The sequence below is a fragment of the Aedes albopictus genome, chromosome 2 (assembly GCF_035046485.1).
Source record: "Aedes albopictus strain Foshan chromosome 2, AalbF5, whole genome shotgun sequence".
NCBI lineage: Eukaryota > Metazoa > Arthropoda > Insecta > Diptera > Culicidae > Aedes > Aedes albopictus.
Genome location: NC_085137.1, coordinates 484,102,387 through 485,255,819, shown reverse-complemented (window position 1 = coordinate 485,255,819; position 1,153,433 = coordinate 484,102,387). Strand labels below are relative to the sequence as shown.

At 38.8% G+C, this 1,153,433-nt stretch overlaps 8 protein-coding genes and 1 long non-coding RNA gene across 19 annotated transcripts in view; 4 read left to right on the top strand and 5 right to left on the bottom strand.

The window, feature by feature from the left end:
- The window catches only part of LOC109424340 (collagen alpha-1(XVIII) chain), a 1,002,865-nt gene extending 844,994 nt beyond the window's left edge, over window positions 1–157,871 (bottom strand). For 5 of the 11 annotated variants that reach the window (XM_062854153.1, XM_062854155.1, XM_062854158.1 and 2 more), the window contains exons 1-2: window positions 157,645–157,870; window positions 111,315–111,728 (exon numbers count right to left, since the gene is read on the bottom strand). In XM_062854153.1, coding sequence (XP_062710137.1) covers window positions 111,315–111,319 — 5 coding nt within the window. In that variant the 5' untranslated portion in view covers window positions 111,320–111,728; window positions 157,645–157,870. Of the gene's footprint in view, window positions 1–111,314; window positions 111,729–157,644 lie in introns of all 11 variants that reach the window. The other 6 variants (XM_062854154.1, XM_062854161.1, XM_062854156.1 and 3 more) reach the window with 2 other exon arrangements.
- Window positions 157,872–220,367: 62,496 nt separating this feature from the next.
- Window positions 220,368–225,726, bottom strand: LOC115266445 (uncharacterized). Its single transcript, XM_062849309.1, has 3 exons — window positions 225,390–225,726; window positions 223,625–225,182; window positions 220,368–220,685 (listed from the first exon to the last, which is right to left on the bottom strand). Exons 2-3 carry the CDS (start codon window positions 224,496–224,498, stop codon window positions 220,630–220,632), a joined length of 930 nt encoding a protein of 309 aa, XP_062705293.1. The 5' UTR covers window positions 224,499–225,182; window positions 225,390–225,726; the 3' UTR covers window positions 220,368–220,629.
- Window positions 225,727–229,492: 3,766 nt separating this feature from the next.
- Window positions 229,493–234,205, bottom strand: LOC115260067 (uncharacterized). The gene is made up of 2 exons (XM_062854142.1): window positions 232,249–234,205; window positions 229,493–231,281 (listed from the first exon to the last, which is right to left on the bottom strand). The coding sequence occupies exons 1-2, from the start codon at window positions 234,022–234,024 to the stop codon at window positions 229,599–229,601; spliced, it is 3,459 nt and encodes a 1,152-aa protein (XP_062710126.1). The 5' UTR covers window positions 234,025–234,205; the 3' UTR covers window positions 229,493–229,598.
- An 81,651-nt stretch (window positions 234,206–315,856) lies between these two features.
- On the top strand, window positions 315,857–316,865 carry LOC109429086 (protein lin-37 homolog). The gene is made up of 2 exons (XM_019704924.3): window positions 315,857–315,999; window positions 316,061–316,865. The coding sequence occupies exons 1-2, from the start codon at window positions 315,972–315,974 to the stop codon at window positions 316,744–316,746; spliced, it is 714 nt and encodes a 237-aa protein (XP_019560469.3). The 5' UTR covers window positions 315,857–315,971; the 3' UTR covers window positions 316,747–316,865.
- A 6,721-nt stretch (window positions 316,866–323,586) lies between these two features.
- On the top strand, window positions 323,587–324,133 carry LOC109399282 (uncharacterized). The gene has a single exon (XM_019671718.3). It carries the CDS (start codon window positions 323,654–323,656, stop codon window positions 324,074–324,076), a length of 423 nt encoding a protein of 140 aa, XP_019527263.3. The 5' UTR covers window positions 323,587–323,653; the 3' UTR covers window positions 324,077–324,133.
- Window positions 324,134–414,886: 90,753 nt separating this feature from the next.
- On the bottom strand, window positions 414,887–1,106,618 carry LOC109399288 (uncharacterized). Its single transcript, XM_062854141.1, has 9 exons — window positions 1,104,660–1,106,618; window positions 832,744–832,856; window positions 664,802–664,864; window positions 516,729–516,919; window positions 465,212–467,324; window positions 423,790–426,611; window positions 423,327–423,725; window positions 416,585–416,812; window positions 414,887–416,331 (listed from the first exon to the last, which is right to left on the bottom strand). The coding sequence occupies exons 4-9, from the start codon at window positions 516,903–516,905 to the stop codon at window positions 416,200–416,202; spliced, it is 5,871 nt and encodes a 1,956-aa protein (XP_062710125.1). The 5' UTR covers window positions 516,906–516,919; window positions 664,802–664,864; window positions 832,744–832,856; window positions 1,104,660–1,106,618; the 3' UTR covers window positions 414,887–416,199.
- Window positions 550,197–550,620, bottom strand: LOC134287460 (uncharacterized). Its single transcript, XR_009997320.1, has 3 exons — window positions 550,590–550,620; window positions 550,455–550,536; window positions 550,197–550,400 (listed from the first exon to the last, which is right to left on the bottom strand). It is a non-coding gene; the product is annotated as an uncharacterized LOC134287460 (long non-coding RNA).
- Window positions 766,709–772,026, top strand: LOC134286958 (uncharacterized). The gene is made up of 2 exons (XM_062848669.1): window positions 766,709–768,047; window positions 768,110–772,026. The coding sequence occupies exons 1-2, from the start codon at window positions 766,709–766,711 to the stop codon at window positions 772,024–772,026; spliced, it is 5,256 nt and encodes a 1,751-aa protein (XP_062704653.1).
- On the top strand, window positions 979,775–985,165 carry LOC115258211 (uncharacterized). Its single transcript, XM_029858284.2, has one exon. The coding sequence runs from the start codon at window positions 979,775–979,777 to the stop codon at window positions 985,163–985,165; it is 5,391 nt and encodes a 1,796-aa protein (XP_029714144.2).
- Window positions 1,106,619–1,153,433: the final 46,815 nt, after the last annotated feature.

Here is a 1,153,433-nt window from a genome sequence, read left to right as displayed (position 1 = left end):
ACCGGACAGAACGGAGATACGAAGACACTAAACGTGAGTAACTAATTCTTTAAATGTTAAAACTATGTACAAACACTAATAACACGAAAAGTGGGGAAATAGTAATAAGAAATATTGTATATTACAGGAAAATATTAACCAACTTTGCCAATAAATAGTAAATAGTTACTCCGACGAGTTTGTTTAAACTTTTGGAACACGGCCTACCGTATTGTTGCCGTTACTGGTAACACCATGCAATATGGATATGTATATTTGGTATGAGGAAGATGTACGGAGTCCAAAAATGGCGGCTAGAATATTCAAGATGGCCATCTAAAATCTAAGATACCCTCTCAAAATTCAATATGGCGGCTGTTTAATGGTGTTTTAGGCTAATAAATCATTCAATATGGGAAGGATTTACGGAGTCCAAAAATAGTAACCAGATTAGTCAAGACGGTGGTCCAATACCCAAGATGGCGGCTGTTTAATGGAGTTTAAGGCTCTAAAACCATTGAATATGAGTATATCTGGTATGGGTAAGAAATCTGGAGACGCCTCAAAATTCAAAATTGCGGCTTTTTCAAGAGTTTAGGGCTCAAACACCAAATACCAGATAAACAATATGATTTCTAATAATGCCGAAGAAAAAAATTCAGAGGTTTTCTTTTGAACATTCTGCGTGGAAATCCTGAAAACTTTACAAGCTATAAGTTAATGTGAAATTAATGAATACATCCTCAATGGAGATGACGCATTTCATTCCGATTTCCCCAATCGGGTTTTGGCATTCTCTAACTTTCAGTTTCCTGGACGAACGGATGACCCAGGGCTCAATCATTTCTTCTCATGTGTATGTGTGCAGCAGCTTATAAGATCGGATCGGATGAACAAAGTGCGGTCGGTGGTCAGTTATGTTTGACTTGCAGCAACGCATTTTAATTTGTCTTGTTTATTAAAAGCGTCCCTTCTGGCTAAATTGTTTGCTTGATTTCGGCAGACGAGGTTTGATCGTAATCGACCAGATAGAGAGAGGATTATCTGAGCCACGAAGATTTTGCAGATGCATATCCCAATGCGAAACAAGTTGGAGTAGTGATTCCAGTTTATTTATTTGAATCAATTTGAAAATGAAAGAGTACCTGTTTCAAGAGTGGCTTCAAGGCAGTATCAATTTATTACAAGAATTATAATAAAACCATACAGGGATATGATATTATGTCAAAATTTATGTTCAACATTACTTTTATCCATTCCGAATTGGACTTTCAAAAAGCATCGGTAATTGTTTGCAAAACTTTGCTACGTGTAACCGGAGAGATGCTTTAAATATTCACCTGTGATTCGCCAGTTCATCTTTTGCTGTAGTGCAGAGCAAGAAAACTACTGTTACTGAACCTTTCTCTCCAGGTTAAATGCATCGGAGGAAAAGTCCCAGGATGTATAATTTATCCCTTCCAGTAATGGAACGAAATGGAATAAGTGTGTATCAAGCTTTAAATCTTTAAATAGCATCTTGAGTGCCCGAGATCTGATTGTCGTTGTCAACAAGAATAAAGAGTCAAACAGCAAAGTTGTGATGTTATGTACTTGTAAAGCGGAGGAAGGTGGTACTAATGCCACATGTCGGGTCGGAGGTAAAGCCAGGGCTCATAGATGGAATGAATTAATTAAATGTGGTTTTATGAATCGATAAAGCGTCATTTTGTCCTCCGATGAATGGTCGGTCAGTGAGGTGATGGGTGAATGACAGTGTCGCCTCTTGTGGTGATGACAAAAGCTTGTCATCATCACTTCTTCCTTCGACGAGAATGTGCGATGTGCGGTTTCGGTGGTTATGTGTCAGAGATGTAATTTTTGAGTGGTTAAATCAATATGCACATTCGAATCAAGCTCGTTGGTGTAGTAAGGGGAGGGTCCTGGTTAATTCATCAAAAATATGAAGAAGAATTATAAGTTATAAGTTATAAGTTATAAGTTATAAGTTATAAGTTATAAGTTATAAGTTATAAGTTATAAGTTATAAGTTATAAGTTATAAGTTATAAGTTATAAGTTATAAGTTATAAGTTATAAGTTATAAGTTATAAGTTATAAGTCATAAGTTATAAGTTATAAGTTATAAGTTATAAGTTATAAGTTATAAGTTATAAGTTATAAGTTATAAGTTATAAGTTATAAGTTATAAGTTATAAGTTATAAGTTATAAGTTATAAGTTATAAGTTATAAGTTATAAGTTATAAGTTATAAGTTATAAGTTATAAGTTATAAGTTATAAGTTATAAGTTATAAGTTATAAGTTATAAGTTATAAGTTATAAGTTATAAGTTATAAGTTATAAGTTATAAGTTATAAGTTATAAGTTATAAGTTATAAGTTATAAGTTATAAGTTATAAGTTATAAGTTATAAGTTATAAGTTATAAGTTATAAGTTATAAGTTATAAGTTATAAGTTATAAGTTATAAGTTATAAGTTATAAGTTATAAGTTATAAGTTATAAGTTATAAGTTATAAGTTATAAGTTATAAGTTATAAGTTATAAGTTATAAGTTATAAGTTATAAGTTATAAGTTATAAGTTATAAGTTATAAGTTATAAGTTATAAGTTATAAGTTATAAGTTATAAGTTATAAGTTATAAGTTATAAGTTATAAGTTATAAGTTATAAGTTATAAGTTATAAGTTATAAGTTATAAGTTATAAGTTATAAGTTATAAGTTATAAGTTATAAGTTATAAGTTATAAGTTATAAGTTATAAGTTATAAGTTATAAGTTATAAGTTATAAGTTATAAGTTATAAGTTATAAGTTATAAGTTATAAGTTATAAGTTATAAGTTATAAGTTATAAGTTATAAGTTATAAGTTATAAGTTATAAGTTATATTATATTATAAGTTTTGCCTTTCTCGTACACTAAGTGTACTGGAAAGGCTATATGTTCACTCCAAAAATGAATTTTTGATAGAAGGCCCGGAGGGTCGACTAATATATACCAATCAACTCAGCTCGACGAATTGAGGTGATGTCTGTGTGTGTGTATGTGTGTGTATGTGTGTGTGTATGTATGTGTGTATGTGTGTATGTGTACAAAAAAACTCACATCACTTTTTGACAGTAAACCTCAACCGATTTTAATGACCGACGGGTCATTCGACGCGGGATCTGGTCCCATTGTTTCCTATTGAAAATGGTTCGGATCGGTCCAGCCGTTCCGGAGTTATGGCCATTTAGGTGTTCCGGACAAGTACCCTTGGAAGGGGCCATACATAAAAATGTAACAAACATATACATGCGACACATCAAACTATGGCATTTTGGATAACCTGATGAACAGTTAGCAGGAAAACAGTCTCAGACTATATCTGAACCGGTAGTGTTCCGGAACCGGTTCCGGGTGTCCCGCCGGAAGTGGCCAAATATAACAGTGAACCAATGCCATGTATGCGACACATCAAATTGCGGCAATTTCGATAACCTGATGAACAGTTAGCAAGAAAACAGTCTCAGACCATATCTGAACCGGTTGTAATCCGGAACCGTTTCCGGGTATCCCGCCGGAAGTGGCCAAATATAAAAGTGAACCAATGCCATGTATGCGACACATCAAATTGCGGCAATTTCGATAACCTGATGAACAGTTAGCAAGAAAACAGTCTCAGACCCTATCTAAACCGGTTGTGTTCCGGATCCGGTTCCGGATGTCCCGCCGGAAGTGGCCAAATATAAAAGTGAACCAAATCCATTCATGCGACATATCAAAGCGCGACTTTTTTTATAACCCAATGAAAGGTTGGCATAAAAAAAAGACTCAGATCATATCTGAACCGGTAGAGTTTCGGAACCGGTTCCGGATGACCCGCTGGAAGTGGTCAAATATAAAAGTGACCCAAACCCATGCATGCGACACATCAAACTGCGGCAATTTCGATAACCTGATGAACAGTTAGCAAGAAAACAGTCTCAGACCATATCTGAACCGGTTGTGTTCCGGAACCGGTTCCGGGTGTCTTGCCGGAAGTGGCCAAATATTAAAGTGAACCAAATCCACGCATGCGACATATCAAAGCGCGGCTTTTGTGATAATGAAAGGTTGGCATAAAGAAGACTCAGACCATATCTGAGCCAGTAGTGTTGCGGAACCGGTTCCGGGAGTTCCGCCGAAAGTGGCCGCATATAAAATTTGACATAACTTTTGTATGCGGCACATCAAATCACGGCTTTTCCGACAACTTGATGACCTTTTATCAAGGAAGTATGCTAAGACCACATTATGAACTGTCAGAAGTTCCGAAAATAGTTCTGGGTTTCCCTCCGAAAGCGGCCTAATATAAAATTGTACCAAACCCATGCATGCGACATGCGCAGAGCGCGGTTTTTCTGATAACATAATAAACGTTTGCAAGCAAATAGGCTCAGACAATTTAAGAGTTGGAGACGAACCAGCCTCGGGCTGAAAGTCTCGCTAATAAAGATATAAAAAATTAAGAGACTATTAGTAGTGTTTCGCAACCGGTTCCGAGCCGAAAGTAAAAGCAAACCCATGCATGCGATTGAGGTATCACGGCTTTTTAGGTAACATGATGAACAATTGCAAGAAAATAGACGCAAGCCATATCAGTGTGTTACGGAACCGATTCCGACTGTCCCGCCATAAATGGTCAAATGTAAAAGAGAACCAATACATATCAATGACTTATTCAGTAATATGATAAACGGTTAGCCAACAAATAATCTCAGACCATATTTGGGGGAACCGGTAGTGTTCCAGAACTAGTGACGAGACGAGTAACCTACCGGAACTGGTAATATATAGAAGGGAACTAAACCATAGCGGCGTTTTTGATAATCTGATGAACGGTCAACTAGAAAATAGTCTCAGGCCACATGTAGAACTTGTAATAATATTTCGGTTGCGGGTGTTCCATCGGAAGTGATTCAATAGAAGTGTACCAAAATCATGCATGCGATAAAATCGTGGCTTTTCAAAAACTTGCTGAACTGTTAGCAAGAAAATAGCCTCATATCACATTATTTTCATATTTTTAGGTAACTCGATGAACAGTTGACAAGAACATAGTCTCAGATCACATTTGAGACAACCGGAATCGGTTCCAGGTGTCCCACCGGAAGTGGTCATGCGTAAAATTTAGCAAAGCCCATGCAAGCTGCACATCAAATAGAGGAATTACAAAAGTGAACAAAATGAATGTCAAAGCGATAAATCAAATCGTGGCTTTTTTGATAGCCTGTAAACGTTGGGTAAGATTATAAGTGAAGAAATGGTCAAAGTCTTCATATATGCAAGAGAACAAAATCGTGACCAAAGCGATCTCTTCAAATCACACCATTTGAGATTCCAGCGTTGTAAATGCATAGTAGAATGAATCAACGTTTTATGTAAAAATTATAATCTAATCGCATCCACTCCTTATCAGTTTTTCAATGTGCAATCTTCTTTTGCTTCTAAAATTACTGCTCACAATTTGGGTGCGGCTGGTCGAGCCCTCGCTCTTCTCATTGCGATTAAAATTTGAATGAAAAATTGTCATTTTTCGCATTTTTCTCGTAAGAAGGTCACATTTTACATGAATCGTGTTACCATTGGTATTAAAATATTGCCTAAAGTGTACTGAAATAAACATTGGCAAAGATCACAAAGTGATCTGCGATTGTGAATAGAGTTAACCTTCCTCATGCATTAGCTGACGCTCACCCCGCTGCCGCAGTGCATGGAATGGAGTCATAATGACCCCAATACACGCCTAGGGTTAAGGTGGTCAAGCAGTCAACTAAGAGGTATTTTTCAGCTCTGTTTTGCTGTTGAACATTACATCGGAATATGTACCATCAATAAGTTTCCAAAATCGATCATGGATTTGTTAAAATTGTGTGTTTTCAGGATTCAGGAACATTTTGGCTAACGTCAAGAGAAAGTTCATGAGTACATATTCGACGAGAAAGGCACTACCACCACTAGGTGGATTAATCTGGTTTTTTTTTCAATTTTACCATTATTTTCATTTCTTTTTAATTTTGCTATTATTATTTGATCATAAATTTCTCTAGTAATAACAATCAAAATCACTTACGCATTTATATTTTATTTTTCGATGACCAGTTCACGGAATGTTCGTTAGGAACAAGAATGTTGCTCATCGCCCATGAATCATTTCACCACAAAACGCAAAGCGTTAACCAGAAGCCCATCAATCCAATCGGATTACCGTCCTGCTATAGTCAATTGTTTATACTCAAATTAAATGCTCTTCCACGCACAGCTGCCAGCGATAACCTCTTCATTCACCGAAGGCATTAGCGGCCAGAGATAGCTGCTAGCTCACAGCCGAATGGCTTCTATGCGTACCGACCGACCGACCCGGCCGGCTAGTTAGTGCGTTCGTGAAGAGTGTTGATCATCTCATTCACGGAAACACAAAGTGCGTAGATAGAAGCGTGCGCGCCACCACGCAACACCCAATTACCCTGACTCTTGGCCCCGAAAATTTACTGTCAGTTTGCCGTACGTTCTTCTTACGATTGCGGGTCCGGGCGAGGTGCTAGACAAAACACCTTCCAGGAACAAATCATCTTTCGAACCGGGTGGTGGTGCTGGTTGACTCATCCAACGGCGACAGCGATGGAGCAGCTCGGTCGGGTGCCCGAGAAATTCGATATCTGATGCGAGAGGAGGTGGAGTGCATGCGACTGCTAACGATCATCTTTTCTAATTTTATCTAGATTATGGCGGGAATAAAATTTTACCGCAGCCGCAGCAGCCGTTCGCTTCTCAAGTTGCACGTTTTATGGCCCAATTCGGTGGAAGGTGAAATGTGAAAATGTTGCTCTTTTCTGCTTTTTTTCTGGATGAAGTAACGGAGATTAGCATTGGAATGATGTGGTATATCATCGATTCTTTTGACAATTTGGCTGTGCTTCTGAGGTTGTCAAAAACTGCAAAAAGTATCGCAAGGAATGAAACCTGATCCTGTCGATAAAAATTCATTCTTTAGTGTTGCTAAGGAGTTTAACGAAATGAAGATTATCCAAAGTAACACTTTGGATAATAAGGGATTTTCATGACCAATTTAATAGAAACTTGGAATAAAACTGGTAAGCATCAAATCATTCAACAAAACCTCACAATAACCTCATTAAAAGCACCTTCCGACTAAGTGTACCCCTCTCAGAGAGGTTTTGCAAACGGTTCTAAGAGTAGCAATAAAACTGTTTTAAAACCTATTTGAAAATTTTTCCATGCTCGAAAAGTGGTTATGATGGTTGTTGTTGTTGTTTTTTTTTTCAACAAACACTAGAACAGCTCAAGATGCAGAGAAGCGTCGTCAATGGCACGTGAAGTTCAGGAGGAGACATCATTCGCAAGTAAAAAGCAACCATTTCAAAATAATATTTTAGTAGTTATAATGAGGCAGACAATTAAACGTTCCATAATAAATACAAATTTTCCCATAAATAATTCCAAAAGTTCCAGTGATGAAACAGGGGTGTAAGCAGTAATAAATAACAAAAGTTCCATAAACAAATAAAAAAATGCATAAATAAATCAAAAGTTTCCATAAATAATTGATTTTTGAGCAATTAAAAACGTCAAAAATGCAATGAATAATTCAACTGTTGCAATAAAAAAAAAAGCCATTTTTCCCACCAAATAACTTCGAATTTTCCATAAATAAATCCGATTTTTCCATAATAAATTAGAAAATTCACAATAAAAATATATCGAAAAAGCAATAAAAAATTCAAAAAATGCAATAAAAAATGACGAAATTACCCATGAAAAACAAATGCAGGAATGTATGAAACAGTGAAATGCTGAATGGCACTTATATGACTGAAACGACTGAAAAGCTTGCGTAACTATGATTGCAATTTAGCGAGCAATTGCTTGCTGTCCGAACTCGCTATCGCTCGTCGGACCTAAAAAAGGGATAACATATATGTTTGCATCATACCGGGCAAATTCTTGGACCTGTGGTTTGCCTAGAACCGAATCGATGCAGTTGCGGAGCATCGGATATCGGAAACTTCGGCCGCTTCAGTTTCTCAATCCTCTATGCGGCTTTGCCGCATGGTCTACGTTAATTTTTGGCTCAAAATGCATTTACGTTTATTGCTCGTTTTTTGACATTTATTGATAATTTATTTTTTTGTTTATTGCACTTTTTAAATTATTTAGGCCGGAACAAATCGCATTTTCTTCTTTTGTCACAATACACGTTGGCTCGCTAAGGGGGAGGACAATAAATAATAAATGTATTTGACGAAGTAATACCCAAACAATTCGGCAAAATCTATAAACTCATCGGATTTGCTTAGAAATTTTCTGTGCAACTCTAATTTCACCTTAAAATTTTAAAATTTCATGAATATTTTATTGGTGTCCCCCCTTAAAATGTTGAATTTCGACCAAAATCTTCCGAGGGGGGCGTTGACATAAGAGAAAATCGAAATTTGTGTCAGCCTTATTGCTTTTTCGATATTTTTTTTATTGTGAATTTTCTAATTTATTATGGAAAAATCGAATTTATTTATGGAAAATTCGAAGTTTTTTGATGGGAAAATTGGCTTTTTTTATTGCAACAGTTCAATTATTCATTGCATTTTTGACGTTTTTAATTGCTCAAAAATCAATTATTTATGCAAACTTTTGATATATTTATGCATTTTTTTATTTGTTTATGGAAATTTTGTTATTCGTTACTGCTTACACCCCTATTTCTTCACTGGGACTTTTGGAATTATTCATGAAGAATGATCACTTTCTTATGAGTCGTTTATATTTTAGCCGTTAAAATGATACTAGGCTTATGCGCATTCAATAAATCCTTAATTAAAATCAAACAAAACCAATCAGCAATGGAATTGCTACTCGGGATATTAATAATAGTTGACTCGACATATTCAAATATAGGAAAATTCACTCTTTCACCTGAGAACTACTTCATTTTTACCGACAGGTCTCTGGAGGCTGTGCGGTTAACCCGTTTGTCCCCAGCTGCGAAATAAAAGTTCAAAAATTGCCAACAGCCCATTTATCAACAGAATTCGATCAAATTTTGATTGCAAACTCGCACAACATCCTACTTTTAAAAACATAAGGGATTAAAATTTTCTTGGACTTCTGGATGGAGTAAGGCCGGTGGGTCACTGGGTCAAGTCGGGTAAAAACAAGGTTAAGTAAGATTTGAACCACTATAACTTTCTTCTTAACGAAGTATTTTAATAAAAGTTTCAATTGTTTTTATTGCTCTTAATTGCTCCAATACTTGAAAATCTGTATCTGTATCTGTTTGTTATATGAACGTACTGCAGACAATTTGGACGATCTGATTGAAGTCATACCTTGACTTCAGAAATTGACTACAATGAGAGTTATTTGCATGCGGAAAACAACGGTTTGCTCCAGAAACCAACACTACTCTGAACAGGAGTAAATAAACTCCTCGAATAGATTCCTGAGTACCCGGGATGGCCTGGTTGAAGTCAGGCCTTGAATTCATTGAGCGGTAAATGACCTGTAATCACATATTTTGCCTATGTAGAAGCTCTTTGCACTACACAAACACCTATTTTGACATGTGTCAATAAAAGGATTTCTCGAAACCATTCCTAGAAAAATATGATGATCTGGGCGAAGTCTCATGCCTTGACTTCAGAGAACGAACGAGAACGCATCGAGATAGAAAGATATCGAGATAAGGAGATATCGATATATAGAAAGGTAAAATATATGCACATTGAAGGGACCGACCAAACTATCGAGATTGGGAGAGATATCGAGAAGTGAAGAGTCGACTGCAGTTTCTGAAGGTAACCGTTGTTCTCCGCGTACTAATAATCCTCATTGTTGTCCATATACGGTTCTCTGAAGTCAAGGCATGACTTCGTTTAGATCATGACACATGATAGCACAGATGTTCCATATAGGTAAAACATGTGATTACAGGTCATTTACAGCTCAATAAGCTCAAGGCCAGACTTCAACCAGGCAATTTCGGGTACTCAGGAATCTAGTCGAGTAATTTACTTACTTCTGTTGAATGTAGTATTGTTTTCTGCAGCTTATTATTGTTTTCCGTGTGCAAATAGCTCTAATTGATGTCCATCTACGGTTCTCTGAAATCAGACCATCAAATTTTCCTAAGAATAGTTGTGAGAGACCTTCTCATTGCCACATGATAAACTATGAGTTCATGTAGTGCACAGAGGTTCCACAGATATGAAATATGTGATTGCAGTTTATCAACAGTTCCATTAACTCAAGGCCTGACTTCAGCTAGGTCATCCCGGGAACTCAGAAATCTAGTCCAGGAATTTACTTACTCCTGTTAAGTGTAGTATTAGTTTCTGGAGCTAGCCGTTGCTTTCCACGTGCACATAACTCTCATTGATGTCAATCTACGGATCTCTGAAGTCAATGCATGACTTCGTTTAGATCTTCAAATTTTCCTATTAATAGTTTCGAGAGACCTTTTTATTGGCACATGATAGCATATGTGTTTATGAAGTGCACAGAGGTTCCACATAGGTAAAACGTGTGATTATAGGTCATCTGCAGCTCAATAAGCTTATAAGCCTTCCATACCAGGTACTCAGGAATCTATTCAAGAAATTTACTTACTCTTGTTCGGTGAACACTGATATATGTTGCCCTTTACTGGCATTTACCAGGTTAGCTGGTATGTCATAAACATACAGAAAAACTTGTAGTTAGAAGACACAGAATGTTGCTAATTGACAAATTGAGGGATGAATTTTTGAAAAAAATCGCGTTCTGGTGGGATTTGAACCCACGACCCCGTATTCGCTAGACCGGTGCTTTAACCAACTAAGCCACAGAACAGGTGATAATTCTGCGGAATAGAAAGCCAAACTGAACCCGAGCCCTCACCATGAACATTCACTTTTTCAAGAACCATCCTAACCAGCTATCTCTCTTTCGGCTTAGATGTCAATCCACAACACAGCCTCGTTTGTGCCCAACAACTACAAGTGAGAGCGTATTATTTTTATTTGAAGCCGAGACTTACTCTCGCACTCCGCATACCTAGCCACCAAGCAGTCTGTTTGCTGGTGTCTAATTCAGTATGCGTCGAGAGCTCGGCACGGTCGCACGCTTTTTTTTAAATTGCTCGTACGCTCATATGAGCATGTATTTTGCAATAATTTCGACATGGCAACCTCACTGGGTTTATAAACCACCTTCAAATACCGAAAAATATTGATATTTTGCAAAAATGTGAGCGTACGAGCAATTTAAAAAAATGTGTGTTTCCAACACAGTCCCTGTGCGGCATGGGCGCTACTCAAAAATGAGAGTTTTTATTTTAGAGAGCGTGCGACCGTGCCGAGCTCTCGACGCATACTGAATTAGACACCAGCAAACAGACTGCTTGATGGCTAGGTATGCGGAGTGCGAGAGTAAGTCTCGGCTTCAAATAAAAATAATACGCTCTCACTTGTAGTTGTTGGGCAAAAACGAGGCTGTGTTGTGGATTGACATCTAAGCCGAAAGAGAGATAGATGGTTCTTGAAAAAGTGAATGTTCATGGTGAGGGCTCGGGTTCAGTTTGGCTTTCTATTCCGCAGAATTATCACCTGTTCTGTGGCTTAGTTGGTTAAAGCACCGGTCTAGCGAATACGGGGTCGTGGGTTCGAATCCCACCAGAACGCGATTTTTTTCAAAATTTCATCCCTCAATTTGTCAATTAGCAACATTCTGTGTCTTCTAACTACAAGTTTTTCTGTATGTTCGGTGAAGTATTGGTATCTGGAGCTAAGCGTTGTTTTCCGTGTGAAAATAGCTAATTGTAGTCCATCTACAGTTCTTTGAAGTCCAGACCGCATGCTCTAACGACCAATTGCGCCGACGACGCAAGTAAGGGTATTATGGATTCGATTGGAAATCAAAAAACTTTTTTTGAGAAAAATATTGTTGCTAATTGTGGGTTGTTTACAATATACATCGGAAGTGACGAATATGATCATTGAACGCACACAGCGCACTACACCCGGTACTGAAAAAAAAAAATGTCGCTAGTCGAAACATCGCTATTCGGTTTGGTGCTGGCGCCATAAAACAATGATCAGAGGCCTACATCGTCAAAACCAAAACATGACGTTGAAAGAGAGCGTCCATCAGCTTCACAACAACATCCAAGCGCATCGCTTCATCCGTCCTTCTTGCTGCTTTCTTCGACGCAACGATTGGTAGCGGGTCATTTTCACACCAACTGGGCTTCAATTGAAATTTTTACATTGTCTAAACTGTATGTTTGCTTAATTCTTTTATGAGTAATAGTCCAGTTCAGTAAAATATGCATAGCATACATTAACATTACACAGATTAGCCAGCTATTACACTTATTTATAAAGTTATATATAATAGAGAAATTCATTCGAGCATGTGAGTGCTAAAACAAAGTGGCATCTGCGACGACCCAGCACCATCGGTTTATCGGTGACGATGACAGTCGGACTGAGCGACGGCGACGGCATATTGTTTCCATTGACGATTGAGAACATTGTTTACAAAATTCATCTGAAAATTTCAATTGAAAATATAGGGCCCTGACAATGATGCATATTGCCCTTTACTGGCATATTACCAGATTTGCTGGTATTGGCTAGTTACCGTTTCATACGTACTGGTACTGTGCAAAAGGATAGGACAAGTAGGTAATGTTTAAGTAATGATTCCGCTTCAAAATTACTTGAGCGGTTCGCAGATGGCAAGTAAGGAAAAAAGTGTAACGCCAGTAACGCTTCTCGTGCAAATCAAATGAAGCTTTCACTTTTCCGGGTGGAAAAATAGTCCATGCTATTATACCATAAGGAAAAGTGACATTTCTCCTCATATAGATCAGTTGTCTTGTGTCGTTGCTGGGATTCATCCAGTATTTCCTGCCGTAATTCATTCATGGATTCCTCCTGCTTAGAAATAGGTATTCCTACTGGAAATCCTCTTGAGATTATTTAAGGCACTGCTGCTGAAATTATTCCAGGACTACTACTTTAGACATTTAGATCTTTAGGTTTCTTTAGACATTTCAGATAGGGAACCTCCTGTTTTTTTTTGAGTTCCCTAAAAAGTCAAAGGCAATAACTGGAGATACTCCTGCTGAAAATGCTTGGAAATCTCAGAAGGAGTTTTTGAATCCCTGCTGTTTACTAGATACCTTCAAGAATTCTTGCTGAGATTCCTTCAGAAACTCTTACTAGGATTTCTTCAAGCATTCTTGCTGGGATTTCACAAGCATTTTTAGATGGTATTTTTGCAGTTATTGGAATCCTCAGGAATCCTTCAGGAATTGCTGATGAATTTCTATTTTTTTTCCAGGAATACATTGATGACCCGATTTTGTCAGCCCTTTTCAGAACACATTTTTAGCTCTCCTACAACACCTGAACGGTTTTTCCAACTTTTTTTCCTTCTACGTTCTGCATTTTAGCTGTAGTTTGATGATAAGCATAAATGAATTGGTTAAAGTTTAATTGTAAGGCAACGAGAGCAAAAAGTTTGTCGCAAAATGGGGCTGACAAAATGGGATCCTTACTGTAGTTTGAGGGATTACTGCAAGACTTCGTAGAGGATTCCTACCACAGATTCCTGGAGAAATCCCAACAACATTCCAGGAGCCATTCCAACATACATTTTCAAAGAAATCTTAAAAGGATTTCCAGTAAGAAAACGAAGAGGAATTACTGAGAGAATACCTAGAGGTATTCTTGGAATTCTGAAGGAATTCCTGGTGAAAAATCTCTGCGTGAATTTCTGGAGGAACCCATAGATAAGTTATATTAGTGGTTGCTGGATGAAACCTATCAAGAACAATTCGAGGAACCCCAACAAATTCTAAGAGGTATTACTGGAGAACCGACATGAGGAACTCCTGGAGAAACCCCCGCTAGAATTTTTGGGGAAAACTTGAAGTGGAATTTTTTTTTTGAAAAATTCAAAGGAACTTGTGCAAAAGTCCCAGTGTCCTCCTTAAGTATTTCTTAAAGGAGTTCCTGAAAGAATTCTTGGAGAAATCCTCAAAGAAATACAAAGAGGAACTCGTGGAGGAATCCGACGAAAAGTCTATCAGCAGGAATCACCTGAGAGCAAAATCTGAATGTATCCGTGGAGACATCACTGGAGGAATTATTGTGGAAATGTTTGGAAAAGTCCCTAGAGGAATTCATGAAGAAATTCGTCGTGCGATACCTGGCGTGGATTCCTTGGAGGAATCCCAAGAGAAAATCCCGAAGGAACCCTTGAAGGTATTCGGCGATCCCAGCAAGAACCCCTGAAGAACCAGGTACTCGTGGAGGCATTCCTCTTCGAATTTCTGCAAAAAAAATCTAGACATTTTCTTATGCATTATCCTTCTGTGATACCTAAGAATTGCTCCAGAGATTTCTCCAAGCCTTTCTATAGAAATTCCTCTTACGATTCATTCAAATATTTCCGTTAGACATTTTTCTTAGATTATCAGCAGAAATTTCTCTAGAAGTTCTTCTGGAAATCTTGCTGAAATTTCTCAAGCATTCTCGGCTAGTATTGCTCTAGAAATTCCTCTTGAGGACCCTTCCAGAATTCCTGGAGGACTCCCAGCAGAAATTGCCTACGAAATCTCAGCAAAACTTCCCGGTGGATTGTACCAGAAATTTCTGAATGTTTCCTAGCATAGTTAAGCATTCCCATCCAGAGTTACTGAAGGAATTTCAAGTATTTTTGAGAAAGTTCATGGAAGATTTTCTAGATAAATGCTTTGCATAGTGAAGAATCTCGAGTAAATCACCGAGAAATTTCCAAAGAAGTCCCTGCAAGAATTTCTTTAAGAATCCCTGGGAGATGTTCTTGGGAATTCGTGAAAATTTTCAAAATAAATCCTATGATAGATGTCAGCAAGGGTCCATTGCAGAATCATTGAAAAATCTGTGGAAGTTTTTCCAAAACAAATCCTTGGAAAAATTTGTAAGGAAATCTCTGGAAAAAAATCTATACATATTTCGGAAGAAATTATAAATTGAATAAAAGCCATAAAAGATTTTTTTGAGCGCCAAGGGCAGTTTCTTTAAGAATCTATTCAAAAAACTGCTGAAAAGATCTCACTTTTTTTGTAAAACTGTCCGTGGAGGAATTTTTAAAGAAATCATAAAAAGATTTTAAGATAGAAATTAAGATCTTTAAAACAAAAACCTGAAGTAATTTCTGCAGCAAAACCTGGATATGTTTCGGAATATTTTCTTGGAAGATCGCTAGACAGATTACTTAGAGGAATGTTTGCAAAAAAAAACGAGGAAAAAACAAGAAAAGTCCCAAAAACTAGGGTAAATATCTGAAGTTTTTTAAAAAATATCCCAGGAGGAAGTTTTGCAGAAACTCATAAACAACTATCTCACACAACTCTTTGTGAAACTTCTGGAAGAATCCCTCGTGGAATTTCTGGAGAAATCAGAAGTTGCTGTGGGAATTTCTGACGAAATCCTTGGAAAAATTACAAATTTTCGAAAGATTTTTTGAAACATTTTCTAAAAAAAAAACTCTGGAATTGCTTCTGAAAGCATCGCTAAAAGTTTTATTAAAGAAATCTTTGAGGAGATTTCTAAATAAATGTCTAAGAAATCTCCGAACGAATTTCTGACAAATCCCTAGAGGAATTTCAGCTTGAGCTTAAGCTTGATTGACCGACCGTAGATGCTACTCCAGTATCGCCAGACCAGCTACACTTACACCAGGAACCAATGAGATTATCTGCCGGGGACTAGCAGGCATCTTCAGTGTTGGTGATCTTCTACAGCACGGGTTCCCAACCGGTGGTCCGCGGCCCCCTGGGGTACCAAAAAAATGTTAAATTTTTATTTTATTGTGTGCAAATTATACCAATTTTTAATTTTGAATATCGCCACCCCCAAAAGCCACAGTATGAGGAACAAATTTTCAGTATAAAACGCCTTCAGAAGAAAAAATTTTCGGCTGCGCCGCTATTTTTCAGGTACGACTCAAATTGAATGTCCATGACATAATTTTTACGAAATGTGAGTGTCGAATATAAAAAATTATCATTGGTTATCGAAAATCCCTCCAACAGTAAATTTTTGGCTACTCAAAAACTCGGTTTCGTTAATTTAATTCATATCTTTTCGTAAAAATTTTCATTGGACCGCAGATGTTTTGTCAATTCTTAAAGGGGGTCGCCACCTCAAAAAGGTTGGGAACCCTTGTTCTACAGTATCTGGGATCGAATCCCACTCCCGACAAACTCGCTATATGTGAGTTCTTCCTTCGGAAGGGAAGTAAAGCGTGGGTCCCGAGATGAATTAGCCCAGGGCAGAAAATCTCGTTAATGTAGATAAAAAAAAATTCTACAGTATGACCCATAAAAAAATGCGACAGTTTTCAAAGTCATCGTTCCCCTACTTCGAACTGATTAACCTTGCATGTTGATTTTGTGGCTATATCGGTCTCTTTCTACTCATAGTATAAGGGAGTAGAGATCAAAGTGGATAATGAAATGATAGATATGATAGAATTCGCTAGGTAGCGAACAAGTGTGAAAATTTTTATAGAAGGTGAAATTAGGCAAGTAGGCCATGTATTGAACGAATACATCGAATGCGTGAAACTTCTGCCGTGCGACCTGTGCTTTTAAACAGATCGGCTTGGTTGGTAGTTCATACCACCTTACCAAGACTGGCAAAAGTTTCAGGCACCCGACTGCCTAATGTATTGTTCTGTTTTCATCACAAATTCTATCGATCGGTAGCTTTTTCGGAATTCGCACTCCGTTCATAGAGGTATGTCTATATCGCGGCGTGTTCTTCCTATTAGCTTTTTCGATCTTATAGGATAGAACACTTTTCTTTTTGAGCCAAACTTTTCATATCATATGCTGATTTATCGACCGTATTCTATTAATGACTTGATGGCTGGATAAGGTCTTCAGGAGTTCGTTGGTTCGTCGGACAAGAACGAAAAAAATATTAACTTATAAATTAGGAGATATTTTCTGAAAATTGAATCATTTGACAAATGATAATTTTTAGAAAATATTATCTTTTAAGCATGAAATTGTTTTTAAGTACTTAGTATTTGTACTTATCATAAAGGTAGGTTTATATGCCTTCATCGGCAAAAAAATGTTTGAACAGTGTTAATTTTTTTTATTAACTTATCTTAAATACTATTTTTAATATGTAGCACCTTTTTTAGTTTTTGTTTCCTAATCATTTGAAATTATTTTTAAAATATTTTTCAAACATGGGCGTATTGAAGAGTACATATTTCTTCATGGTTTCCATGTATTTAAAAGTTTTTATACGTAACTAGCTGTACCCGGCAAACTTTGTCTTGCCTACTGCGTTTTTTGACGTTTCAAGTTCCTAGCCAAGTCCAAGTCTCCGTTCAAAATGTCTGAAAACCCAATTTTCAAAAACTCTCATTTTTTCCATGTTTTTTGGCTCATAAACCTTCCTTGGGTGAAAACTAACAGAACAAAACTTAGACGACCAAAATTGAACCTTCCGTTCGCAAGTTATGCGCGGTCCCACGTATGCCACTGCATTTTTATATATATAGATGCATTTTTATATATATAGATATACGTAACCAATGAATATGAGTGTGATTTTGGAGGGAAAGTGAAGAGACCGCTTTTTTAATTCGGGCCGGCCGCGTCGTCGTCGTCGCTGATTTGACTGTGCGCATCTTCGTACGGGACGGTTTAGTGTGATTTTGAAGCAAAGTGAAGAGACCGCTCTTTTTATTCGGGCCGGCCGCGTCGTCGTCGTCGCCGATTTGAATGTGCTCATCTTCGTACGGGGCGGTTTAGTGTTATTGTGGCGTTGGCACTGGGTTGGTTTCCGGAAAAACTTCATTGACTTCCGCTGCTTTTCCTATGCGTTAAACATTGCGTCGGAGGTAGTGCGCTGTATAGAAAACCAGATTTACTGTACAGCGCACTGCTTCCGATGTTATGTTTAGCGCATGGGAGGGGCGGCGGAGGTCAATGAGGTTTTTTCGGAAATCAATTTGGTGCTAAACGCACAATATTTTGGTGGCGAAGTGAAGAGGCCGATTTTTTTTCATTCAGACCGGCCGCGTCGTCGTCGTCGTCAATTTGAATGTGCACATCGTCGTACCCGTGTATAGTTGTAGCGTTTCAGTGTGATTTCGGAGAAGAGGTCTGTTAGTGGAAGATGCTGCAGCACATACGCACTGGACACTTCGAAGGATGTTTATTGGTGAGCTCTTTCCATTTTATCATAATAATTAATGCTAAAGGATGTATAAAATTCTGCTCTGGTTTTTGTGTATTTATCTAACTAATATTGAAAAGTTCGTCACGTCATGTGTCGGCGCTAGTTTTCAATGCACATTCAGTTGATAATAAATATTTTCTTTTATTTTTCGCATTTACACACAAATTTGAATGGTTCGTCATCTTCGGTGTCGACATTTGTAATACTTTAGTCAAAATGAATAAATGTTTTGACTCAAGTAAAGGTTGCATGAATCAAATCACTTACCAAAGTGAATCCAAATCATGTGACTCTCCCCTCCCTACTAACAAAAACTCCTTCCCGTGACAGTCGTGGAGAAGATGAGGTGATCTCGGTCTTTAGTAGCAACGTACGTCACACTAACATTCCTTTCCTTCCTCGATGACCGTAAGGACGTGGCCGGCGCCGTTATTGACTAATAAAGTCTGGAATTCTCGAACTGTGCACATTGAGAGCGGTAGCTACTCCCAAGCTCCGTTTGTTGGTTCCTTGTGCAATTTCGATTGTTCTGGTCAATCACGGAGTAGCAACTACGAATTGTACGGTCATCTATGCTCATGCTCATGCTCATGCTCATGTAATATACGTAACCAATGAATATTTTGACAAAAAAATTAGAGATCCTGTATGTCAATGACCTCCTTATTGTATCATAATCCAAAAAAGTTTAATTAATTAGGATTATTTCATTAAAAATCATCAAATATCGCAAAAAATGGAATTTCGCATTTTTTTATGGGTCATACTGTATTTTTAGGCGACAATGGCGCCTGCCACGTCAGGTTCCAGGTCATGTGGGGAAGGAAGTGATGATTGCAATCGTTTGTATCCACATCAAACCGAATATACCTCTGCGTCTGCACAAACTCATGCCGATGTCGGAGTGTTGGTGGGATATGGTTGACAGAGGATTCACAAATTGGTGTATGGATTCCAGGCGTAAGGTGATATATAAGTGCGATTATTACAATGAATCTAAAGCGGCACAGTTCGCTTGATTGCATAACTTATGGGCGTTATCTGATAGATTGACACTGTGCTGTGAAAGTTGGAAGGAAGGGAAACGGCTTTTCAACCGTTTCTGGTTCTAGCGATGGCTATGAACATATGAATATACATGAGTTGTATATACAGAGAGGAGAGTATAGCGAAAGTGGATAGAAAGAAACAAAGTAGAAGGAAAGGGACGGGCCAGGGATTGAACCTAAGACCTTCTGCATATAAATCAGAAGTGGTAGCCACTTCTGGAATTTCAGCTCAAATTTATGAGGATTTTAAAGAAAAAAAAAAGGAATTTCAAGAGTGAAACATGCAAGATGAAGAATTATTTGTGGCGTTCACAGAACAAGAGGAATTTCAAAAGAAATCTCTAAGGAAAATTTTGGAATAAATCAATGAAATTTTTTTTGGAAGAATCCGTGAAGAAATATTTGCTGAATATACTCAGATAATTTTTTTTAGAAAGATTTTGTAGGAGAATTACTGATGAAAGTTGTGGTAGTCTATATATATATATAAAAATGCAGTGGCATACGTGGGACCGCGCATAACTTGCGAACGGAAGGTCCGATTTTGGTCGTCTTAGTTTTGTTCTGTTAGTTTTCACCCAAGGAAGGTTTATGAGGCCTAAAACATGGACAAATTGAGAGTTTTCGAAAATCGATTTTCTATACCTCTTCCACCGGGGACTTGGGCTTGGCTAGAAATTTGAAACGTCAAAAAACGCAGTAGGCAAGACAAAGTTTGCCGGGTACTGCTAGTTTTTCTATAAAATCTTTTATGGGTTCTCCAGATGAATACCTAGTGAAATTTCTGAATTATTATCCAGAGGAATTGAAAAGCAATCAAAAGCGAATTTTTAATTTTTCGAAAGAGCACCTTGAGGAATTTCAAAAAGGATCCCTGGCAAAATTTTCGAAGCAATTCATAAAGGAATTCCAGGATAAATCCTCGGAGACATTTTCAAAGAAATCCCTGAATGAATTTCTAAACTTTTTGATTTTTTTTTTGAACATTTATGTAAATAACGTTATTGTGTATGTCCATTGCTCAAAATATGGGCTTCTGAATCAACCAGACGTATTTTCGGTGGCAAAAGATTTCGATCGTAGAGCTAGAAGCATGCTAGGGAGATAGTGGTTTATTCGATATTTAAAAAAAATGTTTAATAGTTGCCAAAAAGTTCGAGCCTTTTATCGAAGACTCGGTTTTCATGCAGTTTTTACATGTTTTGGTACAATTTGGTATGCAATTTAAGTAAAAATAAAACAAAAAAATGCTTCAATTTTATGTAAAATTTGATTTTACAGACATTCCAAAAACTCGTTTCCAGCATGTTCCACCGGAAGCTGCCAACGGTCCAAAACTGTTTAAAAATGTTCGATGGTAGAGGTGTAAGTTATAATAGCAATAGAGAAGATTTGATTGAAAACCTTAATGGTCCAAAACTGCTTATTAAAAATAGTGTATCGAAAAACAGCATTTTATAAGAATCTGATCCAAATAAATTGTACAATACAAGTTTCAGAACGAAAGTATGTGTGAGATACAATGATATTTATGTTATCCTTTACTGGCATGCTACGAGATTTGCTGATATGTCTGACACATACTAGAAAAACTTGAAATTAGAAGGCACGAAATGTTGCTAATTGGCAAATTGAAAAATGAAATTTGTGGAAAAAACTCACGTTCTGGTGGGATCCGAACCCACGACTCCGTATTCGCTAGACCGGCGCTTTAACTAACTAAGCCACAGAACAGGTAAGGATTCTGTGGAATAGAAAGCCAAACTGACTCCGAAGCCACACCGTGAACATTCCTCTTTCACAAGCCAATCTCTTTTTCGGCTTAGCTATCAATCCACAACACACTCGCGTTTGTGCCCACTAACTACAAAGGAGAACGATTTTTTTATGATGCCGAGACTTTCTCTCGCACTACGCATACCTAGTCACCAAGCAGTTTGTTTTGCTGGTGTCTAATTAGTATGCACCGAGAGCTGAAGCAGACCTTCAAGGCAACGATTTTCCCAATACCAAGAAAGAGGAGAGAAGTCAGGGGGATGTCACTTCTTGATATTTGAAGACCAACTAACTGCATGTTATTTAAAAATGGTTTAGTTTTTTTGATTGTGTAGTGTTTGAGTTGTAGTGATTTGAAAAAAAAAAAGTTTGTCTAGGGCTTTTTAGAGTTACCTGGGGACGATGAAATCGATAAAACATAAAATGGTATTTGTTCAAATTTATACCCTGTTACTTGTAATAAACACTTCCTGAGGATTCATGAAAACAAAGTTGAAATGTTAAGAACTGTCCTGAAAAAAATAACATATTCTATCAGCTTTCGTCCATGACTGAAATGAACGGTCCATCTGCAGTTGCCAATATTGACTTCCCATTTAAAATTCCACCATAAACCGTTTAATATTAATGTCACCAAACAAATTAACGGAATTAACAAACAAAACGTTCCGCGTACCGTGCACTTGATTCCCATTTCGATCAGTTTTCCAATCAATGCTGTTGCTCATGACCAGATTTGCCAAATAGTATCATCCGCCGTTGCATTGCTGTCGCACCTCGCTGATTCCCCTCCTGGGCGGTGTTGCGATTCTCACTTGCACGGTTCTGAAGGGAAATCCAATGACCATTCTCAAATGAAGCGATCTGACCCCAATTTGAACCATTCAGGTACCTATGGCTCCGGTCTACCGTCGTCGCCTCGCCGCGCCAATTTGTTTGAAATTCTCCACCTATAGGAAATACAATCAATTTTAATGACACCAAAACATTGACAATTTCACGGTCTATCTTGTTTGACCCGTGGCTGATGAGAATGTTTCCTTTTGTTTTTTTTTCTGAGATTTTGATCGGAAAGGATGTGTTGTGATTTCAATATTCATGTAGCATCTGGAAGTAACAAATCCGGATAAATTCTTTAATTCCAAGATGTTCAAACACTGTGATTAACTATTTGCATAATGCTGTGTGTTCAAAACGGTGGTTTTGAAAGGTGTTCTTAAAACTTTTTTATTTAACTTTTTAATTTGAATATCGAGCCTCGGCAATGGTTCAATTTTCTGACCGAAACGTCAACGATGATCGAAAAATAAACTTATGCGATTTGAAGGACTTTAAACCGAAACTCTGAAAAATCATCGTTTAATTATATCTGTTTACTTGACTGTTTTAAGAATCTCTTTTCATCCAAATAGCGCTTATTTTTCCCCGTAAAATAAAATAACTGGAATACTCTATATCCCTGCAAGGCTCCCAACAGATGATCCTCTTTGGGACTGGTTTTGAATCAAACCACGTTGTCCAGCCTAGCATCTACTTCAGCTAAAAACATCACAACAGACCAAACAACGTCGACGACAACCGTTGACAGTAATAGAATGACCCTTGAAAGCGATAGACACAGCTATGAACCTCAACTAGACAAAAAAATACCCGCTTCCAAGCGGAACTCCGCATTCAGTTGCGTCAGGTTTGCATGCGGTGCTTTTTCCTGCTTCTCCAACTGATGCGTGGCACATTTCGCACTGTTCGTCCTATTGTACTGCAGCAGGTTAGTAGAATGCCGACAGAGCAGCAGAAAAAATGGGAAGCTAAATAAACAAATACCTAACTGGAATCAAGCCGGCCGGCTCAGCTGGTGCTGGTGTCTAGTGGCATGCCAGCAGAGCGGGACAAAGGGACACGTGTCCGAACGTAACGTACCCTGGCGTGCTGGCTACTGTCGAGGTACCACTTCTAAGCAGATTTTAGAATTTGCACATTTTTTCTTTTGCCAGGTGATTTCGCAATGGTTCACTAGAAAACATTAGTTTTTGTACTGGTATGCTCACGGGTGGTAGCGAAAGAGGAATGAATTCAGGACTGTCTCGTTTAAATGGAATGTGCTGATGATGTCGAATTGGAATCCTTGTTAGCAATGCAAGGACATTAAAGGGCTGTTCTTGTTGCACCAGCAGGCTGAGCAACCGTCAGGCCCTGGACATCGATTTCTTACCAATGACGTGCTTCTCATGACACCGTACCGACCCACGGACAAACACTGATTGGTGAGATACACACGTTAAAAAGCAATCAAATATAGAATAAAATAAACTTCTTTTTCTCACTAGGACACTACGTGAGCATTCACATTTGATAGCTATACCAACACTTCCACGCATTCCATCAAACCATTATAATTGTTAATGCTGCTCCTACTTTTTACATGTGCACCACTGAATGGTGCATACTTAGATGTGGCTGGTACTGCCCTGCTTCATAAGTTGTCTTGGTGGATATTCAATTATTAGGTTCCATAGAGCAGAATGGTGGCTCCAAAGAGGATCAGTGTCAGTCGCTCTCCTGAAACAGATCGACTAAATAAAAAGTTGTAGGTGCTGAACTGGGATTCAAATCCATAGCCACGAGAAAATTCATCATGAGAAAGTTTAACTTACCAACCCGTAACTCATTCCATAAGCGTCATATGAAAATATGATATTTGACAAACTAAAAATCAGAGAATTAGAGAACCAAAAAGACGGTCAGGCAGTCAAAGAATCAGAGAATCAGAGAATCAAAGAATCAGAGAATCAGAGAATCAGAGAATCAGAGAATCAGAGAATCAGAGAATCAGAGAATCAGAGAATCAGAGAATCAGAGAATCAGAGAATCAGAGAATCAGAGAATCAGAGAATCAGAGAATCAGAGAATCAGAGAATCAGAGAATCAGAGAATCAGAGAATCAGAGAATCAGAGAATCAGAGAATCAGAGAATCAGAGAATCAGAGAATCAGAGAATCAGAGAATCAGAGAATCAGAGAATCAGAGAATCAGAGAATCAGAGAATCAGAGAATCAGAGAATCAGAGAATCAGAGAATCAGAGAATCAGAGAATCAGAGAATCAGAGAATCAGAGAATCAGAGAATCAGAGAATCAGAGAATCAGAGAATCAGAGAATCAGAGAATCAGAGAATCAGAGTATCAGAGAATCAGAGAATCAGAGAATCAGAGAATCAGAGAATCAGAGAATCAGAGAATCAGAGAATCAGAGAATCAGAGAATCAGAGAATCAGAGAATCAGAGAATCAGAGAATCAGAGAATCAGAGAATCAGAGAATCAGAGAATCAGAGAATCAGAGAATCAGAGAATCAGAGAATCAGAGAATCAGAGAATCAGAGAATCAGAGAATCAGAGAATCAGAGAATCAGAGGATCAGAGAATCAGAGAATCAGAGAATCAGAGAATCAGAGAATCAGAGAATCAGAGAATCAGAGAATCAGAGAATCAGAGAATCAGATAATCAGAGAATCAGAGAATCAGAAAACCGGAAAATGAATAAATCAGATAATCATATATAGAGAAAGACAGCGAATTGAAGGAATTATTGAAGATAAAACATAATTGGAATTCGCTTTGAATGTGTTGTAAAAGAATTTGATAGACGTTATCCATCAAGGTTATTTTTTACCAAAACCATGAACGAAATATTATCTTCTTCCTTGAAGTCGATTTTCACAGCTCAGTTACAGACGAACTTTCCTCCAATTTAACAGGAAATAGTTTTCCAACGAGACTCAACAGGATATCTACCCCGCGGTTTCCGTATCCTCTCCCATAGAGAACGCAACTCAACTGTTTCCCTTGCCTCCGTCATCGAGATTCAATCTCCTTTTTGGGAGATTCTTCACCGTTGCTGCTTATCAACGCTGCTACCGAAGAGCATCGTTATCATGACTCGCAATAAACAAGCAACAAACTTTCCGGTAAATGTAGATGCTGTGCTGCACCCCTTTTGAAGCGGGATAAAACATTTTTGCGACAATTGAAGATCCACAGAATTTGTGTGTAAAAATGGCCACAGATTATGTGGAAGCTTTTTTCACAAATACTGAGTATTTAAAGTATAAAAAGTAAAAATATAAGTATAAATTAAAGTAATATTCGCAGATTTTTTTATGAAACTCATACATTTCTTGAGAATATGGTTTCATCTTCTATGGAAAAATGGAGATATTTTACTGGTGCATATAACAGGCCATCGTCCCTCGCGAAGGAAACTTTCGCAATGAGGAAGCCAGGAGCTTCGAATCCGTCGAATTTAAATCCCACAACACGGATCCCCGTTAGTTTGCTAGCTGCGTTCGCTAAGAAGAGAATCATCGCGACGACGATGATGAATGACACGGCAGCACCACTGGCAGGTACTGGTGGCGGAAAGAAAGCCGTGGTGTAGGTATCTGGTCTGGTCTGGGTTTCATTCAGGGGGATCAAAAATCAGAAATTGTTGCCAAAGAAGTTTTGTGCGGGGTACAGCACTAAAGTTATGAGAACAATACCCGGGAAGGAAACTCATTGAATCGCTGTCGAGTGGGCGTTGATGCGGATGATGATGATGGTGATGAGCACGTGAACTCTGGGGATCGCTGTTTAACCGTGAAAAGTTTCCACTTTAATAACTGGTATTTGAGTGGTTTCCAAAGAGGATTTTTTGACCATTGTTGGAATCAAAGTGGCACAATAAGTAAATGTTCTTTTTGGTACTCTTAATCCAGGAAAGTCAACGAAATGATCTGACTTAGCATCATTTTCTACAGATCAAGCTGTCAACCGGACACTATTTGTCACAGTTGGCAATCAGTGTGAAAAGCTGTCATGTTCATGATTGGAGCCACTTGGCTGAACTCAAAGGCTGACTGTGCGATGTCCCATTTCACAAATTAACCAGTCGTCGTATTCAATTATTGTCTATCATCATAATCGTCATCCGACTCATCCAATTCATCGTCCACACCACTGTTGTACGACAATCGTCGATTCGTCTGCTGATCTCTGTCCACATAGAGCAGCGATGACGGCTTATCTGGTAACAACTCAAACACTTCCGTTTTCTGATGGCGGTAGAGTGCAAAAGTCAGAATTCCGCCGGTTTAGAGAGTCAAAAATGTTTTTCGTAATCACAATAAATTGCAACGTGGAACGGGTGTTGCCTGCCGCTAGTATGCTCAGTTGATAATCAGTTTTTTGCCTGGGAAATATTAAAATGTCAAACTTATGGGTACGGACTCAGTCAAACTCACCGTCGTCGTCCAGTCTCCGTGCAAACTAGGGATGGTGTTGGGCGACTGTATTACGTATGGGCATGGTTAGAAATGTGCAGAGCATTGGCATCCCCAATCCGTTTCAACCAGTCAGACTAATCTCGTCAAGAAACCCCCCGTGCGAGGATGTCGGTCTAAGTCTGACGGGGTACCGCCACCGCCCAAAACGAGCAGCATGAGCGCAGCACGAGCAGGTTTAAATGTGCGGCGGCCGTGGTACGGTGGTTTGTTTGCTGCTCTAATCCAGTTTTGAGGTTTGCTCAGCTGATCTACTCTGGTCTTCCTTGTAGCTGCACGTTAGGGTGAGCCGGTTTGTTTGCGAAGAGAAGTTTTGTTCATTGTTTTACCTACTTCGATAACCTTAGCATTGTGAAAAAAGAGAGCTCCACCTGCTTTCTGGAGGATATGCCGTACGGTGAAGATCTGTTCCATTGTCGACCGGCCGTCGATGAAGCCGGCTTGATAACTTCCCTCGAACACATTCGTTTCAGGTGACAGACGACAGATGATGATCTGGGATAGCTCTTTGAAGGTTGAATGGTGATCTCTGAAGTTTTCACATTCTTTATGGTCGCCTTTCTTATGAATGGGGCAGATTACCCCTACCTTCCACTCCTCCGATAGCTGTTCGGTTTCCCAAGTCTATTTATAAATTATTTTATTTATAACTTATCCCAAAGAAAGTAATATTTTTCATGTAACCTTTAGGATAGTAAATTCAAAGTGTATTCGACTACATTAAACTCTTACACTGTAATGATTGAGGAAAAATATTCAATGCCTTAGTTGTTGCGAATTGACTGAGGACTGAGGACATCATAATTCTAAAAATGAGAAGTTTTGATTGCCGAGGAAGAAAAAAAAAATACTCAAACTTTACCTCATTTTTAGTCGCGGCAGAGTATAAAAGGTCTCACCAAATCCTTCGCCTCTCCGGAACCACCAAGAAAGCATTGTACACATCGCACCCTCAACGAACATCGATGACTTGCTTTGGAGAGTCCAATGAGATAGCATGCTGGCATTTGGCCAGTTTCCCGAGTGGTCCTTATCATTCCCTTTGTCCTCGGAAGGTGGACAGGATCAGCCACCACGCCTGCTTCCAACTGCATAGCAAGTATCAAAAACTGATACCGCGTGCACAGCGATTTGACCATTCCGCAAGAAAGGCCCTCTCAGACAGCACACAGAATGACGAGCAGACATGGGGCCTTCACCTGCCCCAACCTCGTGGAGGATCCCTTTCCAACCGCGGACTCAGATCCAACCCAGTAGATCGACGCCACGACATCAGCGCCACCAGGATGTTCTCCCCGCGGCCACTTTATCGCAGTAAGATTCGATTTCAACCGCAGCGCACAGGTATGACGTACGTAGACGACTTCAAACCCTTGGATCAACACTTGTATAGCATCTGTACTAGCCATTTTCCGAATCTACGCACCGCTTCCTCTGCAGCTCCAAGACGATGTGGGTGATAGCAGTTGAATTGCGGGACTCCTGAGGCTATGTGAAAGCACCTCGGATCCACATCTGTGTCGTTAACTGAAACTCGATTCTAGAAGAAACTTCCGAGAATCTTGTACATGTACCCGGGTTTCCCCAGACGCAGGAGCGCATCGGCACTAGCTGGTCAACTGGCGCGTGCTATTGAACGCATTTCTTACATCCAGAGTTACTAAACTCTCTGTCTCTTCTAAACTTCTGGGAAAACTTCCTCGTCCAGGCATTTCTGCATAGCTGACCTGAACATCTCGGGATCATCTGCAATAGCTACTTTTAAGGCCAGGGTCGGAACTCCGTCCGGATCTGGGGCCTTACCTACGCTAAGGGACTTAGCTATCCCCGCAAGTTCTATATCGGTGACCCTCTCCTCATCGCCAGCCCCAGACCCCGGATGTCCCACGAAAGGAGGCCAAAAACTAGGATCATGACGCGGAAAAGCCCCTCGATAATTCCCTTCAACACCTCTGGAGATCGCTTTGTACGAGCCATTACAACTCTCGTCTTAGCCATCACGATCCTGGTGGCATCATCCCATGGATTCGCATTGGCACTCTGACACTGACCCTCGACGCAGGCCCTTTTGATTGCCCTTATCTCGGTCTTCAGCGCGGCTTTTGCAGCGGCGAATACCACTCGATGTTCTTTTCACTCTTTCTCAGATCGTGCTTGCAGCACCCGCCGCCGAGGCCGTATGGAGGCACGTCCGCAATCGCTTGAGTCCACCAGCAAGCCGGTGGTCTCCCATTTTTAGGCCGTCTATCTAAATCAAGTAGGTTTCGCTCACGGCGGAGCGCCTCCCTAAATACCCCTTCGTCAAAGTAGGATGTCTTCCATCTGCGAAGGCTTGTCCTTGGTCTAGCCGCCACTTCCGCTACCCGCTGTTGTTGCAGCCGATACTGTAGCGAACCGCCAGATGATCGCTGTGAGTGTAGCTATCGTCTACTCTCCTGGTGGAACCTCTTGTTAGGCCAGGACTAGAAAAAGTACCGTCAATAATCGACTTTGCACCGTTCCGACTGAAGGTACTCTTGGTACCGACGTTAGCCAGGTTGACCTTTAGTATAACCAGTGTCTCTAGCAGGATCTGACCCCGCTGGCTCTCGATACGGCTTCCCCATTCCACGCCCCAGGCATTGAAGTCACCCGCTATTACCACCAGCTCTCGCCCTGTCAGTATGGTCGCCATATAGTCCAACATCCTCGTGAACTGCTCGAACGACCACCGTGGAGGCGCATAACAGCTTCAGAAAAAAAAACCGTTTACTTTGGTGACCACGAAGCCCACATAGGTGGTAGACGTGAACTTCTGGACGGGGTATTAGACCGTCGTCCGTATCGCCGCCATTTTTCTGAACTCATCCAAGACCTAGTCCAAGACCCAATTGCCGTTGCCGGCGGTACTCGGTATGGGTCCGCTATGATGACGATATCCGCTCCCACTCAGAAACCGCCTAACAACGCAATTGATGAGCTGGATCACAGTGGTTCAGGATCAACTGCGTTACCTGCACTGCTATTTGTTCACTGCAGATTTCCTGAAGGCCGGGCACTTTGGGCCACTCTTTGTTTGCCTGTTGTTCACCGTTTTCTCGGTACAAATCAGACGAATGAGTACACTCGAGAGACCTTGTGCTTTATGGCCTTCGACGCCGCATCTCGTACACAGTTTGCTCCTGTCAGGATCTTTGCAGTCCCATGACTTGTGTCCTGTCCCACGCAAACAAACTATACAGACTAAAACAAACCTCCGGTTACTCTTGCAACGTCAGATGACATACGCAACAGTCTACCTTGATTCTCCTTACTTCAACGGACTTTTTTACGTCCGCCACAGGTAGCTGCACCATGGCTACCAGTGTCCCTGCTGGCCCCTTCCGTAAACGAAAGACTGCGGTGGCCACCTGCACCTCGCACTGTTGCCGCAGTGTCGTGACGAGCTCTTCCGCTTCAGTGACCTCATCTAGGTTCTTCACCTCCAAAGTCGACTCTACTGTAAGAGCCCTCATCTCGATCCCGTTGCCAAGGACCTTTTCCGCCAGGCTTTTGTAGGCGGTGCTCTTGCGTTCCTTGTCTCGCTTGAACTCTAGGAACATAACCCCTGTACGAGTACGTCTAATACTGCGCACGTAGGCTCCCAAATCCATGAGCTGGGCGTTGCCTTACATCGTCCTCAAGACGTACCCTTTCACGCACTTGGCACCTGCTCTTCTACGTCATCTTGGTTTGGCGTCCCTGATCTCCTCGACTTGCGTTTATTTCTTCTTCCTCTGCTGCATGACTTTCGTCCAAGGGGGTCCTCCCTTTGGTTCGCCCTACTCTGTGATTGCTGGATTAGGGCTTCCTGTGGAAGCGAAGGCCTCCGTCTGGGTAAACTTCATAACCTTTGCTTTCGCCGGTTCAGCCGCTGCTGCAGTTTTCATCAAACTCTCGTGACCTTGTTTGGCATCGTCTATCAACTTACGAAGTCGCAACTTGGCCGTTTCAAAGTCTTTGCTTATGTTGAACTTCGTGGACGCAAAGTCGATGACCACATCAACTGCGGTCCGTTCAATATCTCCCCCGGCAGGCTAGCCGGAGAATGGATCGGAGCTCCCACGCTAGAGCTGCGTGCGCAGCTTCCTGCTCCTGACTCCTTACTTCTCCTCAACGTAGACCTAGCCAATCCACTTGTTGCGAAGGGGTTAGCCTCGCCGTTACCGGCAGATGAGTGTGTGAAAGAACTGATTTTGATCTTGAGCAGTATTTTTTTTATCTTTCGTTTTCTGGATGTTGCGGATGGAAATGTGGAGAGCTAATTTTGATCTGTAGAAACATGTTTGGTTTATTTTGCACCTAAACAGGACGGATTTCCACCAATAGGCTGCAATCAGTGAAGTACCGTAAACCGGGGTCAAATTGATCAGCGGGGTGAAATTGATCACTCGGGTACTACATTGTAATTCTATACTAGGAACTCTTACGTCATCTGGTTCGTAGATGTCTAGAGATGAGTGCAGACTTTTAATTTTTTAGAAAAAAGTTAGTTTTACCTTATATTTTTAGGAATTTGCAATGTATTTCTCATTTAGCTGAAATTATTGCTACTAAACAATTGATTGCTAATTGAACTTCTCGTAAATTCTCTGTTTTATCATTTTTCTGGAGCCTTGGTTGGAAAGTTATGTAGCTAATAAGAATATGCAATAGTTAAAAAAAAAGTTCATTTTATGATGAAATAGTCATATATTGTGATAGAAATCGCTTATTATAATGGAAATTGCCTATCTTTAGGCGTTTAAAGGGGAAATTTCAAAATTTAATTTTGCATTTAAAGTACTAAATTCACTAGTTGTTAGATTTTAAACGCGGTATTCGGTTTTAGAACAGCAAAATTAAGCGAAGAAGGAAATTTTTCTTTTCAACCGATGCATAATTGTAGACTGATCAATTTCGACACAAAGTCGCATTTCCAATATTTTGATATTTGGAGTTATTTAACTTAAAGTTTAAAATTGTTGAACAAAATTTTGTCACATGGTTCCATGGAGATCCACTGGGTACTGGTTTTACAGAAATTCTTTTGGCAATATTTGAATCAGCACTGATGTTATCCGCAAAAAATGTTTTAAAGTGATCAATTTGACCCCGCATTACGGTACTAGATTGCTGATGTGAGCTGAATTTTTGTATGGTGAGAAGGCAAATTCTTCATTTCTGCAATTAAATGACGCAAAAAGCATGGCTATCATGATTCCTTGTATAATTTAATGCTGTTCTAGCAAAACTTTGGGTAACTGTGTTATTGTTTTCTCCATTTCTCCATTTCTAGCAACATTTTTTTTTTCAAAGTTTTGTTCTAACAGCAATAAATTAGGCAAGAAATCATAATACCCACTCTTTTTGCATAATTTTGTTGCAGAAACGGAGAATTTACCTTCTAGTCATAAAAAAATCAGCTTAAAATCTAGTACTTTACTGCACGTGCCCTATTGTGAACTGTCGCCCAGAAATGCTTTGGAAATATTCAGAAGATCGTAGTCGTCACGACTGTCGTCTGTTCGTATATCCGAGGCAGAATCACTACGCAATTTGTTGGTTGAAACTCAAAAAGCTGGTCGTCTGCAGCTGTATGTTTTGTTGAATCTATAATAAATGGACATAAGAGAACATCTATTTATTACGTAACGCTAAATTCGACATTTTTGAACTCGGTGCCATACATTCAACTTCTTTTTGGCTTAAATATTCAATAGATCTAGGTAATGATCTAGGGATGATCAATATCTAAAATGTTCTAAATGCATAAAGATATATATTTTATTAAGAGAAAAAATATATTGCAAAATTCTTTCCCAACGAATATTTGATATAGGGTGACTTAGGATATTATCGTCAGGTTTGTTCTCTTAGTCATGAAGGATTTCTGTCGGCCAAATTTCCTGAAACTCGGTCATATCATATCACCTTGGTTGGGAAGGGTTTGAGGTCAACTTTGAGTTCAACAGCTTAAAAAAAAACATGACGAAGAGAAACAGCTGCCGTAAATACACAATTTCCCCTATGAGAATGTGGTTACATGCAGCAAAAATTATGCTTATTTCAGGGATTCATTGCCGAGAAATTGTATGTTGTAAACAACTTTGTTTAAAGCTAGAACAAAAATCTAATTAACCCTCCTCGTGCATTAGGGTGATTTTTGAACTTTTCTCAAATATCGAAACTTCTTGCCACACCCTTCTTTCCACTGGTCCACTGCCAACCATCATCACCTTATCTCCTGTCGACCGTCGTCATCTGCATCCTCATCACCCCAACCGCTCCACCTCCACCAACCCAACGCCAAGCTCCACCAAATGCGAAAAGCGGGTTAATGAGCAGATTTGCTTCGACGCACGCAGATTAGATCGCGGGGTGTCAGTTGCTTGGCTTGGATGCTGGGTTGAGCTCTCTGTCCGACGTCCGCCGTACGAATATTCCCACCATCATCGCGCATCGTATCGTCATCCTCGTAGTCTTCCTACAAAATGTATGCTTAATCGTTAGAACAGTTCATTGCAGAGCTTCACTACTGCAACCAGAGGGACCCGGGACCAGAAATGCAAACCCATCAACCGGCAAATTAGCCATCGACTGCCGCCGTCGAATGGATCCGGGGAAGGATGGAACGATCTCGGCGGAAAGAACGAAACGACGCGCGTGGAGTGCGGTGGACCACAGCCGAATTAGCAACAGTTTTGCACTTGTTTCACTGTGGTTCTCATCGTCGTCGTCGTCGGAGGCGGCGACTACGACTACGAGCCGGTGTTCGTTCTGGGTTGTGGAGCTCGTCAGGCGGCTTGTCACATTTTCGTGACACCCGTTTGGGACTTTTTGTCAGTTTATTAATTTATGAGTTGATGCTTCGCGTGCAGTTTGTCGTCCACCACATGGGATTCTATAGCTGCGGTGGCGCCTGATGTGCTCTGTCCAAAGGATTTCTGTTTAGCTATTCAAGCGTGTTCCGAGATTAAACGAGTGTTTATTCATGAATTTTTATGAGACAATATTTGGGAATCTCCCACTGGAACTGGTACAAATGAGTCAATGGATCTGGATCCGATTTCCAGTCGTGCTATCACGTATTACCATTCACTACTAATCAAAAACTATGACATCACTGGGCACAACTGATCGATTTACATAAGCGTATCCATTAACTGGGGCTTTGTGACATTGATATTGAAGTTTATTGGGTGAAAAAAAAAATGAGGAAAATTCCCAGTAAACACGAAGTTCTAAATGATGTTGTTAGGTAGTGTGGCAGTTCGGAGCCAGGATACCATATTGAGAGCAACTCTATTTCAAGCAGCTTCAATTTATTGAAAGTTAGTAGGAAATAATAATATATAATACAAAACCAACAGCGGTGCACGACACGACTTGTAGTTCTTTTTACCACGAACTGAAACGCACTGCCCTATCGTTCCAATTCATCAATAGGCAGCCACTGTAGCGCTCGTCGTTATTGTTTCAGGGTTGCCAGTTCCACAAAGAGCCTAACGCATAGGAACTATACGCAACAGATATAGAATAGGATGCTAAAGTAGAGGTCATATGCGTACATACTGCCATTTAACCGCGTGTAAAGTGTACGCAAACCGCCTCCACTTTAGCATCGTATTCAACATCATATGCGATCGTGTGTTATCTGGGTTCAAATGCATATTAGGAGTCAATAGGTATTTTTATAAATAGGACTGTATTTTTTATAGCTGGTTACACTACTTGAGGAGCGCCAAATAATGTTACCCAGCCAGACCATCAGTTTGTACATCGCAAATAACATTGAATAAGATGCTGCAAAAGTGCCTTATGCGTACAAAAGTGAAGGCGATATACGTGCATTGGCGGGACACAACGTATTATGACTTGAAGCGATATTTTATGCGATTTACGATGCATACTATTCCGATGTATTGTAGCATCTTATGCAACCTAACAATATTCTCAAAAAAAAAAACAAATCTTGTCACCTCAGTATCGGACTAATGACCTTTGCATTAGCGAACCGCATGTGCTAGCCAGAGCAGGGCTCCTAGTCTCCTAATAAAAATCCTGTTCTAATAATTCAGGATTTCATCCGTAATTGTCAAAACTTTTTGTTTCTCGAAAACCATACAAAATTTCGCCAAGAATTTCTCTAAGATCATCATTTTTATCTAAGAACAGAATTTTATCAAATAACTAGCGTGGTGAATGGCGAAATTTTGTGATTTTCATCCATAGAATGTCAAAATAAAATTCCGGACATGACGGATCCGGTTTCGGTAGGGACCCGCTAGAACCATATGTTGTTACCATGTAGTAGCTCATAATTAACGATTTTTTTTTCTAGTATTCAATTCAAACAGACGTCATACTAATAGCACTAATCACTAAGAACGCCTGCAGAAACTGCCATCGTGGATTCCTCCATGTACATCTTGCGGGGTTCCGATAGTGACTGCTTCAGGGCTTGCCCCAAGAAATGCTTCAGGAATTTCTTCCACGAATTCTTACAGAATCTTATAGATACATTCGCAACTGTTCGGCAATGAACACAAGTAATTTTAGGCGAAGGCACTGGACTGTATGGCACGGAGTTAGAGAAATGGAACTTGGGGGGTTTCGGACCGCGAGGGAAATTCACTGGTTCACTTAACTTCACTACTATATTTTTCTCTCTGATTACTATTTACATTTTACTTGACACTTCGCGTTGTTCGAGCCACGCGAACGCTCGTAAGTATTCCACACTTAAATTACAACTGACTCCTACCGCGAAGGTGTCGCGTTTATATAACGATATTCTCCTGTTCGGGAAACACGTGGAATGTTCTACGCGCCCGTAGAACCCACGCGACGCGCATGGAACGAACCATCATCACCACGATGGCTGGACGACGAGAGTCGATGATGATAATGACTGCCGCAGCGGCGGCGTTCACTGCTGCTCTCACGGCTGGTTCTCACGACACTCACTCTCTCGCTGCTGGTCGCTGTGGTTCCATCGGGTCGGGTGAGTGTGTGTTTATCGTGTCCGTGGTCGATGTTGACTCGGATGCGTTGGTTGGTGTCAGTGCCCGCGCAGCCCTGCATGCTGGTACTTTTTTTGGAAGCGCATGTGCGCGAACAGCAACAATACATCGAATAATTCCTCCAAGGCGTCAATTAAATGAACTCGCTCCAATAGCTTCCTTCAGTGATTCGATCATGGATTCCTCCAGAGGTTTATTCAAGAATTCCTCTAGGGATTTCACCAAATATTCTACGGGAATTTCACCTGGGCTATCTTAAGATTCTAAGGTTCCTCCAGCGATTGCTCCAGTGCTTTTTCAACCATTCCTCCCAAAATATCATTCAAAGTATTTTTGCAAGAATTTCTTCAGAAAGTAAAACCAGATTATTCCAAAATTAATCGAAGAATTTTCTGCAAAAAGTTCTTTCGTAGTTTATCCAAGAAATCCTTCAATACTTCGTCTAGAAATTATTGCAGACATGAATTTCTTCAGATATTTTTGCGGGATTCACTCAGAATACCTTCCATGAGTTCGTTTAAAAATTTCTTCTGGGGTTTCCTAAGAAATTCCTTATGAGAATAATTCCGGAATTCCTCCTGGGGTTTCTTCAGGGATTCCTCCAGTTATTCCTGCAGGAAATCTTCCAGGGATTCACTCGAAAATTTCATACGGAATTCTTTCCGGAACAGGTGCAGGTTTTTTTTTACTAATTCCTTCAGGAATTGTTCAGATTTTTCCTTAGGAATTCCTCTTGGGATAGTTTCCTGGACTTCTCCAGTCTATCTTCCGGAACTTCTAAAGCGAGTTCTTCAGGAATTGCTACAGGGATTTCTTCAGAAGTTCATTCACGAACTCTTATTGGGAATTATTCAAGATTGTTTCAAGAATTCCCTATGAAATTGCTTCAGGAGCTGCTCTTGGAATGCCTTAATGAAATCCTTCTGCGATTTCTTCAGGAATTCTTTCTGGGCTTTCTCTAGGGATTCCTCCAGAGATTCCTTCGGGAATTACTCAAGGGCTTCCTTAAGAATTTCTTCAGGAATTTCTGCAGGGAGTCTTCCAGGAATTCCTACGGGAATTCTTGCGGGGCTTCATCCAGGAATTGTCACATGAATTCCACTGGGAACTCCTCTAGAGATACCTCCAGGGACTCTTCCTTCGAAAGTAACGACAAAAATATGTATATGTTCAATGTACTAGTCTATTTCGATGAAATTAATAAATAAAAATAAACTAATGAATGAATAACTGCATGGAATCCTCCAGGAATTCTTTCGGAGATTTATCCTGTAATTGCCGCAGTGATTCTTAAAGGGATTCCTCCAGGAGTTCCAACAATTATTTCAAGAGGGGGTTCTCCAGCGATTCCTCCTATAGTTTCTTCAGGAATTGCTCTAGGGAATCTAGACTTTCCTTCAGAGATTCATCCAGTAATTTTTCCAGAAGTTCGCCAAGGGATTCCTCCAGGGATGGAAATCCTCGAGGAATGCCTTTAGAGATTCTTCCAAGAATTTCTCCAGAAAACCAGGTATTCATCCAAGAAATAATCCATTTCCCTAGATATTCCACCAGGAAATCCTCCAGACATTACTTTACCAATTCTTACAGGAATTCTTCCAGGGATTCCTCCACTTACACTCCCATTCAAAAGTTTGGGGTCACCCCCTCAAAAACATGTCATTTTTTAAGACCCATATCTCCGCCAATTTGCGTCCGATTTCAAAACCCTAGGTTTCATTCAATTGAGGGCCCATATAGCCGAGGCGGTAAACGCACGGGTATTCAGCATGACCATGCTGAGGGTGACGGGTTCGATTCCCGGTCGGTCCAGGATCTTTTTGTAAAGGAAATTTCCTTGACTTCCTTGGGCATAGAGTATCTTTGTGCCTGCCACACGATATACGCATGCAAAATGGTCATTGGCAGAGGAAGCTCTCAGTTAATAACTGTGGAAGTGCTCATAGAACACTAAGCTGAGAAGCAGGCTTTGTCCCAGTGAGGACCTTACGCCAAGAAGAAGAATAAGAAGGTTTCATTCAAAAGATAATAAGTCAAAGAAACTTTGAACATGATTTAAAAGAAACTTTTTCAAAAAAAATTGTATGTAAACTTAACCCAAAGTTGCCAAATTTTCTAAAAAATGAATATAAACTTATGGCAGTGTCGCTGGAAGTTGGGTCGACCAAATTTTAAGATGGGAGCGGTTATATGACCCATTTTCTATTAGCTTTCCACTTCCTTTCACAGAACTTTGCTAAAAAATCTAGAAAAAAAATTATTAAGTAAATTTATCCTTGATGTCATCGACCAAAAGTTTGGGGTCACTTTTCAAAATGATGTATCGACCAAAAGTTTGGGGTCACTATCGTAAACATGGAAAAGTGATTTGTTGATATGTTTGTCATCTTTCATTCAATTTTAATTCTTCTTGGCTTATTTGAAACAAAATGACTGATACTTACTGCATAGACATTGAACCACACATATTTGTTGAAATTTACATACTTAAACTTAACGTAAAGTTGCCTCATTTTTTGAAGCGTGGTAAAATGTGCTAACTTTACATAACATTTTTATATACAAAAATCGATAAATACGTTAAGTTGAAGGCATCAAACGTAAATTTAGTTAATTATCTTTGAAATGAGCCAAAAATAATTAAAATTGAACTATAGATGACGAAGATATCACCAAATCACTTTTCCATGCTTTACGAAAGTGACCCCAAACTTTTGGGCCGATACATCATATTGAGGGGTGACCCCAAACTTTTGGTCGATGACATCAAGGATTAATTTACTTAATAACTTTTTTTCTAGATTTTTTATCTAAGTTCTGTAAAATGCTGTTGAAATCTAATAGAAAATGGGTCATATTACCGCTCTCATCTTAAAATTTGGTCGACCCAATTTCCAGCGACACTGCCGTAAGTTTATATTCATTTTTTAGAAAATTTGGGTTAAGTTTACATACAAATTTTATTGAAAAAGTTTCTTTTAAATCATTTTCAAAGTTTCTTTGACTTTTTATCTTTTGAATGAAACCTAGGGTTTTGAAATCGGACGCAAATTGGCGGAGATATGGGCCTAAAAATTGATATGTTTTTGAGTGGGTGACCCCAAACTTTTGTACGGGAGTTTATTTCTACAGAAATTTATCCCATGATTATTAAAGGGACTTCTGCAGAAATGTATCCAAAGGTTTCTCTAGGATTTCTTCCAGAGATTCCTTCAAGATGTTTTTTTCGGGAATTCCGCTTGGAACTCTACTACGGATTTCACCGAATTACTACGGATTCATCCAAGAGTTCCTTTAGGGATCCCTCCAGAGATTCCCCTAAGAATTTATAGAAGCATTCCTCCAGGCATTCCTTCAGGAACTCTTCTAGGCCCTCCTCCAGAAATCCATTCAAAATGCCTTCAGAATTTCTCCTGGAATTTATCCAAGAACTCCTACAGGAACTCCTCCAGAAATTCCTCCAAACATTTCTCTTTCCATCAAAATTTTCTCCATGGATTGCTTCAGAAATTTCCCAGGAAATACATTGAGGGTTTCCTCTAACAATTACTTCAGAACTTATCCTAGAATTTCTTCAGGAATTCCACAAGCGAATCAGCTTTACGCTGATTTGTGTAGAACAATTGTAACCATTCGCCGAATTTACTCGAGAGGTCTACAAAACTCGGTGGCTTTTGCGCCACTCTCGCGAACGAGAGACCACCGGTTCATTCTAAAGTTTGCCCGACCGAGACGACTCTTACCTCAAGGCTTTCTCGAACGGCCGTGGCACAAAATCTTTAAACGTACTAAAAACTTAATACAAATAACGTTTAAACTGAAACAATAACGGAAATTTACACTAAACGGGAGAGAAAAACTGAATACACAACAAGTAAGCAATCAAGAGAACATTTAGGTGTCACTGAAGTGAATTTATTTGAATGAATTTAAGGAATAAAACAAAAAAAATAATAATAAAACAAAGAAAAACTAAAACAATTGAATTCGTTTGTATGTATATTGTCTTTTACAAATGCTCGTCAAGTGTGTGTGTGTGTGTGTGTGTGTGTGTGTGTGTGTGTGTGTGTGTGTGTGTGTGTGTGTGTGTGTGTGTGTGTGTGTGTGTTGTGTGTGTGTATGATCATGGCCATGAACTTAAAACGACGTACCTGCGCAGGCTTTTCCATTGTCGGTGCATTTCCGTGGCCAATCATCGACGTCGCGCTCTCCTTATCGTTCGCCGGTCTATAGGTGCGGAGGGGGAGTGTCGGCGATCCGGTACTCTGCCCGATCGTGCTTAAACCGCACGCGAGTAGGCCGGATATCATCCCTACTCTCCGTTTGACTGCCAGTTTTGGCGGGCGAGGAGTAGCGAGAAAGGCTTGAAGCCAAAATAAAAAGCGTCTTTGGACGCTGAGGTCCAAAGAGGGAACACAAATTAAAACAATATACACTAAAAACGAATTCACTTTCAATAATTACCTTTTGAAAAACAAACAAATGCTCAGGGAACAGAGTGTCTACCCCTGGCGACTAAATCCACAATTTAAATAACTACAAAACGAAAAACAAAGACAAATAAATTCAAATTCACTTTAAACTACACTGATTTACTAAGCTATAACTCTAATAATCACTACACACCTTAAAAACTACAAACTGGGAGAAGGTCGCCGAAGCTCACTTCTGCTCTCCAGCCGACTTAACTATAAAGTGATGGAGTCAAGTAAATTTCCTGCTATTGAAGCAGTCGTCTATTGAATGTACAAACAATTATTTATAAGTGCGCCAAATTCAACTCGCACATGGCTGCAAATCTATTTTGCGCCATCGAAAAAACCCTATAAGATACGTAATATGAATCGTCATTAGCTTAGCCTAGACACAAACCTTACATGAAACGGATAATCTCTACTAGATGAAACGGTTCAAATCCAAAGTCAAATTCAACGAATCCAATTCAAATAAGATTTTACTTGAAAAGATAAAAACGTCAAAAGCTAGAAATTAACTAAAATAGTAATACATTTAAGAAACGAACTTTGAATTATAAATCTAAAATATATATAAAAAACAAATTTATCCAAATTTATCCAATTGAATTCAAACTTTATTTTACTTAAAAAGATAAAAAACGTCAAAACGTTACACAATAATCATGATATTCTAACTCACCTCAGAGTTTGTTGAAATGTGTTTGTTTAACCTACGCTGTGAGAATTTGGCAAACTATCTGATACTAAAAACGTTTACTGCAGCTCTTTTATTGTTATCACATATGAAATCGCATTATATCAACATAAACGATTCACGCTTTGCGAGTTTGCATGTGTACTTTAACGAGTTTATATTTGAACTAGCTGTACCCGGCAACCGTTGTCTTGCCTACTGCGTTTTTTTACGTTTCAAGTTCCTATCCAAGACCAACTCCCCGGTCACAAAATGTATGGAAAAGCGATTTTCGAAAATTCTCATTTTTTCATGTTTTTTGCCTCATAAACCTTCCTTGGGTAAAAACTAACAGAACAAAACTAAGACGACCAAAATCGGACCTTCCGTTCTCAAGTTATGCGCGGTCCCTCGTATGCAACTGCATTTTTATATATATACTAGCTGTCCCGGCAAACGTCGTTCTGCCTGCCTACTGTGTTTTTGACATGCAGCTCCATAGGGACGTCCCCGGCGAAGTCATCTGTATGGGAGCCCCCCGTTCCAGAGACCGGAGAGGTCCCGCTCCAAGCTAAGAACCTTCCCCGGCCCCAAAAATACCCACATACAAAATTTCACACCGATCGGTCCAGTAGTTTTCGAATTCATAGCGGTCAGACAGACAGACAGACAGACAGACAGACAGACAGACAGACAGACAGAAATTCATTTTTATATATATAGATAGATATAGATAGATAGATTTATGCGACTTAATGCATACACCTTTGCGGGTTGAGGTGACATAACAAGTTGAAGTACCAACTGAAGTCGTATAATCATCGCAGTACATAATAGTGCGAATTTGTTTGGCATTTTGTGAGTAAACTCGCACACTTATGCGAACAAGTTATGTTCATCGCAATAAAACATTACACTAAAATTTTTACGCGATTGATGCGTTCGCGCAAAAAAAGATCGTGTAAAAAAAGTTCGCGTAACTTCGAGAAATCGCGCAAAAAAATCCAAAGGAAATTTTTTTTACGCGATTTGTTCTCCGCAAATGACCAAAATCGCGTAAAAAAAAGTCGCGTAACTTCGAGAAAATCGCGTAAAAAAAGTCGTGCAAAAAAAAAAAATCGCGTAAAAAAAAGTCGTGTAAAAAAAGAATTCAGTGTAGATTGTCATTTATTGAGATGTAGTTGTACCTTATATAAGCTGATTTATATTCTTGTGCGACTTTTTCGGGAACATGGCCAAAGATTCTAAAAATAACTTCATATACGATGGAAATAGTCCCTCAGAAGACATGTCGGTACACAAATGCAATGGTAACTTAAAATAGTACTTCATACGATGTAATGCGTGCTATGCGACTCTTGGTTAGAAAAAATGATCGGGACAGGCAATATTTTAACTTTTTAAAACAAGTTCAGTTTTCTGTAACTTTTTGCAAAATGCATCGAATATTCTCAAATTTGCACTGTTGTGAGTAGATCAACTAGTTGTGCATCAGTGGTCCAAACTTGGAAAATATCTAACTATTTTTTGCCTGTCCCGATTGTGGTAGATAAGATGTGGATTATAAAGAATACTGATGTGCAAAAAATGCTGCATGTCTATTATATTGAAATGTAATATTAACTTTCTCCGTGTACATAATGATATCGCCCAGACCTGGATGCAGCGAGCTTTTATTTGACGTTTAGGCGAAAGCTCGTTCGACGCGGTTCATTGACAGCATTTGGTTGTATTGGTTTGGGCGGGAATGAAATGCTTCTCGTTTCAATGAAACGGTGCATACAGACGCAAGCATTAGCACACACTCGCATGGTTGGGGTATGAACGGCGAATGAGTGGTTGAAAGAGAGAGAGGTGTGCGGCAATGGTGTTGAGCAGGAATGGGTATTGGTGTGTGGGATTTTCGAGACTGGCGCGATCGGCGCGATACGCTAGATGCTTGAGTTTGCTAACGACTTTTGTGGCGGTAAGACGCCTTTGCAAATTTAAGTGACGGTTACCACAATGGCGTAGCCGGTAGCATCAAGATGCTCCCGGATGGTGAGTTAAAAACAGTTAAAATGCTTGCGACAGGTCAAGCTAGAAAATAAACATGAAGCTTGCGACAGGTCAAGCCACGAAAAAAGAAGCTTGCGACAGGTCAAGCCAAAGGAAAAAAAGCTTGCGACAGGTCAAGCCAAGAATAAAAGATGCTTGCGACAGGTCAAGCCACGAAAAAAGAAGCTTGCGACAGGTCAAGCCAAAGGAAAAAAAGCTTGCGACAGGTCAAGCCAAGAATAAAAGATGCTTGCGACAGGTCAAGCCAAAGGAAAAAAGCTTGCGACAGGTCAAGCCAAAAAAAAAAGCTTGCGACAGGTCAAGCCAAAGGAAAAAAAAGTTTGCGACAGCTCAAGCTAAGAGAAAAAAAATGCTTGCGATAGGTCAAGCCAGAAAAAAATGAAAGGGTTAAGCTCAAACGATAAATAAGTGAAAGGTAAAGCCCAACTGAAAGAAATTTATTAGTTAGATTTTCGATCATGTTAGAATCGAATTAGAATTTTATATGAATTGCATTTGAATCGGATTTCGGTTTCCGATCCAAATTTTGACTGATTTTGTATTTGAATCTGGATTGAATTTCAATAAGATTTAGATGGGATTGGATTGAATTTGGAATGGATATTCTTGATGTAGAGTTGAATTCAAGTTGTATTGGAATGGAATTTTCTTTTGATAGAATCTGGATTTAATTTATATTGAAGTGGAATCAGATTTAAATATAATTTGGATCGATAAGATTGGAAATGGATTTGGACTGGGTTTTTATTGAATTCTGATTTGTTTGAATTCGATTTGCATTAGAGTTAGACTGTGCTTCAATTCAAGTTGGATTATATTTGGATGTGAACTGGATTTTAGTTGGATTGGATTTGAATTAGAGTTAGATTGAAGTTGAGGAATTCAGCTTAGATTTGAATTGGATTTAGATTGGAGTTGGATTGGATTAAGGCTGGACAATGATTGGATTTGGATTGGATTCCGATTGTACTTGTATTGGATTCAGATTGTAGTTGGATCTGATTCGGATTTGAAATGGAATTGGATTTAGACTGGAATTTTATTGAATTTTAATTTGCTTTGAATTGGATTTGGATTTCTTTAAACTGGATTGAGACTGTATTTGAATTCAAGTCGAATAGTGTTTGGATTTGAACTGGATTAGATTAGGATTTAAGTTGGACTGGATTTGCATTGGTTTTTTTTTGGATCTGGATTGGATTTAGATTTAAATTTGATTAGTTGGATCTGGATTGAAGTTAGTTGGGATTTGGACTGGAATAAAATTGAAGTTAGATTGGAGTTGGATTGAATTTGGATATGATGTGAATATAGCTGGATTGTAGTTGGAGTAAATTCAGATTGGACTAAGAATGGGTTTGGATTGGACTTGGATTGAATTTGGATAAGATTTGGATTGGAGTTGAATTGGGTTAGATTTGGATTGGATTTGGACTGGTTTTGGATTGGAGTTAGATTGGTTTTGGATTGAAGTTGAATTGAATTGGATTTGAAAAGGGTTTATATTGGAGGATTCAGCTTGAATTTGGATAAGATTTGAATTGGATTTGGAATGGACTATGATTGGAGTTTGATTGGATTTGGATATAGGTTGGATTGGATTCGAATTTGATTAGATTGGATTTGGATAGGAATTAGATTTGGACTGGAGTTTTATTGAATTTTAAATAGCTTTGGAGGGGACTCGGATTTTGTTTGAATTGGATTTAGGCTGTATTTGACTTCAAGATGAATTGTGTTTGGATTTGATAAGGTTTTAAGTTGGACTGGGTTTGTATTGGGTCCTGATTGAATTTGGATTGGAGTTGAATTGGATTTGAATTGGAGTTATACTGGATTTGGATAGGATTTGGGGATAGCTGGATTGGAGTTGGAATAAATAGATTGGAAAGGGATTGGATTTGGATGCACTCGTATTAGATTGAGATAATATATGGATTTTAGTTGAACTGGGTTTGGATTTGATTTGGATAAAATTCGGACTAGGTTTGGATTGAAGTAGATTAAATTTGGATTGAGTTTAGATTCGAATTGGATTTGGATAGGAGTTAGATTGAAGTTGGTGAATTCAGAATTAATTTGGATAAGATTTAAATTGAGTGGGAATGAACTATGATTGGAGTTGGATTGAATTTGGATAGGAGTTGGATCGAATTCGGATTTGATAAGATTGGATTTGGACTGAAGTTTTATTGAATTTTAATTGGCTTTGGATTGGACTTGGATTTTGTTTGAATTTGATTTAGTCTGTATTTGAATTCAAGTTGAGTTGTGTTCGGATTTGAACTGGATTAGATGAGGAATTAACTTAGACTGGGTTTGTATTGGGTTTTGATTGGATTTGGATTTGATTAGGATTGGATTTAGATTTGGATTTGATTAGATTTGATTTGGATTGGTTTGGATTAGATGGTCTTGAAATTGGATTTCCTTTGCAATGGACCAGATTTAGGCAGATTATGATTTGGATGTGAATATTGATTAAATTTCGATTGATTGAATAGGATCCAAATTGGATTTGGATTGGAATTGAGAAAAAAGATGTAAGAAACTTATTTTTCAATATGTTTCAGATGAAGATTGAATTTCATATTGAATAAGGTTCAGATTGAATATTGCTTAAATTTGGTTGGTTAGATTCGGATTGTAATGGGATGATTTTGGATCAATTTGAATATTGATGTATTGTCATGAATTAGATAAAGCTCTAATTTAATTGGATTTGGATTGTGCAATGATTGTTAATATGTAGTTAAATTTGGAGTGAATATTGATAAAATGTGAATTAATCTTCATATTTAGAATCTGTTTGATTTTGGGTCGATTTTTAATCGAATTGACATGGATATTGTTCGTAGTAAAATTGGACAAGATTGAGAATTGATTTGAATTTAATTGAATTTCGGAAAAAAATTATTCTGACTCAATGGATTTGGATCCGATTTTAATGTGGGCTCGATTGTCGATGGATTCGAAATAAACTGAATTTGAGATAAACTGGATTGAAATAAACATGAGATGTTTAGTGAACCTTTGACAGTCTATTTGATTCAATATCATTTTGGTTTGTTTCATTTGAACGAGATTATTTAGTGATATTTTGGTAGAATAAATTTTACTAATTTTTCGAGAGTGGAGAAGGGAGCGAATGTGGTAGATAAGATGTGGATTATAAAGAATACTGATGTGCAAAAAATGCTGCATGTCTATTATATTGAAATGTAATATTAACTTTCTCCGTGTACATAATGATATCGCCCAGACCTGGATGCAGCGAGCTTTTATTTGACGTTTAGGCGAAAGCTCGTTCGACGCGGTTCATTGACAGCATTTGGTTGTATTGGTTTGGGCGGGAATGAAATGCTTCTCGTTTCAATGAAACGGTGCATACAGACGCAAGCATTAGCACACACTCGCATGGTTGGGGTATGAACGGCGAATGAGTGGTTGAAAGAGAGAGAGGTGTGCGGCAATGGTGTTGAGCAGGAATGGGTATTGGTGTGTGGGATTTTCGAGACTGGCGCGATCGGCGCGATACGCTAGATGCTTGAGTTTGCTAACGACTTTTGTGGCGGTAAGACGCCTTTGCAAATTTAAGTGACGGTTACCACACCGATAAGTTTGCCTATCCCCTGTATGACGGATTCCAGTAAATCCAAACTATAAAGTTTGTTAAGCTATTTTTTTTTCCTTTATCTAGGCAGCGAATTTTAAGTACAAACGTGGGTATTGTTTGAATAGTTATACCGTTCAAAACGGGCCTAGTTATATAGCCATTACTAATTATGCACTGTTTCTAATGTCACATTTGCCTGCATTGCACGAGCAAATCTTTGAAACATAAGATAAAACAAATTGATTACAGCATTCAGACATTATTCTAACATGATCTGGACCCACCGAGCAGTGACTCACAGTCCACGAACACGATCAATTTGTATCCGTGTCTTGTCGAGGGATTTACCAACCAGGCTTAGAAAAGGCAAACAAAATGTTATAAAATCTCCATCCACTCCACAGCGAATGTAAATCCCTCGCTACTTCCCCAACCAAACCCAACCGTCAAACGCCATGAAAGCAAAAACAAAAATACAAATAGTATAACTGCCACCAACAACCTACCATCCGGCTCGAGCTCCCATCGAACAGTAGCAAACCAAGCCTCCTCGACTTTACAAATGTATCTCGCAGGGTGGAGGAAAAAAGTCAGTGAAAAAAAAAATAACAAAAATGTGGCATTGATATGCAAAACATGTGCCCGGGACCGTCGTCATCGACGATTTAGTATGCACTAGAAAGAATTACGACAAGTGCATGCTGCTGGCGTGCTGGCAAAGGAGAGCCACTACTGTCAGTGAGAGAGCCAGCAAATCTATCTTTTGCGATAAAACCGAAAAAAAAGTTATGTCTATTGACGTTAGGTTCGGTTTGGATTTACCTCGCAACAGTTTTGTGCCTTTCCGAGATAAGCGCACAATACTTGTCCCATTAGCAGAGGAAGCAGATCTTTCCCAACCCAACCGACAACCAACAACCGGTAGGAATTTCGATTTCGGCTGGCATCCTCCTGTAGACAGGGCGGGACACTCACACATTTGCTTGTGTTTGATTTTGCTGGTCCCCCACCCCTGTTTCTTTCAATTTCGCTACTCCCAAACCTTCTTAAAGTAACCTTCACCGTGGTGGAATCAACTTTCGATTCCACTCCAGCAGCGAGAGAACTTCCCAGCCCAGCAATCGATTCGAGTGTTTGTATGCTGGAAATTGTTCTATGCATTTGATTGAATGGGTGGGATCGGCCACTACTCTCCAACCTCACCTCGGTTCGGCCCGGTTTGGGTCAGAGACCGATGCGTTTTATTTATGAGCTGCATGTACATATTTCTTGGGAATCGATTTAATGGGAAAATTAATTGAAACGCACTAAACCAACAAACCACGGAATTCTAAAGTGAGTGATCGTGTTCATTAGGGTTTGGTGTTTGCACGTTCGGTGCGAGTAAAACATGTGAGAAAACAGGAAACGATGCACTTCTAAATGATCGCAAAGAATCGGAATTAGAGTCAATTGCAATTTGATTCAACGTTCATCACATTTAATTAGGTTTGCAAAGTTTTTTTAAGTAGTTTAGACATAACATACTAGCATAATCTTTATCATAGCATGAGAATGGGCATAAATACAATCTGTTGTTGCTCCTCCATGATTGATTAGAACAATTAAAATTTCACATATAACAAACTAATGAAGAGCGTCTATGTACACTGCCCGTTATAAGTATAGACTCACAAAAAGTATTACCCTGGCTCACCTCGATATCTCTTAAACCAGAATACCTTCAAAAATTCCGACTCCAGGAAAGTTGTTGCTTTTGGGCTTCTAAATAACTTTACTGAGTACAGCATCTTTGTAACTCCTCATTTTTTTTTAGATATCGAGGTGAGTCAATGTGATGCAATATTTTTTAATTCTTCAACCACTTAACCTTATTCACAGCTCTTTTGTCTACTAGGGCACTGCGTGAGCGATTCCAGTTGGCAGCTGCACTTACAACTTTGTACATAGTCTAAACGTATTCCATTTTTTCCTATTATATCAAACTGGTTGCTTTTGCACTGCTGTCACTTTTCTACCCTGTCCATGGGAGAATGATGTGCACGAGGATGCCGATAAGTGGCTCTTATTCCTTTGCCAGTCTGATTGGGGGTCCATAATGAGTTGCCGTTCACCGTTGTCCAAGTATCCGAGTCCATTTTAGTCATTGGCTCAGAAGAATTGTCAGTGTCAACTGCTCTCAGGGGGGAAGAGCAACTGGCGAAAGTGCCGGGGCTGGGATCGAACCCATGACCATCCACTTCTGAAGTGAACGTGTAGCAACTACGCCACGAACCCCGGCCCTATACAATTTTGTGGATGAATCCCTGAATGAATTTATTGAGCAGAATCTGACGATCCGAAATTAAACACCGGGTTAACTTCTCAGGTTAGACATTGTGATGCAATATAGTTGCAACACTTTTTGTGAGTTTATATACTTATGACGGGTAGTGTACATCTTCGAGAGTTCCAATGCTTATCCCATATCCGCCCAGCGTTCTACAGTGATAGACATTCGTTTAGCCGAGGCCAAAAAAAATTCAAAAAATGTCAGGAAACTAATACAAAAGATTTTATGATGAAACTTTTTTATCGTAGTGATAGCATATCTAGTACTGTTTTATAAAAATGTGATACATCACACTTACATATACACTGAAACTAAAACGAGAGTAAAAACCCTTCAAATGTCATTTTTTGCCTAGAGATGTTTAGCCGAATTGTACAATTTTTGGAATTCCATAATAAAAAACTAAAAATTTTGAAAAATATCCAACAAAATCATGTTGTATGGTGACCTGCATTATAGATCGACTTGTAAATCATGAATTAGATCATTTTTGGAAGTGTTGCCATATTAATTGTACATGCATTACAAATATGTCATAATATTGTAAATGTTTCCAAATTGAGATTTGATGTAGTTATTTTTATCAGAAGTGTTTCAGAAGAATCTAATGAAAGTTTCATCACGAGTGCAGGTTGAAAATTCACGAAAAACAATGTTTTTGACAGAAAAAAAATAACGCAAACCATCAAAAAATCACGTAGTTAAATATTGTTTTGATGAAGTATGATGGTTTCACTTGCATAAATCACAGCGTTTACTGCTATTACGTCTTCTACTAGCTCTCAATATCTTCTAGGCTGTATTCTGGCTGAAATAACATACATTGGACGGCTCACATTTCGAGAAATGGCACCGAAAGTATTCAAATTTATAGCATGAACTACTTGTTTCATAATTTAGACGTTCTTTTCAAATAAATTATGTTAAAAATGAATGAGGTTCAAAACTAAGACTTATTTATGTTATATTTCTACAGATTGGATGAAATAAGCCAATTGTTTGACCATATCTTGCATTTTTGTATGAACATCTGCTTTTAAATAAACAGGGTTATAAAAATTCTGACACTTCTTGCAGTTCTTTCACATAGAAGTCTTCTAACTCATTTAGTTATGCTAGGATCAACCGAGTATACTCTACAGGCATTAGGGTACGTATTTATTTCATCGCAGAACTATTTATTTTAGCTTCTATCAATCCCAATTTAATGTTTAACCAACCAAAAACCAATATACTCAATTTTTTCAAGACATGTTATGCAATAATTTGAACATTTCTAACAATAATTCTGTGCCATTATTTCAAACTTGCAAATCTAGCTTACGTTTGAGTGTTTACAAAAATCATTTTTCTTAAATAAATTTGTTTATCATCGCTTCTCCTCCTTATTGGGACATTTTTTATAATATTTCTCTGAATTTCACAAATAAATAAACTTTTAAGGTTAGTTATCTTGCTCACACGTCATAAACTAAATGCCTTGGGGTATGTCATCGAAATATATTCACGAAATTGCAAAAAAATCTATTGAAAATCAATTTTTTATTTACCTCGGCTAAACGAATGTCTAGGCAAAAAATGACATTTGAAGGGTTTTTACCCTCGTTTTTGTTTCAGTGTATATGTAAGAGTGATGTATCACATTTTTATAAAACAGTACTAGATATACTATCACTACGATAAAAAAGTTTAATCATAAAATCTTTTGTATGAGCTTCTTGACACTTTTTTGAAAATTTTTTGGTCTCGGCTAAACGAATGTCTATCACTGTATAAATAGGACAGTCCTTTTTATGTGAATATCCCCAGAATGAAGCAACATTTCCGAATACTTTCTTTGGAGAAGATGTTCTCCACATCCATTCCATGTTCATAGTGGACAATATATATATAGTTTGTGACTGGTTCACTAGGTGGTGTAAACCAGGGGTTCTAAAACTTTTTCAGCTTGCGACCCACTTTTGATTTTTTAGAATTTGGCGACCTACCAGCACGCATTTTCATGAAAATGTATGTTATTTAAAAAAATTGCGACCGAATTTTCGAATAAATGCCTTTTCATGCTTCCATATGTTTTGATAAACTTACATTACCTTTTTTAATGTACAGTGCTCTTCTGTTTTTTTTGGGAAAAGAAAGAAAAAGGTGTTTCTTCGAAGTGCAAATTTGCAAGTTTCTAATACAAATTTAATCAGTATGGCTCCATGTAACGCTACATAATAAAACAGATTTGAGGAGTTCTATGTTTTCTCAAATTCTAAAATGTGTCATAAACATTTTAGAATTTGAGAAAACATAGAATTTATATGAAGTCTATGAAGATAGTGGTAATTTCTGAAGAACTTTTCTAAAGAATTTTTCTTTTAAATGAAAGGACAGCAAACAAAATCAATGTTGTATTGTGTTTTCTTGTGCAAAAATATTCAAGAATTATAGTCCAGACTAACACTTAATACAATAGTTTGAAAATAATGGAGGACAGACCTAATTTCTGGAAACAAATGTCGTATTATTACAATACCAAAAATCAGTCCGCGACCCACCAGTGGGTCGCAACCCATAGTTTGAGAAACGCTGGTGTAAACGATTGTATAACAATTCGCCGAAAACCATTTCGCGGAATTCCTTTTCGCGGTTTAACATTTCGCGGAATGACATTTGGCGGAATGAACCATTTTGCGGAACATCGTTAATAAGAAAAAAGAAGTTTAGCTGATCGAGAAATAAAATCATGATAAGACTCAAAATTCAAATGAGTAAGTGAAAAATTAAATGTTTCATATCAATAATTCAATGCTTGTAACAGTAAACTTTGAAAGAACAGCCTATTAATGACAGAAGGGTTATCTCTGATAATATTTTATATTTTTTTAAATGTTTTATTTATTTATTTATTTATTTATAATTTTTAACTTTATTAACGAGATTTTTAGCCTTGAGCTAGTTCATCTCAGGACCCACGCTTTACTTACCTTCCGAAGGAAGAACTCACATTTTGTGAGTTTGTCGGAAGTGGGATTCGATCCCAGGTCCTCGGCGTGATAGTCAAGTGTTCTAACCATCCAACCAGATCCGCTCCACTTCTCTGATAATATACATTTAGCTGTTTTTATACCAAAAAATGTATAATTCATAACGTTTATGAAAGAGCAGCCTTTGATCAGAAGAAGGAAAAGCTTCCGATCTAAAATAACCATTATACATATATATAAGGTACACTGGGGCAAGTTGAAACGGGTGGCGCAAGATGAAACGCGAAGTTTTGAAATAGATTTCAATACAATTTGGAAATTTATCCTTCGCTAAAAGATTGTTTGAATCAAAAACAATGTGTAATGGCAATCAAATTGTTTATCATCATTAGAAAACATCATGTTAACCCGCTGTTTCATCTTGCCCCACCCGTTTCTCGGGATTTCCTCAGGCATTCCTTTCGAGAATCTTCCCGGGGCTCCTCCCGGGATGCCTTCAGATACTGCGTCCGGAATTGCTGTGGGGATTGCTCCTGAGATCTCTTCAGGGATTGCTTTAAAAAAAACCTGACAGGATCCTTTTAGTTTTTGAGCTCCTTCAAAGATATTTTTCGGAATTCCTGCTGTTATTGCATTAGGGATTCCTCCCGAAAATGAATATGATACAATATAGACTTCTGAATGATTGTTCTCGGACATTTTTTTTTTTCAGGAATTTCTCTCAGTATTTCGCCTGGGATTTCTCCAGTATTTCCTCACAGGATTTCTTCTGTGATTCTTTCAGTGGAGCTTCCAGTTAAGATTCCTCTCAGAATTCTACCAGACATGACTCCCAGAATTCCTTTTGGAAATCCTCCCGGGATTCTTTTAAGGATTTCTGCCGTGATTGCTTCAGTAAATCTTGAACTGACAAATGTTCGAATCGGCATTCTTTCAGGGATTCCTTCAAGGATCCCTTCTGAGATTTTGTAAGAGATTCCTTTAGGGGTTCCTGCTTGGATTGCTTCAGGGATTCCTCCTTGTATTCCTTCAAATAGTACTTCAGGGAATCTTGCGGGAGTCTCTCAGGTATTTATGCCAGGATTATTGTTGTGGCCCCTTCATAGATTCTTCTTTGTTTTCTTTTGACATACCTCAAGGGATTATTCCACTCGGGATTTTTCAATTATTTCTCCAGAGATCCTGTCGAGCTTCCAGCCGAAATATCCTCCGTGATTTTTTTGAAGATCCCATGACGTCTGACAGTCGTTTAGTTATTCTTCTCTAGTAATTATGTTCTCTTTTACTAAATGTCGATGCATTACGATAGTATAAAAGTTATGTTAAAACAGAGTTTGAAAAAAAATTCAGATATTAAGGACCCACCTAGAAGATTTTTTTTTGAACTACACCATAGATTTCCATTTTGTTTTTCGTAAACCATGTTTATTTAATTGGAACTTGAGTGTTGATAACCCTTTTTTCTTAAATATTACAGTTGTGAGTTACCCTAGGCATGAACGGGTTGAATATTTAATAGTGGCAACAGTCACGTTTGCCAGTACTCGTCAGATAACGCTTCATCTGGTTCGCCCATCGCTGGAGTTATAGGGTCCATTTCATGGCCAAAAAGTTTTAACACGTTTTAGTGGTGTTAGCGTGGGTCATCGGAACCGTTTTATCAGATCAAAGATTTTTTTGGTTCCATTTTGGGGCCTGAGTATCTGTGCAAAATTTGTTTCAAGCATTTATATCTGTGCAAAAGTGTGTTTTCCCATTTGAAGTCCCATCCCGAACAGAAAAAACTTAATAAAAGCATATTTTGATATGGAGATCAAAAAGTGATATTGGTTTGTTTGACATAAGAGGTTAAAGTACTGGAAATAATAGCTAAAATTAACTCCTCGATGAACATCATCATATCAAATTTAGCTCTCTGAGCTATTCGGTTGATCTTCAAACATCGAAGAACTAATTAGGTAATACGGTGAAGATCTGGTCCGTTGTCGACCGGCCGTCGAAGAAGCTGGCTTGATAAAATACCACAAACTAATTTGTTTTGAGCGACAGACGACGCAAAATGATCTGCGATAGCACTTTGTAGGCAGCATTCAAAATGTTGATCACTCTGACGTTCTCACATTCCAAATGGTCGCATCTCTTGTGAAAAGGGTACCTACAATATAGATTAAGGTGGCCCACACTTATATGAAAAACAAAAATTTCGATAAATGCCAAGTCTTACCTCCTCAATCAGTTGTTTTGGACTCCCAGAAGCTACGTTCAAAATTTGAGCAAAATCGGTTGAGCCTAAGGGGGCGCTCAAAACGCTTGAAGTTTGTATGGGAAAACTTGGCCAAATGTATGCAGAAATTTTATGTTTTCGAATTTTGCCGCTAGGTGGCGCTGTAAGCGTTCAATGATCAAACCTTTTGGTATTATTGTAGGTGACTATATGACAAACAACTTTGTCGAGGACCGCAAAGTGATCCAACGTTTGTGAAAAAGTTATACCCTAGGCAAAGTGAGGATAAACTTTATTGTTATTTTTCCAATACATGTAAAGGAATAATATCAATAATGAAATCTCAATACTTTGCCTCACTTTGCCTAGGGTATAACTTTTTTCACAGCCGTCGGATCACTTCGCGGTCTTCGAAAAAATTCTCTGGCATATAGTCACCTACAATAATACCAAAGGGTTTGATTATTGAATGCTTACAGCGTCACCTAGCGGCAAAATTCGAAAACTTAAAATTTCTGCATACATTTGGCCAAGTTTTCCCATACAAACTTCAAGCGTTTTGAGCGCCCCCTTAGGCTCAACCGATTTTGCTCAAATTTTGAACGTAGCTTCTGGGAGTCCAAAACAACTGATTGAGGAGGTAAGACTTGGCATTTTTCGAAATTTTTGTTTTTCATATATGTGTGGGCCACCCTAATATAGATAATACATATTTCACATTGGATGTCAAGCTTATGTTGTTTGATGCAAAATTTAAGCTTGATAGAAAGGACAACCCACAACCACACCTTCATCTGTATCATATTCGCGTTTATTATGGTGTACACCTTCGCATCAGATACCCTCGTCTAATATACAAAAGCGCGGCATCTGCCTTCGGATGTCTAAAATAAACAGCTTTTCCACCCATCTGAGCTGCTTCCTCCCGCAAGTGGGTACGTACACGTAGGTACGTACCAAACTCCAGAACTTAAAAGTCGGTAGCAGCAAGTGTACCGCGCGTACCAAAATAACGACCCCGGCAAACGAAAGTGGGTGAACAACTGAGCTAGCGAAAAACAAGTCATAAAACAGTCAAATGGCTCGTAAAAACAGCGACATGACAACCGAAATAGAGACAGAAAAAAGTGGATTCCACCCATGCAACCCAAACAACAACACATGTGGTGCATCCGCCGCCACACCGCCAGCCGTGGCAGACAACTACGACCACCGGTGCGGTGGTTATGCTACCGAAAGGAAGTGACGTCGACGTGGTATGCACACAGCACAGCACGACGACGACGGGCAGGTCGGGTGGGTGATTCCATTTCTAGAAGTGGAAGTCGGTGGGGGTTAACCGATACTACTCGTTGGAATCCACCGAAAGTGAGCATTTATATTGCGGAATCGGCTGAGGGGATCACACTTTGGAACGGCGGCAAACACTGCGGCAGGCGGAACGGGCGGACGTATCGATTACTTGCTAATGCCGGATTCATGGCGCAAGCAGCATAGCAGAAGACTGGATCGGATGGGGGAAGGCCAAGCGTAATCGGATTAGTCGGGGCGAATGCATCACCCACCGCCGCATTGTGGAATGTTGCGACGACGAGAACCAAGAACGTTGTATAAATCTGGCTACAAGTAAGCTCATGTTGTTGTATGCAGAAATGAAGTCTACATTGTCGTTAGGCTCCTCCCTGGAGAGGATTGGGAGCAGTCACGCTGGGACTTATTAAACCAAACACGACTGGCGTCGTCATCCGTTACGTAACGAGCAGAAAAATGAACGAAGTGAAAGTTCATGACATCTGAAATGTTTCTCTCAGGGAGTTGAGTTGTTGGCTTAACTGAGGTAGGAAAGCTCACGAGTCACCTACGTAATCAGAAGTTCGGATAAGCATAGGCTAAGCAACTTGTTGAAGGTTTCTCAGTAGCTTTCTGAGCAGCTTCATTCCTCCATATTTTTCTTGAGGAGTTCTTTTAGAAAATCTTCCACGAACTGTTTCAGAAACTACTCCAAGATTTTTTTTTCAGAAATCCCTTCAATGCTTGCTTACAAAAAATCCCCAAGAGGTTGCCACAAACATTTCCTGAATGATTTCTTATAACGGTTACTTACAGAAAACCCTCCAGGGAACCTTCCATTCATTCTTTGAGATTTTCTTTCAGGGATTCGTTTCTTGAATTCAGAAATTCCTCTGGGAATTCCTCTTAGAATTGTTTCAAGTATTCATTTAGAAAATCTCCCATAGATTCCTCTAGAAAGTCCTACGAAGTTTTAATTAGAAATTATTCTAGAGATTTTATGGAAATTACTCAAAAGACTCTTTAAATGTTCAAAAACCGCTTTGAAAAATCTTCCAAGATTCATTTCTAATTTACTCCATGCGGTTGTTTGGCGAAATCCAGTCGCCAAGCAAGGGGGGGGGGGCGGAGGGTGCGGTCCGCACCGGGCCCCCGAATCTAGGGGGCCTCCAAATCAGGGTAGGTCTAGTGTTATAAACCTTCCCTGATTTGGAGGCCCCCTGAATTCGGGGGACCAGTTTGAATAAATGTCTGTGGTTAGCGAAAGATTCCTACATATAAGTATAAGTTAAATACTTGCCGATCTGCTGATAGGTATGTAGGGGCCTTTTCGTGATTATCAAGAGATTTTGGAATGGGGAACACAGATGGCTATTTTGATGTTCTATTATTAACAATTATAAATGTACACACTTTATTCATGTAGTTTCGTTAGTTTTGTTTATATTAATTTGATGACTACTCTTTGCACCTGCAGGAGCCCCAAAATACAATAAAAAATGTGTTCGAAATCAAAATTGAATTTTACGATATTCAGTACCGATATGGAAGTATAATTCATGAGCATTATGGAAATGTCCCTGATATCCTAACCACAGAACCAAACATAGGTGTTGATTTAGCATAAGATAGCAGCTGAAATTCAGGGGCCCCATTTTTCAAAATTAAGAACTGAACGCATGTTTTACGTTCTTGAAGGGTTTCTGCGGGAATTCCTTCGGGCAAGAATATATTTTCGATTTATCAGGCAGTTACTTCAAAGACTTCTACAAAAATTCCTCTATGATTTACTTCAGAACTTTTTTCAGGGCTTAAGAAAACTTTCTAAGCATTGGTTTACGAATACTTACAATGATTGCTTCAGGAACTCCTGACATTTCTTCAAACAATTATCAAGAAATCCTTCAGGAATTCCTTTGAGATTTTTTTGTCAGAATTTCATCAAGCAGTCGTTCAGAAATACCATTTCGGAACCGTTCATAAAGCCATTCAAGGATTATATCATGAAACTCTTCAAGAAATTCTTCAGATAGACCTCAAGGAATTTCTCCAAGAATGATTTTAGAGATTTCTTCAAGAGGGAATCTTGCAGTAGTTCCTCATGGAAAATATATTTGATGATTTTTTGAGATTTTTGAAGCCATACCCGAATGGATCCTTGGGAGATTTTCCAAAGAAATTTGATGTTTTCCCGAAGGAACTCTTGTAGAAATGTCTGTAGGATTTTTTGCAGAAATTTCTATAAACAATTTTTAAGAACCGCCTAGATAATTTCTAAGATGTATTAGGAAAGAATCATTGGGTTGATTTTGGAGGTATATTTGATGATGTTCTGGAAGGATTACTACAGTACTATGAAGTACTAGGAGTACTATGAGTAATTACTTAAAGAATTCCTGAAAAAAATCTGTTAGCAAAGGGATTTTTGAAAGAACTAATTATGAAATGCCTAGATAATTTCTCAAGAAATCAATGACGGAAACCCCAAAGAATTCCAAATTCTTTGGTGCAAATAAAAAAACAATCTTCAAAAGAATTTCCGCAGGAGGCCTTGGGTGAATTTCTGTAAGACCCCCTGAGGAAATTTATGCAGGAATTCTTTAGGGATGAATGTGTCCATCCTTGTAGGGTTATCTGAAGAAAAACTTCGAGAAATCCATGAACGAATCTTTATACGTAACTTGATTAAATTTTTACTGGAATTTCTTAAAAGATTTTTGAATTGTGAAAAAGGACTTAAAAACATTGCCTAAGGAATCTTTGAATGATTTTCTACAGAAATTTTTAGAGGAATTTATGAGGAAATCCCTGCAGGCATGATTGCTAAAGAAATGCTTGAACAAATTCTTAAAGAATCCTTGAAAGGACTTCCAAGAAAAATCGTATGGGGCAGTGCAAAAAGAACCCTTGAAGAAGTTTCTAAAAAAATCTTGAAGGAACTCCAAAGTATTCCTTTGAAAAAAATGCTGAAGAGAACATGTGGGAATCGTTTGTGGATATCTTTAAGAAACTCTTTATAGAGTTCTTGGGATTACATAATACTGAAGAAAATCCTTCAAGGAGTTGAAGAAGAAGTTTCCTAAGGAATCGCTGTTGCAACTTTCGCAGAAAATCTTCGAGGAATTTGTAAAAAAGTCCTTGAAGTATTTCCCAGATGAATCGTTAAAGATATCCAAGAAACAGGTCTTGGAGCTTCGCACTTGAGAAAAAAATATTGATGAAATCGTTAGAAACATTTCGTTAGAAGTTTCGTGAAAGAAATCCGGACGAAACTGGTGCCATCGCTAAAGAAACCGTTAAAGGTATCAATAGAAAAAAAAAAGCAGATAAAAACCTTGGAAGAATTCCTAAAGGATTCATTGAGGAATTCCAGTAGAATCTCGTGGAGCAATTCCTGTGAGAATTTTTACATAATTTATTATAATTTTTTAAGTATTTCTTCGGATTTTCGGAAACCCGTGTACAGATTCGTTAAGGAATATCTTTAAACATTAATTTAAGAATCCATTCGGCTATTGTTCTGAAAATTTCCTTTGACGATATATTTGATTAATTGTTAGGCATTTCCTTTGGAAACTTCTTCAACTAATTCTCAGAAATGCTACAAAAATGGCTTCTGAATTTTATTTCTACGAACTTCTTTAGATTTCTATTTTTACGAAAATTTGGTTTGGAATTCCGTCTGCAACTTTTCACTGACTTTTTTTTGACAATTCGTTTGAGAAAACCTCTGGTAATAACTTTCGGAATAACTTTAACACTTTTCTGGAAACTTCTATGCCAATCCCTACGGGAATTGATTGGGTAATTCAATTGGCATTTTTTTTTTGGTAAATTATTCGGCGAGTTTTCTGTGAGTTACCTGAAAAAAACTTTCAAATATCTTTCGGCGTTTTTTTTTGCAAATTCTTGGGAAATGCTTTGGTTGGATTTGATCCGAAAGTTCCTATAATTTTCTCTGCAAATGTTTTTGAAAACTATTTCGGCATAACTCTTTTGGAATTTCTCGGCAATAATATTCAAAGTTGAATTAGGTTATTATTTTTGAAAATATCTTGACAGAACTTTTTGAAATTCTTTGGGTTTGGAAATTTATTATGGGATTCAGCAATTTCTCTAAAAGTTCTACCAGCAGTCCCGTTGCTCATATACCTGACAATTACTATTGTAATTCTTTGAATAGCATAGCGTAACAAAAATTAACTTTTGGTCTGTCTCAAGAGCAAACTAATGTGTCTCTGACAGATTTTGGGCCGCGGTTATGTTAGGTACGATACGAACCACCCTCCAAAAATTGCATACAAGTTTACATAATAACATAAAATGCTTAAATCTTTCAAATTTGATTTGATAAAACGAAATATTTTGCGTGAGTCGTAAATTTAGATATCAATTGACCATTTTACCTTTTGATTGCTTAAAAAAATATTTCCATGCTTAACGGCTTGCAGTCAAAAAAGCCCAAAATCGCATATTTTGCTCTATAAATTGAGGTATAGCTCAAAATTGTGGGGTCCTGAAACAAATCTGAGCCCGGATTCGGAATCAGCTGCCCAAAACCTGTTAGAGACACATACAGGTACTTTGATAATTAATTTTCAATTCGATTGTAAATTTAAGTGGCAACTTTTAAAAGCTTCTTTGGTAATTCCTCTGTAAATTTCCTCTGATAATTCTTTATTAAATTCCGTCTGTTATTACTTTGATGTTCTATGAGATACATCTTTGCAAATTAAAAGTATATCCACGAATTTACAACGGAACGACCGAGAAAAATCTCAAAAGAATTACCAAAAGAATTTCCAAAAAATTAAGAGGATTACCTCTTCTTCCAAAACAATTTCCTAAAAATGTTTGAAGAAATTTCTATAGAATTTCTAGGAGGAATTTCTGTGAGAATTAAAAGAATTCTTTTTTTTTTTTGAGTTTCTAAAGTATTCATTGAAGGAATTTATGAATCCTTGAATAGGCTTATTAGAGGAATTTCAAAAAAAAAATCTAGCAAAAACACTCAATGCATCCCCTGGAGGAATTCCTATGGAATTTCTTAGAGGAATTTGTGTAAGAATCTCCGGAAAACCCTTGCAGTAATAATTAAATAAATACATGAAGAAATCCTTGCATAAAAATACCCCAAAAGATTTCTTGTACAAAATTATTTGTAAAATACCTGGAAAAAACAGTTTAGGAATGAATGAATGAAATCAATTGAAGAAACTCTAAGAGAATACTTGAATAAAATCTGAACGAATCTTCGGGAAAATCGCAAGAGAATTACTAAAGAAATCTCTGGAAAAGTCCTGAAGGAATTTTGGGAGCAATTTCTAAAGGCTGCCTTAAAGGAAATCCTTTAGAATTTTGAATAACCTTAGAACATTTCCTAAATCCTTGGAGAGACTTCTGGAGAAGTTATATGTTTTGATAAGATAGGATATCTGTTTATTTACTATTTAGCCATTTACGCTGCCATTTTTATCCCACTCAAAACAATGGAATGAAGCGTTTTTGTTCTGTTTCTTATTTTTGTATATTTGTTAGAAGTGAGCACGTATCATATAAAAAATAACGTAATAATTCTGGAGGAATCAATCATAAATTCTGGAGAAATAGAAACTTTTTGAAAAGTGCCATAGGAATACTAGCAAAAATTCCTGAAGGAACTCTTGAGAAAACTCCTAGAGTTGATGGATATTGAAAAATTCGTTAGAGGAAGTCCAGAAGGATTTTTCGAAATAATTCCTACAGAACTCCTACAGAAGTCCATCCAAAAATTTAATTTAATTACTTTAATTTAATTAATTCAATTTCTTCAGTAGGAATCCTTGGAGATTTTGTTTATTTAATGGAGAAATCTTGTGATGAATCTCTTAGTAAAACATTAGAGAAACTTCTTGAAGAATCGTTGAAGATTTTTTTTGGAAAAGGGAATTGTTGGTGAGATTTCTGAAGAAATGTTAGGAAGTAATTCTTAAGAAATCTTTAAAAGGACACTTAGATAAGTGATGAATGCTTGAGGAAATTCCAAGTTTAATTATTGGAGAAATATCTAAAAGAGTTATTTGAGGGAAGAATTGAGAAATACTTGAAGAATCTATGGAAAATCACCAAACGAATATTAAGAGGATTCTCTGAAAGAAACGGAAGAATGTTTAAAGAAACCCTAGAAGGGCTTCTCTTCCTCTGAGGGAATCCCGATGTAATTTCTTGGAAGAACATCTGGTTCTAAATGAATCATTGATGACTTTTTGTAGTATTTTTTTCTGGAATTTTGAAAGAATTCTTTAGATGATCTTCTAGATGAATCCTCAGAATATAATTGATAGATTCTTGAACTAATATTTCGAGAAATGCTGGATGAAGCCTTTGCAAGAATCTTTTGAATTACTCTGGTATTTTGAAAACATTCCTGCATGTCTGAGGTGAACCAGCCAAGGGACTGAAAGCCTCATTAATAAGGCTAATTATAATAATATCATTCCTGACGGAGTGCTTTTAGAGGACTACTGAATGATATCCTTGCATTTACAACTTAAAAGTTTCTTGAATACAAATTATACAATACAAATTATACAATACAAATTATTAGAAAAATTTCTTAAATAAAAAAGTAAAGCAATCTTTGAAAGCGTTTATAAATGATTATTTGGTGTAATTTCTAAATAAATTGTTAAAACATTTTCAGCATAATTCTTATAAAAAATCTCGCGCTCTCGAAACAAAATCATAAAGAAAAACAGAAAATAAGATAAGATAGATAATTTTTAACCTTCCGTTGGCCATCAGAATACTTCAGAATACTTCAGATTTTTTCAAAGTTTTGTACAAAATATAACAGTGAGATTATTCGACAGTTAAATGTATAGATTTACCATTGTAAAATATTTACATATTATGTAATTTTCATGGGGGCCTACCAATTTGCTTCCGCACCGGGCCCCCAAATTCCTAGCTACGCCACTGGCGAAATCTTTACAGAAAAGCCATCACTCACTCCTTCATAAATTTCTCTACGAATTCTTTCAAAAAATGAATTTCTTCTGGGGAATATTCAAGCTATTCTTCCAACGATTTCTTTGAAAATTCCACAATTATTTAAGAAAAAATCCAAACATTTCTTAATAAATTCCATCAATGCATCCAACCCAAAATCTTCCAGAGATGTTTTTAGATTTTTCTGTAAAGATTCCTTCAAAAAATCCTCGTGAGGTTTCTTTGAAGAATTCTCCAAGGATTCCTTTGGAAAATCTTCCAATGATTCTATACAACATTTTCATATGAATTGTTCCATTGATTCTAAATAATTTCCTTTAAAGTATTTTATCAAATATTCTTACAGTCATGGAATTGTTTAATAAAATTTCAAAGTATTATTGTAGAAATTTCTTCAGTAATATTTTCCTGGAATTCTTCTCAAAATTGCATCCAAAGACTTCTTTGGAAAATCCAACGACTCGTTCAGAAATATCTGCATAAGTTCTTTCACAATAATCGTTCAGTTACCTGCAAGAATTCTTTTATAAATATTCTCCTATTCAGATTTTATAAATATCCTCTAATTTAGAGATTCTTCTAGACAATCTCTGGGGGTTCGTTCCAAATGTTTCTCCATTGGTCTTTCTCAAACTTTCCAAAAGTTTTATTTTTTTTAAGAATTTGAGCAAGTATTCTTTTACGAGCGTTTGCAGATTTCTCCAGGAATTCTGTCAGAGATTCCATAGGAAAGTTCCGCAGGAATAGGTATTTTCTCAGGAAATAACACTTCCATGAATCCCTTAAGAAAGTCCACCACGGTTTTTTTTCAGGAATTCTCCCAGAGATTATTTAACTTAAATTCCTCAAGATATTCATTAGGAAATGTCTCCAAGATCTACAAAACCTTCCATGTATTCCTTCAGTAACTGCTCCATGCAATTCCTCATAGGATCCTTTTTAAAAAATCTACCACAGACTCCTTCAAAAAATTTCTAGGAATTCTATAAGTAAGTCTTCCATGGACTCCTTCAGAAATTCTGTCATGGATTCTTTCAGAAATTCCTCGCAAATTCTTTGGAAATTTCTCTTATTTTTTTAGAAAAATCTTCCAAACATTTTTTTATAAGTTCCACAAATGCTTTCTTTAGAAATTTTTCCAGAGATGCCTTTAGATATTCCTTCAAAAACTCCTCTTGAGATTTCTGAAAGAGTTGCTCCCAGGGTTCCATTGGAAAATGTTCCATAGATTCCAACAAACATTACTTCGTGGATTCATTCAGAAATTTATTCAAGATATTCCATCAGATAATCGTACACGGAAACCTAGTGAAATCACTCCAGTAATAGCTTTATTAAATTTACCAAGGATTCTTCCAGAAATTTCTACAATGGTACCATCCAGGAATTTGTCTAAAAATCCTTCTGAAATTCATCCAAAGATTTTTTTGGAAAATTTATAAAGTCGTTCAGAAGATCTGCTGGAATTCTTACGCAATAATCCTCTAATTACCTCCAGCGGTTCCTCCAGATCTTGTTTTCTAAAAAAAGTCATAGGATTTTTTTGACACTTTTAAGAATTACCCCAGGAATTCTTTTAAAAACATTCTCCAATGATTCATTCTGAGATACTTCCTTCAGGTGTTCCTATAAAATTGTTCAGTAATAACTTCAAGGATTCGTTTGGAAAGCCTTCCATGGATTCGCACCAAAATTTGTCCAGAAATAAGTTTAGAAAATCTTCAAGGGATTCCCTCAGAAAATTTCTCCAGAAATTTTCCAAAGGATTCTTACACGAATTTGAACAGGTATTCCTTCAAGAATGTTTCCAGATTTCATCAGGAATTCTGCCAGAGATTCAATTGAAAAACTCCACAGGAATGATTTCAGATGTATTTCTTCAGGAAAAAATCCATGGATCTCGTTTAGAAGTCCTCCATGTCCAAGATCTAGAATATCTTCCATGCTCTATGCAATTTCTCAATGTATTCCTATCAGAAAATCACTGACTACTTCAGAAATATCTCTAGAAAAGCTTTAAGAAATTGTTTCAAGAATACCTTTAGAAAATTTCTCCAAGTTGCAAGGAAAATTTTCCATACATTATTTCATAAATTCCACCCATGCTTCTTCCTACAGAAATTTTGCCAAAAATGCCTTAAGATATTCCTGATAAGATTCCTTCTTGAATTCTTCAGGAGATTTCTTTAAAAAAATCTCCATGGATTTCTTGAGAAAATCTTTCATGGATTCTAACCAACATTACTCAGTGGATTCCTTCAGAAATTACTATCAGAAAAACCTACACGGATTCCTTCAGAAATTACTCCAGAAATTACTCTATAAAATCTTCCACGGATTCTTCCAGAAATTTCTCCAGTGGTACCTTCCGGGAATTACACTAAGAATTTCTTCAGAAACTCATTCAGAGATTCCTTTTTGAAAAATTCAGGGACTCATTCAGAAATATCTGCGTGAACTACTTCTAGCGTTTCCTGTGGAATTTTGTATTCCAAAAGTTCGTCCAAGGAATTCGTTTAAAATACAATTTTTTCGCAGATCGTTTAGATTGCCTTTCATGCAGTGGCGTAGCCAGAAATTTGCTCTGGGAGGGGTTTTCGACGAACACTGATATTTTTTTTTTATTTGACAATCACATTTTGTAAACATCAATGATTGATGAGGTCAAATACATCAAATTTAAGTCAAAGTTTCCAAATAGCGAAACAGCCGAAAAGTTTTTTCGTCAGAAAGTGTTTTATACTGAAATTTTTTTCCAAAAAAAGGCTTTGGGGGGGGGGTCAACTCTGACCCCCCGTGTCTACGCCACTGCTTCCATGAATACGCACAGAATTTTTTCCACAAATTCTCCTAGGGTTTTTTTTTTCAAAAATTCCTCAAAAGATTCTTTAAGAAATTTCTCCGAAATCTAGAAAATCTCCCATGGATTTCCTCCGAAATTGCTACATGCGATTTCTTAAAGGGTTCCTCTCAGAAAACGTCTTCTGAAATTTCTCCGTTGAATGATCTGCGACACATTAAAGCAGTTCCAAGGATTCCTTCAGCAATTCTTCCAAGAATTCATTTTCTTATAAATCTCTGCAATACTTCCTACAAAAAATATTCCAAAGTTGTCTCTAGAAACTCCTTAAGAGATTTCTTTAAAAGCTATTCTTGAGATTTTTAAATATTTCTTCAAGGAATCCTTTAGAACATCTTCAATGAAATCTATCCAAAATTGCTTTATGGACTGCTGCAGAAATTCCCTCTAAGTACTCTGTTAGATAATCTTGCATGTATTTCTTCAGAAGTCACTCCATGAATTCTTTATAAATTAATAAAAGGTTTTTTCGGACATTTCTCCTGTGGTTTCTTCAGAAACACTTCTAGGTTTTCCTCCAAGTTTTTTTCAGAAATGTTTCTACGATTTTTTTGTAATAATCCTCCAATAATTCATTCAAATATACCTCCAGTGGTTCTTTTAGAAATTTGAATTAAGAGTTTCTTTAAGCTATTTTAAAGGAATTCTTTTATGAATATTCTGCATTGATCTATTAAGATATACTTCCAGGAGTTTCATCAGATATTTCCCTCAAATAACTTCGGTTATTTCTTCGAAAGCGTATACAATTAATTAAAAAAAAAATCATCCAGGCATTCCTGCAAACAATCTTTTAGGCTATGGAGATTGCTTTAGAGAAAATCCTTTGGAAATTCCAAACTGTCTCCACGGGTGTTTCAGAAAAAAAAATCATTTTTTTTTCAATTATTCAGGGAATCTTCTAAAAATATTTTAAAAGATTTTTTCATGATACCTTGAAGGAGTTTGTAAATGATTTTCTCCTGTATTCTTCCAAGATTTCAAGAATTCTCCCAGGTACATCTACAGGACTTCGACTAGAGATTTCTCCATAAAGTCCTCCAGGTATTTTCCTAGAAATTCCTTCTCGGATTCCTCCTGATTTTTGCGAACTTGACATGCAGAGATACCTTCCACCGTTTGCCCCGATATTCCTCTTGAACTTCAAGCATTTCTAAAAAAAAAAAAAAAAAAACATTTTGAAAGCTTTCCATGGATTCATGGAGATTGCCGAAATTTTTAGAAGGATTCTTTAAATAATTTGGACACGATTTTTTTCCGGATGCATTTTTGGGAATGCAACAAGGGATTCCATTGTAATGCTCCGCAGAAATATTCCCAGGTATTTCTCCAGGGATTTCTCTAGAAATTCTAGAAATTTTTGCATGTTTAAATTTCTTTCTAAAAGAAATATTTTCGGGAAATAGTTCAAGTATTTGTCTGGAAATTTCCCTAGGATTGCGTTGAAGAATACTTTTGGGAATTCCTTCATAAATTCTTTCAGTAATGGACTCAAACATGTGCCTTAACATGTTTTCTAAGAATATCAACATTTATTCAGCAATTTCTCAAGAGATATAACTAGACATTTTAGGTTCATTTATAGGTGTTTTCTAGATATTCATCCAGTCTCACCTACAGGATATCCTCCAGGTTTTTCTTTGAGAGATTTCTTCAATGTTTTTTGAAATGGCCAAACATATTTTACTGTTAATTCTATCAGGATTATTCTATTGATTTTCTTATGTATTTCTCCAATTTTTTTCCAAGATTTTTTGTGTGATTTCTTCAAATATCCATTCAGAGTTTCAATCATTTTTTTTACTCTCTTTATTAAAGAGACTTTCGGCCCGTGGCTGGTTCATCTATGGAGTTTCAATCATTAATTCATCCGAGTACAGAAATTCGACTAGACATTTTTTCCAAAATTTCCTCCGGCTATTTTCTTATAAATTCTTCTACGGATTCCTCCTGAAATTTATCCAGTAGTTCTTCCAAAATATGTGCAGAGTTTTCTTTAGTATTCTTTAGATATTTTCAGAAATGTTTCTTTAATTTTTTTCTGGAGGAAATATCTTCAGGGATTCCTTCATAGATTTCTTCAAGAATTTTTTCAGATTGGTATAGCTAATCTTAGTACTTTGAGTAGATCATGTATTTAGTATGTTAGAATGTTACCATTTGAGTTCGTACTTCAAAATAGTCATGTTAATATGTTAAATTCAAAGAAGAATCGAAAACGATTACTTCAAATGGATCAGAATTCAAAAAACAAGAATTCTGTAAAAAAAAAAATCAACCCAGAACATAACCATTCAAATCAGCATTACACTTCGACCGTTGTCACCCACATATTCATTTTCGATCGGTTTTCCAAGAAGTCAGTTCCCAGTCCCGACCGACTCGACCGAAAGGTAGGTATGTAACGATGACGGTGGCAACGACTGGTTCTCATTCGCTTTATGACGACACATTACGTCTGGTTAGAGTCCACCTCGGATGGAATTCTTACTTGTCTATATTCTCTCCACCCTCGCATTTGTAATGACGAGTAGGGCGAAAAAATCCAATAAAACCTAATTTGGTGTACCGGCATCCCCGAGATGGCCTTTTTTCCCCGTTCTCAACCATGCTCCATGAATTGACTTTTTTTCTCCTCTGGTTCAGTTCTAGCTGGGCTCTGAAGGTGGAAGGTGAACAGGGAGAACAATGGGCGAGCAAACAAGCATAATGAATGATGTAATGATCATGATAATGATGCAGCCAGATGGGAATCGTACGTATACTGGAAGGGCTGAATGGGATGGGTTCGACTTTTTTTTTCGTGCTCTTTTTTGTGGCAACATTTATGAGTTGTACTGAAAGGGCATTATTGCATTTCAGAAATGAGGTTTCAGGTGACTCGACCAATTTTCATATACTGTCAAGGTGAAATTTATTGTTCAGGTCAAATTTTGCCAAGCAATCAAAGTTATGCAATCCCATATAGTACGCAGCTGTAATAGCGTGAGTATCCAACCGAGAAGCAGGCTTTGTCTCAGTGGGGACGTTATGCCAAAAACAATAGAAAGGAAAAGTTATTCAATTTTATCTTATTTGTATTTTATTCAAATTGAGTCGATATGGAAGTTCTAAGCCAGATCATTGTCCAACGTCTTTCATCTTAACCATTTGGAGCCGGAGGGGTCATATATGACCCCAACATAGAAACGGCTGAATTAATTTATTCATTCGATAAAACAGAATACTGTCTTCGGCAAAGTTCCTGCAAATAGCGGAAATGGATAGCGGAAATTAAAAGAGCGATTTCCAGTTTTCGGCTATCTTTGATCGGGGACAAACAGCAACGACCAATAAACATTTCTCACAGGAAAAGTAAAAACAGAAAAAATCGGTTGCTCGAAAAACGCCGTTTTTCGTCTCAATTTGCTGATAATTTCATTCCCTGATGAACAGTAAGCAGGAAAATATTCTCAAAACATATTTGAACCGATAGTAATCCGGAACCGGTTCCGGATGTCACGCCGGAAGTGGCCAAATATAAAAGTGAACTAAAACCATGCATGCGACATATCAAACCGTGTATTTTTCGATAACCTGATGAACAGTAAGCAGGAAAACATTCTCAGACCATATCAGAACCGGTAGTATTTCGGAACCGGTTCCAGATGTCCCGCTGGAGGTGGCCAAGTATAAAAGTTACCCAAACCTATGCATGCGACATATCAAATAGTGGCTTTTTTGATATTCTGTCGAACAGTAAGCAGGAAAATATTCTCAGAACATATCTGAACCGGTAGTGATCTGGAACCGGTTCCGGGTGTCCCACCGTAAGTGGCCAAATATAAAAGTGAACCTAACCCATACATGCGATACATCAAATCGCTGATTTTATGCCCCAGATCATATATTAGACAACCGGTAGTATCTCGTAACCGGTTCTGGGTGTCCCACTGGAAGTGGTTAAATGTAAATGTGATCCATACCCATGCATGAGATAAATCCAATCGTGGTTTTCAGGTAACCATATGACCTCTAGCAATAAAGTAGTCTCAGACTATATTTGGAAGACCCGGTAGTGCTCCGGAACCTGTTCCGGTACCGCATCGAAAGTAACCAAATGTACCATGCGACACATCACATTTCGGCTTTTTAATTACCTTTTTAATTACTAGAAATCAAGCTCACACCACATTAGAGACTACTGGTAGGATTGACCAACCAGCGTTTGGTGCTTCGCCAGAACTACGAAAGTAAATAAAATCATTGCAAGCGATAAAAATGTGTAACAAAACAAAATCTTGACAAATTAAATCCACATACAAACAGACGTCTCAACGTCTCACTATACTCACTACCTATCGTTCTTGTTTTCAATTGTCATTGAAATAAAGCCTAAAATGTGCAGAAAAAACATTGTCGAAGACCGCAAAGTGATCTGTGATTGTGTAAAAAGTTATATCTAAGCTTGTTAGTATCGTCTTCATATTGATCAGTCTCCAGTGCTAGTGTAGCTCAATTTGTCAACTGAGAAATCGGATATTATTCAGCTCTGCTTGTACGTTGAACATAACGTCGGACTATATGCCGTCATATGCTTTCAATTTAAAAATGGCTATGATAAAATGCTTGCTTTTCTTAAAAAATATCAGGATTCAGGAACATTTTGACTTACGTCGACGGGAAGATCGTAAGAACATATTCGACGAGAATGGCTCTATCACCACTAGGTGGATTAATCTGGGTTTTCAAATCTTGTAAAAACTTTGGGAAGCATCAACGAAGCAGTTTCTGTAGGATTTGTAATGAAATTTTCGGACGAATTTCCGAAAAAAAAAATCTTTGACCAGCAACGTTTGTGCCACCAAGTCGTCCATTTCTGTAATTTACTAAATTTGGATATTTTCAACAACTTTTCCTAAGACTGAATTAATATGTAATTCTCAAGTTTTTCACTTCAAAGTTGGACGCTGGGCGCTTGGGTATCTGGATTGAATAACACACTATAATCACCAGGTAGACGAATCAATATTTTATTCCAAGAATTATATTCTTACATCCCCTTATAATTCAGTCTACATCGATAGTCTCAATCCCCGTAGTAAACCCTTTCATAGTCAGTTACATTGTAAACCCTTTAAATGAACCAGATTTCCCAAGTTGGATCCAACGTCCAGTCTATTGCCACGTCAGCCCATAATCATGGATAATCCCGACCGGAAGCCGCTTTCCATTCGGCGTGTAATTGGATTGACCGAATTTGCACTCATTCATCCCTGGGTCGCACTCCTCCCCATTAGTCCATAACTCCTCTATTTTCACCAGCAAAGGCACAGAAACAAGTTTAAAAAGTTGACAGTTTATTTTACTATCTTCGCGGAAGACGTCTTTCATCCGTTGAAAAAAAAAAAAAAAAACTGCCCATTTAGAAAGAGTGTCACAAATCCAGTTAAGAAGTGTCCTCTGTCGGTGGTTAAGGGACGGGGGATTTATGGCAGATAATGTCCATTTTGTTATCTCTTCCGCCAGGACTGCATGGGCCCCCGTTTTGAGTGAGGCGATCCTTGGAACTGCTTTCAAGGGTTGTTTGGGACTTCAGCCGAGATGTTACATATAAATGTATATGTTTTTGGATGAAAAAGTAGGGACTCGTTTCCAGTGAAAACGAGTAAACGAGTTATGAGGATTACTTCCGCTGTGATCCCTTCGGACGTCCTTCGTAGGGCTTTATGTCAAGCGACCCTCGTCCTCGGTCGGTCCAGGCTTCAACGGTTGACTGAGATTTGCAAATTGCAATCGTATTTTCTCGCTGATAGCTTTCTATATTAGGCGTAAAATGTGGAACCTACATTCGACGGGAGGAAATATGACCGCCTTCGTCATCAAATCGAACGCGATATTCTGACCCGGGATCGGGTCTATGTTCACAACTTTACGACCATCCGCTAGGATGATGACGTCCAGCGAGGCAACAGGATTACATTGTCATACGCCCTTGTTAATTTAGCTCCAATCTGTGCCGCCGCAAATTGAAATTGTCTTCGCCGTTATATTTCATCCCGATTTCATTTCGCAGCCCACTACCAAAGTGGCCACCGAGCTGTCACAAGCGCTTAGTGAGACAAGCGAACAGCGCGTATCCCATCTCCTCCGTCGTCATCGTCGTTGCGTCTCACAACCATCGAGCGAGCGAACCACCCGTTCTGCTCAACGGACGGAAGGGATGGAGTTTCCTGACAAAGCCCACTTGATTTAGAAACGTTTCGCCGTCTTCGGACGGGCGAGGAAGACTTCAAGGAAGTTTGATAGTACTTCTTCTCTCTCTTGTGCCATTCCATACGTGTGTAGCATATCAGTAGGGGAGAATGCTTGAAAACGTGCTCTAAGTGATAAATCCTCATGTTTTATATTTTTAACGCACAAAATTATAAAACACAATTAACATAATTTACAAGCGTAGATTTGATAACATTATTTTTCAAAAAGCTTAAAAATAGAAAGCTAAGCACTTCCCTACTTAAAGAATGAGGAAATGGAGGTGCTGGGTTGTGTATATGTATCTTCATATTGAAAACTTATGGATATTTCTTGGGGAAAACATCACTATTATTATTATTAGCTTTATCAAGGAGATTTTCAACCCGCGGCTGGTTCATCTCCAACGAAAACATCACTTTTAAATTGATTCTCGAATGTGAATCAGCAAAAAAATATGACCAAAAAGCCTCAGTCGTTCATATTGCAACAACTTCCCCCCACGTATGCAATGATGTAAGAAGTGAGAAGTGGTTTGCAGGCGACAAGGGATTTTGCTTTGGGTTCGGACCGAAATGGGCCAATATGTGACACGAGTTAATAATCATAAAATTTTTGGTAATAACGCTTTGCGCTGCTGGCTACTGGCTGCTCGTACGATTCCCTCAGGAACGATATGCTGTACACTGTTGCGGATTCAAGTCAAGAAACCATGTCGGCTCCGGGGCTTATGATGGCGATGAAAAATGGATGAAAGTAAAAAGTGTGTGGAATACACGTGGAAGGTGAGTACTGGAGCTTTGCTCTCTTTGAATTCCTTAAACCGAAAATTTAAACTTATACACTGGTGTTCTGCTTTTCACATTCAAAATAAGGTTCAAAAATGGTAGGATAAATTAAACTATTCTTCTGCTTGTGTGTGAGATATCACCTTTCGTGATGATCCAGCACACCAGCACATATGCCAGTCAATTCAGTTCGACGAATTAATATTATGTCTGTATATGTGTGTATGTGTGTATGTATGTCTGTGCATAAAAAAATTATCTCACTTTTAAGGCATCTCCCATTGGCAGATTTTACGGATTTTAGCTCCGATCGAACTGGAATTTTACCGCAATGTTTGCTATTTAAAATGGTCTGGATCGGTTGAGGCGTTCCGGAGTTAAGGCCATTTTCATGATCCGGACCAGCACCAATGAACTGGTCATATATTAAACTGAACCAAACCCTATCATGTGACACATCAAATTGTGCCGAATGTTGTGAACTTAAGCATGGTTGGCGAATTTCTTGCAAAAACCATCAACGTAAACCCGAAAGCCACGATGTTGGCGAAAAATTAATGATGGTGGCCCAAAATACAAAATGGCGGCTCAAAATTCAAGATGGCAGCTGTGTCAAGGAGTTTTAACTTTAATTTGTGAGAGATTCATACAAAAGATTAAGAATCGGTTGAAAATTGAAAAATTTATGGCACTTGAAGTGAAAACACCTTTTCATTACTCGAAAATTCAAATTTAAAGCGACTGCGCCGCCTCTAAATCTCAATATTTTGGCTCAAACTCAGAGGTTTATCTGTTTATTTCATTTGAATCCCAAAGAGCTAACGAATTCCTGGGTTCAACAACTTTTCAAAAATAAGCCGCAGCCTATTGCAGATGCATTTCTATGTGTGTCTCCAGATATTCTTTTCGAAGAAGTTTCTCCAGGTATTTTTCCAAAAAATTCTCAACAAATACCTCCTGTAGACTGTCCCAAAAAAAAATCGATGTTCGAAAAGTCAAGGTGCTCAACCCTTAAATGAAAGATATGCATATTTGAAGCATTTTTGTAGAACATTTCGATTTTCTAAAAAATCATTTAGAGGTTCCGCTAGGGCGATTTTTGAAAAATGGCCTTTTTTCATGAAAAGTCTCAAAAAAATCTTTTTTTCGTAATATTTTTTCAACTTTTGTATTTTTTCAATATTTTTGTATTTTTCCATGGACTTCTAGGCATTCTTGAAGGGGATAAGTTTTTGAAATATTGTATTTATATTGACAGCAGAACCGTTTTTATGTTGATAAAAAGACCAGTTTTTGAAAATTTTTCATCTAAATTTGACAAAAAAATACAGGCACGATTTTTTATTTTAAATTTTGAAAGTTTTATCTGATAGTACTATTTGTATGCGTCATTTCTCTAAAAAAAAGATTTAATATATCTTGTCTAGAAGCTGAGATATTAGGATTTTAGTAAATGGACAATATTTCACATTTTTGCAAAACTTTGTATATTTGGAATATTGTAAGGTTTTTGTGACACTCCAATGTACGTATATCAAAAGCAGTTTAAGAAAACTGCTTTTCTTGTTATATGGTCAAGCTAGTTTAAACATGGGTCTTTTATTCTGGGCTGGTTGGCAGTAGATTCATGAAGAGCTTTTATCCGAATAACTACAAATATGAGGGGTATCGTGGTTACCGGTAGCAACGCATTAAATTCGAGATTACGTCGTGGATTTCCCGACTACTGCGCCCATTTTTTCTGAAATAGGACCATTCCATGTAGAGATTATATAACATTGATAACATCAATAAAAACCATAGCTAAGTCATGATTTTTACTGAAGACTTGAACTTGAAATGTAATGGACAATTTGGTATGAATGAAACTCGGCAACGGGGGTGCATAGTTAATCGGACAAATGCCGATTGTCATACAAAATTGCCAACTTTGAGATGGTTTAACTATATTTCCTTTGATGAATTAAACACAAATTTTGATACGAAACCGACACGATGAAGAATTTTGCGTATAAGAAATACAAAACACAAACTGATCGAACAGCAACACACGTGTAAATCAAAAAACTGCCGTTGTCTGATCACTTTAACACATTTTGGTTGCCCTATCGTGCCTAAGCTTGTGATCAGGCACGATTTGTATTTCGTATATGCAAAAATCAGCATATTTGCAATTTCGTGTCAACATATTAGCTTAATTCATCAAAGAAATAAACGTTTAGCAATCATAAGATCGCGTATTTCCTCGAAAGCCTATTATTGTCTACTATTTTCTAAGTTTTTTTTTAAATCAGTCTTGACTTAACTTAGTTATTCTTCATTGATTTCATCACTATTATGTTATCTCTGCATGGAATGGTTTTTGCTACTTCAGAAAAGAGGTGTAATTGTCGAGAATTTCACGACATAATATCGAAATTAATACGTTGCTACCCGTTATTGTTGTAGTTATTCAGATAAAAGCTCTTCATGAATCTACTACCAATCACCAATAAAAGATCCATGTTTAAACTAGCTTGACCATCCAATAAGGGAAGCCGTATTTTTAAGCCTAACTTCTTTTAATATACGTACATTGAAGTGTCACAAAGACCTTACAATATTTCAAAAATACAAAGTTTAGCAAAAATTTGAAATATTGTCCATTTACTAAAATCTTAATATCTCAGCTTCTAAACAAGATATTTAATATCTTTTTTTAGAGAAATGACGCATACAAATAGTACTATCAGATAAAACTTTCAAAACTGAAAATAAAAAATCGTGCATGTATTTTTTTCTTAAATTAAGATGAAAAATTCTCAAAAAATAGTCCATTTATCAGCACAAAAACTGTTCTGCCGTCAATATAAATACAATATTTCAAAAACTTATCCTCTTCAAGAATGCCTAGAGGTCAATAGAAAAATATAAAAATATTGAAAAAATTCAGAAGTTGAAAAAATATTACGAAAAAATGATTTTTTTGAGACTTTTCATGAAAAAAGGCCATTTTTCAAAAATCGCCCTAGCGGAACCTCTAAATGATTTTTTAGAAAATCGAAATGTTCTACAAAAATGCTTCAAATATGCATATCTTTCATTTAAGGGTTGAGCACCTTGACTTTTCGAACATCGATTTTTTTTGGGACAGTCTACTCCTGAGATTCGTCCAAGAGTTTTCCTGGGATTACTCTTCGAATTTACCCAAAGAATCATACAAAAGTACCTGCTTGGATTACCTCAGGGCTTCAACAGAAAATTTCTTCAAAAAATCCATCAGGGGTTCTTTCAGAAATTTCTGCTGAGATACTATAAGAATTCCTTTGAGAAGATACTTAGGTAAATCTCCGACGACTTCTTCCGAATTTTCAGAACTTCTTTCGGAATTTTAACAAGGAACTTCTTCAAAAGTTCTTCTATAAATTTTTTTTCTTCAGAAAATTTTCTAAAAATTTTATTACAAATTCTACAAGTTTTTGGAATTTTTGTGAAATTCGTCCATTGATTCATGTAGTAAGTCCTAAAAGGATTCTTTTTAGAAATTGCTGCAGTGCTCTTATCAAAAATATCTCCTGAGATATCTCTAGAGATCCCTGCAGAATTTATTCAGATATAACAGTAGGGATTTTTCAAAAATTCTTCCAGAAATTTCTCAAAAATTCTGAATAATTCTTTTATATAATTCGCTGAAGGATTATCTCAAGACACCCCTCAAAACTCCTGGAGGTGCTTTTGGAAACTCTGAAAAGAAAATCCAGAAAAAAATCTGTTCAGTAATTTCTAAAAAAAATCTATTAGCAGTTTCTAAGCTTATATCTGAAACAGTTCCAGGATGAGTGCCCAGGATAGGGGGCGTTACGCCAATTAAAAAGGACTTTCTTGATGCTCAGAAAAAAAAAACATATGAGACTTCTGAAGAAACTCTGCAAAAATTTCCAAGGAAAAAATGCTTAAGAAATATATGTTGGGCATCCGGGGGGAAAACCGTAGTGGAATTTATTAAGGAATGAAAAATATCTGCACAAATCGCAAACAAAGGTACTGGTGAAGTGGTGAAATTCTTGAAGAAATCCCATTAGGCAACATCCATTTATTACGTAACGCTAAAATAGTCAATTTTGAAAAACCAACCCTCCCCCCTCCGTAAAGCTTTTTTGTATGAAAATCCTGATTTTTTTGTATGAACCGTAACGCTTGGCCATACTCCTCCCCTCCCCCTAGAGCGTTACGTAATTTGTGGACGGCGTCCTATAAGTTTCAAAGAGATCCCTGTAGATTTCTTGATTTCTGATGGAATCCTCAGAAGAGCTACTGGATTAACCTCTGAAGAAATTCTAGAATAAATCTTATACAATTTTTCTAAGGATTTGAACTCAAAAATCTCTAAACTACTTCCTGGAGAACTTTCTGGAGGAAATCCTGCAGAAATTGCAAAAAAAAAACCTAGAAGAACTCTGTGCGCGGCCGCTGCAGAATTGAAAAAAGGTAACTTTAAAACAATACTCCAAAGAACTGGATAACTCTTTGCAGTTATTCATACATAGAACAAATTCTAGAAAACTAAAAAAATAGAATAGATTCTAGAGAATAGATTCTGGAGGATTTTCTGCAGTAATTGTTGAGAGCCTCTTCGAAAAAAAAATCATAAATAACCCCTGAAGAAACATCTATATAAATCCAACGTAATGCCAGGAGAAAATCCTAGAGATCTATTAGAGAAACCACTAAAGGAAGGATTTTTTTTATTGGAATTTCATTAGGAAGTCAATACAATCCATAAATAAATGGGGAAACCAAGTAATTATTTCTGAAATGATTTCAAGAAAATTTTCTAAATTTTTAAAGGAGAATCAGAGCAATGTCTGAAAGAATCTCCGAAAAAAAATCTCCTGGAATTGCATATTTTGTTAATTTAAACGATTAGAGGAATCCCTGCCAAAACACCAGGAAAAATTTTCAAAAGAAATTTTTGAAAAATTTCTAGAGAAATTTTCAAAGAAATTCCAAAGAAAAACTCCTCAAAAAAACTGACAATATTTGAAGTGAATTCCTTCAGAAATGTTAGAAAGATACAATTGGAGGTATGCAGGCATGAACTCATGTAGCAATCCTTGAGAGAATTTGCTATAAAATCCTTTAAGGATTACCAGAAGCAATTTGAAAGGGAATTTGAGGAAACTCGTGGACCAGTTCCAAGATAAATATTTTGAGAAATTTTTTAAAGAACTCCAGAAGAAGTCCCCATGAAAATTACTTAAAAAATCTCTGGATAAATCCCCGACAGAAATTTTCAATGAAATGGACAGGGATGCATTCTGATGGGATACTAAGAGGACTCTTGCTAAAACCATTCCTAAAATTCCTGCAAAAATCTTCTTCATGTTAAAATTTCAGGTATTTTTTTTAATCCTGAAAGATTACCAAGAGAAATTTTCAGGTGGTGTTCCTGGCGGATATTCTATTGATTTTTTTGAAATTGTAAGTGGAATTCTTACTGAACTTCTAAAAGGAATTCCTGTAAACATATTCATTCTAAGATAATTGCAGAAAAAAAAATCGTGAAATATAGTACATGGAGGAGTTTTCCCGAAAAAATTCTCAACTAGGCGCAATAGTGAAATCATTTCCTCGGGCTTGGGGTGTACCACTATTGAGATTTACTTCTGAATTTCCCCTTTTTTTCTAAAAAATTATACATAAATTTTAACAAAAATTAGTCCAGAAAGATTACTTCAGAAACTTTCCCAAAGTTTATCAGAAAATTTTTCAAAAGTTCCTTCAAAAATTTGTACTGGGGTTACTATGGAAATTCTTCCAATAATTTCACCAGAAATTCCCTCAGCAACTTCCAATTTCTCCAGAAAAAGTGTTGTGTAAGAAAGTTGTGAATGAGATTCTGCCGAAATTCTTCCAGGGATTTCACAGATTTACCCTATTTTTTTGGGATTTTTCTATTATTTTTTTTCGAAAATGCTACGGAAATTCTTTAAAGCATTGTTTCAAACGTTGTTTCTTCCAAGGATTTATTCCAAAACTTTTTCCGGGGTTTCCTATAAAAATTGCTTCGGTGATTATTTTTTTTGAAAATCTGAATTTATGACCGAAAATCTTCCTCGGATTTCTGTAGGAATTCCTCCTGGGACTCTTTTAAAAAGAATTGTAAGATCCATTTGGGAATTTTCTTCAGAGATTCCTATAGAAACTCTCCTTGGGGTCCCTTCACATTTTTTTTCGAGGGATTAGGATTCTTTGAAAAAATCTCCAACGGTTAATAAAAGAAAATCGGGTTAAGTACGGTTCCTTTGAATTCCACTAAGAATTTGCATCCTTTGACAGATACGTATTTCGACCTCAACTGTAAGGTCGTCTTCAGTGTCTTGTACTTGACTCGACTAGTCGAGTCAAGTACAAGACACTGAAGACGACCTTACAGTTGAGGTCGAAATACGTATCTGTCAAAGGATGCAAATTCTTAGTGGAATTCAAAGGAACCGTACTTAACCCGATTTTCTTTTATTTACAGATATTCCCCTAACAAGCCCAGGTTAATCATCATCTCCAACGGTTTTTATTATAAACTAGCACTCCCGACAAAAGTCGTCCTGCCTGCCTACTCTGTTTTTGACATACGGTTCCATGAAGAAATGTCCCTCAAAATGGACCTTCATATTTTTCCGTTTTTTTTGCCTTCCACTGATTTTTTGATATTTTTTTCACAAGCCCTTGCTGGTATCGATCCTAGGAATCATTGAAAAAAAATCTTTCATTAGTTCCTGGAACAATCTCCCAGGGATTCCTAAAGAAATTCTTTCACGGACTTCATCGGAGTCTCCTCGTAGATTTACTTTGAAAACTCTAGAAAATGCTAAAGAAAATCAGTCAGAAATTTTAGGGAATCTGGAAAATTTTCTAGGGATGCCTTTTGGCTTCAAAATGCCTTTCAGCAATTACTTCAAGAACTCCTTGAGAAAGTCTTGCATGGATAGCTTTCAAAAATGTTGCATGGATTCCAAGAATTTCTTTAAAAAATCTTGCATAGACTGTTCCAGAAATTAATATACGAATTTCTTTTTTTTTCATACAGACTCCCTCTAACATTTTTCAATCTCGAAAATCTTCCATGAACTTTCTCAAAAATACTCAATTTTTAAAGAATTTTCTGCACGGATTTCTTTAGAAATTCTGCAAGAAATTATCAGGGAAATTTTCAAGATTTCTTTCACATTCCTTTAGATATTCCTTCAAGACATTTCTCTTCCGAAAAATTGCTCCAAGAATTTCTTAAGAAAGTCTTGGAAAATTCTCCCAGGATTTCTTCATTCCTTTTCTACAGAATCTTTCAAAGATTCTCATAATAATTCTCATAAAAAGGCTGGAAGACATTTTTCTCAAGCATGTCATATAAGATCTACGCTAGCACAATTTTTTTTTTTTTTATTTCACCGTTTTCGACATACATCGTACAGACTGAACTTATATACTAAAACAATTAACTTATCTTAAGATCTAAACAATTCTTCTAAGTCGGGCTTTAAAAACAGATTTTGACATATTAAAATCGAACACATCACAAAAATCATTAAACAAGGTTGTAGAAGTGATTTTGACGTAATTTTAACACAATGCTAAAATTTCGTCAAATTTACTTCTATACTACCACAACTTGCGCTGCCACCACTGAAATGCGTTGTGGAGATTTCTGCAGAAATTCACACAGAGATTTCATCAGAAATCCCGTCGGGTATTTCTTTTTTATTTTCTCAGAAATTCCTCCAGGATTTATCTTTAGGAAATTAACTACGGATTCCTCCGGAAATTCAGTTAAAAATGTTTAGGATTTTTATTAGGGAATTACTTCAGATTTTTTTCTAAAAATATTTCAAGATGTTTTGTTAGGTGTTCCACCAGGAGTTTCCAGGAGTTTTTTTTTTCAGATATTCCATCTAGATTTTTACTCAGAAAACCCATCTATAGATTCTCAAAATATTCCTGTTTTTTTTTCAGAAATTCTTTCAGGAATTTATTTAGAATTTTCATCAGTTTTTTTTAATACTTTTTGAAATTTCTTCAGTAATACTTTCGGAAATATCCTAAGAGATGTCTTCAATATTCATAGAATTGCTTCAGAAATTTCAGCAAGGATTGCTTCAAAAGCTTTTCCATGCATTCTTTTAGAAGGAAGTTTCTTAAGGATTTTCTCAAAAGCAAGTTCCTTCAGGAATTCCTCCATGGAAATGTACCAGTGGAAGGGCACCACTGAAACCGGGGAAACTTGACTAACTAGCTCTGATTTTGTCATAACAGCACTGGATATAATTTTTCACACATCTTATCAGTAATCTGCCGAATCACTGCAGATTATATGGAATTTGCTGTACATTTCGAAGTTCAATCAGCTGAGTACACGCCAAGATAGTTTAAGGCATCATCCAAAAATATCCGAATTAAATTAAAATTCTCGATGAGAAGTCATTAGAAATCTTGTCAGAAGTTTGTTGGAAAGCTTTGAGAAAAAAAGTATGGCGAATGGGCAGTTCGCATGCATCTACCATAAATATTGTCATTGCTGAAGGGTCTGTAAAAAAATATCGCCAGAAAATCACCACACATGCTCCACTCATCGTGATAATCGAAAATGCGAGAGATATGTATAAAACAATGAAGTCAGAAAGGGAAGTATAAAATTAAGATAAATACTAAGAGTGTCATGAGGTATGCTAATATGGGTGCTCCACAGAATGATTTATTGATATGAAGTGCTCCGGGTGTCAAAAGGCTGAAAATCCCTGCACTATAAGTCATCATAATACAAACTGCAAGATTTAAACGGATTGGGTATTGAAAATTTTACCATTGAAACATGTACGTAAAATCGAAGTTTAAAAAATCGAGAGTTTATATAATCGAGGGTCCACTAAAATAAGGTTTATGCCGGGGCGCAATTGGTTACACGTTCGCATCATAAGCAGATGGTCATGGGTTCGATCCCAACCCCGGCACTTTCGTCAGTTGCTCTTTCCCCCTAAAAGCTGCTGACACCGACCCTCTTTTTTGCCCATGGCTCAAAGGGACCCGGATACATGGTTATCGGCGAACGGCACCTCATAATGGACCCCCAATCGAACTGAAAAAAAGGAACAACCAACAGCCACACATCAACATCCTCGTGCTTATCATTCTACCATGATAGGGTAGAAAGTGAAAGCAGCGCAACGGCAACCAGTTCGATATAGTAGAATTAGAATAGAATACATTTAAGTGCTGTACAGAGTATAAGTTAAGCGTCCAATTGGAATCGCTCACGCAGTGCCCTAGTGGACAAAAGATCTGTAAATTAGGTTAAGTTGTTGAAGAATAAAAAACTTAAATAGTTTTATACAAAAGAGTTTACACAAACCTAATTTCTTAGTAAATATATTTCTAATGGTGCTGAAAGTTTGCGTTAGAGTTACAGGGGATGGCCAAAATGTTTGGGATAGGCAACTTTTTTTTCTCTCACAAAAAAGTTCAACATGCTATAACTCTTCATAGAGTGCATCAAAAAATCTCAAATTTTGACTGTTTGTCAACCTACTATATGTGCATCATTGGTACAAATTTGGGCTCGATTGATTAATATTTCGCAAAGTTAGAACCGTTCGGGTAAAACACTATTTTTTAGACAACTCATTTTTGAGCTGTCATATCTCGGAAACCAGTGAACCGAATTGAATGAAATTTTGAACGTACACTAACAATATGTAAATGCTTCACAAACTATTAAAACATAGGTACTTTTTGAACGTTTAAAAAAGATGTCATGGATTGGCACTTTTTGGATTTTTCTCTAAAAAATGTAATTTTTTACATCAATGTCAATAAATTTTCGTGTTGATATCTAAAGATTTTCCACTTCTGGTCTCAAATTATCTATAATCAGATATATTAGAGCCTATTAAGATTGAAGGAAGAACACATTTAATCATTTTAGTGTGGTATTGTAAATTTGACTTATTTTCCTCTATATGGGTAAAAATTTCAACCCGGTATAACTTACAGTACTGGCCAAAATTATAGGCAGTGATGATGATACGATGCATAGTTCGATATACCTTTCTTCGGGTTAGTTTAACTTCAATGCCATTATTCGAATATAAGTGTTTATTGATCACGAAATAAAATTGCATTGTTTCAAACATCAAGCAAAAGTTAACGAAGGAGAAAGAATTCAAATCTTGAATTTGGTCGAAAATTGTCTGGCCGAAATTATAGGCACTTTAACGACCTTCCTAAGAAAGTTTGATGTTCTATCAATGTCTGAGTAATAACATCACCAGGATCCTTCAATATTCTGTTTAGCAGAGGTGTTAGTATTGTTTAGAATCGAGATCATTGGTTTGTAAGTTTGATTTTGGGTGTATTTTATCAAATGTCAATGATAGCTATCTCGAAGTACTTGTGATTTCTAGTTTATAATTTTGCAGTTAATAATAAATGTCCTCCATACGTTTCCAAAAGGTTTTAAGTGTAGGTTAGTGGGCAAGCCATCCAGAATATGAACTCTCAGGTATTGTAATGGGTAAGTTTTGTTGTATGGCATTGAAATTGATTAATTTTGAATTGTGAAATGAAGCGTTGGCTTGTTCAAAATACCTGTAACCATCATTACGACTAAAGTTCTTATTGAGATATTTCTCGTGGATATTGGAAATGTTTCTGATATACCTAATGGAATTCAATCTATCTTTCTATGAAACCGGCAGTCCAGTTTCTATTGAAGAAATGCAGTCTCACACACTGTTAGTATCCAGTCCCACTTTCCACTACTCAAAAAATCGGTTTTCAGTCTAAGACAACAAGTAAATTAAGAACGCCTCGAAGGGTGCAAAAAAACATGCCCATTGGAGCCAAATACAACGGTACCATGCTGTATTCAGTGATTTTATCGTTTTTGAAGAAATTTACTGGAATATGGGGTGTCTGTAAGGTGGAGAGTAGAATAACGCAATATGCTATTCAGCATCCAAACACGACTGCAAGGGGCTGGGTAGTAACAGTCTGTGGGGATGATTTTTTTTAAAGATATTGATCCCCTGATATCATCTGGGGGTAAGCTGAATGCCAAACAATATATCAAAACTATATCTGTTGTCTAGGATAAACACTTTGATGAGAACTTCAGTTATAATGATGATAACTGGTATTTCCATGAAGAGAATGCTTCATATCACAAGGTGAAATATCAATTGATTAGTTTCAAAGCCATGGAATTTCTGTCCTAGCTTGATCGTCAACTAGCCTAGACAACAATCGTATTGAGAACACTTGAAGTATATTGATCAGCAGTTGTAAAACTATCAAACTAAAAATCGCCAGGTATTCGTTGTAGCTTTCATGGATATTTGTTCAAAATTCACCAAACGCCAATGGCATAAACTTCTGATCCCGATTCCAAACCGTGCTAAAAGAATATTTAAGGCTCGTGAAAGTAGTATAACCTCGATGATAAAAAGTTTCTGAGATAGGACATCATACCTTCTTTAGTAGGTCAACATAGTGCCTATAATTTTGGCCAGACAGTTTTTGACCAATTTCAAGATTTTAATTAGTTTTTCTATGTTGATAATCGTTTGGAGTAAAAAACGTTGTATTATTAATATGTAGTCAATAGACAATAATACTAAAATAATTGCATTTGAATAAAGCTATCTCAAAGGGAGATTTATCAACCTAAACATAGTATCATGTGCACTGCCTATAATTTTGGCCAGTACTGTAATTCGCTGTGAGAAAATATTATATTTTATAATGTCGTATTAAGTATCAATATATTGTTGATAAACGTTAAAAAAAATCATTCAATTCGGTTCTCTGGTTTCCGAGATATGACAGTACACAAATTAATTGTCTAAAAAAAAGTGTTTTACCTGAACGGTTCTAACTTCGCAAAAAATTGTCCAATTGAGTCCAAATTTGTACCAAAGATGCACATATAATAGGTTGACAAACAGTCAAAATTTGAGATTTTTTGATGCACTCTATAAAAAGTTACAGCATGTTGAATTTTTTTGTGGGAGAAAAAAAGTTGCCTATCCCAAACATTTTGGCCATCCCCCGTACATATCACCTCAAACTTCAACGATCAACCTTTACCTAGTACCTACCTCAGCTATTCTGAAAATCAAAAGCTTATGTACTTAAATATACCTTCCATTACAACGGTCCTTTATCCCATCATTGCAAGACATTACACGACTGCGAGTTAAACACCATCATCGCCCCGAAGCTCATTTAGAAATCAAACAGGGTGAAAATGAGCGCCTGGAGAGACATTGACAGAGTTACTGAATGTAATTTTTCTTGTACGGGTACCTTCATCGACAAAAAAAAGTTTTCTTTCCCTACCCACCGACGACGCCGACTCCCCACTGCTGATGTGACACCATCCCAGTTTTGCTCTAAGGGCAATGCTCAAAGTCAGTCGCTTCCATGGAGAACGGATCAGACCGTCTCGTCTGGGGGTGCCAATGTTTGCCAAAGAGATATTACCGTCGTTGAGCTGGTCCCACTTCTTACCTAACTGGGGCGGGGTGGTTGTTGGAATGGCAATCGGAGATTAGTGCCCTACCCCTGGTACAGTTACGTGTGTTTGGGTGTGTGTGAGGAAAATCGGAACTGGAACGAGCAGCAAGCAACCGTTCAAGCTGGAAAGTTTCACTTTCTTTTGTCACTGCTGCGTTCAGGTGGCTTTTCCGGTTTTGTACGAAGGGGGCGAAGGTGGTTTGTTGGTTTCTAGTAATGGAACGGAAGAGTGATTTCCTATTTTTTCGTTTCTCGTTTCGGGGGGATTTGTGGGGGATAGATGTTTTGCCACTGATAAGATGTGATTTTGATGAACAGCCTGGGATTAGGAGGGATGGAATATTTCTTTCTTGCGTATTTGGAGCAGGTTGAATCGATCGACTCGGATTGGAAGAGTTGGATGGAGTTCTAAGTTGACATTAGGATGATGGATTTGGAGCTTTTGGTTGAACATGAGTTCTTGTTATTTTTGCTTTTATTCTTATTCTTCTTTGCTTTCTACTTCTCCGCCGGGCAGTCGTTACCTGAGAGCTTTCCTGCAGATTGATCATTTTGCATTAGTACATCGTGTGACATCCACGAATACACTCTGTATGCCCAAGAAAGTCTAAATTCCCACGACTAATTTATCATGGACTGGCGCGGAGTCGAACCGTTTACAACTAAATGGACCTTTTTCTTCAAATCGAAGGATTAAAAAGATTCTCAACTAGATATTACGGAAACGATCTCACAACAATCTTCAATGAAATCACATCGCAATCTGAATATAGGGTTTGGGTACTAGTAGTGGACCCCCTAAGCCATCGACATTTACTTCTGCAGGTTTTAAGCTATGTTACGTCAGTGGATTGTTCCAAAGTGGAATTTTATGACAAGTTTCATGTCCCTTCTTTATGTTAAGATCGTCAAATATACACCAAAAATAAATTATTCCAGTGAAATACGCATTTGAAAATATGCATCGATGTTGCCTATAATGGACCCCACCGGGGTCCACTATAGGATTGTTTACACATATCTCGGCGCCTATAGTGGACCCCCCATTTGATTTCCATGTTATCTGTCACGCTGCCGACGGAGCCTATAGTGGTCCCTCCTGAATGTGCCCTATAGTGGACCCTTTTGAGTGTTTACATTCATTAAATAGTTAAAATAATCGATTTTTGTGACCACTTGGCAATTTGCTTGTCAGGAACTGCTGTGGAACAGTGTAATTGATGTTCCCCCGGTGGAAGTTGCCTCGAATCAATTGATTTGGGCATTCATATTTGTTTTTTTTCTGTAGGGGGTCCACTATAGGCGCAGGGTCCACTACTAGCACACAACCCCTACTAACGACCGCCAGCTAAACCACCTTTCATGCTCAGATTAGCATCCAATGACGATAAATCCAACATCTCACAATTCTCTCACCAAAAGAAGCACCACCAATTTTTCTCCCAACTAGAACGCTCCTAAGAACACCCAAACATAGCTATAACTAATCCCCCCATATAGCCGGTAAACTACCTTGGACAGAATGTTAATTTCCTTCCATTTTCCACGCCTTTCTTTGCCATAAAGCTAGGAAAGCAGTTATTTCACATGACTCGATAGCCCATTCCCAGTTTTGGAAAGAAAGTATACCACACCGCACTAGACGAAAGGAACCCAAATTCGAACTTCGAGTCTCGGTCGGTCGGTATACTCTTCCCAGACGACGATGCGACGTTGGTCGTTCGTCCCGTCGGACGGTGACGACGCGCCTAGTCAGTCTCTAGTAGGAACCACGCAAATAGAAATAAATCTCCACGGATTACCGGGCGGATTAGGGCCGAAGCAAAACACTATTATGCGAGTTTTATACACTGTGGTGCATAATTGATCGGACAAACGCCGATTTTCATACAAAATGGCCAAGTTTGAGATGCTGTAACTATGGTTTGCTTTGATGGATTGAGCTCAATTTTTGACACGGAACTACAAATATGCTGAATTTTGTGCATACAAAGTATAAAATGTTTTCGTTCACAGGTCTGGGCGTGGCAAGGCGTTGAAAAAATTGCAAAAGTGATCGGACAGCGGCACGCGTGTAAATCAAAGGGGTACCGCTGTCCGATCACTTTTGCAATTTTTTCAACGCCTTGCCACGCCCAGACCTGTGAACGAAAACATTTTATACTTTGTATGCACAAAATTCAGCATATTTGTAGTTCCGTGTCAAAAATTGAGCTCAATCCAACAAAGCAAATCATAGTTACAGCATCTTAAACTTGGCCATTTTGTATGAAAATCGGCGTTTGTCCGATCAATTATGCACCACAGTGTATGTGTGCTTGTGCGCCGGGGAAGACCAAGTCTACGTCCACGACTAACGTCGTCGTCGTCACCGATTTTGCCGTATGCTATACGTCGCGTCGGTTGCCCTGCTGGTTGTTCGTCTAGTGCCCTGGATTGGAGGAGGAATATGCATTATTTTTGTCGGGTTTCCCTTATTAGAGTTTTGATGAGGAAATGAAAGTATCTGCTGCGCTAGGGGTATTAGCCGATGGCTTAGTGGTGATGCATCCTTTGCAAGTGCAATAAATGTTAAACTAATAAATATCGCTAGAGTGGTTAGGTGGCTCTACGAGGCACAGAATCGAATTACCATCAACAAATCGGAACGACTCTATAGAATGTTTTAACCCGTCTAAGTTATTCATCAATATGTATTTACCTCTTTTCTTAATCAGCCTAGATACAGTATAAAGTGTCAGTAGTGGTTGTTTGAATTGGTTAAAACTAACGCTAGGGACCGCCTTTTCCAGTGGTAAGAGTCCACTATCAGGTGGCTACACAGTGGTCCAGATTTGAAAATACCTGGCGAAAATTGCCAAATCATAATAGCCTGCTAGTTTTAGCCTATATGAGTGTATTGGAACATGATTTAGCGCTCAATTTCATTTTCAAGGCATTTTCATTTTTTGTCGATTTCTTCGAACAAAATTGATGTTTTTCATACAATTTTACTATACACATATCATCATGGTACTATTGTTTTGGCAGCTCTTGGCAGTTGCATTTTTCTTTAACCGATTCTGCATACATAAACGAGCGTTTGAACGGAATCTCCTCACGGGGAGTAGCGGGGAGCGATTTGTAAGACACTTTGAAGTCGAACTGTAAGAATTTCTCGTTCTAATGACATGTAATGTCAATTTTGAAGCCAAAAGTGTTATTTTGATCTCTTGCTGCATTGCAGATGTCTGATATACACAAGAACTTACAAAAAAACTTTTGAAAGCAATTGTATTAATTATATCAATAGACTTTTGTAGTGGTTGAACCTGTTTGTGTTCTTTATAAAAAACTCAGCACTTTTCCATCAGCAGCTATTAAGTGTGTAACAAGATACAAAATCAATATTTCCATTTTTTTAAATGCCAGATAGTGCTCCTGGTATTATGGATGAATGCTCAATATACTGTATCCCATATAAGACATGTTCAAAAATTGAGTTTCTGCCAGTGGGTTTCTAATTCATTGTGCAAAGCGTTCATGGCCGCGGGGATTCCTGCAGGAATCCCTAGAAAATCCCTTTTCAGGAAGAGACAGAGCAATTTCTGTAGAAATCCCTACTCAAAACTCGGAAGGAGACCCTTGGTGGAGTTTTTGAAGAAATCCTAGGATAAGTCGTAAAGCTCCGCCGCGTCGTCGTCGTCGCCGATTTGGCTGTGCTCATCTTCGTACGAGGCGGTTTAGTGCGATTTTGAAGGCAAAGTGGAAAAGCCGCTTTTTCATTCGGATCGCCGCGTCGACGTCGTCGTCAATTTGAATGCGCACATCGTCGTACCCGTGTGTGGTTGTAGCCAAGGTAAGTAAAAGGAAGGTAATCCAGTATGTCAGATTGCACCATCCGCCATATTGGAAAACCTAACGACAGCTGGCAAGTTTGTTTTTAATTTTTTTTTCCTAGTGAGATGGCAAACAAAAACTTTCAGCCCTAGCAACGTAGCAACCCCACAGAAACCATTCACGCTTAACTTTCTCAGCACTAAAATCGGACAAACTCCATGACACTCATCGAGTGTTTCCAACTTGCACAGACTGAAAATTAGCTCGTACACCCACTTAAGCAAATATTTTGCAATATTTTCGGCTTAGCAATCTCTTTTGGTTAAGAAATCACCATTGTATTCATAATTCACAAAAATGCGGGGACACGAGCAAATTTTAAACCTGGGGGAGTATTACTCATTTTATGAGTGCAATGAAAATATGTCAACATTGGTTATCCGTGTTGAGAATGTTGTAGCCGATGCGGCGCAGCAACCCTTCTGTAGCGTTCTGCAGCATACACAAACTGGCCGGCTGTCATCTCCATCCCCCCGCAGTGTACCGCACTCCCCGCATCCACTTACTGCTTATACGCTAACACCTTCCTTAAAAACACCTTGGTTGTAGCGGTTCAGTGTGATTTCGGAGAAGAGGCCAGTTAGTGGAAGATGCTCCAGCACATATGCACTGGACACTTCGAAGGATGTTTATTGGTGAGCTCGTTCCATTTTATCATAATAATTAATGCTAAAGGATGTATACAATTCTGCTCTGGTTTTTGTGTACTTATCTAACAAATATTGAACAGTTCGTCGTGTCGGCACTAGTTGCTTTCATTTTTTGCATTTACACAAAAATTTGAATGGTTCGTCATCTTCGGTGTCGACATTTATTTTAGTCAAAATGAATAAATGTTTTGACTCAAGTAAAGGTTGCATGAATCACATCACTTACCAAAGTGAATCCAAATCATGTGACTCTCCCCCTCCCCACTAACAAAAACTCCTTCCCGTGACAGTCGTGGAGAAGATGAGGTGATCTCGGTCTCTAGCAGCAACGTACGTCACACTTACATTCCTTCCCTTCCTGGATGAGGCCGGCTCCGTTATTGACTAATAAAGTTTGGAATTTTCGAACTGTGCACTCCCAAGCTCCGTTTGTTGGTTCCTTGTGCAATTTCGATTGTTCTGGACAATCACGGAGTAGCAACTACGAATTGTACGGTCATCTATGCTCATGCTCAAATCCTAGGATAAGTCGTAAACTAATCGTTGAAGGAAACCCTTGAGGTACTCCCGAGGGAATTTCGGAAGAAGTCCCTTGACAAACTTTAGGAAGAATCCCTGAAGGACTTTCTAGATCTAGAGGAACACTCTAAAACATCCCTAGAAAAACTCCTAGAGGAATCTCTGCAGGGATTCTTGAAATAGGAAATTTTCCTGAAAGAATCGCCGAACGAATTTCAGAAGGAACTCCTCTGCAGGAGCTGCATAGGGTATTCGTGAAGGAAATCATGGATGGATTCCTGAAAAAATACCTGGATGAACTCCTAAAAGATTTCTAGGTGATAATTGTGAAAGAATTTCTGGATAACTTTTTGGAGAACTTCCTGGCTGAATGCGTCCCACTAAAATTATCTTAAGGAATTCCAATACAAATCGCTGGTGGAATTCCTCAAGAAATCCTTGAAGATATTCAGAAAAATCTTTGGGGATGCACCCCTGGAAAAGATAATGGTAGGATTTCTGAAATTTCTGATGGAAACCCTGAATAATTTTTTGAAGAGATCCCGGACGGCATATCTGTAGGAATCACTATAGAAAAAGACACGGACAACGTCTTCAGCTTTTGGCTGTACAGCCTGTTTTAAACTTAACACTAGACAACGGACAAACGGAGCATGCACCAGTGGAAACGGGGAAGAAACTATTCTCACGAAAAGTTTCAACACCCGAAGCGGGAATCGAACCCTCACCCCATAGCATGGTGCGATTATAAGCTTGGTGATCCTAACCGCACGGCTACGAGGCTCCACAATAGGAGGACTTTCTGAATCCATCTCTGGAAGTTTTTCCAGAGCAAACCCTGAAAAAAATCCTGGAAAATTCCTATATGAACCTCTGGAGGACATCCTGGACGAATTCCTGTAGGAATTACTGTAGAAATTCCTGCAAGAATTCTTGGACGAAACCCTGGAGGAAACTCTGGAAGAATTCCAGGAATAATTCCTGGAGGGATCCCTGGAGGAGTTTCTGAAAGTATACCTGGAAGAATTCCTGGGGGAATTCCTGAAGGAATCCCTGAAGTAATTCCTGGATAAATTCCTAGAGCAAACTCTGGAAGAACTTCTGAAGGAATTACTGGAGGAACCCTTGAAGGAAATTTCGGAAGAAGTCTCGTGAGGAATTCCTAGAGGATTTTCTGGAGGATTTCCTGGAGGAATCTCTGGAGGAAATCCTGGAGGAACTTTTGGACATAGTCCTGGCGAAATCCCTTTCAAAATTCCTGGTGCAATTCCTAAAATAATTCTTGGAGGAATCCCTTTATGTGAGTTCCTGAAGGAATACTTGTTGAAATGCCTAGATTTCTTGACGAATTTCTGAAGGAACCACTGGAAGAATTGCTGGAAAAGCAATTCTGGAAGCATGCCTAGAGGAAACCCTAGAAGAGTCCCTGGAAGAATCGCAGGCGAAATCCCAATCCCAAGATCAATCCCTGGAAAAAATCTTGGAAAAGAAATTTCTCGAAAAAAAACGAATATCTGAAGAAATCCCTGGAGGATTTCTGGAGAAATTCTTGGAGGAATTCTTGGAGGAGACCATGGAAATATCCTGGATGAAATCCTGGAGAAATGCCTAGACAAATTCCTGGAGGAATCCCTTAATTAATTCCTGAAGGAACCTCTGAAGGATTTCTAAGAGAATTCCTAGAGGAATACCTGAATAAATTCCTAGAGGAATACCTGGATAAATTCCAGGAGGAATTCCTGGGGAAATTGCTGAAGGAATTCCTGAAAGAATTTCTGGACAAGTTTTTGTAGATATTCTGAAAGAATTCCTAGATAAATTCATGAAGGAATTCCAAGGATTATTCCTGAAGGAATTCTTGAAGTTATTGTTGGAATAGTCCCTTGAGAAACTCCTGGAGAAAACTTTGTGGATTACCTGGAGAATTGCCTGGAATAATGCATTGAGAAATATCTGGAGAAATCTCCATAGAAAATCTTGGAAAAATTCCTGGAGGAATACCTGGAGGAAATCCTAAGGCAATCCTTAATCAATCACTGGAGGAAGTCCCGGATTAATTATTGGAGAAGTTTTCTAAATAATTACAGGAGGAATCTCTAAAGAAATCCCAAGAAGAGTATCCGAAGGAATTCTTGGAGGATATTTTAAAATAGCCTCTAGAGTTGTTCCTGAATTCTTGGAGAAATACCTGGAGGATTTCTTGAAGAATCCCCACAATGAATTCCTTTGGAAATCCCAGGATAGCTATTTTAACGAACTTCTGAAAAAAATCTTTAGTGTTTCCTGAAAACAAAACCCTGAAAGAATACATATCTGCAGTAATTTCTAGGCGAATTATTGAAAGAATCCTTGAATTGACTCCTAAAAATCGTTTAGGAATTCCTACAATCCTGTACAACTTCGTACAAAATTTAAGGAATTCTTGGATTATTTTTTGAATTATCTCTGGTAAAATTTTCTTTAAAAAATCCTGAAAGAAATTCGTACAGAAATACTTCGACTAATTCCAGATGAAATTATTGTACCAGCGGAATTTTGAAAGAATACTTGTAGAAAATCCTGGAGAAAACTCTGAAAGAATGACTGCAGAATTTCTAAAAGAATCTCTGGTCTAATTCCTATGGGAATGCTTAAAAAATACCTAAAAGAATCGTCGCAAAAGGCTCTGGAACAATCACTGAAACAACCTCTAAAGATATCCCATGAGAAATTCCCGGAGGAATGTCTAGAGTAATTTTCGAAGCAATCACTGATAGAAGCTATGGGAAAATTCCAGGAGGATTTATTCGATACATCCTTGCAGAAGTGTTTGTTAAAATTGCTGAATGAAATGAACCGTGGGGGGAATATCTGAATCATTTCTTGGAACAATCCCTGAAATAATCACTATCGGAACCCCGCAAACGTCAATGGAGGAATTCACGTAGGAGACATTTTTGGAGAAGTCCCTTGCGGAATTCCTGAAGGTATCACTGGTGAAATTTCTGAAGAAATTTCTGGATGAATTTCCGAAGGTGTCCCTAAAGGAATTCATAAATAAATCCCAGGTTTTTTGCTCTTAGCATGACATTTGTTTAAATTGAAAACTAGTGAAAATTCGTGAATTTTAAGCCACCAAGCTTGTTATTTGTTAAAGTTCAATGACAAAATTAAAGTGGTGCTCTTATATAATGCACGAATACGGATTCCCGGATAAACTGATACGATTGATCAAGGCGACGATGGATCGAGTGATGTGCGTAGTTCGAGTATCAGGGACACTCTCGAGTCCCTTCGTATCTTGTAGAGGGTTACGGCAAGGTGATGGTCTTTCGTGCTTGCTGTTCAGCATTGCCTTAGAAGGTGTAATAAGGAGAGCGGGGATAAACACGAGTAGAACGATTTTCACGAAGTCCGTTCAGCTGCTTGGTTTCGCTGATGATATTGATATTATTGCTCGTAAATTTGAGACGATGGCGGAAACGTACATCCGACTAAAGAGTGAAGCCAGGCGAATCGGATTAGTCATTAATGTGTCGAAGACAAAGTACATGATGGCAAAGGGCTCCAGGGAGGAATCACCGCGCCCGCCACCACGAATTTATATCGACGGTGATGAAATCGAGGCGGTTGAAGAATTCGTGTACTTGGGCTCACTGGTGACCGCCGACAACGACACCAGCAGAGAAATTCAGATGCGCATTGTGGCAGGAAATTGTTCTTACTTTGGACTCCGCAGAACTCTACGATCGAATAAAGTTCGCCGTAACACGAAGTTAACCATCTACAAAACGTTGATTAGACCGGTCGTCCTCTATGGGCACGAAACATGAACCCTACGTGCAGAAGATCAACGCACCCTTGGAGTTTTCGAACGGAAGGTGTTGCGTACCATCTACGGCGGAGTGCAGATGGAAGACGGGACTTGGAGAAGGCGAATGAACCACGAGCTGCATCAGCTGCTGAGGGAACCAACCATCGTCCATACCGCGAAAATCGGGAGGCTACGGTGGGCGGGTCACGTCATCAGGATGTCGGATAGCAACCCGACTAAAATGGTTCTCGAGAGTCATCCGACCAGTACAAGAAGACGTGGAGCGCAGCGAGCTAGGTGGATCGACCAAGTGGAGGACGATCTGCGGACCCTACGCAGAGTGCGGAACTGGAGACAAACAGCCATGGACCGAGTGGAATGGAGACGGCTACTATGTACAGCAGAGGCCACCCCTGCCTTAGCCTGATCGGTAAGGTAAGTAAGCTCTTATATAAATAGGAGAATTCCGGAATGAACAGCCAGAGCAAAATAAACACCCACTTTTTTGGCAAAATCGTTGAATTTTCGTTAAACTTGTAATGCAGAAGTGTGAAAGAACAAGTCATTGTGCTATTTGTCAATGGTACCATTTGTATCCATTCGAAAGATATCTAACCAAATGACCAAATCGAAATAAAACTTAATAAGATGTCATAGCTTTCATTCGGTGCTGAGAGAACCCAAATTTCCAACCATATGTTTTATGAATTTTACTGAGACGTTCCTTGGACAGTGAAGAGAATTGTCAGACAAAAGAGGCACAAAACAAGCAACAAAGAAGACGCGGCAATTACTCTTTATCCCAACTGGTAACAGATAATGACATGATCTCGAAAATTTTTGTTGCAGATAAAACGGAAGCTGAATTTGTTACGTACTTTTCAACTCGTGAAAAATCAATTATTACCAACCCAAAATCGAAACGTTTTGATGATACATCTTCAGCAGCGTTGCAGTGTTTACCGACTCAAAGTTACCGCTTGAAAATCACAATGTAAGCCTTAAAAATCTCTTAACTCTTGGTGCTCGATCTTTGTCCTATTCTGTTCAAGTTGGGACAAACCTATGTCGCATTGGATAGAATGTCGCAACAAATTCAGGTTGCGACATTCCCGGGTAGAGGCTAATGGCTAACAAAGGACAAAATAATAACTGGTTTTGCCATCATATCTCGTTTTGCCATTCTTCTGTTATTATGAAAAACTTAACCCTTCCGTTACCAACCCCCCCTAACGAGAGTGCGAAAAAATACTCTTTTCGTTATAACTTTTTTGTTTTTCAATATTTTTCGACCAAATTTTGACACAATAAGCGGATATCCTTCTAATTTGAGGATTTGCTAGGGATTGTTGGAATGGCCACCTGGTTCCGGAGTTATTCCGGAATCAAAATGGGTCATTCGATTTGGCCATTTTGGAAAAAAGTAAATTTTCGATATGAGAGCCGTTCAGTTTTCAGACCTAAGTGCACTAGAATGATAGAAAAATTTGTCTAGAAGTCCATCCCGGTCACTACGTGCCTTGGAACCCGTTTTACGGATGTTCCGGGGAACCGGTTCCGGGGTCAGTTTTTGAATATGATTCAATACCATCATGCGACACCTCAAACTTCGTGGTTTTACAAGATGCATCATTCTGTGCTGTTTTGGCGTTGTCTGAAATACTGGTGGCCATTTTGGAACCGGTATTTCGGATTTCCCGGAAATCGGTTCCGGTGCCTCGGGGTCCAATTTTCGAAAATAAACAAACACCATCATGCGACATATCAAACTTCATGGTTTTGAAAATTATGGCATTTTATCATAATGATTGGCCACTAAGGATACATTTGGCCATTATGGAATCGGTATACAGATTTTCTGGAATCCAGTTCCGGGGCCAAGTTTTGAAAATGATTCAATACCGGCATGCGGCATCTCAAACATCGTGATTTTCAAAATACATCATTCTGGGCTAATACTGAAATGCTGTTGGCTATGAATTCCGTAAATTCCTCCGAAAGTTCCTCCAAGAATTTCTCCAGGAAGTTCCTCCTGAAGTTTTTATGAGTTTATGAGTTTTTATGAGAATTCCTCTGAGACTTTCTGCGGGAAATTTTCCAAGGATTCCTCCACGAATTCTCCCAGGAATTTCCTCAAAATATTCCGCCAGGAGTTCTTTCAAAAATTGCTCCTATAGTTTCTTGAGAAATTTCTTCAGGAATTCTCCCAGTAAGTTCCTCTGGGAGTACCACCGAGTATTCCTCAGGGAGTTCCTCCAGGAATCCTTCCAGGCTTCCAGGAGTTCCTCCAGGAATTCCTCTAGAAGTTCCTCTAGGAATTCCTCTAGAAGTTCCTCAAGGAATTTTCCCAAAGTTCCTCCGGAAATTCCTCTAAGTTTTCCTCCAGGAGTTCTTACGGAAATTTCTCCGGAAGTTCCTTCAAAAAATATTCCGGAAATTATTCCAATATTTTCTCCAGGAGTTCCTTCGAAAATTCCTCCGAGAATTCCTCCAGGAATTCTGCCCTGGAAATTCTTGCGGGAGTTTCTCCTGGAATTGCCTCAAGAGCTCCTCCAGAAGTTCTTCAAGGTGTACCCCCAAGAATTCTTCCAGCGAGTTCCACCAATAGTTACCGGGAGGAACACCTGGAGGAACTTCCAGATGAATTCCTGGAGGAACTTCCTGAGGAATTCCTGGAGGAACTTCCAGAAGAAACCCTGGAGGAATTCCTCCGGAAATTCCTCCAGGAATTCCTCCGGAAATTCCTCCAGGAATTCCTCCGGAAATTCCTCCAGGAATTCCTCCGGAAATTCCTCCAGGAATTCCTCCGGAAATTCCTCCAGGAATTCCTCCGGAAATTCCTCCAGGAATTCCTCCGGAAATTCCTCCAGGAATTCCTCCGGAAATTCCTCCAGGAAATCCTCCGGAAATTCCTCCAGGAATTCCTCCGGAAATTCCTCCAAGAATTCCTCCGGAAATTCCTCCAGGAATTCCTCCGGAAATGCCTCCAGGAATTCCTCCGGAAATGCCTCCAGGAATTCCTCCGGAAATGCCTCCAGGAATTCCTCCGGAAATTCCTCCGGAAACTCCTCCAGGAATTCCTCTGGAAACTCCTCCAGGAATTCCTCCGGAAATTTCTCCAGGAATTCCTCCGAAAATTCCTCCAGGAATTCCTCCGGAAATTCCTCCAGGAATTCCTCCGGAAACTCCTCCAGGAATTCCTCCGGAAATTCCTCCAGGAATTCCTCCGGAAATTCTTCCAGGGATTCCTCCGGAAATTCCTCCAGGGTTTCTTCTGGAAGTTCCTCCAGGAATTCCTCTGGAAGTTCCTCCAGGAATTCCTCTGGAAGTTCCTCCAGGAATTCCTCTGGAAGTTCCTCCAGGAATTCCTCTGGAAGTTCCTCCAGGAATTCCTCTGGAAGTTCCTCCAGGAATTCCTCTGGAAGTTCCTCCAGGAATTCCTCTGGAACTTCCTCCAGGAATTCCGCAGGAACTTTCTCCAGGAATTCCGCAGGAAATTCCTCCAGGAATTCCGCAGGAAATTCCTCCAGGAATTTCGCAGGAACTTCCTCCAGGAATTCCGCAGGAACTTCCTCCAGGAATTCCGCAGGAACTTCCTCCAGGAATTCCGCAGGAACTTCCTCCAGGAATTCCGCAGGAACTTCCTCCAGGAATTTCTCTGGAACTTCCTCCAGGAATTCCTCTGGAACTTCCTCCAGGAATTCCTCTGGAACTTCCTCCAGGAATTCCGCAGGAACTTCCTCCAGGAATTCCGCAGGAACTTCCTCCAGGAATTCCGCAGGAACTTCCTCCAGGAATTCCGCAGGAACTTCCTCCAGGAATTCCGCAGAAACTTCCTCCAGGAATTCCGCAGGAACTTCCTCCAGGAATTCCGCAGGAACTTCCTCCAGGAATTCCGCAGGAACTTCCTCCAGGAATTCCGCAGGAACTTCCTCCAGGAATTCCGCAGGAACTTCCTCCAGGAATTCCGCAGGAACTTCCTCCAGGAATTCCGCAGGAACTTCCTCCAGGAATTCCGCAGGAACTTCCTCCAGGAATTCCGCAGGAACTTCCTCCAGGAATTCCGCAGGAACTTCCTCCAGGAATTCCGCAGGAACTTCCTCCAGGAATTCCGCAGGAACTTCCTCCAGGAACTCCGCAAGAACTTCCTCCAGGAATTCCGCAGGAACTTCCTCCAGGAATTCCGCAGGAACTTCCTCCAGGAATTCCGCAGGAACTTCCTCCAGGAATTCCGCAGGAACTTCCTTCAGGAATTCCGCAGGAACTTCCTTCAGGAATTCCGCAGGAACTTCCTTCAGGAATTCCGCAGGAACTTCCTTCAGGAATTCCGCAGGAACTTCCTTCAGGAATTCCGCAGGAACTTCCTTCAGGAATTCCGCAGGAACTTCCTTCAGGAATTCCGCAGGAACTTCCTTCAGGAATTCCGCAGGAACTTCCTTCAGGAATTCCGCAGGAACTTCCTCCAGGAATTCTGCAGGAACTTCCTCCAGGAATTCCGCAGGAACTTCCTCCAGGAATTCCGCAGGAACTTCCTCCAGGAATTCCGCAGGAACTTCCTCCAGGAATTCCGCAGGAACTTCCTCCAGGAATTCCGCAGGAACTTCCTCCAGGAATTCCGCAGGAACTTCCTCCAGGAATTCCGCAGGAACTTCCTCCAGGAATTCCGCAGGAACTTCCTCCAGGAATTCCGCAGGAAGTTCCTCCAGGAATTACGCAGGAAGTTCCTCCAGGAATTACGCAGGAAGTTCCTTCAGGAATTCCTCTGGAAGTTCCTCCAGGAATTCCTCTGGAAGTTCCTCCAGGAATTCCTCTGGAAGTTCCTCCAGGAATTCATCTGGAAGTTCCTCCAGGAATTCATCTGGAAGTTCCTCCTAGTGTTCTTCCAGGTGTTCCTCCCGGTAACTATTGGTGGAACTCCCTGGAAGAATTCTTGGGAGTACACCTTGAAGAACTTCTCTTGAGGAGTTCTTGAGGCAATTCCAGGAGAAACTCCCGCAAGAATTTCCAGGGAGAATTCCTGGAGGAATTCTCGGAGGAATTTTCGAAGGAACTCCTCGAGAAAATGTGGGAATAATTTCCGGAATATTTTTTGAAGGAACTTCCGGAGAAATTTCCGTAAGAACTCTTGGAGGAAAACTTAGAGGAATTTTCGGAGGAACTTTCGATAGGAGGAACTTTGGGAAAATTCCTTGAGGAACTTGTAGAGGAATTCCTAGAGGAACTCCTGGAAGAATTCCTGGAGGAAGTTTTGGAGGAACTCCCTGAGGAATACTCGGTGGCACTCCTAGAGGAACTTACTGGGAGAATTCCTGAAGAAATTTCTCATGGAACTATAGGAGCAATTTTCGAAAGAACTTCTGGCGGAATATTTTGAGGAAATTCCAGGGAGAATTCGTGGAGGAATCCTTGGAAAATTTCCCGCAGAAAGTCTCGGAGGAATTCTCATAAAAACTCATAAACTCATAAAAACTTCAGGAGGAACTTCCTGGAGAAATTCTTGGAGGAACTTTCGGAGGAATTTACGGAATTCATAGCCAACAGCATTTCAGTATTAGTTCAGAATGATGTATTTTGAAAATAACGATGTTTGAGATGCGGAATGACGGTATTGAACCATTTTCAAAACTTGGCCCCGGAACTGGGTTCCGGAAAATCTGTATACCGATTCCATAATGGCCAAATGTATCCTAAGTGGCCAATCATTATGATAAAATGCCATAATTTTCAAAATCATGATGTTTGATATGCCGCGTGATGGTGTTTGTTTATTTTCGAAAATTGGACCCCGGAACCACCGGAACCGATTCCCGGGAAATCCGGAATACCGGTTCCAAAATGGCCAACAGTATTTCAGTTAACGCAATATTAGTCCAGAATGATGTATTTTGAAAATCATGATGTTTGAGATACCGCATGCCGGTATTGAACCATTTTCAAAACTTGGCCCCGGAACTGGGTTCCGGCAAATCTGTATACCGATTCCATAATGGCCAAATGTATCCTAAGTGGCCAATCATTACGATAAAATGCCATAATTTTCAAAATCATGAAGTTTGATATGTCGCATGATGCTGTTTGTTTACTTTCGAAAATTGGATCCCAGAGCCACCGGAACCGATTCCCGGGAAATCCAAAATACCGGTTCCAAAATGGCCACCAGTATTTCAGACAACGCCAAAACAGCACAGAATGATGCATCTTGTAAAACCACGAAGTTTGAGGTGTCGCATGATGGTATTGAATCATATTCAAAAATTGACCCCGGAACCGGTTCCCCGGAACATCCGTAAAACGGTTTCCAAGGCACGTAGTGACCGGGATGGACTTCTAGACAATTTTTTCTATCATTCTAGTACACTTAGGTCTGAAAACTGAACGGCTCTCATATCGAAAATTTATTTTTTCCAAAATGGCCAAATCGAATGACCCATTTTGATTCCGGAATAACTCCGGAACCAGGTGGCCATTCCAACAATCCCTAGCAAATCCTCAAATTAGAAGGATATCCGCTTATTGTGTCAAAATTTGGTCGAAAAATATTGAAAAACAAAAAAGTTATAATGAAAAAAGTATTTTTTCGCACTCTCGTTAGGGGGGGTTGGTAACGGAAGGGTTAAAATGGCTAATCAATAGCAAAATATACAATCATAGCAAATCTTGTCATTGATATGTTATTCATGAATAATGCTAAATAACACATCAATAACAAAAATTACTATCATGGTAAAGCTTGCAATTTAGCACCTTTTATAATGATTTGTATAAAATATCAAAACAATAACATAATTTACATTCCTAGCTAAATTTGCCATTATTTTGATATTGTGCGAAATTATTTATAAACATTAGGCACCATAACATAGTTTACTCTTAACCTTCCGTAACTCGCGCGGTTGACTACCTGCGTCAGCACCGCGCTAATGCTGAGTACAAAAAGCGAAATTTTTTCAACGTGTTGTACAAAATACAACAGCGCGATCGCTCGAGGGTTAATATACCATTACCTATTATATTGTATATTTCAAGCATAACGGTGGCTACGTTCATCAAAGTGAATTTGATTTTTAAGTTCGTTTCGTTTTGAGTTTTTAATTTCCACAAAATAAAACTGTTTTTACATTGATTGATGAACTTAAATTTTATTGAAGGAAAAAAAGAAATAGCTCATTTTTTTTTCTTCTGCAACTTTGAAATAATAACTGAATCTACCATTGGGCTTCGTGGCCGTGCGGTTAGCGGCGTCAGTCGTCTAGGCGTTTCGTAAGCCTCGGAGTGCGGGTTCGATTCCCGCTCCAGTCGGGGAAAACCTTTCGTCGAACGGAAAATTCTCCATTGGGCCACTGGGTGTTCAGTGTGTTGTCCGTTGTCTCGTGTATGTAATGTTCAGTCTGTGCAGCCTGTGGCTGAAGACGGTGTAGTGTCTTTTTTTTTTTTAATTGAATTTGAACAACTATTTTGATCGCCACATAAATAGCTGAATTTGTTCTAATTCTGTTATCAATAACTCAAGAATGTCATATTTTGTTATTCACCGATAACAGTTAATTTGGATCTTATGTTGTTATCAATATCTCAATAATAACTTATTTTGTTCTTCAATTTAATCCGCATGCTTTACCATTACTTTGTTATTACAATGGCAAAATAAATTATTTTTATGTTTTTCTGCTACCAAAATTTTGTTATTATTTTTGTTATTTTAACACGTATTTTAAACAAACAAATAACACATTTTGCCATTCAAACATTCTGTTTTAAAGGTAAAATTTGCCATTCTTTTGCCATTAAGCTCTACGCGGGTTGTCATTATTGTTGCGCGATGGTTGAATTTTGATTCACTGTCCTTGGAATATCCATAGAATTTCCTGATAAACTTGCAGGGAATGGTTTCAAAGACTATTCTGTCAGAACACGTAGACATGAAAGACATTTTCAATGCTAGGAATTTCTAGAAAAAATGTCTACGTCTAGTCACGTTTAATGTTACTGTGCTAACATAAAATGTACTTGTTTCCATGGGTATCTAGATAACACGGCACTGTTCAGACGTCAACGTGGATTGGTGCATACTGTGAGTAAGCATTTTTTCGTTTGCAAGTTTTTGTTGGAGAGAGCATACTTTTATCACGCAAAACAACCGGAGTGAGAGTGACTGCAAGGAAAACATCACATGCTGCTTTATCCGGATAATATCGTGGTGTGATAGATCGTAACTCGCGAGGGTGAGGGAATATTTTGATACCTCATTACACAACTCGAAGGGGGAATCTTATCATCACTTTTGTAGAATCATGTAGCAAATATTGATAAAAATTTATTAATTGAATAGTTTCCAGTAGGACTTCTCATAGCTTCCATATTAAAAACTGATTCAGGAATGGACTGATTTGTAATCAATGAGCATTGAGTGTCACGGCAAATAATAATGACAATTATAACATTTTTTGCAATTTCTCATCGTAATAGGCTGTTTTATCTCATGCAATTCTGACAGGAAAAGGCCTAATTTCCCACACCAAATAAACAGTGCTGTAATGGTTCATTACAGCACTGATTTGCGTTGCGTAACACAGCGTAACAAAAATTAACTTTTGGTCTGTCTCAAGAGCAAACTTATGTGTCTCTGACAGATTTTGGGCCACTGAATTCGAATCCGGGCTTTGATTTGCTCCAGCACGTCACAATTTTGAGCTATACCTCAATTTATAGGGCAAAATGAGCGATTTTGGGCTTTTTTGACTGCAAGCCAATAAGCGTGGAAATATTTTTTTTAACCAATCAAAGGATAAATTGGTCAATTAACATCTAAATTAACGACTCATGCAAAATATTTCGTTTTACTAAATCGAATTTTATAGTTTTAAGCGATTTATGTTAGGTACGATATTTCCCATACAAGTCACCCTCCAAAAGTTGCATGCAAGTTTACATACTGCCATAAAATGCTTAAATCTATCAAATTTGATGTAGTAAAACGAAATATTTTGCAGGAGTCATTAATTTAGATGTTAATTGACCAATTTATCCTTTGATTGCTTAAAAAATATATTTCCATGCTTAATGGTATGCAGTCAAAAAAGCCCAAAATCGCATATTTTTCCCTATAAATTGAGGTATAGCGCAAAATTGTGACGTGCTGAAGCAAATCTGAGCCCGGATTCGGATTCAGCGGCCCAAAATCTGTCAGAGACACATAAGTTTGCCCTTGAGACAAAAAAATGTTGCGCTGTGTAATGAACCATTACAGCACTGTTTTCAGTTTTGATCAACTTCCTGATGCTTTCTGGACGCAGTTTTGAAACGTTGTGACAAATACACAGTATAACCTGCTATGATCAGATTTTCTTAAGCAAGGCTATGAACATCAGTATGCAGTTTGATGAAAAAGTTTTGTTAAAACTAACCTCAAGCGGTAATTAATGAAATTGCAAAAAACGTTGTACCCAACTCGGTGCAGAACTCGATTTTTACAACACTCGTCGTAATTATCCAAATCGGCATGCCTCGTTGGATAAATGTACGACTCGTGCTGTAAAAATCTTCATTCTGCACCTTGTTGCGTAAACTACTATTAATACACAAGAGGACCAATGTAAACCGCTCATGGACCATCTAACTTTCCACCTAAGCCCCACTAAATCCCTCCGAATGAGCGGACGTAAATTGTGTCTCCATAGTGGCGAAATGATTGTAAACAAACATCGTTCGTTCGCCCTTCCACTTGATACCTACGAAGTCGGCAAACGGGGCAGCCAGCGCCAGCGTGTCCAGCCCAGCCACGTGTTCCATATTAAGAAGCTTACGCTCCGGTCAATCGGCAAATCGCCAAGCACAACATCCACGTACCTAGCACTTCTCCGACATCAACGCGTCCCCGATGCAATGAACGGAGGGTGGAATATTTAGTAGGTGCTGCTGAGCGGCCCACTATTATCATAACGCACGCCACCTAGTGGCGCCCCCCAAATCGGAAGACATAACCATTTTTTCCGGACAGCGAAGCCTTTCCGGAATCCTGATGACCGAGCACTTGGCGCGTAGTTGTTTTCGTAGCTGCCGTCTTCGTCGTCGTCGTCATCGTTTTGGTCGTCAGTGGCGTTTTATTGTCATGTCCCCGGAGTGGTGTATCGTCATTGTTAAGAAATATGGCTAATGACCTGGAAAGTTTCGTTGGGTGGTCGTCCTGCGCAGCTGGTGGCGGACGACGACGGGATCCAGCGGGAGCCAAACTCGAGTGGTTGGTCCTTTTCCGTTGGGGGCGACTGCTGCCAATCGAGCTTAAACAGTGGTTTCCAACCGATGATGATGAGAAGACTTTTGTTATGGAATATTTTGGCAGCTCTGCAGAGTGATACTTTCTAAAATCTTCATTTTTAAAATACGGGCTTGACGATCTAGTCAGAAGTCGACAAGTTGATAACTACTGAACCAAATGCTGATGCGGTAGGCTTCCCCAACGTCAACCCAAAGTCAAGAAGGTTGCTACTGCTGCTGGTGCTTAATCCGCATGAAGCGGAGCAAAGTGGCATTAAATGGCAGTCCGGGACCCCTCCTACCTAGTACTGCTGGCTGTGCAGGGGCATTCGACATAGAGGGGGACTGTTTTTCCGCTTTTAATTATTGATGGCTAATTCGTTCGCCGCCGGTCCTTGGAGCTGCTAAGTGCCGTGGAATAAATCAATTTTATGACTTTCCCAATAAATCGTCGTCTTCCAGAGCTGGAGGGTGAGGAAAGTTGCTTCACAATGTTCCGGGAAACCGAAAGTTGAACTAGAAGCCTCGAAGTTGACTGTCGCTCGGGCCAACAGCTGGAGCCCGGGCACTCACAGCACAGATGCCTTATCCTTGAGTGCATTTGTTCGAAAATAGCACTCTGATTCATTATATTCCTGTGCTTCTAGGTCGGATGACAAATTGGATGGATTGCTGCTGTTGCATTCCGATTTTTCCACCTCATGTAGCACAGAATTTGCATATTTAATAGCACCACTAGCTTGACTCTTACTCATAGAGCATTCCGTCATCCGAGCGCCACTGCAGTGCGGTGTTAATCTAAAGTGCGAACAGCAGTTTCGTCGTCATCGCCATCGCCACACGTATGATGATTGCATTCAAATGATCGATCTCCTGTGAAAGGGTGAGGATAGCCCTTGATTACTCACTTGACACTGACTGACTGTATCTCGCTGGATGGCTGGCTGAATGGCTGGCTGGGTGCTTGCTGGAGGATCATTGTGACTCAATTTATGTCAAAACGCTCAGCGCTGTTTCACTCGTCACTCGTGAATCTAGGGGAGCTGGGACAATGAAGGACCCCTGGTATTATTCCTGTATTTCTAGTTGAAATCTGTTTTAATAGGCGACCTTCCACAGAGAATCAATAGCCCATGCTCTGAGACAGTAGTTCAACGTAGAACTTTAGATAAAGAGCGTGAAATGGCTAACTTCCTCAAATTTTAGGTTATTGGAAACACTTCAGTTACTATTTATTGAAGCTAAGGGAGCTACCGATTTTACATGGGAAGACAAATGAAGAGTGGATTTCAGGTTTAAGGGACTCACAATTGGTTAAAATACCCTCGTTCGAGAAAGCGATAGGAAACGGTCAGAAGGGGTAGGTGGGGCATAACGAACACCGTGTATTTTCAAAACAAACTGCTTGATTGTAGCTTAAATATCTCAAATCCAATGAAGTGATGACGAAACATTGGTCTGAAAAGTCGTTTACTTTGTAAAAATAATCAAAATGCGTGAAGTATTGATGTACTGGAGAAATATTGTAAGTATCAGCTGACCTAAAATGAGGTTTTTGGAATCGAAGTTTTAACAAAAAATTTTTTGGAGTTGCCTCTAGTATTCCTCTCGAAATTTCTCCAAGTAATCCTCTAGTAATTTCTGCATGGAGTCTTTTAGAAATCCCTTGGAGAATTTTGTTGGTAAATCTTCCTTTTTTCTCCAAATATTTTGATCTGTATTAACGAGATTTTTAGCCCTAGGCCAGTTCATCTCGGGAGCCACGCTTTACTTCCCTTCCGAAGGAAGAACTCACATTTTTGTAAGTTTGTCGGGAGTGGGATTCGATCCCAGGTCCTCGGCGTAATAGCCAAGTGTTCTAACCATCACACCAGATCCGCTCCACATTTTATGTTTTTAAATACGCCCATGGATTCCCCCAGGAACTTTGTTAGAAAAAAAAATCCAGAAATTAAATGTACGGATTTCTCAAAGCATTCCTCTAAAAATGCATATCTCAAGAGATTATGATAGGAATTTTATCAGGATTTTTCATAGAAGTTTCTTCAGTTATTTCGACATGAATTTCTTCGGGAATTTGTTTAGAGATGTCTTCTCAAGGAATTCGTCAAGATTTTTAGTAGATGTTTCATGGAACTTTTAGTGCCCCTTACCCTGGAGCTCCTAAAACTCCCCAGAACCCTGAAATGCTCTGGTTCCTTTTAACCATCTTTGAAACCCCTCATATGAAATCTTTTTGATACCCCTACAACTCCCCTTTAACGCTCGTGAAACGCTTAGATACACTTATAAGCGCCTCCAAAACCTTCTTAAATCCATTTAAAATCTCTAGAAATATCCCTAAAACAGGGGATGGGACCATTCATTTGCAAAGAGTTACATTCAAAACAATGTATGGATGAATTTAACAATGTAGTTTTATATGAAAGTTTGCCGAATAACATTAGGGTCGCACACGCATACCAAAGTCGTGAGCGAGCTGTGAAGGCAACTCTCCACGTGGTGAATGTAAATCCTCACAGAACCCCCTGAAACATTCTGAAAAGCCTCTGAAATGTTGTGAATTTCCCCCTCAAACCTACCTGACCTCAAATCCCCCTGAAATGTCAATGAAATACCATGGAACCCTCTGAAAACTTCCCTCCCTTATTTTCTTCAGGATCTAAAAAAATGACCAATATGCTCAACTTATTTTTTTTTATTCACCACCTTACAATTTTTGACAAGTTCAGGCCCCTTCACGGACCACTCTGCCTTGAGATTCAAAATATTTTTTGACACGTTCATTTAAACAGTTACAAATGTTTAAAAGATAAGGAACGTCCTACTGATAACTTCAAATCCGCCTCTAAAATTCCCTAAAACAACATTATACTCCTTGAAAAGGTTCCAAAATCCTCAGAATCTTGTTTGAAACTCCCTGAAATCTGACACGAATGCACTGTGGTGTAAAGTATCACTTATTAAATAAAACAACTCCATGAAGCACCCTGATGCACCCCGTGAAAAAAAAATCAACTACTTTATTGTCCTATGCAGCGTCCTTGAATCTCTTGCAACACATTTGTATACCTCATTAAATCTCCGACACCTCTTTGAAACCTCTAGAAATGTCTCCTGTACTAATTTCAAATACTCCCGAGAACCTCTATTAGATCCCCTCCTGGAGTAACCATTTGCTCTTCCCTCTAAGTATCCTTCTTTTTGTCAGAGTTCCTGCAGCGATTTATCTTACAGACCTTCTCGAGATGCTTGCCAGGGTTTCTCTCGGTATTCGCATTAGAAATTCTCCTGGGATTTATACAGCCTGTCTGTACTTCAGTAATGCCTTGAATATATTACTGCCCGCCGTTTCTCTTAAAAAAAATCCCGGGATTTCTTTCAAAAGATTTCCCAGAATTACTTACTCAAAGGATTTATTTAAAAGTTCCTTCCGGGAATTCCACTGGAGTTCCCACAAGGTTTTTATAGGGAGTTCGTCAAGGGACATATTCTGGTATTAACTGTTAACTTTTGACAGAATTTTAAAGATTTCTTTCTTCTTACTTTCCCCAATGAAATGCTGACAAATCCACGAGGTTCTCCAGAATCCTGAGCAAACTTTTGGACTGAAATTAAGAACTACAAGAATAAATTATTGGTGATATCTGAAGAGAAGTTTCTGGAGAAATTCTTGCTTTATTACCAGGAAATCGTGGAAGGAACTTTTGAAGAAATCTCGGAAGGAACTACGGGTGGAACCCCCGAAAGCAGTGGTGTCATCGAGGTTACTCCAAGTTACTCACTGAGTGATCAAAAATAATTCATTCATAAGAATTGTTCAGGGATTTCTTTGGAAATTCAACAAGCTATTCCTCCAACATTTCTCAAATGATTAATTTGGAAAATATTCTATAGATTACTTCAGAATATTCAACATGAATTTCTACAAAAATGCTTAAGGATTTCTATGGAGGGATTCTTCAAGAAAATTCTCAGTGGTTTTATTTAAAGCATCCATGAATTTCTTAACGAATTCCTACTGCGACCTTCCAGAGAATCTTTAAAAAATCAGCCAGGGATTCCTCTGAGAAAATTCTCCCAGGGATTGTTTTAAAAACTCATCCAATCCCTTAGAATTTCTCGAATTTCTTCCAGAAATATATCAAAGAACTCCTTTACAAATTCTCCCATGCATTTCTTCCAAAATTTGATTAAAATGGATTCCTTTAAGAAAATTTGCCAAGAACTCTTACATAAAGTTCATCAGAGTTTCTTTCAGAAACTCATCTATAGAGTCCTACTGAAATGTATCCAAGAGTTCTTCTTGGAAATTTGCCATATGTTCCCTCACAAATTCATAAATGGGTACTTTCAGAAATTCTTCCAGCGTTCCGTCCAGAAAAGCAAATGTACACAATATCTGCAAAAATGTTCCCAAAATTTCCTTCAGAATTGCTTTCAGAGATTCTTTAGGATAATTCTCCGGGTATTAATTAGGAATTTTGTTCAAAGTACGGTTTAGAAATACTTTCAGGAACTCACTCCAGAGATTCCTTCAGAAATTCCTTAATAGGTTCCTTCAGACATTGCACCAAAGATTTCTTCAAGAAATCTTATAAAAATGCTTCTTGATTTTCTTCATAAACAGTTCCTAAATTGAATTCTTAATAAAAATAAAACTTTCTTCAGATATTCCCTTAAAAATTCAGAAATTTCTCCTAGAATGAAGATTTTTATGAATCCCTTTCAAAACTCATTCAGGAATTACTTAATGAATTCTATATAATGTTTTTTGTAATAAAACTATAGTAATCTTTCGGAGATTTCTTTAGGAATTGCTTAAGAGATCCCAATTAAAGTTCCCGCAAGATTGTCTCCAGGAATATCTTCAGAGAATGAGTGTAATAAGTTTCGTACCTTTTAATTCCGCCCTATGTTGCTTATCCTTTGACAGATACGCGTATTTCGACTACCACTTGTAATCTTCCTCAGTGTCAGTTATCCACAAGTGGTAGTCGAAATACGCGTATCTGTCAAAGGATAAGCAACATAGGGCAGAATTAAAAGGTACGAAACTGATTACACTCATTCCAAGAGGGTATTCTGCTTAGAGGATTCAAAAAGTCGGTACAAGAATATCTTCAGAGATTTATGCAGAAAATCATGTGAAAGATTATTAACAATAATTTTCAGTGATTTCAGTAGGAGTTTCTTCAGAGATACTTGCCGAAATTGATTCCTTCATGAGTTCCACCTTGCATTGCTTCATACATTTTACAAAACTTTTTCAATTTTTATTATGGATTTTTTTTTCTGGTGGAAATTTTTTTTGGTTTTCCGAACAAAAAGTTAATGTTTAAAAATAGTTTTTGTAAAAATGAAAAACATTTTCCAACAGTAAAAAAAAACTCAGAGATACCTTCATTCTTTCTCTAAATGTGTGTGAAAGTCAATTATGAAAATATAGAAAAATGAGGAAATGCATCCAGTTTCGCCTTAAGAATGCCATGACAAACTCGTGGATGAAATTTGCAAGTGATTTGAAGGAAAAATCCTGAAAAACATTCGAAATGAATTTACGGAGAAGGTTTGGGAAATAAATCGTGAGGAGATTTACAAAAGACATCCTGAAACTTCCTTTTGCATCACGTTGGGAACAGATCGCTGGCGTAGTGTACGGTTTGGGTTAAAAAATTACCCTGATGCCAAATAAGGGTTAAGGAAATTTTGAAGGAAGCCAAAAAGTAATATCTGAAAGATTCTCAAAAAGCATTCAGCAGAAATTTCTGTAAAAAACATAAGACAAAAGCAATAGAAGAATTCTTGGAAGAAGCCCTGAGTTAATTTCTGAATGGAGCTCTTGTGAATTTCCTGACGGAATTTTCAGAAGAACTCCTTGGGATGCCTTTCGAGATATTGTTAAAATAATTGCTACTACAATTCCTAAACGTCAGAAGCAATTTCTACAGAAAATGCTTCAGAAATTTTAGAAAAAAAAACAAACTGAAGAAGTTCTTGAGGGAATCAGTGAGTGAATTTCTGAAGGAATAGAATTCTTTGAAGGAATTGCTAAATAAAATTTCTGAAAATAGTGGAGAACCTTCATCAAGTATTTTAATTAGAATTTTTTTAAAAACCTTGATTAATCCACCTAGTGGTTCTAGTCCCCTCATTCTATTGTTTATTTATACCTCATAAATTTGAAAAGGTGTGATTTTAGGAGCTTGCTTCAATTTTGTCAAGATTTTGTTCTCTTACACATATTTTTTACATGCATTTTCACTGTTTCTTACCACTTCCTGTGAGATACCCGGAACCAGTTCCAAGACTGTATCTATTGTCTCAAATATGGTCTGAGACTAGTTTCTTGCTAACTGTTCAACAGGTTTTCTGAAAAGCCGAAAATTGATGTGCATGCATGGATTTCGTTCATTTTACATTTTGGACATACACAACGGGTTCTGGAACACTACAGGTAGTCTCTAATGCGATCAGAGGCTGTGTTTTTGCAAACCGTTCATCAGGTCATAAAAAAAAAACCGCGATTTAATGTGTCGCATGCATGGGTTTGGCTCCAATATGCCGGCGGGACATCCGGAACCTGTTCCAGAAAACTACCGGTAGGCTCTGCTGTGATCTAAAGCTATTTTCCTGCTTACCGTTCACTAGGTTATCGAAAAAGCCGCTATTTGGTGTGTCGCATGCATGGGTTTGGTTCCCATCTACATTTGACCACTTCCGGCGGGACACACGGAACCGGTTCTGGAATACTACTGGTTTTCCTAAATATGGTCTGATTCCATTTTATTGCCAACCATTCATCAGGTTATCTAAAGAGCCGCGATTTGATGTGTCGCATGCATGGGTTTGGTTCAACTTTATATTTGGCCACTTCCGGTGGGGCAACCGGAACCGGTTTCGGAACACTACCGGTAGTCTCTGCTGGATCAAAGGCTATCTGCCTGCTCACTGTTCATCAGGTTATAGAAAAAGCCGTTATTTGATGTGTCGCATGCATGGATTTGGCTCACTTTTATATTTTGCCACTTCCGGCGAGACATCCGGAACCGATTCCGGAACATTACCAGTTCAGATATGGCCTGAGACTATTTTTCTGCTTACCGTTCATCAGGTTATCAGAAAAGCACATAAATTTCCTAGTTTAATCTTTATTGTAAAGATACAAAAAAAATTTAATAAATCCATAAATGATGTGACTATTTTAACGACGGTCCCTTTCACAAAAATGCAAAAAAAAAAAAAGAAATATGAGAATTTTGTTAAACAAATTTAATCTATAACTTGATTTTTAATTTTCTATTGCATTTTATGAGCCGAACGAAATCTTGTTAAATCTATGGCTTTTAAAACAACCGATTATGCTAGCTTTAACGACAGAAAAAACCCTGTTTACACAAAAAAAAGTATATATTTCATCATCCGAACAATCGACCGTATATTTTATTTTATTCCTCATTTGACATTTATCACCGTCTTATGGCCGACATAGATTCCCCAAGTTACTTTTTATTGCCATTTTTTTTCCACCACTCACCCGCAAGATTAACGGCTCTAAGCCAGCAGCGTCAGTGGTGGCTCCTCTCAGTACGTAAGAACTCTGATGCTGTTTATTGCTATGATTTTTATGACATGCGATCATAGCTTCAGTTACTACTATACGAATGTTGCAATCGAGCAAAATAAAGAATCCCACGATACATATGTGTATGAATTGCATTGCAATCGAGAGTTGTGTACTTACTTCATTGCTGCTGCTGGTGGTGCATTTACGTGGGCGCTTCCTTCGGAGAGTCGTCGTCGTCAATCAGCAGCCAGGCGATTAGTCAGCTGGCGCCCCGTCACTCTTTCTCTGACTGAGGACGGGCCAGATAAGCTCCCCCTGGTCGATTCGCCTTCAATTCGCCGATAACGACGGAACAAATCGCGCGTTCTTCGTGGATTCCCACACACGTACGCGGATTGAACTCGAAATCACACTCACTGGCTTCTTCTACTGTGGCAGCTTTTTCCCCGCACAACCAGGATGATTGATGGTTTGTTGTGGGTGGTGAACGAAATTTATTTTCTTCTGCTTCCCAGTGCTCGAAAAAACTCGCGCAATCACTTTTGATTCGTATTTATTTGAACTTCTGCCGCTCACTTTATCAATGGTAACCTATTTGAAGCACGGATAGAATACACCACCATTAATGCTTCTTTCAAAATTGATAAGAACTCAATTGGCATCCATTGAAGAATTTATGAATGAATCTCTCAAAATCAAAATCCAAGAAACCCTTGCAAGAATTCCTGAAGAAATTTCTGGACAAACTCCTGGATAAATTCCTCAGAAATTCTGACAATAATCTCAAAGGAGTTCATTAAGAAATTCTTGTATGAATTCCGAGATGAATTCCTGGAGATATTATTGAAGCCATTCCTAGAGGAAATCACGGAAGAATTCCTACAGATATTCTTAGCGGAACTCGTACAGAAATTTCTAGAAGAATTACTTAAGAAAATCTACAAAAAATTCTTGAGAAATTCCTAGAGAAGATCGTAAGGAAATTTATGGAGAATTCATGGGGGCATTTCTAGAGGAATCCATGGAGGTATTTCTAGCGAAATTCCTACAGGCAGTCGTAGAGAAATTTCTGAAAAAAATCTATGAAAATGTCCAGAGGATTTCCCAGAGGAATTCTTGAAGAAATTCGTAGAGGAGATCCTGGAGTAATTCCTAGAAAAAAATCTTCCAGAAATTTATCAAGATTTTGTCAAGATGCACATAAACTTTTCACTCGTCTAAGAAACCTTTTCTCCATAATCAATTTTCATCATTTATTTCACAACACTTTCATCGGTCGTCGTTCACCACAACCGGGACGATACCGGGAGAACCCTATTCAATTTTCTTCTAATACCTAGGAAAAACATGATTCACTGGTCTGCTTTCGGGCTCCCCGATCCTCCCAGCATTTCCGGCACTGTGCAACCACCCCACATCACCACACTAGCAACCAAAAGCCGGCAGGAAAAACAACACTGAAATATATAATCACTGCTCTTTTGCTTTCCTCATCACTTTCAGGGGGGGCCTGCTCTTCTCAGAACACTAATTCCGGCTATTTTTCTGGCTCTTCATGTGCTTTTTTCGCGCCCCGTCCGCCAACCAACCGCAGTAACATCAACACACCCCACCGTTGCGACGATCGTCAGGACCCACTCTACTAGTAGGTAGTCTCTAGTCTCTAGGCCAACCGCTTGCGACCGGGCGATGACGATGATGATGCTTCCCTCTCGGCTGTTATCGCGAAACGCCAAAGCAAAACGATCCGGCAAATGAAACGGCACACGCGGCGCGGTACGTATTAAAATAATAAATGACAAAGATTATTATCCGCGCGCGCGGCGGCGGCAGCAAGGGAAATAAAATCAACACACATTGGCACCCGGGCTTCGCTGGGGCTGGCTGGTTTTTGATGCCGTACCCGTCCCGCGTAGAATGGTTCAAGTGCATTAGAATGGTGGCGGGCTGTTGGGAAAATGATGAATAATCATAAAATAAGATTTAATGGCATTAGAACATCTTCCTTGAGAGTATACTCTTTCCAATTAAAATGTGAAGTATTGTAGAATAATTAAAATGAATCATACGACCTAATTTTGGACACGAATGCCAACTTATTTGGTAAAGTGTCTTTAATAAAATATAATAAAAATACGACCTAATAATCCTTCAAAACCTTTCCTTATTTTTTTCGCAGAGACGATATTTGTCTGTGAAGGTGCTCGTAGAAAAAAAACTTTAATTGACAGAATTCCAAGTAGACGATAAAATCAAAACAATATCATAATTAGATATTACTCAGTGAAGTACTGAAGATCATAATTTGCAGCTATTAGAGATAAAGGTTTAAAAACATATCAAAATGTAGTACGGGGAAGAACATAATAATATCTCATTTAGATATTAAAAGATCAAACTTATATCTAAATTTGATGTGAAGGATGGATTAGAGTGAAAATAAATGTCCGTGATCGGAATCAAACTTCCGACCTCGTGATTCATAACCAGTAAATTTAAGCACTGTTATTATTGGGTTATTGTTGTTATTAGATGGTTGGGAATAAGAATGATAACAAAAATAATAACTGGCTTTGTACCGGAAAATAACTCAACAATTACTGAGTTTATCATTATAAGAACTAATCAAGGACAAAATATATTGAAATGTAGAACAGCCAAATAAGTTATTATCGAGTTATTGATACTGAAGTAGGTTGAAAAAGAGTTACTTAAGAAAAGATCATCATAATTGTAAATTTTGTTCTTATGATTGAAACCAAAACTGTATTATAAGTTTTGTTCTTGGTTTGATCATCAGTAGGTCGGCTCAAGAGGCACGTTCTCCTCCATTTGGGAAATTTGTGCCATCTTGTCCTTATTATAACAAAATGAGGTTTGATCTTATTATAACAAAATGAGTTATTATTTACTTATTTTATGTGACAAAGTTAGATATAATTTTTGTTTTTTAAGCTCTCATTCCCAACAAACCAATAGCAACACTTATCAATATTCTATCTTTAAAGAATTAGATCTTCTCTGACAGAATAAAAAATAAATAAAAAAAAAAACAAAATAACTCATCAATAATGAAATAAGTTATGATTGCAGAATATGCCATTGGGATGTTGTTTTACTTGGGATGCTCAGAAAAACTCATTTTGCTATGATTGCATACCCGAGCAAAGGCAGATAACAAAGTGATATCACTTTGATAATAAACTGTGTTATCGGTGTTATCATTTTGTTATTTTTGTTATCATTTTTTTCAATGGATGATAACCAGATGATAACAAATTTAGTTATCGATAATTTTGGTCTATCGCAATAACATAAAAATGCAAAATGATAACAAAATATGTTATCGACTTCCAAACGCATATTTCAAGGCTTTCCCAAAACTGAGAGTCTGATGAACCTCAAATCTAAAATGATGAACCTCAAATCTAAATTCCGCTTTCCATCTTCAATGCGACTGTAGTACGAAAGCGTAGCCTTCAATTAGGGTAATTGATCTGATCATGGAGGAGTTAAGCACTGGGTTCATGTTTAAACCACAATTGTATCGCCCCCAGCAAACTTATTACATGGATTGAGTTGAAAATAATAAAATCTATCCTTTATCTACGGGAAAATAACGAAATATTGCCACTTTGAGGTTGTTATGAGCATTTTATTCGTTTTTATCCGAAAGAACATAGTGTTCCTAATGTTGCAGTATTTGTTCCTATTGTAGCGGTATCCCATTAAAATCATATGGGATATCGCAATATTAGGAACACTACCGCAACAATAGGAACACAGCAGCCAACATATCAAGGAAAATATTGTTTTAAATTGGGTTTTGGGCAAATCTTCAGCAAACAAATGGTGCAATCTCATAATTTAAGCACAATACATCTATTAAAAATACCTTTTGGTAATATTTTAGTCGATGAAGTGCTCAATGACCATTACCGCAACATTAAGTACTACCACAACGAAGGGAACAATTACCCTACTCTCACTTTCACTGAGTCCCGTTGGTATAGGGGCTACAGGCTGGGATCGACAATCACTCGATCAGGGTTCGAGACCCGCCTGGGCACAATAGTTGAAAACTTTGATTGTAAATTATAAAAAACCTTTTTGAATTGCTGACGATGTCTGTAGAGTAGATCTTTACTATTTTGTTTTGGTTTGGACACTCCTCCTTATGGTATTCCATTAAAACTGTTTCTGATTTACCTCCAGAATTTCGACGGGATTCCTCCAGAAGTTTCCGCGAGACTTTTTTTTTTGTGAATCCAAGACGTTTTTAAACAATATTTGTTTAGGAATTCCTTCTTGAAGCAGTGACTTACGGTATTCATCTTTGAATATTTCCGAGTCTGGCCCATAGATAATATGCGGGATTCTTCCTTTTCTAAGATTCTTTCCTTCCAGAATTTCACCACGAATTTCTTCTGGGATTTCTTCAGGAGTTCCTTCCGAGATTCCTCCACAAGTTCCTTCCGAGATTCCATCAGCACTTCCTTTTCCGGGAATTCCTTCCAAGTTTCATCCAGGAGTTTCATTCAGGGATTCTACTAGGAATTTTTTCGGGACTCCCCCAGATATTTCATTAGAAATTCTATACATCTTCCAAGTGTTCCTTCTGGAATTACTCCAGGAGTTCCTTCCGAGATTCATCTTGGAATTCCTTCAGGAGTTCCTTTTCAGATTCCTTTAGAAATTCCTGCAGAGACTCAACCAGAAGTTCCTTTCATAATTCATCCTTGAATTCTTCCTGAGATTTATCTAGGAGTTCCTTCTAGGATTCCTCTAGGTGTTCCTTCAGGGATTCCTCCAGGAGCTCTTTCTAGGATTTGTAGAATTCTAGGAGTTCCATACGAGATTCTTCCAGGAATCCCTTCCGAGATTCATCCAGGAGTTCCTTCTAGGATTCCTTCAGGAGTTCCTTTTGGAATTCTTCCAGAAGTCTCTTCTGGGATTCCTCCAGGAGTTCCTTCCGAGATTTATCCAGGAATTCCTTCCGGATCTGTTCCCCGAGTTCCTTCCGGGATTCCTCCAGGAAGTTCTTCCAAGATTTCTCCACAAGTGTCTTTCATAATTCCTACAGAAGTTCCTTCCAGGCATTCCTTCAAAACATAGCTTCTCATACTTCGATTTGCAACCGATTACAAGCACGCTTCGATTGTTCTACGAAAAGAGGGGTAATGCCAAACTAAGGGGTCATGGGACTTGAGTTTGGGAACCCATGTTCCAGGAGTTTCTTTCGAGGCTCCCCCTTTCCGTCAATGATTCCATAAAGAATTCTCCTTGTTTTGTCCAAAAATATCTTTTGGGTTTCCTCCAGAAGTTCTTTCCCAGATTCATCCAAGAGTTCCTTCTGGGTTTTCTCAAGAATCTCGTTCCGCAATTCATTCAAAAATTCCTTCAGGGATCCCTCCAGAAGTTCCTTCTAGGATTCCTTCAAAAGTAATTCTTCAGGAATACCTCTAAAAATTCCTCTAGGAATTTCTCCAGAAGTTGCTTCCGAGATTCCTCTAGGAGTTCCGTTTGGGATTCCTCCAGAAGTTCCTTTTGAGGTTCTACCAGAAGTTCCATCCGGGATTCATCCAGGAGTTCTTTCTGGAATTTCTCCAGGAGTTCCTTCCGAATTTTTTTCAGGACATTCTTCTGGAATTCTTTCAGAAATTCCATCAGAGATTTTACCACGAGTCCCTTCCGGGATTTATCGAAGAATTCTTTCTGGGACTTTTTTTAAGGAATTCCTTCAGTGATTCTGCCTGGCGTTTCTTCTGAGGTTTTCCCAGAAATTCCATCCGAGATTCATCCATGAGTTGCTTCCGAGATACCTCCAGAAGTTGCGTCCGCGATTTCTCCAGAAGTTACTTTTGAGATTTCCCCAGGAGTTCCTTCCGAGATTCATCCAAAAGTTCCATCCAGGAGCCACTTCAGAAATACAATCCATAATATCTTCCGGGATTCCTCCAGGAGTTCCTTCCAGGAGCTCCTTCCAGGAGTTCCTCCAGAAGTTCATTCTGGGATTCCTCCAAAAGTTTGTTGCAGAAGTTCCTTCCTGGGATTCCTTTTGGAATTTCTCCAGGAACTCCTCTAACAAATTCTTCATGAATTCTTCTAGAAATCCCTCCAGGAATTCCTCTGGAAATCCCTCAAAAAAATCCTCAAGAAATTACTCTGGAATTTCCTCCAGGAATTTCTCTAGAAATTCTTTCAGGAATTTTTCTAAGAATTCCTCTAGGAATTCATCTAGAAATCCCTTCAGGAAATCATCTAGAAATTTCTGCATTTTCTCAGAAATTTCTCCAGGAATTCCTCTAGATTTTTTTACAGGAATTCCTCATGAAATTTTATTCAGAATTTGCTCCAGGAGTTCCTTCAGGAATTCTCCTACGAAATTCTCCTACGAAATTCTCCTGTCAGTCGTCCAGAAATTTCACTAGGAATTCCTCTAAGAGTTCCTCCAGGAATTCCTCTAAAAAATCCTCCAGGAATTTCTCCGGGAATTCCTCCAGGAAATTCTCAATGAATTCCTTCAGGATTTTTTCAAGGAATTCATTAAGAATTCTTCCATGAATTCCTCCAGGAATTCTCCAAGATTTCCTCTAGGAATTCTCCAAGAATTCCTCTAGGAATTTTCCAAGAATTCCTCTAGGAATTCTCCAAGAATTCCTCTAGGAATTCTCCAAGAATTCCTCTAGGAATTCTCCAAGAATTCCTCTAGGAATTCTCCAAGAATTCCTCTAGGAATTCTCCAAGAATTCCTCTAGGAATTCTCCAAGAATTCCTCTAGGAATTCTCCAAGAATTCCTCTAGGAATTCTCCAAGAATTCCTCTAGGAATTCTCCAAGAATTCCTCTAGGAATTCTCCAAGCATTCCTCTAGGAATTCTCCAAGAATTCCTCCAGGAATTCTCCAAGAATTCCTCCAGGAATTCTCCAAGAATTCCTCTAAGAATTCTCCAAGAATTCCTCTAGGAATTCTCCAAGAATTCCTCTAAGAATTCTCCAAGAATTCCTCTAGGAATTCTCCAAGAATTCCTCTAGTAATTCTCCAAGAATTTCTCTTGGAATTCTGCCAAGAATTCCTCTAGGAATTCTGCCAAGAATTCCTCTAGGAATTCTGCCAAGAATTCCTCTAGGAATTCTGCCAAGAATTCCTCTAGGAATTCTGCCAAGAATTCCTCTAGGAATTCTGCCAAGAATTCCTCTAGGAATTCTGCCAAGAATTCCTCTAGGAATTTTCCCAAGAATTCCTCTAGGAATTCTCCAAAAATTCCTCTAGGAATTCTAGAAGAATTCCTCTGGGTATTCTCCAAGAATTCCTCTGGGAATTCTATAAAAAAATCCTCTAGGAATTCTCCAAGAATTCCTCTAGGAATTCTCCAAGAATTCCTCTAGGAATTCTCCAAGAATTCCTGTAGGAATTCTCCAAGAATTCCTCTAGAAATTCTCCAAAAATTCCTCTAGGAATACTCCAAGAATTGCTCTAGTAATTCTCCAAGAATTTCTCTATGAATTCTGCCAAGAATTCCTCTAGGAATTCTGCCAAGAATTCCTCTAGGAATTCTGCCAAGCATTCCTCTGGGAATTCTGCCAAGAATTCCTCTAGGAATTCTGCCAAGAATTCCTCTAGGAATTCTGCCAAGAATTCCGCTAGGAATTCTGCCAAGAATTCCTCTTTCCCAAGAATTCCTCTAGGAATTCTCCAAGAATTCCTCTAGGAATTCTCCAAGAATTCCTCTAGGAATTCTCCAAGAATTCCTGCAGGAATTCTCCAAGAATTCCTCTAGGAATTCTCCAAGAACTCCTCTAGGAATTCTCCAAGAATTCCTCTAGGAATTCTCCAAGAATTCCTCTAGGAATTCTCCAAGAATTCCTCTAGGAATTCTCCAAGAACTCTCTAATGATTCCTCTAGGAATTCTCCAAGAATTCCTCTAAGAATTCTCCAAGAATTCCTCTAGGAATTCTCCAAGAATTCCTCTAGGAATTCTCCAAGAATTCCTCCAGGAATTCTACAAGAATTCCTCTAGGAATTCTCCAAGAATTCCTCTAGGAATTCTCCAAGAATTCCTCTAGGATTTCTCCAAGAATTCCTCTAGGAATTCTCCAAGAATTCCTCTAGGAATTCTCCAAGAATTCCTCTAGGAATTCTCCAAGAATTCCTCTAGGAATTCTCCAAGAATTCCTCTAGGAGTTCTCCAAGAATTCCTCTAGGAATTCTCCAAGAATTCCTCTAGGAATTCTCCAAGAATTTCTCTAGGAATTCTCCAAGAATTCCTCTAGGAATTCTTCAAGAATTCCTCTAGGAATTCTTCAAGAATTCCTCTAGGAATTCTTCAAGAATTCCTCTAGGAATTCTTCAAGAATTCCTCTAGGAATTCTCCAAGAATTGCTTCCGGTATTCCAAAAAGTATCATTTTCTGGATTCCGTCAGAAATTGTTTCCGAGATTTCAACAGGAATACCATTCGGGACTCTTCTACGATTTTTTTCCGGGCATTCCCCAGAAATTCTTGAAAAAAACTCCAGAAAAAATGTTTCGAGTTGACTTAGAAGGAGCCCCGGAAAGAATCCCGGAAGGAAATTTATGTATGAATTCCGGAAGCACTTATCAGGGAAATCCCGTAATGAGTTTCTAGAGGAATAACGGAAACAACTTTAGGAGACATTTTCAGACGCTTAAGAAATCAAAATCAGAAATTCCTCTACAGATATCTCCAGGTAAAACAAGATTTTTATTGAATGATTTTTTCCAAGGATTTTTCCAGGAATTTTCCTATGATTTTTTTAAATATTTTTTCTTGGAATTCTACCAAGGGTTTCCCGAGAAGTTTCTCCAGGAAATTGTAAACAAAAATCTGAGATTCCTTTAGATAGTCCTCCAGAAAATCATTTAAAAAATACTTGCCAAGATTTCTACAAAGATTCTACTGAAGATTTCTGCAAAAAAAACAAGTTGAAGATATTCCTGATAGGATTCCTTACGAAAATCTTTTGAAAATATATATCTATCTCCACAGATTTCTTAAGAATTTCAGGGATTTCTTCAAGAATCTCAGCAAGGGATTTCCTCGAAGGTACTTACATGGAGTTTCCAGAAATTCATCTAAAATTCGTTAACAAATTCTTTAGGAATTGCATCAGAAATTTTTCCCAAAGTTTCTTCAAAAATTCTTTGAGAAATTTCTTCAGAGATTCCTGCAAACATTTTTTCATGCATATATTTTTTAGAAATTGCTCCTGCAATTGCATCAGAAATATCCCCTGGTATGTCTTAAGAGATCCCAGTAGATTTTTTTTTTCAAACACCTTTTTCAGGGATTTTTAGAAGTTGTTCTTTCTGAATCATCCAGAATTGCACAAAAAATACTAAATATTTTTTTACAGAAATCTCTGAAGAAATTTCCAAGAAATCCACGAAGGGAGAATTGTCTCGAGAAATCTTTTAACAGCTCTTAAAAATACCGTTGGAATTCCTTCAGAAAAGTTTGATGAAATACATAAAAAAAGAATCATGTACGGATGTACAGTGGCGGAAAATGTCTCTGGGAGGGGTTTTCAACGGTCAATGATACCTTTTTCGTTTTGACACTTACATTTTGTAAAATGTAATGAGCAATTGTAGTCGTAGTTTGAAAGTAGCGGCAAAGCGTTCGTCGCAAAGCGCTTTATACTGAAAATTTGTTCCAAAAATTTTAACTCTGGGGGGGGGGGGGGGGGGTTTAACCCTAAACCCCCCCCCCCACCCGTGGCTACGCCAGTGGATGTAGCAATCCTTGAAGGAATATTATCTAGAAACCCCTTAAAGGTATCCTAGGATGAGAAGCGAAAGTAATTTCTGAGGGAACCCGTGGATCACTCTCAGGATGAATCTTGTGAGAAATGTTTTGATAAATTCCTGAAGAAGTCCCAAGGAAAATTCTTGGGAGAATTTCTGAAAAAGCTTTAGAGGTTTCCCATTAGATATGTTCAAAAAACTAGACAAGTACAGGGATGCATTCCAAAGCGGTATACTTAGAGGAACTTTATAGGCATTATTTCTAAAATCATTCTAAAAAACCCTTTGAGCATCTTTTTTCTGTGAACTTTCCTGAATTTGTTTTTGATAAATCCTGAAAGAATCCCCAAGGTGAAAATTTTTCGAAGTCATTTTTTTTCTGAATGTATGTTTGTAGGATTACTGAGGAAATTTGGAGTCGATTCCACTAAAAAACCAAATGTGAACTGTAGCCCGGAAAAGCTTCGCAAACATTCAGAAGACCGTAGTAATAATACCGTTCGCATATCCGAGGCATAATCACTACGATATAAGTTGTTGGAAACTGGAAAGTCTGCTAAGGTATCTTTTGTTAAATATTGTATCAAACGATACGTTTTTCAACATGGTCGTATTGTGCTTAGCATATCGATAAAGCTCTCAAACTGACTACCTTGTATTTCAGGATTTTGTTGTCATTGGACTCAAATAGAAATGGAGACCTCTGCTGTATTACTCACAGTAAAATCGAATAACAACTGAGGCGTAAATCGGGCATAGTTGTGGAGTTTGTGACTAGTTCAACTTTTAATTATGACCATTAAGGAACTTTTCAGAGTATTCAGTACTGTTAAAAGTGTTTGATTATCATTCCTACTATGGGCCCAATACAAAACCATGGTCAAGAAAGATTCATTTCGCATCAAAAATACCATGTACAGAATACTAATAAAAAAAAATCAGTGGTTTGGCCGCATACAGAAGAACGGTATAAGGCGGAGAAGGTTGAATCACGAGCTTGCTACGGCATCTAGAAGGTAGCCGAGGTCGGGAGGTTACGGTGGGCAGGGCATGCTGTAAGAATGCCGGAGAACAACTCTGCATAATTGACTGGCGACTATCGGGGAGCGAAAATGGCAATCGCAAACCGATTATTGTGTCGTACAATAGTAGATTATGTTGCTCTTCTTCAATTTCACTAACAACCCGAACCAGTCTACCGCCATCATTTCTCAGAGCAAAAGAGCGCGCATACGGCAAAATCCCACTCATTTTTCCACCCGGCGCGGCGTTGGTGCGTTTTCCTTGCCGTCCGATCCGTCGTGCCTACCTGAGCCGATGAAAAAGCACGTGATAATTTCGTTGTGTAGACAAACCTAGTATATGTATATAAATTCTTTCTCAACCGGCTGGCTGTTTTGTAGCAAGCATTAGACATAAACTACTACAGTCTTCATAGTTGCTTTCGATGCTCTAATTATTTTTCCTATGTTAGCTCCCACCCGCTGCTGGTGACTCAGTTTTGATGTTTCGTTCGTTTCAGTCTCATCGATTTCGTCGCCCGCAAGTCTGCAGTAATGGACGAGGTGCGATTTGCACTTGTCTTCTCGGTTCTGACGACATTGTACGACGCGAGGAAAATGTTTCATCTGAGACTACAAAGTCGTTCCGACTAGGACGTATTGTATGCTAAGTATTTGGAAAAATATTTTAAATAGAATAGACAATCTTCCATCGAGGCGTCCTTCCCAGAAGTATGGCCTTGTTTGTTGATTCCCGCTAACTGGCAGAGCGCAGTTGTGTTCCATTTTTGTGATTGTTATTTGATGCAAACGGTCATCTAACGAGGAACGATTCTTCGGAAGTGCCTTCCCACCCAGCCGAAATGGTCGAAATTTCTCCGATAACTTCGCATTTGCCGTATTATAACGTGCAGGAACGTGATTATGTTGTCGTGTTTTCTTTTTATTTTGGATTGTTTACACTACCGCAAATTCGGCATGCCAATCATGATTAGTGATGGTACAATGGTATCATACCGCCGCGTGCCAGTGTGCAGTGCACTAAGGGAATGCAGGCGACCAAAACTCGATACTTCGATTTTAAATTCGATCTTATATCAGCAAACTCTTGAATATTATTTCGCAAATCTATATTTATGCTTATTGAGAAACTGCCATCCAAATTAGAACATTGGTGATTTTCGGAAAAATTAATATATCATTCTATTCCGCATATCTTCGGTTGAAAACGGAATTTTCATGTCATTTTTAATGCTTGAAGAACATCGAAGATGCACTGCAAGCATTAAAATGACCAGACTTACTGTGCAGCGTCATTGAAGGAATTTGACACTTTTTCGATGTTCTGCAGAGTTCTACAGTTTTAAATACATAAAAGCATACGACTTTTTAAACGAATATTACAAATACTCGTTTGTATATATACATGTACATGTATATGAAGAACTTGTTTTTCTCGGACGATTTGTTTCAAAAACACTCCATTTACTTTGCTATAAACGACGTCATTCGACTGAAAACCTGTGGTGGAATTGCTGCAGGATTTTTTGGACGAAAATTTTCTGTAGACATTCCATTTCATTTGGAGTTATTGGAGATTTTCCTGTAAAAAATTCTGGAAGGCTTTCGTAAGAAATCGGTGGAAGATAAAAAATAATATGGGAAAGAATTTCTCAAGTTATCTTTGGCGAAATTTCAGTAATCGACAAAAAACTTCCATAGTAAGAAATTTCTGAATTTTCAAGGGAATATCTGAAAAAATATCAATGAAATTTTTACGGCTTTTCTTTATAAAATTTCTCAACGGTGGAAAATTTTGTGGAAAACTTTTTCCACTTCATATTTTTTTTTTGATTCCTGAGGAAATTTGCTTTCATTTTCTATAAAAAAACTTTGTTTCTACGATGCTTCGTTTTTGATTCATGATTGTTCAAAGAAAAGGATTATATGGGACATTTGGACTTTTTCCAACAAAATTGGCCATAATTGAAAAAAAAAAAAAGGGCATTCTTAAAATTTCATTTATTTAAGCTTATAAAAGAATCTTCTCAAAAATATTTTTTTTGAAAATTTTCCACAAGTTCAAGCATATTTTTCCGGCTTTTCTTTACGAATTTTCTCAACTGTGGAAAATTTTGTAGAAAACTTTTTCCAGTTTGTATTTTTTCTGGATTTCTGAGAAAATTTGATTTTATTTTCTAAAAAAAACGTTGTTTATACGATGCTTCGTTCTTGAGTTATGATTTTCAAAGTAAGTAGTGTCAGGGAAAAACAAAAAAAATCCATCTGAGTTGTCCCGGAAAATAGGCGACCCTGAGTTTTTCTCATTTTTTTTTTCATTTATATATCTTTGGGCTCTGCCTGTGGAAAAAGTTTCATGAAAATCCGAAACCCTTCGTTTTTTTTTTTTCAAAAATCTTTTAAGATATTCATCGTGATATTCGTCAATGAATTTTCTTGTTCAGAAAATTCCTCAGCAGATTCTTCAGACAGTTTTCCAGGAATTTTTTAAGAATATTTTTTAGGGATTTATTATGAAATTCCTCCAATTTTTTCTAAGAACTCCTTCATACAACCTTTTTTGTTCTCCTTCCAGAATTGCTCCATAGATTTTATTGGAAAATTTAGGAAAATATAACATAGATTCCTTTTAAAAAACATTCCAAGAATTTCTTCATAAAATTCTCCAGGGATTCTCAAAGAAATGACTGTAGAAGATCCATCAAAAACTATCCAAGATTTCTTTCAACAATTTTGCTTACTTAGGTTTCCTCCACAGATCTATTTCAAAAATTTTCCAGAAATTCCATTACAAAATCATAAATTCAGCATTCTTTCAAAAATATCACCAAACATCTTCCGAAATTCTTCCAGGAAATCCTTACGATAATCCTCAAGGATTCGTTAAGAGGTTTCACCAAAGGTTTCTTTGCTGATTCTTTTAGGAATATTTTCAAAAATTTCTCCAGTGATTCCATAAGAAGTTTTTTAAGAGAAAATTCACAAACTCTTTACAAAATCTTCCAAAAGGTATCCATTTCATTTCATGTCTGGCGATTTTCTACCTTATGCTAGTTCTTCACACGGATTTCTCGTTTATAAAATCTTCCATGAGTTATGTCAGAAATTTTATCTAGAAATGTTTCGGGAATTCTCAAAGGAATGCACAGTGTACAAATTCGAGCGAAAAAACGGATGCAATTCAGTTCCGGCCGCTAAGCAAACGACAAGTACCCATTCCTAAGCAAAAAACTGCGAGGAATCGAATGGTGCTAACCCCTTTCCTGAAAAACATCGGCAAGTGTCTCATTTTGGCCATTTTCCCCTAAAAATGTCAAAAATGCTTAAACATATCAAACCAAAATCCAGAAAAAGTAAGGGGAAACTCTGAAATTTCCAAAAAGTTTATGTAGCAATGTCAGACAACTTAGTTTAGTAAATGTTGTCCACTTCTGATCACAATAAGTGTCTCATTTTGTCCAATATCCCCTATAAAATGAGAATATTGGAGAATTTCGGATGAATTCGAACAAAAAGCTATACACTGTCGTTCAAAAGTCGTGCTACCATATGGAGAAACATCAAATTGATTATGTCTTGTCCATCACATTCAGATATGATGTATCATTTTGTCCAATATCCCCTATAAATTAAGAATATTTGAGAATTTTGGATGTTTTTTCAACAAAAAACCATGCAAAGTCGTTCTAAAGTCGTAATACTGAATAGAGAAACCCCAAAAAGATCATTCTTTCCAACATCCCCTATAAAATGAGAATATCTGAGAATCTCAGATGAATTTATACAAAAAACTATGCAAAGTCGTTCAAAAGTCCTGCTGTTTAATGGAAAAACCCTAAACGGATCATCACTTGTTCAACATATTCATAAATGATGTCTCATTTTGTCCAATATTCCCTAGGAATTAAAAATTCATACATGAAAATATTCAAAACAGAATATATCAGTTGGAAACATGTTCGAATGTATCGTAATTTCATGTTGGGATGTCGCAATGATCTCTTGGTGCCATTCCCTATAAGTTCCAATTTTATTGAGATTTTGAGTGTTTTATTTTATCTACAGGGTGTTCAATAAGTTCGGATACACCATATAACTTCCATTGATTTCTTATCTGTAATTCAGATTTTCAAAGTAAATGTATTTATTGAAAGGTCATATTACACTGATCAAATATAGCATATGGTTTTGAATAAAGTTTTTTTCTACTTTTTTTTTATAAGCCTTAGATGTATCTAAAGTTTGTTAGCTCCGGCACGCTGGAATAATTTTCGATAAGTTGCTCAAGCTACAGAAGTCTAAAACGTTGACTTTTGAGTTTACATCTCATTATACTATATTAAAATAACTAAATTAATAGACAAAACCTTTACACTGCTATTTCAGTGATGATATGGTGATAAATTTGCAAGTTTAGTCAAAATGTGCTTAAATCTATGAAAAAGGCATAAAAACATTATATAAAGCCAATTTTGGTTCAAATTTGCCACAATAAGGATATAATCAAGTTTTGGAAAAGATAACTATGGATTAAACTGAGATATAACGCAGCCTTGCTTTTTGACAAAACAAAAATCATTAAACCAGGTACAGCGGCAATTTTAGCAATTTTAAAGATCAAAATAAAATGAGTCCGTTTTTCACCCAATCTGAATCTTATAGATTATTTCGTATGGCCATAGTTGCTACCACTAATGCTGAGGACAACAACCTAATTTGATTCAACTTAACACCATTACTCAATAAAAGCTAGACAAAATACCAATGACAGACGTGCGTGCCGGCCAAAAGGAACTTGAGACACATTTGCAATTAATACAAAAGGATAAAGGACAGTTTATTTCAAAACATATACTGTATTTGATCAGTATTATGTGAGCTTTCAATTAATACATTCACTTTGCAAAACTGAATTACAGATGGGAAATAAATTCAATTTTACTGTGTATCCGAACTTATTGAACACCGTGTATTGTTCCCTATACATTACAAATGCTTGTTTTTATATACACTTCCGATCAAAAGTTTGGAGTCACCCCCTCAAAAATATGTCATTTCTTAGACCCATATTTCCGCCAATTTACGTCCGATTTCAAGAACCTAGGTTTCATTCAAAATATTATAAGTCAAAGAAACTTTAAACATGGTTTAGGTGAAACTTTTCAAAAATATTTACATGTAAATTTAACCCAAAGTTAGCAAATGTTCTAAAACATAAACTTGAACTAACGGCAGTGTCGCTGGTAATTGGGTCGAATTTAAAGATGAGAGCGGTAATTTAACCTATTTTCTATTAGCTTTCAACTGATTTTTGCCGAGCTTAGCTAAAAAATCTAGGGAAAAAGGTAAGGAAAATTTACTATTGATGTAATGCATTGGGGACAATAACTTCAATGAGACACTCTATAATTCAATAAATTTGGAACTAAAGGGCGAACACGATGAAATTGCCACACAGAAAATATTGTATAACTTTTGATTGCGTTCGCCAAAATAGCAAATTGTTTGACCATGAATAGTATATTATGTGTAGCTAATACCATAAAATTTTCATTAAAATCGGTTGAGTATTGGCGGAGATATCGTTGAAACAAGGAAATTGCCACTTGAGAATCTTGTGCAAACAAACATTTTGGAAAATATTACCTTTTTGCCGTTTCAACGCTGGCGCCAAAAAAACTGCACCGATTTCAATGAAAATTTGTATGTACGTAGAGTATATATGTAGAAGTAGTTTGTCAAAATTTCATTCAATTTGATCATACCGTTAAAAAGTTATAGCCATATATGTCGCACTATGTCACAATAAGCAGATGTGGTTTTTGGTAAAGCGAAATTCAAACTGCTCTTACTTTGAAAGTACTCAACAAAAATCGTTGAAATTTTCACTGTAAACAGTTTAAAACAACAATTTTACACTGTCAAAGTTTTATAAAAATCGGGACAGTGTTACCAGTTCTACAGTCAAAATAGTGCACGCGGAACTAAAAATGGTCAAAAAGTACCTAAAATTTACCTTGAGCTTTGGATATTTACTAGAAAAAGTACTGAACCGATTTCGATCAAATTTTTACCACTTAATTGATACTATGTTAAGAATATCGAGTGAAATTTCCAAACGTTTTGATGAGGTAACAAAAAAGTTATAGCCTAAGTAATTTTTTGAAATGGGTGCACAAATTTTCTAAAATCTCATTTCATGATATATGACTCAACCGATTTTAATGAAAATTTTATGGTATTAGCTACACATAATATACTATTAATGGTCAAAAAATTAGCTATTTTGACGAACGCAATCAAAAGTTATACAATATTTTCTGTGTGGCAATTTCATCGTGTTCGCCCTTTAATAGGAAATGGCACCATGAGATCATTCCGACATCCCAACATAAAATTACGATACATTTGAACAATTTTCAACGGATAGTTTTTGTTATTAAATATTTTTATGTATTTTTATTTCCTAGGGGAAACGACAAAATCAGACATCATCACTGAATATGATGAACAATTAATGATTCGCTTGAGGCTTCTCCATTAGATAGCATGACTTTTGAACACCTTCGCATTGTTTTTTTTTGTTCAATTTCATCTGAAATTCTCAAATATTCTCAATTCATAGAGAACATAGGAAAAATGAGACATGATATCGAAATATGATGAACAAGAGATGATCCGTTTGGGGTTTTTTATAAGATAGCACGACTTTTGAACGGCTTTGCAGGGTCTTTTGTTGAAATTCATCCAAAATTCTCAAATATTCTCAATTCATAGGGAATATTGGACGAAAGGAGACATCATCTATCAATGTGATGGACAAGACACGATCCGTTTGGAGTTTCTCCATGTAGTAGCACAACTTTTGAACGACTTTGCATGGTTTTTTGTTGAAATACATCCGAAATTCTGAGATATTTTCGTTTTATAGGGGATGTTGGACAAAATGAGACATCAGTTCTGAATGTGGTGGACGAGAGATGATCTTTTTGGGGTTTCTCCATTCAGTATTTCGACTCTTGAACGACTTTGTTTTTTGTTGAAAAACATCCGAAATTCTCAAATATTCATAATTTATAGGGGATATTAGACAAAATGAGACATCATATCTGAATGTGATGGACAAGACATGATCAATTTTAGGTTTCTCCATATGGTAGCACGACTTTTGAACGACTGTGCATAGTTTTTTGTTCAAATTCATCCGAAATTCTCAAATATTCTCATTTTATAGGGGATAATGGACTAAATCAGACACTTATTGTGATCAGAAGTGGAAAACATTTACTAAACTAAGTTGTCTAACATTGCTACCTGAACTTTTTGGAATTTTCAGAGTTTCCCCTTCCTTTTTTTGGATTTTGGTTTGATATGTTTAAGTATTTTTGACATATTTAGGGGAAAATGGCCAAAATGAGACACTTGCCGATGTTTTTCAGGAAAGGGGTTGGCACCATTCGATTCCTCGGAGTTTTTTGCTTAGGAATGGGTTCTTGTCGTTTGCTCCGCTCCGGCCGCTAAGGAACTGAATTGCGTCCGTTTTTTCGCTGGAATTTGTACACTGTGGAATATCTCAAGGATTTTTTTTAGATAATCCATTGAAAATTCAGAAATTTCTTTCTTTGGAAGGTTTTTTTTGTCGATTACTGAAATTTCGCCAAAGATTACTTAAGAAATTCTTTCCCACACAGATAAAAATAATGAGATTTACACGTCATGTAAACTTTATTTTAATCATGTAAACTTAGTGTTATGATGGTTTACATTATATATCATGTAAATTTGTGTTAAATGTTATGTATACTCTCAGAGTCATGCTGAATTATTTGACATATAATGGAAGTTTACATGATATTTCATGAACTTTATATGATATGTCATGTAAACTTCTGTGATATCCCACGCTCCAATCATGTGCATCATATACCACATAATTTTACACTCTTTTTTCGATCTGTGCATATATTTTTGAAAATATTCCAGTGATTTCTTCCAGGAACCTTCCAAATGGAATATCTCCAGAAAAAGGTTTTCGTATATTTTCCTTCGGTGATTGCAGAAAAAAATCTGCAGAGGTAGCCGCATACCTTCATAGAAATTCCTGCTGGAGTTCTTTCATATATTTTCCCAGATTTTTTTTCCAGGATCTACTTCAAGGATTAGGGTTTCGAACTACTTGGGCACCCGCGTCAATTTGCGGCACCTCACCGCAGAACAAATCAAAATATCACTTGCCGCATATTTTTCAAACGCCCTTCCGTAGGTAATCGTCTCCCGCAACCTTTTCGCAACGGAATCCACAGTCAATGAGCTACACTTTCACTCTGAAGCCGCACAAGTGCTCAAAACAAATATTACTCGCAGAAGGGTGCACTTCGGCAGCACAAAGATGAATGCCGAAGTGATTTCTCATTTGATGTTGCTGGAAGTTCGGCACTGGTGCCGAGAATTGGTGCTGAACTAGGTGCAGTAAATTCGTTCAAAATCAACTTTCCTGCAGAAAATCTTCACAACAATCACTGTTAACAACAAGTTCAATCAATAAGGTATCTGATTCAAACGGAACAAGTGGTTGAAAACAGTCGTTTCGTTGTGAATTTAGGCTATAAATAATTTTGTTTACATGTTGTGCCAGGAATAGGGCAAAAAGCCCTATTTAAGGATTATTTCCAAAAATTTCTCAAAAAAAAAAATCGTACAAATTGCTTAAGCCAGACTGAAACGTCGGCGATGATAATAAGCGATAATAATGAATAACGCAATTCATAAGACTGTAAGTCGAAAAATCAATCAATTTCTTAAGATATATTCGCTCAGAACATCAAAAATTCAGAATTCGTTCAGAAATATCTCCAAAGTTTCTTTCCGAAATTCTTCCAGGCATTCTCTTACGACTCGTTTAGAGGTTCCACCAAAGGTTTCTTTGTACATTATCTTAGGATTTTTTCAAAAATTTCTCCAGTGATTCCATTAGAATTTTTTAAGAGAAAAACTTCACAAAATCTTCCAAAAGGTAGGTATCCATGTCATTTAATCTCTGCTAATATTTTACCTAATCCTAGTTCTTCACACGGATTTCTTTCAAAATTGCACTATCGATTTGATTAGAAATTACTGAAGAAGTTCGTTTATAAAATCTTCCGTGAGTTATTTCAGAATTTTTTTCCAAAGATGTTTCGGGAATTATTAAAGGAATTTTTCAAGAATATTTTTTTCAGATATTCCCTTGAAAATTCAGAAATTTCTTTCTTTGGAAGTTTTTTGTCGATTACTGAAATTTCGCCAAAGATTACTTAAGAAATTCTTTCTCGTTATTCTTTTGAAAATCTTCCAGCGATTTCTTACGGAGACCTTCCAGAAATTTTATCAGGAATTTCCCCTACGATTCCAATGGAAATGGAATATCTCCGAAAAGTTTTTTGTCCAGAAAATTCTGCAGGAATTTCACCACAGGTTTTCTTACTATTTCATTCGGTGATTGCAGAAAACATATCTCCAGAGATACCTGCAGGAATTCATAGAGATTTTTGCTGGAATTCTTCCATGTATTTTCCCAGAAATTTGTTCAGGATCTACTTCAAGGATTATTGAAGGAATTCGTAAAAAAAAGCTAAAAACAAAATTCTTAAGATATATGTCTAAAAATCTTCACAGAAGATAATCTTGGTGTTTCTCAAAATAACTCAAATAAGATTACTTTAGAAGTACGTTAACATTATAAGTTTATTCATAAAATCCTCCAGTGACTTTTTTAGATGACTTCTCTAGAATTTCTTTTAATTTTTCCATAAATTCTTTTATGAATTTCATAAAGAGCTTTCCCATCAGTTTCTCGAGGTATTGCTTCAGGAATTTCTACAGAAATTTCTCCAAAATTTTCTCCCAAGTAATTTCTTTTGATGGTTTGTACTGTGATGCATTCAGATGTTCCCCTAGGTGTTCTACCAAGAATGGCCTCGGCGATTTCTAAAGTAATACGACTAATGATTTATCCACTATTCCCTAAGGGATTTTCTTAGAAATTTATCTACGAACTCCTTCCGAAATCGCTTGAGTAATATCACGAGAGACTTCATTTGCACTTTAGTGATTTCTTTAAGAACATCAGCAAGGAATGCCTTCAAAAGTTCTTCCACGTTTTTCCTAGAATTGCCTTTTAAACTCCTTCAGGGATTCTTGATAAAATCCCACGCTGAATTATTTTTAAATTACTCTTGTGGTTCCATCAGAAATAGCTCCCGAGATTAAGAAACTTTATCCAAACCTCTTGCAAAAATTGCACAAAAAATACTGGAGGAATTCTTGAAAAATTCCTGAAGAACTCGCTGACTGAATCCCTGGAAGCACTTTATAAGATACCTCTGAAAAATCGTAGGAGAAAATCTGGAAAATTTTCTGGAAGGAATCCTGGACAAATTTTCCTGCAGCAATATCTTAAGTAACCTCTGGAGAAATTCTTGAAGAAATGTGTGAAATACCTTTCAAATTCATTTTGACTTTTTGTCTACCCCCCATTTCCCCTTTAAACATTTTTGGCTATATTTTGTATCTTGAGGGGGCATATGAAAAATATTTATTAAAAAATAGGTTCTTTCTAAAATTTCTATAACAAATCCGCTTATTTTTTATACTTTTCAGATTGAATGCTTCATTATTTTTATCCCCTCTCGACCATCGAAAAATTGATGGGACAAAAAGTGAAATAAATATTAAATACTAGCTGTCCCGGCAAACTTTGTCTTGCCAAGCTGTGGTGGTTTGACAACTGTTGAGGCCATAACGTCACCGCACTCTAGATTGGTTTCATTTCAATCGTGTTGATTTCCTTACCAGCTCTCGAAAATCAGTACTTTATCAACTTTCTTACTTTTCTAGTTGATTTTCGTAACTTTTTTTACATATAAACACAGCCACCATGAATACGAATCGAACCATGCAAGAGTCATGCTGATCAGTTCACCCGTTCGTGAGTTTTGTTGCCTCAAAGGGACTTCAAACTCATTTTTATATATATAGATATGCCTTAAGAAGTTTCTGAAAATCTGAAAGGAAGCCCAAAGAGCGTTTCTGAAAGAATCCCAAACACACATTAGGCGGGCATTGTTTAAGAAATTTCAGACTAAGGTTCTGGAGGAATTCTTGAAGAAATCCCTACATCCAGTATATATAGAATATTTCCATTCTTTCAATAACTCTCCACGGAATTTGTTCAAGAATTACACCACAAAACATTTCTTTTATGGGCACTTAGAAAATAAAATCATATAAAAATTTATTGGGACATTTCTCCAGAGATTTCTTCAGCATTTTCTAGTGATACATTTAAATATTTTACTAGCTATTCCTCCGAATTTTTGAAGAAATTCTCAAAAAAAAAGTCCTAAGAAATCAATGGAAAAGTTTTTGAAGAAGTCCGCCATTAGTTTTCTGAATTATTTCTTTAAGAAATATGTCGAAAATTCTCGAAGAATTTTCAAAGAAATTCCTGGAGTTTTTCTGATGAAGTTGATGGAGAAATTTATGGAACAATCCTGCAAGATTTTCTAAAAAGAACCTTTAAGATTTTTTTGGAAGAATATCTAATGGAATTTCAGAACAAACTCGCGTTTGTTCCCACCAACTATAAATTAGACAAAGCGACAAAGCGACTGCTGGGTGGCTAGGTATGCAGAGTGCGAGAGTGGCTTCTTAAAACCAATTCGCTCAGTTAGTGAGCACAAACGCAAGTGTGTGGTGGATTAGCATCTAAGCTGAAACAGAGATGGATTTGTGAAAAAAGGAGTGTTCATGGTGTGGCTTTGAAGTCAGTTTGACTTTTTCCCGCAGAATCGCTACATGTTCTGTGGCTTAGTTGGTTAAAGCGCCGGTCAAGCGCATACGGAATCGTGGGCTCGAATCCCACCAGGACATGATTTTTTTTTCTACAAATTTCATCTCTGAATTTGTCAATTAGCAACATTTCGAACCTTTTAATTACAAGTTTTTCCAGTATATCCAGGATGTCTTTGAATTTGTGTAAACAAATTCAAGAATTCCGTCAGAAATTGCTCAAGGAATGCGATCTTAAAACTTATCAAGGTTGGTTTGAAAAATTCCTCTGGTGATATTTTTTCTAGTTTTTTTTTTCCAGGGATTCTTTTAGAAACTTCTCCAGGCATCGTTCCGATATTCCCTGATTTATTTCTTAAAGAATTCTTCAACGTAGATTTCTTTGGGTTTCTTCTGAAACTCCACCAACCATTACTTTCTTCTAGAGATTCGTTTATAACATTAAACCGAAATTTCTCCGAGGATTGCTCCATAATTTTCTACAGGGATTTCTCCAAAAAATCTTCCAAGCTCCATCAATAAATACTTCCAGTGGTTTATTAAAAAAAAAAACAGATATTCCTTCAGAAATTCGTTTTGGTATTTCTTCAGTCCACCAGAGATTTGTTCTGGAACTGTTCTAAGGGTTCCATTGAAAATTCTCACATGAATGTATCCAGAAATTTCTTGAATTTATTCAGAAAATCCTGCAGGAATTCTTTTAGGGACTATTGCATTTCTACTGCTAGATTTCATACAGAGATTTCTTTTTCGTTCAGATATTCCTCCATGTATTACCCCAGATATTTATTCGACATTTCCTCTAAGGATAGCTCAAATAATTCCTCCATAGATTTTTTAAGAAATTTATTCAAAAATGTTTAAGGAATTTTTATGAAAATTCGTTCAGAAATATCTCAAGGACTATTATTTTCCTTTCTGTCTTTTAGCATCCGTAGTTCCAGGTTTATTTTCAACTGACATGATCTTCTAGTTGCAGTATGAAGGTGAGGGATTTTTTTTTAGAAATTCGTCCACAAATTTTTCAGGAATACTTTCGAAAAATCCTTTAAAAATTATATGGAAGGAGTTCTCCAAAAAATTTCCTAAAAATTTCACCAAAGGTTAAAGAGCAGTATTTCCAAAATGTTTGAAGAAATTCTTTCTCGGATTCCTTAAATAAATTCCCTGGAATTTCTTCTTATTTTCTTCTAGAGATTAAATAAGTGCTTCTAAGACTTCTGCAGGCATTCTATTGAAGCTTTCTTCAGTAATTCCTTTATTCAGACAATTATTTCAGAAAGGATTTAATGTCTTCCATGGAGTATTTTTTAGAAATACTTCAAAGCATTCAATTCCTTTTTAGAAATTGCTCTTGCAGTTCCATCAGAAACATCTCTTAGAAAGCTTTTTGAAGGATTTGCATTATTTGTCCAGATATTTCTCCTGGGCTTTTTCAGAAGTTCTATCAAAATCCCTGAATGAAGATTTTTTAAGGACAATTTTTTGATTTGTCTTTAAGAAATTCCCTAAGGTAGTTTTCAAAAATCAGAAAATAAATTCCTGTAATGCCAAGGATAATGCCTAGGAGTATACTTGAAAAAACTTCCTAAGATAAGCTGTATCTTCTAAAAAAAATTACAGGCTCTGGAGGAACTCTGCAAGTAATTTAAGGGTAAAAGTACTCAAGAAATTTCTGAAAGGATTCCTGAAAAATCTATAGCGGAATTTATGAATGGATCCTTTAAAAAATATCTTCAGAAATCACAGGCAAAGTAACTGGTGGATTTTTTTAAAGCCTTCAATTAATTTCTGAGTTATCTGGAAGTTTTTCTCAAGGAATCCATGGAAGAACTGAATTTTTGAATAAATTTCCGGGAGAAGTTCTTTAGGAAACCACTAAAAAAATAAAGGCCGAACCGGAGAACCCTTCTTCTTCTTTCTTCTTTATGGCTCTACGTCCCCACTGCACTGGGACTTGGTCTGCCTCGCTTCAACTTGGTGTTCTTTGAGCACTTTCACAGTTTTTGATTGAAGGGCTATCTTTGCCTACCATTGCATGAATTTGTACAGTACACTGTGAGGCAAGTATAATGATACACTATGCCCAAGGAGTCGAGAAAATTTTCCCGACCGGAACGGGAATCGCGCCCGCTGCCTGCGGATTAGCGTCCCATAGCCTTAACCATTAGGCTAACTAGAGAACCCTCTGCACGTATTTGAAGAAAAAAAACTCTTGCAAGAATCATGGAAAAATGCCTGTGAATAGATTTTGGATTTTAGATAGTTTAATAGGGTATGTGTACCGTTCCTTGGCCTAATATGCCAGCCGCCTTGACAATTTTGACCATAACTCGTGAATTAATAGCAGTATAAAAAATGTCTTCACTCTATCACGCACTCTAGGCAGTGCATGTTTCTGCAATTGGAAGTAAACTAGCATAAATATTCAAGAACTTACTTAATTACGTTGAAAAGATTCGATGCGATGGTATGCAACGTTGGTCTACGGTACAAAAATTGGCCTATTAGTGGATACAACGTTGGCCTATTACTTTCCAAACGCTAGAACAACTTATTCTATAATTTTTTAATATTTCTGCTGAAGTATTATCACTGTTTGTTCACCAATCTTGCTTTCAAATTACATTTTCGGAGCCAAATTTTCACATAACTATAAAGAAATAACTTAAACTAAAGTTCTTTCTTAATTTAGTGACGAAAACAATACAACTCCATTTTTGTGTTATATTTTAACAGTCACCGCACACAAAATCTTTCTTCCCGTTCGTTCTTTCTGGTTCAATCGCAAGCAATGTGGTTGACGTCACTTTTTCGGTGTTGTTGACGTCACTTTACTGATGGGCCAAGATTTGGGTACATAGTGAAAAAAATGTCCTCAATATTCGGCCCACATTTAATTTGTAAAATAGTTATTTTTCTTTGAAAACAAATATACAAGATCATAATAGCGTCTTTGACCGGCGCATAAAATGTTCAGTTATCGAAAAGTCAATTCGAAATGTTCCAGAATCAGGCCATTTATAATCATGTATATAGACTACCCACTAAGCCGAAGAATCATGGCGTCTACAAAAGCTAAACAAAGTGACATTTTCATTCAATTTTAATGCTCCAAAATGCTAAAATTGAAACGAAATGTTACAGTTGTGTGGCGCATAGTTTTTCCGATCTCCAGTTATGCGTGTTAGTTTGAGTTTTTGGTTAACGTTAAGATAGGCCGAATGAGGGGACTATGCCAACGAAGCATCCCGATACCCTAAATAATTTATGGATTTTTTGGAAAAACAATTGAAAATCCCCGTAGTGGTCTGAATAAATCAAAAAAAAATAAATAAAGTAATGCAATTCCTGGGCGAAAAACTGAAGGAACTATTGGAGAAACCTCTAGAGAAACTTCGAAGAGAATCTAGGAGGAATTTGCAAATAAATGCCCGAGACACTCTATGGATAGAAGGAGTAATACCTTAAGGGACCTCTGGAAATAGAGCGGACCTTGTGCGATGGTTAGAACACTTGACTATCACGCCGAGGACCATGGATCGAATCCCACTCCCGACAACCTCACAAAATGTGAGTTCTTCCTTCTGAAGGGGAGTAAAGCGTGGGTCCCGAGATGAACTAGCAAAAAATCTCGCAAATACAGATAACAAAAATTCTGGGAGAATCCCTGAAAGAATCTTTGGAGGAATGCCTGAGAATTTAAAAAAAAAAAATCATAGACAGGGATGTATCCTGGAGGGATACCGAGAGGAATCCTAAAATGATTTTTTCTGGCTACAATCGTTCTAAGAAATCTCATGAGGATTTTCTATCTGTAAATATTCCAGAAATTCTTTGATAAATCTTAAAAGTGTTCCCAATAGAATTTCTGGCGATGTCCTTGAAGGTAATTTCAATAATTTCAAGAAGAATTCTTCCCATGCTCTTGAAAGGAATTCCAGCAAAAAATGGTTGCATAACTTGTAAGTGTTATGTGATAGATTGACTTTGTGCTGTGAAAGTTGGAAGGAAAGAAAAGGCTTGTTCAACCCATTTCTGTTCTAGCGATGGCTATAAACATATGCATGAAAGAAAAGAGTATAACGAAAGTAGATAGAAAGATACAAAGTAGAAGGAAAGAGACGAGTCAGGGATTGAACCCAGAACCTTCTGCATACGAAGCCACTAGACCACCAAGCCCATCCAATATTAGTAATAAAAAGTCACACTTCTAGTGACATGCCCATAGTTATAATCTGTCGCCTCCGGAGTCAGACATCCATTACCTCTCAATAACACAAGTTTACAAAATAAAATGAAAGTCGTGAACTTCTGTCAACGACCTAAATTTTTGAAGCACAATTTAGTGCTGATTTCGAAACCGACCTTCAAAAAATTTTAAGTAGAACAGTTTTTGAGTTTAAGCTCAATATCGAGTTTTGCAACTTTTCAAAATATGTAATTTACTAAAATTCAAATATATTGCGTTTTGTTCAACCAATTTTAAATCTTTTTCCATAAATTAAAAGCTGAATACAATACCATTCGATCATCTGAATACAGGTTTTGCGTCAGATTGATGAAATTCAAGATATTGGCGATTTTTAGGGACGATCTTCTTAAATTTTAGCAAAATTCCAAAAAAAATTTGAAGAAATGTGTTTTTTTCAATAAGAAAAAACCAACTTGAAAATTCTTTCTCGACGTTTATTTGACATATCATATGTAGGGGTAGGCGGGGCATAATGAGCAGGTGGGGCATAATGAGCACCTTGTATTTTCACTGTAAATCTTCAAATTAACAAAACAAATTGCTTGATTGTAGTCTTATTATCTAAAATCCAATGAGTTGATGACAAAACATTAGTCAAAAAATCCGTTTACCTTGAAAAAAAAAATATCAAAATGCGTAAAGTGGTCATGTACTGGGAAAATATTACAAGAATCAGGTGACCCAAAATAAGCTTTTGGGTATCGAAACCACAACTTAGTGGGCATCTATCGATTTTTTTGATATTCCCTAGGCCAATGAAATGTATTTGTAACACTTTTAAACTATTTGTATAATTATTTTGTCGAAAAAATATGCTTCAAAGAGTTGGTAGTAGGGTGGGGCAGAATGAGCAACTAGTGATAAAATAATGAAAATGGTAAATATCTTTAACAAACAAATTTTAATTTTGGTTTTCTCTGTTTTGATGCATGTTTGTAACTTTCAATTTATTAACTTGAAAATTTCAGTATCTGTAAATTATCACCGTTTAAAAATTCCTCAATAGAAGACTCATTGAAACCCCACAGTTCCCTACAAATTAAACCCCGTAATCGCTTCAAATTCTCATTGATTGTTGCCGGTATGCTTTATCATTGACAAGAATAGTCAATTAGCATTTGATTGTGTACAAAACTGATATTGATCATCCTGCCCCACCTAGAGGTGCTCATTATGCCCCACCCCCAAAACGCAACTCGCGATTTTATACGTTTTTAAAAACATAAAATTCTACAACATTTATAACTTTATTCGGAATTTCAACGATTAGCTTTTGTCAGTTAAGGTTCAAATGAGGATTGAACGTTAAAATTACACATTGGTTGCATTTAATTTAGGCTGCTCATTATGCCCCGCCTACCCCTAGGCGAGTTACAGTAAAAATATCAGCTCAATCGGAGCATTGATTACGGAGAATGAGATGTTTGAAGTGAGCGACTTTGCTTAACAATAGAACAAAAATCGATTTCAAATCATCAACCTTGTATGGAAAGTCGAAAAAATTTCCGCTCTACTGTAATTTTTTTCGTTCGCGTTTTCGAGCTCAGGGCATGATTCTACACCAAAAATGATCATCAGCTTACCGAGTTCAAAAATGCTGTAAACTAGTGTAATTATAATGGAAAAGTAATGTTCGTGGTGGGCTATCCCCACGCTGTCAAAGGATTACCCATTCATCCCTTGTCCTGTGTAGCAACAAGAATCAAACAAATTGAGCATTCCCCCATCGGGCAAGTTATTAATATTTGTCCGTCAACTGTCACCTCCATATCAGGAAGCATCCATCGCAATCGCATCGCCCGCCGCGTCGCTCCTGGCCTGGCACGGTTTTACAATGGGATGCGTAAAAATGCTTTCCCGGTACAAGCGACGAGCTTCAGCAGCCAACAGCAGTTTAGCCAGGCAGGGTCGCGGTTGATGCTTGGGGCTTCTTTCTTTCCTCGAAAAAAGTGCCTGGTACCATTAATTAATGCAAATGGTTTCATACCGGGTGCGGGTTGCAACGGACGGTGGCGCGTAGGGCCACACAAGCCGAACCGAAGGTAACATTCTGGGAACCAATTTTGAGGTTGGTTTATCAGATGGATGCCTGTGGAAACGTGATGCTTTGTTGGAATAATAATGTTCGAGTGCCTAACACTTTCGATAGTGTTCGATGTCTGATTTCGATTAAAAAGGTCACATATGGTTCGTCATATAGCTGAAGTGATACACGTGCGGGCCTTCATAGAGATCAAGCTGAGGGCAACTTTCAGCATTTATCAACATTTTTCCGGAATTTTCATAGAAAGATGTTTTTTGCAGTATTTTTCCAAAGATTCCTTCAGGTGTCTTTGTAGAATGCATTTCTGTCCATGTATTGAAAATTTTCCAAAAAATCATCGAGAGATTCTTTCAGGAATTCTCCCGGGATTTTTTCCGTGAGTCTTTTTCAAGAGTTTTTCAAAAAATCTTTTAAAAGATACATCATAAAACTAGTCTAGTAGTTTTTTTTTTTTTAGAAATTCATTTCAAAATTCGCCCTGGAATTACTTCAGGGATACTTTTGGAAATTCCTTCAAGAAGTGTATTCCTTCACTTATTTCTTCAAATATTTTTGAAGGAGTTCCTCCAGGAATATGATCAGAATTTCATCCAAGAGTTTTTTTTCTCTGGGATTTCTCCAGGAATATTTCTAGAAATTTCTCAAGAAATTCTCGAAATTATCCTCCAAGAGCTTCCTAAAGAGATGAAGATTTTTTCATTTTTTTTAATTTTATTTCGCTTGTTTTACGGCTCTTTCAGTCTAAGTTAAGCAGCTAAAACGCCTTTCGCATCTACTGTCCTACGTTTCGGTGTGTATTTCACCTTCTTCTGGGAATTAGAGGCTGCGTTTTGCTCTAATTCCCATAAGAAGGTGAAATACACACCGAAACGTAGGACAGTAGATGAAAGAGCCGTAAAACAAGCGAAATACTCGTCAATACAGTCGTAAGCAGTCAGTCAAATTTTTAAACTTTATTCAGATTCTCTCCTCTATTGATTCTCTCAGCAATTGCTGCAGAAAGTTATCCAGTAATTCATTAGCATTTTTTAAGAAATGTTTATAGAATTTCTCCAATGAATACCTGAAGAGAGTTCTCCAGTTCTTCCAGGTATTCTTTCAGTGGGTTTCGTGGCCGTGCAGTTAGCGGCGCCAGCCGTCTAGGTGTTTCGTAGCCTTCAGACTATGGGTTCGAATCCCGCCTCACTGGACCACTGGGTGTTTCGTGTGTTGTCCGTTGTGTCATGTTAGTGATCGTTCAGTCTGTGCAACCTTTGGTTGAAGACGGTGTACTATCATTTGAATGAACTCTTCATAAAATAAGTTTTATTATAAAATTTCTCACGTGATTCTCTAATGATTTCTCCAGGAAACCTTCCAGAAATTACTTAAGTATACTGTTTTTGCTAGGAATTAAGAAGATATCTAAACGAGTTTCTTCAAATATTCTCCCTGGCATTGATGCAGAAATTGCTTCAGAAATTTGTATCCAGGAAATTTTCAAGAATTTATTCTGGGAATCTCGGGTATCAACATGAGTTTTTAAGGGATTCCTTCAGTCAATCCTTCAGGCATTTCTCTAGAAACTCCGTCAGGGATTCTTTCACGAGCTATCCCAATATATTTTTGCAATTTATGGAAGAACTTCTGAAAAAAAAACCATGGATGAATATCTGTAACAATTTCTGCATGAATCACAGGATATATTTTTGACAGAACCGCTACAGAAATTTCTAAAAAAAAAAAAGATCACCTGTTAAGCCCTCTTAACCATTCGTCCCTCAGCACGAGTTTCCTGACGCCAATTGAGGCTACCTGTTTGGTTTACTTTTAAAGCCTGTATCCGCAATAACCGGGACACAGAAATACAGCTGTAACTCTGTAATAGATACATTAAAATTGCTCAATTTTGGCATAATAAAATCTTAAGATGCGTTCATCTCACCTACAAAATTTCATGTGAATCGGTGCAGTACTTTTTGTCGTAGCAATGAAAGAGTAGAATGTGCGCCATTGAATTTTGTACAGCCCCTAGTTTTGCTTGTCAGAGCTGCAACTTTTGAATTCCTCAAAGGAAATGGCTGAAATTTTCAACACAAATCTCTCAATCTACATTTGTTGCATGGGCAAAATTTCAAAAAAATCGATGCACTATCAACTATTTTATAATCGAATCATGTATTGGGACTGAACGTGATTTTGGCCCCTCAGACAGCAATTAGTCAGCACCCTTTATTGTATCGATTGTATTATTGAAAGTACTTTACCAATAATCATCAAATTTTGCCGACATAATATACACATAATCAACTACTTTCTGTGAAAATTTCATGAAAATTGGTAAAGAAATTCAAAAGTTATGAATAGGCAAACATCGCACATGAAAAACACGAAAAATTTTCTCTAACACTCACCCCTATCAACACCAGTAGCTTTCGAACCAATTAATAAAAGTTGATGAAATTTTGCAAGAAAGTGTCTCTATAAATATCATAACTGCTAACGAAATTTCATAATTATCATCACAAAACTTTGAACTCTAGCGTAAAAGAACCATCTAGTATGCGAATGAAAATTGATCATGATTGTACAAAATGCTTAAAACCACGTCTGTTTGTTTTTCATCCACAGTTAAAAGTAATGCATCGATTTTTATGAAATTTTGCACAAATAATAAACATACACCAAAGAGTTCTCAGTCAATTATTTGGCCAATTTTACCGATTCATTACTGAGCTACAGCCGTACTACAGTGTCCCGATTATTGCGGATACAGGCTTTATCCCGGAAGTTATATTCTAAGCGGGCAGCTACACGGGCAACTAATTCAAGTAACTCTTGAAAAAAACCCTTAGAATAATTTCCAAAGAATTTTTGAAAAACTTCTTGGAAAGAAGACTTCATGGAAGAATTTTTGAAAAAATAAACATTACTGAAATTCCTCAAGAAATGCTTATAATTCTGAATTTCTCCTCTGGAGGAATTTTTGAAGGAATCCCTGAAAGAGTCCTAGTAGGAACTTCAAAAGGAATCCGAATAGGAATTTCTGTGAGAATTCCTGGAGTAATTTTGAAGCAATCTCTAGTAGAATCGCTTTCCTTTTGAATGAATTTCTGAAGGAATCACAGAGAAATTCTTGAAGGAATCCCAAGAGGAATTTTTAAAGTAGCTCCTCGGGAAGCCATTGCTGGAATTCCTACAAACGTTTATTGGAGATATTTTTGGGAATTTCCTGAAGAAATAATTTTGTAAAGTTATTGACAGATTTCTACGAGCGTAATGGAGAAATTTGTGGATGCATTTCTAAACAAACTCTTGTAGTGATCTTAGATCCCTAAAAAGACTTTTCAGATACTCCTCAAACGATTCTGCAGAAATTTCTAGGAAATTTTCCTTAATCAATTCCTTGAAGAATCTAGTGAGAAATTCATAGGGTTATCCTTCGAGGAAAAGCCGGAGAGGTATCTGGAGGTTATCCAGAAGGTATCTCTGGATAATTTACTGGAAGTAATAATGCAAGAATCTCTGGATTTCCTGGATCCCTGAAAAAATTCCTGAGGCAATTTGCAATGGAATCCCTAGAGAAATTTGTGCAGGAATATTTGGAAGAATGCTGAAGAAACCACTGGAATAAGTTATGAAAGAATCTTTCAATTAATTTCTGTAGGAATCCCTGTTGAATATTCTGAAGGAACATCTGCTGAAGAAATTTCCGATTCACTAAAAGAATTTTTAAAGTTATCCCTGGCGGAGTTGTCGAAGGACTCCATGAAAATCTACCTAAAGGAATACGTATGGAAAGTTCTGGAAAAACTCTTGAAAAAATGGTTCCGGGTTATTTGGCCGAACACCATTTGGCCGAGGGCCGTTTGGCCGAAAAGTGAATGATGAACTTATGTGACCATGCCACTGTTCTCCGCATCAATATGACTTGAAAGAACAGCCTATGATTTAAAGAAAGAAAAATATTTGATAAAATTTTGGCTGTTCCAATGCCAATTGATCCCAAAATGTCAAAACTAGAAAGAATAGCCTATGATTAAAAGAAGGTAATACTTGTGATAATCATAATGGTAGTTAGACTGTCAAAAACTTCCTCTGAATTCTTTTGATCACAATTCGACAAAACGGCACTCAGCCAAACGACCCATTCGGCCAGATGGCATTCGGTCAAATGGCGTTCGGCCAAACGGCATTCAGCCAAATGGCCGGACACCTAAAAAAATATCTAAGGCATTTTTTATGAATCCCTTGAGCATCTCTTAAATAACCGCTGGAGGAGTTTCTGAAAAAAAAACTTGGTAAATTTTGAAACAGAATTCCTGGAATAATTTTGGAAGAAATCCATAGAAGATTTGTTAAAGGAAACCTCGAACAAATTTATGGTGAAATCTCATAAACAATTTCTGATCGAATCTCCATGGTTATTAGTAAAGGAATTCCTGTCAGAATGTCTGAACATTTTGTATGGAATTTTTGAAGGAGTCTGTGCAAGATTTTCTAAAGAAATTCTTGAATGAATTCTAAACTTTTGATTTTCTTCAGTCGCTGAATGCATTCATGAAGGAGTCCGTAGATGATTTAACGAAAGAATCTATGGAAGAATTTCTGAGAAAACCTTAATTTTTCTAAACGAATCATTCGATAAATTTCTTGAGAAATTTCTCGAATTTCTGGAGGAATCACTAAAGGTTTTCTGATTTTTTTTAATAATTAATTCTAGATTTTCTTAAACATCTTCAATAATGAATTCCATTGAAGTTTCCTAAAGATACATCCAGGAACTTGGATCTAAAAAAATAGAATCTTTTTTATAATTTCTTCCAAGGAAACTTTCCGAAATTGTTTCATGGATTCGTTTAAAAATCCTCTACGAATTTCTTTCAGAAAATCTTCAACGAATTTCTTCATACACACTTAGAAAATATCACCGACTTCAGTAATGCTTCACCGAAACTTTTACCGAATTTCGTGAAATTTTGACATTTTTCCAAAATTACCGAACGCTCAGCAGTTTCATTAAAAATTACCGAACGTGACTAGCTGTGTATAGTTTTCCAGCGATTCCTTCACAAACTCATCCATGCATTGCTACAGAAGTTCTTCCAGAGCTCCATAGGAATCGAAAATTCAAATTTTTTTCAGAAATGATGCAAAGGGTTTACAACACCTTTCAAAGTTTCATTCAAAATTATTTCAGGGATTACTTACGATGATTCTTAAGGGATTCCTCAAGGAAGTCTTCCAAGGCATCATAAAAAAACAATCGTCTGGATTCATAAAAAATCTTCCAGATAACTTTAGTAGTTTCTCCAGAGATTGGTATAGAAAATTTTCTATGGATTTCTTTCAAAATTTCACTATGCCAGGAATTCATTCCTGAAATGTTTTAAGGATTTCTTCAAGCATTCTTCAAGGGAGTCTTTACGAAACTTCTCCAGACCTTTTTCGGCATATCTGAAATTGAGAATTTCTACAGAAATTTTACCTATAATTCGTTGAGGAAGTTTTCCGTGGACTCCTTCTTACACTTCTCCTGGAATTACTGCGGAAAATTTTTGCAGGAGTTTTTGCAGGGTTCCATTTCTACTTTTCTCCAGGAATTCCTTTTCTCTAGAGATTTCCTTGTGAAATTATGCAGGGCTTCTACTAAAAGTATCGACAATACTTCAGGGATCCATCCAGAAAACCTAGCAAGAATTCCTTTAGAAAAGTTTCTAAAGGGATATTTTTAAAGAAAATCCTCCAAGTACTCTGTTGAAGAGTTCATCTAGAAACTTTTCTAATTTTTTCTAGAAAAATTGCGCTGAAGTTCCAGTAACCTTTTCCGAAGAAGTATCCCCTGGTATTTTTCTAGGAGTTTTTTTTGTAAAAATTCCTCCTGAGATTTCTTTAAAAAAAATCCTTCAGAGATTGCCTTAGTAATTCTTCTAAGAATTCCCAAATCCCTAAGAGAAGTACAGAACATACCTTGACGAGATTCCTTGAAAAAATTCTGGAAGCATTTCCAGCCTGAATCTCTGAAGCAAATCCTGAAGTAATATCTGGAGAAATTTCTGGAGCAATTCTTGTCAGAGTACATGGGAGAATTCCCTGAGATAACTGGATAAATTTCTTGAGAAATTTCTGGAGTAGTTTTCAAGGAAATACGTGAGGAAACTTATAACGGACACCCTTGAGGAATCCTTGGTGAAATTTCTTTAGCAATCCCTGGAAGAAGGTACTCCTGCAGTTACATCAAGAAAATGTTTTGAATAATTTCTTAATCTCTTAAGATGTGAGAGGAAGTCCTGCTGGAATTTTTGAAAACCAAAGGACTGGAGGAGTTTTTTTTTATTTTAGAGAATCACAGAGGAAAATTATGAAAAAAGGTTTTTTTAAAGGAATCTCTAATGGAATACCTGAAAGAACTGATGCACTCTCTCGAGGTACTCCTAGACTTATTTTTTGAAAACATCTTGTAGAGGTGCGTGCCAAGGAACAAAACTCTGAAGAAACTCCTGAAGGATCACCGATAAAATGTCAAAAGGATTCCCGAAGAAAGATCTGAATAAATCCTTAAACGAATTTATGAAGCAGTTCTTGGATATAAACCAACATTTTAAGTTCTAATCCTGCAAGAAATTGTATAAAAAAAAACTCTGGAATGACATTGTTAAAGGATTTTTTGGAGGACGATGTGGAGTAATTCGATATAGTTTTTGTCGTGAAATTTCTAGAAGAATTCCAGAAGAAAATCTTAAAGAAAACTGTAGAAGGTAATTTGATTAGAATCCCTGGAAGTATTCTTTAAGACAGTTCTGATGAGAACTCTTCATTTGCTCTGGAAGGTGTAATGCGACGAGCCGGGGTACGATTTTCACAAAATCCGGTCAATATGTTCACTATGTGGACGACATGGACATTATCGACAGAACATTTGGAACGGTGCGGTGGCAGATCTGTACACCCAGCTGAAACGCAAAGCCGCTAAGGCTGAACTGTTGGCGAATGCATCCAAAATAAAGTTTATGCTGACAGGCTGAAACCGAACACGACCGGGTTCGTCTAGGTAGGAGGTCCTCTACGGATACGAGACATGGACAATGCACGAGGAGGACCTACAAGCACTCGGAGTTTTCGAGTGACGCGTGCTAAGGACGATCTTCGGCGGTGTGCAGGAGAACGGTGTGTGGCGGAGAAGGATGAACAACGAGATCGCTGCACTTTACGGCGAACCCAGCATCCAGCAGGTGGTCAAAGCCGGAAGGATACGGTAGGCAGGGCATGTTTAAAGAATGCCGGATAACAACCATGCCCAGCTGGTGTTTGCTACTGATCCGGTTGGTACAAGAAGGCGTGGGGCGCTGAAGGCCCGATGGGCGGACCAGTGTATCGAAAGTCAAACAGACGAAACACCCCCAGACACATTCCCTTAGAATCCATGCCCCAGTTCGATAGCAATTTTGTCGGTGTACGTCCGATTGTCTCTGGTTAATCTGCAACGACCTTTCGAAAAATGATTCGCGTTCTCCTTTGCCTCTCCGTTGTCGTCGCCGTCGTCCCATCTAGAAGAAGATGTCGGAGAACGAGAGGGAGGGCAATTTAGATCAAGTGCAATGATATTCCCGGTGGCTGGAGGAGGCCCCAAAGCGTGAAAGTGAAAGTTACACCCCCTCGTCTCAGTCCACTCGTCCGTTTTCTTTGGTTGGGTGGCACCCGGAAGAACACCCACACGGGAGGTTCGTTTTCAGTGTGCGGAAATGTGATGTTTATTCTTGCGCTGATGGAATAACGGAGCTGGACCGGATAGAGATGGACGATGCGAAGCCCAAGAGCGCGGTATACCCTCGAGGCGCGTGGACCGCTGGCGATGGCGCTGCGCTGATGATGCTTATGCTTTGAGATTTTTTTCTCCGGATCGGTTCTGACTTTGAACGGTGTGTGATTGTTGTGATGATGTCGGTGGCTGGCAATGAGAGTGCAAACGGCAGTTTTTCCTCCTAGGTGCGGAGATTTCAAAGGAAGAATGGAATTGCGTGTGCTCGCTTATTCTTTGTGAGTACGAGAGGGGTTTTGTTTGCGGAAATTGTTTACACAAACTTTTGTGTACGACGTCGACCGGTGCGAATGGTGATTCGGATCCGGCTGGAGGGCCAAGCCAAGGTGAAGAAAAGTGAACGGGAAAAAAAGGTTTTTGGCCGAAGATTGGGTTATCATCATCAGTGGCAGAAAAGTTTGAGATGTTTGAATTGTTTTTTATTTCTTTGGGAGAACAAAAAGTTATTGTCGTTTGAAATCTTGTTTGGCTCGTTGTTTGAGATCACAAATCTTATTTGTTAGATACGCGTGAAGCCGGTGATTCACGAGAAACTAATTTAGAGGAAGCTGTGAGGATGTACGGTTGGGTGCGATGACGTATTTTCATTTATGTTGAAATCGCCCTTTACCACTTTATATCTTTCAATCTACTTTTTCCCTCTTTTCAGGTTATACAGCTCATGTTCATGCTCATAAGGGCTCCTATAGCCACAGCTGTAAAGGCATGCTGGGGGCGATGGGTTCGATTCCCGGTCGGTTCAGTAACTTATCTCCTTGACTTCCTTGTGCATGGAGAATCTTCGTGCCTACCACAATATGTAAATTGATCATTGGCAGATAAAGCTCTGATTTAAAAAGACGCAGAAGAGAAAGAAGAAGAAGAATAAGGAGAAGAAAAATATGATGATCATAGCCATCATTTGAACTAAAAAGGGGTTGAAAAAGCACACCATCTATCACAGTATAAATGGCAGTGTTCAAGTTAAATAGTTATTATCTGTTGACATTGAAATGTTCAAAGAATTCAGTAAGCTGTTAATGTTTTTGTTGGTCATCTTATCCAATTTTTCATGAAGAGATAATAATTTTTTTATAACAATTTTGAGATTGAAAGTCGACAACCTTCAATTTCTGGTAAAGCTGTGAATTGACTTTAGCAATGGAAATTCCATGGTAAGATATGTCAATACAACGCGCCTGTTTGGTTGACGGGCTGTCTGTCAGATAGAAATCCAACAAAAGATATTTTGTTCACCCTTTAGTTCGGCAGCGGCAGGGGGTTTCAATTCATAGGGCTTAGTGTGCCAGTTATGGCTATAGTACCTCAAATTCGTCATAGTTGATGTTCAGCCTCTAAGGATGCAAAACGTTAAGAAAAAAGAAGTGCGAACAAACGATCACGTTAACAAAAGATGGCGATCCCCGAAACTTGAAACGTCAAAAAACGCAGTAGGCTAGACAAAGTTTGCCGGGTACAGCTAGTATTGTATGAAAGTCTATAAATCAGCAATACCCAACAAGAATAACTATAAAACCCACTCCCGCATATGGCCTCCACTTTTGCATCCTATTCAACATCATATAAGAGTTCGTGTTATCTGGGAAAGAGGTGGTAGGAATAAAGAAGTGATTGAAAGGATCGAAAGGATTCGTGGAAGGGGATAAGAAGGAATGAATGGTGGTTGGGGTGGGGATGTATGCATTAAGGTTTGCCAAGAGTAAATCAGATTAAAGGGTTCTTTTCCACTCGAGATCTCAAGTGATCAACACCGTCGGAAGATTATAACCCGGATAACTAGTGCCACCTTAAAGGCCCATAGCCAGTTTGAAGTTCAGTGAAGTGAACTAGTGTGATAGCCATAGTTATTGGCCACTTAAAAGAAAAGAAACCTCTACTTTAGGTTGGGATTCAATTGAGTCAGTCTAACCCGTGGAGTTCCGGCTAGGACCTGGTTCCTACTTTCAAGCCATACCGTCCGCTCCGGATTAGCTAAGAGCAAGCAGTCAATGGAGATGGCGACACGTTACCCACCTGGAGTGTTCATCCTAAAGCCAGGTGTACGCAAACCCTGTCTGGCAGCCCACGTGAAAGCAACAGTCTGCGATAGCCGATACGATCAACGGTAGCCAATAAATAAAGTGATTAAAAAGATTAAGTATATTGGTTTTGAACTTCTGATCAACGCGAAAAGCCGACCCTGTAAAGAAGAGTTTAGGAACCCCTGTTGGCCAGGCCTGTTAGGTATAATCCCCAGCGAGCGTCTCGGGATTATTCCCTTCGAGATATAACTCACTTTATTTAAACGACAGATTACTTGAGAAAAGGTAGAGTTACGCCAGAGAAGTTTTCGTTTGCGGAACACGAATCACACCAAACATATCTTCAGAAACTTTACAACGCATAATGCCTGGATCAAAATGTTTCTCTGAAGAAATCTTCAGAGAAATCACTGGAGAAAACCAGAAAAAAACCTTTAGAGGAATTTATTGAATCTAGATGAATGTCAGCATACGTTTTGGAGGGATTCCTAGAAGAATACTAGTGAAAATCCTGAAGGAATCCAGGCGCTCCTGGAGGTATCCCTAGAAAAATCTCAGAAGCAATTTCTGGAGAAATCCCTTGAAGAAATCCACATAGAAATCTCAAGAGGACTTTCTGCAGAAATCCATGAAGGGATCCCTTTTTGAATTGCAGCAACATTCTGGATGAATCGCAGCATTAACTTCTTTAGAAATTCCAGCTAGAACTGTTGGAAGAATCTCATGAGGAATTTCATGAGAGTTTCTGAAAGAATCATTTGATAAAGTTGCTGGATGAATTCTTGCAAGAGGAAATGGATAAATTCTTGGAACAATCACCAGAGGAGCTAATAGAATAATTTAAGGACCATTTCCTGGAAGAATTCCAGCACAAATTCCTGGTAAAACCACAGGAGGAACTCCTGGATGGATCCCAGAAAAAATGGCTCTTTCGATTAGGTTATAGAAAATAGTAATATTTTATTCCCTAAACAACCCAATTATTGGAGAAATACATAGAAAAATAATTCGTAGAGGTATCACAAGAGGAATTTCTAAAGTATTCTATAGAAGAGTTCCTCTATGGAAGAGTCTATCCAAGAATTCCTGGAGATACTCCTGGAGGAATACATAGACTAATCACAGAAGGAATCCCAAGAGGAGGTTTTCTGGAAGAACCCCATGAAGAATTCCTAGAGGAACCCCTCCCAACTAACAATCACTCATTTTACAAGCGATTTGATTCAGCATGATGCTGAATAACATTTGGATAATTTTCAGACACAACCTTTGTTCGGGTTTTGTTCACACACATTTGGAGAAACTATAAAGCATAGTGTTGTGTACCAACTGAACTGTTTGTTGTTAAATCGTTTAACAACTACATAGTAAAGCTGTTATTCAGCTCTAGCAAAAATGATTAAAATTAAATAAAAGGCAAAATTTTTCAATTTCCCCGAGAGTTTATTATTGGCAGTTAATGCTGCGAACAACTATCGTGAAATAATAACTACACATAAATTTACCTAAATTCAGATTCGAACTCGAGACCCGTCGATTGCCAGCCGCATGTCTTCCTATCTGCGCCATCCTAGAGATGATGGATTGCAGCGCTCAAATCAAAACATAAACTTCTCGTGGTTTATTAATGATCAGAATTCGGCTCCTATCCAGCAGTGGTGAATTAGCACAGAACGTAATGGTTAACGACTGAACAATAGATTAATTCAGCTGTTGTTCAGTAAAAAACATGTGGTTTTCATCATGTACTCTAAGTCGAAGTATGATGAAACGAAAGCGCTTATTTGACTTGTGAAAAACACATTATACAGATACATGTGCCTGTTTCTACATGAACTTAACAGGAAGCAGGAAAAGGTCTTGTTAAACTATGTTGTAAAGGAATTACTGCGAGTCGAATAAAAATCTTATTTAACGCTTGAAAAGTGTTAAATACCAATACGAAAAGTTGAGCATTGGCTACTTTTTCAATTGAAATAGCATTTGTACAGTTATGTGTACAGTATAATTTTAGTTCAGCTATAATTACTATCATAAAGCAACAATTCAGCATGCATGCTTGTTTGCGGCTGGCGATTGTTTTTTTTTTTTTCCTCCCCTGTTGGGGAATTTAAGCCACTGCGTCCAATAAGCTGAACTTTTGTGGCATGTCCCGTTTTGATATTCGCATCTAGCCAGCTAATTACCATGTGTCAAGTAATCAGCTTCTGCCACGACGCGTCGTCTCCCAGTCAGGTGCAATGGAATTAATAAACCCAAGACCTTCCCAGGTTCTGCAGACCAGATCTCACTGGGTTGCAAGCAACCACTATTTAGAAATCTTTGCCTGCGCATGTATAAAGCACCACAACTGCAAAGCAGATGTTCCGAGGTTTCACGTTCCGTATTACAGAAACGACAGATATCACTCTGAATCTGGCCAATATTTTTCAAGTGATACCTGCTCGGACAGTGTCCAGTTACTAGGCCAGTGTATGTACATAGAGCTCTCTTGTTGAGCTCTAAGAGCTTTTTGGTTTTATAAGCGTTTGGTGTTATAAATCGTTTTGACTGATTGCAATTTTTGACATCCATCCAATTGGATATCACCCTCTGCTCAGCCCAGCATTTCAGATCCATTTTAATTGTACAGTTTGATATTCCGCAGAATGGTTCTGGACCAACAAATTGTAAATTGGAACCACTTTTAGCAAGCTCGTCTGCCATTTCATTCCCTTCAATGCCGCAGTGACCTGGAACCCAGTATAAGTTTACTGAGTTCCCTTGGCACAGCCTGCGCAGTGAAAGAATGCATTCCCAGACAAGCTTTGAAGTACATTTGTAAGCGCACAATGCTTTTAGTGCAGCTTGACTATCTGAGAAAATACAAATATTTGCATATCTGTATTTTCTCTCAAGGCAGATATTTGCGCATTTCAAAATAGCAAGAATCTCTGCTTGAAACACCGTAGGATAGTGTCCCATCGCCACTGATGTTTGTATTCCAGGGCCGTAGATTCCTGCTCCCGTTTTTATTCCAACTTTTGAGCCATCTGTATAGAATTTGATTGATCCTTGACGAACAGTGGGACCTCCGACTTCCCAATCTGCACGAGTTGTTTCGTGCAACTTGTAAGGAACATCATGGTTCTAGACAGGTTTCATCCAGTCTTTAATCATTTTCATTACTGGCCTATTTTGGAAGTATTGTGAAATGCTCAGGTGACCTACAAGATCACCTGGCATAAACTTTTCAACTCGTTCAAGTCTCAGCAATTCCTTTTCTGCTTCTAATTGCACGTACTCGTGCAAAGGTAGCAGATTGAGAATCGCATCTAAAGCTTTTGATGGAGTGCTACGCATCGCTCCTGTAACAGCAATGGACGCAAGACGTTGAATTTTCGCAAGCTTTGATTGCGTGGTAGCCTCTTTTGTTTTTGGCCACCAGACAAACGAAGCATACGTCACTTTTGGGCGGATTATGGCAGTATAAATCCACATTATCATTTTTGGTTTCAAGCCCCACTTCCTGCCAATAGTTTTGGAGCATAACCAGAACGCACTTGTTGCCTTACCGATCACGGACTCAATTTGAGCATTCCAGTTCAGTTTGGCATCCAGAATCAAACCTAAGTACTTGACTCGATCACTAGGATGAATTTGTATCCCTCCAAGCCGAAAAGCTTTTGGGTTGATTTTCCTTCTCCTAGTGAAAGGGACAATTACGACTTTTGACGGGTTGATGCTAAGGCCCTCCTTAATACACCATGAATGTGTATAGTTTAGGGCCCTTTGCATTCTCTCCGAAACAGTTTCGTCATACTCTCCTCTCACTATTATGACTATATCGTCTGCAAAGCCCACAACTTCGAAACCTCTTTCCTTCAAGCTTCTTAGAAGATCGTCTACAACTAAGGACCACATTAGTGGTGAGAGGACTCCTCCTTGAGGGCAACCCTTTGTTGCCCTTACTGTTATAGAAGAACTTCCCAGCTCAGAAGTGATTTCTCTTTTTGCAAGCACAGTATGAATCCAATGTATGATACATTGGTCGAAGTTTTTATTCTCCATGGCACGCTTCATAGATGAATAGGAGGCATTATCAAATGCTCCTTCTATATCTAAAAAGGCGCATAGAGCTATTTCTTTTGCTGAAAACGTTTTTTCCACCTTTGTTACTAGCGAGTGAAGTGCCGTAACCGTTGACTTACCAGATTGATAAGCAAACTGGAAGTCAGACAGGGGATGCTCTTTTATGTAAGAAGAATTGATAAAATCCTTCAAAACCTTTTCCATAGTCTTCAACAAAACTGAAGAAAGACTAATTGGTCTATATGCTTTCGGATGAGTTTTATCTCGTTTCCCCTTTTTCGGGATAAAGATAACTTTTACAAGTCTCCATTTTGATGGAACGAAATTCAATCTCAAACTAGCCTTGAACATCTCAATTAGTGATGGAACCAACACCGTTTCTCCGTTTTGAATCAGTGCTGGAAATATCCCATCAACTCCTGCAGATTTAAAAGGCTGAAAAGATCTTATCGCATTTTCCACTCTGGCCTTCGTGAAGATTTCATCAGCTAAATCTGAGGCGGTGTTAACTGTACTATTTGACTCCATTGAGTTTATACTAGGACATCCTTCACCTTCCAGAGATATAGTATCATTGGAATCCACACTTAGAACCGAACCTGGAAAATGGGTTTCCATCATTAAATCCAAAGTTTCACGAGGAGTTTTGGTAAAAGCTCCATCGTCACGCTTCAGATTTCCCAATTCATTTGCATGATCTTTTGCAAGCGTTTTTTGTAGTCTAGCAACTACAGGAGTACTGTTTATGTTTTCACATGTCAGCACCCAAGATTTTCTTTTAGATTTTCGAATTTCGTTGTTGTACTCAGTCAGGGCTTTCCTATACTGAGTCCAATCTCCCGTTTGTTTCGCTCTATTGAACATTTTACGAGAAAATTTTCTTAGGCGATCCAGTTTAAAGTTCCACCATGGCACGTCTCTAGTAGAAGACGATTGTATGGTGGGACAACTGCTGTTAAAGGAATTGATGATACTTTCATTTACTCTTTGAGAAAATGATTCCAACTTTTGGGTTGAATCGATAGTTTCCTCCATTGTAAATGAATGCGAATTCAACAATTCCACATATTGATCCCAGTTTGTCTTCCTAGGATTTCTAAATGCAGTTCTAGAATAATCTCCACCGCTCCAATTGAAGATTATGTGTTTATGATCAGATAGAGAAATCTCATCTGACACGTGCCAGTTTGTGATATTGTCAAAGATTGCAGCGTTGCACAGTGTTAGATCCAAGACCTCTTGTCTGATTGCATTTAAGAAAGTAGGTTTATCACCATTATTACAAATGTCTATATTGTTCGAAGACAGATACTCTAATAGTGACTCACCTCGACTGTTAATATCCGTACTACCCCAAACCGTGTGATGCGCATTGGCGTCACAGCCAATGATGAACGATTTGCTGTTTTCTTTACAGAATTGAACAAATGATGCGATCTCAGGAGGAGGTACCCCAGGAACATCACCAGGAAAGTAAGCTGAAGCCACAGCGATCTCAGTTTTACCCCTAGTGGTTGGTACCTCTACCATGACCGCAACAATGTCCCTTCTGATAAACTCTGTAATAGGATAACATTTTAACGTTTTACGTACTAGGACAGCAGTTCTGGGAGAATCTTGTTGCTCATCATAAAACAGTTTACTATTTTGTGTCAGAACACCAAGAATCTTTCGTTTATTGGACCATGGCTCTTGAATTACCGCCACTTCCAGCCCTTCTTTTTTAAACCTTCGACTCAACACAGCAGAAGCACCTTTTGCGTGATGAAGGTTTACCTGTACAAACTTGATTCCAGTCATGAACATGAACATACATTTACCCACTTTTGTTAAGCCTCGGAATTGAGACTTAAGAAAAGTAGCCGATTATCCCGGAGACAAATTAGGTCCACTGCGTCATTGCTCCGTTTAACACAGTAAGGGCAAAAATACTGTGGAGGGTGCCCTGGTACTCCACAGGCACCGTTAGCGGCTAGGTTTTTATTAGACCCCCCTAACCATTCATTCCTAGGCACGGTACGCATTAAGCCGCTTGACACCATGAATTAGGGGTCACCTGTTAGTGGACTCTTACCACCGGAACAGACGGTCCGTAGTGTTATTCTTAGCCAGTTGAAGGAACTGCTACCGACACTACACGGCTATCTAGGCTGATCGGGAATAGAAATTAATATTGATGATCAACTTCTTTCGAGCCCGAACAGCCGCCCGTCTTGGCGATTGTTAGTTGGGCTGTACAGAATATCTGGAGGAATCCTTGAACAAATTCAAGGAGAAAATCTCAAAGTAATTGTTTTTTTTTTCAAATATTGTTTTAGTTTTTTACAAACGAGCACGCTTTTTGGAGTCACTGTGAATTTCCAGGATTTAAGAACTCTATTTTGCAATTTTAAACAGATTTTTTGATACCACTTTTTGACAGCTGCGCTCAGTACAAAACCCGCCGCTCCCATATAAACTTCATATTTATTTTTAAACAGGTTCCCAGGCACCAACATACATGGAATTTGGATGTCGGCCCAGTTTGGCGTTCAGATTCAGAATATGGAATTATCTCAAGATTGCTAAAGAAGCCAATTGTTAGAGGATTTCAGCAGGGATTCCTGGAACTACAGGAATGCCTAGAGAAATCTCTTGATTTCGAAAAAAGACGCTATTTGATACTATATTAGGCTAAATGGTTGGATCGTAGCGTACTAACGTACCTGCAACACGATATACGAATGCTAAATGGTCAACTGGCAAATATAGCTCTCAGATAATAATTATGGAAGCGCTCATTCTACATCAATCTTAGGAGCAGGATCTATTCCTGTTGGGACGTAACGCTAGAAACAAGTGTTTTCATAACGTAATTTCACTATGACGCAAAAAAAAAACAAAAATAATAGAAAACATAAAACGGTAATGCTGAATCAAAAACACTTTTTTTTATTAAAATAGGTTGATAAAATCGGGTCACCACTGTATTTTAGTACCAAACCAATAACATATTAACAACATTGTCGTCCGTTATTCACACTTCCAGTAACCTGTAGTAATCCAGCTTTCGTTGTTGTGTGTCGATGTCGTTTCCCTTGCCGCAGAAAGTTGATCCCATTTGAAATCTTGATCCTGGCGGTTGTAATTTTGTAATTAATTCTTGCTCTATTGAAGAGTTAGTACTGTTTCACCAGCTCCGTAGCTGTGCAGTGCGAAGCAGATACTGCTGAAGGCGCTGAGCCTGATTGGAGTATTCAAATTCAGATCCAAAACTTGAACTTATTATTTCACTATAAATAACTTCACTAACGGAATTTCACTAATGAGCAATAGCCGGAAATTTTCATTTCACATTCTTCATTTTATTCACTACTGATAACATTTTTCTTCGTCTTCCGAATTACTGGCTTTTTCAGTTTTGAACTACAATTCAAAATTGCTTTGGGGCAAAGCAAAACATTCCGTTCTGAATTGTCCAAGACTGAAACAGATAGTTTTTCCGATGTAACAGATTTCCAGTCGCACTCATGCAGCACTCGGATGCAGATTCTTCATCTCGGTTTTAAAACGTCGACTTTGTAGACACTTCCCAAAAGTTGCACACCTCACTCAATAAGGACGAACAATTTCGCTTCCACAATCCGCCAAAAGCATCCACTCAAACCCAAATCTTCAAACGTCGTCAAAACCCCCAAAACTCCACACAAAACTACTCACTTCAACGCAATCCGCTAACGAACTAAAATAGAAGGAGACACTACCAAAAGGACTACCCTAGTGGAAGTAACACAGACCCGATGCGACCGTACCGAGGACACACTGTAGACTGACGACGATGGAGCACCCGCCGATCCGTATTGCTTTGGTGGTTCTTGTTGCGTTGTTGGGTGATCTCTCCGTATTTTGGGGAATCCCTCTCACTCGCAGCGCGAGCTCCCCAACATTTGCATATGCTGCGCAACATGTTTGCTCCCATCATGGGAGAGTGAGTGCCGTACCCAACCTCCCAAACCCCAAAGTAAACAACAAAGCCGGCTGATGCTGTTCCTGTTGATGGGGGAAATTTGAGGGATTGAGGAAGAGAGACCGGACCGCGTGGTACTTTGTTTTGGCGACGCTTCAGCGTCGCCGGCATCCAAGTCGCGACCTAGCGTCGTCCGTCGTCGTGTCGGTTGGTGCGTGGGAGAACGACGAGAGTGTTTGTTTATAACGCTGTTTGCTCTGCGGCTGTGACTCGCGGACGGCGGATGGCGAGAGCGAGAGGCGACAATGATGCAAAAGAAAACCGGCGACGACGACGGTGGCGTCTTGGCGTTCGCGCGAAATTCGATGCTTCATCGTAAAGCCGCGTGCTTGGTCGTCTCTCGCGGCGTGTACGGTTTTCACGCTCTCGTGCGCAACGAGGAATTTGAAATTATTGAGAGATTAGCTTGATATGTTGCTTTCTAAAGATGTTGCAAGCATCGTGTTTTTGGAATTCCTTCGCAAATAGCAGGCTCTAGTGGCATCCTTTTTGTCGTATATATTGCCTTTTCTTGATTTTTGTTTGTCTTTTTTGTTATTGTCTAATACTGGGTCTTTATTTTCCATTACTTTTCTTAAGTTTTCTTAACGCGTGCCGTTTAATCATCAAACTGTGTAACTTCTTTGTTTTAAGTAATTCTTTTTTTATCTGTCTTCTCTGTTTTCTCTGTCTTCTCTGTCTTCTCTGTCTTCTCTGTCTTCCCTGTCTTCTCTGTCTTCTCTGTCTTCTCTGTCTTCTCTGTCTTCTCTGTCTTCTCTGTCTTCTCTGTCTTCTCTGTCTTCTCTGTCTTCTCTGTCTTCTCTGTCTTCTCTGTCTTCTCTGTCTTCTCTGTCTTCTCTGTCTTCTCTGTCTTCTCTGTCTTCTCTGTCTTCTCTGTCTTCTCTGTCTTCTCTGTCTTCTCTGCCATCTCTGTCTTCTCTGTCTTCTCTGTCTTCTCTGTCTTCTCTGTCTTCTCTGTCTTCTCTGTCTTCTCTGTCTTCTCTGTCTTCTCTGTCTTCTCTGTCTTCTCTGTCTTCTCTGTCTTCTCTGTCTTCTCTGTCTTCTCTGTCTTCTCTGTCTTCTCTGTCTTCTCTGTCTTCTCTGTCTTCTCTGTCTTCTCTGTCTTCTCTGTCTTCTCTGTCTTCTCTGTCTTCTCTGTCTTCTCTGTCTTCTCTGTCTTCTCTGTCTTCTCTGTCTTCTCCTTTCTCTCTGTCTTCTCCGTTCTCTCTTTCTTCTCTGTCTTCTCTGTCTTCTCTGTCTTCTCTGTCTTCTCTGTCTTCTCTGTCTTCTCTGTCTTCTCTGTCTTCTCTGTCTTCTCTGTCTTCTCTGTCTTCTCTGTCTTCTCTGTCTTCCCTGTCTTCTCTGTCTTCTCTGTCTTCTCTGTCTTCTCTGTCTTCTCTGTCTTCTCTGTCTTCTCTGTCTTCTCTGTCTTCTCTGTCTTCTCTGTCTTCTCTGTCTTCTCTGTCTTCTCTGTCTTCTCTGTCTTCTCTGTCTTCTCTGTCTTCTCTGTCTTCTCTGTCTTCTCTGTCTTCTCTGTCTTCTCTGTCTTCTCTGTCTTCTCTGTCTTCTCTGTCTTCTCTGTCTTCTCTGTCTTCTCTGTCTTCTCTGTCTTCTCTGTCTTCTCTGTCTTCTCTGTCTTCTCTGTCTTCTCTGTCTTCTCTGTCTTCTCTGTCTTCTCTGTCTTCTCTGTCTTCTCTGTCTTCTCTGTCTTCTCTGTCTTCTCTGTCTTCTCTGTCTTCTCTGTCTTCTCTGTCTTCTCTGTCTTCTCTGTCTTCTCTGTCTTCTCTGTCTTCTCTGTCTTCTCTGTCTTCTCTGTCTTCTCTGTCTTCTCTGTCTTCTCTGTCTTCTCTGTCTTCTCTGTCTTCTCTGTCTTCTCTGTCTTCTCTGTCTTCTCTGTCTTCTCTGTCTTCTCTGTCTTCTCTGTCTTCTCTGTCTTCTCTGTCTTCTCTGTCTTCTCTGTCTTCTCTGTCTTCTCTGTCTTCTCTGTCTTCTCTGTCTTCTCTGTCTTCTCTGTCTTCTCTGTCTTCTCTGTCTTCTCTGTCTTCTCTGTCTTCTCTGTCTTCTCTGTCTTCTCTGTCTTCTCTGTCTTCTCTGTCTTCTCTGTCTTCTCTGTCTTCTCTGTCTTCTCTGTCTTCTCTGTCTTCTCTGTCTTCTCTGTCTTCTCTGTCTTCTCTGTCTTCTCTGTCTTCTCTGTCTTCTCTGTCTTCTCTGTCTTCTCTGTCTTCTCTGTCTTCTCTGTCTTCTCTGTCTTCTCTGTCTTCTCTGTCTTCTCTGTCTTCTCTGTCTTCTCTGTCTTCTCTGTCTTCTCTGTCTTCTCTGTCTTCTCTGTCTTCTCTGTCTTCTCTGTCTTCTCTGTCTTCTCTGTCTTCTCTGTCTTCTCTGTCTTCTCTGTCTTCTCTGTCTTCTCTGTCTTCTCTGTCTTCTCTGTCTTCTCTGTCTTCTCTGTCTTCTCTGTCTTCTCTGTCTTCTCTGTCTTCTCTGTCTTCTCTGTCTTCTCTGTCTTCTCTGTCTTCTCTGTCTTCTCTGTCTTCTCTGTCTTCTCTGTCTTCTCTGTCTTATCTGTCTTATCTGTCTTCTCTGTCTTCTCTGTCTTCTCCGTCTTCTCTGTCTTCTCTGTCTTCTATGTTTTCTCTCTCTTCTCGCTGTCTTCTCTGTCTTCTCTGTCTTCTCTGTCTTCTCTGTCTTCTCTGTCTTCTCTGTCTTCTCTGTCTTCTCTGTCTTCTCTGTCTTCTCTGTCTTCTCTGTCTTCTCTGTCTTCTCTGTCTTCTCTGTCTTCTCTGTCTTCTCTGTCTTCTCTGTCTTCTCTGTCTTCTCTGTCTTCTCTGTCTTCTCTGTCTTCTCTGTCTTCTCTGTCTTATCTGTCGTATCTGTCTTCTCTGTCTTCTCTGTCTTCTCCGTCTTCTCTTCCTTCTCTGTCTTCTATGTTTTCTCTCTCTTCTCGCTGTCTTCTCTGTCTTCTCTGTCTTCTCTGTCTTCTCTGTCTTCTCTGTCTTCTCTGTCTTCTCTGTCTTCTCTGTCTTCTCTGTCTTCTCTGTCTTCTCTGTCTTCTCTGTCTTCTCTGTCTTCTCTGTCTTCTCTGTCTTCTCTGTCTTCTCTGTCTTCTCTGTCTTCTCTGTCTTCTCTGTCTTCTCTGTCTTCTCTGTCTTCTCTGTCTTCTCTGTCTTCTCTGTCTTCTCTGTCTTCTCTGTCTTCTCTGTCTTCTCTGTCTTCTCTGTCTTCTCTGTCTTCTCTGTCTTCTCTGTCTTCTCTGTCTTCTCTGTCTTCTCTGTCTTCTCTGTCTTCTCTGTCTTCTCTGTCTTCTCTGTCTTCTCTGTCTTCTCTGTCTTCTCTGTCTTCTCTGTCTTCTCTGTCTTCTCTGTCTTCTCTGTCTTCTCTGTCTTCTCTGTCTTCTCTGTCTTCTCTGTCTTCTCTGTCTTCTCTGTCTTCTCTGTCTTATCTGTCTTATCTGTCTTCTCTGTCTTCTCTGTCTTCTCCGTCTTCTCTTCCTTCTCTGTCTTCTATGTTTTCTCTCTCTTCTCGCTGTCTTCTCTGTCTTCTCTGTCTTCTCTGACTTCTCTGTCTTCTCTGTCTTCTCTGTCTTCTCTGTCTTCTCTGTCTTCTCTGTCTTCTCTGTCTTCTCTGTCTTCTCTGTCTTCTCTGTCTTCTCTGTCTTCTCTGTCTTATCTGTCTTCTCTGTCTTCTCCGTCTTCTCTTCCTTCTCTGTCTTCTATATTTTTTCTCTCTTCTTGCTGTCTTCTCTGTCTTCTCTGTCTTCTCTGTCTTCTTTGTCTTCTCTGTCTTCTCCGTCTTCTCTTCCTTCTCTGTCTTCTATATTTTCTCTCTCTTCTCGCTGTCTTCTCTGTCTTCTCTGTCTTCTCTGTCTTTTCTGTCTTCTCTGTCTTCTTTGTCTTCTCTGTCTTCTCTGTCTTCTCTGTCTTCTCTGTCTTCTCTGTCTTTTCTGTCTTCTCTGTCTTCTCTGTCTTCTCTGTCTTCTCTGTCTTCTCTGTCTTCTCTGTCTTCTCTGTCTTCTCTGTCTTCTCTGTCTTCTCTGTCTTCTCTGTCTTCTCTGTCTTCTCTGTCTTCTCTGTCTTCTCTGTCTTCTCTGTCTTCTCTGTCTTCTCTGTCTTCTCTGTCTTCTCTGTCTTCTCTGTCTTCTCTGTCTTCTCTGTCTTCTCTGTCTTCTCTGTCTTCTCTGTCTTCTCTGTCTTCTCTGTCTTCTCTGTCTTCTCTGTCTTCTCTGTCTTCTCTGTCTTCTCTGTCTTCTCTGTCTTCTCTGTCTTCTCTGTCTTCTCTGTCTTCTCTGTCTTCTCTGTCTTCTCTGTCTTCTCTGTCTTCTCTGTCTTCTCTGTCTTCTCTGTCTTCTCTGTCTTCTCTGTCTTCTCTGTCTTCTCTGTCTTCTCTGTCTTCTCTGTCTTCTCTGTCTTCTCTGTCTTCTCTGTCTTCTCTGTCTTCTCTGTCTTCTCTGTCTTCTCTGTCTTCTCTGTCTTCTCTGTCTTCTCTGTCTTCTCTGTCTTCTCTGTCTTCTCTGTCTTCTCTGTCTTCTCTGTCTTCTCTGTCTTCTCTGTCTTCTCTGTCTTCTCTGTCTTCTCTGTCTTCTCTGTCTTCTCTGTCTTCTCTGTCTTCTCTGTCTTCTCTGTCTTCTCTGTCTTCTCTGTCTTCTCTGTCTTCTCTGTCTTCTCTGTCTTCTCTGTCTTCTCTGTCTTCTCTGTCTTCTCTGTCTTCTCTGTCTTCTCTGTCTTCTCTGTCTTCTCTGTCTTCTCTGTCTTCTCTGTCTTCTCTGTCTTCTCTGTCTTCTCTGTCTTATCTGTCTTCTCTGTCTTCTCTGTCTTCTCTGTCTTCTCTGTCTTCTCTGTCTTCTCTGTCTTCTCTGTCTTCTCTGTCTTCTCTGTCTTCTCTGTCTTCTCTGTCTTCTCTGTCTTCTCTGTCTTCTCTGTCTTCTCTGTCTTCTCTGTCTTCTCTGTCTTCTCTGTCTTCTCTGCCTTCTCTGTCTTCTCTTTCTCCTCTGTCTTCTCTGTCTTCTCTGTCTTCTCTGTCTTCTCTGTTTTCTCTGTCTTCTCTGTCTTCTCTGTCTTCTCTGTCTTCTCTGTCTTCTCTGTCTTCTCTGTCTTCTCTGTCTTCTCTGTCTTCTCTGTCTTTTCTGTCTTCTGTGTCTTCTCTGTCTTCTCTGTCTTCTCTGTCTTCTCTGTCTTCTCTGTCTTCTCTGTCTTCTCTGTCTTCTCTGTCTTCTCTGTCTTCTCTGTCTTCTCTGTCTTCTCTGTCTTCTCTGTCTTCTCTGTCTTTTTTGTCTTCTCTGTCTTATCTGTCTTCTCTGTCTTCTCTTTCTTTTCTGTCTTCCCTGTCTTCTCTGTCTTCTCTGTCTTCTCTGTCTTTTCTGTCTTCCCTGTCTTCTCTGTCTTCTCTGTCTTCTCTGTCTTCTCAGTCTTCTCTGTCTTCTCTGTCTTCTCTGTCTTCTCTGTCTATTTCTATTTTATCGATATGTAGGTTCACCTTAAGCTTCCTCATTCTTCTGTTGGTTTTCAATTGAAATTTCTCATCTGATATCGAGATGATGCAAAGAAGCCGACTGGTTGCTCCTACTTTCAAATAAAGTTTAAGTAAGCATTCTTGAAATGTCTATGAAATCTAAACCTACAAACGCTCAGACAGTTATTGTCTCCGGAATCGACGCTGGTAGACGTGTTGAGTGATCAATTGCAGCATATGAATGTGTATTGAAACATCCTATATGACCGCCTACCCGGTGGTTGCAGATGCAATTCGTTTGAATCTTCACTCGAAGCAACCACACCGGATGTACCATCCTTCTCTTCAAAACACATTCCATTCTTATCCGTATGGTGGTGCTGTCGCCAGCTAACCACATTCTTCCTTCATATTTCCGTTTCCAGCAGCCAACGCATTGTTTTCACTGTGCAAGAGCTATATCCTTTTCCTGGTACGGTGGAGAACAGACCACATCCAACCTGGTGTCCTTGGTAGCCATGGTAGTCGTTGGTTGTAGGCGTTAGCAGTCGAAGAATCATAATGATGAATGCTGTTTTGTCGTGAAAATTCTAGTCTATATCGTAAGCCCGTTGTGACGTTCTTCGATGAAAATTTGTTTGTCGAAACGAAATCAATGCTTGAAATTGTAGTTGTTTGAAAAAAAAAAACTCATGAGTTTTTCATGACATTTGATATCTCTTTAAAAATAAAACATCATTAATCTAAATTTAAACTCGATAAAAACATACGAAGCTAGAAATTCACGTGAAATTTGGTACAAATTTCCTCCTACCAGTCAGAAGCAATTGTCTAAAAACTGTCTATATACTCTTCCGTGTTTATGTACGAGCATCTTCGTCGCGAAAACAACACCATAAGAAGTACACAAAACAAAGGAATGTCTCATATTGAAAGAACGAGGAATTCCCTGGTATGTATTCCACCCACACAGTGTGTGATGATTGAATTTGAGCCGGCTTCTGTCTCCTTTGAAGTTGCAAACATCTTTATTAGCAACAGGGCATCATCACCTTTGAAGAAATGGATATATGTCTTCGAAGAACAATGGGGTGTGATTCTATTTTTAAATATTCAATGTGTAAAAAGGTGCTTCCAGCATTTGGTGTTAACATTTAACCCTCCTTTGGCATTAGGGTCATTTTTGACCCAAACCGTACACTACGTCAGCGAGCTGCTACCAACGTGATGCAAAAGGAAGGTTAAATAACTCGAATGATTTAAACCTTAACTTTTGATGATTTTATTTGAATTACAGATAATAGTCACAAGATTTTATATGAATATCTGTTTCGGCAAGTTTTTCTCTACAGATTCATTGATTTGTCTTTGTTATAGAGAATTTCAGCACTTGGCTGGTTAGGTTCTCTACAGGAAGGTGATCTGAAAAACCAGGTGTCAACGCAGGAAAACATATTCAATCAAGTAGGAAACTGGCACCATCATCCAAAAAGAGAACCCATAATATTCGAAAACATTGGCAATTAGGAACCACTCGTAACCATACTGCGGAATGGTGCACACGTTGTAAAACCCATAAGCATATAAATTTAATATTAACCATTTACGGGCCCGTTCGTTTTACGGCACACGGCAGCAGTGAATGTGAATGTGTTCCCATTTGAAACTCGTCCTGAGGTCCTAGCCGGCGTCGTCATCGCCGTCACCACTGACTGCCATTGTGTTGCTGCTGGCTGGTTCGCTGGCTGACTAGCTGTTCAGCAGCAGTTGTCGTCATTGTGGTTTGGATGGCTTAACAACTGGTGCCACTGCACACTGACTGGTGCGAACCAGCAACCAGGCAGGACTTCATCTGCGCAGAGCCAGCCATTTATGTATGGTGCTGGTGCAACACCCCGAGTACCACACCAGACAGTCAGTGATTTACCGGAATGGCACACAAGTTTTTCACCGACCGCACACCGACGACCGAACGCGCCAAGGTCTGGGTTCTGTCGCTGGAGCTTCGTTGGTGGGTTTTGTGCGCTAGACGGGCTGACAACGGCCCAGGTTTGCCTGGATGGGATTAGCCAGTTGATTGGGATTTGGAGGAGTTGTGTAAACGTACGTAACAGAGGTTTAAAAATCTGACAAGTGTGAGTTGGGAAAATAAAATACCCTATATTGTGATACACAAATGGGTAACTTGCGAAATGTGCCACATCATCTTAATTAACACTATCTGTTACCTAACGCCTACCATGCGGCAATTCACGCATCAACGCTATCCATAAACTACCTAAACTTTTTTTGGTAATCTGAGACCAGAACTAGGATCTTCAAAGTAGGGTAGGTTCCGACAATACGGACTATTTGCACGTCGTAGAACGCCATGTTGAATATTTTACGGTAGCTACCCAGTAAACATTTTGCTCTGCATGATTTGTGTTTTAGAACATCATATAAGAACCTTTTCGCTCGTATAAGATGCACAAAACTGTTATATACGTATCAAAGTGGAGGCCATATACATGCATTTGACCACTTGTCTCAACTTGTCTGATCAGTAATACGATGCGCCAAATTATTAATGAAAAGATAAAAAGAACGATTTCTTTTGATTGGAAATATGATGTCTCAAATTTATCAACAAAAAAAGGCTAAGACTTAGCCTTGAACCCAGAGCCTTCAGATCTTTCGTAAAAGATAGGTTAAATTTAGCTGATATAAACTTCACCTACCTGGCCCCGCTCAGGTTTTTCATATCATATTGCCCATTTACAATTTGGCTTGTTTACATTCGCGTGCTCTCCATTGTCGTCGTTTGAATTGTCGTCGCAATACAAAAGTATCATATTACGGTCCTTCGGATCAGTGTTTCTTAGTTTAAGTATATTCCCAAAATTTCTAGTGCTCCGTCAACGTGTCCACCGGATGTTTTCAGCACCCTAAAATACTCGCGAAAAAGTGCCGCTGTAATGGGAGAAAGTAGGCGCAATCTGGAACGGATGAACGCACTTTCGCATCGTTGCATCGACTCGGCGCTATTAATTTGGATGTAGGAAGATACCTACGAACGACAATATAGCGTACTTAATAAAGAGTGAGTACAGCCATGTAATTATGAAATCAGTAAACATTGCTTAAGACCAGGAGACGGGCGCACGAAGGGATCATTTATGGACACACTTCTTCCCCAAAGAAAAACTAGCATATGGTCCAATCTGTCCGACAACTTCATAGGGGAACAAAGCCCAAAATGCCAAGATAGGGTAAAATGGCCCAACTTATAAAATCATTCATCTATGTGATTTGACCATTACTATGGGTAAATGGTGTCAAGGTATGTTTACATAAAACATTCTTCTTCAAGCTAGGCTGCCATACCCATGGAAAATCTATCGATTTCCCTATGAAAAGTGGCAACTTCCGGTTTTTCGTGCTTGCAATTAAGACTTAAGTATTCGTCATCACTTTTTCGAAAAATGAAAAGCAGTTTATTCGCTGTAAACCAAAACAATGCTCACGAAAATGTATTCACTGAATTCCATTCCTAATTTGGAATGCAATGAATATATTTTCATTAGAAAATATTTTGTTTGTACGAAAAAACTGCTTTCAAATGTTTGATGATGACGATGATTTCAATGACGAATTGTTCATCGTTAAGATTTTCTGGTGATTTTATTACTTGCCAAGTGTTTCCAAGCAGATTGAGACACACATGGAGGCGCATGGCAGCTTAAAGAGGATGCAGGGGCCGAAAACAAAGAACATACAACTATGACATCAACACGTTTTGAAAACTGATAAATCAGTTTCATGTATTCCAAATCAAGGTCTGCCACTAGTTCAAAGGGTAGGACAGGAGTAGAGATTTTATCAAGATAATGTTTCAACGCTGTAGCTGTGGGGTGGGCTATCAATATATCAACCATGTTGTGTGGGTTCGATTCCCGGTCGGTCCAGGATCTTTTCGTAAAGGAAATTTCCTTGACTTCCTTGGGCATAGAGTATCTTCGTGCCTGCCGCTGCCACACGATATACACATGCAAAATGGTAATTGGCAGAGGAAGCTCTCAGTTAATAAATGTGGAAGTGCTGAGAAGCAGGCTTTGTCCCAGTGAGGACGTTACGCCAAGAAGAGAGGGAGAGAGTTGTGTGGGAATGCCTCGAATACGATATTGCCAGATCCGATTTATGTGCATCCCTCAGGGCCCAAGGGAATCCAGAAAAGGAAGACATTAGCGATGTGTTGGGCAAACTTGATCTTAAGTACATGAAGCTAGTGTACGACTTCTTGAATCAAGCTGAAGTCTTCGTTTGATATCCCCGTCTTGTTGCTTCACTTGTCCACCTCGTGTCCTTTAGAAAATCATCTGTTTGTATCGCCATAGGTTGCTTGTCCACTCTACGTTTGACCAGCAGCAATACGCTACACCATGCTGTCACGTGTCAACGAAAAGCCCCCATCACCCTACCCTTTCCTCAAATATTTTTGTTACCCGTTACCCATAACCTCGACCAAACCGCGAGTTTTTTATTTAGTTGCCCAAAACTAACATAGGGTGACAAAAAGTATTATTGGCAGATTTATTTTCTTCGTCTTGAGGAGTTTTTGTCGGCCCAATTGCCTGTAATTTGGTCATATCATTCAGCTTGATTGGGAAAGATCTGAGGCAAATTTTTAGTTCAATAGGTTTCAAAAAACCCTCATGACGAAGAGAACAAAACGGCCAAAAATACGTAAGTTCCCCTACACACTTCGATTTTTTTTTTGTAATTTTATGTCATTTTACGCCGACATATTGAAGCGAGCTATATGACACAAAATTAATTTTGCTCTTATTTTTGCATGAGGTCTTTTGATGCCAATTTGTAATTTTACTCCTCCACAGTTTGCGTATGTAATTTTACAACGCTGCTGTACACTGTCAACATAACCTCACTTCCCAAAATTACCCTCTGTTGTCATCTTAGTTAGAAATTTTGTAACAGGATCTGCGGTAGCGATTGTTCTGGTGCACAAATATGTTTTCTCAGTTGTTATAATAATACTTACAAAGCAAAGCACTTAATATTTACTCACAACCACTTTTTTAAGAAATGATTTTCCAGCGGTCTAACTTGTTTACTAAAATGACGTTTAAAAATTACCCATCGTTGAGAGCGTGATGCGTCACCAATCGTGTAAATTTAACCCTCTAATATCCAAATTTTTGATTTTGATCTAAATATCATTTTTCGTCATCTAAAATCGATTTAAACATGTTTTGGAAGATTATTCTTTTTAATTCTCGATTTTGTGAATTTCAGTTTTTGATTTTTCTATTTTTTATTTTTGAACATCCCTACAGTTTTATATTTTTCCCGGAAGCCTATTTCGGGTACGGATTTTTTGAGATGAAAACATTTTGAGATTTTATGATAATTGCTGAAATATTTTTATTTTTTTCCATAGGAAATTTTATGTTCCGTGTAATTTTAAGGAAAATAATTATATAGTATATTCAAATCCCCTAAACTATAAAACTAGGATAGAATGATTTGGGAACAATTAAAAACATGTTAATTGTAGCGATTCAATACGAAATAAACAATAACTTCTAGAAGGTGACTAAAACATTAATATTTCATTGATTTAAAAAAAATGTAAATACGCTTTAAAATACACCAAAAACCATTTTAAGATATACAAAACAGTCCTAAATATCAGCCAAAAATAAATAAAAAATGATTTTCCACGAAACAAAAATTACAAAAAATGCTCAAACTATACCCCGTCTAAAGGCGGAGTTGTGTATTAGAGGGTTAATGTGCTTGAGACCTAAAAATGTGTTCTTTCCTTCAATATTTCAGAAAATTGCCTGAAATGTATTGAATATGACAGAAAATCTGTTTGACGAAGTTTGTTTCGTGTTCACGTCAACAAATACACAAATTTAAAGCAGATTTTGGATTACGTCATGTTTGATTATAACGTCATCATCAAAATTAATAATTTCTTGGTGGGAAGTTTATAAGTCAAAAACATGAAATTGTGAAAAGTTTTAACTGAATTCGGCACCGTTATGCCTGCTGGCGCATGAGCCTAAAATAAAAGTTAACCGGTAGATTTGAAAAATGCGCCAACAATCGAACCCAACCACGTGAGCGTCGAAATGCCTCCTCCACAAACTGGTATCCGAATAAAATCTTGTATCTCGTAATAGTGAATGGATGACGTGCGACTATGTTCAACACATTTTAACTCAAGATTGAACGGACTGATTATCTGTAAGAATATGTAAACTATGTTGTTAATTGTTGTTCTAAATTGTTCATTTGTGGATCCTTTGAAAAAGGCTCAATACATGTAGCCGAAACGTCAGGTGTAGAACATAAATCCGTTTGTGATTACGCGAAGACTGGAAGCCGAGAGCCCCCGTAACTAAAATAAATGATTAAGCAAAACAAAAAGGTCTGCCAACACTTCTCTAACGGGTTTCTCTTGTTATCCTCTGACCCCGAGAATTTCATGCAGCTCAGATCTGACCTCACGATTCTCATCGCATCCCCATACAACATGTGCGATATCCTGGTAAGCCACGCCGCAGACACAGAGATTGGCTTATCGAGAGCCCAATACGGAAGGTATTTATGTGCGTTTTACAAATAGAGGTTAGACATCAGCCGACACATTACACAAATAAAATCATGGCCTGAATCCAACCCTTTGAACTAAGGCTTCTTCGACACCTGTGGGATGTGTTACCGGTGGGTAACATCTTGATGATGAACCTGGGCTTGTTAGTCCTTTTGACACTTCTTCAGAAATGCCACGTCCTTCTGCATGCTGATGATGGATCTCTTCAAATCGATGAAATAACACTGCTCCGTCTGCTTGGTATCCGTGATGATGATGGACCTGGGCTTGTAACATCGTTCCCATTTCTGAATTGGGGATTTCGAAGGAGATGATTTAGTTTGCGGTTTTCAGTGAGAAAGTGAAGGAGGGAAGATTGTTTGCTTTTTTTACTCATTCTCCCATAAAAAACCCCGTAGGAAGAAAGAGTGTTTACTGGTTCATCAACCTTCGTGGTCGCGAATGCCCTGAGCGCGAGAAATTATGGATACAGTTTGTGAAGTTGGGATTTGTCAAGCGGTGCATTTGAATTTTGCGATGGATGGTCGACATAGCCCAGATGGGAGAGCCACCACTGCAATTGTACCCACAAAGTATGGTAGCGCAAATTAGGAGGAAGTGCGAAATGCGCGTTTTTGTGAGTGGCTGAGCTTCCGACGAGCGGTTGAGAAGGAGATTGAGAGCGAGGTGGTAATTCGTCAAGTTATGGGCGCTGATGAAAGCAGATAGTGGTATACATATCATACTCTCTGAAGCAATACCTTCTTGGTGGTTCCGGAGAGACGAAGGGTTTGGTGACCATAGGAATGTGTTTGAGTGGGTCGAGGAGAGAGTAGTCCTGGCTTTTACTAGTGTTGTAGAAGACGGTCTTAACCCCACACTACCCTAACCTTCCTGTTAGGGTGTCTGTTGAGCAGATTTTTCCACCTATGGTTTAGAAGAAAAAAAAACACTAAATGTGATTTCCCGCGTGGCTCCAAAATTGTTCTTAATCGTCTGGTTCAGGAACCTACCCTAATCTCCATGTGACAAAACTGTCGGAGGCTCGCCGCGACCAGAAGGACTCCATTCCGGACTGATGCACCGTCGATTTCATCCATCGGAAGGGTAAACGTCCGGGTGCCGCCAAGTTTGGTATCGCGCGGTCACGACGCACCAAATCTGTCGTCACAGCAGAGCGCCGTCTTCGAGTCACCGAGCCGGATATCGAAGGAGCGGGCCACCCTGTTCCCACGCTCCGCATGAGAAACCAAAGCTACGTCAGCCACCGGATTCCTCAATGCAAGCCAAGCCAGCCGTCCTTGTCGATCACCATCCACGTGGCTCCGGACCAGACACCGAAAGGCCGCTACCCAACACCGGCCTACATCATCTCTGCTTCTTCGACCAACCTCAAATTTGGTCGGCACAGCGGGACACGAGACGCCCGGTAGCGCCCACCTTCCACATGCCGCCAGGCGAGTACGCAGCCTCCCCGGCCGACCCCAGACTGCCAAGCATCGACCCTCCATCGATGTGCATCCGCCGGACCGACGAACAAAACACAACAGTGCACCATAGCTTCCACACCAAGCGAATTGTCGACCTCCATCTTTCTGTAAGTTTCCAATAAAAGCACATATCACTTCACCTTAACCAAGTTATTTAGATTCCTCGCGCTTCGAAAACTTCACCGCGCCAGACACCCTGAGACTAAAAGAAGGATTTGGAGATCCTTCCCAGTAGACGGCCGTGGCCAAGACCATCATTTAGGGCTTATGCTGGTCATCTTTCACAACCGAGCAGTCCCTGGGCCGAAAAATAGAGTCTCATAAATGATAGAGTGCAACTATCTACCCAGCTCTCCATTTGTGTTGCCAGATGATCAAGGTCTCCTGATGGGCCAATGCAAACAATTAGGCGGAGGCGATTTGACGCTCATAAATGACGCCTTCGCTAGTGCCCACCTTAGTCAGAGTTTCTGCTTTCTTATTTCCCGGAATGGAGCAATGTGACGGGACCCATCTGCCTTTAAAAATCTTAAGGCTCACCTCTAGAGACAAGAAGCGCAAAGGGATTAAAGCTGTGTCATAGGGGCAAGGAAAAGGAGTGGTCAGTCGCAGGTCTGCGGAGTAAAAGGGGTTTCAATGATTAGATGGGATGGGCCAAAGGGTATTTCAAAGGAGTTCAAGGAGAGGGAGCAAAAAAGTTTATTGGGGGTTAAGGGTGTAGATAAAAAGGGTATCTAGGACGGTTCTTGGGCCTCTTATCAAAAAAGTTTTTGGGTGTTCATGGTTAGTTTCAATGGGATCCATGATCCCCCAAAGGAAGAGAAGACGGGGAGTATTTAACCCGGGAGCGGTCGCGTCGTGTACTGAGTACACGCACCATGAAAAATACATGCTTGTGGCACACAGCGTGAGCGTGGTGCCGTTGCAGGTAGTCAAAGACGCGACTGATCGAGGGTTAAAAGGTTTTAGGAGAAGTCAAAGAAATGAAATGGAAATATGGGGTGAGTCACGATGAACAGTTGACAAGAACATAGTCTCAGACCATATTTGAGACAACCGGAAACGGTTCCTGGTGTCCCGTTGGAAGTGGTCAAACGTAAAATTGAACAAAACCCATGCAAGCTGCACATCAAATAGCGGAATTGTAGAGTACGTAGATCATTAACCGAATAAAGTTTTTTTTTTCAATCTTCAATCTCCTTTTGCTGCTGAAATTACAACTCACAATTTGGGTGCGACTGGTTAAGCACTCGCTCTTATCATTGCGATTGAAATTTGAATGGAAAATTTCCATTTTCTCCATTTTTCTCGTAAGGAGGCCAAATATTACATGAATCGTGTCCCAATGATAATAAAATATAGCCTAGAGTATGCTGAAAAAAACTTTGTCGAAGATTACAAACTGATCTGATGCTCACTGTCCATACATTATTTTAGAAATTTGTTTGGAGCATAGACTTTGCCCAAGTAACACAGAAAACATCTTTGAAAATGAAATCTGGAAAAGATGTTTTAATATAGTACTTTAATCGTATCTGTACACATCTTATGTTGAAATCAGGTTTAAACTATGTTTGGCATTAACAAGTCATTGAAAAATCTTATCAACCGCACCACACGTTACAGCTACGTAAATATAACGTTGATTTAACTTGTTTTGTGTATTGTTGTCTTCTTTCAATTCAAGATGATGTGTAAAACATCATCAGCACATAGATATAACCTTTAGGTTCAAGTATGTTACGATTACGCTATTTTTACGTATTCAATACGGTTATGTATAAGTTTATCAGATCTCTGTCTCCCCTCACCCACTTAAGTTTATGAAATATCATATGCACATAAAACTAAACCGAAACTTAACTTTAATAGCACCGGAAACTCATATTTTACTTTGTGCGGACACTTTGAGTACTTACGTGGCGACTAAAACTAACTTAGAACACAATTTTTGATACCGCAAAATTCGACACGAATTTATTCGGGGGATCCCACGAGCTGCACTCCAACTTTGTTATTGTTGCACTGATGTTCAAAACAGGTATCAAAAACCAAAAATTACATCATTGTATGCTATTTGAAAATGGATGTTGCAAGTACGTTGCCAAGATGTTTTTTCAATGTATTTCTATCGATTCAAGTAGTACTCGACAAACATGTTGTTGAGATGTACAAAAATTGTAGTTTGAACGTTTTTCCAATATTTTGAATACTTTCCTATCAGGCCAGATAAATTACAGTGCCTGCTAAAAGATTTGACAACTAACGCTTTTATGAAGGTATAGCAGTTTGTTCATTTACAAGTTTTGCTCCGAATAATTATTTATCTGGGGAAATTTTAAGATTCAATGTAATAATATAGTTGCCTTAATAATAACGAATACAAATTCTACAGTGTAAAATGACATTATTAATACGTTATAATTGAAAATAGCATTCTAAAACTTTTTGACGGTACTGTTTCAAGAATCCACCATGTTGCATATCTGAAAATGTACTCGAAAATCTCACAAAAACCATATAGAGATGACAAAAACCTTCCTTCTTGTTTTCAATCTGATGGGAGGCGAATTAATTCATAAAGAGTGAATGTGTTTATTTCACCATACATTTTGAGTGGCACATGTATTTAGGTCATAGTGACCAAACATCGTAATGGTAAATTACAAATGAAATGTAAGGCTTGACAATCATTTTGAACCATTACCAAATATCACATGTCACATTTTTTTCCACAGTGTGCGATTGACAAAGAATAATTTTCCTGCAAAAAGTAAGTTCTTACGATGTTGCTGAGAACATATTCGATACTTTATTTTATGTTATAAGAATGTATTGAAAAACATCTTTAGTAACATCAAAGATGTTTTATAAGCCGCCATTTTTTGCGCTTTTTCGGTGATATAAGTGTACGAAAATAGGTTTTTTATATTCAAAACAAAACATGGACGTTTGTATGAATCATGTAATATATACAGTATTGTAACAAGTTGTGTTACTTGGGTGCCCACACCCCCGTCTAAGAGTCTACGTTGTTTTTGGATAGACCCCAATTGGCAAAACAAATTCTCAGTTAACCTCCGAACACCTCCGAAAAAAAAAATCGGTTGTCAAGCGTCGTGGATTTTTACACGTGAAATGGCGTGCGCTGGAAGGTTAAATACTGTGATATTGATTGGAGAAGCTGAGAAGCAGACTAGTTGAGAAGTGACGCGTATAAGATGAATAAGAAGAAGAAGATGAAGAAAAAGAAAGCAATCTTTCGGTAGAACACTGATAGGTCGAAAGTCTTTTGGCTTTGTCGGGTTGGAGGAATTTGGGATAGGGGTGAAGATTCCTTTTATCCATGTGGATGGAAAAGAACTTGCATCGATTATAAAATTGAGCAAGTACACAAGAAGGGGAAGGATAAAAAGACATAAGAGTTTAACAAAAGAAATGGGGATGGCATCCAAGCCCGTTGTATTCGTTTGTATTTCGTAGATTCTTCGACAAACTTCGTTTACATCGTTGTGCCTGAAGGTCAGAGTATTTGCACCATAATCTGCTTCTGTTCGATGTTGCGGCTCAGCGAGAAGTGGATTGAGATTAGGTGCATGCTGATTTATGTGACTGTCAGCGAAGAACTGGTTGAAGTCTTTGGCTTCAGCTCCTTCAAGAGGCACGTTCATTTTGAATTGTTATATTTACCGTCTGTTTGCGCTGGTCGACGATCGCATTAAAATTGCTATCATGTATTTTAATTCACTAACGCTACTAGATTGGTAACTCGAGAATTTGCATCCGAGAATACCCATTCCGATCGCCAGGCTTCTGTAGGAACAGTCCAGGATCAAGATTTGATGTAGTTTTTTTTTTTTCTGTGACGCGTTTGTGTGTCTGTGTGTAGTAATTACTGATAATGAACTTTTTGTTTCGGAAAGATTTAGGTAGGTTTATCCCCAGTCAACACACGATCGCATATAATGTTGAATAGGATGCAAATAAGGAGGCAATATACGCACACTTTACACGCAGTTAAATGGAAGTATGTACGTATATGGCCTCCTTATTTGCATCCCAATCAACATCATATAAGACTTTGTGTTTGCTGGGTCATATGATGTAGGGATTATCGTAAGGCAATATAACCATTGCAAGCGTATCACGAATAACTTATTCACAAAAATATGTTAACACCGTTTTCTATTCCGGATTTTCAGTCACCCAGTCCTGCAGCGATCAAAATGGGAAAATAAACCAGATGAATTATGCAGGCAGCTGTCTCAACATAGCCAAACAATATTTTGTGCGCCTGAACGTTTACCAAAGGTATCCTTTGGAGTTTACCCTTCTGTTTTAAGTATATTAGTGTAAAAGTGAAAAGTGATAATTGATGAATGATAAGAATGCCACCAGAAGCGGATGTCAGTAGACAGTCCTCTCCTCTCCTCTTCTTGGCGTAACGTCCTCACTGGGACAAAGCCTGCTTCTCAGCTTAGTGTTCTATGAGCACTTCCACAGTTTTTAACTGAGAGCTTCCTCTGCCAATGACCATTTTGCATGTGTATATCGTGTGGCAGGCACGAAGATACTCTATGCCCAAGGAAGTCAAGGAAATTTCCTTTACGAAAAGATCCTGGACCGACCGGGAATCGAACCCGTCACCCTCAGCATGGTCATGCTGAATACCCGTGCGTTTACCGCCTCGGCTATATGGGCCCTGTCAGTAGACAGTACTTAAGGTGAAACTGGAAGCATTTCCTCACTTTTTGGTTTTGGATTTTTTTTATTAAATAACGAAGCAATATTTTCAAAATCGGTTTTCGTGCACATGTAGGGTATGGATCAAGGTATCTTCTGATTTTTTTTTGTAGTGGAAAATGTTTTTAGTTCTTGCAGAAACCATTTTTGAATAAATAAAAGAAAATCGCGTTAAGTACTGTTCCTTTAAATTCCACTAAGAATTTGCATCCTTTGACAGATACGTATTTCGACCTCAACTGTAAGGTCGTCTTCAGTGTCTTGTACTTGACTCGACTTCTTAGTGGAATTAAAAGGAACAGTACTTAACGCGATTTTCTTTTTATTTACAGATATTCCCCTAACAAGCCCAGGTTAATCATCATCATTTTTGAATGAAATTTCACAAAAAAATGGTTTGTGCAAAAATGGAAAACATTTTCCACCTCAAAAAAATTCAGAAGATACCTTGATCCATACTCTACATGTGCACGAAAACCGATTTTGAAAATATTGCTTCGTTATTTAATAAAAAATCAAAAACCAAAAAAATGAGAAAATGCTTCCAGTTTCGCCTTAATAGAGAACGATACGGAGTTGAAAGAGCAGAATAAAAACGAATCTACCGTCAATACAAGGGGGTACAAGCATGATGTGATTGCTGAAATGCACAAAAGCATGGACCAGAACGATATGCAGAGGTTTTATCTGCCAATGGGCCGTCGCAAACGATTACGCCAGTGATTGCCACTTACAATGACCAAGGCGTGGATGTTAAAAAAGGCAATTCTCTTTCGGAATATTGAAGAAAAAGTGCGTGATATCAAGGGTACAGACAGCAAATATTGTAAAATAAAAGTGAAATATTGCAGGTTTCAGTGGGCTGGTCACGTTCATAAGATAAGAAGAATAGACCACCTGCCCGAGTTATAAGAGCCTATTGCCATACTGATATACTACAGCATCAAAAACCAAACTCAATCTCCCGCCGTCGTTCGTCTCCGTTTCCCACATACGGCAGACTTTTCCCACGCTCTGTTTACGATTGCAGCGAAGCATGAAGATAATTTTAATTAAAATCAAAGTAATTCCTCTCTTCCGTCTTTGGGATGCGCCAGTATATTTGCTCGTGGAAAACTATTTTCCCGGATTTGTTATGTCCTCAGTTCGAAGCTGGATGGGATGTTGTTGTTCTTTCCATCCATGTACTTGAAGAGATCGGACCGACACGAGCTCGGCCATCATCGTATCGTAATGATTCTGTCGTCCGAAAAAAAAACAACAACATTCTCAGGACGACATAACACAGCGAAGGTCCACCAGGATGGACCGTTCGTTCCGCTAAGTAATGGCACTGCTGCCAGTTCAGAAATGGTGTCCATTATCGTTTAACAAGCAGCAGACGACCGGTCCAATTTAGGTGCCGGGATTTCACTGTCCAGCCGGTGTAGTAAGTCTTCGCCGGATGGCTGGAGCTGGTTGAAGCGATTAATGTTAATTTAATGAACCGAAACTGTTTTAATTAGAACCACGACGACCATCATCACCCATCCATCCCGCACATGGTGAAGTGTTCTCATACATATAAAGGTATGGGTTTCCACTCTGGTGGACACATTTACTTGATAAGATTTGTACCGTCCTGGTGGATAACCACATGTCTGAATTGCAACCATTTGAGCAGTCTAGAAGCTATTCCATGGCTCGAGCAGATGGAAATATCAGCATAGTAAATCAGTACCATTTCAGGAATCTGTTCAAATTTCGATGACATTCATGTACTCACATGAACTATTTAGTCACGCAACGAATCTGACAAACTATTTTCTCATAGTTATCGTTCTGCGAACCAAAGCTTGTTGTGATTAGCACCAGAAAATAAAGTGTAGAATTCAACCAGGAGCTCGATGATTATTCCAATTCACCGATGCAATAAAGGAAAATATAGATAAGACAACAGTTTGACAGCTAAGGCATCAGGAAGCTCAAAACAAAACGCTATGCGGAGATTTTATTCAACTGTCAATGATAAGCCTCAAGAGACATAAGATTAATCTCTAACAGACTACACTATTTCAAATTACCTCGATCACCATGAAAGGATTGATCCAAATTCATATGTTTGTGTTATTTCCTTCTACTTGAGACAACAGTCTAGCTCTGCTCTAATTCGAGTGCGTCTACGAAGGCGGAGCGAGAACAACCATCCCACAAAACCCGGAATGTCTCCTTTGGCAGCAAGTGTCGTAAATTCTATCGGTCAAATAGTCACCCGATTTCCGAAACACATATGGGAACTATTCCGATTCGGGTCCCTTTGTCGGCCACGGAATGAATTATTTATCCATCTTTAATGAATATTGTTATGGGAATTCTACCGAAACCTTGTCGCAACGTTTAATTTATCGGTACCAGAATGCGTCGGTTCGGGATTTTTATCGTTTGGACGGGGAGTTCCGCGGGAAGAAATTTATTACCCCTCTGAACTGATGGTGTTGCCGAGGGAAAAAAAAGTAGAAACACATTTCACACGAAAGCGAAAGTGAGGAAAGCGTGCGAATTGTGCGAAGATCGCACTCAGATTCCGGAACGTTCCATCCCGTTCGTTCGTCATTTCACGCCGAGGCCAGATGTGCGTCGCGAATGATTTCCCGGGTTCAGTTGATGTTGGTGGCAAGCGACGACGTCTATGGTGTGCCGGAAAATGGATTGATGGAAATTTTTCGAAAGAAAAACAGAAAACATTAACCTGGCAGTTGATGGGACAAGCGCCATCAGGGGTGTTAAACACTGCAATGCGAGACAGACGAAACAGATGCTACAGGCGTTGTAGATGGTGATACTTTTTTATTAGCCTATTGGGTTGACTTCATCAACATTTTTATTTATTTATTTATTATTACTATGTCTTCGATAAAAAATCGTACAGACTGGTTCTTAATCTAAATTAATAACCAATTCCTGAAGTTCTCCTTCGTCATGCCAAAATCGAACATGTTGCTAACTTCATTAAACACTCGTATGCAGGAGCTCAAAGGATTGTTGTGGTCGTAGTTTGTTCTATGCCCAGGAACAATAAGGAAGTCGTTTTGTCGAAGTTGACGAGTCGGTACATTCAATGACAACTGCCGTAGGAGATCCGGACTGTCAATTCGCCTTGACCGAGGCTCTCTGAGAGAATTGCGCTGTGCGTGAAAACATTTTTTTTTAAATGGGAAAGGATAGGAGCTGCATTTTCAAATGCTTCTAATTCTTTATAGAATTTTTTTAAGCAAAACGTTCTTAATGTTATCGAATGAGATTTTGATACGCTATATTATAGACATAACATTGTGTCTAAAACCAGTTATAATGTAGCTAATTAAAAGTATATTGCAAAACATTAACACTTTTTTCAATCTGAAGTCCCTAAAATATGTTGGAAGCATTTGAAAATGCGGTTCCTATCCTTTCCCATGTTAAAAAAAAATGTTTTCACGCACAGCGCAATTCTCTCAGAGAGCCTCCGTCAAGGCGAATATTGTTCTGCAATATATCGAACACGACTAGCTGCTGTGACTTTTTACGCCTATCAGAGAGCAGTTCTAGATCGATTAGGCGGCAGCGTGTAGGGTAGTCCGGGAGATGCTCAGGATCGTTCCATGGTAGATTGCGAAGTGCAAAACGTATGAAGCGCCTCTGGACACGTTCGATGCGGATTATCTGCGAAGCGTGATATGGATTCCAAATCGGAGCTGCATATTCCAAGATGCTACGCACCAGGGCACAGAACAGTGACTTAAGCGTGTACAGGTCGGTGAAGTGCGTTGCGTTGCAGCGGATAAATCCAAGAACGGAGAATGCTTTCGCAGTTGTTACGGACACGTGCTCGTTGAAACGAAGTTGGCTGTCAATGGCCATACCCAGATCGCGAATTGACTGCTCACTGGATGGAACCCATCTGGTACTGGTGGATTACCGAACTGCATTTGCGACTAAACGTTATAACCTTACATTTATTGATATTCACGTTCATTCCATTTTCGTGGCACCAGCATAACAGCTCGTTAATGTCCATCTGAAGTGCAAGGCAGTCTAGAACCGTGGCAATGACTCTGAACATTTTCATATCATCAGCGAACAACAGCTTTCCTGAGGAGATCCAAGGGCACAAATCGTTGATCTACAGCACGAAGATTAGGGCACGCTATGTCTGAACCAGCAGATTTTTAAAAATGAATGTACATCGCGTTTCTTTCCAGAAAACATCAGTATTCAAGCTATATTTTCATTTGCAGAAGGTTTCAAAATATTCTATCGGTGAAAATTTTTCCATACATTTTGTATGGGAGAGAAATTGACCGAAAATGAAGATTTTAAGCAAATTTGTATGAAAAACGGTCAAAAAGATGGAAAACTCAAAATTTCCCCGATAGAATATTTTGAAACCTTCTGCAAATGAAAATATAGCTTGAATACTGATGTTTTATGGAAAGAAACCCGATGTACATTCCATTTTTATAATCTGCTGTTTCAGACTTAGCGTGTAGAGGGCCTAGGACACAACCTTGCGGAACGCCAGATGATATGTCAAAGGAATTCGAGCACGCAGAATTCACTTTTACAAATGCTTTACGATCAGAAAGATACGACATTAGCCATTCAGTAAACCAATCAGGAAAACCACATTTCTTTGAATAGTACGGAAGTGTAGCATAACAAATTTGTCGTGGTAGAGCGATGAGGTAGAAAGCCATGTTGGGACTCCGAGATTAGCGGTTTAGCAGCCTTGATCACAATCTCGTGTACAAGAGTTTCGAAAACCTTACCCAGACAACAGAGAATCGAGATACCACGGTAGTTTTCCACATTACTCAACGTTCCGGTTTTATGAATGGGTATCATGAAGGCGATTTTCCATAAACTTGGGAAAGTTTTTTCCTCTAAAGAACGGTTGAACAGAAGCATTACAGGCACCACAAATGATCTGGTACAGTTTTTCAATAGTAACGGCGGCAGATCGTCGACGCCAGCACCTTTTGAAGCATTCAACATTGTCAGTGCTCGTAATACATCGTCGTAGGAGAAATTGCAAGGCGGTAGATCAACGTTATAGGAAGGCACTTGACTAAAGCATCCTGGCCGAATTTGCGGGGCCGTCGCCCTGTACGCGCTTTGGAAAAAACTGGAAAACAGATTTGCGGCTTCCTCGGGTGTGTTAGTCGTAACATCGCCGTATGTCACGATTAGCGGAACTCGATTACCTGATCGTTGGGACTTGACCTCCTTCCAAAACATCGTAGGGTTCCGCTTAAGGTTGGATTCTAATCTACTTACTTATCCTTGATAGGTCGATGTGAGCAGTTCGTTGTACGCGGACTCAACCGAGCGGACTGCTGAATTCTGCAAAGTGACGTAAGCGCCATTCAAAATGTCGATATTTTTTGGTATAATAAATATAATAGCTGGTGTAAAAATAACACTGTGTATTACACTGCTGTATTAGAAGCAAGATCCAGTCGTAATCTATCATCTATAGAAATAAACTTAGAGGTTGAGCAAGAGTTTTATGCATAATAATAAAAAAATAGGCTAAAACAATCAATGTCGCTTACGCCACTTTGCAGAATTACGGCAGCGGAGCATCTCTCTATTTTCGTTAGAATTATCAGAAAAGAAGCGATGACGCACCTTTCTGAGTCTGTTTCGCAGATTACGTAGTTCAATCGTCCACCAAGGATGTTTTTTTAATGTATCCAAAGACCGTTGACGAGGCACATGCGAAGCTAGAATCTCAGAAAGCTTGTCGTAAAACATGAACACATTTGCGTCGACTGAACAACCATTTAGGTAGTGCTCCCAGTCAACAGATGCCAGTATGGTGTTGAGATGCTCATAATTACAGCACTTGAAGTCAAGTTCGGGAGTACTGGATTCCGAAACAACCTGGGCAAGCACAGAGCTGCGAGTGTCTAGATGCAGTACGAGTGGCGGATGATAATCGTCTGAAGTTAAAATCGGATGCGGAGACTGCAGAACTTCGAAATCGTTAGGGAAATTCGAGAAAACCAGATCAAGCACGTTTCCGCTAGAGTTGCCAAAGGGATTTAGCTGCACCAGACCATTGTTTTATTGTTGATTATAAATAATCTAAACCTTAAACAAATTTAAGTAGAACAGTTTTTTAGTTTAACCTAAGAATCGAGTTTTTTTTTTTAATATGGAACTTCCTAAAATTCCAATATCTTGCGTAGCAGTCAACCAATTTCGAATCTATTTGCATGAATAGAAATCTGAGTACAATATCATACATTTTTTCCATCAGAATGATGTAAGATGAGATAATCGTGAGTATATAAATTGCCAAAAAAGTAATAACGATTTTTTTTGTTGGAAAAGAAAAAGCAATAAAAAAGTTCTTTATCAACGTGCATTTGAAATAAAATATGCATGTAAGCGAGTTACGGTACAAATTTCAGCATTGGTTATGAAGAACCAGGTTTAGAAAGGGTATCAGGTATCAGATATCAGAAGCCCGGCTCCAGAGGCACGTTATCCTCCATTTGGGACATTTGTGCCATCGCCAAAATAATGGCCTATTTTATCATCTACCTAAGGTAAAAGAAAGGAAATAAGGATAAGGATGGGGATAAGAACAGGTATGGAAAAGGGAAAATACCCTGGAAGAGGTTGCTGACGTACCACAATGGGTTCAAACAGCTCCCTGAAAAAAGTACTGTAATAACGCATAAAGCGAAAGAGAGCCCACATAGAGCTCTTTACCACAGCGGTTAAGAACATCAGAATATCCTTAAGATTCAGATTTCTGAAGTCAGTTTCAATTAATAATTGTTTACCGAATAGTTGGAAACGCAGTTGCGCAAAAACTGGACAGTTACGTATCAAATGATACGAAGTTCCATAATAGGATTCACAGCTATCACATACAAATGAATGTGATAGCTGAGTCGGCAGTGGCCAGTCAGTGCTTTGACCAGAATGCTGCAATTCTGCTTTGACAGATTTGTAAAATCTGCGCCACCCTTGGAGATGGCTCAGTACAATACAATTTGGTTTGACGAAATGACTCCAAACTATTCCAGTATTGTCTGTGTTGAGTAGCAGTCCAGGTGTGAATCTGAACAAGGATGGAAATCTAGTGATCATGATCAGATTTTGAATGTGTCGCGGTCGAACGGTATCGCGCGATCATAGCAACAACGATAACATTTTGTCGTCAAGCATCATAACAAACTTCGGTCCGAGAAGAATGATTCGCTCGGCATGTGCGGGCGCGATGCGATCGTTATCATGAAGGCGAAATGATAAATTAGCCCTTATGTGGCCAACAGGGTACCGTCGTGCGGGGCTACTTTTGAAACACGGGGCTACTTTGGACACTTTTGAATATGGATTTTTTGAATTTGAAATATGGTTCAAATCTGTTTGATGTCTTTGGGACTATTATGACGCAATATTTTCCCCTTCATTTGGTTGAAATTGTTTTTCAAACAAACCCTTTATTGCTTGTCAGGAGGCGAAAAAATATCGAATGAATCATAAAAATATACATAACGTATCAGAACATTTGCTCTGTAAGCATTGTTTCTACAGTTCATAAATTTCAGAGGGTTGCTCAATTCGTGCAAAAAGTATCGACGTAGCATATACAATCGAATATTTGTATCGATACACATTATAAATGACCGTTTAACCTAAATAAAGGATTGATGGCCCCCAGACAGCCTTTAATTCTATATTAAAATATCGCGCTGCTCATAATACCAAAGGTAGCACAGAACCACCTAAAAACGCATATATTTATTAAAATCATGTATGATATAGTATACAACAGTACTGGTACAAAGTAGTATTTTAAATAAACCCGGAATTTTAACTGCAGCTTTGTTTTAATTATAAATGTCCAAAGTAGCCCCGCTTTGGTTCTATATGAGATGTCTCCGATTGGTGTATGGGCAACTTTTTCGTTTATTGATGGATTTAGTTCAAATTTTGCATGCATCCTACATACATACTCACAATTATTATGTGTAAAAATTGTGGAAATACATTCACTACTCTGGGAGTTATAATGTCATAAAGTTGAAAAACCATTAAAAAGTGTATAAAGAAGCCCCGCACGACGGTACCCGGGTACCTTTTTGAAGTTTATTTGTCGAAAAATATATGTTTTCTTCATAGTAGAGATCTGAAACTCGGTGACATCTCATAAAATGGGGACATGTAGTTACCAAGTGGAAAAAAAGTCTGAGTTGGCGAGGGGGAGCGCGGGGAGGGGCCTTTGAATTTTTTTACCCTTAAACAGGCCGACAAGGGTACCCGGGTACCCGCAAATTGAAATGCGCATAATTCTGTTAATTTTCAACCGATTTTAAATTTCTTGGCACCAATCGATTCAGTAACTCATGTATTTACGGATTGTGAACGAAATTGACCATTTGGACCCGCACGGTTCCCGGGAAATCCGGATTTCTAGGGATATGTCCTGAAACAAGATAGTACCAGGGGATTTCAGCACACTTCCTACAATATGAACATGTATTTATTCGGGAATCACTCAGAATATTATTTCTAGCCACCTTAGGTTATCCGTTGGGTTTCCTATAAAGTGGCCCATTTGAGACAGACTCCCCGTGGGATTCCATGGGTTCCCGTGGTTCACCATGGAACCGTAAATGGCCATTTCTTGATTTCGGCAGAACCCCAGCAATATGGGTATCAAACTTCATGAAATTGCCTACGGATTGCATTTTTGACTACTTGAGGACTATCTGGTAATTTTACCTTGGAGTGGCCATTCCGGAACAGATTCCCCTGGGAAGCGGATGTGGTCATTTAGTGATTTCGGTAGAACCCCAGCAATATGGGTATCGCACTTCATGAAATTGCCTACGGATTGCATTTTTGACTACTTGAGGACTATCCGGTGATTTTACCATGTAGTGGCCATTCCGGAACAGATTCCCCGGGGGAAGCGGATGTGGCCATTTAGTGATTTCGGTAGAACCCCAGCAATATGGGTATCAAACTTCATGAAATTGCGTACGGATTGCATTTTTGACTACTTGAGGACTATTTGGTAATTTTACATTGGAGTGGCCATTCCGGATCAGATTCCCCTGAGGAAGCGGATGTGGCCATTTAGTGATTTCGGTAGAACTCCAGCAATATGGGTATCAAACTTCATGAAATTGCCTACGGATTGCATTTTTGACTACTTGAGACTACCTGGTAATTTTACCTTGGAGTGGCCATTCCGGAACAGATTCCCCTGGGGAAGCGGATGTGGTCATTTAGTGATTTCGGTAGAACTCCAGCAATATGGATATCGCACTTCATGAAATTGCCTACGGATTGCATTTTTGACTACTTGAGGACTATCCGGTGATTTTACCATGTAGTGGCCATTCCGGAACAGATTCCCCGGGGGAAGCGGATGTGGCCATTTAGTGATTTCGGTAGAACCCCAGCAATATGGGTATCAAACTTCATGAAATTGCCTACGGATTGCATTTTTGACTACTTGAGGACTATTTGGTAATTTTACATTGGAGTGGCCATTCCGGATCAGATTCCCCTGAGGAAGCGGATGTGGCCATTTAGTGATTTCGGTAGAACTCCAGCAATATGGGTATCAAACTTCATGAAATTGCCTACGGATTGCATTTTTGACTACTTGAGACTACCTGGTAATTTTACCTTGGAGTGGCCATTCCGGAACAGATTGCCCTGGGGAAGCGGATGTGGTCATTTAGTGATTTCGGTAGAACCCCAGCAATATGGATATCGAACTTCATGAAATTGCCTACGGAAAGCACTTGGCTCTCGCGACCAATCTATCGTCATGCCCCTTTAGGCAATTTCATGAAGTTTGATACCCATATTGCTGCGGTTCTGCCGAAATCAAGAAATGGCCATTTACGGTTCCATGGTGAACCACGGGATCCCATGGAATCCCACGGGGAGTCTGTCTCAAATGGGCCACTTTATAGGAAACCCAACGGATAACCTAAGGTGGCTAGAAATAATATTCTGCGTGATTTCCGAATAAATACGTGTACATATTGTAGGAAGTGTGCTGAAATCCCCTGGTACTATCTTGTTTCAGGACATATCCCTAGAAATCCGGATTTCCCGGGAACCATACGGGTCCAAATGGTCAATTTCGTTCACTATCCGTAAATGCATGTGTTACTGATTCGATTGGTGCCAAGAAACTCAAAATTGGTTGGAAGTTAACGAAATTATGCGCGTTCCAATTTGTGGGTACCCGGGTACCCTTGTCGGCCTGTTTAGGGTGTTTTTTTGTCGGACACACAACGGTTAGTGATTTCATTCACTTTTTGAGCATTCTTGGTGATTTAACTTCCAGATATGCTTATGAATGTATTATTTCGAATCATGAATGTGGCTTACGGGTGCATAAGTGGCAAACAATATGATGAATAAAATTTATCATGACTTGTAACATGATCCGATAACGGGTCATCACGCGATAAAGCGTGCATCAGATGCTTTAATTGTTCTGTGATACGAGCACGGTGCGAGGCGTCGGCATCATGCTACTGCAAGAACAAGGCTGTCTTGGATTATTCGTATCCTGTATCATTTATCGCTTGAAGTGATTTTCTGCCATCCTTGAATCTGAAGCTTTACCCAACACTTGGATACCGGAATTGCTGGCTTAGGGCCAATGAAGTCATGTGATGCTCCAGTGCAAACTAACTCCATCAGCCTATTCATTTCCAGCGATGGACCCATACAAGGTGAACAGCGTTTGCTGAATTCAGCTCCTCGAAGTGAGTTCGATAAGCGATAACTATCTTCGACCTGGAGTTGGCCGAAGCAAGTGCTTTTATAGCAGCCTGGCTATCTGAACAGAAGTATATTACTTTGCCCATTACTTGCTGCTGAAGTTCTGATTGCACTACGCATATAAGAGCAAAGATTTCAGCCTGAAAAACGGTGCAGTGTCTACCATGTGAGTAAGACTGATACAGCTTTAGCTCACGAGAATAACACCAGCACCTGCTCAACCTTCGAGAAGGGAGCCATCAGTGTAACATACAATGCCGTCTGAAATGCTTCTTTCCAGATATCCGGATGTGCACACTTCCCGGGAAGGGAATTTCGTGGAAAATGTCCTATATGGGAAATTACAAGCAATTGTAAGATCACTTGGAGCAAGGACAATTTTGTCCCAATTCACCAAAAGTGGAAACAACGAGGTGTGTGTTGATGTGCGGTTCACAGGAGTTTCCACTAGTAAACCGAGTACCCATAGACGGTAAGTGCAAGAAAGTGCTTCTTGTTTAAGATGAACGTGTAGTGGGGCAACGTCAAAGAGAACTTCGAGCGCTGCCGTAGGAGTTGAAGAGAACGCTCCAGACATCGACATTAAGCACATCCTTTGGAGATGGCCTAACTTTGATTGGATCGTTCTCATTTCGCCCTTGTGCCACCACACAAGACATCCATTAGCCAACATTGGACGAACAGCAGTTGTGTAAATCCATTTGATGTTTTAAACCCCAAGTTGTACCGAAGGTTCGCCGGCATTGCCCCAAGGCCATACAAGCTTTCTTGATTCTGAACTCAATGTGAGGTGTCCAGGAAAGCTTGGAATCAAGACTAACTCCAACGTACTTTACCTGTTCAGTCACATCGATTTCAGAATCAAAGAGACGCAAAGGTCGAACGCCATTACGGTTTCGCCTTTCCGTGAAAAGAACAATAGATGTTTTACTCGGATTAACCGGCGACACCAACCCTCAACTACCCGAAGAGCGTTTTGCATCAGGTCGAAAAGAGTGCTGATGCACATACCAACTAACAATGTTAGGTAGTCGTCGGCAAAGCCAAAAGTAGGAAAACCGCTGTTATTGAGTTGCCTCAATAGCGTATCTGCTACGAGATTCCACAAAAGCGGTGACAAGACTCCCCCTTGGGGGCATCCACAAATACTCAATTTCCTAATCCCTGCTAGACGCAATGTCGAGAAGAGATATCGGTTTTTAAGCATTTGATGAATCCAATTGGAAATCATTGGAGATATACCATGACTCCGTGCGGCTTCCAATATTGCATCGAAAGGCACATTGTTAAAGGCACCCTCGATATCTAAGAAAACACCCAAACAGGATTGCTTTTGAGCGAATGCTTTTTCGATATCGTAAACAACCTTGTGTAAAAGAGTCACAGTGAACTTACCAGATTGGTAGGCATGTTGGTTCACATGAAAAGGCACGTTGGCCAGATGAACATCACGGATGTGATGATCCACAATGCGTGCTAAGCATTTTAAAAGAAAAGAGGTCAAATTGATAGGTCTGAAACTCTTTGCTTTTTCATATGACGCACGACCCACTTTTGGAATAAACTTGACAGTAATATCCCGCCAAGACTTGGGAATATACCCTGTAGCAAAACTGCAACAATTTTTTTTTTCATAACATGTTTGAAATAAACAAATCCCTTCTGAAGCAAAATAGGAGATTTGAAAGGAGCAAAGCTATTAAATGCCCACTCAATCGATTCTGTAGTTACAATACTCCGAGCCGAGGCCAGGCAATCATAACTACAAGAAAAGACATCAGGTTCATCCGAAGATGAAATATCCACACATCCAGGGAAGTGTGTGTTTAATAAGCATTCCAGAACTTCCTCATCAGAGGAAGTCAGATCGACATTTGGCAAACGAAGTTCGTTCACTCGGAAATCTTTAGATTTCGCAAGCATTTTATTTAACCGACTGACTTCACTCAAACTGGAAACATTTGTACGAAGGTTTTTCTAGCCGGATCGTTTAGCAGACTGGAGAGCTTTCCTGTAGGCCTTGCGAGCCGATCTGAAAGAATCCAAACCAGCCGAACGTCGTTTGTTCCAACTCTTTCTACATTGTTTCCTGAGTTTCGCCAGATCAGAGCTCCACAAAGGGGTTCCTCTTGTGGTCTTCACAGACCGCAGAGGGCAAGCTTCTTCAAAAGCTTCCATGATGAAGGCCGTTGTAGTATCAACGGCATCATCTAAATCACTTGGAGTGTCAATGGATGGTGAGTATCCATGAAATTTGGCCCAGTTGGTTGACCGGGGGTTTCTGAAACGCAAAGTTTGCGAAGTAACATTCACATATTCAAACAAGATGTAGCGATGGTCAGACAAAGATTCTTCATCTGACACATGCCAATTGGTCAGCTCGTGACTAATTCTACTAGAGCAAAGCGTTATGTCTAACACTTCCTCTCTAGCAGATACCATGAAGAGTGGGCGGTTGCCTATGTTAAGTAATGCAAGATCTGTACTACTTAAGTACTCCATCAAACTGGAGCCTCTCAAATTGATGTCTGAGCTGCCCCAGATTATTTGGTGAGCATTAGCATCACTGCCAACAATTAGCGGAAAGCCTTTTGAAGTGTAGTATGCAATGACTTGCTTGAAAGCATCCGTAGAGGATCGTTCATCATGCGGTATATACACCGAAAAATAAATGTATTTCCTGTTGAGGTTTCCAACAGATACATCGATTGTGATAGCACATACGTTGACAAGTACACATGCTCGAGGCATGACACGCGAGTTCGCCATTTCATGTTTACTGAAAGTAGCAAACACCGGGTTCACAAGGTTTCCTAGATAGAAATTCCCGTTACGAAAATTAGGTTCCACAGAACTTTGAACTGTAGCGTAAAAGAACCATCTAGTATGCGAATGAAAATTGGTCATGATTGTACAGAATGCTTAAAACCACGTCAGTTTGTTTTCATCCACAGTTAAAAGTAGTGCATCGATTTTTATGAAATTTAGCACAAATAATAAACATACAATAAAAAGTTCTCAAAAAGTCAATTTTTTGACCAATTTTACCGATTTATTAGAGAGCTACAGCCGTACTCCTGTGTCCCGATTATTGCGGATACATGCTTCATCTTCATAATCCCGCCCTCATTCAGCCTCAAGTATGAAATTGAAGAAGGGCAGCTGATTGTCTCAGAGAAACACAAGGTCCACCGCGCTATTGCTCCGGTTAGCACAGTAAGGGCAAATACTGTGGGGGGTGCCCTGGTACTAAAACAGGCTCCGTTAGCGATTAGGTTTTTATAAGACCCCCTTACCATACATTCCTAGGCACGGTAAGCGTAAAGCCGCATAACACCTTGACTTAGGGGTCACCTGATAAGTGGACTCCTACCACTGGAACAGGCGGTCCGTAGTGCTATTCTTAGCCAGTTGAACTAACCGCTACCGACACTACACAGCTATCTAGGCTGATCGGGAAAAGAAGTTAATATTGGTGATCAAATTCATACGGGCGCGAAAAGCCATCCAATGAGACGGCGAGGGATGGAGCATATCAAATTATAAAAAATAGTCAGCGTAGGCAATGGACGGGTCTCAAAGGGTTATACAGGATCCAGAGCAATCAATATTCTTAAACACCTGGCACCCGATTTAGTCTCAACTTCGCATTATTTCCATTCTCATTAAACGCAATAATTTCCCAACAAGATATTGATACCCGCTTAAATTTGCATCTTATGCATCATCACTCACCCAAAATGACATCACTGACCTAGTATGTTTATTGTGGCGCGCCACCGTCGAACACGACTCCACAAAATTTACCGACTACATATAGGGGGACGCGGATCAACAAACAATCAAAATTATTGTCACGCGCCTTGGGTGATTGTTTCGCTCGCGCGCCGCTCACATCCAGCCCAGCAGTGACAGACAGTGTTGTCTGTCGTTCGACAACAACAAGTGTGGCCCTTCGTTTAAGCACTCCTATCCTATTCCTTCCCATCATTGGAGCGCGTTCGGTTCAAGGGGTAGGTAGGTAGCCGACAGACAACAGACAACAGAGAGCGATGCACTTCATCGGAATCAAGTGGCTGTCGCGATTTCCCTACATCATCGATCTCGTATCCAAAAGCTTTGTTTTGAGGCACAGTAAAAATAACCTCAAGGAACATGGGAGAAAATGACACCATCTCTCCTTAACCCTTTGGAGCCAGAGGGGTCATATATGACCCCAACATTGAAACGACTGTATCAATTCACCCATTCGATAAAACAGAATACTGTCTTCGGCAAAGTTGTTGCAAATTGAGTCCTCTATTAGGGAAAAATGGGGATATTTGTATTTGGAACTTCATTGATAACCTAGAACATCCTGAACACCATGAAATTTGGAAAAACGAAATAAATTACATACTAATTGTTCTAAAAGCTGAACTTGGATGTGGGTGTCGTTTATATGTATCCATTTAACCTTCGTCAAGAATATCAAAAGGTGTTTTATATTCTGAGATGTTCTAGGTGTGCTAAACTGTCCTATAGTGAAGTCCTTCAAATCTACAAGAATAATTTTATGTATTTTCGCCACAATTAATAACATTGCGTAACCTACTGGAATCCGTGAAACTCTTGACATCAGCAATATCATTTAAATACACTATAGGGATATTCCAGGTCAGCCAAATTACCTTGGAGTTCAGGACTTCAGGTCTACACTCGTAACAGTATCCAAATCTGTTATACTGAGTAACGCTGCATAATCAACCCAGTTACTGGAGCAATCTGAAGTCTACTAGCTCATTATAAACCTTTGGGACATCTAGGGTCGTCCAAACTGTTCTTTAATAAAGTCTTTCAAATCTACGAGAATAACTTTATGTGTTTTCACCATATATAATAGTATTGTATAATCTGCTCGGGTCCGCGAAGCTCTTGAAATATCAAATGTCATTCATAGACACTACAGGGATATTCCAGGTCAGCCAAACTACATTGGAGTTCAGGACTTCAGGTCTACACTCGTAATTGCGCAATATCTGTTATACTGAGTAACAACAGCCATTTCTGTTATGTTGAGTAATGTTGCATATTTATCCGTGGTAACTGGACCAATGTGAAGTCTACTTTTTTACAGTCGAACCTCCATGAGACGATGTTCCTTGACTCGATATCGACTCATGGAGGTAAATTTTTCCATACTAAAAATAATTTCTTGGCTACTATGATGGTCCCCCTAAAAAGCTTCCCAAAGGATTTTTGTTCCACTACTCGATATTTCTTTGAGTCGATGGTCCCTTCAATATCGACTCATGGAGGTTTTACTGTATTATGAACCTTTGGAACATTCAGGTTCGTCCAAACTGTTATACAATGAAGTCCCGCAAATCTACAAGAATAACTTTATGTGTTTTCGCCATGAATAACAGTATTGCAGAACCTGCTGAGATTCACGAAGCTCTTGAAATCTGAAATGTCATTTAGAGACACTACAGGGGTATTCCAGGTCAGCCAAACTACCTTGGAGTTCAGGACTTCAGGTCTACACTCGTAATTGCGCAATATCTGTTATACTGAGTAACGCTTTATAATCAACCGCAGTTACTGGAGTAATATGATGTCTACTTTTTTATTACAAACCTTTGGGACATTCACGGTCGTCCAAACTGTTCTATAATGAAGTGCTTTAAATCTACAAGAAAAATGTTATGTGTTTTCACCATAAATAATAGCATAGAATAATCTGCTGAGATTCGTGAAGCTCTTGAAATCTCAAATGTCATTTGGAGACACTACAGGGATATACAGGTCAGCCAAATTACCTTGGAGTTTAGGACTTCAGGTCTACACTCATAACTGCACCATATCTGTTATACTGAGTAACGCTGCATAATCAACCGCAGTTATTGGAGCAATCTGAAATCTACTTTTTTATAATAAACCTGTGGAACATTTACAGTCGTCCAAACTGTTCTATAATGAAGTCCTTCAAATCTACAAGAAAAACTTTATATGTTTTCACCATTTCTGCTGAGATCCGTGAAGCTCTTGAAATCTCAAATGTCATTTAGAGACACTTCCAGGTCAGCCAAACTATCTATGAGTTTAGAACTTCACTACACTACACTACACTCGTAATATCAACTATATCTGACATACTGAGTAACGTTTCATAATCAATAGAGGTGACTGGACCAACCTGAAGTCTACTATATATTATTATGAACTTTTGGGACATTGAGAGTCGTCCAAACTATCCTGAAGTTTAGCTCTTGATAGTAACAGTAGTTAGTCTCACAATGAACTTAAGACTGTAATCTGTAATTACCCTGGCATCCCAAGTAACAAAATTAATTTTATAATGCTTTTGAAGTATTATTCAACACCTGTTCTTTAAAACCATGCATAAACCAAATTGCTCTACAACACGACATCAACTCAACCATAAACCCGCCATAAGATCAAAGAGACCCATCCTAAGACGCTCTTGGAGAATTGTTTTTAAATTTCTCTTAAAACTTGTTGTACTTCCCAAGTTGTCCTCTAGGCGAATTGCTCTCTCCTTGTAGAAATCTTCAAGTGCACGATAAAACGATAATAAATTTGACAGTGTCGTTGCTGATGCAGCTTTTATGTCGACAGAAAAGTTTGGTGAATTAAATTGAAATTAAAAACACAATGAAAATGACACATTATTGTAATCGGGATTAATTTATTAAACAAATTGGAAATATTTCCGGGATGTAGCAAGGATGCCAAATGCCAAGCAAAATTCATCGTATATATGTTGCAAGATACTTCCAAAAATTGCAACGCGCTTCCATTATAACGCACTAATAAAATATTTAAAAATATTTTTACCTGGTCTTGCGAGCATTGCTCATGAGTTTTCTCAACATGGCTTCCATTGAAATCTAGGCCGGTGGTTGGTCCATCACCGATGGTTTTAATCAACATCACCATAAGATCGTCTTAAATTTCTTTCAACTCATGCCAGAGCTAAAAGCATAACTCAAGAATACTAGGATTTATAACGTTCTCAATGCAGCCTGGTTGGCCTCCATCAAGAATGTCTTAAATTTATTACATCTTATGCAAGGGTAAGAAGTATTACTCAAGAGTACTCAGGTTTATAACGTTCTTGATGTAGGTTTATGTAAACTCCGCCGAGAACGTCATAAATCATGTACGCCAAATTGTAAACAAACAACAAATTATCGCACCGCGGTGGATTTTGTGAACTTCGTGAGATAAATTTAATCATCAGCCCGGTACCGTTGCCAACCAGGCAGACCTTTTTCGGGAACCGGCCTTGATGTGGTGTAGCGCCTTATTCCTCCGGTCAGCATTTCCAACAGGTAAGTGATTTTGCAGGTCGATTATTTGACTCCCGATTACAAGGGAATCGACGTCCTGGATGACCAAACCAACCTCATTTCGGATGCCGCAATCGGAGGAACTTGGCACTGCACCGCGTCGCGGTTGGGTTTCCGGGTAGGTGTTCTTGATTGGCAGCAATAATGGAACGATGAGAATCAAAATCTGATGCTTGAGTTTTTTCTTATATTTTTCATGAACCAAACTTTTCTTATGCGAGAACAGTTGCTCTTGATCAGGAACGGATGATTGAAGATAACTACAAGAGCCTTATAAAACTGAAAATAAGTTCAACAGTTCTTGTTGTGTTTATGGTTTTATGAACTGAACCTCAAGTGTTCTTGGAGGTGTTTTTAAAACCACATTTTAATGAAGAATAGTTGTGCTCAGCTGAAACTCCGATAAGATCAACTAGAATATGCAATGTTCCGATAAAACTATCATAAAAACAAATAAAACCAAATAGAATTAGGATTGTTACTTGGGATATCATGAGTCATTTCAAGATAGTTTTGAAATATTCCAGATCAACATCACTACTCCGGAGACCATAGCTTCAGGTCTACACTTGTGATAATAGCTTTTGCCACTACGTTGAGGTGTGACATAATCCACTGAACTTACCAAAGCAGTTAGAGGAACAATACGCGTTGTTATATATTTTTTGGATATTATGGGCTCCTTACTGTTATGAAGCTTAGTTGATAAAAATAACCACTGTAACTTTCAGAAGACTTGCTGGACATGATAGATTACAAATCGCAGCTTTGTATAATGACAGCAGTTACCGTTACACCCGTAGACTTTAGGATCTAAACTCAAGAACAGTTTGGATGAACTAGCATATCCCGAATGATCTGATACTGTCTATTGAATTTCCAGAAGACTTACTGGACATGATAGATTGCAAATCGTAGCTTTGTATGATGAAAACAGTTACCGTTACACCCGTAGACTTTAGGATCTGAACTCAAGAACAGTTTGGATGACCTAGAATATTTCGACTGGTCCGATATTGTCTACTGAACTTTTAGAAGGCTAACTGGACATGATAGATAACAAATCATAGCTTTGTATAATGAAAGCAGTTACCCTTACACCCGCAGACTGTAGGTTCTAAACTTAAGAACAGTTTGAATGACCTAGGATATCCCGACTGATCTGATATTGTCTATTTACCTTTCAGAAGACTTGTTGGACATGATAGATTACAAATCGCAGCTTTGTATAATAAAAGCAGTTACCGTTACACCTATAGGCTTAAGGATCTAAACTTAAGAACAGTTTGGATGATCTAAGATATCTCGACTGATCTGATACTGTCTATTGAGCTTTCAGAAGATTTACTGGACATGATAGATTACAAATCGAAGCTTTGTGTAATGAAAGAAGTTACCGTTACACCCGCAGACTTTCGGATCTAATTTCAAGAACAGTTTGGATGACCTAGGATATCCCGTCTGATATGATATTGTCAATTAGCCTTTCAGAAGACTTACTGGGCATGATAGATTACAAATCGTAGCTTTATATAATGAAATAAGTTATCGTTACACCCATAGACTTAAGGATCTGAACTCAAGAATAGTTTGGATGACCTAGGATGTCCAGAAAAAATATTCCGCATACTATTCTACCGTTTTTATACTATTAAATACCAAACTACAGAAAAATGTAGAAAAAACTCCAGAATAACGCTTGGAAAAATCCGGCTTCAAAGGGTTAAGTTAAAATGACAGGAATTCTGTTCAGAATTATTTAGTGAGCAGCTCTTGAACAACAGGTCACTGTTCAAGTCCTGTTCGAAATTTTCTTTTTTTTTTTCTAATAAGTTGTTAGTGGGGATGATGATATTTCTGAAATTATTGATGGATGAAGCTCAATGAAGTTGGATTTTCCAACTTTTTTTCATTGTGTAAGTAAGTTTGAACACTAACTGCCGAAGCGTGGAGGATGTGTGTCAGTCACCCAGGTCGTTCGCTGACGGAGATTGGTTGTCATCCAGTGTGTTTGATTGATTCATTCGAGATTACAATTTATGAGCGACAATCGAATCGATTCGTGACCTGATTTGAATACCGATCGAGTTGGCTTAATTTTTACGACACGACGATGATGTCGGAGAGAAGGATGCGTGTGTAATTTCAGAAACAATGGAGTCCGTGTGAAAACGATCATCTCAATCGATTTTATTATCATCTGCCTGCCACACGTAGCAGTTAAAAATTTGTCACGCTCTTCGAACAGAAAAATCCTTGAATCACAAAAGCATATCGAACTTGTTCGATCTCCGCCATAACTGGAAATACCAGATCATCGAAATTTAGGGCTTCTTCAAATAAATCCGTTATCAATGACACTCGAACCAATCACCGGTCAAGTAGTAGTCACCTCATCCGCGGCGGCTCATTCGTAAGTTTACCCACAAAGCTGACACCATTTAACAAGCGGCGGCCGGCGACACATTTGATCGTTCGTCAACTACCGCCGATGCCGCCACCGATCTCTCGCTGTGTCGCGCGGCAGGAGGTACCTTTAGCTAATACCCAACACAGCGCTCTCATGTTTGCCGAAGGAAAGTTCAAGTCAAACGGTTTCTCCTAACCCAAGCCCTCTGACTGCTGCCGCTGCTGTGAAGGGCTCATTTATCAACTTGTTGATAGACTCCCGATTCATAAATCAATTCCGAGCCGCCTACAGATGTTTGTGCCTCCGAGGATAATCGATCGGAAGGGTTCGGTGGCGTGGTGTTGACATGGTGTGTCAATTACTGGTGAGGAAAAGGGCTATTTATGGAAAAATGTAATAATAATAAAACGTGCTGATTAAGGCATGCAAAATGAGGAATTTTTGAAGTTTCTGGGGAAATCAGTTTCCTGGCTGTAAAATCAGTAACTTAAAGAAGTCCCGGAACAAATTTCCTAAGAAACCCTGAACAGAATCCCTGGAAGAATCCCTGGATAAATAAATGAAGGTATCCTGGCAGATTTTTTTTTGTAAGATGATGACTTTTTCGACTTGATTTGGTTGTTTTTTCGCCTTCAGTCTTATGAATTGGTTATCATCGCCGGCGTTTCGGTCTGGTCATTGGACCTTTCTCTGGACTCGATACACAAATCAAAAAGTTAAAAGTTTTAATAAAATTGTCGGGTTTGAAAGGGTCACTCCGTCTAGTACACGTCTGGACCATTCGGTTAGGTGGTTTTCTGGATTCCCTCAACTTCGTCAACTCGGTAGGAACCACTTGTTGATGCCAGTCACTTCTAGGAGCTTTTGTTCATTCGACTTTTTGACCTATTCAACATTTTGTCCTTCGACCTCCTGTCCTGAAGCCGTCAAAAGTCTACTACTATCATTTTTTAAACCTGTTTCTGTCGCTGTAGGGTTCCGGAAAGCCTCGTTGTATAAATGTACGGCTCGTGCATAAGAAATTTCTCCAAATAATAAAACAATTCCAGCTTTTTTTTTCTACGAATTCGTGCTGCAAAGACTTCAGAAATTCTGAATATTTCTTCCGAAATTCCTCTAGAAATTATTTTAAAAATGTATTTAATTATTTCGTAGGAATTCCTTCGCCTATACATTAAAAAAATCTATCAAGGAAATAATCGTCAATATGGTCCCGAAATTCCTTTAGATATTCTTCCGAATATTTCTTAAAAGTTCATGTTAGAAAACCTTGCAGGATTACTTCAGAAATTCCCCTATGCAATTTCCGAAAAAAAAAAAAATATTTAGGAAACCATCTGCGGATTTCTTCACAAACTTCTTCATTGATTTCTTAAATGCAGAAAAATAAATTGTAAAAACAATTAAATTATAGTTCAAATCAACCGATTTTTCAGTTTACTATAGCGACAAACTGATTTCTAGTTTAAACTGAACTGTTCTATTGTTTGATAATACAAATATTTTCATTTGTCGAAATTTTTGATAGTTTGTTAAAACAAACAGAGATATGATGTTTTCAACATGAAATAATGGATTGATTCAAACGACTGCACTTTTGCCACTAACAAACCCGGAATGTGATTGTGTTGGTGACGGCAGCAACTGCGGCAGCTCGGAAATCTATTTTTAGGCCGTCGGTAAGCGGATGGGGAGGAGAACGACTAAAAAAAGACAAAAAAGGCGAAACTGATCAACTTTTTGTGGATGCTGTCGTGAGTACCTGCACGTTATCCATCACGGCCAAAGCTGCACTTGGAAGTTGGCGTGATGGATTTGCTGCACCTTCTTCGTTGTGGCGATGTTGGGGTAAGCATTTTATAGATGTTTATGGTTTTTATTTTGTTGAAACAAATGAAATTTTTGACACTATATGAAATGATGGTAATCGGTTGTTTTTATCGATAAACTCTAAATGAAAACAATTAAATATAACTTTGGAATAAGTAAATTCTCAGTTTGAAAAACAACCATGCGTTTTATTGTTTTAAACAAGCGCCATTTTTTTGGGTGTAAGATAATTTATTCAGGATTTCTTCAGAAATTTCTCTAGTGATTTCTTTACAAGGTCTTCCTTGAAATCTCTTAGAAATTCTGCCAGAAATTCCTTCTTTGGTTTCACCATACTTCCTTTAAGGATTATTCCAGAGATCTTTTTAGAAAATCCATGAAAAAAATCTATATTAAAGGATCTGTTTTATAAATCCTTCCATGGATTCCTTCCGAAATTGTCATATGGATTCTTTAAAAAAAAAACCTCCAGGGATTGCTGTCAGAAAATCTTGCACGGATTTCTTCATTCAGTTTTCAGCGATTGTCCTATAAAATCATCCATTTATTGCTACAGAAATTCTTCCAGAGTATCATGAGTTTAATTCAGAAATATCCCTTCATGCATTTTTCAAGAAATGTCTAGTGAGAACAATTCTTTCAGCGATTTGTTTTGGAAAATCAGATAATTGGCAAAGCATTCCTATACAACATCTTTCAAATTTTCTTTCAAAAAATCTTTCAGGGATTCCTTACGATAGTCCTTAAGGGATTCCTCAAGATAATCTTCTAAGGAATAATCAAATAAAAACAATCGCCAGGAATCATAGGAAAACTTTCCAGTAACTTCAGAAGTTTCTGCGGAGACTCCTGTAGAAATTATTCTATGGATTTCTTTCAAAAGTGCACAATGGATATCTTCAGAAATCATGCCAGGAATTCATTCATAAAAACATCTTCCCAGGACTTTTTCAATCATTCTTCCAGGAAATCTTAAAAAAAATCTCCGGGCCTTCTTTCAGATGTGCCCTTAACAATTTATTCAGAAATTTTACCAAGAATTCGTTTAGAAAGTTTTCCGTGGTTTTATTCTAAGACTTTTTTCTGAGATTATTTCAGAAATTCTTTCAGGTGGTACTTAAGAAAATCCTTCTGAAGGTATTGGTACCAAAAGTTTTATATTTCTTAACTATTAAGATTTTCAGCCCTAGACTGGGTTAAAAAGCTCAATGATCATTTCCGCATTCAGAAGTTTTTTTTTTCAAAATTGTTTCAGTTAGCAATTTATTTTCAGAAAATATTTTGGAATTCGTACAGGCATTTCTTCACGAACCCCTCCAGAAATTTCCTCAGAAATTTCTCCAGGGGTTCCACTGAAAGTATCCTCAAGAGTGCCTTAAGGAATTACTTCTCAGGGATCCATCCAGAGAACCGATCAAGAATTCTTCAGTGGCTCTTGCACAAAGACTTACATATATTTTTCAAGAGTTCCTGTAACATTGCTTCGTATATTTCCCCAGAAATTCCTTGAGCATTTTCTCTAAGTATACCTTCAGGATTTTTACTACAGCATTATAAATTTCTCAATAGGCTTTTCGGACTCGTCCGGGACATTTTAAAAGAAAATCCTCCAAGTACTCTATTAAAGAGATTAACTAAGAACTCTTCCAATTTTCTCAATTAATTCTCTTGGGGTTCAATCAACCATTTCCGAAGAACTATTCCCTGGTATCACTCTGGAAGTTTTTTTTTCGGAAATTCTTCCTGAGATTCCTTTAAAAAATTTCCTGGGATTCCTTCAAAATTTCTTTCAGGAACTATTTTAGTAATTCCTCCAAGATTTCCTTCAAAAATTTCTTCAGTGGAGATTTTAGAACTGTTTTAGTATTTTAAAATAGATAAAATTTCCATTTTAAAATTCTGTGAAAATTTCTCCAAGGATTTCTCCAGGAGTTTTTTGAGAGAGAAGTACCTTCAGTGCTTCCAGCAAAAAATCCTGCAAAGGTTATTTTTAAAATTGCTCCCACGATTCCGTCACAAATACAATTTCTTCTAAGATTTCACCACACATTTTTTCAACAGTTCTTCCAGAAACTGCACAAAAATTCTGGGGTTATTTTTCAATTCCTTTAGAAATTCCTCAAGAATTTCCTTGAGAAGTCATCCCTGAAAGAAGTACAGAACATACCTGTGGAGATTCCTACACTAAATTCTTGGAAAATTTCTGGAAGGATTCCTAGCCTAAATCTTTGAATCAATTCCTGAGGTTATTTCTGGAGATATTTCTGGAATAATCTTTGTTGGAATACTTGACAGAACCTCCTTATACAACTGGAGCACTTTCTTTAGGAATTTCTGAAGTAGGATTCGAAGAAATCCTCGAAGAGATTAACAAATAACGAACACCCTTCTTGAGAAGTTTCTGAAGGAATCCTTGGTGAAATTTCTTTCGCAATTTCTGGAAAAACTTTCGGAGTAACTTCTGGTGAAGAATTTTTTGTGGTATGAGAGGAAGTACCTGGGAAAAACTTGAAAATTAGAAGACACAGAATGTTGATTGATTGGCGAATTGAGAGATAAAATTGTGAAAAAATCGCATTCTAGCGACTCCGTATTCGCTAGATCGGCGCATTAACCAACTATGCCAGTGTTAATGGTGTGGGCTCGGAGTCAGTTCAAATGGCGTACTATTCAGCATTGCTTTGGTTAGTCGGAATACCTGGAAGAACTGAAGAACTCTCCCCAGGTACTCCTAGACCTATTTCTTCAAAAGTATTTTAAGCTGTAGTCCTGCAGAAAATTGTGAAGTATTTTCTTCTGGAACGACATTTTTGAGGAATTTCACGAGTGCAATCTAGAAGAATTCCACTAAAAATTACTCTTTTAAATTCTTTTATACGCTGTCCGTAGCTAACGTTGACTCATTTTTGGTCATCTTGGACCTTTACATATTTGTCCATACCAAATTTTCGTAATTTGTATGGAGCGTAGATTTTGGCCAGAACTCACCTCTCTTCCTCCCCATTCCCTCTAAGAGTCTTCGTAATTTTGGACATTCCCTCAAAAATTTAAAAACCAATTTTTGATGGAATTTATTAAAAATTCCCAAGATACTTCTTGAAGGAATTCCTGGAAAAAAGTTCTGGAGAAACCCGTGGACTAGTTCCAAGTAGATTTTATTGAGAAATTTCTCGAGAAACTTCTGGAGAAACCAAGAAAATTCTTGAAAGAATTCATGAAATAATCCCTGGACAATAATTCTATAGATTTACAAAGCAAAACTTGGGAAGTAGAACTGTCAACATTTTCAAAAAAGTTCTATGATTGGTAAGGCCACCCCTATTTTGATCTACATCCTGTATGAAATCACTGGTTAAAATGTCAGCTAAATCTATTTCATTTTTACCTGAAATCAATTAACTGTTTTTCGAATACATAGGAACAAAAAAAACTAAGACCGATTGTCCGCTATTTCACTACAAGTTGCATTTCAGAGAAATAAGTTCCACTGGGCGGATTTTTATTTCTTTCTAAAGAACTATTTGGAAAAATATTATAAGTAATATGGATAACGCGCAATATTGAATGCATTTCTACGAGCGTGTACCAAAAAAGGGACACTGAAATTTCAAAACCATAAGTAGCCATGGCAGGCAAAGTAATAGTGGGAGCGTGGAGCCAACGAATTAAAAGAATTGAAAGGTAACCAAAAAGTTCTCCTAAGCTTACTTAGTATATGTTTTTCCATATTTATTCATAAATTCCACTAGAGATTCCTCTAGAAATTTTACAAATATTTTTTAGAAAAACTTGCATTGATTGTCTAGGAAATTTCTCAATATGTTTTTATCAATAACTTTTTCAGGATTTACTTTAAAATATTGTTTTGAAGTTCTTCTGAAGGCTTTCCAGAAATTCTTGGAAAATTCATTCAGAAACTCTTCGAGGTATTACTTTTGCTACGAATAGTTAAAAAAATTTTTTCAAGAATTATGCGGAAAAAAGTTTATGGTTTGTCTAGGAATTTGTTTCATAGTTCTCCTAGGAGTTCTTGAAATTTTCATCAAGAGATTTCTCCGAAAATTTTTCGAAGGATTTTATTAGAAAAGTTAGCAGAAATACGTCCAGAGATTATTTCCATAAATATTTCTGAGATTCATTCAAACATTTTTCGATTTTCTATAATCTGCTGTGGGCTGCTTCATGGAGTTTCATTTGGATTTCAGTAGAAGCTCTGGGTTTTATCTAGAAGTTCCTAGAGATTCTTTAAGGAAGTCCTGCATTAGTACAGCAATTTATTATCGTCGCACCACCAAATCGAAGTCGTCGCTAGAAGCACATGCAAAGTTGCAGCTGCGAAGTAAATTTGAATCTATTTTTTCTGTTGCGCATCATTATGCTAATTAAGAGCAACAATTTGCACTAATCCAAATTGAGTTGCGACATTTCTAAGTAGGTTAAAAATCAATTTTCGCACGTTCGGTCACTTCGTATTTCGACCAAAAGCATAATATCTATGAATATCTTCACAAATTAATTCTGTGATTCTTTGAGAAACTTGTGCTGGAATTACTTAAGAAATTCCTCTTCATATTTATTCAGGATTAATTGAGAATTACGTTTAAAAATGTTTAGGATATTGCTTCAGGAATTCTTTCGTGATTCTGCACACTCAAAACAGATTCGCGGGCTCGGAAAAATCGCGCACAGCCGTCTGCTCAGCAAAATCTTTATCTGGTATCTCAGCAAAAAGTGACGATTGTTAGCTGATTCTCAGTAAAACGATTGCCGACTATCAGCAATGAACTGTCAAAATTGCCGAGATCCCGGCAAAATGATTGATTGCTGATTGCTCGGCTGTGCGAATCTCGGCAAAAGTTTGAAAAAATGCTGATATCCCGGCAATCTGAATTAAGTGTGTGCCGAAAATTCTTCCTCCGATTCTTGAAAAGTATCCACCAGGGATACATAACAGTTTTTTAGGGATTGCTTTAGAAATTCATCAAGTATTTATTTCAGAAATTCTTATATCATTGTTTTTATAGAAGTTGAGCAGGATGATTGATAAATTTAGCCTAAAATTCCAGTAGAAACTTCTCCAGAAAATCCTTTAGAAATTCATTTAGAGGTTTCCCCGAAACTTTTTTGAAGGATTTCATTAAAAAATCTTCCGGGTTTCTACAGAAATTCCTCCAGAGATTATGCCTCAATACCTTTCTGGGAATCCACAGAAATTTCCCCAGAGATTATGTCATACATTTCTGAGAATCACTTGGAAATTTCTCTCCATTTTTCCAAGAAGTCCTTCAGAACTTCTTTTGAAGATCCTTCAGAAATTTTTAGAGGGGTTCCTTTAGAAAATCTCCCATGGGTTGCTTGTCTAAGAACTCTTTCAGACATTTCTCTGATTTTTTTTTTCAAAGAGCACTACAGGGAATGCTTAATAAACTCTTCCAAAGATTCTATCACCAAATCTCCTAGGAATTTCATTAGAAGTTCCTCAAGGGGTTCCTTCCCACTCGTGAATTCACTACAGAAATTTCTTCTAGAATTCCTTTATAAATTTTCCCATGGATTACTTCCAAAATTGTTGCATGTATTTCAAAAACTTCTCCTCAGAAATTCCTTCAATAATCTCTTCTTGCTGAGATGTTTCCAATGATTCCTTTACAAAACCTCCCATTAATTTTCGTAAAAATGTCTCCATGGATTTCCCGGAAATGCCTTTGGTGATTGCTCCAAAAAATCTTCCATAGAACCCTTCGGAAAATCCTAAATTCAGAATTCCCTTAAAAAAAATTCTCATTATTTTCTTCAGGAACTTTTAAGAATTAACAACATCCATTCTTCCAGAAATTTCTCCAAGGAAATTTCTCTTTTGGAAACCTTTCATGAATGCCTTCTAAAATAAAGTAATGGATTCGTTTACAAACTCCTCCAGGGAATGTTCCAGAAAATCTCCCATGGATTTCTTCAGAAATTACAGAAGTTTATTTTTTTTAATGAAATCTACCAAAATTAAGATATTGCTTCAGCGTTTCCTTTTGTAGCTCTTCCAGAGATTCTTTTTCAAAAAATCTTCAGGGATCCTCCTTTAGATATTCTTGAAAAACTAGCTTCTTAAGAATTTGCCTATAGGATTTCGCCAAGAAAAAACTTCTAGAGATTCGGATATGCTTAGTGATTCTTTCAGATAATTTTCAAAAGATTGCATCGAAAATTTTCAACAATAGTTCCTTCAGAAAGGCTAACCGAGATCCTTAGAAATTTCTCCAAAGATACCTTCTGAAATTTCTTCATGAATTCCCCCAGGAATGCCTTCAAACTATATTCAGGAATTTTATGTAAGAATTTCTCCAAGAATAATTATAAACGAATCTCAAGAGGCTTCCGGGGTTTTTCCAAGGAACTTTTGCAGGTATTTCTTTTTCCTAAAAAAAGTCCTCCCTTGATTTCTTACAGAAACATCCTTGTATTTGCTGAAATTTATTTCGGAAATGTCTTTGAAGACTTCTTCAGTATCCAGGAACTACTTCAGAAACTTTAGAGCATTTTCAGCTTCATTTGCTACACACTGATATATTCTCAACTTTTAGAATAACTGCCAGATGTTTTTTCAATTTATCTAATAGCTCCAGGGGTTTCAGGATTATTACATAGGGTTAAAGGGGGTACCCAAGGGGGTACCACCAAAAGCGTTCCAAATGTGTTACAGCAGGTCTCGGGGGTTTCATGAGCGTCTCATGGAGTTTTAGTTGATTTTAGGGGATTTAGATACATTTCTGTGGTTTTATTAAAGTCGGTATCAGGAGTGTTAAGAGGGTCCCACGGGGCATTAGCGGGTTTGAGAGGCGCTCCAGGATTGTTTCAGGGAAGCTCAAGGAGCATTATGGGCGTTCCATAAGATTTCAGGGTGTTTCAGGGGCATTTTAGAGGTGTTCCAGGAGATCTGTGGGGGTTTCGTGGGCGTTTACGGGGTCCCGTGTGGTTTCCAAGACAATCCAGGGGGATTCACGAGCATTTCATTAGTGTTACAGGGGATTTCAGGCAGGAGATCTCTGGGAGTTTCATGGTTTTCTAGGGAATTCATGGGCATTTCTTGGAGTTTCAGTTGGTTTCAAAGAAATTCCGATGTGTTCCAGAGCGTCCCAGGGAGTTTGAGGAACGTTCAATGGGTTTTCAAGAGGTTTCGGCCGGATTCATGGGGACCATATAGTTTCAGGAAGTTCCATAGGCGTTCCATGGAACTTCAGGGGGTTAGCAGATGTTCCGGGAGTGTTACAGGAAGTTTCAAGGGATTCAGGGGCGTTCTAGAAAATAAACCGCTGATATACCCTGAAACTCTGAAATGCCTTGACACCCCGCTGAAACCCCCAAGAAACTTTCTTGATAGTCCTCTAAATTTCCCCTGAGTTCCCCGGAAACTCCTCCAGAACCCTCCCGAATGTCTCTAAGTAGCCTTGCTTCGCCTTGAGTCTTCTTCTTTCTTCCTTCCGCTGAAATCAAAGGATTCTTCCTAGAGAAGGATGAACTAGGCTAGACTAGACTAAATAATTTATAGAAGTATAAAAAGTTGACTGTATGAATTTGTTTTCTACAAGAAACAAAATTGTGTAGGTAGATCGTTTTCACTACTTTCTAGTAAACTATTGCCTTGGACCAAAGCCGTCCCATCTACCTTATTCTGGAACCCTTCCGCGTAAAAGACAATCGCACGACAAACAGTCAGACAGACAGTCTCCTCAACAGTCAGTCGGCACGACAAACTCCAACGTAGGACGTAATTACTAAACTACTGAGGTGTCAATGCACACACACGGCGCGGCGTCGGTCGCGGCGGCTTCATCTCAACTGACTCACCACCGCCCTGATGCTGACTATGGCAATGAAATGCGTTCTCTGTCACAGCCCAGCATCAGCACCCGCGAGTCAGTCAGCCCATCCATGTCTAGCTATCGCTTCTTCGCGATCCATAACACGACCCACCGGCGCGGCGCGGCGATGGATGAAGCATCATCATCTCTCCATCTACTCATCAACAGGGCATGGTTTCAAACGGTTCCCACCCAATCGATCCGTTTCATGTACCTACCTTGGCTCAACAAACCATCACCAGAGTTCAAAAGGTGCGTACCGGTTCATAAATAAATGTTTGTGCAACCAAACTGCATCTTGCTGGGTCGTCGTCGACGACTCCATGATCGCAAACAAGAGGAAGAAAGATTCGAAGTGTTACCACTTCATCACCTACACGCGAGCGTTGTCAATGGGGACTGATGCGGTGGTTCTATGGGTATGTGCGACAAAAAATACTTAGTAATGGATTCAGGACAAAATGAACATTTGAACAAATGCTATCAAAAATGAGTGAGAAGTGAGCTATGAGTTTGTTGATAAAAAGTTAAGACCGGATGAACAGTAGGCCGCTGGTGATTTAAAGGCGATTTAGGGTAGACAATAAGAGTAGAGTGAGCAAAGCATGAGTTTAAACTGAGTTGAAAATGAGTTACAAGTGAGTTATGAATCAGCCAGATGTGTATATTTAGAGTGAGTAGAAAATTAGGTAATATGTAGTGAGTAATGAGTGAATGGATAGTGAGAGAAGACAAAAAGTAAAGAGTAACTTGAGAGTTGAATGCTAGTAGTGAGTCAAAAAGTTATTCAGAAGTGAGACAAATTGAAAGTAAGTGAAAAGTGAAATGAGCGTGAGTTTGCAGTGGAATAAAATTGAGTGAGAAGTGAGTTCAAGGTGAGTCACATTTAGTTAAAAGCAATAAAAATGAGTTGAATGTGAGCACTAATGAAAAGTGAATTTCTAGTGGCTTGAGAGACAAATCAGAATGTGAGAACTAATGAATTTGAAGTGAATTCTAGTGACTTGAGAGACAAATCAGGAATTGTGAGTTCAAAATGAGTTGGAAGATGAGCTCGAGAGTGAATTGAAAGTGAGAACGAAGTGAATAGAGTGTACATGTAGAAATAATCAACAATAATCCATTTCTGAGCAAACCGCAAGTTGAGCACTACATGTGGGTGACTCGCGAGTAAGCCAGGAATGAATGAATTGATTATGAATCGAAATGTACTCAGAATGAACCTGAAAAATTAATATAAAATTAAAGAGTAAATTCATGATAAGTTTCTAATAAATTGTTAGTGAATCTCAAAAGCATTCATCTTGCTACATGTTGTTTGCGGGTAAATGAAGTTACTAATTTATAGTCTAGAGTTATCCGGGTAAAACATTAATAGGCTAATCATATCGCATACCCTTAGCTGTCGCTAAGACTTTTTGTTGTTGTTGTTTTGATGTCGAAAAGCCACGCGACGAGCATAACGAAAGTGTAGGCATTTCTGCGTTTCCCAAATGTTGGAGCTCTTTGGAACTGGATTTACTCGTTACACAGAACTGCACTGTTGCTGTGAGATTCAATAAGCCGATTAGGTGCCTTCGGTGTTTTCATAGGAACAACAGTTTACTCGGGTCGAGCTGTTCAAGGCTGGGTGAGCAATTATCGTTTCGTTTTGGTGGGAAGATGGGAAAACGTCATGGAAACTCTATGCCAGTAAATCCCTCTACAAACTTGTTGCTATCTCATGACTAGAATCCAGCACACATCCAAAAACAAATCCAATCCAAATCTAATCCAAATCCAATCCAAATCCAATCCAAATCCAATCCAAATCCAATCCAAATCCAATCCAAATCCAATCCAAATCCAATCCAAATCCAATCCAAATCCAATCCAAATCCAATCCAAATCCAATCCAAATCCAATCCAAATCCAATCCAAATCCAATCCAAATCCAATCCAAATCCAATCCAAATCCAATCCAAATCCAATCCAAATCCAATCCAAATCCAATCCAAATCCAATCCAAATCCAATCCAAATCCAATCCAAATCCAATCCAAATCCAATCCAAATCCAATCCAATCCAAATCCAATCAAAATCCAATCCAAATTCAATCCAAATCCAATCCAAATCCAATCCAAATCCAATCCAAATCCAATCCAAATCCAATCCAAATCCAATCCAAATCCAATCCAAATCCAATCCAAATCCAATCCAAATCCAATCCAAATCCAATCCAAATCCAATCCAAATCCAATCCAAATCCAATCCAAATCCAATCCAAATCCAATCCAAATCCTATCCAAATCAAATCCAAATCCTATCCAAATCAAATCCAAATCCAATCCAAATCCAATCCAAATCCAATCCAAATCCAATCCTAATCCAATCCAAATCCAATACAAATCCAATACAAATCCAATCCAAATCCAATCCAAATCCAAATCCAATCCAAATCCAATCCAAATCCAATCCAAATCCAATCCAAATCCAATCCAAATCCTATCCAAATCAAATCCAAATCCTATCCAAATCAAATCCAAATCCAATCCAAAGCCAATCCAAAGCCAATCCAAACCCAATCCAAATCCAATCCAAATCCAATCCAAATCCAATCCAAATCCAATCCAAATCCAATCCAAATCCAATCCAAATCCAATCCAAATCCAATCCAAATCCAATCCAAATCCAATCCAAATCCAATCCAAATCCAATCCAAATCCAATCCAAAGCCAATCCAAACCCAATCCAAATCCAATCCAAATCCAATCCAAATCCAATCCAAATCCAATCCAAATCCAATCCAAATCCAATCCAAATCCAATCCAAATCCAATCCAAATCCAATCCAAATCCAATCCAAATCCAATACAAATCCAATACAAATCCAATCCAAATCCAATCCAAATCCTATACAAATCCAATACAAATCCAATCCAAATCCAATCCAAATCCAAATCCAATCCAAATCCAATCCAAATCCAATCCAAATCCAATCCTAATCCAATCCAAATCCAATCCAAATCCAATCCAAATCCAATCCAAATCCAATCCAAATCCAATACAAATCCAATCCAAAGCCAATCCAAATCCAAATCCAATCCAAATCCAATCCAAATCCATTACAAATCCAATCCAAATCCAATCCAAATCCAATCCAAATCCAATCCAAATCCAATCCAAATCCAAATCCAAATCCAATCCAAATCCAATCCAAATCCAATCCAAATCCAATACAAATCCAATACAAATCCAATCCAAATCCAATCCAAATCCTATACAAATCCAATACAAATCCAATCCAAATCCAATCCAAATCCATTACAAATCCAATCCAAATCCAATCCAAATCCAATCCAAATCCAATCCAAATCCAATCCAAATCCAAATCCAAATCCAATCCAAATCCAATCCAAATCCAATCCAAATCCAATCCAAATCCAATACAAATCCAATACAAATCCAATCCAAATCCAATCCAAATCCTATACAAATCCAATACAAATCCAATCCAAATCCAATCCAAATCCAAATCCAATCCAAATCCAATCCAAATCCAATCCAAATCCAATCCTAATCCAATCCAAATCCAATCCAAATCCAATCCAAATCCAATCCAAATCCAATCCAAATCCAATACAAATCCAATCCAAAGCCAATCCAAATCCAAATCCAATCCAAATCCAATCCAAATCCATTACAAATCCAATCCAAATCCAATCCAAATCCAATCCAAATCCAATCCAAATCCAATCCAAATCCAATCCAAATCCAATCCAAATCCAATCCAAATCCAATCCAAATCCAATACAAATCCAATACAAATCCAATCCAAATCCAATCCAAATCCTATACAAATCCAATACAAATCCAATCCAAATCCAATCCAAATCCAAATCCAATCCAAATCCAATCCAAATCCAATCCAAATCCAATCCTAATCCAATCCAAATCCAATCCAAATCCAATCCAAATCCAATCCAAATCCAATCCAAATCCAATCCAAATCCAATACAAATCCAATCCAAAGCCAATCCAAATCCAAATCCAATCCAAATCCAATCCAAATCCATTACAAATCCAATCCAAATCCAATCCAAATCCAATCCAAATCCAATCCAAATCCAATCCAAATCCAAATCCAAATGAGGGGCCCAGAATCAAAGGGGTGTAACTGACCATTTTGTCGATTTTGAGTTGAACAGATCATATAATTCTTCAGATTTCAAGCTTTCAGGAACTTTTTTAAGATTGTTTTTACGATGATTGGAAAAATTACAAAAAATCAGAGAAAATTGGGTTTATTTTGAAACTCCATACATTTTGTATGGGATCAAAAATTGCTCAAAAACTTTAAACCTCATTTACTCGACAGTGAGTTTTTGTCACCTACACCCCTTTGCTTCTAACCCCCTCAAATCCAATCCAAATCCAATACAAATCCAATCCAAAGCCAATCCAAAGCCAATCCAAAGCCAATCCAAACCCAATCCAAATCCAATCCAAATCCAATCCGAATCCAATCCAAATCCAATCCAAATCCAATCCAAATCCAATCCAAATCCAATCCAAATTCAATCCAAATCCAATCCAAATCCAATCCAAATCCAATCCAAATCCAATCCAAATCCAATCCAAATCCAATCCAAATCCAATCCAAATCCAATCCAAATCCAATCCAAATCCAATCCAAATCCAATCCAAATCCAATCCAAATCCAATCCAAATCCAATCCAAATCCAATCCAAATCCAATCCAAATCCAATCCAAATCCAATCCAAATCCAGTACGAATTCATTCCGAATTGATCTAAAATCCATTTTGATTCTAAATTTATTAGACTCTTTACCATTGCCTGATTCAATTGTTTTCCGAAATGTCATGGAATTACCGAATATTATGAATGAAATAGCTCCACCAGTGCGTAAAGAGTCTGACGGACATGCAACAAACTTGCTTTGATTTGATTGGGAACTCAGTCTCTCCCAGCATCCATTCAAAGAGCTGGTCTCTGATTCTCGCTCTCCCCCAATTTCACTTCTTACAACTGAGTGCCAAGAGAGTGAGAGAAAGCGCGCAGGCCGGTTGGTACTCGCCCTGCTCTCGCTCACCAATGAAAACAATAACGTTTGGATTGGCCCGCGGCTGCAACCACGTGTGTGGCTTCATGCTGTCTGGTCCGGTGGTCTCTGCCTGGTACATCATACCTGTGATGCTCATCTGAATGGCAGTCGTACTGTCCACGTTCAGACAACCTACGGAATGGATGGATATCGATTGTGCTCATGGTGCACGTCATTTCCAGCAGAAAAAGCTAGTTTAGCGATCAGACTAGACGTACATAGTCTTGAATGATTTTAGTGGATGGTGCGTATGCGTATGATTCGAAGGAAAAGTTAAAGCAAAATGCGTTTCTTTAGTATATTGGAGATAACGCCTCGCCAGTAGCAATTTCGGGAAGGAAATGAAATGAGCATTTGGAAGTTTCCTGGAGACCCACAGATAAATGGAGCGGAGCAGTTTTCTTCAAACAACACTCTAAGCAACCTACATGCATCATGGGGGCTCCAGTTAGTCTAGTGATTAAGGCTATGGATCGCCAATCCGGAGACGGCGGGTTTGATTCCCGTTCCGGTCGGAAAAATTGTCTCGACTCCCTGGCCATAGCGTATCATTGTGCTTGCCACACAATGTACAAATGTATGCAATGGCAGGCAAAGAAAACCTTTTCAATTAATAACTGTGGAAATGCTCTAAGAACACTAAGTGAAAGAGAGACAGGCCAAGTTCCAATTCGAACGTCGAGCCATAAAGAAGAAGAAGATGCAGCATTTCACACCGCCTCCCCCAATAGAAATTGCAATTTGTATGCTAATCGAAAGGGATTAGGTAGGCACGCTGCTGGCTGTTGGCTCCCGCCGGACCGAAGCTGCCCAATATGAATGCTGCAAAGCGCGCGTAACCAGCAAACCGGGCATCAACGCAGGTCTGGCAATTCCTCGGAACATCGGGCACAGCAACGGGATGATGATTTATGGCGTAGACAGAGTTAGAGTCGGTCAGCCTTCGGTGACGACGCATGCATGTATGGCTAAGGTCCAATTGTGCACACATGGGCGCGTGGATGCGGTTTTGACTGGAATTTGTTGGGAGACCTGGACGATGAAAGCGAAGCGAGACAGAGAGAGTGGCGTCGGCAATCGATTGGATGGTTCGATGGACACAATCGCCTATTAAAATATTCGATGCGATCCGGGATAGGGTTGGCAAACTTATTCTGGGGATTTGACGTGTCGGTCAGCAAGATCTTTGGTGACGGACCTGGTCGGTTCAGAATCTTTTTGTAACGGAAATATCCTTGGGCAGCGTTTCTTAAGCTATGAGTCGCGACCAGAGCGTTAATGATTAATCATAAATTTAATCATGATTAATGATTAATGATTAAGATTAATCAAAATCATTAAGGCCGGAACAAATCTCATTTTCTTCTTTTGTCAAAATACTCGTTGGCTCGCTAAGGGGGAGGACAATAAATAATAAATGTATTTGACGAAGAAATACCCAAACAATTTGGCAAAATCTATAAACTCATCGGATTTGTTAAGGAATTTTCTGTGCAACTCTAATTTCACCTTGAAATTTTAAATTTTTTTGAATAATTTATTGTTGTCCCCCTCAAAATGTTGAATTTTGACCAAAATTTTCCGAGGGGGCGGTGACATAAGAGAAAATCGAAATTTGTATCAGCCTAATCATAATCACAAAAAAATCTAATTTAATCATTAATCATTAATCTTAATCACACTGTTTTTGCAATCTAATCATTAATCAGTAATCATAATCATAAGAAAAAATATTAATCAATCATTAATCATTCATCACCAAAAATGATTCACCATATAAAATATATGATCCAATTTAAATTGGTTCAAATGCTGTTCTAAATAATATAATTTATAATTCTTTTTTCAAAAATCTCCCAGACAGAGTTAACTTTTACTTTCGAACTTCAAAAACATGTTAAACAATAAATATATTTTAATCATTTCCAATTTTTTGTGATTGATTAATCATGATTAATCATGATTTTTAATCAATGAGCCATTTTTAATCATTAATCATAATCAATAATCATAGATAAAACCAATTTTAATCATTAATCATAATCTTTAATCATCCTAAAAATCAAATTAATCATTAATCATAATCATTAATCATTAAAATTGAAATTTTAATCATCAATGATTAATCATGATTAAAATTTTTGTTAATCATGAACGCTCTGGTCGCGACCCACTGATGGGTTTCGGGATGATTTTTGGTGGGTCGTGAAAGTTTAGGCGATATTGTAATAAATGCGATACTGATCTACGCCAAATTATTCAGTTCATAAATATTCTCTTATGTAAGCCACACGATATTTACATGCAAAATGGTATTTGTTAGAAAAAGCTCTCAGATAATAACTGTGGATGGAAGTGCCCATAGAACATTGAGTTGAGAAGCAGGCTTAGTCACAGTTGAGACATTACGTGAACTTCAAAAAGATGGTTCTCTTAAAGAATGTTTTCTCAGGAATTCCCTCAGAGATTTTTTCCACGTTTTCTTTCAATGATTTCTCTTGGAATTCCTCGGTCGATCCTATCAGACAATCTTCTGAGCATATCTCCAGAAATGCATTCAGAGTCCACTGATTTTTTTTAGGAGCTCCGCCAGAAAATACTTTACATCCTTCAAGAACTGTTCAAGAGTTCCTCTAGAGAAATTCTCTCAGAGATTTCACTGGTAGATCCATGTTCCTGAAATGCGAAAAGCGTTTTTTTTTAGTTCCTTCAGAGTTTCCCCAGGAATACCTCTAGGTATTCTTTCACATATTCGTTCAAGAGTTTCTCCAACAATTCCAGAATTCCTTCGGAGATGCTTTAAGGAATTTCATTGCTTTACTAGTTTATCCAGAACTTCATCAAAGGATTGCGTAAGGAATTCTTCCATGAATTACAGCAAATGTTCTTTCGAGAACTCTTTCAGATGTTCCTTAAGGAGTTTTCCTAAAATCCTTCAAGAAACTCCTTAAGATATTACAACCAGGGATAGGATGTGACTCAAAACTTTGCGTCCCGCACATGCTGCCACGATACAACGCAACCAACTAGATTAGAGACGAGTATGTGTATTTGGTTGTGTGTTGCACACTTACTTTGCCGTACGCTGGAGGTCTCTTGACACTCGCACTCTGTCGTGTGCACTCTCAGTGCTTGTCTCTGTGCTTGGCACTGTGCTTGACTCTGCGCAAGATTGGTGTAATTTCGAATGAAACGATCCATTACTTTTACTTGTCAGTCCTTGACACGTCTAACAACGCCAAAAACACAAACTCTCTATAATTATAATTAATTGTTTTTCTGTTTGTTGAAAGCACCAAACCAATGCACTGTGACGTTTTTTTCACACCACACTGTGCATGCCGACATTTCTGAGGTGTCAGGCCATTCGGCCGAAGGTCATTAGGCCGAAGGCCATTCGGCCGAAGGTCATTAGGCCGAATGGTCATTAGGCCGAATGGTCATCAGGCCGAATGGTCATTGGGTCTTCTTCTTGCCGTTACGTCCCCACTGAGACAAAGCCTGCTTCTCAGCTTATTAACTGAGAGCTTCCTCTGCAAATGACCATTTTGCATGTGTGTATCGTGTGACAGGCACGAAGATACTTTATTGATGCTGAATCTACTGATATTTTACCCATGAATTTTTCCTTCTTTTAAATATAGGCTGTTCTTTCTAGTATCATTGCTGAAATAGTTTTTGGCGCTGAAACTGTTGATATTCAATTCATAAATTTTTCCTTCTTTAAAACATAGGCTATTCTTTCTAGTTCCATTGTTAAACTAGTTTTTGTCAAAAATTGTTGGAAAAGGTAAAAACAACGGCTAACTTTCAATTCGTCCTGATGACCATTCGGCCTAATGACCATTCGGCCTAATGACCATTCGGCCTAATGACCCAGCATCTTCTGATTCCAACACGAAGACTTTCACGAGTTACTCCATAGACTTCACCAGGAATTACTTCAGAGAATCCTCCATTTTTTTTCACATACTCTTCCAAGTGTTTATCCAGTAATCTCTGAAAAAAATCCTAGAAAAACCACTGAATGAAGTCTTGGAGGAAACACTGGAGCAATTCCTACAGGAATCTCTGGAGAAACTGTTAAGAAATTCCTGTTGGAAGAATCTCCGAAAAAATCTGGAGGAGTCTATGGACTAGATCCTGAAGTAATTTTCCTGAGTGATCTCTGAAACAATTCTTGGAAGGATCTCTGTAGAATTACTGAATAAATCTCTAAACGACAATTCATAGAAGAAAAGCTGAAATATATGGAGCAATCTCTGGTACAGATTGTGCAAAAATCTCCAAAGAAATTCCTAGAGGCATCTTTACAACTCCATGGTAATTCCCTACTGAAATTCTTGAAGAACCGCTTGGAGGACTTCTGTGGTGCAATTTTAAGAAGGGTTCGTGGTGTATTATTTGTATTTTATTATTAATTAATATTTGTATGGTTGCACGGCAAAGGCTGGGTATGCTGTGCAATTCAGATCCCATAGCCTCTGCCCAGCAACTCCTATCCCTAACTCCACGTCGTACCGGCCGGAAACTTTGAGCAACCTCAGAGAAGATCAGGTAACCAACCCCGGTGGTAACTTTGGTCGTAGGCTGACAGGGAAGGGAGGGTTTGCTTCGGCAAATCTGAGCGTTTGTTCTCCAGGAAGAGTGGCTCACAGCAGCGTCGGATCCCCATGTTAGGGGCGGCTGATCTACGTCCGAGGGCCAGGGAAGAACTCTAAGCTCAACTGTGCACTATGGTCCTCCGGAAAGTAGGGGGTTGGTGTCAAGCCCTACGAGCCAGCGGTAAAAAAACATAGTAACGGAAAATCAGCAACAGAATAATACGAATCGAGACCAACGGCAACGACCCCAGCGAACAAAAAACGACTCGCGATTGGAAATTCGGTACGTGGAACTGCCGATCTCTCAACTTCATTGGGAGCACCCGCATACTCGCCGATCTACTGAAGGACCGCGGGTTCGGCATCGTAGCGCTGCAGGAGGTGTGTTGGACAGGATCCATGGTGCGAACGTTTAGAGGTAATCATACCATCTACCAGAGCTGCGGCAACACACGCGAGCTGGGAACAGCTTTCATCGTGATGGGTGATATGCAGAGGCGCGTGATCGGTTGGTGGCCGATCGACGAAATAATGTGCAGGTTGAGGATCAAGGGCCGATTCTTCAACTTCAGCATAAAGAACGTGCACAGCCCACACTCCGGAAGTACTGATGATGACAAGGACGCATTTTACGCGCAGTACGGCAGTACGCGCAGTAGGGCGAGTACGATCGCTGCCCTAGCCACGACGTCAAGATCATCATAGGAGATTTGAACGCTCAGGTAGGCCAGGAGGAGGAATTCAGACCGACGATTGGTAAGTTCAGCGCCCACCAGCACACGAACGAAAACGGCCTACAACTCATTGATTTCGCCTCCAAAAATATGGCATAACGTAGAACCTTTTTCCGACACAGTCTCCCTTATCGTTACACCTGGAGATCACTACAGCAGACGGAATCTCAAATCGACCACGTTCTGATTGACGGACGACACTTCTCCGACATTATCGACGTCAGGACCTATCGTGGCGCCAACATCGACTCTGACCACTATCTGGCGATGGTCAAACTGCGCTCCGTCATCAACAATGTACGGTACCGGCGACCGCCACGGTACAACCTAGAGCGACTGAAACAAACGAATGCCGCCTCAGCATACGCGTAGAATCTCAAGGCCGCGTTGCCAAACGAGGGCGAGCTCGATGAGGCCCCTCTAGAGGACTGCTGGAGTACAGTGAAAGCAGCCATCAACGACGCAGCAGAGAGCACCATTGGGTACGTGGAACGGAATCGACGGAACGAATGGTTCGACGAAGAGTGCAGAACGATTTTGGAGGAGAAGAACGCAGCGAGGGCGGTAATGCTACAGCAAGGGACTCGACAGAACGTGGAACGTTACAAACAGAAGCGGAAACAGCAGACCCGCCTCTTTCGGGAGAAAAAGCGCCACCTGGAAGAAGCGGAGTGTGAAGAAATGGAACTGCTGTGCCGTTCCCAAGAAACACGGAAGTTCTATCAGAACCTCAACGCATCCCGCAACGGCTTCGTGTCACGAGCCGAAATATGCAGGGATAAATACGGAAGCCTCTTGACGGACGGACGGGAGGTGATCGAATGGTGGAAGCAGCACTTCGATCAGCACCTGAACGGCGTGGAGAACGTAGCCACGGGAGCCACGGCAACGGAGGAAATTACGACGCCATTGCAGCGGAGGACGGAAATGAACCAACTCCCACGCTGAGGGAAGTTAAGGATGCCATTCACCAGCTCAAAACCAACAAAGCAGCTGGTAAGGATAGTATCGCAGCTGAACTCATCAAGATGGGCCCAGAAAGGTTGGCCACCTGTCTGCTTCGGCTGATAGTCAGGATCTGGGAAACCGAACAGCTACCGGAGGAGTGGAAGGAAGGGGTAATCTGCCCCATCCACAAGAAAGGCGACCATTTGGAATCTGAGAACTTCAGGGCGGTCACTATTTTGAGTTCTGCCTACAAAGTGCTATCCCAGATCATCTTCCGTCGTCTGTCACCTAAAACGAATGAGTTCGTGGGAAGTTATCAGGCTGGCTTCATCGACGGCCGGTCGACAACGGACCAGATCTTTACCGTACGGCAAATCCTCCAGAAATGCAGTGAATACCAGGTCCCAACGCATCACCTGTTCATCGACTTCAAAGCGGCATACGACAGTATCGACCGCGCAGAGCTATGGAGAATCATGGACGAAAACGGCATTCCTGGGAAGCTGACTAGACTGAATAAAGCAACGATGGAATGCGTGCCAAATTGCGTAATTGTTTCGGGTGAACTATCCAGTGCATTCGAATCTCGCCCGGTACTGCGACAAGGTGATGGAACGGTGGCAGAGCTGTACACCCGCCTGAAACGCGAAGCAGCAAAGGTCGGACTGGTGGTGAATGCCTCAAAAACAAAGTACATACTGGTAGGCGGAACCGAAAACGACCGGATCCGTCTGGGTAGTATTGTTACTATAGACGGGGATACTTTTAAGGTGGTGGAGGAATTCGTCTACCTCGGATTTTTACTAACGGCTGACAACAACGTCAGCCGTGAAATTCGGAGGCGCATCATCAGCGGAAATCGGGCCTACTACGGAAATCTGTGCTGCTATATGCCAGTGAAACCTGGTGTGTATCAGTGAAGAACACTCAACGACAGCAGGGCTTTATCTATAGATGTCTGAGGTATATAATTCGTGCATGGTGGCCTCACAATTTGATCTCCAACGTGGAGCTCTATCGTCGATGTCATTAAAAGCCGATAGCGACATAAATTCTGGAGCGAAAGTGGAGGTGGGTCACACTCAATATCCGCCTATGAAACCCCTGCCATACTCTTGCGACACCTTTAAACTTCATTAAACCCCAAGAAATACCCATAAAACCCTATGGAAAGCATTTGAAACTTCCTGAAACCCCTTCAAGACCCCTGGAACGCTTCTGAAACCCTTTGAATGACCTCTGGAACGCTCTAGGACTCTTTAAAACCACCTGAATTATTTACCTCTGAGACCGCAATATATACCCTCTTAAACATTATACTCCAGGGAACACCCATGAAACTCCTTAAAGCCGCGTGGGGCCTCTAGAACGTCGCTGGATTTCCCCTGTAACGCCCGTAGAACCCTTTGAAATATTCTGGAATATCTAATTAAATAACATTGCAATAGTGTAAAGGACATCCTCCCAGTTCTTGTGACCATGGTGTGACTTTGATATGATATTTGTGGTCGGTTTGTCAGCAAAGCTTATTTCGCAATTTCTGAAAATGAATTTTAGGAATTGAGTTTTCAAGGCTTGCACTACATTTATAATCAATTTGGTGTGGGAATACATATAATTAATTTCCTAACAAAATCGATGCAGTATTGAGGCTCTCAAGTATGCGCATCTACATTGAGCGATAATTAGTTAAGTTCGATTTATAAAGAAATTGTTCAGCATTCAGGGCCGGGTATAAGGGGGGCGGGGGGCCAGAGCCCCGAGCCCCCACATTTTAGGGGCCTTCACAAAAACCGTTTTTTGCTTACAAACATCAACTTTATTTTTCATTTTGCTCAAGTACTGTTCAAAAACAAAGAAAAAATTATATGCTCATCGCATTTGTACCTCCGAGGGGCCTCCAGATCCATTCGGAACACAATTTTTGCTTTCCTAAAAAACTTAAACAGTTTTTAAAACTTTTTATCTTCTTATGTTCTGCCTTTCAGCTGTAGTTTGATGATAAACATGGTAGAATTGATTAAAGCTTGATCGTAAGAAAACGAGAGCAAAAAGTTTGTCGTAAAATGGGGCTGACAAAATCGGGTCCTTACTGTATTAGCCAACCACTATTGATTAAATATCAAACATCACGATATCCTTGTTTAAAATGTTGAGTCAGGGTATTTCTTCCGTTTCACTATACAACACTGTTGTTTTCAGCTCAACTTCCAAATCAAGACAACTTCACTCTTTATTCGCTCGTGTATTTATACATGCATGATTTTTAGTGTTTGTATTCGAATGGTTGGCAATCGTTCGAACTGACAGCATAGCACACGCTTGAAATAAACTATTCAGATTTCAAATCTTACAATTCCTCTTTCCTTAAGTTTAAAACATCAATAACTAAATAAAAATGATTGCATTCGAACACTTTTATCTTAATTTCAGATAGAACATTTGTTCCAATAATACTTACTTAGTATAAACAAAATCTGAATCTATTTTCTTCTTCTTGAACCTTTTTGATCGCCGTACTTCGAATTGTTCACTACTCTGGGGAGATATTATCCGCGGTGTTCGCTTATCGTTGTGTGTGGCTTGCGTTTCATCGTAGGATTGCAATACAGTGGGATGAACTTCACTTCTAACTGGCGGAGGAGGAGTAGGAGGATGCAGAACCTGTCGAGATGAGGTGCTCTGGAACGGCTCATCTTCATCCGAACTTTCGAATCGCCTTTTAGATGATATTCGGGCCCTTGCTGCAACTTCCTGAAGCGCCACATTGCGCCGCGGTTCAGAATTCTTAACTACTTTGATCTGCCCCCTGTGAGCCGAGATCACATTTGATGAAATCGCGATCTGAAAGGTATTTTGAGAAACTTTCTTAATAAAAGTTGCTAAAATCCATCGTTGAATATCATTTGGTTTGTTATTTCTGTAATAAACCTTGTCTCCTCTTGCTAAGGTATCAAGAGGATCCAAAACTTTTGTCTTAATTGGTTCTGTAACAACTCTTCTGCCTTTGTAAGGAGTATTCTCTTCCCATATCAGCTGATTTTTATAGCTCATTCTAGGATTAACCAAATCTAACAAAACTTTAGGTTTGTAACCCAAAACTCTATCAGCAGGTGTGTGCCCTGTTGTTGCTGAACAGGTGTTTCGGTAATTAAACAGAAAATAATCAAGTTTTTGTTGCATTCTTAGGTGTTTGAAATCCGCATCTAAAAGGAACTTTTTCAATACATCCTTGACTACTCTCACAAGACGCTCAGCCTGTCCATTGCTTTGTGGATGATAAATTGGACTTTTAATCACTTGTATTCCTTGCCTCTCTAAAAAGTTTATGAAATCTCTGGAATTATATGGTGGCCCGTTATCAGTCACTATCACGTCAGGCAAACCAAACCTTGTAAAGATATCAGTAAACTGCTTTATAACCTTCTCCGAATCTGTACCATTTTTCATCCAGGCTAATTCTAACCACTTAGAAAAACTATCGACCACTATTAAAAACGTTTCTCTTTCAAACTGCAAAAAATCAGCGTGGACTCTACTGAAAGGTCTATTTGTTGGAGTCCATTTATATGTGATGTTTTTCCCCGGAACAATGTTCATTTTAATACAAGTATCACAACGTTTTGCATGGTCGTCGATATCATTATTTATGCCGAACCAAAACACACTCCTTCTGGCTTGCTGTTTCATTTTAATAGGACCCACATGATTAGCATGTAAAAGTTTTAGTATTTTAGGTTGCAGGGTCCTTGGTATTACTACCTTGTCTTGTAAAAGTAAACAGCCCTCCACTACTTCAAAATCTTGATGAAGGGAAAATACATTTTTGAAAGTTTTATCTATTCTATCCGGCCAACCTTCCGTGGTGTATGTTATAATACGAAGTAAAAAGGAGTCCAACTTGGTTTCTTCAGCGACCAGTTTGAAATCAATCGGAATTTCATCTGAAAAATTCAAGCTTTTCACGTATATGGGATCACATTTCTTTGGAACTTCGTCTGTCAACGGGAATCTTGAACAGAAGTCGGCGTTGCACATTTTGGCTGACGGTCTATAACAAATTTCAAAGTCATAAATAGACAACTCCATAATATATCGCTGTAGTCTCGTCACATATATTGAGTTTTTCCCAGTTTTACCTAAGATGCCCAATAAAGGTTTGTGGTCTGTGTAGATTGTGAATTTTTGACCATAGAGGAATTTGTGGAACTTTTTAACTGTTGACACTATGGCCAAAGCCTCCTAATGCAGTATGGGATAGGTCTTTTGTGCAGGGTTCAAAGAGAAGGAAGTGAATGATATGGGCTTTTCAACTCCATTGATAAGGTGGGACATAACACCCCCTAGTCCGTATGAAAAAGCGTCAGTACTGACTACAATCGGTTTCTTCGGGTCATAAAGTTCTAGCATATTAGCATTTAGTATTAGTTTTTTTGCTTCGTTAAAAGATTTATCACAGTTTGAATCCCATAAAAACCGATTGTGTTTTTTGAGCAGCTGATACAAAGGATAAAGTACAGAAGAAAGATTTGGCAAAAACCTGCCATAATAGTTTATTAAGCCTAAAAAAGCTTTTAGCTCAGTTACTGATTTTTGTACTTTAGCTTTTTGTATTGTTTCCACTTTGTCTGGGTTTGGCAAAATGCCTTTCTCCGAAATAATATGTCCTAAATAAGGTAAACTAGTCGTAAAAAATGTACATTTTTTGAAGTTAACTTTAACATTAGCTTCATTCAACCTATTCAACACTAGTAACAGATTATCACGACACTCTTTGAAATTTCTTCCCGCAATTAGGACATCGTCAAGGTAGACAACAACGTACTCAATGTCTTTCAAAATTGCTTCCATCACCTGTTGGAAGATTGCCGCGCTGGAAGACGCTCCCTGCGGCAACCTGTTGTATTTGAAAAGTCCTTTTATGGTGTTAATTACCACCAACTCTCTAGACGCTTTTGACAAATTTAATTGTGTGTACGCTGTTGCCAAATCTAACGAACAAAATACTTTACAATCGGCTAAGGATGCAAATATGTCTTGGGCTGTTGGAAGAGGGTAAGTATTCGGAATCAAAACTTTGTTTAATGAAGCTTTGCAATCAATGACCAACCTGATACTATTGTCTTTCTTCATAACCGCCACGACAGGCGATGCCCACAAGCTAGTTTTAATTGGAGTGATAATGCCATCTTGTTCTAAAGTATCCAAATGCTCAATCACCTTATCACGAATCCTGTAAGGCACATCATATGCCCTTTTAAATATTGGTATATTTTCTCGAAGTACTAATTCGGCTTCGTGTCCAACTACTGGTTTAGAAAAATCTTGATTGAAAACATTTACATACTTGGCTTTGATTTCCTCAATAAACTGTTTGTTTTGATCCGAATCAATCGAATTACTAATAGAAAAAACGTTTGAAAAATTGTTACGCCAGCCAACACAAAAAACATCCATCCAATCTCTTCCCAATAAAGGCATAAACTGGTGGTTGCTGTTAAGTATGACCAATTCTAGTGAACATCGCTTATCTTTAATCGAAACTGATACTGTAGCCACACCAAAAACTTCCAAATTTGATCCATTGATCACCACTAATCTACGTTTACAATTTTTCAAAACAACATTACTCAAATTTCTAGAAAAATCTGCACGACTCATAACTGATACCGCGGAACCACTGTCGATCTCCATTTTAAATGCTTTGTTCTCGATATTAACATTGAGGAGACAAGGGTCACTTATGTTTTTTATTGATTTAATCATGAGACAAGGATAGTCACCTGCTTCATTGTCGGTGTCATAATCCATTTGCAGTCTCTTGAAATAGTCATTCGGATCCTCGTTGTCTACTTCATTCACAAATTTCACTGTCGCACGGTTGCTGTTCTTCCACTGGTAACAAAAGCGCTGAATGTGACCTTTAGCTTTGCAGTAATGACATACAAAATTTGCGTACCTTCCCTTGCTACTAACCCGATTGTTACGTGAATCTGACCTTGATCTTTCTCTAAAACGTCTGTGTCCATTATCCCTGTTCCAACTTCTCGATCTTCCTCTTTCACGATCTGCTCTATTCGAATCATAGCGAGAATCTCGTCGACCAAGCCTAAACTTGACCGAGTTAACATTTTCATCGGGGTTGAGCTTTTGTCTATTGCAAACCGCCATTTCCTTATTTTTAATAATGCGCTCCGCCGATTTCAAAGTTAGTTCTTCTTCGTTCAATAGCCTAGTTTGCAGATCTTTGTCATAAACTCCATATACAAGCTGATCTCTTATGGCCGAATCGCGAAATGCCCCAAAATCACAAGCTTCCCCCAATAGTTTTACTGCCAAAATATAATTTTCTCCGGATTCTGTTGATCCTTGCAGACGACAACGAAATTTATACCTCAAAACGATTTCAGAATCCACTTTATCGTATCTTTCCTTTAATTTCTTTGTTATTTCCGCATAACTTAACGTTTTCAGGTCAGTAGCAGGGTAAAGTAATTTTAATTCTTCAAATACTGTCATTCCGGCAAAGTTCATGAATAGATCTTTTTTTCTATTTTCATCGATGTTATTACTAGAAAAGAAATACTCCAAAAGTTCCACATAATTGGAGAAGGATGAGCCCGGAACATACGGGTCAATGCTACCAATCAGAGCCATGGCTATATACAAAATTTTTTAAACAATTTGAAAATCCGTTTTAACTTGAGCAATTATAAGAAAAAAATCACGTACCTTTCCTTCCGAAGCCTCCTTTGCGCCCGTATAAAAAACGTTCCGTTGTCACTCGATTCTCCACAACTGTCCGGAGCAGCGATTGCAAATGGCCGCCGTGGAAAACAGCACTCCGAAGTACGCTGGAACTCGTGCTGGAGATTTCCGACCAGGATCTTTGCTGAAGACTGCAGCTAGCCCGCCGAACAGGATGCCACTGATTCACTACCGTTCCTCGTTTCGAATTTCGTTTACAAAACCGCTGCTGAATTTCTCACGCTTGGCCGGGCCGAAAACACAATGGCCGCTTCCACAATCACTGCCTTTTATGTAGTTTCCTCCGTTCCACAAAATTGGTCGTAATCTGGGATTCCCTCTTAACCGTACACTCCAGTAGTGCGCCCGGACCAGATTTCAGACAGAAGGTTGTTCCGGAATGACAAAAACCGCTGCTGAATAGCTACACCAAACCACGCCGAATTACAATAACCGCTGCTGATCCTCAACCGATTTTTTTAGCACAAATGGACACTTCTGATCACTTCGATTGAAATTCACACCACGCGTCGCTGGTACAATAGCGCAAACGCACGCTCAAGATGGCGAATATTGGCGTCACTTACGACCGGCCTGTCGAAAAGAAAAAAAAAAACACCACACTTCAATACAATTTCCGCATAAAAGATTTCTTTTAGACTATGGCGTAAACGCTATGGCGTTCAACTACACAATGACGAGCCTTTTCAAAGCCACGCAAAACCTTGCCGATGACTTGCTCCAACGAAATTCACAATGGTGACCGAAAACTTTCCGAAAGCACACTTTCTTTTGTCTTACCTAGCTCGCACAAAACGCCTCGTCCAACGCCGGCACTCTTTCCGACCGCTTTACCAGCAATGTTCACCACTTGAGATCACACTCTACACTAACTTTCAGCTAAACTTCAGCTATTTTATCCTCGTACCACTTTAAAATGTTGAGTCAGGGTATTTCTTCCGTTTCACTATACAACACTGTTGTTTTCAGCTCAACTTCCAAATCAAGACAACTTCACTCTTTATTCGCTCGTGTATTTATACATGCATGATTTTTAGTGTTTGTATTCGAATGGTTGGCAATCGTTCGAACTGACAGCATAGCACACGCTTGAAATAAACTATTCAGATTTCAAATCTTACACCTTGCAGATGGTAACCCTACTGCAAGTGTTGATTCAATTGACAAAGTGTTGGAGTCATGGAGAAAAGTTTCCGCCAGACTCAGAAGTGAGTGCGCTGCAACGCGCGCCAACGAGTGAGGTGCGGATCGCAATCGATTTTGTATTTCGATTTTAGTGTCCATTCTTCATCCAGCACAGTACATAAATTTCACGATCATGAATGGGCTGAACGTGTGCAGCCCGCAGCTTGCAGCGCACATTCTGCGTTGAGTCGCACCTATCTGGCAACAATTGGAACGCTTCGGCTGGGTTATGCTTCAGTGCAAGTGCAATTTAACACGAATTTGGAAGAATTTCGGTGGATGCGTTGAAGTGCTTTATTGCGAAACAATTGACCATTTAAACAATAAACCCTCCCAAATTCGAACGCAGCTCTTTCGTCATCATGTTAGATACTATTCCTCAGGTATGTTAGTCGACGTATCTCTCACAGTTGTCATAGGTATATAACTCCGAAGAAAAGTTTCAATAAGCCAGAATCCGAAAGATATATTGACCGAAATAAAAGGATTTATTGACCGTACTTCCTAGACAGCCAGCGGATGGAACTCTCCAGCCGCCAGCAAGGTTTAGAACTTTTAACCTTTCCCCCGAGATTGGAGCTGGGTTGTCTGGAATATATAGACACGGATGGTATCCCGAGCAGGGAATGAGAACTAATTGAGAACAAATTGAGTTATTTAGATATCACGAATTTTGATAACAAAGTGAGTTTTCATTTTGTATGACTTAAGTGTTAACATAACAAAAATGATAACAAAATAATGTACTGGAATATCTAATTGAAAACAGAATGAGATCTCATTGATAACAAATTGATATCTCATTTTGTTATCCACAATTTACGATTTGATATCATACGCAGTTCTCAGGGAGTTATCAAATCTATAGGGTAATAACTAAAAATTAATAACAAATTTAGTATTCATTTTGATATTTTATTAGGCATTAATTTACATGAATAAGTAAAAATTTAAATGAAATTTTATTTTATATTCAAAGAATCTCGTGATTGAAAACTTGTTTTGTTTGATACGATATCATTAGAATATGACTCCTATAAATGTCGTAGTATTATCGATTGTAAGTTAATACAATTTGTAACATTAACATTTCATCAACAGTCATTTCTAACTTGGAGCCTACACGAAGGAAAATTGTAAGGAAATCGGATATGATATCCTCTTAGATATCCAGTATACTTCAACTAAAAGATTATCGGGTTTGGCATAGCCTTTTGGCATAATGATCAAATTTCATAATCTGGCAGAACATTCGTTTGGCAAAATGGCCGTTTGGCATAACAATAATTGAAATGGCATTCATCATTTTCATGTATAAGTATCTGTGTTATTTTCAAAACTGTATCAAACATCTCGGGATTCATAATTTTGGTACGGAGCTACAATGAATCCTTTTTCACGCGATATTTATAAAGGTAAAATATGTGACCTTCGACAGTAGAATGACCGCGAATTACTTCGGTTGGCCATATCTAACTTCATTTGTCTTTAAGTTAGAATTATGCCAAATGAACATGTCACATGAATATGCCAATCGGCTATAATGCCAAATGACTATTATGGCAAATGACTTTATGCCATACGACTTAAAGTGTGAGAAAATTTTGAGTATAGACTGTTTCAGAAATTGTAAATACACTAACGATTGGATGCCATTTCAATTTCAGCCCAAAAAAGTTTCTTCTAGCTCTTATAGTATACATTCTAATGAAGCAAATAATACCAATTTTGTTGATGTTCCTAGTCAAAGTTAAAAAATGGGGCTCTGTAAACTAGATGATTAAAATTTGAAGTTGCACAAAGTGATCAAAAAATGTAGCATAATAGAAGAGAAGAAAAAAATCTCACAAATAAAATATTCTATTTCCAAACACAATGAAAGTTACAGTTTCAATAAGAAAATATAATTCTCGATTGGATAAAACAATTTTTGCTAGAATATTTGATCAAGAACCATCATTATGGGCCATTTCAATGCAACAATTGTTGTTTCAAATTTCTCAACAACACATGTATCAACAAACGTTAAGCAAACGAATGTCTTATTTGCTGCTTACTGCGTTCGTTTTTATGGTATGGCAAGCTATGCCAATAAATTAGTTGAAATTAGATGTGTTCAGGAAAGCTAAGAAACTGTGTGGTAGTTCTTATGTTTCGGTGAAAACCTTAAAAAATGTGAAACTTAAGGCTTATTGAGAAAACGAATATGATAAAAAGTTAGATAAAATCCTTAAAAAACACCTTTGTGCAAATGGGAATATGAAGAATTAAGTTAATTGTTAGAGAATTCGAATGTTTTTCTAAAATCATGACAATTTTATGGCAATATTCCCTTTCAATACAAAAATGTGGATCACAATATGCTGTGTTCTGAAAGAAGTTGGTTGAAATTATCAGAACAGTTCATTTAATTTAATATACAAAGTGTATTCATAATTTCTGAAACAGGCTATACTGTGGAACTCTCATTATTCTCTTACGAAAGTGCGAATAGTGCAGTTTAAAAAAATAAAACTGAAGAAATAATCACCCTGTAGTTCAATTTTCAAAATATTTGGCAATATGTTTAGATTGAAATAACTAATATAGGGGAACTTTTGTATTCTGGGCAGTTTTATTCTCTTCGTTATGGAAGGCTTTGTGAAACCTGTTGAATTCAACGTTGGCCTCATATCTTTCCCAACCAAGCTGTGCTATACGACCAAGTTTCAGGCGATTTGGCCGATGAAAAACCCCGCATAACGAAGAGAACAACACTGCCGATAATAATCAGGTACCCTAAAAAGACTTATTAAATCAATTTAAATCAATAGCATGACCATTACCCAGAATCAGCAATTGCAAATTTTGTGTCAATATGAAAGTACAATACTAAGGTAGATTTAACAAATACTTTGTGAATATAAATTATGTTAATAAAGCATATTAAACCTATTTTTGATTTTTGAAATCAAATATTGTTAACATTGAGTTTTTGAAATGATAACAAAATGATATCTCAATTTGATATTAAATAAAAACAATTCGGAACGAAAACTTGTTTTGATTTCATTTTGTTATCAGTAACAAAATGAGTTATCAATTTGTTATAGGTTTGTTCTCATTCCCTGCTCGGGATAACGAAGCTGAATCGAAAGAACATGGCTGAGCATAAAACTTTTGTATCGTTGCTGTTGGTATCAGGTGCAACGGTTGTTGCTTTCGCTCGACTACCGGGGCTCAGTGTGTGATGAAGCCGATGCACTGCTTCCGCTCTTGATGTGAAGCTGTGGATCGGGGGTTTTGGTTGTTGTTGGGAAGAGCTTTGAACCGACGCTTTGGGAAATGAGAACAGTTAGTGAAAATAGATGGTTTAGAACTCTTACTCCAACAGTTTATGAGCAAAATACGTTGATGATGCCACCACCATCCCTCTCTCCCACAGCAAAAGTTGCAAATTCTATCGGAACTCCGTCATCACGTAGGGTCGGTAGCAACCTACCGAGCCATATCGAACCTGTTATGCTGTTTATAATTCCTCAGCAAAAAGCTTTGAACCCGATTATTCCAATACCTCCGGGCATGTTTCCTGCGTGCGTCTCGTACACGGTAAGGACCTGGTTTAGTAAGCTTGTTGGGTAGGTAATGCATACTAGGTATATATATATATATAAGTTATAAAACGGGGCTGCGGATAGAGGTTTTTAAAAAACACAAAATTGAACTTCACACTTAGAGCTCTGACTCTAGACTGATTTATTATACCTATCCTGAGTCCCTGACTACCTATGAGCCCTGTCCAGCTACTTGCTGAGTATGCACACTCTATTGGATCGCGTTGTGGTGCCTCGTGGTGGTGTCCGGTTGCGGTGCTGTAGACTGTTCTTCGTAGAAATGCGCGCGGAGTCGTTGCAGCTCCTTCTCTAGCTCCACCTGCTGACGTTGCAGATTCCTTACTTGATGGTGTTGACTATTCTGGTCGTTTACGATGTTCGGTTTGTTTGGTTGGTGGGAAGCAACTATAACTGAACCCTCCTCAAGTACGGAACGTCCCGGTCCGTTGGTTATGTTTTTCACGATGACTTTGATGATGATGCAAATACCGCAAAATCCAAGTATGGTTGATATCGAAATTCCTCCGAACGTTGTCCAAAGTTTGAAATGTAGACTGTCTTGTTGCAGATATACGTGGTCCAATTTTTGCCGGTTACTAACTGCAGTATTGCTGATCTCTGCTATGTCGTGTGGTTTATGAAGACTCCATTCCATTAAACTGTTGTGAAATGCATTGTTGATTACTTCGGTGTCGATGAACGATTCCGAACTTCGGAATGATTGGCCGTTGAAGTTGACGGTGCAGTTGTTGAATTTGATGATGAAATTTCCGGTGATTCTTCTGGTATCTGGTCCGCAATTTGTTTCCAAGGTGTGGTTGACGGCATTCGAGATTAATAGGGTGTTCTCGTTTACCAGTTGTTGGGTGGTTTCGTTTTGGAAAATAGAACTGCATCGTGACTGTTTTCCAAATATGATGGCTTGGATACAGTCGTCCTCAAACTCTGTGATGAATGTTGATTTTTGGACGAAATCTTCTGGGTTTCTGGTCGTGAATAATTTGTTACCATGCCGTATGATGTGGCTTGGGTATGATCTGATTATTTGATTATCCACGATGAGTGGGTAGATCCTTGTGATTGTCGATGTTGTAGATTCCAGCTGTGGAACGTTAAGGATGTACAGTAAATCACCGTTTCTAACAGCAACCTTCGGGGTAACGAATTGAAGTGCTTCGTCTGGGAAGTGGATGAGTACTCCTTGGTCTTGAAGGGTTGATTTGATGATGTTAATTTCCCGCGTAGATAGAATTTTGTTGTTACTGATGGAGATCTTTGAGAGGGTGATGGCTTCTTGAATGTTGTCCAATAGCTCGTTGATGACGTCGACGTTTAACATTGTTGTGACTGCATCTAAGGCATCCAGGTTTGCCTTGTTTTTACTGTTGAGGGAGTTAGCTATTTGGTTAACGGTTATCGTGAGCTGCGTAATCCTGTTGTTGATGTTGTCGTTTATCTTGTATTGGTGGTTGTTTTGGTTAATAAGCTCGTTCATGGTAGAGTTGATGATGTGTAAGTCCTGCGCATCCGGTGATCCAGCTATCCATTTCCACGCGGTGCCTAGTGAATCCCATCGTCGGTGGCGACGTGCCTGCTGTGGCTTCAATCCATAGAGAGTTGCATATAGCTTCTTAATCCTGAACTTGATCACTTCGTGTAAGGGGTTGTTAGTATTTGTTAGTTTGTTATAGAATGAATTCGTTATAATTTCCATGCTCTCCTCAATTCTATCTAGCTTCACTGGGTGTATGATTTTTATGTTTCCGGTTTGTATCTTACAATTGGTTATTTTGATTTCGACAATTGGGTTATTTCCTATGTTTATAACATTCAAAAATGAGTCTGCCAATGTGTATGGAATTATACTGTATATAATGATCGAAGCACATATTAGCTGTAAAGTTAAAGTTAGTGTGTTAGTATGGATTTAGTATGATTATGGTTTTTTTTTTTTTTTTTTTTCGATTAGGCAATTCAAGATTGGAGGGGACAGATTCTTTTATCTTTCAAGCTTTCCTTTTTCTTTTTAAATTTCCTTTGTGTAGCTTAATATCTCTGAAATCTATCACTGTTTTCCTCCTGTTGACCCTAACTTTCTGTTTTCTGAATTTAGATTTTCTTTTATTAGGAATACCGGAAGTTTTTACAAAAATGTCTTGATTTGGTTCAAAAATTGGGTCGTCCTCCCTAGTTTTATTACGAGAATCAATTTGTTTTTTCTGACGCGCTTCTAATTCTTGAATAATTTCATCAAAGAGTTCGTCCCTATTTTCAAGTATCTTTGGGAGATCAAGTGGTCTTTCGTCGCCATCTTTGCATCCGAAAAATACTTCAAAGGGCGTTAGTTGAGTTGCCGAATGTATGGTTGTGTTGTACAGTTCCGTCGCTATTTTGTATATTTCTTTGTTCAAAAGATCGGGAAACTTATGTTTAATACACCTAAAGATCTCGCTTAAAGTTGAATGGAATCGTTCCACGATACCATTCACTTCGCTGTGATCTGATGGTGTGTGATAAATTTCTATATTAAGCCTCTGAAGGAGACCTCGTATTTCTATTGCCTTAAAAGCGACTTCGTTGTCACACACAATCATCTTTGGGGTTCTAAATGTCGTGAGTAATTTAACGAGACCCCTTTTAATGTCCGGAATAGACCTTGACTTGACAGGGATAAGCATCGCGAATCGAGATAGCTTATCCACTGCGGATAGAAAGATATTTGGACTGGATATGAAGATGTCCATATGAACGATATCGAGAGGTTTAGCAGGGATTGGGGTGTATGCGAACTTAATTTTATATGGGTTCCTCTCGTATTTGTTTTGAAGGCAAATATTACAAAGGTTAACGAAACTTGTTACCTTGTTCCGCATCCTTGGGAAGAAGTATTTTCCAGAGATCACCTTGTAATTATCTTCGATTCCGCGGTGGGCGCGGTCGTGCGTTTCCTCGATGATCTGGTCTTGTCCCTCTTCGGTAAGAATATCCTGCAAAATAGACTGGGTGAGTACAACTTTGAAGGATTTATTACGGGAAAAATAGTTTTTATAAGCTAATTGTATCCATTTTAACCATTGTTCTGGGCATAGGATACAACTCGTTCGGGTCGGATGCATGTAGTCTCGGAAGATACTTATGGCGTTCACCAATCCAAATGTTGCTCTGGTGATGGTTCGTCTGAATACAGAGGGGAAAATTTCCTCGTACGATTCATCGTTCCTTGGCCCTTCTGTAATTAAAACTTGATTTTTGAAGACATTAATTGGTCGTAAGGTCATTTTGATCAAGTCACTTGCATCAGATGAGCTGGAGTGGACGGTCCCACTATCACTGTCATCATTATCGTTATTGTCATCAGATTTATCTTCGTCGCTGGATGATGATAAAGATTCTTGTTCGTTAGCATTTATTGCCGGGTTAATATTTATTTCATGGTGAAGACGAGACAAACCGTCTGCGACGACGTTTTGTTTTCCGGGGCGATATTGAATTTCGTAGTCGAATTGTTCAAGTCGCAGTTTCATCCGAATGAGCCTATCATTTGATGTTTTCATATTCAAGGCGTAAGTCAACGGCTTGTGATCCGTGTATAAAGTAAATTTCCGACCAAACAGATATGGTCTGAAATATCTGCACGCCCAATCGATAGCGAGAAGTTCCTTCTCAATTGTAGAGTACTTTTCTTCGCTTTTCGTCAGCGTACGTGACGCGAAGGCTATAGGTTTGTCTTTCCCAATGGGCCCTTGTGACAAAACCGCGCCTATAGCGTAGTTAGAAGCATCTGTGGTGAGCACAAATGGCTTCGAAAGATCCGGACGTTGAAGCACATGGCTACTGGTCAGGATATTTTTGCAACGATTGAAGGCTGATACAAACTCGGGTGAATGAGTGATCTTTTCGCCTTTACGTAGTTGCTGGGTTAAAGGTTTTGCAATTTTAGCAAAATCCTTTATGAATTTTCGGTAGTAACCCATGGTTCCTAAGAACCCTTTGAGTTCGGTTTCATTTTTTGGCAAAGGCCAATTTTGGATAACTTTGATTTTATCCGGATTGGGTTTTACTCCTTCAGGAGTAACTATGTGTCCTAAGAAGGCTACCTCCTTCTGGAGAAATTCGCTTTTATCAATCTGAATTTTCAGATTGTGTTTGCGAAGAGTCTCCATTACTTTGGATATATTTATCAAATGCTCCTGCAGGCTGGTTGAATAGATGATGATATCATCCATGTACACCAGGCAAATCACACCGACATGTTCTCGGAGGATGTTATCCATCACTCTTTGAAATGTGGCGGGAGCGTTCTTTAATCCAAAGGGCATTCTGAGAAACTCGTAGTGTCCTCCTTCGACACTAAAAGCTGTCTTATGAATATCCTTTTTTGCTAGCTCTATCTGGTGGAAGCCAGAAGCTAGATCCAATGTTGAAAAATACTGACATTTTCCTAGTTTATCTAGAATGTCCGTTATGTTGGGGATCGGGTAACGATCATCTAAAGTTTTTTCGTTCAACTTTCGATAATCTATAACCAATCTCCATTTCCTTTGTCCAGAAGCATCTAGCTTCTTTGGCACTACCCATACTGGGGAAGACCATGGACTGCTTGAATGTCGAACGATTCCTTGTTCGAGCATTTTCATAATTTGTCGTTGTACCTCTTCTTTGTGACAGAAGGGGTATCTATACGACTTTGTGTATACGGGAAGTTCATCCCTTGTATTGATCTCATGTTGAATTGCACTTGTAAAGGTTAAAGGTTCATTTCCGTGGTGAAACACGTCTTGAAATTTACTAAGCACCTTTGTTAGTTCTGTCCTTTCCTCTGAATTTAAGTGATCCATACGAATATGTTGGTTTAATGCTGGTGTAGAGTCCAGCCAAAATGTGAACGTTTTTCAGCAGTTTGACCTCATTTCCGAAAAGGAAATCTCCGTCCGAAACGGACGTTGGCATGAAGATAGCCTTGGTCTCGTTTGCATTTATATTTATCGTTTCAGGGAATTTTTTGTGGAGTGGGATTTCTATCGATCCAATTCTCAAGGTATCCTTAGCCGTATCGATAACAGCTCTCAATGACTTTAAAGATTCGTATCCTATCAGTCCTTGAAAGAAATTGTGGAAGTCGAATAAGAAGAATTTTTGAGATGGGAGGTTTTTATTGAAATTTACGAACGGATTAAAATATGTGAATTTATCCACAGAGAAGGTTCCACTTATGTTAGTAATTTTATGTTGAGCACCTAATCTAATGGAATTATATGGGACCAATTTCGGTGAGATGTAGTTTTTATTGGCACCAGTGTCAATAAGCAATTTAATCTCTCCAAATTTGGGTGATTGTATCACGATATAGGGAAGGAAGTTGTTGGTCATTCCTCTTGGGGAATGTCCAGTCCCAGATGAAAATTTAGGTTTTCACCATTGACAAGTGAATCGGAATTCGAATTTTCCTCAACCGGAATGTTAGCTTGGTGTTCATCGTTTGTCATCTGACCGTAACTTGGTTCGCAGTTACAACATTGGGTGTCGTAACCAGTAACATCTGGTTGTTCGCACTGGGGTTGAACGGATTCATGGTGATTTAAATTAGAGTGATATTGTCTAGTTTGTTGCGACATTATCTCTGGTTTAATTTGGAGTCGGCCAGGTTGTGGACTGAAGCGATTGTTGTATTGTGGGATGAAGTTACTGGCATGCTTTTGTTGGGGAATGAAGCGATTATTTTGGGATGAATTCGAATTATGGGGGTTTGAATTTTGGGGTCTGTTTTGGGGTTGTGGAGCATTATACCCACGCCCGGTTTGTCCAAAGGGATAACCTTTCGAATTACTGTTAAGATTTCTTGAAGTGTTTGAGTCATGAAATTTTGACAATTTTTCGCGTCTCCGCTGATTGGCCAAATGCTGTTCTAAGGCTCCTTCATAAGCCTCTTGCAGGTTTTTGGGCCTATAAATTCGTGTTAAAGACGAGAGATGGTCGGGAAGGCCGTCAATGAATGCGTTAGTTATCATTGCCTCGTAGTTAACCATTAAGATCTTGACACACGGTCTGGTATCGTCGTTTGCAAGAAGGTTAGCATTTATGTCCGCTTTTAACTTCTTGCATGACTGATAATATGAAGTCAGATCTTGGTTGCCTTGTTTCAGCTGAGCTATTTTTGTACTTAGCGTGGCTAAGTCACGTTTATCTCCCAGCTCATCCTTTAAGGCCTGCTTTATTTCATTCCAATCGTTTTTTACTTGGTTTCTGACTAATACATCATTTGCATCTTTGACAATTTTGTCTCGGATGAGACCAGTCCAGAGTGGCATTACTCTGTCCACAGTGGTTTGGTCGTTTATAGTGGCCTGGCAATACGTTATTTTCTGGTCGACGGAGTCGATCCAGGAGGATAACATTGCCGGTTCTCCTGAAAAAGTCGGAATAAGTTTGATGGGATCAGGTATACTGAAACCATCGAACCTTTTCTCAACTGCCACAGTAGCTTGCTGTGACGGACTACTTGATTGGTTTCTGGAGGCCTCAAGGGCAGAAATCTGGAGCCGTTGTTGCTCCATTTTTGCCATCAGCTCATCCACCAATTGCTGTAGTTCCATCGACATTGTTCGGGTGAACATGCAGTATACTAGATTTCACTTAAAAAGTCGGCTTTCAAAAAATTTACGTCAAAATCTCAATTTAGATCAACTGAGATCCTGGTTCGCTTAAATTTTCTTCAAAATCTCAATTTTTGATTAACTGAAATTTTGGTTCACTAATATTTTGGGATTACTGGGAAAAATGCGTATTCACTGATTACTAAAATTCTGCGTTCACTGTAATTTTCGCACGCTTTTCAGAAAAATAAAATGGAATAATTGAGATTTTGGTTCACTAAAATTTTGGGATTACTGGGAAAATGTGTATTCACTGATTACTCAAATTCTGCGTTCACTGTAATTTTCGCACGCTTTTCAGAAAAATAAAATGGAATAATTGAGATTTTGGTTCACTAAAATTTTGGGATTACTGGGAAAATGTGTATTCACTAACTACTAAAATTCTGCATTCACCGTAATTTTCACGCACTTATCAATAGCTTGTCCGTTTTCAAATCACTTTTTGATATTTTTATCGATTATAACCTTATAATCTCGACTGCGCCTTTTTCAAAATTCCTTATCGTTTCACTTATATTTGGTTGGAATATCTTTTTATCTCGACTGCGCTTTATTTCAAAATTCTTTATCGTTTCACTTATATTTGGTTGGAATAATCTTTTTATCTCGACTGCGCCTTATTTCAAAATTCTTTATCGTTTCACTTATGTTTGGTGGGGATCACTTTTCACTGTCTCTTAACTAAGTTACTAACCTTATTTTTGCGCGATAAGCCGTCGCGCGGGTGATGATGGGAGTCAGCAATCAGGTCCGTGGGTGGTGACAATTCCGGAGTTCGCTGCAAATCTCCAATATTCCTTTGGGGATGTTTCCTCGTCGGTCGATATTCCCTCGTCGACGATTCCACGAACGCACTCACTTAATTATCACTGCACCACTGTATCCTACCGCACTAAGCCAGTTATAAAACGGGGCTGCGGATAGAGGTTTTTAAAAAACACAAAATTGAACTTCACACTTAGAGCTCTGACTCTAGACTGATTTATTATACCTATCCTGAGTCCCTGACTACCTATGAGCCCTGTCCAGCTACTTGCTGAGTATGCACACTCTATTGGATCGCGTTGTGGTGCCTCGTGGTGGTGTCCGGTTGCGGTGCTGTAGACTGTTCTTCGTAGAAATGCGCGCGGAGTCGTTGCAGCTCCTTCTCTAGCTCCACCTGCTGACGTTGCAGATTCCTTACTTGATGGTGTTGACTATTCTGGTCGTTTACGATGTTCGGTTTGTTTGGTTGGTGGGAAGCAACTATAACTTATATATATATATATATATATATATATATATATATATATATATATATATATATATATATATATATATATATATATATATATATATATATATATATATATATATATATATATATATATATATATATATGGTATAACTTCTCATGACTAGAGGACAACACGGATGACTGGTCCAAACTAGGCCTGTTTTCAAATCAGGAGCAGGTTTTAATTCAATTTTCTATAATTCTCAACTCATTGTAGCCTAGAGATTTTGTCAATGCAATCGATAACACAGCAGAACTATATAACTATTGGTCTGTCTCAAGAGCAAACTTATATGTGTCTGACAGATTTTGGGCTGCTGAATCCGAATCCGGGCTCAGATTTGCTCCAGCGCGTCACAATTTTGAGCTATATATTATATTTATATTAATTTATAGGGCAAAATATGCGATTTTGGGCTTTTTTGATTGCAAGCTATTAGGTATGAACATAATGTTTTCAAGCAATGAAAGCGTAAATTGGGCAATTAACATCCGAATTAACGACTCATGCAAAATATTTCGTTTAACCAAATAAAATTTGATAGGTTTAAGCGATTTATGTTAGGTACGATATTTCCCATATAAGTCACCCTCCAAAAGTTGCATGCAAGTTTACATACTGACATAAAATGCTTTAATCTATTAAATTTGATATGGTAGAGCAAAATATTTTACATGAGTCGTTAATTTAGAGATTAATTGACCAATTTACATTTTGATTGCTTAAAAAAATATGTTTATGCTTAATGGCTGGCAGTCAAAAAAGCCCAAAATCGCATATTTTGCCCTATAAATTGGGGTATAGCTTAAAATTTTGACGTGCTGGAGACCAGATTCGGATTCAGCGGCCCAAAATCTGTCAGAGACACATAAGTTTGCTCTTGAGACAGACCAAAAGGTAATTTTTGTTATGCTGTGTTATGAAACGGTTCGGGTGTAATCGGGAATCAAACTCGTCACCCTCAGCATTGTTTTGCTGATTGCACGTGCGCTTACCACATCAGCTACATGGGCTTCACGACTATAGAATATATTCCTCTTCATTTCCTCTGGAACAGAACAAACAATAAACGCTGCCTGTTGTTGTGACTTGTGACTTTAAGTCAACCAATTTACTTTTTCTTTCCGACATCTCTGGGATTCCTCCAGGTTTAATTATTAGGATTGCTCCAGATATTTATTATGAGATTTGTACTGTAGATTTCCTGCTTGGATTGCTTCGAAAATTGCTGACCCTTAAGGAATTCGAAGTGGAATTCCTCCAGGATTTTTTGCTGCGATTCCATCAAGAAATTTTGCTTCTCTAAATAAAAATACTTAAAAATTTTATTGGTGTCTCTCCAAGAATACCACAGAAAGTTTTCAAAGAAATTTTTTCCGGGATTTTATAACGATTCATTCACATGTGTCTCTTTAAGAGTTTTCCAAGCATTCCTCCTGTGATTTCTCCAGAAACTTTTCCTGAGATTCGTACAGGAACTCCTGCTAGGATTTCTCCCAAATTTTTGCTGGTGCATGCCAGGACTCTTTCCAAAAAAAAATCTACAGCGATGTATCGAGGGGTGTCTCCAAGGATTTCTCTAATAATTCCTCCTACAATTGCTACGTGGATTTATCCAAGAATTTCCATAGCGATTCTGTCAAGACATCCTGCTAGGATTTCTCCCTACATATCTGCTTTGATAGTCATGGAACTTCTGCTCCTCCAAGATTTTTTTTCTGGAAATTTCTATCAGTACCCTTTCAAATATTGCCTTAACAATTGTTCATGCATTCTTCCTATGATACCCCCAGGAATTCCGTCCTCTGAGATTCCTCCAGAAATTATTTCATACTGGTATTTCTGTAGGACTTTATCCAGTAATTCGTAAAGGAACATCTCTAGTGATGTGTTCAGAAAATTATGTAGATATTTCTGCAATAACTTCTATATAAATTACTCTGTAGTCCGTGTGTTAGTTCATGTATACATCAACGGAAGGCACAAATTTCCCAAAAGGGGGAAAACGTTCCCCTGGTGCCAATCTTCTGATGAATAAATCTAGCGATTTTTCTAGGGATTTTTTTAAGAATTGCTCTTAGGATTCCTTCACATATCCTTCTAGGAATTTTCTAAAATGGTTCTCTATTAATGCCTTCAATTCTTACTCCTATAGGAATTCCTTTGGAGCTTTCACTGATTCCTCTGTAAGATTTTCCAATTAAATTTCCCGCGGGTCCCTCTTGAGATTTTTCCAGAGTTACCTCTTGGTATTCCTTTACGAAAATCTCTTAGTATTGCTTTTGAAAATCCTTTAGAAAATCTGGTTGAAAATTCTCCTGGAATTCATGCTAGAATTTATTAATCCATTTGTGTTGTGATTTCTCCTTAAACTACTCCAGATATTTCCCCAGTACTTTTTTCAGGATTTTCTCTATGGATTTCTCAAGGAGATTTCTTCAAAGATAGCAGGGATTCTTCCAATGATTTTTCAGAAAGTGCTCTAGAAATTTCTCCAGGGATGCCTCTTTTGATTTCTACGGAGATTGCATGAAGGATTTTTTCAGAAATTACTTAAGGGAGCTCCTTCAGAAACTACTTACGGGATTCCTTCGGGAATGTCTTAAGGGTTACATTTCGTAACTACACAAGTTCGAAAAAAAACCTGTAAAATTATGACGGATCGAATGTAACAAAAGGACCCCGTCATATATGATGGAAATTTTTGTGCGATCTTAAAATTATATTGCAGATATCTGGTGGAAAATATAAAGAAAAATTGAGCACCGAGCGAGAATTGAACTCAGATACTTGAGGTGTGAGTAGCACGCCCAAGCTCTCTCGGCTATCTCAGCTTGTTGAAGAACAGACAGTCAAAGTTAAACTGCTTCTACCATAATGCACGCATTCCCGACATGCTCCGGCTGCTACAGCATGCTGCAGAGAGTACTGAGAGAGACAACGGGGAAACCGTCACAACTGCGAGCAACCGTTCGTTTAGCTAATGACGGAGAGTGGCTGGCATGATTTATAGCAGATGCATGTAAATTTAAAGCAAATATACTTTAAAATCTGTAAACAAGCCGTCTGATCAGCAGTGGGCTGCTCGGCTGACGTCAAATGTTGGTGATTTACATTTTTCTGCCGCAAATTTCAGTTGATCTTCAATTTACGTGCTGTTTAACTTTCATATTTTTTTTGCTGTGTACCTAGAAACTCCCCTAAACATTTCTTCAAAGATTTCTCCAGATATTTTTTAGAGATTTGGATCTGGAAATTAGTCAATTCGGGCAATATGAGTGTCTGTACTTGTCAATCAGATGTTGGTTCATTTTCACTTGTAAGCTGCGCTAACCAGTGTCAACTGTCTTCTATAGACCTCAATTTTTATAAGCTAAGAGAAGGCTGCGTTCTAGTAGGGATGTTATTACAAGAAGAAAAAGAAATAAAAGATTTCATAGTTCTGCTGTAAAAGCACTGAATGTTAACTTTTCCACACTTTTTGGCAGTAAACCTCAACCGATTTTAATGACCGATGGTTCATTCGACGCGAAATCTGGTCCCATTGTTTCCTATTGAAAATTGTTCGAATCGGTTCAGCCGTTCCGGAGGTATGGCCATTTAGGTGTTCCGGACCGGTACCCCAGGAAGGGGCCAGATATGAAAATGCTACAAAACCATGCAAGCGACACATCAGACCGCGGATTTTTCGATAATCCGATGAACGGTAAGTAGGAAAATAATCTCAGGCCTTATCTGAACCGGTAGTGTTCCAGAATCAGTTCCGGATGACTCGCCGGAAGTGGCAAAATATAAAAGTGAGCCACATTCATGCATGCGACACATCAAATAACGGCTTTCTCGATAATCTAATGAACAGTGAGCAGGAAAAAAGCCTTAAATACAGCAGAGACTAACGGTAGTGTTCCGGAACCGGTTCCGGGTGCCCCGCCGGAAGTGGCCAAATATAAAATTGAGCCAAACCCTAGACCAAACCCATGTATGCGACACATCAAATCGCGGCTCTTTCACTCTTAGAAAAAATCATGTAAATTTAAGTTCACTTGTGGATGCACATAAAAGGAGCGGCCCGTTTCACTCAAATAATTATTCTTCTAGCACGAATAAAGTCGAGCTAGCAGTCGCTAGAAATAAATCACCAGATACAACATGAAAGTAAAATACATTGTCAAAATGTTGACCTGGATTTGAACACTGATCTTTTGATTGAGAGGCAATCACTATACCTCTCGGCTGTATCACCGAGTTGCAAGATAACTGATAAATGTGAAACAGTTTCTACCTACCTGGTCAGATAGGTTTGTTAACATTTTGTGCAGCTAACTCGAGCTTGCATGATGAATGTAAAATTGAGTCAAATTTGCCATTCAGCCTAGAATGTTTGCGTACGTTGATGGTTTACGTCAGGCAGCCAATTAAACGCCCCATAATAAATTCAAAAGTTTCCATAAATAATTCGAAAATTGCCAATAAATAAATGGGGGTGGAAGCAATAATAAACTATAAAAGTTCCATAAACAAATCAAAAAGCGCATGAATAAATCAAAACTTCCCATAAATAATTGATTTTCGAGCAATAAAAAATGCCAGAATTTCCACAAATAAATCAACAATTGCAATAAAAAACTACATTTTTTCCAACAAAAAAATTCGAACATACTACATCACAGAACTATTATGATAGAAAGACTGAAACTATGTGTGCAATTTAACAGACAATCGCTTGCTGTCCGAACTCGCTAACGCTCGTCGGACTTTAAAAAGGGATAACATCTCTGTTCGCATTCTACCGGGCAAATTCTTGGATCTGTGGATTGCCTAGATCCGAATGAACGCAGTTACGGCGCGTCGGATTTCGGAAACTTCGGCGGCCTTCTGCCGCCTCAGTTTCTCAATCCTCTATGCGGCTTCGCCGCATGGCTCGGCCGAAACTTTTACTTTACACATTGTTTCGTATATATTGCTAAATTTTCAATTGCTTTTTTGATGTTTTTCAATTGGGAATTTTTGAATTATTTATGGAAAAATCAGATTTATTTATGGAAAATTTAAACTTTTCTGGTGGAAAAAATGTAATTATTTATTGAAATTTTTGAATTATTTATGGAAATTCCGACATTTTTTATTGCTCGAAAATCAATTATTTATGGGAAATTTTGATTTATTTATGCACTTTTTGATTTGTTTATGGAAATTTTATAGTTTATTATTGCTCCCACCCTTACTTCTTTATTGACAATTTCTGATTTTGGTATGGAAAATGATGAATTTTCTATGAGTCGTTTATATTTTAGCCTTTACGTCACGTGTAAATTCTTATTTTTTTTTAAGAGTGCAGGTAGTGGTAAAAAAAACAGTGAAAATATTCAATGCAGGCGATAAATATGTGTAAGAGAACAAAATCTTGACAAAACTGTAGCAGGCTCATCAAATCACACCTTTTCAAATTCCTGAGGTGTAAATATACAGTAGGGTGGGGGCTGCATGGGAAAATTGAAATTTAATCGCATCAACCTCGGAAAAAGTTTTTTGCTATTACGTTGTGAAAAGTTGAACATTTTTCAACTGCTTTTCGGCACTCTTAATAGTGCTCAAAAGTAGCACTTTTCGGCAATTTGGTTCGAACGCACTTCTTACCAACCACCATGGCTTACGTAGATTAAGCCTCTGCTTCTACGTCTACTGAGCAGCCCGAATCCAAATCAGGACCATTTCAATTCCAATTTGAACTTTTGTGGAGTATGTTGAGGCAGCTGCTGAATCTGCTTTTGCTTTTGCCTGCGTACAACTGTTTGATCAATGAGGTACAGATACAGGTGGCGCAGATAAACATTGCAATTAGTGACGTCACTAATTGAGGTGCATAAGATCAACGGTAGAGCAAAAGAGACAACTAGTGGCTCGCAATGTTTATCTGTGCCACCTGTATCTGCACCTCGGCAAGCCTCGTTGGATAAATCTGGAGCAACATTCGAAAAGGGCTTACAAGCATTGGTAAACAATGACTTCACACGTCGCTCCTGAGCCCCCTCAGCTTATTCACAAAAACTAAGACCGTTATCAGATAGAGCAAACATCGATCTTTCGGATAACGGTGTTCATTTGCGTGGGCGGGCTGCTGTTATGCCCTACGGAGCGTTTTAGAAAAAAGACACAAGACCTCTTGGGCCCTTTTCAAATGTTGCTCCAGAAATGTACGACTCGAGCTGAAAAAAACAGTATTTTGCGACTTGTTGTATAAACAACTATTTAAATGAATTTCAAATAACTCAACGTACATATGTACAGATGGGTAAATTATTTGTTAAATTGGGAAAAAATCCACAGCTCAGGTGAGATTTGAACTCACGACCCTTATTCGCTAGACAAGTGCTTTACCAACTAAGCTACCGAGCCTATTAATGACCCGGCAACCTAGTTGTCATAAGGTTCAATTCTCATCTCATCGATCTATATCATCTTCCCCTAAACCGCAAATATAACCATCTCTGTTGTACATATGTACGAAGAGCGAAAGCGATTTGTTTATTTTACTCCTCATTTTTGTCTAAAATAACTGCGAAAAATTTTCATCCGTCTTGTTGCTCATCGCGCTCTGTGATGTGGTTCAAATTTAAATTGGATTTAGTTTGAAAAATTTCACTTGCTTCAATTTTTTTGGTCATATTATTAATCTAGTAAAAAATGATAAGAAAATATTGCCCAAAGTGTGCAGACAAAAAAATATTGTTGTGAAATAAGTTATATGTATTTTAGCTTGTTATTATCGTCTTGGTATTGATCGGTCTCCAGTAGGTGGTCAAGCAGTCAACTAAGAGGTTTGATATTTTTCAGCTCTGCCAATACATTGAACATAACGTAGGAATGGGCCATCAATAAGTTTCCCAACTCGATGGTGGCTTGGATAAAATTGTTGCTTTTATAAAAAAAAGTATGCATAGGATTCAGGACTACGACTTTGACTACGACGACGACTACGACCCATTTGATTTTTTTTTCCACGAAAGGTTCGTTCAAATATGATGTAACGTAAATTTGGCAATTTTAGTCACTATCCGCTATCCCTCCCTCGCGTAACTATTTTTGTAAGAGAAATTTTGTATGAAACGTAATACAGGGAATTATCGGGTCAAATTATATAAGAAATTGATCAAATGGGCAAAGTGTGTGAGAAAAGTTTCAATTTTGTCGACTAGTTATAATTTGCCAGAGGAATTTCTAAAAAATAATGCATATTGCTAAACGAATTCGGAGTAAAACTGACAATGCATTTTTCAAAGAAATTTCCAATGAATCATCACATTATTTCCCTAGAAATGTGTAAAACAATTTTAAAGGAATTTCCAAATCAACTAGTAAATGGATTTTTATTCAATCTCCTGGAAGTACTTCTAAAAGATTTTTTTAAAGAAAATACCGAAATAATTTCCGTAGGATTTCCCGAATTGATTCCCACAGAGATTGTGATCTTAAGTAATGTCCAGACTACTTCGTAACACGATTCGGAAGAATTGAAGCAGGATCGCGCAGTGGCCATAGAACCTATGCGAGATAGACATCACTAACATACCTACCAAAAATGTCATACTCTATATGTATACATTACGGCGAAACTGGAAACATTTCCTATTTTGTTTGGTTATCGATTTTTTTTAACGAAGAAATATTTTAAAAATCGGTTTTCGTACGCATATAGAGTGTGGATCACGATATCTTCTGATTTTTTGGTGGAAAATGATTTTCTTTTTTGCAGAAACCATTTTTTTGTGAAAATTTTTTCAAACATTGCCTAAACGTTGCCTACCCGCATCCTTTGGAGTACCCTTCCACTAACAACACCTAGAACAACACCCATATCCCCTCGACACCTAGGCCTGAGAGGTCGTAGAACTTTCTACATCTTTCATTGGTTTCTAACTAGCCATCCTTTCATATTCCTCAGCAGTCGCAAGGACGAGGCCAGGACAACTCTAGACTGTTGGAGGGTTGCGTCAGTCTTGTCGAGAAGTCAGAGATAAGTCTCCAATCTTTGTGTTTTGGTATCCGACGGGAAGGAGGCAATCCTCATAACTGTGGTCTAGGGCTGTACTACCTACGAAATTTGTGCGACATGCTTAAGGGGGCATCCATAAAGTACGTCACGCTTAGAGGGGGGAGGGCGGGTTTGCAAAGTGTGACAAGCAATGTATTAAGTATAGGAAAAACCCGTACGAAGGGGGGAGGGGGGGGGGTTGAAAATTCCCATTTTGAGCGTGACGTACTAATGCTACTAATGCTAATTTACTTTTTCAGTGGTAACCAGGTAAATGATTAAACTATGACAATTTATCATACGCTTTTTCGCCAAGGAAAGCACCCCATTAAATCCTATCCAATTTCCAACTCCAGATATCTATGCAGTGGGCCAAGTTCTTGGACATGTTCTGAGTAGATATCTAATCAACATTTCCTCCCCATCCCCGCTGATAGTAAGGACCTGGCCAGGTGTCGAGAGTTCGTAAGATGAAAGGTTTGTCAAGTCCCAGGCAACTTTTCTGGTGCATTAAACGTCTCTATCGACAGCTACCCCAGGATGTGTACGGTCGGCTATGCTATGCTATGCTATGCTATGCTAAACCATTTTTTTTGTGAAAGTTTGTTCAAACATGGTTTTTGAAAAAAAAACGAAAAACATTTTCCACCAGGAGATACCTTGATCCATACTCTACATGTGAACAAAAACCGATTTTGAAAATATTGCTCCGTACGTAAAAAATCGAAAATCTAAAAATGAGGAAATGCTCCAGTTGACTTGCCTGGTGCGGAACCCGGAAAAGCAGGTTCTGAAGCTAATGGTGGCCATAGAGGCCGCTTCTCGTCATCTGCCGGTCACAAGACCATAACCAATCGATTTTGTCCACTACTGTGCATTATTGTTAGAAGTTTTGGGTACCGTCAAGCGGAATTACTTGCAACACGATGCCATACATTAAATGTGAACTATTTTCTCATAATAATTAAAGTGAGAATATTTTGTTAGTATACTTAGTGTACTTAGTGTAGCATACTATTTATCAGAGACATGTCCGGATAATATTTATTGGATTGGTTCTTGTGACTGGCACGTGAAAAATACGGATCAACTGCATAAACAGATAACAGTCTGGATAAGCCAGCTAAATGGAGAGCAATCCTGCGAATAAATGTGTCCTTTACAACAGAGAAAAAAACAGGCTTCACCTACAATCCTAACATGTCGTCCACACTTTACTGGAATTCGAATGTTATGGTGTGGAAAATATATATCTTCCTGCCCTGTACAATCGGAAAATCCCGTCACGTTTTGGCTCCCGTTTCTGGGTGGATTCCGGGAGTTGCAGCAATGCATTAAACCTAACACTACATTATCAGCATCCACGTTAGACCAAGACGCATCGAGAGCGACAATAGGGCATGTTGAAAAGCTGGCTCTAGCTGCCAAGATGGTGATTTACCACTTGGAAAAACAGGTCGCTGCAAAACGGACAAAAATTTTAAATTTCAGGAAAAAAAATCACACTCGCTGACTGTCTCACATTCTAGATTTATGTTTATACAAAATTTCTGGATACCAGTCAAATAATTACCGATATACAGTCCATGTGATTTTAGTTTTTTTTCTGCTGATTTTTTCCACATCATCACGTCAACTTAGAAGCCCGTGTTACTCGGCCGGAAAAAAAAACAAAGAATAACAAGAGGATTATGCCTAGTTAGTTGAAGCTTAGTATATGGAAATAATTATATTAATAATCATCATTTTATGCATTTTACTAACGCAACTAGCTGTACCCGGCAAACTTTGTCTTGCCTACTGTGTTTTTTGACGTTTCAAGCCCCTAGCCAAGCGCCCAAGTCCCCGTTAAAAATGTATGAAAACCCGATTTTCATAAACTCTCAATTTTCCCATGTTTTAGGCCTCATAAACCTTCCTTGGGTGAAAACCAAGGGGGAGTCGCTGAGCACATCTTTATTTGCGCCAATTATTTTCAGTGTGCCACCGGGTATTGAATTGTGCCTCAGTGTGCCCCGAAGTGCCACTGCTTGATGATTCAGATTTTGCTTGGCAACTACCAAGACAACCAACTGTTTGTTTTCATTTTGCAGGTCAAATGCACATGGTTGCCTAGTTTTTTCACCCAAACTCAAGTGTCAAAATTGCGCCTCAGAGTGCCTCGGTGTGCCACACAGCGTATAAGACGGTGTGCTTGGCACCTCTTGGCACAATGTTCCAAGCGACTAGCCCCTTGGTGAAAACTAACAGAACAAAACTTAGACGACCCAAATCGAACCTTCCGTTCGCAAGTTATGCGCGGTCCCACGTATGCCACTGCATTTTTATATATATATAGAAGATATATAGATAGATAGATTATAAAAATTAAATATATATATATATATATAGAAATGTTTGAAAGCATATTTAAAACAAAAATACTAGACCAACAGATCCAATGCGACTTAATACGAAACATAACGGAATACTAAAAACAATGCAATTGATTGTGTATGTACAGTTTAATACCGTGCCAGGAATTAGACCTTCTTCCACCCCCATCTGGACAACCACACCGTTTTGCGCACATTAAGCTCGGATTTGTAAGCGGAGCTTTGTTGCCCGGCGCCGGTACCACAACACCATTCTCGGAACGTATTTGAAACAAGTTTCAATGATTGCGCTAATTGTAGCAGAATTGAACTCACTTTCAGTTGCCACTCCCACATTTGTATCAGGCAGGACTGGAAATAATCTGTTTCGCGTGGCTACCTACACCTTTTTACTGTTATGAACAATGCTAGCAGATATTTGCGCTGTGCTGATGAATTGATAAGAGTAGGAACCCTAGGGTAAGTGAACCGAGTAATTTCAGGTGGTTCAACGTTGAACTAAATTATGTTTTGTAACTGCATAAAAGTCAGGAGAACTGAGAAATTTCCTTGTCATTTACTCCAAAATTCAGTAAAAAGTTATTATGTTATAGTAGGTTAAGTACATGTACTGTACACTCACCCTAGATAGGGTCTTATACCATTTGGGCAGGTGTACCTATTTTGGGCACTTGCCGCTATAACTAAGTCAATTTCAAACGGTTTGATTTGAATTTTTGTATAGAGTTAGGCACGTACAGTATCTAACGCTATACAAAAACTCAAATCAATCGGTTCGAAATTGACTTAGTTATAGCGGCAAGTGCCCAAAATAGGTACACCTGCCTGAATGGTACAAGACCCTACACCTTATCGTTTTGTGATTGCACGGATCGTTCGTACATTTTTTTTGTTGAAATTTCAGCAAAATTACCAGAATTTGAACAAAGCGTTGCTGATGGACTACAAAGTTTACTGAATGATTCAGTAAATTTTGCTGAATTTTAGCATTTGTTTGCTCAGCTCAAGAAAATTCAGCAACATTTATTTAGGTTGCATCCATGGAGCAACTTCTGCTGGATACATCCCTAGAGCAGTTCCTGTAGAAATTCCTGGGAATTTGAGCTTCGGGGCCGTGACGTTGTCTAGGAGTTTCACACACTTCGGAGTGTGGGCTCGATTCACACTCCAGTCGGAAAACTTTTTATCGCACGGAAAATTCTCCACTACTGAGCGTTATGCGTATTGTTCGTTGCCCAATGTTAGTACACTGTCTGAACAACCTTTGGTTGAAGACGCGGTCTGCGGTGTTTTTTTTTTGAAAATTCAGCAGGAATACCAGCAAGAATTTCTGGATGTGTCCCAAGACAAAGTACTGGATGTACCACAAGAAAGCCTGAAAAAAATGGGTCATATTTAAGGGTTTTGTTTATAAAGGTGAAGGTATTTTTTATAAATTCAAATTAAAAGAAAACTAATTCCTGAAATTCTGGAAGTATCGAAGCAAAACTCCTTGAAGGAATTACCGCAAGAATTTCTGGAAGAATCCCTCCATGAATTCCTAAACGGTTTCTAATGGGAACTTTTGTAGAAATCTCAAGAAGAATTAATGGTGCAATCTCTAAAAAAAATCCTATAAAATATCTATGGAGGAAATCCCTGGAAGAACCCCGGCAGCTACTCCTAAAATAATCTACGCCACAAACCTCAGCGTATATTTATGTGGTATATTCCTGTAACAATTCCAGCAAGGGGCCCTTCATAAACCACGTTGACTAAGTGTTCGGATTGGAACTATCGGAAAAACCTCTTTGAAGCATTTACCAATATTGCAGAAAACCAAAGAACCTAAAATTCAACGCGAGAAAGTTATTAGACGGAAAAAACTATAAACCGAAGAATTAGAGTAGGAAGAATAAGCTACTTCGGCCACGTGATGCGTAGAGAAAGGAACCACCCTCTCAAGTTAGCTTTTAAACTAAATCATAGGAAGAAGAAAGAGGGACGGCCCTCTTAGACATGGCTAAAATCACTAGAACGGGATTTTCTTAAATATGAAAACATGAATAGGGACAGCTTTGAAGAACTTTCGAAGGATAGGGAAAAGCTGAAAAGTAAGCTAGATGAGATCTATAAAAAAGAGGATAGTGAAATTTTGGATGGGGAATCAGATGAGGATAGTAATGAAAAACCAGATTAATCCACCTAGTGGTGATAGTGCCTTTCTCGTCGAATATGAGCTCATGAACTTTCCGTCGACGTTAGCCAAAATGTTCCTGAATCCTGAAAACACTTTATATAGAAAAGCAACAATTTTAACAAAGCCATAATCGATTTGGGAAACTTATTGATGGTACATATCCCGATGTAAAGTTCAACATCAATACAGAGCTGACAAATATTAGACCTCTCAGTTGACTGCTTGACCGCCTAAACCCTAGTCGTGCATTAGGGTCATTATGACTCCATTTCATGCACTACGGCAGCAGGGTGCATGAAGAAGCTTAACTTTATTCACAATAACAGATCACTTTGTGATCTTCGCCAATGTTAATTTAGCACACTTTAGGCTATTTTTTTACCATTGGTAACACGATTCATGTAAAATTTGACCTACTTACGAGAAAAATGCATTAAATGTAAATTTTCCATTCAAATTTTAATCGCAATGAGAAGAGTGAGGGCTCAACCAGCCGCACCCAAATTGTGAGCAGTAATTTTAGAAGCAAAAGGAGATTGAAGATTGAAATATTGAAAACTGTATAAGGTGTTGATGCGATCAAATTATATTTTTTCCATAAAACGTTGATCCATCCTACTTTACATTTACACCGCTGGAACCAGAAATGGTGTGATTTGAAGGGATCGCTTTGGTCACGACTTTGTTCTTTTGCGTATATGAAGACTTTGGCCATTTCTTCACTTATAATCTTACCCAACGTTTACAGGCTATCAAAAAAGCCACGATTTGATATATCGCTTTGATATTTATTTTGTTCACTTCTATAATTCCGCTATTTGATGTACAGCTTGCATGGGTTTTGTTAAATTCCGCGTTTGACCACTCCCGGTGGGACACCTGGAATCGATTCCGGTTGTATCAAATATGGTCTGAGACTATGTTCTTGTCAATTGTTCATCGGGTTACCTAAGAAGCTAAAAATTAATGTAATCTGAGGCTATTTTCTTGCTAACCGTACAGCAAATTTTTGAAAAACCCACGATTATATGTATCGCATGCATGATTTTGGTTTACTTCTATTAAATCGCTTCCGATAGAACACCCGCAACCGATTCCGAAATATTATTACAAGTTCTAGATGTGGCCTGAGACTATTTTCTTGTTGACCGTTTATCAGATTATCAAAAACGCCGCTATGGTTTAGTTCCCTTCTATATTTTACCACTTCCGGTGGGTTACTCGTCTCGTCACCAGTTTTGGAATACTACCGGTTCTTCCAAAAATGGTCTGAGATTGTTTGTTGGCTGACCGTTTATCATGTTACTGAATAAGTCATTGATATGTCACATATATTGGTTCTCTTTTACATTCGACCATTTCTGGCGGGACACCCGGAATCGGCCCCTTAACACACTGATATGGCTTTCGTCTATTTTCTTGCAACTGTTCATCATGTTACCTAAAAAGCCGTGATTTGAGGTATCGCATGCATTGGTTTGGTTTCACTTCCGGCCCGAAACCGGTTGCGGAACACTACCGATAGTCTCTTAAGTAGTCTGAGCCTATTTGCTTGAAAACGTTTATTAGATTATCAAAAATGCCGCGCTTTGCTGTGTCGCATGCATGGGTTTGGTACAATTTTATATTTAGCCGCTTTCGGAGGAAAACTCGGAACTAATTTCGGAACTACTGACAGTCCATAATCAGGTTATCGAAATTGCCGCTGGTTGATGTGTCGCATGCATGGGTTTGGATCACTTTTATATTTGACCACATCCAGCGGGACATCCGGAACCGGTTCCGAAACACTACCGGTTCAGATAAGGTCTGAGTCTTTTTTTATGCCAACCATTCATTGGATTATCAAAAAAGTCGCGCTTTGATATGTCGCATGCATAGATTTGGTTCACTTTTATGTTTGGTCACTTCCGGTGGGATATCCGGAACCGGTTCCGGAACACAACCGGTTCTGATATGGTCTGAGACTGTTTTATTGCTAACTATTCATCAGGTTATCGAAATTGCCGCAATTTGATGTGTCGCATGCATGGCTTTGGTAATTTTTTTATTTGGCCACTTCCGGCGAGACACCCAGAAACGGTTCCGGATTACAACCGGTTCAAATATGGTCTGAGACTGTTTTCTTGCTAACTGTTCATCAGGTTATCGAAATTGCCGCAGGTTGATGTGTCGCATGCATGGGTTTGGATCACTTTTATATTTGACCACTTCCAGCGGGACATCCGGAACCGGTTCCGGAACATAACCGGTTCAGATAAGGTCTGGGACTGTTTTCTTGCTAACTGTTCATCAAGTTATCCAAAATGCCACAGTTTGATGTGTCGCATGTATGTGTTTGCTACATTTTTATGTATGGCCCTTTTCAAGGGTACTGGTCCGGAACACCTAAATGTCCATAACTCCGGAACGGCTGGACCGATCCGAACCATTTTCAATAGGAAACAATGGGACCAGATTCCGCGTCGAATGAACCATCGGTCATTAAAATCGGTTGAGGTTTACTGCCAAAAAGTGATGTGAGTTTTTTTGTACACATACACACACACATACACACACACATACATACACACAGACATCACCTCAATTCGTCGAGCTGAGTCGATTGGTATATGTGACTCGACTCTCCGGGCCTTCTATCAAAAAGTCATTTTTGTAGTGAACATATAGCCTTTCCAGTACACTTAGTGTACGAGAAAGGCAAAAACATACAAGCATTGGAAAAGGAAAAGAAGGAATGAAACTTAGTGAGAGGGGTAGCGGCTCTCTGAAACCAGGTTTGAAGTACACCACCGTCGGTTTCAATCGGATTAATGTATTGGGAGGTAATAATACAATTTTGAAAGCATAAATACTAAGTAAAATCAATAAATGTCACAAAAGGTAAGATTGTCTTATATTTTTATGAACATCAAGATAATGGTAAGTGTCTTCTACTTTAAATGTTATCATAGAAACATATTCCATAAATAAATATATTTAACAGGATGCCTGAGTAAAGTAATATGGAAAGGAAGAGTGGAATTGCCAACTTCTTATCTTCAACATATTGCGGAGCAAGGCAGAGTCCTTTCCCACTTATTGAGACATCCTTCTATATGGTGTGATGGCTGGATGAACAGCAGGCTTGAGGTCAAAATCATTTTATACATTAAGGATTGAATAAAATCTGCAGTTCAGCTGGATCCACACATGTAGAGAGGACATTCTATCGTCTAACGGCTGTGCCCTGCAACAATAAGTGGTTACCTTTACATACACATACATACATACAATTTTAGTTTAATCCTTCAGAGAAATAATGCCCACAAATGATTTGGCAACCCTGGCATAGCCAATCTTGCTCCGAATATGTGCCCTTATGTTTCGACCTAGTTCATAGAGTAGTTCAGTTAATATAAAGTTTTTGGTAACATCCTTACAATAAACTTACTACTGTAACGATATTACAGTGAACAAAATCGTCACATACGATGTAAGTCGGCGTACAAATAAAGGTTTTATAATGTGGATCCTATAACCTACGAAATCGAGTTAATGTTAATCCATTTACCCCGCAACAAGCTTTTGCTACATACAAATTCACTAGTTTAATGTTTAGTTTCCACTCATTTCAATTAACTTCAAATTTGCCGCATACTCTAATTATAATTCACGTATGAATCACTTAAGATAGAAATTATATATCACGCCATCAACTAATCGACCATAAGGATGTCTTTTTCATTGTATTCCACAGTATGTCCAATTATAAATGTCCACTTGACTATGACAACAGCTACCTAATGTGCTACCTAACCGTGCTACCATTTAAACGAGGGGTTTGATACAGTGGTCTCACAGTGGTTCGAACACTAAGTTTCGCTTATCATCTCAGACCCCCCTCCCTCGTCGTGGGCTTTTGTTAATACAATATTTATAATTTGCCAGACCTCTCCCTCCTCCGCCTGTCAAGTCTACGTGGTTTATTTCTGGAAGAATCCATGGATGCATAAATGAGAAGAAGTAACATACTCAAGCGTCACATGTTCACCCAACAAACAATGGTAGCTGAATAACAGCTTATTCAGTCAAACTTTTTTAAATAAAACTTAAGAGCGGTTTATTTATGTGTTGTAAAGCAATGATGATTGTTGGGGATATGTAAGAAACAAAATTGTAATACTTATCATTGGAGCAATTTATTTAAGATGGTTTCGGTTCCATACACTGAGCCAATTTCGGATTTCTTCATCAGATCCCAATGCAGTTCACTTCAAATCTATCTCTTTAAGGATGAACTCACACAAAAGTGACGTCATCACTTCAGCTACCAACACACACACACACATACTACCGGTCAAATGCAGAGAGCCATTGTTTTGCATTTATGCCGGTTTCCAGTGCTTTGTGGTATGGTAGCTGCGCATGTGTCGCAAAGGAGAAGAGCTTTCCGTTGCCTCTCCTCCTTTCAATGCAGGAGAAAAATATTGGTTAAGGGGAAAATCGTTTGATCCAAGTGGGGAAGGAAACATGTGATTTTGACAGGTTTAAAAGCTTCTCTCCATTTTATTGATTTTCTTCGTAACGATTTGAACGACTTTCTGTCGCAACGCGGAGAATGATGTAAACTTATGGATGGAATTCTTCCACTGAGGAATGAATAACAACTGGTTCCAACTGTCTCAAGGTAGGGATTGGCAGTCAGTCCACGAGTGACCACCAACTAGATAAAACATTGAATGACAAATTTAATATGATAGTGAGAAAATCGTGAAAGTTTGTTTTTGTTCTAAATCAATTTGATTTGTGTACATTACCTGTACATTGCAACCATTTCTATTAAGGCGAAACTGGATCCATTTCCTCACTTTTTGGTTTTTGATTTTTTATTAAATAACGAAGCGATATTTTCAAAATCAGTTTTTGTGCACATTTTTACGCAAGAGAAAATGTTTTTCGTTTTTGCAGAAACCATTCTTAAACAAAATTTCACTAAAAAAATGGTTTCTGAAAAAAACGAAAAACATTTTCTACAGCGTAAAAAATTCAGGAGATACCCTGATCCATACTCTACATGTGCACGAAAACCGATTTTAAAAATATTGCTTCGTTATTTAATAAAAAAATCAAAAACCAAAAAAAAAATGAGGAAATGCTTCCAGTTTCGCCTTAAGGATTTGGATTGACACAAGTCAACAAACACACAAGTTACTTTCTTTCGTCAGTGATTGATAATTAGAGGTCAACATCATTGGCAAACAACATGGCAAATATACAGAACTTCGTATCCAGTTTTTGCGCAACTGCGTTTCTGAGTACTCGGTAAAAACTCATAAAGTGAAACTGATTTCAGAAACCTGAGTCCTTAGGACGTTCTGTTGTTCTTGATCCGCTGTGGTAAAGAGCTATAGGCTCCCTTTACGCTTTATGCGTTATTACAGTGCCCTTTTTAGGGCACTGTTTGAACCCATTGTGATACGCTTATGCGTTTATGACAATCCAATTCCCTATCCCATCCCTTATTCCTTTACCATTCCATCGGATCAATTTTGAATAGGCTCGTGTTCATGGCAATGACACAAATTTCCCGAATGGAGGAGAACGTGCCTCTGGAGCCAACCTACTGATACCTGATACCTTATACGAGGGTTTCCACTGGATGTTTGATCGATGTTTCGGGTGGCTTTCTCAGTCTTTAAGTCGAGAACGAATTGTTTTCTACTCTCCCGACGTTTCGGCCAATGGGTTTTGGCCTTTCTCGTGTCGTTAGAGCATGTATTTAACACTTAACAATGTTATATAACATAATGCATATAACTACTCACTAGTGCTTATCGTCTCCCGTGTAATTTGTAGTCTAACCAGTTGCGTTTGGTCTGGCTTACCTGATGTTTTAATGATATTTTTAAAATATTTTAAGTTTTGTTTGGACTTCAAAGCACCATGGTAACGATCGTTTTAATATGGTTGGTGAACTTTGTGATTATTATGGATCTCGTTCACCGGTTTCGTTCAGGAGGTATGAATTGGTTGCATTTTTGATACTGTTGCGGTTCACCTACGTGTAGTGGATGTTTGATTGTGTGAAATATTCCTTCGTACGTTGTACATATTTAGACCTTTTATGTCTGTACGGTGGTTGACTGTGACACATCTCTAGTGTTGATAGTGTTGATCTTCTATTTACCCTATCGAGAAATTATAGGTTTCAACATTGAACAAATGGTTATTTTCAAGGACATGTTTCAGTCTTAGGATTTCTTTATTTGTGTGTGTCATTGCTTTGGATTAATTTGGTGTATTGGTTTACATTGCTCTTGTGTCTACATATTGTAGTTTTTAACTGGTTGTGCTTTGTGGTCATTCCGATATATGTTTGTTTACAGTCTGCGCATTCTAGACTGTAAATAACGTTACATTGGTCGAGTAAAGGAAGTGGGTCTTTAACAGTTCGTAGGATGTTGTTTTTTCATGATTTGTAGGCAATTCGTACCTGTGGAGCATCGGCTTTAAGGATGTTGGTGATTGTAAGTAGGACTGAGATTTTCAATAAAGGGGATGCTTCTGTATTCGAAGAGCTTCTGTCCGTCGGTTGTGGAAGGTGGAGATTGCTGCTGGGGTTACATGGCTGAAGTGTTTTGGTCCAATGAAGTTTTCAAGCCTCTGGAGGTGGTGCTGCAGATGTGAGGGTAATTTTCTTCGTTCAACTCTTGTAGGTGGCCTCCGTTGGATGCTGCTGGAGTATCGTGCGGGACTTCTGTTATTGTGGCACTCGGTTTCTCTCGGCATAGCAATCGTTTGAACGATGGTCACCCGTTTGATGAAGTTTCCGGCGACGTTTATCTTCATGGAGTAAAAAACTCAGTCTATTAGTGACAGTCCTTAAAAGTACTTCCAAGACTATTTCCGCAAGTACTGGCGAAGGAGGACTGCCCATAGCTGTACCAAATGTCTGTTGATAGAACTTGTTCCGGAATTTGAAGAAGCTGCTGTCTATGCTGCAAAGTTTACGCAGTGCTGGCCGCTATCATTCGATACGGCGTGCAGGCTGTTTTGCCCGATTACCGGTCTGTACATTTCCTCCCTCCCTACAAGCGCGTTCATGTCACCGACAACGATTTTCACGTCACGCGGCGAGCAACCATCGTATGTTTGCTCTAACTGTGCGTAGAACGCTTCTTTCTCGTCATCGGGTCTCCCTTCGTGTGGGCAGTGGACGTTGATGATGCTATAGTTGAAGAAACGGCCCTTATCTCTTAACATTGCACATCTTTGCGTTGATCGGCTGTCACCCGATCACACGTTGTCGCATCTTGCCCAACACTATAAATCCTGTTCCCAGTTCATTGGTGGTGCCACAGCTTTGGTAGAAGGTAGCCGCTCGATGCCCGCTTTTCCACACTTTCTGTCCAGTCCAACAAAGTTCCTGCAACGCCACGATGTCGAAGTTGCGGGGATGTAGTTCGTCGTAGATCCTGCGAAACCTAGTGACTAGCAATTCCATGTTCCAAGTTTCCAATCGTAGTCCTTGTTTCGTCGCGTGGGTCTTCGCCGATTGTATCAAGTCGTATTTTCTCCTATGTTATTCGCAATGGGGATTTTTACGGGTGGCTTATTGTGCCTACGCCAATACTCCTGTCTCGCCGGAGGGCCATCGTGTCAGTTCTGTTTAACGTCCCAACCAACACTAGGACGACCACGCTGATGGGGCTACCACCTTGGATCTAGCTGGGCGTGATACAGCGTTTATTACTCATCCGCTGGATGCCAGAACGGACGCTGTTTGAGCCGCATCTCCTTGGTGAACAGACGCTCGGGTCGTACCTCCTCAATCTAGCTGAAGTCAGAAGGACAACAGTGTCCAGGCTGTAATACCAGCTAAGCACACAACTCTTAGCTGGCGGTCTTTGTCATCGCTTGACCCATGGAAGCATGAGGTAGGAACTTGTGAGGACCAGAGCAATGTTGAACGCTCTCCTTATCGACTCACCGTTTTGCAGCCTCCCGTGGTATGGTAGTCCGAAGCACCTTCTTCCCCTGCAAAGATATCCACAAAGCCACCTGTAGATCACCCGACCATCAAACAGAAAACCAAATTGACCCCGTTCTAATCGACGGTAAATTCTTCTCGGATATAATCAATGTCCACACATACCGCAGTGCGAATATAGATTCGGATCACTGTCGCTGTATGCATTCGCTCAAAACATCGAGCAGCTGCGTAACGTAGAAGTGGCTCAAGACTACGCGCAGCAGTTAGCAGTGGCCCTACCAACGGAAGAGCAGCTTGGCGCAGCTACACTTGAAGATGGCTGGAGGGACATCCGATCCGCCATAGGTAGTACCTCGGCTACAGCACAAAGCTTCGCGACTCCGAATCACAGAAACGACTGGTACGACGGCGAATGTGAACAGTTGAAAAAACGAGAAGAATGCAGCATGGGCGAGAATGCTGGAACACCGTAGGTACGAGAGCGAATGAGGCACGTTACAGACAGGCGCGGAACAGGCAGAACTTAGTCTTCCGGATGAAGAAGCGCCAGCAGGAAGAACGAGATCGCGAAGCGATGGAAGAGCTGCACCGCGCTAAGGACACACAAAAGTTCTACGGGAAGCTGAACCGCTCGCGCAGAGGCTTTGTGCCAAAAGCCGACATGTGCCGAGATAATCACGGGAATATTCTCACGAGCGAGCGTGAGGTGGTCGAGAGGTGGCAGTAACATTACGATGAGCACCTCAATGGCAACGTTGCAAGAGATTGAGGAGGAGGTTGGCCGGTTGAAAAACAACAAAGCCGCTGAAGCAGATCAACTACCAAGCGCGATCACACTACTGAGCGCTACCTACTAGTTACTCTCTAAATTGTATGCCGCCGTCTATCACCGATTGCAAGAGAGTTCGTGGGACAATATCAGGCTGGATTCATGGGTGGACGTGCTACAACGGACCAGATGTTCGCCATTTGCTAGGTGTTGCAGAAATGCCGCGAATACAACGTGCCCACACATCACTTGTTCATCGATTTCAAATCGGCGTATTATACAATCGATCGAAAACAGCTATGGCAGATTATGCACGAATACGGATTCCCGGATAAACTGATACGATTGATCAAGGCGACGATGGATCGAGTGATGTGCGTAGTTCGAGTATCAGGGACACTCTCGAGTCCCTTTGAATCTCGTAGAGGGTTACGGCATGGTGATGGTCTTTCGTGCTTGCTGTTCAACTGCGGCCTTAGAAGGTGTAATTAGCAGAGCGGGGCGGGGATAAACACGAGTGGTAAGATTTGTTCACGAAGTCCGTTCAGCTACTTGGTTTTGCCGATGATATTGACATTATAGCTCGTAAATTTGAGACGATGGCGGAAACGTACGTCCGACTAAAGAGTGAAGCCAAGCAAATCGGATTAGTCATTAACGTGTCGAAGACAAAGTAAATGATGGCTCTATGGAGAAACTAATGCGCATGCCACCCAGAATTTCTAACGACGGTTATAAAATCGAGGTGGTTGATGCATTCGAGTACTTGAGGTCACTTATGACCGCCGACAACAACACCAGCAGAGAAATTCAGAGACGCATTGTGGCAGGAAGACGAGCTGACTTTGGACTCTGCAGAACTCTGCGATCGAACAAAGTTCGCCGTCACACGAATTTAACTATCTACAAAACGCTGATTAGACCTGTCGTCCTCTATGGGCACAAAGCATAGACTCTACGTGCAGAGGACACACGCGCTCTTGGAGTTTTCGAACGGAAGTGCCATGAGTGCCGTGAGTACCATCTCCGGTGGAGTGCAGATGGAAGATGGGACTGGGAGAAGGCAAACGAACCATGAGCTGCATCAGCTGCTAAGAGAACCATCGATAGTCCACACCACGAAAATCGGGTGGCAACGGTGGGTAAGTCACGTCATCAGGATGTCGTTTAGCAATTCTATAAAAATGGTTCTCGAGAGCCATCTGACCGGTACAAGAAGACGTGGTGCGCAACGAGCTAGGTGGGTCGATCAAGTGGATGACGATTTGTGGACCCTTAGCAGAGTGCGGAACTGGAGACGCACAGCCATGGACCGCGTAGAAAGAAGACGACTCCTACGTACAGCTGGGGACACTCCCGCATAAGGCTGACCTGTAAGATAAGTAAGTAAGTGATTATACTCGAAAGCTAAAGAAATCTACAGTGATCAATGGATATTTTATGATTGCTTTCTCCTCTTCCCCTAAGATCGGCCAAGTAATTAGATACAATAGTTTCAAATAGAGCTTTGTTACATAGGGAAGTTAATTACACATTCATTTAACTCGGATGCCTCTCGCACCTACTCATTCGGAACTTTTAAGGCAGCCCCTTGTAGTAGGCGACAGTTGATTGCATATTTAATCGATTCCAATATTAGCTCACACGCCTGCCATTGAATTTTAAACAGCTGTATAGTATTTGATGTTACAAGCGGAACCCGTACCATTTCCCAGACGGCCTTCGTTAACCCACACGAAAATTCTAATCGCTAGACCGAAATCTCAAACGCAGTTTAATTTCATGTTTCCAAGAGGCGACGCCGCCGCATCAATGTCGTAATACCGAGAACATACATGTACCTGGAACCGCAAATTAAAATTCACAAAATCGCTGTCGAACGCCCATTTAGAGCCCCAGAGTCTTCGCCCCCCTTTCGCTTTCCTTCTTACCTCCTTACTAGAACTGACAGAATTTTCTCGTTACAGCTAGCAGGGAAGAGTTCAATATCGTGTGGGTCGAGAAGCAACCGTTTTCCACCGAACGAAAAGTTGACTCTGTAATTATCCACTCGACATGAACCCATCGGCAAACAGTCAGGCCTGGCCCTGGCCCTGGCTAGAGGTACCTATAACGATGAAATGATGGCGCGGCAGCTCATTTCAATATTGAATCTTACACCCTCCCTGTCCCGATTGAAGCGTGGTGGTAGAGAAGCTCGCCCGCGCCGTCGTAAGAATCAACCCTTCGCTGCTCGGAAACTGGCTTGCTGGCAAACAAGTACACCATCGATGAATATGGGTGTTGATGGCGGGCCCAGGGAAAACTGCTGAACGGTGTGCTTTTGTACTTGTTAAAACACTTATTAACACGAAAAACAGATCCCCTTTCCTCTTGGTCGGGACGTTTATCGTCGTGAGGGTTACAAGTTTCATGATTAGACACAGAGGTGGTTGAAGGGCTGAACAGGGGCATATTTTGCCGTTTTGCGAAAGCATTTGCGATGATTGTATGAATTCCCAAACATTAACTTATTTTCAAATCAATTCAATTAAAACACCAACAATGCCAACAAATACTACTTAGCAGCCACTATAAAACTAATTGGCTTGAAAAAATGTCTAAAATGCTGTTAAAAATGCAGAGTCTCTATCAGCCATCTTGAACTTTAAAAAAAACATTAGCCATTATACAAATTTAAAAATAACAATTTGTTTTATCAAGGAGCTGTAAATTTGTTATAAACGGCATTTTATGCAGCCACCATAAAACTGCAAACTTTTATCGTCAAGTTTTATCTTAATTTGGAACGACTTTATGTAGATCCGATCCAACTGCCAATGCCCCAATCTTGCGCCGCCTCTGTACCGAAAGTTTCTTCCAAGAAAATTCTATTCGGCTCACATAAAGGGGTAAGTTGAGCTCCTATAATAGTCATATTAACTACCTGGCAAAGCATTAGAATGTTCGTGTGTAACAGTAAACCGTTACTTAGCACCATCAACAAGGAAAAAAAGCACGAGAAATGGGAAAAAAATCCGGGAATCTGAGCTTGTTTCTCCTAAATTTGCATAGTTAAATATGCAAGCGAAGGGCAACCAAAGCGCAAAACCAACAAACAACGTTCTGCGGCCACGGAACCCAAAGGAGTAAAGATCATACCAAAGTCCAAAAAAGCAGCAGCAGCTGGACAAATTTACCTAAACAAAACGGTTCCCCAGCAGCGGTGGACTTGACTCCAGGGGTCGACTTCTGATGCAAGGTGTGTCCTTTTGATCCTGATTATGAGCTCACACCTACCGGCCGTCCTGCACATTCATCGACCAAGCATGGGAAAGCTATTAATACTTTTTTCAATTTCTTGGACGTGGTGGACCGAACCAGGACCTAGACTTGGGATAGAACATGAGAGGACGGTGTAATTTGACCATCGAACGCAAGCATTGCATGGCAAAAGGATATCAAATGAAGTGTGGCTGGCGATGCCTCGATGCATGCACATGTGTTCATCTAGGAAACCGATTTTGACGATAGCCTTGGCCAAGAATGTGAGGAAAATCACTTGCGAAGGGTGTCGCTTCCAATTTGAGTGGTGGCCGCACGACAGGTGCATGCTGGACGATGCCGTGATTGAAGGATAAAGGTGTCGAAATAGATTGAACTCAATTCGTTGGCGAAGAGGACAAGAGTGCACTCTAGACAGAGAAGAACGAAAAGACAGAGAAGACAGAGAAGACAGGGAAGACAGAAAAGACAGAGAAGACAGAGAAGACAGAGAAGACAGAGAAGACAGAGAAGACAGAGAAGACAGAGAAGACAGAGAAGACAGAGAAGACAGAGAAGACAGAGAAGACAGAGAAGACAGAGAAGACAGAGAAGACAGAGAAGACAGAGAAGACAGAGAAGACAGAGAAGAGACCCAAGCAACACACATGTTATATATAAGTTACGACAGCGCAAGTTTTGGTTGTATAGAAGTTTATTTGACGTTATTCCAACTTAATGTTAGGATTACGTAAAATTAACTTCTATACAACCAAAACTTGCGCTGTCGTAACTCTAATATAACATGTGTGTTGCTTGGGCAGAGAAGACAGAGAAGACAGAGAAGACAGAGAAGACAGAGAAGACAGAGAAGACAGAGAAGACAGAGAAGACAGAGAAGACAGAGAAGACAGAGAAGACAGAGAAGACAGAGAAGACAGAGAAGACAGAGAAGACAGAGAAGACAGAGAAGACAGAGAAGACAGAGAAGACAGAGAAGACAGAGAAGACAGAGAAGACAGAGAAGACAGAGAAGACAGAGAAGACAGAGAAGACAGAGAAGACAGAGAAGACAGAGAAGACAGAGAAGACAGAGAAGACAGAGAAGACAGAGAAGACAGAGAAGACAGAGAAGACAGAGAAGACAGAGAAGACAGAGAAGACAGAGAAAACAGAGAAAACAGAGAAGACAGAGAAGACAGAGAAGACAGAGAAGACAGAGAAGACAGAGAAGACAGAGAAGACAGAGAAGACAGAGAAGACAGAGAAGACAGAGAAGACAGAGAAGACAGAGAAGACAGAGAAGACAGAGAAGACAGAGAAGACAGAGAAGACAGAGAAGACAGAGAAGACAGAGAAGACAGAGAAGACAGAGAAGACAGAGAAGACAGAGGAGACAGAGAAGACAGAGAAGACAGAGAAGACAGAGAAGACAGAGAAGACAGAGAAGACAGAGAAGACAGAGAAGACAGAGAAGACAGAGAAGACAGAGAAGACAGAGAAGACAGAGAAGACAAAGAAGACAGAGAAGACAGAGAAGACAGAGAAGACAGAGAAGACAGAGAAGACAGAGAAGACAGAGAAGACAGAGAAGACAGAGAAGACAGAGAAGACAGAGAAGACAGAGAAGACAGAGAAGACAGAGAAGACAGAGAAGACAGAGAAGACAGAGAAGACAGAGAAGACAGAGAAGACAGAGAAGACAGAGAAGACAGAGAAGGCAGAAGACAGAGAAGACAGAGAAGACAAAGAAGACAGAGAAGACAGAGAAGACAGAGAAGACAGAGAAGACAGAGAAGACAGAGAAGACAGAGAATACAGAGAAGACAGAGAATACAGAGAAGACAGAGAAGACAGAGAAGACAGAGAAGACAGAGAAGACAGAGAAGACAGAGAAGACAGAGAAGACAGAGGAGACAGAGAAGACAGAGAAGACAGAGAAGACAGAGAAGACAGAGAAGACAGAGAAGACAGAGAAGACAGAGAAGACAGAGAAGACAGAGAAGACAGAGAAGACAGAGAAGACAGAGAAGACAGAGAAGACAGAGAATACAGAGAAGACAGAGAAGACAGAGAAGACAGAGAAGACAGAGAAGACAGAGAAGACAGAGAAGACAGAGAAGACAGAGAAGACAGAGAAGACAGAGAAGACAGAGAAGACAGAGAAGACAGAGAAGACAGAGAAGACAGAGAAGACAGAGAAGACAGAGAAGACAGAGAAGACAGAGAAGACAGAGAAGACAGAGAAGACAGAGAAGACAGAGAAGACAGAGAAGACAGAGAAGACAGAGAAGACAGAGAAGACAGAGAAGACAGAGAAGACAGAGAAGACAGAGAAGACAGAGGAGACAGAGAAGACAGAGAAGACAGAGAAGACAGAGAAGACAGAGAAGACAGAGAAGACAGAGAAGACAGAGAAGACAGAGAAGACAGAGAAGACAGAGAAGACAGAGAAGACAGAGAAGACAGAGAAGACAGAGAAGACAGAGAAGACAGAGAAGACAGAGAAGACAGAGAAGACAGAGAAGACAGAGAAGACAGAGAAGACAGAGAAGACAGAGAAGACAGAGAAGACAGAGAAGACAGAGAAGACAGAGAAGACAGAGAAGACAGAGAAGACAGAGAAGACAGAGAAGACAGAGAAGACAGAGAAGACAGAGAAGACAGAGAAGACAGAGAAGACAGAGAAGACAGAGAAGACAGAGAAGGCAGAGAAGACAGAGAAGACAGAGAAGACAGAGAAGACAGAGAAGACAGAGAAGACAGAGAAAACAGAGATTAGAAAGAAGATTGCAGGAAGTGACATGCATTTTCATAAGGAACACTCCATATTATTATAATAAAGTCTATCTCTGACTTGCTGCATCTCAGCCTCAGCTGTAGGAAAAAAATCAAATTTAGTACAAACGGATTCCACCCCAAGAACAAACCTGCCCTTGTTCTCGTCTCATCATACGTATGTATACACTTAATCAAGTGGAGTAATATAAAATTAATACTCAAACAAAAAAGCTCACAAAATTTATGATTATGAGATCATAAAATATTACGCTCGTCGTTGTTGCTGTTGCTGCATGTTGCTCAGCCCGTTAGAATGTATTCCATCCATGCCATGCGGAGGAGCTGAAGCTGAGTGAGAAGCCGCCTCAACCGAACCCGTCTCAAGGTTTGCCGAAATCGAGCTGCTTGCGTGAAAGCTCTCTCGTGATTGTTATCGACAACGTTAACGGCAGCGGCAGGCACGGTTCTTCGACATGGGTAAAACAACGTGAGTGGGATGGCTTGTAATTCGCCTTGACGGAGGCTCTCTGAGAGAATTGCGCTGTGCGTGAAAACAATTTTTTTTAACATGGGAAAGGATAGGAGCTGCATTTTCAAATGCTTCTAATTCTTTATAGAAATTTTTTCAAGCAAAACGTTCTTAATGTTATCGAATGAGATTTTGATGCGCTATATTATAGACATAACATTGTGATTTTAAAACTTTTTGTCTAAAACCAGTTATACTGTAGCTAATTGAAAGTATATTGCAAAACATTAACACTTTTTTCAATCTGAAGTCCCCAAAATATTTTAGAAGCATTTGAAAATGAAGCTCCTATCCTTTCCCATGTTAAAAAAAATTGTTTTCACGCACATCGCAATTCTCTCAGAGAGCCTCCGTCAAGGCGAATTGAGTATCGCTTCCGGATTGCGGGGGGTTTGTAGGCTGGTTGGATGGGATGCGAGACGTGAGTAATGAGACGGCACTTTACTCTCGGTCGTTCAGTATGAGTGTCGTACGTAATGAAGTAATGAGTATAAGTACATTGATGGATCAGAACCCTTGTACTTGGGTTTGGAGCTTTAACATGTTGAAGTATAGAATGATTTCATATATATTTTATACGATATGCCAGTTGCATTTATGTATCAGATGCCATCTAAAAACGCAGATGATAGAAAGTCGCTAGCAGTTATTTGTCAAAACAGTCTCACCACAACCGGAACAACTATTTCAATCTGTTTTGAGCCAAGATTTGTTGACCCAGTCAACATACATAAATCCTTACTAATGATGCGACAACGAAACAAAGTTTCCTTGGTGCAGCGAGTGGTTCGTCTTTCACAAAATTAGGACTGCAACAAAACCGGCTCGTCTAACTTTTTTTTCCTTCCTGATAAACTTTGTCGACGCAAAACTGTAACCGTTGATATCTACGGAAAGCTCAGTCTTGAACACTCACGACGAATGGTTTGGGGTTAGTCCTTAAACAAACTTTAAAGTTTGAAATAAATATCTTTTTTAAATAAATTTTGATATAAATGCTACATTTGTGGAATTTCAGGCGCTCATTTAAAAATATTAAGTGGAATATTCTAATTGAGGTCTGTATATACGAAGTGGTAAACATGCGGGTATTCAGTATGACCTTACTGAGGGTGACGGATTTGATTCATAATGGAAGTGTAATGATCCGATTGGACCGATCTAACGAAATTCCCTTTTTTATTTGATCACTAGAATTACAAGCTTTCAGAAAAACTCGTCTGCTCCCCATGTTAGGGGCGGCTGATCTACGTCCGAGTGCCAGGGAAGGACTCTAAGCTCAACTGTGCACTGTGGTCCTCTGGAAAGTAAGGGGTTGGTGTCAGGCCCTACGAACCAACCGTAAAAAAACCATTGTAACGGAAAATCAGCAACAGAATAATACGAACCGAGACCAATGGCAACGACCCCAGCGAACAAAAAGGACTTGCGATTGGAAACTCGGTACGTGGAACTGCCGATCTCTCAACTTCATTGGGAGCACCCGCATACTCGCCGATCTACTGAAGGACCGCGGGTTCGTCATCGTAGCGCTGCAGGAGGTGTGTTGGACAAGATCCATGGTCTGAACGTTTAGAGGTAATCATACCATCTACCAGAGCTGCGGCAATACACGCGAGCTGGGAACAGCTTTCATCGTGATGGGTGGTATGCAGAGGCGCGCGATCGGTTGGTGGCCGATCGACGAAATAATGTGCAGGTTGAGGATCAAGGGTCGATTCTTCAACTTCAGCATAATAAACGTGCACAGCTCACACTCCGGAAGTACTGATGATGACAAGGACGCATTTTACGCGCAGCTCGAACGCGAATACGATCTCTGCCCAAGCCACGACGTCAAGATCATCATAGGAGATTTGAACGCTCAGGTAGGCCAGGAGGAGGAATTCAGACTGACGATTGGTAAGTTCAGCGCCCACCAGCATACGAACGAAAACGGCCTACTACTCATTGATTTCGCCGCCTCCAAAAATATGGCCATACGTAGCACCTTTTTCCAACACAGCCTCCCTTATCGTTACACCTGGATATCACCTCAGCTGGCGGAATCTCAAATCGACCATGTTCTGATTGACGGACGGCACTTCTCCGACATTATCGACGTCAGGACCTATCGTGGCGCCAACATCGACTCCGACCACTATCTGGTGATGGTCAATCTGCGCCCAAAACTCTCCGTCATCAACATTGTACGGTACCGGCGACCGCCACGGTACAACCTAGAGTGACTGAAGCAATCGAATGTCGCCTCAGCATAAGCGCAGAATCTCGAGGCCGCGTTGCCAGACGAGGGCGAGCTCGATGAGGCCCCTCTAGAGGACTGCTGGTGTTCAGTGAAAGCAGCCATCAACGACGCAGATGAGAGCACCATCGGGTACGTGGAACGGAATCGACGGAACGAATGGTTCGACGAAGAGTGCAGAACGGTTTTGGAGGAGAAGAACACAGCGAGGGCGGTAATGCTGCAGCAAGGGACTCGACAGAACGTGGAACGCTACAAACAGAAGTGGAAACAGCAGACCCGCCTCTATCACGAGAAAAAGCGCTGCCTGGAAGAAGCGGAGTAAGAAGAAATGGAACTGCTGTGCCGTTCCCAAGAAACACGTAAGTTCTATCAGAAGCTCAACGCACCCCGCAATGGCTTCGTGCCGCGAGCCGAAATATGCAGGGATAAAGACGGAGGCCTCTTGACGGACGGACGTGAGGTGATCGAAAGGTGGAAGCAGCACTTCGATCAGCACCTGAACGGCGCGATTAGCACCTGTAGGCACGGGAGCCCACGGCAACGGTGGAAACGACGACGTGCAGCGGAGGACGGAAATGAACCAACTCCCACGCCGAGGGAAGTTAAGGATGTCATTCACCAGCTCAAAACCAACAAAGCAGCTGGTAAGGATGGTATCGCAGCTGAACTCATCAAGATGGGCCCAGAAAAATTGGCCACCTGTCTGCATCGGCTGATAGTCAGGATCTGGGAAACCGAACAGCTACCGGAGGAGTGGAAGGAAGGGGTAATCTGTCCCATCCACAAGAAAGGTGACAAGTTAATGTGTGAGAACTTTCGAGCGATCACTATTTTGAAAGCTGCCTACAAAGTGCTATCCCAGATCATCTTCCGTCGTATGTCACCTAAAACGAATGAGTTCGTGGGAAGTTATCAAACCGACGTCATCGACGGCCGGTCGACAACGGACCAGATCTTTACCGTACGGCAAATCCTCCAGAAATGCCGCGAATACCAGGTCCCAACGCATCACCTGTTCATCGACTTCAAAGCGGCAGAGCTATGGAGACCGCGCAGAGCTATGGAGAATCATGGATGAAAACGGCTTCCCTGGGAAGCTGACTAGACTTATTAAAGCAACGATGGACGGTGTGCAGAACTGCGTAAGGGTTTTGGGTGAACTATCCAGTTCGTTCGAATGAAATGAGCCGTGAAATTCGGAGGCGTATCTTCAGCGGAAGTCGGGCCTACTACGGGCTCCAGAAGAAACTGCGGTCGAAAAAGATTCACCCACGCACCAAATGCACCATGTACAAAACGCTAATAAGACCGGTGGTCCTCTACGGGCACGAGACATGGACCATGCTCGAGGAGGACCTGCAAGCACTCGGAGTTTTCAAGCGACGCGTACTAAGGACCATCTTCGGCGGTGTGTAGGAGGACGGTGTGTTTTTTTTTCCTTCTAAACCATAGGGGGATAATCTGCTCAACAGACACCCTAACAGAAGGTTAGGGTAGTGTAGGTCTGAGGCCGTCTTCTACAACAAAAGTAAAAGCCAGGACTTCTCTCTCCTCGTACCCACTAAACCATTCCTATGGTCGCCAAACCCTACGTCTCTCCGGAACCACCAAGAAGGTATTGCTTCAGAGTGGAGCTAGTGCACATCGCACCCACAAGGTTAGCTGCGTAGCCTGCAGCAACGAACATCGATGACTCGCTTTGGAGAGTCCATCACGATAGCAATAGCATGCTGGCGCTTAGCCAGTTTCCCGAGTGGTCCTCGCCACTCCCTTTGTCCTCGGAAGGCGGGCAGGGTCAACCCCGCCCGCGCCCTACTGCTGAGCGGACATCAAGAACTGATGCCCACATGCAACCCGATCTGACCTGCCCGCAAAGGAAGGGTATCACTACCTTTCAGGCCCTATCAGATGCATCCGTAGGTTGCAGACAGCAGGGTCTCACCTACCCCGACCCTTGCCGGGGACCCTTTTCCAACCACGGGCTCGGATCCAACCCAGTAGACCGACGCCACGACAGCACCGCTACCGGGACTTCCTCTCCGCGGCTACATAATCGCTGTAAGGGTCGATTTCGACCGCAGGGCACCGGTATGACCTACGAAGCCGACTCCGAACCCCTGGACCACCTCTTGTACTGCATCTGGACTAGCCACTCTCCGAGTCCACGCGCCACCTCCTCTGTAGCTCCCAGACGATATGGGTGATAGCCGTTGAAACGGCGTTCCAGCCAAACTCATCCCTACACATCCTCTGGACCAAGTTGGCCGGGTTTGTGTCCTCCCCGCATGTGGCAAGCATGCGGTCACGCATTGTGCGAAAACGCGGGCACACGAACAAAACGTTTTCCGCCGTTTCCTCTAAACCATTGCACACTGGGCATTCGGGAGAATCCGCATGCCCGAAACGGTGTAGATACTGTCGGAAGCAACCATGACGTGTAAGGACCTGTGTCAGGTGGAATGTAACTTCCCCATGGCGCCTATTAATCCAACTATCTACCCTCGGTATCAACCTATGGGTCCACCTTCCTTTGGTGGAACTGTCCCACGCGCGCTGCCATTTGACCATAGAGGCCATCCTGACAGTCCTGCGTATGCCTCTTGTGCCGCGCATTTCGAAGCACTCCATGTCCGCACTGATAAGAATGCTGATAGGCACCATACCAGTAATGACGCAGAGAGCGTCGTGTGACACTGTACGGTACGCGCTCGCAACCCTCAGGCACATAAGCCTGTAAGTACTTTCCAGCTTCCGTCGGTAGCATTTAGTACTTAGCGCGGTGCCCCACGACGGGCCGCCATACCTAAGTATGGACGTAGCAACACTAGCCAGAAGCTTGCGCTTACTGGCGTACACCGCAGAGCTATTGGACATCATCCGGGACAGTGCCGCAATAGCTGTGGAGGCTCTTTTACAGGCATAATCGACGTGACTACCGAATGTAAGCTTATCGTCGATCATCACGCCCAAGTGTTTGACGGAGCGCTTTGACAGGATAGTGCACTCTCCTACACTGATCTCCGTCTGCAGCTCCGACTTCAGGTTGTTAACAACCGTCACCTATGTCTTGTGGTGAGCCAGCTCCAGTTTCCTGGACCGCATCCACGCCTCCACAACCTTGATCGAGTGGTTGGTAGTCAACTTTACCTCCTCGATCGTTTCACCGTAGACTTCGAGCGTAATGTCGTCGGTAAATCCGACAATCACCACTCCCACTGGGTACTATAACCTCAACACCTCGTCGTACATGACATTCCATAACACCGGACCCAGGATGGAACCTTGCGGAACTCCTGAGGTTATGTGAAAGCACTTCCGACCCACCTCCGTGTCGTAGACTAGTACACGATTCTGAAAGTAACTTCCGAGAATCTTGTACAGGTACTCCGGTATCCCCAGACGCAAGAGCGCATCGGCAATAGCAGACCAGCTGGCGCTATTAAACGCATTCCTAACATCCAGAGTCACTACTGCGCAAAAGCGAATTCCCCTCCTCTTAGGCTTTTTTTTTTTTTTACTTAATCGTTTATTTAAGGCTCATGCGCCATCAGGCATTACGGAGCCGAATTCATTTTGGATCTATTTTACAATTTCATATTTGTGACTTATTAACTAGGTTAGCTTTGGGGAACCGTAAAACTCGCGGTTTGGTCGAGGTTAGGGGGAACAATAATGTTTAAGGAAGGGATGGGGTAATAGGGGCATTCGTTGACTTTCAGCAGCGTGGCGTGGCGTAGTTGCTGCTAGTCAAACGTAAAGTGGACAAACAACCTGTAACGATACAAACAAACGATTTTCGAAGGGACACGAGGTGGACAAGTGGAACAACAAGACGGGGGTATCAAACGAAGACTTCAGCTTGTTTCAAAAAGTCGTATACAAGCTTCATGTAGTCAAGATCAAGCGTACCCAACACATCCCTAATGTCTTTCTTTTCTGGTTTCCCTCGGGCCCTGAGGGAGGCACATAAATCGGATCTGGCAATACCGTATTCGGGGCATTCCCACACAACATGGTTGATATCTTGATAGCCTGCACCACAGCTACAACGATTGCTATCTGTGAGCCCTATTCGATAGAAATGCGAGCCCAGAGAGTAGTGATTGGACATAAGTCGACACATTATCTTGATAAAATCTCGACCCATATCCAACCCCTTGAACCACGCCGTCTTCGATACCTGTGGGAGAATTGAGTGTAACCACCTGCCCAACTCTCCTGCACCCCATTTTTGTTGCCAACTAACCAAGGCATGCTGACGAGCAATCGAAAAAAAATCATTGAAAGCGATATGACGGTCATAAATATCGCCTTTCATAGCGCCCACCTTGGCGAGTGAGTCTGCTTTCTCATTGCCCGGGATCGAGCAATGCGAAGGGACCCAAACCAAGGTGATATTATATGCTTGATTCGATAAAGCACTCAGAGTAAATCGTATTTCACTGAGGAAATACGGAGAGTGCTTTACCGGCCTCATTGAACGAATAGCCTCTATTGAGCTGAGACTATCCGTAAAAATGAAATATTGATCAGAGGGAAGAGAGGCGATTCGCTCTAATGCGTAGTGTATAGCCGCCAATTCTGCGATGTATACTGAGCAAGGACTTTGAAGTTTATGGGCGGCGCTATGAAGCTCATTAAATACACCAAATCCAGTGGAATCATTTGTTTTTGACCCGTCAGTGAAAAACCTTCTGTCGCAACTGACTTGGCCAAACTTGTTTGCAAAAATTTTTGGAATGTGCTCTGATCGGAGCGGATCTGGAATTCCACGGATTTCTTGCAACATGGACAGATCAAAAACTATAGTGGAATTGGAGAAGTCTGGGAAGCAACCACGGTTGAGAACATTCGAAGAAGGGTGAACCTCCAGAGTCATGTACGAGTAGTACACTGTCATAAACTTTGTTTGATGAATTCGTTCGATCAGCTTCTCAAAGTTTTCAATTACCAATGGATTCAGCACCTCACAGCGGATGAGGAACCTTAACGACAATTCCACGAAACGATCTGATAAAGGGAGTACTGCTGCTAGTACCTCCAAACTCATTGTATGCGTCGAGTTCATGCAGCCTAACGCGATCCGAAGACAACGATACTGGATACGCTCTAGCTTCAGTATGTGTGTTTTCGCGGCGGACTGAAAGCAAAAGCTACCGTATTCGAGAACCGACAGTATCGTTGTACGATAAAGCTTTATCAGATCTTCCGGGTGGGCTCCCCACCATGTTCCGGTAAGTGTACGCATGAAGTTGATTCGTTGTTGGCACTTCTGATACAGATAATTAATGTGCTTTCCCCAGGTGCCTTTAGAGTCGAACCAGACCCCCAGATACATATGTGAAAGACTTTGAGTGAGTTCCCTACCCAAAAATTGAAGCTCTAGATCTGCTGGATCACGCTTCCTAGAAAAGACAACTAACTCAGTTTTCTCCGGAGAGAATTCGATACCCAGCTTTACAGCCCAAGCAGACAAATTGTCTAAGGTATCTTGCAGTGGTCCTTGCAGATCTTCCGCCTCTGGTCCGGTGATAGAGACCACGGCGTCGTCCGCAAGCTGTCGTAGCGTGCAATTTTCCACGAGACATTCGTCGATATCTCTGACGTAAAAATTGTAAAGAAGGGGGCTTAAGCATGAGCCCTGGGGGAGACCCATGTAACTAATTCGTGAAGTTGCCGAGGTTCCATGAGAGAAAAACATGTGCTTCTCAGACAACAAGTGGTACAAATAGTTGTTTAAAATCGGAGAAAGCCCACACTCGTGGAGTTTGTCTGAAAGGACATCAACGCAAACGGCATCAAAAGCCCCCTTAATATCCAAAAATACTGAGCCCATTTGCTCTTTTTGAGCGTAGGCCAGTTGAATTTCTGTAGAAAGCAGCGCCAGACAATCGCTCGTTCCCTTGCCTCTGCGGAAACCGAATTGAGTATCTGAAAGAAGGCCATTCGATTCAACCCATTTGTCAAGCCGATGGAGAATCATCTTCTCTAGCAGCTTCCGTAAGCACGACAACATCGCAATTGGACGGTACGAGTTGTGATCCGACGCGGGCTTCCCGGGCTTTTGAATGGCAATAACCCTCACTCGTCTCCAGTCATCTGGAACAGTGTTGCTCTCCAAGAATAGATTGAATAAATTCAACAAGCGCCTCTTTGCGACGTCTGGGAGGTTTTTAAGCAAGTTGAACTTAATTCTATCCATTCCTGGGGCAGAGTTGTTACATGACAGAAGCGCGAGTGAGAATTCTAGCATTGAAAAGGGTGAATCCATCGCATTCCTTTCGGGTGGATAACGACGAAAATTCGCTTGTACTTGGACCGAATCCGGACAGACTTTCTTTGCGAAATCGAAAATCCATCGAGGCGAGCTTTCTCGATCCTCATTAACCGATACCGCGTTGCGCATTCTCCTTCCGACCGTCCAGAGAGTTCGCATTGACGTCTCCCGCGATAAACCGTTGACGAAATTCCTCCAATAACCACGTTTCTTCGCCTTCACGAGGTTCGCGAATTTATGGTCGAGAGAGGAATACCACTCGTAGTTCTCCCGTGTGCCTCGCTTCCGGTATGTTTTAAACGCGGCGGATCTTTCGCGATAGGCTCCGGTACATTCCTCATCCCACCACAATGTGGGGGGTCTTCGCCGTATCGAAGTTCCCGGGACCGGTCTACGCTGCGCTTGTAGAGCACTTTCGACGATTAATCCGGACAAGAATTGGTACTCTTCCTGCGGTGGAAGAACGTCAACCGACTGCTCGCCCTCTGAGACCAATTCAGCATATTTACCCCAGTCGATATGCTGCGTGAGGTCATACGCGACGTCAATCTGGCGAGCCTGACACGAATCATTGGTGATTGAAATTTTGATCGGCAGATGATCACTACCATGGGGATCCTGAATTACCTTCCACGTGCAATCCAATGATAGTGAATTCGAACATATTGAGAGGTCTAACATACTTGGAGGATCTGGAGGTTTAATTCGCGTTGCTTCCCCGGAGTTCAAAATTGTCAAATTGAAATAGTCACAGAGGTCATATATAAGGGTTGCGCGATTGTCGTCCTTCGGAGACCCCCAGGCTGTTCCGTGTGCATTAAAATCTCCTAGGATCAACCAAGGCGCAGGCATAGCACAGCATATTTCCGCAAGATCTCTGCGAGATACTCTTGTACTAGGCGGTATATAAACACTGGCTACGCTGAAGCTTTTTCCTTGTATAGTAACATGACATGCAACTATTTCAGTGCCGTTCATCGGGGGGAAATCAATTCTATAAAAGGAATGGAGCTTATTGATCCCCAAGATCACCCCTCCATATCCATCCCCTCGATCACGACGAATAATATTAAAATCGTGGAAAGAAATGTCTTTATCGGAAGTTAACCATGTTTCACTAAGGGCAAATATGTCACAACGTGTACTGTGAACTAAAAATTTGAACGCATCCATATTTTTAATTAGGCTTCTACAATTCCACTGTAGGACTTCAATCATATCTCCGACCTCGCTGGACAAATTAGCCATCGAAGGATATGAAAGATTCAAGAATCGGCCATTGTGAAGCCAGTTGCTTCAGAAGAGGTGTCACAAAGGGAAGTGCCATGTTTATCAAACTTCTTATTACGGGTGAGATATTAAACGTTTCGAAGATGATATCCACTATCCCAGAGAGAGTCAATTTTCCGGAAAGACCGACTGGGTTTTGTCGACGTTCCTGTTGACTAGTCTTTTGGCTTTCTGGGCGAAAAACTGGGGCATCTGGGGTTTTAGATGCTCCCGGAAGTGACGGAAAATCTCCAGCCGAAAATTTGAAACCTGGAGGCGATACCTTTTTGGTGTTTCCGTCACTTCTTGATTTTATCAGAGGAGTTTGACGAGCTGGTTGAGCAACAGGAACGTTTTGAGAAGCTCGCTGTTGCATGTGCCGTTTTGCAACAGCTCGCTTTCTTTTCGTCCCTGTCTCAATTATAGTGTACTCTACACCATCCTCAGAGTCAGAGCCTTGATCGTTATCTGGCAGGGTTGCAAAGATATTAGTACTAGTAGAAGGTTGGGCAACTGGAACAGCAGTCGGGGCGATCTTTTTCAGCATTTCTGCATAAGATCGCCTTGACCGCTGTTTTAAGGAGTTTATGGAATGTTTCTCCCGCTCTACGTACTTCGGGCATGCACTGAGCTCGTGGGGCGGAGATTCGCCACAAGTGGCACATTTTGGCTCCATATTGCAGGAGCCCTCCGCATGTTGTTCACCGCACATACCGCAACGTGGTTTATTGCTACAGTAAAGTGCGGTGTGCCCCAACTGCTGGCATTTTGCACAATGCATTACCTTCGGTTCGTAGAGGCGAACAGGTAATCGAAGAAGCCCAACCACGAGAACGCTCGGAAGAGCGGTGCCGGAAAAGGTCACCCGGAAAGAATTCGACGGTTGTTTTGAGCCGTCAGCTTGTGCCTTGTTCATTTGGACGGCATCAAGTACTGGAACCAGTGGGACGGCACGATTTTTAAACCCACCAGCTCCAGACATGATTGCAGCACAGGTTAAATTATCGTCGGTGACCACTCCGTAGCACTCTATCTCGAGGCTAGGCAGATATGTTTTATATTCCCGCGTAAAGAGCTCAAAGTTAGCGATCTTGGTCGCCTGATCGGGGTCATTTACTGTGACACGCAGCTTGTCGCGGCTGGGTGAGTCTATCTCCAGAACTCCGCGAAACGATTTTGCCAGATCTTTTGCGATTTGTAACTTATTTAATTTTTTTCCATTCGGTTTGGGCCGGAAGAAAACCAGAAAGGGACCCTTAGATCCGGGTGGGTAAGCTTTCGCGCGGGGGGTCGCCGGATTAAGTGAGGAACCACTGGTAGAGGGGTATGTGGAGGGTTGGGTTAAATTGCTATGCAGACCAAAGTTGGTATTCGTTTTATTTTGATCTACTGATGCAGTTTTGTTCATCGAACCGTCTTCGTGTAGAACATTAACTGAGAGTTGATGGACCACTTGAGTCAGAGAGGTAGAAGTTTTCGATGTTTCGCATGTATCCATGGCCTCAGTATCCTGGGTCTCGATTATTAGATCAGTAGTGAACCTGATTCGTCTTCAGAAGAAAATACATATTCCGGCGAGCCCCCACCTGTATCATTTGGTTCCATGTGGAAACGAGTGGCAACGAAGAGCCCAAATTTTAATTAGGGAGAAATACCCTTTTTTTGCTTAAAATATTAACTACGAATAAATTCAATGTATTTGAAAGAAAAAAAAAATAACAAGAATTTAGAAAATATATTCGTTCTTATAACGTACAGCAAAAAACAATAATAATAATTATACGAATAAAATAACGGATGAAAAAAAAATAAGAGAAAAAAATAGAAGAAAAAATGTATTGAAGAAACTTTATATGTACACGGGGAAAAATAACTATGTTTACCAATCTGAATTGGATCGGCAGTAGCCAAAAAACGGTGGAAAAAAAAATTCAATAAAAATCAAAACGAGCGAAGAGATGGGGAACGAAAAGAAACAATCCAGATAATTACCTACAGCAGAACGAACTGACGACCTTGCTGCCGTGCTTTTGTTTCATCCACCGAGCCCTGACAATGGTGTGTGGATGACTTACGGTGCGATGAAAGGCTTGCGCGCCGGCGAAGCTGTCGATGGTACAGCCTGCTTGCTGTCCGTACCTACTCACTGGAGTGTAGGTATGATGTCGTCGACTGGGTGCGGATGCACTTAGTTGATTGATGGTGATGTTGGCCGATGTTAATGTTGCATGGTCCGGTTGAATAGCGTCGCTATAACCAGCCACTCCCTCCACTACAATCGATGCGATTCTTCCGCGACCGGTGGGAATAACAACGGTATAAAAAAACTCACAATCAATAGTGAGAAAAAAACTCCACTGGTATCAAACACTACGGAAGAGCAACACGTCCGACTGTGACGAGTGATCGGTGAGGAATGTCCTCCTCTTAGGCTCGAGTGCTTTCTCGGCGGTTTTTGTAACCGACAAGAGAGCGTCTACGGTGGACTTCCCCTTCCGGAAGCCGTATTGGTTACTCGAAAGACCATTTTCGCCCTCGGTGAACCTCAATATTCTATTGAGGATGATCTTTTCGAGCACCTTCCCCGCCGTGTCAATAAAGCATATTGGTCTATATGCCGACGGGTCTCCGGGTGGTTTCCCCGCCTTTGGCAATAGTACCAGGCTCTGCCTCTTCCAAGCTTCTGGGAAAACTCCCTCGTCCAGGCACTTCTGCATAGCATACCTGAACATCTCGGGAGCCTCTGCAATAGCTACTTTTAAGGCCAGGTTCGGAACACCGTCTGGACCTGGGGCCTTACCTACGCTAAGGGACTTCGCTATCCCCGCAAGTTCCACATCGGTGACCCTCTCCTCATCGCTAGCCCCAGTCCCCGGCTGTCCTACGAAAGGAGGCCAAGGACTAGGATCATGACGCGGAAAAAGTCCTCCAATGATCCCCTCCAACATCTCTGGAGATTGCTCTGTAGGAGCCATCACACCTCTCGTCTTGGCCATAACGACCCTGTAGGCGTCACCCCACGGGTTCGTATTGGCACTCTGACAGAGACCCTCAAAGCAGGCCTTTTTGTTTGCTCGTATTTCGGTCTTAAGCGCGGCTTTTGCAGCGCAAACACCACCCGCCGTTCGTTTCGCTCTTCCTCTGTTCGTGCTCGCTGCATGCGCCGCCTAGCCCGTAGGCAGGCGCGGCGCAGGTTCGCAATCGCGTCGGTCCACCAGTAAGCTGGTGGCCTCCCATTTCTAGGGTAGACTCGCCTAGGCATGGTCGCATCACACGCACGTGAGAGCACCGCTACCAGCTCGTCGCCGTCTAAACCGATTAAGTTTCGCTCACGGCGGAGCGCCTCCCTAACTACCCCTTCGTCGAAGTAGCCATCATCTACTCTCCAGTTCGAACTACTTGTTAGGCCAGGACTACAAAAGGTCACGTCAATAATTGACTCCGCTCCGTTTCGACTAAAGGTACACTTGGTACCGACATTAGCCAAGTCGACATCTACGATGGCCAGTGTTTCTAGCAGGATCTGACCCCGCTGGTTCGTGAAACGGCTTCCCCATTCCACGGCCTAGGCATTAAAGTCACCCGCTATTACCACCGGCCTACGCCCTGTTAGCACGGTCGTTAAGCGGTCCAGCATTTGCGTGAACTGCTTGATCGGCCACCGCGGAGGCGCATAACAGCTACAGAAGAAGACCCCGTTTACTTTTGGTGACCACGAAGCCCTCATAGGTAGCCGACACCAACTCCTGGATGGGGTATTTACCCGTCGTCCATATCGCCGCCATTTTTCTGGTCTCATTCGCGACCCAGTTGCCGTTGCCGGCGGGTACTCGGTATGGGTCCGATATGATGGCGATATCCGTCTCCCACTCAGAAACCGCCTGACAAAGCAGTTGCTGAGCCGCATCACAGTGGTTCAGGTTCAGCTGCGTTACCTGCACTGTGATTTGTTGTTCACTGCGGCTTTCTTGAAGGCCGGGCACCTTGGACCACCCATCGGATGTCTGTTGTTCGAGGATTTCCCGGTACAGATCATGCAGATGGGCGGACTCGAGCAGCTTTGGGCCTTATGACCTTCAGCGCCGCGTCGCCTGCACAGTTTGCGCCTGTCGGGGCCTTTGCAGTCCCACGACTTGTGTCCTGGTTCCAGACACCTGAAGCAAACCTCTGGTGGCTCGTGGAATGTCAGGTGACATACACACCAACCCACCTTTATGCTCCCTACTTTAACGGACTTTTTGACGTCCGCCATAGGTAGCTGAACCAAAGCTATCTGTGTCTCTGCTGGCCCTTTCCGTAGCTTAACGGCTGCGGCGGCCACCTGCACATCGCACTGTTGCCGCAGTGCCGTGACGAGCTCTTCTACTTCGGTGATCTCATCAATGTCCTTGACCTTTAGAGTCGCCTCATGTGTCAGAGCCCTCACCTGCACACCCTCACCAAGGACCTCTTCTGCCAGCCTCTTATAGGCGGCGCCCTTGTGCTCTTTCTGGCGCTTCAGCTCCAGGATAATCTCGCCCGTATGAGTACGTCTAATACAGCGTACGTCGGCTCCAAGACCCTCAAGCTTGGCGTCGCTTCGCATCATCTTCAAGACGTCCGAGTAAGTACTTGGACTGTTCCGTCTTGATGACGATCGCGTCGCCTTTCTCGCGCTTGGCACCTGCCCTCCTACGCCTTGGCTTGGCGTCCTGCGCTACTACCAGCGGATTCTCCTTCTTCTTCCTCTTCCGCTCTACCTTCGTCCAAGGGGGGTCCTCCCCATGGATCGCCCTACTATGTGGCTGTTGAGGGCCCACTAGCGGTCGCAACCCCTTGTTCTCATCGTTCCGGGACGGGCCAGCCTTTTCAGGCCCACCCTTCCCAGCTTTCCGGGAACCCTGGCTGGGGTCCGACCTTCCGGCATTATTACCGACTTTCGGGGTAATGATTCGCCTGGCCTTGCGGGCACCGCCAGACAGCTCCTCGCCTGACGGTTGCCCCTCCCGCTTCTGCGATTGCTTGCCCCGTTTGTCGCGAGCAGTCGCTTCCGCCTGATTCGGACTTCCTGCGAAGGAGAAGGCCTCCGTTTGGGTAAACTTCGGCATTTTCTCATTTGCAGGCTCCGCAGCTGCAGCAGTCAGCAACGCGAGTGCCGCGTGCTCCTGCTTGGCATCGTCGATCGACTCCCTAAGTCGAAGCAAGGCCGTTTTCACGATCGACTCCCTAAGTCGAAGCAAGGCCGTTTTCAGGTCCTTGCTTATGTTCGACTTAGTGGACGCAAAGTCGATGATTTTGCCAAGCTGCTGCTCAGCCACCTCTATTGCGGACCGTCCTTTGGATACTTGGTTGACGGCCCTCAACAACCACGCTCCGTCCATAACCTCCACCGGCTGGCTTGCCGGGAAGTGAACTGGAGCACCCACGCTTGAGCTGCGTACGCATTTCCCAGCGCCTATCTCCTCACTTCTCCTTGTCGGAGATCTCATCAACCCGCTTCTTGCGAAGGGGTTGATCCCACCACTACTTCCACCTGAATTCTGATTGCTTGATTTGTTTGATTGCCTGATTAATCCCACGAGTCGCACGGGAAAGAATGTCCACCACGCCAGAGCCCTGCATTAACGCGGTAAGGGACAGCTTACTGTGGGGGGTGCCCAGGTACCCCACAGGCTCCGTTAAAGATCGAGCATCTTTTTCACCCCCTCGATCACTCATTCCTCAGCACGGGTCGCTCGACACCTTGAATTGGGGTTAGTAGTCCTATTCTTAGCCGGCGACTACGCGGCTGACTCGCAAGTGGGGGGGGGGTGCGTCAGGCCCCAGGACTTTCGTCCCTGCTGCCCCAAAGGAGGACGGTGTGTGGCGGAGAAGGATGAACCACGAGCTCGCTGCACTTTACGGCGAATCCAGCATCCAGAAGGTGGCCAAAGCTGGAAGGATACGGTTGGCAGGGCATGTTGCAAGAATGCCAGACAACAACTCTGCAAATCTGGTGTTTGCAACGGATCCGGTTGGCACAAGAAGGCGTGGAGCGCAGAGAGCACGATGGGCGGACCAGGTGGAGCGTGACCTGGCGAGCATTGGGCGCGACCGAGGATGGAGAGCGGCAGCCACAAACCGAGTATTGTGGCGTACTATTGTTGATTATGTCTTGTCTTAAATGTGATGTTGAACAAATAAATGTATGTATGTAAGGCCTTCAAAGTTTGAATGGGAATTACTATGGGAAAATGACGTTTTTCTTTCAATTGTCCGTAGCATTCGCCCAAGTGCCCTAGAGTGCTAGTTGGTACTTCTAGTCTACTCTATCAGCTACAACTTTGCCGAATACCACATTCAAATCGAACGCCTCACTAATTAGTTATCGATTTTCCCCCAAGGCACCAAGTGCTTACATGACATCAAACTAGAAATAACTTGTCGAAGGGTCTAGTGAATCATCGTATCAGTAATATTCATTAAGGACCCATATATTATTATTATTATTATTATTATTACTATTTATTAAAGACACTTTACCACGTTTGGTAATAGGACCCATATAGCCACTGCTGTAAAGGCGGGAGTATCCAGTATGATCATGCTGGGGGTGACAGGTTCGATTTCCTGCCAGTCTAGGGACCTTTGATAATTCAAACTTCCTAGACTTTCTTGGGCATAGAGTATCTTCTTGCTTGTCACACGAAACACACTTGATAAATGGTCATTGTCAGAGGAAGCTCTCAGTTTAAAACAGTGGAAGTGCTCATAGAACAATAAACTGAGAAGTAGGTTTTCTCCCAGTGGAGACGTTACGCCATGAAGAAGAAGAAGAAGATGACATATTCATCAACATTGGAAATGTACTACTGAGATGGACCTACTTTCCCTTAAAATTTATTCCAGTACCTCGATCAACCCCCTTTGTTTTGACTCGAACAATGATTCAAGTTGTGACACTGTATGTAGTACTCGAATGCAAATCGACACAAGCTTTCCAGTGACCCGTGCGTCCAGTTCGAAGCCACTGACCATCTCAAAGCTAGAATTTATTGCTCCTCAAACTACTCCCTGGACAAACATTGCTTCCGAAGCCCATCGCACTCTGTTCCGGTTTCCCCCCTCCCCCTCCATCTTCCCGTGACCATCCCTTGTCCTGAGGACATCTCCGAAGAAAGGCTAGGGCTGATGATGGTGGAAACAGGTCACAACAATCTTGACAGCGATTTGCCCCCCAGACATGAGAGTTGGTGCTGTTGCTGAATGTTGATTCTCATGTTCATCCCATTTGTATAATGTGTGTGTGGGTCTTTCTGTCTGCATATGTTTCAGCAGCAGCATCATCGGCAGTGCTGCGAGGCGTAAAATTGTAGTGTGTTGAATCCTTCTGTCGAGAATACTTCACGTCTTGGCATAGACCGAGCTAACGCAGGCTTCTTTGCTGCTCGACATTAGACTAGACTCAGACTGCTATGGAAGATAGAGCGATAGATAACATCGCTTTCATTTCGGAGACGACCGAAGCGAAATGGAACGCAAAATAGTCGTCGTCGTCGTGGTTCCTTCTCATGTTCTGGCAGATTTTTCTTTCTACCCCGTCATCGTAAGAGAATGTCTGCTCATTCGCTTTCACTTGTCGAAACGACACCGAAGACGCAATTTGCCAAATTGAACAAACTGTCGGAACACCAGCTCAAGGAACCGCCTTTTCTGCTAGGGAGAAAAAATGGGCCAACTACAATTCTTGGCAAATGAAAACCCTTGTCCTGGTGGTGGCTGCTGGTACCAAGCAGAAATGACGACGGGGGCTGTACTTTTGTTGGTACACAAATTAAAGTTGATTTTAAGCAATTTAGGAAATGGTTGTAATGTAAATGGTGCCATTTTCAACATCGTTACTCGGTTCTGGAGGGAAGGGGGACAAAGAATGAGTGGGGACGAGCACCGTCTCTTGAACACCAAAAGAAAGCGATGTTACTCTGGTGCCTTGATTGTTTACAGTGTCAGAAGCATTAGCATTGGCCGGAATGGAACGGATGACAAGTTTACATTTTCATTACCGAGAAGGGGAAGTTTGCTAACAATTATGGTGCGAGCCATCCATGATTTGATAGATTCCTAGAAGTGTTGAAAATGTTAGACAATCAAATGATGGTAGAAAATTGTCATTCAATTGTGGTTCAAATCTCTTGAAACTTCCAATTTGCATCGAAATACTTATATAGATTAGCGTAAAGTTCTGTCTTCTCTGTCTTCTCTGTCTTCTCTGTCTTCTCTGTCTTCTCTGTCTTCTCCGTCTTCTCTGTCTTCTCTGTCTTCTCTGTCTTCTCTGTCTTCTCTGTCTTCTCTGTCTTCTCTGTCTTCTCTGTCTTCTCTGTCTTCTCTGTCTTCTCTGTCTTCTCTGTCTTCTCTGTCTTCTCTGTCTTCTCTGTCTTCTCTGTCTTCTCTGTCTTCTCTGTCTTCTCTGTCTTCTCTGTCTTCTCTGTCTTCTCTGTCTTCTCTGTCTTCTCTGTCTTCTCTGTCTTCTCTGTCTTCTCTGTCTTCTCTGTCTTCTCTGTCTTCTCTGTCTTCTCTGTCTTCTCTGTCTTCTCTGTCTTCTCTGTCTTCTCTGTCTTCTCTGTCTTCTCTGTCTTCTCTGTCTTCTCTGTCTTCTCTGTCTTCTCTGTCTTCTCTGTCTTCTCTGTCTTCTCTGTCTTCTCTGTCTTCTCTGTCTTCTCTGTCTTCTCTGTCTTCTCTGTCTTCTCTGTCTTCTCTGTCTTCTCTGTCTTCTCTGTCTTCTCTGTCTTCTCTGTCTTCTCTGTCTTCTCTGTCTTCTCTGTCTTCTCTGTCTTCTCTGTCTTCTCTGTCTTCTCTGTCTTCTCTGTCTTCTCTGTCTTCTCTGTCTTCTCTGTCTTCTCTGTCTTCTCTGTCTTCTCTGTCTTCTCTGTCTTCTCTGTCTTCTCTGTCTTCTCTGTCTTCTCTGTCTTCTCTGTCTTCTCTGTCTTCTCTGTCTTCTCTGTCTTCTCTGTCTTCTCTGTCTTCTCTGTCTTCTCTGTCTTCTCTGTCTTCTCTGTCTTCTCTGTCTTCTCTGTCTTCTCTGTCTTCTCTGTCTTCTCTGTCTTCTCTGTCTTCTCTGTCTTCTCTGTCTTCTCTGTCTTCTCTGTCTTCTCTGTCTTCTCTGTCTTCTCTGTCTTCTCTGTCTTCTCTGTCTTCTCTGTCTTCTCTGTCTTCTCTGTCTTCTCTGTCTTCTCTGTCTTCTCTGTCTTCTCTGTCTTCTCTGTCTTCTCTGTCTTCTCTGTCTTCTCTGTCTTCTCTGTCTTCTCTGTCTTCTCTGTCTTCTCTGTCTTCTCTGTCTTCTCTGTCTTCTCTGTCTTCTCTGTCTTCTCTGTCTTCTCTGTCATCTCTGTCTTCTCTGTCTTCTCTGTCTTCTCTGTCTTCTCTGTCTTCTCTGTCTTCTCTGTCTTCTCTGTCTTCTCTGTCTTCTCTGTCTTCTCTGTCTTCTCTGTCTTCTCTGTATTTTCATAAGTTTGTCTTATAACCGTTCCTTATTTTAATAAAAAAGCAAACAAATGAGATCCAGAAAAAAGTCCTAACTTAAGTTAACATATTGCGAACATTCGATTCGAATTGATATTCGATACCCTTCGTATTGACCTTTACATGGGAAACCAGAGAGATGGTTCCACATTTATCTTTCTTTGTTTCCACCTTATGGTTCAATGATTTTGGGTTCCCCTCTCTGCAGGATATATGGATTCGAAATAGTTGAGCAGCAGTCAGCCAGCAATGGTTCGAAAATTTGCCTAACGAATGTCGAGTCGGACGTGACGTGAATGGTATACCGGAACGATTTTTACCGTTTCACTCGAACCTTTTCCAGCGGGTCACCATACCTTCCGAGAGTGATTGGCCGGAACGCTAATCGAAACGAGCCGAGCCGTATGATTCGGTGCTAAACGACAACCACCGGGCGTCTCCTTCGAACTTTTTCAATTTAAATTCTTACCGAAGGGCAACGGATCGTGATGAAATTGTTTTCGGAATTGTCGGTTTTCTCACAGGTCAGTTACTGTGTCACCAAAGTCTCCGAATGAGCTCAATCATGCATCGACGAGATTACCATTATCAAGGCTGGGAAACAATTTTCTGAAAGAATCTCCTCAAGATGGACCTTACCGTTCAATGCAGAGAAATATTCCAATCAAAGCGTTCTGCTGATCTCCTTTCATCGATACCGCCCAGGGATGCAAATGCATAGCTGAAGTCAATTTTCCTTCTTCTTGTTCCATCTCGCTTTGAATAAAAATGCAAGATTTCTGCCTTATTCTGCTCCATTGAACAGACCAAAGGACTCTCGGCTCTCGTGTCTTGGCCCATTCTACGTACCCCGTCGCTGCTTGGGAGCCAGTAATGGCGAATCAATTCTGCCAATCCCCTCGTCTGGGGTACTCTGGTAGAAGCATATTTTCCCGATTTTCTTTTCTTCAGCAAACTTACCCCCCACCCCATTCTTACCGAAGCTCCGTGCCGAAAAAAAAGGATAACACAACAAATCCACGTGGACGTGATATTGTGTCCCCTGGCGTTTGGCGTGTGTAGGTAGGTACCTAGAGGTGATGATTCCGATGCAGTCTTTGGTTTGGTTTGGCTTGAAACTTCCAATTTGCATCGAAATACTTATATAGATTAGCGTAAAGTTCTGTCTTCTCTGTCTTCTCTGTCTTCTCTGTCTTCTCTGTCTTCTCTGTCTTCTCTGTCTTCTCCGTCTTCTCTGTCTTCTCTGTCTTCTCTGTCTTCTCTGTCTTCTCTGTCTTCTCTGTCTTCTCTGTCTTCTCTGTCTTCTCTGTCTTCTCTGTCTTCTCTGTCTTCTCTGTCTTCTCTGTCTTCTCTGTCTTCTCTGTCTTCTCTGTCTTCTCTGTCTTCTCTGTCTTCTCTGTCTTCTCTGTCTTCTCTGTCTTCTCTGTCTTCTCTGTCTTCTCTGTCTTCTCTGTCTTCTCTGTCTTCTCTGTCTTCTCTGTCTTCTCTGTCTTCTCTGTCTTCTCTGTCTTCTCTGTCTTCTCTGTCTTCTCTGTCTTCTCTGTCTTCTCTGTCTTCTCTGTCTTCTCTGTCTTCTCTGTCTTCTCTGTCTTCTCTGTCTTCTCTGTCTTCTCTGTCTTCTCTGTCTTCTCTGTCTTCTCTGTCTTCTCTGTCTTCTCTGTCTTCTCTGTCTTCTCTGTCTTCTCTGTCTTCTCTGTCTTCTCTGTCTTCTCTGTCTTCTCTGTCTTCTCTGTCTTCTCTGTCTTCTCTGTCTTCTCTGTCTTCTCTGTCTTCTCTGTCTTCTCTGTCTTCTCTGTCTTCTCTGTCTTCTCTGTCTTCTCTGTCTTCTCTGTCTTCTCTGTCTTCTCTGTCTTCTCTGTCTTCTCTGTCTTCTCTGTCTTCTCTGTCTTCTCTGTCTTCTCTGTCTTCTCTGTCTTCTCTGTCTTCTCTGTCTTCTCTGTCTTCTCTGTCTTCTCTGTCTTCTCTGTCTTCTCTGTCTTCTCTGTCTTCTCTGTCTTCTCTGTCTTCTCTGTCTTCTCTGTCTTCTCTGTCTTCTCTGTCTTCTCTGTCTTCTCTGTCTTCTCTGTCATCTCTGTCTTCTCTGTCTTCTCTGTCTTCTCTGTCTTCTCTGTCTTCTCTGTCTTCTCTGTCTTCTCTGTCTTCTCTGTCTTCTCTGTCTTCTCTGTCTTCTCTGTATTTTCATAAGTTTGTCTTATAACCGTTCCTTATTTTAATAAAAAAGCAAACAAATGAGATCCAGAAAAAAGTCCTAACTTAAGTTAACATATTGCGAACATTCGATTCGAATTGATATTCGATACCCTTCGTATTGACCTTTACATGGGAAACCAGAGAGATGGTTCCACATTTATCTTTCTTTGTTTCCACCTTATGGTTCAATGATTTTGGGTTCCCCTCTCTGCAGGATATATGGATTCGAAATAGTTGAGCAGCAGTCAGCCAGCAATGGTTCGAAAATTTGCCTAACGAATGTCGAGTCGGACGTGACGTGAATGGTATACCGGAACGATTTTTACCGTTTCACTCGAACCTTTTCCAGCGGGTCACCATACCTTCCGAGAGTGATTGGCCGGAACGCTAATCGAAACGAGCCGAGCCGTATGATTCGGTGCTAAACGACAACCACCGGGCGTCTCCTTCGAACTTTTTCAATTTAAATTCTTACCGAAGGGCAACGGATCGTGATGAAATTGTTTTCGGAATTGTCGGTTTTCTCACAGGTCAGTTACTGTGTCACCAAAGTCTCCGAATGAGCTCAATCATGCATCGACGAGATTACCATTATCAAGGCTGGGAAACAATTTTCTGAAAGAATCTCCTCAAGATGGACCTTACCGTTCAATGCAGAGAAATATTCCAATCAAAGCGTTCTGCTGATCTCCTTTCATCGATACCGCCCAGGGATGCAAATGCATAGCTGAAGTCAATTTTCCTTCTTCTTGTTCCATCTCGCTTTGAATAAAAATGCAAGATTTCTGCCTTATTCTGCTCCATTGAACAGACCAAAGGACTCTCGGCTCTCGTGTCTTGGCCCATTCTACGTACCCCGTCGCTGCTTGGGAGCCAGTAATGGCGAATCAATTCTGCCAATCCCCTCGTCTGGGGTACTCTGGTAGAAGCATATTTTCCCGATTTTCTTTTCTTCAGCAAACTTACCCCCCACCCCATTCTTACCGAAGCTCCGTGCCGAAAAAAAAGGATAACACAACAAATCCACGTGGACGTGATATTGTGTCCCCTGGCGTTTGGCGTGTGTAGGTAGGTACCTAGAGGTGATGATTCCGATGCAGCCTTTGGTTTTGCTTTTCTTCGAGAGCACATTTGCCTTTTGCACCATCAACTGCTTTATGCAGTAAGAGATAATGGCGTAGGGAATGCCCATCGTTATAGTTGTACTGGAGGATTGGGATAAAACGCATATATCCTGTTATTTGTAGTATTTAACAAAACTACACAGCTCAGTGAGAACTATTTCAATACCCCCCTGTTGCCCATTGCATTCGCAGCAGAACCCCCTAATACTCATCACAATGGGTTGACTGTCATTTGACAGCAAGGTTGTCCTCGATGATCGGTGAGTAATAGAGAGAGAGGGCGTAGCCAGCTTTTCGGTCTGCAAGCACCCTTATCAAATTTCTTCCTACTAGTTTACGAGCTCTTTTGAGGACTAACCAAGAACTTCCTGATTCCTGTATGCGTCCTTTTTAAATTATCTTGCCATTCTGTTCGCTGGAGGAATTTCTTCAAACATTCTATAAAAAAATCAATAAAAATCATCAGGTAATCCTGGAGAAGTTCTGGATACATCCCTGAAAAAAAAATGATTGTAGGACTTCTGAAATTTCCGAAGGAATTCCTAAATGAACTTTTGAAGAGAATTTGAGAGGAAGTTCTGAGGAAATCACTTGAGGAATTTCCGGATCAATCCCTGGAAGACTTCCTGAACAAATCCCTGAAGAAACACCTAGATAAATCCATGGAGCAATTCCTACAGAAATGCCTAGAGGAAGCCATGTGCAATCCCTGGAGGAATTCCCGAAGAAATCCCTTGAAGAATTTATTGAAATATACCTAGAGAAATTTCTGGATAAATTATGGGATGAATACCTAGTGATATTTCTGAAGAGATCTCATGAGGAAATCCTAGATAAATTTCCGGAGGATTCCTTGGAGGGAATTTTGGAGAAATTTCTGGAGAAATTATGCGAGGAATGAGAAAAATTTCATAAGTAATCTCTTCAGGAATTCTTAGAGGAAATTTTCTAAAGGAATCCTTGGAGGAATTCTTGGAGAAATTTTTGAAGGAATCCGTGAGGCAATTCCTGGGAAAATTGTTACAAAAATAAAAGAAAATAATTATTATAAAGGATTAACACATCACGATACACAGAACCTTACAAATGTACAATTTAGGAACATCACAAATAGACGCAGCACAACACATAACATATATGTGCCCTGTTATCCAGATGGATAACTCCTTCCGATCACAGGATGACGAGGTTTCATTTATTGATTTGGGTCCATCAGTCATCCTGGAATTGTATTTTAGTTGGCAGTTTGCCTTTTAGTGGACAGTCATTGCTGCTGTTTTCATAGCTTGGTTTTGTCTAGGAAAACTAATCCTAATCGGGCATCCCGTTTCGGGTTTCGATACTAGAGCTCTATAACTTGAAGTCTGTGTCAGGGAAAGGTTTGCGTCTCTAGTACTTAATCGCGGCCAGAAATGGCCTAAATGTTGGCAATCGAAATAGGATTGCACTTCATTGGCCTCTATTCTGCCAGAACCCTATAAAATAAATATTAATTAATACTAGGGTAATATTTACAAGTTAAAATTCAACATGTAGCTCAAAGAACGCACGAATATTAAACATTGAACACATAAAACAATTATTCTATCTTATTAATGTAACAAATATTTATACCCGTAACAAAATCTCTAGAGAGAATCGTGAAGGAATGCCTGGAGAAACTTCTAAACAAATTCCTGGCGAAATTCCTAGAGGATTTTTTTTTTTCGTTTCAACGAGGTTTTTTTAGGCCTAGGCTAGTTCTTCTCGGGACCCATGTTTTACTTCCCTTCCAAAGGAAGAACCCATCTTTTGTGAGTTTGTCGGGAGTGGGATACGATCCCAGGTCCTCGGTCCTTGAGGAATTCTTGGATGAGACTCAGCGAAATTCTTGGAGCAATCCCTTGAAGAATTCCGGGAAAAATCTCCAGCGCAATTCTGGGAGGAATTGCTGAAGATAGTTCTGGAAAAAATCCCTTGAAAAATTCCAGGAGGGTTTTCTGGAAGAACCCTGGAATGAATTTCTGGAGAACTCCCTGGTAAAACCACTGGAATATCCCTATAGAAATTCGCGGAGAAACCCCTGGAGGAATCTCTGAAGCAATTCCTTGAGGAAATCCTGGAGGAATGTCTGGTGGAATTCCTGAAAAAAACCTGAAAGTATTCATTGAGAATTTCCCGGAAGAAACTCTGAAGAAATCCCTAGAGGGTGTCCTGGAGGAATTCCTAGACGAATTGCTGACATAATTTCCGAAGAATGCCAGGAGCAATTAATGGAGAAATTCTTGGAGGAATTCCGGAAGAAATTCCTGGGACATTTCCTGGAGGAATTCCTGGATAAAATCCTGGAGTAATGAATGAAGGAATTCCTAGAGGTATTCCTGTGAGAATTGCTGGAGGAATCTCTAGAGGAATTCTTGAAATAATTACTGGATGAATATCTAGGGGAATCTGCAGAGGAATTCTGGGTGATTTCTGTTTCTATTTCTGAACAAAAAATCCCTTGAAAAATTCCTGGCGGAATTTGTAGCGGAATTTCTGGAGGCATTTCTAGAGAAATCTTCGAAGGAATTCCTGACGGAATTCCTGAAGAAATTCCTGGGGGAATCCTTGAAGAAATTTGTGAAGAAATCCCTGCAGGAATTCCTGCAGGAATACCTGAAGGAATCACTGAAAAATTCCCGAAGGTATTCCTGGAGAATTTCCTGAAAAAATTTCTGGAAAAATCCCTAGAGAATTTCCTGGAAGAGTCCTTAGAGGAACTGCCTAAGGATTTCCTGGAGAAATCCCTGGGAAAATCCCTGGAGAAATTCTTGAAGAAATCGCTGGAGGAATCTCTGAAGCAATTACTGATGGAATCTCAGGAAAAATTCCTGGAGAAATGCCTAAAGGAATTCCTGACATAATTTTTGAAGGATGTCCAGGAGCAATTCCTGGAGGAGCTCCTGGAGAATTTCCTGGACAAAATCCTGGAGGTATGCCTGATAACATTCCTAGAGGTCAATGATGGATTTCCTGGAGGAATTCTTGAAAGAAATACTGGATGAATTTCTAGACGAATTCTGGCAGATTCCTATTTCTGTTCTGTTGCTTATCTATTTCTGAAAAAAAATCCCTTGAGAAAATCCTGGAGGAATTCCTGGAGAAATCCTCGAAGGAATCCCTGACAGAATCCGTGGAGGAATCCTTAAAGACAATCGTAAAGAATTCCCTGGAGCTGTTTTGATAGAAATTCCTGAAGAAATACCTGGACCATAGCCGGAGGAATCTCTGACAAAATTCTTAAGGTATTCCCCCTGAAATTTCCTGGAAGAATTTCTGAAGAAATATCAAGAGGACTGGAAGAATCCTTAGAGGAACTGCTGGAGGTTTTTCTGGAGGAATCTTTGAGAGATTTCCTGAAGGAATTTCTGGAGAGATTTGTGGAGGAATCTCAGGAGAAACTCTTGGAGAAATCCCTGAAAAGTTCCTGAGGGTATTTATGGAGAGTCTCCTGGAAGAATTTCTGAAAAAACCTTCAGAAGATTTTCTGGAAAAATTCCTTGAGAAATTGTTGACATAATTACTAAAGGATGTCCAGCAGCGGTTCCTTGATTATTTCCTAGAGAAATTGCTGGAGGAATTCCTGAACAAATTCTTGGAGTAATTCCTGGATGAGTTCCTTGAGAAATTTCTGGATAAAATCCTAGAGGAATTCCTGGAGAAATTCCTGGAAGTTTTCTCTTGGAAATTGCTGGAAGAATCCTTGAAAGAATTCGTGGAGGAATATCTGGAGGAATTTTTGCAACAATTATTGGATGAATTTCTGGGGAATCTCTAGAGGAGCTCTGGAAATTTCGAAAAAAAAAAACACTGAGAAACTGATGATGATTAACCTGGGCTTGTCAGGGGAATATCGCGTTAAGTACTGTTCCTTTGCATTCCACTAAAAAATCTTAGTGGAATTCAAAGGAACAGTGCTTAACACAATTTTCTTTTAACTTACTGAGAAATTCCCGGAGGAATTTCTAGAAAAATTAATTTTTTTTGCAGTAATTCGTGGTGGAATTTTCGGAAGAATCTCGAAAGCAATTACTGGAGGAATCTCTGGAGGAATGCCTGTAAGATTTTCTGGATTTTCAGAGGAAGTCCTTTTTTCGCTTTAATAATAATGAATTTAACAAACTTTGACCAAAAAATGTATTTATTCTATAGGGTTTGGGACCATTTGAGCAGGGGGACCTATTTTGGGCACTTGCTGATATAACTCAGTCAATTTTGAACCAATTGACTTGATCACGGCTATGTACTGCGCGTATCTGATCGTGTCCCAAATATTAGGTCAATCGTTTCAAAACTGACTGAGTTATAGTAGCAAGTGTCCAAATTGAGCTCGCTGCCCAAATAATCCCAGGCCCTACATCAGGTAAAATACAGTAAGTACATTTCAGCTTTAGGACAGAAGGTCGAAGGACAAATAGTCGAAGGGCAAAAGGTCGAATGCACTGGATTTCGTGAATAATTTGTTTTTATATCAGAACATAGCCATTTTTCCGCACCTACCTTCTGAAAGGCCATATGAAAAGTCCATACTTCTAAAAAGTATAATTCGAAAGCGGTTTGATGGATTGAAATGATGTCCTGGAAACTGTTTGAGGAAATTCCTTCCAGCCCTCAAAATTTGCCAAGTAGCTCAGGATGGTCAACTGATTCTAACTATTTTTTTCTCGAATTTTAATTTTTCATCGATTTTCAAAACAAGCAAAAGTAAACATTTTTCAGATTTTTTATATCAAATATCTGCGTACAGATTCCAATGAATTTTATTTCATACATACATTTATTTTTCCTACACATAACCATACTCAATGTCGAATTAAACTCTTATGAAGTCCGCCGATATTCCAATAATCATCCTGAAACTCCTTGAAATATATCTGAAAACTTTTTGAAAGCTCCTTGAATTTCCAGAATTCATCTGAAACATAGGAAGCAATGGGATTTTCTGGGAATTCAAAGAGATGAATAAGAAGAGTTCTTCAAAAGAGGGACAGGATGGTGCCTAAATAGCCGGGAGGGTTCTAAAAATGAGTTTCAGAAAGTTTACAGTAGTTTATAAAGAGTAGGAGAACAAGGAGTGTCTCAGAGTTAGGTGAGAGTCAGTTTGTGGGGTACGGTTAGAAGAACTGCCCAGAAATATACCATTGATTTTAACCGTAGTGTGCCCAGAAACAAATGCACCTGTAGAATTCCAGAAGGGTTCCCGGATACTCACGAAAATGGGAGGCGCTGTCCATAAACAACGTAGACTCATTTCTACCCATCTCAGACTCTACCCTGTTCCCACTCGTAGATTTTTGTCCACTCAAAGCTTTGAAAATTGTATGGAGCGTAGACTTCGTAGACCTGTAACAGCCTCCCCTAAACCCATTGCCAAAATTAGGATAAAAGCCTCCCTTGCCACTTTTTAACTGTGCATGTATGTATATACATATGTATGACCCTTTTGGCCCTATTGGGCTTAAGGAGCTCATAGGTGTTTCACGAAGGCGTTTGAGCTTTGTATGGGTAGTTTGAGAAAATGCATCTTCTTCTCTTCTTTACTGGAACTTGGCCTACTTCTCTTCAAATTAGTGTTCTTTGAACACTTCCACTGTTATTTATTGAAGGGCTTTCTTTGCCTGCCATTGTATGAATTTGTATATTGTGGGGCAAGAACAATAATACACTATGCCCAGGGAGTCGAGAAAATTTCCTCGACCGGAACGGGAATCGAACCCGCCGTCTCCGGATCGGCGATCCATAGCCTTTAACCATTAGGCTAACTGGAGACCCCAATTAATTGATTAAGGAAATGCAAAAGCACTTTAAAGTTAGCTTTAAGGGGTTTCAGAGACGTTCAAGCGCATCGGAAGGGAGATAACAGGAAACTAAGGAAGATGGAAGCGGAAACGCAAGAGCGATTGGGAGTATGCAAGAGCGTTCCCCGAAATGCGCAGAGGCAATTTCAAAAGCACATTAAAAGAAAGGGAACCATGAAAATTAAGGAGGGAAATCAAGACAGATTCATGTATATTTAAGGAGAGCAGATGGCAAGGAGAGTTTAGGGAGAACCCATAATGGGTTTCAGAAAGCTCAAGAGAAACTTAGCAAGGTTTCAGATGGGTAACGAGGGTTCCATAAGGTTTTCAAGGGGTTTATACTTAACTGAAAGTTTCGGAGCCGGAGGCGGAGGCATTGGAGGTATCAACGTAGAACATTGAGTTCCGATAGTCCGTTTTGTTAGCGCAGATGTTGAGGTTGTCGCTGCTCCTCAATTCGGTTCGATTTTTAAAGTGTGGCTTACGCTCGTTCCGGTGTGAAAGGGTGCTAGAAATCATTTTCAATGGGGCATGGTAAAAGGGCGTTTCAGAGGCCCCCCAAAGAGTTTCAGTGAGTTACAAAGAATTGTCAGGGGCATTGAAGAGGGTCTCAGGGGGTCCCATGAAGGTATGAAAGGCGCTTCAAGGGGTCTCAGGGGGTTTCGAGGAGGTCTTAGAAGCGTTTTAGGGGTCTCAAGTGCTTCAAATGGTTTCAGGAAAGGGTCTAATGGAAATTCGAGAGGGTTTTAAGCGTGCTTCTGGGAGTTTCACGGGGTACCGCGAGATCTCAGGGGAATTTCGACGGGGTCTTAGGGAGTTCCAGGAAGTCTCAGAGGCGTTTAAGATGGCCTTTTGTGGAGCTCATGAAGTTGGGAGTAGCTTCGAGTCTCTGGAGCATTTCGGAGGGCGGGTGAAGGAGGGGTCGCAGAATGTATCTGGAGGCCTTCAAGGCGCGTTCTCGGTTAGCTTAGGGGGATTCAGGTGCTCTTGCAGGATTTAAGGCGGCTTCGAGGAAACTCTGGGATGTTTCGGGCTCAGGGGCGTTTGAGGGGGTGTCAGGACCTTTTCAGGGGGTTTCAGTGGAGTACAAGGAGGTCTCAAAATGATGATGATGAACCTGGACGTGTCAAATGGTCTCAAAAACTTCTTCAGAGGTCCCAGGGGGTTTCAGGGGAGTTCTATAGGCGTCTCAAAGGGTTATCTTGATGCCTTAGGAGCGTCTCAGAGGTTCTTAGGGAGTACCTGGAGGTCTCAGGGGCGTTTCGAGAGGTTTTAGGAATTTCAGAGGCTTTTCAGGGGGCCAGGTGAGTTCCAGGGTCGTTTCAGGTGGTTTTAGCGAGTACCTAGAGGAAAGAAGAAGAAGAGTTTTTTTTTAATTTCATTTTAATAGTAAATTTTCACTAGCTCATTTTTCACACGCACCTGGAGGTCTCAGGGGCGTTTTAGGGGTCTCATAGGCATTTCAAGGGGCTCTCGAAGTTTAAAGGAGTTGCAGGAGATTTCTGCGGCATTCTATACTATTGAAACGCTTGTGAAATACCCATAATCCCTTTGAAATTCTCCTGAGCGCCCTTGAAGTCCTGAAACTCCTTTAGAAAAACACATTTAAAACCCTTGAAACTTCCCTGAAATGCCTTGAAATACCTCTCGATTTGGAATGCTTCTGGAACCCCTCGTAACAGCCTTGAAAGCTTCCTGAAACCCCCAGAAACAACCTTGAAAACCCCTTGAAGTGCTGTTGAAACTCTTCGAAACACCCTCGAAATGTCCGTAATCAATTTGAAATGCCTCCGAAGCCTCTTGGAACCCCTTTGAAAAGCACCGGGAACCCCCTGATTCGCCCTTAAAGCCCCTCAAAACACCCAGGAAGCTTCCGAAATCCTTTTGAAGCAACAACGAAACCTGGCGGAATGCCCTAAAAAGGCTCCTGAAATGCCCTGTAATGCCCCTAAAGCCCCTAGGTACTTTCTTTTTTGACTCTCTAGAAACTTTCTGGAAACCTCCTTGCTCAAATACCTATGAGCAAGACCTGAGTTTCTGCAACTGAGTTTCCTCTTCAAAGCACTAACTGAATTGAGGTACAAAGTTCCCTGTGCATTCAACCCTTTAAAGTTATGCACCCCAGCCCATGGCATAAAAAGAAATTCTAGTGTACATAACTATTTTAAGTTTGAGAAAAACTAAAACTTTCATGTAGGTCTCGTCCTAATGTATCAACTGATTGTGAGTTAAGTAAAACATCATAAATAAGAAGGCAAGTTATCATCATTAACGCGTTAAAATATATATTTGATGTCCTTTATTCAGAGCAAATCTTGGACACCCTTAGAATATGATTGAACGGAAAACTCAATAAAATACAGATGTATCTAGGAGTTCATGTGAGTAAAAACTTATTCATAATACAGTGATGGGTACCCAGTTGCGCTCGTAGATTCGTCATATGAGGAGAAATTAGAAGAATATAAAGAAAATCAGTGAGCTCATTACTTAAGCTGAAACTTCTGAGAATACCAATATGGCAGCCATGACTTGGACCCCTACTCACGTTTTCTAGGGCGCTCATCTTGAAAATTGATAAGCACATGCATCTGATTTGGATAATCCGATGACTAATTACGCTTGAAGATTTGAGGTCAGATGCTAACAACAATAAGTTTTCCTGTACAAGGCGCATGCATACCCGATCTCCCCAACGCGCAGTATGTGGCTGCCGATGACAGTCGCTAAAATGTGAGAGAAATTCAATTTTCGTTCATCGGTGAATAAAATTTTACGATTATTTTTATTCCGATTCTTGGCGAGCATGCACATGACAAGCATTTTGGGGTTACCTTCGAGGGAGTTAAAGGATGCGTCTTGTCTGGATGGGAGTCAATCTTATACACGTAGAGGTGATCCATTGTTTGAATTGCTTGCGAAGAGATAATTGATTGAGAAAGATAAACGTGATAAAATTGTACATTGCATTGGTAACAGATATTCAGAGTTTCAAAGTGGTACTGTTGTTCATCAAGGCAGGCAAACAGTAAGCCAATTCCGATGATGTTATTAGAAAATATTCTTGACATCCATAGGAAAAAATCTCAATGTTTTTACACGATATTAGAATACAAAAATAGTCAGTGACAAAACATTTCTTCAGACTCAAAGATGAAGAAGATTTCAGAACAATAATCTAATATGCCGGTTCCGTCTGAGTTTGGAAGTAATGCCAGTAGCTTTAAAAAAAAAACAAATAAAAATAATACCAACTAATACATATGCATTGATTTCACAAACAATTCTCTCAGATGTACGTTAACTTTGTTTTGCACAGACTTAAATCAGCACAACTTCTTCTGGAACAAATTATTACAACTATCCCATAAATTCCATTTATCCAGAGATGGTTCTTATACTCCGGTTTCATTCACCACCATTCTTTCAAAAAAAAAAATCCATTCAATCTTTTCTATTTTCATCTCACCCGTATCAACAACTTCTCGGTCAAACGGCCAGACGCCCACGAACCTTGTTGTAGTAACAATAACAATCAACTTAATGAGACACTACGTATGACCATCTCGTCGTCGCAGTTTCCATTGTCTTCCGAACTACGCACCGACACACTGCCCACGACACGAATCGGACATCCAACGCATAGCGATACGATACACTTCCTCTGACGGTCTCTCCATTCAAGCTCGTATGCACTGTATTCTCATTCGGGACATTTTTTTATTGCCACCATAAATAAGCCTGATGTATGGACCACAATGAGAACCAGGTTAGGACATTTTCACAGCCAACCAGTATAGTAGCGGTGATGTGACGTAGCTGGACCAGGGTCCTGGAAGCTGGACCTAATAAGCTTGATGTCGTTTACTGCGACGGACGGACGTCGTTACCTCATTCAAGACATGAACTAAGATTGAAGGGCATTCCTCCGGAGCTTGTGCTTCTATAAATAAATACGTTGTACTCAGTGTCAATGAAGTGACAGCGGAAAAGTGGGATGCTGTTTTGATTGTAAACAAACGGTTAATATGTTTAAATCTACAAAGCATTGTACATAACAAAAAACACGGGAGGATGACTAACTAAACTGCGAAAAAAGACGTGTGTTTCAGTGGGAAACGAATCGGCAGCTCTCCTATTTACTATATGGTGGCTGCAACCTTAAACCTTCATAGTTACTTCGGGTACGTACGTACATTCCCAAGTAACAGTTTTTAGTCAAATAGACTAGAAGAGGTTCTTAGAACCGTCATAAAACCAAAGTAAAAGGTATTAGGTTTTATAACGGTTTTCAAAACCTCCACAAGACTAATTGGTAATCAAAATGTTATGTAGGTACTTGGGATTTGTTTTCCTCAATGTCAATATTGGAAATTCCATATAAAATTCGTCTTATGTTAGTGCAAACGTTTTTTGTACCGATTGGAATAATTCAAATTTTGCATTAAGTGTGTCCTTCCTAATTTTTCTTCGCCCTCAATAAGTTCCCTAAAGCGAATTTATCCCCCTTGAACCCACTAAATCGTTTCTCTCCATAATCAAAACATCAAAGCATCATAGCAGTGCCATCATCATTATCGCCACACTGTCGCTTTCATCCCATTCAGCTTACAGTACAACTCGTCGTCCTCGTCGTCCGTCAGTCAACTGTAACGCTGCTGCTCTTTGAAAAGCGCCACCGTTTGGCATAAATCATCTAGCAGCGTGCTTTTCATGTTCATCTTTAATGGGTAGGTACGGTTGTTAGTTGGTCCTTGCTAGCTACATACAACATACAAACGGCGACAAAGTCAACTGACAACGGTGGCGATGGGGGCCATAGCATCGGAGAAGGACGAAAGAAGACACAGGATACGATTTGTCAGCCCCGCTGGAGCTGCAGCTAATTTCGTGCAAAGGACCTTAGCGCTTATTTTTAAGTTGACAGTAACAGTGGAGTTCAAAAGTTATTTGATTGGAAGTTTTTATGCCAAGTTGTGTTTCTGTTGCAATTCTACCATTTTCGATCTTTCCAGCTCTAGGATGTCCTACAGTAAATCCAAATTACTCACTGAATAACCAGCTCGTAAGTAAAAATAACTCCCTTGCAATATGAGCACCCAAGGATTACCCCACAAAATTCCCGGAAATAACTCAACGTGCTCTTAAAAAAAATTATCAAAGATTCATACAAAAAATTTCTCCCGGGATTTCTAGAGGTTCTTTCAGGGATTAATCCAGATATCCCTAGTTATTTCTCCGAAATTTCTGTAAATGTTATTTTAGAAAATCTTACAAGAACTGCTTCAGAAATTCATCCATGAATTTCTTCAAAAATCCTTTAGCGATTCCTTGGAAATTTTTTTGAGAGATTCCTCCAGAATATCATCTAAGGATGTATTTGGAAAGCAATTCATGGATATCTTAAGACAACACTCCATGGTTTCCTAAAAAAATCCTTCGGAAATTCCCAGAGCGATTTCTTCAGAAAATTTTCCTGAAGGATAAAAAAAGTCTGCCAAGAATGCCGTAGGGAATTTCTGTTGGATTCTTTAGCACTCATAGTTTCCTTTAGAATTTTCTCCAAAGTTTTTTTTAAAGATTACTCAGAAATTAACAAAAGAAATCCGTTAAAAAGCCTTGCTTGGAGTCCTTCGGAATCGCTCCATGAATTCCTTTAGAAAATCTCAAAAAAATCTTTTCAAAAAGTCTTCTACGATTTCCTTTCGAAAGTTTTCAAGAACATCTACCATGTTTTTTTTTTCAGAAATTGCAACAGAATTTAGAATTACCTCAAGAAGATCTTCCAAGAACACTTCACAAGATTTTTAGAAAAAAAAAAATATCAAAAAAGTTATCAAACCTCTTTTACTCGAGAACTACAAAAAAGTTCGCCAAATATTTCTTCAAGAGAACCACTTCAATCTTAAAATAGAATTTTATCAAATAACACGCTTGGTTGAATGGCTAAATTTTGAAATGTTTATCTATGGAATACAAAAACAGCATACAAAATTTTCCAGATATGCCGGAACCGGTTGCGGTAGGGAAAAAGAAGGACTTTGTAGAACCATATGCTGCTATAGAGTGTGATTATGTGCTACTGCTACACGAATTTTCTCCAGTATTCAATTCAAACAAACGTCATTCTAAGAGCAAAATACCTGGAATTTCTTTACAATCCCTTCAAGGGCACCCTTAGAAATCCTTTTATGTTTTATGCATTTATTCAGAAATTCCTCATGGGGTTGCTTCCCGGATTCCTCATGGGATTTCTTTAGGAATTTCTCCAGGTATCCTTCAGGAATTTCACCCGGGAATTTCTTCTGTGGTTCTTTCAGGAACAACTCCAGGAATTATTTTAAAAAGTCCTCCAAGGATTTCCCCAGGAACACTTTTTAGAATTCCTTCAGAAGTTCCTCTTGGAATTCTTTCAGCAATTCCTACGGAAATTAATTCAGTTCTTCCTCCAGGGACTGTTTAGGGATTTTCTTATGAGTGCCCTTAGAAACTGTTTCCGGGATTCCTTCAGGAACTGATACAGGGATTCTTCAAAGAGTTCCTCCACGAACTCTTCTTAGAATTCCTTCAGGATTTTTCCAAGGATTCCATCTGCAATTATTCCTGGAATTTTTCCTGAGATTCCTTCAAGAAATTATTCCTAGGATTCCTTCAGGAATTTCTCAAGGGATTCCTCCACGAATTTCTTCTGATATTGCTCCAGGAATTATTCCAGGATTTCCTTCAGAAATGCCTCTAGAGAATCCTCCAGATATTCCTCCAGGAATTCTTCTAGAGACTCCTACAGCAGTGTTTCTAGAGACTCTTCCGTTAATCCCTGCAGGCATTCCTCTAGGATATCCTCCAGGGATTCCTCCATAGATTCCTCCCATATTTTCTGCAGGGCATAACTCGGGAAATCCTTCTGTGTTTCTTTCTGAAACAACTTATTTTAAAAATTCCTCCATAGAGCCTCCCAGGAACTCTTCTTAGGATTCCTTCATTAATTCTTCCTTGTATTCTTTAAGGAACTCCTTCAGGAATTAATTCAGTACTTCCTCCAGGGACTGTTGATTCCTCTAAGAATTTTTTCAAGGATTTCTCTGAAAATTTCTCCAGGAATTCATCTAGAGATTCCTCTATAAATTCCGCCAGAAATTCCTCTGGAGATTGTTTTAGTGATTCCTACAGGTATTCCTCTAGTATATCTACCAGGGATCCCTCCAAGAATTCCTACAAGAATTGTTTCAGAGATTTTTCCAAGAAATCCTCCAGGGTTTCCTCAATGTATTCCTTCACTAGTTCCTCCAGTAATTGCTTCCAGTATTCTCCCAAGAATTCCACTAGGAAATCCTACACAAATTTATCCAGAAAATCTTCAAAGGATTTTTTCCTGAGACTCCTACAGGTATTCCTCTAACCATTTCTCCAGGAATTACTTTAAGGAATCCTTTAAAAATTCTACCAGGAATTCTCCTGGGCATTCTTCCAGGGATTCCTCCAGGAATTGCTTCAGGGACTCCTCCAGGTGTTTCCCCTGGGATTTCTTCAGGAATTCTTCCTGGGATACCTCCAGAAATTCATGCAGGCAATCCTCCAGGAATTTCTCCAGGGTCTCGTCGAGGAATTCCTCCAGAAATTTCTTCAGGGATTTCTCCAGGAATTTCACCAGGAATAAATCAAAAAAATCTCATCGTAAATTATGACAGCAATTCATCCACGAATTTCTCCAGGAAACTCTTAAAAAGTTCATCCAGGATTATCTCTAGGAATACCTTCTAGAATTTGTTCAGGAATTCCTCCAAGAATTCTTCCAGATTTTTCTCCAGGAACTGCTGCAGGGATTCCTTTGGGAATTCCGCTAAAAAATCTTCAAGGAACTTCTTCCGAGATTTTTCCAGGGATTTCTCTACGAATTTCTCCAAGGATTCTCCCAGGGATTCCTTCAGAAATTCCTTCGAGGATTTCTCCACGAATTTCAGCAGAAATTTTTCTAGAAATTCCTCCAGGGGATTTTTCAGAAATTTCTCACAGAGTTTCTCTGGAGATTCCCCCAGAAATTCATCCAGTAATTGTTGCAAGCATTCCTTCAAAGATTCCTCCAAGAATTAGTACATGGATTCCTCCAGCAATTCCCAAACGAACTCATCCAGAAAATTATTTAGTAATTATCCCAAGAATTTATTCAGGAATTCTCCTAGCAATTTCTCTAGAAATTTATCCAGGAATTGCTCCTGAACATCCTTCAATAATTATGTCAGGATTTTTTAAAGAAAATTTCCTGAGGTTTTATTACAGAAATTTTTGCAGGAAATTCTCCAGGAATACTTTCAGAAAATTTTCAGGGATTTTTCCAGGCATTTTTCCAGAAATTTTACCTGAGATTCATTCATGAATTGCTGCAAGGATTCCTCCAGTTATTTCTCCTCGAATTTCTCCAGGGATTTTCCAAGGGATTGCTCCAGAAGTTCATCTAAGGATTCTTCCAGCAAATCCTCTTAGGAACAGCAATTTTTCAGCGATTCCTCCAGGTATTCCTCTAGAGATTCCTCCAGGGATTTCTTCACAAATTTCTTCAAGAATTCCCCCAGAGATTCCTTCAGAAATTCCTTCGAGGATTTATCCAGGAACTCCTCCAGAAATTACGCTACAAATTCCTTCAGGATTTTTTCAAGGGTTTTTTTTCTTTTAGAAATAGAAAAATAAAAAAAATCTCCCAGAATTCCTCTAGAGATTTCTCTAGAAATGTATCCAGTAATTATTTCAAGAATTCCCCCAGAAATTCCTCCAGGAATTTCATCATGGTTTCCTCCAGAAATTCTCACAGGAATACCTCTAGGAATTCCTCCAGGCATTCCTCCCGGATTTCATCCAGAAATTTTTTCACGAATTTCTTCAAGGCTTCCCCGAAGGATTCCTCCAGGAGTTCGTCGAGGATTTCTCCAGGAATTCCTCCATAAATTCCACTAGAAATTCCTCCAGGAATTTCTCAAGGGATTTTTTCCGAAAAAGAAAAATAACAGAAATAGAAATAGAAGTTCATCCAGTAATTCTTTCAAGAATTCCTCTAGAGGTTCCTCCAGCAGTTTCCACAAGAATACCTCTAGGAATTCCTCCAGGCATTCCTCCAGGATTTTATGCAGGGATTTCTCCAGGAACTTCTACAGGAATTCCTGCAGAAAATACCACAAAACTTTTTTTTAGGAATTCCTCCAGGAACTTCTCCAGAAATTGCTCCTGGACATCCTCCAGAAACTATGTCAGCATTTCCTCTAGGAATTTTCTCAGAGATTCTTCCGGGAAATTCTCCAGGAATACTATCAGGAATTTTTCAGGGATTCCTCCAGACATTCCTCCAGGAATTCCTCCAGAGATTCATCCAAAAATCGCTTCAGGGATTCTTCCAGGAATTTCTCCTGGGATATTCTCAGGGATTCTTCCAGGGAAGCATCCAGAAATTCCTCCAAGGACCCAGAATTTCTCTGGGTCTCATCCGAAAATTTTTCCAGGAATTACGTCAGGAATTCGTTCAGAAGATTCTCCAGGATTCTCTCTGAAGATTTCCCCAGGAATTGCTTCAGGGATTCCTCCAGCAATTCCTGCGGAGATTGCACCCAGAATTCCTCCTTCTGAAAATTCTCTAAGATTTCCTCAAGAGGTTTTTCTAAAATTTGTCTAGGGATTCCTCTCAGAATTCCTCCATGAATTTCCCCAGAATATTCTCCTAGGAATCCTCCAGAAATTTACCTAGGATTTCTTCTAGGATTGCCTCATGAGATGTCTTCAGATATTTTTCTAGGTATTCCTCCCATAATTAATACAGGAATTACTCCAGGTAGACTTCCAGAGATTCTTCCAGGGATTGCTCTGGGAATTCCATCAGGGGTTCTACAGAGCTTCCACCAGACATTTCTGTAGGAATTGCCCCAGGAAATCATCCAGATGTTTCTTTAGGAATTTATCCAGGAAATCTTCCAGGGATTGCTCCAGGAATTCCTCAAATGATTTCTTCAGAAATTCCTCTCAGGTTCTCTTGAAAAATTCATTCAGGAGTTTCATGGCCCATTCATTTCATCAATCCTTCAATCATCTTTTCAGGGATGTACCCAAGAACTTCTCCAGTATTACCTGATGATTGTTTTAAATTATTTAAAGAATGTCTGGAAGAATTTTTCCAGCGAATAGTATTGGAAGATAATTTTTAAAGGCTTTATAAGTCCTAAACCAAGAAAATCTAGGACAGTCCTCAAAAGAGTTCGTAATTTCCAAAAGTGTTCAGCTATGAATGTTTTTAGGCATCATAAAAAAATCAGAGCACCGCTACTAGCACCACGTTGATATATGTAGAGCAGACTAGTTTTTTTAACGTATTATATAATATACAACAGCGAGACTGCTGGGTGGAATAATGCTTTTAGAATATTATTATATTCAATTCCATCGTATTGCGTTTAGTTATTAAAGCTAGTAGGTACAAATTTTTCAATAATGCTTCTTCAAGAATCCTCCCATTGCTTCTGGCCATGCATTATAGAATTTCACTCAGGATTCATCTTTGGATTCTCGGGTTCTATCGAGGGATTCCTGTCGGCATTCCAGGAATTTCTTCAGGTATCTGTCCTGGAGCCCTATAGAAGTTACTTCCGTGATTTCTTTCAGAATTCCTCCAAGGATTCCTGATAAGATTTCTTCCGGTATTTCTTCAAGAATCCCTCACAAGATTCCTTGCAGGGTTCCTTGCGAGGAAGCATCCCGGGTAGAGGCTGATGGCAAACAAAGGACAAAATAATAACTGGTTTTGCCATCATATCTCGTTTTGCCATTCTTCTGTTATTATGAAAAACTTAAAATGGCAAATCAATAGCAAAATATACAATTAGAGCAAATCTTGTCATTGATATGTTATTCATGAATAATGCTATATAACACATCAATAACAAAAATTACTATCATGGCAAAACTTGCAATTTAGCATCTTTTATAATGAATTGTATAAAATATCAAAACAATAACATAATTTACATTCCTAGCTAAATTTGCCATTATTTTGATATTGTGAGAAATTATTTATAAACATTAGGCACCATAACATATTTTACTCTTAATATACCATTAACTATTATATTGTATATTTCAAGCATAACTTTTCAATTCGACGTATCTCGCAAAAGTAAACAAATCCGGATTCTCAGCTGTGTGTTTAATTCGCAATGGATTCTATTTGATGCACATCAATTTATGTTAATTTAGAACTCAAACAATTAATAGAAATAGCTCATTTTACCTTTCTTCTGCTACTTTGAAATAATAACTGAATCTACCATTATTTTAAAATTGAATTTGAACAACTAAACCTACCATTATTTTGATCGCCACATAAACAGCTAAATTTGTTCTTATTCTGTTATCAATAACTCAAGAATGTCATATTTTGTTATTCACCGATAACAGTTAACTTGGGTCTTATTTTGTTATGAATATCTCAATAATAGCTTATTTTGTTCTTCAATTTAATCCGCATGCTTTACCATTACTTTGTTATTACAATGGCAAAATATGTTATTTTTAAGTTTTTCTGCCACCAAAATTTTGTTATTATTTTTGTTATTTTAACTCTTATTTCAAACAAACAAATAACACATTTTGCCATTCAAACATTCTGTTTTAATGGTAAAATTTGCCATTCTTTTGCCATTAAGCTCTACCCGGGATTCTGCATTCCTCAATGTTGCTTCAAAGATTTTTCCGCGGATTTCCCTGGCTGTTTATTACAGGTTCCCTCACGGAATTTCTTCTGGGAACTCTCCAAAAATTTCTTCCGAGATTTCCCAAAACTTTCCAAGATTTCAAAACTCCTCAAGAAATGTTGATTCACTTATTCCCTCAAGAATTCCTCGAGATTTTCTTTAAAGGAAATCATTTTATTGCATTTTTTGTTTCAGGAATTCATTCAAAAATTTATCCAGGAATATTTCCTAGGTATTTCTACTGGAATTCCTTTTAAAATTTACCAGTAAATTCTTCTACAAGTATTAACATCTGTTTATCTATTTGCTTTCCCAGATATTTCATCAGCGGTTCCTTCAGAAATTTTCCAGGGATTAAATTAAAGATTTTTCAGGAATTCCTATAAAAATATCCTAAGAAATTCTATTAGAAATTCCACCAGGTGCTTCCTAAGGAGTTCTCCCCAACCCTCCCTTGATTTTTCAGGAGTTTCACTTTAATTCCTTCTGATGTTTCACGAGCGAAAGTAGAAGTTAGTTTTTGTATTTATGTTGCTACTGTGTGATCTCTCATGTGACCTGAGAATTGTCAAACATTTTGGAGGTTAGGTTTAGTGGTGTAGTAAAGAATTGAAGGTACATTCTGTGAAAATGGGGCCGATATAAGATATAAGATATAAAATAAGATTTGGGTATCATGTAATTACGGATAGAAAAATAAAACTTAAAATTGAATTCCAAACAAGAATCGAACTCAGATTCTTGCGGTGGCAGTAGCACGCTTCACCACTGTCGGCTATCTCAGCTTACTGGACAGTTGACAGCTAAAGTATGTATATACCATAAATGAATAAAATGCTGACTGGTGCCATCTGGGGTGTAGTTGTGCCAATGCAATCGGTAGACCCTGTTGTAGTTTAAAACTAGTCCGTTTTTTTTGCGATGTAATTCAGTTCACATAAATTTCGATCACCTGCACTGCCGTGTTCAGCGTGTTTGGCCCATGTTAATGTTGAAAGTTAGGTAGCGATGAACGCTCGGATAGCGTCGAACCTTCAGGTACGAGTGTTGGAGCGAGTAGATTTGTTGGCGTAGGTATGTTGTTATTAAAGAAGATAGTCAAATTGTATATACCTGGAATGAATAAAGAGTGTGACGGTTGCTGATTGAGGTATCAGTCGGCAGCCGTCTAGTTTGATGGAAGATGTCTTGCATTCTTTTTTCATTGTAATTAAGAAACAGACATCGACGGAGCTAGCCTCGCTATAGGGCACTGCATGAAATTCTCTCCTTCTCTTTCACTCTTACAGAAATTTTGTAAACAAGGCCAAGAAACTTCAAAATCCCATACAAAATCAAAACAGTGCAGTGCCCTATGGCCTGCGTGGCCATGGTGGACTAGCCTCCAACAGTTAATTCTTCATTTCACCACGATACCTAATCTCCAAAACGTTTGACAATTCTCAGGCCACTTGATGGATTACACACAAGAAAGACAATTCCCATAGAACATGCGACAACTATGCTGCACACGACATTTTTTAGTTGTATCGAAGAAAATAGCAAATAGCAAATTCGTTTAAAAAAAATTATCGTCACTGTAAGAGGTCGAAGCAGTTTCACATAGACGTTATGTCAAGCACTTGGTGAGCAACCCGAGGAGGAACGAATAACTGTCATCTAACTAGAGAATACCAAAGTCAGTTATCATAGGGTAATTTTCCAATAGTTGCACGGCTAAAAATTGGCCAATTATTGCACACCTCATAAGAATAACATGGAGTGTGCAACAATAGGCGAGTTTTTAGCCGTGCAACAATTGGAAAATTACCCTACCAAGACAAGGTATTGATAAGTAAGTATGGTATTGACAATAGTTTACCGAGGCCCGTGGCCCACACGTTCGCTTCCTAAGCGGATGGTCATGGGTTCGAACCCAGCCCCGGCACTTGCAATTTTTCGTCAGTTGGTCTTCCCCCCGAGAGCAGCTGACACCTGACCCTCTTCGGAGCATATAGCTCTAACGGACCCGGAATTTGGATATCGGAGAATCGCAACTCATAATGGAGGACCCCCAATTGGACTGGAAAAGGAACAAGCAGCGTGGGACTCGAACCCACGATTCCGTTATCGCTAGCCCGGCGCTTTAATCAACTAAGCTACAGAACAAGTTACAACTATGCAGAATAGAAAGTCAAACTGGACTCGAAGCACCACCCTAAACCGGGTCCGTCTTTGGTGGTTCGAATCCCACCAAAACAAGTGGTAATTTTTTCACAAATTTATCTCTCAATTTGCCAATTAAACATAGGGAAGTGGAACCATCTCGGCAGAGGTCCTATTTTGGGCACTTTTCTGCTATAACTCAGCCAATTCTGAACAAATTGACACAATTTTTGGAACGCGATGAGATACGTATAGTATCTAACCGTGTACAAAATTTCAAGTCAATTGATTTGGAATTGACTGCGTTATAGCGAAGAGTGCCCAAAATACCGGCCGCTGTCCAAGTGGTTTGCTACCCTACTTTGCCTAAAAATACTTCAAGTTTTTACGTCTATTTCAGACATACTAGCCGACTGGTATAGCCGGAAAAGGGCAATAAAATCAAGTTGCGTTCTATCTAGCGCAGTTGGACGGCCGTGCGTCCGTCCGCGTTGAGCGCTCAACGCATACTGAGTTTGCACCGATCATATGGTTGGTGACGAAGTATGTGTCAGTCGAGCTTCAATATCAACATTCTAAAAACAATATGCGCACACTTGTTGTTCATAGGTCACGAGAGTGCGGGAGATCTGGCATCTAAAGGGCTGTTTGCAGTTCAGAAGGAATTTCTCGGCCTATCTTGATGCATGAGAAATTCCTTGCATGAATCGTCCAAGAAACCGTTTTTCTTCCATCGCAGTACGCAGTTGCGAAGAAATGACAATTCAAATGGCAGTCACCGTAGAAAGTTTCCGCCAGGAATCACTCAAGAAGTTTCTTGAACGATTCCTTTTAAACTCGAAACTGCGCTTAAGGCGAAACTGGAAGCTCTTCCTCGCTTTTTGGTTTTTGATTTTTTATTAAATTACGAAGCAATATTTTCAAAATCGGTTTTCGTACACATGTAGAGGATGGATCAAGGTATCTTCTGATTTTTTTTCGAAGTGGAAAATGTTTTTCGTTTTTGCAGAAACCATTTTTGAACGAAATTTCACAAAAAAATGGATTTTGAAAAAATGGAAGACTTTTTCAACACGAAAAAAATTCAGAAGATACAGTGATCCATACCCTGCATGTGTACGAAAACCGTTTTTGAAAATGATGCTTCGTTATATTTAAAAAAATCAAAAACTGAAAAAATGAGGAAATGCTTCCAGTTTCGCCTTAAGAGCCGAAAGAGAGATAAAGTTGTGAAAGACGGACCCGGTTTAGGGTGGTGCTTCGAATCCAGTTTGACTTTCTATTCTGCAGAGTTGTAACTTGTTCTGTAGCTTAGTTGGTTAAAGCGCCGGACTAGCGATAACGGAGTCGTGGGTTCGAATCCCACCAAAACAAGTGGTTATTTTTTTCACAAATTTATCTCTCAATTTGCCAATTAACACTTAAACTACTGAGGGGGTGAAAACTCCCGCGAACTACCAAGGGTCCAAAAAAAGTCGGAAGTCCAACTTTGACAAGGCATTTCTCGGCCGTTTTTCAACCGATTTTAAAACTTTTTTTTGTGATGGAACCGGACAGGTTTCAAGAACAGCGTCCATCTTAAAGATTTTAAAATAGATGCGTCTACCCAAAGTTATTGAGCAAAAAGCACTTCCTACTTTTTTTGAGAACGCATTTTTTGCACACATTGATCAATACCATAAAATTTAAAGCGATGACATATGGTTTTTTCGACCCTAAATCATGCGTACAGCCGGAGTGAACATGTTTATGCAAAATAAGTGATTTTTCAGTACACTTATATTTTAATTCACTGAAAAAACTGCTAAAATACCCTATTTTTCACATAAAATAAGCAATAAATCAAAATTTAAAGCGATGACATTTATCTTTTTTGGTCTTAAATTGTTCGTATAATTGTACTGGACATTTTTGATGAAAAATAAAATCGTTTTAATTACACTCTTATTTTGGTTTACCCGAAGAACTACGAAATTTCCATATTTTTTACACAAAGTAGTCAACAAAACTAAAATTAAAACGATAACTTGTAGTTTTTTAGGCTTGAATTGTTCTTAGTAGTTTGGGGTACATACTTGAAGAATAATATTCAAAGAATAAGAATAATTTCCAAAATATGTAAATTTCATAGTTCTTCGGGTAAAACAAAATAAGAGTGTTATTAAAACATTTTTATTTTTAACCAAAAATGTCCAGTACAATCCTACGAACAATTTAAGACCAAAAAAACTATATGTCATCGCTTTGAATTTTGATTTATTGCTTATTTTATGTGAATAATAGGGTATTTTAGCAGTTTTTTCAGTAATTTAAAATATCAGTGTACTGAAAAATCATTTATTTTGCATAAACATGTTCACTCTGGCTGTACGCATGATTTAGGGTCGAAAAAATCATATGTCATCGCTTTAAATTTTATTTTATTGATCAATGTGTGCAATAAATGGCGTTTTCAAAAAAAAGTAGGAAGTGCCTTTTGCTTAATAACTTTGGGTAGATGCATCTATTTTAAAATCTTTAAGATGGACGCATTGCAAAAAAAAAATTTAAAATCGGTTGAAAAACGGCCGAGAAATGCCTTGTCAAAGTTGGACTTCCGACTTTTTTTGGACCCTTGGTAGTTTAGGAGTTAAACGTACTTTGCCTAAAAATACTTCAAGCTTTTACGTCTATTTAGGACTGCTTGAGATATTATTGAATTATAGAAAATCACTATTGTATGGAAAAATCGCCGATTTTTATTTAAGTTGTGCAATACTTGATGTCATTATTCGCGTGTTATGTATAGAATATACGCCAGTTATTATTTATTTATGTTGAGTTTGGTATTCTGCAGCAATTTTCTCCTTCTCGGGAAGAGGTCGACGAAGGAAGTTTCTTTCACGAAACAAAAAGCACTTTGATGAGCAACGAATCACACCGGCGTGTTCGTCTCATTTCCCTAAAAAAGGAAGTGGTTGACTGGTTTGGAATCACTAGAAAGCATCAAGAATGCACCCAACCAAGCACTTCAAAGCTTGACGAAACGACGGAGCTTATCCACCTAGTGCGGAAGCAGTTGGCATCGGTAAGAAGTCATCACTGGCGGAACAAAACTATCTCGCTGATCAGCACTTTTGCATCCCCCTTCGCTTTTCACTCTCCTATGTATGTGAGGGGTTGTTGGCAAACAGTTTTGTAGCAATTTATGGTCGACGGTTTCTGGGCGAAATCATCGCATCATCTTCTTGTGCCCAATGAGGTAGGCTAGGCACTCGTTCATCCTATTCATCGCTCAATAGTGTGCTAACAAGAGCAGCAGCAGCTCCATCAGGTCACAATTTTCGTTCGTGTCAAGCAGCGCGTTTGATCTGAATTAGAGTGGTCAGATGTAGTTTACATGTTGGGTTCTTAGGCGAATCTGGATTATGAAATATCTTGAACATGATCTTGAGAGTTTCTTAAAATCGGAAGAAGTGTTCAAAACTAGAAGAGAGTTTCGAGATTGCTCTCTCAGCGCAAATACACTTGGGACTCCTATAATATGGGGAAACCACCACGCTTTTTCTGTTAGGGAGGCTTTGGAGGAGTTACACAGATTTCCAGGTATTTCAGGATGCTTCAGTGTATTTCGGGGGAATCATCCTCTGAAATCCTCTGAAATTCCCTGAAGCACACAGCAATATGTGTGCCATTTTAATGACCATTCATACTGCTATACTACAAAATCTATTCCTTGGCATTTTTGAAATATTTTTTCAAGAAATTTGTCAATTCGTCCTCCAGTTCTTTGAGTTCTTACAGAAATCTTTCACGGATTCCTAGGAGATATTTTTTTTAAGATTTTTTTCAATGGTTTTCTGAAGAACTCCTCCAGGATGTTTGTTGTTCCCGCAGGATTTCTTTTCAGAAATTTATTCCTTTAGGGACTGCTGCTGGGATTTCTTCAAACATTTTCTAGGAGATTCCTCCAAAAATTCCTCTATTTATTTCTCCAAGAATTCCTCCAAAGTTTGTTTTGATTTGTTTTTCTTCAGCAGTTTTTCTTTCAGAAATTCTTCCAGACATTTGCGGGAAGTTGTATACTGCTTATCCCGTCCAACTTATACGCCCCCAAATTTCACCAGCCGCCCCTTTCCCGTAAACTCTCCTCGAACCTCTACTCACCAAACTCTGAATACAATAAAATTCCGCTTAAGAAATGTGTTTGCGTTACCTGAATAGAATTTATCCAAATAAATTTAACTTAAACTTAGGTTCGAGTGAATATTTTTGAGTTGTTTTAAACAATGAGCTTTGAAAAGGTTTTCTAAAGTCATCATTAAACCTTAATTTTCTTTTTTTAGCTTTATGATAGTTTTTTTGACGCGAAACTGTACTTTAAAACCACAAAAGTGGCCTATTTGATACTTCAAGCATGTGTTTGCATCACTCTGCCTAATCTAAATCATCTGGTCACTTTAATCTAAACAACCTCATACTCGCACCCGACCCCTTTCCACTTACCACGTCCTATCACCAGTTGCTTTACTTCGTCAACTGAAAACTCCGCGAGATTGACTTTCGTGCTTTGGAACGTGGTGGTACTCAGCAGAGCAGCAGCAACAGCAACAACAGCAACGCCGTCAGAACTTGGTAGCAGCAATTTTCTCATCACAATTCTTCACCCTTGCCTCAGCCAGCAGCCCCCATCGCATCAGCAGGTTTGTTGGGTTGGGAGTGAAAGTCCTTCAGGACGTTGCATCAGCACCACCACCACCACCACCAGCAGCAGCAGCCATCCATCCATGGTACTATCTAAAATTAAATCTGAAATCTTTGAATTATGATCCTCTGGATGGGCGCTGCCGGTTAGGCTGCTGAGACTGTGGGCACTATGACTGCTGGCGCCATCATCAGACAAGTGCTTTGTTGGTCGTTGCGTTGTTGTCCTGGAAATTTTGCGACTTGCTGTTTGACGGAGTGGAAAGCGATGAAGCCAGAAGCGTTTTACTGCTGTGTGGTTCGGATGAATGAGCGATTGCTATAAGATGCATTAATAAAATGGTACAAGTTGTAGGTCGGGTAGTAGTCGCAAGATGTGAACATGTTCAAGTCTACATAAAAATACAAAATACCGCATTTTACAAATGTTAACAACATGAGATGAACATATAAGCTGATTTAACTCGTTATTTATAAATAAAGTATGCCATTTGTTGTCATTACCACTGAGTATAGTTTGTGAGAATAAAACCCAAACATTTTATTGGATGGACCGAAAGGTTGCAAAACAATATATTTTTTGGTAGAAATCCTGGATGATTCCCAAGTAACCAAAAGTTCCCCACTTTCATGTTCTACGAGGTTCAGATAAAGTTATTCTGAATTAATTGCTGAAGGAATTCATGGATTACACTAGTTTTCAGCATTTTTGAACTCGGTAGATCATTTTTGATGTAGAATCACGCCCTTAGTTCGAAAACGCGAAGGAAAAAAAAAATCAGTGGAGCGGAATTTTTTTTCGACTTTCCATACAAGGTTGATGATTTGAAATCGATTTTTGTTCTATTTTTAAAAAAAAGTCGCTCTCTTCACACATCCTATTCTCCGTAATCAACGCAATTGAGCTGATTTTTTTACTGTAACTCGCCTACATATAATATGTCAAATAAACGATGAGAAAGAATTTTTAAATTGTTTTTTTCTTATTGAAAAAATACATATTTTCATATATTTTTAGAATTTTTGCAAAAATTTAAGGAGATCGTCCCTAAAACTCGCCAATATCTTGAATTTCATCAATCTAACGCAAAACCTGCATTCAGATGATAGAATGGTATTGCATTCAACTTTTAATTTACGGAAAGAGATTTAAAATTGGTTGAACAAAACGCAAGATGTTTGAATTTTAGTAAATTTCATATTTTAAAAAGTTGTTAAACTCAATATTGAGCTAAAACTCGAAAACTGCTCTACTTAAAAATTTTTGAAGCACGGATACGAAATCAGCATTGAATTGTACTTGAAAAATTTTGATCGTTGACAGAAGTTCACGACTTTCATTTTATTTTGTAAACTAGTGTTATTGTTGAAAGCAATGTGTGGGGCATAGCCAGATATTAGTGACATTCCCCTTAAGTGATATTCCGCTTCCTTCCCCTCGGCAGCATCGGTGACATAACAAGGTTGTCAGTGTGATGCTGCCTCATCGTGTAGTGGAACTTTGGCGGAGTAGGTCGCCTTCATCGCGAGGTCCCGGATTATGCCAAGTGATTCTATCCGCAATTTGCAAAAGGACTGGGAACAAATTGTACCGGTAGGTTATGCAATATTCACAGAATGCATAGGAGATTTTCATGAACCTGGAATCCTTGGACATTTTTTTGGAGGAATCTCATTCAAGATTTCCTAGAAGAATGCTCGGTAGAATTTCTGAAGGAATCCTTCTAAGAATTTCCGAAGATATTCAGGAATTCCAGGAGGAACCTGTGACTTTCTTTAAGAATCACTGAAAACATTGCTGGAAGAAGCCGTGAATGATTTCCGAAAATAATTGTCTCATACGACATTTTGATAAAAATCTTTGTAATAACTTTCAACGAAACCCACAAAAACTTTTCTAGAGAAAAATTCCGATGGAAATATAAGAGGAAATTCCAAGAGAAATTCTTAAGCAATCCATGGAAGATGTTCAGATGAAATCCGTGGGATCCTTTCCGAAAGCAATTCCCGGATGATTTTCGGAAATAATCCATTGAGCAATATCGGAAGGAATCCAGGGTAGGTTTCATGAAAAAGTTCGTTATTTAATTTCCGGGGTAAACTCTAGAAAACTTTGGTGAAAATTTTAATGGAAACTACATTTTTTTTCCAAATGAATCGTTGGAAGAATTCCTGAATGATTTCTTAGAGATATCTCAAAAGACATTACTGGCAGAACTTCTAAAACATTCCTGTTGTATATTTATAGGAAAAATGATTAGAGGCGTGCTTTGGACCAACAAATGATGTGGCGAACTGTGGACGATCTTGCAGCGTGATGGGAATTTGGGAAGCATTCACGGATGACCGAACACGGCAAATGCTTGGTGATAACTGAACTTTAATTTCGTTTTATCTTTACAAAGCTTCAGTGTATGTGTGAGGTTGAACAAAGTAAGTAATTGTAAGGGGAGCCTAAAGTAATTGTGTTTATGCATATGTAATAAATAATTCCATAATTCATTTCTTTAAATATTTAGTTTTCAGGATACGCAACAATAGGGTCCTAAAATTAAAGACGAAATCTCGCTTATATTGAATAATACGATCAAGCATGGTATTCTAATCGGAATTGTACTTTACTCAAACTTGAAAAACAATGGAATAATGAGAAAATTCGAAATAAGTAAAATGGTAAATAGTTCTACTTTGACATTTGAGGCTTTGAGGTCAACCTTGTGGGACTGAGCTCGACATTTTTCGCACTGGGATTTCAAAAATGTTCCTATCTGACATACACGGCGAAAAAAAATCACTCAAAGTATGTGTTATAAGCTAGGGACGAGACAAAAGGCTAAAAAAATAAAAATTATATATTTTCAACTACGGTTAATAAAAACGTCAAAAAATGAATTAATATGTACTCTTGAACCATATATTGTGGTTTAAAACAATAATCCCGATAGGACTTTAGGAGCCTATTCCCTTGAAGTTTTTCTGAAGGAATCGCTGGAAGAACTACTGAAGAAATACCTGGAGGGTTTTTAGATGAATTTCTGGAGATAGCCGACGACGATTTTTCCCTTACCAAATATACCCACATTGCATGATTTTAGAGCCTAAAACTCAATTAAACAGCCGATATCTTGAATTTCGAGTCGCCATCTTGGATTTTAGATCGCCATTTTAAATATTCTGGTCACCATTTTTGGACTCTGAACAGCTTCCTCATTCCAAATATACCAATACAGTAGACGTTCGCTCGGTGCAAACGCTTTAACTGCAATGCTTTTTAACTGCAAGTCCGCTAAGTGCAACAATTTTGCAGTTATCGCACCGCTATCTGTGAAAAACAGGGGGATCACGAAGGGCCAGAATCAGCAACCCAGCATCTGATTCAACATGGCGTCCAATATTTATGTTTTGATTGCTTAATTCATGAAAAAAAAAATGCACTTGAAACCTTGCTTGAAACATCGAAACTGCTTGCGCTGGGAAACTCTTAAGATTCACGTAGTGTTGGCCTTTGTTTGGCCAAATATTTGTCATGTGTAATGGTTGTACAAACTTTGTTTCGCATCGACGATATTGTGGGTCAACATGACAAAAGATCTGGCATCCCTGTAAACTGCATTACTGATCTGTCAGCTGTCAACGAAAGGACTGTCAAAAGCTTATCGACAATTGTTGACACGGCACAAGCATTCATCGTACAAGTTCAACACGAACGCATTCTGTTTTCTATTGTGTCCGAACACAGTGCAACATTTGATCTGTGAGAAATAAATTTGCTAACCGCTCCAGTAATTGAATAGATTATAAAAAAGAACAACAATGTCGAAACCGCGATTTCCTGGACGTCGTAAGTATGCAACAACCGAATTAATTCTGTGTTCATAACCGTTGTTCCTCCATTTCCCCAGAGAGCCTTCTCAAGGTCAACCGAAATGCCCAGCTTCAAACCATTGCTGGCAGACAAATTGCTCCATCGGTTTCTCCCCTGGCTCCCACGGCCGTCGTAAAACCGATCGATCCCTCTCTGCCGCTCCGCGGGCGCCCACCGAAGCGTCTGAAAATGGAACAGCTCTCGGTTGGTCTCCGGCACCAGCAGGGTTCCTCCTTCATCATGAAACTGTTCGATCGGAGCGTCGATTTGGCCCAATTCGACGCGGAAAGCTCACTCTACCCCGTTTGCCGCGCCTGGATGCGCAATCAACCACGGGCTCGAATGTCGTCCAATCCCGACTGCGCGAAACAAACCGAACCGATTGTTGCCCCGGCGGCGGGAGCCGAAACTTCCCGACGCTCGATGCCGGACATTGTCGAGCGGTTCAAGCGGAAAGAGGTGCAGGAGATTCCCGAAATGCCCAAACCGATCGAGTCCGATTCGGAACCGTTTCGGTTCGAGGAGAAGTTTGCCGATGGTGGTGGTGAACTCAACTTGGAAGAAGCGGAAGGGTCAGCTGCGCGGCGGGAGCTTCTGCTGGAGCATCACAAATCCCGGTGGAAGAAAGTGCGTCGCAACTGGCAGGGCCACCGTCAAAACTACTTGAGGAAGTACCAGATCAGCTACGATTTGCTGGATGCCATGTTGATGAAAGAAGTTTGATGAACACGAGGGAATTTGTTGTTTTTGTATCACGTTACGATGAATTACGAATAAGCGATAATAAAGTTTGAAATCTAATTGGTATCTTCTTTTTCGGCACGCGAGTGCTGATTTCTTCCCCGTCCAGATGATGATGATGGATTCGAAGAAATAAGAAATTCAGCAAAACGAAACTAATTACATATTAGGTGTTTTGAATGTTTGCTTTGGCGCACACGTTCGCACCTGTTAGCACGTTTTTCTCGTGTTTACACCTTATCGGTGCCTGAGACTCGGTGCTAGACGTGTGCGCCGCCGTCGTTAAAGTCGTCGCCGAAGATTTTTCCACGCCGCCGCTTCCCGCTTTTATTACCCATGTGGGAAGATTAAATCACACAGATTTTTCATTAGGGCCTAACTGACATTGTCGATTTCTCTTCATCGATCCTCTCTTTGTGCTATTTCAGAACGTGGATTGAGTTTTCCAAAGATTTTTTGGTTGAAATACAAAGCAGACGACTGCATCTTGCTATAGAAACAAGAAGAATAATGATTTTGTTTGTTTTGATCAAGTTATTAGCCAAAGAGAGAGTCGATGAAGAGAAATCGTTCAAGTCAGTTAGGCCCTAATGAAAAATCATTGTTTATATGCAGGTAGAGCCTCTGTTTATATGCCGTAGAGGTGTAGGCTAAGGGCAAGACACTGCACAGTGGAAAAAATCGACCCAAAAACGGATCTTTTAACCCTTTATAAGGCAGTGGCAACTATATTGCCACCTTCTGTTTGTATTTTTTTCTATTTTATAACAATTTATTTCAAACTTTTTTTTGGTTTACGTAAACTTGGGATTACTAACAAGGCCTGATATTTTTTTGGTACTAAACAAAGCTTTAACAACAATTTGGGAGCCATTTGTACTCTCAAAAATGGCTAAATTTGACCGCGCGAAGAAAATTAGCTCAAACTTATTGCAAAATTATAGATTTGGTATATATTTTAAGAAATAATCAAATTATGGGTTAACATGAGCTGAACTACACAGTTTATATTATAGGTTAAGCCCTAATCCACTCTAAAATCTCTTTTCCGGCTTTTCGTCGAAGTCAATAGAAGAAAAGTACCCTAAACGGGCAGTGGCAAGAATATTGCCACCAGCGCTGGTGGCCTTAACGGGCAGTGGCAACTATATTGCCACCTTAAAAGCTCGTTTTTGGGGTAAACGGGCAGTGGCAACTATATTGCCACCAGTGTTTTTGACCTAAACGGGCAGTGGCAACTATATTGCCACCTAGATTTTTGAGAGTTTCTTTCAAAAAACAATTGTTTTGTACATGTAATCATGTATATAATCATTTCCATAATATGCGTTGACAACTCTTCTAGTTTTCTCGGCCTTATAAAGGGTTAACGCCGCTGGTTTCGGTACGTGAAGTTGACCATTCCTGACATAAAAAAGTACGAGAAATAAATAGATTGGTGCTAATTTCATTCACCGCACGGCACACGGTGTCAAAATTTCGATTATTATCGAACTTTCATGTACCTCGGATTTTTCTTCATAAAATGTTAGAATTTCGGCTGTAATGTATAAATGCAAAATTTAAAAATATTCAATCGGGGAAAATTTGAGTTAGATGAGTTTTTGGGTATTTTCCATACTAAAAATAAATAATTACTATTTTAGCCCAAAAAACGTTCCATACAAAATGTATGGAAAAATTTTCGCCGATGAAATATTTTCTAGTTTTCCGATTATGAATATATAGCCAAAATAGTCATTTTCGAAGAAAAATCCGAGGTACATGAATGTTCGATAATGATCGAAATTTTGACATCGTGCGGCACGGGAAGTGATCCATTTTGCCCCATTTTGCCCTTTTTTCATACAAAAAGAGAATCACAGTGTACTTTCCAACAACTAACACGACTGTAAATCATTGAAAATAGCTGCAGGTGTAATTAGAGGTTAATAGAAATCATAAACATATGTGAAAGATCCTTTTAAATGCTTATATTGCCCCCTATGCCCCAACAGCTGCTGGAAATTGTGAATTTCCATAATCATGGATGAAATGGATTTTTAATGTTATTGATTTGAATTTCTTTTTTTGCATAAACAAAAGGCACTAGATCTGTTATCACCAGAATCATCTTAAGTAGTTGTCCAATTTGTCTCATTTTGTCCTATTATCATAGAAAAATGAGATTTAAAATGTATTTATAAGAAACAGATGCTGTAATGGAACAATGACAATAACTTTAGTTGCAATTGGAAGCCAACAGCTATCTTGCGCATAAATGAAAGATATTTTTCCTATTTTGCCCTACATGCCCCTAAATCTGCTGGAAGATAACATTTTTTCTATTGTTTTGTAATGTAACTGGTTGCAATACATGAAGTCCTAGATCATTTTTTATACCTACAAATACGGTTTATCGATAAGGTTTAGAATCATTCACGGGAGGGTACAAATAGCTGTCCATTTTACTCCAATTTGCCCTGATTTGTTGTCGCAGCATGAATGAATCGATTTCTCCCATTTGCTTCAGTCCGAATTGATGGACTTTCGTTACTGAAACCAATGTAATCGAAAGGACTGTTAAAACATATGACTTTGGTGGGGAATACAGGGTAAAATAGGCATTAATCCTAATCTTAATTTGTGGCAAATATGCACATAACTGATTAAATGAGGCATCTTAAATATATATAATTTGGTGCTTTGAGACGCCCTATTTAATCAGTTTAGCGCATATTTAACATATTTTATAAAATACTTATTATGCCCTTAATTCCCCATCAAAAGCTGAAATTATAAAAAAGTCATATATGTGTCTTTTTGATAACATTGGTTTAGGTACCAATGCTAATAAGGGAAATTAGTTTATTCATTACTTGACAAAAAATCAGTGCAAATTGTTTTATTCATTACATGACAAAAATTAGGACAAATTGGGGTGAAATGGACAGCTATTTATACCATTCCGAGAATGATTGTAGTATTAATCGATAAACCGCATTTGTGTATATAAAAAATGATCCAGGGCTTCATGTTTTGCATCCAGCGACATTACAAAATCATACAAAATATGTTATTATTTAGTAGTTTTAGGGGCATGTAGGGTAAAATAGGGAAAATATCTTTCACATATGTGCATGATAACTGTTAGCTTCTAATTGCACCTAAAACTAATTTCAACGTTCCATAGCAGTATTTGTTTTTCATAAATACATTTTAAATCCCATTTTTTCATGAAAATAGGGCAAAATAGGGCAAATTGGACAACTCCCGAAAATGATTTTGGTGATAAATGATCTAGCGCTTTTTGTTTATGCCAAACAAATCAACTTCAAGTCAGTGACATTAAAAATCCATTCATAATTAGGAAAAAATGTGAATATCCGACAGCTGCCGGGGCATATGGAGCAAAATAAGCATTTAAAATAATCTTTCATGTATTCTTATGATTCCAATTAACTTCCAATTACACCTGCAGCTATTTTCAATGATCTACAGTCGTGTTAGTTGTTTTAAAGTGCATTTAGATTTTCTTTTTGTATGAAAATTGGGCAAAGTGGGGCAAAATGGACCATTTCCCGTGCCGTGCGGTAAATAAAAATAGCACCAATCGATTTCTCGCATTTTTTTACGTCAGAAATGGTCAACTTTTCGTACCGAAACCAGCGGCGTTAAAAGATCCGTTTTTTGGGTCGATTTTTCCCACTGCGCACTGTGCAAACGAAAGCAACTCTGAGAGTTTCTGAGTTACTCTTTTTATCGATGATCGACGAAATTTGTCGAAAGACATCCCTATAACTGCAATTTTCATTTAGCACACGCAACTCTTTGCAGTTTGACATTGGTGCCAGATAACAATTTGGCATAATCGGAAGAAATTCTGAGGAACTGTAAGGAATTCTGAACAACACCTCGAACACAGGTTTGCTCTCGTTAGATCCTAGGATGTTAGATATGTCTTGCCTCTAGGGAATAGAAATACTAAATACTAGTTATTCTACTCTCTAGGGTGTAGGCATGGGGTGGGACACTCGATCTCGTATTAGAAATATTAATAGATATTAATGATATTAGTAACGGTGTTAGAAATATTATCAAGTGATCATTGATTTTTTTTGCCGTTGTTTATAAATGTCAAAACAACACAGGCAAATCACAGCCGTAAGTTTTCAAAATATATTAGGGTTTCTATATGCCCAAAATTCTTTAACTCCTCTCTGGCTGATATATTGCAGGTTGGGCAAATCGAAAGGGATTCGTCCCAGTGGCCGTGGGCACTACACTGTTTCGTGGTGGCTTGTCAGTCTTGACAAAAATAAAACACTATTTATGTTATTTTGTCCAAAGTTTCGGTCCGTTTGGGACCTTCTTCAGGGACTCAATAGTTACAGTGTTCTCGTCCAGTGTGGTTCGGTAGAACCTGTAACTGTCGATTTGGTTCGAATTTTCCCGCACAATCGCAGCCAAATTGGATGCCCTATCGGGGGAAACTCGTTCCGTTGGGCACTACATACTACTAAGGGGCCGTCCATATACCACGTGGACAGCTTGGAGGGGGGAGGGGGTTAGCGAAAAGTCCACGCTTGTCCACGGAGAGGGGGGTGGGGGTTCGCCAAATGTCCACGTGGACAACATTGACATCAAAATTAGGAAACAAGAATCTACAAACGAAACAAATTATGTCGCATTATTGATGAGATTCTCTTCAACAGTTCTTTCATTCATTTTATTTTATTATACAATGTCTTTGAGTTGTAAGTTACTTCAAGGAAAAAAAAAATTGTATTGATTCACAGACTAATTTGTTTTAAATTATCAGAATTTCTTCATCGAGGAATATTATGGAGATTTAAAATGGAGTGTGTTTCAAATGTTGGTGTTTCAGTCAGAAAATTTTCATTAAAGATCTGTATGGATTTTTCGAAGTTTCATATCAAATTTTTAAACTACTTCAACGTTTCAAAATACATGTAGGGAATTGCAGGCTTATCTAAAAAATTTTTTTGTAGGTTCCTTTAAAATTGAAGATGTTTCTAATGGATATTAAAGTCTAAACCCCAGCAATACAATTTAGATGCTGTAAATCTTGTTTTTTTTTTGTAAGAATTCAAATATAATCTTATCTCAACAAAAATCTAGGATTTAAAATTACCTCATCTCAACAAAACAATCAGACGATCATAGATTGAACAAACATTCTTAAAACACCGTCTTCAACCAGAGGCTGTACAGACTGAACATTGAACAATCACTAACATTAGGCGACAGACATCACACGAAACACACCCAGTGAAGAATTTTCAGTTTGACGAAAAATTTTCACCAACTGGAGCGGGAATCGAACCCACACTCTCACAAACATTAGGGTGAATATAAAACGATGCCACACCTCGAATTTTCAAAAGCACAAAGCTGAAGAACCGAATGCCAGTTTGCGCTGAAAAGTTGATCGATTGGTTACCCGCTTATTGTGGTGACCAAACGATCAACTTTTCAGCGAAAACCAACATTCGGGTCTTCAAATTTGTGCTTTTGAAAATTCGAGGTGAGGCTTCGTCATATCTTCGCTGAATTAAAAACAATGTTGACAACTTGTAGATTCCTATTTTGTGCTACTTGTTTGTATTCTAGGGTATGTGTGCAATCAGTAATCTCACGCTCACATATTGATCCCATTCGAAAACAAACGATTACAGCATCGATTGATTCTGTTCTTTATTTTTTCATGAGTGCTCACTTCTAACAAAAATACAAAAAATAAGCAAGAAATCAAACAGCGCTTCAATCCTTTGTTTTTCCTAGGATGAAAATGAGAGCCACATGCTTAATAAGGGAACCAATACCCTATGAAAAGTTATAGAATATTTGTAAGTTTTCAATTATATTTAAGACATTGTTCACGAAGAAAAAAAAAACAATTTAAAAAAATAAACTTTTCAAAATGACCTTTTCCATTTATTTTAGAAATATGAAAAAAAACTTTTTTTGGTATGTCCACGTGGACATTAGGGGAGGGGGGTAGGGGTCAATGAAAAGTCCACGCTTATTCACGGGGAGGGGGGAGGGGGTCAAAAACCATGAATTTTCTGTCCATATGGTATATGGACGGCCCCTAATGAGATCTAATGGTGGCGATTACACAATGACCAAACTTCAGTATTTACTTCATATGATAATGTCCCTCATGCATGTCGTTTTAATCCTCCAGTCTGGACAGCACGGAATGTGGGTGGGCAGTTCAGGCAATACATGAACACTTAAAGAATATAGGAGCAGGAAGGATCAGGTCAAGGGGAACTGCAGGGGGTAATGGGCCAAAACTACTTAACTAATCATCGGAAGCTTCGTGAACGGTATTACAAGTAGAAGCTTGGAAGGAAACCTTGGAAGGATGAATGACTGATAGTTCACTTGCCCTTAATTTTTAGTTAATCTTAGCTCCAGATGCAAGTTCCCTGATAAACGTCGAGGAATTTCAATTGCCATTTTGGGTGAATGTCTGAATTAGGTATAACGGATGGATTGAAGAATTTTATATCAGAATTCAGAACTTCAGAATCCATAAATCAATTTATGAGAATATAACGCAATTAATCACAATGCAATTGATTTGATTTTGGTTCCCAGCTTTTTCTTTATGTGATGAAGAACGAATTGATCATCGTTGATGGTCAGATTGATGGCAGTTGTCAGTTGTCTTTGTGTTTAAAAAAAATCAATGCCACTTTGATGTGCATCATTGATATTACTGAATTAATATAATATTAATCTAATATTAATGGATATTACTGCCAATATTAACGAGTGTCCCACCCCATGGGTGTAGGACTGTGTAATGGTCGATTTGATAATAAATTCGGGTCTTAGTAAGCCGTTCTGCACGTCAGGAAAATTTACCCGGAAGAAAATGTCAACCGTGAAAGAATCCATCATTGAACTCATGTTCTTGGCTTCGAAGATTGGCAACCCTGGCGATAGGGTCCGCGTAACGGAGTGGATCAGAAAGCTGTCCGAAACGGCTGCCGAAGCGGATGCTCACCCGAGACTGGTGGAGGAATATTTGGACTACCTGAAACTGTTGCTGTCGTCGTCACCCATATATTTTGTGGACCCCTTCAAAAGCTACCCACCAAAGAACCGCAAGCTGGTTCCACTGGCCGAATCACTGGGGAATTCACTCGCGAATGACTGTCCGTACTTACCCAAAACTGGACCGTTGAAGCCGATTCTGCTGCATCGTTCCGATGACGACACGGCCGTCATTTCTGTCCACCAGAACCAGAAGGGCGAGGTAACGTGCTACATGGCCATCACTCCGAGGAATGAGTAGGAAACATTACGTGTGCCCGATATTAAAGGAATAAATAAAGAATATCAACGAAAATGACGACTTCGTCTTTCCATGATTTGATCCGTTCATTCAAACTTCTTAGCTCCATCCATTCTCTTTTCATTTCGGTGAGGAATAACTTTTCCGAAACATATGCTAATGATCAGCATTGCATTGCAGAGGAAAGAAGATTTTCCCATTCACATGTTTCAACGAGTTGGCAATTTATTACAATAATCCTCTTTGCGAAATTTTCCGGGAACGGGGAACTAAGTAAATCTCTGACAAGTATTCAAAAGAAGCATAAAACCATCAAGAACAACGACCGACCGACCGTCCAAGAAAGTCGGCCAAGAAACACACACCCCCTCGGTTACGACCGGACCTAGTAGTGCAACACAGCAATCCCAGCAGCGCCGAAGAATTGAGCAAACCGAAAACTTTTCTGGAAAACCTATTTTCTTGCTACTGTACTGATGCATCCACGCTCTGGACTATCCCGAGGAAAGTCCCATTCAGCCGGTCCGGTCGTCGGTATAAATGGCCCTAGTTTCATCCATGTTGCTCCGTCTTGGAGATGGAGAGCATAAGAAATAACTTTTGGGTGGTAACTTTTTCGAAAAGACGCTTCCTGTCCTGTCCGTTTCCTAGATGACTGCTTTCGCACTAGGCCAGGATGGACCTCGACCATGGGGCAAAGCACTGTGGGGTTTTTTGATAATTATATTTGACAAAACATTCTTAGTAAAGCTATTATTATTATCGAACCTTTCTGGATGAAAAACAAACGATTGTAGACCGAAAAGACAGAGAAAACAGAGAAGACAGAGAAGACAGAGAAGACAGAGAAGACAGAGAAAACAGAGAAGACAGAGAAGACAGAGAAGACAGAGAAGACAGAGAAGACAGAGAAGACAGAGAAGACAGAGAAGACAGAGAAGACAGAGAAGACAGAGAAGACAGAGAAGACAGAGAAGACAGAGAAGACAGAGAAGACAGAGAAGACAGAGAAGACAGAGAAGACAGAGAAGACAGAGAAGACAGAGAAGACAGAGAAGACAGAGAAGACAGAGAAGACAGAGAAGACAGAGAAGACAGAGAAGACAGAGAAGACAGAGAAGACAGAGAAGACAGAGAAGACAGAGAAGACAGAGAAGACAGAGAAGACAGAGAAGACAGAGAAGACAGAGAAGACAGAGAAGACAGAGAAGACAGAGAAGACAGAGAAGACAGATAAGACAGATAAGACAGAGAAGACAGAGAAGACAGAGAAGACAGAGAAGACAGAGAAGACAGAGAAGACAGAGAAGACAGAGAAGACAGAGAAGACAGAGAAGACAGAGAGGATAGAGAAGGCAGAGAAGACGTAGAAGACAGAGAAGACAAGTTTGGATATAAGATGAAGAGCAAAAATTTTGTCTTCGGAAATTCCAAAGTAAGAAGATGCTAAGGTTGTTTTATAAAGCTTTAGGGGGTATTTAGGGTCTCAGTGAGGATAAAAGTGGTGTAAAGGGGCTTTTATGAGCATTAAAGAGGATTATAAAAGATGCGTAGGGCGAAAGAGCGTTTAAATGAAGCTCTCAAAAGGTAGAGAGCAGATCTCAGAGGAGTATGAAGTGTACATGGAAGTTTTAGGTAAAATTTAGCAGGTTCTGAAATAATAGGAAGATCGAATCCCACTTCTGACATACTCACAAAATAAATCTCCATGAAACATTCCAAACTCCTTGGCAAACCCTTTTAAACCTTCCTGAAACTCCTTAAGGCTGTTTGAAGCCCCTCGAACTTCTCCAGAAATCCCCTTTAAAACCTCCTTTAGAGATCTGAGAACCCCATTTAAACACATATGAAACCGTTGAAGTTCACCCAATACTTCTGAAACCACTAAAACCTTCTGAAATTCCACTCTAACTGTCCAGAAAATTTTGTTAAATCCTCCTAAAATCCCCTTTAAATTCTCTCAAAGCAGACCTTGAAACCTCTTAGAACTACATCAAACCCTCATACAACATTCATGAAATTCTTCTGGAACCCATACTCCATCGTCCCATGGAACTCTCTGAAATCTACCTTCAAGCTCTCTATGCTCTTTCCCATGACTGCCTCCAACAAGGAAATTTCCTTGAACTGAGGAAGTTCTTGAGTATGAGGAAGTTCTCAGCTAATAGCTGTGGAAATGCTCACCACCACCACGCTGAGAAGCAGTTTTGGTCTCAGTGAGAACGATATGCCAAGAAGAAGAAGTTTTAGTTTCCAAAGGAGAAAGTGCTTTTTCACGAAATTTTAGCCACCAGAACCCCCACAGTGCCAGAGGTGCAGATGCATGCCGAGGCAGAAACAATTTTTAACTTCACTCACAATCTCACTTAGCCGGGAAGAGATTTCTGGGAGTTTCTGCAGTCCGAGATTTTGCCTCCGATTGCAGAAAGTCATCGTCCGTCCAAGTTCCCAGCAGAAAGGACACACAGCCAAATCCGGTTCCTTTGCACTACCAAACTACATAGGAGGACAGAGGGAGCTTTTCACCCAAGATACGAGCGAACGAGCGAACGAAACTTTTCTGCTTATTCAATATTCATTTCAAAATTCTCGCACGTTTCTAGCGTTCAATATTTTCACTGCTTTGGCGTTAAACAAACTATCCAAAGTTCCCTTGCGCCGGTGGAACAACAAGCGGAAAACCGGGGTGAGAGGGTGGACGATCGGAGGAACTTTCTATCACTTCCGGAGGCGCTTCTTTTTAAGCGCCTTTCCGTCTCGGCGCGTACGAAGGGTGTAGGTAGGTACCTACTAGAATAGCCAAGAGAGATAACGAAGCGCTTGGGAAAGTTTAAGGTGGCTAATTTTCCTGTCGTTAGCTGGCAAACTGACCGTAAGAGGGAAATTTTTCTTCCATTCAGTTTGGACGGAAATGCGGGGGCACTATTTCGGGGGCATTTCGGAGTTCATTTGCGAGCGTCGAACGTGACTAGGGTGATGAGTTCATTGATTCATGGGATATAAGCCGTGGAGCCCGTGGAGTCGGATGGTATGCGAATTATACGCTTGAGTTATTTTTTCTAAATTGCGAATATTTATCCACAATTTCATCGAAATTCAATGAATCATGATTTGGGAGCACTGAAATTGGCTGTTTCCAAACTACGTGGGATGATTCCACGGATTATTATCAAATCTCATTCAGATCAAGAGGTATAAACATTTGAAGAAATGAAATCCGAAGTTGAAATTGTTATTGTGGAACTAGGGAGTCGCAGTTATATCTGAAATAAAAGATCCATTCCAGTAATAGTTACAGTTTCTCTTTTTTACGTCATACATACAACATGTAATGACAAAACCGGCATGAGAAGATAAAACAATAGTATAGAAGATAAACAATAGTTATAACAATTTCTGAAAAACACTAGGGGCAAGGCAGATCTAACGAGAGTAAACCTGTGTTCGAGGTGCTGTTCAGAATTCCTCACAGTTCCTCTGAATTTTTCCCGATTATGTCAAAGTGTTATCTGGCACCAATGTCAAACTGCAAAGTGTTGCGTGTGCTGAATGAAAATTGCAGTTTTAGGGATGTCTTTCGACAAATTTCGTCGATCATCGATAAAAAGAGTAACTCTCAGAGTAATCTCTCAGAGTTGCTCGCGTTTGCACAGTGTCTTGCCCCTAGGCTGAATGCGATTCAGAAAGGGAAGGAAGTGATGATTACAATCGTTTGTATCCATATCAGACCAAATATACCTCAGCGTCTAGGGGCTGTCCATAAACCACGTGGTCATTTTTTCGGGACTTTTCACCGAACCCCCCCCCCCCCCTCATGACCACGTGGTTTGTGGACAGCCCCCTACACAAATCCATGCGAATGCCGGAGTGTTGGTGGGATATAGTTGGCAATGGGTTCACATATTGGTGCATGGATGGCAAGCGAAAGGTGGTAGATTAGTGTATTTATTACTCTGTAGATAATGCGCTCTCGTTGCACAACTTGTAGGTGTAAGACACAAAATAGGAGGGAAGGTAAGCCAGGGATTGAATCCAGGACCATCTGCATACGAATTAGACGCGGTAGTTTAGTTACTAGACCACCAAGGGCGGCTCCGTTCTACCGTTAAACTCTACCAAGGTTTCTTCCAGAAACTCCTCCGGCCTTTTCTCAGAAATTCTTCTAAGGTTTCTGTTAACGCAAACCCTATCCGTAGTCCTTATTAGTCTATAAGACATACAATGATCTCTCTCGATCACCCATGATCAAGGTATATTCAATTACTCCTTCCTTATCGTTAGCCTTCAGCTATCGAGAGAAAAGAATCATCTCCCAATAGGCATTTTATTGATTTGTACCAACCTGGATTCGCATACATCTCTATACTCGAAACATATCAGAGATCAGTAGCTATAAATCGTTCAATCATACACGTCGATCGTACTACCTACCGCGATAGTAGAAAGAGTGTCGAATTAAACGAAAAGTTGACCGGAATAAAAATGTTTGTTCTCTATCTAAACCCATCGCGTTGTGAACTGTTCGCTAAGCCGAAATCCACCAAAGACTCCGCGCCTACAGTTTATTAAACAAAAAAAATCAGGGCTTCTGAATTTCTCAAGGAGTTTTCCCAAGAGTTCTTTTAGGTAGATTGCTATGGGTATTTTATCGAAATACTTCTAGGAATTCAACGAAAACTTCTCCATGGATTTCTTCATAATTTTATGCAGAGATTCTTTTGGAAATTCTCTCAAACCATTCTAGCGGTTTCTTTAGAAAACTATTCAGAGATTCCTTCAGAAATTCGTTCAGGTATTTCTCCAGGGAGTCCACAAAAGATTTGATCATGAATTCGGATTCCATTGAAAATTTCCGCATGAATATGCACTGGAATTCCTTCACAGATTCATCATGAAAAACGTGCAGAAATTTATTTAGAGATATTGCATCATTACTTTCGGTGATTTAAAAGGAATTTCTCCAAAGTTTCCTGACGGATTTCATACAAATATTCCTTCAAGATTTCCTCCATGTATTTCTTCAGAAACTCATCTGGCATTTCCTCTTGGGATTATTACGATAATTTCTCTACGGATTCTGTAATATTCTTCATCAAAAAATATTTCCTAGTAATTTCTACGAAAATTGCATTAGAAATATGTCAATTGATTTTCCAAGGACCTTCACTGGTGCCCATCTATGCATTTCTCTACAGGTTTTTTTTTCAGATATTCGTGCATAGATTTCTCCTGTAGCACTATCAGAAAATCTTCCAAGAGTTTTATTGAAGGATTTCTCCAAGAATTTTCCTTTAAACAAACTTAACTTTTTATTTGGATTTCCCCACGGGTTTCTCAAGAAGTTTCTGCAGTTATTTCTCCAGGAAGTTCTTCAGAAATTTCTCCTGAGTCTCCTTTAAGAATTCCCATAATTTATTATAAGATTTATAAGATATTAAGATTAATTCAAACGTTCTTTGGAATTATTTTAGATGTCTTCAGAAATTAGTTCAGGGTTTTTTTTTTCAGAAGATGCTGCTGGGAATTATTCTGAAATTCCTTTAAGGGATATTTCAATATCCAGAGACATCTTAATGAATTTCTTTCAAAGTTCTTCCATGGAGATTTTCGGAATATTTCACTATAAGTTTCTTTATTTCATTCTACTGAAATTTCTTCCGTGATTCTTTCCAGGGTTTTCTCGAAGACTTCTTCAAACAATTTCTTCAGTTAGTCCAGCATTAATTCCTACAAGGGTTTTTTTGTTTTTAGAAGTTTCTCTTTTTGTTCCATCAGAAATATTTCCTGGGATATTTTTAGAAATCCCTGCTCAATATGTTCAGGAATTCCTCCAGAAATATTCCAGAAGCTCTTCTTGAAATTGATCAGAAATACTGAAAATACAAAAAAAAAACACTGAACAATCCTTTAGTATTTTTGGTTACATTCTGGAAGAATCTCTGGAAAATCCCTGGAGAAATTTCTGCACATGTTCTGCAAGATTCCTGCATTTTTTAATCCCTGGACAATTGTTTCATCATATCCCTTTTAACACTGCTGGAAGATACCTGCAGGAACTCCGAGAAAAGATTCTTAATTAAATCTTCTGGCAGAATTCCTGGACCAACATTTCAGAAATGCCTAGGAGAATGCCTGAAGAAACCACCTTATGTATCGCCTTAGTTCTCAGAAAATAATCATGGGTGACTTCTGAAGGAGTTCTGCTAGAAATTCCAGTAGAAAAATGCTGGAAAAATTGCTGGAAAAATCCATATAGGAATATCTGAGGAAATCTCTTTCAAATTGTGTGCTTAAATCGCAGACAAAGGTTCTGGTTGTGTAATTGAAAATATCCCTCAATAAAATCCTGAGGGATCCCCTGAAAGATTTTTTAAGGAATCGTTGGAAGAACTCCTGGAGATAGCAATGAAGAAATTTTCAGAAAAAAAATCATACCCAATTTCTTAAGCGATTTGTAAAATCCCTTGACTACCTGGAAACATTTATAAAATACAGTGGTACAAATTCGTTTAAACGCACATACTTCTCAAAACATTCTGTTTATGTTGCTGCATATAAAAAATCGACACTTGCTATGGTGGATACCTACTGGGCTTCCATGGATTCTAACAAGAAAACAAGCCTTTAATCCCCTGAAGAAGGTTTAAAATAAACAGAAACCGTCGGAAGTTGAGGCAAACTTGTTTTCGCTGCTGTCACCGACTGCAAAAGCCGAGAGAATCCCCGTATCCGTTCAAGCCTACAGTCGATAAGCAATCAGAGAAAAAAGTGCGTTTAAACGAATTTTCCTCCAAAAATAAGATAGTTTTTCCTTGATAAAAATAGAACGAATTGAAAAGAATTCTTTGTCACTCGTGCAGATATTATATTACGTGATTGTCTATCAAAATTTATACCAATAAAATACAAATGACCTTCAAGTAAAATTTACCGTTTAAAAATGAGGTACGTTTAAACGATTTTGTACCACTGTATGTCTTGCAGAAACAAAAAACTGAGAGGAATTCTTTAGAGAACCACGGAAGAAATAAATAAAATCTTTGAAATTAAACCTGGAAGAACTGAAGCTGTTGGTATTAGTAGAAACAAAATCGTAAAAAATCTTTGAAAATAAAATAGAATAATACCGAAAGAAATTGTTTAGAAATGTCTTTGGAAAAAAAAATCTGAAAGAAGGTCTGAATAAATCTAATGAAATTCCTGGAGAATACCTTGGAGATATGCCAAGAAGAACTTCCAGATGAATCTCTTGAGGATAAAGAAATAAATGAATGGGGTAGTTCCTGAAGCAGCCACTGGAGAAATTCAAGCAACAATTTCTGAAAAGGTTTCTGGAAAGAAATTTGAATTTTCAAAGGAAACCTCTAGAAGAATTTACGAAAGAAGAATCTCCAAATCTTTATGAAATAATACGTACTGGAAGTGCATCTTTAGAAGATACGTTCTGAGGTATTCCTGGAGAATGAAAAATTTCTTCAAAAATTTCAATATTTTCGGATGAAATCTAAAAAAAAGCTTTTGAAAAATAAACTGACGATGTTTCTCGATGAATTTCTTCAGAAATGATTTATGGAATAAGTTCAAGCATGATCTTATGCAGCACTCCTTATAGGATTTTCCGGTAGAGTACCTTAAGAAATCCAGGAGAAACTTCGGAAAGCATTTCTGAGGAATCCCGTAGACCAGTTTCAAGATGAACCTTTTGAGAATATTTTTGAAAAACTCCAGTAGAAGTTTAAAGGAAAACTCCTGGGGGAATCACTAAAAGAATCTCTGGAGGAATCCCTAAAAATAAACCATATAAATAAATGTGGTGGGATACATTCTAAAGGAATACCACAATATTCCTAAATAATGGACGCATTGGTTAAAAGCCTCTACAGATGATAAAAAAGGATACTAAGGAGAATCTTTAGAATAATTCTTGCTAAAATCATTTTAAGAAATCCTTGCGAGAAACATTTCAGAGAACTTTTATTCAATCCAGAAATAATCCTCAAAGGAATTTCTGGTGATATCCATGGAGAAAACATTGCGGCGTTTTCTCTAGTGCCGTTGTTCCTTTCCAAGAGGATTTGACGCGTGGAATTTCGAGCAAATGCGCATTTGGACCCATTACAACGGTAGCGCGGTGTATCATAATAAACCAAAAAGCTCTTAGAGCTCAACAAGAGAGCTCTATGTTCAATGTTCATACACTGGCCTAGTAACTGGACACTGCCCGAGCAGGTATCACTTGAAAAATATTGGCCATATTCAGAGTGATATCTGTCGTTTCTGTAATATGGAACGTGAAACCTCGGAACATCTGCTTTGCAGTTGTGGTGCTTTATACACGCGCAGGCAAAGATTTCTAAATAGTGGTTGCTTGCAACCCAGTGAGATCTGGTCTGCAAAACCTGGGAAGGTCTTGGAGTTTATCAATTCCATTTCACCTGACTGGGAGACGACGCGTCGTGGCTGTAGCTGATTACTTGACACATGGTACATTGGTTTTTCGGTTTTATCACGATCAAAAAAAATTTTACCGTGATATAAACGAAACCGTGAATTTGGTGAAACGAGAAAAAAAAAATATTTTTTTTATTCAAAACCGTTAAGCTGTAAAATATATGAGTCGTATTTCACATTTTTCAACAGTTTTGGTGGACTGGGCAATGCTGTATTGATTTTATTTCGATTTCGGAATGTTTTAGAACAAGTGTGATAAAAACGAAACGGAAATCGTGATAAAATCGAATAGAAAACCGTGAATTTGGGCGAGTAGTGATTAAAACGACTAGTTATAAAACCGAAACGCCACTGTAATTAGCTGGCTAGATGCGAATATCAAAACGGGACATGCCACAAAAGTTCAGCCTATTGGACGCAGTGGCTTAATTTCCCCAACAGGGGAGGAAAAAAAATCATAATCAGCACATCAAAGGCAATAGTGGAATCGAGTTCAGTTCTATATCATCAGCCGACAGGGATGGTCAAGTGAGTCCACCGCTTTGAGAAATAGATGCACCCGTCTAGCAAATAGCACGTGGATTTTCTTTTGCAATTAAAATTTCAATTTGTAAATCAAACACGTGTTTCTGTTGTGTGCAGGAAAACATGTAATTTCCATTTGGAATGATTGCCCTATTATAGTGAAATAAAGTAACTTTAAAGATCGATCTCAGTAGCTATGAAGAGCATGTAGAACCGTGAAACTACTCCCACAGACAAACAGACGTCTCACTCTACTCATTTCTCATCGTTACCCTTCTTAACGGTTAGTTAAAATATTTTGTAGTTCGCAAATCGCTCGTGATACGTCTGTTTGTCTGTGCTACTCCTAAGAGATACTAGAAAAACTTCGAGTCAAGTACAAGACACTGTCAAGTACAAGACACTGTCGAAAAAGTCGAGTTAAGTACAAGACACTGAAGACGACCTTACAGTTGAGGTCGAAATACGTATCTGTCAAAGGATGCAAATTCTTAGTGGAATTCAAAGGAACAGTACTTAACGCGATTATCTTTTTATTTTTTAGAAAAACTTGTTATTAACATGTACCTAATTGACAAATTAAGAGATGAGATTTGTGAAAAACATCGCGTTCTGGTGGGATTCGAACCCACGATCAGGCATAAAAATGTGTTTACCGTTCATCGATTCTAGCAGTAAAATAAAAACAAAACAACGGCAGCATGTGGGAGCGGACCTGGTGTGGTGGTTAGAAATTCTGACTATCACGCCGAGGACCTGGGATCGAATCCCACTCCCGACATACTCACAAAATGTGGGTTCTTCCTTCGGAAGGGAAGTAAAACATGGGTCCCGAGATGATTTAGCCTACCCGACTAGAAAATTATATCAAGTTTACATCATATTGTGTTATGATGTCATAATATTTTTCTATAACTAACTAGCTGTACCCGGCAAACTTTGTCTTGCCTACTGCGTTTTTTGACGTTTCAAGTTTCCATCCAAGACCAAGTCCCCGGTCACAAAACGTATGTAAGATCGATTTTCAAAAACTCTCAATTTTTCCATGTTTTTTGCCTCATAAACCTTCCTTGGGTGAAAACTAACAGAACAAAACTAAGACGATCAAAATCGGACCTTCCGTTCGCAAGTTATGCGCGGTCCCACGTATGCCACTGCATTTTTATATATATAGATTATGTTATAAACTAGATGCAGGACGATGTTAAAATAACTAAAATTCTAACAAGAATTACATTAGTTTAATCAAGATCAAAACCTATTTTGTTATAATCATATCAAAATTATAACAAAATGAGATATGAATTTTAGCCTCAGGATTACTAGTTTCTATCAAAATTTGATACAATTTTGTAACATAACATTTCAAATGTCGAAGACTTAAAACTAAATTGTAATACAATGAATTATAAAACAACATTTGTAACATAATTAGATATAATTGAGTTATGGTATTTTGAAAACACCAAGGATGTTGAACATTATTATATCACAATTAGTTATGAATATCATAGTTTGTTAGGATTATGTTTTATTTTTGTTACAATTTTCTAGTCGGGTAGGGTTAAAGATCTCGTTAATACAGACAAAAAAAGAAAAAAAACAACGGCAGCATCAATACCATCAGACGCCGCGCCGATGGCAGTCAAGCTGGCGCTTGATGGTTTTCACTTCCCCACGAAAATATTCATGAGCAGTCATGCTGAGGCGAGTGATTGCGAAAAATGTCAAATATTTTCAACTGCTAATAACTCACTTGTTGAAGTAAATAATTTAAATCGATTTGCACAAATAGCTAGAGCACACTCCTAGCTTTGTGATGCATGTAAAGAAGTTTGTCTAGAAGCGGTTTGAAACGCAGAAAAATGCGAAAATGGGAGAGACATAAATTTCTGTCGTCGTTGTGCTCGAGTACTGGCGCTCTCGCGCTTGAAAACCGTTTCGAGAAAGAAGACTGCAGGAGAAAAAAATGTTATGACATTTATTTTTCGAGCAGTTTGAGTTTGGCTGGGCCTGTGATGTTCGTGTGGAAAAATGTCAAATGTACAGCCGGTAACCGTATTTTCCAGTACATTTTACATCCCTGCCCACGACTCTGCATTCGCTAGAACAGCGCTTTATCCAACTAAGCCACAGAACAGATAATGATTATGCGGAATAGTAAGAAAAACTGACTCTGAAGCCACACCGTGAACCCTCCGTTTTAACAAACCCATCTCTCTTTCGGCTTAGATGTCAATCCACAACGCGTTGGTCTAGCGAATACGGAGTCGTGGGTTCAAATCCCACCGGAATGCATTTTTTTTTTCACAATTTCCATCTCCCAATTTGTCAATTAGCAACATGTCGTGCCTTTAATTACAAGTTTTTTCAGTATATTTCAGATATACCAGCAAATCTGGTAAAATGCCAGTTAAGGGCAATATGTACACTAGGGCAGTTCAAACTTTAAACATGTCAAAAATTCAAAGCTCCCATATGTTCATTACAATCCTTGGTGCAAAACTAGAGTCCTGTTAAATTTTCAGCCATTTCGGTGGTAATTTAATGGTGGCCCAAAAGCAAAATAGGTTTATATTTGAATTACTATGGAGAATTTTCGAAAAAGGTTCTCCTCGTTGTGGAGCTTTACCACATGGATAAAGTCATAGGGTCAAAGCCGAATTAAATTCTTCATACCTCAATGATGAATGTTGCCGAAGACCGCAACTCGTTTTGACTCACGAGACAGAAGTTATTTATCGATATTCAGCCATGCATGCATGAACAGAAGACCACAGCTCGATCGACATGCTTGACACGCAATCATACTATGCGTGTTACCTTCTTGCACACCTTGAAGGGAATCGTGTATGAAGATGCGCATGTGAGTGAGAATTTGTTTAAAAACTTTTTATCCGATTGTCGAAATGAGTTCCGGTCTTCGGCAACATTCATCATTGAAATCTGAAGAATTCAATTCGGCTTTGACTTTATGACTTTATCCATGTGGTAATGCTCTACAAAGAGGAGAACCTTTTTCGATAATTCTCCATAGTAATTCCCATATAAACCTATTTTGCTTTTGGGCCACCATTAAATTACCACCGAAATGGCTGAAAGTTTGACAGGACTCTAGTTTTGCACCTAGGATTGTAATGAGCATATGGGAGCTTTGAATTTTTGACATGTTTAAAGTCTGAACTGCCCTAATGTACACATCATTGTACTCTTGAGAGTTAAGATAAATTCATGTATGAATTTATTATGTCATCCAGAGTGGATTTCTCATGAAATCTAAAACAACATGTATGAGTAACTGATTGTGAATAATATCGTTGTAGATGATATGCTGTTTAAAATTCATTGTTTAAAACCCAACATACACACTTATTTTAGAATCACTTGTTCGGCTGTTCTATTTTTGGTAAAAGTTCGGATTACTGAAGTTCAGCACAGTTTTACCTAAGTTCGGCTAATTTTTACCGATGACTCAGTATTGTTTACCGAACGATCGGTATTTTTTGACCAACTTCGGTAATATGTTGCTAAACATCCGGTAATCTGAGCTTTTACCGAAAATAGAACAGCTAAGTCAGGCCAAACTTTTCTATTGGTCCTAAGTGCAGATGAGAGGCTCTCTTTAAGACTCCTCTCTTTTGATTATAACGTGCTTGCATTTATAAATTTTCATTTACTTCTTGCGTCGGAAGGTAGATCAAACAATTCTTTTCCGACCTACACATCACAAATTGTCAAAATATACAACTCTGAAATCGTAATAATTTAAAGAGAATTGGAACAAAGAGAGCCTTTATTTTGCAGATTGGACCTTTTGATATGTTTGACGCTAAATACGTTACTTTATTTTAATTGTGTATAGAGAGCGATTGAATTGAAATGCCAATGTCAAATAGATTTAATACTATTTTCAGTGCGCCAATCCATAAAAAATATTCCCCTTATTAATTACTGCAGTATCTGTGGTACGCCCTGCAAAGTGCGACTGCGGTATTATTTATACTGCCAATTTCCGGTTTGACCGAGCGGAAATAAAAATTTCCACCTGAATGAACAGGGAACTTCCTACCATCACTCATTCCCGTGTCGATTGGGTGTACGTCGGCAAAAACCCACCAATTATGGTAATTATTTCCAATTGGATTTGAAAACAATTCAAATCGATTGTTTCCGAACTAAATGGTTTAATGTTGCGTTGTAGAATGAGCGAAATAAAAATAATGTACATATACGTCGGATGCGACTTGAATGACTACCAACAATTGCTGTTGGTAAAAATGCTTTAGGATGGGTCATCACGAATGCAATTCTCGGAAACTTATTCAAAACGACGTATCAACATAGGATTTGCATGTATTATACGTCGTTTTGAAAAAGTATCCGAGAATTCTCATTTTGTTTGGAAATGCTTCACGCAAAGCATTACTCGGGGCATACAAACTAACTGGTTGGTAAGAAAATCGTTCCAATCAGAAAATGTAATAGTTCCCGAGCAGAAATGAATAACTGATTCATAACTGCAGCATACCAAAGTCAGGTATCATACCAAGACAAGGTATTGGTCGGTTACCCACGGGATAACCGATCAATACCTTCTCTTGGTACGATACCTGACTTTGGGTTTCTCTAGTTATGTGGCAATTATTCATTCTTGCTCGAGCAGGTATTGAAAATAACTGATTTTGATATTTTGTAGGTTTTGATACCTCAACGAGTTATTGGTTCGGTGTTACTATACCTGATGTCATTATTCAATTGTTATGCACAGAATACACATCAGTTATCATTTAAGGTTTTTTACCTCTTATGCAGGGCTTCTTAATACCTCATTCAGGTTGTAGGTGTTCGGGTTTCCATACCTGAATATGGTATTCTTCAGCTATTTTTTCTGCTCGGGTTGAGTACCACAATCTATTATGTTCTTAATAATATAAAAAAAGGCAAAATAACAAAACATAATACATCTATATATATAAAAATGAGTTTGATGTTCCTTTGAGGCAACAAAACTCAAGAACGGATGAATCGATCAGCATGATTCTTGCACGGTTCGGTTCGTATTCATGGTGGCTGTGTTTATATGTATAAAAAGTTACAAATATCCTCTAAAATTGAAAACTTTTGTGAAATTACTGAAATTTGTTTTGAGCGGGGCAGCAATTCAAAACGATCGCAATAAAATCAATCTAGAGTGCGGTGCTGTAATGACCCCACAACAGTTGTCAAACAACCACAACCAAAATGGTAGTACAACGTCTGCCGGGACAGCTAGTACCTAATAACAATCGTATAACATATCTACAGATATCTGTAACTCTTACAATAAAGACCGAATTACATTACAAGTTTTTGCATAGCTGATGTAAGGGCTTTTGTAACATGTGGTGTGATGATTGTAAAGCGGCTCTTAAGTTCTTAAGACCTTCTTATAAACGTACTTACTGATAGCTCTGATGACATCCAAAGAATTTTAATAAGTCCTCTCATTAGGAAGAGTATGTTCTAATTTCAAGAATAGTACTGGACTTTAACCTGATTGGTGTTCCGGATTTGATAAAAACGAAGCCAGCCACCCTAATGTACCTTATTTTTGCTTATGACGACATTTTAATAATACTCGTTTCCCCGTATCGATTGGTTTAACAATTGATATATTAAATTTCAGTTTCAGAAAGAAATGCATGTTACCAGTAGTGGCACGCATATAATGAACCTACAACGGAAGCTTACTGAATTGTTACTTCTGCAACGGCTTGTCCCACATGTGTTTCACTGAATTGAAACAGAAAATCTAGTGCAAACATTTATACAACAGTGACAATCAGCATTGTGCAGCCGGAAGCCCTCGATATAAAATGGGTCATTCGTTCAGAAAGTAGCTAGCAGCCATGAAGGTGCTGAGTGACCCCTCCTACTACTGCAGTACCCGAAATCCTTGATAATTGCCAAAACAAATGGTCCACAGCCGCCGCCGCCAGCTGGCAATAAGAGCCCCGAAAACACTCAACCGGATGCCGACTCGCTGTTTGTTTTGTGAAACATAGGCCGAATGTGCCACTTTTACGGCCGTAATTGCTCTAAACATTTGTTCGGCGAGGCAACCACGCCTTCGTGCGTTTGGTCCAACTGCCCCGCATTGTCCTCCTGATCACGATTCCATCGAGTACATAGCATCAGCGCGTTGTTGCTTTTGCCAGAGTTTCAAAAGATGCGGTCCAAATGTAAACGCCGCCGCCAGTCCAGTCCTCCCGAAAGGATAATGTAATGAAATTAGTAATACTCGATTCGTGCCCGGAACAAATGGCTACTATTAATCAATATGCTGCTGCTGCTGCTGCTGCGGTGGCAGAAACTAGGTATTAGCAGCAGTTCTCCGGAAAGCTTTGCAACAGCCATTAGCAAATCAATAGGACTATCAATTGAAAAGCAGCTGCCGGCAAGTTATTACGAATATGCTGCAGTTGGCGGCAGTTTGCGGGCTTGTTTTTGGAAGGAACAGTGATTGTATAGTGATTTATAGAAATATATTATCCATTTCGGTCCCTTTCGGGACGGAGCGCAAAAAAGTGAAATCTCTATAGAAATTGCCAAATTTTGGCGCTCCAGAACTATTGGACTTTCTAACAAAACAATAGTTTTTTCTTCCCTATTTGGCAGAACTACTCTTTGTCTTTCGATTTCTAGCTTTGCCGAACTCGATAAATTGGAAATAAAAAATATGCGACAGATCAAACTGTTTCATGTTTTACAGTTTTTGACAACATTTTGTTCAACTTGTTGTGGCAAATCTTACATGAAACGTTAACAAAAGTTTTTTTACACACATACAAGTATATGTATTGACTCAATTATTAAAACATTTTACATCACATAAAACAAAGACTAAACTGATGTAAAAATTTTGCAAAAGTACAACTGTGCAGGTTCGCCACGAAAGGGTTATACACAATGTAAATGTACACAGCGTTAGTTAGGCTAATCCAGATTACCCTCAATTGTAGAGGTGCTTGGTGAGACAAGGAGAAATTCGTTTGTTTACATAAAAAAGTCAATTTTTTGTCGTCAAATTTTACTCATTATTTGCTCTAGAAGTTGCTATTTTCTATTGGCTTCCGTTATCATCATTCTTGATGCCCACGCCAACAGACACCGGATTGGCCAGCTAACAAAAATTCCGGAAGATCGCCCGCCGGAGGCATAGCAAGAGCTCCTCAAATTAATCACATAAATTGTTCGTAAGTACCTACCGGATCTTAGTGCATTTGAAAGAGAATTAAATTTTCTTTCCAAAAAGTGCTCGTTTGTTTCTCTACGATGCGGAATTCGATATGAAAAAGTGAAAAAAGTGCACTTTGCCTATGCTGCGCCATATGAAATATTGGCGGAGTCACGTTTTTCATAGGGTTCTTATTCCTGCCACCAGATGCGGAGGGATCGTTAGCTTCCGTTGGATTTACCTATTCCTCGAGACAACAGCATAAGGTACACCGGGGCAAGATGAAACAGCGGATTAACATTATGTTATCCAATGATGGTGAACAGCTTAAATGCCATAACAATAGTTTTTGATTGAAACAATATTTCAACGAAAGAAAAAAATCTAAAATGTATGGAAAACTATTTCAAAACTTCGCGTTTCATCTTGCCCCGGTGTACCTTACGATTATAAAAGGGAAAATGAAGATACAAATATTAGCAGTTTCAATGTTATCATCATCAAGGATTGGCACGTAAGACGGGCTTGGTGGTCTAGTGGCTACAGCTTCTGATTCGTAAGCAATCCTAGGTTCAATCCCTGGTCTGTCCCTTCCCTCCTACTTCGTATCTTTCTATATATTTTCTTAGTCCTCTTTACATATACAACTCATGTATATTCACATGTTCATAGGTATCGCTAGAACAGAAACGGGTTGAATAATCCTTTCCTCTTCCTTCTAACTATAACGATAACGCAATACGAGTTATTCAATCAAGCGAACTGTGCCGCATTATCTTCAGAGTAATAAGGACACTAATCTTTCACTTAACACTTGGCATTCACGTACTAATGTGTGAACCATCTGCCTACTATATCCTAGCAACAGGCCCATGCACAGAAAAGGTGACAAGGGATGGGTTTTGCCTAATTTTGACAAAGGGCGGATATCCAATATTGGCGCCTAGTGTATGGAACTTCGTCAATGGAAGGGGTTTAACACCCAAAACCTCTCCCTTGTGAACGGGCTTGCCCAGCAATATTCCGATAAGGTACCCCGGGGCAAGTGGGACCTAAAAAAATGCTAATTTGGTTTTGTCATGCCAAAAGTTTCAGAACACAAATTCTTTAACAATTCCAATGGACCCAAAAGACGATGTTGGTACTTATTAACGTGCATTAGAATTGTTTCAAAATTTTTACGTTCCATATATTATGTATATAATGAAAAGTGTAGCAGATCTTCATTTACTGCGTTTCACGGGGCAAGTGGGACCTATTCAGAGTTTTTGTTCAAAGGGCTTAATATAAGTCGCAACAAATGAGGTAACATAAATCATAAATCTCTTATATGAATGACTATGTTTAGAGATTAAAATAAGAAGAGGTTTATGGTATCATGCATACATTACGTAAAACATAACAAATCGCTGGGGGAAATTGAATCAACTCTAGCAGCTCATGCAAAATAAATTGGTTTTTTTATACAAAAAGCGCTGTAAAGTGAAGAGACAAAAGATTTCGAAACTTGGTCTCTATATTATATAGTTAATGACTCTCACCAACAGTGAATCTGGGGTTTTGAGATTTTCAGTAATATCTTCTCTCTTACATAATCTTACGATCATTAAATATTTTTTTTAATCATGAATTTTGAAAACACGATTTCCCTATTTTATTTTTTTATGGACGGTTCCCGAATGCTCAGAAGAATGCATTATGCAGCGTTAAGTGAAAAAAATGGAAGATATTTAGAAAACAACATAAAAAAATACATGCTTTTGATTTTTTTTGTGTTACCCGAGGTTTTATCATTTTTAACAAAAATTCCATCATCTATATAGAGGTAATAAAGTATAATTCAACCTAGAATTCAACAGTAGATTACTTAACGCGTCATTTTTAATTGACTTTCGTGCTAATTTCATCTTAGGTTGGACAAGGCGAGATGAACCCATAAAACTGTCTATGTTCATTCTCATAGGTCCCACTTGCCCCAGATAGCGAAATGCACTGGGGCAAGAGAGAACAGTAAACTAAAGGTAATAAATAAAATTAAAATACAGCTTTTTCGCTTCAAATCATTTGTATGAACTCCAAATACTATCCTGAAACCAAAAAAGAATTTGTAGAATAACAAATCTATTTTTAAACGACGAATGTAGTAGAGCACGTCAATCTTACCTAGTGAATTGAAAATTACATATGAATAACAATAAGGTATATGGTTTCTTTATGGTTGAAACAATAACATTTTTTGTATTCAAAGTATCCGTAGGTGTGATACCTATGTTTTCCATGAATAATGTTAGTCTTAAAAATAAATAATAATAATAAATACTAGCTATAGGTCTCACTTGCCCCCGATTCTCACTTGCCCCGGGGTACCTTATCCACATGAATTAGTCCAGACGTAGAGGTATATTCGTTCTGATGTGGATACAAACGTATATAATTTGGTTGTTGGTCATTTTCGGTGAAAATACGCACTTAAACTCGTAGCGAACATGCTGAAATGTAGAACAGATTAACACTACAAAAGCATGCAAGGAGAGAAAAGAAAGAGACAAAGTACATGTCAACGCCGTATATTCCGGGTCTTAACGAAAAGTTGTCAAAACTTCTGAGCAAACACAGCATAAGTTTGGAATACCTGACCAGAGACAAAAAAAAAATACGGTATTCAACGTGACGTACTTAGGCTAAGTAACGTAACTAGCACAAACAATGGGACCGTTCATAAACCACGTAGACTTTTCGGGGGGAGGGGGGTTTTGGTCAAAGTCTACGCTCCATAAAAATTTCAAAATTTTTATATGGACGAAAGTCTACGATGGAGGAGGGGGGGGTCTGAGATTGCCAAATTTTGGTCTACGTGGTTTATGAACAGCCCCAATGACTACAACAAATGCAGTTTTCTAAAAAGGAGTTACATAAAAGTTTGTACAACTTTAAATATTTCAAAGGTACATAACAATGTCTACTAATATTTGAATAATATGAGTGAATATTGGGCTGCAAAACGGTGTGTCGATAAGGAGAGCGTCCGACATAGCTCTGACCCTCACAAGTCCCTACCTCATGCTTCCACAGGTCGAGCGATGACAAAGACCGCCAGTTAAGAGTTGTGTACTTCGCTAGTAGTGCAGCCTGGGCACTGTTGTCCTTCTGGTTCTGACATCAGCTAGATTGAGGAGGTACGACCCGAGCGTCTATTCACCAAGGGGGTGCGGCTCAAACAGCATCTGTTCTGGCATCCAGCGGCTGAGTAAGAAACGCTGCACCACGCCCAACTAGAACCAAGGTGGTAGCCCCATCAGCGTGGTCGTCCCAGTGTTGGTTGGGACGTTAAACAGAACTGGCACGATGGCCCTCCGGCGAGACAGGAGTGTTGGCGTGTGGAAAAGCGAGCATCGAGCGGTTACCTTCTACCAAAGCTGTGGCACCACCAATGAACTGGGAACAGGATTTATAGTGTTGGGCAAGATGCGACAACGTGTGATCGGGTGGCAGCCGATCAACGCAAGGATGTGCTTGTTGAGAGTTAAGGGCCGTTTCTTCAACTACAACATCATCAACGTCCACTGCCCACACGAAGGGAGACCCGATGACGAGAAAGAAGCGTTCTACGCGCAGTTAGAGCAAACATACGATGGTTGCTCGCCGCGTGACGTGAAAATCGTTGTCGGCGACATGAACGCGCAGGTAGGAAGGGAGGAAATGTACAGACCGGTAATCGGGCGAAACAGCCTGCACGCCGTATCGAATGATAACGGCCAGCGATGCGTAAACTTTGCAGCCTCCCGGGGTATGGTAGTCCGAAGCACCTTCTTCCCCCGCAAAGATATCCACAAAGCCACCTGGAGATCACCCGACCATCAAACAGAAAACCAAATCGACCACGTTCTAATCGACGGTAAATTCTTCTCGGATATAACCAACGTCCGCACATACCGCAGTGCGAATATAGATTCGGATCACTACTTAGTAGCTGTATGCATGCGCTCAAAACTATCGACAGTTATCACCACGCGTCGAAGTCGAACACCGCGACTCAACATCGAGCAGCTGCGTAACGTAGAAGTGGCTCAAGACTACGCGCAGCAGTTAGAAGTGGCTCTACCAACGGAAGAGCAGCTTGGCGCAGCTACACTTGAAGATGGCTGGAGGGACATCCGATCCGCCATAGGTAGTATCTCGGCTACAGCACTAGGCTTCGTGACTCCGAATCACAGAAACGACTGGTATGACGGCGAGTGTGAACAGTTGAAAAACGAGAAGAATGCAACATGCTGCAACACCGTACGAGAGCGAATGAGGCACGTCACAGACAGGTGCGGAACATACAGAACTCAATCTTCCTGATTCAGAAGCGCCAGCAGGAAGATCGAGATCGCGAAGCGATGGAAGAGCTATACTGCGCTAAGGACACACGAAAGTTCTACGAGAAGCTGAACCGCTCGCGCAGAGGCTATGTGCTACAAGCCGACATGTGCCGAGATAATCACGCAAGTATTCACGGGAATATTCTCACGAGCGTGAGGTGGTCGAGAGTATAGATAGTAGAGTAAACATAGATCCGCGGACACCACTGACTAAAATGTTTCAAGCGTGTAAGTAGTAATTTTCAAGAGTTCGACGGTTGAATATGACGTCATGCGCTCCATTGATGTTGTCCAAATCGTGACGTCATGCTCGTTTGGATACAGATTTTGACAGTTCGTTTGGATACAATGGATTCATCAACACGGATCTATGTTTACTCTACTATCTATAGTCGAGAGGTGACGGCAGCATTACGATGAGCACCTCAATGGCGACGTTGCAAGCACCGAAGGTGACGCGGTAACAGATCTAAGAGTACGTGCGCAGGACGAAAGATTCCCAGTCCCTAACCTCCAACAGATTGAAGAGGAGATTAGCCGGTTGAAAAACAACAAAGCCGCTGGAGCAGATCAACTACAAAGCGAGCTTCTAAAATACGGTAGAGAAGCACTGGTGAGAGCACTACACTGCACGCAGAACTCAATGTACACAGCGCAACGAGTAACTTTCACGCAGCGACCGAAAAGACAAAAGAATTTTCACGCAGATTTGTGTAACACCGGATCAACACAAAAAATGTGCTGATCCGGTGTTACACAAATCTGCGTGAAAATTCTTTTGTCTTTTTGCTCGCTGCGTGAAAGTTACTCGTGCGCTGTGTTGTTTCATTTAAGGGTGTGGGTCATTACCAAGATTTGGGAGAAGGAAGTATTACCGGAGCAGTGGATGGAAGGTATCGTGTGTCCCATCTACAAAAAGGGCGATAAGTTGGATTGCGGGAACTATCACGCGATCACACAGTGGGGTGACACAGCTGTCAAACTCGGTACATCGCCGCTTCACCCATCATCGTTTTTGGTACGGCGCGTTTTGGTACCCACTTTCTGGACAGTATACCCTAACTTGCTCCTGATTTTCAGGTGTGTGGCTCGTGTGTTACTAGTGCTTATTTCGGAAATTACACATTTCAAGCGAAATTGTTGTTTTTGATGATTGTTTCTCTTTCTTTATCACTTTGCGCGATATTATATGTAGTAGCGATGCAGTGTCGATGTTTCCAGCGCATTTTTCCATGAATTAAGCAATCAAAACAAAAACATTGGACGCCATGTTGAATCGAATGTTGGGTTCCTGATTTTGGCCCTTCGTCATCCCCCTGCGATCACACTACTGAGCGCTGCCTACAAGCTACTCTCTCAAGTCGTGGGGCAATATCAGGCTGGATTTATGGGTGAATGCGCTACAACGAACCGGTTGTTTGCCATCCGCCAGGTGTTGCAGAAATGCCGCGAATACAATGTGCTCACACATCACTTGTTCATTGATTTCAAATCTGCTATGGCAGATTATGCACGAATACGGATTCCCGGATAAACTGATACGGTTGATCAAGGCGACGATGGATCGAGTGATGTGCGTAGTTCCAGTATCAGGGACACTCTCGAGTCCCTTCGAATCTCGCAGAGGGTTACGGCAAGGTCTTTCGTGCTTGCTGTTCAATATTGCTTTAGAGGGTGTAATTAGGAGAGCGGGGATTAACACGAGTGGAACGATTTTCACGAAGTCCGTTCAGCTGCTTGGTTTTTTGATATTGATATTATAGCTCGTAAATTTGAGACGATGGCGGAGACGTTCATCCGACTAAAGAATGAAGCCAGGCGAATCGGATTAGTCATTAATGTGTCGAAGACAAAGTACATGATGGCAAAGGGCTCCAGGGAGGAATCACCGCGCCCGCCACCCCGAATTTATATCGACGGTGATGAAATCGAGGCGGTTGAAGAATTCGTGTACTTGGGCTCACTGGTGACCGCCGACAACGACACCAGTAGAGAAATTCAGAAGCGCATTGTGGCAGAAAATCGTGCTTACTTTGGACTCCGCAGAACTCTACGATCGAATAAAGTTCGCCGTAACACGAAGTTAACCATCTACAAAACGCTGATTAGAGCGGCAATCTAATGGGCACGAAACATGGACTACGTGCAGAGGACCAACGCGACCTTGGAGTTTTTGAACGGAAGGTGCTGCGTACCATCTACGGTGAAAGGTCTACGGCAGATGAAATACGGGACTTGGAGAAGGTAAATTAAGCACGTGCTGAATCAGCTGTAGAGAGAACCAACATCCATGGACCGAGTGGAATAGAGACAGCTACTATGTACAGCAGAGGCCACCCCGGCCTTAGCCTGATCGGTAAGGTAAGTTATTACATCAACAGCCGCCAACTACATCGGGCAGTGTAATATTAATCGATCGATGTAACGGCCTGGCTGCAGCGATTTTGATGTAATATTCAACAACTTTTTTTTGCTGTGACTAGGTTTTTCTATTGCCCACGTTCGCGACGTCCACGTTCAGTCTAGCCATAGCTTCGAGTAGAGCCTAGCCTCTAGCGAAAATTTCCACCGATGACCAGGGGACTCAATCCCACTAGTGTATACTATACAGGTATACTTGATAGCGAATCCTGCATAGAAATGCTGCTCTGGTTAAACATGTAGGATAAAAGCTCCCTTAGTGGAGGTAGTACCAATAGTGGTGGTAGTGGCAATTTAGCACCATTTCGACCAAAAAGTTTACAAATGGCATTTTTTATAGATGCATCATACCTAATTAATAACATTAATTCAGTTTTGTGTGCAGGATTTGGCGAAAAACCTATTTTAAACAATTTTTTTCCTTAATTTTTTTGCTCCTTTGCACCTATAGTGGTGGTAGTGTTCCTATAGTGGTGGGTCCCATAAGAATTCAATGGAATGCGCCACTGTAGGAACCAATGTTAAATTTTACCTCCATAATAGGAACCGTGTACCTATCGTTGGTGCAAGTAATTTATTAGCTAAAACTGAAATAAACAATGGTTTTTACATTTTTCCTAGCATATTTAAGTGATAAACTACCGATTAACGTTTTCAGACTTTTAATTTTGAGGTATTATCATTTGGTTTTATTGTTGCTGTTCTTTGTTGTGCTGTTGTTGCGAAGAGTTTAATCTTACCTAGTTTGGGTAGTGGCTACGGTTAAGATAGCTCAGATCAATCTTCAGCATAAAAGAACAGCAACGATCAATCTTTGCAGACTTATGCAAAATGGTACAGCCCAAGTGGCCTTGGTACAAGAACCTTACTTTCGTAAGGGAAATTTCTATCTAGGAAACCTTGTGAACCCGGTGTTTGCCACTTTCAGTAAACATGAAATGGCAAACTCGCGTGTCATGCCTCGAGCCTGTGTGCTTGTCAACAACGCAATAGTTGCTACACTCATCTCTGAACTAACCACCAGAGATGTATGTGCTATCACAATTGATGTATCTGTTGGAAACCTCAACAGGAAATACGTCTATTGTTCTGTGTATTTACCGCATGATGAACCATCCCCTACGGATGCTTTCAAACAAGTCATCGCATACTGCACTTCAAAAGGCCTTCCGCTAATTGTTGGCAGTGATGCTAATGCTCACCATATCATCTGGGGCAGCTCAGACATTAACTTGAGAGGCTCCAGTTTGATGGAGTACTTAAGTAGTTCAGATCTTGCATTACTTAACATAGGCAACCGCCCAACCTTCATGGTATCTGCTAGAGAGGAAGTGTTAGATATAACGCTTTGCTCTAGCAGAATTAGTCACGAGCTGACCAATTGGCATGTGTCAGATGAAGAATCTTTATCTGACCATCGCTATATCTTTTTTGAACATTTAAATGTTACTTCGCAAACATTGCGTTTCAGGAATCCTCGGTCAACAAACTGGGATCTTTATACTGATTTGGTTGCAGCCACATTTCATGGATATTCACCATCCATTGACACTCCAAGTGATTTAGATGATGCCGTTGATACTACAACGACCTTCATCATGGAAGCTTTTGAAGAAGCATGCCCTCTACGGTCTGTGAAGATCACAAGAGGAACCCCTTGGTGGAACTCTGATCTGGCGAAACTCAGGAAACAATGTAGAAAGAGTTGGAACAGACGACGTTCGGCTGGTTCAGAGGCTTTCAGGTCGGCTCGCAATGCCTACAGGAAAGCTCTCCGGTCTGCTGAACGATCCGGCTGGAAAAACCTTTGTACAAATGTTTCCAGCTTGAGTGAAGTCAGTCGGTTAAACAAAATCCTTGCGAAATCTAAGGATTTCCGGGTGAACGAACTTCGTTTGCCAAATGGCGATCTGACTTCCTCTGATGAGGAAGTTCTGGAATGCTTATTCAGCACACACTTCCCTGGATGTGTGGATATTACATCTTCGGATGATCCTGATGTCTTTTCTTGTAGTTATGATTCTTTAGCTTCGGCTCGGAGTATTGTTACTATAGAATCGATTGAGTGGGCTCTTAATAGCTTTGCTCCTTTCAAATCTCCTGGGGCAGATGGGATTTATCCTATTTTGCTTCAGAAGGGATTTGATTATTTCAAACATGTTTTGAAAAAACTACTTGTTTGCAGTTTTGCTACAGGGTATATTCCCAAATCCTGGCGGGATATTACTGTAAAGTTTATTCCGAAAGTGGGTCGTGCGTCGTATGAAGAAGCAAAGAGTTTCAGACCTATCAGTTTGACCTCTTTTCTTCTGAAATGCTTAGAACGCATTGTGGATCATCACATCCGTGATGTTCATCTGGCCAACGTGCCTCTTCATGTGAACCAACATGCCTACCAATCTGGTAAGTCCACTGTGACTCTTTTACACAAGGTTGTTTACGATATCGAGAAAGCATTCGCTCAAAAGCAATCTTGTTTGGGTGTTTTCTTAGATATCGAGGGTGCCTTTGACAACGTGCCTTTCGATGCCATATTGGAAGCCGCACGGAGTCATGGTATATCTCCAATGATTTCCAATTGGATTCACCAAATGCTCAAAAACCGATATCTCTTCTCGACATTGCGTCTACCAGGGATTAGGAAATTGAGTGTTTGTGGATGCCCCCAAGGGGGAGTCTTATCACCGCTTTTGTGGAATCTCGTAGCAGATACGCTATTGAGGCAACTCAATAATAGCGGTTTTCCTACTTATGGTTTTGCCGACGACTACCTAACATTGTTAGTTGGTATGTGCATCAGCACCCTTTTCGACCTGATGCAAAACGCCCTTCAGGTAGTTGAGGGTTGGTGTCGCCAATATGGCCTTTCGGTTAATCCGAGTAAAACATCTATTGTTCTTTTCACGGAAAGGCGAAACCGTAATAGCGTTCGACCTTTGCGTCTCTTTGATTCTGAAATCGATGTGACTGAACAGGTAAAGTACGTTGGAGTCATTCTTGATTCCAAGCTTTCCTGGACACCTCACATTGAGTTCAGAATCAAGAAAGCTTGTATGGCCTTCGGGCAATGCCGGCGTACTTTTGGTACAACTTGGGGTCTAAAACCCAAGTATATCAAATGGATTTACACAACTGTGGTTCGGCCAATATTGGCTTATGGGTGTCTTGTGTGGTGGCAAAAGGGTGAAGTGAGAACGGTTCAATCAAAATTAGGCCATCTCCAAAGGATGTGCTTAATGGCGATGTCTGGAGCGTTCTCTTCAACTCCTACGGCAGCGCTAGAAGTTCTCTTTGACGTTGCCCCATTACACATTCATCTCAAACAAGAAGCCCTTTCTTGCACTTACCGGTTACGGGTACTCGGTCTACTAGAGGAAACTCCTGTGAACCGCACATCAACACACACCTCGTTGTTTCCACTTTTAGTGAATTGGGACAAAATTGTCCTTGCTCCAAGTGATCTTACAATTGCTTGTAATTTTCCATATAGGATATTTTCCACGAAATTCCCTTCCCGGGAAGAGTGGACATCTGGTTATCTGGAAAGAAGTATTTCAGACGGCATCGTATGTTACACTGATGGCTCCCTTCTCGAAGGTCGAGCAGGTGCTGGTGTTTATTCTCGTGAGCTAAGGCTGTATCAGTCTTACTCACTTGGTAGACACTGCACCGTTTTTCAGGCCGAAATCTTTGCTCTTATGTGCGGAGTGCAATCAGCACTTCAGCAGCACGTAATGTGCAAAGTAATATACTTCTGTTCAGATAGCCAGGCTGCTATTAAAGCACTTGCTTCGGCCAACTCCAGGTCGAAGATAGTTATCGCTTGTCGAACTCAAATCGGGGAGCTAAATTCAGCAAACGCTGTTCACCTTCTATGGGTACCTGGTCATTCTTCCATCGCTGGAAATGAATTGGCTGATGAGTTAGCTCGCTCTGGAGCATCACATGACTTCATTGGCCCTGAGCCAGCTATTCCGATATCGAAGTGTTGGATTAAGCTTCAGATTCACACCTGGGCTGTCATTCAACACAGACAATATTGGAATAGTTTGGAGTCATGTCGTCAAACCAAATTGTATAGTGCTGAGCCATCTCTACGGGTGGCGAAGTATCTAACTAATCTGTCTAAGCAGAATTGCAGCATGTTGGTCAAAGCATTGACTGGCCACTGCCGACTCAGCTATCACATGGCGAATATTCAGCAAGCTGATTCATTTGCCTGTGATAGCTGTGAATCCGATTATGGAACTTCGTATCATTTGATATGTAACTGTCCAGTTTTCGCGCAACTGCGTTTCCGAGTATTCGGTAAACACTTATTAAGTGAAACTGACTTCAGAAACCTGAATCTTCAGGATATTCTGTTGTTCTTAACCCGCTGTGGTAAAGAGCTTTAGGCTCTCTTTCGCTTTATGCGTTATTACAGTGCCCTTTTCAGGGCGCTGTTTGAACCCATTGTGGTACGCTTGTGCGTTAGTACCCTCTTCCAGGGTATTTTTCCTATTTCCCTACCTGTCCCTATCCCCATCCAAATCCTTTTTCCTTCCTTTTCCCTTAGGTAGATGATGAAATAGGCTGTTATTTTGGCGATGGCACAAATGTCCCAAATGGAGGATAACGTGCCTCTGGAGCCGGCCTTCTGATACCTGATACCTATAGTGGTGGTAGTGTTCCTATAGTGGTGGGTCCCATAAGAATTCAATGGAATGCGCCACTATAGGAACCAATGTTAAATTTTACCTCCATAATAGGAACCGTGTACCTATCGTTGGTGCAAGTAATTTATTAGCTAAAACTGAAATAAACAATGGTTTTTACATTTTTCCTAGCAAATTTAAGTGATAAACTACCGATTAACGTTTTCAGACTTTTAATTTTGAGGTATTATCAATTTTATTCAATTATTTTACTACAAGGAGCTACTAATAGCACCACTATTGGTACATTTACCCTATATATTGTTTGTGCATGACTGAAGCAGGTTTACAAAGAAACCTTATTCGTGCATACCATTTGAAAAGTAATTCTACGTATATCGTATATGCCCAGTGTAGTTTGCAACGCACTTTATCGTTTGCAATACGCAATACCTACCTACATACTTTGAAGACACATTCTACCGTGACGTTACAACGTTTTGACGCATTCGCAGCCAGATTTTCCACTATAACTCATGAAAACGAGCGTAAACCTTAAAATATTTTTCCATATTCGGATTCCTTGTAAAATTTCTGATATATTTGACCTATTGAACATTTAGTTTTCATTAGAAAAACGTGTTCAAAATGCGTATTTGTAGCGTGACGTTACAACGCGCTAGAATCCGACCCTCTCCAACGCGCTACCAACATCTTAAAAAATCTGCTCGGATTTTTATGATATTCTGAATTTTTTTCCACCATTGAAATTTATTGGTTTGTTCTTCAATTCAATGGAATAAAACATTTAAATTTCGGATTTGTTTTTGGATAATCGACTTTTACATTTCGTGACGTTACAACGCCCGTTCAGTTTCAACGTCACGAAAATGCACATCATGTTAGAATCAGAATAATCAGCCAAATTTACCCGAATTTGTGAATACATCATTGCATTATCTTCACTGCTTCAAGGGGGACTTTATTCTATTGAAAATCCGTTTTGTGATAAATGGCTCGGAGGGCCAAGTTTTTGCTATCAGTAGTATGAATACTCCTTCATGAAGGTTAATGACACCGGCACCCATCTTCGCTGATACAAAACACCCATATTCTTCTAGTTTTTTTTTCCAAAGACTAGCACGCTGGGATTCATTATTTTACACCGCCAGATATTTAAAACTTTCAGCATATAACTCATCACGCCGTCGAGATAAGACACATTCTACCGTGACGTAACAACGTTTCTACGCATTCGTAGTCAGATTTTTCACTATAATTCATAAAAACGACTGTAAACCTCAAAATATTTTGTCATATTCAGATTCCTCGTAAAATTTCCTATATCTTTGACCTGTTTAACATAAAGTTTTCATTAGAAAAACTTGTTTAAAATGCGTATTTGTAGCGTGACGTTACAACGCGCTAGAATTCGACTTCCTCTACCGCGCAACCAACATCTTGAAAAATTTGCTCGGATTTTTATTTTAAACTGAAAATTTCTCCCACCATTGAAGTTTATTGGTTTGTTCTTCAATGCAGTGATATAAAACATATACATTTCGGATTCGTTTTTGGATTTTTACATTTTGTGACGTTGTTACAACGCCCGTTCAGTTTCAAACAAGGTTCTGCTCGCGTTGTAACGTCATCATTTTAAAATCAGAATAATCAGTCAAAATTGCCCGAATTTTTGAATACATATATTATTGCATTATTTTCACTGATCCAAGAGCAACTTTATTCTATTGAAAATCCGTTTTGTGATAAATGGCTCGGAGCACCTAGTTATTGCTATCAGCAGTATGAAAACTCCTTCATGAAGGTTAATGCTACCCATCTTCGGCCTAGTACCACCCATATTCATCTAATTTTGTCCCATAGACTAAACCGTTGATATTCATTACTTCGATACAGGCTGTAGAGTCGGAAGTAACATGAGTTATATCAGCCTCATATAAAACTTGTATTCAGCTTTGATAATCTACTGAAAACAAAACAAAAAAGTGCGTGGAGCAATTATAGTCCCGTCATGTTTTTTTTCTGTCCCATCCGAGGTCCCATCCAAACACATTTGTAACACACTCAAAACACACCAGCTCTTCTAAAAATTTGCTCAACTTGGGATTTGAACTCGTGATCTCCCAATCACCTGTCGCATGCCTTGCCATCTACGCCATCCTGGAACTAGGAAGTCGCTCGCTGAGAGCGAAACATCTGCACAAAGCTGGGAAAGATAAATATTTTGATTTATGGAAGGTTGGAAACATTTACCAAAAAAGTTGTGAAGATGGCTGCAACTTTCAAATTGCTACGAAAATTAGCAAATGTTTCAAATATTAAGCATTGGTCTACAACAAACTTCAACACATATTGAATACTAAAGAACTGCTCTATTATCATCACTTTAATATGTTGTTCAATCGAAGAGTGATAATCGAACAAATAAATCATAAATCCGTGGCTTACTGTTTAACCATTATTGAACGTATCCACAAATGCTGAAGTGTTAAACATTTGTTCAACTTTAGTAAACCATAATAATCAGCTATCGGAAACTGTGTAACATAAGCTTTTTAACGCGTAGAAAAAAGTTCTTCTTCAGCTTATATTAAAGCTAGTAAGAGCAAATCGAACAAACAAAAATTGCTGACGTTTGTTAAGCTTGTAATTAAATCGTTGTTCACATACGTGCCAAATGTTGCATGTTGGCTTATTTAGAATGTAAATAGCATCTCTTTGGCTTATTATTCAGCATTTGGTTTTGCTCAGCTAATATTGTTATAAACCAGCAATAATTCGACTTGCATGCTTATTTATGACTTTAAATTGTTCCTTGGGTAATTACCCAAAACACATTCAACAAGCCGTAACTTTTTATAAAATATATCAAAAATTCTCAAATTTTGACTGATAGTTCCTCATCTTGTTATCTGTAATATCTACAAATTTGGACTTGATTGGTTAGCTCTACACAAATATGGAGCGCTTTAAGCAGAATCATATTTTTGACTGTTGTTCTATTGACTCTTATATCTTAGGAATAAGTGAATCAAATCAAATTAAATTTTAAAAGTTAAGGATTATATATTGATCTTTGATTATAATCACTATTATAATTACTATTTGGTTTGAATACAATGCGCCCAAAGTGAAATAGTTGCAGCTTGTAGAATACTTTTCAAGAAATTCTAATCCCTTTACTGCTTTTGCAAAATGGAAACTAACGTCTTCTAGTGGCAATATCTCGCATCTCTTGGTAAATCAACTGCAAGTCCTTTACTTACCAAACAACTTTGCCCAAGAAATCGTATTTCTATGTAATAGGGATCCTGAGATGTATGAAATTTAAAATTTGTAAGTTCTCTGGCGCCGCCTGTTGGTGGAACTTTAAATATAACTATAGATCAACTGTAAGTCTTTGACCAACTTAATAACTTTGTAATTTCGTCAGTGTTTCGTCTGTTGGCTACAGATATCACAGAAATTTTCGGTTTGAGTGGTATTTGATTACGATTCAAAAATTTAAAAATATCACAGTACAATTACATCGTAGATTTTGGCCAAACACCATCTCCCCCGTCCTTCAAAAGTCTACGTAGTTTATGAACGGGCAATGGTACGCAATTTATAAACGATATCTTGAAAAAGAGCTCATACACAACGAGAACGAAACTGTTTTGAATATAGAACTACGTTTGTGCAATTCAGAAGCCGTCCGAGCCAGAAAGATTTGGTCTTTTTCACATAACTTTTTTCGTGACGTTACAACGCAAACTTCAACCAGGTGAAACTCAGGCTTCCGTGAACCGATTTTATTTGTTTTAGTCTCATTTGAAAGATATTTTCGAGTACAAAGAGCATACAAAATTTCATATTTGTAACGTTTTCCGTATTTGAATAAAATTAAAAAATGTTGATTTTTCGTGACGTTACAACGCAATAAAAACCCATACTATGATCAGCCATATTTTAGAGTTGTAAAGTCTTCCGATTAAAACTCTTTTTATGCTAAAAAAATCTACATACATTTATCTACAAATGATGGAAGACTTTTGAAAAATCAGTGTGTTGGTGTTTAAAATACGATAGTTTGGATGAAAAGTGTGTCTAAAAGACTTAAAATCACGATTTTAATGTTAATCTTCATCGTCGTTCAATTTATATTTATTGTCATACTAATATCATGTCGAATACATTTTTGGATGGCAAAAGTAATGTAGAATGTGATAAACATGTCAAATATGCCATAACTCAACTTTGAAAAATTGGCATTGATGATACGGGGTCCGTAGAATGTGTCTGAAACTGATACCGGAAGTAACTTACGCATTAGCCCGTCCAATTAATCCCCACCCCCTTTCCTCAGAAACATGACTTCTCAAACACAAGAAGCATCTTGCTTGAAGGCAGCTTACAAATTGATTTTTAATCCATTTTGAAAACTCAATTAAACTTGAACATGCAGCACTTGAAACAGTGCTCACCATGGCCAATGGCCATGAACGGTACTTTGTTGGTGTTGTCAGTATGGGATCAAAGAAGACCGCAGTGGATTATGCAATCACGGAAGCCCTTTGGTTAATGCATGCCCTAGGAAAGTTTTTACATTGTAATGGAGCGCAATGATGTTCTGGAGTTGCAAATGGATTCCGTAGGCTATTTTTATATATGGCATGTTTATCAAGGATCATCTTTGACCCCTGTGGTATTATTATTATTATTATTTATTTTTAACTAAAATTTTTGAAAGAGAGAAAACCCCCTTTGAGTGATTAATCCCTGTGGTCTGTTATGTGATTCATCGAACAAAGGGTCTAAATTTGTAGGAATCTTGCACGTATGTCCATCAGTAATACTTAATGCAGAAAACATGCCCTGCTGACCTAACTTTTTGCTACCATAAATTGAAAAATTCCATCTGCTTCCTCCTATACCAAGGCATTAAATACCTTCACCAGCAAGACCCACCCCCGGAACAAGACAGATTTTTCTGTTTCCGTCTTTCCGTCTTATCGCGCCCAGTCCAGCAGCGCGAAGTCCCACTACAGTTAGTCCGGATACATCGGCAGCGGGATCAGCAACAGGAAACAGGACATTTATATCGCCTCGCCGCCACCCTCTCGACACAAACACAAACACACTCACACACAGTGACTCGAGTTAGTCTAACTAGGGAAAACAGGATTAAAAGTGTTTGAAAACTATGCAAATTTGGGAAAACGGCTGCCACGCTGCTGGCGACCCTTGTCTGTTGACACACTCACCAAAACGGCCTGCCCGCCTCTGGCTGCCGGCCTGCTTGCCTTCGAGCTTACGGTGGCCGTCATCCATGATGAGGCGAACCAAATGGTAACCTGCAACCATTTACGCTTACGAGAAAATCGGGGCAAATAGTGGAGCCCAATGGATTGCAGAATATAGAGCAGAACCACAAAATACATGCAGGGTAGAAAAATGATTGTGACAGGCAACATTTTTACAGGCGGTAATGCTGCAGCAAGGAATCCTGGCAGAATGTGCAACGTTACAAACAGAAGTGGAAACAGCAGATCCGCCTTTTTCGGGGGAAGAAGCGCTTCCTGGAAGAAGTAGAGTGCTAGGAAATGGAACTGCTGTGCCATTCTCATGAAACACGGAAACGAGAAGTTCAACGCATCCCGCAACGGGTTCGTGCCGCGAGGCGAAATATGCAGGGATAAGGACGGAGGCCTTTTGACAGACGGACGTGCGGCGATCGAAATGTGGAAGCCGCACTTCGACGAGCACCTTAATGGCGTGGAGAACGTAGGCACGGGAGACCACCGCAACGGAGGAAACGACTACGCCAATGCATTAGCGTGCGCAGGGTTCTTGATTAAGGGGGGGGGGGGCACTACAATGATGATGCAATATATGATCATGGTACAAAATAGAATCATGATACAAAATGAATTCCAAAGAAGGGGTTTCAATATGCTGTGGTGCTAACATCTTCAAGTATTTTATATTGGGATTCTGGAGAAGGCTTCGGATGGTCATGGTTTCAAGGCAATGCGAAACTTTTATATGATACGATACTTATAAAATTTTATAAATGTATCAAATACAATGGAAAATATCTAGAAAACTATTAGTTATAAAAAAAATGTCGTTGAAAAATAGTTTCAATCTAAGACAGTTAGTAATGCTAGAGAATTCCATGAGCAATTTGCTCAGGGAATTCTCCACGGATTCCTCCAGGAATTTCTCCAGGAAGACTCTATAGATTGAGTCTAAATTCCTAGATAGAAAATTTCGATCGGAATCCTTGTTGCAATCTGAATTCCTCCAGAAATAAACCCAATTTTTTTCAGGAATTCCTCCGGAAATTCCTTCAACATGCCTCCAGGAATTTGTTCCAGTAATTCCTCCACGAATTTCTCCAGAAAATCATAAAAACAATTTCTCCTGGAACACTTCCTGGAATTCCTCCAGGAAATCCTCCAGGGAATATCTCCAGGATTTTTTTAAGTATTCAGGAATTCCTCCAGGGATTCATTAATTATTTTTTTCAGAAGTTTCTCAAAAATTCCTCCACAAATTCCTCCAGGAATTCCTTCAGAAATTCATCGAGGAGTTCCTTAAGACATTCCTCCAGAAAATTTACCAGGAAGCCTCATATATTTCTCCAAAAATTCCTTTAACAATTCCTCCACTAAATACTGCAGGAATTCCTCCAGGAATAGCTTCATAAATATCTCAAAGATTTTCTCCAGAGACCCTTCCTGATTTTTTTTTAAGAAAAATCCTCTAGGAATGTCTGCTATAATTCTCCCAATATTTCCTCCAGGATTTGCACCACGGATTCCTCCAGAATATCATAAAGACATTCCTCACGACTGTCAGGAATTTCTCCAGGAATTCCTCGAGAAATACCTCCAGGAATTCCTCCATGGATTCCTCCAGAAACTTATTCTGGAAATTCTCAGTGATTTTTTTAAGGAATTCCTCCAGGGATTCATCCATTAATTTCCTTTAGAAATGCCTTCAGAAAATTCTCGAGGAAGAACTCCGGAAATTCCACCAAGAATTTCTGCCAGAATCCTCCAGAGAATCCTAAAGAAATGTCTCCCGGAACTATTCGAGGTATTCCTTCAGAAATTCCTCGAGGAGTTCCTTTAGACATTTCTCCAGAAATTCTTCCAAGATGCCTCCAGGGATTTCTTCCAAGAATTTCTCCACGGATTCCTCCGGATAATCCTAAAGCAATTTCTCCTGGAACTCTTCTGGGAATTCCTTCAGGATTTCCTCGAGGAACTATTCCAGGAATTTCTTCGGAAATTCCTCCAGGGATTTATTAAGGAATTTCATCAGAAATTCCTAAAAAAAATCCTCAAGAAATTCCTCTATCAATTCCTTTAGAAATTCCTCGAGGAGCTCCTTCAGACATACCTTCAAAAATTTCTTCAGGAAGCCTCATATATTTTTCTAGGAGTACTTGAAATAATTCCTCCAGGAACTCCTTCAGTAAATACTCAAGGAATTCCTGTAGAGGTTCCTTTTGAAATTTCTTCTGGGAAAAATATTTTTGGAATGTCTGCCAGCATTCCTTCAATATTTTCTCAAGGGATTCCGCTAGGAATTGCTCCACGGAGTCCTCCTGAGAGTTCTAAAGGAATTTCTTACGGAGCTCTTCCAGGAACTCCTCGAAAAATTCCTCGAGATATTCCTCCGGGAATTGCTTCAGAAATTCCTTGAGGAGTTGCTTCAGCTTTTCCTCCAGAAAGTTTTCCAGGAAGCCTCATATATTTCTCCAGAAATTACTCAAATAATACCTCCGAGATTTCCTTCAGCAAATACTCCAAGAATTCCTCGTGACATTCCTCCAATATATCTTCCAGGGGTTCATCTAGGAATTACTCCATGGATTCCTCCAGAAAATCATAAAGGAATTTCTCACGGACCTCTTCCAGGAATTCCTACAGAGATCTTCTAGGATTTTTTGCCAGAATTCTCCAGGAATGTCTCCCGGAACTATTCCAATAATCCCTTGAGGAATTTCTCCAGGGAATCCTCCACGAACTCCTCCAGGAATTTCTCCAGGAATTTCCTCCAGGGATTCAATAAACAAATTCTTCAGAAATTTCTCACAAAATTCCTTCAGATATTCCTTCCAGGGAATCCTCCACGCGATCCTCCAGGATTTATTCCAGGAATTTCTGCCAAAATTCCTTCAGAGAATCCTTGAGGAATGTCTCCCGGAACTCTTTCAAGAATTCTTCGAGGGATACCTCCATGGATTCCTCCAGGATTTTTTCCAGGAATTCCTTCCGAAATTCCTCCATGGAGTCCTCCACAAATTTCTCTAAGAATTTCTCCACGGAATCCTCCACATAACAATAAATCAATTTCTCACGGAACTCTTCTAGGAATTCTTTCAGGGATATCTCCAGAAAAACCTCAAAGAATTCCTGCAGGAATTCCTCCAGAAAATTCTTAATTAATTTCTGCCTGGATTCCTTAAAAAAATTCTCTAGGGATTCTTCCACGAGTTCCTCCACGGATTCCTCCAGAAAATCCTAAAGGATTTTTTTTCGGAACTATTCCGGGAATTGCTTTAGGAATTGCTCGATGAATTTCTCTAGAGATTCCTGCAGAAATTTCCCCAGGGATTCCTTTAGGAGTTTCTTCGGAAATTCATCCAGGGATTCATCTATGAGTTCCTTCAGAAATTCCTCTAAAAAATCCTTCAGAAGTTTCTCGAGTTCCTCCAGAAAGCCCTAAATTTTTGTCCAGAAATTCCTTAAAGAATTACTCCGGAAATTCCTCTAGTTATTCCCTCAAGAATTCATCAAAGAATTTCTTCATGAATTCCTCCAAAAATTTCATCAGGAATTTCTCAAAAAAAAAAAAAATCCTCCTGGAATGAAAACAGGAATTCCTCCAGGAAAAATCCAGGGATTCCTCAAGGAATTCTTCAGGTACTCCTCCAGAAAACCCTTCAGGAGTTTTTACAGGGATTCCTCCAGGAATTTCTGCAGGAATTCCTCCTCGGATTTCTCCAGGAATTTCTCCTCGGATTTCTCCATGAATTCCTCCTCGGATTTCTCCAGAAAATCCTGAAGAAATTTCTACCGGAACTCTTCAAGGAATTACTCCAGAAGTTCCTCCAGGGATTCCTCCATGGATTTTTACAGAAAAAAAATCTCCCGGAACCCTTCCAGAAATTCCTCTAGAAATTCCTTGAGAAATTTCTCCAGGGATTCCTCCATGGACTTTGCCAGAAACTCCTCCAGAGATTCATCAATGAATTTCTTCGGATATTCTTCAAAAACTAGAAATTCCTCCAGGAAGTCGTGAATGTTTTTCCAAGAAATCCTCAAAGAACTCCTCTAGAATTTTGTACAGGAATTCTTTAAGGAATTTCACCTGTCGATAAGGAGAGCTTTCCTCCATGGATTCTTGCAAAAATTTCTCATGAAATTTTTAGGGATTTCTCCTGAAATCCTGTAATGCTTCACGGATTCCTTCCGGAATTCCTCCTTGGATTACAGCAGGAACTTCTCCAGGAATTTTCCAAAGCCTTCTCCAGGATTTCCAAGAATTCATTTGGGAATGCCTCCAGGAATTCCTTCTGGAATGCCTCCCCGGGTTGTTCCAGAAATTCCTCCAAGAAGTTCTCCAGAAATTTCTCCAGAAATTCATCCAGGAATTTCTCCAGAAATTCGTCCAGGAAGTTTTCCAGAAATTCCTCCAGGAATTTCTCCACGGACTGCTTCAGAAAATCTTCCAAAGATTCTTTAAAGAATGCCTCCAGGGATTCTTCCAGAAATTCCTCCAGGAGTTCTTCCACGGTTTCTTCCAAGGATTTTTTTCAGGAATTCCTCCACTGACTGATTCCTCGAGAAATTCCTTCAGTTTCTCCTGAAACTCTGACAGGAATTCCGCTCTGGATCACTCCATTGATTCCTCCAGAGATTTCCCCAGAAATTCCTGCAAGGATTCGTCAATGAATTCCTCGAGTAATTCTTCCAGAAATGCATGCAGGAATTCTTCTAAAAACTATTCTAGGCATTTCTTCAGAAATTGATCCAGGAATTCCTCCAGGAACTCCTTCAGGAATTATTGCATGGATACCTCCACGGATTGCTTGTGTTATCCCTCCTGTAATTCCTTCACGAATTTCTTCAGAGATTTCTCCAGGATTTTTTCAGAGCTTCCTTCAGCATTTCTTCCAAGGATTTCTTTATGAAAACCTCCAGGGATTCATCCACGGATTTCTTCATGGAATTTCTCCATGAATTCTACCAGGAATTCCTGCAAGATTTTTTCTTATAAATTCTCCAAGCATTCCTGCAGAGAGTTCTCCAGAAATTCTTGCAGTGATTCGTCAAAGAACTCCTCCAGGAATTCTTCCAGAAACTCCTCAAAATGTCTTTCCAGAAACTTTCTTAGAAATTCCTCCAGGCATTCTTCCCGAAGTTCCTCTAGGAATTCCTACACGGAAACCTCAAGGCGTTCTTCCAAGGATTCCTTCATGAATGCTTTCTAGAATTCCTCCAGAAATTCTTCCAGGAATTCCGTCAAGGATTCTTTCAGGAATTTTACTTGGGTTTCTCCCAGGGATTCCTCCAGCGTTTACTCCAAGATTTTTTTTTAGTTTCTTTGTATTTGTGAATTTTAACTTAATGCTTATTCTTCACACACTCCAAGAATTCCTCCAGGAGTTCGTCAATGAACCACTTCTGGAATTTCGGCAGAAATTGGTCCAAGAATTCCTCAAAATGTTTCTTCAGAAATTCCTCCCGGGATTCTTCCACGAATTCCTCTACGGATTCCTCCAAGAATTCCTTTACAGATTCCTCCAGGAATTTATCGAGGTGGAAGAGTGATTCTAAATTACAAAAATTGTAAATAAAATTCAATTGTGGCGTATAAGATGCCTGGATGATACAATGAACAACAACGAAAAAGGTGTGTGATGTGAGCATGATACATTATATACCGTCAAGATCAGTGATCCTCAGCCTAACTGTCTTTGCGGGCCAAAATTGAATTTTGAAAAGCGACTGCGGGCCGCAAGTGATTTAAAAGTTTATTAAAAAAATCAAGATTCAATACAAAATTCGTTTGTTTCATTTTTTTTTTAATTATTGAACAATGACAAGGAACTAAACCTGTAGTTATCAGCAGATTTTACTCACTAGAAAAAATTTTGAAAATCGTAGGAAATTAAAAACAGGATGCAATGACAGTAACATTTAGGTTTTGTAGTTCTTAGTATTAATAATGTTGAGCAAATTATTTCAGACAAGCTACTTGAAAGTTATACGAAAAATAAGCAATCACGATGTTGGCTAGAACAATATGGATCTCTTTAAGAATGTTGTGGATGAACTTACAGTGCATAAGTCCCAAACACGAACACGGATAAATTTCTAGTAATTCCCCTGGATCCAGTTTTGAGAAATTTTCGTATGAAGTTTTTTACTGCAGCTTAGGAATTTCCTGAGAAGTATATTGAACCCTTTTTTTTTTTTTTTTTTTGAAAAAATCTCGGAACTGTGATCCAATTTTTTTAAGGACTTTTCGTGGATTTCAAGAAATTTCAGAATGATTTATAGGGTACTCGAAAGAAATTCCGAAAAACTGCCTGGTGATACTGTTGTGGAAATCCTTGATGATTTTTTGAAGTTTTTCTTGCGTAAAAGATAAACCTACAGACATAATTTCCTGACCAATGTGTGCAAGTATTTGTAACCGATTTAGAAAAGATATTTTAGATATTTTTTTTGTTAGAGGAATTCCCAAAAATATTGCAAAATGAAGAGTATCTTGCCCAATCCCTGAAGTTTTCAGTGAAATTACAAAAGTTTGGGCTACACTTCCTTTAAAAAAAACTTGTAGACAAAATTTCTGTAAAATGTTTTGGAATATTTGGAATGAAAAAAAAAAACAAAATGGATATTATTTTAATTTTATTTTCGTGAAATTAAACAAATTACTAATGACGAGTTCTACCACTAGTCCAAAATACATGGCAGAGAATTTGTAAATTTAGCCTAAACTCATTATTTAAGCGAAACACACCTTTCTTACCAACAGTTTCGAATATTTTTGGAATAAAATTCGAGAAAGTAGTCTTTTAAAGTTTGTAAAACTTTCAAAAATCTTATAGCTTTTGAAAATCTCTCCAGGGTATTGGCAGACTTAATCAGTAGTTAAAATTCATTCACATGAAAGTTTTGAAATATGATGATTTTCATTATAGAATCTTTGAGTGAGCCACTTTCTATTACATTTCAAAATCAGTTCGCGGGCCGCACAAAACCTTGTCGAGGGCCGCATGCGGCCCGCGGGCCGCAGTTTGGTGACCACTGGTCAAGATAGTGAATACGTGGCAAGTAATTGCAATTTGATATATGCTAAGATGAAACATGATGAGATTTGAAAATAGTGCTAACATTAGTTGCTGCATAAAAATCAAATTGCGAGCGGCAATAAAGGTACATGATGTCACCGTGGTGTAGGATCCCTAGATAACACTGATATCATGGGATGGTACATGAAATGCTATTTTGATGTACGAAACTTCATATAATAATAATGGTGCAATAGATACCTAGATGATATAGTGAACGAGACGATTACGCTTAAAAATCTTTAGTGGTGCATATAATTTAGCGATGGTGCATGCTTTTGCAATTAGACACATATTTGATTCAAAGATGGTGCGTTGGATGGTGCCTAGATGATTCTGTGGACATCATGGTGGTGCATGGAATGCAAAGGAGCTGCATGATGTCTGTATGGTGCATTAGTATTACCATATGTAAGTGCACGAATTGCAAAAATGGTGCAGGAAACCCAATGAGGCCCAGAAATCAACATGGCACAGGTACATGGAATGCTATATTATATGTGAAATGCCAAAATGGTACATGGGATTCAAATGTGAACCACATAATAATGGTGCTTAAGATGCCTAGATGATATAGTGATGCATTAGTTGTCACCGTTATTCCGGGATTATCAACAGGTGTACGAATTGCAAAAATGGTGCATAGAATACAGAAAAAAAAAGCATTTTAAGTGATGCTCACGCCACAATGATGCATAAGATGCCTAGATGATATGATAATCGCTGAAATGGTGATTGAAAAGATTTGATGGTGCATGAAATTGCATGATAATGAATATCAGTATCATGCATTATATACTTAATTGATTAAATGACATTGCATGAGATCAGCATAATGCGTGGATATCTAGATGATTTTGTGGACATCATGATGGTGCATTGAAAGCTTTGAGGAAAGTGCATGATGTTATTGTGCTGTATTAATCATCATCAAATTCTTCAATGACACTCGATATTTTGTTTGGCTGAATGGGTGCACGAATTACAAAAATGGTGCTTAGAATTCAATGTGGTGCCGAAGTCACCATGGTCCACGTACAAAGAATACAGTTTTGGAATACAAAATGCCAAAATGGTGCGTGCATGTTATTTAAATGTGGTGCTGACATCACTGATTAGATAAAAAGGCGTGAATCAGACTAGATGATTCTGAAAACATCATGGTTGTACATGGAATACTCCTAGGAATACTCAGAAATTGCGAAAGGTGATAACTCTCATGCCTACTTTTCAATATCGCGCTGGAAGGTGTGATGCGACGAGCCGGGCTCAACAGCCTGGGTACGATTTTCACAAAATCCGGCCAATTTGTGTGTTTTGTGGACGACATGAACATTATCGCCATTTGGAACGGTGGCAAAGCTGCACATTCACCTAAAACGCGGAGCAGCAAAGGATGGACTGGTGGTGAATCAAGTATCAGGTATCAGAAGGCCGGCTCCAGAGGCACGTTATCCTCCATTTGGGACATTTGTGCCATCGCCATACATATAAGCCTATTTCATCATTTACCTGAGGGAATGGGACAAGGGATGGAATGAGATTAGGAAAGGGAAAGGTAATGAAATATGAAGGGGCGCCCTAGAAGAGGGAATGAACGCATAAGCGCAACGAGAGCTCATAGCCCATACCACAACGGGTTTAATCAGTGCCCTGGACATTGTAAAACGCATAAGCGTAAAGAGAGTCTATAGCTCATTGGAGGTAGCTTGTGACGCCATGCGACTTTTAATATGACATTGAAAGGCACGGCATCGAAAGCATCCTTAATATTCAAGAAATCACCCAAGCAAAAACTACGTTTGAGCTAGTACTTTTTTGAAAAGGTATACAACTTTGTGTATAAAAGTCACTGTGGACATCCCAAATTGGGAGGCATGTGAGTTCACATGAAAAGGCACGTCAGCCAGACGAACATCACAGATATGATAATCGACAATGCGTTTCAAGCATTTCAGAAAGAACGAAGTAACCAGATGAATCTGGAACTCATTCCTCTTTATACACCGCACGCTCCCTTTCGGGATAAAACTATGGAGTAATTTCACGCCAATAGCAAACTATAAGAGTTCAAAACATGTTTGAAATACTCAAATCCCTTTGGAGAAAAATATGACAAACCCTAATTCGCACCTTGAGATTTGAAGTAAGCAGAGCTTTTTAGGGCCCACTAAGTCGATTATATAGCTATAATTCTCAGGCGGAAGCTAGAAATTCGTAACTATACAAAAGAATGGCTTATCCGGGGATATTTTGAACTTGAACAGATCAGAGTTCAATTTAGGAATACCTCTTGCGGTCCGCACAGACCGCAGAGGACAAGCTTCTTTCAAAGCAATAGTTATGGTATACCACAATGGAGGGCGTTGTAGGTACAAAACCACAATGAAACTCTCTTGGAGTAGCAATAAAAATGAGTTATCCATAAAATGTGGTCGCACCAATTAGTACAGGTCCCCTAATTTGTTGAGTAGGGTCACCTGAATACGCAAATTTTGCGAAGGAAAACTCAAAAGTGCAAAGAAGGTCAAATGGAGACTCCTCATCTGACACATGCCAATCAGTCAACTCATGACAAATTCTGCTCATGCAGAATTGGGTTAGGTGCAATTCTATGTTCAGTTATCCATGAACTGTACTACCTAAGTAATCCATCCAACTGAAGCATCTCAAATTATTGTTTGAGCTACTTCAGATGATGTTATCATCGTAGTAATACTGCCAAATACCAGCGAAAAGATGCTGAATACAAGAGCTTGCTTGAAGGCATCCATAAGGAAACGTTGAAACATACTGTTAACGTTATTCTAAGATATAGCATGCTCGAGGCACGACACTTCATTTATAATGAAAAAGGCAAACTGGGTTCACAAGGTAACCTATATAGAAGTTACCCTACGAAAATGAACTTTTTTAAGTAGAGCCACTTGGGCCACGCACGCTTTTAACGCTGCAAATTGATCTGAGGTTTCCTAGCCGTAGCCACTACCCAAACTAGACAGGATTACACTCTTTACAATCACAGCACAAAAAGGAAACATCAACGTCAAACCAAATCGGTGTCAATTGAAAAACGCCTATGGCGAAAACGCATCAAGCGAAACCATATAGGTGGTATTTAATGTAAGCTAATTTACAACATTTGATTTATCCCGAAATTTGAGACTTGAGAAGGGCAACTGATTATCTCGGAGAAACGCAAGGTCCGCTGCACTATTGCTCCGGTTAGTGCAGTAAGGGCGTAATACTGTGGAGGACGCCCTAATTCTCCACAGGCTCCGTTTTTGGTTAGGTTTTTATTAGACCCCCCTAACCATTCATTCCTTGGCACGGTAAGCATAAAGGGCTATTCCCATTACACCGGGCCGGGACCGTGCCGGGCCTCGGCCGTGCTTCGGTCATCGATTTCTTACATGCGATTGCTATGGCGTGTTTCACATCGCACCGTGCCGGGGCTTGGTCGGGCCCCGGCCGGGCTAATGTGAAGCACGCCATACATATCATAAGAAAGAAATCGATGACCGGGGCACGGCCGGGGCCCGGCACGGTTCCGGCCCGGTAAAGTGAGAAGACCGCTTAAAGCCGCATAACACCATGAATTAGGGGTTACCTGTTTATTGGACTCTTACCACTGGATCAGGCGGTCCGTAGTGTTATTCTTAGCCAATTGAGGCAATCGCTACCGACACTACACAGCTATCTAGGCTGATCGGGAAAAGAAGCTAACATTGATGGTTAACTTCCAAACGAGCCCAAACAGCACCAATTTGTGTGTTTTGTGGACGACATGGACATTATCGCCATTTGGAACGGTGGCAAAGCTGCACATTCACCTAAAACGCGAAGCAGCAAAGGTTGGACTGGTAGTGAATGCCTCATAAACAAAGTTCATGCTGGTAGGCGGAACCGAACATGACCGGATCCGTCTGGGTAGTAATGTTACGATAGATGGGGATACTTTCGAGATGGTGGAGGTATTCGTCTACGTCGGATCCTTACTGACGGCTGATAATAATTTTAGTCGTGAAATACCAAGGCGCATCATCTGTGGAAGTCGTGCCTACTACTGGCTCCAGAAGAAGCTGCGGTCTAAATAGGTTCACCCACGCATCTGGTGCACTAAAACACTGATAAGACCGGTGGTCCTCTAAGGACACGAGACATGGACCATGCTCGAGGATTTCCAGGTGTGTGGCGAAGAAGGATGAACCACGAGCTCGCTGCACTTTACGGCGATCCCAGCATCCAGAAGGTAGCCAAAGCCGGAAGGATACGATGGGCGGTGCATGTTGCAAGAATACCGGACAACAACCCTGCAAAGTTGGTGTTCGCGACAGATCCGGTTGGCACAGAAGGCGTGGAGCGCAGAGAGCACGATGGGCGGATCAGGTGGAGCATCACTTGGAGAGCATTGGGCATGACCGAGGATTCAGAGCGGCAGCCACAAACCGAGTATTGTGGCGTACTTTTGTTGATTACACAGCGCAACACTTTTTTGTCTCAAGAGCAAACTTATGTGTCTCCGAAGGATTTTGGGCTGTTGAATCCGAATCCGGGCTCAGATTTGCTCCAACACGTCACAATTTTGAGCTATACCCCAATTTATAGGGCAAAATATGCGATTTTGGGCTTTTTTGACTGCAAGCCATTAAGCATGGAAATATTTTTTTAATCAATCAAAAGGTTAATTGGTCAATTAACATCTAAATTAACGACTCATGCAAAATATTTCGTTTTACCTAATCAAATTTGATAGATTTAAGCATTTTATGTTAGTATGAAAACTTGCATGCAACTTTTGGAGGGTGACTTGTATGGGAAATATCGTACCTAGCATAAATCGCTTAAAACTATTAAATTCGAATTAGTAACACGAAATTTTTTGCATGAGTCGTTAATTTAGATGTTAATTGACCGTTAACCTTTTGGTTGCTCGAAAAAATATTTCCATGCTTAATAACTTGCAGTCAAAAATGCCCAAAATCGCATATTTTGCCCTATAAATTGAGGTATAGCTCAAAATTGTGACGGACGTGTTGGAGCAAATCTGAGCCCGGATTCGGATTCAGCGGCCCAAAATCTGTCAGAGACACATAAGTTTGCTCTTGAGACAGACCAAAAGCTAATTTTTGTTACGCTGTGTTATGTGTTATCTTGAATGTGATGTTGAGCAAATAAATGTATGTAGTCTTGTACCATTTGGACAGGTGTACCTATTTTGGGCACTTGCCGCTATAACTTAGTCAATTTCAAACCGATTTATTTGAGTTTTTGTAAAGAGTTATATACTACACGTGCCTAACTCTAAGCAAAAATTCAAATCAATCTGTTTGAAATTGACATAGTTACAGCGACAAGTGCCAAAAATAGGTACACCTGCCCAAATGGTACAAGACCTATATGTAAATATGTAAAAAATATTGTCATGCTCGATTGAGTGCTTCAATCGCCGTAAAAACCTATTACCATCCAAAAACGCTTGCCAAATGAAAAAGTTTTGCTTGTTTTTCCTGCAGATGCGGTTGAAGGATTGTACGGTGGCAGCGGAAAGGACGCACCGACGAAGAAAAGTTTTACTGCCTAACATGGTTATTGGATTGGTGTGATAATGGTTGAAATATGTGCCAAAAAGGACATGAACCGGGCTGGCTGGGGTGTGAAAATTAGATTGGTCCCAGAGCCCGGACACCACACCGTAGAGGAAAACTCCCAGCAGCGACTGACTGCTGCTAATGAATGGTTATCGTCCGGGGTGTAGATAAAACTTTTCGCCGAACACATTTTTTCCATCCCCACCGTCACCGACCGACCGACGGACCGACCCCGGCGGTTAAGGAGACAAGTCGAGCCTGATTATACAAACAGCAAGATGGGGGTGAACTTTTCCTCTCGGGTAACCCATTTTCACTTCAACCACCATCAGTAGTAGTAGGTAGGTATGCGGAGCTCGGCAGCTCTGGCCCGTTTGGAAAAACAGATTCAATAATGATCCACTTTAACTTGTTGAATTGTTTATCGAATGTTTTGTTCGCGAACAAATTCGATCACTTTGCTGCCAACCCGCTTTGAATTATTTTGCTTGTCTGTTGGTGTTGCTTTCTCCGACATCGACTTCAGAATTGCAACAGGGGTTCTCAATCTATTTTACTTCGTGAATCCTTCGTATGTTATAAAATTTCCTGTAGGGGATTCTCCACAGAATCCTGAGAGCATTCTCCACAGAATCCTGAGAGGATTCTCCACAGAATCCTGAGAGGATTCTCCACAGAATCCTGAGAGGATTCTCCACAGAATCCTGAGAGGATTCTCCACAGAATCCTGAGAGGATTCTCCACAGAATCCTGAGAGGATTCTCCACAGAATCCTGAGAGGATTCTCCACAGAATCCTGAGAGGATTCTCCACAGAATCCTGACAGAATTCTCCACAGAATCCTGACAGGATTCTCCACAGAATCCTGAGAGGATTCTCCACACAATCCTGAGAGGATTCTCCACAGAATCCTGAGAGGATTCTCCTCAGAATCCTGACAGGATTCTCCACAGAATCCTGAGAGGATTCTCCACAGAATCCTGAGAGGATTCTCCACAGAATCCTGAGAGGATTCTCCACAGAATCCTGAGAGGATTCTCCACAGAATCCTGAGAGGATTCTCCACAGAATCCTGAGAGGATTCTCCACAGAATCCTGAGAGGATTTTCCACAGAATCCTGAGAGGATTCTCCACAGAATCCTGAGAGGATTCTCCACAGAATCCTGAGAGGATTCTCCACAGAATCCTGAGAGGATTCTCCACAGAATCCTGAGAGGATTCTCCACAGAATCCTGAGAGGATTCTCCACAGAATCCTGAGAGGATTCTCCACAGAATCCTGAGAGGATTCTCCACAGAATCCTGAGAGGATTCTCCACAGAATCCTGAGAGGATTCTCCACAGAATCCTGAGAGGATTCTCCACAGAATCCTGAGAGGATTCTCCACAGAATCCTGAGAGGATTCTCCACAGAATCCTGAGAGGATTCTCCACAGAATCCTGAGAGGATTCTCCACAGAATCCTGAGAGGATTCTCCACAGAATCCTGAGAGGATTCTCCACAGAATCCTGAGAGGATTCTCCACAGAATCCTGAGAGGATTCTCCACAGAATCCTGAGAGGATTCTCCACAGAATCCTGAGAGGATTCTCCACAGAATCCTGAGAGGATTCTCCACAGAATCCTGAGAGGATTCTCCACAGAATCCTGAGAGGATTCTCCACAGAATCCTGAGAGGATTCTCCACAGAATCCTGAGAGGATTCTCCACAGAATCCTGAGAGGATTCTCCACAGAATCCTGAAAGGATTCTCCACAGAATCCTGAGAGGATTCTCCACAGAATCCTGAGAGGATTCTCCACAGAATCCTGAGAGGATTCTCGACAGAATCCCGAGAGGATTCTCGACGGAATCCTGAGAGGATTCTCGACAGAATCCTGAGAGGATTCTCCACAGAATCCTGAGAGGATTCTCCACAGAATCCTGAGAGGATTCTCCACCGAATCCTAAGAGAATTCTCCACAGAATCCTGAGCGGATTCTCCACAGAATCCTGAGAGGATTCTCCACAGAATCCTGAGAGGATTCTCCACAGAATCCTCAGAGGATTCTACACAGAAACCTAAGAGGATTCTCCACAGAATCCTAAGAGGATTCTCCACAGAATCCTAAGAGGATTCTCCACAGAATCCTGACAGGATTCTCCACAGAATCCTGACAGGATTCTCCACAGAATCCTGACAGGATTCTCCACCGAATCCAGACAAGATTATCCACAGAATCCTGAGAGGATTCTCCACAGAATCTTGCGAGGATTCTCCACAGAATCCTGAGAGGATTCTCCACAGAATCCTGAGAGGATTCTCCACAGAATCCTGAGAGGATTCTCCACAGAATCCTGAGAGGATTCTCCACAGAATCCTGAGAGGATTCTCCACAGAATCCTGAGAGGATTCTCCACAGAAACCTAAGAGGATTCTCCACAGAATCCTAAGAGGATTCTCCACAGAATCCTAAGAGGATTCTCCACAGAATCCTGACAGGATTCTCCACAGAATCCTGACAGGATTCTCCACCGAATCCAGACAAGATTATCCACAGAATCCTGAGAGGATTCTCCACAGAATCTTGCGAGGATTCTCCACAGAATCCTGAGAGGATTCTCCACAGAATCCTGAGAGGATTCTCCACAGAATCCTGAGAGGATTCTCCACAGAATCCTGAGAGGATTCTCCACAGAATCCTGAGAGGATTCTCCACAGAATCCTGAGAGGATTCTCCTCAGAATCCTGACAGGATTTTCCACAGAATCCTGAGAGGATTCTCCACAGAATCCTGAGAGGATTCTCCACAGAATCCTGAGAGGATTCTCCACAGAATCCTGAGAGGATTCTCCACAGAATCCAGAGAGGATTCTCCACAGAATCCTGAGAGGATTCTCCACAGAATCCTGAGAGGATTCTCCTCAGAATCCTGACAGGATTCTCCACAGAATCCTGAGAGGATTCTCCACAGAATCCTGAGAGGATTCTCCACAGAATCCTGAGAGGATTCTCCACAGAATCCTGAGAGGATTCTCCACAGAATCCTGAGAGGATTCTCCACAGAATCCTGAGAGGATTCTCCACAGAATCCTGAGAGGATTCTCCACAGAATCCTGAGAGGATTCTCCACAGAATCCTGAGAGGATTCTCCACAGAATCCTGAGAGGATTCTCCACAGAATCCTGAGAGGATTCTCCACAGAATCCTGAGAGGATTCTCCACAGAATCCTGAGAGGATTCTCCACAGAATCCTGAGAGGATTCTCCACAGAATCGTGAGAGGATTCTCCACAGAATCCTGAGAGGATTCTCCACAGAATCCTGAGAGGATTCTCCACAGAATCCTGAGAGGATTCTCCACAGAATCCTGAGAGGATTCTCCACAGAATCCTGAGAGGATTCTCGACAGAATCCTGAGAGGATTCTCGACAGAATCCTGAGAGGATTCTCCACAGAATCCTGAGAGGATTCTCCACAGAATCCTGAGAGGATTCTCCACAGAATCCTGAGAGGATTCTCGACAGAATCCCGAGAGGATTCTCGACGGAATCCTGAGAGGATTCTCGACAGAATCCTGAGAGGATTCTCCACAGAATCCTGAGAGGATTCTCGACAGAATCCTGAGAGAATTTTTCACAGAATCCTAAGACGATTCTTTACACAATCGTCTTGAAGGATTCTTCAATGATTCTTGAGAGGATTCTCGACAGAATCCTGAGAGGATTCTCGGCAGAATCCTGAGAGGATTCTCTACAGAACCCTGAGAAGATTTTCAACAGAATTCTGAGAGGAAAATCCTAGGAGTATTATAGGATTATAGGATTTCAGTGTTACATAATAATTGGAATGGACTATAAATGAAAAATTACAATGAAGCCCTAGATAAAATTTGAGAAACACCATTTCAAACGTTTGTTTATCTTCAATGGCTTCATCTACCCAGTAACTGGCATCCACTTTCCGCTCCGTTCGCTTCTGCTGTAATCTAAGCTCATAAAAGCTTTCAATCTACCCCCTTGTCCCAACACCGAACCTCATCTCACACCCGGTACAAGCCAAACTCCATACAGAAAAGTGCCTACGATAACCAAAACCGACAGCAGCAAGAAACAAACGGAACTGTGGGAACTTCTCGAATTCAAGCTTCAACGTCCTCCACAGAACAGAAAGAAAAACGAAACACGGGCGATGGGATACCGCTTCCGATGCGTAGGTGGTGGCGAAGGCTATGGGCGCTCCTTTGGACACGGTTTCATTTTCATCGATTAAGCTTCTGTTTGTAACCGAAGCTTGTACACGCAACGTAAGCGGCGATGATGATGATATGGTGTGTGAGCCAAGGTGTAGGAGCTCAAAGGCGGAGAAAGCGGCTGCTAGTGGAACAATTTTGCAATGCTAATCAGAAAGAAGAACGCACACGATCCGAAGATGATGGCACTTGGAAACTGTGCGCTTTGTTAGAGTAAGATATTAAATCCCCCAAGATAACGAGTTTTGGGTTGGAGATGTGAAATTTAAAACTTGTGCTGCAAAAGTTTCATTTCAATATGTTTAGTGTACGTAGAAAAAACATTATTTTTCAATCACTTCAAGTTTTTAGCTTATTCTCAATTCCTTCATTTATTACGGAATGAGGACTTCATTGCCGGACGAGCACGTGATGTAGCCTAGAGAGGACTGCTGCAGTACTGTCAAAGCAGCCATAATCAATACAGCTAAGAGCACTATTGGGTACGTGGAAGGGAGTTGATGGAGAGATTGGTTTGACGAGGAGTGCAGCGTGGTTTTGGAAGAGAAGAAGTGCGGGCGGTAATGCTGCAGCATGAAACCCGACAGAATGTGGAGCGATACACTCTACGGTGAACCCAGCATCCATAAGGTGATCAAAGTTTGGAGACAACGGTGGGCGTTGCAAGAATGCCGGACAACAACCCTGCAAAATTGGTGCACGCCTCTGATCTGATTGGCACAAAAAGGCAGGGAACGCAGCTAGCATGATGGGCGGATCATACATGATTCAATCGCACCATTTCCGATTTAGTTAACCTTTGCCTCCGTTCATTAGGTTCTCAATGTGGGCCCAACATACAATCGGTCAAGCTTCAGCTCATATTTCAAACTTCAACCAGGAAATGCAAATACAATCCCTGGCCCTGATAAATGAATGCTGATTAAATGAAACCTCAAAAGTGTAGGCAATGCACACCGTATGCCAACTACTGCTCGCTTTTGAATGTGTAAGTTTTCTCAGTGCGAATCATCCATCCCGGACCCGGAGTCCTTTCATCCGGTGCCCACTTGTTCAGGAAGTTGTGCGGTCGTCGTAGTCCCCCGTATGCATCCCCTTTTCACCACCCACCCACACCGACCTGGAGTGGACCTGAGCTGCGCTCACTCTATTTGAATATGTGTCCGATGCAGTTTCAATGTGTGTCCCCTCCGATTATGCTAGCTGGTTCGGTCCCCGGAAGATAAAGTTTAAACCAAATCAAAACCAGCATCCGGCTTCCAGAGACTGAGGCCAGAAAGTTGTCCTTTGAGCGGAATCCGGTCGGTCTGGTCCAGTCGTGAATGAATCGATCACAAACATATAATGAAGGGTGGGTACCGTCGGTTGGTGATGATGAGGGAGGAGCGGAATGGGGGCAAACTGGTGGGTTGCTCTTCGTGCTAATTAATGATTGTCAGAGTCAATGAAGTGGATGCAACCAGAAGCATTCGGAAATTGAAATCTTTGTTACGTAGGATGTTTCGCATTTGCTCTTTACTCTACAAAAGTATGGCTTAGTAGTTAATTACCCAGAAAACTATATCCGTCGTTATTATTTTTTTTTACAAAAAGGTTTTTATTTGCTAACAAATTATCAATTGTTAAACAATATGGATAAACCAGAAGCGATCATATCAGGTATCGGGTATCAATAGGTAGGCTCCTGTGGCACGTTCTCCTCCTTTTGGGAAGTTTGTGGCATCGCCATGTACACGAGCCTGATCATCATCTACTAATATATTTTTTTCATATTTTTGAACCAATTTTATTCAATTTGAAAAAATAACGTTCTCGCAATGTTTTCACTAAATGTTGCCCAATGTATGATCTTTCAGATGCTGCCCGAATAAAAAATAAAAAATTAGCAGCTCCATGAGATATGAGCATTTGAGAATATCAAGGTTTTTTACCTAAAATGACCCATAATTCCTGAACAAAAATTAACAACATGTGTTCTTCGGCAAAAATATGCACCAATATTTACTCTACAAATCTTCCGAAGACCACTTTTCGTAAAGCTTGAAACAAAAAAGTTAGAAAAGAAATAGTGATTATTTCGGTCCACCCTAAGTTGAAACTTTAGAATAGTCCATTTTACGAACCGATTTTATGAATGAATTTTGACAGGAAGTAGCGTCCAATAACCCGTGAAAATCAATATCATCATCAACATTGTTGTCACTTTGTAAAATGGCTCATTGGTTTACTGAGATTAAAAGAAGACTTAAACAATTGATGTCTTCGGAAAATTTGCTCAAAATGGCATTTCCCACAACTTTGCTAAAGAATTTAATATGCTATAACGTAAAATAAAAAGTTTGTTATCATATTTCAATTATCAAATGGGCCACCCTTAGAAAAAAATTGCGAGGCAGATGCAACATTTGGCCGGGGTTCTGCTAAACCGAACTAAGCGCCAAAAACTTTATTCCGAGATAATTAAGCTTTAAGTTCAACCACTCACAAATAAACATCAGCTAAGATTATTTGAAACTTTTCCACACACATGTAACTTACAAGCCTTTATTAATCATCAGAGACGAAGAATACATGTAAATTATTTGAAATCATTGATATAATTACATTTAATTTTTCAGTACTTCGCACTCAGTTCACTCTGGCTGAACAAAAACATTGGAATATGGTTTATAGTTCAGTGTGGCTGACTGTGTTTCTTTGTTTCATAGAAAACAATTCGGATTGTGAAAAAACTCGATTTTTCGTCGTCTATGAAGTTGAAATCGATATCACTCATAATTCTTTACATGAATCAGAGAGGACGCGTATATTATGGTAGCATGGAGGTTTCAAAATAGTTTGAAATATGAACGGCGGAAGCCCTCCCAGCTCAGCCCTTCCCACCTATGTTTTTTATAGGCGGTGTATGTGCAGGCACAGAGCAAGAGTGATTATGTGAAATGATGTCCTTGCATGTCCTGAGGTCCTGAGATGTGAAAATGGAGCTATTTGTGTACTTCAAATTTATACTGGTCGAAGAAAACCATGAAAATGATCTGCCAAAGTGAACTAAGATAAAAAAAAATCGAAAATATTAAAGAGATTCGAACTTGGGTCCTTTAAGTGATAACCAAGCACGTTACCTCTAGGTCATTTTACTTAGCTGAAAGTCAGTCGTTAAGTCTGAATCAAGTTCTAAACATTCTTCCTCTAGCATGGCTTTCGTGAAAACGCCATTTTTCGATCAGCCAAAGCGAACCAAGTGTTTGTTTTTTTTTCAAGCTTTATTATTCTTATTAGCCTTGTTGTTCAATGACGGCTTCTGTGTTAAATTATCTGTATGAGGTGTGTCGACATAACGTAGGTATTTAAAACCAGTTGATTTTTGTATTGATGAGAATAAATAGATTCTAAAATGCAGTGGATTTGGTTCGGTCTGGCTGAATGTGATTTGGAAAAATGGCGATCAGCACCATCGAAACATAATTGTATCCTCCATCATCCGTATTTCTAATAACGTGTTCAATTCTCCCCCAGATTGTTACTATGAGTCGGTTGGAAGTTAGAAATTTGACGGAAATGGGTATAACTTGGAATGTTCTTCATCTGGACCAACACTAAAACATTTCGCTGATTCTATGTAATGGTTTACAGTTCACTCTGGTTGGATGCAATTTTATTTTTTGTATGTTCTGCCAAACAGAAATTTTTAATTAACTCCACGAAGAGCTGTCAGAATTACTGCATTTTTACATGGAAGGAAGATCATCAACTTCTTAATTCAATGGTAAAGAAAACTCAATTTTCCAAAAAATGGTCTTTGGTTCGGTTTAGCAGAACCCCGACCATTTAATTATAAACATTTTCTCTGAATACATCATTACAACATTACATCATTACATCATTACATCATCAATACATTCTTTCCTGCTAAAAGGTGGATTCGGATTATTGCACTAAGGGGATTGAGGTGGCCAAAAATCGAAAATTGCCTTTTAAATTTGAGATTCAGGTTCCGTAGTTGAAAGTAGACCACTTGGACCAGTAAACCCTAGAATAATAGTTTGCTAATCCCTATATATATATCAAGATATTGGCAGCAGAATGAGACCATTGCCAATTTTTGGTAAAATCAATGAAATGTTCAACTCCATATATCTTCGGCTTAAATAAAAAAAAGTTAAACTTTTAAAGTATTTTCTAAAAGCATGCTTATAAAGCTTTTGAATGACGTACCAGAAGCAGAAATGTTGTTTTTAAAACTATTAAATGATGCCACATTAAAAATATAAAATTTTTATCAATTCAGTATTATAATTTCTACTTTATACTACTCATTTAAGTATCATAATGACTTACTTTTCCGTACCGGTTCATTATGCAACTGAAATGAGTTGCATAATAAAAAATAGTTGCATAATGTTCATTATGCAACTCATTTGAGTTGCATTATGAACATTATGCAACTCAAATGAGTTGTATAATGAAAAAATCATTGCATAAAATTTTGTATGGGACTCGTTGCAAAACTCGATTTTTTCAGCACTCTTCGTATTTATGTAATGTACGACTCGTGCTGAAAAAATCAACTTTTTGCAACTCGTTACATAAATAACTATTTCCATACAAACCGTTCCATACAAAAAAAGTTTCGCTGAGTTTCGCTTCGGGACTACTTCTATGTCTTTGTTTAGGATCCGTGGGAGACATTGAAATCAAATTTGGCAGCTACTAGCTGCTATCCTGCAATTCCAATCAAGTTGTCGGTGACGATTGAGATATTGCAATATGAAATCATCCTATTGGTCATTAAATACCTCTGAGTAAACATTGGGTCGGCATGGCCGCTTTTCTCGGTAGATCAATCATAGTAGAGTCTAAATATGGTCTTGGATCTCTTAGCGAAGCGTTTTTCTACAAATTGGAATCCATTTTGTAAATTGGAGCATAAATCCTTATACACTAAAACCTCTTTTTATGCATGATATTTTTATGCACTTTTAAGTTATGCAACTTTTTTATACCCTGCATAAAAAGAGGGAAAGCTATTCAGAACCAATGTTGTGCATAAGAATATTCAATAATGACGGGAACTATTGCAACGGTGGCCGGGAGTGTTTACAGAGGAGAGCAAAGTAAAGATACAGGTTCGTTTTTGGGTGTTTCCGAAGGTCTCATGTGCGTTGCATGGGGTCCGAGTAAGTCTTAAGGGGGTTTCGGAGTCATTTCAGGAAGTCTCAGAGCATTTTAGACTGGTTTCAGAGGCGTGGTTTAGGAGGATTTTTTTAGGCATTTCAAGATGTTTCAGACCATTTTCGGCGTGATTCAGAAGCGTTACGGAAGCGTTACGGAGGAGTTTTCTTGGGGTTCGGAGCCTCTCAGGTGCGTTTCACGGCGTTCGAGGGGGTTAAAGGGGGATATTGGAGGCTTTTGAAGACGTTTCAGAGCATTTTCGGCGGAATTAAGAGGCGTTACGAAAGCGTTACGGAGGAGTTTTCGGGGGGTTTGGAGCCTCTCAGGTGCGTTACACGGGGTCCGAAGGGGGTTTAAGGGGGATACTGGAGGCATTTCAGCATGTTTGAGACCATTTTCGGCATGACTAAGAGACGTTACGGAGGAATTGGGGGGGGGTTTGGGGATACTCAGGTTTGTTACATGGGGTTCGAGGGGGTTTAAGGGGGATTTTGAAGGCATTTCAGGATGTTTCAGAGCATTTTTTGCGGGATTAAAAGGCGTAACAAAAGCGTTACGAGGAGTTTTCGGGGGGTTTAGGGCCTCTTACGTGCGTTAAATGGGGTCCGAGGGGGATTTTAAAGGCATTTCAGGATGTTTCAGAGCATTTTTGCGGGAAAAAAGGCGTTACGAAAGCGTTACGGAGGAGTTTTCGGGGGGATTGGGGCCCTTCAGGTGCGTTACATGGGGTTCAAGGGGTCTAAGGGCATTATGAAGGTATTTAAGGACCTTTCAGAGCCTCTTCGGCAGGGATGAGAAATGTACTGGAAAAAACGGTTACCGGCTGTAATCTCAAACTGCCCGAAAAATAAATGTCATAACATATTTTTTTCCTGCAGCCTTCTTCCTTGAAACGGTTTCCAAGCGCGAGTGCGCCAGTACTCGAGCACAACGACGACAATAATTTCTGTCTCTCCCGTTTTTGCATTTTCTGCGTTTCAAACCGCTTCTAGACAAATTTCTTTAAATGCATCACAAAGCTAGGAGTGTGCTTTAGCTATTCGTGCAAATCGATTTAAATTATTTATTAAAAAGAAGTGAGTTATTAGCAGTTGAAAATATCTGACATTTTTCGCAATCACCCGCCTTAGCATGACTGCTCACAAATATTTTCGTGGGGAAGCGAAAACCATCAAGCGTCTGCTTGACTGCCGTCGGCGCGGCTTCTGATGGTATTGGTAGGGTAAACAGGTATAATATGCCCCCCTTAAGCAGAAATGGCAATATATCTAAAATTAGCGCTTTATTCCATCTATTGTCCACTGCAAATCGTTGTTCCTAAAGTCAGTGAAGTGTTGCATGAGAACTTTGCCTTTGGAGGGACGACTATGGAAGCTTTGAAACGTTTTTCGAAAACGTTCCAAAATTTACCTTATCAAAACAAACGGGGCAATACGCCCCATCAAAAGAAAAACGTCCAGCCTCGTGATAAAACTGTACCAGGAGATATTTCCACCACATGCTTATCCTAGAAGGGTCTTTTGACAAGTGTTTAACTGCATAAAAGTTGCAAAATAACACAAGCGAATAGAACTAGCTTCGTTTACAATGAAGTCAGTTAACAAGAGGTAAAATATTACGCCAAAAGCCTCGATTTCAGACTTTTTGATATTTTTATTGCTTTTCTGTACCAATCTACTAACGAACCAGCTTGATGGCAATTATTCTTCAATATTTAAGATCTCTAATCGATCACGCATGCGAAAAACGCTTGAATCGTTAGAAAATGAAGGGGGGCGTTTTACCCCGGTGGGGCGCCCAAGTAACAGAACTAGCTGAACAACAGTTTCTTAAGTTAAAGTTTGCTTAAGAGAAGTTTGTTCCACTCTTGTACAGAAGAAATGTTTGTTGGGCGTCTTATACCCTTTTACCAGTGAATCAAAATTCAACCATCGCGCAACAATAATGACAATGTCGCAACCTGTATTTGTTGCGACAAACAAACCCATGCGACATAAGTTTGTCCCAACTTGAAAATAATAGGATCAACATCGTACACCACGAGTTTAGATATTTTTAAGCCTTGCATTGCGATTTTCGAACGGTAACTTCGAGTCGGTAAACACTGCAACTCTGGTGAAGCTCTATCATCAAACAGTTTCGACTTTGGGTAGCAATATTTGATTTTTCACGAGTTGAAAAGTACGCAACAATTTCAGCTTCCGTTTTGTCTGCAACAAAAAATTTCGAGATCATGTCATTATCTTTTACCAGTAGGGATAAAGAGTAATCGTCGCACCTTCTTTGTTGCTTGTTTTGTGCCTCTTTTGTCTGACAATTCTCTTCACTGCCTTTTACCCTACTGCCGTTGTTTTGTTTTTATTTTACTGTCAGTATCGATGAATGGAAAAGAGAAAAAAGTATTGTTGCCATCCCTGCTCTTCGGTGGGATTCAGAGGCGTTACGGAAGCGTTACGGAGGAGTTCTCACGGGTCTCGAAGCCTTTCAGGTGCGTCACATGGGGTACCCCTAAAGCCCCTCGGAACGCCCCTGAAACCCCCTTAATATTATTGAAATGCCTCAGAAATCCCCGTAATCCCATGAAAACACCAAAAAATCTTGACAGAACACCCTCAAAAGGCTCCTCAAATCCCCCAGAACAACCCCTTAAAACGGCCCTGAAGCCCCTTGGAACCCACTTTTTGGGCTCTCCGGGAACTTTCTGGAAACCCCCTTCGCCCCACCTCAACTGCCCAGGAACAAGACCTGTTTTCGCGAACTAGATTCTCTAATTAAAGCCCAAACTTAATTTATGCATAAATTTACCTCTTTTTTCATGCCTTTTTAAATTTATGCACATTTTAAATTTATGCAGTCCCAGCCATGTGAATAAAAAGAGGTTCCAGTGTACACATTTAAAACGCTTAAAAGTATACAATGCCTCTGTAATTTCATGCTGTTGAAACGGCCATGTAAAATAATTGTTTATTTAAATGTCTAAAACCCTCAATTAATGAGAGTACACCATGCACGGCATAACCAAAAGGCCTTGAATAATATTCAAAGACCATTGTAGATCTTTGCGGGCGTCTATATTACTTCGGAGACCATTACAGACCTTCACAGAGTAGGACTAAATTCAAAGGAGTTTGGAGACCTAAGGGCGCTGTTATAGTCTCGCGTGAGAGTGAGAGTTCGCGTGTGCGAAGCCGCAAAGAAGAATATCAACAATAGCAAATCCACGAAAATCCTATGGACGCGCACTCTCACTATCACTTTGAAGCGGCACTATGGCAGCGCGGTAAGATGTATTCATGACATGTTCAACATGTTTTTCGTATATTTAAGGCATACAAACTTATAATAAATCACAGTACATATTCGGTGAAAAAAATTACACAGTATTACGGCGAAATCGATGAAAGTACAGGAGAAAAACAGTGAAATCTAAGAAATCACCGAAGAACCGGTGAAATCAGACAAATTCACAGGAGATCTGTGAATATTTTACCGAACCGATCGGTGATGGGGCTAGTTTACCGTACTACTGTAAAATGCGTTTGACAGCCACGCCGGCAGCTTTGAACATCAGTACTTTTAGAATTTGCGCATCATCTCCAAGCAAGACTCACTTGCACAGTAATAGCAAGTGTGGTTCCTGATCAGATGGTCGTGTATTCAATCACATGATCGATCTTTTTATGAAAATAGAAGTTTTTTGTGCTTGCATAAAATCGCCGTAAATTAGTGAAAAACTACCGTACGGTCAGTATTATTTACGGATCATTTGTAAAATTTACCGTACGTTCAGTGATATTGACAGTTTATTCGTAAACAAACATACCGAACGTTCTGCGATTTTTTCGGTAAATTTGTAAAATGTACCGAACGTTCCGGTAATTTTGACAGATGCATTTATCTGTGATTCACAGTATGTTCAGTGATTTGAAAAATCACCGAACTTTTTACCATATGTTCAGCTGTTGAGATTACGGTAAAATTTTACCGTAATCCGTCATTTTTTCTAAGTGTGTACACCCTACGAATAGGGGCAAGGCATTATAAAATAGACGCGAAAATATTTTTGGCCGCCGGTTTGCTTGGAGTTGCCCATAGTGGATTGATGAAATTCTATCTATCATTTGTTAGTCCATGACAAGCTTAACAACTCTGCTGATAAAACAAACTCTCTAATTGACTTATTAGGTGTTTTTTCTCCAAATTGAAAGTACAGATACTCTTCGATATAACGTACAAAACTTTTTTCTCTTTGTACGTTGTATCGAAGTGTACGTTATATAGAAGCAGAGAAGAACCTTATATTTATTATGCTAGTGTTGATGAACTCGACGTAAAATTAAGCCCAAATAATGATTTCGGTGACATTTACAAAGCCAATAATGAAAAACATGAGTTTTCACGAAAAAGGAATTTCGTTTTTTGTGCTTCGATATAACGTACATTTTGCTTCGATATAACGTACACTAAATTTTACCCCAAATTGCGCTAATTCTGGGTAACAAGACTAATGCTGCAACAAAACATTGATTTGAGTGATTTCGTAGTTATTACTGTAAAAAATGAAATTTTTCAATGTTGTACGTTATATCGAAGCAAAATGTACGTTATTTCGAATTCGCTATATCGAGGGTACGTTGTATCGAAGAATACCTGTACATACTAAACAAATACACACCCTTAAACGAAAGTACACAGCGAATGAGTAACTTGCGGAAAGACAAAGGATTTTTCACTCATATTTGCGTACGACTGGATCAGCACAAAAAATGTGCTGATCCGGAGTTACACAAATTTGCGTAAAATTTCACACAAGTTTGCATGAAATCTTTTGTCTTTTCGAACGCTGCGTGAAAGTTACTCCTTGCTCTGTGTACATCGATCTTTCCGTGTGCTGCGATTTGTCTCTCGCACAGTTACGAAAGCTCTCACGTCTCTGTCTCTCGGCAAAACGGAAGACCAGCACTTGAGATTGTGTGAAGCACAGCTTTTTCGCACCGCACGGTGCATGCTGATGATTCCTGATTATTGCGCCATCTCTAAACCGTAGCTAGTTAGGTTCCCTTATTGAAATGACGGTTGAAAAAGTTTACACACATTTCGTTAGCATGACCGTTTGTAGCATGAGTTCGGATCCAGAGGAATTTGACCAGGTTCCTAAAGTGGCCACATATGTCCTTTGTGAGGTCTCAAACTGTTATCACTAACATCCTTACAAAAAAAATATATATATGGAATGATTAGTCGCTCTGTGCTGGTTGGTCCAAGTATGTTCAAGTTTGTTTCTCAAATCCCTTTTATGATGAATATTTTTTTCTAATAACAGTGTTACAAGTGCGGTGCTCAACCCTCATGAAAACTACAAACCTCCGTGTGATCAACACGATCTTCACAAGTTGATTCATATCGAGTAAGTAATTGAACAAAATCATTAACGAACGATAAAAATTAAGAACACAAACCTCCCCCCCCCCTCCCTTTTTACACAATAATCACAATAAACAGGCACTGATGAAGATCCCAACCACAGGATCGAAACGTAGGCATGATTTGAAATAATCAACGCTTTTTCTGTGACTGAAAGCCGAAAAAACATCAAGTTTCTGTATATATAAATAATAAGTTGAATTGACTGAAAATAGCCTGGTGCGGAACCCGAAAAAGCAAGTTTGGGACCTCAAAGTGAACATAAAAGCCACGTTCCGCCATTTGCCGGTCACGAGATCGTCAGGACAGGACACAGTGTAAATGCCTGAGCCCCAACCCTGAAGCAAAAAGGCCCATGGAGTGACAAAATCTTTTAGCTACGTCACTCCTAACGTTGGTGTTTAAATATACTAAAGTACTAACACTCACACCAACACATCTACATGATCTCCTCATATTCACTTACACAATGTAAATCTAGTCGCATTACTCGCTTATAGTGAATCCCAAATCAACCCATTCCAAATATCCAACTCCTTGTCACCTATGGGGGAGTCGGTGAGTCGCTGACCTTTCATAAAGTAGGTGTCATATCATCACATCCTTTCTTATCCTCGTAAAGGATGAGATGGGCGTGGCCGGCAATGGAAGTTTTCATGGCTTTTTATTACGCGTTGCAAGAAAAATTTGGATCCACGGAAAATCAAAGACCACGGTCTGGATTATTTTCCCCACCAACGATCATAAGCACCTATGCACGACACGAGTTGTTATCTTTGTTGACAGCATAAAGTTTCTAATTATCCAGCACAGCTTTGGAATCATAAGCAATCATTCAAACGGATTTTTGGATGTTCACGAATATAAGATGTGCCGTTCCAAACTGAAACTTACATGATTTTGTTTCTGACAAGGTCTCAAAGCATTAAAAATGTATAACCTGATTTGGGCGACCAAAACTGTGATCAAAATTGACTGGCTGCGTCAATATTGCAGGAGCCAAGGTACTGTACGAAAACAATAAACGATATTTTAAGTTTATAAGAGGGGATATGCCAGAGGACACAATCATTCAAGTTATGTTTTTCTAATCTAATCTAATCTAATCTAATCTCACACTAACGCAGCCATTACTTGAATGCATCCTGGAAAATGAAGACTTTTCAAGTCTATCATTTTTCTTGTCTAACGGCCAGGCCAACTGCGCAGCATGTACCGCAGAGAAGATTTCAAGGGATAGAAAGATTTCAACATAGTCAATATTTGAAAACATTCTACACCTTGAAATCGAGGGGAAAGAGGGAAGCGTGGACCTCCCGTACCAAACGCTTCCAGATAACGATATAGATATGAATTAATATGGTGATTTATACGGTGATTTGCTAAAAAAATATTGATTAGTGCGCCAGGAATGGTGGTAAGATTCTTCACTGAAAAGAGAATAAAGGATTAGGTAATATATATTGAATAAGGCATACGTGATACGCTCGTTACAGATACTATTTTTTTAAACATGGTATTATTATACAATAGAATTACCTGAATCCTTCTGAAACAAAAAGATTTATTAGCAGTTAAAAACAAAACATAAATTAAAACAACCATTACAAAAATACATCAAATTTTAATCTGGTATGCTACCACTTTAGGCAAACAAATAGCAAGATTAAAATTTGATGCAATGTGGTAGATCTTACACCGTAACGCACCGTTCTAAGGTGATCTACCCACGTTACGGGATCAATCATTCAAGTTATGTTTTTCTTCTCAAAAAAAAAAACTCAGTCCTTTTGGTACAAGACCCTTTCTTGTTCGATTAGGGTAATCTGTTGAAGTTAATGGTGGTATGTACAAATGCCATGCCAGTATCCTATCCCTTACAAATCAGACAAGTAAATTAAAACCATTTCCTGAATCAAATATTACCCAAGGTTGCGACCGTTCATTTGCAAAGATTTACATTCATTTGCAATTATCTCAGTTCAGAAGCATGCTATCAAAAAACAATGTATGGATGAATTTAACCTTGTAGTTTTATCTGAAAGTTTGCCGAATAACATTGGGGTCGCAAACGTATAACAAAGTCGTGAGCGAGCTGTGAAGGCAACTCTCCACGCGGTGAATGTAAATTTCATTCACGCTGTGGAAAGTTACCTTCACAGCTCGCTCACGACTTTGGTATACGTTTGCGACCCCAATGTTATTCGGCAAACTTTCAGATAAAACTACAAGGTTAAATTCATCCATACATTGTTTTTCGATAGCATGCTTCTGAACTGAGATAATAGCAAATGAATGTAAATTTTCGCAAATGAATGGTTGCAACCTTGATATTACCAACTATAAACGTGCTCCGAACATGCCTGTTTATGGCGAGAAAGGCATCAGAATGCAGGCTTCCACGACTCTAGCGATGACATTTGAAGCTTTTCAATCAACACCAATGTAGTAATAGAGACAGAGAAGAGAATGATTGAAGCGAAAAATATGCGCCTTCTGATTGGCCGACTCAGTGGAAAGCTAGAATGAACAACAAAACCCAACTAACATTTATTGTGAATGTAAACGTCAACAAAGCCTCCTTAATACGGCTTGATGCTGAGTTACTGTGTTGTACATATGGACGGAAGCTTCTATGCAAGCCCTATACCAATGAATCTGGCGAACTTAATCAGCTTGTACATGCTGTTCGATCAGCTTCTATGCCACCTAGTCATAGCTCTTTTCTCGGCTCCTATGTAACCACTAACTGAATAACATCTTGGGAAGGCGCTTTTTCAGCCTTATCGCAATTGTTAAATAATAGTTTGACGGCATCCCCAAATTAAACGATTAAATATAATTAGGTTATGGATACCGTGACGCAATACATGTGGAACTGGAATTATCACTTTTAAAATTGAATAATTAAAGTACTTGCCTCTACTTGGAATCGAACTCCCGATCTCCGTATCCACTGGTCCCGATGATGTCCTCGCTGCCACACTGCTATATATAAATAACATAGAAAATAGCCCGTTTTGTTTTACTCCAGACAAGGCTTCATAATTGTGCCACAAGAAACCTTACCCAACTTCATCTTGCTGTAAAAGCTTGTGAAACGTCAAACGCAATATAATGTTTACATTGAACAAGCTGTGTGGTTGCGCTAACAGATTCTTCTTCACAGCTTCTAGCTGAAAGAGTGTTCTTTAAACGGCTACGAAGCGCTGCTGTTTTGTGTTTTGGCAACATTACAAAACGTACTGTATAAAAGCGCTGTTGTAGTGGCTGGGACTCTTACTCGATTTGCACATCTTCCGGCATTGAATTAAAGTGCAATAAAAGCAACCCAAATAATTTCACAGCACATACATGGATAGCTGTAAAGAACTTGTGTAGCAGCTATATATCCCGCTTAAAGTTTGTTTTGACAATAATGTTTATATCCGACAAGCCGTGTTGGTAAACAAACAGCCGTAATGAAATCGCATAACGGCCTTTAAAGCGCTGCTGGTTTGGGGATTTGTCAGTATAACGAATTGTACTGTATAGTAGCAGCTGTTTTGTTAGTGGGGACTCCTATTCGATGTGTTCAAGTTTTCACATCTTCCGGGAAATCTCCTGGAGTTGGAATAGAGTGGAGTAAAGGCAGCCCCAGTGACAAGCAATGGATTTCTGAAAACCGAGTTTGGTAGCTGTAAAGTGCCTGTTTTGCAGTCGTGTATCAGCTTATGATTTATATTCGGCTAGCTTTCCTTTTATTCAGCGTTGACTGCTTTTACTCGATGGTTACACAACAGAAAGCAAATGACTGAAGCTTATAGCGCTGAAAATGTTAGTTGGGAAGCGAACATACAAAAAGAGCTGCGCATCGTGGATTCAATTCAGTTGATAGACGATAGTGGACCAAAAGGCAGCAGCAATGGCATTTGCAGTACACAGCAGTCCACCACAGAGAGGTTTTAAAGAGTTTCCTCTCTGCGGTCGGTGTTGTGGCTGTAAGAATAGCCACAGCGGTCACGACAATTGGCACAGTAGAGTCTCCCTAATATTTGTAAGTAAAAATGCATTAAAAAAAAGCAAACTAGCGAGTAAAAGAACAGTTTTGCTCCTGTTGAAAAGAAGCAGTCTGGCGGAAGGACAGACCTGCTGGAAATCGAAGCAAACTGAATTTGGAGCCGCCATATTGAATTTTAGACCGCCATCTTGGATATTCTGGTCGTCATTTTTTGAGCCAGCATCTTCTTTATACCAAATATATCCATAATGTATGGTTTTAGAGCCTAAAACTCCATTAAACAGTCACCATCTTAAATTTGGAGCCGCCATCTTGGATTTTAGACCGCCGTCTTGGATAATCTGGTCGCCATTTTTGGAGTCTAGATTTCTTCGCTATAAAAAAAAAACAACCATATTGCATGGTTATAGAGCCTAAAACTTAATTAAACAGCCACCATCTTGAATTTGGAGCCGTCATCTTGAACTTTAGGCCGCCATCCTAGATATTCTGGTCGTCATTTTTGCATGGTTTTAGGGCTTAAAATTCCATTAAAAAGCCGCCATCTTGAATTTGGAGCTGCCATCTTGCTTTTAGACCGCCACCTTGAAAGGTTACAAAAATAGGCTCCTAAAATGAAAAATATTTTCCCGATTTTGTTTGTATAACACGAAGAAGCATACAATTTTGATCTCAAGAGTATTTTTTTCCGAACCTAAACAATGACAGAATAGTTAATAAACTCGAAAATAAAATAATGGTAAACAGTTCTTGTTTGACATTCGAGGTCAACCTCGACGTAACGAAAGTTGGCTCACTTTTGACAACAAATGTTTCTGTTTGACAAACATGGTAAACAAAATTTAGCCAAAATTGAGTGAGAGATTAGAGATGATGATGATCAAAGATGAGATGATAGATAAAAGATGAGTAATAAGAGGTGAGAGATGATGAGATGAGAAATGATGACTATGAGAGGTGAGAGATGATAATGATGATGAGAGACGATAGATGAGAGTTGAAAGACGAGAGATGGGAAATGAAAGATGAGATATTAGAGATTAGAACAGAGAGATGAGATGTGATTAAGGACAAAAAAATAAGAGATTTGATGAAGTGAAATTGGAGATAATGATAATGATGATGATGAGATGAAAGCAGAGAGATGAGATGTGGGAAATGAGAGATGTGAGATGAGAAATTAGAAATGAGCGAAAGTGATTATGGTGGTGATGATGATGATGATGATGATAATGAGAGATACGAGTTGGAGTTGGAAGATGTGAGATGAGATATGTTTGATGAGAGATGAGGGATGAAGGTTGAGATATGAGAGGTGAGAGATTAGAGATGAGAAATGAGAGGAAAGATGAGAGATTATGATTAGAGCTGGGAGGTAATGACAATAATGAGGAAAGAAGAAGGCCGATGATAATGTGAGATAAGAGATTAGAGACGATAGATGAGGGGTGATGATGGACGATGAGAGATAAAAGATGAGAGTTGCAAAATGAGATATGAGAGATTAAAAGGATGGTAGACGAGAGATGAGAAGTGAGAAATTAGAGATAAGAGTATGAGACAGTTGAGAGGTAAGAATTGAGAAGTTGGAGATAATGATGATGAGAGATGAAAGATAAAAGGTGAGAGATGAGAGATGATAATGATGAAATGAAAAAGGATGATAAAGACGATGAGATAGGAGAGGTGAGAGATGATGAATGAGAAATGAGAGGTGAGAGATAAGAAATGATAATGATGATGAGAGACGATAGATGAGAGTTTAAAGATGAAAAATGAGAGATGATGATGAGCGGTGAGAGATGAGAGATAAGAGACAATAGTTGATAGACGATAGTGGATACGAACGGGCGCACCAAAAGGCAGCAGCAATGGCATTTGCAGTACACAGCAGTCCACCACAGAGAGGTTTTAAAGAGTTTCCTCTCTGCGGTCGGTGTTGTGGCTGTAAGAATACCCAAGTAACACAGAAAACATCTTTGAAAATGAAATCTGGAAAAGATGTTTTAATATAGTACTTTAATCGTATCTGTACACATCTTATGTTGAAATCAGGTTTAAACTATGTTTGGCATTAACAAGTCATTGAAAAACCTTATCAACCTCACCACACGTTACAGCTACGTAAATATAACGTTGATTTAACTTGTTTTGTGTATTGTTGTCTTCTTTCAATTCAAGATGATGTGTAAAACATCATCAGCACATAGATATAACCTTTAGGTTCAAGTATGTTACGATTACGCTATTTTTACGTATTCAATACGGTTATGTATAAGTTTATCAGATCTCTGTCTCCCCTCACCCACTTAAGTTTATGAAATATCATATGCACATAAAACTAAACCGAAACTTAACTTTAATAGCACCGGAAACTCATATTTTACTTTGTGCGGACACTTTGAGTACTTACGTGGCGACTAAAACTAACTTAGAACACAATTTTTGATACCGCAAAATTCGACACGAATTTATTCGGGGGATCCCACGAGCTGCACTCCAACTTTGTTATTGTTGCACTGATGTTCAAAACAGGTATCAAAAACCAAAAATTACATCGTTGTATGCTATTTGAAAATGGATGTTGCAAGTACGTTGCCAAGATGTTTTTTCAATGTATTTCTATCGATTCAAGTAGTACTCGACAAACATGTTGTTGAGATGTACAAAAATTGTAGTTTGAACGTTTTTCCAATATTTTGAATACTTTCCTATCAGGCCAGATAAATTACAGTGCCTGTTAAAAGATTTGACAACTAACGCTTTTATGAAGGTATAGCAGTTTGTTCATTTACAAGTTTTGCTCCGAATAATTATTTATCTGGGGAAATTTTAAGATTCAATGTAATAATATAGTTGCCTTAATAATAACGAATACAAATTCTACAGTGTAAAATGACATTATTAATACGTTATAATTGAAAATAGCATTCTAAAACTTTTTGACGGTACTGTTTCAAGAATCCACCATGTTGCATATCTGAAAATGTACTCGAAAATCTCACAAAAACCATATAGAGATGACAAAAACCTTCCTTCTTGTTTTCAATCTGATGGGAGGCGAATTAATTCATAAAGAGTGAATGTGTTTATTTCACCATACATTTTGAGTGGCACATGTATTTAAGTCATAGTGACCAAACATCGTAATGGTAAATTACAAATGAAATGTAAGGCTTGACAATCATGTTGAACCATTACCAAATATCACATGTCACATTTTTTTCCACAGTGTGCGATTGACAAAGAATAATTTTCCTGCAAAAAGTAAGTTCTTACGATGTTGCTGAGAACATATTCGATACTTTATTTTATGTTATAAGAATGTATTGAAAAACATCTTTAGTAACATCAAAGATGTTTTATAAGCCGCCATTTTTTGCACTTTTTCGGTGATATAAGTGTACGAAAATAGGTTTTTCATATTCAAAACAAAACATGGACGTTTGTATGAATCATGTAATATATACAGTATTGTAACAAGTTGTGTTACTTGGGTAGCCGCAGCGGTCACGACAACCAAGTTCAAAACTAATGCCGTTTTTCTTTTTGATTAAGTTCCAACCTGGGTTGGGGCCGTTCCACAAGTTATCAAGGGATTTCAGGGATTTTCTTAGGGATTTCATTGGAATTCCAAGGGTGTTCAAGAAATTTCAGGGGCGTTGCAGCGAATTACTGCGGCGTTCCAGGGGCTTCAAACGTGTTGGGTTTTCAGGAGCCTTGCAGGAAGTTTCAGGTGTTTTCTAGAGGTTTAAAGAGGTTTCAGGGATGTTCAAGAGCGTTTCAGGTGCATTCTAGGTTATTTCAGTGGCATCTCAGGAGTTTCAGGGTAGTTCTTGGAGGTTTTAGAGCGTTCCAAGGTGTAATGATGGTTTGAGGGCGCTTCATGAGTGGGTCAGGGGATCTTAGAGATGTGCCTGGCCTACATCTTAGGAGGGTTAAAGAGTTCAAGGAGCATTTCAGGGGTTTCCGGAAGGTTTCAGTAGCGTTACAGAGATGTTATGGGGGCCTCAGGGAACTTCATGGTCGCCCTCAAGAACCCTCCCAAAATTCCATGAAAAACCTACATACGCCTCTGAAACATACCTAAAATCCCCCTTGGAAGCTCCCTGGAACTCCACCGAAACCTTTCTGAAGCTTAAAAATTAAAATCTGCCATATTTGTAATAAGAAAATTAAATTTGATCAACTTTCTCTCAGATTACGGGAATGAAAATAAGCACTCGACTTAACAGCGCACGTAAAAATTTAATTCCACCTGATAAATTTAAATGCCAGCAATAACCCACTTCATCTGTCCGCACCTCGACCAAGGCCCTTCTCATGCTGACGTAGAAAAAGGGTTAGTAAAACCATGTAAACCCCTCCATCCACAAATTTAGTTACAGGAAGCAAACTCCATCACCGGAGCTACTGGCTGGTCGGTCGGAGGAAAGACGTACGTAGGTACCATGTTGTAATAAATCAATATAAACGAGCTATTTTTCACTCCTGACAACGTCCTGTATGCGGAAGTTTCCGAGCCGGTGACGAGATTTCCTCACAAAGATTCATGGCTTGTGTAGGTAGTGTTTCACCAGGTTTCCCGTCAGAGGCGCCACTTTCCCGAATGTGCGCAGAATCATGAACCCCGGTGGAGGTTCATCTTAACGGATTCCCGAAGTTTGCTGGTTCTGCGGCATACCTACCCGACCGGTGTGGCCGTCGTGGGTGAGTTCCCGAGTTTAGTCGCGTGCCATCCCAGTAGCCGAGTGGACGCAAGCTGTGCCATCAGAAGGACAGGGCCCACGTTGACGACGACATTCTCGTGACCTGCATCAAGTGACGGAATGTGTTTGTCTCTGTTTTGTCCTACATCCTTCGTCCTTCCAGTCAGCCAGCCAGCCAGCCGACACGGCAGACTGACTGACTGGGGGTCGTCAGGCAACGCGCATAGATTGCTGCTTGTCGACACGGTGAACTGAAGCGTGGTGGAGCAAGGACGACGACGTTGTTGGACTCACAGGTGGGCAGACGGATGATGAGGGCCGTCATTGTCAAGGCCCTGCGGGCAGGGTTGGATTGAGAACTAGCAGGGTCGTCAAGGAGGGTGGCGAATCACTGTGGCAACGCGAAAACCGTGGAATTTGTTCAGGAGATTTAGGGTGGTGATGATGAGCGGGGAGAAAGGTGTTTCGCGTGGTTACTGGAAAAGGGTGTGTGCGTAGGTATGTGCGTCATCGTGATTGTGTGTGTGGCATGTTTTGATGAATTTAGGCTAAGCCCCATCGCTGCGATGTCGTGTTTATCGCTGGCTCTATGGTTGCTTCGTAAATCTCAGACGAAAGTGAAACATCCGGTGTCATGTGGGTTGCGTTTTGGAGGGAGGTGTTTAGTGTGCGTGTTAAGCGAAGTGGAATTACTAATTTTTGGATGACTGCCGATGAAGTGTGTTTAAGTTAAAAGCCTCGGCACCGTTCTAGCGAGCCGGGTTGAGGTCAGGAAGCCATAACTTCCATTATAGTTCGAGCAGCTGATGAAGTTTTTGGGTTGCTTTCCGTCAACAACGTTGTAATTTTGATCGGTTGTTCGTAGAATTGTTGTGGTCGGAGCCGATTACAGGAAAGTTTGCCGGCTGGCGTATTCTCGGTGGGGCTAACATTACTGAATGCTGGGTTTCGAAATGTGACTAACAAGGCTCACTCAGTAGTGTTTATGTGCAGAGATTTTGAGATGTTTTACTTGATAGCTAATACAACTCTGCAAATCAAAAGTCATCTTTGTTAGGGCACCAGTTTTCTTACTGAGCATATACGCTTTCATTTTCATCCTTCTCAAGACCAGAGCTGCGAAATATCAGTCATGTCTGTTGAATAGTCAAGACAAAGCACTGCTTGTTTTGTTTCTTATTTTTGTCAGACGCATGCACACATAAAATCTATCGATACCATAACCGGCACCGCCTGTTATCGGATTGGATTCATTTGCGATAAATTTACCAGACGTCCCGGAAATGTTATTTTTCTTTTCTTGATATGTAGATATATCTGACTAAACTACTATGTTGAATTGCTTCTGCTCTTCTTAAATGCAAACTTTGGAAAAAAATTAAATAGTAAAAAATGAAAAAATGAGCTTTTTGTTCATGAATAATAGTGGCTCATTTTGCTTATTTATTTTTTAATTCTTTCAATTTGATTGAAGGATTCATCATTGAAATAATCGTCATCATTAAGAATTCGAAAGCAGTTTTCTCGTTCAGAACTGAAATTCCCGCAATTAAAAGATATTCACTGAATTACGGGTCGAGAATGAAGTACATTGAACACATTTTCACTGCGGAAATTTCAGTTTTGAACGAAAAAACTGCTTTATAATTTTCAATGATGCCGATTACATACATTAATGACGAAGCTTTCAACCTTAGTGTTAATTCTTCACGCATATTGCAGGATTCTTGTAAGCTCTCTGCAAGCGGATTTGAAGACTTTTTGCGGAACTTTCGTTCACTTTTTGTCAAAAAATATTCCTTAAAGTATTCTCGAAGATATCGATACTTGCACCCACTTTATGGCAATCCAAAGGACGTTCTTTGAGTAGGTAATGCAGATCCCGTCAGATAAAATACCAAGAGAAGCATGCCAAAGGCTGCTTGATTCGTGGAAAAAAAAATAGAACTTTTAAAGCGAGCATGCATTTTAGTTGAAGAATCTAAATGAATTTTTTGAAGATTATGTAGTTTGAGAAATTTTTAAGTAGTGCCTGAAAAGTTCCAATGAACAAAGTGAAATTACGTCGTAAGATACAAATCTTCCAGCGAAATACTGAAAAAATATCTCAGGGAAAGTTCTCAAGGAGCATTGTTGAAATTTTCAAAATTTTCTTACAACTGTCCCTTTTTAGATTTTTTTGAGCAGGGTAGTTTGAAATTCCCGCAAGATTTTCTCTGTTTTGTTAAAGTTTTTTATGAGAATTCTTCCAGCTATTTATATAGGAATGCTAAAAAGATTGTTTCGAAAGTTTTCACTATCTATTGCTTTGAGATTTTTGGGATATTTTATGTATTTCTAAGATTTCTTCAGGACTCCCTTTAACAGATGTTCCAGGGGATTTTCAGAAATGATCAAGGGATTTCTATAAAAGTTACTGTTTTGTCAAAAAATGTTTCTTGGATTTTCTTTAAATATTTGAACAGAAGTTCTTCATAGAAAATATTCAGGCATTTCGAATAAATGCTCTAGATTTTTTTAGAGATAGACAAGCCTATCTAAAACAAAACCTAAAGAGATATTTAGAGGAGTTTTGATTGTACACTTTCTAACTAACATGTTAAGGACAAACGATTTGGGAACCTAGTTCAACATACACAAATCTCAAAAAGTAAACGACTGAAAACAGTATAATTTTTATTTTACGCTTTTTCACTTGGAGAACGCTTCAAATAAGAGAAGCTGAATTTGTTTTTCACGAGATTGATGAGCCTGAAACGGAAGTCTGCCATTGTGGCGACCATGTTAGGATTTTAAAAAGTTTGTCTTTAATACATCCTTGAAGATTTCATCCTAGATTACTTCAAGAATTCTTGGATTTCTTCAAAATTCCTTCTAAAATTTCCCTAGAAATTAATTCCGAGATTCTTTCAAGGATTCCCTTCGTTGTTTCTCCACAAATTATTCTTCGATCCCTCTAGGATTTCTCTCTCTGATTCCTCAGAGAGCTATATCTGACATTTTTTTAAAGTTCCTTCAGAAGTTCCATCCAAAATCCTGCCAGGAGCTTTATCTGAAATCCTAGTCGAAACCTTATTAGGAAATTCAGAAGAACCTCCTGGTAGAACCCCAGTGGGAACTTCTGAAGGAATCCTAAATAAGCTTCCGGAACAATCTCATAAAGAACTATCAGGGAACCCCAGAAGGTACTCCTGGAGCAATCCTGCAACAAATTTGTGGAGAAATAGCGAAGGATTTCTTGGAGGAATCTTGGATGGAATACCTGTGAAATTCCAGAAAGAACCCCTGATGGGGTGTCCCTGTGCAGTCCTTAGCATCCGCGGCTTGAAGCGCCCTATGTGATTGGATCTGGATCCTCCCCCGATCAGGGATGGAAAATGGAAAAGATTGCAATTGAACAGACACAAACGCAAAACAAGCCTACTCGTGAAGCAACTCTGAACAGGAAAAAAAAAACTAATTTTTCGGAGACCTTCTTCATCAATTTCTTCAAATGTTTTATAAGAAATGCTTCAATGCATTTTATTAAGAACGTGTCTAGTGCTTCACTGGGAATTTGAGCATTTGACAGAACTCGAATGCTCCTCTTTAGAAATTCTTCCAGAGTATTCTGGACTTTTTCCAGAGAATCTATCATAAAATATCCTACGAATTTCTATAGAAAACATTCTACGAATTCCTTTTAAAATTTCTCCATTGATAAGAGAGTTGACTTCAAAGATTTCTACAAAAATTAGACAGAAGAAATCTTTCAGAAATTCCTCCAGGAGTATTGCCATAGACACCTTCAGTAATTTAAGGATTTTCCACGAACGTTAGCAAGACATTTTATCAAAATTTCTTCCATTTTTTTTTTCGGATAATTCATCTAAACCTTCGATTCTTTCGGAAATTCTTCCAAGGGCACCTCCAGAAATCAGTTGGAAAATTGTCAGGACCCGAGTAGGTGAGAAAATCTAACAAATAACACATTCAGTTATTAAAAGTTGAATTACTGAAGAACAAAAACTGATATTGGTTTGATTGAGATAAGAGATAAAACATCAGAAATAATATCAAAATCTAGTAAGGTACACCGGGGCAAGTTGAAACGGGTGGGGTAAGATGAAACAGCGGGTTAACATGATGTTTTCTAATGATAATAAACAGTTTGATCGCCATAACGCATAGTTTTTGATTCAAACAATCTTTTAACGAAGGATAAATTACCAAATTGTATTAAAATCTATTTCAAAACTTCATGTTTCATCTTGCCCCACCCGTTTCAACTTGCCCCGGTGTACCTTATTGAGAAATAACAATATCAGACAAGATTTGACGACATTTTTCCTTGAAGATTAAAAAAAATGCCAATAACTACCATCGAACCTTTAACTATAGGACTTACAGGCAGCGATGCTTGTTCTTCATTTTCACAGCTCAAAAAGAAGCACATGGCATTTCACTAACATTGATCCAACTCTATGGGTGTATGTGTTCCATTTCATTCACAAGAACTAAATTTGTTCTTATGTAGAAATTATCAAATATTTTGACAAGAACAAAAACTGATATCATGTCATTTCGAGTTATTCGTGTGATATTCATTAAATCTTTGAATAACACATCAATATTGTGTGGTATATGTCTGACAGTAAGCATCTCTCAGTGTGTTTAGAGTCTTATCTCCCAATATGTCAACAGACAACTGATAACGCACGCACATTCCTTACCCAGGGCAGCGCCCACGCTATCGAGTGACAGCTGCTGACGACATCACAGCAGAAGTTATTCTATTAAGGACAAACGTCTTTAAATCCCTCTTCAACAGTGCATCAGAACTTCAAACGCACAAATCTCAAGAAGTAAGCTTCACACATCAGTGCATTTCATTATTCTGTTCTTGCTCACTCGTAACAAGCTTAAAATAAGAAGATCAGATGCGTTGGTTTTGTTTACGAAGAGATTTGTGCCCTCAAATCGTGAGTAGGTGTCAAAGTCGGCCAATGTGGCGATTCTAACAAGTCTGGGATTCTAACAAGTCTGTCCTTAAGCCCGTTAAGGAAGCTCAACGGATTTTATAGAATAACTTCATGAAATTACACAAACAATACTGGATTTCCTGAGGGAATTTCTTGAGGAATTCCTGGAGATAACTTTGAAGATTCCATTTTTTTTAATTTCCTGAAGAGATTCCTGACAAAAATGCACCGAAACAATTTCCGAAGTTATCATTGGCGAAGTTTCTGCAAGAACCTCTGAGGAATACCTGGAGGAGCTCCTTGAGATGGCCCTGGGAGAGTTCCTAAAAGAATTTATTGAGAAACATTTGGAAAAAATCAAAAAATAAAAACCCTGGAGGAGTTTCTGAAAAAAAAAAATACCTTTACAGATTTCTGTAGGACACTCTTGAAGAATTTCTGAAATAAATAAACCTCGGAAAAAAAAATCAGGAGAACGACTTGAAATATTGTCTACAGGAATCCAAGATTAAACTGCATAAGAAGCGGAGTTTTTTGAATAAATATCAATAATATTCTAAGGTATTCTTGGAGGATGAATTCTGAAGCAAAGCCTGGAAGTATAGCTGAAGAGGAAGAGTTCTTAAAAGAATTTCTTGCAAAATTACTGGCTGTATAAGGAGATAGAATCTCTGAAACGTTTTCCCAAATAATCGATAGAGGAGTTTGCGGAGGAAACCCAGCAGAAGCACTCTTGAAAGAATCAGAATAATAGAATTCTTGTAAGTTGGGCAGAAATCTAACCCGATAAACGCCTAAAAGTATGCATGGCCCATGTAATTTCGTGTAGTGTTCAACATTTTTCAAATTTAAATTTTAGAAACAAATCAAATGAAAAGTGCTCACTATGCGTAGCATAACCAAACATTTAAATACTGTTGAAGTTAGATTTTACACAGATTATGATTTCTGATAAAATAACTGAATTTTTCATTCAGTGCCCCACAAACTCTCTTTACGTACTCATCATACGTTAAATTTTCTGGAAAATTCCATGTAATGACAGGAATCCCAGCAAGCAAATCGGGAAGAACTTTGGAAAGAATCCTAACAGAGATTCCGGTACGAATACCTATAAAAAATATAGGATTCCCTGATGAAAAATCTCGGCAGAAATCTATGTTTCTCATATTTTTTTTTCAGGAAGAATCCCTTTAGGAACCTGAGCAGTAATCCCGGAAGGAACGCAGAAAAAATAACTAAAAGAAACCTTTAAGGGTTTCCCAAAGCAATTCCTGTAAAAATCCTTGAAAAGAATCGAGGAGCAATTCCTACAGCAATTCCGTAAACAATATCTGAAGGGGATGGTAACATAAGGCTGAATTTCAAAAGGCTGAATGCACATAAGGCTGAATACAAAAGGCTGAAACTATGGATATGTAACAAAAGGCTGAAATTTCAAAAGGCTGAAATAACAAAAGGCTGAAAACATGGATTTCAGGCCTGAAATGTCACTTAGCCGAATGGGTTATAATGGTTTTAATTCTAAGGAGGATTACTAGTTGTACAATATTACTAGTTACAATAATATTACAATATTACTAGTTGTCCCATGTACAGCCTAGTTGAACGGTTAAATTATGATCTATGCATATACCTCGAAAGAACAGCCTATCTAAAAAAGCGGGAAAAATCTCTGATGGGAGAGTAAGTATTGTGGCCGCAAATAGTACAGTGTAACGACTAAGTAGAGAGATGATGATATCTCCATACTAATAACTCTCCCATGATAGATTTTTTTCTTTTTTTAAATAGGCTGTTCTTTTGTGGTATATGCATATATTCAGTGCTGGCATTCTTACCAAAGTGTAAAATGCAGCGAGCTTCTGCGTGCGCATATTCCTTAAAAACGATTTATCAGAGATTTCTCCTTCTTTTGAACATAGGCTGTTCTTACTGTGTTTGGATGTTATAGTTGCAGCATTTTTTTCTCAAAGATGTTGCTTCTTTTAAAATGTTGAACGAACAATAATTTACGTTCAGGTGTTGAAACTGCTTACTTTTTACCAGATGTTTCTCTTTCTTTTAAACATAGGCTATTCTTTCAAATAGTATTCTATTCGAACTGAACGCGAGCCAAAAATGAACTGAACACTTTAAATTTTTTGGACGACAAAGAATTGAACTTGCCTGTCAGAGCTTTTGCTGTTTAAGAACATCATTTGGCTCTGAGTTCATATGCGCTTATCTTCATCATTAAATCCTATGTGCCTTCTTTCCTAGGACTAGGACACTACGACCTTGTGCCGCATCTCCATGTTTGGACGTTATTATGTTATGTCACGGGAAAATGCGTCACATTGGTACGACATTGTGGTCTCGGATATTGAAATACAGCTCTAGGCATTCGGATTTTTCGAAACACACGATAGTCGGGCTTGTTCACTCTCTCAATAGAAGGAGATTCTTAATCGAATTAGTTCAAAAGATTGACGAAAAAATGTGCAAATATGACCATTTTGGTTCACAGATACCAGGGTAACATGTTAGTCAGCATGCTACGGGTGCAGTTCTTTCCATTAGTTTATGCCGCGTTCAATTTGCATGTTCAAATATATTTGATCGCAGTGTGCCGAGTAGGGTAAATGATAATGGTTGGACCAACCAAAAAACTGATCATGGTTGGACCAACTTGAAAAAAGCTGATATTACCAACATAATTTTGAAAATTGTACCGTATATCTCCTTACTCTTATAGCATACTCCTTTTTTATTGAAATGACATCGACTTTCATTAAAATTTATTTAAATCTTTTATATAACTCGGAATTTTGTCAAGGACCACTTTTGAACACAATTGGGGCACCTAGATAACCCGACTTGTCACATTCACAGGAATCCTATTTTCTTTAAAACTAATAAACTTTTTGATATATACTAAAGCGAAAATATGTAAACTTTATGCTAGCAAATTAAAAATATATCATTTTCTATTGCAAATTACAGTAATTAGCGATTTAGGACCAACTGAATATTATCATGGTTGGACCAACGAATGATTTTGGTTCGACCAAACCGTTACCATGTTGGTTGCTAAGACCAGCTCTGTTTGTTCACAGTTCACTTTACGCATTGAAAACTTCAAATCTGAAAAGATGCCGACTCCGCTCAAACGTCAAATTTCGTGTGGGAGTAAGTAGGCCAGCATAAATTCGTGCAGTGGACCATAGGACTCTGCATGAAATTCTTTCTTTCTCTTTCACTCTTACAGAAATTTTGTAAACAGCAAGGCCACGAAACGTCAAAACCTCATACAAAATCAAAACAATGCAGTGCCCTATTGTTGAACCGCATCCTTGAACGGTATCGTTAGTTGTGCGCTGGACTAATTTAGCTCGCAATGAAAGGACAAGTCATGTGACAATAACAGTGATAAATTATCAATTGCGTGATTCCATCGGACGGATATCAAACGACACCCCAACGCAGTTATTATCCAAGCTGAGACTCGTCCGCTTTTAGTGCCTTCAACAGCAAAGTGGACGGCTTTACTTGGTGGTGCACTCATCAGGGAAAACGTGGCGGAAAGAATCGAATATCTACACGGTTACTGTCAAATAAAGGCGGTGGAGCTCACTTCGCATCTTCGACGACTCCGGTCCGGATTGCAAAACTACGACGAGAAGAAAACGAGTATCCCTAAAGCAAAACGGCTCTCACTAACCGAGCTGCAATCCAAATTATCCGGTAGTGGTGAGAAGCACTGCCCTGCTGGCCAAGCTTTAGCGCAACCCGGAAGTTAAGCCTTAAGTTGATACAGTAATTAATGCACGGGAATGTACTTTGTCCATTGCATCGCGGGAAGGTGGCTTGCAGTAACTTCTTATTTTGTACAATAGCGTTTCAGGCTTTGGGAACGATGCAACGCTCGATGCTAGGTACTACGTGTATTTTGAGCATGCCTTGTTTTAAGAATACATATTTTCTTGTTTTCCTTCACTGTATCTATCATTATAAAACATCGGTCTTCCACATTCATTCCGTTCTACCTTAAAGGATAGACATCTTTTAAGTTGAAGACATGACAAAGCCACACCCCAAATTTCCAAGAGCACAAATCTGAAGAACCGAATGACGGTTTGCTCTGAAAAGTTGATCGATTTGTCACTACCAGCAGGTAACAAATCGATCAACTTTTCAGCGGAAACCGACATTTGGTTCTTCAGATTTGTGCTCTTGAAAATTTGAGGAGTGGTTTCGTCATATCTAAACCTTCAACGCACGTAAAACTTGCTAGAATAATCAAATGGTATTGATATTTAATTAACTTTTTGGGATAAAAATGTTCTTATGTATGCTCTTACTGATACTGCTACTAATTTTAACTAAAAGTAACATTCTTCTATCAAAGACACCGTGTGGTCCAACCATTGTCAATGTACTGGTCCAACCATAATCAGCATTGGTCCAACCAAAATCAAAATTGTCTGATAAATAAAAACGATTTTTACAGTGAAATATCAAGTAAATTATCAAATTGACGTACGTTTCAGAAACTAGAAGAGTAGAGCTTTCCCCCAACCTTTAGTTTATTATAGAAAAATGCTATGATCATAGGGGAAAAACGACCATGTAGTAAAACACCTTAACCTGGTCCAACCATCATCATTTACCCTATGAACTTTAACGCAAATTGATTGCGTTCAAACTGTGGTGCTGCAATTAGGTTCTGAACTCCTTGCGCACAACATTGCTTGACATATATGGGAAATAGTTTCTGTCGACGCGAATAAAGCGGTATAGTCCCGGATTCTGGAAAACCCGAAAATCTTCTACGTTAATACATTATTGGGCTGAGGAAGGGTGAAGTATAAGAGAGTTTTTATTTCCTTGAGAAACTTAATCAGGAATGGCCAACTGATGAACTGACGACCAGACTCTATTCGTTTAGGCAATTTTATGATTTTCGATGGTTCATGCCGCTAACTCCGTTACTGTATTGTATTAAATTATATGATTGGAAATCTGGATTTTCCAAAACCCATGTTGACCGGACTGGTACGCTCAGATATGATTCCAATAGCAGAAGAATTTCTGAATCTAATGAGCTCCAAATGTTTGAAATCTGTGGAAACATGGTGCAGGTATAGCCATTTCAGTTTCGCGGATCCCACGGTACCCTGCTGGCGTTCAATTTGGAGCTCGTGCGCGTTAGAATTTTTGAACTGAGCAAAGTTCAAACATTTTTGAGCAATAGTTACAATTGTTTGCATCTGAGACTCATTCAACCTAGTTTCCGTGTTATACAAAATACTTCAAACGAGTGGAAATGAAATGTTGGCGAATTTTTTTTGTCAATTTGAGTTTAGTATTTGTGGAGTATTAGCCGATATGATACTGAATAAAGTACATTAACGAAGACATTATGATAACGAAATCCATAATATTATGATCCACTCGAATGTATTTTCATCAGTTATAGCCTTAGCTCACATGACAAGATGTCCATTCGATAAATAGTCCAATCGACTATATGTCATATACTTCCTCTTCCGTAAAATGGGTTTTGGTCGAAAGTTCATTTGACCAAATGTCCGTTCGACCAAATTTCCAAATATTCTTTTATTTCCTATGATCAATTCAAGTCGAGTCGAATTATTTTCAAAGATCAATAGATTAGCCATTAATGTTTAAAATGCCATTTCATTCGATTCTCTACCGCTTTCAAAACTTTTCAGCCTTTTGATATCTTTCAGCCTTTTGATACCTTTCAGTCTTTTGATGCTTTCAGCCTTTTGATCATTCAGCCTTATGTGTTTCAGCCTTTTAATCATTCAGCCTTATGTGATTCAGCCTTTTGTACGTAACCCATCTGAAGATTCTCAAGAGGAATGCCTGCAGAAATCCCGGAAAGAGTTCCTGAAGGTATCTTGAAAAAATCTCATCACATCTCACTTCTTCACCTTACTCTCTACCCTCTACCTCACTGTCTTCTCTATAGAAGGCAGAGAATCCCCAACCCTACCATCGGCAGATCTGCCCTACCCGCTACCCTATTCTCAACCAACCACTGCCACTGGGGTAGTTTCGCCATTGCGTTTTCACTCACCAGACTCGTGGAGTCTAGAAATTTCTGAAAATCAATCTTGTAGCTCTGGTGCTAACCTAATATTGAAGCGATAAAAATGTTAGAGGAAAGTAATTGCAGCTCACAACAATCATTGAGCAAATTAAAACTAATTGGTTTAATTACCTCAACGGTTGCCGATCACAGGTGGCACATATGGGACTTCTCTTAGTAAAACAAATAATTCGAAAATAGCTATCCAAGCATGGAAGCTCCGTATACTCTAAGTTCAATACTGTGAGACACGCGCGACTATTTTCGTGGGTCGGTCGATTTTCTCGGTAAGGAGATGGGGACGCGAATATTGAATGCTGAATCAGAAGCGTGCGATAACTTTCGTGGGAAAGACAGTTTTCACGGTTAAGTAAACGACCAATGCGGTGACGCGTTTAATATTGAACGATCGTTGACATATGTGAATTACCCTTACTATCGCGACCAATTGAATCATAATCGGGATGAACTCTGTGTCGTGTATTTTCGTATAACTAGTGGATCATATCACCTACCAAAAGTGGCTCCAAAATCCACACCTCACCCTACCCTACTAACAAATACTCCTTCCCGAGACAATTGTGGGGATGCTGCGGATGGTTTCTAGATATTGACTTTAATATATTGAACTCTCGAATTGTGCACATTGAGAGTGTGTAGCTACTCCCAAGCACCATTCATTGGTTCTCTGTGCAACTTCGATTGTTCTGGTCAATCACGGAGTAGCAATTACGATGTGCACGGTTATCTTTGCTTTGCTTTACTTTGCTAGTAAACCTAGTAAACCAATCAAACTATATTCTCCACTATGAGGTCTAAAAGGATTGAGTTTGGCCAACCATCAACTAGGTGGCGGTAGTGGGCAAACGTCAAACTCGAACAAAAACTATGCGTGCGCCACGTATGGGCAGTTGGCCAACTATAATTTTTTTTAAATAGAACGTTTAATCGATGTACGATAGAAATTGGCAAAGTGTTTCGTCTGGAATGTTTGTATCCCATTGGGTTACGAAACACAATTAAGGAAAAATCGATATATTTATATGATTATTAAACTCAACTTTCATGAACTTGGTGTCATTTAGTAGTTAAACAGTATAACAGATATCGAAAAACTATTCGTTAGCTGAAACTAATGCAAAGAAAATGGATGACACTCAGCATAGGGAAGTACGTAAGAGAAAAACAATATGTTTGACGTTTGGTCCATTAACCTATGAAGGGCGCTCCCCTATTGATTTCAGAAACATGCAAACAAGATAGACATAACGTAAGCTTTTACTTTAACAATACTTCTATTCTGGTCACGATATTGTTATTCTGCATGCGAAGAGTCTTCTGAATAATTGTTTTAAACCATCACTCGAGTCCCTCTCCGTTGTTACAAACATCCCTTCAAAAAAATTGTGATACACCCAAAATTTGATTCAAAGCTCATCTATCAGTAGGTCGGCTCCAGAGGCACGTTCTCCTCCATTTGGGAAATTTGTGCCAGAATGGATCGAGAGGGAAATAAAATCTGGCAAATTTCCCGTTACCCATATTCCTACCTAGTACGTTTGCAAACATATTCATCCCCTAGCCGCACCGGGGAGGATGATAGTAAAGAAAAAAAAATCGAATCGCCAGCATACTGTCCCGGTCCCCAGAGGTGAATTTGAATATGGAACCGTCAACAAGCGTGCTTTGCCTCTCTGCTCTATCGTTTCTGTAACAGTCTGTAAGAGTTTACAGTAAACGGAAGCCGCCAGCAGAGTTGTGTTGGTTGCGCTTCCGAATGGATATGAATATTAATGCCGAATGGCATCGGTGGTGGAGATCTTTGACATCAGCCAGCCAGGAGTTCCGGCAGAGGACATGATGGGAAATTGTGGTTGAATTAGTTTTACTGGGTAAGCATGGATTACCTAAACATTGTACATATGGCTGGTGGGTCAGTGAGAGACAACGTTGATGAGAGGGTCAGTTCTGAAGCTTAGTTTACTACAGGTAACTACTTGAGGTTGGACATTGGCCGTAACTGGAACCAGAATGTGACACGAATGTCACAATAATGATGAAGTGTCGGCTGCAAAACGGTGAGTCGATAAAAAAGAGCGTCCAATATAGCTCTGGTCCTCACAAGTTCCGACCTCATGCTTCCACGGGTCAAGCGATGACAAAGACCGCCAGCTAAGAGTTGTGTGCTTAGCTGGTAGTGTAGCCTGGGCATTGTTGTCCTTCTGACTTCAGCTAGATTGAGGAGGTACGTCTCGAGCGTCTGTTCACCAAGGAGGTGCGGCTCAAGCAGCGTCTGTATGACGCCGCTCCTCCACCGGAAGCTATACCTAAGGTGGCAGACCCACCACGGTGGATATGGGACTTTAGGCCAAAAACCTACTGTTTCCGAAACCCAAAAACCGTTACACAAACTGAAAATGAAAGATTACGAATTGATCCTACGTTAATGAATAGTTATAGTAATAATTATATTAATCAAGGACGTTGCCTTATTTTCTGTCAGAGGGGGCGAGCACCCTTAGAAAATTTATACATGCTAGCTTTTACAACTAAACGCAACACGATGAAATTAAATATGGCAATATTATATTCAGCATGCATTATTTGACTCTTCAGTTCTTCACAAATTAGCGTGGTGCTGATTCCCTGGTGGAAATCCTGATGGAATCCTAAGACAAAACCTATGACCACTGTTGGAAGAAACCTTCGAGGCATTTCCGGGAAGTTTTCTGAAGAAATCCCTTGACAATTTTTTAAAAGTATCTCTGAAGGACTTTCTTAAGGATCACAATCAAAACATTCCTAAAAATAACTCCTAGAGGAAACTCTGGAGTAGTTGCTGAAGATAATCGTGGATAGCTTCAAGAAGGGTTTCTTGGAGAAACTGAAGGATTTTAGGTTATTATATAACAGCATGACGAATTTTTTAAATGATTCCTTTGCAAGAGCTGCAGGGGGTATTCTTGAAGAAATTCTTGAATGGATTCCTGACAAAATCCAAAGAACTTCCAAAATATCTTGGAAATAATTGTGAAAATATTTATGGATAGCTTTTTGGGAGAATATCCAGTAGGCTGCGGCTTATTTTTCAAAAGTTGTTGAAACCTTTTGTAGATATTTTTGTTGTCTAAGAATGCTGTGAATGAACTGTACCTTTGAATAATGTTTTCAACACGGATACATATCAAAAAACCGTTAAAAACACGCATTTTATTTTTTTTTAAATGTGAATTTTAACGAAATTTTTATTGTTTTCATGCTCAATTTTGGGCTAAACGTGAAAAATAGTCCGAATGATCAAACTTTGAGATTTCATAGCGATGTTTTTTAATGAAATTTGTTCTAAGTGTTACGTCTGTTTCTGTGTGGTAAAAACTTGCAAAAAATCATCCTAAACTCTAATTTAACTTGAAAAAATCATGTTTGAGGGCATATTTTGACAGTTTTTGCTGAAAAGTATTATAAAAATTAGTACTTTGACGAACTACACAAATATAAGCAACAGAAAAATCTACAAAGGCACGCCAAAAGATACGAAATTGATCATACGGTTTAAAAGTTATCGAACCCTAAAGTAATTTTTTTTTGTAAAAAGAAGAATATGACCCCAGCGATGAAACCAAGCATAGCTAACGTATTCGAGGCCAGCGAAGTTGCGGAAGTAGCTGCAAAATGATGCGGCCCTAAAGGGTCAAAACACATGATTTGCGTAACTTTGGAAAAAAATCATGTTCTACAAGATTACAGTGATAGACATTCGTTTAGCCGAGGCTAAAAAAATTTCAAAAAAGTGACAGGAAACTCATACAAAAGATTTTATGATAAAACTTTTTTATGTCAGTGATAGTATAGCTAGTACTGTTTTATAAAATTGTGATACATCACACTTACATCCCAAGCAACACACATTTGTTTATTTGTTTGATTATATCCAACTGACCTATAATGGTCTCATTGAACTCCTTATAACTATTGTACAATAAAACACATTTACAGCAAATTTACATTACATCATAAAGCAACATATCAACAATACTTTTTCATATTTCAAAGCTTAATTATTTACACATAAACAATTTAAAACCAACGTATGTATCATATCAAACAGCACATAAAACAATATCGATTACTGGAGTTGAACATATAAAACACATATTATTTGAAAATTTATGTTTACGACGAAGGCTTCCAAGTTTCGTTCATATGGTTTACAAATTCGCGGAATTTAATTCTTTTCGGCCACGTAGAGGCGCTCAATGCTAGTGGCTTCAAATCTCTTCTCAATACAGCTTTGAATGACACGTAATCTAATATACGCACGTTTTTGTTTTGCGGTACTAGCTTAATTACATCGGCACAATATGACAAAGGGACATTTAAAGAGCGTGATATCAACACACTAATGTTATTTTCAGTTGCACTACTATCAATATTGGTGAGGTATAGCGAAAACGTTTCACTCTCAGGTATCTCCAGGCGGCACTGCGATGATTCCTCAGGCTGCCTATTGCTACAAGCGCTCACTTCGTTTGTTCCATCGAGCAGTTTAGAGGACGACACGGGCGTAGAATGATGAATTGGAGCAGATACATCTAACTTCTGCATAACATTTGCAAGCGTACTCACAATTTCGGTTACGGTGTGCTTAAGATCATTAATCTCATGTTCCATCGATCGAGTAGGTTCCGTATTTGTAGCCGCATCGGCATGCATTCTCTCCCTTTTTCTGCAGAACACCACCATACAAGGGTCGCAGATCCAAATAATATTATTCGATAAAGCACACAAGTCGTCTTCAGTAACACCAACACAGGCAGCATGGAATGATTTGGCGCAATCACCTTCACACACTGTGTATGGCTCGTTGTTAACATTGATAGAAAGGGAACACTTCTTGCACTTTTTCTCCATTGCGAACGAATATGGTGTGATCAAGCAATAAGTTGGATTCACAGTTAATTGTCGAATTATTTTCGTTGGTAAAAACAGAGGTGCAGATCTCGTACTGATAACACTATGTCCGGATATTAATTAACCATCACGATCAATTTCGGCAGTTTAAAACAACAAGTTTTGCAAACACATGTTATAATAGAGTTACGACAGCGCAAGTTTAGGTTGTATAGAAGTTTATTTTACGTAATTCTAACATTGTGTTGAAATAACGTAAAATAAACTTCTATACAACCAAAACTTGCGCTGTCGTAACTTTTATATAACATGTGTGTTGCTTGGGATATACACTGAAACAAAAACGAGGGTAAAAACCCTTCAAATGTCATTTTTTGCCTAGACATTCGTTTAGCCGAGGTAAATGAAAAATTGGTCTTCAATAGATTTTTTGCAATTTCGTGAGTATATTTCGAGGATATACCCCAAGGCATTTAGTTTATAACGTGTTAGCAAGATAGTTGACCTTAAATGTTTATTTATCTGTGAAATTCAGAGAAACATTGCAAAAAAATGTCCCGATAAGGAGAAGCGATGATAAACAAATTTATTTAAGAAAAATGATTTCTGTAAACACTCAAACGTAAGCTAGATTAGCAGTTTTGAAAATATGACACTGAATTATTGTTAGAAATGTTCAAATTATTGCATAAAATGTCATGAAAAAAAATAAGTATATGGGTTTTGGTTGGTTAAACCGTAAAATGGGATTGATAGAAGCTAAAATAAATAGTTCTGCGTAGAAATAAAGACTTGCCCTAATGCCTGTGGAGTATACCTGTTTGATACTAGCATTACCAAATGATTTAGAACACTGCTAAGTGAAAGAACTGCAAGAAAAGTCAGAATTTTTGTACCCTGTTTATTTTAAAGCAGATGCTCATACAAAAATGCAGGATATGGTCAAACAATTGGCTTATTTCATTCAATCTGAAGAAATATATTATAAATATGTCTTAGTTTTGAACCACATTCATTTTTAAAATGATTTATTTGAAAAGAACGTCTAAATTATGAAACAAGTAGTTCATGCTAGAAATTTGAATACTTTCGGTGCCATTTCTCGAAATGTGAGGCGTCCAATGTATGTTATTTCAGCCACAATACAGTCTAGAAGATATAAGGAGCTATTTGAAGACGTAATAGTAGTAAACGCAGTGATTTATGCAAGTCAAATCATTATTTTCATCAAAACAATACTTAAATGCGTGATTTTTTGATGGTTTGCGTTATTTTTTTCTGTTAAAAATATTATTTTTCGTAAATTATCAACCTGCACTCGTCATGAAACTTTCATTAGATTCTTTTGAAACACTTCCCATAAAAATGACTACTTCAAATCTCAATTTGGAAACATTTACAATATTATGACATATTTATATGAGATGCATGTAAAATTAATTTGGCAACACTTCCGAAAACGATCAAAGTCATGATTTACAAGCCGATCTATAATGCAGGTCGCCATACAAAATTATTTTATTGGATATTTTTCAAAATTTGTTTGTTTTTTATTATGAAATTCTAAAAATTGTACAATTCGGCTAAACGAATGTCTAGGCAAAAAATGACATTTGAAAGGTTTCTACCCTCGTTTTTTTTCAGTGTATTTGTAAGTGTGATCACATCACATTTTTATAAAACAGTATTAGATATACCATCACTGACATAAAAAAGTTTTGTCATAAAATCTTTTGTATGAGTTTCCTGACACATTTTTGAACAATTTTTGGCCTCGGCTAAACGAATGTCTATCACTGTATTCAAAATTTAATTTGCGAGAGATTAATAAAATGATTGAAAACTGAAAAAGTTATGGCACTTCAAGTGAAAACACCTTTTTACTACTCGAAAATACAACTTTGAGGCGATTAAGCCACCTCCAAATCTCAATATTTTTGGCTCAAAATCAGGAGGAGTCCTTGGAAGATTTTTTGAGGAATCTCTGGAAGAATTCCTGTAGAAATTTCTCGAGCAATTCGTGCAGAAATTCTTGAATGAGCTCCTGTCAGCATTCCTAGATGGATTCCTGGAGGAATTCCTGGAGGAGTTCCTGAAGGAATGTCTGTAGGAATTCCGGAAAGAATGCTTGCAGAAATTCCTTGACGAAATCTCTGGATTCCAGAAGTAATTTCTGAATAAATCCGTGGTAGAATTCCAAGAAGATAAAATTCTTGGAGGAATCTCTAGAAGAATTCCTAGGCAAATCCCAGGTTGTACTTCTTAAGAAATCTCTAGAGAAATTCTGAGAGGAATCCCTTGAGAAATATCTAAAGAAATCCCTGGAGGAATCCATAGAGGAGATCCTTGAAGAATTCTCAGAGGATTGCCTGGAGAATTTCCTTGAGAAATGTCTCGAGGAATGCCTGGAGGAATGCCTGGATGAATTCCTGGGGTAATACCTGGAGGTGTTTATAAAGAGATCCCTGGATTCCTAAACGAATTTCTGAAAAAAAAATCTTAGAAATCTTTTTGGGAATTCCTAGAAGAAATACTTGCAAGAATGTCTGGAGATATTATTTGAGGAATCTCTGGAAGAAATCTTGGATGAATCTCTGGAGGAATTCCTGGAGAAACTTCTGGAGAAATACCTGTTTGAATTCTTGGAGGAATTCTCTTGGAAATTTCTGAAAAAAAAATTTTGGAGAATACCTGTAGGAATTCTTGGAGTAACTCCTGGACAGGGATGGGAACACTCACTTGCAACGAGTTACATTCACTTGCTATTTTCTCAGCTCAGAAGCGTGCAATCAAGAAACGATGTATGGACGACTTTTGCCTTGTGATTTCGTCTAAAACTTTGCCGAATAGAGTAGGGGTCGCACACGAAACCCAAGGTCGTGACAGAGCTGTGAAAGCGACTCTCCACGAGGTGAGTGTAATTTACATTCACCTCGTGGAGAGTTGCCTTCGCAGCTCCCTCACGACTCAAGAATTAATTCTTGAAGTAGGGCCTAGAAGAGTTCCTGAAGGAATAACTGGGAGAATTCCGGAAGGAATGTCTGGAGAAATTCCTGGATAAATTCTTGGAGGAACCTCTGGAAGAATTCTTAGAGAAGATGTCCTGGAACATTTTCTGGAATTCCTGGAAAGATTATTGGAGGAATCCCGAGGGTAATTGCTGGAGGAATCCTTGGAGAAATCTCTGGATGACTTCCTGGATAAAATCCTTTGAAGAATTCTTGGACAATTGGAGAAGTTTCTTAAGAAATCTATGCTGGAATTCCAAGAGGAATCCCAGGAGAAATATCTAAAAAAAAACCCTGCTCAAGCATCTACATGGACACAAAACAGTCACGGCAGCGCAGGAAATGGTTGCGCAGTTAAATAGTCACAGTGACTTATGTGCAACCCTTACATTTTTTTTCATTTATTAATGACATTTTACACCAATACTACGTATTAAAAGTTCAACTTAATTACCCTTACATGCGCTGCAGTGTCTGTTTGTAACCATTGCTTGGGTAGGAATCCCTGCAGGAACTCCTGGAAGAATTCCTGGAGGAATTCCAGGAGAAGTTCCCGGAGCAATTCCTGGAAGAAATCCTGAAGCAATGCCATGGGGAAATCTTGAGGTAATGTCTGCACGAATGCCTGGATAATTTTCTGGAGAAATGCCTGAAGGTAATCCTAGAGAAATCCCAGGATTTCTGAAGGAATTCCTGGATTTTATGTGTTTTAATTAAAAAAAAGAAAAAAAAAAGAAAAATGATGTATTCCTGGGGAAATTAATGGACTCCTGGATGAAATTCTGAAAGCATCTTTGAAGGATTTCCTAGAAGAATTCCAGCAAGAATCCCTGGAGAAACTCTTGGAGAAATTCGTGAAGAAATCCTTCGTGGTATTCCAGAAAAAATCCTTGGAAAAATTCATAAAATAATTCCCGGAGTAATCCCTGGATAAATTCATGGAAAAATTTCAGGAGAAATTTCTGAAAAAATCCCCTGAGGAATTCCTGGGTAATTTTTGGAGGAATGCCTGGAGGAATTCATGAAGGAATCTCTGGAGCATTTCCTCGAAAAATTATTGATGGAACTCCTGGATGAAATCTTGGAGCAATTCCTTGAATAATTCCTGTAGGAATTTTCGGCGGAGCTCTCGATGAAATCCCTGAATAATGTCCTGGATGCAAACCAGGTGGAATGCTTGGATGAATTCCTGGAGGAATCCTTTGGAAAACTCTTGGAAAAAATCCTAGTGGAATACCTGGTTGAAGGCCTGGAGGAATCTTAAGCGAAATCCCTAGAGGAATTTCAAGAGAAACCTCTGAAGGAAATTCTGGAGTAATCTCTGGAGAAATACCAGGAGGAATCCCTGAAGGACCCTCTGTAGGAATTCATTCAAGAATCACTGGAGAAATTCCAGGAGGTATCCCTGAAAAAAAATCCTGGAGGAGTCACTAAAGGATTTTTTTATTATTTTGGTAATATTTGTTTATTTTGTCAACCGACATTATACATACCCATATTTTCTTATTTCAAATAAAATACATTTTGAAAATATAAAAAATACACCGTTCAACACTAAATTTTGTTATGGGATGAGAAAAAATAACAGGGGTTTGGGACCCTAGAAGTGTCATAGTGAAAGAATTTTTGAAAAATATTGGAACGGGCCTTCACAGTTCTAAACCGAAGTTTGTATGGAGAACTTGGGGTGTTCAATTGATATGTGCATTAGAACGCGCTGTGCATATATTTAGGCGTTAGGCAATAGCGAAACCCACCCAAACACCTAAAACGCCTAAAAATATGCACGACACGTTCTAATGCACATACCAATTGAACACCCCAAGTTCTCCATACAAACTTCGGTTTTAAACTGTGAAGGCCCGGTCCAATATTTTTCAAAAATTCTTTCACTTTGACACTTCTAGGGTCCAAACCCCTGTTTTTTTTCTCATCGCATAACACCAAATTTTGTAAAATTTTGTCGAGCAGTGATATTTATGTTGTGTTTAAGTGTTTCTTTTATAAATAGTATGTAAATATGTTAAAAAATAAGTCAATCGCTTCGCAGTGTTTATTATAAGTAACAAGCTCGTCCACAAGGAAGGGGTCTTGGGGGTTAAACCCCTCCCATTGCCGATGTTCCATACACTAGGCGCCCCTCTGCCCTTTGCCGGAATTGAAAAAAAACCTCTATTTTCGCCTTTCCTGTGCATGAGCCTGATAAGCAACCATCATGCGATTCAAAAGCCAAATTTGGTGTAGTTTGGTTTGTTGGGTCGACGTTACTTATGAAGGAGGAGTTTCTGAAGGTACCTCTGGGTGATTTCCTGTAGGGATTCCAGAAAAAAAAATCCTGAGAAAAATCAGAGAAATTCATGACGAAATTCCAAGAGGAGCTCCTGAAGAAATCGCAGAAGGAATTCTTGAACAAATCTTGAAGAAATCCCAGACAGAGTTCGTGGGTGAACTTCTGGAGCAATTTCTAAAGGAATCTTTGGAGGAATTCCGGAAAATCCCCAAGAGGTATCCCATAAGTACTCCCAAGAGGAATTCCTAAGGAAATCTCTGAACAATTCCTGGATGAAATCTGGAAGAGTTCCTGAAAAAAATCAGGAAAGTTTCTGAAGGAATCCCAAGAAGAGTGCCTGGAGGAAACCTTGGAGGCATTTGTAAAATTACTGGAGGGATTCCTGAAGGAGCTCTACAATGAATCCCGTAAGTGAACTCGTGAGGAATTCCTTAGGAAGATTTTTGATCGAATTTTAAGAAGACATTCTGAAGGAGTCCGTGGAAAAATATATATGAAGAAATTCATGTCTGCAGTCATTTCTGGACGCATTATTGAAGGATTTCTTAGATGAACTGGCGACCAGGAGGGGGGCATGCCCCCTAACCACTGCCCTTCCCTGGCTACGCCCATGAGGAATTATAATAAAATCAATAAAAACTACTGATGCTCTGAAGAAGCTATCATTAAAGGATAATCGATGCAGCTGATCTGTGAAAGTACTGATAAAACCGTTTGTTGTAATGGTGGACATTTCGAAGAATTCAACTGTACAAGGTTTTTTTACACATTTTCATAAGTTTTATTTGATTTCCGATAAATTTATTACACATATAACTATTGCAATTCATTATTGTTAGAGCTTCTAGTAAAACCTAAGTTTTCGCGATTTTGATTTCTTTTGTTAGATAAGATTTGCACTTGGTTAAAACCTAGTTCTTGTTTATGGGGCAAATATTTCACATATCTCGTCGGCAGACCTTCAATTGCTTTCTAAGCGAGTGGAGTTCGATAATTTGTCTGAAAATTGCTAGATAAAATAATAATGCGAATGCAACGAAAACGGCTCATGAAAATTTTGAGAAAAAAACAGCGTATTAAAACATTGGGAATCATAATTTAAATACTACTCACTAATTATCGCTCTCTAATCTAGTCGAATTTCGGATACCTCAATTATAGATTTTCATTACTCTTTAGCAGGAGACTTCTTTTAAATAAATATTGTTGCTTGCTCCTTTGATTTGGATCCTAAAATAACTTTAACGCTTTCTGTACACAGTTTGAATTTTCATCGACGAGCCCACCCCTAATCAACTCCCTAGTTAAATTTTAAACGATCATAAATACAGGTTATAAAATCTACAAAGAAAATAAAAGTAAGTAAAAAAACGCGCTGAGAAAACATTGCAAGCAAAGAGTCAAAAGCAACAAAACCTAACGACAGGCAGTACTAACAACTATCGAGTCTAAACACAATGGGCAGGCATTTGCTACATACAAACACAAAGTGTTAAAAACCTGCCGGATAGATACCGGGAGAAAAACCGACATGAAAGGAAGAAATTTATTAGCATCGTTCCGTACGTTATCCCCTCTTGTGTTTTTTTTTCCAGCTGGGGAGGATTATTCCAATGTTGCGTCGCCGGACGCCGCGGTGCGTCCGAACGTGGACTTCCTTCGAAAATGCTTTGCATGGAGTAGGGTACGGTCGTTCCTTCAGAGACCCACCGATGTCTCGGTCGCTCTTACTACGTTCGTGTCATCATTCCATTAATCATGATGTTTGCCAGTGCATTTCGACGCTTTCGCCAGGTTCCCATGCCCTGGGAATGGTACTGCAGCTGGCTGTACCACTGCTTGGTTTTGGTACCGTCTTCTGCCTGCTCGGGCGATAAGAACGAACCACGTGTGAGCGTCCGTCGGTGTAGGTAGGTGGCACGTGCATCGTAAGGGCGTGCAAATATAGGGTAAGAAAAACAAAAATTTAAGTGGGCTGAGCTATGGTGGTGGAATCGGCCGTTGCCGTCAGATCTAATCCCATACTATTTATAGTTCTTTGAACGGTAGTTGATTTTCTAAATTATCGAAGCTTCTGAAATTCGACGATTCATATTTTGTCCCAAACAAACATACCTTAAAGATGAACGATTCCTTGGAGAGAATCTCCTGTACTTCGAAGTAATCCTCCCAGTCGTTTTCGGTGCAAACGACGCACCGGTCCAGGTAGAGGGGCTCCCGCAGTAGAGTGTAGCGGCCGTTCTTTTCGCGGACCAGCAGCAGAGATGCTTCCCGGATGCCGGTGTGGCGCGGGAAGTTGAGTAGCTCGGACGAGGCTCGATCCGGTTTGTAGCTGGAACTTGGCTGGAAATGGAAGGGTGAGATGAAAATTAGTAAGGTTGATAATGGAAATATTGAATAACATTTGAATAGTTAGAAATGTTTAAAACATTAAATATACTTCACAGAATGAGAGATAGAAGCAAACTGACGAAAAACATGCATAATTAAGTTTGAGAAAGAAAATATAGAAAAATAATCCAGGAATTCCTTGAAACATTGTAGAAAACATTGCTTTGGGAGTCCATCCAAAGATTCCAACAATAATTCGTCCAAAAATTATTGCAGACCTGGATTCCTTCATACTTTTTTCCTACAGGAATTTGTTAAGAAAGATTTCCTGAGGAATTCCTCGTGCGACTGCTTCCGGGATTCAGGAACTCCTGTAGAGGTTCCTTCAGGAACTGCCACAGGAATTCCTCAAGGAGTTCCTCCGCGAGCTTTACTTAGAATTCCTTCGGGATTTGTCTAAGTATTCCATCTGCAATTTCTTCAGGAATTCTTTCTGGGATTCCTCCAGGAATTTCTCAAGAGATATAGAGCTACTTCGGCACTGCAGTCTTGGGGAATTAAAACGATAGTTTTAGATTTTTCCCAACGTTTCGACTCGTATTAGAGTCTTCTTCAGGGGATAATTCTGATTAATCGTTTTTCGTTTGGGGATCCTTATCCGTACTTTCTCAAGAGATTCTTCCAGGAATTATTCCTCTGAAAATTGCTGTAGGAATTCCCCTAAAAAATCATCCAGGAATTCTACTAGATATTTCTGCAGGAGTATTTCTAGAGACTGCTTCGTTAATCCCTACAGGAATTCCTCTAGGATATTCTTCCAAGAATTTCTATAGGGCTTAACTCGGGAATTGCATTCAGGAACAACTTATTTTAAAAATTTCTCCAAAGATTCTAGCAGGAACTCTTCTGAAGATTTCTTCAGGAATTCCTCCACAGATTTCTTTAGGATTTTTTTCCACCGATTCCTCCAGGAATTCCACCAGATATTCCTCCAGAAATTGCTTCAAGATTTTTTTGGAATTCCTCCAGAAATTCATGCAGGGATCCCTCCAGGAATTAATCAAGGAATTCCCTAATAAATTATGTCAGCAGTTTATCCAAGACTTTCCCCAGGAAATCCTTCAGGGATTCCTTATAAATTCTTCCAAAATTTTCTCTAGGAAAACTTTTGGAATTTTTCCAGGAATTTTTCCAAGAATTCTTCCAGATCTACCTCCAGTAGTTGCTGCAAGGATTCCTTCAGGAATTCCGCTGAAAATTCCTCAAGGAACTTCTTAACGGGGTTTTCGAGAAATTTATCCACAATTTTCTTCGTTGATTTCCCAGGGATTCCTTCAGAAATTCCTTCAAGGATTTTTCCAGGGTTCCTCTAGAGATTCCCCCAGAAATTTATTCAGTAATTGTTGCAAGAATTCCTCCAGGTATTTCATCAAGGATTCCCCCAGCAATTCCCAAAGAAAAACTTCCGGGCATTCCTCGAAAATTTCATTAAGGAATTTCTCAAGGAACTCCTCCTTGAAATTCTCGAGGAATTAATGCAATAACTTCTTCGGGAGTTCCTCCAGGAAGTTCTGTAGGAATTTATCCAGGAGTTGCTCCTGGACATCCTTCAGGAATTATGTCAGCAATTTCTCCAGGACTTTCTTCAGAAAATTTTCTTCAGGGATTCCTCCAAGAGTTCTTCCAGGAAATCCTCCTAAAATTTCTCAGGGATTTTTTTTCAGAAATTTCTAAAGCAGTTCTTCCCAGAATTCCTCTGAAGATTTCTTCAGGAATTCTTCCAGGGATTGCTCCAAGAATTTATCCATGAAATTTCTCCAGGAATTCCGGCTGAATCTCATCCAAATATTGCTCCAGGAATTACCCCCGGAGTTTGTTCAGAAGATTCTCCAGGCATTCCTCCAGGATTCTTGCTAGAGATTTTCTCAGGAATTGATTCAAGGATACCTCTAGGAATCCCTTCTGGGATTTCTCCAAGAATTTCTCCAAGAAATCCTCCAGAAATTTATGTAGGATTTCTTCTAGGATCTCTTCAGAAATTTCTCTAGGTATTCCTCCCCAAATTTATACAGGAATTCTTCCATGTATATTTTCAAAAATTCTTCCAGGGATTTTTCCGAGAATTTCGCCGGGAATTCCTCCAGGGATTCTATAGAGCTTCCTCCAGGCATTCCTGTAGGAATTGCAACAGGGTTTCATCCAGGTTTTCCTGCAGGGATTTATCCAGGAAGTCTTCCAGGGATTTCTCAGGGAATTTCTCAAGTGATTTCTTCAGAAATTCATTTCAGGTTCTTTTCAAATATTCATTCAGGAGTTCCTTTTGAAATTTCGGAGATCCTTCAAACATCTTTTCATGGATGTACCCAAAAACTTTTTCAGTATTACGTGATGTGTTTTTTTTTTATTATTTCAAGAATTTGTGGAGGAATTCCTTCAGCGAATATTATTGGAAGATAATTCAAAAAGGATGCACACAGGAACCAGGAAATAACGAAAAAATTCTTAATTTTCAAAACATTTCAGCTATAATTTCTTATGAATATTATGTAGATGTATTTTGGATATTTACTCCACAGCATCAATGTGCGATTTTCAGTTCGGTTTGCAGTGACAGTTGATGACAGTTCTGCCTTGACATTAAGTTGTACGCAATCAAAGCCAACTGGAGGAAATATAAAAGTTACTCCTGCAGGAATTTCTAACAAATTTGCTGAAGGAATTATTTGAGAAATTGTTGGAATAAAACTTTAAGGAAGCCCTGTATGAATTGTATGAGAAACTCATAGTAGAGGTACATACGGAACTCCAGGAATAATTCCATAAGGCATTCCTTTGAGAATGAAGTTACGCAAGAGTTGCAGAATGATGTGCGGATATTACAGAAAGGAATTCCTCCTGAAATCACAGTAGAAGTTCTTGGAGAAATTTTGCTAAAATGTTATGAATGAGGATTCATCCAAAGGATTTCTTGAATGAAAAGTGGAGCAAATTCGTGAAGAAATCCCAGTTTAAATTGTAGGACGAATCGTGGAGGAATTCTGAAAGGAATTCTTGAAAGTATTCCTAAAGGAAGCTCGGGATTAATTGCTGAAGCAATCTCGGGTGATCTCAGGAGAATGTCTTCGAGGAAATCTAGCAGGGACTATAAAAGAAAACAATGAAAGAACTCCTTGAGGTATCCTAGAATGAGCTCAACAAACAATTTGATGCTGTACAAACGTTTTTCCAACTATTTTAAAACAGCCTTCATTTGAACAAAAACTGAGTACAATACGTGCAATCCTTTATTCCAGGAAGAAATTTTGGGAGAATCGCATAAGGAATTCCGGTGGAAATATTTCAACGAATTCCTGGAAGATCCTCGGAATCAAATCCTGCAAGGATTTTGAAACCAAGTCTTGGAGGAATCTCAGAACGAATTCTTTGAGGAATTTCTAGGGGAATCCCGGGAGGAATATCTGGAGGAATCTCTGTAGGAGCAAATCGGGAAACTCCACCAGTAAGTCATAAAGTAGTACATTTCATAACATACACTAATCCACATTTCAATTTCAATCACATTACCTCATCTTGATTCAGTATAATTTCGTCAACCACGTCATATGAATCGCATCTCTAGCAGGATTACCATAATAATATCAATAATGGTAGATTGGCCAGACCCCAAAATCTCTTCAAAAGTTCTTTTTACTTCTCGAAGGTATTCCCGGTAATTTCCGAAATTTTACCCAGGACTTTTGCAAGAGTTCTCCCGGGGATTGCTTTAGGAATTCGTTCCGAAATACCTTCAGAAACTGTTTCGAAAACTCCCCCAGGGATTTTTTTCCAGGAATTCTATGCAAGGTTTTTCACGTAGTTTCTTCTGGGATTTCTTCAGGAATTCTTTCTAAGACTCTTCCAGGAATCCTACAAAAACTTCTTTCAGTATTCCTCCAAAAGCTTATTCGGAATATTTCCAGGAGCTTCTTCCGGAATTCTTTTAGGAACTACTTCGGGGATCGCTCCAAGAATTTCTCCCGGTATTCCTACAGTAATTTTACCGGGAACTTTTTCCGTGATTCCTCTAGGAACTACTTCCAGGATTCTTACAGTAGCTCCATCAGGCAATCATCTTAAGAGATTTTTCTCTGGGCTTCCAGCAGAAACTGCTTCCGGAAATCATCAGGAACTCATTTGCGGATTTCTGCAGGATCTTCTTGGGGTTCATAAACCACGTAGACTTTTGGGGGGGGGTTCTGGCCAAAGTCTACGCTCCATACAAATTTTATTTTTTTGTATGGACAAAAGTCTACGAGGGGGGAGGGGGGGTCTGAGATGGCCAAATTTTGGTCTACGTGGTTTATGAACTCTTTCTGAGATTCCTCTTGGAACTCATTTTGGGAAGTTTTCCTGTTATCCTCTCACGAACTGCTTCCACGATTTCTTCAGGAACTCTTTCCAGGATTCATTTGAGAACTTTTTTTCTGGTTTTCTCCAAGAGTTCTATTTGGAATTCCTGCAGATTCTTCTGGAATTTGTTTGGATTTTCATTATGGAATTCTTTCAGATGTTGCTATTGGTGATCATCCAGGAGTTTGTTAGAAAGTATTTAATAATAAATTTTCCCTGCAGTTTTTTATGGAATTCTTCGTGAAGTTCTTACAGGATATCCTTGAGGAAATACTCCAGCATGTTTTTTCTGGTGTTCCTCAGAAGCTATTAGGAGAATCTCGGATGAAATTCCCGGAGGATTCCGTTTAAAGTTTAAAGAAGGAATCTCAGAAGGAATCCTGGAAGAAGTTCATGAGATGGAATCAATTAGGAACCTCAGAAGAAACTTCGGAAAGGACCCCAGAGGGAACTTCATAAGGAATCCCAAATAGAATTTCAAATATAGCTCCCTGAGAAATCACAGAAGGAAATCCTAGAAGGAGCACTGAAAAAAAATCTAGAGAAATCACGGAAGGAATTCCTGGAAGAATCTCAGGAAAAAATTCTGGGTAATCTTGGAAGGAGTAATGCTACAGGGATCTCGGAATTAATTTCTAGAGAAAATTTGGAAGGATTTTTGAAAAAAATCCGGGAACTCCTCATTTTTGCATAGCTTACATATTTCGACCAGTGGAACACTTTCCACTTGAGAAATCACCCTATTGCTTAGCCAGGAATTTTTGTTAAAATTTCTCCTGGGAGCTTTACCATACATTTTGTTCATTCCTAATTGAATGTCTTTGAGGTCCAAGATTTATTGTTTCTACTAACTCTCCTTTAGATCACATTTCTTATAATTCCATAAGTTACCAGGAATGTTGTATTAGTGAAGTGGCTGATGGACTTATCCAAGTAACATTTTAAGTTTTGTTCGGCTCTACAAGAGATCTTCATGACCAATTTTATAAAACTTGCAATAAAACTGAATCATACAAAACCTCTTGATAACCTCTTTAAGAGCATCTTCCGGCTAAGTGGATCACTCTCAGAGAGGTTTTGTAAACCGCATTAAGAGTAGCAATAAATTTAAAACCTATTTGAAAAACTTTCCATTCTCGATTGTTGTTGTTTTTTTTTCAACAAAAACTATGACAGCTCAAGATGCAGAGATGCTTCTTCGAAGGCACGTAAAGTTCAGGAGGATACATCATTCGTAAGTAGAAAGCGATTATTTGAAAGTAATATTTAAGTAGTTATTGTGCTGGTAGGCTTATGCGCATTCGAATTTACCGTGATTATTGGGGTTGCAGAATCATTAAATTAATGCGCTTCGAAAATAGTGAATATTATCATCTTGGTAGGAAATAAATCAATTTGTGAGTTTAGTAAAACTATCTCGAATCACAATAAAACTCAGCAGAGAGAGTTTATTTATGTGAGCATGTTATGAAAATGGTGGCAAACTATCAATTCATTGCTAATTTAAGCAAAACTATTTTCCATTCACGTAAGCTAATTCTTCAATATGGCGACGACCATAATCAGCGAAAATAAAACGAAAGCAAGTTTACTTTTATGATGATCGCTATAAACCTATCAGTGTCGTAGTTTCTGCTTTTCCACCAACAGATGTCGTTACTAATCGAACGGATCGCCATCTGTTGAGAGTTTTGACAGTTTTATTGTGGTAATAATGATTGCCACAAGGTTTACAAATCGGAAAGTTTTGTTTACTCTGAAAATATGTTTTTATGGATATCTTCAAGTATACTATAAAACATTTTATCAATGGTTTTCATAAAAGCAGTCATAAAACTGTGAGTTTTAATTATTGCTTAATAAAAATCAAACAAAACCAATCAGCAATGGAATTCCCAGACAACCAGTCATCGTATAAGATGTTGCATAAGATGATAAAGTGGAGGCCTTATACGTACATGCCTCCATTTAGGCGCATGTAAAATGTACGCATATCGCCTCCACTTTAACATCTTATGCAACATCTTATACGATGACTGGTTGTCTGGGTTGTTACTTGGGTAGTCACGAAGTGTCTACCAGCCAGCGCTGAAGTTTGTCATTTTCGACCTCCCCGTCATCCACGAAATAAACTCACCTTTCCATTGGTCACCAGCAGGGCATTGATCGAGGTCAGCTTGATGGTTCGACTCTTCTTCCAATTGCCATCGTTCGGTTGCGTAAACAACAGCCTTCCCTCAATGGCGAATCGAACCTCTTCCGTGTTCCACTCCAGCACATCTATTGCCATCTTTCGCAGCTTGATGTTGATCATATCCAGCTCACAAGATAACCTCCGTCCACCCGGATTTGAGGACGAGATCCGTCGCCACAGTTTCGTTGGGACGTCCTTCGCTTCTCGATTCATGTGATTCAGATGAAGTTCAATCTTTTCTTGCGCCTGTTTGAGCTGTTCCTTGCCTTCCAGGTGTGTTGGAGTAACCTTATACAGCCGGGCAAGCAAGAGAGGGTACTTTGTCACTCGTTGCACTGGGACCTAAAACGAAGATCGTGATTAATTGGGCTCAGCGATCACTCATTCTTCAAACGATCATACTTACCATCAAGAACGAGTTCAAGTTCATCCGTCTCAGAACAGCGTTCTCCATCTGGGACACCCTCAAGAAAATCCTCAGCAGCTCCTTCTCCTTCTCCAGGTTCGCCAGCAGTAAACTAGCTCCACCCTGCCTCACACAATAGCTCTCAAAAGCGTGCAGCATCGGAGCCGCCTCCAAAAACACCTTCCCCACGTTCACCGTCAGCAGATCTTCGTCACCCTGTTCCGTGGCAATGTCCAGCGCGTCCCGCATCCGCTCCGCCAGAAATTGATTGTTCTCGAGCAATTCTTCCACGTTCAAAAAGATTGCAGAGAGTTGGTCTTGGTTCAGCAGCCCGGCCACCAGCATCGGCTGGTAGAACTCCTCCAGGATGATCTGCAGATCGCGGCCGTACTTTTCCTCCGTTTCGACGATTTCGGTGATGATCTCCTTGCGTTCGGCTCGCTTCTTACCGCACTTTCGGCAAACCAGCGGAGCGTACATCACGCCGGATTCGGTGATTTGAGTTTCTACCGGTCCGTCGCAGTCCTCGCACAGGTGGATCGGGCTGATCTTGTCCATCAAGGAGGATGAAGGATTCTGCCACTTGCTGCGAGAAGTCTTGCTGGTTTCCGATCCCACTCCGGAGTCGTTACGCTCAATCTCGGAAGCTTTCCGCTGAGCGAGATTTGCCGACAGGAGGGAGGTGTCTTCACTGGAGTCGCTGATGTTGGACACGTGGGATAGACGACTGCTGATATCGGAGATCTGCCGTTGGTGATGACGTAGATCTGTGATGCTTTCGTCTTCTTCTTCTTCCAAGATGATGTCACTGGCGTTACCGAATTGGAAGCTGTACGCTTCCTCCTGAGCGATTCCACGCTCCTTAGCATCGACCAAGTACGAAAGGATGTCATACTTGGATGCCCCCTCGAAGATCGATCGAGCATTCCGCTTTTCGCGGTCGATGTCGTCGACCATCGGCGGAGCAGTCAACGGAAGGGGAGGCGGAATATCACTGATCTCCTCATAGATAGGATCACTGTTCAACCTTATGGATTCATAGTGATGATCGTCATCATTCGCCGTGCTAATCTCGATCTCGCTAAGCGTTGCGTCCACCAGCATCTGGTAGAACTTACTCCTAGAAGAATTCGTATCATCATCCACAGTCAGATCACTCGAACAGCTTTGATAACAATCACTCAAATCACCAGTTGCATCAAACTCCATCAGCTCGTAAGCCGCAGATCCGTAGCTATTGCCCGAACTGATACTACTCCTCTTACTGTCCTTCTCCACCTTCTTGGCCTCCAGCTTGCTTCGTTCCTCCTGTATCATCATCAACGACTCCTCGATCATCTTCGAAACGTCATCCTGGTCTTTGGTTCCACTCATGTCTAGCTGATTGCGACTTTCCTTCAATCTCAGCAACGAGTTCTCGATCAGCTTCGCCACCAGATCGTAATCCAACCCCTCGGCCAAGTGACCCAACATCGGATCTTCCAACAGTTTCGCTATAAAACTATTCCGCTGAACCTTCGAATGGCCATCGGGGTTCTTCTGCCGGCGAATGACAACCGGGCTGACTACTTCACCGGAAACAACTTCACCGCCCGCCAGTTCCTTGACCTTACCGCAAAAATGCGGAACCAGATTGCGCTTGACCGCCTCGACCGGGTTACGCAGGAGCATCTCGAAACTATCACTACTATCTTTGGAATTTTCTTCGTTAGGAACTATCGAAATCGTGTCTTTCGCGGTGGTTGATGGGGTCGATGGGGATGAAGGCTGATCTGGTTCTTCATCGACGGAGCTTTCCGGTCCGGTGGCGGAGTCACGCAAGCTGGAAAGTTTGCGATCAAAGTCCAAGCTGATGAGAGTTTTGCCGGTGGATTTTGGGGGAGTTGTTGGCTCGGAGGTGTCTGGTGGGGTCATTACCGTGACGGACGTAGATCCTCCGATGGGGATGATCGAGGTTGAGTTAGAGCCGTTGAGAAAGGTGTTCTTTTGGTTGTTGATGGAGATCAGCTCGTCCTGATCGGATCGCTTGTTGCGAGGATGTTGGAGGGTGGATGTCGGCGAGTTGACGCTGATCGTGACGGTGTTGAATGAAGTTTGGAGGATTCCAGGAGATAAGAAAACGTCGTTAACGACTACGGATGATTGATACAGAGGAGTCTCGTTGTCGTCATCCACGTTGACCGTGGAGTAGCAATCGTCGCCGGTGATCATGATCGATGTCTTCTTCTGGCCCATTGATTCGTAGCTGCTGTCTTCGTCCTCATGGCGAATCTCCAGTCGATGGACGGCATCCTTACTGAAGATGGTCAGGACAGGGGTTGAAACCTGAACTACGGTCCTCGAGGCGGTTGAGCTTCGGCCGCTGCTTCGTTCCGATCCGGAGCTCAGGTCAAAGCAAAAATCCTCGTACACGTTGGAGTCATCTTGATCGGAGGGCGGCTTGATTCCGTTTTTTGTGGCCGTTTCGGTTTCACTGCTGCTGATCGATTGCTGATCCGGTGAGGACGACCCGGTTGAACTGGCTGGAGGCGGTGGTGGCGGAGGGACTCGTGGTCGCATCCTTCCATTGGTTAGCGTACCGCTTGAGCTCCCGGTAGACGAGCTGTACGATGATGAAGATAGGGTTTCTTCGTCGAAGGCAGCTCTGGCGTCCGCTCGAGTCTGCTTTCCTCGCAGTGCCATCGTGTCGAGAAAACTGGACTTTGAGCGCTGCTGTAGATCGCCGGTACCGTTGAAGGAGGTTACGCGGGGAGGAGAGGTGCGTTCGCTGAAGCTGCGCCGAAGCGGTCCGGTTCGGCGACGAACACTCCATGGTGACAGGTCTGAAATGAAAGAGAGGTAGAGTTTAGAACAAGTGTTTCAAGGGCGTGTTTTAAAAAATGGAGCAAGCAATCGATCAGCGGAGATAAAGGGCTTATAAGCAGCCGGAGACTCATGTTACGGTAATTATGCAGCTATCTGTCTGTCACGCAAGACCGGAGTCTGCGGCTTTGAACGTATTTGCATTCGTATCTTAGAGCATCAAATTAACGAAAGCTTGTACATTTATGAATGACCCTCTAGAATTTATGATGAATATATGATGAAACTTTACTAAAAAAGGGAAATCATAGAGGACACCAAAGAGGACACCAAGTTTGTATATAAAGCTTTGATTGAAAAAAAAAACATTAGAGCTTTAGTTAACCCTATTTGATGAAATATATCTATATCTGGTGGTCTGAACCAATTAGAGGGATGATGTCTTCGAAAAAGCTATTCAGAAGATAATTAATTAATTTAGTTTAAAGTTTACGCGCAATGTGGAGGCTAGAGTTGTTTATTTCACAACAATACCCTTTGTAAACGGCTGAAATGTTCTAAAAATCAACTAGTTAAAAAAGCGTCGTTTATCTCCCCAAGATCTCCTTAGGCAATTTCATTTGGATTATTTTCGATATTTTTTTGTACTTTTTTTTCTTTGGGCATACTGTGGGAAGTGTTTTTGTAAATTCTTTCGGAAATCACTTCGATCATTTAGTGTAGAGTTAGCTTAAAATACACATTTAAAAAAAAACAAAAAACAAAAAGAGCTTCGGTCATTTTTAATTTTTTTTTCTTGGTCAATCTCTTAAAAAAATATATGGAAATTTTTAAACATTTTTTTTTGAAAATCCTATGATTATTCCATTCAAGAATAATTTGGTACATGCATTATTCAGATACTAACCGACTTATCTTTTGAGAAACCGTCAGGCAATTTTTGAAGATTTTTTTTTTCAATTTATATGGGGAATGCTTAAGTAATCGCTTGGAAAATTTCCGCAGCAATTTTTTCAAGCGATCATCCGGGAATTTTTAATGCAACTCTTTTAGATTTTTCCCGCTAATTCTTTAGAAAATGTATTAAGCAATTTCTTTGGAAATTAATTTTATTTTTGTAATGTTTTTCACCATTTTTTCTCAAGAATGTCTCCGGGTATTCTTTTGGAAATGTCTTCGTCAGCTCTTTCGGAAACTGCTTCGGAATTTCGGTAGGAAACTTTTTGACCATTTCCTAAGAAAATTCTTCATTTTCTTTGAAAATTGTTACGGCAATTATTTTGAGAAATCGTTCAATAATGAAATGCTTGGTTAAACTCCTTCGGAAATTTTAAAGGGATTTTTTTCAGAAATGCTTTTCTTCCAGAAATTCCGTTGGAAGCAGTTTCTTCAAATTTTTCTTTGGGAGTTGATGCGAACATTGCTTCGAGATTTCAAACGTATTTTTTTTAATTCCTTCGACAATTCTTTTGAGAAATCCTTCAGCAATTTAATCATTTCAAAAAACCCTTCGGCATCTCAGTTGAAAAATCTCCTTGTCGATTTGTTTGGAAAATCCTTCTGCTACTCGTTTGGGATTTGTTTCGACAATTTTTTAAGGATTTCTTAGAAATTCCCTTAGAAATGGTCGATCCGGCCAAACCTTCAGCATTTTTTTTTTTTGTATCCTTCAACAATGTCTTTGAAGATTCCTTTAGCATTTACTTGCTGTGGTTTCTCTTGGCAATTTCTATGAATTTTTTTTTTTCAACAATTAATTAAAGAAATACATAGACAAGCCTTTTAGCTATAAACTCGGTTGATTCTCAAGAAATTTCATTCGGTAATTCTTATGGAAATCCCTCAAAAATTGTTGTTGGAGATTTGTTCATCATCTTTTCTGCATGCTTCTTTTGTAAATGAATGCAGGTAATCGAAAATCAATTCATTGGGCAATTTATTTCAGATTTCATGCAGCTATAGGTTTTCAATTAGGCTGATACAAATTTTATTTTGACTTTTTGTCTCCCCCCCCTTCAAAAATTTTTGGCTGGATTTCGCATTTTGAGGGGGCAGCTAAAAAAATATTTATCAAAATTTCGGGTCTTGCTTAAAATTCTTTAACAAATCCGATGAGTTTTTAATATTTTTCAAATTAAATGCTTTATTATTTTTATCCCCCCGCTCGACCGGTCAAAGAGTGGTGGGACAAAAAGTGAAATAAATATTTGTAACGGCCTTATATATCGTGATTATTTTTTTCAGAAATTTATGCAGGCATTTGGCCGGAAATTCTTCTGGGGAACTCTTAAACCGGCTATTTCTTAATCTTCCTTTTGCATCACGTTGGCAGCAGCTCGTCGACGTAGTGTACGGTTTGGGTAAAAAATGACCCTAATGCCTAAGGAGGGTTAAGGAATCCATTCGACAACTACTTTGGGATCATCCACAAATGATGTAGCATCTTTTGGCTCAGGGGTGTCAACCTTCCCCCCACGTAGCCTATTTTCCATACCTAATACATGGCTCGTAGCAATTTCTGAGAACCCCCCTCCCACTTTAAATGCAACGTCTTGTGATGTTTGCAAATTATGATCCACAGTTTGAATGTCATAATGCACAGTTTTTGCATCAAAAATCTTTCGGTAAAAGCATTTTTCAATCGGTTATTTCTAAAAAAAAAGTTTAGTACCTCTTTCGGGTCTTCGAATATTTTTTGGGATTTCCTTCGGGAGTTCTGATAGAAATATTCCCGGCATTTTCATTATGCATTTTATTAGAATTTTCTTTAGAAATTTGTAAATTATTTTAAATAAATATTTGATGAATTATCAAAAAAAGGCAAATTCCGGAAGTTATTGCCAGAAAAAAGTTAAGCGTAACTACCGTACAAATGAAAAGTACTTGAATTGTTTAAGCAGGAATTGAAAAATAAATTGTCATAGTCACATTCGACTAAATTTTAAGAAATTTACAAAACAAATCCCATAGGAATCGCCAATTATTGAAGGAACTCTCAAAGACATTTCTGAATAAGTTGCTGGAAGATTTCTCACAGTAATTTCCAAAAAGAATTTTGAAGGAATGTCGAATGAATTCCACCGAAGCAAATTCCAAAGAAATTACCAAAAAAAAATCACGGAAAATAAGCTGAGGGAATTGATGGAAATATTCCCTATGCAAATAATAGAAGAATTTTCAAAAAAAAGGTTAAAAAAATCCCGGAAGAATTATCGAACAAGTTTCTGGACGAATAACCCAGACAATACTAATAATTTAGTAAATAACAACCTATTGATTAAATATTGGTTATGATGAGCAGATAAAAAGAATAAAATTATAAAGATAGTATTTTATTTTCTATGAAAACATTAAATTTTGTGAATAAACCCCTATTTTTGTCAAAAACTTTACGTATTACAGCAATTCTGGAGTCAGATTCGGAATCAGCGAGTTGAAATCCATCGGAAATGGAACAAGTAGTCAACGTACGTGATCCACTGGTGATAAGTGTAAACAGAAGCAAACATTTACTACAGAAACTAAACAAGGAAATAAAAAAAATGCTCAAGAATTACCCAATAGAATTTTTGACGAAACTTCAAAGACATTTCTGGAAGATGTTCCAAAATATTTGCCGAAGGACTTTCCGTAAGGAATTACTAAATCAAATCAACAAGAGGCAATAAAAAATCGAATGGATTTTTTGAAGAAATAGTTTGTAAATGGTTTGCTGGAAGAAATCAGAAAAAGTGCTTGAGGAATTATGAATTTTCTGATAAAACTCTGAGGGTTGTTGCCTAAGCGATGTTGAAAGAATGTTTGAAAGTATTACCAAACAATTGCTGGAAGAATTTTCACAAAAATTATCGGAAAAAATCCATTAGACGGAAGGATCCATTAGACGAAGAATAATATCTGATCGATTTCATGGATAAATCTTTGTAGGAATTCTTAATAGAACCCTTGTATTTAGGAGTTTCTCAAAAAGTCCTGGAAAGTAATTCCGGAATGGAGGAATTCTCATTCTCAAGTTCTTGTAGAAAATTCTGCAGGAATCCCTAATTAATTTTCCGAAAAAAATGAGAAATTCTAGAAGAAATTGTTGAATAAATTCCTGGTGAAAAACTAAGACGGAACCCTTGAAGGAACTTTTTTTTTGGAATACTGAAGGAATTACTAAAGCAAATTCTAGAGAAATTCTTAAAATGATGTTCGGAGGTAAACCTTAAAAAAACTTTGAAGGATGTCCTGGAGCAGCCCTGGGAGTTATTCCAGAATGAATACTTGGAAGAGTTTAAGGAAAAAATCTTTGGAGGAATTTCTGCAAAAAAAACCTTGAAAAATTAGTTTATAAACTCTTGGAGGAATTCTTGAAATACTTGGATTTTTTTTTGGAAAGATGCAGCAAGCAGAAGAAAGAAGCCAAATAATCCGTGCAAGAATTTTTCAAAGAATGCTTAAACAATTCTTACAAGATTTACTGAACAAATTTTTGGAGAAATTTCCGTACTAAGAATCCTCTACGGAAACTCTGAGAAATTTGTTGAAATTATTTCTGAAGAATTTTTGGAGAAACTCCCGGAAGAAAGCTTGTGAAAAAATTATTGGAAATCTGGAAAGTAATTCCGGAATGAGTCTCTGGTCTTATTCTCGCCGAAATTCACGCAGAAGTTCCTAAAGGGCCCTTGGAGGAATTTCTGAAGCAATCATTTGAATTTTTTTGGAAGTAATCCTCTGATAAACTACTACGTGATTCCTAGCAAAAAATTCTGAAGCAATCCTTGGTGGAATTTCTGGTTGAATCTTTAAAGCAATTCCCTAGAGCAGATCTTGGATGAGCTTCTGAGTAAAAGCTTGAAGCTCTGCTGCATTCTTGTTGAAGGTATTTCTGAGAACTACTTGGGGATATTCCTGAAGGAATCCTAGGAAGAATTTGTTAAGAAAAACATCAGTAATGTCAGAAAGAATTTCTACAGGAATCTTTGGAGAAAATTTAGAAGAATTCCGTGGAAGAATTCCTCAAGAAATTCTTGGAGAAGTTCTGGAATATTTCCTTGGAAAAAATGCAGAAGCAATCACTGGAGGATTTTCTAAAGTAATAGTAAAGTAAAGTAAGGTATACGATTACATGATAACATTTCAGAAGGAATCCTTAGAGAAATTTCTGAAAGTTTCATGAAGGGACTTCCTTAAGCCATCACAAGAGGAACTCTTAAAAACATCCTTCGAACTTTTGGAAGACCTAGATTTACCTGCTTGTCTTTATAAAATTCGATTCTTTAAAAAGATCTCTGCAACTGGCAATACTGCAAAATGTCAAAAATCGATCAAAGGAGTTTTGAAACAAAACGCCGGATTCGATTCTTCAGGCAAGATTAAGTCAATATCGATAAGCATCTTTTGTGTCATATTATAACACATAGTTCATGTAGAAGCTGGCAACACTGGCCGTGTAGATTTTAATAAAACCTAATAAGAAATGGGGTCTCCAATTAGCCTAGTGGTTGAGGCTATGGATCGCCAATCCGGAGACGGCGGGTTCGATTCCCGCTCCAGTCGGAAAAAATTTCTCGACTCCCTGGGCATAGTGTATCATTGTACTTGCCTCACAATACACAAATTCAGGCAATGGCAGGCAAAGAAAGCCCTTCAACCGATAACTGTGGAAGAGCTCAAAAAGAACACTAAGTTGAAGCGTGGTAGGCCAAGTCCCAGTGGAGACGTCGAGCCATAAAGAAGCAGAAATGGTGTCGAACTCCATGAACCTGCGACCGATGCATTTCAACGTCCAGTAGTTTTCTGTCGACGCTACTGGTAACCTGGGACGATTGCAATCAAACGATCTAATATTCTGCTTCATCCGACGTTTCGATGTTTATTACATCTTCTTCAGGGAATGAAGTGTTAATCGCTTTCGCAACACTTTTAATTTCCTGAAGAAGATGTAATAAACATCGAAACGTCGGATAAAGGAGAATATCCGATCGTTTGATTGCAATTGTGACTGCCAAGTCGAAAATCGTTCCAGGTTTCCAGATTCCTCATTCGATAGCTGCCTCTAAATATCGCTACTGATAACTATCACCAGAAGCTGGACAAACGGATAAGTGAGATCAACGAGAGCGATAATCTCAACACTTTGTGAGAGCCTATCCACAAAGCGGTGAGTATGGTTGTGCGGGAAGTGATAGGCATTGCCGAAAGACGACCCGGGTAGTTCGAAGAGAAGTGCCAAAGGGTAACGGACGAATTCACCGCGAAAAGAAAAGAAAGCGCGAGGAAAATGTGATTCCTCAGGCGCAAGTAGTGTTGACCAGAATGATATGCAAAGGTTTTACGAAACCGTCAATGGCGAGCGGAGGAAAACAGCACCTTCACCCGTCATGTGCAACAACCGTGTTGGAAACTTGCTGACAGAGAAAGCAACCCAAACAACATTTTTAAGGCTTATAAGTCTGGCAGAGGTTTTGAGAACCATTACAAAACCTTATACTTTTTATTTTTGTTTTATGATGGTTCTCAGAACCACTTCTAGTCTATATGACCCAAACAATGTTACTTGGGTATGGTAGCTGCCAGATGGAACGAGCACTTTGAGGAATTGTTGAACGGTGGGCCCAGGACTTAGACCAGAGGAGGCGAATGCTTCATTCGCTCATCAAGAATAGTGTTAGAGGTGACACAATTTATATACTCTATGATTCATAAGCATTGGTAATTATAAGGAAAAAAATGTGTCGTTGCTTCCTGCATCTGGCATGAAATAAATTCCCCTTAAGTTATTTTAAAATCCAGAATTTCATCCATCCTCAAAGACATAACTTTCCCTCAACAAGTCCAGAAAGCATCCATCGCCACCACATTCAATAAACGTTCTCGCTATTGGCCCCAATCGACCGTAAAACAATTCACTAGTGCCCCAGCTAGCTGTCTCATTCCGTAACCGCTGCTCCAGCTTCACCTTTCATCCCGACTTTGGTGCGGTGAGGTAGGATACCTTTGCCTTTGCCGATCCTGAGGATGGGTTCGGAAGCGAACGAACCGTGTTCTCAGCAGGAAAGGTGATCCCCCTGGTTGCAACAAGGCATTAAATTGATTGATTTATTATGATGTAAAACTGTTTTATCGTTTTCCGGGAACCTCCCATCTCGCCCCATGGTCCTGCTCCTTCGGCACGTCGTCGTCGAGCAACAAAGGATAGTTTTGCTCCTTCTACGAAACCCCCCTCACACAGTTGTATGGAGAAGGCGAGAGAATGATTCGAGCAGAGCAGGAAAGCACATGCCACTCCTGGGTGCTATTCAATATGTCTCAATTTTCGAATTCTTCAGTTTTCCAGCTCCAGCTTGTTGAAGGGAATCGGCTTGCTGCTGCTGCTTCTGCTGTTGCAATTCCAATTTCCGTTTGCTGATGCCTTGTTGGATTCAGGATCCAGGACCAAGACGGTCGTCGTCGTCGTCGTCGGTCATCTTGTCGTTGGGGGTGGTCCAGATCTAGGATCTCGTTTTATCGCTTCGTCACTGCTTGGCCGAGAGTCGTCTGCTACTAGCTGAGGAACGAGCGGCAATCCTTTTTCTGGGTTGAAAAGTGCCAACTCCGGCGGAAGGTGATTAGGGATAGGGTTCGACGCGAGGCAGGACACTGAAAGAATGACGACAACGCAGCAGCAGGAGGGGTATTGAAATAAATGATGTTGTTTCAGCTCTATCTCTGGGCTGCGTCTGGTGGGGATTTTCTGCTCGAAATTGCTTTGATTCAACATTGTTAAGATAAGAGACAGAAAAGGGATGAATCGGACGCTTGAATGGGTTCGCTTTTGCGTTTCACCAAATGAAAATTTCGGAACGTTTCAGGCGTGGAAGAATGAAAAAACATTCAACTCAAACTGAAATGTGCAAACTCCATCCGATCGCTTCAGGGCTTGCAGGGCTGCATTTAAAGTTTCGGATTTCAATAAAAGGGAACAAACTACAACACCACCGACAGATGGAAATTTCAATCTAAGGGTAAGGGGACAGCGTTCAATAGACAAACGTTTATTTGAAATGTTGCTGCTTTCGTCGTTCGAACGACATTCTGACAGTCAGCTCAAGACACAATTTGTTGCTCATGCGATGTCTTTGTGAACCAATAGCCTGGGATTTTTTATTGGGAAAATATGCTCTTCCGTGAAGACAACAAACAGTCAGTTTATTGTAATATTAGCTATTTCTTTCAAAGAGAATGTAAATGTATCTGTAGGGGATCGATTCTACCATGACAGATCCTCAAAATTCTAAATAATTGAGAAACAAGTTAATTGAAACTGTTCATACCAAGAGATGCATTTAAAACCTGACTGGTAAACAACTACTACCGCCAAATGCCTTAACCCTCGAGCGATCCCGCTGTTATATTTTGTACAACAAAAAAATCTCGCTTTTTGTACTCAGCATTAGTGTGGTGCTGACGCAGGTAGTCAACCGCGCGAGTTCCGGAAGGTTAAGGATTGATTTCAGCCCATTCATTTCATGATATTTCTTAGAATTTCTTCTTCTTCTCGGTCTCCTCCAGTTGATCACTTGTGACTTCTTTCTGTGAATTCTTCAAAGATTACAAAAGGAGCTACTTAAGAAACACCAGAAGGCATTACTGAAGGAATACTAGAAAAATCTTCAGGATGAATTCAACAAGGAACTTCTTGAGTGTATACAGAATAAATCCCTTGGAGAATCTTAGGAACTCTTAAGGAATCATATAATAAACTATTTTTGACGGAATCTCAGAATACCAGAATATCAGTAGGAACTTCCGAAAATATCCTTAAAGTAGCACTTGGAGGAATGAATAAATTATAAATATTATTACACAAAAATGACGTGGAAAAATGCCAGAAAGAACTTCTTGAAGAGCCTCAGAAGAATCTTTTTGAACCATCCCATAATTAATATAAGGATTCCTGGAAAGAAAATCTTTTTTCCGGGAGGACTCCCAACAAAAAAAAACCTTAAGATCTCCATAGGCTTTTCTCTGGTATGTTTTTGGAATTACTCTTGATTTTTTTTATACGACCCTGGAGAACTTTTTGAGATTTTCTTGGAAGTTTATTCGATTGTCCCTCCAAAAATTTCATCTAGGATTCCTGTAAAGGTACCATCTACGATTCTCCCAAATGTACCATCTGAGATCCCTCAAGGTGTTTCTGCAGAAGTTCCTCTTGGAAATCCGTGATCTGTCTGGAGTTCCTTCAGTAGTACTTTTTAGCATTCTCTTTGATCTAGCTCCTCAGATTGTTTTGAAACTTCTTTCTGGGATCCCAAGGATCTTTCATCTAGAATTTCTCAAAAAGTGGTCTTCTCAGATTTCTCATAAATCTTTTTCCAGATTTTTTTAAAGAAAATCTGTCTCCAATTTCTTCTATACCTTTCTGATATTTTTTGCAGTTGCTTTTCGTATTTTTAAGCATTTTTCCTGAAATTTCAGTAGATTTTTCTTGGACTCTTTAACTTCTTTGGAGTACCATCAAGGAATACTTCAGAACATTTTTTTCTTGAAAACTCCTCCTCGTTCTCCATATATGGAAATTTTGCAGTTTTTGGGATTCCTTGTGGGAATCTTCTGCTATTCTTTCCAGAATATGTTTCTGCAATTTATAAAGAAGTTTTTTTTTTTGGGTTTCTACTCGAATTTCTTCTGAAATTTCTCCTAGATTTCCTTCAGGATTATTTTTCCGGATTTCTTTGATGGATTCTTTCTAAATGATCTCCTGATATTTCTCAATGAGTTGTTTTTGGGATATATCCTGAACTTTTTTTTTCAGTACTCCTCCTGATGATCCTTTGTGTGTTCTTACTGTGGATCTTTATATGATTGCAAAGAAACTTTCTGATAAATTTCAGAAAAATCTTCTCTGACCTCTAGTAAGAATATCACTAGAAAGTCTTGCAAAAATCATTGAAACAATTTGTTAATTATACTCGGAAGGCATATCTAATATATATCAGAATAATCATCTGGGGCACATTGGCAACACACAAAGTGCACATTGGCTGTTTTTCATACAAAATGCTCAAGTTTCTGGATTTTTTCAGGGATTCCCCCAGGCGTTTCTCCAGGAATTTCTCCTGAAATTCCTTCATGGATTCCTCAAGAAATTTCTCCTCCAACTTCTCCAGGAATTTCTCCAGGAAATCCTTAGAAGATTTCTCCAGGAAATCCTCCAGAAGTTTCTCTAAGGATTCTTCCAGCAAATCCTCTAGGAATTTCTTCAGAATTTTTTCCAGAAAATCTCCAGGAATACCTTCAGGAATTTTTCAAGAATTTCTCCAGTATTCCTCTAGGAATTCATCTAGAGATTCTTCCAGAGATTTCTTCACTATTTTCTTCAAGGATTCCCCCCGAGCTTCCTTCAGAAATTCCTTCGTTGATTTTTCCACAAATTCCGCTGGAAATTCTTCCACGTTTTTTTCAAGGGATTTTCCAGAATAGATAAATAATAGAAATATAATAGAAATCTCCCAAAATTCCTATAGAGATTTCTCTAGAAATGTATCCAGTAATTCTTTCAAGAATTCCTCTGGAGCCTCCTCCAGGAATTTCAACATGGCTTCCTTCAGCAATTCCGACAGGGATATCTCAAGGAATTCCCTCTGTCATTCCTCCAGGATTTTATGCAGGAATTTCTACACAATTTTTTGCAAGAATTCCCCCAGGGATTTTTTCAGGAATTCCTTCAAGGATTTCTCCCGGAATTCCTCTAGGAGTTCTGCTAGCAATTCCTCCAGGATTTTTTTTCAGGAATAAAAATATAACAGAAACAGAAATAGAAATCTCTTTCAATTCCTCTAGAAATTCATCCAGTAATTCTTTCAAGAATTCCTCTAGAGATTCCTTCAGCAATTCCCGCAGAAATACCATGGACTTCTCCAGGAATTCTTCCAGGAAATACTCTAGCAGATGATCATTTTTGGTGTAGAATCATGCCCTGTGTTCGAAAACGTGAAGGAAAAAACAATACAGTAGAGCGGAAACTTTTTCGACTTTCCATACAAGGTTGATGATTTGAAATCGATTTTTGTTCTATTTTTAAGCAAAGTCGCTCACTTCACACATCTCGTTCTCCGTAATCAATGTTCCGATTGAGCTGAATTTTTTACTGTAATTCGTCTACATGTGTAATGTCTAATAAACGTTGAGAAAGAATTTTTAGATTATTTTTTTTTCTTATTGAGAAAAAACACATTTCTTCATATATTTTTGGAAATTTTGCTAAAATTTGAGGAGATCATCCTAAAAATTCGCCAATATCTTGAATTTCATCAATCTGACGCAAAACCTGCATTCAGATGTTCGAATGGTATTGTATTTAGCTTTTAATTTATGGAAAAAGATTTGAAATTGGTTGAACAAAACGCAAGGGCAAGATACTTGAATTTTAGTAACATTTGCAACTGTGCACTGCGATCGAAGAAAAAACAGATTCTTAAACGATTCAAGCCTCCCCCAAACCGACGCGACAGTCGCCGGCGACAGCGATTTTTCAGGTGAGTAAACATTAGAGCCATGATGCGCATTTTCAAAAGCACAACTTGAAAAAACTAAACATCGCCTAACGCTGAAATTTTGAACGATCGATCACTCACTGAGTGTAAATAATTGATTAAATTTTCAGCACGATTCGAAATTTACTTTTTTGTAATTTATGCTTTTGAAAATGTGTGGTTCGGCTTAGAAGTACCTTCGCCTGAAAAATCGCTGTCGCGGTCGAAAATCGCGTTGGTTTGGGGGAGCGGTCAGGCAAAGAATTTCCCATGAATCGAGGCTGAGGAACTTCTTCTGAACTGCAAATAACCCTTAAGTAAATATCTCTAATCTTCCAGAAATTGATCACCGCTACCAGCACCACGTTGATTTATGAAGATCATGCGAGCTTTTTTTTAACTTATTATACAAAATACAACAGCGTGACGGGTTTAATAATGCTTTCAGAATATAATGTTTTTATATTCAGTTTCATCGTATTCCGTTCAGCTGTGGAGCCTCGTAGCCGTGCGGTTAGGGTCACCAAGCTAATAATCGCACCATGCTATGGGGTGAGGGTTCGATTCCCGCTTCGGGCGTTGAAACTTTTCGTGAGAATAGTTTCTTCCCCGTTTCCACTGATGCATGCTCCGTTGTCCTTTGTCTAATGTTAAGTTTAAAACAGTCTGTACAGCCGAAAGCTGAAGACATTGTCCGTGTCTTTTTTTTATAAAAGCTAGTAGGTACAAATTTGCTAAGGGTGCTTGACCCCCCTGACCGAAAAGCTGGCTACGCCCTTGTTTAGATGAATCTCAGATGGAACTTATGATAGCCAAAGACAAGCATTAAGGTTCAAAATAGGCAGAAACTCTTGATGACTCTTGAACGCAATGATGATTCCTGGAAAGTGAAGCAAATCCAAGAGCAATTTTGGAAATATTTTGGAAAGATTTTCAAGCATATTCCTGACTAAACATTTGGACAACATTATAATCCCCGGAAAAGTTCTGGAAATCTGTGGTTTTCTCTAGAGTTTAGCAGTAGGACATCATAGTCTGAAATTATCTACTTTGTAAAGTAGTAAGGTTGTTTGGGCTCGGCCGTGAATCCAACGTTTGTAAATGAACTGAGGGAAAGAAACACCTGCACCAATTTCAGGTTTTAAAGGGCGGGTACAAATAACACGTCTGCTGCTATGAACTTAGTTTATTGCTAATAGCTTGATAATGTTCGGAGTTCTTTATTAGTTGGTTTCCAATCGATACTGGCTTCATTGGATTTCGGGGATTCTTTACGCCACAGAGTCCACCCAGTCAACCAGTAATCGTATAAGATGTTGAATAGGATGTTAAAGTGGAGGCGATATGCGTACATTTTACATGCGCCTAAATGGAGGCATGCACGTATATGGCCTCCACTTTATCATCTTATGCAACATCTTTTACGATTACTGGTTGTCTGGGCATATGTCGAGTGTTGGTCACTAACAACGTTATTGATCCGGGTTGTCGTTATTTCGCAGGTAACTGCGCTAATACAAACTTCTTCGGGATGCGCTGGGCGCGAACAAAGGTATTCGATGGAAATTTATTATAACTGACTCACCCGTAGTAATTTCTGAAACTAATTATACTCTAATTTTTTTTTATTCAATACTGTCGTGACCCACCCTTGAATCGACACGAACATGTCTTTGTACCCCTAGTCCTTACCATGTCAATCCTTCAAAGCACCTACTAACCCCGATACACATACACAGCTCCGTAAAGTACCAAAAGCGATTGAGCCTCAAATAAATACACTTGATAATATAGTTTATCTTGATAGAAATACTTTAAATTAAAGATAATATTTCAAAATTTTCTGGTAGCAATAAATATATATATATAATAATTATAATTACTGCTACTCTCATTGTATGCCATTCAGCTAAATGTAATCCGATATAACACTCCAAAGCCGCTACATCCATTCTTTCCGATAAAAGGCATCAACGTTATCAATTTTGATCACGAAAAGCGGCTTGACTTTCCGGACGGCTTTGTTGGCATTGACGCGTGCGGGGCATATCTATTTATCTCCAGTAGCCGCAGCAGCAGCAGCAGCAGTGACCGTTTAGAGAGCTCAATACTACAATCTACCAACCGGTTATAGCCGGGAATCCGGATCACAAGTGGAAAATCAATTGACCATTGTTTTCCCAGATGCCCGTGTATTTGGTGTGTCATTCCTCACCTCATCCGCGCGCGGCTTCACCTGAAGTAGCCGTTCACACATCGACAGCATCAGGAATTGCACATTCGTGGAGCTGGAGCATTATAATAAGCCGATTGTTGACGAACAAGTTGCAATAGGTGGGCGGCGACGGTGGCGGCGTTCGGTTCAAATCATGATAACCCAAATATTGTACACACACTGACTGACTGTTGAGACCGGCACCGGGACATCCCTCAGCAGCACACCAGTAGCTCCGACTAACATAATGGATAGACTGTAAAGCAAACAAATGGCTGCGCCGACAATCGGACAGCAACATCGCCGGGGGATCGCTTGGGTGTCGTTCGTTGTTGTCACTACTGCACACTGTTGTTGTGGGTATGAAGAAGTGCGGGGGTGGGCTGATAGGGAAACACTGTAGCAGAGGCCGGCACTAAGTCCACAAGAGGGAAACTACCTCCACAATAAGCTACCTTTGACCCATTCGCTAATCGGATTTCGCATCGCAGCGCGCAAAACGGCCAACAGTTCGGCCATAAATATCATTTGAATATGCAAATTTCGTCTCCCTAATTAAAGTGATTTATTATTGGGTTTAGGTTGGAAACAGTTCATAATGCTGCTGCTATTGCTGCTGGGGGAGTTTTAGCACGATTGCGGTACAACAAGCGAGTTCATCGATTTCCACGTACGGAACCGCACTCTTCCGGAGGAGACGCATGGTCGATAACGAGCCTTCATCGACAACCCGATCTCAGCGGTTTCCCATCAGGGCGCACACGAGTACCAGGAACAAATGTTTGGTCAAAACTAATCGAATTAGGGGCGATTTTGTTGAATTATTTTTTTGTTGTTTACATGTTTACATTATACAGTGAGAAAAAATGGGATTTTGAAAACGAGTATTAAGTGCTACAGCATGAGAAATGTTTTTTCTTGTATTTTACCGCAGAACTATTAGAACTTTTACTTCTTTTCGTCACATCCCTACTGCAATACAGTCTTCTTGCTGCTTATAGTAATTGTGGTCTGAAGGCTACAGAAGACAGAGCCGGAAGCGAAAGCGTTACTAGTTAGCGAACGAACGAACATAAACCAACATCTGATCGACATGTATTTTATTAGTTATACTCCCCGAACTGTCTCCATTTTCACTGCCTTTCTGCTTTGATTTCCAAACTAGAGCACTTTTCTACCGCGTATCCATGACGCACACTTAATACTGGGAGCGGTTATACCAGTAACGGGAAAGCACGCTACTCACAACAGGTAGCACAATTTCTAAAGGAATCCCTGAAGAAATTCATAGAGAAATTCCTGGAAAAATCTTCGGAGCGATCTTTAAGGCAGAAACCCTAGGTAAACCTCTAATAAATCCCAAGAGGAATTATTGGAGAAGTTCTTGGTGAAATTCCTGGTGAAGCTTCTGGACGAATCCCTGAGAAAAAAACCTGGAGAAATTTCCCGAGGAATTAAAAGACAAGACCCTACAGAAATTTCTGAAAGAATCTCGTGAGTTATTTCTTTAAGATTCTCTAGAGGAGCTCGAGCTAAAATCTAGTTCCTAGTGATAGTACTATTAAAATTTGAAGAAATCACTTTTAGAATTCCAGATAAAATCCCTGGAGAAATCCATGAATTCCGAAAAAAAAAACTTCTGGGGGATGTCTGGAGCAATTCCTTGAGGAATCCCAGTAAAAATATCTAGAAAAAACAAAGTATGAATTTCAGGAGAACTCCCAGCACGAATTTCTAGAAGAATCTCTGCTAAGATTCTGAAAGAAATCACAAGAGAGATTCCTTAAAAAAAATATCCAGAGATATTCCTGTAGCTCCAAGAGGAAATCCATAAAGGAAGCCCTTTAGGGAAATCTACAGAGCAATCCTGCAGAATCCCCAAGAGGAGTTCCTGGCATAGATTATATTTCATCGTAGCGATTCACTGGGATGTAAGCTTATCGACCACACTGAGGATGCAAGTATTTTTCACCACACCGAGAAGCCAGTTTCTCGTGTCTTGGGTTGTGAGTAAACCAAGTGCTGGTGTGGTCCGTTGCTCGTTTGCCTTGGATCGAGTGTGGCTCACTTATTCGCGCGCATCGCTCTCACGTGCTCTCTCGGGTTTTTTCACTCAGCAATCACCGAATCCGCACCACGGTGGCACTGACTGGGGTGAGAACACTTCAGCGTTTCACTGCAGTGCAAACTCTGGCGCAAAATCCTCACTAGGTGCGCACTGGGGTGATATTTTACACATTCGCTGGAGAGAATTTTAAAGCTCTCTCAACACATTCTTGTGTAGTCCGGTGCTTAGAAAGCCAACACAAATTTATTTTGGCTCAGATTATTTGCACGCAGCTGCATCTCAGTAGTGAATCCACATAAAAGAGACGAGCTCGTACTGGAATCAACATCGTAAGAGGTGTATTTTCCTTTTCTCTTTGTTATACTGATGATATGGACTTCACTGCTTCCTGGATAAATAGTTTGAATAATTCCTGGATAAATAACTGCAGTCACTATTTGGTCACTATTTTCGGGTCACTCCTTATAAAGTCTCTATTTTCATCGTCCCAACTAAAGCCACTTTTTCTGTTAAAAAGTGAATAGTTTCAATTATAATTAATGCCTTTTTCCGAATGACAATCTGGTAAGCGAAAAAAACAATAAGGGGATCCACTAAACGGCGTAAAGCGATCACCGCCGGGACTTCATTCACAATTTTGCGAAACATTTAAAAAAAAACAGAGCATCATTGCATACGCAGCTATTTACTCTGCTCAAAAAAATCTCCTTAATATCAAACTTGTGCGGTAAATAGCGAAGCTCTGTGGCGATGAGAACACGTTCAGAAGCTGTAATGGCAAACTAACGAACTGCCTTTGTAGAGTGACCGACTATAATGAGTAGTGTTGTCTTAATGAACCCTTGAGAGGATTACTCCTGTGGAAGTTTCTAGTTAGAGCTCTGTAGGAAATGACAGATTTGGTGAATTAACATTTTTGCATTCCGGTCATTTTTGACCCAAACCGTACACTTACGTTTTCAACGTGATCCAATAGAAAGGTTACAAAACCTGGAGAAATTTCTGTAAATATTCTTGAAAATAAACACTAGGGAGCTTTTATTGGGGAAATTGCTGGCAAATTCACTTGAGAAAATATTATCAGAACTCTTTAAGATTTTTTTTGATAGTATCCCAAGCAACCAAAAGTTCGGATTCCACTTGAAGAACGAACTCAGAAGTTCAAGTTTGGTTCAATTACGGTTTCGTTGACCTTAGTTCTCCAAAAAGTTACTCATGTATTGTTTATGAACTTGGAAGTACATGTACAAGCTTCTGACATCTCTTCGAAACGACATTAAAGTCGAAAAAAGGTTCAGGAAGAACTTATGTTGAACTTTAAAACAGAGTTCAATCAAATATTAACCGAACTCATGTTGAACTTTTGCGTGCCTTTAAAACTCAAATATAGTTCATTTGGAGATATTCCAACAACTTGAAATCATCCGTTCCGAACTTGTTTCGAACTTGTTTTGAATTTACTACTCAAAGTTCGGATAAATATTAACCGTACCAAAAGTGAACTTCACTTGAACTTCGGCGACAGCGGGGCCGGGGAGAAGTTCTCATTCAATTAAATCACTCGGGACTCGAGCGCAGCAGCCACAGCTTGTGTTAATTTCACAAGTACACTTTGTTTCACTATAATATTTCAACGTACTTACTTGTAATCAACGCAAAGCATTCGTATTGTGTGGCTCAAAGGCTGCCCCCGCAGCGGACAACTGTTCCACCTTGGACTCCCCCGGAGTTTTTTTTTGGCCGTGGTTAATTTTTTTCAGCTTTGCTGGATGTTTCCAACCCCGTCTCACTTGTCGCTGCAGCGCACCAGTAATCGACGCAATCGTAGTCACTGGAAACTACTGGAAACTAAGCTAAAAACTTATAATCTTTTCTTAAAGTCGATACACTGGCCCTAATTTATTGCTTTGCACTGCGAACCACAACAAACTGAAAATGTCAAACTGTGTAAGTTCACAAGAAGTTCCACGTGAACTTCTTTCGAACTTTCGACTTCAAAAAGTATTCCAAGTTCAGAGAAAGTTCACACGCGAACCTGATCGAGCTCTACTATATGATATCAGCACATTGAGTAAAATCCCACAGTGCCTAACAACACATACATGGAGTAGTGGTTAGGCACCGGCTTTCAACGAGGAGAACCCGATTTCAAATCTCAGTCAGTAAAAAACATCAAAAATTATTTCAAGGTATTAGTCAATTTAGATTCCACATGAACTAATGTCTCTTAATTAAAATTACTTTTGAGGACTAAACACATTTTTTCATTTTTTCGAAGCTTATTTTTAAGCTGAATAGCGTTCCTTTCAGCAACACAAGTGTACTTTTTGTGAACTCAAGTTCGGTTAATTACTTAAAAAGTGAGCTGAATAGAATGCTTTTCATCTTCCTTCGAATAGCTGATTAAGCCCAAACATGCTATTTTATCCGAACTTTTGGTTGCTTGGGATGTATGTTAAAATGTTCAATGGGAACACTGATGGACTTGAAGTGTATTGCTGTATGACCACCTTCATTTCTATACAAATTGCCTGCAGGATTTTGCCAAAAATAACAATTTCTTACGGCCTCTTTTTCGTTATGGTCAATTTTTGATACGTTTTCTGGAATTAAGATTAATTTTTTTAAGAATATCTGGTAAACGATATCCAGAAAAAATATGGAATGTGGAAATTAAAAGAAATGATTGATTCCATTTTAAAATGGGATATTTCCAGCAAAAGTCCTTGAAAGTAAAATTCCCAACATTCGGATTTGTGCTATGAAAATCTTGCATAACGCTCAATAAAACTTATGTTGATAACTTTTTACAATTCGCCCAGAAATAAATGAGGAATCATGCCTGTAATTGTTTTGAGAATATCGTCAAAAACTTCCCCATATGAATTCTACATAAATTTCGCCAAAAAATCATTCAGAAATTCGACTGAAATTCAGGATCGTCGGTATTCCTATGTAATATTACCAGAATTTTGCCCAGAAATTTTAGCAAACACTTCTCCATGATTTTTGCCAGCAATAGTTCTACTAAAAGGGACAAAAGGTTCTTCAAGTTCCAAATGAAAAAAAAAAAACTATGGTGTCACAAATAAATATCAAACATATCAAAACGAGTCATGTAATAACAGACAGAAAAATTTGGTAATGTGTTCCTAATGGGTTTCTGTCGGAACCAACAAAACGGTAGCAATTGATACCTACATCCATTTTCGTTCATCGGTTAAATTCCAATCTATTTCTGCACAATATGAAGGATGCAAAATGAATGGTGAGTCGAAAACCAAGAAGCAGTGTCCAAAAAGTTACTATCTTATGCTTCCACGGGTTAGCAGATTATAGCTGATAGTACTGTCTGAGCACTGTTATTCTTCTAGCAAGATTGGGCGTTTTTTCACCAAGGAGGTGCGGCTCAAATAGCGTATGTTCTGTATCAAGCGGCTAACAATAAGCTTTACCTTTCAGCTGTTTCAGAAATTATAAATACACTAACGATTGACTGCCATTTCAGTTTGGGCACTATATCCAAAAAAGTTTCTTCTAGCTCTTATAGAAAACATGCTAACGAAGCAAATAATACCAACTCTATTGATGTTTCTTGTAAAAGTTAAAAAAATAGGGCTCTGTAAACTAGATCCGCGCTTCCCAAACTCTGTTTTCGCGGCGCACCAGCCTTTTGCAGGCTCGCTAAAACGAGAAGAAAAAGTGAGCCTGCGACACGCTAGGGCGCAGCGAAAACCGAGTTAAAGAAGCTCAGAACTAGGGTATGTGTGCCATCAGTAATCTCATGCTCCCATTTTCATCCTATTCGAAAACAAGCGATTACGGCACCGATTGACTCCGTTCTTTTTGTTTTCATGGGTGCACACTTCTAACAAAAAATACAAAAATAAGACTCAAAACAAACAGTCTATAATCACGAAAGCAAAAAAAGAGCAAACGAATTGTTTCAATGGCAACGGATTAAGGACAACGATTGGAAAGTCGGATCTCGGAACATATGATAAACCCGCACATGTTGGGCGACTGATTCGTGAAATGCATAACGTCGGCGTGAATGTGGCAGCTATGCAGAAGACACGCTGACCCAGAACTCCTTACGTAAGCTTGATCCCATCGCCAACACTTTTTTCAAGTACCACATCTACTCCAGCGGCGGCGATAAGGCAGAACGTAAAGTTAGCTTCTTAGTGCTCTGGAAGCAGATGAAGCGAGTTATTCGGTGGAAACTGATAAACGACCGAATCTGGGTGTTAGGAACGAGGGGTAAAAACTTCAGCTTTTATGGGTCAGCGAATGATAAGCCAGGTAACATAAAGGACGAGTTCTATGAGAACTTTGCCCACATGTCACAGAAGAGTCACGCTGCGCAGTTTTTTGGTTGCTTATGAGATATAGTTATGTTATAATAACCCCATGTTAAAATTACTTGACTTCGACTCGTGTGCAACCAAAAAACTGCGCTGCGTGACTCTTTTGCAACATGTGTGCTGCTTGGGTGATGAGGTCTACGCAGAGCGTCCAAAAAGTATTTATTCCGTTACCATTGTCGTTGGTCCGCGGCTTATAACATTCGCTGAAGGGGATCGAGATCAGCAGAGCCTTCTTCGTACATAAGAATATTCAAACACATCGGCGAATACCAGGCTGGTTTTCCTGAGGACCAACCAACGATGGATCAAATATTTAACCCTTGGATTTGTATCGCCTTAGACAAATTTCGAGAATATAACTAGTGAACTCACCATCTACTCATTGAATGTGTAGCGTGCAATTTAGTGAAAAATGAGCTTTAGTAGATGATGGAAGAACATACTATTCCTCCGAGGCTAATTAGGCTCATCCAACGAGAATTAACATTGGATCGAAATCAAGTACAGTAATGTTCCGATTTCATCACGCCCTCCGCGCGTCAGTCCTTCATTTTTCCTAAATTCCCTGTTATACTTGGCCGGGGCTCTGCTAAACCGAACTAAGTGCCAACAAGTTTATTTCGAGATAATTAAGCTTTAAGTTCAACCACTCAGAAATACAACAGCTAAGATTATTTAAAACTTTTCCGCACACATGTAACTAACAAGCCTTCATTTACCATCAGAGATGAAGAATACATGTAAATTACACAGCGAAACAAAAAATAACTATTGGACTGTCTCAAGAGCAAACTTATGTGTCTCCGGCGAATTTTAGGCCGCTGAATCCGAATCCAGGCTCAGATTTGCTCCAACACGTCACAATTTTGAAGTATACCTCAATTATAGGACAAAATATGCGATATTTGGCTTTTTTGATTACAAGCCATTAAGCATGGAAATATTTTTTAAGCAATCAAAGGGTAAATTGATCAATTAACTTCTAAATTAACGACTCATGCAAAATATTTCGTTTTACAAAGTCGAATTTGATAGTTTTAAGCGATTTATGTTAGGTACGATATTTCTATTTCAATTCACCCTCCAAAAGTTGCATGCAAGTTTATTTACTAACATAAAATGCTTAATGCTTATCAAATTTGATTTGGTAAGATGAAAGAGTTTGCATTAAAGAATAAAACATTAAGAAACTCGTCTGATAAATTCAACCAACCAACAAACCCGTCTGCTATTCATGGATTAAAACAATAGCTCCTTCCTAAACACTACTGACCGGCATTCTCCCAACCCGAACATCGGCTTCTTAGTGACGCGCCGGCCGGGTCTAACTCAGCCTCATTTGGTCAAACAATAAGGGGTTAAACAAGCCATTTCCCGAATCGCATATTCATGTTCCGACCAAACTGCTCCTGCTGATGGCCGCCAACATCAACAACTCCGGTTGAGGAGAGCGCACGGTGCAGATTAGCATACACATTAATTCTAAATAATTAGCCAGCATCGCGAGCTACCAAACCAACCGACCGACCGGGCTTCTGGCTTTGAACCTGGCGCGAACACAAGTTCGGTGGGGATTTGCGTCGCTAATCCGGTTGTTTAATGGGGGTGACCCTTACCTCTCCGTACGCCGCCGCGCCGGCCAAGAGTCCTCTCGAGAACACGGGATGAAAAACTGCTCGATCCCTGAAGTTGGCGCTACCGTTGCGTTGCTTCTGACGGTTGGTGGGCTGGCGTCGTCCACGTTGTCCGGTGTGTTCTGGGAAACAGGAAACCGCAAATATTTTGAATAATGCTCGAACCCCGGCCGCCCAAAGGAGCGCATCCGGTCGTCCAGCCTCTCCGGGAGAACAAAAGGCCTTCAAACGCCGCGCCAGCGCCATTCACCCGGACAAAGTTCTGGCTGTCGCCCGGTTGGTTGTTTCACTGTGTTGTTTGTCGTCAGATTGAAAAACGAACGACATAATGAGATTTATTTTGCTCTATGAAATTAATTGTGGAACGTGAACACAGATTGCGATTGCGGTGCATAGGGGATGGGACATTCAGAGATTGGTGGAACACAGCCAAGCTGTGCGATGCGGCTTCGATGCGGTTGGACTTCATAAAAATAATCCTCCCAAACCAGCAGAGTAGACGTGCGGGACCACACATTGACGGATGGACGACGAAATCAGATTGTCGGAGTTGGTTAGTGACTGCACAGCTATCGACCATGAGTCTCCACTGGAAGAATGCCTTTCATGGAAATGTATTCATCAAATGCTCGTTTCATAGTGTTCAATTTCTGTAGAAATATTGGACAAAACATCAAGTACTAAAACGGGGAATGGTCTATATGTACTATTGAGGTATACTGTTTTATTGCTTCACGCAGAGAAACAAAATGTAAACACAATTAAATTCTAGTTCAAATCAACCGATTTTTCAATTTGCTATAGCGAGAAACTGATTTCTAGTTTTAACTGAACTGTTCCATTGTTTGATAATACAAATATTTTTGATTGTCGAAATTTTTGACAGTTTGTTAGACCAAACTGAGATTTGTTAGTTTCAACATAAAATAATGGATTGTTTTAAACGACTGCACTTTTGCCGCTAACAAAGCCGGAATGTGATTATTTCCATCGGGCTTGGTGGTCTAGTGGCTACCGCTTCTGATTCGTATGCAGAAGGTCATGGGTTCAATCCCTGGCCCGTCCCTTTTCATCCTACTTTGTATCTTTCTATCCACTTTATCTCTCTCTCTCTCTCTCTCTCTCTCTCTCTCTCTCTCTCTCTCTCTCTCTCTTCTCTACATATACAACTCATGTATATTCATATGTTCATAGCCATCGCTAGAACCAGAAACGAATTGGAAAAAAGTCGTTTCCCTCCCTTCCAATTTCCACTCACAGCACAGTGTATATAACGCCTACAAGTTATGCAACCAAAGCGTGCTGTGCCGCTTGACCTTATTCACCTCATTCACCACACAATCTATCACCTTACGAACACTATAAATAACTCCCTATCCATGGATCGCATCACCGACCCAACGGTGACTCCCAGATCTCCCATCCTTTCCGTCTAACAAATACCCCAGTCCGTGCTGGATGTGGGGATGCAGAGGTGATCTCGGTCTTTAGTAGCAACAACCAGCACACTCTAACATTCCTTTCCCTTCCCAACTGACTATAAGGACGTGGCCGGCGCCGGTATTGATCCAAAATGTATGAGCTGCTGGAATTGCACTGTGAGAATAAGTGGAGTGTCCCAGCCCTTATTCATTTGGATCTCAGTGCAATTGGTACCAGCTCAGATCAATAACGGAGTAGCAACCATTGACATGTATAGTCAGATTTGATCGTTGATCGTTGATCGTTTTTTTTTAACAAAGCCGGAATGTGATTATGTTGGTGACGGCAGCTCCTGTGGCAGCTCGGAAATCTATTTTTAGATACTTGGCAAGCGGATGGAAAGTAGAACGGATAAAAAAGACAAAAAGGAGAAACCGACCAACGTTTTGTGGGTGCTGTCTTGAGTACCTGCGCGTTATCCATCACGGCCAAAACTGCACTTGAAAGTTGCGGTGCTGGATGTACTACACCTTCCTTGCTGTGGCGAAGTTGGGGTAAGAATGTTTAAGATGTGTGAGTGCTTCCGGGCCATGTTTGTGGTCCCCATTTTGAAGAAACAAATAAAATTTCTAACGTTATATGGAATGATGGTAATTGGTTGTTTTTATCGATAAACTCTATATAAGAACAATGAAATATAACTTTGGAGTAAATAAATTCTCAGTTTGAAAATCAACCATGCGTTTTATTTATTTAAACAAGCGTTCTCTGCGTGTTAGAGTTGGTAGTTTAAAACTTTCGTTAGCAGAGAGTACGATGCAAACTAATCAGTTTCGAATTGATTTCTGTTTTTTTTTCGACCGCGGTAATTTGAATACTACCCACGATATAAGACGGGAATTTAACTCAAAATCAATAATAATCCGGATGAAATGTACCAATCCAACCAAAATAAATAAAAAAAATATCCCGTCACTAAGCGGTCCCAGTCAGTCCCATCGTTTATTCCATCGTCCGATGGTTAGCGCTCCAAAAACTCAGAGGACGCCTAAGGTGACGCAGTCTGGTGGTACTGATGATGAAATGTGGGTGGAAATAGGCACTAAAGTGCCGGTGCTACGCGCTGATCCGGAAAATGAATCAAACTTTCCAAAGTCGGTTAGTCTGTGTGTCCGCTCTCTGACTATAAATAGAATGAACCTACTACACTATACTGTGTAATGTGGAAGGATCACGAACATTACGCAGTTACGGAGAAAGGCACCAACGTATTGATTCAGCTGTGCCCACAGACGTCATACATATGAGAAGCCTATTTGAAGGGTCCGAAAGTCAATTATCCCTGGAACCGATCATCTTCTCTCTGGGTAACTGGTTGGGTTGATTGTGATATGAAGCGACTTGATTGAACAGTAACAATTTCCACCGAAATTCGGATTGAAGCATTTGAATTGCCAATATACGGGTTTCACAGGTGAGTATGTTTGCCAGTGTCAAGCAGCTTTTGATGTGAGTACGATGCTGCTGGAAATAGATTGTTCTTTGATTGGTACCTTCTTTACACAACAGAAGAAGAATTTCGTTGGAATGCTAAATATGGAGCCACGTGGCCTTGTTTCTATTCTGCATAAAAAGGGATTGAAATATATCAAAAATTTAATAAAGCTCCTACATCTGTGATTCTTGATCAATCTGATGGAGTAAAATGCTGAGAGTATTGAAGCCATGGTCTGAAAAGGTGATTGATGTGGCCGTTGAACAGATACATCTTAAATTGGCATTGCAATCAAATGATGGAAGCTGATGAGAAAATAAATATGTTGAATTTATATATGATTTTAAATTTTGATCTCTGCCGTTGTAGTATACAAAGTAACGATATGCATTAGGTGAATGTATGGGAAAATTTAAATTCGATCATAATCAATCTGATCAGAGTTTTTATATGCTATTTCAGATTTCAAACAACTGTTCCAAATTTGAGTTTGAATGGTTTAGCCTGCACTTTACGCATCGCGATTGGAGTTTCTATGGGATCATACATTGGAATACATACTTTTTTATTATTTTTCTTGAAAGTTGCTCAAATTCGTCCTATACCGTTAGTGATGTCATCGAGGTTACTCTAGGTTACTCACTCAGTAACCAGCTCTTCAGATAAAAAAATATTATCTCCCAGTATGAGCGCCCTTGAAAATATAATGAAATTGGGTTCAATTACCACTCCAGTCGGTGAAAACTTCTCGTCAAACAAAAAAATCTCTACTGGACCGACCACTGCACAATGGTCCACGAACCAGATTTACGAGGAAAGATGCATTCAGTGCCCTCAAATGATATTTTAGACAAATATGGTCTTCTACAAAGTTGTTTCTTATTATAAAGCCCTCTTTTCAATAAACATGAAAATTGGGTGGTCCATATTTTCAAAGGAATTGGAAACCAAAGTATTTTATTTGCAAGAATAACTATGGACATTCTTCAGAAAAATTGTAGATCCAACTATTTTGAGCAAGTTTGCTGAAGACAGTTTTTATGTAGCTTTAAAATTGACCGATCTAGAGATATTTTTCTGATTTAGCTTAGGGTGATTCAAGAAAAACCGGTTTTCTAGCTGTTACTTTTTCAGTTACTATTTCTCATCAAAGTTGGCCAAAAAATACTTGAAGAGCATTTGAAAACGCGTCGTTTCATGCGCGGAGACGGTCGTTATCTCTTTTGGTTCAAAAGTTGCAGGCGTTTTTCTTTAAAATCATGGTTTATTGAAAAGGTCCAGCATTCAAAAGAATAAATATTGTTTTAAAACATATCAAAACATTACAAGGTTGTTATTTTTGTGTTAAATTTTGTGTGTTAAATTACTGCTTTCCGCTTCATTAAGACCAGTTTGCCTGCCTTGATCAAACTGGTCTTAATGGAGCGGAAAGCAGTAATTTCGAAGTATTCATAATGTCCTTGGTGTTGTTGTTCTAAATTATTCGATTGAAACTTTCGCGTGAAAAAAGTTGTATATATGCTGATATTTTTACCAAGTATGATATATAACGGATCATCATTCATAGAAATAATATTCATATACAAATTGTGTTTTTAGAATTGAACTCAGCATTTCTTTAGAGAAAGTTTAGGGAATATATTTGGGAGTTGACTCGGCTATTTCTGTGGGAGCGTTTCCTTTGGGAACTCCGTCGACAATCTCTTTAAGAAAAAATAATGAAAATTGCTTTGCGAATTTCATAGGTAAAGCCTTTGAAAATTTTTCCTCAATCCCTTTGAGATTTTTTTTGAAAAATATTTAGAAAAAAAAATATCGGAAACTTTATTGAAACTTTTCGTTATTTTCTACGAAAATTTATTTGGTGATTGCTTTGAAAATTGGTTTGCCAATTTCGTTCAGTATTCCTCCGACAAGTTTATTTTTTTGAGAATTTATTCTGTAGCTCCATTAGAATTTGGTCGAAAATTTCTTTGGAAATTTGTTTTAACGGCAACTATTCTGAAATTCCTACGGCAATTGGATTTGCAAAGTTCTTCAGCATTTGTATTGCGATTCTTTTGCAATTCTTTTGAATTGTAATGTATTTATATTGATTTCTTCAAAAAACTGCTTCGATTTTTTAAGAAATTTTTTAGGCAATTTTTTCAATTCATGTGGAAATTTCTTTGGGATTTCCTTTGGTTATTGCATCGAGAATTTCTTCGGCAATCCCTTTGTGTATTACTCCCTTTTATGGCAAGTCCTATGGAAATTATTATTATCATAATTTGGGAAATTTATTAGACTATGATTTTGGGGAATTCTTTCCACAATTTCATCGATTTATTTACTGAGAACTATTTTGACAATTGCTTGATGGGTTCCTTCAGCTATTTATTTGGAAATGCCCAATAAGATTTGCTGATGGAATTAACAAAGCAATTACGGTATCCTAAAAAAAAGACGGACATTTTGAAAATGGAACTGCCGAAGTAAAACCCGATGAAATTCTTGAAAAACTTTCTGGGAATTTCCTAAAGGAATTGCCGGATAAATTTCTATAAAAATGCCTAACACAGACACGCCAAGTCTAATCCAAAAAAAAAAAACCGTAGAATATTCCGAAGGAATAGCAGGAGAAATTTCCGCAAGTATTCTCAAAAAAGTTGCATGTATTCTCAAAAAAAAAGTTTTTTTTTTTCAAACAAATTCCCAAAGGAAATCTCTAACAGATTTGTTGAAGAAATTTCCGAAAGGAATAACCGGAAAAGCTTTCAAAGTAATAACCAAAGCAGTCTTCAGAAGATTTGCCTGAGAAATTTTCGAATGAATTGCTGATGATATTACTAAAGAAATTATCGAAGCAAGCTGCAGCTGGAACTGCAAAAGGCGTTCCGAAATAAAAACAGCTACAGGAATTTCTAGAATCATAATTGAAAAAAATATGAAGAAATTATCTAAAGAATTTTCATATGCTATAGAAAAAATTCGCAAAAGAATTGTCGAAACATTCCTTTTAAAAACTGTCGAATGAATTCAGAACGGCATAGCTAAAGAAATTTCTCAAAGGATTTTCCGAAGAAAATTCCGAAAAAATGCAGAAGATATTGCCAAAGCCATTTCCAAAGATATTTGCAATGAAATTCCCAGAGTCATTATCGAATGAATATCCAAAGGCACTACCGTAAAAAATTCCAAAGGAGCTGCCGGAGGAGTTTCTGGAGAAATTAAAATTGTACCAGAAGAATTTTAGAAATAATTTTAAAAAAATTGAGAAGTTACTAAAATGGATTAACAAAGAAACTCCCAGACAAAAATTCCGAAAGATTTTTCGATGAAATTTAATAAAAATTACCAAATAAACTCCTAAAGGAATTGCGAAAATGTTTCTAAAGTAATCACCGAAGAAATTTTCAAAGGATGTACCTAAAGATTTTTTCCGGAAGAAATACAGGGCGTGTTACCGAAGAAGTTCTCAAAGAAATTGCCGAAGAGGAACCAAAGGAATTGCCTAAGAATTATTCTAACTCTAAAGGTATTTCCAAAAGATATCGAAATTGCCTAACAAATTGTAAAACAATTGCTGCGAAAACTGCTTGAGTATGGGTCACTGAAATATCTTAAACCACCGCTATGCAATGAACAGATAAAGCCACCGAGCGAAGCCTTGTGTGTTTGACGTGACTCGACTGCTGTTACTGAATCGGTATTTCCTTACTCACAAAAAAAATTGGAAACCACTAAGACTGGTACCCCCTAGGTGCCCTCATAGAAAAACTCTTAGATACGGTGATGCTAATACCACAATACCCAATCTATCATTTTGATGGTATCATAGCAAATTGCAACATACGGTCTTTTGGATCCACTTTTTTCTGGAGTTTGAAGAAACAGTAATTACCGATTTCCCAGCACTGCGTAACCTACCTACTGTATGTTGGTTGAGAGTGATATTCAAAGACTGGCAGCATAACACTGATGCAGATACAAACCTCAGAGACAACACTCTGTCCGTATGTAGAAAAACTAGAAAAGGACGAGCAAATTCCTTCTAATTGCACTACTTTGCCTATCTTCGGACAGATATGCCTATTTCGTCTGCAACTTACAGACTTCTTCAGTGTCGAGTGCTCGATGAAAATAAAAAAAACGTTAATCTAGGTTCTATTTGAAAATTAAACCAGTGAATACTTCCTAAAAAACTTTCGAATGTTTGAATTTTAACATTTTAACAACATTTCTTTTTAAAAATTAAAGTATCCTCGGTAAAATATGGAGCAGATACCAGAAAATTGACGATTTTATTCAAAAATTCCGGGATATTTCCTGCGATTCCTCCAAAACAAGTTAAAAAAAAATCGGCGAAAATTCCCACAAAAGTTTTGTTTGTCAAAATATTACTTTATTTCTGATGAATTTAATGGTGAAATATCAGTCAAATTGTAATAATAGCTTTTAATAGATAAAAAGAAATTAAAAATCGGCCAACTGATTCAAAAGTTATAAATTTATGAAAATTTTAAGTTTTGGAAAAACTTGATTATTGGACCACCCTTACCTTAAATTGATCGCATTAATGAAGAATTAAAAAAAATACGGAAAAATTGTAAATCAAACACCGTCCGTTACAGTCGCATTTATCAGAGAAAGTTTTGGATTTTCCAAAGACCAATTGATTGTATTGTATAAAACTCAAATGATGAATCGTATATTATCTTGCGAAAGAGATTCGTTCAAATATGTGAAAATGTTGGATAGGGTATTTTTTCTTTCGTTTTGTACAGTTTCATTTTTTATTTTGTTTTCCTTTTTGCAAAAGTGAATGATGAAGTGTTTTTTTTTTTTAATTTTAAACTAGTGCGTTTAAATAAAAGTTCCAAAGTGTTAGTGAAGCTAAACTTACGGTTTTTGTAAAATTTTGCGTTTCACAAAAAAAAATAAACTAGATTGAATTTCTTGTATGTAACAATTGGAGGCTGTCTTTTATGCATAAAATGATAAAAAATCATAAATAATGGTTTGGTAAAATACATTTTTTTATTCTGTAATGTTTTTACAAACCACCTGCTGATTTAAATATAACAAAGCTTATTAAACTGTTAACTATTTGAATAGATTTGTAGAATTTTGGAAAATAAGTCTTATTGGGGCTTAACCCTCTAATACCCAACCCCGCCTTTAAACGGGTATTGTATGTGCATTTAATTTTTGTAATTTTTCTTGCCTGGACAATCAAAAATTTAATATATTTTCCTGATATTTAGGACTGTTCTGTATATTTCAAAATGGTTTCTGGTGTCTTCTAAAGCGTATTCACATGTTTTTAAAATCATTGAAAATTGATGTTTTGGCTACTTTTCAGATGTCATTGTTTCTTTTGTATTGAATCGCAACAAATCAGATATTTAAAAATTTTCCTCAATCATACTATTATAGGGGATTTTTCGGCTTTCAGTCTGTGAATTCGAAGCAGTCGATAGCATCTACGTCATACTATTATAGTAAAAGAGTTAAAGGATATTGAATACACACTGTAATAATTTTCCTAAAAATTACACGGAAAATAAAATTTTCCATGAAACAAAAAATTCAACAATAATCATGAATTGTGGAGCGGACCTGGTGTGATGGTTAGAACACTTGACAAGCTCGCCGAGGACCTGGGATCGAATTCCACTCCCGACAAACTCACAAAATGTGGGTTCTTCCTTCGAAAGGGAAGTAAAGCGTGGGTCCCGAGATGAACTAGCCTAGGGCCAAAAATCTCGTTAATACAGATAATAATAAAAAAAAAAATAATCATGAAGTCTCAAAATATTTTCGTCTTAAAAAATCGGTATCCCAAATAGGCTTCCAGGAAAAAAATGAAAGTGTAGGGATGTTCAAAAATAAAAAATAGAAAAATCAAAACCCAAAGTTCACCAAATCGAGAATTAAAATAATCACCATCTGAAACATGTTTAAATGGATTTAAATGACGAAAAATGATATTTAGATCAAAATCAAATAATTTGGCATTAGATGGCTATTAAAAGCCTTATCAGATATATTGTAAAGAACATTTTGTAATTGTAGAACGGTCTTTGAAAGTTTTAGCATGATGGTAACCAGAAATGTTTTTTTTAAAATATATCAATATCAAATGGTCCATTTTGTAAATAGAAACGTCTTCTATAACGTAATTTTTTTTTAGAAAATACCCCATAAACTCCATGCCGTAATTGTATCTCTTTATTTCAGTGAATGCCCAACAGCTTTCTCACTTGTAAAACAAAACCCGGCAAATTTTCCAGTCAATTTCCATTCAAGTCCTTCCAGAAGAACTTGAAAATCTGTTATCGCAGAGCACCCACAGCGAGTTTGTACAACTAATACCGTTAGACTTTGGCACAGCCAAAGAAAAAAATCCTAAAGATTTTTTTCCGCAGAACACAATCCACATCCAGTAAGTTTCGGCATCCAGGCAGTGAGGAAAACACACACAGATACGCACGAACACATCCACATAGCAGGGAATGAACTCATAATCTTTATGGCAGCCATCGCGCACAGTTTATATTCCGCTCAATTCGATTATTTTATAGACTTTATTACGATTCGCTTGTTCGTTAGCACCAAGCACCACATCCAGTAGTGCTGCACAGAACTTGGCCGGAAGCTCCTTATGCGAGAGGGAAAACAACAGAGAGAAAAAAAAACTGTGCCAAGAAATGGTGACATCCCCGCTGGTCGTCCCCCCTTCCTGGACCTCCCCTCGCCAATCGACAGTAATCTAATCCGAAAGTTTTGATTCGAATTTCTGTTCCAATTCTTTCTCCGTTTTCGTTTTTTTTTTCATTCAATTTATTCCGGTGTCCTTTGCTTGGTGGAATGGTGGAGGAATCTTTCCACCTGAGAGGTCTTCTGTGGGGGGATAGATGGAATGTTTCCCTTACTTTTCCGTACTTTTTGCTGAACGAGGGAACGGGAGTGTTGAGGGTGGAAGATTCACACCGGTTGGAGAGAAGAGACAATTGACTTCGATTGGTGGCGCATTCCAGTGGGATGTCGATTCGATTGAATGGCAGTTTCGATTATGGCAGGGGAGAGGTGTTCTCGGATGGCTTGAGAGGTGGGTTTAAAGGTATTTTCAAGGGTTTTTATTGTTTTTCGTCCTGTCATAGAAAAAAAAGGATTTACTGCTTTTGAGAAACATATCTGTCTCACTTATGATATTTTTTTTATGTGTATTTCTCTAGAGATTCCATCAAGAATGTTTCCTGAGTTTTCTTCAGAAATTGATTCCATGATTCTTTCAGAAATTCCTGCTCAAATTTGATTTATTTTTTCAGGGATCCCTGCAGAATTCCTACAAGGATTTTTTTAAAGAAATTTCTCTAGCGATTCCCTCAGAGATTCCTGTAGGAATTGTTTCACATATTCCTCCAGCGGATTTTCAGAAGTTTTTTTTTCAGAAATTGCACAAAAAATATTGGAAGAATTCTTTAAAGAATCCTCCAAGGAATTGCTAAAGAACCCTCCAAGAATGTCTGAAGGAATCCTTAGAAAAAACTCCTGGATACCTTTGGATATTACAATAATAAATTCTCAGAAATTTTCTGGAGGGATCCTTGTACAGAAATTCCTGAAACAATTTCTGGAGTTACTCCTGGAAAAATTTCTGAATGAATGCATGGAACTTTAAGAAGAAATTATGAGAAACTCCTGGAGTAACTCGGGAAGAAATTCCAAGGGAAAATTGTTAGAGAAATTTCTGGAGAAATCCGTAGAGAAATTTCATTCGAAATCTCTTAAAAAATATCGGAATTTTAGATAAAGATACTGATGGAATTCATGAAGAAATCTCTCAACAAATTTATGAGGGATCCCTAGAGGATTTCCAAACGAATTCTTGAAAGAAATCCTGGAGAATTCTTAGATGAATTTCTCATATAAATTATGAAGGGAGTAGTGCATAAAAATCCCCGAATTTTCTGAAAAAATTCCTACAAAAAAAATTCCTGGATGAATTCTTTAGAGAGCCACTGAAGAAGTTTCCGAAAAGTATGATTTTTCCAAAAAAAATTGAACGAATGCCTAAAGGAACTGGAGAACGCTTCGCAGGTATTCATATAAGAATTTCATTAAAAAATCCATAGAAATGCCAAAGAATAGATTCGGGAGTAATTTTTATAGGAATTTCTGGGGTATTCATATAATTGATTGATTGATTTATCTTTATTATAGAGACTTTCAGCCTTTGCCTGGCGTATTCATATAAGAATTTCTTTAAAAAATTCATAAAAATGCCAAAGAATAGATTAGCGAGTAATTTTTATAGGAATTTCTGAGATTGCATTTGAGAAAACTTCTGAAGCATAACCGAAAAATTTTCTAGAAGAATCCCTGAAAGTTCTGAATAAATCCTAAGCAATCCCTTGGAGAATATCTAGAGGAACTTCTGGACAAACTCCTACACAAACTGTCAGGAGGATCTATTGCGATTTTTTTTTAAAGAAATATAAAAAAATGTCGGACAGAATTCCTGAATGTGTGGAATACTACCAGAAGGAACCTTTTGAGAAATTCCAACGAAATATTATGAAAGAGTTACTGGAGCATCCATAAATGACGTAGTTTTTTGGCTGATTTTTGACACCTCCTGCCTTCTCGTAGCCTATTTTCTTCTATCTAATACATGGCTGGTAGCACAATCAGATACACCCTCTTTCTCCTAAAATGCTACATCATTAACGGACGGTCCCAAAGGAATATCCTAGAAGAATCACTGACAGAATCTCCAAATCTCAACGAAAAACATTCTCCCAACAAAAAATATACGCAATCCCAGACCTTTCGAAGCAAACTTTGGAAGAATAACAGAAAAAAATCTTGAAGATCTCCTAAAGTACATATTCCAAAAGAAAAAAATCTGGAGAAAATTCTGACAGTATTCCTGGAGGAAGTCCTTCAGGAAGGTTTGAAGAAATACATGAAGAATTGAATACATGCACGACATTTTGTGTCAATCTTTATGAAAATTTCCTGAAAAATCCGTGTTAGAATTCTGGGATAAATTCCTAAAAAAAACCCGTAGACTAGTTTCAGGATGAATCTTTTAAAATATATCTTGAGAAAATCTAGAGGAGGAATTGCCAAAAGAATCTCCGAAGAAATCTCTGGAGAAATTTTCAACAAAAAAATGGACCTGAATGCATTCTAAAGGGATACCTGGAGGGATATCTAGAGGAATTCTTGCTGAAAATTTTCGAAGAAATCCTTCAAAATTCTTCAAAAAATTCTGGAAAAAATATGATAAATCCTGAAAGAATCCCTAAAGGCGGTGTCCCTGGAGGAAATCCTGGATAGAATTTTAAAGACGTATATGGGAAGGAAAACATCATCGAATACATCCTACGAAAATTCCCGGACATGGTGTCTACTCATTAGACAAAATAAAATTCCCTGAGTTTTCCAGCTTTTTCCAGAGGGCAATTTTAAATGTTAACAATTCAAAAACTAGCCCAAATTTTATAAAATTTGTATATTTCTCAAAAATTATACAGAAATATCCTCTAAATTTAAGTTAAAAATTTTGAAGAAAAATGTCCAAGATTTATCATCTAAGAGATTCTACCAAATCGCTGAATTCTTTTAATAACTGTTTAACAAAACTCTTTCGAATATAATACAAAAATCAGTTAAGGAATTCTAAATTTTCCCCAAATTTCTTTTAAATTAATTGATTTTCTTCGACATTTCCTCCTGCAATGATATCCAAATACTCTTAAAAATCAGGGCAAAAGATTCAGGAGTTCAATCAGTTATTCCACAGACCGTCAAATTCCACACACAGTTTTGAATACGAACTTGGATGTTTGTACTCCGTGCTGGTGTTGTAGTTATGTTGAGATTTCCCTAATCTACCCATGATTCTTCCAGAATTCCTCCTTTAAATTCACTTCTAGTTTCTCGCAGAGCTTTTCCTTGAAATTATCAAAGGTATTTCTTTTCTGACTTTCTTCAATTTCCCCATGTATATTCAGAGGTTTTTACGTATATGCTTCCATAAATAGCTATTTTCAAGATTTTTCACAATTTCAGGTTTTTTTTTATGGTTTTTTACGGGGTCTCTGGGAGTACATACCAACCGGACTTTCTTGGAGAGCCCCTGGATGCCCCGGATTCCCTGGGTTGTTCCCGGAGATTTTTCCAAAAAATTTCCAAACTTCTTCCAGGAATTTGTCTTAGTACTTTCGGGGTAGTTTTCCAACAGTTTCTCTCGGGATTTCAGTAGCAGCACTTCCAGGAATTTTTTTTCCAGAGACAGTTTTCAGATAGTTCTCGTGGATTTTCTTGCGGGAATTCGCACGTAATTTCTCCAAGGATTCCCTTTAGAGGTTTTCAGAGATTTCTCTCGAGATTTCTCCAATGAGTCTTTGCGAAGATTTTCGCAAAATTTGACCGGATTTACATCAGATGTTTTTTCCAGGAATTTCTTACAATAAATCTCGTAAGTTACATATCCCAGGAGACATTACAAAAAAGTCTTTGAAAAACTCCTGCAAGAAGCAATTTTTGAAGAAATTCCAAAATGGAGCATCCAGAATCTCGGGATAATTTCTGGTAAGAGTCCGGGAAGAGCTTTGGGTATAATCCCGAGAAAATCTGTTAGAAAATAATCTCTGCAAGAAATTCGATAATCAACTACTAGGAAAAGCCTTAAAATCCCTAAAGGAGCAGTAGCTCCTGCAGAAATCCCGGAAGGAATCGTCTGTAAGAAGTTCCGGGAGGAACTCCGAGCGAATCTCAAAAGAAATTTCATGAATTGTACCAGCTGAAACTTCTGTGGAAATCCAAGAAGAAGCTCTAGAAGAAAACTATCAGAAATTTCCTGAAAAATCACAGGAGAAATTTCGGAAGAAATCCGGGAAGGAATTCATGCACTTAACTACAGCTCATTTGGCCCCTCGGCTTCAATGCCGTGCGTGCTTGTTGTGCACAATAGCCAGCGACTTCGGAGCTACGGGACAAATCGCTGTAGTTACGTGCAAGAAGGAATTCCTAAAACCCCTTGGAAGATCTTAAGCAGAAAACCCAGGAATAACATTTTCAAGAGGAATCCCGAGAAAAACAGAATTTCCGCGATCACATCTGCGGTATATCCAGAGAGAAACTCTTGTGGATATCTCGGTTTAAATCTTGGTAGAATATCACGGGAACTCTGGGAGCAATACTGGGGAAACCTCTAGAGAAATTATGTATGTCCCCCATAAAAATTCCAGAAAAAAAAATGATTGGAAATCCTGAATTCTGGAAGATTGTCAAAGAAGAATCCCGATCGAATCTTGGAAAAATGCTTGTAGGAATTCGGAAAAATCTCTGGAAGGAATTCAAAAATGAATACCAAGACAAATGGCGTGAAAAAATGCAGAATGAATCTTGTAAAAAACCTTGGGGCTGGGAGGAATTTCAAGAGGTATTTCCAAAGAAATTCATGAAAGAAACTCTGACGAAATTTATGGAAAAATCGTTGTAATCGATTTTCTAGATGGTGTCACTAACTCTACATAATCGAAAACTTTCTTATTCAGACCCACGGTGTAGTAAATTCGATAGACTGTATTTCTGAGTAGATCTTAAAGTATTAAAATTCGTTTCGTTTCCCTTTCCCGTTTACGATATTCTCTGAGTATTCCACGTTTTTCCCTGTTAAATAAAATTCCCGGTTTTCCAGGATTTTGCAGGTAGTAGACACCCTGCCGGAGGAACTTTTAAGAAGAATTCTTATTGAAAGCATGTGGCAAGGCAGGAATTTCACAATAATGCCCCTTCAGCGATAATCACAAAAAAAATAGTGATATAATAATGCATTGAGGGGTTTTCCCGGAATTATTCTTAATTAGGCGCATATTGAAGTCCTTTCCATGGGGGCGTTCCATAAGAAGGGCGCAGAAATGTGGAAACCGTGAGTAACCAGCTCTGATGTTACCATGACAGCACTGCCTGAAGGATTCTTTGACAGAACTTATGGAAGATTCTCAATAGAAACAGTAATCTGATAATTGAAATCCTGGAAGATTTGTAGAAGGCACTCCTGGAGGGTTTCTAGACGATATTTTTGGAGGATTCATAGAATGAGCAACTGAAGCATTCAGAAAAATAGTTGGACTTTTATGAAAAGAGTTCTTGAATGATTCTTGAAGAAACTCCTGGAGGATTTCATTGATGGGATTTCTGAAGAATATTCAGAACAAAAATTCTGCAGATTTCCAGAAGGAATAACTCCAGACGAGATAAGAGTTTTCAGGAAGATATCCTATTAGGAACTTTAGCAAGAACTCCAATAGGAAATCATCGAGAAATCTTCAAGACTATACTGGAGCAAATCCATCAGAAGCTACAGGAGAAATCTAAGGACGAAGTTATAAATTGGCCCAGAGAAACTCCTAAACATATTGCTGGATGAATTCCAGAAGGGTTTCCTGGAAGATCACAAAGGGAACTCAGGCGAAACAAAACAAAACAAGCAAAACAAGGGGTCAAACGGGTGAATTAGAGAGTCATTAGGATGCAATACATTTCAGAGAGTTCGTAGGAATTTCAGGAGGTTTTATGGGACTTACTGAGGCGTTTCTAAAGGTTTCAAGGGGCTCAGAGCTCAAATGGATTTCAGAGGACTTCAACTTGGGTTCCAGAGGCTTTCGGCAGGTTTATGAGGTGTTAGGGGATGTTACAAGATCTCAAGAGATTCAAGACTGACAAACACCCCTGAAACCCATGGTAACTAGACTAAAGGAATCCCACTATAACGTCCCTGAAACCCCCATAATGCCTCTGGAATCCTTGGAAACATGTTTGGCATTCCCTAAAACTTCCTGAATCGCACTGGAACCCCCTCTTCTTGGGCTCTAACAGCTAGTTTGTCCGTACTTCTAAATTGCTTTGATCATAATTCGGCAAAACGACTTTCTCGACCAGATGGCATTGAGCCAAATGGCCGGACACCGTCCAATTGAAATAAAACAAAATCGACTCATAAACGACGAGCTTGCATCCCTGAAAACAATATAGTTTCAATGTTTCAATTTTCCCAAATCGTTTCACTTCGGACACGAACACATTCATTGGCCACAACCGGAACAGGGCACGGTTTGAATTACCCCCTATTCTATTTCAATTTGCAACACGTACCAAATCGGCACCACTTTCAAACCATTATACTCAATCCATCCCACACTTTGATTTGATTGTTGCTTTCTTCAAATAATCTACGACAATTGCCAAGCCACGCAACACATATGGGGTACTTGAACCAGCAGCATGGTGTGACGAAGTTCGACACACCCAGTACTGTACGGTTCCTCCAAGACCCAACAACAAGCTCGTAAATCCGTGACCCTCTCGTTATCCACCCAAGCAAATCAAAACAAACCAACCATCAAACGGGGTTTATGGCAGCGGCAGGGTAAATTCGCGTGAGATCCGTGCTAGTTGCACTTTGTATTCAATGTGAATGTGGCATTATGGCGTTTCCGGGGAAAGATTTCGTTTCCGGAACTTCGCCGGGTCCCGGTTAATTTGTTGCGCCGGCCATAGAATCAAAATCCTCCACTGAAACTGAAACTTCCCAAACCCAAGAAGTCAAACGAACTGCTAATAGGTAAGTCGTGATCTGAAATCGATTTCCCTCTTCCGAGGAAGGTCCATTCTCTCCGGTGATGAACTCCGACCGTTTTGGACGCGTCATTAGACGCGTACGGTCACTAAATTAGAATTTTATGCGAGCTCGTTAGCAACACGAGCGAAACCGTTCGATCGATTCCCCCCCCCGGTCCATTTCCCATCATCTTTGACAAAGCGTGTCGCGAAAAAATTAGATTCAGTTATAATCGCCCCAACAAAATGGACCCATTTATGAATAAAACATTACATCGCGCTGATGATGACTTACCTCCGTCGGAATTACCGTCGCGGCCTGATCCGTTGACAAGGGGTCCATTTACAGCTCCATTATCGGATTTTACTCCTTCGCCGTTTTGTTCTTGTTTCCCGTTGCAGGAACCCTCCTGTCGCGCGTTTTCTTGCATAGAATCATTCGGACTTACGACATTATCTTGCTGTTGACGCTGTTGATACCGCAAACTATCCAAATGGTTCACTAAGCTCTTGATCACAGATTCGCTCGTTTCGTCCCTAGCCGACGCAACGATGGTCGCCTTATCCGCCTCATTATCTGGGTCCACCTCCACTATGGTCTTAGTCGGCTCTTGCCCCAGCCGACCGTTCCCAGTCTCTGACAGTAGTAGCTGCGCAAAGAACTTGTCGTCATCAATCACTTCATTTTCGACTAAAAAATGGACCTTCTTGCGTGACCCCAAGGCTACGGACCCTCCTCCGTTCATCGGAGTTGGCAAGTAGAACTGCGACGCCGAGTTTCGTTTGGCGTCCTTACTGGGTGCAGTCTTCGCGCTTCTGGCACTAACGGAGCCGGTTTTTGTGAACACATTCTCGTCCGAAGTCAGCTTGGCAAGACGCTGCACTAGCGTCTGATTCAGACGGATGGTATCGTAGCTGGGTTTGTCCGGTGGACCCGCTGGAGCACTGACGGCCGATCCCGGCCGCTTCAGGATCGATTTGATTGCACTTTGTGTCACTTCGGACGAGATCTGGGAAGGCAGGGACTTGAGGTCATCATCTTTGGGCGAAGAATCGTGTTTATGCTTGGTTCTTGGAGGTCGCTCCGGAATGACGTCAACCCGGTTCTCTTGATTTGGATCGGGTTGAACCTCTACTGGGTCGTATACGTACTCGTCCACGTCGTCGTAGACAGGTGGTCCTGCATCACCATCAAACAGTTTGATTCTTTGGCCCGATATTGCTGTTATATTATTGATGGCCGGATTGTACCGATTAGCGTACAAGGTATCCAGTAGATTTTCGTACTTCTGCGAATGTTCCGACAAGTCGTAGTCTTCCGAACCGTTCGTCGGCGAGAATTCGTTGTTCAACCCGCTACTCAGCGAAATCAGGTCATACGGATTAATATCACAACGCAGAATTGATCGTCGGGCTGCTCCAGGATCTTCCGAATCAACCAAGGGAATCTCCTCAGGTTCCACCCAGCAGTCCTTGAATCCCTTATCCTTACCACCCCTACTTGCACTCAAGCTCCTCGTTCCACTACTTTTACTCCCAGTCGGAGACACAGCTCTCTTATCCACTCTACTTCGCCCCTTCGATGGACTCGTACTTTTGGCTCGTCCCCTCAACTTCTCCTTAATGCTAGTCTTCACAGATTTGCTTGCTTGCTCCGGCTGGCTCAGTCTCGATCTCCGCATAAAGTCGTACGGATCACCCGCACTGCCCAATATCGAAGGCCTCGACTTCTTCCCGTAGGTAGACGCCAGCTTCAGCGTTCCTCCGGCTCTCACAGGAGGCGCCAAAAACGTAGCCCCCGAGGTCAGCCTCATCGTGCCTCCGATCGGGGCCAACGGAAGCCTCGACCCCTTGCACTTCTTGCAGACGCTCGCCTTCTTGACGTCCCGTTTGGTTCCATTCAGGTACTCCGGACAGCAGCAGATAACCACTGCTACCTCTGGTCCCGGGCCGGGCATCGGACAGAACATGGGGTGAACCATCGCCGGTGGCGCGCCCGGCTGATGGTGTGACATAGGGTACCCGGGATGCGGCATCGGTGGCATTCCGACCGCCATAGGCGGCGGCATTCCACGCATCGTGCCGTACATCCAGGTCGATTCGGCATACTTCATCGAGTGCGTTGCCAGTGCTAGCGGGGAAGGGACATTGGCGGTGGCAGGGTGGAAGCGGCCTTGTTGCTGCTGTTGGATGTGCTTTTGTTGGATTTCCGAATAGTCTAGTACCTCGAGGGTGATGGTCGAGGAGGACGAGGAAGATGAAGATGACTGGGCGGATAGTTTGGACGGAGAGGTTTGGTTGGACGAGCTGGTGCTGATTTGGGAGGCAGAACTGCTGATCTTTTCGCTGAACGGCTTGGTTAGCTTAAGACGTTGGCCCCATGTCCGCTTGGATTTGTCGGTGGTGTTCTGGAAAGAGGGTGAGAGAATGAAAATGTTTAGAAAATTATACGAAAATGAAGGAAGAAAATTTCAAGAAAAAATTCAGAAGTTTTCAAAAATTTCACCTTTTGGCATTTCTGTAGAACAGAATTCTAGAGTTCCTTCACTTAGAAAGTCTTAGAAATTACAATAGTAGTAAAAGTATTTTCTGAAGTATTTCAGTTTCAAATTTCAAAGGCCAGCTTATGATTTCAAATATTCGTACAAAAATTCCACAGAAAAAAACTTTTCAAAATTATTGCTGAAACTTTACTGTATTTATAAAAAAACTCAAAAATCTAAATTTCTTCCCTTTTAAACCACTTTTGTATTTTTCAAACATTTCTTAGAATTACTATATCAGAACTTTGACTAGAAATTTTGACAAAACACTTACAAACAATTCTAAATAAGCTTATGCGTGAATGATTCTAGAAACTTCATGCAATTTAGAGCACCTTTTCCATGGGTTGCCACAATTTGTTTCCTTTGTATTTTACTGTAGAGATTGCCTAAGGAAAATTTCAATTTAAAATTTCCTTAGCAGTTCCGTTACGATTTCCACCAAAAATGTTCAATCAAATACAATGCAAAAAATTACAGGAGTTCTAACGTAGTCCCGCTTTTGAACTTTTTTGAAAAGTGTGAATAATTAGCATTAAGTTAAAATTCACAAATACAAAGAAATTAAAAAAAAAACGTTTTTGAAAATTGTTCAAGATTTTTTCCGCGATCTCTACCGCAGTGCTTTGCTGTTGATGAAATATCCAAGAAGATGCCAGTAAAAGCTTAATTTTTGCCATAACACTATTAGAGATACTTTCAGGAATCACAAAAGTTTTCATTTATTTGGTCTTCTCCTAATATACTCTCTGGGATTTTTTTTTTAGAAATTTTAATAGTGCAATGACTTTATTTCTGAAACAATCCTGTTAAGTAAAAAGAAAATCGCGTTAAGTACTGTTCCTTACAGATATTCCCCTAACAAGCCCAGGTTAATCATCATAATCCTGTTAATTTTCCAAAAAAAAAAATGAAAATACTGTGGAAGTTTTTATTCCAAATTTTTAAACAGTTTTGAGAAAAAGAAAATCAGAAACGGAATTTGTAAGCACTCTGATGGTAGAAGTGAAATTTTACTATGAAAAATAATTTAAAAAATTGTCAGTAAAATTAAAAAAAAAATTGAGGGGGTTAGAAGCAAAGGGGTGTAAGTGACAAAAACCCGCTTCGAGTAAATAAGGTTTAAAGTTTTATACCAATTTTTCATCCAGTTTCAAAATCGACCCAATTTTCTACTACTTATTTTGTTTTTTCAAATTATCGTGAAAACAATCTTTGAAAAGTTATTGAAAGCTTGAAATCAGACGACTTTTTTGATAGGCTCAGCTAAAAATTGACAAAACGGCCACTTACACCCCTTTGACTCTGGGCCCCTCATTTTCAAAATAACGCCACAGAAAACAAAACGAATACTTTGATTTAGTTGATTCTCGATATGCACATTATGCACATTTTACCTCGATTTAGTTAACTCTTTTTCAATTTTTGTCATGTTTGGTCGCTGTGAAACTGTGGACAAGTTTAATCTTATTTATGTTCTGTTATTCTACGCTACAATAATACAGTACAATCACACGTCCACAGTAATGCTTCATAAGCTTTCTTTGACTGTCATTACATGATCATGTATATTGAGTGACAAGCTCATTGATAAAATGTGCCCAACAAAGTCGAAAAAAGTTCCTGACCAGAAGGAAATCGTACTCGCTATCTCTGGACTGGCGATCCAAAGTCTTCTTCACTAAACTTATGAGGACCGTAGTTGGTAGCAATTCTTCCAAGAGTTCTTGAAAAATTACTCTCTGATTTCCTTTGAACATGCTCTCCGTGATTTCTTCATGGAATCCTTGCGGATTTTTTTTCAGGAATATTTTCTGACGCTCTATCTAGAATTTGCTACGGGATTTCTTCATTGATTTCTCCTAGGTTTCCTTCTGAGATTTCTCCCAAAACTCGTTCAAAGATTCTATGAAGGATTCTCTCGGAATGCCTCTAGATGTTTCAAATGGATTTTTTTTTCCTGAAATTCCTGCATGGGCGTCTCCACGGATTTTTCCGACATTTCCTCAGAAATTCATTCCACAATTTATTAAGGTATTCCTATGGGGATCTTGATTCCTATCATTAATTCATTCCGAATGTTTTCTTTTTTATTTCTTCCTTCAGGATTCTTCCCGGGGCTCTTGTTAGAATTTTTCCTTCATTTCTTCAGTGACTTATTATTGGGTTTCTCTCGGGGTTCCTCTCGGCAAAATTCCCCTTTCATTGACTTTTCTTAGGCTTCTTCCATGGGCTGTTTCCGGGATTCCTTCATTTCATTGTGCCCTTCTGGGATTTCTCCTAGAATTTTTCCTACACTTTTTTATTTTTTTTTTGTTTTTTCAATTTTTATAACTTTTTCACACATTTTATCTAGGGTAGAGGGTCAAAACTGCGTAAGCGTATTTTGAGTGTTTAATCCTTATTTGAACCGATAATATATAAAAATAGTTATAGAACTTGGAAAAATATTAAAAAAAAAAAATAAAAAAAAAAAGTTAAATTGTGAATCACATTTTGGTGGTGGATCATAATGAGCAGCTGAAGCTAATGACAAACAACTTGCATTGATAATTGGGAAATTGTGAGCAATGGATGTTGCTCACTTTGTCCCACTAGCTAGATATATCTCACTAATCCGCAAACAGAGCTGAGCAGCACTGTTTTAAGCATAACTATGAATTTTCAAAGAGGTCTCTGAGGACATGTGTGGAATCGTAACACATATTGCACCATAATTCAGAGATCACTGAAGCTGTTCGAGCTCCAATATCAGTAGTGGTTTCGCTTCACAGCATAGATCACATTATCGGCAGCATCCGATCGAGTAGCCGATGTCATGGACTCCTTCTAGTTATTTTTTATTTTTATTTACGAGGTTTTTAGCCCGGGGCTAGTTCATCTGGAGAGCCACGGCTTTACTTCGCTTCCGCAGGAAGAATTCACATTTGGTGAGTACGTCGAGAGTGAGATTCGTTCCCTGGTCCTCGACGCAATATTCACGTCTGCTCTGACCATCCCACCAGGTCCACTCCAAATTTCTTCTGAAATGTTTTCAGCAATTCTCAAAAAAAAATAATAATAATGGTTCCCCCAAAAATTTCCCCAGTGATTTTTTTTAAGAAAATCTTCCATGGAATACTTTCAAAATTGATCCATAGATTCCTTCAAAATTTACTCCAGAACCATTTTTTTTTTCAGAAATTTCTCCGGCGTTTTTTTTTTCAGAAATTCTTCCACGAATTTTTCAAGAAATTTCTCTAGGGCTTCCTTCAGACATTTCATCCAGAAACTTCACAAGAAATAACTTCAACAATTCTTCGGAATTTCCAACAGGGATTCTTTTAGAAATTATTTCAAAGATTCGTATATAAATTCTTCAAGTGGTTTCTCCAAAAAGTTTTCCAGAGATTGCTTCAGAAACTCTATCAGATATTTCTTCAAAAAGTTCATCAGTGAATTGTTAATGAAATGCTCATAAAAATTCCCGCAGGGTTCAGGAATTCATCCCGCAAAATTCTGCTGGAATTCCTCTAGAGATTCTTGCATTATTACTTTCAGTGGTTCCGGAAGGGGTTCCTCTAGAGTTTCCTGCAGGAGTTCATGCAGAGATTTCTCCAGAATTTTTTTTCAGAAATTTCTTCATGTATTCCCTCGGAAATTTATCCGGCATTTTCTGAAAGATAATTCCACTACTTACATCATTTTTCAAGAAATTTATTCAAAACTATTTTCAAGGAATATCTAAGGAAATTCTCCAGGACTTTTTTTATAAATTTTGCAATGTTTTATTTCTAGGATTTCAACCAAGGATATCAAGAGAATTTTCTTCAGGTTATTTACCGAGAAGCTCTCAAGTAAATCTTCCTGGGATTCGTTCTACAATTTTCCAGGGATTAATTCCGATATTCCGACAGAGATTCATGCATACATAAGTACTATCCTAAGGATAAAATTCCTAAAGTTCTAATGAAGATTTCTTCAAAATTTTCGTAAGGAGCTACTTTCGAAATATATTTAAGTAAATATATTTTTATTTACAGAGACTTCTTCAGAACTTCGAAGATTTCTTCAGGAATTCCAGCAAGGTATTTTTTCAAAAATTATTCCATGGAGCTTCTCCGGAATTCTTCTAAAAACATTAACAAATAATACGGGATTTTTTTCGGACATTTTTCGCAGGGTTTCTCCAAGAACTCTTTGAGAAATTCTCTCAGTAGTTTCTGAAGAAATCCCTGCAGGGATTATTTTCTTTAAATTGCTCGTGCAGTTTCATTAGAAAAATCTCCTCGGCTGTCTTTAGGTAGGGTAATTTTCGGAAGTTCTTCCAAAAAATGCACAAAAATGACTGAAGAATTCTTCATGGAACCCCTGTAATCCTTTTCAAGGAATCCATGGAGGATTTTCTCAAGAAAACCCTTTAAAAACTCCTGGAGCTACCTTTGGAAACTCCTAGAGGAAATTCTTGAAAATTTTCAGTAGGAATTTCAAAACAACAAATCTTGAGGCAATTTCTGAAGTTATCTCTGGAGTAATTCCTGGATAAATGGCCAGGATAAAATGTAATAGAACACCTGGAAAAAAAGCTTCAAGATATCTTTTGCTGAAGGAAATTGACTTGACTTGATGAGCATAGAGTCTTTTCATGCCTGGCCGAAGGGATTGGGCCGAAGGGTCCCAGATTTTCATGAAACAGGCACGACTCATGGATATATGAACTAAAAAAATGGAGAAAAATTCAGGGTCGCCTTTTTTCCCGGCTTTATTTTGTTTTCCCTTGACACTACTTACTTTGAAAAATCGTAACTCAGGAACAAAGCATCATAGAAACAAAGTTTTTTTTTAGAAAATAGAATCAAATTTTCTCAGAAATCCAAAAAAAAAATATGAACTGGACAAAGTTTTCCACAAAATTGTCCACAGTTACAAAAATTCGTAAAGAAAAGCCAGAAAAACAATGCCTGAACCCGTAAAAAATATCAAAAATATTTTTGAGAAGGTTATTCCATAAGCTTTAATCGCTGAAATTTTTGGAATGCAAGTTGAGTCAAGTACAAGACACTGAAGACGACCTTACAGTTGAGGTCGAAATACGTATCTGTCAAAGGATGCAAATTCTTAGTGGAATTCAAAGGAACAGTACTTAACGCGATTTTCTTTTTTATTTGGAATGCACTTTTTTTTCGTTTTTGAGTTAAGGCCAATTTTGTTGAAAAATGTCCAAATGTATCAAATAAGCCTTTTCTTTGAAAAATCGTAACTCAAGAACGAAGCATCGTAGAAACAGTTTTTTTTTAAATGAATACAAGTTTTCCAAGAAATCCAAAACATATATGAAAAGGAAAAAGTTTTCCACTAAGTTTTCCACCGTTGAGGAAATTCATAAAGAAAAGTCGGAAAACTATGCCCGCACTCGCGGGAAATTTTCAAAAAACATATTTTTGAGAAGGTAGTTTCATATGCTTAGATCGCTGAAATTTTTGGAATGCACTTGTTTTTCGTTCTTGAGTTATGGCCAATTATGTGAAAAAATGCGTACATGATTATTTTTCTCAAAAATTGACCATAACTCAACAAAGACAAAAAATGTTATTTCCACGAGTTCCAATTCATATTTTTTTTTTATTTCTGAGAAAATTTGCTTTCATTTCCTAAATAAAACTTTGTATCTATGATGCTTCGTTCTTGAGTTATGATTTTTCAAAGTAAGTAGTATTAGGGGAAAACAAAGTTTTGGAGACAAACAGCCATGGACCGAGTGGAATGGTAACGAATTCTATGTACAGCAGAGGCCACCCCGACCTTAGCCGGATCGGTAAGTAGGTAAGGTAAGTCAAGCCCGTGCACAAGGGGGGGGGGGGGGGGGTTTGGGGGTTAAACCCTCCTCATTACCGACGCATCATACACTAGGCGCCCCTCCGCCTTTTGCCAAAATTGGGAAAAACCCCTCCCTTGGCGCCACTTCTGTGCACGGGCCTGAGGTAAGTACAAACTTGAAATGAGTTTAGTCCCGCCCAAATATACACGGATTAAGCTGAAAGTTTGACCAGAGCATCGTGGCGTCATCTAGAATGATATGAGAAGGAGGCCCATCGAACTTTTTGATATGTGGTATTTTGAGCCACGCTAATTTTAGAAAATCCCTGAAGGAATGCTTAATCTAAATCAATGCCTGAAGGAACTATTGGAGAAAACCTTGGGAAACTTCCATAAGATTTTCTTGAGAAATTTCTAGAGGTATTTAAAGAAAATGCCCGCGAAAATCTCTGAACAAATGAATTTCTGAATGAAACTCCGAATCTTTTTGAAAAAATCCATTCCGTTTTGTATCTTTTGAAGAAACCGTTGGAGGTCATGGAGAAAATCCTAGAAGATTTGAAAAGTAAATTAAAAGAGAAATTCAAAGAAATTATAAAGAAAAACTTTTGGAAAAAAAATTCGACAATATTTCTGGAGGAATTCCTTCAGAAATGTTTAAAGATGAAGAGGTTCTAAAATCCGTCATAAAACCTAAATAATTTAATTTTGGTTCTATGAGAAAAGGTCAAAGGTCATAGGGCCGACGGTCAAAAAGTCGAAAGGACAAAAAGGCGAAAGGTCAAAAGGTAGAAATGTCAAAAGGTCGAAATATCGAAATAAAAAAAATAACTAGGGCAAAAGGTCGAAAATACAAGTGGGCGAAAGGTCGAAATAAAAAAAAATTGGGTAGGACAAAATGTTTAAAGGAAGAAAAATGTTGATGAATCCTGAACGAAACCCCAAAGAAAATTCTGGCGGTGTCTATGGAGATAATCCTGAAGAATTTTCTAGAAATTTTTAAGAAGAAATTTTGCTTAGCTCATAAAAGGAACTTCTGCAAGGATGTCCTTTCCGCGTTTATTACAGAAAAAAATCTTGATATCACAAATCTCCCTCAAGTTCAGCCAGAAAAGAGTTCCCCTCATGGGAAATTTAATTTAATGATGTCATCATAACATAATTCCAAGAATTCATGAGAGCCATAAACTGAAACCAATTTTGTCAAATTCTCTTTGTGGCGGGGGCCATCAAAAAAGGATTTTAAATTGAATGCAATTTTCAAAATCCTATTTTATTACAAAGAAAAACATTCGCCCGAAGTTCACCCAAAACAAATTCCATTTGTTGCAACCTCCCAGCCCGATTAATCTCCCGCCATTTGTAATTATGATGAATAAAACAGAGGGCTTAGCAGAACTCATAATAAAGTACTTGGAGCACGGAATTGCTTTATGATTAGTTCAGCGAAGCAACAGCACAAATAAAACGAGAATTTCCTTCTGCAGCAGCGGGAGCCTTCGAACGTTTAAGCCAGCAGTCAGATGGAAAATCAAACAACACATTCCACGATGGCGGTAGTGGTGGTGGGTGGCACAACACGAAAAACATCAACAGCAACGAAAAACATCAACAGAGCTAAGACGAGAGAAATCATAAACAAAGTTTTATGTCACGCCAACGTCATAAATTTCTCAGGTGTTGTTTATTACTTTTTCCCTGAGTTGGGGGATTCTTGGGAAACTGCATGCCGGCGTGCCGCGCCGCCAACATACTGACTGGTGTCGTGTCAATGCTAGCGATCCTTCGCTATTTACGAGACGCGAGGGTTAGAATCATTACCGTCATCAAATCATGTGGTTCAAGAACAAACAAAATCCGGGTGGCAGGGATTAGAGCTCGTAAGGTTTTGTGTATTAGAAGAATTAACGGATCAAACGGCTACTGCAGTTAAATGGGGAGAAAGGGTTTGTACGATAAGTCTGGTGGAATTGTAAAAAAAAGTGTTCACAAAAAACGTCGCGGAATTGAAACACTGGTAAATGGTTGACCTCTGCATCTCCACAAATGTTGCAGGAAGTAAATTTATCAAGTATCATTTTGAACAGTCAATATGCGGTCGACTTGACCATGCTGAAGGTGTTTTACTTCGACTCCTTGGATTTAATTGCTTGGATATAGGGAATCGTCCTGCCTGCCACACAATATAGGGGAAAGTGGGGTAAGATGCCATTTTTCAAACTATCATCTTTTTCACTGATAAATAGCCTCGTTTGTTAAGCTTTCAAAGTGGTAACAACAGACAGACAATATTTGCTCTATACTTCAGCAAAATATTCACTAGATTATTGCATTTTCATCGATTTTTAGCGATTTTTAATATTGGTTCTTAAAACGGAAGTGGTGCAAAAAGGTTATCTGCCATGGGATAAGATACCACTTCATGAAAACATTCAAAAATTACCTCCATCATTTTTCGGGCATTTTAGACTCCCTTTCCCCCCTTTCTCACGCTTTTATCGTATACTCAATACATGGAGTGTCCCCAAGCAACACACATGTTATAATAGAGTTACGACAGCGCAAGTTTTGGCTGTATAGAAGTTTATTTTACGTAATTCTAACATTGCGTTAAAATAACGTAAAATAAACTTCTATACAACCAAAACTTGCGCTGTCGTAACTTTTATATAACATGTGTGTTGCTTGGGTCACCCCTCCCTGCTAAACGATGGTTGTCATATTTGAATGACCCCTGACATGGATAGCGTAGACATCAACAACCATGCGCCTCCATGTGTGCTTAAATCTCTTTGGAAACATATGGCTGGTAATTAAATCACCCGAAAACTTTAACTGCAAGCACAAAAAACCAGAAGTTGTGAAATCAAAAGATTTGCCGTGGGTTTGGCGGCCTAGCTTCTAGAAAAATGTTTAATGCAAACATATCTTGACACCATTCACCTATAGTAATGATCAAGTCCCATTCAGGAATGATTTTATGAGTTGGGCCATCTACCCATCTTGGCATTTTAGGCTCTGTTCCTTTACCTATGCGATATAGACAATGGTCATTGGCAGAGGAAGCTCTGACTGTGGACATTCTCATAGGACACTAAACTGAGAAGCAGACTTTGTTTCAATTGAAACGTTACGCCAAGAAGACGGTTTTCACAATACCCCAAAACCAACTGAAAAAACTCCAAAATATTGGTTGATTTCAACATTGCCAGGAAGCATAAAAATGGAGCTCTTTTCAATTCACCAACACATTCTACGGTCGCATTCACCAGTCTTCTTTATTGCTCACATCCATTAACGATCGCAACAATTACCACCGCATCATTGCGCATCACACGCCAACACGCGTCACTTTTGCTTCGCCGACGACCACTTAAATTGATAGGTCAATTAGACACACCGACCCCATTCATTCATTCGGAAGTTCATTTACCTTTTCCTCGTTAATTTCCCCCAAAATGGATCGAATCGGAATTTCTCTACCATTCCTGCCCACCCCAAAATCATCATCATCATCATCGTCGACGTCCATTGAATCGTCCAGACCAACCTGGCGGCTGTGGCTGAATTCCGGACTCGGAGTGTCATTGTGTCTACTGAAGGGTTTTTAAAGTTTGATGGCTTATCCAGAGGCCCATCAGAACGGATGGAAATGTGGCGTCGACCGGTAATCGATGGAATCAGTAAATGAATTCGTTTCGGTTCAAGCTGACATGCCAATAGAAGTCGGGGAAAAAAGGGACTGGGTGGAATCGGTCTACTGTATCGTCTATTATGCTTACCGAGCCAGCAATGGATTCGGTGGCAGAAGTTCATGGAATCAGATAGACACATTTGTCTGCCAATTATCACTTCAGGTGGATCATTTTATAGTGAGTTCAATTGACTCATCTGTTCCAATCATCGAAATCTACCTTATGAAATTGATGATTTCAAACCATTTTCAGCTTCTTCTACTTCTTTTTTATGGCTCTACGTCCTCATTGGTACTTGGCCGGCCTTCTTTCAACTTAGTGTTCTTTGAACACTTCCACAATTATTAATTAAAGGGCTTTCTTTGCCTGCCGTTGCATGAATTTGTATATTGTGAGACAGGTTCAATGATACACTATGCCCAGGGAATCGAGAAAAGTTTCCCGACCGGAACGGGAATCGAACCCGCCGTCTCCGGATAGGCGATCCATAGCCTTAACCACTAAGCTAACTGGAGATTCCATTTTCAGCTAGGAGGTTTTGTTCATGTGCTGGATTGCATGAATCAATTTCTTTTGCATCAACACATAACCATTTTGAAAAGCGTGCATGAAAAATACCTCCATTTTCTTCTCCGAGCAATTGTAAAACAAAAATTACTTGAATGACTTCTATATAAAAATTAAAAAAAATACACTGAGAGTAATATTGATCGCGGATCTATGTAAGATGTCATATAATTTCAATTTTCCAAAAATCTTACCCTTAAATTTATTTTTTTTTCAGTAGGAAACTGATTTCCAGCCTCATAATTTGCCAAGTAGCCCAGGAGGGTGAAATGTTTTTAACTATTTTTTTCCCGAATTTGAAATTTTCATCAATTTTTAAAACGAGCAAGATTTCTTAAATTTTAGATATCAAAAAATATTTTACGTGCAAGTTCTAATGAAAAACAAAACACTTGACTAACATTCCGCCCGCCTTGACTAACATTTAACAAATTGCAAACTTATTTTCGATTATTTTTTTCCATTTTTTGAATTCGTTTTAACTGTAGTATTGTTGAATTCAACTTGTGCATAGAATCTATTTTTATATAAAAAATTGTTTTATTTTATATTTGAGGGCTACGTAGCCCAACGGTTAGAGACGGCAGTCGTCTATGCGTATCGTGAGCCTCGGAGTGTGGGTTCAGTTCCCGCTCCAGTCAGTGAATATGGTCCACTTCCAGTCTAATATTCAGTTGAATCATTGTGCAACTGTCACTGGTTCGGGTCAATCACATAGCAGCAACCACAGATATGTGCAGTCAGTCTAAGCTAAGCTGAATCCTTTTGTTATTTCTTCAGAAAAACTTTAAGAAATTCCTCCAGAAATTTATCGAAAGAATAATTCAGAACGTCATCCACAGATATTCTCAAACAATGTTCTCCATTTTTTTCATATTTCTTTAAAATTTCTCCAAAAATGTTTTTAAGAATTCCATTAGATAAATTTACATATACTTCTTCTGAAACTCCGGCATCGATAACCTTAAAAAAATATTTGTTTACAAATCTTTCGAGAATTTTTTTTAAATATTTTTTCAAAGTTTTCTACAGGGATTGCTTCAGAAATTCTTTCAAATATTATTTCATAAATTCTTCCAGAGGTTGCTCCAGAATATCTTCTGGAGTTAGTTTCAGAAATTCGTGAAAAAAAAAATCCACCAGTAATTTCTTCATGATTCTCTCTATGAATTCCATTGAAAATTCCCGAAGAAATATGTCCAGATACTTCTACAAGCATTCATCCAGAAAATCTCTCAGGAATTCCTTTGGAGATTCCTGCAGGAGTTCATATAGATATTTCTTCGGGAGTTGTCCCAGATATCCTTCCACGTTTTTTTTCTGAAAATTCTCTGGTATTTCCTCTCAGCAAAACTGTAACCATTTTTCCACGGATTTTTTAAGGAGTTAATTAAAAATATTTCCTAGGTATTTCTTCAGAAATTTCTTAACAAATATTTTAAAAGATTTTTCTAGTGATCTTCACAAAATCTAATCTAGATGTATCTCCAGGAATTCCTTCTCCAGCGAACGCTCCTTAAGGACAAACGTCTTTGAATCCCAGTTCAACATTGTACCAGAACTTCAAAAGCACAAATTTCAAAATGCATACAACAACCAAAGGAGTAATTATTATTTTGTTCTTATGCATAAAATCGAGTGCGCTGGTTTAGGTTTTAATTAGATTTGTTCTCTTAAAATCACGGGTGGGTTTAAAAGTCGGCCATTGTCACGGCTATCTTGGGGTTTTAACAAGCTTGTCCTTAAGTACTTTAAGAAAATCATCCAAGCCTTTTATCAAAGGATTTGTCCATGCATTTTCCTAAAAATGTCTCAAAAATCTTTTCTTGAAATTTCTCCAAAGTTTTCTGGAGGAGTTTCTTAAAAAAATCGACGAGAAATTTTTCAGAATGTTCTCCAGGGATTTCTTCAAGAATTTTCCTGGGACTTCTTCAGTTATTCCTTTAGTAATTCATTCAAAAAATACTGCTGAGGTTTCTACAAGAATTTTACTGTGAATTCCTTCAGTAATTTCTTCAGGGATTCTTTCAGACATTTTTGAACGGCTTTCTTCTGAAGCTCCTCAATAATATCTCTAGATACTTGTTCAGGGTTGCAGGAATTTCTTCAGGAATTTCGACAAGGGTTTTTTCTCAAAAATCCTTCCATGACATTTTCAGAAATTCCTCTTAAAATTTATTTAAAAATCCAACAGAGATTTTTTCGGGTTCTTTTAATAATTCTTTGAGAAATTCCTGCTGGAATTCCTTCAGAAGTTTCTTATAAAAAAAAATGCTTTTGCAGTTCCGCCAGAAATATTTTCTGGGATTCCTGCAGAGATTTTCACTGGAATCGTTCCAGCTATTCCTCCAGGAATGTTTTCAGAAGTTTTCCCAGAAATCTACAGAAAGGATTCTTGAAAATAATATTTGAGGAATTTTTAACCTTCCATAACTCGAGTGGTTGGCTGCCACCAAAAGCACCACGCTGATGCTGTGTAAAAAAAAGCGAGCTTTTTTCAACGTGTGGCATAAAATACGACAGCGCGACTACTGGAGGGTTGAGGAAATTGTTGAAGGATTGTCTGAACGAATCTCCTGCAAAGTTCCTGGTATTACTTTTGCAGATTCTTCGAAAACATTCTTGAGATTAGTCTGGAGAGATTAATAAATAAAAACTCCTGAAGCAATTTCTGACGATATCTCTGGTGATTTCCATAATGAATGTCTGGGAGAATACCCGAATGAGTTTCTTAAAATACCACATAAAATTTTTTGAAAAAAATCATGGGAAGCTTTTGGGGGAACTTTGGAAGTATTTCCAAAAAACATTGCTGGAGATTTTTTCTGAGGGTTTCCCTACAGAAATTACAGAAATCCCTGTGGTTTGTTTTTTTGGAGGAATCCATTGAAGACCTTCTTGAACTATATTTGGAAGGATCTTCGGAAGAATTTCTTATACAATTTCTGAAGGGATTAGCACATATAAATCCCTGAAATAGTGGAGTTATTTTTGGAAAAAAAAATCCTGGTGAAACAAAAAAAAATCTTGGAGGATCATTTTTAAGAATCTCTGGAGAAATTTCTGAAAAAGTAGAGTTAAAAATTTGAAGGAATCTTTGTAGTACTGGAGAACTCTTATCAAGCATTCATAAAAAAATTCTTGAACAATTCCTTGATAAATGCCAACAAATAGCTTGTGGAGTAGTTGCTCCAAAATTTGCCGAGATAATATTGAGAGAAATTCCAGAAGTATTATCGGAAAAAAATTCTGAAAAAAATCCCAGAATGTATTCTCAGTAATCCCAGGATGAACTTCCGGAGGAGCCCGTGGAGGAACTCCCAGAAAAAAATCTTGAGAATTCTCCAGAGGAATTTCTAAATAAATCCCAGAGAGGGTCTCTGAATACATATATGGAGAAAAACATGAAGAAACCTCTGTAGTAATTCCAACAAATATTTCTAAAAGAATTAATGGAAAAAATTGCGACTTTCTGAAGTAAAATCTTAAGGGAACATCAAAAAGATTCTCTGAATAAATTTCTAAATCGCCTTGAGAAAAAATACCCTTACAATGGCATCTTCGAAGAAATCTTTGAATGAATTCCTGGAGAAGAATTGCTGCTAGAAGATTTTTTTTTAATTTCTGGAAAAATCCCAAAGAGATACTAAGGGAGCAAAATTGAAAATATTTCTGGGGAAATCCTTTCAAAAATGATGAAAAAGGAAGGAATACCTGCTTGGACTTGTGTAGGGATCCTTAAAGGATTGTCCTGTTGAATCTAAGAAGGAGTCCCACGAGGAATTTCTGAACGAATTTAGAAAAAAAAAAACGCGGACTGGTTTCAAGGAATTAAAGGAGGAATTTTGAAAGAATCTCTGGAGGAATCTTAAAGACATACATGGACAAGAGTGCATACTTGGAGGAATATTTTGGTAATTTAACTGAAATCCTGTGAGAATTTTCCGAAAAAAAAGGTTAATCCTGAAGAATCCTGCTGAAGCCGAAAGAAACTCTGGCAGGAATGCCCCTTCTGCAATAAATACAGAAAATTTTGTGATAAATAAATCCTGGAATAGTACTTAATTAGGCACAATATTGAAGAAATTTCCATGGAGGCTACTGGTACGCTACTGGTAAAGGTTCGAAAAAGGGCTTAGCAATTTAAAAACTGTGAGTAACTAGCGTGGATTTCAGCATGACAGTACTGATTATCACATCAGGTAAATGATTTGATAGTAAGTTCAATTGACTCATTCGTTTCAATCACCATGTTAAGCTTGTTCAAGTGCTTATATATTTTTTTCTTATTTTTTCCCTTTTTTGTTTTTTTTTTTAAACAAATGATTGTTTTTTGAATAGTTCGTGAAGGAGACTACTTCTAAAGACGTTTTTTAAAAAGCCCTAATCAGAGAACAAATAGCAATGGTTTCAAAAGATTTACTTTTTTGGTGGTACGATAGTAATGAATGAGTGTAGAATAAGCTTCAAGTTAATGTACACGTTAATAAAAATATAAATAAGGACTGTAATGATAGGGAACAAGTATTTTAGATAAGAATAAAACATGTCATTGCCATGCTCAGGAGCTTTTTGAAAGAGAGCATAGAGAGTATTAAGAGAATTTACGTAATAATCAGAACTTTACGAGAATTGTGGAAAGTTTAAAGAGGGGTGGCAAGGAGTATTCAATGAAGACCATGCGGGGTTCCTGGAAAGGAGGTTTGAAGAGGTTAAATAGGGTTCCGTGAGAGTTTGCTGGGCAGGGTGTGGTTTGACGGAGGTATGGGGCAGTTAACAAAGGGTTCCAGGAAGTTTCAAGGAGCATCCATCACCAAGAAAGGGGGTCAATTGGAATGTAAAGGGATGGAAGGGCAAATGCAGAGTGTCGCAGAGAGGAGCAGAAGGTTATTGAAGGGAATGAAGAGAAGCCATTATATTCTGCAGGTTTCTGTAGACTCAGAAGGGTTTTGGATTTTTCGGACAGCCTCAGGGAGGTTTCCAAATTGATTCAGAAAGAGTTTTTATTGAGTTTTTCAAATGGTTTCGGAAATGTTTGATGTAGTGTTTAAGGAATAGGAAAGGAAATGAAGTTTCCGTTCCCATTTCTTTAGGGTAGTAAGGAGAGTTTCGAGGGAAATGAAAGATGTTGAAATGGCCGTGTTTATGGAGGTTTACAGAAGGTTCGAGAGAGCTTCAGAGAATGATAGACTTTTCAAGGAATTAGAAGTAGACCAAACCCCATAAGCAATCGAGGAATTCCACGGAGTCATGTCAGTCGATCCTGAGCGACCATTTCAAAAATATCTGAAACTTTGCACAGTTTTTCAATTTCATATAAATCGCCATTTTTTGATATTAAACCTTCATATTCACTCACGACTAACTTTTCAAAAGGGTGTATGCGAAAATAGTTCTAAAATATTCTAAAAGCTGTACAGCAAAAACGGATTGTTCGATTGTTATAAATTTTTCAGCAAAGTTAGATAACTAAATGATGATTCCTTAGAAAATATACACTGTAAAAAATTTCTTTTTCTACTTTGAAAAAATATGATATTTGTCACAAAAACTCAAATATCTCAAAACCCTATCTTTTTACCAACTTCAATTTTTTAGGGGAAATGGCCCATTATATCAGCTATCTACCATAAAATTTTGGTGATGGTAAACTGATAAACAAAAAAGTTATGACATTTCAAACATTTCACAATTTTTACATTTAGTAACAAAAAAAAATTTTTTTCTGTGTAAATTATTTCGAGAATTATATTTTGATGCTGATTTTATTGTAAAGGCTACCGCCTTAATTAAACAAGTTATTTTCATGATACTTTAGTTTGATTATTCGTAATTACTATAGTATCTATTTGAAACTTAGACGCGATCCAGTGTTGTGATCAAAAATATTGAGATTGTCATACTTTTTATTGTACGTGACTGGTGAAAAAATCCCTTGATAGTGTTGAAAAGCTGTTGATTATAAGAAAAATGGAATTGAATTTATTTTTAAGACAAAAGCTGTATAATAAAAGTTTTTTTATACGCGTATACGTCTAGTTTATCCGCAAAAAAAATCCCTCTTACACACTTATTTCTGAATTGCCTGTTCGGTACTTTTTTGACGAGATTATAACAGCAGTACGATCTCGGTAGTTTCGATAATCGATTTTACTGAGGCTCAGTAAAACAACTGTCAAAATCGTATGGAAAAGGTAAACAATGCATTTTTGCTGAACGAGTTCGGTGCTCAGCAGTTTTAATCTCGTCAAAAAATTACCGAACTCGGTAATCAAAATTAAGTGTGTAGAGAACAGACTTTATGATCGGAAGAATGCGAGTAACTTCAACAACAACAAATGCATAAGAGGTACATACCACAGACAAACAGACGAAACGCCTAGAACAATTTTAGTGAAAATTCATCGCCCAGTTCACACTATCACCACCTATATTAAAAAATGTTTCACGAAACACTGCGTTGTGCAATATCGTCATCAGAAGGCGCTAGTGTGAAACGTCAAACGCAAAGAAAAACGATGGGCGCTCTTCTTGTTATGAAAGCCACAACCAAGATTCAAAATGATCGTTGAAGGCGTGGTCAATGAAAATTTCGCCAGTGTTACGTTTGTTTGTCTGTATACATACCTGACAATGCTCACGAAAAAATCAAAAAAATACTACCGCTATGAATATTAAAAATTGTATAGTATTTTTTTCTTCTTAAGCCACCAACACCAAACAAGTAAGTTAAAATTAATAAGTGATTTTGTTTATTATAATCTAACGAACAAGATGAACAGTCGCTTTCTTGTAGACCGTTTGATGAAAAAAAATGTTCAAAAGAGTTACGAAATCTCACCGAAAGCACCATAGATAAACTGAAAGAGACTGGTTATACCCAAATGTCCACATTGTGTACAAAATTACGCATTTGCACGTCCTGCCGTCTAAAATTTGACAAACGAGCCATCTGTATATCATCGGTAAAGCAGGGCGCAGGAAGTTCGAAAACGACAACAACTGAGAAATTGCCATCAGCGACATCTGTTTAAACAATTTAATTACGCCCCTTTTCAAAAATGCCCTGTAATATTCTTCAACATCTATACCCATTTCAATATTTTTAACGTTGCAAAACACGCTTTCAACATTCATCTTGAAGAAGAGGGAAAACACTTGTCCTCAAATGTAACAGCAAATTAATGAATAAACGACTAATGCGCGGAGGGCGTGATAAAATCGGAACATTACGGTACATAGTATATTATATTATATGTATACATAATATATAATAAAAACAACTTGTTTTACTCACGCAAGGCCATTACCAATAAAATCAGCATCAATCTTCAATTTCCGGCCGAAATAATTTACACTAAAAAAAATTATTACTAAATGTGAAAATTGTGAAATGTTTGAATTGTCATAATTTTTTTGTTTATTTTCATGGTAGATTGCTAATACAATGGACCGTTTTCTCTAAAAAATTACGTTGGTAAAAAGATAGGGTTTTGAGATATTTGAGTTTTTGTGACAAAAATGATATTTTTTAATGTTAAAAAAGATTTTTTTCACAGTGTATATTTTCTTAGGAATCGCCATTTAGTTATCTAACTTTGCTGAACAATAAAATCAGCATCAAATCGCGATTCCCGGCCGAAATAATTTACACAGAAAAATTTTTTTTACTAAATGTAAAAATTGTGAAATTTTTGAAATGTTATAACTTTTTTGTTTATTAGTTTACCATCACCAAATTTTTATGGTAGATTGCTAATACAATGGACCGTTTTCCCTAAAAAATTCAAGTTGGTAAAAAGATAGGGTTTTGAGATATTTGAGTTTTTGTGACAAAAATGATGTTTTTCAATGATAAAATAGATTTTTTTTCACAGTGTATATTTTCTTAGAAATCACCATTTAGCTATCTAACTTTGCTGAAAAATTCATAACAATCGAACAATCCGTTTTGGCTGTGCATATTTTTGAATATTTTTGAACCATTTTCACATACACCCTTTTGAAAAGTTAGTCGTGGCTCTAAATAAAAATTTGATATCGAAAAATGGCGATTTAGATGGAACTGAAAAACTGTGCAAAGTTTCAGTTCAATAGAAAATCATGAATTAAAAAATTTCCTTAATTTTGATGCTGTTGCTTGGAATCGCTCAATCTTAATAGTTGAACAGGGTCTCATGATGGGGGTTTCAAGGCAGCTAAAAAAGGCCAGTGGAAGATAAAGTAAGTAAACACGACTTGCAAGGGCTTAAAAAAAGGTAATTAAGATCTTTCAAAGAAAATAAATGAATAAATAAATAATCCATTTTCCTTTATGGATTTTTTCTGGGCATTTTCTTAGGATATCTTAAGAGATTTATATAGAAGTTTTGGCTGGGATCTGGCAATTCAAGGGTTTTATTCAGGAACTTCTGAAGGATTCTTAAATGGAAAATGGCTTTCAAGTTGATTTTGACATCTTTTCAGTACTGCTTCGACTTCGCACTTATTTGCTTGAAATTAATCAACACTTGATACAATAAATGCACAATTAGCGAACAAGAACGTCCATCTGTTATTTAAAAACTTGAGCCGATAAAATTCAAGAAGATTGAAAAGCATTAAATGGAAACATCAAAACGCTTGTTCGCTCGGGCAAATTTATTGCCCACCGTCGTCGTCGTCAGAACGATTGAAAACAATCTTCCGCCCGCTAGCCATGCCATTTTTTTTTTCGCAGCAATTCGAGAAGCTATTTTTCAGATAAAACATGTACCTTGTTCCAAAAGTAACTTATACCGCCTCCATCTCGGATTGAATTCGTCAAAAAAGCGCACGTGTGGCAAGCGGCAGCAGCTGTTGCCATAGGGAAGAGATATCGCGAAGGCTGGGTAGCTGGTGGTGGCGAGAAAAATGAAGCAACTCATTTGTCTTGGCAACACGCGCTCATACATCAGCTCCGGGGCGGCGGGCTCTCCGGATCGTTCGTCGAGGCTTTGCCACCAGTTATGTGTGATTTTCTGCCGATTTTTTTCTTCTTTTGTAGGTACAACTGTTCTGTGCTCACAGAAAGTCATTTATTAAGGTACGGGATGCCGACTGTTGGATGGTAGGAGCTTTTCTCTGCTCGGTTTCGTGTCGAAATAAACTGCCGAATGGCACTGACAGAATAGGCCTCATTACGAGATTGGTCTGAGGATATGTTTTGCGAGTGTGTATTTTTCCGACGGCGGAAAATGAAATCGGTTGTGGCAAGATAAATTTGGTGGAAAATGAGAAGTTTTTCATTTCGTGGGCTGAGGAAGTTTCGCAAGAAGAACGATTTGGGGGTTGTTATATTCATTCCATACGAGTCATTACCGAAAAGTTTACGCTAAATGCAAATTTTATAAATTACGTGGGGAAGTTTCTGAAGCATGATCAACATATTGTTAAGCTCAAGAAATCATGTAGTAGGTATGTGAACATTTTTTTCACCGTTCACAAATTCATTTTAAGCCCGTTAGGCATTTCACCAATGAAATGATTACTCCTTCCAACGTTCATCATTTATCCCCATAAATAAAAAAAAATCCATCAATGAAAACCCTTCTTATGCACAATCCCACAACCATAACAACAGCAAAAAAAAAAACAATCCATCGGATCGCTAATCCGTTTTTCGTCGGCAAAGATCCTCTCTCAGGCTTATCGAAATGAAAATTCCGGCCCAAGCTGAGGACTTCCCCATAAGCGCCAGAGGAGAACCCTTTCTATTTTCCCCAATCTTTTTATTCCAAACCGGGATGAAAATTCCGTCGTGTTGAGCTTACTTTTTTCCCTCTCCTAACGAAGGACGCACTTCCAAAGGCCCTTACCGATGGTTGCTGTGGGCCTACAGTGGGTAGTCTCACGGTTTGCGATAAAAAGGGACACCGACATGGGAAAATCCCGGATAAAGGGCGGGTCAGCTTGGACTCGCACTAGGAAAGTACCTACTGGTAGCCGTGCGAAGAATAGACACGTGGATTCGCAGCCGCCGGTGCGATGGTCGTGGAATGAATCCCCGTGAAACAAACGCGGACAACCGATTCACACAGAAGTCGTCCTGCGTTGTCGTCATTGCTGCATTATTCGGTTGTCTTCCGGGGGGAGTTTTTTCAAATGTTTTTTTTTTCGCAATGTTTGGGCCAGCCAGCGAAGCGGATGAGAAACTGGTCGATTGTTGCTTCGTGTAGTTACTGTGAGAACAACTGAGGTAGTCTGTACAGGGTTATGGAATGGTGGTTCTCCACTACGATGTTCAGGTACAGGATTTATTTTGAACGGATTATTTGATTCCAAGGTTTTGAGTTACAGCCATATTCTATGTGTTTGTTCAACTATTCGGAATTCTTTATAATGTAAACAATTGAAATAATTCAGAGATTCATAGGCGGCACTACTGATCAAGGGCTATGAAACATTTTGCTTTGATATGTGTTACGCCAAGAACAATGACCAGTACCTTCCATCGCGATCGTGTTAAGCATAGTTAGTGTATCCGATCAGAACGACAACATTACTTTATTGAGGGGCCCCCAGATGTAATGGGGTGTAAGTGATCATTTTGACGATGTTGTGTTGAGAATATCAAAAATTCCTCTGGTAGCTTGAAATCAGATTTCAAGATTTCAAATTTCAAGATTAGCAAAAATACAAAAATACGGAGAAAATTGGGTTGATATTGAAACTTTATACATTTTGTATGGGATGCAAAGTTGGTGAAAAACTTGAAACATTTTTGCCTTTCTCGTACAGTAAGTGTACTGGAAAGGCTATATGTTCACTCCAAAATTGACTTTTTTATAGAAGGCCCGGAGGGTCAAGTCGCATATACCATCAACTCAGCTCGACGAATTGTGGTGTGTGTGTGTATGTGTGTATGTGTGTGTACAAAAAAACTCACGTCACTTTTAGACAGTAAACCTCAACCGGTTTTAATGACCGATGATTCATTCGACGTGGAATCTAGTCCCATTGTTTCCAATTAAAAATTGTTCGGATCGATTTAGCCGTTCCGGAGTTATGGCCATTTAGGTGTTCCGGAATCCGGACCGGTACCCCAGGAAGGGGCCAGATATGAAAATACTACAAAACCATGCATGCGACACATCAGACTGCGGCTTTTTCGACAACCTGATGAACGGTAAGCAGAATAATAGTCTCAGGCCATATCTGAACCGTTTGTTTTCCGGAATCGGTTCCGGATGTCCCACCGGAAGTAGCCAAATATAAAAGTGAGGCAAATCCATGCATGCGACACATCAAATAGCGGCTTTTTCGATAACCTGATGAACAGTGATCAGGAAAATAGCCTTAGATCCAGCAGAGATAACCGGTAGTGTTGCGGAACCTGTTCCGGGTGCCTCGCCGGAAATGGCCATATATGAAAGTGAACCAAACCCATGCATGCAACACATCAAATCGCGGCTCTTTAGAAAACCTGAAGAGCAGTTAGCAATAAAATGGATTCAGACCATATTTAGGAAAACTAGAAGTATTTCGGAACCGGTTCCGTGAGTCCCGCCGAAAGTGGTCAAATGTAGATGGGAACCAAACCTATGCATGCAACACATTAAATAGCGGCTTTTTCGATAACCTGAAGAACGATAAGCAGGAAAATAGCCTTAAAACACAGCAGAGACTACCGGTAGTGTTCCAGAACCGGTTCCGGATGCCCCGTAGGAAGTGGTCAAATATAAAAGTGAACCAAACCCATGCATGCGACACATCAAATCGCGGCTCTTTAGATAACCTGATGAACGTTTAGCAAGACACTGGTTTCAGACCATATTCGGGAAAACCAGTAGTATTCCGGAACCGGTTCCGGGTGTCCCGCCGGAAGTGGTCAAATGTAGATTGGAGCCAAACCCATGCATGCGACACATTAAATCGTGGCTTAATTGATGAACTGTTTGCAAGAACACAGCCATTGATCATATCCGAGACTACCGGTAGTGTTGCAGAATCAGTTCCAGTTGTCTCGAAAGAAGGTTCAAATGTAAAAATAAACCAAACCCTTGCATGCGACACATCACTTTGATAACCTGATGAACAGTAAGCAAAACATAATCTTAGACCATAACTGAACCTGTAGTGTTCCGGAATCCAGGTGTCCCGCCGGAACTGGCCGAACATAAAAGTGAACCAAACCCATACATGCGACACATTAAACCGCGGCTTTTTGGATAACCTGATAAACGGTTTTCAAGAAAATAGTCTCAAACCACATTAGAAACTACCGATAGTATTCCAGAACTATTTGGGTATGTCCCGCCAGAATGATCAAAGTGTAAAATGAGTCAAATCCATGCATGCGACACATCAATTCACGGCTTTCCAGAAAACCTGTTGAACAGTTAGCATGAAAATAGTCTCAGACAATATTTGAGACAATAGGTACTGTCTAAGAACCGATTCCGGGTATTTCACAGGAAGTGGTAAAGAACAGTTAAAATAGTAATAAATATTTCATTTATTTCATTCAAAACTGAAGCAGGTTCATCAAATTACACCTTTTCAAATTCCTGAGGTGTAAATATACAGTAAGATGAGAGTTGCATGGGAAAATTTAAATTTAACCGCATCAACCTCGAACAAAGTTTTTCAATCCCCTTTTGCATCTAAAATTATTGCGCAAAATTTCTATCAGCTGGTTGCTCATCGCGCTCTGTGATATGGTTCAAGTTTGAATTGGATGTAGTAAGAAAAATTTCACTTGCTAGCATTATTTGGTCATATTTTATGAATCTAGTAACCAATGACAATAAAAATAGCTTAAAGTGTGAAGAAAATAGTTTGTCGAAGACTGTTAAGTGATTTTTGATTGTGAAAAAAAGTTATATTTTACCTTGTTATTATAAAATTGTTTCCTTTTGCTTGTTTTGAAAATCAAAGAAAAATAAATTAGGGAAAAATAGTAAGAAGCATTTGATTAACCTGGGCTACTTGGCTAATTTCGAGGGTAGACGTCCGCTTTCTTCGGAGCAAAATAATAAAAAAAATCGAAGAGTAAAATTTTGGAAAATTCAAATTATATGAAATCAAACATAAATCCACGACAAATATTACTCTGAGTGTGTTTTTTTTATAAAAGGAGTTCTACTCTGAGAATTCCCATTTGCATTCGCCGATTTCTTCCAGAACATTTTACAACTCATGAAAATAATATTAGAGATTACGATTATTTCTCTTTCCTTCCAGAACCGACCAAAAACATTGCAGTAGATAATATATCTACTATTGATATTTTACAGCGCCTCGAAGCGTTAGATCCCTCTAAGAGTGCTGGACCAGATGGTCTACCACCAGTCCTTTTGAAGTCACTTTCGAAAGAGCTAGTTAAACCACTATTCTGACTATTTAACTCATCTCTTAAGTCCAACTATCTTCCGCATATTTGGAAAGAATCTTTTTTAGTCCCAATTTTAAAATTAGGTAAAAAATCTGATATTAAAAACTATCGCGGAATAGCCATTTTATCCTGTATCCCTAAATTATTTGAATAAATAATCAATGACAAGATATTCTCTCAAGTCAAATGTCTAATAACTTGTAATCAACATGGTTTTTTCAAAGGACGATCAACGACCACTAATCTATTGCAATTTGTAACATTTTCAATTAACGCCATGGATAGAGAGCATTATGTAGAAACACTGTACACTGATTTCAGTAAGGCATTCGATAGAGTTGATATTGCTTTATTACTATTTAAATTAGGTAGGCTTGGTTAACAAACTAGGATTCATAAAGAGATTCAGTTACTATTTCAATGACCCTTACACAATCAAGACATTGTATATTACATATGTGAGACCACTCCTTGAATATTGTAGTATTGTTTGGGCTCCATATCATGAAACGCATATAGATCGTATAGAGTCTGTTCAAAAACAGTTTTTGCTTTTTGCGCTTCGTAAGCTTGGCTGGACGATACTACCTTTGCCCTCTTATGAATCGCGATGTTTGCTAATAAATTTGGTTGGTCTCAAAAAAAGAAGAGAATTTGCCATGATAGCCTTTATCAACGATGTCATATCACAGAAAGTCGATAGCGCAGTTATGCTAGAAAATCTAAATTTTTACGCTCCCACTCGTCAACTAAGAAATAGAAATCTATTTTATATTAAAAACCAAAGAACTGACTATGGCATTAATGGGCCTATTAATAGAATGATGTCGTGCTATAATAGTTATTGTGAAGCAATTGATACAACAATGAATAGATCGAAACTTAAACATGTTTTCTTTTCAAGATACACAAGGCAATAAGACAGGTGAAAATAGAAATAAGGAATTTCATTGTTTCAGACGTTATTTATTATAAATTTTATTGTAAAATTTGGTTTACGTATTGATTGACGACAAATAAATAAATAAATTCAATAGTCGAACTTATTATGTATATTTTGATTTTTATAAAATTTAGTAAAAGTATTTTTCATGACCAAAGCGAACAATTTACATCATCTGCTTGCCATGTTGACTCTGGCGTTACTTTTGGGAGGGGCGTAAGCAAAACATCATTGAAAATTTTAAAAATATATGTATATCTTAGAAACGATTTGTCCGACGTTTGTGTTTTGATCCAGCTGTTTTTGGCAAAATTTTAGACAATTTATGAGATTATAAGGAGAACGTCTACACTTCTAAAAAAAGGGTTTTAGTTTTGCATTTTATTTGAGAAATAAAGTTCCAAAAATATCAAATTATGATACACGATTGAAATAAAAGCCATAAAAAGAGATTGTAAAAGCTTAAAATATAATTTTTAATTTTTTATATGTTATAGCGGATATATATAAATTGTTTATTACGCTGTGGGTCTAGCTGGAGAAATGATGGACAAAAAAAGATATTTTTGTTTAAAAAATGTAGATTTTTGGAAATGGTTGAAATACGCTTCAAAAACTTGTTTTTCCCGATTCTATGAAAGTTCGCATAAGGCCGATGCAAATATTTAATATGTTCAATGTCAACCCCCCTTCAAAAATCTCAAAATATTGAAGGGTAAACAACATGGCGGCGCATGACTCTATTTTCAATAGAAACAATGTTTCCACGCTACATTTTTCAATAGTTGAAAAATATTTTTTTCAATAATGGGTACAATTTGTTAATGCTTGTTTTTTCCTTAGTTTTGTTCCCTCCTCCTCGTTACTGACGAGAGGTCTCGAAGATAAAAAAAAATAATATTTACACCGGCCTCATTCACAAAAAAGTTACCGTTTCCGAGATACAGCGATTTTAGTTTAAAATTTACTGAAAAAATCCAACTTTTGATTGTTTTGATACTTTGTGCAACGAACAACATTAACATATAAATAAAAAACAAAAATACAATTTTCTTAACCACAGGGGATGGCCAAAATGTTTGGGATAGGTAACTTTTTTTTTTCTCTCACAAAAAAGTTCATTATGCTATAACTTTTCATAGAGTGCACTAAAAAATCTCAAGTTTTGACTGTTTGTCAACCTATTATACTGCCCATAATCGCATAGTTGACGTAACCACCATTGACAATGTCAGCACTCACAAGCTAATATCTATCAAATGTGCATAATTGTGACCAGTTTTATTCAATAGAGCACAAGATCTAATCACAAGCTAGATATTAACGTGAAAAAAAATCATAAACTTTTCATTAATCATTGTTAAAATTTCAAAAGTGTGCTGAAAACTACAGTGGCGCTTACGTCGACTATGCGATTATGGGCAGTATATGTGCATCATTGGTACAAATTTGGGCTCGATTGATCAATATTTCGCAAAGTTAGAACCGTTCGGGTAAAACACTATTTTTTAGACAACTCATTTTTGAGCTGTCATATCTCGGAAACCAGTGTACCAAATTGAATGAAATTTTGAACGTACACAAACAATATGTAAATGCTTCACAAACTATTAAAACATAGGTACTTTTTAAACGTTGAAAAAAGTTATGATGGATTAACACTTTTTGGATTTTTCTCGAAAAAATGTATTTTTTTTACATCAATGTCAATAAATTTGAGTGTTGATATCCAAAGATTTTCCACTTCTGTTCTCAAGTTATCTCTAATCAGATATATTAGAGCCTCTTAAGATTGAAGGAAGAACACATTTAGTAATTTTTGTGTGGTATTGTAAATTTGACTTATTTTCCTCTTTATGGATAAAAATTTCAATCCGGTATAACTTAATTCTTCGTGAGAAAATATAACATTTTATAACGTCGTATTTAGTATCAATATATTGTTGATAAACGTTAAAAAATTCATTCAATTCGGTTCACTGGTTTCCGAGATATGACAGCTCAAAAATGAGTTGTCTAAAAAATAATGTTTTACCCGAACGATTCTAACTTTGAGAAATATTGATCAATCGAGCCCAAATTTGTACCAATGATGCACATTTAATAGGTTGACAAACAGTCAAAACTTGAGATTTTTAATGCACTCTATGAAAAGTTACAGCATGTTGAATATTTTTGTAGAAGAAAAAATGTTGCCTATCCCAAACATTTTGGCCATCCCTTGATATTTTAGTTTTTATTTTTCAAATAGAATGAAAAATAAAACCTTTTTATACACTGTATGTGTTATTCATATAGTCTTATGAATTGTCTAAAATATTGTCGAAAAAAGCGGATCAATCGGACAAACCATTTCTGATATATTTTTCAAATTTTCAATGATGTTTTGTTTGAGCTCTACTCAAATGTAACGCTGTAGTGAAAATAGAAAATTGTTAATGCAAACTGATCCTTTTGATCATAAAGAATACTTATGCAAAATTAGAGATAAACAAAAAAACCCTAATTAATCCACCTAGCGGTGATGGTGCCTTTCTCGTGCTTTAAAATATCCTTTCAACAAAACTCGAACGACATGTTGATGACATTGACAAATACAAAATGAAAACTGCTTGCTAAATCTACTCAATATGGAGACATTTTATATTAGCATAACATCCATTATTCAGAAAATATAAGACAACGATCCAAAACTCAAACCAAACAAGTGTCATGAAGCCGCAAAGTTTGAAACGTCATTTAAGATTTTCCGGTCATCATTTTATGACTCCGGATATCTACCCCAACTAAACTAACCGCCATCTTGAACATTGAGACACCATCTTGGATGTTCTGGTATTCATTTTTGGACTCTGCACCTAAAATTACATAAAATAGTCGCCGTATTGAATTTTGGCATGTCGTTTATGATTTTCTGGTTACCAGTTTTGGACGAAGACTGGCATTCTTCCCCATTCAAACTATAGTCATATTGCAGACCTTGTGAAACAGCGCACAGCTTGGGTTTTCTGATTACAAATTTTGAATTCTGGACATATTTTCATACAAAATATGCCCATAATGCAAGAATTAAAAATCCTATAAAATAAGCACTAACTTGAATACTGGGCCATTATCTTGGACTTTGGACCGCTATCTTGGATACTCTGGAGGACTCCGAACATATTTCCCATACCAAATACACTTATTTTACATAGTTTTAGAGCTCAAAATTCCTTAAAACAGCCACCATCTTCTGTTGACGCGATCAAATTCATATTTTTCCATTCCACGTTGACCCATCCTGCTATAAATTTACACCTTAGGAATCTGAAATGGTACGATTTAATCAGATCGCTTTAGTTTTGTCTATATTTTGTTCTCATATATGAGAACTTAGACCTATTCGTCACTGTTGTTCATACCTAATGTTTATCAGGCCATTAAACAAAGCCACGATTTAATTTTTCACATGAACGTTGGTTCTGCTACACAACAACTAGTCTCGAATGTGATCTAAGGCTATTTTCTTGCTAACCGTTCATTAGATTATCAAAAAATCTGCGATCTGATGTGTCGTATGTATGGGTTTGGTTCATTTTTATATTTGGTAATTTCCGGTGGGATAGACGGATCTGATTCCATGAGTCATGGACCATGACACTACCGGTTGTCCCAATTATGGTCTGAGAATATTTTATTGCTATTTATTCACCTTTGCCTAATCACCGCGATTTGATATATCGCATGAATGGGTTTGCTTCACTTTTACTTCTTACCACTTTCGAAGCCACAGCTGAACCCGCAACACTACCGGGAATCTAATGTGGTCTGACCCTATTTTTCCATCAGGTTGTCGATAAGTCGTGATCAGCCTTGTTAGAGATCACAGTCATTTGAACCTTTTCGTCGATATTCGGCCTCCTTTATCTCCGACATTCGCAACACAAGCAATCAAACTACTGTTCGAAACAAAAATGTCAAACGAATGCACTTCACCACGATAGCGGCTTCGGGAGACGGTTCCTGTCTTCTTTCATAATAAGGGGCTGTCCATAAACCACGTGGTCATGGGAGGGGGGGGGGGGGTTCGGCCAATGATCATTTTGTATGGACAAATTAAAATTTTGGTATGGACAAATGACCACGCGGGGGGGGGGGGGGGCGGTGTTTGAAAAGTCCCAAAAAAATGGCCACGTGGTTTATGGACAGCCCCTAAGAGCTATGTTGCCCATCATGTGTGTCGTATTCAATGCAACATGCAATAATAAACTAATATTAACAGTCATAATCGGAATTGGCTGAAAATCTATGCGTAAAGCTAGCATTAGACACATGTCATCGTGTCAGATGACATTGATTTGAGCCTTTCTTATGTTTATTGATCTTCGTTCTACTGCTCGTGTTGTGTGTAGCCGACTGACACCCGACTGCGGCAACGAAATGAAGGTAGTAAAAAGTGTCGAATGTTTACAAGACTGGTCGTGATTTGATGTACCGCATCCATAGGTTTGGTTAAATTTTACATTTTACTACCCGGATCTGATTCCGGGTAACTACCGGCTGAACCAAATATGGTCAAACATTATTGTCTTGTTAACTGCTCATCGGTTAACCAAAAACGCTTTGAAATTGAAGGTGTCACATGCAGGGTTTGACAATTTCGACGGGACTCCCGGAACCAATTCCGGAACACTACCAGTTGTTTTTAGTGTGACGTAAGGCTATTTTCTAGCTAACTGTTCATCAGGTTATCGCAAAAGCCACGATTTGATGTGTCACATGCCTGGATTTGGTTTAGTTTTACATTTGGCCTCTTCCGGCCACTCAAAACCGATTCCGAAACACTTGCTGGCCGTTCATTAGGTAATCTAAAAAGCCGCTTTTTGATGTGACGTATGTACGGGTTTGTTTCTCTTTCAGGTTTAACCACTTCGGCGGGAACCCCGGAACGGGTTCCGGAACACTACTGGTTCAGATATGGTCTGAGATGGTTTTCCTGCTCATTGTCCATCAGGTCATCGAAAATGCCGTGGTTTGATGTGTCGCATGTATGGGTTTGGTTCAATTGTATTTGGCCACTTCCAGCGGGACGCCTAGAACCGGTTCCGGAACACTACCGGTTCAGATATGGTCTGAGATGATTTTCCTGCTCATTATCCATCAGGTCATCGAAAATGCCGTGGTTTGATGTGCCGCTTGCATGGGTTTGGTTCAATTGTATATTTGGCCACTTCCAGTGGGACGCCTAGAACCGTTTTCGGAACACTACCGGTTCAGATATGATCTGATACTATTTGCCTGCTTACCGCTCATCAGGTTATCGAAAATGCCGTGGTTTGATGTGTCGCATGCATGGGTTTGGTTCACTTGTATACTTGGCCACTTCCAGCGGGACGACTAGAACCGGTTCCGGAACACTACCGGTTCAGATATGGTCTGAGATGATTTTCCTGCTCATTATCCATCAGGTCATCGAAAATGCCGTGGTTTGATGTGCCGCATGCATGGGTTTGGTTCAATTGTATTTTTGACCACTTCCAGTGAAACGCCTAGAATCGGTTCCGGAACACTACCGGTTCAGATATGGTCTGAGACTATTTTCCTGCTTACCGCTCATCAGGTTATCGAAAATGCCGTGGTTTGATGTGTCTCATGCATGGGTTTGGTTCACTTTGATATTTGCCGCTTCCGGCGCAACACCCGGAACCGGTTCCGGAACACTACCGGTTCAGATATGGTCTTAGACTATTTTTCTGTTTACCGCTCATCAGGTTATCGAAAATGCCGTGGTTTGATGTGTCGCATGCATAGGTTTGGTTCACTTTGATATTTGCCACTTCCGGCGGGACACCCGGAACCGGTTCCGGAACACTACTGGTTCAGATATGGTCTAAGACTTTTTTTCTGCTTACCGCTCATCAGGTTATCGAAAATGCCGTGGTTTGATTTGTCGCATGCATAGGTTTGGTTCACTTTGATATTTGCCACTTCCGGCGGGACACCCGGAACCGGTTCCGGAACACTACTGGTTCAGATATGGTCTAAGACTATTTTTCTGCTTACCGTTCATCAGGTTATCGAAAATGCCGTGGTTTGATGTGTCGCATGCATAGGTTTGATGCATTTTCATATCTGGTCCCTTCCTGGGGTACCGTTCCGGAACACCTAAATGGCCATATCTCCGGAACGGCTGAGCCGATCTGAACCATTTTCAATAGGAAACAATGGGACCAGATTCCGCGTCGAATGAACCGTCGGTCATTGAAATCGGATGAGGTTTACTGCCAAAAAGTGATGTGAGTTTTTTTTGTACACACACATACAGACACACACACACACGCACACACATACACACACACATACACACACACAGACATCACCTCAATTCGTGGAGCTGAGTTGATTGGTATATGTGATTTGACCCTCCGGGCCTTCTATCAAAAATTCATTTTTGGAGTGAACATATAGCCTTTCCAGTACACTTAGTGTACGAGAAAGGCAAAAATACCAAAATAAAATTTAGAAAAAAAATTGTCATTGTCGGTGGACATTTTAATAAATTTTAATTTTTAGAGAAACCCCCTGAAACACATTCATCAACATCATATTTAAGATATGACATAATCAACAATATTACTCGGTTTGTGGCTGCAGCTCTTCATCCTTGGTCACGCCCAATGCTCGCTAAGGAACGCTCAACTTGGCCCGCCCATCATACTCTTTGCGATCCATGCCTTCTTGTGTCAACCGAATCAGTCCGCCAAATTTGCAGGGTTGTTATCCGGCATTCTTACAACATGCCCTGCCCACCGTATCCTTCCGACTATGACCATCTTCTGGAAATACTGTTCTCCTGCACACCGACAAGGATCAACCTCAACACTTGTCGCTCGAAAACACCGAGTCCTTAAAGGTCCTCCTCGAGCATAGTCCATCTCTAGTGTCCGTAGAGGATCACCAGTCTTTTTAGCGCTTTGGACATTTGATGCATGGATGATTTTTTTTGGACTGCAGCTTCTTCTGGCGCCCATAGTAGGCACCACTTCTACTGATGATGTGCCTTCGAATTCCATGACTGACATTGTTGTTAGCCGTCAGTAAGGATCCGAGGTAGACGAATTCCTCCACCACCTCGAAGGTACCTCCGTCTACCGTCACATTACTACCTAGACGGACCCGGTCGTGTTCGGTTCCGCCTGCCTGCTTGTACTTTGTTTTGGACGCATTCACCAACAGTCCGACCTTTACTGCTTCGCGTTTCAAACGGGTGTACAGTCCTGCCACCGTTCCAAATGTTCTAGCGGTAATGTCCCTGTCGTCCGCAAAGCGCACACATTGATCGGATTTTTTTGAAAATCATACCCCAGCTGTTGAGCCCGGGTTGTCGCATCACACCTTCCAGAGCGATGTTGAAGAGTAGGCATGAGAGTCCGTAACGTTATTGCAGTCCCCGGTGAGATTCGAATGAACGTCCATCGTTGCTTTAATCAATCTAGTCAGTTTCCCAGGAAAGCCGTTTGCCTATAGCTTTGTGCGGTCGATACTGTCGCATAATGCTTTGAAGTCGATGAACAGGTGATTCGTTGGGACCTGGTATTCACGGAATTTTTGTAGTATTTTCCGTACGGGGAAGATCTGGTCCCGTGTCGATCGGCCGTCGATGAAGCCAGCTGGATAACTTACAAACTCATTCGTTTTAGGTTACAGAAGATGGAAGATGATCTGGGATAGCGCTTTGTAGGCAGCATTCAAAACAGTGATAGCTCTGAAGTTCTTACATTCTCAATTTTTTTTTTTTTTTTCCTCCCCTGTTGGGGAAATTAAGCCACATTCCCAATAGTCGCCATTCTGGTGAATGGGACAGCCTACCCCTTAATTATTCCTCTCCTCCGGTAGCTATTCGGTTTCCCAGATACTGACTATCAACCGGTTCAGACAGGTGGCCAACTTGATAAGTTGGGCTGCGATACCATCTTTACCAGCTGCTTTGTTGGTTTTGAGCTGATGAACAGAGTTGCGCTCAACGTTAAGCAAATGGATGATTTTGATAGGCCGACTGTGATCCAAGTCAGCGTGCGCTCTATTGAGACATCGTCACTTTCCTTGTTCCATCAGAACTGGACTGGCTGTGATGGTGTGTGGATATCACTGATAGGCCATCTTTAGAATTAGTTTAAAAATACAAATAAAAATTTACCAAGATGATATTTTAATACGTGGTACAAACAAGTTTTGCATGTTGGTCATAAAAAAGTTTTGGCGAAAACCACTAAAATATCACATCAGTTGCAATGATTGTGATCTAGATAGATTGTGACATTGCCTGTCATTGTCGTTATGATATTGAACGGCCTTGAGTGATAGTGACGATGGTGCAATATCAGTTCAGTAGTCACCTGATAAGACTGATATTGCGCAGCTCTGCTGATTAATGGCATCCTTAACTTCCCTCAGCGTGGGAGTTTGCTCATTTCTGTCCTCAGCTGCATTGGCGTAGTCGTGGTCTCCCGTGTCTACGTCCCCCACGCCATTTAGGAGCTCGTCAAAGTGCTTCTTCCACCTTTCAATCACCTCACGTCTGTCCGTCAAGTCACTTTGTCCTTATTCCTGCATATTTCGGCTCGCGGCACAAAGCGGGATGCGTTGAGCTTCTCGTAAAACTTCCGTGTATCATGGGAACGGTTGTTTTTACTGTTTTACTGTTCAGTTGCTTCAGTAGCTCGAGATTGTACTGTGGCGGTCGCCGGTACCGTACATTATTGATGAAGGAATGTTTTGGGCGCCGTTTGACTATCACCTCGCAGTGTGATATACCTTTATACATTGCTTATCACACTTTCCGAAAGCCCCACGTCCCCCCAATAAGCGTGATGTATTTTATGGACGCCCTCTAACAAATATTCCCTTCCGAGGCAACTGTGGGGATGCTGTGGATTCCACGGTTTCTGGTACCAACGGTTTCCAAACTAACATCCCTTTCCTTTCCCGTGTTCGTAAGGACGTGGCCGGCGCCGTGATTGACTTTTAAATACAAAAGTCTCAATTTGTGCACATTGAGAATAGTTAGCTAGTACCAAATCTCACATTAATTTGTTCTCTGTGCAACTTCAATTGTTTTGGTCAATCACGTCGTAGCAACTACGATGTGTACGGCTACCTTTACTTTGCATGCTTCTCCTTCTCATCCTTTATGATTATAGTTTTCCACTGGAACTTGGCCTGCCTCTTCTCAATTCAGTGTTCTTTGAGTACTTCCACAGTTATTAATTGAAGGGCTCTCTTTGCCTGCCATTGCATGAATTGGAATATTGTGAGGTAAGCACAATGATACACTATGCCCAGGTAAGTCAATAAAGTATCCGACCGGAACAGGAATCAAACACGCCGTTCGATTATTACGTTCAAGGGGAAAAGTGGCGGAATAATAAAGAAAAGATAAACTTGTGAACCACTGCTCCGAACAAGAAAAAAAAACCGATACACGATCAGCTTAGAAAACTTTCTGGCACGTGCATGCGGGGGAATCTCGCTTCGCTTCGATAATGACATTGGTGGTGTGCTACCTACTGTTCTGATTCTTTCGGCACCAAACGATGTCGTCGTCGGTCGTAGCTAGCTAGTTGTACAGATTTCCCGGCATTGTTCTGACGGAACTACCCCGTCCGTCCCTGGAGATGGAGACGATTTTTACCAACCAACCGATTTCCCGTGAAAGAGTTTCCGCTAGGAACATTGAATTTCCGTTGTCAGCTCCGGGGATAGTTTTTTTTTGTGTCATATCTGCATGCGCGCACCAAGCGAAAGAGTTCGAAACACTATTGGGCGATAATCGTGTGAACCGTTTTGGCGGCGGGTGGAGCGCCTGGGAGCAGTAGTGGGAATTATGTATGTCTCAACCTGAATCGGGTTCTACTGAAAGCGGAAATTCCATTGAGCGATGAGTTTTGAATGGAAGAATTCATACTGGAAAACGGTAGAACACCGTTTTGTGATAAGGCATTGCTCTGGGGAATCAATGAGCACACAAGACTTGATTTATCTTCCGTTCCGTATTCATGCGTGTGTCACTTTTCGCATCGAAACCGTTTCTAAGTGCTTTCAGAAAGTCGTAACCAAAATGGGATTAGCATAAATTTGTGTGGTTCTTCTCCAAAGCTTCTTTGCATGATCAAGTCGTCACCTTTCGTTTTGGCTTCTTCATCTCACGCATCCAACTTTCTGATTTCGGTTCCATCAAACACTGTGAATTTTAATCACCACGCATACGTTCACCATCATCATCATCGGTGTTTTGAAATGAAAGGCTTGAGCTATCCGACTTCCCTTCACCACTGTAATAGGATTTGCTATCATATCGTTTATGATTTGTTTTGTTTACGCGTGGCTCTTCAACTCGATCGGAATAATTTTATTGGCTTTGAAAAACTGAACTAAGAAACACGCTTTTGTCAAGCTGAGGACATGCTCATAGAGTATGCAAATTGGATTTTCAAGCTTGGGCTGCTGGAAGTTACGGATCCGAACTGTTTCGGTGAAGCGGTGACGAATCCAGTCATCGCCACCATAAAGCGCGGTCCCGGGCGATGCGATGGAAGAAAGTGAATTTTATTGGCTCATTTGAATGGTAACACTTACCGGTTCAGGTGGCGGCATTCATCGGACAATGCAATTCGAGACACTCGTAAGTTTTCGATTTTGTTTTGGTTTGTTCAGACTGTTTGTTTCCAGAGCAGAAATCGAAAAAAATGCCGTTACGTAACTTGATGATGGCGGGACTTAATTGGATGTCAACATTCATCGAAAAACGATCAAGTGAGGAGCGTATGTTTGAATATTGATATTTGGATATTGAACATTATAGAGCAAACAACCTAACTGACGGTGTTTGAACCAAGAAAGTGAAGCAGTGTTCAGTGATTCAGTGCTTCCATTAGAATAAATAGCCACAGAAGTCCAATGTCGCGACTGTTCGTATGACTAACATCTAGTTTGCCACACCCTTACAGCGTCAGTAGCGGTACTAGAAGTGTCAAATAAATTTTGTATATCAAAACAAAACATGCTTTTCAAGCTGAACACTTAAAAACAATCAATTGTTACAATAAAAGTTATTAATTTAATTAAATGAGAAAAGTGACTACAGCGCCATTGGGGTTCTAGTGTATTTCTATTGTGCTTCCATACCAGTGCTATCAAATCACCTTGAGTTATCAGGTTTCCAAATGTCAGCGCCTCCTACACTAATGCACTTCCAAAGATTTGAGAATTTATAAAAAAAAAAAAAAATGATGACAGGGTTTTTTAGTATGATTTCAGCAAGTTTTCCTCTTAGTATCCCTTCAGGATACATCTAAGCTCATGCATTTCATTGGGAAATTCTCCAGAGATTTCTCCAGAGATTCATTGAGGAATTTCCTCAGGCATTTTTCTTACGAGTTGTGTCGAATTTTTCAAAGAAATTTTCAAAAAATTATCTTGAAAATGATCCAAATTAATTTCGAAATTCCTTCTGGTATTTCTTAAGATATTTTAAGAAAATTTCTCCAAGGAATGTTGCATAAAGTCATGCGTGTTTTCCTTTATGCATTCCTTCATATATTTTTTTAAAGAATCCCTTGAGAAATATTATCAGATTTGTTTTATTTTGAATTTTATTGGAAAGTATATAATTTGAAAAACTTCTCGAAAAATCGTGTAGGAATTTCTCTAAGAGTTTTTGTTGTTGAACAATAGATTTCCAGGAGATTTTTTTTTAAACGATTCAGAGATTTTTTCATGCATTTCTCTAGTTTTCTGAATAACGGGCTTAAAGGTCTAGTGGCTACCGCTTCTGATTCGTATGTAGAAGGTCATGGGTTCAATCCCTGGCCCGTCCCTTTCATCCTACTTTGTATCTTTCTATCAATTTTCTCTCTCTCTCTCTCTCTCTCTCTCTCTCTCTCTCTCTCTTCTCTACATATACAACTCATGTATATTCATATGTTCATAGCCATCGCTACAACCAGAAACGAATAGGAAAAAAGTCGTTTCCCTCCCTTCCGACTTCCACTCACAGCACAGTGTCTATAACGCCTACATGTTGTGCACCCAAAGCGTGCTGTGCCGCTTGACCTTATTCACCTTATTCACCACACATTCTATCACCATAACAACACTATAAATAACCCCCTATCCATGGATCGCATCACCGACCCAACGGTGACTCCCAGATCTACCATCCTTTCCGTCTAACAAATACCCCAGCCCGTGCTGGTTGTGGGGATGCAGAGGTGATCTCGGTCTTTAGTAGCAACATCCAGCATACTCTAACATTCCTTTCCCTTCCCAACTGACTATAAGGACGTGGCCGGCGCCGTTATTGATCCAAAATGTATGAGCTGCTTAAATTGCACTTTGAGAATAAGAGGAGTGTCCCAGCTCTTATTCATTTGGATCTCAGTGCAATTGGTACCAGCTCCAATCAATCACGGAGGAGCAACCATTGACATGTATAGTCAGATTTGATCGTTTTTGATCGTTTTTTGATCATTTCAATAGTTTTCTTTATATGTAAATTTTCTCCAGCAACTTTTTAGTTATTATTGATTGAATAACTCCAGACGTTCTTTAAGGTATTATTCCATCTTGAAAGACACGGCACCGTCTTCAACTAGAAGTTGTACCAGACTGAACAATCAAAAACACGAGTCAACGGACAGCACACGAAACACCCAGTGGACCAGTGAAGAATTTTTTGTTTGACGAAAAGTTTTCACCGACCGGAGCGGGAATCGAACCCACTTTCCGAAGCTTACGAAACGGCCAGACAACTGACGCCGTTAACCCTTAAAGGATGTGGACAACTTTTTTGCATAGTTATACTTATAGCTTTTGACCCAGTGGGTGGATTTTCAAAACCAAAATGTTTTTATCAAGGGGATTAGTTGTGCTATCATATGCATATATGGAGATTCTGTTATGCTAGAACATTTTGGAGATATAGCTGCAAATGTAGTGTACACCACTTGTCATTCGCTCGATTTCGGGTAATATTTCTATGCAAATGTGATATATTTAGTGAAAATTGCCCAAAACTCCTTGTTTGGGTTGTAGCTGTGAGATAGAAAAGAGTTATGTCCTTATACAGCTGTTACGTAGATCTTCAGGTTATCCAAAACGTCCAGAAGTTTTGAACTCTGTCTACTGAATACAAACAGTTATGTTTACTTTTTAAATCACTTGAACTTGAAGAATTACATTCAATTATACATTTTAAAACATGAAATGATGGTAGTCATGACCTGGTGATGTTCTAGGAAACTTAAAAAAGCTCTGAAGTTGTAATTGTAAGGCCTTTACCTGTAATAGTACATCAAACTAATGTATGCATGCCTGAACTGATCTCATTAGATCCATACATGTAAATCAGAGTATGAAAGACTAACTGCACATCAATGGCGATACCTTAGGCCATCCAAGTTATTCTGGAGTTAAGACCTTTATATCTACACCTGTAATAACGCATCGGTTGCATTTCAAATTTCGCATAGTGCATTTTGGCAGTCATGGAAGATCAGTTGAATCATATGATACTTGTATACACATCACAGAGGCATCCTGGATCATCCGAACTATTCTGAAGTTGAGAAATATGGTTTGAATTTGAAATGGTGTACCAAAAGAGGTGAACAAACATCAGGTTTTGCCCATTTGATTTATACACATAGTGCAAGCCATGGGAGAGAAGTTTCCAGATCATCAGGGATATCTGAAATCACCTTTCAGTATTATGTGGTTAAGGCCTTCAGATCTATACTCGTAACAAAGCATCCTGCACGTTCAAAACTTGGTGTAGTGTGTTTAAGTAGACATAGATGATGAGTTTAACAATATATCATATAACTTAAAGCTGTTCTAGATCATCAAAACCATTCTGAAGCTGAAATATACGGTTTTCATTTACAATGACATAGGGTATCGTGCCACTTGGGCGGTGGCTTCTATATTCGTCTGTTTGCCACTATAACTCAGTCAATTTTGAACCAATTGACTTGAAATATTGTACACGGGTAGATACTATACCTATCTCACCGCATTCTAAAAATTGTGTCAATTGGTTCAAATTTGACTGAGTTATAGCGGAAAACAGACGAAAATAGAAGTCACCGCCCAAGTGGCGCGATTCCCTATCAATGAAAGTGCACTAATAGCAGCATTTATCTCATTTGGTTCAAACATATAATACAAGTCGGGGGAGACAAATTTCCAGTACAGCAATTTTTTTATATTTATGATTAAGGCCTTCAGACACTCTACACTCGTAGCGAAGCATCGGCTACACATCAAACTCATTATAACGCGTTTTGGAAGTGATACTTGAATGTACATCTTAGAAGCTTCCAGGATCATCCAAACTATTCTGAAAATGTGACATCTGGTTGACATAGTTTTTTTTCTTCTTTTCAACTTAGGATTAGAAACAATTAAAAAATCTAGGTTCTGTCTAAACTATCTTAGACTGTATTGTAGCAAGGTGTCTGCCTATACCACTGGAGTAATCTGAAAAGCGGAGTGTACTATTGTTAGTGATCAGTCATTCTCCTCTATGATGGGTTATTTCGCAAAAATAAACGCGACTTAACGACCGGGACAGTATGGCCTTGAATGTTGTGATCCGACCCCGTACGGAGGAGTTTCCTGCACTAAGATACTCAAAGTTTACGAGCGCAACATGCACATGACATGCGTAATGTTAGTCACTATATAAGTAGTAAATCGTTCGAGACTTGTGATGTTACCTCTTACTGAAATAAATTCTGAAGGAAGACAGGATGCAAAGCGAAAAAAGTATAAACCAGCAGCGAATTGTCCATACACGGAAAATGATTTTGCTTTCAATGTGGCACCATCGTCCAGACAAAACAAGGTTTGTTTTTTTTTATATGCAAACTTTGAACTTTATTTTGTAGTTGTTCTTCAGGGAAGAGGTGCTTATCCCCTGACGCGGGTTTCACGCAAGTATCTTTGCTTGCTGGTTCGCGCAACCCTTTTTGGCCCATCATATAGGAGAATGACTGATCGCTAACAACAATACATCCCGCTTTTCAGATCATTCCAGTGGTATAGGCAGACACTTTGCTATTATATAGTCTAAGACAGTTTAGACAGGATCTACAAGATTTTTTTTAATTGTTTCTAATCCTAAGTTGCAACATTAACAGAAAAAAAAAACTATGTCAAACAGATGTCACATTTTCAGAATAGTTTGGATGATCCTGGAAGCTTCTAAGATGTACATTCAAGTATCACTTCCAAAACGCGTTATAATGAGTTTGACGTGTAGCCGATGCTTCGTTACATGTGTAGATCTGGAGGCCTTAACCATAAATATAAAAAAAATGCTAATGTACTGGAAATTTGTCTCCCCCGACTTGTATTATATGTTTGAATCGAATGAGATACATGCTGGAATTAGTGCACATTTATTGATATGTCATTGCAAATGTAAACCGTATGTTTTAGCTTCAGAATGGTTTGGATGATCTAGAACAGCTTTAAGGTGTCATAACGCATCAGTGAGCTTTCAAAGGAATAATCGACTTTTTGCTTTTCGATGATTATTTGTCTCGCGTTTTTGAAGTGATAAAAAATTGACAATTCTGCAGCAACGCCACTGAAAAAGTATCATCGCAATCACTGCGAGTGAGCATATAGGATGATACATTTCATATGAATATTCGTGATGACGCCGTAAAAAGCCTTAAGTTTTATGTTATATTTTTGAACTCATCATCTATGTCTACCAAAATACACTACACCAAGTTTTGAACGTGCAACATGCTTTGTTACGAGTATAGATCTGAAGGCCTTAACCACATAATACTGAAAGGAGACGTCAGATGTCCCTGATGATCTGGAAACTTCTCTCCCATGGCTTGCACTATGTGTATAAATCAAATGGACAAAACCTTATGTTTGTTCACCTCTGTTGGTACATCATTTCAAATTCAAACCATATTTCTCAACTTCAGAATAGTTCGCATGATCCAGGATGCCTCTATGATGTGTATACAAGTATCATATGATTCAACTGATCTTCTATGAACACCAAAACGCACTATACTAAGTTTGAAATGCAACCGATGCGTTATTAGCGGTGTAGATATAAAGGTCTTAACTCCAGAATGATTTGGATGGCCTAAGGTATCGCCATTGATGCGCAGTTAGTCTTTCATACTCTGACTTACATGTATGGATCTAATTAGATCAGTTCAGGCATGCATACATTAGTTTGATATACCATTACAGGTAAAGGCCTTACAATTACAACTTCAGAGCTTTTTTAAGTTTCCTAGAACATCACCAGGTCATGACTACCATCATTTCATGTTTTAAAATGTATAATTGAATGTAATTCTTCAAGTTCAAGTGATTTAAAAATAAACATAACTATTTGTATTCAGTAGACAGAGTTCAAAACTTCTGGACGTTTTGGATAACCTGAAGATCTACGTAACAGCTGTATAAGGACATAACTCATTTCTATCTCACAGCTACAACCCAAACAAGGGGTTTTGGGCAATTTTCACTAAAATATATCACATTTGCATAGAAATATTACCCGAAATCGAGCGAATAACAAGTGGTGTACACTACATTTGCAGCTATATCTCCAAAATGTTCTAGCATAACAGAATCTCCATATATGCATATGATAGCACAACTAATCCCCTTGATAAAAACATTTTGGTTTTGAAAATCCACCCACTGGGTCAAAAGCTATAAGTATAACTATGCAAAAAAGTTGTCCACATCTTTTAAGGGTTAACCGCACGGCCACGAAGTCCAGTTTGTTGGTATTTTCTTGGGCATTTATTTAAAAAGTCCTTTAAAAATCTTACAGCGATTATTCTGAAAATTCCTCCCGATGGTTCTTCAGTTCCATCCTTCCAGGAACTGCTTAAGATTTATTCAGTCTTTCCTTTGAATTCCTGCAGAAATTACTCCAGAATGTAATCCTTAGTAATTTTACAAAATTTTACAGACATTTTTCTTTGCATACCTGCAGAGGGTTCTCCAGTTCTTCCAAGTATTATTTCAAATATTTCTCAAAAAGTGTTGTTTCTTATTTGATTTCTGCAGCATTTCGCTCAGAAATTTGTACAGGTAGTAATTGAGGGATTTTTGTGTACAAATCCCTTCAGAAATTGTATCAGATTTTTTTTCTCAGAATCTCTTCATAAGTTCAGGAGTTCTTACAGGGTTTTTTTTTTCAAAAAACCCGCCGAATCTTCGGCGAATTCTGAAGAGATTTCTTCAGGAACTCCTCCATGGATTATTCCATGAATCTCTTTAGTAATTTTCTTCAGAAGACTCCCTTGAATTTATTCTGATAATTTAGGAAGTGTTCTAGGGATTATAAGGTATTTTCCTAGGTATTATCCTTGGCATTCATCCAGGAATTGGTTCAGCGAAACTTCAAAAAACATTTCTTTAATTTTCGTCCAAAAATTCCTCCATATAAATATTAAGAATTTTCATCAGAAATTTTCAAAGGAGTTTTAAAGGGATTTCACTAAACAATTCTCCCAGGATTTCTTAGAAATTTCTTTGAGGAATTTCTTAAAAAAATGTTTGGCAATTTTTGTGAAATTTCTTGAAGAACATCTCAAAAATCTCTGGAGGGATATCTGAACATATTCTGCAAGGATTTCTGAAGCCATCTCTGGAGATATTACTGGTATGCTTCTGCGATACGCGCCAACTTGTGACGTAGTTGGGTGAGCAAGACCAAAATAAAATAAAATACTATCAAAATCGATGATGTTTATCCACATTAAGCATATCATATCAGTTCATCATATCATGCGCAGGAGCCATTTCTAAAAAAAAATCCTTGTTGGAAATATCGCTTGAATCACTGCAGGAATTTCTCAAAAAAATCTTGGAGAAACCTTTTAAAAAAATGTCGCAAAAAAGAATCCCTGTAGAATTTGTAAAATTATTTTAAAATGAGTTTCTGAAAAACTCCATGGATGAATTTTCCTAGATATTTATTCCTGAAGAAATGCTCAAGAAGTCTCTGGAGATTACATTATCTTCCCCAATGAATTTTAGAAGAGATCCTACCAGGACTTTCCAAAAGAAACCGTGCATTATTTTATGGAGAAATCTTTGGTTGTTGAAATCTTCGGAACTACTTTTGAACGGATCTCTGAAGGAATATTTGAAGAATTCCCACTGGAATTCTTAAAGAAAACGTAGGAGATATTTTTAAAGATCTCACTGAAGATTTCTTAAGAACTGGAGAATCTTCACTGGAAACCTTGGTGGAATTTGCGGAAAAAATTTACAGGACAATTCCTGCATAAATCGTTGAGTAAAATTCTTGGAAAATTTTCTGAAAGTTTTCCTAAAGAAACCTGTGGAAAAATTTCAGAAAAAAATCCTGCATGAATACTTGAAGAAATATAAAGAAATATAGAAATAAACGTCTGAAAAGATCCCCGTTGGAGATGAACCAGCCTCGGGCTGAAAATCTTCGTAAAAAAGCTTCCAACAAAAATAATAATAATAAATATTCTTGAAAAAAAAAACGCTTGAGATATTCCTAGAAAAAATCGTCGAATTTTTTAAGAAATATTCTCGAACGAGTTTTTCAATGAATATGTGAAGAAATTAATGGAGGTTATCTTGGAGGAAATGCCGGAACAATTTATGAGGGAACACATTAAGGTACAGGCGTTTTATATTGAAAATTTATTCCTCAAATTGTGGCTTTGGGGGCGACGGTGCACAAAATTAAAAAATTGCATAATTTGAACAAAATAAAATAAAAATTTAAAAATTTGTTTGGTACCATCGAGGTCCCCCTGGACTGGCTTCACGGCCCCCAGGGGGCCGCGGTTCACCGGTTGGAAACCCGTGCTCAATTAGGATTCCCTCCAGATAAACAGGGGATAAACAAAATGATCGGGAAAAGCAAAATTTTCACTTTCCAAAAAATGGTTAACTTGCTGAAACTTTTTGAAAAGTGCATCAAATAATCTCTTTAACTTTTTTTCTTATCAACAATTTCAAGTATAGTCAAACGTTTTTCAAATCTCAACATATAAGTCATAATTACACTAAATTCCATAGCATTTGCTTCATCGAATCCGGAGATATAACAGGTCAAAATTGGCTAACGGATAATTGCACCTTTTACTAAAATATTTCTAATTTCATGTGAAATAATTGAACTTTCCCATATTTAAATCATTGAAACACTACTTGTTGATCAACTAACAGTAAAAACTTGAGATTTTTTATGCGCTTTTTGAAAGGTTAAAACAAGTTGACCATTTTATGAAAAAGTGAAAATTTTGCCTTTCCCGATCATTTTGTTTATCCCCTGTTTATCTGGAGGGAATCCTAATTGAGCACGGGTTTCCAACCGGTGAACCGCGGCCCCCTGGGGGCCGTGAAGCCAGTCCAGGGGGACCTCGATGGTACCAAACAAATTTTTAAATTTTTATTTTATTTTGTTCAAATTATGCAATTTTTTAATTTTGTGCACCGTCGCCCCCAAAGCCACAATTTGAGGAATAAATTTTCAATATAAAACGCCTTCAGAAGAAAAAAAATTCAGCTGCGGCGCTATTTTTCAGCTACGACTCAAATTTACTGTTCATGACATCATTGTTTACGAAATGTGAGTGTCGCATAAAAAACGAATCATTGATCGTCGAAAATCCCTCCCACAGTAAATTTCTAGCTACGTCACTGTACCCAAAACCTCGATTTCGTTATTCATATTTTTTTTCTCAAAATTTTCATTGGACCCCAAATGTTTTGACAATTCTTGAAAGGGGCGCAACCTGAAAAAGGTTGGGAACCCCTGTAATAGAGCAATAATCTCTTGAGGAATTCCAGCTGGATTTTCTTGATACGTCCCAGCAGAAATTCCTGGACACATTGATGCGGAAGTTTGCAATGGAATCGACAGAGCAATTCCTGAAAAAATCTCTGGTGGACTTACTCCAGAAGTACCTGAACGAATTTCCGAAGCAATCTTTGAAAAATGAAAAAAAAAAAAATCCGTTGATAATTTAAATGAGTTCCAGGAAGGATTTCTGAAGATTCTTAAAAGTTTCGCGAAGCATATTGTCAGGGTATCGCTAGAGAAGTTAATGAAGAAATCTATACAGAATTATTAAAGGGAGCACTAGACTAATTGTGAAGAAATTTATGACACAATTTCTGAAGAACTCCATGCACGATTTTCTTCGAAAAGATTTCTACAGAAATTCGTTTGGAAGGTTTCAAAATTTTATCTGAAATGCCTCCTGGTTTTCCTTTGGGAAATTCTCCTAGTATTCATCTAGGAATCCCTGCACGGATTCGAGAAAAATATCGCCCAAGGATTCGTTCGGAAATATTCTTCAGAAATTTCTGTAGACATATCTCCAGAGATTCGGTCGAAAATTTCTGCAGGGAAAAAAAAACTTCAGAAATTCTCCCGGGAGTTTTTCATAAGATCTCTAAAAACTTTCTTAAGACATTTTCTCAGGAATTCTTTTACGGCTTCTGTCAACAACTCTCCCAAGTATTCATTCGGAAATTGTTCTGTGGTATTGCTATGGGAATATTTCATAAATTCCACTACGCATTTCTCGAAAATTTTTTAAGAGTTTTTTTTAGGAGATCTTGTACAGATTGCTTTGAAATTTCTCCATGAACTTCTCAAGAAATTTCTCCCAGGGTTCTTTCAGATATTCGTCTCGAAAGTCCTTCAGATGTTTCTTTAAAAATTTCTACAGGGTAATCCTTAGATATGTTTCTAAGATTCTTTAAAAAATTGTAATGATGGGATTGGAATGAAGGAGCATTGTAATAGAGGGCACATTCGGACTGATTTTCAGTAATGTTGAGAAAATCACCTTTGAATTTTTCTACTCATTGTTTTTGCGCCCGCTCTATGATCAAAGATTCTTCCGAAATGCATGTGATTGTTTTTTTTTCAAAAATTTATCCAGATAGAAAATCCTTTGAAATTTTCCCCGGAATTTTTCAGAAAACCTCTAAAGAATTCCTCCGGAAATTCTTCTAGGGATTCTTTCCCCATTTATTTTTTCACAGAATTTTTTAAAATTTCTTTCAAGAATTTATTAGAAATTTTCAGAAATTCTTGTAAAGATTTAAAAAAAAATCTCAAAATAATTTCTGAACTTCCTTTAATTATTCCTCATTATGATTTTAAAGAAATGTCTCCAGAGAAAAAAATCCTGAAGAAGTTCTCGCGTTTGTTTTTCTCAAACTTCCCCAAGATACTGCTCCAGGGATTTCTTCAAAAATTTCAACAATGATTTCTCCTGAATATTTATCTCAGGAATTCCTTGATAAATTTCGTAAAAAAATTTCCAAGGATTTATTCTGTAATTTTACTGAATAATTGCTTTAGTAATTTATTCAGGCGATTCCACTACGTATTTCATTTTCATTGCGTATATCTGCAGAAATTAAAAAAACAAATTCTTAAATAAGGAGTGTATCGGAAAGTAGTTGAAAATGTTCAGGATGCTCTATTGCGAAGCTGGGTTGATTTTTATTTCGGTTCTTCTATGAAATCTTAACAAAATAGTTAAATTAGGAACAGCTTGGAAAAAATTGGAAAATGTTTAGTATTATTTAAAATATGATTAAATGAATACACCTAACAGAATAAAAATCTGCACAAAATGCAATTTTGTTGAATCTTTTCAACATTTCAAACATCTGTAGTGAATAAAATTTGTTCGATAAAAAACCTGGAAAATATTGATGCTTGTTAACAGTTATGTACACATATCATATCATTCAACACCGACTTTCAAAATTCATATTTTCGATAGAAAAATCTCATATATCTACAAAATGGCCCACTCCAAAAAACGTCATTTTTTGGGTCAAACTTTGAAGTTCTGCTTTTATTGTCTTAAAAGGTTATAAAATTCTGTTTTTTGCTCCAAATTACTCGTCCATAAATTAAAAAAAAACATACCTTATTTAAAAAATGTTAATTTTTCATTTTATGTATTTTTTTATTTAAGTAAACATGATTTGGAGGAGCGTAGAAAAAAGGGGTTCCTCAAAAATGGCATTTTTCATTTTTAAGAATTGCGCTTGAATGCAGTGGAGAATTTTCTTGAAAAAAATAATTTGCCTATATCATGAGGATTCTGGAGCTTATTATATTTGCACAAAAAAGTTAACAATTTTCGAACATTATCGAACTTTTTTCGCAATTTCATTTTTTTAGAAGGTGAGCAAAAGTTTAAAAACATGTGCTCAGTAATCTAGGTGAAAACCCAGTTAAAAGAACATTTTTAGAAAATCATTAACGCCATTTCTTTTTTCAAGGATTTATGCAGTATCTCCAAAAAAAAATTACTCAAAAGTTGTATTAAACTATTTTTGAGGCTATTGTAAACATTTTCAACTACTTTACGATATACTCCTTATCTGCAAATTGCTCCTGAAATTTCAACGTGAATTTTTTTGAGAAAATTTGCCAGAGATTCTTTTGCAAACTTATCTAAAGAGTTCTTTAGCAATTTCTTTGATTTTTTTTTCTATGCTATTCTTAATATTCCTCAGAGCTCCTTTTAAAAAAAATGTACCGAGATTTATCTGAAAATCTTCTAAAAAATATTTCAGAAATTCAACCGTGATTGCTTCAAAAATTTTCAGAAATAGCAAGACTATTTCACATGGATTGCTTCAGTAATTTCTTTCGTGAATTCTCCCGTAAATTCCTACAGAAATCTCTCCAAGGTTTCTTTTAGGAAAACATACACGGAATTTTCAAAAAAAAAATCAGTGATTTCTTCAAAATTCAAAAAATCTTTCACATATGCTTTCAGGAAGATTTCCATGAATTATTTAAGAAATTATTGTAATGTTTATCCCTTAAACTTTCTTTAAGAAACTTTCCTTTAGAAATATGCCATGAGTTTCTAAGGATCTTCCCGGAAGGATTCTAACATAATATGTGCCACGGAATCCTTCAGAAATTTCTCCATCAATTTGTAGTTGAAATCATCCAGGAATTCTTTGAGGAATTCTGAAAGAGACTTCTGTAAAAAATCCTCTAGAAATTCCTTCAAAACATCTTTAAGGGATCTTTTTATGAAAACCTTAATAGGAAAACTTTAAATTTGTTCATACTTGCCTGTAAAAGTTCTTCCAGAGATTCCTCAAGAAATCCCTCGAAGGGCTGTTCCAGGACTTTTTTCATTAATTCTTCCTGAAATTCCTCCACAAATTTCACAATGAAAATCTTCCATGAATTTCATTCAAAATTGTTATCTTTCAAGAATCCTCTAAGGTTTTCTTTCCGAAAAATCTTTGGGTTTCTTAAAAAAAATTCTCCAAGTATTCATTGTGAAAATCTAGCATGGTTTGCTTCAGAATTCCTCTGCAAGTTTCAATAAAAAAAAATCTGCAAGTTTTCTTCTCTGGCGTATTTCTTAGCTTTTCAGTCCAATTGGGAGATCAAAACACCTTATGTTCTATCACTCCGACGTTTCGATTCGTATTGGATCCTTTTCAAGGATTCGAGTTTTTGGTCGATTTATCGTCACATAGATTTTTCAATCTTTCAAGCGTCATTCGAATGGCCGAGTTCTAAAATGCTATGAACTAGTGTTATAAAACTTCTTTATCTTTTAAGCAATCTAATGAAACAAACGTGGAAAACCTGGAAATCTTTTAAGATTAACGAACAAACATTCATTAATTATTGAATAATAGTGAAATTATAAGAAACAACAAATAAGCAACCCCACCTGACCTGAACACGACAAGAAATCCAATTAAAATTTCTTCCCATTTTCATAAAAGTCGGATAATTTTCACGGCTCGTCGCATTTCCCTCCAGTTGTGTATAGGTACCGGCTCACTCGAGAAAGCCCACCCAATCACCAACTCCAAGGAGTAGCAACATAAAAAGCAACCTGTTTACATTCGCTCCAAAGCAGCTCGAGAGCTAGATCGAAACGAGAGATTTCCCACCTGGATGATCTTACCCCTCCGGACAGACGACGACGACGACGACGAAGACGACGATGACTGTTGTAGTCAGTGCTGAAAAATTCATTTCGTTATCTAAATTCAATCAACTACAGCTCATTTTAGAAGCTGAACCTGAGAATATGATATATGAAAAACTTGTGCAGCTAGACCAGTTCTGCAAGAAAGTCACGGAAATACCGCTATTTTTCGAATATTTAAGGTAAATGTCACGGACTATCTTCGAAAATGCCAATGATATTCACGGTGAATATCATTTGGCATTTTTCAAAGGTAGTCCGTGACATTTACGTTAAATATTCGAAAAATATCGGTTTTTCCGTGACTTTCTTACAGAACTGGTCTAGCCGCACAAGGTTTTCATATACCATATTCCCAGGTTCAGCTTCTGAAATGAGCTGTAGGTGATTGAATTTAGATGTGACGAAATGAAATTTTCAGCACTGGTTGTAGTACGGAAACAAGTTCGAAGAAAATTGGGCAAAGAAAGAAAAGCCCATCCAAATCGAAATAACCCTCTGTCCTTCGGAGTCATGGAAAATAACCCGGGTGCACTAGAGTGGAAAAGTAGCAAAAGTCCGACCAGCTAACCTTGGCCATAGCATAGTGTCAGGTTGCGCCGCGCCGATGCGTGCCATGACGACCGACCACCGCCAAAATGAGTTTCTGCGAATCAAGATTTGAATATTTTAGCATTTTTTCACGCGGATGATTACGAGAGAGAGAGGTAGGTAATGTTCGTTCTGCGGTTTGCGAGTTGTGACTGGTCTGGAAATGGTGAAATTGCTTTAACGCACAGTCGTTTAAGTGCCCATTTCGTGGATTCGAAATTTGCTAAACCGATTCATATGTGAGTGGTGATTCGGAAATTTTCTTATTGTAAATGGCGGTTCTTTTCTTACCCGTTGACTAGTCCCGTAGTTGGCTGGAGGATAGAAGTTGACGGTGGTGTCTACATTGGTTGGAGTCGTCACCGCGGACGTCGGGGTCGTTGGAGGCAGTTTGGCGGTCGGATTCGTCGATTGGTCCGTCGTTGTTGTCGGATAGCGTCTCATTGGGAGATGGCTAACTTTCGCCATCGAACGGATTCATTCTGGAACGGGAAGATGGGGGAGAAAAGGGTGGTGGTCAGTCATAAACGTATGAGATTGATATCGTTCATTTAGCACAGTGCTTTAAATCTGTTCTGAGGAGAATAAATGTGGGAACAATATTCTAATTTTCAAAAATAAAATATATATATATAAGGCTTACGAAACGGCCAGACAACTGACGCCGTTAACCGCACGACCACGAAGTCCAGTTTGTTGGTATTTTCTTGGGCATTAATTTGAAAAGTCCTTTAAAAATCCTACAGAGATTATTCTGAAAATTCCTCCCGCTGGTTCTTTAGTTGTTCATTCAGATATCCTTCCAGGAATTGTTTAAGTTTTATTCAGTCTTTCCTTCGAATTCCTGCAGAAATTCCTGCAGGTTTTTAACAAAAAATATAGACATTTTTCTTTGCAAACCTGCAGAGGGTTCTCCAGTTCTTCAAGTATTATTTCAAATATTTCCTAAAAAATAATGAGTTTATTATTTGATTTCTGCAGGATTACGCTTAGAAATTTGTACAGATTGTACAGAAATTGTATCAGATTTTTTTTCTCAGAATCTCTTAATAGGTTCTAGAGTTCTTACAAGGATTTCTTCAAAAAACCCTCCGAATCTTCGGTGAATTCTGAAGGGGTATCTTCACAAACTCCTCCATGGATTATTCCAGAAATCTCTTTAGCAATTTCCTCCAGAAGACTCCCTTGAATTTATTCTGATAATTTAGGAAGTGCCCTAGTGTTTATTAGATATTTTCCTAGGTATTATCGTTGGCATTCATCCAGGAATTATTTATGCGAAACTTCGAAAACCATATCTGTAATTTTCGTCCAGAAATTCCTCCGTATAAATATCAAGAATTTTTAACAGAAGTTTTCAAGGAGTTGAAGGGATTTCTTTGAACAATCCTCCCAGGATTTCTTAGAAATTTCTTTGAGGAATTTCTTAAAAAAATTCTTGGCGACTACTGTGAAATTTCTTGAAGAACTTCTCAAAAATCTCTGGAGTAATATCTGAACATATTCTACAAGGATTTCTATTTATTGGTTACATGTTGATTTTTGTATGAGTTACCCTCTTTCAAAGAAAAAAAAAAACATTAGCGAAGTTTTTCACAAAAACCCTAATTAATCCTCCTAGCGGTGATGGTGCCTTACTCGTGCCTTCGAAAACACATTTCAACACAACTCAAGTGACATGTTGATGAATATCGTACTTTCATATGTTTAACAGAAATCCATTTCATGGCATCAGAGATCATATCATATATCTGGTTTTTGATTTTTGAGTCTTGAACTCTTGAACAACAGCCACAATCTTGAATTTTGAGCCGTCATTTAGGATTTATGTCCAGCAGCTTGGAAATTCTGGTCGCTATTTTTGGACTCCAGACTTCTTCCCCATATCAGATACACCCATATTGAATGGTTTTAGAGCGTAAACCTCCATTAACACCTATGTGCCTGAGTACAAAATGAGACCCAATCTAAAACTTCAAAAATCTCATTCTCAGCCGTTTCTCAACAAAAGTTAATGAAATTTTGACAGTTGATCACAAAATCCTTCAAGTTTATGTAACCGGGATCATGGTTCCGGATTTTTCCGTTGTTCCGGATTTATGGCCGAGGGTACTGGGGTAACCTTCTTATCAGATAGAGGTGCAACCTACAATTTGCCTTCGAAAACTTGCTTGCGGCATATCAAACTTCATGATTTTGCAAAACAAGAGTATTGGACCATGTTTCTAGAGAATTCAGATACAATGGCCACTTCTCCGGATGTTCCGGACTCAGGTGCCCCCAGGGAAGTGACCACTTTCTTACCGGTTCTGAAGCCTAGCTTGCGACACATCAAACTTCATGATTCTGCAAAACAAGAGTATTGGACCATGTTTCCAGAAATTTCGGATACAGTGACCACTTCTCCGGATGTTCCGGAAACCTGGTGCCCCCAGGGAAGTGGCCACTTTGTGCTCGGTTCTGAAACCTAGTTTGCGACATATCAAACTTTACGATTTTGCAAAACAAGAGTATTGGTCCATGTCTCTTGAGATTTCGGATACACTGGCCACTTCTCCGGATGTTTCGGAAACTTGGAGCCCCAGGGATGTGGCTACTTTCTGACCTAGCATGCGACATATCAAACTTTATGATTTTGCAAATCAAGAGTATTGGAACATGTTATGCAAAATAAGAAGTTTGATATGTCGCAAGCTAGGTTTCAGAACCGGTCTGAAAGTGGCCACTTCCCTGGGGGTACAAGGGTTCCGGAACATCCAGAGAAGTGGCCAGTATATCCTGAATTTCTGGAAACATGGTCCAATACTCTTGTTTTGCAAAATCATGAAGTTTGATATGTCGCAAGCTAGGTTTTAGAACCGGTCAGTAAATGGCCACTTCCCTGGGGGCAGCTGGGTCCGAAACATCCGGAGAAATGGCCAATGTATCCGAAATCTCTAGAAACATAGCCCAATACTTTTGTTTTGCAGAATCATGAAGTTTGATATGTCGCAAGCAAGGTTTCATAACTGGTCAGAAAATGGCCACTTTCCTGGGGGCACCAGGATCCGGAACATCCGGAGAAGTGACCAGTGTATCCGAAATCTCTAGAAACATGGTTCAATACTCTTGTTTTGCAAAATCATGAAGTTTAATATGTCGCAAGCTAGGATTCAGAACCGGTCAGTAAGTGGCAACTTCCCTGGAGGAACCTGAGTCCGGAACATCCGGAGAAGTGGCCATTGTATCTGAAATATCTAGAAACATGGTTCAATATTCTTGTTTTGCAAAATCATAAAGTTTGATATGTCGCAAGCTAGGTTTCAGAACCGGCCAGTAAGTGGCCACTTCCCTGGGGGCACCTGTGTCCGGAACATTCGGAGATGTGGCCATTGTATCTGAAATATCTAGAAACATGAGCCAATACTCTTGTTTTGCAAAATCATGAAGTTTTATATGCCGCAAGCTAGTTTTCGAAGGCAAATTATAGGTTGCACTTCTATCTGATAAGGAGGTTACCCCAGTACCCCCGGCCATAAATCCGGAACAACGAAAAAATCCGGAACCATGATACCGGTTACATAAACTAGAAGGATTTTGTGATCAACTTTAAACATTTCATTAACTTTCGTTAAGAAACGGCTGAGAATCAGATTTTTGAGGTTTTGAAATTGGGTGCAAAATGAGGCTCAGGCACATAGGTGTTAAACAGCTGTTGTCTTGAAGTTTTTGCCGCCATCTTGAATTTTGAGACGCCAGTGAGTGAACATATAGCCTTTCAGTACACTTCGGTGCACGAGAATGACAAAACAATATTTTCGAGCTTAAATTCTATAGAAAACTAAGAAATTTAATTAAACCATTGGATTGAAAGATCTGTTTTGATAGAAAATTAAATAAACTTTCGAATGAGGGTTAAAAAGCTGCGATAAATTTGACCATTTTCAAGTTATAGCCAGTTTGAGACAAGCAAAGTCAAAAACAAGTTAATTACTATGTAACGGTTGAGATTTGACCATATGCGAACACATCACTCCTTAAAAAGTTTGCATTCACCCATCGGGACCCCCCGGAACCGGTTCCGGAACACTACCAGTTCATATATGATCTGATACTGTTTTCCTGCTAACCGTTCATCACGTTATCAAAAATGCCGCTTTTTTTTTTTTTTTTTGTTTGTATTTACGTGTATTTTAACTTATGCTAATTCTACACTTAAAAATGCCGCTGTCGCAAGCATGGGTTTGGTTCTCTTTATATTTTACCACTTCCGGCGGGACATCCGGAACCGGTTCCGGAGCACTACCGGTTCTGATATGGTCTGAGACAATTTTCCTGCTTACCGTTCATCAGATTATCGAAAATGCTGTGGTTTGATGTGTCGCATGCATGGGTATGGTTCTCTTTTGTGTATGGCCACTTCCGGCGGGATATCTGGAACCGGTTTCGGAACACTACCGGTTCAGATATGGTCTGAGACTATTTTCCTGCTTACCGATCATCAGGTTATCGAAAATGCCACGGTTTGATGTGTCGCATGCATGGGTTTGGTTGTTGTTTATATTTCGCCACTTCCGGTGGGACATCCGGAACCGGTTCCGGAACACTACCGGTTCAGATATGATCTGATACTATTTTCCTGCTAGCTGTTCATCAGGTTACCGAAAATGCCGCTGTTTGATGTGTCACGTGCATTGGTTTAGTTCTCTCTTATATTTGGCAACTTCCGGCGAGGCATCCGGAACCGGTTCTGGAACACTACCGGTTCTGATATGGTCTGAGACTATTTTCCTGCTTACCGTTCATCAGATTATCGAAAATGCCGTGGTTTGATGTGTCGCATGCATGGGTTTGGTTCTCTTTTATATTTGGCCACTTCCGGCGGGACATCCGGAACCGGTTCCGGAACACTACCGGTTCAGGTATGGTCTGAGACTATTTTCCTGCTTTCCATTTATCAGATGATTGAAAATACCGTGGCTTGATATGTCGCATGCATGGGTTTCTTGCATTTTCATGTCTGGTCCCTCCCAGAGGTACCGATCCCGAACACCTAAATGGTTATAACTCCGGAACGGCTGGACCGATCCGAACCATTTTCAATAGGAAACAATGGGACTATATGCCGCGTCGAATGAACCGTCGGTCATTAAAATCGGTTGAGGTTTACTGCCAAAAAGTGATGTGAGTACACACACATACACACACACACACATACACACACACAGACATCACCTCAATTCGTCGAGCTGAGTCGATTGGTATATGTGACTCGACCCTCCGGGCCTTCTATCAAAATGTCATTTTTGGAGTGAACATATAACCTTTCCAGTACACTTTGGTGTACGAGAAAGGCAAAAAATTAACATGAATCTTCTAGAATCTCAAATCTTTCAAAACTTTCTACAGGAATGCCCAAACAAATATATTTAAAGCTATTTCTATAATTGTCTTTTTTTTAATCATTAATTACACTAGTTTACAAAATAAAGCGAAGGTCGTGAAGTTCAATCAACGATCAATATTTTTTATGAATAATAACCTGCTTATTTCGAGATTCTTCTTCAAAAAATTTAGGGTAGAACCGTTTTTGAGTTTTACCTAAAAATTTTGTTCAAAGGTTGGAGTTTACCAATATTTAAAAATCTTGCGTTGATTTTTCGATATTTTTGCATACATGTTTTGCAAATTCTGTTCTGATTATCTGGACACAATTTTTGCGTCAGATTGATGGAAGTCGAGTAATTATTGAATACATGGGACAAACTCCTTAAAATTAGGAAATTTTTTAAAGAAAATTTGAAGATTTGATTTTTTTTCACTAAACATAAAACAATTTCAATTATTTTTTCTCACTGTACATTTGAAATATCAGATGTAAGCAAGTTACAGTAAAAATATCAAATCAATTGGAGCATTCGTTTTATAGAATAAGATGAACAATGTGTGAGTATTTTGAGAAGTGAGCAAACTTGGTTGAAAACATATAATATACTAGTTGTCCCTGCAAACTATGTCTTGTCAAGATCATGGCATAAAGATCACAAGGCAGGCTAGTAACCTATGTAGCCTTAATCACTACTAGGCTAACTGGGCTATAAATAAACGGAGTTATTCAGAGGAATAATGTTCCTGTTTTATTTCTCCTTTCCAATCCACTTGGTACTGGCAGTCGATCGAGGCTGCTCCAGTCCACCAGTTCTACCGAGGTGGAGTCACAGGGACTTCACAGCCTGCGAGCATCCCTGAGAAGGAGATCCCTACCGCTCCTGCTCCCAACTGGTTCCGTCTCTGCGGGGACGTGAGCACTTCCACTTGAGTGGTGAAGTCATTTAGGACTTCACAGCCTGAGGGCATTCTGGTAAGGAGTTCCCTACATTTCTGCTCCCACCTGGCTCCGTCTCTGCGAGGACGTGAGCAAATCCGGTGAGGCCAAACCGGCCAATAGCCAACCCCATCCCCAACCCAAATATAGTCCACTGCGGTAAGTATCCAACACATAGGTTTGGTTCACTTTCGGCGGGACATCCGGAACTGGTTCTGGAACACTGCGTTCATCAGATTTTCGAAAAACACCGCGATTTGGTATGTCGCTTGCATGGGTTTAGTTCACTTCTACCGTCTACCCCCGTTGGTCTGACCGTATTTAATCCGAACACTTTTTAGTTTGAACCCTGTTAATATAAACATCGTTCAAACTAAAATTGGTTCAAACGTCATTTTGGAACGGGGTGAAATGAAAAACATAACCAAAACAAAACAACAAAAGAGGTTACCTTAAGTTCGTTTTTCGACGTCTATAGGATTACTAGACATTCAAATTTAAAATGAACACCGTTGGTTTGCATGAGAAGTCGTTCAAACTAACGGGTATACATGAGAAGTCGTTCAAACCAACGGTATAATTGATCACTTTTAGTGGGACACCCGGAACCGATTCCGGAACGGTTCTGATATGGCCTGAAACTGTTTTCCTGCTAACCGTTCATCAAGTTATCGAGAAAGCCGCTATTTGGTGTGTTGCATGCATAATTTTGGTTCACTTTCATATTTGGTCACTTCCGGTGGGACACCCGGAATCAATTCCTGAACACTACCGGTTCATATATGGTCTGAGACTATTTTCCTGCTTACCGTTCATGAGGTTATCGGAAACGTCGTTATTTGATGTGCTGCATGCATGGATTTCGTTCACTTTTACATTTGGCGCCTTTCAGTGGGACACCCGGAACCGGTTCCGGAACGGTTCAGATTTAGTTTGAGACTAATTTTCTGCTTTTCGTTCATCAGGTTAACGGAAAAGCCGCTATTTGATGTGTCGCATTCGGTTCTGTCACATTCGCCCGAAAACCATTCGCCCGAATTCCAAATGCCCGAATGACAAACGCCCGAATGTAACAAACGCCCGAAAGTCATCCGCCCGAATAGACCATTCGCCCGAAAAGACCATTCGCCCGAAATACCATTCGCCCGAACATACCATTCATCCGAAAGACCACTCGCCCGAAAACCATAATAATCATAATAATACTTTTCTGAAATCAATTAAGGCGTCGTCCACGCGTATTGCTTTCTTTGAACATAGTCTGATATAAGACTTATACTGTTATAAACATTTCCAGCAATATAGCTGTGGAAACATTTAGTGGAATTGTCCCTTCTTTTGTTAATAGGCTTTTCTTTCTAGTTCTATCTTCAAGGAAATTAAATTCAATTTGATGTCATTTTTACCAGAAATTCTCCCTTCTTTCAATCGTGGGCTGTTCTTTTAAGTTGTTATTTTATGGGGAACCTTGACGTTTTATTTTTCACAACTTCTGGATTCAAAACATGGATTCAAAAGAACAGCTTATTCAAATAAGAATGCTGCATTCTCGCCATTTTGATGCTTTTTTCTGCATCCATTAGCTCACACGTTTTAATTTTTATGAACTATTGTTCGTTTTAACGAAACGTAGTTATTCCGAGTAGGTCAGTTGTGAACACTATTAACTTAAAAGTGCTGACTACTCTGCGCTGAACTTTTGCGTTATTCTCTCGATTAACCATGCTATAACAATTATTGACCTATTATGTAATATTTTCACAAGAAATTAGGCCTTCTTCAAAACATACACACCAAATTTTTTGAAACGCTTCCAGCACAAAAAAAATCAGCAAAATAAATTGCTGAATTTCAGCAAAATTTTTGCTGAATTTCAGCACTACGTTGCTGATCAACTGTCAAAATTGCTGGATGGTTCAGCAAGTTGAAAAATAATTGCTGATATTCAGTAAATTCGCATTGCTGAATGAAATCAGCACAAAAAAAAATCAGCAAAGTTTGCTGAATACCAGTAAACAAAATTTGCAGTGTACGCTGTTCTTCCAAACTAAGCTAATACGATTATTATTGGCACTAATCCAGCTGTTCTTGCGATTGGTTGGATACTAAGTACACCATGCGTCTGTCCTTAAACTTTCATCATGACAAACCAGAAAAAAAACTTGTTCAAAGAAATTGCATGGAATTGGCGGATGACTTTCGGGCGAATGGTCTTTCGGGCGAATGGTCATTCGGGTGAATGGTCTTTTCGGGCGAATGGTCTTTTCGGGCGAATGGCCTATTCGGGCGATTGGAATTCGGGCGTTTGTCATTCGGGCGTTTGTGATTCGGGCGAATGGTTTTCGGGCGAATGTGACAGAATCGTCGCATTCATAGGTTTGGTTTACTTTTATATTTGGCCACTACTGGTGGGACACCCGGAACCTGTTCCGGAATACTACCGGTACAGATATGGTCTGAGACTTTTTTCCTGCTAACCGTTCATCAGGTTAACGGAAAATCCGTTATTTGATGTGTCGCATGCATAGGTTTGGATTATTTTTATATTTGGCCACTTCCGACAGGACACCCGATTCCGGAACACCACCAGTTCAGATATGGTCTGAGAGTATGTTCCTGCTTACCGTTTATCAGGTTATCGAAAATGCCGCGGTTTGATGTGTCGCATGTATGAGCTTTTGGGAAATATTAATGCATTGTTCAAATGTAATTCTACATATTTTTACTCGTATTCACCTTTAAAATCCACTGCATCGTATCATCCATGATGCTCTCACAATGAAGTCATTATTGATATAACAGCTACCACAGCTAGCAAACAACCCACGAACTAACCCATAAGCGTTACCTGTCCCAATCGAGCCATCAAACCTGGCGGTAAAACGGCAATCTTCCTCACGTTTTTCCCGTACCTTCCAACTAACTTATGGCCCAACCCCCCACACAGAACATTAGCGTAGCATGGTGTGGTGCCGAGGTAGGGTTGATCCACAGTCATTTCCTCTACTGCGTTGTCGTCGTCACGCCACACGGTACGCCACGCCGCCCTACGCTTAAAGGTCACACCACCACTGCACCGTAAACTGCCCCCATAACTACGCCCGGTCTGCTCGCGCTCGCTGAAACCATCATAAAAGTAGGGTGTAATTAGGTTTTATAGTTTTGCAATTTCGATTAACTTTGTACGACCCTCCTGGCTGTCCCGCTCTCTTCAACTGGGGCTGATATTCGGACTCCCTCATTTTTGCGTGCAAATACCATCCAACACAACCTCAGGCTCGCTTCCGAAAACTGAAACAATTACACGCCAGAAGGTTTTCATTTAATGAGATGCACAGCAGTGGCAAAGCTGCAAACCCGTCGTGTGTGTGTGGTGTATGTCATAATCAAAATGCATCCTTGAGCTTGAAGCCGAAGCGATGCGCGGCGTGCATTTTCCGCGGGAAAATCAGCGCACACCGCAAATGGCATCCGCCTGCCTGCCTGAAAGAAGACGTATGTTTCGTTCAAAACCCGCATCCTCCTCCTGTGGGCTCGGCTCAATGCTGAAGAGTAGTTACACTATAACGGTGGTTTTTGAAATAATGGGACCACATCATGCTCAAAAAGTAATGGTGTATCATGACCGCAGTGCAAGAAAAGAAAAAAAAGTTTTTTTATGAACTGGATTCGAACTGTGGTCTTCTCTAAATGAGAGACGTGCCGTATCCTTCTCGGTCATCTCAACAATTCACGGATCATTTGAAAATTCAGGCATTACTTATTGAAATGGATGAGTCTCCTGTTAGCCTAGTGGTTAAGGCTATGGATCGCCAATCCGGAGATTTTTTTTTCGACTTCCTGTGCATAGAGTATAATTGTACTTGCCTCACAATATTCAAATTCACGCAATGGCAGGCAAAGAAAGCCCTTCAATTAATAACTGTGGAAATGCTCAAAGAACACTAAGTTGAAGCGAGGCAGGCCAAGTTCCAGTGGGGACGTAGAGCCATAAAGAAGAAAGAAGAAGAAGTTATTGAAATGGATTAATTACGAATTCGAAGTATCAGTATTTGATCAAATCAAAGTGATCATACCGTTACGAACACCACCATAGGTGCACTACAGAGTGCACGGGCGTGCCTACCCGTTTCCCAGAAGCACTAGGAAGTGGACCCGACCGCGTATAATTAATTAAAATTCCGCCGAGAAGTTGTAAAATGATTATTATTATTTAATTAGAATAGGACGTGTGTGACACGGACATGGACATGGACGTGGACAGCTCTGCGCTGTTTCGGCCGTCAAAAGGTTTCCGGCGTTAAGGTGAAACTGGAAGCATTTCCTCACTTCTTGGTTTTTGATTTTTTATTAAATAACGAAGCAATATTTTCAAAATCGGTTTTCGTGCACTTGTAGAGCATGGATCAAGGTATCTTCTGATTTTTTTGTAGTGGAAAATGTTTTTCGTTTTTGCAGAAACCATTTTTGAACAAAATTTCACAAAAAAATGGTTTCTGCATAAATGGAAAACATTTTCCACCTCAAAAAAAAAAATCAGCAGATACCTTGACCCATACTCTACATGTGCACGAGAACCGATTTTGAAAATATTGCTTCGTTATTTAATAAAAAATCAAAAACCGAAAAAATGAGAAAATGCTTCCAGTTTCGCCTTAAGCTGCTGGGTCGACAAATTCGCGGCCATATTTTTCCTGTTCCTGCTGTTGCTATTGGTTTGGAGCTGATAGAATGTGCATAGTGTTGATGAACAATTGAGTTGAGTCGAAATTAGAGACAGGATGTTCATTGTCGTGCTGTGTTTTCTATAAATTTGAGTGATTGCTCAATTTGATAATGTTTCATTGGTGTGAATAATGTTATTAGTCCAGATTAGTTTACACAATTTTGCAGGGATGGCAGTATTTTATCAAGTTTTTGCCTTTCTCGTACACGAAGTGTACTGGAAAGGCTATATGTTCACTCTAAAAATGACTTTTTAATAGAAGGCGCGAAAGGTCAAGTCACATATAACAATCAACTCAGCTGGACGAATTGAGGTGATGTCTGCATGTATGTGTGTGTGTATGTGTGTATGTGTGTGTACAAAACAAACTCACATCACTTTTTGGCAGTAAACCTCACCCAATTCGCCCGGAATCTGGTCCCATTGCATTGTTTCCTATTGAAAATGGTTCGGATCGGTCCAGCCGTTCCGGAGTTATGGCCATTTAGGTGTTCCGGACCGGTACCCCAAGAAGAGGCCAGATATGGAAGTGCAGCAAACCCATGCATGCGACACATAAAACGACGGCATTTTCAATAAACTGATGAACGGTAAACAAGAAAACAATTGCAGACCCTATTTGAACCGGTAGTGTTCCGAAACTGGTTCCAGGTGTCCCACCGGAAAAAGACAAATATGAAAGTGAACAAAATTAATGCATGCGACATATCAAATGGCGATTTTTTCGATAACCTGATAAACGGTAAGCAGGAAAATAGCGTCAGACCATATCTGAACCAGTAGTGTTTTGGAACCGGTTCCGGCTGGCTCGCCGAAAATGGCCAAATTTAAAAGTGGACCAAACCCATGCATGCGACCCATCAAACCGCGGCTTTTTAGATAACATAATGAACGAGTTACAAAAAAAAGCCTCAGATCACATTAGAGACTACCAGTAGTATTCCAATACCAGTTCCGGGTGTCTCGTTGGAAGTTGTACAATGCACAATAGAACAAAACCCATGCCATAGTTTGATGAATGGTTAGTATGGAGATATGCAGAGACCACATAACCCAGGTAACCAATAAGCACTTAAAATGGCATTATGTCGGCACTATATGCGCCTTTACAGCGGGCCATTAAATGCTAATCAGTCGTATATGCGCCATAAGTGCTAATTAAATGCAGGTTTGGGCCGGATATACGGCTGATTAAATGCTTAACCCTCCTATCCCCCAGATTGTCAAAAATAAAAACAAATATATTGCCCTGCCCATTTTACGGCTTTCCCGTTCTCTTCTATTTTTTTCTCACTCCTGTGGAACTTTTGAGGCTCGGGGCACGTTCTGAACTGTTGTTGTTCTTTTTTGCTGATTTTGGCCAAATTAGGATTCGATTCCTCGATCCTCGGGATGACGATGGTGCTGCACAGCGCTACAGGGTAAGCTATAAATGATTAGATAATGTGCGCTGGATTTTTGATCTATTTAAGGCTTACACCAGCAGTTGCTGCAGATAATAAAATCCATCATAGGAAAAGGAAACCAACAATGCAATTTATTTGCCAAAGCATGTTATTCCCATTGATTTCCTTCGTTGTTACCTATGAATGGCAGTACATGCAAGTGATAGTGGCTTCTACAGCCGTGGCAGCTACATTAGAATCTGGAAATATGTTGTGAATTTGGCATCACTCATCTCTTTTAGCAGTTTTATGGCAATAAAGTAGCAGTTATGATACCTGGTAACCAAAACTTACCGTGCATTTGAAATGCTATGTAACTGCTGTCAGATTTAAGGTTGCATTTAAATAGTTAATATAGGGCAGTTTAGCCGTCGAACTGCTATGATACGGCAGTAAGCAGGTCGAATGCAGATATAAAACAGAAATACGGCTTATTCAAATGCTTATTGGTTACCTGGGAAGTTACTACTGGTAGTGTCACCAGAGATGGCATGCTCCTCAGTGTGTGTGCTAGTGTGAGTGGTTTTAATATAAAAATGAGCTGCACTGTGCACATTAAGGTGGCCCACACTTATATGAAAAACAAAAATTTCGAAAAATGCTAAGTCTTACCTCCTCAATCAGTTGTTTTGGACTCCCAGAAGCTACGTTCAAAATTTGAGCAAAATCGGTTGAGCCTAAGGGGGCGCTCAAAACGCTTGAAGTTTGTATGGGAAAACTTGGCCAAATGTATGCAGAAATTTTAAGTTTTCGAATTTTGCCGCTAGGTGGCGCTGTAAGCGTTCAATAATCAAACCCTTTGTTATTATTGTAGGTGACTATATGCCAAACAACTTTGTCGAACACCGCAAAGTGATCCAACGTCTGTGAAAAAAGTTATACCCGGTGCAGAATAATTTGAAATCGGTTAAGTATTTTTGGCTCTACAGTTTTAGGTGAAAATAGTGATATTTTTTAAAACGATTGTTTGCCCAAGGTTTTCAAATGGTAAGTCTCTTGAATCGGCGATATCTCCTCCAACACTTAACCAATTTTGATGAAATTTTTACGGTATTAGCTACGAATATTGTGCTATCCCTAGTAAAAAAATCATCTATTTTTGTGCACGCAACAAAAGTAACACATTAATTTGTGTGTCTCATTTTTTTTGAGTCCAGCCTTTAGTTCAGATTTTTTTTTTCCTGAAATCCGTACGTGAATTCTTTCAAGAAATAATTCACAGACTCAATCAGTTCTGCTTTCAGCGATTCCCATAGAAAATTTGAGAAAAATCAGAATTCCTTTTAAAATTTCTCCAAGAAATGCTTACAAAATTTCCTTCAGAAATTTTTACACAGATTCTTTACAAATTATCCTAGAGATTTCTTGAAAAAATCTTCATGAGATTTTACTATAAATTTGTTCAAGGATTCCATTGAGAAATCTTTTATGCGTTCCTTCCGGAATTGCTCCATAGATTCCTTCAGAAATTACTTCTGCAAGTTTGTCTTAAAATCTACCAAGGCTTTTTTTGGAAACACCACCAGCGGTTTCTTCAAAAATACTTCAAAGTGTTCTCAAGGAAATTTCATAAGGACTTTCAGATATCTCGTCAAATTTCAATAAGAATTCGTTAAGGTAGATTTTTATGGATTTTTACTGTAACTCCACCAGGAACTTATTTAGGGTTTCGTCTAATAAATTCTTCGGAAATTCTTTTGAAGATTCTTCCATATTTTTTTCCAGTGGTGTTTTCAGAAATTCTTGCAGAGATTCTTTCATAAATTCAAACGTTTATTCTTTTGTAGAATTCCCCTAGAGATTTATTCAGGCATTAGGATTTGCATTGAAAAATCTCGTAGGAATGTATCCACAAATTTCGTCAGGAATTCCTCTATAGACTCTTGCATTTTTTTTATATTTTTATTAATGTGCATTTTAACCTTATGCTTAAACTAAACTTTCAGCAATTTAATCATGAATTTCTCCAGAGATTCCTGCAGGAGTTCATTTACAGATATGCCTTAAGGATTACCTCCAGAAGTATTTTCCCCGAGAATTCTCCGGCATTTCCTTTTGGGATATCTCTATGAATTTCTCTCTGGATTCTTTTCGGAATTTATGCATACATATTTTCAATGGATTTTCACTGCAAATCCTCTTGATATATTTCAAGAGACTTTTCTTGGGATCTTCAGAGATGTTTATCTTGGCGTTTCCCAGGTATTCCTACAGGAACACGTCCACAGATTGCTCTGGGAATATATCCAGAAAACGCTCATTCCTCTTGGGATTGTTTCAAAGAATTCCCTGGGATTTCTTTAGATATTTCTCAAGCGACTCTCAGGAGTTCTTCCTGAGATTCCTACAGGAGATTTCTTATGGAAATTATGCAAAAATATTTCCAATGAATTTCCACAGGAACTCTTCTAGAAATATCCCAAAAGACTTTTCTTGGGTTCTATACAGAAATTTCCCGGGGATTTATTCACATAGTTCATACTGAGGTTCTTACGATTTCTTCAAATATTTTTTTTTCAAATTCCTGTTCGGATCCTTCTGAAATTCCTGCCTTTCGGATTCTAGGTATTTCTTCAGCAATTTCAGGAATGGATTTGTTCAAAAGATCTTCCATGAAATATTTGAGAAATCAATTTTAATACTCTCTAAATAATCCTACAGACATTCCTTGGGAAATTCTTCCAAGGATTCCTCCAAGAGTTCCTTTAGAAATTTCTTCAGGAATTACAGCAGAAATTCCATGCTTTTTTCAATTGCTCCAGGGGTTCCGTCAGAAATATATCTTTGAATTCTTTTACAGATTCCTGCAGAAATTGTTACAGATATTCTTCCAAGTTTTTTTTTTTCAGAAGTTCTTCCGGAAATTGCACAAAAAAGATCTGGAAGAATTCTTGAAGGAATCTCTGAAGGCATTTCTAAAAAAATCTTGGAGGACTGTCTGAAGGAATCCTTTCAAAAATCCTGGTGATACCTTTTAGATTCTCAGTACAATTTCTTGAAACCTTTCTCGAGCATTTCTTTGACAAAAGATCGTGTAGCAATTCTTGAAATTATCTCTAAAGCTCGCTCTGGAGGAATTCCTGCATTTATACCTGGGAGAATATCTGAAGAAACTAAAGCCTCTTCAAGTATTCATAGGGAAATTCGTATAAAAATACTGCATGAATTGCTGAGAGTAACTATGAATAGTTCGTAGATAAATTTATGAATTTCTGAAGGAAAATGCAAGGGAAAATCCTAGAGGAGCTTTTTTAGAAATCTCAAGAAAATCTCCAAATATCTGTGAAAAATGTTTGCTGATGTTGCATCTTTTGAAAAAATCTTTGAAGGAATTCGTGTTCACATGTTCATTCCCATGGATGAATTTCTGGAGGAAATTCTAAAGGAACCGCTTGAGCAATTTCTGAAGGAGCTTCTGGAACAGCCTCTGAAAGAATGCAAAGATAAAGAATTGAAGAAATCCTTGCTGAAATTTTTAAAGAAATTCTAGGAATATTGAAGAAGGCTCCAAAAAATATTTCCAAAAATCGCTGAAGAAATTTCAGAGGGAATTTAAAAAATAAATCTAAAGAAAATTCTGAATGATCTCCTGAAAGAATTCCTGAAAAAAAGAGGAATATTCTAGGAATCCATGGTTGGATTTTCTGAGGATATTCAAGGAGGAATACCTGAAGAAGCACATGAAAACCTCTGGTAGAATGCCTAACAAACGCTATTTAGATATTAAAAAAAATCCTGGAGAAATCCCCTAATAAAAATCCTAAACAAATAATAGAGCTACGCTTGGAGAAAATCCTGGAGGAATTTCTAAGACAATACATAGAGGAATACCCGGCAGAATTTCTGCTGAAATCTCTGTGTGAATTTCTGCAGGAATCTCTGCAAGAATGTCTTCCAGCTTTTCCGTAGGAATCCCTTTAGGCATCTCTGAAATAATCTGTAGACAAATTTCTGAAGGAATCCTTGGAAGATTTTCAAGGAGTTTCGTAAGAAATCCTTGGAGCAATTTCTGAAAGAAAAAGAAATATCTCAAGGAATGTGAAGAAATCTTGGGAATACCCTTAATAATCCTTGGTAGAATTTCTAAAGCACTCATTGGAGAAAATTCTTCAGAAAGCTTGTTGAAGGAGCTTGTTGAAGGAGTGAATTTCTGATTCTTAATGTAAACTTGAATAATTTTAAAAAGTCATGGATTGATTGATTTGTCTTTATTAAAGAGACTTTCAGCCCTTGGCTGGTTCGTCTCTAAAAATCATGGAGTAATTTTGAGAAAATTCTGGGAAGGTTTTCTAGATGAATGCTCTGAAAACATTCTGGAGGAATCTCTATGAAAAAAAAAATCTGAAGAAATTCGTAGATCTATGCAAGATTTTTTGAAAGAAGTTCTAGAAGTGATTTTTAAAGGAGCATTTTTGTAAGCTATTCGTGCAACATTTTCTTAAGGTTTTCATGGAGAAAATTTGTGGGGGATATCCCAAATTCCAAAGGAGTCCCTGAAAGATTTTTTTTAAGAATCCTGGGAAAATGTTTTCAAGAACTCGTGAAAGATTTTCAAAATGAAACCATGGAAGGATTATCGAAAAATATGTGGAAGTTTTTTTTATCAAAGTAATCCTTGAAGAATTTTTTAAAGAAATCTCTAGAGGAAATCAGGAGATATTTCTGAAGAAATTATTAGTCGAATCATTAGTAAAAGCTATGGAAGATTTTCTGAAAAAATCCTTGGAAAAAAATGTGAAGGAACCCTTGGAAGAGTTTCTGAAAGAATACCTGCAGAAATTTCCCGAATGGATCTCACAGTTTATTTTAAGACTCTATGGATAAATAAAGCAATTACTAAAGCAAACCCCGGAGACAAGTTTGGAATAAATTCTTGGAATATCGTTTAAGAAAATGCATAATCTGGAAATGTCTCGAAAAAATAGGATGAATCTCAGAAGAACTTTCTAAAGAAACCCATGGAGGAATTTCTGCAGAAACTCATACATAACTTTCTTGTACAACTCTGTATAATTTCTGGAGGAATCCTTAGTGTAATTTGTGGAGAATTTGGAAGCAGATGTGGAAATTTCTGGTGAAATCCTCGGAAGAATCTTAAGTTACCCTCGTACAATTTTTGGAGGAACTTTTCAAACTTTTTCTATAAAATAGTTTCTGAAGGCATCACTGAACGTTTTATCTAAGGAAACTCTGGAGAAATTTCTGAATAATTGTCTAAAGAAATTTCCGAAGGAATCTCTCACCGAATTTTCGGAAGAACCCTTGGATATATTTCTGCTCAAATTTAGGGATATTTTTTTAAAAAATTGGAGGAATTTTGGAGCAAATCATGGAAGATGCTTCGAAAGAACTATTTGTTAAATTTGTAGAATAGGGAGAATTTCTAAACAAATCTCTGAAGAAAGATTCAGAATGAATCCAGGGCAAATTTTTTGAAAGAATCCACGATGGAATTTTTGGCAGAATACTCGGACAAATTTCTGAATGTTTCCGAGATGTTTCAGAAGAATTTCTGAATAAATTGTTGGTAGATTTTATAAAAGAATCCCCAATACATTCTCCAAACAAATGCGTAGAAAAAATTCTGAGGAATTTCTAGAATAATCAAAATACGGGTTTCTCAAACAGTCTCTGAAATGATTAATGAAAAAATCATGGAGGAATTGGTCGAGCAATTCACGACAGATTTAGTGAAACAATTCTGTGTGACACTTCTGGAGGAACACATAGAAGTTTTTCTGAAATAGTCTATAACATAATGATTTGATTTGGAATGTTCAGAGACCGTCGTAATAAAGTTGAAAATTCTGGGTTCAGTTACTTTTATCAAACATCGCAGAATTGCAACAAAAGGCGACCGAGCAGATAGTGGTACAATCCTACACTCCTCGCACAGAAAGATCGTTCAGCAAATACAGCACATCCAGTAACCAAACTCAATCAAGTACTTATCACGAGTTTTTAGTTTCCTGGGATCTCTGGAGGAACTTCTGAAGCAATTCGATTATATGTAAAATTCGATACAATACACATTTTGTAAATATGAATGTCCATTTAATCGATGTATACCTGCACTGTTTTCACGTTGGTTCAATAAAACTTCACCACGACTTTATCAAAGGAATTGGATAACTTTAAAAAACTTTTAAATAGTCCTAGTTATCATTCCTAGGTACCCATTTTTCAATGCTCAAATCACATCACTTCATATTTGTCACACAAGCCCAAAACTCTATCCATCATCGTTCCCTCGTTGGAAAGTTTTGATATCACAGAGCACTCACAGTACACTCGCACCCATTATTCATGATCCCACCACTTACCATCGGCCCATCATCCACTTATCCAGCAACCATCACCCATAAAACTCCCGATCCCCGCTGGCCTCATCGCAGTAAATTTCAGCTACCACAAACTAACCTCCAAATCTAGAACCAACTGGACAAAACGCTGCCTGTCGACCAACGAAATGGCAAACAGCTACTCTTCACCATCGCCGCCACAATCATCCTTTTCCAACTGCATATTTTCAAATATTGCAAAAACATTTGGTCCATGGCTGAATCACCTCCCCACAAAAAAAAAAAACTAACGCTCACATGAAATATGTAGATTTAATTCGAATGTCATCCTTTGTCGTTAGAATAGGAGGACACGGCGCGGCGCGGCGCGGCGTCATGGACCGCCGGACCGGACCCCGAGTAGTCAGTCATCTGGCAAACTAGCGAAGTTGAGTAGTCGGGCTCCGCTCCCCGGTTCATAAATGTCCCGTACTATTGGACAGTTGTTTTGTGCGAAAAAAAGAGAACAGCTTCAACTGCTTGTGTGTGTTTGTGTGAATGATGAATGGTTACATAAGCTGCCACTTTGTGACATATTTGGTTCAGTTGGGTTTGCAGTGGCAGAAAAACTGTTGAATGATAGAGGAAATTCGCATTAAAAATTTAAGATTTAATGGCTGAACCAATTTGGAGTGGAGTCAATTTTAGCTCTGTTAGTAAAGGCGGTGTGCCGTACGGTAAAGCAGCGGGGTTTCGAATCCCGGTTAGACCACAGTTTTTTCAAATTTGGCTTTGATGTATAGTAGCACGTTATCCGGTGCTGTTATATAGACTTCATATAAACCAAAACGAAAAAAAATGTAAATTACATATGCAAAGAAAACTCTCTGCATTGTGCATGTCATTATGGAATGTTAAGCTAACAAGTTGTTTCCTTTCCAGTACAAATGTTAGCCCACACAAAATTATTGAACAATTATGCATACCCTACCTTCATTGATTACCCCGAAGCCAGGAATTCGCTTCAATTCGATGGTATGGCATGTACTTCACTCTAATTATCAATGATGACACATTTATTACGGAGTGAACCATCCATCTGATTATGAATCTCATCGACATCTCCGGGGGGCTTCATGATGGTCGTCTTTCCCTCATCGAAGACGACATCAGGCAGGCAGGCAGGCAGCGCAGCGCAATCGGAAGCAGCAAGACATCATCATTATCATTACAATCACCGGTACCCGGTTATGATGCGATGTGTTTACGTTCTCCTCCACCGAGTGGTGAGTGTTGACGTACCGACTGCTCTGCAAACTCTGGGTCTGGGTGAATGCATGAGTGAGTGGCTGCTGCCGCCTGCTGCCGGACGGAGATGCTGAGCTGGGGTGTTACCAAGTACCATTATCTATTGGTACTTCTCCTTGTGGAGCTTCCAAACAGCAGCAACAACGTTTGCCGCTTGAGTGAACCAGAAGCAGTTGGACGACGAGCAGCAGTCTGCTTATTTGTTCTCAAACATGGAAAGTGACTCAAGCTGACTGGGTATTGAATGAGATGGTACATTAGTGCATCCTGCTGGTCACCACCGCACCGGTGGAATCTGTTATGGAAGATGACCGACCGGTATAGAGGCTGAGAAAAGGTAGGTTTAGACAGAATTCTTGGAAGGATTTATAATGAAATGACTAGAAATTTTGTTTCTGGTTAAACTCTGAGAAATGTGATATAGTATAAGCACCAACTTTGGCAAAACTTCTCAAACTTTTTAAAAGATTAATTGGAGCAGCACAAACTCCCATTAGAAAATCTTGAATTTTGCGAATTGGGTTAATCCATTTCAGCAAAAGTATCTAAAACTCTCGCCATTTAGCAAATAACTAACAGAGCCTGTTTTCTTGTTTTTGAAATAAGGCCATTTTCCACAAATTTTCCACAGTTGAGAGAATTCGTAAAGAAAAGCTGAAAAAACAATGTCCGAACTCGTAAAAAATATTTAAAAAAATATTTTTGAGGTGGATGTTCCATAAGCTTTAATTGATGAAATTTTTGGAATGCACTTTTCTTTCGTTTTTGAATTATGGCCAATTTTGATGAAAAATGTCCGAATGTGTCACAGAAGCCTTTCTTTGAAAAATCATAACTCAAGCACGAAGCATCGTAGAAACATTTTTTTTAGAAATTGAAAGTAATTTTTCTCAAGAATCCAAAAAAAATATGAAAAGGAAATAGATTTCCACAATTTTTTCCACTGTTGAGGAATTTCATAAAGAAAATTCGGAAAAAAACTATGCCCGAACTCGAGGGAAATTAAAAAAAAAATTGACAAGGTAGTTATAAGTTTTGATGGCTGAAGTTTTGTTTCTGTTTAAACTTTGAGAAATGTCAATGCATTATCTCAACGTTATATAAATGTTCGACACAGAGTCGTGAAATCCTTTGGGAAGGGGGGGGGGGGGTTTATTGGACTGACTTGAGATGACCTTTAAGTGAAATGGGCGCCCGATAAGTGAATATGCAAATAGGCATTGCAGTTTTGAGGAATCAAAATGACTGTTAAAGATTTGTTTCTAGTTTTGTAAACCATACTCATATGAGCAATTCCTCAAGGAATTTTTCCATAGCTTGCAGCAGTGATTCCATCTTGAATTCCTCCAGAGATTGCTTTAAGAATCCATCTAGGGATTCCACCAGACATATCTTCGGGTTTTTGACCTGGGATATCTTTAAAGGTTCCTCTAGTGATGGTTCAAGAGCTGTTTTCGAGGTTTCTTTCAGGAATTTCTCCAGAAATACTTTAAGGTATTTCTGCATGTATTCCTTCAGCGATTTCATCAAGGATTTCTACACATATTCCTTCCAGAGTTCCACAGGAGATTTCTCCAATTAATCCATTTGGAAATATTTGAAGAATTTCTGCAGGAATATCTTCAAGAAATTCTTTCAGAAAATTTCAATAGAGATTATTCAAAAAATAACCCAGGAACTTCTTAAAAAAACCATTAGGAGTCCATCTAAGTATTCCTTCAATAATTTGTCCAGAAATTACTGAAGACATGCATTTCTTCAATTTTCTACCTGCGATTCCTACATAAATTCGCTAAGGAAGTTCTTGTGAGATTCCCTAAGGAATTCCTCATAGGATTTCTTCCGGGATTCATCATCGGGTTTCTTCACAAATTTCTTCAAGACTCCTCCAGGGATTCACCTGGAAATTCCTTTTGTAATTCTTTCGGGATCAACTTCAAGGATTTTTCTGCAACTGCCTCCGAGAGCTCTTCTTGGGATTCCTTCAGGAATCCCTCCTGGAATTCTTCCAGAAACTTTACCAGGAATTAATCTGAGAATTCCTCCAGGAACTGTTTAGAGATTCCCTTGAGAAATCCTCTTGGGATTGCTTTCAAGCTTCCTCCAGGGGTTTCTTCAGGAACTGCTTCAGGGATTGCTCCGAAAGCTCCTCTGCAAACTTTTTCAAGATTCCATCAAGATTTCCTCTGGAATTTCAGCGATTTCTGCAGTACTTCCTTCTGGGATTTCTTCAGAAACTCCTCCTAGAATTCCTTCAGAAATTTATCAATGAATTTCCTCGGGAATTCTTCCTGGGATTCCTTCAAGAATTCCGCAAGGGCTTCCTCCAGAATTTCTTAGGATTCATCAGGGAATTCCTCTAGCAATTTCTCCAGAGATTCCTCTAGGAATTCCTCCAGGGATACCTCAAGGGATTGCTCTAGAGATTCCTTCAAGAATTCTTCCTGAAAGTTTCACCATACTTTACATTGCATGGTGAATCCCTGAGGGAATTCCTTGAAGAACTACTGGAGCACTTTCCGGAGGAATCTTGTGTGTTCAATTTGTGCTGAAAGAATAAGTTTTTAAGTTTAAGATTTTTGGAATTCAAAAATAGTCGAAAAACACTAAATTGATTTGATGCACCTCTTGGCTGTAGTGTTGACCAGTTACTTCATTTAGGATGTCAATCAAAATAAGGGGGTGGACTTGAGAATCACAGAACATTTTTAAAAAGTGGAGAGGCCTAAACAGGGATTCCTCAAGAAATTTCTCAAGAGATTCCTCCAGGAACTCCTACAAGCACGCCTCCAAGAATTTGTCCAGGGGTTCCTCAAGGCACTCCTTCAGGAATTCCTCTTGGGATTGCTCTAAACCTTCAGGAATTATTCCAAGAATTTTTCCAGCAGGAATCCTGCATGAATTCCTTCTGAGATTCTTCTAGGAATTCCTTAAAGGATTTCTTGAGGAATCATAGGGACTCCCTTATAAATTCCCCCAGGGATTCCTCCCGGAATTTATCCAGGAATTATTTCAGGTATTCTTCCAGGCATTCTTCCAGGCATTCCTCCAGGATTTCATTCAGGCCTCTCTCCAGGGACTTTCCCGGGAATTTCATCAAGAGCTTCTCCAGGGAATTCAGGAATTCCTCCAAGAATTCCTCCACGAATTGATCCAGCAATTCCTCCAGGAATTTCCCCAGGAAATCCTCCATGGATTCCTTTAGAAAACTCTTCCGGGAATTTATTCAGGAATTCCTCTAGGAGTTTTTCCAAGGATTCCTCTGGGTTTTCTTCCAAGGTTTTCTCCTGGAATTCCCCTGGGAACACATCCAGGAATTTCTTCTGAAATTTCTCCAGGAATTCCTCTTAGGACTCTCCCAGACAATCCTTCGGAAATTTCTTTGACAATTCCTCCAGAGATTCCTCCCAGAATTCCTTCAGAGATTTCTCCAGGGATTCATTCAGGATTTTTTTCAAGAATTCATCTAGGGATTCCTCCAGGAGTTCCACTTGACATTTCGCCAGGAATTTGTCTAGAAGATCCTCCAGGCATTCCTCATCAAGTTTCTTCAGAAATTGCTTCAGGGATTCCTCCAGCGATTTTTCCAAAAAGTCCTCCTGAAGTTCTTCCAAGAATTTCTCCAGAAATTTCTCTAAGAATTCCTCAAAATTAAATCCAGGGATTCCTTCCCAGATTTCCAAATTTCTTACAAAATATGCTCTAGGCATTCATCCAAGAATTTATCTAGAGAGTCCCCCAGAAAGTTCTCCTGGAATACCTCCAAGAATTTCTTTAGGATATCCTTCACGCATTTATCCAGGAAATCATCCAGAAAAGGTTTGATCTCAATTTTTGATAATAAATTTATTTAGAGAAATACTCCATTGTACTCCATGCTGCAAACGGATCATTTTATGGTTTTGAAACATTTTTTAATATCGAATCTATGTGAAAACATCGATTCAGAGCATTCGATTAAATCGGTGAATCGATTCTGCTGATCCGATTCGAATCGATTCACAAAAATCGATGTCTTAGCCAAACTTGCCCAATGCTAGTTAATTCATGCCGGCATCAGTCAGCAAAATTATCTGAAACTCTCGCCATTCAGCAAACAACTAACAGAGCCTGTTTTCTTCTTTCTGGAATAACGCTCAAGCTGTTGTTTCTCAATTTTGGAATTCCTAAAAATATTTCATCGTGGAGTCTGTGGAAAAATCTCAAGAAAAGTTTCCTGCAGAAATTATTGCTGAAATTCCTCATGGAATTACAGCTCAATTTCCTTCATAAACTCTTGCTGTGATTTCTCCAGAGATTTTCAAATATTCATCATTATGTGCTGTTATTACTCCAGAAATTTAAACAAGAATTCTAACAGAAATTTTTCAATCAATTTTCTTAATGATTCCTGCAGGGAATCCTCAAGGAATTCTAGAAGGACCCCAAGCAGGAATTCATCTTGGAATACATCCAGACAGTAAACTAAGAGTTCCTTTAGGAATTCTTTCGGTGATTCGCCCTAAAATCAAGGATGTTTTCGATCACTTGGCAATCGTTTGACTCATTTGCTCATAACTCAGTTCAGAAGCCCTATATTGGAATGTTTCGTTCGGCAAAGTTGCAGATTAGTGTTTTTCCTACAATTATCACCAAGGACGCCATATTCTAACTCTAATATTTACGTCGTAAAAGTGTTAGTACCAGCTACTCGTACTAAACGATCGGATTTTTCGATCGTTTATTATGAATAGGTGGTACTAGCGCTCTAGCGCCGTAAATATAAAAGTTAGAATATGATGTCCTTGGTGATAAATGTAATAAAAACACTAATCTACAACTTTGCCGAACACCACAATTCAATATTAGGTTTCTGAACTGAGTTATGGACAAATGAGTCAAATGATTGCCAGGTGATAGAAAACATCCCTGCCTAGAATTCCTCCAAGGATTGTTCCATGAATAGCATTTGGAAATCCTCTGGGAATTGCTCTTGGAACTCTTCCAGAAATGCCTGCCAGAATTCCTCCAGAGATTTTTACTGTGATTTCTCCGGAGAATTCTCAATGATTTATGCTGACATTATATTATATTCAGGGATTTCTACTGCAGTTCTTCTAGAAATTCTACTATGAATTTTCTCAGTGATTTCGGCTGGATATCTTCTACGTTTCTAGGAGTACTCCCAAAAACAAATTCTGGAGAAATCTCAGCTGGAAATTCCTAGGGAACCTCGCCAAGAATGCCTGAAGAAATCCTGGTTCTAATTTCTGAATGAATCCTATCAGGAATTTCTACTGATTTTCAAAGAGAAGTGCTGAAAACGTCATTTCGACATATCTAAATTCAACCACATTCAACACTTTTTAGAAGATCAACCTGAAAAAAGGGAATAAGAAAAACTTGTGCGGCTAGACCAGCTGTACAAGAAAGTCACGGAAAAATCGATCTTTTTCGAATACTTAAGGTAAATGTCACGGACTGCCTTCGAAAAATGCCAAAGGATATTCACTATGAATATCATAAGCATTTTTCAAAGGTAGTCCGTGACATTTATCTTAAATATTCGAGAAAGATCGAGTTTTCCGTGACATTCTTGTACAGCTGGTCTAGCCGTACAAGTTTTTTCATATACCATATTTTCAGGTTGAGCTTCTAAAATAAGCTGTGGTTGAATTTAGATATGTCGAAATGACATTTTCAGCACTGTCATTCCTTGAGGAACTCCTAGAAGATTTATGCAAGGATTACTTGAGAAATTGCTCTTAGAATTCCTCCAGGAATGTCTGCTACGATTTTTACAGAAATTTTTCATATGGCACCTCTAGGGATTTCTCAGGGAATTCCTTCAAAGGTTCCTCTTGGCATTCCTATGCGAATTTCCCTAATGGACTAATGGTTCCTTAAGAAATTTCTCTAGAAAATACTCCCGGTTTGGGACTAATTCTGTGATTTCTTCAAGAATTTTAAAATAACTCTTCCCGTCCGTTTTGGAATTTCTCCAAGAATGCCTGCTGGAATTCTCTCAGGTTCTTCAGATTCTTTCTCAACATATTTTTCCATGAATGCCTCTTAATTTTCTCACTGACATTTGTTTTTACGAATCCTTTGGGAATGTCTATTGAATTTGTGTCATACACGCTGCTGAAATTTCTTCAAAAATAATTCAGATTAATGATTCATTTGGTTTTTAGGTAAGCTAAAGATTATTATAAATGATTAAAATTAAGGGGGTGAGAAGCAAAGGGGTGTAAGTGATAAAACCGCATTTTCGAGTAGTTGAAGTTTAAGATTTTTGACCAATTTGTCATCCCATACAAAATGTATGGATATTCAAAATCAACCCAATTTTCTCCGATTTATTGAAATTTTTCTAATTATCGTAGAAACAATCTTGGAAAAGTTCATAAAAGCTTGAAATTTTAAGAATTTTATCATATGCTAGTCTTAGTCATAAAGAAATGCAAATAATCGAGAAAAAAATTATTATATTTATTTTAACAATAAATTTGTTTTACCAAATTAGAATGATAGTTTGAAATAATACACAGAACACCTAGTTTAAGTTCATGAATGTAAAAATTGATTGAGATTCAAATAAAGATTATTTAAAGAAAAAAAAATAAAAAAGCAAAAAAGAAAAAAAAAATATACTCAAAACTTAACATATTTTTTAAACAAAATAGTAAAATTTTAATTTTGTAATACATAGGGGGATTAGGGGCATAATGGACACCCTAAGCAAATGAGTACGTTAGGCCTGTATAACAGAGTAAAACTTAACATATTATCAGTTGACTTACAACTTTAACTTGTTTCCTACGTCTTTCAATCATTTACAGCAGGTAGAATGTTTTTATTGTGAAGAAATAATGAATTGTAATTTTCAGGGCTGACAGGAAAGGTACGGGGCGAAATGGACACCCAACGGGGCATAATGGACACCCCTGCATATTTTGTGCTAATGCTTTGGTTACATCGACCAGTTAAGTGATTTGCCTACGGAGATCAATACCACAGATATAATATCTCATATTAGACGAGTTTACATAACATCAAAGTTAATTAAATAAACTATAAGCTTGAATAATCGGATTGATTTTTTCCAAACTCTCTAAAACGCCTAACAGTATGCAATGCGCGTACATCCATTCGTAATTGCCAGTGTTCATTTCGCCCCGAATCGACTACAACATTAAAATTGCTATTTTAAGTAAATTCTGATCAAAAATAAAATACTCCATCCATTGCTAAGTCTTCGTATACATGTAGATTAGGTAACGAATTCACTTGTTTTTATGCTGGACACACTTAAACACTTGTAATAGCTTAGGGGCCGTTCATAAACCACGTAGACTTTTTGTGGGGAGGGGGGGGTCTGGCCAAAGTCTACGCTCCATACAAATTTTAAAATTTTTGTATGAACGAAAGTCTACGAAGGGGGGGGGGGTCTGAGATGACCAAATTTTGGTCTACGTGGTTTATGAACAGCCCCTTATTTGTTACTGCTTCGAAATTATAAGAATTTCACCATATGAAAAACATATATCAATTTCAATGATATTTCGGTTATTTTGGAGCAACATAAATGGTAGTTTTGAAAAATAGAACCATGACTTATTCCTTTACGCCTATGTATTAAAAGTTTTGCATAAAACTCAACGGTTTCGATAAAAACAGGGGTGTCCATTGGACATCATATAGATACTATATTCTATTTTAAGAATGCTAGATGCTAAAACCATAATATTTTCTAGAATGTCCAAAAGAAACACTCACATAAAACAAATATGTTGAATACGAATAATGCAACAATAATATAAATAAGTGTAAGAAAGGTTCTGTTCACCATAGGTTGATAAAACCATTTTTTTATTCTATCTACTGATTGTACAAACCTAACTATCATTGTTAACTGCATGCAATAACTTGACCACATTTTTTTTCCAGAACCCAAAGAAAATCTAAAATTAAATCTTAAACCTTTTGATTGAAAGCTCATGGTTTCAGTAAATTCTGTATTCAATATACTACGTACTAAGCCTCATAATCAAAAATGAATTGAATAAAGACAAAACATAACTCTGCCGATATGCAAGAGCGTGTTTGCGTGAATTTCGAAAATGATTAACAATTTAATTTGACATAAGTTAACGCTTAAGTGTGGAGTCAGTTTGGCTTTCTATTCCGCAGAATTGTTACTTGTTCTGTGGCTTAGTTGGTTAAGGCGCCGGTCTAGCGAATACGGAGTCGTCGGTTCGAATCCCACCAGAACGCGATGTTTTTCCCAATTTCATCTTTCAATTTTCCAATTAATCAACATTCTGTGTCTTTTTTGTTTCAAGTATTCCCCAGTACGCCTCGAATAACGATTAACGAAGACCAATTTTGTTTCATATTCTCATTCGTTCAACATGTACGTACCATCTATTCTGATATAAGAAATCCCAAAAATTGTTTCCTTCTTATTGTTTTAAAGATCGATCCATAATTCATGGAAAAGCATGTACCTTCCTGGGAGACTTGGCAAGTTTTGAGAATGGCAGTAAGCTTTTCAGAGAGAAGGCTAAGGTTTTTGGAAAATTTAAATTATATGACATCTAACATAAACATGCAATGCATATAAGAGTGCCATTTGAATATCCTCAAATTTATACGAATACAAATACAAATTTTTATGCAATGATTTTTTCGTAATGCAACCCATTTGAGTTGCTTAATGTTCATAATGCAACTCCAATGAGTTTCATTATGAACATTATACAACTACTTTTCATTATGCAACCCATTTCAGTTGCATTATGAGCCAGTTCGGAAAAATTGGACATTATGATACCAAAATGAGTTATATAATATGTAAATTATGATACTGAATTGCATAATAGTTATTTATGCAACAAGTTGCAAAATGATGATTTTTTCAGCACGAGTCGTACATTTATCCAACGAGGCTTGCCGAGTTGGATAAATACGACGAGTGCTGAAAAAATCGAGTTTTGCAACGAGTTGCATACAAAGTTTTTTGTAATTACGAAAAACACCAATTCAGTGCGAATTTTCTAGCTACACAAACATGTATCAGTAGGAACCACGTGCGCGTGCTCATGCTTATCGGCGTAGTTTTTTGTTTGACCAGGTAGGCTCTGGTGTAGTAGGCGTCACCAACGATCGAGCTCCCGTTGTCAAACAGTTGTGCGCGGTCAAGAGCAAAAGCAGATTCAGCAGCTGCCTCTACACTTGATTTGTAGTTCGATTCCGAATTGAAATCGTCCTGATTCGGATTCGAGCTGCTCAGTAGATGTAGAGGCAGTGGATGAATCTACGGAAGGCATGGGGGTAAGTAAAAAGTGCGTACTAGCAAAAGTGCCGAAAAGTGCTACTTTTCAGCACTCTTAAGAGTGCCGAAAAGTAATACTTTTCGGCACACTTGCATTAGTAGTGAAAAATAGGCCATTTCAGCATACTTCAGCCAACTGAAATGTTCAACTTTTCACAACGTAATTACAAAAAAGTTTTTTTCAGACGCTCGTCACAAAAGTGGGTGAAGAATATAGCAAAACAAATAACATATAGAAACTCATACATGAGCAGTTTTCTTCCGGAATAATTCCGTTTCATCCGTTTAAAAAATCTGTAACCCATGCAAAATCTGAGTGAGAAGTCTGTAAAGTATCTCCTCCGGCTAAAAAACTTCATTCAAAACGCAATCTGTATAAATGCTCGAAAATCAGTATAGTACAGAAAAATCTGTATGTTCTAAGTATTGCTCTAAGATTTACTTCCAGGCAGGGATGCCAGATTTGTTTTGAAGAATCTGTATCACACTTTTCTAAAATTCGTATCCCATACAAAATTTGGGAGAAAAATCTATCCCACACAAAAATAAAATGGCCTCTCTAACTCAAAAGTCTGTTTTTCATATAAAACGAAATCTGTATGGATGCTCAAAAGTCTGTATAATACAGATAAATGTGTATGTATGGCATCCTTGCCTCTAGGATTCTTCAGTGATTCTTTGAAGGATTCCTATTAAGATTTCATTATAAATCTGTCCAGAGATTTCTTCAGGGATTTCTCTCAGGATTAAGAGATTTTCCAGGAGTTATTTCAAATACCCCTGTCTGGATTGTTCAAAGGTTTCCCTAAGAGATTCCTCAAGCAAACTCCTCCTGCCATTCTTGGGAATTCATCCAGGGATTATCCCAGCCTTCTATCCGGAATGTCTCCTGATATTTCCAACGAGATTCCTAACGATAATCTTCCTGAAATTCTTCCATTTTGATAGTGAGACAATCCTTGTCATTTTTTCGTTAAATCATGCAAATACATAGATGAAACTGTTTATTTTGAAGCTTTAATACAAAATCTTTAATAAAAAGTACTATTTGCTGAAGAGAAGTTGTTTAATTTCTTTCCCCGGTGTCCAAAAACATACAAGAATGAATGGACGACTCATGACCAGTTGCAACCCACTGTGCAATGATTTAATGTGCCCTCGCTACACAAGTTTTTGTTGTGTTAAATGGATGCTTCCATAAATGCTAAACGCCGATTGTGATAAACGTCTGGCTGACTGGCTGACGAGCTACCTCCCTTTAAAAGGTATGCTAAAAAATGATGGATTCTGCTTGGAAATTATTTAATTCGAGCGAAGAAAGGGAGGTGGCTTTCCCGTACCTACACAAAGAGGTATCGGATGGAGGCAGCCATAGCCAGCGACTTTGGCAACATGCAATAAAATTAATGACGGCTCTTTCCACCGCACCATCGTGAGCTACAGCACACCACCATTGGAGGAGGATTAGAAAGCAGCTTGGCTTAGAGCTTTTATGCGAGAACGATGCGCTTTTTCGACAAGAGAGTGGTGCTTCGAGCAGATGCAATTTGCATAAATTCTCTGTTAATGTATAGTTTAGCATCCATTATCTTTATGATTACGCCACGGTTGGGCTCTGCCTAGTGCCTATATTCTTGTGTTAAAGCGGTGATGCCATTTTGGAGCGAATCGGATTAAATTGAAACGGTTATGGCATTCGGTCGAAGATTATATCACACTTTGGGTGAAATTTATACCGAACTGGAATTTAACGTCAGGGTTCATGCATGGAATTCTGCAGCACTAATCTAAACCCGCCGCGTATCTCGGCAAATCAGAATCGTCGCGCACGCGAACAAACATTCATCTTTCGATTAGTTGCATTTGGCTGATTGCTCGGAATGCCCTTTCCTTTGTGTCCAAGTTTGTGTCCGTCGTCGACTGATGGACATAGATCAACCGGGTCGGGTCGGGTGGACGTCGCCGGACTTGATTTGTCGAATGCAGATTCCTGAGCAGCACACAAATAATCAAGCCAAGCGTGCTGGACAGGGCAGCTTGCAGTCTCCAAATTGAATTCGAATTAATTACACGATTACGCAACTTAATGGTGCATTCAAATTATACGGGTGGCTGGTTCCGTAGTTTGGGCTCCCCTTCTGCCTGGTAGGGTCGGGGTCGATAGATGTATAGGTGTTTCGTCCGGTCCAGAGGAAGCTGATTAAGCCGTTCGTTGTGGTGTTGCTGGAACAGTGGCCGGTATGGCAGACAGAAAGCGTTTCAATGCAATTTTGGAGATGATGAAGGGACAATACAAATTAGGATTGACTGCGAGAAAATTGCTACCTGATTTGGAAGCGGTTTGCTGTACGTGTTTGGCTACTGTATAGGCTTCAGTGAAATTCACATTGATGAACGTTGGATTACTTACTGGGGATGCTACAGAAAGATTTTTGTATTTCAAATTGTTTTGGATTAATGTAAATAAGATTCTATAAACAATGCACATATTTGAAGATCAAGTTTTTTTAATTCATGATAAGCTTTCAGAATATTTGCATTATTTTTTTTTATAAATGTTATAGGATGTTCCAGAAAGTATGTGTACAACATTGCAGCTCCGTCTTTTGAGAATGGATACCTGAGCATTCCAACATATATGACAAAATCGGGAATTTTTTTAAATAAACTATTTACCCAGACAACCAGTAATCGTATAAGATGTTGCATAAGATGATAAAGTGGGTGTCATATGCGTGCATGCCTCCATTTAGGCGCATGTTAAATGTACGCATATAGCGTCCACTTTAACATCTTATGCAACATCTTATATGAACATTGGTTGACTGGGTAGGGGAAAGTGGGGTAAGATGCCATTTTTCAAGCTTTCATCGTTTTTAATTATAATTATCCCCATTTGTTAGGCTTTCAAAGTGGTAACAGCAATTAGACAATATTTGCTCGATACTACAGCAAAAATATTCACCAAGCTATTTTGTTTTCATCGATTTTTAGCGATTTCAAAAACTGGTTCGTAAAACGGACGTGGTGCAAAAAGGCCATCTGCTATGTGGTAAGATGCCACTTCATGAAAACATTCAAAAATTACGTCCAATAGTTTTCGAGTATTTTCTACTCCCTTTCCCCCTTCTGTCACGTTTTTTTTTCGTATACTCAATAAAGGGAGTATCACCCCCTCCTCGCAAAACGATGGTCGTCATATTTGAATGACCTCCAACATGGACAGCGTAGACATCAACAGCCATGCGCCTCCATGTGTGCCTCAATCTTGTTGGAAACACTTGGCTGGTAATAAAATCACCAAAAACCTTAACTGTAAACACGAAAAACCGGAAGTTGCCAATTTTCATTGGGAAATCAAAAGATTTCTTGTCGGTTTGGCGGTCTAGCTTCTAGAAGAATGTTGGATGCAAACATATCTTGACACCATTCACCTAAAGTAATGATCAAGTCCCATTCAGGAATGATTTTATGAGTTGGGCCTTTTTACCCCATCTTGGCATTTTGGACTTTGTTCCCCTACTCATAATCCCTGTAAAAATCTTTATAGAATTATTTCTAGAAAAAATGTCTTGAAACCAAAGTGGAATCCTCAGAGAAATCCCTGTTTAAATTCTAGGAAAAATTTATTGAGGAACCATGGAAGAACTTCTACATAAATTACACTAGTTTACAGCATTTTTGAACTCGTTAAGCTGATGATCATTTTTGGTGTAGAATCATGCCCTGAGTTTGAAAACGCAAAAGAAAAAAATTACAGTAGAGCGGAAATTTTTTCGACTTTCCATACAAGGGTATTGATTTGGAATCGATTTTTGTTCTATTTTTAAGCAAAGTCGCTCACTTCATTTTCCGTAATCAATGCTCCGATTGAGCTGATTTTTACTGTAACTCGCCTACACATGATATGTCAAATAAACGTCGAGAAAGAATTTTTAAATAGGGTTTTTCTTATTTAAAATAATAAATTTCATCAAAAAATTTTGGGAATTTTGCTAAAATTCAAGGAGATCGTCCCTAAAACTCGCCAATATCTTGAAATTAATCGATTTGACACAAAACCTGTATTCAGATGATCGAATGGAATTGTATTCAGCTTTTAATTTATGGAAAAAGATTTAAAATTGGTTGAACAAAACGCAATCTATTTGAATTTTAGTAAATTACATATTTTGAAAAGTTGTAAAACTAAATATTCAGCTAAAACTCAAAAACTGTTCTACTTAAAATTTTTTGAAGGTCGGTTTCGAAATCAGCGCTAAATTGTGCTTCAAAAATTTTGATCGTTGACAGAAGTTCACGACTTTCGTTTTATTTTGTAAGCTAGTGTTACCCGAAGAAATACAGGACGAACCCGAGCAGAGAATAACAACTGTTGCAGATGCAACGATGGAAACACTTTCCGAAATCTTAATTCGTTTATTAGCACGCTGACTGGTGCAGCGAATAAAATTTTCCTAGAATAAGTACATTTATATGTTTAGGTTATGTTTTAGATTACATTTTGGGCTTTACTTACGTTTGTAAGTTTCCTGTATTTTACCGGGTTCGATCGGTTCTAGGATTAAGTTTTGCGCGACCAGCTAGTTTAAGAATAACAATTAATCTTAAGTTGCATGTAGTTTTTATATAGTTACCTCTAGGATTTATGTAATTTTAGTTTCAATAGAGCCGGCGCAAATCTTTGCAGGTTACCACATTTGCTGATCTAACTGTGAACTGAATTTAGTTTAATTAGCTTTAGGTATACATATGCATGAATCACGTCTCACCAATTAATTTTAGATTTAACATTAGACTAATAGACAAATCACTGCGTTTACGACATTCATTTCATTTATTTAGTTAACATCAAATTCATGATAATACTGAATCAACAATTTGCCGCCATAATACTCGATTTGCAGCTGCAGCTCTCCAACGTCGGTCACGCCCAACACTCGCCAGATCACGCTCCACCTGGTCCGCCCATCGTGCTCTCTGCGCTCCACGCCTTCTTGTACCAACCGGATGGTTAGCAAACACCAACTTTGCAGGGTTGTTGTCCGGCATTCTTGCAACATGCCCTGCCCACCGTATCCTTCCGGCTTTGGCTACCTTCTGGATGCTGGGTTCGCCATAAAGTGCAGCGAGCTCGTGGTTCATCCTTCTCCGCCACACACCGTTTTCCTGTACGCCGCCGAAGATCGTCCTTAGCACCCGTCGCTCGAAAACTCCGAGTGCTTGCATGTCCTCCTCGAGCATCGTCCACGTCTCGTGCCCGTAGAGAACCACCGGTCTTATTAACGTCTTGTACATGGTACATTTGGTGCGGGGGTGAATCTTTTTTGACCGCAGTTTCTTCTGGAGCCCATAATAGGCACGACTTCCACTGATGATGCGCCTTCGTATTTCACGGCTCACGTTATTGTCAGCCGTTAGCAAGGAACCGAGGTAGACGAATTCTTCTACCACCTCGAAAGTATCCCCGTCTATCGTAACATTGCTGCCAAGGCTTGTCCTGTCTCGCTCAGTCCCACCTACCAGCATGTACTTTGTCTTAGCCGCATTCACCACCAGTCCGACCTTTGCTGCTTCACGTTTCAGGCGGGTGTACTGTTCTGCCACCGTTCCAAATGTCCTAGCAATAATATCCATGTCATCCGCAAAATGCGTTTACGACAATAATAACTAACTTTATGCTGCTAATCGTAATTTTAACTCCGTTGTACTTTTATGCTAGTCATCTGCTGACGTTTGACTTCTTCCTTCGCTTCGCTGCTATCGCTGACATTTCTCGGCTGTCACGTCATCTCCACTCCGTCGGGAGCAAAGTATTTGGAACGGCAGGTCAGCGATCAATGAGGTTTACAGTCAGGTGCGGCGGAACACGTAAAGTGTACGCAACAGTCCCCCCCCGGTAGTTGGACCCTGGTCCGGCCTAGGGGCGGGACAGCTCTAATATTGATTAGCGATATTAGAAGTATTAGGAAATATTAATCCCAAAGCCTCATCATATTCGAACAAAGTAAGCCATGCTGATTGATCTGAATTGATTAGAAATGACAGCTAGAAGAAATAAGTGTAGAATTAGCTTAAGTTAAAATACACATAAATATAAACAAAAAAAAAAAAAAAGCTAGAAGAAATTACAGAATTGATCGTTGTGCTTTTATTGCACTAATGTTCTATGAATGTATATTTCAGGACTATTAAACCGAAATCGATCAAATGTCACTCTAATAAGGTGTTTCTCTTATCAAGTGCATCAACTCCGGACTTACAAATATCGCTGGTGGGTGGACACGATCATCAAGCTGCAGTGATCGTTGTAAAAGTATCTGTATGTACGTCTATTACGCAAAGTTTAAGTGTGATCCAAATATGTGAGCTAACCGTTCGATCTGAAGATCTGATCTTGGATCTGATACAATACCGAGACCACATCACCGGAGAATATTCGTAATGAATATCCAATTACTTTGGCTTAACAGTCTGGAACTAGTAGTGCCAGTGGTGTCTTAGCTCAAAACAAAACATATGCCACTGAACTGTTCTTTTGCGAAAAATGAAAAACACACTGACATACGCTCCGTTTTGTATTTATTGAACATCTTAGCTCATTTTGTTTCTCTGAGTATATCCATTGGTTTGGAAGGCCACTTCTCCGACGATCGAAGTCGAAGAACATATTGTTTCACAGCTAAAATAATGATAAGAAATTAAGTTTTGCAATCGAACAAATTTAGAAAATACTCAGTCAACTCATATTCCTACCTCGCGTCTTCGTGACAGTTGGTTGTGTTGGCTGTTGCATGAAAAGTCATGACATACTAGCCAAAAAATGGTTCGGTGAACGGTGAATATTAGGAAATTAATATTTATTAGGCAGTATTAGAGTCGGTATTAGACGCTGTCCCGCCCCTAGGGTCCGGCTCACTTTCGTTTGCACCTACGTCCAATACAGCTAACTTGGTCGCAGGCCTGTCGTAGAATCCATAAGCAGTCTGTACAACTGCCGAACGAACTTGCCCATCCGAAGAGGTCTTCACCGATACAATCCGTCCTTTGGGCCAGTGATTCCTTGGTAGGTCAGGATCCACTACGACAACCACGTCGCCTACCGCGATTGGCTTCACTGGGTAGAACCATTTAGTGCGGCGAGTGATCGTTGGCAAGTACTCCGATACCCACCGCTGCCAGAACCGATTTGCCATAGCTTCCGATCCCTTCCAAGACTGCTGAAACGCTATTGGACTATCTACATATGGAACGAGAGGTTTTGATCCGTTTGACGATCCTACCAAGAAGTGGTTAGGAGTCAGCGCTGGTGACGAGCAGTTATCTACTGGAACATGTGTCAGCGGACGACTGTTGACGATGTTTTCGACCTGAATGAGGTAGCTCCGTAGAACTTCCTCCGTGGGCACTCGCTGGGGTTTGATTGCAGCTAAGACTTTCTTGACCGACTGGATTAGACGTTCCCAGCAGCCGCCCATATGAGGAGATGCTGGAGGGTTGAACCGCCACGATGTTGTCGGAGTAGTGAATGCAGCCATCAGCTTATTCTGGTCCAGCCCCGCCACCGCAGCCTTGAGTTCCTTATCCGCCCCAATGAAATTTGTACCACGGTCACTTCGTATCTCTACCGGAGTTCCACGACGTGCAAAACAGTTCCTCAGGGCTAGTATGCAGGAACTTGTATTCAGCGAGGCGGCTAACTCCAGATGGATGGCCCGAGTTGACAGGCAGGTGACAATAACACCCCAGCGTTTTTCATGGGGGCGACCAATGAGGACGAGAAAGCGTGCCAATAAAGAATTAAAATTTCGGAAAGTTGTTTCCATCGTTGCATACGCAACAACAACAGCATAACAAAATGCGTGATTTTGGCAAAATAACTGCATAATGGAATTAGTTATTTTTATGTTATTAACATAACATATTGACTCAATTTGGCATCAAAAAAAAAAATTCGATTTTGAAATTTTCGTGTTTCAAAACAGCCAAACTTTGACCGCTTTGGGCCACCCCTTAACGAAGTCCGATTGAGCTGAAATTTTGCAAGGTGACTTTTTTTGAGAAGACGAAACTTTTGAGCGCTACCCGTTTTAGAAATTCGAAAAGTCGATTTTCATTGGCATCCTAATATTGAGTTATAAGCTTGTCTGTCATAAGCGGCAAAATAACAAGTCACATAACAAAAAATTGTTCCTAGAAAATCAATTTAATAACATATTTTATTTGTGTCAATAACAACTTAATAACAGTGAATTTGGGAAATATTTCAAGAACAAGTTTTGATAACATCCCGAAAGCAAAATAAGTTATGACATCAAACAATCGCACATGCTATTGAATAGGATGCTAAAGTGGAGGCGATATGCGTACACTTTAACCGTGGTTAATTGAAATCATGTACGCATATGGCCTCCACATTAGCATCCTTTTCTACATCATATATGACTTCGTGTTGGCTGAGAATGCTACACATATTTAGACTAGCATGTGAGAAAGGCGGAACAATCATTGCGAACTTCAGTTTCTCTCTTCCCTCATAGGCGTATTTTCAACTCTTCATGTAATCTTTTACCACAAATAGGTAGATCCGACTTCATCCTCTGGAACGACAAGGAAAACATGTGAAAATATAAAATATTTCTCTTATATTTTCAGCATTCGAATTTCGGTTCCCATACAGAGTACCTCGGATCATTATCATCGTTTGACGAATTGAATTCTTTTCAAGATTACGGCTCAGATATGGATTGTTTCCGGAAGAGCCTTTATTTAGTTTTAAATATTGTTTATATTGTTTTTCGAAAAGATAAAGAGGTTTTGTGCCTTTTTGAGAACGATTTCACGCATAGTTTTCGAAATCACTCAAAGGGGTTTTTCCCTCTTCCAAAATTTAGAGTTAAAGTAAATAAATAAATAAATAAAATATTTCTGAAGCATAACTCGTGGAATACTGTAAATAACGTTGTTGAATGACGTATCAGAAGGCCGGCTCCAGAGGCACGTTATCCTCCATTTGGGACAGTTGTGCCATTAAAAATATACATTTTAAATACATTTTTGCTGTATAAGAATGGAATCAACCAATCTTAAGCAAACTTTAGCTTAAGAAACTGTTGTTCAGTTACTTCTGTTCCTTGGGATAGCATAAAGTATTAGTACACTCTCAATAATACAATAATAATCAAACTTGTTCCACAAGAAAATGTAATATTGAAATGTTATTTAATGGCTGTATACCAATAGCTTGGTCAATGGTCATAACCAAATAAGATTGTCCAACAAAACATGTTATGGAAACGTAATGCCTTGATAATACAATAATAACAAAACGAGATATAAAAACAGGTTTTGTAATTTCGTAGTTATTAATTTGATATTCCCCTCTGCTCGGAAAATCCCAATGATATTTCGGAAGGAGGGGTAATTTTTGTAGAAACCTTTCTCGAAATCCGTGGAGAAATCCTCGGAGGAGTTCCTGAAAAAGTACTGAGGAATGCCTGGAGCTATTCCTGGAGGAGTCCTTGCAGCTTGAGAACTTCTAGCATGAATTCCAGAATAACTCCTAGCAAGAAATTCTAGAAGAAATCATAAGAGAATTGCATAAACACATACCAATAGATATTCCTTTAAGAATATCATGAAGAATCCTGTAGAAATCTCAAGAGAATAAGGAAATCTATAGAGGAATTTTGTTATGAGCAATAACGGAAGGCGTCCAAGGGCTTTCTTTTTTTTTTTTTGAAAATGCATTTTTCTCTCTCACTCTGACATTCATCTCTCAAAAAGTTTCCGCGGAATCCCAGGGAATTTTCTGACGAAATCCTTGGAAGAAATCTTGGAGATACTTCTTCTTCTTTATGGCTCTATGAGCACTTCCACAGTTATTAGTTGAAGGGCTTGCTATGCCTGCCATTTCATGAATTTGTATATTGTGAAGCAAGTATAGCGATACACTATGTCCAGGGAGTCGAGAAAATTTTCCCGACTGGAAAGCGAATCGAACCCGCCGTCTCCGGATTGGCGATCCATAGCCTTAACTACTACACTATCTGGAGCAGAGATGCCAGATTTTTTTTTATCAAAAATATTTATCAATACATCTGGAAACAACTCTTAGCGATACCTTTGGAGGGATTCTCAGAAAAAAATTCAACAATTTACGAAGGAATTTATGCACAATAATCCCTGCACTATGGTATACTATCTAAAGAAATTTCTAGAGCAAATGCTTAGAAAAAAATCTGGAAGAATTCTGTAGAAAATAGCTGAAAAAATTAAACCTAAGAACCTTAGCATAAAATCATTGGAAGTTTTTTTTTAAATATATAGGCATATGTCTCAGAAACGATTGATGTGCTGTGTTCGGAAATATTTTAGGCAGTGTTTTGGACTATGTAAAGTACGTGTACACTGTAAAAAAAAGTACTAAAAAAATATTTAAAAATTGAAACTTAACCCTCGAGCACACGCGTGCATTTTCTATGGTGCGTGCACTCAGTACATGACGCGACCGCTCCCAGGTTTTAGATAATTATCTCAAAAAAAACGGTATTTATGATATAATATAGCGGTCATCTATGGCAATTCATAGTACTGTGTGTCAAGATAGAAAAATTATGGACAAAGTAAAAGTTTCTCAAAAACAGTTTTGTTTTGAAGGGTTGCTGAATATTTTTTAGATACGCATCAAGAACATTTTTCGACCTGAGTTTATGAAAGTAAGTATAATTTGCAACCATTTTTTTTTCGGAAAGGTGCAGCATTTCTTACTTTATCGTGCGAAATTACTGATAAGGCCGTTACAAATATTTATTTCACATTTTGTCCCACAATTCTTTGACTGGTCGAGGGGGGGGGATAAAAATAATAAAGCATTTATTCTGAAGAATATTAAAAACTCATCAGATTTGTTAAATTCGAACAAGACCCGATATTTTGATAAATATTTTTTTTATCTGCCCCCTCAAAATGCCAAATCCAGCCAAAAATTTTTGAAAGAGGGGGGAGAAAAAAAGTCAAAGTTAAATTTGTGTCTGCCTAAAACGTACAAAAATATTGCAAGTTAAGCAAATAATTAATTATATTCTTATTAAAAAAAACGCTTTTGGCATTATTAAAAAAAAATATTCAAAAATATTTGAAAAAAATGAATAAATTGTCCTGGAATTCCTCTTTTTTTTCAACGAATCGCTGGTACAAAAGAAAGCAATTTCTACTTAGGGATCTTATTCCCGGCATGCTAAGCTCCGTCCAACATTGATTGCGTCCAAGATTTAGTGTATTTTGCACCTTTTTCAATGTATCATTGCCAGTTTAGTTTCAATGACTAATTCAGTTTTTATATAATATAAAAACATAATGTAAAACTACTACCATTTCCTTCAAAATTAAGATTGAATAATTTCTCATCTTGTCCACGTCTATTTCAGGCACAACATGAATTGATATTCCGTCCGAGCTTTTGTGAGCTGTGTGTGAATTGAAAATCAATTGAGTAAATGAATCTGGCAAAGTTATAATTGAGCGGTGATGAAGAACAATTCGGCTAGCTGCTGATTTGATGCGGTTGCCTTCGGCATACCGATAACGAGAAAAATGTTAAGTTGTAAGTGGAGTGAAATGTTGCGTAATTATTCGATTTCCAATGCAATAGGGCCTGGTTATTGGTTGGCAAAGGTCTGTTGGAATATCTTTAACTATTCACTATTTTCCATCTGATATGACGGGAAGTAGTGCATACGACGAAATAATTTTCTACCCATATTGAAAGGCGACAAAGAAATTAAGGCAAGTTTAAAGTAGCTGGGTACGAATTTCAGCTATTATTTATGAAAGCTTTAATAGGCGACCTTTCAGAAAAAAGGTGAATATTCCGATAAAGGTTCAACAGTTATGTGAGAATACTGCGAAATTTGGGGAAGTGGAACCATCTCGGCAGGGGTCCTATTTTGGGCACTTTTCTGCTATAACTCATCCAAATCTGAACCAATTGATACAATTTTTGGAACGCGATGAGATACGTATAGTATCTAGCCGTGTACAAAATTGCAAGTCAATTGGTTTGGACTTCACTGAGTTATAGCGAAGAGTGCCGAAAATACCGGCCGCTGCCCAAGTGGTTCGCTACTCTACTTTGATAACACCCATTTGAGCATATTGATGATCTGTAATGTATTGGATGTCTTTCTCTATGGCATAGTTGGGCACAGGAAATTGATCAACTAGGCAGTTGATTATGCATTCGATCGCCTACTGTAGATCCTATGGATGAGGTTTTGGTCGCAGTGATTTAACTAATAATTAACTACTGTGACACAGTTTTTCTCATAAAAGCAAAAGGTCAATCTTTTCTTTTGAGAAATTCTTCGAGATATTTTAGGAGCTTTCAAAGTCTATTCTTGAAATAAGATTTCGGAAATTATTGGACAGTCTCTTTCAAGTTATGCTGGAGAATTTTCTTCATGAATCGCTTGAGATTTGATCCATGAGAAATTTCCCGAAGTGTTCCTAGAAAACTTTACGGAAATTTTTGTAATTAATACCGTATGCGTGATAATGTTTGCAGCATCGTACAAATAAGGTACCCATATCACCTGTACACACAATGTCTTGGTTTTTATTGCATGCACGTAAGCTCTAACTCATATCACAGTAGGTTGCGCTTAAAAAAATCCGATTTCTTAAGTTTAAAATTTGCACCATGAAGGGGTAGCAGCGGTAGTCGGGACTTGTTCACGCGCAAATGTTAAAAAATACATTTCAGGAGTGTTCAGGAGAACCGTAAAACAGTCTTAGACCAAAAAAAGCAAGGGCAACTATTCCCGAAGGTGTCCACTGGTCGTCCAAGGTTAACATGGATTAAGAAAGCTATCGCTATCACCAAAAATAAGATTTGGGTGGATTATATGCGCTCAATGAGAAAAATGGCAAAGAAACGCGAAATCAGCGACTTAACGGCATGGCATATCGAAAAGGAAAATTACGGTGGCCTTTATGATCCTTCGACCATAGAAAAAAAAACTTACATTATAACCAATGGCATCTAGGAGCTATGAGTAGCGCCATATAAGAAAGTCTTGAATTTGCCCGAACGCAACCTCCGTTTTTTTTCAATTTCCGAAAAACTATCGATCCGTACCAAATTGCAGAATCAATAGTTATTATAACTTTTGTTTGTGTGTCAATGTCTACACCATTAGGCAATGTCAAAATAAAAAAAAATAATTCAAAAATTGTTAATCTTGACTTTGACATTACCACGGATACTTTTCGACATTTGCGCGTCGACAAATCACGAACTAGGTTGCCACTTAGTCATTATGCAAGTGTTAAACTAAGAAAATCAATACTTTTTATTCACAGCCTACTATGATATGACTTATAGCTTAAATGCCTGCAAATAAAACCAATACATTGTCTTCACAAGTGAAACTGGAATTTTATTTAACGATGGTGCAAACCAAGATGTTTATAAGGAAGGTGTTAGCGTATAAGCAGTAAGTGGATGCGGGGAGTGCGGCACACTGCGGAGGGATGGAGGTGACAGCCGGCCAGTTTGTTTATGCTGCAGAACGCCACAGAAGCGTTGCTGCGCCGCATCGGCAACGACATTCTCAACACGGATAACCAATGTTGACATATTTCCATGGCACTCATAAAATGAGTAGTATTCCCCCAGGTTTAAAATTTGCTCGTGCCCCCGCATTTTTGTTAATTATGAATTCAATGGTGATTTCTCAACTAAAAGAGATTGCTTTGCCGAAAATATTGCTAAATATTTGCTTAAGTGGGTGTACGAGCTAATTTGCAATCCGTGTAAATAGGAAACACTCGATGAGTGTCATGGAGTTTTTCCGATTTTAGTGAAACTGGAATTTTACTTACCTTGGTGCAAACATTATCACGCATACGGTACATTGAGAAATTCATGGAGAAAATCCAACACATTATGAGCAAATGTTTTGTATACTTAAAACTCTTGAGATTTTAAAGAGCGGTTATACAATAAAGTGTTTATGCAAAATTACTTATTTACTGTCTGCACCCAGGGATGGCAGGCTCCTCAGTGTGTGTGCATGTGTCTTCTTCTTCTTTGTGGCTCTACGTCCTCACTGGAACTTGGCCTGCCTCACTTCAACTTAATGTTCTTTGAGCATTTCCACAGGAAATAATTGAAGGGCTTTCTTTGCCTGCCATTGCATGCATTTGTATATTGTGAGCCAAGTACAATGATACACTATGCCCAGGGAATCGGGAAAATTTTCCAGACCGGAACGGGAATCGAACGCACCGTCTCCGGATTGGCAATCCATAGCCTTAACCACTAGGCTAACGCAGCTTTAATATGAAAATGAGCTGCACTGTGCAAATTTTCAGTGCGGAAAGCCATCCCTGTCTGCACCGTATTTTGCCCACCGTGTTCTGTAAGGGGAACCACGGTGTAGCCTCAACTCTTTCCTCGTGAGTTCCCATATCCCAAACATTTATTGCTGTTGGTAGCAAAATTGCACCCGATCACGCAACGCAAATTAACTACCACCCGCCGCCTTTGCATGGTTCAAGAAATCTTTTTTTAGTTGCTAAACTCCTGCACTGCCTCGGTCAGCAGAAAGAAAACAAATACTGGAAACTCTCCATTATCATCATCATCGTCTTTGTTGAGTTTAGGTAGCTGCAACAGTTTAGGTGTGTGCAGGCATGCACGCACAGGCTACCACAGACTGGACGCGGGAAAATCGTGATAAACGTGGAAATTGTCGATAATTGTGGTTCTGAGATACGGAAGATCGTGATGCTTACCTGAAATTTGGAAGAAAGAGAAAACACTTATCAGAATGCATGCAAATCATTAGCTGTTATTTGGAAGATATGTTATCATGCACTGATTGTGCTTTGGTTTATGATGATTGCTGTTATAATCTTAAATACTTATTATTTCTGATGGTTCGGGCTACTCCTCTCAAGTTCGAAATTCTTACAATGAAGTTCACTGTTTGCCTCACAGGGCTTAGTTTCAAAAGAATAAATTTTGTTCTACAATGTTTTGGAACTTTTTTAGAAGTATTTGAAATCTGCTGATGGACAAGCTTGGAAGCTTCCGAGTAAAAAACGTTGAAGCTTCCGGAGAGAAGCTTGGAAGCTTCCGGAGAGAAGCTTGGAAGCTTCCGGAGAGAAGCTTGGAAGCTTCCGGAGAGAAGCTTGGAAGCTTCCGGAGAGAAGCTTGGAAGCTTCCGGAGAGAAGCTTGGAAGCTTCCGGAGAGAAGCTTGGAAGCTTCCGGAGAGAAGCTTGGAAGCTTCCGGAGAGAAGCTTGGAAGCTTCCGAAGAGAAGCTTGGAAGCTTCCGGAGAGAAGCTTGGAAGCTTCCGCAGGGAAGCTTCGAAGCGTGGAAGCTGTCGAAAAGAAGCATGGAAGCTTCTGAAAAAAAAAAAGCTTAGAAGCTTTTGGAGAGAAGCTTGGAGGCTAACGAAGAGAAGCTTGGAAGTTTCCGAAGAAAAACTTAGAAGCTTCCAAAGTAAAGCTTGGAAGTTTCCGAAGACCAGCTTGAAAGCTTCCGAAGAGAAGTTTGGAAGCTTCCGAAGAGAAGCTTGGAAACTTCCGAAGAGAAGCTTGGAAGCTTCCGAAGAGAAGCTTGGAAGCTTCCGAAGAGAAGCTTGAAAGCTTCCGAAGAGCAGCTTGGAAGCTTCCGAAGAGAAGCTTGGAAGCTTCCGAAGAGAAGCTTGGAAGCTTCCGAAGAGAAGCTTGGAAGCTTCCAAAAAGAAGCTTGGAAGCTTCCGGAGAGAAGCTTGGAAGCTTCCGAAGAGAAGCTTGGAAGCTTCCAAAGAGAAGCTTGCGAAGAAAATCTTAGAAGCTTCGGAAGTGAAGCATGAAAGCTTCCGAAGAGAAGCTTGGAAGCTCCCGGAAAGAAACTTGGGAGCTCCCGGAGAGAAGCTTGGAAGCTGCTGAAGAGAAGCTTTGAAGCTTCCACAGAGAAGCTTGGAAGCTTCCGAAGAAAATCTTAGAAGCTTCGGAAGTGAAGCACGGAAGCTTCCGAAGTGAAGCTTGGAAGCTCCCGAAGAGAAGCTTGGAAGCTCCCGAAGAGAAGCTTGGAAGCTCCCGAAGAGAAGCTTGGAAGCTCCCGAAGAGAAGCTTGGAAGCTTCCAAAAAGAAGCTTGGAAGCTTCCAAAGAGAAGCTTGAAAGCTTCCAAAGAAACTTCTGCATATTATAGAAGTTTCTCAACATTCAGAGTGAATCTGTAACATCCAACTTCATAAATTTTTCAGCAAACATCGATCATTGAATTACCACATCATTGTTCGATCGCAAGCACTCTGTAAATCTCCCTGGCATCGACGAACGATAAATTAAATCGTTCAAAAATAAACACCAACTCCCCACAGTTAGTTGACTTGAGAGGAGAGTGCAAAAGTAAATCCAGCGATCGCAACAACTAAGCGCTACTGCTTGCCGTCTGTTTCACCTCATGTAATATCGACTGCACGGTGACTTATTGCATTTGGTGGGGCAATCGCTATCACTGTGCTGTGCTGGTACAGGTTGCAACAAAATGAAATCTCTTCTAGAAGTTTTCAAGATTTTCTTTCTGGGAGAGAAGCTTGTCAACTTTGAAGCTTCTGAAAAAAGCTTCAAAAGCTTTCAAATGAGAAGCTTGAAAGCTTCTGAAGGAGCGGCCTAAACGTTTCTGAAATATAAGTTTGGGTTCTTCTGGAAAATGATCTTTTTGCCTTTTTCGTACACCAAGGTGTACCGAAAGGCAATATGTTCACTCCAAAAATGAAATTTTGATAGAACTCCCGGAGGGCCAAGTCTTATATACCAATCGACTCAGCTCGACGAGTTGAGATGATGTCTGTGTGTATGTATGTGTGTGTGTATGTATGTGTGTGTGTATGTATGTGTGTGCGTGTGTATGTGTGTATGTGTACAAAAAGGTCACCTCACTTTTGGATAGTAAATATCATCCGATTTCAACGATTTCATTTTCAATCGACGCGGAATATTGTCCCATTGTTTCCTATTGATAATGGTTTGAATCGGTCCAGCCGTTTCGGAGTTATGGCCATTTAGGTGTTCCGGACCGGTACCCCAGGAAGGGGCCAGATATGAAACTGCAACAAACCCATGCATGCGACCCATCTAACCCCGGCATTTTCGATTATCTGACGAACGGTAAGCAGGAAAATAGTCGCAGATTATATCTGAATCGGTAGTGTTCCGGAACCGGTTCTGGGTGTCCCGCCGGAAGTGACCAAATATAAAAGTGAACCAAACCCATGCATGCGACACATCAAATTGCAGCTTTTTGTATAACCTGATGAACGGTAGACAGGAAAATAGTCTCGGACCATATCTAAACCGGTAGCATACCGGAACCGGTTCCGGGTGTCCCACTGTAAGTGGCCAAATGTAAAAGTGAAACAAACCCATGCATACGACACATCAAATCACCGCTTTTTATGTAACCTGATGAATGGTTAACAGGAAAATAGTCTCAGACCATATCTGATCCGGTAGTGTACCGGAACCGGTTCCGGGTATCCCGCCGGAAGTGACCAAATCTAAAAGTGAATCAAACCCATGCATGTGACACATAGAATCGCAGCTTTTTCTATAACCTGATGAACGATAAATAGGAAAATAGTCGCAGACTATATCTGTTCCGGTAGTGTTGCAGAACCGGTTCCGGGTGTCTCACCGGAAGTGGCCAAATATAAAAGTGAAACAAACCCATGCATGCGACACATCAAATCACCGCTTTTTCTGTAACCTGATGAATGGAAAACAGGGAAATAGTCGTAGACCATATCTGATCCGGTAGAGTTCCGGAACTGGTTCCGGGTATCCCGCCGGAAGTGGCCAAATATAAAAGTGAACCAAACCCATGCATGCAACACATAAAATCGCTGCTTTTCCTATAACCTGAGGAACGGTAAGCAGGAAAATAGTCTCAGATCATATCTGAACCGGTAGCATCCCGGAACCGGTTCCTGGTGTCCCGCCCCGGAAGTGGCTTAATTCACACATGCGACACATCAAATCATTGCCTTTTCGATAACTTGTACGATCAGCAAGAAATAAGCTATGCCCACATTAGAAACTACTGATAGTGTTCCGGAATCGATTTGAGGTATCTCGCTGAAAGTAGCCGACTGTAAAAGAGAACCAAAAAAATATTCGCGACACATCAAATGCCTTTTAAGGTATCCTAATGAACGGTTACCAAGAAAAAATATCTCAGATCATGCTTGGGAAAACTATTAGTGTCCCGGAATCGGTTCCCGGTGTCCCTCTGGATGTGGCCAAATGTAGAAGGGAACCCAACTCCATGCATGCGCTTCATCAAACCGCGGTTTTTTTTCGATAAGCTGATGAAAGGTTTTCAAGAAAACCAGCTCAGATTACGTTAGAGACCACCGATAGTATTCCACAACCGGTTTCAGGTGTCCCGCCGGAATTGGTCAAATGTAAAAATGAGCCATGTAAATTTTCCGGAACCGGTTAAGGGCGTCCCACTGGAAGTGGACATACATAAAAGTGAATCAAACCCATGCTTGCGGTACATCAAATCGCTTTTTTGTCAGTAACCTGATGCATGGATGATAAGAAAATAGGCACAGTCCACAGAAGTTACTACCGGTAGTGTTTTTAGTTCCGGGTAACCTGATTAACAGTTTTCATAAACTCAGATCACATTTGAATATACCGGTAGTGTTACGGAATCATTTCCGGGTGTCTCGAAAGCATAACAAAATATACTCAGATTACATAAGAGGCTACCGGTGGTGTTGCAGAAGCAGCGTTGGGTGCTTTAGCGAAATTACGAAAGTGAACTAAATGAATTCAAGCGATAGATATGTGTAAGAGAACCAAAAACCTAAAAAAACTAAAGCGATCTCATCAAATCACACCATTTTAGATTCCTGAGACGTAAATTTACAGTAGAATGAATCAACGTTGTATGGAAAAATTAAAATTTAAGCGCATCAGCCCAGAACATTCTTTTAAATCTTTATTTGCGTCTAAAATTACTTCGCAAAACTTTGATGCGGCTGGAGGGCGAGCTCTGTAATGTGGTTGATATTTGAATGTGATATAGCATTGGCAATTAAAATTACTACATTACAAATTCTACATGAATTTTGCAACCAATGATAATAAAATATAGCATAAAATGTGCAGATTAAACTTTGTCAAAGTGTTCTGTGGAAAAAGTTTAATCCTGGCTAGTAATTGTCATCTTGGTATGAATCAGCCTTTAGTGAAGGTGGTCAAGCAGTCAACTGAAAGGACTGATACTTTCAGCTCTGCCCATACGTTGAATATAACGTCGAAATAAGTGCCCCAATTCGATGATGACCTTGATAAAATTCTTGATTTTCTAAATAAAGTATTCTCATGATTCAGAAATTCGTAGGTGGTACAGTCCCAGATCGCTGTTATGAGCATTTCCCCCTTCTCGTTCATTACCAAAGCACAGAGATTTGGGGCTGATCACTGACTCTAAGGCAAGATTGATTGCGTCGACGGAAAGAACATGAGTACATATTTGACGAGAAAGGCACTATCACCACTAGGTGGATAAATCTGTTTTTTTTTTATCTGTATTAACGAGATTTTTAGCCCTAGGCTAGCTCATCTCGGGACCCACACTTTACTTCCCTTCCGAAGGAAGAACTCACATTTTGCGAGTTTGTCGGGAGTGGGATTCGATCCCAGGTCCCCGGCGTGATAGTCAAGTGTTCTAACCATCACACCAGGTCCGCTCCACAAAAGAATCTTAAGATCATCTAGTATAGGGTCATCTATTTGTAAGAGAAACTAGAGAGCTTCTGGAAGAGTAGGCTTCTATAAAAGAACCTTTAAGCTTGTAAAAGACAAGGTTGTGAGCTTCTACAAACTTCTTAAAGAGAAGCTTGAAAGCTTCTGAAAGAAAAGCTTGAGAGCTCTTGAAAGAGAAAATTGAAAGTTTCTGTAAGCTTCTACATGAGAAGCTATGGGCTGTGCATAAACCACGTAGACCAAAGTTTGGCCATCTCAGACCACCCCCTCCCCCCTCGTAGACTTTTATCCATACAAAAATTTTGAAATTTGGAGCGTAGACTTTGGCCAGAAACCCCCCCCCCCCCTCCACCCCAAAAAGTCCACTAGTTTATGAACGGCCCCTATCAAAAACGGTTTGACAGCTATTGGAAGCGAAGCTTCGGAGCTTTTGTAAGAGAAACTTCATAAGATTGGACTAAGAAGTTTCTATATAAAAATCCATTCAAAAACCTTCTGATTTTCCCACCCCATACTGCCAAGCGCGCTATCGTAATAGAATACATATTGATAATCTCTAGCTCGCTTCGTTTGGCTTCGATTGGCGATGGTCCTGGCTGTGGCGACGGCAGCCGTGAGGAGGCAAAACTCAATTACACTTTTACTCAGCTGAGTGGAGAGTTATCGAGGCGGTTATGGCCCTCCTGTTGAACCCCCGTGTTCGACGACTGTACGTTAGCAGGTCGTCGATGGTGGTGTGGCCTTTTTCATTGTTTTCCGAATCAACAACACCAGCACTGGCACCAGGAGTACCAACAGCATGTTTGGGGCGAGTAGTGTGCAAGTGCACCTCGTTTGAGGTGAGAATGCAATTTTCTATAAATAATTTTTTATTTGGTTTCTGCTTCCCGATCCTCGGCGCCGCGGCCGCGGCAAAAGAGCAATGCTGGAACGACCACCACCGGTTCCTGCCCCAATGTTGGGTCCGTTTTTATTATTTATGGGCGATATTTATGGAGGTTTTAGGTAGCAGCCAGCGCATGTCGAACGAGAGGGGTGCAGGCTAAAGTGAATTTACTCTGACCAACCAACCAAATGTAGCCAGCATTGGCAGCAGCAGCAGCAGCACTGGAACATTCACCATTATTGCATTGCCTCGTGCCAGCCAGCTCGCGTTCTACTGCGGTGAGGTTGGTCATGTTTACTAATGTTGGTCCGGGGGAAATTTATTGCTTTAGAATGGAGCGAAATTTACGGAAAATAGCACCTTGTTGAAGGCACCAGTGCCGGCGACATTTCATATCGGACCTGCGCGGGGCCTTACATAATTTTACTGTGCTTACGATGGTCGTGTTGTCGCTGTCGGCGTCCCGACTGGGAGGATGTTTTACAAAGTATCATGAACAGTTACTTGATGTAGTTGAAACGACTGCTTTATCGTTGATGATGATGTACCTGGGAAATACCTGTAAATAAAAACAAAATCGGGTTAAGAACTATTCCTTTTAATTCCACTAATTATTTGCATTCTTTGAATGATACGTATTTCGACCTCAACTGTAAGGTAGTCTTCAGTGTCTCGTACTTGAGTCGAGTCGAGTCAAGTACGAGACACTGAAGACGATCTTACAGTTGAGGTCGAAATAGTGGAAGTGGAAGTGGAATTAAAAAGAACGGTACTTAACCAGATTTTGTTTTTACCTGCTATATCGTGTTCAAATTACCTTCATCATCACTAGACATTTCCGTATTACCTTTTCTAAAAAATCTACTATGATCTTTGAAGATTTCTAGCTGAAATGCTACAACAAACTCGATGGCTTCAAGGAATTTTCTGGAAAAATTTAAATCTCTAAAATCCACCTGAGCGAATGGCTAGGTTTTTGCCTAAATGCCTAAAAGAGGTCTGATTCAACGACCGAAATGTCGGCAAAGATTAGGTAGAAAAAGAAAAATATAAACATTGCTTTTTAAAACTTTTAATTATGCTAAACTTTAGTTTAGAACTAGTTTCATTCACAACCAGAGGCTAAATAAATATATCAACAATTTAACAGTGTGTCATGAGTAGCAGCTACTTATGCCTACAATTTTAATTTTCAAGTTTTCTACTTGAAAAGTGTTTTTCAAGAAGGAAAACCTGGCTGCAATAATGGTGGCTCCCAAGGAGGAACACCTGCAAATTCTTTATTCTGCCCTTAATTTTTTTTTGAAAAATGGAAAAAAATATTTCTGTCATTTTAACATGGCGTAACCTTGGCATATCATCTCCAAAAGCCACTTCTCAGCTTACTTTTGGCAATTCCACTGCTAATGATCATTGTACATGTGTACAGGCATGAAGATAATCTCTACCCAATGAAGTCAAGGAACTTTCTTTTACGAAAAGTTCCTGGACTGACCGGGAATCGGCTATATTGGTGAAATAAAAAGTAATAATTACAATATTCAGTAAAGGAAGACATAAAAATTAAGGGCAATGACGATTTTGCAGTGACATAAAGCGCTTCAGGAGTTTTATGTGTATGTTTGCTTGTTAATTAACTGTTTGGGTCTTTTTCAACTCAATAAGTGTTTTCCAAGGTGGAAATCTAGCAGAAAATAATGGTGGCTCCCATCGAGGAGCACATATTTGTTTTAACAAAGAAAAGTAATTGAAAATGCTCAAAACCTTGGATATGTTTTACAGGTATTGAGTTCAGTTCTACTCCATCAGGCGATGGAGACAGATAAGAGGCTTTGTTGCTTGGAGAAATAAGAAGCGCCCGTATAGCGAATTGGGAGTTGTGGGTTCGATTTTCACCGGAGCACTTGGATTTCTTTTAAAGATACCAACGTAATAAACTTTATCAGCGCCTTCTTTCTGTTTCTCCGGCTGGTTTCGCTGGTTTGTCAAGGTTTGTTTCCAAAACCATGAATGACAGCCATGACCAGGCTAGTCGTACAATCTCTGGATCAGAAGTTGACAAGAGGGCAAAGGAAAGGTTCGTTCGCCAAGTTGCTATTATTCACGGGACGTCCAGAACAATGGCCACTGTTTCTCAGTAGTTGCGGAAGCCACGAAGGCCTCACTTTATGCAGAACATCAGAGATGTAATCATCGGAACCAACACTGGAAAAAAAACGAACAGATCAGGGGTTTCTGAACGTACATGTCGGTGACAAGCATTCGTCGCACCAGTTGAAAGACCAGCTTAAAGGGTTTTACCAGTACGCCAATCGTAGTCCATATACCAAGGTTTCAATAATTTGCAGCAAGGATGGAAATCTAGTGATCATGATCAGATTTCGAATGTGTCGCGGTTAAACGGCATCGTGCGATCATAGCAACAACGATAACATTTTGTCGTCAAGCGTCATAAACAAACTACGGTCCGAGAAGAATGATTCGCTCGGCATGTGCGGGCGCGATGCGATCGTTATCATGAAGTCGAAATGATAAATTCGTGATTTCATTCATTCTTTGAGCATTCTTGCTGCTTTATCTTCCAGATATGCTTATGAATGAATTATTTCGAATCATGAATGCGGTTTACGAGTGCATAAGTGGCATACATTGTGATGAATCAAATTTATCACGACTTGTAACATGATCCGATAACGAGTCATCACGCGATAAAGCGTGCATCAGATGCTTTGATTGTCTCTGTGATATGAGCACGGTGTGAGGCGTCGGCATCATGCTACTGCAAGATCAAGGCTACCTTGGATTATTTGTATCCTGTATCATTTTTCGCTTGAAGTGATTTTCTTCCATCCTTGATTTGCAGCATCAGACTAGTGTTTGTACGGATTTCCGTGAACTGATCTGGGGCGAAAGGTAAACATTGTGACTATGTCGCACTATGGTCCAACTACACGGAAAAAGTCCTGGCTATATAATGGAACAAAGAGGCAGATGTTTTTGTGTTCCAGATCGCTATCTATGACGACCTGAAACCTTACCTCAAGGAAGAGAAGCGACCAAAGTACCTACGAAACAAATATAGCTTAAATCTCCTTGGTCTGTGGATGTTGTTTGTCGTTTCTGGGAAAATGAACATCCAAGATTTCTGGAGGAGTACCACTGCCAGTACCCAGAGCACGAATTTGACGATAAAGTGAGGAGCCATGTGACGTTCAAGGTTGCGTTGCATATTTCCGAATCCTAGTTAACGGACATCCAAGAGTTGCGCTGACATTAGCAAAACCGAGGGTGGCTCCACAGAGGAGCCTCCCTACAGCACATTTCAATGCCTATTTATAATGGAGCTCCTTGGTGCCATACTGAGTGCTCAATTTGCTTTAGTCGTCAAATCTGTTGATTCCCTAAAAATGAAAAAATCAAACTTACTTCACAACTAACTACTAACCATAAGAAGTACACACAGTTTGTGACGTATCGTATCAGGCTCATTTTGAGCCTCACAAGTCCCCATGAATAGATCTGAGGCCCAACGAAATACAATACAGCTGATGTGATGACGGGGGAACATGGTTCACCGGTAGAGTTTTCTGGTAAGTAGGAACACAAACTCAAGAAAAAGTGTCTTCAACGTCTCGTATTAGCTGCGAGCGTATCATTTGTTTCACGAAGTCTCCTTCTCCAATAACAGCAGGGTCGACACTGCTCGATTTTCTCGACATACCATCCCAGTTCGATGCATCGCTTGCGTATTTCGACTTGTTTTTTTTTTTTTTAAATTGTAACTGTAGAACTTCATGAATAATCTCAGGATTCTCGCAAAATGCCTTGGATTCACACAAAGGTTCTTGGCTCTCCGGGGAAATTTTCAAATTTACGATAGGATTTCAGAAGAACCCAAGATGTTTCTTACACTTACACAAATTTATGGAGACCCACGCAATTTAGATATTTTCTAAACGGGCTTGGCAAGGAGATGTAAAAAATCAAACTCTGACCCTATTTTTAAATCAAAAATGGTGGCTTCCAGCTTTTGTAATATTGGTTGGGTATTTTCGGGAAGTAGTGGTTTCCAGTTTTAGAAAATTTCTGGAAACCCATGTAATACGGGTATTTTTCGAACGCGGTCTCCCATCTACCTGTCACTCCTCACTCCTTATTGAATCAGACGCTGAGAAGGTACGTTTACCTGATTACTCTTTCACCACTTCCTCACCCTTCACTCTTCACTGATCACTTTTCATAACTCACTACTTATATCTTGCTTCTCACTTCTCACTACTTATCTGTTCTTACGTTTCACTTCACCTCACTTCTCGTTGCTCAGTCCCCACTTCTCACTTATCTTATTTTACTTACTTATCTTACTTATCACTACTCACTTCTCAGAGCTTTAAACTCCTTATTTTCATTCTTCACTAGAGGCACCATCTCGTGCGTTTGGATGAGAAGAACAACGTATGAAAGTTAATCGGTTAAAAACTGAGCTGGCTTATTCTTCATTGTCCCGATACACGTCCACGTGCGTGGGCAATTGAAATGAAGGACAATAGAGCCGCAGCGTCAAATTTCCCAAATGGAGGAAAACGTGCCTCTGGAGCCGACCTACTGATACCTGATGATGTAGCGTGCAAGTTTCAAATGTCCTCATCCTGCTCTTGTCAGCTAAAAGAGCAACTTAATTACATCACATTACAATTGTAAGTTTTATCATGATATGGAGTTATGGACATCCCTAGGCTCTACCCACGATGTTCAGGTATCCGCCTATCGTGGACTAGATGCTGACAAAGCAGTATCACCCTTGGAGACACTGAGCATAACCCCCATACCAGAATACCCTTTGGACTCCGAGCATATTGATGACACGATAAATCGATACCGGCGCACAGTAACACCGACCATCCAACGCAACCCAGAACAACCAGGCCAGTTGCCATCCGGTGAACTTTTGCTGACATCGAGAAAGCATCGAACTCAATCGGAGGACACAGGTGTGCCCTCGGTCTGGTCTGGCTCGATCAGTCAGTTGGAAGTGAACGTCTGAATCGATAGGTCTAATAGAAACGAAGTAATCAGTTGAAAGCCCTTCTGGCCCAGAATAAGTGTTAGGAAGTGTGAAATGTAAAATTATAAATAAGAACATAATAAAAGTGATGGGATAAGTGTAAATTGGTGAAACAAGTAGTTTTTTAAAAACCTTAATGTGAAGTCCCGTCCATTTTTATGGTTCGTTACAAAGTTCAAAATTTGAGCAAAATCGATTGAGACTAAGTGGGCGCTCAAAGTGCTTGAAGTTTGTATGGGAAAACGTGGCTAAATGTATGCAGTGCCGTTCTAAGCATAGATGTCCCATGTTACTTTTTGACGATTTTGACTTTTTTGAACTAGGCGTTCTATTTATACGTATATTTTCATATAACATAAAAAATACCATACTTTGTTCGAAGACTTCATGAAAAGCATGTCAAGTCAAATTGTCCCACTGTTGAATTTCTACGCATGTCTGTCCCACAACTGAAGTTCTATGCATAATAGTCCCACTATAAAATTTCTACGTAAAACCGATACATTAAGCAGTTTTGGTAACTTACTTCACCTGTTAGCATGGCTATTTCAATACTGCATGGTATAAACTCTTTTTAATGTTGGCATTACGCTCCAGCTGGAACGAAACTTGTTTTAAAGTTAAACAAAAACTGTTATTTCTTCGCAACTTGCAGTTTCAATCTAAATTCAAATATTGCTGCAATGCGGATCGAGCTCATAAACCAAAAATAAACATTTTAACTTGATTAAGAGGCTCAAGTGTCGTGAAGCATGACGAAGCCGATTAAATATAATGATAAAGAGGTTGCTGACTGGTACATATATGTGAAAATTTTCAGAATTTGAGCAAGTTTGAAATATTGTTGGTAAGTGAGTTGATAGTTGATGAGTTTCACTTTTTTATTTCAATATGTTATCCCAACAATTTGATTGAATTAGTGAGTCGGTAAGTTAGTAGCTTAGTAATCGCTTATTTAGAAAATAAAAAGAACACTTTTGGGTTAAAATCAAATCGAAGACGAACTGCTGGAAGCACTGAACAAGCAATCAATAAATCAATAAACTGTCAATTTTGTATGTGTGTGGGTTGATGAGTATATGAGTAAGTTGATAAGCGAGTGATTTGATAAGTGAGTAGGTTTATTAATGGGTTGATGGGTAAGTGAATGACTGTTTTGAACAAATATGTTAATGAGTTATTGTAGAGATGTGTCTACACTGGTTGGTGGTTTGAATAACAATGATTATTTATTTAGGAGCAACGTCATACAGAATAACAGATTGCTACGATCCTACATCCCTCCCTTGTTTTATACTCGCAATGATCCTACTACGTCCTGGAATAGTTCGTATATCCAATCCACGCATGGTGATGCAAGTCACTTGAATATGATATCCCAAGATCCGATGCTAACGCTAGATAAGATATCCGTCATGAACCCTGGTAGGATGTTGGCGTCAATATAACACAGTCAGGTACGCTGATCCTCCACTACGCCATCGTGGTGCGGAAATCATATCTTGGGAGATTTGATCTGAAAGAAGAGGCACGTGAGTTATTGTTTTGAACATAATAGTGAAATTAAGGAAGAGTTCTTTTGTTGATACTATAATTCCACCTGGTTGCATCGAAGCTTTCTTTCTCCATTTCTTAAATCATTTTCTAATCACGTGCGCCTTGATAGCTAAAGCCTCTTCATTGCTTTCACTTATTGCTCCATTTTTTTCTTCATGATATTTGAACTCTAAAATATATAACAGTTATTTTGATTAACTTCATTACAAAGAACCTGGATCTTTTACCGGGAAATTCTCAATATCGCTTATAAGCCAAGCAATAGTGTGCTATCAATTCCATTTCAGGGTTGATCTTTGAGCAAGCCTTTGAGAATTTTCCTGAGGTTCGTCTTTGTAGCATCGCCCTGCAAGAGTTGCCTGAGTTCCGCTCATATCAGAGGATCGCCTCTAGACTTTTCTATATAACTTGAGGATCGCCTCCAAGTTATACCTGAGGATCGCCTCCAGGGTTTTGTCATAACCAGAGGATCGCCTCTAGGTTACACCTGAGAATCGCCTTCAGGATTTTCACAACTAGAGGATCGCCTCTGATTGTACCTAAGGATCGCCTCTAGGATTTTTATAACCAGAGGATCGCCTCTTGGTTACACCTGAGGATCGCCTCTAGGATTTTGTCATAACCAGAGGATCGCCTCTAGGTTACACCTAAGGATCGCCTCTAGGATTTTGTCATAACCAGAGGATCGCCTCTAAGTTACACCTGAGAATCGCCTTCAGGATTTTCACAACTAGAGGATCGCCTCTGATTGTACCTAAGGATCGCCTCTAGGATTTTTATAACCAGAGGATCGCCTCTTGGTTACACCAGAGGATCGCCTCTTGGTTACACCTGAGGATCGCCTCCAGGTGGTTCAACATTCTATCATTCTAATTCCAGACTCTGCCTTAATCTAATTGATCGCCTTAGTTTCTTAGACTTCTCCTTGCAACCCGAGGATCACTAACGGATACCAACCATATAGGTATTTAAAGGTTATATCAATATTTTTTTCTATCTTCAATATCAAATTTACTTGATTTATGAATCTGACTACTATCCTTCTTGGAATGTTCGTTACAGTCGATCCCAAGAATCATCTGTCTCACAGTAACTGAGGGCCATTACGATGTTATCCGATCGTTAATGAGAGCCATCCTGGTTCTATATTGAATATTCGTAATTATATAGAAATAAGTATACTGCACCTGTACATCCCTTAGCACATCCTCCACATCCACATCTACATCCTCTGTTATGTGTTATCAGTGGCACATAGCGTGCGTATTTTTTTTTATTATATGAACACTGTCACAGATGCTAATCAAGAACTTTGTCTTTAAAAAAAAATATCTTTTTCATTCATCATAGAAGAACACTGGCCGGGGATTAGATATCACGCACCTGAAGGTTTTAAAAACCGTAATCATAGCTGGAAATAACTGTATTTCACTTCCATAAGTTCCAAATCCTGAACTATTGATTTTTTTTTTTATTTTTACTATCAGTCAACTAATGATTTTACTGTTTGTTTTCTCATTGTTACCTTTAGTTTATTATTTGCAAATTGACTTTAGTAAGCCGTGAATAAAACGTGTTATTTAATTAATGGTATGCGTCTGCCATGTCTTATGTATATTTGGATATTCACTATTTCCTACAAAACTAATTTAATTTTTATTATTCTAAATATGTATTTCAACATTCATCATACAGATGAATTCAATTGGTAAATTGTAAATTGTTCATAGTGTAATTCTTGATGAATATAATATCACGTTAGATCTTTCTGGCCTACGTTGCCTTTTTTAATGGAATATATTAAAAATTGATGCAAACATTATTATTTAGTTTTTTCCTGTAGTAATGTGATTCTCAGCCTAAAGCTAATTAACCCTCGGTTAGGAATGACATTCGATTGCATGTCTTCAGCGAGAACACACCAGGTCTGCTCTACAATTTCAATATGTAACTGTGTCCATGTTTTCCTCACTGCATTGATCTTTAACCATTATTGTCTATCCGGTAGGAATCAAGACTGACATTAAATAAAAAATGGCATTTTTTCTTGGTCCACGAATGTCGCCACTTTTCCGCGATTAGTGCGCTGTGTTCTTGATTACAAGGAGATAGATGCACATTACTTCCAAAAAGATTCAAAATACGTCGTAAGTTGGGTCGGGTCGCGACTCAGTTGTGCGACGTCCGGTTCGGTGGCGGTGCGACAATATTTCCAATAAAGCAGAGCGGTTGACCAACCGCCAAATAGGAAATTAACCTCAAGCTCGTGTACTGACACCACAGTCTTTCGTTCCCTACAAATTGCATGAGTGCAGTGCATTCTTATCTCTGTCTCAATTTTAACCGAAACCTTATTCTTATACAGAATGGAATGTTTTGCAATATAATATCAGATTGAAAATCCACTCTGCCAGTTAGACATTTCCCAAAGATAATAATTTAGTCTGTGATTGGTTACACTATCACATTGGTTTCTTGTGTGAATGTAGCTGATCTGACGATACTGGAGTGGAAACTGTGGGCGGTCAATCCAGCTCAAACTACAAATACTGAAATTAATGTTTCTCTACCAAAGTACATTTTCAATTAATTTTTGCATTCAATACTCAGCAATCCTTTCGTATATTTGTCATGCTTCCTTAATACAAAACAAGCTAATATAATTTAGCGTTCTACATAAGTAGATTGTTTTCATCAAGAAAACCCCATAAGGTACGCTTAATAATCGGTTTCATAAATCAAAGTATAATGGATAGTCTGAAATTACGTGGAAGATTTTGTAAAGTGTGAATGAACTAGGGTAGTTATCTTACTGATTTTTTCTTCTGTAATGCCTCATCACGGACGAAAAATAAAAGATTTCAATGACTTACCGTCTGAATATGGAAATAATATAAACGTTATCCCTTTGGCTATTTCAAATACCGTCATCTGATCATTGCATATTCATATGATCGTATTTAGTCGACCTTTAGCTGAAGATCATCGAATGGTATATCCGGCCCTACTTTCATGTTCGTTCAGCAAACTTCTTTAGAAAGTTCCGTCGTACAATACTTCTTTGGTGTCCAGGCTGTTCAATCCGAGCTCGTATTCTTGTTTCCTCTCCTATTTATTCCATGGCTTCCTTCATTCTCCTTGTGATCTGGTCAAAGGTTTCCGGAATACTTAATCCTTTCGATTGAGCGTTGGGGTGTTACGCATTTTACTCCTCGTCGCCAAATGTAGAGATGTGTCTACACTGGTTGGTGGTTTGAATAACAATGATTATTTATTTAGGAGCAACGTCATACAGAATAACAGATTGCTACGATCCTACAGTTATTGAGTAAGTTGATAAACAAGTGACCTAGACGCTCAGAGACTTGATGAGTAAATGAATTCTTGAGTAAACTGTTGTTAGTATGTTGTGTCGTAGATAAGTGGCTTTATGTGTACATATATTATGTTAAAGAAATGATAGCGCCAAAAGCATTATATTCTTTATTGTATTTGTATTAAAAATACCGTAACTGCTTGTTTTCGAATAGCATGAATATAGAGCCGTACCATTACCAACGGCATTCAGACCTTTCAAATTCAAATAAAGATACATAAGAGCAATTATAAAGACGTGACCTGCCTCTAATGGTAAATCACTCCCAATCTCTGCTGGAGTTCCTATTCATATGACCCATACAAGCAGAAGAAGGCATGGTGCAGAATGTTTTGAAAACTTAAGCTGTTGTATTTCTAAACATATTTTATTTCATTAATACATATGTACAGGAGATAGACAAAATGATCGGGACAGGCAAAATTTTCACTTTCCAAAAAAATTTGAATCTGCTGTAACTTTTCGAAAGTGCATCAAATATTCTCAAATTTTTACTGTAAGTTCATCAACTAGTTGTGTATCAGTGGTCAAAATTTGGAAAAGATCGGACAATTCTTCACGAAGTTATAAAGATTTTTGAAAAAGGTAAAATTATTCGATAGCCAACTTTGAGCTGTTATATCTCCGGATTCAATGAACCGAATGCAATGAAATTTTGACCATTTATGACTTATATAATAAGCTATGAAAAACCATTGACTTAACTTAATATTCTTAACACGGAAGAAAATTATAACGATTAGATTATTTTTCTAATAAAACACCAAATTATCCAAAACATCAACAACGTTTCAAAATTCAAGATGCAAATTATAGTTCATTTAGTTTCCCTCTAATTGACTTATATATAAATACGTTTTGAAGGAAAGTTACAACATAGCCGCCAATAAGTTGAAAAAGTAATGGGATGCATATTAAAAATAGACCAATTTACTAAAAAATCGTGAAAAAATAAAATCGCTATAACTTTTTCGCTTGTTAAAATTTTCAAGTTAGGTCAAATGTTTTCCAGAGTTCATTATACAAGTCATGAGTTGTCAAAATTTCATTGCAATCGGTTCATTGAATCCGGAGATATAACAGCTCAAAGTTGGCTATCGGATAATTTTGTCTTTTTCGAAAATCTTTTAATCTTCGTGAAGAACTGTCCGATCTTTTCCAAATTTTGTCCACTGATACATAACTAGTTGAAGAACTTACAGTAAAAAATTAAGAATATTTGATGCACTTTTCGAAAAGTTACAGCTAGCTGAACATTGTTTGGAAAGTGATAATTTTGCCTGTCCCGATCATTTTGTCTATCCCCTGTACATATTTGTCGTCATTTAATATTAATATAAAAGCTTAATCAGTTGTATGCTCTGTTAGTCATTAGGCGAAATAGGCCATTAGGCCGAAAAGGACATTAGGCCGAAAAATTCATTAGGACAAATAGGTAATTAGGCCGAAAAGGACGTTAGGTCGCAAGTCATTAAGCCGAATAATTCAGGTATAGAACAAGGTTATTTGGCCAAGACCTGGCCAAAATACCATTTCAACCAGAAGACCTTTGCAGCCTAAAGACATTTTCGGCACAATGTCCTTTTCGGCCTAAAGACCTTTTCGGCCTGAAGACCTAAAGACCTTTTCGGCCCAAAGACTTTTTTGGCCTAAAGACCTTTTCGGCCTAAAGACCTAAAGACCTTTTCGGCCTTAAGACCTAACGGCCAAAAGCCCTTTTTGGCTTAAAGACCTTTTCGGCCTAAATACCTTTTCGGCCTAAAGACTTTTTCAGCCTCAATACATTTTCGGCCTCAATACATTTTCGGCCTTAAACCTTTTCGACTTCATGACCTTTTCGGCCTAATGACTAATCCGGTTTAACGACGTTTTTGGCCTAATGACTTATTCTGCCATATAAATTCTTTGACCAACTCACTTAATCTTATTGCACCTTACATTCATCCTCTCGTCAATTCACTAATCAACTTCTTATTCATTAACTCACCCACCTAGTTCCTACATATCCGATTATTAAGAAAGTGTTTAAATGTGAAGCCACTCTTATGTTGTCTTTCGGCTCGAGACATTCGAGCCTTATGCATGAGAGTCTTATAATGTTATAAGAAAAGTTAACATTGTACAGAACAGACCACGTCGAGCGTGAAAAGAGACGATTGGAAATACTTCAGGCATGAAAATATAAGCGATTTCTAACGATACTATGAAAACATCCCAACACACTTGTCACCGAAGAGTCACGGCGGCGCAGGTTTTTGTTGCGCAGAAGTCACTGTGACTTACTTCTAGCAATTAAGCATTTCTTTGTTAGAAGTAAGTCACAGTGGCTTCTGTGCAACAAAAACCTGCGCCGCCGTGACTCTTCGGTGACAAGCCTGTTACTTGGGATAAATGTTTGAAACTTCAATTGGGGTTTTAAATTAAGAAAAATGTATTGATTTTTTGATTTTATACGAAAGAGCACCTTTTTCTGAACCACCATGATTTTTTTCAGATTTTTAAAACTTCATTTTGGCACCTAAAATCGATTTCGAAGAGATTTATCAAAATCACCTTTTGACAGCTGGCCAACTGATTGACAGCTCCGCCCAGTACAAAATGCGACGAGGGGTGATTCGACAAATCGCTCCCATACAAACTTCAAACTGATTTTTAAATAGGTTCCCGGGCACCAAAATTCATGAAAATTTGGATTTCGGCTCAGTTTTGCTTGCAGATTCTGAATATGGGATTATCTCAACACCGCTAAAAAAGCCAATTGCGATTTTCTCAGTTTCAAGTTTTTCAACATGGGTCAACTATGCGTAGAACGGCAGTGCAGAAATCTTAAGTTTGCGATTTTTGCCACTAGGTTTTCGCTGTAAGCGTTTAATGATAAAACCTTTTGGTATTATTGTAGGTGACTATACATCAAATTACTTTATCGAAGACCGAAAAGTGATACGACGCCTGTTGAAAAAGTTATACCCTAGGTAAAAGTTTCTGCAATTGATTAGATTGTGTAAGGAATGAAATAATGAGATGTCATCCGGCAGCTCCTCTAGGATGGCACCTTTTCGAGACAGCAGCGTCTCAATCCGGTATTACGGACATTCAGAAACAATAGGATAGAGACATCAAGTCTCCGTACACAGAAAGATGAGTCTGCCTGTTTATTTGCCTTGTCACCGAAGCCATCAGCATCTCAGACAACCAGGAGTCACTATCGCATACATGTACGGCGGAGGAACAACTTTCATCGCATACGGATTTTTTTTAGATTATTACGATATATCTGGTTAAGTTGTATAAGAATACAAATCAACTCATATAAGGTATGACTACATCGAAACAAACGTTGTTCCAATGTTTCATTGTGATGAACCCAACTATTCGCATTAGCGTGCGAGCAAACTCGCAAAGTGTCAGACGAATTCGTATAATTGCGTACTGCGATGATTATGCGACTTAACTTGGAACTTTTCTTATTAAGCCAGTTTAACTCGCGGTGCTGTACGAATGAAGTCGCGTAAATATAGAAATAAACTCATTAAAGTCTGCATACAAAATCGCATTAGCTAGAACCGATATCGTTGACATAATGCGATTTGATATGTGATAACAATTAAAGAGATGCTGTTTAATTGTGGATGCAGTGCCAAAGAACTCCAATAAAGCGAACAGGCTTTATCATGGTTACAAAGCTATCATTATTGTTTCATGTTCCTGATAATGAACAATGGGTTGCGCTAGCCAAAGAACGGTAGTGAAAATTATGTCACTCAAATAACGAATTTTCGATAGAAGGCTTGGAGGGTCAAGTCACTACCAATCAACTCAGTTCGACGAATTGAGATGATGTCTGTATGTGGCTAGTGTATATGTGTGTATGTGTGTCTGTGTACAAAAAAGGTCACTTACTTTTAAGGCACTTCTCATTGGCTGATTTTTTTTGGACCGAATCGAACTGGAATTTCACCGCATTGTTGGCTATTAAAGAATGGTCTGGGTCCGAATTTGGTCCACGCGTTCCAGAGTTATGGTCATTTCAGTAATCCAGACCAGCACTGGTAGAACTGGGCCTAATATAAAACTGAGCCAAGCCCAATCATGCGACACATCAAACTGCGCCGAATTTTGTAACCTTTAGCATGGTTGACGAATATTGTGAGGAAATCAATAATGGAGACCAGATATTACACTGTTTTGGGCCAAAATTTAAGATGGCGGCTCAAAATTCAAGATGCCGATTGTTTCATAGAATTTTTGTTATCTTCGTTAAGATCTCTCGAAATCAAAATGTCTTACCATAACCTAATGTCCATTGTGTCGCAATGACTAATTTTAGAAAATAGCACTAAAGGCTCGATTATTGCCACCCCTTCCTATTCAGGATTGCATGTTTTGTATCACCACAAACGATGGATAAGAAAATTTACGTGGGTGGCACGCGTACAAACGGAGGAGGGCAAGAAGAAAGTGAAATTAATTTTACCATACCATACAGCGAAGGAGAACGGTGCCTGCCACGGAGGCCAGTTTTTTTTTTCTTTATTGCGACCTCAAGATCCGACCCTTAGACAAAACTCTTCGAAAGTGACGCTTAATTAGTGCGCGCAAGCAAGCAGCTACCCTTTCGCAGCTTGTTTTATCGCTTCCTCCCCACAAATCTCCGGCGGACGACGCGAAAGGTCCAGTGCGTGGCGGATCACGATGACTTTTTCTCAGTCTATTTGAAAGGATTTTTTTTCGACTTGTTGGCTGAAAAGTTTTTTAATCCCCACCAGATGTCTATTGCTTTTGATTATTTTTTTCCTGGCTCTGGACCATCGCTAATCAAGCAATTAGCTGCGCCCGGAAGAGGATATTTGATATGACACTTCGAAGGGGCGAGCGAGCATCCGGAAGGGTAACTTCTGGGTTTGATTGCGTTTAGAACAGGCGATGTGCGCTCCCGCGCGGAGAAGATCAAGAAAAGATGCTGCTGCTCGGGAGCATGACTAATTACTGTCCCCATAGGGACAGGGACAGTTACAGGGATGAAATTTCGGTTCTCGGTGGCTCATTTCGTGGGAAAATTAATCCAACCAACCGCAAAAGTGGCTCTCCTTCTCGGAGTTGATTAATTACTTCGGTGGTATAGGTATGGTGCTGCGTTTGCGGCGGAGCTATGCAGCGCCAGATCATTAATCAACTCTGATATGTTTGCTTTCGCAGGGATTCTTGAAGGTACACTTAAGAGTTGGTTTCAAGATGTTTTGGGAAAATGGCTAACCGGATGTTGATGAAGAATTGTGTAGGTGGCTAACGGTGATGGAGATTTCTGCTCTCGTCCATGATCTTCCACAGGTCTATAGTATTTTAGTATTGTTGTGCCTTGCACACAATTTAAAAAAAAAGCTCACTGAGCTGGGAAGCAAGTTTTATTCCAGTTAAGACGATACGTCATGAAAAAAAACAAGAAAAGATGCTCCTGCTCTGCTATGGAAAGCACCGTAGATTTATTTACCTTGAAGATCACCCGTTTCGTGAGAAGAATATTGAGAGTAAACAAAACACAGCATTGAAAAATAAATTGACTTGCAAATACATTCTGCCGTCGATGAGGCCTAGTCTATTAACGCCCTGCATTGATAACGCATGTCTCGGGCAGCATCTCGTTCCGAGTTCAGAGAAGAGCAAGCCGAAACAAAATGATGATCAGTAAACGCCGGGGATCCCCTCGATTCTTGCTAACCAGTAGTGATGGAATGCTCTTAATCACATTTTATTTGAGATTGTCAGTTCCCCTGGGTCGAACGAAAGTAAATCTACGGAGTCAGTTGTTGTGGAGCATTAGAGCAAAGAACATTGAAAGTCGTCACGTGTTGAGATTCGATCTTGAAAAATGAAGATTTCCTCCGTGTTAGGAATGGTCAGGCAATTTGTGTTCATTGCATTGTTTTGCTTTCTTCTAGTGAATGCAGCTCCAGTTCAAGACGGAGATGATATGACGCTTTCGAGAAATGGTAAGAAGGTTTTTTTGCCTTTCTCGTACACCAAGGTGTACCGAAAGGCTATATGTTCACTCCAAAAACGAAAATTTGATAGAGCCTCCGGAGGGGTCAAGTGTTATATACCAATCGACTCAGCTCGACGAGTTGAGATGATGTCTGTGTGTGTGTATGTGTGTGTGTGTATGTATGTGTGTGCGTATGTGTGTGTGTGTGTGTGTGTGTGTACAAAAAAGGTCACCTAACTTTTAGATAGTAAACATCAGCCGATTTTAACGACCGACGGTTCATTCGACGCGGAATCTGGTCCCATTGTTTCCTATTGAAAATGGTTCGGATCGGTCCAGCCGTTCCGGAGTTATGGCCATTTAGGTGTTCCGGATCGGTACCCCAGGAAGGGGCCAGATATGAATATGCAACAAACCCATGCATGCGACCCATCAAACCACGGCATTTTCGATTTTCTGATGAACGGGAAGTAGGAAAATAGTCTAAGACCATATCTGCACCGGTAGTGTTCCGGAACCGGTTCCGGGTGTCCAGCCGGAAGTGGCCAAGTATAAAAGTGAACATAACCCATGCATGTGACACATCAAAGAGCGGCTTTTTCGATAACCAGTTGAATGGTAAGCATGAAAGTAGTTTCAGATCATATTTGAACCGGTTGTGTTCTGGAACCGGTTCCGGGTGTCCTGCCGGAAGTGTCCAATTAAAGAAATTAACCTAACCCATGCATGAGTCGCATCAATGAGCGGCTTGTTCGATAACCAAATGAACGGTAAGCAGGAAAATAGTTTCATACCGTATCTGAACCGGTTGTGTTCCGAAACCGGTTCCGGGTGTCTCGCCGGAAGTGGCTAATTAAAAAAGTGATCCAAACCCATGCATGCGACGCATCAAAGAGCGGCTTTTTCGATAACCAAATGAACGGTAAGCAGGAAAATAGTTTCATACCGTATCTGAACCGGTTGTGTTCCAAAACCGGTTCCAAGTGTCCAGCCGGAAGTGGCCAATTAAAAAAGTGAACCAAACCTATGCATGTGACACACCAAATCGGCGGCTTTATCGATAACCAGATGAACGGTAAGCAGGAAAATAGTTTCAGACCACATCTGAACCGCTTATATATTAAACTGACGAAGTTAAAGGGGTGAATCCAACTGAATGCGTCTGAAGATGACCGAAGAATAGTAGGTCGAAACGCGTAACGCTTAATAAGCTGTTTCCGATATTTGTCACCGATAATTACCAATCAATCCACAAATAACATACCATAACCGGTTGTGTTCCGCAACCGGTTCCAGGTGTCCCGCCGAAAGTGGTCAGTTAAAAAAGTGAACCAAATCCATGCATACAATGAAACATCATATCATCAAAAATGTTGGATAACCAGATAAACGGGTAGCAAGAAAATAGTCTCTGACCACACCTAAGCAGTGTTGCAGAATAAGAATTGGATACATCGCTGAAATTACGAACGTGAACAAAATCAATGCAAGCGATAAATATGCGTAAAAGAACAAAATCTTAATAACAATTAAAGCGATCTTGTCAAATCACACCATTTTAGATTCCTGAGACGTAAATATATGTTGTTTTGAATGGGTTTTATCATGAGAAATTTTACTAGCTTGCACTTTTTTTTTGCCAAATTTTACATAAATCTTATAACTAATGATAATAAAATAAAGGCTAAAGTGTGCAGAAAAAAAATTGCCGAAATATCTTGATAATGATCGGCATCCAGTGCTAGTGAAAAGTGGTCAAGCAGTCAACTGAGAGATTTGATATTTTTCAGCTCTGCTTATACGTTTAACATAATACAGAACTTCGGGCCCATATAGCCGAGGCGGTAAACGCACGGGTATTCAGCATGACCATGCTGAGGGTGACGGGTTCGATTCCCGGTCGGTCCAGGATCTTTTCGTAAAGGAAATTTCCTTGACTTCCTTGGGCATAGAGTATCTTCGTGCCTGCCACACGATATACACATGCAAAATGGTCATTGGCAGAGGAAGCTCTCAGTTAATAACTGTGGAAGTGCTCATAGAACACTAAGCTGAGAAGCAGGCTTTGTCCCAGTGAGGACGTTACGCCAAGAAGAGAGAGAGAGAACTTCGGAATATGAGCCATCAATAAGTTTCCAAATTCGATTATGGCTTTGATATAATTGTTGCTTTTCTGAATAAGGCTGATACAAATTTCGATTTTCTCTTTTAACCCTTTGGAGCCGGAGGGGTCAATATGACCCCGGCGATGAAACCAAGCATAACAAACGTATTCGAGGCCAGCGAGGTTGCGGCAACAATGGCGAAACTATCCGGCTTCAAAGGGTTAAGTCAAGAGGGGTCCCCCTTGGAAATTTTATTCGGAATTCATCATTTTGAGGAAGGGCACAAATAAATAGGGAAGATCGGGGCATAATGAACACCTCTATTTTTGGCGAAACCGTTGACTTTTATGCTAAACTTTTAATGCATAAGTGTAAAGGAACAAGTCATCGTTAGATTTTTCAAAAGTACCATTCATATGACTCCAAAATAACCTAAATATCATTGAAATTTAAATATGCTTGTGAATATGTGAAATTCTTATAATTTCAACGCAGCAGGTATTACGAGTGTTTGAGTGTGTCCACCATAAAAACAAGTGAATTGCTACCTTATGTGCATGTATACGTAGATTTAGCTATGGATAAAGAATTTAATTTGTGATTAGAATTTACTCAAAATAGATGTTGTAGTAGATTTGGGGCGAAATGAACACTGGCAATTATGAATGGATGTACGCGAATTGCATACTGTTAGGCGTTAAAGAGTGTTTGGAAAAAATCAATTGGATTATTTTAGCCTAAAGATGGAGTATTTTATATGTGGTATCGATCTCCGTGGGCAAATTACGTAACTGATCGATCTGATCAAACAATTAGCATACAATATGCAGGGGTGTCCATTATGCCCCGATGGGTGTCCATTTCGTCCCGTACCTTCTCTGCCAGCCCTAAAAAAACACGATTCACAATTCATTATTTCTTCACAATAAAGACATTCTACCTGCTGTAAATGATTAAAATACGTAGGAAACAAACTAAAGTTGTAAGCCAACTGATAATATGTTTAGTTTTTCTCTGTTATACAGGCCTAACGTACTCATTTGCTTAGGGTGTCCATTATGAACCTAATCCCCCTTAACCAATAAATTTTTAAATTTCAAAGTGAAATTAGAGTCCTCCAGAAAATGTCCTACCCAATCCGATGAGTTGAGCGGATTTGCTCAATTGTTTGGGTATTTTTTCGTTAAATACATGAATTATTTATCAACTCTACTCCCCCATTTATAAGTCAACGAGCACTGTGACAAAAGAAGAAAATGAGATTTGTTCCGTTCTTGAGAATTCAGGAACACTTCGGCTTATGGCTCTTGAGTACATATTCGACGAGAAAGGCACTATCACCACTAGGTGGATTAATCTGGGTATTTATTATTATTGAACATGTGGAATCCAATTGAAAATTTCAATTTTTCTTGCCAGAGTGGGAGCCAAGTACGACGACCTACAAGTACCAAGAGTTTATAAATGCATACACGCGATCACCGTTCGGTCCGAAGACTTCCCCTACTACCACAACCACCACCACGACGACGGTAGGTTTTGTACCGTACAAAACTACGGGAACGATGGGTACCAGAAATCACTCGTTCTCGAGCTTGGCAAAACTGGATGCAATTCCCCATTTTTTTTTTGTTTTGATATTTTATTACATAACGGAGCAATATTTTTAAAATCGCTTTCGATACACATTTTTTTTATTTTTTTTAGTGATCGAAAAAGTTTTTCGGTTTTTCAAAAACTTTTTTTTTTAGTTTTTTTTGTTTATTTTATTTTTAGTTATTTTATTTTTATTTTTTTATTATTTTTTTATATTTTAACGTTACTTAATTTTACACTCATTTTTTCCAGAAACCATTTTTTTCAAATTTCATCTACTAATGTTTTCTGGAAAACTGAATTACCTTTTCTACTCGAACAAAAAATTCAGTAGATTCCTTGATATTGTTCTCTGAATGAGTTATTTAAAAAAATCATAAACAAAAAAAAATGAGGAAAATAACCAGTTTTGCCTTAAGTGGGACAACATGACTGCTGTTTTAAATTTGCACGTTACCAATTCTTGCTGGAGTAATTGTATGGTATGGTATTACTTACTCATTATTCGCAGTTTTCGCACAGAACAAGAACAAATATTATCTAAAATTGTTCATCGCAAAAAAAAATTTTTTTTTTGCTCTGTTGTAAGTGATAGCCTGAACAGTGAATTTGCAAAACTAACACATCGGAGATGTTATTCCACTTAGCACTGAAATGAGTGAATTGTGTCCTACTTGATTGATTTTTAATTACTTTGTTTAGCCCGAATTCATATTTGAATCCTTTTGTAGACACCTGCACCGGTAACGCAGAAGCCAAAAAAGTGGTATCAATTTTGGAGATCGTGATCTGGAGTATGAATTCCCAGATTTGTTTTGTCGAGAAACCTCCGCCATCCAGGAATTTGACCAAGGTGCTTTGGCAGTAGATTAGATGGTGCAAGAAACCAGATTTGGTGAGTTCTTAGTTGGAGCTACTAAAACGATGAATCTTCAAATATAGTATTTTAATATGTGAATCCAACGGTGACAAATGTGAGGGTTTAAAACACGAGAAAATCTTGTAACCAGCAATCGTTTGCAATTATTTTATTCCGAAATACTGCTTCCTGAATGCTATGTGCATAGATTAAATAAAATACATCAATTGATCAATAACTCGGCTTCATCAGAAATTTTTCTTCAATCTTCTAGTGAAACTAAGAGTCAAGGATTCTGTCAAGAACCCTCTCAGGATTCTGTCGAGAACCCTCTCAGGATTCTGTCGAGAATCCTCTCAGGCACACACAATACGCGACGCTCCACAATTCTGTCAGTATTCTGTCGCGAATCCTCTCAGGATTCTGTTGAGAATATTCTCAGGATTCTGTCCTGAATCCTCTCAGGATTCTGCCGAAAATTTTCTCAGGATTCTGTCGAGAATACTGTCAGGATTCTGTTGAGAATCCTCTCCGGATTCTGTTGAGAATCCTCTCCGAATTCTGTCCAGAATCCTCTCCGGATTCTGTCCAGAATCCTCTCCGAAATCTGTCCAGAATCCTCTCCGGATTCGGTCCAGAATCCTTTCCGGATTCGGTTAAGAATCTTCTCCGGATTCTGTCCAGAAACCTCTCAGGATTCTTTCCAGAATCCTCTCAGGATTCTGTCCAGAATCGTCTCAGGCACACACAATACGCGACGCTCCACAATTCTGTCAGTATTCTGTCGGGAATCCTCTCAGGATTCTGTTGAGAATATTCCCAGGATTCTGTCGAGAATCCTCTCAGGATTCTGCCGAGAATCCTCTCAGGATTCTGCCGAGAATCCTCTCAGGATTCTGTCGAGAATACTGTCAGGATTCTGTTGAGAATCCTCTCCGAATTCTGTCCAGAATCCACTCCGGATTCTGTCCAGAATCCTCTCCGAAATCTGTCCAGAATCCTCTCCGGATTCGGTCCAGAATCCTCTCCGGATTCGGTCCAGAATCTTCTCCGGATTCTGTCCAGAAACCTCTCAGGATTCTTTCCAGAATCCTCTCAGGATTCTGTCCAGAATCCTCTCAGGATTCTGTCGAGAATCGTCTCAGGCACACACAATACGCGACGCTCCACAATTCTGTCAGTATTCTGTCGGGAATCCTCTCAGGATTCTGTTGAGAATATTCTCAGGATTCTGTACAGAATCCTTTCGGGATTCTGTAGAGTTTCTTCTCAGGATTCTGACGAGAATCCTCTCAGGCATGCACAATACACAATGCGAGACAATCCTGTCTGGATTCTGTCAAGAATTCACTCAGGATTCTGTGGAGAATCTTCTCAGGATTCTGTTGATCATCCTCTCGTGAATCTGTCGAGAATCCTCTCAGGATTCTGTTGACCATCCTCTCGTGAATCTGTCTCAGGATGCTGTCGAGAATCCATGCAGGATTCTGTCGAGAATCCTTTCAGGATTCGGTCGAGAATCCTTTCAGAATTCTGTCGAAAATCCATTCAGGATTCTGTCGAGAATCCTTTCAGGATTCTGTCGAGAATCCTTTCAGGATTCTGTCGAGAATCCTTTCAGGATTCTGTCGAGAATCCTTTCAGGATTCTGTCGAGAATCCTTTCAGGATTCTGTCGAGAATCCTTTCAGGATTCTGTCGAGAATCCTTTCAGGATTCTGTCGAGAATCCTGTCAGGATTCTGTCGAGAATCCTTTCAGGATTCTGTCGAGAATCCTGTCAGGATTCTGTCGAGAATCCTTTCAGGATTTTGTCGAGAATCCTTTCAGGATTCTGTCGAGAATCCTTTCAGGATTCTGTCGAGAATCCTTTCAGGATTCTGTCGAGAATCCTTTCAGGATTCTGTCGAGAATCCTTTCAGGATTCTGTCGAGAATCCTGTCAGGATTCTGTCGAGAATCCTTTCAGGATTCTGTCGAGAATCCTGTCAGGATTCTGTCGAGAATCCTTTCAGGATTTTGTCGAGAATCCTTTCAGGATTTTGTCGAGAATCCTTTCAGGATTCTGTCGAGAATCCTTTCAGGATTCTGTCGAGAATCCTTTCAGGATTCTGTCGAGAATCCTTTCAGGATTCTGTTGAGAATCCTTTCAGGATTCTGTCGAGAATCCTTTCAGGATTCTGTCGAGAATCCTTTCAGGATTCTGTCGAGAATCCTTTCAGGATTCTGTCGAAAACGCTCTCAGGATTCTGTCGAGAACCTTCTCAGGATTCTGTCGAGAACCCTCTCAGGATTCTGTCGAGAACCCTCTCAGGATTCTGTCGAGAACCCTCTCAGGATTCTGTCGAGAATCCTCTCAGGATTCTGTCGGGAATCCTCTCAGGATTCTGTCGAGAATCCTCTCAGGATTCTGTCGAGAATCCTCTCAGGATTCTGTCGAGAATCCTCTCAGGATTCTGTCGAGAATCCTCTCAGGATTCTGTCGAGAATCCTCTCAGGATTCTGTCGAGAATCCTCTCAGGATTCTGTCGAGAATCCTCTCAGGATTCTGTCGAGAATCCTCTCAGGATTCTGTCGAGAATCCTCTCAGGATTCTGTCGAGAATCCTCTCAGGATTCTGTTGAGAATCCTCTCAGGATTCTGTCGAGAATCCTCTCAGGATTCTGTCGAGAATCCTCTCAGGATTCTTTCGAGAATCCTCTCAGGATTCTGTCGAGAATCCTCTCAGGATTCTGTCGAGAATCCTCTCAGGATTCTGTCGAGAATCCTCTCAGGATTCTGTCGAGAATCCTCTCAGGATTCTGTCGAGAATCCTCTCAGGATTCTGTCGAGAATCCTCTCAGGATTCTGTCAAGAATCCTCTCAGGATTCTGTCGAGAATCCTCTCAGGATTCTGTCGAGAATCCTCTCAGGATTCTGTCGAGAATCCTCTCAGGATTCTGTCGAGAATCCTCTCAGGATTCTGTCGAGAATCCTCTCAGGATTCTGTCGAGAATCCTCTCAAGATTCTGTCGAGAATCCTCTCCGGATTCTGTCGAGAATCCTCTCAGGATTCTGTCGAGAATCCTCTCAGGATTCTGTCGAGAATCCTCTCAGGATTCTGTCGAGAATCCTCTCAGGATTCTGTCGAGAATCCTCTCAGGATTCTGTCGAGAGCCCTTTCAGGATTCTGTTGAGAATCCTTTCAGGATTCTGTCGAGAATCCTTTCAGGATTCTGTCGAGAATCCTTTCAGGATTCTGTCGAGAATCCTTTCAGGATTCTGTCGAGAATCCTTTCAGGATTCTGTCCAGAATCCTTTCAGGATTCTGTCGAGAATCCTTTCAGGATTCTGTCGAGAATCCTTTCAGGATTCTGTCGAGAATCCTTTCAGGATTCTGTCGAGAATCCTTTCAGGATTCTGTCGAGAATCCTTTCAGGATTCTGTTGAGAATCCTTTCAGGATTCTGTCGAGAATCCTTTCAGGATTCTGTCGAGAATCCTTTCAGGATTCTGTTGAGAATCCTTTCAGGATTCTGTCGAGAATCCTTTCAGGATTCTGTCGAGAATCCTTTCAGGATTCTGTCGAGAATCCTTTCAGGATTCTGTCGAGAATCCTTTCAGGATTCTGTCGAGAATCCTTTCAGGATTCTGTCGAAAACGCTCTCAGGATTCTGTCGAGAACCTTCTCAGGATTCTGTCGAGAACCCTCTCAGGATTCTGTCGAGAACCCTCTCAGGATTCTGTCGAGAACCCTCTCAGGATTCTGTCGAGAACCCTCTCAGGATTCTGTCGAGAATCCTCTCAGGATTCTGTCGGGAATCCTCTCAGGATTCTGTCGAGAATCCTTTCAGGATTCTGTCGAGAATCCTCTCAGGATTCTGTCGAGAATCCTCTCAGGATTCTGTCGAGAATCCTCTCAGGATTCTGTCGAGAATCCTCTCAGGATTCTGTCGAGAATCCTCTCAGGATTCTGTCGAGAATCCTCTCAGGATTCTGTCGAGAATCCTCTCAGGATTCTGTCGAGAATCCTCTCAGGATTCTGTCGAGAATCCTCTCAGGATTCTGTCGAGAATCCTCTCAGGATTCTGTCGAGAATCCTCTCAGGATTCTGTCGAGAATCCTCTCAGGATTCTGTTGAGAATCCTCTCAGGATTCTGTCGAGAATCCTCTCAGGATTCTGTCGAGAATCCTCTCAGGATTCTTTCGAGAATCCTCTCAGGATTCTGTCGAGAATCCTCTCAGGATTCTGTCGAGAATCCTCTCAGGATTCTGTCGAGAATCCTCTCAGGATTCTGTCGAGAATCCTCTCAGGATTCTGTCGAGAATCCTCTCAGGATTCTGTCGAGAATCCTCTCAGGATTCTGTCAAGAATCCTCTCAGGATTCTGTCGAGAATCCTCTCAGGATTCTGTCGAGAATCCTCTCAGGATTCTGTCGAGAATCCTCTCAGGATTCTGTCGAGAATCCTCTCAGGATTCTGTCGAGAATCCTCTCAGGATTCTGTCGAGAATCCTCTCAGGATTCTGTCGAGAATCCTCTCCGGATTCTGTCGAGAATCCTCTCAGGATTCTGTCGAGAATCCTCTCAGGATTCTGTCGAGAATCCTCTCAGGATTCTGTCGAGAATCCTCTCAGGATTCTGTCGAGAATCCTCTCAGGATTCTGTCGAGAATCCTCTCAGGATTCTGTCGAGAATCCTCTCAGGATTCTGTCGAGAATCCTCTCAGGATTCTGTCGAGAATCCTCTCAGGATTCTGTCGAGAATCCTCTCAGGATTCTGTCGAGAGCCCTTTCAGGATTCTGTTGAGAATCCTTTCAGGATTCTGTCGAGAATCCTTTCAGGATTCTGTCGAGAATCCTTTCAGGATTCTGTCGAGAATCCTTTCAGGATTCTGTCGAGAATCCTTTCAGGATTCTGTCGAGAATCCTTTCAGGATTCTGTCCAGAATCCTTTCAGGATTCTGTCGAGAATCCTTTCAGGATTCTGTCGAGAATCCTTTCAGGATTCTGTCGAGAATCCTTTCAGGATTCTGTCGAGAATCCTTTCAGGATTCTGTCGAGAATCCTTTCAGGATTCTGTCGAGAATCCTTTCAGGATTCTGTCGAGAATCCTTTCAGGATTCTGTCGAGAATCCTTTCAGGATTCTGTCGAGAATCCTTTCAGGATTCTGTCGAGAATCCTTTCAGGATTCTGTCGAGAATCCTTTCAGGATTCTGTCGAGAATCCTTTCAGGATTCTGTCGAGAATCCTTTCAGGATTCTGTCGAAAACGCTCTCAGGATTCTGTCGAGAACCTTCTCAGGATTCTGTCGAGAACCCTCTCAGGATTCTGTCGAGAACCCTCTCAGGATTCTGTCGAGAATCCTCTCAGGATTCTGTCGAGAATCCTCTCAGGATTCTGTCGAGAATCCTCTCAGGATTCTGTCGAGAATCCTCTCAGGATTCTGTCGAGAATCCTCTCAGGATTCTGTCGAGAATCCTCTCAGGATTCTGTCGAGAATCCTCTCAGGATTCTGTCGAGAATCCTCTCAGGATTCTGTCGAGAATCCTCTCAGGATTCTGTCGAGAATCCTCTCAGGATTCTGTCGAGAATCCTCTCAGGATTCTGTCGAGAATCCTCTCAGGATTCTGTCGAGAATCCTTTCAGGATTCTGTCGAGAATCCTCTCAGGATTCTGTCGAGAATCCTCTCAGGATTCTGTCGAGAATCCTCTCAGGATTCTGTCGAGAATCCTCTCAGGATTCTGTCGAGAATCCTCTCAGGATTCTGTCGAGAATCCTCTCAGGATTCTGTCGAGAATCCTCTCAGGATTCTGTCGAGAATCCTCTCAGGATTCTGTCGAGAATCCTCTCAGGATTCTGTCGAGAATCCTCTCAGGATTCTGTCGAGAATCCTCTCAGGATTCTGTCGAGAATCCTCTCAGGATTCTGTCAAGAATCCTCTCAGGATTCTGTCGAGAATCCTCTCAGGATTCTGTCGAGAATCCTCTCAGGATTCTGTCGAGAATCCTCTCAGGATTCTGTCGAGAATCCTCTCAGGATTCTGTCGAGAATCCTCTCAGGATTCTGTCGAGAATCCTCTCAGGATTCTGTCGAGAATCCTCTCAGGATTCTGTCGAGAATCCTCTCAGGATTCTGTCGAGAATCCTCTCAGGATTCTGTCGAGAATCCTCTCAGGATTCTGTCGAGAATCCTCTCAGGATTCTGTCGAGAGCCCTTTCAGGATTCTGTTGAGAATCCTTTCAGGATTCTGTCGAGAATCCTTTCAGGATTCTGTCCAGAATCCTTTCAGGATTCTGTCCAGAATCCTTTCAGGATTCTGTCGAGAATCCTTTCAGGATTCTGTCGAGAATCCTTTCAGGATTCTGTCGAGAATCCTTTCAGGATTCTGTCGAGAATCCTTTCAGGATTCTGTCGAGAATCCTTTCAGGATTCTGTCGAGAATCCTTTCAGGATTCTGTCGAGAATCCTTTCAGGATTCTGTCGAAAACGCTCTCAGGATTCTGTCGAGAACCTTCTCAGGATTCTGTCGAGAACCCTCTCAGGATTCTGTCGAGAACCCTCTCAGGATTCTGTCGAGAATCCTCTCAGGATTCTGTCGAGAATCCTCTCAGGATTCTGTCGAGAATCCTCTCAGGATTCTGTCGAGAATCCTCTCAGGATTCTGTCGAGAATCCTCTCAGGATTCTGTCGAGAATCCTCTCAGGATTCTGTCGAGAATCCTCTCAGGATTCTGTCGAGAATCCTCTCAGGATTCTGTCGAGAATCCTCTCAGGATTCTGTCGAGAATCCTCTCAGGATTCTGTCGAGAATCCTCTCAGGATTCTGTCGAGAATCCTCTCAGGATTCTGTCGAGAATCCTCTCAGGATTCTGTTGAGAATCCTCTCAGGATTCTGTCGAGAATCCTCTCAGGATTCTGTCGAGAATCCTCTCAGGATTCTGTCGAGAATCCTCTCAGGATTCTGTCGAGAATCCTCTCAGGATTCTGTCGAGAATCCTTTCAGGATTCTGTCGAGAATCCTCTCAGGATTCTGTCGAGAATCCTCTCAGGATTCTGTCGAGAATCCTCTCAGGATTCTGTCGAGAATCCTCTCAGGATTCTGTCGAGAATCCTCTCAGGATTCTGTCGAGAATCCTCTCAGGATTCTGTCGAGAATCCTCTCAGGATTCTGTCGAGAATCCTCTCAGGATTCTGTCGAGAATCCTCTCAAGATTCTGTCGAGAATCCTCTCAGGATTCTGTCGAGAATCCTTTCAGGATTCTGTCGAGAATCCTTTCAGGATTCTGTCGAGAATCCTTTCAGGATTCTGTCGAGAATCCTTTCAGGATTCTGTCGAGAATCCTTTCAGGATTCTGTCGAGAATCCTTTCAGGATTCTGTCGAGAATCCTTTCAGGATTCTGTCGAGAATCCTTTCAGGATTCTGTCGAGAATCCTTTCAGGATTCTGTCGAGAATCCTCTCAGGATTCTGTCGAGAATCCTTTCAGGATTCTGTCGAGAATCCTTTCAGGATTCTGTCGAGAATCCTTTCAGGATTCTGTCGAGAATCCTTTCAGGATTCTGTCGAGAATCCTTTCAGGATTCTGTCGAGAATCCTTTCAGGATTCTGTCGAGAATCCTTTCAGGATTCTGTCGAGAATCCTTTCAGGATTCTGTCGAGAATCCTTTCAGGATTCTGACGAGAATCCTTTCAGGATTCTGTCGAGAATCCTTTCAGGATTCTGTCGATAATCCTTTCAGGATTCTGTCGAGAATCCTCCCAGGATTCTGTCGAGAATCATGTCAAGATTCTATCGAAATTCTGAAAGGATTATTTCAGGATTCTATCGAGATTCCAGTCGAAATTCTTAAGCACGGAAGCAAGCAGCTATATCAATCAATCCGCTAGATTCTATGAAAGATTGGAGAATTTCCCACCACGTGATTGATAAAATCGGCGCCATTTGGGCAAATAGCGACGTCGTGAGCTTTGTGGACGCTGGCTGCATGCATTTAAAGAATACCTACTTAGAGCCCTACATTTTCGAGAAAATTGGAGGAAGATTGCCCTGACGAATATGGTGCTCTTTTATACGCTCGACACAGGAACACAGTCACTTTGTAGCCAATAAACTATCTCGATAGGTATTGATAATGTAAAATCTGATTATAGATCGAATTGGTAGATGAATGCTTCAAAAAAACTACAACGAGTAACGCTCCATCAAGATGGTTTCTTTCTCTGTGCTTTTTCTTGTATTTCAGCTACATATTCAGCATTTTCATTAAGTCATTTCGTACTAAACAGTAAATACCGTGTATCCCATAAAAGACATCATCAATCTTAATTTGTTCCAAACTCAATCGTGAGTGAAAACAAATTCGAACATGCGTTAGTCGAGATTTTATTACGCCCAATTATGGCCCCTCATCGATCGGTTTCTCACGTCAACACACGGAACTTTCTTGCTGCACTTCACGAGCCACTACTTTCCTTCGGCATCCCAATAGACAACTGAAAGGCATAGCTCGGGGCCTTCCGTCCTCAAACACTTCGCGGTCATTGAATGTCAACCGACAACGACAACCAACCAGCGATGCCGAAAGGGTCAACAACCAGACCTGAGGCGGCTGACTATCCGTCGCGTCGTCATACCCGGCCAAAACACATGACCAAATCCAGCCAAATCATCAAAACAAATCGCACGTTCCTTCGCTACCGCGCTACTCTCCATGGGGCTAATTGCCCAAGCGCGCACGGCGCACTATCTTCAACCTGTTCGTCCCGCGTCTGGTCCAACCAAGGCAGGTAGGTAGGTATGCGTTCAACGGCACTCGTCGCTCCAGCTCCGGCAGACTACAAGAGGTCCGTTTTCGGAAATTTCACTTTCAACGCGGTGATCAAGGCGAAGGCGACTACGTCGACGACCGTCCACCAGTGGGTTGATCTTTTGAAACAAGTTCCACTCTACCTACCTAATAATATCGATCAGCGGGTGGTTGAACAGTTGTCGGAGAGAAAGAAAGATTACTAAACGGAATGGAAGCATCATCTGTGCTGCACTGCTGCAACAACACGGGAAACCGGTTGCTGGTCGGAGCAGTGACTGGGGAGCCTTTGACGGACGAGGAGGGCAAGGATCACTCTCACTTTCGATTGGAGGCACGCTGTTTGGGTTGTGTGTGGAGGAAGAATTCTCTTGATAATTTAACAGCGAAGCCCTTTTCATTCACTGGCCCATCCGTCCCTGCATACATACAATTATTTGTTCAGCGTCACATTCAGAATAAGACAAAATCAGTTATAGTACACCGCAAGTGTAACTTGTTCTGTGGCTTAGTTGGTTAAAGCGCTGGACTAGCGATACGGAGTCGTGGGTTCGAATCCCACCAAAACAAGTGGTATTTTTTTTTCACAAATTTAGCTCTCAATTTGCCAATTAAACGTACTTTGCCTAAAAATACTTCAAGTTTGTACGTCTATATACGTCTGGTATAGCCGGAAAAGAGCAATGAAATCATTGTAGTACGCCACAATCTCGATTTGCAACTGCAGCTCGCCATTCTCGGTCACAGCCACTGCACCTGATTCGTCTGTAGTGCTCTCCGCGCTCTTCGCCTTCTTGTTAAACAAGAGCAGTGGAAAATACCAACTTTGCAGCGTTGCTGTTAGGTATTCTTGCAATATGGCCTGCCCACCGTATGCTTCCGGACTTGGCCACCTTCTGGATGCTGGGATCGCCATAGAGTGCAGTGAGCTCGTAGTTTATCTTTCGCTGCTACACACCGCCAAAGGTCGTCCTTAGCATGCGTCGCTCGGAGACTTCAAGTGCTTGTAGGTCCTCCTTATCCATGATCCGTGACTCGTGACGACAGAGGAGCACCGGTCTTATGAGCGTTTTGTACATTGGAAGCCCACAATAGGAACGACGTCCACTGATGATGCGCTTCCGCATTTCACAATCACATTAATTCAAGCCATTAGCAGGGATCACAGGTAGAAGAATTCGTTCACAACCTCGAAGGTATCTCCACCTGCCATGACATTACTTCCTAGACAAACCATGTCGTGTTTCCACCGGAGTGGGTTACCCGACCGGCCTTAAAATTGCTCGCAGGCAGGCCAGTAGAAGTTAGGGATAGGAGAAATTGGGTAGGAGTTAGTTATATCAGTGGGATCTGAATAACGCAATACCCAGCCATCACCGTGGAGACACCCTAAGCAACACACATGTCATATAAGAGTTACGGCAGCGCAAGTTTTGGTTGTATTAAAGTCAATTTCACGTTATTCTAGCATGATGTTAGAATCCGTCCCAAGACGGATCTCAGGCGCGGTTTCAAAAGAGTTTTGGAAGTGTTTCAAGGCATTTCAATGTGTTTCAAAGGGTTGCGGTGGCTGTCAAGGAGCTACAAGAGGTTGATTGATTGATTTGTCTTTATTAGAGAGACTTTCAGCCCTTGGCTGGTTCGTCTCTTTCCTGAGAAAGGTCAGCCAGAAGGGCTCACCTGGTAAAAAGCTACAAAGTCTGGCAGTTTACATATCATTCGGGTGTGTGGGGGCCCAGAGGGGGCCCCCGGGGAGAAAAAATACATTTCAATTTTGTAAAAGATTTTGTTTGCTGCTGTCCGTTTTCCTTCGGTTTATGGTGCCGGTGATGTGGGCCCGAGAGGCCCGCCGCTCACCGGGGGAAGGGGGTTGTATGCCGGTCAGGTTGTCCGTCCTATCCTGTGGGATCCTGGGAGCCAGCGGCTCGCCACGGGCCATTCCGGCCAGGGTTGACACGAAGTCCGTTTCCGACTGGTTAGCCGGGTTGGGTGTGGTTGGGTACGAGGTTCCTGGCGGCTTACAGCTCGCCTCGGGCCGTTCACGGCCGGGGTTGGCCTCGAAGAGCTTCTTGGTACGTTGGATGGCTCCTCCCCATGGGGGGCCATTGAGGATCCATTGGGACCGCGCGGTAGGCGGAGTTGTTTGTTGGCGGTTGTTGAGAGGGGGGGTGGGGCTTACCACTCGGATCCCGGGAGCCCGAGAGGTCCGAGGTGCCCATTAGTATGGGACAAGCATCAGATTCTCGCTCCAGTCGACTTTTTTGATTCCATTTAGGTCCCATATTAGCTGTGCAAAATTTCAGCGCGATCGGTGAAACTATAATTTAGCGCAAGCGGTTCAAAGTTTTCATAGGATTTACTATGGGAAAAGTTACACTTTCAGATGAAAAATCCCAGAGGTCGCCCTTTGTCTCCTTAATTCAAATCGATCAACGCTTCTTGTAGAGTAATTATTAATGAAACTTTCCTTCGAAGACCGCAAAGCGATTGGATGCTTGTGAAAAAAGTTATTGATTTATTACCGATTAGTAATCTAACGAACGGCTTTTTGTTTTGTTTTATTAGCAGCACTGTAGCGGCTGCCTTGGCTGCTGCTGTTTCTGGGGGTGGAGATACCTCCCGCCACCCCATGCAACAACGGCAGCAGCAGTGCTGCTGATAAAACAAAACAAAAAGCCGTTCGTTGGATCACAAATCAGTAATAAATCAATAACTTTTTCCACAAGCATCCAATCGTTTTGCGGTCTTCGAAGGAAAGTTTCATAAATGATTACTCTACAAGAAGCGTTGATCGATTTGAATTAGGGAGACAAATTGCGACCTCTGGGATTTTTCATCTGAAAGTGTAACTTTTCCCATAGTAAATCCTATGAAAACTTTGAACCGCTTGCGCTAAATTATAGTTTCACCGATCGCGCTGAAATTTTGCACAGTTCATATGGGACTTAAATAGAATCAAAAAAGTCGACTGGAGCGAGGATTTATTTTTTCCATACAAGCGTGTCCCATACTAGTGCCCACCGGTGGTCCACGGTTCTTCGCTACTGATGCCGACCTTGAGGGTCGCTGTGGTTGGTGGTATGCTGGGGGGTGGGCCTTACCGCTCGGATCCCGGGAGAGCCCGAGAGGTCCGAGGTGCCCACCAGGAGGGTTATTGCGGTGTAGGGTGGTCGTTGTTTCTGCTGGTCTCAATGTCCGTCCGGCGCCGAGGTCGGTCCGTCCATGCCGGTCCCCTGCCGGCTTCCGGTTGGAGGCGCCCCGACTGCCGGAGGATTCGTTGTATCAGCGGTTCCTCCCCACAACGCCGAGGTCGACCCGTCCATGCCGGTCAGCTACAAGAGGGTTTCTTGAAATTTCTGGAGATTAAGGAACGGCTCCAATGAGTGTCAAGGCAGTTTCGGGGGCTTTAGGTGAGTTTAAGAGATTCGGGGGTCTTGGGGTGCATTCGAAGAGTTCTAGAGGCAATTGAGGGAGTTTAAGCCGTTGCAGGTCATTTCATGGGGCTTCAGGAGAAGTTTACGGGGATCTTAGAGGAGTTTCACAATGGTTTTGGGAGAATTTTAAAGGTTTTCGGTGAAATCTATAAGGTTTTAAGACGCTCAACAAAGTTTTCCGGGAATTTCAGGAAAGCGGTGGAAGAGAAGCTCCTGGGGTTTCAGAAAGATTTTATAGGGTTCAAGATGTTTCAGAGGATTGATTTGATTGATTTGTCTTTATTTAAGAGACTTTCATCCCTTGGCTAGTTCGTCTCTGCCCCAAAAAACGTAGACGTCAAAAAATATTTTTTTAGGCTAACTACGTTTAATTGGCAAATTGAGAGATAAATTTATAAAAAAAAAACACTTGTTTTGGTGGGATTCGAACCCTTGACTCCGTTATCGCTTGTCCGGCGTTTTAAACAACTAAGCTACAGAATAAGTTACAACTCTGCAGAATAGAAAGTCAAACTGGATTCATATGGGTTTACGAAAAAAAATACGGGGATAGAAAAGGGTTTAAGAAAAGATTTTGAGGCGAGAAAGAAATAGGAGTTTTAGTGCACTATAAGGAGTTTCAGAGGAGTTCAGGAGATTTGAGAGGTGTTCGAAATAAGTTTATGAGAGTCTGTTCGTTTGGTATCAGAAGGCCGGCTCCAGAGGCACGTTATCCTCCTGGGACTAGAAATTCATATAATAAATAAAATCGCTATAACTTTTTCTTTTCTCATGAACAATTTCAAGTTGAGTTAAACGTTTTACAAAGTTCGTTATATAAATCACGAATGCTCAAAATTTCATTGAATTCGCTTCATGGAATCCGGAGATCTAAGAGTGAAAATTTCGCTATCGGACAATTATGCCTTTTTACCAGAATCTTTTGAACTTCATGTAGAATAGCCCTATCTTTACAAAAAAAGCCAGTTGACCGTTTTCTAAAAACTGAAAATTTTGCTTGTCCCGATCATTTTGTCTATCCCATGTAGGAAAATCGCCAAGTTGGTTTCTTCGATATGTTTACGCTCTTCAAGCCCGTGCACAGAAATCATCTCCAAGGACTTCTTGTTCTCATGGGTATCTTCAGAAATTCATCCGAAAATCCAATTTCTTAACAAATTCCTTCAACGATTACTTCACAAAATTTCCATGATTTTTTTTAAGAAATTCTACCATGAATGCTTTTGGAGATTTCTCTGAGAAATTTCAGGAATGCTCCCTGATTCCTTTAAAAAATCTTAGTTTCCTTCAAAGTTTTTTAGAGATTACTTAAGAATTTAATCTAGGAACCTTTTTTCATTATAAAACTTTCCCTGGATTCCTTTCGATATTGATTCATGGATTCCATCAGAAAATTATCCAGGAATCCCTCTCGGAAAGTATTCTACGGATTTTTTAGTAAGCTCTTTAAAACATCATCCATGTATTGCTTAAGGCGAAACACGATCCATTTCCTCACTTTTGGTTTTCGATTTTTTATAAAATAACGAAGCAATATTTTCAAAATCGGTTTTCGTACACATGTAGAGTATGGATCAAGGTATCTCTTGATTTTTTTCCAGGTGGAAAATGTTTTTTGTTTTTGCAAAAAACATTTTCAAACAAAATTTCACAAAAAAATGGTTTCTGCAAAAAATAAAAATATTTTCCACCTGAAAAAAATTCAGGAGATATCTTGATCCATACTCTACATGTGTACGAAAACCGATTTAGAAAATATTGCTTCGTTATTTTATAAAAAAAAAATCAAAAACCAAAAAAATGAGGAAATGCTTCCAGTTTCGCCTTAAGAATTTCCTCTTGAATTCTCATCGGAATTTTCAAAACAGGTTCCTCCGGAAATTTATCTGAAAACTCTTCTAGAAAAGCTGCCATGGGTTTCCCTGAAAAATCGACCATTCTTTCAGGAATTCGTGCGATAATTCTTTTAGGAAACTATCCACAACCTCCTTCAGGAATCTTCTAAACAATTATTTAAGAAAATCAAAGGTTCTTCCACAAATTTCCCAAATAACAATGAATGCTGAACAGTGAGAGTATTAGATGAACAATAGCTGATTAATGGTGGCAATGGCTGAACACAATGACATCTGAATATTGGTCTGAAGTATTTAGGTTTGTTCGACCTCTTTAATCAGCATACATAGATTATTATTGATCTTGGTAATCAGCTTTAATAAATAAGTACACCAACATGCAAAATTATTTATCTGCTGTTCAACCTTTAATCAAATATTTTTTGACAGCTGACCCAAGCATGTTTTCGTGAAGTCCACATCGCTTCTTCAGCCTCAATACAGACTTAGTTCAACTTATGTTCTTGACTAAACAAATAGTGCTCTTGTTTTTAAGGACGTGTATACAATTGTGTGTGGTGAAGGTGCTAAGGTGAGTGACTATAAATAAGGAGTTCCGAGTTCAACTCTTAGTTTTCTCACAGATCTAAACATCTCTTCTGGAAATAAACGCAGCTAATGGTAAAAATAGGCTCACGAAAATCTTTTTATTTTATTTTTACACAATTAATAATATTGATTAATTATCGATTAAGCGCTTATTAAGCCTTAAATCAGCCTTTCCATGAACCTCAAATCATCTAAAGGCTGAAAAAAAATCACAAAAATTAGATGTTTAGGAGCTGAATAAAGGATTATACCTTTTGTGCTCAGCTTTTGTTCAAATGAAGGCTGACTTGAATAGTTGGAGAAACGTTTGTACAGCATCAAATTGTTACTTGAGTTTCTCCAGGGATTTCTTTAAAAAAACCTTTCACCGGCTCCTTCAGAAATTCCTTCAAAAATTTCTTATGAGATTCCTCCATAAATTTATTCTTCCAAGAATCCTTGAAGAAATTTCTTCAGGGCTTCCTTCAGATGTTCACTCATGAATTTATCCGAAAATTTCTTCAAGAATTTTTGGTAGATTTCTATGACTCACTCAAAGTGCAAATTTTCGGTAATACCAATCCGTGTGGTCAATTATGAATTTCAAATAACTCAACGTACATATGTACAGATGGGTAAATTATTCTGGTTGAGGAAGCGGTGCCTGTATGATAGGCACACAGTTTCAAACAATAAACAAATCGCTTTTGCTATCGCATATGTACATATATTTGCGGTTTAGGGGAAGATGATATAGATCGATGAGATTAGAATTGAACCTTATGATAACTAAGTTGCCGGGTCATTAGTTGTCTCGGTAGCTTAGTTGGTAAAGCACTTGTCTAGCGAATAAGGGTCGTGAGTTCAAATCTCACCTGGGCTGTGAATTTTTTCCCAATTTAACCAACAATTTACCCATGTACATATGTACGTTGAGTTATTTGAAATTCAGATTTCTATGGTTTCCTCCCGAAATTCCACGGGGAACTACGTTACAGACATTTAGTATTTTTTTTTTTTCATTTTTTAGGGACCTCTGCAGACGCTTCCCAAGTAACCAAAAGTTCAGATAAAAGGGTACATTATAAGCTAAGCAGCTTGTTCTAGGTAGCTCATTAGCCTTCTAAGCAGCTTCATTTTTAAGTAATTTTGGAACTTCAAAGTTCACATAAGCACGCTGGATAGCCTTCTAAGCAGCTTCTGACAGAACTTTGACAAAATTCATGCAGAAACAAAAATGTTGGTGGTGGGTTTGTGATTCATATCTGGAAATTGTTTCTGATAATTATTTTTTCACACATGTCGCTGCTATGTAGATTTGAACTGGATCCTCCTGCGTGATAGCCTGCCGACTTACCACTGCGCTGCTGAAGACACTTGACAAAATCAAGCTAACTTTACTACTGTACAAATGTGCAAAACTAGCTGCCGTCAGAAAATCGGTTCAAATCAGACTTTACCTGCTGTTCACTCAATTGCAATTGTAGTACTGTGGAAGAGCATAGTGTTCTCACGCAGCAGCTAACGATTCGAATCCGATGTGCGGCATTTTTTTTTGCTTAAGCCCAGTATTCATTGATTTGATAAATTCATATTTGTCTTCTATTGTATATGATTAAATAGTTGTTTTCTGTAAAAGAAATAAATTTAATCATCATTGAAACACAATGCTACTGATCTGAACTTCTATGAACTTGAAAGTTCCGACAAAGTTCCGAGTAGCATCTTAAGCAGCTTTGAAGTTCCGCGAAGTTTAGATAAAGTTCCGATTGGATTTGGGATTTTTCGACCGGAACTGGATCTTATTGCGTAGAAACGGCTATCTCAGTCTTAATTTACGACGATTTATTTTATTCAACCCGACGTTTCGGCCATGGGTTTTGGCCTTTTTCAAGGGAAAAATTGTCTATCGTCCTTGTCCTTGTTACAATTTGCATTTGCATTTGTCAATTTATCCGGGTCATTGCTTTTTTGTACAATTTTAGGGTAATTTAAATGATAATTTTGGTCAGAGTTTTACATTTCTGTCACAGAAATTCACCATTTTAAAACAGTCGTTATATGTGTAAGCAAAACTCTGACCAAAATTATCATTTAAATTACCCTAAAATTGTACAAAAAAGCAATGACCCGGATAAATTGACAAATGCAAATGCAAATTGTAACAAGGTCAAGGACGATATACAATTTTTCCCTTGAAAAAGGCCAAAACCCATGGCCGAAACGTCGGGTAGAATAAAATAAATCGTCGTAAATTAAGACTGAGATAGCCGTTTCTACGCAATAAGTTCCGATTGGAACTTTCTGGCTGCTTAAGAGGCTAACAATGAGCCTTGCCGGAACTTGTGACCGAGGTTCCAACAAGGCTCATCGTTAGCCTCTTAAGCAGCCTGAAAGTTCCATTTGAAACTTTATCTGAACTTCGCGGAACTTCAAAGTGCATTTTGTCATGGAAAGCGGAGCTTTTGGTTACTTGGGTTATCTGTGCGTTTCTGCAGGCATTCCTACAATATTTTTCAAAAAAAAATTGTCCACAGAAATTTCTCCAGGAAAAGTTTCTGAAAACCCTCCAAAAATTTTATCAAACATTTTCTACAGGAATTTTTCTATAAATCCCTCAGGGTTTCCCGGAAGTTTGTCTCCATAAGATCCCACTGAAAATTTCTTCATAAAGTACTTCAAGGTTTCTTTCAAATTCATGCTGGGATGCCTTCTGAAATTCATTTGAGAAAACATTCTCATCTTCAAAGATTTCCTCATAATTTTGTTAATTTCTTCAGCAAAGGATTTCTTCAAAAGTTTTTTCCAGAAATTCTTTCATAAATGGCTTCCCAAATCCTACAGGAATTGCTTCGCAAATGCTTCAATGATTCCGCCAGAAATTCCTCTGAGGATTGATTTTAGAAATTACTGTTGTGACCCAACACTAATATCTACCGAGATGTCTTTAGTGATCCCTGCAGAACTTGTTCATATATTTATCCTATTTTTCTTTTAAAAATTACTTTCAGAAACGACTCAAAACTAACTGAAAAATTCACTAAGGAATCCCCATAGAAACTTCCAAGAAATCCCTGAAGGATTGTTTTAGGAATTTCTTTAAAAACAAAATTCCAGGAATTCCTCCAAAAATTAATTCTTTGATTTTTTTTGGAGGAATTCCTGGTCGAAAATTCCCGAAGCAATTTCTGAAATTGTCTCTTGATTAATTCCTGCAAGAACCCAGGAATGCAATATACCCGAATAAACACCTTCTTACTTCTCTGAAAAAAAAAAAATAATGTGAAAGACTTCTGGGAGAACTCTGCAAGTCATTCCAAGCAAAACATGCTTGAGAAATTTCTGGAGGAATGAAAAAAACCCTGTAAGAAGGTCTGAATAAATTCAAGGCAATGTTTTGCCTGGAGGAATACATGAAGGAATCATTAGAGAAATCCCAGGAGAAAATTTCAGAAGAACCTTCCTAGAATTTCTAGAGGAATTTCCAAATAAACGCCCGAAAAAATCAAAAAAAAATTTTCAAGAAAAAAATCGTCAGAAATTCCTGAGAAATCCCAAGAGCAGTCTTGCGATAATCTGATTTCTGTAAACCTTAAAGATTGTTTATTGAATTCCAAAGAAATTTCTAGTGATGTCTCTGGAGGTAATCCTGACGTTTTTTTAGAAATTCCGCAAAAACTACAGAAACAAATTCGTGGAATAAGAATGCATAGAGAGGTTTTCCTGGAAGTAGGGCGTACCAGAAAGGGGCGCTAAAATTTGGAAACCTTGAGTAACCAGCTCTGATTTTACCATGGAGCACCTAAATGACTTCGAGTTGGCTGATGACGTTGCTATCCTAGCTCAAAGGCGCTCTGATATGCAAAGCAAGCTCGATGACCATGCCGATCGCTCCTCGGCGGCAGGTCGTGACCATCAATGTCAACAAAACCAAATCGTTGGATGTGAACATGCGGTCAACCCTGACTCGAAAAAGTACTTTCAACGATGCGATGTCTGTCTGGGTTTCTATATTTTTCCCACCACACCGTTCAATAGATGATAGGACCGCTTGATTCGATTACAAACAAGCCCTATGAGCCAGCGGAATCAACCCTTTCCTGTATTGATAATCGATGTGAATGTCGATTTAGGGACCCTAGCGAGAGGCATCTTATCTCGAACCTCACCCAAAAAGAAAGTTATGACAGGTACTTCAGTGTACACTCCGTTGCTGCTTTCAAAACTCTTATAAATTATGATTGAAATGTGCCCTTCTCACCCTTGGTACAGGTCCAAAGGTCCGGTAAGCTCAAAAACATAACGAAAATCAAGTTATTCTGCTTGTCACAGCTGTGCTGCTCAACAGCCATCGAACACTTCCGGCACACACAAAAATTTCGTTTGCGGTTATGCATGCGAGTATGGGATGGAGATGGGGAAATCTAATGTGGATCAACATCTTCTACGAGGCAATAAACCCTCACAAACACGGAAGCCCCTTTGTCAAGTGTCCGTCTTCGTCGGCATTGCTGCTGATCATCATCATGCCTCTCTTTTTGGGAGAAAGATGACGATTATAAATGACAAATGTCGTGCAAGGTTGACACCGCATCGCTGCTTGTGCGGTTGTCGAACCTCACGACTGCAGATGGATGACTGAAGGCAGTCTTTGTGATGAGACCGTAAAATACACATGAAAAGTTAAGACGGTTGAGTTTTCATGATTTCAAACGTTAGAAAGATCACACAAAAACATTTTCCAAAAAAAATAAAACCTCAATGAAAGCACGAGTTTTAAGACTGTTGGACAAATATAAGATTTTAAGCTGATGTTTTTTGGCGTAACTGTGCGTTCTTAATGTCATGCTACATATATAAACATCATTTAGTGGGGGGAGCGGACCTGGTGTGATGGTTAAAATCCGTGAATATCACGCCAGGAACCTGGGATCGAATCCCACTCCCGACGAACTCACAAAATGTGAGTTCTTCCTTCGGAAGGAAAGTATCTGTGCATCGCACATACTTCAGTGGTCGTCGCAAAAACCTTTCCCCTTCAGATGACTGTTTCCGAGCCGTTTTTATGGGGAAGTGAAATTTTGGCTGCCCACTTGACTCTTCCGCTTGTTGCAGGCGATGTGACAGTCGACAGCATCAGAGAGGCGAGGTTATGTGCTGCCAGGCAGGTTGGTATCGGTGATAGTTATAAGAGGTGCGGGATCATGATGCGCGTGATTGGCGTGTGGTTGTATGTTGTAATAAGCTGCTGGCTGGCTGCAACTCAACCAGCCAGCCAGCATCATGAATACACATAAGTTCCCAGGCAGGGTCTTTCCCTCTTCCGGGCGATTATGCACACAGATGCATGGATGTTGGCGTTACCGTCGTCATCACAGTTTGGGTGATGCTGCGGGATTGCGTGTTGGAATTTCTCCGGTTTATAGGAAGGTGAGAGTTTTTTGTTAATCATGTCGTGGGACACGAAGGCCCGTTTAGGTGGGATTGGGCGATGATTAAAGTTAAACGGTTTGCAAATAAAACATACCGTTTATGTTACCAAAAGAGTGAATAATGTTATGGGTAGGGCACGATCCTTGAATAATCATTCAAACCTTTACGCTTTCTTCGCTTATGTATTTGGTTGCTATTTCATAGTCTCCGTTTTCGTTAAATTCTAGTACTGTTTTTGAATATATTTTATCCGACTAAGGTAATAATTTTGTTTTGAGGGTTCGACTGTTGATGCTGAGGCAAAACCTCCAAATAATTATTCGATGATAAATGAACAAAAATTTAAAAAAATCTTTCAGTTCGTTCAGCCCATGTGCTAGAACTTTTTATGAAAATTCCAGGAGATCGTTTTGAATTTATTCCAGGAGTGAGTTTGAAGATTTATATGAGAAATTCTTCATGAATTCTTCCAGAGATTACTTTGATAAATTCATAGTTTCCTTTTGATTTTTTCTCTAAAGTTGTTTTAGAGAGTACCACAGGAAATAATTCAAAAATTCTTATAAAATCTTCTTTGTATTACTGCCGAGTGTGCCGGATGGACAATGCATTTCTGTAGAAAATTCCACAGGCATTTTTCCCAACATCTTGATTTGATTCAGAATTTTCTCTGAAGGATTCTCCAGGAATTTCTCAAAATAATCTTCAAAAAAAATCTCCTATGGGTCTTCCTTAGACAACACTACGTGAGTTTTTCCTGGAAATTATCTTTGAATTTGTTCAGAGATGCTATCGGCAGTTCCTTTAGAAAATCAAAATTTATAAGAAACCACTGGAGGATTTTCTGAAAAAATAAAACCTTCGTAGCTTTTCAGACCGAATTCCTGGAGGAATTTCTAAGGGAATATATGAAGCAATTCTTGAAGTAATCCTTGGACAAGTTTATGGAAGAGTTTCATAAAAAAAAGTCTGAAAGAATGAAAAAGATTAATTTATGAGATTCCTTCATAAATTTATCTAAGGATTTTTTAGGAAATCTTCTATGGTTTCCTTCCATGTGTTCTGAAATTCGTCCAGGAATTTGATCTACGATTGTTTATTTCAGAAACTCCTCCAGTGGATTCTTGAGAAATTATTCCAGAGATTCTTCAAGAAATTCCTCCAGTACTTCCCACAAATATTTTCTCATGAATATCTGCAGAAATTTCTCCACGAATCTTTTCAGGCAGATTTTCATGGGTTGCTTCTGATACTCCGTCAGGGATTATTTAAGATTTTTTTTTCTAGAGATTCGTTTAAAAAGTTCATCGAAAATTAAAACAGCGATTCCTGCAGAAGTTCTATTTAAGATTCTTTCATAAATTCTTGTAGTGTGCTCTTCAAGAAATCTTCCGAAATTGCTACATGTGTTCTGAAATTCCTCCAGGAATTTGATCTCCGAAGGTTTATTTCAGAAATTCCTCCAGTGTTTTCTTGAGAAACTCTTCCAGAGATTCTTCAAGAAATTTCTCCATTGCTTCTTTCAAATATTTTCTCAAGAATTTATGCAGAAATTTCTCCAAGAATCTTTTCTAATAGATTTCAATGGGTTGCTTCTGATACTTCGTAAGAGAATGCTTAAGATTTTTTTTCTAGGGACTCATTTAAAAAGTTCATCGAATATTTAAACAGGGATTCCCTCAGAAATTCCATCAAAAATTCTTTCATAAAATTTTCCAGTGGTTTCTTCAAGAAATCCTCGAGAATTTTTTTTCCAAAATTCGTACATGCATTTCTTGAAGAAATCATAAGAGATTGGTTCAGGAATTGTTCTGGAAATTCCGTTCGAAATTCACATAGCTATGTGTCAAGGAATTTCTACAGGGATTCATCCAGAAAATTCCTCATGAGTCCCTTCAGAGATTCTTGCACATTCATTTCAGTTATTCGGTTAAAAATTTCTCCAAAGAAAACATTTCCTTCAGAATTCCCTCCAGCTATTGCGCTATGGATTTCGCCAGAAATTCGTCCGGCATTTTCACTAAGGAAATTCTCAGGGATTCCTTCAAAAATATCCCAGAGAATTGTCGAAATTTTCTAAAGAATTTCAGAAAGAGATTTTTTAGCAGTTTTTTCCAGTTTTTTCAGAAAGTCCTCTGACATTTTTTTTAATTCGTAAAGAGCTTATTTCGGAAATGTTCCTATGTTATTTTCAAGAATTCCTACAAAGATTGATTTTAAAAATTTCTACAATTTTTTTTAGGAATTGATTCTCTAGGTCCGTCAGAAAAGTATTCTGGGATTTCTGCGGAGATTTCTGCTGGAATTGTTTCAGATATTTCTGCGAAATATCCTGAATGATTGTCTGAAGGAATCCGTTTAAAAACTTTTGGATTCTCAGATTTCCAAAAGACATTCTTCAACAGTTTCTGAGGAGATTCCCATACAAAATCCCAGAAGCAATTTCTTGAGAAAATTCAAGAGAGATTCCCAGAGAAATCTTTTATGGAATTCTGCAGCAAACCTTAGAAAATATCTGTAAAAATCGATGCAGAAATTGCAAACAAAGGTACTGATGGTATTCTTTTGCAAATCTCTCAATAAAATTCTGAGGAATTCCTGGAGTAATTTCTGAAAGAATCCTTGGAAAAACTCCTGGAGGTATCTCTGGAGAAAATCAAAGCAGACATTTTGAATTTATAGTACACCTATTTCTGAAAGAGATCCTACAAAAACAAAATCAAAAAAATGAGAAAAACCAGAAAATGTAATTTTTGAATTGCGTAGAAACGGCTATCTTAGTCTTAATTCACTGACGATTTATTTTATTCTACCCGACGTTACGGCCATGGGGTTTGGCCTCGGGTCATTTTATTCTACCCGAATCGTCAGTAAATTAAGACTGAGATAGCCGTTTCTTTTCAATAACATCCAGTTACAGTCGAAAAATACTAAAGTTATTTTTTAACGTAGCTTTAACCCTAGTAGGATGTTGGGGTCAAAGCTTGCTGAACGAGCACTACGTCATCGTGGTGCGTTTGGCCTGACATCTTAGGAGGGTTAACAGAATACTTGTAAAAAATGGAGAATCCTTCAGGTTGATAAGTTTCAGATATGCGTGGAAGAATGATATGGAATATAGTCACTTCTGCAGAATTTACTGAGGGCATCTTTCTGAATGTTCCTGAAACATCATCGAAAAAAAAATCTGGAATGAATTCCTAAAAAAAGTCTAAATTTATCCGAAGTGATCCCTGGAGGAATTCATGAAGAAGTTTTCAGAAAAATCTCTTAAAGATTTGCTTGAGGCGTTTCTTAATGAATGCCTGAGGAAATATTTGACAGTATGGAGTAATATACCTGGAGAAATACCACCAATGGTTTCTGCAAGAGCTCATGAGAAAATGACTGTTTTTCTAAAGGACAACGAATGCAATAATGCACGAACTTCTGCAGCAATTCTTGAAGGCATTTTCAAAATAATATCTGAAGGAATTCCAGGAGAAATATATGAAGGAAATTCTGCAGAAACTTCTCGTGGAGAGTTTCAAGATGCATCTTTTGAGAAATCCCTTGAAAAGGTCCCAAAGTAGAATTATGGAGAAATACCTGCAAGAACCTCTGGAGGAGTCCCTGGAGAAATTCAGGAATACATTCAAAAAGGATACTTGGAGGAATCTCTGAAGAAATTTTTGCTGCAATCATTTTGAGAAATTCTGTAAAAGTCTTCTTTCTGTAAAAAAATCGAAAAAAATGGTCAAATCCTGACAAAAATTCATACATGAATTTCTGATGGTACCTGTACATAACCCTGGAGAAAATTTCTAAAGATGTTCATGGGAAGGAATAAATTCGAAAAGAATTCTCAGAGAAAACTTGATAAACTCATAAAAAAAAATTCTGCAAGAACGCCAAATGGAAGAGGCAGAATTATAGAAAAAAATCATTCTTGTTTAGGCGTGCTGTTTAAGTCATTCGTATGGAGGTGTACCAGTAAAGAGGGCGCTATAATTTGTGAACCTGATTTTACCATGACAGCGCTGTCCAGTACCTCAGTGGTAATACCGGATAATTACCCAGAAGAAATCCTACAATTATTCTTAGATAGACCTTCTTGAGAGAGATACCTGGAAATTTGAGGAATTCTAAAAAAAAACATTGAGATTTGTCTAGGATAAACTGAGAAGTCTAAGCACAATCTTCTGGAAAAAAAAACATAGTTTAACCTTTTCTATGGCTTCTAGTAACTATGAACATATGCTTCTTTGAAAAATTCATTTCATCAAGCTTGCATACTCATGAATTTATGAAAAAAAAAATCCACTGTCACTATTCCAAGTTCATTGTGCCCAGAACAAGAATTGGGAATTTTTCAGAAATTTTCACTATTTTATTTTTTCATACATTCTTTTTAAGAAATATCTTCCTAAAGTAATAAAAATTTTACATGGATTCCTTCTGAAGCTTCCTTTTTTGAAACATTTTTCTGATAGGTAGATAATATTATTGCCCTTTACCGGGAATACTAGTCCGCTGGTATGTCTGATATAGACGAAAACACTCAAATTTCGATGACACAGAGACAAACTGAGAGTAAATCGTAACTTTTTCTGTGGCTTAGTTGGTTAAAGCACCAGACTAGCGATGCGGAGCCTGTGTTATTTTTTTTCACACATTTACTCTCAATTGTCAATTAAACACACACTGTGTCTTCGAAATGTGAGTGTTTTCGTCTACTTCTGTCTAATATTCTATTAAAAAATCTTCTAGTGATTACTTGAAGAAGTTCACGGATTTGTTTTTTTGGAATTTTCATAGAAATTCTTGTAGAAATGTCTCCACAAGTTTCTTCAGGTACTCATCTAGAAAAATCTGCAGAAATTTTTCCAGAGCTTTGTTTGATTTTTACTGCTAGTGATTCAAACTGGAGTTTCTTCAGAGTGTTTCTATAAATAATTTCTCGTACTTTCTCAAAAATGTCTTCTGGATTTGCTTCACAGATTCATAAAGGAATAATTAATTCAATAATGTCTGCAAAACTATTCCTAGAATGTATGCAGGAATCTCTTTAGAAACTTTTAAAGAAATTTGTTCAGAACACTTTGCAGACATTTCTCAAGGTGTTGCTCTAGATATTCTAAAACGGATTCTTTCAGAAATATGTCCACTCCATATTATTTTCAGAAAATAAAATTATTGCTTATTAAATTATTTTACGATTTCCACTATTTCTCAACAAATTGCTCCTGGCATTTTTCCAGGAATTTTTCTGCGATACTTACAAATATTCGTTCAAAAATTCTTCCAAGATTGCTTCCAGGGTTTTCTAAGGAAATTCTACAGGAGTTCTTTTTTTGAGATTTTTTTTCAGAACTTTCTCCAGAGATTTCACCTGCGTTTTAAGGATTCATTCGGGAAATTCTTCAATAATGCTTCCATTGATTTTGTGTTTCAGAAACTCATTTATGATTTTGTTGAAAAGTTCTTCAGTAATTCATGCAATCATTTCGACAAGATTCAAATTCCGTGGTGCGAAACCCTAGCAGGGTTAATGTGTCTTTTCGTTTCCATCAGGAATATCTCCTGCGATTCCATCAAAGATTTCTCTGGGGATTTTTTCTGAAGTTTTTGCTGAAGTTGCACACAAATACATCAAGCATTCTTGAAAGAATTTCAAAAGTGTTCCCTAAAAAAGAACTCCTGACGATCTTGAGAGTAATAAATTAATAAATTTCATTATTATTATTTTTGTTTTTGTGAGGTTTCTTGACGGAGCTTTCTAAAGAAATATCTAAAGATATTTCTGAATGAACTCTGAAAGAAATTCTAGAGATACCTTTGAAGGAATTCGTGGGATAAATTCATGAGAAAATGTTGGTGGAACTCTTAAAGCTTTTCCGAGAATTTTTTTTTTTTAGAAGAATTTCTTAGGTAATTTTTTGAAAAGATTTTGGAAAAAATGATGAAACAAAAAAGTTCCTCAAAGTGTGAAGAATTAGCCTAAGTTGAAATTCACGAATAAAATGAAATAAAAAAAAAGGTTGTTCAAACATACTTTTGGGGAAATGCCGAAGTCAACCCTGAAGAAACTTCTGAAGGATCCCCATTTAAAATTCTGCAGGAAATCTGCAGAGAAAGTTAATGAAGGACTTCTTGAAAAAAAGGAAGAATGTGTACTGAAAGAGTCTCCAGAAGAACTACTGGGAATACCTCTGATGAAATGCTTAGAAGAATCTTTGACAGTATGGAGAAATATACATGGAGAAATTACACAAATAATTTCTGCTTGAACAGGGACAATTTTCATAGAAAATCCTGTATAAATTTCAAAGACAAATTTCTTTAAAAATATTTGAAGAATTACGCAAATGAATACATGCACGAACTTCTGTAGCAATTCTTGAAAGAATTTTCAAAAGAATTCTACGATGAAACAATTTGCGAAGAAACTCCTCGTGAAGAGTCTCGAAATGAATCTTTTGAGAAATCTCTTGAAGAGATTCTGAACACCTAAAATAGTTATGGTGGAATACCTGTAAGAATCTCTGGAGGTGTCCCAAGAGAAATTTCCAAGAAAACATATGTATAGGAAAACATTCTGAAGGGATACTTGGAGACATCTTTGGAAAAAATCTTACTGCAATCATTTTAGGAAATTCTGTTAACTTCTATTCTGTAAAGTCTTCTTTCTATAAAAAAATCGAAAAAAAATACTGAATCTTGAAAAAAATCTGATGGTACCTGCAGGTAATCCTGGAGAAAATTCTAAAGATGTAAATGAGAAGCAATAAATTTTTGAAGAATTGCTGCAAGAATGTCCATTTTGGAAGTGACAAAATTGCAGAAAAAATCATTCATAATCTACGAGATTATGAAAAATTTCCGTTGTAATTATTCCAAGTTTATTTCTCCCAAACGAGAATTGGGATTTTTTTTTGAATTTTTTGGGTATGTGAAAATTACCCACATTTTTTTATATTTTTTTGCGCCAGAAGAATTCATATAGAAATCCCCGAAGAAATTTTCTCCATTTAATTTTTCAGGTATTCCTTTAAAAATTTAGTAATTTCTATTCAAAGGAATGGCATTTTTTTTGTTTTCGGAAACTTCTTTCTGAGGCCGCCCATATAAGTCGTAGCATTTTTGGGTGGGAGGGGGGAATCCCTGAAATTCAAGTACTTCAAGTAGTTGAAAAAAATCACAGATTTTTTTGAGGAATTTTCCTAGGGATTCCAATGGAAATTCTCATAGAAATGTCTCCAGCAATTACTTCAGGGATACATCCAGAAAAATCAGCACAAATTTCTCCAGAGATTTTTTTTCTTTTAGTGATTCAAACAGGTGATTTTCCATAAATATAAGTAAATACCTTCTTTACTTTCCCAAAAATGTCTTCTGAAGATTTTAAGAATAATTCATTTCTTCAGAAATTCTCAAAGTAATAATTTACAAACATTTTTTTCTATTCCTAGAAAATATTTAGCAATTGCTTTTGAAACTTCCAGAGAAATTTGTTTAGATCTCTTTGCAGAGAAGTGTTTCTTTAGATATTCCAACAGGGATTTCTTTAGAAACACGTCTTCTTCATAAGTGTTTGTAAATCATCCAGTAACTTTATTAGAGAATTTGTTAGGGATTTTTTTATTAAAAAAAAGTTCTTCACAAATTCCACCAAGGAGTTTTACTAAATATTCCTCCAGGAAGTTCTGTAGAAATTACTCCTGAGATATTTTTAAATTAATTTCGCTGCGATTCCTCCAAACATTCGTCCAGAAATTCTTCCAAGAATGCCTCCAGGGATTTTTCGATGAACTAGAATGGGGATTACTTCGGATATTCCTTGAGAGATGCTTTCAAAAATTAATCCACGGATTCCTTCTGAACGTTTTTTAAGACATTCCTACAGAAATAACTCCAGAAACTCTTCTTGTGATTTGAGAATTTCTTTAGGAATTTCAGTAATGATTTATTTAAAAATTCTTCCATTGCATTAATTTTGTTTTTCCGGTATTCATCAACAAATTTCCTTAAAAATTCTTCAGATATTCATGCACAAAATAAGACGAGAATTATTTTGGTTCCGTCAGAAATACCTTCTGAAATCCCTTTAGAGATTTCTCCGAGGATTTGATTCTTAAATTTTACAAAAAATACAGAAAGAATGCTTGAAAGAATCCCTGAAAGAGTTTCTCAAATAATCCTTCTTAAAATAATCCCTGGTGATACTGAAAAGTCATAGGCGAAATCTCAATTTATCTTTTTGGATTTCTTGTTGGAACTCCCTGAAGCAATATCTGAAGTAACCTCTGGATTAACTCTTGATAAAATACCTTGAGATAACTTTGGAGAAATTCGTTCGAGAATTTTCGGAGGAACTCTGAGAGTTATTTTGAGGAACAAAAATCATGGAAGAATTTCTGAGGGGCTTTTTTAGAAAGTTTTAAAAAAAACAATGAAACAATTAGTTTAGGATAGAGACGAACCAGCCAAGGGCTGAACGTCTCTTTAATAAAGACAAATCGATCAATCAATCAATGAAACAATAAGAGTATATTTTAAAAACCCTTTTGTTTCATTACTTTTTAGGAAATTCCGATGTTAACCCTGGAGAAACTCCGAAGGATTCCCAAATAACATTTAGCAAGAAATCCTGCAGAAATTGCAGACACATTTAGTGAAGGAGTTCTTGAAAAAAAAAAACGAAAGAAAGTATACTAAATAAGTCTCCAGAAGAACCCATGGGGATACCTCTGAAGAAATTCTAAGAAGTATTTCTTGTGCAATATCTTGGCAGCTTGGTTGACATAAGCCTCAGAATCAAGTCCTGGAAGAACTTCTGAAGTCACCGCTGCAGAAATTTTAGAAAAACGAATGTAGTGGAGGAATTTATGAAAAGAATTACCAAATAAATTTCTAAATAAAAACAATTCTGGCAATTATTCGATTTGAATAGGTCGTATCAGCATAGGAATCACAGCAAACATACGACCTATTAAAATTGATGGCCAGAGTTTTTGAAGAGATTTTAACTTGAGAAGATTGGAGAAGCAGTTGTTTTTATGATATTATTTTAAATTTCCAAAGAAATCCCAAGTAATAATGAATGCTGAACAGTGAGAGTGTATTAAGTGAACAATAGCTGGTTAATGGTGTCAATGGCTGAACACAATGACAGCTGAATATTGATCAACCTCTTTAATCAGCAATACATTGATGGCTGAATATCAAATTGAATAGAATATTTTTCTTCTGGCTAACCAGCTTTAAAACATACACCATCATGGAGAATTAATCACCTGTTGTTCAACGTTTACTCAAATAATTTTTGACAGCCGATACAAGCATGGTTCTCGTAAAATCCACGTCGCTTATTTAGCCTCAATACAGACTTAGATCCACTTATGTTCTTGACTATTCCGACACAAAAGGTAATGCTTTTGTTTTCGAGGATGTCTATACAATTGTGAGCGGTTTATGTGCTAAGGTGAGTGACTATAAATCAGGAGGTACTAGTTCAATTCCCAGTATTTCCACAGATTAATTTATACATTTCTGAACATCTCTCATGGAAATAGACGCAGCTACAGATCAAGCTTTAAATCATTCAGCAGCTACATTTCAAGCCTTAAATCAGCCTTCCAATGAACCTCAAATCAGCTAAAGGTTGAATAAAATCAACAAAACTAGATGTTTAGGAGCTGAATAAAGGATTACACCTCTTGTGCTCAGCTTTTGTTCAAATGAAGGCTGATTTAAAATAGTTGGAGAAACGTTTGTACAGCATCAACATGTTACCTGGGATGCCAAAGAATCAGTCCTGGTGTAATTTCTGAAGAAACCGGAAAAAAAAATCCCTGAAAAATGAAGCAATCTCTCGAAGACTTCTGGTGGAACTTCTGTAGAAATATATTGATAATTTTCTAAATGAATTTGTACAGAAATCCTAGGAAGAATTCCTGATGGTATTACTGGAAGCAAATAACAAGGGATGCCTGTAGGAACCTCTGAAAGAATTCCAACAATAATTTTCTGGGTAAATTTATAATTTTCTGAAGAATTCCTAATTTCAGTAAGAATCTCTGAAGGAATCTCCAATGGAACTCCTGGACAAATCTGTGAATGAAGTCCTCTATAAAGCTGTGAAAAGATTTTCATAGGAATTGCATTTTTGGAGGAATCTACGGAGTAATACCTAAAAAAACAGCACATGAATTTCCAGAAAAATCTTTAGAGTAGATTAGATAGGTATTTGCAAAACTCATGTATATAGCATAATTTTTAGAGGAATTCCAGAAAAAAAAATCCTTATGGGAATCCCTCCAGCAGTTTTTGAAGCAGTTTTTGTTCGAATTTCTAAAGCAATCCTTAGAGAAATTTCTGAAGAAGCCCGTGGCTCATTTCCTAGAAGAACATATTGAGAAATTTCTTGAGAACCTTCTTAAAAAAAACAAGGAACATTCGTGGCGAAAATCCTGAAAGAATGCCAGGAGAAATTTAAAAAAAAGTGCATAGACCCTGGAGGAATCATTTGGGGAATTCTTGCAAAATGTTCTTAATGCACCAATTAGAGTAACCAGCTCTGATTTCACCATGACAGTACAGTCATCTTTAAAATTGTATGAGTTTTATGTAGTTTTTCGATTTTTTAAGGCAATTTTTGGAGTCGATTTATTCCAATTTAAAAATAACGTTCTTGTAATTTTTGCTCCAAATTTGGCTTTATATGTGACCTTCCAAATGCCGCTTAAAGAACTTTTTTTATTTTACCAGCTCTATGAGATATAAGCATTTTAAAACATCGTTGTTCTTAAGTCAAAATTGCCCATAACATTTGAATGATAAGACCTAGCAACATGCAATGTTCAGAACAAATATGCGTCATTACTTGCTCTTCAAATGTTCCGAAGTTCACATCTTCGAAAAAAATCAAATAAAAAAGTTATTGCGAAAAAACCGTTTTTGGGTGGCTCACCCTAAGTCAAAACTTAAAATTGACCTACTATATAGGGGTCGCAGTACCGATCACTTTTGGTGAGTACCGGTATTTCGGTACTGGGGCTTACAGTACCGGTAATACCGGTAAAATACCGGTACTGGAAATTTTTCATTCAAATGAAAAATAATGTATTTTTCACAGAAAATCTACAATTTACCAGGCATTTGTGAATTCCGGTTCTCAGAGATGTCATAAAAGCTAACAAAAATACAAAATAAACAAAAAGTATAGAAAGAAATGTGTTGTATGAAAGCGTTTTTGGAGCTATTTTTTAGCTACTGCGCAGTTTCACATGCAGTATCCTTATATGTGCCAAAATCAGCTGCAAGGTAAAGACAGTAGGGGGATTCACTTAACAGCGTAAACTGATAAAACTGATTAAACGTCGCGATCATCAAAGCAATCTTTGATTATTTCATTCGAAAAATCATGAAACATTTCAAATAAGCAGAAAATTATGGCTTACGCAGCAATTTAACCTGTTTAGTGAGTACCCCTAGTATAATATTTCACTGATTTTTCCTTCATAAAGCATCATCAAGGAAGAATAAAAGTGATTCTAAAAACTGAAGAAATAACAAGAAACTCTAATTCTAAGCTAGTAAATGTTTTTTTCCAAAATGCATCGTTGATTAAACCAATCATTACAATGATACCCTGGATTTGCAGAAATATTGCATATATGAAAAGTTCGTTTGTCAAAGTACTTGGTTTTAAATGTTTTCGTTTATTTCCATTGCATATTGGCTATATTATTGACCGGATTTCAGCATTTTAAGAGAGATTTTGGGTCTCCAGTTAGCCTAGTGGTTAAGGCTATGGACCGGCAATCCGGAGACGGCGGGTTCGATTTCCGTTCCAGTCGGGAAAATTTTCTCGACTCCCTGGACATAGTGTATCATTGTTCTTGCCTCACAATATACAATTTCATGCAATGGCAGGCAAAGGAAGCCCTTCAATTAATAACTGTGGAAATGCTCAAAAGAACACTAAGTTGAAGGCAGGCCAAGTCCAAGTGGGGGCGTAGAGCCATAAAGAAGAAGAAGAAGAAGAGAGATTTTACGGTACCGAAAGTACTGGTACCAAGGTTCAGTCAGTACCGGTATTTCGATACCAAAAATTGGTCGGTAATACCGGTATTTTCGGTACCGGTACTACCGGTACTACATCCCTACTACTATATTCAAATTAAGAGCTAGGTAAATGGCGTATTCGGCAAAGTTGCTCGAAATAGCATTTCCTACAACTTTGCTGAAGAACTCGAACGCGTATGACTTCAAATTTAAAAGTTCTATTCCAGATATGAGATAAGACGAGGACCACCCTAATCAACAATTTTTGGAAAAGATGCAGCAAACAAATGCAAACAACTTCTCTGAAGACACAAAACGCCTAAAATTAACGAAAACAGAGATACCTACGGATTTTTTTCCTGCTAAAACGTGGATTCGGACCATTGTGCATTGATGACGTCAAATCCGACATCAACCTATCATTCACCTATTTTTATTTTGGCCACCAAACCCAACATGGACCCAATACTTGGTCGATGTTGGTCCAACAGTGGCTCAACATTCGATAAAAATTGACCCAACTTTGACCCGACATTCGATATTTTTTCAGTCTGGCGGAATTTTGCATAGTTTTCTCGTGTATCGTGCCCACCCGACTAGGCGATCATAACAAAATTATATCAAAATATGTTATTATGTTATACAGATTTTTTCTAACATAGGCAGTTATAATTTAGATGCAGGATGTTGTTAAAATAACAAAAATTCTAACTAAAAATCATAAGGGTTCTAACAAAAGTGTATCAGAGTTTGTTACAAATACATCAAAAATATATCAAGCCCTGTTCTAAATTTTTGATAAAATATATCAAAATTATAACACAGTTTGATATTTTCAATTAAGGTAAAAATCAAATAGGGTAAAAACTAGTTTTTTTAACTCATTTTTGGGTAATTGCTTTAAGTGTGTTATTCTATTTTTAGAAAATGATAGGTCACATAAAAAAAACTTTCGAGTTCAACATAAAACTTACAAACATGGACGGGAATTTAACCACCAATCCTGCCATCGTAAATTTTCAGTCGCCTTTACCAATGAGGCTATCACAGCAGTTGAAGTGAGGGACGAAAGAAGCTTTACTGGTTCTACGTATTGCCAGTTTCCCTATTCCCCCATCTCTTGTTTGTCAGTCGCAGGACAAAAATAGACAGAGATTTGAATGCAAGATCAAACAATGAACCTCTCTCTCTTACCCACAGCGCTATCGCGGTCATCGCGGTGCGCAGACCAAGGTATTTACATATTCTAAGGTAGTCTTAGATGTCAAAACTGGCTGAGCGGCCATTATTTTTTCACCGTGAGAAATTCTGAAAACAAACACCCCCCCTCAGCAAATTCCTTTGAAATTTGGCTTCCTCTGCTTTTCCCCACAAACTAAACGACCTGCTTAACCTTCCATTATATAAAAACCTTGGCGCAGACATGCGCACTGAAATACTAATAACAGTGGTGGCGTTCGCATGGCCCGTCGTCGGCTATTTCCATCAAGGAACAAAGAGAACGACGAAAAAGTTGCTAGTCGACTATTTATGGTTGAGCTTCGTCATGGGGTGCATTTTGGCGGCGACAAAGATTCTTTCCGGACGGAGATGATTTTTATTTTATTTTTTGTTTTGTTCGCGCTGCGAGAACGGCGATCATACACGTACCTACGTGAGCGAAGGTAAAATGTGGCTTTGTTTTAATTGATCACAATTATATCATATGCCGATATGATTATTTCTGCAGATGCTGTTTAGTTTTATTCTGTTTTAGATGATTTTTAGTAATGAAAAAAAGAAATTTATGATATAATATCAAACAATATATGGTCGAACAATAATTAGCATTTGTCTATTACAACTTTTTTCTTTCGATCTATTATAATAGATCGAAAGAAAAAAGTTGTAATAGACAAATGCTATCACCAATTGAGCAGAATTGTCTGTATACATGGTTGACATTTTTATTGATTAGAATTATTTAGTAGGTACCACATTTGCTATCTCCACGCTCACTAACATTTATTACTTCATAATACATAGTCTGTTCGGTACTTTTTGACGTTATAATTAGAAATTAGAATAGCAGTACTGTTAAAATGACATATAAATCCAGTTATAATTATAACTTATAAGTTTACTCAATTTTGAGATTAAAAAAAACTCATGTGCAGATGTATCACTTTTTGAAGCTAAAATTTTACTTAACGTATAAGAATTGGGAATCGTAGAAAAGTGATAAGATTTTGGCACCGTAACGGGACTTGGATATTGAAAGAAGGGAATAAATACTTAGATAAACATATCAACAGCTATGATGCTATATTTACCCAAAAACTCAAAATAAAGCAATGAATAAAATAAAAAATACGGAGGAGTCTGATGTAATTTCTAGAAGTTGCAATGCCTTTATTTTTTACTTCATAATATGAAACAGCAGTCAATAAACTAAAGAAGGTATACTATGTAATGGTTATATCTGCGATAAATTTTCTCCGATTTTGACAATATTGATCTCATTTAATCCAGAATTATTTTTTCCATCTAAAACAAATCCGACTGAACCGATCTGGACCAGCTGCAATAGCATATCTGCCCAGCCTAGGCCCAAAGTATTGACTTCAAAGTAATCATTACGAAGCATGTTTCACGAGAGACCATGTCTTTTCAATACGCTAACTCCAACAATGACAATATTAAAATAGTGGAGCTTAGAAGCAAATGAGCTTTGAAGTTTTTCAAAAGTTTTTCATCCCATTCAAAATGTATGGAGTTTCAATATTATCCCAATTTTCTCTGATTACTGTATTTTTTCTAATCATCATAAAAAAAATCTTTAAAATGTTCCTGAAAGCTTGAAATCTGAAGACTTTTTGAAATACTCAGCTCAAACTCGACAAAATGGTCACTTACACCTCTTTGCATCTGGGCCCCTCAATAGCATAAAAACATTTTCCAGAAAATTTGGACTTTTGAGAATGCCGCGTAACCCAATCGTTCTATTCGTATAACCAATCAATAAAAAAAAGATTTCTCATTCGAACAAGTCGAAGCTCACTTAAATCGGTTCAAAGTTGAAAAAATATGAGTACTTTTCAGTTTTGAGGGTAGCCGGATACGCTTCCGAAATTCTACGCAATAAAAAACAAGCAAATCTGCAGCCCCTCAACAGCAATTGAATGTTTTTTCATAATTTTTTCAATTGCATAGAATAAAGCTGTTTCCTTATAAGCATTTTATGATATTTTACCTGCATCCATCGACCTTTTGCTCCACAAGCAATGAAAAAAACGAATACATAATCAAATTTCTCATTTTTTGTAATATAGCTAAAAATTAAAATTATTTCATATTCTGATATAATTATGTTATTTTTTCAACTGATCATTTTGTTCAGTTGCTAAAATAACAAAGTTATAACAGAGTTTGTTCTGATTTATTTGTAACAAAACTAGTTACAAAAGATTATAATATATTTTGTTATAATTTAGTTTGAAAAAGTTATAAACAGTCCATTTCATAACAAAATTATAACATAATTTGTTAGTTATATCACATTAAGATATAATTATGATATATTCTTGTTATGTTCATCTAGTCGGGCAGCTACTCATTCGAGTGACAATGTATTCAATTGACAAGGATTCGCTTCTCATTTGATAGGTGCTCTGATTGAATGAAAGGGTTTTGAACATGAATATGTAGAAGAAAGATGTTTAAAAAGAATTGTAGGTTAATGTTCAAATGAATGAGATGAAGTTTTGCAACACTGGTTTAAACCGGTTCGTTGTTAAGACTCCATCTCACAGTTGTCGCATAAGTGTCAAACTACAGGCAGTAAATCATGTTCACTTAACCTTCAGTAACTCGCGCGGATGCCAACCACCGTCAGCACAACGCTAATGCTGAACACGAAAAGCGAGATTATTTCAACGTGTTGTACAAAATACAACAGCGAGATTGCTCGTGGGTTGATAGTTAAAGGTCACAAAGCATTCTTAGAAAATTTTGGGATATTCCAGGTAATCCTAAGTGTTCTGGAGCTCAGTTTTTAAAGTCTATGCCTATGACAGTAGTTTCTCAAGCTAAAAATAGTAACTATACATAACTAGACAGGGTTTAAATCAATAATTATTCCAAAATAGCTTTAAAATATTTCAAATCAGCCAATTGAACAGCCAGAAATGGACATAATAGACATAATTATGTGATAGATAGATAGATACAATAATAGATATAATAATAATCTCTGGACATAATAGATTACAAATCGTAGATTTGTACAATGAAAAAATTCATGTAATCTCAAGAACGGTTTGATGTCCTTAGACATCCCAACAGATCTGATGCTGTCTATTAAACTTTGAGATGTTCAGTAAGTCATGAAAGGTTACAAGTCGTAGCTTTGTATTATGAATGAAGTTACCGGTACACCCGTAGACTTTAGGATCTAAACTCCAGAACAGTTTGGATGACCTAGGATATCCCGACTGATTTGAAACTGTCTATTGAACTTTTAAAACTTACTGAGCATAATAGAATACGCACGGGTATTCAGCATGACCATGCTGAGAGTGACGGGTTCGATTCCCGGTCGGTCCAGGATCTTTTCGTAAAGGAAATTTCCTTGACTTCCTTGGGCATAGAGTATCTTCGTGCCTGCCACACGATATACGCATGCAAAATGGTCATTGGCAGAGGAAGCTCTCAGTTAATAACTGTGGAAGTGCTCATAGAACACTAAGCTGAGAAGCAGGCTTTGTCCCAATGAGGACGTTACGCCAAGAAGAGAGAGAATAGATTACAAATCGTTGATTTGTATGATGCAAGAATCTACCGCTGCACCCGTAGACTTTAAACTCCAGAATAGTTTGGATGACCTAGGATATCCCGACTGATCTGAAACTATCTATTGAACTTTCAAAAGACTTACTGGGCTTAATAGATTACAAATCGTTGCTTTGCATAATGCAAGAAGTTACCGCTGCACCCGTAGAATATGGGATCTAAACTTAAGAACAGTTTGGATGACCTAAGATATCACGACTGATCTGAAACTGTCTATTGCACTTTTAAAGACTTACTGGACATAATAGATTACAAGTCGTTGCTTTTTTTTGTTTATATTTATGTGTATTTTAACTTATAGCTAATTCTACACTTGAAAAGTCGTTGCTTTGTATAATGCAAGAAGTTACCGTTACAGACGTAGACTTTAAGATCTAAACTCAAGAACAGTTTGGACGTCCTTGGATGTCCAGAAAATTACTCTGCATCATATTCTACCTTTTTAATGCTGTTAAACACCAAAACTACAGAAATATGTAGAAAAACTCTATAATAATGCTTGGAAAAATTCCGGCTTTAAATTAAAAATCCACGTAAATGAAAACCGCGTTAATTCAAAAATCCGCGTGAAAAAAACCGCGTTAATTCAAAAATCCACATAAAAAAAACCTCGTAAATGAAAACCGCGTAAAAAAAAACCGCGTAAAAAAAACCTGACTGTACTTATATTGAAGTATGCAGACAAGAGGCTGTAAATATGTCCATTCGAAATTCAGTCAAACAAACAACGTGCGAATCGAAGCCTCAAACAACAATAGTTCAGCGTCACAAGCCTTATCAAGATGGGTTTGTCCAGAAGAAGCACGCGATCCGATTGGAAAATAAAATTTACGAGAAAATCAGCCCCAGGCAGAAGTTGATTGACGCGACACCACCGGTGGCGGTGGGTCGGCTTTAGGTTGGAACTCAAACATGCAGGCAGACAGGTGCGACAGCAGGTTTGAGGTGCGTCAATGGAAATCAATCAAACAGTGTGCGGTAAAGGGCGTGATTGGTCATAAAAAAAGCTCGGAAAGTATCAACCTCCTCAATTCAGTGGGAAAATGCCGAAGCGTGAGAAAGGGTTTGACGAGTTAACAAAGTTCAAAGTTTACATAAATTAGATGAAAACTGAATTTTCTAGAGCACAAATATTAAGATCTCTGAAGAAGCACAAATATTAAATCATACTTTGTGCCCAAAACTTAATCGATTGGTCATCACCAGTGGACCAATTGCTCAACTCTTCATGATGAACTGTGATTTGGGTTTTAAAATGTATGTCCCTTGTGCACGGGCTTGACTTCACCTGAATTTAATATTCAGTATTTGTTAAATTAATTTAATATTTATATTAAAATTATTTTAAATTTATTAAAATATAAATCAAAAGTAAATTATTCACAAACTCATTTGTTGATGAATGTGTCTTCATATTTGTTTTAATGTGTTACGCAATGACCTGGAAAGTGCTCGTCATCTAAGTCAGTTCCAATCAAAGTATAAATTTCAAACAACCCGAAATTTGCACAGTAAATTAGGCATCCATTCAAATCGTGCATCGTCTTCCCCATTTAAATGCTAATTTTTGCAGTCGATTAAAGTTTTCTCCTTCACACCGAGAAAGAAAGGAGACAAAACAAAAACACAAAACCGCCGGACATTTACACTCGCGGAACGAAACCGAAACTAGTTTCCCGCTCCGCTCGGCTTCCATTGAACGCGAATCCAATCCATATTGGCTTTGGGAGCGCCGTTGTCGTAGGCCGCCACCGCCGGCCACCACTCCACCAAAAACGGATTTCTCTGTCAGAAAAAAAAAACCTGCTCTGACAACTCCTCAAATGACCTGTGACGAAAAGGCCGCGCCACTCGGCGAGCTAAACTCCATAGCCACCGCGAAAGAAAGTGAGAGTTTTACGTCGTCGTCGTGCGGTGTCGCTTCCCACCTGAGTTGAGTCATCCCATCTCAGACTGAAGAGTGTGGCGTTCATTGACGGTCTCGATCGTCGTCTTAGTCGTCAACACCTAGGTCGCGCAGCGCGGATTCCAGCAGGTGCTCCAAATATGGCAGTGTTGGTAATTAATTTGATTATTGGAAATCGACTGGGCTTTGTTTCGGTTTCGGAGGCTTTGCCGGAGAAAGGCCCATTGAAAACGGGTTCCTCTCTTATGCAGCGAACGCCACCAACCAAAAAACTCCGAAATGGGAGGTTGGTAGTTGATACTTACCTACGCTTGATTTGGGATGGATTGTGACCACGTGCACATACCTGGAAGAGACCAGAGAAAAGTACTTTGATTAATAACTGTGTGGCAATCTCAATTATGCGCTCGCTGGTGATGGTTTTGTTCGGTAGAAAGGAAATAGAAGGTTTGTTTTTGTTAGTCGAGCTCAAGTCCCACCAATGGCAATGCAATGGCGAAAGAGGCCACTTGCTTGATGTACGGTAGCTTAGGATTATAAGTCCCAACCTTAGGGCAATCGATAATTACAATTGACTTTCTACTGGCTGGCGACGAGGAGTAGATGAGTTGTGGCCTTGCTGACCAAGCAAAGATGAGCAATTTATTGGCTTCCGATTGGAAGATTAATGGTCCGAACTTGCTGAAGCAGCGAAAGCCACATTTTTAAAGGGCATCTGTGGGTTTATTGGTTGCATTCAGAAGGAATTTCTGAGCTTTCGTGTGAATTGATAAGGTAACAGTATGTATGCATAATCACTCAAGTAACAATTTGATGTCTAATCGAGTTCAACGTAATTTAATCGAAATGATTTAATTTTACAGCATTTCCAGATCAACGCACGCATCACGTAGAGCGACCTTTTTCAATTCAAATAAAATGTTGCTCATGTATGAACTTCTATCTAAAAATGTTTATCATTTTATTTGTTTTTCAATAAATATTCTTTACCTAACTGTTGAAAAGGGTGTTTGAAAAATAAACTTATTTTCTTCTTCAAAAACTTATAATTCGAAAACGATTTGATGGATTGAAATAATGCCTTCAAAGATGTTAAGAATATTTGAAGGACTAATAGAAAAAAGAAGATTTATATACATCGCGGAAAAAAAGGTATATGTCATAGGGTATGTGTTCCATCAGTAATCTCACGCTCCCAAATTCATCCTATTCGAAAACAAGCGATTACGGCACCGATTGATTCCGCTCTATTTGTTTTCATGCGTGCTCACTTCTAACAAAAAATACAAAAATATGAAACAAAACAAACAATCCTTTGTTTTTCGTAGGATGAAAATGGGAGCCACATGCTTAATAAGGGAACCAATACCCTATAATTTAAATTTTTCGAAATTCTTGTTATTCGGATTTTTTAAATTATTTTTCTGTTAGAAGCTGACTTCCAGCCTCAAAACTATGTTTTTCTAATTTCATCGCTTTTTTGAAACAAGAAAAATACAATGCATAATTATAAAACAATAAAAAAATGAAAATATAAAAATTATAAAAAAAACATTTACAATGTCCCAAACATTTTTCTTTTTTTTTATTTTCCTCATTAGTCATCAGACATCAAATCTATTTTTTTTTTCCTAAAAATACAAAAAATAAATGTTTGAAGCATTAGACCATCCTAGGCTACTTGGCAGATTTTGAGGCTGGAAATCAGCTTTTTATAGAAACATTATATAAAAACCCAGATTAATCCACCTAGTGGTGATAGTGCCTTTCTCGTCGAATATGTTCTCATGATCATTCCGTCGACGCAATCAATCTTGCCTTAGTGTCAGTGATCGGCCCCAAAGCTCTGTGCTTTGGTAACGGAGGAGAAGGAGGAAATTCTCATCACAGCGATCTGGGACTATACCACCTACGAATTTCTGAATCCTGAGAATACTTTATTTAGAAAAGCGAGAACTTTATAAAATACTTTTTAAAGTCATCACCGAATTGGGGCACTTATTCCGACGATATGTTCAACGTATAGAGAGAGCTGAAAATATCAGTCCTCTCAGTTGACTGCTTGACAAGCTAGTATATAACTTTTTTCACAGATCACTTTGAGATCTTCGACAAAGTTTTTTCTGCACACTTTAGGCTATATTTTATTATCATTGGTTACAGGATTCATGTAAAATTTGTAATGTAACAATTTGAATTGCCAATTCTAAATCCTATTCAAATTTTGAACATATTACAAAGTTTGCCCTTCAGTTGCATCAAAATTTTGCGCAGTAATTTTAGACGTCAAAGGGGTTTAAAAAAAGTTCGGGGCTGATGTGCTTCCATACAACGTTGAACCATCCTACTAATTGTTAAGATCTCAGGAATCGAAAATAGTGTGATTTGATGAGATCGCTTTAGTATTTTATAGATTTCTGGTTCTCTTACACATATCTATCGCTTGCATTGATTTTGTTTACTTTCGAAATTCCGCTGAAGCACCCAACGCTGCTTCTGTAACACCACCGGTAGCATCTTATGTAGCCTGAGCCTATTTTCTTGGTAACCGTTCGTTAGGTTATCAAAATGTCACGATTTGATGTGTACCATGCGTGAGTTTGGTATACTTTATATTAGGCCACTTTCGACGGGACGCCCGGAAATGACCGGAACACTACCGGTAATGTGGTCTGAGCTTAATACTAGTAATATTATCGGTCATGCTACCGGCAGTAACTTCTGTGGACTGTGCCTATTTGCTTATTATCCATGCATCAGGTTACTGGCAAAAAAGCGATTTGATTTACCGCAAGCATGGGTTTGGTTTATTGTTCCACTTTCGGTGGGACACCATAAACCGGCTCCGGAACATTTACATATATTATTTTCACGTTTGACCAGTTCCGGCGGGAAACCCGGAACCGGTGGTGGAACACTACCGGTGGTCTCTAACGTAATCTAAGGCGATTTTATTTGAAACCCGTTCATCAGGTTATCGAAAAAGCCGCGATTTGATGTGTCGCATGCATGGGGTTCGGTTTCCTTCTACATTTGACCACTTCCGGAGGAACTCCCGGAACCGATTCCGGGACACTACTAGTTTTCCCAATTATGATCTGAGATTTTTCTTGTTAACCGTTCATCAGGATACCTAAAAAGCCATTTGATGTGTCGCGAATATTGGTTTGGTTCTTTTTTTACATTCGGCCACTTTCCGCGAGACAGGTATACAAGAAGTTTCTGATGCGGGCTTAGTCAATTTTCTTGCTAAAAACACAATTATGTTATTGAAAAGGCCACGATTTGATGTGTCGCGTGCATGAGTTTGGTTCACTTTTATATTTGGCCACTTACGGTGGGACACCCGGAGCCGGTTCCGGAATGCTACCGGTACAGTGAGACTATTTTCCTGTTTACTGTTCATCAGGTCATAGAAAAAGCGGCGATTTGATATGTCGCATGCATAGGTTTGGTTCACTTTTATATTTTGCAACTTCCGTTGGGACAACCGGAGCCGGTTCCGGAATGCTACCAGTTCTGTGAGACTGTTTTCCTGTTTACCGTTCATCAGGTCATAGAAAAAGCGGCGATTTGATGTGTCGTACGCATGGGTTTGGTTCACTTTTATATTTAACCACTTCCAGCGGGACACTCGGAACCGGTTCCGGAATGCTACCGGTTCACTGAGACTATTTTTCTGTTTACCGTTCATCAGGTCATAGAAAAACGGCGATTTGATGCGTCGCTTGCATGGGTTTGGTTCACTTTTATGTTAGGCCACTTCCGGTGGGACACCCGGAACCGGTTCCGGAAATGGTCTGAGACTATTTTCCTGTTTACAGTTTATCAGGTTATAGAAAAAGCGGCGATTTGATTTGTTCATATTCACTATCTAAAAATGAGGTGACATTTTTGTACACACACACACACACACACACACACACACACACACACACACACACACACACACACACACACACACACACACACACACACACACACACACACACACACACACACACACACACACACACACACACACACACACACACACACAACTGTTCAACTGTTTAGGCTTTGTTTTATGTGATGTAAACTGTTTCAATAATTCCGCCATTACTTATACTTGTATGTATGCAAATAAACTTTTGTTTATGTTGCCTGTGAGATTTACCACAATAAGGTAAACAAAAAATGGACAAAAACTGTAAAACATGAAAAAGTTTTATCTGTCGCATATTTTTTATTCCCAATTTATCTAGGTAGTCAAAGCTAGAAATCGAAAGATAAAGAGTAGTTCTTTCAAATGAGGAAACATAATTGTTATTTTGTTGGAAAATCTAAGAGTTCTGGAGACGTAAAGTTGAGCAATTTGTATGGATTTCACGTTTTTGCGCTCCGTCACGAAAGGGATATAAGACTTGACCTCTCCGAGGGCTCTATCCAATTTTCGTTTTTGCAGTGGACTTATAGCCTTGGTGCACGAGAAAGGCAAAAATTGAATGGTAATCTTTTTGGAAAATCAAAATTATATGACATCCGACATAGATCCTCGATGAATATTACTCTCAGTGGCCTTTAAACATCTTTGAAGACATTTTTTCCCTCCACTACAACCAATAAGCTGATCTTTTGTGGCATGATGTCTTTGAAGACATCATTCTAATCCAACAAATTGATTTTGGATTATAAATTCCAGAAAAAAAAAGATTTTTTCAAACGCTGGGCAAAAAAATGGTTGTGTTGATGCAATAGTATATTATTCACAAAATCCAGCGCATGATCAAAATGGTTTCTCTCGGGAAAAAAGGTTTTTTCTAGATTTTCGCCAAAGAGGCTCCTGGGATATCATCTGAAATCGATCCTATTTTTTTCATTGTTTTTTTCCCGGATTATTTCAAGCATTTCTTTAGCCATTTCTACCGAAATTCCATTTAGAATACTTTATGGATTTCATTTATTGGGATGCTTCCAGAGATTCTTCTAGAATTCTGTAAAAGATTCCTGCAGTATTTTTTTCAAGATCCTGTTAAAAAATCTCATGGGATACTTTAATGATTATGGGATATCAAAATTCTTCTGGGATATTTTCCGGCATCTTGGATTGCTCCCTTGATTATTTCGATGATTTCCCCTGGGATTCCTTCCAGGTCCTTTCACCGATTACTCCCGTGATTCCATCAGGGATTCCTCCAGAATTTCTCCTGGATTCTCTCTTAGGATTTCTTCCGTGCTTTCTTTTGGGATTTCTTCCGGAATACCTTCATTAATTGAGGAATTCATTAAAAGATTCGTCCTGAGAATCCTTCATTTATTTCGCTTAGGTTGAACATTTTCATCGATATTCCTACTGGCATCCTTTAATGTATTCTTTTCGATTTTTTTGGGGATTCCTTTGGGTATTCTTCCTAGATTTCTTACGGGATTCCATTACGTAGTACATCAGAATTTTAGCAATTTATGCTTGTTTACTGTCAAGGATTCATACAGGGATCAGCATCTGAGATTTCTCCCTGATGTCCTGCGGGAATTCTTCCGAGGAATGCTTCATTGATTCATGCAAGATTTTTTGCATTAGCGATTTCTTAGCGATTTCCTTCGGGATTCTTTCCAAGATTTCTCAAATGATTTTTCGCCGGTTTTCGTTAGGGATTCTTCCAGGATTCCATCAAGGGGTCAGTCACGAATTCTTCGTGGAAATTGGTAAGAAATTACATCGACTCCTTCAGAGATTTCCCCAGGGATTTTTTTCAAAGATTATTCCCAGGATTGCATCAGGGGTCCATTCAGGAATGTTCCTTGGTTTTCTCCTGTTTTTTTTCAGTAATTTCTTCCGGGATTGCTTACATGTTTTCTTAACCCTCTAATACCCAACCCCACCTATAGACGGGGTTTGGTTTGAGCATTTTTGTGTTTTTTCTTTCCTGGGCAATCAAAACTTTTATATTTTTGGCTAAAACTTAGGACTGTTCTGTTTTTTGGTGTCTTTAGAAGCGCATATACATTTTTTTAAATCATTCAATAATTGATATTTGGTCACCTTTCAGATATCATTTAACATTAAATTTTTCCTCAATCATTCTATTATATTTAAAGAGTGTAAGGAAGTTGTATAAAAATTATTTGTTCAACAAAAAAAAAAATATTTTAACAATAAGCGTAAAATCTCAAAATGTGTTCGTCTAAAACGGTATACCAAATAGGCTTCCAGGAAAAATATAAGTGTTCTTCTTATTTTTTTATGGTTCGACGTTCGCATTGGAACTTGGCCTGCCTCTCTTTAACTTAGTTTTCTTAGAGCACTACCACAGCTATTGATTGAAGGGCTTTTTTTGCCTGCCATTGCATGAATTTGTACATTGTGGGGCAAGTACAATGCTACACTATGCCCAGGGAGTCAAGAAAAGTTTACTTACTGGAACGGGAATCGAACTCGTCGTCTCCGGATTGGCGACCCATAGCCTTAACCACTAGGCTAACTGGAGACCCCGAAAAGTGTAAAAATAAAATGTTATAAAAATTTAAAAAACAAAATTTACAAAATTGAGAATTACAAAAAATTAATTATAAATGTTTAAATCGATTTTACAAAAATGATATTTAGAACAAAATTAAACATTTGGGTATTGAAGGGTTAAAAGATTCCTCTATATATTTATACAGGAATTCTTTCACAGATTCTTTCCGGGATTCCTACTGAAATTTCAACCTGATTTCTCTCGCGATGTTTCAGGTCTAGTTTCGTTTAGTTATTTCTTAGGAGATTCCTCCTCCACGGACTACTTCGGAAACTTCTCCTGTGATTCCTTCATTTAATATTCCCGTGTTTTCTTTATGGATTAATACCGGAAACTTTTCATAGATTCAATGATCTAGGGTGAACGATGGATATTATCGGCAGGTTTGTTCTATTCGTCATGAGGGATTTTTGTCGGCCAAATTTCCTGAAACTTGGTCGTACGATTCAGCTTGGTTGGGAAAGATTTGTGGCCAATTTTGAGTTCAACAGCTTTAAAAAAAAAGCCCATGATGAAAAGAACAAAACTGCCGAATATACACAATTTCCCCTACAAGGTGGCAACGTGAAAGTGGTACACTAGTTTTGGAGCCATACGTTGCCATTCATGCAATTGTATTTAAAACAAGTGTGCTTGGGGAAACGGGATCTTAGATATGGGGCTTTTAAGAAACAAATAATTCACGGATTGACTCTGACGAATATTTCTGACAGGGTTGCCAGATCTTCCGTTTTGCTCAAGACGCACGTTGCTCACAACATTTTTTTTTCGGACGATTTTTTTTTACTTTATATAAACGAAATGATCGTGCGTATTAAGCAAGTCTTCGTGAAATTCCTGCCGACAAACGAGAGGTTCAACGATATCGAAGTGCTGCAGCGGTGATGGCTTGGGGCGCCATATCAACAAAAGGCCAATTACTTACCATTGTTGTTCATCGACAGGGGCATAAAAATCAACAAAGAGTACTTTTTACAACACGTCATCAAAGATTATCTATTCCCCATTGCCATGAAACTGTATGGAAAAGTAAGTTTTTGTTTACAGCAGGACTCAGTTCCGACGCATAACGCAGTGGTTGTTGAACAGTGATGCAAGCAAAATTTACCGTGCTTCATCAACTCATCGGAATAGCTGGTTTCGTCTCCCGATTTGAACCCACTGGATTTTGTACATGAGAATACATGCTTGGGAACCTGGGCGACACGAAGGACTTGGTTTTGGATACCTTCAAAAACCGTTTGGTAAAAAATTGGGATGAAATGCCGGACGAAGAGGTGCGTGCGACTTGTAATAACTCCGAGAAGCGTCTGCGGGCCGTAATTTAAAACAAAGAGGAATGATTCTAACTGAACTAAATACTTTATAAGTTTAATACTTTGAGATGTTATTAAAAGTGAATTTACAAAAAAACTAAATCCTGTTTGAGTATTGCATCAGTTTACGAGTGTATCATTTCTACGTTGCCACCCTGTATATTGCCCTTTACAGGCATTCGCCAGATTTGACAAATTGAGAGATTAATTTATGAAAAAAAAAACTCGCGTTCTTGTGGGATTCGAACCCGCGAGTCCATATTCGCTAGACTGGCGCTTTAACCAGCTGAGTCACAAAATAAGTCACGGTTCTGCGAAATTGAAAACCAAACTGACTCTGACGCTACATCCATCTCACTTTCGGGTAAGATGCCAACACGAGTGCGTTGTGGATTGGCATCTAAGCCGAAAGAGGGATGAGTTTGTGAAATAGGAGCGTTCACGGTGCGGCTTCGGAGTCAGTTTGGCTTTCTATTCCACACAATCGTTACTTGTTCTGTGGCTTAGTTGGAAAAGCGCCAGTCTAGCGAATATGGAGTCGTACCCAAGCAACCAAAAGTTCGGATTACACTTGAAGAACAAACTCAGAAGTTCAAGTTTGGTTCAATTCCGGTTTCGTTGAACCTAATTCTCCAAAAAGTTACGCATGTATTGTTTATGAACTTGGAAGTACATGTACAAGCTTTTGATTTCTCTTCAAAACGACATTAAAGTCGAAAAAAGGTTCAGAAAGAACTTATTTTGAACTTTAAAACAGATTTCAATAAAATATTAACCGAACTAATGTTTAACTTTTGCGTGCCTTTTAAACTCAAATATAGTTCATTTGGAGATATTCCAACAACTTGAAATCATCCGTTCCGAACTTGTTTCGAACTTGTTTTGAACTTACTATTCAAAGTTCGCATAAATATTAACCGTAAGGTACACCGGGGCAAGTTGAAACGGGTGGGGCAAGATGAAACACGAAGTTTTGAAACAGATTTCAATACAATTTGGTAACTAATCCATCATTAAAAGATTGTTTGAATCAAAAACTATGCGTTATGGCGATCAAACTGTTTATCATCATTCGAAAACATCATGTTAACCCGCTGTTTCAACTTACCCCACCCGTTTCAACTTGCCCCGGTGTACCTTACCAAAAGTGAACTTCACTTGAACTTCAGTGACAGCGGGGCCGGGGAGAAGTTCTCATTCAATTAAATCACTCGGATATCGAGCGCAGCAGCCACTGCTTGTGCTAATTTCACAAGTACACTTTGTTTCACTATAATATTTCAACGTACTTACTTGTAATCAACGCAAAGCATCCGTGCTGTGTGGCTCAAAGGCTGCTCCCGCAGCGGACAACTGTTCCACCTCGGATTCCGTCGGAGTTTTTTTTTTTGGCTGTGCATAATTTTTTTCCAGATTTGCTGGATGTTTCCAACCCCGTCTCACATGTCACTGCAGCCGATAATCGACGCAATCGTAGTCACAGGAAACCAAGCTGAAAACTTATAATCTTTTTTTAAAGTCGATACACTGGTCCTAATTTATTGCATTGCACTGCGAACCACAACAAACTGAAAATGTCAAACTGTGCAAGTTCACAAGAAGTTCCACGTGAACTTCTTTCGAATTTTCGACTTCAAAAAGTATTCCAAGTTCAGAGAAAGTTCACACGTGAACCTGATTGAGCTGTACTATATGATATCAGCACATTGAGTAAAATCCCACAGTGCCTAACAACACATACATGGAGTAGTGGTTAGGTACCGGCTTTCAACGAGGAGAACCCGAGTTCAAATTTAAGTAAGTAAAAAAACATCAAAAATTATTTCAAGGTATTAGTCAATTTGGATTCCACATGAACTAATGTCTCTTATTAATATACAATCTTTGAGGACTAAATTTTCTCGAAGCTTATTTTTAAGCTGAATAGCGTTCCTTTCAGCGACACAAGTGTACTTTTTGTGAACTCAAGTTCGGTTAATTACTTAAAAAGTGAGCTGAATAGAATGCTATTCATCTTCCTTCGAATAGCTGATTAAGCCCAAACATGCTATTTTATCCGAACTTTTGGTTGCTTGGGTAGGTTTAAATCTCACCAAAACATGATTTTTTTTTTCAAAAAATTTCATCCATCAATTTGTTGATTAGCAACATTCTGTGCCTTCTTATTACAAGTTTTTCTAGCACTCTTCGGGGATTGCTTTCGGAATTCCTCTAGGTATTTCTCTTGGATTTTTATCAGAGACTCCTTCTGAGATTTCCTCAGAGATTTCTACCTAAATTCTTTCAGCTTTACGAGGGTTTTGACTGGAAGTTTGATCGATGTTTCGGGTGGCTTTCTCAGTCTTTAAGTCGAGAACGATTGTTGAATTCGGTCGAATGAATTGGCCTTTCTCAAGGGTCGTGGTGTCTATCGTCTCCCGTTTGGATTATTGCCTTAACTTTCTTTGTATGATTTCTTAGGCCGGAACAAACCTCACTTTCTTATTTTTTCACTTTGCTCGTTGACTCGACAAGAGGGGGATGATAAATAATAAATGCATTTGATGAAAAATTACCCAAACAATTAGGCAAAATCATCAAACTCATCATATTTGTTAAGAAATTTTCTCGGCAACTCTAATTTCACTTTAAAATTTGTAAACTTCTTGAATAATTTATTTGTGTCTCCCCTCAAAATGTCGAATTCCGACCAAAATATTCCGAGGGTGACATAAGAGAAAATCGAAATTTGTGTCAGCCTAATAAAAGCATACGAACACTGGCGTAGAAATCCCAAACATGATTCCTACCATTAGTAATTCCTTAAATGACTTCAAAATCACTAGGAAAACCTAGAAATGTGAAGTCAGAGTAAGCCGATTGATTTGCAAATTAAGATATGGAATAGTGAAAAAAAAATTGTTCTGGTGGGATTTGAACCGACGACTCCGTATTCGCTAGACAGGTGCTTTAACCAACTAAGCTACAGAAAAGGTAACGATTCTGTGGAATTGAAAGACAAGCTGGCTCCGAGTGCACACCATGAGCACTCTTTATTAAGCAATTCCATCTCTCTTTCAGCTTGAATGATACCCTTTCAACACGCTCCCAGTTTTGCCGTCCAAATTCAAACTTCGTGTTCTATGTAGCATAAAACGTTTTTAATTATACAAGTTTACAAAATAAACCGAAAGTCGTGAACTTCTATCTACGACCAACATTTTTATGCGTAATCACGTGCTAATTTTGAAACCGTACCCAAAAAAATAGTAAAATATTTTAAGAGTTTTACTCGAAAATCGAACTTTACAGTATTGCTTTTAACATGTAACTTTTTAAAATTCAAATATCTTGCGTTGTAGTTAACCTGTTTTGATTCTTTTTGCATAAAAAGAATCCTGAACGCAATATCTTTTGATCATCAGAGCACAATTTTACCGTCAGAACGATGACAGTCGAGAGTATATGGGACGATACCCTTGAATTTTAGAAAAATTTCCAACAAATAATTAAGTTTCGTCGAGGGCCCATATAGCCGAGGCGGTAAACGCACGGGTATTCAGCATGACCATGCTGAGGGTGACGGGTTCGATTCCCGGTCGGTCCAGGATCTTTTCGTAAAGGAAATATCCTTGACTTCCTTGGGCATAGAGTATCTTCGTGCCTGCCACACGATATACACATGCAAAATGGTCATTGGCAGAGGAAGCTCTCAGTTAATAACTGTGAAAAGCTCATAGAACACTAAGCTGAGAAGCAGGCTTTGTCCCAATGAGGACGTTACGCCAAGAAGAGAGAGAGAGAGAGAGAATTAAGTTTTGTATTTTTTTTTTCGTCACGAAAAAAAAAACACTTTAAAAATTCTTAATCAACGTACGTTTTAAATATGATATGTTAGCATGTTATAGTGAGAACTGAAGCCCTATCAGGACATTGGGTACGGTGGACGAGAAGTATGAAGCGAGCAACTTTGCTTGAAAATACACTAAGGTCTTTTTAACACGGGGGATACGTCCCGTTTGTTTCCGAGGTTTGTTTTAGAGAGTTAATAAGAAAAGGGAGGGGGTAGTAGTAAGGGTTGAATCTAGGGGTTAGTGGGGAAGGGGAGAAGGGATGGGTTATGGGGAGCAGAGTGCATACTGTTTCCAAGGAAGATCGCAGAGGATATTTTAAGGTGTTAAGGACTGTTTAGATGGATGAAACGAAGAATCAAGGAGACTGTCAACACCCTACAGGTCGACGAAGCATTGTTCTGTAAATAAATAATTTTCAAACATGACCACCAATTTTGACCTCCCAAAAACTTCCGCGAGTAAAGGCCAGACGATCTACAAACATAGCCAATGGTTTCTTGCTACATTACCGATGCGTTGTAACATCCCAGAGGTCCATTGAGCATTGTACTGAAGAGTATTCATTTCTAAAGATATGCTAGGTCTTCCATGAACTTCCGCGAGTTAAGGCCTTAAGATCTACAAGCGTATCCAATGAATTGTTGTTACATTTCTATTACGTTGCAACATGCTACAGGTCCATGAACAATTTTTCTGCAAGGAAATTATTTTCACAGATGTTCTAGGTCCTCCAAGAACTTCCATGAGTAAAGACCTGAAGATCTACAAGTGTTTTCAATGGTTTGTTGTCACATTACTGATACAGTGTGGCGTCCTACAGGTCCAGGGAGCAGAGTTCTATAGAGCAATAATTTCTAAAGATGATCTAGGACCCCCAAGAACTTCCACGAGTAAAGGCCTTTAGATCTACAAGCGTATCCAATGAATTGTTGTTACATTTCTATTACGTTGCAACATGCTACAGGTCCATGAACAATTTTTCTGCAAGGAAATTATTTTCACAGATGTTCTAGGTCCTCCAAAAACTTCCATGAGTAAAGACCTGAATATCTACAAGCGTTATCAATGATTTGTTGTCACATTACTAATACAGTGTAGCGTACAGGTCCAGGTAGCATAGTTCTGTAGAGAAATAATTTCCAAAGATGATCTAGGACCTCCAAGAACTTATACGAGTAAAGGCCATAAGATCTACAAGTATAATCAATGGATTGTCCCGTGTAAAAAAAAAAACCGTGTAAAAACCGTGTTAATTCGCGAAACCGTGTAAAAAAGCCGTGTAAAAAAGGCCTTAGTGTAGAACAAAAAACCATTCCAAATATTGTCAGTCTTGAATGGAAATTCGACAAAACCTCCGCAGTACAGTAATTGTTTCCATCACGTTTTCGAACACAGGGGGGAACAGGGGAAAAATAACCAAATCAGTCGACGCTCCAAAATCCGAATTTTTAACTCGAACGTGAAATCCGTGCTGCTATACGCCAAAGAAACCTGATGTGGTGTGGAGAACACTCACCGTCTGCAGGTCTTCATAAATATATGTCTGCGGTATATATTTAATGCATGGTGGCCTAACAATTGGATCTCCAACGTGGAGCTCCATCGTCGATGTCATCAAAAGCCGATAGCGAAAGAATTCGAGAGCGAAAGTGGAGGTGGGTCGGCCACACTCTACGTACTTAGGGGCGGAAACGAAATCTGCAAGCAAGCGTTAGATCCAGCAGGACATCGCAACAGAGGCAGACCCAGTGGCTCATGGCGGCGCAGCTTCAACAACGAAATCAAGCATGTCGACAGAAATTTGACCTGGCCACAGTTCAAGGCGATGGTTGGCATTCGCCCAGGATGGAGATCATTCAATTCGGCCCTCTGCACCACCGTGGGTGCCCAGGACTGGAAGTTAGTAAGTATCGGAGTGATCCATGGTTATCTAAGGATTGCTAAAATAGCAAAAACATTTCCCACGTGTCGCCCAGCCTTGGGTGGGCACGGTTTTGCATACAAAACAAACCCATACCATTATCCAATACCGTAAAAAGACAACAACCTTATTTGCATCGTGCAAAACATCCACCGGCGTGGCCATTACTGGAGCATGAATTTCAAAACCAAACCAGGTAGAGGCACTGGGTACTTACCCGACGGGGAAAAAGCCTCTTTTTCTCTGTAGAGTAGAGTCGCGACGACGTCGTCGTCTGGGGTTGTAGGCGCTGACTGCAAAAAACACCCCACAAGGGCTACTTACTCTGTCGCCATGCAAAATTAGCTCTTTGGGCGCTCAACCGCTGACGAAGCAACGTTTCGAAGATGCAATTTCAATATCAATCGACCGTCGTCGTCGCTCAAGTGCAGGTTGTTGTATAACGATACCAATCGATGACGATGACGACCTCCGGTGGGAACCATACCGGCTGCCGTTACACTTGGGCGCGCGTGATGATGTAACACATTACCGCGGATCGATCAAGTAAGATCGATCGTAGTCGATGGCGGATGGCGGCATCGGGAAATTAGGTCATTTAGTACCTAGTGGTACCTCATTGAATTCTGCACCGCGCGCTTCAATTAATATTGTAACTGGACCGCCGTCGCCGGTCGTCATGTTTGTTTTCGGTCCATGAAAAATCGATCCTTGTCATTTTTCGCGCTGACAATTTGCGATCCATTTTCCCGCGCATGTAAGTCATCAATAATGATGTCCCTCCGGGCCAATGAAAACAGAGCGGCACTAGCAGTAACTCTTTGTCAGCGTATTTATTTTCGAGTTTTTTTTTCTTTTTTTGCGCGAATCTCGCACGCAGTCATGTTGACATTTTCCGTGGCTGACACAGCTTTTCGAATTCGACTCATAATTTAACCACCGGCCGTCCGTCGGAACGGCCGACCGATATTGCCGAGGAGTCACTACGCCGGCGGTCGACACTGACTGTGTAGTGTAGGTACTGAGCGTACATATTATTTTATGAAATCGATGATGCTGTGAAAGCTGCATCAGCCCCCGCCCACAGTCAGCAGTCTGTGGTGGTGCGATGCTGCTACTGCTCACTTGTTTTATTATTCGACAGCTCATTAATTTTTCGATTTGCCTTCCGATCGTTCTGGAAAAGACTGACTTCTTAGCTTGACTGCCGCGATATCGCGAGCTTGTTAGGATGGTTCAGGATACACACCCTCAAGTTCTTTAGAATTAACCAGATACAGTATGATGTACCAAATATGTTTTTGAAATGGACATTTTTTTTTATTACCGTCGTCATTGGGCCGAAGGGTTCCAGATTTTCATGAAACTTTTTCCACGGGCAGGGCTCATGAATATATGAACAAAAAAAAAATTGAGAAAAATTCTGGGTCGCCTATTTTCCCGGAAAACTCTGGTGGAAGTTCTTTGTTTTCCCCTCGTACTACTTACTTTAAAAAATCATAACTCAAGAACAGAGCATCATAGAAACAAAGTTTTTTTTTAAGAAAATGAAAGCAAATTTCTAAGAAATTTTCCACAGTTCGAAAACCCGGAAATATAATGCCCGAGCTCGTAAAAAAAATATCAAAACAATGATGATGATTAACCTGGGCTTGTTAGGGGAATATCTGTAAATAAAAAGAAAATCGCGTTAAGTACTGTTCCTTTGAATCCCACTATGAATTTGCATCCTTTGACAGATACGTATTTCGACCTCAACTGTAAGGTCGTCTTCAGTGTCTTGTACTTGACGCGACTCAAGTCAAGTACAAGACACTGAAGACGACCTTACAGTTGAGGTCGAAATACGTATCTGTCAAAGGATGCAAATTCATAGTGGAATTCAAAGGAACAATACTTAACGCGATTTTCTTTTTATTTATCAAAACAATATTTTTGAGAAGGTTATTCCATAAGCTTTAATCGCTGATATTTTTGGAATGCACTTTTTTCGTTTAACTAACTCAATTATGGCTAATTTTGTTGAAAAATGTCATACACCAAAACCTCTTTTTAAGCATGTTATTTTTATGCACTTTTAATTTATGCACCTTTTTTATGCCCTGCATAAAAAGAGGGAAAGCTACTCAGAAGGCATTTGAAGGCATTTCAGGACGTTTAAGAGCATTTTCTGCGGGATTAAGAGGCGTTACGAAAGCGTTACGAAGAAGTTTTCGGGGGGTTTGGAGCCCCTGAGGTGCGTTACATGTCCAATGGGGTCTAAGGGGGATTTTGGAGGCATTTCAAGACGTTTCAGAGCCTCTTCGGTGGGATTCAGTGGCGTTACGAAAGCGTTACGGAGGAGTTTTCAAGGGGTTCAAGCTTCTCAGGTGCGGTACATGGGGTCCGAGAGGGTTTAAGGGGGATTTTTGAGGCATTTCAGGATGCTTCAGAGAAGACTCTGAAATACCTTAAAACGCCCCTCAAACCTCTTGAAACGCCCTTCAAAGGCGCCTGAGATCCCTTGAATTGCCCCTAAAGCCCTGAAACGGAACGCGCCTTTTGGAACGCTCCTGAAACCCCTTTGAACCAATTGAAATACCCCAGAATTCCCCGTAATCCCATTAAAACACCAAAAATCTTGACAGAACACCCTTAAAAGGCTCCTCAAATTCCCCAAAACAACCCCTTGAAACGCCCCTGAAGCCCCTTGGAACCCCCTCTTTGGGCTCTCTGAGAACTTTTAGGAAACCCCCTTAGCCCCACTTCAACTGCCCATGAGCAAGACCTGTTCTCGCGAACTAGATTCTCAAATTGAAGCTCAAACTTAATTTATGCATAAATTTCCCTCGTTTTATGCCTTTTTTAATTTAGGCACATTTTTAATTTATGCAGTGCCAGCCATGTGCATAAAAAGAGGTTCCAGTGTATAAGCCTTTTCTTTAAAAAATCATAACTCAAGAACGATGCATCGTAGAAACGAAGTTTTTTTTTCTAGAAAATGAAAGCAAATTTTCTCAGGAATCAAAAAAAATATGAAAAGGAAAAAGTTTTCCACGAAATTTTCCTCCGTTGAGGAAATTAATGAAGAGAAGCCGGAAAAGCTATGCCCAAACTCGTGGGAAATTTTCAAAAAAGTTTTTTTCTCAAAGATAGTTTCATAAGGTTAATTTTTCTTATATTTTTTTAAAAAGAAAAAAAATATTTATTTGAAAATTTTCCACGAGTTCGGGCATTGTTTTTCCGGCTTTTCTTTACGAATTTTCTCAACTGTGGATAATTTTGTGGAAAGCTTTTTCCAGTTCATATTTTTTTTTTATTTTTAAGAAAATTTGCTTTCCTAAAAAAATGTTTCTATGATGCTTCGTTCTTGAGTTATGATTTTTTAAAGTGAGTAGTGTCAGGGGAAAACAAATAATTTCCACCTGAGTTTCCCGGGAAAATAGGCGACCCTGAATTTTTTCTCAACTTTTTGTTCATATATTCATGAGCCCAGCCTGTGGAAAAAAATTCATGAAAATCTGAGACCCTTCGGCCCAATTTGTAAAAAAATGCCCAACTTACAATAAAAAATAAAAATAAAAAAAATGCCCAACTAACAAACGTTGTCGCAGTAACTTGTGAAATGAGATATCCTGTTATAAAAAAAAAAGATTGACGAGATATACAGCTTTTGTTTTAAATTGACCATACATACTTGCAAATTTCAAGATCATAAACATCGGTTTGAGTATATTTTCTATAAAGTTTAGAACCATCTGGGGTTGGGAACTTCTAAGGTTTTTCAGACTTTCAGAAATTATTAAAAAATATTCAGAGAACAATTTATTTCTATAAAACGATTGAAAATATTTTGGAATTTTTTGATAAAGCATTATCGAAATGCCTTGCATGCAACCAATGTCTACGATAACTGTTAGGGAGTATTTCATGTTTTGTATAATACATCCAAGATGGATCTCCAGTTAGCCTAGTGGTTAAGGCTATGGATCGCCAATCCGGAGACGGCGGGTTCGATTCCCGTTCCGGTCGGGGAAATTTTCTCGACTCCCTGGGCATAGTGTATCATTGTACTTGCCTCACAATATACAAATTCATGCAATGGCAGGCAAAGAATGCCCTTCAACTAATAACTGTGGAAATGCTCGAAGAACACTAAGTTGAAGCAAGGCAGGCCAAGTCCCAGTGGGGACGTAGAGCCATAAAGAAGAAGAAGAAGAAGATGGCGTGAATTTTCTCAGAATCTTTGAAACTTGTTTCGTGAAACTACTGACTTCGATAAAAGACTAATAATATTTTTTACATTTCGTAGAAAACATTCGAGATGAATGAAAATTTCTGGAAATAATAAGGCATTTTCAGGAATTGTTTGAATACTTTTCGTTATGCTTCCAACTTCAGTAAATATTTGCGAACAAGTTTCATAAATCAAAGAATGCATCTTAGATATTTGAAAAAGTTTGAGAATCCTTAGGAATCTTCAGTAATTCTTTGAATTTCTCCCGTGAAGCTACTGCCTTCTAAATGATATTATACAATAATTTCTTTTCAATACATTCCAGATTATTAGGAATTTTTAACGTTAGTCTTTAGTGATTTACAGGAATTATTTATTTATTTCCGTAACACGTAAAACACGTCCCATATGGCTGAACATTTCTGAGAACCTTTGGATTTTTAGGAATTATTTAAACTCACTGACTACTGACTCCCATAACTGACTGAAAAGATTTCCTCTACTTCGGAGAATGCAATCGAGATGATTGTAACTGCATCTGCTATTCCTTTAAAAATCCTCTTAAATTTTGTTCGAAAACTTCCTAAGAAACGTTTCTAACATTTCTTAAGAAAATTCTTTGGCACATTATTTGGGAATTTATCAGGCAGTTTTTCCTTCAGCATATGCTAAGGCCATCTTAGATCACCTCCCTCTCTTAGACCTTTGTTCAAGCAAAAATTTGCAAATTTGTAGAGGTGCAAACTTTTGTAATTAAAATTTGTTCGGCAATTTCTTCAGAAGTTTCTCCTCAATTTCTTTCTGCAATGCCTGTGAGGTTTATCTTCTTGAGTTTTTTTTTTGTGTTTTAATGAAGAATTGCATTTGAAACTGCCTCAGCAGTCCCATTGATTTTTTTTTCTAAATTTTATCCGAAAACTTCTTTTGGAAATCCTTAGAGCCATTCATTGGGAAATTTCCCAGACATTTTTTATTCCAGCATTCTTTCATCCTGTTAAGTGAGATTTCTTTCGAACAATTTTGTTAGAATTTCCTTCGCCCATTTTTTTGGAATTTATTTTTGCTTATTTATTTAAAATTTGAAGAATTCCCAATCAGAACTGCTAAAGGATTTTGCTGTGGAATTCCAGAAAAAATGTCTGATTTCCAAAAAAAAAAATAACCGATATGGTTTCAAAAAGGAATGATAAAAACAATTATTAAAGGAATTTCCAAAACGAGCCCGCGGAATTACCAAAAGAATTGCCGATCAGTACAGCAAGTGCCAAAGGAATTCGAAAAAAAATACATGAAAAGTTTCAAAGTAAATTGCCAAAAGAATCACCAAAAAACAATCGAAGGATTTCTCATAAGAATTGCTCAAGAAAATCCCTCAGAAATTGCGAAGAGATTTTCATGTAAGTGGGACAAATAAATCCTTTAGAATTTATTGGAGAAATTTCCAAATGAGCTTGCTAAATTTTTAGAGTAATCAACAAAGGCAATTGCTGTATTTATTCCATATTTTGTTTTCTAATGGATATTTTATGTATTTTACTGAAGAATTGTATTTGCAACTGCTCTGACAAATCCTCTTGGAAAAATATCCTAAATTTCGTGTAAAACTTCTAAGGAGACTTTTTCGGAAATTTCTTTTGGAAAAAAGTATGGCCATTTATTTTAAAATTTCTCAGGAAGTTCTTCTTTCAGCATGTTTGTAGGAAATTCCTTCGGAAAATTTAGTTGTGAACTCCTTTGGACATTTTATTTTGAGAAATATCTCAGCCAATTACTTAAGAATTTCGACATGGAATTCCAAAAGGAATCACCGATTTCTTAAATAATTTCCGACAGAATTTCAAGAAGGTACGGCCCAATCATTTTTTATAGGATTTTTCTCAAAAAATAAATCCAAAAACCTGCCTATGGAATTTGCAAAAAAAAATTCGAAGCAATTAAAAAACGCATTAGAAGACAATTTCTGAAGGAGACGCTGGAGATATAACATAATATAACCTAAACATAATCCTATAAGAGGTGCCAAAGATCTTCAAAAAGTTTACTAAGAATATCTAAAAAAGAGATTTTTGATAATTTTCCACAGAAATTAACGAAGGTCAATTCGATTCTCTTTAGAAATCAGCAGGTGGTTTTCGGCGATTCCTCTAAAAGATTTGGGCCATTTACTTGGAAATTTATTGGGTAACTCTTATTTCAATATCCTTGAGCATTTTTTTTTTCTTTGGATTTGTCTGCTTGACAGGCCAAGACCATTGGTTGAGCAAATTTTGTTATTAATCCCTTCTACCATTGTTTTGGCAATTTCTCAGCCTCCAAAATTTTGTTCGAAAACTTCTTAGGAAACGTTTTTGGCACCTTCTGTGGAAATCAAGTGGGCCATTCATTTGGCAATTCTTCTTTCAGCATGTTTGAATGGATCTCCATAGGCATTTTTTTGGAATGTTTTCCGGTCATTTTTATCGAAAACTTCTCAGCCTATTTCTTCGAAATTTCAAGAATTTCCAATCGGGATTGCTGAAGTATGAAGGAATTTCTGATTTTCAACACAATTCCTGTTGCATGCCAAATAGGAATAGACGGATCAACGGACAGAAGAAATTATGAAAAGCGCATAGAAAGATTCCAAGGAAATTTCCTGAAAAGGCATGAAAAAGTAACCGAAGCAATTTTTTTAAGAATTGCCAAAGGAAATTGTGAAAAGGTTTCCAATTCTGAAAAAAGTGTACTGAAAATGTTTCTCAATAAAATTTAAAATGAATTTTCAAAGAAATCAACTTATACATTATTTTTTTTGAACTACTGGGATTTTTTTCTCATGTTATTTTTAATTATTTTGATGAAGAATTTCGTAGAAAAACGCTTTAATAAAAACTTTTTTTTAATTTTTCAATCAATTTCTATGAAGTTTCAGCAATCCCTTTAAAAAATCATCCAATTTTTTTTTTCTTCTCATACACTTCCTCTGGAAATTATTTTTATCATTTCTTTTGAATATTTTTCAGACTATTTTGATTTCTGCAGGTTCGAGGGGACTCACTCTAACAAACTCTCTAACTGTTAAAAATTGCTTCGGCCATTTTTTTTGGAAATTTCTCAGCCTTTTTTATTTAAAATTCCAGAAATTCCCAATCGGGATTGTGGAAGCAGTTCACTATGAAACTTCAGAAGCAATTACTGGTTTTCAAAACAATGGACGATTATTTGCTGAAGTTTACTGTGTTAACTGAAAAAGTTTCCAAATGAGCTTTAAAACATGTTATTAAGAGGAACAACCGGTGGCAATTTCTTTGGGAATCTTTGGTTTTTGTTTCTTATGTATATTGTTAGTATTTTAATTTAGAATTCTATTTAAAACTGCTTGAGCAATCTCCTTATTCTTTTTTTGCGAAAACTTCTTAGGAAACTTGTTCGGAAATTTCTCTGGAAATGATTCGTTCCATCAACTTGGAAATGTCTCAGGCAATTCTTCTTCCAGCATGTTTATAAAACATGTTTTTATGAACATTTCAGCATGATCGTAGGGAACAGAAAAACCATAGAGATCATGACACTAAAACAGGATGATCAAAGATTATAGAAGCACCAGAAGATCAGATGAATCAAATAGGCCGAAAAAAATGGAGACTTATATGTAAGGACTAAAAACTTCATAAGGACCAGATAAATCAGAAGGACCGTAAAGATCAGGATAACTACATACTAGTAGAATCAAAGGAACTGTGATGACCAGATCGTTCAGAATGGTATTCTTCTAAATTCTCAAAGAAATGCTATGAACAACAGAATTTCCAGAAGGACAAAGAGAAGATGAACTAGAAGGTTCTCAAAAAGTCCAGATAAATTAGAAGAATCCAGGGTGACATACGAGTAGATGGAACAAGAGCTGACGATTTAGAAAAGTTATATAGTCCAGTACCCAGACAACCAGGAGTCGCATAAGAAATCACGCTGTACATCGTATAAAGTACTATTTTATGTCACTATCGCATATATGTACGGCTGACCGACAATTTTCATCGCATATGATGTTATTTTTTGAATTTATTACGATTGTAGCCGCTGCTGGGCGATCCAGCATAAAACGCGTGGCTTAAGCGCCACTCCACAAGGGAGACCACGCGCCCGATATTATATTGCCCGGATGAGACCCCCTAAGGGCGAGTCCATTTGAAAATTCCTGAAAGGATTTACGGATCGATCCAGCTGGCTACGCACTAAAACGTCCAAACGGGAATACCCTATTATCGCAACATAACTACACAGTCACGACGACACTCAGAGAACGGTGAGAGACCACCCGTACCCTCAAGATCTCACTAGTGAGAAGTTTTCATCATCGGCAGACTCTCTCCGTTCATCACTAGATTGCTCACTGACCTGGAAGACACTCAACAACCCAATCAAACTCACTGACGTGGAGGACGGGACAACGAAACTACTAACATGCTGTGTGATGATAAACGCAATTAAATTATCAAATGGCTAGGAAGGAAACTCTGAACTCTACATTTATTTGGACTTATAATGAAACGATTATTATTGACTTATCATTCTAACGACATATAATTAACATTTATTGGGTACAATAGGGTACAACATTCAAATTTGGGGTTTCATTGTGTGTGTTCGTTCGTTTCTACTACTACTTCCTAGCGTGTGTGCGATATCTAACTCCTCCCTGTATCTAACTATCTGTGCTCAGTGCTCTCTGTGTTCTTCAGCGTGACGTCATTTTCATAGGCAGGACAGCAGTGTAATGGGCTGCGCTCCTATTCCCCGAAACTGATTGGCGGTGGTGAACGATGGCGTTTCACGCACGCATTTCTCACGGAGCCAAGACGTTGATCCGCAGAAGTCGTTCAACGGGTTCCGGTTCTTCAAAAGCGGGGTTTTGTTGGCTTTGCAGCTACCTTTCGGTCTTCAGCAAAAAAAATCCTCCGCGGCGCCCTCAACGGACGCCGCACTCCGTTCAAAAAAGAAAAGGGTTTGACTCACCGAGATGTCGTTGGCTTACCGAACAGCAGTCGATGACCTGCTGCTAGGGTCGATGATCCCACTGGCTTGGCTGATCAATCGGTGGCAATCACAGAGCTGAGGTACGCAATCGGCAATGGCGGTTGCTCCTACCAATGCGATGGCGGTTTTGGCGGTTGATGCGGCTGTGCTGGACAATGGACGAACCAGCGTGTGGAATCCTTCCACTCGAAGGTCCCCGGGCCTCCCGGACAGATATGGAGACGGATCCGTCCGCTTCCGGCGGTTCGGCGATTGCCGGGAATTCTTCGTCCGTTGGGGAGCAGAAGTCGTCGCGCTTGGGTGCGAGGAACTGTGGGATCGAAACAAAAGCCAATCTGGCAGAACATGGAACATGAGCACTTGCACTACGAGCACATCAGAGCACAATCCTCACCTTCGTATAGAGCTTCTCAAAGTTCTTCCTAATCGCACACAATTTCCTACGCACACTTTTTGGCCTACTTTTTGGAACGAAACAAGTTTAATTATTTAACTACATTTAACATCACACTAAACGGCACCTACAATTGGCTCACGAAACACTAGCTAACAAACGCGGGGACTTCTAAGTCAGTAGACGATCACGGACGAAATGATCGAGTCTTTCACGCCTCAGATAAGGGGAAGTGTATCTCGGACGCACCCGGAAGTGCGTCATTTCCCGAAACCCTTCGTGTAGTTTCGTGACTACACAGCTACGTTGGATAACTTGAACGATAGCCGTGCTGCCTTCTCTCTCCCACCTTATCAAGAAAACAAATGGCCTCGACCCAAGGAAGCGTTTGTACCTCATAAGGTGCTCGTTTGCCTACTCTAAGGGACTAAATACATTTCAAATTCATTAATGGCAATTGCGTATTCTTACAATCTATTTCCATTCCATTATTAACACACTATATTTACAAAATTTATTTACAAAACTCCTGACTGCTACACGATGTATCAGGTAAAGTCATATAAGAATACAAATAAACTTTTATAAGGTATGAGTACATCGCAGTAGATGATATTTTGATGCTTTATTGCAATGAACCTTACTTATTCGCAAAAGCGTGTGAGCGAACTCGCAAAGTGTCAAATGAATTCGCATAATTACGTACTACGATGATTATACGACTTCGCTTGGTACTTTTCTTGTTGTGTCAGTTTACCTCGCATTAGTGTATGAATGAAATCGCATAAAAGTACAAATAAACTCGTTGAAGTGTGCATACAAACTCGCATAAGCTAAAAGCGTTTATGTTGACATAATGCGATTTGATATGTGATAACAATTAAAGAGTTTCTGTTGGACTGTGGATGCAGTGCCAAAAAGCCACTAGAAAGTGAACAGCCATAATTACGATTACAAAGTCATCATAATTTGTTTAGTTGGCCTGATAATCATCAACGGGAGGCGCTAGCCAGAGAGGGGCAGTGAAAACTGTGCGCGAAATGGTGCTTCGTCGTTTTAGCCTGCCAAACAAGCATAGCGCAAGTGAATCAACTGCATTTCAACAAACACTGAGGTGAGTTAGAATATCATGATAATTAATCAGCTTGTTTCTTAAGTAGCGTTTGGTGTTGTGTGTGATGTGTGGGTCGACAATCCAGAGGCCATTAGTTCGATATCGAGCTGACAAGATTTTTTTGTATTATTATTATTAAGTCGCATAAGATGCTGAATTACGTCGCAATAGTGCATACGGTGCATCGCATAAGATATCGCTTCAAGTCATATAGCGTTATCATTGTTCCGTCAATGCACGTATAGTGCCTCCACTTTTCTACGCATAAGGCACTTTTGCTGCATCTTATGCGATGTTACTTTAACGTAAAAAAGTACGTATAACATGAACATAAACTTCATTATACGTGCAAATTGGTTGTCTGGGTAGGTTCTATAAGATCCAAGCCCGTGCACAAGGGAGGGGTTTTGGGGTTAAACCCCTCCCATTCCCGATGTTCGTACACTAGGCGCCCTTTCACCCTTTGCCAACATTATGAAAAACCCCTCTCTTGTCGCAGAAAGCGCACGGGCCAAAAGATCCAAACATATTTGGAAAACCAATACGATCGAAGGTCTCGAAGGCTAAGAGTAAGAAGCACTGAGGATGAGTAAGGTTGGATAAAGCAAAAAGGTCAAAAGTTTGCGCATTCGACTGCGATAGAATTTAACTTGGAAATAGTTTTTCCAAACTTGACAAACTTCAAATACAGCTATTTGATCTTGTGTGACGTTTCCGTCGCGTTTGGGACCTTATCCAGGGCCTCAGTTTGGCAGAACAGTATTGGACGAAAAATGAGCAATAATTGAGTCGCTGATAAAGGTCCCAAATGTGACCGAAACGTCACACAAGATTAAATAGCTGTATTTGTTTTTTGTCAAGACTGAAAAAGCCATTTCAAAACAAAGGTCAGGAGTACTAGATGAACCAAAAGAATCAACCAAATTATAATGATCAGTAGGAAGGGTTAGAAATACTATGTAGAAGTTTTTTATGAATAATGGATCAGAAGGATAATAACCCCAGTAACAATGTATAGCCAAATACTCAATGAGAAGTTTTTGGAACCTTCATAAAACCAAACCTAAAGGTATTTGGTTGGTAGTAATTGGTGATCGAAATGTTACTTAAGAAGAACCATATATACTAGGGGGATTGCAACGACCAAAAGGACTAGTCTTGACTGAAAAACTCGAAAAAATCATCTCATAGTAGAATCATAAAGAAAGACCGATGATAAAAAAACTATTTAAAGAAATTGAACTCTCTTTTCAAGTTTCTTCAAAACCCCACTTGAACCAGTCTACCAATCACGCAAAACCAGAGTGTCAGATTTTCAACTGCAGCACATCATACAGTCGTACCGCACAAACGGTACCCTGACTACATTTTGTGCATATTGCATTCGCGAGCCAATCCGAAAACCCGAAATGCACCACACATGGCGCACATAGCTTGTGTGCATAGCAATAAGAAGAGCATCGACGATGACGGCGACGACGACGTCGACAGCGACTCCAGTCCAGCATACCTACCTAGAGCGGCAACGTTTTCGTCGAGCCGACCGACAGGATGACATTTATGGTGAGAATTTCACGCCGCGAATTGCGAGTTGGTTTGGTAGGCGATATGCAGCCAGACGCACGTTGGCGCCGACGCGACGATTGTTGTCCTTCTGTAGCTTTTGCCTGCACGGATGCATGCATGCATGCATGCATCAATAATAATGATTACGCAAAATTTCCGAAACTTCGGAGTATTTATGTTGACGCATTTTATTGGTGCTCAGCGTGCACAAATGGTGAAATATTGATACTGGAGATTTATGACATTTATACAGGAAGGTCAATTGTCGGTTGTTTCTAGAAAATTGTGTATAACTTATTATATTATCATGTTATGCATCTTTTTGAAATCCGTAGTGCATCTTTTTGAAATGTAGTGATCTGTCAAATATTAAAAAAACCCATTGCTTTTCATAATGTCTTATTTTCTCAAAATTAGTCATCTAAATCGACTCTACGTTTCATTCAATTGACAAAACAATCAAACGTCACGTCTTCGTTCATGAATCATACTTCAAAAAATGAGATAAGCGATTTAACTTCTGCCTAAATGACTACAGAACAAGCAACAGCCAAAACACCGCTGCTCGTGTGACAATCAAAGACAACACGAAAGCATCATCTTCATAAATCGTTTCCATCCTGGCCATAACCATCATCATCAATTATGTGTACGTCACCGTCAAACGTCACCATCATCGTCGTTTAGTAGAAGTAGCTTAAGCGAGAATTCTCGAGTGGGTCTGTCCTCCTGTCTCTCTGGTATCAGGTGTGTGAGACCATTTTGTCAATGGGATCAGCCGCATTGACTCTTTCTCCCTTTTGAATCAGGATTGTCAAATGCAAATGGTCTGGAAGGCATCTGCAATTCGGAGGAAAAATTGAGTTTGGAAAGAAGCTCGTCCACGTGACGCACAGAGGGAATAAACTCAGTCAAAATGGGAAAGTATTCTCAGCATTAAAAGTTTTTAAATAAACAATAAATGAACAGATATAAAACACAAAAAAGCATGAAATGAAAACCTGAATAGAACAAACAAAGAACATTGTGAAGACAGAGAAGACAGAGAAGACAGAGAAGACAGAGAAGACAGAGAAGACAGAGAAAACAGAGAAGACAGAGAAGACAGAGAAGACAGAGAAGACAGAGAAGACAGAGAAGACAGAGAAGACAGAGAAGACAGAGAAGACAGAGAAGACAGAGAAGACAGAGAAGACAGAGAAGACAGAGAAGACAGAGAAGACAGAGAAGACAGAGAAGACAGAGAAGACAGAGAAGACAGAGAAGACAGAGAAGACAGAGAAGACAGAGAAGACAGAGAAGACAGAGAAGACAGAGAAGACAGAGAAGACAGAGAAGACAGAGAAGACAGAGAAGACAGAGAAGACAGAGAAGACAGAGAAGACAGAGAAGACAGAGAAGACAGAGAAGACAGAGAAGACAGAGAAGACAGAGAAGACAGAGAAGACAGAGAAGACAGAGAAGACAGAGAAGACAGAGAAGACAGAGAAGACAGAGAAGACAGAGAAGACAGAGAAGACAGAGAAGACAGAGCAGACAGAGAAGAGAGAGAAAACATAGAAAAGAAGATAAGGAAAGCAAATAAGAACTTATAAATGTTTTATTAGTCAGCCATACCCAAACCCGGTACCAACTAGTGCCAAATCCCTAGAACACTATTCTCGAAAAACAGCTGATTGAAAAATCAAATGAAACCGTTGAGACATTCCGGTAAAGACAGACCGATGCCCGTTGTGGAGAGAAATCAACCCTTTAGCTACCGACGTTTTATACTTTGTAAAAATTATTTTAGCTTGTCGTCTTAATATCGAGCCCTGAAGAAGGCCCCATCCCGGGTCGAAACGTAGGCGAAGATAACCAAGTAGTCGACGCAAAATTCATGACTGAGAAGCCGAAACCCGCGTAATACCAAATTCCAGTCGAACTCCCCTTCGTTACTTATAAATGAAAGTAGGCAGAAAACTACAGAAAAGATTGGAGAAGATAGGAAAAACAGAAGTATTCTACGATATTTTTCCCACTGTTCATCAGCTTTGGACCTATATTTGGGAGGGTGCTGCTACAGGACTCGGAAAAGCAATAAGTCCTGTCAATTATGAGCTCAAATCAAATCAATTTCTTCTGGAGAATTTTGAAGAGAAGACAGAGAAGACAGAGAAGACAGAGAAGACAGAGAAGACAGAGAAGACAGAGAAGACAGAGAAGACAGAGAAGACAGAGAAGACAGAGAAGACAGAGAAGACAGAGAAGACAGAGAAGACAGAGAAGACAGAGAAGACAGAGAAGACAGAGAAGACAGAGAAGACAGAGAAGACAGAGAAGACAGAGAAGACAGAGAAGACAGAGAAGACAGAGAAGACAGAGAAGACAGAGAAGACAGAGAAGACAGAGAAGACAGAGAAGACAGAGAAGACAGAGAAGACAGAGAAGACAGAGAAGACAGAGAAGACAGAGAAGACAGAGAAGACAGAGAAGACAGAGAAGACAGAGAAGACAGAGAAGACAGAGAAGACAGAGAAGACAGAGAAGACAGAGAAGACAGAGAAGACAGAGAAGACAGAGAAGACAGAGAAGACAGAGAAGACAGAGAAGACAGAGAAGACAGAGAAGACAGAGAAGACAGAGAAGACAGAGAAGACAGAGAAGACAGAGAAGACAGAGAAGACAGAGAAGACAGAGAAGACAGAGAAGACAGAGAAGACAGAGAAGACAGAGAAGACAGAGAAGACAGAGAAGACAGAGAAGACAGAGAAGACAGAGAAGACAGAGAAGACAGAGAAGACAGAGAAGACAGAGAAGACAGAGAAGACAGAGAAGACAGAGAAGACAGAGAAGACAGAGAAGACAGAGAAGACAGAGAAGACAGAGAAGACAGAGAAGACAGAGAAGACAGAGAAGACAGAGAAGACAGAGAAGACAGAGAAGACAGAGAAGACAGAGAAGACAGAGAAGACAGAGAAGACAGAGAAGACAGAGAAGACAGAGAAGACAGAGAAGACAGAGAGACAGAGAAGACAGAGAAGACAGAGAAGACAGAGAAGACAGAGAAGACAGAGAAGACAGAGAAGACAGAGAAGACAGAGAAGACAGAGAAGACAGAGAAGACAGAGAAGACAGAGAAGACAGAGAAGACAGAGAAGACAGAGAAGACAGAGAAGACAGAGAAGACAGAGAAGACAGAGAAGACAGAGAAGACAGAGAAGACAGAGAAGACAGAGAAGACAGAGAAGACAGAGAAGACAGAGAAGACAGAGAAGACAGAGAAGACAGAGAAGACAGAGAAGACAGAGAAGACAGAGAAGACAGAGAAGACAGAGAAGACAGAGAAGACAGAGAAGACAGAGAAGACAGAGAAGACAGAGAAGACAGAGAAGACAGAGAAGACAGAGAAGACAGAGAAGACAGAGAAGACAGAGAAGACAGAGAAGACAGAGAAGACAGAGAAGACAGAGTAGACAGAGTAGACAGAGTAGACAGAGTAGACAGAGAAGACAGAGAAGACAGAGAAGACAGAGAAGACAGAGAAGACAGAGAAGACAGAGAAGACAGAGAAGACAGAGAAGACAGAGAAGACAGAGAAGACAGAGAAGACAGAGAAGACAGAGAAGACAGAGAAGACAGAGAAGACAGAGAAGACAGAGAAGACAGAGAAGACAGAGAAGACATTAAAAAGAAGATAAGGAAGCAAATAAGAACTTATAAATGTTTTATTAGTGAGCCATACCCAAACCCGGTGTAACCAACTAGTGCCAAATCCCTAGAACCCTTTTTTCGAAAAACAGCTGATTGAAAAATCAAATGAAACCGTTGAGACATTCCGGTAAAGGCTGACTGATGCACGTTGTGGAGAGAAATCAACCCTTTAGCTACCGACTTTTTATACTTTGTGAAAATTATTTTAACTTGTCGTCTTAATATCGAGTCCTGAAGAAGGCCCCATCCCGGGTCGAAACGTAGGCGAAGATAACCAAGTAGTCGACGCAAAATTCATGACTGAGAAGTCAAAACGCACGTAATACAAAATTCCAGTCGAACTCCCCTTCGTTACTTATACATGAAAGTAGGCAGAAAACTACAGAAAAGATTGGAAAAGATAGCAAAAACAGAAGTATTTTACGATATTTTTCCCACTGTTCATCAGCTTTGGACCCATATTTAGGAGGGTGCTGCTTTAGGACTTGGAAAAGCAATAAGTCCTGTCAATTATGAGCTTAAATCACATCAATTTCTTCTAGAAAATTTTGAAGAGCCTTCAACGAAAGAAAAAGGAAAGCTTCACAAACACATTGGCTTTTCTTCTGGAGTTTCTCCATCACCAGATAAGACACCGTCGATCCTTCTTCCGGCGCCGAACAAAATACAGATGCAAGTGAAGGACACACGTCAGTATCATTTATTATCCCAGACTGAGCAAATTCATAACTCACGGAAATATATTTGTTTTGTGTGCCAGCTGGAGGAGGTAGGAAATTTGTGCCACCGGCAATCACCGGCATTTGTTTGATGCCTCTTCAATTGATGTCAATCACAACCAACGCCACCTTGCATTCTGATTATGTGAAATGATTTTTTCTAACAAAATTCGTCCCATATGAACGTCAAACGATACTCTAACTTTGATGGGACCAAAATGAGGTGGCTTCGGCATTGATATTTGATCGTTATTAGAGCGTTTTTAGCTTGGTTAAAAGCCTCTTCACACCCCCGAGGCGTGCGAAATGGCGGCAAATGCGAGCAGCCAGTGTGGGAGTCAATTCCCACACGATCCGCAGAAACGCTGCAGGTGATGTGTGTATTCGCTTGCAATCAGTAACACTGTATCGCCATCGTAAGCGGTAAGCTTCTGCAAAATAAAAAAAATGAGAGGTTTCGAGGTCAGTCAAACCTCTCTAAACTGGAGCAAATTAGATGCTGCGAGACCGACGATGAAGCCGACAAACACATCAACACTTTTCGCACTACCCGATCAGGAAGGTGTTATACGATTGTAATTATCGGAGTTGAGTGGTATTTACGGTGTGCAGTGGACGAGTGATTGCATCATCACTTTCATGTCCAAGTAACGTTTTTAAGTCAAATAGACTAGAAGAGGTTCTTACAACAACCAAAACAAAAGATATCAGGTTTTATGAAGGTTCTCAAAACTTCTACAAGCCCAATAGGTCAGCAAAATGTGACATGAGAGGAATCATTCCTACCAAAAATAGAAGATCACTAGCACTTATACTTTGAAGATTTACTTATATTCCAAACAGTCATCTCGTTGGCTATTTGTGCCAGTGCAGCTGTTCTGAAATTTTGGCTTTACACAAAGTATTTGGAATCAATCAACTTGTAGTTTAAATAAATATTATACAACAACAATAACATTATAATGTTACTCCTGGTTAACTGTTTTCAGGATCTAATAGAATCTGATAATCTTAAATCATCATTCACTGATACAATTCAGCTGTATATCTGTTATCCCCCATTCAACGGGACGCCCAGCGTGTAATGATCCTCGAAGAGGCGATTCCTCTTTGATGGCTCGGTGGGACGGGTCTTGATTGGCGCCCCTTGGCGCGAGGGAATCACGTTACGTAAGGAAGCGCTTCGCTCAGGTGACATTTTCGCACTCATGTGACTTTTAATCAACATTATACCCATACCAGCTCCAGATATGTAGATAGATGGATAGGTGAGTGGACGCTGGCTGGCTGTGTCGTGGTCATCGTGGTCATCATGATTGGCACCGTTTAACTTAACACTGCGACCAGCAGCAGCCAGCGCAGTTGCAAACCGGATCGACGATGGACGTACAACACAGCAGCAGCGGCGCTGCTGCTCCATTTAGGAACAGCACGGCGCGACCTGCATTATGCACGCAGCAAGCCAGTAATGAACTTTGATATGCAAATGAAGTAAACGGTCCCATTTCGAAGCATGTTTTCGTTGCGAGCTGATGGCTGTGGTGCTGTGCTGCTGCTGCGTTGGGTTCGTGGGTATGGGGGTCCTTTCTACTCAGCACGTTTGTAGCAGAGGTGATGCGAAATGTGAGTTCAGCAGGTGTTTGCGAGTTGTGTGACCTTGTGGAGCTGTCTGGTGCTAATGGCTGGGGATCGATGCATAATACGTAAAGGTCTATCTCTAGTCTGTTTATGGAAGTAAAACAGAAGACCATATTGCATCACTAAGCAAAAATAGAATAAGCAAACTGTTTTTTAACAGATTTTGATTTTTTTTAAATTTTCGTGGAATAGTAGGTTGAAGTTTAATGTATAATAAATAGTTATCAAACGTTTATTTATACGTTTATAAAATAATTGCTTTTTGCCTTTCTCGTACACTAAGTGTACTGAAAGGCTATATGTTCACTCAAAAAACAAATGTTCGATAGAAGGCTCGGAGGGTCAAGTCACATATACCAATCAACTCAGTTCGACGAATTGAGATGATGTCTGTGTGTATGTATGTCTGTGTACAAAAAAAGGTCACTCATTTTTAAGGCACTTCCCATCGGCCGATTTTCCGGATTATAGCTGGAATCGAACCGGAATTTGCCGCAATGTTGAAAATGGTTCGGATCGGTCAAGGCGTTCCGGAGTTATGGCCATTTTAGTGATCCGGACCAGCACTTTTCACCACATCGACAGTTGTAATTTGCAAGCCGGCTGGACAAAAGGCTGGCTGCTGATACATAGTTGACGACCGCGACGACCACCGCAGCACAGCACGAGAACGAGAGTAGAGATAATGTGTCCCATTAGGGCAGTTCAGACTTTAAACATGTTAAAAACTCAAAGCTCCCATATGTTCATTACAATCCTTGGTGCAAAACTAGAGTCCTGTCAAATTTTCAGCCATTTCGGTGGTGATTTAATGGTGGCCCAAAACCAAAATAGGTTTATATGGGGATTACTATGGAGAATTTTTGAAAAAGGTTCTCCGCGCTGTAGAGCATCACCACATGGATGAAGGCGTTGGGTCAAAGTCAAATTGAATTCTTCAGATCTCAATGATGAATGTTGCCGAAGACCGCAACTCGTTTCGACTCACGAGACAGAAGTTATTAATCAATATTCATTCATGCATGCTTGAACAGAAGACCACAGCTCGATCGACACGCTTGACACGCAATCATAGTATGCGTGCTACCTTCTTGCACACCTTGCAGGACATCGTGTATAAAGATGCGCATGCGAGTGAGAATTTGTTTAATAACTTTTTCCCCGATTGTCGAAATAAGTTCCGGTCTTCGGCAACATTCATCATTGAGATCTGAAGAATTCAATTTGGCCTTGACCCTATGACTTCATCCATGTGGTAATGCTCTACAGCGCGGAGAGCCTTTTTCGAAAATTCTCCATAGTAATTCCCATATAAACCTATTTTGCTCTTGGGCCACCATTAAATCACCACAGAAATGGCTGAAAATTTGACAAGACTCTAGTTTTACACCAATGATTGTAACGAACATATGGGAGCTTTGGATTTTTGACATGTTTAAAGTCTGAACTGCCCTAGTGTCCCATCTACAAAAAGGGCGACAAGTTGGATTGCGGGAACTATCGCGCGATCACACTACTGAGCGCTGCCTACAAAGTACTCTCTCAAATTTTATGCCGCCGTCTATCACCGATTGCAAGAGAGATCGTGGGGCCATATCAGGCTGGATTTATGGGTGAACGCGCTACGACGGACCAGATGATCGCCATCCGCCAGGTGTTGCAGAAATGCCGCGAATGCCGCCCACACATCACTTGTTCATCGATTTCATATCGGCGTATGATACAATCGATCGAGAACAGCTATGGCTACAGATCATGCACGAATACGGATTCCCGGATAAACTGATACGGTTGATCAAGGCGACGATGGATCGAGTGATGTGAGTAGTTCGAGTATCAGGGACGCTCTCGAGTCCCTTCGAATCACGCAGAGGGTTACGGCAAGGTGATGGCCTTTCGTGCTTGCTGTTCAACATTGCGTTAGAAGATGTAATAAGGAGAGCGGGGATAAACACGAGTGGAACGATTTTCACGAAGTCCGTTCAGCTGCTTGGTTTCGCTGATGATATTGAAATTATTGCTCGTATATTTGAGACGATGGCGGAAACGTACATGCGAATAAAGAGTAAAGCCAGGCGAATCGGATTAGTCATTAATGTGTCGAAGACAAAGTATATGATGGCAAAGGGCTCCAGGGAGGAATCACCGCGCCGCCACCCCGAATTTATGTCGACGGTGATGAAATCGAGGCGGTTGAAGAATTCGTGTACTTGGGCTCACTGATGACCGCCGACAACGACACCAGCAGAGAAATTCATAGGTGCATTGTGGCAGGGAATCGTGCTTATTTTGGACTCCGCAGAACTCTATGAATGAACAAAGTTCACCGTAACACTAAGTTAAATATCTAAAAAGCCAGATTAATCCACCTAGTGGTGCTGGTGCCTTTCTCGTCGAATATGTACTCATGATCTTTACGTCGACATAAGCCGATCCTGAGAACACTTATACGCTTAATACGATTCATGTAAAACTTGACCTCCTTATGAACCAAATTGTGCACAGTAATTTTAGACGCAAAAGAAGATTGGAAAAACTTTATTCAGTGTTGATGCGATCACATTATAATTTTCCCATCCTACTTTATATTAACACCACAGGAATTTGAAATGGAGTGGTTTGATGAGATTACTTTGGTTACGATTTTATTCGCTTGTACATATATGAAGACTTTGACTATTTCTTCACATTTAATCTTACCCAACGTTTACCAGGCTATCAAAAAAGCCATGATTTGATTTATTGATAACATTGGTTTTGTTCACTTTCATAACACCGCTAGCCATGATGGTCTCCCATAGCGGAAGGTCCGAAAGAGCTTGAAACTATTGAGAAATCATCATGTCTACAGTTCGTAAGCCCTGATAAAGTGTGGAACGTTTTGATGGCTGTGATCCCTGACCGTCATGTCAAAACCCAGGGATACCCAAGTGACCATACTGTTAGGGTGTAGGGGTTGCATGGGTGAGGCGCATATATTGACAGGCATTGCTATGGACCGTTAGGGCTGAGTAGGGTCGAGGAATGGATCTACGATTGCTGAATTATACTGAAAAAGTCGTGATTCAGCAGTGATGGCACCGCTTTCCGCTTTTGTTCGGCCTTGGTGGTTTGTGTGGGGTGGTGCGTGTCGGTGTGTGTGTGTGTGTGCAGGGTGGTTACTTGGGTAGTGTGCGATAATTGGTGTTAGGGACGCTTTGCCGCGGAACTAAAACCACCCATCGACAGCAGCTTCTTACTCCAAGCAGCTTCAATACTGCAAATATATTTATTTAATCAATATTACATTTTTACATAACTATATCTAATCTTACAATGTGGTATTCGTTCTCGGGACAGACGTATCTCCTACGATTCAAACGACACTGCCGAGTTATAAATTTATATCCACCGTTGACCTCCGCGCCGCCGCTTATGCACCCCACAATTGCTTCTGGGTTACCAGTTCCACTCAGCAGAAAGCGTACTGAAACTGTACGCAACAATTGGGTTTGGGACTGAGGGGGTCGTCGTTGATAAGGCCGACATCATTGAGTGCTCAGTGTTGGCGGTTGTAGTGGTGACGATTTCTTCAGCCTTAAGATCTCATTTATACCACGCACAGACTTTTGGGAAGAGGGAGTACTTTGTAATGCAAGAGAGGTATTTTAACTCTGTGTTACGGGTTGGGCGAGGTCATGCAGATAGATTCAACCCAGGTGACCGTGCGGCTCGGACAGTGATGCATGAATGAGTGCGGTGTGGGTCAGGTGCGCTGCCCTGTGGGTGCAGTTGAGTCCGGGTTGGAGTGAAAACAGACCCTTCTCTACTCTAAGTCGGTTTCGATTGTACGGGCGGGGTAGTGTTTGTCCTATTTGTGCCGTGTTGTGCGTGATTTGCGGCTCGAGCTACGTGGTTACTTGGGAAGTATTGTGCTCTGTAATCTAGATTTTGGTTTTAAGGTGAAGCTAAGGCTGGGCTGTGCCTCGGATTTGTTGGGCGCAGGTCGGAAGAGCTGGTGGCAGTTTGTGCTGGGGGGTTTGCTTGATTGGTTATTCACTGATGGTGGCCAGTCGATCGACTTATTGGCGCTGCCTGTCATTTGGTTCTTGGAGTTTGTGCTCTCGAGGTTCGGGGCGTTGCTTCGTTGTATCTTCGCTTTAATACTAATATTCCTTGTTTGATTTAACTGACTGTTTGTTACAGGCGTTTAACTCATTCTATTTCATAGATTGCCAAATTTAAGGGTAATGGTTCAATAGGGTGTTAGCAATCAGAGTGGATTAGAGCGAGTTGGCGTCTACAATACACCAACACTAATACACACACACACACACTCCAATACTTACACGCACACATGCACCTACAACTAGCTGTAAAAGACCAGTGGGCGGGACAATGGTGCCTACCCAACAGTTGTAGGTGGGGTGTTTGGCTTAGCTACATGACTTGGTCCGGCAAGCCCATAAACATCAATTGGTAGACGTATTGCCCAGTGAAAAGATCACAGATATCACAGATGGGCGAAAGCCAGGGGATGCGTTGATAATAGCAGAATAGAATAGCAGAACATTGGTTTTGTTTACTTTCATAATTTTACTATTTTAAGTACCGCATGCTTGGGTTTGGTTCAATTTTACGTTTGACCATTTCCGGCGGACACCTGGAACCGATTCCATGGCACCACTGGTTGTCCCAAATATTGTATATGGCTATTTTATTGTCAGGTTGCCTAAAAAGCCGCGAATTGATGTGTTCCATGGGGAGCATCCATTAAGTACGTCACGCTGAAATTGGGAATTTTCGAAGCTCCCCCTCCCCTCTTCGTACGGGTTTTTCCTATACTTAACCCGGGAGCGCTCGCGTCGTGTACTGAGTACACGCACCATGAAAAAAGCTCACTTGTAGTACAAAGCGTGTGCGTAGTGTCGCTGAGGGTGGCTAAAGACGCGACTGCTCGAGGGTTAAAAAAGCTTGTCACACTTTTACAACCCCCTCTCCCCCTAGGATCGTGACGTACTTAATGGATGGCCTCATGCATGATTTTGGTTTACTTCTATATTTTACCATTTCCGGCGGGCACTCGTTACCTGTTCTTCAACACTACCGGTTCTCCCAAATGTGCGTCTGAGATATTTTGCTGACAAACTGGTTATTGAAAAATCCGCGATTTGGTGTGTCGCATGCATAGGTTCGGTTCACTTTTATTTTTGGACACTTCCGGTGGGACATCCGGAACCGGTTCCGGAACACTACCGGTTCAGATATGCTCGGAGACTAGTTTCTTGCTAACCTTTCATTAAGTTATCAAAAAATCCCCGCTGTGTCGAATGCATGGGTTTGTTTCACTTTTATATAAGGCGATTTCCGACGAGACACCCGGAACTGGTTCCGCAATACAACTGGCAGTCTCCAATGTGGTCTGAGCCTACTTCCTTAATAACCGGCCATCAGGGTATTCTAAAAGCCGTGATTTGATGTGTCGCATGCATGGGTTTGGTTCACTTTTATATCTGGCCACTTCCGGAGGGACCCCCGGAACCGGCTCCGGAGCACTACCGGTTCAGATATGGTCTGATACTGTTTTCCTGCTAACCTGTCATTAGATTATCGGAAATGCCGCTATTTGATGTGCCGCATGCATGGGTTTGGTTCACTTGTATATTTGGCCACTTCCAGCGGGACGACTAGAACCGGTTCCGGAACACTACCGGTTTAGATATGGTCTGAGATGGTTTTCCTGCTCATTGTCCATCAGGTCATCGAAAATGCCGTGGTTTGATGTGTCGCATGCATGGGTTTGGTTCAATTGTATTTTTGACCACTTCCAGTGGAACGCCTAGAACCGGTTCCGGAACACTACCGGTTCAGATATGGTCTGAGATGGTTTTCCTGCTCATTGTCCATCAGGTCATCGAAAATGCCGTGGTTTGATGTGTCGTATGCATGGGTTTGGTTCAATTGTATTTTTGACCACTTCCAGCGGGACGCCCAGAACCGGTTCGGGAACACTACCGGTTCAGATATGATCTTAGACTATTTTTCTGCTTACCGCTCATCAGGTTATCGAAAATGCCGTGGTTTGATGTGTCGCATGCATAGGTTTGATGCATTTTCATATCTGGTCCCTTCCTGGGGTACCGTTCCGGAACACCTAAATGGCCATATCTCCGGAACGGCTGAACCGATCCGAACCATTTTGAATAGGAAACAATGGGACCAGATTCCGCGTCGGTCATTGAAATCAGATGAGGTTTACTGCCAAAAAGTGATGTGAGTTTTTTTGTACACACACATACAGACACACACACACGCACACACATACACACACACATACACACACACATACACACACACAGACATCACCTCAATTCGTCGAGCTGAGTCGATTGGTATATGTGATTTGACCCTCCGGGCCTTCTATCAAAAAGTCATTTTTGGAGTGAACATATAGCCTTTCCAGTACACTTAGTGTACGAGAAAGGCAAAAACGCTGATAAGACCGGTAGTCCTCTTGGGCACGAAGCATGGACCCTACGTGCAGAGGACCAAAGCGCCCTTGGAGTTTTCGACCGGAAGATGTTGCGTACCATCTACGGCGGAGTGCAGATGGAAGACGGGACTTGGAGAAAGTGAATGAACCACGAGTTGCATCAGTTGCTGAGAAAACCAGCATCGACCACACCGCGAAAATCGGGAGGCAATGGTGGGCAGGTCACGTCATCAGGATGTCGGACAGTAACTCGACTAAAATGATTCTTGAGAATCATCCGAACGGTACAAGAAGACGTGATGCGCAGCGAGCTAGGTGGGTCGATCAAGTAGAAGACGCAGAGTGCGGAATTGGAGACGCTTAGCCATGGACCGAGTAGTATGGAGACGACTCCTGCGTGCAGCAGAGGACACTCAGGCCTTAGTCTGACCGGTGAGGTAAGAAAGTTGATATTTTGATCCAGTATAAACTGCATAATTCCAAAACGAAGGCTGCCTTTGCATGAAGAATCAACATATGAAACTTACCTTTATTCGACTCGCTTGACCGTTCCCTCTTGCAGCTGCCACGGACTGGTTCCACGAAACACTCTGAAAAGAACAGGAAAAACAAACGCAAATTATTGGCCATTGCCGAATTAATGTATGTACTTAACTGGGCGCCAAGTTTGGGCAAATATCGGAATTCAATTTCACACGAATCACCTTTTCCGCATCGCCCATCGCACAGCAATTTTCCCCATCCGCGCAAAAGGATAATAATTTCGATTAAAATTCATCACACGTCCCATTTGAGTCCGCGGCGCGGCGGCCGCGGACCGTAATGCAGTTCCCAAAGAGTGTGTTGTGTTGGCGGTCGGTGCGGTGCGATGCGGTGTGGGTGGTGGCCCTCTCGCTGCTGGCTGCAATGACGCAACTCCGCAAACCGCAAACCGATCACGTAAAAAATTAATTTCCACTCATCTTCTCGCGCATCAACACAGGGGAAAATGCATTCAAGTGCAGGGGAGGAGTGGGGAAGTGGGGTGGTGGGAAATTATTTACACACGTTCAGTTCTCTCGCCCTCCAATTTTTCACACATCAGAAAAGTTAATAAACCATTTGTTGGAACAAAGTTCCATCATCGTGGGGAGTTCGGATTCGAGGGGGTGGAACATTTTGGGCCCTTTGGAGCAAACATTATTTTAAACGGCCTGAAGCCCGAAACCATCGTCAAATTTTCATGATGGGTGTTGAACGCGCTCAAACAACGACGATGATGCGGCGACGATGTTTGCGTATTTCATATTCATTGCAGCTTAAGCTTTAGCTTTTTGTTGTCATAATGGACATTTTTTTACGGGACCTGGAATTTCTGGCCCTCATGATCAGCCATCATCATCACCATTTGGGTTTGTTTGTTTTACGAACGACACTCGAAATTTCATCAATTTGATGTTGTGTGTGTGCGGGACCGAGCTTGATGAGCAAGGAGGACTTCTATGAGCAGGGAAAAATTGAATTTTCCGGAAGAGATGACAAAAATCCTACAAAAGCGGAATGCAAGCGTAATGTTGCAGCAAAATGTTACTGGTTTCGATGGAAATGACTAGATGGAAGCAAAAGCTGCCCATATTTTTCGGTAGATTGCTTTCTGGGAAAGGGATTTACATAGAGATTAAAAGATACACGTGTGGTACGTGGAAACATTTTTTTGTGATAAAAATCAGATTAATTGAGGCTGGTTTGTTTTGAAACCCCGGAACATATTTTAATCAAACAGGTGGTTTTGATTTCTGAAAAGAAACAAGCTCAAGTTTGGTCAATAAAAACTCTTTTACAAAACACAAAAATGATAGAAAAAAATGTAATTTAAAAAGACACTTCAACCATTGGCTGCACAGATTCAACACGAGGAGATTGTTTTTATTACCGTACGGGTTTGGGCCGAAGGGTCTCGGATTTTCATGACAATTTTTTCACAGGCAGGGCTCATGGATATAAACAAATAAAAATTGAGAAAAATTCGGGGTCGCCAATTTTCCCGGAAAACTAAGGTGAATTTTTTTTTTGTTTTCTCCTGACACTACTTACTTTGAAAAATCATAACTCCAGAACAAAACATCGTAGAAATGAGGTTTTTTTAGAAAATGAAAGCAAATTTTCTCAGAAATCAAAAAAAAAATTGAACTGGAAAAAGTTTTCCGAAAAATTTTCCACGGTTGAGAAAATTTGTGAAGAAAAACCGGAAAAACTATGCCCGAAAATTTTCAAAAAAAAGTATTTTTGAGAAGGTTATTTCATAAGCTTTAATCGCTGAAATTTTTGGAATGCACTTATTTTCGTTTTTGAGCTACGGCCAATCTTGTTGAAAAATGTCTAAATGTCCCATATAAGCCTTTTTTCAAAAATCATAACTTAAGAACGAAGCAGCGAAGAAACAAAGATTTTTAATGAAAATGTAGGCAAATTGTTTCAGAAATAAAAAAAAAGAAATGGAAAAAAGTTTTTCACAAATTTTTTTACCTTTGATAAAATTCATAACGAAAAGCCGGAAAAACTATGCCCGAGCTCGCGGAAAATTTTCAAAAAAATATAATTGAGGTGGTCATTTCATAAGCTTTGATCGTTGAAATTTTGGAATGCACTTATTTTTCGTTCCTGAGTTTTGGCTAAATTTGTGAAAATTGACCATATAGTATATGCGTACATAGTAATTTTTCACAAAATTGGCCATAACTCAGGAAAAAAAATAAGTACATTCAAAAATGTCAGCGATCGAAGCTTATAAATTAACTTTCTCAAAAATATTTTTTTTTTCTGTGAATTCGAGCATAGTTTTTCCGGCATTTTTTTACGAATTTTCTCAACAGTAGAAAATTTTGTGAAAAACTTTTTCCATTTTATTTTTATTTTTTTTGGATTCCTGAGAAAATTTGCTTTCATTTTCATTAAAAAGCTTTGTTTCTTCGTTTTTTGCCTTTCTCGTACACTAAGTGTACTGGAAAGGCTATATGTTCACTCCAAAAATGACTTTTTGATAGAAGGCTCGGAGGGTCGAGTCACATATACCAATCGACTCAGCTCGACGAATTGAGGTGATGTCTGTGTGTGTGTATGTATGTATGTGTGTGTGTATGTGTGTGTACAAATAAACTCACATCAGTTTTTGGCAGTAAACCTCAACCGATTTTAATGACCGACGGTTCATTCGACGCGGCATCTGGTCCCATTGTTTCCTATTGAAAATGGTTCGGATCGGTCCAGCCGTTCCAGAGTTATGGCCATTTAGGTGTTCCGGATCGGTACCCCTGGAAGGGGCCAGACATGAAAATGCACCAAACCCATGCATCCGACCCATCAAACCACGGCATTTACGATTATCTGATGAACGGTAAGCAGGAAAATAGTCTCAGACCATATCTGAACCGGTAGTGTTCCGGAACCGGTTCTGGGTGTCCCCCCGGAAGTGGCCAAATATTAAATTGAACATAACCCCCGCATGCGACACATCAAACAGCGGCTTTTTCGATAATCTGATGAACGGTTAGCAGGAAAACAGTATCAGACCATATCTGAACCGGTAGTGTTCCGGAACCGGTTCCGGATGCGCCACCGGAAGTGGCCAATTATAAAAGAGAACCAAACCCATGCATGCGACACACCAAACAGCGGCATTTTCGATAACCTGATAAACGGTTAGCAGGAAAACACTATAAGACCATATCTGAACCGGTAGTGTTCCGGAACCGGTTCCGGATGTACAACCGGAAGTGGCCAAATATAAAAGTGAACCAAACCCATGCATGCGACACATCAAATCACGGCTTTTCCAATAACCTGATGGCCGGTTATAAAGGAAACAAGCTCAGACCACATACGGGACTGCTAGTTGTAATCCGGAACCAGTTCCGGGAGTCTCGCCAGAAATGGCCAAATATAAAAGGTTATAACATATAACCAAACCTATGCATGCGACACATCAAACAGCGGCATTTTCGATAACCTGATGAACGGTTAGCAGGAAAACAGTATCAGACCATATCTGAACCGGTATTTGTTCGGAACCGATTCCGGGGGTCCCGACGGATGTGGCCAAATATAAAAGAGTACCAAACTCATGCATGCGATACAACAAATAACGGCTTTTCTGATAACCTGAATACTGGTTATCAAGGAAATAGGTTAAGACCACATTAGGGGCTGTTCATAAACCACGTAGACCAATATTTGGCAATCTCAGACCCCCCCCTCCCCCCTCGTAGACTTTTGTCCATACAAAAGTTTTGAAATTTGTATGGAGCGTAGACTTTGGCCAGACCCCTCCTCCTCCCAATAAGTCTACGTGATTTATGAACGGCCCCTTAGGGACAGCCGGTAGTGCTGTAACCAGTTCCAAATGCCCCTTCGAAATATAAAATTGAACGGATTTTGTAATAACCTTATGAACTATAGCAAGAAAACAGGTTCAGACTGGTTAAAAAATGTTTACGGTTATGGTCAAATCTCAACGGTTACGTAGTAATTGAACTTTACATGTTTGCAATGGAGATTTAGGATCTTAAAGCATGCTATATGGGAGTATTTGATATGGGAAGATGTCTGGACTCCTAAAATGACGACTAGAATATCCAAGATGGCGGTCCAAATTCCAATATGGTGGCTTCAAATTCAAGATGGCGTCTGTTTAAAGAAGTTTAAGGCTCTAAAACCATGCAATATGGGTATATTTGGAATGGAGAAGATGTCCGGAGTCCAAAAAGGCCGACCAGAATATCCAAGATAGCAATCAAAAATGTAAGATGGCGGCTCCAAATTTAAGATGGCGCCTTTTTAGGCTTTAGGCTCTAAAACCATGCAATATTTGATATGGGGAAGACGTCCAGAGTCCAAAATGACGATCAAGAAATCCAAGATGGCGATCTAAAATTTAAGATGGCGGCTCCAAATTCAAAATCGCGGCTGTTTAATGGAGTTATAGGGCCTGAAACAATGCATTATTGGTATATTTGGTATGGGGATGATGTCTGGACGCCAAAAATGGTGACTAGAACATACATGATGGCAATCTTAAATCCTAAATGGCGGCTTCAAATTCAAGATAGCGTCTTTTTCTTAAGAGTTTGAGGCTCAAATATTAAAAGCCAGATTAACGATGTGATTTCTGGTATCATGAAATGGATTTCTGTTAATTGTATGGAAGTGCGATATACATCAACATTTCGCTTGAGTTTTATTGAAACATAGTTTCGAAGGCACGAGAAAGGCGCCATCACCGTTAGGTGGATTAATTAGGGTTTTTTTGTTTGTTCTTGAGCTATGATTTTTTTTAAAAAAGGCTTATATGGCATATTTGGAAATTTTCCAACAAAATTGGTCATAACTCAATAACGAAAACAAAATGCATTCCAAAAATTTTAGCGATTAAAGCTTATGAAATAACCCTCTCAAATTTTTTTTTTGAAAATTTTCCAAGAGTTTGGGCATGGTCTTTCCAGCTTTTTTTTTATGAATTTTCTCAACTGTGGAACATTTTGTGGAAAACTTTTTTCACTTCATATTATTTTTGGATTTCTGAATCCATCCATAAGCCCTGCCTGTGGAAAAAGTTTCATGATTGGTCATGAAATCTGAAGCCCTTCGGCCCAATTTGTACGATAATAAAAAAAAATCCCCGCGAAACACTAAGTGGTCCAGTGGAGAAGTTTCCGTTTGACGAAAAGTTTTCACCGACTGAAGCGGGAATGAAACCCGCACTCCAAGTCTAACGAAACGCCTAGACGGCTAACGCCTCTAACCCCATGACCACGAAGTCCACTAATCCTAACGTGTTCAATATCTTCAAACTGTTTTATCAGCTTCAAGCAAAATTGGTGTATTTTTCAACTTGTTCTTTTAAGATTTATAAATATTCGTTTCCTATCCGTATTAGAAATAATGATTGCATAATTTCTTCAGAGAAATGTTTTAAAAACTTTCCTTGGTAACCCAAAAGTGTGAAGTGTTTAACAAAATAGAGTATTTTTTTTAATTCTTCGGAACTTTTTCAAAAATTTTCTTCAGTTTTTTTTTCATTTTTCACATGAAATTTTCAGTAAAAAAATATAAATTAAGAAGATGGGATTGCATTCACAAGGATTTCTAAAATTAGAACAGAAGAGACCCTCCCAGAAATTCCAGGGGTGTATCGTGATTAAGACTTACGACTACTTTTATATAATATTTGAAAAATTTTCGCTGTAAAATGCAGTTGATTTCTACTCATTCTATGTAATATTGGATATCATACATAACTTGAAAGTATATTGGAAAAATAAATTCTGCAAAATAAACTTTATTGTTACGATAATTAGAACTAACTTCAAAGATATAACTTATCTGGATCCGTTCAAAACTTTCTAAAAAATTTTGATATTGAGTTATTACTGAAAAAAAAAAATCCCAAAGATCCAAAAGCCATATGATTTCTACAGCAAAAGAAACTTTTCTTTTTCGAACAATAAAATTATTGAACTCCACTAAGACGGGCTTGGTGGTCTAGTGGCTACCGCTTCTGATTTATATGCAGAAGGTCCTGGGTTCAATCCCTGGCCCGTCCCTTTCCTCCTACTTTGTATCTTTCTATATACTTTCTCTCTGCTCTCTACATATACAACTCATGTATATAAACACGTTCATAGCCGTCGCTAGAACAGAAACGGGTTGAAAAAGCCGTTTCCCTTCCTTCCAAACTTTCACAGCACAGTGTCACAATCCTATTAGAAAACGCCTACAAGTTATGCAATCAAGCGAACTGTGCCGCACATCTTCAAAATAACACAATTCTATTACCTTCCCCTGGTATCCACACACCAATGTGTGAACCTTCTGCCAACCAATTCCCACCAACACTCCAACATCCGCATGAATTTGTGCTGGCGCAGAGGTATATTCGGCCAGATGTGGATACAAACGATTGCAATCATCACTTCCTTACCCCTTCCCCACATTGACCTGCAACCTGACGTGGCAGGCGTCATTGTCGCCTAAAAATAGAAGATCACCAACGCTCACACACTGAAGATGCCTGCTAGTCCCCGACAGTCATCCCATTGGTCCTTGTGTGAGTGTAGCTGGTCTGGCGATACTGGAGTAGCATCCACGGGCGGTCAATCAAGCTCAAGCTCAGCTCAAGCTAAAATTATTGAACTCCACTGTATTAACGAAAGTTCCAAAATACCGATGCTTTTTCAATCTTTTTGCTATCGTGACGTCTTTAGACTACGATGCATTTTCTTTGTTGTAATTAACCCTCGAATACCCAACCCCGCGTTTAGATGGGGTATAGTTTGAGCATTTTTGTATTTTTTTCTTAACTGGCTAATCGAATCTTTTATATTTTTGACTGATATTATAGACTGTTCTGTTTATCTCACAATGGTTTTTGGTGTCTTTTTAAGCAAATTACCATTTTTTTTTTTGAATAATAGAGATATTTATATTTTTGTCACCTTTCAAATGACCTTGTTTCTTTGTATTTAATCGCAACAAATAACCTTTTTTTAATTTTTTCCTCAATCATTCTTATACAGTAAAAGAGTTTAAGAAAGTTGGATACACACTAAAATTATTTTCTCAAAAGTTACACGGAAAATATAATTTTCAATGAAAAAAATATACAAATAAAAATATTTTAACAATTACGATACAATCTCATAATGTTTTCGTCTTTGATCGTCGGTATGCCAAATAGACCTTCAGGGAAAATATAAAAGTACAAGGATGTTCAAAAATCAAAAACAAAAATTCACAAAATCGGGAATTAAACAGAATCATCTTCCAAAACATGTTTAAATCGATTGACGAAAAGAGATATTTAGATCAATATCAAAAATTTGGGTATTAGAGGGTTAAACTTGCAGTTGTGACAGTTCACTCACGGAATAATGAAAAATATTGGTTAACCCATATGGAGTTTTAGTTACTTTTTGAAAGAAATTGCTAAAAAATCTATTAAGTTTTACCAACTTTTTAAAGATTACAACACCAAAACTAATATTTAAGAATTTGCATGAAAACTGAATTGAAATCCGGGTAACTAATTTAAAAATTAATGTAAAATTTTAAACATCACGGATTTGTTGATCTAGTTATAAGGCAATTAGGAAACCTTCAAGGGATTAAAAAATATCTTAGACATTCATTTTAGACATGAGATGAAAAATCTGAAAATGTGGCAGATATCAAGGAGACTCTAAACATAATGATGCTTCCTTAAATGAAGTATGACAAACCACAACTTTCAAAATTCCAGTTAGTGTCAAAACTGCAACACAGAGCCTCCAAAGATTGCAAGAAGTTAAGAAATTTAAAAAAAAAATTGGTAAATTTTGGCACACTTAGTTTAATAAAACCGTTTATTTTAATCTTTCAAGTTGGATGAGTCATGTGTATATCGTTGAAAGGTTTCACGGTGGTGATGTTGGCGAAAAATGTCAATGCTGAGACAGCAGATCGGGAGACTGGCAGTCATAGATCTCGAGAGAACTTATATATTAACCTTCATCCAGCCAACGTACATTTTCCACCTTCGAAAAAGCACAAAAATGGTCATAACTTTTTTGTTTTTCGATGGATATTGATGAAATTTTCACAACTTCCCGAAAAACTCTTCTAGTTTTTGATGCCGGGGACATGGGTGCCTGGTCCACATGGTTCCGGAGTTATTCCGGATTGTCTTGGGGTACCAAAATTGGCCACATACTTTGCGCAAAGTATATCTCAAGATCCCGATGAGATAGAAGTATAGTGTCTTCGGCGAATTTGTTCAGCAGGTTAAGAACTAACTGGCAACGGCGACTTTGGTTCGTGATTCGGCCGCTAGGCGGCGCCAGTGTCAAACATGTTCAAATCCTCATATCTCAGAAACCTGATAAGATAGAATGATGCTGTCTTAGGCAAAATTCTTCAGCAAGCACAGAACTATCTGATAGTAAAGTCATTGGTTTGGGATTTATCCGCTAGGTGGCGCCTTGTGTCTGAAAAATTCAAACACGTATATCTCGATACCCTAATGAGGTACAAGCATGCCGTTTTCAGCAAAGTTGATCAGCAGACTAAGAACTATCTGGCAATGGCGTCTTTGGTTCGAGAATCGTCCGCTAGGTGGCGCCAGGGTTAAAAATGTTCAAACTTCTATATCTCAGAATCCTGATAAGATAGAATGATGCCGTCTTCAACAAAGTTCTTCAGCAAGCTAAAAACTGTCTGATAGTTGAGTCTTTGATTTGTGATTTATGCGTTAGGTGGCACCGTGTGTATAATATTTAAACACGTGTGTCTCATTACTGTTATATGCTAAAAACATGGCGTATTCTGTAAAATTGTTCGGCAGGTTGAGAACTATTCGAGAATGGTGAAACTAGGGGACACTAGCAATCAAAACATTCGAACAATTTTATCTCAAAAATCGGAAAACGTCCAACAAATTGTTCCGAAAGTTAAGAGGAAGTAAGATGTATCTGGCGTCCTTGGTTCTGATATTATTCGATAGGTTCCGTCTAATATTAAGAAAATACTTGTATGAACACCCTAATGAACAAGAAATATTCCATTTCCAGCATAGTTGCTCAGCAAGCTAAGAACCATTTGACAGGATAGTAGACGGTCGAGTACGGTGGTACAAGAGGCAATACTCTAACACCGTCTTTGACCCCTTGCAGACAAGTTTTGTCACCCTACAATATTGCTTCTTCTGCTCCGTTTTTTCTTCCGGGAATGTCTCCGGGAATTTCTACAGGAACTCATCCGGTAATTTTTCCAGGAATTTCTCCGGAAATTCCTCCAGAAATTTATCCAAGAATTCCACTGGGAATTCCCCAAGAACTTCCTCCAGCAATTTCTTCTGGAAATCTTTCGGGAATTCCTCTAGGACATCCTCCAGAAGTTCCTCCGGGAAATCCTCTAGGAAATCCTTCGGGGATTTCTCCGGAAATTCCGCCAGGATTTCCTCTAGGACTTCCATCAGGACTCGGCAATTTCTACAGGAATTCTCCGGAGAATTTTTCCAGGAATTTTCTCCGGATTTTTTTTTCCAAGGTTTCTCCGGAAATTTCACTGAGAATTTCCCCAAGAATTCGTCCATGAGTGCCTCCGGGAATTCCTCCACGAACTCCTCCGGGATTTTTTTCAGGAATTCCTCCAGGATGTTATTTAGGAATTTCTCCAAGAATTTCTCTAGAATTTTTTCCAGGAATATATCCGGGAATTTTCTAAGGAAAACTTTCGTTTTTTTTAAGAAAATTCTCTGGGAATTTCTCCAGGAATCTCTTCCGGAAGTCTTCCGTGATTTTATTTTCTCACAAATCCCTCTGAGAATTTTTCCTAGAATTCCACTAGGACTTCCTTTACGAATACCACCGGGAAACCATCCTGTAATTCCTCCGGCAATTTCTCTAGGAAATCCTCCAGGAATTCTTTTGGGAATTTCTTCTGCAAATCTTCCCGAAAATCCTCCAGGAGTTCCTCCGGGGACTCTTCTGAAATACCTCCGGGAACTTTTAAATGAAATCTTCGGGATTTTCTCAGGAAATCCTCTGGGAATTTCTCAAAGTATTCCACAGAGAGTGCCTCTAGGATTTCGTCCAGGAATTCCTCAGGAAATTTCTCTAGGAATTTCTTCAGCAATTCCTCTGGAAAACTCTTCAGGGAATCCTCCTTCCTGGTGGATTTCCTGACGGAAATTCGAATCTCTTGTGGAATCGCCGGGAGAAATCATGGAGAAATATCCAAAAGAATTCCTGGAAATAATCCCGGAGAAATAACTGAAGGAATCACCTTGGGAATCACCGGAGAAATTTCTGATGGGAGTCATTGAAGAATTCCCGGAGAAATTCCAAGAGGGAGTCGTAAAGAAATTCCTAGTGGAATTCCAGGAAAAATTTTGGAAGGATTTCCTGAAGAAATTCCTTGTGGAATTTCTGGAGAAATTCCAGAGAAAATTTCTAGAGACATCCGCGGAGGAATTTCAAGAGAAATTCCCGGCAGAAGTCCTGGAGAAAACAGAGAAGGAATTCCTGGAGAAATTCCCAGAGGAATTCCTGGAGAAGTTCTCAGAGCGTTTTCTGAAAAAAGTCACGGAAGACTTACTGAAGAAAAACTTCCTGGAGAAAATTTTCAGTGGATTTTTTTTTTGAAAAAAAACGGAAGTGTTCCTGAAGAAATTCCCGAAGGAATTTCCTGGGGGAATTCCCGCAGGAATTCCTGGAAGAATTTTAGGAGGATTTCCCGGACAATTTCTTGAAGAAATTTCCGAAGCAATTCCCGGAAACATTCTCGGAGATATTCCTAGAGGAACTCCTAGAAAAATTCTCGGAGAAATCCAGTCTGGAGAAATTCTTTAAGGAATTTCTGAGGAAAATCCCGAATTCATGGTGTAATTTCCGGAGGAACTCATCGAGGTATTGCTGTGGAAAATCTCGGAGGAAATCCGGAGGCATTCCTGGAAAACTCCTGGAGAAATTCCCAAAAGGAGTTTCTGAAGTGGATTCTAGAGGACATCCTGGAAAATTTTCTTGAAGAATTCGCGGAGAAATTTCCAGAGGAATTCCTAGAGAAATTCCCGGAGAAATTGTTGGAAAAAAAATCCGGAAGAGTTCCTGTAGAATTTCCCGGAACTAAACGGAGAGACGAGCTTGGTGGTCTAGTGGCTACCGCTTCTGATTCATATGCAGAAGGTCCTGGGTTCAATCCCTGGCTCGTCTCTTTCCTCCTACTTTGTATCTTTCTATCTACTTTCTCTCTCACTCTCTCTCTCTCTCTCTCTCTCTCTCCTACATATACATTTCATGTATATTCGTATGTTCGTAGCGATCGATAGAACCAGAAATGGATTGAAAAAAAGCCGTTTCCCTTCCTTCCAACTTTCATCACAGCACAATGTCAATCTATCATATAACGCCTACAAGTTATGCAACCATTGTGCCGCTTCACAGTAATCTTCACACAATCTATCGCTTTACGCCTGGCGCTGGCACCCTTGCACCAATGCATGATCCATGTGCCAAAAATAAACATTGCCCGCCAATACACCAACATCCCCATGACCTTCTGCAGGCGCAGAGGATTCAACGGCCTGATGTGGACAAGCGATTGCAATCATCACTTCCCTCCCCTTCCCTACGTTGACCTGCAACCTGACGCAGCAGGCGCCATTGTCGCCTAAAAATACAAGACCACCAACGCTCACACACTGAAGATGCCTGTTAGTCCCAAGCAGCTATCTCATTGGTTCCTTGTGTGAGTGTAGCTGATCTGGCGATACTGGAGTAGCAACTGCGGGCGGTCAATCTAGCTCAAGCTAGCTCAAGCTAGCTCAATTTCCCGGAACTAAACGGAGCAATATTGTTGGGTGACAAAATTTGTCTACAGGGGGTCAAAGATGGTGTAGCGAATAACCTAACGAATAAATCACGAATCAAAGACTCAACTATCAGACAGTTTTTAGCATGCTGAAGAACTTTGTTGAAGACGGCATCATTCTATCTTATCAGGATTCTGAGATATAGAAGTTTGAACATTTTTTACTCTGGCGCCACCTAGCGGACGATTCTCGAACCAAAGACGCCATTGCCAGATAGTTCTTAGTCTGCTGATCAACTTTGCTGAAAACGGCATGCTTGTACCTCATTAGGGTATCGAGATATACGTGTTTGAATTTTTCAGACACAAGGCGCCACCTAGCGGATAAATCCCAAACCAATGACTTTACTATCAGATAGTTCTGTGCTTGCTGAAGAATTTTGCCTAAGACAGCATCATTCTATCTTATCAGGTTGCTGAGATATGAGGATTTGAACATGTTTGACACTGGCGCCGCCTAGCGGCCGAATCACGAACCAAAGTCGCCGTTGCCAGTTAGTTCTTAACCTGCTGAACAAATTCGCCGAAGACACTATACTTCTATCTCATCGGGATCTTGAGATATACTTTGCGCAAAGTATGTGGCCAATTTTGGTACCCCAAGACAATCCGGAATAACTCCGGAACCATGTGGACCAGGCACCCATGTCCCCGGCATCAAAAACTAGAAGAGTTTTTCGGGAAGTTGTGAAAATTTCATCAAAATCCATCGAAAAACAAAAAAGTTATGACCATTTTTGTGCTTTTCCAAAGGTGGAAAATGTACGTTGGCTGGATGAAGGTTAAGTAACTTGAAATCCTAATAACAAAAAACAAGCTATTGGTAAAATTTTAAACTTTTTCTTCAGCTTAGACCAAGAAAGAAATACAAGATGAAAAAAAACTTTTGCAGAATGTTACATCTCAGAACAGCAAAAGTATAAAAATATAAAAAAAAAATTAAAAATTAAAACGTTTGAGTTGTCTCACGGAAGACTTCTAGCGCACCGCGATTGTTAACAACAGTGTACTTAGAGCGTAAAACAGTTGAAAACTTAAACCCCCTAATACTAATATATTGTTTATTCTAATGTAGAGACCAATTTTTCGTAAATCGTCTTTTAATCATTTACCATTTTTATTATTATCGTTTGTTCATTTTTTATTTGTAACCGAGACTGTTTACTTCCCTTCTGCAGAATAAATATCACAATTCAACGTTTTTGTTACTAGCAAGATTCGATCCAAGATCCTCGTCATTAGAGCCATACATCTAAACCATCAAACTTGTGTTTTTTTTTTATTTAAGAATAATACATTTTTTTAATTTGGTGGTACAAATTTTGATTTTCTTTTATGTTACCTCCTGCTTCCACTCGAATCCAATTTTGGAATTTTGAGGGAGGACAGCTCGTATGTATTTCTTGACAAAAATCGAAAACAGACGAACCAGCCCCGGGTTAAAAATCTTGATAATAAAGATAGAAAACATTATTCAGGTTCTTCGTTTTTGTATAAGAAATATTGCACTTTGAAGAAAGCAAGCTTTCAAAAAAAAAATCGAGATTCAATTTCGAACAAAATCTGCTCCGTCTCTGGAACTTCGGGAAAGGAATGCTTATGTCCCGTCGTAGGTAAATTATTATGATGCAAAGAAGAAGTTTGAAAAATCTACGGCACAACCTACAAATCTTCAGTACCTACCTGTCCAATCGAACAAAAGTGCTCATGTATATTGCAAACTTTGGCAAATTGAAATAAATTTTTCTTTTTTTTTAATTTAAGTAAAAATAAACTTAGGGGCTGTCCGTAAACTACGTAAACTCTGAGGGGGGAGGGAGCGGTTCTGGCCAAAGTTCACGCTTCATACAAATTTTCAAATTTTTGTATGAATAAAAGTCTACGGAAAGGGAGGGGGGTTTGATATGGCCAAAAATGAGTCTACGTAATTTATGGACAGAGCCTTAATTCTTAAACCCAGGGATGATAAATGACATGAAAATCTTCTCTGATCATAATTATTTATAGAATACATTGTAAATTTTCCTTAAATATTCAGCATTAAAGATTGACGGTGCTTATGAATGAGTAGAGTATTCACATAGGTAAAACTGAAAAGTATCAGGATATTTTTTCCTGAAATTCAGTGACATTTCCTATCTCTCCCGTATGCACATTTTTATCTTTTTTTAAAGACACGTTTTCAATGCTTGTCGGGAAATCAATTCCAGAAAATTTCTAAAATCAACGAGTTCCTAGTGAAAAAAAAAACGTACACAAATTTCACTTTTCTCTATTCTATATCAGAATTCCTAATCTTTAGAGTTGTTTGATGTAAGCTAAGCCAAATGCATGTTATCTAAATTTTCCAGAACTCAGAAATTCATCCGAAAGTATTTGTTTAGGTTAGGTGTCTTTATTAGAGAAATTTAAAAATGTTTGTTTCTGTTTTGTCAAAGCATTGCAATTGTTTTTGTTTCTGGGAAATCTCTATAATTCCTTGTGAACATCTAAAAAATAGCCTCCAGATATCCTTCTAAGAGTACGTCAAGAAGTGTCATTAATATTATTTGAAAGCTCCACCAAAACAAAGCGACACCATAAAAAATGTACCTGAAAAAATGTGTGTTCGTCAGCAGATATAAGAATAAGAAAATAAATAACGTTACCTATGATTTTTATGTTTTTTTTTCATGAATTTTCTTAAACTTCTTTGAGACGTCAATTATGTATACATTCTCGTGCTGTGTTAGTTCAGAGCGCATGATTCATCCTCCGAAAGTTTCACTTTTGTTTATTCGATACATGCCAGCTACATTCTACCAGTTAATCTAAGAAATTTTAGCACGCAAGGGTTATGTTTTTTTGTTTTTTTTTTTCACAAAATCCTTGAGATAATTATTCGACCCGTTTAGGGAACCCAACAACTTATATAAAGAAATTTTATTCAGAGATACTGAAATTCCTTTGGAAACGGTTTAAAGATTTCAACGAAATACACAGTCTATCCAGAGTGTTTCAAGTTATAAGTGTAGAATTAGCATAAGTTAGAATACACAGAAATAAAAATTTACAAAAAAAATGTTTTAATTTTTGTTTATTTTTTTTACCAACGGAACCATCGAAAAACTTCCATAGCTGACGTGGATACCATGCTAGTTTATGCGATCCATTTTCTTCCGCCATAACAACGGGAATTTTTTACTACCCCATAATAACCATCACATTTAATTCAATGATAGCATTTGATTTTTGATTCACATATTTGTACTTGTTTCGCTTTCTCGTGTAGGTATGTTGGCCGTTGCAATTCATCATTGCACTCGAAATGATAATATATATTTTGATTTAAGGCATTTGCTTTCCGGTTGAATTGTGAGCTGAATGGTACTCATCATTCGACTCAATTGTTAACTTCGTAATTCATTTTTTTAGTTTTTTGCAACATGTTCTGTTATCTATTATTGTAGGCATTTCAGAAAAATTTTAACATAACTGGGAGATCCATACAGTTCTACTGGTAAACACGCTTTAGGTCAGCAAGAACATTTGTTGGAAAAGTAGTGTTCAATTGATCCATGGTTGAATTTATAATCTGCGTTGCTCATGTTACTTTACTGGAACAGATCAACCATTAAAACCTCGAAAGTGAAGAACGTTTGAACTCAAGCATTCAAAGATGTGAACGAGCAGCTTATCGATGTCAAAAAAACCTTTTTTTCTGGATCTAAGCAAAACCAACGCGTATAACACGTACCAGGTACTACTGCAATGAAATTGTCCTTTTGTGTATGTATACAACAAGGCATAGCTCCACTCCGCTCGACCTTTCGAAAAGTCATAGATTGAAGCATCGGATTAGAAGCTAAATACACCGTAGTCTTTCTGTTTACCACAATTTTTCAGGAAAACCACTATCCAGTTGGTTATTGTCGTATTGATGGATATTCACGATTCCTACATTGACACAAACGGATTTGTAAAATTTCTAAAAATCAGTTTGATATAATAATTTGAATACCAGAGTTTGAAGATTATCAAATGCTTTTCTAATCTCTCAACATTTTCCAAAATTTTTGTATTTTTTTAATTAATGTATTTAAGCTTCATTTTTTATTGAAATAAAATGCTTCAGCCACTTTGTAAGAATTTTAAGATATTTAATAAAAATCAAACTCTTAAAATTTCAATGTCTTTTTGTTTTAATTATTAAATAACAATTCTTGTTTATTTTTTTTAATTGTAAAAATAAAAACTATATATATTTTCCCATCTCATTTTGAATACTGATGTAACCGTAGATTCAATTTAATTTTATTTTCAATCAATTTATCTATGCGTTTCTTTGAACAACATTTTCCAGTTAACTCATTTATTCCAATTGCTCTGTTTTCAATAACATCACAAGTAGTTGCTGCTGATTTTCTTCTTTCCAACAACGAATCACTAGGTAGAAGCCCTTCCGGAACAAACATTTCCATTCGCTCATTTATTATTCCACCTATTCATTCAGAACGGATGATGGCTTCCATGGTAACATCGTCTTCTCCGAGATCACAAACAGACAATAGAGGAGAATTCTGATTTAAACAAAACTAATAACTACCTAGCAGGAAAATATGCGTCGCTTTCCTTCTGTACCAGCAGGAGAAGAAAAGCTGTTTCGAATGAAATCGAAGTCCGTGGAGGTGATAATACCGACGATGTTGGAACAGCTCTCCGAGCTGTTGGAGAAAAGTTCAAAGCGATTGAAAGTCGAAAGTCTTTTTTCTCTTTCGAAAAATATGCTCATAATATGAGCATAATATAAATTTAAATAATATAAATTTTACAAAACTGTTTTTTGTTCAAATAGAGCACATTATGAAAACTAGGGTACCTATCGTGATTGAGTTTGCATCAATTTTTTTCAATTTCAATTTCAATTCAAGTTTTTTTTTTCAGAATAAACAATTTTATAATAAACTCACAATAAAATGGACTGCTTCTTTTACCACAAGTTGGCCAATTGAGAGTCGACCTAATATCCTCGGTACACTGCCCATGTGTGCAAACATCTGATCTTCAAAGTGTACATGGTTAGTGCACCCGGGTGCAGTTCCGAGTAAATCCTCCGTTTCTTCTCGGTTTGTTCGGACAATGGAAGGTACCACAGACTATTTGCTTGCTAAAGCGAGCAGTTCAATTTTCGATTGAAGTTTACTCAAATGAAAATTTAAATAGCTACTTTTATCTCGAAGACAACAAGGTAGAAGTCTAAAAAAAAATCCAAATTCAAAAGTCTACGAAGGGGGAAGCGGAGTCTAAGACGACCAAAATTTTATCCATGCAATTTATGAACGGCCCCTAATCATTATCATCAATCTGACCCCAGAAATAATCCCCGATGGAAATAGTTCATCCAAATAAAATAAAATAAAAAACCTCAAAAAGCACGACACTCTGTCATCACGCAAATCTGTCAATCCAACCCCGCCACCTCACCACCATGTTTATATGTTGTTCCAAAAACAGATTCCAGTTGCACAATGCACATTCATCGATTTGCACCACGCGCCGAGAGTGTGACACATATCACATCAGCAGAATCACACTCTGATGCTCCTGCTGCTGCCATCAAATAATCCATCGGATTCCATACGGCGTGCATAAATTTTGTACGCCTCAGATCATGCATCAACAAAACAGCAACAACAACGAAAAAAAAAACAACAACGACAACGGTCTATTATTTATAGGCAGTGGTCGTCGTCGTCATAGTCGTTTGTTGCTTTCCGGTTCGCCTTTTACCAGTTGTAGTGTAGTGAGTGGGTTATGCAAATTCGGATGAAATCGGAAAGTATGACCGACCGGAGGTGCGATAACGATGATGATGGCTCGCGGTTCGGCTGGTCAGTGTCAAAAAACTATATGTATTTTTGATGACGGAAGGAAATAACGAGGAACAGGCGCAGTTTCAATGGTCAAATAAAAAAAAATATCTGAGTACATTATTTTCTGGAACTTGAAGTACGTCATCAGATTTATTCTAAATTTTGTCAGAACTGCCTCGAAGGTTTGTTCTTCAGGAAATCATTTTGAGGGATTTCTATCCCTTCCTTTCCCAACTTTTCTTAGATTTTCTACCACATTGTTTTCGTGCTTTATCTTGAAGCTTTTCTTGTTGTTTCATGACATTATCCTGCAATTTATCAAGCAATTGTATAAATATACTTATGTACATACAGTCAGGTTTTTTTTTACGCGGGGGATACGTACCGCGTAAAAAAAAAACTCAGTTCAAAATTCGAAAAACCGCGTAAAAAAAGTCTCACCATTTCTCGACGAATCATGCAAAAATAAGACGATGAAATTTTTTTTTGTTTGGAGTTTTCATTTACGCGGCCGCGTAAATGAAAACCGCGTAAAAAAAGACCTGACTGTACATTAAATTTGGAAAAAAAATGTGTAAAATTCTGTAAAATAAAGGAGGATGGATTTTGTACTTTTTTTCAAATGATTGAAGAGTATGAGATCAATGGAATCTTAAAAAAAGAAGGAGAGAAAAGTTTTAGAGAATATTCAAGGACAAGGCATACTGTCCTACTTTTAGACTATTTTTTTTTGTTATTTTTAATTTTATAGATTTGAATCCCAACAGTATTCCAAAGTCCAACATGAGGAAATACATCCAGTTTTGTTTAACAGTGATGAGCAATGGTATATTGGTATATTGTTTTTTTTTTTTTTTGAAAACTGTCTTGTGACATTTGTTTCTCATGAATTTATTTCTCTTGGAGATCATACTGCAAATATTCCAGTTGTTCGATCTGCAGTTCCTACAGATATTTCTTCTGGGTTTCGTTTAGAAATTTCTGTATCTGTTTGTTTAATGTTTCCTAGAGCAGGAGGGGTTGGAGGGAACTTCAAAATGGATCTTAGGTGATATTTATAGAAATTTTATAGTGAGTCTTTAAAAACACAGAAGGAACTCCATTAGGAATACCAAACAAAAAAGGCCAGGAGAAACCCCAAAACGCATTTTTTGAGGAATCCCAGAGGGAACTTCTGGAGGAATCACAGGAAAAATCTGGAGGGATTTCTGAGAAAACCACAAAAGGGTTTTCAGCGGTTTCTCCAGGGTATCCTTCTAGCATTCCATTATAAGTTTTTATGGGTTTTGTTTGGAAGTTGCTCCTGTTACTCCTCCATATATTTTTTTCTAGGATGCTTCGAAAAGGTTTATCTAGGACTACTCTAGATGTTATCTCTATTTTTTTTTTCTAGATTTTCTTGTGCTATTTGTCCTAGAGATTGTTATGGAATATTTTTAGAATTTCCTTCTAGGATTGCTCAGAAAATTATTTTGGAATTTTGTCACAGCTCTTCCGATTCTTCAGTGAATTCCTCCTTGATTTTCTCAAGTTCCTCAGATTTTTCCAGAAGAACCTTCTGTATTTATATCAGTAGTACTTTCTTGTATTACTCGAAAAGTTACTTTGAGAATTTAGGAATGATCAACAGGAAGAACAGGCAAAGGATGTCCTGGAGGAATCACAGCAGAAACACAGCAAAAAGCCCAAAACCATCGTCATGAGAAATAAATTACTCAAGATAGAAGGATTTTTTTTTTGAAAAATGTCTGACGAAATATGTGAAAGAAATGCGGAAATTTTCCTGAAGATACACAGAAGGTTCTGCATGAAATTTCAGAAGCAACATCAAGAAGAATGCTAAAAGGAATAACTGGAGGAATTTCTGAAGTAATTCCAAGTGCAGAAAAACTCTCTGAAAAAACTCTAAGAGGAATCACAGAAGGAGTATTTGAAGATTCAGAGAGGAACCATTTTCATGATACCCTTGGAATTCCAGAAGGAATAAAAATAAAAATAAAAATAAATAAAAAAAATCCAAGAGATATATGTAGGAATCCAAGGATGAATCCCAAAAGGGATACTAGGAAACATCACCAAACGAACTGCAGGAGAAATGGTCATGCGCGACATCGTCATCCAACAAAGATTTATTCGGTGAGAAGAATAAAGCGGGTTTTCAGAGGAGGAACTCAGTGCGGACTGCAGCAGGAATCCGAGAGTACATGAAATGACAGAAACGTATAGCAAAAGCAGCATAAACACTCCCGTTCAAAAGTTTGGGGTCACCCCCTCAAAACATGTCATTTTTTTAGGCCCATATCTCCGCCAATTTGCGTCCGATTTCAAAACCCTAGGTTTCATTCAAAAGATAATAAGTCAAAGAAACTTTGAACATGATTTAAAAGAAACTTTTTCAAAAAATTTTGTATGTAAACTTAACCCAAAGTTGCCAAATTTTCGAAAAAATGAATATAAACTTACGGCAGTGTCGCTGGAAGTTGGGTCGACCAAATTTTAAGATGAGAGCGGTAATATGACCCATTTTCTATTAGCTTTCAACTGCTTTTTACAGAACTTTGCTAAAAAATCTAGAAAAAAAGTTATTAAGTAAATTAATCCTTGATGTCATCGACCAAAAGTTTGGGGTCACCCCTCAATATGATGTATCGGCCAAAAGTTTGGGGTCACTTTCGTAAAACATGGAAAAGTGATTTGGTGATATATTCGTCATCTATAGTTTAATTTTAATTATTTTTGGCTCATTTCAAAGATAATTAACTAAATTTACGTTTGATGTCTTCAACTTAACGTATTTAACGATTTTTGTATATAAAAATGTTATGTAAAGTTAGCACATTTTACCACGCTTCAAAAAATGAGGCAACTTTACGTTAAGTTTTAGTATGTAAATTTCAACAAATATGTGTGGTTCAATGTCTATGCAGTAAGTATCATTCATTTTGTTTCAAACAAGCCAAGAAGAATTAAAATTGAATGAAAGATGCCAAAGATATCAACAAATCACTTTTCCATGTCTTACGATAGTGACCCCAAACTTTTGGCCGATACAGCATTTTGAGGGGTGACCCCAAACTTTTGGTCGATGACATCAAGGATTAATTTACTTAATAACTTTTTTTCTAGATTTTTTAGCTAAGTTCTGTAAAAAGCAGTTGAAAGCTAATAGAAAATGGATCATATTACCGCTCTCATCTTAAAATTTGGTCGACCCAACTTCCAGCGACACTGCCGTAAGTTTATATTCATTTTTTAGAAAATTTGGCAACTTTGGGTTAAGTTTACATACAAAATATTTTGAAAAAGTTTCTTTTAAATCATGTTCAAAGTTTCTTTGACTTATTATCTTTTGAATGAAACCTAGGGTTTTGAAATCGGACGCAAATTGGCGGAGATATGGGCCTAAAAAAATGACATGTTTTTGAGGGGGTGACCCCAAACTTTTGAACGGGAGTGTATGTTAACTTAAGAAAGAAATGAATTACGAGGAAATGGTACTATTCCGCCGTTCTCAAGAATCACGGAAGCTCTACCAATCTTGTAATGACTTCGTTACGTGGGCTGAAATGTTCACATATATGGACAAAAGATTCTTGGCAGGAGGTTTTCTAAATTTTGTTAAGAAATTTCTAAAAGATTTCATTAGGAATTTCTGGAAGATATTTAAGGAAGATTTTCCAAAGAAATCACTGGAGAAATTCTGTGGAGGAATTAGAAAATATTCTATAAAAATACTATTAAGAAAATTCTACAGGATTATTCAGAAAGTTATCTTAATAAGCCAATGTCCTCCTCTCCTCTTTTTGACGTAACGTCCTCACTGGGACAAAGCCTGCTTCTCAGCTTAGTGTTCTATGAGCACTTCCACAGTTATTAACTGAGAGCTTCCTCTGCCAATGACCATTTTGCATGTGTATATCGTGTGGCAGGCACGAAGATACTCTATGCCCAAGGAAGTCAAGGAAATTTCCTTTACGAAAAGATCCTGGACCGACCGGGAATCGCACCCGTCACCCTCAGCATGGTCATGCTGAATACCCGTGCGTTTACTGCCTCGGCTATATGTGCTATATGTCATTCTTTCTGAAGAAATTTTGATTTTTTTAGGGAACCGCCGGAGTCGTTCCGAAGCAATACGTGAAATAATGTGTGAAAGAGTTCGCGTAGGAATTTCCCAAAGCATCTTACGAGGAATTTCTCAGGATTTTTTTTTCTTCACAAAAATTTCGGTAAGAATATATAGTGAAATTTTTGAAGTGAACTGTGAATGAATTTCTGAAAATTGATTTGTTACTCGAGCATTCTATAAAAGCTTTGTTTAAAGAATACAAAGAGATGGTTTTGAAAAAAGAAATCCTTGGAAGTTTTTGGAATCGCTGGAGTATTTTTAAGAGCACCTTTAGAGTAATTTTGGAAGAAATCTAAGAAAAAATAAAAGTTTCCTAATGAATTATCCGGAGGAAACCTTGAAGACAGTTCTAATGGAAATCGTGGGAGATTTTTGAAAGAGTTCTTGAAAGGAATTTTGATGGAATGCCTGGAAAATTATGTGAAGAATTATTTGGATGAATTAGTAAGGGAATGTATAGAAGATTTTACAAAGGAAAGGATGAATTTCTAGAGGGACATAAATAAACAGCTGTGTTCATTTAAATAACATTGAAAGCCGTTTTTATACAAAATGACCATTTTTAGAATGCTATAACTTTGTTATCGTATGAGTGATTGAGCTAAAAACTTGACAGCGAACTACAAATATGGTGAATATTTTTACTGCTATTATATTGAACGATTTCACATAGTGATTAACTTTTTTCCACGAGCTTCGAAAAATCTCAGATTTTGTTTATAGCAACATTCACCAAATTTGTAGTTCACTGTCAAACTTTCAGCTCTATCGCTCACAGGAAAACACAGTTACAGCATGTTAATGTTGGCTATTTTGTATGGAAAACGGTTTTCACTGATATTTTTATGAACACAGTTTTATATAATCCCAAAGTAAACTCTGGGGAATTTTTTGAGAAGCTGGAATCATGGATGAAATTTTTTCCAAAGGTGGAAAAACGAACAAATCTTGGAAACGTTTTTTAGAAAAATCTTTGGACGATTTTTGGAAGTCTCTAGAAAATTTTCTAAAAAAGCAATTCCTTGATTGAGAAATATGAATTTCTGAATAAATCCTCAGACTTCTACTGAAATTTCTTAAACTGCCTATTCACGGGTCAATCTCGGAAGAAATCCAAGGAAAAATGAAAATTTCTAAAGGGATTATCCGAATGAAATTTTAAAGATATTTCTGATGGGATCCATGGAAGATTTTCGGAAAGAATCAATAAAGAAATTTCTAAAGGAAATCTTGGCAAATTATATATAGAATACTATGAAGTGATTACAGAGACAATGCTTGGAAGGCTTTCTAAAGAAATTCGATGATAATTTTTCAAAGGAAAATAATGTGGAATTTCTGAAGTAAACTATGGGGGATTTTCTTGAAATATTTCAAGGAAGATTTTCTGAAATAATGCCTCGAGAAATTGATGAAGGAACCTAGATTTCTGGAGGAAACACTAGAAGTATTTTTAAAGTATCCCTAGAAAAAAAAATAAACAAATCTTGGAAAAGTTTTTTGAAAGAACTACTGGAGGATTTTCTTTAAATTTTCTAAAAATAAACATGCTGAAATTTTGCAAAACAATCACTACTGCCTTTTCTTACAGAGTTTTCAAGAGAAATTCTCCAAAATGTCTTAAGGAATCTCCTGAATATTTTCCGAAGTAATCCCTGTCAAAATTTCTGAAAAAAATAAACCGGTGAAGTTTGCAAAAAAATGTTTAAGAAATCCCTTCAGAAGCTTCTGGTGCAAGTCTTGGGAAGCTCTCTAAAGGTATAGAGGAATGAATTTCTGAAGACATTATTTACAGGATATCTGAAGGGCTTCATGGAGGAATTTGTTTAGGAATCTCTGAAACAATTTTAAAGGAATTTCTGGGTAAATTTCTAGATCCTTGGAAAATTTTATGAAACAGTTCCGAGACAGGTTTCTGCTTTGAAGTTTTTGGAAATCCCTGGAGGATTTTTTTAAGAAAATCCATGAAGCAATCACGGAAAGAATGCAAGGAAAAAATATCCAAATTAAGCGAATGAAACTTTGAAAATGCTTCAGATTGAATTCGGGGAAGATTTTTCAAAAGAATACCTAAATGGATATCCGAAGAAATCCCTTGAGAATTATGTAGAGTTATGCGGGGCAAAAGTTCGCACGGGGCAAAAGTTTGCAGTGGATCTTTTTCTGAGCACGAAAAAATGTGTTTCTAGGGGTTTTTATAGAATTTTTCGACCTTTTGGAATAAGAATTTGTAGTAACAGGAAGAAGAAGAATCTCATAACCCCTTGATATCGGAGAATCGTTATTCCATAGTAGTTCGAGAGGTGCACTCGAATAAACAATGAACTACTAGTGCTTCTTGCAAAAAGCGACATTGTTAAAACCTCGACAGTGGGGCAAAAGTTCGCACTAGATTTCTGAGTCTAGTACATCAATATAATTACACACTGAACGGCGGCTTGCGGTGAAAATTACTATTCTGAGGGTCAATTTAAATACACAACGCCACAACGACTGAGTTTCGTTTCAATTCAGCAGAATTATGTTTTCAATTTTACCATGGACTCGATTTTCAATTAAAAAAAAGTTTCTGTTGGCAATCGGATTCGAACCAAGAACCTGGATATCACCAGGCTCTTACGCTACCACACTGCTATCGAACCGGTTGATGTAAGAAGAAACAAAACGCACACAAGAAGCGTTTGTGGGTCGATGATCATGTTTTGCCATGGTAAATTTAAAAACATTTTTATGCTTGTCATTACTGCAAGCCGCCTTTCAGTGTAGAATCTTTGAAGGAATGATAATTTCGTATAGAAACTACTATATATGCATAATATGAGTAGTATGCACCCTGAAACCGTTGCGGCAGAGGGTCTGAACTTAGTTTTGTACGAAGATTGATTGTAAAGCAAACATTATGTTCACGCATTTAAATCAATAAATGAAAAATAGCTAAAAAAACATTTCAAAACATTTTCTTCGTCATCCTCGTCGTGTCTTTTCGTATGTTTCTGAAGGTCTTGTGTTCATCTACTTTACCGGGGTCTTTCATGACTTAGTTTGTAAATTCCCAGTTATAATTTATCACCATACTGACGGGGATAAGATTCGATAACGGTCCCGTTCAACAGTGTTGCTGCATATGTATTTGATTTTTTTCCTTGTATTTTATGCAACACGTATCTCTATGATTACCCCCACAATGTGTTTTGACAACTTCAGTAACGCTGTAAAGGGCAGCTCTTAGTTAATAGTTGTGTAAGTCTTTATAAAAGACATTCTATACAAAAGCTTAACACCAGGTCGTATTCCAGTTGGGCCGTAATTCTAAGAACAGAAAGAGACAGATTTCATTGCTAGAGTGAAAAGATGAACATGAATTAACATAAAATAAATGAACATCACACCAATGAACTACCCTGTACAAGGTGCGAACTTTTGCCCCGCATAATGCGAACTTTTGCCCCCACTATGGGGCAAAAGTTCGCATTGGAGTACTTGTTTCAAAAATTGTATTACTAAAACTACAAAAGGAACGCGAAAAAATCTAGTACTACGTTTTTAAGGCGACATGATAGTGACCTGTTTAACGAAGAAAAACGATATTGTTTTCTTTTCGTTCAATAGTTATTTTGTGAAGTCTGTTAGGTGCGAACTTTTGCCCCGCATTACTCTATAGAATTTTATGGAACAATTAGGCCGAAACAAATCTAATTTTCTTCTTTTGTCACTTTGCTCGTTGACTCGTCAAGGGGGGGGGATGAAAATATTAAATGTATTTGATGAAAAATTACCCAAACAATTATGCAAAATCATCAAACTCATCGTATTTGTTTATAAATTTTCTCAATGACTCAAATTTCACTGAAATTTCTTGAATAATTTATTTGTGTCCTCCCTCAAAATGTCAAATTCAGACCAATATTTTCCGAGGGGATGGGGGGAGTGTGACATAAGAGGAAATCGAAATTTGTGTCAGATTTACTGATGGACTGTATAGAAGGTTTTCTAAGAGAATCTTTAGAAAAATTTTCTAGACGAAAAATAAATGGAATTTCATAAGTAAACTCAGAAGGATTTCAAATCAATAAATGGAAGATTTTCTGAGAAAAAAATACCTCGAGAAATTGATTTAGGGTCCTTGTGGAATGACAATGATTTTATTGCCCTTTTCCGGCTATACCAGTCGGCTAGTATGTCTGAAATAGACGTAAAAACTTGAAGTATTTTTACGCAAAGTACGTTTATTGGCAAATTGAGAGATAAATTTGTGAAAAAATTACCACTTGTTTTGGTGGGATTCGAACCCACGACTCCGTTATCGCTAGTCCGGCGCTTTAACCAACTAAGCTACAGAACAAGTTACAACTCGGCAGAATAGAAAGTCAAACTGGATTCGAAGCACTACCCTTAACCGGGTCCGTCTTTCACAACTTTATCTCTCTTTCGGCTCTTAGAAAATAAAACAATACGCGCACACTTGTTGTTCGTAGGCCGCGAGAGTGCGGGAGATTGGCATCTAAGAGCCGAAAGAGAGATAAAGTTGTGAAAGACGGACCCGGTTAAGGGTAGTGCTTCGAATCCAGTTTGACTTTCTTTTCTGCCGAGTTGTAACTTGTTCTGTAGCTTAGTTGGTTAAAGCGCCGGACTAGCGATAACGGAGTCGTGGGTTCGAATCCCACCAAAACAAGTGGTAATTTTTTCACAAATTTATCTCTCAATTTGCCAATTAAACGTACTTTGCCTAAAAATACTTCAAGTTTTTACGTCCTTGTGGAATATCTTAAGGAAACTCGAGAGGTTTTCCTGAAGGTATTCCTGAAAAAAAAAAAATAAATCTTGAAAAAATTGAAGAAATTCCTAAATATCCACTGGAAAACTTGCAAAAACTGCCTATTTCTGGAGATTTTCCAAGAAAAATCCTTCACTATTTCTGGAGGAACCTCTTGAAGAATTTTCGAATAAATGCCTGTAGAATTTTACCGAAAAAAAACGACTTGGAAACCCGTGGTGAAATTTCTGAGAGAGGGGAATATCTAAATGGCGTCATGGAGAGATTTATCAAGGAACCTTTGGAGGGTTTTGAGTGAATTTCCAAAAGAATTCTTGACAAAAAAACTTCTAAAATCCTCTTTGGAAAATTTTTTGAAGCACATTTCTGTTGTTCTGTATAAGATCATCAAAAACAGGGATAGAATCTACTTTTTCTTCTATGTGTAGAATTAGCATTAAGTTAAAATTCACAAATACAAAGAAATTAAAAAAAATATTTTTTCTTCTCAAAAACAGTTTTGACCACAACTCATGCCCATTCTCACCCACCGTCCCACCGGCCATCATCAATACATGATTCGCCATTTATGACAGCTTTTCGAGATGAATTGTTCTGCATTTGCATTTCCGAATAAAAACACTCACCGTCGCCATCATCATCGTCGTTGTGGATCGGAGCTGCGGTCGCCTTGGCATCATCAGGCTTCAGCCTATAGGATATAAGGATTACCCACATTGACTCTGCACTGCAAACCCCCAGGCCACGAGTGTGCGGCCGACCCCAAAATGGTTCAGTAAAAATAACACTCTCGGAAGCGCAGGAAGGCACAGGATCAGCATCAGCGTACAACAAGATTGATAAAAAACAACAGCAGCAGCGGGCCAAAGTTCTTATATGGGCAAACATCGCAAATCCCAATCGGATTCCGATTGCGCTCGGACCAGCAGCGCGATGACCGTTGTTGGTGATGCATCCGATTTCGGTGCATTTCTGGTATTTTATTTATCGATGAAAGGATTTTCGATGATCGCCATTTGGAGCCGGGGTGATGGGGGCTTCATTGGACTGGAAATTTTAATTTATTTGTATTAAATTGTTTGGCATTGTTTCGGCCATCGATAAAGCATTTTCCGGGATCTCTGTTTTTGGCAGTTCACCACGCTGCTGGCGCTGGGATCCTTGTTTTGCATTATTTCAGCAATGTTGATTTTGTGTTGCGTTCGGGGTGAAAATCAACAGTTTCGTTTGGCATCGAGGAATTTTCATTTGATTTGCGAACCGAGGGATTCAGTTTACAATAAATTTCATTCCGAATGTTTTGCGAACGGCATGTTTGATTGTACCGGATAATTGATAGCTGTGTGCCTTTTGACCTTTTTTTTCCTTGTGAATGGTATAGGATAAAAGAACTGTGTTCCAGTTTTTGACTACAAAACCTATTTATGAACAAATATACGTTTCCAAAAATTTATCTTAAACTGTTCAGTTTTCAAATTATTACGCTTATAGGCAACCGCAACCGCAAGATGGAATAATGAAAAACAGGGTATTCCCTTCCTCACTCTGCTTGAAATTTTTATTTTTAGACTGAATCACACAGATCCACCCAATGAAGTGAAAACGTGAAAAAATATGTCACCTTCCTTGTGTGTCGCCCTTAATAAAGATTTGAATTTTTAATTCAACGCTTTGACACCGCCTTGGATAACGTTGAATGAAAGTGATGCGATAGTGACATCAACTAGATCGCCCACCAGGGAGTGCAAATAGGAGCTTTCTTCTGTGTGAGCTCCAGCTGAGTTTCACTTGGTATCCTACGAACGACGACGAGTCAATGAACGCGATGCTGATAGGCAATGTTTACGGGCAGAGCAGAGGAGGTCCACTTTCAACTAACCCACCAGTATGATGTAATACGAAAAGAGCTAGCAAAAAAAACCGGGAGTTATATCTGGGAAAGGGATGCTAGGGAAGTGGTACATTTATGTGGTTTCTGATTAAGGTTTTCGATGGGAAGTGGGTCAATGAACACTGAAAAGGTTTCACATGGGACGGTGAGATATGAAGAGGAAATAGATGTTTGATAAAATGGACTTTAATCATTGAAAGAGAAATATTTATCTGTATATCATCACTACCCAAGCAGGAACGAATAACTAACACACAACTGCTGCATACCAAAATCAGGTTTCATACCAAGACAAGGTAATTTATTAGTTGGTTATCCTGGTATTGAACATAGCTTGTTTAGGTTTTATGTAGTAATTGAGTGACCGACGGAACATACCTCAACGAGTTATTGGTTTGATGTTGAGCACTGCTTCAGATATTCAATTATGGAAAAATCATCATCTGTTTGGATAATTTGCCAGATATTATTAGGGTTTTGCAATACCTGATATCATTGTTTTCGTGTTTTTCATAGAATTTACACCAGTTATTATTTAAAGTGTTTTACCTTTTATGCAGGGCTTCTTAATACCTCATTCAGGTTGTAGGTATTGGGTTTTGCATACCTGAGTTAGGTATTTTACAGCTATATTATCATGCTCGGAATACTAGTACATATTTTATCGTTTTTCTTTTACCCGAGGAAAAGGAGAAGGAATAAGGGATGGGAAGAAGAAAAGTAAAGTAAGGGAATCGGATCGTCAAAAACGCATAAGCGTATCACAATTGGTTCAGACAGCGCCTAGAAATTCCTCCTTTTTAAAAAGGACACTATGAGATAATATGGTCTTTAGCACAGTGGATCAAGAACAACAGAACGTCATGAATATTTAGGTCTCTGAAGTCAGTTTCATTTACTGAGTACTCGCAAACGCAGTTGCTCAAAAACTAAACATATCAAATTATACGAAGTTTCATAATCGGATTCACAGCTATCCCATACAAATTAATCAGCTTGCTGAATACTTGCCATGTGATATTTACCTGAGTCAGCAGTGACCAGTCAATGCTTTGACCAGCATGCTGCAAGTCTGATTGGATAAATTTACCACCCCTGTTGATGGCTTAGTACAATACAATTTTGTTTGGCGACATGACTTCAAACTATACATTTCCAGCGAATGAATGACCATACAAAGTGAACAGCGTATGCTAAAATCAGTTTCGCGATTTGAATTCGACAAGCGATACCTAACATCGACCTAAAGTCCGCCGAGGTAAGTGCTTTTATAGCAGTCTGGCCAATTACTTTGCCTGTTATATGCTGCTCAAGTGCTGATTGCACTCCGCACATTAAAGAAAAATTTCGGTTTAAAAACGGTGCAGTGTCTACCAAGTTAATAATACTGATGCAGCCTTAGCTCACAAGAGCTTGCTCGACTCTCCAGAAGAAAGCCATAAAAAAGAGGAGGGGTACCTACATGGAACTTCGGTAATGGGAGTGGTTTAACTAATCAACCCCTTCCTTAGGTGCGAGTTTGGCACCCCCATATACACTCCCGTTCAAAAGTTTGGGGTCACCCCCTCAAAAACATGTCATTTTTTTAGGCCCATATCTCCGCCAATTTGCGTCCGATTTCAAAACCCTAGGTTTCATTCAAAAGATAATAAGTCAAAGAAACTTTGAACATGATTTAAAAGAAACTTTTTCAAAAAATTTTGTATGTAAACTTAACCCAAAGTTGCCAAATTTTCGAAAAAATGAATATAAACTTACGGCAGTGTCGCTGGAAGTTGGGTCGACCAAATTTTAAGATGAGAGCGGTAATATGACCCATTTTCTTTTAGCTTTCAACTGCTTTTTACAGAACTTTGCTAAAAAATCTAGAAAAAAAGTTATTAAGTAAATTAATCCTTGATGTCATCGACCAAAAGTTTGGGGTCACCCCTCAATATGATGTATCGGCCAAAAGTTTGGGGTCACTTTCGTAAAACATGGAAAAGTGATTTGGTGATATATTCGTCATCTATAGTTTAATTTTAATTATTTTTGGCTCATTTCAAAGATAATTAACTAAATTTACGTTTGATGTCTTCAACTTAACGTATTTAACGATTTTTGTATATAAAAATGTTATGTAAAGTTAGCACATTTTACCACGCTTCAAAAAATGAGGCAACTTTACGTTAAGTTTTAGTATGTAAATTTCAACAAATATGTGTGGTTCAATGTCTATGCAGTAAGTATCATTCATTTTGTTTCAAACAAGCCAAGAAGAATTAAAATTGAATGAAAGATGCCAAAGATATCAACAAATCACTTTTCCATGTCTTACGATAGTGACCCCAAACTTTTGGCCGATACAGCATTTTGAGGGGTGACCCCAAACTTTTGGTCGATGACATCAAGGATTAATTTACTTAATAACTTTTTTTCTAGATTTTTTAGCTAAGTTCTGTAAAAAGCAGTTGAAAGCTAAAAGAAAATGGGTCATATTACCGCTCTCATCTTAAAATTTGGTCGACCCAACTTCCAGCGACACTGCCGTAAGTTTATATTCATTTTTTCGAAAATTTGGCAACTTTGGGTTAAGTTTACATACAAAATATTTTGAAAAAGTTTCTTTTAAATCATGTTCAAAGTTTCTTTGACTTATTATCTTTTGAATGAAACCTAGGGTTTTGAAATCGGACGCAAATTGGCGGAGATATGGGCCTAAAAAAATGACATGTTTTTGAGGGGGTGACCCCAAACTTTTGAACGGGAGTGTATGTAAGAAAAAATGACATCCAACTGCTTTGCTCTCACATGCTTGAATGAACAACCTCGAATCTATGACAAAAGGTCGAAAGACATAAGGTCGAAGGACAAAAGGTCGAAGGACAAAAGGTCGAATGGACAAAAGGTCGAATGGACAAAAGGTCGAATGGACAAAAGGTCGAATGGACAAAAGGTCGAATGGACAAAAGGTCGAATGGACAAAAGGTCGAATGGACAAAAGGTTGAATAGAACAACAGGTATAATTGACAGTAGACAATTTGGAAGACATGATAAAGTGGTCAGTAAAACGACAATTAGCTTATATGCAGCTATTTACCACCGCATTGCAATTCGAAATAGATACCTAGAATGATAGAAAGAAGAAGCCAATGAGCCATTTTACGAGACGTTTCGGATCAGCTGATCGCTTATTTCATGAATGAAAATTTGACAGGAGGTTGCGCCCAAGCCCGTGAGTGTTAATATCAATATCAACACTGTTGTCGTTTCGTAAACTAGACTATAGAAGGATATAAAGTAATGTTATTCATGAAAGTGAAATCCGCCGAAAATGCTTTGAAGCTCTTTGGAATGCCTACAAAATCCCCCTTAAAACCCCAGAAACCCCATGTAACGCACCTCAGACCTTCCGAAACCCCTGAAAACGCTATGTAACGCTTACGTAACGTTTGTGAAATCCACCGAAAATTCTCTGAAGCTCTTTGGTATGCCTCCAAAATCCCCCTCATACCCCCGGAAACCCCATGTAACGCACCTCAGACCCTCCGAAACCCCAGAAAACGGCATGTAACGCCTTCGTAACGTTTCTGAAATCCGCCGAAAATTCTCTGAAGCTCTTTGGAATACCTCCAAAATCCCCCTTAAACCCCTGGAAACCCCATGTAACGCACCTCAGGCCCTCCGAAACCCCAGAAAACGACATGTAACGCCTTCGTAACTTTTCTGAAATCCGCCGAAAAATGCTCTGAAGCTCTTTGGAATGCCTCCAAAATCCCCCTAATACCCCCAGAAACCCCATGTAACGCACCTCAGACCCTCCAAAACCTCAGAAAACGGCATGTAACGCCTTCGTAACGTTTCTGGAATCCGCCGAAAATGCTCTGAAGCTCTTTGGAATGCCTCCAAAATCCCCCTAATACCCCCAGAAACCCCATGTAACGCACCTCAGACCCTCCGAAACCCTAGAAAACGGCATGTAACGCCTGCGTAACGTTTCTGAAATCCGTCGAAAATGCTCTGAAGCTCTTTGGAATGCCTCCAAAATCCCCCTAATATCCCCAGAAACCCCATGTAACGCACCTCAGACCTTCCGAAACCCCTGAAAACGCTATGTAACGCTTCCGTAACGTTTGTGAAATCCGCCGAAAATTCTCTGAAGCTTTTTGGAATGCCTCCAGAATCCCCCTTAAACCCCCGGAAACCCCATGTAACGCACCTCAGACCCTCCGAAACCCCAGAAAACGGCATGTAACGCCTTCGTAACGTTTCTGAAATCCGCCTAAAAATGCTCGGAAGCTCTTTGGAATGCCTCCGAAATCCCCCTAATGCCCCCAGAAACCCCATGTAACGCACCTCAGACCCTCCGAAACCCCCAAAAACGCCATATAACGCCTCCGTAACGTTTGTGAAATCCGCCGAAAAATGCTCTGAAGCTCTTTGGAATGCCTCCAAAATCCTATAATGAAAAAAATGTTCTATACGGTTCACGGGCTGGGAGGTATGGCTTTCAATCTTTGGAGGAATAACTTATGAAAGCTTAAGACTCCGTTTTTGAGTTATTCTTGCAAAGACTGAACGCCATACCTCCCAACATAATCATCAGCAGTCGGAATTCGAAGAAATTATTTATACTTATACAGTGTAATTCGACGGAACTACCTATAAATCCAAGAGGGGATGAATCATCCCGGATGATCACTAATCACAAGTAGTAATTTTTTCTGCAGTAGAGATAGAAAGAACAGCTATTGAATTAAAGAAGGCAAACTTTCTGATTACCTAAATAAGTACCTAAATAGTCGATAAATTATTCAGTAACAAAACTTAAAAGAACAGCCTATAAATTTAAGAAGGAAAAATTACTGAACAAAACATCAAACTAAATTGCCATTAAATGCTACACCAACACAACTTTAAAGAATAGCCTATAAACAAAAGAAGGAAAAATTTCCTTTAGAAATGTCAGTGGCTGAAATACATATGATTACTATAAAAGCACCATAATGTTTCTCTCAATGAGCAAGAACATGAACCATTCGACCTTTTGTCCCATTCGACCTTTTGTCCCATTCGACCTTTTGTCCCATTCGACCTTTTGTCCATTCGACCTTTTGTCCATTCGAGCTTCTGTCCCATTCGACCTTTTGTCCATTCGACCTTTTGTCCATTCGACCTTTTGTCCATTCGACCTTTTGTCCATTCGACCTTTTGTCCATTCGACCTTTTGTCCTTCGACCTTTTGTCCTTCGACCATTTGTCCTTCGACCTTCTGTCCTAAAGCCGTTTTATGCCTTTACCATTTTGAATGCCGCCTACAAAGTGCTATCCCAGATCATCTTCCGTCGTCTTTCACCTAAATAAAGTAAATGAGTTCGTGGGAAGTTACCAAGCCGGTTTCATCGACGGCCGGTCGACAACGGACCAGATCTTCACCGTACGGCAAATCCTCCAGAAATGCCGTGAATACCAGGTCCCAACGCATCACCTGTTCATCGACTTCAAAGCGGCATACGACAGTATCGACTATGCACAGTATGGAGCTATGGAAAATTATGGACGAGAACAGCTTTCCCGGGAAGCTGACTAGACTGATAAGAGCAACGATGGACGGTGTGCAGAACAGCGTAAGGATTTCGGGTGAACTATCCAGTTCATTTGAATCTCGACGGGGACTACGACAAGGTGATGGACTTTCCTGCCTACTATTCAACATCGCCCTGGAAGGTGTTATGCGACGAGCCGGGCTCAACAGCCGGGGTACGATCTTCACGAAATCCAGCCAATTTGTATGTTTTGCGGATGACATGGATATTATTGCTAGGACATTTGGAACGGTGGCAGAACAGTACACCCGCCTGAAACGTGAAGCTGCAAAGGTCGGACTGGTGGTGAATGCGGCTAAGACAAAGTACATGCTGGTAGGTGGGACTGAGCGAGACAGGACAAGCCTTGGCAGCAATGTTACGATAGACGGGGATACTTTCGAGGTGGTAGAAGAATTCGTCTACCTCGGTTCCTTGCTAACGGCTGACAATAACGTGAGCCGTGAAATACGAAGGCGCATCATCAGTGGAAGTCGTGCCTACTATGGGCTCCAGAAGAAACTGCGGTCAAAAAAGATTCACCCCCGCACCAAATGTACCATGTACAAGACGTTAATAAGACCGGTGGTTCTCTACGGACACGAGACATGGACGATGCTCGAGGAGGACCTGCAAGCACTCGGAGTTTTCGAGCGACGGGTGCTAAGGACGATCTTCGGCGGTGTACAGGAGAACGGTGTGTGGCGGAGAAGGATGAACCACGAGCTCGCTGCACTTTATGGCGAACCCAGCATCCAGAAGGTAGCCAAAGCCGGAAGGATACGGTGGGCAGGGCATGTTGCAAGAATGCCGGACAACAACCCTGCAAAGTTGGTGTTTGCTAACCATCCGGTTGGTACAAGAAGGCATGGAGCGCAGAGAGCACGATGGGCGGACCAGGTGGAGCGTGATCTGGCGAGTGTTGGGCGTGACCGACGTTGGAGAGCTGCAGCTGCAAATCGAGTATTATGGCGGCAAATTGTTGATTCAGTATTATCATGAATTTGATGTTAACTAAATAAATGAAAATGAATGCCTTTACAAATTTCAGCAAAAATAATTTTGTGAATGCTTTTTTTTGACCCTTTTCAACATTCTGATTTATCGACCGCATTCTATTTATAACTTAATCCTTTTGTGGCTTTATCGATCTTTTTCTACTCAGAGTGTAAGGGAGCAGAGATCAAAGTGGATAATGAAATGATAGATATGATAGAATTCGCTAGATTGCGAACAAGTGTGAAAGTTTATAGAAGGTGAAAATAGGCATGGAGGCCATGTATTGAACGAATACATCGAATGCGTGAAACTTCTGCCGTACGACCTGTACTTTTAAATAAATCGGCTTGGTTGGTAGATTATTTTTCAGATATCTTTCAGTGATACTTTTGTACATTTTTTAGATATTACTCCAGAAAATTTTCCAAGGACCATGCATCATGGACCTGAAAATCATGCATCTTTATAAATTCCAGTTTTTTCCTCAGAAATATGTCCAGCGATTCCTGCAGAAAAACTTCCAGGGAATTAAAAAAAAATCTGTCAGGACCCTGACGAATTTTCCAGGAATTCTTCTACTTGATTCCTTCAGACAATTCTTAGTTTAAAATCTTCACCAAAGTTTGCTAGAGATCATTCCAGAAATAAATTAAGGAATTCTTCATGAATTCTTCTCGTTTCGAACAGTTTCCACGGATTTCTTTTGAAACTTCTTAAAACATCTTCCATGGATTGCATCAAAATTTCCTCAACAATTGGGCTCTTAAATTATGAAAAATGTATTGATTTTAGATTTTATACGAAAGAGCACCTTTTGGCTCAGAACACTATGATTTTTTTTCAGATTTTTAGAACCTTTTTATGGTACCTAAAATCAATTTCAAAGAGATTTTTTGAAATCACCTTTTGACAGCTGGGCAACTGTTTGACAGCTCCGTCCAGTACAAACTGCGACGAGGGGTTATTCGACAAATGGCTCCCATACAAACTTCAAATTGATTTTAAAATAGGTTCCCGGGCTCCAAAATTCATGAAAATTTTGAATTCAGCTCTGTTTGACATGCAGTTTCAGAATATCGAATTATCTCAGCATCGTTAAAGAAGCCAATTTCCCTAGGATTTTCTTTGAATTCCTCCTTTAAATATTCATCTGGAAAAGTTTCCACAGGTTTCCTAACATATCCTCCAAAAATTTCTTCAGGAATTCGTACGAGAATTGGTTAAGAAAATCATAATTTAGTTTTTCTTTAAGAGAATCTAAGATTCCTTCAGCAATTTCTCCATGGATTTCTTTATAAAATCCTTATAGACTGCTTCAGAAATACCTACATTTTTTTCAAAAACTAATTTCTAACGGGGTTTTTCCATAAATTTGTCCAAGAATACCAAATCTATGGAAGTTCTCAATGTATTTTATTGAACATGAATCCAGGATGTTTTAAGATATTTATCTTTAGTTTGTTTTAAGAATTCCACTATATTCCTTCAGATATTCGTTATATATATTTTTTTTTTTCATAGTGATTACGGCGGTAGCACGCTGTGCTTATGTTCTAACACCGCACCCTTTCCCTACGTTTGCTTCTATGAGCCTCTATTTTTGTTTCAACACACAGAAGTACGTAGGCATATCGTGGCCCAAGTCGACACTGTTTTGGCCTGCGTTGAACAAAAATAGTTTTAATAAAAGTTTCCCCTTTTTTCTTTTTGTCAATTGTTTTTTTTTTGTAGTATGGTCCATGTATTTAGTTAGGTTCTTGTCAATTTGTCAGTTATTCGAAGTAGATCTCCAATATGTAGTCAATAGAGTAAAGTGGGGCAAAAGTTCGAGTGGGGCAAGAGTTTCTTTTGAAGTTTTTGAGCTCAATTCAAATTATTTCTTTCTGGTGTCAAGGTTGTTCGAAGCCTTTTTGAAAAAGAGTCTTTCACTCCAAAAATTATGAAAATTTATCAATAATTCGAAAAGTTATGACAAAATGTTGGTTTTTGATCAAAAAATTGTAATATGCGATGATCCTTCCAACGCATGGAACGGAATTGTAATGAAATCGAATTCGATATTTTATTTTGGGGCGTAACTAGGTATATTTTGAAGATGCTTTAGCATGTATAACTTTTTGCAAAAAAGATTTGGAAATCATATTTTACACATAGTGGGGCAAAAGTTCGAATTGTGGGGCAAGAGTTCGAGTCATGTAGCAACTTTAGGTAAAAACCTAAAATTCTGCAAAATGTATATATTATCTCTAAAAATGAAGGAATTAGTGAGAAAATTCGATCAAAGTTGAAAAAAAAAAGTTTTTTCATCTGAATTTGGCGGAAAACTACTAATTTTTGGTGTAGTAAATTTAACCCTGATTTGGGTAAAATCCAGATCGAACTTTAAAGTGTATTTCAGTTCCAACATCAAATATTAATTGGTTTTCGGTATTCAGATTACCAAAGTGTCGAAATAGTGTGCTACGGTTAGTGGAATTCCACAAACACTAGATTCGAACTTTTGCCCCAGTGGTGGGGCAAGAGTTCGAATTAGACACACACATACGAAAAGTGGTGTAACTCAAAATTGAAAAGACATTTGGCGTAACTTTGTTCAGCAAATTTTTAGCTAATGGATGGTAGAATCACCACACGATATTCATTTATTTTTATCTGCTTCGATTTTTTGAAAAAAGTTGAATTTTCAACTAAGGTCGATCTTTTACCCCACCTTACTCTAAGTCAATTAAGTCATTCTGATCTGTTCTATCATAGCAGCTTTAGTCTTTGCTTTATTGAAGTGTAGTTTTATTGGAAATATGCTGAATATCGTTATTAAAAAGAGACGTCTGGAACTGTGTCCTGCTAGTTGTTCCGTCATGTACATACGTCATGTTTTAATAATGCCTAGGAGATTAACGAAAACACGTGTGTTCGGTCAGATGTCCATTGCGTAGAAAGTCAAGGAAAATAGGTTTCTTTATTGTCAGTTGTTATGTAAGCCTCGCTTGAAGCACTTACCGTGAGAACCCTGTCATCTGTACACCAACTAATCCGTATCTTCATACACAGCTAAATACTATACTGCCAACCGGCGAAAAGCCTATGGGTAAATATTAAAAAAAAATGAATAATAATGCTGTCTAGCGCGTTGTTTTCTATCGGCCACTATTTTAGTCTAGTTCCCAACTGCAAGCTTTTTTCCAATCTTATCGTCAATTGTCTTCTAGATACCCCACGGAATTGATGAGTAGTGAGTTCAATGCAGAGATCCCCCCCCCCTCACACTCCCAAATTGTGGTAGGCCCCCGCTAAACCTGCAAACCAGACCCACCCCCAGCCAAAAGCTCTAGCAGATGGGGACAAACCGGTGCTCAACGTGCTCTCCCATCGTGGCAACATCAAATATGTGGACTGTACAACAATAGTATTTTCAATGAAATGAATACTAAGAATTTAGGCCGACACTCGAAGTGACGAACTTTACAGTGCTAGTTGAGTAAATACACGAAAGATGGGTAACAACAAATGTGCACAAACAGATGCATAACAATATGCATGTAAAAAAAGGCCGCAACTATCCATGGTGAATTTGAAATAATGACAGCGTACATATAATAGAACAGACTCACCGAATTTAGCTCCAAAATGCTTCCTAGACGATGGTATTGTTCACTCTTTGAAGCCACGCGTTGTAGAAAATGAACCTGAAATGACAAGAAGACAGTGGGCCGCCAAACTCCACAAAATGGCGACCCGGAAATTTTAGTATTCTGTTTATAGCATTGTTGAGCATCATAGAGAGCATAATTTATATTCAGTTTTAAATATAGTTTCTTGTTACTATGCTAAGAAATAGAGAGATTCAAAAGTTTTTTTTTCTACCTGCACCAGTGAACTTCTTGAGTGAAAAGCATTCAACATCTAAAATTCAGATTCTAAATTGTTCATTCACTAATGCGATTTTCTTATCACCCTGCCCTGTCTTAATTAGAAGGTATAAGTAATGCAGAGACATCCCACATGCACTCTTGCATTACATAATAAGGTTGGACCCTGCTGCAATCAATGTCGTTATGCTATCCACTCCTGAGTTTATAGTTGCTATAAAAATAATTTCGAAGAAGTGAAAAAGAATAGTACGAATCAACTTGTTAATAAAATGTTGCTACTATTACTATTACTACTACTCTTACTACTATTACTAACTACTACTACTAATACTACTATCAAAAGTGCAATGAGTGATCGTTGGCTTCCCAGTCTTGTTAGTAGTTAGAGGGTTAGTATAGACTGGTAATAAGCCCTGTCGGTCCCCCCAGCACTGCGCGTAATCAACTGTTGTTAGATCATGCGACAGCGATTAAGCGTATGCTGGAGGCATGACAAATCAAGCGTTTAAATTAAAGTCAATAAAGCAATGGTATGATTATTCAGATTCTATTTTAGTTTAATTTTGTAAAGAAATGCTTTAATTCAAAACCTAGTTACTTTCAAATACTATTCCATTTACTATTTCACTAATTTTCGTTACTATATTTAATTTAGCTAATCTATAATTATAAAAGACTAAAATTGAAATTATTTAAACACATTTTCACTATATGACGACGCTTGATAAGCCATCGTCAAACCCATCACTCTTGGACAGGGAGATATTCGTTATATTTCAACAAGAATTCTCTAACGATTTCTTTAGAAATTCTTTCAGAAGTTCCTGATGCGACTAGTTCTGGAGTTCCTTTGAAGAGATATTTTTATTTGCAAAAATTTTTACGGGAATTTCTTCAAAAGTTATTCCAGGGAGTTTTTCAGGAAATCTACTCAAACTGTTTTCACAAATTCGGAAAGGGTTTCCTCCTCTTCAAGGTCTCACCAAGAATGCTCTGAAATATTCCTTCAGTTATTCCTACAGAAATACCTACAAGACTTTGTTTTTAGAAATTGGTACTGTGGTTACATCAGAAATGGGCTCTGGGATGTCTTTGATGAATCTGAGATGAATCCCTGTACCGGTAAAAAAGATTTTTTTGAAGGAAATTTTTAAATAATACCCGGAAGAACCGGAGAACCCCCTGCAGGAATTCACATAAAAGTTTCATGAAAAAGTCCTTGAAAAATGCTAAAAAATAGATTCTGGAGCAATGTCTGTAGAAAATATCAGGATAATCTTTGGAAAAAAAAATCTGAAAATCGCTGAAGGTCGAAATAAATCCGAAACAATTCCTGGAGAATACCTGAAGAAACTATTAGAGAAACTACTGAGGGGAATTCTGAAAGAATCTCTTGAAAAGCATGTTATCACCAATGCCATGTTGCATTTCAGGTAGCAGCCACAGATCTTAAGGCTCAAATAACCATCATTCAGTCATCAGTAATCATCAATTATTCAAAAGCAGTTTTCTAGCTAGAAATAAAAAATTCGTCATTTTAAATTATTTCACTGTTATCCAGATGGTAAGTAGAAATCAGTGATAAATTTTCATCAAAAATGGTTGTGATTTCAGCGAAAAAACTGCCTTGATTTTCTGGTAAAGGATGATGGGATGTTTCCTCTTTAAAAAAAACTTGCAAATAAGCTAGGTATTCAAAAACACCTCAGCAAATTGATTCGAAAGCAATTACAGGGTACGACAGGAAAAAAATGAGGAAATTTCAAGGGACTATTACACGCTAAATATGAGATATATATTACTATAGTTTCTTGACAGTGAATCAGTCCAGTCAATGTCTATATTCTAGCACTACAAAATAAAAATGAATATATTTGATGTTTAACATTGTGAGATATAAGATGTACTGCATAAAGCTGTGGAAAGGAGATTGATCACAGCAGGCGATATAGCGCATTTGAATGTGATGCGAACTGTCAAGCAGACAACGTTAGCATCCCTGCTTGCATAGCAACAGCTCCAGGCGTCACCCAACCGCGTTCACTTTTTCGTTCAATTGAGGAAATGGAACCTATATTTTTGCTGGGAGGAATCACCCTTCAATGTGCATGCATTAGTGAACAAGTGAGGGAAACACAAAACCCATATGTGAAAAGTGGAAGTTCGGTGTGATATTTTTCGGGGACGTAGCTCCCGCTGGAGCATGCCTGCGGAAAACTGTGCATGGGCAATTATTGACGGGAAAGAGTGTGAAAGTGCAACAAAAGAACAAATTCCAGCAGCGCTAGAGTGATCGAATTGTTTTGTTTTGTGCTTACAGCGTGTTGTTTGTCGTGGGGGAAGACTCCCGGCAATGTCCGCTTACGAAAAGCTAGGTTAGAAAGATCCCGTTGTTTTGCTTCGCGCAAATGTCGGATCGGAAGCTTACAGCGTGTTGTTTGTCGTGGAGGAAGACTCCCGGTAATGTCCGCTTACGAAAAGCTAGGTTAGAAAGATCCTGTTGTTTTGCTTCGCGCAAATATCGGATTGGAAGTTTGCATCGTGTTGTTTGTCATAGCAGATAAACATTGGCAATGTACGCAAAAAAAATATAAGAAAAATCACGTAGTTTTGATTCGTGCAAATGTGGTATCGAATGGTTACAATATATTATTTATCAAAGAGTGTCTTCAATGTTGGCTGGCCAGAAGAAGGATTATGTTAATGCAGTTTGTTTTCTGTGACTAGTGTTCCAATGAACGGCAAGGCAATAAACTTTATCTATAATGTATTTTATCAGATATATCGAATTTAAACGACGGAGCAATGGGATAAATTTGGGTATAAAATTAAATAAAAAGACTCAAAGAACAAGATTTTTTTTCGGGATCACCCAGTACCAAAACGGTAATTTCTTTTAAATACTACAAGTATAGAGGCTTGCATTACCAACATAACTAACGAAATGAGATACAATTTGTAAGCATTGCCCTCAAAATTATTTCGCGAGCAAGGACGGCTGTATCGAGTGACCCCGAACGAGAGAAAGAGTGAGAGAGAGATGATGACGTCACTGTGCAAGCTCCTATTGCTCGTCGGAAAATATCATTCCCACAATTAAGCACTAAAATGTTCGAGCTATTTTGAAAAAAAAGTAGCGGCAGCACAGTCAGAATGGTACCTCACAATGAAACTGTATTCGGTAGCTTCATGGCAGCAATTGCAACGTATGCGATGATGTAATATAACGGTAACTTATTGTCCGTTGTGATGATTAGGCTCATTTTCAGCGTAGGTGCGTTTTAAATGTTTGCTTACAATGCAAAACTATCACCAAATGTGTACCTAGCAACACAGCGTAAAATAGGGTAACCAATATAATTTGGACCCCCATATATTTTGGACCCCCTGTGTCCTATTATCACAACTTACACAGGTTTAATGATGAGATGACGGAAATTTTTAGAATCATTCGCTAAATAGGATCGCTCTGCACGGGCAGCAATCATTTCCTCACTGGAAATATCCTTATTTGCCTTGAAATTATTTTTTGTCAATCTCGTCAGCCGTGCGAGTGCCGCCTCATGTTTACAAAAAGAGATTGCAGTGCTGAGGAAACTTGCAGTTGTAAACAAAAACGTTTATCATTCTAGCGCATTAATTTCGCAAAGTTCGTCTAATCAGCCTTTGTCAATCAAGTAATTAGGATGTGTTCCAGCATATTCAAGCGGCAAACTATTCCAAAATAGTTTCAAACGAGTTTAAACACCGGGTGTCCAAAATATATACTGAAGAGGGTCCAAAATATATTGGGGTGTCCAAAACAGTGAAAAGTGATGCTTCAAAAATAAGTTATTTTCATCAAATTTTCAACCAGAAATAACCTTGTGGGTATTTTCAACGAACAGTGGAGGCTTTTACGAACATACTAACATCATCATTATGTGTAAATACCCTCTGAATCTGTTTGATTTTGAATTAAATTCAAACCAATGTCCTCTAGGGGTCCAAAATTCAACCGTTACCCTATTCACCAGGACGCGGTCTGGTTTTATATCTGTGGGCCCACGCAACTAATTTTTGCGCAGAAGTCTAAACAGGTGGAATCTCCGCAATATGTTAAATCGTTATAAGTAAACACTCCAAATTGAGATACGGAAATTCTTTTTATTTTGTTAAAAATGTGTAAAACTTCTTTAGAGTAGAAGAAGGATGTGAGATATAAGATGTACTGCATAAAGCTGTGGAAAGGAGATTGATCACAGCAGGCGATATAGCGCATTTGAATGTGATGCGAACTGTCAAGCAGACAACGTTAGCATCCCTGCTTGCATAGCAACAGCTCCAGGCGTCACCCAACCGCGTTCACTCTTGCCACTTGCGAACCGACGTCAGCCTGGGTAAGTTGTGTGTGCTGCACGTGAGGGGTGATTCCTTCCTAGTGAAATACCAAACTCCACAAACATGTGATAATGTAAGCCTAAAATGTGAGTATCAAAAACTGCGCGCAAGTACACCAAAGTTTTTTATACATTTTTTCAGGTGCTCAAAAAAAACATGTTGTTTTTTTAAGCGTCGTAGAAAACTGCGTTTTTTTTAAACACGCGCAAAATAATCAGGACTACATCTATCGTGACTTGACTTTTTTACGACCTTTTTTTTTAAAAAAAAACGCGGATATTTTAGCACGGTTATTGAAATAATGCGTTTTACGACGTTTTTTGAAATAACGCGATTATACGCGTATCATAACCCAAAACCAAAGTTACGATGCTACGAAGTATTTCATGATATCATATGAATAAAAAAATATTATGAAAATTTATCAGAAATATAATTTAATATAAAGATGAAGTGAAAAAAGATTTCCAGAAAATTTTCAAACGTTGAGAAAATTCTTAAATAAAAGCCGGAAGAACTATATTCGAACAATTTTGTAGTAAATGACCATATAATATAGAAAATAACCTACTCAAAAATATTTTCCTAAACATTTTCCTTCATGAGTTTCAACGGTGGAAAATTTTGTGAAAAATATTTTCTAGATCATATTTTTCTGAGTTCCTGAGAAAGTTTGCTTTTATTTTCTCAAAAAAAAAAAACTTTGTTTCCACGATGGCTTGTCTTTGAGCTATGATTTTTCAAAAAAAAAAAATGCTCATATGGCACATTTGGACATTTTTTCACAAAATTGACCATAACTCAAAAACGAGTAAGGATTTTTCAAAGTAAGTACATACATACATACATACATTTATTTGTTCAACATCATTAAGACAAGACATAATCAACAATAGTACGCCACAATACTCGGTTTGTGGCTGCCGCTCTCCATCCTCGGTCGCGCCCAATGCTCGCCAAGTCACGCTCCACCTGGGCCGCCCATCGTGCTCTCTGCGCTCCACGCCTTCTTGTGCCAACCGGATCTGTTGCAAACACCAGCTTTGCAGGGTTGTTGTCCGGCATTCTTGCAACATGCCCTGTCCAACGTATCCTTCCGGCTTTGGCCACCTTCTGGATGCTGGGTTCGCCGTAAAGTGCAGCGAACTCGTGGTTCATTCTTCTCCGCCACACACCGTTCTCCTGCACACCGCCGAAGATAGTTCTTAGCACGCGTCGCTCGAAAACTCCGAGTGCTTGGAGGTCCTCCTCGAGCATGGTCCATGTCTCGTGCCCGTAGAGGACCACCGGTCTTATCAGCGTTTTGTACATGGTGCATTTGGTGCGTGGGTGAATCTTTTTCGACCGCAGTTTCTTCTGGAGCCCGTAGTAGGCCCGACTTCCGCTGATGATGTGCCTCCGAATTTCTCGGCTTACGTTGTTGTCAGCCGTCAGTAAGGATCCGAGGTAGACGAATTCCTCCACCACCTCGAAAGTATCCCCGTCTATCGTAACATTAGTACCCAGACGGATCCGGTCGTTTTCGGTTCCGCCTACCAGCATGTACTTTGTTTTTGAGGCATTCACCACCAGTCCGACCTTTGCTGCTTCGCGTTTCAGGCGGGTGTACAGTTCTGCCACCGTTCCAAATGTTCTAGCGATAATGTCCATGTCGTCCGCAAAGCACACAAATTGACCGGATTTTGTGAAAATCGTTTCCCGGCTGTTGAGCCCGGCTCGTCGCATCACACCTTCCAGCGCGATGTTGAAGAGTAGACATGAGAGTCCGTCACCTTGTCGCAGTCCTTGGCGAGATACGAATGAACTGGATAGTTCACCCGAAACCCTTACGCAGTTTTGCACACCGTCCATCGTTGCTTTAATCAGTCTAGTCAGCTTCCCAGGAAAGCCGTTTTCGTCCATGATTCTCCATAGCTCTGCGCGGTCGATACTATCGTATGCCGCTTTGAAGTCGATGAACAGGTGATGCGTTGGGACCTGGTATTCACGGCATTTCTGGAGGATTTGCCGTACGGTAAAGACCTGGTCCGTTGTCGACCGGCCGTCGATGAAGCCGGCTTGATAACTTCCCACGAACTCATTTGTTTTAGGTGACAGACGACGGAAGATGATCTGGGATAGCACTTTGTAGGCAGCATTCAAAATAGTGATCGCCCTGAAGTTCTCACATTCCAAATGGTCGGCTTTCTTGTGAATGGGGCAGATTACCCCTTCCTTCCACTCCTCCGGTAGCTGTTCGGTTTCCCAGATCCTGACTATCAGCCGATGCAGACAGGTGGGCAACTTTTCTGGGCCCATCTTGATGAGTTCAGCTGCGATACCATCCTTACCAGCTGCTTTGTTAGTTTTGAGCTGGTGAATGGCATCCTTAACTTCCCTCAGCGTGGGAGTTGGTTCATTTCCGTCCTCCGCTGCACTGGCGTCGTCGTCTCCTCCGTTGCCGTGGGCTCCCGTGCCTACGTTCTCCACGCCGTTCAGGTGCTGATCGAAGTGCTGCTTCCACCTTTCGATCACCTCACGTCCGTCCGTCAAGAGGCCTCCGTCTTTATCCCTGCATATTTCGGCTCGCGGCACGAATCCGTTGCGGGATGTGTTGAGCTTCTGATAGAACTTCCGTGTTTCTTGGGAACGGCACAGCAGTTCCATTTCTTCACACTCCGCTTCTTCCGGCGGCGCTTTTTCTCCCGAAAGAGGCGGGTCTGCTGTTTCCGATTCTGTTTGTAACGTTCCACGTTCTGTCGAGTCCCTTGCTGCAGCATTAGGGGCTGTCCATAAACCACGTGGTCATGAGGGGGAAGGGGGGGGGGGGGGGTTTTCTTAAGACCATTTTGTATGGACCAATAAAAAAATTTGTATGGACAAATGACCACGGGGGGGGGGACTGAAAAGTCCCAAAAAAATGACCACGTGGTTTATGGACAGCCCCTTACCGCCCTCGCTGCGTTCTTCTCCATCAAAACCTTCAAAGTAAGTAGTGTCAAGGAAAAGAATCCGCCTAAGTTTTCCGGAAAAATGGGCGACCCAGAATTTTCAACAATTTTCTTATTCAAATTTCCATGAGCCCTGCCTGTGGAAAAAGTTTCATGAAAATCTGAGACCCTTCGGCCCAATTTGAGCAATAATAAAAAAAATCCCCTTATAAAAAAAACTAGTCTCGAAAAAAGTGAGACACCCAAAATAATGTATTCATTTTGATTTCGTGCGCAAAAATAGCTATTAAAAAAAAAAAAAAAGTACATTATGTACGTAAAGTATGTATGTAGAAGTATTGTGTGAAAATTTCATTAAACTTGATCTAGCAGTTCAAAAGTTATAGCCATATATGTAGCACTATGTCATAATAAGCAGATGTGGTTTGCTCTAACTTTGAAAATATTCAACCAAAAAGGTTGAACTTTTCACTTTAAAACAGTTAACAACACTAAAAACAGTTACCCAAGACTTTTAAACTATCATTTTTTATATAAAAATCGGGACAGTGCTTACACTTCTACAGTTAAAATAGTGCACACTGGTTTCAAATGTTAAAAGGTGCACACAATTTGAAAATAAAACTTTGCTTTTTTGAGTTGCTTGTTGTTCCTCCACTTATTATGCCTTACTTGGAGAACTTACAGCCAAATTTTCAGATATTTTGATGAGCTTACAACAAAGTTATAGCAAAAACAATTCTTAAAAATTCCAAAGTTTCCAAAATCACATTTTATTTTATCGACAATATCTGCGCCAATACCAAACCGATTTTGATGAAATTTTAATGGTATCAATTACACATAATATGCTATTCCTAGTTAAAAAGTCAGCTGTTTTTGTGCATGTAATCAAAACAAATACATTATTCTGTGTGTGTCACTTTTTTCGAGTCCAGTTTCTCGATATCTTGTCGTGAAAACAAGATTTACGTTTTAAAATAATACAGAAATGGGTGATTTTTACTGTTTTCCCCATGATGGTAAAAACTCATCAAACTGGTACTCCTCCAAATTCACCAGTTGTAGACAGTTTGTGAACTCATCCCACTAAGATGCTTCAGAATGATGACCCACCGACAACACAATCTTACCTTTCTCACATTGAAGGCCTGTACTGCACGCCGGTGACGCAAACTTCCCCGCGTTATATCCACGTCGTAAATCGTATTTTATAAGCTTCAGCAATTGTTTACCTGAAACGAAAAGAAATGGAGAAAATTTCAAATCATTACTCAATGACCAACCAAGTTTGCCATTTATTATCTGGTGGTCGCAGCCACCACCTCGCAATTCAATTGACAAGCCCAAAACTTTCTTGCAGTAAAATTGCGCACCCGGGTAATGTCTCATTTTCTGCAACTCTGTTGGGGAAAAAAAATGAGTATGACATTTCGCAACGACCGTCATCGCCGCAATGGTCGCAATCTAACCTCTCTCAGTCTCTCTCTCCATCTATCTAATCGCCAGACACACGCACATTAAACGGGACGCAGAGAGGCCAAACTGCGTAATAAACTGCGCTTTTATTGTGCCTTTATTCGGGGGACGATAAAGTGAACTGCGATGTTGGACGTGGGACTTCGTGAGTCCCTCCGACCCACGGTGTGGTCAGGGTGCGGTTCATTGGTTGATGTCCTTCCCCTGGGTAAGTGTTTCTCACCCGAACGACCCAGGCAATCGTCACCCATCTAAGTACCGTAAAGCCCATTTTTTCCTCTCGTATAGTTAGAATTAAAATGTTTGATGGTTGAGCCATGACACTTCGAAGTAAAGTTTCAATCAATCTGAGCTGGGGAAATCAGTTTGCAATGCAAAAAAGTACTGCCACGGTTAAGGTGAGCTCCTCCTCCTCTCCTCTTCTTGGCGTAACGTCCTCACTGGGACAAAGCCTGCTTCTCAGCTGAGTGTTCTATGAGCACTTCCACAGTTTTTAACTGAGAGCTTCCTCTGCCAATGACCATTTTGCATGTGTATATCGTGTGGCAGGCACGAAGATACTCTATGCCCAAGGAAGTCAAGGAAATTTCCTTTACGAAAAGATCCTGAACCGACCGGGAATCGAACCCGTCACCCTCAGCATGGTCATGCTGAATACCCGTGCGTTTACCGTCTCGGCTATATGGGCCGGTGAGCTAACAAACACAAAAAAAATAAAAAAAAATAAAACAAGGAAAACAAAATGTGAAAAATGACCATATAATATGCGTACATGATTATTTTTCACAAAATTGACCTTAATTCAAGAAAGAAAAAAAAGTCCATTCCAAAAATTTCAGCGATCAAAGCTTATGAAATTACCTTCTCAAAAATATTTTTTTCAAGTTTTTCTGCGAGTTCGGAAATAGGTTTTCCGGATTTTTTTTTTGAATTTTCTAAACGGTGGAAAATTTTGTGTAAAATCTTTTCCACTTCATTTTTTTTTTTGATTCCTGAGAAAATTTGCTTTCATTTTCATTAAAAACTTTGTTTCTACGATGCTTCGTTCTTGAGTTATAATTTTTCAAGAAAATGCTTATTTGATGCATTTTTACATTTTTAAACAAAATTGGCCATAACTCAAAAACGAAAAAAAAAATGTATTCTAAAAATTTTAGCGATTGAAGGTAATGAAATAACCTTCTCAAAAATATTTTTTTTTAAATTTTTTACGTGTTCGGGCATTGTTTTTCCGGCTTTCCTTTATGAATTTTCTCAACTGTGGAAAATTTTGTGGAAAACCTTTCCCAGTTCATATTTTTTTTTTGAATTTCTGAGAAAAATTGCTGTCATTTCCTAAAAAAAAACTTTAATTCTATGATGCTTCGTTCTTGAGTTATTATTTTGCAAAGTAAGTAGTGTCAGAGGAAAACAAAGAATTTCCACCAAAGTTTTCCGGGAAAATAGGCGACGTTGAATTTTTCTCAATTTTTTTTGTTCATATATTCATGAACCCAGCCCGTGGAAAAATTTTCATGAAAATCTTCGGCTCAATTTGTACGATAATTTAAAAAAATGTCCTTATGTCAAATTCTTTTGCTAATAATTTACGCTGATGTTTGGTGAGCACGTTTTGTGCTGTTGTTTTATCAAAAAAGCGCAAATTATTATTGTGTTAGGAATGAGTTGAATTAAGCTGTTCTCGATTAATTTTTCTATTTTTTTTTCGTCAGACCACTAAAAGTGCAATCAAAAAATTCTACCAACTTGTTGAAAATCTCTTTTAAAATAAATGGCATGAAACTTTTGTAAAACAGAAGACCACATCGCAACGCAAGGACGATCGAGAAACCGTCAATGTTTCCAACTAAGTCTGGCCCAATTCTCTCCGCGAGCTGTGGTGCTGTGCTGCACATCCGTCACGACTTATGCTCGCGAGTCCCTCAAGTTGTCAATCCCTTTGGAGTGATGTGGGCCAAAATCGTGGTTCGATTGTCCAAGCTCGTCGATCGGGGGGTCTCTACTGACTGGAGTGGTAGATGTGACTGACGGACGTGGAGGACGACGAATGTCGTAGTCGTCGTCAGCGGCATAGTTGTCATGTCGTTGCGATGAAGGTTGTGTCTCCATCTGATTCTGTCTAAAATGTGTCCGGCCACCAGCCAGCGCCGCCGTGGAGGGCAGAATGCGCGCGGTGCATTGTGGACTTTAATGGCTTTCGGCTGTTATACGCTTATTAGGTTAAATTGATGGTTTTATACCGGGCAACGTTCGCTCCATGCTTGACTATGATGGCGATGGCAAGAAATGGAACGAACTTGTGATGGAATTTGCAAATGGGTTTCGGCGGTGAGGACAGTAGTGTGTCACAGCTGTAGTAGAGTTGAAAGTGGTGTGGTAGAATGAACTGAATATGTAATGCAAATTCCTTGTGATGAAATATTTGCAGTAACGTTACTGATAGAATCGATAGATAGCGAAGAAAATTAAACTTTCAAAATACAGGTATACCTCGATTTAGTGGAGTTAGTGTTATTTATTTTATATTTACTTAGTTTTATATATCTTGACTGATCTGAAATTGTCTATTTACCTTTCAGAAGACTTGCTGGACATTATAGATTACAAATCCCAGCTTTGCATAATGAAAGCAGTTACCGTTACACCCGTAGACTTTAGGATCTAAACTCAAGAACAGTTCGGATGGCCTAGGATATCCCGACTAATTTGATACTGTCGATTGAACTTTCTGAAGTTTTACTGAACAGGATAGATAACAAATCATAACTTTGTATAATGAAAGAAGTTACCGTTACACCCATAGACTTAGGGATCCAAACTCAAGAATAGTTTGGATGACCTAGGACAATGGTTCCCAAACTTGTCGGAGCAATCGCCCCCTTGAAGGTGTTGAAAAATATTTTCGCCCTCCTAAGTTTGCATTTTTTGATATAAGATTCGAAATTTTGGAATTGTATTAAAATCTACAAATTCTGTATATTTTGTAGGTTACTGGAACAAAACCTTTTACTTTCACTGATTTTTTTTATAATTTTTTGAAAATGTTTTGACACAGTAACAAATTTTATTATTATTCATTTAGCTTCCAGTTTAAAATTAACAATACAAAATCGTGAATAAATAAAATTCAGAATCATATTTTTTTGAGAATTTTACGTAAGAAAATATAACTTCTAAATATAACTATATTCAAATATCGAAAAAGGAAGATTGAAAGAAGGGTTTTAGGTTTCGGCTGTGTAAGTCAAGATGAGATTTGCTCACAGAAACTCCAAAAGTTCGATGAAGATTGAAACTTACCGAAAATTAGATATGTCCGTCATAAATGTGCCAAATAATAAACAAAAATCCTTCAAGTAGAGCGGCAAATTTCAACAATTTTACTAAATATGTAGACGTAAAATGTTATCTTGGATATCAACTTTTAATAACGAAATATTTGTAGAATCAAAGAAGGAGGAAAGACATTAGGAATCTGAAATAATATCTTAAAATCTCAAACTTTGTTTAAAAATCTATCAGAAAATCTTAGAATACAGAAAGTTTAAAAAACTCTGGTAAAATCGTAGTAGTTTCAGAGCTTTCCTGTATCTTGAAATATACGAAAGCTTAAAAAAAATACCGCGTTTTGAATTCACACCTAAGACAAATTAAGGACAGACACCTTTCGTATTTCTTGAAACATGAACAATCTATCAAATCATATTGTTGCACACTTGCGATCATCAACAAGTATCATTTTTATAATTACTTCATTTTTGAAAATACCAGATAACAAAAACTGTAAGATGTTTTCTTACTACATAAATGTAAGAATTCCAAACTTTTATTCGAGTAGTATGTGCAAGTAGATTTTATTATTTTAAATCAGATGATATTTGATAGATCACAATATTCAACCATGCCTTTTGCAAATTATTCACTACTGTGTTTCCGAAAAAAAAAAACGAAGTTGTTATTTTAGAAGAGAACTGAAGAGCTTTCACTTAATGGCTGATGACCCAGAATAAGCACATGATCCAATTCTCCGAAATGATTGCACTTGAGTTGAAGTTTAGTTTTCAAAATTATTCTTTCTGAAAATAATAAAAAAGCCTTGAACTAAAACTTATTTTATTTTTTGATAATTGTGCTCTATTCGTCATGGGGTGATCTATTAAACCTGTTGAATCCCAAATTGACATCAAAACATTCCCAATCGTTCTAAATTCTGCCTAGTTTCAGACAATTCTAATGACAGAAAACCTTCTTGAAGAAGAGAACAAAACTGTCAAAATATACCCAAAATCACTCTAAATGAAATGGTTTTTGGGAAAATCGCCCCCTTGTTGGATTTTTCGCCCCCCAATTTCTAATTTTTAAATGTTCGCCCCTTCAATATCGTTTTCGCCCCCCAGGGGGCGATTTCGCCCACTTTGGGAATCTCTGACCTAGGATGTCCAGAAAAAATCTTCCGCATATTCTACCGTTTTTAAACTATTGAATATCAAAACTACACAGAAACGTAGAAAAAACTCCAGAATAACACTTGGAAAAATTCCGGCTTCAAAGAGTTAATCTCAAACTCCCCTTTCTGACTTCAAACTTTCTAACAAACTTCTTTCAAGATTTCTAATGACTTCCTAATCGAGAATTATAAAATATTCCCAGTATTTTTGGTAGATGCCTTCCTGACATCTACTCCACTTGTTTAAATCCCAAATTTTGTAGCAATTTCATAAAAAGGTCATTATAATGCTTTGGCAGATTACTACCTAGAGGTGTGATACATTATTTCCAGGGCTGTCATGGCAAAATCAAAACTAGTTATTCAAGGTTCCACGATGTCAACGCCCCTCCCCTGGTACATTCCCTTGGATGAATTCCTGGAGGAATCCCTGAAGGAACAGCTTGAGCAATTCCTGTAAGAAAGGCTGGAACAACTTCTGAAAGAATCCATGAAACAATCTTTGAGGAAATCCCTCCTGTAGTTTCTGAAGTAATTCTAGGAATATTGAAGAAGTCTCCTGAAATACTTCCGAAAGTATCGTCGAAGAAATTTCAGAAGGAATTGAAAAAAATCTGACCAAAATTCCTAATAAATTCTTAAAAAAAAATCTGAAAAAACAGGAACATTTTAAGAACCCATAGAAGGATTTTATGAAGAAATTCCAGAAGCAATTCTTGAAGAAACACCTGGAAACCCCAGGTGGAGTACCTAACATAACCTTTTGAGATATTTTTGGAGAAAATCCTGGAGAAATCTCCTTATAAAAAATCTAAACATTTCTAGAAATTCCTAGACGTGCGGTTGCAGGAAATTATAGAGGAATATCTGAGAAAATAGACAGAGGAATACCCGGAGGAATTTTTGATCACATATCTACGTGAATTACTACAGGAATCTCTGCAAGAACGTGCTCCAGCTCCAGCCTTTCCGTAAGAAGCCTTATAAGAATCTCTGATCTATATCTGAATCTGTAGAAATAAATCTGAAGGAATACTTGCAGGATTTTCTAAAGCTTTCTTAAGAAATCCTTGGAGCAATTTCTTGACGAGCAATGTCCTGAAGGAATATCCAAAAGAATGTGAAACAATCTTGGTAATTTCGTTGATGGTCTCTTGTAGAATTTCTAAGGCATGGCTTGAAGAAAATTCCTTAGAAAGCTTCGGAGAAAATTTTAAAGGTGTTCCAAATTTCTGATTCTTAATGTTTTCGTGAATCATTTTCTCAAAAATATCAGTCTTTTTGAGAAAGACCGTGGAGGTTTTCTAGATGAATGCTTAAAAAAATTCCCGAATCCTCCCAAAAAAAAATCTGAAGAAATCCGTAGATGAATTTCTGGAAAAATTCATGCAAGATTTTTTGAAAGGAATTCTTGAAGTATGTTATAAAATGGATCCATGCAACATTTTTGGAAGATATCCTTGCAAGACTTTCATAAGAAGTTCTAGGGTAAATTTCTGGAGGACATTCTAAAGTCTTACGGAGCCCGTAGAATATTTTATGGAAGAACTTCTGATTGATTTTTTTTTTCAGAAATCCCTGGATGATTTTTTAAAATAAATCTACGAGGAGTTTTCAAAGAAGTCACTGGAAGAATTTCTTTAAGAATGCCTGATATATTTTTTCAGGAACTCGTGAAAGATTTTTTAAATGAGTCCTAGAATGAATTTCCAAAAAATTGGAAAAAAAAATCCATAGATTTTTCGATAATTCTTTCATGAACCCTTTCTGCAATCCATGCTAGGATTCATTTAAAAAAAATCTTTCACGAGTTCCTTAAAAGCCTCCCAGGGATTCTTCAAGAAATTCTTCCAGTGCCTTCTTTGGAAACTCCTCGTAGATTTATTCAAAGAAAAAAATCAGTCAGAAATTCTTCCATGAAATCTTCTACGGATTCCGCAAGACTTTAGAATATCCTCCAGTAATTTCTCTTAGAACTCCTTAAGAAAGTCTTGCACAGATAGCTTCAAAAAATTTTGCACGGTTTCCTTTAGAAAATACTTCAAGAATTTCTTTTAAAGAATTATGCATAGATTTTTTCAGAAATACATCTACGATTTTTTTCAAGATTTTTTTTTATGGTGATGCCTCCAGAAATTTATCAAAGCAGGATCTAGGACATCTCTATTAGCTTTCTCAAAAATACAACATGGATTTTTGCCAGTAATCCTTGGAAAAAAATATAGAGAAATCTCTGAAGAAAAATCTTGAGATATACCTGAAGAAATTATTAATCAAATTTATAATACAATTCATGGTAAATTTTGTGAAAGGATCCCTCGAAAAATTTGTAGTGGACCCCTAGGGCAATTCGTATATGAATCGCTGCAGAAAATTCCCGATTTTTTTAAGAGTCAGTTCCTGGAGGAATATTTAAAGAAATCCCAGGAAGATTTTCTGAAATTTAGATAAAAAAAATTAAAAGTAATTTCTTAGGCAAACCCCGGAGAAAGCTTTGGAATAAATCCTTGGAGAGAATGCTTAAAATAATTTTCAAAAGAATTGAAAAGAAACTTGGAAAGTCCCAAAAAAAAGAAAAAAAAACAGGGTAAATCTCTGAAGGATTTTCTAAAGAAATACCAAGGGAACGTCCATAAATTACGTCACGCTTTTAGGGGGAGGGGGGGGGTTCAGTAAAGTGTGACAACCCATACAAAAATTTGAGAGGTCTCATACAAAAAGTGTGACATAGGGGGGAGGGGGGGTTGAAAATTGGCAATTTTTGCGTGACGTAATTTATGGACGCTCCCCAAGAGGAAATTCTGCACCAACCCATACACAACTTCCACCCACAACTCTTTATGAAACGTCTGGAGCAGTCTTTAGTGCTATTTTTTGGAGAAATTGTTAGATACTGTTGGAAATTCTGGTGAAATCCTTGGAGAAAATGCTTTGGAAAGCTCCCGAAAAAAATAAGGAGTCCTGAATCATTTTCTTTAAAATGATTCGTCATTCATTTTCTTAAATAACCCTGAAGTATCTTTGAGAAAGTTCCTGAAATGTTTTCTAGATTATTATCAGTATTATTGTCTTTATAAATGAGGTTTTCAAAAAAAAATCTGGATGAATGTTTCAAAAATTTTCTGAAGAAATTTTTAGATGATTTTTTTAAAAATCTTTGCAAGAATGTTTTAAAGGAATTCTTGAAGTATTTTCTAAAAGAATCCATTCTACATTTTTGGAAGCTCTTTGGCCAAGATTTTCTTAAAAAGTGCTTGAAGAAATTTCTGGAAGACATTCTAAAGTCTAAAGAAATCCCTAGAAGATTTGTTGAAAGAATTTCTGACTGAGTTTCTATAGGAATTTCTGTGTGATTTTTTTTTTCAAGGTTAATCTACGAAGAGTTTCCAAAGGAATCCTCGAAAGATTTTCTTCAAGAATCACTGAGAGAATTGTTTCAAGAACACGAGAAAGACGTTTTAAAAGCATCCTAGGATGGATTTCAATAAAGGTCCATAAAACAGTTATCGAAAAATCTGTAAAAGTTTTTTCAAAGCTAACCTTGGGGAAATTTGTAAAGAATCTGTGGAAGAAAATCTGAAGGTATTTCTGAATAAATTAGTTGAATTTATAATAATAGTCATTGGAGATTTTCTGAAGGAATCCTCCGAAAAATGTGGGAATCCCTGCAGAAAATTCCCGAATGGATCTTACATTTTTTTAAGAGTCCCTGGAGAAATTTCTCAACAAATCTCAGGAAGATTTTCTGACAAAAATTCGGATTTAAAAAAAAAATCTTTCAAGTAATTTCTTAAGCAAATCCCGGGGAAAATTTTGGAATAAATCTATGGAAGTTCGTTGGAGAGAATGCCTAAAAGAATGCTTATTCCTTAGAAAAGATTATTCGAAAAAAAATAAAAAGTCCCTAAGTCTCTGAAGGATATTCCAAAGAAATACGTGGAGGATTTCCTGCACCAACTCATACGCAACTTTCTCCTTCAACTCTGTTTGAAACTTCTGGAGCAATCTCTAGTGATATTTTTTGGAGGAATTGGAAGATACTGTGGGAATTTATGGTGTCCTCCTTGGAGAAAATACTTTGGAAAACTCCCGACAAAATGAAAATCTGTGGAAGTTTTTTTTTCAAAGTGATCCATGGAAAAGTTTGTAAAGAATCTCTCAAGGAAAATCTGGAGATTTTTTAGAAGAAATTATAAGTCGAATTTACAATAAAAGTCATGGGAGATCTTCTGAAAGAATCCTTCGACAAATTTGTAAAGAAATTCCTAGAGCAGTTTTTATAGGAATGCCTGCAGAAAATTCCCGAATGGATCTCACATTTTTTTTAAAGAGTCCCAGGAGGAATTTCTAAAGAAATCCCCGAACAATTTTCTAACAGAAGTTCAGATTTTCAAAAAAAAAACCTGGAGCAATTTCTTAAGCAAACTCCGAAGAAAGTTGCGGAATAAATCTTTGTAAGATTGTTTGAGAGAATACTTCAAGAAATTCCTTGAGAAAATTTCGAAAAAAAACTTGAAACGTCCCGAAAAAATAGGGTAAATCTCAGAAAGATTTTCTAAAGAAATCCATGGAGGCATAGCTGCAGAAACTCATACAAAACTTTCTCACACAGCTCGTTGTGAAACTTCTGGAGGAATACCAAGTGCAATTTCTGGAAAAAATTGAAGTTACTGTGGGAATTTCTGGTGAAATCCTTGGAAAAATTTTCAATGTAATCCCAGTACAAATGTTTGAAAGAACTGTTGAAACATTTTCTAAAAAACTCTAGAACAGTTTCTGAAGGCATCGCTGAAAGTTTTATCAAAGGAATCTATGTAGAAATTTATAAATAAATAAATATATAAATAAATTCAGAAGGAATTTTCGAATGAATTTTTGAAAGAACTCCTGATGGAATTTAATCTCAAATTATTGGATATTTTTTGGGAAAAAATAGAGGAATGATTTACTTATTAAAAATCATGTAAGATGCTTTGAAATAAATCTTTGAGGAATTTATAGAAAAGAAGCAATTTCCGAATGAATCCATGGAAGATTTTTTGAAAAAGTCCATGAGGAATTTTTTTGTAGAATACTCGGACTGTCCTAAATATTTTTTTAAAAGAAATTTTTAGAAGGATTTCAGAAATTTTTTTTGCAAGATTTGCTGATAATACCCATTGTCACCCTATACCTGTATTCCACATTATTTCAAACTGGGGCATAAAATGCCGAAATGGCAAAATTTCAAGTATTTTGCAAGACCATACTGCGGCTGACAAGCTCAATTTCTGGGTGGCCCAAAAGCTTTTCGTAATATTTTTTTTTGTTTTTTTTTTCCTTTTTTTATTTTTTTTCTTCGAAACTCGTAATTAATGAAAATGTTCCTTGATTTCCAAGGGCATTGAGTATCTTCGTGGCTACCACACAATATACGCTTGCAAATTGGTCATTGGTAGAGGAAACTCACAGTTAATAAATGTGAAATCGCCCATAGCATATTAGGCTGTCGTGGAGCGGGCCTGGTATGATGGTTTAAGCACGTGACTATCACGCTGAGGACCTGGGATCAAATCCCACTCCCGTCAAACTTACATAATGTGAGTTCTTCCTTCGGAAGGGAAGTAAAGCGTGGGTCCCGAGATGAACTAGTCTTGGGCTAAAAATCTCGTTAATACAGATATAAAAAAGAAACTTTAAGCTGAGAAGCAGGCCTTGTCACAGTTACAACGCACACCTAGAAGAAGAATATTTGTGGAATCATGCACAACGTGTCTGCTAAAATTCAGTCTTAAGTATTTCTATCAAACTATTTTGTTCAAGCTTTTGAACAAAACTGCACGAAACTGTGCTTCTTTTGCAAAACAATCAAAATCAGCGAAGGCGTTCCACAACCTAACCATCCGAATTTGCGGAACTGATTCTAACCATTAATCAATCCAGCCAGCAGCATGTTCCTTAGGTACACGCTCCGACCGCTCGCTCAACGCAACACCGAGCTTCATTGTATTTAAATTTAGTTCAACCTCGAACATTGCAGCACATCGTCCACCCACGGACGCGGCGACGCGACGGTTCCGTCGCGTCGTGAATTACCTTATTCTCCTGTTGTTGTTGTTGTTGTTGACGTACGGACGAAATCGCCTTACCGGGGTCGGTCAGACCATGCTGCAAACTAAACTCATTCATGCAGCAGTTGTCTGCTGCGTTTCAGCATCATTAAAAAAAAACTCCTTCTCTATTTGGACAACATCCCCGGCGTGCGAGACGCCTTTTTGGAGAACCATTGGAGGTAGGTATTGTCCATTCTGGCGCTTCGTCTCGTGGCCTGTGGTGTGGTTCCTGATGATGACAAGACTCGCAGACTACATAGGCAGCAAAACAGACAGCCAGCCAGCCAACGAGTGAGTGAGCGAGCAGCTAATGATGAATGGAGGAGGTCCGTGTGATTATTTCGCCATCAACAAACGCGCTGTTGTGTGAATGATGAATGTGCTGCATCGGAAAAGAGATGGCCAGGGTTGCCACTGCCGCCGGAGATTTTGAGTTGAATCGATTTTTAGTTAGCGATTGGATCCAATTTGTCTAGGTTGCGGTAGGTACAGGCACGGGGGATGGAACTGAATGTGACATGGCAGCCAGTGCTTGAAAGAGAATGCCTAGATGCCGTTTAAAAGCGAATTATATGTTTTTGAGCCGAAATGCATTAAGCAGAATGATCTAGCCTAGTGGTTAAGGCTATGGATCGTCAATCCGGAGACGGCGGGTTCGATTCCCGTTCTGGTCGAGAAAATTTTCTCGACTCCCTGGGCATAGTGCATCATTGTACTTGCCTCAGAATATACAAATTCATGCAATGGCAGGCAGAGATGGAATCCTCCTCAGAGCAAAACAAGAGAACAAAAAATCTGCACCACGCTCCCGCATCCAATGCCAGAGCGGCTTCTCTCGGTTTCTTTCACCTTCCTGCTTGCAGCTTGTGACACCGAAACATGTGCGGATTTGTTTGCACAAAAAAGTGCGTTTGCTCAAAATTGAGGCACTTTGTGCACCGGGAGTTAACATAAATATGCTTATGCTCATAAAATCAATAATTAACAAGCGTACAAGTATTTATGTATGCAATTGTGTCATGCAATGTGAACGGAACGATCATACCGCGCAAAACGCCGGTGAAATTGTCGAACAACTTTGCGGGAGCCTCAAAAATGATGCACAAAAATGTTTCTCTTTGTGCTGATTTTTGTGGTTCGACGTTTCTCTTTATTTTCGCATGCTTCCTCCTTGCGCTACGCTCCCGCACAAACGATAGCGGTGGGAGCGTAGAAAGATAAAGAGAACAAAAACATGCATTTGAGGCACATTGCGGGAGCAAATGACAAGCCTGATGGCAGGCAAAGGAAGCCCTTCAATTAATAACTGTGGAAATGCTCAAAGAACACTAAGTTGAAACGAGGCAGGTCAAGGGACGTAGAGCCAGAAAGAAGAAGAAGAAGAACTCCGGGGACTAGAATATATTACGATAGAAATCCCCTTCGTCGAGGCGCTGAAGAATCGTACTGCAGATATTCCGAAAGATGAATGCGTAGCAAATCAATGGTGTGCCATCATGAATGCCTTCATGACCACTTGCGAGAATAATGTGGGTGCACTACTAACCCAGAAAAAGCAGTGGATCACATGGCATGAGGACCTAGAAGAAGATAGAGGAGCGAAGGAACGCAAAAGCCGCGATGGGGCGAGCGAAAACACTAGGAGCCAAAGCGGTAGCCCGTCAGCGCTATTCGGCTCTCGAGAATCCTTCTGCCTATTGTTCGTTGATTGCCAAAAAGCTATCGACCGTTTCAATCACACTGACGTGTAAGGAGCCCTCAGATGCAAGGGTGTCCCTGAGAAAATCATCGGCCTCATTCAAGCACAGTACAGGGCATTTTCGAGCTAAGTTCTGCACAACGGTGTCTTTTCCGATCCCATCTGGACTCAGCCTCGCTGCTGGAGTGATACTATCACCACTACTGTACCTCATCGCAATCGACCTTGGTAGGTGCGATTAATCATAAACCAACTCGTGGGTTGCTGTGGCAGCCCATTACCATAGAACGCCTGAATGAGTTCGCATTGGTTGATGGCGTTGCTCTAGCCAAACAGCGCTCTGATATGCATATCAAGCTCGATGATCTTGCCAATCGCTTCTCGGCGGCAGGTCTTACCATCAACGTCAACAAGACCAAATCGTAGGATGTGAACACGGTCAATCCTTTTAGCTTTACGGTAGCTAGGCAATTAGTGGAGAATGTTGAAAGCTTCCAATATCTTGGTAGCTAAATAGTGGCCGAAGGTGGCACCAAGATCGACATAGGTGCACGAATCAAGAAGGCGAGGGCTGCTTTTGCGAGTTCAGGAAATGTATGGAAAAACAAGCAGATTAGTCGACGCACCAAAATCCAAGTTTTCAATTCGAACATGAAATCTGTGCTGTTATACGCCAGTGAAACCTGGTGTGTATCAGTGGAGAACACTCAACGGCTGTAGGTCTTTATCAATAGATGCCTGCGGTATATAATTCGTGCATGGTGGCCTCACAATTGGATCTCCAACGTGGAGCTCCATCGTCGATGTCATCGAAAGCCGATTACAACAACAGAAATTCGGAAGCGAAAGTGGAGGTGGGTCGGCCAGCTTTTACGCAGGGGCGGAAACGAAATCTTCAAGCAAACGTTGGATTGGAACTCAGCAGGACATCGCAGCAGAGGCAGACCCAGAGACTCATGATGGCGCTCAATAAGGAAATAAAGGAAGTCGACATAAATTTGACCTGGCCACATGTTAAGGCGATGGTGGGAAGTCAACCAGGATGGAGATCTTTCAATTCAGCCCTTTGCACCAACATGAAAGAAGAGAAGAAGAGCTGAACAAAACATTGAAAAGGTTTTATTTCAGTTAGTCTCACATAGTTCAGATAGGTGAGCGGAACAAAAGTGCAATCTATTTAAAAAAACTGCAATTCTTTTTCATGATATTTTATGAAAATGAATTCTAAATTCAATGTTTATGAGTTTATATGGGAAGCTGTCAATAACTAAGGCAGCACCTAAACTGAACTATAAAAAAGTCCTTGGGGGAATTCTTAAAAGAATCTTTAGAGAAACTTATTAAAACATTTTCAAGAAATACATGAAGAGTCCCTAAAAAGAATCCTTGGTGGAGTTTCTAAAACATTCCTTTAAGAAATCTTTATTAAATTTTTAATCAATTTCCGATGAAATTCTTCAAGGAATTCCCGGAAGAATGCCTGGAGGCTTTTATTGAGGAAGGAAGTATTCGTTGGAGAAATGTCTGAGGAAACTCTTATGGGAATTTAAAATTGAAAAATATCAAGAATTCCGATATGAGCCACTACAAATCTTGAAGGAATTCCTGAAAAATCCTTGGGGAACTACTTAATAACACATTGGAGGAAACCCTGAAGTGATTCGGAAATAAATGCCGAAGAAAATGCTAGAGGAATTTCTTAATGAAGGGAAAAGTTTCTGAAACTTAAAGATATTATTGCCACAATCACGCTGAAGAAAAAATAATTGGAGGAATTTCTTGGGAAATAACATATTTTTGGATTTTTTTATAAGAATCCATGAGGACACAGCCAAAGGAATTCTTTGAAGCAATTTCTGTAGGAATACGTGGAGTAACGTCTGAAGAATTCATTGGCCAGCTACTGAAGGATACCGTGTACAACTCTTGATGGAATCTTTGGAGGTTTTTCTGAAAACAATTATTGACGAAATTTTTGAAATCACTGGCAGAGTTTCGAAAAAAATCTTTGAAAAAATATCTGGGCGAACACATGGGAAAATTCCAGAAGGAATCCTTGGAGAAGGTCGTGAGGTTACTTGAAATTTATAGAAAGTTTTTTTTTAAGGAATTCATGAGGATATTTTTGAAGGAATCTTTGGACGAATTCCTGAAATAATCATTGAAAGAGCTCCGGAAGGAATCCTTGAAGAAATTTCGGGTTTATTTTGTTGAGGATTCCTCAGACGCGGTTCCATTCCCGACTAAGACTCATTTTTGGCCATCTAAGACCCTCTCCCCTTCCCTTTCGCAGACTTATGTTCATAGGAAAAAACAAATGAAATTTGTATGAACCGTAGACTGCGCCCATACACCCCATTTCCCCCTTCGAATCTACGTAGCTTTTGGACAGGCCCTTAGGGAATTCTTGTTGGATTACTTAGAAGAATTCCTCAAGAAATTCCCAAGGAACTCTGTTGGAATTTATGCAGCTATTTATGTTATACTCCATGGAGGAATTCCGGAATCAATCGTTGAAGATAGTTTTTCAAACTGGGAGATTTAACGATAGAGATCCGTTGTGGGCTTTTCAGCGAAATCTTGGGTGGAACTTCTGATAGATTCGTTGGGAAAAATTGGAAAAATCCCTGAAAAAAAAAACTGTAGAGGTATTTTAAGTGAATCTTAGAGAAAATTTCTTTTGAATTCCTGACAGGAGTTCTGGGACGAATTGCTAAAGGAATACTTGAAGAAATCCTTAAAGGAATCATTGGAAAAAAGTCCTAGACGAATCAATGGGAAAAATTCTGATAAATCCTTGGAGGAACTCTTGTGAGAATCATTCCAGAACATTCTGAAGAAAATATTGAAGAAATTTCTGAAGGATTCATTGCAGAATTCTACAAGGAATACTTGGAATACGTTTTGAAGAAATTCCAGGAGAGTATTCATAAACAAATCGTAGGAAAAAATTAGAAAAAAAATCTGGAGGAATCCCTAAAAATTATCGCGAATCCATTTCTGTAAAAAAAAATCTCGAAGGAATTTCTGAGTCAACCTCAGGAGAAATTCCTGAAGAATCCTTTGAACAACTTATCTGGAGGAAAACATGTGAGAAATTCAGAAGGAACAATGTCGAGAAATTCTGGGGGAACCGTTGAATGAATTCACGAAGAAGGTATTGCTGGAGGAATCTCTAAAGGAATTCTAAATGTGGTGTCTGGGGAAGTTCCAAGGGATATTCATCCTAGGACTCTTGGAGAAATATATGAATGTATGCCTGGACAATCATCGGTGAGAATTCAAGGAAAAGTCGTGAAGTAAACACTCGTTCTGATTTCTGGAGAACTCTATGTGAAATCCCTGGAAGACCTACAAAAGAAATATCTCCAAAAACTTCAGATGTAACCCCGGAAAGTACTCCAAGGCCTTACTTAATAAATGGACAGCCCCCAAGGCACGTTGCGAATTAATTTCATACAAAAAATCCTAGTACCAGAGAGTCGTATGATTTTTTCAGCTTCGCTGAAGACTCAAACATTCTAGAACGTCAGAATAATAAGCTCTAATATGTCAAAAAGCTCCGTTTAAAATACAACCGCACAAAGTCTTTGGAATCGAAACGAAGTGTACGAATTGGAAAACAGAACTCTAGAGGATTTTCTGCAGGAATGATTAATGGGATTTTTTTATGGAATATTAGTGAGGGGTTTCAGGAGACCTCAAGGGATCTCAGGGAATTTCAGAGATTTCCAGGAACATTCCAGATGTGTCACAAGAGGTCACAGAAAGTTCTAAGGCCGTTTCAGGGGTTCTCAAGGGTGGTGCAGGAGGTCTTAGAGGATTTCAGGGGGTTTGCAGGACATTTTAGGAGATTTCAGAAGGGTTCCAGAGCGCTTCAGGGACGCTTCAGGCAGTCCCAAGGGGTTTCATGGGATTTCAGGGTATTTCAGGGGGTTTTAGAGGATACCAGGGAATTCCAGGGGATTGCCAGGGGCGTTACAGGCGTGCTTCTTGGAGTCTCAGGGGATTTCATGGGTGTTGTAAGCGGCCCAAAGAGGTTTAACGGGTTCCAAGGCTTGCTAGGGCATTCCGTGAAATCTCAGGTTTCAGAAGCGTTTATGAAGGTCTGATGGTGTTTCTTAGGGTTCACAAGGGCATTCCAGGAGTATTCCAGTGAGTCACGAGGGATTTCAGGAACGTTTCATAGTGTTTTCGGATGTTTCGGGCAGTCCTGGAGGTCTCATGGGGTTTCAGGGGGTTCCTGAGGCGTTCCGGGGGTGCTCGCTCTTCAAAACTATAGGGAGTCTCAGGGGGAGTTCCAGGGGGTTTCAGGGGCTTTCAATCAGATCACAGTTGGCTTTAGGAAGGGCGTTCCAAGAAATCACTGGCACAGTTTCGATACCCAAATCCCAACTTCTTTCTATTTACGTGGGCGTCGGTGAGTCGCAGGCATTCCCTACTATCCCAATCCATTCACATACCGTGTTTTTATCGTTTCAGAGAGCGATCAATAAGACTTAGAGACACTATAGGGATATCCCAAGCAGAACACATGTTACAAAGGAGTGCCTACCAAAAATCTGCGCTGTCGATACACCTTTGTAACATGTGTGCTGCTAGTGATTTCAGGTCGGCCAAACTACTATGGAGATCAGAACTTCAGGTCTACACTTGTAACGGTAGCCATTGCTGTAATACTGAGTAACGTTGCATAATCAACTGCAGTCATTGGATCAATCTGAAGTTCGCAAGATATTATCATAAACCTTTAGGATATTCAGGGTTGTCTAAACTGTCCTATAATGAAGTCATTCAAATCTACAAGAATAACTTTGTATTTTTGCCATATATAAAAGCGTTGCATAATCTGATGGGATCTCTGGGAAAACTCTAATTTCATTTAGATACACTATAAGGATATTCCAGCTCAGCCAAACTACCTTGGAGTTCAGAACTTCAGGTCTACACTCGTAACAGCAGCCATAAGTGCTATACTGAGTAACGTTTGATATTCAACCATGGTATTTGGATCAACCTGAAGTCTACTTGATATTATTATAAACCTCTGGGACAGAAAGGGTCGTCTAAACAGTCCTTAAGTATAGTACTTTACAATAACAGAAGTTAATCTCACTGCAACATCACACATCCAACTGTAATCTGTAATCCCCCTGGCATTTTATGAGTCTTTCCAAGCTAGTTTTGAGATATTTCAGACCAACCAAACTTCTTCGGAGACCTTAGGTCTACACTTGTGAAAATAGATTTTGCCTCTACGGTCGGTAATGTTGAGTAATTCAAGACGACAAAAAAGATGCTATTACGGTTGTAGACTCCAAGTTATATATTACAGAACAGTGTGTACGGTTCTGAATATCCCGAAGCTATGTCATAGTCTGCCCAAGCAACACACAAGTTATAATAGAGTTACGACAGCGCAAGTTTTGGTTGTATAGAAGTTTATTTTACGTAATTTTAACATTGTGTTCAAATAACGTAAAATAAACTTCTATACAACCAAAACTTGCGCTGTCGTAACTTTTATATAACATGTGTGTTACTTGGGTGGTTGTATTCTGTGGGCTCCAGTAAGTATATGTAATAGATTACACAATATAGCTCTATATAGCCCAAACAGAAACTTCAGTTGCTGTTAAACATCATAATAGTTTGGATGACCCCGGCTTATATGATACTATTGAACTTTCAGAAAACTTATTGGACATCATACAATACATATCGTAGCTTTGTATAATGAAAGAAGTTACCGTTACACCTGTAGACTCCAGGATCTAATCTCAAGAACGGTTTGGATGATCTAGCCTATCCCGTTTGACCTGATACTTCTTTTGAACCCTCAGAAGACTTACTGAATATGATCGAATACAAATCGTAGCTTTGTATAATGAAAAAAAAAAATTACTGTTACACCCGTTGACTTAAGGATCTAAACTCAAAAACAGTTTGGATGAGCTAGAATATCCTGGAAAAAAATATTGTGCACCAAATCCACAGAAATACGTAGACAAAACTCTAAAATAACTCTTGGAAAAAATCCGGCTTCAAAGGGTTAAATGAGCTTCGCAAGCAAGGTAGTAAGCCGTTCATTTTTGACTGAATCGCTAGGAGTGTTGAAATTTGATTTATGACTGGGTTAATTTCTTAACAGCAATGTTCAGGATCGGGAGTCCCCGGGCAAGACTTCTAACGTCACAAGCTCTACAGATTCGATCAAAAATTGCTTCCTGATAAGTGTCTTAAACTATTCACCATGCATAACGCTCACACTAGAGGTGCATTGCTCCGGGAGGTTGTATAACACAACCCGTCGATTCTCATTAGGTACCTTCATTCATTCGGCGGCGGTGACGGCACGGCGGCTACGTTCTTCTGGGACCAACCCAACCCAATCTCTTACCCAACCATCCCCACCACCACTACCAGGGACACTACTGGGCCGCCGAGCCGACGGACAAAAACTGCGACAAGGAAAAATCGTGAATTAGGTGTGGCTCTGGTGGCAACATTGATCGTAATCGCCAGATCTCGTCTCAGGGGGCTCACGATCTACATTGCAATACGTGTATATAGGTTAGGTCGAGATTGGGCTAGGCTCACTGCGCGGTGTGAGCTGAGCTGGTTTCTGCTGCAGTGCGCGGTGGTGGTGCCGTACTCTTTCAATCTCAATCGAGGACGGGGGTGCGGTGTCGAGGCCTCAGACTTCTTGACAGCCATTGCCGCGGCCGCTACTGCCGCCGTGCCGATCCTCTAACAAGCTTGACAATAATTTTTGTGTCGATCAGAAATGGTTGTTTGCCACCAGCCAGCAGCAGCAGCAACGATCGAAGTGGTGCTAATGGATTTTCCATTTTCTGGGCTCTTGGCGAACTCCATGAGAAACATACTGTAATCTTCTATGTTCGCCTCAAGATCCAGTATGTTGCTCTCGGCTGTTGCGCAACCCGCACTTACATACGGTTAGTGGCGGTGTCTTTTCAGTTGAATCAAATCGCTCGGTGGGAATTGATGTAATCGAACTACACGTCGAACCGACAAAACCTGTCCCCGATATGGAATGTTGATGAAATTGTCACAGAGGCCGCGTTTTCCCATCACTCGTTCAACTATCGGGGCAAATCTCGCAGTTTGACCTTCAAACTAGTTAAACTCTACGGCTTCCAAAATGCCATAAAACTTCACCTTCACTTGCTGCGAATGTACGAAGCCATTTCCTGCGTTGAAATAAAAATGGGGAAGGTATCACTTACAACGCCCCAACCAACTAACCGGCCGACCAGATGACACATCCTTTCACTTTTTTCCCGGCGACTCTTCTGGTTTATAGATCTCATCAAGTTTAATGTCTGCTACCGACCGACCGCCAGTGCCCGGCAATGGCGCTGGCGTCCCTGCACTTTACCAACCCCCGAACAAGGAGGCAGGAACACGAGGCGGTGAAATCTGATCCAAAGTGTTCCGTTTTAGTTGGCTGCTGCCGTCGCATCGCCAGATCACTTCTTCCCAGAGTCTTTGGGGCACGTCAAGTACCGTTAAAACGTTCGTCACTTATGCGAAAGGTCTCCCTCTCACTGCGATGCGACTCCAGCAATGGATTCAACGGATGGATGCTATATGCTGTATGCGGTGCTCACAGTAGCAGCCAGCAATGACGATGATGATGGAAGTCAGCAATAGTATCTACGATTATGACGATGACGACGTCGACGACTATAACGATGAAGAGGCTGCCGTTTCGCGCGCTGCTGAGCACAAAAGTGACACCCTTTTGTGTGTGATGTGGGACAATTAATAGGCAATAAGCTTCGTATTTCCGCTGCGGAGAGTGGCGCACGTGGGTCGTTATTGGGTTTCTGGGTTTCATTTCGTGCCTTTGATATGAGGTTTGTACTTTCATTTGATGGCATACTATCTCAGTGAATGGCTATTTTGACGTGGAATAGGATACGTCCAATTGATAGAGTAAACCGAACTTTCAGTAACCTGGTGGATGTAGGACAGAGAGACTCTTGGCAGAGAATACAGTGAAGACAGAGAATACAGAGAAGACAGAGAAGACAGAGAAGACAAAGAAGACAGAGAAGACAGAGAAGACAGAGAAGACAGAGAAGACAGAGAAGACAGAGAAGACAGAGAAGACAGAGAAGACAGAGAAGACAGAGAAGACAGAGAAGACAGAGAAGACAGAGAAGACATAGAAGACAGAGAAGACAGAGAAGACAGAGAAGACAGAGAAGACAGAGAAGACAGAGAAGACAGAGAAGACAGAGAAGACAGAGAAGACAGAGAAGACAGAGAAGACAGAGAAGACAGAGAAGACAGAGAAGACAGAGAAGACAGAGAAGACAGAGAAGACAGAGAAGACAGAGAAGACAGAGAAGACAGAGAAGACAGAGAAGACAGAGAAGACAGAGAAGACAGAGAAGACAGAGAAGACAGAGAAGACAGAGAAGACAGAGAAGACAGAGAAGACAGAGAAGACAGAGAAGACAGAGAAGACAGAGAAGACAGAGAAGACAGAGAAGACAGAGAAGACAGAGAAGACAGAGAAGACAGAGAAGACAGAGAAGACACAGAAGACACAGAAGACACAGAAGACAGAGAAGACAGAGAAGACAGAGAAGACAGAGAAGACAGAGAAGACAGAGAAGACAGAGAAGACAGAGAAGACAGAGAAGACAGAGAAGACAGAGAAGACAGAGAAGACAGAGAAGACAGAGAAGACAGAGAAGACAGAGAAGACAGAGAAGACAGAGAAGACAGAGAAGACAGAGAAGACAGAGAAGACAGAGAAGACAGAGAAGACAGAGAAGACAGAGAAGACAGAGAAGACAGAGAAGACAGAGAAGACAGAGAAGACAGAGAAGACAGAGAAGACAGAGAAGACAGAGAAGACAGAGAAGACAGAGAAGACAGAGAAGACAGAGAAGACAGAGAAGACAGAGAAGACAGAGAAGACAGAGAAGACAGAGAAGACAGAGAAGACAGAGAAGACAGAGAAGACAGAGAAGACAGAGAAGACAGAAAAGACAGAGAAGACAGAGAAGACAGAGAAGACAGAGAAGACAGAGAAGACAGAGAAGACAGAGAAGACAGAGAAGACAGAGAAGACAGAGAAGACAGAGAAGACAGAGAAGACAGAGAAGACAGAGAAGACAGAGAAGACAGAGAAGACAGAGAAGACAGAGAAGACAGAGAAGACAGAGAAGACAGAGAAGACAGAGAAGACAGAGAAGACAGAGAAGACAGAGAAGACAGAGAAGACAGAGAAGACAGAGAAGACAGAGAAGACAGAGAAGACAGAGAAGACAGAGAAGACAGAGATGATAGAGAAGACAGAGAAGACAGAGAAGACAGGGAATACATATGTAACATAAGACACATATGTAAGGTTCAGTCGACATATGGAAGTATGACGGTGAAACTTCTCTCAAATAATTAGTTAAAAGTTCCTCCGCAATCAACCAAAACGCCCAGGTAATGAATTGCCCAAATTAACCAACTTCCGGCATCGCAGCCCTGGCAAGCACCCCATACATTGCCAAACTTTAACCCTCAACTTTTCCTGCGACCGACCTGCAGAGTGGGTCATATTTCAGTTTAACAGCCCATCAAGAACGAGAGGAAAAAGGTGCTACCCAGAGTCGGTCGGTGGCTGCCTCAATTGCCCATTAGGTGAACGTGTCGGTCGGCCCTCATCACTAGCGCAGCGCTCTTGACGACGACTATCGATACCCGAAAGGGGAAACTGCGGTGGTACCATCTACACCTTTCAATGATTGTAAGAAGCACAGCCATAAACTATCGAAAGATGTGATGTTGGCCCCGATCGGTGACGTACAAAAGTGCATCCTACCCGTACACTTGGGCATGACTTCCGTCGTCGATTGAAGGTGACCCGAGTTGGTGGGCGTGACGAATAGTTTCATTTTTTAAAATATCATTCTCAACAAATGATAAACAAAAATTAAAACACACAGTAACTGGATAGGTTTCCTTTTCTTGTGAAGATTTATTTAAAAAAATAAAATTGTTAACCCTCTAATACCCAAATATTTTATTTTGATCTAAATATCATTTTTCGTCATCTAAATCGATTTAAACCTGTTTTGGCAGATGATTCCTTTTAATTCTCGATTCCTTGAATTTCAGTTTTTTATTTTTCCTATTTTTATTTTTGAACATCCCCACACTTTTATATTTTTCCTGGAAGCCAATTTGGGGAACGGATTTTTTTGAGATGAAAACATTTTGAGATTTTATGATTATTGTTGAAATATTATTATTTAAATTTTTTTTCGCAGAAAATTTTATTTTCCGTGTAATTTTAAGGAAAATAATTTTAGAGTGTATTCGATTCCTTAAACTATTAAACAAGGATAGAATGATTTGGGAAAAATTAAAAATATGTAGCGATTCAATGCAAAATAAACAATGACTTCTAAAAGGTGACTAAAACATCTATTTTTCAATGATTTAAAAAAAATGTATATACGCTTTAAAATACACCAAAAGCTATTTTGAGATTTACAAAACAGTCCTAAATATCAGCCAAAAATATAAAAAAAATGATTTTCCACGACACAAAAATTACAAAAATGCTCAAACTATACCCCGTCTAAAGGCGGGATTGGGTATTAGAGGGTTAAAAATTTAAAATATTTAATTTTTTTTAATCTTTCAAAATTTAGAAATTATTTCTTAATTTTAAAAAATTTCCTAAATTATTAAAACTTTTCCAATTTTTTAAAATTTTCCCAGATTTTTATAACTTTCTTAGATTTTTACAATTTTCTTCAATTTTTTACATTATAAATTTTTACCGCTTAATATCATAAAAACAATCATTAATTCAAAAAGTTAAAAATTAAAATGTTTAAAATATTGAAAAATAATAAAAAAATTGAAAATTTTAAATTTTTGATAAGTTAGGGTAACTTATGTATTAACGGTATCCTAAATTTTTAAAACTTTTCCAATTTTTTTAAATTTTCCTAGTTTTTATAATTTTTCTAGATTTTTAAAATTTTCCTTATTTTTTATTTTTTTTCAAATTGTTAATTTTTACCGTTAATATCATAAAAAATCACGAATTCAAAAAGTTAAAAATGTTTGAAAAATTTAGTAACAACAAAAATAAAAATTATAAAAAATTTGAATTTTCACTAATTAATGGTAACCTTAGCATTTACTGTTATTTTAAATTTATCTTAATTATTTGTTGAAAATATTCTCTTTTTTTTTTGTTTTTTTAAGTTGTACAGATTTTTGATTCATAATTCCGTAGCATAGCTGTTTATCTTCTACAACTCGGGTGGCCAACGCGCACGAGCGAGAAGAGTGCTTAAATTAATTGCATATAATTTGAGAGATTTTATTTTTCGCCCACCATCGTCGGTCGGTCATTCGTCGTCTCGTCGTCCAATCGGAAGGCTGAAGATTGTAAGAGGGAGATATGGAAAATGTGAACGTCCAGTGTTTGATTTTAGCAAGGTGAAGGTGTCGATGAAGTTGCTTGCTTTTTTTCTTTATCAAATAAACAAGTCCACTGAAGGTTTATCGACAGGTCATAAATTTTCAAATCGTTCGATCTTGATGATATCAATTTAGTCACCTCCCTTCAATTGGAATGTCATTTTCTGGCACATTAAGATAGAAACTGTCTGAATTTATTCAACTGGCTGGCAACATTGTTGCTTGTTGTTTATTTTTCTACTTTTTTTCTTACGTTGTATCCCTCCTGGAACGGGGCTCAAATCTCTACAACAGAGATGTCTGCTTTTTTTTCTTCCTTCAGAACACATTGAGAATGATGCTGTACGGTAGTTGATGTGTATATAAAATAAAAACATGCACTTTAACTTTCGTAATGCATCACATTGGGAACAGCTCACTGACGTAGTGCATGGTTTGGGTCAAAAATTACCGGAATGCACGAGGAAGGTTAAACTTCAATGTAATCGGATCAAAAATAAAAAAAAAATAAATAAAAGAAAATAAAAATAATAAATAAAAGAAAATAAAAATAAAAAAAAACAAAAAAATAAATCAAAAATAAAAAAAAATCAGATATATGTAAAATTAATCCAACCTGACTTTGGATAAACTGTGTTATAGAAACACATCAAAGATGTTGAATGTTCACAATTTGAAGTTCACGTGTGAAAAATTCGCATTGAATAGTTATAGTTTTTACTGAGAAGTACGTCTAAGTAGCAGAATCATTCACTACAAACAACCTTAAAATAAAGGAGCAATTTGCTCTTTCGTTTGTTACAACACTGAGATGATGATCGTACTTTCCCTCTCAGCGCCAGATATTCACATCATAGAACAGCCAAATTTATAAACCCCATCAGTCCAACTACTTTATAGCCACTACTTGTGCAGTGCATCTCTCGTCCAACAATCATCATTGCACCCCGGCGAAATGGTCGTGTAATGTTGTGCTGCTGCAGCAGCACAGTTTGCAGAATGGAGCAATGAAACAAACAGAAAGAGAGGTAGGTGTACTCCTAGTACCTACAAAGGTAAAACTCACTCCGTGTGAGCTTTGAACGGTAGATCGCTTCGTTGTCGGCGTCGTCTGTTTGAATGGATGAATGCATCCAGTGTGTGAAATGCAGCGCTTCGGGCTGGGTGAGTTGTTCAGAATCTCCTTCATGTATGATGATGGAGTTCAGGGGGGTTTGAAGGGGTATTCAATCAAGTGAGATTTTAGATTTTAATTTGGTCTAAAATTCCATATTGTTGTAGTGGTGGTTATGGCAAGACTGTTCAGAATATCTGTGTTCTCATTCGCTGGAAAATCAAGACTTACATAATAAATGTTGAAAAAATATTAAGAACAGACTTGTTAGAATCCCAATATGGCCGCCACAATGGCCGACTTTGGCACCTACTCACGATTTCGAAAGCACAAATCTCTTCGTAAACAAAACCAGCGCACTTGAACTTCTTATTTTAGGCTTATTATAAGTAAGCAAGAACAGAATAATAAAATACACTGTTGTTTGAAGCTCGCTTCTTGAGATTTGTGCGTCTGAAGTTCTGATGCACTGTTGAGTAGGATTTCAAGACGTTTGTTCTTAAATGTTCATACTTACAAGGAAGTTCTATGACGAGCTTGGTGATCTAGTGGTTACCGCTTCTGATTCGTATGCAGAAGGTCCTGAATTCAATCCCTGGCCTGTCCCTTTCCTCCTACCATGTATCTTTCTGTATACTTTCACCCTCCTCTCTACAATTACAACTCATGTATACCCACATGTGCATTGCCATCGCTTGAGCAGAAACGGGTTGAAAAGGCTGTTTCCCTTCCTTCCAACTTTCATAGCACGGTGTCAATCTATCATATAACGCCTACGAGTTATGCAATCAAGCGAACTGTGCCGCATCAACTTCAGAGTAACTAATCTTCATTTCACTAATCTTTCACCCTACGCCTGGCATCCACGCACCAATGTGTGAACCCTCTGCCAACCATATCCCGCGAATACTCCGAAATCTGCATAAATTTGTGAGATGCAGAAGTGTGTTCAGTCTGCTGTAGATATAAATGATTCCAACCATTACTTCTTTCTCCTTCTCCACATTGACCTGCAACTTGTCGTAGCAGACGCCATTGTCACCCAAAAATAGAAGATCACCAACACTCACATACTGAAGATGGCTGCTAGTGCTCGACAGATATCTCATTGGTTCCTTGTGTGAATGTAGCTGGTCTGGCGATACTGGAGTAGCCTCCACGGGCGGTCAATCAAGCTCAAGCACAAGCAATACTTACAAGGAAGTTCATGAAGTAGAATATCAGACTGCATGCGTACCTGAAATTAAAAAAAAAACAAAAAAAAAAGTTTAGAATTTATTTCTCAGAATTTTAGGAATGTCGGGATTGTAAAATCTATTTTTCTACTTTTAGTTTTGCAAAAAGCTGGTTTTAAATGCGTGTTTCATTTAGGTTTGGTCTAGTTTCTCTTTATTTGAACACCTTAAAGGGTCTTCTTATAACTACCTTCAACTATTACAGTTTGTCTTAATATATTTTTATATATTTTTGGTGAGTTCGTCATTATTTTTGGGCTAGCCATATAAAAAATCTCTATTAAGGTCACGGTTCCATAAGTAATTCCATGCTCCCTATTTTATCCTTTTCAAACAAAACGAATCGTTTTTTTCATCCTTGACGTTGACTAGGATAGAATTGGGAGCACCTTGCTGAATAAATGTGACAGTTTCCCTATTATATTGTTCCAGCTATAGTTACTTTGAAAATCTCAATCTCATTACTCAATCATCAGCAATCATCAAATACTCAAAAGAAGTTTTTCCGCCCGTAGTCACAGAGTCTTTACAAACATTGTTTTACAATCATCCGAATATTTACCAGAGCGTTGTGTTTTTTTTTTTTTTTAATTTTGAGCTAGAATTTTACTTGTGAGGGTTTGAAAAGTGACGACGGTTTGTTTTCTCTTTTGTTTCGTTTTGAGAAGGATCAATAATTGAGGGATTGATTCAGGGCAAAGAACGTCGAGAAACGGCGGGATATTTTTAAAGGATCTAATCAGTACTCTAGTACCAAGTGGTAATAAGAAATTTAATAGCAACAATTCTGACGTTTTCACTAAAATATTTTAAAACAATTGGAGAAATTGGCGGTTCTAAGTAGAGAATAACGTTAAGAAAACTCAGAGCCCTACGGAAAAGCCTTTGCGTATATCGCATGGTTAAAAGAATCTTCTTTTGAACTTTTTGATTGAGATTTTTTATGAACTATGTCAAAGTATCTTTATGAATGGGCCACGAAATTCCAAAACAGAGCATTGTTAAATGATTCCTGAAAGACTTTGAATTTCTACTCATCATGCGAGCCACATTTCTTATGAAATATTTTGTTTTGTCTGTATTAACGAGATTTTTAGCCCTAAGCTAGTTCATCTCGGGACCCATGCTTTTATTTCCCTTCCGAAGGAAGAACTCATATTTTGCGAGTTTGTCGGGAGTGGGATTCGATCCCAGGTCTTTGGCGTGATAGTCAAGTGTTCTCACCATCATACCAGATCCGCTCCGCTTATAAAATATTGAATATGTTATGCAAAAGATTTGTTTTGTTTGGTAATTCTGGTGTATTTTCGTTCTTGAATTTTTCTGAAAAATGTAGGCCAGTTCCGAATGAAGTTTTGAGAATTTTTATAAATTTTGTTGTAAGATACAAATACAATACAGAGCAAGAATCACTTGCAGAATAAAAGTTAAAAAGAAACACTCAGCAGTTAAGTATGACATAGCTTGATATATCATCATGGCAATTCCACAAAAAACATTATTCAAGAAATTTGGTAATTTGATCTGCACAAAAAAGGTGTTTAAGACGTTAATATAACTTTCTGAGTTCAAAATCAAAATGAACTTACTATTGACAAAAAAACGGAAAATTTGTTTTTTTTTTCTGGAATTGAAATAAAGTATTCCTCTCAAAATGTCCTCATAAAATAGTTAAAAAATCCAAAAATCCTAAATTTATTCTTTGTTTCTTACACTTCAGAAAAGAATAAAATGTTTCTACCTCCTATCGAGGCTTAATAAGGAATCCCTATGTCATTTCATGAAATTTGCATCAGAAATATTGCTCAAAATATGCGAGATGCACCGAAATCAAAAAAAAAAATCGTTTTACAAGAAGAATTTTTTCCAAAAAATAAGCAAGGAAGTTTTAAAAACTTCAAAATAGAATTTAATTCATATTTTTCAGAATCTCGTTCAATTTTTTCTTGACATATTTTCTAACTCGGCCAAAGAAGTTTTAACAAAATATTTCATGCGCAATTCGTCAGAAAAATAGTGAACTAGGGAAACACGTTCAAATTCAACAGAGAGCAACTTCCAAGTATTCTTTTTACTAAAATATTGTCTGTAAATTTTCCATGTAAGTCCAGATTGTTTTCGAACATAATCAACATTTTTTTGATTGTTTTTAATCTTTTGACAATACATGTTTACCAGATATTAGTTTCCAAATTCTAAAAACCGATTATCCTCTTTATTCAATTTTATGCTTGGTAATTCTCGAAATATTTGAAATATTTTATTACGAAAAATCTTCACAAAACTTCTGGATACTCTTCAACCAAGTATCTTAAGAAATGATCTTAGAAGGATTCTTTAAAAAACTCACATGATGTGCCCAATTATCGAAAGAATTATTTCAGTATTGCTGTAAATCCATGGTTTACAATACATACAACAATATTCTAAGATTTTTTTTGAGAAATCGCCTAAAAGTATAGCTTTTATCTAGAATTAAATAAAAATCTGAAGGTTATATAAATTTGTATACATAACTGCCTTTATATTATATTCCAAAAGCCTCCACAAAATTAATTCGGACATCTTATATGTTTATATAAAGACTTGTCTTCAAAACATGTAGTATTCCGTGGGGTTTTTATCACAAATATAAAAAAAACTATTAATTTTTATACCGAATTTTTTTTTCTCTTAGAAATGTCATGCTACAAAAACAAGTCTGTTACTTTTCTATAAAAAAAAACACTACCAAATCATTTGTTAGATAACCTTATCAAAAAAACTTAAAAGCTTTGGGAGAAAAAAAATATTTCAGGAAAAAATACCAGTAATTTACCGAACATTGTCTTAAGGAATTTTACCATTACTTTCTGTTAATTTCTGAGATAGAACTCGCTCTATTCGGAAGGCCTTTTTTATAAATAAACAGAAGACTTCACATTTGACGTTCATTTCACTGACATAATGCACGTTTGGCGTGCCTGTTTAGGTCACAATAACCTCAATGCACTAGTTGGAGTATTTGTACGAAATACTAAAGAAATTTGATAAATCTTCAAAATACCTCAAATTAAATCTATTCAGTGTTTTATTAGGCAAATTGGACTAAAAGGACTGAGTTTGGCCAACTAAAAACTAGGTGGCGGAAGTGGGCAAACGTCGAGCTCGAACAAAAAACTATAAGAGCGCCACGCCAACGCCAAATTTTTAAATTTACCGCTAAATAAAAAAAAAACGGGTTAAGTACTGTTTTTTTTTTAATTGGGAGTTATCAGAGTGTTACATAAGTTTGTCTGTGGTAAAAGAGTTTAGTGGTGTTGAATACGCTCTGAAATTATTTTGCTTTAAATTATAGGAAACATAAAAATTTCCATGAAAAAAAATATAAATAAAAATATTCGACCAATGATCATGAAATCTCAAAATGTTTTCATCCTAAAATAATTGGTATTTTAAAAGGCTTCCAAAAAAAGTAAAAAAGGGTAGGGATTTACAAAAACATATATTTGAAAAGGCAGCCTATTTAATGCACCCATAGATAAACGAAAATGCACCATAGAAAAATTAAAATGCATCATAAATAATTAAGCAATGTACCGAGAAAATGCACAGCATTCTCCATAAATAAATATAAACATTCCATAATAAATTAAAAATGTAGCGGTAAACCAAAAAGTTTTCTAGTTAAAAATGAAACATTGTATCGATAAAAAATTAAATAAAACACCATAAACAAATAAGTTTGATCCATAAAAAATAATAAAAATATCCATAAATAAGCAACATTTGCTCCATAATTATACCATATTTGCTCCATAAAAAATGTAATTGCATAAATAAATATCATCAAATTGCACCATAAACATATTGTAAATTTTACCACAAAGAATGTAAAAGCTACATAAATTTAATCTTATTGTACCATTGCTGCAGTGTCCAACGACATATAGTACTTTAGGATGTGGATTGGAAAATGTTAATATGAAAAATAAAAAGAAAATAAACAGAAATCATATACCGAAGCACACATCTATGATAGAACGACTTAAAAGATGGAAAAACTATGAATGCAATTTACCGGATAATCGCTTGCTGTTCGAACTCGCTAACGCTCGTCGGACTTAAAAAAAGGGAAAACATCTCTGTTTGCATTATACCGGGCAAATTCTTGGATTTGTGGATTACCTAGAACCGAATCGACACAGTTACAACGCATCCACAGGCTACGCCGCATGGATTAAAAGAACCCGCATTTTGAAAAAGGGTTAACCATATTCTGATTTCAATTAGATCGGAAAAATTATCAAAAAAGGGTCAACTCTTATTCTCTTTACATCTGCATCGATAAAAAATTAATATATGTTTTATATAATTAAAAAAGACACGGACACGTTCAATGCTTCCAGTGAGCTTTTCGCTCTTTGAAGGAAGCACGACACTAGACAACGGACTAGCATGCAACGCCCAGTGGCACAGCCGAAAACATTTCCTGACAGCTGCGGCGGGAATCGAACCCGCGCTCCTCAGCACGATGCGACTAAGAGCTTGGTGACCCTAACCGCACGACCACGGAGCCGCGGATTATTATAAAATAAATTAAGTATCCTGATAACAACTAACGTTCTTTTAATTAGATTATTTTTAGATTATCATGGCAGAAGGAGCAGAATATAGCCTTTTAACTTCCACATCTATATATATAAAAATGCAGTGGCATACGTGGGACCGCGCATAACTTGCGAACGACTGGTCAGATTTGGGTCGTCTAAGTTTTGTTCTGTTAGTTTTCACCCAAGGAAGGTTTATGAGGCTAAAAACATTGGAAAATTAGGAGTTTTTGAAAATCGGGGTTTCGTACATTTTGAACGGGGACTTGGGCGCTTGGCTAGGGACTTGAAACGTCAAAAAACGCAGTAGGCAAGACAAAGTTTGCCGGGGACAGCTAGTATTAACATATATTTACATATTTCCAGTGCTACTAGCCGTTGAAGAACTGCTTATGATGCAGAATTTGATTATTTTTGTAGATTTCGCATTCTTTAAGGTAAAATTTATAGTTTGTTTATGGTGCAAATTGATGATATTTATGGTGCAATTTCATTTTTTTATGGAGCAAATATGGTATAATTATGGAGCAAATGTTCATTATTTATGGATGTTTTTATTATTTTTTATGGAGCAAACTTGTTTGTTTATGGTGTTTCATTTATTTTTTTATTGATACAATGTTTCATTTTTAACCAGAAAATTTCTTGGTTTACCGCTACATTTTTAATTTATTATGGAACATTTCTATTTATTTATGGAGAAAGCTGTGCATTTTCTCGGTACATTGCTTAATTATTTATGGTGCATTTTGATTTTCCTATGGTGCATTTTGTAATTATTATGGCCGCAATAGAGCGATTCCAAGCAACAGCATCAAAATTAAGGAAAATTTTTAATTCATGATTTTCTATTGAACTGAAACTTTGCACAGTTTTTCAGTTCCATCTAAATCGCCATTTTTCGATATCAAATTTTTATTTAGAGCCACGACTAACTTTTCAAAAGGGTGTATGTGAAAATGGTTCAAAAATATTCAAAAATATGCACAGCAAAAACGGATTGTTCGATTGTTATGAATTTTTCAGCAAAGTTAGATAGCTAAATGGTGATTTCTAAGAAAATATACACTGTGAAAAAAAAATCTATTTTATCATTGAAAAACATCATTTTTGTCACAAAAACTCAAATATCTCAAAACCCTATCTTTTTACCAACTTGAATTTTTTAGGGAAAACGGTCCATTGTATTAGCAATCTACCATAAAAATTTGGTGATGGTAAACTAATAAACAAAAAAGTTATAACATTTCAAAAATTTCACAATTTTTACATTTAGAAAAAAAAATTTTTCTGTGTAAATTATTTCGGCCGGGAATCGCGATTTGATGCTGATTTTATTGTTCAGCAAAGTTAGATAACTAAATGGCGATTCCTAAGAAAATATACACTGTGAAAAAAATCTTTTTTAAAATTAAAAAGTATCATTTTTGTCACAAAAACTCAAATATCTCAAAACCCTATCTTTTTACCAACGTAATTTTTTAGAGAAAACGGTCCATTGTATTAGCAATCTACCATGAAAATAAACAAAAAAGTTATGACAATTCAAACATTTCACAATTTTCACATTTAGTAATAATTTTTTTTAGTGTAAATTATTTCGGCCGGAAATTGAAGTTTGATGCTGATTTTATTGTTAATGGCCTTGCGTGAGTAAAACAAGTTGTTTTTATTATATATTATATATACATATAATATAATATACTATGTACCGTAGTGTTCCGATTTTATCACGCCCTCCGCGCATTAGTCGTTTATTCATTAATTTGCTGTTACATTTGAGGACAAGTGTTTTCCCTCTTCTTCAAGATGAATGTTGAAAGCGTGTTTTGCAACGTTAAAAATATTGAAATGGGTATAGATGTTGAAGAATATTACAGGGCATTTTTGAAAAGGGGCGTAATTAAATTGTTTAAACAGATGTCGCTGATGGCAATTTCTCAGTTGTTGTCGTTTTCGAACTTCCTGCGCCCTGCTTTACCGATGATATACAGATGGCTCGTTTGTCAAATTCTAGACGGCAGGACGTGCAAATGCGTAATTTTGTACACAATGTGGACATTTGGGCATAACCAGTCTCTTTCAGTTTATCTATGGTGCTTTCGGTGAGATTTCGTAACTCTTTTGAACATTTTTTTTCATCAAACGGTCTACAAGAGAGCGTTGAGTTGAAGACCTTTGAGAAAGCGACTGTTCATCTTGTTCGTTAGATTATAATAAACAAAATCACTTATTAATTTTAACTTACTTGTTTGGTGTTGGTGGCTGAAGAAAAAAAATACTATACAATTTTTAATATTCATAGCGGTAGTATTTTTTTGTTTTTTTCGTGAGCATTGTCAGGTATGTATACAGACAAACAAACGTAACACTGGCGAAATTTTCATTGACCACGCCTTCAACGATCATTTTGAATCTTGGTTGTGGCTTTCATAACAAGAAGAGCGCCCATCGTTTTTCTTTGCGTTTGACGTTTCACACTAGCGCCTTCTGATGACGATATTGCACAACGCAGTGTTTCGTGAAACATTTCCACCAGGTGGTGATAGTGTGAACTGGGCGATGAATTTTCACTAAAATTGTTCTAGGCGTTTCGTCTGTTTGTCTGTGGTATGTACCTCTTATGCATTTGTTGTTGTTGAAGTTACTCGCATTCTTCCGATCATAAAGTCTGTTCTCTACACACTTAATTTTGATTACCGCACCGAGTTCGGTAATTTTTTGACGAGATTAAAACTGCTGAGCACCGAACTCGTTCAGCAAAAATGCATTGTTTACCTTTTCCATACGATTTTGACAGTTGTTTTACTGAGCCTCAGTAAAATCGATTACCGAAACTACCGAGATCGTACTGCTGTTATAATCTCGTCAAAAAAGTACCGAACAGGCAATTCAGAAATAAGTGTGTAAGAGGGATTTTTTTTTGCGGATAAACTAGACGTATACGCGTATAAAAAAACTTTTAGTATACAGCTTTTGTCTTAAAAATAAATTCAATTCCATTTTTCTTATAATCAACAGCTTTTCAACACTATTAAGGGATTTTTTCACCAGTCACGTACAATAAAAAGTATGACAATCTCAATATTTTTGATCACAACACTGGATCGCGTCTAAGTTTCAAATAGATACTATAGTAATTACGAATAATCAAACTAAAGTATCATGAAAACAACTTGTTTAATTCAGGCGGTAGCCTTTACAATAAAATCAGCATCAAAATATAATTCTCGAAATAATTTACACAGAAAAAAATTTTTTTTTGTTACTAAATGTAAAAATTGTGAAATGTTTGAAATGTCATAACTTTTTTGTTTATCAGTTTACCATCACCAAAATTTTATGGTAGATAGCTGATATAATGGGCCATTTCCCCTAAAAAATTGAAGTTGGTAAAAAGATAGAGTTTTGAGATATTTGAGTTTTTGTGACAAATATCATATTTTTTCAAAGTAGAAAAAGAAATTTTTTACAGTGTATATTTTCTAAGGAATCATCATTTAGTTATCTAACTTTGCTGAAAAATTTATAACAATCGAACAATCCGTTTTTGCTGTACAGCTTTTAGAATATTTTAGAAATATTTTCGCATACACCCTTTTGAAAAGTTAGTCGTGAGTGAATATGAAGGTTTAATATCAAAAAATGGCGATTTATATGAAATTGAAAAACTGTGCAAAGTTTCAGATATTTTTGAAATGGTCGCTCAGGATCGACTGACATGACTCCGTGGAATTCCTCAATAACCTTTTACCATTTGAAAATTCCAAAAACCAAAATTTACAAAATAGCTGATTAATAAGAACTACATTCCATAACATGTTTTATTCGACTTTGTATGGCGAAAAATGATATTTGGATCAAAATTCAAAATTTGAACAGAGAGTAAAGGAGATGGGTCTCCAATTAGCCTAGTGGTTAAGGCTATGGATCGCCAATCCGGAGACGGCGGGTTCGATTCCAGTCCCAGTTGCAAAAATTTTCTCGACACCCTGGACATAGTGTATCACCCAAGTAACAAAGAAAACATCTTTTAAAATGGGATTTAAATAAGATGTTGTAGTACAGTATTATAATGGTATATTTGCACAACTTGTGTTGAAATCTTGTTTTATTCATGTTTGACTATAACAAACCAGTGAAAAATCTTACCATCTGCACTACAAGTTAGAGGAACGTAAATTAAACGTTGATAAAACAATATTTGCGTCTCATCGTTTCCCTTCAATTAAAGTTGATAACCCAAGCAGCACCTGCAACATCATCCAAAATGTGGTTTTCTATGCTTTGGTCTATAAGAGTTGCAATAAAAGCGCACGCAACTTTCATCTTGTCAGTTGAGTTTCATTTAAACTCCGAATATCGTTAAGTTGCAGCTTTGTTTCATGGGAATTACAAATAACATCGTATTTAACATCGATTTATGGAGGCGGAGCTTCACAAGTGGCAATACAGTTAGCATCCATTATATGTGTTATGTAACACACATGAAACATCTTACTCTGGTTTGTTTGTTCAGATTAGGTTCCAAATGTGTTGCGGAAAACTTGCGCGTCTTTTTATTTTGACAGCTTTCTAACTTGTGGCAAAGACGGTACAATGAAGTAACGCGTAACTTCAGTAGCTTTTATGGTGCATTGAGCAGCAAATCTTTCACAGAGCTTTTGGTGTAGTATGTAAGGTGAGTGGTTAATACTCCTGGTGTCCATGGTTCGAGTCTGAATATATTTTTTTCATTTTTTTATCATTCCCCCTGGCTCATGTTGCATAACGATTTAAAATTTGCGCTTTTTGCGATCCAAAGAAGAAGCAATTGTGTTGTGTTGTCCTTAATTAGAACAGTGAATAAATTGCACTGATGTTGCTGGTACTGGCTTTGAAACAAGTCGTGTTGCTTGGGAAGTAAAACATCAACAGTACATAGGTATAACTTTGAGGCTCTCGTATGTTATAAATACGTTATTTCTATGTATAAAAAACGTTGATGTACAACATGTTCATGAGTTCGTTGTTTCTTCTCATACTTAAACATTATTTGTGAAACGTCTTCCGCACTTAAAAACACAAGGCAGTTTATTCGTCTATGATAGCTTCCTATTCAAATATTCTATGCTCTGCGTTTGTTGATGTTAAGGGCTACGCATTTCTTAGTCGTTCAGGCTATGAATTTGCAGGGAAAAGGCTTTTTGTAAAATAAGCTAGACGAGTGCGGGAGTGCCTTAATGGTTTGGAAGAAGGAGGCCACTGTTGAACTTCATTTTCATGTCGGGCTTTATATCACCTATTGATCACTTTTGTACTTACGTGGCCACTAAATATCAATTTTGGAGCACATTTCAATATAATTTTGTATCTCGCAACGTTGTATCATTACAACGAAATTTCCAGTAATTTCACTCTAACTTTGTTATTGTTTTACTAATGCTCGAAACAGGTATCGATAAACAAACATTGAACCGCGTACGTAAACGGATGTTTAAAATATGTTATAATGATGTTTTTTAGTAGAATGAAGTAGTACTCGACCAACATGTTATTGAGAAGTACAACATATGTAATTTAAACTTATTTATCATGTTATGAATTCTTTCCTGTCAGGATAGATAAACTTCAGTACCGCTAAAAAGTTTCACACTGAAAATTTTATGCACACCCGTTAGTGTGTTTTTTTTTGTTTTTTATGTTTTTCAATAAATATTTATCTGGAAACAGTCTAAACATGTATTGAAATAATATATTTTATTTATTGCTGACAAATACAAATTCTACAGTGTAAAACCCAACCTTAATTCAATATAATTGAAAATAGCATCTCAAAACCTCCTGACGGTACTGTACCAAGAAACAACCATGATGCATGTCTGAAAATTTGTTCAAAAAATTATCATAAACCAGAGAGATAAAAAATATATTTTTCCTTGTTTTCATTCGGATGGATATAGGAAAGTATATAGGAAAGTAAATATATTTATTTCACCATAAAAATTGAATGGCACATGAAATTTCTTCATAGTCACCAAACATCGAGTTAGTAAAATACGAATGGAATGAAAGTTTTGGAAATTATTATGGGCAAAAAATAGCATACAATAGCTGTTACATTTATTTGCGCAGAGTGCGTTATATGAATTGTGGAAAAGTAAAAAGTTATAAGTAAGTATTTTTGATGTTGGGAGAAAACATATTCGATACCTAATTTTATGTTATAAGAATGTATTGAAAAACATCTTTAGCAACATCAAAAGATGTTTTATAAGCCGCCATTTTTTGCGCTTTTTCGGTGATATAAGTGTACAAAAATACGTTTTCCACTTCTGGAACAAAACATGTACGTTTGTATGAAGCATGTATTATATACATGAATGTAACAAGTTGTGTTTCTTGGGCATTGTGCTTGCCTCACAGTATACTAATTCATGCAATGGCTGGCAAAGAAAGCCCTCCAATTAATAACTGTGCAAGTGCTCAAAGAACAGGTCAAGTTCCAGTGGGAACGTAGAGCCAAACAGAAGAAGTAGAAGAAGAAGATTCCTTAAAGAATGTTCAATTTCTAGAAAAATTCCTGAAAAATCTCTGCAGGAATATAAAAAATAAAACCTGCAGGTATCTCTAAGGACATCCCAGAAATATTTCTTATGCAGCCGCAAGATCATTAAAAAAAATCTAGTAGGAATCTCTGTACAACTACAGAAACAACTGAAGGAATTCTCATATAATTCTTTGGAGAAACCGTAGGAAGAATTTCCGAAGCAGGGTTTGTAAAGAAATTCTATAAGAATTTCATAAAAACTCCATGGGATGATCCTGATGCAATCCCTAAAATTCTGAAGAAGACCCTGGAGATAAAAATATTTCCTCAAAAGAATTTCAGAGGGATTGCTAGCAGGAATTTCAGGAAGAATCTCATAAAGAATACATAAGAATACATAAAGAATACATCTCATAAAGATTTACAGCAGAAATCCATGTAGAAATCTTAGAAAGTACTTTTGAATGAATTTTTGGAGGAATATCCAAAGGAATCACAGGTACTTTTTTGAAGGAATCCCAGCAGATTTTTTTTAACTTTTTGGAAAAACTACTCGAAATATCGTTGTTGGAATTCCTAGAAAAAAGTATTGAGGAAATAATTAGATATTAAGATATATCTGAAGGAAACCCTAAAGGTATCTCTGTCTGAATTCACGCTGGAATCTCAGAGGGAATTCTTGCCTGGATCACTGAAATTATTAATGCAAAAATCTCTGGAGGAATTTCAGCAGTATTTTTTCTTAATTTCTCAATATTCATTAAATTATTAATCCCTGAAAATTTTTTCGTAATAATTTTCAATGGAATACCTAAAGCAATTCTTCAACATATCTCAGGACCTTCTGAAGAAAATACTTGAAGAATTTCTAGAGAAATATTTGGAAATTTTTCGAAAAAAAATACTAAAAAAATAATTAAAGAACCTGGTAAAAAATCTAAAGAAATCTCTGTGAAAAATTCTAAGCAAATCCCTTGAGGAATTTCCGATGACTTTTTAAACGAATCGCTAGAAGTGGAATAACGCTCGTAGTAAAATGACCCATCGAATCCCTGAAAAGAATTCTAGGGAAAATTCATGAGGGAATATATGGAGGAACCCTATTACAAAATTTCTATACAATCCCTGGAAGAATATCTCACAATAAATCGCACAATTTCGGAAGGAGTCCAAGAATGATTTTCTTTACAAATCATTAGAGACATTTCTAGAAGAACCTTTGATTTTCGTAAAGAATCGCTTAAAGCATTCGTAGATTAATTCCTGAAAGAAGTCAGGTACAGATTTCTGAATAAAAAAAAATCTATGAAGGATTTTTTTGAGGAAACCCATAAAAGCTTTTCTCAATGGATTTTTTTGGAAACTTTTTGGAAGATCCCCTAAAAAAATTCCGCAGGAATTTCGGAAGCGATCCATGTAAGATGTTTTGAACAACTTTCAAAAAAATATCAAGGAGAATTAAAATAAAAACGGGAGCAATACAAGAATGATTTTATAAAAAGATCCTAAGTTTTTTTCCGGATTTATCTCTAGAAAACTCTGGACAAAATTGTAAAGGAAACTAAGAATTTTCTAAAGGAATCAATAAATTTCTTGGAGAAATCTTTGGAGGCATTAAAGGCAGAGATTCTCTACAATCCCGTGGAAGATTTTCTGAAGGAATCGCTGGACAAATTCCTGAACAAGTACCTTGAGGATTTTTGAATGAATTTCATGGAATACCAATGAGAAACTAAAGGTGAAAATTTCCGAATGAATTTTTGATAGATGAGCCAATAGAGAAATTTGTGGGATAATCTTTGAGAAAATTTGACAAATTTCTGAAAGAATCTCCACATACTTCTTTCATTTATAGAGAATTCTGAAGAGAAGTGTTCCAATTCGCTGGAAAATGTCCCAATATCACAGAATTTCTTTGCACTTGTGATGTCACAATTAAAATGCGGAAATCCACAGAGGTTATTTGTTTTCTGACATATAAGATGACACCAAAAAATCGTACAGCTTCTTATATTTGGGAGGAGAAATTTATCAGGAAAAAAACATATTTAGTTTGTGAAAGCGCAGAACAATTGGCTTCTTTAGCGATGTTGAGACAATTCTACATTCTAAATCTGCATGCCAAACAGAGCCGAAATCCAAATTTTCATGAGTTTTGATGCCCAGGAACTTCCAAAATCATAAAGCTGCTTTTCGTGCTTACATGATTGGGAACGAGAGCGCAAGAAAAATGTTTATTCTAATGTAAGAAGCTTCTCTATCGAATATATCAAAGAGGTTTTTTTCTAGGTATTCTTATACCATGAAAAGAGGAAGAAAACATCTGATTTCCGCAATCCATAAAAACAAGTTTTTCACACCTACCTGCTTGAAATATTCAAGGGTATTTTTTCTTAAATTCGTGAGTGCGCAAACATTTGAAAAACTACGCAGGAGATTTCCTTATATTTGAGAGAGCAGAAGACAAATATTCAACATCATAGTAATGAGGGCGCAAATAACACAAATGTCCTAAATGGAGGATAGCATGCCTTTGGAGTCGGCCTTCTAATGTGAGAGCAAAACAATAAAATATCATTTTTTATCTTACATAATAGGGTGACAAAGGGTATTATCGGCAGGTTTGTTCTCTTCGTCATGAGGGGTATTTGTGGGCCGAATTGCCTGAAATTCGGGTATATAACTCAGCTTGATAGGGAAGGATTTGAGGCCATTTCTGAGACCAACTAGTTCCAAAAAAAAAAAACCCCATGACGAAGAGAACAAAACTGCCGAAAATACGTAAGTTCCCCTATGTATTATAGGAGTGCGCCAAGCTTGTACCCAAAAGAGGGGTTTGGTAGGTTAAATATTTCTATACCCAGGTAAGCGCCCCTCCGCCTTTTTTTTATTAAGGGAACCTCCTCCCTTGGCGCCTTTTATCTGCACCGGTCTTATGGGCGAAAAATATCGAAAATATCACACACGCTTGGGCGATTTTGTTGTATCCAATAGGGCGGAAACAATTCCCATTTTCACTGTGCTATGTGCTATGTGTGAGAGCACAAAGCATTAAAAAAATAATGGTTCTTCTTATATTTGCGAAGGTGCTCCTAAGAGTTAACATTTTTTCGGTGTGACCTCAAGAGCTAATTACTCAGTGAGTAACTTGTAATACCCACGTTGACACCACTGGTCCCGAGTTGAACTGGCCACATAAAAAAGTCTTGTATCTTTACAAAAGTTCTCAGGTTATAACAGTGAAAGTGTGAATAAGAGTTATGCGCCTTGGTCCCACTCCCAGTGACGTCCATGCTCTCACGGACCATTGCTCAACAAGCTATTCAGTTCGTTTGTAACTTGTTCCTCACTGCGGAAAGAGCGAGCATGCAAGGCGATAATTTTTGCTACTGCAAGCAAATTGCAGAAAAACCTTATTCGGAAACAAAAGATGATGTAGGAATCATCCCCGTTCCCCCACGCCTCCCCGCTTCTCATGAACTCATAAAACATGACTCAACTGAACGTTGCTCTTCCGTTCATCCATTGCATTGCGAGAAGAACCAACATCATCATCAGCTAAGAACATGTTACACACCTCCTCGGAGCACGGTCGGTCCTAATGTCTCTAGTTCGGAACGAGCTTGCAGCAAACACCCGACTGACTGGCTGGCTGCGTCCAGCTGCAAAGCGGAAGCGGTACTCCGAAACGGACGCATTCTGTCTTCGCATTGGCTCAGTTCGCAGCCTCCCTCTCTTCGGCTCGGTACATGTTCTTGTGTTCCATTCAGTGAATGCAAAATGTTTCCACATTCAACCCAATTCCCTTCTTTTGACTGCAATGCAACACAACGCTGCTGCTGCTACTGCTGTAAAACTTGTTCTTCCGAGAAAATTATGATGGATCAAGTTAATCCCGGAACAACGAGCGCTTTTCTTTCAACCTGTTCGCTGGGCATTCCAGTTTCCAGACAGACTCCGCACCTCGACCCGACCCCGACTAAGTAAACGTTTGCTGGTTCGTTCGTTCGTTCGTTGATTCGCACATTCGTGCTGACTGGAGGATAATTGAAAATCATACCCTCTCCCGCGGATGATGGAGGGTGCAGCGTGCGCCCTCTGGGCGCCCCATCGATTCGTCTAAGGCTAAGTGGTCTGGGGGAATTTGAACAGTGAGGTGAGGGAGGCAGCACAGCACACTAATAAATCTGTCCGTAATTATCACTGGCACCGCCCGCTACCGCACCGTCAAGGTCTACCACCGCCACGCCACGCCGCCCAGTCCAGTTAGACCGTCCGGCGCGGTGCACCATCAGTTACCAATAAAGTTCCCAGGGCGAAAATTAACTCATAAAAGTTGATTTATACGAAAATGCTGCCCGTCGTCGTCGTGTGCTGGACTGGAATTGCGCGGTGGTCGGCAGCTATCGTCAAGTTGGGCCACAAAATTACTACTGCTTCAGGGGAAGCTCTTGGAAGGTGTGGGTTCCTACAACAGTTGATTGTGAGAGGGTTGAGCGTTGAGCTATGAGGTTTTCGTGTTGGCAGCACAGATGCTGGGTAATTGGCAGGTGAGCGATTGTGGTCTGGATGAGTTTTGAAGGCTTCGACGAATAGAATCGAAGGCCAACTAGTTTTTGGTAAAACATCAGGATGAATTTACTGTAAAATCTAGCAATATTATACTTGGTAGCAAACAAGTGACAAAATCGTTTAAATCGAAAACTAACATTACTTTCTAATAGAGTGATTCAGCAATTGTTGAACAGTTGAAACTGGAATTAACGTTTTCATTTGCTTTTCAGTGCATAATTTCACGGTAGTAGAACAATATTCAGTGATCTTTTAGATCCAGTAATTTCATATACTTCTCACTGAATTTAAATTTGCTTTACTTCCATTTTCAAAGAAAAACAATAACATTTGTACTGGATTTGGGAACGCTCCCTCAAGCTAACCCATCTTAATGTTGAGCAATTCTCACTTGTTAAATTTTTCAACGGTTCACACAGGTAGTTTAATTTAACATAACAATCATAACGGCAAAAGGTTATTGCAACCATAACAAATTGCAAATGCTCCATAGAAAAAGCGCTCCATAAAGAATGAACATATGTTCCATGAAAATGTGCAATGCTACCCATAAATAATTGAAAACGTTCCATACTTTATAAAAAATGTACGGGTTAAACATAAAATTTTCTCATTAAAAGTGAAATTTTGCTCCAATAAATATTACTGAAATGCTCTATAATAAAATACAAATGCTCCATAGAAAAATTCAAATGCTCCATAAAAAATTAAAAATGTACCCATAGAAAATTGAATATTGCTCCATAGAAAAAATAAATTGCACCATAAAAAAATGAAATTGCACCATAGAAAATAGACAAATGCTCCATAAGTATTATCAAACTGCACCACATAAAAAAGAATTTGCTTCATAAAAAAATGAAAATTCTCCATGACTTTAAAAATTTGCACCCCTAAAACAGTGCAATGTAAAGCAATTAGCCCTGTCGAATTAAATTATGCTATCTATGGAGGATTTTCAATTTTTCATGGAGCAATTCATATTTTCTATGGTGCAGTTTGATAGTACTTATGGAGAATTTATCTATTTTCTATGGTGCAATTTAAATTTTTCATGGTGCAATTTCGTTTTTCTACGGAGCAATATTCAATTTTCTATTTTTATTTTTTTATGGAGCATTTGCATTTTATTATGGAGCATTTCAGAATTACTTATTGGTGCAAAATTTCACTTTTAATGAGAAAATTTTATGTTTTACCGGTATATTTTTTATAAAGTATGGAACGTTTTCAATTATTTATGGGTAACATTGCACATTTTCATGGAACATATGTTCATTCTTTATGGAGCGCTTTTTCTATGGAGCATTTCTATTTATTTAAGGGTGCAATAAATAGGCTGCCAATCATAACATCCCTTAAACGCTGAGAGAGTTATTCTAAAACGCTTGAAATCCGTAGAAACGTCCTAGACCCTTGTGGAACTCCCTACCCAAGTAACAATTATACTTTTGTGGCAATCCTGAAGTAATTTCTAAGATAGAATCATAAAACTTAGCAATAAAGCTCTTTGTTCTGCAAATCTGAGATAAAATAGGTATAAAACATCCATAAGACTAATCTGGCCCACTCTTCAGGAGATCTTCAAAGCCGCTTTTGAAGACTGCTTTGAAACTAGTTGTATTTATGTACATGCGCTGATGATTGATTATAAGAACTTCATGAAACTTTAACAAGAATATCTTGAGGCATGCTGATCTTTTAGCTGTCTTTCTCAAAAGTGTCAACAGTGCATAATAAATGAAATCTTTTACTTAAGCATTATGCAGATGCAAACAAGTTTTGTTTCATGGATGAAATATTAATTGAACTGCGAATTAATTTTCATCAAATTGAAATGGCTAAAACATTTATATTGCCTGACAGATCATTGATGACAGGGAATCGAAATTTTCCGTGCCATACCCACTTTTTCGTTGATATGCCACCCAAAACATACGAAAATTACAAAGCGCCTCAAAAATAATATCAATCATTAATATACGAAGACATAAATTTCCTTTAAAAACAAAAGGCTACGCCACTTTTTCAATTCTTTCTAAGCATGGCTGCCGTTCCAAGCGAACAAAACTCATGCAGCCGCCATCAATTGTTATTACCTTTAATCCAAACCCCCTCAAAACAATGATGGAACCAAGGCACCTTGCATGAACGCTACAGCCTTTATTGAAGATTGTTTTTACTAGTTATGATCTTAACCTTCCGTAACTCGCGCGGTTGACTACCTGCGTCAGCACCACGCTAATGCTGAGTACAAAAAGCGAGATTTTTTCAACGTGTTGTACAAAATACAACAGCGCGATCGTTCGAGGGTTAAGGCAGATTTGTTCGTCTTAAATGAAACTTATTCGTTTTATACAAGAGTAACAGCCTTTGACAATTGTTTGTTTACGTTTTCGATGCAAGAAAGTTGTCTCTGTACATTTCGCGGTGTTTCGCGTCAAGATGTGCCAATTCTATTTTGTTTCCCTGTATTTTTGCATTAATAATGAAGTGCAACTTACTACAATTACACTATTTGGCATGAGCTTGAGCAGAGTCACAGAAAGTACCCATTTCATTTTCGATTCGCATAGCTATGACCTGTGTGAGAAACTGGTTGAAGGCAGGACGACAGCAGCCAGCTACTCGCATTTTTGATTGGCCGTAAAATCATTATTTCGTTGACATGATTACTTTTTAGCACAAGAATGGCTAAATTATCAGTGAGCAAACATGTTTATGTGTTTATATTTGCATGAGAACGCGGTTTTTCAACCAATTTGTTACATTCATTATTTGGATTGAAACATAGTTCGTTGTCTTATCATTATTTCGCATAGTTCTTGTTCCAGAGTAATGGCTCTAGCTCAAGAATAGAAGGCTTCAAGAAGTTTTTAAAGGAGGATTAGTCAGATGAAATGCACTTCAATAAACGAAGCATAAACTTTTAATAAAATATGTTGATGTTATGTGTTGAAAATAACTTCAAATACGCCTTAAAACTTATTATAAGATTTAATGCTCTTGTAAATTCAGTTGTTTTATGCGCGAATTTCAAAACTAACTTGAAGACAACTTAAAAACCGCAAACGAACGAAGATTGTTTTCTCTTGATAAAAACAACTATAAATGTTCCATGAATTGGTCATGCTGTGATAAAGCTTCCATAAAAATAATCAAATCTAAAAGGAATTGAAATTGTTACTTGGGTAAGATCTCCTGTAACACTCCCAGAACACCCTGTAATCCTCAGAACAACATTGAAACGCTTTGAAACCTAGAACTCCCCTAAAACTGATTGAATGCCACAGAAATAACCAAGAACGCCCCTGAAACGTCCTTATACACTCCTAAAACGAATCTATGACAAAAGGTTGAAAGACATAAGGTCGAAGGACAAAAGGTGGAAAGACAAAAGGTCGAAGGGACAAAAGGTCCAATGGACAAAAGGTCGAATGGAGAAAAGAACGAATAGGGCAAAAGGTTAGATAGACTAAAGACAAATAGGAAGACATGAAAAGGTGATCAGAATTTGACAGAAAAACGGCATTAAATTCTATAAAAAAGTAGAACCAGTGATACCAACATTATTTAGCACTCAATAGGAAGTTACAGCTCGTTGAAAATTTTCTAGCACATAATTAAAATTTTCATGCAAATTTGCAACTAGTGCCACCTAGTGGTAGAAACTCAAATAAAACAATAATTTAAATCAACCCCATTGATCTACCACACAACTTTGCGAAGGCGTCAGATATTCAAATAATCAGGATCCTGAGATATGTAAAATTTGAAATTTGTTTGCACTCTAGCGCCGCCTAGCGGAGAAATTTCGAATCATACGTAGCATCATCTGTAAGTCCTTCACCAACCAAACAATTTTGCCGAAGACAACAAAGCTCCATGTCCTGAGATATATGGGATTGACATTTCGTTACAGTCACATCTGTTTGTCTGTAATTTATGTGATGTCAAAAAACAAACAGACGTAACACTGACAAAATTTTTCTCCCATATATTTAGAGAGTTGGTGTCTTCGGCAAAGTTATTCGCCTGCCCAAGAATTTTTCGATGATGAACAGTATGATTCAAAATTCTACCGCTAGGCGGCGCTAGAGTGATAACAAATTTTAAATATTACATATCTCAGGATCCTGATTATTTATAAATATTGTGTCTTCGGCAAAGTTGTTCAGGAGATCAGTTGAATTATTATTTGGTTATAATTTCTGTCTTATGGTGGCGCTAGTAGCAAATTTGCAAAAACATAGACATTTTAATTATTAGCTAGACAATTTTAAACAAGCTGTAACTTCTTATTAAGTGCATCAAAAAATATCAAACTTTGACTGCAAGTTTCCCAACTAGTTAGCTATAACTGGTACAAATTTGGGCTTGATTAATTAACTCTACGTGAGGTTGAAGTGTTTCTAGTAAAATACTCCTTCTTTCACTGCAGTTCATTAAATTGCTATATCTTACGGTTAAGTTAACCAAATTTAATGAAATTTTGAAAATGTATGACTTAAACATTGATCTTTGATTATCATTAGACTTGACTCAAATATGTCTGAAGGGAGAAAAGTTACAGTTTGTTGAATACATTTTTAGAAATTCAAATCATTTGCAACCTATTGCTAATTTGTAACTAGCGCCGCCTAGAGATGAAATTTTGCATTAATTGGTAAAAAAAAACTGTAATCCCTTTACTTATCAAACAGTTTTGTCGAAGAAATAATCTTTCTAAGTAACTCACTCAAATTTTCGGTAATACCAATCCGTGTGGTCAATTATAAATTTCAAATAACTCAACGTACATATGTACAGATGGGTAAATTATTGGTTAAATTGCGATCCTTATTAAGGGTCGTGAGTTCAAATCTCACCTGAGCTGTGGATTTTTTTCTCAATTTAACCAATAATTTACCCATCTGTACATATGTACGTTGAGTTATTTGAAATTTTTAAGTAACCAGCGTCCTGAGATATTTAAAAACTAAAATTTACAGGCTCGCTAACGCCACCTATTAGTGGAATTTCGAATCAAACGGCTCATTAACTGTTAGTCCTTGAGCAATGAGCAGCGTAACTGTATTGCCGAACACACCAATACTCTAAGTATTCAAAACCCTGTGATATATGGGTGAGAAATTGTGTCAGTTTTATGTCTGTATGTCTCTGATATTTTAAGATGTGATGTCTCTTGGCTTTTTTTTTGGGATGCACTGGTATGCGTATGGTTCATCAAAATATTTGAACAGTCCCCTGTAAACACTCTGCGTGTTCACTGAGTGGTGTTTTCTTTTTTTGAGTGCGTGCAGAAACTGTGCACTGGGATTATGACTTGCTGGCTCTCACTGCTCTCACGCAGGAGTCTAGTCACCCGCACACAAACACTGCATGAGACCAATTTTATGTTTTTAATTGTGCGTTTTCCTCTCTTTCTTAGAATCTCGTGCGATATGAGATATACAAATTGCATGCTCACTGACGCCACCAATGAGCAAAATTCAGAGTAAAAAGTCTCATCATGTATAAGTTCTTGCAACTTATTTGCAGAATTTTATTTTTTTTTCTAAATAATCTGAATCCTGATGTATCTGTCATCTAGTGGCAGAGGTTCGATTCAAGCGATCCATTATCTGCAAATTATTGACCTCTTTGCTAAAGATAGTAGAGTAGAACAAAAAAAAAGTTTAGTTTCGAAGCGCTTCCTATTTATGCGGCAAAATTACCAACTAACTCAGGTAAAATAAGTACAAGTCGTCTTGAGAGACAAACTCGAAAAAAAATGCACTCGCAAAACGCTAGAGGTTTTTTTTTTCTTGATAGATCGCGCTCGAGTTTCAGTGTGCAGTGATGCCAGATTTACAGATTATTCTGTAGCATACAGATTTTTGAAGATCGATACAGGCAAAATACAGAGTACAGAAAAAAAAATCAGGTTTCAAAAATAGTTTACCGTTTTTTTCGCACATACCATTTTTCTTATATATTCCCCGAAAATTGAAAAATAATAAGTAATTATTATTCAGAGTTTGTTTTGATTATTTCTATATTTTTCGATTCAGCCTCAATTTTAAACCAACAAGAACCTAAACTTAAAGGCTGAAAGTGAGCAACAAAAAGTCAGCAAAGTGAGTCATTTTTAATACTCTTGAAATTACCATTCCGAATCAAAGTATTGGAAACTCTACAAATAAGGTATCCAAACAAATCAAACACACTTTTTTCTTCGAATTATTTATTTATTTTATTTATTTAAAATCGAACAACACCCGGAAAAGAATAGCTAAAAGGGCCATTAGACTGTTTGCCATAATGACAAATATTTGTCATTGTAGTCCGACATTCATCCGCGAGGTTGCCATGATTTACGTTGTGTTGGTCATGTGTTGGACTTGTTTGGCCAAATATTTGTCACGTCTAATGGGACCTTAATACATTAATTGGTCGTTACCAACCAGACTTCATTTATTTTTTTTATTTAAGATTATAATATAGTGGTTCATATACAGTCGAACCTCCATGAGTCGATGTTCCTTGACTCGATATCGACTCATGGAGGTAAATTTTTCCATACTGAAAAATAATTTCTGGGTTACTATGATGGTCCCCAAAAAAGTTTCTCAAAGGATTTTTGTTCCACTACTCGATATTTCCTTGAGTCGATGGTCCCTTCAATATCGACTCATGGAGGTTTTACTGTATGTTCGAATGTAGATGAAAATATAGCAGTTTATTTGTATCTGCCAATACATAAAGTTTGAGTATAAGTAAAAAAATGAGTGCCAAAAATATAAAAATGGTAAAGAAAATAATTTTAAAAAAATATACCTACTTCAAGTGTATAACTATATTATATAATTAAAAAATTCGATTACGTAGTTCTTGGGCATATTCAAATGTCTATTGTCCTATCCTCAATATATTTTGTCTGTTTTACAAACACTACAAACTATCGCTACGCTATTTTGAAAAACATAAAACAATCAGCAAATGCAGGTTATGATACTTCAAAACAGCATATAAGTTTATCAAAAAAAAAATTTTTTTTAATTTTAACCTAATTTCTTCACAGGTTCTTAGGAGATGAAGATTTTTTTAAAGTTCTGGTGAATCTCAATTTTTAACTGAATAATAAAATCTGAATGACTTTTTATAATAACATGTGATATAATTTGATTTCAATTTTGATTGTTTTAATCTTACCTTGTTATAAGCTTGTTAAAATTGTATCAAAATTTGTTATAATTGTGATATTAGTAGGCCAATAATTGTTATATTTTTTGTTATTTTAACACCTAATTGGCTAATTTTAGAACATATTCTGTTTTGGAATGATCTTTGAAATAATAACTCAACCGATTGGGTAGAATTTTGTTATTCGTTTATGATTGGGCATGTTTGACATGTTCAAAATTTTAATGGATTGCTCAGTTATTAAAAAGGAAGAAAACTATTAAATATGCATTCGCCATAACTGAATCATTTTGGTAATATGGGTCGCAAAAGTGTCCTCTTATGTGATCCACATTCTTGGAGGTCATCAGCGTAATCAATCTTCACTGCAAATCCTTCAAAAGACAGCAATTAATAATGAAACGGAGGAAACCGATCGAAAACTGACCACTGGATCTGCTTGAAAATTCAATAAATAACTAAATCGTTGCGATCCAGCGAGGTAAAGTGATAGTTCCTGGCTATCAGTGGCATTAGCAGCAAAAGATAGACAACAGACATCTCCGCATCGTTTGACAACACTCTGTCCTAATGTGCCCTGGAAGTTTGCAAAGATAAAGCGGATCCATTAACGTGAACCACACTGCCCTCAGTTTGCATCAATGCACAGCGAAAAGCTGTGACGATGGGACGATGTCACCAAACTGGCATTCAGAATGACTTCGTTGTGCGCTAATTTTTGAAGAAACATGTATGAAATGCTCTTTGCAGCGTTACTCCATCCCAAGGATGCCAGATGTTGTTTTGAAAAATCTGGTCCGCATTTTTCAAAAATCTCATGCCAAATTTGGATTAAAAATCTACATCCCATACATAAATAAAAAAGCCCCTGCTCAAAAATCTGTACTTCGTATAAAACGAAATCTGTACGAATGCTCGTAAATCTGAATAGTATGATAAATATGCATATATGGCATCCCTGCTCCAGCCGCACAGCGTTTGGGATTTTATTATTATTAAACAGAGTATTACATTATGCTCCTTTCTCTTCTTTATGTAAAATCCCATCCAAAAATAACTGCTTTTTAGTTGGGTTCGCATAATTGATTTGTTTCAATATTTTTGTTTTTTTTTTTATTTTTTGTATATGTTTACTCAAAAAACGATTTTTGAAAGAAAAGGCTCGGAGGATCAAGTCGCATATGGGTAACTCTCGCTGAGACCGTCCCACTATTTACACCATGTCTTCAAAAATGTTTGAGGTGGCGATTTTCTGAAAGTCCTCACCAAAAAAGTAAGGAAAATGCATTTGGTTAATCAAATTGGTGGACCCCCCGTTAGTTAGAGCCACAAGCATTTTGGTGAACCCCTCGATTTTGGTCAATTGCTGGCTCATTTAAACCGTTATAACTCGAAAGTTTCGCCAGAAATTACTTAAAAACTATAGGTTGTTGGAAAGAGAAAAGATAGAGGTACTCTTTGCAGTTATAAAAAATTTGGTCGGCCATATTGATTTCGGCCGCCATCTTGAATTTATCTACCAAAACCTTTTTTTTACCATGTTGGCAACCACCGATTTTCAAATTTCTTGCGTCAATCGAAAGCTGAGACATTTTTACACAACAAAGCGAAAATTTAGAGATGTATCTTTTTCCTATCAAAAGTTATCTGCACTTTTGTAAATCATGACACGTTTTCTCCATACATTTCCATGCGCACCGGCAATGACACGCAACAGCATCAAAGTTGGCGCCTGCTTGTATACACAAACGCACCTGCAGCAAAAGTGGCATGATTCACAAAAGTGCTGATAACTTTTGATAGGAAAAAGATACATCTCTAAATTTTTGATATGTTGTGTAAAAATGTCCCCGCTTTCGATTGACGCAAAAATTTTGAAAATCGGTGGTTGCCAACATGGTGAAAAAACAGTTTTGGTATAAAAATCCAAGATGGCAGCCAAAATCAATATGGCCGACCCAACTTTTTATAACTGTAAATAGTAGCCCTACCTTCTCTCTTTTCAACAACCTATAGTTTTTAGGTGGTTTCTGGCGAAACTTTCGAGTTATAACGGTTTAAATGAACCAACAATTGACAAAAATCGAGGGGTCCGCCAAAATGCTTGTGGCTCTAACTAACGGGGGGTCCACCAATTTGATTAACCAAATGCATTTTCCTTACTTTTTTGGGGAGGACTTTCAGAAAATCGCCACCTTAAACATTTTTGAAGACATGGTGTAAATAGTGGGACGGTCTCAGCGAGAGTTACCCATATACCAATCGACTCAGTTCGATGATTTCAGATGATGTCTGTATGTGTGTATGTATGTATGTATGTATGTATGTATGTCTGTGCGCAAAATAAGTTCACTCACTTTTAAGGCACTTCCCATTAGACGATTTTTCGGATTTAAGCTTGAATCGAACCGGAATTTTACCGCATTGTTTGCTATCAAAAATGGTCCAGATCGGTCAAGGCGTTCCGGAGTTATGGCCATTTCAGTGATCCGGACAAGCACCGGTAGGACTGGCCGTATATAAAACTGAACCGAGCCCCATCATGAGACACATCAAATTGCGGTGATTTTTGAAACCTCAAGCATGGTTGACGAATTTTGTGCAGAAATCAACACTGGAGATCACAAATTCCGCGATGTCGGCACGAAATTCAAAATGGCAGCCTAATATTCATGATGGCGGCTGTTTAATAGTGTTTTAGGCTCTTGAACAATGCAATATGGGTATGTTTGGTATGGGAAAGATGTCTGGAGTTCAAAAATGGAAAGATGTCTGGAGTTTCAAAAATATCCAAGATGGCGGTCTAAACTCCAAGAAGTGGATCCAAATTCAAGATGGCGGCTGTTGAATGGTGTTTAGGCTCTAAAACTATGCAACTAATATGGGTATATTTAGTATTGAGAAGATGTCTGGAGTCCAGAAATGACGAACAGAATATCCAAGACGGCTGCTTCAAATTCAAGATGGCGGCTTTTTAATGGTATTTCGAGCCATGCAATATGGGCATATTTGGTATGGGGAAGATGTCCAAGGTTCAAAAATGACGACCAGAGTTTTCAAGATGGTGGCCCACAATCCAACATTGCGGCCTAAAATTCCAAATGACGGCTGTATAATGGAGTTTTAAACCATACAATATGGGTAAGTAAAGAAGTTTGGATTCCAAAAATGACGACCAGAATATTTTTTTAATCCAAAATAGCGGCAAAAAATACAAGACAGCGCCTTTTTTAAGTTTAAGGCTCAAATATCAAAAGCCAGTTAAGCGAATCATTTCTGGTGCCATGAAATGGATTTTTGTCAAACGTAGGTGTTCCATTACAGAATGCTAATCTAAAAACTTAATTATAAGCTAAACATAAAACACAAATCTACAACTAAACTGTTATACACAATTGCTACTAAATTAGACATCCCCACAAATTGTACAACACATACACTATCAGCACAAATTGATAACACGAACGAAACACGATAACGTTATGTACAGTACGATAGCTTGACCACAAACATTACCGGCCAGTCAGTTAGCCTTCGCATATCGAGTAATAAACATCGGAACAACTGCGCGCGCGAGTTTTCTAAACCTAAAAATAAAGTGTATTTACATCCATAGTAGAAAACTAGTAATCAATAAAGGTCTTAGTTTTTTATCCTATTTTGGAGTGTCATTTGTGGTGAAATACAAGGAATTCGGGAAAGGAAGGACAAGGACGCTTCAAAGGACCGGAATTGGATTGGGAACTACCCCAGGATAGTTGGAAGGAAGGAACGGGAAAAGAAAGCTCGCTCGCAAGGAATCACATCACTGCCCAACGTAAAAATTCTAAGGTAATCGCTCAACCCACGAACCAACCGAACATTGTGGTGCCGTGACCAGGATTCGTGGTTGAGTCAGGGCCATTATATTGCCGGTCATTGTTCGGAAATTGGCGGTTCTGGAGAGAATAGTCCGTCATTTTTGCTGTCAGTTGGATATCGCTGCGCATCGCCATAGTTGAGCTGGAAATATTTCAAATCACCAAACTGCACACGAGAAAAGGGCAACCATCCAAGCTTGCCTCAGTGACGTCATCTCGGAGAGATAACTGATGAATATTTATCAGTAGTCACCCCTGTAGCCGATATTGAACAAAATTACAAGGCCTTAGATCTTAAGGCCACAGGTGAGTGGCATTCCAAACAGTTCATCCTACATTTCGGTGCTACTAGGATCTCCTTGTTTCTTTTGTGCATTATACGGGATTTACGATACGGACGACGTGAGGCGAGGACTATTGGCACTCTGGGTCTGGATTCGAAGACGCGAGCATCAACTGATCAGCAATAGTGGAATCTGAACACCAATAAGTCGAACCAAACACCTTTGGCGAGATCAAAATTATACAAGGTCTATTGTTGACAGACCTCAGGTGAGTGTCTGTCCACTAATTTTCATCTGCCTTTAAGATATTACGCGCCTTTCCCGTTTCTCTCTCTATGCACTGCGGTACATTCGTGGAACGGCTGTTGAGGAGTAGCCAATCTACAACACAGTGTTTTGTGGCTGCAATACACAGTGGTTCAGGAAGGCGTAGCTAATCACCAGCGAAGGCTAACAACAACAAGATACAACAACAACAACCCCAGTGCGATTACACTGCTGGAATTCTGGTGAGCTGCTTCATCCCATCCGTTGAGCAGAATCGGTGATTTTTTGATACAAGGCCTAAACACGGTAGGCCACAGGTGAGTGGCCTTCCAATCAATTCTTAATTTTCTACTGGTACGCTTATATGTGTAATTCCTTTCCGACTTCTGCTGAGGATTGCATATCGGTAGTGAGCAACAACATTCCATTGGTAGTGGCCTTGCAACTACAAGGCGATTCTATAGGCGGCAAAGGTTACGATCTGACGAATGAAATTGGGTGATTTGATCTTGATACGAGGCCTATAACCGACAGGCCACAGGTGAGTGGCCTTCCATCCGATTTCTAACATTTACTGGTGCGCTTATGTGGTCATTTCCTTTCTGATTTTTGACTGCATACATACTACGAAACGGTTGTCGTCCACGCACGTTGAGCTCGAATCTCCGGAACCAGAAGCTGCTTATTTAATATATACAAGGCCTTTTTTGGACAGGCCTCAGGTGAGTACCTGTCCAAATTTTCATACTGTGGTTGGCGGTACTTCCTGGTTCCGTGTGGTTTCTTTCTTTCTCGGGTTACGGAGTCTCAACGTGTTGATTGGTTCAGGTATTAGGCATGGCGGAAAGGGCAATCAAAAAAAAAATTAAAAAGCGGGAGCGTATGTTCGCAACGCTAAAACGGCATCAACAGTTTCTGGATAGCTACAACCATGAAACTCAATGTGAGCAAGTGCAAAGTCGGCTGGACAAATTGGATGGCAAATTGGCTCAATTCGAGCAACTACAGGAGGAAATAGCTGAGCTGGACGAAAATGAGCAATTTGAGGAAGAGAGCAACAAGGTTGCTGAGCGGTTTGAAAGTCAATATTATGCAATCCGTGGAGCTTTAGTAATGAAGATTGCTCCACCAGTTGTCACCCCTACTCCGTTGGACAACAGCGTAATGAGGAACACGGCCACAGCTGGTTTTCATTCGGGTGTTCAGATATCTTTACCAGATTTTGAGGGAGACTATCGAACCTGGCTATCCTTTAAATCGACTTACGAATCTTTAATTCATGAGTCGATGGAACTAAGTGACGTTCAAAAGTTCCACTACTTGAAATCGGCACTTAAGGGAGAGGCAGCAAAACTGATCGAGTCGTTAACGATTACCGGTGGAAACTACGTGATTGCTTGGGAAACGATCACAAAACGATATTCCAATGAATATCTATTGAAAAAACGACATCTGCAAGCATTGATGGAGTATCCGAAAATCCAGAGGGAGACGGCGGCTGCAATTCATGGTTTGGTCGACGAGTTCGAACAGCGGTTAAAAATTCTTAAGCAACTAGGAGAAAGAACGGACAACTGGGGAGCGCTGATAGTGCACTGGATGTGTTCGAAACTCAACGATCATTGCTTGCAACTCTGGGAGGATCACGCTGCATCGCTGGATGAACCCAGCTTCACAGATTTGATGAAGTTTCTGGAGAAAAGGACACGAGTATTGGAAGCTGTATCTTCGAACGTCATGGAATCAAGCAAACCGACTCAGAAAGCTACCACAAGGGTGTCGAAGCAAATGGTCCACGCTGCAACTGGAAACGAATGGGAGCGACCTACTTCGTCGGCGACGTGTCCGTGCTGTGGGGAGAATCACTATATGGCAAGGTGTGCTGAATTCTTCAAGATGAATTTGCAGGAGAAATTGGAGTTGGTGAACAACAAGCGTCTCTGCAGCAATTGTTTCCGGGCAGGTCACTGGGTACGAGAATGCAAGTCAACGTTCAACTGCCGTACGTGTGGAAGGAAACACCATTCGTTGATTCATCCTGGCTTTCCTCCCGGTAATGCTTCGAATGATGACAAGCCTGGTGGATCACAAACAAGGGTAACCGATGCTCGGGGCACATCAACAAATGTTGTGACTAATGGATCCGACGCTGAAGAGTGCGACGTGGCACAAGAAGGTACTGTTGGATCTTATAAAGTAGGAACAAAAGGGAACTTGGCGTTTTGCTGTCGACTGTAGTCTTAGCGATTCGGGATCAAAATGGTAACAAGCAGTTGGCGAGGGCGTTATTGGATAATGGGTCTGAAGCGAATATTATGACTGAGCGAATGTGTCAAATTCTCAAGTTAAAGCGACGTTCTGTGAATGTTCCAGTTTGCGGAGTTGGTGAATCTGAAACAAGAGCTAGGCATGCGGTTAGTACTATCATCAGTTCCAGGGTAACAGATTTTGCGGTGGAAGTGAACTTCTTAGTTTTACAACGTGTCACCTCGGATCTACCAGCCGCAACAGTATCAGCATCACACTGGAAATTTCCCGAGGACATACGTTTGGCAGATCCAAATTTCAACAACAGCGACCGAATCGATTTACTCATTGGGGCGGAACATTTCTATCAATTCTTGTACGAGCGCGAAATGAAGCGAATCTCCTTGGGCGCTGGTCTTCCCATCTTGATAGAAACAGTGTTTGGTTGGGTCGTCACGGGAAAATATTCTGCAGCGAGCAATCAACCGATCAACTGCTGTGTAGCGACGTCACCGGAAAATCTGGAAGCAGCGCTAGAGAGATTTTGGCAAGTGGAAAACAATGACGATCAACCCCTGTGGTCTAAGGAGGAACAAGATTGCGAAACACACTTCTTGGAAACCCACAGTCGCTTGGAAGATGGAAGATACATCGTAGTTCTACCAAAGCACATCAACTTCGATAGAATGATAGGAGAATCGCGATCAACGACTTTGGACAGATTTTTGAAGTTAGAAAAACGATTGGAGCGTAACTCGGAGATGAAAGAGCAGTATCATGCATTCATGCAGGAGTATTTGGACCTCGGCCACATGAGGAAAGTAGACGACTCTCAAATATGTGAAAACACTCGTGATTCAGCAAAGCGAAAAACGTTCTACTTACCGCATCATGCAGTGTTAAAAGAGTCAAGTACGACTACTAAAGTGCGCGTTGTATTCGATGGATCAGCTCGTACGGATAGCGGGTATTCTCTTAATGATGCGTTGTTGAAGGGACCAATAATCCAGGATGAACTGTTAACACTCCTCCTGCGTTTCCGTAAACACCATATCGCCTTAGTAGGAGACGTAGAAAAGATGTACAGACAGATTCGGCTACACCCAGATGACACTTCCCTTCAACGGATCTTCTGGAGATTCTCAACTGACCATCCTATCAGCGAATACGAGCTGCTAACAGTCACTTATGGATTGACGCCTTCATCTTTCCTGTCTATTCGTGCCTTGCATCAGCTGGCGGCCGACGAGGGGGCTGAATTACCTGCTGCTAGTGCATCGTTGGTCCACGATTTTTATGTTGACGATTACATTGGTGGTGCTTCTAGTCTAGCAGAAGCTATCGAACTTCGGCAAGACCTAACGAGCTTGATGTCGAAAGGTGGTTTTGTTCTAAGAAAGTGGTGCTCAAATCACCCAGAAGTACTGGTGGACGTTCCACCAGATCAGCTAGGCACCAATCTTTCGATCACATTTCAACTCAATCCAGGAGAGGAGATAAAAACGTTAGGAATCTCTTGGGAACCCAGCTCTGATAAATTTCGGTTCAACGTTGATATCGAAGACAACGGAGCAGAGACAGTTTGGACTCGAAGGCGCATTCTTTCCTGTATTGCAAAACTCTTTGATCCCTTAGGATTGATATCGCCAGTAGTTGTGTACGCGAAAATCATCATGCAGCAGCTGGCTTTGTTGCAGACTAGTTGGGATGATCCGGTACCTGTTCAACTCGAGGAGAAATGGACAGATTTCTACAAACAGTTAAACAAACTAGGGGAGCTTCGGATCAATCGATTTGCCTTCATTCCACAATGGGTTGATGTACAAATACATTGTTTTGCTGATGCTTCAGAGTTGGCCTATGGAGCATGTTTGTATGTACGGACCACAGATCAAGATGGAAATACTAACGTGGAAATGCTGTCGTCGCGGTCTCGAGTAGCTCCATTGAAAAGATTGACCCTCCCACGCTTGGAGTTATGTGCTGCGAAGGAAGCCGCCAGTCTACATTCGAAGGTCATCAAGGCACTAGATTTGGGTCAAATCCGCTCTACCTTTTGGTCTGACTCCACGATTGTGCTGCATTGGCTAGAGGCCCCTCCCAATACTTGGAAAACCTTCGTGGCCAACCGAGTTTCTTCCATTCAAAGTCTATCGCAAGGTCATCGTTGGCAACACATCGCTGGAAAGGAAAACCCGGCAGACTTAGTCTCTCGCGGAATGACTGTAAACGACTTTCTCCAGAGCCAAATATGGAAAAATGGTCCCCCCTGGTTACGAGGTCCAGAAGTCAATTGGCCGTCCGAAGCAAAGGAGACTGACTTCTCCGAGGAAGAATTAGAAACAAGGAAGATTGTATCTCACATCGTTCAAGCTCCCTTCGAACCCCATGCATTGTTTTCGTTGCGCTCATCCTTGGAACCACTGTTACGTATCGTCGCATTTTGTCTACGATTTTGCCGTAATTGCCGTAGTCCCAAACAACGGAATCGTTCAACATGTCTTACCGTCGAAGAGATTTCCTCAGCGAAACTAGGACTGGTGAAACTAGCTCAAGCTGAATGTTTCGCCTTGGATATTGGACATTTGGAGAAGCATTTGAATGTCAGCCGCAAGTCATCACTCAGGCGTTTGTGTCCGTTCTTAGACAAGGATGGCATCGTTAGGGTTGGAGGTCGACTACGCCATTCAGATCAAGACTACGGAGCCAAACACCCTGCGATTCTCCCGAGTGCGCACCCTTTCACAAAACTGTTGGTCAGCTACTACCATCGTCAAACTATCCACGGCGGACGACAGTTGACACTCTCCACAATGAGGCAGGAATTCTGGCCAATCCACGGTAAGCGTGTAGTCGATGGAGTTCTTCGAAAATGTTTCCGCTGTTTTCGTGTCAACCCAACTCCCATTCAACAGCCGACTGGCCAACTCCCAAGCACGCGCGTTCGTCCAAGCAGACCGTTCTCTATAACAGGAGTTGACTATTGTGGTCCATTTTATCTGAAGCCACCTCACCGCCGTGCCGCTGCACCCAAGGCATATATTGCTGTATTTGTGTGCTTTGCAACAAAAGCTATGCACCAGGAAATCGTGAGCGATTTGTCAACAGCTGGATTTCTTGCCGCACTTCGTCGCTTCGTTGGGCACCATGGAATTCCACTCGAAATACATTCTGATAATGCCAAAAATTTCGCCGGTGCCAAAAACGAATTGATAGACCTGTACAACACCCTAAACGATAAGACCAGCAAAGAACGTATCAGCAACGAACTATCTCTCCAAGGCATTTCGTGGAAGTTTATCCCTCCTAGGGCCCCAAACTTTGGAGGACTTTGGGAAGCCGCAGTCCGTTCAGTGAAAACAGCACTCAAGAAGGAAATCGGAACTCGTCAGTTAAGCCATGAACATTTCTCCACCCTGCTTGTCCAAATAGCCGCAGCTCTGAACTCGAGACCTTTAGTCCCATTGTCCGATGACCCGTCGGATTTGAGTGCACTCACGCCGTCACATTTCTTGATTGGTGCCCCTATGAATGCCCTACCAGAGCGAGACCTACTCAATATCCCCGCAAGCCGCCTGAACCACCACCAGCAACAGCAGCAAATGTTCCAGCATTATTGGGAGCGTTGGAGTAAAGACTATCTCGCCGAACTACAAACCTCCAGCAAGAATCATGAGCCCATCCCAATACGCATCGGCAGTTTGGTTGTATTGCGCGAAGACAACATGCCACCGTTGTACTGGCCGTTAGCAAGAATTGTTGACATTCATCCCAGCACTGAAGGAGTCGTTCGTGTAGTGACCGTAAAAACAACGAGTGGAGTATATAAGCGACCTGTATGCCGAATTTGTCCACTACCATCAGATCGGGAGACCGTCATCGAGGAGGGATCCCCAGTTATCATATAAGAATTCGATGTTAGATATAAGACATTTTTTATTGATTGAACCAATTATTAATGTAAATCTATATAAGAAAAATGTTGAAACTAGTTCAAGGGGGCCGGTATGTTCCATTACAGAATGCTAATCTAAAAACTTAATTATAAGCTAAACATAAAACACAAATCTACAACTAAACTGTTATACACAATTGCTACTAAATTAGACATCCCCACAAATTGTACAACACATACACTATCAGAACAAATTGATAACACGAACGAAACACGATAACGTTATGTACAGTACGATAGCTTGACCACAAACATTACCGGCCAGTCAGTTAGCCTTCGCATATCGAGTAATAAACATCGGAACAACTGCGCGCGCGAGTTTTCTAAACCTAAAAATAAAGTGTATTTACATCCATAGTAGAAAACTAGTAATCAATAAAGGTCTTAGTTTTTTATCCTATTTTGGAGTGTCATTTGTGGTGAAATACAAGGAATTCGGGAAAGGAAGGACAAGGACGCTTCAAAGGACCGGAATTGGATTGGGAACTACCCCAGGATAGTTGGAAGGAAGGAACGGGAAAAGAAAGCTCGCTCGCAAGGAATCACATCACTGCCCAACGTAAAAATTCTAAGGTAATCGCTCAACCCACGAACCAACCGAACAGTAGGAGTGTGCGATATCATTATGTCACTTGAGTTTTGTTGAAAGGCCCGAGAAAGGCGCCGTCACCGCTAGTGGGTTAACTAGGGGTTTTTAATATCTTTATTAACGATATATTTTGCCCGGGGCTAGCTCGTTTTTGGGACCTACGGCTTTAGTCAAGAACTCACAGGTTGTGAATATGTTGGAAAAAGGATTCGATCCTAGGTTCTCGGCGAAAGAGTAACATGCTTTAATCATCACACCAGATACGCTCCGTTTTTTTTGTGATTATAAGACAAAGCATTACAGCTTTACACATATTTTTTTTCTCATTGGAAACTGCATTTGATCCAGGGTTCCCCAAAATACCACACAGTTACACGTGATCACATTGTCAGAAAAAAAAAAATCTTGCTCGGATGCACCGTCTTTTCTAGTGTTGACAGCGAACTGCCCGTAAATCATCCCCGCCGAGAATGATGTAATCTGCGCTAAATAAACATCGCAAACCTGAGCGAGCAACCGTTGACCCGTGCGGCTTCCGAGAATTGTCCGAAATCAACCTCTGCTGCCAGCCAGCCAGTTATAGCGAAACAATATAACATCAAGGAAACTCATTTCCGACCCGTTCCAGCAGGTCGTCCACACAGTTCATCATACCTACCGACACGACTCGAACCTCATAATCGAGAGCCCGTCGTCGTAATAACCATTACAAAGCTATCTTGTTCTAGTAATTAATTTTTCTCGGTCTCCGGTCTGCGCGCGGTGGCTTTCTTCAGGTTTCGGCATTCCACGGTCCACGGAGAATGTCTCATGATACAGATTTGGCCGTAACCGACGACGACCGCGACCTGATGACGACGACTCGAAGGTAGATATTGTGGTTTCATATTGCTGCTTGCTACCTATAAAGTGCCTGCGTTGATGTTGGTCATGCGAAGCAACTCAATCGCACGGCTATTTCGGGGAGAAGGTCGGTTGATCTGATTGTTGGCACGTTTACTGAGCCGTGTTATTAACCAGTGGCAGGAAAAGAAGTGCACTGATGTGAAGCAGAGCGATTTCCCATTTTTTTCGGTATGATTTTGCTTACATCACTTGAATTGGACATTTGGGGAAATCCTTGAATCAGGCAAAACTATAAACAAAGGAATTAGAAATACAATAAAAATTAAAAAAAAATATAAGGGATATTGGTTAAAACACAACAAATAGAATGATAGAGAGAATAGAAAGAAATAAACCGGACTTGCTAGTCAAACTTACTTACAGTTTGCAAATCTACAAGTTTAAAAGTTTATCTTGAAATTTCTTTGATAGGAGAAACTCATGCGAAATGCATCTTGTCTTTAGTAGTCCTCAATTTTAAATCTTTTGCATTCTAGCCGAGAAAAACGCAAAGATAACGAGATCAACGAACATGCACTGTCAAACACACAAGCATGGCAGCTCTCCAAGGTCTGCCACTGTCATACTTAGAAGCAACTATTTTCAATAGCTCAAGGTTGTTTTATCCTCCACCTGAGTAGCAAGCACTAGTAGGTACGTACATACGCACCCCATTCAAATTATCTCTGTGTCTTGCTTTTAAACATGCATGGTATCTACCCTACGTTTGACTTGACCTGGCCTGGTTGTCTCTGAGCTCGGGCACACAACATTCATGCCTAACACACGTACGGCAAACCTAAGCTCGTTCGACTCTCTACGGACCGTGGCGCCCCAAAAGCCCCCACAACGAAGAACCAGTCAACTAATTGCCCCCACTGCACACTGCTCCCGCGTATAATTAGCATGAAACTTTTCTGTCGTTTTAATTAGAGTCAAGCTTGCGATCCGACGAGAGAAACGTGACCGGTGCGAATCGAAACATTGGCGAGAATTCCTAGAATTTCCCCGGACAATTCGCCGCGATGACATTCGTCAGGTCATCAGCACTACGCGCTCGGTGCAGCTTCGGGGAACTGATAATCATGTCACAACCTAATGCAAATTGATTACTCACTCAACTTGGGCAGGGGGCACGAACTGAGCCACTCACCAGAACTGAACGTCGAATCCGAATGACAACCTCTTAGCTATTAGTATACTTAAACTCGTTGCGTTTGCATCATACATAAGTTTACCGGGGCGAAGTGGTTTATGAACAGCAACAGCGCAGCGCAGTAGTTGACGGCCAAGTGCACCACCGCACGCACCCTTCAGCAGCGCCTTCCTCATCGACCGGAGCACGAACATTAATTTTAATTATCTCCAAGGTAGCAATTTTCGCCAGGTTCATTGCTAGGTTCGGTATTTTTTTTTTGTTGATCGTTGGCTGCATTTTTGTACTCGTGCCTTACTCATTGGTGCTATCATTAGATGCGTTGAACGCGTGCTCTATAGCCGAGGCGGTAAACGCACGGGTATTCAGCATGACCATGCTGAGGGTGACGGGTTCGATTCCCGGTCGGTCCAGGATCTTTTCGTAAAGGAAATTTCCTTGACTTCCTTGGGCATAGAGTATCTTCGTGTCTGCCACACGATATACACATGCAAAATGGTCATTGGCAGAGGAAGCTCTCAGTTAATAACTGTGGAAATGCTCATAGAACACTAAGCTGAGAAGCAGGCTTTGTCCCAGTGAGGACGTTACGCCAAGAAGAAGAAGAAGAAGCGTGCTCTATGAATTTACTTTGTAGGAGGTTCGGATACGAATATTACCTGGTACTTGGGAACAGTGCTGTCATGGTTAAGTTTAGAGCTGATAACTCAAGGATTCCACATTTCAGCGCCTTCAATACTGCTGTGCCTCCTGAAAATGACTTTAATAATGCGCCTTTTGCGAATCATGGACGAAAACGGCTTTCTTGGGAAGCTGACTAGACTGATTAAAGCAGCGATGGACGGTGTGCAAAACTGCGTAAGGGTTTCAGGCTTGGTTTCAGGTGAACTATACAGTTCATTCGAATCTCGCCGGGGACTGGGACAAGGTGATGGACTCTCATGCCTACTCTTCAACATCGCTCTGGAAGGTGTGATGCGACAAGCCGGGCTCAACAGCCGGGGAACGATTTTCACAAAATTCTGTCAATTTGTGGCTTTGCGGACGACATGGACATTATTGCCAGAACATTTGGAACGGTTTCAGAGCTGTACACCCGCCTGAAACGCGAAGCAGCAGGACTGGTGGTGAATGCCTCAAAAACAAAGTACATGCTGCTAGGCGGAACCGAACACGACCGGATCCGTCTGGGTAGTAATGTTACGATAGACGGGGATACTTTCGAGGTGGTGGAGGAATTCATCTACCTCGGATCCTTACTGACGGCTGACAACAACGTGAGCCGTGAAATTCGGAGGCGCATCATCAACGGAAGTCGGGCCTACTACGCGCTCCAGAAGAAACTGCGGTCGAAAAAGATTCACCCACGCACCAAATGCACCATGAACAAAACGCTGATAAGACCGGTGTTCCTCTATGGGCACGAGACATGGACCATGCTCGAGGAGAACCTACAAGCACTCGGAGTTTTCGAGCGACGCGTGCTAAGGACGATCTTTAGTGGTGTGCAGGAGAACGGTGTGTGGCGGAGAAGAATGAACCACGAGCTCGCTGCACTTTACGGCGAACCCAGCATCCAGAAGGTGGCCAAAGCCGGAAGGATACGGTGGGCAGGGCATGTTGCAAGAATGCCGGACAACAACCCTGCAAAGCTGGTGTTTGGAACTGATCCGGTTGGCACAAGAAGGCGTGGAGCGCAGAGAGCACGATGGGCGGACCAGGTGGAGCGTGACTTGGCGAGCATCGGGCGCGACCGAGGATGGAGAACGGCAGCCATAAACCGAGTATTGTGGCGTACTATTGTTGATTATGTCTTGTCTTAAATGTGATGTTGAACAAATAAATGTATGTAATTAGGGATAAATTACGTAGCTTTTTAGGGGGGGAGGGAGGAATGTGGGATTGTGTCACGCTTCCGTACACATATAATTTGCTAGTCCATGTTTACTACTTTCCGCTATAACTCAGTCAAATCCAAACCAATTGACATAATTTTTGTACACAACTAGATACTCTACGTTGCTTATCGTGTACGAAAAATTTAGTCAATTTTAATAAAACTGACTAAATTACAGCATGAAGTGCCCAAAATGGTTCCCCTGCTAAAATAATCAATCCCTATTTTCAGTTGCAGAATAAGTTTTTGCCTGGGGTTTGGTCATTGATCTGATCATTAACTTAGCTAGAAATAGAATAAACGTTCTTGTTACATTTTAGAAGAAACTTCTTTGGGAGCGGATCTGGTATGATGGTTAGAACTCTTGACCATCACGCCGAGGACCTGGGATCGAATCCCACTCCCGACAAACTCGCAAAATGTGAGTTCTTCCTTCGGAAGGGAAGTAAAACGTGGGACCCGAGATGAACTAGCCTAGGATCAAAAACCTCGTTAATACAGATAAAAAAAAGAAACTTCTTTAAATAATACAATGATATTTGATCAAATAGTTCCTGTAAAAATCCACAGCTCTTAATGAGTACATGTTTCATTGAACACACCTCACATCTACCTTTCTGCAATTATCTGAAATCAACCCTCTTGCACACTTCAGCGGATCGATTTCGTCTGCTTCGCCAATTATTGCTTCTGTTTTTACACCTCCATCCGGATCAATTTCTCTTTCTACGGGCAACCAAAACTCACGAAATCAGTGCCAAAAAGGTGTCGATCCGTCTCACCACCTCAGTTCAACCGACCGACCAACGAACCAGAAGCAGACAACCGGACGAAAACTCTGAAATCTTCGTCACAACCAAACCAACCCACCCACTCACCATTTCCCCAGAAAACCCGGCGACTCACCCATCCGCTCATCGACAGCCGCTGGCCCGCAAAGTTCAAAGTGCGGCGGAATGGCTATAATTTTAACTTTTTCCACCTTCATCGCCACCGGTAGGTATGTTCCGTCCAGCAACCCGCTCAGCTCAGTGCAGTGGCACTTTTGCCAAGGAAAGCGAAATGGCGCGCGAAAGACACCGAATCCGAAACCGAAAGAAAGAAAGCAATCGATGTTAAAATTTAAATCAAATTATCCGATGGTATGGTGGCCACTACTGGCCGCCACGGTCGGTGCGCTCTGGTGTGTTGCAATTCTCGGTGCTGGTCGTAGTGCAGACACCGAAAAAAGCTCTCTGAAAATTATTGAGTGCTACCGGTCGCGTCGGTGCTGGCGGAGAAAGATACCAAGTGTGCGCGAACAGAGATAGACCTTCTCGCGGATGAGGTACGTGTACCTTGATGATGACCCGAGTAAGAATAACTAAGGGGTAAAATAGCCGAAGTGGTAAACGCGCCGCAAGATTATGCAGAGAATGTTTTGGTTGAAACCCCGATATTCCCAGAAACTGTTCGTAATCAAAATTTCCTTGACTGGAAGCATACAGAACCTTTCAAGATCGGACTAAACTGCCTAATGGTGCTAGTGCTAGCGAAACATATAACGCGATCTTGGTACATCTTCCAAATCAGAAAACTTAGTTGCTGTTCGACCCTCTGACCACTAGTCAGAGGTGGAGAGCGATGAAGTCCGAACACTTACTACCATCTAAGCTTAGGTACGAGCTAGCTTTTATTTTTAGTAAAATTACATAGACTGTCCATTACCCATTACCCAAGTGTAGAAGTGGTTATCTGCAAACGAGCAAAGTGCACAACAACTACAATGCAATGCATTGTGTGTAGGTGGATGAGCCAGTAAGGTACGAATGGATAGATTCGTTGGGCAGATTTAGCAATTCAACACTCAGAGTGCAGAGTTCCATCGTCGCTAGAGCGAATTGAAAGTGAATGCTTTGGAGAGGAAAAATTAAGAAATTTCCAATTTCGATTTCGGTTTAATTACTGTAATGAACTAGCAACAGGGCACGATGGTATTGGGAATGGTGCGACGTTAAGGTGATTTATGGAAAATCGTTGAGGCTGAAGTACAGAGGTTCTTGAAATTTGATTTTTATGTGCTTCTAGTGTTAAACAGGTGCAATGAGCATTCATGGTTTTGTAATTGTTAGTGTTAGCATCAGCGAAGTTGCGGGACATTTTTTATTTCCGTACGGGATTGGGCCGAAGAGTCCCCGATTTTAATGAAATTTTGTCCACAGGCAGGGCTCATGGATATATGAACAAAAAAAAAATGAGAAAATTTCAGGGTCGCTTGTTTTCCCGGAATACTCAGGTGGAAACTCTTTGTTTTCCTCTAACTCTTCTTACTTTGAAAAATCATAACTCCAGAACGAAGCATCATAGAAACAAAGTTTAAAAAAAAATGAAAGCAAAAAATATGACTGGAAAAAGTTTTCCAATTTTGGCCAATTTTGTTGAAAAATGTCCAAATGTGTCATTTAAGCCTTTTCTTTGAAAAATCATAACTCTAGAATGAAGCATCACAGAAACAAAGTTTTTTTAGAAAATGAAAGCAAATTTTCTCAGGAATAAAAAAAAATATGAAAAGGGAAAAATTTTCTACAAAATTTTTCACCGTTGAGAAAATTCATAAAGAAAAGAATGCCCGAACTCGCAGAAAATTTTCAAAAAAATATTTTTGAGAAGGTAGTTTAATAAATTTTGAAGACTGAAATTTTTGGAATGCACTTTTTTTTTGTTCTTGAGTTATGACCAATTATGTGCGAAATAACCATGGGGTTATTTTTCATGAAATTGACCATAACTGATGAAACTTTTTCCACTTCAAATTTTGTTTTATTCCTGAGAAAATTTGCTTTTATTTTCATTAAAAACTTTGTTTCTACGATGCTTCGGTCTTAAGTTATAATTTTTCAAAGAAAAGGCTTATGTGACACATTTGGACATTTTTCAACTAAATTGGTCACTACTCAAAAACGAAAAAAAAGTGCATTCCAAAAATTTCAGCGATTAAAGCTAATGCGCGAGTTCGGGCATTGCTTTTTCGGCTTATCTTTACGAATTTTCTATACTGAGGAAAATTTTGTGAAATTTTTTTTCCAGTTCATTTTTATTTGATTTCTGAGAAAATTTGATTTCATTTTCTAAAATAAACTTTGTTTCTATGATGCTTCGTTATGCTAATTTTCAAAAGTTTCCATTTAAAACTACTTTGCTGACTGCTCACGACTGCAACTGGACAGTATATTGCTAATTTTACGGCTCTTTTAGTCTTTATTAAACAGTTAAAACGTCTTTTACAACTACTGTCCTACAAAGAAGATGTAAAATACACTTGAATGTAGGACAGTATATTCAAAAAGGCGTTTTAGCTGCTTAATCTTCCTAATACATCACGTTCGGAACATCTAGCTGACAAATTGCACGACTTGGGTTGAAAATAATCCCAATATACAAAAAAGGGGTTAATAAATACTGCAAAAGCCGTAAAATTAGCAAAATAGAGTAGTTTTGAAAAACTTGGAAATGTTTAACTGATTTCAATGCCATACGTGAAGCTTTCCAAAATTTTTTTGTTTTTTTCAAGATTGCCATTTGAACATTTTAATAGCTCTACTAGGAACACCACAATTTATAAGGGAAGAAAATCAAATAATTCGCGAAACTGGTTCTTAAATTTCATAACAAATGTGTACAGTATTTTTTTTCCAGCACATCCTTAACAGGATTTCTCCTTCTCCTTTCTGGAGTTTTCGAGAACTCTTCCAAGATTTTTTAAACGCTTTATATTTCTATTTTATCGTTATTCCATCGTGCTTTCCCAGAATTTTCCAAAAAGTGCTTGCAAGATGTCAGTCTGAAATTTTCAAAAAAAAAAAATGTTGGTATAAATTCTTCATGAAATCTTCAATTTTTTTTTATATAATACAATTAAATGCGTACCTCTGACACAAACTTTCACTGTTGAATACATAGTTTGATCAGCCAAAGCAAAATAAAAAAAAAAGAAAAATTTTCAAGTATTTTTTAAGGACGGAAAAAATGCTGAATTATTGAAAAAAAACTAAGAAAAGATAAACAACTTGTTTAAAATATAGGTTAGATGTACAAGAGCCACTCATTGTAATTTTTCAAATTATAAAAACAATTCCGAAAAAAAAACCTTTCGATAACTGTATGCTTCAATTTTTTTAAACAATGCATAACAATTTTTTCGTAACTTTTCAAAAAATCTGGATTCGTTTTTTAAGCCTTATGCTATCTCGGCACCCCTCTGAGACTGACGTTCTTGGCAGGGCCCAAACGCACGTTACTTCTCTGCCAACATTGGCCCACGCTATGTCTGAACTAGAAGATTATAAAAATTAAATGTACATCGGGTTTCTTTCCACAGAATATCAGAATTCATGCTATATTATCATATGCAGAAACTTTTAAAATATTTCATCGGGGAAATTTTGATTTTTTCATCTTTTTTGCTGTTTTTCATACAAATTTGCATAAAATACTCGTTTTCGGCCAATTTCTCTCCCATACAAAATGTATGGAAAAATTTTCACCGATAGAATATTTTTAAACCTTCTGCAAATGAAAATATAGGTTGAATACTGATGTTCTGCGGAAAAAAATCCGATGTACATTCAATTTTTATAATCTGCTGGTTCAGACATAGCGTGTGGCCTCAACCTGCGTCATTTTTGCCGAAAAATAAAAGATCACCAACACCAACACACTGAAGATGCGTGTTACTTTCTTGTGCAAGTAATGAGGGTAACTGAATTGGAATTGCAAAGAAGTCAACAAAACATGTAAAGCTATTTAACGAAATTTAATTTACTTTTAAATTTTGGAAACGATTTTTCAAAAAATGCTCTTTTCGAATGAAATTCAAAAACATTCGAAAAATCTTGCTTTAACTCTCTGGAGCTGGATGGATCAATATGACCCAGCCGATGAAACCGAGCATAACAAAGGCGAAACTGGAGGCATCTTTTCCTTTTTTTAATTTTTTTTTAAATAAATTACGGAGCTATATTTTGAAAATCGTATTTCATACACATGCACAGGAAGAATCAAGGTATCTCCTGATTTTTTTAATGGATAAACATGTTTTCCGTTTTTGTGAAAACCATTTATAAACAAAATTTCGAAAAAATAGTTTTTGCAAAAATAAATAATATATCTACCAGAAAAAAAAAATCAAAACAAAAAAAAAAAGAAAATGAAAAAGGTGCCAATCAATTACAAAATGTGTCCAGTTTCGCTTTTATTAAATCTCTCCATTTTTATTCCGGCCGAAGAATCGCAATACAATACTATTAGAATAGAAATTATTCAGGAAGCGACACGAAAATAATTTTGCATTTTACGATTTTGCTAGAATTTTCTGCATACACTACAATACTGATTGTAGTGAAATTTTTGCCATTTTTTAACTGTTCCGCTTTAAATTTCTTTAGAATATCCTTAAAAACTAAGATAAAAAGAACGTTTCTAGAAGATCCAATCCACCAGAAGTTCCAGCTTGATTTTTTTTGCATTTTTGTCAGATATTTCACAGCTACATTTCTTGGAAATTTTCATTTTGAATGAGAAGCAAAAAGATTATTATAATAATTGAAATCCATCCAGAACAATTTTTCTCAGGAATCTCAAGTTGATAAACACAAAGTCTAGATAATCTGAAGTTTATCTAGAAATTCCTGCTATTCCTTTCAAAATTTTCTCATGATGGTTCTTTCGGAACTTTTTGCTTGGACTCTTAAGTATTTTTTTTGCTAGGATTGACCAATAATTTGTTTTTTTTTTTCATTAATCATCTTCAGAACTCAAGAATCTGGTAAATCATCGTGGAATTGACCTGGAGGGATGGCAAGATCACTCGACCAACATGCCAAGGACCAAGGTTGGATTCCCACTCCCGACAAAATCACGATATGCAGAGTATTTCTTCGGAAGGGAAGTGAACTAGCTTAAGGTTGAGGCCTCTTTGTAGTAAGATAAAAGAAATAGCAAAACTTAATCCTCTTATACCTATTTTTTCATTTCAATCTCAATATCACTCTAAACATGTTTTAATCAGTCATTCTTTTTCATTTGCAGTTCGTGAAATATGGTTTGATTTGTTTTTTATTTTTTATTTTGGCCTTCCTTTTTTATTTTGTTTTTCTAAACACATTTTGGTTTACCATTTTTTGGAAAGAAAGCATTTTGTGATTTTAAGGTTCTTGGCGAAATATATTGATTCTTTTATTTTCTGTGTAACTTTAAGGAAATAATTTGGAATGTACCTAACTGTATTTCCCTCTGTTTGTGTGATAGAATAACCTAGAAAAAAATATGTTTATTGTTGCCAAAAATGTTAATATCAAATTTCTGGAGAATGCAATACAAAAGTGTTTGACAAGAGTTTAGCCATATTTCCATCTACAGATTCATTAAAAGTTTCTCCAAAAATTATTCCTAGAAGCCGTGGTATTCTGAAAAAACATGATATTTGATTGATATTTCAGTTTTTTCCGAAAATTTTTCTTGAGAAGCTCTTCCAACAATCCTTATAATTTTTCTAGAACATTCAGTCAAAACATATTGAAAAAAATGTAACTGAAATGTGCATTGAAATTCGATAATTTTTCGATTCAAATATCACCTAGAATTGAATGAAATATTAAAACTCTTTACCAATGACTGCCCTTATTTCTTTTGGGAAAAATCCTGGCAATTGTAACCTAAAAACATCGTATCCAAATTAACACAAATTATTAGGAGTTGTGCTAAAAACTAAAACTTTATAGGTAAACGACTATAAGATGTATCAGAAATACTAAGGTAGAAAAACTACTTGTTTTTCTACGAATCAGATAATAGTTTCACCCAGAGATGCCAGATGATTTTTTGAAAAATCTGTATCACTATTTTCCAAAATCTGTACTCCATACAAAATTAGGGAGAAAAATCTGTATCCCATACACACATAAAATGGCCTCTTCAGCTCGATAATCTGTATAATATGATTAAACGAAATCTGCATGAAAGCACAAAAATCTGTATAATACAGATACATCTGTATCTATGGCATCCCTGGTTTCACCATCAATTTTTCAAACAATTTCAGAAATATCTAAAAATGTACGCTTAAGGTTTTTCTTCAATTCAGGAAATTATCCATCATCTTTTAACATATGACTTATTTCAAATTTATAGTGTTATAGTTATTTATAGAAATAGTACAAGCTATTTTTTAAGAATATTTTCTCGATTCAGTCATTGTTTCAGTTTATACATCTTACGTCTGATAATCGACGAAACTACCATTGGCGACGTCAGCCAACACAAGCATATATCTAACGCGTATGTATATTATAACCAGTTTTCTTCAAAAATACACAGGATCTAATCCTTTATGGGATGTCAGCGTCAAAATGAAAAATCTTGAATTTCGTATTATTTATTGTTGAAATTTCAAAATTGTGTTATAAACTAAAGTTGTGCACAAAAAAACTACGACAATATAGGGAGCGCCTTTTAATTGTTTTAGGAAAAAATAGAAACACTATGGCGTTATATACCAAATTTTATAATATATTTCATAAAAGACATACCGTCGGGGTTGGGAATAAGACAGTTGATATCTCCTTAAAACCTAAACGTAAAATCTAAACTAATTAATTGTTGGTGCCTAGGCATATCAGTAGATCGGATCCACGTTTTCCTTCATTTGGGAAAATTGTGCCATCCTAGCCATAATTAAAGTGAGAGTCTAAAGTTTGAACTGAAAGCTTACAACTTAAATATGAAAACAACCTTCCATTTGAAAGCGTCAGCAAAAAGCAACATAAATACTACAAACACCATAAAAACCATTGTTCAAAAATCATCTGGTATCTATAACATTTACATTTGTTTTTATTTTTAACCTAACTTAATCTCATGACTGAAATTTGTTCAATTTCAAGATTTAATACTTATAGGGAGTGCGTCATGCTATCCAACAAGAAGCATGTGTGGTAAAAATTCCATCTCTGTAGACTGTTATGGTTATATTCAGGAACGCCAATAATCTTCGAATTCGGTGGTGCGCAACGGACTGAAAATTGAATTTTCAGTAAAGAAAAGATATTTCAACTAATAGTTTTATTATTTTCTGAATTTTCAATCGTTTTTCAATTTTGATACTTGAATTTCATAAAAACTGTTTCTTCAATAAACTTGTAGAACATTAAAATTTTCCAGAATCAAGGCAAAACATTTTTTTTTTCTAAGTCAAAAACTTCTTAGTGAGTGGGTAAATTTCAAAATTAAAGGCATGATTTCCCAGATATTTCAGTTGTCTAGATATTTCTTGAACAAACTTTTTATTAAAGTATTATTATTTTTTTGATACTTTTCTCAGCCAAAATATGCCAAACTTGTTTTTTAAATGTAAATCAAAACTAGAGAAAGTTATGTTGACCGTTTTCACTGAAAATCCGTTACCAATCTTCATATACAGCCATTCCATAGAAAAACGATACAGTGCAACTCCGATTGTTGTGAAACTTGGTGGGTTTTTAGTTCATCGAAAATAATTTGACCCGTATTTTTTATTTCGTCATTAAGGTGACCAATTTTCAAATAAAGTGGTCCTATAAATCAAAATTTTTAAAAACAAAAAATAAAAAAAAACATAACTTTTAAAACAGTTAACCGTTAGTTTTCAGAAAAAAATACGTTAAATGGGCAAAAAATTGTGTTTTTGTGCAAAAAATATGCAAACATATTGTTTTTTTTTACGTTTTCATGGTCACAGGACCAAAGATGTATCCTGGTTTTATATTTTTATCAGAAAGTTTAGGAAATTTGGCGTAACATATCAAAAAATCAGAAATGTATGTTTTTTTTAGTTTTTGAGATATGATATTTTGAATATCGAGAGTCATATATTTTAATAGAAGCTGCTCAAAAATTGCCTGATATTGTAAACTGTACAGAACTATGCCTTGTATTGCTTTTTTGAGTACTTCTTGGTCTTTTTGGTACCCATACATGAATAAGGATTTAAAATATAATCAAATTAAAAAAAGTTTTGTATGGGAAAATTTGGGATTTTATTTTCATAAAACCATGTTTCAAAAACAAAAAACAAAACATCTCTGATTTTTTGATATGTCACGCCAAGTTTCCTAAATTTTCTGATAAAAATATAAAACTAGGGTACTTTTTTGGTCCCGAGACTATTAAAACGTAAAAACGAATAAATTGCTGTGTCATTCGAAAAGCAAATATAAAATGCAGGAACTCCAAATGCAGTAAGATTTTCTTACAAGTAACTCGATGTCAGTGGGAGGTTTTGAATCCAAGGTTGGCGGTGATATTGACTATAGTTGCTAAGTTGCTTTTGGGTAACACTGTGTTACCGCGTTTGAAGCGCATTTGGGTACCGTTTGGATTTTGAACGCACATTTGCATATTGTTTTGCACAAAAACACAATTTGGACCATTCAACGTAGTTTTTCTAAAAAGTAAAATTCAATGGCTTTCAAATAAAAAAAAAAGAAAATTGAAATCGATTAACTGGTTCAAAAGTGATGATTTTTTGAAAACTTTATTTTTTTTTTATTTTGATTTTTAGGACCATTCTATCTGAAAATTGCTCACCCTAATGGAGGAATAAAAAATATGGGTCTAATTATTTTTCGTTTTTCTATGGAATGGCTGTGTGTATGAGGCAACGCATTGGACTTTTTTTCGAAACATATATTTCGCATTTTTTTAAATGAAAATATTTTGAAATCAAAACAAATAAAAGTTGATGTTTTAAGCTACCCGCAGAATCAGGGATGGGAAGTGTCATAAAAAACTAATTTCGTTATTTGCTGATTACACTACACTTAGTTGGAAATGACAATCGGCAACATAATTGATTACCCTAACTAATCAGCGTTATGAACTGGTGATGCGTATGAGCAGAAATTTACACCAAAACTGGTGTAAATAGAAAAATGTCATGACATTTTTTTTCATGAAATTCCGCGATATTTTCCATCCCTGCTTAGCATTGACTTGTCATTTTAAATCCAAAACTATGCATGAAAGTAATAAAAATTTAGCCGAAATTCACATGGTTTTGTAAAGTTTGGGTTTTTGATCGGTTTTTGATATTTTTCCACGTTGAAACAATTTTCTAAAGGTACAGATTGTTCACAACATTTTGGGAAAACAAAAATAATTGTAAAACCGGTTAAAAATTTAAAATTGGTTTAGCAGTTAAAAAAAGTTAGGAGTTATATGATGAAGAAAATGTGTGAAGAATGAGTTTAAATTCACAAATAAAAAGAAATTAAAAAAAAGATGAAAAAATATTTAAAAAAATATTTAAATTACTTATGTGATGTGCGGAAAAAAAATGTTTAAAAAATGAGAAGCAGAGTGATTTGGATTGTTTTTTTTTTTATTTTTCTGCAGAATATAGAATCGATCAAATAAGCGAAACCCAAGGAAATGAACTATTGATATGATCAAATGACTATCCTCTCGTAATAAACAAGAAGAAAAAAGGAATATATTGGAGTCTTTTACACAGTAAAATAACTAAAAGAATAAATAGACCACAAGTAGACTATCTCGGGCTTGGACTTACTTCTTACCTAAATGTTTTTCTTTTTTGATGAATATGTTTACCTGTAAAAGACAGAAATAAAAATTAAATAATTACTATCAGTATAGAAAGCAATGTGTTCAATATTATGTTTAATTCATCTTTCACGTCTAACACCCTGAAAACAATCCCTAGAATTCAAACAATTTCTAACCACCACAATCATTTCCCCATATGTGTACCCTCAACTAGGCAAATTGAAAGTATCCCTCCCTCGCCGTATTTACGCGGTCCATCGAGCATCACCCAAAAATAATTACACATTCCGCTGTAACCTAAAGAGCAAATTTACCCTCCGAAACCCAATCATCCGAAAATACCAATAATCAGTTGCTGGCTGCGAGCCGCATCACTGCAGCCCACCACGGACGGACCACCAAGTTCACATCTCGCATTTCGACCTGCGTATGTATTTTTCCTCCGATTTCAAAGTATCGCTTTCCACTTAACTGGAGCACTCGGACGACCTGGCTGGGGCTTGGCCGGAATAGCTGCATTATCATGACAATGAAGGACACTAGGGGTTCGGATTTGTTTGGTAGTTTTAACTTCACCAGAATGAGGTGGTTTTTGTAATCAGAGTGGGTATTGGAAATCGAAATCGTATTGTGACTAGGACCAGGTGTAACGATGCGATGGCAATTTCCATGAATGTGCATATAATTACGTGTACACATATGCTCAATTTCCGAGAGCTGGAGTCGAAATGAGAATTAGATTTTGAAACTGTTTATTAGAAATACCTAAAATTAAAAAAAAAAAACAGCCCTAAAGTTAATGTAACATTACTGGAGAAGTTTCTGTGTGAAGAATTAGCATGAATTAAAATTCACAAATTAAAAAAAAATCTGTTTTTTTTTCTTTTTTCTTCTTTTCCTTTTTTTGTGCTAGTTGGTTCTTGACTCACGAACTAAAGTGAAAATGAATAATTTTTCTCAATTTCTGATTATAGATTCTTGTTATTAATAAATGGAGCAATATTTTCAAAATAGGTTACATTAAAATTCAAAATGGGTACACATTTAAAGGCAGGATCAATGTGCAGTTTTAAAAAATATGTTTTTATTTATTTTTTTTTATCATTTATATGTTTTGTTAAATTGAAAAACAGTTTTCATAAGAAAAAAATCAGAAGATGCCTTGATCTTATATCTAAATGTGTTAATCAAAAACCAATTTATGGGAAAATGCATTCTGTTTCGCCTTTATCACCCTTCAGAAGGAGAAATTTGCATTTTATAAGTTTGTCGTTAGTACAATTAAATCTCAGTGCAAATTGAAGTTTTGGAACTCTGTCGACTTGATATATTTGAAGATCCATTTGTGCACTTTGGTACTTGCACGACTTATCTTGATCAGTTACGAAAATAAAGCCGACGTTCAGTGATGCCACTGTGACCGAGATTCACATGAATTTTGGAAGAGCTCGTTCCTGACCCCAACAGTCACTCAACTTGCCCAATAATGAAGGCATTGTTTTAGCCGCCCTTCGCCTAAGTTGCACCACATTTCGGAGCCTACCAACCTCCATTGATGGAGTAGGCACTTTGATGCGGTCGCACGTATGTTTCACACACACGACACGCAATTGAATAATCGCCCCTTAAAAGACAAGAGCGCACTTACGTCAGGGTCACTTTGGACCTTTCTCGACACCGCAGACAACCTTTTACGGTTCATCTTGCTTGAGCCCTCCTTCCTTCCTCCATTCGTCAACTTCAGCAAAATTGGTCCACCTATTTATCCGGAGCAGAGACCTTCATTCCTCCGACAGTTGGCTAAGACCTCATGTTGTAATTAGTCCCGTTTTTGGGTGCACCCAAACCGCATATTTTACACTGTAAGACAATCACATGCATATGCTGCGGGTTTTAAGATGTGATGAAAAGTTAAAATTATTAAAATTTTCATTTTTCTATTTTTTTCAATTTTTATATTTTCTTACATTTTGTCTTGTTGTTTCAATTCCACTAGCCAAAAAAAAGATGTTAAAGTCCCCACGACGTTCAGATGTAAATCGCTAAAAATTTTAAAAATTCTCTAAATTTGGAAAGGTTTAAATTTTTAAAATTTTCATTTTTGTTATTTTTTTGTGATTTTTATATTTTTTTTACAATTCCACTAGCGACGGTACTGCTTTTCAGATTAGTGTTCTAGCGCTTCCACAGCTGTTAACTGAGAACTTTGTTAGCAAATGAGCATTTCCCATTTGTATATCGTGTAATAAGCATAAAAATCCTTTATGACTCAAGAAGCGAAAAAAAAAATCCTGAATCGACTGGGAGTTGGGAGTGTCACTCTCAACATGGTTTTTCGGATATTCTCGCACGTTTACTGCTTCAGTTGTATGGGGCATCTATTTATATTTTAAAAAACACTTTTCATTTTGTTTTAATGACTTTTTTTTTTATTTTTTTGGTAACGAAGATAAGTTTTCAAAATTATTTCGAATTTTACCCAACAGTCACCCATTGTGCACGACCAAAAGATCAAAATCGTTTTAGGTTATGTAACCCGATCGAACTACCCCTGCTACTCAGGCGGCGACGTCGCGTTGCCCGCAGCCGCCTGGGTCCATTAACCACAGGGTTAGTTGCTTGTCCGGTACGGTAAGGTACTCGCACCCACCGTTTTAGTAATTAAGACACCAACTTCTCAAGCGTATAGCGAGCGCCATCTCTGCAATGATGACGCGAGCGGGGGCACCTTTTGCGATCGATTCGCCAAATTCGAACACATAATCGTGAAATTTAATGGGAACTAAGCGAACAGGATAACAAGGCGACGGTTGGCTTTCTTAATGGGGTTGTTATGCATTTTAGATTCGGTGGAACTATCGAAGTGAATTGACCATGCGATATCTTCCGGAAAGTTTCTCTTAAATGAAACAATCAAATTTAAAATCAGAGTTATTTCTTTTGTCCTGTTCGAACCGATTTTGAAATCGATTCCGATTCGATTTCGATTCGATTTCGATTCGATTTCGATTCGATTTCGATTCGATTTCGATTCGATTTCGATTCGATTTCGATTCGATTTCGATTCGATTTCGATTCGATTTCGATTCGATTTCGATTCGATTTCGATTCGATTTCGATTCGATTTCGATTCGATTTCGATTCGATTTCGATTTCGATTTCGATTCGATTTCAATTCGATTTCGATTCGATTTCGATTCGATTTCGATTCGATTTCGATTCGATTTCGATTCGATTTCGATTCGATTTCGATTCGATTTCGATTCGATTTCGATTCGATTTCGATTCGATTTCGATTCGATTTCGATTCGATTTCGATTCGATTTCGATTCGATTTCGATTCGATTTCGATTCGATTTCGATTCGATTTCGATTCGATTTCGATTCGATTTCGATTCGATTTCGATTCGATTTCGATTCGATTTCGATTTCGATTCGATTTCGATTCGATTTCGATTCGATTTCGATTCGATTTCGATTCGATTTCGATTCGATTTCGATTCGATTTCGATTCGATTTCGATTCCATTTCGATTCGATTTCGATTCCATTACGATTCGATTTCGATTCGATTTCGATTCGATTTCGATTCGATTTCGATTCGATTTCGATTCGATTTCGATTCGATTTCGATTCGATTTCGATTCGATTTCGATTCGATTTCGATTCGATTTCGATTCGATTTCGATTCGATTTCGAATCGATTTCGATTCGATTTCGATTCGATTTCGATTCGATTTCGATTCGATTTCGATTCGATTTCGATTCGATTTCGATTCGATTTCGATTCGATTTCGGTTCGATTTCGATTCGATTTCGATTCGATTTCGATTCGATTTCGATTCGATTTCGATTCGATTTCGATTCGATTTCGATTCGATTTCGATTCGATTTCGATTCGATTTCGATTCGATTTCGATTCGATTTCGATTCGATTTCGATTCGATTTCGATTCGATTTCGATTCGATTTCGATTCGATTTCGATTCGATTTCGATTCGATTTCGATTCGATTTCGATTCGATTTCGATTCGATTTCGATTCGATTTCGATTCGATTTCGATTCGATTTCGATTTGATTTCGATTCGATTTCGATTCGATTTCGATTCGATTTCGATTCGATTTCGATTCGATTTCGATTCGATTTCGATTCGATTTCGATTCCATTTCGATTCGATTTCGATTCGATTTCGATTCGATTTCGATTCGATTTCGATTCGATTTCGATACGATTTCGATTCGATTTCGATTCGATTTCGATTCGATTTCGATTCGATTTCGATTCGATTTCGATACGATTTCGATTCGATTTCGATTCGATTTCGATTCGATTTCGATTCGATTTCGATTCGATTTCGATTCGATTTCGATTCGATTTCGATTCGATTTCGATTCGATTTCGATTCGATTTCGATTCGATTTCGATTCGATTTCGATTCGATTTCGATTCGATTTCGATTCGATTTCGATTCGATTTCGATTCGATTTCGATTCGATTTCGATTCGATTTCGATTCGATTTCGATACGATTTCGATTCGATTTCGATTCGATTTCGATTCGATTTCGATTCGATTTCGATTCGATTTCGATTCGATTTCGATTCGATTTCGATTCGATTTCGATTCGATTTCGATTCGATTTCGATTCGATTTCGATTCGATTTCGATTCGATTTCGATTCGATTTCGATTCGATTTCGATTCGATTTCGATTCGATTTCGATTCGATTTCGATTCGATTTCGATTCGATTTCGATTCGATTTCGATTCGATTTCGATTCGATTTCGATTCGATTTCGATTCGATTTCGATTTCGATTCGATTTCGATTCGATTTCGATTCGATTTCGATTCGATTTCGATTCGATTTCGATTCGATTTCGATTCGATTTCGATTCGATTTCGATTCGATTTCGATTCGATTTCGATTCGATTTCGATTCGATTTCGATTCGATTTCAATTCGATTTCGATTCGATTTCGATTCGATTTCGATTCGATTTCGATTCGATTTCGAATCGATTTCGATTCGATTTCGATTCGATTTCGATTCGATTTCGATTCGATTTCGATTCGATTTCGGTTCGATTTCGATTCGATTTCGATTCGATTTCGATTCGATTTCGATTCGATTTCGATTCGATTTCGATTCGATTTCGATTCGATTTCGATTCGATTTCGATTCGATTTCGATTCGATTTCGATTCGATTTCGATTTCGATTTCGATTCGATTTCGATTCGATTTCGATTCGATTTCGATTCGATTTCGATTTCGATTCGATTTCGATTCGATTTCGATTCGATTTCGATTCGATTTCGATTCGATTTCGATTCGATTTCGATTCGATTTCGATTCGATTTCGATTCGATTTCGATTCGATTTCGATTCGATTTCGATTCGATTTCGATTCGATTTCAATTCGATTTCGATTCGATTTCGATTCGATTTCGATTCGATTTCGATTCGATTTCGAATCGATTTCGATTCGATTTCGATTCGATTTCGATTCGATTTCGATTCGATTTCCAAAAGAAAAAAAAATCTTAAATTTTTATCACAAAACTTTTTTTGCGCCAATAAACATATGTATCTAAGACAGTGTATCCTCAATCAACTCATGCATGAAATAAAATATTCTTTTCCACATCGTCTGAAACCTCCGGGCAGGTGGGTAGACAGACAGAAAATCTTTTCTACAAAAGAAACAAAGTCTCGTCTAGATCCCGTCTCATCTTTCCCATCCCACCACCGTCAGTACATCAAATCATCAAATAATAGCTACTGTGCTGCACATTTCACTTGCAGCCATTTTCGTTCGAATTTATTTGAATGACTGCACCAAGGGGGATTCGTTGAATGCCATATCGAGCAGTTGCCGTTGCCACCACCATAGGATATGACTTTGTATCTAAAATTCCGTTCTGGGCCTGGATTCGGTATGGCTCTGCTGGTTGCTCCATTGACATTCCAAAGAGGGGCCCTGTGGGCAGAAGACGAACCTTAGTATCATCAAGCAGTCATGCATAAAAGATCAAATTTAATCTATCCAGTGTATGATGTTGAACAAAAACATCAATCCGGAATTATTTGTACCGGCGAATTGAATGCCAAACGAAGAAGGGAAGCTACAGCTAGGTATTTGCTTACGACACGTGACATTTCAACAAATCATTAGACAGGAGATCCGTTCCGGAAAATTCAGCTACGGGAATATGTTGTTTGCCAAAAAAAAAGCTGTTTTCCTTGTAAAACATGAGTTATAGATTCATCTGGTACTTTTAGCTATCTGCTTGTTTAGGATTTGCTTAGCTTCAAGTACAAATGAATGTTATACTACATCTTTTAAAACGAATAAATTTGTTACATGTTGTATGTCAGGAATTATTCACAAATAAATAAATAGAATACCATTCAATTTCATCCATACGAATACAGCACAAAACTTCAATAAATTGACTCCAGGTCGCTCCAGGAATTGTTACTACACTGTAGTGGTAACCTCCACAACAGATAAATATAGAAAACGGAAAAACCATAACAAAGCAATGAATTTCGCTCCGGTGATTCTCGTCACCGAAAACCTCAATAGGGGAAGGTGGGGTAATATGCACCCCCTAAGCAAACGTGGCCCTATAGCTAAGATTAAGATGATTTTATGGGTGTCTTGCGTTTTGAAAGTTACTTTACTTGTTTGACTAAGAGACGCCAACTTTTGGTCCGCGTGATATCAATTTTACCTAATCAAATTAACAATTTCAAAAAGTGTTACGTTTTGGGTGCTGAAAAACTGTTGGGGGCAAAACGCACCTTGAGGTGGGGCAATACGACCTCTGGCATTTTCCGCTTTGAATTCTAATAAAATACCAGGCGGCTCCATCTTACTATTAACGGCAGCAAATGGAGGAAGTAGGAGGCGGATGGTAGTTAATAGGTTGATTCCATATAATCAGCGCGCAATTGCTTAAATTGCGTGCGCTTCAAATTAGACAATCTTTCCAAATGTGGAAAATCATCGCTTTCCACGCTTTTCATTCGAATTTCCTTTGCATTGTTGGGCTTGTCCGGCTCAATTTTACGTCTAGTTTGTTTGAATCAACTGGAACTTCACTTATATAATGAAATAGCGTGAGCGCGTTTTGCCCCGGGGGTGCGTATTACCCCAGGTTACCCTACTCGACCAATTGTTTACACTTGTTCTATCCTAGTCGAAACAATGGGTTTGTAGGTGCACTCTCGGATTGGAACTGTTCACGATTTCATCGATTGAACTGGGTGTCGCAAAAGCACCACTACTGGGCACAGTGGTCCGGATTCCTCGCGGTTTACTCGAGTATAAAAGAGTTATCATTCTCTCTTTTCTGGCATACTGTTTTCCATCTCTTTCGGCGTTGCAATCATGCCAACACTCTTTTCACCATCACCATATTTGTCTCTTAAATTCTCCAACTTTTTAAGTAAGTAAATTCTGATATATTTTTTTCTGTCAGTAAGGTCTTCCGATCTTTTTTGTCTTAAAATACAGGGTGTTCAATAAGTTCGGATACACCATATAACTTCAAATAATTTCACATCTGTAATTCAGATTTTCAAAGTAAATGTATTTATTGAAAGGTCATATAACACTGATCAAATATAGCATATGGTTTTGAATAAAGTTTTTTTCTACTTTTTTATAAGCCTTAGATGTACCTAAAGTTTGTTAGCTCCGGCACGCTGGAATAATTTTCGAAAAGTTGCTCAAGCTACAGAAGTCTAAAACGTTGACTTTTGAGTTTACATCTCAGTATACTATATTAAAATAACTAAATTAATAGACAAAACCTTTACACTGCTATTTCAGTGATGATATGGTGATAAATTTGCAAGTTTAGTAAAAATGTGCTTAAATCTATGAAAAAGGCATAAAAACATTATATAAAGCCAATTTTGGTTCAAATTGCCACAATAGTGATATAATCAAGTTTTGGGAAAGATAACTATGGATTAAACTGAGATATAACGCAGCCTTGCTTTTTGACAAAACAAAAATCATTAAACCAGGTACAGCGGCAATTTTAGCAATTTTGAAGATCAAAATAAAATGAGTCCGTATTTCACCCAATCTGAATCTTATAGATTATTTCGTATAGCCATAGTTGCTACCACTAATGCTGAGGACAACAACCTAATTTGATTCAACTTAACACCATTACTCAATAAAAGCTAGACGAAATACCAATGACAGACGTGCGTGCCGGCCAAAAGGAACTTGAGACACATTTGCAATTATTACAAAAGGATAAAGGACAGTTTATTTCAAAACATATAATGTATTTGATCAGTATTATGTGAGCTTTCAATTAATACATTCACTTTACAAAACTGAATTACAGATGGAAAATAAATTCAATTTTACTGTGTATCCGAACTTATTGAACAGTGTTAAATTTCCTCGGTATATTAAAAATTATTCAGCCTAAAATAAAAACAACAAAAAAATAAGAAAATGTCAAATTTTCTCATAAATTTTGTTGGAATTTCATTCAGAATTCAGGAAGCATGGCTATAAAAACTTAATAACAATTTCTAAAAAGCCTCTTTTTTTTGAAAACAATTTTTGTTCCTTCATTTTGTTAATATATGTGGGGTGATGAAGAGTATTATCGGTAGCTGTATTCTTTTCGTCATGAGGGGTTTTTTAGGGCCAAACTCCCTGAAATTTGGGCATATAATTCAGCTTGGCTGGGAAGGATTTGAGGCCAACTCTCAGACCAACAAGTTTCAGAAAAAAAAACCCACGACGAAGAGAACAAAACTGCTGAAAATACGTTAGATTCCCTATATTTCTAGGAAAATCTTCAGAGGTTTTCCAGATTTATATGTTATCAAATGTGTGTGTGTGTGTTTTTTTTATATAAATCTTCAATTAACTCCAAAACAACTTCAGGGTACAGCTCTAATATCTGTTTTCAGATTTTGTTTTTTACAAATTTTGCCGTGGCATGCCCCTGGATATTTCAAGGAATGCCTGCTTTACTTATTCCATTTAGAACGGATTAAAATGTTATAGGATATTACTTCAAATTGAGCACTTGAGATATCATAATTTTTAAAGCAATTCCAGGAGGAAATTCCAAGAAATATATGTGGGAAAACACTTGAAAAAATCCTTGAGGAAGCTTGTAATCACTTGTTTGATAATATTACTGGAAAAGTTAACACGAGGAGCCCAGTAGAGTTTCAGATAAATTATTGGAGGAATTCGCGTATTTTTTTAAAAAGGATTCAAAGAATTTTCTTAAGAACCAGTCAAAGTTGAGTAAAGAAAAATTGTGTTCGAAGTTTCTGGAAGAATCATCCACGGACTCTTGAGAAAATCCTTGAGCAAACCCTAAAGAAAAGTTTAAAGAAATTTTAGAAAATCTCGAATAATTCTTAGAGTTATCTCCTAGAATGAATTTCTGAAGGCATCGTCATAAGAATTTTTGTTTGAAACGTCGGATAAATAAAAGGCCTTTTTGGACAATATCCGAAAACAAATTAGAGGAGCTTTAGAAGGATTTCCCAATTTTTTATTTTTTTTTGAAAAGTTTTTTAAAGAAATTTCTGGAGAAAAATCTTACAGAAATTTGTAGGAGAATCATCTGAGAAGTTCCTGTGAAAATCGTCAGATGAAGTTTGAAGAAACATTTCTCGGGGAGGTCTCGTAAACATTTCTGAAGAACTTTTCGAAGAAAGTTCCAAAGATTTTTTTCAGGGAAATTTATGGAGAATTTTTATGAAAACTCTCATAAAAAATCAAAGGAATCTTTGAAGAATTTTTTTAAAAATTTATAAACTAAAATATCCGGAGAAAATATGAAGGAATACTTGAAAAAAGGCATCGCAGTATTTTCTGCATGAAAGTTTAGGGAAATATTTGGATGATTTCTCTTAAAAAATTATAAAACGATGGGATACTTCTGAAGACAATCCTCGGATAAACTGTTGAAGAGGAAATTGCTAGAGGAATCTTCAAAAAAAAAACGGTGAAGGACAATGCTGGAGGATTTTCAGAATAATTTATGGAGCTTTTTTTTCAATTTCTAGGAAATCGTCGAAGGTATTTCAGAACAAATCCTTGGAGGAATGCTCAGAGACTATTCAGTGAAAACCACGATAAAATATTCAGTGAACTTCCAAGATTCTTTGTTGAAGGCTTTGGAGGAATTTCGAAAGAAATGCTTTAAGGACCGCTTGAAGGATAATTTGTAGAAATTCTCAGTCAAATGCTCAAAAAAAAAAAAAAAGAATCTGTAGGTATTACCTGAGAATTTCGGTAGCAATTTTCAGATAGCTGGGAAATCATCGAAGACATTCTGAAAAAAATATCTGAAAACAAGTTTTGGGAATTTCTTAGAGCAACGATTTCTGAAAATGACGTCTGCACAATATCGCGTGAAATTTTGAACAGGAGTTCTGGAACAATTCATGAAAGAATATTCGAAAATATACATGTGGAAATCATTGAAAGAAATTTTTGAAAGAATTAGAATGAAAATTCGGAAGTAAATGTTGGAGGAATTTTTGAGAATGTTCTCGAAAATTTCTTGGAAAACCATCATTGGAACTCCAGGAAAAATCTTATCAGAAATTCTTGGACAAATCTGCTGGTAGTTTTTATCAAATCTCATGTAGTTACTCTTGAAAGTTATTATTGAAAAAAAAAAATGGTAGGAATCTTCGAAAAAAGTTTGTTCAATTGTTAGAAAAAAACTTAAGAATTCATATACAAGCACTTCTAAAACTCAATAGGAGCATACTTAAATGAGTTCCTGAAGGGTAACTCAAATAAATAAAATAAATTCTATGTTAGAACCTTCACTCGAAAAGTTATAAGATAAAATGATAACATTTTTACAAATTTATATGGAATTCATTGGGTTTTTCTCTTTCTGGAATTCGTCTAGAGAATGCTACAGATATTTTTTTTAGATTACCCAAGAAATTAATTTCCAAACTCCTCTATAAAACCTTCCTTGGATTGCTTCTGGAATCACGCTATGGATTGGGATGGGATGGATGGGAAATTTTCCAGGAATTTTTTGAAAGAAATCTACCACGGATGCCTTTTGAAAGTTATTATAAAACATCTTGATTGGTTCAGAAACTCGCTTAAAGTTAAGGAAAACTCTCATGGGCATACTTAGAAATTCCTGCATAAAATCTTTCAGAAATCTTTACGAGACTTCTTACAGAAAATTATCCATGGATTCCTTCAGATATGCTTTCAGAAAGAAAAAAAAAGAGCTTTGAAGATTTCACTAGAGAATCCAACTGTAACACTTTATGGATTTTGATTACTTTCAAAATTGCTCCATGTGTTCCTACAGAAATTCCTCCTGGAATTCGATCTAAGAATCAACGAAGTTTTTTTTAAACACCTACAATGGTTTCTGCTGAAATTTTCCAGGGATTCTTAAAAATATGTGGGGCTTCAAAAGAGTTTTTATAGAAATTTCTCCAAGATTCCTTTCAGGTAAATTTCCTTCCTCTGACGGGCAGGAATTCCTTGTGTGGTTCGGTCAGTAATGTATCTTGAAATCCTTTTAGAAATTCCTGCTGGAATTGTTTGAAATATTTTGCAGGATTTTACGAAATATTTACAGAAATGGCATAAAAATTGGAAGAATTTTCTAAAGAATCTCTGAAGGAATTTCTAACGAAATCCCAGGAGGATGGTCTGGAAGAATCTTTTTGAATCTTATGATGATTCCTTTGGGTAATCCCATGTCATTCTTTCTGGAAGGTTTCCTAGACAAAACTCCTGAAGGAATTTCCGAACTTATCACTGTAGGAATTTCTGGATGGATGTCAAGGAGAATACATAAAAAACCCCTTTTAGATGCCTCCTTAATTCCTGGAAAAAGATTTCTAATGAAAAATTTCAGAAGAGATTCCTGAAGAAATCTATAATGGGATTCTGAAGCAAGCTCTGAAGAAATGTTTGCAGAAATCATTGAAGAAATTTCAGTCAAAGGTACTGAAGAAGTTCCTGGAGTAATTTCTGTACGAATCATTGGATGAACTCCTGGTGATGTCTGTGGAGGTCATGGAAGAATAACTTGTACAATTTCTGATGGAAATCCTGCAGAATCCTACAGAAGAAATTCCTGAAATTTTCCTTGAAAAATTATAAGGAATATACAACTTTGTGCAGTTATTACTGGGAGAATTGGATCAGTTCTTGAAGCATGACCGGAAAAAAATCTGAAATAAACCCTGGTGAAGCCTCTCAAAAACCTCTTGAGGAAGAGCCTCTTAATGGGTTATATATGTTCATGTTATATATGTTATGCGTAAAAATAAGAAAAAGTTTGAGTTTTATAAGTTTGTATCCAAATTTTATTTATTCTAGTTTTATGTCATATAATTCAAATTAGCATGCGAATTAGCATGAGAACATGTAAAATAGTACCTATTAGGGTAATTTTCCAATTGTTGCACGGCTAAAAACTCGCCTATTGTTGCACACTCCATGTTATTTTTATGAGGTGTGCAACAATTGGCGAATTTTTAGCCGTGCAACAATTGGAAAATTACCCTACCAGAGTTATAACAATTTCTGAATAACGTGTTTTCTTTGAAGGAGTTTATCGTGACTAGAAGAAGTCCAGCGGCTGAACTGAAAGCACAAACCCAAAACAAAACTGTCACTAAAGGACATTATGGTGTTCTAGAACGATTTGAATGACAACAAAGATTTTATTTTATTTAAAAGACACAAGACACATAAATAGTGAACGCTTAAAAAATATTTAATCGTCTAATACCCAAATTTTTGATTTTGATCTAAATATCATTTTTCGTCATCTAAAATCGATTTAAACATGTTTTAGAAGATGATTCTTTTTAATTCTCGATTTCGTGAATTTCTGTTTTTGATTTTTTTAATTATTATTTTTGAACATCCCCACACTTTTATATTTTTCCTGAAAGCCTATTTGGGGAACGGATTTTTTTAGATGAAAACATTTTGAGATTTTGTGATCATTGTTGAAATATTATTGTTTTAATTTTTTTTCATAGAAAATTTTATTTTCCGTGTAATTTTGAGGAAAATAATTTAAGCGTGTATTCGATTCCCTTAAACTATTAAACAAGGATAGAATGATTTGGGAAAAATTAAAAATATGTTAATTGTAGCGATTCAATACAAAATAAACAATGACTTCTAAAAGGTGACTAAAACATCAATTTTTCAATGATTTAAAAAAAATGTAAATGCGCTTTAAAATACACCAAAAACCATTTTGAGATATACAGAACAGTCCTAAATATCAGCCAAAAATATAAAAATTTTGATTTTCCACGAAACAAAAATTACAAAAATGCTCAAACTATACCCCGTCAAAAGGCGGGGTTGGGTATTAGAGGGTTAAATCCGTTGGAAACTGTTTCCGTTTCTTAAAAAAAACTCCTGAGAAATGTCAGAATTGTTGAAGAAAACTGTAGAGGAATTTCTAAGAGAATCCACTGAAGAATTATTTAAAAAAATTCGAACAAATAAATCTTGGAGTGATTCCAACAAAAACGTCTAGAGCAGTTTTTACAAAAATATTTGAAGAAATACACGAAGGAATCCATGCGTTAACTTCTGTAGCAATCCTTGAAAAATTGCTTAAGAATATTGAAGGAATCCCAGTAGGAAATTCTAAAGAAACTCTTCGTCAAAAGTTTAAAAATAAATCTATTGAGATTTTTTTTTTGAAAAAAAAAAACAGATGAAGACCACAGAAAAAATCCAGAAGAAATTCCAGCAAACATTTCTGGAGGAATCTCTAGGAAAATTAAAAAAAAAACAATTTCTAAGGAAACTCTTCGTAGAAAGTTTGAAAATGAATCTTTTGAGAATTAAAAAAAACTGAGGAAGCCTAAGTCAAAAACTTGAGAAATGCCCGCAAGAATTTCTGAGGAATCTCTGGGGCAATTTTCCAAAAAAATAGGAATTTCTAAAGATATTCTTCGTGGAAAGTTTGAAAATGAATCTTTTAATGAATCTCTGGGAACATTTCAAAAACAAATACGTAGAATGCATTCTAAAGAGAAATTTGGAGGAATCTTTGGAAGAATTCTTGCTGCAATCAAAATCTCACAAAAATCATCTTCTGCACAGCTAGTAAAAGTCACCATTTATTTCAAATATTTTTCAACAAAAATTTACTTTTTAAGCGATAATCACCCATACAATACGATTTTGTAGGAGTAGTTTTTTTTTTATTAATCACAAAAACAAAAAGTTTAGCCCAGGACGTTTCATTATAGTCTGAGAGGGTGTAGCTAACTCCGAATACCATTTGAGGTGAAATTCGTACGCTAGCTCAGACTCCAACAGTTGATCACTGTTATGCTTAACACCGAAAGTATTTTGTTCAATACAATTTATGCCCTAGACCACTGCTGACAGTGCACTGTCAGTGGTGAGAAACGAACAAAAATATAATTCATAGTAAAACAAGAGCGAAAGAACAAAAATGAATGTACCAGCAATGCTTTACATAGTGGAACGATGTATAAATGCGCGAATCAATTTGTTTGTAGCTTCCGTACCGCGGTGCTTTTGCTGTAGCTGCTGCTACTATTGGTGGCACACAAATGGCAACATGCATCGAAGGGATGCATGCATGAATGAGTGCTCCAATGAACTTTCAAATTGTAGAGAGGGAAGGGAACGGGGAGTGCCAGGCAAGCAGCAGCACATATGTTGGAACAACATTCTATCCGCATCCTTCCGCCTGCCGTTCCCTGGATCACGTATAGAAATGGCGGGCATCCATTTTCGTTCTATTAATTTTTGTAATTAAAATGTCACGAGAGTTAACACATTCGACGAGCTTGCAGCAGACGAAAAACAGCTTGTGAACATCATATCGCGTCGAGTCGTTGCTGTAGTTGTTGTTCGTGTAGGTATTGGCATACAAGTTGGCGCCTCCGGTATTATGATTGTGTAATTAATGCTCGGTGGGGAAGTTCGGGTAAAATGAGCTTACTGTGTATCAGTTTCAGCCTTTGTATGGCCTTGAAACCGAATACAAATCGGCAACGCACCAAACTACGCAAAACTGTGCCACTACTTTACAGTATAAAACTCATGAGTGAGCGAATGTATCATCAACTCCTTTTCACATAACCCTTATTCCGACATACAATACGTCATTTTCGTTGCCCTAAAATAGAAAATCAACAGCGCTTACACACTAAGGATACCTGTAAGTCTTCCAAGTAACAATGAATGCTGAACAGTGATAGTATTAGCTGAACAATAGATGATTAATGGTGTAAATGGCTGAACACTATGACAACTGAATATTGGTCTAAAATATGGCTTGTTAAACCCCTTAAATCAGCAATACATAGATGGCTGAATATTAAGTTGAATAGAATTCATCTGGGTAACCAGCTTTAAAACATACACCAACATGCAGAATTATTCATCTGTTGTTCAACCTTTAATCAAATAATTTTTGACAGCTGACCCAAGCATGTTTTCGTGAAGTCCACATCGCTTCTTCAGCCTCAATACAGACTTAATTCAACTTTTGTTCTTGACTATTCAGACACAACAAATAATGCTCTTGTTTTCGAGGATATGTATACAACTTTGCGTGGTGTAGGTGCTATGGTGAGTAACTACAAATCAGGATGTCCGAGTTCAATTCCTGGTTTTCCAACAGCTTAAAATATACATTCCCAAACATCTCTGGAAATAGGCGCAGCTAACGGTAAAATAGGCTCACGAAATTGTTTTATTTATTTTTACACAATTAATAAATTTAATTGATTACTGATTAAGCGCATATTAAGCCTTAAATCAGCCTTCCAATAAACCTCAAATCGGCTAAAGGTTGAATCAACAATTAGATGTTTAGGAGCTGAATAAAGGGTTGTACCACTTGTGCTCAACTTTTGTTCAAATGTAGGCTGATTGAAAATAGTTGGAGAAACGTTTGTACAGCATCAAATTGGGCTCAAGCAAATAGTTCATATCGGCTACTTAGACTAGTCCAATACTGCTCAGTGGATCGCTTATTTCACCTCAAACGGAGCATTTTGCACCGAACCAGGGAAAATAGTGCAGCCAGCGGAGGTGGTCGCCGTATGAATCAAAATATGGAACAATTTGCTCCGGTGATTACAATTAATCACAAACAGAAGCCGCACGGGAAAGCCGCAGCAACAGCAGCGTGGGGATAATTGATGAGCTTCTAGTTGTGTTTGTACACATGCATGCATATGACGCGGGACGGGAAGTGTTGGCGGGCTTTGTTTGACAACAAATACAATTGTTTGGAGATTATTAAAATTGTGCCGCTGAATCGTGGAGGTGTGATCAATTTGATGAGGTTTGTTTTAAATGGTTCGAAATTGTGGGGAGGACTTTCAATCTGTTTTAAAGCAATTGTAAAAGAAAATTCAGGAAAATAGGAAAAATAGGGAGCAAGGCTAAATAAGGGAAACAAAGGAAATAAGGTACAGTCGGTAACAAAGGTTTCGATTTCTGGTCAAATTACCTCTTACATAACGGATTCTCGACATAGCTAAAGGATTATACAGAACTTAACTTAGAGAAACTGTAAAAAAATTGTGGAAATTTAGATCAGCTGCACTTTTACAAGCAGCCGATGGATTTAGACATCCTCACTGTATAAAGTGCTGGTGATATTCCATTGTATACAGTCAATGTGGAGACAAGGCAAACATTGATGATGCATTCACTCGCCCACTACAAACAGTATATACCACTATGGTCTGGCTATCAGTCAGTTGCGTTGATTTTTATAGAATCTCCACCAACGTTTCGATCCCTTATAGGATCTTTTTAAAGGCTCGATATAAAAAAATAAAATAAATAAATAAATAAATAAAGAAATAAATAAAAAAGGTTTTATCAACTAAATCCCTTCATCGGCGAAAATTCTATAAAAATCAACGCAATTTGTTGTGACTGATAGTCAGACCCCCAGAGAAATATCCAAACATCCCATGTGAAAATCACCAACAGTTGTAGAGAAGATTTCTTGTTAATTTGTGATAAAAAACGACTTCACATGGCTCATCGACTCGATGTCTTCTGCTTACGCAGCAGAAGCGTGACTTATTATAGTACTTAGACTGTCTTTAGAGTTTCAATTTCAACGGTTTCAAACTTATGAAATGTTAATCAGCGCTGATTCCCACCAATCTACCACAATCGACAACGTATAATCCCCAGACGTTTTCGACGAATTCCCTCAACGTTAATTGCACAACATTCAACTGCATCAACCCGCCTTGATATGAAACTTTAAAATACCAACTCATCCTGCTGACTTATCTGACATTACTTTTGCCAACCGTCAATCCCATACTGTCTGCCGAATCACACAAACCATGCCATTTGCCAATCTTGCCTTACGTTGTGACAACCGTATCAATATCACTCCGCACCGTTGCTGACTCAACGACAACGAGCAACGGAGACGACGACGGCTGTGACAGTAGTGCATCCAACCAGCCCAGCCATCGGGAATCGTGTTGCAACGATATCGAAAATGTCAACACATCGCATTGACATTTACCTCCTCTCCGTTCAGTCGGTCGGTCGGTCGGTCGGTGGGTAGGGTATATGATCTTTGGTTTTGGTCGGTGGAAAACTTCAAGCGAAGAGAAAACCGTGTAGGGTAATTGTTCCCATCGTTGCGGTAGTACCTATTGTTGCGGTAATGGCAATTGAGCACTTTTTCGACTGAAATGTTACCAAAAGGTATTTTTAATAGATGTATGGTGCTTAAATTATGAGATTGCACCATTTGTTTGCTTAGGATTTGCCCAAAAACCTATTTTAAAAAAATATTTTCATAAATGTGTTTGCTGCTGTGTTCCTATTGTTGCGGTAGTGTTCCTAATGTTGCGGTATCCCATATGATTTCAATGGGATACCGCAACAATAGGAACAAAATACCGCAACATTAGGAACACAATGATCTTTCAGATAAAAACGAATAAAATGCTCATAACAACATCAAAGTGGCAATATTTCGTTATTTTCCCGTAGATTAAGGATGGATTTTATTATTTTCAATTCAATCCATGTAAAAAGTTTGCTTGGGGCGATACAATTGTGGTTTAAACATGAACCCAGCGCTTAACTCCTCCATGATCGGATCAATTACCCTAGACAGCAGCGATGGGGCTGAATTATTGAGAACCTCTTGACGGTGGCGATGGTGACGACGACGACGTGGCTGACAAGACTCTGAAGAGGCGCCACTATGAAACCGCACATCGCACATAGTTTCGAGGTTGCAACCGTGTGATCTTATCTTGATTTCATGTAACAACGCAGTGCACAATACTCATGAAGGAGGTGGTACGGCGTCGACTGATCGGTTGCGGTCCAAATTTGTTCATGCGTAGCAATTTTGAAAGATAAATCTTGGGGTAAGGACATGGAATTGAAACCATGAAAAGTGGATGTTTTTCTTGTTTTGATTGGAATGAATTGGTAAACTTAAACTAAACGATAAATTAACAGTACACAACCCATATTGCCACAGTTGTGAAGGCGTGGATATTCAGCATGATCACGCGACGGGTTTGATTCCCGATCGTTTAAGGACGTTTTCGTGATGAGAACTTCCTTGACATCCTTGAGCATAGAGTATATTTGTGCCTGTCACACGATATACATATGTAAAACCCCAAGTAACACACTTGTTACCGAAGAGTCACGGCGGCGCAGGTTTTTGTTGCGCAGAAGTCACTGTGACTTACTTCTAACAAATAAACACTTACTTGCTAGAAGTAAGTCACAGTGACTTCTGCGCAACAAAAACCTGCGCCGCCGTGACTCTTCGGTGACAAGTGTGTTACTTGGGACGGCCATTGACAGTGGAAGCTCTCAGTTTATTGCTGTGGAAGTCCTGTGGGGTGAGGTTAACGTTGGATTCAGATTGGCATTCTACTTCATAGAATCGTTACCTGTTCTGTGGGGGATTTGGTTGACGCGCCCCTTCTATCGAGCTAAGAAAGACGTAAGTTCAAACCCCACCAGAACTATGTGGATTTTTACTCAGACAGATTACATTATAAGGCCGACACAAATATTTATTTCACTTTTTATCCCATCACTCTTCGGCAGGTCGAGGAGAGGATAAAAATAATGAAGCATTTAATCTGAAAAATATCAAAAACTCATCGGATTTTTTGAAGATTTTTTTTGCTTGACCCGATATTTTGATTAATATTTTTTTTATCTGCCCCTCAAAATGCAAAATCGTGCCAATTTTTTTTTAAGGGGGGAGGGGAGACAAAATATCAAAATGAAATTTGTATCTGCCTAAAATCCTTCAGAAATTCCTGCAGGTATTTTTGAAAAGTCTCCCAAGAATTTCAGCATAATTTCCCAAATAGATACCTTTAAGACATCCTCCAAGAATTCCATAAGAAATTCTACCAGAAAATTTCTACAGAAACTTCCCTAAGTATTCCATCATGGGTTCTTTCATCGACTGCTGTACCAGATCTTTCAATTTTTTTTTAGAAATTCCTTCAAAGTTTACAGCAGAAATTCTTCCAAGGATTCCTCCAAAGATTGTTAAACAAAGTATAGGTATTCCTTAAGAAATTCCTCCATTCTTCATAATGTCCTCAAGAAGTTCTTTCGGAAATTTCTCCGTTTTAAAAATTCATACATAGATTTCTTACAAATTGCTCAATTGGATCCATTCAGTAAACCTCCAAAAGATTTTTTCAGCATTCTCTCCAGGTTGCCCAATATCTTAGGAGGGCTAGGAAATTCCCAAATTAATTTCTTCTGAAATTCTTCAAAAGATGTTTTCCTCAATCCTTGTAGAGGTTCTTTCAGAAATACCTATAGAGGATCTCTTAGAAAAGTTAGAGAGGTTCTCTTCACTCCTCCAGCGATTCTATTAAAAAATCATAAACTCAGAATTCCTCAATTCCTCCAGAATTCCTTTGGAAAATTTTCCGAAGACTCCGTCAGAAATGCCTCCAGAATTGTTTATCGGATATTCTTCCAGATATTTCATAAAAAAAATCTAATAGAGATTCATTTTTAGCGATTTCTCAACATTTCCCTTTGAAATTTTTTTCAAGTATTTCTTTTGAAATTCTAGAACTGCGCGTAGATTCCTCCAGAGATATTTTCAAGTTTTTTTTTATTTCCATTCAGGGCATTTAGGGAGTTATTCAGAATACCTTTTATTCATTCCACAAAAATATTTCAGGAATGTTATAGTATAATTAATTACGAATTCTTTTATACATTTTTTTAAAACTTTAAAATGGGAATCCCAGAAGAAACTCCTTGAGGAATTCCAGTCTGAACTGCTGAAAGAATTTTAGAAGAAACTCCTTCAGGGTCCTTCAAATGTCATGGTGAATTTTATTCAACTGTAACCAAATTGATATTCTTAACAGATTTATTACTGAGATAACTAATATCTACGGAAGAGCTCCTAGACTAATATGGTATCGAACTGTATTGGGAGCATCGCTCCCAGGTCCTCGGCGTGATAGTCACGTGCTTTAACCATCACACCAGATCCACTCCACAGTCGGCAATATTTTCTTGCTATTGTTTTTCATAATATTCGGTAAAAATACAAGTTATAATTGAAATCAGAACTAAGTTTCTAGTATTTTTTGCCTTACTTGCAATTTGAAATGAAAATTTTGTAATGGGGGGGGGGCGGTGTTGTTTAACATGCTACGTCATTTATAAGGGGGGGGGGGTTCCAAATTTGCGACGAAATGCTACGAGGGGGGAGGGGGGTAGTAAAAATCGCTTAAAAAAAGCTACGTCATTTATGGACGCCCCCTTATGCTGGGTTCTCTTCCAAGGAATTTCTTCTCATATTTTTCTGCAAGATTTCCTCCAAAGATTCCGCATGATTTTTTTTGAGTAATTTTAATATAAATGCATGTATAACTTGGGTGCTTATAACGAATGCGTGGTGAATAACAACACCAGTTATTTAACTTTAAATTGCTCAATATTAGTCATCATTTTTTTTTAACTGAATGATACCTAAAAAAACATGTTCTATGGGTAATTGAAAACTTGCATAATGCCAAAACAAGCTCCCATAAAAAAATCCCTGAAGGAACTCCTGATGAAATCTCTGATGTAGCTCCTGGAGGCACCCCCGAATCCTCCTGGAAAAATCTCCGAAATTAGCTTCTTTCGGAGAATTTTCCAAGAGGATTGGGAGCGATCCCAATCGAGGAATCCCTGAATTCTTCTGGAGATATCCTTTGATTTACCTATAAGAATTTCCTAATGAAATCCTGGAGAAACTTCTGAAGGAACTCCTGCACTAATCTGTGTTGGAGCTTCTGTAAGACTTCCTGAACAAACTTCAATAGAAATCTTTGGAGAAACTCCTAGACTTATCCCCAAAGGATATAGAATTTCCTGAATTCACTTCTGAAGGAATTCCTGATGGTTTTCAAGGAAGCATCTTGAATCCTTCTGGGAGAATCTTTGAAGGAACTTCTAGGGAACAACCTGAGGAAACTCCTGAATAAACACCAGAAGGCGTCCCTGAGTCCTCCTTCTGGAGCAATTCCTGAAAAAAACTCCAATATTGTAGAAACCCTCTAGGGAACTTCTTGATGAATCACTGCACAAACTTCTGTATGAATACTTGAAGGAATTTCTAGCAATATCCCTTCGAGGGCTCCTGAAAGAATCTCTGAAAAATCTGCATGAGGCATCCTAAAGGAATTCCTAAATGAATCTCCGGAGGGGTTATTGAAGAAATTCCAGGAGCGTTCTCAGAAGGAACTGCAGGAGAATTCCTGGAGGATTCCTTGAAGGAACTTCAGCAAAAACTACTGAAAGAACTCCTGGATCGATCCCTGAAGAAACGCCAGGAGGAGAAATCAGCGACTGGAATTCTTGAGGAATTCCTGAAAGAGCTCCGGGAGGAATCTCTGAAGTAACTCCTAAACTAATTCCTAAAGGAACTCCTGTAGGAATTCCAGAGAGAACTTTAGAACCAATCCCAGAGGAACTATACTAATCTCTGAAGGACTTCCCTAAGCATTTTAGGTGGAATTTCTGATGGATCTCCTGGAGACAAAACTGAATCCTTCTTGAAAATCTCTAAAGGAATGGAAATCGGAAATGTGGAAAAGTTAGCTATTGAAATCACGAAAATCTTAAATTTGTGATATTCAGAACTATTTTGTATATATTAAAATGGTTTTGGTGTCTTCTAAAGCGTATTTACATTTTTCAAAAATCATTGAAAAATTTATGTTTTAGTCACCTTTAAGAAATCATTTGTTATTTTGTATTGAATCGCTGAAATTAACATATTTTAGATATTTCCCAAATCGTTCTATCATAGTAGAATATTTTAAGGGAGCCGAATACACTCTAAAACCGCTTTCCTTAAAATTACACGAATAATAAAATTTTCATTGAAAAAATTTTAAATAAAAATATTTCAACAATAATCTTAAAATCTCAAAATGTTTTCTTCTCAAAAAATCCGTATCCCAAAGAGGCCTCTAGGAAAAATATAAAAGTGTGTGTATGTTCAACAATAAAAATAAGAAAAATCAAAAACCGAAAATCACAAAATCGAGAACTAAAAAGAATCATCTTCCAAAACATGTTTAAATCGATTTTAGAGAGTTATGTAAGAACATGCTGATGGTGATGGGTTTTATTTCTAGGTCAAGGAACCTGAAGTGAAAAGTATCGTCGTGCCTGCCACACAGTATTCACATGTTAAGCGCCACTGGATCCAACCTATTGATACACATGGAAACTGGTCACTGGCAAAGGAAGTTTTTAGTGAATAACTGTGGAAGCGTTCATAGAAGCTGAGAAGCAGGCATTGTCCTGGATATATCGATCAGTTTTGTAAATATTTAAAAAAGGAGTAAGTTGCAGTTAGAAGTGGAATAAGTGAATTATTTTCTCTTTTTAGTAAACAAAAAACAAATTCTGAGTCACTAAAGTAGTTTCAGACAAATAAAATAGAATTCAAATTAATAATTTCGGAGTGTTTGTAAACAGCGTCTCAATAAATTTAAAAAAAAAGTTTGTTAGAGTACTAGCAGTAGACATTTGGAAAATATTGAAATTTCAAAAAATACTTCCAAATAGGGTCTTATACCATTTGGGCAGGTGTACCTATTTTGGCCACTTGCCGCTATAACTAAGTCAATTTCAAAACGATTGATTTGAAATTTTGTATAGAATTAGGCCCGTACAGTATCTAACTCTGTACAAAAATTCAAATCAATCGGATTGAAATTGACTTAGTTATAGCGGCAAGTGCCCAAAATAGGTACACCTGCCCAAATGGTACAATACCCTATGTTTTGCTGAAACTAATAGAAAAAAATACGAAAACAAATGCATTCACAACTCCTAGTTGGATCCGTTTTGGAAAAAATCAAAAAGTGAGATGCAGGTAATAAGTTCAATAGTTACTGTAAAAACCATTTCTAATCTTTAAGGAATTTTTTTATAAACCTAGCAAAAAACATAAAAGAAGAAATTTAGATATTTTCTAAACATCGTGTTGTAACAATTATAAAAGTTTTTCTAAAAAATCTTTTTCCAGTTGAGATTTCTGCAGAAATTTTCAAAGAAATAACTAGGGTCCGTCCATAAACTACGGACCGACTAATGGGAAGTGCTTGAATCAGAACTGGTTACTCAAAGTTTCTAAAGAAGACATTTCCGCATGAGTTCATTCGAAGATTTCTTCAGAGATTTTGGCAGAAATTCCTTCTAGAATTTTTCCAGGAAATCAGGTTTTTTTAAATAATACTTTCAGAAACATTTGTGGAAATTCCTTAAGAGGTTCACTAAAAGATAAAAGGATCATCTTCTTGGATAACTGCGGACCCTGGAGATCCTGAAGATAGGATTACACTTATTCGAAAGAATTACTTAATAAATTTCTAAAGAAATCTCTAGTCTAGTTCCTTAAGAAATCCCTTGAGGCATTCTTGGAAGAATTCCCGGAGGAATGTTTTAAGAAACTCCTGGAAGAATACCTGGAGAATCTCTTTGGAAAATCCTTGGAAGAATTTGTAAAAAAGATAATTTATCAAATCCTGGATACGTTCTACAAAAAATTTTGTGATCGTATTCATGGAGTGAACATATTTTTAGAACGAATCTCTTGACACATCTTTAAAAGCACATATAAAAACATCTGCAATTAAAATTTATTAAGGATTTTAAAACAAATTCTAAGGGAAAGAAGGACATTTTTTGATAAATTTCTGAATTAATCCTTCAAAGTGTTCGTGAAGGTAATCCTGAATATATTTCCGAAAAAATACATTCGCCTTCCAAATACCTGATCCCAAGCAACACACATGGTTACAAACCAGTGACAGCAGCTTATGTAAGGGTTGCACAGAAGTCACTGTGACTTACTTGGGATGTGTTTTTTTTGCTGGTGTCTTTGGAGAAATTTCTGGTGGTTTAAACTAAAAATTTTAATAAAAAATATCTGGAGAACCTCCAGGATTTTCAGGATGCATCAGTTAAGGAAACCCTGGAGACATTCCTGCGGGACCTTCCATTATTGGAATCCCTGGGGTAATTCCTGAAGAGATCTCAGGATGATTTCAGGAGCGGATTTCAAGAAATCTCTGAAAGATTAACTAAAATAATATTTGACAGAATTACTGAAGTAATCCCTGGCAAAGTTGTTAAAGGAATCTACGGTAAACTTGCTTAAACAAGAAATTTCTGAATTTTTATGGTAATATATGAAGATATCCCTGGAAACATTTCTTATAGAATCATTGGAAGGAAATTCTAGAGTAACCGCTGGAGCAATGTCTGAATGAATATTAAAGACTCAACGAATTCTTTGAATTAATTCGAAAGAAAACCATGCATCAATTTAAAAAGGAATCCAATGAAGACTTTCTAAAGAATTTCGTGGTGAAATTTCTGAAGGATCTCTGGGGAAATTTTGGAAGAAATTCCTGGAAGAATTTATAAAAATAAACGCCATGAAGAAAATCAATATTGAATTTCTGCAGGATCATCCTGGATCATCACTGCAAGAAATTCAGGAACTTTTGAACGGTTCTGAGGGAATTTCTAAAAAAAGTCCATGAAAGAATTTATGAGGAGACTTATGGCAGGTTTTCTAGAAAAACTCTTGTATACATATGTGTAGGACATTTACTGTTTCTTGCCTTGCTCGTATACCAAAGTACGAAAGGCTTTGTGTTCACTAAAAAAAACAAATTTTCGATAGAAGGCTCGGAGGGTCAAGTCACATAAACCAATCAACTCAGTTTGACGAAATGAAATGATGTCTGTATGTGTGTATATATGTATGTCCGTGCGCAAAAAAAAGCTCGCTCACTTTTGAAGCACTTGCCATCGGCCGATTTTTCGGATTTTAGCACGAATCGAACCGGAATTTCGCCGCATTGTTTGCTATTAAAAATGTTCCAGATCGATTCAGGCGTTCCGAAGTTATGACCATTTCAGTGATCCGGACCAGCCAGTAGAACTGGCCGTTTATAAAACTGAACCAAGCCCCATCATGCGACACATCAAACTGCGGCGATTTTTGTGACCTTTGAAATGGTTGACGAATTTTGTGCGAAAAGCAACACTGTAGACAAGAAATCCCACAATATCTCCTAAATTCAAGATATCGATTGTTCAATAAAGTTTAAGGCCCTAAAGCCATGCAATATGGGTATATTTGGTATAGGAAAAATGTCCGGAGTCCAAAAATGGTAACCAGAATATCCAAGATGGCAGCCTAAAATCCAAGATAACGGCTCCAAATTCAAGATGGGGGTTGTTTAATGGAGTTTAGGTTTTAAAACCATTCATTATGGATATATTTGGTATTTGGATTTTTGCTAAATGTATGAAAGTGTGATATGTATGAACATGTCACTTGACTTTTGTTGAAACGGGTATTCGAAGGCAAGAGAAAGGCACCATCACTGCTAAGTGGATTAATAAGGATTTTTGTTGTTAGGACATTCCAACGTAATTTAGTTAGTTCTTAGAAATGTTCTTCAAATTATAAATTTCATTTTATTTGCTTATAAACGCATGGTTGTAAGCGTTCCTGCCCTGATCAACTCATATCCTCAATTTTACAAACTCCCAAGGCACTGTACAACTTTTTTTTCCTCCCCTGTTGGGGAAATTAAGCCACTGCGTCCAATAGGCTGAACTTTTGTGGCATACAACTTGTACAACTTTCTAAACGTCTTGTAGTCTTTCATACAAGTTACTCCACCCAGTCAGTGCGTACACGTAACGTCCTCAATCGGCCCTGCTTTGCCTCCATCCCTATCCGAGCCAGCAGTAAGTACCCGCAACAGCAGCAGCAGCAAACTACACCACATTCAGGAAAAGCTGCAGTGCTCCAATTTCCCGTTTTAGGAGCAGCACGTTCCCGATTAAATTCCAATTTTTCAAATTGACTGCAACACGTTTGTGCAGAAACCTTGCCGTGGCCCCTCTCGTATCGCGTGGGCCGACTTTCACACCCGGCGGTCGTCGGACGGTCGGTGGTCTGTTCGATATCGGCGCGCATTACTAGATATAGGACCGCCGCGTGGATCGAGCCCACGAGAGAAGCGACGAGCGCGTGAAAGCCATAACCCACGACCAGAATATTGATTAAAGGTGCGAGTCTGCTGGCTGGCTGCTGCTGGTTCCAGCAGGTAGGCCTATCATCGATGGAAAATAAATCAAAATTTCGCGGCGGCGACGGCTATCGAACGAGTGGGTGTCGATTTCTGTATGCAGGAAAGTCGATAATCGAAATGTAATTAACATGCCATATGTGTTTGATCACCGGACAGCACAACGACTATACGATGAACGATAACCAGTTGCCTGCCTGCGCTTCCGCGCTACTGCCCCCCAAAGGGGAAAACAATAAAATGTTTTAATTAATTGATTGGGACCTGTTCCGGACAGACATCGCATCGCCACGCCACCGGGACCGGGATGCTGGATGTGAATTGCGAACCCGTGTGACGATTACTGAGCCCCACGCCGCATCAGCCTCCGGTGTTGTTGATTCATCTTTTTGTCCATCCACTTTCGATGCACAACGGGAAAAGTGACGGTAATGGGTGACGATACGGGCTGAATGGCAAAACAAATGAATCTGCCACAGTAATGGAAAATTGGGACATCCATTTGCACACACGTACTCGTACATGGCGCAAACATGGGGCGATAACAACAAAAGTGCGTGTCGTTCAAATAGGGGAATGGTCGTCGTACGCAATTATGGACGATGACAATCGGGCGAGCGATATTCATTATGGCGGCCCTTTGGGAATGAGTTGAATCGGAATCAAAAGTTTAATGGGGAACAGCCTCGGCCCCTTGCTAGCAGCAAGATTGGTGCGTTCCTGCTACAATTTGCCAATGCTTGTTTGCGGAAGATTTTTGACGTAGGACTACGTCTCTGTTTTCTATACCCGGTGTCATTTCAAAATTTATGAAACCAAGAGCGTTACGTTTGAGTGAAAGATTTTAAACGCTCACAGTATCTTTCCCACTGAATGAAATGATAAACAAATCCCGTTATCCGAGAGATGAAACTCCCACGTTCAATTTGTAATATTCGGTGAACCTAAAAATCATTGATAAATAGTTGAAAAGTTGTTTTAAAGTTAGACATTGAAATCGCTGAAATCTATAAATATGGGTAGCGGACTAATTTTCTCGTTCAGTCTACCAACGCTCTCTGATTGGTGCGCATCGTGGGGGCAACTACCTACGATGCAGGAAGGAATGCGATCATGCGAGAGCTGTTTCGTCAGTTCCATTTCGATCACCGTCGAGGTGACACCTCGAGCTGAGCAGCGGCACATCGACTCAGCGACGACACTCGGCTATCGTACTGATAGCACCGGGAATCTCATTCACGGCAGCAAGCGGCGGGCCAGTTTTCGATGGCGTCTAGCGTTGAGCGCGTAGAAAACCAACACGAATTGCGTGGCATTGTAAATTCATCAAAATCGTCCATTATTCAAACGGTCCTTTTCAGGACCATCGAAAATGATTTCCCAAGAGTTAATTGGATAAATTTCCACCCTCGATCGAGAAAGGTGTAGTGCAAAGCAAGGACAGAGCATCGTTTCTCACCAAGAGTGAAGCCGGTCATTAATCGCATCCACGGCAGCAAGCGGGGGGCCAGTTTTCGACGGCGTTCAGCATTTAGTGCGGAGAAAACAAACACGCATAGTAGCATAGTGAATTCATTTAATTTTCTTCCTAGAATTATTCATTATCCAAACGGTCCTTTTAAGGACCATCGAAAATGATTTTTCGAGAGCTGTGAATCGGATAATTTCATTCCAACGAACGGGAAAAGTGTAGTATAACCGAAAAGTGAATTATTGAATGCTTGGTGACTCAGTCAGCAACAATTATGACGCCTAATTGTTCCACCCGGACTTTGGCAACGCATTATCATATCCGGACCATTTTGCGTGAAAAATGTTTCAATTCTAACATTTTCCAAATTAAAATGATCTAAATCATCTAATATTTTGGTTACATTATCCGTTCAATGGAAATTTTCTCATTTCTCGGTTGAGTAATCGTTTGATGCGTCTGGAGCATGAGGGGCGGGTCATGCAAACGAAATTAACTGAAAAGCCAGCCGAATGGGAGGAGCTTCATATGCTAATCTAGGGGTATAAAAGCTGTGTCCTCTGTTTTCTGTCTTCATTTACGTTGGATCGGCCAAGGAGGTAGGATGTCATCTCCAGCAAGCAGCCGCACATCGACTGCGATGACTCTCGGTTGAAAGCACTAGGAATCTAATCCACGGCAGCAAGCGGCGGGCGAGTTTTCGGCGGCGCCTAGTATTGAGCGCGGAGAAATCCAACACGCATTGCGTGGCATGATGAATTCATCAAATTCGTCCATTATTCAAACGGTCCTTTTCAGGACCATCGAAAGTGATTCGTCAAGAGTTAATTGAAGAAATTTCCACCCTCGATCGAGAAAGGTGTACTTCGTTGCCAACAAGAGTGAAACCGGTGATTAATCTCATCCACGGCAGCAAGCGGCGGGGCAGTTTCAGGTGGCGTCCATCATTCAGCACTGAGAAAATCAACACACCTTGCGTGGCATGGTGAATTCATGCCACTTCTTCCCTAAAATCGTCAATTAATCAAACTGTATTTTACAGAAACACCAAAAATTATTCCTCAAGAGTTGTGAATCAGATAATTTCATTCCATCGAACGAGAAAAGTGTGGTTCAACCAACCAATATTTTGGTTACTTCAGCCGTTCAATGAAAATTTTCTCATTTCTTGGTTGATTAATCGTTTGAAGCGTCTGTAGCATGCAAACGGAATAAACTGCAAAGCCAGCCAAATGGGAGGTGCTTCATCTGCTAATCTAGGGGTATAAAAGCATTGTTCTCTGTTTTCTTTCGTCATTTTCGTTGGATCAGTCAAGGAGATTGGTGGTGGATGTCACCTCCAGCAAGGCAGCAGCACAACAACCCAGCGACTACTCTCGGCTATCGTGCTGATGATAGCACTTGGAATCGCATCCATGGCAGCGGCGCGGTGGGCTAATTTTCGACGGCGTCCAGCATTCTCCGCACTCCGCAGAGAAAACCAACACGCATTGCGTGGCATGGTGAATGAATTAAAATCGTCCATTATTCAAACCGGTCCTTTTCAGGACCATCGAAAATGATTCTTCAAGAGTTAATTGGATAATTTCCAACATCAATCGAGATGTAGTGCAACCAAAAAGCAAAAGACATAGCATCGTTGCCAGCAATAGTGAAACTGGTCATTATTCTAATCCACGGCAGCAAGCGGCGGTCCAGTTTTCGGTGGCGTTTATCATTCAGCACGGAGAAACCAACACGCATTGCGTGGCATGGGAAATTCATGCCATTTCGTTCCTAAACTCGTCAAATGTTCAGGTGGTCATGTTCAGGACCACCGTTAATTATTCCTTAAGAGTTTGTGAATCAGCTAATTTCATTCCATCGAACGAGAAAAGTGTAGTGCAACTGAAAAGTGAAAGATTGAATACTTGGTGGCCCAGCAATAATGATGAAGCCGGTCACTAATGGCCTAATGATTCCACCCGGAATTTAACAGCGCATTATTCTATCCGGACTATTTTGCGTGAAACATTGTTTAATTAAAATTAGTTTGAACATTTTTCGAATTAAACTGATCGAAATTATCCAATATTTTGGTTACTCTATCCGTTCAATGAAAATTTGCTCATTTCTCGGTTGATTAGTTACTTGATGCGTCTGGAGCATTCGGGGCGGGTCATGCAAACGAAATAACCTGGAAAGCCAGCCAAATGGGAGGAGCCTAATCTGCTAATCAAGGGGAATAAAAGCAGTGACCTCTGTTTTCTTCCGTCATTTTCGTTGGATCAGTCAAAGGGAGTGAATGTCACCTCCGCAGCTGCGCACCAATCCTGCGACGACTCTCGGCTATTTTGCTGATAGAACCAGGAATCTCATCCACGGCAGTAAGCGATGGCAGTTTTCGACGGCTTCCAGCATTCAGTGCGGATAATTTTCAATTGTCTTGCCGAAATATTCTATTATTTAAAAGGTCCTTTTCAGGACCATCGAAAATGATTCCTCCAGAATTATGAATCGGATAATTAAAAGCGACAGACTGAAAACTTAGCAACAGTATAGCCGGCCTCTAATTGTTCTAATTGTTCTAGTATCTTATTCGGACAAATTGTGCCTGAAACATTGTTTCGTTCTAATATTTATCGAATTAAAATGATCTTAACTTTTCAATACTTCGGTTAGTTCATCCGTTCGATTAGAAATTGTCTCAAAGAACGGTTGATTAGTCGTTTAAAGCGTCTGACACAATGTGGGCGGGTCATGCAAACGGAATAAGCTGGAAAGCCCGCCGAATGGGAGGAGCTTCATCTGCTAATCTAGGGGCATAACAGCTGTTTCCTCTGTTAACTTTCGTCATTTTCCTTGGATCAGTCAAGGAGAAGGGAGATGTCACCTCCCAGCTAGGCAGCTGCACACAAACTCAGCGATGACTCTCGGCTATCGTGGTGGCAGCACCAGAAATCTCATCCACGACAGCAAACGGCCGCATTCAGTACGAGTAAAATCAACTCGCATTGCGTGATGAATTCATGCAATAATTGCAAAAATCTTCCGTTTTATAAACGGTTTTTTTTTCAGGATCAGCGAAAATGATTTCTCAAGAGTTATGATTCAGACAATTAAAAGCGACAGACTGAAAGCTTGGTAGTTCAGCAATAGTGAAGTCGGCCACTAATAAGTTCTTCCCAGATGAAAACAACGTATTATTAAAAGAGTTTCACGTTAATATTCAATTAAAAGGATCTATCTAACGCCGTTCAATTATCTAATAATTTTTTCCGCTCGATGAAAATTCTCTCGTAGAAGAGTAAATTGATCATTTCTCTTCAAAACGAAATAACTCTTGAACTAGTCAAAATCTTCCCAAGTAACCGAACAAGCTGAATAACAGCTTCTTGAGCTTAAGTTAGCTTAAGAGTGATTTGTTTTACTCTTATACAGCAAAAATGATTGTTGGGTTATGAATGCGTTCAGCGAAAGCGATCGATCACACAACAACTTTACTCAACACATCAGTCCACCCATTTGTATTATCATAACAACAAACATTGTATTATGAGAATATAAAAGTCGTTCCAGCCTTTGTCCTACGTCAACATTGCGGTTATGTCTCAGACATTACCCACTCCTAGTTTTTTTAAATATCTTTCTAAATGTTTAATTTGATTTTTTTTTTTGATAAGTACTACAATTTCTAACAATTTCTTTATGAATTGATATTGAAATTTCAATAAGGGATCTTAATTTTGGATTCTTAGTAAAAACTTCAAAATTATTCTTAACCATCGAGCGACCGCGCTGTTGTATTTTGTACGTGTTGAACGTAACGTGTTGAATGTAACGTGTTGAAAACATCTTGCTTTTGTTTTATTCAGCATTAGCGTAGTGCTGACGGTGGTAGCCAACCGCGCGAATTACAGAAGGTTAAAAGCTGTTCACGGAATTTCAGAAGTTTCTTGTAAATCTTTCATTGCTAAGTTTTTTTTCCGAAATTTCTCAAAAAACTCAGGATATTATTCAAATAAGAAATTAACCTTTTTTTTCTGTTTTTAAAGCAGTTTACCAAAAGTTTTTTTTTTAAATTGGCCAACTATTTCCAATAGCTATAACCAATCTCCAATAGCTGATAACTGATGAGACTACTTTAAAATTCTGCAAATTTTGATATGCCGCTCGGCAAGATAATGCTAAAATTGTCTAATCGCGCATTTGCAAGAGAGGTCCAGGAATCCTGTTTTTGGCATTCGACATCGCTCCGTAAAATCTGCAATTTTCGATATACAGGGGATAACACTTTTTGGGATCTTTCTCGAAAAAATGTTATTTTTTCACATCAATGTCATTAAATTTTAGTTTTTATATCCAAAGATTTTCTACTTCTGCTCTCTTGCAACTTTTAATTTGTCGCACGGCATGGACTCACCGTATTTAAAAAAATATCACCTATCCTGCTTAAATGGTTTAAACGTGGTCCCTTTGGCATAAGTTCCAATTGGTCACATCCGACCGAACCTTAAATATAAGCCCTAGCGATAATGTTGAGTATGATAACTTTTATGTTTTTTTTTTTTTCAAAATCGTAGTGCCATATCCGGGTCTACATGAACATACTTTTAAAATCTTCTAGTAGAGATTTGGAAACTCTTCCAGGAATTTCAGCTAGGAAAGGTTTTCGAAGATTTTTTTTTTAAATTGTAACCAAATTCTATTTTCATAGTTTTGGTTTTTTTATATTTGCTGGATTAAAAAAAAAACAGAAAAGACTGAGAACTGTGATCGAAGTATGAACTTCGCTCTTACCAGCATCTCCATTTATCATTATTTTTATAACTTATCTATATTTAAAACTCCTACTGTACTATTTTTCGATATATTTTTTCAACGATTTCAACGATATTAAAAGAGATTTCATTAAACTTCAGAATTTTTCAGTTAGGAAATTCTTCTTCTTATTCTATTGGCAAGTTAAGCTACAGTTCTTTAACAATTGATTTTTTGATAGATAATTTTTCACATATTCCAGCATAACTATAACAAAATTGTGTTTTGATGCTTAAATTATATTTTACACATATTGGCCTAGATTAATAATTAGCACGTTACCAAACATCTCAAATACTTTGTTTAATAATCATAGCCCATAACTTTCATACAACATGTTCTTTTCAGATGGTTTTACAAAACAAATCTGTAAATTCAGTTAAAAACTCTCACAGCTCCTCCATTTTTTGTATTTTTTTTCTCTACAATTATGACAAGATTTTGTTTTCGGTAATATTTTCTGAAATTGCCTGTTTTTTTCAGAAGCACATAAGCGTTTGATTTTGATGCGTTTGTGATGAAACTTTATATTTTTATTGTTCAATTGTTTTGCTAAATTTTCTAAAATTTTCTAAACGGTCAAAACTTTTTTGTAACAATTACACATCCATTTTTGAAAAAAAAACTTCCCAAATAACTGTTATTTTTCTGATATTTTAGGGTTTTTTCAGAAGTACAATAGCGATCAATATAGCTTTGTTTGGGGACACAAATATCAGAAATTTTTGTTTTTTAATTATTTTTCTACTGTTTTTTTTTTTAACTTTCAAAAAATAACTTAAATTTATAATCTCCTAAACTATAAACTCAATTTTTAATATTTCGGTATTTTTTTTTATTTACTCAATTGACTTAGATTTTACTGGTATAATTTCAATTGTACCAAAAAAACGCTAACCAACTATATTTCTGATTTTTGAATAAATAAATTTCATTGCAAATTCTTACTGCATAATTTTTATGCTCATTTTTTCAAACAAATCCTTAGAGATTCTTTTCCAAAATACTTTCTGCAAAATTTTGGGATTTTCAAAAGTCGTTCCTGAGCACAGTACAACATTCTATATTTGTCTGTAACGCGATTCTCGAAATTTTATAAAAATATCATTGTATTTTTATTTTTTTAGCTTTCTTTTCTAAAACTTCCTAATGAGAAGTACCACCCGACTAAAAAATTATATCAAGTTTATATAATATTGTGTTATGATGTTATAATATTTTTCTTTAACTTATTATGTCATAAACTAGATGCAGGATGATGTTAAAATAACTAAAATTGTAACAAAAAAGTACACTGGTACAATCAAGACAATAACCCATTTTGTTATATGTAATCAGATCAAAATTATAACAAAATGTTATATAAATTTCAGCCTCCATATTGCTATTTTTTATCAAAATTTGATATAATTTTGTAATATTGTTTACCAAGCGTCGAAGACCCAAAACTAAATTATAAAACAATGAGTTATCACACAATATTTATAACATAACTTGATATAATTGAGTTGGATTATTTTGAAAACATCAAGGATGTTGAACATGATTATATCACAATGAGTTATAAGCATCGTGGTTTGTTAGGGTTATGTTATATTTTTGTTACAATTCTCTAGTCGGGCAACCGAGGGCTGAAAATCTCGATAACAAAGACAAATAATAATAAATATAATAATAATAAAAAAGGAAAAAGAAATAGTTTTACTAACACCTCATTGATTAAATTATTTTCACAGGAATTTTAGCAGTAGGAGCAGTAGGAGTTGGTTATCCTAAGTCAATTTCCCACCACCTCCAAACATATATGTGTCAAACAGAATGCTGTTTGGAGCTGAAGTTTTGACGTTTGCTCAAACCAACTGTAAATCAATATCAGCATTATTCTAACTATTTCATTGAAATTCTAACAGTTATACTTTTTTTCTTTTTTCCAAAACTTTCACAAGTTTTTTTTCAGAAATTCTACTTGAAATTTCAACGATTGAATTTCTATTACCTGGTTTTAATATCCCAAAACCCAAATGTTTCAGGTTTGTTTTTTTACTTATTCGTTTAACCAGCCTTCCAATGGTTTATCACATGGGCATAACTGAACCGAAAACATTTGTTTATTTTATAGATTTGGAATTTTACTTAAATCTACCAGTATGCAGTACATCCTTTACAAGACATATTTTTGACTTTTTTTTCATCAAACCGATCTATACACATGTGTCTAGGCATTTTGCAATCCTAGGAGCGATGATTCAATTCCAGCTCTAATCGAAGAACATTTTCCGTGAAACAAAAACTTCTCCACAAGATTGTTGGGTGTATGTTGCCCATTGCCTGAAACTGCAGGGTTTTTTCAGAAGATTTATTTTTTTTTACAAATTGATCTATATGAAACTTATAGGAAGATCTGATAGCGTATACTTTTGATTTCCTTTTCTCAACAATGTCTTAAATATTTTTCTTATTTTTTTATAAATTTCAGGATTCTCAGAAGTGTTCAAGAGCACTTAAACATTATATTTTTATTTTATGTAACGATGTTCAAAATTTTGGAATACTTTTTTTTTCAATATTCTTGTCTTTTCTAAAATTTGCTCAAATCGCCTGGAGTTTTTTTTTAATTTCACTTAGATTACAAATTTCTTTATTTTTTCTGTAAAGTTGAATCGTATTTCCTTTAGAAATCTCTACAATACAGGGGTGTCTGACTCGGTTATCCGAAGTCACATTCTCAATATTCCATTGCAAGTAATCACCACAACCCTCACAAATTACACTTCTGTTCTGTTCTGTTGAATGGAAGTGATTAATAAATTTTGTTTAGAATACTTACAGTATTCATGTTTTTACCTTTTTTTTCCAACAATAATTGATTGATTTGTCTTTATTAAAGAGACTTTCAGCCCTTGGCCGGTTGTCTCTATTTTCAACAATAATCAATGATAGTTTTTCCAGAAATTATTTCTGAAATTTCAATATTTTCTAGAAGTTCTCTTTAAATACTTCAATGGTCCTTTTCTCAATTTTGTTTGACGCTGTTTTCAAAATTTCAAATAATTTTAAATTTTATTTTTGGTTTATTAAGAGTTTTTAATAAAAAAAAAAAGTACAAACGACTTAGATTTGCTTAGCTAATTGAAATCTTTTGTATATTTTTGACGAGACTCCTGATGAAAATTTCGCCAAGATAAATCAAATGTCGATGGTCGATATTTGAAGATAACCTCAGAGTTCTGCGTTAATCTTTGATAAGCTTCTACTGAGTGGAACTTCAATGGGCCGTTTTTGAAACGATCTGCATTTGATTTGGAACTTTCGCACTTCAATGACAAAATGTTGAATAAAATTTTTCAAACAACTACAAGGGTATTCATTCGGGACGCTGAGGATATATCTATTGAAATATAAAAGCAGATTATTTACCTGCATGATCATTTACATTTCCCATCCTTCAACAAGATGATGCAGGGCGATGCTAGTTGAATTCTAATATAACGTTTTTTAGTATACTTTTTCAACGTACATATGTCACTGGCTCTTTTTTTGATTTGTGATGTTGCATGTTTAAATCTCGAAGAGGTTTCAAGTACAAAATTTTGACATTTCTTCCAAGATTCTAAGTGAATTCCCTGCTTCATCCCTAGAATAGGCTTTTCTCGTTATCTTTTAGTATAATCAATTATCTTAAATTCTCAAGTGGATTTTCCATTCTATTTTTGAAGGATTTCTTCATAGAACAGTTTGAGTTACGATGAGTTTTCAAATGAAGGCAGAGTACCAAGTGAACCATATTCCATGATTTGAAAACCCCTGTCCTAATGAGCATTTTGTAAAAAATCAGTTGATTGATGATCCTTAAAAAAATGGTGTAATAATATGTAAAATTAATGGTGTAATGATATGTTGATTAATTTCTGAAAAACAAATCTGGATGAATGCCAAGGAGAAAGTCCTCGGGAATGATCAAAAGTAATTCAGAAAGAAAAAGAAGAAAAATAAGAAGAAGAAGAAGAAGAAGAAGAAGAAAAAGAAGAAGATAACAAGAACAATAATTGGCACACATTATACTAAAATTTTGAAAATTGACTTTTAATATAAAACCAAATGAATCAAAGCAAAGCAGCCATAGACTGCCTCAACAAATGCTACAGAGATGACGAAACTGTCCAACAAATTTATGTGTTTCATTGTTTAGGAAATATATTTGATTTTTTTTTTTAATAATTTATGGAGCAAACACGACACAATAACTGCTTCACTTACTTCAACTTCACGATAGCTGAAACTAGGTCACCCATATGTCAGCCTTTGGGTAGAAGAGGTTTGTCCGCTCGACGATTCGTGTCGCCGTCATCCACGGTTCCGAATGGAGGGCCCATTTATCATCGCTCGCTACCATTGCTTTGCATTGAGCTTAGAGGTGTTTGGTTTAGTTAATGTTCGTCACGATTGCGGTGATTGGAGCCGGGCACTCGATTAAATAATCCGTGGTTGATTTGATGTGTTCGCGGTTTGGTAAACATGATGTACTCACTGTTTGTTACTGTTATGCAATTCTATTAGTGCTTTCGTCCATACGGAGTTGCTCTATTTTGAGGTTAGGATGACTTATTACTTTTTCGCCGTTGAAGATAAAAAGTTAAATTGTCCGAGTCCCCGAACTCCATCGACAAAAAGACCCCCAAACAGAAACTGCATTCAAGCTCAAAAAAAAAAAGTAATTACCGGCAGCTGACACATTTCTTAATGACTCTCTCGCTGTTTGACGCAGGAAATTACACAGCTTTTTGTGTGTTTAACACCTCCCAAACCGAGCTGCAACAATAATCGTCCCCAGTAGCCAGTAAGTACAAGTGGGTAGACCCCCATCAGCGCAGCTTGCGAGGAGCCATCCAATCAAACAACAGCAGACCGACAACCGACCAATACCCTAGTACTGGTACACAGTACCCTAGGTACTGTGATTCTCGCAGTGATTAACATTTGTTGGCGGGAAAAAACATTCACAACAATTACCCGACCACCACAGCTTTCCACCAAGCAACCAACAATCCAACAACAAGTGATAATAAAGCTGGATAACGAATGTTCGAATGCATGTTCGCAGCAGTATTTACTGCTTTGTTGTCCGGTTCGACAGTTCTGCACGGAGAAACAAGTTTTGTCTGCTTTGTCAAACTTCTAGAAGTTCCTGAGAAAATTTCCTGTAAATTTGCTCAGATGATTCCCTTGCAAGATTCATGGAGATTTTATGGAAAATTTCTCACTGTATTCCTCTGGAAATTCCTCCAGAAATTTCTCTGGGAATTCCACCAAAAATTCATCCAGGAATTCCTCTGGGAATTCCTCCAGAAATTCCTCTGGGAATTCCTCCAGGCACTCCTCTGGGAATTCCTCCAGGAACTCCTCTGGGAATTCCTAAAAGGATTTCTCTGGGAATTTCTCTGGGAATTCCTCTGGAAATTCCACCAAAAATTCATTCAGGAATTCCTCTGGAAATTCTTCCAGGAATTCCTCTAGGAATTTCTTCAGGAATTCCTCTGGGAATTCCTCCAGGGATTCCACTGGAAATTTCTCTGGTAATTCCTCCAGAATTCCTCTGGATATTTCTCTAGGAATTCCTCTGGGAATTCCACCAGAAATTCCTCCAGGAATTCCACCAGAAATTCCACCAGAAATTCCTCCAGGAATTCCACCAGAAATTCCTCCAGGAATTCCTCTGGGAATCGCTCCAGGAAATTCTCTGGGAATTCCTCCAGGAACTTCTCTGGGAATTGCTCCAGGAATTCCTCTGAGAATTCATCCAGGAATTCCTCTGAGAACTCCTTCAGAAATTATTCCAGAAATTTATCCAGGAATTCCTCCGGGAAACAGTTGTATGATAAATTCTTCATGAATTAATTTATATGTTTATTTAAGATGGTTCTTCAAAGAATTCTTACAGAGATCAGAAGAAATCCGTAGGATGCTTTCAAAGCCTTTTCTGATGTTTTGTTCGAATTTCAAGTTCAAGTTTTTCTCCGTGTACTCGCGGTCCATAACAACAGCACTGTCACTACGCTGTTTTGTTCCTTCGTTTGCTTCATAGGACTCTGTAATTATTTCTTTAATTAAAGCTTTTGTCATTGTGCCTGGCTTGGCTGGAAAACATGTGACCCAAAAAAAATGCACTGCCAATCGATTGGGTAGCTCAGTACTTTTCCTAAATCGAAACAGAAATCTGGAAGATTCATGAATTTACATTATTAATTTCAAGCGATCCACACTAACTGCTAAACAGGGGCGACATCTGCTTGTCAAGTTCAAGTAATATTATGATGACCAATTAATCTTGTAGAGGTTTTGAGAATCGCCATAAAACCTCATAGCATTTATTTTGGTTTTATAATGGTTTTTAGAACCTCTACTTGTCTATTTGGTTAAAACATGTTACTTGAGGCTGTGCTCTGCCAATCGAGACCTAGATGGCGGTAGTGTGTAAAAGTACCACAAACTGAACTGAACTGTCATAAGACAATCAGAGCGGTACCAAAGGTGAATGAATACGGAAGGTTTTTTTCCTCATCCAATCGCAAATCCGATAATTAAATAATAAACCATCGTTCGGATCCAATTCATAACCTATAACCGCACAGTGCTGTGCCGTTTTCGAGGTTATGGCTTCGGCTTTGGTGTGGTTGGCCATCGTGAGGAAGGGAGTAGGATTACAATTATCCGATTTCCGATTACAAAAAACTGTGTGTATGTACGATCGTCAAATTAATCTGCGGTATGTAATCACAGAATGATGGTTGAGTCTGCAATTTGTTTAAAAGTTCTGAGGAGACGAATGAAATGAAAATACAAAAAGCCTATCCCAGAAATTTCTTCAGGAATTTCCCATGAATTCCATCTGTAATTTCTTCAGAAATCCTTTCGAGAATTTCTCAAGAAATTCTTCTAGGAACTCCTCCAGGAATTTCTCCAGAAACTCTTCTAGAAATTTATCAGGAATTCCTCCATGAATTACTCCATTGTCTCTAAAACTCTTCCAACTATTTCTCCAGAAATTCCTTCAGCAGTTTGCCTAGAAATTTCTCTCGGAATTTGTCCAAAAGTTTTGCCAGGAATTTCTCGAGAATTTCTTCAGAAATTCCTCAAGATTTTATTTCCACAAATTCCTCCAGGAATTTCTCCAGAAGTTTCTCAAGAAACTCCTCCAGAAATTCCAGGAATTACTCTGGAAATTCCTATAGGAATTCCTCTAGAATTTCACCTGACGATTTCTCAAAAAAAATCTTTAGGAATTTCTCTAAAAAACCTCTAAAAATTTTTCACAAATTCCTCAAGAAATTTTTCTAGAAATTATTCTAGAAATTTCTCTAGAAATATCTCTATGATTTTTTCTAGAAATTCCTTCAGGAATTACTCCAGAGTTTTCCAGAAATTTAATCAGGATTTCCTACAGGTTTTTTTTCAGAAATTCCTCTAGGATTTTTTCTAAAACATCCTCCTAGAATTTCTCCAGAAATTCCTTCAGGAATTGCTCTGGAAATTCCTCCAATAATTTCCCAAGAAATTCTTCTAAGAATTTCTCAAGAAATTCCTCTAGGAATTTCACCGGAAATTTCTCTAGGAATTTCACCAGAAGTTACTCTAGGAATTCCACTAGAAATTTTTGTACGAATTTCTCTAGAAATACCTTTCGAAATTTCTCTAGAAATTCCCCTATGAATTCTCTGCTAGAAATTCCTCAAGGAATTTGTTTAAAAATGCCTCCAGAAATTCCTGCGGAACTTACTCCACAACTACCTCCAGGAATTTCTCCAAAAGCTCTATTAGGAATATCTCCAGAAGCTCCTCCAGGAATTTCTGAAGAAATGCTATCTCCAAAAATATCTCCAGGAATTTCTCCAAATTAGTTTCTAGAAGTTATTCCGGAAATTCCTAAAGGAGTTCCTCCAGAAATTTCTCCAAAAATTCCTCCTGGAATTGCAAAAACTGATCTAAAAATCCATTTTGGAATTTCTTAAGAAATAACTTTCGCAATTTTTCAAGTAATTCCTTCAAGAATTTCATTAGAGATTCCTCCAGAAATTTCTCTATAAATATCCCCAAGAAATTCTCTAGAAATTCCTCTTGGAATTTCTGTGCAAATTCCCCTAAGAATTTCTCTAGAAATTCCTCCGTGAATTTTTCTTTGAAAATTCCTCTTGAAATTTCTTAGGAAATTTCTCTAGGAACTTCTTAAGAAATTTCTCCAGAAATTCCTCCAGGAATTTCTCCAGAAACTCCTCCAGAAATTTCTCCAGAAATTTCTCCAGGAATTTCTCCAGAAATTCCTCCAGGAATTTCTCCAGACATTCCTCCAGGAATTTCTCCAGATATTCCTTCAGGAATTTCTCCAGAAATTCCTCCAGGACTTTTTTCTCCAGAAATTCCTACAGGAGTTTTTTTTTCTCCAGAAATTCCTCCAGGAATATTTCCAGAAATTCCTCCAGGAATTTCTCCAGAAATTCCTCCAGGAATTTCTCCAGAAATTCCTCCAGGAATTTCTCCAGTAATTCCTCCAGAAATTTCTCCAGAAATTCCTCCAGGAATTTCTCCGGAAATTCCTCCAGGAATTTCTCCAGAAATTCCTCCAGGAATTTCTCCAGAAATTCCTCCAGGAATTTTTAGAGAAATTTCTGGAGAAATTCCCTGAGCAATTCCTGGAAGAATTTATGGAGAAATTCCTGAAGCAATTTCCGGAGAAATTTCTGGAGAAATTCCTGGAGAAATTTCTGAAACAAATCCTAGGGAAATTTCTGGAGAAATTCCTGGAGGAATTCCTGGAGAAATTCCTGGAAGAGTTTCTGGAGAAATTCCTGAAACATTTCTGGAGAAATTGTTGGTGAAATTCCCAGAGAAATTTCATGAAAAAATATTGAATGAATAACTGAATTCCAGAAATTCCTCCAGGAATATCTTCAGAAATTCCTCTAGGAAATTCTCCAGAAATTCCTCCAGGAAATTCTCCAGAAATTCCTCCAGGAATTTCTCCAGAAATTCCTCCGGGAATTTCTCCAGAAATTCCTCCAGGAATTTCTCCAGAAATTCCTCCAGGAAGTTCTCCAGAAATTTCTCCAGGAATTTCTCCAGAAATTCCTCCAGGAACTTCTCATTATTATTATTAGCTTTATTAAGGAGATTTTCAAGGAATTTCTCAAGAAATTCCTCCAGAAGTTTCTCAAGAAGTTCCTCCAGGAATTTCTCCAGAAATTCCTCCAGGAAGTTACCCAGAAATTCCTGCAGGAATTTCTCGAGAAAATTCTTCCAGGAATTCCTCGAGAAAATTCTTCCAGGAATTTCTACAATTATTTCCACAGGAATATTTCCAGAAACTCGACCAGGAATTTCTTCAAACATTCCTCCAGAAGATTCTCAAGAAATTCCTCCAAAAATTTTCCAGGAATTTCTCCAGATATTCGTCTAGGTAGTTTTCCAGAGATTCCTTCAGGAATAACTCCAAAAATAATTCCAGGAATTTATCCGGAAATTCCTCCAGGAATTTATCCAGAAATCCCTCCGGAAAGTTCTCCAGAAATTCCTCCAAGAAGTTCTCCAGAAATTTCTCCAGAAATTTCTCTAAAAATTCCTGGAGGAATTTCTGGAGAAATTCCTAAAGGAATTTCTTCAGAAATTCCTCCAGGAATTTCTCCAGAAATTCCTCAAGGAATTTCTCCAGAAATTCCTCAAGGAATTTCTCCAGAAATTCCTCCAGGAATTTTTAGAGAAATTTCTGGAGAAATTTCTTGAGCAATTCCTGGAAGAATTTATGGAGAAATTTCTGAAGCAATTTCCGGAGAAATTTCTGGAGATATTCCTGGAGAAATTCCTTGAGCAATTTCTGTAAATAAATCTTGGAGAAATTTCTGAAACAAATCCTGGAGGAATTCCTGGAGAAATTGCTGGAAGAATTCCAGGAAGAGTTTCTAGAGAAATTCCTGAAACATTTCTGGCGAAATTCTTGGTGAAATTCTCAGAGGAATTCCATGAAAAAATATTGAATGAATAACTGAATTCCAGAAATTCCTCCAGGAATTTCTCCAGAAATTCCTCCAGGCATTTCTCTAGAAATTCCTCCAGGCATTTCTCCAGAAATTCCTTCAGGAAGTTCTCCAGAAATTCACCCAGGAATTTCTCTAGAAATTCCTCCTGTAATTTCTCAAGAAGTTCCTCCAGGAATTTCTCGAGAAATTCTTCCAGGAATTTCTCCAGAAATTTCCACAGGAATATCTCCAGAAACCCGACCAGGAATTTGTTTAAAAATTCCTCCAAAAGATTCTCAAGAAATTCCTCTAGAAATTTTCCAGGAATTTCTCCAGATATTCGTCCAGGTAGTTTTCCAGAAATTCCTTCAGGAATTACTCCAAAAATAATTCCAGGAATTTCTCCGGAAATTCCTCCAGGAATTTCCCCACAAATTCCTCCATTAATTTCCCCACAATTTCCTCCATGCATTTCCTCAGAAATTCTTCCAGGAATTTCTCAAGAAATTCCTTCAGGAATATCTCCAGAAATTCCTCCAAAAATTTCTCCAGGAATTTCTTCAGGATTTTTTCCAGAATTTTCTCCAGGAATGTCTCTAGCATCTTTTCTAGGAATTCTCCTGCAGGGATTACTCCAGAAATTTCTCCAGGAATATCTAAAGAAATTCCTTCAGGAATTTTTCAAGAAACTCCTCTAGGATTTTTTTGTAGATACTCCTCAAGAAATTCTCAACCAGAAATTACTCCAGAAAATGTTCCAGGAGTTTCTCCAGTTACTCATTATTATTTTTTTATTCAATTTCTCTGGGAATTTCTCAAGAAATTACTCCAAAAATGTTCCAGGAATTTCTCCAGAAATTCTTCCAGGAATTACTCCAGGAATTCTTCTAGGAATTTCTCCAGGAATTTATCCAGTAATTCCTCCAGAAATTTCTCTAAAAATTCACCGGTAATTGCTCCAGAAATTCCTCCAAGAAATCCTCCAGATTTTTCGCAGGAATTCCTCCAGGAATTCCTCCAGGAATTTCTCCAGAATTTCCTCCAGGAATTATTCCAGAAATTCCTCCTGGATTTTTTCCAGAAATTTCTCCAGGAATTTCTCCAGATATTCCTCCACAAATTTCTCAAAAAACTCCTCCAGAAATTCCAACATGAATTTACCCAGATATTCCACCAGGAATTTCTCCAGAAATTCCTCCAGAAATTCCTCCAGGAATTTCTCCAGAAATTCCTCCAGGAATTTCTCCAGAAATTCCTCCAGGAATTTCTCCAGAAATTCCTCCATACATTCCTCCAGACATTCCTCCAGGAATTTCTCCTGAAATTCCTCCAGGAATCTTTCCAGAAATTCCTGCAGGAATTTCCCCAGAAATTTCACTAGGATTTTCTCCAGAAATTCCTCCAGTAATTTTTCCAGAAATTTTACCACGAATTTCTCTAGAAATTCCACTAGGAATTTCTGCAGATCTTCCTCCAGGAATTTCTCCAGAAATTCCTCTAGAAATTTCTCCAGAAATTACTCTAGGAATTTCTCCTGGAATTCCTCCAGGAACTTCTTCGGAGATTCCTCCAGGAACTTCTTCGGAGATTCCTCCAGGAAATTCTCCGGAGATTCCTTCAATAATTTCTCCGGAGATTCCTCCAGGAATTTTTCCGGAGATTCCTCCAGGAATTTCTCCACAAACTCCTCCAGGAATTTCTCCACGAATTCCTCCAGAAATTCTTCCAGGAATTTCTCTATAATTTCCTCAAGGAACTTCTCCAGATTTTTTTCCAGAAATTCCTCAAAGAATATTTTTTTAAGAATTTCTTTAGGATTTTTTTTTCCTAAATTTCATCTAGGAATTTCTCTAGCATCTTCTCTAGGAATTCTTCTCCAGGGATTTCTCCAGAAATTTCTCCAGGAATTTCTCCAAGAATTCCTTCAGGAATTTTTCAAGAAACTCCTCTAGGAATTTTTGTAGAAACTCCTCAAAGAATTCCAATCCAGGAATTATTCCTGAAATCCCTCCAGGAGTTTCTTCAGTTATTCATTCAATATTTTTTGATGAAATTCCTCTGGGAATTTCACCAAGAATTTCTCCAGAAATGTTTCAGGAATTTCTCTAGAAACTCTTCCAGGAATTTCTCTAGAAACTCTTCCAGGAATTTCTCCAGAAATTTCTCTAGGATTTGTTTCAGAAATTTCTCCAAGAATTTTTTACAGAAATTACTCATGGAATTTCTCCAGGAATTTCTCCAGAAATTTCTCCGGAAATTGCTTTAGGAATTTCTCCATAAATTCTTCCAAATTTTTGCAAAAATTCCTCCAGAATTTCCTCTAGGATTTTTTTCTGAAATTTCTCCAGGAATTTCTCTCTCAAGAAATTGCTTCAGGAATTTATCCAGATATTCCCCTAGGAATTGCTCAAGGAATTTCTCTTGAAATTTCTTCAATTAGACCTCAATCTACAAAAAAAATCGTCATCGATAAAATTATATACAAATTGAAACAACCACCCTTCAGCCCCACTTGTTCCGCATTTTACCGAATTGATGCCGCGAGACCCGCCCCCTGCTCTGCCCAATATTAGCTGGATAATTGCCTTTATTAAATACCTTTTATCCCATTAACGGGGCTGCTGCTACTGTTCGGAACGTGCACCAATCATCGAGGTCGTCCGTTGTCGTTGTTGCCTCCGTCGCGTCGCGGTACTTCGATTACCAATGTGCTGAAAGTAAAAACAAAATTGGAACATTAAATGACTGCTAGCTGTGTGCAGCATGTTAATCGTGTTACATCGTTTTGCGTCAATCACCTAGGGGGGGGGGTAGGAGGCTCTATCGCGAGCGCGTACTCGTAATGAAGCATTAACCGAAATGTAAATTAAGCACATTTTAAAACAGGTAATTAACGGCATTGTTCAGGTGCTGTTTCGCTCATTGCTGAAGGTGGAAGTACTTTCCGAACTGTTAATGAAATTGCGATGTCCCATAGCTCACGAGCTGGTGCACAGTGAAAAATAATACAGTTTGCGATGAAAATGGATAGGTATTCTCTAGAAGTTTTCTCTAGATATTCTCCTTAATTTAAGCCTGTAAAATCTAATAAAATAAACTGAAGGAAATTTCTTTAAGAATTCGTTACGGTGTTCCTCAGGAATTCCTTTAATTAAATATCTGAAGAAGTTTCTAAGAAATTTATTAAGACATTTGTACAGAAATTTCTGGAAAACTTTTGTTTTTACAAATTTCTTATATTTTTTTTTGAGAAATTCCTTATGATTATTTGTCAAATATTCTTCTGGGAAATTTCTACAGATTTTTTCAAATTTTTTTTTCAGATTTTTTTCAGATATTCCAACATACATATCGCCATAAATTCCTACAGGAATTTCTCTTCAAATTCCTGTAGGTACTACACCAGAAATTATTCCAGAAATTCCTCCAGGAAATTAGCCAAAAAAATATTCATTTCTCCCGATGTTTTTCACAGCATTTCTTCAGGTATTTAAATGAATGTCAAAAATTCACCGAAATTTTTCAAAAATTTCGCCATTAATTCTCCGGAATATTTCCAAAATTTCTCTAGGAATTTCTCCAGAATTTCTTCGAGGAAGTTCTCCAGAAATACCTCCACATATTTCTCTAAAAACTCCTTCAAAACCTTTTTTCGAAAATTTTCCAAGCATCGCTGAAATACTTCACGTTATTCTAGAATTTTCATAAAATTTACTTCTTTTCAAACTGCAATTTCAAACTGTGCCGACTGGCAGCAATTTTCACGGTCGGTTTGATGTGAGCTGCAAAACATCAAAGAGGCGTTCATCGACTCGGCTGCGATTAGCATTTTGTTACCAATCCACTTCCATCGGAATAGAAAAAAAAAGGAAAAAAATCAAAACAGTGAGAAACATGGCGTGAACTACATTCTCGCACCATTTCAGCGAAGAAAATCACCGGAAACCACTTACGTCACACGGCGAGAACGGTACCTACCGTGAAGGCCGGCTGACTGGAAAACGCAAGGTTGTGCGAAAATTGGCAGTTATTAAAGACCCTACTACACTTGCCATTGCTGGCACCTCGCGTCTCTGTCTCGTTATGTTCGGCTTCTCATAACCATCTGTTTCCGTTGTGACAGCCAGGCTTTGATGTGATATGGTGATGCGGGAGCGACACTTCTTTTACCACAGAAGTATAATTATCGTCGGGTGGGATCGGTAGCATTTAGCCAGATTGGTGTCATTTTGGTTTTACAACGTTATTGAGGTGAACGCTGGCAATCGGGGTTTGAAGTGCGAAATTCTGGGAAGACTGTAGATTGCCTAAGAAGTTTGTCGGTGGGAAATCCGGGAGTGGCATTGAGAAAGATCCTCTGGGAATTCGTTCATGATTTTTTTTAATGATTCAACAATTCCTATAAAAATTACTTCAAGAATTTCTCTGAGAATTTCTTCAGGAGTTCCTCTGGGAATTTCTCTAGTAAGGTTCCGGGTCATTTGGCCGAACGCCATTTGGCCGAAAAAGGAATGAAGAACTAAAATAACCATGTCGCTGATCCCCGCATCAGTACAAATCGAAATATGTTTCAAAGAAGGATAAATATATGATAAAATATTGGCAGTTTCAACGCCAAATAATCTCTTGATATAAAAACTAGAAAGAAAAGCCTATGATTAAAAGAAGGAAATGTTTTTGATGATCATATTGATAGCTAGAATGTCAAAAACTTTCTCTGTATTCTTTTGATCATTATTCGGCCAAACGGCATTCGGCCAGATGGCATTCGGCCAAATGGCGTTCGGCGAAATGACATTCGGTCAAACGGTGTTCGGCCAAATGGCCGGACACCCTCTAGTAATTCCTTTGGGAATTCCGCAATGAATTCCTCCAGGCATTGCTCTGCGAATTGATCTAGGAATTTCTCTGAGAATTCCTCTGGGATTTCCTCTGAGAATTTCTCTGGGTTTTCCTCTGGAAATTACTCTGGGAGCTTCTCAAGAAATTCCTCTGAAAATTCCTCAGAAAACTCCTCTGGAAATTTATCACAGAATTCCTATGGGAATTCCTTAACGAATTCCTCTGGGATTTCCTCGGAAATTCCTCTATGAATTCCTCGGGAATTCCTCTTGCAATTCCTCTGGGAATCCCTCTGCAATTCCTCTGGGAATTCCTCTGGAATTCCTCTGTGAATTCCTCTGGAATTCCTCTGATATTTCCTCTGGAATTCCTCTGATAATTCCTCTGGAATTCCTCTGATAATTCCTCTGGGATTCCTCTGGGAATTCCTTTGGGATTTCCTCTGGAATTTCTCTGTGAATTCCTCTAGAATAGCTCTGTGAGTTCCTCTGGAAATCCTCTGTGAATTCCTCTGGAATTCCTCTGTGAATTCTTCTGTGAATTCCTCTAGAATTCCTCTGTGAATTTCTCTGGATATGCTACTAGGAATTCCTCTGGGAATGCCACTAAGAATTTCTTGGGAAATTTCACTAGGAATTGCTTTGGGAATTTCTCTGGGAATTCCTCTGGGATTTTTTTTTCTTGAAATTCGTCTTGGAATTTTTCTAGAATTCCTCTGGGAATTCTTTTGAACTAAGAGTTCCTCTGAGAACTCCGCTAAGAATTTCTCTGAAAATTCTTCTCTGGGAATTTCACTAGGAATTCCTCTGGGAATTCCTCTGGGAATTCCACTAGGAATTACACTAGGAATTCTTCTGGGAATTCCACGAGGAATTTCTCTGACAATTCCACCAGGAATTTTTCTGGGAATTCCACCAGGAATTTTTCTGGGAATTCCACGAGGAATTCCTTTGACAATTCCACTAGGAATTCCTCTGTGAATTCCACTAGGAATTCCTCTGGGAATTCTACTAGGAATTCCTCTGGGAATTTCACTAGTAATCTCTCTGGGAATTCCTCTGGAATGCCTGTGAATTCCTCTGGAATTCCTCTGTGAATTCCTTGGGAATTCCTCTATCAATTCCTCTGAAATTCCTCTGTGAATTCCTCTGGAATTCTTCTATAAATTCCTCTGGAATTCCTCTGTGACTTCCTCTCGAATTCTTCTGTGAATTTCTCTGGAATTCCTCTGTAAATTTCTCTGGAATTCCTCTGTGAATTCCTCTGGAGTTTCTCTGTGAATTCCTCTGAATCTCCCCTGTGAATTCCTCTCGAATTCCTCTGTAAATTCCTCTGGAATTCCTCTGTGAATTCCTCTCAAATTCCTCTGTGAATTCCCCTTGAACTCCCCTGTGAATTCCTCTCGAATTCCTCTGAGAATTCCTCTGGAATTCCTCTGTGAATTCCTCTGGAATTCCTCTGTGAATTCCTCTGGAATTCCTCTGTGAATTCCTCTGGAATTGCTCTGTGAATTCCTCTTGAGTTCCTCTATGAACTCCTCTGGAATTCCTCTGTGAATTTCTCTCGAATTCCTCTATGAAGTCCTCTGGAATTGCTCTGTGAATTCCTCTGGAACTCCTCTGTGAATTCCTCTGGAATTCCTCTGTGAATTCTTCTGTGAATTCCCCTAGAATTCTTCTGTGAATTTCTCTGGATATGCCACTAGGAATTCCTCTGGGAATGCCACTAAGAATTTCTAGGGAAACTTCACCAGGAATTGCTTTGGGAATTTCTCTGGGAATTCCTCTGGGATTTTTTTTCTTAAAATTCGTCTTGGAATTTTTCTAGAATTCCTCTGGGAATTCTTTTGAACTAAGAGTTCCTCTGAGAACTCCGCCAAGAATTTCTCTGAAAATTCTTCTCAGGGAATTTCACTAGGAATTCCTCCGGAATTCCTCTGTGAATTCCTCTGAAATTCCTCTGTGATTTCCTATGCAATTCCTCTGCAAATTCCTCTGGAATTCCTCTGTGGATTCCTCTGGAGTTCCTCTGTGAATTCCTCTGGAATTCCTATGTGAATTTCTCTGGAATTCCTCTGTGAATTCCTCTGGAATTCGTCTGTGAATTCCTCTGGAATTCCTCTGTGAATTCCTCTGGAGTTCCTCTGTGAATTCGGAATTCCTCTACGAATTCCTCTAGGAATTCCTCTTCAAATTCCTCTAGGAATTCCTCTAGGAATTCTTCTAGGAATTCCTCTAGGAATTCTTCTAGGAATTCCTCTAGGAATCCCTCTAGGAATTCCTAGAAGAATTCCTAGAGGAATTCCTAGAAGAATTCCTAGAGGAATTCCTCTAGGAATTCCTCTGGAAATTCCTCTATGAATTCCTCTGGGAATCCCTCTAAGAATTCCTCTGGGAATTCCTCTGGAAATTCCTTTGGGAATTCTTCTAGGAATTCCTTTCAAGATGATTGACAGTTAAGGCAGAAGCTAACCCAGAAATTATGATCTTCTTTTCTAAAAATTCTGAATTCATATTCAATGTATTCATTCTCCCAGAACGAACAGTTTTCTTTCAATTCGCATCAGAATTCACTGTGTTTCCCCGTTGGCACTCCACCACTGCTGATCGCAAATCGGACGTGTTCCGAGCGTTTTCGCAACTTATTAAATTATCCATCGAACAGCATCGGTTGGTCGGTCGCTCGGTGGTCCATTCCTGCCAAATGCCGGCCAATACGGCAGGATACGGCACGGCAGCGAACTCCCACTCCACATTGTTCGTGACGTTCGCTTCCGCATCGATATGGATTTCCCCAGTCGCCCAGTCGATGAGCAAGAATCGTGGGGCGTGCGCGGGAACAACGTGCCCCGTGCAATGAGATACGAGTATCATTCTTCTACTGACAGCTTCCTATTTCTTATCTGCATACAGTGCTGTGCTGTGCTTCTTTCTCTCTTTGGAAGGTTCCGTGATGATTTCTCGAACATTGCTGTTCTTGTGGGGTGCAATAAGTGTACGAGGATTTCGGTTTCATAAAAATGATGGTACATGACGCAGATCTGGGGGTTTCCTGGACTGAGCGTGGTAGCGACCAGCATGTGATCCCGACTACATGGACTATCAGAAACCATCGCTTCAAAAATGCTTCCAGTTTGGTTGAATTGGGTCCCGACTCCTTTCTAGTCAGAGCTATCTTTCCCACTGTCGGACAAACCCAACGTCGACGACCGTTGGAGTATTTCATTTTTAATTGGAATATTCGATCATTCTACTTGAGTGAACCAAGCCTGGGATTACTTATGGCTTGCCATGCTAGGCAGGAGCTCAAGCGAATGATTGAATCGGATTTACCGGATAATTCGATGAGGGAACATCTCTCGTTGCGCCATTTCCCAGTCCATCCAGATCCAGTATCGAATGAATTGATTGAAACCGATTCCGGGGTGTTAAATTAAAAATCAATATTTTCAAGATAATTGCATCGAACAACAGGAGAAGGCACTATTGAGCAGTGGACCGCAGTTGCTGCAGTAGTCTCAAATCCAGTCGACGAAAGCCTCAACACAACACCCACTCAGCAACAGGCAAGCAGAGGTATTGCCAAATCGGGGGCACAAGTTCACCTTTCACACACTGTTGTGGCACTGCACTGGGGCGAGCTGACGAAGGTAAACCAGAAAAACCATTCACCAATCGTGTTGCAACTTCACACACAAAAAAGTGCATTCTGCATCGCGCTGGCTGGCTGGATTTCGTGGCACTGTGAGTCAGATATTCATAATTTTGCGACGTTTTGAACCAGTATGTGTGGAATTTACCAAAAACATTTCAGAAATTTCAAAGCAATTAAAGTTTATATTTGCAAGTGTTCTGAAAGCTTTGTCAAACATCTATGGATATTTTTCGGATCAAACGAAAATTATTGAAAACTTAACCTTCTTTCAAATATTCGTTATAGTTTTCTTAATGGGCTTCGTATAAGGACTCGCTCATAACTTTTTTTTACAATTTTCAAAAAAAAATTGAGTTTCATTTCAAGAAGGTTTTAAAAAGTTAACTCGAAAAAATCTTTCACAATTCCCTCAAGAATTTTTCCAAGAATTACGCCATATTTTTTCTCGAAAAATTGCTTTTAAGTTTCTTTCAGAATTAAATTTAAGGATTTTTTTTCTGAAATTCCTAAATTTTCAGAAATTTCTTAAAAGTTTGCTCAAAGAACTGCTCAAAGAACTACTCAAAGGATGCCTCCAGTAATCCATCCAATGTTTTTTTTTCACGAATTCTTCTGAGCATTCCTCCAGTAACTTATCAGGGCACATTTTCAAGAATTCAACAAGAATTTACTTTGCAGCAGAATTTCTCAGATCGACGAGATTTTTTTTTCGAAAATTTGCCGGAACTTTGTTCAAACGGTCCTCTGATTTCTCTAACAGTGACTTTTTCAGAAGTTTTTGTGAGGATTCTCCCAAGGATTCCTCTTGAAATAATTTCCAGATTTTTTTCTCCCGTTGCTGCCAAGGAGTTTTCCGAAATTTCGTCCAAAAATTTCGCTTAAAATTATTCTATTTTTTTTTTAATCTGTGAAAGTTCTTTCTTTGAGGAGAAAATCCAGAAGAGAATTCTTTCAGAAAGTCGTCCAAACAATCCTCCATAAATTTCTCCGAGGAATCCTATAGAAATACCTCATCGAAAAAATGCTCCGGCAGAAGTTCATTTGACAAATCACCCGGGAATTACTCGTGGAGTCTTCCTGAAATGTAAGCGAGAATTTGACAAAATGAATTCTTTAGAAATTTCTACTTTTGTCGAAGGAACCCTCCAGTAATTTTTTCGAAGAATTCAAGAAATTTCCAAAATATGCCACCTGAAATTTCTAGAAATTAGAATGATTATTTGTCCGGAATTTGTTCCTAGAATTTTTCTACATTTTTTTAACGAGTTTATCAAATTCTAAAGAGAATCTCTTCGGAAATTTTGATGAATTTTGTTTGAATATTTTTCAAGAGCTGCTCAGATCCTTCTCCAGCAATGCCTCAGCGAATTGTTTGCAAAATTTCTTCCTGAAACTGCACTGTGAACTCCACCACAAATAGTTCTGGGGATATCTCAGAAAACATTTTCTGAAAACTACTCTGGAAATTTCGTCAGAAAGATCTTAAGGTGAAACTGGAAGCATTTCCTCACTTTTTGGTTTTTGATTTTTTTTTTTTATTAAATAACGAAGCAATATTTTCAAAATCGGTTCTCGTACCTATGTGGAGTATGTATCAAGGTATCTTCTGATTTTTTTTGTGGTGGAAAATGTTTTTCATTTTTGCAGAAACCATTTTTGAATAAAATTTCAAAAAAATTGTTTCTGCCAAAATGGAAATAATTTTCCACCTCAAAAAAAATCAGGAGATACCTTGATCCATACTCTACATGTGTACGAAAACCGATTTTGAAAATATTGCTTCATTATTTAATAAAAAATCAAAAACCAAAAAAAAAAATAGAAAATGCTTCCAGTTTTGCCTTAAGCACATTATTCCAAGGACACTTCGAAAGATGTCATTACAAGCTTCTAAGCGATTGTTTCTTAAAAATAACATAAAATTTCCTCCAGAAATCGCTCCACTAAATTAATATTTTAAAATAATTATTAATCACGCCTTCCATGAATCTATCTAAGAATCCACGTAGGGTGGCTATTAGAAATCATGCAAATATTTCTTGGAAAATCTAAGGAGCATGTCATGGTGCATATTCCGGACAAGAATTTCCGTGAATCAGATTGAAAAAAAAAAAAAAAACTTTCAATAAAGAATTTAAAATAATGTTAAATATAACATGCATGGGAAATCCCTGTGGCATAAGCCCAAAGTATTTTTTGTTAAAATGTTTAAAAAGTTTATAGAAAAAAATAATTAAAAAAAAAAGCTCTGGGAGAAATCCTACGATACATTTTTAAAAGAGTGCCTAAGAAAGGGAAAACTAAAAAATTCTAAATTTGAAGTTTTTCTCAATTTCTGAAGAGATTTGAGATGGATTTAACTAATAACTTCAATCACTCCTTGATAATATTTAAAATAATGGCATCCATGGATAAGAAAACCTGCAAGAATGTCAATAGGAAATCCCAGAAACATTTCTTGAAAACCCCAGGTAGTATGTCACGACAAGATTAAAAAAAGCATTTCTTTATAAATCAGAAAAACACTAGAAGAAACCAAAGTTATGCCGGTAGATTTCTGACAAAACTTCGGGGACAATTAATAGAAGATCAATCCAATTTTGGAGAAAAAAATTTAAAAAAACATCTGAAGGAGTTTTTGGGGAATTTCCTGATGTCATATACGCTTACTTATAGCTTATCTGAAGGAGAATATAATGCTATTTTGGAACTGACATGCTCTATATTGGTAGCTTAATAGCTTTGTGAGCCAAAAGTGGCGAAATGTAGTGCTAATGGTTCCTACCCAACTATCCACTAGGCACTATTATTCGCCGTGCGTGCTAATATTGTGCTGCCATAGAACTGACGTGATCTATACTGGCCAAGTAAAGCCCTATAAGCTCAAAAAGGCGAAATTTGTTGCTAATAGTTACTTGGGTAGGGTAGCTTATATAGCTTACTTCTGTATCTTACTTTTGTATGAATGTTGTAAAAATAACTTGAATGATTTCCCGAAACAAGCACTGGGAAAAATATTCAAGAAAGTTTTGGAGCAAGCTATGAAGTCTACGAAAAATAGAAAATATTTGAAAACAATAAAAAAGTTTCTACGACAAAAAAAACAATATGTCCTTTAAAAAAAAAACATGAAACATCGAAAATAGTGTATAACTTTGGATTGCGTGTAATGCAAATGTCTTAGGCAACATATTTGAGAATTGATGCGAATCGATGATAGGACTTCATTTTAAAGTTCTTGTAACAATTTATTGTGTCTTTTTACGGTGATTGCAAGGTATTTTGGGCGATTGTTTGGGTATTTATTTCGGAAATTTCTGTATTTATTTCGAAAATTTCTTTAGAACTTCTTGAATTTCTTGGGTAATTATTTTCAACATGCCGATTCTTCGGCATTTTTAAGATTTCTTTAGCCAAGCCTTTTGTGATTTGTTTTGGTAATTCTTTTGAAAATTTAAAGGCAATTCAATTACAAATTTATTTGGATTCTCATCGGCAATTCTTTATGAATCGCTTCGGTAGATTCAGTATATTTTGGGAATTCAATCAATTTTTTTTTTCATTTTCCTCGAGATTTTTTAGAAAATTTCATAGTTAATTCTCTTGACAATTTCTTTCAATATTCCGTCGATAGATACTTTGGATTTTTTTTGTTTTTTTATAAGAATTTCTTCGGTAAGTCCTTGAGAACTTTTTGAACAATTCCTTTGGGAATGCATTCAATTATTACTTAAGATATTGCTTCATCAGAAATACTTTCGTAATTTCTCTGGAAAAGACTTTGGCAATTTATTTGTAAATTTCTCAGGCAATATCTCAGGATATTCAGGAAATTCCAAAGGAACTGCTAAAGTAATTTGCAAAATTATTGAAGAAGGAATACACAAAACAATTGCCGAGGTTATTTGAAAAAGAATCGCCGAACTACAACAGAATAGAAACAATTGCCAAAGAAACTCCCACAAGAATTTCTAAAAAGATTTTCAAAGGAATTGCCAAAGTTAATCCACATAAGATTTACCAAAATACTCTTCGTAGAAAAATTTTGTGAAGAATTCTTCATCATAATTACCATTTGAATTTAGCACAGGAGTTTCCGAAGTAATTTACGAAAGAATTCCGAAAGAAACCACCGAAAGATTTGCTGGATGACTGATCAAAACATACCTTGCAAAATTCTCAAAACCATTGCCGAAGAAACTTCCAGAGAAATACGAACATTGATTTGGGATTTTTCGACTAGAACTGAATGATATTGCGTAGAAACGGCTATCTCAGTCTTAATTTATAAGACTCATAAATTAGGACTGAGATAGCAGTTTCTACGCAAAAAAGAAATTAGAACAAATTTTCAAAGTTATTGTCTAATCCATTTCCAAAACAAATTGTCGAAACAGTTTCCAAAGTAGTTAAAAAAAAGGTTTCAGAGTAATTTTCTGAGAATTTTTAAAAATATTGCCAATTGAATTTCCAAATCAGTTGCAGGCCTTACGCATGTCACAAAGAATATCTCGAAGAATTTTCAGAATTATTGCCAAATCAATTCCTTTAAAAACTTGCCAAGCAATTTTCAAATGAGGGGGTTAGAAGCAAAGGGATGTAAGTGACAAACACTCACTTTCGAGAAAATGAGGTTCAAAGTTTTTTTTACCAAATTTTCATCCCATACAAAATGTATGGAGTTTCAAAATTGATCTTTTCTAGGGTTTATTGTAATTTGTCTAATCATCGTAAAAATAATCTTATAAAAGTTTCCGAAAGCTTGAAATCTGATTTTTTTTTCATATGCTCAGTTCAAAATCGACAAAATGGTCACATACACCCCTTTGATTCTGGGCTCCTCAAATGTAATTATCGAAGAAATATTCATACTGATTGCTGAAGACTAAATAAGGCTGATACAAATTTGATTTTAACTTTTTGTCTCCACTCACAAATCCGTTCCCAAAGAAATTGTCTAAACAGTTTCCAAAGGATTTGCCGAAGATGTTTCCAAGGTAGTTAAAAAAAGGATTCAGAGTAAATTTATGAGAAATTTTCAAATATTGCCTTTTGAATTTTCAAAACAGTTGTGGGCCTAACGCTTGTCGCAAAAAATATTTTGAAGAATTTTCAGAGTCAGGGGATTCTTCACTTTAGATCACTTTTTAAAAAAGCACAAACTTCAAATATAAAAGTGTCTATTGATATAAGTACCTTACTTGTACACCTCACTAGCAGGAAAAAGAGACCGAGCCACGCTGCTGGCTCGCTTTTATTAATATTTAGTGCACACCTTGCACATTCCTATGCCTAACACCTGATTGGTGCACCGCGTGGCGTGATACCGCCGTGTTGCGCGCCAATCGCTGCTATTGGCTAATCCACCTAGCAGAATTTCCTGACTACTCCCCGTCTACTGGAAAGCCGTCCTCGGCTTTCACGATCTTCGGCAGCCACGGTCCTCCGTCGCTCCGGATGTCCTTTGGTGTGCAGGGTCTTCAATGTTGCGGGATTAACCTTGGTCTCGTAGGCTCAGGAATGGTACTAAGTTCATCCCTCGATTCTGGTAGCACCATCTCCTTCTTGTTGACGTCACTAATGCGTAGGATAGTACCTCGGAATAGCCAAATGAAGAAGACTCCAATTGATATGATCATCGTAGTAGAAATTGATCCGAAAGAAAGCCATTTGAAGATGTTCAGCCTTAACTGAATGTTTTCCGTGGTAAGGTTCAGCTTCCTAAGGCTTTCTCGATGCTCCAGGTGAAATGTCTGTAAATACTCCAGGGGTATACGGTCTATAATTTTGGTGGCATTTACCTTTAGTCCGGTCGTTGGTAAGAATGATTTGGTTGGTATGAAGGTGTCCAGGTTGACGTATTCCTCTCCATCTATGTATACTGAGCAATTTGAAATTTGGATTAGGAATGATCCAACTAAACTTCTTGGTTCATCCAAACAGTTTGATGATATGGTAGTGTTTCCGTTGTTGATGATGACATTGACTTCATCAATTCTCTTTATGTGGTTCTTGCTGTATGCCTTTTCTATGGGACAGTCGGCTGAGCTTCCACTAGTTAATTTCGTAAGGCATTTATCTGTCGGTTTGAGGTCGGAGTTGGAACAAATGTAAAGGTTTTTCAACTTTGGGCATGGTGATTGAACTGTGTATGATTTGATGCCTTTAAGGAGATAACTTGACTGAATGTGGATTTTCGAGCCATTATTGATGATAGGCTCTATGTAGTATAACTCGTAGTTGATGGCTTTTATCTTGGGAATCTTCAGGACGTAGATTATTTGTTGAGCATTGTGTAGGATATAAGCGCCTGCGATGTCGAGAATGTCGTTGGGTGAGTCTAAGCCAAGGTGGTTATCCGAAATAAAATTCCTGGCTAGCTGCAGCTCCTGTGCGGTGATGAGACGGCTGCTGGGGATGTTTGCCCTAGCTAATGCAATGGCCTCCTCTATTGTTTCTAAGTGTTTTGTTAATTCATCTATGTTGAAAAGTATGTTAACTGAACTCATTCGGTCAATAATTTCATTGGAGACATTTGAAATAAACATTGATAAAGATGTGGACATATTACGAAATCTATTCTCAAAATACTGATTAATTTTGACTTGTTCATTATTCTGGTCTATCAACAAATTTGTGGTTCTATTAATGATTCTCAAATCTTCCGCGTCGGGGCTACCGGAGATGTATTTCCAGGCTGAACCTAAGGTTTCCCATCTCTTTCTACGTTTCGACGTTACTGGCCTAAGTTTGGTGTAAGTTTCGGTTAGTTTATTTACTTTTAGATTAATCAATGGCCCTAATATATCGTCCTTCCAAACCCTGTCCTGGACTGTTAGTTTAATCTGATCGATCGCTCCCTCTATGCCTTCTAGGTTTATTCTGTGTAGGATTCTAAGGCTACTGCTGCTGACCCTAGCGTCGCCCATCATAACCACTGCAAGGGGGTTCTGCCCAAGGTCATGGACATGTAAGAATTTTGAAGCCACCGTCGCCAAAAAACATAGTCTGAAAGTAAAATAGTTGGGTGTCAGAGAAGTTTGATGTCTGTCTTATGTGTCTTTATGTTATGTCCGTCGGTGACAGTCTTGTCCGTTTGTTCTGTTACGTCTATCAGTCTGTATCGGTTGCCAGAAGGGTGTGGCTTAGCCTTTCCTTTGACCAATACTTGTTTTTCGCTTAAGATTTTGTGTTTGTTTTCATCTGCTTTAGTTTTATCGTTTTCTTTTGTGGACATTGCCTTGATATTGTCGCGAGCGGTTTGGATATTCCTTTGCTTCGCGAGATTAATTTCTGCAGGGCTCAAGGATGAGCTCGTTCCAAAAATAATTTCGCGAGGTTTCAAGTTAGTGGCGCTATGCCTTGTATCATTATAAAGCGCGGTAACAATCGAGAGACCTTCGTAGAGAGTCAAGTTTTCGATTTTGCTACGATTAGCTAGGTACATTTCAAGCAATGTATTGTGAAATCGTTCCACAATCCCATTGCCTCTACTATCACTAGCAAAGTGCAGAGCGACTCCTTGTTTCTCTAGAAATTCTTTGAACCGAGCATTTCTAAATCCTGTTGCCTGATCGCAAGTAATCATTTTTGGCAATCCAAAGATTTTGAAATACTCGATAAGTACTTCTGTCAGTTCTTCGGTGCTTTCGTTTGGAATCTGATATAATTGGGCAAATTTAGAAAATGAATCTACGACGGTGAGAAATTTCTGAGTTTCTTTAACGTATACATCAATAAAGACGTTTCCAAAAGGCTCGTCGTATATTCTTCGCGAAATTGGTATTTTAAAAGGTTTTCTTTCATACTTTGCGAATTTGCATTCTTCGCATTTCTTTACGAAGGATTTAACCTTGCCCAACATACCAGGAAAGTAAGCAGATTTTCTTACTTCCTCGTACGTTAGTTTATAATTCCTGTGATTGAAATTGTGCGATTTGCGTATGAACTCCTCTTGGTCTTTTGCTGCAACGAGATCAGGTAATAAAATATTAGAATATTGTACCTTTATATTTTTATTATAATCTGTTCTGATTATTTCATCACAAACTCGAATTATCTCTAAGGGTCCAAAAATACCGTTGTTTGCGGCTGGATCCAAATATTTTTTAATTATAGCTGCCAATTCGTCTTTTGTGTAGTTTGACTTATGAAAGATATGTCTCACTTGGCCGGGGAAGACCTTCCACATCGCGTGCGGGCTTTTCCGGTCATTGCCATCTAGTCGAATAATTAATTGGTTTTGGAATTTATTGATTATTTCGGGACCATAGATAGCGTCATTCGGGTAGCATTCACTGAAAAGTTCCTGTAAATTAATCTCAACTGGTGGAATTCGCGATAATCCATCAGCCACCACATTTTGCTTACCCTTCTTGTACATGATTTTAAAATCGTATTGTTCCAAATAAAGCCTCTGTCGAGTGACTCGTCCAGTGGCATCTGTAAGCTTCAGCTCTTTTGTCAAAGGCTCATGATCAGTATAAATCGTAAAAGGTTTGCCATAGAGGTATGGTCGAAATCTTTTCGCAGCAAAATAAATACCTAGTAGCTCTTTGGCTGTCGCGGAGTAATTCTCCTCTGCCTTGGACAGCGTGCGTGAGAGGTAAGCTATCGGTCTCTCTTTTCCGTCTTCTAATTGCGACAGTACTGCTCCAATGGCAATGTTGGAAGCATCTGTCGTAAGAATAAACGGTTTATTAAAGTCCGGATAGGCGAGCAACAAATCTGTAGACATGATTTGTTTGAGCTTTTTGAAAGAATCCTGGAAGTCTTTGGTCTCATAATTTATGACTTTGCCTTTACCTCTCAACTGGCTCGTGAGTGGTTTGGCAATGTTAGCGAATTGCGGTATGAAGCGGCGATAATAGCTTACCGTTCCCAGAAATGACTTCAGTTGTTTTGGGGTTTTTGGTAGTGGCCAATTTAGAATAGCCTCTATCTTACTAGGGTTTGGTTTTACCCCTTCTGTGGTAACAACGTGACCGAGGAACTCGACCTCTTTGCGGAGAAATTCCGACTTGTCGCATTGCACCTTGAGATTTGCATCGCGTAATGTCTCCAAGACTTTCGCGATGTCCTTAACGTGCTCCTTCAGAGAGGATGAGAATATTATGATGTCGTCCATATAGACGAAACATCTTATTCCCAGGTGTTTTCGAAGAACAGAGTCCATAAGCCTCTGGAATGTTGCAGGGGCATTCTTTAGGCCAAATGGCATTCGAACGAATTCAAATTTGCCGTGGTCTATATTAAATGCAGTTTTTGGAATGTCTTTAGGGTCTATTTCGATCTGGTGAAATCCACTGGCCAGATCTAATACTGTGAAATATTGGGCCTTTCCGAGCCGGTCTAGTATTTCACTGATTTCTGGGATAGGGTACCGATCTGCAGGAGTTTTCTCATTTAACTTCCTGTAGTCTACTACTATCCGGTATTTCTTTTTCCCGGAGTTATCCATCTTTTTGGGTACCACCCAGATGGGTGATGTCCAAGGAGATGATGACTCTCTAATTATACCCGAATCAAGCATCTTTCGTACTTGATCAGATACTTCATCCCTTAGATGATAAGGGTATTTATAAGTTTTTTGGTGCACTGGTTTATCATCGCTAGTTTCAATTCGATGCTTGACCTCGTGCGTGAACGTCAGTTTCTGACCTTCGTTGAAGAAAACGTCCTTGAAAGATTTGAGCGTTTTTACTAGCTCACGTTTTTCTTCATCGCTCATATGACTTGCATTGAAGTTGATTTTGCAGCAAGTTTCATTCTGATTCAACAGAAATTTTTCGTTTTCAAACGGTTTTATATTGGCTTTCACACCTGGTTTAATAGTGGACAAATGGACGGAAGCTTGGTGTCCCTTGGCGGAATATAAGCCAGGTTTTAGCAAAATGCTGGGGGTGAGGTTTATTTCATCCTCAATTAGAAATGTGCCATCTGCCGTAGTGCAAATGGTTACCATCTGATCAGTATGCTCGTGAAAGTTCATTGAAGAGGGATAGTATCGCGCGAGTGGATACCTTGTATCACCTACTACAAGCTGGTGATTTTTGGAGTCAATCAAGGCTTTCATCGATGCTATGTTTTCATACCCGATTAAGCCGTCGAAAAAATGATGGAATTTAAATACATGATAAGGGAGCTTCGTGCTGAACGCCTCCGGAAAGAGGTTAGCATGAACTACTTTATCAATGATGAATTTTCCATTTTTGTTTGTAACAACTGAGGGAGATTTTGATTTTGAAGATTTTTTAACATGTTCGGGATTAACATATGACTTGTTAGCCCCGGTGTCAATTAAAAAGTTGAGGTACCCTTTTGTAGTAGGAAACCTCAGGTACGGTATAAAATTTAAATCGGTCGTTCTCGTTTCCGAACCTTCTGAAAATTTAATTCATCACATTCGACATCGCTGTCGGAACCATCACTTACTACGTCCTCCTCTACCTCCTCCCGTTGTTCCGCTTCATTCAACACTTCATTCTCTTCGGTATTGTTAGTTTCAGCCCTTGGTTTTGCATGGAATGGCTTTTTATATTTATGAAAGGTGTTGGGTTGCGAAGCGCTGGCTTGTGGGGGACGAGAACCGCTTGTCTGTGCATTCTGTGATTTGTATGGAGTAAATTTGTTTGAATACGTTTGCTTCTGAATGGGTTTCCTAGTTTCGGCGTTTTGATTGATAACGACGGATTGATAAGCGTCGTCAAGTGACTTTGGCTTCGAATTGCGGATAATTGAAGCTAGTGGTTCACTGATCCCATCTAAAAATTTGGTCACTGTGAGGATTTCTAACAGTTCGGTTGTGCTTAAAGGGTGGAGTTGTAGATTTGATTTCAGTTTCGTATTTAATTCTTTTATCTCAATAAAATACTTGCTGTTGCTTTTATCACCCTTGCGTATGTGAAATAGTTGATTAAGATTTGTTACGAAATCTCGTTGATCTCCAAAATTGTCTCTGAGAATTCGTTTCAACTCTTGTAATGTGTCTGGATTGCCGTTTGCGCAGACAACCGTACGGGCCTCCCCTTTTAATTTATTCTTTATAGCCCTTAAATAGTGGGCGTTTATGGAATCAGGAGCACCGTTCTCTCCTTTAATTTTGAACTCTTCGAAAAGTTCGTCTACTTCCTGGAGCCAGGCATTTAATTCTTTTTTATTGCCTGTATATTCAGACAATTGCTTAATAGGGTCGGGGATATGATAAGCATGTCCCGTCCCTTGAACGAGGGCTTGCAGTTGTACAAGTTGCTCCCTCAACTGCTCAAGTTCACTGCTGTTGTCACGATCGCGTGGCATTTTTATGGATAGAAAGCAAGGCTGGTATAGGCGGGAATTGTTACTTACGATAAAATCCGTAGCATTTATTCCGGTTCTGTGAGCGGCTTAGATGTTGTCGTCCGTCCGGTCGATGTCGCTGCGGTGCTCGAAGGATGGTTCCTCGTGCTGATGCGGAGCGTGATGCGATTCTTCTGGAGCTGTTACACTAAGCACTTTAACAACACTCACTTATAAGTATCCCACTTCTGACACCAGTCAGGGGATTCTTCACTTTAGATCACTTTTTAAAAAAGCACAAACTTCAAATATAAAAGTGTCTATTGATATAAGTACCTTACTTGTACACCTCACTAGCAGGAAAAAGAGACCGAGCCACGCTGCTGGCTCGCTTTTATTAATATTTAGTGCACACCTTGCACATTCCTATGCCTAACACCTGATTGGTGCACCGCGTGGCGTGATACCGCCGTGTTGCGCGCCAATCGCTGCTATTGGCTAATCCACCTAGCAGAATTTCCTGACTCAGATTAAATGCCAAATCAATTCCTTAAAACATGGAGCGAATCTAGTTGTATGGTTAGAACACTTGACTATCACGCCGAGGACCTGGGATCGAATCCCACTCCCGACAAATTCACAAAATGTGAGTTCTTCCTTCGGAAGGGAAGTAAAGCGTGTCTCCCGAGATGAACTAGCCAGGGGCTAAAAATCTCGTTAACACGGATAAAAAAAATCCTTAAAACATTTCCCAAGCAGTTTGCTGTGTAATATCCGAGAAATTTTCAAATGTGATTATCAAAGAAATATTCGTACAGATCGCTGAAAATTTAATAATTTAATGAATCAAACAAAAAAAAATGCTGAAGGAATTCTTATAAGCAGTCGCGATGCATTCACAAATAAATAGTCCATTTGCTTCATATAAATAACGGAAGAAATTCCCAAAAAAATGAAATTTAAAAGAAATTTCCGAAAGATGACTGCACAACTTTTCCCAATGTGCTACCAAATAACTTGACAAATAAAATTCCGAAAAAAAATCCAAAAGATTTTCCGAGGGAATTGCCCAAGAAACTCAAAAAGAGTTTGAGGAAAAAAAAATCAGTAATTTTCGGAGGCATTCTCAAAAAAGTTCCAACAAATTGAAAAGGAATTACCAAACTTATTTTTGAAGGAATGCCGACGGAATTTCCAAAGCTTTTTATTTAATAAATTGCCAAAATTATCATCAAATGGATTTTATAAGTAATTGCCGAAGAATTTTTCATAAAAATTATCGAGACAATTCTCAACAAAATGCAAAAGACGGAAAACTTTATGAATGCAATTTTCACAAGCATTGCCGATGTAATTTCCAAAAAATTGAAATCAAGTCTTTTACATGAGTATGAATCGCATAAACAAAATTTATGTATTTCTTTTTTTTTAGGATTTTTTCAGTTCTTAAAAATGCACTATGAATGTGATCAAGTAACTGATTACTATTGTGAACAGTTCATGTAAATCTGAATGGCTAGAGGTATTCAATACGCCCAAACTTTTACAAACGGATGAAAAGCAGTTGAGATATAGGAAGTTAAGACATACTGTTCCGAATTGCGAAAAATATTTAGGATGCAAGTGTAGACAGTTACAAGAGAGGTCCCAACTAACAATCGCCAGCCGCAAACAAGCATGCATGCTGAATTGTTGCTTTATAATAGTAATTATAGCTGAACTTAAACTATGCTGTTTACATTACTGTACAAATGCTATTTCAATTGAAAAGATAGCCAATGTTCAGCTTTTCGTATTGGTACTAACAATGATAATTTAAAACACTTTTCAAGTGTTTAATAAGATTTTTATTCGATTCGCAGTAATTCCTTTACAACATAGTTTAACAAGACTTATTTCTGCTTCTTGTTAAGGGATATTCAAGGGAGATTTAATGGGGATCAAGGAGTTTCCTCGAAGGATTCAGTAGTTTGCTCAATTAATTTAAGGACAGTGTTAAAGAGGTGGACATTTGGGAAATTTGAGTACGAGATTCATGAACATTTCAGGGTGTCTGAGCATAGAGGTCTTGGGAATAATTTAAGGAAGTTTAATATGATTTCAAAAAGATTTATGGAGATACTTAAAGTGGGATCTCATGTGGTTTCATCAGTTTTAAGGGCTAACCAACCTTCCAGGTCTCATTTAAGAAGTATATGGAGGATCAAGAAATTTTTCTTTCAGAATTTGTTAGGTTTAACTCGGAATTTGTAAGGTTTTGTCCGGAATTGTAAATTTGTTCACGCGAATCCGAACTTTTCCAAACAAAACTTCCCAAATCATCCAGATTTTTCGAAAATAGAAGGTTTCAGACAGACCTGAGATTATTTCAGGGGAGTTCCATGGAAGAAACAGCGAGGTTTCAGTGGGGATAAAAAAGGATTCAGGGTTTTTTTAGGGGTTCAGGGGAGCTTAGAGTGGCTTAAATGGTGCTTCAGTGAAATACCGGGATTTCAGGCGAATTTCCGAGGATTTTTTTTTATGTCTTTATTTATGAGATTTTCAGCCCGAGGCTGGTTCATCTCAACCGAGGAATTTAAAAGTAAAGGGGTTAATAATACAAAGAGGAAGTCTTGAAGATTCTTTAAAAATTATTGAAGTATTATATGGATAACACATAGATCTCGGAACCATAGTAAGTACAAACCATATTCATAATACATCAAATGTTCATTAGTTCAAGGGAGCTCTTGGAGACTGTTATGATGATTATGGGTCTTTCTTTCAGGGAATTTTGAAAGTATCATGTGCTATTTTTGTTGGTTTAAATTGATGTGTAACTTACAGAAAAAAATATCTTCGATGTCTTATCGTTCCCCGACTAGAAGTACATAACAAGATCATAACAAAACTATTACAACTGTTGTTAGAAACAACAATAGTTGATATAATTCATATTGGAATGGTTTCGGCATTTGCAGTCAGAAGATCAGCTAAAACGTTATTTTTTACTCTGATCCGACGTAAAGGCCCGAAACGTTGGATCAGATTAAAAAATAACGTTTTAGCTGGTCTTCCGACTGCAAATGCCGAAAACCATTCCAATATAAGTTTTCATAGTCGATAGCCTCCAAACTATTGTTCATATAATTCTGTTATAGGGATGTGAACAGCCATAACAGAATTATATTAATATTTGTTAAAATGTGTTACTACAAAACGTGTTTCATTTATTTAAACAGATGTATAACAACATTTGTTATGTTATGCATTATAATATAATTGCCTCTAACACGTTAATTGCAATATTTGTTATATATTTTTATAACAAAATTATTTCAAAATTTATAAGATTTTTCTAAGTTTTGCGAAATAGATTGATAATTTTTTATATGTTGGTCTCCCGAGCCAAGAAATTTAAAAGAAAACTTGTAACACATTTGTTCCGAAATATATAACAGAACTTGTTATAATTTTGTTATGATTTCACAAGTTAAGTCTAACAAAATTTGTTATAATCTTCTTATGATTACATCTGAACTTGTGATATTTTCATTTAATTGGAACGAGTTTTGTTAGAATTTGTGTTGTTTTAAATACTAACGGTACATGTTTTATAACAACCGTTGTTATAAGAATCATTGAAACAAAATAACACAACCTGTTATAATTTTGTTCTCCCCATCTAGTCGGGTCATCAACTTATCCCTTAATTACATGATTTTGAGATTTATTCAAGATCAAACTAATGACATATGAGGAGTTACGGGTAATGTGTTAACTTAACCTTCTTCGTGCATTAGCTGACGCTCACCTCACTGACATAGTGCACGTTTTGGGGTCATTATGACCCTAATGCACCACTATGGTTGAGAAAACAAACCTCTTTTTGAAGCGAAATTTCATTTCATGGACACGGTGTGTTGTGTAGAACAACTTTATAATAAAAAAATAAGTAAGTCTGAAATTTTGCCCAATGATACTTTGGGCCATTTCCTTCAATTTGCTGGGTCGGTGGAAATCATCCATCGGGGGGTCTAGAACAAAAATTTTTTTTGAAGGTTTTTTATGCAAAAAACTGTTAAAAGCTCATATTGTAAATTATTGCATCTTCTACAAATAGTCATAACTTTTTTGTCCTTGAAGATAGAACCATAAAATTTTCAGGCGTTTCGAAGTAGTATGCGTAGATGACTGTGTGAAAATTTCATAGAAATATGTTGAATGGTTTTCAAATAATAGCAAAACTATCAAACGCATTCTAAAATACTAAGCTTAGTAGCAAAAGTCCAACAAAATATCTATATATTTTTCATATGAAAATACATGAGCAATATTAAATTCTAAGCACCTTGAGTCATTATGATTGCGGTACTGTGAAAACTTGTTTTTCAAATGATGAACAGATACATAGTCAAATACATGAAAGGAAAACACACACACTGCCATTATGTAGCTTTTCAATAAAGTTTTAATTATTTATTTCAAGGACGTAGTTTTGCGTTTACATGTTCACAAGTACAAGTATGCCTCTATTACGAATCCTATAATAAACACAATTATCATGATTGCTGAGCATGTCGGCCTTCCCCAAAAAAATATTTGAATGTTAATTGATGAGCCAAGAAAAGCAGTCGAGGATTGGAAAACATCTCTGTTTTGAGGAAAAAGTACAGAAACTAAATTATTTTGGAACCAATGTTTCCAAACTCAAAATTAAATAGTATTTCACCTTAGTCAAAGAATAAAAACAAGTTAACTTTGCTAAAGACCTCATAATAATATTGAAGTTGTGGGTATGAGTCCACATTAAACCACTGTCTTGAAGAAAACAATAACGAGAACTGAATTCGAAACAGAATTCAGTTGAGCAATATTCGATCAAGGGCAACTTTACGGTACTAAACATAGTTTCCGGATTATTCCACGATATTTGACATACCTGTTGAACCTAAACTTTAGTTTGTCTTTGAATTCAATAGCAATATGATGCGTATTGCTTATGCAACCATTTATTAACAAATAACAATAAATAAAAAGTACTGAAAGAATAGTTGAAAGAACGGAGTACTTATTGAAAATGTTTCTACATTAAGCATGAAAATAGGCTGTTCAGCATAAAGCCAAGGAAAAACAATTTGATAACAATGATTTAAATAGTCTTATCGATTTGTATATACATAGATACATAGATAAGACCTTAGTCATTAAAAAATTGAAAAAATGAACATTTTGAACGATCTTGAAATGAATAATTGATACTTTAGTGAAAAGCTACATAATGGCAGTGTGTGTGTGTTTTCCTTACATGTATTTGACTATGTATCTGTTCATCATTTGAAAAACAAGTTTTCACAGTACCGCAATCATAATGACTCAAGGTGCTTAGAAGTAAATATTCTTCATGTAGTATTGTATAAAAAATATATAGATATTTTGTTGGACTTTTGCTACTAAGCTTAGTATTCCAGAATGCGTTTGATAGTTTTGCTATTATTTGAAAACCATTCAACATATTTCAATGAAATTTTTACACAGTCATCTACGCATACTACTTCGAAACGCCTGAAAATTTTATGGTTCTATCTTCAAAGACAAAAAAGTTATGACTATTTGTAGGAGATGCAATAATTTACAATATAAGCTTTTAACAGTTTTTTGCATAAAAAACCTTCAAAAAAAATTTTTGTTCTAGATCCCCCGATGGATGATTTCCACCGACCCAGCAAATTGAAGGGAATGGCCCAAAGTATCATTGGGCAAAATTTCAAACTTACTTATTTTTTTGTTTTAAAGTTGCTCTATAAACACACCGTGGGACCACAGTGTCGCAAAACTACACTAAAGTCCTCTCAGTCACGACGACAACACGAACCGAATCCTACTCAGTGCTTCTGTCTGAAGGCTAGTTTCCCCACAAACAGACGCAGCATTGAAATATAGTGCACACATTTTATTTATAAGGCAACCAGAGCCGGGAACTGCCACCTCGAGAAGCTGCGCCGGTTTGACGACGACCATGGACGGCGATGGGCAGACATTAGCATAAATCAGACCCTGCACAAAAGTGCAATTGCAGGCCTCGGTCGTCGTCACCATTCGGAGGAGGCTGAGGGTAGCCTAGACAGCGATAGGGATTTACATGGGAGCGCAGTAGATCGTGAGAGTGCGATTCCCGAGAAAGCGGATGTACTAAAGTAGTCTGACCTGCTGCTTACTGGTGCTGCTGCTGTTACATTCGAGTTCAGAGGGACCAGTTTGGATCAGATGGAAGAGAGAGTCAGCACAGTGCAGCGGATTGAACATACCAGATGCATATGTTAAGTCAGCCTACCGGTCAGATAAGCAGAGGTGATTGGAGGAGGTTTTAACGTGAGAAAACTGGTGAATGTGGTGATCGTATCACGGCGTGCGATCAACTCCCACGACTTTGAGTGCTCGCTGAAATGACACTTTTGTGTGGGATTTGGTGATAGCATTCGTACAGGTACAGTTTAGATAGTTGAAAGATAAATGCAATTGATATAAAAAAATAATGTTTTGTTGAAAGAGTGAAATGCTACATGCAGAGTTGTGAGTACGATTGACGATCCCATTCATCTGTCAGGTCCGTTGTTAAACAACTTCTTTTCGGGTGAGCAATGCCAAAATTCTCACTTATCATTGTTTCTATAATTCCAAACATATAATTTCGGATAGAAAGACACACCAGACAATCATACTTACCGGCAGAAATGTCACCACAAATCATGCATTTACCATTCAAAAGATATCGTTGTTGTGTTGTTTTGTCACTAGAACGTTGAATATCAGCTTAGTTTTGCCTTTAAATTTAGTTTGTTTAAACTAGTTAACGCGGTTTTAATGGAATTGACTGTAATTGTGTATTAATTTAGAATTGAGCATAAAAAACTGTCATAAATAGTTCCATTATCCATAAACAATGTTCAACGTTCGAGCTGCTTTCGTATGTATATGTGTAGGCGAACAATCAACCACTCCTACCACTAGTAGACACCCTTAATCTTATAACCATTAACTATGTAAACAGGCTAAACGTGAAGTTATTCTGGATGGCATGATTTTCTCTTTCTTTAACTGCTTCCCTCACCCACTCTCCCTTGACGACGAAAACACATTGTGTACCAGCAGCTCAGTCAAGACGGCGGTGTTGGCGTTAAGCATAAGAGCCTTGAGGTTTCCTGAAACGACTCGAAATAGATTTTCATGCAGAGTAGGTACGCTCAAACAATCTGTTTGCCTTACTGCCTCTGAAATGAAAGTTCATTATTTATGCTACGGAGATTCCGATTTGACTTTTACTCCATCATCACCCGGGACGGCAAATCCAACACCAAGCACCGCCATCACCTTCAAGAAACTTCATTAGCGTACCCATATCACGTCCCTGCGCCGCCAACTGCCGAGCAAGTCGATTAATTTAGTTCAATCGTATGTGCTGGGAGCTCTGCTAATACTGGTGAAGGAGGATTGTCTTGCGTTTCTTATCTAACCACAATCAAGTCGACCTAGAGCCCCTCTCGTCTTTCATATGTAGAGGACTAGACCAGACCAGACCAATAGATCACCTCAATAGATATCTGCGCTGCGCGTATGGTACGAGCAATTAATGCGACAGTCTTCGAAGCTTTAGTCACGTCGCGCCGTTGCTTCGCTATTGTCTGTCGTCGTCCTGGTGGAAGAGTAAGCAAATCAACGACGACGAATCATGCCAACCGGAAAACATCTGCCCCGGTGGTGCTGGCATGGGTCGTGTGTGGTACATACACTCCCGTTCAAAAGTTTGGGGTCACCCCCTCAAAAACATGTCATATTTTTAGGCCCATATTTCCGCCAATTTGCGTCCAATTTCAAAACCCTAGGTTTCATTCAAAAGATAATAAGTCAAAGAAACTTTGAACATGATTTAAAAGAAACTTTTTCAAAAAAACTTATATGTAAACTTAATCCAAAGTTGCCAAATTTTCTAAAAAAAATGAATATAAACTTACGGCAGTGTCGCTGGAAGTTGGGTCGACCAAATTTTAAGGTGAGAGCGGTAATATGACCCATTTTCTATTAGCTTTCAACTGCTTTTTACAGAACTTAGCTAAAAAATCTAGAAAAAAAAAAGTTATTAAGTAAATTAATCCTTGATGTCATCGACCAAAAGTTTGAGGTCACCCCTCAATATCGGCCAAAAGTTTGGGGTCACTATCGTAAAACATGGAAAAGAGATTTGGTGATATCTTCGTCATCTATAGTTCAATTTTAATTATTTTTGGCTCATTTCAAAGATAATTAACTAAATTTACGTTTGATGTCTTCAACTTAACGTATTTAACGATTTTTGTATATAAAAATGTTATGTAAAGTTAGCACATTTTACCACGCTTCAAAAAATGAGGCAACTGTACGTTTAGTTTTAGTATGTAAATTTCAACAAATATGTGTGGTGCAATGCTATGCAGTAAGTATCATTCATTTTGTTTCAAATAAGCCAAGAAGAATTAAAATTGAATAAAAGATGGCAAAGATATCAACAAATCACTTTTCCATGTTTTACGATAGTGACCCCAAACTTTTGGCCGATACAGCATTTTGAAGGGTGACCCCAAACTTTTGGTCGATGACATCAAGGATTAATTTACTTAATAACTTTTTTTTCTAGATTTTTTAGCTAAGTTCTGTAAAAAGCAGTTGAAAGCTAATAGAAAATGGGTCATATTACCGCTCTCACCTTAAAATTTGGTCGACCCAACTTCCAGCGACACTGCCGTAAGTTTATATTCATTTTTTTTAGAAAATTTGGCAACTTTGGATTAAGTTTACATATAAGTTTTTTTGAAAAAGTTTCTTTTAAATCATGTTCAAAGTTTCTTTGACTTATTATCTTTTGAATGAAACCTAGGGTTTTGAAATTGGACGCAAATTGGCGGAAATATGGGCCTAAAAATATGACATGTTTTTGAGGGGGTGACCCCAAACTTTTGAACGGGAGTGTATAGCGATTTCGCGCATCAAATGAAACACGATCCTTCCGCGGGTTCCGTCCCACGTTTGTCACATTCTATTGAAGATATCCTTTTCTATGACTTTCGCTGCTAAATATATCTAGTGTGGAGGAGGTGAATCTTCCGATTCGGAATGTCAGCAGTCACCTCAACCTCAACTGACGACAACGTTGAGAGATGCGGGAGACACACCGACGACGACGCGTAATTCTCAAGCCATTCAGTTTACAATTAGCGGGGTTTTGTTGTCCTCGAGAGGTAGTGAGCGCGGGTGTCACCACCACCAGTCAGTCAGTCATCGCATCGAGCCGGGGTGATGTGTTTGACTTTGGGGTGGAAATTAATTGTTTCGGTATGATACTGATTCCTCTCGCAAGGTGTGTGTTTTGGATTGGGGTGTGCTTTGAAATTCTTCACGAGTCACGATGGAACGACGATGGAACGCGATGAGATTTTGCGTTGCGGTTGTGGCAAAGATTCACGCACCGAGAGGTTTGGGTTCAAGGGATTTACAAGCCGATGCGAATTTTCGTCACGATTTTGTGGTTGTTTCGATCTTGTTTTGTGGGAAATTCCACAAGTTTCGTGGGCGCGTTTCTTGAAAAATGTCCAAATGTGCCATAGAAGCCTTTTCTTTGAAAAATCATAACTCAAGAACGAAGCATCATAGAAACATAGTTTTTTTTAGAAAATGAAAGCAAATTTTCTCAGAAATCAAAAAAAAAAATATGAACTGGAAAAAGTTTCCACAGTGAGAAAATTCGTAAAGAAAAGCCGGAAAAACTATGCCCGAACTCGTGAAAAATTTTCAAAAAAATATTTTTGAGAAGGTTATTTCATAAGCTTTAATCGCTGAAATTTTTGGAATGCACTTTTTTTCGTTTTTGAGTTATGGCCAATTTTGTTGAAAAATGTTCAATTGTGCCTTAAAAGCCTTTTCTTTAAAAAATCATAACTCAAGAACGAAGCATCGTAGAAACAAAGTTTTTTTTATGAAAATGGAAGCAAATTTTCTCAGCAATCAAAAAAAAATATGAAATGGAAAAAGTTTTCCACCGTTGAGAAAATTCATAATAAAAAGCCGGAAAAACTATGTCCGAATTCGTGGAAAATTTTCAAAGAAATATTTTTGGGTATGTAATTTTATAAGCTTTGATCGCTGAAACTTTTGGAATGTACTTTTTTATCGTTACTGAGTTATGGTCAATTATGTGAAAATGATTATATAAGCCTATATTATATGGTCATTTTTCACAAAATTGACCATAACACAGGCACGAAAATCAAGTGCATTCCAGAAATTTCAACGATCAAAACTTATGAAATTACCTTCTCAATTTTTTTTTTTATTTTTCACGAGTTCGGACATAGTTTTTCCGGCTTTTCTTTTAAAATTTTCTCAACAGTGAAAAATTTTGTGGAAAACTTTTTCCATTTCATATTTTTTTGGATTTCTGAGAAAATTTGCTTTCATTTTCATTAAAAAAAACTTTGTTTCTACAATGCTTCTTTCTTGAGTTATGATTTTTCAAAGAAAAGGCTTTTATGGCACATTTGGACATTTTTCAACAAAATTGGCCATAATTCAAAAACTAAAAAAAGTGCATTCCAAAAATTTCAGCGATTAAAGCTTATAAAATAACCTTCTCAAAAATATTATTTCGAAAATTGTCCACGAGTTCGGACATAGTTTTTCCGGCTTTTCTTTACGAATTTTCTCAACTGTGGAAACTTTTTCAGTTCATTTTTTTTTTTGATTTTTGAGAAAATTTGCTTTCATTTTCTAAAAAACCTTACTTCTACGATGCTTCGTTCTTGAGTTATGATTTTTCAAAGTAAGTAATATCAGGGGAAAACAAAACATTTCCAACTGAGTTTTCCGGGAAAATAGGCGACTCTGAATTTTCCTAATTTTTTTTGTTCATATATCCATGAGCCCTGCCTGTGGAAAAAGTTTCATGAAAATCTGAGACCCTTTGGCCCAAACCCGTACGATAATAAAAAAAAATCCTCAAAACCACACTGACAAAAAATCTGCAAAAATCGGTTAATGTTGAAAAGTTTGTAGCTTTTGTCCAATTGATTTGATTAATAATCTTTTAGAGTTCCAGAAGAAGGTCTCAAATGGACTGAAACGTCGAACAAGATAAAAAAGCAGTATTTCAATTTTTATCAAGACTGTAAAGCCATTCTCCTAGAGTATCAATTCAACAGACAGTGGAGCGAAGCTGGTGTGATGTGTTCTAACCATCACGCCGAGGACCTGGGATCGAATCCCACTCCCGACAAACTCTCAAAATATGAGTTCTTCCTTCGGAAGGGAAGCAAAGCGTGGGTCTCGGAATGAACTAGCCAAGGGCTAAAAATCTCGTTAATACAGATAAAAAAAAAATCAACAGTCGAGAAGTAGTTAGCAGATACTGTCGTACGCCGCTTTGAAGTTGACAAACAGGTGATGCGTTGGTGAAATCATAGCTGGTAACTCAAGGTTTTCAAATATCAGCACCTCTTAGAATTTTCTCCACGATTACCCCTAGAGACACCGCCAGGATATCTTAAATTAAAAAGAAGCTTTCATGATTTTTTTTTTTATTTTTTTCGATTTTTTTTTATAGAAAGAAGATTTATGCAAAATCCATAAAAGAATGATTTCAGCAAGAATTCTTGTAAAGATTTATGTAGGTATCTTTTCAAAACGCTTCCTGTTCAAGTATATTGTTGAAAATTTATCCAAGGATTTCTCCAGAGATTCTTCAAGGAATCCCTCCAAGAATCTTGAAACTAGCCAACGGATTTTTACGATATTTCTTCAGGAACTCCTCTTGAGATTCATTAAGGGATTCATTTGAGAATTCATGCACGTATTGCTACAGAACTTAGTGCATTTATTCCTTCATATATTCATTCAAACATTTCTGAAGGAATTGCTCCATGAGCTTTTCTTTAGGATTTCACCAGAAATTCTTCAAAATTTTTTTTCAAAACACTCTGCTAGGAATTTCTCCAGGAATTCCTTCAAAGATTTCTGCAAAAGATGCTATTCCTGGAGGATAATTTTCACTGCTATTCTATTTTTTTTACAAACTCCTTATGAGTTTTCCTCAAGAAATTCAGTTTTTTTCTCAGGAACTCTTCAGAAGTTCTTATTGGGATTTCTCCAGAGAGTTCCCAAGGATTCTCTTAGGCATTTGTTTAGTAAATTCCGTAGAAAGTACTCAAAGTTCCTACAGGGGTTTCTTAACATGTTCTTCGGGGATCCTTTCAGATTTTTTTTACAACGATGCTTTAGGAATTTCTCCAGAGACTCTCTCAGCTATTCCTGCACATTTTTTTCAAGAATCTACTACTTGGTTGAATGAGGGTAATCAGTCTTGTACTTATTGATTGACCTATGTAGGGCGCCCTACATAGGGTGAAATTAAAAGGTACGAAACTGATTACACTCATGCAAAGATGGTGTGCTTGGAGGGTTTGAAAAGTCGGTGCGAGATCGTTTTCCTTGGTATTTTAATAAAATTTCTTCAAGAAATTTTTCTATAATACCTGCAGAGAATTCACTAGTTCTCACTGGTATTCTTTCAGAACTGTCATCGAAAAATATTTTTTAATCAGTGGTTATCTAAAAAAGTTCTTCAGGATTTTCCTGGTACCTGAAGGATTTCCGAAATTTTTCATGGAATTCCTCCAACGGGGTGTGAAGAATTGGCGTTCATTAACATTCACGAATAAAAAGAACTTAAAAAAAAATCCACTGGTCCACTTCCAAGGTCCTTTTCAAAATCCTCTGGGGATCCCTCAGAGATTCATTGAGAGATTTCTTTAAGAATTCCTCAAATACCTTTGTCTGCTATTTCTATAACCATTTTGAAGTGAGCAAGTTTCTAGAGTTACTTTCAGAGTTCCTCTAGAAGATTTTAGTCATTTTTTTTTCTAGAAATTAAGAGTATATCTCAAGGAGTTTCTTCAGGTATTCTCCGCCCAAGCAGCACCTGCAACATCATCCAAAATGTGGCTTTCCATGCTTTGGTCTAAAAGAGTTGCAATAAAAGCACACGCAACTTCAATCTTGTCAGTTGAATTGCATTGAAACTCGAAATATCGTTAAGTTGCAGCTTTGTTTAATAGGAATTACAAAAAAACATCGTATTTGACATCGATTTATGGAGGCGGAGCTAACATATTCTTCACAAGTGACAATACAGTCAGCTTGAATTAAATGTGCTATGTAACACACATGAAACATCTTACTGTGGTTTGTTGGTTCAGATTAGGTTCCAAATGTGTTACAGAAAACTTGCGCGTCTTTTCATTTTGACAGCTTTCTAACTTGTGACAAAGAAGATACAATGAAGTAACGCGTAACTTCAGTAGCTTTTTTGGTGCATTGAGCAGCAAATCTCTCACAGAGCTTCTGGTGTAGTATGTTAGGTGAGTGGTTAATATTCCTGGTGTCCATGGTTCGAGTCTGGACATTTTTTTTTCTTTTTTTTTTATCAATCCCCTTAGCTCAAGTTGCATAACGATTTAGAATTTGTGCTTTTTGCGTTTCAAAGGAGAAGCAATTATGTTCTGTTGTCCTTAATACAAACAGTGAATAAATTGCACTGATGTTGCTGGTACTGGCTTTGAAACAAGTCGTGTTGCTTGGGCGAGACATTCACCCATAAATTCCTTCAGAGATGACTTAAGATATTGTTTCAGAAGTTTCTATAAAGAGATCCCACCGAAAAATTTGAAGAATTTCTTCCACGAAACTCCAAAGGTATAACCAGAGGAGTATCTGAAACAATCCCAATCACAGTAGCAATTTTGGAAAAAAAAACCCTTTAGAAACACAGGCAAACAATTTCAAAGCTGGTCCTTGAAAGCATTCTCTGTAGGATTTTTATAGAGATTTTGAGAGGAAATTTTTAAAACACAAGACCAGAAGTGAGGAATTTTCGAAACATGGGATAACTTTTTGAGAAATTCCTGAAAAAATCGCTCAAGTTCTAGAGAAGTCTCTGGAGATATTTTTAAAGGAATCCCAGTAGGAGATCCAGAAGGATATCCACAGACTTCCAGTAGGCATCCGAGCAGGAATTTCTGAAAGAATCCCTGAAGGAATTTCTGAAGAAATATCCAGCGGAATCCTCGTAGAAATCTTAAAGAATATCCAAAAAAATCCCAGGAAAATTCTTGAAGGAATCCCACGAGGAAGGACTTCGTCGGGAAATATGTGGAGAAACTCTTTGGGAAAATGTTGGTGGAATTCCCAGAAAAGTTCACTGAGGAATTTTTAGCAAAAATTGCAGGAGAAATAGTTTAATAATATTCTGGGAAGATTTTCTGAAACCATTCCTGGAGTAATCTTGGGACGCTTTTCTGAATCAATTCCCGAAAGAAATGCCTGGAGAAACACCTAGATAAGCTTCTGATAAGATTCCCAGAAGAAAAATAAATGTAAAATCAGACCTCTGAAAGAATCTACGGAGCATTTTCTGAGGGCACTCATGGAAGCTTTTCTAGATGAGTTCTTGGAGAAAATTTGGAAGATGCTCTATAGGAAACTCTGAAGGGAATTCTAGAGGAATTTATGAAACTATTTTTGGAAAATGTTCTGCAACAGCTTTTCCAAGGAATTCGTGGTATTTCTTTAACTCTTCAGCACGCGCGCTGTTGTACACTACCAAAAAACCTCGCTCGTCGTATATAGCGAGAGTGCGGTGCAGTTTCGGTTGTTTGATGACGTCCTGGAAGGTTAAAAGCAATTCTTAGGAGGTTTTCTAAAGGAATCCATGGAGCGATTTTGGAAGGAATGCAAGGAAGATTTTACAAAGGTGTTCTTTGAGTGACTTGTGGGGTTATCTCCAAAATGCTTTGGAGAAAATTATTAAGTAAACTATGAGTTTTCTAAATGAACTCGTGGAAAAATTCCTGAAAGAAAAACAAAAATACTTGGAAGTTTTTCTGAAGAAACTCTGGCAAAATTTCTTAAAAAAAAATAAATTCTGAAGCAATCCACGCAAGCTTTTTAAGGAATAATCGTTTGAGAAATTTCCGAGTAATAGCTAGTGAAATATTTGAATTAAGGCGAAACTGGATCCATTTTCTAACTTTTTGGTTTTTAATTTTTTATAAAATAACGAAGCAATATTTTCAAAATCGGGTTTCGTGCACATATAGAGTATGGATCAGGATATCTCCTGATTTTTTTTCGTGGTGGAAAATGTTTTTCGTTTTTGCAAAAACCATTTTTGAACAAAATTTCACAAAAAAATGGTTTCTGCAAAAATGGAAAACATTCTACACCTCAAAAAAAAAAAATTCAGAAGATACCTTGATCCATACTCTACATGTGTACGAAAACCCATTTTGAAAATATTGCTTCGTTATTTAATAAAAAATCAAAAACCGAAAAAATGAGAAAATGCTTCCAGTTTCGCCTTAAGGGAAATTTAAGGTGTTCCAATGATTTTGAAGAGCTTTTTGGGGTTACAGAAGACTAGAAGGCACTTCCATGGGGCTTCAGGAGAGCATCAGGGACTTCAAAATGCGTTTTAGTGGGTTTCATGGCCTATCAAAGGGATTCATAGAGATTTGAGGAAGGGATGTATGGTTGGTTCTTGAGTGTTTTAAAGAGGTTTCCAAAGGTCAAAGCAGTTTTTAAGGCGTTTTACCACATTTAAGGTGGGTTTATAAAAGTTTAAGGGGTATTCAATGCGTTTTAGAGGGTTCAGTGGGTTTCAGGAGGCTTCTGAAGAGTTTTATTAAGACTACAGGGAGTTTTACGGCATTTTAGAAGGAGTTAATGGTGTTCTATTGGGATTGTAAAGGGTTAGCGGGGTTTATGACAAGTTTTAGAGGTTTTCATGGAGATGCAAAAAAATCAATATTTTTCAGGAAGTTTAAGGGGCTTCAAGAGAGTTTTAGAAAGGTTTGTATGGAGGTTTCAGAAGACTTTTAAGTTGCTTCACGGCAAGCCCGTGCACAGAAAAGGTGTAAAGGGAGGGGTTTTGCGCATTCTCGGGCTTACTTCAAAGTATGTTGGTGGGTTTCAAGGGTTTCTGGGTTCAAAAGAAGTGCCAGGGAATTACATGGGACTTTCAAAAGACTTTCGCGAGGTTTAAGAATATTTCAAGCTTCTAAAGGGGCAGTTAAAGTTTCCGGTGTACTAATGGGAGGGGACCTTGAGCGGTTTCATGGCGTTTCAGGATAGCTACAGGAGATTTTTTTGTTTTTATTTATGTATATTCAATTCTCAAGCATCAGGAGGTAAATTTGTAAATATATATGCATGAAATTTGGATTAGGGACAAAACTTAGAGAGACAAAACTTCGAATGACAAGAATCGAATGCAAAAAGGTCGAATGCCAAAAACGACAAAAGAGACAAAACGTCGAAAGAGCAAAAAGTAAAAAAAAGAGAAATATAAGCAAATAGTACGTTCCACATTTTTTAAGAAAGCATATTATTTCACTTTTAGACGTTCTGTCCCTTCGATTTTTTGTCCTTTCGACGTTTTGTCACCCATCCATGTCAGATTGGACAGAAGTTGGTGGAATATAAGCATTAAAACTTTAAGAAAAATTTAAAAAAAATCGGAAAAATTTGTTTTTTTAATGCATAATGTCTTACAAAAAATTGCAACAAGTAAGGTAAGGGTAAGGGATTATGGATGTTTTTCGTGGAATATATGCTCAGAACACACTACATTTGTAAATGAGATATTAAAATTTGAAAATTACACCATTTTTTGAGGATTTTTTTATTTTTTTTTTTCTTTAAATATTATTGTTAATATTCCACCAACTTCTGCTCAAAAATTATTGTTTGACACATCTGCATCTGCAAATATTTTAAACTCACTTGATTCTTAGTGGAAAACGCTAAAATGAGCTCAAAAATCTCATATAACAAATGCCCGGAGAAATATATCAATATATTTTTTTAAGAAATCCCTTCAGAAAAAAATATAAGAATCACCAGTGAATTTTTTGATGAACTCTGCCAGGATTTCAAAAGAAAACTCCAGTCGAATTTCTTTAGAAATATCTGAAGCCATTCTTGAAAAAAAAAATCTGGAGGAAAATATGAAGGAGTTCAAGGACAATCCCTCAGAAAATGAAAGGAGGATTTTCTACAGAAATTCTTGAGGGAATACCTGAGGGAACTTCAAGAGAAACCCCGGTGGCCTCCTTGAGATAGTTTGAGAATAATTCCTGGAGAAATCCCTTAATAACATTTGCACATGATTTTCTAAACAAATTCATGGAGGAGTCCGTGGACGACGTTCTGGTGGAATTTCTAAAAAACGAAATTTCTGCAAACACTCACATAGAATTTCCGCAGGATTCTCTTGAGATTTCATGAGAAATTATGAAAACTGGAGGAATTTCTTAAATGACCTTGAACTTGAAAGAATCTCTTCAGAAAAAAAATCTGAAAGATAATCTTCCAGGAATTTTTTAAGATTTACTAAACAAATCCATCGATCGATCAATTTCCGAATGATAACTTTATTGAGGGAAAATCTGGAGGATTTGTTTTTCAGGCAATTTTCAAGAAGATCTGTATGAGTTTCTGAAGAAGGCGCTGGTGTAATTTTTACATTTTTGAAGGTTTTATGAATGAATTCCTTGAGTAAATCCTAAATAATTGATTTTGTGGAAGGCTTCCTGAAAGATTTCCTAGAGGAATTTATAAATGAACCCGTGAGTTTATTTTAAATGCATTCATTAAAGGTTTCTTAGTGAATTTTAGAAGAAATTTCTGAAATAATCTTCAGAGGAATTAATGATATTTCTTCAAGAATCCCTAGATAAATTTCTGAATAGAACTTTTTGAAGCTTTTGAAGGGATTCTGATTTTTTAATTTTCTTAGGAATCGATGCAAAAATAATCCTGAAAGTCTTTCTGAAAACCCTAGATTCTTAAAAAATAAAAGGAATTCTAAATTTCCAAAAGATTCCCTCCAATATTTTCTGATTTTTTTAAGAGATCCCTAAAATTATTTATCAAGGTTTCATTTAAGGTTTCTAAGTTAACTCTTGAAGAAATTTCTGGAATCTAGAGGAATCGGTGAAATTTCTCCAGAAATCCCTGGGTGAATTTCTGGAAAAGATCTTTTTGAGATTTTTAAAGGAAGTATGTTTTTTTTTATTTTTTTTTATTATATTTCCCTAAGGGGTCGATGCAAAAAGTATCCCTGTAGATATTTCTGAAAGGATCCGTGGTAGTCATAAAAGGTTTCCTAAAGGAATCCTTGAGCACATTTCTGAACGAATCGCTGGATAATTTTGTGTGGAAAGTTTTGGAAAATTTCCAAAAAGGATCTCTCGTATGTTTTCTGAAGAAACTCGCTGAAGAATTTTTGAAGGAATCACTGGAGAAATTTCTGAAGAAATCTCTGAAGGTAAATTCCGAATGAATCCCAGTGAGATTTTCAACACAGAATTTCTGAAGGAAATCCTGGAAGACTTTCTGATAAAATCCCTGGAGGGAATTCTTAAAGAACCGATACTTCTGGAGAGGTTTCTGTAAAACTTCCTGAAAGCTTCAAAAAAGAATTCCCGAAGAAATCCATGTTGGATTTTCTAAAATAATCCATGGAGCAGTTTCTGAACATGGAAAGTTTTCTAGGGAAATCTTTGAAATATTCTAGAGAAAACATTCCAAATGTATCATTTCTTAGGAGAACTCCCGGTATACTTTCCTGTGGAGTTTCTGAACAAAACATTGGAAGATTTCAAGTGGTAATATTATTTCACGAAGCAGTTTAGAATAAAAAATGAGCACCACGCATAATCGATTTATGTTTTATGCAAATAGACGTCCCCTTTTAACGAAGCACGATTTAGCGCGCGAGCGCCTCTCATAGACGAAAACGATGATGCTAGCTCTGCTCGCTGTCTGATCCATACATGAATACTGGTGATGGTTTACCCTTTGACTAGTAGGTATCATCAAAAGGTGGGTGGACCCAAACGAACGAACGGACAAGCAAACAGCACACCGAAGGAGAAGAGAACGCACTTTCCAAATTCAGATCAAACCCGGTCAAGATGCTTGGCTTGGCTTGGTTTGGCTTGACTGGACTGAAAGTGAGTCACAGTTCGTGCTGCAGCGGCGAAAACCGGTTCCTGGCCTGGCACAACTTCAGTCTGCGAATGAGTGCAAGACCGAGAATATCGCTCCTTGTGGAGTCGTATAAAATTATTTATGACTCGGTCTGACCAGGTCGGTCGATCGTTGTGGCTTACGCGGCGGTGATGGTGACCCCATTTCGGATTAAAGCTGAGTCAGCTTAGTAGCCTAAGTTCGGTGCGATTGACGTGAGTTCGGAAATTGTTTGAACTAAAAGGGGTATCTGCTGGCTGGAAGATGTAGATAACTCAACCAACAATCATTCTAATCAAGCTGCTCGCTTCCTAGGCTTCATCTACCTACTATCTGGTCCGGCAGTGTAGAGTTTCCTTTGTGCAAGTTGCTGCTGCGTGAGAATCGAATATAGGAAGAACCGTTCAGCTTTTATGGCTTCCTGTTTCTGATAACCATTTAACTACCTGTTGCAGCTGTGGTTGGCTGGTGAACAGCAAGTTTGTTGACTTCAGTGAAACTAAAAGGCAGTACTTGAAAAGAACTTGTTCTTAACTAACTGATTCTGTTTTTATTCTGAATTAAGAATGATTATTCAGAAAAAAAGGGAAAAAAGAAAAAAAAGAAAAAAAAGGAAAAAGAAAAAAAAGGAAAAAAAGAAAAAAAGGAAAAAAAAATTACGGAAGAGCTGACAAGAGTGAGGCTAATTTAGAATTTCTGAAACAATGATAAGCCATGAGAGGCCGATTTCAAATTCGAGTGCTCAAATACTTTTGAAAACCAGTACATCACTCCACCATAATTTATCATCGCACGCCGAATCATAAAAAGCACAGCGGGAGTTCCAATTTCATTAAGGGTGAATAAATCAACCCTGTCTCTTCATGTTTTAGTCACAACAATAATGGGATCAACATTGACCCTTTCTTATAAGGAAATTTCTTCGTCATCCCATAATCTCATCCAACCCATCATGGGTATCCTCCTTGCTCCGAAAAGAACTTTCGGAGAAAGTAGCCAACGACCGACGTAGAATTTCAATTAGCATCCATCTCAGCATCATCAGCAAACAACAACGGAACGGAAGCCAATTTGCACCTTTTGCTCGAATGGGGAAAAGAAAGTTCTAAACTAAACGGCTTCGGCTCACATGATTTCTCACCTTCTCCGTGGGACCGCACAGCGAGATTGAGCCGAACGTCCAATATTATTAGGAGGAAAGGTGTTTGTGACCATGGATTGCGATTAGATATTTCGGAAAATCAAATTTCGCCAAATTTCGAAATAAAAAAACATTCAAAAACTTTCCCTAAAATTGTATTACAATTGTATCACTAACTGTAGATATTAAATTCAGGAAATAACAATAAAAATATTGAAGATAACTTTGGAAGACTGGGGCTTTACATGGGCATAACTAATCTGAATCCATTTATTTATTTTTTAATTTTTTTTTCTTTTTTTTTCTTTTTTTATATTTGTTTTATTTTTTTAACAATTACTTAAAAACATTTGAAATTCACAGGTTACTTCTTTTTTTTTCACGAAAAAAATACCAAAAGTGTCTTTTTCATTATTTCAAAGAGCCTGAAAATGTAAATTTATCTGAACTCACATAACTTTAAACCGTCATAGTCTGTAAAAATGTTATTCTATGAGGGCATAAGCTTGGCTCCACATTCACCTCAGAAAATGGTGTCTAATGCACTTATCCCGCATCGACAATCAGTGTGGGTTCATTCGTGATCCGGTCAACTTTTCTACAAACGTGCCTCAGTTTGTTTCCAAGAATTCGACACCGGAAGATATGGACCAGCCTGATTGGTGAAAACCAGGCCAGCAATCCATCACCACAATGTATTTGCCAGAACTCAAACTTTATCGTTATCACAGACGACGTGCATCATCCGCAATCATTGCTGCTGCTGCTGCTACTACTGCTGAGTCGTCATCATCGTAACCATAACTAAATTATGGTTTTCTGTAACTTTGATTTACCGTCTTTGGGAAGTTAGCAAGAGTCTGGTCGGTCGCTCGATGGCAATGATGACGGTGGTAATGATACCGGCTTGCCGGTGATTATTGTGGAAAAACTTAGTTTGCAAGTAAACTGTCTGCTGAGTGGAAGGTAGTAGTTTTCGATGATGGATGACTTAGTTGAAATGTTGATACTTGCATTGAAGTATAGAAGACTTACGATGAACTTGAGCTATGTGACTATTTTTAGATTTGCTGTGAAACTGTTTCTTGTTTGAGTATTCACTTCTGACGGAAAATAATTACAGCTGTAAATTGCATTTGAAACCAGTGATGGATGGTAGACTTACTCGATTTTCAAGGAAACAGTTCATAGTTATAACCCTTGCTCGTCATTTTCAGTACCTGAAAAGAGAAAGAAAACGAATAACCATTGTAATGTACGTTCAACGAAGTTCTTAGTTAATAACTACAGAAGTGACAACGTTTGGTCTGACATTCATATTTGTTGCGTAACACGTGTTTGATGAAAAACTTGAGATTTGAATTATGAAAAAAAATCCTCGTTCTCCGTAGGGAATCGAACCCACGACTCTCAATTCGCAGGACGCGCGCTTCATTCCTCAAAGCTACTGAGCGACTTGACCGTCTCCATCTCCTGAAGGCACAGAATTGAACTTGATTCCACTAATGCACATGATTTGTTCCTTTTCACAATCCAAATCTCTTTCGTATGAAATTAGATGAACATCTACACGTCTCTGTTTTGTGCAATTCATATGTTTGATAGTCAAGACCGATGGAAATAAAAAACTCTAATAACAAGCAAGTACAGAGTATACCGTAAGAAGTAATTCCTCCAAGGCATGAAAGCCCCAGTAGCGGCCACGTCCTTACTACTTTCATTTAGAACGTATAACTTACTGATTTTGATGCTTGATAAAAATTCATAACATGGCGACCGTGACAAAGCCCAGACGAAAGATTTATAAACTGCAGGTTGCACTTGAACAATTAAAAAAAAACAAATAATCTTACACAGAAAATGAGTCTTACTTGTCTAGGAAGATTATTTCTTGAATTTCAAACTTCTATTTCAAGAAGTAAATTCAATGAAGCAGAGAGAGGTTTTCAAATGCAGCAATTTACCCAACGAGAACCATCGTCTTTCTCTACTTCAACTAGCCGGCAAAGCAGATTTGTTTTTAAAGAACATAACAAAAGATACCAACAGCCGGCAGAACGCTAATAAAAACAATGTTCTGCTTATTTTATACACTCTCCGTTTTGGGGCTTTGATCTACGAAGAATCTCCCTCGGTATCATAGCTGCGGGGCATCATCCACAACATCATCAACATCATCGGTCGGTTGCTGCTGCTGCTTCTAGTGCTGGGCTAGTTCCAGGCAGGTGGAAATGCAAACGAACAAATCTGGAATCCAACGCTCTTCTTCATCTATCGAGCTATCGGAAATCACATTCTTGGAATTCAGCTGGCGGTGGTGCCGATTTATCATCGATACAGAACCATTTCAAGGGGACGAGAGAGAAGAGAGCTTTGGCCGTACAAGTTGTTATCGTTGTTGGTGAAGGAGCAGGGAAAAGAAACGACGCAAAGCAGACTTTTATCGGATTCTGTAAGGAAATGTGGGGCTTTCTAAAAGAAAATTAAAGACTTAAAAAATGCTGATTTTTTTTTGTTTTAGATTACATGTCACATCATATGCTTAACGATTCATGTTTCATGTTTCATGTTTCATGTTTCATGTTTCATGTTTCATGTTTCATGTTTCATGTTTCATGTTTCATGTTTCATGTTTCATGTTTCATGTTTCATGTTTCATGTTTCATGTTTCATGTTTCATGTTTCATGTTTCAGGTTTCATGTTTCATGTTTTATGTAACGTCTTCTCTGTCTTCTCTGTCTTCTCTGTCTTCTCTGTCTTCTCTGTCTTCTCTGTCTTCTCTGTCTTCTCTGTCTTCTCTGTCTTCTCTGTCTTCTCTGTCTTCTCTGTCTTCTCTGTCTTCTCTGTCTTCTCTGTATTCTCTGTATTCTCTGTCTTCTCTGTCTTCTCTGTCTTCTCTGTCTTCTCTGTCTTCTCTGTCTTCTCTGTCTTCTCTGTCTTCTCTGTCTTCTCTGTCTTCTCTGTCTTCTCTGTCTTCTCTGTCTTCTCTGTCTTCTCTGTCTTCTCTGTCTTCTCTGTCTTCTCTGTCTTCTCTGTCTTCTCTGTCTTCTCTGTCTTCTCTGTCTTCTCTGTCTTCTCTGTCTTCTCTGTCTTCTCTGTCTTCTCTGTCTTCTCTGTCTTCTCTGTCTTCTCTGTCTTCTCTGTCTTCTCTGTCTTCTCTGTCTTCTCTGTCTTCTCTGTCTTCTCTGTCTTCTCTGTCTTCTCTGTCTTCTCTGTCTTCTCTGTCTTCTCTGTCTTCTCTGTCTTCTCTGTCTTCTCTGTCTTCTCTGTCTTCTCTGTCTTCTCTGTCTTCTCTGTCTTCTCTGTCTTCTCTGTCTTCTCTGTCTTCTCTGTCTTCTCTGTCTTCTCTGTCTTCTCTGTCTTCTCTGTCTTCTCTGTCTTCTCTGTCTTCTCTGTCTTCTCTGTCTTCTCTGTCTTCTCTGTCTTCTCTGTCTTCTCTGTCTTCTCTGTCTTCTCTGTCTTCTCTGTCTTCTCTGTCTTCTCTGTCTTCTCTGTCTTCTCTGTCTTCTCTGTCTTCTCTGTCTTCTCTGTCTTCTCTGTCTTCTCTGTCTTCTCTGTCTTCTCTGTCTTCTCTGTCTTCTCTGTCTTCTCTGTCTTCTCTGTCTTCTCTGTCTTCTCTGTCTTCTCTGTCTTCTCTGTCTTCTCTGTCTTCTCTGTCTTCTCTGTCTTCTCTGTCTTCTCTGTCTTATCTGTCTTCTCTGTCTTCTCTGTCTTCTCTGTCTTCTCTGTCTTCTCTGTCTTCTCTGTCTTCTCTGTCTTCTCTGTCTTCTCTGTCTTCTCTGTCTTCTCTGTCTTCTCTGTCTTCTCTGTCTTCTCTGTCTTCTCTGTCTTCTCTGTCTTCTCTGTCTTCTCTGTCTTCTCTGTCTTCTCTGTCTTCTCTGTATTCTCTGTCTTCTCTGTCTTCTCTGTCTTCTCTGTCTTCTCTGTCTTCTCTGTCTTCTCTGTCTTCTCTGTCTTCTCTGTCTTCTCTGTCTTCTCTGTCTTCTCTGTCTTCTCTGTCTTCTCTGTCTTCTCTGTCTTCTCTGTCTTCTCTGTCTTCTCTGTCTTCTCTGTCTTCTCTGTCTTCTCTGTCTTCTCTGTCTTCTCTGTCTTCTCTGTCTTCTCTGTCTTCTCTGTCTTCTCTGTCTTCTCTGTCTTCTCTGTCTTCTCTGTCTTCTCTGTCTTCTCTGTCTTCTCTGTCTTCTCTGTCTTCTCTGTCTTCTCTGTCTTCTCTGTCTTCTCTGTCTTCTCTGTCTTCTCTGTCTTCTCTGTCTTCTCTGTCTTCTCTGTCTACTTTGTCTGCTCTGCTTGTTTTTCTGCCATGTTTATTTTTCAGATCCATCTCACCCCAGTGCACCCTACGTACTTCCATTGCCTTTTCCTGTACAAACACCTGAATCTAACTCTCTGTTCTACAATCAAATTCCAATCGAACAGAACAGAGCCAATAAAATGGAATCTTTTTTCGAGAATCTCTTGAAAAATTGATTCTTTTTGTGTTTTCGTCTTCCGTACTGTGGCAACATCTTGTGCTAGCATCATCTTCCAAAGTGGCATCGAGCGATGTAACACAAAAAAAAACGAAACGAAACCTTGCTCGTCAAGTGCTATTTAGCCCCGGCTCGCCGGCACTCCACTATGTGTACGGGATGGTACGTATCTACTATACAGAGCAACAATGTTTTGATGAACTTTCAAGCACGCTCGCGCGCTCGTTTGCTCTTAAATGCCATTCTAAACAGTTAGTCAGGTACGGAAAATAGGTTCTGCAGGCAGCCGTTGCCACCGCCGCCGACCGACTGTATGTCAGCGTAGGTGAGGGTATACGATATGGAGCTTATGTGTGTCATAAACTGATTATTTTCTATTATTATGCGAATTGCCTCGCTTTGAGAAAGTAATATTCAAGCTACACAGCTTTTCCTACACGGAGAAAAATGGATATACCAGTTAGCATTTTATTCAATAATAATTTTTCATTTCCACCTCATAAACATTACTGTGTATAAAAAATATGCATTACGTGCATTCATATTATGCACTTCTGTGCATTTCTATAATTTATTGGTTTTGATGAATATCAAGACCCTGATTGTATCCTTTGGACATATTAAAATAAATTTTAACTCGTTAACCGCCATAACTAAGTTCCGCGCGGATATTTGTAACATTTACGCGAGTTTATCGAGAGAAATATAAATTTTCAACATTCCGGAGAAAGGTTGGAACATGATTGCTCTGTCCACGAAATATAACGGTCGTAAGTATCCCGTAAGCAGTACAGTTTATCTAGTAAACCGTGTACTTAAGAATTCATAGTTCTACTTTAGTATTCATCACCGGAAAGCTGAATTCATCCTGTTGCTGTTCCGGATCATGCCGCACCGAATGCCGGACATTCTAGCATGGAAGTATGCATGTTTGTTCTGCCCTCCCGCGGTCCTATCCTATACCGGGAGCCATGTAGGATCATCGAACGCAATTGTTCCATTTTCAGTAAGTACGAGTAGCACATTCTTATTACAAACATTACAATAAATGTTCTCATCACTTTTTTTTTCAGCGAGGCTAAATCCGCTCAGTTCGTGCTCCTGAAGATATCCGGATAACGTAGGCGAAAAATACCATGTAACGGTGAAGAAACGTGGGAGGAACTTCCAGTCGCTGTAGTCCCTGCTGATCTCTCCTGGCCATGTGTCTGAACTTATTTCATGTGTAGTTTAAAGTAATTTATAATTTTTTCAATTAATTGTATGCTAACTTTAAAGAAATGACAATAAATTGATAATTTTCTTTTTAACCAAGCCAAACAAGTCATACTTTTCTTTGTTATTGAATAAATTAAAAGAAAAAAACAAAAATAAATTGAAATATGCATTCAACCACGAATATACCCGGTATATGCATTCCCAATGCATAAATGGTTGAAATGAATTGTCAAATAAACCCTAAAATATGCATTCCAAAGGGTGGGCGGACCGAATATGGTTTTAGTAAATAATTTATGCATTTTAGCATTTTCCAATCTGTCCGTGTATATGAATTTAAAGATCTGCATAGTTCAAAGAATTTGGTTAGCCAACCTATGAACTGCAGTAAAAGTTATAGTTTTAATAGTTCTTATAGCTCCTATAGTTCTTATTGTTCTTATAGATCTTATAGTTCTTATAGTTCTTATAGTTCTTATAGTTCTTATAGTTCTTATAGTTCTTATAGTTCTTATAGTTCTTATAGTTCTTATAGTTCTTATAGTTCTTATAGTTCTTATAGTTCTTATAGTTCTTATAGTTCTTATAGTTCTTATAGTTCTTATAGTTCTTATAGTTCTTATAGTTCTTATAGTTCTTATAGTTCTTATAGTTCTTATAGTTCTTATAGTTCTTATAGTTCTTATAGTTCTTATAGTTCTTATAGTTCTTATAGTTCTTATAGTTCTTATAGTTCTTATAGTTCTTATAGTTCTTATAGTTCTTATAGTTCTTATAGTTCTTATAGTTCTTATAGTTCTTATAGTTCTTATAGTTCTTATAGTTCTTATAGTTCTTATAGTTCTTATAGTTCTTATAGTTCTTATAGTTCTTATAGTTCTTATAGTTCTTATAGTTCTTATAGTTCTTATAGTTCTTATAGTTCTTATAGTTCTTATAGTTCTTATAGTTCTTATAGTTCTTATAGTTCTTATAGTTCTTATAGTTCTTATAGTTCTTATAGTTCTTATAGTTCTTATAGTTCTTATAGTTCTTATAGTTCTTATAGTTCTTATAGTTCTTATAGTTCTTATAGTTCTTATAGTTCTTATAGTTCTTATAGTTCTTATAGTTCTTATAGTTCTTATAGTTCTTACAGTTCTTATAGTTCTTATAGTTCTTATAGTTCTTATAGTTCTTATAGTTCTTATAGTTCTTATAGTTCTTATAGTTCTTATAGTTCTTACAGTTGTGATAGTTCTTATAGTTCTTATATTGCTTATAGTTCTTATAGCTAGCTCAATTTTCTGCATTATCACAGCCAATATAAGTAAATAAATAAATATTAAATAAACAAATAAATGATATCAATCATTTTAGAACCTTGCTCTACTAAAATTTTGAAGTCAGTTTCAGCAGTCTCAATCGGAGAGATTGTAAAAAAAAGTTTTGTTGGATATCAAATTTAGCACTGTAAGCATATTTGGAACCTTCATCGGGAAGGAGTGATGCCCCGCTGTAAAATTTATTGTTTGTTGTAGACATCGCCTCCCGCTCATCTCCGCGTTCAATCAAATGCATCTACGAACCTAGTTCTATTTGGCATTTACCAGCAATAAAGCACCCGCCAAGCAACCTATCTCCTCTCTCTCGCACCGGTTCAGGAATCTGCCTCTGCAGTCCACATGGGTCCCAGCCAGCGCAGCGCAGAAATGACTGCATAAATCTAACGAGAGCATATTTAGCCCGGCAAGTACGACGGGCTGAGGACGGGAGGACCCAAGAGCCAAGCTGCATAGCGAGCGTATGTAGCGGTTTCGGTTACAAAACGATGATGCTTCACACATTTACTGAGGCACTTTATCAACCGTCGTTGTTGTGTTGTTGTTGTTGTCGAGCGTACCTACTATCTAGTTACTTGGAGGGCCCCCAACCGTCGTCGTCTACGGGATGAGAAGCAAATGAACCAAACCGAGGGGGGACTGCGCCACGAAGCCACCGAGAGGAATTATTATGCAAAAAGTGGCGACGCGCTACTTGGGGTTGGGGTGTTGCGATGAAGTGCGCAGAGGCTCCCCGGAGAAGGTTGAATAACTCGTGTATCTAGCAGAAATTAGTGTGCGCTTCTTTCGTAACGAGAACCTGTGAATCTTGCGATGTGCTGGTTAAGGGTATGTGATATGTTTGATGATTTAGAAATCAATTAATGGGTTTTATAAATGGCATAAACGTATAGCAAATAATTTCAAAATGAGCCATAGCTTTAAGAACTATAAGAACTATAAGAACTATAAGAACTATAAGAACTATAAGAACTATAAGAACTATAAGAACTATAAGAACTATAAGAACTATAAGAACTATAAGAACTATAAGAACTATAAGAACTATAAGAACTATAAGAACTATAAGAACTATAAGAACTATAAGAACTATAAGAACTATAAGAACTATAAGAACTATAAGAACTATAAGAACTATAAGAACTATAAGAACTATAAGAACTATAAGAACTATAAGAACTATAAGAACTATAAGAACTATAAGAACTATAAGAACTATAAGAACTATAAGAACTATAAGAACTATAAGAACTATAAGAACTATAAGAACTATAAGAACTATAAGAACTATAAAAACTATAAGAACTATAAGAACTATAAGAACTATAAGAACTATAAGAACTATAAGAACTATAAGAACTATAAGAACTATAAGAACTATAAGAACTATAAGAACTATAAGAACTATAAGAACTATAAGAACTATAAGAACTATAAGAACTATAAGAACTATAAGAACTATAAGAACTATAAGAACTATAAGAACTATAAGAACTATAAGAACTATAAGAACTATAAGAACTATAAGAACTATAAGAACTATAAGAACTATAAGAACTATAAGAACTATAAGAACTATAAGAACTATAAGAACTATAAGAACTATAAGAACTATAAGAACTATAAGAACTATAAGAACTATAAGAACTATAAGAACTATAATACTTATTGTTCTAAATATGCCAATACACGTTCAAGACAACTTTGTCCTTGTCAGTTTAGCCAAATCATAAACGTTTCCTTCAAAGTTTTAGCCAAACTATCGCTAAACGTAAGTTTCCATCAATTATGTCAGTTTCCAAAAAAGAATAACCACCATCATCATTAACAACAAAAACCTTGCTTTCTAAAGGCTTCGACTGTTGCTGTTACTGCCCAGGCGGACACGACAGTGATGGCGGCGCTTGAACAACTCCCATCACTTCGAACCGCAACACTCAAAGTTCATCCCCTAGAAGGAATGCAAATTACCTAATCCCCTAAAAGCGCGAACGCGCGCACAAACAAAAACACGGCCCACTCCACTTACCCACTACTGAAGGCTGCACTCATCAAGCCTCATCACACCAACCGCCATCATCGTCAAGGTGATCCACAGTCGAACTTGGTTTGACTGCTGCTGCTGCCGCCGCGCCGCTGTATTGACATCATGTCGCGTGCTTGAGCCTAATCTTAATTGCACGCGGAAATTGCGTAAAAATGGTTCGGCCCTGCCGCCGACGAAGCACCTTCTTCTCCACGCATTCGTGGAAAAAAAAGTGCGGAAAAAAGGCGGGTGGCGTCACTTTGGAGTCTACCAAGTAGTCATCTTCCTCCATCTCGAGAGGAAGTGGATTTTTTATTCGGGTATGTAGCCTCGTCTCTGACTTTGACTAGCGTTGCACCCGGCTTTATAGGGGCGCCACCGGCGCCGGATGGTATGGTTTCAATGAGCCCACTTCTCGCAACTACCGGAGGATGCTCGCTCAAAAACTCTCAGCACGCGATAAATGAGACGAGATAAAGCCACATGGGCGAGATACGGGCCTATTATTTCACATTGTTGAATCGCGGAAAAAAGGTAAACTGAATTGACAGGTAAAAACCACAACTTCTTTGAGACGCACAGTGTCAAATTTTCAGTGGCGTAGTCATGATTCTTGAGAATTTGAAGAGCTTAATAGTCTAAATGCAATCCCAAGCAACACACAAAATAAACAAAAAGTTTTGATCGTGACCATGAATAAGAGTTCTCAAAACTATATTTGAAATGTCACAGCAAAAATTGTGCAACGAGTTTCAGGGGCGGCATGGGATGTTTTTCAGCGTTTCACAGAGATTCAGAGCGATGAAATCCTGAAATGACCATGGAAACCCTTTAATATCCCTGAGACTCAGTGCGGCGCTTTTAAAAACCTCGAAAACTCCCTAGATAATCCCTGAGACCACCTGGAGTTACATATTAAAACACCCATGAAACCTTCAGAGATCCCATGAGGCAACCCTGAAACACCCCTGAAAGCATTACGATCCCGTGAGACCACCTTGAAACTCTCTTAGACCGCCCGCAACACCCCTGAGATTCCCTGAAACACTCCTGAAACGTCGCTTAAAACCACTTGAGACCCCCTGAAATGCTCTTGAAACGCCCCTGAATACTCCATGATACCTTTAATTCCCCCTAAAACGCCGCTGCAACCATCTGATACTGCCTGAAATATTTCAGAAACGACCCAAAATCTCCCTAAAATCTCCCTGAGGTCCTCTGAAATAGCTTACAAAACCCTCGAAAGGGCAGGATCGTGCTTCCGGCGGATTTTGGGGTTATTGATCGGATTGGGTGGATACTATCACCACTGGGGTCACTCAGTATCACTGGATTCACTAAAAAACTTGACTTTTCACTTAAAACTTGAAACTTAATTCTTCGACGGTTTGGATTTGACTTAATTTACTTTATTCAAATACATATCTACCCTACGTTGTGTGAATTATTTTGTATAACGCAAAAGAACATGCTATATTTTTTTTGCGACTGGCAGCATAAGGCTGGCAGTGGGCTGCAGAATACCTACGTTTTGGGCAACGATAGATTTGAGAACTGTCACCCACTGATTCCCCGTTAGGGGCTGTCCATAAACCACGTGTCATTTTTTTGGGACTTTTCAAACTCCCTGAAATGTTCTTGAAATCATCTGAAACAGTCCTAAAACCTTTCCTTGAACCCGTATGCATCCTCCAGTATAAACCCTGTAATGCTTCTGAAGCCACCCTGAAACAGTTCATAAATCCCTTAGAAAACCTTGGGCCCTTCTTTAAAATCCACTGAAACCTTGAAGTCCTTTGAAACGGCAAAAGGTTATTGCAACCATAACAAATTGCAAATGCTTCGTAGAAAATCAAAAAGCGCTCCATAAAGAATGAACATACACTAAGGTCTTTTTTACACGGGGGATACGTCCCGTGTAAAAAAACCGTGTTAATTCACGAATCCGTGTAAAAAAAACCGTGTTAATTTGAAAAACCGTGTTAAAAAGCCGTGTAAAAAAACCGTGTAAAAAAAGACCTTAGTGTATGTTCCATGAAAATGTGCAATGTTACCCATAAATAATAGAAAACGTTCCATACTTTATACAAAATGTACCGTAAACCGGGGTCAAATTGATCTCCGGGTCGAAATTGATCAGACGATTTTCCGGCAGATAAAACATACTTCAAATAGCTTCCAAGCAAATATCGTTTAGTATCGGTTCCCAACTGCACGATAGTTGAAAGGAAATTATTTAAAATATGCTTAGCCTAACCGAAAAACGAGTGATCAATTTCGACCCGAAGATCAATTTGACCTCGGTTTACGGTACCGGTACAACATAATATTTTCTCATTAAAAGTGAAATTTTGCACCAATAAATAATACTGAAATGCTTCATAATCAAATACAAATGCTGCATAGAAAAATGCAAATGCTTCATAAAAAATTAAAATTGTACCCATAGAAAATTAAATATTGCTCCATAGAAAAATTCAATTGCACCATAAAAAATTGAAATTGCACCATAGAAAATAGACAAATGCTCCATATTTCATGATTTTAGAGCCTAAACAACCACCAAACGCCACCATTTTGAGTTTTGAGACGCCATCTTGGATATTATGGTCGACATTTTTGAACTTCGGTCATCTTCCCCATACCAAATACTCCCATATTGTAAGATTTTAGAGCCTAAAACTGCATTAAACAGCCGCCATCCTAAATTAAAAGCCGCCATCTTGGATATTCTTGTCGCTATTTTTGGAGTCTAGGCATCTTCCTTATAACAAATATACCCATATTCAAGCCCATATTGCATAGCCTTAGGACCTAAGGGGGAACGGCACTTCCTTTGCTAACAGGAAAAATTCCCATTTATCCGGTGCTAACCGTCGTTAGCTGCGTCTAACTGTTGCTCAGTTAGCTGCGGTTAGCGACGGTTAGAAACGGATAAATGCGGATTTTCTGGTTAGAAAAGTATATGTCATTCCCCTTGTCTTGGATGCTCTGGTCGCCATTTTTGAAGTCCAGACATATGCCCTATGCCAAATATGCCCTTATTGCATGGTTCTAGAGCCTAAAACTACATTAAACAGACGCCATCCTAAATTTGGAGCCGCCATCTTCGATTTTAGATCGCAATCTTTAGATATTCTAGTCATTATTTTTGAAGTCCAGACATCTTCCCCATACCAGTATTGCATGGTTGCAGAACCTAAAACTCAATTAATCAGCCGCCATCTTGAATTTGGAGCCGCTTTCTTGGATTTTAGGCCGCCATCTTAGATATTCTGGTAGCCATTTTTTGACTCCGGGCATCTTCCTCATACCAAATATACCCATATTGCATGGTTTAGGGCCTAAAACTATAATAAACAGACGCCATCTTGAATTTTGAACCGTCATCTTGGATTTTAGATCGCCATCGTGGATTTCAACCTCCATCTTGGATATTCTGGTCTTCATTTTTGGGCTCCAGATATCTTTCCAATACCAAATAGTTTTAGGGCCTAAAACTCTATAAAACAGCCGCCATCTTGAATTTGGAGCTGTCATCTTGAATATTAGCCTGCCATCTTGAATTTTGGGCTGGCATCGTGGAAGTTCTGATCTCATTTTTCATTTATTTAGTTAACATCAAATTCATGATAATACTGAATCAACAATTTGCCGCCATAATACTCGATTTGCAGCTGCAGCTCTCCAACGTCGGTAACGCCCAACACTCGCCAGATCACGCTCCACCTGGTCCGCCCATCGTGCTCTCTGCGCTCCACGCCTTCTTGTACCAACCGGATGGTTAGCAAACACCAACTTTGCAGGGTTGTTGTCCGGCAATCTTGCAACATGCCCTGCCCACCGTATCCTTCCGGCTTTGGCTACCTTCTGAATGCTGGGTTCGCCATAAAGTGCAGCGAGCTCGTGGTTCATCCTTCTCCGCCACACACCGTTCTCCTGCACGCCGCCGAAGATCGTCCTTAGCACCCGTCGCTCGAAAACTCCGAGTGCTTGCATGTCCTCCTCGAGCATCGTCCACGTCTCGTGCCCGTAGAGAACCACCGGTCTAATTAACGTCTTGTACATGGTACATTTGGTGCGGGGGTGAATCTTTTTTGACCGCAGTTTCTTCTGGAGCCCATAATAGGCACGACTTCCACTGATGATGCGCCTTCGTATTTCACGGCTCACGTTATTGTCAGCCGTTAGCAAGGAACCGAGGTAGACGAATTCTTCTACCACCTCGAAAGTATCCCCGTCTATCGTAACATTGCTGCCAAGGCTTGTCCTGTCTCGCTCAGTCCCACCTACCAGCATGTACTTTGTCTTAGCCGCATTCACCACCAGTCCGACCTTTGCTGCTTCACGTTTCAGGCGGGTGTACTGTTCTGCCACCGTTCCAAATGTTCTGGCAATAATATCCATGTCATCCGCAAAACATACAAATTGGCTGGATTTCGTGAAGATCGTACCCCGGCTGTTGAGCCCGGCTCGTCGCATAACACCTTCCAGGGCGATGTTGAATAGTAGGCAGGAAAGTCCATCACCTTGTCGTAGTCCCCGTCGAGATTCAAATGAACTGGATAGTTCACCCGAAATCCTTACGCTGTTCTGCACACCGTCCATCGTTGCTCTTATCAGTCTAGTCAGCTTCCCGGGAAAGCTGTTCTCGTCCATAATTTTCCATAGCTCTGTGCGGTCGATACTGTCGTATGCCGCTTTGAAGTCGATGAACAGGTGATGCGTTGGGACCTGGTATTCACGGCATTTCTGGAGGATTTGCCGTACGGTGAAGATCTGGTCCGTTGTCGACCGGCCGTCGATGAAACCGGCTTGGTAACTTCCCACGAACTCATTTACTTTATGTGAAAGACGACGGAAGATGATCTGGGATAGCACTTTGTAGGCGGCATTCAAAATGGTGATCGCTCGAAAGTTCTCACACATTAACTTGTCGCCTTTCTTGTGAATGGGACAGATTATCCCTTCCTTCCACTCCTCCGGTAGCTGTTCGGTTTCCCAGATCTTGACAACTAACTGGTGCAGACAGGTGGCCAACTTTTCCGGGCCCAACTACATTAAACAGACGCCATCCTAAATTTGGAGCCGCCATCTTCGATTTTAGATCGCAATCTTTAGATATTCTAGTCATTATTTTTGAAGTCCAGACATCTTCCCCATACCAGTATTGCATGGTTGCAGAACCTAAAACTCAATTAATCAGCCGCCATCTTGAATTTGGAGCCGCTTTCTTGGATTTTAGGCCGCCATCTTAGATATTCTGGTAGCCATTTTTTGACTCCGGGCATCTTCCTCATACCAAATATACCCATATTGCATGGTTTAGGGCCTAAAACTATAATAAACAGACGCCATCTTGAATTTTGAACCGTCATCTTGGATTTTAGATCGCCATCGTGGATTTCAACCTCCATCTTGGATATTCTGGTCTTCATTTTTGGGCTCCAGATATCTTCCCAATACCAAATAGTTTTAGGGCCTAAAACTCTATAAAACAGCCGCCATCTTGAATTTGGAGCTGTCATCTTGAATATTAGCCTGCCATCTTGAATTTTGGGCTGGCATCGTGGAAGTTCTGATCTCCAGTGTTGATTTCCGCACAAAATTCGTCAACCATGCTAAAGTTCATAAAAAATCGCTGCAGTTTGATGTGCCGCATGATGAGCCTTGGTTCAGTTTTATATACGATCAGCTCTACCGGTCCTGGTCCAGATCACTGAAATGGCCATAGGGGCTGTCCATAAACCACGTCGTCATTTTTTTGGGACTTTTCAGCCCCCCCCCCTCGCGTGGTCATTAGTCTATACAAAAAATTTTATTTGTCCATACAAAATGGTCATTGGCCGAACCCCTAATGATCACGTGGTTTATGGACAGCCCCTAACTCCGGAACGCCTTGACCGATCTGGACCAATTTAAATAGCAAACAATGCGGTAAAATTCCGGTTCGATTCGAGCTATAATCCGATAAATAGTTCAATGCTAAGTGCCTTAAGAGTGAGTGAATTCTTTGTGCGCACAGACATACATACATACACAAATACATACAAATACATACACAACTGAGTTAATTGGTATATGTGACTTGACCCTCCAAGCCCCCTATCCAAAATTCGTATTTTGAGTTAACATATAGCCTTTCAGTTCACTCTGTACATTTTCGAAATATTATTTGTAAATTTATCATATTTTGATAACTAAGAGTGCCAAGTGTTTTCAACTTCTCAAAACTCTTTTATTGTATATTTTTATACGGTAGCCTGCAAAGCAGGTCCTATGAAATATTTGTTCAATTATTGCATTTTGATTGGTGTAAAACCTTTGTCAGATAATATGTGTAAAATTTGGAAAAATATAAACATCGTCTACAAAAATATAAACTACATAAGCAGATTTTTCATGCTTTTTTATGCGAGCAAATTATCAAATTAGTTATATGGTAATTGGCTTCTTTAGGGGTGTTGAGATAATTTCATATTCTGAATCTGCATGCCAAACTGAGCCAAAATCCAAATTTTCATGAATTTTGGAGCCCGGGAATCTATTTAAGAACAAATTTAAAGTTTGTATGGGAGCGATTTGTCGAATAACCCCTCGTCGTATTTTGTACTGGGCGAAGCTGTCAAGCAGTTGCCCAGCTGTCAAAAGATGATTTCGAAAAATCTCTTCGAAATTGATTTTAGGTATCAAAATAAAGTTCTAAAAATCTGAAAAAAATCATAGTTGCTCAGAAAAAGGTGCTCTTTCTAATAGAATCAAAAAATCAATACATTTTTCTAAATTTAAAAACCCACATAAATCCTTATAAATGAATTAAGAATCCTTTATCAATTTCTTAAAGTACTTCCATAAAAATCCATGAAGAACTATTTGAAAGAATTCCAAGAAGAATTTTCTAAGAAATCCCAGGAGATATTTTCTTAAGAAATTACCATTTCTTGCAATTTATTGCAGAAGCGCTGATAAAATTTCACAAGAGATCCCTGAAGGAATCCTTGGAAGAATATATGAATCAATCACTGAAGTGTTTTATTTTATTTCTGTAGATGGATTTCTGAAAAATAAAATCCGTGGAAGGATTTCTTAAGAAACCCCTTGCTGAATCCTTTCAGCCACTGAAGCAGTCTCTTGAGAAATTTTTGAAGACATTACTGAAGATGTATTGGAGGAAAATTTTGAATAAGTCTTCTGTCTGATTCCTGTAGAAATCCCTGGGGATATTCTCAAAAGAATTCCTGGAGGAATGTCTGAAAGAGTCCCAGAAAAATTCTTGAAGGAATGCAAAAAAAAGAAAAGGGCACGTTTAATGCTTCTAGTCAGCTATTTGCTCTTTGATGGAAGCACAATGCTATACAACGGACTAGTATGCAACACCAAGTGTCATAGCCGAAAATTTTTCCTGAAGGCTGTGGTGGGAATCGAACCCGCGCTACTCAGCAAGATGTGACTTAATGTTTAAAAGGAGCTTCTGGAGAAATACCTGGTGGAAAAAAAAACCCTTGGTAGATTGCCTATAAGAATCAATTTTAAAATAATGTAAAAATCTCCAGTAAAATCCGATACCGAAATTCATAGAGAATTTCCTGAAAGAATTCCTAAAGAAATTGGTACATGTAATTTAAAAAAAAAATCCTTGAAAGAATGTCTGGAGAAACATTTGAATTTCAATAAAGATTCCTAAAAAATCTCATTTCCAAAATTTCCAAATTTCCAAAAAAAATTGAGTAGAAGTTTCCAGGGATTAGATTCCGAGATTCTAGGGATTGAATTCCGAGTAAAAATTTATAAAGGTATTTTTAGAGAAAGTCCCGGATTAATTTCAGAGGAAATATATGGAGGAACAACCAGAGAAACTCTTGTAAGAATCTGTGTACGAATTTCTGCTGGAATCACTTTAAAAAAAATCATGAATGAGCTTCGTGAGTAATTCCTGAGCACATTTCTGCGATAATTTTTATAGAATCCAAGAAATTCCTTTTTGAAAGAACCCCTGAAGAGACTTCTAAAAAAATCTTAGAATAATTCGTGAATTTCATGGAAGATTTTCTGGAGGAATCCCAAAAATATCTGAAGAAATACTTGAAAATAAGATCGAAGGAAGGCCTATAGGAATTATTATTTTAAGGAACCGATGGAGGAAACCTGAAAGAATCTTTGGATTACTTTATGAAGGAATTACTGGAGTTATTTCTGAAGGGGCACATACGTCTAGCTCCGACGTTTCGGTCCTGGATTGGGACATTCCTCCTATAGTTTAACAAACATTTCGAACAATGAATGGTTTTATAATTAACAAATGACGTTTTAGGAGATTTTTTTTTTCATTACCGTACGGGTTGGGCCGAAGGGTCTCAAGAACTCAAGAACGAAGCATCGTAGAAACAAAGTTTTTCAATGAAAATGAAAGCAAATTTTCTCAGGATACCAAAAAAAATATGAAATGGAAAAAGTTTTCCACAAAATTTTTCACCGTTGAGATAATTCATAAAGAAAAGCCGAAAAAACTATGTCCGAAATCGTGGAAAATTAAAAAAAATTTTTTGAGAAGGTAATTTTATAAGCTTTGATCGCTGAAAGTTTTAGAATGCACTTAATTTTCGTTCCTGAGTTATGGCAAGTTTTGTGAAAAATGACCATATAATATAGGCTTACATGGTCATTTTCACATAATTGCCCATAGTTCAGGAACGAGAAAAAAGTTCATTCCAAAAATTTCAGCGACCAAAGCTTACAAAATTACATTCCCAAAAATATTTTTTTGAAAATTTTCCACGAGTTCGAACATAGTTTTTCCGGCTTTTCTTTATGAATTTTCTCAACGGTGAAAAATTTTGTGGAAAACTTTTTCCTTTTAATTTTTTTTTGATTCCTGAGAAAATTTGCTTTCATTTTCATTAAAAACTTTGTTCCTACGATGCTTCGTTCTAGAGTTATGATTTTTCAAAGAAAAGGCTTTTATGGTACATTTGGACATTTTTCAACAAAATTGGCCATAACTCAAAAACGAAAAAAAGTACATTCCAAAAATTTCAGCGATCAAAGCTTATTAAATTACCTTCTCAAAAATATTTTTTTCCAAAATTTTCCACGAGTTCGGGAATAGTTTTCCGGCTTTTCTTTACGAATTTTCTCAACTGTGGAAAATTTTAAGGGAATTTTTTTCCAGTTCATATTTTTTGTGGAGAAAGTTTGCTTTTATTTTCTAAAAAAAAAAACTTTGTTTCAACGATGCTTCGTTCTTGAGTTATGATTTTTCAAAGTAAGTAGTGTCAGGGGAAAACAAAAAAAATCCACCTGAGTTTTCCGGAAAAATAGACGACCCTGAATTTTCCTCAATTTTTTTTGTTCATATATTCATGAGCCCTGCCTGTGGAAAAAGTCTCATGAAAACCTGAGACCCTTCAGCTCAATTTGTACGATAATAAAAAAAAATGCCCTTTATGTACTATACAACTCTACATAAATACATATTGGTGGAACTATTTGGCATTTACTTACAGATAATTATTCGCTCTTGTCCTAAAAAATTTAGCCTGCCGTGTTGTCCTTTTTGATCAAATCTTTGTGGAATTCTATTTTGTTAGATATTATTATATATTGTGTTTTTAAGCCAATTGACCAAATGTGATGAAATTTTGCTAGAAAGTGCCAGAATAAATGTTACATCTGCCTTCATCATTATTTTCACAATATTTTGGACTGAAAAAGAATTGGATTGTATGCCTATGTTCAAACTATTTTGAATGCAGGTGTTATCATTCCTTAAATATTTTTAAGTGAAACGAAAACCTGTCGAAGACTTCAAACAATATTGATACTCGAAAGAATGTTATTGATTTGAGCTCGTCAACTTTAAAACATGCTCAAACCAATCGAACTTTTGCTCCACTTATGGACATCATTTTTTTGTTGTCGTTGACCAATTCTAGGGTATGCCCAGCATACAAATCTCCCTCGCCTAATCACGTCAATGTAAATCTCAAAGAGAGTACGACAATGGTGGACGACAGCATAATGAGCCTTTACGACAACGTCTACCGACCGACGCGACGATGACAGCGCATTTCCTATTGAATCAAAAACCTCTGCCTCCTACCTTTAGTCAAAGCCAGCCGCGGCTAAGGTTGATTTTCCCACAATGGGCGCTATCACATAACATCATCATGGTCTGCAATGGCATAAACAAAAACACAAATAAAAACCAGAGCACGCCAGCATCGTCGTCATATTTGTTTCGTGAGTGAGCAACATTAAAGGTTTGAAAGTAAAAGTTCACAAAGCGCGCGATCGTATCATGGCGATTTTTCATATGCTCTCTATGTGTGAGCCAGCATAAAACTGCTCCCCCATCTCTGATGTTTGTTTTCATAGTTTCACTTTCGTTCGATTCAGCTAAGGAACCTGGATCGAGGGGGCGGTCTTCAGATGATGCAATTGTTAATCGAGAAAATTCCCACCATTTCGAAATGCCGGAATATCACAATTGGGTGTCAGTAGCAGCCGGTGCGTGTGAGTGTGGGCATGTGAGGTAGATTACCAGAAAAAAAAAACAAAGTTGTAAGGCTTGTTAGTGGTATAAAGTAATGATGGTGCTTGTTAGGGATCGAACATGGTTGGCCGTTTCCGTTCACAATAGTATCGGAGAAGTCGTGCTCGATTGTTTCGTAAATGGTTGCTTTTGTGTGGTTTAATGCCTGTGATCAACCTTGGAGATCGCACCTCTTTGATCTTGAGTCTTTCATGAACTTATTCTTCACGACTCCTTCAGAAAGTATGTATTCACACATGGTCTGGAAATAGTTGCTTTAGCTGCTTTTCATCAAGTCTGTGCCATGCCATAGTTTCTATTCCAATAAGAGTTCCTCAATCACAACTCACAGTTTCTCCTGATTAAAGTAGTAATACTTTGGTAGATTCTCTTGGGGATTTTTTTATCGTACAAATTGATTCGAAGGTTCTCAAAATTTAATGATTTTTTTTTCATAGGTAGGGTTCTTATACATATGAACAAAAACTAAACAAAAAAAAAAAATTGAAAAAAATCAGGGTCGCCCAATTTTCCGGAAACTCCCGTGGAAAACAAACATTTTCCACAGACACCACCTACTTTGAAAAATCATAACTCAAGAACGAAACATCACCCAACAAACATTTTTGCTGTATAAGAGTGGAACAGACCATTCTTAAACAAATTTTAGCTTAAGAAACCGTTATATAGCTAGTTCTGTTTCTTGGGCATAGACCCATTTTTTTGTGAAATCGTAAGATAATTACAAATAGAAAATACAAAATAAACATTGTTTTCCACAAAATTTTCCACTGTTTCCGGACTTCCTAAATAGTTTTTCCGACTTTTCCAGCCGATTTTCCTCAACAGTGGTAAACTTTGTGAAAAACAATTTTTACTTCGTATTTTTTTTTTATTTCTGAGGAAATTTGCTTACGATTTCATAAAAAAATGTGTCTACGATGCTTCGTTCTTGAGTTATGATTTTTCAAAGAAGGTGGTTTCTGTGGAAAATTTATGCGGTTTTATTGGCAATTATCGGTGAAAATGTTTGTTTTCCACTAGAGTTTTCCGAAAAATTGGGCGACACCGATTTCTTTCAATTTAGTTTTTGTTCATATATATATGTGAACCCTACCTGTGAAAAAAAAATGTCATTAAATTCTGAGAGCCTTCCGATAATAAAAAAATCCTCTTAGAATAGAGATTGGGTAAGTTAAAAAAAATGTATTTCTGACACGCAGGTGTAAAATAAAGCATGCAAAAAATCTGAACTGCTACACATTTTCATTTTACATTACATTTTCATGGCATATGGCTTGGAAGATTTGTATGGTAATTAACGTATGACATTTTGAGAGGAATATATTTTTTAAACATTCTTTCGGAATTCTTCCACAAATTCCTCTAGCGGAACCCCCTGAAATTTTACCAAGAGTTCTTCCAGAAAACCTTTCGTGCTTAAGTAATTCCTTCATGGATTATTTCAGAAATTTCTCCCAGGATTTTCCAAGAAAACCATCCACAGATTCCAAACATTCCCACAAAATTAGAAGTTCAGATGTTTCTTTAGAGCTTTTCATAAATTTCACAAAGAATTTATATACATAGCCCTAAAAAATGTCTTCATTGATTTCTTAGAAATGTCATAAATTGTGTCACACAAACACTGTCAATTTTAAACCTCCTACTCCTATAGCACGCTTTTTGTATGGAACCTCTGAAACTGACCCCCTCCTCCTTAAAGCGCTACGAAATCAATGGATTTTCCACCTTCAGAAAAAAAACTTGAAGAATTTCATTTATTATGTAATCCAAAGATTCTTTCAGGAATTCCTCCATCGGTTACTTAAAACTTTTTTTCAGGAGTTCAATTTCTTAACGGAATGTCTCCAGCAATTTTGCCCAAAGTTCTTCTACGATTCCCGGGTAGAAGAAAATAACCAACGGAGATCAAATTTTGCCATTAAAAATGAAAAGCTGAATGGCAAAATTTGTTATTGGTTTGTTGGGAAGAAGAGCTAAAAGAACAAAAATAATAACTGACTTTGTACCGTAAATAGCTCAATAATAACAAATTTTGTTCTTATAAGAACAAACCAAGGACAAAATATTTCAAATGGAGAATAATTGAATAAGTTATTATCGAGTTATTGAGAACAAAGTAAGAACACAATAAGTTATTTCAAATAAGATCATCATAATTGTAAATTTTGTTCTTATGACTGAAAAGAACTGTATTGTAAGTTCTGAAGTGTATTGTTCTTGGTTCGATCATATAATAACAAAATAAGTTATTAAATATTTACTATTTTCTGGAACAAAGTGAATTATTATTTTTTGTTCTTTTAGCTCTTATTCCTAACAAACCAATAACAAAATTTGCTCTTCATCAATATTATATTTAAAATAAAATAAACACTTAATAACTCATCAATATTTTACTTAGGATGCTCAGAATAACTTATTTTGCTATGATTGCATATTTTGTTATTATTCAGTTATTTATTGTTATTCAATATTAACTCAGAAATAACAAATTTTGCAATGATTTTTTTGTTCTTAGCGAATTATTTAGAATTATCCATAAATAACATAAGAATGATAAAATGCGATATGTTGGCAAAATTTGTTATTTTTTTGTCCTTGGTTTGTTCTTCGCCTGTACCCGGGTTTTATTCAGTGATTCTAGCAGATATGCTTACAGAGATTCCTTTATGAGTTCTTCCAGAATTACCGTCAGAATTTTTTTTCCGGGATACCTGTAAGAATTTTTACTCGGGTCCTTTAAAATATTCAGAAATTTCTTGAAAAATAATTCCTAGAAAAAAAATCTATCGGAAATTCATCATAAGATTTTTCTCGGTATATTTACAGATTCTTTCAGGAATTTCTTTAAAAATACGTCCACGAGTTCCTCCCTATTCAGAAAATCTTCCAACAATTTTGGAAAGTGATTTCTCTAGGATTTTTTTCTAAATATTTGTTATTATATCCTTATGAGAATTCCATAAAGGTTTTCTGGGGGAATGTTACGGAAATTTATTTAGCAACTCGTTCCAGAATTCCTTAAGCAAATTCCCTGGATTTAGGCGATTTATTCAAAAATTCCTCCAGAGATGCTTTCAGAAGTTCCTCCTCGTAGGCCATCAAAAATTTCCTCAAGAATTGCTTCAGAAATATCACTAAAGACTCCTTCAGTAGTTTAATAAGGATTTCTTCATGAATGCTAGTTAGAAATAACCATATTGCATGCATTAACTCGGGTGTAATGCCTACGCAATGGTGTCGTCTTCTAAAACAATGGTTTTCAACTCATTCCTCCCGGTCAAAAATCTCTGTTCTAAAGGGTCGAGATGTCAAGTTGCTAACAACACGTTTGGATTTGTTAAGGCTGCGTAGATTTTGAATCCGAGTTGCGCAGAAAACAGTCGATTCCCTCATCCAATTTCTAAAGTTTTTTTTTCAAAATTTTAAGAATTAAAAAAACAATTGGCGATTTCTTCTGAAATTCATTCAAGGGTTTCTTTAGGATATTTTGTCTTTAGGATATTTTTGATTCTTCAGAGATTTCTCCAGGAATTGTTTCAGTTCTTTCACAGGTTTTTTTTATCAAAAATACTTCATAAAATTTCATAGAAATATTTTCTGAGTATTTTTTCAAGAATTACCTGACTTTTTAAAATTTCCTGAACGCAACTCTATGAAGGAATTTCTGTAGTAGTTGATGGATTAGTTCCTGGAAGAATACCTGGGAAATACTTGAAGGCCTCCTATGGCTTTATAAAAATTTCTAGAAAAATTTTATAAGGAACTCTTTGAGAAATTCAAGGCGAAACTGGACATATTTTCTCGTTTATTGATTTTAGATTTTTTTTTTATGAAATACCTAACGAAACTATATTTTCAAAATCGGGTTTCGTACACATGTAGAGTATGGATCAAGGTATCTTCTATTTTTTATGGTGGAAAATGGTTTCATTTTTGCAGAAATCATTTTTGAGCAAAATTTTGAAAAAAAAAATGGTTTTTGCAAAAATGGGAAATATTTTCCACCACGAAAAAAATCAACAATATACCTTGATCCATACGCTACATGTGTACGTAAACCGGTTTTGAAAATATTGGTTCGTTATTTCATAAATAATCAAAAACCAAAATATGGGGAAATGCTTCCAGTTTCGCCTTAAGGAGTATTCTTGGAGAATTTTTAGAGCAAATCCCTAAAGGAATTTCTAAAGGACATCCTTGAGGTATTTCTGAATTTAACCTCGGTTAAATTTCTGAAAGAGTTCTTAAAAAAATATGCGGAAATCTGTGCAGAAACTGCAGACAAAGGTACTGGAGTGATTATTGAATAAATCTTCTAATTAATAAATTTCTGAAGGGTTTCCTGGACGGGGATCTGAAAAAAATCCTGGAGTAACTCTTGGAGATATTTCTGAAAAAAGCATTCAAAGAATTTCCGGCAATATGTCTGAATGTTATTAGTGGATACAAAATCCTGGAATCCAAAATCAATTCTTGAAGAGTTCTTGAAGTAATCATGAAAAAATGTCTAAAAAATGTTTTTTAAGGAATATTTGATGCCTGGAAAACTGAAGAATGCTCTACAGTATTTTTAAAAAGAACTTCTTGAAATATTTCTGAGGAAACGCAATGATAAAAAAAAATAAAGTGATTTCTGAAGGAGCTCTTGAAAGAATCTCTGAAGGCTCCCCGAAGAAAGGTTTAAATAAACAAGTTAGTTGTCCATGATGCAACACCTGCAGGAATATCTCCAGGAACTTCTCGGAAACCCCCTGGAGCAACTTCTAGAGGAAGTTCTTGAGAATTTTCTGGTGCAATTTCTGAATTTGAGAGAATCCCTGGAGGAATTCCTGAAAAGAATCCTAAGGAAATATACAGAGAATTTTATGAAGGAACCTCTCCAGAAACTCCAACAAAAAAAAATCAAAAAGAAGTACTGCAAAAAAAATGTGAATTTTTGAAGAATTGCCTCAGAGAATCCACTTTTAAGGAACTCCAACAAAAATTTCAGAAAGCAGTGTTGTAAAAAAATAATCAGGATTTCTGAAGAAATCGGTAGAGCAACTCCGAGATGATTACCCGGAACAACCTCTGAAAAATTTGCTACAAGCATCTATTGAGGAATTACTGAAAAATAACTCAAGGAAATTTCGATGAAACTTTTGAAGGAATCGCTGAAGCAACTCCTCTCTAATCTATTAAGGAACTTCTTCAAAAAAATGTTTAAGGGATAGTTGAAAAATATCTGATGGAATTGTTGTTGTTGGAGAAATTTCTTGAAAAAATATCGATGAATTCCTGGAGAAATTTCAAAAAAGGTTTGTTCTTTTCGTCATGGGAGGTTTTTGTCGATCTAATTGTTCTAATTATACTTGGTCGTATAATTCAGCATGGTTGGGAAAGATTTGAGGACAATTTTGAGTTCAATAGGTTTAAAAAACCCATGTGATGAGGAGAACAAAACGGCCGAAAATACGTAAGTTCCCCGATTATTAAAAAAAATAAAAAAAAAACACAAACAAATTAAAAAAAGTTTCAAGTTAAAGGTTATTGATTACAATAAAACAACAAATAACAAGTTAAAAAAATATTAAATCAAAGTTGTAATACTTTTTAAGGTTCTCTGGATAATATGTGGGCAAACTTCGCTGGAAAGGTATTCAAGTTAAATTTGAAAAATATGGAGCAAGCTCACCATAGAAACAAGATATGCAAACGTTACGACGAAATTTTCATTCAGCTTTAGAACGATTCTCAAAAAGTTTCTTCTCTCTATCTACCCTGTTGGATGCTTTGTGGTGCATCGTCCGTCTAGTGGTAAAATCCGTACATTTTTAGGAAAAAATAACCATCATCTAGTCATCTAGCTTTGTAGAATCAAATCGAGGCATACTGTTAAAATTCGTTATACTTTCAAACGGTGATTAGTTGTACCTCATATGAGCATAATCTTGTTAACATCCCAACTTTGATACAATCATTAAGATAGTTCATCCAGACCGCATAAACATTTTTCACTAAAACGCCGTTCAGCGAAGCCTTAAATGAACCACAGGGTACTGTTATCCACCATCCAAAATTACCATCCACGGCTTCCACTTCAGCATTGGCGAGCTCCGCAACCGTCGTCGGCATATATCATAGAATGAAAAATGACCTGGCTGCAAAACCCGCGAAAGACATCGCGAAGAATAATAATAAACGGTTGCCGGAGAGGGTACCGTGAAGCAAAAACGCGGAAAACAAATAGCCAGTTCGCAATCGTACCCGCAGCACAGAACCCGTTTTTGCCACACAGTTTGAGAAATTCAGCGAGATTGACCCTGGTATTCCCACGAGACTTTGGTTGATCTAAATTTTATTTCCTCGTTACCCAGGTTCTACCTGATGGTTCAATCTAGCTGGTAATGGAATTAATCTTCGGGTAGTGCTTGAAATAGTTCCAGATCTAGATCTAGGTGGAAGAAAATGACGAAATGTGATGAAAAGAATAATCAAGTAGAACAGTGATTATAAAAAACCTGGAAGTTTTCAAATTTGGCGCTGTCCATAAACTACGTAGACTTTTTTCTCAGACCCCCCTCCCCCCTCGTAGACTTTTGTTCATACAAAATTTTTGAAATCTTTGGCCAGACCCCCCCCAAAGAGTCTACGTAGTTTATGGACAGGCCCTTTACTGATTTTGTGTAACCATTTGTTGATATAAGTACCAACAACAATTTGCAATGCAGATAGAAACTTATCCAATAATTGGAATTTAATTTTATTTTAATTTAGGTCCCCATCTCGAGATCTCTAATTCGTGAATCTCTCCGGAATTGCGATGATTTTGATAAACGATCGTGTCGATTGAACTTTTGCACTCGCTCGACCCGACCTCGCCAAATAATAACGGTTTTCCGCCGGCTCTGCCTGCCCCAAGTGATAGCCCACTTTTCTTCGCTCATTCAAACGAAATGTAAGACTTCCTTCCTCGAGAGGTTGAGCACGCTTTGAAGTCTATCTTCTCGACAAGTCTATGACGCGCCGGGCCGACCGTGCCCCCGAAGATGCCTGCCGACTGATATTGGAGATCTGCACACGATTGAGGGAACCTTGTTTGCTGCTGGAGGCTGCCTCCCCGAAATGGGTCATGGGGAACCCGACTAGAAGATTCTAACAAAAATATAACATAATTATAACAAACCATGATATGTATAACTCATTGTGATATAATCATGTTTAACATCTTTGGTGTTTAAAAAAATTATAACTCAATTGTATCATATTATGTTATAAATGTTGTTCATAACACACTGTGAAATAATTTGGTTTTGATTATTTTACATCCAGAACATCATTTTACACAATTGTATCAAAATATGATAGAAAATAGTTTTCTTGAAGCTAAAATTTATATCATTTTGTGTTATAATTTTGATCTGATTATAACAAAATAGGTTATTATTTTGATTAGACCGGTGTACTCTTTGTTACAATTTCAGTTATTTTAACATCATCCTGCATCTAGTTTATAACATAATGAGTTATAGAAAAATTTCATAACATCATAACACAATGTGTTATAAAGTTGATATATTTTTCTAGTCGGGAAGACTCCGGCTGCCTTGTGGTGGATGACTCGTTTAACCACCACCTTGCTTGAGGTGGTTGGTTTCGATGAGGTTAGGCGTTTATTTTTACGACGGGCACCAATTCGTTTTCCGCCGGATAATCGCCGAGGTTGGATAATAGAAAATTCAGCACAATGGGCGACGGGTTAGCTGTACTTGACAGTGTTTATTTGCTCGTTCGGTTAGGTGCCGCAAGAGGAGGTCACCACCAGCGGTTGACGTATGACATCAGGCTTTCCTGAAGTTGGGAGCAAGCACTGGCTGTTGTGGGGAGATCCAGTTTCCAAGACTAATCGATTACTCGGTAGTCTGCGGTTGTGGAATGGGGACATTAGTGATGCAGTTGGTAGATATTCAGGTTGTGTAGGTTATGTATGACTTGTTTGAAGTCGCCCATGACGAAGTTTTAAACCGATACACCCAGATATAAAAATAAATATTTATTAGATACTCCAACCTAAAATTTATGGTATTTCATTTTTTTTTTAAATTTAATGTATTTTGTTTTTAACTGCTAATAAACCTTTTTATTTCAGGAGGGTTCAGGTAATTTTATTGTATAATAATACCTTGTTTTAAAAAAATAGTAACTGTAACGAGCGCATCACTCATGCCTTATTCAGTATATATTGCTTAATCCTTTATTTTCTTTTCAGTGAAGAATCTTACCACCATTCGTGGCGCACTAATCAGTATTTTTTAGCAAATCACCGTATACATCACCATATTAATACATGCGAACTTATTTAAATATCTAAAGCATTATCTGGTCTCCAGTTAGCCTAGTGGTTAAGGCTATGGATCGCCAATCCGGAGACGGCGGGTTCGATTCCCGTTCCGGTCGGGAAAATTTTCTCGACTCCCTGGGCATAGTGTATCATTGTGCTTGCCTCACAGTATACAAATTCATGCAATGGCAGGCAAAGAAAGCCCTCCAATTAATAACTGTGGAAGTGCTCAAAAGAACACTAAGTTGGAGAGAGGCAGGCCAAGTTCCAGTGAGAACGTCGAGCCATACAGAAGAAGAAGAAGAAGCGTTATCTGGAAGCGTTTGGTACGGGAGGTCCACGCTTACATCTTTCCCCTCGATTTCAAGGTGTAGAATGTTTTCAAATATTGACTGTGTTGAAATCTTTCTATCCCTTGAAATTTTCTCTGCGTTACATGCTGCGCAGTTGGCCTGGCCGTTAGACAACAAAAATGATAGACTAGAAAAGTCTTCATTTTCCAGGATGCATTCAAGTAATGGCTGCGTTAGTGTGAGATTAGATTAGATTAGATTAGATTAGAATACGGATTCCCAGATAAACTGATACGGTTGATCAAGGCGGCGATGGATCGAGTGATGTGCGTAGTTCAAGTATCAGGGACACTCTCGAGTCCCTTCGAATCTCGCAGAGGGTTACGGCAAGGTGATGGTCTTTCGTGCTTGCTGTTCAACATTGCTTTGGAGGGTGTAATAAGGAGAGCGGGGATAATCACGAGTGGAACGATTTTCACGAAGTCCGTTCAGCTGCTTGGTTTCGCTGATGATATTAATATTATTGCTCGTAAATTTGAGACGATGGCGGAAACGTACATCCGACTAAAGAGTGAAGCCAGACGAATCGGACTAGTCATTAATGTGTCAAAGACAAAGTACATGATGGCAAAGGGCTCCAGCGCGCCCGCTACTCCGAATTAATATCGACGGTGATGAAATCACCAGTGACCGCCGACAACGACACCAGCAGAGAAATTCAGAGGTGCATGGGGCAGGAAATCGTGCTTACTTTGGACTCCGCAGAACTCTACGATCGAATAAAGTTCGCCGTAACACGAAGTTAACTATCTACAAAACGCTGATAAGACCGGTCGTCCTCTATGGGCACGAAACATGTACCCTACGTGCAGAGGACCAACTCCAAGGGTGCGAGTTTTCGAACGGAAGCTGTTGCGAACCATCTACGGCGGAGTGCAGATGGAGGACGGGACTTGGAGAAGGCGAATGAACCACGAGCTGCATCAGCTGCTGGGAGAACCAACCATCATCCATACCACGAAAATCGGGAGGCTACGGTGGGCGGGTCACGTCATCAGGATGTCGGATAGCAACCCGACTAAAATGGTTCTCGAGAGTCATCCGACCGGTACAAGAAGACGTGGAGCGCAGCGAGCTAGGTGGGTCGACCAAGTGGAAGACGATCTGCGGACCCTACGCAGAGTGCGGAACTGGAGACAAACAGCCATGGACCGAGTGGCATGGAGACGGCTACTAAGTACAGCAGAGGCCACCCCGGTCTTAGTCTGAAAAAAGTTAGAGCTTTCAGGATTTTTAGGAGAGCTTCATCCAAAAATAAGGATTATTCTTTAATGTCAAGCTCTCACATTCCAAAGCCAAAAAGAAACATAGGCCGGTTTTCAATTTCAATATCTTTGAACATTTGAGTAAAATAACAGGTCCAATAAAATATGTTCAGAAGGATCAGACCCTTACACCTATAAGATGACAATTAAATACTCCTCAGTAGTCAATGTGATGCTAATTGCATTCAAAACCAACATTAGTGTTCAACTTGAGGATCCCAATCATCTCGGATAATATCCCCTCCGACAATCACACATCATTCCACGTGCCAATCAATTCCCCATTTGAACAATCACCTCGGCAGCGGCGGTGGCAGTGGCAGCAATTGCATCAACAACCACCATCAGCATCTCCATCATATCGCCCAAATTGCTGCAGCTCTCCTCTGAGCCCTGGCCGGCCTGGTACCGCTCGGTGCGAACCTTATGGATTTGAAATCCATCATTATTACACAAACATCTTTCGGGGGAGATTGGGGTGAAGTGCTTCGTTGGAATTTAAGCTCAATTTGAACAAAGCACAAGGATACGCTTCTATGAGTTGAACTTTGGAACATGTGGGAATCCAAGAATAAATATGAAATTACAATTATTAGCTTTGGGAAGGTTCTGGAAACCGCCATAAAACCATAATTCTCTTGTTAAGGTTTCGTTGTGGTTCTAAGCTCCTCCTCAAACCAGATAAGTTAAAGAATGATGATTTTGAAGTGTTTACAATTGGAAGGCCTAAGGAAAAAAGTTTCAAAACACCGAGTCGAGTCAAGTACAAGACACTGAAGACGACCTTACAGTTGAGGTCGAAATACGTATCTGTTAAAGGATGCAAGGAATTCAAAGGAATAGTACTTAAGGAGAAACTTCAGAGAATACAAACATGGCTGCCACAATGGCCGACTTGGTCCCCTACTCACGTTTTCAAGAGCACCAATCTTGAAAATTCGTGCTCTCGATTTGTAAAAGCTGCCTTTTTTAGCATGCGAGCAAAGCCAGGAAAAACAAGTGCGGCTTGATTCGATGCTTTGTTCGTCAGATTTGTGCAACTAAAGTTTGTATGAAAAATTGCAATGGGATTTCTTGATGTTTCACCTTAACACAATTTTTCATTTTGCTTTCAAAACACCAGTCAAGATATCATGTATGATAATGATCAAATTTAACAAAATGTTTTCGTATTTTTTAAGAGTTAAATAGAGAGTTTTCCAAGCAAAGCTCTTTCAACGTATCTTCTCTGCCATCTTAAAATCCTCCACAATCCCCATTGATGCATATGCATCCAACCAGTACCACTTCACCAATCGTGGCTCATCTGCTTACAATTGCAAAATCGCACACCCTTCTTCGAAAGATCCCAGTCAGTCAGTCAGCCAGTCAGTCAGCCAATCAAATCATCCAACCAAAGCAAGTGAATGCAGTACCTATGGTATGCAATAGCAATACGTCATTTTGCTGCGGCGATAGACAACCACCGACACCGACATTCATCATGAAGAAAAGCGACTCAGCATCGGCAATTGGGCAGATGGATGTTATTTAGAGGGAAAAAATCCAAAATGAAGTAACAATATGCCAGATGGTGGCAGCAAAAGCAGTAGGTAGCAGTGACCATCCGATTGGAGGGCTTAAGATGACTCTGAGACGACGCACGACAGCGGCGCGAGGGCGAGAAGAAGATGGATAGCTAATTCAATTAATTTGTCCGGCAATTTGCGTGCAAATGATTAAGAGATGAGATTGCGGCTGTGCGGTATTTGCATTGGTTTTTTTTTCTGCGATTTTTTTTTTTCAGATTACCTACTGTGCTGCTTAGGAATTGAACCTAAGTAGCTGGTATAGAGACCTTAATCACAAGGAGGCTACTGAAAAAGGATGATTTCAGCATTTGCAGGCGGCAGCTGTTGCAAAATCTACGGTAAGAAATGCAACCCATCATGGTGGTTTAGGGTCTTGTGGTCAGGTGTGCGTGAAGGCGTGAAAGGTTTTTACGCTTCGGTGCATGATGTATTGGAAGCTGTATTGAATGGGGTGGTTTCCAATTGAATTTTAAAGCATGACGTTGTGACAGCTGTTAAAGAAGTGTTTTCAATCGGTTTTGGAGTTGAAGGCCTGTTATATGTCCATCACAAATGTCATTTACAGAATCAATATAAAAGGAATATAAACGTCTCTCATTGAAGAAACAACGATGTTTTGTAAATAAAGCTAGATTATGCTTGAGCACTTGAATTTATCAAGCAGTTGGTTGACATGCAAACTTTTTTTTGGTGCGCATTTCTTATGAACTTATTTTCAAATATTATTGGTCATAGGATAGCTAATGGTACATGAATAATTGTGAGAATACACAGATCGAAAAAAGAGTGTAAAATTCTGTGACATATGATGCACATGATTGGAGCGTCGGATACTACAGAAGTTTACATGACAAAACATGTAAAAGTTATAAAATATCATGTAAACTTCCATTATATGTCATGTAATTCAGCGTGACTCTGTGTGTTTACATGACATATAACACAAATTTACATGATATATCATGTAAACCATCATAACACCAAGTTTACATGACTCAACTGAAGTTTACATGACGTGTAAATCTCATTATTTTTATCTGTGTATATCAAATTAATGTACAGAAGGTACTTGGCTGAAATTTCCTTCTTGTTCTACTTAGTAGCATTCTATATGCTTTCTTAATCTTGTCTGCATATACATACCATGTATTAACTTTCATAGCCATCGCTAAAACCAGAAACGGGTTAAAAAGGCCCGTTTCCTTCAATTCAACTTTACAGCACAGTATAATCAATCATCAAATCACGCCAACACGTTATGCAACCACCCAAGTAACAATTCTATTGCTGATTGGTTTTGTTTGATTTTCATTACGGTTTTATTACAGCAATAGTTAAAACTCTCGGTTTTATAACCACTTTTATGAAAACCATTGATGAAATGTTTTATAGTATACTTGAAGATATCCATAAAGCCACACAGATAAAAATAATGAGATTTACACGTCATGTAAACTTCATTTTAGTCATGTAAACTTAGTGTTATGATGGTTTACATGATATATCATGTAAATTTGTGTTATATGTCATGTAAACTCTCAGAGTCATGCTGAATTACATGACATATAATGGAAGTTTACATGATATTTCATGAACTTTACATGATATGTCATGTAAACTTCTATGATATCCCACGCTCCAATTATGTGCATCATATGTCACAGAATTTTACACTCTTTTTTCGATCTGTGCAGATTTCAAGAGTAAACAAAACTCTCCGATATGTAAGCCTTTTAGCATTCATTATTACCACAATAAAACTGTTCAAACTCTCAACAGATGGCGATCCTAACGATTAGTAACGACATCTGTTGGTGGAAAAGCAAAAACTATGACACGGCTAGGTTTATTGCGGTCATCATAAAAGTAAACTTGCTTTCGTTTTATTTTCGCTAATTATGGTCGCCGCCATATTGATCAGATACGTGAATGGAAAATAGTTAATTTTGCTCAAATTAGCAAACGAATTGATAGTTTACCGTCATTTCCATAGCATGCTCATATAAATAAACTCTCTCAGGTGAGTTTTCTTGTAGTTCGAGATAGTTTTACTAAATTAACAAATTGATTTATTTCATTCCAAGATGATAATATTCACCATTTTCGAAGCGCATTAATTTTATGTTTCTGCAACCCCAATATTTACGGTAAAATTGAATGCGCATAAGTCTAGCAACAATATAACTACTAAATTATTACTTTTAAATGATCGATGATCTACTTGCGAATGATATCTCTTCCTGAACTTTACGTGCCATTGACGAAGCTTCTCTGTTTCTTGAGATGTCATAATTTTTGTTGAAAAAAAAAACAACAATCATCATAACCTTTTTTCGAGTATGGAAAATTTTTCAACTAGGTTTTAAAACATTTTTATTGCTACTCTTAATACGGATTGCAAAACCTCTCCGATAGTGGTCCACTTAGCCGGATGATGCTCTTAAAGAGGTTATCAAGAGTTTTTGATGTTTGAATCAGTTTTATTGCAAGTTTTATTAAATTGATCATAAAAACCTCTTATAGAGCCGAACAAAACTTAAAATGTTACTTGAGCAGTGAACTGTTCCATTTTTCATCTACACAAAACGTAAACCACATAAACCCTCAGTCACTCAGGCTTCTCAAACATTCGATCTTCTCATCATGAACTCGTGCAGACTCATAGAACTCAACGTACTACCGTGAGCTAACAATTGCAACGATTACTTCCTCCCCTTCCCCTTCATACAATCTGACGTAACATTCTTGCCTGAAAATAGAAAGAAGATTACACAGGCCTGAAATTGCCTGTTAGTCCCAAGCAGCTATCACATTACTTCCTCGTGTGAGTATTGCTTGTCTGGAAATCCAAGAGAATTGCAACTACGTGCAATCAATCAAGAAATATATATTATTTGTTTTGAAATGGTTATTTCTTTTTGGTTCGATCTTCACCAAAACCGTAATACAAAAAAAAAAGTTCTTATTTCAGTCTTCTGGTGAGTTTCAGTGCTTCCACAATATTGTTTAATAAAATAATGTCCCTACAGAGGATAGACAAAATGATTGGGAAAGGCAAAAATTTCACTTTTCTAGAAATGATCAACCAACTGTAAATTTTCAAAAAGTGCACAAATATTCAAATTTTTACTGTGTCACTGTGTACTAGTTGTCTATCAATGGTCTCAAATTAGGACCATAAGATCGGGCAATTCTACATGAAGTAAAAAACATTCTAGAAAATGCATAATTATCCTATAGCCTAACTTTGAACTGTCATATCTCCAGATTCAATGAACCGAATGCAATGGAATTTTGGGCATTTATGATTTATATAATGAGCTTCGGAAAAATTGAGACTTAACATAACATTTACAACTCGGAAAAAAAATGATAGTAATTGGAACATTTTTTAACAAAACACCGAATATGCCAAAACTTCAACATTGCTTAAAAATTCAGGATGATAGTTATAGTTTATTTGAATTCTCTCTAATTGACTTAAATATAAATATGCTGTGAAAGGAACAACTTTTTTCTTATGAAAAATTTAAAGTTATGTCAAACGTTTTTCAAAGCTCATTATATAAGTCATATATGTTCAAAATTTCATTACATTTTGTTAATGGAATCCGGAGATAGAACAGTCCAAATTTGACTATCGGATAACTATGCCTTTTTCTAGAATATTTCTAGCTTCATGTAGAATAGTCCAGTCATTCCCAAATTTGGGACATTGAATGAATACTAGTTGAGCAACTTACAGAAAAAAAAACAGAATTTTGATGCATTTTTAAAAAATTACAGCTACTTGACCATTTTTTGAAAAGTGAAAATTTTGCCTGTGTCGATCATTTTGTTGATCCTCTGTATAATATCGCATATTTAACGAAGCTTATGCACTATTTAACCACTTACCAATAATAAATCCAACAAAAACAGTTATATTTGTATTCACCTGTAAAGAGATAGAAAAATATAAATTAAATGAAATACAACATTTTCAAACAAAACAATATTTTAAGTTTCAATAGTTTCTAAATATTGCATTAATTAAGAGAAATCCCTTCAGTTGTTGACATGAAGCTTTCTATAAGCCTCTAAAACTTTATGTCTATTGTTCAAATTTTAATTCATTGTACAAGTTAGTTAAAAAAACGTCAACGTGATCAACCGGATGATCCTCCGCCTATTTATTTTTTTATTATATTTCAAGAGAGCAACTCTTGTCATTATTCCAAAATACGTTTTGGTCTGTCAAGCATTCAATACAATTTAGGGTTTTTCAAGCTTATTAGATAGTAAATATTTATTTGGTTTGTAAAGCAGCAGTTAGTGACAGAGCAACAAAGCAGAGCAATAAAGTGAAACTGGTTATATTTATCCATTTTTCGTTTTTTTTTTATTTTTTATTGAAAAGTGAAGCAAAATTTTCAAAATTGGTTAATTCTTATCAGTTTTCTGTTAACCATTTTTATTTTGCAAAATTTCGTTTAAAGCTATTAAATATTTTACGATTGAAGAAACTTTGATCCCTCCGATTTTGAAAATAGTGATTTGATATTTAAAAAAAAAAACAATAAAATAGGATATACAATCAGTTTTGTGTAAACTTGGATTATAAAATAATAGGTTGTGATGGGATATCTACGCCTCAATGATTTTCAAATAGTTCAAAAAAAAATCGCATATTAAAAACATGAACGGTCAACCTTGAACAAACGCTGTAGGTGGATCAATCTCATCTTTTTATGAGCCTGCTATTTCAAATGGATCATCATCAGCCCATTAATTTAGGCCCGAAAGGTATTTTAATTATCATCTTTAAGTAGAAGACGAACCCTTCCCGGTATCCATTCCCATCTAATGCATCACCAGCCACCAACCGCATCTAACGGTTCCCGCAGTATCGCATTCGCAGTGAAAAATGACGAAACACTTTGAAAAACCCTAATAAGTAACAGTCGCAAGTCATCCCCAGCTGGTGATGGTCCAGTTGTTGTGCTGTGGAGCCCGCTTTTCCTCATGCATAATCACCGGCGGTGGAGCAGCAGTGGCCGCCGTGGCTGCCATACTTCACCTCAACCACGATGACGCGTTTGTAATGACGGTGTTGCGTTGAATGTAATTAGAAAAACCCCTTCTGGTTGAAACCCAGCCAGCCTTTTGGGTTCGTAACCGGGCCCAGGCCGAGCCCGCGGATACACATCTGCTTTGGTAGAGGTACCTAATGTCTAATGCCGAGGGTGGTGCTGAGATCTGCCTCCAAATGCCTCCACCCATCCGCGCAGTCAGCTGACACCAAGAACCGTTGTTGAGTTGCTGCGTTGTTGCTAAATGGCATAACTCGCACTTCAAACTTCGGCCGGTCGGTTGTTCGCGAGCGTCATCGCATCGCTCAGCGTTCCCGGTCCAGTCGACAGAAGTGTTACACAAATTTGAATAACAATGGAAATTGAGTTATAAACTCTTCAACCCAGCACGCCAGCAGCAGCAGCCGGACGTTCCGTTTGGTGTGGTGGCGGCGGCACGGGACGGTGCTGTCGTTTTGATGATTCGGATGGATGGTGATTAGGGTGTGGCTTGTTCCAGGAGGATCTTGTTCCACTTGATAGAACTTTGGATTGATAAATTACCACTGGAAATGCGTTTTGGTCCATTCAGCTAAAATGCTGAATTCTAAGCGAGACAGACAAACTGACTGGATACAGTAAAAAAAAATATTCAATGAATTCGCTGGATTTATGAAAACGGCAGCTCTCATGCGTTATAGTACTGAGATAAGCCACACCCTAACGACGGAGCTACTGTAAATCGGTTAACGGCTGGACTTCTAAATGTTCGGGCTGACTGTAGGGTCGAGTTCCACGCCCGCCGCCGCTGGTCGTTCATGTAAAGCTGTTTCCTCCTGGATAAACGGTTACGAACGACACGATGATGATGATGATGATGATGATGATGCGAGGACAAAGATGATGGACAACGCTGACGGGCCACGCTCCTGCTGCTGCTTCTTGTGCTGGTGATGGTGATGATGAGGATGATGAAGATGGCATTAGCGTTGTCCCCGTAGAATGTGAAAGAAGAATACCGACTATTTAGGCAACACGACAGGAGGTTGATTAGCTTTTCGGTGAGGGTTCACTCGGTAGGAGATATCATCGTTCCTTGTGCGATCTACTTAGGTGATGGATGACCGATTGATAATGGTTGATTGGAATAAAGCCAATAAAGCATTCTTAGCTGATACACTGAACCCTCCATTTAGGTAAAATCTATTTAGGTCTTTCCATTTAGGTAACGTAACGTAACCTCTTAATGGAATTTGATTGTGTTCAGAGAAGTTGGAGTACTCAAGATAACAGATAAAGTTGGTTTACGGAAAAAAGCAGAATTAAGGGTTAAGGGACGTTTACGCAGTGTTTAAGAGTATCTGAGAGATCCCTGGAATTTAGGCCATTTGATCTACAAGCGTAATCAGTGATCTATTGTAGCATTATGAATGAAATTGATGCTTGCATAGCCTTTTGCATCTATGTGCTGTCAAGTGGTGAGTTCGTTGTTAGTTGGAGGACCAAGAGCTTCCTTGCATATAGGTTATCGGATCTACCAATGATTTTTTAAGGTTCTCTACGAACTCCCTTCAGTATAGGTCATCGAATCTACGAGTGCTACTGGTTGTATCTAAAAGCATCAAGAATGAGGTTTATACTTTCACAGCCCCAGGCATCTTTGTTCTATCAAGTGGTGGGTTCTATGATTGTATAGCATATCCGAGAATTCCCTGGAGTTAAGGCCTACATAGCCTCATGTAGCTATGTGCTACCAAGTGGTAAGTTCATTGCCAGTTTGAGGATCTCCAAGAGTAGAGGTCATCAGATCTAGTATTTAGCTGTCTCAAAGAGATTTACGACTAAGGTTCACACTCACAAAACCTCAGGTAAATATGATCTATCAAGCTCGAAGAATCTTTAAGTGTCTCCAAGAACTCCCTTGAGTATAGGTCATCGAATCTACGAGGCTACTAGTTGTATCTAAAAGCGTGAGGTTTATACTCACACAGTTTATACTCAAAGCAAAAAAAAAAAAGCCTCTAAAGATCCCTAAAATTCCGGTGAAACTTCCTGAAATACCCTGGAATGCATTGAAACGCCCTGAAACACTTTGAAACGTCTCCGAAACCCTCATTTATCCTTCGTGAAATTCACCTATGTGCCTGAAAAGCTTTCAAACGTCTATGAAACCTCCATCAAACCTTCGCGAAATTCACCTAAGAGCCTCTGAAGCCCATTAAAACCTATGTGAAACTTTCTGAAATGACTTGAAACCCTTTGAAAGGCCTTGCAACCTACGAGAAGTTCATCTGTGAGCCTCTGAAGCCCCCTAAACCCTCCTGAAACCTCTTGGGACGTTGATAAAATAACGACCGTCTTTGGGACGCCCTGACACGCATTAAAACGTCCTGAAACGCTTTGAAACACTTTGAAACACTTTGAAACGCCTCTTAAAACTTCCGTGAAATTCACCTGAGAGCCTCTGAAGCTTCCTTGAACCCCCATGAAACCTCGTGAAATGCCCTGAAACATCCTTTAATGCATTAAAATGTCTTGAAACGCTTTGAAACGCCTCTGAAACCCCCATGAAACCTCCATGAAATTCACATGCGAGCCTCTTAAGCCCCCCTCCCCCCAAATTCATCGAAACCCTTCTGAAATTCCCTGAAACACCCTGAAACGCGTCTGAAACCTTCATGAAACCTCCGTGAAATATACCTGCGAGGCTATGTAGCCCCCTTAACTGCCGTGAATCGCAAGTCAGTCCCATATGTAAAAAGTAGGCATTGAGAAAATGGACTCTGAAGTTTTCAAATTCGATTTCTATGTGAAATTTCAAAAAATCGTCATAAATTGAAAACTTCTGCGATCAACATGAAACTTTTACACATTGTTTTAAACGTAAAAAAGTAAAAGTGAAAAATATAAAACTGGCTAAAACAGTATTGGGCTTTGTACTGGAGGGTGCACAAGTTTGTAATGGGACTGACTTGCGATTACATTCCATTATGGGACAATCTGACTTGGTGTTGTTTTTCAATTTTACTGAACAAACTATGTATTTTTTTTTTCACGCAGCTGAAAGATCATCCGAAGCAAGATCGAAATCAATCGTTAACTCATTTTTGCCCAAAATGCAGATGGGACTGACTTGCGATTCACGGCAGTTAAGCTCCCTTAAACCTCCTGAAACACCTTGAAACAGATTAAAACGGCCTGAAACGCCTTGAAATGTTTTGAAATGCTTTGAAATGCCTCTAAAACCCCTAATCAACCTCTGTCAAATTCACCTGCGACCCTCTGAAGGCACCCGTAAACCTCATGAAACCTCCTCAAAGGCCATGAAACGCCCTGAAACACCTTGAAACGCTTCGAAAAGCCTCCGGAATCTCCATGAAACCTTTGTAAACTCACCTGAGAGTTTCTGAAGCCCCCCCACCCACAAAGCCTTCCAGAAAAAAAAATCATAGATGAATTTTTGGAACAAGTTCTGCAAGATATTTTGAAAAGATTTCTTGAAGTATTTTCTAAACTCTAAAGGAATCCAGGTAACATTTTTGAAACCTATACGTGCAAGACTCTCCTTAAGAGTTCTTGGAGAAATTTCTGGAGGACATTCTAAAGTGTAAATGAATCCCTAGAAGGAAAAATTTCTGACTGAATTTCTTTAGAATTTCCTAGATGATTTTTTTTTGAATAAATCAACGAAGAGTGCGAAATAGTCACTGAAAGATTTTTTTGAGAATACCTGGGGGATTTTTTCAGAAACTCGTGCAAGATTTTTTGAATGAATTCTAGGATGGATTTCAGCAAGGTTCCATGAAAGTATTAACGAAGAAGTTGTGAAAGTTTTTTTTTAAGTTATCTTTAAAGGAATTAATAAAGAAATCTGGAGTTATTTCCAAAAAAATCAATTGCCGAAATTATAATAAAAGCTACGGGAGTCTTTCTGACAGAATCCGCCAAAAAAATTGTGAAGGAAAGAGAGATCTTACACATTTTTTTAAAGAGTTCGTGAAGGAATTTCAAATGATATCCCAGGAAGATTTCCTGACAGAAATTCAGATTCTCAAAAAGCAAAATGCCTGGATCAATTACTAATGCAATCCCCGGAAAAAGTTTTGGAATAAATCCTTGGAAGATCATTTGAGAAAATGCTTAAAGGTTTTTCGAAGGATCTTTTGGAAAAAAGATTTTGAAAGGTCCCGAAAAAAAAGGGGTGTATCTCTGAAGGTTTTTCTAAAGAAATCTGTGGAGGAATTTCTGCAGAAACGCATGCACAACTATCTAAAACAACTTTTTCTGAAATTTTTGCTGGATTCTATAGTGGAATTTCTGGATAAAGTGGAAATTACTGTGGAAGTTTCTGGTGAAATCCTTGGAAGAACTTCCGAAGTAACTGCAGCACATTTTTTTTAAGGAACCTAAGAAATATTTTCTGAAAAACTCTGAAATAGTTATTGCACGCATAGGGTGACGGGTTCGATTCCCGGTCGGTCCAGGATCTTTTCATAAATTTCCTTGACTTCCTTGGGCATAGAGTATCTTCGTGCCTGCCACACGATATACGCATGCAAAATGGTCATTGGCAGAGGAAGCTCTCAGTTAATAACTGTGGAAGTGCTCATAGAACACTAAGCTGCGATGCAGGCTTTGTCCAAATGAGGACGTTACGCCAAGAAGAGAGAGAGAGAGACGCATAGTTAAATGTTTAATTGAAGGAATCTCTGGAGAAATTTCTGTATAAATGTCTAACAAAATTTCTGGAGGAATCTCTGAACAATTTTTCATAAAAATTCTTGGAAAAATTTTTGCTCAAATTCATGGATATTTTTTGAAAAAAATTGAGAAATTGAGAAGTAATTCAGGCAAGAGGCTTGAAAAGATTTTTTTTTTTAATTTGTAGTAAAGGAGAAATTTCTGAATAAATCCCTGAAGAAAATTTCAGAATGAATCCACGAAAAATTTTCTGAAATTATCCGAGATTTTCTAGAAAAATATCTGATTGAATCTTGCTAGATTTTCATAAGTAATCTCCAAAAGATTTTCCAAACAAATACCTAGAGAAATTTCTGAAGTTATCCCTGGGCGAATATATCAAACAATCTCTGAAATGATTTGTAAAAAATCATGGAGGAATTGGTGGAACAATTCTTGCCTAATTTCGCAAAAGAATTCTTTGTTACACTTCTGTAACATGAGGATTTTATTTGAAAAGTTATATTTTGCAGCCACCATTTCATATTCATTTCTTTGGTAATGCATTTGGATGTTTTTGGCAATTCATTTATGAAGTCATGAAGTGAAGTGTTATTCCTGTTAAAATTTTCATAGCAATTCCTTTGGGAGTTCCTTTGGCATTTTTCAAGGTATTCTTTTAGCAATTCCTTTGTGCATTTAGTGCATTTTCGTACATTTCTCGAAAAGTTTTTCAGATACTTTGTTGGCAATGCTCTCAGAACTCCTACGTCAATTTGTTCTGGAATTTCGTTGGTTATTCCTTCGAACACTGATTCATCGATTTCTTTGAAAGCTCCGATGGTAAGGAAATTGGAATTTCTTCGGTAGTTTGATTCGAATTTGTTTAGCAATTCCTTTGAGAATTTCAACAACATTGTTTTCGATATTTGTTCAGTAATTTCATTGTTAATTCATGTGGAAATTCTTTGAGAATTCCTTTTGTAATTCTATCGAGAATGTTTGTGAACATTTAAAAAGGATTCTATTCATGATCATAATAGTACGCTAATAGTACGCAATACGAGATGGAATACAATTTTTCAAGTAATAATATTTATTCCATCGAAAACTTTTGGACAGTTCATTTAGGGGTTCTTCGATATTTTTTGGAAATTCTTTCGATATTTTCTTTCTGAAATTAATAATTTTTTTTATTATTATTTTTTTTAATTACATAGGCAATTTCAATAGGAATTCCATCCACTATCTATTTGGACATTTCACAGGCACATATGCTAAGAATTTCTTTCACAGTTCTATCGGCATATTCCTTGTGAATTCCTATGGAAAATTATCAGACAATTTCTTTGAAAATTAAAAATTCTCTACGGTATTCGCAGAAGGTGCTTTCAAAGGAAGCAAAGGAACTTTTAGAAAAAAAAACATTAATAAATTGCGGTTTCCTAAAGAACTGCGGAAGGCATCTGAAAATGGAATCATTGAATCAAATTCCACGGGACATCAAAAAGGAGCTGTAGCAGGAAAACTCCAAAGAAGTTTTCGAAAAACTGGCTGAGAAATTCCCAATGAATTTTCCAAGCGAATTTTCATAGAAACTGCTGAGGAATATCAATGAGAATTTCCAAACGAATTCCTAAAGAAATTTCCGAAAAAGATTCCCATGGATTTGTCAATGAAATTTCAATAAAAAAATCCCCAGGAAAACATAAATAAGTTTTTAAAAAATCTCTCAAAGAATGTGCGGTAGGAATTTCTTTAAACATTTCTTGAAGAATTTAAAATTTACTACCGCACGATGTCGAAATGTCGATTATTATCAAACTTTCATGTACCGTGGATACACAGTTATGGATCACACACGGTTACGGTCAAATTCGATGTTTACGATCGCGTATTGCAGCTTAGTATGGCATGGCGTGGCATAATATAGTTTTTATGTTAGGGAGACCATGCTGTGTTATGTCATGCTGTGCAGTGAGGCGACATTTGACCGTAAACAACGAATTGATCCGTAACCGTGTGTGATCCATAACTGTGTATTGACGGTACTTCAGATTTTTCTTTGAAAATGAAGAAACTTGAAAATATTTCATTTTGAATGGCACGTATTTTGGGCTAAAATAGTATTTATTAAATTCTACTTTGGAATATAGCCAAAACCTTAGCTTAATAAAATTTTCTCCGATAGAATATTTTCAAACTCAATAATTATGCAATGTAGCCGAAATTTTAACATTCTATAAAGAAAAATCCGAGGTACAGGTTCGACAATAATCAAAATTTTGACATCGTGTACCAAACATTTTTTTCAAAGGCATTGTCAAAAACATTCCTAAAGAAATTGCTGAAGGATTCCTAAAAAATATTTCAGCTATTTCCGATCGGTTGCCATAGGAATTTTGAAAGAAATGTCAAAGATATTTCCAAAGAAATTCCCAAAGATAATCCCCAGAGATATTTGCCAGAGAAATTTTCAAAGGAATTGTAGGTGAAACTCCTGCAGAAAATTTCAAAGCAAATTCCAAAAGACTCCCGAAGACATTCTAAAAAAGGGCTTATTTAGCCACCGTTATAAATGCGTGAGTGTTCAGTATGACCATGCCGACTGCTGAGTGTGATGGGTTCACATGCAAAATGGTCATTGGCAGATTAAGCTCTCATTTAATAATTGTAGAAGCGCTCATGCAAGCTGCATAAAAACTGTTGGAGAACAATCTTAAAAATAAAAAAAATCTAAAAAAACAGAAAATTTTCAGTAAATTTCCAAACGAATGTATCCAGAAAATCTATCAGAAATTCAACGGTTACCCTTTCAGCTTGAGTAAATCTGAGCTTCTAATTTTTTATTAACACTAAAATTTGAAGCTTCAATAAATCATCCGTACTCTCACCCCACCAATAAAAGCCAACTCCAAAACGACCGGCGAGATCTCCACTTCATTGGACATGACTGCCTCTGGGAGATCCACTCATCCAAGTCAGGCCCCATCGCATCAAAACCACCAACAACAAAAGCAGAACAAGACAATAAAAACTAGTTCAACGACGTGCCGATTAGCATAATCTTCCATCCAACCACGACAATGCTCTTATGCTACCACCAGCCGACAACATTCAAGGAAACCCCACTTCTTAACAGTTATGTTAATTGTTATTTCGAGCTGAGCCGCAAGGGCCTCCTCGTCTGACCGCGCTTGGATGTTTTGACGGCTTCTTGGTCAACACCAACGACGGTCGACGACGACGACGACTTCGACGGGGAGCATGATTATCACCACCGACAAGCAGCTATGACGAGTGGATGACGATCATAGCTGGAGATGCGCCTCTTTCTGTCTCTGTAGAAGTGGTTGGTAGTGATGACAACGACTATGATTATGCTGCTACTGCTTACCATTGAATGGGCCTTTGTGGTTGCGGAGTCGGATCCAGAAAGGGAAGTTCTGATAGCAACGCCAACAGTGGATGGTGGCGGTGAAGCTTTTACACTTCATTGCTAGTTTTGTTCTGGTTGCGAACGGCGGGAAAGGATGAGATGAGCCGCTGGCTGCTCGAGTTAGCTTCTTCGTTCGGTGTGAATTACTTTGACCGCGAAAGGAATGCTTTGCGGTGGAGATGGAATTCTAATTAGAGCGAAAATGAGCTTGCTTGCGCTCGCTGGAGCGGACCATGACTACACAACACCCCATTATGGTGGTATGTTTCGTGATGGTTGTTTTGGGACGGGAAATACCGGCTTACCGGAGCGTTAAATTGCTAAGGAAATGCTTCAAAATTGTGTTCGTTGTTTGGGAACGGAGATTAACAGAAATTGATTTAACTTTCAAAATATCTTGATAATTACTCAAAATATATGGAATTATGATTAAAATGAAATAGTTCCTGTGTAGAAGCGGACCTGGTTGTATGTTAAAGCACTTGCCTTTCACGCCACCACGGACCTCAACCTCAACGGGGAGACGAAATCGACTCTTAGAGATAAGAGGGCATAGAGGAGTCTCTGAAAGATTCACGGAAGGGTTGGTAAAAAGGAGCCACCTTAGCCTTAACCTTTTGATGATGAATTGCAGTGCCTCTGTTGCCGCAACCTCGCCAGCCTCGAATACGTACGTTTGTTATGATCAGTTTCATCGTCAGGGACGTATGAAAACCATTGGTCTAATAAGAGATAAGAAGTTCTAGGAGTTTTGGGAGGATGAAAAGAGAAAGGGGACTAGAGTGGTGATATTTGAATTTTCAATACTAAGAGAATTGTCAGGAAACATTAAGGAAATTATTCAAGAATTAGTCTTGTAGAGGTATTGGAGGTTATGATGAAGGTTATCAATAGTCAACAGCCTTTCAAGTAGGTTTCTATAGCCAAATATGAGATTTATGAGTTGCGAGTTTTCTTTTTTTTTTTATTTAAAGGGGATTCTGGGTTTTTGTAATAAAATTTTAGGGTTGGGAGTTGGGTTTCAAGGGAATTTCAGAGGAAATCATTGGAAACTTCTCTGAAACTACCTTGTTTCGCCTTGAAACCCTCAAAAACCATCTTCTAAAACTCTTCTAAAACAGACGCCTGGAAAAAATTGAAATCCCCTGGAACTCCCAAAAAACCCCTGAAATTCTTTGAAACTCCTTTTGATTATCACTAAGATATATGAAACTCCCCTGAAAGCTTCCTTAATCCCTCCTGAAACCTCTAAGACTCTCGTGAGACCCTCATGAAACCTCCTTAAAACCACTTAAATGTTCAAAAACCTCTCTGAAACTCCCTCACTTCAAAATGAATTAAGGTTTTGTTTTAATAATTAATTAAAACAAGCACATTAATTTAATTTGACTAAAACAAAATGTGACATTTAATGAAAGACAATTAAAGAAGTATCAGTATTCTTCAGAAAATTTCATTTTTTTTTATTTTTTGTAAAAAAATTAGAAAAAAACATATTTTTAAAAGATTTCCAACGTGATTTATTGATGGCTTCCCCACCTCCTTCTGCCATTTTTTGAAATTAGTTATCTGCAACTATGCTAGGATTCATTTGTCAGCGAACAACCCTCTAATACCTTAACCTTCCTTAAGATAGGAGTATGTTCTATGTTTTCTTTGCTGGGCAACTAACACTTTTATATTTTAGGCTAATAGTTAGGACTGTTTTGCATATCTGAAGAAGGTTTTTGGAGGCTTCCAAAGCATTTTTTTAAGCAACTAAAAATAATGTTTCGGTCACTTTTCGGATGTTTTTTTTTTTCTTTGAATCAATCGCAAAATTATTTCCCTAAACATAACACGGAAAACGAAACTTCCCATTAGAAACCTCGAAAATCAAAATGTTTCATTAAAAATCACAAAATCTTAAAATGTTTTCGTCTTAAAATATCGGCAATCCGAATAGGCTTTAGGCAAAAACATATAAACTATGAAAAACAAAAACCAAATTCGCGAATAAAAAGAATGGGCGTCCAAAACATGTTAGATGAAGAAAACTGAAATTTACTAAAAATAAAATATAGAAATGGGCATTTGGGAGTCAACAACAATTTTTTAAGCTACCAGGAATTCCTTTTTATATAGTCTAATGTCTGCGTAACCAAAACTCCATCAAATATTCTTTCAGAATTTCTTTAAAAACGTTTTCAGTAGTCCTAGTTATTATTTATAATAAATTTCTCCAAGAGTTCATTCAGACAACTTATAGATTTTTTTTGGGAAAGCATTCAAGAAATATTTGTGAGTACCTGAGGAGAGTACCAATAAAAGTTCTATAGGAATTCATCCTTAAAAATTACTGGAGAAAACTGCACATTTCATGGAATTTTACAAAAATAAAAAATAAAAAAAAAAACATTGCTAGAAACGTTCTAAAAGAATAAACCTTTCAATACTCAATTCCACATTGATCCTTTTCGGACCGGAAGGATCATATATTACCCAGAAGATTAAATGGGGTAGAACACACGTGTTTGAGGAGAGCGACATTGTGGCAGTAAATGCAAAATCATTCATATCCGAAATGTTGAGGTGATTGTCTTTTTTTTTTTTTTTTTCATATTTTCGATTTATTTCAGCATAAATTCTAAACTCAATGTTTGGCTGCTTGTTAGGACTGCCACGCATATCAAAAATCAAGTCTTTGATTTTATTTGAAAGAATACAAAAAACGATGGTTTAGTTTGCTCACCAACGTTTATGTTTCTTTTGGTTTAAAACACAATAATTGACTTTTTTTTTGACAACCATTCTGTAACAGCTTAAGATATATTAAAGTGTATTGCTCTCTTAAACATTGTTTTACATTATAAGGGACGCTGTTTTATGTTTTCAGGAGGATTATACCAATTTCATCTTTTCTAAATCAAAGAATAAAAGCCAGTATATTTTGACTTTTTTTTATTTTCTTTTGTTACTAAAAAAAAGCATTATCGGTGCCGTAATAATTTGCCGTAATTTTATTCTCAAATGAAATAAATTCAGAAGCATGGTTTACTGATAGTATCATGGCTCTATAAAATAAATAAAAATAAGAAGTATGACTTTATTTGAGAAGCCTTCACAGAATTTAATAGAACAGGGATAAGCAAATATAAAATTTTATTTATACTTAAAGATCAAAATTCACAAAACTTATAATAAAACTATCTGTCCCCGGCAAACATTGTCTTGCTAACAGTGTTTTTTGACGCCCCTAGGGAAATGACTTGCGCCTCATACACATAATTTAGATGATTTTTCTTATCTTGGCAACACTTTTTAGTAAAATAATAAAAACCTTGCAGTGTAATTTATTTATGTTGTTTGAAGTGTGAAAACGGTCTCAGTTATACTCATCACATAAAAGAGTTTAATTTATACTAATGTTGTTTTTTCTTCAGGGGTTAGTCATTTCTCAAAAGATTTTTCTAAACTAATCCACGTGTTTCTCCTGGAATTTCACAGGTATTCTGCCAGACACTACTTCTTAAAATCCTCCTGGAATTTCCTCTGGATTTTTTCACAGGATTGCTTCAGAAATTCGTACATGTATTCTTTCAAAAATATCTCCAGAAATTCTTCCAAGTATTCCCACTAATGAATATGTAATTTGATCAGAAATTTTCTTGAATATTCCAGCAGTAAGAGATTTCCACGGGATCTCGAAGAGAAATTTAGCGAATGTTGCAGGAATTCCTGGGAGTCCTTCAGAAACTCGGTTATTCTTTTAGAAATTCTTGTTGAACTGCCATTTTATCTATTATTCCTCCGAAACATGATATTCTCTGGAGATTCTTCTAAAAGTTCCTCCAGTGGCTCCTCTAGACGTCCTTCCAGATATTCCGCAAAGGATTGGTTCAGGATATTTCAAGAAATTATTACAGGAACACCTGCTGGGGTTCTTCAGTTCTTCAGTCTTGGAAAATATGTGGGCTTCGTGGCCGAGCGGTTAGCGGCGTTAGTCGTTTGGGTGTCTCGTGAGCCTCGGAGTGTGGGTTCGATTCCCGCTCCAGTCGGAGAAAACTTTTCGTCAAACGGGAAATTCTCCACTGGGCCACTGGGTGTTTTATGTCGAATGTTAGTAATGTCAGTCTGTAGGTTAAAGACAATGTAATTGTCTTTATAATTTAATTATTCAGAAATTTCCACAAAAATCTATTCCATTTTTTTGGTGATTTTTTCCAGAATTCCTCCAGGTGTTTTTTCCTTTCGAAAATTTCATCTTGGATTAGTTCAAAAGCTGCTTGAGGAGTTTTTGTGCACTAACCATTTTAGAAATCATACCAGAAATTTTTCCAAAAAATTCTCCAAGAATATCTCCATGAGGAATTCTTAAAAAAACTCCTCTACTTCTTCATGAATTCTTTCAGATTATTTGTTTGCAATTCAAGGGAAACTCTATTAAGGGTGTCCTTTAGATACACTTTCAGAGGTGTTTTGAGAAACACCTTCGGAAATTAAACGAAATGCAAGTTTCTTAATACATATCTAGGAACTCCTCCAGAGATATCCCAAAAAGTTCCTTCAGGTGTTCTTCCAGGAATTATTTCTGGAATTGTTCCACAGTTTGTTTAAATGATTTTTGTCGGAATTCCTTAGAAAAATATCATAGAAGTGCTGCCCGAAGCTCCGTCGGGAAATTCTCCAGGGATTCCTTAAGGAATTCCTCTACGGATTCCGAAGGAATCCCTGATGGAATTCTAGGAGGTCTTCTCAAAAATAAAATCACGAAAGAACTTTTGAAGAAATCCGGTAATATCAATTCCAGAAAAATGTCCCGAAAATACTGAAGAAGTCTTTGGAGATATTTTTGAAAGAATCCCTGAAAAAATAGAAAAAAATGCAGAGTAATGTTTGGAAGCATCCTTGAATGGTTCTATGATTTCCTGAAGAAGACATTAAAAATATATCATAGAAATTCCTGAAAAAAATAAAGAAGGTATTGATAAAGGCAATCCAAGATAAACACATGCAAAAATTTCTTGGGAATCCCGGGTGGAATTGCTATAAGTACTTATTAAGACTTTTTTTCAATGATTTCTTAAGAAATCATTTAAAAACAAATACCGTAGGATTCAAAAAGTATTCCTGGTGGAGGGCAAATGAATTAAAGTTAATAAATATAAAGCCTCAAAAAAAAGTATTCCTGGAGGGGTGCACGTGTTTCTAAAGGAGGAATCAAGAGAAACAGCTGGATAAGTTTCTGAAAAGATCCCTAGAAAAGTCTCATAAGAATTTTCTTAAAGAATTCCTGAGAAAATTTCTAGGCTATACTATAGAAGGTTTATGAATAATTCCTGGAGAAATCTTATGGTAACTTCGGAGGAACTTCTAATCCCATGAAAAATTCCTGAAGCAATCGAGACAGTACTTTGTAGGATTTTCTGAAGGAATCGCTGGAGAAATTTCTGAAGAATTTCATGGATGGTTTTCTAAATGAATCTTACGAGAAATTTCTGGAGGAATCTGATTTCTGGAAGCATTCCATCAAAGATGTTAATAAGAAATAATCCTTCAAGGGCCTGTCCATAAGCTTCATAGACTGTAAGTTGGAAAGGGGGGATTGTGGGGGGGGGGGGGGGGGTTCTTGCCAAAGTCTTCGCTTCATAAAAAAATCGAAAATTTTGTATCGACAAAAGTCTACGAGGGGGAGAGGGGTCTGAGATGACCAAAAATGAGTCTACGTTGTTTAGAGACAGCGTTCAAAAAATATCGGCAGAATAGCTAGTAGAACGTCTGATGGAATTCCAGAAAAAGTTAGCGAAGCAATCTCTGAAAAAAATACGAATGCCTTGATAGGTTTTTAAGGATCCGTGAAGGAATCCAGGGGGAAGAAAGTTTTGAAGGTTTCCATGGAAGAAGTGAAAAGAATCCAAACTTTACTCGTATGGAGCGCAAAAAAAACTTGGAATATTCTATGGCTGTGAAGAATTGGTTATAGTTAAAACCCACAAATTAAAAGAAGCTAAAAAAATTAGAATATTTGCAAATGTAGTTTATCTTATGTACATACTCCCAAATATAAAAAATAAGGCATTTTCGTTATATTTGGTAGGGTAGAGAAAAAAATCCAATATCATAGTGATTTTTACACATATGTAGTCCTGATAATTGTTATGCTACCAATCTTTTGGACTTTGCGGGGACTCCGTTCTTGTTCAGAATTTCAAATAGCTCTGCGCAACAGATTGTTTGTAATAAGAGTTGATCTACAGAAGAAATGTTTTGCTGTCTACAGTTTAAAAAATTCAAGACCGCAACAATGCAACAAAATTGGTGAATCCTCAAGCGCATCTGCATCAATAACGGAATATTTTCAGTTAGAGCAAGCACCACGAGAGCATAATGGAGGCATCTTCAAAATACCTCATCACTAACGCATTCAGCCGTGGAACACTAAACATAAACTACGGCACCATCAACTTCCGTGCAACACCAGTTTATTGACGCATAATTAATCATTGTTCGCATTCATACCAACCGCATTGCTTCAGCAGCGGCTCCCATACATACATAATCAGACCGTGTTAATTAAAAAGCTTGTCGTCACTGAACGACATGCGTTCCGTACGTTTCATCTGTGTGCCAGAATGCCCCTGCAGCATCAACTATTTGACCGAATTGACGACGATCCACCTTCCGTTTGCGAACGAATCCCACCATAGCTCATCGTTTCCGCAGAAGAAGCGCGAGCCCAAATAACCCAACCATCCATCACGGTAGGGGAAGCCTATTAACCCACCTTACCATTCAAGGCTTTTGTCTGACTGTCGTACCTACCTAGAAAAAAAGCATTCGTCCCCGACAGTAATTCGCCGTATAATGGCAAGGAAATTATACGGGTACGCGTATCATCACAATCACCAGCAGTAGCTGGTGGCTATGAGGCGGCCTGGTTGATCTTCCATCCACTCACTTACTTACCGAAGCAATTACACCCCGTCATTTTTTGGTGGAGATGACAATACGTCAGCGTCGTCATCGACGTTGGTAGCGCGATCACAACGAAGACGAAATCATCTTTTTCGGCGGCATCTTGCCATTACGAACAATTATCTCCCGCACCACACACCGCCGCACGCACTATTGAGCCATTCAAATGAGGCCCGGGGAAAGTCGATCAGTTTGCATCGAAATTCGGTTTTGATGAGACCCGATTAGCATACACGGGGAAATGTTACCATAGAAGTACGATACAGTACGATAAAGAAACTATACTGACTAGAGTTTTTGTATAGTTATTCATCTATGCTCTACAAAATGTGAGATCGCTCAAGGGGGCTTTCCCTCTTTCTAAATTTTGAATTAAAAATTAATAATATAATAATAATAATAATAATAATAATAATACAAAATGTGAGATGGAAATTCTAAATACTGAACTGAAAACTGAAGTCTCAAATGTTCTGTTGATAAATGTTATCAGAGCAACAGTTGAACAAATAAGCTGATGGTTGCGTATTATAAGGTATATAGTAATGTCTTCAAAAAATGAAAAAAAGTCATTGTGTATTTCATGTATACGTAAAAATATTGAAATCATTTTTTTAATAGGTAAATATTACAAACCATATATGCTATGGTTTTATATAGTTCATGTAATATCCATCTCTTAGGGAAACATATAAGCTTTACATCCACCAACCGTTTAGTTGATTGAATGCTTCTCACCTTGAATATTGCAGTTGCTAAATATGTTATTTGAATATTATTTTTCATAACGCATTTAGAACTTTTTCATAAAAGGAGTGCTACTCTTGGCTTCTCCACGGCGAAACATTCAATTTCCCAACTTTATCAGTAATGGTATATCAAGCTCCACTTTCGCATCATCTCCTTCTCACGTGACGATCCAGTTTCAGTAGAATGTCGTCACCTGCATAAGAGAGCAACTTTGGGGCGAGTGAACGAACACGGAACAGTACGGCACGGCACGGCGGTATTGATCTTCTCATTACAGCCGGTTGGTTGCGATTTCTACATTGCATTATTGGCGATGGCGGTGGCGTCGGTGGTGGCGGCGGTATTCATTGTTGTTGGTCCAAACCTGTCAGCCGTTTTATGGTCGATATGCAAAGGCGTAGACCAGGCACTGAACAATGGGTTCACTCACGGTGTTACGACGGTCGATGACGACGGCGACGACGATGACGATAAGTGCTGCGGTGAAATGTCCGGTTGCGGCAGTCAGTGACCAGAGTAGATTACTCGCAGGGGTTGACAAATATCTGGTTTGTAAGATGCTCAGGAGTAATCAATGAATATCCTCTCATGGGTACGTTCAACACTTTCGAGGAATTTAAATAAAATCAAGGAATTTTCAAAGACATTGATCTATTTTTAAGCAAGATGCTCCTTTCGTACATCTCATTCTTCGTAACCAATGCTCCGAGATTAAGCTGAAATTTTTATGGAACTCGCCAATATGTTGTATACGTTGAGGAAGTTTGAATTCTTCCTCAACGTATACAACATATTGGCGAGTTTTGTTTTTTTTTTAATAAAAAAATGTAAATCTTTAATATTTTTCAGAAACATTGTCCCATATACTCACAAATATATATTTTTCCATCAATATGACGGTAAAATTGTGTTTAGATGATTGAAATAAATTGTATTCAGCTTTATTTTCATTCAAAAATTTAAAAATTGGATTACTGCAACGCTTGGTATTTGAATTTAAGTAAGCTTCATATTTTCAAAAACTCGATTTTCGGGAAAGACTCATAAACTACTCTACTTTAATTTTGTTTATATACGGTTTCGAAATATGCACGAGATTACCCAGGTAACAATTTGATGCTGTACAAACGTTTCTCCACAACTATTTAAATCAGCCCCCTTTTGAAAAAAGCTAAGAACAAGAGGTACAATCCTATATTCAGCTCCTAAACATCTTATTTTGATGATTTTATTCAACCTTTAACTGATGTGACGTTCATTGGAAGGCTGATTTAAGGCTTAATATGCTCTTCATCAGTAATCAATTATATTTTTTAACTGTGTAAAAATAAAATAAAAACACTTTCGTGAGCCTATTTTTACCATTAGCTGCATCTATTTCCAAAGGAAATGTTTAGGAATGTATATGTTGATCTGTGCGAAAACTCGAAATTGAACTCGGACCTCCAGATTTATAGTCACTCACCTTAGCACCTGCACCACACACAATTGTATACATATCTTAGAAAACAAGAGCATTACTTATTGTGTCTGAATAGTCAAAAACATAAGTTGAACTAAGTCTGTATTAAGACTGAAGAAACGATGTGGACTTCACGAAAACCATACTTGGGTCAGCTGTCAAAAATTATTTGATTAAAGGTTGAACAACGGATGATTAATTCTGTATATTGGTGTATGATTTAGAGCTGGTTGCCTAGATGAACAAAATTTTATTCAACTTGATATTCAGCCATTTACGTATTGCTGCCATACTCCAGACCAATATTGAGCTGTCATTCTGTTCATCCATGGTCACCATTAACCAGCTATTGTTCAGCTAATACTCTCACTGTTCAGCATACATTGTTACTTGGGTAGGTATTAAAATGGTTGATTCCTAATAGAAGTTCACGACTTTCGTTTTGTTCTGTAAACTACCTGGGTAACCAATAAGCAGTTAAAGTTGTATTTATTCAGCACTACATACAGTATATCAAACAATTGTCCATACTGGAATTTTTTTGGTCAAAAAATTTTTTCATTCAAATGTTAATAACTTTTTTATGCGTCAATCAAAAACGCTGAAATTTTGACCAATCATGAATCATATATAAAAGCTTCATTAGTAAAATTTTGAGCGAGATCGAATAAGTTTTCTGAAAGTTATAGAACTTTTAGTAAAACTTATGAGACTTTTGAACACCTTTTAAAAACATTTTATCTCAATATGTACTCGATGATTTTTTTTCAATTTTTTTTGTGTTACATCTTAGACCTAAGGCTTTCATATGCAGCCATGTTTGGGGTTTTATATTCCCTACAAAAAATATGAAAAATGTGCGTATGTAGTTGACGACGTTTTAAAATTTACCATATTTTGCACATATAAACGTTTCCTTTTATTTTTTTTTTCAACAATAAAAGTGCATTAACTGAACGAAAAATCCATAGGACATACTCTTAATATGTAGTTTAGTAGGTCCTGTATAAAAATATGTTATTAAGAGAGTTTAAAAAAGTTGAAAACACTTGGCACTTTTATTGATCAAAATATGATAAATTTCCAAATGACACTCTGAGCATATACAGATTTTTCATATTTTTTGTAGTGAATATAAATCCTTAAACGAAGCTGCATATGAAAGGCTGAGGTATAAGCTGTAACACGAAAAATATTGGAAAAGTTTCATCAAGTACATATTGAGATATAATGTATTAAAAATGTATTCAAAAATTTTATAAGTTTTACTAAAAGTTCTATAACTTTCAAAAAACTTATTCGATCTCGCTCAAAATTTTACCAATGGAGCTTTAATATATGGGTTATAATTGTTTAAAATTTCAGCGTTTTTGATCGACGTATAAAAAAGTTATAATCACCTGAATGAACAATTATTTTGACCAAAAAATTGCTGTACGGACAATTGTATGATACACTGTATATGCGCCTTTACTGCAGGTCATTAAATGCTATTTTGCCAGATATGCGCCATAAGTACAAATTGAATGCATGTTTCGGCTTAATATACTGATCAAATGTTTATTCTTCCTATCCCCCAAATTGTCGAAAATAAAAACAAGAATATTTTCCTCTGCTCATTTCAGTCGCTTCATATCCTTCCCTTTCTTTTTTTTAATTTTTCTCACTCTCCACTCAGCAACTTTTGAGGCAGATGTTTTATGCTGATCTCGCTGAAATTGGGATTGGATCCCTCGATCCCCTGGTTGATGATGATGCTGAATAATATATATGCATACAGGATAAGCTATAAATGATTTAATAATGTGCGTTGATTTTTTGATCTACTTTAGGTTTGAGTACCACGCAGGCAGTTATTTCGTTGTGCCCTGGACAACGGCTCGAACAAGTACTGATAGTCGAATCTAGTACATGGAATTTGTTTAGAAAACATCTGTCCTCCCAAAATGATTTGCTTCGCTGGCAGCAATAAATGATGGGACATATGAATAATAATGAGTACTACAGCACATAAATTGAAAATGTTGAAATGGGTAGCAGCATCACTTGGCAGTTTTATGGCAATCAAGCAGCAGTTGTAAGCTTGTTGACCAAAACACATCTTGCATTTGAAATGCTGCACAACGACTGTCAGATTTTACACAGCATTTCAAATGCTAATATAAGGCAATTTTGCAGTCAAACTTCTTTGATACGACAGCAAGCATACGTAATGCAGTTTCAAAGCTGATATACGGCTAATTAAAATGCTTATTGGCTACCTGGGTAATGTAGTAATAGCTCTTTCATTAATTTCGGTATTATTCATGCCGTGAAACATTTTTAAAAAATGGTCATGTATCCAATATCTTAATATTCTGCTGGGAAATTTTGCAACTTCCAGTAAGTATTTTACTTTACAAGCATTTCTCCAATATTTTTGAAAAAATATGTTCCAAATGGAGGATAACGTGTCTCTGGAGCCGGCCTTCTGATACTAAAATTGTTATATTTTCAGGAGTTTCACATGTATCAAAAAAAAAAAGAAAAAAATTGAATATGTTCAAGCACTCGCCGTTTGACTACGGCTACTTTTCTTCACCTTGTTGCACTATCACTTTCCCCAGTAGCAATTCTTCACATAGATATGCTACTTATTTGCACGTTGCAGGTTCAAGTTTTCCACCACCGACACGACACTACCGCACGGGTTTTACGTCCCAAAGTGGGGGATTTCGGATCGCGTTTTAATAAAACTCGCGATTTGGGACGGACAACGGACTGGTCGACTGATATGCGCGACGGTCGTTTTACTACTGTTTATATTTACGTTTTAGGGTACACATTACACATACATACATTATTGTTCCTAATGTATAACAGTTATGTTTCGGTGCACAGTGGGTGCGTGTATGGTAAAAAATGGTAAGTATTGGGTGAGTATATGTTTGTGTTTTACAGGTGATTTGTGTTTTTGTATGTTTACAGGTGTTCGAGTGTAACAGGTAAGTACTATTAACAATATTTACAAATTTCATTTAACAATAAACATTTAACAAATAAACAAGTAACACTTAAGTATTAAACAGAATATTTTCTCAGAAAAAAAAAACTTTGATATCTATTTTTTGTTATTGGTAATTAAAATAAAAAAAAAAACTCTTCATAAAATATACCAGAAGCTTGGCAATAGCTACTAATTTTTGTTTTTACAATCCACATTTTTCAAGCTTTCATTTTTTTCATCGAGCTTGAAATGAATTGGCCGAGGGCTTAAAATTTGAAAAAAAATATTATGGGGATAGAAAATAAAAATAGTTATAATGAGGGAGTTTAAATTTTTTAAATTATCAAAATTCAAAGAATTTTTTGTGGTTACAGAGATTTTGTGGTACAGAGGAATCGGAAAGAAAAATCTAGAATATTCAAAAACATATTCATATAATGTCTTAGAAATTGTACTACGGTCTTGCAAAATGTATAATAAAATGGTTCGATTTCCTCCAACAAAGTTTCAGGAATTTTCACGAATTGCAAGGCCTGTGCAAAAATCCCAAGTGCATATAAGCTTCAAGAGAGCATTTGAAAAATAATTTATAAAAATCTTTCACGAGTTCTTGAGGAAACTTTTGAAAAACTACATCCTGAAAAAAAAATAGGTAAAAGTTGTAAAACAATTCTTGGACAATTTGCAGAAAAAGAGATATAACATTGGATTTATATGTGTTCTTCAAACTCGAAATCAAATTATTTAAAGTCGTGATCTTTAAGAAATTTTAGTAGCAATATTTATGTTATTTACTTCGTATTTGACTCTCACTCATTTTGAAGTTCTTGAGTTCTGATAGCAAAAGGTCCTCCTTTATTTTTTCCTTAAAAAATGATTTTTTAATTTTTTTCAAATAATTGTTCAAGAAATTCAAACAAAACAAATTTGTTTAACATTACTTGTAGCAAAAGGCTTTTCCTGCAGGACTTTTTCAATGAAACTGTAAAATAATTCAAGATTAAACAAGATGTACCGAACAAATCATGAAAAAATCTTGGAAAAATACAATAAACATTCTAGAAGACAAACACCCTACAGACCCTCTGTATACAACTGATGAAAATCAAGAAAAAATCGTTAGTATTGTGTACAGAAAAATTATCAACATTCTTCAAAAATATTTTTTTTTTTGTTATTTTTTTACGTTTCCTGCAAATAGGTTTTCTTGAAATTTAAACAAATTATTTCTAATACACACTATTTTTTTTGACTTTAAGTCATCTTATAAAATCTGCGAGTTCGTTTTGAGTATAGCCTTCAAAAACTCTTACATTTGCAAACAAACAAATCTACTGAAAAAAATTGTGTTTAACAAGTTGCCCAAAAGACATGTTTGAATCTTTTTCGAAACCTTGAGTTTCAAATTATATGGTCCGACGTTATCAGGAACAAAACGTTTCTCCTGGAGAGTTTTTGGAAGTTCCAGTAAAAGAATTTATTATCATTTGAACAGGGTTTTCCAAACAATTCATGATTAAGTGTAGAATTAGCTTATGTTAAAATACACAAAAATAAAAACAAAATAGAACAAATCATGGTTTAATCCCTGTAGGAATAATATACATAATAAAAGAAACGCTACACAAATTCTAATTGGGAAATCATGAAATTCAGACGTATTTACAAAGAAGAATAGGATGTCTGAGATGAATAAGCCTCGGGCTGAAAATCTCATAAATAAAGACAAAAAAAAGAAGAATAGGAAAATAGTACTCCATAGAAAAAAATAGGGTTCTATTTCCTTAAACACATGTTGCTAAGAAATTCTTGCTGTTTTTTTTTATTTTCTCGAAGTCATAACAAAGAAAATTACGAGCTATTCTATAAAGACATTCTGGATGTTTTGTGCAACTTTTTAACTATGTAAAATATCTTTGTAAAGACATTACTTAAACATTTTTGAACTGATTAATAATACTATGCCAATTAACAAGGAATATTTCATCATTTTTTTTTTGGCGACAAACACTTTTACTAACTCTAGCATTAATTAATGGGAAGAACTTTGAGAATATTTCCAGATACACTTTTAAATTATATTTTGGTATAACTTTTTGAAACGTTACTGTTAGAATTCTTCTAAAACCTTAGAGCTAATTTGTGGCATTAGGGAGAACCCATGAAACGAATCGAACTGGAATTTCTGAAACATTAACAGTCACCCATTGGAATCATAAGGAAATATAGACTCTAATTTAGCTGCGAATGTATTATTATGAGGGAATCTGAACTGAAAATAATTCTGAAAAATACCGGTAAGAATTTCTGAAAAAAAAAATTCAAGGGAAATTGTTGCTGGAGTTAAAAAAAAAATTGGGTGACTAACAACACTTAATTCGCTTTTATGCAGATGTATGAAACTTTTTTACGTCCTGCATAAAAAGTGTGGCGAGGTTATTAGTACCAATATACCAGGATTCATGGAACTCACAGTTAAGTTTGAAGCAGTTTCTCAGGGGGGTTTCAAAAAGGTTTTAGGTGACTTTAGGGTCATTTCTGAGAGGGACATTGTATGGGCATTAGATTAGAACTCAGGGAGTTCAAAGACGATTTCGATAGGGTTTTCTGGGAAGTTCGAGGGGGTTCCACGGGCACTCTTTTTAGAGGCATTAGGAGAGTTTCTGGCGTTTTCAGGAGGCTAAAGCAGGCTTCATGCGGCGCTACAGGGTTGTTTCAAGGGTATTTTAGGGGATCTTGGGGGCGTTCCAAGGGATTAAGAAGTTTCAGAAACCTGAGAGGGTTTTAGAGGGCTTCATGGAGTTTCAAGAGGCGTTTCAGGGAGTCCCAAAATGTTTGGGGGGTGATTTCAGGGGGTTACAGGAGCATTCAAGGGAGTTTCAGTGGTTTTTCAAATGGTCGCAGGGCGTTTCAGAGGCGTTCCGAGGTATTCCGAGGGTTTAGGGCACCCCAACCTCAGAGGATTTTAGGGGCGCTCCGATAGATTTCAATAAGTCTTAAGTTCAATGGGGTTACCAGAGGCGTTTCAGCAGGTCTCAGTAGTATTTCAGGGAGTTCCCAGGGATGCTATAGAAGGTCTCAAGGGCTTTCAAGAGGATTTTGGTCGCTTCAAGGGAGTTTTAGGGGAATTAGGGAGAATTTTTAGGGAAGTTTAAGAACGTTTTATGAAGTTTCAGGAGATTTTAGAGATTTAGAGATTTAGTAATTCGAGGACGGAGCTATTACAGCGGGCGCTGGACTACATGATGCCATCTATACAAATGTATGCTTCAATATACTGATTTGGTCTACAAGCTGGCTGGATTTTTATACTGTTTGGCAATCTAATGTACTTGATACATTATTTCTGATGGTTAAAATTTCCACATTATTGCACTTTACCGATCGCGCAGACAAGCTGATTGCTAATACGATACAAAACCTTACTTTAAGGGTGAACCAGGGCTTTTCAGGAGCCTCATGGGGGTTCATGGTGCATCCACAAGCGTTCCAGGAGATCTCAGGGGTAATCAAAGGGTTTCTATGGACGTTTTCAGGCGCTCTCCAGGGGCTTTCGTTGAGTTTCTGGTTGTTTTGAAGGGAGGAAAATAGTGCGGTCTGTGGAAAAGATAACCTAAGATAACATCGTCGAGTCTTCTCGTGGTGTAGTTGGCAACGCACCAGTCTAGTGAGTAAAAATCGTGAATTCGTGAGTCTCGTGAGTCTCACCGGGAGGACGAGTAACTTAATCGCAAATCCCACTCCAATTTGTGCATTTCTCACTCACATAAGTATTTGTAAAGCTTTTGGAATTCAATAAAACCTTCCACGCGGCTGGTTCAGCCGCAAAAATCGATAATAAATAATAAATTTATGAAAATTTCTGTTTTGAAAAAGTTTCCTTGGGCTATTATTTTTGCTGTGAATTTCTTTAAAGCAATACTTGGAGAGAGCTCAGCTGGATACACAAAAACTACTTGGAAAGTAACTTGATTCTTAGCTCAAAAAAGCAAACCTTAGAGAAAATTCCGAATGATTTTTTTTTTTGTCAGAGACTCGGAAAATCATCTGGTGAATATTTACAGAAAACCTTAATAAAATCATAATTGTGCTATTGATATTGATTTTTAGACAAACAGGTATTGACTGGTTAAGCCTTTTTATCCTTCCTTTTGCATCACATTGGCAGCAGCTCACTGACGTATTGTACGGTTTGGGTCAAAAGTTACCCTTATGCCAAAGGAGGGTTATAATGGCTAGCTGATACTGATACACTGATCATTATTTTGATGATCATTTAACCACTAGATACTGCTTCGAAATTCAACTCTGAGAAATATGTCAAACTCCAACCAGTAAAGTACAATTGATTGAAAACCACTGTTCCGATGCCCATTCGTCGTTCGCCTGGACTACAATCGGATTCTGGCAGCCGTAACCACATTGTGGATCACCGGAACCAAAAACCATGGAACCACCATACGCCGCCATGCGATATGTCCGTGCGTCTGTTAGTCCGTATGGGTCCACCTCCATGCATGCATGCCTGACTGACTGGGGTTTGGTCGTGGGTCGTGGTCAAAACGAGATGTTGATTTAATTACCAACTTCTGGGCTGGACCAGCAGCAACCAGGACCTGCATCGGTAGGCACCTGGACCGATGACAACTCGACGACGACGTTTCCGACTGCTAGCTACCTACCTAGCTGTTGGAGTTAGAAACGATCTCATTTGCGTAATGGAAAGTCGGTGGGGCCTCGGCGCGATAGTTCTGCTGCACAGCCAATGACAATGGACCCTGACGCGATGGACGGAGGACCAACGACGACGACGGTGGCGGCAAATATATTTGCAAACTGGCTGTGGTCAAGTGGGTGTAACGCGGTCTCGGTCTAGTTTGGTTGGTTGGTCGCGGTCGGTCTGCCGCCGGTTCGGCTCTGGTCGGTCGCGATGAAGGAAGTGGGATTGAATTTTATTAGAGAGAGAGAGGGCCGTGGGCATTGGGCATATGGGCTCGGAATGGAATTAAATGGCTTACATAATGGGAACGGATCGCGGCCCGGCGCCGTTTGAAGCTGCTGCTCGGGAGAGTTGTTTTCTTGGAAGTTATGTGGGGCATTGCATACGTGAAGGCAGGTATCTGGCCCGACCGACCGACGGTCGACGAGCGAGCCTCTACGATGCGAGAGGCGTGACGGCCCATAATTGAGAATTAAGTATGCTTTGTTTCGTGCCTAAGAGCCACGCGCGCGGCCCCAATGTGTTCAAGCACATCAAAATATTAATAGCTGAGTGCATTGTTGGCAGGCGCGTGTGGTGCAATTCGAAGAGGTACGAGGACTTGTGGCTACCTACCTACAATGGGCAATTGGCTATTGGCATTCGGTGTAATTCCTGATAATACGCAAGGTTCGCTAGCGCAAATTGAAAGCATTGATATAGCTAATCGGATGAATGCGAGAAGTATGGCTTTGAAGTTTCCGCAGTCCGAAAGGTATTTGGACGTAAGTCGAAGCTAATGCGTTCCAGATCAGTAGAGCTCAAGTAAGTAGAAGTAATTGTTGAAGCTCTTCGTAATTAGTCTTAGCATATGTGACATGCAATGATGATACCTCGAAATGAATTTAAACTTAACTTTCCGTAAGCGTGAGGGATATTTCTAGAATCCTACTCAGTGCTGCAAGTACAAATGATGGGGTCACGGCACGAGACTATACCTCGGGGTTACTAACTGGACAATATATAGTAGTACTTAGCACGCCAACGACCATTATTGTTTGGTTATAGGAGATATCAGACAATTAAGATGTTCAAATGACAATAGCAACTGAATACAAGTCAAAATATTGGGATTGTCCTACCTGTAAAAAGTTGCTAAATCACATACCCGGCAGATGATTAAAAACGTCAATAGTACCCAAGAGGTCACCGTTATAGTACTACAGTGATAGACGTTCGTTTAGCCGAGGCCAAAAAAATTTCAAAAAAGTGTCAGGAAACTCATACAAAAGATTTTATGAAGAAATTTTGTTTTAACCTAGTGATAGCATATCTAGTACTGTTTTATAAAAATGTGATACATCACACTTACATATACACTGAAACAAAAAACGAGGGTTAAAACCCTTCATATGTCATTTTTTGCCTAGACATTCGTTTAGCCGAATTGTACAGTTTTTGGAATTCCATAATAAAAAACTAACAAATTTCGAAAAATATCCAACAAAATCATTTTGTATAGTGACCTGCTTTATAGATCGATTTTTAAATCATGAATTAGATCGTTTTTGGAAGTGTTGCCATATTAATTTTACTTGCATCTCATATATAAATATGACATAATATTGTAAATGTTTCCAAATTAAGATTTGATGAAGTTATTTTTATCAGAAGTGTTTCAAAAGAATCTAATGAAAGTTTCATGGCGAGTGCAGGTTGAAAATTGATAAAAAAAACAATGTTTTTAACAGAAAAAAAATAACGCAAATTATCAAAAAATCACGTATTTAAGTATTGTTTTGATAAAATATGATGGTTTCACTTGCATAAATCACAGCGTTTACTACTATTACGTCTTCTAATAACTCCCAATATCTTCTAGACTGTATTCTGGCTGAAATAACATACATTAGACAGCTCACATTTGGAGAAATGGCACCGAAAGTATTCAAATTTCCAGCTTGAACTACTTGTTTCATAATTTAGACGTTCTTTTCAAATAAATTATGTTAAAAATGAATGTGGTTCAAAACTAAGACTCATTTATAATATATTTCTTCAGATTGGATGAAATAAGCCTTTTGGTTGACCATATCTTGCATTTTTGTATGAACATCTGCTTTTCAATTAACAGGGCACAAAAACTCTGACACTTCTTGCAGTTCTTTCACTTTGCCGTCTTCTAAATCATTTAGTAATGCTAGTATCAAACAGGTTTACTCCACAGGCATTAGGGCACATCTTTATTTCAACGCAGAAATATTTATTTTAGCTTTTATCGATCCCATTTTAAGGTTTAACCAATCAAAAACCAATATTCTTAATTTTTTCATGACATTTTATGCAATAATTTGAACATTTCTAACCATATTTTCAAAACTGCTAATCTAGCTTACGTTTGAGTGTTTACCGAAATCATTTTTCTTAAATAAATTTGTTTATCATCGCTTCTCCTTATCGGGACAAAATTTTTTATAATATTTCTCTGAATGTCACAAATACATAAACTTTTAAGATGAATTATCTTGCTAACACGTCATAAACTAAATGCCTTGGGGTATATCCTCGAAATATACTCACGAAATTGCAAAAAAAAAACTATTGAAAACCAATTTTTCATTTACCTCGGCTAAACGAATGTCTAGGCAAAAAATGACATTTGAAGGGTTTTTACCCTCGTTTTTGTTTCAGTGTATATGTAAGCGTGATGTATCACATTTTTATGAAACAGTACTAGATATACTATCACTACGATAAAAAAGTTTTATCATAAAATCTTTTGTATGAGATTCCTGACACTTTTTTGAAAATTGTTGGGCCTCGGCTAAACGAATGTCTATCACTGTATAAGAGATTTGCTTGGAATAATATCCATAATTCGTTCCCAAGTTCGTTCCGAAATATCTCAGAGGCTTTCTCCACAAATTCGTTGCAGGATTCTTGCTGTGTTCAATCGAAAATTTCTTTTCCAAACTCATATACAGAGTCTTACAGGATTATTCACACCATTTCTACCGGAGGTTTTCGTTGACTTTATTAAGAATTTTTTATTCTGGATTCCTTCGAGAGTTTTTTTCCAAGTTTCCATCCAGTATTTTTTCGGATTTGCTCCTTAAGTTCATTGTGGGATTCACCGATGTTCCTCCGTGATTCCTGGGAGTTATTTCTGTGATTTTTACAAAAGTTCCTCCTCGGGTTTGTGCAGGAGTTCTTCAACGGATTTCAGGGGTACCTCTCAGAATTCTGTCCAGAGGTTTTCTCTATATTGTATCGAGAATTTCTTGGGGAATTCCTTCCGGAGATTATGACAGAATTCTCCCGATTAGTGAGCTTCTCAGGATTTCTTTTCAACAGTTTTTCTCGGGATTTTTGCGAGAGTTCTTGTAGGATTTTTTTTTCTATAGAAGCTTGAGGGATATGTCTTAAAGTTCCTAGAAGGATATCTTCTCTATTTCCTCCGGGAATTTCTCTCAAAGGTTTCCAGAGTTCCTACCGGAATACCTCTAATATTTACACCCAAGATTACCTCCACAAACTTTTCTGCGATATTCAAATTATGCTCGAGATTTCTTCCAAAGTTCCCCACGTTATTACACCAGTTGTTATTCTTCGAGTTCCTTCCGAGAATTTAACAGGGCTCTTTCCAATATTCTTAAGGAAGTTTCTTGGAAGGAGTTTTGTAGGTTCTCAGAGAAATGTCCTGATAAATTCCAGTAAGAATTCCAGAATAAATACCAAAAGGAACACCTAAAGTAATTTCGGTATGAGTTCTGAAAAGAACATTGGTCGTAATACCGGAAAACCTGAAAGATATACCTGCAGAAAGTCCAGAAGCAATCTTCTGAAAGAATTTTCGGGAGAAACTTTGAAAGAGTTCTCAGGTGAAACTCCGCAATAACCTATTAGATATATCACTAGTGAAACTACTGTAGAAATCTCATAAGAAACTCTAGACAGCAGATTACGATAATGTCTGGAAGAAAATAGAGGAGGAACTCCGGCATCCTCTGATGGAAATTCTGGGAGAAGCTCTCGCAGAAAAATTGGAAAAATGCTGATGAAATCCTGGGAGAAGCTTTCGTTTCAAATTTCAAAAATTTCATAAATTTCATAAAATTCATAAATTTCCTACATTTTCTAAATTTCCTAAATTTCCTAAATTTCCTAAATTTTCTAAATTTCCTAAATTTTCTAAATTTCCTAAATTTCTTAAATTTCCTAAATTTCCTAAATTTTCTAAATTTCCTAAATTTCCTAAATTTCCTAAATTTCCTAAATTTCCTAAATTTCCTAAATTTCCTAAATTTCCTAAATTTCCTAAATTTCCTAAATTTCCTAAATTTCCTAAATTTCCTAAATTTCCTAAATTTCCTAAATTTCCTAAATTTCCTAAATATCCTAAATTTCTTAAATTTCCTAAATTTCCTAAATTTCCTAAATTTCCTAAATATCCTAAATTTCCTAAATTTCCTAAATTTCCTAAATTTCCTAAATTTCCTAAATTTCCTAAATTTCCTAAATTTCCTAAATTTCCTAAATTTCCTAAATTTCCTAAATTTCCTAAATTTCCTAAATTTCCTAAATTTCCTAAATTTCCTAAATTTCCTAAATTTCCTAAATTTCCTAAATTTCCTAAATTTCCTAAATTTCCTAAATTTCCTAAATTTCCTAAATTTCCTAAATTTCCTAAATTTCCTAAATTTCCTAAATTTCCTAAATTTCCTAAATTACCTAAATTTCCTAAATTTCCTAAATTTCCTGAATTTCCTAAATTTCCTGAATTTCCTAAATTTCCTAAATTTCCTAAATTTCCTAAATTTCCTAAATTTCCTAAATTTCCTAAATTTCCTAAATTTCCTAAATTTCCTAAATTTCCTAAATTTCCTAAATTTCCTAAATTTCCTAAATTTCCTAAATTTCCTAAATTTCCTAAATTTCCTAAATTTCCTAAATTTCCTAAATTTCCTAAATTTCCTAAATTTCCTAAATTTCCTAAATTTCCTAAATTTCCTAAATTTCCTAAATTTCCTAAATTTCCTAAATTTCCTAAATTTCCTAAATTTCCTAAATTTTCTAAATTTCCTAAATTTCCTAAATTTCCTAAATTTCCTAAATTTCCTAAATTTCCTAAATTTCCTAAATTTCCTAAATTTCCTAAATTTCCTAAATTTCCTAAATTTCCTAAATTTCCTAAATTTCCTAAATTTCCTAAATTTCCTAAATTTCCTAAATTTCCTAAATTTCCTAAATTTCCTAAATTTCCTAAATTTCCTAAATTTCCTAAATTTCCTAAATTTCCTAAATTTCAAAATTTTATAAATATCCTAAACTTCATAAATATCATAAACTTACAAATGTTTGAGTTTAATTTCTGATTGCATTGACTACATTTGTTGAACTGTATTGATACTAGTCTTGGACATTTTATACTTCCAGTAGTTTCTTCTGGGATCCCTCCAGATATTTCTTCTTTCTTTAAAGGAGTTCCTTCTGAATATCTTCATGTACTTTTCCCGAAATGCCACAAGAATGTCCTTTTAAGATTCCTGATTTGTTATGTACAGCACAGTGTTAAGATTCCTCATTCGTTATGTACAGTACAGTTTTAATTTTAGTACTGTTTCTCAGCAATAAAACCATTGTTTTTAACTCAATATCCAAATGTTTTTTTTTTCTATTCCTACTGCAGTTCCCTCTAAGATTTTTTTTTTGAATTCAAGAGAAATTTAGTCAGAGATTTCTCAACATATTCCAGCTGGGATTTTGGGATTTCCTGAGAAATCTCAGAAAGATCTTAAGAGATTTATTTTGAAACTTCCAAATTCATTTTTTTTATTTTATTTCTTTTCACTTGTGAATTTTAACTACAGTCATACCTCGATATAACGTAACCTCGATATAACGTAACTCGATATAACGTAACTTTTACCTCGATATAACGTAACTTTTTTTTGGTTCCAACTTTTCACTATTTAAATAATTAGAGTGATTTACAAAATGTTCTATATGATATTACACCCCTCCTGGAACCCAGCCTGCTATCCAGTTATGGGTTATACGACCAATTTCAAAGTTTTATAAGAATTTTCGGTGTCACTGTTTATGAGAAATGTTATATAGCTCTTCACGGAACAAACATTACATCTTCTACTCATTACTCCAAACGAGATGACAGTAGACAGCATTGGTTGTGAACTCAATTTCGTGTGATACTGGGTGTAAGAACGCCAGTAACGGTCCGCTTTGTCTTAGAGTAAATTTTGAAGAAAATCACTAGAGAAATTCTCTGATAAATCCCTGGAGGAACTTCTTGAGAAATGACTGGAGAAATTCGCGAAGAAATCCTCAGAAGAACTCTTGAAGGAATTTCTAAAGACATTCCTGAATAAATGGTGGAACTCCTGGAGGAATGCCTGGAAAAAATCGTGCTTTATCATCGGAGGAATTTCTATCACAATAAACACAGTTATTCCTGGTAACATTCAGGGGCAATCTTTAATTATATAAGGAACTTCTGTATAAATCTCAGCAGGAACTTCTGGAGAAATTTGTACACTGGTGGAATCCTAGTTGGATTTTCAAGAAGGATCACAGTGAGAATCTATGGAAAAAAATAACTCAGGTTAAATTCCTGAAGTAATTTCAAAAAAATCCTCGATGCATTCCAGGAAGAATTTCTGGAAAAATCAAATGAGGAATACCTGGAGGAATCTTTAAAAAAGATTCTAGTGGAATTCTATCTGGTATTCTTGGAGAAATCCTTACAATATTTTTTTAAATAATTACTTCTGCATCTCAGAAGGAAATTTCCAAGGAATCTCTGGAGAAATCACAGAAGTTTTTCTAGCGGAACCTGAAATGGAAATCTTTTGGAAACACCGTCAAATTGTGCTGGATGAGTTGCAGCAAGAATATTTGGGTGAATCTTGGCAAATACCCCAAGTAACACACTTGTCATAGAAGACTAACAGCGGCGCAGGTTTTTATGACGCAGAAGTCACTGCGATTTACTTCTAGCAAGTAAGAATTCATTTGTTGGAAATAAGTCACAGTGACTCCAGCGCACAGGGTGAGTTGGGTGAGTCTGCTGCGACAAATGTGTTACTTGGGACTCTTCGAACAGGAATAGTTGAAATATTGGAACTTTTTGGAGGATCCTTGCAGGAGTGACTGGAGAAATCCTAGTAGAAATTTTAAGAGGAACGACAGAATTAAACCTTGAAAAAATCTTGGACAGAATAAATCTTGAAAAGCAAATCTCTTTGGGAAATCCTACAGAAATCCCTTGAGAAACCACATGGAAAATTCGTGGAGGAATCATATCAAGAACATCTGGAGCAATTAAGGTAGGCGTTCCTAAAGATATCATCGCAGATATAAAACTCAGTATGAATTTATGGAGGAATCATAGAAGATTGAAGGATCCTTGGATAAATATTCTTAAAGAACTTCAGGATTCATCACATGAGGTATTTCATGAGGCACTCAACCAGGAACTCCTGGGTGATTTCCCGAATTATTTCTAGAGGAATTCCTGGAGGCATCATCGGATTATAATTTTGCCTGCGTCACATAGGTTTCTTACTTATAATCACACCAATAAATAACGCTTGACGTTTGATCAGTTCTAGATGCAAAAGAGAAGAATCTTGATTTATGTGGCATTGGCTTAAATAGTTAAACATAAATAGACATGCTAAGTACCGTAAACCGGGGTCAAATTGATCAGCGGGGTGAAATTGATCACTCGGGTACTACATTGTAATTCCATACTAGGAACTCTTAAGCGTCTTAATGATCTTAAACTTTTTACGTCATCTGATTCGTAGATGTCTAGAGATGAGTGTAGACTTTGATTTTTTTAGAAAAAAGTTAGTTTTGCCTTATTTTTTCAAGGAATTTGCGATGTATTTCTCATTTAGCTGAAATCATTGCTGCTAAACAATCAATTTCTAATAGGACTTCCCGTGAATTCTCTGTTATAACATTTTTGTGGAGCCTTGGCTGGGATGTTATGCAGCTTATCAGAACATGAAATGGTTATAAAAAGTTCATTTTATGAAGAAATAGTCATTTATTGTAACAGCAATCACTTATTTCACATGAAATTGACTACCTTTAGGCGTTTAAGGGAAAATTTCGAAATTTGGTTTTGCATTTAAAGTATTAAATTCACTAGTTGTAAGATTTTAGACGCGTTATTCGGTTTTAGAAGAGCAAAATTAAGCGGTGAATCAAGTTTTCCTTTCCAACCGATGCTTAATTGTATACTGATCAATTTCGCCCCAAAGTGGCATTTCCAATATTTTGATATTTGAAGTTATTTAACTTAAAGTTTAAATTTGTTGAACAAAATTCTGTCACATGGTTCCATGGAGATCCACTGGGTACTGGTTTTACAGAAATTCTTTTGGCAATATATGAACAGGCACTGATATTATCCGCAAAAGTTTTTTTAAAGTGATCAATTTGACCCCGAATTACGGTATTCGACTTATGTATGATCTTACAAACTTTTAAAAATATATAAAATTCAATGATGTAAAAAAATATATAAGAAAGGCTGGAAATCACTTTTGGGTGATTAACATAATCTTTTTGGTAATTTTCTTTTCAAAATATGTATGTATAACGAAATTCGTGAAATTTTTTTTTGCTTCGATATAACATAACTTCGATATAACGTAACGAAAATAAAATTGCAGTTACGTTATATCGAGGTATGACTGTAATGCTAATTCTCAACACATTTCCGAATTCTGTCAGTATTTCTTAGTGTTTTTTTTAGGAATCGTAATGCAAATAATATTTTCTTTTTTGTCCGAGACATCTCATCGGGTTTTGAGTGGGACAAAAATAAATAAGGAAGAAAAAAAAGAAAAAAAAAAACTTTTGAAAAGTTCAAATTTACAACCACTGTTGAACCTATTTTCAACTATTGAAAAATTATTGCTTGAAAACATTTTTTCTTTTGGCCGGTATGTTTTTTTCGCCCCTCCAATATTTTAAGATTTTTGAAGGAAATGACATGAAACATTTTAAATATTTGCATCGGCCTTACTTTAGATATTTATCCTGGAATTGTTCGTAGGATTTTTACAATGCTTTCTTTTGCTATTCATTCTCTTGGCCTTTTTTTATTAACGACTCTGAGGTTTCTTTTCGTATATTCAGAAATCTCTGCTGGGATTCTGAAACTCGTTTTGAACGTTTGAATTTTTAAAGATTCCTCCAGCTGTTCCTTCTCAGACTCTCCAAGGAATTATTCGCGGGATCCCTAATGAAGTTCTTTTTTAAATTATTCCTCGAGATCCTTCTTAACTCCTTTAGAAGAGCCTTTATGAAGAAGTTATTTCTGGAATCTGTGCGAATGTCAGAAGAAAGTTCAAGAGAAATCTCAGAAATACAGTAGAAAGCGCAGTCCTACATAAGGAATTCCGGACCAGGCAATGCATTTAGAAAGAAATACCTGGAGGTATTAAGGAAGCAATTCCTAGTGAAGTTCCAAGAGAAATCCCAGGTTTCCTAGGAGAATACCAAATGATTATTTCCTGGATGAATTCCTGAAGAATTCTTTGGAAATATGTTTGAAAGCGCTTTTAGCATGTAGGAACGTAAAGTAGGTCATAGGCACCTGCGCTGCCGTGACCATTCTGTGAAATATGTGCAACTTGGAAGAATCCCTGGAGGACTTATTTTAAGACCCCTTAAGAACTTGACCTCTGGAGGGATTCCTGAAGGAATCTCTGGAAAATATTTAGGCAACTTCTTGGAAAAATCCAATGGAAATTTCGGGAGAAATCCCCACACAAAATTTGGAAGGAGGTCCTTGGAGAAATTTCTGAAGAAATCCTAGGGTAAGTCCTAAAACAATCGTTAAAGGAAACTCTTTGGGGAATTGCTGAAGAACATTTTTTTTAAGAATCTCTGTAGGACTAGCTGAAGGACTTTCTAAAGAAACACTCCCAAAACATCCATAAAAAACTCCAAGAAAAATCTCTGAGGGAGTTCCTTAAAAAATGCAATGCATAAGTTCCTGAAGGGTTGCTTGGAGAAAAAAAATCTTAGGATATATTTTTAGAATAATTGCTCGTCTTTCTGAGGAAATTACTTTACAAGAGCTGCAAAGAGTATTCTTGAAGGAATTCATGGATGGATTTCTGAACAAATCCGTGAATGAACCTCAAAGAGATTTCTTGAAGGTACTTGAGAAAGAATTCCTGGGCGACTTCTTAAAGATTTCCTGGCGCTGTATGTATTCTAGGAGTAGATTCTGGAAGAATTTCTGGAGGAATTCATGAAGTAATTTCTGGAGGAACTGCTGGGGTAATTCTTGAAAAAAAAAACCAGAAGAAATTCCTAGAGACGTCCCTGGATTAATTCCTGGGTTAATACCCGGAGGTATCCCTTGAGGAATTCTTGGAGGAATTGCTGGAGGAACTCCCACAGAAATCCCTTTAGGCATTCCTAGAGAAATCTCTGAAGGAATTCCTGGAGATTTTCCTTGAATATTACCTGGAGCGCTTCCATGAAGAATCCCTGAAGGAAGTCCTAGATCATATTCTGGAGCAATCCCTGGAAGAATTCTTGGTTGAATTCCAGGATGATGTCCTGGAGAAATTCCTGGAGGTATTCCTACTGGAACTCTGAGAATACTCCCTGAACAAATCCTGAAGGAATTCCTGAAGCAATCTCTAGGGGAACCATGGAATAACGCCTGGAGGAACATCTGGACAAACCCCTGTGGGAATCCCTACAGAAATTCTTGAAAGAATCCCTGAAGCAGTTTCTGGAGGAATCTGTGGTAGAATTGCTAGTGCTTTATATACGGTGACCAGAACGGGGTTAAGTCTCTTAACATGCCTAACAATCAATTCTAACTCTGTGTCAATTCCAGTTCTCCAAACAACGGATTCACACGATCAGCCTAGAATCAATGACCGCACCCGGATGGCGCTAATTCCAACAACCCTCTCCTGCTCACTCTTCATAATCGAAGTACCTGCCGTCCGAAAACAGCTAATCAGAAATTCATGAAATCGACTTTTCTGTTTCGACTCAAAATGCCTTCCTTCCTGTCCACGCACAGTCAACAGTCACTACAACAAATCGCGGAGCCAAAGCCCTCTTCGCATTGGTCCCCGTTCTGCTACTGGCACTTGCCAGCACCGCGCCATTCGACGTGCTTTCCGGCTCGAACTAACTGGACGCCCCGACAGATGACGGCTAAAGACGACGACAAGTGACAACGACCTCTCTGCTCTATGACTACGATGATGGAATGAGGTGCCCATCTTCATCTTCAGCACAGCTTCCAAAAGCGAAGCTAAAGATGGATGCCAAACGGGCCAAACCACACAAATTGAAATGATGAAAGCGAAAAAAGTGTCAATCAGCAGCAGTGCAGAGTGATCACAGGCTCGCGAGCGAGCGATAGACGACGTCCGTCGTCGGCTCGAATTCCTCCACTCTATGGCTCGATTAGATGCAGTCGTCGAAGCTGATCCACCGTCCTCAGGGGGCGGAGAAGTTCATGGTTCGTGGGTGGTGGGTGTGTTGGGCCGGAGACGAAATCCATCACGATTTGCGAGCTTTCGCCTTTGCCATCACCGTCGCCAACGTCGTCGTGAGTCTTTTGATTAGGTGATGCTCTTTGCAGGGTCGTATCTTCCTCAAAGGTACAAGCACCAGACAAGGCTGCAGCTAGCTGCGGTGGTAGAGCTTCAAAGTGCAATCGCACATACAAGCGCTGTTCACAAGAAGCGTTGTTGGCCAAATTGCGCTGCAAATGATGGAATGGCAAATTGTATCTAGAAATGGAAATAATATGCAGTCATGGGTTCGACATGACCTCTTATTCGGTGTTTGTTGGGTGGTCGCGGAGTGGTCGGAGTCACTTTTGATGTGGCACCATGTTTGATGAAACAGAGATTTGTAAATAGCTATGCAAATGGGATGCGTTGGATGAAAGCCTATCGGTGTCAGAAAAATGACACAGCGTTGTGGACCTCAGATTTCAATGCAATTTCTTTGGTCTAAGTTTTCGGGAATTGGAATTTTTTGCAAGCTATATCAGCATTACATTCTTTCTCAGTTTTACAGATTATGTCAGTCTCATTGTCTTTCAAAATTTCTCTCTGTTGCAATACGTTGAAAGTTTGATCGACACCAGCAAACATACTGCGAAATGCGAAAGTAAGTCTTGGCTTCATAGCAACATTTCACTCTCACTTGAAGTTAATGGGCAGAAAAGGTGTATTTATGGTGTGACTTCGGAGTTAGCTTGGCTTTCTTTTCCGTAGATCCGTTACTTGTTCTGTGGCTTAGTTGGTTAAAGCGCTGGTCTAGCAAATACGGAGTCTTGGGTTCAAATCCCACCAGACCGCATTTTTTTTTAACAAATTTCACCTCTCAATTTGTGAATTAGCAGCATATGGGCCTTCTAATTACAAGTTTACGTCTTGAACATTTTCATTAGAGACTCAATTTAACTGTTTGAAGCATTAGTCCTTCCACCTTTCAGTAGATGTTCTTTCTATTCCTTTAAATATTTCTTAACTAGAAGAAAAAAAAAATCCACTGGAAATGGGAACTGGAAAAGAGTTTCTGGGTTGAAATTTCTCTTAAGCCGTTCAAAAAAAGGAACTCTTTGTGATCATAATAAAGCTGATAATATTTCCTCTATGTTCGAAAGAAAGAAAATAAAACAATTGACAAATAGAAGTATGGGAATAGAGTTAAAAAAAAATCAACTATTGGTAAAAGTTACATGATTATTGAGTAAAGCAATTTTACTATTGAAAACGGTTATAACATTTTTCTCGCTCGTATATACGGAATTTTGAAATTGAACTGTAATTGAATTGAAAAGAAACTAACTATTTTGTTATTTTATAAAGGATTGACTACAGAACTCTGAAATTTTACGACATTTCCTAACTTTCAATAAGATATTTTTTGCATATGCCCGAAAGAATCCTTGGAGAAATGCTTGAAGGTATTCTCATAAAATCCTTGAAACTATCACTGGAGGAAACACTCGAGGTACCCCCGGCGAAATTCTTGGAGATCTTCCTGAGGGTATTCTCTGAGAATTCTCAAGTAAATTATTACTTGGAAACATCTTTAAAAGCAACTGAAATAATTCCAGAAAGGAGCTCGGAATAAATTTATTTGGTATACTTGGAGAAATTTGGTGAAATGACTCCCTACAAGAGTTCCTGGAGTAATACTCAAATGAATCCTTGGGGGAATGCCTGGAGGAATCTCTGAAGCAATTCCTGGAGGATTTCCATGAAGAATTGGTGGGAGAATTCCTACAAAAATCCCAGAAGGAGTTTATGAGAGAGGTCCTGGAAGAATTCCTGAAAGAATCCTCGGAGGAATTCCTGAAGGAATCCACAGAGGAATTCCTGAGGGATCCTTGAAGGAATTCCTGAAGGCATCCTCGGAGGAATTCCTAAGAAATCCTCGGAGGTATTCCTGAGGAATCTTCGGAGGAATTCCTGAAGGAATCCTCGGAGGAATTCCTGTAGGAACCCTCGGAGGAATTCCTGAAGGAATCCTCGGAGGAATTCCTGAAGAAATCCTCGGTGGAATTCCTGAAGGAATCCTCGGAGGAACTCCTGAAGGAATCCTCCGAGGGATTCCTGAAGGAATCCTCGGAGGAATTCCTGAAAACCCTTGGAGGAATTCATGAAGGAATCCACGGAGGCATTCCTGAGGAATCCTCGGAGGAATTCCTGAGGAATCTTCGGAGGAATTCCTGAAGGAATCCTCGGAAGAATTCCTGAAGGAATCCTCGGAGGAATCCCTGAAGGAATCCTCGGAGGAATTCCTGAAGGAATCCTTGGAGGAATTTTCGAAGGAATCCTCAAAGAAATTCCTGAATAAATCCTCGGAGGAATTCCTGAAGGACTCCTCGGAGGAATTCCAGAAGGAATCCTCCGAGGAATTCCTGAAGGAATCCTCGAAGGAATTCCTCAAAAAATCCTCGGAGGAATTCCTGAAGGAATCCTCGGAGGGATTCCTCAAGGAATCCTCGGAGGAATTCCTGAAGGAATCCCCGAAAGAATCCCAAAAGGAATCCTCGGAAGAATTCCTGAAGGGATCCTCGGAAGAATTCCTGAAGGGATCCTCGGAGGAATTCCTGAAGGAATCCTCGGAGGAATTTCTGAAGTAATCCTCGGAGGAATTTTTGAAGGAATCATCGGAGGAGTTCCTCAAAAAATCCTCGGAGTAATTCCTGAATAAATCCTCAGAAAAATTCCTGAAGGAATCCTCGGAGGGATTCCTGAAGGAATCCTCGGAGGAATTGATGAAGGAATCCTCGGAGGAATTCCTGAAGGAATCCTCGAAGGAATTTCTGGAAGAATCTTCGGAGGAATTCTTGAAGAAGTCTTCGGAGAAATTCCTGATGGAATTCTCGGAGGAATTCCTGAAAAAATCTCGGAGGAATTCCTGAAGTAATCTTCGGAGAAATTCTTGAAGGAATCTTTGGAGGAACTCCTGAAGGAATCCTCGGAGGAATTCCTAATGGAATTCTCGGAGGAATTCCTGAAAAAAATCTCGCAGGAATTCCTGATGAAATCCTTGGAGGTGTTCCTAAAGAAATCCTCAGAGGCATTCCTGAAGAAATCCTCAGGAAAATTCCTGAAGGAATCCTCGGAGGAATTCCTGAAGGAATCCTCGGAGGTATTCCTGAAGGAATCCTCGGAGGAATTCCTGAAGGAATCCTCGAAGGAATTTCTGAAGGAATCCTCGGAGGAATTCCTGAAGGAATCCTCAGAGGAATTCCTGAAGGAATCCTCAGAGGAATTCCTGAAGGAATCCTCGGAGGAATTCCTGAAGGAATCCTCGGAGGAATTCCTGAAGGAATCCTCGGAGGAATTCCTGAAGGAATCCTCGGAGGAATTCCTGAAGGAATCCTCGGAGGAATTCCTGAAGGAATCCTCGAAGGAATTCCTGAAGGAATCCTCGGAGGAATTCCTGAAGGAATCCTCGGAGGAATTCCTGAAGGAATCCTCGAAGGAATTCCTGAAGGAATCCTCGGAGGAATTCCTGAAGGAATCCTCGGAGGAATTCCTGAAGGAATCCTCGGAGGAATTCCTGAAGGAATCCTCGGAGGAATTCCTGAAGGAATCCTCAGAGGAATTATTGAAGGAATCCTCAGAGGAATTCCTGAAGGAATCCTCGGAGGAATTCCTGAAGGAATCCTCGGAGGAATTCCTGAAGGAATCCTCGGAGGAATTCCTGAAGGGATCCTCGGAGGAATTTTGAAGGAATCCTCGGAGGAATTCCTGAAGGAATCCTCGGAGGAATTCCTGAAGGAATCCTCGGAGGAATTCCTGAAGGAATCCTCGGAGGAATTCCTGAAGGAGTCCTCGGAGCAATTCTTAAAGGAATCCTCGGAGGAATTCCTGAAGGAATCCTCGGAGGAATTCCTGATAGAATCCTTGGAGGAATTCCTGATGGAATCCTCGGAGGAATTCCTGAAGGAATCCTCGTAGGAATTCCTGAAGGAATCCTTGGAGTAGTTTCTGAGGGAATTTTTTTGGGGAAATTCTTGAAGCTATTATTGAAGAAATCCTTGTGGAAACATTGGAGCAATTCCTGAAGAAATCTTCGTAGGAGTTCCTGAAGGAATTTTCGGAGGAATTGCTGATGGAATTTTGGGAGGAATTATTTAAGGAATCCTCGGAGGGATTCCTGGAGAAATTCGTGGAGAAACCTCTGGGATAAGTCCTGTAGAAATTGCTGCAGGAACTTGAGGAGGGATACTTTAAGTAATTCTTTCAGGAATCCCTGAAGGAATCCGTGGAGGAATCCTTGTAGGAATCCCTGGATGCATTCTTGGAGAAACTCCTGGTGGAATTCTTGAAACAATGGAATACAATTCCTGGAGGAATTCCAGAAGGAATCCTTGGAGGAATTCCTGAAGGAATACTGAAAGAAAGTTTTCCAGGATCGAAGAAATTACTGAAGGAATCCTTGGAGGAATTCCTTAAGGAATCCTCGGCGGGAATCCTGAAGGAATTCTAGGAGGAATTCCTTAAGAAATCCTCGGAGGAATTCCTGAAGGAATCCTCGGAGGAATTCCTGAAGGCATCTGCGAAGGGAACCCTGAAGGAATTCTAGGAGGAATTCCTGAAGGAATCCTCGGAGGAATTCCTGAAGGAATCCTCTGAGGAATTCCCGAAGGAATCCTCGGGGGAATTCCTAAAGGAATCCTCGGAGGAATTCCTGAAGGAATCCTTGGTGGAATTCCTAAAGGAATCCTTGGAGTAGTTTCTGAAGGAATTTTTTGGAGAAATTCTTGAAGATATTGTTGAAGAAATCCTTGTGGAAACGTTGGAGCAATTCCTGAAGAAATCTTCGTAGGAGTTCCTGAAGGAATTTTCGGAGGAATTGCTGATGGAATTTTGGGAGGAATTATTGAAGGAATCCTCGGAGGGATTCCTGGAGAAATTCGTGGAGAAATCCCTGGCAGAATTCCTGTAGAAATCGCTGCAGGAATTTATGGAGGGATCCTCTTAGGAATTCTTTCAGGAATCCCTGAAGGAATCCGTGGAGGAATCCTTATAGGAATCCCTGGATACATTCTTGGAGAAATTCCTGGTGGAATTCCTGGAATAATGGAATACAATTCCTAGAGGAATTCCAGGAAGAATCCTTGGAGGAATTCCTGAAGGAATACTCGATGAAATTTTTCCAGGATCGAAGAAATCATTGAAGGAATCCTTGAAGGAATTGCTGAAGGAGTCCTTCGTGGAATTCCAGAAGGAATTCTCAGAGTCATTATTGAAGGAATCCTCGGAGGAATTTATTAAGGATTCTTCGAAGAAATGCCTGGTAAAATCGCTGGCTGAATCTTTGGAGGAATTACTAGAGGAATCCCTAGGGGAATGTATGTAAAAATTCATGAGAAATCCCTGGAAGTATTCGTAGAAGAATTGCTGGAGAAGCTCTTGAAGAAATTATTGGAGAAACTCTTTTGCTTTACAAATTTAAAAATTATGTCGATATTTAAAAGGGCACCTTTTTAGGGTTACTTTAAAATAATTACACATTAACGCGATCTAATAAGGTGTATAATTAAAACATTTTTTCCGTACAAGATGAAATGGTGTCACATACAAAGATCACGTAAACCAACAAAAGCATTGTAACTGATTTCCCTCTCAAATTGCCATCCAATCTCCATTCAATCAACAAAACCTTCACAATCGGAATTTAATAAGCCCATTATTCAAACTCCCATTACACAGCACCCATTGTCGGACCCCCCATTAGCAGTGATCGTTATTGACCTAAAGCCCCTCAACCGAAACGGTGGTGGTGCGATGCGGTGGCGACTGCTGATCTACATCAATCCCATCGAGTTACCATGCAGCACGCAGATAACAAGATTGAGAAAGATTAGACTTTCCTCTATCTCGTTCGAAACAGCCAAAAGAAAGCCGGCTGTTTATTGCATCAGAGTGCACGCTCGAGCTGGCTGCTGGCTGAAGCTTTCAGTTTCCGATTCGATTGATCGTGACGCATGACCTATACACGGTGCGCTGTCATGCCGCGTCGTCATCCCCCGGAGTTACAATTTCTTGGAAACTCTCTGAAGAGACAGAGAAACTCCCCAAACCATACGGCTGCGGCTGCCGTGAATTATGCAAATTAACGTCGTCATTGATACGACCGGGGTAGGTAGGTACCACACCACCGTGAAGTCCGTCAGTTCGGGATCGATGTAGATCCGTTTACGCCCCCTCTCCGAATCTCTCTAGACAAAGGACTATCATGGTTGGTGCGCGTTACAAAGTGTCTGAGGTCGGATTTGTAGCAGCGGCAGCCGTAGCTTATCTTGGAGCTGTCTGTCAGTCTGCCAGTCGGTTACGGGCCAATTTCCGCATTATGGCCAACGAACGAGATCGACGACGCCGCGAGAGGGCTTATTTGAAACTTTCAAAAGCACTGTTGAGTGGGGTGATATTGATAGTTTCACGTTCAACTTACATACAAAGTTTGTGAAAGCTGCATTTGTGGCGAAATACCATAAAATCGGATAAAACTGACTAAAAACATCAACTATGTTTACCAGTTGCTACAATACTTATAAAAGAAAACGATCAATGTTACCCCGTTTTGAGGTACAAACGAGGTTCGTCGCCATCGTGTCAGAGCAGTAGAGCCCCTTATTTAAATGAACACGATTGTTTTCGTTTTCGTTACTTTTCCTAAAGGTGAAAACGATATGCAAAAGCATCTGTGAGGTCAATTTTCACTATCTCAAAAGTGGCACAGTGGTTCGAATTAGTTCAAATCATCTGAAGAAAGAGGAACATTTTGTCGATTACCTAAAACTTTTTTCAAATTTGAAGTTGTATAACACCTACATCGAAATGACCCAACAGGTGGATAACATCAACACAACCCAGAAATCCACAATCTAATCAAAGATGAATCGATCGCCATATTTTTTCCTCCCCAGCAAGCACTAGTTTTGCATCACCTCTGCTTGGAGACTGCCTTATTTCTCAAACTATTCGCAAGCAGAAACAAAAACACCAAACAGATCGCTTTATAAGATAAACGCCAAAACGCCGAGCTGAAACAACAACAGCATCAACTCCGCACGGACGAACAACGGCAACAACAATTGAAAGTTATTGCGCTCTGCTTGCTGAAGTGGCATAAGAAGTGGGCGTGCAATGCAATATGCTGTGGTTAGCTGGGCTCCAAGCGCCAAGCTTCAAGCCCCAAGCTCCAAACTCTCCAACTCCATGCCAGTGAGCCGGGGCAGAAGATGCAAACTAGAGTGGAAAATCGTTGCATAAATCCAGCTCCGTTGCGCTGGAAGAGCAAAGAAGCGAAAGTGGATTTGAATGTTATTAGCATTATTCATTCCGGCCCAGAGTTGTCGATGAGTCGAGGGTTGTGTCATTTGTGTGGTGTGTTTCTTTTTGCTTCGGAATTTATGAAAAATTTGGACATTCCTGTGGTTGATGTCTTCAGAAAATCCTCCAGGGTTTTTTTCAGCAATTCCTCTAGGGACTTCTTCAGGAATTGCTCCAGGCATTTCTCCTCCAGGGATTTCTTCAGGAATTCATCCAGGGATTCCTTTAGGAAATCCTCCAGGGATTCCTTCAGAAATTCCTCCAGGGATTCCTTCAGGAATTCCTCCAGGGATTCCTTCAGGAATTCATCCAGGGATTCCTTTAGGAAATCCTCCAGGGATTCCTTCAGAAATTCCTCCAGGGATTCCTTCAGGAATTCCTCCAGGGATTCCTTCATGAATTCCTCCAGGGATTCCTTCATGAATTCCTCCAGGGATTCCTTCATGAATTCCTCCAGGGATTCCTTCAAGAATTCCTCCAGGGATTTCATCAGGGATTCCTCCAGGGATTACTTCAAGAATGCCTCCAGGGATTCCTTCATGAATTCCTCCAGGGATTCCTTCAAGAATTCCTCCAGGGAATCCTTCAGGAATTCCTCCAGGGATTCCTTCAGGAATTCCTCCAGGGATTCCTTCAGGAATTCCTCCAGGGATTCCTTCAGGAATTCCTCCAGGGATTCCTTCAGGAATTCCTCCAGGGATTCCTTCAGGAATTCCTCCAGGGATTCCTTCAGGAATTCCTCTAGGGATTCCTTCAGGAATTCCTCCAGGGATTCCTTCAGGAATTCCTCCAGGGATTCCTTCAGGAATTCCTCCAGGGATTCCTTCAGGAATTCCTCCAGGGATTCCTTCAGGAATTCCTCCAGGGATTCCTTCAGGAATTCCTCCAGGGATTCCTTCAGGAATTCCTCCAGGGATTCCTTCAGGAATTCCTCCAGGGATTCCTTCAGGAATTCCTCCAGGGATTCCTTCAGGAATTCCTCCAGGGATTCCTTCAGGAATTCCTCCAGGGATTCCTTCAGGAATTCCTCCAGGGATTCCTTCAGGAATTCCTCCAGGGATTCCTTCAGGAATTCCTCCAGAGATTACTTCAGGAATTCCTCCAGAGATTCTTTCAGGAATTCCTCCAGAGATTCCTTCAGAAATTCCTACAGAGATTCCTTCAGGAATTCCTCCAGAGATTCCTTCAGGAATTCCTGTAGGGATTGCTTCAGGAATCCCTGCAGGGTTTCCTTCAGGAACTCCTCCAGGGATTGCTTCAGGAATTCCTCCAGGGATTGCTTCAGAAATTCCCCCAGAGATTTCTTCAGAAATGACTCCGGGGATTTCTTCAAGAATACCTCCAAAGATTCCTCCAGGAATTCCTTCTGGGATCCTTCAAGAATTTCACAAGGGATTCCTTCAGAAAGCCGTCCAGGGATTCCTTAAGGAATTCCTCCAGGGATGCGTTCAGGATTTCCTCCAGGGATTCTTCCAGGAATTTCTTCAGGAATTTCTCCAGATGTTCTTTCAGGAATTCCTCCAGGGATTCCTTCAGGAATTCCTACAGGGGTACTTTATGAATTCCTTCAGGGACACTTTCAGGAATTCCTCCAGAGATTACTTCAGGAATTCCTCCAGGGATTGCTTCAGGAATTCCTGCAGGGATTCCTTTAGGAATTTCTTCAGGAATTCTCTCAGGAATTCCTCCAGAATTCCTCCAGGGAAATCTGCAGGAATTCTCCAGAGTTAAGTTAAGTGATTTCTTCAGGATTCCTCAAAAAAAATGCTCCAGGAATGACTTCAGGTATTCCTTAAGGGATTTCTCCAGTTATTCCTTCAGGGATTCAATCTAATCAAATATTACTTTATTCACTCTTAAAACAGTTCTCAATGGACTACTTCAGAAATTCCCCCGGGAATTCTTCGACGTTTCCGCTAGGAATTCCCCCTTATTATTTTTTTTAATATTCTCTGTGATTCTTCCAGAAGTTTATGCAAGTATTCCAAACGGAGTTCCCGCAGGGCCACCTCCAGGTATTCTTTTAAGTGATTTTTTCCAAGAACTTTTTTTTACTAGAAAGCCCTCCAAGAATTCCTCCAGGGATACCTTGAAGTTTTCCTTCACTGATAGTTTCGAGGCTTCTACAATTATACAGTCAGGATATTTCAGAGTTAAGCTTTACGATACAACGGAATAATAAGTGTATCAATAGGCCAAAAATGACTCCAATGCCATAAGAAGGATAATTAGCAATCTTGTCATAGAAAACCTTAAAAAGTAAAAGTTGATTTAAAAAAAAATGCGATGATAGTAGCCACAAGGAATTTACTTAAGTTTTGTGCAGCGCATTTTGAAATGGCGATGGCGAATACGATGAAAGGTTTAGTAATTATGCTTACTCAATGAGAAATGATGTTTAAATTAGTAAAAAAAAACATCCTGATACAAATGAAAATTTGAAACATGGAGTAATTTCCCACATAGAAAAATTGTTTATACCAATAGTCGTTAATTAGAAGTAATTTTGCGCTACTTTTCAATTGTTTTATTTTCTTTGGGCATAATCAGCTTAATTATGACCCTTGAACTATTCACGATTATTTGATCGAATAGGACAAAATATTGCATTAAATCTTACGCATGAGAAAATTATTTATGCTAAGCCTCGTGGTCCTGAGGATCCAACGTTCGCTATGTATGCGGTCGATCGTCATGGGTTCAAATCTCAGCCGCGCCACCTAGCACTTTTCGTCAAGCCGACACAAAACTTCGCGTTGGTTAACATTGACCCTCTTCTGCGCAAAAGCTCTAACGAACCTCGGAAAAAGGAACTTCGTTCTACCGTCGACAAAGAAGAAGAGCAGCATCATAGCGATCAGCGCCAATATTATAAGTAGGATAAGAAAAGTTATTTTTTTTTTCGGCAACTAATTTATAAATTGTGTTAGTTGTTCCCGTAAGAATTCCGCTTTTTCTAGTCGTCTGGATGTTGCTTTGTGAATTCATCAAGTAATGTTTAAATAATTTGTTCAAACAAACAAATTAAGATAATTTTTAAATAAATATTTCGAAACTTTGTCAGCGTCAGCAGTTCCTGCAGAGTTCGTATGTCAATTTCATTGCGATTTTTATTGGTAATTTCTTTAGAATTGTGAATTCCTTTGACTTTTCATTTTCCTTTTCACAATTCCTTCTGAAATTCAACAAATTTCAATTGTAAATGCCGACGGAATTTTTATTTAGTTGCCGAGGGAATTTCTAAATAAAAAACCGAAGAAACTGCAGAAGGAATATGTACCTATATGAATTGCCATACGAGTTCCTAAAAGAATTTCGGAAAAAATTCCAACGGGGTTGTCGAAGAATTTGCAATAGAAGTTTCCGAATGGTTTCACAAATAAATTTCTGTAGGGTCTCTCAAGGAATATGCTGAAGGAATTCTGAAAGAGATTCCCAAAATAAATATGCTCGATGAATTCACAAGTAACCTAATACCGGGTATTCAAATACATTTCTGAAGGAATTGCTAAAGGACTCCTCAAACGAATTGACGAAGGAATTTTCAACAGAATTGGCAAAGAAACTTCCCAATATTTTTCCTAAAGAATTCTGAAAGGAATGCCATTTTTTTTTTTTTTTGAGAAATGCCACAAGCAAAACTTAAATATGCCTGAGACATTTTCAAAGAAATCTTCGATGGAATTCCAGAAGAAAGTTTCGAAACATGTGCTAGAGGAATTGCTGATGACATTCTCAAGGAAACTGCAGCAGATTTTTCAAAAAGTATCATTGAGTAATTGACGAAACAAATGTTTAAATAATTCTTAGGAATTGCAGAAAGAATTCACAAAAATTTTGAATCTCAAACTTATTGGTAAGTAGTATCAACCTGAACCAGAACTTTATTACCTAGCTTTATTCTCAATGCAGAACAAATTCGGTTCCCTTGAAGGGGTGAGAATGGGTCAATTTGCATACACGTGTAGTTTTAAGGAAAATGAAGGACATGCATTTTTGACTTATTCTCACCCCCAACGACGGTATTTTCAGAATTTCTCTATTATTTTTATGTAATTTCCTTTCTTAAATACTGAGCAAAATCCTCTAAGAGCCCTTCCAGGAATGCCTTGAGAAAATTAATCGGAGATTCCTGCGGAAAATTTCTACAATTATTTTGTTTTTCAATTGCTCCAGTAATTTCGTCAGGAACATCTTTATAGATTGCTTCAAAGATTCATCCATTAATTTTTTTCAGCTTTTATTATTAAAATTGCACAAAAAAGTATTGGAGGATTTTTGGGCTTTCCAAAGAAAGTATAGAATTTGCATATGTTAAAATACACAGAAATAAAAATTAAAAAAAAAAACATTCCAAAGAAATCACTGAAACAAATTTCATGAAAAAAATTAAAAAAAAAACGTAAAGGATTCGTGGACTAAAATCCCTCAAACAACTTTTGAAATAATCTTTGAAGGAATCACTGGAATAATTCATGGGGTAATACCAGAAAGAATTACCCGCAATGTCTCTGGAGGAATTTCTAAAAGAACTTCATGAGAACCTTCTAGAAGAATTCTGGAAATTATTTTTAAAAAAAATCTCTTGGAGGATTTCGATAAAAAATAGCTGGCGAAATTTTCTTTGAGAAATTTCTGAAGAAGTAGGCAAACATTGAAACAATTTCTAACGGAAACCCGTGAGAAGTTTCTGAAGGAGTATTGATTCTTGATCAAAGCTCTTAAACAATGCCCGAACGAACTCCTAGAAATACCTCAGAGGAAATATTTCAAAAAAATTGCTTGTACAATTTCTCAAGATTTGATAGGAAATCCTATTTTTTATATTTTTATTATTGTGCAATTTAACTTATGGTCTGATTCTACACTTAGAAGTCCTGCTGATTTATTTATTGTTTTTGAAAATCGAAGTCACGGAGAAATTCTTCAAGGAATCAGGAACTTCTGGAATTATTTCTTGAAAACATCTTTTAGGAGTGCTAAGAAATAAAGCTCTGGAAAAAGAAGGATCACCGGTAAAATGTCTCAAAGAGTTCGTGACGAAAGGTCTGAATAAATCATAAAATTAATTGAAGAAGTAGTCCTTGGAGGTATAACTGGAGGAACTTTTTGAAAAAAATCCTAGAGGAATTTCTGGATCAATCTCATGAGATTTTTCCAGAGAAATTCCTGGAGAAACGCCAAAAAAATACTTCGTGGAGGTGTTTAAGCAGAAGTTATTGGAAAAATCTTTTGAGTAATTGAATTGTTGAAGGTACTCAGGAGAATTTAAGGAAAAATACCTGATCGGACCTCTAGAGGAATTGCAGCAAGAATTTCTGAAATTCCTGAAAAAACTGAAGTCATCCTTAGTGGTTTTTTTTTACAAGTATCTCTAAAGAAACTTTTGCAGAAATTCCTGGAAAAATTCCTGGAATTTCTCAATGTAATCCTGCAAGAAACTGTAAATAAATTTTCGACTATTGTTAAGGAATCTCCGGAGGAGTTGCTTTAGGAATTAGAACAAGAAAGAATCTAGAGAAATTCCTGAAAATATACGCAAGAACAAATAAAGATGGAAATTTTCATAGAATCCATGAAAGAAATGCTTCTGAAAGTTCAGAAAGAATGCCTGTATGTATGAAGCAAACTTTGAAAGAGTTTCTTAAAAATCCCTGGAAGAATTCTTGAAGGAAAACCTAGAAAAATCCTGAAGAAACCCGTAGACTAGTTCCAAGTAAAATCTTTTAATATTTTTTGAGAAACTCCTGAATGTCAAGAAAAATTACTGGAGGAATTCCTGAAAGAATCCCTGGAAGAATTCTTCGGCAAATTTACAAAGCAAAACATGGACTATAGGCTTGTGCACATGTTCAAAAAATGTTCTTTGATGCTCAAGTCCACCCCCATCATATTTTGATCGGAATCCTGAGGTCACTTGTCAAAATGTCAGCCAAATCCATTGAAATTTTGTGTTTTCCGAGTAAACTGGAACTTCAAAAAATCATAACTGAACAAAAGTTTATCGAAAAGTAATTCTCAACACTTGGAAGATATATTTGCCTCCTACAAATTCGCTAGTTCACCTCTCGAGGCATTTGTTCTTATTTATCTCTCTATGGTTGTCATTAAATAACCGTTGTTTCTCCAAGTATTCAGCCATGGATTTTTAACAGGACTATAGTGAGAGATCAGTCATGTGTCCGTCAGTGGTGGAATTACTCTCCTCATGAAACAATTCGCGAGTGTAAAGCCAACACAAGGCTTACTCACGATTCCGAGAGTAAACAGTGTGTGAGTTTATTCGCACCCGCCTGCTTCGTGAGTAAGAAGCAAAACAAAAACAGAAACACTCATGAGCTTTTATTCGTGACGAATTAGTGGAGGTGCGGGAAGTACATTTTGTTGTGGTTTTAATAGCAAATCCAGTGATTATCCAACATAAACTAATGCTTTAATTGTTCCTAAAAAGCAGCACTGCCAGTCGTTAAAATGCGTTTTTCGTCAAAATGCAAAAAAAAAAAAACTCACGAAGCTTCGCGAATCACATGCGAGTGCTTGCCAGCTTCGTTTACTCACGAATAAAGAAGTGCGAGTATTCTCGGGCCCCTGTTGTTCACGAGTATGTTTGTTTTGGTTTGTGTCTGCTCAGCTGCAATCTTCATCATTTTCCATCTCTGGTGTTCGTCTATAGTTTATTCTTCATTTTCTAGATATAACAAGCATAAAACTAAGGCGCTATCCATAAACTACGCAGACTCATGTGTGGTCATCTCCAAACCCCCTCTCCATTGTGTTTTCCATACACAATGTTAGAATTACGTCAAATTTACTTCTAAACAACCTAAACTTGCGCTGCCATAACTTTTATATGACACTAGCTGTCCCGACAAACATCGTACTGCCTGCCTACTGTTTTTTTTGACATACAGCTACATAGGGACGTCCCCCACAAAGTTATCTGTATGGGAGCCCCAGTTCCAGAGACTGGAGAGGTCTCGCACCAAGCTACAAGAGATAGACAAAATAATCGGGACAGGCAAAAATTTCACTTTTCAAAAAATGGTCAAAAGACTGTAACTTTTTGAAAAATGCATCAAAAAATCAAAAAGTTATAAACGCTCAAAATTTCATTGCGTTCGGTTCATTGAGTCCGGAGATATAACAGTTCAAAGTTGGCCATCGGATAATTTTGACTATTTCTAGAATCTTTATAAGTTAATGCAGAATAGCCCGATCTTTCCCAAAATTAGACCATTGATACACAACTAGTTGATCAACTTACAGTAAAAATTTTGGATTTTTCGATGGATTTTTCAAAAAATTACAGCTATTTGAGCATTTTTTGAATAGTGAAAATTTTGCCTGTCTCGATCATTTTGTATATCCCCTGTAAGAACCTTCCCCGGCCCCAAAAATACCCACATATAAAATTTCACACCGTTCGGTTTAGTAGTTTCCAGATACATAAGGGTCAGAAGACAGACAGACAGAAATTCATGTAGATACTATGAATTATCGTGAAATAATTAACCATAAGTTTAGTTACCGTTTATAGGCGCCAGAGGATATAAAAAAAATGAATGCATTTCCCTTCGTCGACAATAGTGCATACCTGAAACATAGAGAAAAAGAAAAACTATAAGTAACATTCATTATAAATAACAAAACAAATCTTTTTAATAGGCAACTTGATTATAGTATCGTAAATAAAAAACTAAAGAAACTTAATTTCTCATCATCCAAAAAGATCGTTTTTGAAATATTACTTATTTTTCACTCATTAGGACTACCCGACAAATTCCTCCAGTTCTCATAATGCAAAACGACACTTCGTTTTCATTGAAGAGTTACGAATGGCGAACCTAAGTCCTTAGCACCAGACACATCCTCCACCGTCCCATTGAGTATTTCTGAAGCATTGTGTATCCGGTAGAGGCTATCTAAATACCCACGTCTCGACATTTCCGCCATTCCACGACAGTCAAGGTATTTATCCCGCAAACAAAAAGTGCAACCTAGCGCGCAGTTGGAGGTTCTTTCCAGACGAGTGATTCTTTGAAATCCACCGATCTCCGGCCGTGCCCTCACTTTTCCACCTCATCATTCGTCACTTATTATTAAGAGCCTATATGAAAGGGCCTGCGAGAAGTGACATCCATCGCGTGGCTGCAAGGCGGCGTCTCGGATGGTCGACTTGTGAGTTGCTGCTAGTGCTGGTTAACGGAATTCTTTCCTGTCCTGCTGTTGTTGTTGACTTGGTGGAGAGATGGTTCATTGACCCGTGCTCGCCCGCTGCGCCGTCGTAAACATGGATATCCCGAGCAGAAAAGAATAGCAACAAAATAACATATCGAGGTATTTATCTTAAATAACATTATACCTCGATATGCCCTTCATTAGGTGGACATAAGAGGCAAAATAACAAAAATGAATACCATAATTTTGTATAAATAACAACTGAAAAATAACAAGTCCTGTTATTTCAATAATAAATGCATACCATAAATTTCGAGTTTTCCAGACGCGAATGACCCCTGTGGTTAAAACGTCTATAATAGAAAAAAAAATTTTTTTCGAGTGCTCTATTTGTTATCCAGAAGGTATGAAAAAACAAAGTAATAACATGTCTTGCTATTAAATTGAACATTTTTCCATAGCTTCATGATGTAATAACAAATCTTGTTATTCAGTTATTTTCCCAGCTAAATCAACAATACCGCATCAATACCTAACTTTGCTCAAATACCTCCATTTGTTATTGTGGTGTTCTCATATCATTGCGTAGAATAATATAGCAATACCAACTTGAGGTATTAGAGCACAGGTTGCTCTTTCCACGGTATTTGTAAGGTATGCCCTTCTGCTCGGGATGTGAGGTAGAACACCTATTCGTGACTAGTGTCATCGCGACTTGCGGGAAACTGCTTGACTATAGCTGGTGGCGGCTGCTCGCGGTATTCACCATCTTCGTCGTCGGCAGCTAATGCATAATAATCAACGATAAGTGCATGGTGCACACTTGTGTAGATGAAGCAGCAGCTAGAGGGTATGGAGTTGTGCGACTACTGGAAGTAGGGCAAACTTTTATTGGGAAAGGTTTCCATTTTTATTCTTTCTATACGTAACGACCTGCTACCCAGCTTAGTGTTCCTAGACCACTTCCAAAGTTGTTATCTTACAGCTTTCTTGGAAAATTGATGCTTGGCACTATGTTCAAGAAAGTCAAGAATATGTCAAGAATACGGAATTCCTAGAACATCCTGAACACCATGAAATTTGAAAAAAAAATAACGAAATAATTGAACTTTTATGCGGGTTACGTTTATGTGTATTTATTTACCCTTTGTCAAGAATATCAAAAAGTATTTTATATTCTGGGATGTTCTAGGTGTTCCAAACTGTCCTATAATGAAGTATTTCAAATCTTCAAGAATGCAATTTCGCCACAAATAATAACTTTGCAAAACCTCCCAAGTAACAATGAATGCTGAACAGTGAGAGCTGGTTAGCTGAACAATAGCTGGTTAATGGTGTCAATGGCTGAACACAATGACAGCTGAATATTGGTCTGAAGTATGGCTTGTTCAAACTCTTTAATCAGCAATACATAGATGGCTGAATATCAAGTTCAATATTATTCATCTGGGTAACCAACTTTGAAACATACATCAACATGCAAAATTAATCATCTGTTGTTCAACCTTTAATCAAATAATGTTTGACAGCTGACCCAAGAATGTTTTTATGAAGTCCACATCGCTTCTTCAGCCTCAATACAGCCTTAGTTCAACTTATGTTCTTGACTATTCAGACACAACAAGTAATGCTCTTGCATTCAAGGATATGTACACAATTGTGTGTGGTGCAGGTGCTAAGGTGAGTGACTTTAAATCAGGACGCCCGAGTTCAATTCCCAGTTTTCCCACAGATTAATTTATACATTCCTAAACATCTGTTCTGGAAATAGACGTAGCTAATGGTAAAAATAGGCTCACGAAAGTGATTTTATTGTATTTTCACACAATTAATAAATATAATTGATTACTGATAAATCGCATATTAAGCCTTAAATCAGCCTTCCAATGAACCTTAAATCAGCTAACGGTTGAATTAAATCGCCAAAATTAGATGTTTAGGAGATGTTCAAAGGATTGTACCTCTTGTGCTCAGCTTTTGTTCAAATGAAGGCTGATTTAAAATAGTTCGAGAAACGTTTGTCCAGCATCAAATTGTTACTTGGACTACATCTACAATGTTATTTATAGACACTACAGGGATATGCCAGATCAACCAACCTATTGTGGAGATCAGAACTTCAGGTCTTCAATCGAAACAGTAGCCATATTTGTTATACTGAGTAACGTTGCATAATCAACATCAGTTACTGGAGCAATCTGAAGTCTACTAGCTCATTATGAATCTTTGGGACTTTCAGGACGTCCAAACTGTTCTATAATGAAGTCCTTCAAATCTACAAGAAAACAACGTGCTTTCGCCATAAATAATAGTATTGCATAATCTACAGGGATCCGCGAAGCTCTTAAAATCTCAAATGTCATTTAGAGACGCGACATGGATATTCCAGGTCAGCCAAACTACATTGGAGTTCAGGACTTCAGGACTTCACTCACAACAACCGCCGTATCTGCAATGCTGAGTAACGTTGCATACTTATCCGTGGTTACTGGAACAATCTGAAGTCTACTTTTTTTATTATAAACCTTTGGGGCATTCAGGTTCGACTAAACTTTTCTATAATAAAGTCCTTCAAATCTACAAGAAAACTTTTTGTGTTTTCGCCATAAACAATAGTATTGCATAATCTGCTGGGATGCGCGAAGCTCTTGACATCAATGTCATTTAGAGACACTACAGGGATATTCCAGGTCGGCCAAACTACCTTGGAGTTCAGGACTTCAGGTCTACACTCGTAACAGTATCCATATATGTTATACTGAGTAATGCTGCATAATCAACCCTGGTTACTGGAGCAATCTGAAGTCTTCTAGCTTATTATAAACCCTTTTGGACATTAAGGGTCATTCAAACTGTTCTACACTGAAGTCCTTCAAATCTACAAGAAAAATGTTATGTATTTTCACCATAAATAAAAGCATGGCATAATCTGCTGAGATCCGTGAAGCTCTTGAAATCTTAATTATCATTTAGAGACACTATGAGAATGTTCCAGGTTGGCCAAACTATCTTCGAGTTCAAAACTTCAGCTCTACTCTCGTAACATCAGCTATATCTGACATACTGAGTAACATTTCATAATCAATAGCGGTGACTGGACCAACCTGAAGTCTACTATATATTATTATGAAGCTTTGGGATATTGAGGGATGTCCAAACTATCGTGAAATTGAGCTTTTGATAGTAACAGTAGTTATTCTCACAATGAACTTTAAACTGTAATCTGTAATTACCCTGACATATCATGAATCATTTCAAGATGGTTTTGAGATATACTAGATCAACAACAATACTCCGGAGATCATACCCTCTTCAGGTCTACACTTCTGATTATAGATTTTGCCACTACGTTAAATAGTGTTACATAGTCCACTGTACTTATCAAAGTAGTCAGACGAACAATAAGCGTTGCTGTATATTTTTGGGATATTATGGGCTTCCTTTCTGTTATGAAGCTATGTTGATAAAAACATTAACCTTAACATTCAGAAGACTTACTGCATATTATAGCACATTGTAGCCTTGTATAATAAAAGAAGTTTGTAACGGTAACTTCAAGACTTCAATAACCAAACTCAAAAACAGTTTGGATGATCTTGGATATCCGGACTGATCTGATACTGTCTATTAATCTTTCAGAAGACTTACTGGACATGATAGATCACAAATCGTAGCTTTGCATAATGAAAGAAGTTACCGTTGCACCCAAAGACTTTAGGATCTGAACTCAAGAACAGTTTGGATGACCTAGGAAATCCCGACTGATCTGATACTGTCTATTGGACTTTCAGAAGACGTACTGGACATGGTAGATTACAAGTCGTAGCTTTGTATAATGAAATAAGTTACCGTTACACCCGTAGACTTTAGGATCTAAACTCAAGAATAGTTTGGATGACCTGGGATATTCATGAAAATAGTCTGTATAATATTATACCATGTTTATGCTGTTGACCACCAAAAAACTCCATAATAATGCTTGGAAAAATTCCGGCTTCAAAGGGTTAAGCACTTGTTACTATAAATCAGTTACTAAAAATTTTAAACCAATAATTGACTTAATTTCTGGGACACGTTGAGATACGTACAGTATCTAGCCATGTTTTGCCTTTCTCGTACACTAAGTGTACTGGAAAGGCTATATGTTTACTCCAAAAACGACTTTTTGATAGTAAGCTCGGAGGGTCGAATCACATATACCAATCGACTCAGCTCGACGAATTGAGGTGATGTCTGTGTGTGTGTATGTGTGTGTTTGTGTGGACAAAAAAACTCACATCACTTTTTTGAACTAAACCTCAACCGATTTTATTGACCGATGGTTCATTCGACGCGGAATGTGGTCCCATTGTTTCCTATTAAAAATGGTTCGGATCGGTCCAGCCGTTCCAGAGTTATGGCCATTTAGGTGTTCCGGATCGGTACCCCAGGAAGGGACCAGATATGAAAGCGCTACAAACCCATCCATGCGACACATCAAACTACGGTATTTTCGATAACTTGATGAACGGTAAGCAGAAAAATAGTCTCAGGCTATATCTGAACCGGTAGTGTCCCGGAACCGGTTCCGGGTGTCCCACCGAAAGTGGTCAAACATAAAAGTGCACTGAACCCATGCATGCGGCATATCAAACCGCAGCTTTTTCGATACCCTGATGAACAGTAAGAAGGAATACATTCTCAGACCATATCGGAACCGGTAGTATTCCGGAACCGGTTCCAGATGTCCCGCTAGAGGTGGCCAAGTATAAAAGTTAACCAAACCCATGCATGCGACATATCAAATAGTGGCTTTTTTGACATCCTGATGAAAGGTAAGCAGGAACATATTCTCAGACCATATTTGAACCGGTTGTGTTCCGAAACCGGTTCCGGGTGTCCCGCCGGAAGTGGCCAACTATAAAATTGAACTAAAACCATGCATGCGACATATCAAACTGCGGCTTTTTCGATAACCTGATGAACAATATGCAGGAAAGCATTCTCAGAACATATCGGAACCAGTAGTATCCCGGAACCGATTCCAGATGTCCCGCCAGAGGTGGCCAAGTTTAAAAGTTAACCAAACCCACACATGCGACATATCAAATAGTGGCTTTTTTGATATCCTGATGAGCAGTCAGCAGGAAAATTCAGAAACACTTTGACTTACGTTGCCGGAAAGATTGTGAGAACATGTTCGACGAGAAAGGCACTATCACCACTAGGAGGATTAATTTGTTTTTTTTTTGTATATGTTCAAGTGAATTTACCCACATGGTCCAAAACCATATGTTCATTGCTTACCGATGAACTTTAAATCGATACGCCAAATCAAGTTTTCCTACACATTTTCCATTCACTAGTATCAATAGAAAGTTTCTTCACAATGCTTAAGCCCCATTAAAATTTTGAACCGAAATAACGCAACTCACAGAGCACACCTATCACGGACATAGGAGTGTTCCGTTTCCACCGCACCACCACCGCCGCCCAGGCGCAAATCACTCTACTCCCATCGGCATCACATCGCATCGTCGAAGCGGACATATTAGCACCACAAATCAATCAAATCACACACCACGTGAGCAATTATTGGCCATTTTTCATCGCGGAGGGTGAGTGTTGCTGTGATCGCAAGAAACACACTACCCCTTTCGAAGCAATAAATAAATTACAAATGATTCGCACAGAAGACAGAGGAAAAAAAACCACAGATGAACACGATTGCCGACGACGATGACGCTGACGCTGACGGTGGTACCGATGGCCATGAGACTTGGCGGAGCTTTTTCGGGGTGCATCTCCGCGGCGGCACCATTTTTCCGCGTGCGCGAACCGGAAATTGCGGCGGCGCGGGCGAAAATTGTGAACGACGGCGGTGGAAGGAAAATTATTTTTATTGCAATGCTTTGTGGTGTGTGAGCTGTTCGCCACTATTCCACTATTTATAGCTTTTCTTCCATTGTATTCCGCGATTGTCGGCATTGCTGCGCTTTTTTTACAGCTGGTTCGTTTGGTTTGGCGCAGATTGTTGGTTGGTTTTGTGGTTGCGATTGTTGTGGCGTTTTTTTTTCGCGGTTTGATATTGTTTTGTTCGGTTTGTGGAAAATCTTTATGGGTGATAATGAAAGCAGGCAGACAGTTTTACGTCGAAGATGTGCTATCAGGAAAGCGCGTATTTGTGTTGAAAGAAGTTTTCACTGAGATGAGAACTGTTTTGTAAACAATAAGCGATGTTTCGATTGTTTGGACGTTGCCTATTATAAACAGTTTTATTAGGCTTAACAACAATCAATTATAACATTATTCAAGCATGCTTCTTTTTTTTTGAGTTGCTCGTACAGCTTGAATTTACTTTACTGCATTGTACAATTTGTAACGCCATTTCACTCCAAAACATTATTTTGATAATCAAACCAAGACATCAACTATGACATATTACTGGGGATGTATGAAGTCATTTTGTCTTCTAAAGTCGATTTAAACTTGTTTCACCTTCCAGATTCTTTTTAATTCGAGATTCTGTGAATTTGTTTTTTTATTTATAATTTTTGTTCTATTTTTGAACATTCTTAGACTTTGTTATTTCTCCTGGAAACTCATTTGGTATACAGAAAAACTTGTAGTTAGAAGACACAGAATGTTACTAATTTACAAATTGAGAGATGAATTTGAGAAAAAAAAAATTGTGTACTGGTGAGAATCGAACCCACGATTCCAAATTCGTTAGAACGGCGCTTTAACCAACTAAGCCGCATAACAGGTAATGATTCTGCGGAATAGAGCCCACACCATGAACATTCCTTTTTTTGCGCACAAACACGGGTATGTTGGGGATTGGCATCTAATCCTCAAGATTAGCAACATTCTGTGCCTTCTAACTACAAGTTTTTCTGTATGTTTATGACATACCAGCAACATATATCAGTGTACCCTATTGATATACCGATCTTTTACTTAAAACATTCTTAGACTTTATGATAATTTTTGAAACACTTTTGTTTGATTTTTTCCATGGAGAACATATTTTCGTGTAACTTTGAGAAACATAATGTTAGAGTGGGTTGTACGACATTTCCCAGAAATCCAGTTCCCCGAATGAAGTTTCCCCGAAAATTTTTACCCCGAATATACCGTTTCCCCACTTAACCTCTTTTGGAATTAGTTGACGCAGTACACGCTCAGCGTAACCTGCATGAGTCATTATGAGCCCAATGCACGAAAAGAGTTAACTCAAAATTAGCTTTCGTTCAAAGATTCTTTAATTTAGGGTAAGTGTGCCCATCGTTGTGGTATTTAGGTAAATTCATTTAAAAAACAATGATCGTACCATCTAATGAAGGGTTTCAAAACGTATGTCGGCAGTTCTCTATCCAAATTTGCTTGGAAAAATATAAAAACTATCGTTTTTCTCTGTTTTCGATCACAAATCGCTTGCCACAACAATAGGCACACTGTTCCTATTATGGAGGTAAAATTTAATTTTGGTTCCTATTGTTGCGGTATTCCATTGAAATCATATGGGATACCGCAACATTAGGAACACTACCGCAATAATAGGAACACAGCAGCCAAAATATTAAGGAAAATTTTTTTTTAAAATAGGTTTTTGGGTAAATCTTAAGCACACAAATGGTGCAATCTCATAATTTAAGCATAATACATCTATTAAAAATGCCTTTTGGTAACATTTCAGTCGAAAAAGTGCTCAATTGCTATTACCGCAACAATAGGTACTACCACAACGAAGGGAACAATTACCCTATATCTGATTTCAAATGGTTTTGATTTTTTCGAAGTGGATAACTGACACTGAGGAAGATTACAAGTGGTAGTCGGAACACGCGTATCTGTCAAAGGATAAGCAAAATAGGGCGGAATTAAAAGGTATGCAACTGATTACACTCATTCGAAGAGGGTATTCTGCTTAGAGGGTTTGAAAAGTCGGTACAAGATGGTATTGATATGCTGAAGTAGGATTCTGGGGTGCGACATTTCTGTTTCCTTAGACTTCTAATTCATTATGTTCGTTATGTATCGTTATGTATCGTAGACTACAAAATTTGTAATAATGAGATGAATTTTTGTATGGTGAGATCGAAGGCTCAGAGGCCTTTGGTGAAATGATAAATTCACCGTTTCTGCAATGAGATGAGACAAAAAGTATGGGTATTATAATTCCTTGCCTAATTTGATGCTGTTTGGGCAGAACTTTGAATGTTGTAGTATTCATTTCTTGCCTCTTCAACAACACAGTTTTCCACAGTTTTGCTCAAACAGCATCACATTAGGCAAGGTTTGATCATTTTCACGCTTTTTGCGCCATTTTATTCAGAATGTATCATCTCACCATACATATATTCTGCTCATCGATGTCCTAATGCATTGCCACACTTCAGGGTTATGAGAGAGTCAACAATGTGCACGGATGATTATAAACGGTGAGGTAGATAATAATGGTAAATGACCATAGGCTGATGCCAATAAACCCTAGTAGGATGGGAATTGACCTACTGTCTTAACCTGATTGATAACGTTTACATAATAAATTTTCCTTCTTCTAAAACATAGGCTGTTCTTTCAAGTTGACCAGTGGAATTTATCATCAGCAATTTGACAACTGGTATATTTATCATTGATGTTTTGTTCTTTGGTACCAAGCTATTTTAGTTGCTATGGACTTCATAGTAGAAATCTCCATCAGAGATTCTCCCTTCTTTCAACATAAACGGTTCTTTGAAAATATTCTGTCAAAAACTGTCGACAGTCAAACTACTAATATTTTCTGCAAAAAAAATGCAAATATTTTTTCAGTAAAGTTAGGCTAACAAAAAAAACTACATATTCAAATTGTGCCCAAATACTTTCTTCGAAAGCAATCATTTTTAAATTTTTCGTATAGAATATGTTACAGCTATAGCCTACAACTTTTATGCTGATGTTGATCTTTAGCAGATTAATACGACACCGACTGTTGCCGAATAACCGGGGTAAACTTTTAATTCGACAAACTGGTCACCCCACACCACCATGCTCATTGAAATTTGGTAACACTATTTTTGTTTTTGTTTAGGTTTCCGGATTTGTTATGAAACATATTTTCAACAGATTTTGCGGTGGTGAAAATCTCGTTCTTTCTACGATTGTTGCCTTCCTCAGTTCATCCCGGTTGGTCTCCAGGCGGTTTGGATGTCTAATAGCACTAACTCAAAACTTCCGGAATTTGCGTCTGCAAGAGGAGCTGCTGCGGGTGCGAGTATAAGCTTAATATTAAACTGTTTTGCATTTACAGTGTACACTGTGGCATTCGAACACTTTTTAATTTGACATATGTCGAATAAGCGGGGTACGAATTAAAAAGTGTCGTATTAAAACGTGTCGTACCAGCGGGGTAAGACGGTACTTCAACCCCGACGACTCATTTTAAAGGTATTATATGTTTTAAGGGCGTTTTCTGCGATTGAATATTCAACAATACTCGTAAAAACTGCCTATTAATCAAAGAAGAGGTAATCTCAGATGAGCGTGTTCTGAGTTGAAAGCCCTATAATGTTCTATCACAACAAATGAAAAGAACGACCTTTGTTTAGAAGAAGAGCAAACGTCATACAAAAATCATAAATATAATTAAGGAAAAATCCAGAGTGGTCAAAATACCAATAAGGTGTGTAATTTTTGTCGGATGCGTCTCATACAAGCTAATAAGATAGTGTTCCATGAACTTGACATCTCCATCAATTCGCCAATTGTGGCAAAACAAGAATAGAAACTCCAGGGTGGTCATAAGTCATTGAACAGTCCTTCCAACGCCTGCACATTGGACCAGTCTACCTTTTCGTTCCACTGGCTTATTCGGCCACATGGTATTCATCAGGAAAATTAGATGAAATAAGATTTGAAGAAAAGATTAATAAATATTTCGGGGAAATGGTTCATTCGGGGAATCGTTTTTCGGGGAAAAAACTTTCGGGAAAACTTCATTCGGGGAACTGGTTTTCGGGGAAATGTCGTACAATCGTTAGAGTATATTCAGCTCCCCTCAATTATTTTACTTTAAAAGAAAGATTGGGGCAAACTTTTAAATATGCCAATTGTAGCGATTCTGTCAGGGCCGTGCACAGAACAGGCGTAAAGGGAGGGGTTTTTGGCATTTTCGGTAAAAAGGCGGAGGGGCGCCTAGTATATGAAACTGTGGTACAGGGGGTGTGTTAAACACCCACCCCCTCCCCTCTCCTCCTTGCGCACGGGCTTGGATTTAGTATAAAATAAAGAACAACAAAGCATTTTGAATAAGAGTAGTTCACTGCAGAAATTGATTTAGACTTCTAAAAACAATGGCAAAATGATGGTTTTAGACCAAAAAAAATATATATGTTATGGTAGTTCTGAAGCTTAAATCAGAATTGAAATAAAATGTTTTGTAGATGCTTTGATATGCATCTTTTTTTTTTTTCAAAATACATTTGACATTTTTAACAGTTTGTGAGGCAAATCTATTAATTCCAAAAAAAGTTTACATAAAGGGGACCGAAAAAATTATCTGAACATGTCATTTTTTTTTTTCATGTTACTAAAACAACAAATTCGAAGAGCTTACTGATCCGTTCCCTGATGAAGGCCACAAAAAACGGTTGAAATGTCGGAATGGTACACAGTACTTGTCTTGATATTCTTATCGACAATATCAGTCATTCATAAGAATGATGCTATCACTTTTTAAAAAAATCCACTGATTTTAACATGAATTTTTATGATTCCAGATGCAACAAACGGGGAAACTTTTCTAGTTTTTGCATTTTAAATATGCAATGTTTTTAAGTGGACCTACTCCAAGTTACGTTTGATGACCAATTAGTCTTGTAGAGGTTTAAAGAACCATCATAAAAACTTATACCTTTTAATTTGGTTTTATGATAGTTCGTAGAACCTCTTCTAGGTTATTTGACTAAAACATGTTACCGCACTGTCTGTGCGCAAACCGAAAACGTGCGGAGGATCTTTTCCGTTAGAACAAGCTATAACAAGGCTTTTGTTTAAATCAGTCACTTGAAGCGCCTTCATGACTCATCTAACGCTTTGGAGCCGGAGAGGTCAATATAACCCCGGCGATGAAACCAAGCATAACAAACATATTCGGGACTAGCGAGATTGCGACAGCAGTGGCGAAATTATCCGGCTCCAAAAGGCCCTCGTAGGATGTTGGGGTCAATATGACTCAGAAAGGCTAGCTGAACGTACAACACGCCATCGTGTTGCGTCTGGTTTCACATCTCAAGAGGGTTAAAACACTTCAATTCTGTTATATGGAAATTTAATTTTAAAATTATTTATATTTTAGATGTGTAGTGTCTTCGAAGAAGTTGATTGGAATAATACACCTCTAGATTTTAAAGTATTGTTTTTATTTTGGATTTTTTATAAAGTTCACCATCACAATATTTGATAAAACAGCTTAAGTTCTATCTGCTCAGTTTGAAATGATATGGGTATTTTTTTTTTATTTAATACGGCTTCCAAAAGTTTTTGACACATTAAAGAAACATTTTATTTTTGAATTTTTTTTACGTGTTCGAAAAAGTCGTTGAGCAAGATAACTAAGAATTTGAGAACGTAAAGACGTAAATGAGCTGAGAAATAAAGTAGAAAAATAAGCTAAAACAGCAGCTAGAAAATTCTAGAACTAATATGGACAAGAAGGAATGTGACATGCCAAACAAACTTCACTCAACTCTGTCAGATTTTTCTTTCGGATTTCAGTAAAACAGCTTTTATTAAATATTTTGTTTTATCATTGTATTTTACATGTTTTTGAAAGTTTATGAGTTTATGGTTGACAGTTCTCAAGTCTATCGTTGCCCAAAATGCAGGTATTCCACAGCTTACTGCCAGCATTTGCTGCCAGCTGCTATAGAAATTTTATAGCATGTATCTTTTCCGTTACTCGAAATAATTCACACAACGTAGGGTAGATAAGCTATCTAATTGAATAAAGTTTATTTAGTCAAATCCAAACCGTCGAAGAATAAAGTTTAAAGTTTTAAGTGCAAAGTCAAGTTTTTTGGTGAATCCCGTGATACCGAGTGACCCCAGTGGTGATAGTGTTCACCCAATCCGTTCTGTGACCCCGAAATCCGCCGGAAGCACGATCCTGCCCTATCAATGGTATTTAACTATTTAAACCAATATCGTATAAAGCAAGGTTTTTCTTGTTTTCTACATCTGGACGTCAAACATCAAACATTATCTGTTGGAGTAGGTATAAGTAAGAAATCTCTCGAGTAGGTAGCGCAGGGGTGCACGTCATTTCATTCACTGCAGTGGAAAATGCAAAAAATTCCATCCGATGATGCCTCAACGAAATCCTCTTGTGTTTCCTCCATAATTAATCTGGGAATTCTTGCAGGAGTTCCTGATGGAGTTCCTCATGAAATATCCCCTGTGATTTATCCAAGAATTTTTTAAAGAAGTTCCTTCAGAGATTTTTTCAAGGATCCTTCAGTCACAGATAAACAGACGTACCACTCCTCGAAAGGGCTTGGCACAAGCTTCAACGATGAATTCAAATATCTATTGGATTTCTTCATGTCATTCCTGCTAGGATCCCTCCAAAGAAGCTCCAATATTTCTCGAGTCGAGTCAAGTACAAGACACTGAAGACGACCTTACAGTTGAGGTCGAAATACGTATCTGTCAAAGGATGCAAATTCTTAGTGGAATTCAAAGGAACAGTATTTAACGCGATTTTTTTTTATTTTCAGATATTCCCCTAACAAGCCCAGGTTAATCATCAACAATCCAACTTTGATTAGTGATCAGTCAAAATTTCAACTTCTTACAGCATTCCGTTTCTGAGATATTACTTTGGGAAGCACCACAACCCGACTCCGGATAATCGAGTCCGACCTGTATTATTTTGCAGTGCTTGAATATATACAGGGGATACTCAAAATAACTGGGACAGGTAAAATTTTCACTTTTCAAAAAATGTTCAACTCGCTGTAACTTTTCAAAAAGTGCATCAAATATTTTCAATTTTTTACTGTAAGTTCAGCAACTAGTTGTGTATCAGTAGCCCAATTTTGGAAAAGATTGGACCATTGTTCTCGGAGTTATAAAGATTCTAGAAAAAGGTAAAATTATCCGATAGCCAGCTTTGAGCTGTTATATCTCCGGATTCAATGAACCGAATGCAATGAAATTTTGGCCATTAATGACTTGTGTAATGAGCTATGAAAAACCTTTGACTTAACTGAAAATTCTTAACACAGAAGAAAATTATTACGATTAGATTATTTTTCTAATAAAAGACCAAATTATCCAAAACTTCAACATCGTTTCAAAATTCAAGATGCAAATTATAGTTCAATTAATTTCCCTCTAAATGACTTACATATAAATGTGTTTTGAAGGAAAGTTACAACATAGCCGCTAATAAATTGAGAAAGTAATGGGATGCATATTAGAAATTGATGAATTTACTAAAAAATCGTGAAATAAATGAAATCGTAATAACTTTTTCTCTTGTTAAAAATTTCAAGTTAAGTTGAACGTTTTTAAGAGTTCATCATATAAGTCATGAATGGTCAAAATTTCATTGCAATCAGTTCATTGAATCCGGAGATATAACAGTTCAAAGTTGGTTATCGAATAATTATACCCTTTCCAAGAATCTTTATATCTTCGTGAAGAATAGCCCGATCTTTTCCAAATTTGGACCACTGATACACAATTAGTTGATGAACTTACAGTAAAAAATTGAGAATTTTTGATGCCCTTTTCAAAAAGTTACAGCGAGTTGAACATTTTTCGAAAAGTGAAAATTTTACCTGTCCCAGTTATTTTGAGTATCCCCTGTACATTGACTGATACAGTGTCATGAAAAAATAGTCATAAATATCCCATATTTAGCGTGTAATAGTGCCTTGAACTTTTCGCATTTTTTCCTGCTGCACCCTGTAAGTGAATGCTTAAGGTGAATTTAGTTCCTAAACTACCAGTTGTGTACAAATAAACATGGAGAAATGTTGAACAAAACTACATCAAAAGTTCGTTCATAAAACTGAATAAAGCGCATACAATTCTCGGCAGAAAAAATAAAAGAAAATAGAAAAAAGAAAGAAAGAAAGAAAGAAAGAATGAAAATTTATATGACATAATGCCTCGAAACAGATTTCCACGGGATTGGAAAAGAAATTTTTTTGTATTCGCCTAAAAATATGAAAAAGGTCGTAGATGTATCGTTAGAAAAGACTTAAAAAGTTCCTGTAAGTATTTCAGCAGATGTGGAGAGGTAATCCGAAGTGTAATTTCTGAAAACTAATTCAACGCAATTCTTACAAAAAGGTGAAATTTCTAAAATTTCCTGATCAAATTCGTCAAGTCATTTTAATGTAGGGTGTCAGTATCAAAAAGCAAGTCAAAACTATTTTTACGGCCTATTCCTATGATAGGAACCCTGTACCAGTTATTGTTTTTTTTTCTTTTCAATTGAGGTTTCACTTCACACTACTTGCATGCATTACTTATGGGATGAAATATTTATTTTTATTATAGTTTCAGCAAATGTTGAAGCGCAATTGTCTGAGCATTGTCTTTTATTCTCAAAATATTTTATGTTGATTTGCATCATTAAATGTTAAAAATTAACATTTTGAGGTACTATAGCCGTAACTGGTTCACTGAGCCTATATTCAAAAATAAATCTTAGAAATATTAACATTTTTGAAACACTTAAAAATTATTCAAAGTATAAATAAAAACAAACATTTGAAAAAACGTTTTTTTTGTAATTCTAGATTATATTTTCGATAGTTTAAAGACAAAACGTCGGTAACAAGTAATGTTTCGTCCTTTCGGCGTTTCGTAATTCCGGAAGAATTCTCTGGATGAAATTTCGCAAAAACTTTGGTCAGAATGATAATTATAAAGGTATTTCAGAATTAATTCTTGATGAAATCCATGGAAAAAGTTATTACTGTCAAGACGATTTTTTCTGAAGTCATGAAAAGATTTTTTTGAGCTGATTTTTTGAAAGTTTCAAGCTTTTCTGAGTTATTTATTTTTTTTTTTTTAACTGCAATAAACTTCCGAAGGAGTTTCTTAAAAAAATCTACATTTTTGACATATGTTTTAGTGGAGCAGACCTGGTGTGATGGTAAGAACACTTGACTATCACGCCGAGGACCTGGGATCAAATCCCACTCCCGACAAACTCACAAAAATGTGAGGTCTTCCTTCGGAAGGGAAGTACAGCGTGGGTCCCGAGATGAACTAGCCTAGGGCTAAAAATCTCGTTAATACAGATAAAAAAAACACATGTTTCAATTTATCTTCAGAAGCTTTGCCAGAAATGTATTTGGAAGTCCTTCGTTTTTTTTTCTAAAATCTAGTATTCAATCGAGAAACCATTAACAAATTCAACACAGATTTTAAAAATTCCGTTACCGTTAAAAACATTTTTTTTTTAATTTATTCTATGAAATTTTGGAAGATTTTCTGGAAATGATCAGAAAAAATCTTTGCCGCAGTTCTCTGATTCTTTTTAGAATTTAGAATTTCTACCAACATTGTCGCTGCAAGTTATTCCATAAGTTTTCCAAAAATGGTATTTTTTTTTCAAGAAACTGATTCTGTTTTTCGATCAGTACACAATTACTTCAACACTGAAATTCGATTAATAAAAGGGGTCAAAATCTATGTATATGCGATACTCTTTATTTGGAATGCAATTTAAGTCAATATGATGAGCATTTATAGTTGATTTTCCCTGAATGAAATTTGATTAATCAAAAAACATCTGTTTTTGTACTGGCCCTGATTAAATGACGTTGGTGCGGATTAGACCGTTCTCAAGCAAATAGTTATGTTACAGCATTTATATAATAGTTGAAGCAAAGCTATTCACACAGAAAAAAATATGTCATTAAAATTCAGCGAGAAATCATACACATAGAGGGAATGTTAGAGTTAGTGCACTTTTACATGCGATATAATGTAAAATTACATTAGCATCGTGTAAATTTCCGCTAAGCATCGCGTAAACCATCATGGACTTCAACCGGTTACGCGACTATTAGCGGAAATTTACACGAACGTAACGTAATTTTACATGATATCTCATGTAAATATGCACTAACTTTGGCATTCCCTTTATGTGCATGATTTTTCGTTGTATTTTACATGAATATTTTTTTCTGTGCAAGTCATGTAATAGCATCATGGAAAAGCTATGGAAAATACACCAATACACAAAAGAATTCAAATAACTTTCTGGTGGAAATTACGATTCTGGTGGGTTACGACATTAGATCCATAAAAATAAGGATCCTATGCTTTGCTCTGTATCTTTTTTGCCAGTTGTTTTCTGATACCAGGAAAATGGTTGTTGTTGAATATTAAATTAAAAAAAAAAACAAGATATTTGGCTGACAAAAACTTTTCATGACAAATGGCTAAAAGTATCAAAATTGCCAAGAACAAATGTCAAAATTACCTAATATCAGAAGTTTCTCTAATTTTTTTTTATGAAAAGTCTCGATTTTTTTTTTGAAAATCGAAGAAGATACCGTAGTGGAAGAAGATTGGAAGATTAACTTGAAAAAAAAAATAAACTAGGAAAATATACACAAATATACGAAACACCAATTGTAAAACCGAAAACCTGAACATCATTCTTTTTGTTTCGATTTACTCTAACTTTGTAAATTCTAATGAAACATTTTCACTTGAAACACTGGTTAAAATACAGACTGTACAGTGTCGAACACTCGACACTGATGAAGTCTGTAAGTCGTAGACGAAATAGGCCTATCTGTCCGAAAGTAAGCACAGTAGTGGAATGAAAAAGAATGAGTAATTCTGAAGTGTTTTATTTTTTTATTTTATTTTGTTACAGCCATCCAGAACATGTTAATGTTTAAGTTATCAAGAGGTAATATAAATAAGAGAACTAAAATAACATCATTGAATTTTGACACGATGATAATGTTTTGGCTTATCTTTGGCTATAAAAAAAAAGTTGAGTCAAACATTTTTGAATATCATTATGTTTGTTAGATATGTTGAAAACTTAATTTTATTTGGGTCATTGATTTTTAAGAAACAAAAGTTTGGAAACGGCAAAACAAAATGACGGGAGATCTAAACAAAGACACTACACCGTCTTCATTCTGTTTCAATATAAAAATCATTGCATCAAAATCACAGGTCATGAAAGACATCACCACTCGACGTACCAAGTCAAAGCCCTCCGAGCAAGCCCTCTGGAACGTGATTGGTTTCACTGAAATTATTTGACCTAAATAGGAAAAAATGAAACCTCTTGCATTCGCCTTCGGAGGGCCCCTCTGAACGTGCGTGTGTGGCGTTTCGCAGAAAGTGTTTTAGCGCATTCGGTCTATCGGGCGATCGTCTACGTCGGTAGGTACTTTCTTTCGTCATTTAGACGACGGGCGTAGGGACGACGTGCAACGTACAAGTACGTGCCATTAGACGTCCCTCCAACGCCTTGCCCGCGAATGGAACAGGTTTTTTTCTGCTATACATTTAGCTAAATTTCCAAGAACTGCTACCGTTTAGCAGAGGTTGGGCGTTTGCTTTCATCCACGTGTGGTTTGTAGAATGTCTGGTGAGCAAACGTTTCCGTAAATTGCAACATTTATAGCAAATGAGAGTGTTGTTCCAAATAATGACACGGCTTTTGGAGTGTTGAGATTGGAATGACCTTTAGCGCTGCAAAAACGAGCATCAAAGCATCGCTGTTGATGCCACCGACTGACTAATTAATTGGTAATTTGTTGGAGAAGCGGCGGGAGGGTATCTTTCATCATCATCGTTCATAACCCACAGAAGGACCGTAAAATAAAGCTACCTCAGCTCCAAGACCGAGGTCCACCACCGCCAACTCTGCTCATCACCGATCCTAGCACAATGGGAACAGTGAAAATTGGCGTAAGCTAAGCATGGACGACCTTGCAGTTCGAAGTTGCTATTCCGTGATTGACCAGAGAGGTCCAGAGCGTTCGAAAATATTCTGAAAACCATCATAAAACCAGAATAAAACTATTTAGGTTTTCTGGTGGTTTTGAAAAATATCATTAAATCTAATTAGGCTTGTAATTTCTGTTTGAGTTACGGCCACAGGGAAAGAAAAGGAAGGTTTGTTCGTCAACCTCTGTCGTTGTAGACAGAGTATACGTCTGCATCTCCACGATTGTCTTGGGAAGAAGGTTTTATGAAGGTTACATGTCAGGATTTCGTATGAATTTCAACTATATAACGAGTTCTAAACGCATAAATCCCATTGTCCATCCTCGCGACTCAATAGAAAGGTACCAGGCAGCACCATAAACTTTCCGTTTGAACCATCGTTTGAGTTAAAATTTGCAATTAAGGTTTCAAGGCCAGGCGAAGAACATCAACATCGCGAGCCGTCTTAAATCGTCGGCGTCTTCGTCGACGACGTTGTCGTCCTGCGTTCTTTGAAGCTTGTTTACCACACCGCATCGTCGTCGTTTGCCCTCTATTTGACGATGATGATGATGGCGATGGTGATGGAACATCGCGAGCAGCAGCGGAACAGCCGTGTTTGCTTTTCGCGAACATGCGATAATATGCGGTCCTCCCCGCGCATGATGGGCACCATAATTGATTTCACGTCACGACTAGCGCTAAACTATGGTCTGCGGCGCTATGTGCGCAAAATTTTCCTCCCAATTCACGCGCTATCCATCAGACAGCTCGGCGAGCAGCTCTGGTGAAAATGCTTGAGTACCCTTCAAAACCGCAACTTTTTCCGACCCTCAATGGAAGATGGGGGAGGGTGGCGATCGGAAGTCGGTAGACGTCGGAGGACGACGACGACGACGTTGCAAACAGGATTCAACAAGTTCATTATCCCATTACCTGAGCGGCGCTCCAGCTTGAGGAGGGGAAAGCACCTCAACTCCTGTTGTTGACTCATTCAAGTGCACACTATTCTCAAGATAGTTTCTGACGATGGCGCAGACGATGATCCCGTACGGTTGCAGCTGGGAAGAAAAGTTAAATTTTCCAACCACATTCACCTGGCGACAGGGATGCCGGTTTGTTTGTTTTTTTTTCCAGTAAACTGTAGAAAAAGTGTAAATTTTTAAACAGTGTTAATAATCCTCATGGATTCGCAAAATCCTCATCTGGAGTTCAGAATTCCTTGCAAAATCCTCTTGAGGATTCCTTGCAGAATCCTCTTGAGGATTGCTTGCAGAATCCTCTTGAGGATTCCTTGCAGAATCCTCTTGAGGATTGCTTGCAGAATCGTCTTGAGGATTGCTTGCAGAATCCTCTTAAGGATTGCTTGCAGAATCCTCTTGAGGATTGCTTGCAGAATCCTCTTGAGGATTGCTTGCAGAATCCTCTTGAGGATTGCTTGCAGAATCCTCTTGAGGATTGCTTGCAGAATCCTCTTGAGGATTGCTTGCAGAATCCTCTTGAGGATTGCTTGCAGAATCCTCTTGAGGATTGCTTGCAGAATCCTCTTGAGGATTGCTTGCAGAATCCTCTTGAGGATTGCTTGCAGAATCCTCTTGAGGATTGCTTGCAGAATCCTCTTGAGGATTGCTTGCAGAATCCTCTTGAGGATTGCTTGCAGAATCCTCTTGAGGATTGCTTGCAGAATCCTCTTGAGGATTGCTTGCAGAATCCTCTTGAGGATTGCTTGCAGAATCCTCTTGAGGATTGCTTGCAGAATCCTCTTGAGGATTGCTTGCAGAATCCTCTTGAGGATTGCTTGCAGAATCCTCTTGAGGATTGCTTGCAGAATCCTCTTGAGGATTGCTTGCAGAATCCTCTTGAGGATTGCTTGCAGAATCCTCTTGAGGATTGCTTGCAGAATCCTCTTGAGGATTGCTTGCAGAATCCTCTTGAGGATTGCTTGCAGAATCCTCTTGAGGATTGCTTGCAGAATCCTCTTGAGGATTGCTTGGAGAATCCTCTTGAGGATTGCTTGCAGAATCCTCTTGAGGATTGCTTGCAGAATCCTCGTGAGGATTGCTTGCAGAATCCTCTTGAGGATTGCTTGCAGAATCCTCTTGAGGATTGCTTGCAGAATCCTCTTGAGGATTGCTTGCAGAATCCTCTTGAGGATTGCTTGCAGAATTCTCTTGAGGATTGCTTGCAGAATCCTCTTGAGGATTGCTTGCAGAATCCTCTTGAGGATTGCTTGCAGAATCCTCTTGAGGATTGCTTGCAGAATCCTCTTGAGGATTGCTTGCAGAATCATCTTGAGGATTGCTTGCAGAATCCTCTTGAGGATTGTGTTAGATATTATTAGAGTTTTGAATTTTTACGCCACTGTGTCAACAGGTAGATCGGCTAAATGAGTGACTACATCTGTTGTAGTCGCTAGGCTGCATGAGAGAAGAAGCCAACAAGGTATCATTGATGTGCTCTCGCAGCATCTCCAACAGGAGAAAATGTAATAGAGTTAGTTAAATTTCGATCATCGGACGTGTCGGTTGCGATCGTTGGATCGCACGTCGGTGACTAAAAATACAGTCCACTATAATTAAAATAAACGCGTGTGCTAATTAAACCAGTGCGATTAATAAAATCATTTCTCGTGAACGTATCACATAAGTCGTCGCGTGTGTCATCCGAATTCTTCATTCGCGGGTTCTTTCGCTGAAGTGCGAACCGGGAGATTTCCCACATTTTTGGTCCTGGCGATCCGGATTTGCCAGATCTGTGAAGAAGAATACTCGGTGGTAGTGCGCGTCGCTTGGGTTTGATTCGGTTATCGACCCGGTGTGAATTACAATAGACCAGTGCGGTCTGATTGTTCGCCTTTGTACTGGCGCAGTGCACAGTGATATTACTCCGCCGGCGTGGAGAACGCTGGGGAAAGTGGATTAATTGCTGTTGTTGCTGGTGCTGATTGTTGCTGCTGTGGTTGGTGCTGACTGTTGCTGCTGTTGGATACGTCGTCGTCGTCGCGGTGCGGTGCTTGGATAACTGCATGCGTGGTTGCAGTTGATTGCCATCGAGGATCGAGAAGGATCCTGTTCGTCTGCTGTGGACATCACCATCGGTACCCAAGGCCCCTGGACGGTTGGATTCGCCGAAATTCAGATAAGTACAGTGTGCGTGAGATTGTGTGGTTGAGGTGGTTTAGCCTGGCTTTTATTACATTCGCCAGCTAGATCGAAAGCTCTACGAGCGGTAGAGAAATTTTAAGCTCTGATAGAGACTTAATTGCATGCGACACTGTACTCATCAGTAGCATTCTGTGGAGAAAGTGTTTGAGTTTCTCCGGTTTGATGATTTTGGGATTAAAGATTGCTTGATTTCATAGAGATTTCTAAATTCTGGTAGATTTAATCTGTCAACTGTCAATCGTTCGGTCGCTTGAGGTCTCGGGAGTGAGTTGTGGTTGTGGTGATTCACAGTGCGTGATAAGTGCCTGCCTAACGATGACGGTGCCTGAGCTGAGACAACTTGTGAAGCAAGAACGACTTGCTTGGATATCTTTGGAGAATATCGAGGAGTTCTTGTCGTTGTACCAGGCGGATCGAGATAGAAGTGTAGTGAATCTACGATTGAAGAAACTGGATGAAGTGTATGATAAATACTGTGAAGTGAGAGTGAATATTGAAGTGATTACCGATGACTTGGACGTCGATCAAGGAACGGAAAATACCTCTGAGGATGGAGCTGTAGGACATGCTGATATGGTCGAGGCTCGCCAACGAGAAAACGAAGAGATCTTCAAGGAATTCGAAAACAAGTACTTTCGATTGAAGCAGGCGCTACTTTCGAAGGTCAGTGTATCAACGGAAGTTGTTGAACGCCGAAGGGATGAGGTCCAGACTCACCAGTCATCGCGAACGAGATATCCTGAACTGAAGTTACCCACTTTCTCTGGGAGACTGTCGGAGTGGATGAACTTTCGGGACAACTTCAGATCATTGATACACGATAACAACCAACTCAGTGCGATCGATAAGTTCAACTACTTACGCACATCGCTGAAGGACGACGCTCTGTATCAGATCAACCAGATTCAGGTTAAAGCTGCCAATTATGATCTAGCTTGGGGCATTCTGGAGTCAAAGTTCGAGAACCACAAGTTGATCGCCCAGGAGCACTTGAAGTCATTGTTCAATGTTGCTCCGTTGAAGTCTGAGACTTTCCAAGGCCTGAATCATATCCTGATGACGTTTAAGATCAACCTTCAGCAGTTGGAGAAGTTGGGAGAAGATACTGCGCAGTGGAGCACGCTGCTAGCCTTCATGCTTTCCCAGAAGTTGGATGATGATACGCTTCGTCTTTGGGAAACTCACCACAGTTCGAAGAACATTCCGTCGTATACAGCGATGGTTGACTTTCTCGAGAATCATTGTGCCATCCTACAATCAACGTCGGCACGGAAGACCAATGAGTTCAAGAAAGCTTCGAAACCCCCATTTGTTCATGCTGCGGTATCAACCAAAAATTGCACGGTATGCAATGGAGGTTCACATTCCGTTGAGCAGTGTTCGAGTTTTGGCAGAATGAAGATCGTGGATAGGAAGGTGCTAGCCCGGAAGCTTGGATTGTGTCTGAACTGCTTACGTTCTGGACATTTCGTTGCGGACTGTTCGAGATCATCGTGTGGAAAGTGTGGTCAGCGGCACCACCATTTGCTGCATCCATACAGCAACCCTGTAGGCCAAGGGCAGAACGTGAATCAGCCCTCCTCCCAGAGACACACGAAAGGACCTCAAGCCGCGAACTCTCAATCTCTGCAATCCAATCAAGCCCAAAACCGGAACAATTCTCAACACTCACAGACTACACCAACCCCAAGTACATCCTCGCAAAATGCATGCTTACCACCTCCCACCAATCCTTCTACTGTACACCACACTGCTACACCATCAAAAACACACCACCATTCAAACACTGCCTTATTATCTACTGCAATTGTGAAGCTCGGTGATCACCATGGAAACACCGTACTTGCACGCGCTTTGCTGGATAATGGTTCTCAAGTCTGTCTGATGACTGAGAATCTCGCTCAACGGTTGAGCTTCCGAAGGATTCGGGAGAACATGCCGGTGAACGGAGTTGGTGGTTCGTGTTCAGTTGCTAAACAAGCTGTATTAGCTATAGTCCTGTCATGCAACTCGTCGTACGAGACAGGGGAGGTCAAATTCCTGGTTCTACCGAAGATTACTACAAGTCTACCGCAGCAATACATCGATACGTCATCGTGGAATCTGCCATCAGGAGTATGCCTGGCGGATCCCGGCTTCAATGAACCTGGTTCGATCGACGTGATACTGGGAGTAGCTGTCTTCTACGAGTTGCTACTATGTGAGCAGCTGAAACTCTCCAGGTCAGGTCCGATTCTCCACAACACGGAACTAGGATGGATCGTCGCTGGAGAGCTACCGGAAGCAGCTATCGTGAGCTACAGTGCAGTAACTTCATCGTCGGTAACAACTACAGAGGTTTTTGAGGAGCTGACAAAGTTTTGGGAATTGGAAGCTTGCAACACGAAGAGCTGTCTGTCCATCGAGGAGTCTGCCTGCGAAACCATCTTCGAGGAGACAACCACCAGAGATCTGGATGGGAAGTTCCGAGTGCAGCTACCAAAGAAGAAACACATGCTGGACAAATTAGGAAACTCAAAGGCAATAGCCAGAAAACGCTATTTGTCAATGGAGAAACGACTAGATGCCAACCCAGAACTAAAGACCATGTATACGGCATTTATGCATGAGTATCTTCAGATAGGACATATGAAGGAGATAAAGGTGGAAGAGGAAGAATCAAGTCTAGAGTACTACATTCCGCATCACGCTGTCCTGAAGCCGGACAGCACGACAACTAAGCTAAGAGTTGTTTTCGATGCATCCTGTCCAACGGATACGGGTGTGTCCCTCAACGATGTTCTGATGGTTGGGCCTGTTGTTCAGGATGATCTGCGGAGCATCCTACTACGTTTTCGACTGTTTAGGTATGCTGTTATAGGAGATGCAGAGAAAATGTATCGAATGGTATGGCAGCAAGCGTCAGACCAACTTCTCCATAAGATATTCTGGAGAGATTCTTCAGAGGAGCCACTGCGGACGTACAAGCTTACTACCGTTACGTATGGTACATCATCTGCACCATACCTCGCTACTCGCTGTTTGAATCAATGTGCCGAAGAAGGAGCAGAACGCTATCCAGTTGCTGCAGCGATAGTCAAGAAGACCTTTTACGTGGATGATATGCTAGCGGGCTTCCACACTGTTGAAGAAGGGAAACTTGTTTGCAAGGACGTCCGAGAACTTCTGCAAGGATCAGGTTTCAATCTGAGGAAGTGGAACAGCAATGATCCGGAAATCTTGTCGGAAATCCCTTCTCAATTACGTGACGATCGTGAAGTTCTTGATCTGGATGAGAAGGTGACGGTGAAGACGTTGGGTCTAACTTGGGAGCCAGCTACGGATACGTTGCGAATCAAGGTTCCCAGCTGGAAGCCTGAAGGGCCAGTAACGCATCGAATCGTTCTCTCAGAGATCGCACGGCTTTTCGATCCATATGGACTAGTGGGTCCAGTAATAGTTCAAGGAAAGCTATTCCTGCAAGAGCTTTGGCAAGCAAAGTACTCCTGGGATGAGCTTTTAAGTGACGACCTCCAGTCACGATGGCTGGAGTTCAGGAGAAACCTCATCGAGCTTGATGCAATCTCTGTACCCAGGTGGATTGCATATGGAAAAGATGTGATCTCTTGCGAAATCCACGGATTCAGTGACGCTAGCGACAAGGCCTACGGAGCAACAGTCTACCTGCGATGTGTGAACCTGGACGGAGAAATAACGGTCAACCTGGTGATGACCAAATCAAAGGTTGCACCTTTGGAAGATCTCAGCCGACGAAAAAAGAAGCAATCTACGCCTCGTCTAGAGTTGTCTGGAGCGCTCCTGCTCGCCCATCTCTACGAATCCGTCATTAGCAGTCTGGGGATTGCAGCAACGTCTTTCTTTTGGACGGATTCGACAATCGTTAAATGCTGGATTTCGTCGCACCCCTCAAGATGGCAAGCTTTCGTCGGAAATCGTGTGTCTGAGATACAGCATGCCACGAAAGGTGGTGTGTGGAATCATGTGCCAGGAATTGAGAATCCTGCTGACATTATCTCGAGAGGAGCAACGCCAGCGCAGATAGCAAACAGTTCCCTTTGGTGGAACGGACCAGAGTGGCTCAGAAAGGATATCGGATGTTGGCCGAAGAATATGCAAGTTCCAGATAAACACTTCGACTCGGTGACCCTGGAGGAAAGACCGCTCGTGTCTGCAGTTCTACAGGCACTACCTCCAAGTGAAGTGTTCATGCTTCGATCGTCTCTTTTGAACCTTGTTCGTCTGATAGCCTGGATTCGTCGTTTTGCGAACAATTGTCGACAGAGGAGTGGACAACAGAGAATGATAGGGTCGTTGACAGCAGAAGAGCATGATTCAGCGCTGTTAGCTTTGGTACAGCTAGCCCAGTCAGAATGCTTTCCGCTAGACTTGGCAGACATCGCAGCTAAGAACGAGGTGAGACCAACTTCAAAGTTGCACAATCTACACCCCATGATGACCGATGGGATACTTTGCGTTGGCGGCCGGCTGGGAAACGCTCCGGTTTCACCAGGCCGTAGACATCCAATGATTCTGGACAGTCGCCATCCGCTTACAAAGCTGATTCTTTTGGATTATCATCATCGGCTACTACATGGAGGACCACAGCTGATGATAGCTTGCGTTCGAGAGAAGTTCTGGCCATTAAGCGTACGGAACCTTGCGAGGAAGATCATGCACGAGTGCGTGAAATGTTTTCGAGCAAAGCCACGTAGCCATGAGCAATTGATGGGAGATCTACCATTGGAGCGAGTATCGCCAGCCCCTGCCTTCCAGCGTGTGGGCATCGACTATTGTGGCCCTTTCGAGTTGCAACCAGCCACCCGAAAAGGAGCACCGGTGAAGTGTTATCTTTGCCTGTTTGTGTGCTTGGTCTGCAAAGCAGTTCATGTTGAAGTTGTGATGGATCTCACAAGCGAAGCTTTCCTTGCCGCTCTAAGGCGATTTGTCGCAAGGCGTGGACGGCCTGAGATGATTCTGTGCGACAACGCCTCCAACTTTGTCGGAGCCCGACGAGAGTTGAACGAGCTGCATAGACTATTTCAACAACAGCAATTCCAGGAACGAGTTTCAACGAGTGCAATGCGAGACTTGATAGAGTTCAAGTTTATCCCAGCGAGATCCCCGAACTTTGGCGGCCTATGGGAGGCCGCAGTCAAATCGCTGAAAGGGCATATGCGGAGAGTAGTCGGTAACAGAACGTTGAAACTGGACGAGATGCACACTGTCGTGACGCAGATTGAAGCTTGCCTCAACTCAAGGCCGTTGACACCGTTGAGCAACGATCCGCGTGACTTGGAAGTTCTAACGCCTGGGCACTTCTTAATTCAGCGCCCTCTTACCGCTATACCTGAGCCAAGCCTCAGTGAGGTACCGGAGGGAAGACTTAGCAGATGGCAACGTGTCCAAAGCTACAGCCAGCAGATTTGGAAACGTTGGTCAACGGATTACCTGTCGACGCTGCAGAGCCGCAACAAGTGGACAAGACAGCGAAATAACCTGAGCGTTGGAACGATGGTTCTTCTTAAAGAAGATAATATTCCTCCACTGAAGTGGAGGTTGGGAACAGTAACGGAGATTCATCCCGGTCCAGACGGAAATACGAGAGTTGTCACCGTCCGCACGAAGGATGGTTCGTATCGTCGAGCCATTTCGAAGATTTGTATTCTGCCTATGCAAGATACCAGCGCAGTTGCCGAAGAACAGTGAAGCCTGTTCAACAATAAGTATTATCGCCCCCGTTGGGGCACTTTGGCATCTTGCGGTGTACTTCCGCCGCTTTCGCCAGGGGGCTACCCCTAAGTTATGTATTTCATCTGTATGTATCCAGCAACCCACTGATCGGCTCTCCTTCGACAGCAATATCCCGTTCTACGTATTTCTGGACATCCTGTTCATCCGACTACAATGAAATAAAGTGATCATCGCCCCCATTGGGGGCAACCGTTGGCAACTTCGTGGCACTCTGGCCACAACTGCCGAGGGGGCCGACGTTTAAGTTATGTTTAGCACAATTGAATTTGTATTCCGGATCCAAACGCGTTATCATTCTTTGGCAGATTTGGATCCACCACTCATCGTGTTCGTCCATCAATGTGATCAAGGAAGATCAGCTCAGCTAAGTTTGGCCCCATATGGGGCAAAGTTGGCGATTTACGACGGCACAAGTCGTTTATGCCAGGGGCCGCTATTCAAGTTACGTTAGGTTAAGTTTGAATCAACTCGGAAGCCAATCGTTTTCCCTTCCATCAGGATCAACTCCACGGACTCAACAATCATCGCTCATCTAGTATGTGTTCTCCCACGGATTTCAACAACTACAGCTAAGTATGGCCCCAGTAGGGGCACTATTGGCAGACGGCGGCGCTTCTTGCCGCACACGCCAGGGGCCGCCCTCAAAGTTACGTTTTTCAAGCCTAAAAGATTGTTCGGAGCCCAATCGGTCTTTCTCTTCGACAGACATCCTCTACGTTGACTTCAAGCTCAGCATGACGGCCACTTCTCCGTAGCTTTTACGCCCCCATAGGGGCACACTTTGGCACGAATGGACACCTGTTCCGTTATCGCCAGGGGGCGACAGATAAGTTATGTCCCTCCAATTTTCAAATCATTTCGGAATCAAACCGTGTCACTCTTCAACAGCATACGGGTACGACCGGAAGAAGCTATGAATGAGAAGCAGCGTCAGGATCTGATGGCATCATCGGAAGGCATCGAATGAGGATCAGTCGTAGTCAACTGGCGAACGGACAAGAATCGTTTACAGCGTACAATAGGAGGTCAGATCGGGAACCATACAACGTTGGCAAAAGGTCGACGAACTGGAGAAGATCCGTTTTGTCGTGTATTTCAATAATTAGTTTTAGATGTTTTGAATTGGAATTGAGTGAACTCAAGGCGGCCGGTATGTTAGATATTATTAGAGTTTTGAATTTTTACGCCACTGTGTCAACAGGTAGATCGGCTAAATGAGTGACTACATCTGTTGTAGTCGCTAGGCTGCATGAGAGAAGTAGCCAACAAGGTATCATTGATGTGCTCTCGCAGCATCTCCAACAGGAGAAAATGTAATAGAGTTAGTTAAATTTCGATCATCGGACGTGTCGGTTGCGATCGTTGGATCGCACGTCGGTGACTAAAAATACAGTCCACTATAATTAAAATAAACGCGTGTGCTAATTAAACCAGTGCGATTAATAAAATCATTTCTCGTGAACGTATCACATAAGTCGTCGCGTGTGTCATCCGAATTCTTCATTCGCGGGTTCTTTCGCTGAAGTGCGAACCGGGAGATTTCCCACAGATTGCTTGCAGAATCCTCTTGAGGATTGCTTGCAGAATCCTCTTGAGGATTGCTTGCAGAATCCTCTTGAGGATTGCTTGCAGAATCCTCTTGAGGATTGCTTGCAGAATCCTCTTGAGGATTGCTTGGAGAATCCTCTTGAGGATTGCTTGCAGAATCCTCTTGAGGATTGCTTGCAGAATCCTCTTGAGGATTGCTTGCAGAATCCTCTTGAGGATTGCTTGCAGAATCCTCTTGAGGATTGCTTGCAGAATCCTCTTGAGGATTGCTTGCAGAATCCTCTTGAGGATTGCTTGCAGAATCCTCTTGAGGATTGCTTGCAGAATCCTCTTGAGGATTGCTTGCAGAATCCTCTTGAGGATTGCTTGCAGAATCCTCTTGAGGATTGCTTGCAGAATCCTCTTGAGGATTGCTTGCAGAATCCTCTTGAGGATTGCTTGCAGAATCCTCTTGAGGATTGCTTGCAGAATCCTCTTGAGGATTGCTTGCAGAATCCTCTTGAGGATTGCTTGCAGAATCCTCTTGAGGATTGCTTGCAGAATCCTCTTGAGGATTGCTTGCAGAATCCTCTTGAGGATTGCTTGCAGAATCCTCTTGAGGATTGCTTGCAGAATCCTCTTGAGGATTGCTTGCAGAATCCTCTTGAGGATTGCTTGCAGAATCCTCTTGAGGATTGCTTGCAGAATCCTCTTGAGGATTGCTTGCAGAATCCTCTTGAGGATTGCTTGCAGAATCCTCTTCAGGATCTTTTATTGGAATCCAGGTGAACTTCCAGGGGAATCCTGGACTGGATCACAAGGGAATCTTTGAGAGGATTTCAGGGGAACCTTCTACAAGATTCCAGGAGAATCCTAGACAAGAGTCCAGAGAAATCTTCGACAGGATTCCAGGGGAATTTTCAACAACATTTCAGGAGAATCGACAGGATTCCAGGGAGATCTTCGACAGGATTCCAGGGGGATCCTCGACAGGATTCCAGGGGGATCCTCGACAGGATTCCAGGGGGATCCTCGACAGGATTCCAGGGGAATCCTCGACAGGATTTCTGGGGAATCCTCGACAGGATTCTAGGGGAATCCTCGACAGGATTCCAGGGGAATCCTCGACAGGATTCCAGGGGAATCCTTGCCAGAATTCCAGGGGAATCCTCGACAGGATTCCAGGGGAATCCTCGACAGGATTCCAGGGGAATCCTCGACAGGATTCCAGGGGAATCCTCGACAGGATTCCAGGGGAATCCTCGACAGGATTCCAGGGGAATCCTCGACAGGATTCCAGGGGAATCCTCGACAGGATTCCAGGGGAATCCTCGACAGGATTCCAGGGGAATCCTCGACAGGATTCCAGGGGAATCCTCGACAGGATTCCAGGGGAATCCTCGACAGGATTCCAGGGGAATCCTCGACAGGATTCCAGGGGAATCCTCGACAGGATTCCAGGGGAATCCTCGACAGGATTCCAGGGGAATCCTCGACAGGATTCCAGGGGAATCCTCGACAGGATTCCAGGGGAATCCTCGACAGGATTCCAGGGGAATCCTCGACAGGATTCCAGGGGAATCCTCGACAGGATTCCAGGGGAATCCTCGACAGGATTCCAGGGGAATCCTCGACAGGATTCCAGGGGAATCCTCGACAGGATTCCAGGGGAATCCTCGACAGGATTCCAGGGGAATCCTCGACAGGATTCCAGGGGAATCCTCGACAGGATTCCAGGGGAATCCTCGACAGGATTCCAGGGGAATCCTCGACAGGATTCCAGGGGAATCCTCGACAGGATTCCAGGGGAATCCTCGACAGGATTCCAGGGGAATCCTCGACAGGATTCCAGGGGAATCCTCGACAGGATTCCAGGGGAATCCTCGACAGGATTCCAGGGGAATCCTCGACAGGATTCCAGGGGAATCCTCGACAGGATTCCAGGGGAATCCTCGACAGGATTCCAGGGGGATCCTCGACAGGATTCCAGGGGAATCCTCGACAGGATTCCAGGGGGATCCTCGACAGGATTCCAGGGGAATCCTCGACAGGATTCCAGGGGAATCCTCGACAGGATTCCAGGGGAATCCTCGACAGGATTCCAGGGGAATCCTCGACAGGATTCCAGGGGAATCCTCGACAGGATTCCTGGGGAATCCTCGACAGGATTCCAGGGGAATCCTCGACAGGATTCCAGGGGAATCCTCGACAGGATTCCAGGGGAATCCTCGACGGAATCCTCGACAGGATTCCAGGGGAATCCTCGACAGGATTCCAGGGGAATCCTCGACAGGATTCCAGGGGAATCCTCGACAGGATTCCAGGGGAATCCTCGACAGGATTCCAGGGGAATCCTCGACAGTATTCCAGGGGAATCCTCGACAGGATTCCAGGGGAATCCTCGACAGGATTCCAGGGGAATCCTCGACAGGATTCCAGGGGAATCCTCGACAGGATTCCAGGGGAATCCTCGACAGGATTCCAGGGGAATCCTCGACAGGATTCCAGGGGAATCCTCGACAGGATTCCAGGGGAATCCTCGACAGGATTCCAGGGGAATCCTCGACAGGATTCCAGGGGAATCCTCGACAGGATTCCAGGGGAATCCTCGACAGGATTCCAGGGGAATCCTCGACAGGATTCCAGGGGAATCCTCGACAGGATTCCAGGGGAATCCTCGACAGGATTCCAGGGGAATCCTCGACAGGATTCCAGGGGAATCCTCGACAGGATTCCAGGGGAATCCTCGACGGGATTCCAGGGGAATCCTCGACAGGATTCCAGGGGAATCCTCGACAGGATTCCAGGGGAATCCTCGACAGGATTCCAGGGGAATCCTCGACAGGATTCCAGGGGAATCCTCGACAGGATTCCAGGGGAATCCTCGACAGGATTCCAGGGGAATCCTCGACAAGATTCCAGGGGAATCCTCGACAGGATTCCAGGGGAATCCTCGACAGGATTCCAGGGGAATCCTCGACAGGATTCCAGGGGAATCCTCGACAGGATTCCAGGGGAATCCTCGACAGGATTCCAGGGGAATCCTCGACAGGATTCCAGGGGAATCCTCGACAGGATTCCAGGGGAATCCTCGACAGGATTCCAGAGGAATCCTCGACAGGATTCCAGGGGAATCCTCGACAGGATTCCAGGGGAATCCTCGACAGGATTCCAGGGGAATCCTCGACAGGATTCCAGGGGAATCCTCGACAGGATTCCAGGGGAATTCTCGACAGGATTCCAGGGGAATCCTCGACAGGATTCCAGGGCAATCCTCGACAGGATTCCAAGGGAATCCTCGACAGGATTCCAGGGGAATCCTCGACAGGATTCCAGGGGAATCCTCGACAGGATTCCAGGGGAATCCTCGACAGGATTCCAGGGGAATCCTTGACAGGATTCCAGGGGAATCCTCTGCAGGATTCCAGGGGAATCTTCGACAGGATTCTAGGAGATTCCTCGACAGGATTCCAGGGGAATCTTCGACAGGATTCTAGGGGATTTCCTCGACAGGATTCCAGAGGAATCCTTGACAAGATTCCGAAAAGAAAAATCTGGCATCCCTGATCTCTGCTACCTGCTCGTTGGCATAATATGTCTGAGTCTGGCGAATGGGATGCATTGTTCCCACCTTGCCCCGTTCCCTGGGAGTCTCCGAGCCATTCAACTTAATAAGAAGAGCCCCTTCTTGCATTTATCCGGTGCGGGTGGTTGTTGTGAGGGGGGGGCGGATCTCCCCGGATTGTGGACTGGCAAGGATAAATAACTGGCGAGAGAAGTGGGTCGTCTTCTTGTCGTTGTCGTCGTCGTCGTCGTCGTCGTCTTCGGTACGTGCCAGGATAACGGTGCAGCTAATATTGTTTGGATGCATCCTGTCGCACGCTTGTCATGAATCATTGTGATTTGCTTTTTTTTCTGTTGAATGTTTTTTGAAAAGCGTCTCGCCGGGTTTCGGGTGGACGGACAGACGACAGTAGCCACTACTGGGGAAAGAGGGATTGGGAAGATTTATGATGTTGACACGACGTTTTCTTTTGATTGGATTGGGACATGGCGTGACGAATGGCTATCTGCAAATCTGCAGTAGAAGATTTATTTCAGGGGGTGTTGAACTCAGATCTAGATTCTGTTTCTTTAAAACTATTAAGACTTCTAGTATCTTTCTCGCCACCTATCACTGAAGAAGCAGATACATGTCGACTAGTTGCTTTTATGTCATACCTTTCAATTCAGCACAATTCATTGCAGTGAAACTCTCAAAGATGCAGAGGATTCTTCGGCCTTTATTAACAAATTGTTACTAACAATGATGCATACCATTCGTGACCGGTTATATCACTTTAAAATTGTTCGATATTTAAACAACATTTTCAATCGCAACAGTCTTACTCAAACTCCTTTTCAATTCTGCTCCAAATCACGTGACACTAATCCTGCTGACAAAAACTAAACCACCAGCAACAGCAACAACCCCAACACACTTCGTGTCAATCGACCGTCACGAACCGGGATCCAATGTGTCACCATCAAACAACATGAATCCAATCACCCCCCCTCGTGTGATACCGTGATTTGGCAACGAAACCACAGTGCAGAGCCAGACATTCACTTCACACTCCTAAATAGAAGAAGATTGATAGAATCAGGCCACCCGGTTTCGTCTACTCAAATTAACAGCTCGAGCGAGCGTTCAACAATCACCTATCTAATTCTGCCGTAGGTATCTATTATCGTTATTGTTTGTCACCCATGGCATCGTGATGCACAAACTCACTCACACTCGTTCCTCCGAAATATTCAGATTCAGATTTCTCATTCGAGAAATCTGCTACCACCACCTTCGTCACCAGCTCAGCTTCCCACTATCTCGCACACGGTTATTTGCCTGCCAATTAACACCCCCGTGCCGGAATCGTGCCTCGGGCGGATTGTTTGTCTGTATATTCGGATGAATATTAGGTGTTTTTTTTTTTCTTTTATGGAAAGTCGGCCACCTAAATATCAGCGAGCGAATTTTCGATTCCAAGAAATGGACAACTTTTGCGCCGATATCAGTTCGCGAATTTCTAGGACATCGATCTCTACGCACGATCGATTGCTAGTGGAGTGTGGCGGTGTGATTCTTGTACGGTAAAGTGTACCCGTGTTTTATCTTTTATCTTTTAAGCACAATCCCAAGTTTTTTTTTCTGAGTCATAGAACAGGGGCTTTCAACTTGTGCGCCACGGTGCACCTAATGCACCACAATTAGGGTGTCCATTTGCGATTACTCGCGGGATCCATTCAAACATGCTTCCGGAGTTTTTCCATTGATTTCTCCCGGGATTTTTCAGGGATTTATTTTGGATTTTTTTTCGGCATTCCTTCAACGGTTTGCCCAAGGATTCCTTTCGGGATTCTTACCAGGTCTCCTATGTGGATTTTCCCTGCGTTTTTTTTTTTCAGGGATACCCCCAGGACTTTTTTTTTTCTGGAATTCCCTTGGGAATTCCTAGCGAGCACTCGGAAATCCAACAAAGTTCCGGTATGACTCTGCCTGCAGAGTCCTTGAGTAGGTAATCCTTACGTTGATGTTGGATACACAATCATCATCATCATCATGTTCAATAGGCGTAAGAAGTTTTTCAGAGCATTTTGGAGATATTGAAATTTCATTATTATTGGAATTTTTCTGAGAACTTCTTATCAATTCCTCCGAGGATTTTTCCCTGGATACAAGAATTGTGTCGAAAATTCCTTCAGGATTCTGCAAGCATTTTTCCACTAATTTTACTAGAATTTCTCTAAAATTTCGTCTGATGATTTTTACAGATTTTTGAAAAAAAATCCTCCATCGAATTCTCTAGGGATTTCATCAGAAATTCCATCTATCTTTTCCCAAGGGATTTCTTGTCGGTAGATTTCTTTAAAAATTTCTTCGAGGATTCCGTCACAAACTTCTCAGGAAATAACCCCAGGAGATCGTGCAGAGATTAATCCGATGGTTTTTACACGGAATATTTCACGTTTATTTTAGATTCCTCTAGAAATTCCTGCAAAAATCTGCTTAGATTTCCTCCAATTTCTTATGACTTTCCTGTGATGATTGGTCCCGAAGTTCTAAGATTTATCTGAAAATGATTTCGAAGATTTCACCAAGAGTATATGCGGAGGATTCGTCAGGAATTTTTCAGAAGATTTTCTCATGAATTCTAATAATTGCTCAGAGAATTTCTCTAAGAATTTCTACGAAGTTTCCCAAGCAATATTTTGATGGCCAATTTGTCTTGTGGAGGTTCTCAGAACCGTCGTAAAACTTAATACCTTTTATTTTGGTTTTATTATGGTTCTAAGAACCTCTTCTAGTATATTCATTTGAGGATTCCTTCAGAACTTTCAAGTGAATTTCTGAAAATGACTTAAGACATTCTTTAAAAGATTTATTCTGGAATTTCAAAAACAGAAATGGAACAAAAAATAACAGGTCAATTATCAAAAAGCTTATGAAATAAGTCGACCTAAAAACTTTAACGTTTTTAAAAAATATTTGTTTTATTGATTCTTTCGCTCGTCCCATGGGTCACCTTGTTATGGATTACCCTTTCGATAATGACGATTGCCGTTCATAACAGCTCAATTAAAAAAATAAATAAACGAATGATTTTTGAAGAAAAAAATATTTTAGTGCTTCATGTAAAATTTGTAATGTAGTAATTTGAATTGCCAATGCTATATTACATTCAAATATCAACCACATTACAGAGCTCGCCCTCCAGTCGCATTAAAATTTTGCGCAGTAATTTTAGACACAAATAAAGAATTAAAAGAATGTGCGGAGCTGATGCGCTTAAATTTTAATTTTTCCATACAATATTGACCCATCCTCCTGTAAATTTACGTCTCAGAAATCTAAAATGGTGTGGTTTGATGAGATCGCTTTAGTTTTTTTAGGTTTTTGGTTCTCTTACACATACCATCGCTTGCATTGATTTAGTTCACTTTCGTAATTCCGCTGAAGCACCCAACGCTGCTTCTGCAACACCACCGGTAGCCTCTTATGAAGTCTGAGTCTATTTTGTATTGCTCACGAGACCCCCGGAAATGATTCCGGAACACTACCGGTATGTTTAAATGTGCTCTGAGTTTATGAAAAATGTTAATCAGGTTACCCGGAACTAAAAACACTACCGGTAGTCACTTCTGTGGTCTGTGCATATTTTCTTATTATCCATGCATCAGGTTACTGACAAAAAAGCGATTTGATGTACCGCAAGCATGGATTTGATTCACTTTTATATATGTACACTTCCAGTGGGACACACTTAACCGGTTCCGGAAAATTTACATGGTTCATTTTTACACTTGACCAATTCCGGCGGGACACCTGAAACCGGTTGTGGAACACTACCGGTGGCCCCTAACGTAATCTGAGCTGATTTTCTTGAAAACCGTTCATCAGGTTATCGAAAAAACCGCGATTTGATGAAGCGCATGCATGGAGTTCGGTTCCCTTCTACATTTGACCACATCTGGAGGGACACCGGGAACCGATTCCGGGACACTACTAGTTTTCCCAAGCATGATCTGAGATATTTTTTCTTGGTAACCGTTCATCAGGATACCTTAAAAGCCATTTGATGTGTCGCGAATATTTTTTTGGTTCTCTTTTACATTCGGCCACTTTCAGCGAGACACCTCGAACCGATTCCGGAACACTATCAGTAGTTTCTAATGTGGGCATTGCTTAATTTCTTGCTGTTCGTACAAGTTATCGATAAGGCCACGATTTGAAGTGTCGCATGTATGAATTGAGCCACTTCCGACGGGACACCAGGAACCGGTTCCGGGATGCTATCGGTTCAGATATGATCTGAGTCTATTTTCCTGTTTACCGTTCCTCAGGTTATAGAAAAGCGACGATTTGATGCCCATGCATGGGTTTGGTTCACTTTTATATTTGGCCACTTCCGGCGGAATACCCGGAACCAGTTCTGGAATACTACCGGATCAGATATTGTCTGAGACTATTTCCCTGTTTACCGTTCATCAGGTTACAGAAAAAGCGGTGATTTGATGTGTCGCATGCATGGGTTTGGTTCACTTTAATATTTGGCTATTTGGCCACATCCGGCGGGACACCCGGAACCGGTTCCGGAACACTACCGGTTCAGATATAGTCTGCGACTATTTTCGTGCTTACCGTTCATCAGATAATCGAAAATGCCGTGGTTTGATGGGTCGCATGCATGGGTTTGTTGCAATTTCATATCTGGCTCCTTCCTGGGGTACCGGTCCGGAACACCTAAATGGCCATAACTCCGGAACGGCTGGGCCGATGCAAACCATTTGCAATAGGAAACAATAGGACAATATTCCGCGTCGATTGAAACCAAAAGCGTTGAAATCGGATGATATTTACTATCCAAAAGTCAGGACACACATACACACGCACACACATACATACATACACACATACACACACACACACACACACACACACACACACACACACACACACACACACACACACACACACACACACACACACACACACACACACACACACACACACACACACACACACACACACACACACACACACACACACACACACACACACACACACACACACACACACACACACACACACACACACACACACACACACACACACACACACAAACACACACACACACAAACACACACACACAGACATCATCTCAAATCGTCGAGCTGAGTCGATTGGTATACAAGACTTGGCCCTCCGGGGGTTCTATTGAGATTTCATTTTTGGAGTGAACATATAGCCTTTCAGTATACCTTGGTGTACGAGAAAGACAAAAATGCAATTCGGCCAGAGTTTACATGATATCGTGATGGCACTTTTGAAAACACAATTTCAAGATAATCGAGTTCAAAGATTTGCGCCAACCCTTGTCTGGAATTGATTCAGAAATTGCTACCTACCGGAATTCTTACAGAGATTTCTTCAAAATTTCCTCGAGAGATTTCGCCAGGTTTTTTTTCAGAGATTCCACCTTAAAACTTTTCTCTAGGAATTCTCAAGGACTTCTCTAGAAGTTCCTCCTTAAAATTCTAAAAAACTCGCTTTAGGTATTTTTTCTGCATTTTTTTTTCTCGGAGTTTTTTTTTCTTCCACCAGAAGTTTTTGTTGGAAGTTCATCAAAAACTCCTGCTGGGATTTTTCCAGAAATTCTTTCTGGTATTCTTGTAGAACTTTTTCCAGGAATTTCTGGAGGAACTCCTCTAGAGATTTCTTTAGGGGTTTCCCAAATAATTCCTGCTAGAATTACTGCATGGATGCATCCAGAGGTTTCTGTAGGGGTTTTTCCAATAACTTCTCCTAGAATTACTTCGTAGATTTACCCAGGAATTTATCTAGAGTTTTTTTTTTCAGGAATTCTTTCAGAAAACTTTTTAAGGTTGATTTTGGGAATTCCTGCTGGAATTGCTTCTGAAATTCGTGCTGAAAATCATCCAGAAATTTCTGGTTCGATTTGTCCCGGAATTTTTGCGGGCGTTCTTTCAAGAATACCTCCGGAAATTACTTCAGGCGATTTCGAGCAGGATCGCGTCATATACATGCTCTAGTTTTATTTTTAGATTTTTTTTTCTGTGATTCATCCAGAAGATTTCGCTGGGATTCTTGAGGGAACTCCTGCTGTTATTTCTGCAGGACTTTTTTTTTAAGAATAGTATTATATTTCCACTAGAGATTTCTTTAGGGGCTCCTCCATCAATTCGTCATAGAATTACTTCGTGGATATATTCATATCTATGCATTTGCCTATGGATTCTACGAAGAATAATTGCTGGAATTCCTTCTAAAAAAATCTACCAGGGATTTCTTTGGGGATCCCCACATGGATGTCTTAAAGAAAACTCTATCGATGCCTTACAGGGATTTCTTCATTTTTTTGCTTAGATTAAGCATAGTTAGTAAAAATTCTCAAATAAAAAATATAAAAAAGAATTTTCTTCGGAAATCCCAAAAGAAATTTCTCCAATGATTTTTCTAAAAACCAATCCAGAAAATTATCGAAGAATTCCTTTAGGGACGAATTCGGAGATTATAATATGAATTCCATCACAAATTACGCGAGGGGTCTATTCGGGAGCTCCTTCTACAAAATATCAATTACGGAGTTCCTTCATAAATTCATTAAGGGTTTCATTTTGTAACTCTTCGGGTAATTTAACAAGGAACTCTTCCAGAAATATCACCTGGAATTTCATCAAGGGTTTTTTTTTTCAGTAATTCCTCTGGGATTTTTTTTGAATTTTAAGAGGTTTCTCTATGGCCTTTTGACGGAGGTTTCAAAATTTTTCCAGGGATTTATTGAGGAATTGTGCTAACTTTTGTGATAAGCGTATCTTTCCGCTCCCAGTACTGAGTTAAAACATACTTGTCTGTAAAGAGATGTTCGTTAAGCTTAAGCTAGCTGTTTTGATTCAAGCTGCACTTATCGGTTCTGCTTATGTTGCCTATTGTCTTCCTTTATGTATATGTTTAAAGAAATTCCTAAATAATTTTTCGGACAATTTATTGCAGGAATCTTTTAAGGAACCTTCATTAGATATCTTGTCAGAAGCTCTGCAGAAATCCTCAAAGAGATTTTTGGAAAATTGTTCCACAATTTTTACAAAATTCAAGGACAAATCTCAATACTGGATCCTTTGAGGTGTTCCTGAAGAAATACTAGAAGGAATAACTGAAGCAGTTCCTGAAGATCCTCTAGAAAATATTCCGGAATAAATATTTTGAGCAGTTTTCGAAGAGTTTATAAAGGGAGCCTTGGAAAAAAAAATTGAAAAGAAATTCTAATTGAAATTTCTGAAGCAGGAATTGGAGGAATTTCCAATGGAATCTTTGGAAGTATTTCCAAAACAATTCATGAAGGATTTTTAAAATAATCTTTGAAAGAAATCCTGTAGATGTACTGGAAATGAAGGATTGGATGAATACTTGGAAGAATCCATGAAGGAACCTTTGAGAAGGTCTTATAGGAATTTGTACAACAATTATAGAAATTTAACAAAAATATAATACAAAAATCTTTGAAAATTTCGAAGTAAGTTTTTGGTACAATTTTCGATGGAGTTCGTGCAGGAGTTCCTGCACCTCTGGGGAATTCCTGATGGAACCCTTGTGGAAATTTCTGAAGGAATCTTTGGAGGAATTACTGACTGTTGGAACTCCTGAAACAATTCATGGACAAATTTTTGAAGGAATCCAATGACGCATTCCTGCCAAAACCTTGGTAACTTCTCCTTGACACAAGCCTTGGAGGAGTTTCTGACAGAAAATGTAAAAGGTTGACTGTTTCAATCAAACAAAAGAAATTGAAAAAAATTTGAGGAATAACTTCGGAAATCGCTGGGGAAATTCAAAAACAAATCCATGGGGATATTGCTGAAAGATTCCTTGGAGGCTTTTCTAAAGCAATATATGAAATGAAAAAAAGTTTGGAAGAACTTCTGAAGAATTCTTGGAAGAGTTCCTAAAGGAAACTTTTGAGTAACTGTTGAAAGAGTCCTTTGAGGAACTTCTGACGGATCCATTGTTTTTTCAAAGAATTTTTTGAATGAATCTAGAGAAGGATTCTGAAGAATCCATTGACTGTATTGAGAAGAATTCCGCGGAGAAACTTCTGAAGGAATTCTTGCAGAAATCCTTGTAGGAATTTCTGAAGCAAGCGTAGTAATCGTCGGAAGATTTCCTGAAAGAATCTTTGAAGAAATTATCGAAGATATCCTGTAGGAATCATCGAAGGCCTTCCTGAAGACTGTTTTGAAAAACTTCCTAAAGATGTTTTTATAAAAAAAATATATGAAAAAATCCTAACTCATATTCTGCTGAAGGAAACTTTGGATGAAACCCAAACTCTTGGAGTATATCCTGGGAATTTTTTTTTTCAGACGTTATGGATGTTTGGCTGGGGTGCGATCAGTGAGGGTCCAAGTAGAAATTCATGAGGAAGCTTTCGGGGAGTTCCCAGGAGGAACCCCAAGAGAACTTTGAAAGAATTCTCCTCTGGGTTCCAGAAGATTTTTTCACTAAATTATAAAATAAACTTTCAAATGTATTCAAGAATAATTCTGCACAGGCAGGCTTCTGGAAGAATTCTCCACAGCATTTTTTATATACTTTTAATAGGGTATTGTGGAAGTTTTTCACAGGATTTTGGAGAGAAAAACCACAATTCTGAGAGAATTTTTCGCAGGATTCTGGGAAAACTCTTCACAACATCTCTCTAAGGATTCAGGAGGAATTCTCCACAAATATCTGGAATAATTCTCTACAGTATTATGACAGTTTTTTATTTGCAGCATTCTGGAACAATTCCCTCAAGAATTCTTTACAAGATCCGAATACAGTTTTTATCACTAGTCTCTGAAAAAAAAAAATTGTTCTCAAGATTCTTGAAGTTTCTTTTATAGAGTCAGGAGAAATTTTCCACAGGTTTATGGAAGAATTCTCCATAGCATTTTAGAAGAATTTTCTACTAAAATCTGGAAGAATTTTAACAGGATATTTGAAGATTTTTGGATTTAGAATTTCAGAATTTGAAAATATTATTCACAGTATTCTGGAAGAGACCTTTTTAATATCTTGGGAGAATTCTTCGGATTTAAAAAGAATTCTCCACAAGTTTTAGGAATAGTTCTCAACAGTATTATGACAGAATTCTCTGCAGGATTCTGGAACAATTTCGATAAAATTTTGGAGGTATTCTTAACAGGATTTTAGAAAATGTTTTCACTAGTTTCAGAAAGAAATTTCTCTCCACAAGACTCTGGAAGCACTATTCTAAAGAATCTGGAGAAATTTTCCACAGAATTCTCCATAGTATTAAAGAAGAATTCACTACAGAAATCTGGAAGGATTTCCTCAGGATTATGGAAGAATTCTCAACATGATTCTTGAAGATTTTTGGATCCTGAATTCCAGAGTATGAAAAAAGTCTGGATGCTTTCGACTGTTTGCGCTGATTTTTGGAAGATTTCGATTCTTTCAGTCTTTTAAGCAGCTAAACGATCGACAATATACGTCGAAACGTCGGAATGTCGATGCAAGAATCGTTTTAGCTGCTTAAAAGACTGAAAGAGCCGAAAACTTCCAAAAATAAGAAAAAAATATCTGCACAGGATACTGGAAGAACTCTCCCCAAGATCATGGAAAAATATCTAAGGATTCAGAGAGAATTCTCCATAAGTTTCTAATATAATTTTCAACAGTATTATGACAGAATTTTCAGCATAATTCGACAAAATTTTGATTGAATTCTTCACAGGATCACGTTTAGAAGATTGTATCATTAGTTTCTGGAAGAATTTTCTCTCCTCAAGATACTGGAAGCACTATTCTAAAGACTCAGAAGAAATTCTCCACAGGTTTCTGGAAGAATTCTCCATAGCATACTGAAAACTGCAAGAATCACAGGATTTTGGAAGAGTTCTCTATATGATTCGTGAAGATTTTTGGATTCTGAATTCCAGGTTATGAAAAGAAAACCTACAGGAGAGTTCTCCAAGGATTCAGAAAGAACTCTCTATGAGTTTCTGGAATAACTCTCAACAGTATTGTAAACGAATAACTGCAGGATTCTGGAAAAATTTTCATAAAAATTTGAAAGAGTTATTCTTCTAGAATCCTGCCTAGATGAATTTTTCACGTGTTGCTGAAAAAAAATCTCTTCTTAAGATGAAAGCACTCTTCCAAAGGGTCAGGAAAAATTCTCCATAGGTTTCTGGAAGAATTCTTTACTGGATTGTGGAAGAATTTCCATAGGGTTTTAAAAGAATTCTCTACAGGCTTCTAGAAGATTTTTGAGTTCTGTTTAATGAATTTTGAAAGATTGTTTCAAAGGATTCTGAAAGAAATCTTCACGGGATTCTGGAAGAATTGCTGCAAATTCCAAAAAAAAAAAATGGAAGAGTTATCCTGTCTAGAAAATTGTTTCACGTGTTTCTGATTTTTATTTCTCTCCTCAAGATTCTGAAAGTACCGTGATTTCGGGTGAAATTGATTACTTTTCACAGTTTTTGGCTGCTAATTTTGGAATAGTTATCGATACGATCAAACTCAATGCATTACGCACACGAGTACGACCACGGGTTTCATCAGTCAACGAGGTTGAAACTTTTACTGCAAATCATTTTATTGCAATAAATATCATTTAATATTTTAGTACCGGGGTGAAATTGATCAGTCAGTGAAATGTCTTTGTAAGTGCTGAAAATAAATGTTCCATCTGAATTAGAATGTGAAAAGCTTTGTAAAATTTATACAAGTTTAGTTAATTCTTAATTATTTAAGTTTAAAGTTTAATAAATCTAAAGAAAACGCCTAAAAGGATGCAATTTTCGTACTGAACAAGTCATTGCTTTAGAAAAAGTACAATTTTATGCATAATTATCAATATTTATAGAACTTTTGATGACGAAATCGGGTTTAGCGAACACTTGGCAGCTATAAACATTCATTCGAATATTTATTCCAAGTGCGATACAGCTACGGTAACAAAAGTTTGAAAGTGTCTTTGAAATTCGCCAAACACGTAGTTTCAGAAAATATTAAATTAAATACAGAAATATGTGACTAATTAGCTGTAAAACAAGTAAACTCATCATTCAATAATCCTTGAGCCAGATGATTGCCATTTTCTACAAATTGTTTTAAGTTCAAAGCTTTATTTTTGACAAATAAAAATTGCCCTCACGTCGATCAATTTCACCCGAAATCACGGTACTCTTCTAAAGAGTCAGGAGAATTTCTCCACAGGTTTCTGGATGAGTTCTCCACTGGATTCTGTAAGAATTTCCACGGGGTTTAATAAGAACTCTTTTCTGTGTTCTAGAAGATTTTTGGATTCTGGTTTCTGAATTTTGAAAGAATTTTCCAAAGGGCTCTGGAAGAAGAATCAACAGGATTTTGGAAAAGTACTCTTAAGGATTCATTGAAAATTTTCCCCAGTTCTGTGGAAGGATTCTCCACAGTATTGTGAAAAAATGTTCTACTGAATTCTGCGGAATTTCCCAGAAGATTTGGGAAAAAATTATCCACAGGACCTAGAGGATTTGTCCCAAAATTCAATTTCAGGATTTTTCTGCAGATTCTTTGCATGATTCTGAATAGAATTCAGGATCTTGGAGATATTCGGATTTTTTTATATTCTGATTTCATTCCGAACGAAATGCAACACTGTTTGTAAAAGGTAAAAAGCCGGCACCATTGAGCAAAAAAAGCAAGTCTCTAACAATAGTGAACGCTGCAGCAGGGAACCTTGTACTTCATGAATGAATTAAAACCGAGAAACGAGGCACTATGAGAACGCACGTTTCTAACCGGGTTGGTACTATTATTCGACAATCGCCATGCAGTGGCCAGGCACTGTGGTATCTAGCGTATCGCTTCTAGATTATGGCTCTCTGTTGGGTGCTGATCTGAGAAGTCTTGTCACGACCGCGGCCTCTTATTGCAGCGGTACTAATGTAGTGAAGGTTGAGAAATAAATGTCTCATTTTGGATCAGAGTAATAAAAACTGAAAGGAGAACAGATCTCAGAACTCGATTGAGTTCGATTGTTACATATTGGCAACTTGTTGAAGCGGTCATCCGGATTCTGTATCAAGGTTGACCAGTTGAAGAAAATTTTAAGACAGTGTAGTCTAACAAGAACTTCCATCATGAAGCTGCATCAAAATCAGTACCCGAGGAGAGCTTTGCATAATGGATCTCCCGTCAAATCCCGCCTGGTGGGATTAATGTTCCTCAACGACGATCTAAATCCCTCAATTACGGCGCATCCCCTTTTCCAAGACTCGAGGCAGACTGCGACGATAACGACGCCTACGATATCCATATCTTTGACGAGCCTTCGCGTTTCTCATCGTAGAAGCAAAAAGCTACCACCACAACTAGGGGGCCTGTGTACCAGGAGAGCCTCATTATATTGTCATCTATTTCAAATATACACACGCGGAGTCGCTTGGCACCGCCATCATGGCTACGAGGACCCACTTGGAAACTATGATACAGAGACGACTGCATCTTCTCCACCTTTTGGGACCTCCACTAACAGTAGAACCCCGTTGCAGAAAACGATGATGAACAACACACGTAGCGTGAATTCATCACAACCGCCCCACCTCTCGTGTCGCCGTCGAATTCAGTTGAGTAGGTGGAAACTCTTGCAGTTTGCACCGCACCGCCGCTTGTTGACGACGTTGACGACGACACTGATGGAGGGAATCGCTATGCATTTATAATTGAGTGAGCTTAAACGCAGGGAATGATGTTCCATCAACTCAGACCTCAGACGACGACGATGACGACGACAGACTTTATGGAGCTTGCTCACGGCGCGGCGTGTCTTGGTGGTGGTGGTAGAACAACACGCTTAGTACGTCCGTGTAAAATGCAGGATACCCGTGGCTGTTGTTGTTGCTGAAAGTTATCGCAAGCAATTTAGACTAAAAAACTGACACGGAGTCGTTTTGCATAAAGCGTAAGCGGTTTATAAAAGAGTGGGGAAATTTGCAGTTGGCTCTACTGGAACGGAGATATGTATGCTTCTTTTGAGGGTTAAAAAATTGGAGTTATACTGTTGTTTGTCATCCGAATTTTGATAAGGTTGGTCTCTAATAAATAAGTCAGCCTGAATGGTTTCAAAATAGTTGCAAGGAGCGGAGGATTCCTGCACAATCCAGTGGAAGATTCCTAAAGAATCCAGTAGAACATTTCTGCACAATAAAACGGAGAATTTCTGCAGAATCTAGTAGAGGATTCCTGCAGAATCCAGTAATCTTCTACTCACAATAAAGCGGAGGATTTCTGCAGAATCTAGATAAGGATTCTTGCTCTAGTGAAGGATTCCTGCAGAAGCCAGTGGAGGATGTCTGCAGAATCCATTGAACAATTGCTGAAGAATATAGTGAAAAATTCCTGCAAAATTCATTAAAAAAATCTTACAGAATTCAGTGAAGAATTCCCGCAGAATCCAGTGGAGGATTCCTGCAAAATCCACTGGAGGATTCCTGCAGAATCCACTGGAGGATTCCTGCCAAGTCCAGCGGAGGATTCTTGCAGAATCCAGTAGAAGGTTTCTACACAATCAAGCGGAGGATTTCTGCAGAATCCAGCGGAGGATTCTTGCAGAATCCAGTAGAAGATTTCTGCACAATAAAGCAGAGGATTTCTGCAGAACCCAGTTGGGGATTCCTGAAGAATCTAGTGAAGGATTCCTGCAAAATCCAGTTGAGGATTCCTGCCAAGTCCAGCGGAGGAATCTTGCAGAATCCAGTAGAAGATTTCTGTACAATAAAGCAGAGCATTTCTGCAGAATCCAGTTGAGGATTCTTGTAGAATCTAGTGAAGGATTCCTGCAGAATCCAGTGGAGGATTCCTGCGAAGTCCAGCGGAGGATTCTTGCAGAATCCAGTAGAAGATTTCTGCACAATAAAGCAGAGGATTTCTGCAGAATCCAGTTGAGGATTCCTGTAGAATCTAGTGAAGGATTCCCGCAGAATCCAGTGGAGGATTCCTGCAGAATCCAGTGGAGGATTCCTGCCAAGTCCAGCGGAGGATTCTTGTAGAATCCAGTAGAAGATTTCTGCACAATAAAGTAGAGGATTTCTGCAGAATTCAGTTGAGGATTCCTGTAGAATCTAGTGAAGGATTCCTGCAGAATCCAGTGGAGGATTCCTGCAGAATCCAGTTGAGGATTCCTGCCAAGTCCAGCGGAGGATTCTTGCAGAATCCAGTAGAAGATTTCTGCACAATAAATCAGAGGATTCCTGCAGAATCCAGTTGAGGATTCTTGTAGAATCAAGTGAAGGATTCCTGCAGAATCCAGTGGAGGACTCCTGCAGAATCCAGTGGAGGATTCCTGCCAAGTCCAGCGGAGGATTCTTGCAGAATCCAGTAGAAGATTCCTGCACAATAAAACAGAGGATTTCTTCAGAACCCAGTTGAGGATTCCTGTAGAATCTAGTGAAGGATTCCTGCAGAATCCAGTGGAGGATTCTTGCAGAATCCAGTGGAAGATTTCTGCACAATAAAACAAAGGATTTCTGCAGAATCCAGTTGAGGATTCTTGCAGAATCTAAAGAAGAATTCCTGCAGAATCCAGTGAAGGATTCCTGCAGAACCCAGTGGAGGATTCCTGCAGAATCCAGTGGAGGATTCCTGCAAAATCCAGTGGAGGATTCTTGCAGAATCCAGTAGAAGATTTCTGCACAATAAAGCAGAGGATTTCTGCAGAACCCAGATGAGGATTCCAGTAGAATCTAGTGAAGGATTCCCGCAGAATCTAGTGGCGGATTCCTGCAGAATCCAGTGGAGGATTCCTGCCAAGTCCAGCGGAGGATTCTTGCAGAATCCAGTAGAAGATTTCTGCACAACAAAGCAGAGAATTTCTGCAGAATCCAGTTAAGGATTCCTGTAGAATCTAGTGAAGGATTTCTGCAGAATCCAGTGGAGGATTCCTGCCAAGTCCAGCGGATGATTCTTGTAGAATCCAGTAGAAGATTTCTGCACAATAAAGTAGAGGATTTCTGCAGAATTCAGTTGAGGATTCCTGTAGAATCTTGTGAAGGATTCCCGCAGAATCTAGTGGAGGATTCCTGCAGAATCCAGTGGAGGATTCCTGCAGAATCCAGTGGAGGATTCCTGCAGAATCCAGTGGAGGATTCCTGTCAAGTCCAGCGGAGGATTCTTGCAGAATCCAGTAGAAGATTTCTGCATAATAAAGCAGAGGATTTCTGCAGAATACAGTTGAGGATTCCTGTAGAATCTAGTTAAGGATTCCCGCAGAATCCAGTGGAGGATTCCTGCAGAATCCAGTGGAGGATTCCTGCAGAATCCAGTGGAGGATTCCTGCAGAATCCAGTGGAGGATTCCTGCCAAGTCCAGCGGAGGATTCTTGCAGAATCCAGTAGAAGATTCCTGCACAATAAAACAAAGGATTTCTTCAGAACCCAGTTGAGGATTCCTGTAGAGTCTAGTGAAGGATTCCTGCAGAATCCAGTGGAGGATTCCTGCAGAATCCAGTGGAGGATTCCTGCCAAGTCCAGCGGAGAATTCTTGCAGAATCCAGTAGAAGATTTCTGCAGAATCCAGTAGAATATTTCTGCAGAATCCAGTGGAAGATTGCTGCAGAATCCAGGGAGGATTCCTGCAGAATCCAGGGGAGGATTCCTGCAGAATCCAGGGGAGGATTCCTGCAGAATCCAGGGGAGGATTCCTGCAGAATCCAGGGGAGGATTCCTGCAGAATCCAGGGGAGGATTCCTGCAGAATCCAGGGGAGGATTCCTGCAGAATCCAGGGGAGGATTCCTGCAGAATCCAGTGAAGGATTCCTGCCAAGTCCAGCGGAGGATTCTTGCAGAATCCAGTAGAAGATTCCTGCAGAATCCAGTGGAAGATTCCTGCAGAATCCAGGGGAGGATTCCTGCAGAATCCAGGGGAGGATTCCTGCAGAATCCAGGGGAGGATTCCTGCAGAATCCAGGGGAGGATTCCTGCAGAATCCAGGGGAGGATTCCTGCAGAATCCAGTGGAGGATTCCTGCAGAATCCAGTGAAGGATGCCCGCAGAATCTAGTGACGGATTCCTGCAGAATCCAGTGGAGGATTCCTGCCAAGTCCAGCGGAGGATTCTTGCAGAATCCAGTAGAAGATTTCTACAGAATCCAGTGGAAGAATCCTGCAGAATCCAGGGAGGATTCCTGCAGAATCCAGGGGAGGATTCCTGCAGAATCCAGTGGAGGATTCCTGCCAAGTCCAGCGGAGGATTCTTGCAGAATCCAGTAGAAGATTTCTGCAGAATCCAGTGAAAGATTCCTGCAGAATCCAGGGGAGGATTCCTGCAGAATCCAGGGGAGGATTCCTGCAGAATCCAGGGGAGGATTCCTGCAGAATCCAGGGGAGGATTCCTGCCAAGTCCAGCGGAAGATTCTTGCAGTAGAAGATTTCTGCACAATAAAGCAGAGGATTTCTGCAGAATACAGTTGAGGATTCCTGTTGAATCTAGTGAATGATTCCCGCAGAATCCAGTGGAGGATTTCTGCAGAATCCAGTGGAGGATTCCTGCAGAATCCAGTGGAGGATTCCTGCCAAGTCCAGCGGAAGATTCTTGCAGTAGAAGATTTCTGCACAATAAATCAGAGGATTTATGCGGAATACAGTTGAGGATTACTGCAGAATTCAACGAAGGATTCCTGCAAAAACCAGTGAAATATTCATGTAGAATCAAGTGGATGATTTCCGCAGAATCCAGTGGAGAATTTCGGCAGAATCCAGTGAAGAATTCCCGCAGAATCCAGTGAAGGATTCCAGTAGAATCTAGTGGAGAATTCCCACATAATCCAGTGGAGGATTCCTGCAGAATCCAGTGGAGGATTCCTGCAGAATCTAGTGAATGGTTCCAGCATAAACCAGAGAAGGATTCCCACAGAATCCAGTGGAGGATTCCTGCAGAATCCAGTGAAGGATTTCTGCAGAATCCAGTGGAGGATTCCTGCAGAATCAAGTGAAGGGTTCCTGCAGAAACCAGAGAAGGATCACTGTAGAATTCAGTGAAGGATTCCAGTAGAATCTAGTGGAGGATTCCCACAGAATCCAGTGGAGGATTCCTGCAGAATCCAGTGAAGAATTTCTGCAGAATCCAGTGAAGAATACCTGCTAGATTCAGTAAAAGATTCTTGCAGAATCCAGTGGAGGATTCCTGCAGAATCTAGTGGAAGATTTCTGCTGAATCCAGTGAGGAATTCCCGAAGAATCCAGTGAAGCATTCCTGCAGAATCCAGTGAAGAATTACTGCAGAATCCAGTGGATGATTTCTGCAGAATCCAGTAGAGGATTCCTGCAGAATCCTGCAGTTTTTTTTTAAAATGCAGTGAAGGATTCCTGCAGAATCCAATGAAGTTTCCCTGTAGAACCCAGTGGACGATTGCTGCAGAATCCAGTGAAGGATTCTTACAGAATCCAGTGGAGGATTCCTGCAGAATCCAGTAGAAGATTTTTGCACAATAAAGCGGGCGATTTCCGCAGAATCCAGTGGACGATTGCTGAAGAATTGTGTTGCAAATAGCTCAGATTCTCTTGATTTGCAAAGTCATTCTGTGTTCAAATTTCTTTGATACAGATGTAAAATCCTTCGAATTTATCTCCCAAAGGATCTTGCCAGTTAATAATCCTCATTTCCAGTTCAGGTTCCAACGGTCTCAAATGAGTTTCCGATGTTCCCTTTTGCACGCTTGAATGAAAGATTGCCAATTAAGAGTGATGTTCGTTCTCCTGTTGCGCGTGGTAAAACCGAATCCATGTACCCATATATTGGAAACTAGTCGTCCGTGATGGGGCCGATCCGCCCCATGAAACACGTACTCATTGCCGCCCGCGCTCCCCATTTCCCTCGCTCGTATAGACCTACAGCGCAAAAAAAATCTCGGATAGACGGACGGACATCGCCGAACGACCCACATCTAATACGCGCGCAACGCACACACACACACACACACACACACACACACACACACACACACACACACACACACACACACACACACACACACACACACACACACACACACACACACACACACACACACACACACACACACACACGCACGGTAGCTAGGTACACACGCGCCCTGAACGCATAAATCAGTCATCCCAAGCGGAAACGATCCAGTCAGTCAGTAGTGGACGCACGCAACCTGCCCGGTTGCTCGCGAAAGTGCCCCTCCCGGCGGGTGTATGTTACACATATATATCACCTGTCGATGGGGGCGTGATAGATCTTCATCAAGGTTCGGATCGCGAGATACAAAGGTACCTAGTTGGCAAACAACGCCACTCCACCCGACTAAACTCGAAACATTCGAATACCGGTCAGCGAGTGGTCACTATTTAGTGGCTACCTACTGGCAGCCGCACGGTAGCTGTTTCGTTTCGCCACGTTAAATCTCGCCCAGTGAGGCGAATAATTTCTCTCCAATCCGAGTGGAACACTTGGAACGGGTCACCAACTTCGGGATTTCGTCGTATCTAAGGTTTGATAAAGACTTTGCCTCTGAGAGGACCCGGTAGAGTACTTTTCCAAAAACCTGTAATTTTTTTTTCCAGAATCCAAAAGAGATCTCTTATATCAGGGGTTTTCAGACATTTCGGCTCGCGGTGCACTGTTTGGAAATGAATCGCTCCACGGTGCACATGTTCATTATTGTTAAAAAAAAGAAACAATTCCAAATTCGTCAAAAAGCTTTTCATAACAATCCCAAGGTGCATACACTTGTCATTAGTTTTTCCTCCACCAATTATGGCACTGTCTTACGTTTTTGATCACTTATCGGAGCACAGTGAAGTGACACAGTTATTCGACTTGGAATATTTCTTGCTCTGAATGTTTCTGGAAACTTTTGGACAAGATTTTTATAAATGCTTAATGAAATTTTGAGCCAAATGAGTGGTGTTTTGTTTTAGGAACCTCGGTAAAGTCCTTTCAAGACTACTGAATTATTTCTAGCAGTAGCGTCTCGTAACCTAACTTTTTACCTCTTCAACGACTCTAAAACTGGAATTTGCGGAGAATTCAGAATCAGAATCAAATTGAAAATGGACGGAAACGACCATTCTCGTGATTTTCTACAAGTTACGAGCTAATTTCATGACAAAATTCAAGAATTTAAGTTCGTTGGACAGGTTTGATGTTAGGGAATCGATACTAGAAAATTGTTGATGGACGTTTTTCCAAGACATTTACTGGATTTCTAAAAAAAATTCTAGCAAGACACTTGGCAGCTTTATTTTCAGAACTTAGGCATATATTGACAAAAATTTTCATAAATTCTTTCCAAGCCATCTTGTCAATTCGGAAGGAGTGGTGTGTTCACCTGATTCCGAGATCAGTGGTATTAAGCAAATCCACAGAAATATTATTAAGATTTCTTCTGAGATTTTTTAGCGCATTCATTGAAGATACATTGCAGATGCCTTGTAGGGTAGGTACTTGTGAGCATCTTCTATGAGTTCTTGGAAAAATATGATATTTATTAGAAGAGTTTTGGCTGACTTGTTCCATGATTCTTTGCGAATATCTGAGACAGTTTTTGCTGGGTTCAAGGTTAACTCGCCGGTTGGAATAATGGAAATTTTACTCTCAATCCCGTGGAGCACTTTACAATAGTTCAGTTGTTCTAAATAAGTCGAATTATTTTTCATGAAATAGGTAATGAATTTAAATTTAAACCTAAATATGCACGATTTTTCTGAAGGGCTGCGGTGCACTTGTCATGGCTTCGCGGTGCATCAAGTGCACCGCGGTGCACGATCTGAAAACCGCTGTCTTATATAATGATTTGGAGAATCCTAATTCTAAGTCTTCTAATTCTGATTCATTAGATCCTGTTGAGAGTTTTTCTAGTGGATTTGTTTAAGAAACCAGTCAAACAACTGGTAAACTCTTATAAAGAAATTTACAAAATGTAGTGGAAATTGGTGTAGAATCATGCAGAGAATTCTTCCTTAATGCTGTGGAAAACCTCTGGTAGAATTCTCCCACATTATTGTGAACAGTTATCCCATAATGCTGTGAAAAAATCTCTCAAAATCCAGTGAAGAAATTCAAGAATCCTGTGGAATGTTTACTTTCAATATCATGTTGAAAAACTTTTACAATACTCTACAAAATTTTGAACATTGAAAGGTTATGTTTGTAGGGGTTTGTTTATTCCATAAACCTATGAGAGTTTTTCTAGAATCCTTAAAAGAATATTTCCAGAATTTGACCAGAGTTTCTGCAAAAAAAAAACTCCAGTATTCAAAAATCTCCCAGAACCTTGTAGAGAATTCTCTAAAATACCTATGAAAATTCTTAAGGAATTCAATAGTTGCTGTGGAGAATTTTTCCTGATTCTTTAGAAGAATACTTCCTGAATCATGTGGAGAATGTAGAGTTCTTTTAGAAGCCAGTAAAAACAACGAGTAGAATCCTGGAAAGAAATTTTATGAAAAAAATTTCTTAAATTTTTAGAGAATTCTTGCATAATGCTGAGGAGAATCTTTGGTAGCAATTCCCGCAATCTTGTGAGGAGATCTTCCACAGTTCTGTGGGAACTTTTCTCCGAATCCAATGACAGAATTCTAAAATCTCGTGGAGATTTTTTTTTAACCTTAATGCTTTTAAGAATTTTTCCTGACACGTGTGCAGAATTATTGCTAAATCCTTGGGATTTTGTTAATACTCTCTTTTTGGAGAGTTCTTTCAAAATACTGTAAAAAAATCTACTAAGAATGCGGTAAAAAATCGTGAACTCTGTGGAGAATCATTTTAAAAATGTGTATGTATTTTTCCAAAATCCTTAAGAGCATTCTGGAAAACTCTTTCAAAAAATTCTTTCTGAAACTAATGAAATAATTTCTTAGATACCTGTGCTGAATTCTACCAGAATCCTATGAAACTTTTTCCCAGATTCCTTTAGAATTTTTTCCTGAATCCTAAAAAGACTGAAAATATTCTAATTGTTGAGAGTTTTCCAGTGGAGAGTTTGTGGTGAATTCTTACAGATTGTTTTTCTACAACTATGTTTTTTTTTCATTAAAGCATTCTAGAATCTTATCGAGGATTGTAAACAAAATACTGTAGAAGATTCTTCGCAAAAACCTGTGAGGGAGTATTTTTAGACCAAATGGCGGATTCTGCCCTAAAGAGAATTCCCAACAGTCTTTTTTGGAAGTTTCTCTACTGAAGAATGTAATGAATTCTTCACAGAATTCAGATAATGATTTTTTTCAGAATTCTGTGAATAATGTTCTCTGCTATATTCTGTGGTTGATTTACAATAAACTCCTTTGAAGGATTCTTCATAGAGTCCTTTTTTTAGAAGTTTATAGAGGATTCTCCCCAAAGTTTCTTTAGAAACCTGTGGAGAATCTTCGATGGAATTCTGGATGAATTATTTACAAAATTCTGAGGAAGCCACTCTACAGAATCTTGATAAGGGTACTTTTTAGGGTAAAATATACTATCAACAATTTATGGAACGCTCCGTACTTAAACCTGTGCGCGATTATCAACGGAATTCTGTGGAGAGATCACAATAGAACCATTAAGACGAATTTCCACAGAATCCTAAAGAGGATTCTTCACAGAACCCTGTGAACCACAGAACCCTGTGGATTATTCTCAAAAAAAAAAAAATGCTGCGGAAGATTGTCCATTGTACTGAACGTGCTCACAAATTAACCTCAGTTACGAGCGGACCTGGTGTAATGGTTAAAGCACGTGACTATCACGCTGATATCCTGGGATCTAATCCCACTCCAAACAAATTCACAAAATTTGAGTTCTTCCTTCGGAAGCGAAGTACATGGGTCCCGAGATGAACAAGCCTAGGGCTAAAAATCACGATAATACAGATAAAAAGAAATATAAAAAAAATCTCAGTTGGTTTGAAGGATTATTTGAATTATTCCGACAAATCAATCAAATCCATGTTTTATTCTCTAGTACCCTTTTTTTGTCTGAATTTTTGTTTCCGTCATTTTAACTCTAGGTCTACATGTTTTTGTCAAGGATTTTTTTTTTCAATTTCATTTTTTTAATTTATTTTTTGATTGATTTTTTCACTTGAGCATCTCTACATTTTTTAAATTTTTCATGAAGAAGTCTTCGAGTGCCAATTTTTCGAGTTTGTGTAGTTATTATTATAATACACCGATTTTTTTTTGTTTTTTTTTTAAATAAACAAAAATACAGTTTTTCGTACAATGATAATAAAACTTTTAAAGTATGTAAATTTATTGTTAAATGTGAAAACGTTATTTTTCTAATATTATTATTATTTATATATTTATGGCTATTAGTCTTGGGACGACTAACTCAACAAGCGATTCTTAGGCTTTCATCCATCATCATCAATTTTTTTTTTTATCTGTATTAACGAGATTTTTAGCCCTAGGCTAGTTCATCTCGGGACCCACGCTTTACTTCCCTTCCGAAGGAAGAACTCACATTTTGCGAGTTTGTCGGGAGTGGGATTCGATCCCAGGTCCTCGGCGTGATAGTCAAGTGTTCTAACCATCACACCAGGTCCGCTAACAAAAAATTAGTTTTTGTACCTTTTGTTGATCCGCAGATTTTTTTTTATTTTTTCGGGTTAAAATATATGTACTATTACATCATTTTGCATCAAATATAAAACAGCAAAAACAACATAAATGCTACAACGAGGAGTATTGAAATTGACTTTCATCTGCGGATTTTGAAAAAGGAAGAAGCAATACTTTAGTTAAGTTTCGATTTTTGATACATTTTGTAGAACTATAAAATCAATCACTTCCTCTGGAGGGATCGAGTAGAACTATTTATAGTTCATTAGTTTTTAATTCACTAACAGTTTTGAAAGAAGCAGTAGCCGATCCTTCACAAATTTTGTTGTGTTCCTCGTTATCGTATTCTGGTGGGAGGTTTTACAGATATGTTTAATTCTCGATGTCTACTGTTTTTTTTTCAATCTACCATTGATACCTTTCGAAAAATATAATGTGTTATTAAACCATATTTCGTTTAAAACATTGCTGTTCAAATTAAGCATGCGTGCTTTTTCCTTGAATTCCTTGCCATGCTTCCAGAGAAACTACAATCGAAAAACAATGTGAGATTCAGCAGAGACCACGGTTATAAAGAGTGACACATTTTGATGGTCCCTGTTTTTTTTTTATCAAACATTAACTTTACTAGGAAATTTTGTAAAAAATTTGAAAATTTGAAAAAAAATGCTAGCAATGTATGATGTATTGAAAGTAAAGGAAGACGATCATTTTTAGTATATAATCTGTAGTTGAAAGTTTTATATTTTTCCATTTCTGGATTATTCAATACTCAACTCGTTAGGTTAGAAATTTTATTTCAATGCGCAACTTTTTACCGATTTTTACGAAATTCAGAACGAAGATCTGGCAACATCTCTACATGTATGTAAAATATTAAAATGGTATTTTGGTCCTTGGGGTCTGAGTTATTGAAGAAGTTATATGGATCAACTTATAACTCAAATGTATGTAGAAAATAAATTTTTATTTTCTTTTTTTTCATATTATCAAAAAAATGCGATGAGATATATATATTTTTTTTATTTTACAATATTTTAGGAAATTGTACAAAAAAACTCGCTAATAACACGACCTTTAACACTCTGGGTTAAAAATGAGTTCAAATAATCGGCAGATACAAAATTTAGCAATCTTTTTGTGGTAAAAGATTTCAAACAGTTTAGAGTTTTACTATTTTCATTAATAATTCAAAAACTGTTCCATTTGAAAAAATGATGAGCACGATATCTAAACCAGCACATGATTATGCATGAGAAATTTTGCTAGTTCATTAACGAAGTTCATAACTTTTGCTTTATTTTGTAAACTAGTGTTTTCTGGAACAAAAAAGCTAACGACCGAAAACGATTTTAAATTCGTTGAAATCACATTACTTACTGAATAAAATAGTAATTATCGTCAATACTGTCCAAAAATAGTAAAACGCATATTAGTAAAACATTGGAAACAAATCTTTTATTTCTTTATGGACCAAAAGGTCTGAGCCAGAAACGGAGAGAGAAATCTTTTATTGTTTTGTTTTAATAAATTTTTAATCAATTTTGACAATGTCATTGGTTTTACAATTTGGTTTTCAAACAGTATTTATAACAGGAGGGTAGGCCATGTTTTGGCTTTATTACTCTATTTTGGTAGACTATTCAAAGTAACAAAAAAATTGCTTCAAATTAGCCAAATGAACCATCAACCCATTACAAACCCATATTCGAAGGTAACCTTTTAAAGTCCCGAAAAAAAAGTTCACAACCATGATTGATCGCCTCAATTTGGATTCATTTTTCTGCGAAGAAGAGGATGATGTTGATGATGATGGCACCTGGCTCGCTTTATGAATTTGCTGCCAGCCAGCCAGCCAGCTAGCTAGCTCTCTGCTGAACCAGAGCAGAAAAAAGATCAAATTACACCGACAGATATAGTAGTTTGGCTTCGCTTCACTGCTTGTCTACAGAAAGGTAGCACAACGAAGGAAATGAGGCAAAAGTCTCCACTTGCAGTTTTTTTTGCTTCTTATTGCGCTCTATGAATTATTACGTAAGAAAAATTGAGCTCTATCTCCTACGCGCTGCTGCTGCCGCTCGTTGTCTGTCGATGCATTCATCAATCGAGAAACCGGAGATCTATGAAACGACGACGATGTGGATGTTTTTCTTCTAGACTTGGGGCTTTTTTTTGGGAGCCCCCCGCATTCAATATTACTACATTTCCTTCCATTTACGATTGAACGAACAGTAGGAGTGTGGAGCGGTGCGCAACAGCCCAGCCTCAGTATCATGGTATATGACTGCTTGGACGACGTGCAGATCGTGGCAGTGAAGCAATAGATTGCTGCACGAAGCCTTCAGCCATTGTGTTGTTGGGCTTCCTTCTTGGGGATTGTGCTGATTTCAACCGTTTTGAATTGAGGTGTGGTATGATCCACCTACAATCTTATCTTACTTTTCTAATAATTTTGAAATATTTTGATGTTTTTATGAAGCTTGAATTATTCAAATTTTGAGTTCATTCGCATGTTTTTTCGAGTCTTGAAATTGTGCTGCTTTTTGTACGTGTGTGGTACGGCACAAGTCATTTATGGAAAGGTTGTGGTATCAAATCCCAACGAGGGCAAACCACTTTTTTTTAAATTTTTTTTTCCTTTTATTTTTTTATTTTTTAGACACTTTTGGGCTCATTTTCCATCGAATTTCTCAGTTTTTAGAAGTAGTGTAGTAAAAGATGGTCTCGTCTAGTAGCTCGATATTCATCTCTATTCTGAAAGAATCCTCGCCGAAGCATCCACCACCCAATCATAAGTGGCATCTGCAGCTAAGGCTCCCAAACGAGCAAGAAGCACTTTCGATTTCAATTCAACCATCGCCGATGCAACTACATCAGCAGCAACAAGAACAACAACAACAAAATGGGATCGAGTCGAAGAAAAAATGTGGTTGGTATAAGAGTGAAGATTTCCTCACCTTCTGGTTCCAACCCCCTTTGGTTGTTGGTTGATTCATCATCGTCAGGTTCGGCCCCAAGCCGGAGGAAAATGCAAATAGTGTAAGACTCCGACCGACGACGACGGCGATGGGATGGTGGCGCGTGGTGTAAGCCAAGTCGTATTGTATGCAAAGTGGAGTAGTTTTTTGCGCTTTTCAAGGAATATAAGCCTCATCGTTGGGCTTCGCATCGCCTTGTATCCCCTGGAGGAAGGCAGAGTACCGCACAGGCGAGAGAACATCAAGATCCAAGGTACCCACACTACTGGGTCTCTACTTTTATCACGGCTCAGTGCTCCACCACGGCTAATGAGCTCCGGCACTTATTGTGTGGCTTTTGCTCTGGCTGTTGATTCCTTTGCTAGCATGGCTTGAGGGGTAGTGTGTTTGCCGAAGGAAACACCAAGAACAATCGATGCACTCTAGTTTTGGTAAGACCTTTTCGTCGGATGGATTGAATGAAGGTGCTGAGATCAGGTTTTCAATTTGCGTTAGATGAGCAAACGCCATTTTGGGTAATGGAATTTTTAAGCAAACTGGCGTTTACGAAAGTATGAAAATGCTGTAACATGTTTTGAAAATTTATAAATAAAAATATATTGCATTCGTAGCAAACAAATTCCATATATTTTTTTTTTTTTGTTGCTGAAATAATGATATAGAAAGCATTTCATAACAAAATAAAGGAAAAAATCTATTACAAAACTGCGATAAAAAAAACACTATAAACTCCATATGATTCTGGTGAGAATCTTCTACAGGATTCCAGAGAAAATCATCCATAGGATTCGGGAAAGAATCCTTCATAGGATTCCGAAGAGAATTTTCCACAGGATTCCGATCAGAATCCTCCGAAGGGTTGCGAAAAGAATCTTCCACATGATTCCAAAGAGAATCCTCCACAGGATTCCGAAGAAAATCCTTCACAGGGTTCCGAAGAGAATCTTTCACAGGATTCCGAAAAGAAATCTCCACAGGATTCCGAAGAGAATCCTCCGCAGGATTCTGATTAGAATTCTCCACAGGATTACGACGATAATCCTCCACAGGATCCCGATGAGAATTCTTCACAGGATTCTGAAGATAATTCTCCACAGGATTCCGTAGAGAATCCTCCACAGGATTCCAGAGAGAATCCTCCACAGGATTCCAGAGAGAATCCTCCACAGGATTCCGAAGAGAATCCTCCACATAATTCTGGAGAGAATCCTCCACATGATTCTGGAGAGAATCCTCCACAGGATTCTGGAGAGAATCCTCCACAGGATTCCAGAATGAAACCTTCACAGGATTCCGAAGTGAATCCTCCACAGGATTCCGAAGAGAATCCTCCACAGGATTCCAAAGAGAATCCTCCACAGGATCCCGAAGAGAATCCTCCACAGCATTCCCAAGAGAATCCTCCACAGGATTTCGAAGAGAATCCTGCACAGGATTCCGAAGAGAATCCTGCACAGGATTCCGAAGAGAATCCTGCACAGGATTCCGAAAAGAATCCTGCACAGGATCCCGAAGAGAATCCTGCACAGGATCCCGAAGAGAATCCTGCACAGAATTCCGAAGAGAATCCTGCACAGGATTCCGAAGAGAATCCTGCACAGGATTCCGAAGAGAATCCTCCACAGGATTCCGAAGAGAATCCTGCACAGGATTCCGAAGAGAATCCTGCACAGGATTCCGAAGAGAATCCTGCACAGGATTCCGAAGAGAATCCTGCACAGGATTCCGAAGAGAATCCTGCACAGGATTCCGAAGAGAATCCTGCACAGGATTCCGAAGAGAATCCTGCACAGGATCCCGAAGAGAATCCTCCACAGGATTCCGAAGAGAATCCTCCACAGGATTCCGAAGAGAGTCCTGCACAGGATTCCGAAGAGAATCCTCCACAGGATTCCGAAGAGAATCCTCCACAGGATTCCGAAGCGAATCTTCCACAGGATTCCGAAGAGAATCCTCCACAGGATTAAAAGGAGATTTTTTAAAAGTATTTCGGAGAGAATTCCCCACAGGGCTCCGAAGAGAATCCTCCACAGAATTCCGAAGAGAATCCTCCGCAGGATTCTGATTAGAATTCTCCACAGGATTACGACGATAATCCTCCACAGGATCCCGATGAGAATTCTTCACAGGATTCTGAAGATAATTCTCCACAGGATTCCGTAGAGAATCCTCCACAGGATTCCAGAGAGAATCCTCCACAGGATTCCAGAGAGAATCCTCCACAGGATTCCGAAGAGAATCCTCCACATAATTCTGGAGAGAATCCTCCACATGATTCTGGAGAGAATCCTCCACAGGATTCTGGAGAGAATCCTCCACAGGATTCCAGAATGAAACCTTCACAGGATTCCGAAGTGAATCCTCCACAGGATTCCGAAGAGAATCCTCCACAGGATTCCAAAGAGAATCCTCCACAGGATTCCGAAGAGAATCCTCCACAGCATTCCCAAGAGAATCCTCCACAGGATTTCGAAGAGAATCCTGCACAGGATTCCGAAGAGAATCCTGCACAGGATTCCGAAGAGAATCCTGCACAGGATTCCGAAAAGAATCCTGCACAGGATCCCGAAGAGAATCCTGCACAGGATCCCGAAGAGAATCCTGCACAGAATTCCGAAGAGAATCCTGCACAGGATTCCGAAGAGAATCCTGCACAGGATTCCGAAGAGAATCCTCCACAGGATTCCGAAGAGAATCCTGCACAGGATTCCGAAGAGAATCCTGCACAGGATTCCGAAGAGAATCCTGCACAGGATTCCGAAGAGAATCCTGCACAGGATTCCGAAGAGAATCCTGCACAGGATTCCGAAGAGAATCCTGCACAGGATTCCGAAGAGAATCCTGCACAGGATCCCGAAGAGAATCCTCCACAGGATTCCGAAGAGAATCCTCCACAGGATTCCGAAGAGAGTCCTGCACAGGATTCCGATGAGAATCCTGCACAGGATTCCGAAGAGAATCCTCCACAGGATTCCGAAGCGAATCTTCCACAGGATTCCGAAGCGAATCTTCCACAGGATTCCGAAGAGAATCCTCCACAGGATTAAAAGGAGATTTTTTAAAAGTATTTCGGAGAGAATTCCCCACAGGGCTCCGAAGAGAATCCTCCACAGAATTCCGAAGAGAATCCTCCACAGGAATCCGATGAGAATCCTCCTCAGGGTTCCGAAGAGAATCCTCCTCAGGATTCCGAAGAGAATCTTCCTCAGGATTCCGAAGAGAATCCTGCACAGGATTCCTAAGAGAATCCTCCTCAGGATTCCGAAGAGAATCCTGCACAGGATTCCGAAGAGAATCCTGCACAGGATTCCGAAGAGAATCCTGCACAGGATTCCGAAGAGAATCCTGCACAGAATTCCGAAGAGAATCCTGCACAGCATTCCGAAGAGAATCCTGCACAGGATTCCGAAGAGAATCCTGCACAGGATTCCGAAGAGAATCCTGCACAGGATTCCGAAGAGAATCCTGCACAGAATTCCGAAGAGAATCCTGCACAGGATCCCGAAGAGAATCCTCCACAGGATTCCGAAGAGAATCCTCCACAGGATTCCGAAGAGAGTCCTGCACAGGATTCCGATGAGAATCCTGCACAGGATTCCGAAGAGAATCCTCCACAGGATTCCGAAGCGAATCTTCCACAGGATTCCGAAGAGAATCCTCCACAGGATTTAAAGGAGATTTTTTAAAAGTATTTCGGAGAGAATTCCCCACAGGGCTCCGAAGAGAATCCTCCACAGACTTCCGAAGAGAATCCTCCACAGGAATCCGATGAGAATCCTCCTCAGGGTTCCGAAGAGAATCCTCCTCAGGATTCCGAAGAGAATCTTCCTCAGGATTCCGAAGAGAATCCTGCACAGGATTCCGAAGAGAATCCTGCACAGGATTCCGAAGAGAATCCTGCACAGGATTCCGAAGAGAATCCTGCACAGGATTCCGAAGAGAATCCTGCACAGGATTCCGAAGAGAATCCTGCACAGGATTCCGAAGAGAATCCTGCACAGGATTCCGAAGAGAATCCTGCACAGGATTCCGAAGAGAATCCTGCACAGGATTCCGAAGAGAATCCTGCACAGGATTCCGAAGAGAATCCTGCACAGGATTCCGAAGAGAATCCTGCACAGGATTCCGAAGAGAATCCTGCACAGGATTCCGAAGAGAATCCTGCACAGGATTACGAAGAGAAACCTGCACAGGATTACGAAGAGAAACCTGCACAGGATTCCGAAGAGAATCCTGCACAGGATTCCGAAGAGAATCTTGCACAGGATTCCGAAAAGAATCCTGCACAGGGTTCCGAAGAGAATCCTCTACAGGATTCCGAAGAGAATCCTTCACAGGATTTCTAATAGAATCCTTCACAGGATTCCGAAGAGAATCCTCCTCAGGATTCCGAAGAGAATCCTGCACAGGATTCCGAAGAGAATCCTGCACAGGATTCCGAAGAGAATCCTGCACAGGTTTCCGAAGAGAATCCTGCACAGGTTTCCGAAGAGAATCCTCCACAGGATTCCGAAGAGAATCCTCCACAGGATTCCGAAGAGAATCCTCCACAGGATTCCGAAGAGAATCCTGCACAGGATTCCGAAGAGAATCCTGCACAGGATTCCGAAGAGAATCCTGCACAGGATTCCGAAGAGAACCCTTCACAGGATTTCTAATAGAATCCTTCACAGGATTCCGAAGAGAATCCTCCACAGGATTCCGAAGAGAATTCTGCACAGAATTCCGAAGAGAATCCTCCGCTGGATTTGGAAGAGAATCCTCCACTGGATTTTAGGGATAATTTTTAAAAGTCCTCCTCCTCTTCCTCTTCTTGGCGTAACGTCCTCACTGGGACAAAGCCTGCTTCTCAGCTTAGTGTTCAATGAGCACTTCCACAGTTATTAACTGAGAGCTTCCTCTGCCAATGACCATTTTGCATGTGTATATCGTGTGGCAGGCACGAAGATACTCTATGCCCAAGGAAGTCAAGGAAATTTCCTTTACGAAAAGATCCTGGACCGACCGGGAATCGAACCCGTCACCCTCAGCATGGTCATGCTGAATACCCGTGCGTTTACCGCCTCGGCTATATGGGCCACCATATTTTTAAAAGTATTTAGAAGATAATCCTCCTCAGGAGAGAATCCTTCATAGGATTTCGTAGGGTATCCTTCACCGGATTCCGGAGATAATTCTCCACAGGACTCCGGAGAGCACTCTTCACCAGACAAGCATCTACATGGTTCTGGAGAAAATCCTCGAATAGATTCCGGAAAAAATCTTTAACAGAATTTCGGAGAGATTTTTCTACAATATTTCAGAAAGAATCCTTAAGAATCCTCCACAGGAGTAAAATTTGCTGAAAGAAAATCCCCTATACGGTCCTAAGAGGAAATCCTCCACAGGATTTCAGAAATATCCTCCACATAATATCGAAGAGGAGCCTTCATAACGTTTCTAAGAGAATTCAATGGAAAACCTTCACAGGATTGTGAGACATTAGCAAAGTAAAATGAGTTGATATGGAATGATTAACAAAACATCATTTGGCATTTTAATCAATTATCATGAAATTGCTCGTGCTGCTCTGAATTTCACTTCAAATTAGTCGCAAGTTGCATGAAATCTCCATTTAGAATAGGGGGCATCCATAAAGTACGTCACGCTTAGAGGGGGGAGGGGGGGTTCTGAAAATTGTGACAAGCAATGTATTAAGTATTGGAAAAACCCGTACGAAGGGGGGAGGGGGGGTTGAAAAATCCCATTTTTGGCGTGACGTACTTAATGGATTCCCCCATAGTAGTCAAGTCGTTCACCTCGAGATCCTGCTAGATTCTGTCTGAAACGTACTTCAACATGTTTCCTGAACGCCGTTTTGAAGTTACCGTTTTGTTCACAAATTATAATCAAAAGCAGATTCTACCATGAATTCCCTCACATCTCGAACAAAACATCCTCAGCAGAATGATGAAATGCTGCTCATTGACAACATACATACACTCCCGATCAAAAGTTTGGGGTCACCCCCTCAAAAACATGTCATTTTTTTAGGCCCATATCTTCGCCAATTTGCGTCCGATTTCAAAACTCTAGGTCTCATTCAAAAGATAATAAGTCAAAGAAACTTTGAACATGATTTAAAAGAAATTTTTTCAAAAAAAATTTGTATGTGAACTTAACCCAAAGTTGACAAATTTTCTAAAAAATGAATATAAACTTACGGCAGTGTCACTGGAAATTGGGTTGACCAAATTTTAAGATGAGAGCGGTAATATATCCCATTTTCTATTAGCTATCAACTGCTTTTTACAGAACATAGCTGAAAAATCTAGAAAAAAAGTTATTGAGTAAATAAATCCTTGTTGTCATCGAACAAAAGTTTGGGGTCACTATGGTAAAACATGGAAAAGTGATTTGTTGATATCTTTGTCATCTTTCATTGAATTTTAATTTTTCTTGGCTTATTTGAAACAAAATGAATGATACTTACTGCATAGACATTGAACCATGCATATTTGTTGAAATTTACATACTAAAACTTAACGTAAAGTTGCTTCATTTTTTGAAGTGTGGTGAAATGTGTTAACTTTACATAACATTTTTATATACAAAAATCGTTAAATACGTTAAGTTAAAGACATCAAACGTAAATTTAGTTTATTATCTTTGAAATGAGTCAAAAAGAATTAAAATTGATCTATAGATGACGAAGATATCACCAAATAACTTCTCCATGTTTTACGAAAGTGACCCCAAACTTTTGGCTGATACATCATATTGAGGGGTGACCCCAAACTTTTGGTCGATGACATGAAGAGTTAATTTACTTAATAACTTTTTTTCTAGATTTTTTAGCTAAGTTCTGTAAAAAGCAGTTGAAAGCTAATAAAAAATGAGTAATATTACCACTCTCATCTTAAAATTTGATCGACCCAATTTCCAGCGATACTGCCGTAAGTGTATATTCATTTTTTAGAAAATTCGTCAACTTTGGGTTAAGTTTATATACAATTTTTTTTGAAAAAGTTTCTTTTAAATCATGTTCAAAGTTTCTTTGACTTATTATCTTTTGAATGAAACCTAGGGTTTTGAAATCGGACGCAAATTGGCGGAGATATGGGCCTAAAAAAAATGACATGTTTTTGAGGGGGTGACCCCAAACTTTTGATCGGGAGTGTACATCCAGGATCTGCCGAGAATAGAAACTTTCATCATAATTGGCTGAGTTGTTTCCCCTCCCACAACAACCATCAAGACGATGACGACGACAGAAATGACAACAACAATATGAGAGGCACTAGACACTGACAGTTGGAAATCATCCTACACACAGCTCACTCAAACATCATCTCGCAAACGTCTAAATAAATGATGTTGATAAGACTGTAATCCTTCAATTATCCCTCTATAGCTCGGATCTGTTACCGTCGACTGGCAGACAGGATACCATACCGACTTCAGTCCTAGAAGCAGCAGCAGCAGCACAAGAAGAAGAGTCCTTGGTTTCATTTTCATATCAGCCCCCACAAAGACACGAGCGAGTTTCCCTGTCGTGCGTAGTAGGTAAGGTAAATATCGGCGCTAAGTTGTTGAAAATCTTGTTGTGTGGAGGGATTGTTTACTTATTGTTGCAAATATTTTCCGGAATGAATAAGGACTGTTCAATTTATAAAACGGACAACTTGCTTGTGCAATATCTTTTTTATTTTTCAATAAAATCATTTTCAGTTTTTTGCATAACTTTCTATAGCTATTCTCAAATGTAGGAAAAATATAACATTTAGCAAAATGTTCTTTATTGTGTAACTGAAGCGGTTTTCGTAAAACATCAATAAACACCCATTTCTCAAAATTCGACCTAACTTTCCACATACTAAACATGTATATTTTCATGAAGTTTTCAATGTATTGTAATCTTATACTATTCTACTAAAGGTAAAGCTCAGTAGTTAATTAGTAATAATGCACCAAGCTACCTCCAGCTTGATATAGTGAATTGCCTGGTTTTCATAGAAATTATTAAAAAATATTTATTTAAGTCCTGTGATGCAATAGCACAACGGATTCGGCTAAAATTTTGTCCAGAGTAGAAGAATATTGCTTTCTGAATGATGCCGAAGAAAAAAAATACTTTAATTGCATTCTTCATCAAAAAGTTTATGGATTAACTTGGTCATAGTAAAAAAATGCTTACTTTTTGCTCCATTGATGCAGATTTTCGACTCTAGCGAATCTTGTTATTGTTTATTTTTCAACAAAATTGGTCCTATGTTATTGTACACCTTATTTAATAACAATTGGGTTGAATTTTTTTTATTTTCTGCTTCATTGTTATGTAAAATTTGCATTAGGTTGCATTGTTATTTGGAAGAACCTTCAAAGAACGAAACTGTTTTGATTACTGTGCCTGTAATGGCACACAGTAACCAAACCAGCAATGCTATTGAGAAGCAATTTTCTGCATTTGAAGCCGCATTATACCTACTTTCGACTGGATGTATAAAAAATTTGTTTATTGAATATGTTCATGCTCTTTTTGCATTACAATTGAATTTTATTCAAAAAATCGAATCTGTCTTGAGACTTTAATATTTCAACAACTAATTTTCCAATCGAGTTTAAACTTCGCCAGAATGTTTATTACTCATGCTACTGCAGCATGGCACATACTTTGCTGATATTAAAAACGATATACCATATGTAAACAGTAATTTTATATATATTTCAAATTTTCAGCAATCGTAAAATCCACCTCATTTAACATCTGGCCGATTTTCTATAAAATAAAACTATTTTTATTCGATTCAAAAATCATTACTATCATGAACGATGATGTACTGAACAACGAAGCAAGGGTGGTTAAATTTGAACTACGCGTCTTCTTTTTATAGCCTTGTAAAGTTGTCCGTTTTATAAATTGAACAGTCCTTAGTTCCGGGAATGGGGGAAGGTTTTCCAGTAATGTTGAGCGTTATGATGATGGGGCTTGGAGTATGATGTTTGTCATTGATGGTGCCGATTTGAAAATTGGAATCATATTTGAACGATAATTGGTGACCGAGTCATAGTGGGAAATTTCCGACATCGTTTCCTGTTGGCTCGTGGAGGAATGAGGAAAAGAGTGACACAATGGTTGCAATTAGGGAAATTTATTTGCGCACCGACTGTTACCAAGAAACAATTATGCAATTTGTAAACGTGAAATGGATATGATATTTCACTTAAAGTATGGGAACACCTATTGCTGTCTTAAAACTTTCAGGAAAAGCAGTCCGATCAATGTCTTGCTGCCTGCTATGCATATAGATTACAAAATTTGACAATATTTTGGAGAAATTGAAGATATTAAACAAAATGTGCGAATTTTTAGAAAATATGAAAATGGGATGTTAAGGAACTTAAGGGGAGAAATGTTTAAGATCTTTTATTTCAAAGAAATATAAAAATTGATTAATTGTAAACAGTGACTGTAATATTTCTTGAACATCGCAAAAAAAAAAGAATATTATAGTCCTGAAGGTGCAGGGACAGTTTCATTGTCATCTACCTTTGTATATGAGTTTTTTTTTTGTTAAAGCCTCGAATCTGAAAAAAAACGGTAAAATGTACCTGAGTGGCTTCAATTTTTAACGAACACATTATTTACAGTTACTTTGTTTTTTTGAAAAAAACTCTAGTTCCTGTATACTTTTTGAGTTCCATTTTGGTCCCATATCAACTGTGCAAAATTTCAGATCGATCGAGAAAACTATATTTTAGCGCCCGCCATTCTTAGTTTTTCATACGATTTACTATGGGGAAATTTTACTGCTTCAAAGAAAAATCGCTTGGGGTCACTCCGTGATCCCTAAAAATAATACAATGAATGATTTCTGTAGAAAACTTAACGAAGAATCAGACCTCTGAAGACCGCAAAGTGATGCGACGATCGTGGAACAAGTTATTAAGCCTTACCCGATCGATAAAATGACGATATTTTATTATTTATTGTTATTCCTTACATGTTAAACACCGTTGCCATGCTATCCGGTTTTCAGTCAATAACTTTTTCCACATGCCTTAGATCGCTTTGCGGTCTTCGAAGGGTTGGTTCCTCGTAAAATTCCAACAGAAATCATTCAATGATTTATTTTTAGGGGTTAAGGGGCAACCTGTGGCGATTTTTCTTTGAAAAAGTGATTTTCCCCATAGTAAATCGTATGAAAACTCAAAACGGCTGGCGCTAAAATATAGTTTCTCCAATCGAGCTGAAATTTTGCACAGTTGATATGGGGCCTAAATGGAACTCAAAAAGTGTACAGGAGTGGATTGTCTTTTGGTGTCCCATACTAGGTCATTGGCAGTGGAAGCCACCAATTAACAACTGCCTATAAAACACTTAACTGACAAGTAGGCTTTGTATTAGTAAGGACATTACGCCAAGAATAGTAGTGGAATTGCCAGAGATTTTGAAGAATTTGGATTTGGGATTCATATCATCTAGAATCGGGATACATCTACATCTGGATTCTAGACCCAACCCATATCTCGTGAAGCTTATGTACGTGCGAGCTTTCATAGGGACATTTAATCATGATAAGACACGCTTATCTGTGGAAGTTTGTCGAATTTTTCTTTAGACAATTCACCATATCTTCTATTTCAAGAAATTCGAACGGAAGTCACTTTCATTGTCACGGAAATGTCATTCTTAAAAGGGTTTCGCCATATTGGATAGAATTTAATCAGAAAATAACATACTACGAGGTTGAATTTCGCTGCAATAATTGAATTCATTCTAAAGTTAGTATCAATTTTAGCTTATTGTCCCTATGTCCGATGGTTATCGTGTCAGGAAAAATCCTGTCAAGTGTCGTCTCGTGACTTGAAAAGTTATGGTTGAATTGTTTGGAAGTTAAATCATTTGAGCCTCTAAAATTCAATTTATACTTCTGGCAAAGTTGCCAGGAATCAAGGATCAAAATAAGTAAATCTCATTTTTTACAATGGGATTTTCTAGATTTCTTACGAAATTTCAGAAGAAAAAACTTTAGTAACTTGGATCAAAATTTCGTTTCTAAATAATGTAAGTCATAAATTAAACGTTAATTCACGGTTATAGCTAAAAATTGTATTGCAAAAATTTCCGAAAATCTTATGAAGTTCCCCAAAAATGTCTCATGCATTTATCATTTTATCTGATTCGTCTGAAAACGCCTAAAACTATGTTAGATATAATCACAAATGGTTTAAAAATTTCCAGGATTATCAAAAAAAAAAAATCCAAAAACACTATAAAAATCAGCTTTAGATTTTTGAAACTAGACCATTCATATTTTTTTCAGATTTTCACCAAAATTTTACCTGAAATACGATAGTACATAATATCCATAATATTCATCCTAGAAATTATTTCATAAGTGGGGTGCTACATCAAGTTCACAGCAAATTATTCGAAGATTTTTAATTATCTGATTTGTTTTCAAATAGAACATCCATAAGGGGTCTCCAGTTAGCCTAGTGGTTAGGGCTATGGATCACCAAACCGAAAACGGCGGGTTCGATTCCCGTTTTGCGTGGAGTTTAGCGCCTCAGCTTAAATAAATTCACTGCACATCAGTGCAGTGGTTCAGAACGTGCGATATACGACACTAAGATCAAACAGATGCAGCACTAGCATCACTTAGCGCACAAATTTCGAACTAAATTGTTTAATAGGCGAAAGCTTTCATCCTTCTTTGCAACCTTGCCAAAGACTTTATTTTTTTTTTTTTGCAACTTTTCCGAAGACAGTAACCTTCAAAGCAATCCAGAACGTGAGACTTGCGACGCTTAAATCAAAAAAATATCTCAATACTACGTGTTACTAGACGTAGTGAGCGAATCTTGAACTAAATTGTTTTCTATGTGAAAACTTTAATTTTTCTAAGCAACTTTGCCGAAAACAGTATTCTTCTAAGTGGTTCAGGATGCAAGATGTACGACGTTTGGAATAAACTGCTAGCTCCAGAACACTAGTGCCTCGTAGCGAGTGCAGGTCGAACTAAATTGTTTGCTAAATGGAAGCTTTCAATCTTATGAGCAACTTTGCCGAATCCTTCTAATAGGACCAAAACGTGAAATATACGACGTCTAGACGAAACTGGAAGCTTCTAAGAAAACAAGCTCCACGTAGTAAGTGATTCTCGAGCATAATTGTTTCATATGTGAAAGCTCTTAGAGCCAATTTCTTCACCTTCGCTAAACTCGTAAACTATACAGTTAAACCGGACTTAAACCCTAAGCCAAGGTGAAGAAATCCCCCCATAATCTTCTGAGCAACTCTGGCGTAGACAGTATCCTTCTAAGTGATATAAAACGCGAGATATGCGGTGTTTAGGCTAAACTGAAAGCATTTTAGAACACTAGTGCCACGTAGTGAGTGATTCTCGAACTAAGTTGCTTTCAATGTAAAGCTCTTTGTTATTCCGATGAAAGTATCCGTATAAGTGGCCCAGAACGTGAGGATTATGACATCTGGACTAAACTGGAAGCTCTTAAACTAAAGTGCACATATTCGCATGGTTGACATACGCACTACTGTAGTTTTCAACAGACTTTTTAAAATTTAACATTGAGCAATACAAAATTTAGGATTTTTTCCACGTTGACATCTAAGGGTTGAATCTTGTAGTAGGTATTGAATAATATTAGTCACACTCACAAGCAAACCCGTGCACAAGGCAGGGTTTTGGGGGTTAAACCCCTCCCATTGCCGACATTTCATACACTAGGCGCCCCTCCGCTCTTCGCCAAAATTAGGAAAAACCCCTCCCTTGTCGCCTTCTCTGTACACGGGCCTGGTCACAAGTATGTAAATGGTTTCGCCATTAGCTTGTGTATGCAGACTTTGTAATTGGTGGATCCGTTGACTATACGAACATGGGCAGTAATTTTTTTTTTCTATGTGAAAGCGGTTGATCTTCTGAGCGTTTTTGTCGAAGTTGTCCAGAACGTGAGATAACGACGTCTAGACTAAGCTCGAAGCTTCTAAGAACACTAGAATCAAGTAGTGAGTAATTTTCAAACTAAATTGTTATCTATGCAAAAGCTCTTAGTTTTCTGAGCAACTCTGTCGAAGACAGTTACCTTCTAAGAGGTAAAGAAAGCGAGACGAGCGTTTCGACTAAACTGGAAGCTTCATAGAATACTAGCGCCTCGTAGTGGACGATTCTCGAACTTAATTGCTATCTCTGTAAAAGCTCTTATAGTCTTCTTAACAACATTGCTAAAGACAGTATTTTTCTAAATAGCCCAGGACGTTAGATATTCCACAACTGCTGGCAACATATATTGTCTTAAACTTCACTTAAAAAAACATACAAACCGGTAGTCCAAAGCCGAAACATTGAACACATTCTTGGACTAGCTCAACCCATTACTGACCGAATCTCCCTAATTGTTGAATGGTTCTCTCCGCTAGTCAATATTTTCAAATATCTGTTGCGAGTTCGTGCTCCTTGTTAGTTACGAACAACGTTGGTCTCGTGAGTTTTAAAAGGGCTTCATCAAGAGGTTTCGGAGGAATTTAAGAGACGTGTCATAGTGGTTCGTGGGGATTGCAGTGTTGCGTAAAGGGAGATTTAGGTGCATTCCGGAGGCGTTTCAAGAGGTATAGGGATCTTTCAGAGATCAGGGGTCTCCAGATAAAGATTACGAGGCTTTTTTTTTTTTTTTTTAAAAAAAAGCCACTAAATCGTCTTCAGCCACAGGCTGCACAGACTGTACATTACAAACGCGAGGCAACGGACAACACACATAACACCCAGTGGCCCAATGGAGAGTTTTTCGTTTGACGAAAAGTTTTCCCCCACTGGAGCGGGAATCGAACCCGCACTCCGAGGATTATGATACGCCTAAACGACTGACGCCGCTAACCGTACGGCCACGAAGCCCACATAACTTCACTGATGATTGAAGGGGTTTCAGAGAGGAAATTAAGAGTATAAAACGATTACATGAGGTTTCAGAGACGTTCAGAACCGGCTTCAGGGGAGGATAGGTTGGACTTCCCGAGCAGAAGAGAATAGCTACTGAATAACATATCAAGGTATTAATACTAAATACTATCATACCTTGATATGCCCTGCATTAGGTGGACATAAGAGGCAAAATAACAAAAACGAATACCATAATTTTGCATGAAAAACACCTAGAAAATAACAAGTATTGTTATTTTAATAATGAATGTATACCTAAAATTTTAAGTGCTGCATATGTTATCCAAAAGGTATTGAATAACAAAGTACATTTTTTTTGTTATTAGAGTAGTAATTTTTTTTTGTTATTAGAGTGCCCATTTGTTCGATAGCTCCAAGATGTAATAGCAAAACATATTCTTCAGTTATTTCACTATTAAATCAACAAATACCAAAATCTGCTCAAATACCTCCAATTGTTATTGTGATGTTCTCATAACATTTTGAAGAATAATATAATAATAACAATTTTAGGTATTAGAGCACAGGCTGTTCTTTGCATGGTATTTGTAAGGTATTCTCTTCTGCTCGGGTTGACATGGAGCCCCACAAACAATGTGAAATACAAAAAAAAAGAGGCAGGACAGAAAACCGACCTTGAAGGTATTTCAGGAAGTTCTAGGCGGTTTCAGAGGGTTTTACGGGTTTTTCACGTGCGTTCCAGCGAAGACTACTTTATAAAGAAGACATGCAACTCTGTTATTTTCCCATACTAACGGCAAGCGTCACCGACGGCACCGCCGCCTGGTGAGCTAAGGTGGTACCTTTGTGTTAAAGTGTAAGAATGTATTGGTGCGAGTATGCAAATTTACACACACTATCATGAATAGTGCCACCTTCATCCGGGGTAGCGCTGCTAGCAGTGACTCCCGATTTTCAGCAGTGCTGTAAGTCTTCTTGATAATGTGGTCTTCGGTTCCAGGCTGTTCTAGGGCTTTTTCAAGAGAACTTCAAGACGGTCTTAGCCGACAATCGTCAAAAACCCCGGAAGCTCCATCCTAAAACCCCTTGAAATCCCCTTACAAGTAACATTTTCATTACCTATTAGCCTTGTAGAAGTTTTAAGAACATTCATAAAGCCGAACACCTTTTATTTTGGTTTTATGATGAATCTATGGACCTGTTACCGCAGATAAGTTCCGTGGGAGGAAATAAGAGCACGGAGCGTAATGTTCTCTTTAACGATTTATTTCAGACTGAATTCTGTACATTTTTGTGCCCTATTTATATTTGCTGCCCCCTATTATGCTAACAAAGAATGTTCTATTAAGTCATTGTTGTACGCAAGTATTGTGTGCAAGCTAAGGCGTGGGGTAATAAAAGAAATCCTTTCAACTGTCAGAACAATAGCAAGATTAGATGTACATAATACTGATTGTTTTCATAATCGAGAAAGATCGAATGAGGTGAGATAAAAGTTACCCAGGTAGCTTCCTAATGGCCTCAACAGGACCTCTTCTAATCTATTCGACTAAGAAATGTTGCTTATGCTGAAAACTCCTTGAAACTTCTTCGAAAGCCCCTGGAGCCCTACTGAAAGTTTCCTAAAACCTTTGAAAGCCCCCTTGAAACTCCTTTAAAACATCTCTTGAATCTCTCTTGAAATACCTTAAGGGCTTAGAAAACTTCCATGTAACCTTCTTGAACGTCCCTGTAAGGCTGGTGTAAAAACTTCCCTGAGTCCTCTCTGAAGCGCCCCTGTTACAATATGGAATCCCTGGTAACGTCTTCACTTCGCCCGTAAAACTTCTCAGTTTACTCCAAGCTTAGTTACATAAAACTGAGTGAACTTTTTTTCGCTTAAATGCATGACTATATAAATCGATAGAGTTTTTTCATTTTAATTTACCGTGGCAGACATGGATTCATTCGAAGCTTAGAGCGAAGTAAATTTCCACTGCGAATAGATTTGAGGCCGTCCCAGGAACCTATGAATTATCTCCGCGTTGTTGCTGTTTTTTAACGTTTATTGTAGTCCTTGTACAGCTAGCTGGTCGCGATCGGTAAAATTTACCGAAATCTCAACTGCTTAACATTCGGTAACGGGTTTTTAACGAAAATCTGTAAAAAATAACCGAATTTCGCTAAAATGTTCTCGTTTAACTGTCAAACTCTAACGAAATTTGGAAAAGTTGCAAACTTTACCGATTTTTTCCTGTAAAACAAACTCATCGGTTTAGTTTTCGGTAAAACTTTATCCTGAAGTCGGTGATTTTTTTCAAAGTGTGTACTGGGACTGAGCCTATTTCTCGGTTCGCCCTTCCACAGTTGCTAACAGAGAAATTCCTCTGCCAATGATTATTTATCATCCGTATATAATGAGGCAGGCACGAAGGTACCCCGAGCAAAGGCGGATAACAAAATGATAACAAGCTCTGTTACCTGGTTATCATTCGTTTGATAATTGAGTTTGTTATCATTTAGGTTGAATTAAGAGCCAACATAACAAAATTGATAAGAAGTTAAGTTATCATTCAGTTCAAGTTGATAACTGTGTTATACAATATTACATTTAGATCTCTCTCTCTCTTCTTGGCGTAACGTCCTCACTGGGACAAAGCCTGCTTCTCAGCTTAGTGTTCTATGAGCACTTCCACAGTTATTAACTGAGAGCTTCCTCTGCCAATGACCATTTTGCATGTGTATATCCGTTTGGCAGGCACGAAGATACTCTATGCCCAAGGAAGTCAAGGAAATTTCCTTTACGAAAAGATCCTGGACCGACCGGGAATCGAACCCGTCACCCTCAGCATGGTCATGCTGAATACCCGTGCGTTTACCGCCTCGGCTATATGGGCATTTAGATATCAATATGAAAAAGTATAGCTGATTGATACTAGGTTTTGTTATCATTTAGTTATCATTCAGAGCTATTTTACCGACCAAAATAGTAAAAATCTACTTTACCGACATAGTTTTTTTTCTTAATTCGTTTATTTAAAAGGCTCAATTGTGCGGGGCACTTTACGGAGCCAAATTCAATAGTTTACAATAATAAGATATAATAAAATTTAGCTTCACAAAAAATACAAAAAAAATCAACTATGGTAGAAAGTCAACTGATCCAACGGGATTCCGATAGTTTCAGCAATTTTCTGTTTGTCCTCTTCAATCAATTGTCGTCGTTCACCTTCGTCGTCGATCCATTCGTACGTTGCTATTCGGTACCTCCTCTTGTTGACAGATGAGATAGGAACAAAAGTCAAGCTATTATCACTGTCGCTCGAGATCGCATCGGCTTTATTCTGCTTCTTTTGTGTCTGTTGATTTGACCCTGAGTCAGATTCTGGGTTTGATTCGAACGAACGTTGACGCTTTGCCTCTATTTTCTTCGTTTTCACTTGTTTTTTGGTGTGTACTTCATTTCTCGGTAGCGATCCATCCACAAAATCATCAACGATGATGCTCTCCTTTGCTCTCTCCTTAACTTCGTTGACCACGTGCGCTACTGCTGTTGGCTGCTGTACGTCTTCCTTCTGTTGCTCGCGAAGAACCGGACAAGCCTTCTTGAAGTGTGTGTCCGAATTGCAGTTGAAGCACTTTTGTACCAATCCGTCGTAGTACAATCTACCTTTTCGATTACGAAAATACACAATCTCTGGGATTTCTTGCTTCGCGTCTATGTAGACTCCGCGGACTCCGGTGAACATGTTGAGCTTGAACTCGGCCGGAAAGCGTTCGCGAACGGTACGTTTAACAGTTCCGTACTTCGTCATAACGGACACCAGATCGGCATCCGGTATTTCTGGCGGCAGGTCAAAAATGCGCACATATCGGGTGTCACCTGCTACTGACATACGAACCGTTACCTCGTTTCCATCGGTATATTGGAAGGGCAAAGATTTACTATTATTTGCGTACACAAAATTCATTGCCTCCTGGCTTCTGAAGCAAATGAATACCGATTTCTCCTCGGAGATTTTGTACGCCGTTTCCATCGACGTAGGATCCCCTTTCAGCGCTTTGATGAAATGGGCCATATCAGCCACATTTGGTTGTGCGGCATCTCTTGGAAAAAGAAATGCCAACGTTTTATCCACTGCAACTGAGCTACACATATTGTACTGTGTACTGATAAACAAAAACCGAAAACAATTCGACAGCAGAACAAAAGCGTCTGTTCACTTCGAGATGCGAGCTTGAACCACCGACGAACCGACGTGACTGCTAGAACAAACAAATTCAAATTTGTTGTCCCCGACGCCATGATGAAAAATAGCCGAACACTACCGCCACCTCTATAACGATTCGCGTTGATTCGATAGCTTGACCCTAAACCCCTGTATGTTCATATAGGAAAAGGTTCGCGTCTGCGCTGATTTGACAGAAGCGTTCGCTCGCTTCGCTGGTCGACCGTTAAATTTAGGGGGGACACTTTTGAAACACCACTGTCACGTCGGTTCGTCGGTGCTTGAACTGCTACCGACATAGTTAGCAGTTGAAAAAAGTTCTTATAATTGTAATTCATGATTTCAACTTTTGCGCCCAGTGGGGTCTCGAACCCTGATCGAGTGATTACCGGTCGCAGCCGATACCCCTATACCAACGGGACTCAGTAAGAGGGAGAGTGGTTGAAGGCTACGCTTTCGTACTGCAGTCGCATCGAAGATGGAAAGCGGAGTCTATTTTTGGATTCGAAGTTCACCAGACCCTCAGTTTTGGGAAAGCTTTGAAATGTGCATTTGGGAACTCACAACATATTTTGTTATCATTTAGTATTTTTATGTTATCGCGATAGACTAAAACTAGGTATAACTAAATTTGTTATCATCTGATTATCATCAATTGGAAAAGATGATAACAAAAATAACAAAATGATAACATAGTTTGTTATCATAGTGATATCACTTAGTTATCCGCCTTTGCACGGGACTCTTTTCATTATTACAGCTCAAAACATAACCTCTAAAACGTTTGAGAATTCTCAGGTCACTTGACAGATCACGCACAAACAAGAAAATATCTTCTACTTTACCGACCTTTTTGCCGTCCTCGTTTTGCTCATGTTACATCTGTCATGTGACCTGAGAACTGGCAAACATTTCTGAGGTTAGGTATTGTGGTGTAATAAAGAATGGATATCACGGAATTTTTCATTTTGAAAAGTTTATGGTCAACCGAAAATCGAAACCGTCCCTCTCAGCATGGTCGTGTTGAATGCCAACACCTTCACAGCTGTAGCTATAGAGGCTGTAGGTCAGATCTCCCATCTATAAAATTGGTATTCATGTGTTCGATTCCCATAGGAGCATGAGGTTTTCTTTCCAAATTTCAATTTAAATATTTTTTGAACACGTGTTCTATTTTTTATATAGACTACAAATTTCGTACATTGTGCAGAATGGGCTTGGAGTAGGCTTAAAATATACAACACTATGTTTTATATCTTCATTCTCTTTTATTTCGCCCATCGTCTGGGGGTTTATCTGGCGCCGAGATGGATCAACATTTCATCCAATTCAATTAAGAAGATTTCGATAGCAAATTGAATTGCAATTCGTGTAACAACCTTACCAACTACATGGTATCTGCCCAGTTCGAGCTAATGATGCTTGCGCTTGTACCTACTCTCATGCCCCGCGTCAGTGCAAAATTCAAGCCATCACACCGCTCTAATTAAATCATTTACCCACCCACTTCATCGTTCCATCTGCGATGTGCGGCGCGGCCGCCAACGATTGCCACATCAACCAACTTGAGTCTTTGAGAGCCACCAAACATCAAACTCCAATGCAAAAAGCAAACAGTAGACCAACAAAGCAAAGCTCTTCGCCTGGGATTGGGGCGAAGCACACCCATGCGATGCGATGCGATGCGGTCGAAAAATGCGATGTTGCTGAATTAGTCAATAACTGCGCAGGCTGCTGCAAAAACATCTCATTGAAAGCGAAACACACTTTAGCTACCTATGTGATGTGATGTGTACTCACACTTTAGCTACTCTTGCACATTGCATTGGCGGCCAGGTACTAGTTAGATGAACGTCAGCCAATCCATCCAGAGCGCCTTTATTGACAGAGTAGTTGAGCAGCCAGCCAGTCAGTGATGGCCAGACAAAGATGGCCAATTTCAAAACCAAAAGTGAAAAACTCTCACCTACCGAACCGATAATGCAATCTGCAAGCTCCCGCACAACATCAGCATGGTACGGTGCCGGTGCCGGGCAGTAGCGGAGCTGCCAAAGATTACGCACTTGTTCGTTGGCGTTGTTGGCGCTGTTGTTGGTGCGTTCGCTCGTCGTTGCGCTGCTGGCATGTGTGGTATTTCTAAATTATCCCGCAGTCTCTCTAGGAAGGAGTAGGTACGTCTTAGGGGCAGTCCATAAACCACGTGGTCATTTTTTTGGGACTTCTCAAACCCCCCCCCCCCCCCCCCCCGTGGTCATTAGTCCATACAATTTTTTTTTTCGTCCATACAAAATGGTCATTGGCCGACCCCCCCCCCCCCTCCATCATGACCACGTGGTTTATGGACAGCCCCTTAGGTAGACAGCAACAGTGAAGGAGGCAGTGGGCTCAGGTGCGCTGGATTAGCAGACCAACTTGCGCTGCGTTGTTTGTGTAGTTGCCTGATTAGATGCTGCAGAGGAGGAGAAGCGCTGGAGAAAAAATGAGGATGCCTCATTTTTCATGCTTTCCAACAACCGCGGACTGGACTGACGGGTAGTTGGCTGGAGTAATATTGCTGCCATGCGCTGCCGTGCCACCGCCACCGCCCCTGCCACCAGTCTCGAGCGATGCGATGGTGTGAAATTGCATCGAAATGGAAAATAGAAACATATCATTATTTATCTTATTTTCAGACGGGTGTAATGATTGGGGTACTCACTGAGGGGGGAAGTGTGGGGGGAAGAGGGTAATTCGCAAGCCAAACTTGCACGCTACATCCGTCTGCGCGATAGTGAGCTTCTTCGTGGATGTTTGTTTACGATTGTGTGATTGGTAATATTGTGTTGGCTTAGTGATTACTTTCTCCTTGGAGTTGTACTTTGTAGCCGAAATAATAAGCAATAATTCGGTACAAATCCACGGAGAGTAGGCCAACTAGGTCAGATATCTACGTATTTATTAGAGAATATGAATTTGGAAACTACAAACAATTGACATTTTTCGAAGATTGTTGAAAATATTCACCTTAAAAATTAAAGTGAGAGCGGTTTTCCGTGTCTTTCTTGTAGAATTTTTTCTTGCTACACAAGTTTTTCGTTATTTTTCAGGTCAGCTTCTGAAAAGATCTGTAGGTGATTCAATCTAGATATTTCGAAATGTCATTTTCTGTACTGGCCCTAGCACTAAACGTACTAATGTACTAAAGGTTCGAAAAAAAAAATCCAGAGTTTGTCGGACTGCTTTCTTAGATTGCTTCGGAAATTATTCCACGAATTTTTACTAGGGTCGCTTCCGAAATTCTTCCACACAGCAAATAATTTTGTAATATCCAGGCGCGTAATTTCTGGCGACGTATCCAATTTCGAACGTAATTTCGCTCTATTGCATCGTTTTCCAACTATAATCACACTCACCATGTACACCCTGGTTGGCACTGGAAAGTGTCAACAAACCCATTCCAGCAGATACCTAGAAGCAGTATCATATTTATCACCATCCTTCGAACTCGGTGAAATAGCCGAGAGGTAAGGGATACTCCTCATAATCAACGTATCTGTGTACGAATCCATGCCAATATTTTATTTATATATGATTCATCCATCGACCCAGTTCTAGCGATTGCTAGACCCACTTTCAAGCTACGGCGGCTGATTTGCTGCGTGGGAAGCATGTAATCTTTACATCACTTTTACGACGCGAGTGATGTGCAGCGAAAATGATGTGATATCACAAGAATTTTTTTGCTGTGCAGGTGTAATTCCTACGATTTACTGCAGGTCGATCAACTTGTGAATTCCAAGAGTATCTCTACCTGGTGTTCATTGATTACGAAAGAGCTTTCGACCGTCTCAATCACGGACACATGTGGGAAGCCCTCAAGCGCAAGGGTTTCCCTGAGAAAATCATCGGCCTCATTGAAGCACTTTTTTTTTTTTCCTCCCCTGTTGGGGAAATTAAGCCACTGCGTCCAATAGGCTGAACTTTTGTGGCATGTCCCGTTTTGATATTCGCATCTAGCCAGCTAATTACCATGTGTCAAGTAATCAGCTACTGCCACGACGCGTCGTCTCCCAGTCAGGTGCAATGGAATTGATAAACTCCAAGACCTTCCCAGGTTTTGCAGACCAGATCTCACTGGGTTGCAAGCAACCACTATTTAGAAATCTTTGCCTGCGCGTGTATAAAGCACCACAACTGCAAAGCAGATGTTCCGAGGTTTCACGTTCCGTATTACAGAAACGACAGATATCACTCTGAATATGGCCAATATTTTTCAAGTGATACTTGCTCGGGCAGTGTCCAGTTACTAGGCCAGTGTATGTACATAGAGCTCTCTTGTTGAGCTCTAAGAGCTTTTTGGTTTTATAAGCATTTGGTGTTATAAATCGTTTTGACTGATTGCAATTTTTGACGTCCATCCAATTGGATATCACCCTCTGCTCAGCCCAGCGTTTCAGGTCCATTTTAATGGTACAGTTTGATATACCACAGAATGGTTCTGGGCCAGCAAACTGTAAATTGGAACCACTTTTAGCAAGCTCGTCTGCCATTTCATTTCCTTCAATGCCACAGTGACCTGGAACCCAGTATAAGTTTACTGAATTCCCTTGGCACAGCCTGCGCAGTGAAAGAATGCATTCCCAGACAAGCTTTGAAGTACATTTGTAAGCGCACAATGCTTTTAGTGCAGCTTGACTATCTGAGAAAATACAAATATTTGCATATCTGTATTTTCTCTCAAGGCAGATATTTGCGCATTTCAAAATAGCAAGAATCTCTGCTTGAAACACCGTAGGATAGTGTCCCATCGCCACTGAAATTTGTATTCCAGGGCCGTAGATTCCTGCTCCCGTTTTCATTCCAACTTTTGAGCCATCTGTATAGAATTTGATTGACCCTTGACGAACAGTGGGACCTCCGACTTCCCAATCTGCACGAGTTGTTTCGTGCAACTTGTAAGGAAAATCATGGTTCTCCACAGGTTTCATCCAGTCTTTAATCATTTTCATTACTGGCCTATTTTGAAAGTATTGTGAAATGCTCAGGTGACCTACAAGATCACCTGGCATAAACTTTTCAACTCGTTCAAGTCTCAGCAATTCCTTTTCTGCTTCTAATTGCACGTACTCGTGCAATGGTAGCAGATTGAGAATCGCGTCTAAAGCTTTTGATGGTGTGCTTCGCATCGCTCCTGTAACAGCAATGGACGCAAGACGTTGAATTTTCGCAAGCTTTGATTGCGTTGTAACCTCTTTTGTTTTTGGCCACCAGACAAACGAAGCATACGTCACTTTTGGGCGGATTATGGCAGTATAACATTATCATTTTTGGTTTCAAGCCCCACTTCCTGCCAATAGTTTTGGAGCCCACAACTTCGAAACCTTTTTCCTTCAAGCTTCTTAGAAGATCGTCTACAACCAAGGACCACATTAGTGGTGAGAGGACTCCTCCTTGAGGGCAACCTTTCGTTGCCCTTACTGTTATAGAAGAACTTCCCAGCTCAGAGGTGATTTCTCTTTTTGCAAGCACAGTATAAATCCAATGTATGATACATTGGTCGAAGTTTTTGTTCTCCATGGCACGCTTCATAGATGAATAGGAGGCATTATCAAATGCTCCTTCTATGTCTAAAAAGGCGCATAGAGCTATTTCTTTTGCTGAAAACGTTTTCTCCACCTTTGTTACTAGCGAATGAAGTGCCGTAACCGTTGACTTACCAGATTGATAAGCAAACTGGAAGTCAGATAGGGGATGGTCTTTTATGTAAGAAGAATTGATAAAATCCTTCAAAACCTTTTCCATAGTCTTCAACAAATCTGAAGAAAGACTAATTGGCCTGTATACTTTGGGATGCGTCTTGTCTTGCTTCCCCTTTTTTGGTATAAAGATAACTTTTACAAGTCTCCATTTTGATGGAACGTAATTCAATCTTAAACTAGCCTTGAACATCTCAATTAGTGATGGTACCAACACCGCTTCTCCATTTTGAATCAGTGCTGGAAATATTCCATCAACTCCTGCAGATTTAAAAGGCTGAAAAGATCTAATTGCATTTTCCACTCTGGCCTTCGTGAAGATTTCATCAGCTAAATCTGAGGCGGTGTTTACTGTACTATTTGACTCCATTGAGTTTATACTAGGACATCCTTCACCTTCCAGAGATATAGTATCATTGGAATCCACACTTAGAACCGAACCTGGAAAATGGGTTTCCATCATTAAATCCAAAGTTTCACGAGGAGTTTTGGTAAAAGCTCCATCGTCGCGCTTCAGGTTTCCCAATTCATTTGAATGATCTTTTGCAAGCGTTTTTTGTAGTCTTGCAACTACAGGAGTGCTGTTTATGTTTTCACATGTCAGCATCCAAGATTTTCTTTTCGATTTTCGTATTTCGTTGTTGTAATCAGTCAGGGCTTTCCTGTACTGAGTCCAATCTCCCGTTTGTTTCGCTCTATTGAACATTTTACGAGAAAATTTTCTAAGGCGATCCAGTTTTAAGTTCCACCATGGCACGTCTCTAGTAGAAGACGATTGTATGGTGGGACAACTTCTGTTAAAGGAATTAATGATACTTTCATTTACCCTTTGAGAAAATGATTCTAACTTTTGGGTTGAATCAATAGTTTCTCCCATTGTAAATGAATGCGTATTCAACAATTCTACATATTGATCCCAGTTTGTCCTCCTGGAATTTCTAAATGCGGTTCTAGAATAATCTCCACCACTCCACAGTGTTAGATCCAAGACCTCTTGTCTGATTACATTTGAGAAAGTAGGTTTATCACCATTATTGCAAATGTCTATATTGTTCGAAGACAGATACTCTAATAGTGACTCACCTCGACTGTTAATATCCGTACTACCCCAAACCGTGTGATGTGCATTGGCGTCACAGCCAATGATAAACGATTTGTTGTTTTCTTTACAGAATTGGACAAATGATGCGATCTCAGGAGGAGGTGCCTCAGGAACATCACCAGGAAAGTAAGCTGAAGCCACAGCGATCTCAGTTTTACCCCTAGTGGTTGGTACCTCTACCATGATCGCAACAATGTCTTTTCTGATAAACTCTGTAATAGGATAACATTTTAACGTTTTGCGTACTAAGACAGCGGTTCTGGGTGAATCTTGTTGCTCATCATAAAATAGTTTACTATTTTGTGTCAGAACTCCAAGAATCTTTCGTTTATTGGACCATGGCTCTTGAATAAGCGCCACTTCCAGTTCTTCTTTTTTAAACCTTCGACTCAACACAGCAGAAGCACCTTTTGCGTGATGAAGGTTTACCTGTACGAACTTAATTCCTGTCATAAAAAAAATCATTTACCCACTTTTATTAAGCCTCGGAATTGAGACGTAAGAAAAGTGGCCGATTTTCCCGGAGACAAATAAGGTCCACTGCGTCATTGCTCCGTTTAACACAGTAAGGGCAACATACTGTGGAGGGTGCTCTGGTACTCCACAGGCTCCGTTCACGGTTAAGTATTTATAAGACCCCCCTAACCATTCATTCCTAATCACGGTACGCTTAACACCATGAATTAGGGGTCGCTTGTTTGGTGGACTTTTACCACCGGATTAGGCAATCCGTAGTGATATTCTTAGCCAGTTGAGGGAACTGCTACCGCCACTACACGGCTATCTAGGCTGATCGGGAATAGAAATTAATATTGATGATCAACTTCTTTAGAGCCCGAACAGCCGACAACCGGTCATTGAAACACAGTACAGGGCATTTTCGTGCAGAGTACTGCACAACGGTGTTTTGTCCGAACCCATCCGGGTGGTTGCTGGAGTGGTGCTGGTGAAATTCCTGGAGTATCGTATGGAGGTATTGTAAAAAATACTGAAGCAATCCATGGAAGATGTTGCCCAAGAACTTTTTATGGGAGATTACCTAAAAAAAATGCAAGACAAACAGAAAACCAATTCGACCACGTTCTAATCGACCAATGTCCACACATACCGCAGTGCGAATAAAGATTCGGATCACTACTTAGTCGCTGTATGCATGCGCTCAAAACTTTCGACAGTTATCACCACGCGTCGAAGTCGAACGCCGCGGCTCAATATCGAGCAACTTCGTAACGTAGAGGTGGTTCAAGACTACACGCAGCAGTTAGCACTAGCAGTGGCCCTACCAACGGAAGAGCAGCTTGGCGCAGCTACACTTGAAGATGGCTGGAGGGACATCCGATCCGCCATAGGTAGTACCTCGGCTACAGCACTAGGCTTCGCGACTCCGAGTCACAGAAACGACTGGTACGACGGCGAATGTGAACAGTTGAAAAACGAGAAGAATGCAGCATGGGCGAGAATGCTGCAACACCGTACGAGAACGAATGAGGCACGTTATAAACAGGCGCGGAACAGGCAGAACTCCGGATGAAGAAGCGCCAGCAGGAAGAACGAGATCGCGAAGCGATGGAAGAGCTGTACCGCGCTAAGGACACACGAAAGTTCTACGAGAAGCTGAACCGCTCGCGCAGAGGCTTTGTGCCACAACCCGACATGTGCCGAGATTATCACGGGAATATTCTCACGAGCGAGCGTGAGGTGGTCGAGAGGTGGCGGCAGCATTACGATGAGCACCTCAATGGCGACGTTGCAAGTACCGAAGGTGGCGTGGTAACGGATCTTGGAGTATGTGCACAGGACGAAAGACTTCCGGCCCCTGACCTTCAAGAGATTGAGGAGGAGGTTGGCCGGTTGAAAAACAACAAAGCCGCTGGAGCAGATCAACTACCAAGCGAGCTTCTAAAATACGGTGGAGAAACACTGGTGAGAGCACTACACTGGGTCATTACCAAGATTTGGGAGGAGGAAGTATTACCGGAGGAATGGATGGAAGGTATCGTGTGTCCCATCTACAAAAAAAACGACAAGTTGGATTGCGGGAACTACCGCGCGATCACACTACTGAGCGCTGCCTACAAGATACTCTCTCAAATTTTATGCCGCCGTCTATCACCGATTGCAAGAGAGTTCATGGGGCAATATCAGGCTGGATTTATGGGTGAACGCGCTACAACGGACCAGATGTTCGCCATCCGCCAGGTGTTGCAGAAATGCCGCGAATACGACGTGCCCACACATCACTTGTTCATCGATTTCAAATCGGCGTATGATACAATCGATCGAGAACAGCTATGGCAGATTATGCACAAATACGGATTCCCGGATAAACTGATACGATTGATCAAGGCGACGATGGATCGAGTGATGTGCGTAGTTCGAGTATCAGGGACACTCTCGAGTGCCTTCGAATCTCGCAGAGAGTTACGGCAAGGTGATGGTCTTTCGTGCTTGCTGTTCAACATTGCTTTGGAGGGTGCAATAAGGAGAGCGGGGATAAACACGAGTGGGACGATTTTCACGAAGTCCGTTCAGCTGCTTGGTTACGCCGATGATATTGATATTATTGCTCGTAAATTTGAGATGATGGCGGAAACGTACACTCCCGTTCAAAAGTTTGGGGTCACCCCCTCAAAAACATGTCATTTTTTTAGGCCCATATCTCCGCCAATTTGCGTCCGATTTCAAAACCCTAGGTCTCATTCAAAAGATAATAAGTCAAAGAAACTTTGAACATGATTTAAAAGAATTTTTTTCAAAAAATTTTGTATGTAAACTTAACCCAAAGTTGCCAAATTTTCTAAAAAATGAATATAAACTTACAGCAGTGTCGCTGGAAGTTGGGTCGACCAAATTTCAAGTTGAGAGCGGTAATATGACCCATTTTCTATTAGCTTTCAACTGCTTTTTACAGAACTTAGCTAAAAAATCTAGAAAAAAAGTTATTAAGTAAATTAATCCTTGATATCATCGACCAAAAGTTTGGGGTCACCCCTCAAAATGCTGTATCGGTCAAAAGTTTGGGGTCACTATCGTAAAACATGGAAAAGTGATTTGTTGATATCTTTGTCATCTTTCATTCAATTTTAATTCTTCTTGGCTTATTTGAAACAAAATGAATGATTCTTACTGCATAGACATTGAACCACACATATTTGTTGAAATTTACATACTAAAACATAACGTAAAGTTGCCTCATTTTTTGAAGCGTGGTAAAATGTGCTAACTTTACATAACATTTTTATATACAAAAATCGTTAAATACGTTAAGTTGAAGACATCAAACGTAAATTTAGTTAATTATCTTTGAAATTAGCCAAACATAATCAAAATTGAACTATAGATGACGAAGATATCAACAAATCACTTTTCCATGTTTTACGAAAGTGACCCCAAACTTTTGGCCGATACATCATATTGAGGGGTGACCCCAAACTTTTGGTCGATGACATCAAGGATCAATTTACTTAATAACTTTTTTTCTAGATTTTTTAGCTAAGTTCTGTAAAAAGCAGTTGAAAGCTAATAGAAAATGGGTCATATTACCGCTCTCATCTTAAAGTTTGGTCGACCCAACTTCCAGCGACACTGCCGTAAGTTTATATTCATTTTTTAGAAAATTTGGCAACTTTGGGTTAAGTTTACATACAAATTTTTTTGAAAAAGTTTCTTTTAAATCATGTTCAAAGTTTCTTTGACTTATTATCTTTTGAATGAAACCTTGGGTTTTGAAATCGGACGCAAATTGGCGGAGATATGGGCCTAGAAAAATGACATGTTTTTGAGGGGGTGACCCCAAACTTTTGAACGGGAGTGTACATCCGACTAAAGGCGAATCGCATTATTCATTATGTGTCGAAGACAAAGTACATGATGGCAAAGGACTCCAGGGAGGAATCACCGCGCCCGCCACCCCGAATTCATATCGACGGTGATGAAATCGAGGCGGTTGAAGAATTCGTGTACTTGGTCTCACTGGTGACCGCCGACAACGACACCAGCAGAGAAATTCAGAGGCGCATTGTGGCAGGAAATCGTTTTTACTTTGGACTCCGCAGAACTCTACGATCGAATAAAGTTCGCCGTAACACGAAGTTAGCCATCTACAAAACGCTGATTAGACCGGTCGTCCTCTATGGCCATGAAACATGGACCCTACGTGCAGAGGACCAACGCGCCCTTGGAGTTTTCGAACGGAAGGTGTTGCGTACCATCTACGGCGGAGTGCAGAAGGAAGACGGGACTTGGAGAAGGCGATGAACCACGAGCAGAGAACCAACCATCGTCCATACCGCGAGAATTGGGAGGCTACGGTGGGCGGGTCACGTCATCAGGATGTCGGATAGCAACCCGACTAAAATGGTTCTCGAGAGTCATCCGACCGGTACAAGAAGACGTGGAGCGCAGCGAGCTAGGTGGGTCCACCAAGTGGAGGACGATCTGCGGACCCTACGCGGAGTGCGGAACTGGAGACAAACAGCCATGGACCGAGTGGAATGGAGGCGGCTACTATGTACAGCAGAGGCCACCCCGGCCTTAGCCTGATCGGTAAGGTAAGTACCTAAAAAAAACTCCGGTATTAATTTCTGGGGTAAGCTATAGAAAACTCTGAAGGCAATTCCAGAGGAAACTGTAAATTTTCTATAGGAAAATTTAGAAGAATTCCTGAAGGTATTTTAGAGAAATCTCCGAAGGTATTTCGAGCAGAACTTCTTATGAATTTCCTTCAACTCACAGAAAATAATAAAAAAAAATCAAAGGGTAAAGTTTTAGGAAAACTGAAAATGAATGACATCTAACATAGATCCGCGATGAACATTACTCTGTGTATTTTTCCTAAAAACCTTCAAATATCCTCAACATCTCCGAAGGCATCGTTTCAATCCAACAAACCATTTTCGAGTTATATTTTTATTGTAGAGGAAAACTCGGTTTCAAACTAACTTTTTCAAAAGTTAGATTATGTGTGAATGATTCATGAAATTCAGCGCAATTTCAATCATATTAAAAAAATATCAAGGCAAAAATGACAATTTTGTGTTTTGGACTGGGATTTTTTTCTTTTCAGTCGTGAATTATAACTTAGGCTAATTCTTCACACATGCCACAGTGTCCCACCCTTATTATTCAGAGTTCGAACATTTTTGAAAGTATTTTTGAAGTTGTTTTGCCTTAGAGTTCAAAAAGAGTTTTGGGCAAACGTTTTTGTGATGTAAGATAATAAAACACGAAAAAAGATTACCAGAAAAAAATTTCTGAAATAGAAAAAAAAAACAATAAAAAGTTTTTGACAAAAATTCTCAAATAAATAAATGTCAGTAGAATTTTCTGAATGCCAACTGACAGAAAAACTAAGGGGTCGTTCATAAATTACGTAGCATATTTTTGACGATTTTTGACACCCCCTCTTCCCTCGTAGCCTATTTTACCATACCTTATCCATGAACCAGTTTTAAGTGAAGTTTAAGTGAATAAATTCGTGATTGTGCTGGTGAACTCTTCAAGAAATTCAATAATAACATTTCACCAAAAAATCACTCAGTAGGTTCTTTCCCTGGAAAATTTAAAAATCTTTTGTAGAAACTCCAAATGGAAAATTCAAATATAAAGTCCAATAAGAAACTGTCAGGAAGGTTGTGAAGAAGTTGATGGAAAAGTTTTGGAGGTTTTAGAGGGATATTTCTGACCAAAGTCTTACTGAAAGGCGGAAACAATTTTGACAAATCCCCTTGCGTATTCTAGAAGATTCTGTAAGATGTTCTGAGTTCATGGAGAAACCCATATAAATGTTGACAGTATTTTCGGAAAAAGTGATGTGGTGTTTCAATTGCTGAGGCAAATACTGATTAAAGTTTATGGTTAAAATATTTGGAAAGTCCTAGGAAAACCAAAAATCAGATTTTCAAGAATTTTTGGAAAATTTCTTGGTGGTATGTTCGACAAATTTGATGCATTTACACGAATGTTTCAGTTATCTCTAGAATTGTTTCAGAAATGTTGGAATGCGCTTGCGACGTTCCAAACATGTCTTGAGAAGAGCTGAGGAAATGCCAGAAATCTTCAACAACAGAGAGGTAATGTTAATTTGTCTTCATCCATGAATTGGGCAAGAAATATCTTCTGAAATTGTATCTTAAGATCATCCAGAAATTGCGTCCAGTAAGTTTTTCAAAGAAAAGATAATAAACATAACTTGTGATCAGGAACTGCAGAAACAAAAGTCCTTTTTTAGATGTGTTAATTTGGATGCGTTTAATCTAAACCCATACGCTATTTTCTGTGGTGCAGTTTTTTTTTTTCGAGAACAGGCCTTATCCAAGGATCCAAGAATTAATATCCTGAATCTCAGGACATAAAAAATTGTAGGAAAATGGTCACTCTACTCAGAATTTTTCTTACAATATAGGTTTATATTATTTGCGCTACTTACTTCGAATATGAATCAATTGATAAACTCACGTGTCATGCCTCGAGTATGTGTGCTTGTCAATTATGCTAACTTTGCCAGACTCGACATCAAGAGAGATTACATAAAAGACATTTTAGGAGACGCTTTAGCATTGCTTTCATTATTATAACTTGCATTCTTGAAGCTCGCATGACTTGTGACTTGTGTTCTTGAAGAATACCATATAGATGTATGATATAAAAGATTAAAACTATAAATCACTTGCTTGATAGCAGGCAGCAATTTCACTCCTGTATGGTGTAAAGCTGGCGTTAGGCATGTACCTGTAAAAAGAAGAGGAAATAAAAATGTGATTAATTATATTGTTATGCTAGGAATATCTACAAAGAAAAAAAGTAATATATTTCCCAGTTTTAATGTAACTTCACAGCATTATTGGAAAAAATGTATCAAAATTTTACCAGACCAGCAGTTGGTTCGTTTTTGAGCCTAACAGCCAAAATAAATGCTTAATATGGTGTAACCTTCTTATCAAACATTAATACTACTGCGGCATACAGCTGCGTTTCTTCATGCACACTTTTGTTCCGAGTCATCAAAAAAAGTAACGAAACGTGCTCAAATGCTCAGCCGATTAGGCCGTCAGAATTCCTGTAATTTGATCCACACCTCCGCATTGCATACACGCGGTTCCGAAAAAAGACAAACCAACTGCACTTGGCCTGCAGTGGAAAAAAATCAAACGATAATAATAAAGCACACCGGAATGCACTTTGTCGCCGCTTGAATCAAAACTGTTTTATGAACATAGCAACATAAGCGCTGAGCTAAGTTAGGAAGTCATAGCATCCTCCACATCAAATGGTTTCAAAAGTACGCCGCTGCCCTGCTGCACTGGGCATCAACATCGGACATAACTCGTAAAAATGCTGCTCATAAATTTATGCAATGCACATTCGATCCCCGGCTGGGATGCCATCTCGGACATGTGCCCGGACTCATCATCATGACGCCGATGATGATGGTGATGATGATGGCAATGGCGATGAATATGATATAAGCTAGAGCCCAACGTGTGGAACGTGTGTGAACCGAAAAAAACTGGGTGGACGTCGGTTGAACTGAGTCTGGACATGTTTCCCGACTCAAAAGGTGTACTAACAATGTTCCTTTTCCTGTCTTCTGTCTTCTCTGTCTTCTCTGTCTTCTCTGTCTTCTCTGTCTTCTCTGTCTTCTCTGTCTTCTCTGTCTTCTCTGTCTTCTCTGTCTTCTCTGTCTTCTCTGTCTTCTCTGTCTTCTCTGTCTTCTCTGTCTTCTCTGTCTTCTCTGTCTTCTCTGTCTTCTCTGTCTTCTCTGTCTTCTCTGTCTTCTCTGTCTTCTCTGTCTTCTCTGTCTTCTCTGTCTTCTCTGTCTTCTCTGTCTTCTCTGTCTTCTCTGTCTTCTCTGTCTTCTCTGTCTTCTCTGTCTTCTCTGTCTTCTCTGTCTTCTCTGTCTTCTCTGTCTTCTCTGTCTTCGCTGTCTTCTCTGTCTTCTCTGTCTTCTCTGTCTTCTCTGTCTTCTCTGTCTTCTCTGTCTTCTCTGTCTTCTCTGTCTTCTCTGTCTTCTCTGTCTTCTCTGTCTTCTCTGTCTTCTCTGTCTTCTCTGTCTTCTCTGTCTTCTCTGTCTTCTCTGTCTTCTCTGTCTTCTCTGTCTTCTCTGTCTTCTCTGTCTTCTCTGTCTTCTCTGTCTTCTCTGTCTTCTCTGTCTTCTCTGTCTTCTCTGTCTTCTCTGTCTTCTCTGTCTTCTCTGTCTTCTCTGTCTTCTCTGTCTTCTCTGTCTTCTCTGTCTTCTCTGTCTTCTCTGTCTTCTCTGTCTTCTCTGTCTTCTCTGTCTTCTCCGTCATCTCTGTCTTCTCTGTCTTCTCTGTCTTCTCTGTCTTCTCTGTCTTCTCTGTCTTCTCTGTCTTCTCTGTCTTCTCTGTCTTCTCTGTCTTCTCTGTCTTCTCTGTCTTCTCTGTCTTCTCTGTCTTCTCTGTCTTCTCTGTCTTCTCTGTCTTCTCTGTCTTCTCTGTCTTCTCTGTCTTCTCTGTCTTCTCTGTCTTCTCTGTCTTCTCTGTCTTCTCTGTCTTCTCTGTCTTCTCTGTCTTCTCTGTCTTCTCTGTTTTCTCTGTTTTCTCTGTTTTCTCTGTCTTCTCTGTCTTCTCTGTCTTCTCTGTCTTCTCTGTCTTCTCTGTCTTCTCTGTCTTCTCTGTCTTCTCTGTCTTCTCTGTCTTCTCTGTCTTCTCTGTCTTCTCTGTCTTCTCTGTCTTCTCTGTCTTCTCTGTCTTCTCTGTCTTCTCTGTCTTCTCTGTCTTCTCTGTCTTCTCTGTCTTCTCTGTCTTCTCTGTCTTCTCTGTCTTCTCTGTCTTCTCTGTCTTCTCTGTCTTCTCTGTCTTCTCTGTCTTCTCTGTCTTCTCTGTCTTCTCTGTCTTCTCTGTCTTCTCTGTCTTCTCTGTCTTCTCTGTCTTCTCTGTCTTCTCTGTCTTCTCTGTCTTCTCTGTCTTCTCTGTCTTCTCTGTCTTCTCTGTCTTCTCTGTCTTCTCTGTCTTCTCTGTCTTCTCTGTCTTCTCTGTCTTCTCTGTCTTCTCTGTCTTCTCTGTCTTCTCTGTCTTGTCTGTCTTCTCTGTCTTCTCTGTCTTCTCTGTCTTCTCTGTCTTCTCTGTCTTCTCTGTCTTCTCTGTCTTCTCTGTCTTCTCTGTCTTCTCTGTCTTCTCTGTCTTCTCTGTCTTCTCTGTCTTCTCTGTCTTCTCTGTCTTCTCTGTCTTCTCTGTCTTCTCTGTCTTCTCTGTCTTCTCTGTCTTCTCTGTCTTCTCTGTCTTCTCTGTCTTCTCTGTTTTCTCTGTCTTCTCTGTCTTCTCTGTCTTCTCTGTCTTCTCTGTCTTCTCTGTCTTCTCTGTCTTCTCTGTCTTCTCTGTCTTCTCTGTCTTCTCTGTCTTCCCTGTCTTCTCCGTCTTCTCTGTCTTCTCTGCTTTCTATATTGTTCTCTATTGTTTATGGATATATTAGACTCGTCGGGTTCTGCAGTTCACCAGTCAAAGTTTGTGCTTCGAACCGTGGTTCCATGGCGAGCCCAGTGCAGTGCGGAAGGCTTACGCAGAATATCTTCCTCGATGTGATGCAGCAGTAACATTCAGTTTGTCCGCCAGTAAATGTGGGTTAAAACAATATTGAAAACACGACCGGGAAGAACTCGCTGCCTCCGGCGGCCGAAGGCAAACCAACAATAACAACCACAGTAACGATGGTACTTCAATGCTCTTTCGGTGGCCACAGAAGCAGGAACTCGGCATATCAACGAAAATGCAAAGTTGTGTCGGTGTTGAAGGGTTTCCACTGCAGCCAGCCAGTGCATAAAATCATTGCGCTTCCAAGTAGCTGAGCGAGCATGCTGTCAAAATAAAGCTTGATTTATCGAGATCCCACGAAATGGTCGTAAAAAATATATTACGGTTGATTACTTTGTTGCATGGAATGATAGTTCATGAAGAAATATTTCAGTTCTTGAGCGTAGGAGATGAAGGTAGGAGATGAAGCATGTATCTTCTATTTCTTGACTTTTTTCCGATTTCCGTCTTCCATCTTATTTCATACGTTTTCATTCCTCCTTATACATTTTTTCTTTTTTTCCGTTACAATTCCCCATTTTCCTTTTTCTTCCTTTTTTCCTTATTATTTTATTATCTTCCTTCAACGTTCGCCAATCTTTCAGTTTATAATTTCGATTATCTTTTATAATTTACATATTTTCTTCGGTCTTGGTCGAAATATTCTATCCAGGAATTTTGTCCGATTTCTCCTTTTGGTCAACGGTAGACAGTCATTTTTTTTTCTACACAGCTAACAGAGAATTTACGATTTACCATAGCCCTTCCAAACGGCACGTTGCAGCAACAGATCTCCGTTCGTTTTGCTACAAAGCAACTGATTTCCCTGTAAAAATTCGTATCTGTCCCTTGGTATTGTCGAAAGTGTAGGGTACTCGGACCCATTTCGAAGTCGGTTTCAGCAACCAAATCATCGAGTAAAGCTTCGATCGAACTCAAACCCAGCCACCTTGGCCCGGTGAAATCGAACCAACCAAAACACCAAAGGTAGCAATTTGGGAAGGGCTTCCTTCGCAAATGATATACCTTTTTCCCAAACAGTAGGTACGCCCCCACGGCGGTATCCAAACGGGGTGTCCACTTCAATCGTGCGCCGCGCCGTAGTCGTTGTCGAAACCACCAGTAGGCTGACAAACAAACAAACGAACAGAACTTTTCATGTTTGGCAGCGAATCAAGCGCCATCATGTTCCAACGAATCCCGGTAGCACCCGTGGCTAGCTGGGTAGCTAGCTAGCTAGCTGGGTTACAAAAACGTGACCAAATGCTTGGAATTGGCACCCAGCGGTACTGTCAAGAGTACACGTTCCGATCAGGGTTGCCAGATATATGTACTTAACTTTCGCTGGGAAAATGTAGATTATCGCTCCGATTAACACGCTTTAGTTAAGTAGATTCAGGGAAGTCCTTAAAACCATAATAAAACCAAAACTGTTGAATTTTGGTTCTAAGGTGGTCTTCAAAACCATTACAAGACTGATTAGTTTTCATATTGTTATTTGGCATTGCTATAAAAAGAAAACTAAACTAGCATAATTGTGGAAACGACCGACTGATAGGCAGAATTTATCCCTCTACAATTGGCTTTTCGGTCCGGAAAATTATGAGCGGGGTGATTCTCTTACATCCGACGTTTCGGCCCTTGGTTTGGGCCTTCTTCAGGGAGGTTATAGGGGTACCGGCGACATACAAGTAGCGGTACCCCTATAACCTCCCTGAAGAAGGCCCAAACCAAGGGCCGAAAAGCCAATTGTAGAGGGATAAATTCTAAACTAACATAATGTTCAAAACGTTTTAACGTGCCTTTGCACGAACCTTTCAATAAATTGGCAGCCCTCTATCGAATCGACTGTGCAGCTTACTACGATGATGGTGTGACAAGAATAATGACAGCTGCAAAAGTTTCCGGCACCAACTGCGAATCGGGTGTCCGTCGTCGCCGTTGGTAGTCGAATTGCAGTTAAAACGCAGCACATTCGCAATCGTGTTGAGGTTTTTTTTTTCTCCTATCTGTAGAACCGCTAGGCACAGAAAGTAAATATTTGAAACGCACGTGTCTGAACTGGTTGTTTTGCAGTTGGATGAACCCTTCCTTCGGTAGCTAACCAAATTGTTGATTCTAACTAGTTTTCTGTGAATTTTACAAGTTCTTATTATAATGAAAAAGGCTTTTGACAAAATCATTCTCCAATCTTAGAAGTCTTTTAGCACCTATTGCATTTGAGATTGTAAGAAATGGAAAATCCCCTTTCAAGATTTTTTTACCCATCTGTCGTGAACCGAGGAACGGTTCACGGATCATTTTGTACGGAAGTATTCCGTAATTTACCCATCCGCAGGGCAATTCACACGAACAACACAACCGTCTTCGTACACATCAATTTTTAGACTGAATTCTTGCGTGCTCGCGCGCGAGCACAAGCCTGTTTTTACACACTTATCTCTGACTAACAATAATCTGCCAACTCGTAACCCACAGAAATAAATAAACAGTTAATATTTTATTCCATGACATCTTATTCCTACACCATCGTCTCCACAAACTCATCACGTGACAATCAACCACAACTCTTCATCCAACTGAATGCACACATACCTACACACAATCGATCACGATATCATTTCACACCATTTTTCACTCAATCGAAAGAAATCCCCAAGAGCTCGGCGCCACCAGCATCAGCGCCCGGCAGTTGGCGCTGAGAATCCACCACAAAGCACTGCTAAGCCAGAAGGAATATTCATTTCCGATTGCACCACAATCGTCTAACAACGTCATCCAGTCATCACACTACCGTTGCTGTAGCTTGTTGTTTGTTGGAAGAAGTCGTCATCGCTCGGCGACTGATGAATCCAAAGAAATCCAGTTCCTCTCCTCTCGTCTGTCGGTCGGTTTCTTTTCCCTAATGTAGGAATATCGACTTCACAAGAAATGCAAATTGATCTCGTACAAGAAGCAGCACACATTCATCATTATGCGCATCGCAGCCATCGAGATGACGTTGGTGTGTTGGTGTCCGTCCACCAAATGTGCAATGGCAGGCTGCAATGAGAGATACTTCTTCCATGCTTCAAGCGAAAGCTTGATTTCAACTGGGAAAATCTATACGAAACCAGATTTTGTAACGTTTTCGCGAAATCTTGGCAATGGTATGCGGGCCGGGGCCCGTGGTGTAGTGGCTACACGTTTGCTTCATAAGCAGATGGTCATGGGATCGATCCCAGCCTCGGTACTTTCGTCAGTTGCTCTTTCCCCCTGAGAGCAGCTGACTCTGACCCTCTTCTGAGCCCCAATGCTCAAACGAACCCGGATATTTGGACATCGGCGAACCGGCAACTCATAATGTGGACCCCCAATTGGACTGGAAACAGGAACAACAGACTGCTTACACATCAGCTTCCTCGTGCTCATAATTCTACCATGATAGGGTAGAAAGTGAAAGTAGCGCAACGGCCACCAGTTGGATATAGCAAAATTAGAATAGAATAAATTTGGGCGCTGTACAAATTGTAAGTACAGCTTCCAATTGGAATCACTCACGCAGTGCCATAGTGGACAATAGAGCTGTAAATTAGGTTAAGTGGTTTATTTATTTATTTATTTATTTATTTATTTATTTATTTATTCATTTATTTATTTATTTATTTATTTATTTATTTATTTTTAACTAAAAATTTGGGAGAAGGTTAAGTGATTGAAGAATAAAAAAAATGGTATGCGGGCTCATTTTCGGTTGAACTTCTTGAAACAAATTTTACAAATAACAAAATATCCCCAGAAACAATATTTCATCAAACAGTTTTGAAGAGGTCCCTACAACAACATTGAAATCATTAGGAATTTTTATTGGTGGCCAAACACTTTGAAAACTCGCATAAACCTGTGCAAACGCGGTGATATATACGGTCTGCCGTGGAGAATATTTTTATTCCTCCTTTTTGCCTTTCTCGTATGCCGAAGTGTACTGAAAGGCTATATGTTCACTCAAAAAACAAATTTCCGATAGAAGGCTCGGAGGGTCAAGTCACATATACCAATCAACTCAGTTCGACGAATTGAGATGATGTATGTATGTATGTGTATATATGTATGTCTGTGCGCAAAAAAAGTTCACTCATTTTAAGGCACTTTCCATTGGCTGATTTTTCAGATTATAGCTCGAATCGAACCGGAATTTTACTGCATTGTTTGCTACTCTAAAGGGTTCGGATCGGCCGAGGCGTTCCGGAGTTATGGCCATTTCAGTGATCCAGACCAGAACCAGTGAAACTGGCCGTATATAAAACTGAGCCAAGCTCCATCAAGCGACACATCAAACTGTGGCGATTTGTGTAACCTTTAGCATGGTTGACGAAATTTATGTGAAAATGAACACTGGAGACCAGAAATTCCACGATGTCGGTCTAAAATTCAAGATGGCGGTTCGATAGGATTTTAGGCTCCAAAATCATGCAATATGGGTATATTTGATATGGAGAAGAAGTCTGCACTCCAAAAATGGCGACCAGAATATCCAAGATGGCGGTCTAAAATCCAAGATAAGGGTTCAACATTCAAGATGGCTGCTATTTAATGGAGTATTAGGATCTAAACCAGTGGGGCTCATCCTGCGGCCCGCGGACCGCATGCGGCCCTCCAAGCCTTAAGATGCGGCCCGCGGAGTACTTTAGGACGAATCTAATTTTTTGAACGATTATTTGAAAAAAATTGCTGATCAATTTTCACAGTGTTTAATTTGTATTCAATTAAATGATAAATAAACAAAAAGAACGATCCGTTATGGTAAGATTCGAAATCGCAACTCCGAAATATTAAAAATGCAATCTTGAATCATTTATAAATAAGTTGCAGTTTTTAAGCGCAGTCAATGCAACGCTGAGCAAATATTTCACATTTCGCCTTTCCGAAGAACATAGAAACACAAAGCACGAAGTTTTCGCCAAAATTCTCACCAAAACTCAACTTGTTTAATTTGTTTAATGTTGTGTTGTGTTTAATATTGTTTAATTTTCACTGCTTGTTTAAATTTCTTTAAATAGGACTCACACATTTTTCGAAACAGAACTTACGAATCCAATTTGAATTGTCCAAGCGAAACTCCTGAACGAATTTAAAGAAAAAAAATCTCATGCGAGATTCAAAATGCGTCTCCTGTGCCCTTTTGGAGAAACTTTTGGATAAATTTTTGGATAAATTCCAGGAGAAAAATCCAGGAGAAAAATTTTAAGCAACCCTAAGCGAAATATATGGAGAAACTCAAATCATCCTGGAGAAAATAAACCTGAAGAAACTCAATGAGAAAGTTGTGGCGATACTGCATGGAAATTATAGGAGCATTTCTTAGAAAAATGTTCTGGTGCCACTCTAACAGGATTTTTTTAAACAACTTTAGAATAAATTCCACGAACAACAAAAAGAGAATTTTCAGGAGTAACTACAAACAAAATTCCAGGACCAACTGCATCAAGACGCAAAAGATGCCTAGAACGCCTGAGGAAAATTTGAACAACAAATTTGAAGCAACTTATGCAGCAAATTTAGAAGATAATGTTGAAGAAACTTCCGGAAACAATTGTTAAAAATCTAATTTTTGAAGAAATTTAATGATGAAGTATTTCATCAACTTTAGAAGAGGCTTATGGAAAGAATTTACTAAAATCTTCAAGAAACTCCTGGAAAATTTTCGGAAAAATCCGGAAGCTATTCTAGGAGAAATTCTTGGAAACGATTAATGAGGAATCCCTGAAGTAACTTCAGGGCAGTTCCAAAGGCAAATCTAAGAGGAGTTCTTGAAGGTGTTCCAAGAGAATTCTAGAAAAACTTAAAGAAACTTCAAGACATTTCTCTAATTTGATCTAGATTAAGAAACTTTCATGTAGACAACAGTCAGATGGAAACAAATAAATAATAATAATAATAATTTCTCGAAAACCTTCTGTAGCAACTCTACAAGAAATTTCAGGAGAAAACCCAGCAAAACTTTTTGGAGGGATTCAAAAGAAATTCTTGTAAAAGCTACTTGGCAAGTTCTTGAAGTGGCTTCAAGGCAATTCTAGGGGCAACTTCTAAATTTTGTTTGAATTTCAATTTGAAGCTCAAACGTTTTCTCAACCAAACTAAGAATTTAAATTGAACTTCATAAAGGGCAATAGATTATAAAGTTTGACCCTTACACAAGTTCTGAGCAGTTCAGATTTTTAATAAATATGCTTTAGAATTGTTCTTTTTGTTGTTTTTGTACATCGATGTTTTATGCGGACCGCAGGTCGATCCCGAATTGCAAATTTGGCCCCCGGTATCCTCTAGCCTGAGCACCACTGATCTAAACCAAGAAATATGTGTATATTGGGTATTGAAAAAATGTCTGGAGTCCAAAAAATAACGTTTAAAATATCCAATATGGCGACCAAAATATCCGATATGACGTCTCAAAATTCAAGATGGTGACTGTTTAATGGAGTTTTAGGATCTGAAACTATACAATATGGGTATATTTGATATGGGGAAGAATTCTGAACTCCAAAAATGATAGCCAGAAAATCCTAGATGGCGGTCTAAAATCCAAGATTTCAGCTCAAAATTCAAAATGGTTTCTGTTTAATGGAGTTTTAGGCTTTAAAACCATGTAATATAGGTATATCTGGTATTGGGAAGAAGTCTAGTGTCCAAAAATGACAATTAAAATGGCGACCAAGATACCCAAGATGGCATGTCAAAATTCAAGAAGGCGCCATAAACTTCAAGATGTCGGCTGTTTAATGGAGGTTCAGGCTCTAAAACCATACAATATGGGTATATTTGGTATGGGGAAGACAACCGGAGTTCAAAAATAGCGACCAGAATATCCAAGATGGCGTCTCAAAATTCAAAATGGTGGCGCGAACTACCAAGGGTCCAAAAAAAGTCGGAAGTCCAACTTTGACAAGGCATTTCTCGGCCGTTTTTCAACCGATTTTGAAACTTTTTTTTGCGATGGAACCGGACAGGTTTCAAGAACAGCGTCCATATTAAAGGTTTTAAAATAGATGCGTCTACCCAAAGTTATTAAGCAAAAGGCACTTTCTACTTTTTTTGAGAACGCCTTTTTATGCACACTTTGATCAATAAAATAAAATTTAAAGCGATGACATATGATTTTTTCGACCCTAAATCATGCGTACAGCCGGAGTGAACATGTTTATGCAAAATAAGTGATTTTTCAGTACACCGATATTTTAAATTACTGAAAAAACTGCTAAAATACCCTATTATTCACATAAAATAAGCAATAAATCAAAAATCAAAGCGATGACATATAGTTTTTTTGGTCTTAAATTGTTCGTAGGATTGTACTGGACATTTATGATTAAAAATAAAAATGTTTTAATTACACTCTTATTTTGTTTACCCGAAGAACTATGAAAATTCCATATTTTTCACAAAAAGTAGTCAACAAAGCTAAAATGAAAACGATAATTTGTAGTTTTTTAGTCTTGAATTGTTCTTAGTAGTTTGAGGGACATACTTGAAGAATAATAGTGATGTTTTCATTACACTCATATTTTGATTTATTCAAAAACCATCGAAAATACCACATTTCTCACACAAAGTGGTTAACAAATAAAAATGGCTTACAATGCATTGCAGTTTTTTGCCTTGAAATTATCCGTGAAAGAGTTCAGGACATATTTGATGAACAATAGTCACGTTTTTATAACACTCTTAATTTATTTTACTCAAAAAGTTACAAAAATACCATAAGTTTCATACAAAATAGTCAATAAACCAAAACTTAAAGCCATAACATGTTGTTTTTGGCCTTAAATTTTCAATAGAATGTACTGGACATGATTTTGATAAGATTTGAAGTTAACATTACACTAATATTTTTTTTGCATATTTGAATATGCATATCTTAAAAAATCGTTCAAAAGTTCAAGTTCAGAAGTAGTAGTAGAAGCTCTAGAGGAGCTTCAGAAAAAACTCCGGAAGAACTCCAACAGAAACTCTAGAAGAACTCCAACAGAAGCTCTAGAGAAGCTTCAGCAAAACTTCTTGAGGAGCTTTGGCACAAGCTCTAAAGGAGCTTCAGATGATGCTTTAGTAGAGCTTATTCAGAAGTTCTAAAGAAGCTTCATTAGAAGGTTTAAATTAGTTTAACCAGAAACTCTAGAGTAGCTTCAATAGAGGCCCTAGAGGAGCTTCATTTGTAGCTCTAGTGGAGCTTAACTTAAAATTCCAAATGAGCGTAACTTGAAGCTCTAGTGGAGCTTTACTTAAAGCTTTGAAGGAGTCTTCCTTATATTTCTAGACGAACTTCCCTTGAAAGACTAGTGGAACTCTACTTGAATCTGTAGAGGAGCTCCATTGGAAGCTCTAGTGGAGCGTTACTTGAAGCTCTAGCGGAGCTTCACTTGAAGTTCTAAAACCAAGAAAGATTGACTTTATCTTTTTTTGTTGAGTATTGTGTAATTTATTCAACAGTTTAGCTTCGTTGACGTGTAACCAAGATAACGTAATGGTGCTTCATGTTTTTTGTTTCAACCAATGCTATCAACCCTGTGTTCAGGTTCGAAAACCAATCTGGCAACGCTCACGTCATTATTGCTACTGACTGCTGCAATCGAATCTCCCGGGTGACCTCCTTCTGTTGCGGTCTAGACTGCGCTGCTGGCTGCAGAAGCAGCAGCAGTCAGGTTTTCCCACCACAAGCCATACAATCCAACCAACCATCGCTCCAACTGAAAATGGATACCTATTTTGATTCCGAATCGTCTGGATCTCCTTGGCTGGTTGGTGATACCCCATCGAAATCGAAATCGAAACTTTCAACCAGCTGCTCTGTGCTGCTGCCATTTGCCATTCGCCGATAAGCAACGATTGCGGTTCTTCGCTCTCGACAGACACACACGCTCACTCGCTCGAAATCGAAACATCGAAACAGCTTGTGTTTATTTTTTCGCAAATTAATATTTTTTACAATCCGAAAAACCGTTCGCCGCCGTGCGTGATTTGGGTGAAGACCCGGCGAGCGAATATCTAACCAACAACAACCCACACGGTGAAGAAACCACTCTGCATTCGGGAGCGACGTCGTCGTCGTCGTCGTCGTAGACTAGCGCAGAGATGCTGCGACTGTGGTAGACAGACCTTCTTGAGATATTTAATATCATCATCGGAACCAGCAGCAGCAGCGCGCCCAATCGATAACGTGATGTGGTTGGGCAAAAACGCTGTGGCTAAGGAAAGGATGAAAGACGAACCATCCCGTCGTGCTTGAGGCAAAGCACAGTTAGATTCCGCACTAATCATCACTTTCCATCCGCGCAGACAGATAACCGGCAGGCAAGCAACAAACCAACCATCCGACTTCTACTGACTGAACCAGAATATCCCCACTGCACTGGCACTGACTGCTACGAAATTCGATAATTTATTCAAAACGATACGGCGACGGCAGCAGCTCCCTTGAGTCAGTTACGAGCGAAGTGCAGCTGCCATGACTTGGGTATCTTTCGTGGTCTCCAAAGTGTAGTAGTAAGTGCCCTCGCACACAGCACAGCCCAGCCAACCAGCAATATCCGAGAAGGGGGGTTTGAATATTTATGTTTTGCCCGGATCGGCGATAGGCGAATCTCCAAGTCTAAGAACTGCTGCTGCTCATTTGCACTCCACTGACACACATTATGCATATCGGGATGCTCTATCTCCTCCAGTCAAGTCAGCAGTACCTAGTGGTAGTAGTACTAGTGGAGAAGTGGAGACCGAAAGTGTTCAAATGCAGAAATGCCTTTCCTTCGTCTCCGTGTCCCGTTGAATCCCGTTCAGGGTTGTTCGTCAGGGACTGAGACAGAGACATACATGGAAATGATGGTGAGGGGAAAAATCTGTCAGTTCCAAGTGGTTTTCAAGCAATTGCAGGAGCTGACAGCAGAGTAGGGTAAATGCGGCTGATGTCAACCTAACTTTTCTCACGCAAGGTTAATTTAAACGAGAAATATATCGTACAACATATTTCGTTCAAATACGATTCATACGGTTCATACGGTTCAAAATAAATTGAAATTTTGGAATTTTTTTTGAAAATTGCAACTAAAGTAGAGCTTCAAGTGAAACCCATGTAGAGCTTCAAGTGAAGCTCATGTAGAGCTCCAAGTGAAGCTCATGTGGAGCTTCAAGTAAAGCTTTTGTAAAGCTTTAACTGAAGCTCATGTAGAGCTTCAAGTGAACCTCATGTAGAGCTTAAAGTAAACCTCATGTAGAGCTTAAAGCGAAGCTCATGTAGAGCTTAAAGTTAAGCTCATGTAGAGCTTCAAGTGAAACTCACGTAGACTTTCAAGTGAAGCTCATGTAGAGCTTCAAGTGAAGCTTTTGTAGAGTTTCAATTGAAGTTTTTGTAGAGCCTTAAGTGAAGCTTCAAATAAATCTCCACTAAAACTTCTCTATAGCTTCAAGCAAAGCATCTTCATGTGAAGCTCCCCTAGAGCTTAAACTTCTTCAAAATGTCATCTGATTTTTTTTATATTTAATCATAGCTTCAAGTGAAATGCTCTCAGAGGATCAAAATGAACTTCGTGGCCGTGCGGCTAACGGCGTCAATCGTTTTGCCGTATTGTCCCAAGTAACACACTTGTTACAGAAGAGTCACGGCGGCGCAGGTTTTGGTTACGCAGAAGTCACTATGACTTACTTCTAGCAAGTAAGCATTTATTTGTTAGGATTAAGTCACAGTGACTTCTGCGTAACAAAAACCTGCGCCGCCGTGACTTTTCGGTGACAAGTGTGTTACTTGGGGTGAGTGTCACGGGGTGAGAGTTCCACTCCCGCTTCAGTCGGATAAAACCTGTAGTCACTGTGTGTTTCGCGTCACCTGTTTCCTAATTTGAGTATTCGTTCAGTCTATGCTTTCTGCCTGAAGACGGTGTAGTGTCTTACATACAAAAAATGCAATAGCTGTTTGTACTAAGCTTAAAATAACGGTAAGAAGCTGGTAATTTTGAAAACGAGCGGGAAGCTCTTGGAACTTGTAATTCTTATGGACACTGAAGTTTTCTGGATTTGACTTACCATCGGTACAATATTTTCCATAATGGTAATTATCTTGGCATAATGGCATATGTATAGACAGATGAAGAAATAAATTTGATGAAATTTTCTCCAAAAACGTTGAAATTTGTAAGGAGAATTGAAAACTTTTGGAATATATGAAGACTTCCAGATAAAAAGAAACTCATCAACCTTCAGCAAGAATTGACCTTTAAGTTATTTCGAACGATATTTGCATTCTATTAAGCATTTATATAAAACGTATTTTCTTAGAAAACATATAAGAAAAATCCACCAGGTATCACCTTATCAAGGTGTCTACTTCCTGGTAAAACCTCTAAAACCCAGGAAACCCGATGGAAATTTTGAAACTCTTTTCTTTCTGAACAAATGACTTTTCAAGCTGAATATGTATTATCGGAATTTCTACAGTTCCCTGAAATACCGGAAGTATTTTTACATAGTTGTCGAAACTTTGCAAAAAATATCTAGCAATGATCTTGATCTTTATAGACATTTGACAGAATGTCCAAAGCAATATCTGACAATTCCAAAACAGAATTCTCGGAGAGAAAATTCTGGCTGATTGTCTAATTTAAAGAAACCACATGAAAGGAAAGGCATTTGCAGTAACATTAATCTGAAAATAAAATAATTTCCTAATTTTGATTAGATATAATTCTTCTCCAATATCAATGCGATTGGGTGAATAATTTTCTGGAAGGTTTTTGGAGAAAATATTCAAGAAATACACATGAAATGTTCCTTAGAAGTATTTAAAAAAAAGACACGGACACCGTCTTCAGCCAGAGGCTGTACAGACTGAACGAAACTAACACGAGACACGAATACAACACATATTACACGGGAAAAAAATCGTTGCCGGATCCATGACTAAAATGTTATGAAATCATAAAACTTGTCGCTTCATGATATTGTAACTACAAGTCATGATATCGTGATGCTAACAACGATTATCATGAATAATAATAACTGATTCCATCAACAAAAGCCATGGCCGTCAAAAGCGTTATGAAAAAATTAAGCTCGTTTTCATAAATTGAATACCATAAAGCTGAGTCATGGTAGCATGGCTCTGAGTCATAAAACTATGACGCTGAGTCATCTCAACCAGACGCTGAGTCGTATAAACATAACGCAGAGTCATAAAATCATGAATCACAACAAACGAATTTGGGCACTGTAAGCGTTACGCAAACCCTCGCGCAGAATCACCTACGCCATTTTTGTCACTACTGTCAGGGCGCCTTTTGTGAGCGGCAGTGTTTTCCAATGAGATTTTTTTTTTTGGTTTTCGAAAAAGTGTAGTGATTTGTTCTTACTTAAATAGTAGTAAACTATATAATTATTGAACTACATTTCAGAAGTTGAAAGTGGAAAAACTCCATATTCCGGCACAAAACTCCGGCCAGCTTCATCAGCAGCAGAACAATCAAGCTCACGCACAATTCCGGCACAAAATTTTGGCTAAATGCATGACGTAATCTATGGACGCCCCCTCTGTCTATGGACCATTTTACGAGACGGTTAAGAACAACTGATCGCTCATTTTATGAATGAAAATTTGACTGTATGGAGCCAGGTCATTTTGACAGATCTCACACGAGCAAGAAAAGGTCGGCAAACTGCAAGAAAATTGTTCGTCTCTTTCTTGCATGTGTGTGATCTGTCAAAATGACCTGGCTAATGTCAAACATTTCGAGGTTAGGTTTCGTGGTGTAATGAAGAATAGACTTGCGTGGTGTAATGAAGAATAGACTTTGTTTTTTTTTTTGCAGCCAAACAAGACAAAAGAAATCTCAAAAAGTGCAGCCAAATGACAAATACCAGAATCATAAAAATTACTTCAATATTCAGGAACCTTGTTCATGATTTCAGAGTGCGTGCTTCACGATAACATGACCTTAAATGCCACTTTTCACCAATTAATCCGATAGTATAAATTACAAATACTAGAATCATGCACTGCTTATGTTTTTATAACATTGGGTAATAAATTTAGAACATGCTTTATGATAACATGACCAGTACTACCATTTTTCGCAAATCGATCCAGTACCATAAATGACAAATACTTGCACCATCAGTAATGCTCAAGCTTTCATAAATTTAGTTCATAGTTTGAGTACGTACTTCATGATAATATGAACCGACTTACCAAATTTCAATAATAAAACTAGAACCATAAATGACAACTACTAGTTCTATGAATACCGCTTCTGGTTTTATGAATCTAGTTAATAGTTCTGGTATTCATGGGCATGATATCATGACTTAACTTACAAATTTTTGTCAATAAATATGGAAAACGTAACGCCAAGGTGACGTTACGGCAACATGAGTCATGAAAGTATGACCTTTTTTTGTGGTGTATATTTATATGACTAGTTTCCACTTCGTACGTACTGTGCAAAAAGATAGGACAAGTACCGTGAACCGGGGTCAAATTGATCTCTGGGTCGAAATTGATCAGACGTTATTCAGTTAGATGAACCCTATTTTGAAGAGTTTCCTTCTAAGTATCGTGCTGTTGGAATCTGATACTAAATGATATTCATAAGGAAATTATTTAAAGCGGGCTTTTTCTAACAGAAAACCGTCTGATCAATTTTGACCCCGGTTTACGGTAATGGTCAAGTAATGATTCCGCTTCAAAATTACTTGTGCAGTTCGCAGATGGCAAGTAAGGAAAAAAGTGTAACACTCGTAACGCCTCCCGTGCGAATCAAATGGAGCTGCCACTTTTCCTTGCGGAAAAATAGTCCGCGCTATTATTCCGTAAGGAAAAGTGACGTTTCTCCCCATACTGGATCAGTTGTCAAAATTACTTGCGGAAAAATGTGGAATTCAGGGCTGGTAGCAAGAACTGATGGTCAAAATAGTTATTTTAGTGACCAAATTCTCGAAAATAGTGACCAAATAGTGACTTGCAGATAGAAAAAAGTGGCTCAATAGTGACTTTTGACACAAAAATATGCATAGTGAGGAACATTGTAGGACGAATTTGATTCAGAAAACCCTGTTGTACCGCATAATTTTCAAGAAAAACTTTCATGCTCCACTCCTAAAATTGTACAAAGCTGCATGTATCTACAATTTTCTAGCTTATATTGTGCAGAACTAGATGGGCATGGCATGAAAGTAAATGGATGTGCCAACATTAATCTTTAGTCTATTCCGATAGAAACCCTTTAGGCAACATTGATGGAATTTCTGGGAAAATTCTTGATGAAGTTTTTATAAAAAACTAGCTGTACCCGGCAAACTTTGTCTTGCCTACTGCGTTTTTTGACGTTTCAAGTCTCTAGCCAAGACCAAGTCCCCGGTCACAAAATGTATGGAAGATCGATATTCAAAAACTCTTAATTTTCCATGTTTTATGCCTCATAAACCTTCCTTGGGTGAAAACTGACAGAACAAAACTTAGACGACCCAAATCGGGCCCTCCGTTCGCAAGTTATGCGCGGTCCCACGTATGCCACTGCATTTTTATATATAAAAAATATTGACGAATGTCCAAGTTGATAAAGAAATTTTGGCGATTTTATCTGAGGAATTAAAAATACACACGGAAGTTTATTGAACAAGATTCTGACTTGTTTTCTATGAACATAATTGCGGCTGTTTCTTTCGTTCTAGTACACCGATTTAAAGTGAACGTTTTTGAGTGATATTTGCTAAAATTTATACAGAAATTTTTGTCAAGAAAAAAAAATAAAAAGAAAGACAACAAAACAACGATTTTTTTGACTACCCTACACTCTTAGAAAAAATCATGTAAATTTAAGTTCACTTGGATGCACATAAAAGGAGCGGCCCGTTCGACACAAATTTACGTCTTCTATCGCAAATAAAGTCGAGCTAGCAATCGCTAGAGCCGAAGCGAGAGATAAAACATTTGTTAGTAAAATAATGAACTGGAATCTAACTCTGGTCTGCTGATTGAGAGGCACCTACTATACCTTTCGGCTGTATCATCGAGTTGTGAGACAAACGATAAATGTAAAACTGTTTCTACCCATCTGACATCTTGTGCAATCAACTCGAACTTACATGATGGATGTAAAATTGAGTCAAATTTACCATTCAGTCATGAAATGTTTACGTACGTTGATGGTTTACGTCACGTGTAAATTCCTAATTTTTTAAGAGTGTATGAAAATGCAATAGAATTCCTAATTTACTTAAAATGTCTCATATTTACTAAATTATTTAAATTGTCTCATAGTTTCTGGTGAAATCTCCATAATATGTAGTTACAGGCATTCTGGGAGAAGTTGTTAATTTTATTTTGGGACTTAAAATAGTGACCAAGTCACTAGATTGCGACTCGCTATTAGGCCTCCACTCTTACCGACGCACCATGGGGCGGCCCCATAGAAACAAGTGGCCAACAATATTTTTGCGTTAGTTTTAAATGTCTTGCCCCTATTCGTAGGGTTTATGTCTTAAATATATGAAAAACATGTTAAAATTTGTGGAGCGGACCTGGTGTGGTGGTTAGAACACAAGACTATCACGCCGAGGACCTGGGATCGAATCCCACTCCCGACATACTCACAAAATGTGGGTTCTTCCTTCGGAAGGGAAGTAAAGCGTGGGTCCCGAGATGAACTAGCCTAGGGTTAAAAATCTCGTTAATACAGACAAAAAAAAAAAAAAAAAATGTTAAAATTTGTCATGAATACTTCTAATGTCCTCAAACTCTTTGGAACTCAGTTCTCCAATATCTATAAAATTTGTTTCGATATATACGTACAATGATTGGATTATTTTGATGGTATTTTTTAAGGCATATGTTTTAAAGATTTCCCCAACAGTTTTACTACTTTCAGTTCTACATATGATCTAGGTCAACCCAAACAGGATCTACAAGCGGAACTTATATTATTCGAATGACTACTCTATACGCCCCAGACCAATGACCCTTCTAACAAGTAAATGAAATATTGTATTCTTGATTGTATTGAACTGTATAGATGGTACAGATCTTACAAGATCTCCATGGAATGTAAGCCTTTGTGTCCAGTCCACCAACAACCAGTGTTTGTGCAGGTATATGAAGGTCCGTTATGTCCGTAATTTAATATATAATGTCCGCGAAGGAATATAGAGGTCCGCAAAGATCTATAATGGTATTTTAAGATTATTCAAAGCCTTTTGGTTGTTCCGTGCATGATGCGCTCTCATTAAATTACAAGGGCATTGCATACTTTTGGGCGTTTATGTATGAAGATGTCTGTTCCAATTAACGAAATAGATTCCAATTCGTAAAAACACGCTTAACTAAGAAATCTAAGACCAGCTTAGATACTGCTATGATTGATCTACCGAGAAAAGCGGTCATGACGACCAAATGATTCCTCAGAAGTATTTAATGGTCAATATGGTGATTTTATATTGGAATATTTCAATCATCGCCGACAACTTCATTGGAATTGCCAATTTGTTTCAATGTCTCCCTGGGATCCTATACAAAGACGTAGAAGTAGTCCCGAAGTGATTTTTTTTGCATGGAACGGTTTGTATGGGAAAAATTTAACTTTTTTATTATGGCATCAATTAATAAATAGTTTAACATTTTTGGATATTTTTCAATCCGTATTTTTTTTTCAACTTCCCAAAAAAGTTGAAAAAAGTGACTTATTAGGTGAAAATAGTGACTTTAGTGACCTAACGTTGAAAAAAGGGACTTTTTAGTGACCAACCCAAAAAAAGTGACTAAGTCACTAAAAAGTGACTTGCTACCAGCCCTGGGAATTTTACTTGAGCGCTCTACTTGGCAACAAGAAACTAAGCTATAACATGAAAACACACATTTTACGCGAAATCATGACTCATTTAGCAGGTTTCAAGCAGCGGATTTTTTCCCGTGATACGGGCACCAGTGGATACGAGGAAGAAACATTTCTCGCGAAAAGTTTCATCACGCGGAGCGGGAATCGAACCCTCACCCCATGGCATGGTACGTTTATACGCTTTTTGACGCTAACCGCACGGCCACGGGGCTCCACAAGGAATTCCTGAAAAATGGAATTCGTCGAAGTGAAATTGATGACGAAGTTCCTTGGATGTTCCTTATTAGGAGTCGAAATTTTTCAACAAAAACATAAAAGACTGATAAATTGTTGAAGTCCCTGATACAAAACATTTCTGATTTTTTTCTTCTGAAATTTTCGGCCTCTCGAAATTCTTGCTGAAATTTCTGAAGAAATCCGTGAAACACAGGAAAGGAGACTGGGCAAAAATGTATGGAGTCTGGGCCCAGAATGTACACCAATGACCCATAGCTCTTTCGAAAGGTCTAATTGAGACAAGAAAAAGTTGCTATGGGGCCAAAAATATTCATCATGGGAGAAAAAAGTTATTTGACATTGTATGGGACGGATATTAGTTGTTTTTGTTGTAATTATATGCATTATTTTTTAACAAGCAACCTATCTCAAATAAACCAAATGTCTCATCTGTCAGTGTTATACACAATAATAAGTCAATCTATTACAAAAATCAGATGATAATGATTTCAGGAACAGGCCAGTGCATAGAAAAGGTTGGGGTTTCTGCAAGTTTTTTGGGAAAAGTGGAGGGGCACGTAGTGTATTAATCTATGTATCATTTTTTTTGTCTGTATGTATTAACGAGATTTTTAGCCCTAGGCTAGTTCATCTCGGGACTCACATTTTACTTCCCTTCCGAAGGAAGAAGTCACATTTTATGAGTATGTCGGGAGTGGGATTTGATCCCAGGTCCTCGGCATGATAGTCAAGTGTTCTAACCACCACACCAGGTCCGTTCCACACATATCTATTAATATTATTATAGTGGAATGGGTACAACCAAAGGTATTATACCTAAAAACCCTTCCCTTGAGTAAGTGATTGTGAAATGTACAGATTCTAATGTTGAAACACAGTGAAACATGTCAAAATATAAAGGGAGTATGAAAAAAATCGCTTTGATTAGAGTCAAGCTTTATTCGACCAACCGGGTTGTCGCAAGGGTTGTGAGGCAAGTATGTACTATCACCGCTACTCTTCCTTATCTTAATCAACGAGATATTTGTGGGGGCATTTGACCGTGCGTCGAATTGTAGACTACATTAGCAGCCCATTACTATGGAGCATCTGAATAACTTCCATTTAACTAATGATGTAGCCCTACTAGACCAAAGGTGCTTTATCAAGGAGAGTGACCTAGCCGAACGTTTCGTTATCAATGTCAGCAAGACCTACCCCTACAAGATCAACGTCAACACGGACTATCCCTCCAACTTAACAGTAGCTGGAAGAGTAGAAGAGAAGGTAAAAAACTTTTAATATCTTGGATATCTTGGAATTAAGGAATAAATAATCAAAGTGGTGAAAAAGGTGCTCCATCGTTAACGAAGCCTGTGGGGTACCTATGCAATGCACCCGTCACAGTAGCTTGCCCCTCATCAAAAATCATTTAGTAGCGGTAGTGGCGAGCCCCAGCCAACCAGTTGGCACGTATAATGAAGTTTATCACCGTGTTATACGTACTTTTATTCAGTTAACTTACCTCGCATACGATGCAGCAAAAGTGCCTTATGCGTGCAAATGTGGAGCCAATATACGTGCATTGGTGGGACAACAATAACGCCATAAGACTTGAAGCTACATCTTATGTGAAGTACGTACGTAACATAACACCTTATCGTTGAACCATTCGTCATTGAAATCATTGTCATCATCAAAAACTTGAAAGCCGTTTTTTCGTTCAAATCAAACATTTTTGCATCGAAAATGGATTCACTATATTCCACAAGATAAACAGAATACAGTGAATACATTTTCGTGGTCTTTGTTTTGCTTTACAGCGAAAAAACTGCTTTTCTATTCCCAAAAATGATGACGGATGCTTGAGCCTTATGCGACCTTATAATATTCGAAAAAAAAAAAACAATTATTGTCATCTCAGTGTCAAACTAATGACCTTTGAATTATCGAGCCCCACTTGACGTGCGTATTCGCCAGACTATCAGGAGATAAAACCGACTAAGCGTGATTTCCCGCACTGTTTCCACTTCCCCTTACTGGCTAGCGTCATCTATTGTTGATTATCAGAGCCACAAAACAAAACTCATGAGTTTATAACCATAACGATGACTATTCACTGTTTTGTAGTTATTTGGCACTGCATGGACAGTCCAACAGCACCGTTTTCAATATTTCAATGTTTTCACATATCAAATCGCATTATGTCAACGTAAACGTTTTTAGCTTGTGCGAGTTGTTATGCACCCTTTAACAAGTTTATTAATTCATTAATGCGATTTCATTCGTACACCAATGCGAGTTAAACTGGCATAATATGACAAGTACCAAGAGAAATCGTATATGTAATCATCGCAGTATGCTATTAAGCGAATTTATTTGATACGATTTGAAAAAAATATAAAAGTTGATTTGTATTCTTATGCGACTTTTCCAGATACATCGCAATAAGTACAAAAATAACATCATATGCGATGAAAATTATTCCTCCGCCATACATATATGCGATAGATGCTTAAAATAATACTTTTTACGGTGTACTGCGTGCATCCTTATGCGACTCCTGGTTCCCTGGGGTTCAACCTCTTCGCAAGAAGCGGGTAAGCTAGGTAATTCTTTAAGCAGTGTAGGGACAGTATGAGGTAGCTATGTGCGAAGTGTCAGTATAGGGAACCCCATTTTCTTCCTGACTAGCATGGCGGGAGAGTTCATGGATGAATCGTGGTTGATTAAGGCCATAAAAAATAGAGATGAGTAGAGTGCAGAAAATGGAGGTGGCTGCGCAGCCGACAGGAGAGGTGCTACCAGGCGGCGTTCGTAAGGCCGTTTTTTAACCCGGAGAGTGAAGAGCAGTAAAACTTGCAAGCTTAGAAGAGTAGGCCTTGATCGGCCGGCTCGTCCCAGATCGAAGGGCTTGCGACTATGTGTAGGTCCTCAGCGACCACAGATTAGGGCGGGTAAGGAGGAAAACGCTTTCTGGACCTTGTGGACAGGTAGAAGAAGAAAAGAAAGAAGAATGAGGAACATGAGCTTAGGGACGCTAAGGCAAGAAGAAGTATAACAGCAAATGCCAAGGGCAAGAAGGAAGACACCCTCGTCATCCAGACAAACGAGGCGATGATGGGCAATGTCAAGTTCACGGACTCTGAAGTCGCTGCACTCGAAAAAAATATCCTCGTGCTAAAGCACGACAAAATCTACATGTACTCATTGCGATGGATGAATCTTTATAGTCAATAATCGTCTCCTTTCCGGCTAAAGGCATTTCAGTACCGACATTAGCCAGTGCGAAACCTAGTATGATCAGAGCCTTTAGCAGAGTCTGACCAAGCTGGTTCGTGATACGGCATCCCTTTTACACGATCCAGGTATTGGAATATCCTGTCACCCGGTCTTTGCCCTATCAGCTCAGCGGTCATACAGTCCAGTATCTGAGTGAACTGTTCCAACACCTACTCCTGGACGGGGTATTCACCCGTTGTTCATATCGCCGATCCAGTTGCCGATATCGGTGGGTATTCGGGTATGACGGCGATATCCATCTCCCACTCAGCGACTGTCTGAATCAGCAGTTGCTGGTTTGCGTCACAGTAGTTCAGGTTTGACTACTGACTGACTTATCAACAAAGTTCTTTTGAAGACTAGGACTGCTGTATATGTTGGTCGCGTATTTCCCGCAACAAATCAAGCACTTGGGATGTTTTGACCTGCCTTGCACCTTATGATATTAGTCCCCACTTCGCCTACAAAGCTTGCTATTGTGCCTCTCGATATCATTGATATCATATCACAATTAATCGCCAGTTTATTCAAACACAAACAGCTGTCCCTAAAAAACCCTTGTTCCCTTCAGTCTTATCCAATTCCAGCTAGAATCCAAAGCTTCTATCTTTGAATTCCATTATTTTTTCTAGTTCCCTTGAAATCACCACTTCCTCCTCAGAACCACCAGCATGTTTCTGGAGCCCTCGGTTACTTTCCAGAATACCCAGTTTTTTTTTAAGTTTCTTGAGGTTTTCCACGACTTGCATAGGATTCATCTGCTTCTTCCCAGAACCTTCAACTTCCTGCTCTAATATGAGCTTTTTGCTCAAATCGTCTGCCTTTTCCACTAACTCTTTGCTTTTTACTAGCATCTTGCTCCATAAATCGCCAGCTTTTTTTTTTTTTTTTGAATCCCGTTTTATTTTTGGGATATCCCTAGGTATTTTTCTCGGTATACGAATCTTCTCAGGTCCATTATAAGTATATTGAATTCACTTACTATTCCCAATGTTTTTGCTAAGATCAAACATTCCAAGTAACCGAGCTTCTTATTGAAAGCATTGTCGTCTACCTAAAGTCACAATATTTCTGGTATCCTCACGGTACAGCAATGAATATTATCCATAGAACTTAGTGCATCACATACGTAATAAAAACACCTTAATTAAATGCCAAGTTTCACATGACTCAAAATGTTTATTTTTCATACTCCCCTTATATTTTGATATGTTTCACTGTATTATAATCCGTACATTGCACAAACACTTGCTCAAGGGAAGGGTTTTTATGTATAATACCATAACCAAAGGTATGGTATTATACAATTCCACTATAATAATATTAATACATAGATTAATACACTACGTGCCCCTCCACTTTTTCCCAAAAAAACTTGCACAAACCCCAACCTTTTCTATGCACTGGCCTGTTCCTGAAATCATTAGTATCTGCTTTTTGTAATAGATTGACTTATTATTGTGTATAACACTGACAGATGAGACATTTGGTTTATTTGAGATAGGTTGCTTGTTAAAAAATAATGCATATAATTACAACAAAAACAACTAAAATCCGTCTCATACAATGTCAAATAACTTTTTTCTCCCATGATGAATATTTTTGGCCCCATAGCAACTTTTTCTTGTCTCAATTAGACCTTTCGAAAGAGCTATGGGTCATTGGTGTACATTCCGGGCCCAGATTCGCCCAGTCTCCTTTCTCTGAAGATATTTCTGAAGGAATTCCTCACGAATGTGCAGAAGAAATCCATGGTATAGTTTTTGAAAGAATCCCTGAAGGCATTGTTGGAGGAATTCCAGGAGAAATATTTAGGGACATCCAGTGAAATTCCTGAAAGAATCCCAGGGGTAATTTCAAATAAATTCATGGAGAAATATCTGGTGACATCCCTTGGAAAACCATTGGTGGAATTAGCAAAATAACAAATTGAGAAAAGTCCCTGATACAATATATTTTTCAGTTTTTTTTTTCTTAAACTTTCCGCATATTAAAGTCTTTTCTTTTTTGAAGAAATTCTTGATATGTAGTTCAAATCTCTGGAGATATTTTTGAAGAAATTACAGAATAAATCCGTGGATTTTTTTTTTCAAAGAATCCTGGAAGACATTTTCGGAAAAAAAATCTTGGAGAAATATTCAGGAATATCTGGCGAAATTCTTTAAAGAATGCCAGGAATATCTAAAGAAACCCCTTGTGAAACCACTGGCGGAATAAGTAAAACTATCGACAAAAAAAATTTCAGGGGAGTTTCGGTAATAAAGTTACTGGAGGATTTTCGGAAAATCCTCATAAAGTAGATGTATTTCTAAATTTCTATTGGAATATCAGAAGAAACACCTAGAAAGACATCTGCTTAGATTCCTGGACAAATCTTTTTAAAAATTTCGAAAAATACCTATGAAATAGTTTTTGGGAAATTTCTGAATGAATTCCTTGAAGAATCTTTGAAGGACATCTAGGAGATTTTTTTGGGAAATTACATGGAGAAATAAGAAGAAACCCTGTTCGAATCACTAAATTAATGCAAAAATCTCTGGCAAAATTCCTGCGAAATTTTCTGGATGATTTCCTGAGGAAATGCTGGAGATATTCCCACAGCAAATAACACCGGAATGTCAAGGAAAATTCCTAAAATAATCTCCGGATTTCTCGCAGTAATGACTGGAAAATGTTCTATAAAAATTTCTAAGGCAATCTCTGGTGAAGTTTCAAAGGAAGTTTAAAGGAATATCTGAAAAACTAAATACAAAAAATTTCTTCAAGGATTTGTATATAAACTCCCCCACAAATTTTGTTTAGAGTTTTATTCAAAACTTTGTTCAACGATTCATTCGAAAGCTTCTTTTAGTTTTTTCTTCGGACATTCAACAAAGTATCCCTTCGGGAGATTCCTCCGGAAATTTATCCGACAGATTCATTTCAAAAAGCATCCATGGGCTTCTTCAGAAATTCCTCCAGCAAGTCCGTCAGAGAATCTTCCAAGAAACCTTTAAGTAATTCTGCCAGGAATTCTGGGAATTGCTTTAGGAATTCTTCTAGAAATGCCTTGAGAAAATCCTCCGATGTTTCCTGGTAATTCTACCAGACGTTCATCCGGGAACACCCTCAAATCCTTCCATGCTTTCCTTTCTAAACCGCTCCATGAATCCTTTAGAAAATCTTCCATGGGTTCTTTTTAAAAGATGTTCCACGGATTCCTTTGGAAAGATATACAGCTTTTCTTTCAGAAATTTCTCTAGAGCCACTTACAGAAATTTATCTAAACATTCTTCTATAAATATAAAAATCATTTTATAGATTTACCCATGTACTTTTTTTAGAAATTTCTACAGGGATTCCTTAAAATAATCATGCTGGGACCAGTGAATCACAATTCAACCATCGCGCAACAATAATGCCAATGCCGCAACCTGTATTTGCCTGCAACAAAAAATTCGAGATCATATTATTATCTGTTACCTGTAGGGATAAAGAGTGATCGTCGCGCTTTCTTTGTTGCTTGTTTTGTACCTCTTTTGTCTGACAATTCTTTTCACTGCCTGGGACGCATAGAGTATTTTCTCCAATGTTTCCTTTGTAAATTCTAACATGAATTTCATGGCGAAATATGTTCAGTCAAGAGGATCGTTTACAATTTTCTTTAGATATTCCATCATATGTTTTGCTAAATCTCCTATGGTTTACTTTTTAAATCAGTCCATGGATTTTTTTATTCAGACATTTTTAAAAGAGGTACACTCATACAATCTTCTTTAAGTTCTGTCAGTAGTTGCAGTTGCGTTTTTTTAGAAATTCTTCCATGGATTATTTAAGAAATTTCATCAGGCTTCCTAGACATTTTTTTTTCCTTTTTGATATTTCCCCAGGGATTATTTCCGAAATTCTTTCAATGTTCTTTCAGATAACTCTTCCCGCGATTTCTTCAGGATTTCAGTGAAAATTTCCGTCTGAATGTCTCCAGGAATTTCGTAAGAGATCCATCCTGAAAATCGTCGAAAAAATCATCTAGAGATTTGTGCATTATAACTTTCAGTATTTCCAGCAGAAAGAACATGTAGAAAATCCTTCAGGAATCCCTTTCAGAAATTTCTCAAGGATTTTCTTCACAGATTCCTTAAGGAATTTGTTTAGAAATTTCAGCTAAAGTATTTCTAAGCAATCTCTACAGGAACTCTCTAATGAAATACATATGTCCAGGAATCTTTTCAGACGTTTTTATCTTAGAATTTCTACAGATACTGCAACAACGATTCCTTCAGAAAAACAATTGCTCCATGAGCACTTTCAGAAAATCGTCTCTCAGTTACATGAGAAAACGTTTCCAGGATTTTTTTTTAAATTTCGCAATAAGGAGTTTCTGCAGGTATAACTCCAGGACAATTAATTTATTTGCTTTTCCGGCTTTACCAGTTGGCCAGTATGTCTAAAATAGACGTAAAAACTTGAAGTATTTTTAGACAACGTACGTTTAATTGGAAAGTTAAAAGATAAATGTGTGAAAAATACCACTTGTTTTGGTGGGATTTGAACCCACTTCTCCGTATTGCTATTCCTGCGCTTTAACCAACTAAGCCACAGAACAAGTTCCGATTTTGCGGAATAAAAAGTTAGGATTAGGGTGGTTCCTCGAATCCAGTTTGAATTTCTGTTCCGTAGAATCGTAATTTGTTCTGTGACTCAGTTGGTTAAAGCATCGTATTAGCAATACGGAGTCGTGGGTTCAAATCCCACCAAAACAAGTGGTATTTTTCACAAATTTATCTCTCAATTTGTCAATTAATCGTACTTTTCCTTAAAATACTTCAAGGATTTAAGTCTATTATTCCAGGAGTTCCTTCTGGAGTTGCTCCTGAAATTTATTCAGAGATTTCGCTGGTATATGCACTTGATATTTCTCCAAGGATTTTACTAAGAATACCTTGTGGGATTTCTAAGAAAATTTGACTGCAGATTTCTTTAGATATTTCTTTAGCAAATCTTTTAGAAATATGTCCATGGATTCCTTCTGCAATTTCTTTAGGAATTTCTTCAAAAATATCTCCAGAGACTTTTTCAGTATTTAAGGGAAATCCCAGGAGAAATTCATGAGAGAATCTCTGGAATATTTCTTTTTATTTGGTCGAATTTCTGAAGCAATCCGTGGAATAAGTCCCAATGTCACAGAGGTTTTTTTTTTGCACCAATGAGTTCGAAAAAAAAAATCGAGTTCGAATTTCGAAGGTTCTTCCCTGACCCACCTAAACCCACAAAATATATTTCCCTGCTATAATGGAGGCATATACAAATTGTTGTTTTAGTAGAACTGGTTACTTAGTGAGTAACTTGGTGTAACCTGGATGACATCAGTGGATTCCACTCATGTTGGGTCACCCTACGGCCGCTCCGATTGCATTAGAGAGCATATTTTTATTTTTATTTCGAGTGGACCAGACTTCCTGTGCGCTTGCTTTGTGCAACCATCCAACCGACAACACAACAGATCATCACCACGTCACGTCGCGTCGTGGTTCACGATGACTCCAACTACGAAACCGGAGAATGTCCAAATGGTGCAAATTTTATTAGAGCTGCAATCAAATCTGCTGACCTTAGGCTCTAGTTATGCGCTGGTGTTGCAATCTTGGTGCTATTGCCACCGCTCAGTTGTTGGTGTTAGCGTGGAAACTGGTGACGAACGGCTTTGCGGACCGACCGTACGAGTAAATTGAATCTAATGGTCACGTGCGTTTCTTCCACGCCAACAACGTTTCCCATGGAGGCGGGCGAGTGGGGTGGAGATTCGTGAGTACGTGTAACTCACCCTCTAGGTCTCTTGCTAGATTCGTGACGGTGCATTTTTTTGCGGTGGATCGAAATTCTCTAGCAACAAGAATTGAAGGTTGAGCAATCGAGAGCACGCAGAGGGAAGATTTATTGGCTTAGAGTAGATTAGGATCGAAACGAGTGAGCTCTGGGTAATCAATAAGGCCTTGGGGCCTTCAAATCGACAAGGTTTCCAAGAAATCACGCCAACAGACGTTCAAACAGCCTAATCAACTTGAATCGAAAGTTGTTCGGTTACCAAACAGAAATGGATCTGTTCAACTTTTCACTCCAACCACCAACCAGCCGGATCCGATAAGGTTCAAATACACCACAATTCTAGAAAATGTCACCAACTTTCCGTCAATGCGATTGCGATGAGGCACTTTCCATTCACTACCACCGCTGTTAGGCCTCGCGTCACGTTGTCGCGATGGAAAGACGACATGACGACGGCCGCGACGACCACGACTGCCAGAGGGACCGGACCGGATCGAACTAAACGGTAATCTGTGCCACATTCCACCATCCGAACCAAACTTGAAGTTGATCTCCTACACTGCGGCTGGTCCACTGCTAGCTGGTGCACAAGCTACAGAGTCATCGAGCCTATACGCTGCTGGCTGCCAGTGCAGTGGGATGCTGTTGCTGCTGCTCCGGACTGCCACCGCCATGGTATCCATGTTGATTGGTGCAACTTTTCGCCACATCGCTGAACAATTTTCTTTCACTTATCCTCTTCGATGAGAACAGTTGGAAAACGTTGTGGCTAAAACACTTTTAAACCATATTCTGTCTTCTCTGTCTTCTCTGTTTTCTCTGCCTTCTCTGTCTTCTCTGTCTTCTCTGTCTTCTCTGTCTTCTCTGTCTTCTCTGTCTTCTCTGTCTTCTCTGTCTTCTCTGTCTTCTCTGTCTTCTCTGTCTTCTCTGTCTTCTCTGTCTTCTCTGTCTTCTCTGTCTTCTCTGTCTTCTCTGTCTTCTCTGTCTTCTCTGTCTTCTCTGTCTTCTCTGTCTTCTCTGTCTTCTCTGTCTTCTCTGTCTTCTCTGTCTTCTCTGTCTTCTCTGTCTTCTCTGTCTTCTCTGTCTTCTCTGTCTTCTCTGTCTTCTCTGTCTTCTCTGTCTTCTCTGTCTTCTCTGTCTTCTCTGTCTTCTCTGTCTTCTCTGTCTTCTCTGTCTTCTCTGTCTTCTCTGTCTTCTCTGTCTTCTCTGTCTTCTCTGTCTTCTCTGTCTTCTCTGTCTTCTCTGTCTTCTCTGTCTTCTCTGTCTTCTCTGTCTTCTCTGTCTTCTCTGTCTTCTCTGTCTTCTCTGTCTTCTCTGTCTTCTCTGTCTTCTCTGTCTTCTCTGTCTTCTCTGTCTTCTCTGTCTTCTCTGTCTTCTCTGTCTTCTCTGTCTTCTCTGTCTTCTCTGTCTTCTCTGTCTTCTCTGTCTTCTCTGTCTGCTCTGTCTTCTCTGTCTTCTCTGTCTTCTCTGTCTTCTCTGTCTTCTCTGTCTTCTCTGTCTTCTCTGTCTTCTCTGTCTTCTCTGTCTTCTCTGTCTTCTCTGTCTTCTCTGTCTTCTCTGTCTTCTCTGTCTTCTCTGTCTTCTCTGTCTTCTCTGTTTTCTCTGTCTTCTCCGTCTTCTCCGTCTTCTCCGTCTTCTCTGTCTTCTCTGTCTTCTCTGTCTTCTCTGTCTTCTCTGTCTTCTCTGTCTTCTCTGTCTTCTCTGTCTTCTCTGTCTTCTCTGTCTTCTCTGTCTTCTCTGTCTTCTCTGTCTTCCCTGTCTTCCATGTATTCCCTGTCTTCTCTGTCTTCTATCCGCTTTGTTTCCGAATTTCCTCCGTCTAATTTGTCTTATAGCACATAAATTTTCACCTTCATTTATTTACAAATACCACTGTCCCATCGTTTCATCTTCACAAGATTTGCTCACCCAGCTCATGATTCCCGCGAACTCGAACTCGAACCCTGATTGCGGTGCATGTTGCTCTGGAATCAACTCTCAGTTGCATAAGGCTATCTTCTTCCAGTAAGTCGTACCTCTGGCGGGTGGGGGTTCGTAGAGCCTCGGCTCGTTTCCATCCAATAGTGTGGTGCTGGTATGGCTGCCGTCTGAAACATAGATGAAATCTCCTGGTTTGAAACCTGCCACCACCCCCTGTCTGTGGATGTGGACCATCGAGAAGGCATCGAACTAACAGGATCACTTCTATCGCGGTACACCATCATTAGAGGGCTGGTGACGTTGTCTTCGTCGTCGTCTTCGTCAACCGTAGGACCCCCTGCTTGGTCCAGTCGGTCGGTCACGCGAGTAAAAAAAAACAGAGAAGCCAAGGAGGTGAAAGAAGGCGAGCTTTCTTTTCATTTATTTATTACTTTTCATCCGTAGATGGGTGAGATGATGTCCGACACCAGCGCAGCAGCAGCGGTGTGACAAGCGGGCAAAACGGGGTGAAGATTTCTTTATTGCTGGCAATTTTACCTCCTTTGCTTGTTTTTTCCCGTTTTTTTTTCTTCTGTTTAGGTCGCATGAAAAGAAAAACTTGCTTCGCAGCATGGCCGTCAGTGGCCTGCAAATTGTGTCTCACTGAGAAGGTTGAATCTATTTATTGGAAAACAGTGCACCAGTTTCAAAGGGTCGGACGACGACTTGGCGTGGACCTTATTGAGGTGAGTCAAGTCGATCCAAAGGGAGAGTGATATTGCTGGTTGGTTTGAAACAAAACAAGGCGAAAAAAAGTTCAACTTATAAACGGATCAAAATAAAGCCGGACTGAAAACTGGATCCAAACGCGAAGGCGATGTTGTTTGGTGGAAAGTTGTCATCCTGGTTGGTGGATCAAAGCGTAAGTTCAATATATGTCAAAAGGGTCTGAGCGGTTTAATTTCTTTTTTTATTATTTAATCACGATGCCCTGTGATTTTCCACATGGAACTGGATTCAATCGTGAAGTTGAGAAAGGCTTAAAAAGCTATTTTTTTTTAAATTTATGAACAAATAGTCTTCTCTACAAGATCTATTCAACCTAAACTAGATGCTTTGAGGGTCACCGTCGATCTGCAAACTCTTCACAAGAATTTCTTTAAGAAAGACAACAGAAGATCTAAAGATGCGTCACAGGTAACTCTTAAGAAACTTCATCATAAGAGCTTCATCTGTAAGAGCTTCACAAGAAATTCTAGAAAAGCTTCACCAGAAGCTATGATGAAGCGTCACCAGAAGCTCTGAAGGAACTTCACCAGAAGTTCCGAAGGAGCTTCACCAGAAGTTCCGAAGGAGCTTCACCAGAAGTTCCGAAGGAGCTTCACCAGAAGTTCCGAAGGAGCTTCACCAGAAGTTCCGAAGGAGCTTCACCAGAAGTTCCGAAGGAGCTTCACCAGAAGTTCCGAAGGAGCTTCACCAGAAGTTCCGAAGGAGCTTCACCACAAGTTCCGAAGGAGCTTCACCACAAGTTCCGAAGGAGCTTCACCAGAAGTTCCGCAGGAGCTTCACCAGAAGTTCCGCAGGAGCTTCACCAGAAGTTCCGCAGGAGCTTCACCAGAAGTTCCGCAGGAGCTTCACCAGAAGTTCCGCAGGAGCTTCACCAGAAGTTCCGCAGGAGCTTCACCAGAAGTTCCGCAGGAGCTTCACCAGAAGTTCCGCAGGAGCTTCACCAGAAGTTCCGCAGGAGCTTCACCAGAAGTTCCGCAGGAGCTTCACCAGAAGTAAGTTCCGAAGGAGCTTCACCAGAAGTTCCGAAGGAGCTTCACCAGAAGTTCCGAAGGAGCTTCACCAGAAGTTCCGAAGGAGCTTCACCAGAAGTTCCGAAGGAGCTTCACCAGAAGTTCCGAAGGAGCTTCACCAGAAGTTCCGAAGGAGCTTCACCAGAAGTTCCGAAGGAGCTTCACCAGAAGTTCCAAAGGAGCTTCATCAGAAATTTCGAAGGAGCTTCACCAAAAGTTCCGAAGGAGCTTCGCCACAAGTTCCGAAGGAGCTTCGCCACAAGTTCCGAAGGAGCTTCACCACAAGTTCCGAAGGAGCTTCACCACAAGTTCCGAAGGAGCTTCACCACAAGTTCCGAAGGAGCTTCACCACAAGTTCCGAAGGAGCTTCACCGGAAATTCCGAAGGAGCTTCACCGGAAGTTCCGAAGGAGCTTCGCCACAAGTTCCGAAGGAGCTTCACCACAAGTTCCGAAGGAGCTTCACCGGAAGTTCCGAAGGAGCTTCACCGGAAGTTCCGAAGGAGCTTCACCAGAAGTTCCGAAGGAGCTTCACCAGAAGTTCCGAAGGAGCTTCACCAGAAGTTCCGAAGGAGCTTCACCAGAAGTTCCGAAGGAGCTTCACCAGAAGTTCCGAAGGAGCTTCACCAGAAGTTCCGAAGGAGCTTCACCAGAAGTTCCGGAGGAGCTTCACCAGAAGTTCCGGAGGAGCTTCACCAGAAGTTCCGAAGGAGCTTCACCAGAAGTTCCGAAGGAGCTTCACCAGAAGTTCCGAAGGAGCTTCACCAGAAGTTCCGCAGGAGCTACACCAGAAGTTCCGCAGGAGCTTCATCAAAAGTTCTGAAAGAACTTCACCAGAAACTGTGAGGGAGCACAATTTCTCATGAACAGACCGCGTGGACCACTCTAATGCAGCAGGAATTGAAATCGAAATCATGGCGGGCGCAAGCTGTCAGAGAGACACTATCATCATCAATTGCTCGCACGTCTTCCCTCGCCGCCTTCCCACTGTTGCATGATTTCGACGCCACTATGATTTCGACCGTCCATTGATCACATCTGGTGTGATGTGGTGTAGAAGGTTGGAATTTATTTGTAACAACTAGTGGGCAAGCTAACAGCCACCACTACCTAACAAAGATTTGCAGCGAGTGAGTGGCTTATGGCGAATTTTGTTTTCGTGGAAATTTTCTCGACGCTCGCTTGGAGGTCACCTTGCGAGGGAGAGAAGAGAAGATAAGGTGAATCGCAAAAAAAAAACGGAGAGGTAGCAGCGTTCGATTCAATAAACAATTCGGAGCACGAAATTGGAAAAGTTTTCACTTTGTAACGTGCACAAATCTGCACCACTACCGGCTTCGACCTCCAATGTGGCGTCTGGCAGAGGCTAGGTTTTCTTTTCGGTGGGTGCTCCTACGATTGAGGGTGATCCGAGTCCGGATCAAAAGTTTGCTGGGAATAGAATTTTGTGGGACAAAGTTTTTGAAATCGTCTGGTACCGAATTCCTTTAAATTTAAACTAGTTACTTCCAATTCCACTTCTGAAGATTCTTTGCTTTTACTTTGAAATGAATTTTCTGAATTCTCGAGCAGAGCCTGAGCACGATTCGAAATGCGTTATGCTCCCAGTGCAGAACAAAATAAAAATTGATAAGATATTGAGTGTTTTAATTGACAGATTTATTGATATCAAAACAAAGATACAGTAGGACTTCTGCCCTTTTTTTATTTTGAAAATTTTTGATTATAATTTGTTAAATTTTTGTTAAATTCATAAAAACATATTTAAAAAAAATTAATATTTTGAATTATTAAAAAAAAAAAAAATAGTTAAACGAAACAAAATTTGCAGTTAAACGTACCCCAGATAAACTTTCATCAACATAGCTACTTCGTATTCGCATTAAATGTGTCGTGTTGTTAAAAGCCACAAAACATGTCCATTAAGAATAGACTCTGGTGGCCCGGGAATAGTCTGAATTCAAAATGCTTTTCCCAGAAGCAATAAAGTTTGAAGACATCGTTTCAAGAAATAATACATAAAAGTTCGATTGCACGACAAAAAACAAGCAGAATTTCTCTCTTGCCTCTGAAACCGAAACAAGTGACATTTCAATTCGTAACTGAATCAATTTGAACAAACTTCATTACGTAAGCCATTCTCAAGGATCAGAGAGTGCTGTGTAACCCACTTGTAACGTTTTTGCTGAATAACTTTTGGAACTTAATTATGTTTACGTGTTGTCCATCCACCAACGCAACAACGGTGCAACTGAAAAAGTTACAAACCCCAAAAGCAGTTAATAAGAGCCATAACAACAAAATGCAAGTGCCTCGGCAGTAACGTGAAATTCCACACAAAAACCACAAAGCTCTCCTAAACACCTCACTTCCAAAGAAACGAGCCAAACATGAAAGCTTTGGTCCATGGTGGCGGCGATGTGAGAGGCGCGGAGAGAGCGGTCACCCAAGGAAAGCGGCATCGTTTTAACGACCCATGTGGGACATTTAATCCACTTCTTAACGAGCAGCAGCTCCAAACACAGAAACTCGGCGTGGTGGCGGCGCAATGTATTGCTGCATTGCTTGCGCGGCTGCTGAAAGGTTGATGCTGGCTGGCTGGCTGGTTGGAGCCGGACAAACTTTGGCCCGGTGCAACATACCAAATCATACTCACTTAAAGACGTCGTCGACGGCGATTGCCATGGCGAGGACGACGACGTACTGGTTTCGAACGTGCCAGCGCAAGTACAAATACCCCCTTTCTCCGCAAATAGCACCGCATTCCGTGTGGGAAATGTATAGTTGTACACCACGGTGCGCAATTGGTGAAGCGGTGACTGAACTACTATTGCTAGGGTATACCGGGGTGGGATGAGACGACACCATGAATGGAAGATGGGGCGTCAACTCCATTATTACTCGGAATCCTTAAATAAGAAAGTGCAAAGGATGTTGACAAGTTGATAAATTGCAATAAAATTCTGCGAAAAAAAAGATTGCGAACCGATGGGATTCGAACCTTCGATTCCGTATTCGCCTGACCAGCGCTTCAACAGAGTAGGCCATGAAACAAATAATTACTGTACTTTATAGAACGCTCAACTGTATCCAAAACTACTATCAACTGTTTTTTTTTTTGCAAACTTCTACTTTTTGACTAAGACGACAATAATTAGAAACGTAATGTTTTTCCATAAAAAAAATCAGAATGATCAAGCTGCATCACTTGATACGATCTAAACAGTTCCCCTAAGCACCTTACACGAAATAGCCGGGGAGCGGTGGTGCGCTGCAGCAGTCAGTGGAGAGTAGTTTTTTTTTTTGGCCTGACACTTGGTCCACAATTTCACTTACTCTTTTCCTTTTTGTCAACTACTATTGGGGGCGAGAAGAAGCGACTGAGAGTAAGAGTCGAGAGGAGATTTTTTGTCACCTCAATCGTCTCGTTTGGGACCTCTTTGGAACTGTGTATGTAGCGCGAACTGGCGTTTTTCTTTTATTATTCAAAGTCACATGAGCGTTTGAAATTTGTTAAGTAGGGTTTAAATAAAACCAGAGGGCTTGACTGGCAGACCCTAAACGGTTCGGCGAAAGGAAAGCTTTGCGCTTTGAAAAGCGCGGAACTGTTGTGCAGGTACTGCCTGCGAGTGAGATCTATCCATCAAGTGATTGAATCTCGTTAGCAAATCTGAGTCAGTTGATTTCATTACATATTTTAACGAACAAATGAAGCCACAGCCGATTTGCCTTCCTTTTTCATACGTTAGCTAGTGCTCCAAGATTATTGATTCAAGCTAAAATGATTCAGTTATAGTTCATGCAATTGTCAGAAATTGAAATGCTAATACTCTATTCAAAATTATTCTTGGCGGCACGTTTACTTTTCGGCATCTCTTGATGTTACTTTTTGAATTGATAAATTTTTCAACTTAGTTTTTTTTTAATTGTATATTATTTTTTGTCAGTAATAGATTTGGCTAATCATTGTTGATAGACGAGACTGCTTCTCGTTAACTTCTATTTTTTTTATTTTACTTTGCTTTTATTTGAACTCAAACAACTCTACCAAACCAGCCTTCCACAATCAGAGATGCCAGATATACAGATTTTTCTGTATTATACAGATTTTTGAAGAAAACCTTTAAATGAATCGCAGGAGGATTTTTGTAAAGAATCCTGTGGGATTTTCTGAAAAAAATCCTTGTAAAAATTTTCGAATAAATCTTCAAAAGAATATAAAAAAAAATCTTTCAAGGCTTTGTTAGAGGAATTCCAGGAGGAACTTCTGAAGCATGTCATGAAAGATATTGCAAAATAATTCTTCGTTAAATTACAGGAAGAACTCCCGGTAGGATTTCTGGAAAGATATCTGAAAAAAATGAAGGAATCCCTAAAGAAAATAACCAAATAAATCTTCAAAGGAATTTTCGAAAAAATCTAGAGGAGTTTTTTGAAGATTTTTTGCAAAAACCCCGAAAACAAAAATCTTGAATTTCTGAAGGAATTTAGAGAAAACTTTTCAAAACTATCCCCGATTAAATAAATTCCTAGAATACGTAGTTTCTTTGGTGGAATTTCTGATTTAATCAAATATATTTAAAACTGACACCTCCTCATTCTCTTGGAAAATTTATAAGGTTGTCCCTGGTGGATTTTTCCAAAAAACAAATGAATAAAATTCCTAAAAATCGCGTGGACGATTTTCTGATAAAACATTTGGAAAAAATTCTGAAGGAATCTTTTGATTTATTTCTGAAGCTTTTTATAGAATGTTTCCTAAAAGCCTCTCTAGACAAATTTCTGAAAAAAAATCCTGACTTTCTCAAGCAATCCGTACAAGATTATCCAAAAGAAAAGGCTAAGAAAACGAATCCTAGGAGAAATTTCTGCAACTATTTCCTAAGAAAAAATATTCAAATGCATCCTTGAAGAACTTTTTAAAGGAGTCGATGAAAAAATCCCTGTGGGAATTTCAGGAGGTATTCTTGATGAAATTTCCTAGGGAGTTCATTTAGAAATTCCCTGAGGAATTTTCGGTAGATTTTCAGCAGAACAAAAAACGGGATTTTCTCAAGCATTTACTAAAGAGTTCTCAGGAGAAATTTCTGAATTTCTAGAAGAAGTAATTCCATCTCGGCCAGCACGAACAGAAGTGTTCCCAAAGTGCCAATGTAATAATGAAGGAACAAATTCAGTAGGTTCTCCAGCCCAGTAGGCTGCCACCCATTTTACGCTAAAAACATCTAAATTTGATCAAAAACCTGATTTCTCACAAGTATGAAAGTGCAAAAATGGAAAAATTTAAAGATTTTAGGAAATACCTGAAACTATGCCATAAACATAAAAGTCCACCCACTTGAAAGATTTTTTTTACGATTTTTTTATTACACATCAAAAATAGAACTGATTTCATAAATCTCGTCGCGTTATAAACCTTAGGACGCATTTTCAAAAAGTTGCTGTTGTTAAAATGGTTGCTGTCAAAACTCTTCGCCATGCTTTTTTTTCATAATTTTCAGAAATGGCAATTTTGAAACACCTTAATTGGGCTGTACCATAAAAAAATGACATCTGCAAAGTCAAGGTAGTCCATCATTAAATGAAGGATATACATATATGAAGCATTTTTGCAGAACATTCCGATTTCCTAAAAACTCATTCAGAGGTTCACCGGGGCAATTTTTAAAAAATTACAATTCTTTATAGAAATTCTTGAACAAAGCATTTCTTCGTTATGCTTCTTTAAACTCTGTTTTTTTTTTCAATATTTTAGAGTTTTTCCATAAACTACAAGCCATTCTTGAAGAATATTGGTTTTTGAAATATGTCGTCAATATACGATAGAACTCTTTTTTGTTTGCTGACAATTTTTTTTTTAGATTTTTTCATAAAAAAATCCCAAAAAAATACATGTAGTTTTTTTTACTTCTAACCATGCAAGCTGATTCCGATGTTAGTTTTTATATGCGTCATTTATCAGAAAAATAATTAAAAAAATGTCTAGAAGCTGAAATATAACGCTTTTAGTCAATGAACAATATTTTAAATGTTTGCAATACTTTGTATATTGGCCATTGTGATGGAAAGGTCTATTTTCCTTTCTCAGCACAAAAAGGTTCTATTTCAAGTCATTACTCTTGAAGAATGCCCAGATAGTCTATTCCTGATATACGAAAAGAATGTTAACTTCAGAAATTGTCTTCCCAAAAATTACTATTGTTATTTTAGAAAAGTCAATGGAGACATTTGAAGTGAAACTATCAGTAAAGTTCCTGGTAAAAATTATGAAGATAGATTTAAAAAAAAATCTATTTTTAATTATGTCCTGGAGCACAGAAAAAAATAACAACAAGTTTTTTAGAAGGGCAGAGTTGCACATAGAAAAAACTGAAACATAAGGATATATTTTCTTTATTTTAAATTTGAATTCAGTATGTGAAAAAATTCTACCACTTTTAGTGTCTAGATCCAGTGAAATTTTATGGAGCAAAGAAAGTTTAAAAACCTATACTCTGAACATTTTTTTTTATTTTTGAAAAAAAAAATTTTTTTTTTTAATAATCTTTTAAAGATGACGTGGAAAAAGCCCTTGTGGAACACTTGAAGAATATCACTGTAAAACCGCAAATCAATTGGATCGGATTGATTTATTATTGGTAAATGATTGATAATGATGATTTAGAGATTTTTACAATTTTTGGTTTTCGATGTTTATTTTAATATTCCTTTTTTTTCTGATAGGAAATAATTATCATTCTTCCAAAACTCATTTTTGTCGAAATTTCTTTTTAAAAATGGTCACGGTAAAACGGAAAACATTTTCCACCAAGGTTAAATTCAGGAAATACCTTGATTCTTCCTCAAAATGTATATGAAAATCAATTTTGAAAATATTAGTCGAAGATTTAAAAAAAAAAAGAAAATGGGGAAATGCATCCATTTTCGCCCTAAGCTTGAAATTTAAAATCTTGTTTAAATATGGTATTCAAGAAGCTTATTCTAAGTTTAATTATATTTAAACTTTCAATTTTGAATTCAACCATTCGAAAATATAAAAAAAAATATTTCTTTACGCTCTGTGCAAACTTAGTGAAATTTGAAGAACATTACTCGGATAAAAACGTTGGCTGAAGAAACTCAATCCGTCCACCAACATCACCAACCAAAATCATATGTTATCAAGTCATGTGTAAGACAAACTTTGCGCAAAAACCGAAAAGTTATTCTACGCATTAAACTCTTGCGGCGTCCCACATCAAGGACGGACGGGCGTAAGTGTAAACCCAAGCAACACAAATTTTAATGTGCGTTCCACAAATTCGAGTGCTTCAGCTCGAAAACCAAAGAGCAAACAGATTTTTCAAACACGAGGATTTCCGGGAAATCCAATCTCAAGCCTGTATGAAGAAATGTTACGCGCTACATTTCATGTTCAAAGTTGGTGATGGGCGCGAGACGTACATATGGGTAATGTGTTTACTTACTCGAGTTGAAAAGTTTTTGAGAAATGTATCTACATACTGGAGGGACCTTCGGAAAGTAAGACCTACTGCCCACTCCAGCTGTGGCGACCTGCATATTTTCTCGCAGGGAGGGAGCGATGAACGAAGCCCGAGTAAGTGCTCCAAGAAAGGGGAAACGTTTCATTACTCAACTTAGTCTACTGGAATCATACTGTTTTCAATTAGGGTATTTGTGCCTATCTTAGTCTCATTAAGGATGTGCAACATGAAAAATCACTCACAGCGCAATGTATACGCTTCAAACTTAATGATACAAACCTTTAACACACGTGCTCACTTCCACTGTTGATCTTACGATGCACTAGAGTGGGATTTACCTTCAATATTTGATTTAATTGCGATCACAAATCGCGAGCCACTCGCACCTATCTTCAGCACACCGTAAAATTTTCATCTCATCACGGTCCACCGGGTGGCCCCTTATTCATCTCAACAGTATTTACAGCAAATCCACAACCACTCTCACATTTTCTCATCGTAGAGCATTCTGCACTCACCCACTAACGCACTCCCTTTCCCTAGCAGGTGACAGTTTCATTGTGATTGTTTTCCTCTCTCGCAAAGGAGAAGTCATAACAATGTGCGGCGCGACGAATCGTCTATGCTCGCTCCCCACGTTTTGCACTCGCATACATTCACAGCTGATTGGCAAATCAGTGCTGCCGAACTGGATGATAGTTCGTAAAGCTTGAGCGGTAGCAGCATATTTAGATGAAAACCAAACCAAATATTTTGAAAGAAATGGCGTTGGAAAATGAAATTATTGATCGATTTGCGTAGAAGTTCGATTACCAAGATGTTAAACCAAGAAACGACCATATTCTGATTGAAAAAACATCGTATTTGTAGTGACCAAATCTCATTCAATTAACTACTTGTTTCTTGATGTCTGGCACCGCTGTGATGCTTGCTTTGGTGCTTCGGCAGAGATGTGCGCCGCGGTTAAAACATCATTTTTGGTCGTCGGCGGTGGCGGCGTTAAAAATGAGAATTCAATATTTCGCTCTTTTACATCTCATATAGCGAAACATTTTAACAAACTATACTTTGCATATGAGAATGTAAATACACTAAAACCTCAATTTATGCATGTTATTTTAATGCACTTTTTAATTTATGCACCTTTTTTTATGACCTGCATAAATTAAGGGAAAGCTACTCAGAACCAATATTGTGCATAAGAATATTTAATAATGACGGTAACTATTGCAACGGCGGCTAAAGGGTGTTTATAATGATGAGTAAATGGAAGTCACAGGGGAGTTTTAGGGGGTTCCCAGAGGTTTCCGCGAGGTATCAGGAGATCTCCGGGGGGTTTTCGGGGGTCTGAGGGGGTTTTCGAAAGCATTGCAGAGAGTTTCAGAGGATTTTCGACGGGGTTTGGAGGCGTTACTGGTACGTTTTCGGGGGTTTCCGAGGATCTCACGTGCGTTAAACGGGTGCAAGTGGGTCTTAGATGGATTCGGAGGCGTTAGGCAGGCGTTTTTGGGGGTTCAGATGCGTTACATTGGGTCCGAGGGGATTTTAGAGGGATTTTGGAGGCATTTCAGGAAGTTTCAGAGCATTTTTGGCGGGATTCAGAGGCCTTATGGAGGCGTTTTCGGGGGTTTTGGAGCGTCGCAGGTGCGTTACATGGGGTACGAGGCGGTTTAAGGGGAATTTTGGAGCCATTTCAGGAAGTTTCAGAGCATTTTCGGCGGGATTCAGAGGCGTTACGGAAGCGTTTTTTTTATGCACAAATTTCCCTCATTTTATGCCTTTTTAAATTTATGCACCCCCAGCCATGTGCATAAATTGAGGTTTTAGTGTAGTAACTTGTAATTGCGCACTCGTATATAGTGCGGCAGACAATTAAACGTTCCATAATAAATAAAAAAAAATCCATAAGGCGCAGTCCACAAATTACGTAACGCTCTTGGGGGAGGGGGGTAGTATGGCCAAGCGTTACGGCCCATACAAAAATTTTTGGATTTCCATACAAAAAAGCGTTACGGAGGGGGAGGGGGGTGGGGGTCGCAAAAATATAAATTTTAGCGTTACGTAATAAATGGATGCTGCCTAAATAATTCTTAAGTTATGGCATGAATTGAATTATTAGAACCTGAATTCTTCAGATTTCATTACATCAGAGAAAATTGGGTTGATTTTGAAATTCCTCACATTTTGTATGTATGTAATGAAAAATTGACCCCCTCAATTATAAACGTACGTCGTTATGACGTCACGCGGGGAAAAGCATGCATGCTGTCATTGCATGCTTTATACACCTTGTATGAGGGTGTATGGTGAGGGTGTGCAGGTGAGGGCTTTGACACATGAGGCGACTCTGAAGGTCAAGGACATCGATGAGATCACCGAAGTGGAAGAGCTCGTCACGGCACTGCGGCAACAGTGCGATGTGCAGGTGGCCGCCGCAGCCGTTAAGCTACGGAAAGGGCCAGCAGGGACACAGGTAGCTTTGGTTCAGCTACCTGTGGCGGACGTCAAAAAGTCCGTTAAAGTAGGGAGCATAAAGGTGGGTTGGTGTGTATGTCACCTGACATTCCACGAGCCACCAGAGGTTTGCTTCAGGTGTCTGGAACCAGGACACAAGTCGTGGGACTGCAAAGGCCCCGACAGGCGCAAACTGTGCAGGCGATGCGGCGCTGAAGGTCATAAGGCCCAAAGCTGCACGAGTCCGCCCATCTGCATGATCTGTACCGGGAAATCCTCGAACAACAGACATCCGATGGGTGGTCCAAGGTGCCCGGCCTTCAAGAAAGCCGCAGTGAACAACAAATCACAGTGCAGGTAACGCAGCTGAACCTGAACCACTGTGATGCGGCTCAGCAACTGCTTTGTCAGGCAGTTTCTGAGTGGGAGACGGATATCGCCATCATATCGGACCCATACCGAGTACCCGCCGGCAACGGCAACTGGGTCGCGGATGGGACCAGAAAAATGGCGGCGATATGGACGACGGGTAAATACCCCGTTCAGGAGTTGGTGTCTACTACCTATGAGGGCTTCGTGGTCGCCAAAGTAAACGGGGTCTTCTTCTGTAGCTGTTATGCGCCTCCGCGGTGGCCGATCGAGCAGTTCACGCAAATGCTGGACCGCTTAACGACCGTGCTAACAGGGCGAAGGCCGGTGGTAATAGCGGGCGACTTTAATGCCTGGGCCGTGGAATGGGGAAGCCGTTTCACGAACCAGCGGGGTCAGATCCTGCTAGAAACACTGGCCATCTTAGATGTCGACTTGGCTAATGTCGGTACCAAGAGTACCTTTAGTCGGAATGGAGCGGAGTCAATTATTGACGTGACCTTTTGCAGTCCTGGCCTAACAAGTAGTTCGAACTGGAGAGTAGATGATGGCTACACTCACAGCGACCACCTGGCGGTTCGCTACAGTATCGACTACAATAACAGCAGACAGCGGATAGAAGAAGAGGCGGCTAGGTCAAGGCCAAGCCCTCGCAGATGGAAGACATCATACTTCGACGAAGGGGTATTTAGGGAGGCGCTCCGCCGTGAGCGAAACTTAATCGGTTTAGACGGCGACGAGCTGGTAGCGGTGCTCTCACGTGCGTGTGATGCGACCATGCCTAGGCGAGTCCACCCTAGAAATGGGAGGCCACCGGCTTACTGGTGGACCGACGCGATTGCGGACCTGCGCCGCGCCTGCCTAAGGGCTAGGCGGCGGATGCAGCGAGCACGATCAGAGGAAGAGCGAAACGAACGGCGGGTGGTGTTCGCCGCTGCAAAAGCCGCGCTTAAGACCGAGATAAGAGCAAGCAAAAAGGCCTGCTTTGAGGGTCTCTGTCAGAGTGCCAATACGAACCCGTGGGGTGACGCCTACAGGATCGTTATGGCCAAGACGAGAGGTGTGATGGCTCCTACAGTGCAATCTCCAGAGATGTTGGAGGGGATCATTGGAGGACTTTTTCCGCGTCATGATCCTAGTCCTTGGCCTCCTTTCGTAGGACAGCCGGGGACTGGGGCTGGCGATGAGGAGAGGGTCACCGATGTGGAACTTGCGGGGATAGCTAAGTCCCTTAGCGTAGGTAAGGCCCCAGGTCCGGACGGAGTTCCGAACCTGGCCTTAAAAGTAGCTATTGCAGAGGCTCCCGAGATGTTCAGGTCTGCTATGCAGAAATGCCTGGACGAGGGAGTTTTCCCAGAAGCTTGGAAGAGGCAGAGCCTGGTACTATTGCCAAAGGCGGGGAAACCACCCGGAGACCCGTCGGCATATAGACCAATATGCTTGATTGACACGGCGGGGAAGGTGCTCGAAAAGATTATCCTCAATAGAATGTTGCGGTTCACCGAGGGCGAAAATGGTCTTTCGAGTAACCAGTACGGCTTCCGGAAGGGGAGGTCCACCGTAGACGCTATCTTGTCGGTTACAAAAACCGCCGAGAAAGCACTCGAGCCTAAGAGGAGGGGAATTCGCTTTTGCGCGGTAGTGACTCTGGATGTAAGGAATGCGTTTAATAGCGCCAGCTGGTCTGCTATTGCCGATGCGCTCTTGCGTCTGGGGATACCGGAGTACCTGTACAAGATTCTCGGAAGTTACTTTCAGAATCGTGTACTAGTCTACGACACGGAGGTGGGTCGGAAGTGCTTTCACATAACCTCAGGAGTCCCGCAAGGTTCCATCCTGGGTCCGGTGTTATGGAATGTCATGTACGACGAGGTGTTGAGGTTAGAGTATCCAGTGGGAGTGGTGATTGTCGGATTTGCCGACGACATTACGCTCGAAGTCTACGGTGAAACGATCGAGGAGGTAAAGTTGACTACCAACCACTCGATCAAGGTTGTGGAGGCGTGGATGCGGTCCAGGAAACTGGAGCTGGCTCACCACAAGACAGAGGTGACGGTTGTTAACAACCTGAAGTCGGAGCAGCAGACGGAGATCAGTGTAGGAGACTGTACTATCCTGTCAAAGCGCTCCGTCAAACACTTGGGCGTGATAATCGACGATAAGCTTACTTTCGGTAGCCACGTCGATTATGCCTGTAAAAGAGCCTCCACAGCTATTGCGGCACTGTCCCGGATGATGTCCAATAGCTCTGCGGTGTACGCCAGTAAGCGCAAGCTTCTGGCTAGTGTTGCTACATCCATACTTAGGTATGGCGGCCCGGCGTGGGGCACCGCGCTAAGTACTAAATGCTACCGACGGAAGCTGGAAAGTACTTACAGGCTTATGTGCCTGAGGGTTGCGAGCGCGTACCGTACCGTGTCACACGACGCTCTCTGCGTCATTACTGGTATGGTGCCTATCAGCATTCTTATCAGTGAGGACATGGAGTGCTTCGAAATGCGCGGCACAAGAGGCATACGCAGGACTGTCAGGATGGCCTCTATGGTCAAATGGCAGCGCGCGTGGGACAGCTCCACCAAAGGAAGGTGGACCTATAGGTTGATACCGAGGGTAGATAGTTGGATTAATAGGCGCCATGGGGAAGTCACATTCCACCTGACACAGGTCCTTACAGGTCATGGTTGCTTCCGACAGTATCTACACCGTTTCGGGCATGCGGATTCTCCCGAATGCCCAGTGTGCAATGGTTTAGAGGAAACGGCGGAACACGTTTTGTTCGTGTGCCCGCGTTTTCGCACAATGCGTGACCGCATGCTTGCCACATGCGGGGAAGACACAACTCCGGACAACTTGGTCCAGAGGATGTGTAGGGATGAGTTTGGCTGGAACGCCGTTTCAACGGCTATTACCCACATCGTCTGGGAGCTACAGAGGAGGTGGCGCGTGGACTCGGAGAATGGCTAGTCCAGATGCAGTACAAGAGGTGGTCCAGGGGTTCGGAGTCGGCTTCGTAGGTCATACCGGTGCCCTGCGGTCGAGATCGACCCTTACAACGATTAAGTGGCCGCGGAGAGGAAGTCCCGGTAGCGGTGCTGTCGTGGCGTCGGTCTACTGGGTTGGATCCGAGCCCGCGGTTGGAAAGGGGTCCCCGGCAAGGGTCGGGGTAGGTGAGATCCTGCTGTCTGCAACCTACGGGTGCATCTGATAGGGCCTGAAGGGTAGTGATACCCTTCCTTGCGGGCAGGTCAGATCGGGTTGCACGTGGGCATCAGTTCTTGATGTCCGCTCAGCAGTAGGGCGCGGGCTGGGTTGACCCTGCCCGCCTTCCGAGGACAAAGGGAGTGGCGAGGACCACTCGGGAAACTGGCTAAGCGCCAGCATGCTACCGTGATGGACTCTCCAAAGCGAGTCATCGATGTTCGTTGCTGCAGGCTACGCAGCTAACCTTGTGGGTGCGATGTGCACTAGCCCCTCTCTGAAGCAATACCTTCTTGGTGGTTCCGGAGAGACGTAGGGTTTGGCGACCATAGGAATGGTTTAGTGGGTACGAGGAGAGAGTAGTCCTGGATTTTACTTTTGTTGTAGAAGACAGCCTGTCAGACCTACACTACCCTAACCTTCTGTTAGGGTGTCTGTTGAGCAGATTATCCCCCTATGGTTTAGAAGGAAAAAAAAAAAAAAAAACACCTTGTATGAAGAATATGATATTTGCTAGGATTTTATATGATGATATATAAGTGACTAAAAAGTAACTAAAATCTCAACAGGATCATTGAACGAAATATTTTGTTTATTCGGCAATGAATGACATGCATTCATTTTGGGAGCGTTTAAACTTAAACGATTATTTTCTGAAGATTATTGGGGAAATTCTAAGTTCGGCGGCGTGGTTAGTTTTAAGCTGGCGGCGTGCTAGAAAATCAAAACATCCGGCGGCGTGAAGTAATAAATCTCGACGGCGCACATCTCTAGTCCTTGAGACAAAATGAGATGAATATAGGTACTAGGCCGAAGAAGGGGGCTTTTACCCTATGTTCTGACCAGACAGTCATTTCAAATATTTCAATTCCAATGGAATTGGAATGGAATTGGAATTGGAATGGAATTGGAATGGAATTGGAATGGAATTGGAATGGAATTGGAATGGAATTGGAATGGAATTGGAATGGAATTGGAATGGAATTGGAATGGAATTGGAATGGAATTGGAATGGAATTGGAATGGAATTGGAATGGAATTGGAATGGAATTGGAATGGAATTGGAATGGAATTGGAATGGAATTGGAATGGAATTGGAATGGAATTGGAATGGAATTGGAATGGAATTGGAATGGAATTGGAATGGAATTGGAATGGAATTGGAATGGAATTGGAATGGAATTGGAATGGAATTGGAATGGAATTGGAATGGAATTGGAATGGAATTGGAATGGAATTGGAATGGAATTGGAATGGAATTGGAATGGAATTGGAATGGAATTGGAATGGAATTGGAATGGAATTGGAATGGAATTGGAATGGAATTGGAATGGAATTGGAATGGAATTGGAATGGAATTGGAATGGAATTGGAATGGAATTGGAATGGAATTGGAATGGAATTGGAATGGAATTGGAATGGAATTGGAATGGAATTGGAATGGAATTGGAATGGAATTGGAATGGAATTGGAATGGAATTGGAATGGAATTGGAATGGAATTGGAATGGAATTGGAATGGAATTGGATTGGAATTGGAATGGAATTGGAATGGAATTGGAATGGAATTGGAATGGAATTGGAATGGAATTGGAATGGAATTGGAATGGAATTGGAATGGAATTGGAATGGAATTGGAATGGAATTGGAATGGAATTGGAATGGAATTGGAATGGAATTGGAATGGAATTGGAATGGAATTGGAATGGAATTGGAATGGAATTTGAATGGAATTGGAATGGAATTGGAATGGAATTGGAATGGAATTGGAATGGAATTGGAATGGAATTGGAATGGAATTGGAATGGAATTGGAATGGAATTGGAATGGAATTGGAATGGAATTGGAATGGAATTGGAATGGAATTGGAATGGAATTGGAATGGAATTGGAATGGAATTGGAATGGAATTGGAATGGAATTGGAATGGAATTGGAATGGAATTGGAATGGAATTGGAATGGAATTGGAATGGAATTGGAATGGAATTGGAATGGAATTGGAATGGAATTGGAATGGAATTGGAATGGAATTGGAATGGAATTGGAATGTTATCGGAATGGAATGGAATGCTTATTTGAGATGCTAACTTCCAGTGGTGGTCAAAGTATTTCAAAAATCAGTATTCTAGCAAGCATTAAATCGAAAAACTTCTGATTCAATGCCCCAAACTGGTTCGTTCCCCCGCCGGTAAATGCATTAGGAAAATATGGCTTTCAATTAAACTTCTTGAAGAAAGGGCAAGTCAGTCGTCCCTACAAAAAGCAACCAACCCGTGCGGTACTAAGTGGTTGACTTATGGATTCAATTTCTTGAAAAGGCTACATTCCCTCCCTCTGGGTCCAAACCCGATCAATCGAATTGAATGCTGCTGTTGATGATGGTGCTCGCATCCAATCTCCGGAGGGACAGACAGTCAGTGGTGAAATGGTAGGGTGGTAAATTGCCCTCAAACGACATGGAGCGATCCAAGTGGACGAACGGAGCCTGATCTGGGTCAGCGTCGTCGCTTGGATTGGATTGCACGTGGAGGCGTTGCTCTGGGCACTGCCCTCTTCGAACGGACAGAAAGAGATCATCAGCACGCGCGGCGCGTTGGTGGTTGTGGCTGCGGCACCAACGGCAACGAACGTCTTGATGCAGGTCAGAAACAAGCTGCTTATTTCGTCGAACCGCGAAACAGGAAAGGGTAGATTTTCTGGGAGCAAGCAACCAGTTGCCCCAAAGTGGATTTCGCGATGCATTGCCGACTAGACTGGGGACCAACACTGGGTTTCTCAATGCGGGTCCCGGGATGTCGGCGGCTGACTGAGTCTGAGTGGTATTATTAGGTAGAGCATTTTTTTTTGCGTTTTCGTAAGCCGGATTTGACTGCGAAGGCGGCGTCGGCCGTCGGTCGGCCGACAAGAGCCGCGTAGGTTCGAACGCGCCGCGCGACAACCGAGGCGCGCAGGCAGATTTCAATCTAATACGGGGCAAAGTGAAAGTGTATCCTGCCTTTTTTTGAAAACCGTAGCAAGTAAAGTGCTGAACGGATTACTAACGTAAACGAAAAATAAAAATGTACCATTGCTAAATATGCGGTATCCGCCGCAGTTAGGCGGACTTTTAGTAAAAACTATTATACATCTGACTTTTGAGTAACGATCGATTTGGAAGCAAGTCGCCGTTTTGACCGCTACTTTTTTGACTTTGAAAAGCAAAAGTTTTCATGATTTCCGGCATGAAGCTCTAGTTCAATTACCTAATAAATTCTTGGTGGGGTATTTGGCTAAATTTATGGGAAAACACCTGAGGAAATGCTATTGCAAGAGTAGTGTCTAGAGAAACATTCTAATGAATTTCTTGAAAAAAAATTGAAAAAGAAGGTCCAAAGAAAACAAAGAAAAGTAGGGCCCATATAGCCGAGGCGGTAAACGCACGGGTATTCAGCATGACCATGCTGAGGGTGACGGGTTCGATTCCCGGTCGGTCCAGGATCTTTTCGTAAAGGAAATTTCCTTGACTTCCTTGGGCATAGAGTATCTTCGTGCCTGCCACACGATATACGCATGCAAAATGGTCATTGGCAGAGGAAGCTCTCAGTTAATAACTGTGGAAGTGCTCATAGAACACTAAGCTGAGAAGCAGGCTTTGTCCCAATGAGGACGTTACGCCAAGAAGAGAGAAAGAGAGAGAGAGAGAGTCCAAAGAAAACGCAAAAATAAAAAATAGATCGAAAATTGGAAGCTCTACTTTTTGTAATTTTTGGAGTGATCCTTGGAACAACTCGCTAAACAATAATATCAGGAAGAATCACAGAAAGTTTTGATGGATCTGAGTGAATAATCTCAGTGAGAACCTTGAAAAATCCCTAGGGGAATTACTCTACAAATGCTTGATAAAATTCTAGGAAAATTTCAAGAAGAATTCCTTGATAGCTTTCTTGAAAAATATACCTGAGAAATAACAGGATGAAACCTAACAGGAATTGAAGGAAGTCCGTAGATAATTTCTGTGGAAACCTCGGAAGTAGTTCCTGAAGAAAAATAGTTGTTTTCTCCGAAGAAAACCATATAAGACTTCCTGAATGAACCCTTGGAGTAATTTCTAGAGAAATCATTGAAGGAATTTCCATAGAAATATCTGAAGAAATCCAGAGAGGAATTCCCGAAACAGTTCTGGGGGAAAATATGGAATACATTCTTAGCAAGAATTTCTAGAAGAATTCCTGCAGAAATTGCGGTAGAAATCACAAGAGATATTCTTGAAGAAAAAACTAGAGAGTGTCCTGTAAGAGTTCCAACAGGTGACTCCAGGAATTCCATCAAGGAAGCTCTATAGGAAGGTATCCTGAAAAAATCCCCCGAGATTTTGAGTAATGAGTAAATCCTGAAGAAATAACTAAAGGCATGCACACAGAATTTTCAAGAAATTTCAGGTCGAGTTTCTGGATGAATCCCAGTAGACATTTTCGAATGAATCCTAAGAGGAACTCTAAAACAAGCTTCTAAAAAAATCCCGAAAAACTTGGAGAACCAAAATGTTTGATAGGGTATGTGTGCCATCACTAATCTCATGCTCCCATATTTATCTTATTCGAAAACAAGCGATTACGGCACCGATTGATTCCGTCCTTTTTGTTTTCATGCGTGCTCACTTCCAACAAAAAATAAAAAAAAAGAAACAAAACAATCAATGCTTCAATCCTTTGTTTTTCGTAGGATGAAAATGGGAGTCACATGCTTAATAAGGGAACCAATACCCTACATGATCACGTGCTGATTTCTAAACCGTGCTTTGAACATTTTAAGAAAAACAAATTTTGACATTTCCTCGAAAATGCGAAGCTAAATATTTTTTGAAAAATATAGAGTTTTCCAAAATTCAACCATTTTACGTTGCAGTTAACCATTTTTCAATCTATTTGCATTGAAAGAAGGCTGAAAATAATATGTAAATGTAAATATGTAAAAATATATGAATTCGAGATATATGTAGGTAACATTCAAAAAGAATGATAGTTTGTATTTTTTCAACTTGAAAAAACTTTTAAAAATATTTATAAAAGTACATTTGAAGTACAATGTTTAAGTGGTGTGCTTCAATAAAAATTTCAGCATAATCGTAGCATTGGTTATAAAGAATAAGACGTATGAACGGCCCAACTTTGCTTGAAAATAGAAAGAAAATCGATTTCAAACCGTCAGCCTTGAATGAAAATCGAAAAAAAATTCCGCTTCACTTTATATTTTTTCCTTCTCGTTTGTGAACTCAGGGCATCTATCTGTATAAAACATGATCATCAGCTAACCGAGTTTAAAAATGCTGTAAACTAGTGTAATTATATTAGCAGGCAACGTTTGACGTTTGTTCTCTTCCAGAAGTAACTAAGTAGAAGAGTCTTTCAGCTATTTGGAACGATAATAGCTAAAAAGGTTGCACAGCGCTAAGAGAGCAGAAAAGTTTAGAAAATATTTGAACGTTTTCAAAGTTACGTGATATTTTTTCGTTAATACAAATGACGCAGGAGACATCAACCCAATCAACATTGATTATAAAATTGTTCAAAAAAGGCTGTGGGTGGAGCCTCGTGGCCGTGCGGTTACCAAGCGTATAAACGTACCATGCCATGGGGCGAGGGTTCAATTCCCGCTCCGAATGATGAAACTTTTCGCAAGAAATTTTTCTTCCTCGTATCCACTGGTGCTCGTAATGTGTGTCGTGTCCGTTGTCTAGTGTTAGGTTTCGTTCAGTCTGTACAGCCTCTGCTGAAGACGGTGTCCGTGTCCATTCTCGAAAAGAGGTTGTGATGATTTTTGTTGTTTATTTTTTTTTTGTTTTTATTTACGTGTATGACATAACGCTAATTCTACACTTTGTTTATTTTTTATTTTTTACAACAACAACAATGACAGCTAAAGATGCAAAGAATCTTCTTCAATGGCACGCATCGTTCAGGAGGAGACATCATTTGCAAGTAGAATTCGATCATTTCAAAGTAATATTTTAGTAGTTATTATGCTGCTAGGCTTTTGCGCATTCAATTTAATCGGGAATGTTGGGGTTGCAGAAACATAAAATTATTGCGCTTCGAAAATGGTGAATAATATCTTCTTGGAATGATGTAAATCAATTTGTTAATTTGTTAAAACTATCTCAAATAACAAGAAAACTCAGCTGAAAGAGTTTATTTATGTACGCATGTTTATGAAATGACGGAAAGCTTTCAGGGCTCATTTGGGCATACATATTTTTTTTTCATTCACGTTATCTAATTTTTCAATATGGTGACGACCATAATTGGAGAAAATAAAACAAAAGCAAGTTAACTTTTATAATTGTCACAATAAACCTAGCCGTGTCATAGTTTCTGCTTAGTGTTGTTACTAATCGAACGGATCGCCATCTGTTGAGAGTTTCAACAGTATTATTGTGGTAATAATGAATGCCAGAAGAATTACATATCGGAGAGTTTTGTTAACTCTTAAAATCTGGCTCTATGGATATCTTCAAGTATACAGTATACTGACAGGCTTGGTGGTCTAGTTTTTGATTCGCATGCAGGAGGTCCTAGGTTCAATCCCTGGCCTGTCCCTTTCCTTCTACTTTGTATCCTTGTATCTTTTAATCCACTTCCTCTATACTCTCCTCTCTACATATACAACTCATCTATATTTACATGTTCATATCCATCGCTAGAATCAGAAACGGTTGCAACGCCGTTTTCCTTCCTTTAAACTTTCACAGCATAGCGTCAATCTATCAGTTAACGCCTACGAGTTATGCAATCAAGCGAATTGTGCCGCTTTAGCTTAATAGAAATAATCGCACTAATCTATCACCTTACGCCTGGCATCCACGCACCAATGTGTGAACCCTCTGCCAACCATATCCCACCAACATTCCGACATCCGCATGAATTTGTGCAGGCGCAAAGATATATTCGGTATGATGTGGATACAAACGATTGCAATCATCATTTCCTTCCCCTTTCCCACATTGACCAGCAACCTGACGTGACAAGCGCCATTGTCGCCTAAAAAAATAATATAGATCACCAACGCTCACACACTGAAGATGCCTGCTAGTCCCCGGCAGATAATCTCATTGGTTCCTTGTGTGAGTGTGGCTGCTCTGGAGATACTGAAGTAGCATCTACTGGCGGTCAATCAAGCTCAAGCTCTTCAAGTATACTATAAAGCATTTCATTAATGGTGTTCATAAAAGTAGTCTTAAAACTGTGAGTTTTGGTTATTGCTATAATAAAGCCTCAATAAAAATCAAACAAAACCAATAAGCAATGAAATTGTTACTTGGGAACGCCAAAACAAAGTAAAATTAGCTTTACGCCTGTCTGCTACTCACTCTCTCAGCGTTCCCGCTTGTTCGTCTATGCACACTCCAGCTAATGTAACGTGGTACTTTTTTAGTAATTTTTAAGGGTTTTACGGTCCAAAGGTTACCCAAGCATGTTTGCTGCCCATGTTCTGCTCCTCGCTCCAGAATGTGCTACAGCATGTCATTTAAGAGTTAGAGCAGCGCAAGTTTTGGTTGTATAGAAGTTAATTTGACGTTATCTTAACACAATGCAAGAATAATGTCAAATAAACTTCTATACAACCAAGGCTTCCGCTGCTGTAACTTTTATATGACAAGTGTATAGCTTGGATTGTTTCAAGTTAGTTTTCTAACGATTAATGGAGCAATGGAGCAATGTAGATGTTCATATCTGAGTTGGTGAGTTCGTTTCATGCTATTATTATATTATGAAACCTTATCAGAATAATTTCATAGTAATCATGAAAGGTGTGAAAAATACTTCGTATTTCAACTATGATTTCATCTACAGTAACATTACATGTAACGAAGTGTAATTTGTATTTTTTTTTCACGGTTCTGGGCGTTTAAGCACAAACATATTTCAACATTTCAATTAACCAGGAGGAATCCGTCTTGCTTGTGCCTGTCACTGAGCGAAAACATAATTACTGATACAGTACATAACAAAACAAATTTCACTTTTTTTGATTGCCTGCATACAAAAGATTTAATTTTATTCAACCAACAATAAACGCCATTGGTCCATCGCCAGCTTTTCAGGTAGATCCTTATCCTACTTATGAGGGTGTCACTGAGTTGGTGGCTTCTCGTTGAGCAAATGCCATTGTGTATATTTTCACAACATTTTTGTATTATGGACTTCTTTCAAAAGTACTCATTCATATAGCATGGTTTCAGATCAAAAACTCCATGAATCAATCACAATATTGAAATGTATACCGCTTTTTTGAATTTCGAAGCACCGTTTCAGATTTTCTGGTCGTCATTCTTAGACTCTGTACATCTAGCCTATTCCAAATATACCCATATTACATGATTTTTGAGCCTTAAATCCTACCAACTACAATAATGATCCAAATGTATCATCTTCCTTAAACAAATGTTTTGAAGCACTGCACATCTTAAAAAGATCAGGGAGATTTTTCCTCAAATGTAACAGACAAACATTTAAAAGATAAGGTCGTGTGGAGGCAGTAATAAAATCAGAACATTGCTGTATGCCAGAGTCTTAACTCCACAAAACAGACACCATGTTAAATTTTCTGGTTAGCATTTTCAAACTTCGAACATCTTCCCCATATCATATATACCCATTCTACATGGTTCCTACACCCTTTTTCCAAGATTCGAACATTTTTTCTGGAATTCCTTGTGAATCTTCCAGAATTCCTGAATTCCGAATGATTTTTTCTGAAATTTTGTTGGGGATCCTACAGAATTTTTTCCAGAAGACCCTCGTAGGATTTTTTCTGCGTTTTACCCCCAAAGACATTTTCGTGGGATTCCTGCCAGAATTTATTCCAAGATCTGCCCAAATGTTGGCTGTTTCTTTGGAGATTCTAAGATAAGCAGATTTTTCCATGATTTTGCCCAGGATTGCCGCACAAGTTCTTCTATAGCAGAGTCCTGCGATTTCTCCTAGAGCTCCTCGCAGATATCAAGGAATTTTACTGTAGTGATTATTTCCAGAAATCTTCCAGGAACCATTACCAGAAATCGTCCCGAGATTCTGGATGCTCCTCTTAAGATTTATTCAACAGTTGCTCCCGGATTATTTGAAGAAATTTTCCAGAAGTTTTTCGGAATTTCTCCTATGATAAGTTAATAAATTTCCTTTTAAGAAATTCACGGAGAAATAGCAGATGTAATCCAGGTGAAATCTGGCAAGATACTCCGCAAAGATTTATTGAAGGAATCTCAAGAGGAACTGCAGAAGAAATCCTAGGAAAAACTGGATCATCTTGAACAGTTAGTTCTGAGAGTAATCGTGGGAGAAATGGTTGAGAAAAGTTTAGGAGGAACTTAAAATTCTCTAAAATTAATCTCTGGAAGCACTTCTGTAAAAATCTCCCAATAATCCCGAGAAAAGCTGTTGGAAAGCTACCCCGCTAAACTACTACAAGAAATTGCTGGATGAATTTTGGATGAATTTTGAAAGGATCCCCGAGAGCGAGAAACTCTGGAAGTATGTCAGGAAAACCTCAAGAAGAAATTCCGGGAGGTAGTCCGTCAGAGACCTCGATGAAAATCTTGTACAAATTCTGGGAGGAACTCTGGTAAAAACCCCTGCAACAACGCTTAGAAATCACGAAAGAACATCACAGAAATTGTCGGAAGTGACTATTTATGGGAGCGAATACTAAAATATAACATCTGGATGGAAAACTGGGAGAATTGAAGAAAGTCGAAAAAAACTCTGTTCAAAACTCTTGGACAAAACCCATGAATAATTTCAAGGATGAACTCATGGAAAGATTTCTGTGATAAATTGCGAAAGCGCTACGGGTGAAATCCAAGGCGCAATTTGATCAAAATTCCGAAATCTCAAAATAATACACCACCAGCAAAGTGCACAGACCTCTAAGTTCAGTTTCAAAACTATGTGAAGAATTCAATAAGCACATGGGCTTTGGGGTCACTTACTGGACTCCTGATTGTTTTCCCTAAATTTTTGAGTGTGTAGATGTATTTTTTTTTAATCCATATGGAATTTTCGTTGAAAATTTCAAATCAATTTCTTGCAATTGACCCAAAAATTCTGGAAAAAGTCTCAAAATGATCAATTTTGCAAAAACAAACCTGGTAGAATTCAGCGATTTGGTGGAATTTATTGAATAAACATACTTTGGGCATTTGTTCCCCTAAATTTTAATTATATTTTTGAGGGTATTTCTGTAAAGGGTATTGGTTCCCTAATTAAGGCTGCGTCCTACGAATAACAGAAGGATTGAGAACTGTTTACTTTGTTTCTTATTTTTGCATTTTTTGTTAGAAGTGAGCACACACAAAAACAAAAAGAATCAATTGGTGCCATAATTGCTTGTTAGCGAATAGGATAAATTTGGGTAATTGAGCTTACTTATGGCACTCGTACCCTTTAAAAAAATATAAACTTTATAAAATTTGTGCTAATTTTTGAAATATGAACTTTCGGAATTCCCCACTGGAAAACCTGGGAATTTTATTCTGTCTAACATCCTCTTTTTTAAAGTGGATTTAAAACTTTTGACCTATACATCATATTGAGGAGTGTAAAAAGCAATTGAAAGCTAATAGAAAATAGGTTATATTACAGAACACATCTTAAAATTTGGCTACTAGTACACTGAGGATACTTACTGAAAGTAAACAAGATTCACATCCCAATTTATCCTGTAAAATGTCAGTATTCCATTCGGGTATACGTATTAAACTTAGAGCTCGCGTGCGTGAGCATACTTTTCATAGATTTTTCATGCAATCTACATGAACACTACCAAGAATGGTCTTAGGGATAAGATTGTTGGAACCCAAAAATGGCTGCAATGATTGTATTGTATGGGAATTGTCATTCCAATTGTATGTTTGCATCGTATGACAACTATGTATTTCGATCTCAACTATGAAATTTGTCTTCAGTGTTTAATACTTGTCTCGACTGCAATAAGTTAAATCTAAGATTAACAGAAGGTGATTGTTGTAATGCTTACCTTATAATCACGATTCAAACCACAGAATCAATAGATAAATCCAACACGACGATGAAAACAGCAATCCACGAAATTTCAGCAACTTTTCTGAGAGGTTTCTATCACAATCACCGATTCACTCGTTTTTCCCAATAATCAAACTCCTTCTTTGTTTCCAATAAAATCACTCCAATTGAACCTGCCCCAAGATTCGACCCAACTGTAAAATATTTCACCCTCTTGAAAACATTCTTGGCATTTCACTTTGAAGCACTTTGAATTGGACAAAGGGCGACGACAGCCTGAGCAGCAGTCAACCTCAGTCGTTTTCTCGTTTTAGTCACACTGCACACTTTTTTCTTCTCCGTAGGTCGAAGTTTTCACAGAAAGTAGGATGAAAAAACTGACTGATATTGGGTTCTCCACGGTTCGGTTAAAGGATTTTCCGCTCCACTTTCCTCTCCGGTTTTCCTATGGGTCGTCGTCCAAGGTGTGTTGATTCAAGCCTTAATCCTCTTAGGGGTTGGCGCAATTTTTGCTGCTTTTTTCTCGATGCACATATAGCACAGCTCTGCTGCTCACACAGACACTCACTTCACTTCAATCTTGTTTGGGCTTAACTATCATTTGCAACACTTTTGTGCATAGACGGAGAAAATGGGTTATGTCAACTACACAGCTTTGCTTCGGTTATATCCACCGCTTGATCCGGTGGACCCCAATCCGTTAGGAAAAGAGAGATACCGACACTTTGTTCCGGAGCCGAGGGGGTTGTTTGTCTTCCGAAACGGAGCGGATTAGTTCCGGGGTGGCTTCGACGGCGATGGCGCGTTCCGGTGGATGCTGACAGAGCGTAACCAATCCTGACACCAATAGGTTCTTCTCTCTGGGTTCGGTTCGGTTTCAAGATCTTTCAATTACCGTTCGGGCACTTACACCTTGTAACTAGTTTCACTTCCAACTTCATTTACACTCCACGGGGAAAATTGGTCTCCCTCTCTCTTTTCCTTTGTGCTGACGACAATCAATTGTGTTATTTTAACTAACCAGAACACGATCAAACACACTTTCTTCGGCTGATCTCTTCCAAAGATATGCGGTTGCACCTTTCAACGATATTGAGGTGTTTCTAATCCACACATGAAAAGCACGTAGTCGTTGGTGAATACCGTCGAAAGTAGAACTGCTCACTAACAATATCCCATTTCATCGAACGCCACCTGAATCCCAATTGATTTCGCTTCTCCAAACTCCAACATTCAGCCGTCTAAACTCTTCTTTTCGTTAGCACGCACTTCACGTCGTTCAAACATATGTGTAACGCCCTCTCCGCAGTAGTTCACCAAAATCTTCCAAATACGCAAAAAATCAAGTGCTAATTGTTTCACTTCCCTAGGTTCTACACAGCCAAAACCACGTAAAAAATCATCCAGGCGAAACGCGATAAGCCCCAAAAAAACAGCCACACGCAATTCCTGTACGCAAGTAAAAGTCGGTTCGGGAAGCGCACGCACACCAACGTACAACCGGATCGTTAAACCCAAACCCCGGGAGGCAAAAAGAAATTTCCCCGACGACCGCCGTACTGGAAAAAAGAAACGGGAACTTCAACGCACTGCGCGGCCACCGCGATCGATAGCGACGAACCCGTTGCTCACGCGTACCCACACTCACACACGTTCACGCGCACTGCTAGTTGCTGCTGCTGCTGCTGCTACTGTTCTTGCTTTCGCCTGCGCCAGCTTCGGATGGACGACGGACGCACGGACAACAAGGCACTGGCCTTTCTCTTCGAAGTCGCGGTTTGCAAACTCAAACGTCGATCGATCGACGACACCACACAAGATCTCACCGTAGCGACGGTCTACGAACGAATGCTGGCTGGCGATGGATGGAGCCACCGAACCGCGATCACCGCGAGAGCCACCGCGCGCGATCGGGTTGAAAGGCGATCGCGACGAAGAAACCGCACCAGGTGAGAGCGACTCGACTCGCGTGCAGGAGTCTTGTTGAGAGAGTGGAACACTTTTCTTTCTTCATCGGATGACGCGACGTGGGGATCCGTGAGGCGCTGGGGGATCTTCGCGCGGGGAAATTGGGAGCGTAGAGTATGTAATGCATGCATGCGCTCAAGAGAAGCTTTCGGACGGTAGGCTTTACGAATGCGACGATGGACGGAACTTGCACTCCGTCACAACACGAAGGCAGTGAGCTGAGCTGGGTTTTGCGCGGCTTTGCTTTGTGTGTTTGCTAGCTGCTACTGGCTGGACGGCTATGCCGCCGGAGAGTCGATGATCGCGACGACGACGTGATCGTAAGCGGTCACGGGATTCAACGAAGCATGGGGTGGTTCTATTTGTTTGTGCAGAGTCCAAGTTTCTTCACTCATTCTTATAATGTTTTTCTTTTTTAACCTGGGTTGGAGCTGGATTGGCGGAAAATGTATAAACAAACAACGTCAAACAAACTTTAGTTTAGGGTTGGGGTTGAAACTGTGATCTCATCCAGTTCCAACCCAGGTTGGAACTGGATCAAAGAGAAAAACGGCATTAGAAACGTTTTTAAATAACTGATTGTTTATTTGTTTGGCAACCCTGATAAAAAATAAGGTAGGACAAGTTGAAACGGGTGGGGTAGATGAAACAGTGGGTTAACATGATTTTTTCTAATGATGATAAACAATTTGATTGCCATTACATATAGTTTTTGATTCAAGCAATCTTTTAGCGAAGGATAATTTTTCAAATTATATTGAAATCTATTTCAAAACGTCGCGTTTTAACTTGCCCCGGTGTACCTTATCATAGAAATACGATAAATTTTATTGTTACAACACAACTGTTTTTCGAAAACTACTCACCATTAGTCGTATTGTAATGTGCACAGCACACTCACCATCACCCCTATTGTTCTATACCATTTTTTTTATTTATTTACAAATCAAAAACGTTAAAAAGCGTACAAAAATTGAAAAAAAAAACAAAATAGGGCTTTCAATTTTAATTCCACATTAACCAAAGCCATACCACCCTTTTCACACTTTAAAAACAATTGTCTGGCATCTACTTTGAATACATGTGAACCCCAAAAATAACGAGTGACTAATTTTTGCACTTCTTCTATCTGGGTTTTGTCAGGCGGTAAAATCTGTCCCACGTACCAGAGTTTACTCAAAATGTACGTATTTATAATCCAAGTTTTCTGTACAAGGTTCAAATTTCTTACCCGTAGAGATCCCAAGGTACATTTGCAGCTATTAATTAATCGATTGCAATTGATTTCTGTTTGCTCTTTCCAATTTTGTGTAAAAATAACTCCCATAATTTTCAATCGTTTTTCTTCCTTTATGCTTTGGGGACCTAAAGGAATATTGTTGATTCTCAAAAAGGCTGATTTATGATGATTTAATCTTATTCCGAATGATTTTTCATAATTATCGGCAATTCTCATTGTCAAATTCAAAATCGGATCGAATAGGAATTGTAAGCGATAATTTTAATAAATTTTTCGTCAATCAAAATACCTGCAATAGATTGGTAAACTTGTCTGATAAAGGGCTCCAAATAAAGGACAAATAAGATCATTGACAGAGGGCAGCCTTGTCGAACAGATTTTTCAATTTAAAATTTATTCGTCAAGTGGCCATTGAACAACACACTTGAGTTGGCTTTACGGTACAAATTTTTTAAATAATTAATCAAACGGGGTGGGAAGTTGCATGTCTCGAAAATTTGGCACAATCTACTATGGTCAACATTGCCAAAAGCCTTCTCCATATCTAAACTAAAAATAGCCAATTTGAACCTTTTAGTTACATTTCCCTTAGCAATCAACGTTCTCAACTGGTTAAGGTTGTCTATACAGGATTTGCTGGCAATGCATGCTGTTTGTCCTTCATCAACTACTTTTCCTAAAACCTGCTGAATACGACTAGCAATAATTTTTGTAAAAATTTTGTAATCGCAATTGAGAAGGCTAATAGGTCGAAAGCCCGAGATGTTTTTGGAACAACCCGATTTTGGTATTAATGTTATGTATCCTTCACAGAATTCAGACGGAGGAATAACATTGCCATGCAGTAATCCACACTCTTAAAAAATTAGGAATTTACACGTGACGTAAACCATCAACGTACGTAAACATTTCATGACTGAATGGCAAATTTGACTCAATTTTACATCCATCATGTAAGTTCGAGTTGGTTGCACAAGATGTCAACAAATCTATCTGACCAGATAAGTAGAAACAGTTTCATATTTATCGTTCGTCTCCCAGCTTGGTGATACAACCGAGAGGTATAGTACGTGCCTCTCAATCAGCGGACCCGAGTTCGAATTCCAGTTCATTATTTCACTAACATGTTTATTTTCTCTCGCTTCGACTCTAGCGATTCCTAGCTCGACTTTATTTGTGATGGAAGACGTAAATTTGTGTCAAACGGGCCGCTCCTTTTATGTGCATCCAAGCGAACTTAAATTTACATGACTTTTTCTAAGAGTGCATTGAACAACTTTAACATGTCATTTTTTAGCAAATCGAAATGTTTCGCGTAGAACTCATAATTAATACCATCCGGGCCTGGTGTTTTTTTCTTCGTGCAGCTGAACAGCACTTGTTTCAATTCATCTTCGTCAATATCGCGTATTAGATTAACAGAATCCTGATCATCTAGCATCTTGGTAACATAGTCGAGTGAATCACAATGGTCTGCAGTAATGTTTCGTTTAGGAAAGTTGTTCGAGAAATGTTCAAAAATATATCGTTTCAAATTATCAGTACCACTAATTACAGTATTTGAAATTCTATGGCGAGCTATAATTTGATAAATGTTGATTTTTTCCTCATTTAGAATACCATTCGCAGAAAATTTTTCCTCCATACATTTCAGTTTTTCATTCTCAATTTTGAATATTAAAGCTTTAGTGAAGTTCATTTCCATGCTAACGTCTTGATCCATATTCTACAAATTCGAAAGTTCAATCAATGTTCTATACAGTTCAGATTCCCTTTCAGATAAATTCCGATTGAATTCTATACAGTCAGGTCTTTTTTTACGCGGTTTTCATTTACGCGGCCGCGTAAATGAAAACTCCATACAAAAAAAAAATTTCATCGTCTTATTTTTGCATGATTCGTCGAGAAATGGTGAGACTTTTTTTACGCGGTTTTTTGAATTTTGAACTGAGTTTTATTTTTACGCGGTACGTATCCCCCGCTTTAAAAAAAACCTGACTGTACTTATTTTTTCTTGTAAAACTGCTTCACTTTTGTTTTGAAGTGGCCTGTCCACCAATAGTAGAAATTGTTTTGATAAGCTAATCTCTGTTGTAACGATTCATATTCGAAGCAGAACTCATTTTCAATAAAATCATAATTTATGAAAGCTGTGGGACGATTTTCACGAAGTCCGTTCAGCTGCTTGGTTTCGCCGACGGTATTGATATTATTGCTCGTAAATTTGAGACGATGGCGGAAACGTACATCCGACTAAAGAGTGAAGCCAGGCAAATCGGATTAGTCAGTAATGTGTCGAAGACAAAGTACATGATGGCGAAGGGCTCCAGGGAGGAATCACCGCGCCCGCCACCCCGAATTCATATCGACGGTGCTGAAATCGAGGCGGTTGAAGAATTCTTGTACTTGGGTTCACTGGTGACCGACGACAACGACACCAGCAGAGAAATTCAGAGGCGCATTGTGGCAAGAAATCGTGCCTACTTTGGACTCCGCAGAACTCTACGATCGAATAAAGTTCGCCGTAACACGAAGTTAACTATCTACAAAACGCTGATTAGACCGGTCGTCCTCTATGGGCACGAAACATGGACCCTACGTGCAGAGGACCAACGCGCCCTTGGAGTTTTCGAACGGAAGGTGTTGCGTACCATCTACGGAGGAGTGCAGATGGAAGACGGGACTTGGAGAAGGCGAATGAACCACGAGCTGCATCAGCTGCTGGGAGAACCAACCATCGTCCATACCGTGAAAATCGGGAGGCTACGGTGGGCGGGTCACGTCATCAGGATGTCGGATAGCAACCCGACTAAAATGGTTCTCGAGAGTCATCCGACCGGTACAAGAAGACGTGGAGCGCAGCGAGCTAGGTGGGTCGACCAAGTGGAGGACGATCTGCGGACCCTACGCAGAGTGCGGAACTGGAGGCAAACATCCATGGACCGAGTGGAATGGAGGCGGCTCCTATGTACAGCAGAGGCCACCCCGGCCTTAGCCTGACCGGTAAGGTAAGGTAAGTGTTGATTTTCCAATAACCCTTGCCATAGTGATGGCCTAAATCATCCTTACTGACTTGCATCCTCATCGAAATGGCTCTATGATCTGAGAAGGGTACGCTTGTTGTTTCAAAGGAAAGTACTGAATTGAGAAGACTTGAAGAACTGTAAAATCTATCGATTCGCGAAGCAGATGATCCCCTGAAGAAGGAAAACTGAGCATATTGTCCTTTGGCTGTTTTTTCAACATCTTTTAAATCTAAATTTGTTACTAGTGTTTTCAAACTTTGACAGTAGTTTTTGGACAAACCCTTGGTATCATTTGCGTCTAAAATACAATTGAAGTCACCTCCATCGATATGATGGTGAACACCGACCTTATTGAAATGAATAGCAATATCTTCCGAAAATAGTAATTCTCTCTCCTTTTTATATTGATGCCCTGCGTGACCGTATACGTTGATGTAATTTATGCCATTAATTTTAACTGAAATAAACCTTCCACTAGGGTCACAGATCACATCACTGTAGTCCAATCCTCTCCGTATTAAAAGAGCGGTTCCTTGACTATTCCCAGTAAACATTTTGGTGTGTATAATTTTGTGTTATACACATCCATATAAGAACCAACTCACTCGTATAAACTGCCATATACGTACTAAAGTGGAGGCCATATAGATACTTCTGACGACTTCTCGCGATTTTTCACAATCAATAATACGATGTCTCAAAATATGTACGAAACGACTTCCCACGATAATTAATACGATGTGCCAAATTACCGACGAAACGAAAAAAAAAAGATGACATCTATGTAGATTCGAACACGGAACCTCAAGATCCAGAATCCTATACCTTACCTCTGAGCTAACTCATCTTTCATAAAAGGAGAGCGAATTTTGACCAATAAAAACTCAAAACTAACTCGAATCATATGCCTTGATATTTTACAATGTTGATCTGATTCCAATTTTACAACGTTGATCTGATTCCAATTTTGCCTAAGTGTTTGCGATTTCATTTTGTGCTATCTAGACCTGATGTGTAATATACATAATGAAGACCTCTTGGATTTACAACTTGTTGCGATTGTGAATTGCGCTATGTACAGCTTGTCTTGTTTACATCTAAACAGTTGACTTGCCGCGCCATCGTCGTCGTCGTCGTCGCGGATAAAATTTCTCGCGAATTTCGGTCGTTCGCGAGTGGAAAGTGTCTTATAATAATACTCAGCATGTGACACTCAATCACCGGCAGCAGATAATACAGTCAGCATCTCGGTAGGAAGTGCATTGTAGGTCCGGAACTGGTCAAGGATGTTGCGGCCAATGTCTAAACATAAGTGTGTACACATCCGGCCCAGCGGCAGAAACGACGTGCTGTACCTAAACATTAGCCTGGTACACGGTTTATATGGGAATATACAAAAAATGGAAAAACTCAAGTTCCTGTATACTTTTTGAGTTCCACTTTGGTCCCATATCAACTGTGCAAAATTTCAGATCGATCGAAAAAACTATATTTTAGCGCCCGCCATTCTTAGTTTTTCATACGATTTACTATGGGGAAATATTACTCCTGCAAAGAAAAATCGCTAGGAGTCACCCCTAGATCCCTAAAAATATGTCGACGAATGATTTCTGTAGGAAACTTCACTAGGAATCAGACCTCTGAAGACAGCAAATCGATGCGACGTTCGTGGAAAAAGTTATTAGGCTTCACCCGATCGATAAAATAACGAGATTTTATTATTTATTGTTATTCCTTACATGTTAAACCGCGTTTGCATGCCATTCGGTTTTCAGTCAATAACTTTTTTCACATGCCTCAGATCGCTTTGCGGTCTTCGCAGGGTTAGTTCCTCGTAAAATTTCCAACAGAAATCATTCATCGATTTATTTTTAGGGGTTTAGGGGCGACCTGTGACGATTTTTCTTTGAAAAAGTGATTTTCCCCATACTAAATCGTATGAAAACTTAAAGTGGCTGGCGCTAAAATATAGTTTCTCCGATCGATCTGAAATTTTGCACAGTTGATATGGGACCAAAATGGAACTCAAAAAGTGTACAGGAGTAAAATGACTTTTTGTGTCCCACGCTACTAAACATCCTTAAGCATCAGGTATGTACAATTTTGTGTGCTATTAAAATCAAGAGGTATAAAATTTCGATGTTTTGTGTGGTGACAATAAAGTGAGGAACGACGACGCAGTGGGTATTTCGTGGTAGGTCAAATAAATTGGTACTCATTTGATGCGGGCGGGGGTAATAGGTTTGTGGTATGTGAAAGTTAATCATCTTCCTTCACCTTCAGGGATGTGGAAATTAAGCCTTTTATCATTGAATACGGATAGAAAGTGTTATTTCATTCTGCATTCTAAAGTATAAAACTAATCATTGGATCGCAGTGATGATGCATATCTTGGGTGAGATTATTTACAAAGCCATTACGATTGCATTCGATGCTTCTCTAACTGGATATATGATATGTCACTTTCAACATTTAGTAACGATTTGGGTTTGCCCTATTTACGGATTGTGCTGTTTTTAAGACTACCAGTCGTAAACTAATCGCAAAGATGATTTATATACAAGTGTGTTCGATACCCAAGTAACCAGTAAGCATTTAAAATAGCATTCCAGCAGCATTATAGTTGCCCTTATGACAAGGCATTTAATGCTAATTGGCCGTATATACGCCTATAGTGCTACTCAACAGCAGGTTTTGGCAAAATAACGGGCTGCCTGAGTGCAGCACCTTCAGGAACGTCGTATCAAAATGTCAAAGAAGCGTAACGCCTCGTCGAGCAAAACAAAACAAAAATAGATTTGTGTGTGCTTCTCACTCTCTCGACGATCCCGCTTCCTCCACACTACAGCAGATTTAGGTGGTATTTTTTTTTGCTTGTTTTTGGTGTTATCGGGACTTGAACTTACGATCCGGTGATTATTCAATGATGTTTTCTGCTCAAGCTGCTGCCCACGCTCCAGGATACGCTACAGTTGGTCCGATGACGTGCGCTTATTTCATCCCCAATATAAAGAATGGCTGAAAAACAGATTCTGTTCTCACACCCGAAACATGTTTTCAAGAAGACATTTCATAGTGTGTAAAGCGTTTTCATTTCCTCTTCCATCAGTAACATTTGATTCCCTCTTTCGAATAATTGTATAACCCGCCGGAGTTTTCCGACAAAATAAGGTGTGGTAATTTCTCGATGGCAATATTCCCAATCCAAACCAGCTGCAGCAACGTTTGCTTCGGAGCTTTTGGATAAATAAGGAAAAAACGAATAAGCAACTCAGATGTCCAAATTTGTCAACAGAGGCATAGATTCTGTAAGAGAGAGGCAGCATGTGCTAGCAAATGCATAACATATCTCCCACACTCTTTGCTCTTGGCATTTGTAGAGCAGTTGAAAAGCATTCTGAGTGCTTCCCACCGAAAATACCTCAAGCAGTTGAAATGCTAATTAACAACCGAAAGCTTCTGAATAGCATAGCTTATGCCGATTCAAAGCAGCTTTGCATTCGAACTGCTTATGTAGGGCAGCAAGCAGTTCAAATGCTTAATACCGTCTGCTGTACGGCTTATTTAAATGCTTAGTGGTTACCTGGGTATTATAGTTGCAATATTTATCATTTTTTGCGATCCTGATTTCTGATAACTTAAAAAGCGATTTTTTATGTACATCGCTTTACGATATGTGGTTCACTGGGTTCCCAATGTTGACAATCGCTACGTGTGTATAAATAAAAGAAAAATTTCGAAAGGCTACCTCCTGACAGAATATTATATCCGCGCTACTGTTAACAACGAAATCCTTGAACAAAGATATCTTCACCCTTGTCTGAATCGCATTAAGATTAATGCCTGCAACCTTTGCACTGTAGAACATGACTATTTTGAGTTTGAGCTCCGATTACCCTTCGCTGATGCAGACCTACTCTTCTTGCTGGTTTGATTCAATGTATTGTTACCAGAAGCATGAGCTGGTGGTTCCTTATCATTATCGTTACCTCGCCTCTTCTGCATGCTCCTACCACGTCGTGTTCTGAATTAGTCACTTGCAACTTCGATTGATCGAAGTGGCGATATGTCCAACTATTTCATTCTTTCGGCGATGCTCGTCGAACAGCCGGGAGACTCATCTAATTCCATTTGTTTTTCCAAGGCCGGAATATCATCTGTCTGGTTTACCTGTTGATCTGCCGGGTCCGAGTTCACGGGCTCCGGCGTAATACCCTTAATAACATCCGCAAACGATGAACCGTTTGTAGCAACACTTTCCTTTTGCTGCCTCCCAATTCTATCTTGAACCGAGACACGCTTTGGACACTCAGCCTTAACGTACCCTTCCTCCTTACAAACAAAACACCTATTCCGTAGTCCTTCGTAAAAAATGCGACACTTGAAGTGCCCGATGTACAAAGCTGCCGGGATTTCAGACCTAACTTCCATATGTACGCCACGTGGTCCGCTGTATGCATCGAAACCAAGATCTACCGGCAGTTTATCACGCACCATCTACCGCACCGAACCGAACTTTGTCATTACATTTGCGATTTCCGTATCACCGACCTCCGGCGGGAGGTTAAAGATCCTTACATAACGGAAGAAACCGTCAGCAGGAACCACGTGAACCTGAGCAGTTGTACCGTCACCATATTTGAAAGTTTCTGTTGCACGCAAACGTTTGGTCACCTCCTTGAAAACTTCTTCATCAATGAACTTTACGTAAAAACTGTTTTCCGTCAGATTGCGATACACCGTATGTAATCTGTCTCCTTGATTTTCAAGTCCTTGGCTACAAAAACTATGGCATCCTTTAAAAAAGACAATTACACCGTCTTCGACCTTACGGCCTCTACAGACTGAACATTACAATCATTCGACAACGGACAACACATACAGGCGTACCTCGATAGTACGTACCCTCGATAGTACGTACATTTTGCCTCGATAGTACGTACACCAAAATTTAGTTAACTTTTAATCTACAAAAATGAGTTCGAATCATTAGTAGACGTATAGCATGCGATACTATGCATGTGTGTTATGCAGACTCCTGTAACACGGATTTTCATTAATCAGTTTTAAAATAATGCGAAATGAAAGGCATGAACGAATACGTTTAATGTAATGATTGCAGTTTTCTTTGCTTTACATAGATGTTTTCTGCCAGTCATAATATCGGGCATCATCATTCTGGCGTTACATCCCAACTGGGGAGGACTGCTTCTCAGCTTAGTAGTTGATAAGCACTTGCACAGTTATTAACTAAACGTTTTCTTTACCAATAGAATGTTGTAATAAAATAAAAAAGCACATGATGGTTCTATTTTGCGTGGTAATAAAAAAAAACTAAATTTAACGGCTAAGAATGCGCTCCAAAACATAATTAAACCCATCAAGTTACTTATCTAAACCATTGATTTCAGTTCACTTACTTGCTTTTTTTTTGGTTTTCCAACAAATAACTTTTTTTTTTTGCGATACGTATGAAATATTTGACAGTTTTCCATGAGTTTGGAAATTTAAACAACTTTGAGTACCGTAGGGCACTGCAAGCCGCGGTTGCTAAGGAAAATGTTCTTAGTTTTGGATGTTTCGTGGCTTTGTTGTTTATGATTCGGACTTAAAAAAATCGTCAGCTTATCATGAGTGGTTGGATTGGTTTCTAAAAGGGGGGTATGCGTGCGTGTGCTGTTTTATAACTTGATGGTGACATGGTGGCTCACCTCATGAAGTTCCTTCTGGGATTCCACAAGAATACCATAAGGGACTCCTCTCGTGATTTGTCCACAAATTTGCTCCAGAGCTTTCTTCTGGGATTCCGTAAAATCTTAATGAGATTCTTCTAGAAGTTTATTTAGGATTCCATCAGAAGTTCCCACTGGGGTTTTCCAGGATTTTTTTTCTGAGATTCCTTAAGAGGATCTGTCTGGTGTTCCGTCAAAAGCTCTTTCCAGGATTGTTCCAGGAAGTTCCACGAGATTCTTCCAGAGATTCCTGGATTTCTGAAGAAATCAGTTCTGATTCCATCAGCATTACTCCTTCTAGGATTACCTTAATAATTTTTCCTGTAACTCTTCCAGGTATTCTTTCCGTGGTTTCTCCACAAACTTTTTCTAGAATCCCTCTAGGATTTATGTGATTCTTCAGGGAGCTATAACTAAGTTGCTCTTTCCTGTGTTTATTCAAGGAAATCCTACATGAACTACATGAGGAATTCCATAAACAAAATACTCCAAAAAGTTCATAATAAACTCCAGGAGGATATCCATTACAAACAATTCCTGACGGAGCTCTTGGTAGAAACCAAAAAAAAGTCCCTAGATGATTTCTGGAAAGAGTTCTCGATGATATCCCTGAATCAGTTTCTGAAAAAAATCCTAGAAGAAGCTCTAAGAGGAATCCCGGAAGAAGTTCTTGAAAAGTAATTCCCCAGAAGAAATTACCTGAGGAATCCCGGAAAATCCCTGGTGAAATTATTGTATGAATCTCAGAAGGAATACTTGAATCAGAAGAAGCTCCAGAAAAAAAAACGGAAGAAGTTCCTGGAGGGATCTTGGAGAAGCATTTAGAGGAACACTGAATGAAGTTCTTGTCAGGGATCTTGTAGGATTTCTGAAAGGGTTTCAGAACGAATTCCTAAAGAATTCCTAGAAGATACTTCGAGAAGAATCTCGTATGAAATTCCAGGAATAAATCTTTACTGATTGTTGCAAGGATTTTTTGAAAAAATCTCGGTAAGAATTTCTGATACCATTTCTGAAAGAACTCCTAGAGAAATTCTGGGTGAAGTTTCTAGAATTTCCAGGAATACCATGTGGAAGCCCTAAAAGAAATCCAGAGACATCCTAAAATAAACTATTCGGGAATCCCGAATGAAATTCCTGGAGGATTCCAGGAACTCCTTGAGAAATTCTGGAAGAAATCTCTTGAAGTCCGAAACGTGAACAAAAATGTCACAAAACGTCAAAAACTTTGAACAAATTCTTTAGCAACCGCGGTTTGCATTGCCATATAGGATGTACCAATTCAATTGTTTCGCTTTCTCGCTCCCTAAAGATTTCTTCAAATTTCTTTCAGTTCCGAAATTCCTCTAGGTGTTGGTTCCGAGATTTCTCCAGGAATTCTTTCTGGGAATCCTTAGGGATTTTTCCAGGAGATTTCTTAAGAGATTCCTTCCGAAACTTCACCAAGAATTTCTTCTGTAATTCTTTCGGGACTTTCAGGATTTTTTTTAGGAATTTCTTCCAGAATGCTTCCAGGAATTTCGTTCCAAGATTTTTCCATGAATTCATTCCAAGATTCCTCCAGAAATTCATTCCGACATTCCTACAGGAATTCTCTCTAAGATTCATCAAGTAGTTTTTCCTTGAATATCTCCAAGAGTTCCGGGATACCTCTTGAAATCCCTTCTCGTAAAAAAATTAAACTCTTGGAGGAGTCCTAGAAGGAGCAACGTTCAGAAGATTTTGAAAATATCACGGCAATAAATGCTGCCGAAGAAAATACATCTAGAATGCTTTTTAACAAGATATAACTGATCTAGATCGATTCAATTATATCTAGACCAGTTTGGATGGTTCTAAAAGATAACTCAAATAAAATCAATCTAAGTTCCCAGAGACGAGATGCCTCTACGAAGCATTCCCAGAGCACAAGAAGATTTTTCCAATAAAGATAGCATCCTAAACTAGCAAAATTACGTAATTAATAAACGGACCCTTAGGCCACATGTAATTGTTTGGCAATCCTGACGTTCTAGAAATAACATTCTTTGATTTAAAAATGAAATTTGAAATAAAAAATTGTGATTCGATAGTACGTACGTTTCGATGGTACGTACACTAAACGAAGCGATGGTGTACATACTATCGAGGTATGCCTGTATTACACCCAGTGGCCCAGTGGGGAATTTTCCGTTTGACGCAAAATTTTCCCCGACTGGAGCGGGAATCGAACCCACACTCCAAGGCTTACGAGACACCTAAACGACTGACGTCGCTAACCGCTCGGCCACGAAGCCCACATGGACGGCATAACTCCATTCTTTCCGAATTCAAATCCAATTGTATTCTTCTTCTGAACTCGATCCATCCGTTTATTGTTCGAGCTTTCGTACAAATTGATCGACCTGTACAAATTGATTGACCTTGACCACTAACCAAATTGATCGAACGAACAGAGCCAAGCACAAAAGCGTGTGTGCTCGATCGCTTCTCGTCTGCTACTGCGGCGAATGGTGAATGGCACTTACAAAAAAACATTTTTAAGGCAATTTTCAAAAGAAAACAATATATCCTAATGTTTCTTCATTGTTCTTACAATACATATACAATGAATTGAATGGCGTCAAATGAATCGTTGTTACAATAAAAAATACAATAATATTTGTTGTTATTTGTAAGCAGTTTACGCTTTTGAAAATCCATAGAATTTATATTTCCCGTTAACATTTATATCCAGCATTTACGAGCACTAACGGCGCACATTTTATAATAAAAATCAAACACTCTTATGTCTGTCTGGTATATATTGCTTGGCAGCTATCATCAATCTTTTCAAATAACTGCCAATTTGGCAGTGCCAACCATTTCTTTAAAAATCTTTACATTTCTTTATAATGATCTATAAAGACGTTCATATCAAAAAACGATAGCGATCGTCATCGTTTCTTAAAGAAATTTAAATAAAAACAATATCACTTCGTTATCGGTTGATAAAGATTTTTGACGATACATCGATATAAAATAGTGGGTTCTGCTTTATCGACACGTCATAATCATCCAAAAAACTAAAAACAAACAGCCACCTCACCTCCACCCCACCCTTTCTGTTCATGTTTGTTATGTTTATTTTTCAATCATTTTCTAAATTGGGAATTGAACTTGCACTTTTAGAAACTTAGACATTTTATGTTAATACTTACTTACTGAGTCACACTTCATTACAATAATACCACTAGTTTACAAAATAAAACGAAAGTCGTGAACTTCTGTCAACGACCAAAATTTTTGAAGCACAATTTGACACTGATTTCGAAACCGTGCCTCAAAAAATTTTAAGTGGAGCAGTTTTTGAGTTTTAGCTCAATATCGAGTTTTACAACTTTTAAAAGTTTAAAAGAGATATCAGATCACCTTTACTCAGCTTCATTCAACGATAAAGGAGCGTCGTGGCTAATCTTTGTGCTTCGATATCAATAGGCAAAGTGACGTTGATATCGAAAATTGAATAGTTTCCGATATATCTTCATGAAGAAAAACAAAGTTTCAGCGACAACACGAAATCAAACGAAATTAAGTTTACGTTTCGGTAAAGATTTATATCTTATCACCGATAAAGGACATATAGTTTGGTTATCGATCGATGAAGTTGACTGAATATATGTAACGTAAGAATCAGTAAAGAATGGTCGTCGTTAATCTTTTAATTTTGATAAAGATATTTAACGAAGTTTGTGAAATGGTTGACCGGAATAGCACAAGTCAGACCTCAGGTCATATGATCCATACCATAAATCGTTCACAATTCATATGGCCATTAGTACCTATAAATGCTGGAGATAAATGTAACCGAGAAATATGAATTCTATGGTTTTTCAAAGGCGAAATCTGTTTACATAACAACATATATTATTGCATGTTTATTTTAACATCGGTTCAATTGACTTAATGGGGTAATTGTCTTTGTATTGTTATCAATGGTAGTTTTCTATCTACTAGATTCCTTTAATTTATTTGGAAAGAATAGAAAAATCATTGTTCATCTTTTTCTTGTCGTAACGTCCTCACTTGGATAAAACCTGCTTTTCAGCTAGTTTCCTATAAGTACTTCCTCAGTTATTATTTGAGAGCTTCCTCTGCCATCACGGTTTGCCGGCTTCCAGTCGTTGCAGATTTAGCGAATAACATTCGATATCCGAAACATCTACTGTACTCGAATTTAAAACGAAAACTAAAAGGAAATATGTCAAGTGATTTTGTATTTGATTATACAGGGTATAATAACATGATCCAAGCAACAATAATATTTATTGTTATCTATTTGTTATGAATTGTTTTTAAGTGTGAGATATATCTTTTTTAACAAAAAGGCTCTGAGGCACTTTTCCACTTAAATTAATTCTTACTGATAGTAATTTTGAACTATTAAAAAACTATTGAAAAACAATTGAATCAAAAGCTGATGTTCACTTATTGTACGAACTATATGGGCTCAATTTCTATTGTAAAAAGTAACAATATATCTACTGTGTGTTGTATTGTGAACAATGAATCCTGTCATGTGTTGATAATATTTACCATGTAATGAATGGTAACTTTTTATCCGGGAACGCATGAAGTTCAACTTTTATCATGGTTGAATATTCCATGGTATATTCTATAGTACCTTAGCAATTATCCCACCCACGAATTCACTAAAGCACAGCGGAAACATTACCTTCCTGTTTTAAATAAGCATGTATATTTAATAGATACATATAGCTTAGAAATAAAGCTGTGATAAGAGTATAGGGGCTGTCCATTTATCACAAGGGATTTTTTTCTGATTTTTCGACACAAAATAACCCCTCCTCCCCCCTTCGTTCAAAGTTTCGTATGAAAACTCAAATATGTGTGTATGAAGCGTAAGATTTCTGAAACCCCTTCGTCCTCCCATAAACCCTATACGTAATTAATGGATATCCCCATATTAAAAAATTGAAGAAAGTTTACAATTTTTCATTATAAAGATCGTGATAGTCTCATTTTGATGATATTTTGCTAGACTTACCACGCAGAAAAATGACGCTTTTTTTAATGGCCCACCAACTACCCCCACACCAAAAAGCTCTTTAGAGCCCCCTGGTAGTGGACTCCTTAAAATATATTTAACACTTAAACAACATTTAAACAATGATACATACAATAAAGAGTAGTTGGATAAAGGTAGAGTTCCAGTTCCGCTTGTTTGGAACAATAAAATGCTTGGTTGATTTTCAAACTGAGAATTTACTTATACCAAAGTTATATTTCTCTGTTCTTACTTAGAGTTTATCGATCAAAAGAACCAATCACCATTATTTCATACAACGTTAGAAACTTAATTTGTTTCTACAAAATAGGGACCACAAACATGGCCTGGAAGCACTCACACATCTTTGAAAAACTTACCCTAACTTCGCCACAACGAGGAAGGTGTAGCAAATCCATCACTGCAACTTCCAAGTGCAGTTTTTGCCGTGATGGATAACGCGCAGGTACTAAAGACAGCATTCGCAAAAAGTTGGTCGGTTTCGACTTTTTTCTCTTTTTATTCGATCTCCTTTCCATCCGCTTGCCGAGCGTCTAAAAACAGATTTCCGACCTGCCGCAGGAGCTGCCGTCACCAACACAATCACATTCCAGCTTTGTTAATAGCAAAAGTGCAGTCGTTCGAAACAAACCGTTATTTTATATTGAATCTCCCAAATCTCTGTTTGTTCTAACAAACTGTCAAAAATTTCGAAATTTGAACTAGATTTTAATTGGGTTTACAATTTATTTCTCTGCGTGACTATAAGGGTTCAATATGGTGTTATGAATATCTGGCTCAATTTTTATCCAAATCCATTGAAACCTGAATACGGTAGCGAGCCACTTGGGCAGTAACCGGTATTTTGGACACTTCTCGCTATAACTCAGTCAATTCCAAACCAATTGACTTGAACTTTTGTGCACAGTTAGATACTGCACGTATCTTATCGCGTTCCAAAAATTGTGTACATTGGTTCAAAATTGGCTCAGTTACAGCAAAAAAAAAGTGCCCGAAATAGGAGCCTAGGATGGTGGCTAGGTATGCGGAGTGCGAGAGTAAGTCTCGGCTTCAAATAAAAATAATACGCTCTCACTTGTAGTTGTTGGGCACAAACGAGGCTGTGTTGTGGATTGACATCTAAGCCGAAGGAGAGATAGATGGTTCTTGAAAAAGTGAATGTTCATGGTGAGGGCTCGGGTTCAGTTTGGCTTTCTATTCCGCAGAATTATCACCTGTTCTGTGGCTTAGTTGGTTAAAGCACCGGTCTAGCGAATACGGGGTCGTGGGTTCGAATCCCACCAGAACGCGATTTTTTTCAAAAATTCATCCCTCAATTTGTCAATTAGCAACAATCTGTGTCTTCTAACTACAAGTTTTTCTGTATGTTTATGACATACCAGCTAACCTGGTAAATGCCAGTAAAGGGCAACATATATCAGGAAAACAGATGTTTACCAAACAATTCTATGATTGGTTTCTTATGCCATCGTGTCTCATAACTGCCGGCGTTGTACTCAAGCCCTAAATAGATTAAAAAAATGAACGCACATTATCTGATAATTTATAGCTCATCCTGTAGCGCGGTTCAAGACCATCATCAACCAGAGGATCGAGGAATCGAATCCCAATTTCAGCAGAATTATCAAAAAACAACTACCTCAAAAGTTGCAGAGTGGAGAGTGAGAGAAAAATGAAAAGAGAAAAAGAAGGATATGAAGCGGCTGAAATGAGCAGGAGAAAATATTTTTGTTTTTATTTTAGACAATTTGGGGGATAGGAATGATAAGCATTTAATTAGCCGTAAATTGGATCAAATCCTGCATTTATTTGGCACTTTTGGCGCATGCACGGCAAATTAACATTTAATTACCTGTAGTAAAGGTGCATATAGTGCTAAAATGCAATAATAACTGCTTATCGGGGACATTCTAAGGAACAAATATGTACAAGAGAAATTCCAAAACAAATGTTGAGATTAGCCCTAGATCCGGGAAAAGTGCTAGTCATTAAAGAAATTCTACAAGAATATCTTGATGGAATTCCATGTAAATCGGGATGATCTCCATAAAAACTCCTGACGAAATCTTCCGAAAAAAAACCTGGATATTTTTTCTTTTCTCGATTTCTCTTCAAATACATTCTAGGGTTTCCCACTGTATTACTAAATTGGTGCTTCTCATCCGGACATTTTTGAAAGATGTTTCTGGAATTCTCCCGATATTCTTTCACTTATTGGAAAACTCTGCCTAAGAGTATTTCCTCACAACAGAAATCGCAGGTAATAATTGAAGATGAATTTCGAAAAAACGAGAATAAAGCTGAAAAACAAAAACCCGAAAGAAATTAAACACCGAAGAAATTCTTGAAGAACTTGAAGAACTCCATTCTCAAAGTCCTACAAGGATTTTACGAGAAGTCCAAAGATAAATCCACACAGGGAGTTCTAGAAACACTGCAAGATTCACTTCAGCGCATAATTGATCGAACAACCGTCGAGTTTCATACAACTTTGAGACGCTGTAACTATGGTTTACTTTGATGGATTGAGCCTAGGATTGAGATCAACATTTGACACGCAACTACAAATATGCTGAAGTTTGCGTAAAATAAGTACAATATGTTTTCTTTCACAGGCCTGGATGTGACAAGACATGCAAAATGTGCAAAAGTGATCGGTCTCGGATAGCAATGCCGCTTTGATATACACGCGTGCTGCATTCCGATCACTTTCGCGTATTTTGAGCGCCTTAATGTGCCCAAACCTGCGAATGGAAACTACTTGTGCTTCGTATACGTAAAATTCAGCATAGCTTTAGCTCCGTGACAAAATTTGAGCTCAATTCATCGAAGCAAACCATAGTTACAGCATCTCAAAGTTGGTTATTTTGTTTGAAAATCAATTATGTACCACTATGTATATGTTAGGAAAACTTTGGAAGAATTCTAAAAAAAAAACTCTGTAAAAACTACAGAAGATATCCTTCAATTTCCAAAGAAATTCCTGGAGAGATCCATAGAGAAAACCCGGGAAAAAATCTAAAAGAACTCTGGTACACGATGAACTCTTCAATCCCATACACACGTTGGCCCTATGTGCCCCCAGAAGAGCTCAGAAAATATGAGTGAGTGAGTGATATAAATCGTATAGGGATTCAATAGAAAGAACGAGTCACCAGGAAATTTTGAAGGACACAATATAAATTTTCATGTTCTGTAAATGACCGGAGGCCACTTCCCTTGGATAGAAAAAAAAAACAGCGTAAAAAGAATAATAAACTTACCCTAAAAATGCGTGAGCTTGATTTGTGTCAGAATTTCACCCCGTTCAGTCATTATTCAGTCATTATTAGTTATTTGGGTTCTCGTTTTAAGCTCACAAGTGAGCAAGAATAAATAAAAATAACACTTCTGTTTGTGTTTACAATTTAGATTTGTGCATTTGAAGCTCTGGTACAATCTTGAACTGGGATTCAATGACGTTTAAATCAAGTTAGTTAGTTTTTAAACTCGAACCCGGGCAGTCAAAGTTCTTCAATATCACTGCCCCGACGGTAGTTAGGCCTAATCTGCTCGTGCAGTTTAGCGCCACTTTTCCATTGGTGACCCCGACGTGAAGTGGCGCTAAACTGCACGAGCAGATTAGGCCTAACTACCGTCGGGGGCAGTGATATTGAAGAACTTTGACTGCCCGGTTTCGAGTCTAAAAACTAACTAACTTGATTTATTCTTCCTTTCTTTTTACAAAGCTTCTGTATTTACTTTATCTTCATTTTGGTGCCGTGGGCACCGAGTAGTTTTCTGCTGAATCGCTCTGAGGTTTCGGGTGTCCGCCGCTCAGAGGATGTGCTGCTCTTCGTTGGTGCTGGGTGCACCAAATCGTCCGTTGTATTCTGAGGTGTCGGGTGACATCCACTCAGACGTTTCTTCAATGGTGCTAGTCGCACCTAATCTGCTGACTCAAACTTCCAAGTTTCTTCTCTTCGTAACTGCTTCCAGAGCCTTGAGTCGGCTCGCGATGCGCCGCCACTTCCAGATGACGACGACGATGATGATGACTACCAGAAATGCGCCGTCCATGGAGTATGACACGACGTCATGCGCGGTGATTGAATTTGAGATAGTTTCGCTATCTCCGAATGGCCACATGTTGATTCTGCTTCTGATGGTTGTTGATGTGAACTGTATTCCACAATTCACGATGTGTTGATTTATATTGACCGGGTGGACCTTCTAGTGGCACATTTTCTGCTGATAGAGCGTCTGCTCGGCTCTTTAGGTGCGCATTTGTTGATGGTGCATGTTCGCTGAGAACCTTATTGCTTTTAGGTTCCCACTGACGCTTGCTTTTTAATTTGAATGATTTTAGCTATCTCCAACGTTTGTCCTTGAAAAATTTGCTTCTTGCAACTCGTCGCATCAATAACTATTATGTATTCAATTTCATTATGAGAATAATCCAGCGTTTCTCAAACTATGGCTCTGCAAGAGTTATTTCTAGAAGTGCGGTTTCTCCTCAATTCTATTCAATATTTTGTATTTCTCGTCTTAGTCTTGAGTACGTTGAATATTGACTCTACTGTTTGCGTTCTGAAATCGATTCTGAAATTATCAGTTTTCAATCAAAAGGATTTTGTTGTTCCATGCAGTTTGCATTGTCAGTTAGATATTTACATGCCAAGTTCAGCAGTAAAAATATCAAAATATAAATTAGAAGTACCAAAATTCAGTAAATAATTACCATACTACGGCAAGAAACCGTACTTTTACCAAACTTAAGTGAAGCTTACCTTCGGTAAAATTTGGCTAAATGTCGATAATCTTAACTTTTACGGAAATCAGAACAACTGAAAAGTGATTTCAATAAAAACATAAATAAAATAAATGCGTATGACTAAAAATTTCAAAAGGGTTCATCTGACCATCCAGCAGTACCGTAAAATGGAGTATCTTTGATAATACGGATAACTTTGATAGTGCGACAGACATTGTATAGTTTATCTTAGAACTATGATTCCTTCAACTAGTTAAGAAAAAGGCAAACGTAGATCAATTCTATACAAATTAAAGTTCATCTTAGACGTATTTTCATTAAAACCTAGTTTATATACCACTTTTTGGACAAAAAAATAAAAATTGTTTATATTTTTGTCATTTGTCAACCCCTTCAAACAAGCTGCTGTGCGACTTCGTTTCAACTATTTTTCAATGAATGGACTTTTATTCCGATAGATTCGTCATAGTAGATTCCAAATCTGGGCTTGAATTTCTTAACGAAGTGTGTTTTTACGAAATGGAAGCAATTTTGTAAATTGGGACATAAATCTCCATACATCAATAAACTCCTAAAAGTATGCAATGCCCTTGTATGTTCATGTAGATAAATCTGTGTTGTTCAAAATTTGTTATTAAAACATTCAAAAACTACCCAAAAAAAGAAAAGTCATCATGAATAACACGTAATCATATGTTGATGTACCGTTAAACATATATTTTTACAAAGATAATAATTTTTGATTGCTAAATTCACTGCATTTCTCACTCAGAGCTCCCCAAACTCATTTTATATGTAGAATTTAGTAAAAAAAAAAACAATGCTTTGATAAAAACATTATGTCTGATATATTCCACCAGGCTTCTCTCATCATGTTCATACTCCTTAGATTTCAATCTGTGGCTGTTTTTTCAAGATTTGATGTGTTTTTAGGGCACTATCAAAGTTACCCCAAAATGAAAATCTGATTCTCGCTTCAAGTCACCCAAAATATTTGAGATTATCGAATCTTTCAATTGCAATTGATAACTGATACCCCAGTACTTGTTTTAAAAATATAAAACTAAAGGAAGTACTGTTACATGTAAATTATTAAGAAAATTCGCCGAAAAACTATCAAAGTTACCCCGTTTTACGGTACTTCAATTCTTAAAACTCTACTTGATGTAAACCCACTCACTGTAAACATTTATAGCATTTTCAATTCGATCTTTCTCTTTAAAGTATATTTTAAAGTTCTGCAGAAGTACAAAAATACTATACTATCGAAGAATTTGTGTAAAATGTTTTTTTTTTGTTTATTACTAGAATATGTGAGAGAATACCTAAAACCTATTCTGTAGTTCTGCTTGGAGTCACACTTGATTAGAAACTTGGTTAAACTCTTTAGACTAATAGTTTACCGAAACTGGACCCTTGGGTACCTTGGGCATGGGCACCTTAACCTTACTTTTTTTTTAATTTGGAAACTACGTAACGTAAGTATATCAAAGGAAGTGATAAAATGTATTTATTAAAAAGTCAGTTTAAATTTGCTGAAATGACGTATTTTATGAAAATACGTTCTGATGGGTCGCCAAAATCTTGAAAAATCGAAAGTGGGTCGCAATCTGCAAAAATTGAATTTGAACTACGCATTTACTTTTTGTAGACTTACAAACTTGTCTTTTTATAAATTGAAAGATCTTTAGTAAGTTTTACATGCCATTTTTTTTTATAAAACCTACTCGAACATCAATCTTAACAAGGAGAGAACCACCCCAACTTCCGGGAACTTTTGCTTCCCTAGCCTTGATCAGTTGGCAGTAACCAACTATACAACCTCATCATAATAAAGCATTAACCCATTCACCAAACTTGTACCGAATGCGGCCACCAGCACCGTGGCTCTTCCTCGGGACGGGAACGGGTATCCAATTGCTATCCATTCCCATTCCAGTCAATCGTCCCATCCTGGCTGAGAGAGTTGATCGTTTTCTTGACTCCCAACATGGAGCGAAAATGCAACATGCCATAAGCCGACGAGCCAGGAGAGACACAAGTAAGAGAGCAGCGGCTCAGGTTCCCGACACACGACCGACCGCCGCCGACGCAACGCAAGTCTCCTCAGCAGCAGAGCGCACCTCGCAGACTTGATCCGATCGAGGAGATCCACTTTCCATTCTTCGGGTCGTCGTGTGGTTACGGACTGCTGCAGCAGACCGTATACCTACACCCTAAAATGAAACAACACAGGCTTGTGTACAATGTACACAGGCTTGTGTACAATGTACACAGATTTGTGTACTACTAGATCAGCCTCCACCCCTGTGTCAAATGTACACAGCCACTTTTCTGGCTCTAGCGCTGGTATGGGAGCAAAGTTCATAACTAATTTTCTCTGAACGATGACATGCATTATCAGGAATCGATCAGTGCAAAAATAATTGTTAATTTTGTTTTCATGCCAGCGCTGGAGTCGGAAAAGTATCTGTGTACATTTGACACAGCGGTGAGGCTGATCTAGTAGTACACAAATCTGTGTAACTTCTGTAACCGTGTACTAGTCAGCATCGGTGTATGCTCCCATATTTGCAGAAGGGAGAGTCCAACTCCCAAGAAGAAGAGAAACTTCCAACCCGACGCGGTTGGAGAGACGATGCCTATGTTGATGCTGTTGGTGTTGAGTTGAGCTGCATCGACTATCGAGTTGCTTGGGCAGTTTTCCTATTTTATGATGAATGTGTTGCGCTGGGTTCAACTCTAACAGGGTGGCCTATTGCAAAACAGTTATGAAGTTTTCTTCTAGAACGGAACCCATCTTAAGCTCCCATTTCCATCCTATCGAAAACGAAGTTTATAAGCGCTATTTGTTTTGTTTTTTTTTTGGGTATTTTTTGTTAGGAGCGAATATGCATAACAACATAAAGAACGAAAACAATTGGTGCTTAAGTTGTCTGTTCATGGAACAGGTTGAACATAGGGGCATAGGCTGAAGAAAGATTCACATACCCTATCTATTTAAATTACCAACAAAAAATCTGGTTCACCCTGTAAGACATCCATTGATCAACAGTTCAGTTCGCTGAGACTCATTGAGGTCTTCCACCTGGTGCGGGTGCGAATCTACGAACATCTCGGCTTACCACACCACTACACCACGGATTATGGTCATTTCATTGGACCGTGAAGCAATGTATTCTCGGCGCTGCCAGCCAAAGAAATTCCCAAATTTAAAGCTCCCTCACGGCAGAAAAAAAATGGGCTGTTTTCCCATCGCTCTCGTCGTCGCATCGGTCGGGCGGTCGTCGTTCGTTCAAATCCAGGGGCTGTTCATGTTTTGACAAGGGCTGACACATTTAGGTCCCCGGGACGGACCTACCAATCACTCGTCGTCTCACTCGACTCGCCTCTCGCTCGCTCGCTCGCTCCCGTTAAGCATGAATAATTTAAATCGTTCAATTAATTCGAAACGTTGCTGGAGAAGAAGCCATGTTAAACTGTGCTATAAACCAGATTGGATCGACTAATTTAAAACAATTAGTGTGTGAGAGTTTTATTTAGGTGGTGGTCGCCCAGGGGGGAGCAATGTTCCGATTAATACACGAGACAAGACCCGAACGCGCCCCGTTTTTCACATAAAATTTTATGTAGTTAATTGTCATAATACTTCTATTTAATGACCGTAACATTTTGTCTTGGTGCTGGTGACCTTCGTACTTGTTAATGATTGCTAGCAAATTTTGGTCTCAGAACAAGCGAAAAAATGATATTCGTTACGATAATCTGAAATAATATTTGGTTCAATAAAAAGTGACACATTTGGCAGGTGGTGTAAAATTATTGAAACTATATAAGGTTGAGCCCAAAATGTGATTTTGATTGATACCAAATATCCAAAAATATCAAAACACTTCGGGAGAGTCACAATTTCTTGAAATCATTTTTTTTTTTTTTTGGAAAATAGGGAAGTGGAACCATCTCGGCAGGAGTCCTATTTTGGACTCTTTTCTGCAATAACTCAGCCAATTTTGAGGCAATTGACACAATTTTCGGAACGCGATGAGATACATATTTTGGTTTGGAATTGACTGAATTATAGCGAAGAGTGCCCAAAATACCGGCCGCAGCCCAAGTGGTTCGCTACCCTAGCAGAAAATTTAGGAATCCTTTCGGCCATTTCTCAAATTACCATCCAGTGCTTAACTGTTAACGCTCCAGCAGTAAATCAGAATGTGTGGTGCTTTTGTAGCATACATTTCGGTTTTTGTACAAGCTATAGTAGGGTTTGTGTGCCATCAGTAATCTCATGCTCCCAATTTCATCCTATTCGAAAACAAGCGAATACGGCACCGATTGATTCCGTTCTTTTTGTTTTCATTCGTGCTCACTTCTAACAAAAAATACAAAAATAAGAAACAAACAAACAATGCTTCAATCCTTTGTTTTTTGTAGGATGAAAATGGGAGTCACATGCTTAATAAGGGAACCAATACCCTAGACGAATAAAAGAAAAGGGCCAAAAGTCACAGGAAAGTGTTTTAAATCAATTTGCAACCGTGCATGAAGAGAGCAATATGCTGTTGACTCGTTAATGCTTTATCGCCTCACATTGAGTTGTTCGGAGGTAAGGCGTGAGCGTAAGCGAAAAACTTTTAACTTTTCCACATACAAACAACAACATCCCATTCCAATAAGGCTGATCCAGGTGTAACGTGACCACTGGTGAAATTGGGCGGAACTGTTTCTGATATTTTCTGCAAGCAAATAATAACGACACTGGCTGAATCTTTGGTTTTTCCGGAACCTCCGTAAAAGTGGTAAAATCTTAAGGCCTGTGTCAAAGCACTGCCATTCCTTCCAGACTCGTTAAGGTCTGTTCATAAACTACGTAGGGGAGAAGGGGATTCTGGCGACAGTGTACGGTCCATACAAATTTCGAAAATTTAGTATTGTGAGAAGCCTACGAGGGAGAACGTGGGGGTGGTCTGAGATGGCCAAGCCTACGTAGTTTATGGACAGCGCCTTCGTATTCGTGATTTAAGGTCAGCAGGGGTTTCAGTGCTGTCAAGGTTTCAAATTTTCAGTGCCCGTATACTGGTACGCCCAAAAAAATAAATTCGCTATCGCGCTTATTTAAGAATCATTCCGGAAAAATCCCTCCAACCTCCATGCATTATTATTTCACAATTTTTTTCTGTAATTATCGCTGAAAGTATATGTTTGCTTTCATAAGTTTAGCGAAAATTCTTCAAAAAAAATCTCTGGATCCCTTCCTAGGGATACCGCCACAAATTCTTTTAGGGATTTTTTTAAAGGATTTGTCAAACAATTTCTGAAACGTTCATAGAAAGAAATTTCGCGCAGCAGTTCTAATAATGATTTTGGCAAGAATTCATCAGAAAATTCCTCTTGGTATCCCTCCAGAACGCACCCCTGTCCATGGATTTTATTGAACTTTTCTCCAGAGATTCAGGAATTCCCCTAAGATTATTTCCTATGACTTCTTCTTGAGTTTCTCAAAAAAATATCTCAAAAGATTCATCTTGAAACTGGTCGGGCTGCATCAGAAATTCTTTTCACAAGTCCTCCTGGGATTTCTTAAGGTATTCTATAGGTAATCCTCTGAAAGAATTTAACCAAAGTTTATGTATTTCTTCAAACATTTCTAAATCAATTCCTCCAGAAACATTGACAGAATTGGTGTCCAGGAGTTCTATCGGATTTCTCTGAAAACTCTTATATGAATTTCTCCAAGGGTTTCTCCAGGAATTCCTCCAAACGTTACTTTAAACGATGCAACTCCTGGAGAAGTTTTTAATAGTGATTCGAAAATTCCTTTAAGGTTTTCCTTTGGAAATACAGATTTTTTTTTCAAAAACTTTCCCAGACATTCTAGTTTGAATTTCTCCAGAGATGCGTTCAGGTATTACTTCAGGGGTTTATCCAATAGATACTACAGGTATACTTCCAGGCATTGCATTGGATTTTTTTTTTAGGAATCTCTCAACAATTTCTGCTGAAATTACTCCAGAATCTATTCAATGGAGTTTTTGCAAAGGTTTTTTCAAGAAATTTTTTCTATGAATACATGCTGAGGGTCCTCCAGTTTTTCCAGGTGTTATTTAAAAGGTTCCTTCGAAAATTGACTTTTTTCTTCAGTGGTTCCCTAAAGAATTCCTCCAGGAAATCCCTTCAGAAATTATTAAAGACTTTTTTCCAGAATCCTTAAGAGGTATCTTCACCAGTTATTCCACGGATTTCTTCTGAAAATCCTCCAGGGATCCCTCAGAAATTTATTGATGAAATTCCTTTAAAAATATCACAAGTACCTATGTTGACATTTTTTGATAGATTTCTTCAGAATTCCTTCTACAGACTTTCTTGGAATCCCTCCATAAATTTCTTGAACATTTTTTCGTTAGAATTACTTGCCGAAGTCTTCCAGAAGTCTCTCAAGTTTTTTTTAGAGAAGTTAAAGGTATCCTAAGGTGTTTCTTCAGGTATTTTCTTAGGCATTATCCTAGGCATTCATGCAGAAATTGATGAAGACATAACTTCAGGAACTGATTCAAGAATTTTTGTCCAGGATTTCCTCCAAAAAAAATCAACAATTTCTTCTCGGAGTTTCCAAAAGTATCTCCTGGAGTTTTTTAATTCCTCAGGAATTTCAAAGAAATTTCTCAAGGATTTGTTCAAGAATTCATTATTAATTGCACGGGCAAAACGCTATTGGTGCAGAGCCCTATCATCATCAACCACTACAACTCATATACACTACTCTTTGTATCATACAATCTATCTATACCACAACGTAAGCTAAGTTAAACATACAACGTAAAATTTCTGAAAAGCCTTATAGAAGAACCTTTGAAAAAAATCCCTTGCTGAGATTACTAGAAAAATCCCTAAAATATTGAAGGAAGCTCTAGAGATAAAAATATCTCCTCAAAGGAACTGCAGAAGGTATTCTAAAAAAAAATAAGAAAAAAAACTTAAGAAATTTCTGAAGAAATATTAGGAAGTACTTTTGACTGAATCTCCGGAAAGAAAAAAATAAGAAGAAAAGAAATGAAAGAATCCTGAGAGTAATCTCTTCCTAGAGAAATTGCTCAGGAAACCCTTGGACGAATTCCTAGAAAAAAAAATTGGGTGATGCATAGGAAAATTCCTGGAGAAATCCCTCAAAAAAACTTTTGGAGGATTTTCTGGGAGTACTCTTGTAAAAATCTGTGGCCGAATTTACTCTAAATAACCCAGTAGGAATATTTGAAGCATCGCGTAGATAAACGTCTCCAAAGATCCCTAAAAAAATTGCTTGAGATATTTCTAAAGAAATTTCTGTAGAGATTTCTTGGTATTTCTTTTTTAATTTAGCAAAGAATCCGTGGACGAACTATTGGAGCTATCCTTAGAGAAAAATTCCGGATAAATTTCTGGAATAATACGTGGAGGAATATCTGAAAGAAATCATGAAGGAATCTTCGTATAAACGAACAACTGTAGGAATCTGTGGAGGAATACTGAAAGTAGTAAAGCAACGATCTCTGGAAAAGTTCCTGCAGGATTTCCTGGATGGATCCCTGAAGGAATTTCTGGTCAAATTGATGTAGAAATTTTCAATGGTATCCCTATATCAATTTCTAAACACATCTCTGGTAGACTTAATTAATGCCTTAACCTGAAATACTGAAGTAATGTCTGGAATTTTTTTTTGAAGAATCACTGGAAGAATTTATTGAAGAATAATTCAAAGCATTTCTAAAGAAATCCCTGAGAAATTTCCAATATTTTGTTTGAAAATTTCTCCACTAGGGATTTCAGAAGAAACCCATAGAAATCTACCTTATCGAATTGCTGAAGAAATGCATCAGTGAATATATGAAGAAAACCTGTGAGAAAACGAGAAACTCAGGGGCGTATTTGAGGACCTAATGGAGTTTCAGAGAAGTTTCGTGAGGTCTCAGAGGCATTTCAGGTGGTCACAGGGATGTTTCAGAAGATATCAGGGAGACCCAGGGGGTTTCCAGACTGTCACTGGGGTGCTTAGGGTTCAAAGGGTTCTTTGGGACATTAGGGATCTCAGGGACATGACAGAGGTACTCAAAGGGTTACAAGGGAGTTCCAGTGGTTCTCAGGGGAGATCTAAGGAGGTCTCAACTAGGTCTCAAGGAAATTTTAGGGTCTCTCAGGATGGTTTCAGGAAATCTTAGGGGCACTTCAGGATGTTTTAGGAGGTTCCAGAGGCTTTCAGCGGGTACCAGGCGTCTCAGGGATGTTTCAGGAGGGCTTAGGGCAGAAGGTCAAAGGACAAAAGATTGAAGGACACAAGGTCAAAGGATAGAAAGTACAAAAGGTCGTATAGATACAAGATCGAATGGACAGAAGGTCTAATTAATAAAAAAAATTGGCGTCTATCCCTAATAACATTTTGGTTACCAATTAGTTTTGTAGATGTTTTGAGATCCGTAACAAAACCTAGTACCTTTTATTTTGGTTTTCTAGTCTATTTGATTATAAAATGTTACTTGGGATGTCACAATGTGGTAAATAATAACAACATTGATGATACCTTTCCATTTTGTATAATTGCTTTTTGTATTTATTTGTTTCTTAAGTTCGGCGTTAAGTCAGAGAGGAACATGTGTCTTTTACTCAATTTCTAGAAAAACGACTGTAAAGTTTGCAACTGTTGTATAAGTTTTGAGTTTTTCAACAAATGTTCTTGCATTTTTGCCATAAATCTCAATAACTATTCATCACAGCATCGCTCTGTATTGATCGCGAAAAAACGTAAAATAAAGCTTGAAACCGAGAAATTTGGTTCTACCCCGTTAGGCCGAAAGCCGTTAGGCCGAATGCCGTTAGGCCGAATGTCGTTAGGTCAAATGCTGTTAGGCCGAAAGGGTCGTTAGGCCGAAAGGGTCGTTAGGCCGAATACGCCGAGTTCTTTAAAAGTTAGAAAGAACAGCCTATGTTTAAAAGAAGGGAAAATCTTCGATGAAAAAGTTTTTTTAACTCTGTTGAGGGCTGTAACCATCATAATGAGTAAAACATTTAATCTAGAAAGAGCAGCAGTAGACTACCGCCGTGAAACAGAACAGTTAAACTAGAAAGAGTTTAGAAGATGTAAAATATCAAATAAAAAAGTTGATAGCTATAATACGTATATGAGTAAAACAGCCTATGTTCAGAAGAAGAAGGAACTGTGATGAAAATGAATCTTTATGATGAAAAAAGAACAGCCTATTTTCAAAAGAAGGAAACATTTCCGATGAAAAATTTAATAGCTGTTATGTTCATAGTGAGTATAACAGTTAGGCTAGAAGAAAAGCCTATGTACAGAAGAAGGAAAAACTCTTATGCAAAAATTGATGGCTGTAATTCTTATAATGAATAGAATAGTTAAACTAGAAAGAACAGCCTTTTTTCAAAATAATTGCTGTAATGCTCATAGTCAGTAGAACACTAAAATTAGAGAGAACAGCCTTTGTTAAGAAGGGCCCATATAGCCGAGGCGGTAAACGCACGGGTATTCAGCATGACCATGCTGAGGGTGACGGGTTCGATTCCCGGTCGGTCCAGGATCTTTTCGTAAAGGACATTTCCTTGACTTCCTTGGGCATAGAGTATCTTCGTGCCTGCCACACGATATACGCATGCAAAATGGTCATTGGCAGAGGAAGCTCTCAGTTAATAACTGTGGAAGTGCTCATAGAACACTAAGCTGAGAAGCAGGCTTTGTCCCAATGAGGACGTTACACCAAGAAGAGAGAGAGAGCCTTTGTTAGGAAGAAGAAAAAATCTTCGATGAAAGATTTAAAAGCTGTAATGCTTATAGTGAGTATAACTGTTAGAATAGAAGAAAGCCTATGTACAGAAGAAGGAAATCCTCTTATGAAAAAGTTTATGGCTGAAATACTTATAATGAGTAGAATAGTTAAACTAGAAAGAAGAGCCTATTTTCAAAAGAAGGAAAAATCTCCGATGAAAAATTTAATTGCTGTAATGCTCATAGTGAGTAGAACATTAAAACTACAAAGAACAGCCTATGTTTAAAAGAAGGACAAATCCCCGATGAAAGATTTAATAGCTGAAATGCTATATTTGTTCTTAACCACTTATGCTGACAGCTTTTCGCTTTGCGCTGTTTTCCTTTTTGCATCCTGCTCATGGTAGATGCTTTTAGGTTAGGTATTAGGTTTGATTTGTATTACATGCATTTGCAAGTAGTAAATTTATGTTGACAATGTTATTATGGATTCGGTTGGGAATCAAAAAACTTTTTTTGAGAAAAATATTTTTGCTAATTTTGGATGGTTTACAACATACAACATAAAACGGCCCATTTGGCCTAACGACTCTTTCGGCCTAACGACTTTTCGGCCTAACGACCCTTTCGGCCTAACGGCATTCGGCCTAACGGCCTGCTCCCTCGTTGAAGTCGATCTCAGAGACGTTTTAAGGGGGCTAAGAGAGTTCCAGTTGGTATCATGGGCGTTTGAAGTAGCTCAGGAGGTTTCAAGCGTGCACTATATAGTCGTAGGGGCGTCTCATGGGGTCCTAGGGACCTGATAGGGTTCCAGCAAGGTTCCAGCGGGTGTCAGGAGTGCTTCAAGAGGGTTTGAGGAACGGCTCTGGAGCTCCATGAATCCCTTGGAAACGCCATTTAAACTTCGTTAAGGACTTTAATACCTCGTAAAATACCTCTGAAAGGGCTAAAACTACAATTCTTTTGGAGTCCCGCTAACACAACCCTGAACCCTCCTGAAATCTCCTACTTTCAGACCCTCTCTCTCTCCCCAATGAAATTCCAGGAAATCACCTTGGCATCATCTTAAACCCCAAGGAGATAAACCTTTTCTCTGGAATTAAGTTCATTAAGTTAGCTGATTTAATTAATGCACAAATTCCCTCTTTTCATGCCCTGTTTTAGTTTATGCGCCCCCAGCCTATGGCATAAAAAGAAGTTCCAGTGCGTTTAAGGATATTTTAAGTGAGGAATGTTCAAGTATAGGTTCAAGCTCATTTCGTAATGTGAATTGTCTTGACTTTCTTGGGCAAAGAGTGTCATCCTATCTTGCCAACAATATACACATGAAAAATTACCATTTGCACATATTTTTTTTTTGTTTTTATTAATGTGTATTTTAACTTATAGCTAATTCTACACTTATTTGCACATAAATTTCACCATAAACCATAGAATTTGGATAAAAATAGTTAAAATTAAAAAAACAATCATGAGGCCGCCAACCAACAAAACGTGCTTCCCTGAATCCACCCACGCCCGCAACTAGTTCACACACCTAGTCCAACGTGGTGGTAGCAACAACCGCAACTGCATTTTCGAGTACCTACTGCATCCTCCACCCGCAAACCACCATCAAACACCAACGCCACAGCTGTACGGTACGGTACGGGCTTGGGCTGGGCGGCCATGTGTATTTAAAATATTTTAATTAAACCCTCTAAAAGTTTGCCAACATCAAAAGCGTGAAAAGGAACACTTCCACCTGGTCGAATGCGAATGCGTTTTCAACTACCACCGCCGCCATCATCATCATCATCATCATCATCATCATCGGTATCATCATCATCACTGTATCGCTTCAGATCGCACTCATTCACGCTCATTTGACGCTGGCTGCTACTTTTCTGCGTTGGTCATTCAAAGTATATCACTTTGTTATTTGATATGGACACTCTTTAATTTTCTTCCATTTCTGTCTTCCTACTATTGTATTTTGACTTCTATCTTCTATCTTCTATCTTCTATCTTCTATCTTCTATCTTCTATCTTCTATCTTCTATCTTCTATCTTCTATTTTCTATCTTCTATCTTCTATCTTCTATCTTCTATCTTCTATCTTCTATCTTCTATCTTCTATCTTCTATCTTCTATCTTCTATCTTCTATCTTCTATCTTCTATCTTCTATCTTCTATCTTCTATCTTCTATCTTCTATCTTCTATCTTCTATCTTCTATCTTCTATCTTCTATCTTCTATCTTCTATCTTCTATCTTCTATCTTCTATCTTCTATCTTCTATCTTCTATCTTCTATCTTCTATCTTCTATCTTCTATCTTCTATCTTCTATCTTCTATCTTCTATCTTCTATCTTCTATCTTCTATCTTCTATCTTCTATCTTCTATCTTCTATCTTCTATCTTCTATCTTCTATCTTCTATCTTCTATCTTCTATCTTCTATCTTCTATCTTCTATCTTCTATCTTCTATCTTCTATCTTCTATCTTCTATCTTCTATCTTCTATCTTCTATCTTCTATCTTCTATCTTCTATCTTCTATCTTCTATCTTCTATCTTCTATCTTCTATCTTCTATCTTCTATCTTCTATCTTCTATCTTCTATCTTCTATCTTCTATCTTCTATCTTCTATCTTCTATCTTCTATCTTCTATCTTCTATCTTCTATCTTCTATCTTCTATCATCTATCTTCTATCTTCTATCTTCTATCTTCTATCTTCTATCTTCTATCTTCTATCTTCTATCTTCTATCTTCTATCTTCTATCTTCTATCTTCTATCTTCTATCTTCTATCTTCTATCTTCTATCTTCTATCTTCTATCTTCTATCTTCTATCTTCTATCTTCTATCTTCTATCTTCTATCTTCTATCTTCTATCTTCTATCTTCTATCTTCTATCTTCTATCTTCTATCTTCTATCTTCTATCTTCTATCTTCTATCTTCTATCTTCTATCTTCTATCTTCTATCTTCTATCTTCTATCTTCTATCTTCTATCTTCTATCTTCTATCTTCTATCTTCTATCTTCTATCTTCTATCTTCTATCTTCTATCTTCTATCTTCTATCTTCTATCTTCTATCTTCTATCTTCTATCTTCTATCTTCTATCTTCTATCTTCTATCTTCTATCTTCTATCTTCTATCTTCTATCTTCTATCTTCTATCTTCTATCTTCTATCTTCTATCTTCTATCTTCTATCTTCTATCTTCTATCTTCTATCTTCTATCTTCTATCTTCTATCTTCTATCTTCTATCTTCTATCTTCTATCTTCTATCTTCTATCTTCTATCTTCTATCTTCTATCTTCTATCTTCTATCTTCTATCTTCTATCTTCTATCTTCTATCTTCTATCTTCTATCTTCTATCTTCTATCTTCTATCTTCTATCTTCTATCTTCTATCTTCTATCTTCTATCTTCTATCTTCTATCTTCTATCTTCTATCTTCTATCTTCTATCTTCTATCTTCTATCTTCTATCTTCTATCTTCTATCTTCTATCTTCTATCTTCTATCTTCTATCTTCTATCTTCTATCTTCTATCTTCTATCTTCTATCTTCTATCTTCTATCTTCTATCTTCTATCTTCTATCTTCTATCTTCTATCTTCTATCTTCTATCTTCTATCTTCTATCTTCTATCTTCTATCTTCTATCTTCTATCTTCTATCTTCTATCTTCTATCTTCTATCTTCTATCTTCTATCTTCTATCTTCTATCTTCTATCTTCTATCTTCTATCTTCTATCTTCTATCTTCTATCTTCTATCTTCTATCTTCTATCTTCTATCTTCTATCTTCTATCTTCTATCTTCTATCTTCTATCTTCTATCTTCTATCTTCTATCTTCTATCTTCTATCTTCTATCTTCTATCTTCTATCTTCTATCTTCTATCTTCTATCTTCTATCTTCTATCTTCTATCTTCTATCTTCTATCTTCTATCTTCTATCTTCTATCTTCTATCTTCTATCTTCTATCTTCTATCTTCTATCTTCTATCTTCTATCTTCTATCTTCTATCTTCTATCTTCTATCTTCTATCTTCTATCTTCTATCTTCTATCTTCTATCTTCTATCTTCTATCTTCTATCTTCTATCTTCTATCTTCTATCTTCTATCTTCTATCTTCTATCTTCTATCTTCTATCTTCTATCTTCTATCTTCTATCTTCTATCTTCTATCTTCTATCTTCTATCTTCTATCTTCTATCTTCTATCTTCTATCTTCTATCTTCTATCTTCTATCTTCTATCTTCTATCTTCTATCTTCTATCTTCTATCTTCTATCTTCTATCTTCTATCTTCTATCTTCTATCTTCTATCTTCTATCTTCTATCTTCTATCTTCTATCTTCTATCTTCTATCTTCTATCTTCTATCTTCTATCTTCTATCTTCTATCTTCTATCTTCTATCTTCTATCTTCTATCTTCTATCTTCTATCTTCTATCTTCTATCTTCTATCTTCTATCTTCTATCTTCTATCTTCTATCTTCTATCTTCTATCTTCTATCTTCTATCTTCTATCTTCTATCTTCTATCTTCTATCTTCTATCTTCTATCTTCTATCTTCTATCTTCTATCTTCTATCTTCTATCTTCTATCTTCTATCTTCTATCTTCTATCTTCTATCTTCTATCTTCTATCTTCTATCTTCTATCTTCTATCTTCTATCTTCTATCTTCTATCTTCTATCTTCTATCTTCTATCTTCTATCTTCTATCTTCTATCTTCTATCTTCTATCTTCTATCTTCTATCTTCTATCTTCTATCTTCTATCTTCTATCTTCTATCTTCTATCTTCTATCTTCTATCTTCTATCTTCTATCTTCTATCTTCTATCTTCTATCTTCTATCTTCTATCTTCTATCTTCTATCTTCTATCTTCTATCTTCTATCTTCTATCTTCTATCTTCTATCTTCTATCTTCTATCTTCTATCTTCTATCTTCTATCTTCTATCTTCTATCTTCTATCTTCTATCTTCTATCTTCTATCTTCTATCTTCTATCTTCTATCTTCTATCTTCTATCTTCTATCTTCTATCTTCTATCTTCTATCTTCTATCTTCTATCTTCTATCTTCTATCTTCTATCTTCTATCTTCTATCTTCTATCTTCTATCTTCTATCTTCTATCTTCTATCTTCTATCTTCTATCTTCTATCTTCTATCTTCTATCTTCTATCTTCTATCTTCTATCTTTATTAAGATTTTATCTAATTCATTTTATCCTCTGGGTAATTCACCTCATTAGTGATCATTATACCACAAAAAGCAGTATATCAGTTCACTGCTGGTCATCTGCCCACAATCAGGGTGGATGCCGAGCACCCCGTCCCGCCGGCCATGGGGTTGCTGCACGATAGAAATTCCGAAAAATCTAACCACCTCACGGAATGCTCCATCATCTATCCCCCGTGCCGTACATACCACATTCAAACCCAAACCTCCAAAGTTCCTGCCCGGTACGCTGCTAGCTGGCTGCCGAGATGGTCCGAAAACCTCCTCGAAGTTTGGTATGATGAGGCTCCTCCGAGAGCTTGGGACCGGAACGGCGAAGTAGGAAGTGAAATAGTTACCTATACCTATACCACTCCACCGTCGGCCGCACCGATTTGATACATGAATTAAGGCAAACGAAACACGAGTGTGCTTATGTTTACTGTTCAGTGCAGGGGAGCACTCCTAAATTGGCCCAATCTGGAGGGGGAACCTCCACTGCACTACTAGAAGATGGAATGAATGGGTATAACATATTTGAGCACGATGAATGAGGATAAATAAACGGCTCTGTTTGGTGCATTAATGTAGTGAAGGCGGAGAAGATCGTGCACGGCAGAGCCGAGCGGAATGATGCAAAAGTTCAAGTAACTATCGTGTAAACGATTCTGTTGTTCATGTGATGGTAGTGAAAGATCACGCGAAGAGGTGCATGTTTTAAAGAAAACTGATTTATTTCTGTGGGTATGCAAGAGCGAGCATAAGAGGAAAGAAAAATGATCGCACGAAATCTCAACTGGTTTCCGCCAAATATTGTTTTATCACCTATTACAAAAGTAGTGTTTTTTTTACCTAATTCCCGTCTAAATAAGCAACGACCAATAATGATCGATTTATCCTTGCACCTTGCCTAATGCCTCATGGCCAATATATTATTTATAATTAGCTTTCATTTAACAATATTCTGTTTCCGTCCATTCCACGTCTTTTTTGGGTACAACCAGGATTCAATTCCCGGCACACCTATGCACAGTGGAAAAAAAATGGACCCAAAATCGCAACTTTTAGAAGCCGCTGATTTGGAAAAGTATCAAATACCTATTTCTATGTAAAAAAAAAACAAAAACAAAAAAATTACACCGAGATGAACCAGCCCTGGGCTGAAAATCTCGTTAATAAAGATAATAATAATAAAAAAAATGACAGTGAATCGAATGGTGGTGGTCTCGTTTTGTGCAGACCACGGGAAAGGTCCCATTTCGCCCCATTTTGCCCTTTTTTGCACTATTTTAATGCAAAACATAACAAAGTAGCAAAGATAAACCTCTGCCGCCGACATATACCCCGGCAAAACGTTAAATACTATAGTAGAGGTTGTTCTCAATTGTAGATCATCAACGGAGACCTTCATATGCTTTCTGGTCAAATTTGGCAACGAAACATGAAAATTAGAATGAATTGGGGCAAAATAGGTCAAATTCGTTGCTCATCCATGGTAAAAATAAACTCTATCTAGTTTTATTTAACAGTATTTGCATCATAATTGTATGTCATTGCATGAAAACTTCGAAAACAGCTTGAAAATATATGAAAAAACTAATTTTTCATAGTTTTGAAGGAATATGGGGCAAAATGGAACATTAACGTGATATGGGCAACTTGAAAATGCTCCACCCTCGTGGTGGATAATCTTTGCTAAAATATTGAACGTTTTTCATTGATGTAGATCATCATCGGAGATCTTCATATGCTTTCTGGACATATTTGGCACCAAAACATCAAAATTAGAGTGAATTGGGGCAAAATAGGTCACATTTCGTGCTCTTCCATGGTGAAAAACAACTCTATCTAGTTTTTTTTTAAAGAGTATTTGCATCATGATTGCTATGATTTGCATGGAAGCTTCGAATACATCATGAGAACTTAAAAAACTCATTTTAATAGATTTTAAGGAATATGGGGCAAAATGGGACATTATAGTGATATGGGCAACATGAAAATGTTCCACCCTCATTGTGGATCATCTTCGCTGAAATATTGAACTTTTTTTTATAGATACAGATCGTTAGCGGAGATCTTCATATGCTTTTTGGTAAAATTTAGCACCGAAACATGAAAATAAGGGAGAATTGGGGCAAAGTAAGCCATAACTCGTGCTCTGCCATGGTGGAAATCAACTCTATCCAGTTGTTTAAGAATATTTGCATCATGATTGCTATGATTTGAATGGAAACATCGAAAACTGCTTGAAAATCCATGGATAAAACTAGTTTTTTCATGATTAATAAGTAGTGTGGGGCAAAATGGGGCGTTATAGTGATCTGGTCAGCACGGAAATGTTCCACTTCAATTGAGAACAACCTCTACTATAGTATTTAACGTTTTCCCGGGGTATATGTCGGCGGCATAGGTTTGTCTTTGCTACTTTGTTATGTTTTGCATTAAAATAGTGCAAAAAAGGGCAAAATGGGGCGAAATGGGACCTTTCCCGTGGTCTGCACAAAACGAGACCACCACCATTCGATTCCTTGTCATTTTCTACATAGAAATAGGTATTTGATGCGTTTCCAAACCAGCGGCTTCTAAAAGTTGCGATTTTGAGTCCATTTTTTCCCACTGTGCTATGGTACAAGGAATGGTCAACAATCATGATTTGTTTATTCGAAAAGTCGGTCAAATTCTTCGCGGTCCATTAAAATCAAATCATGTGTTCACAGAACGATTGAGCTGATCACTTTTAGCTTGTGATAGATGTAGCTTTAGAATAACGACCAAAATAATCCAACTAATATTTTAACTCACCAGATCATAACACGTCATCCCAGAGCAACGAAGAAATCTTTCTCTGTAGTTGTGAAATACGATGTTTCATATGAAAATTTACGCACACATTTGACAGCATCCTTTCTAGACGAAGTCAACTTTTTGTTTACATTACCGACGGAAACAAGTGATGTTCATTATTAGTTGAACAGCTTTTGCTGTATTCTGCAGCAAAGAAATCCACCTTTGAAGTGCCACAGAGCTTTTGTGGGGTGCGAATTGAAGGTTGGTTCAATCAAGTGGCGAAGTTAAAATTGAGCGGCGATGAAGAAATATTCAGTTAGCAGCTTCTTTGGTGCGGTTGTCTTCGTCGTACGCAAAACGAGAAAAAATGTGAAGTCGTAAGTAGGGTGAATTTGGAAACAATTTCCAGTGCTTTGGGAGTTGGTTAGTAATAGTCTACATTAGCTACTTTCCGTCTGATATGACGGAAAATAGCGGAAATGACAAACAACATTTCCACCCTACACATTTTTGTTTTTTCTTCTGAAATTCTACAAAAAAAACATAAAGCTGAGTAAGTTTAGGTCGCCAATTTTACCATTTTAGTAGCATTTTCATAACAATAAGTATCAAGGGGTTGCACCGAGGCCCGTGGCGTAGTGGTCATACGTTTACTTCATAAGTGGACGGTCATGGGTTTGATTTCGAGCCCTGGTACTTGCCATTTTTCAACAGTTGCTCTTCCCTCCGCGAGTGACTGACACCTAGACCCGACCGTCTTCTGAGCATATTCTCTAACTGACCCAGAAACTTGGATATCGGCTAACGGCAACTCATAATGAACCCCAATCGGACTTTAAAAGGAACAAGAGCCACATATCAACATCCTCGTGCTCATCATTCTACCATGGACAGAGTAGAAAAGTGACAGCAGCGCAAAGGCAACCAGTTCGATGTAGTAGAATTACAATAGAATACATTTAGGCGCTATAGAAAGTGTAAATGCTGCGGCCAATTGGAATCGCTCACACAGTGCCCTAGGGAACAAAAGAACTGTTAGCTAGGTTAATTGGTTGAAGAATTAAAAAAAATCTCCATGGATGTCTTGCGAAGTTCCGATAGTGATTGTTTCAGGGATTGTTTCGAGAAATGCTTGAATTCATCCCACGATTCTTTCAAAAATTCATACTCCTGCAAAGATGCACCGATGAATTCCTCCAGGGATTTCTCCATGGTTTCCTTTGGTGATTCCATTATCGATTCCTCCAGAGATTCCTTAAGGAGTTTCTCTAAAGGTTTCCCCAGACATTTCTCCGCGAATTTATCCAGCAATGTTTTGAGAGGTTTCTCCAGTAATTGTTTCAGTGTTTGTTATCGAATATTCCTTCGGGAATTTTTCTTTCCAGAAGGAATTTCATCAGAGATCCCTTGAGATATTTCTCCTTTCCTTTGCAGCAATTTCTTCAGGCGCTCTCCTTGTATTTCTTCAAGAACTCCGCATTAATTTTATCTGGAATTATTCAAAGTATTTTCAGTGGAATTTATTCCACGAATTCTTTTAGACGATCTACCAGAGATTATTCTAAAATTTATCCAGGCATTCCTTGAGAAATATCGGCAAAGAATTCTTCAGCAATTTATCCAATGATTTATTCAATAATTCGTACAAAAATTACTGCAGACATGGATTTCTGCATTTTTTCCAGGGATTCCTTTAATATTTGTTCAGGAACTTGTTTAGAAATCTTTCCTAGGCTTTCCTGAGGCCTTCTTCTTGGATTTTTTTTTTCAGCATTATTTTTAGAGATTCCTCCAGGCATTCCCCCCGGGATTTCCTCTAGAAATTCCCCCCGGGATTTCTCAAAGAATTCCTCCAGCAAGTCCTCCAGAAATGTCTCCAAAAGTTCCTCCGGGAATTTATTCACAAATTCCATTAGGAATTCTTCCATAAATTTATCCAGTATTTCTCTAAAAAAAATCCTGCAGTAAGTCTCCCAGGAATTCTTTAAGAAATTTCTACAAGGATTATACCAGATTTTTTCCAGGGATTCCTCCAGCAATTCCTCCAAGGATTTCTTTGCGAATTGTTCTTGGGATTCCTCCAAGAATTACTCATGGAATTTCTTCGGGAATGTTTCGTGTGGTTTCTCCAGAAGTTTATTTAGAGGTTCCTTCGGAAATTTCGGTAACCCTTTCATCATCTTTTCGAAGAATGCACCCGAGAATTTCGCCAGGAATGCTTTTAGAAATAGCTGTACTTTTTTAAACTAGTTCAAGGATTTCTAAGGGAATTTGTCCAGTGATTTGTCTTGGAATTCGTTTTGGTAATTTAACTGGAATGCATTCAGAAGTCAAGAAATTTGCTCGAAGAATTTTCTCTTAGAAATGTTCCAGGAGTTCATCCACGGATCCATTCAGGAATTCTCCACCGAAATACCTTCAAGTAATCCCTTGCAGTTCCTGCAAGGAATTCCTTCATTTTTTTTTCCTACGATTCCTTTAGGAATTCTTTTTTTTTTTTTTTCAACAAATCCTTCCGACAGTTATCCAGGGAGTTCATCAGGAATTCTTGAGAGATTTTTCCACCAATTGGTTTAAGGATTATCCGAGAATAAGCCATACCGGGAATTTCCTTTCGGAATTTCTATAAGGATTTATCCAGAACCAAATCGGAGACGTCATCGAGCATCGTCACGAAGCACGCTCACTCACCCGAGCCGACGGAACAGCAGCAACCAACAGCGAGAGAGAGTGAGTGTCGTGAGAACCATCGGTGCGAGCAGCAGCGAACGTCGCCACCCCGTAGCCGTCATCATCATCGACTCTCGTCGCCCTGCAGCCAGAGTGTTCCACGTGTTTCTCGAACTAGAGAACATCACTATATAAAGGCGACATCGACGCAATAGCGAGCCAGTTTAAATTCTGAAGTGAAATAGTGTCGAACGTACGCGTGGCTTGAACAACGCGAAGGTGGGAAATGTTATTAAGCAGTAAAAGAAAGTGCACATATGCATGTACAATAGAGCAGTTAAAAGTAAACTAGTGATTATTTCCTTGCGGTCCGAAACTCCCTGTTTCCTATTCCCCGTGCGCTACAGTCCAATGTTCCGCCTAATCGTTCCTATGTTCATTGTCGAACAGCATTTTTCCAAGATTTTTCCGAGAAGTTCTTCTATGATTGCCTGCAGAGGGTTTTCTAGGATCTTCCGGGTATCCTTTCAAAAACTCCTTCAAAAAATAACTTTTTAGCATTTTTTTTCTGAATTCCCCCAGAATTTTTTTTTCTGCCGGATTTGCTTCAAAAATTTCACCTTTCAGGGTTTTTTGTACAGTTCTTCTTCTTATTCTTTGTGGCTCGACGTTCCCACTGGAACTTGGCCGGCCTCACTTCAACTTAGTGTTCTTTAAGCACTTCCACAGTTATTAATTGAAGGGCTTTCTCGAGAAAAGTTCCCGAAGAATGCTACGATGCCCGTGAAAGACACGTCTGACCAGTTGAAACGCTGGTTCGAGCACTTAGGAAACCTTTTTCAAGTGTCGCCCACGCCATCAACACCTCAGCATGATCCACCAAGGATTCGACGCATTACCCGTGCTAACACCGAAGCTCCATCAGTGCAGGAGATAGAAACAGCCATCCGTCGCATGAAATCGAACCGGGCCCCAGGGGTCGATCGCATATCAGCTGAGATGCTCAAAGCTGACCCCGTAGTATCCGCACAACTGCTGCATCAACTATTCTGCAACATATGGAAAACCGCGACATTTTCGGCCGACTGGATGCTAGGCGTCTTAGTAAAGGTACCCAGAAAGGGTGACCTGACTGTATGCGATAATTGACGGGGTATCATGTTACTGTGTATCGTTCTCAAAGTCCTCTGCAAAGTGATCCTTAACCGGATACAGGAGAAGATTGACGCAACTCTCCGACGGCAGCAAGCAGGATTCCGTACCGGACGATCCTGTGTGGACCATATTGTCACACTCCATATCATCCTGGAGCAAATCAATGAATTCCAAGAGTCTCTCTACCTGGTATTCATTCATTATGAAAAAGCTTTCGAACGTCTCAATCACGGAAACATGTGGGAAGCCCTCAGGCGCAAGGGTGTCCCTGAGAAAATCATCGGCCTCATCGAAGCACTGTACAGATCATTTTCGTGCAGAGTACACACTGCACAACGGTGTTTTGTCCGATCCCATTCGGGTCGTTGCTGGAGTAAGACAAGGATGTATACTATCACTATCACCGCTACTGTTCCTCGTCGTAATCGACGAGATCCTGGTAGGTGCGATTGACCGTGAACCAAATTGTGGATTGCTTTGGCAGCCCATTACCATGGAGCACCTAAATGACTTCGAACTGGCTGATGACGTTGCTCTCCTAGCTCAACGGCGCTCTGATATGCAGAGCAAGCTTGATGATCTTGCCAATCGCTCCTCAGTGGCAGGTCTTACCATCAACGTCAAGAAGACCAAATCGTTGGATGCTGTTGGATGTAAAGACGATCAACTCTTCCAGCTTTACGGTAGCTGGGCAATCAGTGGAGAACGTTGAAAGTTTCCAATATATTGGTGGTTACCCCAAGTTACTCACTGAGTAACGCAAAAAAAAATGTTTTTAGCACTCAGGAAAAAAACGCTGCTATGAAAAACGTTTAATATATTTTTTTGTGTATACCATATTTTATGCGTTTTGCGTTGTCATGAATGTGACAAAAATTACTTCAGAAAAATCTAAGTTGAGCGCAAATAGTTATACCTTAATAGTTTTCCCAATTATTTACGCCCAGAAATCACCAAACTATTTTTTTTGTTTGCACCCCCCCCCCCCCCCCAGAAATATCAGAAAAGTTATCCTATAATTCGTCCATGAATATACTTTTGTATTTTTTCCAATTTTTTCATCCGCCCTGAAATCAACAAATATCGTTTTTTCTTGCGCCCCTTGCGCCCCCATGAATATCAGAAAAGTTATCTTGTAATTCGCTCAGTAATATACCTTTGTGGATTTCTATTTTTTTCTTGTGCCCTCATCAGAAAAAATGGGTTTGTAATTCGCCCATGTATGATTTTTCTAATGTTTTTCCGCCCCGAAATCACTAAATAATCTTCTTTCTTGCGCCCCCATGAAAATCCGAAAAGTTATCTTGTAGTGTGAGCCATAAATAGACCTTTATGATTTTTCCATTTTTTTTCTTTTGCCCTGAAATCATCAAATTTTTTTTCTTGCGCTCCCATGAATATCAGAATATCAGAAAACTTATCTTGAAATTCGCCCATTACAATTTTTACAATTTTGAAACTAATATACCCTTGTGATTTTTTCCATTTTTTTCATCCGTTCCGATATGACCAATCTAATTTCAATATTTTTTTTCTTGTGCCCTCATGAATATCAGAAAAGTTAATTTGTGATTCGTCCATTTAAGATTTGTCCAATTTTTTCTTCCGCTCCGAAATCACCAATCAATTTTTTTAGCGCCCCCAGGAATGTCAGAAAAGTTATCTTGTAATTCGTCCACTAATACCTATACCTTTGTGGTTTTTACAATTTGTTTCTTCCGCCCTGAAACAAAAATTGGTTTCTTGTGCCTCCATGAATATCAAAAAAGTTATCTTGTGACTCGCCCATTTACGTTTTTTCCATTTTTTTTCTTCCGCTCCGAAATCACCAATCTTATTTAATTTATGTTTTCTTGCGCCCTCACGAATATCCAAAAAGTTATCTTGTAATTTTCCCTCATCAGAAAAAATTGGTTCGTAATTCGCCCATTTATAATATTATCAGAATAATGAATATCAGAAAACGTTATCTTCAAATTGTTCCAGGAACTTCTGTAAGTATTCCTCCAGGAATTCTTCCAAGTTCTTCTTCCTCCAAGAATTTCTTAAGATTTTTTTGCAAGAAGTTCTCCATGAATTCCTCTTAGAACTACTAAAGGAATTTCTCATACATTTTTTTCCGGGAAACCTTCCAAAATTCCTTTATAAATTCCCCCAGAAATTCCTGCATTTTTTTCAGATTTTTTCCAAGAATTTTTCCAGGAGTTCCGCCAAGAATTCCTCAAGAATTTTCTCCAAGAATTTACCCAACGATTACTTGAAGAATTTTTCCAATTATTTTCCAAAGAATTTCTCCAAGAATTTCTCCGGGAATTTCACAGGTGTTTTTCCATGAATTCCTGCAGGAAAATCCTTCAGATCCTTCGTCTAGAAATTGTTCTAGGAATTTCTCTAAGAATTCCTCCCGGAATTCTGCCATGTTTTTCTTCAGGAACTCCTCCAAGAATTTCTCAGGGAATTCCTCAAGAAACACTTCCACGAACTCCTCCAGGCGTTTTTGCAGAAATTCATCCAGAAATTCCTCTAAAAGTTTTGCCAGAAATTCCTTATGTTTTTTTTTTAGAAATTCCTCCAGGGATTCTCCAGGGAATCCTCCAGATGTTAAAAGACGCAGACACGTTTAATGCTTCCAATGAGCTATTTGCTTTTTGAAGGGAGCACGACACTAGACAACGAACTAGCATGCAACGCCCAGTGGCACAGCCGAAAACTTTTCCTGACAGATGCAGTAGGAACCGAACCCATGCTCCTCAGCACGATGTACTTCTCCGGGAATTCCTTCAGAAAATCCTTTAGAAATGCCTGCAGAATTTCCTCTAGAAATTTTCGACAAGACTTCCTCCACGTCCAGGAATCCTTCCAAAATTTCTCTAGAAGTACATCCAAAATCTTCTCTTGGATATTCTTCACGAATAACTTCAGGAATATCTCCATGAATGTTTTCAAAAAATTGTTTCAGAAATTTCCTAAGATTTTTTTTAGAAATTGCTTCAGAAATGCCTTCAATAATTTCTCAAGAAATTATTGGACAAAATTTTGGAAAATACCCTGGAATTTTTTCTATAAATTCTACAGGAATTCTCGCAGAAAGTTTTAGCAGCATTCATGGAGGAATTTTTGCAGGATTTCTTGGATGAATTCTTGGAAAAATTGTGGAGTAATTCCTAGAGGATCTTTTGGATGTCTTGAAGAAATTCATGGACAAAATCCTGGAGAAATTCTTGAAACAATTCTTCGAGAAATACCTATAGAAACTGTAGGAGAAATTCTTGGGGAAAGTTTTAGAAAAAAAAACCCAGGAGAAATTCTTGGAAATATTCCTTAACGAATACTTGGTAAAACTTCAGGAAATTTTTTGAGTGAATTCCTGGAGAAATTCTTAGATGAGTTCCTGGATGAGTTTCTGGAATAATTTTTGCAGGGAATTCTGGTTGAAATTGTTGAAGAAATTTCTAGAGACAATTATTGGAAAAATTCCTGAAGTAATCTTTAAAGAAATATTTAAAGAATACTCGAAAAAATTCCTTAAGGAATAATTGTAGGAACTCCTTTAAGAACTCTTGCAGGAACTCCTGGAGAAATTCTTAAGCTGCGATTAGACTGTTTGTCATTATGCCAAGTATTTGCCATTGAAGTCCGACATTTATCCAAGGTTGCTTTGATTCACGTTGTGTTGGTCGTTTGTTGGGCTTGTTTCGCCAAATATTTGTCACGTCTAATGGGACATTTAGAGAAATTCCTGGGGAGATTCGAAGCTATTTTTGCAGGAATTTTTGGAGGAATTCTCCTAGAAATTCTTGCAAGAATTCCTTGAAAAATTCTCACAGGAATTGCCTGGAGTAATGCCTGAAGCATGCCTGGAGGAATTTCTGTTGGAATTTTTAAGAAATTTTGTTAAAAATAACACCGTAAATTTAAAACACTCACTAACTTTTGTTACCGTAGCTGTATAACACATGTAATGATAATTCAAATGAATGTTTAAAGTTGCCAAGTATTCGCTGAATCTGATTTTGTTACCAAAAGTTTTACAAATATTGAAAGTTTCCACTTTTCCGGAAGCAATCCCATTTTCAGTATGGTAATTGCATAGTTTCTGGTGGCTTGTTTGGATTTATTAAACTTTAAACTTAAATAATTAAATATTTAGAAAACTTGCAAAAGTTTTATGTAATTTTTCGCATTTTGGGGTGATTAATTCGGGTGAAAAACATGTTTCCAAAACTTACAAAGGCATTTCATTTTCTTATTAATTTCACTCCGAAAGCAAAATTATAGATTTTTTATTTCCAATGATATATATTGCAGTAAAAGTTTAAACCTATTTGACTGATGAAAACCGTGGTCGTACTTGTTTTAAAGCATTGAGTTTGACCGTATCGATAACTATTCAAAAATTAGACGCCAAAACTGTAAAGTGATGAATTTCACCCGAAATCACGTACTTCTACAGATATTCTGAGAAGAATTCCGAGAGCACATTCTGGAACAATTTGTGCAGGAATTTCTGAAGGATTTCCTGGTGTAGTTTCTGGAGAATTTTTTGGAGGAATTATCGGAGAAATTCTGGGGAAATTCTGGAACAAAGTCCAAGAGGAGTCCCTGTATGGATTTCTGGAGAAATTTCTAAAAAAATCTCTGAAGGAATGTATGGAATAATTCCTGAAAGATTTCTTCGAAGAATTTCTGGAGAAACCCCAGCAGTAAGTCATGGAGGAATTACTTGTGGAAGTTTTGAGAGAACTCATGGTGGAAACTTTGAAGACATTTCTTGAGAAATTTCCGGGGGATTTTTTCAAGGAATCTTGAAGTAATCCCTGGAGGAATTGTTTGATGAATCTCAGGAACAATTTCTTATGGGGCTACTGGAGGAATTCCTGGAAGATTTTTTGGAAGAATAACTGAGTAATACCTGGAGGATTCCCTAGTGGAATTCTCGGAGGAATCCTTAGAGTAATCCCTGGAGTAATTTATGGTGAAATATTTACAGGAATTCTGTTGAAATTGCAGGACAAATTCATAAACGTATTCCTGGAGGAAATTTTGCAAAACATCCTGGAAGAATTTGTGAAGTAATTTCTGGAGTTTGAATTCTGGAGGAATCCCTGTAGAAATTTCGGGAGGATCATATGAGAGATCCTTGAACGATTTCAACAAAGAAAAATTTGAAGAACATATACGAGAAAACCGGAAGGTTTTTCTACAATAATTGCTGGAGGAATTCCTAAAATTAATTCCTGAAATACCTGGAGGAACTATATGAAGAATCCCTGGAGTAATTTCTGGCGAAATACCAAGAGGAATTAAAGAAGGAATACCTGAAGGAATTCTTGGTGAGATTCCAAAGAAATCTCTGCAAAAAATTCGTATAAGAAGTTCTACAGAAATTCCTGACGAAATTTCTGGAATGATTCCTAGGAGAATTCC

Excerpts from the sequence above, each read along its gene's own strand:
- LOC115266445 (XM_062849309.1), bottom strand. The coding sequence starts at position 224,498 with ATGGCTCTGATTGGTAGCATTGACCCGTATGTTCCGGGCTCATCCTTC. Across the intron at positions 220,686-223,624 it reads TGACACCGACAATGAAGCAG|ATCGCGATTTCATCAAATGT; the intron begins GTGACTATCCTT and ends AATACCTTTCAG.
- LOC115260067 (XM_062854142.1), bottom strand. The coding sequence starts at position 234,024 with ATGAAAATGCTCGAACAAGGAATCGTTCGACATTCAAGCAGTCCATGG. Across the intron at positions 231,282-232,248 it reads TCCCAAGGATGCGGAACAAG|CTAATATGTGCTTCGATCAT; the intron begins GTAACAAGTTTC and ends TTAACTTTACAG.
- LOC109429086 (XM_019704924.3), top strand. The coding sequence starts at position 315,972 with ATGTCGAAACCGCGATTTCCTGGACGTC. Across the intron at positions 316,000-316,060 it reads ACCGCGATTTCCTGGACGTC|AGAGCCTTCTCAAGGTCAAC; the intron begins GTAAGTATGCAA and ends CCATTTCCCCAG.
- LOC109399282 (XM_019671718.3), top strand. The coding sequence starts at position 323,654 with ATGTCAACCGTGAAAGAATCCATCATTGAACTCATGTTCTTGGCTTCG.
- LOC109399288 (XM_062854141.1), bottom strand. The coding sequence starts at position 516,905 with ATGGCGAAAGTTAGCCATCTCCCAATGAGACGCTATCCGACAACAACG. Across the intron at positions 467,325-516,728 it reads ACTACGGGACTAGTCAACGG|AACACCACCGACAAATCCAA; the intron begins GTAAGAAAAGAA and ends CCCTCTTTCCAG. Across the intron at positions 423,726-423,789 it reads ACTTGAACTCGTTCTTGATG|GTCCCAGTGCAACGAGTGAC; the intron begins GTAAGTATGATC and ends TCTTCGTTTTAG.
- LOC134286958 (XM_062848669.1), top strand. The coding sequence starts at position 766,709 with ATGGCGGAAAGGGCAATCAAAAAAAAAATTAAAAAGCGGGAGCGTATG. Across the intron at positions 768,048-768,109 it reads GTGCGACGTGGCACAAGAAG|TCTTAGCGATTCGGGATCAA; the intron begins GTACTGTTGGAT and ends TGTCGACTGTAG.
- LOC115258211 (XM_029858284.2), top strand. The coding sequence starts at position 979,775 with ATGACGGTGCCTGAGCTGAGACAACTTGTGAAGCAAGAACGACTTGCT.